The 1153433-nt window shown below is 44.0% G+C and overlaps 1 protein-coding gene across 1 annotated transcript; it reads left to right on the top strand.

Moving 5' to 3' along the window:
- Positions 1–400705: 400705 nt before the first annotated feature.
- TENM4 (teneurin transmembrane protein 4) lies at positions 400706–1120080 on the top strand. Its single transcript, XM_033120388.1, has 32 exons — positions 400706–400807; positions 549867–549922; positions 628407–628508; positions 743737–744024; positions 747611–747880; positions 837611–837820; positions 893018–893270; positions 901758–901856; positions 903088–903323; positions 927492–927662; positions 934583–934797; positions 936339–936549; positions 973756–973857; positions 975833–976027; positions 981872–982072; positions 1000246–1000431; positions 1015459–1015605; positions 1027559–1027775; positions 1047191–1047310; positions 1051950–1052211; positions 1054813–1055080; positions 1057428–1057571; positions 1060198–1060447; positions 1070994–1071226; positions 1074952–1075106; positions 1080651–1081528; positions 1093525–1093697; positions 1098434–1098669; positions 1102261–1102557; positions 1103983–1105597; positions 1110327–1110469; positions 1114603–1120080. The coding sequence occupies exons 3-32, from the start codon at positions 628499–628501 to the stop codon at positions 1115359–1115361; spliced, it is 8544 nt and encodes a 2847-aa protein (XP_032976279.1). The 5' UTR covers positions 400706–400807; positions 549867–549922; positions 628407–628498; the 3' UTR covers positions 1115362–1120080.
- The last annotated feature ends 33353 nt before the right edge of the window (positions 1120081–1153433 follow it).

The raw sequence follows: 1153433 nt of genomic DNA, 5'->3' as shown, positions 1-1153433 counted from the left end.
ATGGTTAAATCAATCACTGGTTAAAATATCTCATGTTTAAAGCTTCCCAGTTTCGAGGAGACTACACAAGAGCATCTATGCTGAGAGGCATGGTTTATTAGGGGCCATCAGAGTGACAATCTCCCATATTGAATAACTTCCCTAAACTCAAAACCAGTAAGCATGCCTTACTTCTGCAATTAGAACCCACATTGTTCCATTTTCTTCTAAAAGTGGCACGATGGGGAAAATGCATGATCTCCCCGTCACCATAGGTTCAATAAAAGCAACAATGACCCAGAAGCTGCTAGAGAACTGTTCCTTTTATTCTAAAAGTCCAAGAATGCAACCATAGTTATCTTTACAGAGAGCAACTCTCTGACCTTCACGGTTGGGTGAGGGAATGAAAAGCCCCTAGATACCTAAAGAAATTACCAGTGACATAAAATCCACTTTTGAAGCCAACTGGCAAAAAATCATTAAAAACAGTTACCATCTTCTGGCCAAAGTCTGAGAGGTATTCAGTTCAGGACTAATGAACATGGCACTATTGATCTTCTAAGACCATGCAGGACTGATCAGTATCAAAGCTATAAATTATATTTATGAAGACATTCAAATAGCACACAGTGATTACTTTTCCTCTTGAAAGCCAGGAGTAACTGCAGAGACATCAGTTTTGCACAAGGTGATAGAACTACTCCTTCCACAGCTATGTGACCAAGACAGGAAGAGGGATATTCATCAACAAAAGGCACAATCTCATTTAGTTGACTTGATAGTTTCTGTCTCCCTTCTTGAATGTTTCATCTCTTTAGAGAAGACAATATGTAAAAATAATTCTTCATTTAGCTTTCACCTTTTTTGTGTTGTTTTAATTGTGTGTGTGTGTGTGTGTGTGTGTGTGTGTGTGTGTGTGTGTTGTCAGTTTAGCAAACCAGAAAGGATCCCTACAAAGATGTATTTGAGAACAGGAAATGCAGCTATTAACTAAAGGAGTAACAAATATTCAAAAAAGTAAATACTAGTACAATGTCTATGATAGAATAGACAGTCCCTAGAGAGCAGGCCAAATTCCCATTTTTCTGGTAAGGAAACTGAGTTCCACTTGTGAAATACCTTGCTCAAGGTCATACAGAGAACCTTTGGTCTTTGATAAGCCAAATCCCCCCAAGTAGCACACTGACAACTCGCCCTGTAAGTTGTCATTCTAAGAGGTTGAAATCTAAGAGTGTGTGTGAGAAAAAGCAAGGACCTGCATATCAGAACCTGACACTGAATCACTTGGTGAGCTTGGATAAAGCACTTAACTTTTCTGGGCCTTAGATTCCCCGTTTCTAAAATATTATTTAACTGAATGAGTGCTACGGTCCTGTTCATCCTACAGTTCTGATTGCATTTCCTGACTAGTTCTGAGGAGCCATGGGTCTGTGGAAGCTGGATAGGAACATTACACTTTAAAAGGAATGGAAAAAAAAAATCAGCTCCAAATTTACCTTTAGAGGAGACTCTTATCCCCCAAAGGAGTGGCTTTGCTGCAGCTGCAGAGGTCAGCAGCTGTGGGAGGCTAATTTAGGTTGTCCCTGGCTCATTGGCAATCATGAGGCTTGATATGCATTTGAAACAAACTAAACACTCCTAATCACCTCGAGAAAGGGATAACTCATTATAACTGCACGCTAAGGAACTTCAGTGACATTTATTCCGCGTCTGTGTACAAATAGATTACATTATTTAACTAAATCAGTTTGGGCAGCTGGAAGATACCCATGTAGTCACTTATCCCTGTGGAAGATTGAACAGTGATTAAAAGAGAATACCTCTTTAATTCCAGATGTCATATACATTCCACAAGGAGGAGTTTTTGTAAAACCCCTTGATTATAGCCTTACTCGAACCAAGCATCTCTGTTAATGACACAGCAAAATTTGGAGGTAAGGAGAGGAGCTACAAAAGCCTGAGGAGCCCATTTCTGTGGCCATCTGGGACAAATCTGTTCTGGGTTCTTTTTTCCACCTTCATTAGGAAATATGCCCTCCCTGAGGTGCCTGGGATTATCATCGTTGAGAACCAGAACCTTCTGTTTGATGGTTTCGTTCCTTAAGTTCACCATCTTGAATTGCAGGTAGCACATGGTTTCAAAGTGTGAGCTTTCAAATGGAAACAGGACCACATGGAATAAGCTAACGTTTGGGACATATCTTGGTTCTGCAAGCCTTGGATAGTTGAGTGTTTATTTGTCTTTTTCTTTCTTCCCTAAGGAGGGAGTTAAATGGGTTACATTTAAAACATCTTTGTCCCCTGGTCTAGAGAGAGCTCATTTCTGACACAAACAACGGATGCATTAGACTTGATGGGCTCAGTGAGAGCAGCTTGAAAACTGACATGGAGAAACTCAAACTTGTTCAATCACTATGATGAGTCAGACATATTCCATAATCTCAGTTTATTCCCATAACTGGCTGCAGGGCTGGCTCTATAATCATCACGACCTGTGCGGCCACACAGGGCCCACACTTAGAAGGATGGTATTTATCACCATCAAGAAATTCTTAATACTTTTCTAATAAAGGGCTTTCCATTCTTACTTTTTACTGGGCCCTGCAAATCATATAGCTGGTCCTACCTTGCTGAATAGGTATTATTATTTGCATATGCATATGTTTAACAGACTGGAAAAAAAAATAGAAGTCTACTGAGTCTCAAACTTCGGTCTTCCAGACGCCAAATTGTATGCTTTTTTCCTTTTTATTTTTCTGAAAAATAGAACTTTACAAAATGCATGGCGTTATCTCAAAAGACTCACTAATCATTGACCTTAAAACATCCTACCCTACCCAAGGGAGAGGGGATAAGGTGGGAAATGAGAAAATAATGATAATAAAAATAATAACAACGATAATTAAATGTCTGTAGGCTTCTTGCGTATTTTTTTCTTCACGTGTATACATGTAGATGTGTGTAGTTGTATAAATACACAAGAGAAAATAGCTAGTTATATCTGAACCTTGGTAAACCATAAATCAAAATAATTTTTTATTATTTCAAATTACAAAGCCATTTCTGTCATACATTTAAGTGACTTAATGTGACTTGTGTTGAATCACTTAGTTCTCCAAGGGAAAAATTCCAGATACTAAATAAGTCATGCTTAAACATTAAGTGTTAGACTTGAGGCCATTTTTAAATAATTGTTTCTTTTTCTCTCAGAGAAATATGTCAGCCACTTAGAAATTTCTACACTTTGGGCTGTGCTCAAGCTTTTAGGGTTGAAATTCAAAATTTTAAAACTACATAACTAATTAGTATACATCCATGTAGCAAACATATACCGAGCACCTACTATAAGCACTTCATTCACCCAGAGAATACAGGTGTTAATACATTAATTCATCAAATATGTTTGAAGTGCCAGCATGGGCTAGGCACCATGTTAGCTATTAGTGATAGTGAAAAGGTAGATACTTCCTCCTACATTCTAAAATTTTACAGTCTAGTAGGAAAGACCGTGTGTGTGTATATATGTATATGTATATGTATATACATATATATACATATATAAAATAATATAAGTAAAAAAATGTATGATGCATGATATGAAAGATCAATGTGGAGATTCGTGGACTTATATTTTTTGGTGGGCTTTCCCTTGAGAGAGGTCATAACCAAGTGGGGAGACAGACTCACAAATGGTATTAAAATAGCAAAGCATTAAGTTGGGGAACAAACAGAAGGTAGGAATCCAGAGAAAGGGGCATTTGGTCCAGAGTAATGGGTGGGAATCGAGGGGATGGCTGGAGACCCTTAAAAGAGGCATCCTTGGAGTCCAGCATATGGAAACTCCAGCTCTGCCGTGGTACCATGTTTCCTGGAAAATAAGACCTAGCCGGACAAGCAGCTCTAATGCGTCTTTTGGAACAAAAATTAATATAAGACTCAGTATTATATTTATATTATATTGTATTGTATTATATTATATTACATTATGTTATATGACCCGGTCTTATATTATAGTAAAATAAGACTGGGTCTTATTAATTTTTGCTCCAAAAGATGCATTAGAGCTGATTGTCCAGCCAGGTCTTATTTTCAGGGAAACATGGTATTGAACCTCAGCTTCCTTGTCAGTAAAATGGGCATCACAGAAGAAGGAAGGATGGTCTGTCTCCTTGACCTGTGGGTTTCCTATCAGCTCTGACAACTCTATGATTTAGTGATTTAAAGAGGTGATCTAGAATAAGATTGAAAGAGGATGAAAGGAATGCCTTGCTAAGGGAAGAAAGTCAGAAAAAGCTTGGTGTTAGAGGAATGTTTGCCACATTTTAACAGCAGCAGTCACGGTACCAGTAATAAGAGCAGCATTTTGCACAGGTAATGGCAGACACTGCATTCAGTGTTTTACATGCATTATTTCTAATTCTCACTGCAACACCATCATGTCTTAATTTAGCAATCTCATCGCACCTAATATACAGCTCTCCAGTGTCTTTTATTCTGTGGCCTTTTCCTGGCTGCTTCCCCAGGTCGGATCTTCATCCACATTTGCCAAGGCAGATGTTTCAGCCTTGTAACTTCTGATAGCTCTGCCTCCAGCCCCCTTTCCATATTGTGGCCGAAATTGCTTTTGTAAGAAGAGGACCTGATCATTTCCCTGCCTTAGAGCTAAAGGGGGCTCTTACTGTATCCAGGGTGTGGGTCAAACACTTTACCTGGCACTCAACAGTATCCATAGCCTGCTCCCAACCCACCTCATGGTCTTACCCAGCATACCTTACTGTACGATGGAAGGGGAGTAAAATAAAATTGTTCATGGGTTCAAATCCTGGGTTGTAAGCAGCTGAGCAACCTTGGGCAAGTTAATTAACTGATCTGAATTTCAGTTTCTTCATCTTTAAGGAGGGAAAAAAAATGAAAGAATAGGAGAGGCAAATGCTCAGCTCTAAGAATTTGGGCATGTAGCAGGGGAATGGCAAAGAGGAAACATAGCCACGAAAGTAGAATACTGTGCCATGACAAAGCACCTGGAGGCTGGATTTCGGAGGGTTTGTCTGGAAGCCAGAATTAGCCTGTGCCTTGGGTAAAAATATTCTGAGCAACAAAAAGAAAAGGCTAACCCTGTCTCAGGCACAGCGGGCTCCTGGCTGGTCTCACCAAAACAATACATTGAATTAGAGAATTTTTCTCATTCTGTACTGTAAATTCCTTAAGAGAAGAAAACAAGTTTTGTTCACCGCACGGAGCATCTCTTTCCTCCCCTGTAAAATAGGCATAATAATAATAGTTACTTTGCGGAGTTACTGTGACAGTTAAATGACATAATCCATAGAGGTGCTGAGAAAGTGCCTGCCCAGCCCTTGCGAACAGCTCCAAAAATGTGCCCTGACGTTGATGTTTACAGTGTGAATCGCCTGAAGCCATTACCCACTCCCGTGGTTGCTTAAGCATGGGCGAAACATGGTCAAAATGGTACAGGGGCACAGACTCATTAGCTATGGGGATGGTAAATGGCTTCACAAAATTGGACTCAGATTTCCCTCTGTTTTTATTTACGAACTACAAGAAAAAATTGGTAATGCTTGCACTGGTGAGAAACCAACAGAACTGTGACTAACTGTTTCATAATGGACAAGGCTTGTCTCTTGTGCTGAGCCGGTTCTATGCCGTTTCTCACAGTTAAGTGTCATTTCCTCCAGGCTATTGAAGCTTTACATTGGGATATGGGGGTGAGGTACCTGGTGGGGCCTGGGAGACACAGGGTACCCCATCCCCTTCCCTTCTCTTCCTACTTAACACTGTGCTTACATGCTCAGCAACTTCCTTTTCACTTGAGGGAGGTGAAGGTAATTATAGTGCAAACAGTTTGACTTAGCAACCATGTTGAACTGGTTCCCTGTCCAGGTTTGCTTCCTACTGACTGTATAACCCAGGACAATTTAATTTTTCTGAACCGCAGTTTCTCACATGGAAGATAAGAATACCTAAACATGCAGGGACTGTGTAGATTGGAGATGGCAATGCCTACAATACGCCTTTCATGAAACCTGGTAGACGCTTGGTGATGAATCAGTGGCAGCCAATGCACTTCACCTTCTATCATTAAAACTTTGTCTCAGCACCCTAACATTGCCTCCAAATTTACAACCCATCCTTGGTGGTGTTAGTGAATCTATTTGGGGACAAGTTGAGTGGGCTTTGTGTTCTAGATCCTGGTGGGATCTTCTTTACCTCGCCAGCACACACAGTTCTTTTAGCAGGGTACAGTAGTGGTTTAACAGGTTTAGTCTTGCATCCATAGCCTCATTACGATTCCACACCACTCTAATTTGGTTCAGCTTATGCAACATCTGTTCGCTTAGCAGATCAGGCCCTTTTACAGATATTAGTCTAAATGAGTTCTATTGTACTCATTGTTTTCCACGCCCCACCAAGCAACTGCCTAAATAAGCCTTTGCTCAATATGGAACAAGCTTTTGAATCAAAGGGGGAAAAAGGATATATATTTTGTAATCTCCCCCAAGACATTTTTCTTTATGTTGAAAAATGGAACCATTCAAATAGAAAAGCAGCATCACTAGTGCTATTTTGCACTCTCAGCATCATAAGACCAGAGGGCTATCCATGGGTTCTGTAATGCTATTACCTGGTAATGCCCTGGGCAGAGGTGGCATCCACTGAGTTCTGCTCAGTAAGCATATGTTGAGTACATCTTTAGTTCCAGGTTTCTGGCAGAATAGATGATTGACACAAACCATACCTTTGAGGGGCTTTTGTTCTCTTAGGGATAAAGATATAAGCAAGTATCAAAACGCCACTTTGAATTGGACTGTGTAAATCTAGATTGTAGCCCTTCCAGGCCAAGAATGGCTAGACTCCATTAACTAGGCAGGCGTTTCAGACTTCCAGGCGTCCCCTCTGTGTTCTGAGAGAAGAAGACATGGATCCCAACCCCTACACCATCATTTACTAGCTAAACAGGTATTAGGTGCCTTAAGGTTAACAGTTACCAACATTAGGGCTGTTTTCGAGATTAAACATGATGATATACCCTAATATATCTGTAAACCATAAAATGGTGCATACACAGTATGGGCGTAGTAGTACTGATTCAGGATTATCCACATTTCTTAGTCTGAGAACCATGCAAGTCTTTGATAGACTGGGAAGGAAACTGAAATCTAGAATGCTCAAAAAGCTGAAAGAGCTATCTGCTGACAAGCAAGCTCTGCTGAGCCCAGGTCTGCAGAAAAGCTTCTCAATCACTAGGACCTATCACAATACTTTTTGCCCTGCCTATCCCCAATTACCCACCTTACATAGAACACACCTCTTTAAATTTCACTTAAATACATGTATACCATTGGTAGCCTCGTGAAAACTTTCTGCCAGGTGTTTCCTTCCTTTTTCTCTCCAATATTTTAACATATTTTTTAGCATTTATATGCCAAGCACTGTTTTAAGCACTTAACATTTGTCAATACATTTAATTCTCCCAATAACTACATCTTCATTTTACTGATGGGAAAAGCCACAAAGAAGGTTCAATAATTTATCCCAGGTTATACAACGAGTACATGGCACAGCTGTGAATCAACTCCAGGCAGTCTAGCTCCAAGAGTAACAGCCTTCAGCACTGTATTGACATTTGAGTGCCCATTTGAAAGATACTCTCCTTTGTATGTCTGAACCTGACTTCACATTAAAAGTTTTCATGGCTTAACAACACTACTTTTATGATATTCAAAGCCTTAAAAATACCTGGACTCAGCTTCCAAGTGTGTGTGGCACTGTCACCATTCCTTAACTTTCCTGAGCCTCAACGTTTTCCTCTCTTTCCTTACTTGTCTTTTTGTTGCCTCTCTTTGTTTCATCTCTCATAACAGAGAAGGGTCTGGGGTTATCGACCGTCTCTCTATCAACTCTCAAACTATTGAATATTGTCATCAACCTCCATCGAAGTGGTATTGCTGTAGAAATGGAGACTATCTTCTTGTTGCCAAAACTGAGAAATGTTTTGCAGTCCTCATCTTATGTGACAGCCTTAAGGTACTTGACATCCTTGACAAGGTCTTCCTTCTTAGCATCCTCTCCTAATTTAAATTCCATGGCACTGCTCTCCCAGCATTCCTTCCAACATGCTGGATGATTTTTCTCCAACTCTGCAGGCACCTGCTTCTCTCCAACTTTTCCAACATTGGCGCTATTCAGGGCTCCGTTCTCTACCCTCTTCTCTTCTCACTATGCCTTCCTAGGCAAATTCGCATATACCATGGCTTCAACTACTGCTTAAGCCTGATGACTCCTAATTCTCTCTACGCACTTGATGTTTCAAGCTGGATGCTCTATGTGAACCTGAAATTCAACTTCTTCCTCAAACTGAATTCATGAGTTCCCTCTCCCATCAAATCTGCTCTTTCTCTTGCATTGCTTAATTAATCTACACCACAAGCCGGAAACCTGGAAGCAATCCTAGATTTCTATATTTCCCAAGCTTTCCTTATCTAAATACAGATAAATGCTATCCATTCTCTCCTCTTCATATCCATTTTCTAGGCCTCCATTGTCTCTCATGTGGATCGTTTGTGGAGGTTTAATGATATTCCATTGCCTATTCGTTTCTAAGCATCTTTTCCCACCACCAACGCCCTTGGCAGTCTGACCATTGCGCTCTCTCTTTTTCTTCTTCTGTTCCCCATCCTCTACCTTATCCTCCATATTCTTTTAAAACTAAACCACTGGTAGTTCCCCCAATTACCCATGTTCTTTTATGCCTCTGTACCTTTGCGTGTGTCATCACCTTTGCTTATATTCTCGAACTCATAGCATGTGACACATATAGTACCCATCTTGTCCACACAGAAAATTCTTTTTTCACGTGTCTTTATAAAATATCCCCTCTCTCGTGAAGCCTTCCTTGATTTTTTTCCAGGAAGACTTAGTTAGGTTTTCTGCCTAGAATGAAATAATTGTTCGTATTTTCAGTTTTCCCGGAAACTGAGTTCCTTCAGGATAGGGCTCTCTCTTTGCAGCTCTATAAACAAATGTCTTGCAGAGCACCTGGACCATCGCAGACATTTAATAGGTATTTAGTGAATAAGAATGAGTAATTTAATGGAAAAACCTATATTTAGATTGCATGCATACGTGTACTCTGTAGGTAGATAGCATGCAGCCCTATGATCAGAGCTTATTTAATAGACTTGGGTTTATAACCCTAGCATTTAAAAAGTTATGCATTTCATTTAGGCTATTTCAGCAATTACTGCAAGTGTATCATTATATATTAGCCCCATGGCCGAAAAAACTAGGTATAGTTTTCTGAAATAAACTTGAGCATGATTGTCTCTTAAATTGGGTGTGATTGCATTACAATTTATTAAATCACCTAAATAGAAATGTTTTTTTTTCAGTATTCAACAACATTAGATGCCAAAAGTAAAGTAAAATGTGCAAGTAAAAAATACAAGTAAAAAAAAATACAAGTTAAAAAAAAATGTGCAAACCCTCAGATACCTTTCTTCTAACTGCTAAATTTTATACTGGTTTTCGTTCTTTCTATTCCCATTTGTAAATACTAACTCTACGTAAAGCTAGTTATTTTTGTGTGTGGATAGCTTTGTGATTTTAATTCAGTGTGATCTCAGAATTCCTTTGGGCTCTTTCATCTGACTGAAAGTTTCTTTCTATTTTGATCAGATGCATCTTATGTATTACAAATTGATAGAAAAGATGTCCTTTACCAGATTGCCCATAATTCCATGGTGAAATAGTTGGCCAATATGAGCCTTACCAACAATTACGAATTCTCATGTATTACTGTTAGCGATAGATGTTATAGACAGATGTTAGAGATAGAGCTAGTCGTTAGTAATTTAATTATTTATATAATTACGTAAATCATTGCGTATCACATGTGTAATACAAAATATTAAGTAAATTGCATATATAACTTCAGAAGCATGTATGAAAACATTTCTCTCTTGGTTCTCTTAGCATGGTTTAAACATCCCATTTGCTTATAAACCCAATTTTAAATCACTCTGTTGTCTGAAAGAGTTATATATTATGGTGAAATTAACTTTAAATACTTTTCCTGAAATATCACATATGTGCAGAAAAGTACACAAATCACAAGTCTTCAGCTCACTAAATTTACAAAAAGAACTCCATCCAGGTCAAGATAAGGGACATACATACAACCCAAATCTCCCTGTTGCCCGTACTCGTCATTGGCCTCTGCCAAAGGTCACTAGTTTTCTGACTTCTACCACCATGATGGCATTGCTTTTAAATATCAAAACCAGAACTTGACAAGGTTTCCACACAGAGATAGAAAGGAGCGGGCTGTAGGATTAGGTGACCTTTAAGTCTTTTTCAATCTTGAGATACTATGGTAAATGGTTTTCCGACAGCTCACCTCCACAGCATTTTGGTGTTGCTCTTTGAGTTTTCCTTCCCAAATCTCATTTTGTTTCCTTTTAATCTCTACCCTGCCTGTCCTTTCTCCATTCCAAACGCATTATACAAATTAACTAAATCTTAGCAATTACTGTGGAAGAAACTCAAAGCCCGCGGCATATTGACAATACACTTTTAAAGTTTTAGTCATTAGAACAATGCGGCAATATCACAGAAAATTTGGATAATATAACCAACATATTTACCCATAAACCAACAGCCCTAACAAAGGAGCATATCATTTTGCAAAGTATTTTCACACACATAATATGTAATTATTCATATGAGACATCACTCCTTTATTTCACATTATAAGCATTTTTCCATGTAATACTCTAATCAATGTAGTGATTAGTGGCTGCATAATATTACAGTAAGTAGATATATCACAAGTTGTTTAAACAGCAATTAAGGTGGCTTCCAATGTTTTGTTAATATAAATAAAGCTGGACTGAACATCTTTTTGCATATGTCAGATATGTGACGGTGAGAGTCACATTGATGTTCAGGGGAGACCCCAAACACTTCCAGCTTTGCATTTTGCTGGGTAATTAAAGTAGAGGAGCAATGGATCCCCACAAGCAGAGATTTCGATTTCATGAACTTTTCTGGTGTGAAAATCAGAAAGCAAATAAGCCATTTCTGCCTGGACTAGATCAATTAGTTAGGCACTCAGACATTTAACTTAAAAAATGGCTCAGGGCTAAACTGTAGTATAAGTGGGCTATAGCTGCCACTATACGCTGAACTGGTAATTTCTCTGTCCCCCCTGGTTTATAAAATAGCCACCCAACTGATTTACAACGAGTATTGCTGCAACTTCAGATTTTGGCAAAAATGTATTATATAGAACATAAGGGCTGAAAGGAAACCATTTACCTTGTCACAAATGAATCCGGGTAGGAGGGAGGGAGAGAGAACATAAAAAAGGCAGTGAGGGGAATGGAAAGAAAAAAGGGAAACAAGAGATTTCTTTTGGAATTATAGAACTTAAACACTAAAACTGATTGCCCCAGAGATCATTTTCGCCTATTACCTAAGCTCTGAAAATTTAAAAATTTTTCAGAAACTAAGCTAGAGAAAAAACTAACTTTTATTAGCTGATTAATATGATAAAATTAGAAATTAATCTTATTCTTGCTTGGCATTCAACTTTTATCTAATTAATTTAATAGCTTTTAGAGGAAAGAACTGGTATGATTAAAATTTAGAGAAAATGCAATATTTACTAAAAATTTGAGAAACTATCTCTATGTGGAGACTATTTTATTGGTAAAATATACACCATCTTTTATCCCTTATAGTCCATTCCCAGAGGCACATATGGCTACTCCCGGGTGGGACTAATGGAGATGTTCATAGAACGTCCATATGACGATGAAACAGTTGAATGAAATCTTGACATATGAGGAAATAAAATATCACTAATTAATCATAGTCACTGAGCACCTCTAATAATCCAAATATTCAGGTTAGGGTTTGGGGTGGGAGAATATAAACCATGAATTCTCAAGGTCATAGAAACATATCCATAATTGCCACATATTAAAGTATGGGCTATACTAAGAGAAAGAAAAGAGAAGAAAGGGAAAAAGAAGGAAAAAAGGACTGTGTGCTTGGAGCATCCAGACAAGATGGGGAGTCAGGGAAGGTTTCCTGGAGGTAGTCGCACTTAAACTCAGTCTTAATGGTAAGTAGGCAATCGTCCTGTAAATTAGGAAATGCTTAATAGGCTGGAAAGCAGTCCAGACTCAAGAAAAAATAAGAGAGTGTATTTGGAGAGCCTGGAATATCAATGGGAGGCAGTGAGTGTTAGAAGAGACAGGAACCAGTAGGTACTAGACTAGAAAGTGCCTTGAATCTTAGTCTATTTGCACTATGGATGGGGAGTTGTTGAAGAATCTTCAAAAGGAGATCAGCAGCGTCAGAGCAGAAGCTTAGGCTGATCATTTGAGTTTAGTGGGAGAATACATCTGAAGGCATAGGACTAGAGGCAGGCGGAGCAATGAGGGGGCTATGACAACGGCTCTGAGAAAGGGTCCTCACACTGTATCTGTAAAGGGCCAGGTAGTAAATATTTTAGACTTGGCAGGCCACATGTTCTCTATCCAACTATCGTCTGCTATTGTAGTACAAAGTCAGCCACAAACAACACATAACTGAATGAACATGGCTATGTTCCAATAACATTTTACTTATAGGCAATAAAATCTGAATTTCATATAATTTTGACATGTCAATGAAATATTACTTTTCTTTTGATTTTATTTTTTCCCAACCATTTAAAAATGTGAAATATGTTCCACTGGTTCAGAGGAAACAATGGCAACCTCAACCTACATACTGAGGTGTAAGAAGGGAGCTAAGTAGATGGATTTGTAAAGCATCTATTATAGGATTCAGTGATTGGCTTGTTTTTGCTGATTAAGGAGGAGTGGCACCAAGGATAATTCTCCGTATTGTAGCTGGAGACACTGGGTGAAAGATGGGGCCTCCAAACAGACAGAGGATACAGAAGGAGAAAGGGATTTAGACACTGGAGAATGCAGAGGCTGACAAATGCCTTCCCTTCTCCATGATTTAGTGTTGCCGGGTTCTGGTATCCTCCTGAGCAAAGTATTTTGAACTTCGTGCACTTTGAGTAATTTTTCGTTTTTGTTGTTCTTGGCAAATACAACTTTGGGGTAAAATTTTTTTTTTAACTATAGCAAAATGTCTGAGAGAAATTAATGTTCATTGCAAATATCAATCTTTTAAAATATGTCACCTCCTTTGACATTTTCAGAGAACTGTCTCAAATAATCCCCAAATGCAAATGTGACCCATATGCCAGTGCCATATATCTGGCTACGTACACACTACATTAAAAAGTTCTCCCAAGCCAGCCATATTCTCTTTTTTTTTTTTTTTTTATCATTCCTGCATGGAATAATTCTCATGAAATAATTAGAAGGTACACAAACTAATGATAAATGTTAGCTTTTCGAAATGGGTTGTGATGAAATTATCATAATCTGATTATGCAGCTTCAAAGAACCTTTCCCAAGCTTGGTTTTCCCTTGTCCAATCCAATCTACAACTGTCTGTGGCCAAAACAGCCTCTGCATGAAGATTTATGATGAGGGTTTAGAACTGCGTGCACAGTCACTTCTGCCTGAATCATAAATATTCATAAAGGAGAACAGGTACTCGATATGGCTTCCCGCCTCCTGGGCAACTCCAACATTCTGGTTAAGGCCCCATTCTATCAAATAAAGTAGAAAACACGGGATGTTCAAATTGGGAAATGAATGGCAGTTGTTTTTTTTTCCCCAAACATAGCAGGGTGGAGTCATAGGCTAAGTTAAGGTCATGGGTTTAAGTTTAATAGATCTAGATTCTAGGTCCAGTCGTTCCCTTTGTCTGACCTTATACCTTGGTCAAGTTGCTAAACTCTGAGCAGATAGAAAGCACACTAACATGGAAAGCACATCACATAGAAAATACAACATAATAATATGTATTGTTAACATTGTTTTTATTATTGTTTTCCTAAACTATCAGGATGTAATTTCAGAAACTCATTATAGACAATGTTTAATAGTAAATCTTCAAAAGTCACTAGTGGGTGAAATGAATCAAGTATTTTTGTGTATCTGCTGTGCTTACACTTGGCTTGTTTGCATGTTTTATTTTTTAATAACCCTGCAATGAATTAATAATCATCTGCCTTTCTAGATGAAGACAAAGCTTAAAGGGATTAGTACAGTAACGTCACTCTATTGGTCTGGGTCAGGTAGGCTCTGCTGTGATAGTAAGAGAAACACGCTCTCCCATGAGAGTAAAATGAAGTTTTCTGTTTTTATTATTACTAACATATCATTGAGATACATCATGTTAGCTTCAGGTGTACAACATAATCATTTGCTGTTTGTATTTATTGCAAAATGATTGTAAGTCTTGTTAACATCTATCACCACACATAGTTACAGAATGTTTTTTCTTATGTTGAGAACTTGTAAGATCTGTTCTACTAGCAACTTTCAAGCGTGTGGTATGATATTATTAACTATAGTCACCAGCCTGTTCTTTACATTTTCCATGACTTATTTGTTTCATAACAGTACATTTGTGACTTTTGACTTCTTCCACCCATTTTTCCCATCCACCATCCCCTGCCTCCTGGCAACCACCAATCTCTTCTCTGTATATAACAACTTGGTTTGATTTATTTTAGATTCCACATATAAGTGATATCATATATTTGTTCTTCTCTGTCTGACTTATTTCACTTAATATAATACCCTCTAGGTCCACCCATGTTGTCGCAATGTCAGAATTGCCTTCTTTTTATGGCTGAATAATGTTCCATTGTATGTATCTATACCACATTTTCTTCATTCATCCATCTACTATGGGCACTTAGGTTGTTTCCATGTCTTGGCTGTTGTAAATAATGTTGCTGTGAACATAGGGGTTCATGTATCTTTTCGAGTTAATGTTTTGTTTATTTCAGATAAATGCCCAGAAGTGGAATTGCTGGGTCATAAGGTAGTTCTATTTTTAATTTTTTTGAGAAATCCCCATACAGTTGTGGTGGCACCAGTTTACATTCTCACTAACAGTGCATGAGGACTCTCTTTTCTCCATATCCTCATCAACACTCATTTCTTGTCTTTTTGATGACAACCATTCTAACATGTTATGAGGTGATATCTCATTACGGTTTTGATTTGCATCTCCCTGAAGATAAATGATGTTAAGTATTTGTTCATGTACCTGTTGGCCATCTGTATGCCTTCTCTGGAAAATTGTCTTTTCAGATCATCTGCCCATTTTTTAATCAGATTGCTTATTTTTCATTCATTCATTCATTCATTCATTCATTTATGTATTTATTTATTTATTTTGCAGTTGAGTTTGATGAGTTGTTTATATATTGTGAGTATTATCAGATATGTGATTTGCAAATTTTTCCGCCATTCAGTAGGTTACATTTTTACTTTGATTTCTTTGCTGTGTAGAAGCTTTTTAATTTGATGTAGTCCCATTTGTTTATTATTTTTGTTGCTAAAGGCTTTCTTATGAACATCTAATTACCAAGAAATATGATAACATGTTGCACTGGAGTAGTATTTCTAACTTTTGGAAGTGATGATGTGTTCAGTGATAGCATTTTAAGTGCAGAGCAAGCCTATCTGCTAAGTTGAGCCAAGACAATTATCCCCATTTGCTAGATCAGTAAACTGAGGCAAAGATTCCCTTCTCTAGTATCACACACCAAGTTAGTGTCAAAGTCAGGACCAAACACCAGGATTCTTGATTCTTCAGGATATGAATCCTATACATCAACATTTGCCTGAATTGTATTAGTTGCACCCCAAAAAAATTTGTTTGGATCAAATATATTTACAGAGTAGAAAATTAAAAAAAATTATTAAATAAATGGGTATTTTTGTTGCAGGACCTGCCAAAGGTAAAGGTATCAATGCATGATGAGCCTTTAGGTGATGAAATATAATAACATATTTCTTTTCCAAATAATTATGACTATAAAAACTTCTCCTAGAATATCTCGTAGGACACAGCACACCCTTAGGGATATGTTGCCTATCCTGCCAGTACTTTGCAAAGTATCAACTGCTCAATTCCCTTGATCCCCCTTCCTTCCAAACCAAATCTTGACAAAGAGTGGTTGCCTTCCGCAAGTGTGAAGCTTCAAGTGTGGGATACCCCTTCAGTATTCTTTGATGAAGCAAAAGAATCAGCCAAGTCAGATATTCCTTCTCATTTATTCTCCCTTCTCTCTCATACACACACACACACACACACACACACACACGCACGCATGCACACGCACACAACAAACAAAGCATCTTCATTTTCTAATCAGAATTCTACCCGAGGAGAATCATCATTCCACTCTCACCACGTTTGTGAAATGCAGGCCTTTTTGTACAAAGATAAAGGAGGTTTCTATTCTCATCACAGATTGCCTACCTTTTGAAATACATTTTGTGGTCCATTCAGTCCATTTCCAGAGTATGAAAAGAAACAGCACATGATACTTAAGAGCAGTTACCGTGCACGCAGCACTGTAATCATAATGGCCAGGATTATGGGCCCAATTTTCCCCATATGTTTATTTGCAGATGCATTCTCTTTGATCCACATACGACACGGCAGTGCCTGTGTTTGGGGCTGCCATAATTTTCTGCCTCATGTTTTACATTTTCATCGGCTTCCTTTTTCTTTGCTGGCACCAAGGAGGGCCTGATTCAATGGGGACAAGTTGGGGTGCATTGTTCCCATGCCATTCCATCTGCCCTGTCTGCTCACTTGCCTGGCACTGACAGGTTTCCTCAGTCCAACGGCAACATTATTGACCACAGAATAATACTCACTCCCCTCCAAAACACTGCCGCTCACATTGCATACGTTTCTAACCTTTTTCAAAACATCTGCATCTGTTATGCAATTATTTTAAGGCAACAGAGTCTATCCTTAATGAGCTGATAACGTAGCTGAGATTAAGAGATACGAAATAATTTGCCTAAGTTCACACAGCTGGTAAGAGCACATGGGAATTTGAACCCAGACTTCTCTGACTTCAAAGCCACCCCCCAAGTGAGACAGTGGAGTTCTATGGCTAAGATTGCGGGTGTTGGAGTCAGTGTTCAGTTCCCACCCTTGCCATTGATTGTGTCACTTTGAGAAGTTGCCATATCTCCATGCATCTTAATTTTCACTCCTATAAAAATGAAGATGTTATGTATCTTCTAGTACGGCTCTTGGGATTAAGTGAGACATCACAGATATTAAAGACAAGAAATACTAGCTCCCCTCCTTTTTTTTGTCATAGTATAAGCTTGATGAAAGGGTATTGGGCTCATGGCAATTTTTTTCATTCTTCATCTTGTATTTCCATAATTTACAAAATTTTAATATTGGTCACTGAGTCAATCCCCAGAAAAGAGTGTGTGTGTGTGTGTGTGTGTGTGTGTGTGTGTGTGTGTATCCCACTCACCACTCATTCATTTATCCATACAAAATACAAGTGTAGCAATCAAAGAGGTCCCAACTAATAAGAGGAAAGGTAGGAAAGTGATATTTAATTTGGGGATACTGAGCCTCTTTCCTCCCTCGTTTCCATTTCAAGTGAAAATCTGAAACCATCACCTTGTTTACAAATAGACACTTGGCACAGAGGCGGTGCTAAGCTGTCACTGCACTGAGGGGTAGGACACTAGATGTACTGGTGCCCCTCCCACAAAGCCCACTGCCTACCCTGCAGGGCAAATGCTAGCCCCAAGTTCCCTTCATTTGAGTTGCAGAAGAATCTTACTTCTTGTTGGGAAGGAAAGACTGTATCCCGTAGGTGTGGAGCTTGCATTCTTATAAAGCCAGCTTATGGGGTGGATGACACCGAATTTCAGGAGAACTGGGCAGAGCACCTTCCTGGCACTATACTCCCACATAGGATTGTCAGAAGAGCTGAGTTCTGTGGCTCCCCGTACGTGCTGTGTGACCCTGAGGTACACACCTCAACTCTCTGAGCTTTAGTTTGCACATTTGTAAGATGAGGGTATTAGTAGCTTCTTCAGAGGCCTTGCCGAGAAGATTAAATGACTTACGGGAAGGATGAGCATCGTTCCAGAAGAAGAAATTAGAATGCCATCATTGTTTCACTTTGATTCATTCAGCATAGCTTTTCAGTATTGGCCTCACACTCTTTGAATGAACTTGGTCTTCACTTTGTGTTCTCAGCTGGAGTCGTTGGATATCACATTCACCATTTTCCTCTAGAAACAAAGAATTGCTATATGCCACATTCTCGTAAGGTCACCTGAGAGGTCTTATAACTCCTGTGTCTTAGCTCTCACTCTGTGTACACCCTATGACATGTACTGTGCCATAAGAACTTGCATTCACCTCTAAGAACAGCTATACCGGGTGGCTGTCAGCCTGGGCAGTTTTGGTTAGGTGAGGAAACTGAGGCACCGAGAATTTAGAGAACGCACTCAAGGTCAGATGCAGTTGAAGCCAGGATGAAGTCTCAGGTTTCAGTCCCCAAAGCCCTGTTTTCTTCTGCTGTGCCATTCCGCCCCTTTAGGGAAAAAAAAAATCTAGATGGAACTGCCACATGCCACCTGTCGTTTCTCTAAATTTAAATAGGAAAATTGATTCTGAGTTGGAGAAGAGTAACAAGCTCTACTCATCTGTGGTTCTCTGCGATCCATGTTCCATGTGTCTTGAAGGGAGCCAAACATGGAACAGGAAAATAGCCTTCGGCGATTCAGAGCTTAAGGTCATTCCATGTGAATACAGGGATAGATCTCCTGGTATTCTCTCACAAATGGTGGTTTGTTATACATATATTATATGCAAAAATAATTACTAGTTGCTTATGGGGTCTCAATGTAAGCTATATTCTGCAAGCCCAAGTCCCCATCCCAGGGCTCTCAATGCCACCTCATGTCCCTTGGACATGTCGCTTTGCGTCTCAGAACTCAGTGTACTCACATGTAAAATGAAATGGGCCACTGAGGCACTTTCAGGCTCTGTGTGATGTGGGTCAGCATTTATTTGTAATGTAGTATCTTGTCTATTTCCTGCAAAGGGTTATTTAGCGACAAAGAAAAACACCATCCCACAAATAGAGAAATCTCTTTGTTAAAGGAAGAATCAGCAACCATGCAGAAAAAGGGGAGATAATTGTAGTAAAAACATGGGTGAAATAATTGCTATAATTGAGCAATAAATAACATTATAATTTATCTAGGCCCTTAATTAATTAGTCTGCAAATTGGAATTTTTTGTCTGTTTGCTCCAGTTCCCATCTTGAATATCCATAATAAGGAGGAACTAAGGAAACCAGTCTTGGACTAGAACAGCAGGGAAGTGGGAAGGGAGGTACTTGGTATTATCACTAAATTTCCAAATCTATTCCAAATGTTAATTGAGTTCACACATCTGAAAAATCCAAAGTGAAAATCTAAGTGATCCCTATAGTTCTCCAACCACTGCCTTATTTGCAAAGGAACACCTCACAGAGGCCTGGAGCTGAGCTTCCTTCATCCAGGGGGCACCCCGTCTTACGCACCTCTCCTTTCTGCCTTGGCTCAGAGTTATGGGTGTTTCTCTGCTATCTTCCCCACTGGACTGTGAGCTGGGGGACAGTGGTGCCTGGTTCGTTTTTGCAGATTTAAAAAAAAAATGCCTCCACGAATGAATGATAATAGCTAAAATTATATGATACAGCCAACCCGAATTGCATATTGCGTTCATTCAGTCATACACGTATCTTCAGTTATTCCACAGACATTTTTAGATCATCATCACTACATGCCCAGCATGTGCTAGGCCTGTGCTAGGCCCAGGGAGCTCACTATCTAGCAAGAAGGACAAGTATCCATCACTTAGAGTGGCCTTAGAGGTATTCTTGTAGAGCAGAGTTTATCAACCTCAGCACCGTTGACATTTTGGGGTTGGTGATTCTTTGTTGGGGGGGCTGCCCTGTGTATGGTGGTAGGTTTAGCAGCATCCCTGGCCTGTATTCACTAAAAGCCACTAGCACCTCCCTCCCTCGGTGTAACTATCAAAAATGTCTCCAAATGGGGCCTCACGTCCTCGAGTGGCAAAACATCCCCTGGCTGAGAACTGTTGCGGTAGAGGAATCCAGAAGGGCTGCAGGCTCAGGGAATACGGAGTAGCATGATGTCACCAGCTGGAAGTCAGAGCACAGTGTAGGACTATGGTCAAGACCACAGACTTAAAGCCAAATGGTGGGCATCTGCACTCTTGTCTTCCACTTTCTAGCTGTGTGACTTGAGACCAGTGGCTCAACCTCTCTGTGCCTCAGTTTCTTTGTATGTGTGGAATGGGACTAGTAATAGCACCTACCTCCTGGAATTGGGAGGGTTACAGTGGTACATTGCAGTGAGTTATCTGTTTGCCTATCTCCCCGCTACTCAGTAAACTTCTTGAGGGTTGGAGCATGTGCTTCCGACTCTTTTTCTAGACCCAGCACGGCTTTACCTCCAAGCTTGCGTCAGTACTACTACGAGAATGTAAAGCACTGACTGGACTTTTCTGTGTCCAAGCCCCGGTTCTCTCACCCAATTACTGAACCAAGTCACATACCTCTCAGCAACTCAAATTCTGCACCTCTCAGTAAAGATGTAACAGGTATAAGGCGTTACCTACCAAGAACCGCTCAGGATCATTGACGGGAATGAATTAATGAACTGATATGATCTTTGTCACCAACTGTGGTTCATAATACATTACCAAACAAATACCTGAATCTGAGAACAGATGTTGAAGGGCAGGGCAGAGGGGCCTCCATGCTCCATGTTGTCCACCAGAGAGAAAGCACAGGGTTGTCTCTCTGGCCAGGAAGAGAGCTCATGCCCAGAGACAGCATGGGTTTCATAACCGCCCTGTGGTCAAATGGAACATTGGCAATTCAAGCCTCCCTGCACCAAGTAAGTAGCACATTCACGCTGGGCCGAGGAGCACGTTCTGATAACAGTCAGCAGTGTCTGTCCATCAGGCCCTGACCCAGCTATGAGTGCCTCTAGTCGGCCTAGGATGGGAGTTGGGGTCCACTTCCCATCAGGAAGTCGGGCTACTCCAGTTCCAAGCCTCAGTGCTTCCCCTGGACTTGGAATATCTTCCGCCCAAATCCTCATTGTCTTCACCTTCTCAGAGCAGTTCATCTCCCTAGAAGTTCCTTACAACTCTTGGTGATGGCCTGTCACCCAACTATAAGGCACCCTTCTGAGATCTGGCCCCACTGTCCACCTCTCCAGCCACTCTCTCCCACTCCACCTTCTACCGTACTCCCCAGGCACAAGGAATCCTGGGGTCTTTGCGTTTTTGTGTCTTGATAGTTCTGTACAAGATATTTGATCACCCTGGAATGCCCCACGGCTACCCAGAAAATTTCCAGTCATCCTTTAATGCAGCTCGACTGTCACCTCCTGTGCATTCACCTCCTGTGGAGCGTTCAAGTGGCCGGTCCTAGGGGCTGTGTCTGCATGCTCTGCTCACCTCTATTCTGGAGTTTCATCGCTGTGTTATCAGATACTTAGACATCTGCTGGGTCTCCTGGGCCATGAACTACCTGAGAGCCTGGTCTGGACTTTCATTTCATTTCGAAAACCAAATCTGCAGACTTCTCCCTTCTTCCAACCCTAGCACTTTCAGTGCTTTCCCTGCTTTGCTACTCATCAACCCCCTATTCCAGCTTCCACAAATATCATTGATTCACTCCAGCTATCCTGTACATTTAGCAATTTTATTTCAGATTTGCAGAGGCTTGGGGAGAGACCTCAGCTCAGCCTATCACGCACTGCTCTTACCTCCTCCCTGGCTTTCCCATTTCCTTTTGCTTCGCCTTCTCCACTTTCCTCAGCAGATCAATCTTGTTCTTGTTTCATGCAGAGCAGCTTTATCAACTTCTCTAAAACCTTGGGAACAGAAGATTTCCAATCTCCCTAGGACCCTCTTGCCATAGCAGACTAATCAAAGCAAAACCCAACATAGTGGATCTCTCTCTAAGAAAATCATGTATCTGCTGCAAAGAGAATAAGATTTTTCTCAGTCTCATTATACCTGTATTCTCAGTGACTGAAATGGGACCTGACTCAAAATAGATATTTATTGAATGCCTGAATGGATCGATCTCTGAGATGACATGTGTGAAAGTGATTAGAAACCGAAAAGACCCTGCAGTATTAATTATATCAATTTTGTTATTTCATGACAACAATTAGTAACTCGTTAGATACAAGCAGCCCTGCTTTGGGCATCCCTGTAGAAGAAGCTTGGAGCCCAGTCAGGACATGTCCGGTTCCTCTTGTGGTTCCCCACCCTGCTAATGGAGATCATTTGTCAGGCGCTATGGCAGGGAGGTCTAAGACGGGAGGAAAAATTGACCCATTCCGGCCACCATAGAGTGCTAGCTAGTCTGGTGGAAATGGAGCCACTCTTCAAGGAACAAGAGGGCATAAATGTTTCTTTTTTAGTGCCTTGTGAGGACCTAAGGTCAGAAGTATATGCCAACTTGCAGTCAGAGGCTACGTAGTGCCACACGAGGAGTCAGGGGATGGGGAGGCAGACAGACCTGATTTCAAATGTGACTTTGGCAAGTCAACTAACCCCTCTGTGCCTCAGTTTTATCATTAGGAAAAAAGATGATGAGATGTCATCCCATTTGTCCAGGAAACGGAATCCTGGAAAACCCAATTCTCTACCTCTCTCAAAGTCTTCAGTAGAGATCTAAGTAGAGAGGACAAAATAAGGCCAAGAAATCATTATTAGTTTAAACATTTGTCTCATGTGCTGTGTGACCTGCTCTAGATCTGGAGGGCTGGGCTGGATTATGCATACGATACCAGGATGGCTTTGAGCTCTCAGCTTCAAGGGTTAGGCTAAAATCTAAGGAGTTCTGTGCATGGGAGAACAGAGAAGAAACTCTAAAGGCATGAGTTTTAGGAAGAGCATGAATCTGTAAATATTCAATGTAAAGAGAGAGAGACCTCCCTCAGAGAGTTATGAGATAGTCATTTTGCCTGGCACACAGAGGCATCCATTGTCACCTGTATGATGACTTGGCCCATTTATGTCTCTCAACTAATTGATTCTGCCACCATGAATAAGGAAACTGATCTCTGTCTTATTCTCTCCTTCCTTTTCTTCCTCTCTCGCAGAGTCCAAATTCGACTAGAAAGGCAACATGAATGAGTCATCCAGTCTTTGTCCAGTGCAGTGAGCCACTGATTTTCATTGCAGGCTTCCAGACTGTGGCTTCCACTGGATCAGCCATGTGTCAGTGGCCAATTGGCTGTGCCCAGGGAGAGAGAGGAAGGAATCATGGTAGAGTACAGCTTCCTGCAACGATACTTGTAGATATAGCATTATTCACAGATTAGCTTAAGTGTATATACCTAACACGGGGGAAAAATACGATGCTTTTAGCCCGTTTATTGACCAATATGGCAAATTGAGGCAAATTGGAAGATGGTACCCTTCTAAGTATTTGTCCAAAAAAAAAAAAATGTTGAAAAAATATGCAAATCTCTATAGCTAGAAGGGGTGCTTGCTGTCTTCTGAAGTTATAAAATGCAATGTCCCTGATGTTATAGAAAATAACATCTTATGGTACATACAGCGATGATGCAATGCCAGTCAGCCTCACCCTGTTCCAGTTTATCCCAACTCATCGGAGAAGTTCCAAGTTATGCTGACATGGAGACTAGCATAGTGCTTATCAGTATATGAAAGCCATGCAGACCTCATTTGAGTCCTGACTCTGCTACTGACTGCACTTAACATTGACCTTGGTAAAATACTTAAATTTCCTGAGTGTCCGTTTTCTTATAGATAGTATAGTAATTATGATAGTCCCTATTTCATTGGTGTTATTGGAGGGTGACATGAAATAATGCCTGCAAGGGACTTATCATGGTGATCTACATACAGCAAGTGTTCCACAAATGGAACTATTTGCAGTATTCGTGGTGCCAGTGGGAACAGCAGCAGTATTAGCCTAGAGCCCTAGACCCGTGCGTTTACCACTGAGGTTCTGAGTAGTAACTGTCTTCCCTTGAAGGCTGTAGCTCGCAATGCTGTGAGGACAATTAAACGTTGGCATCCCTGACTGCTGAGTGCCCCGGGAGGCCAGGCTGTCCAGCCAATCCCCGTCTGAACCAGTCATGCAATGTTTCCGTCCTCACCTCCACATCATTAACTTAGGTTTTTCCCGATTGTTTCCTTGTGTTCCTCCACCTTCCTCTTCCTCTTGGTCTTGTACAGACTCTTCCACGGAGAATCTGACTTGGCTGTAGTATAGGCTGCCCTTAATGGAACATTTCCCATGAGCCAGGTATGGTACCTGAATGATCTCATTTAATACTCAAAACAACCTCTTATTGGTTTACCCATTTTACAGAAGAGTATTCAGAGCTGTAGAGGTGGTGAAAAAATAACTGCCTCTGCCATTCATCTGGCAAATAATTGGGCATATATATGCAGTAGATTCTCAAACCACACTGACCTTTGGCCCTTCTGTACCCCCATCCTATGATAAACAACTTTGAAAATGATGATGACGACGATGACAGTTCTTTCTTATCTCCCTAATTATGTCAGTTTTGCATCTTACCACACACAGAGAAGGAATTTTCAAAAACAAAGACCTCTGGTCCACAAAAAGAGGCAATTTGGGGGACAGGAGGCTGACATCTATACCTGTGTCATCCTCAGAGTGAAAAGCACCTTTGGAAAGCATCCAAGTGACACCAGAGCCTTCAGCTCTGTCAGAATCTGGCCAGTGGCTCTGCTCTGCAGCTCCTCGTGACTCATTGCTGTATGACTTTGGTCCTTTTCATCTCATCCTCTTGAACCTTGCCTTACAGGAATGAAAAATCTTTGCTTTCTTTCTTATTTTTGCTCTCAGGTATAGCATGCTCACTGACTACCTCTCTCCTCAGTAAACTCTTGATTGTCCTGAAAGAATTGCAGCTGTAGTCTTCATGTGATGGCAAGCAGTTGCTATTCCAGAGCCCCAGTGGTAGGTATTTGGGTCTAGGCTTATTTTACTGCTGTTCCAGTTGGTACCACCGCTACTGCAAACAGCACCATTCTCATTTTTCAATAAGAATTTGCTGTATTTCCATTCACTTAGAGCAAAATTTTTATAGGCTTCCAAAAGTCACGCTAAAGACTTGCTTTTAAATTCTAGCCAAAGGACATCATTTAAAAATACCTTATCTGTTTTACTCATTGACTCAATCAAAGGGATTCAGCTTAAATTTTATTGTAGTCCACAAATAATCATAGATTGTCACAATTGCTAAGACTTGTGCTAAGCTCTGGAAATAAATTACATAAATAAAAGACAGAAATACGACATGATCCTGACCTCAAGTTCTACAGGTTCTATAATATAAGACTGGGTATAATATAATATAACATAATATAACAGAGCAGAACAGAAGATCCGGTCTTATATAATATAATAATAAAATAAGATCAGGTCTTATATTAATTTTAGCTCCAAAAGACTCATTAGACCTGATGTTCCAGCTAGGTCTTATTTTTGGGGAAACATGATGGCAAGCCCCAGAAATGCAGAGATGAAAAGGAACAATCTAGAAATGCTATTTAGCTTTCAAAATAAGAAAGTTTACTGCAGAGAAGCAAATCAACTTGACTCAGACCACATATATAATGGATGGTAGAGCCAAGACTAGAACCTAAGCTTAGTATTTATCTAGATTTTTCTGTGCAGTCTCTTTCTAGAAATTTGTTTTAACATTCTAATCAGCGCATCTCTGTATAATTTCAACTTCAGTCCATATGTTGCCACAGTGAACACGAACGTGTTGCCCTTCGTAAGCCACCTCCTCTAGGAACCATCCCTCTCCTTCCAGGCTGGTGGGTGACTTGCATCAGTGCCCCCAGGCCTCTAGGCTTCCCCTAGCAGTGAACGAACGTATCACGTGGTTTCCAAACCGTCTGTCTCCCCACTGGACTATGAGGTTCCTAAAGATAGAAGCCAAGTCTTGTTCACTTCTAGCTCTCTAGTGCTCAGCATTGAACTTGGCACAAAATAAGTACTGAGCCATTTTTGCTGAATGAATAAATAAGTACATGAATGAAAAATGTCATAGTAATCCTGCATCTCACTTTTGTTAGTTCTATATCTATCTGTCTATCTGTCTGTCTATCTATCTATCTATCTGTCTATCTATCTATCTATCTATCTATCTATCTATCTATCTATCTATCTATATATCTATCAGTCATCTATCTAATCTGAATAGATAGACGTCACCCTTCTAATGCCTTTACTGACACGGTATGGATATCAGTGCTCATCATTTACAATGTCTTCAAATGCAATAAGTACAGTAAGTCCTCACTTATTATCGTCAATATGTTCTGTCGCTGTGAGTGAAAGGACTTATAACAAAGCCAATTTTACCACAGGATCATTGATATAAATGAGAGTTAAGTTCCTAGGGCATCTCATCGATGTTACAGCAAACTGACGTTGAATGAAATCACGTTATTCGAGAACCTGCTCTATTTGTTCCAGTAGAGTCGGGGTTGGCATTATTTCATCTATAGGATGGAAAAAAATAACGTTACAGTCACACGAGAAGGTTTATTTTTAACTTGTTTATTTATTATGCCTTGCATCTACTATAAATGAAATCAAGTGAAGCCTCAAGACATAGGACTCTGTGTTTTGTTTTGTTTTCAAAATGAGGAAGAAATAAACAAAGAGGGGGCGGGGGGAGGGCCGAGGGGAGGAAAGGCCAGATCTCAGATTATGATGTTCTGTTTCCAGTAACCTTACCAGTTATAATAATGATAATAATACAAGAAAAGTATAAGTTTAGAGATCAGAAGATCCGGGTTCTGTGTTTCACTCTGCTACCTACTTGCTTGGTAAGTAGCAGAGGCTGTGACCCTCCTCTCTTTGGCCTTTAATTTCTCAATCTGTCAAATGGACAGAAGGCAGCATGGACCAAATTGGATACTTTCCAAATCCCTCATGAGCCCTAGATCTCTACACAGCATTGCTGGCTTCAATGCTTTCTTGAAGCTGGAATCACTGGGAAGAGGCAGCCCCAGAGACAGCCCCAGGGGACAGTAGTAATGATCCCCTTGTTTCTGCTGTGGTCTTCACCAGTAGCTTTAGCAGGAAAATCCTTCTAGTTCATTTGATATGGTAAAATGAGCAATTTGCTTTCTTAAAAATAAAGAGAGCTACCATTTATTTCACCCTTCCTTTATTGTCAGGCACTACGCTAAGCAGGGTCATGCATTGTTTAATTTAGGCTTCAGAATCACCCCATAAGTAAATCCTATCGTATTGCCCCACAGGGAGATTTGTTCGTATGGGGAAATTAAGACCTGGAGCACTTACATAACATACCCAAGGACACAAAAATAAAGTGTCAGAGCCAAGACTGGAACTCAGTGCTCACTGATGCCAAGGCCCTTCCTCTCAATGCCGAATTAAATTCTAGGTGTGTGCATCCCAAGCTGTCTTTCCGGGGCTATGTCTTGGGGCTTTGGACCACGTTTTCTGCATGGAAGTAGGAGCGTGCTAATTGTTGGTATCCCACAGTTGGGAACCAGGACATGAAAGACGTGCATGCCAGGCTGAGAAGTGGGGATATATCTTGATGGAAATAGGGAGCTTCTGGAGGTTATTAAGATATCGCTATGTCAAGATTTTCTTCTACCTTCACCATGAGACTGGTCTTCCCAAGAAAGCCACGGGGCTCATTGCTCTTTGACTTTCTACAGCGCCATTTTGACAAACGTTGAATGACGGACTCCCTTTCTCCAGACAGTGCTTGTATTTCACCACCTCTAACCTATGGTTTCTAGCATTCCCTTATGCTCCCCTCATCCCCATTCATCCACATCCTACACAAAGGGGCCTTCAAGGTTCTCCTCTCGCTCCCCCCACGAGCCTACCACGGCACCAGTGAGAACTCTCTTTTCTCCTGGGCTCCCACAAAGAAAGGGAGAGCAAATAGGTGTGAGGGTAGGTAGGAAGAAAACTAACTTTGATTAGTACCTGTTGTATGCCAGGCATTATGTTGGGTGCTTGCAGATGCCGTCTGAAATTGTTTCAAGACCCTTCAGACAAAAAGTGTCCCCACGTGTGAGATGAGGCTTTTAGAGATGATGAAACTTGTCCATGGTTATAGAGTCAAACTTACTGGTGGGTTCAAAATCCAAACATAGGTCTATTTGACTCCAGAATTTAATGTGTTTTACACTATATCACGTTATGCCGACAAAATACAATTAATTGCCACAATAACCTTGCAAGGGGAGTACTTTATTATCGCTATTATTCAGACACGAAAACTTGGGTCTGAGAGTTAAGAATCTTCCCCAAACCTACTCACAGTCTCACCAGTAGGACTAAGCAGTTCAGAAATTAGAACCAACGTGCACCTCTTCTATTATATATCAGGATGCAGTTGTGCTTTACACCGTATGAAGTCCCAGGTGTTGCCTAGTTCTCTGACCAGGCTGTGCACTTCTTGAGGGCACGTATGTGCCTTGCTTATCTTGCATCCAGCAGATACAATCTTACTGCCCAAGATTTAATATACAGTCTTCACTGAGTAAACATTAATAGGTTTGGGGAACAAGGAAAGTGCTACTTCAGCCACCACCCTATGTGTGCATGGCCTTTTCGCTTCTATGGCGTTTTCTCAATCTTACGTCAGGAGGTAATACCTTCCTGGATCCTTACTGGATTAATTGTGCAGACAAAGTGAGTAAATGCTGATATACTCAACAAACAACAAATATAAGAATGTAGAGCTTCCCAATGGTTTAGAGAAGCTCAGAGGGCACTTAGTCCCAATTTGGAATAGGGGAAAATCAGAAAGGGGGTGACTCCCTAAGGTGTCTCTCTCTCTCTCTCTCTCTCTCTCTCTCTCTCTCTCTCTCTCTCTCTCTCTCTCTCTGTCTCTCTCCTGGAAAAGTTGAGTTGCCAATCCAGGACTCCTGACACTAAACTCCTTACTTGTTACCCCCCACTTGCTTGTACTGCTTGTTCGCAACCTTGGGCTGAGATATTCTAATGTTTATGGGGAAAAAAAGAACCTCAAGCTGTGTGACTAAACCTAAGAATGCAAACAAGGCAGTACTTCAGAAAGAGACCTACAGACCAGGGTATAGCACAGAACAGAAGTAAAACCCCCAGGATGATGGAATAAACAAAGAAATGGGAAAGGCCTAAACCCAGTCTTCACTGGGAAAGTTAGAAATTATTCATTTAGGTAGGGAGCTTTCTTTTGGGATATTGGAGATTGTGGAGAATTGCCTCCTTTACCACTTGACAACTGAATGAAGAGTGCAATTAGCTTGCTTTGACTTGCTGAATCCCTGTTCAAGCCTCAGGAAGGGATAAAATGGGGAATAATGGGGACAGGTATGGTTAACGCACGTGATGGGATGAAGTAAGTACCTGTGGTTAAAAGAGCTGTATCACAACTTGATCCTGCCACTAAATGGCTTTGTTCCTTTGAGCAAGTAACAGTCCCTCCTTGAAGTGGTGGACAAGACAAGTGTTACCTTGGGAAGAGATGCCAACGGGGAGAGTGCAGATTAACTTAGATGTTAAAAAACCTTGACCCATTTAAAATTCTCTTTTATACCCTCTGATTATATCAGGGATAAAGGCTTGCTTTGGTGCTAGCATGTCTCAGTACCCTTTTATTCTGCAGGTGCTCCCCCACCCGCCTCATTTTCTTCTATATATTTGTTTAAATAAAGAGACATCAGATGTCAGGCTCAGAAACTTCAAGCAATAATATCTGAGTAATGTAATTCTGTTATTGTGTTTAATGATACCACATTTCCATTTATTTCCGTGATATAACTTTTAAGTAAAAAAGTAAGACTTTTAAACACAATATTAGCTAAATATCATAGCTGGCATGTGAATGAATGAAGTTTGGGAAACACGGTACCAGGTGTTAAAAGTTTTGCTACTCTAAGTAATATCTGCAGACCTGCTGCACCAGGAAGCTTGGTGGAAATGCAGAAAATCAGGCTGCTTACCAGACCCACAGAATCAGAATCTGCATTTGAACACAGTTCCCAGATGATTCATGTGCACGTTGAAGTCCAAGCAGCCTTACTCGAAAAGTCCTAATAGTTCTTTCCAATTCTTCCTAAAATGATCCTATCACCACAAAAGGTTCCGAGGGCATCTTCTCTCCCCTGTTATTTATATTCTCCTTTTGTTTTGTTCAGTACTCAAATAAAAATAAATAGGGAGGGAAAAAAAGAGGGAGGGAGAGAGGAAATTAAAATAATTCTATTGTCACCGTAGGATATGAGATTCTGAGTCTGGTACACCTGGAAATAGCCCCTTACTCTGCCCTTTACATTGAACCCCTTACTCAATGTACTTCATTAAGTTTCTTGATTTTAGTTTCTTCATCTATAAAATGGGGATTGTGATCCTTTATTCTCCCTGCAGTTGTAACACACACACACATACATTTAGTTACCATAGTGCTTGGAACATAGTAGCAGGTCTCCAAATAGTAGTTACAGAGTCATTTTCCTTTGCTTCTCATATATACTGGAAACTCTAGGTTTGTTATTAGGATGTAAAGGAGCACATCCTTCCAATGCCAAGCAGGTATGTACCTTGAATCCCCAGTTTGGGCTGTGAGTGCCAGGTAATTTGGTTGATGACAAATGACAGTGCTTTTGTGAGTGCATGTCCCAATTACCAGATCAGCTATCAAGGGGTCTTGGCAGATGAGGTGTTTCTGCCTTCATGTTTTTCAGGGTGCCAGTTCAGTAAGGAACTGTTTCTGCAAGATCCAGGCCTTGGATGAGCAGAGCAAGGGCAGGAAAGAGTGCTGGAATGCGGACTGCTTTCAGATAGATTGGCTGGCCCATCTTGCATTTTTTCTGTCTTATCCCAGACCCTGTGGAACTGCCTTTTTCTCTACTGCCCTCGGCATGAGGAGAGAGTAATAAAGAGAAAGGAGTTGGTAGTCACAGATGCCTGAGTTCCCATCCTGGCTCCACTCGCTGTGCAACCTTGGGCAAATTACTTAAGCTTTCTGCATCTCAATTTCCTCAACTTGAGAAGCAGATAACTGTTGTGACTTCACAGGGATGTGGTAAGCATTGAGTGAGACTCCGGTATGGCTGTGTCCCCACGCCTAGCATGATGCCTGAGGCATTGGTGTCACAGTGCCAGGCACTGGGTACTCGGCAGTTGTTTGCTCCTCTTGTCACTCTTCAAATTCTACTTAGCAAGATAGACCTGACTTTAAACCTTATTTCTTCTCTGTCCCAGTGTGCAACCTGATCAAGTCATGTCACTTCCCTGAGACTCAAGGGCAGCCATACCTTTCTTGCTAGTTCTTTGTTAGGATTAAGGGAATGCAAGCCAAGCACCTGGCTCATGGAGGTACAGTGTAGCTCTCCAGGCAGGCGATGTCAGCACTTACTATTCAAGGAAGTTGAGCTCAGGCCTTACTGCCGCCGTGTGGCTTTTTATAATCCCTCCCCGTTTGCTGGACACTTCTTATGTCTTAAATCTTTACAACCTGTGGTTCTCAGGCCTAGAATCTCTTCTTTCTCTACACTCCCTCCTTCGACGGGCTCGTGGAATCCCAGGGTTTTAAATCACCTACAGCTGATGACTCAAACGTAAATCTCCAGCCTGGACCTCTGCCTTGAACTGTAGAGCCGTCAATCCGACTGTGTGTGCAATATTCCTACTTGAATTGAATATCATGAATCATCTCCGATTTACCAGACCCCACATTGTGCTCTTGAGGTCCACCTGCATTGCCAACAGATGTGCCATGCTCCCAGTCTTCCCTCTTTTTATTGTCTCAGGACAGAAATCCCTGCAGTCACATTTGTCTCACCTTGTTCACACCTTGCGTTTAATCATCAGCAAGTTCTTTTGGCTCGATTTGCAAAGTAATCCAGAATCCAGCCACCTTTCACAATCCTATTTCAAACCACAGTCATTGGTGTCTGACCTTGGTCTTCTATAATCACTCTACGAACATCAGGATGATCCTTTAAAAACACAGTTCTTATATGGCTATTCTGCTCTGTGAAATCATCAACATTGATCCAACTCCGCATAAAGTCAGGATTTTGGCATAACTCACAAGGTCTTACGTGAAACCCGTCCCCCGGCCCCCAGCTCTACATTATCTTTCTGAGATTATCCCCTCCAACTCTCCAGCATGGCTTCTATGCTGTAAGTTAAATATGGAAGCTCCCTCTCACTCAGGGCTTTTGATGCACTCCTGGCTATGCCTAGAATGTTCTCTCTCCAATTATCTGCATAATTTACTCCCACATTCCAATTTCTGCTCAGGTATCACCAATTAAGAGACTTGCCATGACCACCATAAACAGCACCACCGCTTCACTGTACTGGTGTAATCCTCTTTCCCATAGCATCTACCTCAGACAGTCTTTTCTCTCCATTATAAGCTCCTTGACCAATAGAGAATTGGTACCTAGCATTGAATACCTAGTATTCAGTCAATACTTATTGAATGGATGAATGAACCTATCTAATTCTGTTTTTCTCATTGAATGACTACTTATGGCACATATTACTCATAATTCTATTTTGGCCGTCTGCTATTACACAAAGGATAATATGCTTATATTAGCATTTGTATAGGATTCATAGTTAACATCGTTCTTTTTGTAACATTTGTTGTAATTATTACAACAATCGCCTCCTTTGATCCTCACAACAACCCAATGAGAGAAAGGAGTGTTTTACCCATATTTATAGATGATGAAATTGTAGCTTATGGAGGTTAAGTAATTTGGAGAAAAATCACACATATAATAGTAGAAAACTCGAGACTTGAACTCAGGTCTACTACTCTTGCCCCAAGATTTTTTTCCATGGCATGTAGATACCTTACATTTACTGATTTGTATTGCTAATGAAATGATTCACTTTAAGAAGTACTTCCTACAACTCCCCGGGGAAATAAAGGTTCAATTCTAATTTTTTTTTTTTTGTATCTTCACAGAATAAAAAATACATAATAGAGTTCATTATATATGACTGCTAGTGTGACTATACCTACCCACACTCAAGTGTCATAGAACTGTGTTCTACCTATAATGTTTTAAAGACTCTGTGTGGGAGGTTTTCATCTGCAGGCTCAATTTCAGGGTGGACTTAGTCCTCCATGATACAGTACCATGAGAATTGGAGGAAGATAAGATAAGAAGTGGGTAGACACCGAAAGATTAAATAGGCAACTAGCAATACAAAAGATGTCCAAAGGGATGTATTAAATCTGGACTTGATTGAGAAACATCCAGATCTGGAATAGGGTTAGGAATTTGGAGTAGGACGTGGCAGTGGGAAACCTGAACAAGCCCTGTGTCTGTAGAAAGGTGAACGGCACTCCCTTGACTAAATACTCAGTATTGCTTGGAACAGACACTTTCCCGGAGACCTGTGCCAGAAGAAAATGCTACTTGAGTCAAGCAGGGCATGTCTGCATCCAGAGTGGGGCTCTCCTCCTAACAAGGGAGCTAAGCTAAGGTAAACATTAGGAGCTGAGAGAGAAGCCCTCCCACAGGACTGCTGCAACATCGTGAGCTCAGCCTTTCCCTCTTAAGCAGGTCTGGGGCACCCAGAGAAATCCCAGATCACATCATTTTACCTACATCTCCCTCCTTCTCCCCCACAGTGGCCCTGGTCCAGATGGCCTCAGGAATGACTGGGTGGGTGTGAGCCTACACTATTTATTGGAGGAGAACCCTATAGAAAAGTCACCGGCCTGGTAGATAAAAGCCTAATTCACCCACTTAGCATGTGTCTACTTTTGGGTCTTCTTTCCTTCCTGTTCAGCTGCCACCCATCCTTCTCAACCAGCATCCTCCATGATATGGCCCCATCAGCTTCCTGGGAGTCAGGATGGTACTTGCATGGGCTCATGAGCTTGGACAGGACCACGAGCATCCACATCCAGCCATCAGGCCCCAGCAAACAACTTCCTCCCGGCCTGTTTGTCTTCTGGTTCAGCTCAGCGGAACCAGGGTCTGTAAATTGTTGCTGTGATTCAGGACCATTTTCTAGGAAAAGGATGTGTTGCATATCAGTAGTGGAGCAGAGTATCAGGGTGTTCTCTTCTGCACAGAGTCCATTTGCCTACTGTAGTGAAACAGACATGCTTAGTGGGCAGCGACCCTCAAGATGGACGGAATGGCCATCAACCTCCATAGTGGACAGGAACCTCAGAGACTGGAGACAAAGGAACTGTTTCTGAGCAGGGCCAGCACTTCTTTTACAGGCTCTGAAAGCCTCTGCTGACGGAGTAGAAGCTGAATTTTGCTAAAGGCAAATCGGGAGCTTACAGTTGGCTTGCCATTCTATTGCAAGTGTGTTTAAGAACCTGGTATATGTGTTGCACATTCTGGGGCTTTATGAACCTACACAAACAGCAGAGGCAGCAAAACCCAGATGGCTCTTGGGTCAGAACTGGTTTTAAATCCTAGCTCTGCCCCATGCGGTGGGACTTTAGGCAAATTGTTGAACCTGTTTTCTCATAGGTAAAAGGACCCAACGAGGTAGACTTTATTATATGGATAAAGCAAGATGAATTAGTGTCTGATACATAGCAGACCCTCCACAACTAGGAGGTAGTTTAAAATTAGAAATATCTGTGTGGAAATGGCAACAAGGCTTAGACTGGCAACGTAGCATGGGGATTTTAAAGGAAGAATTTGGAGTCAGATAAAACCGAGTTTGCATCTCGTTTTTTCCACTATTGTTCAGGTAACCTTGAACATGTTATTTACTTTTTTATAACTGGGGAATAATAGTATTGCCCATCTCATAAAAAATTTTGGCAGAACTAAAAGATGCGATGCCTTTAAAGTACAAAGCGTAGGACCTATTGCACAGTAAGATCTTCATAAATGTGAGATATACCTGGACTGGATAAGCAAAATCTTAAACGCACTTTAGTGAGACATATTTTAACCAGGATATGCATGTAATTTATCGTTGTGTATTTATTACTGAGGAAAAATATCATTAAAATAATCCTCCGTTGAATTGTTAATCCAATTGAGTGGAACCAAGGTTTATTGGCTCTTTATTAGAAGTGTGGGTGCTGCATGCTGTGATGGATACAAAAATGAATAAGGAACAGCAATAAAATTGATGTACCAAGCACTGTGCTAAGGACTCTCAGATGGATTATCTCATTTAATCTTTTCATATAGTTTATATTAGGAAGAACAATTCATGGTCATTGTAAAAAGGTTGGGGGGAAAAAAAAGTTGTAAAAAACAAAAACGAAAATCATCCATAATCACTGGTAACTATTTGCTGTATGTCCCTCCTGTCCTTTCTCTGTGTAAACTACATGGCCTGTTTAAGTCTCAATTACCTCATCTGTAAAATAAGAATAATACTTCCATCACCCAAGGGTGGTTAGACAACAAATGAGATCCTCTAAGGAAGGATCTAATAGCCAGGTATTTGGGAGAGGCTCAATAAATGGCCGTGTCCTTCATATTCAATCACATAGGAATAGTTTCAGAGAGCTTTTAAAATACACATATGCCCGACAATATGAGAATATGAGGTAGTCTTTCAGAGGGGTTGCAAAAGCCAGGGACAGAATTGGAGCATCTTCCTAGAGAGCCAATTTACTCAAAGATTTTAGTGGGTGGTGGTGAAAGGTATAATTTGTATATTAAAAGCTGTGTGATTAGTGGGATGCAAAATTCTTGACAATTTTTAAGATAAAATAAGAGACTGCAAAGAAACATTGCACTTGTGGTGGGCCAGCTCTGATTAAAACCCCCACCCTGGGGTATGCTCTCTTTTTCATCATCATCATGGACCTTTCCACTGAAAAGTTCAAGAAGTCAGAGTCACAGAAGGGTTCTAAGCGAAGAACTGATATGGTCAGTGTTAGGTGTTAGATCACTTTGGGGGTCAGGTGGAAGATGAGTCGGAGGGATTACCACAAAGGAAAAGACTGCTGTGAAACTAGTACGATGGTCTAGGTGGTGAGCGGCGAGAGCAAGAAGTAGGAAAGGGCAGTGGATTCAATGAGAAGGAGACAGATTTGGAAGATTTCAAAGACAGAATAAGAGAGCCTTCTTATTGTCCAAGTATGAAGGAAGAGTTGGACAGGAGGGGTCTTAAGATGACCCCCAGGTTCTCCTTAGGTGGACAGCAGGCACAGAGGGACTATCGACTTATGTAAATGGTGCAGATACACAGACTCATTGGTCATAGGTAGTAAAGATCCATTTGTTTTGCAGTAAAACATCTCGCTTGGCTGCCACCCTAGTTAAAAGGAAAGTTGATTACATGTATTCCAAATAAATGAAACTCCAAAGTTTTTGTCTCTTGAAATGACTTCCTGTTTTCCTGAAAATCATTTTAAGAATTGGACTGTCTTAGACAGGCCAGAAGTTAATAATTGCCTGCTTTAATGACTAGCTCTTAGCTAATGGGGAAAGTGTGTGGCTTTGGGAAATCCTGAAGCAAAGACGGCACGTTCTCAGGGCCGCTGTGAAAGTGGTTGCTGCTGTTGCTGCAAAAATAAAAGTGGAACCACATTTTGGGACCAGAGCCCATGGATGTGAGGGCACGTTCTCTCTTTGACAATATCAGGGCAAAAATTAAACATTCATAACATGGTAATTAAGAGCTGAATAATTTACTCTAAACCAATAAAGTAGATGTTGGTAGTGTGATAGCTCCAGAAGGAAATACAGTAGAGGAAAAATAACAGTGTTTGTTCATTAGCTATAAGCCTTGACTGTGCAGTGAACACTGAACATGTCTCCTTTGTTATGACTAGAGATTAGAAAAAGAGTATACTCCCCAACCCACGTGCATTCAGCAGAAGAGCCAGCTTACAGCATCCCAATGCCCCATGATGAGTTGTGTGGCGAGGAGGAAGTCACTCGACTAACTGGTACCTCAGTTTTCAAATCTGACATGGGGCATGAATAATCCCCGTCCTGTTGATAACATAATTTCACATCTAAACAGCAGCACGCTTGTTATTATCGCACCAGGCACACAGTAAGTAGCCTTGCAGAAAGCCTAGTATTGGATTCTTCCAAGGTGTTCACTACTATGACTGTTCTGCAGTAGCACTAGTCGGACTTCCTGTAACACAGGTCACTGGGATAAGGGAAAGAAACTATCTGATTAAGCAGACGCATTCAGAAGTCTATCAAAAATCGTAAATCATTTAGCAATCTCTGACAATCATAGATACCCTGAGAGTTTCACCACAAAGGCGTATTTGAAGCCCATAATAACCCCAAATAGGGAGTAGATCAGAGGAAAGAATCTTCCTTTTATTCTGTGAGAACTTCTGAGTTTCCTTCAGTGGGTATGGGCCATGTTCTCAAATATCCTTTCAATTCAATATCTTGCTTCAGACTCCCAAGCCGCTACCTTTTTCTGAGGCCATTTTCTCTCTATCTCCTGAAGGTACCCTGTTTCACCATTCACCAGGTGGCCACGTTTTGCAGCCAAGGTTAAATGTAGGAATCAAGGTCACTGAGAACAGACAATAGGCACACCAGGCTCAAGTAACATAGGGTTTATTGAGAGCAAGAGGAGAGAAAGAATGCACAAAATTCAGCCTCTTGCTATGTGTCGGTCCCCTGTGGTCAGCAGATCCACTTCTCAGCCAACACAGGAGATGTAACTGCACACACTCTGCACTTCATACTCTAGTAGAAAGACCCCAACTCCACCCCCATGAGGTCTGAAATACAGAGAGCAGGGGGCATGCCTGAGAGCCAATGACGCATGCTCTTAAGCCGAACAAAGGAGTCCACATTGAGTTTGAAACAGGGAAAGGTATTCCTACACGAAGTGTGAAGCGCAGCACAAGCCACGTGGCCTCTTTATCTCTTGGTTAGGAGTGTTCCAGGCCCAAGGCTCATTTTTATGTGTCTGAGTAGGAGTTGAAAGGTTGCATGCATGAGACTGCCTTTCCCAAAATACCCCAAAATTCTCCTAGATCTCTCCCACCTTCTCATGAGTAACACGTCAACAAAACTTAGATACAGGAGGAGAGCCCCATCTCTATGGGTTTTGCTCTTTATTTTTCTGTGTTGAAAAGGGTGGGTATTGAAGTCTGGAGTCCTAGAAGGATAAGTCCTAAGCCAGGACTACACTGGGCCTCTGAAATATATAGCATTTTCCCTGTGGGTTTCTGTGAGGATTAAATAAGATAAAGCATATATTGTGTTGGGATCCAGTGCTTGGAACAGAGTCAGAGTCGACACATAACATTTATGGAGGCTGTCAGTATTAAGTATCAAACTTTGTAGGTGTAGATAGATGAGTGAGACGTGATCCTGCTTCAGGGAACTTTGTCTAGTGGGAGTGACTGAAGTACAGGGAGGACTAAAATGAACTGCTTTAGAGACACAGAAGCAGGGAAAAGCCTGTCACTGAACATGGGTAAGTTTCCATTGTTGGAGAATGAGTGTTGAGCCTTTCTAACGAGAGAGAACCACATGAACAGGGATATTGAGCATATGGATGCTGTGTCGAAAAAAAGTCACAAAGGCTTATGACTGGATTATGAAGGAACAAATGGTGAAGGAAAGGGGGGTAGGCAAGCCCACTCATGGAATGTTTGAACTACCAAGACTAAAAATGTTTGAACCATGTAATGGAAAGCCATCGAATTTTGTGGAGGAGGATAAGGGTATGACCCAAAGAGAAGAACGTACGTAGAAGTCTGCTTCTAGATTCTTTGGGGTCATCTTCCAGCTCCCCTGTTTGCCTCCTCTGATAATCTGCCAGTCTCCCAGCTGATGTTCTCCCAACCCAAATGGCACAGAGTATGTGTACGATAAATACTTATTGAATAAATAGTTGGACAAGAATAGTGATGTGAATTAAATGATTGGTTTGGGACTGAGAGGGGCAAGTTCCAGTTCTGGTTCTGTGGTATCTGACTGCTTCAAGGTCATCTAATCTCCCTGGGTTAGCTTTCAAAAATGGAGGAAATAAAAACAACTTGCCTCCTAGAGTTTTAGAATGACAAAACTAATTAAAATTGTTTGCAAAATCTAAGGGAAAACATTAAAAGCCAGTTCTCAGAATCCAAGATCAAACCTTGAAGGATATGGATATATATACATATATATGCGTGTATATATATATATATATATGTATATATATATGTACATATATATAATTGATCTTAGTAATGAAGCAGGCATGATAAATAGATGAGAATCTAGGCCATTTCAATTATATATATGTATAATATATATATGTATATATATACAATTATATATATGTATAATACAGTTATATATACATATATATAATTGAAATGGCCTAGACCTCTCACCTACTTATCATGCCTGCTTCGTTACTAAGAAAGGGGAGGGAAAGATACCCTTTTAATGTATTTCCTTTTACAAAGACCATGCTTTGAAAGATTTTATGTATCAAATAACCTGTATTCATTTAGCAACAACTAATTTGTCAGATTATTTTTATTAATCGAAAATATATATCAGTCAGTCAGGACTTATGATGTTCCAGCACCAAGTTACAACACACAAACTTGATATATTCCAGCCAAAGGCAGAGCAATTTATTATTTTAATTAACCTTTATATGGGTAAATGTATTATTTGTTAGCCTTTTTGGACAGTAGAAAATAACTTTCAGTTCCCATTATTATCTCTAAAAATTCTTATGTACATTTACCTTGGAATTCTAGGTTGAATATCAATGGTAAAGGGCTGTCATTCTACTTGTAAACAACAAAAGAAGAGGAGGCAGTCAACACAACACTGCCAAGTTTAGCTGACTGTGTTAGTAAAATGATACTGTTTATTCATTCATTTATTTACTATTTCAATAAACATGTTGAGCACCAACTATGGGCTAAGTATACAGGACAAATGGCATGGTCCCAGCCTCAAAGGAGTTAATGGTTTGCTCATTATTAAACAAATACTTATGATGCATCCGTTGGATGCCAAGTGCTGTGCTAAGCACTAGAGATCAGAGAGAGAAGATGTTCCTTCAATAAGTTCATGGTTTATGCAGTAAGTGCCAAACCTCATTCATACAGCGTACTGGAAAAACATGAAAAACTCTAGCAGCATCACAAGCTTCTCACGACAATACTTCTTTCCATGGGAGCAGAGGGACAGGAAGGACCCCATCAAGGAATCTCAAGAGCAGGTTGGGAGAAGAATGGCTCAGTTAATTTGTGAAAGTACCCCTGCTTCCTACCACACACGCATATGCCTTAAAAACCCACCTGAGGTGATTCTGATATGGCAAAGAATCACCAGTTCAGTGGGGAAGACAGTTATAGGAGGACTTTTGAAATTAATGGGAAGACTATCACAACAGGATCACTTTAATCCAGAAGTAGGTTATGTGCCTCTGGATTATGAGAGTGAGAATAGAAAGGAATGGACAAATATAAGATATTTCTGAGATAGAATAGACAGGATGTGGGACATGAATGTGGAAGAAAAAAAGAAGTTTAAAGCCTTGATTGCTGGGAGTTTGATCAGGATTAGGAGTTTTCTTGATCAGAATCAATTTGGGAGTTTGGGGGAAGAAGTCGCTATGTAAGAGGAAGAGGAGGTGATGTATCCGTTTTTAGATGTGTTCTGTGATATAATAGACGTGTCATTTTTCTGAGCATAGCCTTTCAAGACAGAATCAAATCATGATTCTGACTCTGTTTTCTGAGAGTGCTTAAGCAAGCTTCTCCACCTCAGGCCACCATTTTCTTATTCATAAAATGAGGTCAATAGGATTTGCCCCACAAGGATCCTGTAGGTACTATCTGCAAAGGTGTAACACGTTCACACAGGAGCTGCTCAGAAAACATTTCTTTCTTCCTCTTGTCATCACCATTGTGGTGCACATGCTTAGTGAACTCCTGGTAATGCCCACCTAGACCTTCAGAAAAGACCATAACATTTTCCACATCTTTCTCCATAGTCTCTGTCCAGCTCCCCTCATAGGATTATCTGATGATTAATTGCCCAGCTGGGACTGGGTTATTAAATATTCCCAAATGTCATTTCTATCATTCCCTTCAGTGTATTTATGTCACTGCTAAAGACAAATGTGCTTTCTGCCATTCTGGCCACTGGGAATGTATCTGAGTTTTGGATGGAGCCGTGCACAAAGTTACCTGTTATGTCCACCTCCAAATGGGTCCTTATTTACATAGCTGTTGAATGAAAGAATTTCAAACACTAAATGGAATCCAGGTGAGTGGCAAAGAAACTGGAGAGAAAGGTGTTAGGAGAACGGTTTTATAGATGCCTGTGTCTGAGGACTTGACAAGGAATAACTATAAAGAGCTCTTGACTTTGATATTCAGATTATTGAAATGAGATGAAGAGAGGCAGATCTCCATTGCATTTTCCCAGTCTTTTTATTCTTTCTCTTGCTCCATCTCAGCTCAGATATTTCCAACAGTAATTTTATGACCCTCCTTCCAACTTCTTTTAGCTGCATCATATGTGTTTTGACTAGATGGTTTGGGGTGCTGTTTGTTATTTATAGGCAAAATGCAGGAATTTAAAATTGGGATTGGGACTTGGCTCTTCAATTTATTCTCTGCTTGCCCTGCACAATGTTCGTAACGAAAGTGGTGTGTGATTAGCCTTCGCTTACTCATTTGCAAAATAGGAATAATCATCAAGTCTGCTCACTCATGTTGGCATAGTTATTATCGTAAAGATGTCATATTGCCAAGACATGAAAACAACCAAAGTGTCCTTTGATAGATGATTGGATAAAGAAGATGTGGTATATATACACAATGGAGAATTACTCTGCCACAAGAAAAGGTGAAATAATGCTATTTGCGACAACATGGATGGATCTCAAGATCCTTATGCTAAGTTATATAAGTTGAAAAGTTGAGAACCATATGACTTCACTCATATGTGGTATATAAAACTGAAGGCAACAAAGGAACAAGGCAAGCAAAAAAAGAAACAAAAACTCATAGACTCAGACAACAGTTTAGTGGTTACCAGAGGATAACGGGGCAGAGGGAATGGTAGAAGAGGGTCAAGGGGGTTAAATATATGGTGATGGAAGGAGAACTGACTCTAGGTGGTGAAAACAAAATGCAGTGTATAAATGATGTATTATAGAATTGTACACTTGAAATCTATGTAGTTTTGTTGACAATTGTCACCCCAATAAATTTGAATTTAAAAAAAGATGCCATATTTATATGATGCTTTATAACTATGTCTTGGTTTTCATTGATATGGTTTTAAGTGGTATTTACTACCTAATTTTCTTCATCAGATCTGATAGTTCTAATTATTTTATTAATCTTTTCAAGAACTGTCTTATTTTCTCCTTCTGTGATAGTAGGTCTTATCTTTTTTTTTTTAATTAAAATTTATTGGTCTTACCTTTCTTATCTGTACCTTCGTACTTTCTGATTTAGTCTGTACCTTTTCTACCTTCTAAAGTAGATCGTTAGCTTGATCATTTTAAGCCTTCTTTTCTAATGAAAATATCGAAAGCTAAAACTTTACCAGCAGTACCACTTTAGCTGCACCCTGCACAGTTTTATATGTAGGATTTTAATAATTAGTCAGTTCTTAATGCTATATATATGTTAATATTCATTGTATCTTTTTTGTCCCATGAGTTATTCGGACGTATTCTATTTTTAATTTCAAATGTGTGGGGATATTATGTTTATGTATTTCATTATTGACTTGTAACCTAATTGCATTGAATCACATAACTTGGTCAGTATGACATCGGTTGTTTTTAACCCAGTAAGATTTATCTACAGATCAATGCATGGTCGGGTTTGTAACTATTCCATAGTTTTTTGAGAGGAATGTGTATTTGCTAATTGACTTGATAGAAGAATTTATAGTATATGTCTTTTAAATCAAGATTTTTGTTGTTTAGGTCTTCTAAATTTTACTATTTTTGGTAAGGTTTCTGTTTGACCTGTCAATTATTAAAAGAAGAATCTTGATTTCTCTCATGATGATGGTGGAATTGTCAATTTCTCAGTGTATTTCTACCAAATCTTATATACTTCAAAATATTGAGATATATGTATAACATCATATATTTAATTATATATATAGAAGTTTAGGAGTGCTATGAATTCCTGGTGAAGAATTTTGGTCATTGCATAACCTTTTATGTTCTCAATAACATTGCCCCCCTTAAGTTATATACCTATCCTGTATTTTTTCTTGGTTTGTATTCATCAGTTATATTTTTATCCTGTTAGCCTTTCTACATCCTAATATTTTATATTTATCTCCTATAAAAACATATAACTAGAAGTCTGGTAACTCTTTTACCTTGTTTAAGTTCAGTGGGGGCTGAACTCATTTTACCAGGTTTTTTGCTTTCTGTTTGTCCTGATTTTCAAATCTCCCTTTTCTTTCTTTTAAATTTTATTTTTTTTCAATTACAATTGACATTCAATATATTAATTTCAGGTGTACAGCATAGGGGTTAGACATTTATATAACTTACGGAGTGATCCCCTGATAAGTCTAGTACCCACCTGACACCATACATAGTTATTAAAATATTATTGACTATATATCCTATGCTGTACTTTAAATCCCCATGACTATTTTGTAACTGTCAATTTCTACTTTTTAATTCCTTCACCTTTTTTACCCAGACCCCCAACTCCCCTCCCATCTGACAAATATCTGTTTGTTCTCTGTATCTGTGAATCTGTATCTGTCTTGTTTATTTTGTTTATTAGATTCCACATATAAATGAAATCTCATGGTATTTGTCTTTCTCTGTCCAACTTATTTCACTTAGCATGATACCTTCTAGGTCCATCCATGTTGCAACAAATGGCAACATTTCATTCTTTTTTATGGCCGAGTAATATTCCATTGCATATATGTACCACTGCTTCTTTCTCTAGTTGTCTATTGATGGACATTTAGGTTGCTTCCATATCTTGGCTATTGTAAATAATGCTGCAGTGACCATAGGGATACATACATGTATCTTTTCAAATTAATTTCTTGGATTTCTTGGGGTAAATACCCAGAAGTGGAATTGCTGGGTCATAAAGTCATTCTAGTTTTATTTTTTTTTAGGGAACTCCATACTGTTTTCCACAGTGGCTGCACCAATTTGCAGTTTCAACGACAGTGCACAAGGGTTCCGTTTTCTCCACATCGTTGCTAATACTTGTTGTTTGTTGATTTATTAATGATATTATTCTGACAGGTGTGAGGTGATATATATCATTGTGATTTTAATTTGCATTTTTCTGATAATTAATGAAGTAGAACATCTTTGCATATGCCTGCCTGTTGGCTATCTATATGGCCTCTTTGTAGAAATGTCTGTTCAGGTCCTCTGCCCATTTTTTTAAATTGGATTGTTTGGGGATTTTTGGTGTTGAATTGCATAAGTTCTTTATAAATTTTGGATATTAACCACTTATTGCAAGTATTGTTGGCAAATATCTTCTCCCATTCAGTAGGTTCCTTTTTGTTTTGTTGATGGTTTCCTTTGCTGTGCAAAAACTTTTTCAGTTTGATATAGTCCCATTTGTTTATTTTCTCTTTTGTTTCCCTTGCCAAGGGGATATATCCACACACAAAAATTACTAAGAATAATGTCAAAGAGTTTGCTGCCTATGTTTTTTTCTTGGAGTTTTATGGTTTGGGATTTTATATTTAAGTCTTTAATCCATTTTGGTTTTTTTCTTGCGTATGATATAAATCTTTCTTACTTTCTTTGTTTGTTTTATGATTCAGCTTGTGATTGATTGATTGATTTACTTACACATTCCACTTCCACCCCCCCGACCCCCAATGCTTTGGAACATATATATTCTTAAGTAGTTTCCTTTTATCATACAATTTTAATGAAGTATAATGTTAATATTTTAATACCAAGCAAGTTGGGAACTGGAGAATATTTTAACTTTGATCACCCTCCAACTCATTGCCCACTGTTATTATTATCTACTATTCTAGTTTGGTTCTTTATAACCCCTTAAATAACACTGTACTATTTTCATACAGATAATATTTGTGTTGATTTATCTACATATTTACCAGTTTATGTTTCCGTTTCTTCTTACATGTAACATCTTTCCTTGAAGATCAATTTCTTTCCTAATGAGTTTTAACTTTAGAAGTTCCTTTAGTTAAGGACTGTTGCTCAGCTGTTAGCAAACTCAGCTTTTGTTTTTCTAAAACTATCTTTATTTTCATTCTAAGATCATTTTCCTGGGCACATATGTCTAGGTTGAGATTTATTTCCTCTTAGCATTTTAAAGTTGCCATTTCACCTTGTTCTGGCTTCCATCAGTTCTCCTGTTAGTCCATTTGTCATTCTTCCACAGGTGATCTGTCTTTTTTTCCTTTGTTGGCTTTAAGATCTTCTCTTATTTTGTGCATCCTGTATCTGTGAATTTGTATCTTTCATTAGTTCTGGGAAATTCAGTCATTTCCTTTTCAAATGCTTCTGAGACATGTTAGTATGAAATCAGGCAGTTAGAGTATCCTTGGTAGACTGAGCAAAAACAGAACAAAAACAGAGCACAGGGCAACCGTACTAGGACAAAAATGTCACCAATCATACATACGTCCATACTTTCAGGGCAAAAGGGTTTGTTTCAATGGTCTCCCACCAAGCTGAGCAGTAGAGCGAGTCTGGGAAACATTGTGTCCATAGGCACCCACATCTCAACTTCCCCTTCCCAGATGGAAATAAAGGTATATAAACACAAGCTTTTTGCCTTAGCTAGTGGGCATCCCAGCTTCAGGTACCCCCTCCCACTCAGGACCTGTGACTCTTTGCTTACTATAATAAACTATCTTCCTGCGCAACTCTCTGCCTCTCCCTGGTCCTGATTCCATTCTTCAGCTCCACGAGACTACAAACCCCGGCATTCACTAAGCAACATCCTACATCACTTCTACTCCATTTTCTTTGTTCCTTTCTGTGCTCCAATTGTGCATATTAGGTGTACTCAAGTAAAGAGATATGAAAGACATACTCTCTTTATATTTTCTCCTGTCCCTGCTGTACTCTGTGTAACTTCTCCAGCAGAGAGAACTAGCAGTGAAGTGTTTTCTAGGTGTCTGGCGATCCTTGATTGACAGCCCCTCTTTCATTGACCTTAATCTTGTAAATACTGGAGGCCTCTATTAGGATCCTTTATTACAGTGAAGGTCTATACTTGTTCTACTTGGGACTAATCTGATTGCCCTTCAGGGTCCCTGGCAGTTATCAAACCTGCCACTGTCCTGAAAAATTATTTTCTTCAGAAGAGATGAAATTACTATAATATCCTCTATTGTGATTCGGTTTAGCGAAGGGTTGGTGGTGTCTTGAATTTGTCTCTTTAATTGGTAAAAACCCAGCAATACCATTAAATGGAGTATTGTATCTAATACCTAGTAGTTTTGATGTAGGACCTTTAAGAGTGTCTGGTATTCCATACTGTGAGGAGCATAAGTCTGAACTTAGTTCTCATCACATATCCCAAGAAAAGCAGCATTTGGATTCTCAAGGAAAATATTAACATTTTCAGACCATGGTTTTGTATTTATTCATAGTTATTGGACCCTGCCCTTCCATAATTTCAGTTTAGATACCCCAGGAAAGTTAATGGGAACAATTCAAAATGACATCCAGAACTCAGTTAGAAAGAAAGTTAAAGATCCTCAAAGTGAATCACACATACTCTTTGAATCCCCTCTACAGCATATTCAAATGTCCATGTATCCTGCCCTGACATTCATCAGTGATGCAGAGCTCACTATTCGTGAAGAAGCCCATTCATTCAGTCATTCATTCATTCGTACATCTATCTATCTATCTATCTATCTATCTATCTATCTATCTATCTATCTATCTATCTATCTATCTATCTAACCATCTAACCTAATCTATCCATCAAAAGTGAAAGAGATTTATTGCAAAGAGTTTGCTTACCCAGTTGTGGGGGCTGGCTAGGCAAATCCAAAATCCATAAAGTTGGTCATCAAGAAAGGCAGACTGGAAACTCTGAGGTAGGAGTTGAAGCTTTAGTCCACAGGCAGAATTTCATCTTCTTCAGGAAAGCCTCAGGTCTGCTGTTAAGGCCTTTCAACTGATTGAATCGGTCCCGTCCCGATTATCTAGGACAATTGATCTTAAAATCAACTGATTGTAGATGCTAATAACATCTACAAAACACCTCTACAATAATACCTCGATTGGTTTTCAATTGAATAACCGGGCGGGGACTTGGGCCTAGCCAAATTGTCACATATAATTGGCCATTACAGGTGCTTTTGATGTACTAAGAACTATGTTAGGCATTTTGCAGCTTCTGTCTTTACACCTTTTAATTTTCCTTGAATTAAATATTACGCTTCTTCCTTTAAAGAGGAAAAAATTGTAAATCAGGAAAGTTAAGCAATTTAATATTGTTGTTGTTGTTAATACATGTGGGGAAATTAAGACATGAAAATATAAAATAACCTGTCTTCAGTGCATATGCAAAGCCCCTGGAAAATTGTCTGCTACATTATAAAGCTCAGTAAATATTAGTGCCTTTACCAAGTTGTTCTTGAGACATCTTTGTTTTAAGACAGCTGCTAGTAGTTGTGCTTTCCACTGGGAGTGAATTGATGCTCAGTACATTCACGCAGAGTGTGTTTGCACACGAATGAATGACAGTGTATGGGGGGGGGTGTGTGTTATTGACGAGGGGGCTTGCAGGTTGGTGCTATTGTGATGGTGTAACTAGAATGAAAGGCCAGATTCTTGCCCTCGCTGGGATGTTACTTCTGTTTTTGGAGATGCTTCGAGGCTCTTCAATTAGTACAATGTGCTATTCTATTGACTGAATTTATTGTTTTGATGAGAGGAAATTCCTTAGTGTTCCCTTTTCTCCCAATAGCAAGTCATCCTCTGTGTGCAGAAATTAAGGCAGTTGGAATACCAAATGCAAAATGAGAAAGTCTAATGTATTGTACACATGGTCTCAATCTGTCACGAGACATATAAGACATATATCAACAGACAGTGGGACGATGCCAGTCTAAGGTTGTGTTGGTATTGGGTTGAAGGATGATAGGGGCAAGGAAGGAGGGCCGAGTAGACTTCTTTGTTTTGCCCGGACTCACTGAGGAAATAGAGCCAGATGTAGTGGCATTCTATGGCCCAACCAACTTGTGTTGGCACAGCCTCCTTGCTTTAATTCAGGACAATTCAGGACTAATCATAGTTTTCACAATAAAAACGAGTATCACAAAATACTTTTGGGCATATTTACATAAATAGGCTTTCTGAAATCAGGGTTCCAGATAGGCCCTGAAGCTTATTCATCTCTATAATGAAATTTTCTTTGTATATAAAGACTGGCATCGATTGTCTTTGAAGGCAAAACTGAAATTGAAACACATGATTTCATAAATGTAGGAGCAGTAATATGAATAACACCTTTTGTATCACAGTCTACAGTTGATAAAGCATCTGCCCGATATGGCAGAACGGGAAGAACACTATACATAGTGTAGTGTGGGTTATCTCGCGGTCTCCAATTTTCTCTGCCTTCCCTATGGGAGAACTGCTTTTCTCCATCCCATCCTTCCCAGGCCCCACAGTCATGCCGACTTGGCCATGTGACTTGCTCTGGTCTGAGAACTGTATGTGGAAGTAGAGCAGTGCATGGCTCCATTAGTCTTCTTTCTCTGCTACAAGACAAGCACGGGCTGTCTCTCTCATCTGGGGCACAGAATGGCATGGATGTGAAGCTGAGCCGTAGCCAACCTGCAGGGGGCATTCAGGTGTGTGAGGAAGACTTTGCCGTGTAAGGCACTGACATGTTGGAGCCATTTTCTACCACAGTAGAAAATGGCTTATCTATTTTCCCTTATCTATTTTTAAATTCAGGTTCTATAAAAATAGACATTTGTTCCGAAGCTAAAATTTTATGAAGGACAGTGTTTCTAATTTCCTTTCAGAGAGTAGCATTTTTTAAACATATAAAATAATTAGATTCAATTTGCAAACTAATGACACATCAGGTTTAAAATAAGCTACAGTTCAAAGTTTAAATTGAATGATCAAAACCCTCATAATCTTTCCTGCTGAAGAAGCAACCTTTCTGGAAGAAGGATAAACCCAAGGCTACTTCATTTTACACAAGTTCTCGAGTATGAACTATTCAACCTGGAAATAAGGAAGTGGCAAATTCATGGCCGTAATTACATGGTGTGACTCATCTGCTGAGAAGCAGATTATAGAAAACCCAGAGGACCTCTAAACAGCCCGTACAAGCTGGGTCTACAGAAGAAAGAGCCAGAGTCTTCCTGCTCTGGGGAAATGCAGAGGAGAGATTAGGATGCTCTGGTTTCCTTGGATACCCCACCCTGTACTGTTCCTGAGATAAACTCTCCTTTGCCACCACCCTCAGCCTACAAAGTGGTCTCAGCCCCAGGTCATATGGCTTGGTACTGTCCCAGGCTTGAGCCTTTTATTCCAAACCCACTCAGAATGGAAAGAGAAGGACACAGGAAGGGACAACCATTTACTAAGAATGTCCATGTGCCTTTCCTTCCCTGAGTGTTAAATACTCAAGATTTGTGCTTCTTGGACTTCATTTCCCAGAAGATTTTGAGTCGTGGAGAGCCCAGGAAACTTTCAAACATCTCACAGCTACTAGTCCATCTTTAACAGCCTTTTCTATCTGGGATTAATTAATTAAAAACACCCTCCCCCCCAAAAAAAATACCAAGAATTAAGGAAAAACTTAAGAATACTAATAGCTACCACTGATTAAGCCTTGATATGATCCTGATGTTGTGAATATAGGTAATCTTTAATCCTTACAAGAACCCATTGTACAGATGACAGATGAAAGGCTTTAAGAGATTAAAGGAAGTTGTCCAGGTTCACATAGTGACTGCAGACCAGAGCCCCCATCCATACCTGTCTCTCTTTTGGCTTCAAAATCAAGGCTCATTCTTGTATGTCCTACTGAGCTGTATGGTCATCTCGTGTGATTAACTGCTTCAGGAAGCCCTAGGAAAGCAGTGAAAGATGAACTTCATTTGGTTTTCCTGAGGTCTGCTAGAGGCAGCAGGTTACACAAGGACATAAAAACTGTCTCTTGTGAATTGTTATACATTTCGTTTTAAATAAAGAATTGGCTTACTTTTGTAAATAGCATAAAGAGTATTTTATTTTTATTATTATTCATTAGAATGTCACCAAAAGGGAGGCTAGAATGCTGGACCTTTTCTCCAGGGAAATGGCTGAGCCAATTCACCCAAGGTCCTGCTGTAATGCCAAATTTTTCTCATTCGGCTCAAACATGACCTACCCCCATAATCTCTCTTGTTGCTCCCCCGGGAACATCTGTGCCTGCCTCCGTGAAACACTGATTTTAAAAAGTCACTCAAATGTGGCCCACTGTCAACAGGGCTTATTTTTCAGTAAACACATTAGACACCCGTCTCCTTAACATTTCAAAAATACCCTTTCCATAACCTCCTCCTGCAGGTACCTGATCCTGCCTCTTGGGAGAATTATAAGAAAGGGCAGGCACTCTCCTGTCCTGACTATGAGGAATCAAGGAAAACCCTTTCCCGATCAGTTCAACCCTAGACATTCATGAGACCTACCGTGTTTCCCCGAAAATAAGACCTGGCCAGACCATCAGCTCTAAGGCATCTTTTGGAGCAAAAATTAATACAAGACCAGGTCTTATTTTAGTATGACATAAGACCAGGTCTTATATAATATACTATAATATAAGACCGGGTCTTATATTAATTTTTGCTCCAAAAGACGCATTAGAGCTGATGGTCCAGCAAGGTCTTATTTTGGGGAAAACACGGTACAAGGCGCTGAGGTCACGTGAAGCTCCAGGATGATGAAGCTGAGTTCTTGCTGTAGTCCTGCCTGCACCAGTATCTGCTACTGAACATACCTGGTCTTCAGATAGACACATCCTGTCTTCTGTTCAGGAGAACTGGGGAGGATAAGGGCTGACTTAACTTCCATGAGCACCTTGCTGCTTAAAGTATATCTGTGGACTGGCAGCATCATTACCTTTGAGCTCAACAGAGATCCAGAATCTCAGGCTTATGTCAGATGAACTGAATCAGAATCTGCCTTTTAACAAGACACCCAGATAATCTACATGTGCATTCAATTTAAGAAGCACTGAATTAAATAGCAGTTGTCAGTTTGGGCTGCATGTTAACATTATGGTATTGCCAGGAAGTTTTAAGAATGACAGATACCTGGTTTCCACCCCCAGAAATTCCAATTGAATTGGTCTAGGGTATAGCCTGGGCACTGGGATTTGTGAAACCTTTCTGGGTGTCCCTAATGTGTACTGATAGTTGAAAACCACTTCAAGTTTCTGAACAGTCCAAGCATCCATATTGATTATTTCAGAAGAAAGGACAAGGTGATTTGCAAAGAGATTAATGGGGGAAGTTGTGAGCTATTATCTGGGACTCATTTGGTACCTGGTCCTTCTTCCCATCGGCAAGGGGCTCATGCCACAAACAAAATTTGAAAGAAAAGCAAAACACAAAATTTCCTAAGAAGATTAGTTATAGAATAGGATACTGATTATCCTACTTTTAAGTCAAATACAATCAAGAATGAAGTGATCAAAGAAATGAGGACTGGGAAGAATATCGGGGATTGAAACCTACTAATGAGCTTCCGTTCAGTCTTATCTTACTCCCACGACCAGTAGCCAGCCACATGTTCCTTTAATTCAAATATCTTCTCCACTCTGGCGTTATATAAACCTGTCTAATCTGAATCATAAAATGTTCCTCATAGAGACATCTCTACCATCAACAGTTGTCTCAACATTTCTTTTTTAAATACTAAGTCCTGAAGTGTTTTCAGTGAGAAAAAGTATGTGATAAATATTAGTTTTCTGTAATCCAGCCCAAAGTTGAAGACGTATGCAACCAAAATGGAGATACTAAGAAAGCGAAAGCTAAATGGAAGAAAGGTGACCTGCCAAAGTTTGAGGCCCCAAGGGGTTTCACGATGGGGAGAACAAAGTAGTGGAGTGCTTCTGTGACTGCTTCGTTTTTTTCTGGACCAGGACTGGCTGATGGCACAGTTCCTTTAATAAATATCTCCTTGAAGACATTTTTCCTGGAGTGCAATTTATGCATCAAACTAATTCCAGAATGGGCCTGTTAAAAAAGGTATTTAAAAAGAGTGCAATAAGAGAGGAATGCCATTTCATCTTCATGTGACTCTGTGTGGCATTACATTTAAGGGTCCTTCACAATCAATGGGACACTTCTGAGCGACATCTCCGGCTGAGAACGTTTTGAAATCAGAAAAAACTGTAGCCAGAGCCAGAGAAGTATAAACTCCAGAGGTAGCATGGGGCTATAAAGATTATTTCCTTCCCTTTCCCAACCCTGGTGAGAAGACAATGGGGATACATTTTTCAGAGGACTAAACTCTAATGGTTTGTTCTTTCTCCCACTTTGGTTTCAATCTTCCATACTGCCAGGTTATGATTTAATATAATTCCTCCAAGAGTTCTTGACAGTTACTGCAATGTTTTTATAAATTTCAACTTATTTCCAAATAAAAAATTTTAAATGAATTAATAAAACATAAACTGTTACCTCTTCACTTCCAACGCTGTGCGGTGTATTGACAAATCAAGAATAGCTGTATGCATTTCTACCCTGTATCAAGAATGAGCCCATGCTGCCTTTAAATTCCTTACATTATTGCTGAATTTATCGGAACTTCTAATAGATGGTGAGCCCTTCCAGGGCAAGGACCGTGTCTGATCCATCTTGTTAATCACATATACGTAGAAGAGAGTCTGACACAGAATGAGTGCTGTTCACATAATTGCCCCCACCCCCAAAGAGACATGAATAGTGTGCCAAGGCAAAGCTGTCAGAATAGTGGCATTCCTGAAATTCTTTATATGAAGAACATGGGACTAAACGAGTTTAAAGAAAGAAAGCTGCGTATTTTAAAGTATTCTATTTATTTAATTCTTAGTATAGATTTTCTATTCCTTTGAGTCCATTTTAGCTAAGTTCCAACTTTCTAGGAAATTCTTTGTCTAATTTTTCATATTTATTGATAAAATATTTTTAAAGTGTTATTTCAGGATTTAAAATTTCTGATACATACATAGTTTATTGCACTTTTATTCCTAATCCATATCTCTGTATCTTGTTTTCTTTTTAAAAAAGAATAAATTTATTGGGGTGACAACAGTTAGTAAAATTACATAGGTTTTGAGTGTACAATTCTGTATTACGTCATCTATATCTCACACTGTGTGTTCACCACCCAGTCAGTTCTTCCATCACCATATATTTCACCTCCTGTACCCTCTTCTACCATCCCTCTTCCCATCTTACCCTCTGATAACTACTTTCCTGTTTCCTTGATCAATCTGACAAAATATTATTTTGTTGCTCTTTTCAAATAGCAAACTTTGAGCCTTTAAATCCTCTCTACTTTTTCTTTATTTCCTATTTCATACATTTTGTTGATATATCTTATTATTCTTTATTTCTATTGTATGTGTGTGTTCTTTTTGCTTTCTTCCTAATCGCTGAGGTTGAATGCTCAGCTAATTTTCAGCCTCCTTCATTTTTAATATAAGCATGTAAAGGCCATAAATTCCCTTTGAGGACTGCATTAGCTGTAAACCATCACTTTTTAAAATGTATTGTTTTCATTATCATCCATTTGTAAATATTTCCTAATTTCCACTCTGTTTTCTTTGACTCATAAGTTAATTAGAAATATGGTTTTTAATTGCCAGCCAAAGAGGGAATTTTCAATTTACCCCCTTGTTTTGCCCTGTGGTAAGAGAATGTCCTCAATGATATTGATTCATTGGTATGTACTGAGATTTACTGTGTTTGCTAATACATGATCCACTTTTTGAGGTATTGCATGTTTGCTCAAAATACGTTCTTTAGTTTGCTCATTATATCAAACTTGTTAATGTTCATCACTACTATAGTTTTAATAACTTTAAAAAATATTTTATCTATTAACTTCCAAGATAATTGTGTTAAAATCTATCAACTATAACTGTGGACTTGCCAATTCTTGCCAATTTCTTTGTGTAGTTCTTTCAATTTTTGCTTTACATACTTTTAAGGCTAGTTTTGTAAAGCATACAAATTTAAAATTGATAGGGCTACTCAAGAAATTATTGTTTAATACATTATATGATGATCCTCTTTATTTCCAATAATGCCTTTTGCCCTGAGATCTATTTCATTAAATGTTTTATATAGATAGATAGATAGATAGATAGATAGATAGATAGATAGATAGATATAGATATAGATATTTAAAATTTATATATTTAAATTTTAAATGAACTACTAAAACATAAAATATTACCTCTTAACTTCCCACACTGTGTGGTGTGTTGAAAAATCAAGAATAGCATATCGATGGCCACGGGGTTTGAAAATTAATCTGGGGAACGTAATTTGGTGGTTACCAGAGCGTAAGGGGGTTGGGGGGTGGGGGATGAGGGTGAGGGGGATCAAATGTATGGTGATGGAAGGGGAGCTGACACTGGGTGGTGAACACACAGTGTGATTTATGGATGATGTGATACAGAATTGCACAACTGAAATCTATGTAATTCTACTAACAATTGTCACCCCAATAAATTAAAAATAAATTAAAAAAAAAAAAAAGAAAAAAAAAAAGCGTGATAATCTGGCTCTATTCATGCTATCATAAACAATTAGCTAAGCAGACACAAATAGTTCACATATTTGAATGTCTGTGTTAAATGATATAGAGTATATAAAAATAAATATTATAAACCCTCAAAAAAAAAAAGAATAGCATATCAAGACTAATGTGTGTGTGTGTGTGTGTGTGTGTGTGTGTGTGTGATTTGACTAGCCTATCTTTTTTTCAAAAATATATATTTTTTCATCCATTTATCTTAGATTTTGTGTGTCCTTGTGTTTTAGATGTGTCTCTAAAGGGCAAGTGTAGACTATTTACATTTATTATAAATGATTTATTTGGAATTATTTCTATCACATGCTTTCTCTTCTGTTTTTTTTTTTCTTTTTTAGCGTATGTTCTGTTAAATTGATCTAATTTCCTTTATTCTACCCTTTTTGATTCTTCAATTTTCTAGGACTTTCTCCTCCTCTTCCTCCTTCTCCTCCTCCTCCTTCGTCGTCTTCTTTCTATTCTATTCTATTTTCTACTATTTTGCTGGCGACCATTAGATCTTTAAAGTTATCAATATCTTCACCTTCTTTTCTAGCAACACAGAAACTTAGAACACTCTACCCAAGTCAGTCCCTTCTGTGTCACCTGTTATTGTTATCTAGTGTTTCAGTTCCATCTTGTTTTCACTCTCCCTAAATTAAATATTGTCACATTTTTTTAAGATTTACTCATGTGTTAATCAGATTCTTTATTTCCTAGTCCTTCACTGATCCCATGCCTTCATTGTGGGTTCAGTTTTCCAACTCCTGAAATAGATGCTGTTGTATTTTCAGCTCAATCTCTTAAACAGTAAATTCCTTTAGTTTTTATGTATCTGAAAAACATCTTTATTTGCCTTTACTCTGGAATGGTAATTTAGGTGAATATAGAATTCTAGGACAATAGTTTTATTTTCGCAACCCTTTGAAGGTACTATTTCATTGTTTCCTGACTTCTTTGCTGCTAATGAGAAATCTGATGTCAGAATAGTGGTAATTTATTTCTGTGTAATCTGTCTTTTTAATGATCTTCTCGCTGTTTTGGTATTCTGTAATTTTACTGTGATGGTTCTAGGTCTATGTTGACTTTATTCTGCATGGAATTCACTGTAATTTTAAATATGAGGGATTATGTTTTTCATCCATTTTTTAAAGTTTTTGGTAATGAGTTTTTAAAATATTGCATTACCTACTGTCTCACATTCCTTCGGTTTTTTCTTTCCCAGCTACTATTAGACCTATTTTTGTATCTCCTTATTCTGTTTCCCATGTCTCTTAACTTCTTTTGTATTTTCTATATTTTTTTTCTCTCAATGCTGTATCCTGGATAGTTTCCTTAAAATATTTCAGTTCACTAACTCCCTCTTTATCTAATCTTTTGTTCAACCCATTACTTCACTAGGTTTTCATTTAGAAAAAAATTATCTAGAAGTTCTAGTTTTTGTTTTTTTTTAATCAAACCTGACTCTTTATTCTGGACTTATATAGTTTCAACTTATACTTTTATATTTGTAATTATTTAAACATACTTAATTTACCATCCTTATCAGATTCCACTGTTATCAGTGTTCTCAGTTATTGAGAGAGTCTCCTTCGAGATGGGCTTTTGCGTTTGTTTCTACCAGGCATTTAAGGATTATCGCTAAACTAGAACCAATCTCATGTAAATTTCTCAGTATGGAGTTTCTTGATACAAATTTGAACCTCAAATCCACATGAAGCATGGATCCAAGATTAAAATAGCGTTTTCTTTTTCTCAAAGTTTAAACACAAGCAGCAGTATGAACTTGCACACAAAATCTTTGCCATCTCCCCCTTCGAGATGAAGATTGTTCTTTTCTTGTCCCATCCTTTGATGATCCTGGATTTATAAAAGAGTCTTGGTGAAAGCTGATTGTCTTGTGCAGGACAAGGTATCATCTCACGTCTCCAATTTGTAATAAAATGTTATAGAAACTGATCTCCACTCTCACCTATGTCCTGAGGCCAGACAGCTACATCAACGGTTCTCTCAGACTATGTGTTCAGTTCCCCTCATTTCTTCAAACTGAAGGACTAGCTTTCTTTATTTCAAACTCAGCGTAAGCATTTACAGTTGTATAAGTGCCATAACAGGGAGTACTAATAACAGAAGGGTCTTCAAATCATATATTCTGCTGTACATATTGCCAAAACCAGAAAGACCTTTGAATGACTTTTCCACTGTCTTCCACCATTTGCTACATTTTCTATGAGGTCCATGTGGGAAAGCATAGGAAGAGAGGAAAGGTGTCAGGGGGTGGGAGGAATACCAAACAGGGAGTTTTCAGTCATGCATAACAGTCCTGGCTTTATCTCTACTTTGCCGTGTGGCCTTGGGCAAATTGTGTCCTCTTTGAGTTCTGTATTCTCCATCCATAAAATAATGGGTTTAGATAATAAAAGATAGTAACCCTGTTGAGTCCCTTTTTGAGGACTCAGCGTATGTGTGGCACCGTGCTATATGCATTATATCATCTACCTTATGTTATATACTCACACAAAAATCCTTTAAGAAAAGTATGTTGTCTCTGTCTTTCAGGTAATAAGTTTCCAATAAGAAAGGTGTACATAAGTTGGCTACCTGTGTTACTTTCCCTCGTATTTTCTACAAGATGATCATAGTGATTTCTCATCTCTAACCTATCTGAGTCTCGAATCAGTCTTCAATTCCATCGTATGTGTAACTTTCATTTTTCACCCAGTCTTGTTCAGGGTCTTATTGTTCTCATCTCCACAAATCTAATTCACTTCTTGTCCATCTCACCCCAGGTCATTGCCGTGTATAATTATTAGTTGAATTAGTATTGGATGAGTGTTTCAACACAGGCTTCTTGAAATATGGATTCTAGAGGGCTGGGAATGATTCTGCATATATTCACACACACAGATCATAACGAGATCAGGTGTACAGTGGTCACTGCCAAGAGCTCCTTTACAAGAAAGGAGTCAGGGTTGTGTTTTCACGGAAACTTTCAGCGAGTGAGCTCAAAGGTGCATCTAATGCATTTAAAATGCAAATGGCCCCCCCCTCTCTATTTAGATGGGTTGTAATATAGCTCCTTCAGCAGTAAAATCACACTGGGAAGAAAAAAGAAAAGTAAAGCATATCAGAGCCCTAGAGTTCTTTATAGTGCAGGTTCATCAGATTTTTCTTGTTTATTCAGTGCTGCAATTTATATACTTATTAAATAAATAGTTATTGAGCATTCATGTGCTTGTTAATTATTTACAGAGCACCAGGAACTTTGCTAAGAACTGAGGAAAAAGTGATGAATGAAAACAGATAGAGCATCTGTTCTCATGGAATTTACAAGCCAGTGGGAAGATGAAGAGTGAACAAATAATCCCACAAATAAATACAAATTGTACTAGACAAATTGTCTGTACAAATTGTACTAGCTGGTGTAGAGGGAAGGATTGGGCAGTGGCAGAGGACAGCACTTAGAGTGGGGGAAAAGAGGGCCAGGGTAGGCTCTTTTGTGGACGTGACTTGTAAGCTGAGCTCTACAAGATGTGACGGGTGGAAAGAAGAGCATTGGACAGCATATGGGAAGTCCTGAGAAGACAGAGAGATTGACACTTTCAAGGAACTGGAGATCAGTCAGGAGTGACCCAACATGAGGCTGAGTTCCTAGGGAGCGACAAAGTCACACTCTAGTTCTTTGACCACGTTAAGGCCTTGGGTTTTCACTCTTAAGAACCCAATTAAAGTTTTATGGTGGAGAGTGGTTTGACCCATTTTATGTTTTTAAAAGCCTCTCTGCTGCATTGAAAATAAAGTGGACAGTATCAAAATAGAAGGGGGGAGAACAATTTTGGGGTGACTGCAGTACGATGAATGGTGAGGACTTACGCTAGAGCAGGGGGTGGTAGGGATGAAGGGACTTGACTATAGATATATTATAGAGTTAGACTGGAGAACATAGACGCTGGGTTGCAAGTCAGAAGTAAGGGAGAGAATGTTTTCAAGGATAGATCCTAATTTTCTCTCTTAGACAACTGAGTGAACGGAAACATCATAATTGATGCAAACACATCAACTATCTGTCAGACCTTAAGCTCAAAACTAGTACTGACAGTTCACACTGGCAGTTATAACACAGAGTCTGGGTATTTTGGTTTTGTGTATGCATACAAATTTTCATCGCTAATATCATTGTGTTTACTCCCTGCCAAGCACTATTCTAAGCAATTTTGTGTCTCAACTCATTTATCTTCATCACAACGATTTGAGGCAGGTAATATTATTATCCCATTTTTTTAAATGAAGAAACTGAGGCACAGAGATTCTAAGTACCTTGCCTACAATCTCTTCAGCTAATAAATGCAGACTTTAGATTTGAACCCATGTAATCCTGGGGCAGAATTGACATTCCTAACCACTTCTAACCTACTCGCTCCTTTTTTTGACCCCAAGAATCTCTTGGTCTAGTCTGGAAGAACACACACAAGGAAAACAATAATAAGAGAATAGTATGAGAATGGCTATAATAATAACCACTAACATTATGTGGCAGAATATGGGGATGCACAGGGTACTGAGGGGGCAGGGAACAGAGATTTGTAAGCTTTCAATTAGAATGAGAATTAAAGGATATTTTTTAATGTAGTAGGAAATAACACAGAAATGTGTTATTTTGCTGAATGGTAAAAATTTCTTTGAGCCAATATTGTGCTCACCTTTGTATCTCGAGAACCTCACCTTGACACATGGTGGGTGCACAATAAATGTTTCATGAAGGAGACTGAAATGAAAGTCTCTGCAAACAAGGACGCTACCTCCTGACAAACCACTCTACTCTCTTCTTTACCAGGAACTTTCATTTCTCCAACCTCCTTGAACAAACAAAACAAAGGCAATGGCTTTATACAGGAAAGAATAACGTTGCCAGGTCAGCTTTAAAGTCAGTCTTTAAGAATGTTTGATCTAAAAGCAAGGACAGTCCACATTTTTGGTGAATTTGCCTGCAGAACTCTTTAATGAGTTTACCTATAAACTAGCATTGATTATTATTTCCATTATTAGCCAGATTTTAGAATGCTATTGTAAAAAAATAAAGTGCACACACATATACAAATATGCACAAACAAAGCCTGTCCCTCCCATATTCATTGTGTTTGTATTAGGCTTTCCAGGAATTTCCAATCAAAAGACTTTTGCATTCTCTCTCCTGTGGGCGGTCAATTACAATTCTGCAAAAATCGAATCAGAAACTTTAGGAGGATTACAAGATGTTTGTGTTTTTCCATCTGACTTTGCCCACTGCATCTCCAGACACTCTAGGGGTACCTTATGTGAAATTAACATGTTTTGTCACTTTGTGGCAGACCTTGGCTGGCCTTCTTTACTCTCTAGGGTTCCCTCTACTTAATCAAAGCAATCCTCTCTTCTTAGTTCCAACTTCCCATTTCTTAAGAGAGGCCTATTGATTTTGCCCCTGAAATGACCACAATCTTATTTTCAAGTGTTGAGGATATCTCTGCAAGTATTGAGCAAGGAGATTTGGGACAAAGCAGAGTGAAATTAGTATTGAGTTATTTTGCTCCATCAAAGAACAAAAACATATTTGAAATACCTCTATGCCTGGTAAAATGCCAGGTGATGATAATAAAAGATTAATAAGGCACCTTTTCATTATTCAAGGAGCTCTCCATCTAATAATGAAGGCAGGCATAGAAACAAATAATTTTAATCACACAATGGAAGTGCAATGATAGGGGTAATTGTTGGATATTGTGGCCATATGCCAGAGTGACGGGGATGGTAATGGCTTTCTGAAAGAAGTGATGCCTGGACTGAATCTAGAAGGAAGAAAAAGCAGGAGTTAGCCAGGTGAGGAACACCTTTCCAGGTGTGGTGTGTTGAAGGGAAAATCGTGTAATGAGGTGAGGGAACATCTAGATATGACAGACAGGAAGCAGGATGTATGTGGGAAACAGCTCAAGCTGGATTGTAAGGTACATGGGGAGAGACAAGATGAGGCTATAGGTGGGGCTGGTGATGAAGGACTATGTAAAAACTCTACTAAGGAATTTGGACTCTATCTTAGGGCTACTGGGGAGTCATTGAAGGAATTTAAGTAGGGGAGTATTAGGGTCATATTATTGGGTTTAAATAGATCACTCAGATAATGATGACTTCTTCACACAAGGCCACAAGAGGGTTTTGAGTTCTCACAAGGGTCAGAGCATTGGGTATAGAAAGCCTTCTGGACTGCTCTGCTCTGACATTCCATCAGAGCATTTGGGAAATACAGGAGACTAAATAAGACTTCGGTACAGGTGACAAAGGAAAATAGGGAAAAGGACTGCAAGTCTTTAAAATTATTTTTAGAGCATTTCTAAGCTATTTCTCATAATTGTCTCATTCCTATCAATATTTTATAGAGAAATATAGAGATCTCTTGGGGAAAACCCAGGTCTAGAGATACGTTTTGTTTTTCTCTGAGTTATGTTATATTTTTATAAGTCTACCTATTGGGCCAAAAATATCAATATCATACCAAAGCAATTATAAGGTATTTTCCCTATACAATTTTTTCAACAGTGTCTTTAGTGACCTTCACAGACATCTAATGGAAGCCATCAAAATTTATTTGAAAATAAATCATGGAATTTGTCACCCTCCATGATCTCAAATGACATTCCTATAACAAAGATTTAGCTTTATTATTAATATTTTTCTCATTTAAATTCTTCTTGTTTCCCACATTTGTTATTTGTTTACTATTCCCTTATTGGCCCATTGTGATAAATGACTATGTTTGCTTAGCAAGAGAATAAATGTTCATTTGAATATGTCTTATTCCCTGCTAGATGCTAGAAGGTGGCTTTTCCTTTTGCAAGCTGCTTGGTTACTGTTGTCCAAATAAGTACATGTTAGGAAATAAAGGGGGGTGTCCTAAAGATGAAAATCTTGTCTTAGTCTTTCACTCTCAACTCCATCCTCAGACAGATGTTTAGAACTATAATTGAAATAAACGTAGGGCAGGGGTATGTGTTGAGACATTTACTGTTATTTTAAATAATGACTGCATTTTTATCAATATAGAAAGAGCTTCCTAAGATGAGCTCAAGCTGACATTTGATATGGATGTATCCTGGCTCTTGGGAAAATTTGAACATTTTTGCACTGGGCATTTGACTATCTTTTTAATACCATTTAAGGTATGAATGTCTGTGACTGTGAATTGCCCATTTATTCATTCTGCATCCGGGTATATAACATCCCCCCAGCAAATGACAAGAAAGTAACCAAAGGGCAAAAAGCTGTGGTCATTTGTCAATTTTTTCATCTCCACTTGGGTTTCTGTCATCTCAAATATAAGTTAATTGTACCATCTTCCCCAACACTCTGTTCCAACCTATGTTTTCCTCATCTTCCCCATCCCAGTAAATGGTACCACCACTCACCCAGTTGCTCAGGATAGAAATCCTCCCTCAGTCAACCTTGATTCCTCTCTCACCTTTCAACCAACCATCAGCAAGCATCATCAATTTTGCCTTTGAAAAAAATTTGACACAATCTCATTTCTTCATCCCCACGGTCATTGCTTTGCTTATCACTTTTAGTGTTTGCCTGCTGCCCTTGCATTAAAATCCAAACTCCTCCCCAAAGGGCTATGTAATTCTCGTCTGCCACTCACCTTGGTCATCTAACTCTGAACATGTGAGCATTGTTCCAGTATCAGGTCCTTCACTCATTCTTTTCCCTCCTCTTGAAATGGGTGTCCCATCGTGTTGGCTCTTTCTCATGCTTCAAACCTTAGCTGATAATCTGCAGTGAGGCCTCCCTTGTCCATGCTCCCTCTACACATCCTATCCCATTATTGGTTCTTTGTCTCACTTACATTAGTTTGTAATTGCTCTTTTTAACTTGTGGCTTTTGTGTTTCCCCTGATAAATTATTAGCACCATAGCGTAGGGATGACATATGTCTTGCTCAGCAGAGCATGTCCTGCACTGCATGTTTGTCTAGCAAATAGCAAAACTCATGAAAAATCTACTTGAATACATGGAACATGCTAAGAACTGAAGGTAAAAAAAAAGGACTAGGACACAGTTTCTGCCCGCATGGAGCTCACATTCTAATATAGGAGACAGAAGAAAGAAAAAAGCAACAAGAGGTCATCACAATATCTAGGGAAAAGAGCTGTAGAGGAGATACCTGCAAAGCACAGTGATGGTGGTAAAGACTGTATGAATAGTGTAAAGATATCGGCCCTGAAGACAGACAGACTTGGTTGAATCTTCAATTGCCATCAGTTTTTTGTTTTGTTTTTCACCATCAAGTAGCTCTGATGATTTGGGCAGGCTACTTAGCCTCTATGAATCTTATTCATCTATGAAAAAGAAGAAAGGATGTTTACTGTCTCAAAGAGATAGTGTGAGAATTCCGTGAAATAAGCCACGTGAAATACTAGCGCCTTGAATCAGAGCTAGTAGGTAACCACTTTACGTAAGCTTCACTACCGTCGTGAAGAATGTTCGTTTCATTAGTCAGTGTATACCCAGAGCTCAGTGTGCCCTCGATATGCTGTTGAATTCAAGGCTTTTACTCTCAAATTCGTGCTCATTTCAAGACGGTGCATTACACCTCCCTCGGAGTTGTTTCCGTGCCTTGTGATTCGGAGCATGTTGTTATTTTAAATAAGTATCACTGCTCTACTGTGGCCAAATGTGGGGTCAGATGGAAAAAACGCAACTGAAGCGATAGCTTCATTCCCGAGCAAGAAGTTGAAGACACAGTTTCCTATGTGAGACTCAAGAATCCCAGAATAGACATACAAAAGAGGTGCTAAAGAGCTACAGGCCCCCCAGACTTCTTTCACGGTAGATACATAAATGAATAAAGACATGCATTAATTAAAATTCTGCAAAAGGACTATTGGGGAACATGATGCTTGGGGAATATTTTTAAGAACAAGACTTCTCCACGTGGGCCACAGGCCTTTCAGGAAGTGGGAGGCGAGGTAACATAGCTTTCATGGTCCCTGAGCACTTTTGCTGTCATGGATCTTATTTGCCTTTGTTAAAAAAAATATAGATAGATAGATAGATAGATAGATAGATAGATAGATAGATAGATAGATAGATAGATAGATATAGATACATATAGATAGATATCTATATAAATATAGATATATATAGATATAGATATGTCTATAGATATATAGATAAATATATCTATATCTATATAGATACATATATATATCGCGTTTCCCCAAAAGTAAGACCTAACCGGAAAATAAGCCCTAGCATGATTTTTCAGGATGACATCCCCTGAACATAAGCCCTAATGTATCTTTTATAGCAAAACTTAATATAAGACCCGGTCTCATTTTCGTTCGGGGAAACACAGTACACACACACACACACACACACACACACACACACACACAGTCACTACATTGGTATGAAGGTAAATATAATTCAGGATGGATTATGTTCATTTTTTTCTTCTACTTTTAAATTTTTTTCTCCCATGAAAACATTTTTGTTAATGCCTAAAAGTATCATGGTCCCTAGACCATGATACCTAATTTGCTTAATGGATAAGTCAGGTGAGGAGAGCAAAGGACAAAGACCCAGGGGAGACATGACTTAGAATGTTTGGAGAACTAGAGTAGTGTGATGTGATGAAGCCTAGGTAGCTGTTGAAAGAACCTATGGAAGAAATACAGATGTTGCAGCCAAACTCGGGATTTGTGTGTAAAACTATGTAATATTATGACACATGTTTAATGAAATTATACTTATCCTCATTACCTGTTATGCACTCCAGTATTTCCTCTTGTGTTGTTTTTTCACACTGCTTGTGACCCATTAAATTTATTATTGTATAAAAGTTGTGACTTGCCATTTGAAAAACCCTGGTGTCAGAAAAAGAAACAAGAGGAGAGGTGGAGAAGGAGCCGTGGCAGGGGCGCGGAGTGCCAGCCCTGCACGCCAGGTCTTTCCTGGGGGGCACTTTCCTGATGGACAAGCTCTGGCAGCATTTCCCGCAGAGGCATGAAGTGATGGGATTTGTGTATTTGAAAGCTGACTCTGAAGGACAGGTTGAAAGAGGGTAAGGCGGACAGCAGAGAGCCTACCAGTAAGGACACCGCTAGCATCATATGATGCGAGATGGGGAGTTTCAAACTATGGGGGTGGCAGCGGGGAAAGAGGCAAGACATAGAAAACATTCAGGAGGTCAAGCGAAGTGCCCTTGACTCAATGACCTTTGTTTTAGTTTTACTTCAAATATAAGAAAACAAAAAAAACAAACAGTACAGTTTTCTGCTCTTCCCATTCTCCCATGCAGTGTAATTAATTTCACATATACAGAGGGTGCCAAAACAAATGTATACACATTTTAAGAAAGAAAAACAGTATTAAAACTATAATATACAATATTATATGTACCAATAACAAAAGATGAATACAAGTCATGTTTGACTTCTGCAATTACAAGAGGTGCTCAAAGTGATTGCAGTCAATGTCCAGACACTTCGGATTATGGCGAAATACGGCTTGACCAACATTGAGCAAAGTATCCACTTGTATACATATTTTGGCACCCTCGGTGTGTGTGTGTGTGTGTGTGTGTGTGTGTGTGTGTGTGTGTGTGTGTGTATAATATATAAAAGTTATGCCTTCTTCACTAAGTTGCATATATATGTGTATATATATACACACACACATATATAAGTTGTACACACACACACACACACACACACAACTTAGTGAAGAAGGCATAACTTTAAAGCGTTAGGGAACTGACTCTGGAGTCAGCCAGCTTTCTCTTCCAGGCTCCACCATGTACCACCTGGGAGGTCTGAAACAACAGCCTTACTCTCTCTGAGCCTCATTTGCCCCCAGCTGTAACACTGGAGTGATCATAGTACGTTCCTCGTAGGGTTGTTGTAAGAACTAAATGGGGGTACGTACATGTACAGTGCTTAGCATACTGGCAGCATACAGCAACCACAGAATAAGTAGACACCGTTACAACATATTTTGAAAGTTATGTCCTCATTCTATGACTCGGGAAAGTAGGCAAATGCAAAGTTTCAATTTTAAAAATATACTGTGTGGCTTTGAATTTGAAGCCCTCTCTCTGTCAGAAAGCCAAATTGTATTGTTCCTTCCAGCTGTGTGTGGGTGAGTGCGTGCACATATGGGTGTGTTTATATGACCCATCTTATTACATGGGTTCATATGGCTTATACATTCCATCTCACCATTGTCTCTTCACCTGACCCTGTGTGTAGTGTCCTGTACTATTCCAGGTCACGCTTTTTAAAGCTTGCAGGATGTATTCCATCATGGATAAGTAGCAAGTGCCAGCAACCATCAGACTCTTGAGTTGCTTCTAATTAAATCCTATGGAGTTAATATTTTCAGGTTATTTAAAAATCCTCCATCAAGTTCTAAATTTCCCTTGGTCCCTTTCTTCTTTCAAGTTTACTATTTTTGCAGAGAAGTGGAGGGAAGCATAACACACATCCAAAGCCTTTGAAATGTCTACCATCCTCTGAGAGCTCTGAGGGGTACGGTAATGAATTGCTTTGAGGTTAAGTTGTCTGACTGTCTTGTTATGAGAGATCAAACCTGAAGGTGTGTGTTTGCTTCCAATTAACGCCAACTGTTGGGATTTAAAAATCATGTATTTCATTCATTAACCTTCAGGATGGCATTCAGAGGGGAGAATATTTGAATTTTCAACCTACAAATTATGAATTTATCAAAAGCAATAACATTATTGTAATACTCACGTTAAAGACCATTAGTATCCTTAGTCTCTGCACTAGATCATGAGGAGACCGTGTCTGCCCTGAGGACATCTTCTCTAATAAGAAGAATCTTTTATACTCTGCAGTGAAGAGAGAGATTTCTACATGACAACTCTCTTGTCATCTGCACTATAACCTTGGAAGGAAATAGGCCAGAAGTTATTATTCTCATTTGATGGAAAAAACTGAGTCTCAAAGAGATCAAGGGACTTGCCCAAAGTGACACTCTCCTTACAAAACGGTAAAGACAGAAGGTGAGATCAGAATTTTTACCTCCGAGTTCTCTGTTCTTTCCATCTCTCCAGATTGCATTCCCCAGTTCTGAGATACACAAAATAAAGAGGGCTATTGTAGGCCAAAGTGTAAAGTAGGCAATTTTATTGCATGGCCCACTCACTGCCTGGTAGGCAGTGCTCTCGCTCTCCAGGAAACATCCACCAATGTCCCTAGGTCACGCATGTCTGCCCCTTCTTTGTCCTCCAGTTGTCCCATCACACAGACTGATGGCAAGAAGAAGGTACAGTGGCTTGGGGGACGGTAGGCAACACTGTAGCATATTTCAGGAGATGTGAGATTTCAACATCAGACACACAAAGTTCAAATCCCAAATCTGCAACTGTCCACATTTATGGCCTTGGTCTACTTAAATGCTTTGTTCCTCGGTGATGTCAACTGTGAAACAGTGACCACAATATTTATTTATGACGATATATCTTCTAGAATGATTTTAAAAGGAAGTGATAGAATATGTGACTAAAGGTCTTTTTAACAATAAGAACTTCTAATTATCTCAAGTAAATCCAAAAGTAGGCTTTTCCAAGTTGATTAATCAAACCACTCAAGGATATCAGGCTTCTGGATAAGCTTCTCTATTTTGTTTTGTTTTGTTTTACCTTCTCAATAGGGTTGAAATGGCTACCATAGCTCCAGACATCACGTCCTCACATAACAACGCCCTAATCAGGAAAGAAGGGGTTGGGTATTCCTCTTGTGCATTCTCTCTCTTTTTACAAAGGCAGCATGATAGGGTCTTTACCAGGAGCCTCTAACAAATTTCTCTCTTATTTCATTGGCCAGAGTAGATCACATGCCCATCTCTACACCAGTCCTTGGCAAAGGAGAATGGGGTTGTCACAATCACTTTAGACTACCCAAGAATTATCCTCTAGGGCTAGGATAGGAGTCCTTTATCCTTAAACACACTCAACTTACATCTGGAAAAAAAAAAAAAAAAAGAAAGAAAAAAGGGTTCAGTGAGCAAGGCAGGAGGGTAAGACAATGACTAATGAGGAGGTAACCAATTGGTCTGCCACAGGAGGGTTTTGTGTCTTGTGTTTATGACCCTAGTATAGCACCTGGTACACAGAATGTCTCAGTGCATGCCTCCCGCCATTACCAACTTTACAAGCTAGACCCACATCCACTCATTTTATAACTTGGACATGCCGTTTAACCATAAAGCTGATTCCTCCGTCTTCAAATTAAGGATAAGACTTGCTAGTCTGCAGGGTTGTTGAGAAGGTCAAAAATGAAATAATATCTGGGCAAGAGTTTTATAAGTTATTGATTGCTATGCAAATGTGAAGTATCATATTTAACATTTAGAGTCAAAGCTGCAAAGTTGAGTGAAGCAGGGTCAGACTGCAACATTATAACAGGTATTTGTGAAATGCTGATAACTGAGTGTAGGATTTTTCTGTTTGGAAATGTGATGCTAAGATATACAACAGTCATCTCATTGTCTGAACATTTAAAAATAAAGTCAAGCTTTTGTTCTGGGCCACCTTGTACCTAAATAGAGTGCAATGCAAAAGGAAGGAGGGAGGGAGGGAGGGAGGGAGAGAGGTAAGAAAGAAAGAAAGAGAGAGAGAGAGAGAGAGAGAGAGAGAGAGAAGAAAAAAATTTATACATTAAAACTGACATACAAAAAAAGACTGACTGCTTTGCCACTTTCTGTTTCCAAATTCCCGCTCACAGCTCAGCACCTGAGCTTGCTATTGATGTCAGTTGGTTCCCATTTCCTAAGTTCTTGTACTCCAAGTCCACATAAAAATGTTTCTGACATCCAGTTGCAAGAATATCTACTTTCTCCCAGAAGCCTTAAATGCATGCCTTTCCTCCAATATTCTCAACAATTCTGTAAGATGCTTATTCGTATTCCCATTTACTGGATAGAAAACCAAGGCTCACTGAGATTAGAGAACCTGCTAAAGTCCCATAGCTGAGAAATGAGGAAGCCTAGATTTCTACTCAATGCTCTCAAGCTCTAAAACTTACGACATTTCTACTCTCCCTCCACTTTGCCACCTTTTCCGAAATACCCTTTCCAATTGAACATCATGAAGATGTCTGACCTCCTGGTTTCTTTGCCTTATATATTTATAAGGCCCAATTCTACAAGTACTCAGTTTGCTACAGAATTCCATTTGAGAGACAAGTCTAGTAGAGTCACCCTCTGAAGTTCAGCATGCACTTCAAATCAACCCACGTGAAACCACACCCACAAAACGTGGGATGCATAATTATTTATTGGCACATGATCCCTGGGGCAGAAACAGATATCTACCCTACAATGAGATCTTAGCCTGTCGATTGCTATTATCAAGAATATTCCTTATCTCTGGATCTCTGCTATGAGTGTTCTCTCCTGTTGCTCTAAAGATGGCACTCCAAGGTATGTCACACAGGTGTCTGGGTCTGCCCAGAGGTCACATGAAGGTCCCCTCTCCAGTTCTGTGCTATACTTTGATACCAAGTCCATAAAACTCTCTGAGTCTCCTGAAGGCCTTCTGCTTCCTCACCAATTGAATCAGTTTTATTCATTGCATAAGCCAGAGAACTATTAGGAATTCATTCAGTACACTTCCAATTTTCTGTGGCTTAAGGCTTAGAGGTTCATTTTTCTAACCTAAAACGGTGGAGGTAGATGGTGTTGACTTCATTGGTTCATTGGTTCAATAATGTCACATTAGCCTCTCCTTCACTCTCCCAAGATGGCTGCTGCAAACATTCAGCATCCCCACCATATTGAGTTCAGGAGGGGCAGAAGGAATAGAGGAGGAAGTATCAGCCATATCTCTTTTATTTTTATTAAGAAAATGAAAAGCTTTCCTAAAATAACCCAGCAAACTTCCACCTACATGTTGGTCAACAAAACTTAGTCCCTTGGCTACCTGGGGTTACAAGGCAGACAGGGAAGTTGAGTAGTTGGCTCACTGGCCTCTACAATGGAGGCAGGAAAAGGATAAGGTGGACGGGACTGGATGCTAAGGTCACTGTACCATTTTCTTACTCAAGGATTGGTACTGCCCAGAACAAAGGGATCACAGCTTGAGTTTTGAGTTTCAAACACAGATGGTTTCAAGTTCATAACAAAACAGTAATCTGATGTTCGGGTTTGTTGGGAGAAAACAAAAAAGGAAGGTGTTCTCTAAATTATCAAAGTTTTCCATTACATAGCAATACCAAAGCTTGATCAAGTAAGGTAAATGGTTTGCAATAATCGGGAAAATAAATATATGTTCAAATAGTAATAAGGAAATTGGAGAGTTAATTCAGGGTTGAGGGAAGAAAAGTGATGGAAACCTTGAAATAAATCCAAATCAACTGAGGGAGGATTCTACAACATCTAAGCTGATACCTGTGGTAGACTCTGTCCAGACTGCTGTATTCTAGCCCTCCAGCGCCTTGTAGAGAAATATTTGTGTGAGCCTTAGATTGGTCACAAAGACACATGCATTGGCACTGATGGTGTAGGAAGAAATTATAGCCAGAAACAGATGTGAAATAGGCTTAGCTTTGTTAAATGTGGTTTTCCCAATCTCATAAGGTGACGGAGTTTCAGGGTGGCATAGTGAAGGGTTTAAGGTCTTGGTAAGCTTACACCTGGTGCTTCAGAACTAGGTTAATTAGTGTCCCACCAAAAATTCATGCCCTAATGGAACCTGAGAATGTGACCTTATTTGGAAATATGATCCTTGATGATGTAATTCATTAAGATGAGGTCATACTGGTAGACCTGGAATGCAGTACGACTGATACCCTTAGCAAAAAGAGACACGGAGAGTGACACAAACAGAAGATGTTGTGAAGAAACATAGGGAGAACACTGTGCGATGACAGAGGCAAAGATTAGGGGTTTGCAGCTGTAAATCAAGGAATGCCAAGGACTGTTGGCAACCACCAAAAGCTAGGAAGAGTAATTAAGGAAAAGATTCTTTCTTGGCCTCTTCATTGAGGAAAGCCCGCCAACACCTTGATCTCAGACTTCTAAACCCAAGAACTGTGAGACATGACATTTCTGTTGTTCTAAGTTACCTCATTTGAGGTACTTTGTTAGGGCCATCCTAGGAAATAGTACCTATTCCTACAACCTTAGACTATCTTACATTGGACAGGCTGACACCACTGCCACTGCCTTGAGCAGATCTCTTTCTGCCAACCCTTGAGTGTGTGTACCGAGCAGAGGGCTCAGTTTCTTTGAGCCTTCAGCCCAGTCCCCTACTGGGCCTCTTCAATGCTTCCCTGGCCCACAGAACCCATCCCCGTGGAGAGGAAGTATAGCAGAAGGAGCATAGACAACGGCCAGCTTACGTTTTCTACATTTCATGTGAGGATTACCCACCAGCAAACTACCTCCCAAGAATCCCCCAAGACTAGGAATGTGGCCCTGCTTAACAATTTAGATTACCCCATCATCCCTTACTCTCCCTCTCTATTGCAGTGGACAACCAATGGATCATCAAGTTTTACTGTTTCTACCTCCAATTTCTCTCTTCAAACTCCTGCCGTCTTCTGCCCCCTTCTATTGCCCCATTTAAAATCCTCACATTTTTCTTACTCCTAATAAGTCTCACTTCCTCAAGTCTCACTTTTCCTAAATGTGTCCTCTGCACTATAGCTACAATAATCTTTCTACAACAAAGTTTTTAGTATTCAGTGTTCTGCAAAACCCTTTGGTGGCTTCTCATGGACTCCAACTTACTGCGTGTGAGTCCAGCCACTTCAGGAAGCAGATACCAAGACAGAATTCAAAGTGTACAAGATCTGTGAGGGAAAAGCCTGTGAGGGATAAAGGCAAGAGAAAGTAGGTAGTCAAGGAGAGCTTCAGACAGTGGTACAGATTTGACACCTGTGAAGGGGGAAAAGGAAGGGAGGAGAATTGAGTAGGAAATGCTGAAGACTACAGCTCTGAGAAAGTCAAGGTCAGGCTCACTGGGGAGCCCCAGTGCAAAGACTGCCTTTAGAAGAGTCCTGGGATGTTAGCTGGGCGCATCCCTGGGAGAGAGAGGTCTCAGTGTGAACCCAAAACTGTGGCAATTGGAGGCTGTCGACTAGTTAATTCTCTTTGCAGCAGGTTCTCTCTTAAAGGATACCTGAGTGGCTCACTGGTGCACCTGCCACAAAGTCAAACAAGAGTCTCCCTCGTCTTGTCCTTGCAGATATTCCAAAACTCGCCTCTTAGAGCTCCATGATAATAATCCAGAGCCCAGCTATGAAGCAGCAGCCGTGAGTCATATTCTCTTGCTTTGAAACCTCTGTGCATACACGACTATTGTCTGCCTGGAATGCCCTCCCCTTCCCACCTAGTTACCTGGCTAACTCTTCCTCTTTATGTCTAATCCTGTTCTTACATCTGTTTGCCACCACTAGACTATGAGTTCCTTGAGGGCAGGGGCTTCTTAGTTTATATATTCATTCCTACTGAAAAGCACAAGTTCTTAAACTTGCTGAGTTCAATAAATGATGGATGGATAGATGGATAAAAATATATCTTCCAGAATAGGATAAAGTCCCACTGTCAGAGGAGACGTTTGGAAGTAGAATAGTTTAGCCTTTGGCAGGAAAGTCACTAATCTATCTCAGACAGGTAAGAATTTCTGAAACATTTTAACACTGACACAGAGAGATTTCTCTAGTACTGCCAGTGCGTGTTTCTTAATGTCTAACCTCAATCTCCCCTAATGCTATTGTTAAGCCTAAGAACCAAATTAAGACTAATGCCAGCAATTCTCAGACAACAACTAACCGCACTCATTCGAAAGTAAGAAGTATATCCATTATCCTTGAAATACATGTGGAGAGTTGACCAGCATAATTGTACCTGTCTATACAAGTGACAAAAGTAAAACTAATGTATGCACCATAGCACGACGATTAGCTTAGTGTGAGTAATCTGGGTTACTGTTATATATCTGCTGTCAAGGCCAGTCATCCTTCATTTCCACAAATGTCTTCTGCCTCCTTTGAAGTCATCAGTGCCATCAGTAACTAATAATGTGCTAGACGTCCCACAAGTAGGCATTTTTTATTTTTTAACATGAGCCTTGTGCTTACACTGGCACCAGCAGCAAAGATAAAAGCTAACAAAGGATGACCTTCCTCAAGAAACATATAAACAATCAAATAGCGAATTGTGTTCATTGTTCTCTGTAGACATTAGAACCTATTTATGTGGACTGTTTCTTCTTTAGCTGGAATCTAATCATAGAAAATGGGCCTGATGTGTGGGCTCCAAAGGAAAGATGAATGGAGAGGGTCAGGTGCCATGACTGCAACTGGTTATGGACACATGGGAAATACTATTTGGGGACTTCCCAAAATCATGGGGAAAACTGGGGAGGAGGCCATAAAACTAATGATGTTTTATACAACCTCAATTTGAGACCAAACGACAACATGACGACAACAGAAAAACACAAACAAACAAAAAAATACCCGCAACAAGAAAATCAGCATAAAAAAGGATTAGAAATGTCCTTATTTTAGTCCTAGATTGATGAGATCTGAGTTATGCTTACAAAACATCTGGCTTTTCTAGATGCTACAGAACATGAGAGCACACTTTCTCTCAGCTCCTCCTTTTGCAGATCTTCACTCAGTGATGGCACTGCCAGTGGCCAGATGAACAGGACAACCTAGAGCCACAAAATAGAGCAAGATTACATCATCAGGAGAGCTGATGATGTGGGAATTACTTATGAAGTGTTGGGATAAATAGAAATTGGTATTATGGCAGTAGAGGGAAATCAGAAGCACTAGATTTAGGTGAGAGTCCATCTTTTCAAAGGTTTGCTTTGTGATCAGATGAAGAGTGCACCATTTCCTCTTTACAAAGAGTTCTTCAGATACTTTTCTAGATGTTGAAGGCATTTCTATTTTCACCAGTTTCCATGATAATGGGTATGTTCTATCTATCTCTTCGTGCCCTCCATTCTCCTTACTTCTCTTCTGTTTTTCTTTTTCCTTCCTTCTTGTCTCATTCTTTTTTCCTTAACTTTCTCCATTCCCCTTAAAAGTGCCACGGCCATGTTATTTTGAAAGTATTAGGAAGACAGGTATTTTAGTAGACAGTACTTGTCAGAATGCATTTTAGAGATGTATAAATATAGCTATACACTCCAAGGCCCCTTAGCATCCAGAAGAGCCACCAACCAGTTCAAACGTTGCTGAGCAGGGGTTGTGTACCTGGCCTTGAGCCATGTGCTGAGACATGGAGATGATGAAGAGCTAGTCCCTGCACAGATATATGAAAGTCTAACAATTAAGTTCGCAAACTCATCCTAGAAAAAGTGCTACATACCTCATTGCTGACTATCACTACAGTCACCTTCAAAGTACTCCCATTTGGAAGCTATGCACCTCACACCAGCACCTAGTCCACCCTTCAAAGCAATTTTGGAACTTTTTCTGGAATGGCCATCACAGCTGTCATCGTATTACCCTTGATTACCCAAATGTCTTCTTTTTAATATTTCCTTTATCTTCGGGTAAAGAAAGAAGTCATTGGGGACCAGATCCGGTGAGTAGGGATTGTGTTCCAATACAGTGATTTGTTTACTGGCTAAAAAGTCCCTCACAGACAGTGCCTTGTGAGCTGGTGCATTGTCGTGATGCAAGAGCCATGAATTCTTGGTGAAAGATTCAGGTCGTCTAACTTTTTCACGCAGCCTTTTCAGCACTTCCAAATAGTAAACTTGGTTAACTGTTTGTCCAGTTGGTACAAATTCATAATGAATAATCTCCGTGATATCAAAAAAGGTTAGCAACATTGTTGTAACAAGTGGGTGAACTTAATTGTCAGACCTTGTATGTAAGTGCAGTAGACCAAGGACTATGATAGAAGGATACACTGCCATATAATGTATAAAATGGAAAGACATAAGTGAATAGTTCAAAGAATTCCTTCTTGTAAGTGACATTTGAGGTGAACCTTGATTTAAGTAGTAGTGGTTCCCAATCAAAGAGAAAAGAGCGTCTTTGGCCAAGTAAGAGCATGAGCAAAGTCATAGAGAAGAGTAATGACTAGTTCAATGTAAGTAGCTTGGTAAATAAGAAATTGGTAAACTGAGGCTGGAAAGGGAGGCAGGGTCCACATCACAAAGATTGTTGTGATTCTACTTAATGGCTTGAATCATTCAGTAGGCCATGAGGAATCGTGGAAGCCTTTTTAAATAAGAGTAGTAACATGGTCAAGTTATCAGTGTAGAAAGATCACGTTGGCAACAGTAGGACAGATGGAGGACGGGGGAAGATCATACAGCCTCGTGGCAGTGATACTACTGAAGGAACTATTGCAGTAGCCCAAGGAGAGATGACGACGTCTGAAGTAAGAAGAGATGGAGGATGGAGTAACTTGAGAACTGTCCAGGACTTGATTACCAGTCGCTGTGTTGCTGAGAGAGGAGAGAGTTCTGGTATGGCGGACTGTTTACGGTGGTGGGAAATAGGGGAGCAGGAGAAAGTCTAAAGGGAGTGGAAAAAGAGGAAGAAGTTGAATTTAGTTTTGGCCATGCCTAGTATAAAGTGCCAGGAGGAGGGCCAAACAGAGAAGTCCAAAAGGCAGTTGTTACTGATAAGCAGCTGAAAAAGGAAGACTAATCGGGAAAGAAGAGATTGGGCGTTACTGGCATGGCGTGGCCTTGAAGCCCTGAAGATAGACGATCACTGTTTGTGGAAATCATTGCCTTCTCTCATCTCAGATTAAGCACAACCACTTCCCTCTTTTTCCATTTATGATAATCAGTAACATGTGTAGATTCCTTAACAGCCCACAAAGCACTTTCACAACCCTTATTTTATTTGGGTCCCGTCCCTTACACCACTCTCTCTCGTACATGTTATCCCATTTTGTACACCAGGGAAATGAAGTCGAGAGGTCAAGGGGTTTTCTCTGTGTCACACAGCTCATAAATGGAGGAGCTAGGGCAAGTCTGGTTCTCTGGCTCCAAATTCTTGACAAGTTCAGGTTTAATTTTGTGTTGGTTTCCCTCCTAACATTATAAGTTAGAAGAAGTATGTTGTGCACCATTGAGTTATTCCTGGCAGTGTTTAGCATATAACAAAACACTCAATAAATAGTCATATCATAAATTAATACATTGCTTGTCATCTTTTTTTTTTTTTTTTTTTGGCCGTGTTCCTGTAGTTCATTTCCCCCAGGTTTATTCTGAATCACTTGCATAGCTCGTAGGGGTCGTAGTTTGAGCCAAACAAACTAGTGACTCCTTCCTCCATCTGTAGATAACATTGTCCATTTTCTTATTACAGAACTTGACGTACAGATGTGTGATCACGTGTGTGTCTGCGTCCTGCATTAGATGGTTAGCTTCTGGAGGGCAAAGGCATTATGAATTAATAATTACATGAACCTCTCTTTTGTATAGTTAGGTGATTGCCGAGGGCCGTGCCCCTCCCTGAGCCATCCCTGGCTACAGCCAGTCTGGCACTCTTCTGAAACTTGGACAAGTGTCCATCACAGTAATTAGATTACCAGAGTGCAATTGTCTGTTTGCACTTCCCCTACAAGATTGTGAGCTCCTCAAGACAGAGATCATGGCATTTTATATCTATGTTTCCAATGCTGAGACGCAGACAACCAATTACACAGCAGCGAGTTAATTACTGCCATGGAAACCGATGCATGCAATAAAATCAATACTTATTTATTGAATAAATGAGCAAGCAAATACAAGATGAATTTAGTTCTAAAATGTCAGAACAGAGACCTTAGAAACTATTTAGTCCTCTTCATTTACAGATGAGCAAAATAAGACCTAGAAAAGATAAGAGAGAATATCGCAAGGTTCCACAAATCTAGTCAGTGGCTCCAAGGCCCTTTTCCCTTCAATATGCAGAAATTGAACCGAGGAAACTGAAAGGAAAGAAATGCATGTTAAAATAGTCTATGTCTGTAGCACCTAGCAGAGCATCCAGAGAAGGGGCGGGGGAGTAAACATAAAGTGTGGCCATCATTGTCAATTAAACCAAGGTGAATGAATCAAATAATTCATCATTTCAACTTGCGCAGTCTTTAGCTGAAAGAGAGGCTTGAGGCTTTAAAAGCTTCTCAAAGCTGTACATCACTTTAGCAAGACAACAACAACAAACCCCAAACAGCTTCCCAGTTTACACTGCAACACAGAATTAGAGGCAATGTTTAAATATTACAAGTACCAACAATGCCAGCAGCAATTACAGGGTGGTTTTCCTGGCTCTTCCTCAAGGCTGGTGGGTGGTGAAGAATCCAGAGCCAGAAAAGCTGGTAGCAGTCGCCCCAGGGCACTCAGTGCTCAGTACTTGCCAAGCACCATCACTAACTACTTCAACCTTGCAGGGACCCCCTGGAATATGATTATCCCTAGTTTTTATATGAGAAAACTGAGACCCAGGTTACCCTTGGTCACACATTTGGTAAATGTGGAGCACCACGATTTACTCCTAAAGATTTTTTATTCTAAACCCAGATGTAAACCACCCTTTTAGTGAAGCTGAGGACTGATCTAACCATTCCTGCCTGCCAGGAACCCAATCCAATGGCCTCTTCAGTGGGCTGATCACGCCTGCCTTGAATCATCCCAGCCCCTTTCTTTTTACAAAGAGAACACTGATAAATATTTTCAGTTTGCTCAGTGTGGGGACAGACCGGTCTGTATAAAGTCATGGGCAAAGACTTCAGGTTTGGGGATTTGACCATAGGTGGTGTGACATCTGAATAAATCAGAGGTCACTTACTGATGGCCAGATTTAACCCAAAAGTAAGTTACATTTGACTTCAAGAGGTTTTTAAATTTATCCAGTCAACATTAAACAACAGGCAATCTCACACAAGACTTTTCATTTTTAGTGTCTCTTGATTTGTCAACACTAAGCACTCCTTTGGCTAGAGCTGGGAATCAGCTGCCCGTATCTAACTGGGTGTGTACACTCCCTTTCACTACCACGGCCACCATTCCCTCTTATCTCCCTGATTTAACCCTGCTGGGGTCATTAACCATCCTGGCCTGTCCTTAGGCATTTGAACTTGACACCCATAGAACACACAGATCAATGATACACAGCAATACTAAAAAAAAAAGGTCTTCAGTTATTCCTGCTTCTTAACAAAATGTCTAGTTATGCTATTTTTACTATTACACTTCAAAAAATGCTATGTATGAATATAAAATGCATGCAAAATAAAATGTCAGGTTTAGCTCTAAGGGTTTAAAGCAAAATGACACTTTTTTTTTTCTTCTTTAGTTTCAGGTGCACAAAACAATGTAAAAGTTAGCCATTTATCATGTACACCCCTCACAAAGTGATAACTCCCCTCCCCCAATCTACTAGCCCTCTGACATCGCACACAGCCGTTACATTTCCACTGTCTCTATTCCTAATGCTGTACTCCACTTTTAGTGAGTGTATATTTATATATATGTGTGTGTATGTGTGTATATGTGTGTGTGTGTATGTGTATATATATATATATATATACACTATATACACATACACACTATATATATATATATATATATATATATATATATATATTATAGTTGACATTCATTATTATTCAGCTTCAGGTGTACAGTGCAGTGATCAGGCATCTACATCATTCCTGAGGTGGTCTCCCTAATAAGACAAGTGTCCATCGGATACTCTACAAAATCTTTACAACATTATTGATTATATTCCACAAACCGACTTTCGTCTCCCCATGACAATCTTGTGGTTACTGATTGTGCTTTCTAATCCCCTCACCTTCTCCCTCACCCCCAACCCCGCTCCCATCTAGCAACCCTCAGTTTATTCTTGTACATGGTGTAAGGAGGTGGTCCAGCTTCATTTTTTTGCATGTCTGTCCAGGTTTCCCAGCACCATTTATTGAATAGACTGTCTTTACCCCACCGTAAATTCTTGCTTCCTTTGTTATAGATTAAATGACCATATAGGCATGGATTTATTTCTGGGCTCTCTGCTCTGTTCCATTGATTTACGTGTCTGTTTTTATGCCAGTACCATGCTGTTTTGATTACTGTAGCCTTGTAGTATAATTTGATGTCAGGTATCATGATACCTCTCACTTTGTTCTTATTTCTCAAGATTACTGAGGCTATCTGGGGTCTTTTATGGTTCCATATAAATTTTAGGATTATATGTTCTATTTCTGTAAAAAATGTCCTTAGTAGTTTAATAGGAATTGTGTTGAATCTGTATATTGCCTTAGGCAGTATGAACATTTTAATGATATTAATTCTTCCCATCCATGAGCATGGTATGTGTCCATCTATTTGTACCTTCTTTGATTTCTCTCTTCAATGTCTATAATTTTATGAGAACAGGTATTTTACTTCTTTGGTTAAATTTATTCCTAGGTATTTTACAGTCTTTGAAGCAATTGTAAATAGGACTGTTTTGTTTTTTTTAAATTTCTCCTTCTGATATTTTATTATTGGTATACACAAATGCAACTGATTTCTGAATATTAATTTTGTATCCTGCTAATTTACTAAATTCATTTCTCAGTTCTAATAGTTATTTGGTGAAGTCTTTAGGGTTCTCTATATACAGTATCACGTCATCTGCAGATAATGACAATTTACTTCCTCCTTACCAATTTGGATGCCTTTTATTTCTTTTTCTTGTCTGATTGCTGTGGCTAGAACTTCCAGAACTATGATGAATAGAAGTGGAAAAAGTGGGCAACCTTGCCTTGTTCCTGATCTTAAGGGGAATGGTTTTAGCTTTTCCCCATTGAGTGTGATGTTAGCTGTGGGTTTATCATATGTGGTCTTTATTATGTTGACATATGGTCCCTCTATTCCCAGTTTATTAAGAGTTTTTATCATAAATCGCTGCTGGATTTTGCCAAATGCTTTTTCTGCATCTATTGATATGATTTTTATTTTTCATTTTGTTAATGTGGTGTATCACATTAAGTGATTTGCGGATGTTGAACCAACCTTGCATACCAGGGATGAATCCACTTGATCATGGTGTATGATCTTTTTAATGTATTGCTGAATTCTGTTTGCTAATATTTTGTTGAGGATTTTTGCATCTATTTGCATTAGGGATATCGGCCTGTAGTTTTCTTTTTTTGTAATGTCTTTGTCTGATTTTGGGATCAGGGTGACAATGGCCTCATAGAAAGTATTTGGGAGCCTTCCCTCCTTCTGGAGTTTTTGGAGTAGTTTGAGGAGAATAGGTGATCATTCTTTTTTGAATGTTTTATAAAATTTACCTGTAAAGCCATCTGGTCCAGGGCTTTTGTTAGTTGGGAGCTTGTTGATTACTAATTCAATTTCCCTGGTAGTAATCAGTCTATGCAGGTTTTCTATTTCTTCTTGAATTACCCTTGGAAGGTTGTATGCTTCTAGAAAATTGTCCATTTCTTCCAGATTGTCTAATTTGTTGGCAAATAGTTGCTCATGGTAATTTCTTACATTGTTTTGTATTTCTGTGGTGTCTATTGTCATTTCTCCTCTTTCATTTCTGATTTTATTAATTTGGGTCCTCTCTCTTTTTATGATGAGTCTGGCTAAAAGTTTGTCAATTTTGTTTATCTTCTTGAAAAACCAGCTCTTTGATTCACTGATCCTTTGTAATTTTTTTTTTTTTTTTTTTTGTCTCTATTTCATTTACTTCGACTCTGATCTTTATTATCTCCTTCCTTGTACTTCCTTTGGGATTATTTTGCTGATCTTTTTCTAGATCCCTCAAGTATAAAGATAAACTGTTGACTTGTGATTTTTCTTGTTTCTTTAGATAGGCCTGCATTGCTATAAATTTCCCTCTTAGGACTACTTTTGCTGCATCTCATAGATTTGGGGTCATTGTGTTTTCATTTTTGTTTGTCTCAAGATATCTTTTGATTTTTTCTTTGATCTCATTGTTGACCCACTATTTTTTTTGTTTGTTTTTTGTTGTATTAGGGAATATTTGGGGACAGTGTATTTCTCCAGGGCCCATCAGCTTTAAGTAGTTATCCTTTAATCTAGTTGTGGAGGCCGCAGCTCAGCTCCAAGTCCAGTCACCGTTTTCAATATTTAGTTGCAGGGGGCACAGTCCACCATCCCATGCGGGAATTGAACTGGCAACCTTGTTGTGGAGAGCCCATGCTCTAACCAACTGAACCATCCAGTAGCCCCTCCAGAAGCTCAGTGGCAGCTCGTTATCTTCAGTCTAGTTGTGGAGGGTGCAGCTCACTGACCCATGTGGGAATGGAACAGATAACCTTGTTGTTCACAGCCCATGCTCTGACCAACTGAGCCATCCAGCCTTCCCTGACCCATTCCTTATTTAGTAACATGTTATTCAGCCTCCAGGTATTTGTATGTCTCCCAGTTTTTTCCTCTAGTTGATTTCTAATTTCATAGCACTGTGGTCAGAGAAGACAATTGTTGTCATTTAAATTTTCTTAAATTTATCAGGACTTGTTTTGTGGCCTAATGTGGTCTGTCTTGGAAATTTTTCTGTGTGCATTTGAGAAGAGTGTGTATTCTGAAGCTTTGGGGTGAAAAGCTCTGAAAATATCAATTAAATCCAAGTGGTCCAATGTGTCATTTAAGGCTGTTGTTTCCATATTGATTTTCTGTCTGGAAGACCTGTCCCTTGTCAGAGGTATGTTGAAGTCCCCTACTATGATAGTGTTACTGTTGATCTGTGTGTTTATAAAACAGTCAATATCTGTTTTATATATTCAGGTGCTCCTGTGTTGGGTGCATAGATGTTTACTAGGGTTATGTACTCTTATTGGATCGATCCCTTTATTATTATATAGTGCCCATCTTTATCTTTTAATATATTCTTCATTTCAGTCTATTTTGTCAGATATAAGTATTGCTACTCCAGTTTTTTTCTCATTTCCATTTTCATGAAGTATCTTACTTCAACCCTTCACTTTCAGCCTGTGTGTGTCTTTTGATCTGAGGTGAGTCTCTTGTATTCATCATATGCAAGGGTCTTGTATTCTTATCCACTCAGCCACCCTATGCCTTTTGATTGAAGCATTTAATCCATTTACATTTAAAGTGATTATTGATAGGTACATAGTTTTTGCCATTTTGTTATTTGTAGTTAGATTGTTTTCATCTTTCTTCTGCTTACAGAAGCCCTTTTAATATTTCCTGCAATTCTGGCTTCATGGTAATGAATTTCTTTAGCTTATTCTTTTCTGGGAAACTCTTTATATCTCCTTCAATTTTAAATGATAGCCTTGCTGGATAGAGCAATCTAGGTTGTAGGCCTTTGTTTCCCATCACTTTGAGTACCTCCTGCCACTCTGGCCTGCAAAGTTTCTGTAGAAAAGTCATTTGATAGTCTTATAGGAGTTCCCTTGTATGTAACCCGCTGTCTTTCTCTTGCTGCTTTTAGAATTCTCTCTTTGTCTTTAACCTTTGCCATTTTAACTATAATGTGTCTTGGTGTGGACCTGTTTGGGTTTATCCTGGTTGGAACTCTCTGCACTTCCTGGGCTTGTATGTCAGTTTCCTTCACCAGGTTAGGGAAGTTTTCGGTCATTATTGCTTCAAATATGTTCTCAATCCCTTGCTTCCTCTCTTCACCTTCTGATATTCCTATGATGTACATGTCGTTGTGCTTGATGTTATCCCACAGGTCTCTTAAACTATTTTCATTGTTTTTTATTCTTTTTTCTTTTTGTTGTTCCGCTTGGGTGATCTCTGCTAACTTGTCTTCTAAGTCGCTGAGTCGATCCTCTGCCTCATTTAACCTACTGGAAATTCCTTCAAGTGAGTTCTTTATTTCAGTTATTGTATTCTTTAGTTCTAAGTTGTTCATTATGATTTCTCTATACTTCTTTATATCGTCACTAAGCTCCATAAACATTCTTATCATCAGTGTTCTGAACTCTGTCTCTGATAGGTTGGTTACCTCTATTTCATTTGGTTCCAATTCTGGAGGTTTCTTCTGTTCTTTTATTTGGGACATGTTTCTTTGTTTCCCCATTCTGGCTGACTCTCTCTGTTTGCTCCGATGTATTAGGTAGATCCCCTAGGGTTCTTGGTCTTTGCTGGGTGATCTTATGTAGTATGTGTCTTTATATTTGACTTCTACCACTTCCCTATTCTCCTGTGCATGTGCTCCAAAGGTGACCCTTGTGTTGTGTATGTTGTCCTGTTAAAGTTGAACTTTAATTGCTTTGGCTTGTCAGTACGTGGGATTGACTCCTAGGCTGACTAGTTGTGAGACTTGGTTCTGCCTACAGTGGATGATCTGCTGCATGAGGGTTGACCACTTGAATGAAGCTTAGCCCCTATGGGCTCTTGTGCCTTCAGAGAATTCCCTCTGGGTGTGTCACTTGTAGGTCAAACCTGATAATATTCTGGTTTGGTCTGGAGTTGGCCTCAGGGTATGTTGACTCTTGTGTCTCTTAAGCTGGGCCCTGGTAGGGCAATTTCAGAACAAAGCAAATTACCAAGCACAACAACAACAACAACAAAGAAAAAACCAAATACACTCACATGTAAAAACAACTGATAAACCACACTCAACACAGGCAAAAATAGAAAAACAAAACGAAAAAAGCAGTGCAAGTCTTGGCTTAAGCCCGCCAAGCTATCTGCAGGTTGTGCTCTGCTGTGCAAAGAGTCCTCTGTGTCTTGTGCAGACAGAACCAGCCACCTGGCACCCAGAGTAACCCTGGCACTGCACTTCTAGATGAGCTGGACTGTGGGGTGTGGATGGTAATTTTTACAAAGTCAGTGCAGTTCCTGCTCTTGCCTGCACATACACACGCTGGGAATACAACAGCCAGCCCTGTGCCCAGGTCTCCTTAGTCTTAGGGCACTTCTTCCATCAGGGAGGGCAGGGGGGTGGGTAGGGTGGAGGGCTTGAGGTTTCTGAACTTCTGAAAGCCCAAAGCTGCCTCTGCCACCTGCTGCTGACCCCTGGGTATGTCTCTGTAGTTGTAATTGCCCTGCCCTAGGCAGGCCAGAAAAGGTGGGGGCTGGGGGTGGAGGGGGTCCTCTCTTTCCCAGACCATCAGTGTCACACTCTTCCCAGCCTCTTCCCTGGGTCACAGCTGCAAACTGGGTCTTCCCAGATCCTGAGCGCTATGGCTCCTCGGTAATCTGACACTAGTCCTCAGTTCAGTGGCCAGCTTGAGTCCCTGGAAGGACGAGGGTAGGATTGGGAGAGTGGGGGAAGGGGCCCAGGTATGGCATTTATTTCTTTGTTTGACCTAGGGCCCAGCTGGAGGTCTCAGCTGAGGTTACTGCCTCAAATGGTGGATATGCTGCTCTCTCCGCAGAAGAGATTAGCTGTGGGACACAGGGAAAGAGCCCACCTCCTGGCTCTTGTGATCTATGTTCTGTCCTGGGGCCCCCTGAGTCTCCCCAGCTACAGATGTGGGCTGCGTCTCCACTCCGCTCCCTTCCTTCTTCCCCTTCTCACTCACTTTCTCAACTTCAAGTAATCCTCGTATGAGTCTCTTAGCTGTTCTGTGTGATGAGCAGAGAGTCCTTTGATGGGTTATAGATGTTCAATTTGTGCTAAGTTCCGGAGAAGAACTCAAGAAAACTATCTCGGTACCACCATTCCTATCAAAAAGTGACACATTTTTAACCCAGCACTTTAAAAATGTCATCATCTGTTTCCAGGTTCACATATAGTTAAGGCAATATGTCCCATGAAAGCCACTTTTGTGTTTTTTTTTGTTTTTTACATCAGTCCTCCCTTCTCCTCTGACCTCATTTGCTGATAGCATAATTTGTCTTACAACCCTACGTAAATGTACGACATAAGTAATTCCCCTCCAGGGCTGTTTTCCCATGTACCCTGTGCAAGTAAATGGCTTATTTTCTTTTTCCAATATAGAGCAGAGGTCACCATGACTTCTTGTACAATTTCAATGCAGAACAGTGGTTTCCTCTTTGACTTCCTTAAATGAGAACACAAGTGCTTTTTATGTCACCTTTGCCTACTCTTCTCATTCAGTATACTGGGGCCAGCCATTAATCTGAAACCACAAGGGGAATCCATTGGGGTGATGCTTCCCTGTTCTCAGGTGACCTGCACCCCTGGAGTAAGGTGGGAGCCTCATGCAGAGGCAAAGAGGAGACAAGGAAGACTTTTAAGTTCAATGAAAGAAGGAGACATAAAGAAGGGATCCATTGGGCCGGGTCACCTCCCAGCAAACTTATGAATGAACGTGTGTGTGTGTGTGTGTGTGTGTGTGTGTGTGTGTACGTATATGTACATGTGCGCGCACTTTATTTATTCCCCAGTATTTTTACTGAATTTCTACTGCATGTCAAAATGAGGTCGTTCTGGTACTATGCCAAACCTTTTATGTGCATTAACATATTTAAGTTTGACAGAAATCTCATGTTGTATGTACTCGAATTATTCCAATTTGACAAAGAGGAAATTGAAATTTAGTGAAGTTAGATGTTGAGCCCAAAGTCACACAGCTGTTAAGTGGTAAAAAAGGAATTTGAAAGATCGCAGGCTGACAGAGAAGTCCCCAGTCTTAAACACTCTACTTTCCAGCTTGCATTTATGCCCAGAGTCATTTATAAAAAATAAATGACATGAGTCTAAGGTTGTGGGTGTACTACTAAATTGCTAAGGCACTGACAGTGTGAAAATTCTTCATCTCTCCCCTTTTCTCAGGAGACCTCAGGGTCTGTACTCACCAATTTGCACCGGTCCCTTTCTCCCCAACCAACGCTCGCCTCTGTATCCTACTCTGAGTGCACAGAAAGCTTCATATGAATCCAAGCCATGAATGCGGTTGATAATGTCACTTTTATCAGTCCATTGGAATTGAACAGAGGATCAGCTTAATTCACATCAGCCAGCACTTCCTGATTCACCATCATTTGCATTTGTGATTTTTGCTGCCCCTTTGCTAAATGGGCATTATTATGATCAGTATTTTACCAGAAAAGATTTGACAGAAAAGTGAAGTCACTTGCAAGGCCTTGACGCTTGAGGAAGCCACCGACATTTAGGATCAAAGAAAAAGAATCAAGTTTCATTCAGACACGGTCTGCATGAGAAAGGCTGTCTTGTCACCGTCTCGTCATTAACCATGTTGATGACATTACTTCAAAAGTATTACGGCCTTTCAGTAATGTGCTCTATAGCTTCTCGGTCACTAGGCAGGGTACGTCAAGGACATTCAAGTAAGTCCCAAACCTCCTCTTGACTCAACGTGCTGGGGCTTTTCCCTGCCTGCTTGACTCATTTCCTCCTCCTCCTTTCTTTCTTCCTCCCTCCATCCCTCCCTGATGAAATTCACATTCCAGCTTTTGCTGAAATGAACAAGTGTAATATTGCAGGAAAGGGCATGCATTTTGGGATTCAGATGAGTCCAGATTTGACTCCCGGTTTGGCTGAGCAAGAGCGATGGACACTTGTCTCTGATCCTCTAAAACAGTGGGGCTCAAACTTTAGTCCCTGATCAAGCAGCGTTAGCAACCTGTTCCATTAGCATCACTGAGAACTTTTCAGAAATGGAAATACATAGGCTCCACCCCAGACCTACTGCACTTGTTAAAAATGAAAATACGGGGCCCCACCGCATGCCCCAGAATCTTTGGGGAATAGAGCCCAGTAATCCCAAGTTTAGCAAGCCCTCCAGGTGTATGTGATAAATACTAAAGTGTGAGAATTACAACCCTAAACAACTTTATATTCATCAAAGAACAATTTCTTTGAGGATTAAATAAAATAATGCAAATGAAGTTCATGCAAACTGTCTGGTCCCATAAGAGATGTTATAAATATGGTAGTTTTTAGCAGTTCTTGGACTAGACTGGTAATAATGGAGATATTAAGATATTAAATGCACAGCCCATAGGGCTGTTGGAACTCTTTATATATCACACATGTAAGCGTTGGCTCATTTTCTTAAGCCCCTAAACCCACCTCACACATCTACTGCCCCAACACATGCCCAGAGACCAATGAAAAATTAGAATTTCCTCCCTAAGGTCCATTTCTTGCTGGTTCCTCAGCCCCACAAGGCTGCCAGCTCTTACTGGCTAAGACAGTCATCTCTGTGTGTGCCTGGTTATTTTGGTTTTGCAGAATAATCATTAAACAAGGAAAATACGACTAGAACCAGGTTCAAAGAGCCTAGCCAGAGATACCACATCAGAGAAGAAAATACAGAATTTAGCTGAGGCAGGCAACATATTTCCGTGGCATGCACCATTAGAGAGCTTCCGAGAGGAGCGCAGGAAAAAACAAGGAAACCAAGGACCCTATGGGATTTGAGGAACATCTATCATTGGACAGCATTGCCAATAAAACATGTACAATCTAAATTTTAAAATACAAATATTAAAAATACTCAAGTCCCTGTATGATTTGGTGATTGTCAAAAGATTTTAATAATCTGCATCTCACTGGACTCTCACAAGGGTCCAGAAAAGAAAATAATAATAATAAAAATAAATATATATGCATATATACATGTGTGTGTATATATTTATGGAAAAAAATTAGACAGGGGTCATGTAATTCAACCAGGACCACAGATCAGGTGTTAAGGCCAAGGATGAAACTCAGACACATCTATTAATATATATTCTGTTTGGAATACCCTCCCCAGTCATCTCCTGACCTGCCCTATTTCTAGTCTGACTAGATGCATTAGGATCAAACATAAAATTCCAATCTTTCCTCAGTTCCCCACCTAGTCTTTTTAGCACCGGAGTCTTTGTTTCCTCTGAATGTACAGAAGTCTCGTGTCCTCTATTTGTATATTTATTATTCCATTCCTGTAGCAAATATTTGTGGAATGCCCAATACGAACCAAGTTCTCTCTAGGCACTGGTGCTGTGATGCTGTGTGGAGTCGATATTCTGGTGTAAGATATAGACATTAAATATGTAACATACAAGTAATTACATGGCGTTATGCATGATTACAGTACAGAGTACATGCTATGAAAGAGAAAAACAACATGCTAGGAAGAGGAGTGACAGAGATGCACTTCTAACTTGGAACCAGGGGACTCTTCCTGGAGAAAGAGCATTCTTGATGATATCTGAAGGACATGCAAGAGCCACCCACATAGCAACTGGTGGCAAAATCATAATAGCCACCAGAAGGCCCTGAGGTGCATGGAAGAAAACCAAAGAAGGTTGGTGGGGCTGGGGAATAATGATTAAGAATGACAGGTAAGCCTGGGGGTTATAGGCAGCATCATGGGCTGTAAGGGAGTATCACTAAAGATTCTTAAGCAGAAGGGAGACATAATCTGATCTGGATTTAACAAAATCACATGGGCTAGGGTGTGGAGGATGGATTAGATGGAGCGAGAATGGTATTGGGGATACCAGCTGAGAAGTTATTGAAGAGAGTACAGGTTTCGGGTTGGGGGTCATAAGAGGAGAACAGATGACTTCGAGGAATATTTTGGAAGTCAAATAGGCAGCACTCAGTGATGGATTTGATACAAATGGGGAGGAGAGGGAGAGATTAAGAATAACCACAGCATTTGTGCCCTGAGCCAGTGGATGGATAGATGAAGGTGCCTTACACCCAAATGGAGGAAACTTGGGGAGGAGTGAGTCTGTGAGCGGAGGGAGGCACTTAACTAGTCTTCCCTTATGGCGTCAATCAGAAAATATTTTCCATTTCACTTCTAGAAACATACATTTTATGTACTTACAATGTCTTAGAAACTGAGTCTGGATGGGTTTGATTTGTCACTTATCCATCCACCAAAATGCCAAATAAAGTCCCTAACTATACTGTGTTTCCCCAAAAATAAGACATAGCCGGACAGTCAGCTCTAGCGCGTCTTTTGGAGCAAAAATTAATATAAAAACCACTCTTATTTTACTGTAATATAAAACTGGGTCTTTAATATAATATAATATAATATAATATAATATAATATAATATAATATAATATAATATAATACCAGGTCTTATATTAATTTTTGCTCTAAAAGACGCATTGGAGCTGATTGTCCGGCTAGGTCTTATTTTCAGAGGAACACGGTAGTAGGAGTTCAAGGAATATGTATCAATTGGTGGGTTGGTTGAACAAATGAATCTAAATATTCAGCCTAATGCCTGGAAAATGGCAAATGTTTAGGGAATGTTGACTATTGTTATTCCACAGTAACAGTGCCTTTTGAAAACTGACCCTGTGTCTCCCAAAAGCTTCCAGAAAGATTAAACACAAAACAGTTTAGTATATGACCAAATCCCTAGGTCCTGATACATTTCTAGTTTAACAAAACACTGAAGCTCCTAATTAAAAAATAATAAGCCTGTCTATTCTGGCAACACAAGTGTGACGGGGCAGTTCCATGCGCTACAGCTGTTACCCTGCTCTGGAAGCTTTGCCCTCAGAGCTTTCAATTAAACGCAGTCCTGAACTCACTGCTCACAGCATATGCAGATCCTGAAAGCCTTTTCTTCTTTCTTTGTAAAAAGTTAAATGAAAGACAGAGTGGAGAGGGATGTATGTGAGACACACACACACACACACACACACACACACACACACACACACACACCATATTGAGTAGCTACCTCCTCATCCACGTTGGCCCTTCATTTGCTGTGTGACCTTGAACAACTTACCTGATATTTTTGCACTTCTTTGTGTGTAATTTAAAAAACAACACCAGTACAAAAGCTGGTTTCAACCTGCATGACTGAGATTGGGTTTAGAATAGTCAACACTGTTCCCAAACACATCCAAGATATCATGCTGAATATAATTTTCATATCTGTGCTAATAATTGAACATATTCAGTGCCATGGTAAGCTAGTAAACTTAATTTTATCACATTACCAAACACTTGCAAATGTATTAATAGGGACTTTTCTACTCTTAAAAATACAAGAAGCAAACTATAATGTCGTGTTATGGTTATGTAGGAAAGTATTTTTTTATTCAAATTTGTTGAGGTGACAGTGGTCAACAAAACTGCATAGGTTTCAGCTGTACAATTCTGTAATACATCATCTATAAATTGCATTATGTGTTGACCACCCAGAGTCAGTTCTCCTTCCATCACCATATATTTAACCCCCTTTAACCTGTTCGACCATTCCTCCTTCCCCCTTACTCTCTGATAACCACTAAACTATTGTCTGTGTCCATGAGTGTTTGTTTCTTTATTTACTCATCTTATGCCTTTGTTGCTCTTAGTTTTATATTCCATGTATGAGTGACGTCATATGGGTCTTGACTTTTTCTGTCTGACTTATTTCACTCAACATAATAATCTCAAGATCTACCCATGTTGTTGCAAATGTCAGTATTTCATCTTTTCTTATGGCAGAGTAGTAATCCATTGTGTATATACACCACATCTTCTTTATTTAGTAATTTATCAAAGGACACTTTGGTTCTTTCCATGTCTTGGCCACCGTAAGTAATGCTGCAATGAACATCAGAGTACATATATCTTTCTGGATAAATGTCAGGAAAGTATTTTAAGAGTACATGTCCATAACTAGGGCAGTCCTGTAAATGAGGCTAAATGGGTCAGTGCAACAACACTTGAGAGGTCCTTGGACCTATCTACTCTGGAGAGCACTCTTTCCCACAACTTGTCACACCATCTTAAAGTTTACCCTTGGCAATTTGAGGCTATGTTGTGGAAAGACTGTGTACCATCTACTTCGTCCATTAGCAAATATTACACAGAAATGTGGTTCCTTGTTTCCATGACTGTCTCGGTAGTGTAACCTCCATGAGGTCATGGACAGTATCTGAGTTTCTCTCCATTTTATCTCCAGCAATAAGTGAAACATCTGCCACATTGTGGGCCATTGATAAAACATTGTTAAATGAATTAGTGCACTCATGAACTAGCATGGCAGGTCGAGTTGGACAGATGTGAGTTCAAATCCTAACTCTACGACTTACTAGTCATGTGACTGTGACTAAATTACATATTCTACCTGGAAAGTACCATTTGCACCTGGGTTCAATATCTCTCTCTAAGGTCCTGAGGTTCAAGTAAGAAAACATATATAGACTACTCAGTTTAGTGATAAGCATACCGTGGGCAAGTAGTAAATTTCAACTCACTTCTACCCATACTGCTGATTTTGGTTGTCAGATCTAATTCAACATACATGCCAATCCCAGATAGACTCATGGAGAGACGTAAAAACAAAACAAATAAACAAGACAAAAATACTATAGTCCTTCTGAAGCTTGAGGAGATAAGACATAAGCATGAGACTTCTAAGTTAGTACTGCCCATCGACCCCGACCCTTACTGCACTACCCGTAAGGTTGAATATCCTTAAAACTAATCAAATTCTAAACTTACTATACGTTCATGCAATGTGCAGACCCAATTATCTGCACTAACCAGAGTGAGAGACTGAAAGGCCACATGTAGAGTAGAACCTCGGTTTTTTTAATGTCTCTGTTGACAAACATTTCAGTTTACGAATGCCGTAAACTCAGAAGTAAATGCTTCAGTTTTTGAACACATCTCAGAAGTCGAACATGTCACATGACTTCTACTGAGTGCAAGATTCTGAGGCCTAGCTGTCGGCTGTTTTCAAACATTTCAGAACTCGAAAGGTCTTCCAGAACGGATTACTTTTGAAAACCGAGATACCACTGTACCAGTGTTTGAGAGAAAAAAAGACAAGCATAGTAGGAGAATGAGAATGAGAGATACTTGTTGCATTCCCGGGGTCCTTTTATCAGTCGTTATATGGAAGACTCGGCCTTTAGCTGTACCTAGAAGGTACTAGAACAGGAGAGAAGTACATAGAGAGAAAGGAATTCAGATATAGGTACGCTCAACCATTCCCACTAACACTTTGATAGATCGACCCACAGCAACCGTGACCAAGTCCAGTGTTCTGGGTGCCAGTGGAACTGGGCAAACCTAGTTGAAGATTCTCCCTCCACAGTGTAGTGAAAAGGGTTTGGGTGGGAAAGGAGAGATAGACCCAAGAAGATTTAGGGTGCACCCCAAAGACCAGTATTTATTATCACTGGGAAACAAAGAGAAATAAAGTTCTCTGCCCTCAGGAAGGTTTGCCTGATAGAAGAGAGGCCCACAACAGTTCTAGAACAGAGACATGAATAAAATATTGGGGGAACATCCAACAGTGCATTCTTCTGAGATGGCCCAGAGTAACTTTAATTTGTGAGTTGGATCTTGAAGAGTCTGTTAGAATTTTCCAAGGTACAGATACCTGGCAAGTGGCACATGGTAGGTACAGAAGTATGAAAGGGATAATGGAGAATTTCTAGCAGAGGACACATGGTTACTGAAGGTAGAACAGGATCTAGATCACAAAGAATTTGGGGTGCATTGAAGCCCATAGGCACTGGGCAGCCTTTGAAGGGGTATGGCTTGTTCACAGTTTAGAGAAATCATTCCAGTGTGTGTTTTTAGAAGAAACCCTTGGATGACTTTTGTAAATAGTAGCGTCAAGTGCTTGGTTTTATCTTGGAGACTGAAGTTATCTTTAGTAAGCAGGCCCCTTCCTACCTTGGCCCTAGTTCTGGGGTTGCTTGCAGGATGCGCAGGGATTCTAACAGAGATGTCCCACCAGATGGCCAAATTCAAGGAGCCTAGTTCCTCACGGATACCTCTTCAAGGCCGTCTTCCTTAGAAACACTGAGGTTACTCCTTTCCTGAATCTCTCCCCATGCGCCGGGCTGACAGGACCTTGTGTGACTGACCCTGCTGAGAAGACATGCCCTGTTCATATATGCCCCAGTGCTGGGATTTGTTAGCCTCTGAAGGACAGTGCTGCAGGTGGGAGCTGAAGAGGCTCTAAGAGCTTCTGTGAATGAACCTTCAGAATCTGATGCATTGTCTTAACCTGGTTCTCAGAGCAAAGTCACAAAGTACAGAATGTTCTCCAGCCCTCTCAAGGGGAAGCTGTGGGAAGGTGAAAGAGCGATATAAAAAATTACAAGGAAGGATCCACTTGCTTATGCTTTCAGAGCAAATTCTGTCCTTGAAATGTGTGTTTATCTTCTCTTTCTGTTTTGCTTCTGGTCTACTTCAGAAGGGAGCGATTTAAACAAATGCTATTTAACTGAATAACAAAAAATGGGAGTACGAACGAATAACAAAAAATGGGAGTACAAAGACAAAGAACAGTAGGATAAGTAAGAACAACTAGGGAGAAAGGGAGGGAAGAAGAAAGAGGAGTCTAAAGAAAGCAGGGAGTAACATGTATACGGCACTTGGTGCTTTATAAAGTGTTTTTATAGGCATTAATTCTCTTGATCTTCACCTGCTTGCAAGATGGAAAATTTTACAGTCAGGAAACCAAGGTCCAAAGAAGTTAAGTACTTAGCCAAGATTTCATAGGTATTAAGTGACATATTCAGGATTTAAATCCAAGTCATTCTTCGTTCACCTAATATGTGTCTGCCACTATGTTCTCTACTGAGTATAAAAAGATAAAAGTGACAGTCCCTGCTCAGTAAGAACTCCCAGGCAGCTGGGGAAGCAGAGAAGAAAGCAGGTCATAACTAGTGCAATAAGCACTAATATCACCGTGCCTGTAAATAGTTGGTACTCAACAAATACATGCAAATTGCAAATAAGTGAAGAATAAATGAAAACATTAGGTCCTATGGGAGGCCAAATGAAGGTGTGATTTGCTACAGTCTTCTGTTATTTTTCCTTCTAAAATTCTAACTCTGAACACTACCCACCGCCCCCTCACCCCCACCGCCACACACATACGTCTTTCCCTTTTCCCAAGGTCTCGTCTGATTCTGACTTGCGCTCAATACATGGCATGTGAATCATTAAGAGGGACCACCTGCCGTTGGTCTCCTTCCAGCCCCGTGGGTCCAAAGGGGCTCAAACGTGCCAGTGATACCAGTACAACCCAACTTCCCTAATACGCACCTCAGCCGGTCAACATCAGGATGACTATCCTGAATTGTTCCCTGACTGCTTGGTCATTCAGTCTCACAGCTCTGCCTGGAGACACTCACCAAGTCCCTCAGGGATGACCAAGGGGGTTCTCTGCTGCCTTATGATAGCACAGAAATTAAGGACGCAGCCTGGAATCTCCACTCCATCTCCTTTATCTCTTAAACCTTGGGCAAGTTACTTAAGCTTTTTGTGTCTCGGTTTTATCATCTGTAAAATGCAGATATAATAGTACCTACAGGTTTACTGCCAAGCTGCTGAGAGGAATAGATGAGGCAAAAAGAGCTAAAGCTCTTAGCTCCACTGCCTGGAACATAGGAAGATTTCAGTAAATATAGTGATCATGGTTATTTTTATCTAGCGTCATACTTGCAGCCATTACCACTAAACTGAAAGACTAACCTAATTCAGGGTACATTTCTGGCTTTCCTGGAGACAGTCTTGGGATCACAGATACCTCCCCTTTTTAGTTTGAGAGAAGTAATTCTAGTCACTCTCATACCTGACAATTAGACCTTATTTTTTTTAATTTTTATTATCCCTGCAGACCAGTCTTGAAACTCCAGAGTTCCTAATGCAATACTTAAGGTAATGCCTCCAAAATTTCCAGACAAATAAAATAGAAATGGCCTAACACCTGTCCAAAGCGAAAGCGGTGACCTTTCTTGCTTTTACATTTTAAAGTCTCCTTTTTTCTTTAAAAGTTTGTAAATGGGAAAATTCTTTCTTTTTAACAATAGACAAAGTCCTCTAATCCTGGATTGTCTGAAAATATGCATTTCACCAAACTTCCATGTATAGTAGATGTACCAAAGATGAGTGAGAAAAGATTAAAAATATTTGAGATACTACCTTTATCATTTATTAGAGTTTTACATGTAGTTTGTCTATTTCTGGACTTCTTGTTCTAGCTGGTTGTTATCTCCATCTATTCATGTGCTGATAGCACGTTTTAATTATAGAGGCTTTACAATATGTTTTATCATCTGTTAGGGTAGTCACTGAATGGACTGGGATAAATGGTATTGAGACCACCAGAGAGCCATTTGAATAAAGGTGAAAATAAATTCAGTTCTCACACAAGAAATTCCAAGTGGGCTACATATACCCTATTTCCCTGAAAATAAGACCTAACTGGAAAAGATGCCTTAGCATGATTTTTCAGGATGACATCCCCTGAACATAACTCCCAATGCGTCTTTTGGAGCAAAAATTAATATAAGACCTGATCTTATTTTCGGGGAAACACGGTATGTAAATGTGAAACAGTGAAATAATACAGGTACTAGAAGAAAACGTGAGTACAGATTATTTACAGATTAGTACAGATTATTTAATTCTGTAACTTATAAACCTGGTTTTGTAAAATAGTTTTATAAAAATGACTCAGGATATGGATGTAATAGATTGGGAATTTAACAAAAAGGCAAAAAATAAATCATGCACAATTAAAAAAAAAAATCTGTTTAAAAAATAGGAAGTCCCAGCTCTCACATTCCATGGGAAGAAACATAGATACTTCTTCTGAGGTATAATTTCAATTGAACCATTTGCTAGTTTGTATTGTGTTCACAATAAGATGTCTCAGTGTTTTTGTAGAAAAAGACAAAATAAATGAGACACAGTAGAAAAGTGGTTTGAATCACTGATTTTGTTGTCAGCTAGATCTGGGTTTAAATCTCTGTTCCAAAAATAACGAGGAATTATCTCGGACAAATAACCTTTGAATCCTCAGGTTTTGGGGTTGATTTGCTTTTTTTAATCTTTAATATGGAATAAGATTGTTTTGAGGATTGCATGAGTTACTATGTATAAAGGATTTAGGACAACACAGTAGGAGCTAGGATATAATTGTCATAATTATGAACTCATACATATAAACTTTAAACAACACATTGCATTAAAAAGTCATAACAGAGTTATATGCCAAGTGCTGTCTCCCAAGAAGAGGTTCAGACATAAATGCTTCATGTTCTTCTTTTGAACAATCGTCAGGACTAAGCTGAGCAGCTCCTCCACTGTGCAAGTGAGACAGAAGAATGTGATTCTCAGAGGTCCCAAAGACAGAAATGATGGCAGATGTTAGTCAAATTGCCACTTTAACTGGGGGACATCTCAATAGACAAGAAATGCAGCTGGTAAAACATTGCTATTATACTAATTGGCTCTCCATCTATCAGCCATGGCTACATATTTTTCTAGGCCCTTGGGCTAGATACGGGTCTCACAAGAAATCTGCTTTCCATTTTCTCACACAACAACCTGTCCCTCTCAGGGGTAAGCCACTGGGCATCTCAGAAGATGGCCTTTATCACTTCTGGAAATGCTCTGGGTTATTTATACAGATTGAGAGTACATTCTTAGAAATGTAGGCTCTCAGAATATAAAATAAAATCTAATTGTGCACAAAGATACTTTTAAAAAGTGTTATTGAAGAATAATTAAATTATAATAAACTACCCTTATGTAAAGTATACCATTTGATAAGTTTTGACATACATACACACTCATGAAACCATCCCTACAATCAAGATAATGTACATATCTGTCACTCCAAAAGTTTCCTGGCACCCCTTTCTAGTTCCTTCCTTCTGACCCTTTTCTCCTTTCCCCATCCCAGGAAACAATTGATCTGCCTTCTGTCACTATAGATTAGTAAAAGAAGTCATTCAGTTAGTATTCTTTTGCCTTTTTTCTTTCACTAAGCATAATTATGTAGAAATTCATTTACATTGGTCCATGTAGCAATATTAATTTTCTTTTAATGGATATACCACAATTTGTTTATCCATTCGTTTGATGAATATTTAGGTTGTTTTTAGTGTTGGACTGTTATAAATACATCTGTTATGTACTTTCATATACAGCTCTTTGTAGGGATTTACGTTCTTATTTCTCTTGGCTAAATACCCTGGAGTAGAATGACTGGCTCATGTGGTAGTTGTATATTTCCTTTATTTATTTTTTTAGGGGGAGGGGGTGTAATGTCAAACTCTTTTAAAGCATTTTTTAAATTTTATATTATCACCAGTTCCAGTTGATTCACATCATCACCAATATTTGGTAGGTCAGTCTTTTACATTTTAAACATTCCAGTATATATATTGATATTTCCTTGTGATTTTGATTTGCATTTCCCTAATAAATAATGATGTTGATCTTTTATTCCTGCATTAATTTGCCAACCATATATCCTATTTGGTGAAAAGTATGTTCAAATATTTTTTTTCTCTTTTTTTAAATGTGGCTTGTTCGTTTACTTATTACTCAGTTTTGAGATTTTTCTTTTAGCATATTCTGGATACAATCTTTTACCAAAAATATTTGATTGTAAATATTTTCTCCTAGCTTTGTCTTCTCTTTTCATTCTCTTAAGAGTGTCTATTGAAGAGCAGAAGTTTTGATATTAATGAAGTTCAATATATTATTTTTTAATGAATTGTGCTCTGGATGATTTAAGAAGTCTTCATTTAAACAAAGGTCATAAAGATTATTTTCCCTTCTTTGAAATATAATCTAAATATAATAAACTACGCATATTTATTCCTAATAAAATATTAGGATTTTTATGTTTTTCCTCTTACATTTCTATGATTCATTTTGAGTAAATTTTCATGTGATGTGAGGAATGGAACAAAGTTTTTTTGTTTTCTTGTGCGTTTTTTTGTTGTTGCTGTTGGTGTTTTTTTGTTTGTTTTTTGTTTGTTTGTTTGTTTTTTTTTTTTGCATAAGGCTATACAATAGTTCCAACATCTTTTGTTGAAAAGGCTATCCTTTCTCCATTCAGTTGCCTTTGTACCTATGTCAAAATCAATTTGTATGGAATTGCAGAAGACTCCAAGTAGTCAAAGCAATCCTGAAAAAAATAAAAAATAAAAAACAAGGCCAGAGGTATTACACTCCCTGACTTCAAATTATACTGCAAAACGACAATAATCAAAATAGTATGGTATTGGCAGAAAAGTAGACACATAGATCAATGGAACAGACTTGAGAACACATAAATGAATCCACATATATATGGGCAAATAATTTTCAACAAAGGTGCCAAAAGCATACAATGGAGAAAAGAACCCCTCTTCAATAAATGGTACTGGAAAAATCAGAAAGCCACAAGTAAAAGAAAGAAACTAGATTGATATCTGTCACCATACACTAAAATTAATTCAAAATGGATCAAAGACCTATATGTAAGACCTGAAACAATACATTGCCTAGAAGAAAGCATAGGTAGTAAACTTAGGGACCTTAGTTTAAGAGATGATTTTATGAATTTGACCTCAAAGGCAAGGGAAGTAAAAGCAAAAATAAATGAATGGGATTATATCAAACCAAAATGCTTCTGCACAGCAAAAGAAACCATCAGCCAAACAAAGGGGCAACCAACCAAAATGGAGAAGACATTTGCAAATAACACCTCAGATAAGGGCCTAATATCCAAAATATATGAAGAACTCATACAACTCAGCAACAAAAGAATACAAACAATCCTATTTAAAAAAGGGCAGAGGACTTGAACAGACACTTTCCTCAAGAAGACATACAAATGGCCACCGCATATATGAAAAGATGCTCAACTTCACTAACTATTAAGGAAATGCAAATCAAAACCACAATGAGATACCACCTCACACCTGTTAGAATGGCTATTATCAACAAGACAAATAATAACAAGTGATGGAAAGGTTGTGAAGAAAAAGAAACCCTCATACACTGCTGATGGGAATGTAAATTGGTACAGCCACTATGGGAAACACTATAGAGGTTCCTCAAAAAATTGGAATAGAATTACCATACAACCAAGCAATCCCCAAAAATCTGAAAACGTTTATCTCTAAAGATATGTGTACCCCTATGTGCATTGCGGTATTATTCACAGTGGCTAAAGACAAAGAAACAACCAAAGTGTCCTTTGATAGATGGTTGGATAAAGAAGATGTGAGATATATATGTATATATATTATATAAAATGGAATATTAGTCTGCTAGAAAGAAAAGATGAAATACTGCCATTTGCAACAACATGGATGCATCTTGAGATTATCACTCTAAGTGAAATAAAACAGACAGAAAAAGTTGAGAACCATTTGATTTCACTCATATGTGGGATATGAAACTGAAAGCAACAAACAAGCAAAAACTCGTAGATGCAGACAACAGTTTAGTAGTTCCCAGAGGGTAAGGGGGGTCAAATATATGGTGACAGATGGAGATTTGACTTAGGTGGTGAGCACACAATGCGATATATAGATGATGTATTACAGAATTGTACACTTGAAGTGTGTGTGATTTTTTGAACCAATATCACCCTAATAAATTTAGTTACAAAAATAATTGAACATATGTGTGTGAGTCAATTTCTGGACTCTATTCTGTTCCATCGATCTATTAATATATCTTGATACCAATACCATGTTGTATACGTTGTACTGATTTCTATTGCTTAATCATAAGTCTTGAAATTGAGTATTGTAACTCCTCCAGCTGTGTTCTTTTTCAAAATTGTTTTGGCTGTTATCAGTATTGTGTATTTCCATATGGATTTTATAATTACCTTGTCAATTTCTACAAAATTTCTGCTGGGATTTTGATCCGGATTATGTTTCATCTGTAGATCAATTTGGCAAGAATTGACATCTTAATAAGTGAGTCATTCAGTCCACAAATGTGGTGTTCTTCTTTATTAGATCTTCATCAATTTCTTCAGTATTTTATAATTTTCAGTATATAGGTCTTGCAAATTTTTCTCAACTTACCTTTGTGTTTTTTTAAAGCAACTTTTAAAATTTTTATTATTTTTATTTTAGTGCATTTTAGTGTATTTGATATACACTTTATTAGCTATGTCCATTTCAGGTGTACAATATAGTGATTCAACATTTTAAATGAAATATTTTTAATTTATGTTTCTTATTAATTGTTAATATACAGAAATATAATTGATTTTTATATTGAGCTTGTGTTCTTCAACTTTCACTAAATTTACTTAATAGTTCTAATACCTTTTCTTTTAGATTGTAACAGATATTTTACATAGATAATCATATCTTCTGCAAATAAGACAGTGTAACTTTGTACTTTGTACTTTCCAGTTTGGATGACTTTTGTTTATTTTTCTTGCCTTATTGCACAGGCTAGAACCTCTACTATAATGTTGAATGGAAGGGATGAGAGTTGACATCTGTGCCTTGTCCCTGCCTTTGAGGAAGCATTTAGTCTTCACCATTAAGTATGAGGTTAACTTAGCTTTTATTTAGATGCCCTTTGTCAGTTTGAGGAAGTTTTCTGATTCCTCATCTCCTATATGTTCCACTTTACCATTATCTAAGTGATGATAGCTGTAAAAGCATATTCTCTTCCTTTTAATGGCACCAAATTCTTAAAGTACACAGGACATTACTTTGAATGTATAGAAATTTGCTGTGGCTCCATCTTTCCAAGGGAAATGAGTGGGAAAGAGAGGAATATTGAAACTACATTCTAGAATTAGAAAACTCCAGGTCCAAAGAAAAACCTTTTGGTCTTTTTTGTCTCCTTATATTCTAATTACATCCTCAATATTTCCTCCAGCTTCCTCTTCACTAGACACACCCCCTCCAAAACACATATCCAATCAGTCACCACTGACTTCTAATATTTTACCCATCTCCTACCTGGATTGTGCAACAGGCCCCTTACTATTCTCTCTACATTTTTGCCTGTTTCACTCCAGTCTGCCATCCTCCAAAGTCAATAAGCTTTCAGAAAATAAAATCTGACCTTGTAACTCCCCTGCTTAAAACTCTTTTGGTGGCTTCTCCTTAGAATAAAGCCTAGAATCTTCACTGTAGTTTTTATTGCACTACTCAGTCTGGTTTCAGCCACAGTGGAGAGCTAGTACCTTTCCTAGTACTGTCTGCCTTGAAGAGTATACGTCTCTCTGTAGGAAACCCATCCTAGTAACAGTGTTGTAGTGATTAGAGCTGCGGGCCCTGTAGTCAAACTGCTTAGGTTCAAAGCATTGCTCCACCAAGGATTCAATATTGAGTTCTTCCTTTCCTTCGTTTTCAGTAGCGCATTGATTGCAAAAGGATAAAAATAGTCCATAACTCATATGGCTGTGAGAATTAAATGAGATTTGTCACATAAAGCCTTTGAAACAGGGGCTGGTACATGGTCAGAAATTAACTTATTTTAGTTTTTATTATTTGTATTCCTTTGGTGTTCACCTCCAATGGGCTCTGGGAAGCAGGTGTGAAGATTAGATGAAGCAATGCAGACCAAATTCCTAAAAGAGGTTCTGGAACAGGGCTGGTCCTCTGTACAGAGTGTTTCCTCCCTTCCTTCTCCCCAGTCTACATTTAACTCAACCTCAAGTCCTATTTTCTCCCCAAAAGTAAATAGTTCTCTTCTGCAGGCAGGCCCACTTCTTTCAGGAGTGCGGATCAGGGACGAACAGTTTCACAAGGTTGTAATTTCATGGACTTTGTCATTGTGAATTTTATTAAGTTGGCACTTTTATTTATAAAATAGGAGCTTTGTTTTGTTTTTGCTGTTTTTTTCATCCTCCCTCTCTTTCCTGTGCCATTGCAACTTTTAAAAGTTTAATTAGAGTAATAAAAAAAAATACCCATTTTGCTTTTCCCCCTTTTTAAGAACAAGTAAAAGTGGAAAGCCAGCTGTGGGTAAATGCTATTTGAAAGCTGCTACCCATCTGAAGTTTCATTTTTCACTGCTTCGAGGCACATTCGAAAATCAGTGCTGACACATGCAAATGAGTTTGTGATGGAGGAAAAAATATATAGATACAATGCAAGATGCTCTGATGACTATTGTGGATAATAAAGATGACTAGTGTGGGAGTTTATGCTTGATGTCGGGGCAGGGTGAATAAAACAATCAGATTCTCTTATCAATTTTTCCACTGCAAAGGACTATGCACATTTCTTTGATGACGATCCCTAACTGTGCTTGGAGCCTTCCTTGCTCCCTTCCTCCAGCTCCCTGGCCAGTGCAGGACTTCGCATCTCTCACAGGGTGGGCATCTTCTTCACACATCATCTTTAACAGGATGTGAATATGAAGTTGAATTTTTGCCAATTTGAATAATGTCCTGAAGCAGATCTGCAGATTTCTTTTGCCTTCCTTAAAGTTAAAATTTTAAAAAATAATTAATTAAAACTTCTCAAACTTTTTCTTCAAATCTCTCTAGTTAAAAAGTACAGATAGCAATTGGAATCACCACACATATGGCTTGTTAGAAGAAACCCAAAAGAAATAGAGTCCAGCCAAGGAAGGGTGACAATGACAGAGGGGAAACTGTAAACCCTGCCACAGAAGTGAAAGGAAGGAACTGGGAGTATGTCATGTAGAGAAGAGAAGAATAAAATGGGATACTTCGAGCCAACATGGGTTCATTGAAGAAATGTTTTAGTGAAGCCCTCAGGCCTTTCCATCTGGCCGCTCCTGTCCCATCCAGGCCAGCTCTCCAGCCTCCCTGTTCTTGTTTTCATCAGGGCTGTTATCAGCCAACCCCTCCTTCCATAGCTGCCTCCCTGTCTCCCTCTACCCATCTACCCTCCAAAGCCCAAACCCCCTTATACAGCAGGGCAGTTAAGAGCAAGTATTTCCACGTCACGTGGTTGTTCAAGATTCCACACCGTACTGCAGAGTGACTGAGATGATCTCTGCATTCACTAGTCCGTTCAGTCATTCAACAACTATTTGTGTTCTTGCTCTGTGCCAGTCACTTACTCTCTCTTAAGCTCACTTTTGTCTAGGGATAATGCTAGTCCCAGTCTTACCTTGTCATTAATAAGGACGAGAAATAATACATGGGAAGGGTTGAGCGTAATGACTGGCACCTGGGCGGTGCTCCCAAACTGGTAGCTATTCTTTGTGTTGTTATTATCATCATTATTTTTTTTCTGTTGCCAAAGAAGAGCATATAGGTCTCATGTGTTTTGTAGGTTTTAGAGATGCTCCCACCTAAGAACAGATGAAATATAATAAAGTAAATTACTCAGCCAGATGAGCAATAATGTGAAGAGAGGTGAAAAGGATTTGGTGGAAATGCAAGGAAATTGAGGGGACAGGGAGGCAGGGGCAGTCGCTTCAGGCAGCTGGGAACAGCTAAAGGCGGAGCTTTGCATCTGGTGGTGCTCAGTGTTTTTGTTTCCTTCTGTTCAGTTTCTGTTTGGGGGAAATTTTTGCCATTTGTGTAAGAGTTATAGGACAAATAGAACTGTGGCTTTTGTCTTGGAGTTTTTGTCTTTCCTCCCTTTGTATCCCTTCAGTGGTCTGGTGGTTGGTCCAGCAGGTGGCCCCATCCCTGTTGAGCATTGTGATGTGACATCAGGTGTCAGGGCATTTGAAGGACATCTCTGAGGGGAAGCCCCTCCCCCAACGTCACACCAATCTCTTTCTATTGCCACATGTGTCTTTCCCATGACACCCTGGCCCTCATATCACAGGGCTGTCCTATTTTATAGTAATGTGTACACTTTCCATGGCTCCTCCCCACCCTGAGGCCAAAAGCTTGAGGCAAAGTCTCCAACCTATTCATCTCTTCATCATAGGTGACCAACCAGTGGTTGCTGTATTGAACTGGAGAGAACCAAATAGGCTATGCTAGAATAGAAGAATACAGAAAAAAATAAAACAGAACAGGATAGGATTAGGTCGTGCAGGGTGGGGTAGGATAAGACCGAATAAAACTCAGAGCTGGGGCCGGCCCGGTGGCTCAGGCAGTTGGAGCTCTGTGCTCCTAACTCCGAAGGCTGCCGGTTCGATTCCTACATGGGCCAGTAGGCTCTCAACCACAAGGTTGCCAGTTCGATTTCTCGAGTCCCGCAAGGGATGGTGGGCTGCACCCCCTGCAACTAGCAATGGCAACTGAACCTGGAGCTGAGCTGCACCCTCCACAACTAAGTCTGAAAGAACAACAACTTGAAGCTGAACGGCACCCCCCACAACTAAGATTGAAAGGACAACAACTTGACTTGGAAAAAAGTTCTGGAAGTACACACTGTTCCCCAATAAAGTCCTGTTCCCCTTCCCCTATAAAATCTATAAAAAACATAAAACAAAAAAACTCAGAGCTGATAGATATCTGCAAAGTAGAGCATATTGATTTGAAAAATAAAGTTTGTATTAAAAAGTTTTGCAAAACTCTGTTAAGTGGAGTACTTATTAGATCAGGAGTGTTGACAAATTCTAATTTAAAAATATCTATATTGAAAAAAGTTTTATTCTGCTGTGCTTTTGAGATTTGAGTCCATAGACTTGAGGTGGTGGTGGGTTTTTGAAATCATTTTCGTGTGCCTCCATAAACACCTAGGCAGTATCTAAACAGCCAAAGAGAATGTGGAGTTGGTAATGGAGGAGCTACTACAAATATTACCCTTTAGCCGAGCTTTTATTTGATTAGACCATAATAACCTCAACTAAAAATGTTTTCATATGTCTGCATTACTTAACAACCCAGGAATAATTCTAATTATTATCGAGTTTATCATTGTGACTGTGGTATTCTTTGAATTCCTAAAGACTAAGATGCAAATGACGCGGGCTTTCTGAATAATTGTTGGGATAGAAGATTCATAATTAATTTGGCCCCTCCCTGCCAAACACACACACGTGCGCGTGCGATAAAACAAAATAATTTCTTAAAATTGCCAAATGATTTACATGAACATGGAATGAATAGTATTATATTTAGCAAAATCAGTATTGGCAACCATGCTAGGCATGCTGGGTGAGCACAGAACGAGGCCTCACACAGACAGCAGATGAGTACTCAGTGCCCACTAAAGGATGTGTGATACAAGAAATTGTCTATATTCAAGGAGGATTAATTGGAAGAAAGGGACAGAGGCGGGAAGAGGAGCCATGAGCCATAGATCAAGTCACTGTCTAAGCAGCAGGTAGTGGTTATGGCCAGGTAGGTAACAATAGATCTTAAGCAGATATCTAGATGTTAACTAAGATGACGATTTCTAATCAAATGTGATCCAGCAGGTTCCAGCCCTGGGGATGGGTGTTGCAAGGACCTAAGAAATAAATCAGGTCTCAGGGTACAGGCAGGTCTAGGAGGAATAGGAAGTGCTGGAGAGGACAGGGAAAGTCCTGTACTGGCTTAGCCATAGTCCAAGTTTTACTCAGGCCCAGGCTGTGGTGGCGCGGAGGTTCCTGCTCATGAACTGCACACAGGGCTGACCTTCCATGTAGGTGAGTCAGAAATGGGGGGTGGTAAGAGGGGGCCTGGAGAAGGCAACTCCCGGTATGACCTTGAGACCCTCATATCTCGTCATTCAGCAATTCCTAGATCGAGTTGATTGGAACCACCACACCCAGCTCCTGGTCTGGGCACCTGGAGTCTTGTCTTTAACATGTTCCTCTCAGGTCATGCTACTGATCGGCCTGGTTTGTGACCCCTGCCCTAGGGGAGAACCCAACTTTGGTACCTAGCATCTACGCTGTGGAGGAGTCAACAAGCTGGTTTCCACTTCTGCCAGAGAATGCTCCAGTTATGTTTCGTTTTAGGAAACACAACAGGAGGGAAACAGTCTGAGCCACATAAAGTTTTGATAAGCACCATTCTGAACTGCATCAAAGGTGCATAGAATTCCTAGAGGTGGGGCTCAGAAATGTGCATGCTTACAACTCCCCAGGGATTCTCACGCACAGCCCTGGTTCAGAGTGCCAGCTTCTTGGACATGAGGCAGGAACTTCCATAAAGTGCCTACCTGGCAAATGTAAATGCAAATTTTCGTTGTATTGATTGTGTGTATTATAGTTTATCTTGTCTTAGAATGATTCATTATTTATACTTGACAACCTATATAGTAAAGTTCAGAGAGAGCTGGGGAGGAAAAGCCACTGACACACACGTGATAGCTATGATATGCCCAGAACTGCACTGGGTGATTTCCATGTATTCGCACCGTTAAACCTTCAGCAATATGTCTAAGACAGTGCCTGGCATATGTTCTAGAAGGCCTCTATGATGTTTGGATGAGAGGCTTCCCCAGAGAATAAAAACCATACACTTAAACCTTAGCACTTCCTCACTTACCGTCATTTTTAATTCAATAACTAATAACTAATAATCACCTACTATTATTTCCAAGGGCCATGCTAGATGCTGGCAATAGGACAGTGAATACTGTAACCACGAGCTAACAGTCCACTGCGGAGGCAGACGTAAACCAATAGTTGCACAATTAATCACTTAAAATTCTGACAGTGCTGCAAAGAGAAAGGACATAGCACTGAGAACACAGACCGGGTGTACTGACCTAGTCCAGAGGAGGTCAGGGAAGCTTTCCATCATGAGATGATACCCAACAAATGATATTGTTTTTTACAGTCGGAAAAGGAAAAGCCATGCTCTGGTAGCATTTAAGAGAAGATACTGAGAAGAAGGTTCAGTTAAATTTAACTTCAACATTTTCCACCCCAAAAAGGTTCTGTTAACCTACCTCCTATATCACAAATGATATTTTTAGGGTTTGCCTGTTCCATTTGCCCCCAGCCCCTGGGGTGCCCCCACCACTGTAATTAAGATGCCTTCTGTCTTGCTTGCCTGCCTCCCTAGTTTCTCTGTGGTCTCACGCCAACCCACTGTCACATTCCCAACAGCCTTTGCTGCTTGAGCCCATTCTCTATTTCCATCATGCCCTTGCCTCCGTGAGTTCATTCTTTTTTTTTTTTCTTTTTAATTTTTCTTTTTAATTTATTGGGGTGACAATTGTTAGTAAAATTACATAGATTTCAGGTGTGCAATTCTGTATCACATCATCCATAAATCACACTGTGTGTTCACCACCCAGAGTCAGCTCCCCTTCCATCACCATACATTTGATCCCCCTCACCCTCATCCCCCACCCCCCAACCCCCTTACCCTCTGGTAACCACCAAATTACGTTCCCCAGATTAATTCATTCTTGCTCCATGTCTCAATTTCTCAGATTCCTCCTCCTACCCAGAAAGTGTTTAATTCCATTCCATTTAATGTAGCTGATATTTGTGAAGGCTTACTGTGTGCCAGGTTAGATATACCAAGATATAAAAAAGACAGAGTTGTTGACCTCAAAGATTTCCTAGTCTAAGAGAGGAAAGATATATAAACCAAACCAAAACAAAACAAACAAAAAACACAGTGTGGTAGGTATGATGTGAGCAATGATGAAGATGATGATGATAAATAATTATGATGATGGCCAAAATGTCCTAGACAATTATTCATTCAATAACAGATATTTATTGAGCACCTATTATAGGGGTGAATGATATTGGTAGGTAAAACAAACATGCTTTATGGAATTTATAAGGGGAGTGAAAGGTAATCAACCAAACAAATCCATGCTTTTAATTTATGGTAAAAACAGTGAAGGAAACCAACAGGAAGCCGTGGTTAAGAGCAGTGGGGAGCAGATACCTATTCAGGTAGGGCAGTTTGTATCACGAGTCGAACATCCTAGGTAAAAACTGTGTATCTTCAACTTCTTACCATGTTTCCCCAAAAATAAGACCTAACTGGAAAAGAAGCCCTAGCATGACTTTTCAGGATGACATTCTGAACATAAGCCCTCATGCATCTTTTGGAGCAAAAATTAATATTAAGACCCAGTCTTATTTTTGGGGAAATACAGTAGCTGTGTGATCTTAAGAAAGTTACTTAGACTCAGATTTCTCAAAATGACTATAATAATACTTAGATTTAGTGTGAGAATCAAATGAGATACTGATTATAAAAGGATTTGGCAATTCCTGCCCTGAATCAGAAGCACTCAATAGAGCTTGCCATTGTTCTTTATATTATTACATCTTATCTAAATCTTCATCTTTCCGAGCTTCCGGCGCCTGTTCCATCAAATGGAGTAACAACCTCTAGCTCCGAAGGCTGTGACTATTCTGTGTGTGATAGCAGCTGCCACATCTGTACAGTATGTAGGTGTTCATATGACTATGAGTCGAATTCTTGACATTGTTTAAACTCAAAGTTTTGTTACCCATGGCAAGAAACTGGGATTGAAATATGTTTAAGATATATGTTGCTTTTTTAGGAATGAATTGACATAAGGCTATGTTATCCAACACAGTGGCTGCTAACCAAATGTATTAGCTAGCACAGACAGTGCAGATCTGGCACATTTCCATCTTCACGGAAAGTTCCATTGGACAGCAAGAATATAGGAATTCCGGACACCAATGAAATATGTTGACAGAAGGAATTCTATACACCAGATAGTAGGGGTCAGGTAGGCCTTTGGGGGTCATTTAAATGATTCCTTTGGAATATGTAATATTAACAACCCCTCACATTTGAGCAGTGTCTGCACCTTTCAAACCACTCTCACATCCATTACTTTTGTCCTTACTACTACCCTGAAGTAGGCAGAAAGGATATTATAATTTCCTCCTTACATAGGAGAGAAATAATTAACAGGAGTAGTACAAGCGATTGCTATTATTAATTGAATGCTCAGCTATGGTTCTATGTTGAGTACGGTGCTAAGTGCTTTAATGTTTTTAATGAAATAATGCTGCTCGGAGAGGTGAAGTGACTTCCCTGTAGACATTCAGTAGATGGGGGACGTGTCTTCCAGTTCGAGCCCAGTGCTTTCCATGATCCCTGTCCGGCCTTCCTTGTACAAACTGAATTCCAGCTCCCCATTATTACCGAGATAAAGTTCTTCCAGTGACTAAGTTGCCAGAGCAGGACGTGCCGTGTGGTCTCCGCATTCTGGGGCACGTTGAGTTGATCGTCTTCTCCATGGAACTTCCAAACGGCTGACCCTCTCTCTTGCTGAAACAATGCAGCTCATGAAAATGAACAGTCATTCCCATGCAGCCTCCGTGTTCTAGTCAACAGCTGCAGAAACAGCTGCTCCTTTCTCAGGGCCACCCTCTCCCCCTGTCCCCCACCTAATTGCTGCCGGCTTGTAGAGTGGCCATGCATATTGTAGGCCTCGGCTCCTTCAGCAGCCTCTCTCCAGCTGTGATAATTTCTGGGACCTTCTTGATCAAGAATTCAGATTTGTTCTGTTTGGATGATGAATTCTAAAATCTAATTGTTGGGTATTTCAAAACCCCATCCAACATTCACTTTGAATCACTATGTTTTCTATAACTTGAAGTCATCCTAAGCAGGCGTTAGCCTTAAAAATCGTCACTTACCAGTTATCTGAAATATGTTTATTATGTGCCAGGCACTGTACTGGGTACTGAGCCTGACCCTGAATTTTCAGGCCTAGCGGGGAGGCCTGGCTCCCCATGGAGACATTCCTTGTCCTATAGCTAAATAGTACCTGTTATACAAGTCAAGTTAACTGTTAAATAAAATTGTTTGATCTTCTACCCTTGACAATTCTAACTTCATAAAAACCCAGATGGTCAGGTTCTACTTTAAAAATGTGGGGCCCTTCCAAGTTCCATGGTAGAACAGGGCAGGGTCGAACCAAATGGCAGCCCGTTCTGTCTCTTCCCATCGATGTTGCAAGGGGGCTCAGTTCACATGCACGCAGACACCTCCGCTCGTATGTCTAAGCTCGTCCACACCCCCACAGGAAGAGACTCCCGTGGCGACTCCTCAGGCCCAGGTTGATACACCAGCCAGTGCATAGCTTCCACTGTTGGAAGGATTAAGTAGGAAAGAGGGCTACGCAGGGTTGGGGTCATGTGAGCAGGGAAATCTGGATGTATGTAATGCCTAGCAAAATATCAGGTAGATAGCGGGACACCAATAAATAGTATCTATTATGATTACTATCATGGAATAGACTACATGAAATTTATTTAAAGCTACATAAACCACAGTATATACAGCAAAGCATGAAAAATACATCATGTGTCTCTGGCATTACTTCAGCGCCTTCTCACTGAGGACCTAGGAAAACCCTTACCCAGAATAGCCAAAGCACTCATCTCTTTTCCTTTTTCATTAGCCCTGGATTATCCCGATCCTTTATGACGCCTTGATTATCTTTTCGGGTCCCTGCCTCTGAACATCACCTTCCTCTCTCTGTGGCCTGGTCACATCTGGCATTAAGGTTTTACACCAGTGATAGCTACTCCTCTGTCCTGTTTTCGGTTGCTCGAGGTTTCATTTTAAACATAGAGCCTTTTTCAGTTGCACTTAGAGACCTAGTTTATACTGTTTCTCATAGCGTGAATCCTGTGCTGCAGTAAGAGAAGTGAGACTCTGCTCAGTCCCCATTGCCACCCTCAGCTTTTCCTGTTTCCTTATGCTGCACCATGAGAATGGATTATATCTACATACTCGTATGTGGGGGTGTGTGTGTAAAGGGCATTTTCCTCCAAGCTTTGAACCAGGAATAAGTAAATACATAAAAATATATACTGTGTTTCCCCGAAAATAAAACCTAGACAGACAATCAGCTCTAATGTCTCTTTTGGAGTGAAAATTAATATAAGATCCGGTCTTATTTTATAGTAATATAAGACCAGGTATAATACAATGTAATGTAATATAATACAATACAATACTGGGTCTTATATTAATATTTGCTCCAAAAGACGCATTAGAGCTGATGGTCTGGCTAGGTCTTATTTTCGAGGAAGCGGTATGTATATACGAGCTCAGAAAATTAAGTTTGTGAACTTTGTTTCAATGATGTTGCTAACATTTTTTGATATCAGAGGGATTATTCATTATGAATTTGTACCAACTGGACAAACAGTTAACCAAGTTTACTATTTGGAAGTGCTGAAAAGGCTGTGTGAAAAAGTTAGACGACCTAAATTTTTCACCAACAATTCAGGGCTCTTGCATTAAAACAATGTACCAGCTCACACAGCACTGTCTGTGAGGGAATTTTTAGACAGTAAACAAATTATTGGAACATCATCCCTGCTTACCTGATCTGGCCCCCAATGATTTCTGTCTTTACCTGAAGATAAAGGAAATATAGAAAGGAGGACAATTGGATGGATGACATTCAGGACATCAAGGGTAATACAACTTCAGCTCTGATGGCCATTCCAGAAAACGAGTGGACTAGGGTGGACTAGGCGCTAGCATTGATGCATAGCTTCTCAAGGGAAGAAGTTTGAAGGTGACTGTAATGATATTCACCAATGAGGTATATAGAACATTTTCTAGCATGAGTTCATGAACTTAATTGTCCAACCTTGTATGTGGATACATGTATATTATGTATATTTCACATACATATATACTTATTTTTCTAATTTAATCTCTACACAGTATTTTTTCTTTCTGTTGTAAATATTCCCAACTTAAGGAACTTGGGTTATAAAGAACAGAAACATGTTCAAAAGTCCTTTATTTGTTTTGAATGGATAGAGAGGAATTTAATGGAACCTAAATATAGAAAATCCCTCTCCTCTCCTGCCGTTTTCCTCTCCCCAGATAAGACTCTTGCCCCCTTGTTCTCTAGAATAAGAGCTTTCACAAGACTTTGAATTGCTGAGGTCCCACCTTGGGCCCCATCTTTACTCAGCAGGACTTTACCAGTGCCCAACACTTTCCTACTCTTAGGTTCTTAAAAGAGAGAATCTGAATGACCCAGTTCATCAATTCAGGTGTCCAGCTGTGGTTCTGTCAGCTCGGACATACCAACTCTTCAACTATAATGGTGTGGTTTTAGATAAGGGACTTGACCTTCTGGAACAAGGTCACCTTGCTTATCTGTGAAGACGAAAATAAATGTTCTTACCTCATAGTGAGCAATGGGTTTGATAACATTGTCCTTTTCCTTCACTATGTTATTTAGTTATCCATCATCCGTTTCATCCAGAGATGTGGCTATCCATCGTCCATTTTTCTTAGATTATTTTCAAATTACCTATCTTTCCTCAAAGTTTATACTTTTTGGAAAAAATAAAATATTATGAAACCCCAATATTCTACGAAAAGTATAACTATGGATGATTTTATAATTGTAATATAGGTGGGGAAAATGAGGTGAGGGCAATTGTGATTACAAAATAAATTGAAAAATCACTAATACTTCAGTTTAGTTGTAGGCTTTTTTATTTTCTTATGGGAAAAGTTATTTTAATAATTCCAAAGTCTTGTTTTGTGTATGGTATAACTCACATACACTAGAAAATCGTAAGATTTTTTTGTTAGCATCTCATGGTGTATCCCCAATTTTGAACTGTGGTGGAGAAAGTAGACTGTTTCCCTAAAACTTAATATGCCCTGGGTCGCAGTCCATAAATGCTACACTTATCATTTCCTTTAATTCTTCTAGCAGCCCGGGAAGGAAGGTGGGGAGAGTTATGATCCCTGTGAAAGGTGATGAAATCAATGCTTCTAAAAGTTAAGAGGTGTGTCCAAAGTCACGTGACTAGTAAATGGCCAGGCGGGAATTGGGATCTAGATCTGTCTACCTGGAAAAATGTGGCTATAATATCTTACTGTGTCACCCCGTCGAGGTTCTTTGTGAAACTCTCAATCCATTATTTTGCATCAATAAGTTAGTGAGGGATAGCAATGATAGAGTCTATGAATAAAAATACTTACATTTTTCTTTCATAAATATTAGATTTTATCTTATCATACCCTGCTTTAAAGTTAATTTATTCTAAATTAACAAAGAGCAGTGACTCCCCTGGAATATGGAAGCTTGCTGAAAAATTATGATCTAAGGAAGACTGAAACTGTCTCTGCATCTATGCCTAGAAATGAGATATTCAACCATGGTTCTTCCTTGACTCTTCTTTGTAAACACCTAATTCTGTTATTCAACATTAAATTAAACAAGCTTTATTCAATTGCCTTCTCTGTGCCAAGTACTGTGCCTGGCATGGGGGGAGGGGGTGACCTGGACTCCATGATCTTGCACCCAAGTGTTTGCTCAAATAATGAAAACTAACTCTTGATCATTTTCTTTCTCTTGCTGATGAAACTCTGCAATATATAGAATTTATTAACAGTCTTTATAAGTCTTAGGAGGACAAGAAAGTAGAGTCCAATGCAGAATAAATAGCCCAGCTCTGCAATATTAAGAAATGATCTCCAGATTTATTTGTACTGTGGACAAAGGGTGGTAAAGGGGCAGTAAATAGTACCTATTTAGCACTCTTTGTGTTTAAGGGCTTCTCACACATTACAGGCCCAGGCAGTATCTGAGAGTGTTAATCACTATTTTGAAGTCTAGGGGTGGGAATTCTGGAATGAGAAAGGGAGGAGAGGGGAAGTTAGTGGATATAGGCAATATGGTTACATGATTTACTCCAGACTGAAGTCCTGGAGACAAGTTCCCAGGCTGCGCCTAAAATGGTCATTCTTTTCCTCTCAAATCACGTTTTGATTGTTTGTTTGTTTGCTTGTTTGTTTAAAAAATTCACAGGCAATGCTGGTATCTTCACTACAGTCATCTTAGTACATTTGTGTTTGAGAGACATGAGGCAGAGCTGTTGTGGTTTTCTTTTCATGCTGTGGCTTTAAAGAGGAGGAGATGAAGAATTAAAATGCACAGTTGCTTTCAGAGCACCTACTGGGCATCATTCTTCAAACACAGGCACTGGCTGATAGCTCTAGCGCAGGGACTGGCTGGGGCGACTGCCATGTACTTGCTGTGTGACCTTGGATAGGTCTTTCACCCTCTCTGAGCATCTGCTTTTTTATCTCTAAAGTGATAGATCTGACTTGCAGTGGGGGGAAGATGTGAACAGAAACAATACTCAGAAAGCTTAACAATTCGTGGGGGGACTGAGTCATCAGAAAGGGTTGAGACCTTAGCCCTAGAGCAGGGTCCAAACTCCTCCACCAATGCCATGTGTTCATCCTTAGGGTGCTGAAACAAAAAAAGAAGAAGCCGGTGGCCAGGAGACAGGGCTAGCAGGCAGAGGAGCAATAGCTATTCACCAATATCAATAGAATTATTTGAATATTTTAACATCCGGTACTGCTATGCCTGAACATACCAACTAAGTAGCCTGGGTTTGAAGATTAAAAGCTCACCTATGTAGAGTGTTTAGCATTTGACCCTCCCAGAGAACTGGGCCCAGCAGGTATAGTTCACTTCTTCCCTGTCCCTCCCTCTAAGTGGGTCTTCCAGCCCACCATGCCTTTCTGTGCTGTACAGCAGGATCATTACTAAAACCGGGCTACATAGCCTGTCGCTCTTCACAGCGAATTTGTGTAGGCATGAAAAGTTTCAGGTCGATTCTCAAAGCATCTCTGAGTCAGAACTCGACCTCATACCTTTGCAAATAGAGTACCACAGAGGATTTGAATTGGCAGTGTGATGGAGGTTGTCTGAGACCAGAATTCCAGAGTGAGGTTACTCTGACGTGGTAGGGAGCAAAGACCCCAGGAATCGAAAACCTCAGTTTGAAATGATGAGACTTAGGGCAAGTCACTTCCCCTCTCTGAGCCTCAGCCTCTCATCTAAATAAAGGGGTTCAATGTCTGAGCTTAGTTGTTGTCAACCTCAGTTGCACATAGAATCACCTAGAAGCTTTAAAATAGACTACTGTCTGTGTGCCACTCACAGGGACTCTGATTTAAGTGGTTTGGGGGGAAGCCTGGACGTTGGGATTTTTCAAAGCCCCGTGGGTGATTATGATGTGTAGCAAAAATGCGAACACATGGACACGGTGACCTCTAAGCTTCAATCCTGTTCAGTATGTTCAATTAGTCCTTGATTCTATATGGCCTTAAAGCCCATCAGAAAACTGCATTCGTGTAGCTTTCTCTTCATGATCTGTGGCAATAGAAGGCCTGAGAGCTGGTGAGTAAGAGAGCTCTGGTGGTTATTCCATATTTATATCTTCCGCTGTGTTATCACCAGAACTTATTTGTGTGTATGTTTGCGATGCTCTGTTATTTTGTTTTATGTTGTTGGCATTTTGTTAAAGCAGAGGATTTCTCAAACTGAAACCAAAATGGTGATTTAAAGTGACTCCAACACCTCTGAGGAATGACTGAGAAAGAGCAATACTAAGTTACTGTGTGTAGTTGTCCTGACAAAATTGTCTTCTCCTAGCTAAACTCCTCTCATTAACTCCTACTATTGCTGATTCCAACACTTCGCAAAGCTTTTTTTTTTTTTTTTAACAGAGTTAAATAGGCATCCATGTGCTGATGGATAGTTATAGAGGGAAGTGTTAAGGTATTAAGATGATAAGGCAAGCTGCTCTCTAATGTATTCAGTTCAACACATGCTATGTTCTCCAGTGATTTTTGTGAACTCGTAGCCTGCAGGATGGTAAAAGACAAGGGTCACATTCAGATACAACGGCCTCATGTGCTGTCTGTACGCGGAGGCCTTACACGTAGCAAACGCTGATTCTTGCCTGCCCTTTGGTGTAGCAATTGACATGTATCAGAAAATATGAAATGGCAGCCTGAGAAACAGGTAGAATCTCAGAAGAGCAGACATTTAAAGGTCTAGTTATTTCATTTAGGTTTCTCCTTTCAAAGGTGAGGAAACTGAGCTCAGGGAACTAAGGTGACTTTCTCAATGTTACATATAGCAAGTTACCTGGCAGAGCTTGAACTTGATCCAAGCTCAGTGGGCACCCAGCCCAGGGCTCTCTCCTTTGTATCACAACAAACCAAACAGGAATAAGGATTGTAATCATCTGTAAGAAAACCTGCTATAGTGGCTTCAATAAGTACAAGATTTGGTGTTTGAGCATAAGCAGATCAAGGGTGGGTGTCTGAGGCTCATGTGCGTGCTCAGTAATTCTATCAGGGATTCAGACTCTTCTCACTTTCTGCTTCGCCAGCCTCAGCATGGACACTGGAGCCCAACTACCAGGCTTCAAATCCTGCTTTTATCACTTGTTAACTACAGAAACTTGGAGAATTTACTTCACCTTTCTATGCCTCAGTGTTCACATCTTTAAGTAATAACTTTTATGACATTTAAATGAGTTTGTAGAAAGTGATTAGAAATATTGAGCTTCAAGTAAGGGCTAATTTATATCAGTTATAAATTAGCCCTTACTGTTTACTGTTATGGTTGTGGATTCTGCTGTTGAAAAGTAGGTATAGTACCATCAGGCACCATACTTGCTTTCCAGGTAGAAAAAAGGAAGAGCCCTTTTGTTGCCAAACTCTTGTCTTTTTATTCAGAAAATGGACATCTTCTAATAAAACTCCCCCTTGTACCTTATTGGCCATCACTGAGCCATATGCCCACCCCTACCTGAAGAATCGTGTAGGCGATCACGTAATTTAGACTACACACATTGCCATCCTAGACAAAACAATGGATTTGTTACTAAGAAGGGTGTCAATGGATATTAAGTGGGAGTTCTCCAGTGATCTCAGAATCACTGCTAAAGCCACTGACCACAGACTTCCGAACTATAGAGATAAGATACCTGCCCTACCTAACTCAAGAGTGGCTATGAAAATTAAATAACCGATGCATCATAACACACTTTGTCAGCTCCAGAGTGATCTGTAAATATTTAATTAGGTAGCCACTTCAAGTGGTAAGTGTATAGTCCTTGACCCCAAATCACTGTGAATGATACAAATATAAAATGATGGTGGTCCAGAACAATGGATGGGAATGGATATAACTCATTGCATGGTGCAGAAAACAGTGGTTGTCCCAGGACACCAAATTCCACCTGAACTCTCTCCTCCTACCAGGCATCTCCCTGTGGCCTACTGAAACGAAACTCTTGTGTTCAGAAGGTCAGGGTGGACCAGACAATACTAACAGCAGCAGTACTGTGGAAGACTATCTTTAGTTCCCCTCATAAGAACCATTACGTAAGGGCTCACTCTACATATCTTAAAGACATAGGAAATGGCATTATCCTCATTGAAAAGAGTAAGCAAAATCAAAATGATTAGTGAGTGATGCTCTCTGAAGGTGTAAATATGTCAACAAGTCTATGAATAATTCCATATGTGCATGTTTACACAACTTGCGAGTATGCACTATTTGTGTTTATGTCTCCGCATATCTATTGTGTCTACTGTGCTAATATGTGTGTGTATGTGCGTAAGGACGTGTAATCTTATGGTCAAATTATTTTGAGACATTATTAACATCTATTCTTAATATTTAGTATCAGAACTCTTTTGATCAGCAAAAACTATGTTACTTCCCTGGCATGTGATGACTTCCCTGTCACTAGAAGAATTCAAGCAGTATCTGAACATTCACTTGATGGAGGTATGGTAGAAGGAATTCAAGCTGGAAAAGGGTGAGAGTTAGGGGAAGAACTGGATTAAGTGATTTTTCTTTTTAAGGAAGATTTTTAATTCTGTGAATTTTGAATGTATCAGTGTATGAAATACCATCCCTCTTTATCATATAGATAGAGATCTAATCTTCACTCTTCTCATCTCAATTAGATATAGATATATTATACAGGTAACCCGCGTACAACACAGTATCCTAGAACACGGTTTCACTCTAACACAGTTTGAGAATTAGAGAAATCCCCGAACAATAGGGAGCGTAATAAGAGCTTTTAAGAGCAAAAAGTATCTCATTTGAAATTAGGGAAATCCCCGAATAACATGGAATGTAATAAAAGCTTAGTAGTAATGACAAAGAAAACATTATTTAACACATATTTAACTTTTGGTGAAATTTGCTTTCATGAAGATATTTCTCTTAATTATAAAAATATAATAGTGTGGTGTTTTTTTTTAATTTTTGGAACCTAACGCCCTTTTTTGTACTAGTACTTTGTTTCGTATAACATGGATTCACATAACAAGGCATTTTTAGGAACCTAACAACTGTGTTATATGGGGGTTGCCTGTATTATATTATGTTATATGATATGATATTATGTATTTAATGAAAAGCTTTGCTTTTTTATATCCTGTTTTGCATTCTTTTTTCTGAGCTAATTGGTAAAGCTCAATATCACTTTATCTGAACAAAAAGAAACAATAGGGATCGATTTAATCTAATGCAATTATTTTACCTGAGGCCAAGTTCAAGGAAAAGAGACATACTTAAGTTCACTCAGCTAGACGATTTCAGTTTTCTATTTCTCTTTCAAAAATACATTCCAAAATGGAATTTCTTGATGAGGACTTGATTTACTATCTAAAGGATTGCCTCTGAAAGGCTTTAGATAGATAAATAAGTCAAATGAGTAAATTCACCAAAGAGATAATAGTATCAGGAAGAATTTTTTTTCAGGTGATAGATCTTTCAGCAGAAAGAATGAGTTGTCTTGGAAAATTGGACATTCCCCTTCACTAGATGTGTTCAATCTTAAAGTAGACTTACTAGAGAGTCATTGCAAAGAAGACTCTGGAATTGCTGAGAATATTAGTTAAGGAATGCTAACTACTACAACAGAAAAACTCTGATCTCAGTACCTTAACACAACAGCAATTTATTTCTCATTCATGTACAGTTCATTCAGAGACAGGGGTTGAAATGGTCTGTTCTGTGCAGCCATTTAGGAACCAAAGATGATGAAAGGTCAGCCATCTTCAACATGTGGTTTCCAAGGTCACCTGTGCGTCAACATCCCAGACAGAAGAAGAGAGGAGGATTACGAGTACATAAATTGTCTTGTACAGGCCACACGTAGAGGAACACATCACTCCCTCATATATTCCATTAGCTAGAATTCAACCATGTGGCCATATTCAACTTTAAGAGAGGCTGGAAAATATAATCTAGCTTTTTTGTGCCCAGGAGGAAATGAAAGTGTTTTGATGAACTTCTTGCCAATTTCTGCTATAGTGGATGTGATCTAGATGACCTTTAAGATCTCTTCACTTCTTTTCTGTATTTTTCATCACTCGTATTTCCATTTTATATGTTTCAAATTTTCCAGTTCACTAATTCTCTTTAATTGTTCTAACCTGTAATTAAACACTTCCGTGTTGTTCTTAATTTTAATTTTTGTATTTAAAAGTTACAGAATTTCCATTTGGTTATTTATAGTTTTCAATTTTCTGTTGAAATTTTTAGTATTATTTTTTTATTTTCTTGAATGCATAGCTATTTTAAATGTTTCCAACTTATACCTTTACTGTCTGAATGTCCCATAAGCCTGTTGTGTGTGAGATATATATATATTCTTTTGGGCACATTTATTAGTGTTAATAGCTATCCTGATCAATCCAATTTGAAGTTAATATGTCTTGAAGCTTGACTTCATTCTTTTGGAGGGAAAATGCACCCCGGGTTCACTGTTACTCCTAGGTGCAGACTTTTAACTTCTCAGTTGGAAATAAAGGTGTTTATTAAAATGTCACCCCATTGCTTGGGGAGCCCAAACTCCATATTTTGCTCTCTCAGTTCTAGGAATCTGTTGAAACTCTACGTACAATTTCTCAGCTTCTTAGATGCCAGCAGACAATTCTAATAGAAGAGCTACCTTAAATTCTAGTGCTAGGCTCATTTCTCCAGATTTTCTTGTTTTCCTGAATCTTAGATCTACATTTCTTTAATGACTTTGTAGGCTCCACCTCCTTCAAAATATATTGTTCATTTGTTCGGTTTGGTTCAGCTTTTCTAGTTATTCCTAACAGGTTACCAGTTACTTAGTACATCCTATACAGTTAGCTAGCTAGCTATAACCTGTGCTGCAACTCACTTTTCCCCATTAACAATATACCTTGACAATTTTCCATGTCAATATGTATGCATCTGCCTTATTATTTTTTAATGATGTCAGCCCATTACATTGTAAGTACATGCTGCTTTATTTAGCCAGTTCCCTATTAATGAGCATTTAGGTGTTCACAATTATTCATAGCAAATATTATTAGGCATGCATGTGAATATATCTATAAAATAAACTCAAGAAATGTTTTTGCTACATATTACTAAATTGTCTTCTAAAAATTTGAACCAATTTACATTTCTACCAATAGTGTGAAAGAATACATGTTTTCCCAAAGTCTTCCCAACACTAGATTTTATCAAACTTAAAAATGTTTAAATCAACTTTTAATTGTACTTCTAGATTCTATTCTCTTTCCCTTCCAGTCCAATCTCCTCCATATTACGGATATGCACATTTATAAGTTCTAAAATCTGACCATGTCACTTCCTTCGTTAAAAACATGTTGCCTCCCCATAGTTAAAGGATTATTGCATTTGCACAGACTAACACTTCCTCTACTCTCTGCTACCTCCCACCCCATCTCCTGCACCACTTTACCTGTACCCAACAAGCCATATTCACGTTTTCCTAAATACACCATTCTTTCCTACATCCTGGAAGCTTTGCATATTCTCTTTTGTCTCTCTGGAATGCCCATTCACCTTTACCTACATAGAAAAAAATAAACTCCAACATCCAGCTCACAGGCTACACATTCTTTTGAGAAACTGTCTCCTCCAAGCTTTACATCTTCGTCCTTACCAGTCCCCCCGCCACCAACACATAGAAGTAGTCAATTAGTCCCTGCTTTATATCACGGTCGTTCCTTATAAATACCTTTCTTGCAGCCCTTAGAACACTGCATTATATGTTTGTAAATCTGTCTCCCCCACCATTACATTATAAGTTTGTTCAGGGAAGGAGCTATGTCTTATTCATACTCTCCACTCCTATGCCCAGCAGATTACCTGATGCAGAGATAGTGCTCAGAAATAATTTCTCAAAGAATAAATTCAGTACGTGTTACCTCTGCAAAACACTCCCATTATAAGTGTTTTCAAAGCAACCTCCAAGTCCCCAGAACTGGGAATTATTTGAGCAAAGTTCAGTTGGTCCTAGATTTAGCATTCAAATCTCAGTCTGAGCATAATAAAACTCAAGGGGAAAACAATACAGATTTGAGTTATTAGATAGAATTCAGACTTTGGGCAACGGTTTTCTCCTCAGTACCTAAAGCCATCTGTGTTCTTGACTATGTGACTTCAGTGAAAATTGGAAGTTACTTAGAATTCAGACCCTTAAGCTTGTCACAAAAAGTGTACGTTTTGATAGCACTGGTTCTACAACTGCCATCAAAATAGGCAAATGTTTTGAGCCTTGTTTGACCTCTGGTATGGGACTTTCCTTATGTTTACTCTTTGTATCATCCCTCTCCAAAACTACACTTATCTTTTAGACAGATTTTTGGCAGGCTTGTTTCTTACCCTGTTGATAGAAAATATAGGAGAAGAAAAGCATAAGTGATTTATTTGTTTTAGGAAAATGAATCTGTGTGCTTACCGAGGAATATTTTATCACCCCAAGGAGATAATATTTTCTGCCTATTTCATTGCTGTGTAGCACAGGACCCAGAAGACGGTAATGACTCCAGCTATGATTGTAATCTGTGACTCATCTTCTCCCTTAAGGGGCTCTGATTTGCTATACCCCAGGGGCTCGTCCATTTGGTACCTAGTGTGATTGGATTCTGTTCCCGACTAGATATTCCCATCTAAACAGCCAGGACACTATCCATCTCCTCAGATGTCTAGAAACATGATAATGCCTGTGGTAAATATGGTTTCAGTGTTATTCATTTGGATTCAATGCAGCCATCAGAATTAAAGGGGCCTGAAATGGCAGGAATTTTAAAGGCCTTCACAATTCTTGAATTTTCTCGACAACATCCCCACCAAGTGGTCATAGCAGCTTTATCGGAGCATCTTCCATGATGGCAGCCCACCACTTTTCCCCACGTAATTTAGAAAAGTTCATCCCTTTTGAGTTGAGAAGAAACTTGTTTCTTGGTTGTTTCCACATATGGGCCCTAGGAGGAAATCTAATTTTCCTTGGGGTTTCTGTCCTGGTTTTGTTCCTTCTTCTCTATGAATGTCCTCCACATACTGGAAGAGTCCTCTCTTAGATATGATGAGTCATTCATTCCCCTGCCAAAAACGTCCAGACTCTTTCAAATTCCCCTCAGAGTGTGGTTTTGAGTCTTCACCGTACTGGTCGTTCCCTATCCTGAAGGTATCCAAGTTTTCTGCATGATCTCAGCTTTTTTCCAAGGGCCCATTCGAAGGATTCCTTGGTGGATGTACAAGAACCAGAAAACGGGAGACGAGAGGAACAGACTATTTCATTCCTGCTTCCTAAAACAGCCTTTAATAACAGAGCCTCTCTCTCTTCACATTCTGAGGTTTTCCAGACCCTTTATTTACTTCTTCAGTGAAATGACCTTTTCCTTCCACCTACAGAGACTGATTAAATCTTTATTCTCCTTCGGGGCTTTTTGTCTGGGTTTCTATGCGCTCTTGCATATTACAAGAGAATTGGGTGAATATGAAATAAAAACTTCAAGCATGGGTACAGGAAGATTGACGTTTTGGTGTCAATTGGATCCAGATTCAAATACTAATTCTGCTTCTTGCCTGTTGTGTGTTCTTAGAAAAATTACTTTGTCTCTTTGAGCCAAAGGTTAATTCTTTATCTGAGGTAAGGATAATTGGACATGATGACGTACTGTGTTATGAATTAGTGATAATATACATATAGAAGTTAACACAATTCGTGGAAAATAAGATGCTTAATGAATAGTAGATTTGATTAGTTAAAGAATGTTCTCCCCCTTGTAACTCGGTTCCAGTTCTGGATCTCTTACAAGATGTAGCATCTTGGAAAAGTCATTTGATTCTCTTATTTCTAAAATTTCATAACAATTAGAACTATCTTTCAAGGTTGTTTTGTTTAATGAATTGAGATAGCATACTAAAGCAGTTCTCACAATTCTTTAAATATGGTAAATATTCTAGAAGTGAAAATTCAAGAGGAAGTACTTTCTTTACTTCAGCTTCATGTTCCCATCATGATGTTTGGCACACAGGTACTATTACTTTCTCTAACACCCTTTCCATGACCCAATTCCAAATGTTAGTGGTGTTCCTTCTTTCCCTATCAGCCCACATATATGACCAGGTTACACAGTGCTACTCCAGGTTGACGGTGTCCTATGGAGGTCGGAATGGGCAGAATTATGAAAAGTACTCTGTCCAATACCCTCAAGGAGTATCCAGTCCAATGGGGAAGACAAGAGGTCAGTAATTAATTGCATTACAATATTAGAATGGAGATAGGTGTTGGGGATAAGACACAGTCCACTCGTGGAGGAGGGAAGCATGGGGAAGGAGGGAGTGATCAAAGACAGCATACCATAAGGTCTTAAAAAATGAATGGGTGTTAGCTAAGTAGGTCAGGGGAGGAAAGGCATTGTTAAAAAAAAAAAGGGAGAGAACTTTGCAAAGGCATGGAGTTTCAGGAAACAACGTTTTCATTCTGAGAAGAGCAAATATTTTCTTAAGACTAAAAGATAGAGCATCAGGCAACAGAAGCTTATGGGACCAGACAAGAAGGGACTCACATTCTCCGTTAGGAATTTGGCTCTGATCCTGTAAGCAGCAGGTTGCTATTGAAGGCCTTCAGTCAAGAGTGAACTCATCTGATTAGAATTTTCAGAGTGTTTTGCCTGTCCGTGACTTTGTGGAGGATAGATTGAAGCAGGGACAAAATTAATCAGCAGAGGACCTCAATTAAAACTATGTTACTTTACCTCCTTCCCGGTCTTAATCCTTAATATATCTGAGTCATTCATGCAGAAATTCAGAGTGTCAGCCATTTGGCAGTAAAACTCCAGAAGGAATTGAAATGCCGAGAGAGATAATTGTTGCATTTTATTTTCTTTTTCTTACTGCTACTTTGGCAGGCCCCAAAGATAAATAGAATCCAGACCCCAGAAATCAGTAAGTAGCACTCTTGCCCATTTCCTCCTCCCGCTTGCCTAACACTCTTGGTCCTTTCACAATAAAGACGGCTGCCTATTCCTGGTAATTAGCTTTGGCTTCATCATTAGAACACCCCACCAAATTGTGTGCTGTCTTCTTCAACCCGTCTTCTGTGTGTGTTTGATTGTGGAAGTCATTCCTGCCCTGTTTCCCTGGAACAGAGTGTAGGAGTGAGAGCGGTTTCTATGTCGTAAGCTTCCAAAGCCAAGAATCATTTATTCCAGGACATTTCTGGAGAAGGTGGTGTGTGCACAAGGGGTGTGCAAACCACGCTTGAGTTGCAAGCTTTGTAAGCATGAACAAAGCATTGCAATTTGACATGTGTGGCAAGCCTTGCAAAGGCCCAGTGTTTGTGTATTTGGAGTGTATCATGTGGGTGGCGCATCGTATCAGGACCTTTCTCATGCCAGAAACATAGTGTGTAGTTTAGCAAACTTTGTCACTAATGGTCTTCCCTAGAACAGAAAGTTTTGGGTGTACTCAGGTTATAAGGAAGATAAATTCATTCAGCAGACCTATTGGTACCTCCCATGTACTGTAAATATGAAGGTGAATAAGACCGATATAATATCCTATAACTACACTGGAACATTAATAATGGCTACCCTATATTGAGTGCTTACTACATCTAGTCACTATAGGAGACGCTTTTCATTTGTTAGCTCTTCAATCTTCATAAAAACTCTATAAAAGAGATACAATTATTATCTTAATTTCAAAGAAGGAAGCAGAGGTATAAAGAAGTTAAATGACTTGGCCAAGTTCCTCTAGTTACTAAGGGTCACAGCTGGAAATCTACACAGATCCATATGACCAAATGTCTTTGTTATTTTGACTGGATTTCCTGAGTTAAGATGCAGACAGTGAAGTATATAAACAGAGAAAGTAACAATTCTGAGGGTGAGTGATGATCCCAAAATGCCAAGAGAACACAGAGTAAGAGGCTTGGGGTATCAGAGGCTTTGATGAGGGCAAGATATTTTGAACAGAATTCTACGTGATAAATTATGAGTCTCTAGAAAGGGAAAAGGGATGAGCATTTTGAGAAAGGGTATGGAAAGGACCGAAGTTAAGAAAGAACAATGCCTCTGTATTGGGGATGTTCTATTGGATGGCATCATGTGAAACTGTGAGAAGTACAGGCTGGCAAGAATGTATGCTGTTTGGAAGAGTACAGATAACGCTGGAAAGGTAATTTGGGGCCAGATTTTGAAGGATTCTATGTAGTATGATAATGAATTTAGATTTTATCCTGCAGCCAAAATTTCTTCCATCAATTAGCTGGAGAACTATCTGATAGGTTTTTTAAAAATACAAATATCAGGCCACAGCTCAGAACATTCTAATTTATTTGATCAGTGATTAGCAAACTGCAGTGTTTATCACCAGGAGCACTAATGAAAAAAATACAGAGACTCTAGGACAAGAAATAAGAATCTCTATATTTATTAGTTTTCTGGGTGATTTTTATATGCTACCAGATCAGGATACAGGAAACCAACAGAAATCTTGCTATCACTGTTTTAATAGTTGATGCTAAAAAATTTAATGGTTAGTCTTTAAAATACTAGCATAACAGTAAGGTTAAAAATAAATATTAAGGTTTGGTGTCAGAGAAACACTCCCAGAAAAATCAGTGTACTATAGCAGACTCCATCTTTTTATCTGTAAAATGGGAATAATAACAGGACCCATCCCATGCAGTTGTTATAAGATTAAAAATAGGGCCATACCCCAGACAGCTACAGGTATACTTTCTTACACTATAGAATTGTTTGCATTTTTGAATTTTATACGGATGAAATTATATAGTATATGCTCCTTTTTTTTTAATCTGGCTTCTTTCTCTCATCCTGATTGTTTTAATATTTATTCCTGTTCTTACATGTATTCACTGTTCTTTGTTTTTTATTTGTGAGTGGTATTTCATTATATAGATATGTGCCAGGGTTTGTTTGTCCATTCATGTGTTGATGGACATTTGGTTGCTTCCAGTTTGGGGCTATTTCAAATAAAGCTGCTATGAACATTCATGGAAAAAGAAAATGACTGTGTGTGTGTGTGTGTGTACGCACATGTGTGCGTGTGTCTGTATGGATAGATATAAAACAGAGTAATTGCTCAAAGAATCCTTCTCTTTGTTCTAGCACTGTACACCTAGTTCAAGTACTAGCTCTTCTATTTCAGAATTCTTCCAGTCTTATCTTGGGAATGGCCCTAAGCATTATTTCATTTCATCTACCTGAACATTTTTAGGGTGAAGAAAGAATGAAGTAGCCACCACCCTTATCTCTAAATTTAGGAAGCCCAACTTTGATTCTCTGTAGTTCATCTGTTCAGCTTTCCTCTGTCTTAACTTCAAGATCATCCTAACCGAGGGTATTATTTTTCAAAGTCAAATCCACATGCCTTTGCCTATTTGAAGTCTTCTGTGTGTTGACTTAGCCTGGCGCATCTTCCACTACCCTCCCCAAAGCATGCAACCATCTGGCCCCTCCAAAATGCTTGCTAATTTCCTGAACCAGCCTGGCTCTCTTCACTGAAACTTGCATAGAATCCATTTGCTATCTGATCTTCCAGGTAAACACTCTTTTTGACCTCTCAATGTTACCTTCTATAGATCCTTCCCAACTCCTTAGTATTTAGGTACTTGCTCTTTTCTATTCTTCTGCTGTAATATTGACTATTCAACACTGAGATTGAGTGAGTGTGTGTGTGTGTGTGTGTCTGTCTGTCTGTCTGTCTCCAGTCCTGTCTTTCTCTTTGTATTCCCAGAGCCTTGTACAAGATCTAGTATATAGTAAGTACCCAAATGCAAACACACCATTAAATTACCAGCTAGTTTCTAGAAACTCAAATCCATAACAAAGGTGTTTGCAATCATGCTTAAATTTCTGAGAGTTGGACATTTGATAAACTAATCAATGCCAATAAGCTGATCTCAGCATCCTGATCCAAAATTGGTCCTTATAACTTTCTCTTCTCTAGATGATGCTTCAGTTTCACTGGGAGGTCTTTGAGATTTCAAAGGGGACTTCCAGTTTGGGGAAAGACCACTTAACATTTTTGGTGAGTCATTGCATTTCTTGGGATTCAGTAGTTCATGTCAACTTTGAAAAAGCATGCACATTGTCATGAAAAAATATTTTCATATCTTGGTATCACATTAGAAGATCATTGATGTCTGCCTAAACAAATAATCTCATCAAAGAAAATCTTAGGCAGTCAGTCAACAAATATTTGACTATATGAACCAGGTACTTTTCTAAACTACAAAGCAAAGAGCAACAGGCAGTCTACATTTTCAAGAAACTTCTACTTTGGTGGGAAGAGGCAATAAATATATCGAAACATGCCATAGTATTAGATTCCGAGAAGTGCTATGATAAAAACAATATTGGGAGGAACTGTTTAGGTAGGGAAGGAGAGGGAACTCTTATCTGAGCAGATGATATTCAGTACCTTTATAATGAGGAGTCAGCTATGCAAATATCTTGGAGGAAAACATGCCAAGTGGAAGATATAATATCACAGGGTCTGGAATAGGAAAGATCTTGGAATGCTCTTGGAACAGAAAAGCCACTGTGGCAGGAACATAGTAAATAAGAAGAGTGAAAGGAGATAGGGTGAAAGATACAGGCAAGTCCATGCACTCAGGACTGTGCAGACCACCATAGTTTGGATTTCTTGCTGGTTGCCAAGGATAAGACATTAGAGAAGTTTAAGAAAGTGGTATGGCTCACTTTATGATACTAAATGTTCCCTCCTTCTGGCCCTCTGACTGCTGTAATGAAAGATAAACCATGGGAGGGGCTGCCAGGGTCCAACTCAGACATGGTCGTAGCTCTTAGACTAGAATTGTGGCAATGAATAAAGATCACATTTCAGTTTTTGGGTTTTTTTTTTATTTGATTCAACAGGACTTACTGATGGTTCATAATTAGGTCTGAGAAAAAGAGCAATCAAGAGTGACTTCTAATTATTTTTGTCTGAGTAATTGAAGGGATGGTGGATCAATTTACTCAGATGGGGAAGGCTTGAGAGGGTCTGTTTGGTGTGTTTGGGGCCATGAAGAATCTTCTTCAGTCATGTTGTCTGAGATGCCTATTTGACATCCAAGTAAAGATATTGAGTAAGCAGGTGGTAATCAGTGCATGATTGGGATTTAAACCATGTGTAAAGATGAGATATGAGCAAAAGATAAGATAGAGTAAACAACATTGTGTAGTGCTGAGCCAAGACATGCCAACATTTGGAATTCTGGAAGAGAAGGGGGTTCTAGCAAAGAAAAATAAGAAGCAGTGTCAATGGAGGAGTTTAAAGGACACAAGAGTGTGGTGGTATGGGAGCCAACAGAAGAAATTGTTTCAAAAATGGAAAAGCAGACAATCACGGGGGTAAAGTGCTACTGCACAGCAGAGTAAGATAGAGAATTGACTACCAGCTTGTTTAAGATCTAGATCTCTACTGAATCTAAGCGCCATGAATAAGCACTATATGATTCTAAATTGTGATAAGAGCTACAAAGCAAAATAACAGGAAACCATCAGAAGGATTAATGAGGCAAGCTGATATTGGAAGAGGATCAAAATGATTACCGGAAATAATGTACAAGGATGGGTATGAAGCATGAATAGAATGATCCAGGTGAGAGAGGAAGAATATATTCCAGGTAAAGGAACAACATGAGTAAAAACTACACATGGGAAAGAAATTGTTATATTACCAATAACTAAAAGCCCAGTACAGCCAGGCTATTTGTAGCCATGAGCAAAGTGGAAAGAGATGAGTTTGATAAGATGGACAGGACCAGATTTTGTTTGCTACACTAAGAAGTTTGTCTTTCAATCTAAGTGCACTTGACTTTTAAGCCCAGAAGATACATGAACCAATGTGTATTATTTTTAATATTATTTAGAGGATTATTATTGTTACTTTGTAGAAAGCAGATTTTGTGGAGGCAAGAATGGAAGTTGAGAAACCAGTTAGGAGACTGTAGCAGCAGTCTGGTTAAGAAATGATAGTGTCTTTGTGTGGTGAACACACAGTACAACGTATAGACGACGTATTACAGAATTGTACACTTGAAGCCTATATAATTTTACTAACCAATGTCATCCCAATAAATTTAATTAAAAAGTAAAAAATAAAAAATAATTTTAAAAAAAGGAAAAACGATAGTGTCTAGACTGCAGTGCAAGTAGAGAAGATGTAGAAAACAGAAAAGAACCAAGTACATTTGGAAGTTGGAATGCAGGTAATAATACTAAGCTCACACTATCCTGATGAATAACAAAGGTGATATGTGAAAGGCAATCATAAGAGCTGGTACCTAAGGATCGTTCAATAAGTTACGAATGTTTCTCTCTCAATTCCTCTATCCACAACTATGTTCCAAGCCTTGTACTGAGTCCCTGGAGTTGGAGGGGAACATTCATGGAGAATCAGGGAGTATTCAAATGGCCAAAAATCAAGATGGCTAAGAGACTAGGCTTTGAAGCCACACAAATCTGAAAGTTGAGTCCTGAATTTGAAACTCACTAGCTATGTACTTGGAAGAGATCCTTGCACATAGCGATGTTCAATAATGTTTTGATTGGCAGTGTGATTACATGACCTTGCATAAGTTCTATAATCTCCCTACAATTTAGCATCCTCCTTATTAAAATAGAAATAATAATAATACCGCCTCACAGAACTGTAGTAAAGAATAAGTGAGATGATATATGTAACACCTATCAGATGATGAAATGAGGTAATGTATGAAAAGTTGTCACATAGTAAGTGCTCAATAAATTAGCAGCGGCTGTTATTACTATTGCTGTTACAAATGTTCCTGGTACCAATACTGGTATTGGTTTGTAGGTAGTGGAGAGAGATGTCACTATAAAAGTATGCAGAATCAGATTATGAATGGTTTTATAAGCTATGATATAAATGAAAGTCATTGTTTTGAGACTTTCTTTTATAATATTGGTGTTTTACTGCTATACATTTTCCTATAAGTATTGCTTTAGCGGCACCCATGAATTTTTAATGTTGTGTTCAGTTTTCATTTAGTTAAAAAAAAATGTCCAGTTTGATTTATTCTTTGACCCATGGGATAGTTAGATATATATTATTTAGTTTCCAAATATTTGGGGGTTTTCCAGAACTCTTTCTTATTGATTTCTAATTTAATTACACTGTAGTCATAGAATAAATGTGGTATGAGTTGAATCCTCTTAAATTTATTCAGACTTGTAATATTGTTTAGAATATGGTCAATGCTAGAAAATGTTTCACGTATATTTGAAAAAATGTATATTCTGCTATTCTTACGTAGCGTGTTAGGTAGACTGTAGATAGGTCGAGTTGGTTAACAGTTGGTTGATCTACTAGACCCCTACTGATTTCCTTTCTACTTTTTATATAAATTATGGAGCAGCATGTTGAAATTGTTGACTATAATTGTAGGTTTGTTTATTTCTACTTGCTGTTCTGTCAGTTTTTTTCTTCAAGTATTGTAAAGCTCTATTTCTTAGGTGAATAAATATTTAGGAGTTTCATTTCCTTTTGATAAGATGACCCTTTTATCATTACCCAAAAAATCTCATTTTCTCTCTGGTAATCTACTTTTTGATATTAATATATACTATGATTTAAATACAGCATCATATTGATTATTTTTAGCATGGCACTTCTTTCTATTCTTTAAGTTGTAACCTATTTGTGTTTCTAAGTATAAACTGGGTTTCTTGAAAGCAGTGTATAGTTGAATCTTTCTTTATTTATATAGCTATATAAACTGTCACTTAATTGCCACTTAATCATTTAATGTGATTATTGATATGGTGAGGTTTAAATCTAGTAACTTGCTATTTGTTTTCTTTCCATTTTTATCTAATCTATTCTTATTATCTGGTTGTGTGCTGGATGGTTTGTGTTCTATAAATATTCTTAAACATTATTCTGGGACGCAGTTAAATTACTTGGGAACAATCTAATTCTTTCTAAGTTTGCCTAACAAGAAGGACTAGAGGAGGTTTTTGTCTAGTGCTAAATTTATCTCACCACCAAGGCAAAATTTGTCTGAATACTCTACCTGTTTCTCTACCACTTATGAGAAATGTTTATTTTACTCTAGCTGGTGGGAACAAAAACTATTTCCAGCCCAGTGTGAGCTCCAGTGATTATTTTCTATATTGTGTCTGGGGAGTTCTTCCCTTCTCCTTGGAAAGTTTCCTCACATGTGTGTTGTGATCGGTGCTCAGATAAAGACTGGAGGACGCTCTGTACATCTCTGGAGGTCTCTGAGCAGCTCTCTTTTATCTGATACTCTGCCCGGGAACTATCTTACCTACTCAAGGTGTCCTGGACACTCTGCCTTAGTCTCCCTCCTTGTGCTGTGGCCTGGGAACTCCCTCCAGAGAGTAAATTGGGGCAATTGTAGGACCCCTCTCATATGTTTCCCCTCTAGGAGGGATCACACTTTTGCACTGCTTAATGACCAGTGTTTGAAAACTGTTGTTTCAACTATATATTTTCTCTAGTTTTGTTTTTAGTTATTTTAGACAGGCGGTTCTATGTGGTCCCAGTGATTCCACCTGGGCCAGAATCCACAGATTTGAATTTGATAGTCTTGAATGCTAAATGAGGCGTTTATACTTTATCTTGTAATGGCAGCAGTGGGGAGCAGTTCCAGTCTGTTCAGCTGGGGAATATAAGATGTGTGTTTCAGCTGATAATTATAAGGAAGATAGTTTGAAAGGGAGAGAGGCTGGGGCACAATGGTTATAGATGGGAGATTCTAAGTCATTATTTGTTGGATAGTAGATGAGGGAATAAAACAAAATTGAACAAAGGAACAGTCACGAGATGATCCTGAAAAATTGAGTGGGAAAATAAGGAACCGGAAGCTTTCTGGGCAGATCCAGGGAGTAAGAACCCGCCCGTGTTAAGCTTTCACTTTTAGTGGGGAGGAAAGAAGTGCCTTCATTGACAGTCTTGTCTTTGTGTGAAAGAATATGAGAGGAAATAAATAAATAAAAGCAAATTAATAGACCGAAATAGGCCCGAGGATAAGATTTTTAAATTCACAGCAGGTAATTGCTCCTTTTTAATGGAGATTTTTAATTATTATTTTAAAACAAATAGCAATTGTACAAGGGTCATCATCTTCTCTCCCCTCCCGTCCTGAAAACTAAAGGGAAGAAAGCCAGAATTCTGATGTTTTCCAACTTCTGTCCATTTCTGATCACATACCTCCCTATACTTACCCTTCTGCACACAAGATGTGTAGGAATCTTCCCCGTTAATGTTTTCTTATTCAGGTCTGAACACAGCTCCCACAGACCTTAAAATTGAACTGGACAGAGACTAAAAGAAACTACATTTGTGAAAAGGCCTGCCAGGACCCCCAGGGAATAAGAAGCTGATCTATTATTTATGCTTTCTACTTACATTATTTGGATTTTCGAGATAAACCCAAACACAATGGCCTCTGGGCACTCAAACACAGGAAAAGGCAATGATTTATTGACAAATAATGTTAACAACACAAAGATAGACTGGAACAAATATGGTGATGGGGAGTAATAGCCCGACTGCAGATCACTGGGGACCCTGTATTGGGAAAACAGAAACAGAGTCAAGTTGTTTGCATTACATACACACAGACCTAGCACCAACTTAAAACACAGAGCCAAGAATGTGATATAAGTTGAGGAGAAACGACAAGAAGCCTTTGACTATTGTGATTAGAATACATGTGCCAGCAGTCATTCACAGATGTCTTCCAGACCCCTTCTCTCTTTAGGGCCTTCTAAGGTGGGTGGGACATTTTTCCTAGTGGCACAGAAAAGGAAATGAATAAAAAAGAAATGAAAAGAAAAATGGCGGGATGTTACGAAACTCGTTTTACATATCATCTGTCTTAGGACTCACGTACCCAATTTCCTCCCTTTGTGGTGAAGGCCTCATGCGTGCTATCAAATATCCCTGTGGTTTTAATCCTAGGACCACAGAGATTCTTTCTGTGGGGTTTTATGCTCCCCTCCAAACCCTTGTGCTCTATTCTGGAGATTCCACTTTATACCCAGTTACCTCCTACTTGGATTGACCTTTCAGTAGAGCTCACTGTGTGAGGTGATGGATGTGTTAATTGTCTTGATCTTGGTAATAATTCTACAATGCATAGGTATATCAAATCATCATGTCATACACTTTAAATATATACGATTATATTTGTCAATTATTTCTTATCACTTAAGGTTAAAAAAATAAAAGACTCCGTTATGCTTTTTAAATGGATTAACAATCCCAAAGACACTTTGTTTCTGTGGGTTACAGCCAGCAATATTTACTGTATGAGAAATCAAAAGTGAGAAACTTTAAAAATATTTATTAGTCACGTCAAATAATAATAAATCTGGTCTATGTGAACACAACATACTTTATCAAAAGTAACTATATTTTCCCAAAACAAAAGAAAAGTAAATTGTTTTACATGTTTTCAAATCTCTTTAATGTGATTTCATAAAAGACGCCTGGATTACCATATCTGGTACCGCATTCAGTCTGTTGCAAACATTTCACATCACATAGCCTTTTGAAAACTCCTCTCCATATCCCCGAGACAATAAATGTGAAATAGGCAGGTAACATCCTGGTATTATTAAGAATATAATAGGTTTCACCTCATGGACTTCTTGAAAGGGTCTTGGCAACCCTGGACCATACTTTGAGAACCACTGGACTGAAACAAAGAATGGGAGCGGGGATCCTTAAAAGGAAAGAATACCGGAGAAAGAGGCAGGACTGGTAGTTAGGGGACAGTTGGTACGGAGCATTGACCGCCCCGCTGAGGTGTTGCGACTTTATTTTAAAGGCCAGTGTTTCCTAAACTGATGTTCAATGAGCCGTTGTGCTGAGTGATCTTAGTAGGAAAGTGCTGGAAAAGAGGTTTCATGACCAAAAAGTTTGGGAAATGGTGTGTGTTGTGCCCTTTCATACGATTCACAATTCACTTAGCATATTCAAGGCTCATAGCAGTCCTGCAATAAAAAATAGAAATTAAAAAATTAAACGTGGGGCAGCGGATGGCTCAGTTGGTTAGAGCGCAAGCTCTTAACAACCGGGCTGCTGGTTCAATTCCCACATGGGCCCGTGCGCTGCACCCCCTGCAACTGATCGAAGACAACGAGCTGCCGAGGGACGGCCTGATGACTCAGTTGGTTAGAGCACGAGCTCTCAACAACAAGATTGCTGGTTTGATTCCCACATGGGATGGTGAGCTGTGCCCCGTGCAACTAAGATTGATAACGACAACTGGACTTGGAGCTGAGCTGTGCTCGCCACAACTAGATTAAAAGAACAATGGCTTGGAGCTGATGGGCCCTGGAGAAACACACTGTTCCCCAGTATTCCCCCATTAAAAAAATAAATAAATAAATGTGTAACCTAGTGTTTTCCAGGTTACTCGAGCAAGGGAAACCTCACTCATTGCACATATTGTGCCTTCCTCCAGGAGAATATTTTGCTAGATGCTGTACTCTGAGGCCCCTCAGTCAGTTCTGGGGAACCATCAAAGGGCTTTAAGCAAAGGAGTCTCAGGTCAGGGTGCCCTCAACAGAAATACATGTCAGGCTTTGGTGTGGAGATAAAGTTTACGGATAGAAAGTCGAGAGGCAGGAGAACCAACTAGTATACTGTTACCTGGGAAAAACAATGATGATTGAACAAAGGTTATGAGAAGAATAAAGAGGAGAGAAGTTGGATTTAAAAGACAATAAAGTAATCTAAATCAGCTGTCTCCAAAACAGGGGTGATTTGACCCTTTGCAGTACCAGAAGAAGAGACGAGAACTTCTGTCTGTTCCTTTTCACTAATTCTTTCTTCATTGCTAATTTTGCATTAGTTTATAATGTCCCTGATTCATTGGAAGAGCACCAATGTTAAAACCAATAGCAAGTCAGATGACACGAGCACTGGGCCGCGGGAATACACATGGATCTAGCGGCTAGAACAGGGTTATTCTGATGGTCCAGGTATTAATGCTTTAACGGCTGCATCAAGGAGAGGTCTGCAGGCCCCGGGGGAGGAGGCGGAGTAGCCACATTGCCTGGGAACAGGACACAGAGCATCTTGAAGCATGAAACTGAGCAACTGACACAGCCCTACCAGTGGACACAACTGCCTGTCCTCCAGATAGGTATAGCTTTATAACTATGCGTATAAATATAAAATCAATTCCCTGGAATGCATGACTCTTTAAGAAATGAAGATCCCATGCCTCACGGTGGTAAAGTGTGCTGTTGAGGCCTATGTACAATATTCCTATTGTAGTGTAGTCAGCGAAGCAGGCAGAGGCCTGTCACATCTCTCCTGCAGGCCATAGTCTTTCTATTGGTACAATTGACACCCTTTCCGTTGATTCGGAGAAGCTTACAGGCAATGCTCAGCGACCTGAAATTTTCAACCCAGCTTCAGGATTCGTTTTGCCTTTACACCAGGAAGGTGTAGGTGAAAGTAATAAAGGGGGTTCTGAGCATACATGTATGTTTTCATCCCGGCCAGGGATGTGGCTGCCCTCTGGCCTAGAGGAAGCACCTACTGACATGTGGAAACCACAGCTTCCAAGGGGCAAGGGACTCCACTGAGTCTGACACAGCAAATGATAACTGCTGCTTTGGACTATTGTCTAAGCGTTTTTGTGTCTCCAGTTTGGTAGCAAAAGCATGGGCCGGGTCAGGCTCTCGGAGAGCAGTTATGCAATATATATATATATTGAGTGATGCACTGAATGAATGGAATAAGACGGGTGCACAGGGCACATTTAGGACTCCTCCATTACCGGGGCCAAGACGGTGTAGCTGCCCCGCCTGTCCCCATCCCACAGCTTGGTTACATACAGCTCCAGAACAGAGCGAGGGTCTACTTCTTTCTAAGGAGGCCAGCAATTTAACCACGCCGCAAGCATCGAGAATGCTCCAAAGTCAGAATTGAGGGATGGATCATCATTTTAACACCTTTTGGGAGTGAGATCATGCCAGGGGCATGTGGCTTATTTAAAATGAAAGAGGAGGAGAAAGAGAAGGAAGAGAAGCAAACTGAGGCAAACAAAATCTATTTGAGCTTTATAGGTTAAAACAGGTGTTAATGTCTGACAAGGTGTCTAAAAGCATGTTTCAAACTCAGTAGAACTCTGTTCTTTTCAAGCTGGAAATCATAGTCATCTGGGCCAACTTGCCCGTTCCACAGATGAGGAAACTGAGAGCCAAAGAGGTGCTTGACTGAGGTCTAGGAGAAAGTTATAGTATAGCCAATGCTGAGACCTGGATTCCCTGAATACTTACCTATTCGGTGCTCTTAAGTCCCCAGAAAGTACGCAAAGGAGGAGCCTGATGACATTGATTTGACCTTTGGTTTATTGAGAGTTGGAATTTTAAAGTGCTTTACTCAAGAAAAGGTATGGTACTTGAAGTCAGGAAACGTCTGGCCAAAACTCTGAAGTAGTAAGCAGGAAGGCTTCAGGAGGGCCTCTGGGTCTCTTGCTTGCCAGTTTTTACATTTGTAAAATGGAGAGAACCCCTACTTCGTGTGCCTCACACAACATTGAAGGATTCAGTGGAGGTTATAGAGAAGGAGCCTTTCTATTCTGTCTCTTCCCACACTCTTTCTCAGAAGTGCTCACACAGTGCCATGGACAGACTACCACTCCTAATAATGCTGGTATTACTCGTGAAGAGCCTCAGGAAGCGTTTGAGGAAGAAAGAAACTGGTTTTCAGAAAGTTAAGTCATTTGCCAAGACCATGTCTTCTGCAAAAGAAAGACCACAAGGCAGGAGAAAGGAATAGAGGAAAGAAAACAGATTGAATCTCCGTGTGGACATCATAGAGTAGGATGGGAGGAAATGAAAAATGAGGATACAGAAGAGTGTCTTAAGGAAGGTGGGAGAAGCAGAATGAGAAAGGATCTCCTCCATTTCCTCCACCCCACCTTCCCACAGCCTCGGGAGTTGGGGATTCTCAAAGAGACCAGGACAATCTCCTGGTCGAGGACCATGGGCTCAGGAGCCACCAGGAATCGCTTTTCATCCCCTGTCTCCTTCTCCCTGTCTTTCTCCTCCTCCTCTCCTCCTTTTCTTTCTCTCTCTCCCCACCCCCTCTTCTCCCCACACACACATATCATGTTTTTGCTCACCCCCAGTCCTTTGCAACTACTGTTCCTCTTGCCTGGAGCACTGTCTCCCTAGAGCTTCCTTCAGGCCACTGCTCAAACGTTATGCCTGTTCTGAAACCTTTCCAGAACTTGAATAGGCTGAGTTAGATGGGTTTTTTTTCCCCATGGTGCTCTTATAGCCAGGAATTCCTACTCTGTCGTAATCCGTTTGTTCATCTGTCTCTCCTCTTAGACTCAGAATTCCTTGTGGACAGACTGTGTCCTGTGTGCCCTTGTATCTTCAGTATCTAATTCGGTGCCTGGTGTAGCTGATGTTCGTAAAAAATGTGTTGAAATAATAAATAAGCGCAGAGTTCATGTTTCTAGTAAGTACAGCAAGTCCTCTATCATCAAGACTCAAGTCTTGAGTATCTCTGGATAAGTAGCACTACTAGATTAGGAAATGCCATTTAAATAGTCTGGACTTAAGCAATAATAAAGCCAGCATTATCTTTCCTGTATGCAAACAAACGTCTAAGTACTTTGTGTTTATTCATTTATTTAATGCTCACAACTCCATACCCATTTGATAGGTGAGGAAACCACGGCACGGAGAGGCTGAGTCACTTGTCCATGGCCACCCTAGTAAATGGTGGAGCTAGGATTTAAACTGCAGCAGTTTGACTCCAGATCATTACAGCCTTAGCAAAGCAATTTCCCATCCACCATCGGTCCCAGTTTTTTTATCATGAAACAATACCTACACCTTTATTATAGATGAAGAAATCAAGGGCCAAAGAAATCAAGTTGTTAGTTGTAGTCTCTAAAGAAGGGATATAACCAAGCTACATCCCTTTCTAGCTACCTGCGATAGCAGGTATTCCTGTATGTGAGGTTAGACAATTAAGTTCGCGAACTCATCCTAGAAAAAGTGCTACATACCTCATTGCTGAATATCACTATGGTCACCTTCGAAGTACTCCCCTTGGGAAGCTATGCACTGACGCCAGCACCTAGTCTATCCTTCAAAGCAATTTTGGAACTCTATTTCTGGAATGGCCATCAGAGCTGACGTCGTCATAGTACCCTTGATGTCCTGAATGTCATCCAAATGTCTTCCTTTCAGTATTTCCTTTATTTTCGGGTAAAAAAAGAAGTCACTGGGGGCTAGATCAGGTGAATAGGGAGAGTGTTCCAATACAGTTATTTGCTTACTGGCCAGAAACTCCCTCACAGACAGTGTCTTGGGAGCTGGTGCATTGTCGTGATACAAGAGCCATGAATTGTTGGCGAACAGTTCAGGTCGTTTAATTTTTTCATGCAACCTTTTCAGCACTTCCAAATAGTAAACTTGGTTAACTGTTTGTCCAGTTGGTACAAATTCATAATGAATAATCCCTCTGATGTCTAAAAAGATTAGGGACATTATTGCAACAAGTTCGCAAACTTCATTGTTAGACCTCGCATGTCTAAAGAGAGCACACCCATACACCCCTGAGATTTTAGCCCTAGGCCCTACCTCACATGCCATCCTGACCGTGGTAAGAACTCGGAGAGGGCATAATAAGGACATCTAATGCTTCTTCAATATACAACCTAGAGGCAGGATTAGGTGCTCCATTTTCCCTCTTTGGACCCGCCATACTTGCCCTATTGCCTTCCAAATCTGGAAGGAGTTATCATTCAGTACTCCCTGAACATGTACCTTGCCAGCATAGAAGAAAAAGAACAAACCATAGTGACATAAGATTGTTTTGTTGTTGTTTCTGCGGTCAAAACTCTCGATCCATCATTGTAGTAGTTTGATTGTCTCCTAAAAGTCACCATTTAGTCTCTAATCCATATTTCTCTTTCTTGAGGATTATTTCTGTTTTGAGGAGGGAGCTTTGAGTGACCAAAGCATTGCACTGTGACAAACACCATTGCTCTTTCCAGAGCCATGCATGTTAGCAGACCTTTTGTTCCATATGAGTAAGTACAGCACAGTCTTGTTTGTCTTAATTTTTTGTCTCTGGCTTTCACTGGAATCCATATAAATAGAGGCCAGGTCAAACTCTTTCCAGATGCAATAATCAGAAAAACACTTTTATCTCGGTGTCTTTAAATATTAACACAAGGATAGTTTTAACATAAGAAAAGTTTGGAGATGCTAACAAAGGGGGAAGAATGCAAACATGTTCCTGATTCCTATGTGTGACTTGGATACGAACATTGGCTTCAGGTTGAAACTTGGCAGCACAGAAGTATTTTAACAAAAGTAATTCAAAGCAATAATAAAGGCAGTTTGCCATTTTTATGCAAGTAAGAGAAGTTCAAAAAAAAGGCAAGTAAGAAAAAAAAATCAACACATTATTAGTTTGGGGGTTTTTATTGTACTCTCATAACTAAAAGAATTAAAGTTCCATTTTTCAAGGGCAAAATCTGTAAGACAGTTCTGAGCACCGATGGCCACAAAAGATAAGACGAATAAGTTTGATTCCCGTGTCCGGTGCATGGAGTTAGTAGTTAATAATTAAAACAAAACATGTTTGCATATGTTTGAAAAGCCTGTGTGAAGCATTGATATTGTACTAAGTGCTAGTGGACAAAATTAAAAATAGAAGACTTTACTTTCACTTTCAAAGGAGGCTAAAAGCCGTGCACGTAAATAATACAAAGCAGAGAAGAGGTAAAAATGGGCGGTGCTAAGTATGGGGTGGGGAGGTAGATCACCTAGTGACTTTGGAGTTAAAGAAACTTGGGATCAATTCCCAGCTCCAATCCTGTGTGATGTGGACCAATTATGACTCTGAGCCTTGAGTTATACATCTAAAAAATGGGCACATGTGGCGCGTCCAGCGCAACACGGGCAGTGAGAGAAAGAGAAGGGGCGGCGAAGGGTTAAGAAAGAAATAGAAATCAAGAAAGTTTTGAAACAGGGGCCAAGGGTCTCACAGCCTCAAAGGACTGAGAGCCCCGAATCGGGCCACCTTGTGGCTTTCATTGAGGCACATACAAGGAAGTAGCAGTGCTTTTTCTAGGGTCTGTGAGTCTCATACACCATACCAGAAAACTGGTTCAAACCACTCACCCTTCCCTGCCGAAAGTCCCATGATGTATGAATAATTATTGTTTGTACCTCCCCAGGGGACAAAACCTTTATGTTGAAAATTTACTGAGTTGGAGAACTGATGTTATCACATCAAGAATCACTTCCCAAGCAGGTTTTGGGAAGGAATACAGCCACAGAGGCAGACACTCTCCTCAGATGGGGGATGGTGAGCGGCTGTGCCCACCTCTATCAACCCCGTGAGTTCTTCTGGATGGATGGATGGATGGTTGGATGGTTGGATGGTTGGATGGATGGACAGACGGGTAGCCACTAGACAGAAAGACACTGTAAACTAGCCAAAATATAAAAGATAGCAACTGAACATCCAACTAGAGGCCTTTTCTTTCTTTTCATTTGAGCTTCCAAAGAACCCTGAAAGAGGTATAAGACATATATGATAAGTCCCATCTGAACTGCGAATAAACCTGTAGCCTGATCTCAGAGAATGTCCCCCAAGCTCATTCAGTTAATTTAACTCTTCATCAAATTTAACTGCGTATCCACTCTTTGCCAGGTACTGTTCTAAGTGTTGGGGATACAGTAACATACAAGAACACCCAAGAAAAACTTGCCCAGATGAAGCTTGCATTTATTGTTGGGAGTAAGGGGGGAAGTAGACGATGAACGCAACAAATAATTAATGTATATATTCATACTTTGAGGAGCTGAGGCAAGGAGAGGAATCCTAATCCTCATCCTGTAAGATCATATAAACTGGAATCAAAGACGGTGCATATCTGTAACCCATAGACTCCAAGTAGCGTGATCAAATACCCACTGCCTCAGCAACCACTTTCTGAACTCAATTTTGTTTCTCTTAATATTGCACATTTAACTGTGGCATGCATGTGGCCACCGTGGTGCCAAAGTGCAGAGGTCCTCCACTCTGTTATAGCTAAACAGCTGAGAGCCCCAAGAAGAGCTGACCTCAGGGCTTTCAGACCAGTGGGAAAATTGGGGTCACTTTTTGGTCTGTTGTGTTACATTACGTGTGCTGTGGTTTTCCAGCTTTGTGGAAGTGAAGCAGATGGAGTCCCTGACCTTGGGTATTGACAAGCTAAAAAATAAAAAATATCCTCCAGACTCCATGCAGTATCTGGCTAATCTCACACCGTAGCTAAAAGCCAGACCCTCACCAACATTCACAAGTGATGACAGTATGTTAGCATCCATGTAACGATGATGACTCTTTTGTTAAGCGCTCAGACTACAACCCAGACCTGTAATGAGGGATCCACACCACAGAGAAAATGCGACCTGAGCCGCCTATTAAAACAGAGAGAGACCTCAAATTCCTACCTCCTAATTATCTCTCATCTGTATACTTCTCTCTATTCCCACGGCTATTACTCTAGGTCAGATCACCACCGTCTGTCTCTTGAACTGCTTCAGCAGCCCTCAAACTGGTCTCCCAGCTTCCTCCAGTGGTCCCCACTGCTCTGTGGGAAAAAAAAAATACACCCACATTAGCATGATTTACAAAATCCTTCTAGACCTGGCCCCTTCAGACACCAGCCGCACCACTGGCCTTTCCTCTCTTTGCCCTCTCTGCCATCGTGAATCCCTTGTTGCCCCTCCGATATGCCGTATTTCCTCTGGTCATCAGGTATTTGTGTATGTTGTTCCCTCTGTTTGGGATTTCCTTCCTCCTACTCTTCAGCTGGCCAACTCATACTCACAGACTCTCTCATCTGAAACGTTCCCTCCTAACATTAATGCCGTCTTCCTGAAAGTTTAGACTAGGTCGGCGGTTCCTCCCGTGGAGTCTCATGTAACGGGACCTTCCTAATCAGTGAATTTTAGTTGATTAAATAACTTCATGTATGTAAATGAATGAAACTGTCTCCCAGAGACTTAGTAGCAAAGCTGCATCCTAGATCCGGTATCCCCAAACTCTCCTATCCACCCCAAAACTACCTCAGCCCAAGAAATACGTGCTCTCTCGTATTTGGGGGGAGGTGCATGGGTGGGTGGATGGTGACTTTGCCCTGGGCTGCCTGCTGCCCGTGCGCTTTTCGCTCCTAGGACTGTATCCCCACCCTGGGGTCGTATCTGTACACTTCAGTCACTAGAGCTGGAGCTCTGCCGGTGATAGCTCGTTCTTTCTGCTTCAACTCACAACTAGGACTTCTATGTGAATTTAGCTTTCTGGGGAAAGTGTTCTGCCTGTTGGATGATGGGTTATAAAAAGCAGGAGGCTCTCTGGGCCGTTGTCCCGTCGGCACATCAGAGTAGAAATCTAAGTTATCTTCTGCCACTAGGAATAGACCTACAGAGTCTTAGAGTACTGATGATAGAAAGACCATAAAGATTATTAGATCCATGTCCCTTATTTTATAGATTTTTTTCCTTCCTCCTCCTTTCCTCCCTCCCTCCTTTCCTCCCTCCCTCCTTCCCTCCCTCCCTCCCTCCTTCCTTCCTTCCCTCCCTCACTCTTTCCCTCTCACCCTCTCTCCCTCTCTTCCTTCCTTCCTTCCTTTCCTCCTCTTATTTTCTCTTTCCTTCTTATGGTACCTATTGTATATCAGGCAGTATGCTCAGAATTTGTCATTTAATCAGGCAATAACAGATCAGTGTGCTCACCTTACAAAGCTTATTTTCATCTAGGGCTTCAGACGAGTAACCAATCACAACACTGTGTGCTAGGTAAGGACTGTTTATTCATTTGTTTGGCCGTTTCAGGACATGAGGCATAGGACTAAGAATTAATTAGCCTCAGTTTTTGTGCAGTAGTTGTGTTCTATTGAATGTTGTGTTCTCATTTGGAATGTCCATTAAAATTAGGAAAACCAAAGTTTACGTTCAGTAACACTATGAGAGAAGTGAATATACCTCATTACCCATGGTTTGGCACTAGATCCAGCAAACAATAGATGCTAAATAAATATTTGTTAGATAATCTCACCATATTTTAAACACTTTCTCACCTTGTCCAAATGTACTAGCTTTTCCTTCTAAATGCCTTTTGGCTTGACCAAAACATAAGTGTATCATCAGAAGCCAAAAAGAAAGAGAATCAACAGATATTAAGTGACAGATTTCTTGCCAGGTCTTGTGCTACTTCTTTCTCATTTATTAGCTCATTTATTCTTCCTGAAATCTTCTAAGTCACATGTACACCACCCAATTTTTCAGATGGAAGGACTTAAGGCCTATAGAGGGTTGGTGACTTTCCTGATGTGACACAGCTGGGAGTCTGTAGAATATACTTCGCTGTCCACCATGTGATTTGAACAACTAGCATTCTAGAGTTGGTTTACACAGCTTTATGGGAATAAGAATCCCATCTTTTTAGGTGACCATTTTAATCCATGAGGAATGATTTTTATGTTTAAATCTGATCTTCCTGTTAATAAAAAAAACAAAATCAGTCTCATTACTTCACATGCAAGACTATATATTGAATGATTATACCTAAAATCCACCTCTATTTTTTCCTGTAATTTACATCTCCAAGGATCTTTCTCTTTCTCTCTGATGAAGAAGGCTTTTTGTGCCAACTCTCAAATTCTGGCAGCTCTGAGGTTTGATTCGTTCTAATTTTCATGTTTTCTTTAAACTTACATCAAGTTTGGGCAGATAACTCCCCCCACCCCCACCACCTTCATCTTATAAGGACTGCGCAGCAGTGTTTCCCACGGTAACTCCCCTCACTCTCATTGTGAGATGGTTTGTGATACCAGGGTTCGTGGAGGTGGCTCCCTTTCTCCCCTTTCCCACTGTCCCACCCCCAGTAAGGTAACTGATTTTAAGTTACAGAAACCAGCCTGAAGTAATTTGAGCAAAAACGTGGGATTTATTTTAAGAGTGAAAAACTGTCTCATGGAAAACAAGTCAGGAATGCAGGTGAAGCTCAGACTTCTACCCGGAGTCTCTCCATCTCTCATTTCTGCCCCTCTCGACAGGGCCACTCGATTCTTCTGCCTCTGAGGACTGGCTTTCTTGGGTGTCTTTTCCACGTGGAAAAAGTCATGGTCATTTCCAGTTCCTAAATGTACCTATTACCATCCAGCCACCTAGAAGAACTAATTCTCATGGTCCGATTTCCAAATTTCTGGGGGGGAAACTGTGAGTAGCAGGCTGGCAGCAGTTGGTCTGAGCAAATGTGACCAGGAAGGTAGTAGTCTTATACCCAGTGGCTGCCAGGGGTCTACTATATGGAACAGGCTGGGGAGGCTTAGAGAGAGAGAATGATAAACCAGACTGTAAAATAAGTCTGTTCCTTTCTCCTCATTACATTATCCATATTTTCAGCACTCTGCTGACAATGAGGAAAGTGAAGCCAGAATCAGAGACTTGAAGATCATAGTGATAGTTTGCAGCAACTATCAAGGGGATTTGGCAGAAGGAGAACCATGAGGGCAGTTGCCATATCCATCTGTTCTTAATGGCCAACATGGTGCCTGAAACTCAGTGGAAATGAGAGATCTAATTAAATGATGCATAAACCTCAAGAGAAAAGTATTGTTTGTTACACTCCCTCACTAGTCCGAGAAGGAAGGCAGGAAGTGAAGAAAAAGAGATGAGTGAAATTATTTTCTAAGTTAACATATCAGAGATAGCACAGGAGGACATTTTCTTTCTGATTGGCACGTAACACATGTCTTGTTCCAAATGAGCGTTGGATAAACATTTTCAGTGTCTAGTGTTTTGAAAGTGGCACTAGTGCTTAGAGATGTATTTTTAAGGCCTTTGAGGAGGCAAATCCTGTACATAACCCAAGAACTATGCATATTTAAAGAAATATATGTTTGCAGTGGAAGAAGTTTCTTCCACTTATATAGGTTCTTCAATCTCATATAGGCAGGATTGAAAAAAGTGAGCAATTCTGTTTTTAAATAATTAAAGACTATTCTCTACATAGAAATCTCTATTCTAAAAATTCACAGATTATTTCCTATAGCAAGCTAATCAATGAAATGGAAATATCTTCAAAATTTACCTACTCTGGTGGATATTTTGTACAGGTTCTTGATTTGTTTTACTTTTATTGTTTAATCATTGTGTCTATTTGTAAGGTATACACTTTACTCACCTGGACTTTATGTGCCTCTTTAAATAAACATAGATAATAGTTCTGGGCGGGGTTAGGAGTAGGAGAGGGAATTAATAAAAGCATTCTTTAATTTTAAGTCCCACGCATAAGTTTTCTATTTGCTCTCAGTCCAGTGACTTTTCTTAAAATGTGAGATCGGATTCAGTGATCTCTAAAATTTACTTACACTGTATTATCTTATAATTTTCAACCAAAAAGTATTTATTGACAAGGAATAGTTTTCTGGGAAGAAACTTTTAAAAATAGCCTTAAGTATGAGAAAGACTTGTAGCAAAGCAATCTTATTGTGGCATTGTTTATAATTGGAAAAATATAAAAACAACCTAAATATCCAATATAAAAAAAAATGATCACATAAACTCATAGTCTTTCCCAGAGAGAATATGGTAAAAATGATCTGAAATTATGATTTTTGAGACTCATGTAAAAACCTGGAACTTATACATAACCATGTGCTGGAGAACTGTGAGCAAGGGTGTGACAACCAAGCCTAATGTAACAGACACTGGACTCGTGCTTCCGTACAAACACAGTAGCTGAAAGTAGGACAGTGGTGGTGCCACTCTGCCTTTGGGGCAAACCGCACCTGAAAAGGCACCAAGAATGGTCAGGGAACCAGTGACAGTGTCCCATGGGGAAAACATGGAGAGACTCAAGATGTTCAACCGGAGGTGGAGGAAACTCAGGGATTTAAACTTCTGTAGGGTTGCCATGAAAAAAAAAGGAGGAGACTGGTGTGGAGTCACATGGGAAAAAAATTAGAACCAATGAATGGAAGCTGCTACAAGACCAATCTCACCATAAGAGATCAAAGACTTTTGTAAAAGTCCAAGAGTGGGCTGTATTGCCTGTGGGGAGAGTAAGTACCCCGTTATTGGAGCAATGCAGTATGAGCCTGTAGAGAAGGGGATGGAGGAGAATCTGAGGGACTAGAAAGGAGAGGACAAACGCCTTTCAAGCCCTTCTAGCCAAAGCTTGGTGGTCTCAAGAACTCTGCGAAAAGCAGATCAAAGGCAGGGAGTCCAACAAAAAGACTCTCGTATGACTGTTTTTATAGGGTAACTATCAGTGGTCTGTTTAACCTCGTTGACTTCCTATTTGACCCACTAAAGCCACCAACACAACTCCGAAGCTACCTGTTTCTCCTCATATTCCTATTTGGGCTGCCACTGTTTCTGTTCGCCACTGTGTTGAGTTTACAGTCTCCCCTTTCAGAGAATTTCAGGGAAAGGTTCTATCACCTCCATAGTGAACTCAAGTGAGTAGACAGATCTAGGACAAATGGATAACAGTGTTTATATTTTAATTTTTTCCATTTATGGAAGCAATGTTCTTTCACTTAAGAAAAAAATAGTTTTAAAATCTAGTACAGTAAAGTAGACAAAAGTCTATGATTCAAATATACAAGTGACTAAAAAAGTTAACATTTTGGATTCTTCTTGCCTTGTTCTCTGCCTTTATAGCTTATAGATTTATTTTAACATAATGGAGATCTTTCTGTGTTTGATCATCCAATAAATAATTAAATGAGCTTCTTCAAGAGTTAAAAAAACTAAATAATTAGCTATCAGGAATATTGTAGAGGGAGATGCCGTTTTTAGGAAAGAAGATGATCTGGATCAGGAGTTGACAAACTTTTAATGTAAAAGTTCGGATAGTAAATATTTTAGGCTTTGCAGCTCATATAGTCTAATTCCAACTACTCAACTCTGCTATTGCAGCACAAAAGCAGCCAGTGACAATACGTAATCAAATGGACATGGCTGTGTTCCAATAAAACTTCATTCATCACGACAGAAACTGGTCTGGATTTAGCCTAGGGGCTGTAGTTTGCCAACCTCTTAAACTAAACCGAATAGTTTTGAAGTTCTTATTAAAAAACAAACAAACAAACAAACAAAGTTGAAAGCTTCATTCAAAACTAAGAAGTGTTCTGACAAACTCCTGTGGTCACCCGAGTTAAGAGTCAAGTTCAAGTAAGTCCAGTAAGACAGATCTTGTCGGGCAAATTCCAATTTGGGATAATTAGGCAACTGGAACTCAAACTAGAAGACTGAATAACAAATAGTCTTCAGAATAGAATAGGTTTGAGAATCAAGACAAGTCATTTGTACCATAGGAAGACAGAATCTATGCAAGAAGAGCAGAAAGAGAATATTTATAATGAATTTAGCTCAGGGTCTGGTATACTGTGTTTCCCCAAAACTAAGACCTAGCCAGATGCGTCTTTTGAAGCAAAAATTGATATAAAACCCAGTCTTATACTATAGTATATCATATAAGACCCGGTCTTATGTTATAGTAAAATAAGACTGGGTCTTATATTAATTGTTGCTCCAAAAGACACATTAGAGCTGATGGTCCGGCTAGGTTTTATTTTCGGGGAAACATGGTCTAAGTGCTTGATGAATACCAACTAAATTATTCCCTTGTTCTGTCTTATGCTATAATGCACTAAGTCTATATAGTCATGATCAGACACTTTTTGAGCACTTATTATATGGCAGGAACTCTACTAGGTACTGAAAATACATGAATAAATAAGATGTATAACAATACAAAACGATAAAGATCTGCTTCTGGCAAATGGTCACAACCCAAGCTGCTAAACGCTAAAGTAGAATTAGCAGTAAGTTACTGTAGGAATATGGTGAGCATGCATCTGAATGAGATTGGGTGTCAGGAGAGGCTTTCTGAGGAGATGGTAATTGAATGAGTTCCTGAGCATAAGTGGGGTCAGGCTGGCAAGAGGTTTTGTGGGAACTTGGAAAGCGTTTTCATACTCAGTGGCCTATGGATGAGGGTGATTGTGTGACTTTCTAGAGATGTAAATGAGTTAGTAAGGAAGGAATGGAGACAGCAAAGTTAGGACGGCGAGGAAGCTGGGATCAGGTCCTGAAGAGCCCTATAAACCCTGGGAAAGAGTTTTTCCTTCCTCAAAGGGAGAAGCTATTTAAGCAGATATTTGATGAGATCTGCAGTTTTGAAAGCCCAGCAAAAATACACTTAATGCACATTAGAGGTTTTAATCAAAACCTTGCAAGTTACTTCTTGCTGAGGGATGGAACTGACCTCCGTATGGGCCAGAAGGAATAGTTGTCCAAGAGATACGTGGGGTAATAGCTGAAGGAGAAACAAGGCAGTTCTAATATGCATGCCCCTTCCCTTCCCATCCCAAGGTTGCCTTGCAATATGGTTCTATCAGAATGCAGTCAACTACCGTGTTTCTCTGAAAATAAGACCGGGTCTTATACCATATTTCCCTGAAAATAAGACTGGATCTTATATTAATTTTTGCTCCAAAAGATGCATTAGGGCGTATTTTCAGAGGATGTCTTATTTTTTCATGAACAACAATCTATATTTATTCAAATACAGTCATGTCGTCTTCTTCTAGAACATCATCATAACGTACTAAATGCGTCCATCTGGCTGCCGATCTTAAGTGGGGCTTATTTTCGGGGTAGGTATTATTTTCGGGGAAACACAGTACATTCCTTGCTCACAAATGTCTCCACTTCCACAAAAGTGATAAATAACACTCTTCCTTTCTCTCTTTACAGATCAGCCATTGATAGAGCTTGGATTTGTCACAGGTCCCTCTACCCAAATAACTTGGTTATGTTGGTGAGTACTCTGGTTCTTTATTTCCCATTTGTCACCTTTGGTCGTGAGCCAAGTTATGGTAGCTTGACTAGTGCTGTTTATTCTTGGGTTATTTTATATCTATGATTTTCAAACCTCCTCCGAGTTGTCTGAGTCCTACACTGCTTGTAGCTAGGATACTCCATTAGATATATAGGTATACTGTGTACTGTTAGAGGCATTCACCCTTTAGGCCCCCTTTGCATTGCTGAAGAGTTGTGTATAAACCAAATGTTTGTGCGGCATATATAAAGTTTAAATCCTCTAGAGTATTATTATGTTCAGAGGAATGCTTTGTAACACAAATTATAGTTACAAAGTGACAAATATATCTGAAAAATTAACAATCACTCCTTTTTCATTGTCTTCAAAAAAGCAATCATTTATTCACACTGGAAGTGTACCTTATGTTCAATAATGAAACTTTGCTACCCTAATGGCTTTGATTTGATATATTGGTGACAAAATACAGAGTTTGCCCCATGTTGAAAAAATATCAAAGGGTAGACATTAAAATGAGATATTTCAAAACTTCCTGGAAAGATTTCTGACCTTCAAGTAAGTTGCATTCCTGCAGAAAAATGGAATATATTTCCAGGTATTATCTACTTTGGTCTCTTCATCAGGGTGTGTTTTGTTATTTTTGAATGATCAATTGAGATAGTGTTCTGGTTATTTATTCTGGGTTTGTTGTTGTTGCTGTTGTTTTGAGGGATGTTGATTTGGAGTTTTGTTTACTGGTAGGCACAGTACCTAGATGTGTGTGATAAGCTTATCTTTTGTTTCTATAAAGAAAAGAGTTCATTCTAGAGACTAAGTTGTTTTAGTAAAAAATATTTCTTGATGCATAAATGCAGATTGGGGATAATAAATGTACTCAGTAGACACGGTTAACACTTTTTTTTTATACCCACACATTTTACTTGTACTACTATGAATAATTTGTGGAAAACAGAAACAGGTTTGAAATATAATTCATTTTGCAGCAATTGGTTTCTTTTTGTAGTTTTTTTTTCCCTCCTGTATTAACATCTCTGTCAATGTTTCACTACCTTTTTATGCACTCCTGGAACAACAACTTTTGGATTTTCTGGGCCAGCCATAACTTTCCATCCTTATTCTCTCTGATCTATTTGGAGTCTTAGATTTTATGCTCTGTTTTTTGGTTCAAAAAATAAAGTAATATATGTCTTCTACCAACCTGTTTACATATTCTTCCCTCCCTTCCTACAAACCATCATCATGTCACAAATGGTAACATTTTTACTTTTGGTTCTCAGCCAATTTCATTTCTATTTTTCCCATCCAAGTAGAAAGTAATCACTTTTGGATTGTCAGCACATTGTTGAAAACATTGGTACACTCAAGCTTTTTCATTTTTTAACATCATAAAAAAACAAAATCAGAATTTCAATTACATTGGAAAAACATACTGCGCACATCTTAAAAATCCCAAAATGCCACCTGAAATAAGTTGCAGGGAATATTTCTATTGCGTCCCTCAGCACACTGTGGGAAATTATTTATATCCAGTTCAGTTGCTAAGAATATAAGAAAGAGCATTAAATGTTTCAGACAATTACTTATGTAACAGGGAAATAGTATGTTTACATCATTTAAAGTCAGTTTTTACTTTTATGGCAAGTTGGATAGAAGACTTGTCTATTATCTCAACAAAAATATTTCTGTAAATGTTCCATAAAACAATAGAAAGATCATTGTGTTAGTACCACAAGAATGATTACCCTTTCAGATGATGTGTTTTGACCTTTTTCCTCAGGTTTTTTAATGGTCTGGTGGATTCTAACTTTCCCATGTGAGACTCTTAAATCTAAAAGAGATAATCTAAGATTCACCGTCAATGAATGCTTGGTTTCACTTTGAGGCTAAAGTTTATTAACTCAAGATTAAAGACAAATCTTTTCTCATCGGGCATTTGCCTTTCATTTTAAATATTTCAGTAGCCACTTAATAATTCCCATTGGGTGAATGTTTTAAATTTCTGTATTGATGCGACATGAATGCTGTCAAAATTATTATGTATGTATTATTCTGCAGTGGTATTATATTCACATACTCATTATATTTTAATTAGTTCAGACAACTCAGAATACTAGTACCTATTTTTAAAATGTATATCTCTATCGGAAATATAAATCTTTCACCTCAGAGCTAAATCTGGTTCTTGGTCAGAATTCTCTCAGTTCTGGAAATAAAGGGGTTCTAATTATCACTCGTATATTGTTAGTGATTCCCACCAGGGTAGGCAACTTGGATTGACCATCTGATGATGGGGTCTCCAAAGTCCAGCATTAAGGCGGTTGTGGAGCTGACCAGCATCATATGTCCTTACTTTTAAGACAGTCAGTTATGAAATGAACCATGAATTCAATTATTGGGTTTGGGGCAGCTGTTGGATAGAGGGAATGGAAATAAGTGTGCAAATTAACTTTAAGAAAACCTAATGAACATTGTTACTTTATCTACCCATATACACACCACTTATTTTCAGTGTCACCATCAAAATTTGAGTTTCAACCTCTTTAATATTTAGGATCCTTTGGAATCTTTTGGTCCTCAGCTATGCATTACATCGTGGGGCAAGCCTGGTTTTCATCTCCTATTCTCTTTACCACATTTGCAAATGGCAGTGTGATATCAAGGCAAGTGGAAGGAGACCACCATTGATTTACGTTAGCTGTCTGGTTAAATTCATAGTTATTTTTTTTTTTCTTTTTGCTTAACTGAGCTAATTATCTTTAGAGACTTCTCTTAAAAGTCAGCCTTAGCTTCTGACAGAGCGCAGGCACCTAAGTCTGTCTTCTTGAAGCAGGACCTGCCAGCATCAACCTCTATTAAGATTTGAAAATTCTATGAATCACGTGAAGATATTGGATGATTTTCACTGCCTTTAATTGCACTGCCTGGAATGTGCAGATCATTCTATGCATGTTGTAACTTTTTGCTATAGTGTGACATCACAGTAACCCCCCTTTTCTGCGGACATTTTGAGCAATTAGTGCATATCGAAATTCAAAGTAAAATTGCAAGCGCGGTCCTACCCATGCGCATATCTCATGGGAGATGTCGTCTGAACAGACCTGCCTTCTACACACTGCCAAGTCCACACAGGCATTGGCGATAACAGTTCTGTCACAAATTATTCTTCTTCCTAGGAGCTAGAAAGTTCTTTTTGTCATCCCTTGTAATACACATTCGCATTTCAGAATCATTAAAATATGAAAAAAAAAAAGTATTCCTTTTGGAATTAAGGAAATAGAGCAATTAACATTTCAAAGGACAAGTATCTCCTGTATAAATACAAAAAAAAAAAAAAAGATCTAAGCTAGGAGCATTAATACAGTACCTAGAGAGACTATTACCTGCACCGTCTTCCCCTTTTGTTCGTTCTTATCCTCCCTCTTCTTTCTCTGTTTTCTTTCTCCCACTCACTCGTCTGGACAGTTTTATGTGTATGCCTCTTTCCCTCTGTTTCTCTTCCTCTTCAGAAGAAAACAGACTAGTTACTTGCTGTGTGATCATTTTTATTACAAACGGTAATAGGATAGTTTGGGGTTGGAGTATCTATTTACTGTGTCTATAACTGGAGTGACCATACATCCAGCCTGAACAATTCATCTGTTGTCCCCATGTAGTTATTAATTGGCTCTAGTTAACTCTCAGGAGTGTTCATGTCTGATCAATTCTGTAAGTGGACAAGGAGCCCCAATCCCATCATAAAATGCTTCCAGCTGAGCGAGTGCCTGTAAGGTTCTCATGCCCATCAAACAGGTGGCCGAGGACTGTGGAAGTGTCATCGTCCTCATGACAGTCCGAGATTAAGGAAACTGGGTATAAGTTGTCCAAGGGAACTAAAGAAACGGTTTTGGGCGCTTCAACTGGGAAAGTGATAAGGACTCAAGCAGGCCTGGATGGCAAGTAATAAAGTGGTAGTGGTGGTAAAAGGGCAGACCTGGAACTGAGAAGGCAGGAAGCCAGGCAGGAAGCCAAGGGTTTGCACCAGCCCAGTGGGTCCCAAGCGTAACTCTTACAGAATCAAAAATCTGTGTTCTATGAATATCACAGTCGCTCTTGTACCCTTATTTTTTTCCCCTTTGGGGTTTCCCTCGGTGTTTGGCCATGTTATATTGAGAGATGTCAGGTGCTCCAGTACACAATTCCGCCAAGCCATTGCTCTACCCTGAGACTAGATTTTAAAAGTAGATCAGGGGCCAGCCCGGTGGCTCAGGTGGTTGGAGCTCGATGCTCCTAACTCCGAAGGCTGCCGGTTCGATTCCCACATGGGCCAGTGGGCTCTCAACCACAAGGTTGCCGGTTTAACTCCTCGAGTCCTGCAAGGGATGGTGGGCTCTGCCCCCTGCAACTAAGATTGAACACAGCACCTTGAGCTGAGTTGCCTCCCGGATGGCTCAGTTGGTTGGAGCGCATCCTCTCAACCACAAGGTTGCTGGTTTGACTCCCACAAGGGATGGTGGGCTGCACCCCCTGCAACTAGCAATGGCAACTGGACCTGGAGCTGAGCTGCGCCCTCCACAACTAAGACTGAAAGGACAACAACTTGAAGCTGAACGGCACCCTCCACAACTAAGATTGAAAGGACAACAACTTGACTTGGAAAAAAGTCCTGGAAGTACACACACTTCCCCAATAAAGTCCTGTTCCCCTTCCCCATAAAATCTTTAAAAAAAAAAAACAAAACCCTCTAGGAGCACTGACACTGAAAACATTCTTAAAACAAAACAAAACAAAACAAAAAAAACATAGATCATATTTTTAGGAGCCAGAATACCCCAGAAGCATCGGGGATCCCAACCCACAGGGAAAATAAAATTCGCCAGAACAGAATCCTGGCCACCAGAATACTTTAAAATTGAGCCAGTTCTGTGCATTGCTTAATGAGCAGAACATTCCCTACTGTCCGTTTGCTTTTCTCTCTACCTACATTCCCTTCCATGTTCTTCTCTATTTTGTCTTCCAGTCCCATCCATCGTCATGCCAGCCCTCTCTTTCCACCAATTGTAATACATCTTAGATAGAATTTGATGGCCCCCTTCTTAATTTTAAAGACAGTTTAAAATGAATATTTTAAACTGTCTCAATGGAATCAAAGGAAAACGATATGATTTTGAGCTAAAATATTTGTTTTTATTTTAAATTCATATCACTAGCTATCTAGGTAAAATTTTCTTTCTAGTGCACAGCCTTTTACTGATCTGTTTTTTTGTGTGGGTTTTTTTTGGTGTTTTTTTTTTTTTTTTTCTCTCTCTTTGATAATGTGGCTACAATCTCTAAGCACGAAGCTTGAAAACCAAGCTCGGTATGGAAGAGGCCAGGGAAGCATTCTGGCTGCTAGACGTGTGCTGCATACTGTGGTGAGGACTGGCCTCAGATAGGCGGCAGGGTGTGCTAGAGGCCATTGAAACATCCTTCAACAAATATTTACAGCTATCTACTGGATACCAGATGCTGCTGGGCCCTGGGGGTTCAACGATGAAAAAGATGATTAGACAGAACGCAAGGATGGAGACTGAAGATCAGTAAAGAGCACAGGTGTAGAAGACAGACAGATCTGGCTTCAAAGTGTGACTTTGCCATTTAGTTGGTTGGTCTCGCCACATGACTTCATAGCTCTGATCCCCAGCTTCCCTAGTAGGGATGCACATGACTAGTCAAAGTGAAATGATTCATTTGAATTAATTTTGTGTCTGGTCAGAGGTAGGGATGGAGGGCCATGGTGGGGTATTTTTGTCATTGTTTTGTAAATTTACAGTTACTAAGCACATTTGTTAAAAGTGTTCCTGGTGCCTATGTGACCAGGTCCCAGTAAATATCTTAGGTGCTGAATCTCAGGTGGGCTTCCCTGGGCAAAAACATCACACACATGTTACTGCAGTTTTGTTGCTGGGAGAGCAGTGTGCTCTGTGCGTCCCCGCATGGGATGGGGAAAACATGAGGAAACCAGCACGTGAATTTCTCCAGATTCTGCCTGTGTCTTTCCCTTATGATCCAGCTGCATAATGTTTTAATCTTTACTGTGTCACTGTAAGAAATCCTAGCCATAGGTACAATAGCAACAACAACAAAAAACTTTTCGGGACAGATCTGGCTTCAAAGTCTGAACAAACAAAACAGTAATAACGTGTTGGTGAGGATATGGAGAAATTAGAACACTTGTGCTCTGTTGGCGGGAATGCAGAATAGTGCAACCACTGCAGGAAATGGTACGGTTGTTCTTCACACATTTAAAAATGGAATTACCACACAATTCAGCAAATGCTCTTCTGGGTATATACTCAAAAGAATTGAAAGCAGAGTCTCAAAGGCATATTTGTACACCCGTGTTTATAGCGGAGTTATTCACAATAGCTAAAATGTGGAAGCAGCCCAAGTATCCACTAATGGATATGAATGGATAAGCAAATGTGATGTATATATACAATGGAATATTATTAGCCTTAAAAGAAGGGAAATTCTGACACATGCTACAGCATGGATGAAACTTGAAGCCATTATGCTAAGTGAAATAAGCCAGTCACAAAAAAAAAAAAAAAACACAAAAAACAAAAAACGAAAAACAAATACTCTATGATTTCACCTCTATATGAGGTACTTAGAGTAGTCACAGTCATAGAAACTGGAAGTACAGTGGTGGTTGCCAGGAACTGAAGGAAAGAGAGAAGGAGAAGTTATTATTTAATAGATACTGAGTTTCAGTTTTGCAAAATTAAAAGAGTTCTGGAGATGGATGGTGGTGATGGTTGCACAAAAATATGAAGGTACCAACTGCCACTAAACTGTCACTTAAAAATGATTAAGATAGTAAATGTCAAGTTTATTAAGGTAGTAAATGTTAATACAAAATTTTCTTTCTATTGGATTGATTTGATGCCTTTGTTAAAAAGTAAAATGACAATAAATGGGAGTCCATTTCCATCTCTCTCTTCTGTACAACTGATCTATTTCTTGATTTTTATGTCAAGACCACATTATCTTGACTACTGAAGCTTTATAGTAAGTCTTGAAATCAGATAATGTTAGCCCTCCAAGTTGTTTCTTTCAAGATTGCTTTGGATATCCTTACCTTTCCATATAAATTTTATAATCAGCTTGTGAATTTCTACCAAAAAAAGAAAAGAAAAGAAAACCTCCTGGGATTTTTATAAGGATTGTGTTGAATCTTTAGATCAATTCAGGATCAGTTGATATCTTAAACTGAATATGGTATATTCCTCCATTTGTTTAGATCTACTTTAAGTTCTTTCAGCATTGTTTTGTGGTTTTTAATGTAGAGGTTTTCCACATGTTTTTTAAATTCATTCATTGAAATACTTTGCATATTAACTGCTAGAATATAATACTACAAGTGATTTATGCATATTAATAGTGACCCTACTGACTTACTAAATACATTTATTAGATCTAATATAACTATTGTAGTTTCCATTGGATTTTCTATGTAAATGTTATATTATCTGCAAATGGAAACAGTTTTACTTTATTCCCGTATTATGGATTTATTTATTTTTTACTTGCTCCTTACCAGTATTTCTCTATTAGGTATGATGTTTGCTATAGAATTTCTATAGGAATTCTTCATTAGGTTATAGATATTCTCAACTATTCCTAGTTTTCTGAGAGTTTTTTTTTTTTAATCATGAATGGTTTTTGAAATTGGTAAACTTATTTTTCTGTATCTATTGAAGTGATTGTATGTTTTTTCTCCTATATTGTGTTAATATGGCAAATGACATTGATTTTAAATGTTAAAACAACCTTGCATGGTGGGGGGATAAAAACTACTTGGTCATGATGTTTTATCCTTTTGTAATAGTGCTGATTCAATTTGTTAATCATTTGTTAAGTATTTTTGTATCTATGTTCAATAGGGGTTTAGTCTAATTTTTTTTTTAATGTTTTGTCAAGTTTTAGTATTATGGTTATGCTGGTTTCAGAAAACAAATTGGGAAGTTTTTCTTTCTCTATTTTCTGAAATATTTTTGATTGGTTTAATTTATTTCTTTAATGTCTGATAGGATATTATTTCTTCCTTTGATATCTGATAATATTCTCCAGTAAAACTTCTTAGGCCTAAAATTTTCTTTGTGGGAGGATTTGATAATGAATTTAATTTATTGTTAAATACAGGGTTATTCAAATGTTCAGTTTTTTCTTAAGCTATTTTTGCTAAGTCACATTTTTCATGGAATTTGCTGAAGTCTTAAATTTATAGTATATATTTATCCATAATATTCTTTCACTATCCTTTAAATGTCTGTAGAATCTGTAGTAATCATCCCTCATTTAGGCCTGATATTAGTAATTTGTGTTCTCTCTCTCTTCTTTAATTAGTCTAGTTTTACTAAGTTTTTTAGGCTTTACATAAAAATTATCTTTGGGCTTTGTTAATTTTCTTTATTGTTTACCAATTTTCTATTTCCTTGATTTCTACACATTTTTATTTTTCCCTTTTTTTTCTACTTGCTTTACATTTACTTTACTATTCTTTTTGTGTCTTCTTAAGGTAAAATCAGAGGTCATTGATTATTTTTTTAAGCTTTCTTCGTTTTTAATACAAAAATTTAAATCAGATTTCCTCTAAACACTGCTTTAGTCCCATCCTAAAATTTTGGTATGTTGTATTTTTGTTATCATTCAGGTAAAAATATTTTCTAATGTCCCTCATGTTTTATTCTTTGAACCATGTATTATTTAAAAGTGTATTGATTAATTATCAAATACTTGATCTATTCCTAGATATTATATTGTTATCGTCTTCAATTTAATTCCATTGTGGTCAGAGAACATACTTTATGTGATTTCAATCCTTTTCAATTAACTTTTTCTTTTTTTTTTTTAATTTGTGGTCTAACACATGATCTATCTTGATGAACATATGCACTTGAGTAGAATGAGTGGTTTTTAGTTGTAGAGTATACTGTTCTATAAATACTAATTATGTCAAGATGATTGATAATGTTGTTCAGAACATTTATGTTTTTACTTTTTTTTCTAGTTGCTGAGGGAAGGGTGTTAAAGTTTCCAACAATGACTGGAATTACCTATTTCTCTCTTTAAATCTGTCACTTTTAAATGTTTTCTTCATCAGGGCCCTTTTATCATTATAGAAACACTTTCTTTATCCCTGATAAAGTTCTTCGTTTTGCAGGCTGTCACTCTGGGTCCAGAAATCACATGGAATTTGAACAGGGCAAGTTTAATATGAAGACATGTTTATTAGTAATAGGACATTAATTGCTAAGGAGCAAAGAGACTTCTAACGAACCCAAAAATAGCAGATATAGGGAGCAGCCACTACCTCTGGGGCCATGGGATAACGCCTAAGGAAGAAACACAGTTTGAAGAGCGTCCTAAGCATGAGATTATTAGCCCTTGTTGGAAAGTGTGTGCCTTTGGCACACTGGATGGTGGAGAAGTTCTCTGAGGTGCTACAGACCAGAAGTAGCATGCAGGAAAGAACACACTAGGGTGCTGATGAAATTCACTTGGAAATTACTGACTGACATACCACTGATACTCATTGGAAAGCCTCTGTCTTAGCCACCTACTAAACTCTGGGAAGATGCCCGAGTTTAGATGCGTGTGAAACTCACTGAGAAGGTGCCCATGGGGCACCTAGGAGAGTCACGGAAAAATTACCTGGGTTGCTGGTGTGAACTCGCTAAGAAGCCACTCACAAGAATGCCGTTGACACTCAATGAGTAGAAGGCACCACCGGAGGTCCTGCACACACACTGCAGACCACCACATGCCCCGGATAGAAAGCACAAAGGTACACCCATCAGGAAGAGAAGCCCTTTCTTCTTGCAATGACCCTGCAGTGCCCTCTACTGACAAAACTGAACAAGGTAGCAAAGGTGAAGTGTTTATAGGGTCCACCTCCAGTACCACAAAACAGGCCAAGCAGGATAGATTTGGAGCTAAGAAAAATAAACGGATTAACTGGCAAAAGGTGTAATTTGTTTGATATGGAAACAATCCAGCCTTTTTTTGTTTACTGTTTTCATGGTTAATCTTTTTCCATCCACTTATTTTCAACCCATCTGTGTCTTTGTATTTAAAATGTATTTCTTTTAGACAGTATATATAGTTGTTTCTTGTCTCTTTTTAATCTATTCTGTAAATTTCTGATTTTTAATAGGAGTGTTTGCTGTATTCACATTTATTGTAATTATTGGTATGGTTGGTTTTAGGTCTACTAGTTTACTCTTTGTTTTCTGTTTGTCCCCTCTGTTTTTGTTTGTTTCTTTTTTCTTTACTACCTGTTTTGGAATCTTTTCAACATTTTTTTAGAATTCAGTTCTATTTTATCTCTTGGATTTTTAATATATCTCCTTCAGTTTTCTAAGTGACTGCTCTAGTGAGTTCAATATACACACTTAACTTTTCTCTCTACTTAATCTTCAACACTTGTCATAGAAATGTACAAACCTTGCAATCCCATAAGTCCATTTATCACTCTTCACCTTCCTTTGTGTTATAGCTGCCATATTATTATAACTATATATGTTATAATCCCCATAAGACAGTGTTACAATTTTTGTTTTAAAGAGTCCACATATTGTAAATATTTTAAGAGAAAAATCTATTATATCTACCCACATATTTATAATTTCCAATATCTTTTATTCCCTCCCGAAGATTTAAGTTTCCATCTGATATAAGTTCCCTTTAACTTGAAGCCCCTCCTTTATTATTTCATGCAGTGCAGATTTTCTGACAATAAATTCTCTTAGTTTTGTTTTATCTACAAATGTCTTTATTTCAGTTTTACTCTTAAGAGAAAATATCAATGGGTATTCTTATCCTGGGTTAATTGTTCTTCTTTTAGCACTTTAAAGATATTTGCACCACTTCCTGGACTCCATAGTTACTAGTAGTCAGCAAGATTCTGAATTGTTATAGCCCTTTATATAATGTGTCATTTTCCTCTGGGTGCTTTAAATGTTTCTCTTCATCTCTGGTTTTCAGTGATTTGACTATGATTTCCCTAGATGTGATTTTCTTTATATCTCTCCTGCTTGGAGTTCTTTGTCTTCTTGAATCTGTGAATTTATGCCTTTTACAAAGTTTGAGAAATTTCAATTGTATTAGTTAGTGTTCTCCAGAGAAACAGAACCAGTAGGACATATATAGATATGTATATAAAAGAAGCCAATTTCTACTTATTATAAAAATTGGCTCATGAGACTATGGAGTATGAGAAGTTCAACAATATGCCATTTGTAAGCTGGAGACCCATGAAAGCTGCTGGTATAAATCAGATGAGTCTGAAGACCTTGAAATTGGGGGTCTTATGATGTAAGTCCCAGTCCCAGTCCGAAGGCCTGAGAACTACGTAGGAATGTGGATGCCTGAGGTCAGGAGGAGATGGATTTCTCAGTTGAAGCAGAGAGCAAATTCACCTTTCCTGCACTTCTTGTTTTATTCAAGCCCTCAACAGATGGGATGATGCCCACCCACATTGATAAGGGTGATCTTCTTTCCTTAGTCAACCAGTGCAAAGGCTAATCTCTTCTGGGAATACTCCCACAGACACACCTGGACATAATGTTTTAGTAGTTGTCTGGGCATCCTTTAGCCGAGTCAAATTGACACGTGAAATTAACGATCACCATCAACCATTATATCTTTAATTAATTTTAATTAATTATATATTTAACTAATTAAAGAATTTAATTAATTCTTTCCTCTCCTTCTGGATATTCAGAAGGAAACTTTTTATTATTCTCCTCTCAGTTTGGATAATATCTAGACTCTTTCCTCTGTCATCTCCATTCTGCTATTAAGCCCATTTAGTTAATTTTTATTTCACATGTGGTATTTTTCAGTTTGATAATTTCCATTTGGTTTTTTCAGTAGTTTCTTTGTTGGGATTTTGTCTTTTTATTCACCACAAGCATATTTTCCTTTACTTTATTGAGCATAGTTACTATAATAGCTGCTTTAAAATCCTCGTCAGCTAATTCTAGCACTTGGGTAATCTTAGGGCAAGTCTCAGTCTTTTCTCTTGCAACTGGCTTACAAGTTCATGGTTTTGGGTACCTCAAATAAGTTTGGATTTTATCACGGTCATTGTGAATATTATGTTGTGGAGCCTCAAGATTAAGTTGTAGTTCTGAAGAGTGTTGATGTGTTTGTTTCAGCAGTCAGTGACCTTGGTGTCTCAGTCAGGGTTCTCCAGAGAAAGAAAACCAATACATATCATTATGATAAAAGAAATTTATTTTAAAGAATTGGGTGACACAATTAGGGGGCTGTCAAGACTGAAATATGTAGGACAGGCTGGAGGCTGGCAACTCAGTCAAACTGTATTTGCAGTGTTGAAGCAGAATTCCTTCTTCTCCAGGAAACCTGTTTTTGTTCCGATGGCCTGCAGTCGATTGGATGAGGCCCATCCATATTATCAAGAGCAATCTTGACTTAAAGTCAACCTACTGTAGATGTTAATCTTTTCTACAAAATACCTCCACAGCAACACCTAGACCGGTATTTGATTAAGTAACTGCATACTAGTAGAAACTGTCCAAATTGACACATGAGACTAACCATCACACTGTAAGCTTTCACACAAGTAGTCGACATGTGTTCTTTAAGCCTTAAGTGTGAGCAACTTTCTGTTTGCCCCACACATGCAGGAGTAAGCCCTGGACTTGGACAGAATTTATAAACAGAATTTGACTCTGTCTCTTTTTCTGAAATTCCTTTCTCACTTTTCAATGGCTGTGGTTACCCTGAACTCTGTTATTTTGTTCTCTAGGCTGGAAAAACTGTGGCGTTTGTATCATACATTTACCCACTGTATGTAATATCAATTTGGCCTCTCCTCAGGTTAAAAGCTATAAGAATGAAAAAAGAAAAAAGAAAGAAAAACACGCTACCCGCTTCTCCCAAATTTTTTATTTCCTTTCAGAATTTGCCTGCTATTTTGTTACTTTCTAGTGCTTGCAGGTTATTGTTTTGTTTTGTTCATTTTTGTTTTGTATTTAGTCCACAATTTCCAGTTGTGATCAGTGGAAGGGTGGATCTGGTAGTTTACTTGGCTATACTGAAAGCAGAAACCTCACATATATCATGAATATTAAATGAGACAATGAAAGAAAAAGTTTGGCACATTTCTGGCACATGGTGAATAGTAATCAATAAATGATGAGTAGCTAACAGAGGGGTTGTTCTAGCTCATAGCCAAACTCTAGATGGTTCTAAGAGTTCAGGGGGCAACATGTCTCCAGATTTTTAAGGAAATAATCTTTTAGGTGCAAGTCAGGGTCATAGCCAAGGTTGTTTTCCAAGGCTGTTTCCAGCCCCTTCTGAGAACTAGTGCTAATTGGGAAACTGAGGCAGCCATCCAATTATGAAGATGAGACAATTCCAGAAATTTTCCAGAAAGCAATAAGAGAAGACTAGGGCTTGGCAAACACCTAAGGCTAAATTATAGGCCCACTACTATAATGTAAGCTTCAGTAGGGACAAGAGTGTCTGTCTGTTTTATTAATGGCTACATTCCCAATGTCCAGTTCAGTGCTTGGCACATAGTAGGCACTCTGTAAACACTGGTTGAATGAATGGATAAACATTCAGACAGCAAGACTTGTTCGAACTCCTGCTTGATGAGTTTGAAATACTTTTCTGAATGAAGATGTTCTCAGAGAAGAAGAGAGCTGAGTCTGTGGGGTAGGACATCTTACCAGTGGCAGCAAGGAGAGTCTGAAAGGGCAGAGAAAATCCTTCTGCTCCGAGCTTCCCCCAGTCAGCTCAGCCACAGGAGTGATCTTCTGTCTCAGAGCCTGTCCTGGGGCTGGAAAGCATTCAGACTGAATGAATGGCCTATGTGCAACCTCTATTTGAGGTTTCATCGACATCTTGAAGCAGTTTTTGATCGTTTGGGGTTTGGCACCACCAAAATACGCTTTGCCAAACCCTCGCTTTCTTTCATGTTTCAGCCCGAACACCCTTAAAACAACGTTTTAACACCCTTAAAACAGCATTGAGCCTGTTGACTCTACTTCTCCGTTTTCACTTATATCATCAAAACATTCACTTTAAACATATCACCAGCAATCAAAGGAATTGTCAGTTGTTAAGGTTAGAGCACTGAATCAGCTCGACCCGGGTTATTTTCCCAACCACTGCCCTGATCCCTGTCACTGTCATATCCACTCAGACTGTCCCAGCTACAGAATCTTTGGACCGAGCCAGCCACATTAACTCTTATTTAAAGGAGCTAATTTTTTAAAAATATATATATGCTCATTGGATGATATTGGGGAAGTTAAAATCAATATAGACCAATCTGAGGACCATATTACCACCCAGAGATAAGCACAGTGAACATGAATTCTTTCTTTCCATGGTTTCTCTCTGTTATATGTTCTATACAATTGAAATCATGGTATATAGCACAGTTTTGTGTCGACTGTTTCACTTAATATGAAGAGAAATTTCATGTTATTAAATATTCATTTATACAATTATAATGCCTACACTTATCCATTCCAAGAAGTTTTTATTGAATATCTGCCAGATGACCAGTAGGGAAGGCCAAGCTCCTGGCCTCATGGAGCTTACTGACAGTGTTCTAGAGGAGACGCACGATAAGTAACTCACTTCATGAGTTATAAGTGCTGTGAGGGAAACTAAGGCAGGGAAGATGCAAGTGTGCTGTCTGAGAGAGAGCCTGTCTGAGGAGATGACAATTAAGCAAAGATCTGACTAAAATGAGGCCCTATAATACTCCATGAAATGGATGAACAATGATTCACATAACCACACATCTGATGTTAAACATTTAGCTTGTTGAACATATTTCAGGATTAAAATATCACTGCTGAAAACACTTTGAGGTCAGCAAGTATTTTGAGCTGAGTACTACTCATGGAAACTAAAGCTGCCAGAATAAACTGAGCTAAAGAGAGGAGAAAGGGAAGAAGGAAAAGGGGAAATCAGAGGGAACAGGAGAAACACAGAGAGGAGAGAGGGGAGATGCTTTGCGTGCATGCGTGTGTCTGTGATATTATGGTACCTGTGTCCCGATAAGGGAATGGAGAGATGGTGCTTTCCTCAGAGAGCAGAAGTAGCAGCAGAAATTTCTGTTTGATTGGCTATGAAAGAGCTAAAGGAATACATCTCACTTACAACAGCGTAACATTTATCTGTAGTAAGTGTTCTCTTCTCTCCAGTATTGCCCTCCTGGTCTGCCCAACAGTGCCCTCTTGGCTGCAGGTAGCTAGCCAAAAGTGATTACTTCCTTCTGAAACTCATGTAGAATTTGACTTGTGCCAAGCACAGTGCTTGGTAATTAGAAGGGGTTGTTCAAAACGATTTCCTGCATGAATAAACGCCTTAAGAGTGACACTGAACATAGCCTATCCCATGTTCTTGTTATATGTTTTGTTGTCAGGGTCCCAGGAAAGAGTCCACCTTCCATATCTACATTATTTGGTGCAGTGCAGAGTATTCTGTGTAAAGGGAGAAAGGAAGAAAGAAGGCAGGGGTAAGATGCAGGAAAAGGCAGCAACAGCAATTTTAAAAAGGGCATGGCGACAAGGGGCCAAGAATTCCGCAGGAACCAAAACAAGGGGAAAGAAGAGACGAGACAAAAGGTAAATAAATAGAAGGAGAGGAGGAGAATTGAGCAAGAAGGAAGAAACAAAGGCAGCCACACTCACCATGGGCAGAACTTTATCTTGAACCATCCTCTGGATTAGCCAGGAAGCAGCTTCTCCTCCCTGCCAGGCCAGCTGTGAGACCTGGCCAGTATGAATTGGATTCAGAAAAAAAGCCAAGTCCTACCTGGTTCCAGTACAGAAGACATAGGAATTATAAAAGCTGCAACAAAACAGCAACAACAACCACAACGTCCACCATTTATTGAATACTTACTATGAGTACCTTAGAGGTTTCACAGTTTTCATCCTGTTTAATTCTCACCACAGATGCGGCATTATTACTTCTCATTTCAAAATGAGGGCAAAAACGCACAAAGAGTAAGTAACAAGCCCCAGAATCCTAGAGCAACGAAGCTGCAAAGCCATTAATTCAAACGCAGGTCAGTGTCAACGTGGATCCCCTGCTATGAACTAGTCCATGGAATTGCCTCTTTGTAGAACAGCTAACGACCGTCCTGTACTTCAGAAGTTGTTTCATGCTTTAAAACCCCTCATTGCAATCAGAAGCGCTCTCAGATGGCCACAGTCTCCCTGGGGGCCCCATGGCAGCAGACATCCAAAGGTGGATCTGATCAGCTTCCTGTGCTGCTAGGCTCGGTATGGTCAAGGCAGCAGGTCGTGTGAAATCTCAAGGCTCACTGCTGCTCAGGGACTGCACAGGGCTGTGTAACCCCCGCCTTCACATTTGCTGGCAGCCCAGCCTTTCCTCTGTTCTGTGCCCACGGTCACGATGCAGCAGTGTGCTGTCACGTACAGCTGGCACCCCACATTCAGTCAGTGCGTGCTCAGGTATGTCTTAACACTTCTGGGTGGAGGGATGAGCTCCTCCTGCCATGGCGTTCTAAGCATGTGGTCTAAAATAGGCCATGCAGACTACACGCAAAATGTTTCAGTGTTCATTTGTGAGCCGCTTCTGCAATTTTGTGTCAGTGTCTCCTCTAGCCTTGTTACTAAATCCCAGCAAGGCAATTCCATGGATTAGTCTTTAGCATGGGCTTCACATTGAAATAGACTTGGGTTTGAATTTGTACGATGCAGCTTCTTTGCTCTGTGGTTCTGAGCTAGTTACCTAACCTCTCTGGCCTTGTTTTCTTTTGAGGTATAATTGACCTACATTATATTAGTTTCAGGTGTACAACATAATCATTCAATGTATGTATATGTCGTTAAATGATCACAGGAAGTTTAGTCAGCATCTATTAACACGCACAGTTACAAATTTTTTCTTGTGAACTTTTTAAGATCTACTCTCTTAGCAACTTTCAAATGTACAATACAGTATCATTAAGTATAGTCACCATACTCTACATTACATCCTCAGGACTTATTTATTTTGTAATGGGAAGTTTGTAAATTTTGACCCTCTTCACCTATCCACCACCCCACCCCTGGGTCTGACAACCACCAATCTGTTCTCTGTGACTATAAACTCGGTGGAGTTTTTTTTGTTTGTTTGTTTGTTTGTTTAATTTCACATGTAAGTGAGATCATATAGCATTTGTCTTTCTCTGCCTGACTTACCACACTTAGCATAATACCATCAAGTTGTCCATCCATGTTGTCACAAATGATAGGATTTCCTTCTTTTTCATGGCTGAATAATATCCCATTGTGTGTGTGTGTGTGTCTGTGTGTGTGTGGTGTGTATACAGAAAATGTTTTATATATATATACACACACGTACATATGGCAAAAAAATATATACACATTTTAAGAAAGGAAAAAAACTGTATTAAAATTGTAACATTCAATATATACCGATAACAAAAGATGAATACAAGTCATATTTATACATTCTTTTGGCACCCCCAGTATGTATATATACCGTGTTTCCTCAAAAATAAGACCGGGTCTTATATTAATTTTTGCTCCAAAAGATGCATTAGGGCTTATGTTCAGGGGATGACATCCTGAAAAAGCATGCAAGGGCTTATTTTCCGGTTAGGTCTTATCTTGGGGGAAACACAGGATATATGTATTACACACACACACACACACACACTGTATTTTCTTCATTCATTCATCCATCAATGGACACTTAGGTTGTTTCCATGTCTTGGCTATTGTAAATAATTCTGCAATGAACATGGGAGTGCACATATCTTTTTGAGTTAGTGTTTTCATTTGCTTTGAACAGATACCCAAAAGTTGAATGCTAGATCATATGGTAGTTCTATTTTTAATTTTTTAAGGAACCTCAGTACTGTTTTCCATAGTGGCTGCACCAATCCACATTCCTACCAAGAGTGCACAAGGGTTTCCTTTTCTCTTTGTCCTTGCTAACACTTATTTCTTACCTTTTTGATAGACATTCTAAGTAACAGGTGTAAGGTGATATCTCTTTGTGGTTTTGATTTGCATTTCCTTAATGATTAGTGATAATGAGCACTTTTTCCTGTACCTGTTGACCATCTGTATATCTTCTTTGGGAAAATGTCTATTCAGTTCCTCTGCCCATTTTTAAATCAGATTCTTCTTTTTTTTCTTTTCTTTTTTGCTATTGAGTTGTATGCATTCTTTCTGTATTTTGGACATTAACCCCTCTGTGCCTTAGTTTCTTCATTGTGCAATGGTGATAATTAAATAATATGAAAATCGTAAAACCCCTAATATGCCCATAATAGGTATTCAGTAAATGGTGGAAATTGCGGTGCTAGTTGTTGTCGCTGTTTTGCTGTTACTTTTATAATTCCTAGGCCTTTTGTACCGAAACCAGTCAGGCCTTGGCTTTTTCCTTCTACCTGTTATAAACTATTAGTTCCTGAACCCAGTCATAAGCTTCCATCGTCATCTTCTTTACTCTTCAAAATAACTCTGGAAGGAGTTGCAAAGGAGATATTCATGATTTTGGGGGAGAAAGAGAGTCTTTCTGGAAGAGGTGGTGTTTGGGCCGGGCAGTGAAAGAAGGCTTTGATTCCATGGCAGCGCAAAGTGAGAGGAAGAGCTAAGCTAAAGAGTGGGGGCTGTGGGTCTCCCTTCAAAGCCTCCATGCAGTACTTCCCAGGAATCAGGTTTGGATATTCATCTCTGTCCTGAGAGATCCAGCAAGGTTGTTGAGGATCTCTACTGCCCTTCTAAATACGGTGTGCGTTCATACATTATACAGTTCATGTTAAAGGACGACAACCAGCTGGAGATGGCAGCAGAGTTCGCAGACTGTAAAGATCTGTCAGATGTAAGGTGACTTGGGGTTTGTGGGCTGCAGAGCGCAGTCGTAATGTTTTGGGTGGAAGTGCCATTAATCAAAAGCTATAATAGTATGTCTTTACAGTACTTAACAAGCATTCTCCTAATGGGGCTTCACTTTGTATTCAGCGACTCTTCTATGGTTCAGACCATCTGTCTCTTAGTCATGCTAAACCATGCACATCACACGCCCACGCATACCCACATGTCCACATGATCAGGTCTCAACACCCAGCGACTTCTTCATACTTGACATTCTCTGAGAGCCCCACCTGAACTCTTGCACCTCCCTTCCAAATGAATGGAAGTGTTGAGTGAAAATCCATCTATTTCTAAGTTAAATCAATCAGACCCTAAGCAAATCAACCAAACTGTGCTCTGGCTAGTACTTGGATTTCTGCTTGTGAAAGCATAATTCAATTGCACATATATGTTAAGGGCAGTGTATGGCAACTCACGATTAAAGGCATGCTAGGGGAGTACCTCTCCTCAAATATTTGTTATAAATTAAATGAACCATGTTGTTGTTGTTGTTGTTGTTGTTGTTGTTATTTGAAGGTTTTTACTTTTTCTTTTATACTAGAAAACATGGAAATATTTTTGCCACATATCATAGCATAGCACCAGCAGGTATTCATACATCCTTTGGGTTTGTAAATCTGATTGTTAATAGTTTTACACCCAAAGGAAAATGGTAGAGGCAAATAAAATAAGCATTAGATTGAGAACATGAGATTATCCATGAGCAGAAATCTTATAATTTCCTGGAGAGTGGTTGGCAGTAATACTGATTAATATAATTATTTTATTTTTAATTTAATTTTACACGTGACATAAAATTTTAAAATCTCATAAGGGTAGAATAAAAATGAAAATTAACTTTCTTTTCACCCACTTTCCAAGCCTCACTGCCTAGAGAAAGCCACTTTTAATTGCTTCATTTTTAGTTCTTTTATAATTACCACCTTAATGCTAAGTAACGTTTTTATGCTTTTGCTTCATGATTCATCCACTAAAGACTGCATCTTGAGCTCCATTCTGTAAAAGAAGAATTTGATACCCTTGTATTACTTTTCTTGTCCTCCCATCCTCCTGTGGGTTTTATTGTTGTTACTATATTTTCCTGCTCTGTTTTTCTACTGGTTACCTTTATAATTACAAATACTAAACTTAACCCTGGTTTCTTTAACTCTCACTATAGATAGTATTAACTGGTTTACCACTGTGCGAGACGAGGAAACCAGCTCCTCTCAACTTTCCTCGACTTTTCCTTCTGAGTTTAGTCAGCTTTGCCATATTGTTATTTTGTCAAGGTTTTGGTGTTGCCGGATAGAATTCAGGGTACCAGTTAAATTTGAAATTCAGATAAACAGTGAAAAAGTTTTAGTATAACTAGGTCCCACATGGGACATACTTATCCTAAGGAAATATTTGTTGCTTATCTGATAATCTCATTTAACTGAACACCCTAAACTTTTATTTGCTAAATCTGGAAACTCTTCAAGATTTATACCATTTCCATTATCTTCTGAAATGGAACACAGAGATTTCATATTTTATCTTTAGATTGGTTTTCAAATAAAAGCCATTTTATTTCACAATGTTGCTTTCCACTATATGATAACAGTCTCAGCTCATGGCATAGAATCCCAGGAATGTTAAGGCAGAATGTAGCTTACATATGATTTAGTTGCTTGATTTCCTTTTACTAAAGAAAAATCTCATATCCAAAGAGGATGACAAACTTACACAAGCTCAAAACAAAAGTTGGAGGTGGAGATTTTATTCTCCTTTTAGTCTTTCCTACCAATTCCTTCCTCACCCAAAAGTTTTGATTTTTCTGCCCACCTCAGTATTTTAAAGACACTGAATCTGAGTCCAGAAAGGAAGGTGATCTTAACAACTGGCAGGCATTTGTCATCCTACAGTGATGCCTGTGCTGTACTCAGTAGGAAGCACTAATGCAGAAGGCTTGGAGTTGGACAGACTGGAGGTCGAGCCCAATTCCACAATGACTGCTCTGTGACTTGGGGCAAATCCCTAACCTCTCTGAACCTCAGGCTTGATAAAGCCTGCTTTGCAGTTGTTATTAAGATGTTCTGAGACAATATATGTGGTACCCCGAGCATTGTGCACGATGAACCACAGCAGCTGATATGTACATGGGAGCTGGGATGTTTAGCGAGAGGCTAAGTCAAATCACTAACCCCATGTTTCACACGTACAGAGGAATTAGAGACAGTTGCACTGTGGCAAGTTATCAGATGACTTTTTCAGGGCGCCGTTTACTAGACCCTCACCCTTACTCCACACTTCATTGTTTCTGATGTCTTTATGCATTTATTCCAAAAAAATAAAATAAAAAAGACGTGCACTTCAAATTCCCCTAGGCCCTGGAGTGCTGTATTTAACACCTTAGTTTTGGCTTTTAAATTTTTGTTTAAGAAACTCATTCATCCTTGGCCTTTCCCTGTTTTGTTGGTTTTTGGGGTTTTTTTTTTGTTGTTGTGTTTTCCCCTCTCTAAATAAGTGTTGAGTCATCTGAATGGAAGAATGACTACCCAGCCTGTGGCAGTGGACACTATGCTATTCAGCTGGATGAATGGATGAAACCCGAAGGAGGGCCTTACAATCTCTCTGGGGCAGTTGCAGCAGCCACCCGACCTGTCTCTTTGTCTCCTGTCTCTGAGCTTCTGGTCCATCTTCCCACAACCCCATACCGTCCCACAGAGGCTTGTGTGCTGGGCAGATCCTACCAGCCTGCCCCTCTGCATACATCGGCCACAAGCCCAGCAAGTCCCACTGGAGAGAGCCCAGATTCCATGACCTGGCATTCCAGTGGCCCCAGAGTGCCCTTACTGTTCACCTGTCCGCAGTCTCCCCTGTGCGTGGCTTTACCCACATCATCCACTGTCTCAGATGCGTCACCTTCACCTTTGCTGGGCCCAGAATACCCTCACTTCCCTTGCCACAGGGTGAGCCTCTTTGAATACAAATATCCCATCTTCTGGGATGCTGCCCCCTCCCTCATCCCCACCCCAGGCAAGGTTAGCGAATCCGTTTTCTACAGCTTCCCGCTAGTACATTCCGATGCTCAGCGGGGCCTTTGAGATATTAGTCATCAAATTATGCCAGGACCATTATAAATCACTGAGGGCCAAAACCTTGGCCTCCGGGCCTTCCTCCAGGATGAAGTGTCATCAGCTTATTTCAGTTGTGGGTGCTCACTCCTCTTCCATCCCTTGCACACAGATTACAGTATATTCCAACAAAATCCGATCCTCAGCCTCTGCGGCTACCCTGCCTGTCACCAGCCAACGTGAACCGGGCACCCCGCTCTGCAAATCCACTGCCAGTTCTGGTTTCCGCCTGCCAAAGCTTTAGCTACCAGACATAACGCGTACCTTTTTTATTTCACTTATCATTTGAAAAACTTACCTTCTTTACATCCTTGCATTGCCTACTAGATTGGGATGTCCTCCACATTAAGGACTAAATATAAATATGTATTTTTAATCCAGCTAATGCGTAGCACAGTACTAGGTTCACAGTAGATACTCAGATGTACAGAAGAGTGATGAATGAATTAATGTGAATGAATGAATGAATCAATTAATTATTAATTAATACATACATATAGCTATGGGAAGTCTGACCAAATAACCAATATATTACCATGATATGCCACTTGAATCAGTTAGCAGCTAAATGTCCGCAAGCCAGAGAAACAAGAACACTATTTCATGTCATAAGTAGAGCATGTCAGAACGATAAAGTAATCTGTCTTTTCTTCTAAAAACATTTTCTTAATAAAGAATTTTCCAAGCTGTCTGTCAGGAAGGTGACCCTCACGATAAGTAATGAGAGAGCAGTGCCACAGTTGTCAAGGCATCAGCCCCAGAGTCCCGGGCGTAAGCAGGACTGACGGCTCCTGCACAGTTCCCGCGACCAGCACAGGGTAATGCCTGACAGGTGGTGTCACTCAGCGAACAAAGCAGCCGTGGGGCCTGGCTACCGCAGGCTACGCTGGGGAGCCCGATGTATCACAGGAGGCCTGACTTGGCCTCGAGGGGTCTTTCGGCGTCAGAATGGAGGGTTGAGGACTGTTTGTTGCTCAGTCATCAGGAGGAAACAAGGGCACTGATTGAGCTCTGATTTTTGAGTGTCTATTGTGTGTGTCACGGCATGTCATTCGTTTTTTTTTTTTTCCCTAAACATTGTTTTTGTTGTTGTTGTTCTTTTTTAATATTGTTTTTAAAATTGGGCAATGTTGGGGAACAGTGTGTTTCTCCAGGGCCCATCAGCTCCAAGTCGTTGTCCTTCAATCTAGTTGTGGAGGGTGCAGCTCAGCTCCAAGTCCAGTCACCGTTTTCAGTCTTTAGTTGCAGGGGGCGCAGCCCACCATCCCATGTGGGAATTGAACCAGCAACCTTGTTAAGAGCTCGGGCTCTAACCAACTGAGCCATCTGGCCGCCCCCGTCATGTCATTCTTACCTCCCTAGATCACCATCGTTTGTTCCATTTCACAGAGAACAGATTACACAAAGTATTCGAAGCCGAGCTTCCTTGTTACCTGAACATGCTATATGCATGTGGATGCACAAGAACTGAAAGCAGCCTAGACTGGCTGTTCCCCAGCTGACTGACCCCAGGTCTCTGGGCCTCAGTGTGTCCACCTGTAAAATGAAGATTGCATGAACAGTACTTGTGAACAGCTGCTTTTGAAAATCAGATGAAATAACTCTATGAACGCTTTTTGTAAATTACTGCATGCTATTACCATCGGTCTTAAATTTCAGCATCCACATTTTGGAACCTGTGCAGTTAGAAGAGATCAGACAAGTACAGGAAAATGCCTGATGCATAATGATTATCGTCTCGCTAGCCAGAGTTTCTCAGCCTCGGCCCTACTGACATTTTGTGACAGATAATTCCTTATTACAGGGGGGGTGTTCAGTGGATTGTAGGATATTTAGCAGCATTCCTGACACCTACCCACTAGATGCCAATAGCATCCACTGCCCCCAATCCTACAGTTGTGGTAGTGTCTCAGACATTGCCATATGTCCCCAGGGAGGCAAAACCATGCCCGGTGAAGGACCACTGGTCTAAGTATTCATTATGTGTTAGACTGTGTTAGTAATTTCATATATCCGTTTAAACTTCACAACCCTTCTAAGAGTCAGTGTTAAGTAGCACCGCCCCCATTTTATAAGTGAAATGAAATTTCAGAGGATGTAATGAAAGAACCCAAGTTCATTCAGAAGACGGGAGCCCAGATCTGGGCCAAGTCTCTCAGATTCTAAAGCCCAGGACCTTCATTCTGCCCTACTGAAAAGGACAAAAGCCCAGCTTGGGTGGCTCGGGGTTCACTGATAGATGAGAGTTGCCAAGTGTTAAAACTGGCCAGATGTGATGGAAGGCCTCCAGGGCAAATAAATTTCTCTACTAACAGTAGGATTTATTCTTATTCTGACTCCCTAGTCCTCCCATTGTTAGACTTTAGCTCATTATAATGATGGTGTTTATAGCATTGACCTTTAAAGATATCATGGTCTTTTGGACCCCAGACACTATGGAAAGAGTTTCAGAACCAGCAAACTGGACTTACGTCCTCTTTTGTTGACAAAGCCCATGTTTTTGCCTACCACCGATGACTCTTGACTGTGTAATATTTGGCTTTTTAGCAACCAGGACTTTTCTACTTTATGCATTGTTGTCATTCACTTGATGAAATGATCACTGTGAACATGGGATTTCTGTCCCCCAGACAACAGTGGTTGTCTTCCTTATCTGTGATGACAATACCAGTCATGATAATTATAACAGCTAAGTGGCAGCTACAGCAAGTAGCAGTAGGTCTTATTACCTTAATAAAGCTGAGTCAAGAAAACAAATTTTAAACCTATTCAAAAAGTAAACTCTGGCCTCCATTGGACACATTTTAGACTGAAACCTGCCAACTTGTGTTCAGTTGTGTAAGAAAAGAGCTAAATTAAACAGCTTGTACAAAATGAAAGGACTGCGTGTCACTGTTATGTGTAAAAAGTAAGAAAAATTATGCTTAATGGCATTTAGCTTTTATAAGAATGTCCTTATTCTACACGTTTTTTTGGTTGACATTCTCCTTCTTCAGCTTTCACACCCATTTTCAAGGACACACAACTAAGTGTAGGGTATACCATCCTCTCAAGAGGCCTTCCACCACATCTGGGTTAAAAGTTTGAAATTTCAAATCTCGTACTTCCTTGGATTCCTAAGTGTGTGTGTCTCTCTGTCTCTCTCCTCCCCCTTCCTTCTTCCCTTCCCTCCCCCTCTCTTTCCCCTCATCTAATCTAAAAAAGTGATCAGCCAGAAGAGGATGTGGGGAAAGACTTTTACGTTGGCATGAAAAATGAAAGTCTTACGAAAGGGGATCTGTCTAGTCTAGCAGCAGACTCAGACTCTACCGGCAGGCGATGTGCAGATATCACATTTGGCAACAGGAAGAAAACTCAGTGATGGTGTGATTGAGAGTGGACAGAAATATTCTGTGTCCTGTGGAGAGGAAGGGAGAGAACAGGCAGTGAGCCAAAGGGATCGCACTGTGGACTCCGCGTGAGGGAAACACACATTTCATAAACCCAGCCATGGACAGCATAGCTCCCTGATTTGGGAGGCCCTGTTGTTTTAGAAGAAAAGAAGAGTCAGGCAGGGTGGACGCCTGGTGCCAGGGCCTGTCTCAGTCGGGCCTCTCTGTTAGTCAGCCATGGCCTACTTCTCTTTGCTGGTCAGACTGCATTTTAACTGGCTGCCCCTTCAGTCATCGTACACCACCTCTTTTTGGAAGCTTACAAAAAGGTTAAATGAATTCACCAAGGAAGTGAATGGTTTTACTAGAAAGCAAAGCCTCTAACCTGTTGAGATGCCATCAGGTAGGCCCTTCCTTCTCTTTCCCAGGTCCCCTTATCATGGCCCCTGCTTGTCCTCTTACGTTGGAGATACTCAGCAGCCTCTGTCTGTAAACAGAGGGAGGTGGGAACAGATATTGATTCAAGGGACTAGTCCCACAATAAAGAAAAGAATCCTCTTGCTGCCAGCCAAACAGGGCACGGTTTAAATGAATCTGCCAACAGAATAAGTCAATCTTGTACCCCGTCAATGATCTGAGTCTTTGTCATGCCAAAGAGGAAGTGGCTTTCCGTCCCTGGGTCACCCTGTTGAGTGAGCCGGAGTAAGTGGTGGCCAGAGGTTGCTCAGAAGTGGGTGGAGTGCCCACTGCTCTGCCAGCTGATGCTAATGAACTCACTGCCAGCAGAATGCAGCAGGAATACACAGTGGAAAATGTTCCCTTCCCTTCCATGACATTGACTTAGCATCACCCGGTGCCAGACCCTATGCTGGGAACTGAATACCTACTAGCAATGGCACCGTCTTTGTGCCCCAGAGGAGCCCACATTCCATCCTAAGAACCAGGGATGGAATGCAAGGGAGAGGGGAACAAACCAGAGTGTATGCGTTCATTCGTTCAACAGATACGAAATGAGTGCCTCCTTGAACCAGGCACTAATGTGGACCCCAGGAGTGAACAGTACAGTAACAGCTGGAATGCGTTCTCGGTCTGGCACTAATTTGAGGTATAAATTGTCCTTATAACGTGCCTATCAGTTCATCATTATCAGCTCCATTTTACTTCTGGGGGGGGCTATGGCAGGGCAGGTGGCGAGGAAAAGAATTAAGTGGGGAAGAGAATTAAGTAACTTACCCAAACTAATAAGTGGTAGAGTTGGAATTTGAATTTGGACAACCTAGCTCAAGGATAGTCCAAAGAAGGGACTGGTGGAGGGACGGGATATTAGATAGGGGCCATTTTCTAGAGATATTTGAGCTGAGAACCTGAATAACCACAGCCAGGCAACTGCTGAATGAACCAGATTCTGTGCTGTGCACTTTAAATGTTCCCTTGCTTTCTCCCACAACAACCCTAACAGGGAGGTCATACATCGCACCCTTGTTTCCAAAGAGGAAGTGGAAGCTCACAGTTAGGCAGATCACACCAGGGAGCATGACTTTTGTGCGGCCCAGTTGCGATTTGTGCCCCGATATTTCCAACTATGAAGTCTATGCTGTACCCACCAGCCACACCACATCACAAAATGAAAAATGTGGCCGTAATTATATCTAGAAGATGTGGAGGCTCACAGGTGTGGGTATGTCTTACCTGAGACAGGCTTACTGGAGAAAAAAAAATATTAGCCTAACAGAGACCTTCAGGATGTGTTGGTCTGTTGTTTTTTAAGGAGGTGAGGCCGGGTTGCAGGAATTCTAGGAAGCAGAACGAGCACGAGCAAAGGCCCAGAGGTGCTAAACATCAGGGTGGATCCAGGAAACCGTATCAAGTGTGGTTGGAACTGTGTGCAAGGGGTACAATGTTAAGAAATGAGAAGGCTAGGTTGGGGCAAATTTTGAAGAGCTTCGATCGCTCTATTAAATTGAGTGGCATTCAGAATAAACTACACTGAACTTTATAATAAAATCTCACTATGTCATGAACTCATGGAATGCATTTCCACCAGCCTTTATTAAGCACCTCCTACATGTAAGGTTCTAAAGTAGGAGCTCTGGTTAAAATAAATGCCTTTTGCTTTCCATTATTGTAGCGAAATCTCTGTAACATGTATTAATCTACTCTCTGGACCCCCAAAGTATCCTGCACAAAGACTGACTCAGTCATTGTTTTCTCGTTGAGGATCCTGCCTTAGGATCACCAGTTTGAGCATCAGTTTTCATTTCAGAGTCTGTGGATCTAGGAAGAGAGAAGATTGGAGTGAAAATCTGTATGTATTTACCTCAGAGCAGACTTTGGAAGTTGCTTTTCTAAAAAAAATCGGATTCGGCACATTGTATTCTGTTTTGCCTTTTTTCTCAGAAAAAAGAAAAATAAACAGAATGTAGCAAGTGTAGAGAACATATCCTGTAAATAGCAGACTGCCTTGTTAGGTAGCCTCGGACTAACCACAATTTTATTGTGTATGTCCACAGGCAGTGGCCAAGTGCCCCAAGAGACTCGTCCCTGCTCTCAGCTTCAGTTTCCTTATCTATAAAAGGGGGTCATAACAAAGGCTACATCATACAAATGCATACGGTATCGTATATGAAGTACTTGACATATAAAGTACATGAGCAAGCATCCAATATATGTTGGGTTGAGTTATACTTATCCCTGATAATTATACCAAGTATTACTTTTAAAGTGTGAAGAACAGAAATTGGAAGGAAAATCTTCTATTTGGGAACAAAGATCCCCCTTATCAGAGGCAAAGGACCTGAACCACATTCCAAACGCCTATCTAAGAACACAGACAAGAATCACATTTAATTCTCAAACCACACTGAGAGATATGGATTATTAGCCCCTCTCAAAGGTGAAAACTCTGAGACTTGGGAAGTGAACAAGAAACTAAAGATAGGCTTTGTTTGATATTTGGTCAGCACACAAGATATACACCTGTGCATCTCACAAAATATTTTTGAATGCTTACTGTCTCATGGGCTATGCTAGGTTGTGCTGGGGGTACAATTAACCAGACTGGCATACAGTGTACTCTAGTGGAACTCAAAGCCTAGTAGGGGAGACATATCGTGATATGCTTTACAAAGAGGTAATGATAGGCAGGGCTCATTTCGAATGGGAAGAAAAGTTGGGTGGACAGGGAGTCCAGGCAAGTGAAATAGAATGCTCGGAGGCTATGGAGTCGGAAAGAAATTAGTATTTTCTTGGAAATGATAAAGCGTCCAGTGGGTGAAGCTGAATGCATGAAAGGTGGAGTGACACAACATGAGGATGAAAAGGAAGGGAGTGGCTAGATTCTAGTACTAGCCTTAAGAAATTTGTATTCGGAAGTAATAAAATCTCTTGGTGGAACATCTTTACTACCTTTTAGGACACTGCTGGACATGAGGCTCTAGAGTGGGGACTAAGTGGGTAAAAAATGTCATATCAGTCAGAATGACATCCATCTGTCATTCACAGAAAATTAGATTTGCAGTCTTTAAGAACAGGAATTTTTTTTTTTTTAAATCACATAATCAGGAATTTGGAGATAGATGCATGTAAGAATTGCCCAGGCCAGAATTTTCATGAATCTCTTAGCCTTTCCCTCATGCCCACCATATGGCTGTTGTAGCTCCCAGCATTACGTCTGCATTCAAGTCAGGATTAAGCAAAGATGGCACAGGGTTGTGACAGCTGTGCCCATAATCTTTTTATCAAGAAAGCAAACAATTTCTCACATACACCCACAGAAGACTTACGCTTATATGACATGGCCCAAAAATGAGTCACATGGCCACCCCTGACTACAGAGGAGTCTCTGAAAGTTATTGGCTTTGAAATGTCAATATTGTGAGGCAGCAAGAGAAAGGGGGTTAGAAATAACTTCTGATTGGCCCATTCAGATGTCAGCCATAAATACTATAACACTAAAAGAATTCCCCTTTCCTTCTAATCAGTAATGTGAGCTACATGTCAACAAGAAAAGATCAGTCAGAACAACAGACAAATGGACAAAAGACTTGAACAGGTATGTCACAGGGAAGGAAACACAGGGAATGTCCAATAAACATTTAAAAATATTTAAGGATATGCAAATTGAAACCGTAATGAGAAATATATGGGCAATACCAAATAGAAATTATTTAAAATACCTGAGGATGTAAAAGAATGAAGACTTCTATTGTGTTTCCTCAAAAATAAGACCTAACCCGAAAATAAGCCCTAGCATGATTTTTCAGGATGACATCCCCTGAGCATAAGCCCTAATGTGTCTTTTGGAGCAAAAGTTAATATAAGACCCGGTCTTATTTTGGGGGAAATGTGGTATATACTGGTAACAGAGTATAACTACTTTGGAAAACTATTAAGTAATTTAGTAACATATAGTAATATATATTCCTGCCAACTCATGGTATGTACCCTAGAAAAATTCCTACACACATGTACCAGGAAACAAATATAAAAATTTGCATGATGGTATTTTTTTTAAATAGAAAAAAATAAAAATAAAAAACTTGAAACCCAGTTGTTCATCAACAGAAAAATAAAGTGCAATATATTCACAGCAATGGAAGTTTTGAAATACAGCCTATGCTTAATAACTTGCATTATAAATATATAATGGGTTCAGAATAATCTCAAGAAAAACATACACTAGTAAAAAAACCACTAGTACAAGATTCAAAATCAGCACAATTAAAAATATTGCTTAGATTGTTTAGAAACCATTTTTTTTTTTTAAAGAAGGGGATTATAAACAACAAATACGACATGGGGAATTTGGGAGGAGCCTACAGATTCAACCATACTGATGATATTTGAATCTATAAATTGGATGGTGGCTTCATGGATGTTCATTTTATTATCATACTTTATAACTTACATATACCTTACTTATGGTCCTTTATATGTGCCTAATATTATATAATAAAAGATTTTAGTAAAAGTCAAATTATCATATAACAAATAATATGAAATAATTGTAATTTCTAAATATAGAGATAGAGACATATGCAAGAATTTTAAATACTACATGTAAACTAATGGTACTTTATATATTCTTCTTTCAAGCTTTTCTATATTTTCCAAATTCTTCAATATGTTATTTTAGAAAGTAGAAAGTAGAAAAATGTATGAAAAAACTGTTACTGAAAAATTTTAAAGCACTGCTTTTTAGCTCATTGGTTCTAAGAGTTGGCAATTTCCATTCAATTGTCACTGAGTCCCTTTGACTGGCTTTGGTAAATAGAATTAAAGAATTTCTAAAGTTAAAGAATTTCTTTTAATCAATTAAGGGGCTCCCAAAACATGCTGTTAAGTATTTTAAATTTTCCACCAAATTGTCCTCATCCATTACAGGAAGGAAATTTCTAAAATATTCTTGAGTGATCATAATACATTAGGATGGATGAAAGGGAGAAAAAATAATGCTTTGTCTACTTCAAAAAAATTTTATTACCTCTATACCCTTTAAACACTTTCATACTCTTCTCATAATATGGGGCTTTGTTTTTATGTCGTGGATATTGTCTGTAAAGAAGAAAATCAATTTGAAAACTAGAAAATATGTTCCTTGGCTTTTGTTGAGTATTTTCTACATCAGTGTTTGTAACTATGATTAGCAAATCCCTTCTTATCTTCGGGTGAAAGAAACTGCCCTGCTTCTTCTCTCTGCATTAGATCTACAGGCTTCAATCAAAACTGAGGCCCAAGGCTCCGTGATTTCCAATTTTCCCAAGAACAAGAGCTTAGGGAGTTGGAATCTTTATAATAATAACTATTTCAGTTCAGGACATGGATATCTATTTAGTCTGGTCTTTTAAAAATATTCTTCATCGAATTGTTTATCAGTGGGCATTTTGGTTGTTTCCATACCTTGACTATTGTGAATAGTGCTGCAATAAACGTAGCAATGCATTAAAAAAAAAAAAAAAAAAAAAAAAAAGAGAGCTTATTTCTACTGTCAGAGTATTTTTGTGGACCTCACCACACCAGATAATTTTATTATTTCTTGATTGAAAAAAAAGGCAAAATAGATTCAATAATTTTAAGAATGATTTAAGAGTCTTGCATTTTATCACATCTCCATATATATGAAAACATAATTCAGATATGAGAGAGAGATACTAATTTTTTAGGTAGCCAACCATGTTTGATACCCTTTTGGGTTGATTACAAGATACCTTGCAATGACACCCTGAGACGGAGAACCACAGACACACGTTGGTATCCAGTCTTCTAGTCCAAACCATTCATTCTGAAGGCCTGAGGCTTAAAACAAGGAAGTGACTTGTGAAAGGCAGCTCCACTGGTCATTCTAGGGCTGGGATTGAAATCCAGCCTTTTGAATTTCAAATCCAGTTTATCTTTAAGATACCACAACACGTGCACTTCTGGGGCTTCCCTTTATGGTTCTTCCCTTTATGGTACGTTGACTTCCCGGGTGATTTATAAAAATAACACTGCGTGATTCTACTCATATAAGGTACCTAAATAGTCAAAGTCGTTGAAGTGGAGAACACAGTATTACTTAGGGATGATGGAAAAGGGGAGTTGTTCAATGAATATAAAGATTCAGCTATGCTACATGAGCAAATTCTATAAATCTGTTGTACAACGTAGGGCTGATAGATAGTTAATATGGTATTTGCACCTCAAAATTTGTTAAGTTACAGAGGGTAAATTTCATGTCAAGTGTTCTTACCACAGACAAATAAATAAAAAGGAAACATAAGCATAAGGAAACTTTAGGAGATTTTTGATATGTCCTTGACTGTGCAAAGGGTATTGAGGTTGGTTGTTTATGGCCAGGGTCATCAAATTGTACATTCAATATGTACAGTTTTTTTGTAGGGTCAGTTATAACTCAGTACAGCTGTTTAAAAAAACAAATGCTTTTGAAGGTAAGCATGAACTGTCTCCAACTGACTATGGAAAACACATGGTAGTTATGAAAAAGAGTGTCATCTCTACTTCGTTCTTCAGCAAACATTTATGATACCCCTTGGTGACTAAGACAGTCTTGAGGAGCTGGCAGTCTAGAAGGGAAGAGGAGAAGAGAAGTATGCAAATACTGACAATATAAATTGATTTGGGGCAATTGAGATCTGACTTAAATTCAGTTGGAGCCCAGAAGAAGGAATGAATGAAGAATTCTTCTGTAAAACAAGAAAGGCTAGCTGATGAAAAGATAGCTGGAAATGGCCAAGCTCCCCTGAGGATTCTTTTCTTCAGAAGTAATCATTCCTTCATTTCTTCGTCGTGGATGTGGTTTCCAGATTCTCACTGTCCTCTGAATGTGGTCCAGTTTGTCTATACCTAGAGCAGGAAACATCTTGTATGTTCTGGCCTGGGTCCGGGAAAGAGAAGCAGGAATCTCTCTGATTCTAGACACTCTCTCTTACCAGTGAAGTAGTGATAAATACAATTTTAAAAGATGAATCAAAGGTCACGGGAAAAAGGTCGGTGCTGGCAGAAGTAATGTTTTCTTTGCGGCTGACATTCCTGATCCACTTCTGGCCCCAGCCCTTCCTCCCAGGTGAAATTCCAGCCATCTCCTACTCAGTGATGAGTCAGGATCCCTGCAGGAAACAGGAGGCATTATTCTCAAATGGAGTGATTGAGGAGAAGTGAATAAAGGGAGTAATTATGACAGTATGGACAGAATGAGGGCATCCGTCAAGGAATGGAAAAGCATCCTGGAGTAAGTCTGAAGGAGCAGTTTGAGCAGTGGTTCTCAAAGCTAGAAACCTGTTGGGGACCCTGAGACTCTCACAGGTCCACAGGGTCAAAACTATTTCTACAATAATGCCAAGACAATTTTTTGCCTTCTTCTCTCTTATTCTCTCCAGAGTGCACAATGGAATTTTCTAGCGGCTATTTGACTTGTAATGGAGTCATTGCTCTGATGGCTAATGGAATCTATGTTTGTGTATTCTTGTATTTGAGTATTTATCAGTTTTAATTTCTAATGTGGTAAATATTGAGAGAGGAGCAAAAGCTTTTTGGGGTGCTCAATAATTTTTATAAGTCTAAACGGGTCCTATGAACAAAACATTTGGGAACTGTTGGGTGACTGCAATTCAGAGGGAATTAATGTAGAAGATAGCCATCTGGCAGGACCTGGGCAGCCACCACAGCCACCTGTCAGGGAGGAAGTCTGGGGAAAAAATTACCCCAAAGAGCACCGTCTCTCTCCTGCCAATCTGAGAGCAGGGCCTCCCATTAACTAAATACAGCTCCAAGCCAGAGGTCAAGGGTAGCTGTTTCTGGAGCGCAGATCAGGATGGGAAAGAGTGGTTCTGGAGGAACCAACGGAAAACACCCACATACTTGGAGATTGGAAGGAAATTTTAAAAACGAAGAAGAAGGAAGAAGGGGAAAGGAGCAGAAGAGGAAAAAGAAGAGGAAGAGGAGGAACAGAGGGATAGTGGGGATCCTTCACAATGAGATCCAGAGAGAAAACCTCCAAGCCGTTCCCAGGCTCTTTGCTCCATTCACTTAGCTGGCTAATGAGGGAGGATCTGGGTTCAAATTCTAGCTCTATAATTTTCTAATTATGGTTCCTTGAGCAAGTTCATAAATCTCGGCTCAGTTTCCTTATCTGCAACGTGAGATAATAATACCTCTCTCAGAGTGCAGATGACAGAATTGACCTAGTTAATATGTATGCAGTATCTAGTGTAGACCCTTCACTAGTCTATGTCCCTTTATCCTTCCTGTCCAAACTCCTGGAAAGAGGTCCCAGTAACTATAATATTAAGATACCTTGGACCTCGTGTTGGACTTGATTTTAAACCACAAAGGCTGGGACTCTAATCATCCTCATTTCTTTCTGAGGGTTTACTGCCAGGTTAACTATTCATAGTGGTTAGACATTTGGATTGGAAAACAAAACAAAACAAAACAAAAACTCGTAATAAAATGTATAAATGCTAATTATGTCTTAAGGGAATTATTATAGTCCTTTGAAACAACCAACTCTTAGAATTCTAAGATTCCATTAAGACAAAAAAAGGGGGGGAGGGGAAGAAGAAGAATTAGAATTAGAATTATTTCTGCAGGGTTTGCTGATTTGCATGCCTTCCACTACGTTTCTATCATGGTTCTCTTGAGTTGCTGACATTCTGCGCGGCGGCAAGTGGGACGAGACATTTGTTTAAGCCGGAGAAGACTAGCGCTGTATTTGCTGCACTAGTTTTTCTGCCCCTTTCTGAACGTTTCTATTTGTCGAGTTCCTCCACAAAGCTCCAGTTGCTAAGGCCCTTTGATTCTTCCCTGGGATGTTCACTGTTAACACGTTTGAAACCTGCTGGGAGCATAAGCCCTGCTTAATGAAAATAAAGGTGTGATTAAGGAGATAATCTGGTAAACTGTCAGTCACATTTTGCAAAGTTATTATTATCCGGTTGCAGTATTAGAGGTTTCAGTTTTTTTGTTGTTGTTGTTGTTGTTGTTGTTGTTGTTGTTGTTTTGCTTTGATCAAGAACAGTCATTGCCTGGGGCCCCAAGTGAAAGAATTTAATTTTCTCATTTTAATTAGTGGTGTGCATGTCTGCAGTTGCAACCTCTTCACTTCTGATTCTTCCCCATGCTCAGTCACCTCTCTCTGTCTCTCCATACACACATCCTATGTGGATATAATATACATTTAAAATGAGAAACTCTTTAGTAAGGAAAGAAAGCCCCCCCAAACAAACTCTAGGTCAAACTGCAAATTTGTGTTGCTAACATGCAGTTATTCAATTAAGATCAGATAGAAAGTGGGCAGCCAGTTTACCATTCAAATTGATGGATGGGATAAGGAACTGCCGGACCATTGTCGAAATGCAAATGATTTTAAACTCCAAATACTCCGAGAAAATGAGATTGATTGTGAAGCTGGTTTTTCCTCCCATTACTCAAATGGGTAAATAGATGATAGATAAGGAGGGATGGGGGTGGAGGGTGTCTGGATGGAGATTGCTGCAAAAGCTGGTGTTTTCTTGTCACAGAAGGCATTTAGCAAATAAGTCTCTCTTACTCTGATAAAGCAGGTTGAGCAAAGACTTGTAGTTTCCTGCCAAATTTTGGTTTTTTGATATTGATGATGAAGCTGACAAGTGAGGGGGAAAAGAGATATACATCCCCTCCATACATGACGAACTTCGCAGATCTGTTAACTCAGGGATCCCTTCTCTCCCTGCACCCCACCACCCCATAAGCCTACACACACACACACACACACACACACACACGCACACGTTCATCTCTAATGCAACCCAAAAGTTAATGGTCAGAATTTGCACCTTTGACAATTGCTCTCCAATGAACTTCCTGTAGGATTCTGGGCAAACACAAATTGCGTTCTCCCAAGACTCTTCTCCGATGAACCAAATATCCCGTGGTGTAGTAAAAAGGGAAGGGGTCAGGGAAGGCAGGAAGAAGAGCTAGATGTTAGAAGATCATGAATTGTGTGTTGGATATGTTGGATTTGACATGCTTTGGGGATAGCCACGTATACATGTCAAACATATATGAAACATCAAGGGCCCGAGACGAGGAGCAGACTCTGATCTCCAGGCACTTGCTTCAATTGTAATTAATTATCTGCTCAGTGTCTGTCTTTCCTGATAACCGTGAGCCTGTCTATTCACTGCCATATCCTCAGTTCCTTCTCAATAAATAGCTGGGGAAGGGAGGGAGGGAGGGAGGAAGGGAGGAAGAAAGGATGGAGGGAAAGAGGGCCAGAGGGAGAGAAGGAAGGGAGATTGATGATTAGCCAGGCATTAGTTATCATCAGCTTCTACTTGGTCCAGCAGCAGGTGGGCTATGGATATAAACTATAAATCAGTTTCTCAGATTATTTTACAAATCCTTACCACCAAGAAAGCAAAAGGAAAAAAACTAACATTTATTAAGAGTACACTGTTTGTCAGGAAGACAAAATCCTAGGATTTCTACCTTTATCCCCTGCTATTTCCACCAGAGTACTGTTCAGCAGTTGCTGAAGACGCCTCATTTTGTTGGACTATTTTAGCTGCTCCCTTCACTCCATAGCAGATATCGGTGAATAAATGGACTGTTCTAACTTGTTTTCTTCTGTTACTTTACACTTCCCACCGCGCATCTCCTGATCTGAAGCCTGGATATTTTCTGTTTGTTTTTCAATAGATTATAGCACATACCTTCCTTCCTCTTCCCTTTGAACAAGTCCTCTCCAGTTGTCTTCTCCTAACTACACGGAGAAGCCTGTTGCATTGTTCTGATGGGTCTCTACATGTTCACTGGTCTGTCAGACTTGGACATATGAATAACTGTCGACTAATAGGACCCTGGCTGAGCTTTATCTGCCTGCAAGTCTAACATGTTCAGAAAACGTTAAGTGGCTCAGTGTAGCTTAATTTTGGAATTGTGCTTAAAATACTAGCAGGGAAGAGCATGCGTTGGTGTTTACTAGGTGGGAACCCCTGTGCCAGAGACTTGTATACATCATACCTGCTGTGATCAAACAATCCAGTTTGCTCAAGGTGATACCACTTGATACCTATTGTTCCAGTACAATTTTTAGCAGGACTCCACCCCACGCCCCTGCCCCGTCCCACTCACACACACTGACCCTGTTTGAACAACAAATTATATATCTATCCTACTGATATGTCATTTAATAGCCCCTCAGTGTTCTCCTCTGGGTGGATATCACCAACAATCCCATTTTCAGAGGAGGCAACTTAGGCTCAGTGAGGCCAAATCATTTACCTGAAGTCTGACAACTCAGGTGTTAGAATCCAGCTTCCAATTTAGGAACGACTGATTCTAAAGCTGGCTTTCCAACATCCCATGAGGTATTCAGTATGGATTCAGAAGAATAAGATGATCAAAGTTCTCAGTTTCCAAGTGAAACACTTCTGTGTGATCACGGCCCAGTCGTTCCCATTCTGCAAATAAAATGAGCCTACACAGATGTATTTTTCTCTGTTATTAATGTACACCTGGCAGGATTTTAGTCAGGATCAGTGCTTAATGAGATTGGCAAAGGTAGAAAATTTGGCTTGCCTGCCTGCCTTAATTCTTCTCTTTATTCTCTATCCACTCCTGTAATCCGGCACGCTTAATCTCCTCCCTAACAAAACCGAGGGAAATGCGAAACTGTCAGCAGAGACATCTGAATTCAAATCCCAGAGCCAATATTTGTAGTTCTATAAAAGCAAGCAAGTCAGATAACCTCTCGGTGACTCAGTTTCCTCCTGTGTAAAATGAAGAATACTGTCTCCTTCAGAGGGTTGTGGTAAAGATTACATGTGAAGACATATGAAGCACTCGTGGGGCCAGCACATCGTAGGAACTGAACAAATACTAGTCCCCTCCCTGACCACTCAGCAAAGAGCTGATATTAAACCTCGGTTTAAGGGAACAGGATTCTCTTCAGAGGGTGTTAACTTGGACTCATTTAGATGCAGCGGTGAATAGAAAGACGTGTCAACTATGCCCGACAAGTAGGAGCCGTGGGTGCTTGAGAAAGGGGCCCTTTAAATGGTTCACTCATAACATTATTTGGTGGTGGTGTTAGTGCTATTTTTTGCATGTTGGTTTTGCCTCAAAGATTACAAACTCTGGGAATGCATGATCTTGTTATATCATACACCTCACTAGGGTGCCATTTGTAATGGGTCTTAATGAATCAATAGAGATTTATCCATTCAAGAACAAAAAAAAGGCCTATGTCACGTGAAGAGCAGGTGCAAAGTTGGGGCATGTGGAAGGAGCCCCGGAGCAGCACAGGGACGCTGTCCTGGGATAAGGTGATCCACACCTACGGACTATGCGCCATGTGCTCAGCTCTGTGGTAAGCACTTTGCTTGGATGGACTCAGGTATGCTTCATTCACAGTGAGTCGATATGAGGGAAGCTGTTATTCCAGTTTAGACATGGTAGGCTCAGTCTCAGAGGGAGTATGCGCTTAGCACACAATAGAACAAAAATCTGAACCCAGGTATTCTGATTGCAGAGCCTGGACTCGGCTAAGGGTTGAAAACAAAGCTGCTGCTCTGTGTTGGACTCTGATGGAGGGGGGTCCCAGTGGGCCAGAGAGGAGGATTAACTTTCATTCTGGAGGCCCAGGTGGTGGAAGTCTCCCCAGGTGCTGAACCAGAGCAGGGAAAGTGAAGACAGTTGTTGAATTTAAAAGTGAATGAATTTCCTAATTGACCTAAGTAATTCCTCTTTCTGGCTTTGTGGTATTTGCCAGTGCTTCTCCAATTACTTCAAGAGCTGTTGTGAAATTCTCAGTGTAATCTCCAAAGATAATCAATTTAAAAACACATATTTGTGAATGTGAATTATTCATGAGCATTAATATAACTTAAGTATATATGAATTTAAATTAGTTTCATTTGGGGATTTTTAAACATTTCAGAGGTACACATACACAAGTGATTCGTTCCATATTTGTTGAAGACCTACTATATGGTAGGGAACATGTTAGATACATACCTGAAGACTAACAGATGGCCTGGTAAATAATAATAATAATAATAGTAATAATTATATTCCCTGGGTGTTTGCTGCATGCAAGATACTATTCTATACACTTTACATATATTAACCCACTTACGCCCCAGCATACCTCTGTTACTGTAATGCAAAAACCGCAATTACTTATGCACCAACGTAATACTACATTATCTCAATTTGAAAGAGGAAGAAACTGAGTAAATTGTCCCACGGAGCCCAAACGGTTTATCATCAGAGCAGATGCTATGAATCCTGATGGTTCACGTAGATTCTTAGTACCTATTTGTTGAATGAATAGACCAAACATCGGAAGTACAAAATAACAATAATACCTAATATTGTAAGATTTTGTCATGCACATTCTCATTTAAAAATAATGTATGTAAAGGAGCTTAGTTTTTACTACAGGAGGTAAGATATGAACATCAATAGCAAAGTACATATTCATTTGAAAACATAATTTAAAACATAAAAAAATCTTCATTCTACATGGAGGAATGGCGGTGGTCCGTGGATGGAGTGGCACGGGGCTGAGCTTTGGGGGGGTGGATGTATGCACACAGTGATGGAGGGTAGAGCAGAGAGGATGGGTCCTATGAGGGAGCTCCCTGTGAGAAAAAGCACAGAAGGAGGGAAATGCAGAGCCTGTGTGGAGAACATTGAATAGTTTTCTTTAGCTGTAATGTTGCTGCTGAAAACCACCTCGTGACTTTTTTCTGCTGTCTTTCCATTACCTCTTTTATCAATTAGGCCTACATTCAGTGACAAGTGCACAGGAAACCCAAATACAGTGGCTTAAACATAGAGTTTATTTTCCTCACGTGCCAAGAACTCTGGGTAAATGGATGGCTGTCGGCCTTGGTGCAGACTAGGAGCTCCCCAGCGTTGGGCTGGTCGGCATCTGTGTGAGTCTCTTGGCCTTTACGGTTGTGAGTTAGCTGTCCCAGCCTCAGGCATCTGCCTGAATTTAAGGCAGGACTCAAAGGCAGAAGGGGGTTGGGCCACACCGACTGGGTCTCTTCCTTTTATCATGGAAGTAAAAGCATTCCCAGAATCCCCCAGCAGTCACTGCTCGTGTCGTATTGGCCAGAACTCTGTCACATGGCCACTCCTAGCTGCAAAGGAGGCTGGGCACTAGAGTATTCTGTTTTTGTAGATTCTATAATATGAGAGGAAAACAGAGAAGGGGGAGGGAATGGAAGTCAGTTCAACTACCCAGCAGTGTCCATGCGATCTAATAATGCTGATAATAACCACTCCCCTTTACCTGAGTGCTTCCTACGAGCCCATCACAAGCGAAACACTTGACATACATTTCTCTCACTTAATGTTCATTACAACATGTCTGTGAGAGACCCGTCATTACCCTCATTTTACTGAGATTCACCTATGTTCGGTCACTTGCCCAAGGTCTAACAGCTGCCAAGAGGCAGAACTGCTACGCTTCTACTGCTGGTCTTAGCTGGGATGCCCTTCTGTCCCCCTGAATAATGATCACTAACTGATCACCTATCATGGGACGAGCTTTGTGCATTTGTTTTATCGTTGATTCTCACAAAGTTCTCTGAGTGGTTTGTAATACGTATTACCATTTGACAGGTGAAGAAATTGAATTTCAGTGAGTTTACATGACTTGCCCAAGGTCGCATGCCTGTAGGAGCTGAGATGAGATTCAAAACCCAGACTGCCTCATTTGAAACTCCATACCTTCGCTTCTGTGCTGTGCCACATTTTATCAAGATGCTGTTAGAAAAACATGACTCTAGTGTATTATATCCAAAATACCTCCCATCTTTCCCTCTTCTCCACTCCACAGTCATTTTGCTGGCTCAGGTCCTCATCACCTTGTAAATAGATTATTCTAAGAGCCTCCTAAGCTGCTGTTACCCTTTTACTTTCGCCTACCAGATTCACCTTCTCAAATCATAAGTGGTCCACCCCTTATGGACCCCTCATGTGGCCCACCCCTCTGCTCCATGGCTCCGCACTGCCCAACAAAGGGAGTTCAGTTATCTTAACCAACTCTGCCTCCCTCGGACTTTCCCACCTGGCCTCTCATTATTAGTTATCCTTTGCTTTGGACTCTTCCCCTACTGTCCGCTGCAGGAAGGCTGGTCTTGCCACAGTACAAATTCAGCCAGTCCAATAGGATCTTGAAGGAGGAAAGGGAGCCTCGCTGTAGGTGTGGAGAAAGGACGTTCCAAGTCAAAACACAGCAGAAGGAAAGGCATGAGGGTGGAAGGACGAGGGTATTAGTCAGTCTTCCCATTAGTCAGATATGGCTGCCGGAAGGAATGGTGTTATGGAAATCGCTGGAGAGTTCTGCCAATTCATGGGTTCAAATACCAAACTGGGAGAGGGAAAAAAAAATCATGGTCAGCCTTATATTAGTATGTGCCAATCTCTGATTCTTTGGGTTGGTCATTATCTAATGAATTTGACTAATTCTCCCAGAAGAATCACTCCTCTAATTAGCATCTTATAAATAAAGTTTGCCAGCTAGAGATAGGAGAGTCGGCCCATTTTCCTAGTCCTTCCCAATTAGAGAAGGAATCCAGTGTGGGCATGATGGAAAGTCTTTAGCATCAGAACAGCCATGAGTTTGAACCCTGGCTGTGTGCGGCTTTGGGCACAAAACTCGCTTCATCTCTCTAAGCCTCGAGGTCCTCATCTGTCAGTAGCAGAGAATGGAGCCTATCTCGCAATGTTGTCACAAGGTCTTGAGAAGTACCGGGGAGGAAGAGTGGAAGGATCCGTGTGTAAGCAGACCCAACCCCAATCACTCTGAAGCCACATGGTTTTGTTGGGGAAATTGCTAGGGACCAGCTTCTGCCAACCTGAAAATCATCAGGGCAGGAATTACAATCAGTCTGGAAAGACAGTTAAAAGATGCAATTTGTTTCATCTGGCTTCCTTTTATGTCTAAACAGGGAGGGCCCGTGCTAAACCCCACTCATGACAAGGAAGCCAAACTACTTGTGTGTGACAGAAGGTGGAACTACTCGGTAAGGGTGATTTAATGGGACGAGGAATATGCAACACCGCCTTATCAGTGACGTGCCAGCCTGACACGGCTGAGCACACATGGGCCAGCTGCTGGCCTTCGCCCTGCTGGTAACTAGTTCTGTGACCTTGTGTGGGTCATGGCAAGCTCGCTCCCTCTCGTGACGTCTATACAATGGACACGAAAAAGAGACGATGGCTCTGAGAATAAAAATGTGAAAATCATTTAAGAATTATATTTCATTTAAATTATTTTGCCATCAAATCATTTTAAAAAGTGAAGCAGATTATGGATGCTATTAACATTGGCCCTTCACACAATAGCCAAAGTCATCAAAAGTCCCTTCATAAATATTTCTGTCCTCAGGAACTCACATTCTAGTGGGAGAGGCTGACACGTGCGTAAATCACTCTAATACAAGGTAAATAGTGGTAAGCACTGCAGGGAAGGGACAAGGCAAAAGCCCTGGAGACATGGGAGTGGGGAGATTAATTTCCAACAGGGGGATCTGGAAAGGTTCCGTGAAGAAGATAGGATTTGGGTTGAGCCTTGAAAGCTAGGGAGAGCTCTGATTTATACTGTCTGGTCTTGTGGCTCGTGGAGCACGTGGAGCTTTCTTCTCTCAGTGAACTCTGAGTTCCTGAAGGGGAAGGACGTTGACTTTCATCTCTCATTGCCAGCTCCCCAGCATAGAGCCTGGTGCTCCATAACTGTTGTTTGAGTCCAATTAATAATGACGACAGAAGAAGGAGGAGGCGTCACACTAATCATATCAGTCGCATTTATTCTTTTATGGAGTGCATGTTATGTTTCAAGTGATTGAACACATCATCACACCTGACCATCCCAGCAATCCCTGAGCAAGGAATTATCATCACAAGGTCTACTCCCCACCTCCTGCTTGACAGATGAGGGAACTGAGGCCTAGAGGGAGCGCGGCCTACACCGGGCCCCACACTTGTAATCAGTAGGATTGGATTCACTCTCGGATCACTTGAATTTCAAACTCATGACCACGACATCATATAACCAGAATGAGAGGACAGCTTTCCTGGAAAAAGTCTGAGAACAATGGATTTTATAACATTTCTGGTGGAAAAAAAGCTTAGACGCAAAGAGATATATATCAGTCAGGGCTCTCCAGAGAAACAGAACTAAAGACCACATTTCTATGTGGAATCTTTGACAGAATTCCTTCTTCTCTAGGAAGTCTTAGTCTTTGCTCTTAGGGCCTTCAACTGATCGGACGAGGCCCACCCACATTAGGAAGGTAATCTGCTTTACTGAAAGCCAACTGATTGTATTAGGTTGGTGCAAAAGTAATTGCGGTTTTTGCAATTATGTTTAAACTTTTAAACTGCAATTACTTTTGCACCAACCTAATAAATGTTAATCACGTCCCCAAATACCTTCTCAGCAACATCTAGACTAGTATTTGGCCAACACCTGGGTATCATCGCCTGGCCAAGCTGACACATAAAATTAACCATCACAAGATGGTGATAAACAAGGACCCCGGAAAGTTTTTAAATTTAAGCCACTGTACCCCTGTGCTCACCCTATTGTTTCGTTGTTTTTCGTTAGCACTTTTTAAATGCATGAGAACAAGAAAAGCAGAATTTGAAATTCTGTGTATTTGTGAAGGGAAAATATACTTTTCTCATAAAATGAAGACTATTTTTTAAAAATTCATACGCAGATAAAAAGGGAATAGAAAATGCCAAGGTTTGATTTAAGCATCAAAATATTTTATGCATGTTTAATTTTAGATTTTGTTACACAGGAAAGCGTATTTGACTCTCCTGGTATGTGTGCGCTGACCTGTTTTAAATAGATTTCTACAAGGTCAGTACGGGGAGAAGATTTGGGGTGTCATTTTGTGCAACCTCATGTGTTACAGATGGGAACGCTGGGACTCAGAGAGGGCAGTCCAATGGCGCAGCTTGTCACCTCAAGCAAGTGGTAGAACCAGGACTCCTGCCCAGTCTCTGCCAGGGCTTCATTCATCAGGCTCATTATCCAATTTTATTATCAGCAGAGAAAAGAAAAATAAACACATACAAAGCCCATATTCTACGCCTTAGGGTTGCATGAGCCATGCTCAGGCCAGCTGTGAGCCAGATGTCTGCCCTCCCCAACGGGGATGCAGGGGATTCCCTGGTTCTCGACGAACAGATGAGGGAGAAGCTGAGGGCTGCAGGATGGGGAGAGTCCAAGCCCCCTCGGGGACAGGACGAGCTGCTGAGATAGACAGTGCCACCTGAAGCGAGGGAGACTATGTGCCCTGGGAAACATCAGGTCGGCCATGAGGTGTTGGACAGAGTGAAACTGTGAGTCTGGACTTCTGAGATCTAGTCCCTGATCGCCTTCTCTATTAGCTGTGAGTTTGCTTTTCTGGGCCTCGTTCTTCTCTGTAAAATGAGAGAAATCGTGGCCTATCTATATGAAGGCAGATAAATCAGAAGACCCAAGTTTGAATCCTGCCTTTGCCACTTACAGATGAGGTGTCTTTGGGCAACTCGCTTAGCCTCTCAAACCTCAGCTCATAAAGACAGGTGATAATTCCTGGTTAGGATTTAAGTAATTCATGTGAAGTTCCAACCACGTCTGTCCCACGGAATGGGTGCTCCATTCCTCCTCTAACTCTCCCTTTCCTTCTCAGAAGCTAAACTCATGAGACTTCTGCTTTCCCGAGATCTCCAGTTATGCCCTGAGACCCACACCATAATCCTGGCTTCACAATCTCTCTGCACTAGTTAGTCATTCAACAGCGATTCCTTCAAGGACTCTGCTGGATTTGCCCCTACCTTCACAGAGCTTGCACCCTGAACCTCCAAGCTACATCTTCAGCCATTACCCACAGATTGACTGTCCCCTGGGGATGACACATTTTAGTTTCACCTTGCCTGTGTTGCTTGCAGGCTCCAGCCCCCATGCTGGAAAAACTTGCCAACACTCTCTGGTGGGAAAACCACCAGCCTTGCAAAGAGGGGTGGAGTAGGAGCCTGAGGGTGGGTCCTGACAGCTGGTGCTACTCAAGTATTGATGACATCCCTCCACCCACGCTTTGGAAACTAGGTGTGGCTGCCTTTGTGTCTCTCTCCCAAATAGTAACAGAGGCCCACTCCTTTTCATCTGTTGAGGACCTTATGAGGTGAGATTTCTTAAGATCATTGTTTCTGTCAGGCAAAATGTCAGTAGTCCCCGGGAGGCCTCTGTGACGTCTGGAATCCAGTACTCAGCTGGTCTCTGTGGGGCCTGAACCCCACCTGTGCACTGTGTTTGCCCATGGAAACCAGGGCAGGAGACAAAGAGCTTTCTCTGGAGCAGGCCTCACGTGCGTGGGGGCCTGCGAAGGCGCTGATTGTAATCTGGTGTCTGTAGCCTGGCAGACCCAACGTTTTTCAGTGAGTCACTCTCCCATCTGAGCTCATCCCAGATACTTGTTTGTGGGGTTGCTCGAGGAAGGCAGGGCAATGAAATCAACACATAATGTGTGACTTGGGAGGGAGCTGAGACATTGTCTAAACCAACCTCCTATGGTGGGAACTTCTGGAAATTTCTACTGCTCAGGCTGGCAACCAGGTCCTTTCCTTGCCCTCTCACAAGCGCTGGGGCCTCATTTGCTTCCTTCCACCTTTAGCACTGCCCCTGTCCACTGCTTCCCTGAGGGCCCTCCTCACCCAAGCATGGCTGAAGAAGAGGAGGCAGCGTTCACTGAGAGAATGGGCCCTGCACCTCCACACTAACCACTCCCCAGATAAACAACACACAAGCCCTCTACAGGTTCATTGCCTGAGACTCAAACTCCGGTAACCAAGCAGCCAGGGGGCTAAAGCACCCAACATCCTCTGGTGAGATTATGTTCATGGCCCCTGGTCTGTGGTTCCCAAAGCCCTCCCTGCGAGATAGAAGGTAAGGGACACCCCATCTCATTTTCATTTCAGAAGGTTGAGGTCACCGAATCTTCTGTCCCGTGGACCTAAGGTAACCTATCTTTCCAGGACTGACCTGACTAGAGGATGTAATCCAAGCCAGATCACGGGTCCCTCTGCCCTCCAGACAGATCTTATCCCCCGACAGTATTGTTCCCTCTGGGCATATGCTCACATTCCTTTATTTTATATATGAGAAAATGAGGCCAAACAGGTTTAAGAGATTTCCGAAGACCACACACGCTATGGGGGCACAATCCAGATGAGACCAGTGGCTTTCCCCCTGCCACTGCTCTCTCCACATAAGCAGCTTCTGAGCCTGAGGAACATCCATCCAGGTCCCGTATTGGTTATTTTCGCTCAGCTCCCTAAGAAGACATCAACAGTCCTTTTGGTTTGGGGAATAGATCCCACATATGCTTTCCAGGGTGGGACAAAACACTGTCAGACCATTTAAGCATGAACTCCCTTTGATCTTCTTTGAGGGCTGTTACTAATCCTCCATATACTTATTCTTCTGGAATCTGCAGATGGAACCTGTCTTGCCTAAACAACCTGCTGGTACACAAATAGGGTCAGTTCTCAGAGGCATCTGGGTAATCTGCCTCTCCCTGGTGGGGTCTAGGGTAACAGGGATGGTGCCATTCATTAGAAAAAGTCGTAGGGGAAGAGGACAGAATGCTTTTCGGAATTACGCATAAATGTAAAGCTTGGCCGAGCATCTTGGTATTGTGTGACCCTGAGAAAGTTACCTAATCTCTCTGAGCCTCAGTGTGTTCCTCTGCAAAATGGGAATAACGATACTTACCTCTCAGGATTATTGCAAAGATTCATGAGGTAATGTAGGTGGAGCCCCCAGCTCCTTCTATGTACTAAACACGCATTTCTTTCCTTTGTTTTCCCCACCTAACCCAGGGTATTTTTTTTTTTAAATAATAATAACTTTACTATTTACAAAGCTCATTTTGCTGGGTGCGTGATGTGTGTGTGTGTGTGTGTGTGTGTGTGTGTGTGTGTGTGCACGCGCAGTCTAGATGTGGCTAGAGAAAAGGGTACAAATGGCCTCAGCAAAAAAAAAAAAAAGCCATGTAGCTTGGCGACCAGATACCCACCATATAAATCAGAAACCCTTACTTCCATCTGCCTCCTCCTAGCTGTGTTCTCTAGTATAAGTCACTTTACATGTCTGTCTTTCACTGTCACTCGTAAAACACAAATAATGCTATCTTCCTCACTTCTTCCTCTAACAGAATATAAAATACTGGATACCATGTACCTCGATGGTTATTATCTAGAGCGGTGCTTCTTAAAGGGTGTAGGGATAATGTAAAAAGTAGCATTCCTGAAACAAATAAGTTTAGGAAATACTGGGTTATAAAGGTTTCTCATTGCAGGACTTCTCCGTGCCTTTATTCTCCCGATATGCCTTAGGGATCTCCGAGACTGGGATATAGTGTTTCCCAAGGATAGGTGACCACTAAACTTACATTTTGAAGACTATCTCATGGGCCCAGTGTTCTACAGGACACACTGTGCAAAACACTCAGCAGACATGCTTCAAATTGCTTCCCCACAGCCCAGAGAATGAGAGATTTACTTGTCCCACCATCTTACCTGGATGCAAGATGCAAGAAAGAGAGGCAATTTAGTAGCATAAAGGTTGGCTTTTAAGAGCGATTCCTCTGGCAGCGAGAGGCAAAGAGAGAGCAGGTACCCAGCGTTAAGAACCTGGGGCAGGACTGTAATGGCATTTAATGAAGGTGCTGTTGGGAGGTCCAATGTACCCTAAATAATTTGGGGAGGTCTCAGCTTAGAGGTGGCACCCCCAGGGCAGCTAAGGAGCAATGGATGTGAAATGGCTGGATTTTTTTTACTGCTTAACAGCAAGGGGAAAAAATGTGAAAGTCAACTTGGGATTGAAGCTCAACATCTTATACAGAAAGAACCATCGTACACTCAGGAGCACATATGGCTGGGGAGTGTGTGCCCTGTCACAGCTCTAAACAGTGTAAGCTGTTTGCTCACCTGAAATACCTTCCTCACTCATTCAGGTATTGGGGACCACCCCGCCTTAATATCCTGCTATTTATTATTTTAAATTAACCAGTGTTATAAAACGAAGTGGCGTCCAAATGTCTGTTGTCTCTTCCTTCTCCTCTTCGCCCTAGACACCTGTTACACCACCACCACCAAATAAGTATACTGCACGTAAGTATCAGAAGCAATGCGGAGCTTCCCAGGGAGTCCACAGAGGAACTGTGGAGGGAATTTACATGGCATAGCCACAAAAGACTTTTTTATTTGACATTTCTTACCTGCCCTAGGCCCTCTCTCTGCCAAGTTCCTCTGGGGGTTCCCCCTGTCTATTTTACCCTTTTATGCGGTTTATAGCCTAGCTGTCACCTGTCTTTCATTCCCATAGCTTAGAGATTAAAGATAGGGCTAGAGATAATGCAGAAGAGTGGAAGACGCGTAATTATTGAAGTCAATACAGAACTCTGTTCAAATCTGTGCTCTGCAGCTTCCTGGTTGAAGGATGTTGGTCAAGTCACTTCACTTTTCTAAGATTCCATCTCATTTTGGAGACTCTGGAGAGGATACTGTGTTGCATGGTAGTTTTGTGGATGGGAGAAGAGGAATATGAAACACATAGCATGGTGCTGGCCACAGAACAGGCCCTCTGTGAATCTCAGGAACGACGATTCAGAGTGGAATTGTGAAGTGTCTGAACCCAGATGGTGGCTGTTAGGATGGGAAAGGAGAGACAAGTGCGTGAGACATTATGTCCCAACATAGACTGGGGCTGTGACGGAGTAAAGGAAAGTGGTGACAGGTCTCCGTTAAAGAGATTCAGTGCTTGGCCTTGCATGGCGCCCAGAGTGCCGCCAGGACGTGGCGTGACAGCTGAATATCAGGGACCATTATGAAAAGAAGCGAGGTGTCTCCCAAGGCCCTTCCTGGGGACAAAGGGCTGAATGAATTAATTTAAATAATAGTTGTAGATATGCTTGATGTTCAAGCAGATAAATGACAGGACCACCTAATTGGTGAATGTGGATGGAAGAGTTAATAAATGGTTTTTTGAATGTAATTTCTAAAACATCTCTTAACAAGTCATGGTTTGTTTTAAATTTTGTTTGCTGACATGTGTGTTTCATGTTGCTTTACAGAGTGACTGCTGAGGCAAAAAGTTGAAGTACCTAGCTCTAATTTTCAACCTACCTGGTCACAAGTGACAAAGCAAAGCATAGTGTAATAGTTGCTTCCTCCAGAAGGAAGAACAAGTCAGAAGAGTCTGAAGGTCTCCAATGCTTCCCAGTGCTTTTACTGGAAAAACCTAGCCTTCAGCGTTAGGAAAAGAAAGATCAAAATTCTAACTTCGACCCTTAAAAGTATGAAGTCGGCCATATTATTTAAGCTTTCTGAGCCTCAATTTTCTTATCTGTGTAATGGGTGTGAACATGCCTTCCTCTGTTGGTTGTTCTGAGGTGCAATTAAGACAACGTAAGGGAAAGTGGGTGCCTGGCACATGGGTGATGCTCAGTACATGTCGCTTCCTCTTCCTGAAAGATTGAATTGAAAATATTTACATTATTGTGTGTCTTTCTGTTGCGTAGAACAGAAAAGACAAAAGAAGACTGTTCAGAAGTGTATGTGTGGCTGCAGTGATCTATGGGTGGTTATTGGGAGTAGAGGTAGGAAGCAAAGAAAATTCAGGAATGCACACCAGGAACTCCAGTATCACTTCAAGGCTTTGGTGGCCTGAGTTGCAGGACCATAATATGACAGTGGAAAGAGAAATACTGCTTAAAAAAGAAGAAGAAAGGAAAAACTCCAATGAAAGAAGGGTTTGAGGGTCTCTGCGTACTAAGATGCGGAACATCTTCATAGTGCTGGGGAAGTGTAACATGAAGCACTTGGGTCATGGATAAAAGGAACGAAAGACACACAAGTGATGTGGGAATGAGCTGCCAACCACGCAGCAGTTTCATCTGGCGGAAACCCTAACAGAAGCCAGAACTCGTGCAGGGTCGAGCCATACATAGTAGAGCCCCCACAAGTCTCTCGGATGCTGGGAGGACAACCGACACATTTGTGTTTCCTTGACCACTTTATACTCAGAAGGAAGGAGCCACAAGAAGATTTGCTCTTCGGGGCTGAGTGGAACTGAATCACTGACGGTGATGCACAGGCGACATGAGTTTGGTAGAAACAAACTGTGCCACATTGGAGTCAAATGAGGTCAAGACTTCCTGCTTGAGCCCTCATACATTCTTGACTTTAGGAAAGCAGATTTCCAGAACCTCGGCATGACCACTGCCCTCCAAGAAAACAGACTCAAGTTTGCAAAAGGGGGATTCCAACTGCACCATCTTGAGCGGCCCAGTAAAGGCAGAAAAGGCGGTGTGAGTCTGCACGGGTGCACAGGAAGCCAAGCTGCTCTGCTAGTGACCTTGTAAATGTCGGTGTCCTGGAAGCAGCAGGGACTGGAGCTGGGTGTGCCTGGGTTTGAATGTTAGGTCCCTGTCTATATAGCCTCTGGCAAGTTATCTAAGCTTTCTGAGTTTCTTTCTATGTGCATCAAAAAGAAACAATGCTACTTATATCACAGTGTCAATATAGCGTTAAATGATGTAATACTCGTGTATGCAAAACATACTACCTCTCTCTGAACCATAGAAACCGCCCAAGGTAAAATATGAGACTCCTTTCCTTTTCCTTTGTAGGATTATTTGGCACGTAGATTACAGGAAGACCTGGGATTGTGGGGGAGGGGTAGGGAACTGGAGAAGTGAGTCTGTAAACTTTCTCCAGCCCTGAGAGCAAGACGAGAGAGGGGCAACATCGTATCCCAAAGTAGTGTCTTGAATGGTGGAATTGACAGTCTGTTTGGGGAGATTTTGGATATACTAGATAGAGGAGAAAGAGTCAGGCAGAATTTTCCCAAACACACTGTGCCGGCAGGCACCAGTCTTGCCAGAAAGACCCTTACTTGCTCATTAGGAAAAGTTTACAGGTTGCCCAGATCACCACTCTGACCGGCCCACCAGCCCATCTTTCTAAAACTTTAGCTTGGATCTCTCTTTCACTACATTGCTTTGGCAGAGAAATGACTCACTTGCATTTTATGTTTTTTGGCGGTTCCTTTAAGGAATTGGAAAAGCTTTGACACCTGAAGGCCACAGATACAACCTGGGAACATGGAACCCGTATGAAATTCTGGCCTGAAAAGGCTGACCACTGGAGGAGGAGCCAGGGGCTCGGGACCTAGTCCTAACTCTGCCAGAGTCTTACTCTGTGACTTTGAGCAAATGGTTGTAAATCTCCGGTCCTTAGTGTCCTCATCTGAAAAGTGGGGGAATGTGAGGGAGAAGTGTGCAGAGAGCACCGATCTTAATTCAGACTGTTGTAAAAGCCTATTCAAATGTGAGATTTTATGAATTTCCAGTGTGGTGAAGTTGAAACACTAGCTAAAATGTATTGAGTAACTACCATGTGTCAGAAATTATTAAAAGTCTTATATTTTAGTTATTTCATCCTCACCCTCCTATGAAGTAGGTGTTATTATTATTGCCATGTCACAGGTGAGAAAACTAAACACAGAGAGGTTATATAACTCACCCAATGTCACGGAGCTGGTAGGTGCCAGAGCCAGAATTTGAATCCTATCCGTTGACTACGGAGCCTGTAAGCTTTGCCACTGATCTCTGCTTGAGTTAGACAGACCTGGTTGTTAACTGAGGTCCCCTCACTTATGATCTGCTATGTACAAGCCAAATCCTTTAACTGACCTCAGTGGCCTCATTTACAAAGTAGTGGTGTTACATCCTGCCTCGGGGAGTTGCTGCAAGTCACAAGTCAGGTCAGTATGTGTAGCAGGGTGAATAAGAAATAAACTGGTGTTACCATGCCATGTCCCCCCCCCAGGAAGGAGAGGTCAGCTGTGATTCTGTAAGTCTTGGCTTTCCTAAGAATAGACCACAAACTGACGGAAATAAAGTAGTAGAAAAAGAAAATAGTGGTGGAGTATGATAAATACTAGGAGGAGGTACCCAGGATGATAATGCCGCATGAGTAGGATGGTCAGTAAAGCAACACTGAGGAGGCAAATCAATCAGATAAAAGGCAGTGGGGATCTGGTGGCAGGAGTTGGAGGACCTCTGGTAATGACTGAGGCAAGCTGGGAGCTCCAGGAATAATTTATTTGAAAGAAATAATTGAAGGTCGATGGCATTTCTTTTGCCTGAGACAAAGAATCCCATGCACCTTTTCTGTGGATAGTTAACACCATGAGTAGAACTTGATAGGTTCTAAACAAATCTGGTTTCTTTCCCTCTCTTTTGTTATCATCTCCTATTATGCGGCAGTAGCCATGGGAAGGATGTATGATGAAAGCGTTCTTCTTTCATTTGGATAAAAGTATGCCACTGTGATTGGATTGAAATCTCTCTTACCACAAAAAAAAAAAAAAAAAAAAAAAGAAAAAAAAAAGAAAAGATTTTAATTTTAACATGAAAATTTGATGAGCTGAATATGCAGCATTGCCTGGGTCAATATCTACATTTCAAATGCATTTACTGTCATTACTGAAAGAATCTCCACTTGGTGAGCCATTAAGACAAAGCACTGAGTAAATTAGCTAAATCGTGCCTAGGGTAACCGCTCTGCAGGGCTTGTTGGGAAAAGACTCTTCCTGCAAGTGATGATTGGTGAAGGAATGCTTCTGGAAAACGACCCTTCTAGGAAGGATTAGTTGCTAATCAGGAGAACACGAAATGGAGACAAGGAAGGTGGGGGCGGCATATGGAATATATTGGAACGAGAGTACATAGATCCGAGCGAGTCTCCTTTCTGTGTCACCAACCAGCCATGTGACCACATATTTCACAAATATTTATAGAGCACCTGCTGTGTGTAAGGCAGTGCTCTAGGCACTGAGGACTTAGCAATCCATCCGTGAAATACACAGACAAACCCCTGCCCAACTGGGGCTTACAATCGGGTGACAGGAGATTGTTAGGGACTAAATGTGCCCTCCCCAAATTCCTATGTGGAAGCCCTCACCCTCATGGTTAGGGCCTTTAAGAGGTAATTGGTTAGATGAGGTCATGAGGTGGGTTCCTTATGATGGGATTAGTGCCCTTATGAGAAAAGACACTAGAGAGCTTTCCATCCCTCCCCGTCATGTGAGGACACCGCAAGAAGGTAGTGGTCACCTTGCTGCAAGCCAGGAAGCCAGCTCGCGACAGGAAGCCAGAATGAGACTACGCTGGCACTCCAATCTCAGACTTCCGGGCCCCAGAACTATGAGAAAATTAAATTCTGTTGTTGAAGCCACCTAGTCTATGGCATTTTGTGATAGCAGCCCAAGCTGATGAAAAGAACGATAAATAATAAATAAATTCTGAAAATGTCTATAGTATGCCAGCTGGTGGAAAGTGCTATGGAGTAAAGGGGCCGGGCATAGGAAATGCTGACAGTGGACGGTGGAAGGGGAAGAGCTGTGATTTTAAATAGAGTGGCCAGGAGAAACTCCCTGGGCAAAGCCCATGGGTGGTTACAGCATAGAAGTTAAAAGCACAGCTGATTAATTGTTTTCAACCATCCCTCAGATGGTTCTAAATCTCAGCTCCACCCCTTACCAGCTGGATAATATTAGGCCAGTGCTTCGTACAAGTTAATCCAATTTTAGTGTATGTCATACTTACCTGAAGCGCTTTGTAAGCCCCTATTTCTGTGTCCACCACCACGATTCTGATTCAATAGGACTGGGGTCCTCTGGCTATTCCGCAGTTCTCTTCAGTTTCCCGCTGATGCTGAGGCTGCACGACTGGAGAGCCACACGTGGAGAGCCACAGCACTAGATAACAGATGGCCCTCCTAACCTTAGCTTTCTCAGCCGGAAACTGGAAGGGACAGTGTTTGCATCACAGTATGGCTGTCAGTACCCCACACACAGTGAGATCTCAGGACGTGATAGCTGCTGCTGCTGGTATCGTCATTCTTGTCAGTAACATTTCCGCTGTCTGGGCTCCAGTTTCCTCAGTGGTAACATTAGGCCTGTCATGCAGGGTGTCATGAGGGGTCTCTGGTCCCGCTCCCCACATAAGAACGCAGGACATGGTGAGGCCAAAAAGGAACACCCATGGAGCCATAGATAGGGGAGTCATACCACTGTATGGAGGCTGGATTCACATGACGTGCGACCTGCTGTCCGCTTTTCTGCCAACCGACCGACTCCCCATATGCTAGCTGCAATCCGCCTCTCTGCAATCCGCAATCCACACTCTGCCCCTTGCAGGCTCAGCCACCATCTTCTTGGCAGCCCCCATTTATCTGCTAGTGTAGCCACGGCAGTTATATTAGTGGCCAATGGGTCACTGGTTACAGCTGACGGCCAACTAGCCACAGCTGATGACCATCCAATCACAGTTGATGGCCATTTACTACCCGAGCCAGCACCTTTCCACGTGAGGCCGAGAGCCTGGAAACTGCACTCCTGGCTCTGTCCCCACAGGCCCATCGTGGGAAGAGGTAGCTTCGTGCTAAGGCTCAGTGGCGGGGCCCCCAGTCTGTCTCGGGTGTTGGGGATCACAGAAGGATTAGCAGAAATGGCACTTGAACTAAGTCTCAGTGTCGACCTGGGCTTTAGCTGAGAGGAAGGGTGGAGAGGAGGAACTTTCAGAAGCCTTCTGAGCAGGGGACGTGCGTGTGCAGAAGCATGGCGATGAGAGAAAACAGTCAGTGTTCAGGGAACCGCAAATGTATCATGTAGGTAGGGGTTCACCGAGAGATGAAGAGCTCATATGAGGCTTGGCAAAGCAGCTTGGTTTTATCCTGAAGCCATCAGTGGCCAGGGAGTGTTTGTGCAGGAAGGAGGGTGACTGGGCCAGATTCAGTTTGAGAGTGATTCCCTGGAATGGTGTGGAGGGAGGACTGGAAAGGATCAGCTGTGTCTGGAGGCCAGGAGACCAATGAGGGAGCCAGGGCCACAGCTAGTGGGGGAGTAGGTTGTACACCAGGCTACAGAACCTGGCTGGGAGAAAATGGATGAAGGCTTTGTTTTCTAGCCGAAAAGAGAGCCAGCATGCCTTGAACATTTACATAAAGAAGGTTCTCGGTGTCCACAAGCTCAGATTGAGTCACTGCACACCTCCCCAGCCTCCTGCTCGGTCCTCAGTCCACACCCTGCTCTCCCCTGCTCTGTGCCAGTTCTGTCCCACTCTCCTGGAAGCTTCACCTGTCTCCAGAATGCAGTGAGACACACCCCATCATCTATTAAAACACAATACTGATGACCTGGGCCAAAATGAACACTGCCATTCCTTCCACCACAGAAGCAACACTGCACAAAGGAAGCAGGGGTTGGCTGTTAATACTGTCTCCCACTCCTACACGCTGCCCTGCGTCTCCGGAGTCAATTCCAAGCAGTTTATTAACCACATGATAAACTGGCCTCGCAGGAAAAGCGTTCTTCTTAAAGCCGAGGAACTCAGGAGTTCTAAACATTCCCTAGTTCTTCCCAAACACAGTGCATTGGACAGCAGTAGACCCCAATTAGTAGACTCACAAAAGAATTATCTCTGCAAAGATTTTTAGAAGCCAGTTCTGAGGTTTCAGATTGCATCATCTGTGTGCTCCTCTGTTTGCTCACTTTCGACTATACTCAGAGGCTGGTACAGATACCAGATCACTGAATGGCATCAATACATTGATCGAGCAATCATGATTAAAGTGGGACAGTGAGATTTATGTTCTAAGCACAGGAACTCAGTAAATATGTTGAATAAATTAATAAACAGTAAACAAACCAAATGAAATTCTAATATCTTTGTGCATCACTGCTGTTTGACAGAACACATTTACTGTTTTCTCTCACCCAACCCATAAGAATTATTATTATTATTATTATTATTATTATTATTATTATTATTATTTTAATGTAATGTGTCCTGACCTCTTAAACCCCAAGATGGCTTGGAGGCTCCATCCTCCCCCTTCCCACTGTTCTGGTACATTCCTCCTATGGTTCAATCACCTTATTCTATAGCAAACAGTTGCTCATGCGTGTGTTTCCCACTAGACTCTGAATTCCTTGAAAACAAGGATGGTCTCATTCCTTTGAGTATCTCCAGCTTCTTGCACAGGGCCTGTCCCACAGCAGGCACTCAGAAGTTATCGTTGAATTGCTGTTGGGTTTTGAAATTTTACTCTCCTAAGTTCTTGAGGAGGAAGGGAGGCGTGTGTCATTTCTATCATGGAAATGAAAATGTTAAGACACAAGCATCACCAGTGACATTTCCACACAATGTTTAGTGGTAGAGCCAGAAATGGAATCTCAGTCCTCAGGCTGCTCTCCCGAGGTCTCCCACTCCGCCCCGCTCCAAGCTGTGATCTCATCTCTGAACACAGCTCTTCTGTTCAGGACGGCTTGCTACTAGACCTTCTGACATGGACATGCACAGGTTCCAGAGCTTGTTTGTAGATGGCAAATGAGAGCTAAGTGGCTCTGCATAATTAGATAACAGAATTTTTGTTTGTTTGTTTTACTTTTCTATCTGTGGTTGGTGACGGCAGGAATTGGGCTGGAGTTGGGCGTAGGGGGTCTCTGGAGCCAAAGGAAAAAATTAGAGATGGTACAAAATGAGGCTGGCTGCAAGGTACAGGAACTCTAATCAAAAGCAAGCTAAATTTCTAGGCCCCATACATAACTAGACAGAGGTGCACATGGGATGGGTGTGTACCAGCTAAATGGAGCCTGCAGACATGTTTTGTGTAGGCACAGGGTTGGGAGGTGTTACATAAAATCCAGATTTCACGCTTCTCTTTAAAAACCACAAGTTGTGACAACCCAGGTCTGCTCCATCTGAGGCTGGGTAGTTGCTGCCACCTTTTCTAGATGGCACTCTCTAGTTTGCCGCAGTCTCCAACACTCCCTGTTGTCCCCAGGCTACTCTAGCCCACTTGAGTGATCTGCAGTGCCAACCGGCACCTGTAGGACTTTGAGTTTGCAACGTCTGCACCCGAGGAAAATGACAACTCCTGAAAGAAAAAGATAGAGACTTTAGTCCCTGCTCTCCTGTGAGGCACCTACCGTGTGGCAAACATTGTAACACCTGTGAGGTCAAAAAGGGGCAGAGAATTATCCCCATTTTAAGGGTGATGAAACTGAGGCTCAAACAGGGTAAAACTCATGACCATGGTAACAGAGCAAGTACATGGTAGATTCAAATCCTGGTTCCTCGGATTCCAGACCCTGTACCCTGTCTGAACTACTCCTTTAAGCATTTGTTAATCCCTCTCTCACCCCACCCCAACTCCTTTGATTCTGAACTTGAATGCTGACCCAGAAGGTCTAATTTATTTGCATATTAATTGAATGTGGTCTGAGAGAAGGGCCATTGGTTCCAGGGTGCAATCTACAGTCGCATTTTTAAAAATCCTAGATAAACCAATGTGTTGTGTGTTGGTTCTTCATAGCTAAGGGAAAGAGAAGGAAAAATAATTAAGTGACCTGGGTGTTTGGACTTCGATGTTCAGACTATAAATTGTTAAAGGCAGGAAACTGATAATCGAGGGGCAGGAGCTGTGCTTTAATGCTTCAAAAACCCCTGTTTGTTGCAGACATGACAAGGGAAGTTATAGCTAAACAGGAGGATGTGTATAATTAAATGTCAAAACATATTTTGAAAAACGGTTTTTAACTCCTCAAATCTCCCAGCAGGATGAAAAAGAGAAACTCTGTAATAGAGCTGGTTCTTCCTCATCGGAGGCCACTACGTCCTTGCTAGGTAGCAGAGACCTAAGGAGGAGTGGAGAAGGTAGCCTGAATGTTTGGCAGCTTGTGCTTCTCCTTCTAATCAGATAATAACAGCTAAATGCAAGGAGGCCTTACACACATGTGTCAGGCACTTAAATGCATTATCTCATTCGATCTCCGCAGTCATTGCTTAAAATGTGATTTACTCCCATCTCACAGATGAGAAAACTGAGGTTCAGAGAGATTTAGTTGCCCATCATGTCTGTCCATTCCCTTCCCTCAACTCTCTGCCTTAGCCAATAGCCAACTACTTCTTGCACAGATCCTGTAAATCACCAGTGTGTGAGAATTAGAAAGAGACAAAACTGTGAAGACTTCCATACAGCTCGCCCTCCAGCAGTGGAAACTTGGCCAATGTAATCCAGCCTCCCTGAGATTCATTTTCCTCATCTGTAGAACAACAGAAAGACTGGACTTAGAGGATTCTTAGTTAATTAAATGAAATAGTCTACACGAGAGCTAGACATACATGCAGTAGGTACTCCACAAGCAGTACTGAATTTTCATCATTAATTTACACTGGTTGCTTCCCTGGGTTTTCCTGAGAGTGAAAGAAACTTTCATTTCTTCTAGTGGAATCAGTGGCTTCCTCCACATTAAGAGGGTTTCAGTCTTGGCCAGCAGCAGGCCATGGCCACGGCCAGGCCTGACTGACGGGAGGCCTAAGTCCCGGTGTGGGAGACAGCTGGATCCAAGTGTGGGTCCTGCTGTTGCCACTTTGCAGCTGTGGGACTCGAGCCAGGTTCTTTTATCTTCAAGACCTCAGTGTCAAACATCACTAAGTGGAGCTAGTAACACTCCATAGCAAGGTGGCGAAGATCAAATGAGATAAGACTGTTAGAAAGAAATTGAGGGACCGTGTGAGACCTAATGAAAGACAGGGTTTTACCCACTTTGAGGGAATGAATAGCAGTAACTCTTACACTTTTGAGAGCCACAAATGCTTTGTAAACCCAGTGACAGTCGTGGACTCCCTGACCACCCACGTGGGCTCATGGGTCCCTCCAAAACCCGTCCGTGACCTCCAAGGGAAGCCTTGGATCGGCTCTGCTTCATCCCTTGCTATCTCCAGGCCTCCAAACCCCTTCCTACCTGTTGAAGGTGGGGACTGGATAGATCCCACCATGGCTGCTGATGTTTATTAGGGGAACCTGCTGCAGAGCAACCACAGGTACATGCCAAGCTAACGGCCAGGGACAGTGAGCCCTAAAGACCTCACCCCCCCCACAAACCACTCTCCCCTCCATCCTTTCCTTCAGGGGGATTGTGCCCCAAGAAGAGAGGAACAAGGGAGGGCTGGTGGCCAACAAGGGACTCATCCAGTAGGCCTTCAGAAACATGTTCTGGAACTAATGTACAGCAGTGGGAAGGCGGTAGAGTTCCAGTGAACTTAGGAAAAACTTAAACCATAAATGCCTCCAAATTGGGACATGTGCCTTCCTCTTGCCTGTATCACCCACGTCTGACACAAAGGTACACAGGATCAGTGGACAGATAGATGAGCTAACAAGGTTGCAAAGTCTGAGGATGAAGACCGGACAGAGAAGGGTTGAATAAGACATCCTTTAAGTGAAATCGAGGTCCCAAAAGTTGTTCTAAGAACCAGCCGTGTCAAAATTACCTGAATCATTTGTTTTGTTTTTTGGTTGTTTGTTTTTTGTTTTTTGTTTTTTTTAAAAAACAACACATGTTGTAGACCCCACTCACATATACTAAATCAAAATCTGCAGGGTGCTGTCTGGGAGTGTTTGTGTTAGTGTGTGCATGTGTGTTTTGTGGTGTATCTTTCCTAAGTAATTCTTTTAGCCTCACTTAGGCACCACATCTCTACTTCCTTTTTGAGTAGAGTGTGATCATAAAGGGTTTATCCTGGTAGCATGATGAATCTGGGTTCAAGTTCTGCCTTGGCTGCTTAATAGTTGTGTGAGATTGGGGAGCTTACTTGAAGAACCTTAGCCACAGCGATCTCATCGATACAATGAAGGTAAAGACACAGTTAACCCCAGGACCATGTAAGGGTTAAATGGGGTCCTGCCCAGGAAGTGCCTAGCCTAGTTCTCGGGACCAACAAAGCTTTCTCTAAGCGTCAGGTATTGCTCGTGGTGGCAGGGCTGGTAGCAGAGAATCGTTAAGGCGTTTACAGGAACCACAGGACATGGACCAGGCAGGTGCTCCTCATTCCTAATTTAAAGATGAGAACACTGACACTCCGTTCCGTGGTGGAACCAGGGTGTGAACCCCCACGGGCTAGCTGGCTCACTCCTGGGTGACGTCATAATATGTGGACTCCCAGTAGGACCAGCTTGTTGGTATCCAGTGTGGGACGAAAACGCACAACACACCCCAGGACACAGCTCAGATTGCTCTGGGCTGTGAGTTGAATTAGACATGAGGGGAGGAGGGACTGCTTTTCACGAAGGAGCCCCTTTCCCCCCGTGGGCCTTGGAATGGTCTCACTCGGCCACTCATGTTAAGTGGTGTGCTGACACCACTTGGCGTAGGCAGATAGCTTTATTAGATGAAGGGTCAAATGCAATAAAATGCTTGGAGGCTTTTAAAAAAACACTGGAAACATTTACCGTGACATTATTGACAATCTGGTTAATAAGCTGCCTGGACTAGAGTAATACTGCTGGGATCAGCAGCTTTCGCTCCGGCGTTCACTTCCCCATCTCATTCGCTTGTGCTCCCAAAGTGTTCAGGTTGCGTCTTCTACGGGATGGGTATTACTCGGCCTTGCATCCTGAGTAATCGCCTCTTCCAGGCTGAAGGTTTCTTCAAGGGCAAGAATGAGTTCTTTTTCATCTTAGCACATGGATGCTCAATTAAGAGCACTAAATAATGAATTACCATTGATGACTATACTTTAAAAACTTTTTAAAACATATCTTCACTCATATTTTCATTTCCTCCATTCTTCTCTTCCTATTTTCTCCCTTCTGTCCACTCTCACCATGAATGATCCATTTTCACTCTCTGGTTCGCCCTAACAAAAGAACCTCGTGGAAGAATATACAAAGTGAGTAAATCCCAATAATTAAGTGACTCTGTCTGATTCTTGCTGGGTTATTGGGTGATTCTCCCCTACCTCTACTCCCTGAAAGTCAGAGAGTGTATGTATTAGCAAAAGTAATCACCTGTTAGACAGAAGTCTTGGGCTTGTCGCTCTGGCTAAGAAACAGTAATCATTTTTGTACATAGTTTTAAATTCAAATGTAGTGCTAAACTGAACCTAATTTAGTTCCCTATGCTGGTGAGCACGGCTGTGTTTCTCTGGGACTCAATGTTCTCATATGTATAACAGCAGTAAAAATCATGCCTACATCCCAAGGCTGACGCAAGGAGTGAATAAGAGAAAATTATCACTGAAGAGAGCCGTGTGTCTTTCTAAGGGGAACAGTCCTAGCTTTCCCAGGCTTCTCAAGTTCATCAGGCTGCTTCCTGGGTGCGTTGTTGAAAATGCAACATGTAATTCACAGGACATGCACACTGTCGTAGGAGCAAAGCACTCCCCTAGGTACTATAGGTGAGAGATGACAAACACCGCCCTGCTCTCCAGCTGCACACTGTCTGTTACAGGAGGAAAGCACAAATGTTTTAAAAAATAAAAGGAAAGTGTGGAATGATCACTGCTTTGGAAATAAAAATGAGGGGTCATCGTAGAAAGATCCACAATACAACTCTCGATTGTATTGTTCACGAACACTCTCTCTCTGTCTGGGAGAGGATGATACTTCCCCACCCTATGGATGGCAGACTTGGTCGCGTGACATGTTTGGCTCGGGAAATGTTTCTTGGCAGTGGATGTGCTACTCCTGAGTAGAAGCTTTAAGATCCAGTATGCTCTTTTGTCTAGTCCCCATGTTCTGTTTTCCTTTCTGCCCTGATAATTGGCAATGGAGCTGAGCTGCAGCTGACCTGCAATGGTGATATGGAATGAGAAAGGAAAAAAAACCCTTTGGTATAGTAAGTCACTGCAGGGCCTTTGTCACTGCAGGATATCCTAGCCTGCTCTGACAGACAAAATAAAAGAGCAAAGAATTCCAAAGTAGAAGAAGCTGCTGAAGCAAAGGCTTAGAGGCAGAAGAGATATAGGTAGCCCATGGAAGGAAGTTTTGCAGACTCAGTATATACTGAGAACATAGTGGTAACTGAATTGTGTATGGCCAAGAACACATACTCCAGGAGTTTTGACTTCATTCCATACTCAGTGAGGAGCCATACAATCCTTTGAATAGGAGGGTGGTGGAATCAGGAATTCTTCCCCTAAGCCATTGAAAAGCATAACCAATGACCTTGTAATTGATCCATCAATCAGAAGGGCTGGAAAGGCTGCAAACTCTAGAGTGTGTAAACATTACTGGCTTTGAAATTGTTGGCAGGGTAGCTCATATGGACCCACAGAAGCAGAGCCCAGTTTAAAACCTCAGCCCAAAGATATTTATGTGCATGCCCGCAGTAGTCTAATTACTCTGTATCAAGTACCATGTATCAAAATACCCTTCAAGATTATAACAGGTTTAATTAAATGCACAGTGAAATCCACTTAAGACGAGCTAATTGGGTAGAACCTGATTTTCCTTCCCGCTGCGTCTGACAGACAGGAGGACATCCCAGGGAAAGGGCAGCACGTAAAGTGATATTGAAGGAGGCAGGTGTAAGAAGCTGGTGCTTTAGGAGCTGTGACAGGACTGGGGTTTCCCAAAGGCAGGAATGTGGAGCTGGGAACGGCTGGGAACAAGCCCAAAACAGCAGTCCTCTCCTACCCTGGAAGGGACGTTATTCTGAATGCACTCCCGCCCCTGCTCTCCCCCGATTCAGTAAATGGCAACTCCAACTGTTACCCTTTCCAAAGACACTGGAATCATCTTTGACTCCTTTACTGCCTTCACACCCCACATATTTGCTCTATCAGCCTACCCCATCAGCCCGGTATTCAAAATGCAGACTATTTCTCACCATTCTTCCACTCCTGCCCTGGTTCAAGCCACCATCGTATTTCACCCAAATGACAGACGTAGCATCCCAGCCCATCTCCTGTGCCTCCATTTCCCACAGTCTATTCTCAACTTAGAAGCCAGAGGAATCCTTTTAAAGCATAAGTCAGATCATGTCACTTCTCTGCCCAAGACCCTCCAAGGGCTCCCATCTCATTCAAAATACAATCCAATGAAGAGCCTTACAGTGACTCGCAAGGCTTTATTTTATTTCCTCCATACACAAAGCAAATTCTAAAATGGGGGCGGGGTGGGGTTGAAGGTTCTGATGGATAAACTGAGTCACCTCCCTAGGTGAAATGAGTCCTAGAATTCTGGACAAATAGACTGCTGCCTGACACAGACATGGAAATGAGAATTTTGCTCTCAGTGAATTTCTCATCTTATTAGCAAGAGATACACATAAGCTCAGATGTTATAAAATTATGTGACCACTGGTGAGGGTAGAGATAAGCATCACATTTCAAAGGGCCAAGAAGCACCTAATCTAGCCTGTGGATAGATTAGTTTTGATAGCAAACAGTTTTATTTCAAGTTGACCTTTTCACCAATAGTACTCATTATAAACTAGATTTAATTTAGAAAAACAAAGAGAAAGAAAACTAGTAGGTTTCGTGGGGTTTTTTTTGTTTTGGGGTTTTTTTGGGTTTTTTTGTCGGTTTTTTTGTTGTTGTTTTGTTTTTTCAGTTAATTCATGGATAAGATATAATACCTGTCAAGACATTTCAGGATCACACTAATGTCTTCCTCATTGCATTTCTAATCTAACAATTCCAACCCATCTACATATTACTGAGCCAAGAATACACAATGAGAAATGAAGTCTTTCAATAAATGGTGTTGGGAAAGCTAGATACGCACATGCAAAAGAAGGAAATTGGATCTTTATCTTAACACCATACACACACACACACACACACACACACACACACACACACAAAAACCTCAAAATGGATTAAAAACTTAAACATAAGACCTGAAATCATAAAACTCCTAGAAGAAAACATAGGGAAAAAGTTCCTTGATATTGGCCTTTGTAGTGAATTTTCAGATATGACACCAAAAGCTCAGGCAACAAAAACAAAAATAAACAAGTGGGACTACATCAAACTAAAAAGTGTCTGTACAGTGAAGGAAACAATCAACAGAATGAAAAAGGCCTACAGACTGGGAGAAAATATTTGCAAACCATATATCTGATAATGGGTCAATATCCAAGAAATCCATACAACTCAATAGCAGAAAAACAAAGATGAGCAAAAAATTTTCCAAAGAAGACATTCAAATGGCCAACAGGGACATGAAAAGATGCTCAATATCTTTAATCATCAGGGAGTGTGACAATGAGACATCACTTCATACCTGTTAGGATGATATTATCAAGTAGATAAGTATTAGCCTGGATGTGGAGAAAAGGGAACCCTCATGCACTGTTGGTGGGAATGTAAATTGGTACAACCACTATGGAAAACAGAATGGAGATTGCTCAAAAAAAACCTAAAAATAGAATTAGCATATGGTCCAGCAATCCCTCTTCTGAATATAAACCCAAAAGAAATGAAATCAATACCTCAAAGATATCTATGCTCCCGTGTTCATTGTAGCATTATTCACAGTAACCAAGATATGAAAATAACCTAAATGTCCATCAACAGATGACTAGATAAAGAGATTGTGGTACCTATGTAATGGAATATTATTCAGCCTTAAAAAAGGAAATCCTGCCATTTGTAACACCATGGATGAACCTGGAACACATGACGCTAAGTGAAATAAGCCAGACACAGAAAGAAAAAAGCTGCATGACTTCACTTAGGTGTGGAATCTAAAAAAAGTCAAATACATAGAAGCAGAGAGTTGAACAATGGTAACCAAAGACGGGGAGGTGGGGAAAATGGTCAGAGGGTACAAAGTTGTAGTTCCATAGCATGAATAACATAAATAAGTCTAGAAATCTAGTTTATTTATAGCATAGTGACTATAGTTAATAACACTGTATTAAACACTGGCAGTTTGCTAAAAGAGAAGATTTCAGGTGTCCTCACCAGAGGGGGGGGAAGAAAAAAAAAGACAACTGTGTGATAAGATAATGATAATTAGCTTGACTATAGTAATCATACAAGTATATCAAATCATGTTGTACACCTTAAATAGATACAAATTTTATTTTAAAAAATAAAAATAATAGAAAAGTAAAACAAAGCAAAACAAAAGGGCCAACTCTTCTGACCCAAACAAGTTCAAATGCCCAGCTTTCCTCGTTTCCTGATACATCTGTTATAACAGGGCCTTGGTAAGATATTCAGCCAGAGAGTTGGGTTGGTTGAGCCAACCTGGTCCACAGTTCAGATGTTCCCTGTCCTGCAGGAAAGGGAAATGTGCCAGCTGAAGCGAAAATTCCATAAAGCCAATTAACACTGGCAAGGAGACACAGATCCCACTGAATCCAATATAAATGGTTGGCCTTGGTGCTCGCCACACAAGCAGATACCTAATAGGTCAGAGCTGGACAAAGAGGAGCTCCCTCTTATACTTGGGAGAACTCCAGTTCTTCCCCAAAGGAAATGGAGGAGACACAGCTGCATTAGCATCATTTTATCCAGCATACATGTAAAAATGAAAGCAGTCCGTCGTCCAGCTGCCTCTATGCTGCCCATGACTGACAGGCACCTGTGGATGCTGGAATGAAGATAAAACAAAAGTTCAGCATGACCCTCTGCTTCCTCCCTTGAAGCTATTTAAATGACAAGCCCTCATCACAGCTCTTGGAAAATCAGACGCATGATGAAAGTGGAGGTTTTGTCATCATGGTGTTTTGTTTTGTTCTGAGCTTCTGCACAGTTTGTCATTAATTATAAACTGCAAAGTTGGGTGGAGATACAAAAATGCTTATACACATACAGCAATAGGTCTTGAGCACCTACTATATGTCAGATGCCTTGCTGGGAACTTTTAAATGTGAAACCAGGGAGTCATATAACTTTTCATCAAACCAAGACATTTTGGAGTTAAAGGGGCACAATGACTAATTATGTCTGAATAATGGGCAATAGACCAGCACTGTCCTGGGCAAACCAGAGATACAGTCCCCTAGTTGTAGCTCACATATTGTCTTCAGTAACCCTGAACAGTAAGCAGTACTAACTGCTATTTTAGCAATGAAAATCCTGAGCTAAGAGAGATTGAGATGTCCAGTATCATACATTTGAATTTAAGTCTTTCTCTCTGAAAGCTATGCTGGCTCCATCTTACATGGCACAAGTAACCATAATACAAAGCAAAAGTGGCAGAAGTTCAATGTAAGATGATAGAAAGAAGAGGAAATAAATTGAACAGGAAGAATCAAGGAAAATATGCTGTAGGAAGTGCCATCTCTAGCTACTCCCAAGAGGTGGGTAGGATTTAGACTCATGGAGGTAGGGGCTGCATTTTCTGGGAGGGAGAATTAAGAGAAAGAGAGAGATCGGCCGGTGTTGGGCATGTGTAAGGACCTACTAGGAGAAGCAATTCCTGGCCTTCCAGGATGGCCTAAGGAGAGGAGCAGAATCTTGGTAACTTAAGTAAACTTTGATAGTTTCCTCCATTCTCAAAGACATAAAAGCAGGATAGGCTATTTACATATTTACTATTTGCAAAGCCCCAGTGTGAAATGAAAATGCAGGGTCTTTTGTTCAAAACAGTGTTAAGAATTTCAAGATCACGACAGCAGAGCATTAAACCAAGCTTGGAGCCCTTGTAAACGTGGGGCCCTGTGCAACTGACTAGATTGCATGCTCCTGAAGCTGGCCGTACATAGAAGGCTTGTTCTGCTTAAATTAAGATCTTGCTGAATATGGGCTGAATAGAAACAGCCCAAAACAGCCCCTTCGGTCCAGGCAGCAGAGTGAGTAGAAGTAGAATCCTTGCCTCCTGCCTCTAGGGACTGCTCTGATTGCCAGTTTGGTCATGTCTCTTCCCAGGCTCTATCTTCCTTTCCATCCCTGACAAGTCAGGAAGATGGTCATGGCACTGTTTTTCCTGGTCTGCTTTCACTCGGTTCCTGGTCTGCTTTTCACTCCCATTGTAGGACAACGTATCTTTGGGATGTGGTTTACCTCTTGGAATCCATGGCTTTAAAAGGGCCTTTTCATGGGTACCTCTCTGTTCTCTTTTTCCCTTCCTTTCCTTACAAATAGTCAGAAATCTGCAGAGGGCATCAAAAAAGAGATGGTGACAGTATCTGTCCTAAAGGAGACAGGTGGGCTCAAATGTCTGGGGTGGACTCAGGATTCTCTCTGGGCCCGAGCATACAAGTCAGTAGATGTTCAGTGGGATAGCACCACTGCTCCGTGCCATACCTCCCAGGAAGAGACTTTCGGATTCACTGCAGAGCCCATCGGCAGTGCCCATTGGCAGTGCCCGGCACTCAAGGTCTTCTGTGAGCCAGCCCCTACCCACTCGTCTTTGCTTCTTCCTGCCTCTGTCTACGATGAACCTCTGGTTCCAGCCAAGTATTTGTTCCCAATTGTTTCCTGTGCTTTGAACCTCATAACTTTGCTCCTGCTCTTCTGGAAGTGCTCTGCCTACATTGATTGACAAATTCTATTCCTCTCTGAAGGCCTGATTCGGACATTTCCAAGTGAGTCTGACCTGAGCTGTCAGTCAAAGCGATCGCCTACGCTGGTGGCCTGATTAAAACATTCCCACCTGTTTCCGAAGCTCTCTTCTGAACGCTCTAAGCTTTTCGTAGAGCCCCCTTCCTTTTTAATGTCATGGGTCCATGCCTCTACCAGTTGGAACTCTCATGTTAGAAATGTCTGATAACTCTGACTCATATCATTGTCAGCACAAAGGAAACTGCACTGGCCATGAGCTTGGGTTAGAGCAGTCTCTTGGCCCTCCTTGCTCTCGGCTGGCTCCGTTCTCAACCCGCTTCCCTCCTAGTAGCCAGCTGGTTGCAGAAGCTCCAAGCATCGTATCTTTACATATAACAACAGTGGAAGCCAGGGTCCTCTCTAGCTCCCTCACCCCTAACACCTAGGGCTCATATTTATTCCCTGGTAAGAATTGGCCTAAGTGCCCACCCCTGAATCAATCTCTGGAATGAGCTCTGTGTCCCTATAGCCAGAGGTGGAGGCCCATCCGAACAAACAACATGACCCAGAAGTACAGAAAGGTGGAATCTTCTTGTTCAGCAGCGGATAGATGCTGGCCAACAAGAAGCAATCAACTTACTTGCTAAGCTCCTTGGGATGAGAGCATGATTCTCATCTTTTACTCATTCGTTTCATTCAACAAATATCTAAGGAGACCCTACCATTTCCAGGCACTTTGATAAGCACTAGGAAGTTTTAAAATGTTAAACATTGTCTCCACATTCAAAGAACTGAGAGTTCATATATTCAATCTGCAGCTATTTATTGAACACCTACTATGCAGCCAGTTAGGCACGGGAAATATTGCGGTCAACGTTACACACATCATCCCTGCCCTCATACACTTTATAATCTGGACACAAAACCAAAATTTACCAATAAGCAAACAGAGAGTTATGTAGTTATGATTCAGGACAGGAAGGTCCTTGTTTAGCAAGGTCCGGGGCAGTTTGGGAACACAGAGAAAGTCACCGACCCAGTTTTTTCTGTAGGGGTAGGAGGATGGAAGAGTAGAGCCAGAAAGACTTCCTGGAAGTAGTACCCACCTGTATTGAATCATGGGGTATTTGAGGTAATTTCCAGAGTATCTTAATCTGTGCCTGACATGGGATAGGTTTTCAATAAATAATTGATGAATGAATGCATTAATAGAAAAAAAACGTTCAAGCCTTTCCTTCAGGGAGGACAACTGCGTTAATTAAGCCCTGATTCCAGTGACCCATCCCAATGGAAGGGAGAGTTATTTCTTGGAAAAAAACCTGCAAATCATTCATTTCTGGTTTGAAAAATGCATCATGATTCTTGTGCATCCAAATGTTTTGCCTAAGCTAATATTGAATGAATTTTGTGTTGCATGTCCTCACTAGAATTGGTCAGAGGCAGCCAGAAGTAACTTAAATGAAAGGAAAAAATTAATCTTGGACTGAAACTGACATGAGTAATAGATGAAGTGAATAGATCAATTGGGATTTGCTGCAAGTTAACTCTATTCAGGGAAAATCCCCACAAAGCATAATGAATTGCCTGTTATTGCCTCAACTATAAAATCAGAATAATAATATCTACTCTATAGGGTTGTAGTAATTTGAGATTAATGAATGCAAATTATTTAGCTTTGACCTTACCTTTAATATTTGCTCAAAATATATCAGCCGTTGCTGCTATTATTGACAATGTTATTGTTACAGTTCCCAAAATGTGTTACATTTTGTGACTCTTTTATCCATGATGTTCTGTCATCCAGAGCTCCTTTTCGCACCAGTCAATGCCTATTCAGCCATCCTTCCAGGGGCATTGTAGCCACAAAGCCTTTTCTAACCATCTCCTCCCCCAGGCTGTGGAGATGCCATTTCTGAACCACCCTTGGATACAAGCCCTGATCACACTGGCTGTTACTGCATGTGTATGTATCTGTCTCTTCCATTGTCCTAGGACTTCCTCCAGGACAGGTATTGGATATTGTTTTCAATCTTTGTCTCCAGTTGTGAGTACACAGCCTATGCTGTAACACATGTGTGCCGACTGAATGAAAGAATGAATGCATAAGCTATAGAAAGTTATTTATTCAAAAAGTATCAGGACCAAAAGAAGTCTTTGAGATTATTTTTTCCAGTTTGTATTTTGGGGGGGTATTTTTTTTAACTGTTTTTTTCTTTTTTTCTTTTTTCCTATTAGTTTCCGGTGTACAAAACAATGTAATAGTTAGACATTTACACCCCTCACAAAGTGATAAACCCCTCCCCCAATCTACTACCCTTCTGACATCGTATACAGCTATTACAATTCCATTGACTCTATTCCCTATGCTGTACTCCTCATCCTGTGATTATATGTGTGTGTGTGTGTGTGTGTGTGTGTGTGTGTGTGTGTGTGTGTATTAAATTATAGTTGACATTCATTATTATTCAGCTTCAGCTTCAGGTGTACAGTGCAATGATCAGGCATCTGCACCATCCATGAAGTAGTCTCCCTAATAAGACAAGTGTCCATCTGATACTCTACAAAATCTTTACAACATTATTGATTATATTCCCCAAACTGTCTTTCATATCCCCGTAGCAATCTTGTGGTTACCAATTTGTGCTTTATCCAATTTGTTATAATTATATGGAAGAAGAGGTCATGATTTCCCCAGGGTGACACTAAAAGACAGAGGACAGAACTGGACTTAAAGCGTGGGTACCCCTGAGTCCCACACACCCAATTCAGGACTCTCTCTACTGCATCACCCTTGGTCCTGAGCCTCAGAAAGAATTGCCAAGGGTTTGAATTCATTAGGCCAAGACTAGTGTAGCATTTCTCCAAGTATGGTCTGCTGAACCTTGGTTCTAGGAGAAAAGGATTATGCAGGTAAGTAAGTTTTGGAAAAGTTCTATATCTCAAACTCCTGAACATTTTCAGTGCGCTTTAACTCAATAAAGTCTTTTAGTAAATAACCCTGACCCAATTTGACCATAGAATCCCCCCTTATTATTTTTTCTCTGTTTTTATTGTTTGTTTTATTTTGACTTCTGCTTGATACATATTAGCACCCCATGGAACAATATTTTGAGAAATGCTGATCACACACAGGAGACCCTAGATGAATTGTCATTTTCCATTGTCATGGAACATTATATCTAAAGGCAAACTTAGGGAACATCTACTCCTACTTCCCCATTTAACAGATGGGGAAACTGAGATCCAGGCAGGCAAAATGGCATTACCTTCACTGGACAGCACAAATAATGGCATATGCCCTTTTTAATTGGCTTGGTCTCTTAACATCATGTGGCTCCAGACTCTCCCTTGACTGCTAATGGCTTAAACAGTGACAATTTAGGGAGTTGTGAGCTCAGTTTCAGGGCTGGGCTGGGTGGAAACCCTGATGCCTGCTGCCTGATGGAGAAGTGGCTGTAATAGGTATGTGAGAGTCAAGTTCATTCTCTCTCCTCCTGTCATGGTGACCTACTGTTCTGGGCCCTGTTGCTGATATTCATTATTATATTATTCCCTAAGTTGACAGAGTGCCTTCGCCACCAGTGACTTCTCACTGCTGTTTTTGTAGTATCAAATTTAACCTCATAACAGTTCCTCAGACCATTCTTGACAGATGGGGAGAAAAACGTTAAATAAAGGTCAGAAGCCTTGCCTAACTAAGGTGTCATGTTTAGCCAGAAAAAGAAGTGGAACAAAATATCTGAGCCAAGTTTAAAATTCTTTTTGGTCCCTTCTGTTTTTTACTCATCTCATTCGTCTTTATTTTTGTTCCCTAACCAGAATTAGGTGTGTGCTTTCCAGACTCTAAAGGTCCCCTTCACTGCTGTTTCCTTTCCTTTTCTCAGCTTGTCAAAGTCCTATCCATATTTCAAGACCTAATTCAAAAAGATTCTCCCCTGTTAAACTGGAACGCAGCCGTGAACTTGGCAGCTCACTTGCCTCTGGGTGGCACTGATCATACCTTGACTAGAGTCTTAAAACATCTTCTCACATCTAAGTCTTACCCTCACAACTAGTTTCTTGAGTGCAGGACCTTGTTTTATTCTCTTCTGTATCCCTTCTAATGCAATGCCTTGGAATTCAGTAGCACTCAAACACAGCCTTTGAACCAGAAGGATGGACGAGAAGTCCAAGTATGGCATTGGGTAGTCATTACCTCTCTGAATCTCAGTTTCTTCAAAGGTAAAATGGGGACAACCATGCATAGCCTACAGAGTTGTTACAATGACAAAAATGAGATGACAAGGGTAAGTGCTTTGCAAGGTACATTGGAACCCACTCAGCAGTCTGTGACTAATAGCCAATTAGTATTCAAATCATACCCAACCAGCACTCTCATAGACATACAGGTGCGCCGCACATCACACAGTCTACCTTGCCACCACCCAGAGACACCATTCTCCAAATTCTTTGGAGACCCAGGTACTCTCCTTGGCTCTAATACTATGTCATAAGCCCATCATGCATTTCCCTACCTTATTCTTTAACTTAAATATCATTTCCTTCAAGGAGTCCTTGATCACAGGTGTCCGAAGTGACCTGTCATCTCAAATGTATCTTGTCCTCTATTTTTGCATTTTCAGTTATGCTTAACTAATCAGTAGTTTATAGGCCTGTAATCGTCCTTGGATTATGTCTTTTCATCTCAGTATTTGCGTCATGGTGACTAAGCTACTATCAACACTCAGCATAGGACCTATGAATGAATGAATGAATGAATGCACGCATTTGATTTTTTTTTTTTAAAGAAAATATCCACAACTTCACAAAATGAATCCCATTTAAAATGCTTTTCTCAAAATAATGGATTACTTTCATCTACTTCATGGTCACAAGAAAGTTTATAAACGCCTGTAGACTCTTCTAAAAATGAAAATGCTCTCTAAAGGCTTGTAGGTCTCCTCTTGGTAGAGAATTTGGCATTCCTTCCATGCGTCTCTATCCATATTTGGATGCAGATGAGCCAAAACATCCTTCTATTTGGAGATCAGGTATCCCAAAACCCCACTTACCTGAGATGTACTTCCAAAGCCACAGATAGGACGAAAGAGCCTTGGGATTTTTCAACCAGCTGCCTCACAGTTCCAGCTTCAGATGTAAGTGAAAGGGAACCAACATTTATGGAGCCTCTGTGAGTACCATGCTCTGTGCTTTGAGGGAGGAAAGTGTTTGCTGAACACCTGTCAGACCCTGGTCCAAGCATTTCCATAGACATGATCTGATTTAATCTACACCATGATACTGTGGATGTAGTCCTTATCCTGTCTGGAAAATACGAAATAGAAGGTTGAAAGAGTTCACAGGGCAGTTAAGTGGCTGACCCAGCATTTGAATCCAGGGCGAGCTGTCTCCAAAGTTCTCGTCCTTTCCCTCCAAACCGCTTTCTCTCTGATATCAGGAAATTCCCTTTTTGTGCACTACCACGTACTCTGACAGCACCAGACAGCTGAGGCTGTGTTACCCGTACACTCACACCCAGCTCCAGCCACGCTTACCTGTGATACATCAAAAGCAGGTGCCCAACCCTGGATCACAGGCACCCATTTCTCGCTTATCATTGAAAACTACCTTTCCTGTTTTTCCCCACCACAGTATAACAGCGCTATATTTATTTCATTGTTATTATCATTTTCATCATCCTAACGATTATTCAGTATATACCAAGGGGCTCTGATGAGACATGCAGGAGATGAAAAATCCTTGGGTGGGTTTGCATGCTTCAAATTGTTAGTGTATTATTCATTAGTGTATTAATATTGCATGGGCTGTATTTTTATATGCAATTTAAAGAATAGGTAGCTTAAAACGGGAACAAGACAGTATTATCGGATCAATCAGGAGCTTGCGCTTTCACTCAGAGCTTTTAAATGATCATTCCAATCTGTTGGGTGAGAGAATGTGTTGTCAGAAATGTGATGCATCGGCACTGGCTGTTTTCAGGAAAGTAAAATGCATCTGAGTCTTGAGAAGTCAGGACTGTTAAAGTAAATGATCTTTTGCATTATGCAAACACGGGGAAATTGGGTCAAACCCGTGGCCCATTCTAGCGGGAGACTGTCTCAGGCATGGGTGACGGAAGGAAGGAGGGTGAGCTAAGTTTGCCCAGAAGGCGTGTGCCGTGGGACTCTCCTTGGAAGGGAGCTCAAAGCACACATGTGCGTTTTCGTGTAAATCCCTCTCCTTCCCCAGCTTCACAACGTCCTGGAAGCAAGAATGCACGTGATTGTGACAATGTGGGAGATTAGGAAGGTGAGGCTCAGTCAACCCCTCGGCTGTCCGTATTCAGGCAGTCCACAGGAAAAGGGCCCCTCTGTCCTGAGCACCCATAGGCTCCTTTCCAGGCACTTTTTCACTTAACCCCCCCCCCCAGTACTCTTCACAGTAGGGAGAAGAGCAGGGTCATACCGGTTATCATAAATGAGGAAACTGAGGCCAGTGCCATCTGAGATACGGCTTTTGTTCTCATTCTCTGTTCTTCCCATTAAAATCTACTGTTATGTAGAGAAGACTCTGTTATGAGACACCCCCTCACCCCCCAGGGTAGCTCACTTCAAAGACCTGCCTTCCCCGTTGCCCCTGTACTTGAGTCGCTTCTTCTGATTGCAATGGAGGAAGAAGGTCAGGGTTGAAAGTCAGAAGTTCTTGTTGGAGTCCCAGAGGAGGGACCTTGGACACATCACCTTGCCTCCTCAGTGGATGATGACTCATGTATAAAACGAAAGACTTGACTTTCAAGAGTCACACACTGAGATGTCTTGAGAAGCAGACTGGCAATAAGAATCAGTAAATCAGGATGTGCGTTAAGATAAAAAGGGATTTTAAAACATTTAAGAATGATGACAGTCAAACCACACCTTTCTATGGGCCAAACGTGGCCAGCAGGACTTCAGAGCATCAGGTCTAGACTAGAAGACACCTGTGTGGTTCCTTTTAGGATGATCTATGTCATGTGTAACCTTAATCACCAACCGAGTTTATTACAGTAAGTATAGCACCTATAAGCATTCGAGGGCTCCAGAGAAGACCTGCAGAAAACTCACACAAGCACTCTCCTCTGGGCATTCCTCAACCTACAAATCAAGCTAAACACTTGCTTCAAAAAGGTCACTTACAGACGTGGGATTTCAAAAGCCGAGAGAACCTTAAAGGTCATTGAACGTAAATGCCCCATTTTATAGAAGAGAGAACTGAGAACTGAGAGGAGGATGGGGCTGGCAGTGCTCACACAGCTAATGAATCCTACTTATTTGTCTGGTGCCCCCAGGACTCCGCTCAAGTCCTCTAATGGACCTGGGACACGCAGAGGTAGGCAGCAACAGCCAGCCCTGCACTGGCCTTCTCCCCCAGCACTGGGTCCGTGAGGCCCATGAATGCGGGAACCAGCCCAGATGCAGGGGCGGTAGGAAATAGCTGCCCTTTGAGCCCCCCTAAGTGTTCCCGGAGAGCTAAAAGAGAGAGAGACTGCAACGGCCCCCTTGTCTAATTACTGCCGGCCATAAAATAAGTTATCATTTATCACGTTTCTGATGGCAGGAAGAATGGTCTCTTAGGTACTGTACTTCCCGAGACCAGACCACATGGCTTTGTTATATGCTGTGGGCTGATGGTATCTGCAAGGATTGTCCATTTTGACGTTGTTCTCACAAGCATACATTAGTTCATTTGTTCATTCATTAACTTATGAATTGCTATTTAAGTACCTTCTTTAGGCCAGGCCTCATGGTGGTTGTAGATGAGAGATGAAAACAACATGGGCTGTCATTACCAGCCAAGGCTAAGCAAACTTCATATTTATTGAGCATCTACTTTGTGCCCTGCTCAGTGTCAACTATGCTTGTTTAATCCTATCCGACACTTACATATAGGAATCTGATGCTGGTAAAACATTTTGCTCAGTATCATCCAGCAAGTAGTGATTACATCACAAATCCACCTAGCCCCCAGCCTGCTGCTTCTTCCATATAATACCATAGATATATATATAATAAAAAATCATTAAAAGATAGACGCTCAAATAGAAGTTTAGTTATTATACAAAAGGTAGTGGCGGTGAGATGATCCAAAGTGAGCAACCAGCCTTACCCTCTCCTTCTTTCTTCTCACTACCCATCTTCCACCTTCCTTCCCCACTTCCAATTCCAGAAAGCTGAGAACAGCTAGAGCACACCATGTCCACTGCGCAGGGTCTCTCTGCCACTTGGAAAATAATTATTGATTTCTCAGAGTGTTCCTAATATGTCGCAAAGACTGTAATCCCATGACCTCACCTCTTAAGAAAAAGATGGTGAGAAAAATAAATGGTAACAGCTTCTATATATTAAGCACCTTCTTTGTTCCAGGCATGGTATTTGCCAAATTATCTCTGAACCTTACAACATCATTACATCCACAGCCGCCATCATAGGTTAGATGAGAAAAAACAGCCTCCCTTAGGATCTCCAATTGCAGTGCTGTAAGTATCCAAGCCTGGATTCCAGCCCTGGTCTGTCTGAGTCTAAAGGGCACCGCCTCCCCTGCACACTGCACTGCCTGTTAAGCATCAACAGCAGTTACAACGTATTCAGTGCCAAAGACGGGCCAAACACTATGTGTACTTTTTTCTAATACGGACCACAAGCCTGAGCTGGAGGCGTTAAGTATCTGCACGTAGTAAGTATAACTAAGGCTTCCACAGGTAAGATTACAGAGCTAGTAACTTCGATTCCAAACTGGGATCTATCTGCCTCCGAAGATACAACCATCTGAAACAAAGCCCTTCATTTTGGCCTTTTCCTGCCCTCCTGTTTAGAGAGCAAGGGCTCTGTCTCCAAGCCAGACTCAAGCACCCTCTCACTGTGCACGGCAACATACGCCCCGCCCTTCGGCAGACCTTACTGAGTGGATTATCGGCTCACAACGGTACCCTTCCCGTGAAGGTGATCAGGTCTACCCAAGCCTAAACTTTTCTTTTGCCTTGATAGTCTCTCGCCTCCCTTTCAGCCCAGAGCTTGCTGAGGCAGCGGACTACACTCTTTCCCTTTCATACCCTCTCACTCCTACATTCCCTGAAATCCAACTTCTGCTGCTACAGACCTTCCGAGGCTGCCCCCTTACAGGCACCAGCCACCTCCTGCCCATCAAGGACAATAGCCTGTCGCCTCACCCTCATGTCCCCGCTGTGGGATCGCCTCTACCTGAGCCACTCCCATCTCGAAAATCGCCCCTTCCTTGTTTTGCTGTGACCCTGCACTATCCTTGTTTTCCTCAACCTAACCGAAGATTCCTAGAGCTAAGAGGGGAATTCAAATATCTTGAACGAAAACCCCTCCCAGAGCAGGAATCCCAGCACTTAATCAACTAACCTCTTCCAGCTTTCTTCCTGCAACGGCTGGCCCATTCCCTTAGGCTGGTTGATAACTAATATAATTTAATCATCAGTTTTCAATGGTTCTCTTTTTGTAAGCCCATTATTTTGATTTTATTTTAATTACTAAAGTAATGGATGTGCATTCTGACTAAAAGCGAATAAGTAAAAATCTAATATTTATCCCCCACTCCACTCCCTTTTCAACACCTTTCTCCATGCTCATAAAAATACACATACGTGCACAAGTAGCTTTGATGTTATTTGTTTTTACACTCCAAATTATGTACATTTTGCTTGCTTTTCTCATTTAGCAGTACCAGTAGGAGTGTTCCAGGTCAAAATTTATAAAAAGATATAAAACTAACTTACACAGCCTCCTAACTGCACGAGATTCCATAGTACCGATGTACTACTATTTATTCCCTATTCCCACATTAATGGGCATTGAAATTGTTTCTTGTGTTGATGGTTTGTGTTGTTAGCTACAAACAAAGAATTGTTATAAATAAATCCTTACGTAGCGATACGTTTGTAAGTATAGAATGGATTTCCAAATTTGGGGTCAAATGGTATGTGTAATATTAATTTTAAGAGATATTCTCAGGTGAGTTTCCCAAAGCATCACTAACTCATACTCCCACCAGCAGTGTTTGAGACCACCTGTTCCCGAGCATCCTCCTTTTAAGTCGGTACTTTGGCTGTCTACAGTGTCAATCAAGAGAGTAAAAAATGGTATCTCACTGTTGCTTCACTTTCCATTTTCTTCCCTTGCTCCTAGTCAGGTTGAGCATCGTCCGTATGCTTGTTGGCCAGTTAGATGTTCTCTTCCATGAATTGCCCGTGTATAATCTTGGCTTATTGATTACATTAAGTTGCTTGACTTTCTCCTGTCAATTTGTGAAAGCACTTTTTATACAGACATATTAACCTCGGTCCCTATAACCTTCTTTTCTATGTACTGGAAATATTTTTCCAGATTGTCATGTGTTTCATTTGGTTTGGGGTTTTGGCCTTTGTTTAGGGTATCTTCACGTGCACCGATTTTAAATGCTTATCTGTTTATCGTTTCCTTTTAGGCTTCTAAATTTCCTGTCTTATTTAGGAAAGTTTCCTTGTATTTCCTTAATACATATATTCTGCTAACTCTCTTCCCTTTTTCCATTTAAACCTTTCATGCACCTGGAGGTTCTTGTCGTGTGTGGTGGTAAGCAGTGTATTCATGATAATGTCACTTGCTTGGGTTGAGCCTGAGGCTGCCTTCCTGTCTCTCATCCCTGGGTCTTGACTCTGCCCTTTATGCTGCCCAGCTCAAGCTCAAGGGCTGTGAAGCCCTGAAGCTGTGTCTGGCTTTCTTCACCTTCTCCTGCACAGGCGGAACCATCAGCCTTCCACGGGGTTCCAACCAGTCCCACGTGGGAAGACTTGTGACATTTTAGTTTCATTGTGGCGCTGCACCCTCCCTTCCCCAACCCCTCCCCATATCCTCCTCTACATTGCGAATCCTTAATGGTGTGATTTGCCCCTGAAGCTTAGCAAACCCAAATAGCAAACACTTGTCTGGTTGAATTTCTATCACTGCACCTCACATGTCAGCACCCTTCACCCCTGAGGCAACACTCTCCTCTGTGCTGTCTGGGGCTAGAGCGCATCTGAAATGTTTTGTCCCATTTATCTGGATGGGCTCATGGGAAAGTGCCACTCAATTAAGCCCTTTTGGGTTTCCTTGGAGCATTTGCCAAACTCATAATTGCATATTAATTTGCAAGTCAAGCGGGTTTCCGTGAGTGCTGTGGGAGGGTGGGGTGGGGCCACCTGTGCCTGAGGGAGGAGTGGATACTGCAGAGTCACAAATTTCTCCAAGAAGGGAGATGGGAGCCTCGCAGAAAGCCTTCAGTCCGTCCCCAGAGGTCTGATGGGTATCACAGTACCTCGGTTGAGGCTGCCTCATTTTCATGCACGTGCATGTCTGCAGGCTCTAGGAAACAGGATTCTTTTTTCTTGATGCTCAAGGGAAAAACAAAGACGATACACACAGAGACATAGAGAACAGAAGGCAGTGCTCAGTCTGCTTCATCCTGTTTCCTCCCCTCTACTTTAATTCAGTTAATATTTAGTCGGGTAATTATTATGACTTTTGAATTCTGAGTCCTAATAGTTAATTAACATGGTACCATCTGTAAAATGGGAATGGGAATTCATGAACTCAGGGATGTAAATGAAATGAATCACGTAAAATGCTTTGCATAGTATCTGCTAGTGAGCGAGTGCTCAATAAATGATAGCTACTGTCGTTTTCCTCCTCCTCATCATCATCATTTGGTTCCAGACACTGTGTGAGGCATTGAGGGTAAAGTGGTGAATGACAGAGTTCCTGCCCTCAAAAAACCAAATGCCCAAAAAAGAGACAAGAAAGAAATTCTTTCTAAGTAGGAATAGAAGTTTTATGGAGGCAATGAGTATGAAATGTGAATTATTAGCAAGACTGAGAGAAATGGGGAAGAGGCAGAAATGTAACCCGATTGAAATGCGATTGGAAACAGAGGGAGAAATTTTGGAAGCCAGAGCAGGGAGACCCGAAAATGAAGGAAAGTTCTCGGCTCCGTGCATTTCTTCAACACCAACTGGCCATTGAGGATGGTTCCTTGCTAGAGGCTGGGACCCCAGAGCATGAACCAGTCATTTCCCTGCCTCTGGAGGCTGAGGCTCTACTGCCCCAGAACTTCAGTGAAGACAGAGCGCCACGCTGTGCAGCAATTCGGTCTTCTCAATCCACAGCACAGAATGTACCTGAGTTTGGGACCACAGTCACAGCAGCCTGCTTTCAACATTAGAAGGGCCCCCAGATGTCAAATCTAACCTGTGGCTGTTGGGAGGGTTTCCTCTCCTCTAAGTTCTCCCTATCTCTAGAACCCCTAGTTCCCCTCTGGCAAGCCAAGTGCTTAGGGTACCTGATGCTATAAGCACCTTCAAGTTCTGCTCTCTGGGAATTCTCTCTGGATGCATTTCCCAAGAGGAGTGGAGAATAACCACTTGTAAGATGAATCAGTTTTTTCCTTTAACTTATTCAACAAACATTTATTGGATGCCAAGCACTCTTCTTGAAGTGGAGTTGCTGCAGTGAACAAATCAGACAAGTGCCTGCTTTTGTGAAGCTCACATGTCAGCCAGAGAACAGACAGTACGCAGTGTTGTCAGGTCGTGACCACTGAGTGCCAGGGAAAAAATAAAGTAGGCTAAGGGGGATTGGTGAGGAGATACATTAGATGGTGTGGCAGAGAAGTCCAGACTGAAAGATAACATTTAAGCAAAGGAAGGTAAAAGGAAAGGAGAGAGGGAAGGAGTCCAGAGGTCGACAGTTTCTCGAATTAGGATAAGCCTATGCCACAGTCTGTTCATTGTGGCTGAGAGAATATGTGTGAACGACGCTTGCCCACGTTGTTGCCCGTCAGCAGCTTGGTAGCAGCCTCCAAAACGTCTGTGTCTTTGACACAATCCAAAAGGAATCATTTATTCTGATTAGCCAGGCTCCAGGTCAGAAGTTCTACGGCTCCTGTAGCAATCTCACCACGGCGCTCCCTCCTCTAAACATGATGCTTACAGTTTACAAACTCTGGCATTGTAACCTCTTATTTGACCCTCATGAGGGCCCTGCAAAGCAGGTCAGGTTCATTTGATTGCAAAGAGAGAGAGAGAGAGAGAGAGAGAGAGAGAGAGAGAGAGAGAGAGAGAGAGAGAGAGAGAGAGAGAGAAAAGCCTCACTGGTTATCTGGTCCAGTCCCCTGCTATTACAGATTATGAAGAAGAAATCCTTAGAGGGAAAGAGGCCCTCAGAGGCCGAAGGACCCACATGTGAATGGTAGGCAGTAGGACCCAGACCTCATAAATCCCAGGGCAATGCTGTTTTCCTCACCGCCACTCAACTTCTTGGTCAAGATCCAAAGACGTTGGGAAATGTTTGCTTTTCTCTTTCATAGGCCAGAAAACAGTACCCAAAGAGCTACATAAACCTGTCCAAAGTTATACACCTGGGTCCATGTCTTGTCGTTCTTTGCTGTTTTTCCATCTCACCACTCTCTCCATCTATCTCATAGTCATAGTATGATAGAGTACAGCTGTAACATCAGACCAACCTGGGTTTGAATCCTGGCTCTGCCCATTAATTGGCTAGTATATGTCATTAGGACTTGATTTCATAATCTGAAAAATGGGATCACAATAGAACCTCTTTGCACTGATCAAAATAGGTCAGGCTTTGCTTCAGTAATAAACATCCTCCAAAACTCAGTGGCTGTGTATTACTTGCTTATGATAAGTCTGATGTGGGTAGCCTTTCTCTAGCTTGTAGCCACCCACCTGGAACACATGACCTCTGGGGTTGCTGTGGCAGAGAAGGAAATAATCGGAGGGTTAAATGGGGCCTTTTATAGCCAAGCTTGGAAGAGGTATAATGTTGACCCACATGCTATTGGCTAGGACTTAGTCGTATGGACCCCAACATAACTGCAAATTGGGATGGAAAATGTCTTCCTGATGTCTGGGAAGAGGCAGTGGTATGAGGAACACATAGCAGTGGCTTCACCCTACTACTTCGCACAGTCAATGTGAGGATTAAATAAGTTCAAATTGTCAAGGTGTCATGCGCAAGATATGAGTAAATTGCAGCTGCTCAACAAAGGGCAGCAATGTATTGGCATCATGTCATCACCATCTAATGGAGTTCTGGGACTAGGTTAACAATGAGGCCTCAAACCTACCACTCCTCTCTGGGCCTCCATTTCATCATAAGAAAAGTGAGGAGGATTGGAGTAAATAATCTCTCAGGTTCCTTTCAGCTCACTGAAAATCATATCACTTGAGCAGTTCTTCCTAATACGCAGCAGTTCTAACGGGCAGACAAAACATCTCCCCTTTCTAGTGATTACTCTAAGTCTCCTTTACAAAGCATTCGAGGAGTCCTGCTTCCTGGGGGCTGAGTTCCCTGGAAATGCCTGAAAAAAGTCCTAATCAGACATTGATAATCCTTCACCCAGTCCTACCACCTCATAGCTTTTCAGGATCGGGCACCCTCAGGCAGCCTGCCATGCAGGCCTTCTTAGGAAGATGGACTCCAAGAGTCTCCACTAAGGAGGAAGCTCACGGTCAGTCACAGGGCAAAGAAGTTTCTGGTTTTGTTATTCTTGGAGAGGGAAGAATTGGTCGCGATGACTCCTGTCTCTAATACCCCCGGGCTCTGCTAAGAAACCATTAAGTAAAATAAGGAAACCCCATTTTATTTTTATTTAGTATTTATTTATTTATGTCTACATAGATTCTGCCTCTTATCCCTAAAATTACTTTTTAATCTTAGTTTCACTCCCCAGACTCCAATCAAGCTTTTCTCGCTCACTCCCCACGACGCGTAGCATCTCCTCAGGCGGATAACACTCGTGACCTCCCCATGGGCACCAGCCTTCCCTGCCCAGAGACTGGCATTAGCAATAAAGATGAGATGGAGCTCAGAGTTCAAGCAAGAAAGTTTCAAAGAGCACGGCGAGGGGCTCAGCATGTTTTCTCTCTGGCCAGTGTGCCGTGATAAGCTGTGGACAGCCAGCTGATGGCTGCATCTTCTGTTGGCAAAGGCTTCCCAGGCAATCTCAGAATCTGTAGGCAAGCTCACCAATGCCAGCATTGCCCTTTGAGTGCCAGGTGAGCAAAAGGAAAGGCCAACATCTCCTTTCAGGCAGACTGGCCCCTGGCTGCCCTCAGGCCACTCAGTGAGAACCATCCTGACACTCAAACATGGCAAGGTTAATAAGGAGAGTGACTTCTGCTGACATTGGCATAGTGAGTTACTTCAGTGGGACACTTCTATTTCATTTCATTTAACCTCACAATGCCCTGGGAAGTTCCTTTCAGATTTATTTTGCAGATGAGAAAACTGAGGCTTAGAAAGGATTCCTAGTTACCCCAGGTCACTCAGTTAGAAAGCTGCAGCTTCTCTAGGATGAGATCTTTATGTTACCAAGTAGATAAATCCTAAGTGCTTACACATCCATATAACCAATCCATAAATATCAATTGTGTGCATATTATGTGCCCAATAATATAGAGATATAGAGGCAAATGGATACCTGGACCCTACCCCCAAGATACATAGAGTCTGTGTTGTAGATTAGGGGGAACCTTCAGCAGACAATGGCCTGATCCACATGTAGGAATTTCTGGAAGCAGATAGCAGGGCACAATGGAAAGAATATAGATTTGGCCTTAGGGACACCTGAGTTCTGTTCTCACTATTCACTATGTGACTTGGGACAAGTCACTTCCTTTTCTGATTTTCATTTCCATCTGATTCTGGAGCCAAACTGTCTGTGTGCAAATCTATGCACAGTTTCCTGTGCACAGGAAACTGCCTCAGTCTCCTCACCTCTAAATGGGTATACTGTTCGTACCTAACTTATAGGATTATTGTGAGGATTAAATGAGTTGCTAACTCAATTGTTATTATTGATTAAATCATTGTTATTAATTGAGTTATTATAGGTAAAGGGTTTAAGACAGCGCCCGGCCCACAGTAATCATTCAGTTACTATCAGCTCTTATTGTCAATAATATTATCGTTATTATAAAAATGGAGAGATTGAACTGGACAACCTCAGAGCTCCCTACACAAATGCATTTAGCCGGTTACAGTTGAACTGGAAGTGCCTTGGAGAGGCAGTGCCTGAGGCGGTGCCTAGTTTAAGGATAGCCTGAAGAGTGCTACGCCCAAAACAGGGCCCCTGTCACTTGTCTCCATTCACAAGTCTCACTCCTTCCACCTTCTGATGTTCTTGAGATAGATGCTGTGCCTTTCATCTCTTATCCCCAAACCAAGTATAGAGTCAGGCACATAGGACACTTTCAATAATCCTTTATTGAGTGAATTAATGAATGAACAAACCAACAGGACTGAAGAAGACTCCATGCCCTGATGAGCTAAACACGTAAGGAGGAATTTCAATGACATCTATTTTCTCTGTCCTGGTAACATGCTAATGAGCTGGAGAGCTCTGACTAAATTGCGATTTCCCAAAATGAGTTAATTAATAAACTGATTTTGGGATGATTAACAGGGGGGCACAGTTAACATGATTTTAATGGGAAAGCGTCAGTGAAGCACAAACTCATTAGCGCAAAACTATTTCCTGCCCCAGCGGGCTTGTCACATACTACTTTTTATGGAGGAAGCAGCAAAAGCCACAGTGACAAGGGCTGGGCTCGTGAGCAGCCAGGAGTCCCTAAGGATAACACACACTCCTGCAAGGCAGAGCCCCTTATAAGAGGATTCTTTGCTGACTTCTCATTGGTTTCAATGAATTGTCGATTGCTAATAAGCATGTTTACTACCTTAAGTGCCAGGGTACTGTTGTTGAAGAATAGGAACTCAGAGTGTGTATACACGAGTGCTGTTTGTTTCCCAAATCCTGAAACGTAATAACTGTAGTGATAAGTACTCTTACAGTAGTCTTTTACCAAGCACTTTCCCTTCCTTATGTGTAAAATGGAATTATAATGTCATTTCAATGTGAAAGGGTTATCATGAAAATCAGCACTGATCATTAGAAGCTGCCATTCTTGGAGTGCCTGCTCTGTGCCAGCTGCATTAGGCACCTACTCTGAGGATAACCTAATCAGCCCATTTCCGGATGAGGAAACTGAGCCTTAGAAGAGTAAAAAGAATTCACCGATGTAAAAAATAGTTCATACAGCCCAATTTACATATATTATGTTCCTACCATCTTCTGAGCAGCCTTCAGAGCTGAATCAGAAAGGTGTTAATGACCCCATTTTCCTGGTGGGACCTAGAGGTTCAAGAAAGTGTTGCCAGGCCCACCAGAGTCAACAAATAATACAAGTGAACATTTTGGATCAGCTTGAGAAAACGAATCCTGTGTTCGATTATAACATTCTGCTTCTTGGTATACACAGTGTACAAATAAAATGTGTAAAGCAAAAGGGTGTTGCACATCCCTGACTGGAGGGAATGAGATCACAGTAACAAGAGAATAATAGAAGATTCTATGCTAGATATTGGCTATAATCCAAATTCTGTTCTACATTGAACAGAAAACCCAGTTTTATCATTTTGAAATATGCTTTGCACTGTGGCAATACCTAGGCAGTAGATTTCTGAGCTGATTTGGATTTGCTATTGATATGCAATGAAGGGATAACTGACTTGGACACCTGAAATCTGTTTGGTATAACAGAGCAAAAGACAGGTATCTGTAGGGTAGCGGAGAAGTGGAATCCTAAGATTTCTTAGCAGACTGCTGGTTTACCCTTAAAGAAGGTCTACGGTAAAAAACTGAGAGTTGCTAGATGGGCGGGGGGGTGGGGGTAAGGGGGAAGGTGAGGGGATTAGAAAACAGTCGGTAACCACAAGATGGCCACGGGGTTTTGAAAATTAATCTGGGGAACGTAATCAATAATGTTGTAAAGATTTTGTAGGGTATCCGATGGACACGTGTCCCATTTGGGAGACCACCTCAGGGATGATGTAGATGCCTGATCACTGCACTGTACACCTGAAGCTGAGCAATAATGAATGCCAACTATAATATTTCATATATATATATGTGTATATATATATGTATATATATATGTATATATAGGTATGTATACATTTACAAGAGGCAGAGTACAGCATTGGGAGTGGAGATAGTGGAAATGGGATGGCTCGGTGAGATGTCAGAGAGATAGTGGATGGGGGAGGGGGGTCCACAGTGTGAGGGATATAAATGATAAACGTCTAAGTAAAAAAAAAAACCAAAAAACAAACAAACAAACAAACAAAAAACTCATAGACACAGACAATAGTTTAGTGGTTACCAGAGGGTAAGGGGGGTGGGGGTGGGAGATGAGGGTAAGGGGGATCAAATATATGGTGATGGAAGGAGAACTGACTCTGGGTGGTGAACACACAATGTAATTTATAGATGATGTAATACAGAATTGTACACCTGAAATCTATGTAATTTTACTAACAATTGTCAGCCCAATAAATTAAAAAAAAAAACTTAGAACGGAACTTCGAGACACTCTAGAACAAATTTTCTAGCTATCATCTGTTTTAAAGATGAGAAAATTGACATCTAGAAAGGTAGGTTACTATAATTCTGGGTGCACCAGGAGTTAATGGCTGAGTAGGCATCAGAATTCAGTTACCCTGGCATGCAATCCACTTTCAGCATTAAAATACCCTTTCAACAAATAAGTAAGGAAACAAAAAAAAGGGAAACTTGTTTAGCACTCACTGTGTGCCAAGCAAGTACCCCTGGGTGTTTTTAATGTTATATCATTAAATTCTTTCAATTCTGAGAGAGAGATGGTATCTTTCCTATTTTGGAAATAAGGAAATTCAAGCTTAAAGAAGTTGCTTGCCTAAAGAAGTCATTGGCAGGGCAGGAACTCAAATCTTGACCTGCCTGTTCTAAAATCCACATCCTTTCCACACTACCACAGATCATCGAATGTATCACTGAGTACTAAATGCTAATCTGCATTGGTCCAGTCAGAGACTGACTTTCTGGGTCCAGAGAAGAGTTGAGGTCAGGTTCTTTCCCCCTAAATGAAGGGCTTTCTATAGAGAACACAGGGTTAAAACCCCTGTTATATTTCCCAGGTCCCAAGAGGAAGAAAAGGAGGATCCCTGGCCAGAAAAGGGTCTTGCTTTTCACCCCCTCGAGACACATACTTCTCTTACAATAGAGAAGGGGCGGTGCCAGTACCCTGGCAGCATGTTGGTCCCCAGGAAACCTCCAACAGGAAGAAAACGGCAACTTCTGAGGCTTGACTGTGATGCAATGGCCAGAGCTTGTGTCTGGTGCACAGAAGGTCATAACATCGTGTCTGTTCATGGGCAATCTGGGTGTGGGGTTTTTTTGTTCGTTTGTTTGTTTTTTATAGTTTCTTAAGTGCATTTGGCCTCATCCAGCTGAAGTTCTTTTTTTTCTTTTTTTTTTAAATTAGTTTCAGGTGCACAAAACAATGTAATAGTTAGACATTTATCATCTATATCCCTCACACAGTGACAACCACCCTACCCCCCATCCACTATCCCTGTGACATCGCACACAACCGTTACATGACCACTGTCTCTCTTTGTAAAAGTTTCCAGGCATCAGGACTGAATGGCCCAGATACAAATAAACCCACCAAGCCTATTACAACATAGAGTTCCAGTCAGCCTCTCACACTCATTTCAACATGTCGTTTGCCTACAAGCAAATGACTGCGATGCAATCAGTGCTATCAGCATCAGACCTTAGGTCTGTAGGTGCCAATTAAATTACAGAACAACTGGTGACCCCAGAAAGCAAGCATCATGACACAGTGTTCTCTGTTTGGGGGCAGAGGGGTGAGGCAGCAAAAGGGGTTTATCTGGGGAGCTGAATCAAGACTCAGCCTAGGCCGAAGGCTGGGAGGGCACAGGGATAAGTGAGCTGAGGTCCCGGTGCTCAGGGCGTAGAGGAGACATGACACAGACAATGAACAGAGACAGCAGCGTAACTTACAAAAGAGGCGTACAGTGTGTTACAGATGTGGGAGAGCACGACCGGCCATACATTATTGTTAAGTTCACTTGTGGTGCTTCGTGCTGGGAGGTAGGTGTAAGTTACCCTTTGTTGTTGAGTGCTTGTCATGGACCAAGCTCCACAGTGACAGCTTTACATGCTTCTCTTATTGCATCCTCACCACAGCCCAATGAAGTCACTACTAATACTAGCCCCAGCTTAGAGAGGAGAAAACTGAGATTCAGAATGGGTACGTGACCTGCCAATCTTAAGAGCTCAATATGAACTCAGACATAGACTCCTGAGCCCCTACATTTAGCCATTATATTAAACACTTGTGACCAGGAGGTCACCTCTTGGGTCTCTTGTTCCTTAACATCAATACGAAACCGGCTTAAAATCCCATTCTAAGTCCTGTGGCATGTCCAACCTTCTCACCAAGAACATTGCAGATTCCATGGTCTCTAGTCCTGCTTTTACTCCCTACAGAAATTCTACCAGGAGCCACCTTGCACCTGAACTATCACCTCCTGTGGAAATGCTTGTCTCAGGATCTTCTGCAAGTAGCAACCCAATTTCTAGAACCATCCAGGCCCATTATGGCAAGTGGCAAGGTAGGGTGAAATGCATCTGCCGTAAAAAACGCTCCCTTTTGGCTCCTCATAATTCCCTGATTCAATGAAGGGATTACATAACCATTCACAGCGACAGTTTTGAACTCCATCTAGGAAAAGGACATTTAAATGTGTGAACAGCATCAAAAACCAAAAACTAGATTCTTCCTTCGGTGGTTGGAAGACTAGACCAGACCAGACTTGAATTTTTTTTACCAAATCTCTATAATAACCCAAACTATCTTCCTCTAGAGACCTGGAGGCTTACATGAAGGCAACTGCTACACCCTTAAAGTTTCTTTGAGGTTTCCTTTATTAATCTTATACTGCCATGCAAAAAGCATATCCTACATAAAGCATATCTTTGTTGTAATATAAAAATAACACCTTAATTATTTATCACTTAACTCATTTAACGTTTCTCCCAGTCAGGGATTTGGGAGTGGGGGAGGTATATTCCAGAAAGTATACTTAGAGCTTTGTGAATGCTGTTTTATATGATTCTCACAACAACCCTAGAAAAAAGTTATCCTTATTCCTATATTTTAGTTGAGGAGACTAAGGTGTGCAGTGGTTAAAATGTTCACCTGTTGTCACAACTAGAAAGGAGAGAAGAAGGATTCTATTAATAAATCCAAGTTGTCTGACCCCAAAGTTGAAGTTCCTGAACAGAGAAGCCCCTCTGTTAACTGTATAGGGTTTGCTGAGCATCCACGTATCCACATGCCTTTAATTAAAAGAAATGTCTACATCCAGTTTAATAAGATGACACTGAGGATTGCATTTAACTTAGGAAAAAGATAGTGTGACAGCTCAGCCTGCCATCAGAACCCAGGGGCCCACAGCATCTAAAAGATGATTACATCAGATAGAAGGAGGCCTCCCAAATTAGTCCCCAGAGACACTCTCTCAGGAGCCCCCATGCACCTGGACTAACACCGCCTGTGGAAACGACTGTCTCCAGCTCTGAAAACTGCCAGCCCAATTTCCTAAGGCATCGCGGGGCGATTAGCCTAAGCTGTGGTGGAGTGAAATGCACCTGATAAAATAAAAAGGCTTTGCACTAAAATATCCTAAATCTGATAATATGGATCTCAGCAAGTTGTCTGAAATCCAAGTATGAAAATAGCTCAAGCAATTTAGCTACAACTTGCAAAATGAAACAAGAAAGATAGATCTCTTTCCTCACTTGCTCCACCCCACTTCTTTCTGGAGATCTGAGGATCGCTTTCAAACAAATGGGAAATTTTCAACACTGGAAGAGAATACAGTTGCAGAGAAGCAGACACTGTGCTCACCTTCGGGGTTGATGCTGACAACAGTACTTTGGGGAATTGCAGGAAATTCTCATCCCTTAGCTCACAGCTCCCTGTCCCCCACCTTATACCATGGGAATGAGAGCGAGACCTAGGCTCAAACTTCAGCCCTGCCACATTCATGCTGTGTGGTCTGAACAAATTACTAAATCCCTAATCTTCCCCTCCCCTTATCATAGGAGGGACAATGCTTCCCTAGCAAGACAAGTGAGATAGTGAAATTAGACATCAGAGATAAAATTCCTGCACATAGTAGGTGCTCAACAAATTCAAGTTCTCTTTTTTCTCTAGCTACACATCCTGTTTTTACACCTCCATAACTTTGCGCAGGCTGTTTCTTTTGCCTAAAATGCCCTTCCTCATTTTCTGTCTAGAAAAATCTCCCTGATCTTCGATGGCCCACCTCAGAAGTCATCTATTCAAGGAAGCTTCCTAGGATCTACCTCCCACTCTCAGTCACAGAAGTTGTAGCTTTTCTTTTCATGCTCAGCCACCATTAGTCCATACTTGGAGCAGGTGATGATTTAGGAAAGCGTCAGGACCAGTGGGTTCACGTGCTCATCCTGAGACATACGACCTGGTGTAACAGAGCAACCGCACGGCACAGTGACTGACAAGGAAGCTGCGCCATTAAACTATAGCTCTGTCAGTGCCACAAATAGTGATTCGGTTCCTACTATGGACAGCTCCTGTGGCACATGCAAAGATGAATCAGTGGAGAATTCAGCTCCAAACTAATTAATTGCCTAACAGATGAAAATATATGGACAGGACTGTAAAATTCAGATAGAAAGCCAACCAAGTCCTACGACTGACTCAGATAAAGTGCGATGGAAATTGAGAAGCGAAGTGAAATATACATGCATACAGCATCCTGTCTGTGCCAGGCACTGGGCAAAGTACGGGTACAAAGTCATCTCCCAACCATCCCCAGAGGAAAATGTTATCCCTATTTCAATGGTGATAAACCTGAGACTGAAAATGGGTTCAACAGCATGTTCAAGGTTATACGGCTTGTAGGGAGGGAAACTAAGATGTGCGCCCATGCTGACTCCATACCGTCCCTGTTCTCTGCCCAAATTCCAGTTTGCATGTAGTCACGATGACCTGAGAGTGATCGTTCCAATCCAAATGACACCATTTCCTTTATATTTGAAAGCACAGCAATACTTTAATCCCCAGCATTTCGACAGAGCACGCGACGGCCTGTTATTAATAATGCTGATACCCTGCGTTAGGTCCTCCAGGTCAATACTGGCTCATTTTGTCATAATAAATGCATGTGCAAGTCAATGTGACCAAAACTCCCACTGCCTGGCTCTCAGTGCCAATATTAAGGCAGACTGATCACTTTCTCTAAGCGGAACTCAAGCCCCCTCCCCCCCCATGTATGTAATTGTTACGTAGTTAATTGCCTTCTACTTCCAAAGAGCCAGGCATTTGGAGACCCCCCCTTGCCACAATTCTTCAGCATTTTATCTTTCTTGACAGCCAGCCAATCCACACAGGGCCCCTTTTATAATTTGTATTGATTTGCATTTATCCACAGCAGAGTCCATTTCCAGACCATCACTGGAGTTCTTAGTTAGTTTTAATGACCAGAAAACCTGTCATTTGGCGTTGACACAACCATGTGAAACTCAAGGGTGTTCATCCCGCTGACCTTCAGGCCCCCAAGATCAGCCCAATGTCAGTGACTTTAAATAATTCGACCACAAAGGCAATTGTCTCTTACTCTGCAACTCTGAGTCACTTGATCCATTGCACCATATCCAGGGTGACCTTACAGAGATAAAAAGCAGGGGTCACCAACTGGCAGGCTGAGACCTCATCTGACTCAAAGAGGGCATGTGTTTGGACCACACGGTATTTTTAATTAGAACTCGTCAGCAACATTAAAAATGTTGTGAGATGTTAACTTCCCATGGAGCCTGAATGTCTGGCAGAGCTGGACCCACCTGCCCACCTGATGGTTGTCAGTTGAGCTGTTTCGTGGCGTCTTACCTACACAGTTTTCCCACTTCAGATTGTATTTTACCCACATGCTTTAGTGCTTATGTAATGCCTGATCCCTTTTGACATTTGACTGCGTGACCTCTAATTTAAATATAAGAGATTGATGTTCAAGTCGTGTTTCCTCTGGCAACCAGCTGTATGGATTTCGGCAAGACATTTGTGCTCTGAGCTTTGATTTTCTCATTCCTAAAGATGAAGAAGTGATTCTGTTCATTCTTTTATAATCTTGGCTAGACACTCTGCTAGGTGCACTAAGAATCCAAAAACTAATTAGAGATAGTACTTACCCCAGTCTTATTATTTAGGTTAATAGGTTAAAATGTTATTTTATAGGCTTATTATTTCAGACAACATGTACAAATGTGTTTCGAAACCATATGTCTCTGCAACAATGCAGAAATGTGCAAGAGGTTTGGGGGACCGTGGGTGCATCATCCATTCCAAAGATAAGAGAGACTTTTCAGAAAGATTGCCCAAGGAGCGATGCCTGGGCAAGGACTGCAAAGGAGAGACAATGTGTGTGAGGCACGTTCAGGGACCAAGCCAAGGTCATTCTTGACTTAAGTCAAGAGAACAGGAGGCAGGGAGATTTAAGAAGCTTTGAGCACCGCGGTCTGAAGACCTTCGACTGGTATGTGGGCACTGAGGAGTTACTGAAGGTTTTGGAAGGCATATAGGAGGAATATGACCAACGGAGCTTATCAGAAAGGTCATTTTGGAAGAAACTGGGCACGTGGGCTCTTCCTGCCTGCGTGAAACTCTTGGACTTGGTCCAAGAAGGTCGTAGGAGTGAAGAGCTACAAGTCACTCTCAGACTGGAAACTACCAGATACCTGATATCCCCAGCCTCTGACAGACCTGATGGAAACCCCAGGCTGGAGGCCAGCTGGGAGGGCATGTGGGAGTGCACCATGGGAAAAGATCGTTAAGGGTAGAGATGCATTTGGATTATAAGAAACTGCACAGATCCAGGTTGCTTCAAGGAAAACTTGTCTCACATGTGCCAGATTATCAAAACCACCAGCAGACCCTGAAATGGCAGCTGTCATTCACCTCAGGGAAGACCACACGTGGAATTTATAGCATCAATCTTGGTTTTTGTTTTATTTTTCAGAGGTATTGTACTACAGTGGTGAACAAGAAGAAAACAATAGGGCTTATATTACAAACATGAGGGGGCAGGCACGTAACAAGTAAACAATTCAGTAAGAAAAACAAGTCATGCCAATAAAGCAAGACAAGAAGAAAACAAAATAGAATGATACAATAGAGACTGGCCGAGGATAACATTCAATAGGGTACTGAAGGAGAGCCTTTTTGAGGTAGGGTCACATGAGTGAAAACCTAAAAGATGGGGGAAAACCGGCTTTGAAAAGCTGGGAGGGAGAATATTGCAGATCTCACAGTCTACCAGGACCTAGAGTAAGAGCACGGAGAGGACACTGAGTCCGGAACAATGGAGCTACTGTTTGTATTGCCATGACTTCTAGCAAGGTAGGATGCACAGCAGTGCCATTTGGAAGGATCTCCTAGCGATGTGCCCAAGAACTGGAGAGAGAGACCTTCTCTACTGATTCCCCAAGCTGTTGATGGAAACTTCTATGCTCTGCTTGAATTATGAAGCGATGCCAAGACAAAATATATTCAAGCAACACTTTTGGTGTAACTCCTTCTTCCCATCTTCCCGTCTCTCCACTCCACATCGTGTTCATGTTGTGGACATCCAGGTGTGAAGTAGATGGATATCCCGGCAAGCTCAGGTCACATCTTAGGATAAGGATAGGCCTCCCCCACTTAACTGATTGAGGATAAAACAGAGAAGAAAGATCCAGGATGGGAATTCAGTTCACGGCTATCAGATAAACAACTCATCTTCATCGTCTTCATCATCTCCCTTGCATGTGGCAGACATTCTTAATAGGCCATGGCTCTCTTTCTTGTTGAGACCAGTTGTGACTACAGAACTCTTCCCAACTCATGGTTCCAAGCAACCATGATACATTGACCAACTTTGGAACAGAAGATGAAAGCTGTATGTCAACCCACAACTTCAGCCATTCACTGAAGCAAAACAAGACATTTTGAGGCAGCTAGGTAGAAATGGAAAAGTTGTCTAACCGAGTAATGTATGCAGAGATATCCTTGTTCTTCATCCGATCATGCGCGCGCGCACACACACACACACACACACAGCTCTCATCATTGATTATTAGCTTAAATAAAAAATGTCCCCATGTCAAAGTAGCTATGTTACCATTTTAACTACCAGAGTAGTTACCATTCGGACACCTCTGGGGAGGGTTAGTCACTGAGCCCATTGAGTACCTGTGTCATTGAGTCTTCTCAACTGTTGGTGAGGAGAACACATGTTGGTCAGTCAAAGCTCTGTATACAGGGTCTAATTATTAGGTCAAGCTCTGGAGCCCGATGCCCAGGTTTATACTGGCTCTGCCATTTAATAGTCGTGTGACTGTGTTATTCAACCTCACTGGACCTTAGTTTTCTCATCTATGAAATGGGTATAAGACGTATGCCTACCTCATAGGTCTGTTGAATAGATTAAATAACTTAATACATGTAAAGTGTTTAAAATCATGCCCAATACATAGAACTTAATAAATGTGAGACTATGTAAACAGAATCCAGAGGCAGTTGAGACTCAGAAAACGAGACAGGAAGTTTGTCTTCAAGCAGTGAGAGGCCCTGGCACCTGAAAGGACAACGAGGAAGAGAAAGGCAGGGCTCAGACCCAGAAGTGACTGGGTTACCCTGGGCTATAAAACAGACATGGGCTCCAGCGCCAGGCAGGGTCATGATCTGAGCTCAGCATCTTCTCAGCAAGTCTCTTGCCCTATAGGAGGCTTATTTTCCTCATTTGTGACATAGGCACAGATATTAACACCTCACTCACAGCCTCGATGTGAGGATCAAATAGGAGCATTGTGCCCTACTCAGAGGGCACACTCAGAAAATGTGAGTCGTTGACCAACAATGGAGGTTCTCAGAGCTAAGGATGAAGAGTACGATAGAGTGGGAGGGAGGGAGAAGGAAAGGAGGGAAATGTTTTGGTGCCTTGATGGGGACTGCAGGTGAGGCTGAGAGTCAGGAAGGTGGAGACTAGGAGTCGGTGCTGGCAGAATCCCCATCATCAGAGCGTGGCAAAGTCAGAGCCAGGCCTGGAGCCAGGGCCATGTGGTGCAATTTGCATGGCATCAAGTCGGATCCTTAACCTCTCGTGGCCAAGGGCAGAAAGCATCTTAGGAGTACAGGTTACAGGTCATGGTGAGGGGAATAAAGGGGTGGGGGGGGGCTGGGACCAGTAGAGCCTTACTGCGCAGAACTGCTCAGCCACAAGAAAGCCAACGATCCTAGATTCTTCAAAGCTGTGAATTTTAACCTGTTTTTTGAGGGACTGAGGAGAAGGTCAGGAGAGGAGAGCCCTGCCTGTTAACCAGAGTCACTTCAGTTGTACTTGCTTTATAAGTTGTGATGCCATGGAGTTTTGTTTAAAGGTAAAGTCATGCTGCTTTCTAAAATAGTTTCAAAACCGCAAATTTGAAGAATAGAAATCTTGACTTTTAGAATCATAGTAGCTTAGAATGAAAAATCCAACCTAGAAACCATTTACTCTATCTTCCCAAAGCAGGAAAACATTTCCTGCTGCCTGTGAGGGCAACATCCAACTCTTTCTTGGATATGTTTGTTGACAAGACGTCACTACCTTATCATGGTCAGTGTGGAGCTCCTCTAATTTTTAGAAAATTCACCCTGTCATCTTGAGATGACATCAGACTTTCTCTGACTTCTATCTATTGCTCTCATTCTGCCCTCAGCAAATTTGTTCCCATTGGCCCCCACAGCAGGTTATACATTGTATTTTCTAAAGAAAACATCCGCTCACATCACTCTCCTTCTAAACCACTTCCATTGCTCTCGTATGAGTTTACTGAGTGTAGGGACCATACTGTACCCACCTCTGTATTTCCATTGCCTGGCAGAAGGAGAGAGCTCAAAATGTTTTTCATGAATATGTAGATAAAAGGATGGATGGATGGATGCATGGATGGATGCATGGATGGATGGATGGAAGGAAGAAAGAATAAATGGATGGATGCTCTGGCTCTTACAGAACATCAGTTCAACAATATCATGTTATTGAAGAACCATCAAAAGACCAGAGAAATTATGTGAATTACCCAAGAATGCTTAGTGGCAGAGCCAGAATCAGCATCTAGGTTTCCTGATTCAGAACCTAGAAAGGACCGTGGGAAATGTGAATTGCTAAGGCACCTGGAAAGTATGGTTAGCAAGAATCAGGGCCCTGTAATCCAGGGCAGAGCAGGGGAAGGGTGGGGAGTGGTTCTGAAGGCACACAGGCAAATAACTGGTTCCACACACCCTTACTGAGTACACTGTGAGTAAGGCCCTATGCCAGGCCTGAGGAGGAATCCAAGATGACCAAATCTCCTGAAGGAATGTGTTCATGATGAGGTATAATCCAGGGCAGGTTGTGCCTCGTGCTATTATAGAAGTGTCAGCAAAGTGCTGTGAGAAAGCAGGGGAGGGAGTGATTCATTCCACCTGGGAATATCTGAGAAGGTTTCATGGAAAAGGAGACATGTAACTTAAGCCATAAGTGGGGGAATAAAAGGTGAACAAAGGCATAAAGTCTTGAAATGAAGAAGAGGGTCTTGGTGTGGCTGGAGTCGTAGGGAGCAAGTGGTGAAGTGGTCAAGGAAGTTACAAAGATAGGCTGGAGCCTCACACAGGAACCTCAAAGCCTAGCTCAGGACTTTGCCCCTTTTCTATGCCAGCGGAAGTTACCGAAGGCAGGGCTTTGATCAGAGGAGTGATACGCTGAGACCTGTGCTTCAGGAATATTGTGGGGAGCCTGTCCTACAATACACTAGCCATGCCAGTGCTGCACCGACTCTTCCTCCAGCTTCATGAGGAAGACCAAGCCTGTGACCGTCTGCAAGGTGGCTTCACCCTCCCCACCGTCGACATTTCCTGTAGCAATTGAACTGAAAAGATGGACACGCATGGATTGAGACAATACAGGTAGCAGAGAACTTGATCCATCCTCCTCCTTTCTGAGGCTGGGAATGGAGGGTCTAACAGCTGTGGGAAGCTCACCGTGGGCCCCACATGTACTGCAGGACTAAATATCCAAGAACCTTGTCATTTCGTGCAGTAATGATATGTATCTATCTCTCCCACTAGTCATGAGCGTCTCTAAGCAGAGGCATAATCAAATGTGGCGGGACCAACAAGTCCAGTGCCTCCACTTCCCAACTATGTGACCCGTAGGCAAACCTCTTGGATAATCTAAATTTCAATGCCCTTATCTTTACAATGGGAATTAAAATGCTTATGTCTAGAAGATCATTATAAAGATTAAATGTAAAACTCCTAGCCCGGTGCCCAGCCAAAAGTAAGCAATCAATAGATGGGAAATCCTTTCCTTTCTCCTCCTCCTCCAAGACAGGAAGCAAGACTTACCAGACAGTTGTTCCAGTGCTAGCACAGAGTAAGGGCTTAACAACAGAGTGGTGAGTGAGTGTGTGGGTAAAGCTCCGCATCTTATTTGTGACCTTTGCACCAACTATGCAAAGCCCCTTGATTCACCTTCGGCTTCCCCCGCCTCTCAAAGTGCATCTTTCCCTTTTGGAACATGAGACGCAATTTGACTAACTGCTCTGTGACTCACCATGCAGAATGAATAGAATATTGTTCTGTTGTAGGCTGTTTTGAATGGAGCAGCTGCAAGGTATGGTGGAAGTACAGAGTTAAAAAATAGACCACAGAAGTGTCTTTACATGAAGCTCTATGTTTTCTCACATTTAATTGATACAGAAATCAAGAACTCTGGAACCATTTGTCATCGCTGCATAAAATGGTCTGGGAACTTTCACCGGAGCTGACACAGCCTAGGGAAAATGAGTCAGAGAAGGTCTGAATTAAGAGCTAGAAGGCAAGGTGGAGGTTGTCATCATGACAGTGACTTGGATAGTACATAAAGGGTCACAAAGCACTTATTTACATACATGCGTTGTATATATTGTATATCATCATGTTCCAAAAATAAATATTTAAGGGGGCATATACATACATACTGACATTTATTGCAGAATTACATTATACAAGGTACTGTGATGAGTCATTTATGTGTAGCATCTCATTTACTCCTTGAAATAGCCAAATGAGGTACATATTACTTGATATTACCTATTATTGATACTAATATGTCAATAATGACTATTATCAATTATTAATATATAATAAGTAATTGCTATTACCTATTATACAAGCAATTCTATCGTGGACTTGCGATGCTCAATTGAAGGCTTGGTGTCATGCTAGCCCCCTGGCAACGAGCGTGGGCTCTGGAGTCAGAAGAGCTGGGCTTGCTTTCCTGCTCTGCTAGTCCTTGCTCTTTGACATTGAGCCTCTCAGAGCCTCCATTCTCTCATATGCAAAATGGAGAAAATGATATCACTCTCCTCATCAACTTGGAAAGACCCATTGAGATAACCCAAATAAAAGTTTAGAATAATACCTGGCACGTGCGACATACACAGTGAATATTAGTAGTAAGTAACTTACAGCTAGTTACCACACAGCTAGTAACCAGTGAGAATCAAACCCCAGTCTTCCTGAGCTTGAAGCCATACCATCCCTGCTAGGTTTAAGAACCCACACACGGCCACAGCGTGAGTATGTGGCAGGTCCCACAGAAGAACCTAGGTCTTTTGATCCAAGTAGAATTGTTTGCTTTTCGTGACACTACCCTGCCTCCCCAATCCTCCACATTATATGTTCAGAAAAACCAAGGTTCAGAAAGGTTAAACAACGTGGCTCGTGATACCTAATTATTAAGTGAAAGAACCGGGACTGGAAGCCAGATTCCACGCTTCCTTATTCTTTCCCAAGTATTCTTTCCTATCCAGTGTACTCTATTGCCTTTCAGAAAGACTGAGTGGATAAAAGACAACAGGGAGGAAGGCACAGACAGACAAAGCTATAGACACTGAAATAGAGAGAGACAGAAAGAAAAAATATAAAGTCAGACTCCTATAAGCTAAGAACATTTTTAAATCTTTCTTCCAAGAGGTCCTTTAAATGATGAAAAGTTGGTAATTTTTAGGAAGAGGAGGGTGAACAAGAATAGAATTCTTTGGCAAGTCTGAATACATAAGGAGCAGCGCTGAAATCATGGAATCATGACTCTGACAAGCTTAACATTGTTTGGTCAAATACTTGTTCTCTCCACCCTGCCTCCTGCGTCTGATCTGTAGAGGAAGCTAATGAATATTGTAATGAGGATTACCCAGGTGCCCTTGTGCAGTTGAAGATGTGAGAATCACCTAATTAAACACTCAGAAAGTGAAGACAAGCATTTTGCAAGTGCTGGTCCCCATCTCTTCTTCTAGTTAATCTCACTTGTACCTGTTGAACATCAAAGGTGTCCTAGATAGGACAGCCAGGAGATTTCTAAGCTTTTGCCTGCATTGACACAGAGCCCAGCAGAGGGGATAGGCGAAGCAATGATCTGGGTAATCCGAGCCACCAAACCACGACATGGGAAAGTGTAACTTGGGGCCTTGCATGGTATCTCACCTAAGTTTTCCTGTGATCTGACACCCAGGGCAGTGATTGGTCTTCAGTTGGTACTTACAAGATGCTGAGCAAAACTGCCCACTCTTTTTCGTGTACAGATGCACTTTGCCTGTGTGTAGGCTGGTTGCTCAGCCTCACATACCCTTTCTGCTCAGCCCCATCTCCAGCCCTGAGTCCTACTCTCGGGGCTCAGCTAAGACACCTTTTCTCCACAAAGATTGTCCACTCCACTAGCTACAATCAATCCCTTCCTCCTCTGAACATGCATAGGGTCTTCAAGTTTCTTGTGGCTTATGTAACTTGATCTTTCATGGGACTTTATAAAGAAGACAAAACTATTTATTGACACTCTACATCAAGGAAAGAAAATATGTACTTTATTATTCATGCAGTTCAGTGTGTGTGGGACTGTCGTGCCCAGGGGCTCCTTCTAGCTAACTCAGTTCTGCCTGCTGCTCCCAGTTCAGGGAACAAAGGCAGCTGTTCTTTACAAGGGCTGGCCACTGGCTGGATCGGGGCAAGTACCAGTCCCCAAATGACTTCTTTATTGGCTATCTAGAGACTCATGCATTAATAAATATTACTTGAGCAGTTATTATACGCCACTCATTGTTCTAGACACTGGAAAGATGGCTGAAAACCATAAAAGGTGTCTACCCTCTTTGCAGTTTGAGATAGATAAAAATAAACAAAAAATCAATAGTAAGTCAGGCTAGTTATAAGTGTTTTGGAGGAAGAGAAAGCAGGGTAAGGGGATTTGAAGGAACGTGACAGGGGAGAGGAGTGTCATTATATACAAATGGTCATGTGAGTTCAGACAATTAAGTTCGCAAAGTCGTCCTAGAAAAAGTGCTACACAACTCATTGCTAAATGTCACTATGGTCACTTTGGAAGTACTCACCTTGGGAAGTTATGCACCAACACTGCACGTAATCCACCCTTCAAAGCAATTTTGGAACTCTTTTTCTGGAATGGCCATCAAAGCTGTCGTCATATTACCCTTGATGTCCTGAATGTCATCAAAATGTGTTCCTTTCAATATTTTCTTTATCTTCGGATAAAGAAAGAAGTCATTGGGGTCAGATCAGGTGAGCGGGGCGGGGGGGGTGTTCCAATACAGTGATTTGTTTACTGGCTAAAACCCCCCTCACAGACAGTGCTGTGTGAGCTGGTGCATTGTCGTGATGCAAGAGCCGTGAATTGTTGGTGAAAAGTTCAGGTTGTCTAACTTTTCCACTCAGCCTTTTCGTCACTTCCAAATAGTAAACTTGGTGAGCTGTTTGTCCAGTTGGTACAAATTCATAATGAATAATCCCTCTGATATCAAAAAACGGTTAGCAACATCATTGCAATAAGTTTGTGACCTTAGTTGTCAGACCTCGTAGATGTTCTCTCTTATAAAACAACAATTACGCAGAAATCTAAAGGAGGTGTAGGAGTGAATGTGATGATTTATTCTATATATCAACTTTACTGGGTCATGGGGTGCCCAGATATTTGGTAAATATTATTCTGGATGTTTCTGTGAGGGTGTTTTTGGACAAGTGTAACATTTTAATTGGTAGAGTGAGAAAACCAGGTTGCCCTCCATAAAGTGCAGGAGCCTCATCTAATCAGTCGAAGGCCTGAATAGCACTAGAGGCTGATCCTTGCCTGAGTACAGAGAATTCCTCCTTTCTACGGCCACACCACCCTGGACGTACCTGATGGCATCTGACCTCCGAAGCTAAGCAGGGTCGAGCCTAGTTGGTGCCTGGATAGGAGAACTCCTCTTACCTGACTGCCTTTATGCTGGGACAGGTTTTTCCTGCCTTCAGACTTGAGCTGAAACATCAGCTCTTCCTGGATCTCGAGCTTGCAGGCCTTCAGCCTAGAGCTGCACCATTGGTTCTCCCAGGGGTCCAGCTCACCAACAGCAGACTCTGGGATATGTCAGCCTCCATGATCACATGAGACAATTCCTTATAACAAATCTTTTCCTATATATATATATATATATATATCCATCCTGTAGGTTCTGTTTCTCTGGAGAACCCCAGTACAGTGAGCCTTGTAGGTAATTGGAGTGGGAGAGGTGTAGGTAGTGGGAAGAGTGAGCACAGAAGCCCTGAGGTTGGAGTCTGGCTGGCTGGCCAGGGAGCAATGAGAGCAGATGGCACGGGGGGGTGGGGGGGGGCAGCAAGCAGTCCCGGGGCCCAGTGGTGTGGGACCTTGAAGGCCGTGGAATGGCTTTGGGTTTCATGCTGCATGCGATGGAGGGTTTTGAGCAGAAGAGTAACATGATCTGACATACTTTTAAAGGATCACTCTGGTTGAGGTGAAAGCAAGGAGGTCGCTGAAGAGATCACCCCAAAGATCCAGGATAGAAATAATGGTATTTAAACCAGAGTGGTGTTTGGTGGAGGTGGTGAGGACGTGCTGATTTCTAGACCTCGTTTGAAGCCAAGAGTATCTGCGGGTGGTATGGACATGGAGTGACATCAGAGATGACACCAAGTGGCTCATCGGGACGGATGGAGTTGCTATTTACTAAGGTGGGGCAGGCTGCAAAAAATGCGGGCTTGGGATAGGGCTCAGGAGTTTGGTGTGGTGTAAAGTTGAGAAGCATCAGCGTATATGGCGTTTAAATCATGTCGGTGGATGAGCTCACCAAAGCAGAGGGTGAGAGAGAGAACAGAAGAGTGACCAGGCCTGAACGCGGAGGCCCTCCAACACAGATCAGTGCATTTCGAGGTGAGGGTTTCAACTCATTCGTGGCTTATGAAATCAGTTTGGGGAATAATAAGCAGCGGCAATGGGCTAGAAAGGAATGGAAAATATCAGAGTACTTTGAGTACAGTATTGTTTCATGAAAACTTTCTCGGTCATATACGTTTCTAAAATACACATATGTGTTTATATATGTACATATGTATTCGTATCTTTGTGTGTGTTGTTCATATGAATTTATATCTTTATCTCATGCTGTGTATATCTACGTACCTGCTAATAATGTAAAATATGCTTTTTGCAAAGAATCATAATGAAATGATTATTTTTTTTTTCCCAACATGAAAGTCACTGTTTTCAAATCCCAGTGAGGTGCCCTAGCAGCTGAGCTCTGCCCAACTGGGAAAATGGCTGTGACTAAACCACTCGCACTGGCCCCTCTGGGTGGACTGGGGAAGAGGGGAGGGCTGGCCAGCCAGTACGAGGGCAGACTGGGGCAGATGGGCAGAGAGCACGGAAGTCTCCATGAAAAAGAAACAAAGGCAGAGCCAGGATGCCATCTCCCTGAAGCCACCTCTTCCGGCCAGTTTGTGGCTCCATTTTGGGTCCACACACGGCTTTTTTCACAAAAACTTATTTTTGGTATCTTCCGTATAGCAAGCAAGCTGATTCCAGTAAAGCTGTGACTCCAGCAACTAACTTCTCTTCTTGACCTGTCCATTTCCATGTAAATCATGCTAATACTATCTTCTTGAGGATGTTATGAGGACTGAAAAGTAAAAAGCAGTAAATGCTTTGTCGAAGAGCGGGCAGCTGGTGCTCTTCTGTGCCCTGCAGCGTTCCCCCAAAGCTGCTCTGTGCCTGGGCGTCAAGCCCATTGGAGTCATAGTCCAGGTGCTGGGGGAGACCACGGCCTCTCCCTGAGCAGGAGCCCTAAAGTGGCCCATGCAGGCACACACAGTTAGGCCTCTGGAAACAAGCTGGGACTTTAAAGGAAAGGCAGAAAGGGCTGATAAAAGGAACTAGACTGAGTCTACAACTGCCTTCCCAGCCGTGGCTCCTCTTTCTAATTGCCTGGGCTCCCTCCTCTGCAGCTTGCAGGGAAGATGTGCAAGTGTCGCCCTAACAAGGGCCAGAACAGAGCAGAAGAGAAGGGAAACACAGACAGGTCGTTAAGTGGCTCTGAACTAGAGGAAGTCTTGGAGGAAAAGGACGGGGTCATCTTCCCTCCTCACTTTCTCCTACAAAATGGTGGTGAATTTTTAAGGTGAGGAAGGACCGACTGCAGCACCGATTAGAGGGAAGTGGTCTAGTGACAAGCGTCTGTGACTTCCTCTAGTCTAGACCTGAAGTTGAATGTGCCTAAGGAGCATTTGAAACTCACACGTAGGTCTGCCACATTATCAGGTAGGCAGGATTTGGACCCACACCTGATTTCCCATCTTTGATTCTTCCACTCTGTGACACTGTTTCGAATGGTTCTAATGCCATAATTTTACAGAGGAGCTTTCATGAACGTGTACAGTTTCCCAGAGTGTGTCCCAAGGGCTTTTGTCCTGGTTGTATGGTGGTTCACACACACAGGGTGCTCAGAACCTCCTGGAGGCCACCTGACCCCACTGAGCAAGCTCACCATGGTGACCGTACTGGATTCCTATTGAAAGTCCCTGTTGAAGTCAGGGACGGTGTGCCAGTCACCACCTGCTGCCCGAGGCGCATACAGCCAGCTCTCTTGGCATGAGGCCAGGGGCCTGGCACTCTTACTCTTGTTCTTCTCAGCACGGAGGCCTGACTCCTGGAGGAAGGCAAGTCACCGTGCTTGGTTCCCAGTGGAATACGTGCCATACCACAGGGTGGAAACTTGCAAAACCAGAACTCTTTTAGTTTCATTTAGTTCTATATTCTTTAGTGACCAAGCTCTAAAGCTCAGCCAAATAGGGTTCCGAAGGCAAGCCCTGATAGGATCCTCCTCATGTTGCAAGATCAAGACCGACTGGCTGTCAGTGGTCCCTAGCTTCACACACTCTTCGGTTGGGGCCTATCCTTTGGACTGTGGGTACATACTGTATATTTTAACTTGCATCACTGGTACGATCACGATGAAAGGAATGGCTGCTTAGGTAAATCAAACATACCCAAAATATCAAAGGATTAGTCCAAACCTTGCCTTAATCATCCCAGTCACACTAATTTTTGTGCTCTCTAAACCACTTAGAAGTGGTTCACTTCTAAGTAGTTACTGCTTCATGGTGATGTATCTATGTATTTAATGTACGTGTTAGCCATCCCATCCCTCTGGGCTCCCATAGCACTTCACGTGCACCTCTGTGATTCCATTTATGACACTTTGTTTTACATTTTATATGTGTATCTGCCATGTCACAAAATAACCGCACGCTCCTAGAAGATAGGGTCTGGATTCTCTCCTTAGCACCTAGCACATAGTAGGTGCAATCAATATTTTTTTGGCCAAATGAATTTGTCAGTTCAGTTCAGCAAGCATTTATTGAGCATATACTATATACTAATCCCCATGCTGGATGCTGAGGGCACAGTTATTTCCCTACCTTTCGGTATCTCACATTCCAATAAGGGAGATAAATATTTAACAAAGGAATATATCGTTGAGAATAAAAATAGAAGTGTGTTAAGATACAGATTTAGCCCAATTAAAGGAGTGATTAATTTTTTATGAGATAATGGAGAAGCTGCTGGGAGGAAGAGATCTCTGAGCTGGGCTTAGAGGATAAATAGTATTTCAACAGGTACACACTGGATGGTGAAAGGCAAAAGCATGACCAGATAAATTAATGATATTAACAATCAATGAATGCAGAACCCTAGCTGCAATGTACATATCTTAAGGTCATAAACGTTTCTATAGTACTGTGTGCATGGCACCGAGCATCCAGTGCCTTCTCAGAGACTTTCGGCTGATAATGGTAAAAGTGGCTTACGCCTCCTGTTTGGCTCATGTTGCAGTAGCAACGCAAACATGCCTTGGGAGCTGTCAATAGTAAAATGAGGTAGTTTGGGAAGATTGTGGGTATGAGGACAATTGATATTCATCTTTTTTTCCTACTTAATTTTTCTGTCTAAGGATGGTTGAATCTAATTTAACGTGTTAAGCAATTTGTTCAAATGAACCAGCCTGCCTTCGGGTGCTGAGGGGAACTCCAGAGGGTACGTTACACAGAAATGTAAGTGTAGAGCAATCCAGTTGATCAAAAATGAATTAGCCAGAGAGTGCCACGAGTTATGTGATCAGAAAAGATGCTTCACCGCAAGATGAGATAATTAAGGTTTAGTCTGGAAAAGGCAGCCAAGGACAACGTAAGCTAATGTCTCAGTCCCATCATTCAAACGCAGTGGCATTTATGGGGCCCACCTACTGTGTGCAAAGCCCTCCCTGCGAAGGACTATTGAGATGAATAAGGTGAGGCCTGATCCTTCTAAGTGCTCATGATTAAAAGAAACAAGTATGATTGTAAAGAAAAGAAGCAGTTTGCGTTTTTTTGAGCACCCATTCTATGATAGCTGTTGTGGAATGTCCAAATCCATCATCGTAATTCATCTTCCATTCCACACTGTGACATATGGTTAGCACCATTTTACAGATGGGGAAATCAATAGATGGATATGAAGAAATGCCAGGTGAGCATAGAGGCAGGAATCACCAACTCGACAAGAGACAATCTTGAAGGGTTCACAGAGGAAGGTCATATCTCATTCAGTCAGTCATTCATTGAAATGACATTTAATGAGCTATTACCAAGCATTGTGGTAGACGCTAGGAGTATAATCATGAACAAAGAAAGATGGAGCCCCTGCTATCATGGCACCTATAGTTGCAGCAGGAAGTGGATATGGTTAAACAAATGCATAGCTGCAATTTGCAATAAGTGTTCTGAAGGAAAGGAACAAGATTTTCTGTGAGCATATTACAAAAGACCCAGTTACCTAAGGAGGTTTTGGGGAAGGGAGGAGTCAACAAAGACTTCCTGAAGAAGTGATGCTTGAGCTGAGGGATGGGGAAGATGGGTTTGTCGGGGCTGTGAATAGCAGCGTTAAGAGTTGTGACATGGCCCAAAAAAGTCCTGTTGAAGGACAGAGCACAGCACAGTCGAGGAACTGAAAGTGGGCTGGAGCCCACAGAGCCAGGGTGAGAGTGGGATGAAGGTGGAGAGCGGGTGCTTCGGGGCACATAAGCCATCTTATTTTAAGAGAAGTGGCTTCTAATCAGATGGATGATGTGAACCCATGGGTGTTTTGAAAAGATAACCCTGGGTACCGTGTGTAGAACGGACTGGAAGGGAATGGATGCAGAATGGCCAGGGTAGGAGACTACTCATGGAAAGTATCCAGACAACCTGGGATGGCAGCTTGGCTTACGATAGGGGAGATGGATGGAAGTGGAGCGACTCTAGGAGCTGCTTAAGAGTGAAACTGACAGTGTTTCAAGGTGGACTGGAGGGTAATGTGGCTGAGCAGGAAGGAGTGTCAGAGCAAATCAGGATGAGGACACGAGTGAGGACACGGTGCCCACTTCTCTGAGATGGGGAATTGGGAAAGAATGCCGCATCCTAGAAAATGAGGGGAAGGTTCAAGCAGTGACAATGTATTTCAGAATTACAAGTGGAGAAGACTTCACTGGTGCCACTCCCCAAGGGTCAGCATTGCCCAGGGGGAAAGGCGGATGGGCCCCCACTTCAAGCACGTCCTAACTGTAGAAAAAAACAACTCCCACCTTAATCACACATTTTTCATTGTGGCTTTTGTTGCTAACTGGCTTCCTGGAGAGTTGCTGCTTATTTAAATGAAGCTTTGGAAGTCAATGTTCTCTATCTTCCCCGAAGCACCTGCCATCCCTTCTTCTCAATAATAACTGGCCACATCCCAAAATGCACTTGTTAAAGGAAAACGGGGGAGTGTTGTTTTCCAGAAAACGGTAAGGTTTAAAGTTTCTCCAGAACGATCCCACTCCCCGCCTGGCTGAGGCAAAGTTCCCAGTGACGGTGTTGGATGTCCACGTGAGTCTTCATAGAGAGTGAGGGGATACAAAGACATTGCCTTCTATTACCCGTTCCTACATGGAAAGTTCTAGATTGATCATTGCCTTCAGCTCTGGGCGACAGATCCTATACACATCTGGGAGTCAGGCAACCTGGGTGCCCAGCCACGAGCTCATTTTGAATCCTCAAAATTGATCTCTTGGCCTCATGGCCCCCCTCTGGCAATGAATGAGGAAATCCTCATTTCTTCCAGAATGAGGATTCCCCATCAGCTTTGTGTGACAGGAGGCACACATCAGCACATGTGTCAGAAATATCAGCTGTCCTGGGGTTTCCCAAGTATACCTTTCTTATTCCTCTGCCTGCTTCACGAAGACAATAAAGTACCTTCTTTGCAGAGGATGAAAAAGGTGACAGGTGTAGGGACAGGAGAGTCTGAAGCAAAGCAAAGGCTCTGGAAAGATAGAACAAGTCTTCAAAGCTGACCTCAGCAAAGACTCCAATGCATTATTGTCACTACCGTCAGTGGGATCACAAAATCAGCCAAGCTCCATGATGAGGCATTGATGGCGGCAGGAGGGACACAGGACAAGCAGCAATGGTACGAATAATTGGGCTCTCTCTCAAAATTCTGTGACGTTCAGAGAAATATTTTGATGCAGTTGGGAACAGATCTCTCATAATTCTAGTACCCAAAGGCAACCACTCTGCTTCCAGCCTCTCTGTAAGTACATTACTTATATCACTGAGATCACACTGTATACACACCTTGCATCCTATTGTTGTCACATAGCATTGTAGCTAGTGGTGTGGTGGAGCTGGCTCACATTTGTTCACAAGAGCCCATGCACTTCTCTTTCCAACTCTGAATTCACTGACATTACATTGGGAGCTGGAAATAAGCCATGGTGGGAATATGTACACCACAGAAAGTGGCAGACACTACAAAGCAGGGCTGTTTTGTTTTACGTTTTCAGAGAGCCTGTTGTTAAACCTTTGCTAGCGCACCACTGATTATATCATGAACACTTCTTGGGTCTTGCTGTTTTCTTTGAAGTTAAAATTTTAATAGCTACGTAATAGTCCATGAAAAGTTCTAATTCTGACATTATATCCATTTTTTTCATTATTATAAATAATACTGTAGTGAACATCTTTAGTACATAAATAGTTCACATTTCTTACTCTTTCTTTAGTATAGATCCCTCCATGGGGAATTATTGGGTCAACGGATATGAACATATTTCAAGCCCTTGCAATCCACTGGCAAATTGCTTTTCTTGAAAAGTTACATCGATTATATTCGCACAAAAATAAGTGTTGAAATACCTACTTGACTCACCAGCATTGGTGAGTTACTAACACACCAAAACAAACAAACAAACAAAAAACACAATTCAATGGAACAGAATACTCAGCCAGACAAATGTTAAGATACAAGGATTATATAAACACGAGAAGTTTCCATAAGTACCACCAACAAAATTGAGACAACAAACAAATTAATTTAAAATGCGACACATTTGTTATATGGTAGGTTATTATCTTTAATATAGCATTTGTTCAAACCAATAAAACACATTATAATAAGTAAAATAGGTAAGAACTTGAACATACTAATATTGGAATTCATCTTCACATTCAAATTTGCGGACATTCAAGTATCCAATTCAGAGACCAGGAGCAGAGTAAGTCTAGAGATGTCATGGCTTCCCTGGCCAAGTCTCTAACATATCTGGTTGTTTGAGCAGTGCCCATGAATGGGACTGGAATTTACTACCATTTGTCATAGTTTGAATAAAACCAAATTCTCTCTCCTACTGAAAAAGCCATGCTTAAAACAACACAAGGATCATGATATAAATAGGTCATGTAGTTTGCCACTCAAAAAGGGAGACATTAGGAGGATGCAACAGTCTAAGGACAATTCGCACAGAACAGATGGCTCTTCTCTGGTGAAACGGAAACTTTGTTGATGCTGCCCACCTCCGAGGTTCCTGGAGAGGAGTTTATTATTCCTTGAAGATTTTAGCTATTTCTGCACATTTCTGGCTCTGAGACTGCAGAAAACTGAAGGAAAAGGGAGAGAAAATCACCCAAGGCATCCATTGTTCCTAGATGTCAAATTGCTGTCAAGAGTCTGGGCTGTTACAAGTCTGAGAAAATTAGTCTTCCTGCCAGTAGGAATCAGAGCCAGAGAGAAACACACTGACATTTTGGTACTTTCCATTATGTAAATTGCACAATACATCTATCTAAGGTTGTGATCATTCACCAAGTGCGTGCGGATTACCGTTCAGCATCAGTCTAGGTGTATGGGGAACTATGGCGACGGGCCATGATCCTTATCCTCAAAAATCTCTGTATCTTTTGGACACAACTGTCTGGGGTTAGAACCAGAAGTGGCACAAGGGGCTAACTTCTACAGAGCAGGCACGGTACCGTTGGCGGTCAGAGACAGGAAGGGGAAGAGCTACAAGCGTGTGTTGTGACAATTGCAGAAAGCTTCATGCAAAAAGTGGCGATGAACTGGGCTTTGAACTAAGAAGACCCTAGCAGTCTGCTGTCTGTCAGTATTGTACCAGTGCCATTACTTTCCCAGACCAATATCGGCATGCATCTATTTACCCAAATACATTGCACACCACCCGGAACATGATTACGTTGCTTGGCAGGGATAAAATGTTCCCAGTCAATGCATGGGCTGACCCAACATCATGGTCCCTCCACTGGAATATTGAAAATGTAAAAAAAAAAAAAAAAAAAAAAAAAGGTATTGTTTTGGCTTTAGCCTATCACGTATTAATAAACAATCAGCTTCAAGCATTAATAAGCAATCAGCTTTTATTTCCCCCTATTTATTTATGTTTTTATGGTAATATAGGCATAACATAAATTTTACCACTTCAACCATTTTCAAGTGGATAGTCCAGAGGCATTAGGTTTGTTCACACTGTTGTGTAACCATCACCACCATCCATCTCCAGAACTTCTTTTTATCATCCCAAACAGAAACTCCGTACCCATTAGACAGTAACTTCCCCTTCCCCCAGACCCCAGTAACCACCATTCTACTTTCTGTCTCTATCAACGCGACTATTCTTGGTACCTCATATACACGGAATCATTCCATTTTTAAAAAATGTTATGGTGACCATCAGTAAGGTCCCAGCAAGAAACAGATGGCATACTCAAATTGGATAATTGAAGTGAACTTCAAAAAAGGAGTATTTGCAAAGATTTGGACAGGATTTAAGGAGACGAGAAGGGAGGATATAAACCACATGATTAGGAACAGCAGGGAGTTGTTACCACCCTTAGGCCTAGAAGGAGAGTTTCCAGGACCAGGAAAGATGGCTGTGTAGAGAGTACCCCTAACAGGAGCTGTGGCCTTTACTCGACGGCTGCCCCCAACTCACAGTGACCTAACAGGGTGGGAGCCAAAGGACCATATACCCTGACCTCCACTCCCCTCCTGTCCTTCCAACTCCTGTTAGTGCTTCCCATTAGCTAAACCCAGTGAGATACCAGAGGTCAAGAGCATTGATGCATTCCCTAGAGGGTGGCCTCTGTGGGTACAGCAGGGCGGAGAAGAGTGGAAGGTGGTTCTGGGCGTCATACGAAATAGATCCAGCACAGCGACCTCCTCTGACAGACACTGGTCATGTGATTAAGATGACTGAGCCAGAGGTTGAAAATGCAGTAAATTAAGAGGAAGATGATGTGGGAAGAAGAAAGTAAAAGCAGTATTTTAGAACTTATCAGAGAATGGAAAGAAGCATATCATTATCTGTCAAAACAATCCCCTAGAGAGGTTAAATAAACAGGTCTAGTATTTGGGCAAGGAGTATGAATCCCACGTAGTAATTATTGCACTATCAGACTGTCAGATGTGAAAGATTCCTAATCTTCTCCGCTTTGATCATTTCCTATTTGAGGATTCTGAGATGCAAAAGGGGGTTGTCTCTCTATCCTGCGTTTTCCCCAAAACTCCACCTATTTGAAGCTTTAAATCAGTGGTTCTCCTGAACCTCCTGTTAGCCCTCAGTTCACATACATGTGACTTTGAACTCATCCATCACTTTGATCAGCATTACCTACAAAACCTAGAGGGTCACTTACCTTTCCTGACCTTTGGTCTCAGCGGTACAGCAGCGTAGTTTTCAACTATGAAGCTCCATATAAACATAAAGCGATGTTTATTTTTGTCATTCCGTATGTTTTTATTATTGTCATTCCGTATTAAGAAGAAAGCAGGGAACTAGAAGGCAGCAGTAGAAACTGAACAATATAAGTCCAATTCGCTTTGGAAGGTTACAGGGGAAGGGAGAAAAGATCATTTTGCAAAGTCTAAAAGAAACCATTAGCGTTTCCTTGCACCAGGCACAGGACTAAGTGTTGTAGGGTACAGGAAAGTAGGAGAGGGAGCCCCTCCGCAGAGCAGGAACTTCCACTTGGAGAAATAGTCACACGGATGAGCAAGAAAGTCCCTTTGCAACAGGCAGGCAATGTGAGGGTTCTGTGAATGTCAGAGCCTGAGAGGTCATAGATGAGAGAGTGCCTCCACACTCTGGGTGCTGGGTGGTCATGGAAGGCATCCTGGAAGAGGAGGGAGCTGCACCAGGCCCCCAAGGGGAGTAGAGGATTTGGAGAAGACAACGAGGGCATTCCAGGTTGTCAGCAAGCACTGGACACAAGCATTCACTTATACCTGCGGTCACAGTCAGCATCTGCTGTGTCATGGTTTGTGCACTGGGTTCTCAGTGCTTCTGTTCGGCAGCCATTACTTGGAAGTCCCTGCCCCCCACAAAGCATCAGGCTGAGATGGGAAAGCCACGGTATCACTCTAGCTACCTGCCCTTTACACAGAGGCTGGAACCAGCACTCGGAGAGGGGGGGTGCAGGAGGGGGGTGGATCTTGTCCCAGCCCTGTCCCTACTTTTTTGGGCAATTCCAGAAAGCTTCACAACAGCATGAGGGGATGTCCCTTCTCTGGGCCTCAGTTTCCTTACTGGTAAAATAAACCATTTGGACTAGCTGACCGCTCAGGTTCCTTCCGTCTCCATAATTTTGTGGTTTTTGCTTCTGAAGACGAGTTTGCTGACGCCTATTACATCATTCACCTTCCCATCATAACACCCTGTTCTTAGATTTTCTTCTTTGAATGAATATTCAAGCTTTATGTTCCGACAGGTCCCACCTTCTTACAGCTCTCCAAACATGCTGGGCTCCCTCTCAGGCTTTTACACAATCCATTTCAAATGCCTAGAATTTGTACCCACCCTCCCTCGACCCAGCTGAATGGTCTTCCCTGACCTCCCAGGCAAACTTCGGTGTCCCTCCCTCTGTATCCATTTCCCCTTCTACGTTTATGCATTTTGCTATGTCATTGTCCCTTTACACATGCCTGTCCCCCACCGGACTGAAGATCAAGGGTCTTTCCCAATCATCCCTGTACCCCCAGCAGTTATCCTGGGCTTCATTTCGGCCCTTTTATTGAGCAAATGCATAAATAGGGCTTTCGTGGTTCAGGGAACAATCCATCCAGGGCTCTGTGGCTCTCTAATCACGAAACCTCCTTTCTCCACTCGTCTGTCCCATTCTTCCCTTCCCACTGGCCACGCCCACTATCTCCACACCATGGCTTCTGCTTAGTGTTCTGTTCCCAGCTAACCGCAGTTTGCATATAGCCCGTCAGTGCCCACCAATTTCTCTCTCCATCTGACCTTTCAGCTTCAGTTCTTACCTCCAATAGCCTCATTCCTGGGGGATTTCTTAGTTCTCATTCCCAAGACACTAAGTGCCATTGGCCCCGCTGATCTTTGCACCAGACCACTAGGTCGCTGGCAAGCCTGTAGACTGGCTCTCTTAATGAATTCAATCAGCACTGTCCAGAGGGCAGAATGGTATTTATAATTTGGGGCTACAGAGGGCCAACACCTTCAGCTCAGGCTCCAAGTAGGGAAGCTTGACCTCTAGAAAAGATCCATGTTGGTCCATCAGGGCCGACATCTACCTCCAACGTTAGCTCAACTTCCTAAGAGTAGTGGATTACTATCCAACCTGCACATCCTAACTCTGAGGATAACAATACGGTTAAGTGATTCCTGAAGGAGAGAGGTTCCCAGATGTGGCTGCCAGAGACGTCATTTGCTATTAGGAGGCATTGGGCATGGAAACCAGTTTCTATAAAAGACTTCACTGGCCAGAAACCATCACCCAGCACCATGAGTATGACCCACATGCCAGCTGTGGGGGCTGCTGCAGCCCTGGGACATGCCGGCAATTGCACCAGTGTGTATTACAGGGAATCAAATGTTCTAATGTCTGATTTCCTAAAATTGCTCCCAGAAATAAATACCAGGCATCTCCTGCAAGCCCTAGTGTCACGCTGGCAGAATGTAGCTGGAATGCAGACGTGGCAGTAGCACAGACTGGACAGTGCCCACAAGCCGCTTCTGCTCCCAGACCTCCGGAACAAATTCACATATTGATTTAGAGAGGGCCCTTTGTAATAAATTGTTCCTTTCTTCACTTGCAGCAGGGGGCCAGCTGCTGCCAGCTTTCTCAGCATGGAGGGCACAACTGTGGATTTAGAGCAGATGGGCGGCCTCTCATCATCTTGAGGATGGCTGCCAATTTGGGTTTGTGCTGCCATTTGATCTATTTTTCTCTCCTGATGCTCGTATTATGCAATGTGTGGAGCAGCGTGGTGTCTTGGAGAGAGCACTGGACCAGGAAGGCCAGGCTGGGACCCTGAGTGTATTTCTGGTTGTTCCTCACACAGATTTGAACTCGACTGGCAGCATGTCTTCTGCTGACCTCAGTGGGCCCCAGCCCTTTCCCTAGAAGAGCTCACAGTCCAGTTGGGGACAGACCAGTAAGCAGTCACCATGCAATGTTGCAAATGTGATGATCCGTGCATAGAGCCAGGGGGACCTACCCCAGAGCAGGGAAGAGCTAGCTAGCTCTGGAAGGCTACCAGGAGGAGGGTAAGCCTTAACAGAGGATTGAAAGGTAAATAAAAGGAGGACCTCTCCGTGGGAGAAAACCAAATGATCAAAGGCCCAGCCTCACACAAAAAAGCAGTTATTTGACATTTATTCAATCAGTCAATGCAAGGGTAGAGCCACTGTTGTTCTGCTTTACAAGAGAGAAAACAATCACCAGGAGCAAATCCTGGAGCAGTAGGCAGGGGCCAGGTCATGCAGGACTGTGACTGTCATCTTTAATTAAGGGTGTGTATAGGTTGGGGATCATCATTTGGATCCTTAGGCAAGTAAGTTGTCTGAGATTCAATCTCTTCTACTGTATAATTTGGGATAATAAAAGGTCCTACGTTCACTTTACAGGACTGTTGATGGGATCATTCACTCCTCGTCAATAAACATTTATTGAATGCTTCATATGTGCCAGACTTGTAGGCAGGCCGGGGATGCAGAGATGAATAAGACATTATTACTACTCTTAAGTGCCCACGGTCTAGGGTGAAGGTACCCATGAAAGAGCTAATTAATCAATTAATGAAGTTAGGGCAGAGAGGGCCAGACGAGGAAGATGAAGGGAAAGGGAACTCATATTTATGTATTGCATGGACAGGCATTGTGCTAGATGCTATGGTAAAAGGGAAGGCACAGCTCTCCAGATACCCCATCTTGGTGGAATCACAAATTTCACGAGAGATGGAAGCGTTGGCCCAAGACTCTGGGTCACGCTTGCTTGCTCAGCCAGCAAAGACTAGAAAAACCAGCCCTTAAAAATATCCAACCTGACTCTTTTTATTCCAATCATTTGCACTCTTTCCACTCTTTAAAAGAGAATATTCATTTGCTTTCTTAGCTTCATGACGAGAGCTTGATTTACAGGACTCATGAAGAACTACTTGAATATGCTTTTGAGTCTGGGTGTTTTGGGGTGGAGGCCATCTCCTGCTGAGATACCTGTTGGCAAAATAATTCATGTACAGAACACAAATGAAAATTGTTTTAATTAGGATTTTGTTTCAAGGAATAGTCATCACATTTGAGGTTATGTTTTGCATTATATCTTTGTCTCATTGCAGACCTATTGTGAAGCAGATTTGGATTATTGGAACTCTAACAAGAGCCACCATTTTAAGCAAAATCCATTAATTAGTATCCTCATTAATGATAATGACAAATGAAGTAGCCATTTTCATTTATCCACTTGATGATTCATCCAATCACTCAACAAGTGTGGTTGTTTTTTTTTTAACTGAGCACATAGCATACATAACAGAGACACAAGTCTCAGTTCTAGGCATATAGTAATAAGCAAGACAGACATGGTCCCTGCTGTAGAAAGATCTTAGAGTCTGCAGAAAGACAGACAGTAAACAAATTTAAAAAACAACATAATTATGATTGAAATTGCTATGTTGTAGATCATATGCAAATGGTATATTATTGTGATATAGAAGTGCAGTATACTTCAAGAACATAATGTAGGGAGGCCTAACCTAATCAGAATGATTAGGGAAATTTTCCTTGAGAGACTGCCTTTAGGCTAAGCTCTGAAGGACAAAAAGGTGTAAGTGAGGTGAGAATGGTTAAGTGAACTCCAAGGAGAGAGCACTGTATTAGAAAACCCCAAGGCACAAAGAGGCTTTCATTTGTTTGTTTGTCTGGTTCATTTGTTGCTTTCAGTTTTATATCCCACGTATGAGTGAAGTCATATGGTTCTTGATTTGTTCTGTCTGACTTATTTCGCTTAGCATGATAACCTCAAGATCCATCCATGTTGCCACATATGGCAGTGTTTCATCTTTTCTTATGGCCTAGTAATATTCCATTGTATATACTTGTATGCACCACATTGAGAGGTCAAATATATGGTGATGAAAGGAGAATTGATTCTGGGTGGTGAACACAAAATGCATTATATAGATGATGCATTATAGAATTTATACTTGAAACCGATATAATTTTACTAACCAATGTCACCCCAATAAATTTAATTTAAAGAAAAAGAAAAGACAAATAGAAAGAGGTTTTCATTGACTTGAAAGACAGACAATATGGCTGTTTGGGTAATAAAAAATAAAAAAGGGAGGGGAACAGGGGTATTGTATTTAGTGCCGAGTGAGCAAGATGGGCCAGGGAAATGAAACAAGGAAGAGTAGTATTGAGGAGACTAGGTATCACAGAAAGACCCACAGAGTCCATTGCCGCTGTAGCCTACTAGCCAGCAACCAGATCTAATGTCTTATACTCAAATTCTACCCACCCTTCAAGGCACAGTTTTAATATCACATCCATCTACTTTGGGAAATGATGTATTACGTAATCTCCTCCTCAGAGACTCACAGTGCAGATTACGATACCAACAACTCTGAGAAATCCTATAACTGAGACATATGTTTATTCCAGCATTTCCTAAACATATTAAACTACAGAAACATGAGATACTGGTGTTCCAAGGAACACCTTTGGGGAATTGCCCATTTAGTGGCCTGAGTTGTCCAGATTTAGATTGAATTCTGACTGTGATGTTTACTAGCTGTTGCTGTTTAATAGCTATGGTGTTTAGTGACTGGGACAAATTATTCCATTGCTCTGAGTCACAGAGTCCTCCCCTATAAAATAGTAATGCCAATAGCTATCTTAAAGATTTTCTATGAAGATAAAATAAATAGCACATACAAAGTCTCTGTTTCAATGACTGAAACATAGTAGCTGTACAATAAACTTTAATTGACTTCCAGTCTTCCAAGTCGAATAAAAAAGATTAGGTCAAACTTTGGGGATCTTTGCACCATCAATCAATGTGAGACAGGAAAATTCCCCAGAACTAAAGAACAGGTGTCTCCAATTCAAAGGATCCGCCAAGGTCTGAGTGCAATGCATGCCAAAAGACCTACACTGAATCATATCATCAAGAAATTTCTGAACTTGAAGAATAGAGAATATCCCAAGGCTTCCAGAGAGCATAAAATGTCACATACAAAGAACTTGAAATTAAATTGGTGTCAGACTTCTCAATACTAAGACCAGAAGTTGGATGATAATAGAAAATGCTTTAAATATTCTGAAAGAAAATCATTTTCAAACTAGAAATTTATACCCAGCCAACTGTCACATAAATTTAAGTGAGTAATAAGACAATCCAAGACTCAAGAAACATTTTATGACTCATATACCCTTTCTTAGGAAAGTAAATTGAAAAGTAAATCACAACATAGGAAGCTATGGCTGCAGGAAATGAGAAATCAAAACAGAGAGCCACAAAAGGACTTCCCAGGGTGATAATCAAAAGAAGACCCCCTGCACCAGCTGTGCAGCCATCCTGGAATGCAACTAGTTCAGAGTGGAACAGGAGGACAGATGGCTCCAAAAGGATCATCTCTAGGGAGAAAAAAGCTAAACAAACAAAAAACTGGAATGGATGTGTTTGCGTTCATAGAAAAAAATATGGATAGGTGAGTGACAGAGAGGTGAGAACATGTGCAGAAAACTAGAGAATAGATTGGAGGAAAGTATATAAATAAAAAGCAAAGCAATCATTACCTTTTAAAAAACAAAGTATGATACACGAAGGAGATACAACTTGACTGTACAATACCCACAAAGTCATAACGAATCCTCATGATTTAGGGATCAAAGTGTGATGTAACTGTGCTGGCGGTAAGGAAGGGAAGTGAAGGGAGGGAGAGAACAGGTCCTCATTTCCTGCTTGAGGAAGTCGATGTCTACAACTGACAAATTAAGGAAACGCAACATACACATATTATTTACCAATGTGGAGATCAGTATCAGAGGCAACAGTTGGAAGAGACTGAGTAAGACCAGGAATTGCTGTTTCCTAAGACATGTATTGTACACTATTTGGATTTTTGAAAATATTTATGTATTACTTTGATAAAAATGAAACTTACCCTGAAAAGAATACCAAACTATCGCTGTAAAATAATTAAAGTTTTAGTTATGTATACACATGGGCAAGGCCTGGAAGGGAACTTAGTAAATGAAAATACTTTGATTTCTTAGCATAATAATATCCAAATAAATCGAGAGCCTAGGCATAGAAGTCAGACTTGCCTGTTGGAAGCTAGTGACTCAGAATCTCTTTGAAGCTTGCTTCCCGCTTCTGTAAAATGAGGGTAAGCTAGAACCCATTTCATAGGAATGTTATTTGGATTACATTAGAGAATTCATATTAAGTCCTTGGCACAGGTTTTGGACTGTGATCGCTAATAGGTGATAGCTTTTATTAATGAAGGAAGAAAGGAAAGAAGGGAGAGAGGGAGATTTTGTTCCACCTTAATCGTGGGAGGGAGTGCCAACTACAGTCTCCAGAGCGGCATGCCTGGGCAGGCTGTCCTCTTAGTGACCATCTACTTAAAAAGACTTCGTCAAGGTTGACAGGCTCAATTTAATATACATTAAAAAGAACTTAGCTTGTTTCCTCTGTTCTGAAAAGGCTGTCAGTGCCTGAGAGAGGGCCAGCTTCACTGCAAGGTTAAAAGACTTGCTCAAGGAAAACATGCCATGGTCCAGCACCTCCCTAATCATTCCATTTTGTTTTTACAGCATCCATGTTCTCACTTGGAAAATGTTCTTTGCCACACATACACATCATTGCAAGCCCGGGTCCTGCCAGGTGAAAGATACTCCCTGGGTATAATTAGGCTCTTCCAGGCAGTGTTCAGGCTTCCCTCTCACAGGTACATGCTGTCAGACTGCCTTCTGTGAACTCAAAGTGGCTAACACAGACCAGGCATTCAACCCCCAGAAGCAGTTCCTCTCTGTGAATTCTGTTGTATTTGCTTGTAGAAAGCAGACCACAAGACAGACTGAGAGAGTCTGTACGGTAGCAAAATATGGAGAGTGGAACTTAGCTACTAAGTTTTGAAGTCAAGATTTGGGACGGGGTCTGGCTGACTGCAAGTCCCATGCTCGTCTCCAACTACCACTCCACCTAGTCTTCAAACAGGGCACCACGTAGCCTGGGCAAGTGGGAAGAATTTCTAGGTTTGATCCCAGCTTTTCCATTTCCAAGTTCTGCAACCTTGACCAAATCTCCTCGATCCCTCAGCTTTCAGTTTTATCATCTATAAAAAATGAATAATTGTGTAATTGGCCCTTGTCTTAATGACTTCATGGTCCAACTCACCAAAGTGGGACTGGAATGTACAGAAGCTAAGAGTAAGGAATGGTGGTACTGGCCAAAGAGCAGATAACAGCAGCACTCTTCCCGGGCCTTGACATAGCTCAGGCCTGACCCACCTCATGCCACGGAGAGCCGGGCACATCAGAACTAGTCCCTGGCAGCAAGCCTGGGCTCACCGGGAACCTCCCTCCTGCTGACTGGCTTTGATGTGACCTCACTGCTTACATCTTCCCGGCCCTTCCCTTCCCTGGCTCCATGGACTGGTTCATTATGGCTGTTCCTCGCTTTGTTTACCAAGCCAATGCAACTCCCTCTTTCAACATCCGATGCCCAATTCCACACAGCCCCTGGATTTGGACAGAACCCACCACTCCAGGTTGAAGACGTTTCTCTGGCCTCTTCGCTGAGTGACAGCCCAGACCAGAGGATTTGAGAGCATGGTCCTAAGCTGCCGGGGTTGAGCCACGGCCAAGGGCTCCTTCAGTCTTGGGCTGCTCATTGCTGCCCTTCAGTTTCATGGCTCATGCCAACGTTGGAGCCTTGGTGGCTCCTGCCAACTTTGCAGCTCACAGTATGTCAAAGGAAAGTTTTCTTTCCCAGGGCTCCTTTATTGTTTTCAGAGTGACAACCGTATGACCAGTCCTTGATCAAAAATTGATGAGAATGGGGAGGGAGAAAGAACAGTGGAGGATAGTTTGGGGGAAGGATGGAGATGAGACAGAAGGAAAAATGAAAGAGTAGGAGTATGGAAAGGGAAAACAGAAGCAGAAGAAGGGAATAAGGAGGAAAGAGGAGCAGATTAGTGTTTTGGCCTTGCCTGGCAGTCTCTGTGCCACAGATTCTGGAGTTCCATGTGACACTGGCACATAATGCACCAATCCCTGGCTTTGACTTAGATCTGAGATCGAATCTTGTGCAGTCATCCATTCAAGCACGTCTTCATACCCTCTGAAGGGTCACTGTCCTCTGTACAGCCAGAATATCACCACCCGCCATGTGGGATTGTTTCCAAGATTTAAGGTGCACAATACCCAGCACAGAGGAAGTGCTGAGTGAGCGGTTGTCACCGTGAGGACGATCAGCTCCTGGAGACAGGGCCACTGTATTGATCACAGTGCCCGGTAGCTGTGACAGATCCCACGCTGCTGCTACTCTACTGCTGCTGAGAAGCAGCATGGTTTCAACGGGTCCGGCACACCGGTTCCCTTTGGTGAGCAGGCTCTGCCCTGCAATCAACTTTCCTCCTTTGCTGGACCTCTTTTTCATTAGTTTCATGCAGTTTCTCAAGGAGGAGACATAGTTGTTTTTAATCGCACAGGCTTCTGAATTAGCACTTGAAAGCAGTTGTAAATGCGTAAGCCAAACCATAGGAGAAAGTGTCACCATCTCGGAGGACGGGATCTTACACCATCTGCATCTCATCAACATGCACTCACAAATGTGTGGTTGGGAGCAGCGTGGGTGCCCCCGAGGCCACGTACCCACCCACAGGTAGATGTCACATCAATAACTTCAAGTCCACTTTGCTCACCCCATCCTCCAAGGGACCCTTCAAATTCCTAGCTTCTGTGTGCAATTAAATACATTAGATTGGCTGCTGTAATTGAGTTCAGTTCAATTTCTCACTTCAGACTTGGAAAATTATGTGTAAGGAAAGATTCACATGCCTTTCTAATCAGCCAGAGTTGACAGGAGAAAGAAAAAAAAAAAGAAAGAAAACTTCTGATCACTCAACCGTTAAACAAACGCTGGCGACAGTGCCAGTCTAATTACTAGGTTACTATAGGCTTCTGGTATTTTTAAAAATAACACCCAAAGTTGTTAGGCCTCCACACTCCAGAAATCAATGGCTTTCACCCTCTTTGCTTCTGCACGGGCTGTGTGGGGCCCAGTCTCAGAAAAGATGGGTACTGAGTGGGCAGCGTGCTCTGACCCATCATGGCAATAGCTCCGACGCTGGTTTGTGAGCTCCAACACAAGGTACATACATTTTATCAGCATCATTTCCTTTACTCTTTAGCTTTCCTTCTGGTGGCAGACATTTCAGACACAGGGGAAGTGTTCTTTGCAATGTTATTCACAATAGCCAAAAAGTGGAAACACCCCCAGTGTCCATCAATAGATGAATGGATAAACAAATTGTGATAGACCCTTACAATGGAATATTATGCAGCCATAAATAGAAATGAAGTCCTGATATATGCTACAGCATGGATGCACTTTGAAAACAGTTTGCTGAATGAAATAAGCCAAACAGAAAAGGAAAGGAATGGTATCGATTCCACTTATATAAAATACCCAGGAAAGGTAAATTCGTAGAGCTAGAAGGTAAATTGGAGGTTACTCGGGGCTGAGGAGAGGCGTAACAGCGATTTATTCATTCATGGTTACAGAGTTTCGTTCAGAGTGATGAAAAATATTTTGGAACTCGATAGCAGTGATGGTTGCACGTTATTGTGGATGGAATTAATGCCACTGAATTATACACTTAAAATGGCTAAAATGGCACATTTTATACATATTTTACCACATTTTTTAAAGCAGTTAAAAAAAAAAGGGTGAGGAGGAAGAAAGTGAAGCCCATTTAAACCACTGAGTCAATTAGAATTCTACTGGATGCAAATGACAGAAACGCAAGCCAACCGATTTGTGTAAAAGGGGAATTTGATGGAGCGCGTGAAGTGGGCAGTCCGGGGTAGGGCTGGATTCAGGGCTGTGCTGGGTCATTTTCCTTTGCCCCTCCAGGTTCACTTGCTGCCCTCCTTCTCCCTGCCTTCTGTCCTGGCAGCCTGCACTGTCTGGGGCACATCAACAGGGCTCCCGCAACTTCGGGCTTCCAGGGGGTTTGGCCATTGGGAAACCCCAACAGAAGTTTGGAATGAGGGAGCAAACGGAGGTCCGGATGTTTATTCCCATCTTCCTGCAGGCTCACCCCAGGCTGGCTATGTCCCTCAATCCAAGGTCACTGTTTTTCTCTACCTGGCCCTGTCCTATAGGTTCTGCTAACTACTCCCTCTCACATCGCTTTGGATCTAGAGGTGCTAACAGCTCCACTTCTACTGGCCCTGGGTCCACATGGTATTTTTGCACTGCGTAGTTTGGCACGCTACACTCTGCCCACCGTGAATGGTCGGTCACTTTATTAAACCTTCCTCATATTATCTAGTTCCAGGAACCATCTGTTTCCTGTTGGATCCTGATTCTAATAAGATCTCTAATGTATCTTTCCAGTGGGGACCTTGACTGTTTATCTCTGCGATCTATCTTTTCTTGGACTGGCTTCAGCCTGAAGTGTTCAGGCTAGCAGGAACAGCTGCAGCCCCTGCGTTGTCTTAGTTTCAGGGCCCAGAAGAAAAACTGAGATTCTCATTCCCACATGTATTCCCCAAATTCCCATTTCCTCTCAGTGGCTCTGAATGTGTCATGTGCCCCAAAGAGCCCAGCACAGGGGCCGGAGGAGACCTCTGTGCTGACTGGCTGGAGTCACATACTCCACCCTGGATGAACAGTGTGGGAGAGAGCAGTTCCCCAGGGGAAAGTCAGGAGACCATTACTGTGACATGGTGATTTCTAATTATATATATATGGTCTTCATCCCCTTTTCGGGCACAGAGTTCCCAAGACCTTTGTACTTCCCTAAGTGATGGGAACCATAAAGCCTCTTTGGTGACTTTTGCGTGGGTACCGGTTGCCAGAAGAACCATCCAGGTGATGAGAGGATTGGAACTTTCAGTCCCACCCCTTGACCTCAGAGAAGGGGAGAGGAGCTGCAGGTGGAATCAATCCCAGATGGCCAATGATTTAATCTATCATGATTATGTGGTGAAGCTTCCGTAAAAACTCAGAAGGACTAGGTTCTGAGAGCTTCAGGGTTGGAGATTTGGAGAGAGTGGTCTGCCCGGAGAGGACATGGAAGCCCCGTATCTTTTCCCCGTACCGTCTTTTTCTGGCCTTTCCATATGCGACTCTTCTGGTTTGGGTATTGATAGAACCAAGAGCCTGCTGCCTTTAGGCCAACCTCACACAGCCAGGGGCCCAACAGAAGTTCCGATTACTCACAATTTCAAGGGAGAAAGTAGCTCTTTACTTCTCTTGAACTGTGCCCCCCCTTTTTAATTATAAAAAATTACATAATCATTATTTAAAAATTGGAAAATTCAAGCAAATTTTATCCCATCCAAGAGTCAACCACTGATCACATGTTGTTATATGCCTCTGAGGATGTTTCTTAAGCATATTTTATCATTACGACTTATTATTGATAATTTTTTTTCTAAAATTTGTTCTGCTTGATTTTGCTTAACATTACATCATGAGCATTTAGCCGTGCCATGAAAATGCCTTCATAAACATCATTTTAAATTGCTCCAGAATGTTCTATCTTATACAGATGAGTCATGATTTACATAACTAATCCCAGATCAGGCATTTAGATTATTTCCAATATTCACTATTATAATATGCAGCCCTGTGATAAACGTGCATGTGTATAAGCCTCTATTTGCATTTCTGATCAGGTCCTTAGGTCAGATTTGAGGAAGAGGAATCACTGGGTGAAATGACATGAACAGTTTTCAGGCTCTTGCTATTCAAGACCAGGTTATTTTCCAAGTCATGTTGCCCCAACACGGGCTCTACCAACACAACATGAGAGAACCATCTCTCTGCATTGGTCGTGTTGTCCTGATTTTCTCTCTCCCTTGCTTCACTCCACCCATTCACCCTGGGATCCCCTCCTCTTCATCTAAACCAACCATCAAGGTCAGAGAGACCTGGAGAAGACATGAGGAGGGCTGCATATATTGCATTTAGATTCTGCTCCTCCTACCCAGCAGGGGAAGCAAGGCCACCTCAGGCGCTGGAATTTTAATTAACCTCCTAGCAGCAGGAATCTGATCCCTGAAGTTAGCCATTGCTCAATGCCAGGCCCCTGGAGGGAAAAAAGAGAGACACTGTACAGGTGATTTACAGAAGCTGGCTGTGACCGTGCATGTAATAGACGGTCTGGGGCGATGAGGGGTGGTCTTAACCTTCTGGACAGGGAGGTCACATGACTTCCATGAGCTCAGGAGCAGGGGAGGCCATAGCCCATCATACAGGCAGAAACATACCCAACTGGCTTTCCAAGGGCCTACATCAGGAGCAAATATCCTCCATGACATGTGGCAATGACAGGTCCAGGCACGACCCCAGAGAGACAAGGACCAGGAGTGGGCTCAGACAAATGTCTTGAGCAAATGGACTTGAGTCTGGGAATCACAACCAAGAGAAACAGAGGTTAGAAGGAAGGCAGGAGGCTGCTGGAAACATACTATGAGAAAGGTCACTGAGTTTGCAAAAGAAACAAGGGCTCTGGGAAGGAATGCTATTACCACGTGTTCAATGGTAGAAGCAAGATGGGAAGCTCGCATCAAGTGCTCTTTCTGCTATAACATTCTGCCGATATTTTGTTCAGAGAATTGGTTGATTAGGTTCTTGTGGAAATGTAGCCATAACAAATGCCAAGTTGTCTGGACAGAACATTTCCCAAGAGAAGCCACATTCCCTAATGGGCTAGATCCTCGCCTCCCCACCCCTCCAAGCTACTTTGGAAGGGGTGCAAGGATTTTTGCACATTTTTTTTTTCTTTTTCTGAAATGCCATGTTCTCTGCACCCCTCAGTCCAGTGACTCTTTCCTCCAGAGGCCCCTCCCAATTCACACACACAGGCTTCTGAAACAACAGCATACCCAGCCTACGCGAGGCCACCTGGGAGGACTGGCAGACCCATAGAGGACTGGCACACCTCTCAGAGCCCAGGCTCTGCAACGTGGTAGCTACTCACTGTTTCCAGACTGTTTTCTCATCTTTAATTCGGAGAGGACCCCACTTTTTCAGTATGTTTCTCAGGAGCCATTGTTGCGATCAGTTGAGATAATGTATGTGAAAGCTCTATAAACTCTAAAACACTCCCCAACCATAAGACAGACATGTTTTGTTGTGGTGGTGGTTGTTTGTTTGTTTGTTTTTGAGGTTTTTTCGAGTAAGAAGGTACTGGGGTGGGGAAAGGAACAGTGAGTAGCTTTCAAGGTAAGCAGCAGCTGTCAGCCGCCCCCTCTCTTGCCTGCTCTGGAGATCTGCAGATCTTCCTGAGCCATCTTGTGGCAGCTGATACCTTGGAGCCGTGGTTGTAACGTTTTGTAAGCCATAGAATCTCTACAGACAAAGAAATATTTCATCCCCCACCCCCACCCCCTCCCCCGGCCAGTATGAAATTGATTAATACTAACATTATGTATTATGTAGTCTAATGTTTTGGTTAGACTGGGGCTAGAAGCGAGGCAGTGGGGAGGTGGGGCAAAGCCATGTCTTTTGTTTTTAACTCCTTAGGTGCCAACTTACAAAATTCTGAAATATTTGTCCATTTATTCAGAAGACATGGACTAACACTCCTAAATATTTAGGTTCTGGCTGGCCTAAGTCTGCCTCCCACCCCTGAGGGGTCATCAGGAAAGAAAGGGCCTCTGCGGACTGGGTACTTCCACTTAAGATTAAAGTGAGACTCTCCTTTGCTAGCTTGGGAGGTCTTCTTTTAGCCTTTTCACCAATGAACGTTTTATCACTCATTCATTCAGTCAGTCATCTAATCATTCTAGAGCAATAGATTACAACTCTTTGCGGTAGCCAGTTTCTGTCAACAGTACAAGGCAGGTAATAGGTATAATACAAGGAACTTATTGTTTGAAGCTGGATTAATCTGGTTTCAGACTTGTCTCCAGTCTTTATTGTCTGGCTAATCCTGAGATAATCTCTTAAGGGTTCCAGGCCTCACTTTTCTCAGTCGTAAAATGGGGCTAAGAGTGCCTGCTGCCTCCCAGAGCTGACCTTTCTGAAATACAGTATAGTCTCCATACCACCTAGTCTCATCTCAGGGAATATACTCAAAAAGCATCCCAAATAATTAAATAATTACCGTATTTTGCCGTGTGTAATGTGTTCCCATGAATAATGTGCACCCACGTTTTTGGCTCAAATTTTCACGGAAAAAAAATCTTTCATTTTAACACATTAATTTAAAATTTTGTTTGTTTACATTTATTTTCTACTTTTTTTGTATAATAAAGGAATTTTAGCATTTATTTTTTAACATATTATGGTACAAGAAATTTTATGTAATAAGTAATTACAAAACACAAGAACAGATACAAGGTACAAGAAATTGTATGTACCAGTGACAAATTTACGGTATTTACCCGTCATAGAAGGCCAAAAACTCTCCGTCATTGCAAGTCTGTTGTAAGTTCAACAAAACTGATTATTTATTCCGGGTTATTATTTTGCAAACAGATATCGTTATTGATTTCTAGAGTTATACTATTAACTCATAAATGTAAATAAAAGAATTAAAAACATTTATATAGATACGGAATTAGTACTACCCGTGCATCATACATGGCAAAATATGGTATGTTTGTTTCATGAATGTTTGTCTCACCAATTAAGCTGTGAACTGTAGGAGGGCAGAGACTAGACTTGGTTTGTTCATCATTGTAACCCTAGAACCTAGCATAGCCCCAGCATACGGTACACCCCATATACGAGGTCTGACAATTAAGTTCGTGAACTCATCCTAGAAAAAGTGCTACATACCTCATTGCTAAATATCACAACAGTCACCTTTGAAATATTCCCCTTGGGGAGCTGTGCACCTATGCTAGAGGCTACAGTATTTCCCTGAAAATAAGATCAGGTCTTACATTAATTTTTTTCTCCAAAAAAAGCATTAGGGCTTATTTTCAGGGGATGTTTTGTTTTTCTCATGTACAACAATCAACATTTATTCATGTATATAACAATCTACCTTTATCCATTTATTCATGTACAAAAATCTACATTTATTCAAATGCAGTCATGTCATCTTCTTCCAGAACATCCTCATAACTCTCCAAACCCCGAATTCCAGCTTGAATTTCTTGCAACTCCATTTCCTGTAGAACCATTGGCCCCAATCTCTCATGTCCAGCAATAGAGCTCTCCTTAAATGAGCACTTCTTGTCCATGTAGCCTGCTCACAGTGCATTGGCAACACAGCCATCAGTGATTTTATCCCAGGAATTCTTCACCCAAGCCACGACCTCTTGCAGGCTGGGCTTCACAAAGTTTACATGCTGATTTCTCTCCATTCTGTTTTCAGTGTAGTCATTGAGTTCCATGCCCAAATGGTCCTTGAATGGCTTGTTTATTGCAGTATCAAGAGTCTGGAGATAGGCAGTCGTTCCTGCAGAAGTCATTATTTAATCTATTCTTCTCTCTGCAAGGAAGATCTTCATGTCTTTAACGTAGTGAGTGCTGGCTGAATCCCAGACTAGCAGACCTCTTTGGCCACCTCGCAAAACAAGTGTCAGCATTAAATCGACCCACTTCCTTATAACTGCTTGTGTGCACCAGGCTTTTTCAGTTTCAAGAGTATAAATGCCTGAAACACATTCAACCTTATCTTTCTTGCCCTTAGGGATGATTACCATGTTTCCCTGAAAATAAGACCTAGCTGGAGCATCAGCTCTTCTGCATCTTTTGGAGCAAAAATTAATGTAAGACCTGGTTGACTATAATATAATATAATATAATATAATACAATACAATACAATATAATGTAATGTAATATAATGTAATATAATATAATATCGGTCTTATATTAATTTTTGCTCCAAAAGATGTATTACAGATGATGGTCCAGCTAGGACTTATTTTCAGGGAAACACGGTAGAGGTGAGGCTTTATTTCCATCCAGACGAATTGCCAAAATACAGGTAACACATGCACTTTCATAACCAGTGGAGGGAATGTAGATTGACGAGGCACCCCTCTGATCAATTGTCATTTGAGACCCTTGGCCCATAAACAGTACAGTTTCATTCATAGCAATCATGTTGGAGAGTTGGTATTTAGAAAAGTCGATGCCATCAACAAAGGACTTGAATGCAAGTGCACGTTTAATAACTTCAGTATCTTCCAGCTTGAACAGTATTGTCGATCTAGAGACAGTTCCTATCACTGAAGGAAGCCATCCAGCCAGTGTTGTGATGCTTTGAATTCTTCTGGGGATATTTCTAACTGTGGTGCCATTGCAAGGGCAGATGCTTGAATATCAGCCCTGCGCACAACCAAAGCCTTTGCTCTACTGTCTGCAATCCTTTCACAGATGATGTCTTCCAGCTCAGGAAATAATGATTGCCAACCCGATCCACACTTGTGCTTCTTAGCATTTCCCTCGTCCACCTTCTGACTAAGTTTATCATACTCTGCTCACCATTTTCGGACCATTCGGAGATCTCACTTCTTCCCTTTGCAGAAAAACGTAAGATTCTTGTCTTGGAGTCCTCTACAATTCCTTTCTTGTGCTAAACGGAATAGCTCTTTTTTTTTCATTCATCTTGTCTGGGGGGTCAAAATATTATTCTCTTTAAATCTACCAATAAATAAAGTGTTAATTGAAGACTTACAAGACAGGAATGGCAACAGAAATGATGAAAGTTAAGAGTGACGGTCCACACAAAAGCAACGCTAAATTGCAGGCACCAAAATTCAGAAAACGTTTCTTATTTCACACGAGTGCATTAAGTACGTCCATTACAACACACGACATATTGAATTATGAAGATTCATATTAGACACAACCATGTCTGTTCGTTAGCAAGTGCAAATGTTATTCACACGTTACGTCTGTATTCCGATTGGTCATTCGGTAGCAAGTCTTGAGTTCATCTGTTTATATACTCATTTACCTTTCATCCAAATGCGCCCACTTGGGTATTTACAAATACTTAATTATAATATATATTATCATTTATTTGAAGTACTAATGTCAATAATATTATTTATTTATATTTAATTATATATTAATATTATTATTTTATAATTCAATACGTTCGTCATGTGTTGCAACAGATGTACTAAATGCGTCTGTCTGGCTGACGATCTTAACTGGGGCTTATTTTGGGGGTTGGGCTTATGTTATGAGCATTCTGAAAAATCATGCTAGGGCTTATTTTCCAGTTAGGTCTTCTGTTCGGGTGGAAATACGGTAGTCCACCCTTCAAAGCAATTTTGGAACTCTTTTTCTGGAATGGCCATCAGAGCTGTTGTCATATTACTCTTGACGTCCTGAATGTCATCAAAACATCTTCCTTTCAACATTTTCTTCATCTTCAGGTAAAGAAAGAAGTCACTGGGGGCCAGATCAGGTGAGTAGGCAGAGTGTTCCAACACAGTTATTTGTTTACTGGCTAAAAATTCCCTCACAGACAGTGCCGTGTGAGCTGGTACATTATCATGATGCAAGAGCCATGAATTGTTGGTGAAAAGTTCAGGTCATCTAACATTTTCACTCAGCCTTTTCAGCACTTCCAAATAGGGAAGTTGGTTAACTGTCCAGTTGGTACAAATTCATAATGAATAATCTCTCCTATATCAAAAGAAGGTTAGCGACATCGGTGCAGCAAGTTTGCGAACTTAATTGTCAGACCTCTTGTATTGAAGGAAGGAATGAAGGGCTTGGAATGACCTGGGCGCCATGCTCAGCACCTTGCCTGCATCATGTGAGTAAATCCTAGCATACTCTCTGTCATCATCACTGTTCTTTACAGAGGAGGAAACCAAAACTCAGGGAGGCTAAGTAATGCCCTACCATGTTTCCCAAAAAATACGAAAAATAGCATGACTTTTCAGGAGGACATCCCCTGAACATAAGCCCTAATGCATCTTTTGGAGCAAAAATTAATATAACACCCGGTATTATTTTCGAGGAAACACGGTAGTTCACATAGGTACTAACAGGGTAACCTGTGCTTAAGAACCCAGGTCTGTCTGCTCCTTAGGCTCTGCTGCAGCCCCCACACATGACTGCCTCTGCCTGGAGGATTGGAGTGGCCTATGTAGGTCCACCAGTGCTTACACAGTGGACTCTAGTCCACTAATACTTGGAGGAGGACAGGGAGGGCCCATCAGGTGTCCAGGTGGAAGGCCAAGTTGAGAAAAAAGCAGGAGGTATTCAGAGACTCTCATGTGCTCCAGAGCTGAGGACTATGGAAACTGAAAGAGGTTGGAATGAGTTTATGGGGAGCGTTGGCCACAAACTGAGGACGTGGGATGTGTCTGAGGACGTTAAAGAGCCCATGAAGGGTTTTCATCAGGACAGTGACACCACCAGACTTGGAAAGAGCAGTCTGGCAGCAGGTTGGAGGATGGACGGGAATGGGGAGAATGCATGTAGGGATCACGTAGGTTCAGGAAAGGCTTTCAAGTCATGGTTCCCCTCTGCCACCTACTAGTGTGGGTGTGGGTAAGTGATTTCCCCCTCTGCATTTCCGCCTTCTCATTGACATTGTGGGGATAATGTAGCGCCTGCCTCGTGGGGCTGCTGTGCGAGGAGAATGTCCTGAGGGATAGACAGGATCGGACACTCGTGGGGCTTCTTTTCTGTAAATGGAGGTGGAAAGAGAAGATTGAGAGAGGGAGCATAGAAGTGTTATTACAGCTTTTTGGCTAATGCTTTGAGATAAGGGATAAGAGAAAGAGAAATAAGCAAAGAGTTCTGGATGTCTACAGAAATGGGGGGGTGTCATTAGGGACGGTGTAGAATTAGACACACATACCCCCCCATACCCTGCCAGAACCCTGAGCCAAATTCAGAATGCATCTGCCTTCCCTGCTACCCTGTGGCCATATTCTAGGTATTTTGAAACACTGCTTAACTCTGTGTCACTTCAGACCAGGAATTATGCTTTGGATTTCTAAAAGAACATTGAAAGAAATGAAGAAAACCCTCATGTTATTTCTCTACTCCTATTTGCAGTGATTATTAATCATAACCAGCATTTGTCTAGCTCATTCCAGTTTACAGAACATTTTCATCTGTACTGTATCAGGAATAAAAGAAAATTCATCAAACATAACTGGCTTATTGAACAGTCTGAACTCAACAGGGCACAAATACAAATAGGTTTTATTTTCTCTGTTATCACCACCTTCAACCATGTTGTCACATCTCACTTTCCCACCCTTGAATGACACCTTTGGCAGGTTCCATATTTCTCTGGTTCTTTTTGAGTCTAAAACATGCCCCACCCAGCTTGAAACTTCAATCTCATGTCCTAGTTCATGCTTCCGGCATCCTCTCTCCATAAGGGTGAGCCAGTCTTCAGCCTCAGCGATTTATCAAGGAGGTAGTGAGGAGGGAAGCATGTCCCTATCTTCAAGTAGGGACTGGAAGATGGGATGAAACAAAGTTCTCTTACTTAACCTGGATTCTGTTGTGATCATGTCTGTTTTGAGGTTCTCGGGCTAAGCACAGTGTCTGACAGATAACCGGTATCCAAACACTGGCTCTCTTGCAAGCGCACGTGAGAGTTCTTAGGGGAGCAGGGGCGGGCAGTAAGGTCAGGAGATCTTCCCAGTGTTCAGGTCTTCTGATGAGGGAGGGAACTCACACCTTGGCCAACGTCTTCCAAACCTGCCCCCTCCCCCAGTGGCCATCCAATGTGGTCCATCCACAACCTCTTACAGCCAAAGTCTGTATGGGTGGTTTTCACCCTGCTCATGGGCCTGGCTAATGACGGGCTGTTGAAGGATTTGCTGCTGTTTCCCTAGTCTTCTGCTTAAATAGCTTTCAGGGTGAGTGGGCGAGGAGGTGGGGGCCAGCGTGTGTGGCCACGGAGTCTGTTTCTTAGAATGTGATGCTTTTCTTCTCTTTGCTGCTCACGTTAGACTCTGGTAGCAGATTCCCCACTCTCCACCCAGTTACCTAAGCTGTGGGTGTTTATGACCTTTGCCCTGCCTCCCTTCCCCTCTCCTAAGGAGGAGTTGTTCTAGTGTGCAGTATCGGCCCAGGACCCTGTTTTGGGTAAAGCCAGGGAATGCAGGGATGGGAGGAAACAGAGACCAGAGACCTGACACGGGTGGTTTTTATGAGAGAGCCTGGGCACAATTGGTGTCCAGAAGGAGAAAATCTCTGGGGGAACTGTAGTGTGTGAAAGATGTTGAGAAAAAGAGTGAAGGAGAAAACGGTATTTTAATAAATTTTATTCTATACTATGAGTACACTCGATATTTAATGTATTTGAGAGAGTATGTGGTAAAAATGAAAATGCTTGCCAGTTATTTTTAATGCCATTTGGATATATGACACTGAAATGGGGTTGGTTTTTAGCCAAGTGATATTACCTTTCAAAAATCATAACTCTGGAAAGTTGGTGCTATCATTCCCATTTCTAAGATGTGGAAACTGAGGTATAAAGAAGTTAAGAGGATATCCCAGAATCATAAGTAATAAGCAGATCTCAGACTCAAACTCCAATGTTAGTCTAACTTTAACTATCAAAATCATTCTGTTATATAATACTGTTCTAAGTTAATATGGAAGCGAATACTGTGTCTCATGAAAATTCTATCGAAATCAGAACTGTACAAGGGAAAATACCTCCACAAATGGTCAGAATTGATATAGGCTGATACTGGGGTCCCCTAAAGGCCATTTCTATAATCTGAAGTTGGCGATCAAAATGTCTAACCCTGAAATCATGTGAAAGTCACCTTAAGGACACAAGCAGTATCCCTCTTACAGATGTCCCCCAATCCCACCCCACAGCCACTCATCATCAGGGCTCCCAGAACCCAGTCATAGCTACCAGGGCCTGGCCTCTGCCTTTGGCAGGACCACCCTTGACAAATAAGGAGCCATCTCTACAGAAAAGTAGATTGCGAAGTCCACCTCCAAATACAGGCTCCTGGAGAGCGGGAGCAGGTCCCGGTTTTGAATTTCACTCTGGTCCACAAAGGGGAGCAGAGGGAGAGGATGTGACCATTACACAAGCTCGGCATGAAAGTAAAGCACACCAGATGGCCGAGCTGTGAGGAGACTTCAGAGGCTGGGAGCCTGACCCAGAACCCATGATCCATTGGTGGAATCTATGTTGAAGTTCCTCAGGCTACAGGGCCCACGTCTGTGCCTTTGGAGAGGTTGTGCCTCCAAAAGGTCTCTGTAGTTCAGCCTAAACAAGGTCTCACTCCAGGCTGGAAAACGTTCTAATACAATGTTTAAGTCCTGTCTCCGTGTTGAGGAAACATCCAGTTTCACTGAATATTGAACTCGGGTTTTAGCCAGTGTTTCTTTTTTCTTGATTTCATTTCTAATTCAAACAACAAAACCCCCTGGCTATATAATACATATGCACATAATTAAAAGATATATAAATATGTTCATATGTATGGCCCATTAAGTGATTGCTGCCTCCTAGAGTTGTTATTTTTTATTCCTTTTATTGAATGTATTATATGCCAAGCACTTTATTATACCTCATTTGATCCTTTCAATACTCTTAGGTGTCAGGAATTCGATCCCCAACTTACCGGTGGAGGAACTAGGAACCATAGCGTATTTGTGATCGTTCTCAGGCCTCATTTTATTATACCATGAGATCAACGTTATAATGGAGATAGGGATACAGCAGCCTCCTGTGTGACAGCACTTCACAATTTACATAGCATGGGATAAACAGAGACCACGAAGAGGGGAAAGGCCAGAACAGTTTTGGTCTGTGAAATGAGATGGGGAGGCAAGGCATTGCTGTGGTTTGTTTGAGCACAGTCAAGGCAAACAACGGAAGGAAAGGAAGCGAGATCTCTGAGAAGGGTATCGTCTCCACCCAGTGTCACGCTCCTCCCCTTTCTCAGGAATGGGGGAAAATAACAAGAAAACAATAGGTCTTTAACTAGGCAGGGCACTTTGCACTTTTCTCATGTGTTTCCACATCTGTGATACCTTTGGTCTTCAGGTAAACTCAAGAAGAAAGCGAGACAGGATTATCACCTCCATTGTACTAGTGTGTCTTGAAGCCTCCACATGACTTGCCTAAATTTGCACACAGAATGGCAGAGCTGTAACTGGCTATGGTGGGTGTTCTATGTGTCATTATTGTTTCTATTAGGATAAGCAAATCTGATCACATCAGTCTCTGGCTAAAAAGCTTCCTTATCTCAGAAAAACCTCTAAATCTTCCATGACCCCTGCCAAACTGTCACATTCTGCCACTCACCCCAACCTCTGCTTAATCCAAGTTCCAGAATTCGCTAACAGTGCCTGGCTCCCCATATACATCATGTGGTTTCACCCCACTGTGTCTTCATAGCTGTTATTCTTCTGCCTGAGTTGACCCACGACACCACCGATGGCCGCAGGCTCCCTAAGACACCCCTGTGCTTTCAAGACCTAGTTCATCCATCTCTTCTTTTGAACAGTCTTTCCCCTTCCCTTTGGTTGGCCTCCCTAGTAGAAAGTTTTTTGTTTCTTTTTCCATATTTGAGCTAAAATTTATCTCTCCATAGCTTTCACTTTTTGGTCTCTTAGAGAACATATACAGTAAGTCTCTATCCTCTTTTCTCAACGTTGTTCAGTACTTGAAGATCCCAACATTGTCTCCCCCAAATTTCTCCTCTTCAAATTAGACATTTTATCTCCTTTCGACTGGGCACAGGACATGGATTCAAGTCCTTCACGATCCTGGTCAGCCTTTGAATCATATGTTGAACTATTATTGAATTTGTGCAGAAGGAAACAGAATAGTCCAGGTGTCACCTGACCAGTGAAAATGTTGGAACCAATAGGGACCAATATGTATTGAGCGGCACCTAGAATTCTGCCAGCTGCTTTATCAACATTATCTCATTTTAATCTTCATTGAATAATGTAATAGTGTTAATTATCTCCCATTTACCAGTAAGGACATTGAAGCTCAGAAAGATTAAATGATTTGTCCAAGGATGCACAGCTGATAGATAGAAAGGCAAGAATCCAAACCTCGATCTGAACCACACCAAACCCATGCTCTTTCTACTACATTATCAGGATCACTCCCCTTTCTTTACATATTTCACTTTAATTAATTCAGCTGTACAGGAGAGTCAAATATTAAAGCCACAGCCTATTTTTTCTTGCTCTGCCAAGTATCCCATGATTATCTTGAACTTCCTGAAATCCAGATAATTTTCTAATTTGTGAAGGTCAAAACTGTGATCTCAGTTCCCCTCTTCAAGAAAATCAAAATAATTGGTTTTCTTTATCTTGTCTATACTTCTGCACCTCTCTTATTGTGCCAGTTGCTGAACAAACATGCCAGCTAAAATAGTGACATCTTTAGCAGTCTCCATCTGCTTTATTGGTTTCTTTAAATAAAATATTACTCTGATGAATAATACCATCTAATTGTAAATGTGCACATTGCAGCTCAAATACCGCTACTTCTAGTGACTTCCCGGAGTGCCTGATGGGGACTGCAGAACGCAATGGCTCTCAGAAGTACCCCTGAAAAGTCATTTGGACAGGGACCACAGCCCACCTCTCAGCCACACAAAGCAATATCAATGTCCACCTCTCTCTGTTATAGCTGGTACCATCCAAGATTCAACTGATAAGGCATGGATGTGACTATATCCAGGCACTTTCTACTACACAACTTCCCAATTAGAAATGAATGGTTGGGTTGAATGAGTAATTAATTAGTGTAAATATGAATGGATGAAAGAGTAGATGGAGTCGATGAATAGATGGACATTCAGTGGTTGGATAGATACTTGAATGGATGAGTGGGAAGATAGGATGGGTAATAGTAGAAAGAAGAAAAAGGGAGGGAGAACAGAAGGGAAAGAGGAAGGAAGGGAGATTCAGAACAAAAGCATGGTATCCATGAGTATTTAAAACATGAAATTTGGAAGGGCCACTTGATAATAGTAATGATAATAGAAAACTTTAATTGAGTACTTACTATGCCCCAGGCAATGTGCTAAGCAGTTTACAAAATTATCTCATTTACTTTTTCCAAGTAGCATTATTACCCATGTATAAATATAGATGCAAAAAGTGATAGAATAGCTCACCATGAATTTCCCTCTCCATATCTACCCTGATCCTATCCTGTCATTTGGAAGAATACAGACTAGGGGTGCCCCCTCTTCCCAATAATTCAAATTAAAATCAACAAACATTTGTTGAGGTCTCATACTATTCGAGGAATCGTATTTGATGCTAGCGATTTAGGGGTGAATAAAACCGAGTCCACCAAGGAACTCATAGAGAGGCAGGAGAAACAGATAAGTAAATAAATTGATAGATTATAGTGTGATCCGTTCAAGAGCAATACGCAATGTTTAGAGTTTCACGAGAAAATATGAGGGGTGACACCATGAGGGGGCAGTTATATACACACACTTCTGGCACTCCCTTTTCGAGGAGGAACTTTCCTTCCTTCTTAGTGTTCTTCTTCAGACCCCTTAACAACCTGGCACTATCCCCTGGGTGGTGCCACTTTATCTACATCTTTCTCAGAATGTGATTCCTGGGAGAATCTGATTGAGGAGGAGAAAGGATGGTATGGGAAATATTTCCTGCCCCATCCCGTATCCCCTTTGCTAGAATAAAATTGTTAACCAAAGAAAACCATGGGTCTAGAAATCTTGAACCCCTTCCTGAGTGCATGCTGGTTTAGGCTACACGTGCTACTGTCCTCAACAGCCAGCTGTCTCCACTTTGCATTGCTAGGAAACAGTGAGAGTAAATAATATCATATAGCCTGTCTTTACTCATTCATTTTGTCTATTTCTTTTTCAGATAATGTTTCCTTTTTTTGATTTCTAACCCAAATAGGACTTAATGATATGTGTTACATTCAAATACATACCAAGTACCTCTACCCGGTAACGATGAATTTCTAACAATGGTGCATTGTTAGAAAATGGAAAGGTTGACCATTCATTCCCAATTAGTTGATGGTAGCTGAAGCCTACATCTACACTTCTTCACATTAGCAAATAGATGAAATTAAAGGCACATTGTCTCAAAGCATGTATCATCAGATGTCATGTTTTTCCCAGACTTCATTTACTGGGTCATGGACTCATGAAAAGGTATAGTGAGTCATCTCTAGAAATGTGAAGTTTAAACAGTATAATGATAACGTTCCTCACTAGTCTGGGTTCCTCTGGGATCCTTCAAGGCCCGGTCCAGTCCTTCCTCCTCTCTGAAGGCGTCCTAGACCATCCTAGACAGTGGTTCTCACACTGTGGTCCCGGGACGAACGGCATCAGCATTCCTGGGGACTTGTTAGAAATTCAAATTTTGGAGCCTTACCAGATCATACATTTTGGGGTGGGGCCCAGTAATCTGTGTTTTCACCAACCATCCAGGTGCTACTGATGCTACTGAGAACCAGTGCCCTAGAATGATGGCCTCAGGGTAGTAATCAGTTCAGTTCAGACAACAAACATTTATAGAGAATCTACTATAAGGCAAGTCATGAACCAGGCATTGGAGACATCGAGATGAATAAGACACAGAACACATATTTTAAAAACTAGCAGTGCAGTAAAACCACAAATGTGTCTAACTAAACAGAGGCAGGCTAGTGCTGTGCTGCTGCTGGACCAGGCCTGGGCATAGAATAGCTAGAGCTTTAACTATATATGTTTAATTACATATTTGTATGTAATTATATATCCATATTATACACACACACACACACATACATGTACCGGGGGTACCAAAAAATATATACAAATGGACACTGTTGCTTAAGCAGTAGTTCACCGTCATCAGAAGTGTCTGATTGTAAGTGTCTGATTGACGCTGATGATAACCACTTTGAGCACCTCTTGTAATTGCCGAAGTCAACCGTGACTTATACTCATCTTTTGTTACAGGTATATATTGAGTATTACAATTTTCATAGTTTTTATATAGAGGGTGCCAAAAAATGTATACACATTTTAAGAAAGGAAAAAACTATTAAAATTGTAATACTCAATATATACTGATAACAAAAGATGAATACAAGTCACGTTGACTTCTGCAATTACAAGAGGTGCTCAAAGTGGTTACCATCTGCATCCAGACACTTCTGGTCACAGGGACCTACTGCTTGAGTAACGTTGACCAAACAGTCCACTTGTATATATATTTTTTGGCCCCCTTTGGGGGTATGTGTGTGTGTGTGTGTGTGTGTGTATATATATATATATATATCTCCAGAGAAAGTCTAGCATGGATCCAGGAATCTCATTATGCTTGAAAACACAATGTTGTGATTAAAAGCACAGGTCTGGAGTCAGACTTTGGTGTCAACCTTGCCTTCGCCATTTGTTAGAGGTGTGACATTGGGCCAGTTTACCATTCTGCTCAGCCAAAAGGGTGTGATACAGTGATTACAAGCATGTCATCTGAAGCCCAATTGCCTGGGCTTGAATCCCACCTCCACCACATACTAGTTGTGTGACCTTGAGCAAGTCAGTTAAATTCTGTATGCGTCAGTCTTCCTATCTGGAAATTATTGTAAGGGGTAAGTCAGTTGTGTGTATAAAGGACGTGGAACATGACTCAAACTATGCAAGATTTATGGTGATGATGATGATGATGAGCTCAAATGGAAAATAAAATAAAAACAGCCCCAATTTTACAAGGCTGCTGGGGCAATATTAAGTGAGAAAATGCAAAAATAAGGGCTATTTTATGGGGAACATACTTAGTGAAGCTCTAGCTTAAAGTTTACTTTGCTTTGTTTTTCCTCCTCTGGGCATACATTCACCTCCATAAATTTACTATGAGGAGAATGGCAGGCCAAGGAGAATTCAGGTACCCCTGGATCTCCTAGCCAAATAACCTAACAATAACATCTTACTGTCAGCCTTTAATATTATTCAACATCCCCATGACTTTTGACTTCTGACTATGCTATGTAAACTGTTTCCCCCGAGCCTTAGCAATTCGATTGCAAGCACTAAACTTTTGAATATGTCTCTTTGTGCTCTTACCGTAGATCTCAAACTTTATTGTGCATCTGAATCACCTGGAAATATTGTTAAAATGTTGGTCCTGGCCAGGGCCCGAGAGTCTGTATTTATAACAAGCTCCCAGGTATTGCTGGTCCACAGTCCACACATTGAGTAGCAGAGCTGTAGACAGTTCCTACCAGGCCTTTCTAGACCACATCCCTTCATGCTCTCAGAAATTCCACAAGCGGAATTCCAAATGTTGTTAGACTCTTCTTTGGAGGTTACTTCAGCTGCAGTTCTGATCTCCTGAGACCATGAATAGAGCCCTGGAAGAAGCGTTGGACTGGGAGGCAGGAGAACTAGTTTCAAGTTCTGCCTCCCTTCTGCAAAAGCCATGTGATCTTGAGAAAATTACAACTTGTCCACATGTTCCTTAAGTTTCCCAGTTATACCCCCATTCATGTTTCTCACAGGGTGTAGTGAAAGTCAAATGAGATATTGTGTTGAAAACATTCAGTAAACTGAAAAGCACAAAAGAAAGAGATTGTTGCCAACCTTAAAGTTAGCTAAGGACATGCATGTTCTACTTATTTATCAGCCCCCTGAACTAGAAACTTGGGGTGCAAACTCCCTTCCCTCCTTTCTCACACTCCATTTACTCTCAAATTCAGGCATCTCAGCATTGGTCAAGGTTCAATGGTAGAAAGGAGAATGTACTCTAGTTAGTTTTAGCGTAGGGATGTTTTATACAGGGCTCAGCAAACTAAAACCCGTGGGCCAAATCTGGCCCACTGGCTGCTTTGGTGAATAAAGTTTTATTGAAATACAGTCACACTCACTTATGTATTATCTGAGGCTGCTTTCATCCTTCAGTGACAGTTGAAAAGTTACAGCAGAGACCAAATGACTCACAAAACCTAAAATACTTTCTACCTGGTCCCTAACAGAAAACATTCGCTGGCCTCTGAATTATAGGACTACTGAGAGCTGAAGAAACTGAGGCTATGCTGAGCTTCCAGGGATAACTTCAAAGTTACACAACAGAATTGAGCTTCCAAGAGAGCAGCTGCCCCTGCTATCCTCGGGAAGCAGTAGAAATGGGAAGTTGGCCTAACCCAATGAGAAACTACCACCGCACATGCTGGTTCTAGAGCAGTACCCCCTTTGCTGTGATAAAAATGCTATCCCACTGGGACCGCTGCTAGATCCACACACATCAAATTCCTCCATGACTGTCCTTGACAGCAGAAATAGTAGAAGCCCAGTGGCACAATGTTCTACCTTGCACGGGTGTGTCTACAAGGAGGAACGTAGACCTCAGCCGTGGAGCAGTGTGGGAAATAGTTATTAGTTTTCCAGTCTCTGTATTATAAGAAGACAGGATGAAACAGATGTTGAGCAAACCAGTATCCACCACAGTTCTCAATCAGGAGCAAATCCCATTCCGAAAGATTAAACAGTTTTCTAGCTTTTCAAATGAGGTCCTAGCATAGTGATTACAAAATTGTTTGGATCCCTGTCCGTAACAGCACCTTCAGGGGCCCTAAAAATGAAGGCTTTATAAGCTGAAGGAATTACGTAGAGAACTGAACCCACACTATGGAAGTACTCCAGCTCACTAACAGATCACTTAAGCACAAATATAAATAACTCAGGGTGCAATTATAAATAACTCAGGGACCGGCCCCCTCCCCCCCCACAGTGAGGTGCCTGTGAACCCCTCACAGGAAAACTGCTCATATCCTATGACTTCATCTCTAATCTGTGGAGTCACTTGGGGAAGCCATTCCTCTTCCATTAGCCTTGTCTCCCTGAACTGGATGTTTTCTGAGGTCTCTTTTTACTCTAAAAGTCAGTGATTCTCAAAACACGTTGGTTCCCAAGAGATGACAATGGGATTAGAAAACATGTGGAATTAAAACAAGTATTGTAGAAATCCAGGATTTCGGTAGCCCAAGGCAGGCCAAAGAGGAGACCTGGAGTTTTCGCATCATGTGAGAGCCAGGCTTTGTGTACCAGGTTAGTAAATGGACCTGTCTCCTGGAGATTATCTGCTTAATTCCTGTGTCCAGAATAGCCATTTCTGAGGAAGCGCTGACCTGTCACCCTCGCCTGGGGGCTTCGCCACTCCTCCCCAATGCCTCAGTCCCCTTCTGTCTTCCCTCAATTTCATCTTGACAACCGACAAGATGACAGTCACAAGATGGCTGCAGCCCAGGAAGATAAAAACAATGTGAAATGCAGAGATTGGGAGCTTATCAGGCAGACAGGACATGGGATATAAAAAGTAATCAACCTAAAGCTCTTATCAAAATCTCTCCCAGGGAAAGGTTTTAAAATCCTGTCATTGCTCAAGGAAAAAATTATCGGATTATTATAATGCAATTTCATTCGCCGTGCACTCTGTACACAGAGAATGCACACGGCCGTGCCAGAGGCTACAGGTAGTTTATGTCTTCAGAATGATATCTGGGAATTTTAGGCAGCTCACTCTTTAATAATAAGACATAAATGATACACATACACACGGGAGAACCAAGCCCACTATCATTACAAGAATTGTAATGCTCCCTATAATGCTCCGAAACATTAGGCTTGATATGTCATATATGTTGTTTCATTTATTCCCTCAACAATTCTATCATGCTTGATATCACCATCTCCACTTTGCACATGAAGAAACGGAGACTCAGAGCAATTCCCCAAAGTCACACAAGTGAGAGTATTAGGGCCAAGATTCTCATCCAGGTCAGTGCCCCTCCAATGCCCATGCGACACTTGGGTAAATCAAAACTTTTCAGTGGTTCCCGTCTAACTTTGGAATAAAATCCAAACTCTGCCACCCCAATCATTGCAAGGGAATGTAGTATTAGAAAACTTTTTACTAACTCTCAATTCTGTGGAAGGAAGAAGAAGAGGCCCGCGGTGAACCCTGAGAACACGGAAGAGGGAGGGAGCCAGGGTGTTAGAAAGAGAATCTCAGCTGCAAATCCTGCCCCACCCCTCCCCTCCCCCACCGCCCACCACCTCACCCTGCACCATTTACTCCTCCTACCTTCCCCAACTTCAAAATGTTGTTAAACGGTGGCATAATTTAGAATACAGTACCTGATTTATACATTCAGCGGTTTGCCCCTGTAGGGCAGTCTGTCTCCTTTAATTGTTCAAAGCACACATGATATAGTCAGTATGTTCAAAATAGTGTCATGTTTGAGGAAAGCTAGTTTGGAAATTTTCTTAACTATCTGTTAGTGCATCTATCTGAGCACTTTACTAGAAAGAGCAGAGCATAGGGGAGAATCCTGGAGCCAGAGGGCATTCAGACCAGGCCTCTCCATAAAACTGAAGAAACCGAGGGCTGGTGAACAGGTAAGACCAGACCCGTTCCAGCAGCAAGTCAACGGCAGGGGTGCCTGACGCCCATTCCAAGGACTCCTTTTGCTCGACCCCCAAGCTTAAATTGTTTGTTGTCTAGAGAAAGCTTTAGTCAGGTACCTTGAGACGCAGCAAAGGGAAAGGAAAATGGTATTTGGGCATTTTCAATGGTATAGGAAAATGCTTATAATATTAAAGAACAAAAAATAAATTTCAAAATTGTACTAAAAAAACAGAGCTCAGTTATATTTTCTAAAAAAAAAAAAAAAAAAAAAAAAAAAGCAAAATAACTTAAAAGGAAAGGTGCCAATATGTTTATAGTGACTGTTTTGGAAAGATAAGATCATAGGTGAATTTTCCTATTTGGTCATACTTCTCTATACCTTCCATACTTTCCAGATATTCTGCAATTAGTATGTATTAATTTTGTCACCAGAAAAAAATTAATATTCTTCCAAAATATAGTGATGAACGCTATCGGGAAGGGTAATCTCTCGTGAGAGCTGAGCCCCCATCAGGCAACCCGACGAATGGTCCAGAGAAACGATCGCTGCCTTCAGTTCAGGAGGCGGAAAGCCTGAATTCGGTCCTGGCCTGCCACTGTGTGAAGTTTGAGTGTGCCATCACCTTCTCTGGCACACTTTCTCACAGTCTGCAAAGTGAGGACGCGGAGGCCTACACTCCAAGGCCTTTCCTCACTCTGGCATCCTGTGGACAAGAGGCCTGTACAGCAAGTGCCCTACACAGAGGGAGCCGTGGTCATTCTGCAGGCATGGGGCCTTGGTGTGCACTGGGGCTTCTCAAATGTGTCCTTCAGTGTTCTGGAGGCAGGCCAGCCAGCTTGAAAGCATAGCCATGGAATGCAGCAGTTGGAGGGGTGGTCATCCTGGGGTGAAGGCCATTGTTTTAGCTCAGTGGGCTATAGAGTGAGAAAGCTCAAGTAGGTCCTGGAATCCCACTGTGAGAGAACAACAGTCCCAGGATCCTTGCCTGGCTGAGCCCCAAGCACAGTGGAGACCATGCCACACTCTTCTTACACATGCAGAGACTCCAGCTCTGCAGGCTCAAGACCTTATTGTGAGTCCTGGAAGACATGATTCCATTTCAGAAAATACCAGGAATTAACTAAATAAAATGGCTCTCAAACCATACATAGCTCAGCCATTAACCTCTTCCAAGGAAGCCTTCCCAGTCCTTACCCAGCCACCTCCAGGTTATACCACACGCCCCTCCTCTGCACCCCTCAACAGCCTGAGTTTCCCCACTCCTGTGAACTAACTATGCTGTGCAGAATATGTAATTGTGTCTCCCTCGTCAGACTGTGCACTCTTTCAGGCAGGGTCAGGCTTCATTTACCCCGCACGGTGCCTAGACAGTAGAGATCAGGGGTCAGCAAAGTATGGCTCACAGCCACATCTAGCCACTGCCTGGTTTTGTAAATACAATTTGATTGTGCCCATTGGTTTCCTTCGTGTCTATGGCTGCTTTTGCTTTACAACAGCAGAGTCGAGCATTTGCCACAGTGACCATTTCACGCATAAAATCCAAAATATTTACTGTCTAATCCTTTAAGAAAAGTTTGCCAACCCCTGATGTATTAGTTTGCTAGGGCTGCCACAATCAGGCACCCCAGACTGTGTGGTTTAAACAACAGACATTTCCTAATCCAAAGTTCTGGAGGCTGGAAGTCTGAGATGGAGGTGTTGGCAGGGTTGGTTTCTTCAGAGGCCTCTCTCCTTGCTTGTGAATGGTCATCTTCTCCCTGAGTCTTCCCATGACCGTCCCTCTGGTGGTGTCCATTACCTAACCTCTTCTTAAAAGGACATCAGCCATATCATATGGGGGCCCACACTCATGACTTCAGTAAACTTAATGACCTCTTTAAAGATGCTATGTCTAAATATAGTCACATGCTGAGGAACTGACGGTTAGAACTTTACCGTATGAAGCTGGGAGAGACACAATTCAGCACATAACACCCTGGTGTAGACCCTCAATAAATGTTACATGAGCTGAGCTTTTTTGCCCACAGTGCTGGGCACGTAGTTGGTGCTCAATAAATATGTTTCCCTCCTCTTCGCCTCAACACTAGCCCAAACAACTTCCTTAAAGTTATAAAGCCTCGGGAGGGCAATTTCTACAGAAATGGAAATTAAAGACCTGTTTATTTTAGTATCTTTCCAACATTCATTCACTGGTTTTCAGAAAGCTCTTTCCTACCCTCAGTTGTGTTCTTTCATAGGTTGGGGAGTTTCTGTGTTGTACATTTGCCCATCAAAAAAGCTCTCCTTGTGTATTGGGTACTGACAACAGGAATGTGGAAGCTGAAACGCAACGGCATGAAGCCATAGCAGAAATGTTACTCCATGGGAGCCATGCCCAGACACCAACATAAAAGGTGTGATGCGATTTTTACATGTCTTAATTGTGAAATGCCAACGCCCACCAAGGAAAGTCAGCTGTCACTCCCCTCCCTGGCATATTCAGAACTGAGTCGTAAAGCACGCATTTCCAAAGCTTGGCCCAGAAGTTAGGCAAATGGGCGGGGGCAAGATGCTGCAGAAAACCCCCAGGGGAAGGGTGCTCGTGCAGATGTGGCGACACCAAGCAATGGCGGCTTCTTAACAGGGGTTATTTGACCCTATGGCTTCTCTGACTTGCCCTGAGTAGAACTAACCCTTCTTGACTCTGTGCTTCCACAGTCTGTGTATCTCTGAGGCCTAGAACATTATGGCCAATATTCCTGGCGTGAAGGATTCCAGGGCGTCATGGGCATCCCTTAGTTATATCTGGCAGGAGTTTGCACATCCTAGATGTCAGTCATTTCTGCTAGAATGTGACTTCAACAAGGAAGGACGCTGGGTTTTTTCTGTCTCCAGGACCTGGCACTGGCTTGATAAATAGTGGATTTTCCTTCCATTTCTAACCTGAAATTCTCTAATAGAATCAAAGAGGAGGTGTTAGAGAGAGACAAGGGGAATTAACAGGCATGTAGCATGTTTTCCTTAGAAGGTGTAGCTGGGCTTGAAAATACTGGCAGCATATATATGCTGTTTGTTGAATATCTACTTACTACCCAGCACAGTGCTTGGCACTTTTGTAAATGTGCTACTGTTTAATTTTCCCAGTAACCCCATGAGTTTGGTACCATGATCTCCTTGGCGGGGAGGGGAGACCCACATAGCTCAGTACCTAGGAGCCCGTGTCTTGGGATCAAACAGATTGTGTTCCGCTTCTTAAATGGCTGAGTGGCTTTAGGTAACTCAGTTGGTCACCCTCTACTTCAATTTTCAATCAGTCAAATGAGAATAAAAAGAGAACCCATTTACAGGGTTATTGTGGGGGAATGAAAGAGAGAGTACATAATATAAAACAAGTGAGATAATACATATAAAAGGCTTTGTACTTAGTAAGAGCTCAATAAAATGGCTATGGATACTATGGATTTCTTTACAATTACCAGTAAAGGAAGCTTTCTACAACACCAAAGTATTTCTTCAAAAGTTACCCTGTCTGAGAGAATTAAGATCTAAACAAAAGATTTAGTTTAGTTTTCTGCTACAGACCAGTTTGTACTCGAGAGGCAAGGAGGCCCTCGTGGTTTATAATTAGGGTGATAATAAGACCCAGTTTGCCTAGGAGAGTTCCAGTTTACTTCAGTTGCCCCAGTATAATTATTAATAGCACTCACTTTCAAAATCATCCCAATTAGGATGATAAATTATATATCTCCCTAAATATAATGGAATAAGCAAAGGTTTTAAAGTCACAGAGATCTGGGTTCATATCCTAACTCTACCACTTAAACAGCTGCACTCTGTGGTAATTTATTGGACCTCTCGGAGTTTCACGTTCTCCTTCTGTAAAATGAGGTCAATACTGCCTATTTTCTAGGGTATCGCGAAGACTCAGAAAATAAGCTAAGTAAGGAAAGCCCCTGAATGTGCTAGATGTTTCGTGCAGGTGAATTCTCTTTCCCTTACTCTCCTCTTTCCCCATTCACCCAACACTGTATAAGTTAGAAGAACATGGAATCTTATTTTGTAGTTCTCTATGCACCTCTTTTGGTTATATACCCATTTAACCATTCAACCCAACACATATGGATGGAAAAGAACATTTCATACCCTACGGGTGATGCAGCCATTTTCACAAATAGCTCTAATACAAAGTAGCTTATAGTAAGCCCTAGAGAGGAAATGCAAGCTGCCATAAGGTTTTGAGCAGGGAGTGGTCACCTCTGGTTGGATGTTCAGGCTTCCTCCAGAAAGTAGTATGCAGGGGAGATTCTCAAATGGTGGGTGTGACTACAATAGACATAGTTAAGTAAGGACATTCCAGGCAAAGAAAACAGCCTGAAGACATGAAAGTATAAAGAGGCAGTCAAGGAATGGTACTAGTCCAATTTAAGTGAAAGTTTGGATGAATTGGGAACATATTGCAGAAGGCCTTGAAAGCTAAAATAAGCAATGGGGAGCCACTGAAGTTTCTGTGAGGGCGAGGGCTGGTCTTACCACTGCTGAGCTTTAGGAATAGTTCTCTGGCTGCTGTTGAGTAAAATCGATTGCCGGTAATGCACAGACGCAGGAGGTGGGTTGCTCAGGTAAGAGCATTGTATAGTCGACTTTGTAATCAAGAGTTCAGGTCAGGTGGCCCCTATTGCCTCCTGACCTTGTAGATCCAAAGAAATCAAGTCTCTATAATCAGAATTGTATACACCAATTTCTCCCTTTCCTAACCATCCATCTTAAGAGGAAATTAAGTTGCTTTTGTTTGATTTCTATCCAGAAAGCCATGTTGATTGCTACCCAACTGGTCACAGGAAAAGCTTTAAAGAGCTCACTTGTCTCTTAACTTTATGATCAGGTATTTTCTATAATACATGGCACAACCTCCTGTTTTATTTTAAGGAAATTCCTCTCCATGTTTACATTTCTTCTGTCTTTATCTTTCTCGTCCCTATAGAGCCTTCATCTCTAGGGGACTGACCCAAAAATGCTGACCTGCAATACTCTCAAGCTTGTTCCCTGTGAGTTGTTCCATTTTATAGGGAGTCTTAGCCTAACTTCCTCCCGAAGCAGAGCCTAAGGCCATGTTTGGTGTGTAGGTCACATTTGGGAATGGGATCCTAAGGGGCAGAGCTGTAAGAGAATGGCGAAATAGAGAAAGCCAAAATAAGTATGTGATTTTGAGTTAGTCACCACTAAAGCAAGTGGTTCTCAATCCTACCAGGACTTTCCCAAAGCCCCTGTGAAATGTATCTCAGAATGAACTACCTGAGGGAGGAGAGGGAGAAGCATTTATCCTTTTGGGTCCTTTCCCCCATTAGTCAAGGATGGTCTCATAGATGTTAATTCCTCTTAACTACCTAATGGCATATATATATATGAGTAGAGCAGGTTCCATAGTGTGTCTGAGAAGCCCCAAGGAAGGAATAAAAGACACGTGGCATGAGACCCAAGGCAAGGTTCTATACAATCATAGCTGCACAAAACTGCCAAAGCTTAATGAAATTGATCATCAGGGTAGTGACCGGAGTAAGAGGTTGGGCCTAGAGAACGCTGAGGTGAGGCATAAGAGACATCCAGTATGTATGTTTCGTCAAAGGATAAGACACTCTACCCTGGGCTTACTGAGTGTGTTTACAGAAGTCGTCCTCTTTGATGGACAGAAATCCCAAAAAGTGAAACTCTAGTTATATATCTGGAAAAAATTAAGGATTGTGAGTTTCCAATTGATGATATCATAAGCGAAGTACCATATGTTGCCTCGAGTTTTGACTTTCTTTATACAATACCACCAGTCTCTTTCCTACCTTAGTAAGCGTAGGAACCATGCCTGGATCATTCCTGGGTTTATTCAGGATCCTGCTAATATGCTAGAGACCAAGAATTACAGCTTTTTCCTCTCCACATCAATTACTCATTAATATCAACTGACCCCATCTTTCCAATGTCTTTCAGGTACCTTATTTTTTATTATGTCTGTGATCACTGAAGTACAGACCCTTCTTTACTCCTCAGTGGAATTATCAAGAGACTCCTTAATTCCATTTTCTGTTCCTTTCTAACTCAGGTTTCTTCATCTGCCAAATGGGAATAGCAATAACTACTACTTTATGGGAATTACATGAGGCTAAAATGAGATCTATGAAATCATGCATATGAAACACCTAGCTTGGGGCCTTGCACGTTGAAGTATTTAAAATTGGGTTTGGCTGCAAGTAAAAAAAACTGAAAATTATGGTGGCTTAAATGATACAGTAGATATTTCTTATTCTCTTTCTTTTACACACAAGTATAATCTAACTTCCAGCCATGACGTAATTACTAGTACTAGACTAGTCTTTTTCCATAAGCAAGTAGGAAACTGAGCAAACTATATGAAACAAAATTTTGCAGACATGAGCCAAAAGGCAATGCGTGACTATGATCCTTGAAATAAGGGAAACAAAGAAGGTATAACTAAAGATTGCCCCACATTTCTACCTGGAGGCTTCCTGCATGAAATGGGGAAGGTGGGGAACAAGGAAAGTACAACAGTCTTACCTAACTAAAACATTTAGGGAGACTGAGGCAGCTAACATTCAGAGTACTGTAGCAGAGAAGCAAGAACTATCGATAAAAATAATTCAGAAAAATCACTATGGATTTTTACTTAACCCTAAGCTGTACATATGTAGGATGAGACTCCATGAGGCCAATGAAGAATACCTAACAGAAAGAGAATAAATATGGGGAAGCTGTAAGTTGAATGATGCCCAGAGTTTGAAACTTATTGAATACTCAGTAAATATTCTGTAGGGATACCAGAGAGATCACATCTTAGGTACAGAGCTAAACTCTCCTTGGAATAAAAGCTCTTGACCTACCCTAACAAAAAAAATCTTTATAAAGCCTTAAAGAGATCAACCTGTTCTAAATAAGTAAATTGACTGCTTGCTAAAATCAAACTCAATACTCTTTAAAAAAAGACAAGAAAATCTAGACATTCAAAAACATAAGATGCATAATATCTAGAATCCAATAAAAAATTACTGGATATGTGAGCAAGCAGAAAAATGTAATGCATAACCAGGGTAAAAATCAATGAATAGAAATAAATACAGTTTACAAATATTTCAAAATTAGCAGAGAAAGTCTTTTTAAAAGCTATTACAGATGTTTGATGATTTCAGGGAAAATATGAACATAATGAAAACTATTAAAAAGGACAAATAAAAGTTCCAGGACTGAAAACTACAATATTTGAAATGAAAATTTACTAGATAGGCTTACCAGCCATATAGATACAGCAGGAAATAAAACAGTGACTTTAAACAAGAGTAGAACCTATCCAAACTGAATCACAGAGAGAAAAAAAAAAGTGATACAGAGTCTTAGGGATCCACAGGACAATATAAAGCTATCAAACATGCATATACTTGAAGTCCAACAAACCAGAACTGGGTTGGGAGACAAAAAACAAACTTTAAGGTCATAATGACTAATTTTGCAGATTTCACATGCCTCAAGAAGTATAAACACAAAGAAAATCACATCAATGTACATCATAATCAAATTGCTAAAAATCTGCAATGAAAAAGGAAATCTTAAGAGCAATGAAAGAAAATGACACATTACGTAGAGAGGAACAAAGATGAGAGTGAAAGCAGACGTCTCGTTGGAGGCGGTCCAAGCCAGAAGAGTGGAAAAGCATCTTCAAGTGCTGAAATTAAAGAAGTCTGGAGGCAGCTCAGTCCAGATACGATGCTCCGTAGCATCAGGCAGCTGAGCTCTCTCTCTCTCATCGATTCACTCTTCCTAGTGCAACACTTTCACCAGTGGTGCAACATGGCTGCTCAGCCTTCAGCCATCGCGTCTACATTCCAACCAGGAGAAAAGAAAAGGGGGAAGAGTGATGTAGTCTCTTTCTTTAAGGATATTTCCCCTAAGTAGCAGATAAACATTGAGTGGAATTTAACTACATGATAACACCCCAAAGCAAATGAAACAGGGAATATATTCTTAATTCCAGAGGCCATGAATCCAGATAAAAATCTGAGGTTACATTAGTAAAGAAGATGGTGAAAATGGATATTAGGGAAAACAACAATCTTTATCATGGTAGTCAAAAATGTTAGTTTCTTTCTTTTCTTGATGGTACTCTTAACAAAGCTGTGTCACCCTGAGTAATCAACAAATCCTCATAGATAAAATGAAGGACTTGGAATTCTGACCATCTTTATTTCTATCTTGTTGCTGTCGTAAGCTGATACATGGTAGGTGTTCTTTTATTAGAACAGGAGCCAGCAAATTATAGTTTACAGGCCAAATCCAGTTCACCACCTGTTTTTAGAAATAAAGTTTTACTGGAATACAGTGACCCCCATTCAGTTTTGTATTGTCTATGGCTGCTTTAAGTTACAACGGCAGAGCTGAGTAGTTCTGAGAGATTGTATGTCCCCAAAGCCTGAAATATTTACTATATGGCCTTTTTATAAATAAAGTTTGCCAATTCCTTCTTTAAACAAATAAATGAATCCATGTGACCAAGCAGTTTAAGAAAACTCTGCTTTCAGCAAAGTATACCTTTCTTTTCTGCTATTTACTCCTTTAGCTTATTTTCTGTAATTTGAAAATGAATACAGTATGGTCTTAATTTCTGAGGATTTTAAGGGAAACAAATGTAGATACTCTGCCAAAGAAATAAGTGATGGAGTGTTTTCTTAATTCGTGAAAGAACTTTCATCTGCCCTTGAAATATCAGGCTTTAAACACAATAATCTCTCTCTCCAGAAACTACTAAAAAAAAAAAATTGTTTTGGAACATATCCCCAAAATTGTGAGCACATAGGGGATAAGATCCTGGCAAAAATGCTCAAAACAGTTATTCATTTATAGATTATGTTTTCACATCAAGGAAAAGGATCATAACCCAGGGGAACTCAGAAAGAAGAGTAAGCCAGGCAGGGTCTGTCTGGAACTCAGGCTAAAGAAAATCACGAGCTAAAGGAATGGCCCCTGGACCAGGTAACCAGAAGTTCAAATTATAAAGACTGAAAAAATAATAATAATAATAATGTGGCAAAGCTGGGCCTGATTCATGGCATTTGAGACTCAGCAGCCAAAATGACTATCAGCAGTGATGTCCAAGGTTCAAAAAGTGACAGTTGACCATTATATTTAGAGAAGACTTGTAGCAGTGGTTTCTCAGGTCATGATGGACAGGGTCCATCTCCTTGGGCAAGATTCTGGAAAATACTAGTCAAGATGTCCTACTAACAAAGGGCTAGTGCATTAATCATGAACCATGAAAGAGATCCTGTCCTTGAGCTAAGACCAAAAATGCGTGTGTTTGAGGTGGGCTGCTTCTTAGTGACTACATAGAAACCTGGATTTCCTAGTAATAAGCCCCCAGTAGTGGAAAGAACTCATTCTCTGGGGTTATAGAGACCTGGCTTCAAACACCTGCTCACCACTTCCAAGATGTGAGATCTAGGGCAATGGATTTGTCATATCTGAGCCTCAGTTCAGCGAGGCCGCTTGTGACCTAAAATGAGAACCTTTCCTCTAACACTTACCTCTGCCCTTTTCTTTACCTTGCTTCATTTTCCTCCATGACTCTCATCATTGCCAAACATATTATTATACATTTATTTGTTTATTATCTACCTCAGCCTATTAGACTGTAAACTCTGAGGCCAGAGACTTTATTATCTTATGTCTCTGTACCTACGTTGAAATGTACTTGAAATATAATAGACACGCAATAAGTATTTATTAAATTAAATATTTGTTGAATGAATATACCCCACTTGCCTCTAGATAAAAAAAACAAAAAACAGTTTTTTGTTTTTTGTTTTTTGTTTTTTTTTTTAAGGCAACCAGTCTACAGATAGCAGGAAAAAAAATATCTTTAATAGAAAGAATTTAAGTGAGGATAAGGAGGAAAGGGAGATAATTATCCCAGAAAACTTAAGGTATGTGCAGAATTGCAGTCGGAAACATATGATAGTTCTGAGCATTGTGACAGCTACCACAAAAAGAGAAAAGGAAAAGCAATGATAATCAAAGATGACAGCTTTTAAAGCAAAAAATACATTCAGTCATTGATTTTTCTAACATTTTAATAGTGAAAACTATTTTCCCCCAGTGAAATCTTACCAAGAGCCCCAATTAGAAAAACAAAAGTCTGTTTAGCGTCAATTTAGTTTTTTAAGTTGAAAATGTAACATTGACTTAGGAAGTCAATGAGAACAATGAATTTGTGAAGTTACAACCTTCTGTCAAGCTCAATATTCATTTTTCTTCTCTACATCATAATAGTTTTTGCCAGCCTCAAAAATACCCTTAACTTACCTATATAAGTAGCTGTAAATGGTACATTTTTAATAGCTTGTCTTGCAATCTCAGGAATCTTCTCAAATCACCTGGTCCAAAACTTCAAAGAGGAGCAGAAAGAAATTTTCAAAGTTGAATTACTAATGACTTCCAATAATACCTTGTGTATATATATATATATATATATATAGGCATAAAAGATAGAAAAGGAATACCCCAAAGTTATAATAAACAACAAAACGATTCCTAATTTAATATTACCACAAAACAAAATATGTGAGATGTGGTTGCTATTTTTTATCCAGCTGTCCACTTTGTTATGACAGGAGCGTGCTAAGGATACAGGCACCTCAGCCTTGCTGGGAATCAATAGACCACATCATTCCCTTCAGCATACCCTGGGCCGTAGGGTTGAACAGATTCACATACACTAGCAACATGCACAAACCTGACTTTTAATATTGAAAAAATGTAGCGCTACAAATCTCCTGATCAATGATACATATGCAAGAACTTCAAAGTATGCACTAGACTAAGGAAGTCAACCTTTTGTCCGTCACATGCTCTATGCTCCTGCGTGCATGTGAGTGTGTGTCCATTGTGTATATGTGTGTTTCCTCACACATACTTTCTAATATTCATTTTTAAGGTTTACATCTTACCCGGGAATTTATTTTCATGTAAGGAATGAGTTGGGGGTCCAGCTTTTTTTGTTGTTTTTATTCTAATGGTTAGTCATTTGTCCCAAAACATTTATTGAAGTTTGTTTTTGTTTCTTGGGGGTTTTTTGGAAATGTCACCTTTAATTATTTACTAAAGTCTCGTATGTGGAGTTCTATTTCAAGGTCTTTTTCTATTTCATTAGAAAAAAAATTAAACTTTTGAAATTCAAATTCAAATCAAGCGTCTGTAGGACCCTATCGCACCTCTGTGGAATCCTGAAGTTTTTACATTAGTTTTACATTCGAGCGCTAACCGAGCATCAGGCTGACCTGTAACAGACACCTCTGTACACAGCAGTCAAGTACACCACAGAATCTGAGCTCCTGGTCCAACTCCTCACCCAGTGCAGGAATCCCAGCCACAGCATTTTCAAAACCAGAAGCTCAACCCGTAACACCGTCTCCTATTTCATTGTTGGATAGTGTTGATGGTTAGAGAATTCTTTCTTGAATTTCTGTCAATGGATCTAATTCTGTTACCTACTACCACACAGAACAGGCCTAACTTAATTCTCTCTCCGTATGATCAGCTACTGGAAGACAGAAAGCATGTCTCCTTTGGCCTTCTCTGACTCATCCTCTTAATTTCTACTTCCTCCAAGGATGCTGGGAAATCCCAAAAGGCAGAGCAGAACTTTTAAAATTAAATGTTAGTAGTAGAAAGATTCCTAAATCTAGAATAAGACTAGCTGAGTTTGAGACCCAACTGTGCAACCTTGAATTGATCAAACTCCCTGAGCCTCAGTTTCCTTGCCTATAAAATGGGCATGACGATAATTATTATGATTACTATAAACATGAAAGAGATTTGATACTGACCACTATAGCATCAACAATATCACAAGACTTTGCCCTAGAGTAATTGTAAAGGGTGAGAATACATCTCTTTCTCTCACATGCCCCACCCTTACCACCTCCACATCCTTAGACAGATTCTTACTGCTCTGACTTCATATCCAAGTAATACGATTTTACTTCATTATTTGAGAGGGGAAAAAAGTGCACAGCCAGAATTCACCAGGGTATCACCGTATAGGTGTTTCCCCATCTACGTAGGACAATATTTGCAATGTAATAGGAATGCATTTTCCTTCTCACTGTGGTCAGGCTAAGTCAGTTTCTCATCCCTCGTTCTAGAATTGATGCCAAACGTTGATCATAGTGATCAGGACTGAAAAGGAGGCAGCCTTCAGCCTTGCCGAGTTTGGTGGTTTAACCCTGGGGGAGGCAAAAGCTGGGAGAACAAGTCGATGAAATGTGCATGTCCTTCAGCTCTCTTCTTCAAAGGACAGCAGAAGTTTACTCACAGTGTCTGATGAAATAGACACAGGGTGCTTTGTTGGATATCCTATTAGGTTGGGACAAAAGTTGTTGCGGTTTTTGCAATACTTTTTAACCTTTTAAACCGCAATTACTTTTGCACCAAATTAACACCTTGCTCGTAAACAATACGATTCATAAATGTAGTTAGTGCCATTCAAGTTTTAGAGGAGAAAGCTGCACCATGAAGTTTCCTCGTGGTTCCTGAAAGTAATTCACGCGCACATCATATTTTGAGACACTTGGTCAGGCTTGAATGGTGCAGTAGGTGTTTCCCAGTACTCAGCGGCTTATGAATATTTAAGGGTAATAAATGTCAAATTAAGTGTTTAACGATCTTGTTTACATGTAAAAGTCCTTGAGAAGGATCTGTTAAAGATGAAGCTGGTACCAATTTCAAAATGTCTTTATTCTTTTATCTTTGTGGACAGGGAGATGTCCTTTAATACAGTGGAGATTTTGTGGCTGCTGAGTCCTACATTTTAACACTGGTATAAGTAGATGTCTGACTGTGTTTGTTGGAGTTTTAGGGTTTTTCAAAAAGACATTCTCTCCACTATTAACACAAGACAACTTCAGAAGGAAACTTCCCTCTACTTCGCTACTTAGCGGTTTTGTGGAATTAATCTAGCTACAGACAAGGAACCCAATCAAAGTTGCTGATTTGTGGCAAAGAAACCTCAGTCTTTTGCATTGGACAGAGCTTGTTTTAAACCTTGTCTCTGTGGCTTATTTAGCTGGATAATCTTGAGCAAGTCCTTCACCCTCTCTGAGCCTCAGTCTTCCTTGTCTGTAATCTTCCTCATTGGGTAGCTGTGAAGCTCAAATGGCATAAATTCAATGAGATAAAAGGTATAAAAGTAACTGACTCCCATATACTCAATATATGCTTGTTATAAAATTATAATTGCTAAATATATTCACTATGCAACCTACTTTGTATATGAGGACTAAAACTCCAGCAAATGAGGGAGCGTCCAGACATTCGATAAAATATGTAGTATCTACAGCATGAGAATGCAGGTGAAAGTCGTCGAGTTTCATCAGTTTAGTTGGTTAGTTGCCGTACAGCAGAGCTCCTATTTACCCTGAGTCAGGAACTCACTGTAGTACAGCAAAGAGCACTTGACTTGGAACAACTTGATTTCAAGTTCTCTGCCATTTTCTGGGTGAGATTAACCATGACATTGCTCCTCTCTGAGCTTCAGTTTCCCTCCCTCTGGCACTGGGAGTGACAATAACATTCAGTATTGACACATGAATCCAATGAGAGGCCTGAATAAGCCATGAAGTGTTACTGTCTTAGTTGTCTACTACTGCACAGAAGAATGACCCCAAAAGGTGTTGGCTTGAAGCAGCAGAGTTTCTTATTTCACAGTTTTTTGTGGCTTAGCTGGGTCCTCTGGCTTAAGTTCTCTCACAGGCTGCAATAAGGGGTAGGGATTACACAGGGGATGAAGACCCAGCGAGAAGAAACGCTGAGAACCATTTTAGATGCTGCCTCCCACAGTCACCCAGATTTGAGGGGTCAGAGTTCGTGTCACATCATGCACGTGCCTGTTTTCCTCCATGAAAACTTTGACCTTTTCTTTCTCTTGCCTCAACTCCTGTTGGCCTGATAGACTGAACCATCCAATGTAACTCTTTTTTTTTTCAACTTCACCTTGGCCCACCTTACAGTAAGAATACACATAATGCAGTGGAAGTGTAGTACATGATAAAATATAAAAGATGAATTTATAAAAGACATAAAGGCTGAAGGTCAAAAATTGGGGCCAGAAGAAGAACACATATGTAATTGCTAAATAAATCTAAAAATATCCCTCAGATCTGGCTCTGAGCTTCTTGGCGGCGGGAACTAAAAGGGAGACCCAGTTAGTTATGTCGTCTTAATCATCGGAGGAAGAAATAGAGTCATTTCTCAAGAGATAGAAAGGATTTAAGTATTTCCTAGCTGTTAATGCTTAGAAAAAAAAAAAAAAATCCCTGCACCAAGTGATGTAGTGAATAGTGACTTTAAAACCTCCCCACAGAAATGCAGGAAACAGTTTCATAAGGCAATGTTTGTATCATTTCTCAATAAAAGCCGACAGCATAGCTGCCAAATGCCAAGAAAATGTGATACAAATGCAAACCCACCTAATTGTCCAGCTTGATCTAGGAACAGGATCTAGAATGCTTTTGATGTCAAATAGGTTTCATCTTGAATGCCAAGCCCAGAGAATAGGTACTGACACCCCATGGGCTGTAGTGAGGAGGATCTAAGCTCAATAGGAAAGAGTGCGGCAATCAATTGGTAATGTCTGACACAGGCACAGGAGGAACGAGGAGAGAAGGCACAGACTCTATACATGCGCCCTGGTCTGGGGCAGAAGTCCTCTCATTTCTTTTGACCAGAGCCTACTGATGTGAGTTAAAAGATACTACAGCCCAATTATGTCCCCTTTATCTTCTTCTCAGATGAAAAAGGACTCAGAGACAACAAAGAATTAAGAAGGCAGAAATAACAACCAAAATAGAACAAAACATTACTTAGATAATAACAAAAGAGTGAAACATCACATTTCACAGAGACTCCAGATACTGTGTGTCATCAAATCTAAAATGCCAACGAAGACTCACCACTATTGTATGCACATTAATACAGGGAAAAAAAACTCCACCAATTAAAGTGTGGCCCAATGCTTCTTTATTATCTATATCTTAGAAATAAGGCATATTGTGATTGGTAAGAGAATATCAGCAATTGAAAATTCTACCCAACTCCAGATGACACAGATAGGCTCTGGGGACACAGGAACAGTGTGTTTCTGAAACATCCCTGGATAACCCTCTGTGTTTGTGCACTCAGTGTGTCAGTGCTGGAGGGGGAGGAAGCAAGGTCCCACCCTCAATATCTCATTTTCTAGTCTCATTTATTGTTCCACTTAATCATCCAATTAATACCTACTGTGTGCATAGTCTAGTTTTAGGTATAATCTTAACGGGGTGTCACAGACATATGGGAGCTGGAGACTAAATCCAAAATTTTGTCTTCGTGAAGCCCTACACTTCAAACTTCTAAGAAAAACTTCTAAGTTTGGTTAGCTTTTTATTGTTTTGTTTTGTTTTTTCCCCCTCACCATATTATGTAAAATTTTCTAAGTGGGTTTTGCAAAAACAAAGAATGTATGCATAATTGACTCAAAATTTTTTTTTGTTTTTAATTTAGAAGTAGAGGTAAAGATTCGATATAGATGCCTAGTACAAAGTAGGTACTAAGTATAAGGGCTGCTTTTTCAGTCTCTGAATTCTCTGTGAGTTGTGATTAATCAAAGGGATGTCCCCTCCACTGAGCAGTGTTAATTAGTTGGACATTTAACATGAAGACCTGCCAGCATGGGAGCTGCCTGCCCTGCCCCCACTGTGCCTGACTCAGGCTCCCCTGGGGTTGCAGGGAATGAGTTCTCTTCATGGTGAAGAATCCCCACCGATCTAAATAAGGTGCCCTGATCAAGCAGTGCTTCCAACAAAGGAGCCAGGATGCTGGGGTTGCAACAGCAGAGATCAAAGGAGCCAGCAGTTATAATCGCAGGTGTGTTCCCTAAATCACCCCTGCCCCTTGACACTCTCCCAGGTATGTACATTCTTTCTCCCAGTATTTAAAAGTCTAAAGCATGGAATTATATTCTCTGATGGTGACCTCTCCAGAAATTGACCACGTAGAAAAGCAATCTACCTCCAGCAGAAGAGTCAGACAAGTGACCTGGAGGAGGAGGAAAAAAAAAAAATCACTGCCATATACAACATAAATTAATAGTAGCCTCTTGTGCTTTCTAAGGGAGGGGGGAGGCTACTTTAATTTATATCAGGATAATCTTATTCCTAAAATACTCCCTGAACCTCACTGAGATAAACGGGGGCAACATGAACCCAAATTCCAAGGCCTCTGCCAACTTTTTATTACTGCTAAATGATAGGCCTCAAGTAAATAGCTCATTGTTTAGCAAAGCTTGTTATTGAGTCTTTGCATATGGCAAGGTGGGACTTTCTGGGGAGGAGAAAGGGGGAATCGGTAGAGAGGAAAGCTGGAAAAGCAAAAAAGCCTGAGGAAGAGCAACTTGGCCCTATCAATTCTTTATCACCTCTACCCTGCAAGGTAGCTGTATTTGAGAATGCCTGTGAGCAGTGATTTAAGGAAAGAAGTTCTGTTCCCCATCTGCAGTAACAGAACCAAGACAGACCAAAGAAATGGTGAGATGATCCCTTATCTGAATTTATGAAGCAAAACAGAACCTTGGAAGCAGAAGGGACTAAGGAAACAACATTCTCTATCTCTCCTCTCTCTCTCTCTCTCTCTCTCTCTTTCTCTCTCTCTCTCTTTTTCCTTTTCTACACACACACACACACACACTCACACTCAAAATCATCAGAGATGGAGAGAATTTGAGGCTACCACTGCCCAAGGATGGATTTCAAGCCAAATTAATTTGTTAAAGGATAGAGAACCTCAAATGGCATCTAGGTTATCTATAAAACCAACTAGAATACTGTCCTGGGTGAAAGGTATGCTAAAGAAGAAGGCAGCCAACATACTTTGAAGCTGCTGGAAGAAAATGTTTTGAACTTGATAGAAGAAATGACAGAAGAAACTATTCATTGATCCTGAACAACGGGATGTAGAGACAGACGGGTAGTTAGTTGGGCCTTTTACCAAGAACCCCATTGGCCAGTTTTTGGAATTCTCTCTGGTAAGAAAAAATGAGGATTCACCAAACGCAGTGTTGTGGTAGTTAAGAATGCCGGCTCCAGAACCTAAGTCCCAGATTCAAATCCTGTGCCCTAGGTGAAGTTACTTGGATTTTCTAAGCCTTGGTCTCCTCCTCTGTAAGATATGGGTGATTGTGGGTCTCAGCATTGAATGAGATGACATAATGTGCTTCACAAAGTTTATGACACAGAGTAAGTCATCCCTAAGGGGTGGTTCTTATGACGTACCAGCTGGCCTCCCCAGGGTTAGGCTGAAGAACCATTAACCACACTGAAATAAGGTACTCCTCCCTACATCTCACCTGGAAGGCAGGCACATCGAGTCGCCCTTACGAGAAGTGGCTTCTTTACAAGTGAGAGCCTGCAGGTCCAGCATCTGTCCTGGGGCATTTCTGTTTGGCCCTGATATTACAAGCCACTGTTCCTTTTCACTGTCCAAGGTCTCTTGAGATACATGACCTAGCTCTCCCAAGCAATAGTTGCATGGGCTTTTCCTGAAGGATGATTGTCTATCTCTTTGAAGAGGAATCTTTGAAGGCAGCCAAGTAAGTGCACGTCAAGCATTTGGTCTTATTTTTAAGCCAGACCAACCCAAATGAACTGTTCCCAACACATGCAGTTATTCAAAGGTTATACAGTAACACTTCCACAGAGAGAAATTCAATTCTATTTTTATACATTACTACTGGTATTGTCATCATCATCATCATCATCATCTAAAGGACAGTTCGTTCCCTAGGGCTGCCATAACAAAGTACTACAACTGGGTGTTGGAAAAACCACCAAAATTGACTCTCTCACAGTTCTGGAAGCTAGAAGTCTGAAACTGAGGTATTGGCAAGGTTGGTTCTTTGTTGGAGGCCCCAGGAAGAGGATATAGTCTGTGATGCTCTTCTAGCCTCTGGTGGTTGTCAGAAATCTCTAGTGTGGCTCAGCTTGTTGGTGCATTCCTCCAGCCTCTGCCTCCGTCTTCACATGATGTTCTCCTTTCTGTCTAATGTCTGAATGTCCCTCTTCTTATAAGACACTAAGACACTCACATTGGAGTAGGGCTTACCGTAATTCAGTATGACTTCATCTTAATGACACCTGCAGAGATGCTGTTTCTAAATGAGGTCACATTCACAGGTTCTAGGTAGACATGATGTGATGGGGTGGGGGTTGGAGTATATAACCCAGACCACAAGGCAATGACTATTTTGCAAGTTCCAAATTCACACCAAATATTGGAGATGGTAGTGATGGAAAGCCACAAGTCTTTTGATTCATGACAATTTTGTGATTCATGACAATTACTTCTATCTGACCCTCTGTCAGTTTTACAGATGAAGAAGACTGAGGTCTCAAAGTCACACTGTGAATGACTAACATAACTGGGTCTAGGACCGAGGTCCTTAATCTCTAGTCCAATGCATTTTCCTGTACCTCTGCTTCATCTCATAATATTAGAATATACATTATTGTTTATGTTTCAGTATGTGAATTCTGTCTTCTCAGTCAGGTTAGACGATCTTACTCACTTATAAACAGGAACAAAACAATTTGTACCACATAGGCTTGTCATGAAGATTAAATGAGAAATTACGCATAATGCACAGTTGGAAACATAGTAAGTGTTCAGTTAATGTTAGCCAGTGTGATAACTGGGCCTTTTACATCTCCAGTTTCCTCCCAAATTCGTAGCACAGGGCAAGATGCATAACCAATGACCATTAAAACTGTGTAGTATGGTAACCTGAATTACCTTCTGGTTCTGCCTAACGTGGCGTTACCAGTGATGCCATCTAATGCTATCATATGGGAGTTGGCTCCATTCAATTCAGTGGCCATTTATTGAGCTGTTCGGTTCCCATGCATCAGACACTCGCCTAGGCGTTAAAGTCTAATATAAAGTGCAGCAAAGTGGGAAAAAAATACAGTCCTTACCATCAGAGAACTCAGAATCTTCTGGTATAGAAATAGTGAGCTGGCATTCAAATCACAGTATGATGGGTGCTATGGAAAAAGGCATAGTAGAGTGCTTTGACAGAACAGACAGTATTACAGATTCCACCTGAGATACCCAGAAGAGTTTACACAGAGATACTCTTAGAATAGGGCCTCTAAGTAAAGTAAAAATGTTCTGGGTGGAAATAACATCCCAGGCAGAAAAAAATTACAAGGCAAAGGCATTCTGATATGGAAGTCCATGGTGAAGTTGAGTTGTGGTAGGTACTCTAATAGAAGTAGACAAATTGTATGTGTTGGGAAAAGATGAGGAGAGCAGGGACAGATACCATGTTTCCCCGAAAATAAGACGTGGCCACACCATCAGCTCTAATGCGTCTTTTGGAGCAAAAATTAATATAAGATCCAGTATTATATTATATTATATTATATTATACTATACTATACTGTACTTACTATGTTATATTATGCTATATTATATTGTTATATTATATTATATTATATTATATTACATTACATTATATAAGACAGGGTCTTATATTAATTTTTGCTCCAAAAGACGCATTAGAACTCATGGTCCAGTTAGGTCATATTTTCGGCGAAACACGGTACAAAGACTAAGCTGAGATCATTTGTGAAGGCTCCTGCAGGTTGAAACAGGACAGAGATGAAGTGTAGACCTTAAATATCTGACCCCACCTTGATTTCACTCCCAGTCCCACCACTTACCTGTACGGTTCTTCCAGCAAGTTACTTAACATCTTTAAGTCTCAATGTCCGCACCTATAAAGTGGGGACAATAATGTCTTCCACACAGGGTTTCTGTGAAGATTAAACAAGATAAAAATAAAGCTTTACACCCAATTAGTACCTACTAATATTTTTAAAATTTGAACTTTCATTTTTTGAGTAAACATTGATTCTTTCCACGAACATTGATCAGTTGCCCATGGTGCTATTTTTTTCACCAGGCAGTAGGAAGTCAATGGAGGTTTCAAGCAAGAAATTAAACATATTGGGACTGGTGATAAAAAGAACACTGCTAAAGACAGCCAGAGGCTAAAAGAAGAGGCAGATGATGTCAGGCTAAACCAGGACACTGGCAAGGAGGATGGGAAAACTGGGATGGATAGCATAGATAGCAACATAATAGAACTGGCAGGGCTCGGTGAGTGAATGGATCAGAGGTACAGACCGCGGATGGCCTCCAATTTCTAAATAGGGGGACAAAAATGTCATTAACACGGCCACAGAACTCAAGAGGAAAAGAAAGTTCTGGAAAGGAAGATGATGAGTTCAGCTTTGAGCATCTTGATATTAAAATATCTGTGGATGAACATGGCCAGCAGGACATTGGCTAGAGCTAGAGGCATTGGTGTTATCAGCACATGGGCAGTAGCTCCTGCCTTAGCAAAGGGGTACACCCCCATCGTGCGTATGTAGAGAGAGAAGAGAGGCAAGCAGAAGATCCATCCTGGGGAACCCCAACACATAGGAGGTAAGACAAAAGCGAGCAAGCAGAGGGAAGTACAATAGCAAAGTCACCTCTGACTCTACCACTCCAGGTCTGCTTGCCTCTTACTATGTTAGACCTGACAGGATGCTTCGCATCCCATACATCAGCCTCATAAACACATAAGCAAACATGGCTTCCCCAAGGTAACACAGCATGACAAAACTTGTGGCAGGACTAGAACAGAAGTCACTTGACTCATATATCCAGTGGTGTATATAACACCTTCATTCAAATATCCAAAAAACATCTTCAAATTGATATCTAAAAAGTGCACTTGTGATTCCTGCTCCCTGACCACAAACCTACTCTTCCTACAGTCTCCCATATGTTGCCAGATGGAAACCCTCTCAGTCCAGTGGCTCAGGCCAAACACATTGGAGCTTGATCCCTCTCTTGCTCTCATTCCCCACATCCTCCATCAGCAAGTGCTGTTGGTCCTCCTGTCAGCATGTACCATGATCTGTTCACTTCTCACCTCCACCACCACTGCCAGCCTATGTGCAGCCCCCGTCAGCTCCCTCTGGACCCAGTCCAAGAACCATCCCTTCCCCTGCTAGCCAGCTGCGTTCTCTTCCTCTCACCTCACCATCTGCTGCCTGTCTAGCACCCAGCATAGGCCTTCTAAAACCTAACCAAATGAGGACACCCCCTGCTGTCTAGCCTCAAAAGGCTCAGCGCTGCTGTTCCCTCTTCACTGAAGATCTTCAGACATTCAAATGACCTACTCCCTTCTATCATCTGGGTCTCTACTCTTGGCACTTCCTCAAAGAGACCTTCCCTGACCACTCTATCTAAGAGAGTCCCCTGACACTCTCCCTCTCCTTAACCCACATGTTTGTTTGTTTGTTTGTTTTTTCCAGAGCATTTATCTCTACCAGATACTGTGTATTTGTTAGTTCATCACCCCATTCGAATTTAAGCTTGCCCAGAGCAGGGACTTTTTCTGCCTCATTCACTGCTCTATCTCCATCACCTGAATAATACTTGTCGCACAATAAATGTTCAATAAACATCTGTTAGAGAGATAGAGGAGCCGCGGAGGGAGGGATGGAAGGAGGAAGAGAGGTAAATAATATGTCCTAGATGAGGTGAGGGTTAAAGCCGTAGAAAGAAGGCAGAGCAAGTTCTAGTCCTACTGTGCATTCCCCCACAGAACCTAGCAGAGCTAGGCAAGGCACACAGTAGGTGATTTATAACTACCTTTTGATTGATTGATCATGTTATTGCTAGTTTTCACTCTGCCGATCACCTTTCATTCGCAGAGCTAGATTAAATTCATAATATTTCAGAGAGTTACTACTGGGTACCCTTTCTTAAGCAATATTATGTTGACTACTAACCACTATCCCTTAATTACCTGTCTACAAACATGTAGAATTTCAAAAGCACTTTCACATCGTGATATGCTGATATTCAGAACGAGCCTAGGAGGGAAAAAAAAAAGGTAAACCTTGTTCTTCCTATGTCTCAGTTGAGGTCACTGAGGTTCAGAGAGGTTAAGTGCTTGACAAGAAGCCTCACAACAAATCATTGACAAAACCTGACATGGAGACCAGGTGTCCTTTCCCTAGCATCATACTTCTGGTACTCCAGAAACAACTGGGTTATGACATCAGAAAGCAACTAGTGTTTTATCTACTGTCTCCCAGTGCCTTGCTGGGCTGGTTTATTGGGGAAGGAGCCTTTAAACCAACTCGATCTGCCATCGCAGGGGGTTGGAAAATATCTCTCTCTAACAACGGTCTGAGCAGAAGTTAGGCACCATGTGTCACTTTACAAAGACTGATTTATTTTTAACCATACAGAAGTCATGGCTGAGGACAATTCACTTTCTATTAGCAAAATGGAACCAGAAATTTTTCAAAACTGCTATTAATCGTAGGATCGAGAGGTCCCCTTTGTTCCCCTATCAAAAATGAGAGAAGACTGCTACTCCGAATTAACGATGTGTACTTCCAACTGCACCCTGGGCAAAACGACAATAAGCAGAAATTAATTACAATGATGACATGCTTGGTAATTAATGGAACTGTTGTGATGTCTAGGGGAGACACCCCTCCCCCTCTTCTGAATCGTCAAAGATTACTTAGCAATAGCGGTCATGCTAAAACCTTGAACAATGCATTGTAGGATTTTAATTGTCAGAAGATTATCACAGTCATACTCAGACTTACAGAGTGGTGTTTTGTTTTATTTTTGGCTAAAACAGGATAATATAGAATTGTCTGATGATTTTGTTTTGTTTTAAATAGCCACATGAATATACCATTGCTTTTGGAAATGCATTATTCTTATATGGAATAGATCTTGCCCCATGCACTCAGTCTCATTTATATGTATATATATATATATATATATATATATATCAGATAAATTCAATTCATGCTGTCTTAGTGTCTGAAGTTTTAAGCTGAGAAAGTCCTTGGAGACCATCTAGTTGAAACTCCTTAGTTACCAGATGTAAAAGCAGAGATTCAGAGGGGTTAAGGATTGACTTGGTTTCCTCTTTTGACAAAGGTAGACTCCCCTCTCATCTACCTTTTCAACTTCTCAGCAATGTGGCAGGGCTCTCACAGCACAAAAGGAAAGAATGGACGCAGAACGAAGCCACAATCATAAGCTTAAATCAATATTCATACGCAAAATTACCTTCTCTTCATCACCCTGGCATTTCAAGGCACATAGGCTGAGAAGAAAGCAAGAGGACAGAAAACATATGGCCATTTCTCCCAAAGGGAATGACGAAATACTGACAAAATCAATTTAAAAAAAAATAATAATCTTGAAGCAAGAATCAATTAAAAGCAAGACTGATAACAAAGATTACATAGTATTTCCTAGGCACCAGGCTCTATTCCAAGAATTCAGGAACTTTACATGTTCATGAGCTAACAGCTCCTAAGACAATTATTATTGTTATCTCCATCTTGCAGATGAGAAAAATGAGGCTCAGAGAGATAAAATTCCTTCCTCAGGGACACTAAGGGAGTCACAAGGATGGGATTTGAACACACAGCTTTGTACTAGAGGTGATATTCTCAACCATGATCCTACCAGATCTCTTGTTGGTCAGTCATAGTTTAATCCATCCCATCCCTGGGAATAGCCACTGTCTCTAAGGGAAGGAACACATTCAGAGTTGGGGAAGTGCTAAATGCGCCTCAACAGCTTATCTACAGAGTTAGCTACAGGCTTTTTCTGAGTAGAACAATTGCAATAGGCAGCTTCTCCAGGTGCCCTTGAGAGTCTCAGTGATGAATGTAGGGTAGGGTACAGATATCTAGAGAAAAGGAGACAATGGTCCTACGTGTACTGAGGTTCTGGTATGATCCAGGTGCCTTAAATATCCTTATGACCTTCATCCAACAGGTGAGATCCACTGAGGCCCAGAGCAATGACCTACCTCACCCAAGGTCACACAGCTGTCAAGTGGTCGGCCATCATTTGTTCCTGCATCGACCAGGCTCCACAGTCCTTGCTCTGAGCTGCTGTGTTATATTGCCTCTTAGGTCTTGTTTTTACGTTGAGTTTATTGTTGATTGTGTGTTGAGTGCATAGGGTGCATATGGCACAAGGGTAGCTGCAGAACCACACTGAAAGAAGCCATAGTGGACCAGGCGCTGAGCAGCTGGGGTCTCAGAAAGAAACCTGACTGGCTTAGGCTGCCCCTGAGGCCAACCATCCCCCAGGGTAACTTCTGCTGCATCAAGTTCCTCTGGGTAGCCCTGTGCAAAGTCGTAATTGTCAAGTTAAGCCTTATGTGAAGCTTATGCTCCACACAGAGTGAACCATTCTTCTTAGGCAAGTCTTCCCCACTGCCCCGCCCCACCACAGAGAAAATTACAATCATTAATCTCAATGAAGGGAAATATCAGACTTTGATTTCCTTACCATTGGTCCCCATTATTCATACTTTAAATATTTGGTCGTGCTAAGATGACAAGTATAGAAATAAGTTCCCAGGAAAGGGAAGAGCCAAGACTGATAGGTACTGTTTCCTTCTGGCTAGAAGGCCATGCTTGAAATATGTACCTGCCTGTTGCTTTGCCAGTTCAAGATATAACACAGACTTGACTCTATCACATTCCAAAAAGAAATCTTGTTCTTTGACGTAGACCTGAGTGTCAGGATGCTTTTGCCCATCCGCCCTTCCACCCACACCAGGTTTTCTTACTTTTTCCTCCTGATAATCTACCCTGGGTTCTGTAAGGACCAGCTCCGAATTTGCTTCCTGATATTCCAACCAGAGGAACACACTCAATGTACACCCTGGGGAATTCTACATAATTCTCCTGGAATTCTGAATTGCCATTCGAGTCCCCAGATGTCCAGGCATTCCTTGAGGGTAAGAAAAGGCTCTTCGTCATCTGTGCCAGAGGGCTTTGTCATAGCTGTTCAATCCTGGATGGCATAGTCTGTCCTCTCACAGCCAAAGGCATTTAAGGTCCAACTATCAAAATAAAAAAACTATAGGTCAACAAAATGAAATCAAAGAGATTCCCCTCGGTTGATGGTAGGTTGGAGGTCTCCCTCTGCCTGGGTAGCCGCAACATCTTACATTCTTGGTTGAGGGACTTTTGAAAAACATGATGCAAGAGAATCATTTATAGTTATTACACCAGACTCTGCACAGTCCAAATGGAATGAAAGTCGTTCAAGTTGACTTGGAGCAGGCCGAGCAATAACAATAAGTTCCTAAGTGATCCGGAGCGTTTCAGAAGAACCAGGGTAACTGTGTTTCTCAAATCAGGGGGCACTTACTCAGGGGATATTAGATCAACCTTTCTCTCTGCCTCAGTCTCCTCCTTCATAAAATGGGAATGGCAATCTCTCTCTCTCTCTCTCTCTCTCTCTCTCTCTCTCTCTCTCTCTCTCTCTCTCTCACACACACACCAAAGAGCTGATGTCCAGCTTTAACACATAATAACGATAATATATAGGAAAAGCTCTTTCATGAATGGCAAAAATGAAACTCCAAGAGGCTCAAACTAGTATTTACTAAGCACCCCCTCTGACTCAGGCATTGTCTAACTGTTTCTACTTGTAATGCTCCATTCATTTCAATCTTCCATATGATGGCTATGAGGTCAGTTTTGTTTTCTTCCCATTCTCCAGAAGTGGAAACTGAGGCTCACTTTTAAATCTGAGAAGCCAGGTTTTTAATCTGAATCTCCAGTCTCCAGAGAACTCGTTCCCAGACACTGAAACTTCCACTGGGAGCGTTTCCATTTCAGAGGAGTGTCTCCTGGAAGTCTAGAGTGGCATGTGTACACCTGACCAAGCCCGTACCGTCCAAGAGACTGCAGTGGTAGAGGGCGAAGGTTAAGTATACAGCTTCTGGACGCACTTCTATTTCTTAGCAACTTGGGAGCTTCTGAACAAGTGATTTAGCCAGTCCAAAGTCTCCTCATCTATAGATGATGGTAATAAGAGGATCTACCTACAAGAATTTGGGGGAGAATTAAATGAGTCAGTTTATTCAGTTCAGCACTTGGCACATGTGAATGGTAATCTCAGCTCTCATTAACAGTGTTAGCTATCATTTGCTCAAAATGTGAGACAGTCCATGAGAAAGGAATTGAGAGCAACACTGTGAGATGGGACACCAAAGAAGGAAGGGGTCGGTAACCTCCAGCCTGGACATCTAGATGATTGAAGGGGAAAGGATAAACATTGAAGCAACCCCCAACATGAGCTAAATTTAGTCAGATTCCACTTCCTTTGCTTTGGTTTGCTTTATGCTGTCTGATTTGTCAGGGGGCTTTGCTTGTTATCTGAAATATTTTATTTAATCAGAGTTTCTGGAGGGGGTGGTGGGTCATGATTGAAGAGTTAGATGAAGTTGCCAAAGAAGAGTGATCATAGAGAAAAATTAACAGCAGGAAATACTTTCAAGTGTGTATCAGACGTGTATAGCCCATAGGTCATTTGACTTTCAAAGCAATGCATAGAGCTAAGTAAAACAAGTAACTTCATGCCTGGTTCACAGATGGGGAGACCAGTATTCCAAGGAATGTGGAAAGCCAAAAAGGAAATTGGCGATAATTGAGCAACTACTCGGTAGCATAATTTGAAAGATAGAGTGTAAGTGGCTATCTGAGCTAGGCACCAGAGAGATAGAGCAAACTAAGATACATTTCCCGCCCTCGAGAAGCCTGTCCATGGTTTGATATGGAAGCACAGACTGAAGACCTACCATTTCAACAGAAAGTAGTAAGTACTTTGATAAAGAGACACATAACGCAAATCAGAGCCATCGAGGAAGCTTCACAGAGGAGAGGACAACTATATTGTTGTAAAGCTTGAGTAAGAGTTAGCCAGGTGAAGAGGGAAGAGGAGGGAAGAAGCTTTTCAGGCACAGGGCAGAGCATAAAGAAAGGGGAGGAGGGCAGTTTCCACATGGCATAAAAGATGAAAACCAGTCCCTGGAGCACAGTGTAAGAGGCAGGGCACGGAAAGGTGGGCTGTGTTGTGAACAGATGGGGAGAATCAGATTCAGGTCACTTAAGACCCCGTGAGCCATCCTGGGCAGAGAAGACATTGATGGCGCTACTGGAGCACCACTGGAGGATTTAAGCAGAGCAATGGCACATTCCATTGGTGGTTTTCAAAGATCATTCTGACAGTCATGTGGAGGATGGAAAAGGAACAAGGAAAGGCACTTATGGCTAGAGGCAGAGAGGCCAGTGCAGCGGCTCCAGGGAAGAGTGGATAAAAGGCTGAACTAGGGATGGAGAGAAAGGGAGGAATTCCAGGAGGTAGGGTCAGCAGGACTTGTTGGCAACATGGGAGAGAGTCGAGGCCCCTGATTCATCTGAAACTTCCCACTGTGACTTTCTGACAATGTCACCTTTGAAAGGAGTCATTAGATGGAAGATTGAAAAGATAATCGGTGCAAATTTTACACACCAAATTTCCAAGGAGACAGAGGTGCGAGATGCTAAATGCTGTGTTCCCCCCACCCACCCACCCCGCCACATTTTGGTGTTGAAAAGACTGTCGTTGGATTATTCAAGCTCCCTTGTACAAATATACACTCAGCGATGTGCTGCCTCCATAAATTCCTAGTCAATTTCTTCAGACTTGGGACGCAATATTTAAAATATGGGGGTGGAAGGGGGGACAGGTGAGGGCAGAACAACATTTTATGCCAATCATTTTATAAACAACCTGACTGCTGATGGGAAAATAGACCTTGAAAAAGTGCAATTCATCAATACAGCAGAGGTCAGACTCCAGTAAATAAAAGAAAATTGCTGTAATTGCTGATAAAATGCAGCTTTTGTCATTTCATTTATGCATTTCAATTGCAATTAGATTAACAAGGATTTCAAGGGGGAGAAATTTCCATTGCAAACTACTTTTCAGATTGAACAAGCAAGGAGTTTCAGAAATAGCTCAGAATCTACAATTATGGGCCCAGAGGGATAGCCAGTGCCAGGTCTTTCCCTCCATAATCCTCTAGGCCCATCTTTAGTGAAGTGGCCCTGATTCCAGTGGCATTTGGGGGAGGACGTCATGGAGCGGGGAACAGTCCAATTAGGGTAGAAGCAATAAGGGGCGCACTGTCTGGAGAGAATTTAAGAACAGTGATAAAACTAAAAGTCAGACTATTTTGTGGTACCCTTGTGCTCTGGCAGTTCTAAACTATGTCAATGATAAAATACTCCTCCCAGGGCCTCTGCTCCCACCATATTCTTTGGCAAACTGTTGCCTAAGTCAGTGAATTTTTAGGCCAACAGTGGGGTTCCAACATTGGATGATGGACACTGTTCACTCCTTTATTCACTCGTGAATTCAGCAAGCATTTATGCTTCCACCTCAACCCTCATCATTGTCCTATGAAGTAGATATTATGCTCTAATTTTGCAATGAGAAACCTGAGGCTCAGAGAAGTGAAGAAACTTGCCCATAGAAATCCAAACCATACGTAAAAAAATCAGAATTTGAATCTAAGGCTGTCTTAACTCCAAAGCCTGCAGTTTTCCCACCTTAGCAGGTCTTTTCCTGGAGGCAGATCCCTGCCTCTCAGTCAGCGGGCTCCTCTTGGCACCCCTCAGGCTTCTTTCAAGAGAACTTAGAACTTAGCCTGGCGGGCGGTGGAAGGGTTGGTGGGGGTAGGTGGAAGTCAGGGGAGGAGTGTTTAAGATCCCAAATACACGTGAAATTTCCTTTTAACCTGACAAGTCCTCATATTAATATTTCTAACTCAACACTTAATATGGGGACAAGATACTTCTATGTGAATGGGAAGAGAGATGGGCAAAGAAAGAAGGGATAGGAAAGTTATTTTCTATATGTATTGGGATATGTGGACCTGACTTTTGTTGGGAAAAGAAAAAGCTAGAATGCAGACAAAGATAAGGGTCAGACGGAAAAGAACTGCTCGTAGGAATCTGATAAATCAGCTCCACGACATTTCCCGAGTGTTGACTTGGTGCTTAGGATGCCTAAGGGGTGGAAACACAGCCATGACTAAGTGAGGACCCAGCTTGCTGAGCTCAGGTTTCTCTGAAGGGCTTCTCCTGTGTCTGCTACCATAGGGTACGATAGTCACATGGGTAAACACCTGTCCTCCCCCAAATAACCAAATTTTTATAAAAACACCAAAAGATGACGAAGTTGTTTTTAAAAATTAACTATGAAAATCAGACCTCGTAATCACTACAGTAATGTCTAATTGTTAACCAAGCATCAGTAAGAATGGGTCTTTGTGGTCTAGGGCACTCATGAGCTAGGTTATGTGCGTGGTGGGCTCGGCGGCTTCTCATGGCCTGTAACTCTCCTGCTCAAGGAAGACTCCAGAGGCCAGTGAGTGAGAATGGACGAGAAAGCAAGAAGCTCTGCACAAAGTGCTGTCGGAGCCAAGAGGCTGATGGGATCGCTTCCAGTTTAAGGGCTAGGACAGGCTTCCCAGTGCTGGTAGCCTTTGATATGACGTCTTCTTAGAATTCTGACAAATGGAGCTGGGAAAAGAGCAAGGTTTCCAGTGAAAGGAGCAGTCTGACTAAAAGCACGGTAGTGAGGAAAACACAGACAGGAGACCCCAAAACTAGACCTGCAAAACCAGACAAATGTGTAATAGAATTAGGAGTGTGGTGAAGAAAAGCCTGGGACCTCAAATGCCAATACCGTGCCTGGATTATAATCGGCTCCACAACACAGCTTTTTCCTCCTTAAGCCAGAGCAGACTGAAATTCCCCATCTGTGGAGCCATGGCCATTGTGAGGAGCTTTCTCATGGAAAGGCATTTACTATTAAGTCCATATGGAAGGAAATGGGGGTTCAAAACAGTTAAGACACTGAGAAAGACAAATACCATTCAGTCTCACTAATGTGTGGAATCTGAAGAACAAAATAAATGAACAGACAAAAGAAACGATCAGCTACATGCAATTCAGGTTACTTCAGTCTATAGTATTTAACTGGTGTTGGAATAACCCTTCCATTTTAGGGTTATTCATTTTGATGTATATTTCTTTGGTTGAAGAATGTCATTAAATAAATACATAGATCTGAAAGAAAAACCAAAACAGTTAAGCTACAATGACTAGGAAGCGGTGCAGTTTCAGGTTCGTCAGCTGAGCACCCTGGTGAATCAGATTTAGAAGCCTATGGCTTTTGCAGTGCACTAGGTTGCCTCAGACTCCCTGCAGGTCATCAGCTCCTGACAATCTTCACCAGCAGCGGTGAGAATCTGGCACCTGAGGCTCTAATCCTCCCTGACCAAAATCTGAGTCACTTATGCAACTGAGCTGAAGATGTCCAAGGGGGACTTCCTCAAGCCATCTTCTCCCCGCTATCAAGGACAGCCAGCCACATTTCGGGCCCAAGAGACTTCAATGTAAATGATAATAGTAAAACCTAGCTTATAAGGGTGTCCTTCGGGTTAAATAATGTAATGTATGAATGCAACCACCGCTGTTTCTTATACATAGTAGATGCTCAATAAATAGTTGTAATTATTCACTCATTTAGTAAAGAAAATCATAAAAGATATGACCCAAGAAGTAACATCAGCAAAAATACTAGAGGTGGGAAGTCCCCAAAGCCTATCTAGCTACAAAAGCAGTGAATACATTAGCAAAAAGTATAAGAATGAACTTTATCAGAACTCAAGAAGGTAATCAAGAGTTTATAGAAACCCGTCAAACACTTAAACAAGAAATGACAGCTAAACCTCAGCATTTAAGGCAATCTCTGTTGAATCATTAGATGCAATATATACATGTATCATACCATCACGTTGTACACTTTATACTGATGTTGCAGGAAAGAGGGTCCTTGGCTTCACACAGGAAAGAATTCAAGTGTGAGCCAGGAAATAAAGCGAAAGTAGTTTATTGAATCAAGGTCCATTCCGCAGGCAGAGCAGAGGTTGCCTCTGAGCGAGAGACAACACCGACCCTGCTTTTGGCTGTGGTTTTTATTAGTTAAGCTTCTCAATATGAGAATAAGGGGGAAGAATATTCTTATTAGTTCTCAGAAGGGGTGGGTTTTTCCAGGAATTTTGGATACACCTCTTTTTTGTCATTATATAGTCTTCTCTGGATGTGTCATGGCACAGGTGGGTGTGTCATTTAGCATGGAGATGTCTTACAATGATCATATAATGTGGCTAGAAGTTACTTAGAGGTGACTCTCATCTGCCATCTTGGTCTGGGCCAGTCCTGGCTGGTATTCTTGTCCCATCCTGATTTACTAGTCCTTTGTCTCTGGCTGGCGGCTAATGGTGTTTTTGAAGGCCCGGCCCCTGCCCTGTCTCACTTATACAATGTTATGTGTCAGTTATATCTCAGAAAATCTGGGGAGGGGGAAAAAATGCTCAACATCATTAGTCACTAGGAAAATGGAAATCAAAATCACAATGAGATACCACAGCACACCCTCTAGGACGGTTGTAATTTTTTTTTTTAAATGGAAAATAACAACTGTTGGGGAGAACATAATGAAATTGGTTTATAATACATTGTTGGTGGGAATGTAAAATGGTACAACCACTGTAGAAAACAGGTTGGTGATTCCTTAAAAAGTTTAACATATGAACCAGCAATTCCCTTCTTAGGTATATACCAAGAAAATTGAAAACAGGTTTCAAGCAAAAATAGGCACACACTGGGGTGGCCAGTTAGCTCATTTGGTTAGAGTGCGATGCTCTTAACAACAAGGTTGCCGGCTCGATCCCCACAAAATCTGAGTCACCTGTGCAACTGGGGCGTATGGGACAATGGGAAATGACGGCTTAGTGAACATGGGCCACTGTGAGCTGCGCACTCCACAACGAGATGGAAACAACTACTTACCTTGGAGCTGATGGGTCCTGGAAAAACACACTTAAAATAAACAGTTTAAAAACAAAACAAAAACATGCACACAAATGTTCCTAACAGCATTATTCATAATAGCCAAACAGGGGAAACAACCCAAATGTCCATCAAGTGACAAATGGATAAATAAAATATGATATATCCAGACAATGGAATAGTATTCAGCTATAAAAAGAAATGGAAGTAGTGATACATGCTACAATATAGATAAACCTTGCAAACATTATGCTAGGTGAAAGAAGCTAACCACAAACGACATCATATTGTAGGACTCCATTATGTGAAATGTTCAGAATAGGCAAATGCATAGACAGAGGAAGTTGATTAGTGGTTGTCAGGGGCTGGGGCGTATGGGAGGAAATGACTGCTTAATGAACGTGGGGTTCTTTGTATTGTTATGTAAATGTTCTGGAATTAAATAATGGTGATGGTTTGACAACATTGTGAAAGTACAAAAAAAACCCCACTGAATTATATACTTTAAAGTGGTTTAAATGGTGAGAAAAAATGCATCGTGTGGGGGGATGTCACCCTCAAAGAAGAGCTAGAGTAGTTGGGAGAAGGTGATGTGTACATAAAAAAGGATAAAACATGCCAAAATATAATCAATTAAAACCAATCAGAGAAATGAGAGGAAAATGAAATAGACTAAAATATTAAAAAATTTATGAACATTTCAAAACATGAAGAAGAAAATTACAAAGCAAAACATAAACTAAGAATATTTGCAACAGACAGGACAGATGGTTGTGTGTGTGCCTGTGTGTGTGTGTGATAAGTAAGCAACAGCCATAGAAAAGGTATAAAAACAGGAGCAGAACAAGAAACACAAGCAGCTCATAGATCTGCAAAAAATGTTCAACCTCTCAAGTAATTAAAGAAAGGCAAATTAAAATGAGATGTCATCAAATTGCTATTTTAATAATAATACTCAATGACACAATAGTGTAAGAAGGCTGGCATCATAATGCATTGCTGGTATGACTATAAACCGTTATAATCCAGAAACGAATACAACCATGGGTACTAAAGAGCCTTAGAAATATTCAGACACCGTCTAAGATTCCATGGCTTTTTAAAAATGAGATATGTAGCCATGGACTGAAATACATGAATTTTGCACTGCCAACATTAGGATTTTAAAATAAAGTATTTACGTTCATGGAAAAACATTTCAAATAATAGCAGGTCCAAAAAACGAAGCAAAACTGTCTGTCAAAATCTTACCACCTGTAATAATAAGCAACATTAAAATAAGGTGACCACATTCCAGATACATTTCTGAACCTTATATATAGAAAGATGGATAGGTGACGTTGGTAAGTGTTTGGATAAAAATGAAAATAATTTCATAAAATGGCCTCATATAATGCTAGTATTTGGAAAATAAACCATTCTACCTATTTTACATAATTTACAAAAAATAGTAATTGAAGTAAAACGGGGGGATTATTAAACTATAGGCAAATGTTGTTTTTAACCACAAGAAAGGTCATTTATGAGGCCAGACCTTTAAAACTATTGTGTTGGTTTCCTGGGACTGATGTAACAAAAGACAACCAACTAGGTAGTACAACAGAAATGTATCATCTCACCGTTCTGGAGGTCAGCAATCTAAAATCTAGGTGTGGGCAGGACCGTGCTCCCTCTGAAAGTGCTAGCGAAGGATCTGTTCCAAGCCCCTGTCCTCACTTCTGGTAGCCTCACGTGTTCTGGGACTTGGAGGGGACCACTCTCTCTGTGCGTGCATGTCCTCCTGTCCAAACTTCCCCCTTTAAATAAGGACATCAATCATAGTGAATTCGGGCCCACCCTAACGACCTCGTTTTTACTTGATTACCGCTGTAAAGACCCCGTCTCAAAACAGAGTCACATTCTGAGGTGCTGGGCAGCAGGAAAAGAGGAAGACCAAATGTGTGACGAGTGACCCCATAACAGAAGCCATAGGCGTGCGTCTGCAGTGGCTGAGCAGGGCTGGGAGGACAGGGCGCTGTGGACGTCTCACTCAGAGTCACCATCAGCAGCATGTAACAAACAACAAGGGGTTAGGACTCCAATGAATCTAAATAGGGGGACACAATTCAACCCATAACATACACAAATGAAATCAATTTCCTTTAAGAAAAAATATTCTGAAAAAAGAATCTTAAGAAGTTTGAGTCATTATGTTTTTTAACCATAATCTCATTTTAGGCGGTAGTGATTGACCTTTTGCTGTAAAAGATAAGAAAATTAGAACTTTTATAAACCTCCTTCCTCCCCTGTCTTATTTCCCAATTTTTGGATGTATTAGTACTTTTAATTTGTCGACACTTATAATATTTAAATTCTGTTACATAACTACAATTCCTATAATTGTTTCGTCTTTGTTTTACTTTTGCTTTATTTAAATTGACTTACTACTGACCTATAGTCCTTTTACCAAAGCATATTTATTCTAGAGTTCTGTGTATTGGTTCATCTTATAGCGGCTGACTACCATCAACCAGCTTTTTTTTTTAAACAGAAGGCTCATATTTATAATCTCTGAGTTCCTAAAAGTTCGAAAATGCAGTCCTCCTCCGTTGTACTTATGAATAACAGACAATTTGGCTGACTATAGCCATCATGGGTCACACTTTGCCCCCTGGATCTTGTAGATGTTGCTTCACCATCTTTTGCCTTTGAGTGTGACACTAGCTTTCCTGCTGTTTATTCTCCATTTATGCCATCGACGGCTGCATTTCAACTGAGTCATTTCTCTGGAAAGGCTCGTGGATGTTGAGTCCCTATATTTCAGTTTCAAGTGTCTACCTTTTGCCTATATACTCCCACAATGATTTGGTCAGATATGATCATGTTTAGTCCCTTTGCCATTCCCCCAGAACTCTTCAGACATTGCTCTGCTACCTTCTGGCTTTGAACATCCCTTGTGGAGAAGTTTGAGGTCAGCTTGTCTTCCCTCCTTGAAGGTGATTTGTTTCTCTCTGTTTAGATGCCAGAAGAATTATTTCTTCATTATTCAAGTTTGGTAGTAACAAAGTTTATCATTCTGATTTTTTTCCTGTAAGATGGTATGCCCTTTCAATCCTTAGGTAACAGAATGAAATGTATGTTATGTTCCACTTGCTGGGTTCTCTTCAACAGGGACACCAATTATCCTTATTTTTAAATCGACTTTGTTCTAACTGTCTCAATCTCTATTCTTTTCTTGGCTTTCACCATTATTACAGCAAACCTTTTCTTTATGTCAGAAATACAATTTTTAGCTGTCTGGTTAAATTTGTTTTGTTTATAATTTATGATTTCTATAATATTGTAGTTTGAGTTCTCCAAGTTCTCGGTATTGTGAACTCTCTTTTAATGTCATTGTGTTGCGTTGTCATCTAATTTCTCATTGTTGAGCCCTTGTTTTATTGGATTCAGATTCTTATGTTCTTTTATAGTGCAAAATACACATTGGAAGTTTTCCTTTTTCCTTGGGATACGTTTTTCTCTCAGATTGGGATTTTCATTTGTCTTTTGCAAGCAATAGTCTCTCTCTCTCTCTCTCTCTCTCTCTCTCTCTCTCTCTCTCTCTCTCCATATATATCTTCCTTCCTTCCTTCCTTCCTTCCTTCCTTCCTTCCTTCCTTCCTTCCTTCCTTCCTTCCTTCCTTCCTTCCTTCCTTCCTTCCTTCCTTCCCTCCTTCCCTCCTTCCCTCCTTCCTTTCATTCAGGTTGGACTGGGGTGGGGCCTGTAATGTGGGCTTAGTTTCTACATGGTTTCTTCTCATCTTTCTCATGCTTAACTTGGGCAGTTCTGACTAGTCTTTCTATTTCTTTGTAATTCTATGCGGTGTGGTTAAATTTTTCTCAGCTCCCTTCCCATTATAGCTGATATCTGTTCCACCTTTTCTGGCTGTGGTATTGGACTCCTAGGCACTTTTTGGTGGTCTCAGGCAATGCTTCCTAACCTGTTTCATTACAGAAACGAATATCCTAAAGAAACGGTAAGCTGGGCAGACTGCCTGCATTGACTTTATCCTCAGATCCTGGTGATAGTGAATAGGAGATATGAAGGTTTTCTCTGGACGGCCTGCCCACATCCTTTATCTGTTTCTCTCCAGATGGGAAGTCATTAGTGAGAAGCCCAGAACTTTTCTCAGTCACCTCCTTGCCCCAACCTGGCTCCTGACTTGGTGAGGTTGGGCCAGAAACCATACCAGTGGGGTTGTAACATTCCCTTGAAGTGGAATCAGGGATGGAAACCTACCTTGGGCAGTTGTTGAAAGAATAATGGCTATAAAATAAGTCTCAGGACACAGGCTCACCCAGGTCAGTCCCTTTCTTCAAGGATAGAAGGATGCCTCCATGCTGTGGGACCCGAGGAGGGCGTCAGTAACTGTGCAGATGCATCAGGGACAGTGGCGAGGGCCACTGGACTTGTCGAGGGCACTATCCAGCCAGAGACGAGGCGAGCAGGGGCCAGAAGCTGAAGTATAGCCTGTGGGTTTCTCATGGTGAGAGAGTTCCAGAGAGGGCGAGGACGTCATTGTCACTGGTATGGTGAGGAGAGGCCTGCCGACTCCCACATGCGGAGTATATCGTCAGCTCCATCTTCACACCTCTCCCCCACACCACCCCTGCCCGGGAAACTACCCTCAGAGGCAGAATTGCCATTGGTACCTGCCCACACCCACATCCAGAAGCATCTCCAGCAGCAGCTGGGAGAGAAAACCTGTGAATAGCAAACATATGCTGGCAGCCCTACCCCACCCCCAAATCACGACGCCCCTCTGTGTGGGATTTCTCAGTGTGTTTGCCTCATCTTTCTTTTTTTTCCCTCTTATTCTTTACAACTGTGGAATGAAGTGTGGGATCATAGCTACCAAACAGGCTCCTTATTAGCATCAGAACTATAGTCAAAACACATTATGCTTGGCTAATGCATTTATTTTTTATGTAATGGAAATGCCATCAACGCATAGTTAATCGGAATTGAATTAAATCATAATTGGAGCGCTTGTGCCCAAGGAAGAGAAATTATTCTTTATTGTTGCAGATGGAAAATGTAACAATTGTAATTTACTTTTTTAAGTAAATGACCATTGTTGCCCAGAGGGGTGTGTCTGACCCTGGTTCTTCAGGATAGTCATTGCCAAGATACCTATGTTCCTGGGTCTGCAGATGAGGCAGTGACAGAGAAAATACATGGATCCAGGGTGAGACCCAGCCCACAGGGACAACCTCTCCAAGGCTTTTTCCTTCTCTGTCTTTCCAGCATGTAGATACATGCCACAAAATGTGGCTCTGACAAGCAAATGAGATGTTACACAAAGCTGCTGGTGTCTGCTTAGTCCTTAGTAAAGGGAGCTCAAACCCAGGTGTGGTTCCTACGTCATGACCTGTACACTAGACCAATAACATCTCACCTGGCTAAACAGCAGGAGTACATGGAAAGCCTTTTGAAAAATACACATAGGTACCTGGTTCCCACCCAGGACCTTGCTCTCTAGAGGTGGGTCCTAGAACTCTGCAGGATTTTTTTTCAAGCTCCCAGGTTCTGATGACAGCCAGGTTTGAGAACCACTACCCTAGACCTTAAAGCTTCTCATGGTAACTAGAGCAGCCAGACTGATGTGTGTCTCCAATGGACCAGGTTAACACAGACCGAGCCTCTAGCTTTGTGAGAGAACTTTCATATAATGGAAAAACGCCAAGTGATGTCAAGCACTCGTGCACACATCCATGAAGCCAGAAAAGCTCCCATCACCAAACCACGTGGCTCTTATTCACTGCCCTACCTCAGTGTTTGTGGGAAGCTGTTGGCATCCACCTCTGGGAACTCCTCCCCCGTCCCGAGTTATGTTTGGGGATATTTTTCTTCTCCTCCTCCACAGTACATGCAGAACAAGTGAGAATCTTTGTCATCACCCTATAATGAGGGTGGGAATCATCTCACCAGGAGATGGATCCGATGAACCCAATGGTTTCCACCTTTGGCAATGATACAGGACCCAGAATGGCTCCCACGCAGATGCTCACTCAGCCCTACCCTCCCAGAAATCCAGTCCCAAGGTCACATGCAGAAGTGGAAGGGATAAGAGCTCAGGTTTCCTGGAGCCTTTGAGAGATTTTAAGCTCTCCATAGTTTCTCTAAGAGCAAGGCCATCCAGAAGTGGCAAAAGATATTACTCTCTCTGCTTTTAAAGATGAGAAAAATAAGACAGAGAAACCAGGGAACTTGCCTGATCTCATGGTGTGTAGCGTCAGAGCAGGAATTGAGCTGACATTTACTCACTCTTTCTGTTCTACCACTCATATTCCCCCAAAGTTTGTACATCTCAGTTAGAAGAGCAGGAAGCGGAGAGGGGAGGTAAAGGAAACACCTCAGAAAGGGATACATTTTACCCACCCCCTGAATCACAAACACCTACATTGTGACTTCGCAAAGGCTGGACTAGTTGAATGAGAACTCTGTCCTGGGGGAAAGTGATAGAGATTCAGGAAAGAACATGGATTTAGAGTCAGGCAGCCCTGGGTTCATTCACATCCTAGTTCCCACATTTCCTAGTTATGTGTCCTTGGGTAACTTAGCTGTGCTAGGCTGTTTCGCTATCTCTAAAAATGGGAATAATACTTGCCTCTTGGGTTACATAAGGGTTCGACAAAATGTACATGAGCACTTAGCATAGTGCCTACCAAGTAACTGGTGTTCCACAAGTGGTAGCTGACACTAGCAGTAGTCACAGTAGTAGTAAGAAAACACCGAAGGTCATGCCCAATACATAGTAAATTGCTCAATAAATATTATTTCTCATGTGCCTCCTCCTAGGCTCAAATTCTCCAGACTTTCAAAAAGCAAAGCATTGGAGGCCTGGATTCTGGTACTAGCTATGCCTCTCACAGATTCTGTGACCTTTGGGATAGTCACATTACCTCTCTGGACTCCAGTGACCTCCTTTCTAAACTTAAGGAGTTAAGCTAAAAGGATGATGCTGAACTCTCCATCAGCACACATTAGGGTGTCAGCCTGCATGCACTGAATGGGGGAGGGTCTGTGTCTCGTTTCATTGTCTGGAGAACTCGCACAGGCAAGCGTCAGTTCCTGCAAGCACATGGGATCAACAGGACTTGGCAGGACTACCCCTGTTGCAATTGTGTCAGCGCCCAATTTTCTACCCTTGGTCTCTAACCACCGAGGAAGAGGTGATCTAACAGTAAACCTGGTCAAAATGAATTCTGATGTGGTTACATACATGTAAACAAACAAACAGACAAACACTTGAGATGTTATGGTGGGGAGTCAGGCAGGAGACATTACATCGAAAAAAGAAAAACAAAGACAAAAGAGGGTGAGAGCTTTTAAATATGTGTATTAAATGCATTTAAAGCTAGCAAATGGATTTGTTAAGTCCAAAGTGATTTTTAATGTTTGATGATAGAGGCTTAATTCCCTGGGCTCTGTTTCCAGTAGCCTTGTTTTAAGCACAACTTTCCAATATTACTTTTTTTTTTTTTTAATCCAACACACAGGGAAAAAAAGGCCTATTCTTCTCAACCCACTGAAAAATAGTAATGCCAGCTCCTCAGCCAGCCTCAGCCCTGCCAACACACCTGACCACCCTCTTTTCTGCATGAACCCGTCTGTTTCCACACTCAGCCCTCCTGTCTGCCGGAGGCCCCTACCCTGCAAAACCCCTTGTGGGGAGCTCCATTTGCAGTGCCTCAGCCTGATTGCTCCATACCACCTCTGTTGTTTCCAAAAGCTGAGGCTGACACAAAAGTGGAGCTTTGAAGGTCTTTTCGCTTGATTGACGCTACGAGGTCCTCTTACTTTGTGGTTTTGCCAGGATTATTTATCAGGGTGATAAATAAAGGATGAGAAGGCAGGAAAGAAGGTGGGAAGGTTACTGAGGGACTTTTGGGTGAGAAATGTCAGCTATGCAATGACCAGTGAGACAAGGGTGGAGGAAGGGAGAAGTGGCACAAAGAAAAAAAAAAAAACACCTGGCCCACTTATAAGTTTAACAAGGCTACCCACCCCCATGGGCATTATGTCATTTCTTGAATTGATTTATATGGTGCCTCACTCTAGAAAGGATTTGAGGAAAGTTACCAAAAATGGACATTCATCATAAACTTAAGAAAAATCAGAAAGGGGCGGAGAAGAGAGAAAAAAAAATGTTTAAATAAAATAAGAGAAAACAAAGGAGTGCAAATCCTGGCACCAGGGCTTCCGGACTGCCAAGGCAAAAGGAGGAATTTGATAGTTGGCACAGGGCTCCTGTCACAGCAGGAGAGCAGATGACCATTCCTTGGGATAGACGTGCTTTTCCTTCATAAAAGCCGGAGAGAAATTCCTGATGTGCTGCACTTCCTACAAATCGGAGAGCGATGTGCAAGGGCAAAAAGATGACGCACGAGGCTCCTCTCAGGGAGTCTGGGAGAAGCCAACGCCTTTGTTTTGAGGGGCGACCTGCAGTTAGGGTACCAGGGCAGCCAGGACAACGGGGTACGTCTGCGAGCACTTTGGTCATAGCCAAGTGTCAAGCTGTCCTTGCTCTAGGACAGGTAAAAATGTTCTACCTTCTGATTTTTGTCGGTTGGAGAGAACCTTGAGATTGGGTAACATGGAAAGAAAACGTTTCTCGAGGTTGCTTGTGCACATGCCACATCAAACACGAACGTTTTTATTTCTGTACATTTACAGCAAAATTGTGTCCTGTTTATTCTGCAGCTTGGTTCACCTCCTGGGACCCCATCAACAGTCACTAGCAGTTTGAAAAGCACTGAATGAAGGTGTCAGTGGTCATCTCTAAGCTTCCTTCCCTATCCCACATTCTGGGACTGAACCTTTAGAAAATGACTCTGGAGCACAGTTAGGTACGAGCTTCACAGGCAGGTAGAATTCTCACCACAGCCCAACCAAGTCGGCCCTCTGTCTATCCCCATTCTATAGATGGGACAGCGAAGGTTTGGAGGGAGCAAATCACTTGGGAAGCAAGATGGTGCCAGCAGTGAGGTTGGTACACAAACCTCTGTGTACCAACAGTGGGTCATGCAGCTCCGATCCCAGGGCCACGATTTCTGTGAGCTTTTTAGCAGCCAGGGTAGCAGAGGAAAAGGCGTTCAATACACAAAATATCCCTAAGGTTGAAGACAAGTAATTTTCTCCAAAATCATACAACTGTTTGTCATACTGAAACCACAGATGTCTCGCAAGGGCACTACAATTGTATACATGGAAGTGATCGGAAAGCTATAAACATTACCAATGTCACATTATTTTCATTATTTATTAAGCAAATCATGCCCATGAATACAATAGACAAAACCCCCAAAATCTCAGTGACTTGACATGGTAAAATTTATTTTCCACGTCACAGGTCATTCTGAGTCGACAAGGGAGCTCAGCAATCACTCAGGGACCCAGGCTCCTTCCATCTTATAGCTCCCCCGTGCTTTAAGTCTTCTGGCAGTGAGAGAGCAAGATCACAAGTGGGAGGTATCTAGGAGCCTCGCCTGCGGTGGTTTGCACCCAATCCACCTACATTCCATTGGCATGGCTGAGTCACATGGACACCCAACTGCAAGGAAGGCTAGAAAATTGGTACAGCTGTGACATGCGTGAGCACTAGCAGTTCTGTGCCACAGGTCTGTCCTGGGCCCTAACTCTCTTTTCCCTCCCACAGTCCTATGGGTCTCTGTCGCCCCGATAGTCTTCCACCAGTTTTATACGCAGCGTACTGTGCAAGGTTTTTGAGAGGATCAGTTGTGACGGTGGTGTGAAAGCATTTATGCCAAAGCCCTGCACCATGGAGGGTCCCCATGTCCTTCAGCTCTACGTGGCTGTCGAATGGTTCTCGAGATTAATGACACTTTCCATTTCTCATGAATCTCAGTGAAGTGTGCTTAGATCACTTTGCTGTCATTAATAATACAGACACACCCCCAGGAGGCAGGCACATGCTAATGAAGAAGAAATGGAGGTGCAGACAGAGGTTAAGTGTCTTCCCAAGACAGCCCTGTAAAAGCCTATAAGCCAAGGAGTGACTTTTCTAACTTTAGAGCTATTAATTTTCATTCTTGCTGGAGGAGAAAGCTGACTAGAACACCGACGGAGGAAATAAGGCAGGGGGCTGCTCTAACAGGACCCTAACAGGAGTGGCAGCGGTCCCTCCTACGTGCGTGCACAACCCTGCATGAGCTAAAACCCAGCTCTCATATATTTGCTGGCTCTTTGACCTCAGGCAACTCACTTAACCTCTGTGAGCTTCCTAGCATGCTCAGCTTTCTGACCTCCAATTGGGGGGAAATAGTACATATTCCATAGCGATTTCTGTGAGGATTAAATAGGATGCTGTATCCTAAGCATCTTTATATCTGGAATATACCAAGTGCCCCAAAGATGTTGGGTGGCAGTGATAATGATAATATTGATTACTAGCACCTCCGAGCACCGTGTCCAATTCCGATGCTTCTGTCTCAATACGTCTTTGAGGAAAAAGGAAACCTCTACTGCTCTGTAACATTCACAATGCCTAACAGAGTCTGGACCAATAACAGAGATCCTATTAATACTTGGTGATCTACTGCAGTTGTACAGAAAATTTGGTGACAGCCTGAAGTCCGCATGGCAAGTCATCATGAACTGGATTCTGAATCTGGTTTTCATTTATTTCTCTCTGCTCTTTCTTCAGACACAAATCTCCTGTCCGCCATACCAGGCTCAGGACGGACGAACTGTGTGCCTGGCTGTGGGGCCTTACAAAAATGCCCTCTCTCTCTGTGCCTCAGTTTTCTCCTCTACAAGGGTGGAGTGAGAATTGTTCTTGCCTCATAGAATTGTTGTGAGGATTAAACCCAAGAAGGCGTGTTACACGCCTGGCGTCATCCAGGCACATCTAGAATGTTAGCTGTTTATAGCAAGACCGATTGCACCTCTCCCCGCTGGTGACACAAAGGTTTTTGAGGAACCAGCACCTGGGTGAAGATAAGGTGTAGACTCAGGGCATCCATTACTCTAACTGGGTTGCAAAGGCAGGGGGCAGGGTCCCCATTCAAGGCTATTCTGCATCTTCCCACAGCATGCAGCACAGGGGCGTGGCCACGGTTCATGGAGAAAGAAATCAGATGAATGACATGACCTAGGTGTGGTGACCAGGTGATGTTAATAAAAAGGCATCACGCGTTTAATGAAATTGTGCTAAGATACCCTTATGTCTGGAATGTGCCAAGTGCCCCAATGATGTTGGACGATGGTGATGTGGTGATTAGCAGCTCTGAACACCTTGTGCATTTCAAATGCTTCTGTCTCGATATGTCTGTAAGAGAAAGATAGCCTGCACCATGCTAAGCTCTCTACAAGCATAATCTCATTTATTTTCACTTTCCTCCTCTCCATTTTGTGGATGAGGAACCTAGAGTGCAGAGAGCTTGAACCACCTGCCAAAGGTCAGACGACCAGAAGTGGTGGGGCCAGGAGCCAAACCCAGGTCTGTGTGCCTGCAAAGCTCTGACTCCTGGCTGCCCAACTGCACTGCTCCGCCAAGACAAATTGGCTCCACTCTCTAGCAGCTGCCTAAGGGACATGGGCCTTTGAGTCTGCGATTGTTCAAAATAACTAAAGACCGATGAATCGAATCCCTGCTCTAAACCTTGCTTTGACTATAGCCTCAGGCCAATAGTTTAATCACTGTGTGTTCCAGTTTCTTCATCTATAAGCAAAAACTTATACTTACCTACACACAATGGGACTGAGAAGATTTATCGGATGTTCCAGAAGTGCTTTTAAGATGAAAAATAGGGATTATTTGCATTATTATTTTAATAGCCTTGGACTTTTCTGTCCCCAGTTTACACGGAAGTGCAGAGCTTGGGAGAGGGAGATTGGTGAGATTCATTTTCTCCAGCTGTGTCACCTGAGCCCGGCAGGGAAAAACAGACCCCTCTTAACCTGAGGGTTAGGGTGCGTCAGCTCATGCCCAGCCTGGGTGTGCCATGGCTCTGAGGGCCACCCACAGCCATCTGAAAAGCAGACATCCAAAGAACCAGAGGACAGCAGACTGCTGCCTGTCTCAGGACCAGAGTGCGAGCACACCAAGGACAGGGACCCTTTCTGTCTTTATCAGCATATCCTCAGCTCGTAGAATAGGACCTCAGACATACTGGTGCTCAATAAGTTATGTTGAATGAATGAATCAATGAATGAGTGAATGAGTGAATGAACAAATGAACAACAAAAGGAACCACGAAACATCAGCATAGGAAGAACACACAAGGAGATTCTCTTTGCCAGAAAGGAGAGGCAGAAGAGTCTTCCAATGGCCACCCATATTATGAGCACCTACTGTGTGCCAGGTGCTAAGAGGAGAAACAAAATTTGACAGTCCCTATTTTCAAGGAGTTTGGTTTAAATGAGGTAGCAGCAAGTTCACTGTCAGGTATAGCACCGTGAGTACAGACAACTACAGAGTGTCCCATGAGCAACTAATTTCACCTGGGAGTTCAGGGAAGACGGGAGAAGTAACATGTTAGCTGGACCTCATGGAAGAACAGGGTCTCCAAGGGATGAGGTAAGGAAGCCTCCGCCATAGAATGGAAGTTCCCCAAAGGCCAGGTTTTGAGTGTGTTTTGCTCGGTAATGTATCTACAGCCCCACCATAGTGCCAGGTACATAGCAAGACTCTGAGTGAGTGAGTGAGTGTGTGTGTGTGTGTGTGTGTGTGTGTGTGTTGCACATGCATTACAAATTGGCTGGCTAGCAGAAGCAAAATTGTGAACGTGCAGGATGGTAAAGAATTACTTTATTCTACAGTGAGGCAGACGTGTGTTATTTACTGCGGAGGGAGAAGGTAGCAGCAAGAGATAGGGCTGGTAAAACGGGGCAAATTCAGAAGGGCCTTGAACGCCACACTCAGACTAAGGAATTTGGAATGATTCCCGTACCTTGTCCTTGCATATTTCAATTTCATCTTTCAAGCAACATGTTTTTCTCCTAAGGCTTTTTTCTGCCAGGCCTGAGGGTTTGCTCATAAAATGGAAAATCTGTTTAAATAATTAAACCGGTGGCCAAGAGCAGTGGTCAGGGCAGAGGACTGGGGCCTGTGACATCATAAATCACTGCTGTTCCTGGTAGTTGGGCCAGCGCAGGAACGTCTGGGAAAGCGTGTGAACAGCCAGCGGGGCCCTACGGTGGGAAGCGCCAAGTGCACTGGATTTGGGATGAATTATGGACAGGTGGCAGGACACATACTACCGTCCGTCTGACAGGCAAACCACCTTGCTGACAGACAGAGCAAGGTTTTGACGCCGTCTCTGCTCCACTCCTCTCCTAGGCATCAAATTGGCTTCCTCTAACCCCAGAAGAAGGACTGGGAGTGGGGGCAGTGACTGACATACGAGGTCTGACAATTAAGTTCGCGAGCTTGTTGCAGCGATGTTGCTAACCGTTTTTGATGTCAGAGGGATTATTCATTACGAATTTGTACCAACTGGACAAAGAGTTAACCAAGTTTACTATTTGGAAGTGCTGAAAAGGCTGCATGAGAAAGTTAGACGGAAAACAACAATTCATGGTTCTTGCATCACGACAATGCACCAGCTCACATGGCACTGTCTGTGAGGGAGTTTTTAGCCAGGAAACAAATAACTGTATTGGAACATCCTTCCTACTCACCTGCTCTGGCCCCCAATGACTTCTTTCTTTACCAGAAGATAAAGGAAATATTGAAAGGAAGACATTTTGATGACATTCAGGACATCAAGGGTAATACGGCGACAGCTCTGATGGCCATTCCAGAAGAAGAGTTCCAAAATTGCTTTGAAAGGTGGACTAGGCACTATCATCAGTGCATAGCTTCCCAAGTATTTTGAAGGTGACCATAGTGATATTCAGCAGTAAGGTATGCAGCACTTTTTCTAGGATGAGTTCGCGAACTTAATTGTCCGACCTTGTATGAGGGACCCTACTGATTCTGGCTGGGCCCAGGCAGCTGCCATGCTGACCTCGAGGAGTGTGAAGCAACCCCAAAGGTCTGTGCAGGAAGGAACACAGGGCCACAGAGCCACTGTAAGGCCACCAGAGGCAGGACCCTGCGCTCCCTGCTTTTCCCAGATATTCTCATCCACTTACTAATGTGAAATTGAGCACCTACTGTATTCCAGTCTCTTCACATACATTATTTCAAACAGTATTTAACAGAGACCCTGGTTCTCGGCAAACCAGATCCAAAAACTAATTCTACCACTCATTAACTGGGTGAATTCAGGAAAGTTATTTAACCTCTCTGCACTTCAGTTTCCTCATCTTTAAAATGGGGTAAATAATAGGGTTGTTGGGAGGATTGAAAAAGGGTTACATACGTGTCAATCACTTGGAGCACTGCCTGACTCATAGTAAGTGATGTTGCACATACATGTTAGCTCCAGTGACATCCAACTAGCAAATACTCATTGAACCTCTGCCTATATGCCCAGCTCTAGGATACATGCTTTGTGTATGACCTACTTCATGCTCTCGTTTAATGAGTATAATGAGCACCTACTACATGTCAGATACCGTATGAGGTATTTCCTTTATGTTATCTCACGGATTCATTTTAGAAGGGTTTATTAAGTTTTTGTGCTAGGCCAAGCCAGAGCCAGAGATTCACATAGCATATAATTTCCTAAATGCTTCCTATATTAGTTTCCTAGGGCTACCCTAACAAAATATCACAGTCTGGGTGGCATAAACAACAGAAATGTGTTGTCTCACAATTCTGGAGGCTAGGAGTCCAAAATGAAGTTGTCTGCTGGGCTGGCTCCGTCTGAGGGCTGTGAGGGAGAACCGGTCCCACGCCTCTCCCCTCGCTTCTGGTGGTTTGCTGGTGATCCTTGAGTAGGCGTACCTTGAGCTGTCATTCATCACCCTGACCTCTGCCTTCATCTTCATGTGGTGCTCCTCTCCCTGTGCTCCTCTCTACGTGCCAATGTTCCCTTTCTATAAGGACACCAGTCGTTTTGGATGAGAGCCCACCCTAATGAGCTCCTTTTAACTTGATTACCTCTCTAAAGACCCTGTCTCCAGGTAAGGTCACATTCTGAGGTGCTAGGAGTTAGGACTCCAACATTTTTCTGGGGTGCGGGATTCATAATTTAACACGGAACCCTCGCCAACGATAATCTCCTCTGCTAAGACTTCACATACACCGTCTCAAGCATTCAATAAATGTTTGCTGTAGAGTGAATGACACCACTACTATCTCACCTGGAAAAAACAGCCTTCCTTGAATGTTCCAGACTCCATCATAGGCAGTGGACAGACAGCCACACGACCTCCATATTATGACGCACGTTTTGCAGCCCCAGCACCTCTGTCTGGGGACTTCAGGTCTACCGCAAAGCCTGAATCCTCCCAGTGTGCCTGCTACCTCAGAAATCCAGGAACCTTTGCTTCTGCTGGGGCCCAAGTCACGGGAAAACCACTTTCCCCTGCCCTAGGTGTCCAAGAGATGCAGTTAATATGCTGCTAGTACTCCAGGGCAGCTGAACAGACAAAAAAAGAAAAACAAACCACCATCCAAGAATGGGCAACGAGTCCATCAGTTATTTGGCAGAGCTAAGAATAGCCTTATACTGACTGAGGGGGCATTTGGTGCCACAGCCCGTCTTCAGTACACAAAAGGAATGGGGAATTGCTGGCTCTGGCAGAGTCTTAGTTAGGAGAAAGGCAGGGGAAGAAAGAATAGAAGCGTTCACCCGTAATGAGAAATGACCTTCATAACTCCCTGGGTCTCCCTAGAGTTTCCTTTGTAGAATATTAAATTTTTCTATATCTAATTTGAATTCCATCTGTCTTAGCACTAGTGTGGAAATATTAATAAAGATAGTTGTGTTTAGGCCTTTTATTTATTTTAATATATATAAAGTGATTTTCTGCTTTTTATCCCTTATTTTTTTTCTCTTGTGTTATAGGGTTCTTAGTGTTTATTTTAACATAATTAATAACCCCATGGGATAAGACTCACTCCCTTGGCCCTTTGCTACCTATAGATGCCCTGGCCAGGGCTTGGCATGTCTCTCTCTGCCCACCAGGATGTGTGGCCACCGCCAGGACTGGCCAGTAGACTGTCCACGTCATCCCTCCTTTTGCCTTTCCCCGGTCCATGGCTCTGGTTCCCCAGGCGTGGCCCACAGTTCATGTCACCCTTCCATCTTGTTTCCACCGTTTAGTACACTGTTCCTGGCTCGCAGCCACTGTAATGGCTGGGAATTTTCATTTGGTTTCACATGGCCTTTGGCTGTTTTGTCCCTGTCGACTTAGCTTTGGTCTCAGCCTTACCTCTATGCAGCTGAGAAGTCAACGTAGGCTTTTACACGTTCTGGGATGGATCTGGGTCCTCCTCTCACTAGCTCTGTGCCCTTGGGGCAAGTGGATTAGTCTCTCTGTGGCACCGTTTCCTCAACCATGAAATGAGACTGCTGGGCCCAAGCCATAGCGTCACTGTTATAATTAATGGGAGGATATACACGTAATCAAAAGTTCAGAAATGGCCGATTTAGTTACTACCACGAGATGATAGAGTCTCTGTCAAAACTAGCCTTTATCTAGTTTGGACTCCACACTTTTTTTAAAAAAAGTCATACCCTTACCTGATATGACACAACAATCAAAAAAGGGATGAGTGGCAAGTATTATAAGCCCCCTTTCACAGAAAAGGAGGCTGCAGCACCTGAAACGGCATGAAGTCAGAACCGGAAGGAACCTGAGAAATCCTCCGGTCCCTCATACAGGTGAAAACATAGAGGCCGAGATGGGAGGGAATTGTCCAACGTCAAAGGCAAAGCAGGCCCCTAACTCCCTGGCCTGGGTGTTCATCACTCCCTGACACTACTAGGTGCTGGTTAGATGCTTGGCGATCACACATACGATCAAATATCTTCTTCTGACAATGCTAATGAAAAGTTTGGAGAGAACACTGTTAGGTAAGCCTTAAACTCTCCTGCAGCAATCCAAATGAACACACCTTCTTTGAGCACCTCCTGCTTCTCTCTCCTCACTCACCTCACAGCAGCCACAGAAGCCTTTCTCCCACACGCCACCTGCCAAACGCCTTTGCCTCTCCTTGCTCTATCTGCCTGGGGTACTTCTCCAGGGTATCGCCTGGCTGGCTCCCTCATTTCCTGCAGGTCTTTGCCCAAAGGTCACAGTCTCAGGTTGGCCTTTTCTAACACCCTATTTAAAATTACAGCTGTGTCCCATCCCCAGCCATCACTATCTCTATTCACCTTCAGAAATGCTCAGTAAGTTTATTTGTCGCATTATGTCTTTTCTCCCACTATAATGTAAGTTTCCTGAGGGCCTAAACTTGGGTCTGTTTTGTTCACTGCTGTGGGGCCTAAACCAATGCCCTGCATTTAGTAGTTGCTCCGTAAACATTCATTGAGTGAATGGGTGAAGGAATGAATGAATGAGAGAAAGAGAGATAATGAATGAAGGAATCTGTGCTGTAAAACCTCTGCACCATTTTTTTCATAGAATACAATGGAAGGGTAGAGCTGGAAAGGAAAAGTCTGGAAAAACCAGAGATGTGATCTTATGTTAGTTCTTTCTTGGCTCCCAGAGGACTGAGTAGAGAGATGACACTCTAGGTAGAGGGAACAGCCCAAAGTCTTGGTGGCAAGAAACAGGATGGCATAATTTGGTGGCAGTGAATCTTTTCAGGTAAGCAGAGAAGCATTTTGCAGTGTGTATTTTACAGAGCACCAACCCTGCAAAATGCCCCCGCGATAAAAAAGATTTCCTGTTTCATTTAGAGCACACAAGCTAGAGAGTCATAATTCATGGAAAGACCTGGGTTCAAGTCCCACCCCAGACCCATTTTGGTTCATTGTGCACTCTCTTCGTTTCTGTTTCCTTAATAATAAAGATGAAGACATTGTCACGGGGTTAATGTGACGATTAAATGAAATAATGCAAGTAAGATGCTTGTCACAATGCCAGGTCCTCACGGAGCCCTCCAAGTTCAGGTCTAGCATAGTAGCTATTATGAGTGCTGATTTCAGCGGACCTCAGGGCTGGGATCAGAGCACGACTGCTGACTAGCTGGGTGAATAGAGGCAAGCCACTTAATTTCTCTGTGCCTCAGTTTCCTCATTTATAAAATGAGGCTAATGATAGCACTTGCCTCCCAGAGTTGTAGGGATTAAATGGATTAATATAACTAAAGAACGTGGAATAATGCCTGACGTGTAGCCAGTGTTATGCTGGTGTCAACTATTGTTAAAACTAAGGGTTCATACTGTTTTCAAGGCTACTTTGCCAGTGACCAACTGGAGGGCTTCTGTGTCGTAAATTAGCATAATAGAGTCTCAGAGAAGTCCCCCCAAAAATAAACCTACTGAATCTCATTCACTGTTTTCCCCATAGTAATTTTCCCATGGAATATGCCTCTACCCCCAACCTGCCTATTAATAATCCAAAAGCCTTTTTTTCTGGGGACACACCTTTGAGAACTGTGGGGCTGCATTACTAGGGCATTTGGGGGAGAGGAAGGGACTGCAGATGTGGCTGATGTGAGAGCTAGAACCTCAAGATGGTGATCTTTGGGCCCTGGGAAGCTCGGGAAGGGATGGAAGAAGGGATGTGATTCCAGAGATTCACATTTGAGGAGGCTCCCTCTCAGATAGTCCCTGTGTATTGGGGGAGGGGCCTCGGCCTGTGTCAGGGAGATGAGTCAGAAGGCTGTGGCAATGGCCCAGCTGAAAGATGCAGGTTTGAATTGGGGGTGGAGGCAGTGGGCTGGATGGGAAAGGGGACATGTAAGAGATATTTAGAGCACAGAATGGTCAGGGACAGAGCCAGCCTGGTGGGGCTGAGGGAGACATACCCCGGACATCAGATTATGGGGGCACCACCTAGACTCAGGTAGACCTACAATGAAAGGAGAGCCCCTGGGTTGCACAGCCGCTCACCGTGCACTGAGCATGGGCAGGATGGGAGAGTTATCTATCCCATGTAGGCGTTGGGGGAAGGTCACTCAGGACGACTCTGGCGCTCCTTCTCTCCATGTTTGTTTCAGCACACCCTGGAAGCCAGGAGGGAGAAAAGGGAGCTAGATCTTTGCTAAGCTGAGCTCTGCGTCATGGCTCTTTTCCTCTCCCTCCTCACCAACCTTTCTAACACGTCACACACACACACACCCCACCTTCTTAACACTTGTCCCCTCTGCTCAAGTTCTCAAGGGACACAGCACACAGGAAGCTCCAGCCTACATGGAAGAAAGATCTTGGACATGAGAGAGCAAAGCCTTGAGCTCTAGGCCCATCTCCTACTCTTCCTAGCTGTGTGCCCTTAGGAATTCACTTTATCTCTCTGGGCCTCAGTTTCCTCATACATTGCTGAGCTGTTGTGAGGATATCTAGGATGTACGTCAAGTACTGGCAGATGGCCCAGCAACAGAAGTAATATCCTCAACAGCTAACATTTACTGAGTACTTGCCACAACTCTAAGCACCTTCCATACTTTCTCTCCTTTAGTTCTCCCTAGAAAGCATGGTAGCGCTCTTCTTACCCCACTGTACAGATGAGAAACTGGGACTCAAGAGGGTAGGGAACTTGTCCAAGATCACATACCAGTGAGATGCTAAGGGGCAACCCCTGGGATTCTGGCTGCACCCCTCCCCACTCTGTTGACTAAATGATCTGAGGAAGCACCAACAAAGATAGCTACAGTGATGACTTAAGGAATTCATTTCGTACTTCTGAGGCCCAGTTTCTTGGCCTGCAAAATGGGCAGTGTAGGAGCGCTGAGTCCCCTGGTGGTAAGTATTGCCACCTCCAGTGAAACACAAGCACCAGTGACTGTTGTCCCTCCCGGCCCACTTTGTCTTCGAGCAGAGGGATGGCTGGCTGTCACCAGGAGCAATGCCTGGATCAGATCCCTCATCATGAAGGGAGAGGAACCACAGAGGGCTGGGGTTGAAAGTTGCAGGCAGGCTGCCTTCCCGCTTGGCATTTTCTCCTGGCACCTCCGTGGCCAGGCACTAAAAATAGCCGTCAGTGGTTCTTCAGCCAGCCCAGTTCCCCACGAGGATTCTTGCCCTTTGTGGGCACTGATCATCTGCTTCCTTCTGAGGGCTGTTGGCAATTACAGCACTAGATTATCTCGGCAGAGGCTGCTCCAGAACCTAGGCTGGGCCTGTGAAGGGAAGGAGATCACTGATCCAGCCTCCCAGCCGAGTGGTCTCTAAGCCAGCTGCACAGGCAGGGGTGGCCAGGATCCTGGGGTGGGGGAAGGGTTGCTAGAGAAGGAGGCTAGAAATGGGGGCATGGAGAGGAGAAATGAGGTCACGAGAAGGAAGACAGCAGGAGGCAGGAGAAAGAAATCAGAAAGGGCCTAGGTGCTTTCTTCCAAACAGGGACAGTCTTGCAGGAGAACAAAGGGGGCAAGGGCGAGGCAGAGGAATTAACACAGTCATAACAGCTCCCCATAACAGTCATTGGCAGCTTGTATCCTACAGATGTGCCAGCTGCACACTGCACAGAGACCCCCGGGCTAGGGTGGTGAGTGGTGCTGAATCCTGTGTGGGCTCTGTTGCCCAAAGGAAGGGGCACCTGTCTTTAAAGTCTAATCTGCAAAAGGCACCGTGTGGATTAGCCTTGGCCCTGATCACTGGGCACCTGTGTATGCCCAGTGGGGCGTTAAGCAGATTCTGTTCTCTCATTTCATCCTCACAGTCCTGCTTGCTAGGTCTTATTTCCCCATTTCACTGCGAGCCAGAGAAGGACAGTCACATGCCAAAGTCCACAGAGCCAGCAAGTAATGGAAGTGGCTCTTGAACCCTGATCCCAATAAACAGAAAGCTTATGCTGTTTACACTATGCCACTGGCGTTAGTTATAACAGTAGCCATTGATCCGTGGATTGTTAGGCCAGGCATTGTGTTGAACATTTTCCATACATTCAGTCCTCAAAATAACCCACAAGTTCATCTTCAGGCTGTCGATGAAGAAAGCTAAGATGCAGGCAGGTTCAGTAAATTCTTCAAGGTCACCCATCAAATGGCCAAACTGGAATTCCAACCTGGGTTTCCCTATATATATGAGAGCCGTTGGTTCTGACAACTGAAACCCAGAAGCTGTCTGCGAGTCCCGAGTCCCATGACAGTTACGTAACAATGGGCCTGTATGTCCTACTCCACACCGGAACCCTCCCAGACATGGGCACATTCGCTGGGACTTGGGTCTTCACTGCACAGCCAGTTCTATTTCCTGCATCCCCGACAATGGCACTCTCTTCCTGTGGCTGACCAAGGAAGGCCAGAAGCGGTTGGCCATTACTTACTGGGGATGCACTGGGGGCCTTTCCTACCCAGGCATGCTCCCTTTCAGCCTAGTCTGGACACAACCCTTCAGCTTTTATCTTTGCCGGGGTGTACCGCAGGCTTATGGAGTTCTGGAAGGGCTTGTGTCACAGCAAATACTGTAAAGGGGAATATTTGCCTCCCTAGCCTTTGAAAGCCTGTAGCCAGCCACCCTCAGGAGCTCCTCACTGTCCACTGTTCCTGGTGGGCACCGGTGCAGCTTCCACACACCCTTCACTCTCTTCTTCCTCCTCCCCTCCTCTGCGCCACCCCACAATTCCCTAGTAAAATCTGATGCAAGAGAGTATAACTTGATGTCCTTTCAGGTTCTTCCTCATCTTCCTCTGCATCCCCACAGGAAATGCCCCCCCCCAATGTATTTTCTTAAGCAAATTCAATTCTCCCCCTATAACGAACTCTAGTACTCACTGGTAAAATATATTTTTCATCCCACTTCACCTCTTTGATATACTGCCACAAGTGGAATAGGCTGCTTTGCGAGGCAATGTGTCCCCCACCACTGGAGATAATCAAGCAGACGAGGGGAGAGAAGTGTCAAAAATATAATTTAAGAGCACAGGCTCTGAAGTCAGACGCCTGGGTATAAATGCTGACTATAAATAAGTGGTGACTTATTGCAGAGCCTCAGTATTCTCATCTGGAGAATGGGAAGAAGAATAATGCCCACCGCACTTATTGGTAATACCTACCAATAACCACCAGGTATTGAAAGGATTGAATAAAATGATGTCTTTGAAGTGCTGCTCATAGTTCCTGGAACATAGTACACTTACAATAAATATTAACTGTTTTCTTAGCTCAAGTTGCTACAATGATGTACCATAGATTGGGTGACTTACAAACTACAGAAATTTATTTCTCACGGTTCTGGAGGACAGAAAGTCCAAGACCAAAGGGCTGACAGATCCGGTTTCTGGTGAAAGACTACTTCCTGGTTCGTCTTCTCACTGTGTCCGCACAAGATTTAAAAGAGAAGGGAGCTCTCTGGGGCCCCCTTTGTAAGGGCATTGATTCCATTCGTAAGGGCTTCACCCTCATGACCTATCACCTCCCAAAGGCCCCACCTCCAAATGCCATCACAGGAGAGGTTAGGATTTCAACAATACGAATTTGGGGGAGATGTAAACATTTAGTGCATTGCAACACTCATTATTTTCGGTTTACATATTATTTTCCCCAACCCTAAGACTCTAATTTTGATCTGTGTTATACCACCAGAGTGTATCTCAGGACTTGACACATAGTAGGCATTTGATAAATGTGTTTAGAATAAATGACTAGACGTAAGAATCAAAATGGATAAGTAAATAATAAGAGGATTGACCTGTGCATCAGAAAAACATCGTGGAACAGTCTTAGTTCTCAATGGTTTGATTTCAATTTCTTGCTAATCACCGTGTATGTTTTGTTTACCTGGAGTTGCAGAGAGAAGAAAGTACAATCCGTTCTGCTGTAATGCCACAAATGTGTTCTAAACACCAGTATATGAAATCATGCAATAAAAACCACAGGGCTCATGAAGGGAACGGCATTAAGGAGGCACCATTCAAACACTTCGTCAATGGCACAGTTTTCTTTTTAAAAAGATGGAAACCTAATAAAAAACGGTAGCAGAGTTTTAAGTATATCTAAATGGTTACATAAATACTACACTCAATATGGCACTTTACTTTGAGAAAGACCTGCGGTTTGCTTGTGACCTGGGCATCAGAACCATGAGTTACTGTGAAGGGAGATTGTCTGAAGTTGGACAGAGTTGGAACCCAGATGTGGGTGGGAGTGGCTCATACTGCAGGCAGGGAACTAAGGTAGCTGGGGTGTGTGTGTGTGTGTGTGTGTGTGTGTGTGTGTGTGTACACACGTGCATTTTCTACATTCTTAAGTGACTCCATTCCGTTGGAGTTGTGACGTTAACTTAGTTTTTTTTTGTGGGGGAAAGCTGTGTTATGCTCACAATAAATTGAATTAGAGCAAATTCCTATTTTCAACACAAGCATTTTGGCGGAATGAACTGTCGGTTGTGTTGATGTTTGTAGTTTACTTCTTATTAGTCCTCTTCATGTTTCTGCTTCCTACCAAACATGAGCTAAAAAATGTGTGCCCTTTCCTCCAATCGCCCATGCTTTCAACAAGTACCTGTTGAGCACCTACTGTGAGCAAGCCCTGGAAACACAGGGATAAAAGCACAGATGGTCCCTAACTTCACAGAGCTTACAGTCTAAAGAAAGAAGCAAAAAGTAATCAAAGTATTTACAGCACCTCAAATGATAAGTTCCACCCCTTGGCAGGGACATTTTTAAGCTCAGTGATACCGAGTTCCCCTCCCTGTCGCACATCAGCCCTCACTGTAATAAATCACACCCAAGGTTACAGTGATCCATGGTTTACATTGGGGGTACCTGCCCCCTACTGAATTGGAGTGCCACATGGGCAGAACTAAAACTCCATGCTTCCTAATGAAAATCGGACATGTTCTAAGAACCTGGAAGAATACAAGAGGGCTAATTTAGAGGATGGGTTGGCTCTGACTGGGTATAAGTTTTCCCCGTGTCCTGAGGTCGGGTCTTCTTTCTGCTGGGAACTTTAGACAATACAGTGACAATTTTCCTCTTCCCTTTTTACAATCTTTCACATGCTTCCCATTTCTTTTAGTCAAAAGTCCAAACTCTTTGCCGTAGCCTACAAGGCCTAGTATGAGCCGACTCCAGCCTAACTCTCCAACCTCATTTCCCTAAAACCTAGACACACTGGCTCTGGCTCTGTTCCACATCGCATTGCCTCCTCTGGGCCTTTGCACCTGCTGATCCCTCTGCCTGGAATCCTCTTCCTTAGGCTGGTTCACTGTCATCCTCTCCTCAGAGAGTCCTTCCCCAGTTGTGATCTCATCAAAATGTTTATTTTATTCATAGCTTTGATTATAATCTGTAATTACCGTACATATGAATTCGTTTCCTATGGCCGCTATAACACATTACCACAATTTTCATGGCTTCGAGCAATCGAGAATTATCCCCTTACAGTTCTGGAAATTAGAAATCTAAAATGGGGTAGCAGGACTGCACTCCTTCGGGAGGCTCTGAGGGAGAATCCTTTTCCTTGTCTTCTCCAGCTTCTAGTGGCTTCCCTCATTCCTTGGCTCCTGGCCTCCTCCATCTTCAGTTACGTCAGTCCAGCCTCAGGTTCCATCATCACAGCTTCTTCTCTGACTGTAAATCCTACAGCCGCCCTTTCCTAATTGCTTTTATATTATTATATTGGGCCCACCCTAATGATCCAGGTTAATACCACATCTCAAAATCCATAACTTCATCACATCTGCAAAATCTCTTTTGTCACATAAATTAACCTTCACAGGTTTGGGGGGTTAGGGTATGGACATGTTACGTGTGGGTGGGCATTAGTCAGTCTACTATATTTTATTTATTGGATTACTTGTTTACCATCTCCCTACTTCACTCTAAGTTCCATGAGGAAAGGACCTTCTTTGTCTGTCACTACCATTTCTCCAGAACCCAGCATAATGCCTGGCACATAATAAGTGCTCAATAAATATTTGTAGAGTAAAGGAATTGATGGGAGGCAGTTTGAATAAAACTATAACCAATCTTTTCTTAAAGTTACTTATAGAATATATTCTAGTTATAGGGCAGGAGTACTAAATTTGCTGTAAACAAAATTGCAACTAGCTAGCTGTGTGACTTTGAGAAAGTTTCATCACCTCTCTGAGGCTCTATGACTGTATCTGTAAAATGGAATATAATTTTTTAAAAGATACTTCAGAGATATTGTAGGTATTAAATAATATTGTGACTAGGAAAAGTACTTGCAAACTACAAAGCATTAGCAGTTATGATAATTACTGTTACATAGATTATAGATGAGCAAAGCTAGGTCTAATGGGGGAAATTACACACATAAATAACTAATGCAAGACAGATGTATGCTTTACTAGGGGTACCCATGTGCTGAGGGAGATTGTAGAGTCTAGCATGAAAGGTTAATTCCAATTGGGAGGCTAGAGAAGATGTAGTTTTGAATACTACAAAGGAACCCAAATGGTGGCAGGGAATGGCAGAGAATAGAAAGGCATTAGATTGTTGCCAGGAACCAAATTTAAATAAATCCTGGAGAGCAGTAGAGGCAGAAAAGGGAGATGCTAGAGGACCCATTTGCAATGACCATCTGGCTTGTTAAAATTGATTAAAGGTAAAAGGAGAAACAGAGATTTATGTTTGTGGCATTAAATTACTCCTTAGACGAGCAGGTCTGTGAATTGCAGACTTTCCTTACTGTAATCTCTGAACTATCCAAAGCTATGATTTCAATTTGTAAAGAAAATTCATTTAAAGCTCCAGTAAAAGCAGGCTTCATCGAGAAATGTTTGACATTGCTCAATTACTTTATTAAATCCTTTTTTTAATATTACGAAGGACAGTGTGATGTTCTACAAAAATAAACAGGCTTTGTTTCATGGCCTAACTAGAGAATAGGGCCAAGGGTGTGCATTGTATTCATCATAAACCTTTTTAAAATGTTAAATGTTTTGTAATAAATTTTGAAGGAGAAAAAAAATAATTAGGCTTTGGAGTGAGAGGGACCTGAACACAAGTTTCAGTTCCGTTGCCTTCTGGCTGTGTGATCTTGAGCAAGTTATTTGCATCTCTGAACCTCAGTTTTGCCTTCTGCAAAATGGCAATAATTGTGACTACCTCAAAGGTGGTTGTGATAATGAAAGGTAGTTATCAGCAATATTCCCTCTTCATATTACAGAACCTGCTGCAGAGCAAGAAGTGAATAAATGTTGGTTCCTTAATGTACAAGAAAGAAAATCACTCAGAGAAGTAAATCCTGGTGGAATTTCAGGTGCCCTTGCATCATAATGGTATAAAGAAATCACTCCCTTCTCTGAGCCTATGTCCTCTTCTAGAAAACACAAGTTTTTGTCTAAGACCCAGGAATAGCCCAAAATGCCCTCTTGCCTGCAAGTCTCATCCAACAGGCATAGCCACCCGGGTACTTTGTTGCAAAGGATTCTGAAGCCATATCCAGGTTCCCTGGGGAAGATTGATTAGCAATGCCTGCCATGGACAGGGTTGTAGGTGCAGTGGCATACACAGTTTGTATTTGCTTTCTGAGGTTTCTGGACTCTGAGAAACACTGGCACATTTGCTTCATGACAGCCTCCTCTTCTAACAGTTAAAACACACACATTCACGGATACACACACACACACACACACACACATCATCCTCGTCATCTTCACCACCACCACCATTGCTACCACCAATTCTTCAGGTAAAGCTAATACCAAGCTCTTCTGTATTTTCAGAGCTACGAGTAAGTACACCCACTATTTCACTGTTGCCTTGGTTTGAGGTAGGTATTTGTTTATGTGCCTGTCCGTCCCATCAGGCCCTAATTCCTTGAGGGCAGAGGCCGAGTCTTATTTTTTATAAAACCAAAGAGGAAGCAGGGTATTGTAATAGAATAGGCACCTGCTTTGTTTCACCTTCTGGCTCCCCCACTCCAAGAGCCCTCAGACCTCAGACACGTCATTTTACTTCCTGGACCTCAGTTTTCTCATCTGTAAAGTCCAATGAGAGCTCCTTGTATAGCAGGTATAGGAGCCAAAGTGGGGTTGGGATTGAGAAACCAAGTGGAAGACTACCCCAGAATTCAGAGAGGGGAGAAAAAGACCTACAGGCAGCAAGGACAATGTACCAAGTCAGGAACACAACATCAGGTCAAATCAGGACAAGCTGGCACCACCCAGAGTTGAGAGGCAAGAAGTAAATGGAGTCAAACTCTTGGCTGAATGCATCTCCCGCCTTTATCCCGTGCCTCCTTGTAAACCTCTCTTCAATATTCAAGAGTTATGGGTCTCATCCAGGTTTGAGGATTGATACGAATGCTGATTCAGGTTGGAACAAGGTTATGTCTTGTTTTAATAACAAAGCAGCTGCCACGCGATGCACAGGTGTGGAGATGACTGCTGCTCCCAGCAGCCACCCTTGCTCTTCCCAGAGATACGTGGGGTCAGTGGTCTCAGCAGATACAAGGATGGAGAAATCTTCAGGTTAGAGGAGCCACAGTTTCCTAAATGGGAGATTTATTGCTTCCTGGGTTATAGGACTTCCTGGAGGGTCAGTGAGGCGGACGAGGCCAGGGCATGCCACCAGGGGGAGCCCCAGAGACTGAGGCTGAGGGTGGAGGAAGAAGCCAGGTTAGGGGATCAGAAGGGGCAAGGAATACTTGAGAAGGAGGCGTGCTGTGTCCTCAGAGGAGCTGCTCTGTCTCCAGTGAACAAATGCAGGCATGGGGCAGAATGAGGGGAACAAGGATAGGACAAAGAGGGCAAGTCCCCTGGAGGGCCAACTCTGGCTTTCCCAGCCTCGTTTGTAGGGGAGGACCAGGCGGGCTTTAAGCAGCAGTGTGGAGCAGAAGCAGGGGGCTTGGTAAAGGCTTCTTGAAACGGTAATGTTTATTTCCCACGAGTACACCTTAAATTCATTCACGAGGGAGAAGCAAGATTCCATTCCACTTACAGTTTATTCTTCTTAATGCTGACGAGTTGTAAGATGAGCATTAGTGGGACATAAAAATTACGATCATGATAACAACAATAATAAAAAGCATTTAAAATTGTACAGCACTTTATACTTTACAAAATGCTTTCTCGTTCATTAGCTCATGTGAGCCTCGTAATGGCTCCCTGAGGAAGAAGGCAAGATGATTGTCATCATTCCATTTCATGGGTAAGGAACTGTCTCAGATAGGTAAAGTGACTGGCCCAAGATCACATACCTAGTCAGTGCAGGCCAGACATCTTTTGCCCAAGTCGAGGGCTCTTTCTGCAGTTTTCAGAGAGGTCAGATCATCCAGGGATCTCTTCCTTGTTCACTGCCCTGCCACTGTTCCACAAAGGACAGCCGGGGAGGTATCAGATATCCCGTGAGCCCTAGTGGATGGGCTAGCAATCCACAGTGCAGCTTCCCCTGGCCCTCTGCTGGCAAGGGAAGATTTGGCCCGTTAGATATGAAACACATTGCCGAGCACATTCTCCACCAAGATGCTCAGAATATAAGCAAAGCTAAGTGCAGAAGTTCCAGAATTCCAGCCTCCTTCTGTCACCACTGGGGGACCACACTGATGTCAGCTTCAAAGACAGCTGCATGCTTTGCCATTCAGGAACAAAGGTGCTGAAAAGTGACAAATATCAAAGCTGGGAGGAGCCATGCAGAGAGGGAAAAAACAGGGAGGCACAAATGGAGAGACAGAAGGGATGGGTGAGAACAAAGAAGGTGGGATTTGGAGGAGATGGGAAAGAAAGAGAACAAACAACTGGGAGAGGACATGAGAGGAGGAAAGGAGAAAAAAAGTGTCATTTCAAGAGCAAAAGGAGTAAAAGAGACAGAGAGAGAGAGAGAGAGAGAGAGAGAGAGAGAGAGAGAGAGAGAGAAACTGATTTTGAAAGTAGCAAGATGGAAAGTGTTTATTTTTAAGAAGGCGGCTTAAATATCTGATTCTCCAGTCTCCAGAATGTAAATGTTCCTTTTCCTCAGGAGTTAATCAAGCTTTAACCAACTCTAAGAGCTGAGAGGGGCTTGGCTTAAGTGCAACAAAGAATGTGTCCAGCGGAGCTGACCTCTGTGCAGCCCCTATGTAACAGCAGCGAGGACAGGAGATTAACGAGGCTGCCCTCACTCAGGCAAGGCGGCCAGTCCTACACAAAAGCAGCTTACGCACTTGCTCCCCCAGCAGGGCAGACAGCTGTACCCAAACAAGGAAGAAGGGCCAGCAACAGTCCTGCAGTTTGGGACTCAGGAGGCCAGCAAAACCATATCCGGCACCAGCTCCATCTCTCCTGCCCCAACCATGGGGAGGGTGTGGTAGGGCTTACAGGCTGGATTCTCATTGGCTGAGAGGCAGAAGCCCAAGGGGAGGAGTCCCTCCTGGCAGCTGGTGGACATCATAGCTGGGTGGACATACCCACAGAGATGGTCATAATCATAATAATTGCTCCAATGACAAATACTGTTACTTCCTCGTATCCAGTCTTTATTATGTACTAGCACTTTATTGGAATCCTGTTCCCACAGCTATTGCCATGTAACAAATTACTCCAAAATTCACAGCTTAAAACAACTCAGTTTCTGTAAGTCAAGCTGGAACAGCTCGTCTCCACTCCACCATCACGATGTCTGGGGCCTCAGCTGGTAAGGCTGAAAGGCTGGAAGCATCTGGAAGCATCTTCACTCCACATCTATGCAGCGGATGCTGGCTGTTGGCTGGGGCCTCAGCTGGGACCATTGGCAGAACAGTTCCATGTAGTCCATTCACGTGGCCTGTCCTTCCTCAACCCACAGTGGACTTCTCATGTGACAACCTAGATTCAAGGAGAGGGAAGCTAGACTCTGGCTCTTAATGGGGTGGGTGGGAGGGTGGTGGTTCCACTACCCTTGCGTGGTAAGATTCTAGAAGATCATGTTGGATGAGAGATGATTGTAGCCATCTTTGGTAAATATAATCTGCCACAGCTTTTGAAAGACACTTTTTTTTCTTAAATCACTGCAGTAATGCTATAAGGCAGCATTTTCCCGCATTTTAGGATAAGAAATCTGATCTTAGACATATTAAGTAATTTTCCCAAGATGCGTTAGCTAGCAATTAGCAGAGCAGGGATTTGACCCAAAGCAGATTCCAAAGCTCTTGCTCTTTATCACTACATTTTACTGCTTTCCTAAAATAAGAATAAAAATGACAACTGACACACAGCCCCTGCAGCCCTTCCTACATGCTAGATACTGTCTTCAGCCTTAAGCTTTTTTTGTTCTTTACCTCATTGAAAAAAAGAATTGCTACTATTTATTGAAATTACTATGTGTAAAGCATTGTGTTAAGTACTGCAGATGTGCTATCTCCCATCCTCAGAATGACAGCCGTAAGAGGCAAGCATTATGCCTATTTAATAAATGAAGAAACTGAAGAGAGAAGTGATATAACATGCTCAAGGTCACAAAGCTAGGAAGTGCCATAGCTGGGAATCTACCCTACATTATCTGAAATCAGAGCAGGTTGGCAGGCAGTGCACGGGGGTGGGCACCACTGGTTCTCCACCAGGCTGTGAGAGGAGAGAGATAGAGGGCCCCGTTCCAAGTGGTGCGAACTTCACTATAGGGAGATGGCTAAGAAGCTAGGGAAGTCTGTGCAAATTGGACGTAGTCACCTTGCTTCTGACTTCTAAGTAATTTCAGGGCTTTAGGAAACCAGAAGATAACCTTACCCTCTCCAAACTATCCAATCCATAGGGATAAGGAAATAAAAGTATCCCCTGCCTTGAGAGACTCCCAAGTAAGAGAGGAATACAAGGAATATAAAATGAACACAAAATAAATGTATGGAAGAGACTATTGGAAGTATTGGGCTAAAACATGACAAAAGATATCATTTATTGAAGCAATGAGAAGGGAGCAATCTCTCTACCAAGAGAAATCAAGGAAGGCTTTCTGGAAGAAATGACATTTGAGTAGGCTCTTGAAAGATAAATAGGATTTCATAGCAAAGAAATGAGAGAAGAGAACATTATTTCCCCCCTACCTCTCACCTCTATCGCTTTGCAGAGTCTTAGCATCAAAGATCTATCTCTTTAGAGAGGTTTAAAACATACTAATATGTGAATGATTATTTGCCTCATGAGGTATTTTTACCAGGGAACTTAGAGGAGACTCAGAGGAGTCTTCTTGGCATAGAAACATATACCCTTCTGAGGAAAATGTTGACAGAGACCTTGGAACCTCTAATCAAGTTCCCAAAATGCTGAAATTTAGACCCCATCTCATTCTTATGCAACAAAGTAAGATTATATACGGTAAGTCCCTAACTCATCAAGGATGGACATTTCCAGAGACACATAAGCCACGCTGGTAGACCAGTCAGTGGTCTAAAAGGGAAGCTATTCATCTCCATCCTGGGGCAGTGACTCTCAAATATCATCCAGTCCAATCTGGCAGTTCTAGCCAGATTTTGTCAAGACAGCTTGCTGTATAACCTGAAACAAGTCATTCAATTTTGATAGACCTCAGTTAGCACAGCTGTAAAATAGGAACATTTTGAGTTAAATAGTAAGGACACCTCCAGGATTGCAGTGTTTTACCAGCCAGGCATGACCTGAGAACTCCATCAAAGACATCATATGTGATTTACGGATACTTTTGAAAACCTCATTAAAGACCAATATGTAAGTAACCACGTGCCAACATCTGGCTTTATCCACCTTTTAAAAGACAGTTCTACTGTAAATGAGTTTATAAGGGATTTTGAAAGTATCATGAAAATGTAAATACTACAAATTTATATACAGTTTTTAAAATTTGAGCAGAAAAAAAGGAATTTTCTCTGTAAATACCCAAGAAAGTTGAGGCAAAATAAAACATAAGTAGCAAAAAAGATCTTTGTACTGATATCTTAAAAGCATATCAAAAATCCATCTTACCTTTGAATCATTAAGGGGGAAAATGACATAAAAGATAAATTAAGAAACGATATAATCAGCAGATGCGACAATCACCATTGGTAGCCCAGCAGTGATGTTTGTGAGACATGAGACAGAGGATGGAAAGTCTGAGTGGGATACAGCGGTATCGTCAGGGACATTCTGTTGATAGTCCTCAGAGAGCTGTGTAAGAAGTTCTTGAAACTGGGGGATGCCAGAGTCAGGCCGGGGTTGCTGTTGTTCTGTCCCTGGTACGGGTAAGCTACTGGTGAGGTTGATTGTCCTGGGGGTGGGATGGCAGGGGAGGGAGAGGGAAGGCCACTGTATTACCCTCCTCGTTGTCTCTGAATGATGATTTTGTGCTCCCTGAAAGTGGCGTACCATAAGAAACGGCGCACTGGGATCAAAGTCAGGAGGCCAGTTTAGAATTTCCACCTCTGGCATTTACTTACCACGTGACCTGGGCAAGTCACAAAACCTCTCTGACCTCCAGCCTAAGACGATACGTAAAATGAGGGTGTTGTGAGGGTTAAAGGAGGACATGATGTGAACGCTCTTCAGTGTACGGTCCTCGCGGTGCAAATTCAGACCCCTCGGATTCTTTCTGTGCAGTAAGGAACGGTTTCAGTCAATCCATAAATAAAACATGTACAATTAATTGAATTAGTCCAGAAGGGGGCAGGAGGTTAAACTGCTCAGCAAGCAGGATTAGGGAAAGTGCCTGAAAGCTGGGCATGGGCCAAGACATGGTCCTTCTCTGGGAGGTTGTGAAATCTATTTGGCCTACAGATTTTGGAGAAAGGGTTATTGCTCTCCCAGCTTGGCAGGCTGCAGCGGGGAGGGGGCGGGTCCCTGGTGGCTGCTGGGATCATGTAAACCACTAGGTTTCCCTTCCTCCCCCATTCCTTTGTGTGCAAAGGAGGAGCTGCTCCCGTGCACTGGCTGCCCCCCCCACCAGATCTCCAATCCCCCACACACACACACACATCACATCCCAGCACTAGGGCTCTCAACCAATCACAAGTAACGGTTAAAATTCCACCTTCAGGACCAATGTCCGCTAACCGACAATTAGAATGGATGCATGGCTTTCTGGGCAATCAGCCCCTCTCTCTCGCTTCCCTTGCAATATGAGAACTTGAGTGGGAGAGAAAGGGACAGAATAAGAGCCCTCAGGAAATGGTGTCATTGTGCATGTAGAAATTAGGTAGGTCACAAACAATTTCACAAAATTTGTGGTAACATCATAAAATAAAGTTACATCACATTAAAATAGCCAAATTCTTGGGTTTTGTTGGAAAAATGAGAAGATTTAACAACTCTGTGCGTTCCTCCCACCTGCCCTCCCCAACTGGGTAAGCTGAAACTGACAAGCAGGCACCCTGTTTAAATGGCGTAAGAGATCTACAATTTACCACAGTCCTACCTGCCTGCCTGGGCGTCATCTGCATGACCTGCCCCTTCTCTGTGTGCAGGTAGTTGGAGCCTGAGATTATAAGCTCTAAAATCAGTAGATCTGGGTTTTAATCTTCTCTACCATGTGTTGACCTGGAGGCTTTCAGCAAATTTATTTTGTTTATCTTTCCCCTGAAAGAGGCCTGTTGAGCAAATGTCTTAACCTCTCTTAGCTAAAGTTTCCTTATCTTAAAAGTAGATATAAATTCGTTCCTACCCTATGGGTCATCGTGAGAATTAAAGGAAACGGTGCATGTAGTGTGTGCACGGCACAAAGCAGTCACTCGATAAACATTAACTATCATTGTTATTATTGCCACCGTCCTACTGTTATTACTCCTACCCTCACTAGGGATTTTCCATGCATGGCATTGAAAGGATCGAGCACATTTGGACTCGTGGTTGCCCACAGTTAATCTGTACACAAGGCATGGTGCCCCCATCCCGCCAAGTAAAAAGGCACAGACCCAAACCATACTTGGCAGGAAGATTAGAGAGAGGCATTTGCACTGGGTAGAAAGACAAGTGAACCATAGTTCCCTTTCACCATAAAGATCAGGGCATTCAGTGGCATAGCTGGCTTTTTTTATACCTCATTTCATTAAATCCTCACATCAGCCTTATGAAATAGATACTATTGTTATTATCCCCATTGCACAAATGAGAAAACTGAGACTCAGAGAGGTCAAGTAACTTGCCAAAGGTCCCAGAGCGGTGGAATCAGAACTGGAAGCCAGGACTTCTTTCTGTCACTTCTCAGGAGAGATGTTTCTTGTTGATTGAGGAAACTTCTAAAAGTAGAGTTTCTCAAAGTGGCATTAAATCATGGCTATTTAATGCAACAGTTAATGTAGATTGTTAAACAAGCAAAAGTTATGCTTCCCAAATGGACATAGTCCTGTCCTTGAGCCCCAGGGCCTGGACGTCAGGGCCGGGCTGAACTGAATTGGGTTGGATTAGCTCCTGGAGCCCACAGCGTTGGTCTGCATGTCCCCTGTGGCTGTCTCAGTACCTAACACAGCACTTTGTGCTCTCATTCCCGCATCTGTAGAAGGGAGATGATAATTGAGCCTACCCTCTGGGATTAAATGAGTTTCTCCATGCAAAGCACTTAGAACAGTGTCTGGCACGTGGTAAGTTTTATATATATATATATATATATATTGGCTGTTACTATTATTATGTGAGTATTATCGCTGATGTGGAGTTCACACTCTTTTCACTGTCCTATCCTGCCCCCTATATTAGAGTGTTGATTGTTTAATATAAAACCTAATGCAAACGTAGAAGAAGGATGGGGAAGAAGGGAGTGGGAAGAACGAAATCTGACTGCAAAGTGGAGGATGGAATCCTAGTGTAAGTGCCCATGTCGACAGCTATTGCTATAGGACAATCGAAGCAGGCGGGATGAGATGGGATGAGGTAGGGAAGCTTATGGTATTAAAATCCACACACTCCACGGAGCCAGAGCTCCTCAGCCTCCTCTGAGGAAGGGCATGGCTTCATGCTGGCACATGGGAGTGGAAACAGCCCGTCCTGAGAATCAGCAGGCCTGGTTTCTAAACCCTGCCAGTCACTCCCTGTGTAAAAGCATTTGTCTCTCGGCACCTCTCTTTCCTCGCTCACCTGAAAGAAAGGATTAGTTTTGCTATCCAGGGAGTTCCCTTCCAATCCTGTGACAGGAGGAACAGGGCTTAAGGGAAAGGCGACAGGCTCTGCTGCCAGACAGACCTGGATTCAAACACTAGTTCTGCCCCTCACTGGCCATGTGGCCTTCACGTGGCCGTAACATCCTGGGCCCTATTTATTTCAATGACAAGGCTCAACACTCTCAGAAGGTCCTCTGGCCTCTTGTTCGTTGTGATTCCCTAACTTCTCCACCCAGAGGTGTAGCCACCTGCCTCACAGAGAGCTCTCATCCCTGGGGAAGGCAGTGAGCCTACTTTTCTTTTCCTTCAAGGATTTAGGCCCTTTCGTCTTCAGCTTATTTGAAACGGCAATCAGGACAGCTCTCAGACGGCTTCCAGACACCGCCGTGTTGAAAATTCATGAGTGATGAGTGCTTTCCAGGCATTCCCAGAGTCACCAGTATCTAGCCAGGAAAACGTCCTTTCCCTACACGCCTAAGCCTCCTCACCCCTCCAGTTCCCTCTGATGCCTGCATGTGTGATATTCCTTCAGATGAAGTGAAAGCAAAGGAGGTTGAGACCAAAAACCAAACACAAAGAGTGGAGGGGTTCTCAAGCTACAGACACAGCAAGGAAGAAAACCCCAAAGACCCAAACTACTTCTGGGGATCCCGAGGGCATACCTGGAGGGGGCACAGTGGAACCTCCCCCCCCACCCCGCCCCACCGAGAACTTGAAGATGAAGGAAGGCTCCTTCCTGAGACTCAGAATCAGGTCCTAATGTTGTGTTGTCTGAGCAGGATGCCTGTGGGTATTCCAAAGACAACTTTTTGCAACCTGCTGTGTGAGCCTAAAGCTACCCTCACACAAAAGCTAAGGTCACTGGGGTACAAAATGGCCTCCAGTCACTTCTGTGACACACAGAAAAATGCTCAGTTCAGGAATTATTATAAGGAGCCTATGTAACGGTCATAATTCCAAGTTCATTTAAAGTGACACTTCTTCCATCCCCTGGCTCGGGCCAGCTTCAGGGTGACCCCTGGAGAGAGGAGGTGCTGTCGGGGTTGGAGCAGAGAAGGGAAGAGAGTGAATGGGTCCACAGTCCTTGCTGGACTGGTTCCCTTGCAGGCTCTGAAGGTGCGGCCACACTCCTCTCACAGGGCACCTTCTTGACTGCTTCTGAGACCTCAGTGCTGGAGAGGGTCATCTGCATTGATCTTAACACAGGCGAAGACTTCTCTGTCTGATCATTTATGACCCCTGTCTCAGTCCCTAAGTGTCACCTCTAGCTTCCTTCTCTCTGCCCTTGGCCCCTCAAGGTGACCCGTGTTGTCAGCATGTGGCCCCAACTTGGGCCTGCTCTGTCTCAGGTAGCCCATACCTAGTGCTGAGAAATTCTGGGAATCCAGCCATATCTGTTGCAGCACCTCTCTTTGCTCACCTATCTGTGCAGTAGTCAGCCATGATCTCTTGCCTTTTCGATTTATGGGGTGTGAGTTGGACATCAGGGCAAAGTGTCCCCCAAGCTCCCACAGAGACATATGGAGTTCTTTGAATGGTCCCGTGGATGCCCTCTCCCTAGGCACATGGAGAGAAGGACAAAGCTGGAGCTCAGAGCTCACTGAAGGCTCCCTCCAGAAATTCTCTCCATATTTCCCTAGGCCACTATGATTCTTTAAAGGCGGGGGTCTGTGAACACACATCTGACCAATCTCACCTTTGTGGTTCTCGCTTTGGAACTGGCAGTATTGGTCACCCTTTCTCACAGAGCTTTAGCAGTAACAAAGAAAGGAAGAGAACCTTTTTAACCTCTGACACAACAACCCCAAACTATGCAGGGTCGAGTCAAAATGGCTCTCGGGTCAGCAAGATTTGCACACAGTCACACAAGAAGTGTATCGTTTTCTGAAGAAGAATGTGTCTATAAAACATAATGTTAATATTAGCAACGTTGGGTGGTACGTCAGTGGGCACTTGTCATGTTATTCTCTGTAGTTTTCAATTTTCTTGAAAGCATGAAAAGAAAGTTCATATCAAACAAAAGAAAAAACATAGAAAAAGGGGCATTAGAGAGACTATTACTGGACGTGTCTATTCTGTTCATTCATTCATGTATTTATGCAACAAACATTTATTGAGCACTTTCTGTAAGCACTGTGTTGGGTGCTGGGACCCCACCCTCAAGGAGCACGTGGGTTCTTTACATGTCACCTACCTTTAATGCGATGGCATTTCAGGGTTTGTGCATTTAACTTTTAAGCAGTGGGGTAGGCAAAAACGGGTCCCCAAAGATGTCCACGTCTTAGTACCCAGACCTGTGAATGTGTTACGTTACATAGCAAAAGAGAGACTGCAGACGTGATTAAGTTAAAGACCTTGAGGTGGGAACTTTATCCTGGATGGTCCAGGTGGGCCTGATGAAAGCCCACCTGGACCAGAGGTGAAAGAAGGAGTCAGGAGAGTCAGGGAAGGAGCTGGGAGGTGGGAGCCCAGGTCTGAGTGATGTGATTCACTGGCCTCGAAGATGGTAGGAGCCGTGAGCCAAGGAATGCAGGCAGCCTCTGGAAGCTGAAAAATACAAGGGAGTGAATTCTCCCCTGGAGCTTTCAGATGTAACACAGCCCTGTCAGCATCTTGTTTTTAGACAAATGAGACCCATTCTGGACTTCTGATCTCCAGAACTGTAAGATAAAGTTTTACTTTAAGCCATTAAGTTCGTGGTAATTTGTTACAGCAGCAATAGGAAACTCATATGAGGAATTTCAACAAAATCAATAGGAAAAGGAGGAAAAAAGATATTAAAAATAATATAAAGATTTTTAAATGGAGTAGCAATTCTTTCCACTCTTCTGCCAACAAAGCGTGTCCGGAGCAGACCTGAGTGGGTACATGACACTTTTTCTATATTTGGTCTCAGTTGTAGTGTGAGCGTCTTGCCACACCTATGACTTCAGGGGACTTTCAGAGACAAAGATAACTATGCAGCTTCCCACATGTTTCTTGATTATAGAATGTAAGCCCTACACAAGCAACATTATTTTATTGGAACTGAGAGGCAGTGGAGTCTAGTGGTTAAGGGCTTGGACCGTGGAATTAGAGAGACCTGAGTTGAGCCCCTCCTCTAACCTTGACTAACCGTGTAACCTCAGACAAGCTACTGAACCTCTCCAAGCCTCAGTTTCCTCACCTGTAAAATGGAGACATGATGGTACCTTCCCCCTCCTTTGTGGTAAGGGTTAAACCAGATCATCGGTATAGAGTGTCTGGCATATAGTAAGCTCCTAATAAATGAGTGCAGTTAATACAATTGGAATTATTATTGGGATTATCTGTGTTGTTGGGACAGAATTGCCCTCCAAAGGCTCATTTGCCTCCCAGTTAATTTGCCTGCCTCCAGTACCCCTTGTGCAAGCTCGTTATTAACAAGCTTCCCTCTCTTGTTTGTTTAGTAGGCAAAGTCTCATAAAAAACAGGGTCCTATGGGGAAAATAATGAAAAAAGGGTCCTTGGTAGCAAAAAGAATGGGTCTGAAGGCCCTCGTTATTTTACATATATAACTAATCTGACATACAAAAAGGGAAACTCATGCTCAAAGACAACACCACAGGAGGGCAGACACAGGGCTGGGACATTCTGGCTTCCCAGCCCCCTTCCAGCTTCCTTTCCAGTGTGACACATACATACAGACCATGTCTTATTAAAAGGCTGCTTCAAAACTACAAAATCAGACTATTAAGATCACTGGTGACCCTGTCTCAGACTAGGGTAAGCAGGACTATTTCTTGCTCTGTCTCCTAGTGATTGGTGTATCCCCACTCTCTCAAGTCTGATTTCTAAATTCAAATATAAAATGTCAAATATCAGAAAGAGTGTCTTTTCTGTTTCCAATCTTCCAACATCCTTCACAACCATCACTTTTTTCCCCTGCAGAAATTATAAGATCAAACAAATAGAATAAAATACACACACACATACACACACACAAAACACACACACACACACACACACACACACACACACACACACACACTAGCTTGTCTACAGTAGGCAAAGGATTAAATTAAAGGGCATTCCCTTTTAGCCAGTGATGAGGAGAACTCCCTTCTAGAAAATTCTCCCTTCTCTTTTCCCTCCCCAAGTTGTTAATGAAACAATGTTGGTTCTAGGCTTCTCAATAAGGGCAAACAAATCTTTGGCCTTTTCTATTGAAATTTGGAAATAATTCTGAATCATTTTGAGCCAAATCTGGTGAACATGCTGAGTGGCCAAGTTAGAGACAGTGAATGCTTCCTGAGGTTGTGATGGAAAAAGAGGAGCAGATCCAAAGGTTCCTGTGAGAGGCTTACAAATGGGCCCCCTGGATGCTGTTTCCAAAGAAGAAACCCCTGCGTGAGAGGAACAAACTTTCCTCTACCCTCAAGGTTCTTCTGGATGGTCTAATAATCAGATAGATGCGAGGCCGATTAGCAAGAGGAAACAACCAAATTTAATACATACACATGCATGGAAATCCCGCATACATGAGACAGAGACCCCCACATGCACGAGAGGCTCAGAGATAGAAAAGGAAAATGGGTACGTAAGACCTTCTGAGATAGGGGTGAGGTAATGCACCTTAGGGGCTTCAAAGGGTCACTGCAGGAGGAGAGGAAGAGCAGATACTCAGTAAATAAAAGTTTGCTCTGCCCTATTGGTGGGTCAGAAAGGTGATGGTTGATAATCTCTTATTATGGACCAGGCACCTAATTCAGGTTCTGCTGGGTAGTTAAAGGCAGCGGCAGAAATTTCTCTTGAAGCTAAAATTGCCTTTAGCTCAAAACAATCTGCATACCACAGAAGCACATATCATTCTGAACCCCTACACCCCCAAAGATTTGAGCGATGGTAAAAACTGTGCAATGTATCTTTAACTTGGAGGAGAATTACAAGAATAATGTCCACATGTGCTGAACAATTAATACACGCTAGGGGTCTGCTGATCATTTTTTATAAATTTATAATCCTGATAGCTACCCTTCTAAATAGACACTATTACTGTTTCATAGATGAGGAAACTGAAATTGAGAGAGGCTAAATTATGTGGTCAAGGTCATACAGCTAGGAAAAAGGGAAGTAAGGACTTGAAACTGGAGCTCCTGGGGTCCAAAGTTCATGCTCTTAAAACTCCATGTTGTTCGGTTTGTGAAACTTCTACAAACCATAACCAGCAGAATACAGTGATTTAAAAAGAAAAGCAAGAGAACATCTTTGAAACTTTACAGACATCAACTGGTGTCTCCAGTTGTCTGCTGCATTCATTGTTTTCAACAAATAAACGTGAGTTCTTACTTTGCTCGGAACAGAGTAATTAGCATGAGGTGAGCAAAACAAATCCAGTCTCTGCCCTGTTGGACGGGGAGTCTAACCAGGAACATGGACGTGAAACATTGAAGCATTTTAAGAGGAAGAGGGGGGCGGCCAGATGACTCTGTTGGTTAGAGCGTGAGCTCTGAACAACAGGGTCGCTGGTTCCATTCCTACATGGGTTAGTGAGCTGCGCCCTCCACAGATAGATTGAAGACAAGCTGCTGCTGAGCTTCTGGAGGGGCAGCCGGATGGCTCAGTTGGTTAGAGCGCGAGCTCTGAACAACAGGGTCATCAGTTCAATTCCCGCAAGGGATGGTGGGCTGCGCCCCCTGCAACTAAGATTGAGGATGGTGACTGGACTTGGAGCTGAGCTGCACCCTCCACAACTAGATTGAGGGACAATGACTTGGAGCTGATGGGCCCTGGAGAAACACTGTTTCCCAATACTCCCTAATAAAAATTAAAAAAAAAAAAAAAAGGAAGAGCAATATGACTCCCAATTTTCATATAGGAACGACCTCTTTAGCAACAATGAGAATTAGATATGATTTCTATCAAACACCAGGTTCAAATGAGTTACAACAACTTTTATCTAAGAAACTCAGCTGTTCTCTTCTTCCTCTAAGCTTTTCAGCATTTTGTTCTCCCCCCACCCCCTGTTTTAATAGAAGTAATCCTTTATTTCCGTGTTTCAGAAATAAAGCTGGCTGTGCTGGTTGCTTTTAGGTGATTAGTCAAAGAGACTTTGTTGTACTTTGATTTCCAAATCTGTTGTTACTATTCAGCTGTGAGCACCTTGAGGTCAGAGTTTGTCCAATTTTGTTTCATCAACGTCAAGCAGATTCTACAATAACTTTGGTTAAATGAGTGATTCCTCATTGCCCATAATGTTGAATTATGTCCATTATAGTCGTTGCTATTTAATATGAAAAATATCTAGTCCAGAGATGGCTTTACATGGTGGAAAAATAAATGATTCTTGATTTGCATTTCTAACCAACAGGCACAATTACTTTTAGCCTCTAGGCCTTCGTGAAATGTTTTCATTGCTTGCTATACCAGGTTTGACAATTACATTCATGAACTCATCCTATAAAAAGTCCTACATAACCGCATTGCTGAATATCACTATGGCCACCTTTGAAGTGCTCCCCTTGGGAAGCTACTATGCACCGATGCCAGTGCCTAGTCCACCCTTCAAAGCAAGTTTGGAGCTCTTTTTCTGGAATTGCCACTAGAGCGGTCATTGTATTTACCCTTGATGTCCTGAATGTCATCAAAATGTCTTCCTTTCAATATTTCCTTCTTCAAGTAAAGAAAGGAGTCATTAGGGGCCAGATCAGGAGAGTAGGGAGGGTGTTCCAATGCAGTTATTTGTTTACTCGCTAAAAACTCCCTCACAGACAGTGCTGTGTGAGCTGGTGCATTGTCGTGATGCAAGAGCCATGCATTGTTGGCGAAAAGTTCAGATCATCTAACTTTTTCACACAGCCTTCTCAGCACTTCTAGATAATAAACTGGATTAACTGTTTGTCCAGTTGGTACAAATTCATAATAAATAATCCCTCTGATATTAAAAAAAAAAAGTTTGCAACATCCTTGCAATAAGTTTGGGAACTTAATTGTCAGACCTCACAGAGTCACTAATGTCAGTCAGAGGAAAAGGCCCATTAGTGGCCAGCTGTGCAGGGGACGGGTCTGTATTGATTCTGCTCTTAGTCACTCCAAGTTGGAACACTTAATTAATGACAGCTGATTTTTCTTTAAAGTTGAGTAAAAATTATGCAAATTTAGAGTAGAAAATGGTGTTTGTGTTTATTGCCTGGTTGCAAGGCTAATTCTCAGGATTTCTTTCCTTTTAAAAGGCCCCTTTAATATATTAAGAGTCATATTGAAAAAATATCAGTTAATCAAAAATTACAGTACGAACTGAAATGTCGACATAGACACGGCTTCTCATTTGCTTATTGCTGATCTTAATTAAATGCAATATGTTTTCATATTTTGAAATTACATATGTATTTTAATCTATTCCTTTCCCAGATTATAATTCCAGTTTTTATTCTGGGAACTTCTTATCTTGTCTCCATGACTTTGGGAGGCAGCCCAGTCCCATATCTTTGTGATTAGCAATTTCCTGACCACGAGGGCAATCCCCTGTGCAGGAATGAATGGTAACCCATTCATTCGTTCATTCATTCATTCATTCAGGAACAAACCTGAGCCCTTCCTCTTATCCTGCTAGATAAGTCTATGGGACACTAAGCTGAGTAAGGTACAGTACTTGGTAGGGAACCCATGTCTGCCAAAGAGAACAGACCAACCCAACTCATGTTTTAGTATCAGTGCATAGAATATTTTTTATATGAGAAAATTCACATTGGAAAAACTCGAGTCATGCCTGGTAGATTCAAAATGCCAGTGACATTCAGTTGACATCATACTTGCCCCTTTCTAATGGCATTGCCAGAAAATGCCAGAGAAGTTTTCATCCCAGGCTGGAATGCTGGGAGGATAGAACACATAATGGATATGAAATGCTTTAAAACCTGTCCAGTGCCGAGGAAGAAGGATTTCAGCAGCACTACTTGTGAGGTATTTTAGAGTTCACTCAGGGTTATAAGCTCCTTTACCTCGTTGAATAGGCTGTGCTGGAAAATATCATCTCCATTGTACAGGTACAAAAAAGAGGAGTGAGCAAGGGACTTGCCTATGATGCATGGTTTTTGGGTGACTGTAATTCATAATGATAATTCTGGTTGTTACCATCTCCCAGGTTTAGTCAGACGGAATATTTTAAATCTTGCAGCTCAACTTCAGGTGTGCTATGAATGTTCCCTGAAACTGATTTCCACTGGTAGTTCTGAAAACCACTGTGCAACACCCACTCTCCCTCCAAATGATAGGTGTCTTCCTGGGGACACCATGGAATATAGGGGAAGAGAAGAGGAAAGGTGTGTGACCTCCTTCCAATCAACCAGTGATTGTCCACTGTTTACACTCTGCAGTCATCTGTAGTGAAGTGTACATGTTTTTTTACTAATGATCGTTCATGATACCATCTGATTGATGTTTGCTAATGATTTTCTCTTTAAAGTTAGAGTAGATTCAAGTTTACTCCTATAACAATTGCCACTCACTCTCTAGTGTTCAAATGTGCTTTTTTTGGAGGAGTGCAAAAGGTAAAGGTATAGCCAGGTTGTGTCTTTGTTTGCCCACTTAGCCTCAGGTCCTGGTTTTGCAGCTACCAATCCTGAAAGGCAGGATGTTCTATATAAAGAAAGTCATGACACATCCTGGGCTAGGCTATTAACTACTCACCCACCTGCCGGCACCTTGGGTCATGGGGTAAAGAAAGAGACTTGGACGATGCAGAATAAAGGCTGGTGAGACCTATATGTAGAGAAGAATCCTGAAGAGTGGCGAGAGCCCAGTCCAGCAAGCATTGGCCAAAGTGTATCCGATAGATGGTTGTTCCCTGGTAAGTAGGTGAATGAACCTGTGGAAACTCCAGTCCCCAAGCAGCAACATCACAGTCCCCAGTGAGGCTCTCAGGCATTGCTGGGAGCCCAGAAAGCATCCTCCCACTGACTCAGAGTCTGGCTTTCTCCAGTTCATTGTCGCCTGCTTTCCAGCTGCTTAAATGCTATTGTTATCTTTCCCATTCTCCCTGTTTTCATCAGAGTGTGCCTTTCTAAAAACTCCTCCTGTAGCTTTAGTGTACTGTCCAAGGGAATAAAACCAGACACATGTGCTTTGCCAGGAACTCCCCTTCACACATGAAATCAGAGCCCTTGGGAAGCCTCTGGGGAAGCCAGTACTCACAGTTCACAGTGCAACACTGGGTCTCCACACACCTCAGAATGTGTCTTCTGACTGACAATCTGGGTCTCCCCATCTAAGCCTCTCCTGATTTATGTCACACTGTCCCAGATGGATTCAGGGGGTGTGCCTCAGGATGGTTGCAGGGGTTGTGGAAATACTGAAGTGCTTTCCTATTTATTGAGAACAGCCAAGGTTCCTAATCCCCACGAGTCCCTTCCCCCAACTGCCCCAGGCCCCCACAGATGCTCCCTGGCTGTCCTGGTTTGCTAGGTCTGCCATAATAAATACCACAGAATGAGTGGCTTAAACAACAGGAGATTGTTTTCTCATAGTTCTGCAGGTTAAAAGTGTAAGACCAAAGCCTCAAAAGGGCTGGGTACCTCCTTGGCTTGCAGGTGGCCACCCTCTTGCTGTCCCTTCACAAGGTCTTCTCTCCAGGTGCATCCCTGGTGTCTCCTTGTATTTTCTAATGTCTTTATAAAGACACCAGTTAGACTGGATCAGGATGCATTTTAGTTAAATGACCTCTTTGAAGGACCTGTCTCCAAATACAGTCACGTTCTGAAGTACTGGGGCTTAGGACTCCAACATACGAATTGTAGGGAGGGGAACGACGCAGTCAGACCCCTACTGGCCCACCCCTGATTCTGGGCCTGTTCCCAGGGTTCTGATGGCTCTGTTCCCCTGCCATACCTGTGGTCACATATCTGGAATAGCAGCCCTGAACCTGCCACATTCTTCATGTCTCCCTGCAAGCCTGGGCTATGAAATCAGAGCTGCCAAGACAGCCACAGAGCGGGGTCCCCCATCTTGGAACATAATGGGATACCATGAAGCCCTTTGTGTTTAGTGTCATATTTTTATGCCCCCCACTAAAAAATATTTTAACACAAAAATAAAAAATAATATGTACTGTATACATGCATTGTCTATGACTCTAAAATAAACATGGTCATTTATTCCCTTGAAGATTTGGCCTACCTCTGTTCACTTTCAAGGTTCAGTGAGAAAAGATAGTAAGAAATCTTCAGACAGTGGCCATTTAAACCCCAATTAGATGAGCCTTAAAAAATGGCCACAGAGGGTGGAAACCATCATGGGACAGCACAGTAGATAAAAGCAGAGATTTGGAATTAGATAGACCTACCTTTAGGTTCTGCTTCTATCATTTATTAATTGTGTAACCTTGAGCAAACTGCTGACCCTCTTAGTTTCCTCATTTATAATAATATGTGGCTCATGAGGCCACTCTGATGAACAAGGGAGGTAAGTTCTATGCAGCGTCTACATTAGGTCTGGACAGGAGAGTGGGATGCCCTCCCCCCACCCCGGGCCACAGACCAACATTGTGGGGCTAGCACCCCAAGAATCACACTCCCCCGCAGCTCTGTTATTAATACATTCCTCCAGCCCCTTTCACCCACTGAAGAGGATTTGTGCAAATCCTATGTTAATAGATTCCTTTGGCCAATTCACTGGGCAGGTTTTACATATGAAAGAATATTTGACAGTTTTACTCAGCCTTTCTCAGGGGCCCTAGGGTAGGTCTAGAAAACCTCTCAGGATTAACTTCTGGCTCTCTCAAACTCCTCAGACCAGCTCTTCAGCCTCTCCCACTCTCCCCTCTCCTCTTCCCCCAGAGAAGGTCAAAATAAACTTGGCTGACACAAGTTTGGAAAAGAAATATAGAGGAGAAGGTGAAAGAAAATGAATATTTACTGAACACTTTTTTTAAAAAAAATCTGTGAGGCACTTGACATCAATAACCTACCTCATTTAGTATTTTATAGGTAAGAAACTGAGATTCAGAAAAGTGAATTAACTAGGGCAAAGCTACACTAAGAGGCAGAGCACAATTCAAGGCCAAGTCCAGGAGACTGAATCTAAGTCCAGCGCTCTTCCCAATGTCCCCAGCTGCCCCCACCCGCAGGGCCCCTCTGGTCTCCCTACCGTTTCCCTTCTTGATCTTCCTCAGTCCCTCTCTTTTAGCACCCATCACTTTCTCCTTTGTGTTATGGTTCCTGGTAGCCATGTCTCCTCTCCTTGATTCTCTGAAGCCAAGAGGTGTGCCTGAATCTTTCTTTTTTTTCTCTCATGAGCCCCACAATGCCAAGCATGTAGTATGCACCTAGGATGTATGCTCAGTGGATGAAGAGTTGAATAAATGAGTGCATAAATAAATGAACATATAAATTAATGGACAACATATCTATGAATAAATGCATTTGGAAAAGATGCAATGAATGGATGGGTAGATGTAGGGACAAATACATGTAAGAAAAAGTGAATGCTGCACATAAGTAAAAATGAATGTATGCGCATTTATGAAGTGCATGGATTGCATGAATGGATTAACAGGTGAATGAATGAACATGTCAGTGAATGTGCGATTTGAGTCAATGAACTCATACATGAATGAAGGACTATTAAATACACAAATGAACATATGAGATTGAATAAATTAATACGTAAATGAATTAATGCAAGGAGGAATGAATGAATGAGTGAATGAATGAATGAATGAATATGTGAATGAACTCATGAATGCATGCATGCAGGAATGAATAAATGAGTGAATGAGCCAACACATGGGTAAATGAATGCCTTCCCTATTTCCTCCCAGGACTACCGCACCCCTTTGAATGTGCCCCCTGATCAGAAAACCTAAGATTCAGAGGGCCAGTTGAGATTCCAAGAGGCAGAATTTAAGTTGCGGCTACTGGTCTAAGGGTGGAATTAAGGGCTACAGCCCAACAGTGCGTCGAGAATACCTTTGCTGGGAGTCCCCTGTAGCACCTGCCAAACCGCCTAAGAATGGACACCAAGGTGGTCATCAGAAGCCCACTGGCTCCAGCAAGTGGGAACCCTGTTTTCCTGCTGCAGGGACTGTCAAGTCATGGCCAGTCCCCTTCAGCCTCGTGTTCCTTTTGCCCTACTCCCCATACTCCAATCTAACACCCATTCTATGCCCAGCCCTGCACAAGCAGGCAACCAAAGACAAGGAAATGAATTCTTAGCATCCAAGAACAGCCTCCTTTAATGAACAGGTTGCTGCAATATCTTTGCAACAAGCAGCAACTTACATGTTTGATTACAACAGGTTGAGCCATTCCACACACTCCCCAGTGCCAGGGCTCAGGGAAAGAGGGAGGAAAAAAAAATTTTTTTAAACACCTAAACACTGAGCAAGAATACACACTTCCTGACACAAGCCCAGAGGTCCTGGCTCCATCCAGGCTGAAAGAGCCTTAGTTTAGCATGTTTTGACTGTACATCTCTGAGAGATGCTTTTCTTTGCTTTTTTTTTTTTTTTTTTCCCACTTCAGAATCTGAGCCACAGAAGGTTTTGAGTGATTGACACCTTCTCCCCTCTCTGCCCTGGGAGCTGATTTGTTCAGGATTGTGGCAAACCGGTATTTCAGGTCCCCTTGGCAACCCCCAGTGCCATATCTCCAGAGAATTGCGCTTGAAAAGGATTCTGAGGAGACAGGACTTCTGGGTGAGAATCAACACCTACCTTCCTCTTTGTTTCTTTGCTGCCGCATTCAGGCTGGGTCTCTGGTTCGAAGAGAGGAGAGGCTGGTTGTGAGGAAAGGCTGTCCTGGAAGTTAAGGAATGGCACGTCAAGTGGATCCCCCTGTGTTCCAAAGCCAGAAGGAGGGGAAGCACCATTCAAGATTCCTTCCCATTTTCAATTTTCACTCTTGTCAGGGCTCGTCTTATGATGCAACCTTGGAGTAATACCTGGCACTGAGGTCAGGGTGCCCGTTTGGCCCCAGATATTTGCCAGTCACTGAATTACTCATCCCAGCACTGGTATAGGCAGGGGGAGGATATGTCCTAGCTCACTGTCAGCTGAGAGGCTGTGGAGGGGACCTGTGCAGGGTACAGTCTCAAGACGGGAGGAGGCAGCATTTTAGTGTTTAGTGCTTTCATCTCTACCTCTGGTTTCTTTTGTCCACAAGAGATTGTTTGAAAATTAGGTATTTTTCCATAAAAGTCTTTGAACAGAGTCAGGGAGGTCTACATAGCTATTTCCTACTCCCACTCCTGACTCACCTTTGTGGCTTGTTTGGGGAGCGGGGGTGGAAGATGGTGGACACAGCAGGAGAAAGACCTTGGCCTTGGTGATTACCTTCAGACACTTCAGGCACTGACGAAGACAGTGATGTGCAAATTACTGATTTTTATTGGACACTTTGGGGAATATAGTTGTTTGTCAGGAAATGAAAGAGAATGTTTGTGCTTATAAAATTATATGGAAAATCAATGCAGTGTTAAGTATATTTTTCAGTTATTTGAGTCAAGGACTGTTCTCCAGCCAATTCTAGCAACCTCTAAGGGAGACAGAGATGTCCCTAAGTACAGCCAAGGGGACTGAGCAGAAAGGTCAAACTGCATTTATTGCTGTACTTTTTCACTTGGAGAAATGCCCAAGTGGGCACGAAGTGACGCGGGCAATGCAAAATTCCAAATGTGGTTGTGAGGCTTCAATTATTAACAGCTCAGGGCTGCTCTAGGCAGAGTGCTCTGAAGTCTAGACCTATTTCTAGTTTTCCTTTTAGTGTGCTCCCACCTAGAGATTCTGAGCACTGAGTCCAGGTCACAGATGGGGTGACCCCTGGGAGAATGAGGTCATAAAAGCATGCTGCAGAGAGGAGCTAAGAGCTGTCCGAAAGGTGAGAGAGAATGGGGGCTTCACCTTGTCGCCTTGACTCTCTGACTCCTTTGCTGTGTGACCCAGGGCCAGTCATGGACCTCTCTGGGCTTCCTGTTCTTTTGTCTATAGAATCTCCTTAAGATGTCTTCCTGCTCTAAAGTCTGTGATTCTATGACAAGAAGGTCTTATTGATTCATAGATATGATAGTTCAGTGAAGGAAATTGGGGCCTGTACTAATGGGAATGCAAATTTCGGTTATGTCCCTTATTAGCAGTGTGTGTTTCTTAGACAGGTCCCTTACCCTTCCCGTGCTTCAGGTCCCTCATTGGAAAAAAATGGCTTTGTGAGTTTGGTTGGGTTTTGGCTTTGTTTTTCTTCTTTTTGTTTTTTCCTCCCCTCAGTAGACTTATGGTGAGGATTAAATGCAGTAATTAGTGCCAACCATTGAACACACTGCCTGTCACAGTGCACACATGTTAGCTATCGACATTACAAAAGTGGACCAAAAAAAACAACACCTTTTAACAAAGTGTCCTACTGCTCAAAACACTGATGGGAATAGTTGTAAAAACTAATAAATCTCAACTAATTATTATCAAAGACTAAAATGATCCTTTTTGATCATTTTAACCTCATGATAGATGTAACTGAAGGACTGCATTAAGATATCCACTGCCCCAAACAAAACAAAACAAAACAAAAAACAAAAAGCATCATATTCAAATCCCATCTTTTTCGCTATGCATCTGTTTCACTGTCTGTGACACGGGGATGATGACCAAGGGCTGTTCGAGAATTAATTGTCATATCTTTCACACACTGCTGAGGCCCTTGATAAATGGCACCAGTTATTATGTCAGCACTGATTATTTGAAATCCATAATTTCATAAAAGGATCAAAGAACAGAGGTCAGAACCTAATTCTGTTTTTAACGTAACTTCTCTGATACTTGGGCCCTGTTTTCTCCACAAGAAAGCATCTCGAGGCTTGTCTCCTATCATTTACTCATTCACTCACTGTTTTCTAACATGAGAGGTGGAGATAACCAAATATATTATCTGGATTTTACTGAAGTAGTAGAAATTTCTCAAGGCTTTAACTGTGTTGCAAACACCATCCTCAACTGCTTATTTCAGTAACAGAATCTCCTTGCCAGACAGCAGTGAAATTTGGGGGTGAAACTGGGCTAGCTGTGACTATGACATATGACAAGTATAGACCCAAGAAAGTCTTACAAAGTATTTGGTGGTCTGAACAAGAACCATAAATCCCTTAAAAAGAAAGACCATGATTGGCCTCATTCTTATTTTTATTGACATAGAAATGGATATAATAACAGGCCTTCAGAACCTCAAACTACTAGTTAGATTCCATCCCTCATTTCAGGCCTGAGGATATGAGTTCATGAACATACTGAAACTGAAGCCTCAGTTTCCAAAAGGGGAATAAAAAAAGTTCCGTCTTTTAAAATATACTCATCAATAACTAGGAGTCTGTTTTTGTTTTGTTTTCTTTGTTTTATTTTTTTAGATTCCACGTATAAGTGAAATCATACATTATTTGTCCTCACTCTGATTTATTTCTCACTTAGCATAATGCCCTCTAGGTCCATCCATGTTGTCGCAAATGGCGAGGTTTTATTGTTTTATTTTTTCAAGATTTTTATTAAAATATCGTTAGTATATAATATTATACTAGTGTCTGGCGTACACCATAGTTATTCAACCTTTATGTACCTAAAGAAGTGATCACCATGATAAGTCCAGCAACCGTCTGACACCGGGCCACTGTATCACAGTATTATTGACCATATTCCCCATGCTGTACATTACATCCCCATGACTTATTTGTTTTATTCCTGGAAATTTGGACCTCTTATTTCCCTTCACCTTTCCCCCCCTTTTTTAATTTTTCAATTACAGTTGGAATTCAATATTATTTTATATTAATTTCAGGTGTTAAGCATAGTAGTTAGACATTTATATAATTTAAGAAATGGTCCTCATGATGAGTCTAGTACCCACCGGGCACTATACATAGCGATTACTGTATTAGTGACTGTATTCCCTGTGCTTTACTGTACATCCCCATGAGGGTTTTGTAACTACCAGTTTCTACTTCTTAATACTTTCACCTTTTCCACCCTGCCCCCCAACCCCCTCCCATCTATCACCCCAACAAATCTAGTGCCCATCTGACACCACACATAGGTATTACAATATTATTGACTGTATTCCTTATGCTGTACCCTACGTCCGCATGACTCCTGTGTAACAACCATTTGTACTGCTTCATCTCTTTTCAACCCCCCTTTTTTACCCCCCTCTCACCCCCCCGCATTTGTCAATCATCAAAATGTTCTCTGTGTCTATGAATTCATTTCTGCTTTGATGGTTTGTTTGTTTTGTTCTTTAGATTCCACATATAAGTAAAAATCACATTGCATCTGTCTTTTTCTGTCTTATACTCCACTCGGCAGAGTATCCTCCAGGTCCATCCATGCCGCTGCAGATGTCAAGAACCCATTCCCTTCCAGAACCGAGCAATATTCCATTGTATATATACATATATATGGCACCTCCTCTTTATACATTCTTCCATCGACAGACACCCAGGCTGCCTCCACATCTTGGTCATTGTAAACAATTCTGCAATGAACATATGGATACACACATCCCTTCAAAGTAGCTTTTGGGTTTCTTCAGATAAATACCCTAAAGTGGGATTACTGGGAAGTGAAATTGATGTATGACTTGTATAGACCCAACCTCCAAGTATGTTGGTTGTGGGGTCTCTTACGAAGGGCCCCAGTGCAGATCCCCATCATCCACTGCCTATGACCAGTCGGGGATTACCTGGTAAGAGCTACAAAGCCATCTGGGGTTGTTTGTTGCCTGTGCTAACCCTGGAGGTGCATGGGAGAGGCCACACTCTAAACTGAGGACAGCGGCCATCAGTACCAAGTCTAGGGTAGCTCCACAAAAATCCAGCACACTCTGAGACCTGCTGCCACCTGCCAGCTCCCTTACAGTTCAGGCTGTGATCAAGCCTCATGCGGTACACAAGTTTGGTGAGTCAGGGTCTCAGGGAGTCACTAGAATGGGAAGAGTTGTGGTCAGCAGGTTAATATAGGCTCTGGTCAGTGCCAGCGCTGAGCCTGGAGCTACTCAGCAAATCTCAGAGCACGACGAGGCCAGTACCCACCTGGCCTCTGACAGTGCATACTCTGATAGTTTTTCAAGAAAGAGTGCAATGACAGCAGGGCTAGTGGCTTCTGGAGAAAGTGCCTCTGGCACTGGGGGACTTGGGTGAGGTGAGGTTCCAGTGAGTCAGCGGGGCATAGCTGTGGAGCTCACTGGACCGATCAGATTTGGATTTGGCCGTAAGTGTAGGGTGAGGGTTCAACACAGGAAGGATGGCGCCCACCCTCTGGCTGCATGGGAAAAGGTCCCCACCTAGGGTAAATGGGGACGGTCCTTTAGCCGTCATTTCGAAGCCACACACCTCAATCTGCCCCACTCCTCTTATGCCTCTGATGCCCCCCAAGTTACTGTCCCTCCACTGGAGCTCAAGGTGAGTGCCTGCAAGCGGGTCTGTGCACGGGCCCTTTAAAAGGATGTCTGTATTTCCTGCTGCCTTCCATCCCACCAGGATGGTTGCAATCCCCTCTGTTTTTCACAGCCAGATGTTGTGGCAGCTCCTCTTATGGCACCAGTACTCTAGGCTGGGATGCTGGTGTCGTGTCCGGTGGAGTCTCTCGCTTCTCCAGGGGAAGGCTCCGTGGCCAAGACATCCCTCCCAGTTCTCAACCACCATATGGAGGTTTGGGGCCAGCCCAATTCACATCTCTGCCCCTCCTACCAGCCTCGATGTAGCTTCTTCTTTATGTCCTTTATGCCCTTTATGTCTTCTTTATGTCCTTAGTTATAAAACTTGTGTTCAGCCAGACTCAGATAGTTATCTAGGTTGATTGTTCTATAGTTTACTTATAAAATTAATATGTTCACAGAAGGAAGCAGGCACAAGTGTTTATCTACTCTGCCATCTTGGATCTCCTCTCTTATTGTGGTCTGAGCCACAACCAAGATTTTATTCTTTTTTATGGCTGAGTTATATTCTACTGTGTATATGTATGACATCATCTTTATTCATCTATCAATGGATATTTAGATTGCTTCAATATCTTGGCTATTGTAAATCGTGCTGCAATGAACATAGGGGTGCATATATACTTCCAAATTAGTGTTTTTGTTTTCTTCAGATACCCAGAAGTGGAATTGCTGGGCCATGTGGCAGTTCTATTACTAATTTTTTGAGGTACCTCCACACTGTTTTCCACAATGGCCCTACCAATGTGCAATTCCACCAATAGTGTAAGAGGTTTCTCTTTTCTCCACATCCAAAAGTCAACATTTGTTGTTTGTTGTCTTTTTGATAATAGCCATTCTGAAGGTGTGAGGTGATATCTCATTGTGGTTTTAATTTGCATTCCTCTACTAATTAGTGATGGTGAGCATCTTTTCATGTATCTGTTGGCCATCTGTATTTCTTCTTGGAAAAAATGTTTATTCAGGTCCTCTGCCCATTTTTTAATTGGATTGCTTGTTTTTCTGATGTTGAGTTGTCTGAGTTCTTTATATATTTTGAATATTAATCCCGTATCAGATATGGCATTTGCAAATGTCTTCTACCATTCAGTGGTTGCCTTTTCATTTTGTTGATGGTTTCCTTTGCTTTGCAAAAGCTTTTTAATTTGATGTAGTCCCATTTGTTTATTTTTGCTTTTGTTGCCCTTGCCTAGGGAGAAATGTCTAAAAAAACATTTCTAAGATGGATGTCAAAGACTTTACTGCCTATGTTGTCTTCTAGGAGTTTACATGGTTTCTGGTCTTACATTTAAGCCTTTAATCCACTTTGAGTTTATTTTTGTATATGATGTAAGAAAGTGTGGACCACTTTCAGTTTTTTGCATGGAGCTGTCCAGTTTTCCCGGTACCATAGTTACAAAGAACAAAGTGATGGTTGCCAGTGGGGAAAAAAGAAGGGTGAAAAAGGTGAAGGGGAATAAGAGAGGAAATACAAATTTCCAAGTATAAAATAAATAAGTCACGGGGATGTAATGTACAGCACAGCAAATATAGTCAATAATATCATGATGACATTATACGGTGACAGATGGGTACCAGATTTATCCGGGTGATCACTTTGTTAGGCATATAAATGTAGAATAACTATGTTGAAACTAATATAGTATTGTATGTTAACTATATTTTAATAAAAAATAAATTAATGTAACATTTAAAATATATATAGAGAGATACTGATCAAAGTTGGGGAATGAAAATACCACTACTGAGTATTTTCAAATGTACTTGCAATAGTGTTTGCTTGTCAGTTTTGTCCTGTGGTTTTCTCTGTGAACATCTACTAAGGGTCTCTTCTTCCTTCCTGGGCACAGTATCACTGTGATACAGTATCACTTCCCCTCTCTCTCTCTCTCAAGAACATGCTCCATGAATTACAATTCCCTTAAATTATGATGATCTTTCAAATACAAAAAAGAAAAGGGGCAGCCAATTTAAAAGTCATGTTTTTAAGAAGCAAAATATATTATAATCTCAGTTATGAGGAAGAAAAAGAAGAGTAAAATAATAAAAAGAAAATGCTATTCTTAAGGGTAGAAATACAACAAAATTTGAATTGTGGTCATCTTCACATGGTAGAACTATAATTTTATTCTTTCTAGTTTTCTGCATTTTTTTAAAAATTCCCATGATGTAGGTTTATTAGTTTTTAAGTAAAATTTTTAAATATTTTTAAAAGAATTTTATATTAAGTAATGGTGCTTTCTCAGTACAGAATGTTTCTATTCATCAAGTAAAATAGTAACTAACAACGTTTCTTTCACCTTTATGGCAGCAAATGTCTCATGGGTGTTATACTCTAATTGTAACCAGGTATAAAAATGCATTTTGCCCATTGCCATGTTCTGACTAGATTGTCTTGACTGGGTCAAGTTCTAGGGTCAAGTTCTAGGAGGTTCGTAGCCCTGCCTCTACTCTCCTGAGTCTGACTCAGCAGTTATTCTGTATGATGTAGTCATGTGAAACTCTAGGGTTCTGGGGTCTATGTTTAGACTCTATTGATGGGGCCTCCAACACAGGTCGCCCACAGGTTTTTCTCGTCTGATTTGTTAACATGTTTTGGAGTTTGTTGTTTTTTTTTGTGTTTTTTTTTTCTGATCATAAATGAATTACATGTTCCTCATGGAAAATGTTACAGTTAAACATAAAGAAGAAAATAAAATACCCACAATACCGTATTTCCTCCACCCAGAAGAAATACTGTTGCACACTTGTGAATTTCCTTCATTTTTGTGTGTATATATTTATAGGATACATTTTAAGCAGTTGAGATTATATTGTGTATAGGTACATATGGAGATTATATATATATATATATATATATATATAGTCACGAGCATTTTCTAATGTTATTACAACTGTTTGTTTATAATAGTTTTTGTGCCTGCATAGTAATATATGAACCATAGTTTATTTAACTACTCCTCTTTCTTGGGAAGTTAAGTCTCCTTCCTCCCCCAATTTTTGTTACTGTAGGTAATGCTCTGATAAACATAATTCATATATCCATCTTTTATTATATCCTTACTATGGTTTGCTAGAATTTGGATTAATGGCTCAATGACCATCGACATTTGAGAAACTTTTTATAGTCAAAGAAATGGAAAGTGGAATAATGAAAAGCAAAAGCGAGTATGCATGTATCAAAGGGAAAAAAGTAAGAACATTTCTCACATGCTTACAAACACTGCGAATTATTTTTCTTTTTCACCTTTTGACATATTGATATACAAAAGCTAGTTCTTTAATATTGTTTTAATTTACATTTCTTTGATTATTAGTGAGATGAAACTTTTTCATGTTTATTAGCCATTTGCCTTTATTCTGCTAGGAATATCCATTCATGCCCCTTGTCCAATTTTCTACTGATTTTTTTTCTCATCTTCATAAAAGATCCATCTCTATTAAAGATATTAAGCCCTTATCACTTGTATTAAAAATATCTCCTCAGTGTTATTTGCCTTTTCTTTTTTAATGATTTTTTGACAGGCAGAAATGTAAGTCTTATGTAGTCAATTTGCTGCTATCTTTCATTGTGATTTCTTCTCTTTATTATCCTTAGAAGTACTTTCTCATTCGGAGATCAGATACTTTCAGTATTTTTTAGTTTGTTTGTTTTTAAGATAGAGTGTGAGCTGTGGCAAAGGATGAGTCCTGTGAATTTTAGCAGGTAGCTAGGGCTTCAAGAGGCTCTTTCTACCTCTTGCATCATTAGAACAAATTGAGCATTTGCTTTTGAAACATGCCCAGTGGTTCTGGAGATGCAGGCACAGGGCAGAATAGCAAGAGGCGATCTGCACAAAATTCAGGAACAGGAATTTTGAGTAAGTAGTCGTGGGTGTTTCCACTGTCATATACTAAGTGTGATTTTAAATGTTAGTAACTGGGAAGTCGTTTGGAAGCAGAACATTCTAAATACTGGTCCTAAAAAGTGAGTCTAAGAGAATAGGTTTGTACATGTGGAGAAGTACACGCTCTTCCATCAAGCTGCTGGAGGAACATGGCTGTGGTCTCAGGTGGCGGATATGAAACTAAATGATTCTGAATTAGATCTTTGCTCTGGGTCACATCTGACCAACTCAATTTTCCCCTGTCATTTTGACACAATGGTTTTTAGTTTGGAGCTCAGGACCCAGTGAATTTTGCAGAGAGGAAGAAATCAGGTACCCTGAAGAGCAGCTCAGGGGTGGTAGAAAGAACGTGGGCTTTGGAGTGCAGCAGACCACCACCATCTGACCCTTTGCTCTACCAGTTCCTAGCAGTGTGGCTTTGACTTTGATTTCCTTGCCTATAAAGTAAGGGTAAGAGTCAGCTTGCATGGTTATTGCGAACAGTACAATACTTCATTCATGGCGGATACCCGTTGCCTGGGAGCTCTGGGGATGAATTGATGTGCAGTATGTCTGTTGGATCCCACATGCTAACATGGAGGATTGTGTGTGTGCCAATCCACCCAACTGGTGTCTCACGTACCGCCAATCTACAGGGACCTAATTTTCCCAAGCCAAAATCAGAAGAAAGGATTTGTTTTCTTCAAATTGATGAACTTATACACATGAAAAATCTAACCAAGGTATAAAGGTAGAATCACGTCCCATTGTATACTGTGTTTCCCCGAAAATAAGACCTAGCCGGACCATCAGCTCTAATGCGTCTTTTGGAGCAAAAATTAATATAAGACCCGGTCTTATTTTACTGTAATATAAGACCAGATCTTATATAACATAACATATCATCATGTTATATAGCATATCATATTCATCAGATCATATCATATCATACCAGGTCTTATATTAATTTTTGCTCCAAAAGACGCATTAGAGCTGATTGTCCAGCTAGGTCTTATTTTCAGGGAAACAGGGTATTTAATGATTTGCCTTTATTGAAAAAGGCAAAATTACAGGAAATCAGAAATGTTCTGGAAAAATTAGACATGCCCTTATTCCGTGTCACACTGGAAACTCTTTAAATCTTCCTAGAAAGTGGCCCTGTTTTTAATTGATCTGTGTTAATTATTATTTGAGTATCGCTTCAACATGTTATAATACTGATTCAATATGTTACCATAAAGTTACTTTATTACAGGAGGCATTAATTTTTAATACTTCTGTAAATTAATGTTTACCTTGTTGCTTTATGTATTAGGTAGAATTAAATAGGAATATCATAATAGCAAAGTGAAACTGTAGCTCTTTATTGAGTAGTTAGTCACTGGCGGTGCACTAGACCCCAAGGCTGAAAAGGGGGTGTGGGGATGCTAGCAGGGAGGGGCTATGGTCATGCTGGATCCATCAACTCGCCATTAAAGAGTTAAGTCATCTAGGGGAGAAAGATACATAAGAGCATTGCAATGGTGATGTCAGATTTAAGTAAAAATTTAATCTCCCGCCTCCTTCTGAGCGCTTTAAGAACTAGTGTTATAGTCCTTAAATATTTATGAATTTGATTTATATGACATACTTGAAAAACAGTAAATAAAATTTTAAAATCAAAATCAAGGAACTTTTGTGTCACTACCCAGAGGTATAGAGCCTTAAAAGTGCAGACCCTGAAGGGGAGACCAGGGGGAATCCTTATGGAAGGCACCCAGGTCCATCCCCTTGTTCTATAAATGCCGGAGCTGAGGTTTCCAAAGAGGAGGCCTCTTTGACCTCCTCAGGCTCCACAGTCAATTCAGAGCAAACCTCTCTGTCCCTTAGCTTCCTGTCCAGCACTCCTTCCAACAAACCCTGGTGAAGGCTCCCTGGACACCCACACTCCTCCAGTGGGAGGTGAAGACTCTGCTTTAGAATCACACAGAACTGACTTCAAATCACTGCTTCTTCACAAGACCTAAGAAAGGTTATCTAGTTTCTCTATTCCTTAGTTTTTTTCATCTGTGGTCAAGGATGATAACCCTGGATGGCACACATCCCAGGAATGCTGTGAGGAACAAATGAGGGCACGTCCGTGGGGCTCTTTGAAATCCAGGAGGAGAGCCACAAATGTAGTTATTTTTAAAGCACTGTGAAAATGACAAAGCAGGGGAAATAGAGTCAAAGTCTCTGGTTTAAAAATAATCCACAAGTCCTTTTAAGTTGTGCAGGCAATGCCTATGGTTTCTTTATATATGTTTCTAAATGCCATGTTTCCCCGAAAATAAGACCGGCTCTTATATTAATTTTTGCTCCAAAAGATGCATTAGGGCTTATGTTCAGGGGATGTCATCCTGAAAAATCATGCTAGGGCTTATTTTCTGGTTAGGTCTTATTTTCAGGGAAACACGGTAGCAAATTAGGTAAAGAAGTACCTGTGCAGTTGAGCGGTGTTTACCAGCAGCATCAGACCAGTGCCATAAACATTTTCATCCAAGCAAAGGGAAAAACATTGTTTGAGGGAGAGAAATGGATAATTCTTAGAGCATTAAAAATATGTGTATCGTAAAACAAGGGTAATAACATATTGTCACGGCCTTTGCAGCTTTAAAAGATCTTTGTTAGTTTGGGAATAGAATAATGCATTATGTATGGGTTACTTATAAAATTATCATGTTGGACAATTTAAGTTTGAAGGTACCATCCATTCAGACAGTACTTATACACTTAGTAATATAATTTACTTAAAAAAAAAAACAACAACTGTCGTGTGGTCACAAGTGGAGTTGCTGAACTTCAAGAAAGCTCTCAGCTCCCTGCTGCTGCCAGGTTGAAGGGGAGCAGCCAGCAGAAACCTGAGCCACCAGAAAGCATCAGCATTCGTATAAGAAAAAAACCTGGAATTTCTGGATTTTGTATCCTCACAACTGTTCAGCAGATTCAGAAAGCACTTATTTTCACAAAGGTGAAGTGGGGGTAAAGTGGAGGGGAAAATTCTTTTCTGGAGACAACTTTTGCCATGTGGAACATGGTCCAATCAGCCTCACTCAAAAAATCAGTATTTCTTCTGACACATAGTTGCAAATCATGCTCCCACCATCCCACCCCACCCTCATAAGAAAATCTAGCTGTGGAGAAGTGCTTCCATATGCTAGAAGCTGGTTTATCCATTTTTGCTGAGGGGGAATGAAAAAAGAAAAAAAAATGTAGTGGAGTAGCCCGCTTGCAGATACGAGGAAACAGTTTGCTGTAGCACATATAGATTGAGTAATAGCAGCCTTCAGAGTTAACCATCAATAACTTTCTAAGCTCACAGACCTTAGAAGGGCACACTGATCATTAAGGTTTTGCCACAAAATGGCCTATTAGCAGGAATTTAATTATAATTTACATAGATTAGGGACATAATCTAAAACAGTGAAAATATGGCTCAAGAATTCTGAATTCAGAAATAGTTACACTGCAAGTCGACATATGGCAGACAGAGCTTGGCATCAGAAGTCTTGGAATCTAGTCTCGGCTCTGCCACTAATTACCTGGGTGACCTCGGACAGGCCACCATACCTCTGGGTCAATTTCATCAATGAAATATGGAAATAATAATAATAGTAATTAATAATAGTAATAATAATACCCACATCACAGAATTGTTGTACACTAATTGAAATTGAGTAAGCAAAAGTGCTTTGTCCCTGCCCAACATGAAACATATCTGTGTTGCTGTTGGTATAGAACTGGAAAGGTCCCAGGTTGGGTGCAAGGATCCCGACCATGTGAGTGTAACTCCGAACTCCACCTCTTTGCATTACACTCAGATTTCCTGGCCTGGCTCTCGGCTTCAGTTTCTTTATCTGTAATATGGAGTTATCAATAATACCTATTTCACCTCAGTCAGGCAACGTACGCAGGAGAGTCTGGTAAACTGTAAACCACTCCAAAGGGACTATGTCTACATTTGCTCTCCATGGTATCCTCAGTGCTTCGCATAGTGGCTGGAACGTTGTAAACACACAATAAATTTTTGTAGAATAAAAAAAATAATAATTTCTTGTTTCATATTGTCTCAGAGCTCAGGACAGGGTAACATGCTGTTTTCCAGCCATCAACCTCCTTCCAATTCCAGGATTAGGCAAGTCACAACTTGTTTCATTTTACCTCTGAAGGAACACGTGGCCGATTCTGCCATTTCTGCTCCATTCTCAGAGTCGGAAATGTAATCAGAGAGGGGAGGGAATACTGTTCTGTACCAGCCTCATCATTTGCCTAGAGACACACAGCTAGTAAGCAGTAGAACCAGAAGTGGAACACGGGTCGGGTTAACTCAAAGCTCCTCTTTTCTTCCTCCTTGGATGTATTAACAACCTGAAGATCACTGTTATCCAGAGAGAAAGCCCACTTGCAGGGTAAGCGCTGGAAACTTCTGCCTTCGTGTATGAGGGAGTGCCCACTGCAGGCAGAAATAAACACTGCTATTGGTTTTCAACAATCCGCTGCTTACACAACATACACAGGAATCATAATAATGTATTCCTATGCATGGTTGTAGGTAAAAACCTGTCAGTGGCCCAATCTTGGAAAATTATTTTAAAGGAAAGTCAAATACCCTAACTTAAATATCTGAATCATTCTTCTACAATAATTTCCTAATCAAAAACATTTATGGGTGGAAAAAAAAATGATCAGGAAAGAGTCACAGATTCATAGAGATGTTAGAACAACAGAATTGATGAAAAGATTTCCCTTTCAACTCTCCCAACCCCGTGCCTTCCCCCTGTGCTTTTAATATGTATAAGAGTTGCAGTAACCTGCCAGACAGATGCTGTTCTCAATCTGGTATTTGCAAAGATATCTTAAAAGGAAATTATGAAATCACCAAGCCTCCCAGAGCCCTACCCCAAAGTCCTTGGCAAATGGGATCCCATCTTTTCCCTCTTACCCCAAACTTGAGAAATCTTTGCGGATCTGACTGGCAAAGTCAAAAGCTGTCTTTTCTTTAGACAGTGCTGCCAGCTTTCCTAAGAAAGCCTGATTGAGAAAATCTACGTTGGCCATTGGCAGGTTTTCTTCTACGGGAATAAAAAAGAAAGTCATTTCTTGTCCCACATGGGTGTGCACTTAAAAATGTGCTGCCTGCAATGGTAACATTATTTCATTTCATTTCATTAATGGCTATCATGGCTAAAGTATGGCATTATGCTTAGAATTCTGTGCACAGAATAATTGCTCCAGATATGGACAGAATGTTACTGATACACATAGCAAGGGGAATTTTGGCAATACTGTGCTATTAATGCCTTTTAAGAATACATGGGCATGATTTAAAGCAGTGAGAAATGAGAATTTTAAAATGCTAATATAGGTATGAAATCAAGCTAAGCATGAACTCTTGTCCATAGTGAATATAGTATTAGCTTAATCCTTGTCCTACTGTTCAACCTTGACTAGGTCTGTTCATTTGTCTCAAAATATAGTTACAAGCGTATGCTGGGCTTTCACCATACATACAATAGTCAACAAGACAGGTACCTGCCCTTTTGAAGTGTTGAGAATTGTAGTAAAGACTAATATGGAATAAGCAACTGTTGGTAATGTTAAGTGTTGCTTTTTTAGAAGAGTCAAGTATAACAGTCAGGTTTGAAGATTCTCTTTTTTTTTTTAAAGTCTGTTCCAAATATCATCCTCTAAATACTTGTTTCTTTTCTGCCTAGAATGTCCTGCCCGACTTCCCCATGAAGCGAGGATTTCAGACAAATGTCATGTTGTCTCATATATTCTCTGAACCCAAAAGAGAAATTGGGCTTTTCTGTACCGTGTTCCCCGAACATGGTCCAAGCCCTTTTATTAAGAGGCTTTTTCAGGGGCTTTTCAAGAGCTCTCGCCCTGAAGTCAGGCTCTTTGGGTTTGAATCTGGCAGAACTGTCTACCACTTAGTAACTATGTGGCCTTAAAGAATTAAGAATTATGTTGCCCCTGGCCTCAGTTCCTCCATCTGTCAAATGGAAATTTATAATGGCATGTAACACTTGGATCATTGAGAGGATTACATGAATTTTTCATATACAAAGCACTGAAAACAGTGCTTGGCAGGTAGTAAGTGCTTGTTAAGTGTTGGCTGTTGCTGCAATAGCATGAATTAATACGTTATATTGGGATTATGTTTTTAACAAATCTGTCTTCCTCACTGGACCACAAATGCTGCGATTTCAGAGCCCTTGATTTATTTATTCCTCCATTTCTAGCACTTAGCACATGGTTTGGCACATAGTAGGGACATAAGCAGTGTTTGCTGAGTGAAGAGAAGAATGGTAAGTCCCTACAAATGTGATACACAGGGCCCAGATCAAGGAACTTTAGGCCAAAGTCATTCTAGGAACGTGGCTCATGCCAAGTTTTATTTTATTCCATTACAATTTTATTCCATTTCTTGATGAAGAGCCAGTAAGGGAGGGAAAAAAAGAAAGTGTATCTTTTGGACAATCGCTTGCTGTGCTCCTTGGCTCCTTTATTTAAATGCATGCTCTCCTTGGCTTCCTTGAACACTATAGAAAATAACTGACATTTCTTTAGATTCAGCCATCACATTCTTTGATTGCGAGGACAATATCATGTCTCGCTTTTTTAATTATGCCAAGCCACATGCATGAGAGTCATCCAACTCAGTGCAATCTTATTTTGTCAAGTGCCTTTCATCGCAAGCTGCAACCCTGACATTCAAGTTATAATAAATACTAGAGAACAAGGTGTTTGAGGGTAGGTCAGAGGGGAGTCAAAGGACTGAAACAAAGGAGGAAGGCTATGGGAACAGGGAACCTATAATCAGATTTTAAAGGACCTCCAACTCTTCATCCAGCTGCGATTGTTTGGTAACGTTTCAGACAGAATAACTGGAATGGGGATGTGGTTTAGCAAATGGCTTAAACAATGGCTTTGATTTCATGGTGATGACACAGTTGCACTGTATTTGTCGTGCTGCTTTGGAGCTCTTTCTATACCATGCAGGGCTTTCTATTTAGAAAGACATGTCTCAACAGACAAAATGCTGTCTCCCTCTGTGTTGTCAGAAGAGAATCAAAGCAACTGTGGGGATTTCTGATGGGCACTGTGGAGTCCACTCATGTCCCAGAGTCAGAGACTGAGAGGCCTGAAATTGCAAGACTGATACGTACATTTATTGGTCTTCACTGTCTGGCAGGCATTAATGCGAAGGCTTCACACACTCTGTTTCAGGGGTTGGCAAACTGAGGCCCACAGGCTCGACCCACCCGGGGCCTGCTTTTGTACAGCCCAAAAGCTAAAAAGTTTCACACTTTTAAAAGATTGTTAAAAAAAAAAAGAAAGAAAGAAAGAAAAAGAAGAACAATGAGTATACAAGAAGAATATGCAACAGAGATCTTTTATAGCCTGAAAAGCTTAAAATATTCCTCTCTAATCTTTTATAGAAAAGTCTGCTGATCCCTGCTCTGTCTCATTAATACAGTTAATGCAGTAATGTGAGTGTTTACTGTCTCCAGTCCCCAGTCTACAATTTGGATACTGTGTCTTAGAAAGGGTAACTACTAACCTTCTATTGCCCAGCTAGTCAGTGTAACTAATACCCAGAAATCACAACCTCAGCTACTTACAGGACTTGGGCAGATAATTTAGATGAGTAATATGGACCTGGTAGGAGCTGAGGCGATGCAGAGGGCACGTGCCCCTTTAAAAGGACAGCCACAGTGCCGTTCCATGGCTCTACAAGAATGGATGAACCACGTTGCCTATTTTTTTTTCTTTTGTCTTTTCCAAAAAAGCCAGGAAACCAGATTTTTACAGAAGTTACAGTTTCCTAACTTCTAAAGGCTGGCAACTCATTCAAAGTTTTTCAAATGCTGCACAAATCAATCAAAACCTGCTTGTGACCAGCATGCAGCCCCAGAGCTTAGAGACTGAAACCTCTGCATATTATTATGAGTTCATTTAGTCCAACCCCTTCACATGACAGTGGGAAAACTCAGAGAGGAAGAGTGAACAGACTAACATCACAGAGCTAGTAAGGGGCAAAAGCCAAGTCATGTGAGTCTATTACTTGAACTCTCCCTACTGAGCACTCCCCTGATTTCTCATTGGTAGACGCCATGGTTGGTAAGTGGGAATAATTTCTCATAGACTTATCTAGACCACTAAGTTCTATATGTAGATGACAGAAGGTGGAAAAGAATTGAAAGACACAGCTTAAAGGTCATCTGGAATCTCTCCCTGCTTATTTTATAGTTTTGGAAACAGAGAGTTGCTGAAAAGCCCAAGGTCACACAGCTAAGTAGGGACAGAGTGGCTCTCCAACCTCAGATCCTAGACTTATTCCAGGGCTTATCCTTGGTCCCATGATGTACTTGAATCTTTAAAACGCCTCTCCAAAATCTCCCTTACTATGCCTTGTGTCCTACACAGAGCGTGGTTCTAGAGATTAGAGAATCTCTGGCTGAGATTCATACATAACTAGGTATGTCTGGCAAGTTGATGATGGACCATCATCCTTTCACCCAAGTTGGAAGCTGGCCTAAGTTGACTTGCTTCCAGGGTGGTGAATTCTAGGAGAGCTGGGAGCAGGAGGTTAATGAGGGAGAAAGGGATATGGGAGGACAGAAGTTGTACTTCCCTAGGTCAGTAAGCCAGTAGGCGGCAGCTGACAGAGCGGTTTCCGCAAAAATCCTGCTGTTTGGGGTCCAGGTGACTTTGAGTGGGAGAGGGGCTTCTCCCTATTTCTGCAAGGAACGTGGTACAACTCTGCTGAGAGATAGCAGGAAGGAACTCAGTGTGTTTCCACCATCGGAGGGTCCTGTGTTTCAGAACACCTAGGGTTAGAACTCCAGGTGTGGCATACTCCAGAAAACGATAGAAGCAGTGGTAACTAAAGGGCTTCCTTGTGAAGGTGACTTCACAGGTGGTGGAAAGAAGTGAGCATCTTGCAGCCAAAGCAGTAGAGAGGACACTGAGTACCTATGAGACACACAGGGACTCCCAGGGAGGGTGTGTGGTGGAAGAAGTAGGTATCTGGTGGTCCTGGTTGTTCACATGGGAGAGGAAGACTGAAACGGGTACCATGACTGTTCATATGGCCTCTTTTGTACTCTGGGAAATTAGGGTCTATATGAGACTGCAGGCTGGGACCTCACTACTCAAAGTGCAGGACCTGGACCAGCAGCGTCAGGGTCACCTGGGAGTTTGGTTGAAAAGCAGCATTCTCAGCCCTATGCCGAACCTGTCCACTGACAAGATCCCCAGGTGATTTGGGAGCACATTAGTGTTGGTGATGCTTTGGCCTTGGTATTGTGAGGTTCTAATCTGTAATCTGCCCCGTATTTGTTGTACGACAGTGACTAAGTGATTTAACATCTCCACACCTCTATTTGCTCATTTCTAAAATGAAGATCATAAAGGTACCTATTTATAGGGCTGCTGTGAGGTTTAACAGAGATGACACATAAAGAATAGTGATGGATGCATATATGTTCTTAGTAAATATTAGTTGTCAGCATTACTATTATTACTTTTTTATAATCCAGAATTTGTCACCAAAGCATGTAGAAGAGGCTTCTCTAGTTTCCTGTGCATTACTTTCTCCCTCAGTAACCGATGAGCTTTCCTCCCTCCCATCCCCAACACAGCCTGCAGTAATTTTAGTATTAAAAAATATAGCTGGTCTTTACTGATAACTTTCAAAGGATTAGGAACTAAACAGATAGCATTCCAGTTATCCTCATTACAACCAACAATGCAGGTGCTATTATCTGCTCTTGAAAGGTGAGGAAACTCAGGCTCCCAATTTCACCTACAGCCCTGGGTGCAGTAAACAAGTACAGCATTAGGAATAGAGACAGTGGAAATGTAATGGCTGTGTGCGATGTCAGAGGGATAGTAGATTGGGGGCGGGGGGTGATCACTTTGTGAGGGATGTAAATGATAAATGTCTAGCTATTACATTGTTTTGTACATCTGAAACTAATGAAGAAAAAAAGTTTAAAAAAAAAAACAAGGAAAAAAAAACCTGACAATATAAGAAAATGAAAAAGCAAAAAAATAAATAAGTAAAACACAGTAGGGCCACAGTGCTTCTCTGAGAAGGAGCTCAGGACCGTGAAGGTGGTTGGAAACCTCTTAAAGTGCTGGCCTTGAAGAAACCTTTGGACTTCCATTGCACATAACACTTTTACGCCCACCCCAACTACCTATTACGATGATAGAGAAATGAATAAAAGGAACAAAACTGCAAAGGAAAGAAGAATTGGAGAGGACACAATAGGATTTTGGATCTATAAGGCAGATGGACAAGAAATAATTGACTTCGACAGACCTGAGAAAGGAAAACCTAAGCTATAGGTAGTGAAAACCCAGAAGCGATCTCATTTTCACTGCAGAGCTCCAGGAACGCTCAGAAATTAGAAGCTCAGGCACTTCTGAAAATGAAGGGTCTGGATAGGGTTGAAAGTAGGAAGACTGATTGAACGTCTTAAGATTCCCTCTTCTGTCCTGCTCTGCTGGGTGCCTGTCCCCTCCTCCTCCAACAAGGAGAGGACTAGAGATCCATGGCATAGAGTGAATGAGCCAGAGAAGCTCTGAATACGTGGAAAACAGCACAGCTAAGGGTACAGAGACTGTGCTGGAAACAGAAACAAGAGGAGTAAGTGAAATATATATAGAAATGCTGAGACCACCTTCCAATCCCTCCCCGTCATTAGGCTTCTAGAAAATCTTGGCAGCCAATCTTGTACTCCCCAGGAAGAGACTGGAGGATTCCTTTCTGGTGAAACAGAATGGCCCCTGAGAAAAGACTTACAGGTACTGTTAGGGAATCACCTAACAGTAAAATGACCCAGCCAGATCATCCTAACAGGGAAACCCACCAGGCAACAAGGCTTGCTCGTGCGCCCTAAAATTTCTAATCAGGTTTTAGCTGAATGGGCCTGGGTAGCCATAGATCACCAATATCTGAGCAAGCCCTTACAAAACAACAAAGTTTTTAAACCTCAAATCGCATAGAGACAGGGGACAGTAGAAAACTTTGTAAAATGTATTAATAATATCCTTAAAGAGATAAAGAAAGATATGTAGATGAAACAAGAACCAGAGGCTATTTACAGAGAAACATTTAAACAGCTAAAGCAAGACCTTTAGAATTCAAAATATGAAAGCAGAAATAAAAATGTCAACAGGTGGGTGGGTAGACAAAGCTAAGAAAATCTCCCTAAAAGTAGAACACAACAGATAAAAATATGAAAAATAAGAAGAGAAGATTTAAATATAGAAATAGTTTAAGAGGTCCAATATTTGAATAAAAGGAGTTTTGGAAATAGAGAATAAGGAAATCACCAATTAAATTTTCAAACAAAGCTCTCAGTTTCCCTAGTAAAAGAACCCAGAAACAGCTCAGCCTACTGGGAGAAAGAAGATCCAGGACAATCATCATATAAATTCTGAATACTGGGGAAAAGAGAGGATCCTAAAAATTTTCAGAGAGGGAGGAGAAAAAGGTCACATAAACAGGATAAAGAAGCAAAATGCTATCAGACTTTTTAAAAGCAACACCAGCAGCAAGAGGACATTGGAACCATCAATGTCCTTTAAATTATAGGGAATTTATTTCCAACCTAGAATTTGGTATCCAGACATATCAGTTCTCAAATTTTACCTCCCATTCATCTGTTCTCAGTGTGAAGAGAAAACAAAGGGGGAGGAAGTCATGAGATCCTGGAAACTAAAGATACAAATACAGGAGTGAGATCCAATAAACTTGCCAAAAATATGGTGGAGGGAGATCCCAGAACAAGAGCTGTGCAGCAGGCTTAGAAAGCCTGGAAGATTTAGACAAAGGGAAATTAAATTCATATGAGAAAGGAAAGGAAAGGAGAAAAAAAAAGAAAGCAAATATAAGGGCAGAAAAGAAATTGACAGATTATTTGATGGATTGGAATATGCTGGGAGCAGTTTTATAATTTGGCACAGTTTAGAGATGAAATAATGATAGATACCTAAAACACTTAAGCAAATAAGGGGGTAAAAATATCCAATTATTGGGCCAGCCCGGTGGCTCAGGTGGTTGGAGCTCCATGCTCCTAACTCCAAAGGCTGTCGGTTCGATTCTCACATGGACCAGTGGGCTCTCAACCACAAGGTTGCCGGTTCAACTGCCACAAGGGATGGTGGGCTGCGTCCCCTACAACTAACAACGGGCAACTGGACCTGGAGCTGAGCTGCGCCCTCCACAACTAAGATGGAAAGGACAACAACTTGTTTGGAAAAAAGTCCTGGAGGTACACACTGTTCCCCGATAAAGTCCTGTTCCCCTTCCTCTTAAAAAGAAAAAAAAGATCCAAGTATGAACTCAAGAGGGAACGAAAAGTAATGCAATACAGTACATCATAGTACACTATAATTTTTACACAATCATAATAATGGAAACACTAATGTTTAACTAAAAATTATGATGCAAGTACATTGAAAGGATGGGGGAAAGAGAAGTGTTGGTGTAAAGAGGAAAAAAGGCAGTTAAATTATTATCTCCAATGACAGAAAGTACATTGACAATATCTAACAATTAAAAATCTAGAAATTGCAGTAGAAACAGATTATGTAATAATATAGAAATGAAAATCAGAAGAAATAGCTGAAGTCGTTAAAAGCGGTTGCCTCTGGGGACAAGGAACATTAGGTGGAGGGGGTTGGTGAATTGTAAGGCAGAGGACTGGTGTTTTGCATTAAATCCTTGTAGAGTATTTGACTTTTAAACGTATGGCAATGAATGAATCACTTTGATACAAATAAAAATTAAATTGAAAAATATGTATTAGCATTTTTATGGGCCTCCAAGTCTCAGGCTAAAGAAAGAGGGTTCTAAGAAAAACATTCTAAGCAGCAGGCAGGACACTGCAGGGTCTTCTTGTCTTACCAGAAAATGATTTCATAGGAACAATCATCGAAAGACAGGTCTTATGCCAGGGAGAGAACACTGACCAAGAAGTCAGGAGCCCTGAGAGCTAGCCTTGATTCCATCATATGTGATCCTTTTAAACCTCAATTTTCTTATCCTATAAGACAATATTCCTATCCCGTCTACTACCACACAGTGCTGCTGTGACAATGATGAGAGGTAATGGATGTAAAATGCTTTGTACATTGTAAAGCACTCCATAGATGTAATAGAATATCATTATTCTATGCACATATAAAGATTGGCAGACAGTTTACTATATTATAATTTATACCATCTGGTTTATTTTTGCTTTTTAGCAAATTTTTTCTTATAGGAAAAATGAAATAGGTTTATAATGGAAATTTTGTAAACACTAAAAAGAAAAAGGAAACTAAAATAAAACTAAAAATTACCATTAATTTCATCATCAAGAAATAATCACTGATTACTTGCATATCTTTGATATGTATTTGACATATATATGATTTACGTATGCGTATGATTATTTCCCACTGAAGTAGATATTTATGGCTATTTTCCCAAATCAGTAAATATTTTTCTACAGCATGATTTATTGTTTGTGATGGAAGAAAGGAAATACAGATAGAAGACTAAAGAAGTTAATTAAAAAGTGAATTAAAAGTATTAGTATATACTCACAGTGAATTTTCCTTTTGAAAAAAATTACATATCTCCTAAACCTGTCCATCAAAATAAGGCTAATGCAGTAGCAATGAGCAACTACTAATAGCAAGACTGTGGTTTCTAAAAACCATTCCCCATTAAAAAGAACTAGGGATCTTCCGAAAAAAATGGATGATTCCAGATCTGGTTCTGGATAGGTACCAGATGTCGCTGAAACATCTTGTTATTCCAGGAAAAAAAAAGGAAGAAAAATAAAGAGTCTATCAAAGATTCAGTAGGCAACAGGCAATATGAAGATGTTCCCACCGGCCAAAGATGGGGCAATTTGAACATCAATGTGAATAAAAATTGAAATGAATGAAAATTCATAAAATATATTTAAATGCATGAGCTCATAACGACTGCCCCCACCCCCCACCCCCCCAAAAAAAAATTCTCATTGCTTACCTCTGGAGGATGCTAGGGAATCAACTTATTCTTTAGAAACCTGATAAATAAAATGACAGACTCCAACATTTATCCTGCTTTTTCAGTACGCAAATAGTTCATGAGAGGAAGTTTCTCTTTATAGAATTATTCCAGTTAAAAGAGAAGAGGGAATGACAGAATCAGAATATGAGCAGTGTACAACCTCTAGTGAAATGATGAATCTAGTCCATTAGCATCAAAGACTTCTCACACCACAAAGACAGGTGGAAGTACAAATACCATCTAGAGAGCAGTCTGACCCCAAAATGAATTAACTTGGAATTGGGTTGAACTTCTAGAACTACCAGTTTACAGGAAATATAAGATGTAGAAGACCATGTTAAACCATAAGAGTGCACAATCAGTAATCTCAGGTTATGGGAGACTCTAGAGGACAAAAGGCCCAGTCTCTTTAACAAGTATGTACAAGATGGGGTGGTCACAAGGGGGTAGAAGGAGGAAAATCTATAGGTGAAAAGAGACTTAAGAGATAATACCAACCAATTACAATGCATGGAGTTTATCTGGATCCTGATGCAAACAAGCTGGGAAAAAAGGGGAGGGGAGAGGGATTTAGAACCAATCAGGGCAGTTTGAAGAGAAACTGGCGAGTTTTACGACATTAATATATTATTGTTATTTTAAAATGTAGTCATATATTATGGGTTTTCAAAAATAGTTCGTATATGTTAGGGATATCTACTGAAATATTTATGGACCTGATGATATGCTGCCTGGTATTTCCTTCATAACACTGGGAGAGAGAGTAAGTAGGTAGGGATACAGATAAAACAACATTGGCCGTGAATTAATAATCATTGAAACTAAGTGATGGGTAGAGTTGATTCACCAAATTTCATATTTGTTTGGAATTTTCCATAAGAAGTTAAAGAAAGGTCACAAAACTATTGTGAATCCTTTCCAAATTCATTAAATAGCCTTCAACACCATGATCTGTAATAGCTGTGTAATAGTTCCTCATTCTGTGATATGCCATAATACATTTGATCATTTGCTCATTGGTTGACACTTAGATTATTCCAATTTGTCACTATTACTACTGACATTAAGACTCTGTCATAATTCTTTCTGTCCATGATTATTTTCTTTTAATTAACTCCATTAAATGTGGACATAGATTCGTGGGTTGAAAGCTCCACACAATGGAAAATATTGCTTTTGGTAAATATCACTAAATTCTCTTTCAGAAAGGTTGCGCCAATTGGCAATATAGGGAGAGTAACTGTTTTCTAGTTATGTCATTTTTCTCTGATACATTTCTCATTTGATAAGTAAAAAAACAAAACTCAATATTACTGTATCTTTCATTTCTTGGAGTTATGAGTGAATTACATATCTACCATATATTTAGCTTTGTACTTTTTAGTAAATTAGCTTTTTATGTCTTTTGTCTACTTTTCTATTGAGATGACTTTTTCTTGCATATTTATAAATCTTCATTAAATATTAAGGATAATAGCACTTTTCATGTATGTTTTAAATATTTCCCAACATTTTTGTTGTTCTTTTGATTTTTTTTCTTGGTTTTTATAAATATACAAACGTTTCAAAATTTTGATATCAAATTTTTGACATTTTCCTTTATGATTTTTTTTTCCTTTTTACATCACACTTAAATCAGTCTTCTTTCTTTACCTCCTGAATCGTGTACATTGTCGTCTATGTTTTACTCTAGAATTTTCATTTTTTTATGTTTAGTGTGAACGAACAGTTTAAAGGGATTCCATAAGGGACAGGAATTAACTACCACCCCCCATCAAATGGCTTTCCAGTTACACTGTTAATTGAAATGTTCATTCTTTCCCAACTGATGTGAAACTTCAACATCCTCTGGGTTGCTTCTTTTTAAAAGTCAACAGACTTGATGGTGATAATTTAATACCCTTATTTAACAATTTTGAGCAGCCACTATATGCCTGGTCTTATGTTAGTTGATAGAGATTTATTTAAATGAATATAGTATAATCACTGTGATGCCTGTGGCTGAATTCAAATGGTACATCCATATAATGAAATAGTATTCAACCATAAAAAAGAATGAGGAGGCACTTAATCCCGAGATATATTGTGTAATGGAAAAAGTATTATGCAGAAGAGAACAGTATGTGCTATTTGGGAATGAATATTAATGTGACTTCTTCTGACCCACAGGCTGATAAGGTCTAGAAATATTGTATTACAATCTGATTTGGGAGTCATAACAGAATTTTTTTAATAGGGTTGTTAGAAGGATGAAATGTATGAATACGTGTAAAACATTAGGTCAGTGTCTGGCATGACAATCATTGGAATCACCCTATAGAGACTTTGGTAATTTAGTGGAGGTCTTTGTGGCCCCCTTTTTTTTCGTTTGTTACATTCTTGATGATTTCTGGACCTATGACCCTCTGGATCAAAATGCAGTTGTATTAAAGGCTACAGCCTTCCAGGACTAGGAATGAATTTGATGTAGCTTTGTAGAAGACCGGCCTCTGCCACCTGATCTACCTATCATGAAAAAGGCAAATCCTCACTAGTCGCAAAGAAGCCTGTTAAGCAAGTTATAAGAAGACATAAGACAAAAACTGGCAAAAAGGAGGCTTCTGCTAAGATGCATGGTTTTGGGGAAACTATGTATCACATGTCATTAAGCATGCAGGAGGAAAGCTTTAGGAGAGCTCCTTTTGAGGAGATAGACCATTGCCACCATCCCTTGGAAAGAAAATGTTGTGTAAGCAATGTCAGCGATAGAGCACCTCTCTGCTGTGAAAGGGGTGGCTGACCTAATCAGAGAGGATGCTTTCACCTTGGAATTTTGCCAGCTCGTCACCTTTGACCCCAACAGATGCTGCTGTTTTCTGATCAGTGTTTTCCCTGCTAGCTGGGAACCAATGTTAGTAGAGGAGCAATCAGAACCATTATATACTCACTCGAATCTTAGCCCCACTACCCAAACCACCATGCCCTCACAGGTGGAGAGCATAGAGTGGCAGGGGATGGGGTAACTGTGTGTCAAACACCCATCTTTCACAAGTGCATGCACACATACTTAAGAGGGTTGGGAGCCCACATTCACCCATTCATTTCACAAATATTCATTGTACGTTGACTTTGTGCCAGGCACTGTGCTACATACTGCGGATCCCAGCAGTGACCAAGATACTCACGGGACCTATGCACAGGTTGGGCAAATGTTTTTGTTTTTTTTAAATAAAAAGTGAAACAAATGCATACACAAATAATTTCAGCTTGTGAAACAGGTGATGAAGGGCATAAACAGGCTGTAATCGTGGAGAATAATGGCATGGCCTACTCTATCTAGACAAGATTAACCATACCTTCAAAGTGAACTGAAGTTCACGGAGAGCGCACTTCACTGCCAGTATCGTTAATTCCGTCCATCCACCCATCTAATACGGTGTGGTGGCTAAGAGCCTGAACTCAGAACAATACAAGTTGGAATCTGGCTTTGCCATTTATTAGTCACGTGACCTTGGACAAATTGCTTACCTTTTGTAAGTCTCGGTTTTCTCACCAATGGAATAGGGGTAATAATCATATTTATCACATGGTGTTGATCTGCAATTTAAATGAGGCAGTGCCCTTTGTTTAGTCCTGGGCACAGTGCTCAGTACATGCTACGTAGCTATTTTGTTAGTGGCCTTGGTTTCTTCACTCAATGAGGGAATATTTACTAAGAACCTCTGAGGGCCAAATACTTGGCTGGTCATTGGAGTGGGGGCGGAGAGAGACAAGATCCCGTCTTTTCTCTAAAAGAGAAAACTTACAGTGAATCCAAGCAGAGGCTTTCCTCTTCTTCTCTAGCAGACACATTCTAAAGTCATTCTTTACCCCAGTACCAGCTTTGAATTCCCACAAGACAGAAGGACAGCTCATAGGTTGAGCTGACTAACCTGCCGGAGAATAATAACTAGCCTCACCTCTTAGCTTGAAAAAAATGGGGAAAAGCATTGTCTTGGGAATTTTGGAGAACCGGGTTCCAATTGTGATTCTGTTGAGCCAGAATCACAGAAGCCTCAGTTTACTCACCCTCCCTCCCAAGTTATCTTAAAGATTTGATGAGATAACATCCATGAAGCTTCTAGAGCGCCAGTAGAAGGCTTTCCAAAATGTCTCCTGTCGTTCCTTTAGTTCCTGCCACTGCTCTGCCCCTCTGGGTCCTTGTTCCTTACATGTAAACTGGAAAAAACAGGAACCCAGCGAGGGTAGGTACAAGGCGGAGGTCAATCAGCAGATATGGGGGGATTTGAAAAGGTGAAAGGGCTATGCCTCTGTAAGGCGTTATTATTAGGTTGGCCTATCCACATACGTAGTAAACATTTCTGGGAGATGAAAACTCACTGATGCTGAGGAAACCTTACCAGAGAGCCATTTACAGCAACCTCTCTAAGGAATGAGAACATCCACTGGCCTGCAATCACCCCCCACCCCCCAATTGTGAGCATCTGATGGCGCTTATCAGTGGGTGTTCACTTCCTATGTAACCAGCTTGCATGTTTATGTCGTATCAGACCACAGCCACAAAGCATTGTCCCTTTCCGCTGCATGTCTCCTTGCCTGAAATACCAGTCTCTGAAACAATTTTACAGTAACTGCCGGACTCAACTGTTTTTGCAAATAAACACATTTCCTAATTAAAACTTGCCCTTTAAAGACTCATTTTCATGGCCCCACTGTAGGTTTTCTTTTTCTTGTAACATATCACAGAATCAATAAGGGCAGTGCAAACATTAATATATACAGTTTCAACAGCTCTAACAACCTATCTGCCTACATAAGAACACCTTCTCCTCCTCTCCAGCCCAGCTAATAATTTCTCCTGATTTGTTAAATGCCTTCTTATTTCACTCTCAAAGATAAAGCTTAAAAGGTGGTTAGTCTTAAGGGGGAGTGGGAAGGATGGATTGAAAATGGATGAAGTGGAAGAGGAGTGTGTGGGGGGAGCGTCATTTCAATTTTGGGTCTCTTTTAATGACAGCTTTTTATTTTTGTTATGAAAGTAATGAATGTTCATTGTGGGAAAGTTAGAAAGTATGAAAAAAGCACGAAGAAGAAAATACAGCTTACTCATAACCCTACCATTCAGAGGCAACCATCGTTAATATTTGGCTTTTCTTTTTTTCAGTTTATTCTCAATGAGAATTTTTATGTAGTTAACAATTTTGAAGTCTGCTTTAAAACAATTTTGTTAACGTAATAACATTGGCATTTTTCCATGGACTGCCAGATCTTCTTTTTCAAACATCTTTTAAGATCCCATGCCTCCTCTACTTTAAAGCCTTTAATAAGTCTCTGCTCCCCACCTGTACTCAGTACCTGAGCTTCCCGGATGTTTGAGATCCTGAGCTTCTTTCAGGCCCTGTCAAGATCCAACCCTACCTACTGCTCTAGACTCCACCCAGGCACTTCCTTCACGTGCCAACTCTGCAGCCATAATGCTTTGTCCATGTCCTTATACTGTTAAATCTAGTTAAAAAGCAATTCCCCTCCCTTCATGGACTAGCTAACTCCCTTGCCTTAAAAACTCCGCTTGAATACCACCTCCTACAGGAAGTCATCCCCTTAAGGTTTTGACTGGGCATCCTTCTGTGTTCACACTCTGCCTGTTCCTCAGGCAGAAACTCACCACACTGTGCCTCTCCCGGAAGGTGGGGGTTGGGCTTTGTTCATCTTTTTTTCAACCTCTATATACCTCAGATGTGTAGTTACTGAAAACAAGACTAGTCTCCTACATAACCATGGTGATGATCAAAATAAGGTAATGATATATGCTATTATCTAACCTACAGACCTTATTTTAATTTTACCAATTATCCCCTTAATGTCTCAATCCCGGACCACATGTTGCATTTATTGCCATGACAACTATTTGTAAACCATTCCTTTAATCTGGAACTGTTCTGGAGTCTGTTTTTCATGACTTCAGGATTTTTGCAGAGTCCATAACAGTTATTTCATTGAATGGTCCTCAGTTTAGGTTTGTCTGATGTTTCTTCATGGTTAGATACAGTCTATTCATTTTGTCAGGAATACCACAGAAATAATATTATGTCTTTCTCAGTGCATCATATCAGGAGGTACATGTCTATTTGTCAGATTCCCAGTAATGCTGATTTATAATTACCTGATGGAAGTGGAGTTGGCCAGATTCTTCAACGGTAAAGTCACTATTTTTCCTTTGAAATTACAAAGAATCTTTGAGACTATGCAAAATACCTTGTTTCTCGTTATACTTTCACCCACTACATTTATTTTAGCATTTGGGCTTCGTCTTCTCATTGGTCAAATGAGGTTCATGGATTCCAGAATTTTTACTCTCAAGGATCCCTTTCTTATCCCCTCTGACGTGAACCTCATATTTTGAAAAAATTTGCCCACCAAACAGATAGCATTTCTCAAGGTATATATGTACTCATTTTCCTATTACACATTCATCAGACATGTCTACTGCATTCTATACTCACAAAGGCAGAGCCTGTTGGCCACACCACTGATCCAATGCTCAGATCCAATGACAGTGCTAACCACAGAGTAGGTGGTCAACAAATACTTGGTGAAGGACTGAATCTGACTGCCAATCACAGCTTATGCCCAGCATTTGATGTCTGTAGTGAGGACACAAAATTGATAAATGCTATCCAAAGGCAGAAACATGACATTTTAGTTAGTCTTAGAGGCTTTGTCACTGGGCAGTGTTCAGTTATGATGATTTTAAAAATAGACCGGACAGAGTGCATGTAAACTCGCCACCCACCCTTACCCCATCCCTGCCTTTCTGCATGCCTTAGTTAGATGTTAAAGGGGCATTTAACACCTCATGTTTATAATCTCTCTGTTGCCTCTGTAATCAGAGGATGGCAACTGGCTAGACAGTCTCCTGACCACACAATAGGGTTTTTAAAAACATCCTGGACATTGTTTCATATGCATATGAAATTTGTATTGTCACATTTTCTCTGTCATTAAGCGCTTTAGATCATGGAGATATAATGTAGCAAAAGATCATGGAGTTTTTTTTTTAAGGGTTGGCAGGGAAAGAAACTAACATTAGTTGAGCATCTCCTATAGGCCCAGTTCTTTCTTTGTTTTCTCTTTTCATTTTACATATTAGAAAACAGGCTGGGTGAGGGGTAATGGTTTGCACTGTCACACAGCTAGCATGCAGAAGATCAGGGGGTGGGAATTTCTCCAGTCTTTTTCCAAAGCGCTTGCCAGAGTAGCCACTGCACCAAGCTGCCTCTCCCATCATATAAAACTGTCCTCTTGGAAGTGTGCTGGCGATCGTAATCCACACATGGAAGGACACACATCTCTTAGACCCTGTTCACTGCAGTTATTTTTTTAAATGATTGTTATCACGACTCACTAGCTGTTACCATGGTTTAGGAGAAGTTGTCAAAGGAAAAAGAGCTTTTCTTTGGATATCTTGTATGCCTGAAGAAGGAACTCAGGTTCTCAGCTCTTAATTAACTCTGGCTCTGCTGCAGCAGCAACGCAAGAGAGATCGTCCCTGGCAAAGTGTTGGGTGTGTGTGTGTGTGTGTGTGTGTGAAATAACATCAGGGGTAGCAGGGAGGGAGGCCACGCACCCCAGAGAGACCCGGGAGCAAGTGAAAGCGGGAGGGAGAGGAGACGAGACAATACTACAGAGAGACGGGAGAGAAAGCCAAAGAGGGAGGAAAGAGAACAAAAGGCAAGAGGAAAGGAAGCAGAGAAAAGTCGGGATAAGGAAAGAGAAAGTTTGAGAAAGGGGGCGAGAAAGCAAGCAAGGACGGTAAGAGGAGACCGAGAAAAATACTGAACTGAGAGAACTTGGAGAATTCGAGAAAGAAAAGAAAAAGAGAAGATAGAGAAAGAAGCGGAGAAGAAGGAGGGAAAGGGGGAGGCGCGAGAAAGACATTGACGAGAGCGGACACTCGGGTGAGCCCAGAGGCTGGAGAGTGGCCGCAGGAGGAGGCGCATCACCTGCGTGGCGCCCCCCGGCGCCGTGGTGCGGCCCTGCTCCCGGAGCCTGTGCGCCGCCGCTCACCCAGCCGCGCAGGATTGGCTCCCGCCTCCCATTCATGTAACCTGCGTGTGCGTGAGCGTGTGTGTGTGAGTGTGTGTGTGTGTCTCTCTCGCTCGCCCTCTCTGTCTGTGTGTAAGAGAGCGAGGGTGGGGGACGGAGGCAGGCAGGCGAACAGGCAGGGAGGAGAAGAAGAGGAGGGAAGCTATTAAACACACACACTCACACACACACGCGGGCGCACACACCCGCCCCACCCCCCCAGAAGCCTCGGGATTGCAGCTGTTTCATGTGGGGCAGCAGTGCTGGCAGGGACGCCGGCCGGGAACGGCCGGGAGCGGGAGCCCGGCGTGCGCGCGCTGCTGGAGGCTCGCTGGTGCTCCGCTCCCCGCGGGAGCTATTGTTGGTCTCACTGGAGCTGAGCGCAGAGCCGGGACCTGCTCCTTCCTGGGCACCCAGTTCGGGCTCGCGGAGCGGAGGAACCGCGACTCCGTGTGCGAGAGGAGCTACCAGCGCGGCGCCTTGCTTCCCTGCCGCCCTCTTCCCCGCTTCCCTGGCGGTGGCAGTCTGCAGCCACGGTAAGGCAGCGTGATCCGCTCTACGAAAAGCGCCTTGGGGACCACGGCGGCGCCTCGCCGGCTCTCTCGCTTCTCTGCGCTCACTAGCTGTGGCAGGGTCGGGGCAGTTTCCGCGGATGCCCGAGGTTCCGGGGGACGCTCGCCTGCTCCCCCGGCCCGCACTAGGGGTGGAAGGAAAGGAGGCTGGGGCGTGGGTTGCCGGCGACGCGAGCCAGTCTGGAACCCCGAGTCTCCGACGCTGCAGCCCCCGGAGCCTACCGCGGATTGGAGCCTGGGAGCGAGTGTGAGGGGAGATCAGGGAGCTCGGCGCGGGCGGGGGACTCGGGACCGAGGGTGCGAGGGAAGTGGCGCGCCCCGGGTTCGTCGGCCTCGCCGGGATCCCCTTCCAACCCTAGTGCCCTGCAGCCGCTCTGCAGACCTGACGACCCAAACACGCTGGCGGGCGCTGGAAGATCCCGCGAGGCGGCGCCGGGCTTCAGACGGTGCAGCCTGCCCTGCGGGGTGAGCGCCGGCTGCAGTGGCCCCGCGTGCGCCGAGGTTCGAGCGGAAAACCGGTAGACAAGATCCCAGCCCCGCACCCTCCGCAGCGGGTGCGGCGCTCGCCTCTCCTCGCCCGCTGCCTTGCAGCGGTGTTTACGTTCCCTTCTGAGCGAGTTGAGGCTGTGGCCGCCGGGTGGACGCTCAGAGCTCTCCGGGTGTGCATGTGTGTGACTACTCGTACCCCCGGCTTCGGGAAATGTGCTCCGCGTTGAAATGTGATCACCGAGCTTCTTAGTCGTTTTCCTCCAGATTTAAAAATACAGTCTTTATATTGGAGGAGCAGACGGGAAGATGGTATCGCGGGGTGAGTGAGTGTGTGTGTGTGTGTGTGTGTGTGTGTGTGTGAACGCAACCAGGGAATACACAGCTAACTACTGGGGCGAGGGGAGGTTCAACTGGTGAGTCCTCGTTGGCGGGCAGTAGGGTGGGCTTTGCTGGCCGCTTCTCAGCCCTGCCCCCACCTAGGCTATGTTGGAAAGTACTGGAAATTCAACTGCGTGGTCACTAACTTTGGAAATTGTCTCCCCTTTCAGAGCGAGAAATTAAGGCGATTTGTGCACCCTGGTCCATGTGGACGAGGGTATTATCATGTTACTCAGTTGGGTACGGTACCTCTTCAAGAACCGTGCCAATCCCCGCCTGGTCCCTAACCCCCTCCTACCTCCCAGCCCAGGCGAGAAGGTTCGTAGAGATGCAATTATCCATAAGCCACCGATGCAGCGAAAGCGGCGTAGAGAGGCAGCTTGGGTTTTGCCGGATTCTGCGTGCACTCTTGGTGTTTGACTAGCCCACGAAATCGCCCTGCTGCTTTGTGGAAGGCCGCGGTGGGGCACGCTCGGGATCCGAGCGCGGGGGCGCAGGGGCTGCCCATGTGCTGAGCTGTGCGGCCGCGCACGCAGGGAGATCAGCCGACCGGCTTCTCCGGCAGTTATATAAACGGCCTGAATGATTACCCAGAAGCGTGATATGAGCAGCCGGTTCGCGAAAGACAAGCCTGAAAGTTTGCCTGCTTAGGGAATGTAAGTACCGGGGCGCTCCCACCCCGGGACCGGAGAGCAGGGAGCCGCCTCACATCAAGGCGGCGCCCACTTCTGCCATGGGCGTTGGGTGCTGATGCTACTGTCCCCACAGAACCGGTGATGGATGCAGGGACTGGGTAGAGGATCCGGGGTTGAGCATAGAGAAAAAGCCGGTCAGAACTCAGGGTCCATTGAATCCTCAGAGCCCGAAGGGATGTTGGCTGGACTTCCAGGGAATGCTGTTTTAGGAAACTGACTTTGTATCCTGGGAAACCTCAAAGTCCCCCTTCTTTGCCCCCCCCCCCCGCCATCTTTCACACCCAGTGCCCTTCACGTGTTTGAAACATGCCTGCGATGCCTGGTCCCCTTTGGAGATGCCAGGGATCAACCATCCTGGTCCACTCTGACGGGAGGTTGGGAAGGAGCATACTGGCCTCTGCCAGGGTCGGCCACCATTATGCACCTATTTCTGGTTTCCTGGGCTAGCCCGGCGCTAATGGGGATGGGTGCGGAGTATGGCTTCCTTCTCCCTAGCTTTTCTCCTACGCGGAAGGCAGTTTGCTTCTGTTGCGTTTATTCTCTCCCCATCTCGCTGCTTCCCTTGACCGCCGCAGCCTGTAGCCACGCTGATGGTTTTCGATAGAGGAACCAACAGTAGTAGAGTGTTTTTAAATCTTGTTTTTCGCCTGTAGAGGGATAAGCCACCCAAACCTAACAGACATGCTGAACGCTGAAGTCTGGGGCACAGTGGCCCCTCAAGTCCCTTCCCCCGCAGTCGGGAGGTGGTGGTGTGCTTGGGTGGGGATTGTTTTGTTTTTGCCACATTCCAGGGTCCTGAAAACCCACATTCTCTACCCCCTGAAATCTGGGTTCCGTGTGAGTGTTCCGCGCTGTAAAAGAAATCGTCTCTCTCGCAGACCTGTGGGGCCCTTTGGATTTCCTGCCGCTGCCATGATCCTTAACAATACGATTGCAAAGCTCGTGCTCTGCTGGGAAAAATCCCCAGGTGGCGGCCGGCCGCGCCTTGACCTTGCCGAAGGCGCCTTTAACCTGGCTGCCTGAAGGGCTCCGGCTCCGCCGCGGAGGTCCGGGAAGGAGGAGGGCGCTCAGGAGGGGCTGGGTTCGCTCCCCGGCCAGGGCGAGAATCGGGTCGCGGCCGGCGGCTGTGGGGAGGGGACGGGGCGCAGCAGCAACCTGTTTCCTGGCGCGCAGGGGCGGCTCATTCCCGCTCCCCCTCTTCGCATGGGCCGGGCGCAGCCCTCCTCCTCGCCGGCCTCTGGCCGTCTCCAGGGTTCCGGTGTCAGCTGCACCCGCCGAGCCCCCCTCTCGCTTTCTGCCGGCGTCCGGAGGGTGCCGTCGGATTCGGGCTCCTGGGCGGACAGCGCTGCAATCAGCGCGAGCCAGGCGGCTAGGTGGGCGGGGCCTGCGCGGGAAACGCGAGCCCAGGCCGCCTCGTTCCAGGCTACGTTCTAGCCCCCAGCGCCGCGCCGCGCCGCGCGGGGTCCCGGTTGCGCCTCCCACCCCTCTCCCGCGCTGGTCCTCGTTCTGTGGATCCCAGGCGCGCCCCGGGCGCCCTGCGGCTCAGCTTTGCCCAGGAGCTCTCCTCGCCAAAGTTAAGAGGGATGTTTTTACAGGTGGTGGCGTTGAAAGCGTGTGTGTGTGTGTGTGTGTGTGTGTGTGTGTGTGTGTGTCCGTCCGTCCCCGTGTGTCCTGGGGAGGGAGGTGTGCGGCAAGGCCAGACACAGTGCCAAAACGGATTCCCCTCTTTGTAGGCGTTATAAGGGAATGATGAGAAAGAATCTGTTTTCTCTGGGGAGGGTGATGACGGGAAGTCCTTCCACCTAGTGGTGCTGGACCAGTCGGAGCTGATTTCCTGGGGTGAACGAGTGTCTTCTCTTGTCGGGGCCTTGCCTGCAGTAGGTCCTTATGAATGTTTGGGGAATTGAACGCTCCCAGGGTTCTTCAGGCAAGACGAAGGACATAGATGTTCTATGGTTTTAGGAAGCTAATTCTTGGAAGGTTTTATTCCCGGCATGTGTCTTCAAGTCAGTGGGGCAGAGTCTGGTTAACCTGTGAATTCACCATCCTCTGGGGTAGGGAAGTTGTCAGGAATGGAGAGGTTCGGTTTTGGAGAGAGAGATTTTGGATTTATCTGCCAGGATCCTGTTCTTATCAAGGCCTCTCTTTGGGGATGGGGTAGAATGAGGGCAGTAAGCCGATAGAACAACCTATGGACTGTTGCCCACTGCGGGCTTCAGGGGGCAGAACCAGTACTCAGCCTGAAGAACGATCAGAGGACAGTTCCACAGCGAATGGAATGATCTGGAATATGAGGTAGTGAGCTCCCCACCCCCAGTAGAAGATGGGGTATTGAAGTAGTGGGTGACTTGGATCTCCAAGGCCCTCTTTTTTGAGGTATAATCTCACCCCTGCTGTTTTGTGGGAGTAAGTTTATGGGATGTGACTTTAACCCCTTAATTTACTGGGTGGGAATTATGGTTGCCTTGCCTTGGGCAAGTTACCTTTGGAATTTCATTTCTCTCGTGTACGTATGGAAGATATTGTCTAGTTTACAACACTGTAAGGATTAACGTCCGTAAACCTTTGACACACTGTAGGCCATTCACAAAGGATCATTCCCTCCCACCTCCTTCAACCCTTTCCAACATTGTGCATTTGTTGGGTAGGGGTTGGACCAGGAAATCAGCAGCCCCCAAAGAACCAGCAACACTGCATCCACAGTCTATTTAAAACCAGCTCAAATGCTTGAAACAAAAATATCTTCTCTTTTCTTAGAAAAGTCATTTCCAGTTTTGTTAGAATTTCTCCCTCATTGAGTCCTTTTTTTTTTTCTAACAGGATTACATGCTTGTGCAGATTGGTGTGTTACATAACCTGGTATTCTAGATCAAAAGTTACAAATATGGGAAAGAAGGTGATTAGGCATTTAAGATCAAGACTGTTGGGCAACACAAGCAAGGGACTCAGGATGCCCACTCACAGTGGTTAACTGTCTTAGAAGTTGAAGGAAAAAGATGGAATAAGCACATGGTACAAATCCTCACCTGGGTCCCCTCTCTGGTTCTAATGAACAGCTGTTGTGCCTGGACCCCAAACCTTCTGGTCTTCTTGTCCCAGTACAGTCTCCCTCATCCATGAATCTCAAAAGTGAAACAAAAGAACAATGGGATTGAAATCACCTCCTTGCAGATTTAATTCCAAAAGCCTAGCAGGGTAAATCAACGTCAATTCCAGATCTAAGTGGCTGATTTTGACCTGCCTTCTTATATGGTCTATCAGCCTGGCTTATTGTAACTGCAAGCTGAATCACTCCATCTTTGCTTTGCACCTACAGACTACTATGGGGGCCACTGTGAAAGTAAAACATGCCTCAGTTCCAAGGAAACCAAGATACATGGGTCTCTGAACTTACAGTTTTCCTTAAGGAAAGCTTGTAATGAAACAGTATAAATGTAGATGCTTAGTCCTCTGTGGGTTTTATATTTATTACTTTGTCACAGTTTTATTTTTCCAACTTTTGTTTTTATTATATCTAATTACCAAATTATATAATTAGATATAATGCCAATTATATCTAATTACAGAGTAATATATGTTCACTGTAGCAAAGTAAGATAATATAAACAAAAGCAAAAAGAAAATAAGTTTCACCACATTTTGGGTTTTACCTTGTGACTTTTAAGAATGTAGAAAAATAAGACCATAGTTGTAATATTTTGAATGTTTATTGTCATCTAATGATAGATCTTTCCATGTCACAACTTTTCCTCCTATGGCAACATTTTTAATGGCTATGTAAAACCCCAATGTTTTAATGTGGCATGATTTATTTAAATGGTACCCAAATTTTGACTTTTTATTTTTAGTGTGGTATTATGATAACAGAGTTGCAGTAACTATTCTTGTACACACTGCATTTTTCATATATCCTTAAGATAAATTCCTAGAAAGCAGGTTTTGTAGGGTCAAAGGAAGATGCCACGCTAAGACCTTTTGAGCAGCAGTAGGGTACCCCGTGATTTCTACTTCATCTTTTGAACCAGAATATGGCTGTTTGTGTTGCAATCCCTTACAGGCGTGGAGCCCAAGTAGTAGAGGGAGGTAGGGGTAACAATCAGACCTCAAGCAGGGGATTTGCATAACTTTGAGCTGTTCTGCTAAACTGATAGGCAAATCCTTTTTCCAAGAACATTTTTCTTCCCTGGCTGACTTGAATCATCACTCTGTAGAGCTTGAGCCTGCAATAGAGTTTAAATATGTAAATATGTCCCTCTGTATTGTAGGTGGGGCTGGCTCCATGTGAATGACAAACAGTTCCTCAGAGAAGTGAGTGGATCTTCTGCATTTGCTGAGCCAGTGGATTCCTCCCTCCTACCCCGTTTCTTATCCTATGGTTCAGAGTCCTTACACTAGACACCTACCATGTTTCCCCGAAAATAGGACCTAGCCAGACAATAAGCTCTGTGTCTTTTGGAGCAAAATTTAATATAAGACCCGGTCTTATTTTACTATAAGACTGGGCTTATATAATGTAAGACCGGGTATAATATAATATAACATAATACAATATAATACAATATAATATAACATAATATAATACCGGGTATAATATAATATAATACTGGGTCTTACGTTAATTTTTGCTCCAAAAGATGCATTAGAGCTGATTGTTCATCTAGATCTTATTTTCGGGGAAACACGGTAGAAAAATCTTACAAAGGAAACAGTTGAGACTAGCCCACAGCAAGCTTATCCCCACCTGCTGCATGGCATTTTACTGGGAAATCAGCCCACTGTCTCTCTTCATGGTCCCTGGGCACTATAAAAAAAAGAAGAAAAGAAGAAATTAACAGCCTACATGCTGTTTCCAAAGTGGAAGGAGTGGGGTTTTCGTCCCATCCTTGCTTGGGCCAATTCAATCAGAATGTGTATTTGTCAGTCTCATTCTTGCTCTTTCACGTGTCAGATTTCTGTGACCCAGAAAACATTTGTTCTCTGTGGTTAGATGACTTGTTATCTGACACAGAATTCAGTGGAGCCAGTGGAGGAAGTCCAGTCTTCCCATTTCCAAGGTGGCCCCACGCTCAGCAGGAGGCATCAGGGGTTCCTTTAGAAAGGATAGAGAGGTCACCCGGGGGGTTGTGGGACAGTGTGGTCACCGTAGAGAAAACCCACTGCGCTGGTGGCTGACTTTGAACTCCTGACAAGTGTTTAGATGCTGCCTTTGATACTGACACCACTCTGGTTTCACTAGGGAAGGTGAGGGAATGTTTTTGTCCTTTGTCATGTTCTGAACATCAGATCAAGGCTTTTCTTTCATTTGGAAAACCAAAAGGAAACAGGACATAAATGTAGCAGGATCTCAGGAGCAGTGGAGCAATGCCTCCTGCTCGGTGTCCCCTAGAGTCCTGCATTTGCTTTGCAGATTGGTAGCTCTACAGCCTGGGCCGACAGATGCAATCGTTTAATCATTGTAGTCCTCTAGAACATTAGGTTTTAAGAATGTATGTCTCTTAAAGAGCTGATTTTCTTGCCGTGGAATGACTGTTGATTTCTAAAAGTCTGTTCTTTGAATCCATGGAAAGTCAAGCAAAAGGATTGCCGCGAATACATTATGGCTTTGGGTGAAACACGTGTCCTTTCCTGGAATGTTTCCCTCTCTATAACATTAGGTTGCCAGAGGAGTGTGGATTTGATGTTTTGTAAGGTAATGCTTCTCAAACTTGAGTACACACACGGATCACCCAAGAATCTTGTCAAAATGCAGCTTTTGATTCAGTAGATCGGGAGTGGGGCCCAAGAATCTGCATTTCTGACAGGCTCCCAGGTGGTGCGGTGCTGATTGGTACCTGGCACGCAGGTGGAGTAGCAAGGTTTCAAGCTCCTTCCTACTCTGACATTATTTCAGAAAGTGATAATAATGGCCACCCGCTGTCAAGAGCTGTCTAAGAGTAGGAGATTGGTACTGTAAAGGAAGGTATCCATTCTTTCCTTTTGGATTTTGAGAATTGGCATCTTTATTTCAGAAGAGAGTGGAGAGGGACATAGTCAACCCTGTCATCTGGTGGGTGTCGGGCGAGAAAGTAGAAGAATGGGGCAAGAGAAACACAAACAGGTACTAAGTGCCTTCTGTGTGTCCGGTAGCTGCTGTTATCCCATGTTCCAGATGAGGAAAATTGAGGCTCAGTGAGGCAAGCCATTTGCCCAGGGTTACACACATAGGACTAGCATTTGACCATAGGCCTCTCTGGCTCCTAAACCCTTGTTTTTCCTAGAATGGCCATTTTGTAACTTTCTAGAATGCCACATAATAAAAACTGAGTGCTTAGAAAAGTGTTTCCCTTTAAAGGTCCTTTTACTGGGCCTACTTTGAGAGTGAATCAAGACATTTAAAAATTTGCATCATTATCATGCAAGCAATTAAAGTGCTTAAGAGCTTAAAAGCAATTTGTTCAAGTTGGTTAAATATCCGCCCTCCCCAATCTTGTTGGTATTATTAATTTACTCATCAAGCTGTGACATCAAAACCATTGCGAAGGTAAATGCCAATATCTTCTGATCGGTGGAACCTTTCAAATGAAAGGAGTTTGTGTTGATGGAGTCCACAGTGGAAGGATCCAGTTCAGCGTTGAGTCAGAGAAACCAACCTTTTGCTAAATAAACCCAGTCCGGCTTTGGCCTCAGGATGAGAATTGGCCATTTAAACGTCTTATTAAAGTGCAATTATCCTGGGAACTGGTTAGCAGTGCAGCTCTTTGCAAACATTAATTAGCTGATCTTCACATCACCCCCACATGGCAGATAAGTAACATTAACCCTGCCTTCAAGAGAACAAGTAGACACGTGAAGATGAGGGTGGAAGAGGCAAAATCTTGCCTTTCAGGAAGTATGGGAGAGGTAGGCGAAATGAGGAGATTATATGTTTGTTACTTAATGAATATTTATGCAGTGATGTGCTAGATATTCTAGAGCTATGCTCTGGAATGGGGAAGTCACTAGTCACAATTTAAAAGACATTTAATTAAAATTAAAATTAAGACTTCATTTTCTCAGTTGCACTAGCAGATTTCAAGTGCTTGATAAAGGGTAGTGCCTGCCATGTCAGAGAGTACAGGTATAGAACATTTCCATCATTGCAGAAAATTCTGTTGGAAAATATTGGTCTAGAAGCTTGGGATGATTAAAGACAAACGCAAAGATCCCTGCCCTTGTGGAAATCTCCTGTAAAATGTCCTAAGACAATAGCTGACATGTGATAGCCATTACATAACCCAAGCTGTGGCTAAGTACTCTGGTTAGGGACCTACCAAACCACTGGAGCCAAATAACTTGAGTTTAAATCCTGGTTCAGCCACATGCGGGTTGTTTGATTGGAGGTAGGTTATTCAAACACTCTGTGCCTCTTCGCAGATTCATGCCACTAGTTTTCAGTGTTCTTATTAGCCAAGATCATATCTAAGACAATGTTGGATTCTGGAGATGGTGCTGGGAGAGAGGTATTCTTCCTTTGCTGCTGGTAGAAATGCAAATTAATACACCCTTTTAGTAAAGCAATACGGTAGTCCTGTCAGTAGTCCTAGAAACACTCCCGGTAGTCCAGTATTCCCATGCTAGGAATCTAGCCAAAGAAAAGAATCAGAGATAGGAAGACAATTTTGTAAGAATAAAAATGTTCATTGTAGTATTATTTATAATAGTGGGGGATAAAAAAGATAGACAATTGGATTGGACAAAAAAAGTATGGTAGAGCCAAATAGTGGGACATTAGAAAAGATTAAATGTTTTTGAAAACGTGTTTTTGTGACATGGAAAAGGCCACAATAAAACTTAATGTTTTTAAAAAATACTAAACACTATGTAGACTATGAAATCCCAGAAATGTTCACTTCTGGGCAGAGCACTGTTAACCATTCACGCCCAACCATCCACCCAGCCAGTGAGGCTTCAGGAATTCCCAGGTAGGAAAAGGAATGCCTGATCTCTGTCCACTTCCTTTCAAAGCAGGCATTGCTGAAGCAGGACTGAAGGTTGGACATTGGGAAGAGTAGATCCTGGCCTTCAAGGTGGATACACCCTGTGCTCTGTCTGCTATGTTGTGTGCTCAGAGACTCCCAGCTGCTCCTCATCTGCCCTTTCCAGCAATTGTGGGATTTCTTTCTGGCTTATCCAATCCAGTGTTTGTCTGCCTTCAAGGCCAGCCAAGACGTACTTCCTAATGTCCAACCTGAATTCCCCTTTATGGCTGTTTAAGTCCATTTCTGCATGCACTCTGAGGTGATTCAGACTGAACGGCATGAAATAGGAGTGAAAACATCAGCTTTGGAGCCTGCAAGAATTGGTTTCAGACCCTGATGCTCACCTCCCTGCCATGTAACCCTGGGCAACCCTTCTGTGTCTCAGTGTCCTCATTTCGAGACTCCGGAAGCAACTGATCCCATCTCACACAGGAGGATTAAGTGTGCACGTCAGGAGAACATCTGGCACATGCAGGTAAATGAAAACGCAAATGATTTCTGAGGCCATGTAAGAGTGGAAAACGCCAGCAGATTTTGGGTTGAGTGCTCTGCTTTGTCACCTGCGTGAATTCAAGCAAGTTACTTACATGTTCTGAGCTTCAGAACATATAAGTAAAAAAAATATACATATATATATATATTTTTATGTATGAAATAGAAAATAGAAGTATCCACCTCAAAGGCTTGTGTGGGATTCGTGAGGTCACTTGCACAGCATCTAACATGCAATGTCTTCTATGTGGATGGTGGCTCCTGGCGATGCTATTTGTCCTCTTATATCTTCACCCACTGTGCTCCAGGAGGGAACTGAACTATCGGCACAGTTCAGTGATGGACCTAAGCGTGGAGGGGAATCTGGGAGGGTCTAAAGGAGCGTCTTCCAGGACTGAGAGGCCCTCTGGCACCCCTGCCTTCTGAAAATGGTGGTGCCTGTGCAAGTGGAAAAACCGAAGGGCTCTAGATCTCGGCCAGCAGGTCCTGGTTCTGATTCTGTTCCTTTGCCACTCTGCACCAGCTTGGTCATGATGCTCTCAGCCTGCTTCTCTGAGCTGCTGCCAGGTGCTAGATTTTGAGTTCCAGCACGCTGTCCGCACAGTGGATCCTAACCCTGGCTATGTATTAGAATCACCTGGGAACGCTCAGTAAAGACCAGAACAGAACCAGGCATCAGAACTCCATAGAGCTCCCCGGGGACGGTAAGGTGCAGCCAGGACTGAGAAATGATGCATAGAAGTAGAGCCTCGTTAAAAGTGCGTTCCCTCCGTTCTTCAAAAAAGCACAGAGGGATCCCGTATCTAGTACTTTATTCATGAGGTGGGTCACCTAATTTATTTGAGTCATGGGACTACTAATATAGTAGTCAAGGCTTCTTTCCTACCCCTCCCTGCCTTCTGGCAAATGGGGATATCTGGGTCTGGAAAGTGGCCTTCTCACTCAACCTGTCTCCACATTCCAACCCAGTTGCATTTTGAGTGCTGGAAAGGCCTGTCTCTTGCCTGGAGATGTTGTGACATTCCTTTGACCTGGTTTTGCTCTTTTTATGTTCACTTCTGGGCAGAGCACTGTTAACCATTCACGCCCAACCGTCCACCCAGCCAGTGAGGCTTCAGGAATTCCCAGGTAGGAAAAGGAATGCCTGACCTCTGTCCACTTCCTACAAAAGGCTTATCAGATGGTGGTAGCTTTCTCGAGCTAATGCCGGAGACTTGATGTTGAAGGACCCTGGAGGCTTTGCACTTCTGGATGGTTCGGGTGATTTTAGATAGTTCATATCTGCTTGAGAAAACCTATCTACTCAGTTGGCTGCTTTTTTTTTTTTTTGAGTTCACCTCAAGTTCATCTCAAAGTGGGAAGCAGTGTTATGTTCTGGAGAGGACTTTTTAAGCTTAAGGTGCCTAGGCGCTGCCTAGGACTTGTTAAAATGCAAGTTCTGATTCAGTGGGTAGGCGGGTGGGCCTGAGAGTCTGTATTTCTAACAAGCTCCTAGGAAAGGCTGATGTTACTGATTCAAGGCCCAAGGGTTTTAAAACCCTGATCTTCCTGCTTCCTCCTCTTCCTCATCTCCCCAAGTTCAGGGGTACCAGATGTGGAGTGTCATAGAGCAAATGGAGTGGGTCTGTTTTGTGCACCTTTGCCAGTATTGTGGTGGCCTCAGTGGTGGCAGCTGCAGTGTGGCAGTAGACATAGTACATAGTAGTGGCCGTTATCATAGTGCCACAGAAAATTTCCTGTTCCAGGTATTACGTTGTACTCTCCAGGCTTCTTTCACGTCCTCGAACTCATTAAGTCTCATGGAACGTTGTGGAATAGGTAGCAATTTTTATCACTAGGATGAGTATTTGAAAAATGTATAACATTTATCATGTTTGTATTTAATATGTTTTTTGTCATTACACCAATAGTACATGTAATCGGTAGAAAGTTTAGAAAACCTAAGATAACCCAGAGAACAAATGAAGATAACTCATAATCAGTCCTGCCACATAGAGGTAGTTCCCTTAACATTTTCTCTCCAGTGTTGGTTCTACGTACAGTCTTACTCCCTCCTCCACCATTTGGGAGCAGATCGTACACATTGTTCTGTAACGTTAATCTGGCCTGATTATCTCCCCATGCCATTACATTTTTCTTCCATCACGACTTTTCATAGCTATGTAGTATTCCATCATAAGGATATATCATTATTTGTTTAATCAATTCCTATTGTTTTCAATTTTTCACCACTGTAAATAATGTGGAAATCAACATTTATGTATTTCTCTATTTCCTTCAGCCCATTTTTTTTTTTAACTTGAAAAATTAAAATCTACTAGGTCAAGATTATGCAGCTTTTCAGGGCTTTTGATTATGTGTTGCTCAATGGCCCTGCAGAAAGATTGAGCCACGTTTCCTCAAATCTGGTGGGAGTTAGATCAGGGAAGTTACCGTCATTCCCATTTTATGTGGGGAGTTGTCATTTACCAGGAATGCCAGGGTATCACTAGGGAAGCCCAGAGCAGACATCCCCACTGGTGCCCCAGGTTCTGACGAGTGTGTGTTGAACTGTGTCACACTGGGTGAGGTGGTCATTAGGCTATTAGGATTGACCTAGATCATGTTTTGCTTCCTGGATCTGTGGAGATGTCTGTACTTTTGATGAAAGAGGGGAAGGGAGAAGAAAAGTACTCAGTGTCTCCCACACTTTAGGCTCATGGTCCAAATACATCTGGATCCTGAGTATTTCTCGCCATCGGCACTTGGACAACCTTCCTCAAAGCCCCCGTCCTTTCTCACCTGGATGATTTCAGTGGCTTTTCTCACGGGGCTCCCTGCTCTGTCTCTGTCCCCTTGCAGTTTATTCTGAACACAGCAGCCAGATCCTGTTAAGACATAAATCAGAACATGTCAGTCCTTGGTTCAAAACTCTGTACGGTTCCCCATTTGCCTCAGATAGAGCTGGTAGTCCTTACGGGACCTACAAAGCCCTCCTGCACCAGCACGTCTCCCCTCCATTGCGGACCTCACTTCCTGCCCTTTGTCCCTCACCTCCCATGCTTGTTGGAACATGTCAGGCCTACTCCTGCCTCAGGGCATTCCTCTGCCTGGAATGTTCTTCCCCTGGACATCTACACGGCTGGCTGCCCACCTCCAAGTCTTTGCCCTGTGTCACCTTCTCAACAAAGCGCACCCTGGCAATCCTATTACATGGGTAACGCCTCTTCCCCGCCTCCAGTGTTCCAGACCTCTCTTACTCTACTATATATTCTTTCCACGGTGTTAAATACTAGGTTTTATGATTTTAACAAGATCACACTGTCTGCTGTGTTAAGGGCAGGTCAAAGGCAGAGCTTACTATATAAATTCTTTATTATGATTATTGACTGTGGCAAAAAAAAAAAAAAAAAAAAGACCACCCAAGTGAGAGCAAGCAGAAGCTATTTATTAGGCGCTTGCCATAGCGGGAGTCAGCCACCACCACTTGCCTTTGGTGAGACTCCAAGGCAGGCAGGGAGTGGGGAAGCTTCGCAGTGAAGAAAGGGAAGGCTTTTGGGCTGCCTTGTCTTGGAAGCTGTTAACCCAAGGAAGCTGGAGGCAGGATGACTAGCAGCAGCTTCTTACGTGCTTGGTTTGGGAAGCATATCTGACTGTCTCTCTTGGTTCTGAGGCGGAAGTGGGGGCAAAAATGAGGACAGCTGGCAGGTTATTGACCATTGGGGCTGGTTGCTGCAGAGCTTGGGAGTCAGAGTTCTGTTTTCATGTATGGTCTGGCTATTGTCATTTGTCTGTTGACTCTCACATGACTTGTACATCTTCACCACATGGTTTTCTTTGTCCTTTGTTGACTGAGGTGACCCCAGTTCCTAGAGGAGTGTCTGCCAATAAAGTGCTCTCAGTCTTTGTGGAATCATCCGCTGCATTTAGCCTACAGCAACTCACTGAGTCCTCACAACAAGCTGAGGTCTTGTTTTCCCCATTTCCTAGAGGAGGAAATGGGGCTCAGAGAAGTTAGACATCTTGTCCAAGGTCACTCCCAGTGAGTCAGGAAGCCAGGGATCCTGCACAGATCCATCTGACCATAAGCAAATGCCCCTCCCCAAGAGCTATTTATAATTAGTTCACGGGAAATAGAGGGGTGGGAATTTGCCCAGTTTACTTTGTGGCAGGAGCCAGATAGGCACCATCTTCAGATGTCTCTGAATTTTCAGCCAAAACTTTTAATAGAAGATGTTTAGCCTTTCCCGATACTGACCTACACTGATGAATGATGCCTCGTAGCAAGAATTAATTTGGGTTTCTAGAAGGAGAATTTCCCTTTGTAACCTACCCCTTAAGATGGGAAGTAGAGTGGGGAATTCATTTTACATCAAGTTTGGGTGATGGTCTCAGGCATCAAAGCAGGTTTCTAATGCCCCCACATTTAGTGGTGTGTGTGTGTGTGTGTGTGTGTGTGTGTGTGTGTGTGTGTGTACCTATACTTTACAGCACATTCTTGGAACTTGTCAAGTTAAAGTGTTGCCACGGTAACTCTCATGGCTGTCATTTCTTGATTTGTCGTCAACCATCTCAGTTTCCCATCCCTTAATCATGGACTTAAATTCACTTGTTCGGAAGTGGACCCCAGAGATAGGCAGGCAGAGGGCAAAGAGAGGATGTGATGTGGGGAAGGCCAACAGATGTTAGAGAGCTCATGCCAGAGGCGGGAGTCAGGTTCAGATGAACAGACCCTGCCAGCTAAGATAGTTAGGTCGTTTGATCCCTACTATGTGCTGACTAATGTGTGCTGAGCATTGCAACTCATACTGAGTAGACTTATGATGCTCCATCTCCAGCTGTGTGAACAGTAGAGTCAGGATTTGAATCTGGATCTTTCTGGCTCCAAGTCTGTGTTCTTCTACTTTACCATTCCAGGAATCAGGAGAATATGACCAGCCCTTTGAGTTTGGTCTCTTAGGAGCTGCCCAGCAGTCTTTCCCCAAGGGCTCCAGAGGCCAAGGTAGGCAGGCTGTGGCTGGGTGGAGAGCTGCCTGCAGTTTCACATCAGGGAGAATATCCTACCAAGCAGTGGACTGCCTGTGAGGGGAGTGAGCTCCCCATCATGGGAAGAGTGCAAGCGGGAGCTGTCGGGATATTGAGGAGAAGATTCCGGCAGGAGGTAGGAAGGCGGACTCACTGTCCTCTTTAAAGATTCAATTAAAGAGTGGCCAGTCTCTTTGGTGGGCCTGCTCATCTTGCTCTTCAGCACCATTGTTGAGTATACCGATTAATCAGTCAGCAAGAGTTTGCTGAGTGAGCTCCGCCTGGAGTAGGTGTCATTCAGGTCAGAAGGGCAGGAGAAGCCACTCCAACCTCACGGCACTTAAGATAGAGTTAAGAGTGTTACCAGATATGATGAATTTCAGAGTCAGACTGACCTCAGTTTACATCCTGGCTGCGCCATCTCTAGCCCAGGCATTCCGGTTTGGGCACCAGTGCCTAGATAATCCCTCGCTGTCCCTGGCTGAGATCCACTGTGCTAGCTTGCATGATCTTTGGCAGATGAAACAACCTCTGTGGTAGTTCCTTCCTCTAATACAGAGTAATAACACCTGCTTTCAGGATGAAATGGAATGACATTAACCCAGCCTCTAGCACAGAGCCTGGCATGAAGTAGACACAGCAGAAAAAGAACCCCACACCCAGGTTGACTGAGGGTGGTAAGGACAGCTTCAAAAAGAAAGAAGTGTTTGGAGTCAGACTGGAAGGATGAGCCCATGTTTTCGGAATGGCTGAGAAATACTGTGACCGTTATTATTCCTCCTCCTCCTTCTACCCTTCTAGGTTTCCTGTCCTTTGCTGATCATTCTCTCTTGTCTCCTATACAGTCAGCCAAAGAGACTCTGACACCCTCAGCTCCTAGAAGCAGTAGGCTTGGCTGTGGCGCCCCACTTAACAGTCTCTGTGCCTACTGCTCTGGGCAAGTGCTTAGACTTGTCCCCAACCTGGAGTAGGCCAACAGCAGGCCCTGTTTCCCTGACTTGTTAAGTATGAATTGGACACGTGTCTCCATGCAGCTCCTTTGCAAGAAAATGCCCTGAGTAAGCGTTCAGATCTGGCTTGGACGTGACAGCAGCTACAAATGAAGCTGAATATTTTATGAAGACCTTTTCATAACGCATGCACCGCTCTTAGGGAGGGTCCAGGGAGAGAGAGTACAGGCTGGAGAATCCATCAGATTAGCTTGGTCTGAGCCTGGACTCTTTGCTGGAACGTTGGGGTGAAGTCCCATAACTTCCCTCTGCCTCAGTTTCCTCATGTAGAGGCTTGCAACTAATTTGGTGTTTTGTTGTGAGGGTTATAGGAGGTAATATCAGCAAAGTACCTGGTAGGGTGCATGGGACATAGTAGGGGCTTAGTAAATGTTAATTCTCCAGTTGGAGCCTTCCTGTTCTCTTCCCTGAATGGGTGCTTTTAGGGGCGACATAGTCTCCTTGGGTGACACAGGCCAATGGGGCTCAGGCCACCCCACCAGCCTCCTCCTTCGAACCTAAGCTTAGGGATCAGGCCCAGCATCCTCGGAGAGCTCTCTCGTCGGTCCCCTACCGAAGGCAGGATGTAGAGAAGAATTCTCTCTGCTCCAGACCTGCTGAGCATACTGTCAATTACTATCCCAAGTATACCGTGTTTCCCCGAAAATAAGACCTAACTGGAAAATAAGCCCTAGCATGAGTTTTCAGGATGACATCCCCTGAACATAAGCCCAAATGTGTCTTTTGGAGCAAAAATTAATATAAGACCCTGTCTTATTTTCGGGGAAACAAGATAGAGGTGGTAAGCAAATGCCTGCCTTGCCTTTGTACAAAAATGACTACTGAGAAGAGCCCAGATAGAAGCCTGATGAAGCTCCCCTGCCCCGGGCCAGCCCCAGCTTCAGGCCAGACCCTTGCTCCTGTTCCTACCAGGGAGCCAAGGCTGTCGTGAAAATAAGAGGAGTGTGGGAACTATTGTGTAACTATTTTTATACCCACATTAAACTTGATGTTAGTGCTTCTGAATTATTTAACATTTGTCTTTCTCAGCTGACCTCTCCAGCAAGTTTTTCTCTCTGGGCAGAGAAAGTTGTTCTATGGGAAACAATGGAGGCAGACAAACATTGGCTGCGGGGCTTCTGCCTTCCCTTCGGGGAATGACATTATTAGGTGTCCTATTATGAACCTGGGGCCTCATATGAAACTTAGGTGACAGGTATTCTTGCCTCCAATTTACAGGTGGAACATGGAGGCTCTGAGAGGTTAGGTAATTTGCTGAAAACTACATAGCAGGAAGTGAGGGAGTCAGGATTCAAATTCAGGTCTTTCTGCTGGTGCTACTCCTACTGAGATGGGCTCTTTCCTTTCCTGTGTGTGTGTAGGCCAGTGCCACCTGTTAGCTCATGGGGCACCATGTCAGATCACCCCCAAACAGTGTGGAGGTGAGGGCAGGTGGGAAGAGGGACCTCAGAGGCTGAGAAATGAGAAGCAGGGATGAGGGAGTCTCTTGGTTCAACACAGTATATTGGGATAATGGGAAAAACTGTCCCTGCTTTTAGCATGGGGTCCCTTCCGTGGACTTTGAAGGCCCCGCTTCTGTCAGCACCACCTGTCGGGCAAGAGACCCTCCCTCACAGTCCAGCCATCCTCTTTAAGGTGGTATCTGCACCTTGGGCCTCTTTGAAGGGCTGATGATTGACGGCTCTAAACCACCCCGGACAATGGGAGGGAATGAACTAGACTCTTATTATCTGCCTCTCATAATTAAAGTCCATCATGGACTTTTAATGTATTTTGAAATAGACATCCAGACTTGAAAGGAATCCTACTGTAGATGGAGATCAAGTCTCCATGCAGAGGTACTTTCTCACTGATAATCTGTTTTTATTTCAGAGCCAGGGAAGATTACACATTTTCTTTATTCTGACTCTTTAGCTCCTATTTAATTATGGGTGACCTCAAGATGACTCTCTTTCAAGCATTTTAAACTCCTCATTCTACCTTGGTGGAAACCCTGGTAGAATTATCCTATGAACTCTCTGTGGGAGACAGACCTCTGAAAATTAGCCAGGGACACTTATTTCAAAAGTGCCCATCGTCGCGGTTTCAATAAAATGCACTGGGATAAAATAGTTGTTAGTAATGTTAATAACAGCTGTATTTTGATAGGAACTCACTTTATGACTGTTTCAAGTGGTATCACTTTCCGTTAAATAAAGTAATATTTGACATGGGCACATTCCTTGATATTAAATTCCAGATAGCTAAATGAAATACTAGTTCTCCTTCATATATATATATATATATATATATGTATATATGTGTATGTATGAGAGCAGCCCTACCATTTTTTTTCTGAATGCCTCTATTTATGAAAACATGCAGACGAGGTAATGGAATGGCATTCCAGATGGCTTCTTATGTGAAATAATTTGATTTAAAGTTTTACGAGCATTTTAAAAAATGACCAGTGTGTTTTCAAATGTCTCTGCTTGTGATGTTGAGAAGGAGAAGGAGGGAGAGTCACAGTTTAAAAATACCTACCATGTGCCGGGTGCTTTTGTGCAAGCCTCGTCTCACCTAACGCATCCACAAGCACTGTAGGAGTAGACATTATCCGTCCACTTTTCACTTCCTGCAAAGCTGAGTCTCTGGAAGGTTACATTCCTCTAGGAAAGTAACATTCCTAGGCTACACTGCTTGTGGAATTAGGTTCGAACCTGGGATTATCTGACTGTGGAATGCGTGCTGTTACTTCTGCTCGTACTGGCTCCTGGAACTGGGTTTCAAGCCTTTTTTCCATATTGCGCGTATAGGGGTAGGTATGCGGGTGTATGGAGAGGTGTAATAGCTTTTTGTTTTTGTTTTTTTCCCATGAGGGAGAAGAACACACACACACACACACAAAAACAAACAAACAAACAAACAAACAAAAAACTGGTGTGTATACAAATAAGTTCGAGAAATGCCAAATTGGCCAGGTTAAACGTGTTTTTGTACTGCAGGAATTCTCCGAGACTCCACTATGCCGGTGTGAATCTCCCAGAGAGATAAATAGCACATAAGAGTTCCCAAACTTCTCACATGAGAGTTTTTCTTTGTTTGTTTGTTTTAGTGTTTGCAGAGCATCTCCTAAGAGTAAGGTTCCTTCAAAAACTCTTTGGGAACTTGACTCCATGGATTAATGAATGAACAGGGTTATTAAGATCACTGTTCCCATCTTGGAAAGGTGGTCAGAGCAGAAGGCCGCCCTGCCCAGACTCTGTTTGCTGACCTTCTCAGGAGGCTGCAAGCCTACCTTCTCTTTCTGAGGCATTAGTCACTCAGATAAATGGGGTGGTTTTCTGTTCCAACCCTTCCCAAACTATTTTATTGGAAACATCAAAGAATTTATATACAAAGCATAAGGATTTAACATTTTTTTTTTTGTATGTTAAGTCATTAGGAGGGAGAAAACCTTTCCCTTGTATTGTGAGAAGGATTTGCAATTGTTGAAAGAGCTACAAGACAAAGATAAGCTTTTATAATAATATATAGAACAAAGAGAACACAGTGGGTTGGAATCAAAATTATTTAAACCTGTCTTATTCCATGAAGGAAACTGAAAAAAAAAATGGTTTCTCGTTCATATTTTCTCTTTCATAGATGTACACACACACACACACACACACACACAAGACAGTATCACACAGGAAGTCGGAAGTCTCACACCTTGGACCTGGAAGGGAACTGAGGAATAATTTGGCTCACTTATGTAGCTGGAGAAACTAAGACCTCCAAAAAGAAAGGGTCTTGCCTGAACCTACAAAGCCAGTTAGTTCATGGGACATCACGCCAAGGGTTGGAAACGGGTCGTGATTAACATGTTTTGAACTCTTACGACATATGTGGCAGAGCCAGTCTCTTTACCTCCCCACTACCAACCCAGGAGGTGGGTGTTATTTTCACCTCAAACTGAGGAAATGAGGCCGGGAACTATACAGCGACATGGCCTATGGCTGGTAACCGGCCATTTAGTGGGATCTGAACTCACTGTAAAGTCCGTAGTCACATGTCAAGTTCAGAATGCGTTTCTTGACTGCCAATCTGATTTCATCATGTCACCCGCTACCCCACCTCCCACCCCTGACGTACAGGAAAGAGCTAGGGGTTGACCTGGTTGCCTTCCAATGAGGCAGGAGGGATCACATCCATTCCTGTGCTGTGCTTGCTGTGGGTGCCATTCTGAACAGGGAAGGGTGCAGAGGACACACTTGTGGGCGTGAGCTGCTTGGCTTCCTTGTTCCCAGCTGCTGAAGCGGCTTGTAAGCAGTGGGCTGAGTCATCCAGCAGACAAAGGCCACTGACTCAGCACATAGAGGGAGGTGTGCTGTGTTCTCAGTTCAGCATTGCCATGGCTTGCTGAGGGTGGTTTTGCATTCTTTAAAAAGCAAGGTATGTGTTTAATCTTTTCCACTGCTTTAGGTGTGAGTTTGTCCTGAAGACAGGGGAATGGCTCATCTGCCACCCATGGGCTTCTTGCCATCCTATGCTTCAAATGTTTGTAAGTTAAGCCTGTTATAAATATGGCCTGGAGTGTAAACAATCCAATGAGTTTGGCTTCTTTCAGAAGTCGTGCCTGGGGAGGCCACACATTTACTTAGTTCATGCCGCCATTCCTAGACACACGGTTGGACTCCCCTTTGGGAATTTGGGTATTTGGTCAGTCATTCATGCACAAAGTCTTTCAATTAATATTTAAGAGTGTCCAATTTGCCAGTCACTCTGTAAGTCCGGGGAAAAGATAACCCCTGCCTTCAAGGAGGTCACAGTATGTTGGAAGACACAGCCGTGGGAAGGAGTGATTGAAGCAGGATGTAAGTACACCACGGGGCTTCCAAGAGGGTCAGCCACCTCTGCAAGGGGGCAATCAGGGGAGGTATCACAGAGGATATGAAGCTTGAACTGCATTGAAGGGTGATCAGAGTTAGGCAGGGGGACCAGTGAGGGCATCCAGGTGAAGGGAGCAGCATATACAGATACTTAGGCAAATGGCAAATCAAGTTATTTTCGTTGGACGCAAGCAGAGGATGTTGTGCTGGGTGATGCCGTGGTACAGTGAAGAACAGGTTGGAGAGGTTCCGAAGAGCCAGCCTTGACCTTCAGGGCTAGCTTATAAGCACATGGTTGGCTGTGACTCACCAGTTAGAAGTGGCTTCTTCCAAACCGTAGTGTTGGAATTCCTGATGTGCTCCACGGTTTCCATATTGCAATCCCAGTGTCTTTTGCTTATTTAAAGAAATCAATTGCACCTGGAAGCAGCAAGTTTACCAACATAGAGAAGACTTCCTAAAAGATATTCTAGACCTGTACTTTTCAGTAGAAGTCTCTGGAATGATGGAGATGTTCTGTATCTTTGATCTCCCATGTGGTCATCATCCGTCCCATGCCACTGTTGGGTCCTTGAAATGTGGCTACAATAGAAGTGCAAATTTTATTTAGATTTTATTATGTTTATATTACTTACGTACAATTATCATATTCATGTTCTCCTTTTATTGGGCGGTGCTGGTTGAGTGAGAGGAAACAGAAGCCCACTACTCATGCAAACACGTGTGAGATATAAAGTGGGAAAAGGGTCTCCCTGAAAGCGGGTACCATAGCCGGGGAGAGTACCGTTAAAGGGGTGACCAGATCTGCCTAGGGACCAAGAGAGTGAGAGAGGAGAGACCTTTTCTTAATGGGCCCTGAAATTTGAGGAGATCTCTACATGGGGAAATGTGGAATGACTTCCTGGGCAGAGGAGAGAACATGAGAAAAGGGAAGAAAGCTCTGAAAAAGGGCATCCATGAGGGAACTAGGGTAGGATGATATGACCTCCAGGAGAAGGAAGACCACTAGGGATCTTGACTTTATTCTGATAGTGCAGGGAAAGTATATAAAAATGATGTCACATCATGAAGGTCAGCTAGAGGTCAAGAGCATCATCCAGGATGGCGGGAGATTTGAATACTGTTCTTCAAAGGGCTGCATAAGTCTGTAGACATGGAACTTAAACTCCACCATTCAAAGTGAAGGTTTTAAAGTGAAAATGCAGTGTTGAAATTTCTTCTGCTTAGGTGGGGCTCTCCTTGTTCTATTGCCATGTTTACTACCACTCTGGTATTTGACGTTTTCTGCAAATCTCGAAGTACAGACAACAGCATCCGGGCACTGGAAGGCATATTAGGGAGCAGCCCCCCATGAGCCACTGACAGCCAAGAGAGGGAGACTGAAGTGCAGACAGGCTGGCTGGCCTGCTCATAGCATGTAGCTTTCCCTTGCGCCATACAACCTTGCCTTTGGTGCTACCATTTAATCTCTGGGCCAAAGAAAACTCCACATATATTTCCAATACTGGCGTACGAGTCAACAGCTTGAAATACACCTGACTTTAAAGAGCAAAAATAAAGTTCTTTTAAGTGATTTCTTCAGCCCAACATAAATGTGCCAAACATTGACATTCTTCCGCCAGTCTTTAGATTTGAGGCTCTCAGTTAACTACTTTCCAGATATCTGCTTTGCCTTTAATGGTATACAGTATCGATCTATTGATCAGGGCCTCAGCCACAGTGTATCTTGACTAAACTGTCCTATGTTCCTAGCAAATAGGGAATGACGGTGTGAGTGGTGAGAGAGCATCAGAGTTACATTTGTCTGCAGTGTCTATCTTTTTTTTTTTTTTTTTTGCTTTTGTCTGGTTATGCTCCAAAGTCCTGACTGTGCGTGAGCCATAGGATGTGAGCCTTGCCCGAGAGCAGTGTTTGTGGCAGGCACACCCTGGAGGGTATAGGGCAGAGGCCTGGAATGGAACCCGGCCCTGCCACTGACTAACTAAGACATGGGACAAATGACCCAGACTTCATTGCGTCTCAGTTTCCCCATTTGTAAAACTAGATCTCAATACCACCCTGACTAGGTTGTTACTGATGGTGAAATGACGTGTATGGAAAACTCTCAGCATCACATTTCTTTATAATAGGATACCCGTTTAATAAATGGTAACTAGCACTGTTATTTTTGTCAAATTTTCAAGTCATAACTAATGATTTTTTTTAAAAAATAAGCACATGAAAGGATGCCTACCACCCTAGCGACATTAGTCACTAGGGAAATAAAAATTAAAACCACAATGAGGTATGACTTCAAACCTGCTCAAGTGCGTAAAAGGAAAATACCTGATCACACCGAGTGTTAGCAAGGAGGTGGAGCAAAAGAAATGGAACATGATGGAGAACAGTGGAAGTTTCCTAAAAAGTGAAATATACATCTAGCTTATGACCCAGCCATTTCCCTTCTAGGTACTTACCCAAGAGAAATGAAAGCACAGTTACATACAGAGACCTGTACAGAAATGTTCACAGCAGCTTCGTCCAAACTGTAAAAACTCAAATGTTTATTAACTGGTGAATGGGTAAACAGATTGGGGTATATTCATACAGGGGATTACTACTCAGCAATGAAAAAGGGATGAATTCTTGATAAACCCAACAACATAGATCTATATCAAAATAATGATACTGAGTAGAAAAAGCCACACAAAACAGAATATGTGCTGTCTGACTCCACTTACATAAAATTCTACAAAATGCAAAGTAGTGCATTGTGATAGAAAGCAAATCATTGGTTGCCTGGAGAGCGGAGATGGGAGGAGGGATGGGGAAAGTTTTGGGGGTGAGGATATATTCATTATCTTGATTGTAGTGATGTTTTCATAGCGGTATACTGATAACAAAACTCATCGAGTTAAAAAATGTGAACATGTACAGTATCGTACATCAATTCTAGATCAATAAAGTTATGTTTTGTTTTGTTTTGTTTTAGTTAATGTCCCCTACAAGGAAAGACAGCAAACTCATAAACCAGTGTTTGTTTACAAGATGATGGGTTAGCTTCAGATGCTACCCCAAGGAATGGAGTGGACTCCCAGTTCTACCACTTGTTACATCACCTTGCGAAAGTTACTAAACCTCGCTGAGCCGCAGTTTTCTATATGAAAGTGGAGCTGATGAACCTACATCACACCACTGCCGTAGTATACAAAGCTCTTAGCTAGACTCTGGCATATTGCTTTCTATAGTTATAGTATTATTGCATTGCTGTCATGTATATGGAGTACTTAGAGACCCAAAGCAGCTGCAAACAGGTGAAAATTCTTATGAACCAGCTTGAGTGAAAACTGAAACGCTTTGTACTTGCTTGGGGCATGGACATGAGTGCTTCCAATATGCTCTGAAACAGTTTGTTCCCTTGGTTGATTAAGCATGCTTTAATTTCACAGATACCAGTTCCATTCAGCAAACGTACTTCAAGGGATTGGGAGAACCTCCCAAAGGAAGTGACAAATCATAGCATCTTGAAATCGGACGAGACAGGGACAGCCTCTCATCTAACATTGTCCTTTGACAGGGACAACAATTGAGGCTGGAGAGTGAAGGTGCCTTGTCCAAGGTTACGAAGTTACGGGGTCAGGGGTGAACCAGGTCTCTGGGCCACCCAACTAGCATGCTTACCTGTGCACTACGTGACCCTCCCACCCTGTAAGCCAGACTGCATTTCACAGATTGAACAGTGGCAAGGTCAGCTGAGGCCAAGTCTAAAGCATCAGAATTAATGGATTTTGAATGAATGAGGTTTTCTGTCCAAGTCTTAGATTCAAGGGGTTCAGGAGGCAGTGGTCCAAGGTTTTAGCATTCTTTGTGCATGACCCAAGCCGGACTCTTTGGTTAGGTTCCATCTCTACTCTGCCCCTATGTCTCTGCTGTGTGTTTCAGATCCATTTATATAAGATTGCTTTGGGAATGCCTGTTTAAAAAAAAATATTGAAAAGCCAGTTGCATTTTGATTGCTTTGGCCATAACATGTCTGGCTAAAAAAGTTACATTTGTTTCCAGGAGCAAGCAGTTCCGGAAAAGTATATTCTAGGAGGCCCAATTCCAGAAGATTGACACAGGAACCTTTAGAGCAGGGGTGTCCAAACTTTTTTCAACGTTTTTCACCAAGGGCCATATGCAGTAAAATACACAAACAGCCGGGCCACTCACTCGAGGTGAAGTATGCATTGCCTCACCTGGTTTATTTAAGTAAACTAAATATATTTTTGGAATTTGCTGCGGGCCAATTAAAAATGGATCGCGGGCCGCAGTTTGGACACCCCTGCTTTAGAGAGACGGTGAATACCCTTCCACGCATTCCGTTCTCGGAGTTTCTTACTTGTGAACGTACGTAGTAATAAGGAATGGTCAGATGGTGAACACCCTTTCCTTCTCCGGTCCTTGACTAACCCTGTGGGATTGGTTGGCAGGATTGTTATACTCCTGGGTGACCGAGGAAAGTGCGACTCAGAGAATTTCAGTGGCTTGTCAGGACCACCAGCTCCTGTGCAGCAGGTCTTGAATCCAAGTCTTCCCGTGCAGAATCGCAGCTCTGTTACTGTTCTAGGCCAGCTTTTCTGGGATTGCTTTTATGGCATTCAACTCAAAGGAAGTGCCTTCCAGTACACGTGTGTGTGTGTGTGTGTGTGTGTGTGTGTGTGTGTGTGCTTGTGTCTGTGTGTGTATGAGAGAGAGAGAAAGTATGAGCTTGTGTGTGTGGAGGGTGCAGGGCAGAGCCAAGGGTTTTTTTTCCCACCAGGAGCAAAGTCAAGTTGAATTTTGAAATATGGAGATAAATTATATGTATCTTGTGTTTCCGTGTCTTATTTTTTCAGTTCTCACTGTAAGGTGCATAACTAAGGTCTATATAGAACCACAAGAAATTGATTTTTCTTTTTTTTAAAATGTGTACCATATATGCTTTATCTCTGTATGTATGTGTGTGTCAATATATATATTGTCTCCAACTTGCAGACATGATTTTTTTTTATACATGTTAGCACGCGGCTAAAAATAAGGACATTCTTCTACATCGCCATAACATGATATTTATACCTAAGAAAAGTAATAATTTACAATTGTTATCTAATGTCTAGTCCATACTTAGATTGCCCCAATTGTCCAAAAAACATCTTCATGGCTTTTTTCCCTTCTCAACTAGGCTCCAAACAGAACGTACGCATTACATTTTGTTGGTATGTTGAACCAACATTCTTAATAAGCAGTCTTTAGAGTGAAAAAGGTCTAGCTAGCTGAAGCAGCTGTTTGGGTTTGGCCTTGAAGATCTCATGGGAACATTTGTGGCTTCCTACTGAAGTCTGCAGACCAATCAGCGGAAGGAGCTGGAATCACTGTGTCAGGATAGAGAATCTCAGTGAAGCGGGGAAAGGCAGAGTGATCTAGCTTTTTGCCAGAAAGGCTGTGGATTCCAAGACGGCTGAAAGCGGAGTGACTTGAATCCATAGAAGTTATAGGAAACAGCAAGTTGCCAGAGGAGTTGTAACCATCCTGGAGTATGAGCCCAGGGGTAGCTGGCCTTGCAAATAGGGGACAATTGCCAGCAGGTTTGGGAACCCTGCCTCACGCAACTTTGGAACACTAGGAGCCTGGACTGTGTGCTTTTACTCCGATTTCTTTTTCTGCTTCTCATTTCTTTCTTTTTTTTTTTTTGGTTGTATTTCTTTGGGAATGAATGTGTCCTGTAGACATCTAGAGCTGTTTTTCATTTTTTTTTTTTATTTGCTGTAGACAGATCAGGTGGCTCTTAATTATTACAACATCACTAAGACATAGCATACTGGCACTTCACTGAGGTGCCCACCACCGATGCCTCCCACACTCCACCTTTGCTACGTAGTGACCCCTTACCCGTGTCCCCATCTCTTCTGGACTGAGTGTTGTCTAGAGTTGTATCGTCAGTGCTGATATAGTGCCTGGTATGGTACAGAGAAGATGCTCATGGAATTGAAGAGATGATCCAGAGCTAAAAGTGCTATGACCAGGCAGAACATTGTGGGAGCATCTAGGAGAATAAATGAACGAAGAAGTGCATGCATGAAAGCGTAGTAATTAAGTATGTTTTCCAAGAGGTTGTCACGAAGTCATTGGGAGATGGGATGAGTATTTATTTATTTGATAAGTACTTATAAAGTGCTTATGCAATAGCACTATTTTAAGTGCTTTATTAATAACTCATTTTCTTATAATCCTATCAGGTAAAGACTCTTATTTTTCCTACATTGAGGAAACTGAAGCATAGAAAGGTTCCGTGACTTGTCCAAGGTCACGTGGATAGTATGCGTCAGAGCCAGGACTTGACCCCAGATAATCTGGCTTGAGTCCACTCTCAGCTACCTTGCCACGTGTTGAGCGGGGTCGGGGGTTCCAGGATCAGGGGAATCACTCTGGTCACCCAAAGCTGCTTACCAAGGATGGCATTACGTCTGATCTGGGTGACCACTCAGCTTGGCCATCTCGAAGGACATCTTTGCCCATCCAGGAGCCTGATACCTTATACCTGTTGGGCACCCTTGTGGGCGGGATTTCAGTGAGTATGAAGCTTCTTGAAAAAGTGCTCTTGCACTTTATTGACCAGCTAAATTGCTAATAGAGTTGGGAGAGCTGTGTCCTCTCTTGGTGTTCAGGAGGGCTCCAGAGTTCTCATGGTGGTTCTGCCAGGCTACCTGTTCCTCCTCATAAGCTGGCCTGGTCACAGGGCCTTCTCCCTGGCAGGAAGGCTGAGACAGTGGAACTCCGTTATGTCATGATGGAGCCAAACAGGAGTGCTGCTTCTCTGGGCTCTCCTGCGAATCTGCCATCATTGGCTCCTACTGTCCTGGAATTCCCTCTAGAAGTTGAGCATTGGTTTGAATTACTGCAAATACTTGTCTTTGTGTGTTGATGGACCACCAAAGGAGTAGCCTTCCAGAGTTAGAAGGGAGCTAAAACACCTCCTAATCAGCACCTGTTGAGTCTTTGATCACTTCAATTGAACAGATCTTTCTTGAGCTTCTAACAGTGGCTGGAGATGAGATGAAGAAAACCTCAGGGAGCTTGTGATGTAGTGGATGCTCTTATTTTCTGCCTTTTGTGAAAATAAAACCTAAAAGGGCGGCTATAGGAAGGGCACTGGGAAAGCAACAATAAAGAACAAAGGGGGAAGAGAGAGGAAGGCTATGAGAAGCAGACCCAGAAAGGATGGGTCTTCTAAGGACGACTCAGGCTCTCGATCACACACACCTAGATCTGATCTGTGATTCCACCACTTATTCTCTCTAATGGAGAGCACATTGCTTAACCTCTCTGAGTCTCAGTTTCCTCAATTGTAAAATGGGCTAAGAATACCTATTTCAAAGGGTTTGCCTTGGACAGTGCTTAGGGCATTGCATCAGTTTTCATTAAACAAAACCAAGAGGAGGGCCATTTAGTCCAGGGATACAGGGGTCTGTATTGCTGCAAAGCTCAGCAGGCCCTTAGGGCATTACTCGGTCACAGCCATGTGGGCTCTGGAGTTCACTGGGAACCTAATGAAAGGAGTGTGGCCTGGAGAGGATGGAGGGCCTAGGAGTCAGGCAGGCTCTGTGTCCTGGTGTTGAGGCTTCCAGCAATCAGCTACTCTCTCTAAGCCTTACTTTCCCTAAAATAGCCAAGTGGCCTATATGGAAGGGTCAGGACCTGCCTACGAGCACTTTCTATGTGGAGGCAGGAAGTAGAAGACAGTACAGAATATGCAGTGACTCCCATCTACTAGTGTGTGTGTGTGTGTGTGTGTGTGTGTGTGTGTGTGTGTGTGTAAAGGGACAGGGTGATTAGCAAGGGGGTAAGGGACAGAGGCACGCCAGACATGGAGTCAGGTATTCAAAGAATCCCTCTCTCTATAGAGTGTAGGGCTTACTGTGGAGGTTGAGAAAGAAGAGGAAGAAACAGGAAATGAAAGGAACTCACACTTACTAAATGGATGGCATGAACTGGGCACTTTACATCTCTAACCCAGTAGGCAGGCATGACTGTTCCTAGTTTCCAGGTGGTTTCAAGAAGGATCAGAGAAGGCAAAGTGTTTGCCCAAAGCCACACAGCTCTCTGAATTCCAAAACCCTTTCCATTAAACCCCTCTGCAGGTTCATACATGTGTGTTAGGACAGGACTATATTTTGGGAAAGAAAGGGAGTTGCTATCAAAAAGTGGGAGTATAATCCATCTGCCAGTTTGTCTCCTCATTGGTTGTGGATTGCTTCCAGGTGTTTCCATCCCGCCCCATGCATAAGTTCCCACTGCCAGAGAGTCCCCAGCAGAGAAATGCAAGTGCCTGACTTGGGGTGTGAAGCCTCTGCAGTGTGGAGACTGTCCGTGGAAGCTGCAGGCAAGTTGAGGGGATCCATAGTGTCTGCTGCAGATGGCGTGGTCAGAGACACAGTATTTGAGCTGGGACCTGAATGAGAGGGATGGCTATGAAGGAACCAAGGTAGGCTGAAGCCAGAATGGTTCCTGGGGAGGCATTCTATCCTCCTTTGTGAAACTTGAAGCTCCAAGAGTAAGAGCTCCTCAGCCCAGGCCCCGCAGGTGCAAATTGCTAGCCAAGCTGGGTCTCTGCCATCCTCCATCCCTCTTTGATCCCTCTTCACTGGGTCACACTAATATGCTTCACTCTTCTTTAGCCAAGAAACTTACAAATACCCTTAGAAATCCGTCTCTCATCAGATGATTCTAGTCCTGCTCAATCACACCTTTAAATGTTTCAAATACTCCGAACAGCTAGAAAATGTGCCCCCTCCCCTCTGCAGACAGCTATATTTAGCCCCAAGGTCCATTACCAGCCCTTAATATAGTCTGCTTTTTCTGGAAGAGAAGCTCATACCAAGACGGCTCATAACAAGCCGTTTTTGCGGCTTATTTTAAAAGCAACACCAACAAACAACACACACAACGCATACACAACATATCCCCTACAGACAACAGTTTATCAGTCGGGAAGAAACAAAGTACTGCTTAATACTTCTCGCTTACTCCCTTCGACAGCAGAGTGCTTTACAAAGCCCATGCCGTTCTATTATTTTATAATTATTAATTCTGCCGTGAGCTCTCAAAAACGCCCGGAGGCCTCCAACACCTCTGGTTCTTCTGCGTGATGCGATGCTACCACTCCGTACACAGAGCGCTGCCAAGAGCGCTTTTCTGAACTCACCAGCATTTGGCTTTGATGCGGTTCCCACCACATCTATCTCCCTTTTTTATTGGCCACCAGTTTCTAGCATCTTTATGCATAGAAGACACACGCATGATTATTTGGGATGAAATACCACTATCCCCCCACCATGCAGTTTTGTTCCTTTCTCTTTCCAATAGGACTTTCAGTGGAAAAGTGAGTGTGCATTCTTTCGTGAGAATCATTTATTAATGACATTAATGGATTAGTGAATACCTCCTATATGCCAGGTACTTGGCAGATTGGACCCTTGATTTCATTTAATGTCATCCTTACAATCACGTTATCCAATAGTGACGTTCTCCTTTATGGATGTTCTCCTTTATGGCTCAGCCTCTGTGACTTGCCCAAGGTCACAGGTGATTCTGGTACATTCCAAAGTTTTGAGAAAGGCCGTCATCACCCATTTGTTAACTAGTAAATGGTTCAACCAGAAGTTAAACTTGGAGGAGCTTTCGAATTTCCCCTCCTCCTTGTGGATATAATTCAAGTGAAGAAAATTCCAACAAATATTTATTTTCCCTTTAGTAAGTATGCTTTTCAAATTTGGAACGTTCTAAACTTTCAGTCCACTATCTGGCCTTGTATCTACGTCTCACTACTTATTAGCTGTGTGGTTTTGGGAAAGTGACTTAACCTCTGTAAGTCTCAGTTTCCAATCTGTATATTACAGATAATAAGAGTTTACAGGATTCTTACAAGGATTACATGAGTCAGTGTCTGCAAAACTGTTGAACATAGTGCCAAGTGTATCATAAGGACTTAATAAATATTAGCTAATTGTTAATTATTATATGACTTTTTAAATGTTAGCTATTAGTAGTAATATCTAAAATGTGTAAGGCTTTTAAAATTGTATCCTTTATTAAGGAGTTCAGCATGAGTTTCACAAAACAGTTTTCTATAACTGATTTGAGAGAGATTTTTAAACCCTGCCACTCTTACATTTGACTCTTAGTCGTTGTCAGAGTAACTGTCTAGAAGAGATGGTTAGTGCTCCCGTAAAAAGTGATTTATGGAAGTCTGACACATAGAAGGTGCTCATACCTGTTTGTGGGGTAATGAATTGAATGAAGGATCACTCCACAGACGCCACGCCTAGTCCCAGGCCCAAACACACTGTCAGGTTGGGGGTGGGGACTGAACGCCATTCCTTGTTCTCTGTTACAGGGCCAGCACTCAGCATAGGGTCTGGCACAGAAGTCGATAGACAATAATTACGTGCTGGTTGAATTTTTTTTAAAGAAATGCTGTATCTTTAATCTCTTCTATCATAATATGCTTTGAGATCTTTTAAGCAAAGATCACAGTGAAAGTATGGTTTTCTCCCTGTCTACTCCACTGCCTAACATTTTTTTAAAATTGAAGTTTTCAAAGAGTGATGCAATAAGACTTAGGAGCCAGGAGACCTGGATTCTTGATTCTGCTTGATTCTGCCAGGCTTGGATGTGACAAAGGCCTGTCTGTCACTTAGCTCTCAGCCTCTTTTATTTGTGTATGAAAATAGAGAAGGTTGGACTAGATCAGTGTTTTTCACCAGGGGACTGGGTACCAAAAGGTTGTAGGTGTGTTACCTAAGCAGAGTGTTAAGTAACATTGAATCACATGGGGGAAAAGTGCTGTTTTCAATTCTGTTTCAATCTTTGTGATTTCGTGGAGGAGAGAACCTGATTGTGGCGCTGGCAGGTATTTAATACCTCTGTGACACTTGCTAATCTCCTGTTTTAACAAAGGCCTGAGTCTGGATGAGGTGGCAACAGCTTTTACTGTGTTTTGTTTTCATGGTATTTATTTTTGAAGTTTTTCCTTCTATCCATGAGGTGTTTTGTTTGTTTGTTTGTTTGTTTTTTTAACTTACCATCTGTAGATATAGTTTCCCTTTTTGAATAAATTGATTCAAGAAACAAAAGTAAATGGATTTAAAAATATTAGGTTAATAATAGTTCAGGTAGCTGGGAGATGGAGCAGGGATCTGAAGATGGAGCAGGAAGTTTGGAAGCTGGATGCATTTGAGGCTCTCCCAGCCAGGAGATAGTGTAGTGACAGGGAACTTTCTCTTTGGTTAAGACTGCATGTCTGTGCGTTCAGGCCAGGAAGGGGATGGGAGCATGAGTCTGGGCCCAGTGGTTTCGGGCCCAGTAGTTAAGGTCAGCGCCCCCAGAGTGAGCCCCCACCAAATCCAGCCCTGGAAATTCCAGTGCTAGCTCTAAGGGGGAGCCAGGGGTGTGAATTTGCAGCAACATCCACAGGGACGGTCTTGCCCAGCCAGGATTCCCTATGACGACATGAAATCCAGTGCACACCTAGAATCCAGTAATCCTTAGGAAAGAACCAGCAATGCAGAGAAAGCCAATGGACAGAAATGTTCACCACAGCATTATTTATATGCACACATGCCTGGAAATCACTCACCCGCTCAACATTAAGATAAAAGTTAGTTATGACATCCCGCCGACAGAATATGTGTAGCTATTCAAAATGATATGTACGGGGACTTGCAGAGATGTGGTAAAACATCGATGGTACAAAGTAAGGGCGGGAAACGGGATACACAACTGCTTCTCTAGCTTTATTACAACTATATGCAAGATACGGAAACCATAATAAGTAAATATGTTAGATGGTTGTTCATAGTGGTTCTTTCCGGCTAATGTGAGTAGGTGTCTTCAAAAATGCTTTCCTATATTGTAAGATTTTTTCCCCAGTTGGAAATATTGAACATACTCTTTGTCCTCCATTCAAATCCCAGACATCCGTCAGATGGACCTGATTAAAATCCTGGCTCCGTCATTGCTAATGTGTGACCTTGGACACACGTAGTTAACCTTGTGAGCCTCAGGTTCCTCGCCTACAAAATGGAGAGAGTTTCTTTCTCGTGGGTTGTGGTGAGCATTAAATGAGCTGATGCATAAAAGACCTTTATTGAGGTGCCGGGCTTACAGCAGTCTCTCACTAAAACAGTACTTGTTTTTAATAATAGCCATATCGTAACAATGCTGTTGCCATGGTTGTTCTTATCATTGTTATGTCTGCCCGTGAATTTGGGAGCTGCAACATGTTAGCAAACCAAAGAATCAAGCTGTGAAAATGTCATGCTGAAGACTGTCCCCTCTGCCCATTGTATAAACACACACGCACATGCACTCACTTAGTAAGTGAACAAAGGCACGTGCACTCACACCGAGCTCTGGTGCTGGGCAGTCACAATGTGCAAAGTCTCCATATCCATGGCAGACAAGCTCCAGCTAACAGACACATCCCGAGGCGTCGTCTATCTGGCAGACTCTCTGCTCAGCCCATGCTACTTCCTCTCCCCCCACACCTTTTTTTATGTTGAGGTAAAATTCACAGACCTTCACGATCACCATTAACCATTCGAAAGTGTACAAATTCAGTGGCATTTAGTACATTCACAATGTCGTGCAACCATCACCTGTATCTAGTGCAGAGGCATTTTCATCTCCCCGAAAGGAAACCCTGGTCCCATGAAGCCATCGCTCCCCATGCGCCCATTCCCCTCGTCCCCAGCCCCTGGCAGCCCTAGGTTCCTTTCTGTCGCTGCAGCTTTTCATTTCACTCGAACCACATGTCAAACTTGAACTTTGTGTTCTCGTGGTTGGTGCCCATTGGTCTTTCCCCTTCGCCTGTTGGTTAAAGACCCCCTGAGAAATGAACGAGTATACTCAGCCCTCACTTCCTTGAAACCAAAATGTCCCGGTGAGTTTAAAATACAGACTTTTGTTCCCCCTCACAAAGGATTTTTGGCTTTTGGGGGCTTACCCAAACTGTCGGGTAATTTAGTCCACACTGAAGGCCCTTTGCAGGGGCTCTGCCATCAGGTGGTCATTCCCTCTGAGGTCAAGTCCCGTCAGCCTTGCTGGTGTTGAGCTGGGAGCTGGAGGTAGAGCACGCCTGGCTGTCCAGCTGGTAAAACCCTTCTTTGGGACTGCCCTGCTGTCCAGAAACTGAAGCTGGGTTCAAATTCTGGCTCAGCAACTCTCCAGGCCTGTGGCCTTGTCAGGATATGCACTCACTGAGCCTCATTTCTCTGTCTCTAAAGGAGTGCCCCTTGTGAGTATTTTGTAGAGGAACCCATGAGATAAGGGCTGTGACAGGCTCCTGGGGATCTGTTCCCACATACTTTTGCTTCCTTGGAAGCAGAGGAGTGTATCAGAAAGATTACCCAAGAATCGAGAATCAAAGGACCTGGGCTTACTTACATTTTAATCCTGCTATTTACCAATCACTGTGGGAAACAGTGGAAACCAAGGCCAAGGGGCACAGACTCCCTTCAAACGAGACGCTTCCACGTCGAGCCCTGGGAGTTGGGCAAGTCACGTCACCTCACCTCACCTACAAGATGAGACTAGCAGGGTCTCCTTTGCGGGACTGTTGTGGGTATCGAATGAGATCGTGCATATGATGCTGCACGCAGTTTCTGGTACATGTGGTCCTGAACGTGTGTGTTCATTACCTTTCCGCGTAGCTCATGGACTCCAATGTCTTCATGGGCCAGGCTGTGAAGTTCATGGTCAGGAGTAGCTAATGGACAGGGGAAGACAGGTGGGGGTGAGGGGAGTGGGGAAGTGGGGGGAACACTGCATCTCGAGCACTGGTAATTACAAGACAGTGGAACCGCATTGCGATTCAGTTTCGTTTTTTATTTGTAACCCAGCTGGTAACAGTGATGGGAGGGGGCTCAGATTTAATTAGTGAGTTGTTCCCCCTTTGGACCCCTGTTTTTAGGGTAAGCCTCAGTTTCTTCATCTGCAAAATGGAGCTATCAGTGCCTTCTCTGACCATCTCACAGAGTCGCTGTGAAGAACAAATAAGATATAAAAAATGTACATGGAAGCATTTTGTAAACTGTGAAATGCTGTGTAAATGTAACTGGTTATTTTTTCATTTAAAAGATATTGTTTTCTTGGTATCTCATCAAAACAGTGCTGGTCTTCCCATTTTCGTCAAGGGGCTGACAGCCTTTTGTGTCATGAACGTACATGGTGGAATCATGGCTTAGTGGGTCTTTTGCTTTCTCCAAGAGGTCTCTGAACTGGAAAGGATGGAGAATTCCTTCACTATAGGGCCATATCTTTTGAGTCTATAGACAGCATGTCATATGGAGCTCAAAATTGCCTTCCTGAATGCAGATAGATTGTATCTATTAGTTTCTTCTTGTCATCATGACCTGTCAGAAGGGAAAATTAAATGTGCCTACAAATAGTTCAATATTTATGCTGTGTGCAAGCTTTAATATTCATCTGGAGCAGAGTGGAAAGAGACCAAAAAAAATCCACATTTTTAGTTTGGGCTAAAAAATTGCTCATTTCAGCAAGAATTCTTTGAGCACCTATTATAATCTAGTGAGTGCACAATGTGCTAGGGTTTACAGAAAAAAGACACAAATTCTAATATTACAAATTCACATTTGCATATTCCTTCAGAAGCCATGGACAATCCGAGGTCATCCTGTGGGGATGATGCAATCTGTCCAGAGGATGAGGAGAGCGAAGTTGGTGAAGGGAATGGCAGACTAGAGCAGAGGTGTTTGTAGCGAAGTGGGGGAAAGAGAAGAGTGGGAGAGGGGTCCACCAGATGTCAGAAACCCACTCCTGCCTTTTGGAGTGTGGATGGGTGCTTGTATTTAGGACCAAGAGACAGTAATCAGCAGCTCAGAGTCATAAAAACCAAAAGGCATTTAAGAGTTTCATGGGGAGACATACAGAAGAAAATGATTCTTAGCAAGTGTATTTTTCTTCCAGCAATGCAAATAAGGATTTACAAGTATATTGTCAAAGCTGGGAAGGGGAGCACACTACTAAAGGTTTGGATGGTAAATGAAAATAAATTGTAAAGTATATGTTGTTAATCTAAGAGTACATTGATAATGTGTGTCATTGTTATTTGATGTTTTGAATATGCTGTCATTGTTGTTTTTCTTTATGTCAATGTAAAAAGACGATGATTTCATAAGTTCACTCGTGACTTCATTCCCCTAACCCTATTTTTTCCCCAGTAAGGTCCTAAATTCCTCAAGCCTGACTTCTCCTGCCCCAGGGGTTTTCAGAAACCCAAGCCCCGTGGTTGGCGAGGGACTGCCGTGTGTGAAATGGTAACTGCCCTCAAGGAGCTTACAATCTAGCTGGGGGTAAATGACTTGCACAGGAACGCAACTAGACTGTGAGCTTCTAGAGGGCAGGGACCTTACCCTAGTCACCTCTCTTCTCACCCTGCACACCCTCCCTGAGTGATCTCATCCATCCCATGGCGTCAACCACCACCTGTGTGCTGAGGAGCCTCTAGGCCTGGACTCTCCTGAGGGCCACACCCTGCTCTCCAACAATCCACAGTGGTGGGAAGTGGGATGCTCTCCAGGGCCTGCTGACTCGACCTGCTCACCCAACCCAGCTTGTCATCTCCCCTGGGCTCCGGGGCTCTGTTCCCCAAATCAGAGATCCAGGGGTCACTGTGATGGACTGAGCTTGATGGGAACATGCTTACGTTTCAATGTGAATGGAAGTAAAAAGGGAAGCCTATCAAATGGTGCAGACCTAAGGAGCTCATGTATGTTAAGTACATAAATTGAAAGGTAAAGAAATGCTTCAGAATGTGTCAGTGGTTGCTGCTGGTGGCGAGATAATGGTTAATGGTTTCCTGTTCTGGCACTGTTGTTGTGCTTTCTACATCTCCTGCAATAAATATGTATCACTTTTATAACCAGCAAAAATGTCTAATAAAAATGGTTCCAAGGTCTCGATTTGAGTGTCACCTTCTCTAGGGATTATTCCTATTCCTTTTGTCCCACCTGGAGTGTGAGACTGTCATTCAGAGCCTCAGCACCTGGACTCACCCTGCTGGGGGACTTGTCGCATTGTGTTCTCTTTAGAAGCCTGCTGTCCCCTAGAATGTGAGCTCCTCGAGGGCAGAAACCAGGCCTTATTTGTCTTGTATTCCCAGCCTAGCACAAGGCTGACACAGGTAACCACTCAATACATCTTTATGTTTTAAAAGGAGGTACGAGAGGGAGGAAAGGGGGACGGAGAATGAAAAGGGGAAGGACATTGTGATTCTCAGTTTTTTTTCTTTTTTCATCTACATGGATCCCTTTTATTTTTTTTCCTTCTCCAAAACACTTTATTATGTTTTTTTAATGTACTGAACCAAATGCATTTTTAAATCAGCGATTTACTTTTTTTCTCATTTTTAATGCGAAATGAAATGCCCATCAGAGCTCCTCTAGGGTGGAATCTGGCACTGGTTAGCTGCTGTCCCGAGTCTGACTTGGGCAGAGCGCCCCCTGCCTGATACCCAGGGCACAACACTCAGGACTGTCTTGAGTGATAGGAGAATCCCTTTAAGTGGAACAATGGCAAACTCTAGTATCTATATGAGGGGGAGGGCAAGGAAACAGATGTATTAGGAGAAATAACATTAGCCATCTTCTATTGTGTGTTTACTCTGTGCCAAGCACTGTGCTAAGCATCAACATGTATTGTCCCCTTCAACTTTCACAACAGCCCTGCTAGGTATGTACTATTATTATCCCCATTTTGTAGATGAGGAAACTGAGGCTTAATGATGAATTACATGGGAAAACTGGAATTTGAACTGTGGTCTGCTGACTGAAGAGCTTGAGTCCAACACCGCTTTTCTCTTCTGAAGTTATAGGGAGAGTGCTGCGGGGTGGGGTGGTGAGAGGTGTGCTTGGCGAGGGAGAAGAGCAGTGTCTGCACTCGCAGATCCTTGTTTGGTGAGGTTCCAGAGTAGCAGTGCTTCGCCTGGAATACGCAAGCCCTTCACAAGGTCTAAGACACCCCTGAAGTTGTAGGCAATTGGCTCCATGTGTGTGCAGTTTTCTGGGAACTTCTTCAAAGGAGTCTGTGTGGTTAAAAAAAAAAAATCAGTTAAGAAAGCAAACCATTGACTGGAGAAGAGTTTTAGTGACTAGAGTCTGGCCCCACACTGGCAAGGATTTAACTATTAAGTACCACCCAGTGGAAAGGGATGTGGTCTTATTGCTAAAGCATCTCTGAGAAGTTGGGGGGAGAGAGAGAGAGAGAGAGAGAGAGAGAGAGAGACTCCATCCCTGGATATTTAGAACAAACTGATTACCAAATCAATCAACAAATATTTATTCAAGTAGTGACTTGATAGTTCTCTAGGTTGTCAGGGTTGTTTAAAGAAGGATTCTGCCTTGGGTGGGAGTTTGGGCTAATGAGATAATAATAATTACCATTTATTGAGTGCTGGCTGTGTGTCAGGCAGCTCTGCTGGGCACTTTATATACACTAGTCCACTTAATCCTTACAGCAACCCCAGCAAGGAAAATTTTATAACCCACTCTCTACAGAGGAGGAAGCTCAGAGACTTTCAATGTCTTGCCTAAGGTCATAGTAACTTAATCTAGGTAAGTAGAGGAGCCAAATTTGACTCTGTTTCCAAAAATCTATATTTTCTCTTCTGTTTTCTTCTATTTCTTAATGTGAAATGTGTGTGTTTCCACCAGAAGTAAGATCCATCAAATTATCAGACTAATAAACAAAAGTTATTCAAGTAAAGACTTGGTGCCTGCTAGTCGGGCTGGCTGTTTTATAAGGGAGTCGTGCACTGGGTAGCATGTTGAACCAAACAGATCGCCTCCGAGATCTCGTCAAGCTTTAAGCTCTCCTCTCAGATTTCAAAGAATCAAAGTCTTTAATTGTTCTGACAAAGCAGAAAATATCGCTTTCCCACCCACCAGTCCCTCCTCTTTGGCCATGGTGGCAGAGATCACAATTTTTCTCTGTTTTCTCTGTTTTCTTTCTCTGTTGTCATTTCCAGTGAGAAGAAAGTAACCATGTAAATACGGAAAAAAACTACTCATTTCAGCCAGTTCTCCTTCCCAAGGGAAGAATACGGGACCAATAGATTTCTGCTCATTAGAACAGTTGGAACTCAGGTGCCCAGTGGATTGGTTTGACTTCAGGAAATTCCTAGCAAATCGGAATAAGGAATGACACAAGAAATGCTGGGAATCCTTTGGGTCGTGAGATTTGGGGCTGTTTTCATGCATCTGGCTGTGAGAAGTCACGCAGGGCCATTGCAGTGATGCCCCACTGATGAATAGATCGTGCTCCATTCTGAAGAAGGATGGGGACCAGTCCTGCTGGGCCCACGTGGCACCAGTGAGGCTCATGCCTCCTCACTGAATTTCTGTATTTTGCTTTATATGCATACGGCTCAGACCTCTGCGACTTTGTCATGCTGTTCCCTCTGCTCGGAATGACTTCTTTGTGTCCCCTTGGCAAATCCTACTCGTTCCTCAAGACTCAATTCCAGCATCCCCTTATTGACAGCTCCTTTTCTGTCTATCCTAGGTTGCTGTACCAGTTTCCACTGTGGGCCCCCATCTCAATTCTAGAACCTAACACACTGTAGCCCTTACGTTTTTCAGCATCTGTCTTCTGTCTTCCATCATACAGCTGGGTACTCAAATATGTCTATTAAAGACAGCTGAATAAATTCCGCAGTCAGCCCTGAGCGTGTTCTGCTTAAGGTCGGGACATTGGGTCCATATTATTGAGTGCCATTACCGGGTACAGCGGTTTATGGTGTCCAGAGTATGTTTACATTCTTCTCCCCACTCACTCCCCTTAACAGAGAGAGGTAGGTGGGGTAAACATTGCAGAATTCCAAAAGCACCTGATCTAATTCTCAACTCAGGTTTGGTGCTGAAAGACATGGGAAGGAGGAAAACACAGTACTTACTGCCACCTTGGGCCGCATTTCAGATTTTGTATCTTTGGTCTGCATGGGACTCCTTATAATTTTTCTTGCACAAGATGAGGTAAATGTGAGTAAACGCATATGAGTACATTTATTAATCTAAAAAATAGTCTCTCTGAGCTGTAATTTTTCTTCTGTAGAAGTGATAACAATAATATCCTCTGTGCAAGGTTGTCATGAAGATTTAATGAAAAACCACATATAAATAAGTCTTGCGTGGTGGCGTAGGGTTGGCATTTTTAAATGCTAGATTATTTTCTTTCTAACTCTCCACCAGGCAGCCTCCCTTTGACGATATCTGTAGATTGATTTGTTGATAGTTTGCAAGATAGTTTGCAAAACAGCTGGGCTGCTTTGGAAGCCAGAAGACGGGAGAAAAAAAAAAAGTCATATCTGCCTCCTCCGTCCCCAGTATTGGACCCCCCTGTAGGCTCTAGCCCTCCCTAAAACTTCTGAGACAAGACGACCACCCACTCACCTCTGCCTTCCTGGTGCCCTAAGCAGCTCAGCTGTCTGCACTCCCCACTCACTCTTATGCTGTATCTACTTAACTGGGGTGTCCTTCTTTGTTGGTCGTGAATGACAGCTGCCTCTGGTCTGGAAAGGAATGACCCAGATGCCAAATATTTGAGAATAGTGATTAACTCCGGAAGCAGTGTCTATAGAAGAAGCAGGGTTGGAACATCTGTACTAAGCCCTGTAGCACATGGCAGAGAGGGCAGAGGGGGCAGGCTTCAGGGTCACTCAGACGTGGATGAGAATCCTGATTCTGCCCCTGACTGGCTTTCAGCTCGTCCAGGTTATTCAGCTCCGTGGCTTGCTTGCTTCTTGTGCAAAACCGTGATGTTAGTAATAAGAGTATCTGTACCCTAGGTCTATTTTGAGGATGAAATGAAGTCATGTGTAAAAATCAATGAGCACACTGCCTGGTACATGGTGGGCAACCATGAGTCTCATGTCCCCAGCCCTGAGGCGTGGCTAGCTGGATGGCCTGTGACTTTTTAGTTTTTGCTTTTCTCTGAAGCTCAGCCCTTGGAGAATTCTTCCCTAACTCCTTAAGCCCAAGTCGGTGGCTTTCTCCTCTGTGCCCCATAGGTCTGCCATCTGAATATAAAGTCTCTGCTGAACCTTGTGTGTCCTTGACGTGGCCTCGAAGCCCCTTGGTGCAGCACTCAGGAAAAACTCATGGAAAGAAGGAATAAGCGGCAGATTCTCCCCTTTGTCAATGATGATGTCTCCCTCAGTCATTGTCCCTGGAAGACAGAGAGAGCGGTTTTCCTTTGAGTGTGTCTTTCTGGGCTGTGGTGACTGACTCAAAGTCACTCAACCTGCTCTCCTTTCTCTGCCTCTGAGAGATAAGATGGTCATGGACTGTGAACCAGAGAGGGGAGAGGGGTTGGGGGACCCAGTAGTCACCATGCCTGAAGGTTAGAGGGAACTCTGCATTTTAATGGGCTGGGAACACACAAAAGGAGAGGCGGCAGATGCTGCAGCTTGTCCTCATGGGCTATTGTGTCCCCAGCCTTTCCCTGCCTGCCTCCCAATTAGGGCTGCAACTTGGCAGTCATTTCCTCCCCCTAGGCCCAGAGGCCCCTGCAAGAGCACGAACAGCTGGGCTGCTTTGGAAGCCAGAAAGGCAGAAGTGACAAGGCCATTCAGGTCTGGGGATCACAGGCTGCTATTGAGGAGGGTCCCCTTGTCTCAGCTTCTGGGCAGGGCTGGCTCCTGAGTGGCCCAATACTTGGGAGGATTTGTGTGGCTTTTTTCTCCCTTTTTCTGGGGTGAGCAATGATGGAGCAATGGGCAATGCAATCTATAGCTACTCCTTGAACGAAAGCATGATACAGAGAACGAGGAGAAGCGAGGAGCTCGGATGGGATTAAGACACAGATAAAGGAAAAGATGCCTCATTGAACCGTACAACTGTGGAGATTATGGAGAAATTGAAACTCATACGGTTATAGCAGTCAGAATTCTGAGGAGTGGTTACACTGGTCAAGAGAAGCTTACAGAAGGACCAGGATTTCATCTAAGTTCCAAAAATGTATTGACCATGGAGAAGTACAGATGGAAGGAGAGGACATAGACAGGGGAAGGTCTGAGCGAAGACACACTCAGGAAAATAAATGCCTGAGGATCTGCTGTTTATCACAGATACCAGCTGAGCCCTTCACACTTATTACACATTTAATCCTCACATAAATGATAAGGCAGGACTGATATAATGCCTCCATTTTACAGATAAGCAAACTGAGGCCAAGGAGCTCTAATTAGCCCTTTAGCGGCTTGCGAGTTGGGAGGAAGGAACATGTCTTATTAGTCTTTGTATCCCGAATACAGAGCCCCAGAACAGGCCTCTGATAAATATTCAGTGATATTAAAAGACACACAGCACTCTCGGGCACACAGCAGAGCCAGCATTCTAACTCAGTTTCCCCAAAGCCTGTGTTGCCTGTTTGATGCAGTGGGTATAAAGAGATGTTGGGTGGTAAGTGTCTAGAGAGGGACGGGGTGAATTCTGAATAAAACCTAAGAGGATGGTTACCTGATTCCGAAAGTTCCTGAGTGGAGGACTGCTCTGATACCTGTGGCCTCTCAGAACTTCTGGTGTGAGCTTGTCAACACGGAGCTGCTGACAGACATAGCGGGTCATGTTTTATCCTTTTGTTACATTTCCTCGGAGTACTATGCACGTCACTTTTCTAGTACCCGTTTGCCACTTGCAATTTCTTGTTCAAAGCATCCTCCCTCTACACTGTAAACTCGGTGCAGTCAGGACTGGGGTCTGTGTGGTTCACCTCGGTGCCTTCAGTGCCTGGCCCTGGGATATAGTAGATGCTTAGTTATTATGTGATGGATTATTTTAGAAAATGGTAGTCAGCACCAGTTAGGCTTATTTCCAGAGATATCTTCCTGACAACAAGTCAGAACAGATTGAGCACAGGATTGGAAGGCAGATGGCTGACGTGAAAGAGATGACAACAGATGCAAGCTTCGGGGAGGAATTAATCGCTTCTTTATGTTGCAAGACTTTGTTTTTCTGTGAGGGCACTTTCTGCGTGGTGGCATGGTTGGTGTCTTAGTTTCCTGGAGGTGCCAAACAAAGTACCACAAACTGAATGGCTTAAAACAACGGAAATTTATTCTCGCATAAATCTGGGGGCTAGAAGTTCCGAACCAAGGTTTTGGCACAGTCGACGCCTTCTCTTCTAGTTTCTAGTGGTTGCTGACAATCCTTGGTGTTCCTTGGGTGGCAGCTGTTAACTCCAGTCTCTGCCTCTGTCCTCACACGGCCGTCTTCCCTTTGTGTGTCCCTGTGTCTTCATGTGGCATTCTTCTCTCTCGATGTTTTTCTGTGTCTCTTCTCCTCCTCTTACAAGGATACCAGTCATATTGGATTGAGGGCTCACTCTAGCCCAGTTAGACATCATCTTAATTTATACTTTAATTACATCTGCAAAGACCTCCCTTCCCAATAAGGTCACAGACCCAGGTTCCAGGGATTAGGACTTCAACATATCTTTTTGGGGGACACAATTCAGCCCCCAATATGTGGTTGTCATATATTAGTGGTAAACAGCATAATACATATATGTATGTTTTATAGTTCATGAAACAGTGATTATCTCATTAAATTCTCACAAAGATCATAAGGGTAGGTGACATAAGCAGCCCGATTAGAGATGCGAAAACTGAGGTTCAAAGAGCGATTTGCTCCAACTCATACTGCTGGGAAGTAAGAGAAGGAGAAGGACCTGCAGCGGGGACATAGGACTCTTATCTGGTCCTTTCCCACAGTGCATCAGACCTTTGGGAGCTGTTGGCCTGCGGGAGCGGGTATGTCACCCTTCCTCACATGCCCGGAGGGCTCACGAGATGCTCCGAGGGAACCAGGCATCCTGTAAATGCTTGTTGGCTCCAATTGCATTGGGGAGCTCACTCTTGCTCTGGAGAGTAACTACAAGGGTAGCATACATCACTGTTACTGACCACGTCAGAAAGCATCAGGCAGTTTTGGGGAGAACTAGAGAGGGTTTAGTGAGTCTATGGAATTTTCTGTGAGTGAGGGACTAGTTTCCCTTCAGGTTGGGGGCGGGGGAGAAGCCAAGTTTGCAATTCTCATTTTCTTCCTTTCAAAGAACAAGCCTGAGACCTCTGCCAAAGGTAAGGCCTCAGAAGCTCCCTTCCTTTTTGTCTGGGCCCCCTTCCTCCTTCAGGGTCACCCCCTCCCTGCAGGCCCACACTTACCCTGTGTCCTTCATCACCTGGTGACGGCCAGAGCCTGATACCTGCTTCTCACTCCCCCTGGGCAGCTCCCCACTGCCCCAGGGTAACGTCCAGACTCCCTTGGCTCCACCACCTTCTAGAACATTCCTTTCTCCCTTCCGTCCAGCAGTTAGACTCAGCTCCCCTCTTGTTCCCATATACATCTTAGAAGTTCCACCTCTGCTCCTTTGAGCCAGCTCGCCCCAGCCCCCATTTCCTCAGCTGCCCTTCTTTCATTCACATCCCATTTGCCATTTTTAAAAAGGAGAAGCTGCCTAGAAGACGGGTGCTGTCCTGTCACACACAGATTCCACAAATGGGAAACAGATGCTGTGCTTTCACCCCTTCTTGGGGTATCATGACACTCTGGTAGCGACTGAGGACTGATGAAAAGCTTTCCTGACATCCCATTAAGTTTTTAAAAGCATCCTGTGAAGAAGATGGTACTAGCTTGGCGTGCAGAGGAGGAAACGGAGGCCCAGAGATGCTTAGGAGCTTCCCAGGGACCCGTGTTTCCTCTGCCACCTGCCAGTCATGCCACTTGGGGCAAGTTTCCTCATCTCTGAGCTTGATTTCCCTTTCCCTAAAAGGAAGGGTGACTTTTCTAGTCCACAGGGCTGTTTGGAAGACTAAACAAAGTCCTCTCAGTAGGCACTCAGTTGATGATAGCTGGATTTCCGAGTGGAAGGAAATGGTTACAAGGAAAAGATGCCAGGATGCTTGTGGGTGTGGAAGCGGAAGGACAGGGGTGTGGTGGAGGGTTGGGTGCGGGGAGTAGCGATGAAGGCAGGGTCACATACTCAGCAACACGGGGTGAAGAACCCTGGCATGCGCATGGACTCCTCCCTCATGTGTCAGCTGTCTTCTTCACTCCCCAGCTACTATATGTGTACCACTGTCACTTCTCCATGTTAAAATGCTGGGGACGCCATATTTCATTTTGGGTGAGGGGAAAGAAAAGGGAGAAAGGGCAGGCCGGGTGGTTGCAGCAACCCAAGCCCCAAAGCTGGTGTGATTAGGAAGGCGCGTAACGATCTATGCCTCGTGCTTCAGGAGTCTGGAAGGTGACAGGAGGAGGGCTCGGTGGTTTATCCGGAGTTGCTCAGCAAGGACATAGCAGAGATCAGGAGCCACGTTTCCCGGTTGCTAGCCTCGGACCCTTTACCTTTTTAGCCACAGCGACGGGGGAAGGAAGGAACGGTGCCCACGCAGACTGCTTTGAGAAAGAGGGACCCTGTAGGCCAATTGGTGTTTTCTGCTTCCCTTACTCCCAAAACTTTTTGATCCAGGAGCACATATAGAAATGTCTGAAGGATGTGTTTCTTTCCTGAGACTGTCCATTAACAAAGGGAACTTTCCCGAGCAAGCAACCCAGCCTTCCGCCGGCTAATTTAGCCTGTCACTCCAGTGCCTCATGGCTATTAGCAATTTACAGAGTGGGTATCTCCCAACTAGTCTGTGAAGTACTTGTTCCATTTGCCTCCCTCTTTCTGCTTCCAAGTTCACAATATGCCTTTCTCCTGTCCTGCTTCAACACATGCCTTCTGTGTCTGCCCTGAATTTCCCAGTGAGCAAACATCATAAGGGAAGTGTTACCTTGGGCTGTGGGAACAGAGGATTTAGGCTTCAGCTCTGAGCGACCCTGCTCCATCTCCACATCTGTCTTGCAGGGTTCCTGGGGCTCAGCCCCTGGAGACGTTGGTTGTCCTTAACCTTAGACCTGGATTTTTCTGTCTGAGAGCAGTCTGATGGAGTCTGTGCCGGTTACAAGTGAATGTCTTTGGAAATATCAACTGCATAAAAAGAGGAAAGCCGATTTTATTTCTTGGATCTCTCTTGAAAACACCCCCTATTGATAACTTTTCCAAAAAGAAAGAAAAATACATTTGGTTATGGGCAAACACCCATTTTCTGTATCTTTTGGTGGAAAGGAATGATAAGAGTGATCGCAGCTGTTTCATGGAAATAGTAAATGCTTGTCCACAATCCGTCGTCCCAAGCCCTTGGGGTCAGATGTGTCTGGGAACTGGGTGTGTTTTTAGATTTTAGAAAGGAACGAGGGTTCATATACTGTATATTCTGTAATCCCCCCGTTGGATCTGGGACAGGGCTCCATAATCAAACCCATTCATTTTTCTGCAGCAAACTGCTCACACTGAGCAGGAAAAAAAATAAATGCAATAAATAGCTTCGCATCACTTCAGATCAGGTTTTGCCACCAAATGAGTTATTGAAGAAAAAGAAAAATCTTTTGGTTTTCGAATTTTTCGAGGGCCAGGATTGATAAGACCCTGTGGCTTTATGTGATAAATATTTACTACTTCACTATATAAATCCATCGAGAGATGAGGATAGCCTGTGTGAGGCTGTATAAATCAATGTTCAGTAGTTCACAAAGAAGCGAGGACCTTAGGGATGCTGGGGTAGCACTCAGCTTGGCATCCCATGGCCTGGCGCAGACGAGGCACCGAGGTAGGACCTGCAAAACGGTGTGTGAATACACCACCCATGGGCTTGCTGTTGGTACAAGGCCTGTTGGATCTCAGTCACTGGACTTGTGTTAAAATTACCTTGGCCAATAAAACGAACTATAAGGCAATTAACAATAGCTCCCACTTATAGGACACTTCCTGTTGCCAGGCACTGTTCCAAATGCCCTCCATATTTTCCCTCACTGATTTCTCATGAATCTACATTGTCTAGACTACACTATGAGGTAACATCTATTTTTATAAGGGATTCACCCAAGATCACACAGCTAGTAAGTGGCAGAGCTGGGATTGGGAGTCCAGCATTTCGGCTCTTGAGCTCACACTGTTAACTATGCAGCCTCTCTGCATACGTCCACTCCAGCCGGACTCAAGCAAATAGGAATTCAGACTGCCAAGGGGGAGCCACCCTAAGGAAACACTATGCGTTACTGAGTAGAACTTCAGCACTTTGTATCATCCAATGTAAGCCTCTCAACAATAGTATAACGATGAGTCTCAACCAGCACTTCCAAAGTGTGGGAACTAAGACTCAAAGCCGTGAGGACATGGCAGGGTGAGGATTTGAGCCCAGGGCCACTCGGCCCCGGATCCAAGGATCTCAGGGAGTGAGATCATAGGCGCTGGCCTCCAGGAGCTTACAAGGAGGTGAAGGGACATACATGACACAGAGACAAGGAGGACATTTTGAGAACAGTTAGGGGCAGCAATGTGGCCTTGATTACATCAGCATGTGGAGAGGGGTAGAAAGGCACCACGTCAGCCAAGGTGCAGCTGCTCTCTGGGCCCCCGCTTCCTGTCTGTAAAGTAGGGACGGACAGTAACATCCACCCTGCCTGCCATGCTGGGTGGTACTTGGGGTTCAGGGAGCCAAAGGATATTGCAGCATGCTTTCGTTCTTTGTGCCTTTCCGTCTGTGTACAGATGTACCAAGAAGGGAACTATCTCCAAGGGCGACGGACAGCAAATGGGACCTTTGGGAAGAAGGGGAGAAGGCGAAGGCTTTAGTTGTCTCCCCTAAATGTGCTGGGACAAGCCTCAGGGTTCCCCTCCCCCATCAGGATGGGGAAATGGTGGTGCTGGCAGCTCTGTATGGTTTTTGGGTGGTCTCAAGGACATTTCCTGGACCTCCCTCTTCTCCTTTCCCACACGTAATCACCACCAAGAACTGTGCATGTCACCTCCTTCTCTAAGCTCCAAGTTCAGGCTTGCCCACTCCAAGTCCATTCCACTTCTCTGGGACTCCTTTTCCTTGTCCCAAACTCAACTGTGGCCACTTCTCTGGCCTCCCTCTCTCCAATGTCTTCTCACGTCTGTCCCCATGCAGCTGTCAGAGCCCTCTTTTTAACACAAACACACCATGTTATTCTGCTCAAAATCACCCCATCAATGATAGCAGGGGTGAGCAAACATTTTGTGGGAAAAGTCAGTAGTAAATATTTTAGGTTTTGCAGCCAAGAGGCAAAATCGAGGATATTATCTGAGTACTCATACAAGAGAGAAAACAAATTTTCACCAAGTTTTTATTAATGAAATTATAATTTAATAGTACGCAATTTTTAAAAAATTTTTTATTTATTTATGTGTGTGTGTGTATGTGTGTGCGTAATATAGGTCTATTGATGAGAAGAATGGAATTTCATTTTTTTGGAGGGATTACATTTTGCTTAATTGGAGTTTAAATTGGGGTTTGCTTAATTGGAGTTAGTATTTCCCACCGTGAACTCAGTTGCAAATGTTTAACTGTACAAACTAATCTCGGTTCTCAAGCCCTAAAGAGATAGGTTTAGCCCCAGGCCTGTGGTTTGCAGACCCCGGAACTGCAGCAATGCTTTGCAACACTGGCTGTTATTGCCCCTGAGGCGTTTCTAAGACACACTCAGGATGGAGCTCAAGCCTACGCCCATTAAGCAAGCATCTCTCGGCAGGAGGCCTGGTGTGACATCACTGTGGTTTGAAAGATGCTCAGTAATTGTAATGTTCAGCCACAACTGAGAACCACTGGCCTACAGGACAGAGTTTGTGAAAGGTCCACTTTGATCTGTGCTGCCCACCTCTCCAGCCTCTTTCCTGGTACTCTCCGTTCCAGAAACACTAATGGCAAGTCTTTAATTCTGGGTTTTACTCACACTGCCTCCTATTTGGGAATGTTCACATCTAACTCTTCATCCTTTAAGCTTTAACGCAGGTGTCCCCTTCTCTAGGAAGGTGTCCTCTCCTCTCTGTTCCCTGAGTCTCCTGTATTTCTCTGCATTTTATCTTGCACCCCAGCCCCCTGCAGTGTAATTGTACATGTACCTGTTGAAATATTCCACAGACTATAAGCTCCCAGAGGACAGAGTCCAAACCTATTCTCTAGATGCCCTGTGTCTAGCCAACAGGAGGCTGGCGCACCATCCATCCATGCTCAATAAATGTTTGCTGGACAAATTAAAGAATGAAGGACAAAACTCGGTGGCCTGGGTAGGGTCCTGCCCCCATGGACACGAGAGGACTTGCCCTTCCTCCCTCCCCCAGAATGAGCTGGCTCTGGAGGCGGTGGGGATGAAGCTACAGTCGTGGTTGGTTTCCAATTCCTTATAATCACAAGTTTATTTTCTGGGATTCTCATGTTTTCTGTAACTTGCACTTTCTCACATTGTGACTTGGCACTTGTTTTAAGGAAACAAAGTGGTTTTTCCTTGACTTTTTCTTTCTGCCTGTGAAGAATTTTGCTGCTGGAAAACTCAGCCCATTTGTGGTTAAAAGAAAAGAAATTGTGGCTGCCATATTGGCAGGCAGTGTACTACTGTGTTCTTTCTGCCATCCTAGTGCCGTCCCCACTGTCACTGTTTTTGGATTAACCCGGATCTGGGGTGCATCCCTGGGTTCAAATCACAGCCCTCTTGCTGTGAGGCATGGCTAGTTCTAACCTGGGTGGAGGTGACGTCGTATCCATCCGTAGCCTCTCCAAACATCTCAAGACTGTCTGTGAAAAGATGCGTGCTATGTTTAACACTCAAAACATCTTTTGTTTTGGTTTTTGTTTGTTTGTTTTTTAATGTGCAAAAGGGAAAGAGATGGTTCCTTTAGGTCCCAGGTTATAAGAAGCTGTTACAGAGTTGCAATAGGGCAGAGAGAGGAAACTTATTTACGAAGTGCGTGCTCAGTGTGCTAGGTACTATACATGCATAGATACTTTTTGCTTTTTCTTTTATCCTAGCAACAACCCTGCAAGGTAGGTGGTATTATAATTATACTTTTTTACAGAAGAGGAAACTTAATACTAGGTAGATTAAGTGCCTTTCTCAAGGTCACATACAGTTAAAAGGTAGAACCATCAAATGTATGTGCATGTGTGTGTAAACTTTTTATCAATGTATAATATAAAGAGAAGCCTGCAACTCATAAATACATAGCTCATAACTCAGTGAATTTTTCACAGTGCACATACCCATGTAACCAGACCCTTCATCAGTTCCTGCAAGGGGAACTGCTGTCCTGACTTCCAATGCTGTAGATTAATTTTGCCTGTTTTCTAATTTAATATAAATGGAGGCATAGAGCCCATACTCTTTTGCGTGCTTCTTTTTCTCAGCACTATGTTAGTAAGATTTACCCATGTTATTCTATGTGGTTATAGTTCATTCATTCCCATTGCTCTGTAAGTATAGCCAAGTGTGGGTATACATAACTTATTTATCCATTCTACTGTTGTTAGACATTTGGTCACTTTCCAGTTTGGAACTATTATAAATGGCACTTCAAAGGATATTATTCTTTATATGTCTTTTGGCACTAATTTTTGTCCTACGATTGGAGTTTCTGGGTTTTAAGATGTATGTATGTTCTGATTTAATAGGTTTTCCAAAGTGATTTCACCAACTTATATTCCCATCAGGAGCATATGAGAGTCCTGATTACTCTAAATACTCCCTAACAACTATCTTTTGCATTGTAGCCATTCTGGTGGTTGTATAGTTTATCTCTTTGTGGTTTAATGTGACTTTCCCTAGTATCTAATGAAGTAGAGCACTGTTAAATATGTTTATTGCAACATTTATATATTCTTTTTTGTGTGTGAAGTGCCTATTCAATAATTTTTAAATATGAGATTGCTTTTCTCTTTTTTCTTTGTAGGAATCCTTTATATATTCTGGCACAAGCACTTTGTTAGCTCTTGTGGGTATTTTCTCCCATTCTGTGGCTTAGAGTTTTACTCTCTTAATGGTACCATGTGATAAAGAGAAGTTTCAAATTCTGATGAAGTTCAGTTTGTCAAGTTTTTTTCCTTTATGGTTAGCACATTTTATGTTTTGTTAAGAAAACTTGGCGTAATCCAAGGTTGTGATGATGCTCTCTCGTGTTTTCTCATAAAAGTTTTCATGTTTTGCCTTTTCCCATTTTAGATCTACAGTCCATCTGGAATCGATTTCTCTGTATAGTGTAAAACAGAGGTCAGGGTTCATTTTGTAAAATATGGATAACCAGTTGACTTAGCAACATCTATTGAAAAGACCACCTTACTTTAGTGTCAGCTGTCAGGTGACTGTGCATTGGTGGGTCTGTTTTGGGACCACTGAAGTCAAATTTTTAGGCCAGAGCGATATGATTGCAAAGTGGTCTTCTTTTCATTATTCTATAGTGGAAAGAATTTGAGTAAGTGATTTTTGAAACAAGCTAAGGATGAAAGGACATAATATGCTATCTTCGAGTGTTCCGTGCTATCTAACAGAGACATATTAGGTAACTGAATGTCCCAAATGGCAAATGGGGGTTGGCTGGGTGGGGGTGTGGGACAACGGGAGGGAGAAGGAGGGATAAGCCGAACCTGTGTTTACACATTAAGAAGGAGATGTTAGGAATAGTGCTGGCAACAGGCAGAAACCCAGGAACTAGGACCTTTGGAAAGTTCTAGGGGGGTAATCCCAAAGGTAGGGGGATTACATTTTTCTATAGTTACAGAGTAAAGCAAATTCTTAGACAAGGGATTTTTTTGTTGAATAAGTAGAGGTTGTAATAGTCAGATTTTAATGAGAGTACGTACTTTGTACTTAGGGATTATTAGCTCTTCAAAATCTTGTTCTAACTGGGTTATTAATTACATTTTTTGATTATAGAAGTTCATCCATACATGCTCTTTTTAATAGGGATTCTACTTTTATAGATGAGGCACAAGTAAAATAGTGTTTAATAACCTGGCTTCTTTTAGTTTTCTGTGATTAAAACCCCCTTACTTTCTGAATCTAAAATACATGTTCTAAATGGATATTATTGACCATCTGGTGGAAGTTACTCAAAATGTGGACAGTGAGTATTCATCAGTGGTTTTCAGCCTTGGCTGTACATTTGGATCACAAAGGGAGGTTTGAAAAGATACTGATGCCTGTGTAGCAGCCCCAGAAGTTGTGATTTGACTGGTTTTGGGAGCAGCCTGAGCATTAGGATTTCTAAAATCTCCTCAGTTGATTAATGTCCAGGCGAGGTGAAAGCCCCTGGCCTAACTTGAGTTCGTTCACTCCCAGGGGACTGGCCTTCCATTCACTCCGGTCCCACTTTGGGCTGCAACCCCACCTGTGTTTCCATGCAGCTTTCTGTTACTATCCCCCTCAACACCTGGTGACAATGGGCCTTGGGATGTGCGGTGATTTTTCATGATAGAGTTCTTCCTGACCACCCAGTCAGCTGCCTCATTGGGCAGGTGGGAAATCCGAGGATGGGAAAGAGGGCGTGGTTTGTGCACGTGCATACAGCAGGTGAGTCAGTGATAGGCCGAGGCTCAAACCCAGGCCTCTTAAGTCACAGATCAGGAGCTCCATGATCTGGCTGTGTCAGCAGAGGGCCGAGGATGAAGAGCAGGACAGGGAAGTGCGAGCCCCTGACTGCACAGAAGGACGCTGAGCGTGGAAGCTCTGCTGCCCGAAGAGCAAGTGCAAGGCTGCATGCGGACCAGATGCTCCATGACTGATGCTGAAAGAATCCATGAGGCATGCCTACAAAGCTTCACGTTATTACTGTTACGTTATTCCTCTTTTCACCAAACGCTGACTAGATCCTGGTGAGGAAAGCGAAGAAACCGTGTGCCCTGGGACCCTCTGCTATGTGCATGTCTTATTTGTCACTCTACTGCCTGGGTCTAGAGCACTGCGGATTAGTATTGCTGTGGCACTGGACAAGAATTCCTAGTCACCCGCTGAAATCTGTGTGTGTGTGTGTGTGTGTGTGTGTGTGTGTGTGTGTGTGTGTGGTGGGGGAGCGCGAGTGCGCACGCGCATGAATCCAGTAGGGAGGGAAGGACCAGGGCCGGGTTATGTTCTACTCCTGAAGGTTTCCTTAGTCGCTCAGTAGGAATGTGAGGTTCAATAGTCTGTGCTCCAGGGCAGGCCTGGCCCCAGCCTCAGGTAGCTGTTCATTTCTGTACCACAGCTTCTTGTAGAGGACCTGACACACAGAAGGTTCTCAGGGCCGGTTTGCTGAATGATGAATTGAAACATAAATCTCTATTATTCTTTCTAATATTTTGTTTACCAAGCATGTGAGTGATGTGGTGTTCTGTTTTACACTAGGGTAAAAGATAGAATCATGTATATGGTACACGCACGCACCCCCACGGAGGAGGGACGGCGGGAGGAGAGGAGAAAGAAACAGGACCGGGTGCCCCTGCCTGGCTGTGGGACACCCTTCCTTGCCTGGCACCCCTGTATCTCCAGGGCCCGCACATGCCACAGAATGCCAAAACACGCCAGTGAGGTGGTGATTGAGCAAGTTTATTTCTTACCTAGTTTGTGGCATGGGCCCAAAATATTGCAGTTCTCTTCTTGATTTGCTTATTGTCAGATTCCCATCAGAAAATAGAATGCATCCCAGATGGTTCAAATAAAGAGACTAATGCAGGATCTATTTAGCATAAGTGGGACAGGCAGGGTGGAGGGAATAAGCCAGAGATGTTGAGGCCACATAGGTGGGTGGAGCCCAAACCACTCAAGGTCAGAAGGGGCAAGGAGAGACAGTGGTTTTTCTGGAGGCTGAGGAGAGCAGGGACCCTGTTGAGAAGGCTGTGGGCAGGAGGAGCTGTGGTGGTAAATGGTGCAGTGCCAACCCAGGGAGGGAGCAGGAAAGAAACCCTGGGCCTCTTCTCCTGCCCTCCCATCCCTTGCTAGTGCCTTCCGTTGGCCAAACCCAACAAGGCGCTGATGCCGGTCTGCAAGGGGCCCCACTGGTCCATGCCCTGGGTCACCCTCCCTGGTTCAGATCAGGGCAGAGAGTGGAGACTGGCTAGAGGGTAGGCGTAGCAGCTGAGAAGCAGCAGCACACTCATGAAGGGAAGAGTCTATAGGAGCCCAGGGGGGACTTAGGAGATGAGGAAGTAGATCCACAGGCGGAGTGTTCCTGCTCTCAACCCCTGGGGAGTGTGAACTGCAGGGAAGTAATTAGACCATATCCAGGAATCTCATCTTGGACCCATAATTACATGTACAGGAATTTTTTTTTAAAGAGTTGATGGCAATGGTTTTAATGTCTCATAAATATTCCTCTAAGGATTCTCCCCACAAGAAAGGGGTGGTTTTGTTTCTCAGGCCTGGAGCCAGCCCCAAGCCTTTGGAGATGAGGCTCCCAGGCTCTTCTGGGGAGGAAATCTCACGGTGGCAGCCTCCCCACACCCCCCACCCTCAGCTCTGCACAGGGCTCAGGCACTGGGTGCCAGGGGCTCTGGCCCTAGGAGCCCCTTGGATTTTGTCTGGAGGGGAGCTTCTTTTAGGAAGTCTTCTTGGGGCGCTGGCTGTGCAGTTCCAGATGCTGATCTCAGAGTGTGGGTGCTGGGAAAAGCTTCTTTGGGAATTCCGTGTTTGCTCTTTTTGACTGAATTCTGGACTGAGAATGAAATGTACATAAGTAGGAGGCTCTTTCCGGCCCCAAAGCAAAGTCTGCACAAGGCAGAGGAAAGAAATGCAAAGCAGAAGAAACATGAGCGTATGTCTGAAGCACTCAGGTTAAGGAAAGACGTTCACAGAGACTGTCTCCTCTAATCCTTGGAGAACCCCCTGGCACGGGCACTGTTCGCTCTGCTGAATTGGCTCAGGAGTAGCCTGCTGAAGGGTGCCCAGCCAGGCCCATGACTGACACTTGAATCTCAGCCCTCGCCTAATGAACTGTGTGATCTTGGGCAGCTCCCTATACCTCTCTGATTCTCTGTTTTCTCCTTGGTAAAATGGCATCATGATTGTGTCTGAGTTGAGATAACTTATGCAAAAATCTTCTAACCATTATCTGATAGGTGCCAAATGCTCCCTAAATGTGAGCCGGTTTTGAAATTTAGAATAAACCGAAGCCTCATCCTTCCTGTTCTTACACATCTTTGTTCATGACTCCATTCCAATGCTTACCAACCCCTTGTCTACCTTCCCCACTAGACTAGCATGTCATTTGTACCCTGATGCCTGGCCCCGTGTTTCATCCAGAGAGGGGATCAATTAAGATGTGTTGAATGACTGATTGAGTGACGAGCCAGTGGTGGGGACTCTTGAAATACAGGGCTAGGTCTTGCATATTTGAGCCACTGCAAAAGCCATGTCTGCAGTAGACAGGGCGCCCTGGAGCGTTCCAGAAACCTGGTGCATTTAGAAAGCTGTGCACTCTGACTCTTTCCTCCAGGAGTTTTTTTCAGGCCATTTAAGCCTTAGGACATTATTGCATTGTTGGCTGCAATTACCGCCTGCCCAACAGGGGCTTGTTTTGAAGTCCAGGTTGGATCTAGCTGTCCCCTGACTGACCACTTGAGAAGCCTGATAATGGCAGGCAATTGGGCCACCTGACGAAGGCTGTTGCCAAGGAAAGGCAGAGCTGGGGAAGCAGGGAAGTCAGCAGGGCCCTCTGACTCGCACAGGTCACATGCTAAAGAGTCCGGGCTGCAAGAAGCCAGCCAGAGATCTCAGAGCATGTCGAGAGGTCTCCTGTGTACTGATCTGCTGCAGCTGGGCCGTAGCATATGTTCTTTCTTTTAATTCTCACAGAGCTCTGTATTCTGTGTTATTCTCAGCCTCAACAGATAGTTGGGAAACCAGGATTCAGGATGGTTCTTTAGCCGGCTCATGGACACACAGCAGGCATTCGGCCCAAGCCTTACCACACAGCCTCTAATATTTATCACGCCCCAAAAGGCTTCCAGTCACACATGGGAAACTTCAGCACTCAATTCTGAGTAATGGGTCTTTGGCTTTTCCCTAAGGATGAAAGGGATTAGGCGAACATTTCCCCCAGTCTCTTCCTGGAACACTCGTGCCCTGAGATGCTTGGCTATAAAAGTGTTCCATGATCCAAAACATTTGGGCAATTATTCTCCTTCTTCTTGGAGTGTCGCAATGCACATTGCCAGGTTCAAGATTCTGAGACGTCCTGCAGTGAAGAAGCTGTATGAGAATTAAACCAGTTTTTCCCAAGCCGATGTGACCAAGAACCTTTGTTTTGTTAGCATTTATTAGCTTCGTACAGAGCCAAGTAAACACTGAAATCGATTAATCAGTCTTGTTTCCAAGACCTGACTCAGCAATGGGACCGCAAGGACGATGCCCTCCCCTGATGCTGCCCCCGTCCCTGAAATAGCTTTGGATTCCCACCTCCAGGATTCAGAAACACAGCACAGCCCTGTATTGTCACTCATTCCCTTTTTTTCTTCACAGTCTTGATGAGGAAAATGTCCAGGCATGCCACTCCCAAGAACTCCTAATAACTTACGAGAAAACTTAAAACTCATGTGGATATTTTAATTTGCTTTTCGTGTTAAATGTTTACTGCCTTTCTGGATATCTGCCATCCTACCTCTTATAAAAGAATGTGGGGAGGTTCACACCTGTATACATTGGGGGACAGAGGGTCATGTAGACAGAGAAAAATTGTCCTGGTTCTCTTTGTCCCATCAGCCCTGCCCCCCACACCTCCCTCCATCCCTTTGCAGAAAACAAACAAGGGGTGAGGAGCAAATGAAGGTAGCTGGACCTCAACATGTTCTAAGTAGAGCTCTTGAACCCAGTGGTCCTCTGCTCGCTGTCCTCCTACCTTGTCCCCCGTAAGCCAGTCTCTTCCTTAACATATGCCCGTCTGTAAACAGCACCACCGTCAGCCTCATTGCTCAAGCCTGAACCCTGGAAGCTACTCTATTTTCTTTCCCTCGTCATCCTCAGCCCATCTGCTGTTGAGGCCTGTTGGAGTAAGAGCAGTTTGATATGTGGACTCTGGAACTGGATAGCCTCGGTTCAGATCCTACTTCTACCACTTCCAAACTGTGTGGTCTTGGGGAAGTTACCTAAGCTCTCTGGTCCTCAGTTTTCTTACCTGGAGATAATATAGTAGTGACTTCAGAGGGCTGCCAGGAGGACCACGTGAAATAGTGAAGGCTTAGTGCTCTGTACAGTGCTGGATAGCGCTCAAATAAATGTCAGATATTATCCATACTCCTCTTGAACCCGTTCATCTCTCTCCATCTTGATGGTGCCACTCTGGTCCAGTCCACTGTCATGTCTCCCTGAACCACTGCAGTAGTGTCCAAACAGGGTCCTATTTCCACTCTCTTCTAGTACAGTCTCCACACAGCAGCCAGAGTGATCTTTTAACAGATACGACAACCTCATTCCACTGTACAAACACCTTTAAAATAGGTTTCTCATCACAATTAAAATGAGATTTAAACAGCTCAGACGTGATCTGGCCTGTGAAGTAGCTCTCGGACCTTCCTTGCACCATTCTTTCCCTCCTGTGCCCTTCTAGGCTCTGACATCTCCGTTCTTGAACTCCGACTACGTCTTTGCCATACAACAGAATTTGCAGCTGCTGCTAGCTGTCTGTGCTGCAATGCACCTGTTCAGCCCTTCTCTTAGAAAGGCCTTCCCCTTGACTTTCTCATCAAAATGTGCTTTTCTTCACAGCTGTAATTATCTTATTTTCTCATTTATTGTCGGGCACCCCTACTAGCCCTGTAACCTTCATGAGGACAGGTACTTGTTTTACTGTATGTTCCCAGAATGAATGCACATGGCAGATAAAGAAGGAATAACTTATAGCCTGGCTGAGTGATACTTTCCCCATCTCCCTTTTATTATCCCCATTTTATAGATGGGAAGGTGGAGATCCTTTCACAAGGTCTCCCAGTTCCTCAGTGGTAAGACTAGGATTCAAACCCAGGCAGTCTGGAGCCTGCCACCACCATTTAACCAAGCTCTTCTGCTTCCATTGGGAGCGGGAACCAAATTCGAACTTAAGGTGAGATGAGACAGTGTTTTGCAACAAGGTGGGCCCCAAAGTGAGAGTCTGGACTGGAAATCCAGAAGAAAGACCTGGATTCTTCCTCTCACGCTGGCCACTTAGCTGGGCAGCTGTGGAACATGCCTTCTCTGTCAGACTTACTTGTTCTCATTCATCTACTTTTGTTCCTCCCCATTTGCAATGTGGGAGGGCTTGATCCCATATCCAGACTGTGAGGTCTCGTCCAGGGGCCAGGAGTAGGGAACAGACAGGGTCCTCAAGGCCCAGGGCTCTGCCTCCAGCCTGCAGTTGGCCCCAAAGGCGCAAGACAGACTGGGGGCTTTGACAGGTTTTCGTCACAGTCTCGGACATGGGTGAGACTTCCCACAAGAGAGCAAAGTATTAGTACTTGGGGAGAAACAGTCATCCTTTAACCTGCAAATCTGTAGGCAATACCAGCAGCTGTCTATTTTTATTTACTTTTTGTTTTTCATTTTAGATCAGTGGGTCTAGAAAAGTCATTTCTCAAGAAAAGCACGGACAGTAGAGATGACAAAAGGAAAAGATGTTCAGCTGTGTTTAGTGTTTGCGTCTGACCTCTGTGTTGTGGGAAAGACACGCTTACTGGGAAAATATCCTAAGCAGGTTACAAAAGGGTGGGGAAACTTAACCTTAGCAGAATAAAGAATTCTACAGTAGCCCCTCTCCACTTCTCTGTGGGGTATACGTTCCAAAACCCCCAGTGGATGCCCAAAACTACAGATAGTACTGAACCACACATGCGCGCGTGCGCGCGCGCACACACACACACACACACACACACACACACACACTATGTTTTTGCTATACAAATATACTCTTTTACTTAAAGGAAGCTCTTTACAGCTTCTCTGTGGCATATCCAAATTGCCAGCATCACTACCCTTGTACTCTGGGGCCATTATTCAGTAAAAGAAGAGTCATTTGAACACAAGTACTATGATACCATGATAGTGGATCTGCTGACCGAGATGGCTACTAAGTGACCAATAGGCGGGTGGTGTGGACAGAGTGGAGATGCTGGACAAAGGAATGATTCACGTCCCAGGTGGGATGGAGCGGATGGTGTGAGATTTCCTCACGCTACTCAAAACGTCATGCAATTAAATTCTTCTGAATTGTTTATTTCTCTAATTTTCTATTTAATATTTTCGGACCATGGTTGACCTTAGGGAACAGAAAGAGCAGAAAGTGAATCTGTGACTACAGAGAAAACTACCGTATATTTTGTGGCTGGTCTGTGCTTTCTTTTTTGACTTGTGTTTCTTTCTAGGACAGTGTGCCTTTTCAGTAAATCCTATTCTGTTACCCTACTTTCTAGGAAGCTCAAAGCACCTCCATTTTCGGGGCACTTTTAACCTTCCAGCTCCCCTCTTAGAAATGCTGCCCAGCACCTCCTTCTCAAGTGAAGGCTTAGCTCAGGGTCTGACATACAGTCAGTGCTCGGCGAGAGCTGACTCCTACGTTCAGAACAGAAGGAATACACGTGGGGTGACTTCTGTGTGCCTGGCATTGTGCTGGGGCTTGTCCATACATGTCCTGCTCAGTCCCCCAGCAACTCTGCCTCCTGGTGACGGCTACGCTCCCATCTCACTGGCTAGGGTTGGCTAAAGGCTTGCCCAGGGTTGGCTGTGAGTGAAGATGAACCCGGGTGGGAATCTCAGGTCCAGAAGAGACTTGCTGAGTGCGTTTCCGAACTGAGATGGCACATCAGGTGTCCTGACCCCCAGAACCATCCACTACTCAGCTATAGTAGTTCCCTGTGGCAGCTCTAACAAATGACAACAAACTCGGTGGCTTAAAACAACCGCAGTGTATTGTCTCGCAGTTCTGGAGGCCAGAAGTCTGAAATCAGTACCAGTGGGCTGAGACCAAGATGTCAAACGCACTCGCTCCCTCGGAGGCTCTATGGGAGACTCCTTCCTTGTTTCTTCCACCTTCTGGTGGCTGCAGGCATTCTGGGCGTATGGCCACATTGCTCCAATGTGTGCCTGGATCTTCCTATCGCCTTCTCCTCATGTGTGTGTCAGAGCTCCTTCTGCCACTCTCTGATAAGGACATTTGAGATGGCTGTTAGTGACCGCCCAGGTAATCCAGGGTAATCTCCCCATTTGAAGATTCGTCTGGCATCTGCAAAAATCTTTCTTGCCAAATACGGTAATGTTGATGGGTTCCAGGAATTAGGACTTGATGTCTTTGGAGGCCGTTAGTCAGCCTACCACACCAGCTCTAGACCCCTGCAGAGAATACTCATGGATCCTCTTCTGAGAGCTGATGTGGATGGCAGGAGGCAGGGCTGAATGAGAGTCACTCAGAAGGGTCACACTGCCCCAGCAAGGGCAGAACAAGAAGTTAGCAGGGGATCATTGTCCTTGCAGAGGGAGGGGTACTTTGGCCAGCTTCTGATAAGCATAAATTTGAGATGTTGGGACCACAGTTCTTTCACTAATGCACTAAAACGTTTTTGAGCAGACACGGTATACCCTGCCCTCTGGAGTTAAGTGTGCCTGGTATCTTTCCCTGTCCTAGTCCTAGCCTTCCTTATGGGTGAAACCCACTAAAGGGAAAAGGACAGGTTCTGTGAGTCTTTGTGAGTTCTGGGAGGCGACAGGGCTTGTCTCCTGTTGGATGCTTGGCCTGCTGCCTTGTACAGGTGGCCTGTAGTGGCAGGATGGGCAGACTGGCCAGCCATGAAATCTGAACACAAACTGGCTGCTAATTAGAGGCTTGTCAGGTCGAAGGAATTGAGTCCCATGGTGCTCTCAGCGTTAACATGCATTTTCTTTTAAAATGTAAAAGCACATCCCGTGTTTCTCACAGTGTGAATGGCTTTTCAGTGTGCTTAGGATAGAGTGACCAGCCGTGCAGCTTTCCTCCCCTCCCACCGTGCTCCCAGGACACAGAATGTCCTTCCGCCAGCCCACCAGCTCTTTCCTGCCTGAGTCTTGCCAGCGAGTTTCCCTCTGCTGGGATTCACTTACTCCCACCCAGACTCTGCCATCCCCTACCAGCCTTCCTGTCTCAGCCTAAAGGGCACTTCTCTCGTTACAGTTACAAAGCTTTGATTAAATATGTGTGTGTTAATTGCAGAAGTGTTTTCTCCCTGAGGACAGGGGTCTAAGACTGTTTAGTTCAACCAGTCCATACCACATAGCAAGCATACCCTAAATATATGAGTATGTTGAGTAAATAAAAAATTTAATAAAAATTTTTTATTAAATAAAAACAATTTTAAAAAAATCAAAGAAAACATCAGAAATATTTGATGAAGAGAATGATTTAACATTCATGATACATCCATGCTAGGTAAAAATCTTTACCATTAAATATGTTTTAGAGGAATTTTTTTTTATTAGAAAAGTTTATAATCTTTATAAAATCTACATATAGTCTAATCAGTTTTATAAAATTTATGTATATTTTCTAGAAAATATATCAAAATATTGGCCATGGACTGTGAAGCTATATAATAATTGTTGTCTTGTTTTACATTTTTTTCCAAGTTTTATTTTTTTTTAATGAAAACATGTCATTTTATTTTCAAAAAAGGAAGTTAAAATATCGGTGAGGGTCCTGGGAGCCGGATGGTATGTTGGCCCTTTCTTGTATGCAGCGCTAATCTGTTACTGACATAGTACGGGCTTACAGGCTCACTGGGAATGAATTGGAATGAATTGGAAGTCCCCACTAGAATGATTTAACCACTTAACTTATTCATTAACTGCCGTGGCATCTTATATATGCTGGACAAAAGATTTAGAATAATCCTTATTATGGGCTGGCCAAAGGGAATGTTTGAAATCTCTCTCATTCCTTTCCAGCCTTTCTCATGGAATTCCCACAGGGACTAATGCCCAGAAAAAAGGGGCAAAGTGGCGTTAGAGTCTTTGAAAGTAGAGTGAGTTCAGGGCAACCCCAGAGTCGCAACCAGACTAGAATTCCCATGAAGCATGTACGTGTTTACTAATTATCCCAGACGTTTAGCTGCATTTACCTTCTTTGTCATGCACTCGTAGAGTTTGTTAAAACTTTATTGTAGCATTATGTTTTTTGGTACTATAGGTATTTTTTTTTAATTAACCTGGCATCATTTTTTCCTATTAAACTACCAAAAGTAAATTTTAGCAATAATTTCTATTAGTGAATCTGTGACAAAACTAGCATCTTCATGTAGAATAAGTTATTCCAACCCTTTTGGAAGACTTTTTGGTAAAGTTTATACCCTTGCCTCAATGATGCCATTTTTGAACTGTTACCATAAGGACATGATCCAAGATAAGAAAAAAATTTTCATACATAAAGGTAGGATTACACTGTCAACTGTACTAGAGAAAATTTGGAAACAAGGTGAAATAAATCTCTGACAGTAAGCAAATGGGTTTTCTACAACAGTTGGCCAGCCAAACCCAGATTGAAAAAATATATATTTTAAATGTTACGTTGTGCCTATATGGTCAATTAATCTATGACAAGGAAGCAAGACTATACAGTGTGGTAAAGTCAATCTCTTCAATAAATGGGGTTGGAAAAACTGGACAGATACGTGCAAAAAAATGAAACTAGACCAATTTCTTACACCATTTACCAGAATAAACTCAAAATGGATTAAAGACTTAAATATGAGACTCGAAACCATAAAATTCCTAGAAGAAAACATAGGCAGTAAACTCTCTGACATTGCTCTTAGTGACATTTTGTCATTGTTGTTGATCTCCTTGGGCAAGGGAAACAAAAGAAAAAATAAGTTACATTACATCAAACTGAAATATTTTTGCATGGCAAAGGAAGCCATCAACAAAACATAAAGACAAAGGGTGGCTGGTTAGCTCAGTTGGTTAGAGCGTGGTGCTAATAACACCAAGTTTGCCGGTTGCATCCCTGCATGAGCCACTGTGAGCTGTGACCTCCTTAAAAAAAAAAAAAATCAATTGAATTAAAAAACAAACAAACAAACAAAAAAACGCATAAAGACAACCTACCGAATAGGAGAAGATATTTGTCAATGATGTATTCGATCAGGGGTTAATATACAAAATATATAAAGAACTCATACAACTTTACACCAAAAAATCCAATTAAAAAATGGACAGAGAACTGAAGAGACATTTCTCCAGAGACAGATGGCAAATAGGCATGTGAAAAGATGCTCAATGTCACTAATATCAGACAAATGCAAATTGAAAACCACAATGAGATATCACCTCACACCTGTCAGAATGGCTATCATCAGTAAATCAATAAACAGCAGTGCTGGCGAGGATGTGGAGAAAAGGGAACCCTCCTGCACTGTTTGTAGGATTGCATATCTGTGCAGCTGCTATGGAAAACAGTATGGAGATTCTTCAAAAACTTAAAAATAGAAGTACCTTATGACCCAGCAGTTCCACTTCTGGGTATTTATCTGAAGAAATCCAAAACACTAACTTGAAAAGATATATGCATCCTTATGTCCATTGCAGCATTATTTAAAAGAGCCAACATGTGGAAGCAACCTAAGTGTCCATTGATAGATGATTGTATAAAGAAGAGGTTGGTGGTACACATATACAATGGAATGTTATTTGGCCATGTTGTTACCATTTGCAATAACATGGATAAACCTAGAAGGTGTTATGCTAAGTGAAATAAGTCAGACAGAGAAAGACAAATATCAGATGATTTCACCTATATGTAGAATCTAAAAAAAAAAAAAACAAAACAAATGAGCAAACAAAACAGAAACAGACTGAAATACAGAGAACAAACTGATGGCTCCCAAATGGGAGGGGAGTTTGGGAGGTTGGATGAAAAAAAGTGAAGGGATTAAGAAATACAAATTGGCAGTTACAAAAAAGTCACAGGGATGTAAAGTACAACATAGGGAATACAGTCAATAATATTGTAATAATAGTATAGGCCGCCAGGTGGGTACTAGACTTATGGGGGTGATCACTTTGTAAGTTATATAAATGTCTAACCACACTGTGCTGTACACTGAAAATTAATATAATAGCGAATGTCAACTGTAATCGAAAAGTAAAAAAAAATGTGGCTAATGTTACATAGTTAGGCCTATGACGATTGCATCCATGCTGAACAAACATAGACATACCTAGACTTTTTTTTCTTGTCATTATTCCCTAAGCAATACAGTATAACAACTATCTATAGCATTTACATTGTATTAAGTATTATACGTAATCTAGAGATGATTTAAAGTATACAGGAGGATATATAGGTTATATGCAAATGTTACTCCATTTTATATAAGGGACTTGAGCATTTGTGGGTTTTGGTATCTGCGGGGGAGGGGTGTCCTGGCACCATTCTCCAGTGAATACAGAGGGACGACTATAATTGTGTTCACTCAATGGACTAAATGCAGCCATTTGAAATGATGGTTTTCAATAATAGAGGACATATATAAAATGTTTACCACCTTAGATTCAGTTTCTACATTGGTGTGCGGGTGTATATACAGAAGGTGCCAAAAGAAATGTTTACGTATTTTCAGAAAGGAAAAAACTGCATTAAAATTGTCATACAATGAATGATGCCAGCATTCATCTGATTAACGCCATCTTTTGAGCGAACGTCATACTACACATTGCTACCGTAATTCAATTCAACTTAGAAAAGTAATGCACAGATAACATCTCTTAAAATGTGTATGTTATTTTGGCACCCCTGGGATATATATACATATATATATGTATAAAGATTTATGTGACAAGTGACTTTGTCACATAAGGACACAGATGTCCTCCCCACACCCACCCTCATCCCTGCAAAAGTGCACATGGGACCTTCCTGACGGTATCCTTCTTAATTATGTATGAATAACCACATGTGATTTGAAGGGGTCAACGTGTCAGAGTGGAAAAGTTAATCTTTGAAGATTTCCGTTCTCAAGGAGTACCCATCATTTCCCTGAATTTTATCTTGGTAAATCATCAAATGACCCTTGGCTCTGGCTTGAATTCATGGAAATCACTATCTCCATCTCACCCATTGCGTTGGGTGGCCAAACATTGATTGTTCCTGGTCCACCATCCCTGGAGTGCCTGTGTGTCCCCTCTCTCCCACCTGACCCCATGGTCCAGCCCTGGACAGCCCTCCACCCTGAATGTCCTGGCATACTTGCCTTCCTCTGGCTTGGAATTCATGGAATGGAAAGTAATTGCTAGGAATCAGGCCCTTGAGCTTTGAAATTAATATTTTTGCCTTTAACTTACTGGTTTCCTGGAGATAACGTTTATCGCCATGGTGTGTTGGGCCTGTATGTAAGGATCATCCAACTGAAGCATCAGCCACCTCACCAAATTTTACATTTTAGATTTACAAAATTGTTTTTATTTAGTAAAATGATAATTTACATTGCTGGAGAACGTGCAGAAATTTGGTGATTTCAGATGCTCTCCCTACCTCCTTCTTCTTTCTCTCTGTGTTGACCTGCTGATTTTCTCCTCACCTTCTCTCTGGAATGCTCCCCAGTCCATCCACCCACCCACCCATCTATCGATTTGCAAATCCATCCATCCATCCATCCCTCCTGTAGCTGTTTATTGAGCATCTACCATATATCAGGTATTTTCTAACCATGACACATATTAGTAGACAAAAAAGACAAAAATATCTTCCCATATATATATATATATACATATATTTAATGTCTTTTTTACATGTACGTTTTTCATTTTTAAAAAAAACACACACAAAACAGCCCTAATGAAAAAAGGCAAAAACTTCCTGTACTAAGCAGTCAGCCATCTGTCCTCCGTGCTTTGGAAATGCCTCCATGAATGTACTTTATTGGCTTCCTGACTGATTCCCCACTAGGCTGTGGAAGCAGGATCCCTGCCTGAGTCAGCTTGTACCCACACTACCAAGGCTCACCATTCACCTCCCTCATGTATAATGCTGTAAGTTAATGTGTCAAAAGGAAGAAGTAATGTGGAACCTTATATTTATTAAGAATCCACTGCATGCCAATTCCCGTATCTTCATGAGCTTGTATATCCTGTCAAACAAGCCTGTGTTCCCATTTTATGGCAGAGGAAACTGAGGCTTAGAGAAGTCAAATGACTTGTCCAAGTTGTCAAATCAAGATTCACAGCCAGTTCTACCTGATTTTGTTACAGTCCTCTCTGCTTCTGTTGTTGGCTCTGAGAAAAAAACTCAGTTTCTGATTTCACACGAGTAATTAGCAGCAGAGCGAAGGACCCCATATCCCTACTCAACACCTTTTCCCATTCCCTGTAGGAACCCTGGGAAGGGAGAAGGCTGGTTCTACCAAAAGAGCAGGGGTTTTGTGGTCCCGACACAGCAAAGCTACCCGCAACATATAATTTTAACCTCCTCTTCTTGCAGATTCTCTTATTACATTTTACTGCAAAAGAAAATAGTCCTGCTATCCAAGTCCCATCATGTGAGTCTTGACTTTATTACAAACTCTGGGATGTCTATCTAGTAAGTATTGGGTTGACCTTTCGAGATTGAGATTGGAAAATATAAAAATAAAATCACCGTTCAAAACATATTTCATAAGCTGGGATAATGACACAAAAGTTAGTCTGTCTATGTCAAACTTTTTGTGACCCTTGTAAAATCCAGGAAGTTCACGTGTGCGTGACTGGGGAGAGGCAGAGCAGGAGCCCAGCTGATCCGCCTCTCTAAGGATTCATTGCCATTTCCAAGTCCACGTTCTAGCACTGACATCTTGGAACTCTTCCTTTGTTAGTGGAAGCTGCCATTCATAGCCACCTTTCATCCTTGCACACTTGCGAAATGCTGCTTGGGACTATTTGCCCCAATTATCTATCAGGACACAAGTATAGTTCTGAGCTCGGGAGGTAAAATGAAGTCTCTTTTCTCCAGAATTACAGGGGACTGGGGACATGGGTGATCACATGTGCTATAAGCATTCCCCAGAGGTTTCTACCTTTACTAGTAATAACCATCATCATATGAACAGCTCATATTTCCTTTGTGCCTTTTCTCAAAGAATGCAACAAATTTGGGAACCACAGTTGCCTTGCTTGTCTGAAAGCACACTTCAGGGAAGACACTGCTAGGAGAGGAGGAGCAGAGATCTGGACAGACACTTCATGTAGATTTTCTCCTTCTAGAACAGGAAGTAAAGGTGGGAGCACTGTGAGTGACTCTTAGCAGAACTTGGAGCCAACTGTGAGTGCTGTGTTTACGGGCATGTTATGGTGTTGTCTTGGTACTGAGTCCCATAACAAGCTAGTAAAGGTGGTATTTTTTACACATCAGAGCCCTGGAACTGAGACCCGGGGGCTTCCAACCATGCAACCAAGAACAAGTTTGACTCTTCTCCAGCCCCTGTTTCTTAGAAGTATTCGATGAACTTGTGATGTGAAAGCACCTTGAAACTATAAGATGATCCTGTATCATGATTATTATTAACATACTTGTTCTTGGGGCCAAGGGTCCAGCAAACCATCCTAATTTTATTGAACAAGTCAGGCAATGTGACCTGGTAGAACAGGCCCTAGAGCAGGAGTCCTAGGACTGGGGTTTAAGGCCTGTCTCTGGTGGTTACCATAATTACTGGGTGGTCTTGGGTGGGCCATTTCCCTTTTCTGAGCTCTCTTCTAGCACATGTGAAGTGGAGACCACTTCTGAGTCTTGAGGTTTGTATTTGAATTAGATTCAAAGATGGGAATGAAAGTGCTTTGCAAATTGTAGAGCTTTATCTGCACACTCTTGAGATGAGGGAGAATATTAAGAAAGGCATTTTGACTGTTCCTGCAAGACTTACTATTAAATTAAATCAATTAATGGTTGGAAAATCTAGTCACACACACCCCTTCATCTCTACTTGCCCTGCTCTTCTTGTCTTTAATTCGTCAGGGTTCAGTCCTAACTTTTAAAACAGTGCCCATCCCCAACCCTGCTTTTATTCTCTCTCTCTGTTATTTTTGTCCCTAGCAGTCATCACTCCCTGACATTATACAGGGAACCCTCATCTAACACGGTTGCTAGGTTCCTATAAATGCCATGTTATGCGAATCTGTGTTATATGTAACAAAGAACTAGTACAAAAAAGGGGGTTAAGTTCCAAAAATTTAAAAACTATACTATTATATTTTTATAATTAAGAGAAGTATCTTTATTAAAGCAATTTTCACCAAAAGTATAACATATTAATATGTATTACATAATGTTTTCTTTGTCATCATTACTAAGCTTTTATTACGTTCCACGTTGTTTGGGGCTTTCTCTAATTCTCAAACTGTGTTAGAGTGAACAATTCTCAAACTGTGTTAGAGCTAAACCGTGCGATAGAAGTGCCGTGTTATACGGGGGTTACCTGTATTTTAATCTGTTCATTGTTTGTCTGTGATCTAACCTCCCCCCATTAGACTGTAAGGTCCATGAGAGTAAGGGTGATATCTCATTTGTTCTTTGCTACATCCCCAGGCCTGGAATCGCATCTACTAGTAGTATACAGTAAGTACTTATTTGTGGAATGAAAGGATGTTGGCATTGTTATTCTGCCCTCCATAAGAAGCCTCTCTTTGAAAGGAAAATAATTCACTAGTAAACAAGGCAGAGCCTGGTATAGAAAGGCTTAATCTGGAAATTTTACTGCCCTCATGAGCCACAGACACGTATGATGCTGGCTGGAGTACATGGTCCTGGGAAAGCTTTTCTCACTCTCAGCCTCATTCCTGAATGAACTTGACCAAAGTAGGAAATTGACTGTCAAGCCTGTATAAATTTGTGAGTTCACTGCTCTAAGCCCCTGTTTCCTTAGGTATAGAGTGGAGATGAGACTACCAGCTTCATCATGTCTTCGTATCAGTGAGACCAGTAATAATGGTGGTTAGTGTGGGTTCTAGAGTTTCTTGAGAGGAGGGTTTGCTAGGGATGGGGGATGGGGAGGAAATCATGGGGACACTGGACACCTTAGAGGTGAGAAAGGAGAAACTACGATTTCCTGAGAACCTGCTATGGACCGGGCTTGGCCCGTGGGTCAGGTGCGCCATATGCATCCAATTAAACTCTTACAGTCACTCAAAGAGGGGCGGGGTCAGGACCCTGTCTCACAAGGAGACAGCTGAGGTTTAGAGGAGATTCAGTAGCTTGGTAGAGTCCCACAGCTGCCGTTTGATAGAGGAGGACTTGACACCAGGTCAGTCTGATTTCCAGGCCCTTGACATCCCACTGGGTCCCAGGAGCTTCCTTGGAAGGTGCCATGGAACATGCTGCCATCTCGGTATAAGTCTCTGCCCCAGTGGGTGAAAGGAGAGAGCGACAGCCACCAACAATGAGGCAGGTCCCCGCTGTGGCTGCTTTGAGACTTCAGATGCTGAGGTCATTCCCCTCTCCCCTATGTTTGAAGTCAAGCCTTTCCGTTATGAGTGTTCTTTTAAAACAGGTGTGATTTTGGGTTCAGATATTTTTAATTTACATTGATGACACTGTGCGATAGACCGCATTCTCTTTCCTACTTTTTTTCTTTTAGCGCTTCATTTTTAAAGATCCATCTGTGTTGCTGTGTGTACAGGTTAGCCCTCTGTTTCTAACTTCTGCAAAATAGTCTCTGTGTGCCTTCACTACGTTTTATGTATGCATTCCCCCAGAGAGGGACAGGGGGCTGGTTTCCAGCTCCTGCCACTGTAAACAACACCACAGTGAACATCCACGTGCGTACCATGAACAGGCCCAGGTGAGAATTAGTCAGTTGCTGCCCTTACCTTGACTCAGTACTTCCAGATTGTTCTTCTCAAGGCCGCCCCAATCTGCACTCACCCTGACAGCAAGCTTCCTGGTTCCCATGTCTCCTCATAGCCTCTGACACTTAGGGTGGAACTTTTTATTTTTTTGCCAGTCTGATAGGTGCAGTCATCGGTCATTGTTTTGTTGTTGTGATTGTTGTTGTTGTTGTTTGTTGATTTGCTTGTTTTTATTTCTTTGACTCTAACTAAGTTTGAGTATCTGCATAGCATGCTGACTTTTGGGGTTTTTCTTCATGGAATTATATCTTCATAGCCTTTGTTCATTTGTCATTTGGGGTTCCTGACATTTTCTTGTTCGCTGAAAGGAGTTCCTAGTATATTCTAAATATTAATCCATTGTCACTTTTAGACAAGTATCTTCTCCCAAGTTATATTCATCTATTAATTTTGTTAAGCAAAACACTTTAATTCCAGGATTATCCAATTCATCACTTAGAATCTGTGCATTTGCAGGTTTCGGGAAGTCCTGTCCTATCAGCAGGTCACAAACATGGTCTTCTCTATTTTCTTCCACTGACTCGTGGAGGCAGAGGGAGCATCAGCCTTGTGTCCCTGCTAGCAGAAGGCTCAAGTTTGTCAATCCCAGGCTGACAGGGAGAGTAAAGAGGTTTTTTGTTTTCTTCCCTTCAAAGGACCCCATAAGCCAATAGGAAGGCAATTAGGCAGAGAGGCTTTAATTAAATTTTCCATTTTTTAGTTTTTCTGAACTTCGGGGGTGCTCATACCTTACTTACATCATGGAGACAACAGTTAATGGGCAGAGGTGTCCCTTGGGAGCTTTGCTGCTCTAACATCTTGAGATTAGGAGGACTGTGGCCTCCGTTTCCACTCCAGTCTGATAAGCCCTGCTGTTGGGCACAGAGGTGCCTGTGAAATTCAACGTCAATAGGAAAGAGGGAGCGACACAGGCCTGTATCATCTTGATAACGGCTTGGTGGGCCCAGGCCTCTATCTTAGTGGGCCCATCTCTGGATAGAAGGACCCCAGTGGGATGAGAGCAAGAGCCTGGCTCAGCGAATTATGGGCCTCTGTCGTTTGCTGGGCTTCTCTCCCAGGGTCCATTCCTCATGCACATCGGTTCTACATGATGACAAATCCTAAGAAATCAAAGCAGGACAGGGGTAGCTTGAATGTTACCCAGCCTGGTGTCCTTCCCTTCCTGATGGGGAAACAGACCCAGAGTGAGGAAGTAATGTATGGAATATCACACCCCTTGTGAGTGGGAGACTCAGAGCTTGAATCCAGACTTCCTAACCCCAAGCCAGAGCTCTGACTGCTCCACTTAGAAAGATCCCAGGCTTTGGAGACAGACAATCCTGGATTTGAACCTAACGAACACTTGTTAAGTTAATAATTATATAAATAAATGTTGTATTTGCCATTGTGGTAGGTGCTTTAGATGACATATATTCAGAGCTATGAGATCTTGGTGTAATTTGACATAGTCTCAGATCAGAAAAGGTTCTAGAAGGAAATGGTCTGAAGTCTGCAGATGAGTTCAGCTTAAGTTGGTGGGGATGGGGGCTTGTTGGATGGGTGGATGGATGGATGGACGATGGATGGATGGATGGATGGATGGATGATGGATGGATGGATGGATGGATGGATGATGGATGGATGGATGATGGATGGATGGATGGATGGATGATGGATGGATGGATGGATGGATGGATGATGGATGGATGGATGATGGATGGATGGATGGATGGATGGATGGATGGATGGATGATGGATGGATGGATGGATGGATGGATGACAAAGAGCCTGAGTTTAAGAGGTTGGTTGTTTTCTTACCGTGTTCTGTCTCATTCTTGCCCAGGGAGTACTGCCCGTAAACTACTAAATCTGGCAAAGCATGAGGAAAGGAAGATCTCTTTCCCTGAATATCAATCCTTTCAGTGTTTCACTTAAAGCTGAGCACCTGTTCTATTGAAGTACTCACCTCTGTCCCTATCCATTTCTTTGAATCCTACCACTGGTCCTTGGGAAGGGAAGATACAAAAGAAAAAAAGGAAAAAGCAGTGTTAATCATGCTGTAATGTAATGCTCCTCTCTGAAACTCGGAACATGGGAAATTATACACGCTGATTTCATCCACTACTTACTTAATTCCCGGGGTGACAGGCAGCAGTTGAAGAGGCTTCAGTGGGTTAAACGCCGTCGACCTTTGCGCAGGTCCTTAAGCCCCTCTGGGATACCTCTGAGGCCAGTTGGTAATTTAGTGGTGTCCTTTTGCGTGACTCCTAGCCCTGCCAGCTACTGGGACAATTCCCAGACAAAAACAAAGATTTCATTCCCAGCTAGGATGTGGCCTGTTCTTTTGTTGTCTAGGGACCTGAGACTGTTAGGAGAAAAGAGGGGTGGGGAAGAGATTCTGTAAAGAAATAAAAGTAGGCACGAATGGCCTCGTATGCATTACAAATGCTGTAGCTCCTCAACAAAGCTTGTTACTGGAATTGGGGAGAATAAAAGGACAAAAACTAACATTTACTTGGCATTTCCTGTGGACTAGTTACCTGTTGCTGCTGAATTTATTGACTCCCCACATCTCTGTGAGACAGATGTCGTCATTCCCATTTTACAGGTGGGGAAATTAGGCTAATTAACTTGCCTAATGCAGTGACCATGATAGACAGCAGTTAATATTTATGTGCCAGACACTGTTCTCAACCCTGCGGTGTATTAACTGATTTAATCCTCGCAGTAACCCTGTAGGGTACGTACTGTCATGATGTGCATTTTTCAGCTTGAGAAAGTAAGGCATAGAAAGGTTAAATATCTTGCCCTTAGCTAGTAAATAGCAGAACTGGGATTAAAACAGAGGTAGAGGGGCTCCAAAGCCCGTGCTTTTAAGGACACTAGGATGGAGGTTGGAAAGCTGGTCTGACGTACTCTAAAAATCCTTGCCCTTTCAAGCACACCCTGCTGCCCTGCTTCTTGATAAGGATATTACTGTTACAAACAGTATTGTAGGCAACCATTTACTGAGGCCTGGCCGAGAGCTAGCACTGTGCTTGTTGCTTCACATTGCTGTGTAGTTAATTCTCACGATCCTCTGGTGATGTAGGTGGAGACTGAAGCTCAGAGAGGTCAAGTGATCTGCCCAAGGTCACCCTGTTAGTTGTGGCTCTGGGCCACTTTCTAGATGGTTTCAGTTGGTGGCTCATTTCATTACATTATAAAACTGTTCCTGGAGGCTTGATGTGTTGGATGAACGAACAGTGGTTCAACAAACAGTGAGTGGCTTCTTCTGGTTGGTTGTTCTGGGTGAGGCTTGTGCTGCAGGGATAGACATGAGACCTGCCTAGGAGTCCTGCTCTAGAGGAGCCCCTAATCTTGGGGGGAGGGAGAGGGCACACTTAGGCCTTGGTGCCAACTCCTCCCTCCCCCCACAGGACACAGCACACTGGAAATGGTAGGACTTGGCCTCTCTCAGCACTATACTGGCTGTCTTTTGACTGAAGAAACGGCAGCTTCCACCTGCTTTGGTCAGATCTAGTTACAGCCGGAGACTATCTCTATTATTATTGCTATTAATCTGACACAGACAAGGTTTGAAACTCTTGATCCTGAGAAATGAAAGACCCCCCAAAAGAAAAAGAAAGATCAATAACCATCCAAATTGTCGCTTTCTGCAGGCTTCAAGGAAGAAATTGTTGGGTTCTTTTTTTTTCTTTCTTTCTTTTTTTTTTTTTTGGTTAAAGCAGGCCATTTGAATGTCACATTTGTTCTGTCTCCTTGTTCTTTTCTTCCAATAATTTGGGTCAAAATGATGATGAAATTGCTCCATTTTCGGGTGATTTCAGCAGGCCGTTGACACATTGGATTAGTATAAATAGGTTATTTCCAAAGCCCCAATTCATAGAGCCAAGAAAATTATACGCAAATAAATAATTATATACATATTTTCACAAGTAGTTATTGACATAATGATGGCAATTCTTCCATTGTACCTAATCAATAACAGATGTGCATCAGGGAAGGTGTGATATGTATTAACTGCTGGCAGGAGAAATAGATGTTTAAAGGAACCATTTTCTTAGACACTCCGGGAGAGAGAGGGAGGGAGGCAGGAAGGGAGAGAAAATGAAAATAATCTTGCACCATACTGTGCAAATGTCCTCTTTCTGGCTGACTCATGGGAAGTAGCTGCTTGTAAAGAAACCCTCCAATGAGAGTATCAGGGCTTCTAGCAGACATGCATATATTAAGGTCAGAAGGAAAGAGAAAAAAAAATACATTTATTGAGCAGGGATTCCTTTGCAAATATTTGCACATAGATTTGCTCATTTTATCTTCCCAATTTTGCCAAGCTAGTGAGGCCTCGATTCTCTCATTTTCCAGATAAGGAAATGAAGACTCAAAGGCCAGGAAAGGCTTGTCTAAGGTGATCCAATTAATTTGCCCCAGAATCAGGATGTGAACCCAGGTTTAAAAAATTCCAAACTGTCGCTTCTATCTTTTGTAGCACTATTTTTCCCTGAGCTGAGTAAATGCACCTGCCTTATTATTACTTTTTTTGATCCCAGGGATAAGAAAATATTGATAAGTCTTGGATGAGAGCTGTGAGTGGGTGACTAGTCATTGATTGATGTGTGGTCTCGTGCCTGCTGGCAGAGCCGTGGAATAATGGTAGAACTTTTCTGTAGTGACTTGTATCATTCATTCATTCATCAGCCATTTACCATAATGTGATTTCTCCTGTGTTTAGATATATTCCAGCTGCTGGCTAAGCTTACTGGGCCTAGATACACCAGGGGGAACAGAACACATCTCCTGTCCTCAAGGAACTTACCGTGAATTGGGGAGGTGGAAGGGGGGCAGGGAAGTTGAACGCCAGATACAAGATGGTGGAAGAGCAGGGATGGATTAATGTCATGTCCAGAGGTGAAAATTGCCTACAGCTTACATTGCTCTGGGAGTAGAGAGACGATCACTCCATGAGAGGCTTCAGGGAACAGTGGGTTTACATTTCCCATATATCAGTCCAAGGCACCCCCTCAAACCGGGTCTGTGCCTCGTCTCCAGGGTCTGGTAGGTTCCTTCACTTTTCCAGCCTCCACAAACTGTACAGTTGGAACTGCGTGAGCAACAAATCTCCTAGGATGTACCTCCCTCATGCAGGGTAGCAAATGCCATGGTCAAGTTGCTCTGCGTGCCTGGGGGAGCCCTGACCAGCCTGGGCCTTCATCAAGAAGCTGACCTGGAGAGGGCAGTTCCTGAGAAGGTTTCTGTTGACGAGGGGAAAGCTCTGTACCTCCACAAATGCTGCCCTGAGTCATCAGTGGAGATCCTTCCAGTGTCGGATAGCAGACTGGGGCACTTGTGGGGAGGTCCCGTGGAGAGAGCAAAGTCTGTAAAATGGGCACATGAGTGCCTGTTGTGCAGGTTGTTTTGAGAATTAAACGTGTCAGTAATGTAGAGGGTCTAGACCTGTGCCATCTAACAGGATAGCCACGAGCTCTTTGTGGCTCTGGAGCACTTGAAGTGTGGCCACTCCAAATTGAGATGTTCTGTAAGTGTAAAATACACATCAGGTTTCAAAAACTTAGTACCAATTTCAAAAAAAACAAAACATATCATGATTCCCAGTAATAATTTTATATTGATTACATATCAAAATAATACAATTTTAAATATACTGGGTTAAATAAAATCTCTTATTAAATGAATTCCACCTGTTTCTCTTTACTTTTTTTTGAAAAGATTGGAACTCACTGTCTTCCTCCTGAACAGTGCTGGTCTAGACCAGGATCTGCCAGTTATGGCTCAAGGAACAAATCTGGCCCACTGACTGCTTTTATACGGTCTGTGTACTAGCTAAGGACGGTTTTTACATTTTAAATGGTTGGGGGGAAAAACATCAAAAGAAAAGGAATACTTGTGACATGTGACAACCGTATGACATTCAAATGTTGGTGTCCATAAATAAAGCTCGGTTGGAGTACAGCTACGACCATTTGTTTACATATTGTCTACGGGTGTTTGCAAGCTTCAGTGGCAAAGCTGAGGAGTTGTGACAGAGCCTGTATTTTGCAGCTATGGAGAATTCACTAGTGTGCCTGGGAGTCCTGGCTTTGCTCAACTCTTCCTTCCCTTTGCTCACACTGTTCCCTCCAGCTGCAGTCTCCCCATGTCCCAATTCTCCTCGTCCTTCAAGGCAGAGCTCTATACCACCTTCCTCAGGAAATGGTACCTTCCTCCTCTGTATGCCCAACACTAATAGGTGCTTGGGGAAAAGTTACTCAACCTTTTTAAACCTCACCTTTCTCATCTGTAAAACAGGAATAATGATACCTACTGCAATGACTAATAATAGGGATTAAATAATGTATAGTGTCTAGTACAGGGAGCCGTCAGCAGGTAGTAGAGCTGCTGTTGCTGCTATTCTTGTTACTGCTCTTCTTATTATCATTGCCTGAATGTACCTTGTGGAATGTAATGAATTCTGAACGTTACGCATCCTACTATGAACGAGAATAAGTTTAACAAGTCTTCGTTCTCTTTGAGGACAGGCAGAACATCCTTTCCCTTGGGTGTCCTCAGCCTGGGCCTGGAGGGGCTTAGGAAATGTTTGTGACACGTGTCAGTTAATCTCTCCCCTTCATCAAACACAAATGACCAACACACTCCCCTCCTTTCCTTCATCCCCGCTGCCATCACCCTGGTCCCAGCCACCCTCCTCTCCTGCCTAGATTCCTGTTCCTACCTGCTCTTCTCCTCACCGCCCTGTCCTCTCCAACCAGTGGTGCACTGGAAAATGTTTAGCAACTAGCTCTCTGAGGTGGGGGTGATTGGGAAGATCCCTGATTTGTGGTGTTGGCCAATTTCTGTGGTGTAAACCACACCCACTGTGGTTGATTTTATGCCACCAGCGTGATATTACTGAACATGGGGTTGGAAGAGATGTGGATAATGGCTCTGGCGAGCTGTGTCAGCTGACGCCTGCACCACACCGTCTCCAGCTCACTGTCCTCTCACCACCATGGTGATTTGTCACGATTGACATCCTTGCTTAGAGCCCATCAGTGGTTCCTTTTATTTCAAACTTAAGTGCAAAGTCCGTAACACATTGTCAGACCTTGTGTGATGCAGCCCCCGCTGTCTCACCAGCCTTATCCCACACAGAACATCCTCGTTTTTCTCAAACAAACCATACTGCTCCAACTTCACTTCCTCCACAGACCTTCCCAAGTCCTCCGTCGATCTGGTGGAGCTGCCCTTATTCTTGTGCTTTCTTAGCTCCTCCTACGTCTGTCTACACTTGTCACTATCGCGGTGGATCTTTAACCCTGTCATTAGTTGTTACTGCTTGTCTCACTGGAGTATAAGCTAAGAGCAGTCGCCAGGGCTGTCGTGTTCATCATTGTGCCCTCAGCACCTGGTACAGAGCTTGGCAAAAATGTTTCGGGAACAGATGCTAGAATTTGGAGAAGCTTGGTCAGAAAGCAGCAAGGTCAGCTTCACATGGTATTTGACTTCTGTCTCTGAAAGACTTTTTTTTTTTTTTAACTACTCAGAATATATTTTGTTAGGAGAACCCTTGGAGTTGAATTTTGAACTGATCATAGGAAAGAAGTAAAAACGTCACAATTCCCAACCACTCTTTCTGAACAAAATCTCTCAGAGAACATGTCTTGAAGCACATTTGATACATTATTACCCATCCAATAAATAAGCAATTATAACATTTTAACTGCTTTAGGGACATATGATTGACATACAAAAAGCTGCAGATATGTAATCCGTATGACTTGATCTGTTCGGAGATAAGTATGCACCCGTGAAAGCATCATCACTAATCAATGCCATAAACTTATCCATCACCTCCAGAAGTTTCCTCCCATCTGACAGGATTTAAACACCCAAGATCTTGTTTGCTTTATAGTCTCATGATTTCAAAACCCTCCCAATAAAAGGAACCTGGAATCATTCATAATATAATTGCTGCTGGGAGCTCTGAGCCTGGCTAACTCGTTAGGGACGGTAATAGGCCCAAGAGTGAGGCAGGGCCACTGGGCTGGCTTTTTACTTCATCCAAGGCCATGCAAACACCTTATCCCAATTCTTTGAGAAGAAAGTTGGCACAACAGAAAGGCACTTACCTAAAGTCTAATGGGTAGTTTGGGGGGCAGATGTGGTGCTTAACATCCCAGCCCAAAGCCTCTTGATGCTGCAATTTTCAGTGCCAGGAGTTGAAAAACAATTTGTTATTCATACTTTGCTAAAGCTTTGTAGTTACATCTGTTTCTCCAAAAGCCCGAATGGCTATGCCATATTTATCCCGCAATCAAAGCCATGGTGGATTATCAGCTAAATACCTCATTAGGAAGATTCGGAAACATGTCTCCCAGAGGTTTTTGTTTTTTCTTAAAAACAACTAAATTTTAAAGAAAAAAGCAACATAGCTATTGTATTGTAAATATGTCTAACTGAGTAATTTTGAGCATCCCTGTAAAATCCACCTGAGAAAGAGATGTGCATGGTGGTAAATTACAGAGACTGATTTTTTTAAGGCAAATACAGGACAGGTAGTGTAGTAGATAGGACCGTCGGCATGCGACATGGGTGAGGGTGTAAGTGCCCTCACTCTAGCATTTGTAGCCATGTCACCTTAGGCCTTCACGTGATCTGAGCCTTTGTTCCCTTATCTGTAAAACTGGGATTGTAAGACTTACCTGGCAGGCGTTGTGGCCGGGTTAAATGAGATAGTACACTGCCTGCTAAGTACCAGATGTTTAATAAGTTCTCATTATTTTTGTTGTCACTGTTATTAATATTTTTATATAGTAATTCATTGTCCACCCGTAAACTTGCCTCATTCATGTTTTTGCTATACCTTTTCTACACCTGTGAAGACTTTCGTTGGATACATATGAACCTTGACATCACTCTTGATGGAGAGAACTAGAAAAAAAGAGTCAGACTTGGGCAGGGAAAATAGGGGTAGGGTTGATGAGGGCGAGAGTGGAGAGAGATGGAAAGGGAACTCTCCCCCATGCCTCCAAGGCCTTGCCATCCAGGGAGGACCCACAGCACAGATAGAGGTCATCAGCGTAAGGCAGTGACCAGGTTCTGATGTGCTCGGGCAAGTGCCTGTGGTTCATGGGCCCGAGCCCATGTCTGTCCCACTCATGGCTTTCTCCCCAGTACCCAGCAAGTGTACAGTCTGGTACCTGCAGATATGGAACGTGAGTGTTTAATGACTAGAGTTCTCATGGACCGAGTTACGATTACACAGTCTTCTGTTGCATGGGTGGTGTTTGAAAAACACCTTCTCAGCAACGTCACTTAGGTAAAAATAAGGGTCCCCAAAGTATTTTTCTTTTTTTTTCCTTTTTAAATTTAATTTAATTTAATTTTTATTTTATTTTATTTAAATTAAAGTTTATTGGGGCAACAATTGTTAGTAAAGTTACGTAGATTTCAGTTGTATACTTCTGTAACACATTATCTGTATCTCACATTGTGTGTTTTTGATCTCAATCAGCAAAGAAACCTTTCCTCTCAGGGAACAGAGTAGAATTTGGAAAGTGGGAGCCAATGGCTGCAGGGAATCCATCAAAAACGTTGAGATGAAGGACCAAACCCAGCAACAAGTCCTTTGACTTCTGTATTATTTGCAACTAAGCAAACAAAGTCATGGACATCTCATTAAAATACTGAGGGAGGAGGACCCTGAAGTGTTTTCTAGCTCGCAAAGAGTAGTATATGAATATGAAATATATAGGGCAAGTTATATAAAAATAATAGGTATAAAACAGCCATTTTCATAAATATGTGTCATCTACTCTTTCCAGTTTAATTCACTGAAACAATATGAAGAGATTTCATAAGTTTATTCATTACCTTGGTAATGAAATAATTATTTCCAAAGTAATGATTATGATAATTACATTTTACTGAGAGTGGGCTCTGTGCCAGACACTGTCCTAGACATTTTATACCCGTTGTCTCTTCTAATCCTCATACCAGCCCAGGGAGATAAGTATTTGATCCCTATTTTTCAGATAAAAGAAATGTGAATTTCAGGGACAATTTCAGAATAACTGAGTTTCAGAAACAAATTGTACCAAGGCCACATAGCTGAGAAGTGTCAAAGCCATAAGTCAAACTCTGGTCAAAGTTCAAAATTCTTATTCCTTAGATCATAAGTTGCCATCTGATAAAGTCTTAGATTTCCCAAATCCACATATTTCTATCTTCAGGTTGGGGACCGACAGCTTCACCTCGGGATGTGTCCCAAACTCAACTGTTTCTAGGGATCAGGCAGGGGCAGTGAGTGATCTGGGTGGGGACAGTGGCAGTGGAGAAACCATGGTGGCTCTTCTAAAGAGGGCTGCCGCCATTCAACTCCAGCTCACTGTGGCCAAAAGGGAGTGCCAGTATTCTGTCACCACACCTGTCAATGTTCAAAAGACACCGCAAATCCAGATGTTTATGTGGAGTGTTATGATTTTGATTTACTGTCAATAAATTTGACCTAAAGGGGGGAAAAAAACTGTGCAAAGCCAACAAAACATGTTAGGGCTGCCCTCTGCGAGGCGGTGTGTTTGTACTAGCAGTGCTGATAAAAACTTCCCTGGGAATGTTGTTTGGAACAAGACAATGGGACACATAAGCAACTCAGTCTAAGAGTCCATCTAGCCACTCCAGTCTCAATGGTTAAAGCTCGCCGACAGCTCAGAATGTGCTGGCACTTGACCTACATTATTTCATGTAGTATCCCAGCACCTCTGTGGGATTTTATCATCCTTCTCTTACTGATGAAAGAACAGATTTGGAGAGGTGAAGAGACTTACCCAGAGTTACGAATTAGCAGAGCAGGACTTGAACCCAGGTCTGCCTGGCTTCTAAGTCTGTGCTCTCCACCTCTGCACTCTACTGTCTCCCACAGAGCCTGTAAATACTGAAGAGTTGCCCCAGCCATTTCTTTGTTTGGTGCCCATTGTTCCCCAGGATTAGATGTCACAGAGTGTGGGAACTTGTTCTCGAAATGAACACCTTGCTTGGAAAAGCGTCAGTCTTCCAGGTAAAGTGCTTTGTGCATTATAAAACCTTCAATGCTGCTCCATTATATTTTGGGTCCATGAGGGATAGATTGCAGTTCATGCGTTCCCCCTGATTAGAGCATCCTACTTACATGGATACAGTACCTATTAGATGGTGCGCTTTGCAGAAATAGCTCCCTGGTGGACAGGTATTATTCTCCCCTCTGCTGACATGCGGCAGCTGTCTGCACTCCTCGTGTTCAGGCCTCTGCACCCGAAACTGGGATGCCAGGGGAAATGGTGCAAAACTCAGTAGTTACCTGTCTTGCCTTCAAGTTCAATGATGCGTGAGACTAGATCCTCCTGATTGTGCCCTCTTTGCTACTTATTAGACAAACCGTTTAATCAGTCTGGGCCTCAATTGCTTCATCTGTTAAATGGGAATGATCCTTTGCCCTAATTGAATGTAGGGATCTGGTCCGGAAGAACCCTTGAGATACATCTGTTTTTCCTCCAACTTCTGTCATTTTTTTGAGTCTCTGAATATGTGCTGAGTGTTGAAGACTTCAGGACCCAGTTTTCAGATTTGTCTTGTAAGGAAGCGTATGTCCAGTGTGTATGGTACAGGGCTTATTTTACTTTGAGGCAAGCTAGATGTCTTGACACCATTTCTTGAATAGTATATTCTTCCCCGCTATTGATTTGAATTGCCACTTCCAGCATGTACCAAATCCCACATATGCAAGGCCTCTGATCCTCTTCTGTTGGTACATTTGTTTACCTCCCCCATCTAGAACACACTGTTATAACATAGCTTGATATCTGGAAGAGCAATTGCCCCCGTTTCATTCTTATTTTTCATAGTAGTGTATTTGTTCCAGTCAGGGTCTCAGCAGGGAATAGATGGCGTGTTCAGTGGGCTAAGTGGAGAGGGTTTAATGAATGGACTCCTTCCAGAGGTGTGGGCAAGGACAGGGCTCTGTCAGGCAATGGTGACGGTCCCAGCAAGTGGCAACAAGGGGAGCTGTTACCAACCTAGGCCTAAGGGGTGAAGGGAGGACACAAGTACTGGAACCCAGAGAAAGTGGTTCAATGGATGACCATATATTAAAGGGTTTGAAGCTGATGATGGCATGGTTTGGTTCATACTAAAAAGATACTATGATATTATGGTAGGGATGGAATGAGTCCAGCAGAACTGGGTTTGAGGCTAAACTCAGAAATGTGATACAAGTTACATTTCATTGCAATACACACAAAGGACTTATTTTCAGCTAAAGATACCAGACGAGTCTGGGGAATGATCATGGAGTTCAGCTTCTCAAACTTCCCCCAATTCCTCACAGTGCTGGTGCCGATAATACCCTGTTTCCCTGAAAATAAGACCTAGCCGGACCGTCAGCTCTAATGCGTCTTTTGGAGAAAAAATTAATGTCAGATCCGGTCTTATATAAGAGCCTCTGGTCATGGTAATGACGGTGTTCACATTTCAAAGTGGAAACATTTCCATTCCATTTAGTTTATTTGTAGCTCTCAGTTAACCTAAAAGCATTGGGCCGTCATATGGCTAAAAACCTAACTGTCCTTCCAGCCACTCAAGAATCCACAGCGGAGGCATTGAACTTGATCACTATAGTTGGGATTTGCTTCTATAATTGAATGCCCAACTTTAAGCCTTATTTTATTGCTTTGATTCTGACGGCAGGTGCCTGGGATGGCACAGTCCTGCATGCTTGTTGGTTATTCCGTTGACTACAAACTTGGCCAAAACCAAAAATCTTACTCCAGCTGAGACAGCGGAGGTTCTTTATGTGGGCAGAAGCCACATGCTGATCCGACGTGGAAAGAAATGCAACTATGCTTTCACATTCGTGTACATTGCTCATTTTTTTGACCTATGGCATGTGATTAAAATTTTATTTAGGGGAAACATTTTAAATGTATGAACTGCACCAGGATTTTTCAAAATCAGTGTAACAAAGCATTCACTGTATATAGCCCCAGTGTGAGGAACTGAAACTCAGGAATAGGAAGATGTCTTTTCTTGCCTCCTGGAGTTAACAGAGAAGTCAGACGTGTAAAGGAACTATAATGTAGCAGAATAAATACTATCATCAAACTGCACAAAGCATAGTAGGGACCACCGAGGAAGAGACTGTGGTTCTGTATGAAGAACTTGCATAAAGGAGGGATTTTGTGTGTGTGTGTTTGAAGAAACTTTGATGATGATCATTTTTATCTAAAGGAGGAAGTAAAGGGAGGTTAAAACATTTTTTAAGTCCAATCTGTGTTGTTCTCCCCCTTCTGTCTAGGTAACTGCTCTGCTCTCCTTTAACCCTCCCCTCCCTCCAGGACCTCAGCACTTCCCAGTAGACTTGTCCCATTTATTTTTATATGATTTTTGTTTGGTTTTTATATTGGAAAAATTCAAGCTTATGCAAAACTAGAAGCTAGTAAAATAACCCCCATGTACTCACCACCCAGTTTTAACAACTATCAATAGCTAGACACTGGATTACTTTGAGTCAAAATCCCAGACCTCATGTTATTTCTTCTGTAAACACTTTAGTGCAGATCTTTAGAAAATTAATATTTCCCCACCTTAAAAACCCCAAAATCATGCTCATGTGCCACTTACTGCAAGTAAGTCCTTAATACTATCCGCTATCCATTCATAACGGCTATTTCTCTGATTTTCTTACAGAGTTTCATAACCAGCTATTTTTAATAACATACTTATTTCTATGTCAAAAAGAGAAAAACATGCCTTTTTATTATTAAAAAAATAGGGCAGCTTGTGAAAATACATCAAAGTACAACGAAGGAGAAAGGGTTTTTCTTTACTTTGTTTTTTAGTTTTGTTTTATTTTGTGTCTGTTTTTACTACATTGTCATCAGTATCTAGCAAAGGGCCTGCTCGTATTTGTTGAGTGGAGGGAGGGAAGGAGAGAGAGAGGAACTTAGGAAGTAGGATGGAAGGAAGGAAGGAAGAAAGAAGGGAGTGAGGGAGGGAAGGCATGAACACCTGGGCTCACCACCCACATCAACGTTTTGAATGCCGGTTTTCACAAATGCTTGAGTTGGTACTCCTTATATCCTGCTTTCCCTGGCAATGTAAGCATTTTTCACTGGGTCCATGGGTGATTGACAGAAACCTGACCTAACTTCCTGCCTCTGCTTCCTGTCCTGACCTAGCCTCTTCCCCATCTGGCCAGAGCTCCCTGGGGAGAGACCTTCACCTCACAGGCTACCCCATAATCATAGCTTTCCAGGCCTCTGAGCAACATGATGTAAGACTGGCATTTACACAGCTGGCACTGTGCTAAAGGTCATTTTTAAAATATTTATCGTTTAATTTCCTGAAAGTGTCAACCCACGTTGGAGGGGGCCAGTTTGCTAAGTGGATGAAGAGCTAACACTTCTAAGGTATTTTGAGGATTCTTCATCTAGCAGGACTGCTGTGATTACAGCCCTGATTTTACTGGAGCCCAGAAGCCTTTAGAATGGGAATACGGTGAAAGAGTGATATTTTTGGGGGGAGCCCCAGATCATGATAAATCGGGCTCCGGTCATGGTAATTACTGGGCTAACATTTCAAAGTGGAAACATTTCCATTCCATTTAGTCTATTTGTAGCTCTCGGTTCCCCTAATGTATAGGGTGATACTGGAACTATCTTGATGTTCCAGGAATTGAGTATTCTGTGGTATATCTTACAGTGCTTATTTACCTGTAAACACATGCCACACTTGGACACCTGAAACGTTGGTCATTGTTGGTAGAAGTGGGCAAAATAATTTAGGGGTTATCGACCCAAAGCATAAATTTGACCAGAACAAAAGTCCTCAGTTACACTTATTTTCCCCCTTTTTCTTTTGGAAGGATGGAAGAACTTGGTGTAAGGTGATTTGTTTCTGGAATGATTTAGTGCCTGCTGTACCATAGACAGCACTCTGTGATCATGTGATATCCATAGTCACTTGGCTGTTTAAAATGTCCCCCTAAAACATGTTTCAGGCACCGCCAAGGCAGTTATGCATGTTAAGCATGCTATGCACAGTGCCGTCAAGAGCAAGGCTGATTGACTCAATGTTTGACAAAGATACGTAAGTAAAACCCTGGGTCCTCATAGCTGGGTTGAACAGGGATGCTTGGTGGGAGGGACAACATCTCCAGGTGATATTTAGAATGGACTCCAGTTATACCCTGGGAACTGGCTTGGAATTGCTCCCCCCACCCCCAGCCCCACCCCAGTCCCCACCAGGGTTTTGTTGCTCTTCTGTGCATCCACAGAGCCATCCCTAAGGTCAGGCTGACGTCAGAGCTGGTGAGGAAAGTGTCCTCACAACAGAGGGAGAAATAATCCTGAACCAAATCTGCAGCATGTGCATCTTTGGGGACATTTAAAAGAGTGTGTAGCATTTGAGAGCATGCCATTTCTTTGGAAACTTCTAGGTAAGAGAATGTGGTCCCCAGCCAAGGCATGTGTTAGTTACTGCCTTCTTTAGTGGAACATTTTAAAGGAACCTGCCCAGTCATTTGATGAAGCACCTCCCAGCATATGGAACCAACACCTCTGTCTTCTGGCTTGTGGGTTTGGGGGTGGGGGGACAGGGAAGAGGGAGGGGAGGGTCTCTATCTGGGGCTCGGGGCAGCTTTTATTTTTTTCCTGGTCTATAAAATGAGGATAACACCTGCCCCAGCAGCATTCTGATTTCATAGAGGAAGAGTCTCTTCCTGAGATACAGTAGGCATGAAAAACAGAAACAAACAAACAAAAAAAGATCGCTCTCATTATAATATCTGTTATGGATCTATAGTATGGAAATGGTTGCTAAGAGCAAGCACCAGATCATGAAACAAAGGACACACACAAAATGGAAAAAGAGCAAAGGGCATTGTTCTATTAGATATAAAAATGAATAGCAATGATTCTGGCGATTATTTCCTCACTGAATACAGTAACGCTTCCATCATTCAGGGCTGACAATAGTGATGATGGTAATGACCTTGATTCATTTTTGAACATCACTTTACTGTTTACAAAGCCCTTTCATATCTATTACCTTACTTGATCCTCCTAATGACCCCACTAAACAGATATTATAGGGATTAGTATTTACATTTGACAGGGGAGAAAAATAAAGCTCTGTGGGCTTCTGTGGCTTAACTTGGGTCAAATAAAGAGTAGAGTCAGACTGGGAGCCTGAGCAGCCCCAAAAGGAGTCTTTTTCTAACATGTGCATCAGTGTAGCCCTGTGTGATGGTGGTGGTGGCGGCGGTGGCAGTGGTGGTGGTGGTGGTGGTGGTGGCGGCGGCGGCGGCGGCGGCGGCAGCGGTGGTGGTAACTACCGTGTGTTGCTACTGACTCTGCACCTGGCACTCAGACAATATTTTACACGCATTCGCTTGTGTGGTCCAGACAGCGACCCAAGAGGTACAAACATTTATCATCCCTCTTTAGTAGATGAAGAACTTGAGGGTGGAGAAGGTTTCACTTGCCTAAGATTACCCAACTCAGCAGCGGGACTTGAACTCCAGAGGGCTCTTATAACCATCACATGATACTCTTGCAGAAAAAGTTTAAATGCAAAAAGGAAAATTCTCTTTCCTCTCCTTGGAGCTATGTCTAGATGCCAGGCAGGTACCAGCTGACTGACACCCACACTTTGCACTTCTCTTGCCCAGGTGACACGGACCATCCGTGAGACCCAGCAACCAGGTGGCTCACAGCACGTATGCCTGGGTACACTCTGTGTGTTTACAAAACTGTAGACCTAAGGAATATGAAAGAGGTTCTGCTAGACTTGGGCCCTTCATACCCTCTGGAATAGAAAATGCTGTTTTAATTTTTTTCCCTGCAAGTTTTTGACTCTGGCTACTGAAAGGATCATTGTAATTTTCATTTCTCAATTTGACAAACACTCAATTGTATAAATTTGTTTTGCTGAGGCTCTGTGATTCATCACTCCTGTCTCAGATAACTCAGGTTTGAGCAGAAGCTCTGATTATAGCCAGCTAGCCTTGTGACTTTGGCAAAGGCATTTTTTGTAAGTTTGTATTTTCTTTCTCTGTAAAATGGATGGACATGACATAAGATCCCATCCTCATGAGATTTTTTTTTTAAGCTTTTGTGAAATGTTTTATTACTTTTTTGGTGGGCTTTCTTCTTCATTTAAAATTTTATTTATGTTATTATACATTTGTCTCATAAATAATTTTAACAGCTTTATTGGGATATCATTAACATAAAAATTATATATATTTAAGGTATACAGCTTGATGTTTTAATATAACCTTGTGAAATTATCACCATATAACTACCATGTCCATTACCTCTATGTAGTCACCATTTTGGAGAGGTGGGGGGCATGAGAAAATTTATTTTAAGATCTATCTTCTTGGCAAATTACAAGTATAATATAGTATTGTTAGCTATCGTCACCGCATGTGATTTTTGTGAAGATTAAATGCAATCATATATGTGGAAATAATTCACCAATACTCCACACATATAGTATATTATTTTCTTCATGTCAGCTTATCTTTAGAACAGACTTAAACCTTTTGGACTTCAGATTCCTTTTGTTTTGTTTTGTTGTTTTTGGCACATTTCACAGTGAAAACTGTCATGTATCCTTGAAACTGATTTTTCAGCAGCATGCAATCAGGAAAGAGACAGATTGATGGTCATGGTTTTGTCTTCTAAAGTTACTGTAAATTAGGGCCCTTTAATACATACCGTGTTTCTCCGAAAGTAAGACCTAGCCGGACCATCAGCTCTAGTGCGTCTTTTGGAGCAAAAAGTAATATAAGACAGGTATTATATATTATATTATATTATATTATATTATATTATATTATATTATATTATATTATATTACATTACATTACATTACATTACATTATATTATATTACATTATATTATATTAGATCTGGTCTTGTAGTAAAATATAAGACCTGGTCTTATATTAATTTTTGCTCCAAAAGGCGCATTGCAGCTCATGGTCCATCTAGGTCTTATTTTCAGAGAAACACGGTAGAAACACTTAAGCATTTAGAGGCAGGTTACTGTGTCACCACTAATTATTTTCCTAAGTACAGTAGTGCCCCCATATCTGTAGTTTCACTTTCTGGGTTTCAGTTACCCAGGGTGGAGGCAGAGTCCCAGAGAGCAGCTTCCAGGCTCTCAGCCTCACGTGGAAAGGTGCTGGCTCGGGTAGTAGATGGCCATCAGCTGTGACCAGTAGCCAATTAGCCACTGATCTAACTGCCGTGACTGCGTTGGTTGGTTGGTTGGTTGGTTGGTTGGTTGGTTGGCAGAGAAGTGGATGGTGGATTGCGGATCGTGTGGCTCCTGCCTCCTGTGTCTCCAACCCAGCCGCCACGAGAATATAGTGGTATGACTCCCCTGTCTATGGCTCCGTGGGTGTTCCTTTTTGGCCTCACCATGTCCTGCGTTCTTATGTGGGGAGAGGGACCACAGACCCCGCATGACTCCCCACATGACACCCACAGTCAGCCATCGTCTAAAAATATTAAATGAAAAATTCCAGAAATAAGCAATTCATAAGCAGATGAAATCTCGCGTCGTCCGCTGCCCCCACCCCCGGAGTGTCCTCGCCGCGGACACTCCCCGAGCGCTCCTCGGTCGCCACTGTTGTCGCCGCCATCTTGGTTAGCAGATGGACTGTCGAGGTGTTGAAGTGCTGTGTGCAAGGAACCCGTATTTTACTCAAGAATGGCCCCAAAGCCTAAGAAGAGTGGTGTTGGCAATTCGTATATGCCAAAGAGAAGCCAGAAAGTGCTTTCTTTACATGAAAAGGTGAAAGTTCTCAACTTAGTAAGGCATCGTATCATCTCACATCAACAGAAGAAGGGTGAGTACAGTACTGGAAGGTATTTTGAGAGAGGAAGAAAGAGAGAGACCACATTTACAGCTTTTATTGCAGTATATTGTTACAATTGTTATGTTTTATTAGTTATTATTGTTGATCTCTTTATTGTGCCTAATTTATAAATTAACCTTATTCATAGTGATGCAGTAGAACAGGACCCCGAATAATGTTTCCTTCAACATTATTTTGTTCAGAATCATTTCATTATAATGCTGATGAGAGGCTGTAGGAACTTAACTCTTTTTTTTTATTTAAAAAAATGTATTTATTTATTGTCTAGTCATTTATTTTTCAATTAAGGTTGACGTAAAATATTATATTAGTTTCAGGTGTACCACATAGTGGTTAGACATTTATGTAACTTACGAAGTGATCACGCCAGTAAGCCTCATACCCATTTGATACCATAGTTATTACAATATTTTTGGCTGTATTCCCTATGCTGTACTTTACATCCCTGTGACTATTTTTATAACGGGCAATTTGTACTTCTTAATCCCTTCACTTTTTTCACCCATGCCCTTAACTCCCCTCCCATCTGGCAAACAATAGTTTATTCTCTGTATCTCTGAGTTTGTTGCTTATATTAATTAGCCTATGGTAAAATTAGTTTCCTTAGACCTCTTTTCGCTTAAAGTGGCAGAACCTATCCACGATGTCCAGTGAGGACTTAAGGTATATAGAGGGTTTGGTACTATCTATGGTTTCAGGCATCCACTGGGGGTCTTGGAATGTATCCTCCATAGATAAGGTGAGGCTACTGTAACCTACCACCAGCTCCTTCACTCCCACAAAACAATGAACTTAAGCTTTGAAGCTGATGGAGCTGGGCTTTCATTCCTTGGCTTTGTATAACTTTGTGTGACCTCACTGAGCCTCTAGCATACTCCCTTGTTAAATGGCACCAAGTTCTCATGGGGATCAGAGTTGTTGAAGTAACATGGACTTGCTAGAGAGTACTGCTCACTAAATGTTCATTTCCCTCCCTTCCTCCCAGATTCTCTGGCACTCATTTATCAGGACACTGGGTACAGTTTGTCAACCAGCTCTGCTTTCCCTGGACATCTCTATCTCCTGGAAACAGCAGCGGCTACAATAATGTGGATAACACAAGGATGCTATTTGATGAGAGCTTTAGTTGTACCAGTTAGGGTGTAAAATATAATACTTTTATGTAACTTTTTTTTTTCTTAACTCTTAGTCTGAGAAACAGTTATGATAAACCCATTTTGAGAGAGGAAAAACCAGGGTCACACAGAAAGCGAACAGTTTTTGGATTTAGCCTCTGCAAACAAAAAGTGTTGAGTCCATGTTGCGTCTTGGAGTGGGCAAGACCTCTTGTGTGAAGGCTCAAGATGATAAACATTTTAGCTTTTCCAGGTCACACAGTTCCTGTCACAACTGTTTAACTCTACCTTGTACAGAGAAGCAGCTCTAAATGAGGTGTAAACACATGAATGTGGCTGTGTGCCAATAAAACTTTATTCACACATACCAGCTAGCTGGACCTGCCAGAGATTGCAAATCCTGGCTGTATACCACTTCACTGCACTATCCTCTTCTTGTTTTTCTCTTTTTTTCTTGTTCTTTTAGTTTAATTGCACATCTCTGGCTAGTTGACTGTGAGTATTTCCTTTGTAACTTTTCTTGGCAGTCTGTACATAAGCTATAAGCTATTTTTACAGTGTTTCTGATTTACCTGATTGATTGTAAGTGTTTTTCATGTACTAGGCAGCACATCAGGCACATTTATAAACCATGATGCATTAGAGGTCACCACAGTTTCAGGATGGCACGTTCGTGGAGTGACAGATGAGGCTTAGGAAGTCTAAGTGATTCACAGAGGCTGGTGTGTCAGGTTCAAGGCGAAGACTATTTTTTCCCCAATCACCCCGTTAAAAATTAGTCCAGAAGGAGATTGCTTAGGTGAGAAAACCTTCCCAGGCTTGACCATCAGAATGAAGACTCCCCCTCTCTACAAATCATCAGCCAGAAGCCCTCCCTATACAATCTGTTTTATCAGATAGATCTGAAGAAAAGGAAAACCGCCAAAGAAAACAAATGTAAGGTAAACTAAGTGGAAACAGAAGGTCACAGAATGTCAGAGGAGACCTGGTCCAGGGCAGGAGATGTGTGGTGTAGTTTCCTCCCGCCTGCAGCAGGCGCTGCTCTTTCCTGCCTTCTTACCAGCTCATCCTTTCATTGCTTTCCATTTCCATGATGTAGAAGTATATAGGATCCAAATTGCTCCATGGTTTTTACCCTTCACTACTCCCCTAACTCAGAGACAGGTTTACTGCCAAATTTAGGATCTGATCTTGTTCTAACATCGCCAGACTGGCCAGAGAGATACCCATACTCCTGGGCCATCCCTGCCTCTTCTTCTGGTCCACCTCTCTTTCCCTCGCATTGCCTTTTTCTTTCTTTCTCCTTTAGAGAGAACTTGGGCCTGGTATATGGCAAATGCTCAAAAACCGTAATTTGTTGTGTCAATTTCTGTGTCTATGTCTCCTGCTGTCTGCCTAACACTCTCTCTCTCTCTCTCTCTCTCTCTCTCTCTCTCTCTCTCTCTCTCTCGTGCGCACACGCACATGCCATCCCTTCATCTTTCTCTCTCTCTCCTTTCCTTCCCCTTGGAATAAACTGACATGGAAGGCTGCTGTGGGACGATCCAGAGGCCATCAGGGAGAGCAAGGGGCAGATCTTCCCGTGCCTGCCTCTCTGACTCTCCCAGCCTTCTCTGCTCTGAACACCCCACTCCTAATCTTCCGTGGGGGCTCTGCGCACCCTTCTGTCAGCAACTTGCACAAATCAATTAGCTGCAGGCAGTCACGCTCTGTGGCTCTCTCTGTTCCCACAGATGTCACCCCGGCAGTGGTATGAGGAGGCCATTTGGACAGAAAAGGCCAATTAGGTGGGGGCTGGGCATGATGAGGGCAGAGTAGACAGGAGAGAGGAGGTTGCTTTTGGTTCTGTGGGAGCCCGCCCGCTCTGTGGCCCTTAGACAGTTGTGGTCTTACCCCTCGTGCACATGGCTGGTGATGGTGTTTGGGTTGGGCATTGAGCTAAAACCAAATGTGTGCTGGCAGTTGGGGTCATCCTGGCCATATGCCACTCTTTTCTACCCTTCAGTGTTTTCTGTTCCTCCAAGTGCCATTCGCTGTCATCTCCTCCTTCATCCCAGCAGCAGCAGTACTGGGAAAGAGTGAGAAATTGACATATTTGGGAGCTATTCAGGAGCAAGACTCTCCAGAATTCAATGCCAGCTGAATTATTTTTTATTAGGCATCTGCTATGTGGCGCATGTTTTTCCTGGAACCTTTATATGTGTTATTTCATTTAATGAAATAGTTATTATCATCTTGATTTTACAGATTAGAAAACTAAATGAAGGTTTAGTTTGGATTTGAGAACAAAAGAGGACTGGAAGTGACGCCCAGGTTTCACTTTGTTCCCATCGTGTCAGCGAAGGGTTGTCACTTCCTTGGCTCCATTCAAGACTTGTGGAACTATTACACTGAGCCAGGGGGTGAGCATGTCATGAACAGAACAAAAGGATGTCAGAGGAGAAGCGGGCGTGGGGTGAGGAAGATGATTTGTCTAGATGTGTCTTTAGTCCACAGGTGTTTGTTGAGCATTTTCTATGTGCCTGGCATTTCCCAGGTTGTTGGGATCTAAACAAATCAAACAAAAACCCCTACCCTCACGGAGCTTGCATTCTAGTAAGGGAAGAGATACAGTAAGCCAAATAAATGAATAAATTATATCATCTAAGAGAAGGCGATAAATTACAGGGAGTAAAAGCAGGGAATAAGGAGTGTTGGGCTGTGGACGGGGTGGAGGCTGCAAAATAAAATAGTGTGAAGTTTGAACAAAGACTTAAAGGAGGTCAGTGAGCACGTCTGGTGAATCTCTGCAGAATGAACATTCCAGGCAGAGAGAATACCAGGTGTCAGGCCCTGAGGTGGGCCCATGCCTGGTGTATGGGAAGAAGCGCAAGGTGAGCATGGCTGATGAGAGGAAGTGAGGAGGTGAGTAGTAAGAAAGAAATAAGGTCCCGGGTGTAAATAGGGCAGATCACGTAGAGTCTTGTAGGCCAATGTAAAGATTTAGCTTTTTTTACTCCGAATAAGTTGGGGACCATTCAGGGTTCTGAGCAAAGGAATGCCATGATTGATACATGTTGTTAGAGGATTCCTCTGGCTTGTGGGTTGAGAATGTCCCAAAAGAGTGTGTATGGCCAGAGGCAAGGGCAGAAACAGAAACTGTATTCCAGCCACGAGATGATGGAGTGGCGTAGAGTGCTAGGAGTAGAGACGCCGGCGTGGTGACGACAAGCACAGGGCATCCCTAACCGTTGTCGACCTGGAGTCAGCATCTAGTTCATGTTTGTTGAGTAAAGAGAGGAGTGTCAGGAGATCGGGGGGCTTTTTCTTAGTGTGTGCTGGAGAGGCAGCCCCATTCTGGAGGGCCGGTGGTAGACATGTGCTTTGTAACACGAGGCACAGTGATATGTGAACTTGTCTTATGTTCCTCACTGGCCTGGAACCTCTCTGAGGGCAAGGAGCACATCTCCTTCGTGCTTTTAGCCCGGTACCCAGCCCAGGGCCCAGCACACAGTGACAGTGTGATTGGATGGTACACAAGAGCTTAGTCTCCATGCAGACTGAGTTTACCTTGTCCCGCGACCTGGCTTCCTGGCTCCAGACGTGAGACTTGCCATTGTCACAGGTTGGAACAGACAGAACATGAGTTCTGCTCCTGGGCCACCATCCACCTGCTGTGTGAGTCTGGGCCATGTTTCCATATCTTTAAAATGAGGGTTCACTCAATCCTTCGGCAATATTAATAATCCCTGCCCAGAGTACCTCTCAGAGAAAGCTTTCCTGGCCACTTAATTCCCCCAACTCTCTCTCCCCTTCTCTAGCTTTATTTTTTTCATAACACTTGCCAGTATCTGAAAACGTATTATGTATTTACTTATATATTGCCTTTTCTCCAGCTAGAACATAAACTCCACGAAGGCAGAGGTTTTGGTGTGTCTTTTTCACTATTTGCATCTGGAATAAGGCCTGGTACGTGGAAAGTACTAAATGTGTATTTTTGAATGAATGAAGGAACAAATGATTGTGGATACTGAGTTCAACAGTCTATGGAAACGCGCTTTGCAATCCATTAGGGGCAAAGCCAGTGAAGGTGTTCAGCTATTATTGTCCATGTGCTTCACACTCTAGCACAGCTCTGTCTCCTTCCGTAGCATTTTTCAAGGCAAATATAGGTGAGAATTTTTTCCCCCCTCTATTTGGATTTTCTTCAAAGAAAAGAATGCCAACAACCTAATTTAAAAGAATTTCCAGGTGCAGAATTCAGTGGTGGATCCTCATCTCCTAGCAACCTCACACAGAAGCCACTCACTGCGTGAGAGAGGTGACAATTTCAAGTGGGTGTGCTAAGTGTCACGGATGAACAGAATGCTGAGATCGGTGATGAGGAGGGAGGAGGACACTTGCCCTGGGTGATGGAGGGGAATAAGCTGGGTGCAGGAGTAAGAGACCCCAGGGGAGCTTCTCCCTCAGGAAGTGAGCCGGCCGTGCCATTCTCCTCTGAGCCTCCTCTCCTCCACACAACAAGGAGCTGACAAGATCCTTCCCAGCTGCATCGCCTTGTGGTGTACGTTTCCAATTGGGCGCATTGAGGAAAGTTATTGAGCAAGTCCCTGGGCTACGCATTTTATATGACGATTTCATCTAGCCTCACTTCAACCATGTAAGATAAGGTTGTGATTGTTCCCATTTTCCAGGTATGGAAACTGAGGCATATAGAAGTAACTAAGGTCATTGTATTTGTCAGCTTGGGCTGCCAGAAACATAATATCATAGACTAGGGGGCTTAAACAACAGAAATTTGTGTCTCACAGTTCTGGAGGCTGGGAATTCCTAGATCAAAGTGTCGGCCAATTCGGCTTCTTGTGAGGGCTCTCTTCCTGGCTTGCCGTTTCATTACTGTGATTCCCATGGCGTTTCCTCTGTTCATGTGGATAGAGAGCGAGGTCTCCCTCTGTTCCTCTTCTTATCAGACCTCTGATCCCACTTGACGGCCTCACCCTCATCACCTCATCTAAGCCTAATTACCTCCCAATGCTCCCATCTTCAAATACCACCACATTGGAGGTTAGAACCTCAATATATAAATTCTGGGCAGGGGAACATAAACACAGAGTCCCTAACAGTTACATAGCTTGCAAGTAATAGGACCAGAATTTAACTGCAATCATTAGCTGGCCCTGCATTCTGAGTACAGTGGCACCTTGGGTTTTCTAACGTAATCCGTTCCAGAAGACCGTTCGAGTTCTGAAACATTCGAAAACAGCCGACAGCGAGGCCTCAGGATCTTGCACTCAGCGGAAGCCGCATGACATGTTCAGCTTCCGAGGCGTGTTCAAAAACCGAAGCATTTACTTCTGGGTTTACGGTGTTCCTGAACCGAAATGTTCATCAACGGAGACGTTCGAAAACCGAGGTACCACTGTACGAGGCATCTTGCGTGATCCCTCTGCTTTGATACCAGACACCAATGGAGGGAATTCTCCGGGGTCGGAAGGGTCCTTCAGGAGACAACTCGTGCTTGCTGTTGGAGCTCCGTGAGATCCGAGACCATAGTGATATTGCTCCTCACTGAAGCCCTAACATGTAGCCCCGTACCAGAACATGAGAGCTATTCAATAAATAGGTATTACATAAATGAATGGCTCTGTTAAAGACTGATGGCTATGGTTGGGTACAAAATGCTTTTAAGAATGTGTTTTTCTTGGTACCCTGGAAAGACAGAGCCCCATTGAATTCTCATCATGGGAAGTGAGGACAATAGCAATAATTAAACATCTATGCCACATTCTTCCGGCTGCTTCTCACATCTTGTACCTCATTGAACCGTACACCAACCCTGAGATATGTTCCTCTTTTTATAGGCAGGAAAGTAGAGGCTGAGGGAAGCCCAGGGCCCCCGCAGCTGAGGAGCAGCAAAGCAACTTGCCGGAGTCCCCAGATGTCTAGAGAGTGTGGTTGTCTGCAGGCCCCGCCTACAGATAGGTGGTGCCCAAGTGCCTTGAGAGCGACGTCTTCCTGGGGGGGGACACGCTGAGGCCAGCTCACAACCCCCTTGTGCCTCCATTACTGGGGATTGGATCCCTAGCCCTACCGTCAGTCAGGCACTTCAGTCTCTCATTTTCTTTGAGTGCATCACAGAGAAGAGATTAGCTAACGTCAGCCATATATCCTTGCCTTCCGATCCAGGCATATTAGGGGTTCCTTAAATGGTTCAGAAAATGGAGAGGAAGCCATGAAGGTTTAGTACAAGGTGGCTCTAGCATCTCTCTGTAGGATCAGCAGAGAAGCACCTTTGTGGTGGGCTGGGGATGAGACGGGGTGGCAAAGAGAGCTGGAAGACCTGCCTGGAAGCTTCATGTACATATCAGGACTGGTGGAGTTTTTGCACCCATCTCATGACAATACCACCTCTAATTTTGGAAGAGAAAGAGCAATTTCTTTCTTCTTTAAAAAAAATTTTTTATTAGTTTCAGGTGTACAAAACAATAATAATGACACAGTTAGACCCCTCACAAAGAGCGATAACCCCCTCCCCGCAAGTGGAGGATTACTTAGCCATAAAAAAGAATGAAATCTTACCATTTGCAACAACGTGGATGGACCTAGAGAATATTATGCTAAGTGAAACAAGTCAGACTGAGCAAGACAAATACCATATGATCTCAGTCATATGTGGATTCTAAAGAACAGGATAAAGGAGCAAACAAAACAAATAAACTCAGATATAGAGAAGAAACTAATGGTTGCTAGATGGAAGGTGGGTGGGTATGGGGGAGAAAGTATGGGATTAGAAAGTACACATTGGTCGTCACAAACTAGTCACAGGGATATGAAATACAGTACGGAGAAAGAATAATTTCTAAGAGAGATTATTCTGCAGTGATTAACAACAGATTGGTTTGAAGGGGGAAGAGAATGAAACCCAGGATGGCGTTTGCAGGGGACCTGTGCATCACGGAGGCTTCTGCAAAGGCAGGCGATTTGGTGGAAAAGGGAGAAAAAGAAAAGAATGAGAGAAAACAGATGAGAACAATCTTGAGATCAGGGCTTGGGGCCGAGGAGGAAGCGGGGATAACAGGGACCTTTTACGTTTGTTCAGCTGGCTGTGTATGGCCCTGTGGTTGCAAATCACTTTCACATGCTTTATTTTTATGAGCTCTTCACTCCAGCCCTGAGGCAGTCAGAGGAAATGGTATTATGTCCATTTTATAGATGAGGAAAGTGATATTGTCAGTGGTTAACTGGCTTTCCCATGAAAGTTACTAGGAGACAGGAAGAGAAGCTGAATTTCTTTTTATCCCAACTCCAGTTCTCCTTTGCTTCCCCGTCATGACTGGAGGTGACTGACTCTGAGAATTTGGCTTTGGGAACGGGATGGTAGCTCCTTTTGTGGAGGTGACAAAGTGACAAGAAGGGCAGCAGCAGCTCCAGCCCCTACCGCCCACTTCATCCACACGCATTACTCGTATTACTAAGGCTGCTGCCGCCACAGCTATCACTGAGTGCCAGACCTCACGCTCAGCACTTGTCATCGTTTTCATTAACTCTCAGACAACCGTGGAGGGAGGTAGTATTATCCTCCTTTTAGAGGTGAAGTAACCTACGGAGGTGGAAAGAAGAGATTTACCCAAACTTTGAGGGCAATGCTTGACTTGCATCAAAGCAGTGTATCTCCAACTGTTGTTACCTACCTGACTCAACAAATGGCGTTTGTTTTCATCATGCTTAATGATCACCACAATTGGGAGGAGGGTAAAATGCGCTCTGGGGGATTACAGGTGCTTGCATACCGTCATGCATTAGCCAGAGTGGACTTTGCGCTTTTATTTGGGATTGTCTCCTCTTGGCTTCCCGTACATCTTTCTGATTGTAACTAGGTAGTCGGGACACTTTGGAGGGGGATCTCTTTTTCTGTCAACTCCATGAATTGTTACAGTGAAGCCTTCCCTTCCCCTGGATCCTGCCACCGCTGCCCCGGGGAGGGACCTAAGAGTTTGTAGTTCAGTAAGTTTCCAGATGCTGCTGATGTTGCCAGTTTGTGAATAACACTTTTAGTAGTAAAGGTTTCATCTGTAAGTTTCTTCCTACTCAATAAGTCCATTTGGAAGTCCTAAGTAGGCCTCTTTAAAATTAAGTCATACTCGTGTGTGGTGCAGTCCAAAGATCTGGTTGCATCATTGGAATTATTGATAAGGTATAATAACAGATATAATTTTAAGCACCTACTGTGTGCAAGGAACTTCCTAACAATGTGTGATTAGTTTTATATTACTTTTGTTCTTTTATAGATGAGGAAACTAACATTCAGAGAGATAAGCAATACCTAAATTCATATTGTAATAAGTGGTGAAGTTAGAATTTGAAGCCTAGTCTTCTCCACTCTGAAGTATGTGTTTTTGTCCATAGATCCAAATTATGAATATGAAACTACCCAATAATTGAGAGATGAAGACGTTTATTACACTGGGCTCTTATTTCTCTTGTTATTATAGAGATACATGGGAGAACGGTTTCTTGTAAACGGTCAGGACCTTGGTTGATGTTAATTCTTCTCATTAATAATCAAATAACAATAACGTGAATTTTAATGACCCTAATAACAAAAAAAATTGGGAGAGGGTAAGCATGTAAATCAGTTTTTAAGCAAAGCATAACATTTGTAACAATACCATGTAAACACAGGAGTAGGAAAACCCAGGAACAAGGAATATCCTTTGAGAAAAAAGCCCCTGGTATTAGAGAAGAATGAGAAACTGAGAAAAAAACACCCGTGTTCCTTGGCTTTGCTCCCTCCCCTTTGGGTTCAGAAAATAGAATTGAGACAACACCGAAGGGGGTGGGTAAAGAGTTTGAACAATGAGTATACGTTACCGGCGTCAGCTGGGTGTCTTGTTAGCATTAACCTGATGCATTGCAAGTGAGCTGCAGTTAGAACAGTAATTACAGTAAATAGAATCCATTTGGAATCCTCAAGCAAATATGAGCAGGGAAGAAAGATGAGCTGAAAAAAATCCATTACCCTTTGGAAGTTATGGAAGCTTCGGATGGCAGTGATTTCTACTGTGAATTGCATCCGACTCAGAGGCGGCCACTTGAATGAATCTATCTCGGCTCTCAAGTGTGTTTAGATGGTAAATAAAATGAATTACCCAACCATTCCAGCCAAGTGCAGTTTCCTGAAATATTTGTCTTGGTAATTTAGGTAGAAAATTTAGGTAGAATTGGGAAGGTGGCCTGTCTACTCTGCTTCCTGCCTTGGGCGGATGGTTTTCCTTAGAAAAATGAACTATTGCCGTTCTGGAAGGGTCAAAAGGAAGGGCCAGGTGGGATGGGAGATGGTGGAGAAGGATGCTGACACTCTCTAGTGGTCTGCACTGTTGACCGCTTAGTCATGTTGGTCATGAATGTTGGTCAACGAGTAGTTTCATTTTCAAAGACTTCAGTGCCACCGTGGCCAGGCACTTGTAGACCCCTTCTGTGGGTGTCCAACTACAGCCCTCCCACGCGGTCTGTTCCTGTTAGCAACCCAGTTCCAGCCCGCTCTGTTGGGGCAGCAGCATGGGTATGGGACCTTCTCACAACTCCCTGTCCTTTTCATTCCCTGACTCTACCTTCAGCCTCTACCCCTCTGTGGGGACAGAGTCCCAGAGAGCAGTTTCCAGGCTCTCAGCCTCACGTGGAAAGGTGCTGGCTCAGGTAGTAGATGGCTGTCAGCTGTGACTAGGTGGCCATCAGTTATTATCGGTTAGCCATTAGCCACTAATATAACTGCTGTGGCTACGCTAGGGGGTTGGTTGGTTGGCAGAAAAGCAGACGGGGGATTGTGGATCGTGTGGTTCCTGTGACCCCAACCCAGCCACCATCGAGAATATAGTGTTATGACTCCCCCATCTATGGCTCCGTGGGTGTTCCTTTTTGGCCTCACCATACTCTGTGTCCACCCGCCGGGAGCGGGACCAGAGACCCTGCAGGACACCCTCTGCCTGGGTGCCTAGTGCATGCCCAGGTCAGACTCTCTTCTCTGGCTTCCTGACCTCACCTCCCCCAGCCCTCGGAAAAGAGATATTTTTTCCTGGGATTCAGGCTCACGGAAGCCTCATACTCTAAGCAGCCATCATTGCCACCCAGGTGATTAATGACTGAAAAACGCAGGAATACTAAGTTTGTAACTTGGGAGACTTAAGTAGTATAAATGAGGTTTAATATATTCATTCATTCAACAAACATTTACTCTGTGTCCGGCACTTAGGTCTGAGAACACTGGTAACACGTTTCCTCATTGTGGGATCTGGGACGCCCTACTGATGGGAGACAGGCTTAAACTAGGAAGAAGACATTGACTCTCAGAAAGGAGAAACAGGAAGAGCAGCATCTCTGTGAATGCAGCCGGTAGAGTCTGGGATGCCCCAGACCTCACATGGGTGCTGTGTGCCGTCTGAGGGGGGCATCAGCCTGGGAAGCCGCCCTGCCTCAGCCTTCACCCCAAGCACCCCAGGCAGCTAGCCTTAGACATCTTCTTGTTGATTGGGTGCCAGGACAAGAGCTAATTAGCATTTGTAATGAGCTCATTAGTTTTTCAGAGAGCACTGAGAAGGAAAAATCAAAGTAGAGAGGGGGAAAAAAGAATACTCTGGTCTTGATCCATTTTTTTTTCTTCCAATCTTGGCCGCACTCTCTCTTCAAACCACCTACACATTAGCATGGATTTCGTTTTCAAAAGGCGAATCAGGGCAATTTTTATCAAACATCAGTTGAACTCTAAACACCCTATTTGTTGTTTTTATACATAGATTAACCTTGCTGCTTTTTTAAAGCTCACAATAACCCTCTGAAGGAGGAAATTATTGCTATCCCCATTTTATAGGTGGGAAACTGAGACTCCGAGCGTTAAAGCTCAGGCTCTGGAGTAAGCAGACCCAGGATGAAACCCAGCGCTAACATTTCCCATTTGTAAAACCTTAGGCTAAGTCACTTCACCTCCCCAAGCCTTTTTGTTCTCCTTTGCAGAATAGGATGGTTTCAAACATCTGCTTCATAATGTCTAATAAGGATTAATTAACTGGAGAGCATCCAAAACACCTAGTGCGATGCCGGGCACAAAGCAAGTGCTAGGTAAGTAAGTGCAGTTCTCTTTCTCCAGGGGCCAGAGCCCCCCACTCCTAGGTCTGTCCCCAGGCCAGTGCTGCCAGCGGTTGAACATAGAGGGGATGTGGGAGAGGAGGTGGGAGTGCTGAGGCCTCAGGAGCGCACCCCTCCCCAGCCCCCAGCCCTCGGGGCAGGGCCACCAAGCCATTGAGACTCGGTGTAGCTGGCACAGGTATGAGGCAATTGGAACCTTATCCTCAAACAACTGTACAGACAGCCTCCAAAGGCCCAGTTCAGGCCGAGGACAGGAAGTGAAATATCATGTTCAGGCAAAACTGCTGGGCTGGAGGGCCTGGGCGGGGGAAGGGAAGCATTTGAACAGCACTGGGGATGGCTGAAGGTAATTAGCCACATTGGAATCCAGATGAGTGCAGGGTGGCCTCTTGGCCCTGGCTCCGGGGCCTCCAGCGGAGCTCCTCAGCCTTGCCCTTCCTTTGGAATCACCTGGGTGTTTTGACAAATACTGATACCTGGGTCCCACCCTGCAGACTTTGAGCAAATTGGACTGGAGGGCAGCCTGGGCACTGAGAATTTGAAAACTGCCCAAATGGTTATTCAGTGCAGCCAGAGCTAGGAGCCACTCAGACTTCTAGCTGAGACTTGTGCGAGAGACTGCTAGAGGCCCTGGAAGCTCCTCGTCTCCAAGTGGCCCTGCTGTTCTCCCAGGCACCCACTCTGCTGCCTCCCTCCCCACCTCTGCAGCCCCTCTTGACTCTTCAAATCCAGTTCCCAGGCCGTGCAGGGCTCTCTATAGCTTGTGCCACAAAGCCCATGCTCCCATGTTCTCAGAGCCGCCCCTCCCTGGGCCTTCTCTCCTCTGTCCTTTGTTCAGCCCCTGGCACACTTTCAGAGCCTTCCTCTCTCCACGGTCCATCCCACTCACACCTGTCTTGGACAGTCACAGGCTGGTTTCTCCGAGGATCTGTCCCATCCTCCCAGTGCAAGGTGACCTTCATCACATCTGCCTTCTGGAGGCACGTAGCTCGGACACGCCCCCGTACTTGGGTCAGACAGACCTGTGTGTTATAAAGGAGTGCTGTATCAGCCTGTGGGCTTTCAGGTTCTTCGTCTGTGACTGGGGAGTAAGAACACCTGCCCAGTGTGCCGCACACTCGTGGCTGTCGCCAGGCTTGGAGGACAAGGGCAGTGTTCACGTACACACAGTGTTTCTGTATGCACATCCTCACTTATGCTCGCCGGTGCCTCTCCCGGCAGTGGTATTATTGTGTCCATTTTATAGATGAAGAAATTGAGGTTTCGGGGAATACACTTGGGGGAACTCCTCTAGAGGCTCCATGACCCTAAGTGCTGGACTCCCTTCACTTTCCCATGCCACCCAAAAGGAAAGTTCATAGAAAGGGTACAAGCAGGTGCTTTATGTTACTATTACATGTAATCTAGCTTGATTAGAAGTTTTACTTTCCAAGGGCAGACAGCCCATCTTCTACATCCTGCACACAACAGGATCCACTAAACAAAAGTAGCTTTTGGATAGGATTAGGGAGCCCTGATTCAGCTGTTCACTCGTCCGCAGTTGTTGGAACCTCTCTTTAACCAGCCATGGACCAGGCACTCGGGACCCAGGAGACAATCTCTGTAACCCTACTTTCTGGTGGAAGAGACCAACACTTAAGCATACGATTACCATACAGTGTGTCCTGGGTTCAACTTCCAGCTGTCACGAACTACCTGCGTGATTTTCTTTCAGCAAGTTTCTTAATCTCTCTGGCCTTTAGTTTCCTCTTCTCTAAAATGGGGATGACAGTATCTTCCAGAAGGGGTGTGGTAGATTAAGCGACTTAATACACGTGTGGCACTTAGAATGGGCCTGGCACGTGGAAAGCACTCACTAAATGCGATCTGTGAAGAGGTACCATGTGAACACGGGCCTCTGGGGGCAACCTGGGGAGAGAAAGTGAACCCTGCCTAGGGGTGTTAGTTTCCTATTGCTGGCTTAAAACAGCACAGATCTGTTCTCTTCCACCGATCTGTTCTGGAGTTCAGGAATCCAAAATGAGTCTCACTGGGCTACTCAAGGTGTTGGCAGGGCTGGTTCCCTTCGGAGGCTCTGGAAAGAGAATCCATTTGCTCAGTTTGTCATCCTCTAGAGGCAGCCTGCATTCCTTGGTCTCTGGCCTCTTGCTTGTATGAGTGCAATCTCTTAGCAGGCGTTCACATCTCCTACTACCACCGTTGGTCTCTCTGCCTCCCTCTTCTAAGAACCCTGTGCTTACCTTCGGCCCGCTTGGATAACCCAGGGTCAGCTCCTCATCTCAAGCTCCGTAACTAGTTCACATCTGCAAAGCCCCTTTTGCCATCTTCATAATCTGGGGATTAGGACATGGGCATTTTGGGGGGCCATTAGGCCACCATATCAGGGGACAGAGACGGACCCCTGCTCAGGAGAGGGAGGTTGGGAGGACTTCCTGAGGAGGCACATTTCAGCTGGCTCTTAAAGAATGGGTAGGCGTTTGCCAGACTGACCTTCAGGAAAAGACATTCCAGCTAAAGGAAACTGCTCCAGTAAACGCAGCGAGGCGTGGAAGGAAAGCCTGTCATGTTTAGAGAGAAGTGAGAAGCTCATGGCAACAGAGACACGGGTGTGCGGAAAGGGAAAATAGGTGGGCAGGTCTTTTATGCTGTGCCCGAGAAGGAAGCATGTATAGTATGGCAGCAGCTGCTGGCGTTCTCTCTGTAATGTGATGTCCTGTCCAGGGAATCCTGACATTCCACTCTGGCCCAGTCTAGCCAGCTTCAAGGGTATCATGTTTCCAGCCGGGTGGCATTTGTGTCTGGCCATCAGAAACGAGTGGTCCCTGGGGCGTTTGTCTCCTTTTCATTGCCTTCCCCTCCAGCCCCCAAACCCTCACAGAACAGCCCTCCAAAGGCTCCCTGACTCCACTTCCCTGGCTCCTGAGCCACAAAGCAGAGGATCAACTCCAGTGATGGAGGACGAGACCCAGCGCCCCTTTATTGGAAGCCGTTTTCCTTCTCAATATCTTCTAGAGAGGTGGACCGGCAAAGCGACATTCCCACAGAAATAATTTTTCAATTTCTTATAATAGGACATAAAAGTCGGCCCAGGGAAATTGATTCCATTTGGAGCTCCCTTTGTAAGACACTTCATCTTCCATTGCGGCCTCTGTATTTCAGCAATTTCTAAAGCCTGAGGAAATCTCCTTTAATGTTTTTTTCGCCACCCTGGCAGAAGGCTTTTGTAGCTCAGCTGAATGGCTCTGCTGACTTGTCACTTCCTCAGGCCCAGGGCTGGGAATGGGGGGGCCTCAAATCCCACACCCACCACAGGGAACAGCTTATACCAGCTTCCCCTCGTGTCACTCTAGCCTTGAATACGGAGGGCAATTTATTCTTATTCTTTGCTCTTTCTTCCCTATCCCTCTTCCTCCCTCTCTCCCTCCTTCCATTTAGCTTCTTTTTTTTTTTATTGGCTTTCTTTCATTTTTGTCCTTCTCTTGCTCTTTCATTTCTCTTCTCCCCCACCTCTGTCTCCATACTCTGTCCCTGGGGTTATGTCATCATTCAGCAACCGTGTGACCCAGCAGGTTATTCAGTCTCCCTGGATTTTCATCTGTAAAATGGGAACAATATCGTGCATTTCATGGAATTGTGAGAAGGATTCCATAGTTAGGTGTTCAGTAAACCCCAAGGAGAGAAGGGTAAGCAGAGCAGAACAGAGCAAGTGCTAGCCTTGCAGGTCTGCACAGGAGCCCCTGAACGTGGTGCCAGGTGAGGAGGGTGCAGAGCTGCTTCCAAACCTTGTGAGAGGGTACTTTCCAAGGGAATAGCTCTTTTCAGTTGACTGAGACTTCGGACCTATTGCCATGTTTGTCCTCCATGGCAACGATCTAATGGAGATACAGTAGGTGTCCTGGCCTGGTCTGTAGGTGAGGAAACTGAAGGTCAGAGAATGTGAGTTGTTTGTCCTGTGTTATCCACTGGTGGGTGGGCACTCTCTTCACGTGCCCATTGAACCTGTGTGCTTTTCTCCACTGGACCATGGGACGGGATGGCAAGGATGCCCCATGTCTTACAAAGATGAAGTGTCTTATGAAGGGAGCTCCAGTAGAATCTCCTGCCTGGTCCCCTGCCTCTCTCTTGACCTTGGAGTTGGAGTCTGAGGAAAACCAGGCTATTCTGGATCTTCCCAGCACTCTGAGCCCCAACTCTGCTACTATGTTGTGTGTAAGATTTGAGACGATTATAAACCAGGCTCCATCATCTCCTACTTCAAGGCTCAGCCTGGGGCCTGTGGCCCCAAAGTGAACTGAGTCCATCAGCAGAGTAAACTTGACTTTCATGTCAGCCTAGAATCAACAGCTCATTTGCCTATTCTGAGCAGGCAGATGTTACTCTCAGCTGGATGGCATTCTTCTTCTCCTAGATTTGAGGAAACTGAGGCTCAGCTGAAGGTCTTCACTCAAGGTTCAGCCAGGACGAGAACGCAGGTCTGACCAAAGACCTCAGACCTTTTCATTTCAGGAACATCAAGTAACTGGCTCCAGGTCACACAGCAGATTGGGAATTCATGTCTCCCTAGACCCGTTCCACACTGCACTTAGCATAGTTTAGACTGCTTGTATGAGACCCTGAGGCCAGGAGCCAGGGCCCTGGGGAAAGGAGTTACAGTTAGTGTACAGTCATCTCACCTGCCAGTGTGGTCCTATGGTACAAGGGACAACCTCAGTCCTTTGCTCCCTGACATGGTGATTTGGGCAGGGGCAGAGGTCACTCGTTGGAGATACTGTGGAAGGAATTCCTGCCCATGCTTCTGGGTGGCAGTCGGGGCCAGCCCGTTCCAAGGGTGCAGTGATGCTCTGCTGTCTCTCACTCCCAGCACTGACTGGGAGTTGAACCCAAGCTGATGGCAGCTGCTTTTCACAAACAATTCCTAAGGGAGAAGGAAGTGGAAATTTTCCCTCAGAAGAATCTGGACTCCCAAATGAAGCAACACTTATTATTGTCTGTGGGTGAGAATACACAAACTTCCCTGGTTCTCATTGTGGCCGGAAAGTCCTGGGACTGATTAATTGATTCGGCCGTTCATTTGAAAAGTTTAAGCATCTATTCTGCAGCAAGCCCTCTTCTAGGCTGTGGGGAGACAGCAATAAATAAGATAACACTGTCCCCACCCTCTCAGAACTAATATTCTAGTGGAAGAGACAGATGAAAAACAGTTTGTCACTATGTCTGTCTAGTATCATCTTTTCTGTCCTCTGAGACTCAGGGGATAGTTACACAGCTTCTTACCGCCTGCCACGCAGTGAGGTCTGTTGGAGAGAGACTAGAGCTTGTGTTCTGAGAATCTGGCTGTACTGAGTTGGGGCAGAACCTGATCTCGCTGTGAGAAGCCAGCAAGTGTCAGCACCACTCTGTGTCTCAGCTTCTTGGTCTGCAGAGTGAGGGTAATGGTATCTAGTACTGTCCTGCTCAGGGTCATTGTAAGGAAGAGAAACCCACTCAAGCTAACTCAGGCAAACGATGGCTCATTATACGGTAGCGAGGATCTTTGGGGGAGTCCAATGGCAAGAGCCCCAGTGCAGCAGGGCCTCACAGAAACCAAAAATGGGAAGCTACCAAGTGCTAAGGAGTCCATGAGGTCTCTCTTAGTCGCCCTGTTTTTCCCAGCATTTCTACTCTATTTTCCTCTCCGTTCACTCATTTCCTTGGCTTTTTCATTGATTGTAGTCCCACAGAGCTTTTTGACCTGCAAAGGCTCATGCTGGCCATCCTGCCTTCTCAATAACCTAACAATTCTTAGTAGGTCGCTTTGGTTTTTCTCCCCTCTGCTAGCTACCCAGTGTCTGTTTCCCAAATCCCGTTTCCAATCTTCAAAGGAGGAATCAAAGGGATACAAACTTCAGGTTACTGGACAGCCAACCGTTGAACCCTCTACGGGACAGGGTGCCGAGCCCTGGTCCAATCAGCTGTGATCATGATGGGACACGATCACATGATATAAGACATGACTGCTGCAGGTCACGCGGTGCAAAACATGGCTGGCTGTGGATGGTGGTAGTGGTGTGCTGTCAACGTAAAACATCTGGTACACACCTGCTTCTCTCAGGCTCCCCTGACCAATTAAACGAGATTTTTGAAGAAAACACCTAGCACGTGGATTCCCTGTACACTGCAAAGATTTATTGAATGAGTACTACTTGCAGAGACCCTTAGTAAATTGTAAGGTGCTGTGTAGATGTGAGGTGTGAGACTCCCCGTAGACTACTGACATAACTTAAACTTTGCAAAGGCTGTCTTGGTTGGCTTTAGGCCAGTTGCTTTAATCGGGGACCGATTAGCTTGGTAACCTCCTTGTTCCTTTAGCTATTGCATTTCCCCGGGGCCTGGGGAGACTGTGCCTTGAATGTGGATTACTGCAAGTGGCTCCATGCTGTGTCCCTGAGTGGGGCTAGGGCTCAGCCTTGGAAATTACAGTTTGTCTCATCCTGCTGAGCAGGATTGAGTAAGTGCCACCATGAGCACTGGCCAACCCCAGAAGCCAGGGGCCTCCCGGGCAGCTGGCCAGCAGGCGTGACAGGCAGCTGGCAGGCTGCGGCCGCCTCCGAATGGTTCTAGAGAGAGGGCAGAAGGGTGGAGAGAAACTCAAATATGTTGCATCGCTATGGGGCCTGGATCTTTACGTATCTTAACTTATTGCATCTTCATAGCAATATTATCAAGAGGGCATTATAATCCCCATTTTACAGATGGAAGTAATGAGGCTTAGAGAGAGTAAGTCATTTGTTCCAAGTGGTAGAAACCAAGTGGGAACCCAATCCTGGCTCTCTGGGCTCCTCGGTGCATTGCAGTAATAGCTTAGAACCATTCAACCAGCCAATTCTTTCTGAACACATACTGTGTGCTGAGTATTGCATAGTGTGTTATGCTTTTCAAAGCTCTTTTCCTATTTATCATCCAATATACTCATCCCACAGAAATGAGTATACAGGATGGCTCTTGTTATTCCTATTTAACATATCAGAAGCTGGAGACCCACAGGAGTATAGACATTTGCTCAAAACAACATAGCTAGTCAGTGGCAGAGCAGGGTCTGGAACCAGATCCCATGACTACATTGTGGGGCTCTGAGGACCAAACCATGCTTCCCTCCCAGCCCTCAAGGCACTCTTCCACATAGGGGGAAATCTCCAAAGATCAGAAACTGTATTTGTTTGTTTTCTATGTGGTTCAGATTTAGCTAATACCATGACACATATATTCATCAGACTTGGGTTCAAGTCCTCGCCTGCCAGTCACTTTTAGTATTTGTAAACCGGTGATAAGCTCATGATGGAACCTAGCACATGGGTCCAATCCGGGAGGGCTTCTTAGAGGAAGTGGCTCCTAAGACATCCCCCTTGAAATGGAGCCAGCAGTCTGCTGCCTGTAAGAGCTAATTCCATAATAGGTCTAGTGATTCCTACTTACTCTTTGGAAGCCCTGGGAAGCCTCTCCCAATCTTCTAAGTAGAATGAATCGCTCCAATGCATGGGTTTCTCTAACTGAGAGTCAGGGGAGGGAGGAGTCGGCACCTAGAGCTCCCTCCTTCTCTTGACATGGAGTTTTCCCAGACTGTGTCCCCTCCAGGCTCCTCTAGGCCAAGATGCACAAAGGCCTGAAGTGAAAGAGTAAGGAGGAGTTAGTACGTTCCTTTGTGTCCTCAGTGCTTACAGAGTCACTGCCATGCTTCAGAAGTGTTTCTCAGTCTTTTGAGAAGCATTCCCGGGTCTTTAATTCTTCAGACTTTGCCTTTCCACCTAAGCTGAATAAGAAATTGATGCAAATGTGCTGATGGCTGGTTTGGGCAGGGTGAAAAGATGCAGCCATTTCTTCGTTGTGTCTTCTCTGTAATGCTAATCAACCTGGTTTATAGCAAACTGTTTCCTAGCAACGCCAGGGATGTAGCAGGATGGCATCTATTTTGTATCTTCCTGAAGTGACCTGTTGACTTTGACACTGGCGACCATTACCTTGAGATCATGTTGCCTTGCCAAGGGGGAGGGGGCTTCCCCCAGCCGTGGTGGCGGGATTCCTGGCAGGGTTCTGTGGCCGGACCGGGCGGAACCACATCCCCGTCATGAATATGGACTTGTTCAATTTCATGTTCACTCATGGACTCATATCCTGTCACACAATGACTGTGGAGCACTGTTCAGGAACTATGCCAGACACTGGTACTTCTAGAGAAGATTCAGGCCTGGTTCCTGTCCTTGGGGAGAGATAGGCTTGTGACAAGTTCTGGGATAAGTGCTATCATCAAGGCAAGAACAAAATCACGCCTGGAGTTGACAGGAATATTTTCCAGGGAAGTTGTAAGTTGAACCAGGCTTTGAAGTATGAATAAGAGCTTTGTAGGAGGTAAAAGAAGAATAAGGTATTTGTTGGAGGGTACAGCAGAACGCCGTACCCTACAGGCATAAAAGACACAGCAGAAAGTTGGTGACATCACTGACTAATCAAAAAATCTTTCCCTTGGGACTTTGCTGGGTGTTATTCAGATAAGGGATTCTATCACCAAATACGAAATTCAAGCTTAACGTTAAACAGATCTTTTTATAACAGGACTTTTCAGCCATATGCAACATGCTAATGCTTACGGTGATTTTTTATTTTTCAAGATCATAAACTCGTTTGTAGCATTTCCTAGACCTACTGGTTTCTCAGGACACTTAGACCATTTTATAAAAGTAGAGTTTTTGGAAGCTAACTTGGAAAAGGCTAAGCTACAGAGCAGAGTTGTTTCTTGGGGTTGGTTAGAGACATGCAGAGCCAACTCCTCGGGGACCTTTGATCAGCAGAGAGTGAGGATGGAATTTTACTTTGAAGGTGATGGGCAGCCAGGGAAAGATTGTCAGCAGGACCCTGTGTCAGAAAGTACGCAGGGCACAGAGGGAAAGTGGGCCAGGAAGGGGAGCCTGAAGGCTGGGATTCCAGGGTAGAGGCTATTGTGATATTTCCTCTCCAGTGTCTCTCACTGTGGTTGTGCAGGCATCCCGTGGCACCTCGCATAGGTCAGGGGACCCCACCCCTGCCGGGTAATTATGTTCAGAGACATTGTTGGCAACCTCCACCAGGACCACACCGGGTCAGCAGAGTCCCCCCGACGGTATGCGACGCTGGAAGGTATACCCCTGCTCAGTAGGAGTTCATTACTCGGAAGGCGGCTGGGATCTGCTCATCGGTTCTGGGGCTTATTTTTGCTAGAGCTGTTTACTTTCTGCCACAAGCCCAGTTAGGTAGTCAATGGTGTTTGCCGTGCTCAGCATTGATGTGCTTGGAAACTATAGCTAACTTAGATGGATCATTTTGTGTGTGTGTGTGTGTGTGTGTATGTGCGCGCGTGCACACACACTAAGAAAGGCGGAAAGAATCACTAAGGTATTGGATCAAAGACGGTCCAAAGCAATAGTCCTGTTCACAGGACAGGAAATTGAACAGGTATGACTATGAAACCCATTGCAAAAAACGTAAGTGCTGGAACCAAGCAGCCATCGGCTCATATCCCAGCTCCATGGCCTCCTGCCTGGGTCGTCATAAGCAAGTCACTTAACCTCTCTGAGCCTCACTTTTCTTGCTGGAAAATGGAAATGGTAATATGAATTTCAAAATGTTTATAAGATATTTAGCACATAAATTTGGCTCAGTAGATGTTAGGTGGAGTTTCAATTTTCTTGGGTCTTTAAACTCAATATCCCAAGACCAGACATGGGTTAGTAGCTGCAGCTGTGAAAACAATTTTCACGGTTTGGGTTGAAACTTTGCTTGTGGGAAGGCCGCCAGAAAAGCTGATATGGGCATAAGCTCCATCAATAAAAGGAGAGAGCCCAAGTCCGGGAGGAGACACTCCCGGCCACATGTCTGTCTGGGCTCTGTTCTAAGATCTCCTTCCATTTTGGGCAATAACTGTAAGAGGGATGTTGACACGTGTTCATACCAACAAGTCAGGGAAGGAGCACGTCCTGGAAACTGACCACATGAAGGTCAGATGAAAGATTTCAGTGGTCTTCGCCTGAAAAAGAGGATGATGGGACGTAATATGAAGAGTGGAAAGTTGTATCCTTCTGTATCCAGAGCAGTGCCTGATACATAATAAGTTCTCCAAACATATTTATTGGATGAATGGATGGATGACGGATGGCTGGATAGATGGAAAGGTGACCGTGGAGTCAGACAGACCTCATTTTTAAATCCCCTCCATGGCATATACCCATTGTGACCTGGGGGATGGTATTCAGCCTCTTTGCACCTTGGTTATACATGGCAATAGGGAAACCTACTCTGCCGTGCTCGTCTGAGGATTCTATGGAAACAGGTGAGTCACGTCCTGACACTGAGCTTACTGCCCTCGAAGTACTCACTGACAATTTCTCTGTATACCCCCGCCATGCTCACTGTAGGTGGTTGGCAAAGCCTCTGATGTGGACGGGGAATTGGGCACACCTCCAGAGTCCCAGAGTGGGATGGGCAGGTCAAAGTTCAGGTGACTTTCTCAAGGTTCGAGCTGCTTAAAAATGATTCAGGCTGCTGTGATAGGAGGGGCTCCCTGCCCTGGAGGAAGCGCGCAAGCTGAGGTTGTAGGCTGCTTACCTGGGACGACACAGAGGAACAGACGGTGTCTTCAAGGTCCCTAATAGTCAGTCATTTCTAAGCCCTTCGTCTCACTTCATCTGTCTGTGAAATGGGGAGACAACATTGGATATCCAAGCAAAAGGAGGCAATAGGAATGCAGACAGCTTATAAACTGTGATGTGGCAACAGAGGCTGCAAACTGCTACCCCAGTGGCCCCCAGATGGATTTTGGTGGGCCTGTCTAATGCTGGCTCAATGGTTTTTTGGGGTTTTTTTTAGTTTTTTTTTTTTTTTTTTTTTTTTTAGAGCTTTCACATTAAAGTCCAGGTTGTTCAACTTATTTTGAAAAAAGCTGGAAGATATGATGACGGGGCCCTTATTTTCACCTGGCCACCTGCAACTGAGATATGGCATGCCTCTACAGTTGGCCACACTCCCTACCACTTCCAGCTGTCTCTTTGAGACTGAGGCCAGAGCTGCTTTCTGGCCTCAGAAGACATTTGGTTGGTGCCCTCAGTCCTGTATGTTAAATTCAGGGCTTCTAACCTTGCAATCCAACCTATAACCCGAGGGTAAACCGCTCATGCACTGGAGGAGCTGGAAAGGTAGCCTGGAGCCGTGGCTGAGCGGTTGGTTTCTGGTATTGGGCTGCTTGGGTCACATCCCAGCTCTGCTACATATTTGCTGTTCTGATCCTGGTGAGTTACTTAACCTCTCTGATCTGAGCTATAAAATAGGGGTAATACACCTACTTTACACATTGTATGAGGATCAAATTTGGGCCTGGCACTGAGTAAGCCCTTTGCAAATAGTTTCTATTACTGTTAAAGCCAAACGTCCTGTTACAATGCAAATCATCCTCTCCTTAGGCTGATGGGATTTTGCTGTGGTGCACGGGAGCACCCAAACCTAACAAGTTTCTAAACAGACAACAATTTCAGAGCAAGTAATCTCTCTGTGTGAATAGCAGAGGCTGCTGGCACTGGCACCGTGGTGTGGTAAAGCGGGGATTCTGCCTGGAGCCACCCCTGCAGTTGGTGGAACAGTGCAGGGCTGGCTGCAAGACTCCAATGTCCAGTGGCAGGAAGCGCTGTGATTTACCAGGGCCATTAGCGTCCTTTGGCATCCACAATTTATACCCTTCCCGGGTGAGAAGGAAGCTAACGTGTCACTTACGTTTGTGTGACACTTAGAAGTGAGTTGATGGGATTTTTCCCTCCTGTCCAGGCTACTTACACTGTGTGCAGTAGACAGTGGGAACATTGGAATGCCTCTCGATGTGGTTTGCACCCCAGCTGTCTTCCTGAGCCACCCTGTGAGCCGCCTCTGTCCTCACCCCAGCCGTCTGTGGTGAGGACGCTGGTGTGCCCCCAATGTACAGATGAGAAAGTGGAGATGCAGGAGCTTGCTCACAGTCGGTGAGGACTAAGAGCAGTCTTGCTAGTCGGGACGCTGAGCACAAGGCCTGGGCTCATAAATCTCTATCAGCCTGGGAAAAAAATGTTGGCCATGCACAGAGGCAAAAAGTAATGCCCTTATCAGTCAGGGACAGGTCAGTCCGTCTCCATCGGGGGACACACTAGCCATTGTGCTGAGCACAATTAGCGCTTTTTCCAGCCAAGCAGCCATGTCTCCATCCCTACTCTTGCTCTCACTCTGAAGCATTCATCCCAAATGGTGCAAGCAAATGCTCTTTCACTTCGGTGGGCCTCTCTTTCCCTCTTTCCTGATCAGCAGAGGGAAAGATCTGGTTCTCAACTCTTGCCTGAGTTTTACTTTATTCATGTTTCACCTGAAGAACTTGGCAAAGCAGGGGTGGATGACGTGTCCTCAGCACCCTGTGTGGCCTCGGCTGCTCCTCAGCACCCTGTGTGGCCTCGGCTGCTCCTGGTGAGAAAGTGGAAGCTGACCAGCCCTTGGCTGGGGTGGCCCCAGCAGCTGAGAATGTCAATCGGACCGCCTCAGGCTGTGGGAATACCAGCCGGCGCCACCACATATTAGCTGAGTGGGTTTGGGCACATGGCTTAATGGCTCTGAGCTTCATTTCTTCATTTGTCAAATGGGGAAGTAAAATGTCACCGCGTTGGTGTGAGGATCATGATGTCATGTCTGTGGGACCCTTAGCTCTCAACTGTGGTAGCCGTGATATTACTTCCATTTGATTCTCACAGTTCTCCTTGGAGAGTGTTAGTATTACCATCCCATTTTGCAGATGAGGAAGTTGAGTCTTTTCCTTGCACTTGTTCTTTATTAAGTTTTGTCTGTGCCCCAGGCTGGGTGCTAGGTGCTGAGGAAACAGGAAGGACTAGGGCGGAGGTCAGCTCTCAGGGAGCCCAAAGCCTGGTGGGTGTCCTCTTTTCCCATAGCTTCCTGCCCTTCGGGAATTCAGGAGGTCAGGGAATGGAGAAAGGCCAGTGGTTCAGGAAGCACCTTCTCCATCCTTTCAGTCACTCGAGTCCAAATTCTAGAAGTCACCCTTCCTTGCTCCATTTCCCTCAGCCCACACTGGTCCATTAGCAAAGTCCTGTCAAGTCTGCCCCTGAATCTGTGGGTGTGCCACAGTCGGCTCCCTCCGGCTTAGGAGAATTAACTGTGCACGGTTCTTCCCAGTTCTGCCTTCCCTGTGTCACGTTGAAATCAGCCAGGGTGGGAGTTTTTGCACCCCACAGAAACTGGCAAATAGGGCTTTCTCCCCCTGCAAGCCTCTCATTAAACATTTATCAACACACCGTTACCCAAATCCCTCCACTTTCCTTTATTTCCAGTTCTACCATTTTAGCCCAAGCCATGTCCATCTCTTACTCAGCAGGTTCTACTCAGCCTCCCCGCTCACCTTTCTGCTGTCCATTCCCTACAAGGCAGCTGGAGAGAGCTGTAAAACATGTAAATCAGCTCCTGTCACTCCCTTCTGTGAAACCTTCCCCTGGCTTCCCAGAACACTCCGAATAACACCCAAACTGCTTGCTGAGGCCCGCACAGCCTACTCTACCTTCCCTGCCAGCGCCTGATCTCATCTCCCTGTCTGCCCTCTGCCCTGCTAACCCCAGCTTTGACACACCGGCCTTCTTACGGTAAGTGGGAAAACTTACCGTAGTATCTCCCTGCCTCGAGGCTTTGCTCTTCTCCTTCTGTTGGGAGTGCTCTGCCTCCAGGTCTTTGTGTGGCTGGCGTCTTCTAGTCATCCAGGTCTTCATTCAAGCACCACCTCCTCCGAGAAGGCCTCCTTGACCACCCCTCCCCTACAAACCTGGACAAATCTTCCAGGCTTCCTATCCCTGCCCCTGCCCAAAGTCACTTTCAATGGTGGCTTCCTCAGTCTTCCGTGTACTGCTTAATTTACCATCTCTTCACCAAAACAAAACTTTATGTTGCCTGTTGCTGAGGTTGGGATATCAGACAGAGGTGCTTAGCAAATATTTGACGAATGAATGAAAGTCTCCGTCTTCCAAGAGAAGGCACGCCACAGAGGTCTCTCCCATCACAGCAGAGCTGGGGGCACCGCAGCAGAAGTCCTGGCTGTATGTTGGGATGGTCTGAAAGAGAAGTGTTTTGGTTTCCAGAAAACAAGGAGAAGAGACGACTTGCTAGGGAAGTTTTTCAAATAATCTCCCCATACTTACGTACCCCTGGGTCCCTCAGAGTGACAGAGGGGGCTTGATCAGGTCGTGGGGCTGTCATTAAGTGCACTGAAGCAGTCGCTTCCTAAATTGTGCCCTGGAAGCATTTCCTTTCACAGTTCATGGGCAGAGCCTGGAAAGCTTTAGCTCTTAGGCACTTTCCTATTTCGGTGGCATTTAAAAGACAGTCGCCTCTAAGATACACAGAGGGCTCTGAGGTATTTGGACATAGCCAGCTAGGCTTAGATTCCTTCCTCAGTCTGGCATTTACCACCCCTCCTTCTTCCAGTGCTTTCTTAAGTAGGTCTGGTTTTGTACAAAGGTCATAGAGGGGGGAAAAATTTTTTTCATTTCAAATTCTGACTTTGCCTTTACTAGATGTATGTGCAACTCGGCAAGATGCACAAATTCACTGAAACTCAGTTTTCTCAGCTGTAAAATAGGAATGAGGATGGGACTAAACTCACTGGTTTGCTTAACTCACTGTGAACTTTAAACTGAGACTGGCTTAACCTCAATGAGCTAACCTATATAAAGTATTTTCTATAGAATGGTTATTGTAGTGCTTGTGATATATGGATTGAGGAATTGTAAAATGCTCCTTTCCAAAGTACTTTAACTGTTGGCCCTAAACTTTCATTTACTGCATAGGAGTGAAATAAAAGGTAATTGTCTTGTGGACCTGCCTCATTGATGCAAATTAAACTTCACTGTCATCCAGTGGTGAAACCCTTGGCCTCCATCTCAATCATAGTGTTTTATTTCTGTAGAAATACTGTATCCATTAAAATTATCTATTTCTGTGGCACTTAAAATTGTCAACATAGTCTTTCTGCTTCACCTTCCGGCTGACTTATATAACTTTGCTTTGCTAAGGCTGAGGGGAAAAACGTCTGAGTGCTTGCGAAGATGAATGTTCTGTTTTAATTAGTGTGCTGAGTATGGGTCAGTTCAGGTCAACCCATATCTTTTATTGAGCATCTGCTGCGGCGAGAGCACTAAAAGGAAGAAAGGAAACTAAGGTGGGCCCCTGCCCTTAAGGAGCTTATGATCCACTGGGTTTTTTTCTTTACGAATTTATTAGGTTTTTTGTTTTTTTCTTAATTTCTCCCATGGTGAATAGATATTTCCCCAAACCTACTATATACCTAGCACTGGGTTGTAGGGACAGAGATGAATAAGACCTGGCCCCTTCCCATAAGGAGGTGACTGCCTAGCCGAGAAGACAGCCAGGAACATGGAAAATGCTCCAGGGATTTGGAGAAAGAAGGTGGGAAGTGGAGGGAACTGAGTGTGGAATGGCAAGCCTCAGGGCTTCCCGTCAGAACGCCGGGATTCTCATATGAGGGAGGGTGCTTATAAACCCCATGCCTCGCGCGTGGTTGCTACTGGAGAGTCGGACCTGACTCGGGCAGCGAGCAGGACAGGAAGAAAAGATGAGAAACATACAAGAAAGTGACAGTTTGTCATATAATAAAATAAGTGACAAATGAGCCAAGATCTATGGGACTTCCAGCCAGTGGGGGGTTACGGTGGACTGGGGACTCCAGAGTGGCTTAGCAGAAAAGGAAGCTTTTGAGGAGGGCCGTCAGGGACTGGCTACACACAAATGGGCGAGGGTGCGAGTAGGGTGAGCATTCAGGCTGCCACGGCTGTAACAAGGCACAATATGGTGAAGGTCACTGCGTTCACCTTGGGTGGTCTGGTTGGACTGGGTTATTACGTCTGACCGGAGTCGAAGCCAAGTGGAAGGGAGGTTGGGGGGGGGGGTCTGTCTCATAAATGCTTTTCATATCTGTCTTGGAGCTTGCACTGCATTCTTCAGGCCATGGGGAGCCCAAGATGTGTTTTGAGCCAGGTTCTACTTCAGAGAGGTGGGCCTTTTAAAAACTTGTTGGTGACACTATATTCGGAAGTCTCTTCCCCTCACAGTATGTTCCTGGGATAAGGTACACATTTCCTTTCTGAGGGTGGGGGTTAATAATAGGCGCACGACCCGAAGCTGGAACGGGAGAAGCACGCAGAGATGCAAGCAGGCACACGTTGAATGAGTGCCCAAAGTGATTTTGTTTCCTAATTTTCACATCCCACCCCCCACCTCCGCCACCCCTGGTGCCCACCCTGGTACAAAAACTCCCTGATGGAGCTGGTGTCTCATGTTCCCTTGAGAACGGCGGGAGCTGCGGGTGTGTTGGTATAACTTCTGCTACCAGGGTTATGCAGCCTACTGGGTGTGTTCTCATAGAGACAGGAGAGTGATTCCATGAATCTTCCGTAGCTTCAACCCAGTGAATTATAAGATAATGACAATGACCTCTGTTCACTGAGTGCCTTCCCAATACTAGGCAGCACGGTCTCAATTAATACTCGCAACTTGTAGAAAAGCAGGCATTTGATGGAGGGAAGTGCTGTTTAGCAATAGTGTTACTTGTCGATGCTCTCACAGACGGTAACTGGTGGAGCCAGAATGACACCAGCCAGGCATTCTATGTAGAGCGTGACATGGGCATACAAAGGACAAAGCAGAGGGAAACCTTCAGGATCTTTCCATTCAGCTGTGAGTTCCAGTGCCATCTTGGCCCCGTTGCTTCTCTGAGTTTCCTTGTCTGTGAAATGGATGTGGTCATTCCTTCTTTATCGTATCCTTGCAGGATTAAATCCGCCTTTGTCTGGACCACATCAGGCATCCGCAGATGTTAGCTGCTCTTGGGGAGCCATTCTGTGTTGGGAGGCTGGGCCCCTCACGTCCCCCCTGGCATAGCGCAGCACTTACTTTTCAGGAGCAGGGCAGAGCCAGCTTAAAGCTGTCACCACCCACCTTTCCTTGCAACACAATCTCTTTTCTTTCCCCACATGCCAGCTTTGGAACATCTCAACAACTTATTCAGACATTAATAGATGGGGGAGGAATACCACAGCAAATCAGTGTCCTCCTCTTCAGAAAACTTGTCACTGGTCATGTGGCAGGACCTACCCTGAGAGCAGCTGAAGGCACAGAGAGGCAGGGACTGTCTCCCGAGAGTGGCCCCTCTGACTCCCTTTCACCTGACCCCTGAGATCCAACAGCTGATTCATCACACTCATTGTGGTTCTGGAAGCTCCCTTTCTCATAATCTCTGATTCCCTTCTGCAAAATCCTGATGAAGGTGGCCCGGGGGAAAGTGGCAGTGTCACCTACTTAGACTAATCAAGAGTCCTTAGTCCCTGTACAGGGTCCTCCATGGGAATGGAGCCAATAGGACGTATATCTCGATATATCTCTATCTGTATACACATCTATATAAACATCTATAAATACATGTATATACATCTACATATATATGTGTGAATGTATGTGTGTATATGTGTGTGTGTATGTATATAGGTGTGTGTGTGTGTGTGTATATATATATATATATATAGAGAGAGAGAGAGACAGAGACAGAGACAGAGAGAGAGAGAGAGAGAGAGAGAGAATGAGAGAGAGAGATTTCTTTATTTCTTTTAAAGAATTGGTCCACACATTTGTGGGGGCTGGCAAGTCTGAGATCTATAGGCCAGGCCAACAGGCTAGAAATTAAGGTAAGAGCTGAAGTTGTAGTCTTGAGTCCTGAATCCACAGGGCAGGCTGCTAACTCAGGCAGGATTTCCATGTTGTATCTCGAGACAGAATTGCTTCCTCCGTGGGAAACCTGTCCTTGCTCTTAAAGGCCTTCAGCTGATTGGACGAGGCCCACCCACACTATGAAGAGGAATCTGCTTTATTTAAAGTCAACTGATTGTAAATAATCATATCTACTGTGTTTCCCCAAAAATAAGACCGGGTCTTTTATTCATTTTTGCTCCATTATGGCTTATTTTCAGTGTATGTCTTATTTTTTCACATACAACAATCTACATTTATTCAAATACAGTCATGGCATCTTCTTCTGGAACATCGTCATAACGGACTAAATGCGTCCGTCTGGCTGACGATTTTAACTGGGGCTTATTTTTGGGGTAGGTCTTATTTTTGGGGAAACACAGTGTAAAAATACCTTCACAGCAACCCCTAGACTAGTGTTTGACCAAACAACTGGGCGCCGTAGCTTAGTCAAGGTGACACATAAAATGAACTATTACAGTCACTGAGAAGACAAGGCACCTTGACTAGGAAGCTCAAGGGCCTGATGAGGGGCCCACCGTGCTACTAAATCCCCAGACCCAGGGAATTATCACCAGCTATGCAGCCAGAGAGAGGTCAGTGTTTCTGAGCAAGAATCCAGTGCTGGAGTGGAAAGAGCTGTAGATGGATTGTTAGGAGTTCAATTATTCATCCAGCTACTCGTCCACTTTTACTAGATCCTGATTATATGTTGAGCCTTGGGTTAGCCCCTCTGGGACCAGAGCTAAGAAGGCAAAGGGCCCGGCCTTAAGGAGATGGGCCCTATATACACCTTGTTCCACTACAGGAAGTTCTCAGTTCCAGATTATTCCAACTCGTTGTGTAGACTGTGCTTTGTGGAAATTCCATCAGCCTGGGTTGAGGGTCATTAGGAGAAAGAATCCACTGTGAAGTGCCCGCGATGATCACCTGTTGACTCTGAATCCTTTGTGAGCCCTTTGAAAGTCCAGCACAAGCCATGGGACCTTCGCCCCAAAACAGTGCTCGTCTCAAACGTTGTGATTGTTTCAGGAAGTGCAGATACGAGACTAAAGCCCTTCTGGTTTACAAGGACCTTTATATGAGGATTCTCAGAGAAATTTCATCTTTTCTCAATGTTAAGAATAAATGCTTTTACCTCATAAACACAGAAATGTGTGGACAATAATGTCTCATTTTCCCTATAGATTGCCCTGTTACGAGAATTAACCTTATTCTCGACTCAGTTTTGGTTACCTGCCTTTGTTTTTCTTTCTTTTCTTTCTTTTTTTCCTCATCTACTACCAGTTTATGCCAAATTATTATCTGTTGTGGTTGTGTTGGATTTATTATATTTTGCATCCCTTTTAACTATTGAAGATGCCCCCTGACTCAGCCTCTAGGGGTGGCAGCAGGTCCAGCCTCATCATTGGTGGGACCCAGTTCAAATGGAAAATGCAGAGCCCCTTTTTCAAAAGGATTGAGAATGTAATGGCAGTGACAGCAGAACATTAAACCAGGCTTTTCTAAGCATGGGCACCGTGCTATTGCACAACTGGCGAGCCATGAATCCAGCCCTGGGTAGGAGCAGAAGGCCGCCCCAAGTCAAGTGACACTTGAAAAAGCCAGAGGGAAGGGTAGGACTTTGCCAACAGAGCATAGGAAGGGGGACTATCACTACAGAGGAACAGCTGGTGCTAAGACACAGAGATGTGGAGGGTAACTCGTGAGAGGGGATGTAGCAGGAAGGCTGAATGGAAAGTAAAGCTGACCGGATTTTAGAAATCATCACGAGCCATTGCTGTTACCTGTAATTTATGTCAATCCCAACCCCAGAGGGTCCACATGAAACAGACTTTTTATTGATTTCCAGGCAAAGGCCCAGGACATCTTTATCTGCCCTTTCCCTTCCTTCCTAAGCAGCCTGATATTCCCACAATGCACTGGGACAAGCCAAATGATCGCTGTTAAAGTGAAATCCATACACAGGCCTCTTAATACCTCAAACTCTTGGCTGTCCCAAACTAGCTACTAAGGTGGAGAAAATTCTGAGACACATTTTGCACTCCATGACCCACTCTTTGTGTGACTTGGAGACCTCCACAGACCCTGTGAATTTCTGTTGGCTCCCAAATTATCCATTTTTGTGCTGTTCCCTGCTTGTACAGAAAGTTGTTAAAGGAGGCCCTAGGACAAGTTGCTTGAGCTTAGACAGATCACTTTCTCCATCCTGGAGGTGCCTGCCTCTTCCTTCCCAGCAAGAACACGGAGGTTAATCCCCTTCCTGTTCCCTGCGGTTTCTTGCTGCTCTTTTACATCACCTTCTCTGGTAAATCATTTGGGACGCCGTGCTGTCAACAGCGCTGCCGTAAACCCTTTCTGCAGATCCACAAACGAGATCACTTTCTGAGGAGAAGCATTAAGCAGCGATTTGGGAAGCATTTGAGGCATTTATTTGCCTGTAAATGTAACAGGCACGGAAGTGCGGGTGGCATATCTATTGAGTCTGAAAGTAGCACTTTTCTTCTCCACCTTTCAATTGAAAGAACATCTCACATAGGTCATTCCTGCACTGGGGATCCTGGTGCATCCAGGCTGGAGGGATCGAAAATCAAGTATTTCAACAGTTAAAAGGGATGCAAAATATAATAAATAAATCCAACACAACCACAACAAATAGCAATTTGGCATAAACTGGTAGTAGATGAGAAAAAAAAAGAAAAGAAAGAAAAAGAAAGGCAGGTAACCAAAACTGTCTTCGTGGGTAAACTGAGGCCCAGAGGCTTGTCTAAGGATGTGTATCTAGCAAGTAGTAAGCGGATCTCCACACTGGTCCTCCGTCTACCCCTGAGTTGTAATCATCACTAGGATAAATTCTTTCAACCTGTTAGCATTGTGTCTCTGAGCAAATATCTTAACTTATCTGAGCCTCACTTTCCTTGCCGGTGAAGCAAATATCTTAACTTATCTGAGCCTCACTTTCCTTGCCGGTGAAGCAAATATCTTAACTTATCTGAGCCTCACTTTCCTTGCCGGTGAATCGGGGATGCCACCACCTATTTTTCCAGATTGATAAGACTATGCTAAAGGAAGCATTTATGCAGGAGCCCCTCGCTGAGTTCTAAGCCGTATGACCTCTGAACCTCAATTTTCTCCTCTCTGTAATGAAGGCTGTTGTGAGGATTTAAAAACACAAAGTTCCACAGTGAATAGAGCATTGTAAGCACTATGTAAATGTTAGCTATTTTCATTATTATCATTATCCTCATTATCCGTATGCAGTAAGGAAGCCCTTAGTAATTATTCCTCCCCTTTTGTGTAGGCACAGTTGCACTGTGCTTAGAATAAGGGCTCTGAATATAAACAAACTTGAGTTTAAAGCCTGGTTCTGCCACTTACCGGCAGGGTGATGCTGGACATGCCTCTGTGTACTTTTCTGAGCCTTAGTTTCCTCGTCTAAGACGTGGGATAGCAACAGTGACCTTGAAGAGCTGCTTGCAAGGACTGGAAATAACTCACCTGTCACATCGGTTGTACTAACAAAATTATAGTGGTTATTCTTTCTTTCTCAGCTGCAATTTTGACTGATTTCAAAGTAATATTCCTCCAGGCCAAGAGCCAGGCAGCCTTCCCCACATTCTGGTCTGTTGCTACAGGAGCTCTGTTGCCTGCGATTTAGATAGTTTGCATCATGCAGCTGTACCTCCGTATTCTATGCAATGGAGACATGATGAAAAAAGCAGCTAAGACCACAGCCCAGGAATCTTGGCTAAGCAGGTGACCAAAACCTCGGCAGGTAAACAAGGAGAGCAAACTCTTGCATTCAGTTGCAACCCTGGGGTGTTCCCAGATGTAGGAGACTGCAGCAAGGAGAGGAGAGGAGCCAGTGGGCTGTACCTCTCTCCGAGGTTTCTGAGCCCTACCGGCCCCACCAAAGGTAGGCTACGTTCTTCTTGCGCTGCGGAGACCCTCCATCTCAGTGGAAGGTAGGTGGACAACCTGTAGAGGGAGTGAGTTAAACTTCAGGCCCATTTATCACTAGGGGAGCCCACTGTACCTGGTAAGAATATCTTAGCAACCACCTGCCTGCCCGGTTGGGGTGCTTACCTACCGTGGGCTTAGGGACGAGAGACAGAGCTTCGGGATAGGACAGGTTGGAGCATGGTTTGCTTAGAGTAGGATTCTCCACTGTTTGACTGAACTAGAGTGTGGTGGTCAGTCCTGGGCAACATATCTGTATTCGCCAGCATCTTTATGATGCAGAAATGCGGTGTCCTGCTCATATTAGGTGTCTAGTTTGATTGTAGTTGTCTCCCTTCCCTAGCCCTCTGTTAAAGGGAAAAGCGTTCGTTATTTGTTAGCACAGAAAACACAAGACTTCAGATCAGGCTGTGTGTTGCTAGCAGCAGTCTACTCAGTATATCTAAAATTGTCCATTTGGTGGAACGAGATCGAGTTGTAGATATTTGACTTTTTTTTCTTTTTTTTTTTTTTTGCTTACAAAGATGGTGATTTTATGTGGATCTACTTAATTTCAGATTTAAGTTGTTGGCTTATTGCTACAAAAGAAAGGAAGATGCTGTTCATTTAAACAGTTTTTTTGTGTATTCTTCGCTCAGTGTATGTCTCTGGATTCGGAAGAGTGAGCCAACTCTTCTGAGTTCTGCAACGGAGAACAACCTATCTCTTCTTTTCTCATACTTCACAAATCATTTAGCCTTGAGTGGGTTCATGAACCAGTAGCACAGTGCATTTCTCACAATATCAGCGTAATGTTCTTGTTTAAGAAAAAGAGATTTGGAGTCAAACATTTCAACACTGCCACTGACAATTCTGTGACTCTAGGTAAGTTGCTTAATATGTCTAAGCCTCAGTTGCCTCATCTCTAAAATGGGGATGATATTAGTCCCAATCTACCTTACGGGGTTTTAGTCAAAATAAATGAGACAATGCTCGCAAAGCTCTCGGCACTGTCACTGGTACATGGTAGGTACAGAAATTCCACCAGCATTGTGGCTGCTGCCCAAGTTGGACAGGCTTGAAGACTCAGGTACTCGTTTCCATGACAAATTGTTACCCAGCCTCTGCGTGCCCCCTTCCCCCACACTTCTGGAGCCCCTTGTACTGGCTCACACGAACGGATTGTTAATTTTTCAGGGATTTTTGTGAGCCAGTTAATAAGCATGCTATTATTAAAAATTAAATTATATAAATTTACACTTAAATAAATTATTAAAGACAAAGGGAATAAATACCTGACACTCACTACCCCCTGCTTATTTTACTGTATTATACTTTGTTCCTGAGGTTACATACATCTATTTTATCTCTGTGGTGGAAATATTCTCTGGTGGGTGTACTGTTCATCTCCTCCCATCTCCATTTTCATTGGCTCCACTTTGAGAGCTTGAAATCAGCCATGGTAGGAGAATTCACAACACAGATCAGCAAATGCTACACATCAGGCCTTTTTTTTTGGTTTGGTTTTGTTTTCCTGGAGACCCAGTTGTGAAATATTTACCAGCAAACCTTTGGGTTAAACTCACTAATAAGGTTGGCTGTTTCATTGTTGGACAAATGCTAATGCTCAGAAAAGTTATTTATTATATTGAAATGTGTTCCTTCTAGCTTGAATTCTACTTAGAATTTTTAGTGTTTTTTTTTTTTTTTTTTTTATAAACTGGTAAAAAAAAAATACCATAAATACCCTCATCCAAGACAATGTCTTGGTGCCTTTTTGTAACTCTGTCCCCCCACGCACCCACCAAAAGTGTGTGGAACATGGTAGGCTCTGGAGAAATTATTGTTGTGTTAAATTGACAGTCTTTGTATTCAGATCAGGATTTTTTTAAAATAATGTTTCTCAGATGGGACTTTTTCTCTCTAAGCATTAATCAGTTTCAGAAACGCTTAAATTGTGATATTGAGGAAATCCAGTCTTGAAGCTGAAATGTACTTAAATGTCCCCACTTTGAGTGTATGATGGTTGACTCTTTAAAAATCATTGATTGATAGAGGGGAAGCCGGTCTTATTTTTGGCCACTGTGGAAAGCCAGTCCCCTTCCAGAGATCTCTGTCTGTGAGTGACCAGCCACCCACGTAGGATAATCCCTTCAGTGCCAGACAAAACCTGGGGGAAATGTCAGCCTGCTCAGATGCAAGACCCAGAGAGATGAAAGCAGCAAGTTGGGAAAATAACTAGAAGCCTGTGGGAAAGGAGGTTATTGTGAAACATTGGGGATTTTGAAACTGAGGCAAAAAAGCAGCTGAACAAGTTGACACTGGTTCAACTTGGTTGGAGTTTTGGAGTCAGACTTGCTGGAGTTCAGATTCTAGTTGTGTAGCTTTGATGAGCTATGTGACTTTGGGCAGGTCACTAACTGTCTCTGAGCTTCCATTTTACCATCTCTGAAAACAGGGATTGTAATGCTTATCCTATTTTTCTCAAGTGGATAAATGAGATAAAGGTATGAAGGCCCAGGAACATAGTAGGTACCAGTAAGCATTAGCTATGCCGCTTTCCATATCAAGGGTCATGCCAACTAACTTAGTGTTTGAGGGACTTACAATGCCTCTAAAAATCAGGTACCCTGTCTGCATCAAAAGCAATTTGTCTTTATAGGTTATAGATGTATTACTTTGTTATTTGCTTATTTAAAAAATAAATTGAAACTGTTCAAGTTGACCTTATCATAGCTCATTACGGAAGAGATGGTCATCTTTTTTTTTCAATATTTTTATTAATGTAACTAGCATATAATATTACATCAGTTTCAGGAGTACACCACAGTCAACGTTTATATTCCTAAAGAAGTGATCACCATGATAAGTCCAGCAACCATCTGACACCACCCCACATTACCACAATATTGTTGACTATGTTCCCTATGCTGTATATTACATCCCCATGACTTATTTGCTTTATACCTGGAAATTTGAACCTCTTATTCCCCTTTACCTTTCCCCTACTTATTCAATATTATTTTATATTAATTTCAGGTATATAGCATAGTGGTTAGAAATTTGTATAATTTAAGAAGTAATCAACTCAACTCGTCTAGGACCCACCTGGCACTGTACATAGTTATTACTATGTTATTCATTATATTCCCTATGCTGTACTTTACATCCCCAGGACTATTTTGTAATTACTAATTTGTACTTCTTAATGCCTTCACATTTTTCACCCTGCCCCCCAAACCCTCATCTACTGCCCTGATAAATCTAGTACCCATTTGACAGCATACATTGTTATTACAATATTATTGACTGTGTTCCTTATGCTGTACCCTATATCCCCATGACTACTGTGTAACAACAAATTGGTACTTCTTAATCCCTTCACCTTTTCCAACCATACCCATCTGGCAACCATCAAAATGTTTTCTGTATCTATGAGTTTGTTTCTGTTTTGTTTGTTTGTTTATTTTGTTCTTTAGATTTCACATGTAAGCGAAATCCCCTTGCATCTGTCTTTCTCTGTCTGACACTCCACTCAGCACAATACCTCTCAGGCCCATCCACGCCACTGCAGATGGCAAGAAACCATTACCTCCAATGGCCAAGCAATATTCCCTTGTATATATGTACCACCTCCTCTTTATACATTCATTCATTGACAAACACCCAGGCTGCCTCCACATCTTGGCCATTGTAAACACTGCTGCAATGAGCATATGGATGCACAGGTCCCCTCAAAGTAGCATTTTGGGTTTCTTCGGATAAATACCCAGAAGTGGCATTACTGGATCCTTCTTTGTCTCTTCTTATAGCCTTTGTTTTAAAGTCTATTTTGTTTGGTATCAGTATTGCTACCCCAGCTTTTATTTTTGTCATTTCCATTTTCATGAAATATCTTTTTCCCGTCCCTTTACTTTCAATCTGTGTATCTTTGGATCTGAAGTTAGTCTCTTGTTGGCAGCATATGTAAGAGTCTCATTTACTTATCCATTCAGCCACCCTCTGTCTTTTGATTAGAGCATTTAATCCATTTACATTTAAAGTAATTGTAGATAGACATGTAGTTATTACCATTTTATTCATATTTTTTATTTTTTTTTTTTTGTCTTAAAGAAGTCCCTCTAAGATTTCTTGTAATATTGGTTTGTTGTTGATGAACTCCTTTAGCTTTTTCTTATCAGGAAAGATCTTTATCTGTCCTTTGATTCTAAATGATAGCTTTACTAGGTAGAATAATCTTGGTTGTAGATCCTTGCTTTTGATCACTTTGCAGTATTTCCTGCCAATTCCTCTGGCCTGTAAAGTTTCTGTTGAGGAATCAGCTGACAGTCTTATGGGACCTTATATGTTACTAACTGCTTTTCTCTTGCTGCTTTTAAGATTCTTTCTTTGTCTTTAACCTTTGGCATTTTAATTATGATGTGTCTTGGTGTGGGCCTCTTTGGGTTCATCTTCTTTGGGACTCTCTGTACTTCCTGGGCTTGCATGTTTATTTCCTTCCCCAGGTTAGGGAAATTTTCCGTCATTATTTTTTTTTAAAGTTTTTCAATTCCTTGCTCTCTCTCTTCTTCTTCTTGTAACCTTACGATGTGATTGGTACACTTGATGTTTTCCTATTGGCTCCTTAAACTATCCTAATTTTTCTTGGATTTTTGTTGTTGTTGTTCTGTTTCAGTGTTTTCTGCTACCTCATCTTCTAAATTACTGATTGAATCCTCTGCTTTATCTAATCTACTGTTGATTCTCTCTAATGTATTCTTCATTTCAGTTATTGTATTCTTCATTTCCGACTGATTCTTTTTTATGTTTTCTATCTCCATTTTCACATTTACTATCTCTTTGTTGACGTTGTCCCTGAGTTCATCGAGCAATTTTATAACCAGTGTTTTAAACTCTGCATCTGGTAGATTGCTTGTTTCCTTGTCTCCTTGTTTTTTTCTTTTCAGTTTTTCTGGAGCTTTGTTCTGTTCCTTCATTTGGGACATGTTTCTGTGTCTCTCTGTTTTGGCTGCCTCCTTGTGTTTGTTTCTGTGTATTAGGTAGGGCTGCTATGTCTCCCGGTTTTAGTAGAGTGGCCTTATGTAGTAGGTGTGCTGTGGAGCTCAGTGGCACAATTTTCCTGGTCACCTGAGCTGGATATTCCAGGTGTGTCATTTGTGTGCCCTTCTATAGTTGAGCTTTGGTTGCTGTTTGCATGTCAGTGGGAGGGATTGAACCTTGGGCTGATTGGTTGTGTGGATTGGCCATGACTACAGTGGAAGAGATGTTGTGCAGGGTCTGACCCTACAGAGCAAGATTCACTTTAGTAGAGCACTGGTGCCTGCCTAGTGTGCCCTTTGGGTGTGCTGTCCCAGGAGGTGGCTGGGTTATCTTTGGTCTAAAGCTGGCCACTGGGCCTGCCACCTTTGGGGCCTCCTTGGAGGGTCCCAACCACAGGCCCATTTCAGCTGCAGCTTGTGCCCTGCCTGGCCTACCTGGACTGAACCACAAAGCAATCTGCAGATGGCTACCACCTGTATTGAGCTTGCATGTGCCTTGAGAAGCAAAGCCATGAACTGAGTCTGGCTGTAGCTAGTCCTGGGCTTAGGGCTGCTCAGCCACAGATACAAGACATGCTGAAGCTAAATGCTGCTTTTTGGGTTGTATGAACCTTTGAGAGATTTTAGGAAAGTCCCCAGTATGAGCCAAGGCTGGCGATTTATATGGAAAAGCCACTGGAAGCAGCTTGGATGGGCTGAAAGTTGGATGGGGTGGGGTTTTAGAGTCACCAGGGTGGGGTGAACAGCATTAGCCAGAATGATGGAGACTCAGATGTGGCAGCGCCCTGGGTCTGCATGCCAGGAAGGGGAAGAGCTCAACAAAGAAACAATATCTTCTGCCAGCTCTTTGTCTGGGAAAAAGCTGTCCCTCCAGCCATTGCCCTGAACCCAGAAATAGTTTCTCCCCAAATGTCCCTGGTGTGTTTTGAGCTGCTGCCCCAGCCTAGAGCTCAGAGTGAATGAGTCTGTCAGTGAGTAAGTCCATGTACTGAAGAACACCTGGAACTGCAGCCACCCTAGTATCATGCAGCCACAATCTCCACTGTCTTTTACAGCCAGAAGTTATGGACGCTTCTCTCCCCATCCCTGAAATCCTGGTCTGGGGAGCCTGGTGTGGGCCTGCGACCTCTAGCCCCTCTGGGGAAAACCTCCACAGCTGAGATATCCCTTCTGATTTTTAATGGTCACACATGGGTGTGGGACCAGCCCGTTTTGTGTTTTCACCCCTCCTACCAGTCTCGAGGTAACTTCTCCTGTACGTTCTTAGTTATAGTACTTCAGTTCAACTAGACATCAGGTGTTTCTCAGTGATGGATGTTTTGTAGTTATAATTTGTTTTTTGTTTTGTTTTTAAAGATTTTATTGGGGAAAGGGAACAGGACTTTATTGGGGAACAGTGTGTTCTTCCAGGACTTTTTTCCAAGTTAAGTTGTTGTCCTTTCAATCTTAGTTGTGGAGAGTGCTGTTCAGCTTCAACTTGTTGTCCTTTCAGTCTTAGTTGTGGAGGGCGCAGCTCAGCTCCAGGTCCAGTTGCCGTTGCTAGTTGCAGGGGATGCAGCCCACCATCCCTTGTGGGAGTCTAACCGGCAACCTTGTGGTTGAGAGGGTGAGCTCCAACCAGCTGAGCCATCCGGGAGCTCAGCTCAAGGTGCTGTGTTCAATCTTAGTTGCAGGGGGCGGAGTCCACCATCCCTTGTGGGACTCAAGGAATTGAAGTGGCAACCTTGTGGTTGAGAGCCCACTGGCCCATGTGGGAATCGAACCGGCAGCCTTCAGAGTTAGGAGCATGGAGCTCCAACCACCTGAGCCACCGGGCCGGCCTAATTTGTTGTTTTTAATTAAAGTTTATTGGGGTGAAAATTGTTAGTAAAGTTATACATAATTTTGATGTGGTCATGAGAGGAGGTAAGCACAGTGTTTACCTACTCTGCCATCTTGACTAGATCACTCCCAAAGTGAAAAGATCGAGCTCAGTGTTTTATAAATACCACTAAGCAGGAGAAAATTATTTTAAAAGTAATTTTTGTCATCTTCCATTAGACACCAATTTCCTAGGCAAAAATCAAATGTAGGACATTATTGAATAAATGAAATAACAGGCATGTCACAAGATGTTAATAACTCCCATTGCCAAGTTCTGAATGGAGAAAGAATCATTGTGTACTTTTATTCTTGACATTTTGTTCTATATCACCACTTGAAGCAAGCAACATATTTGTGCATTTTAAAGAGACCTCTATTCCTTTCTTTTCAAAGTTCTCTAGAGTTGGGCCTCAACGTTATTTGGTTGATGGTGAGCAGTGGGAAACCTAAGGAACCTGGTTTTGGTGAGGAGCCACTGACTCTAAGTTTTGGGCTTTCCCCTCTCTGTGCCCTCCACCAGCTTCCCTGGAGGTGGTGGTAGAAAATGATCAGAAAGGCGACAAAAAAATCAACTACAAAAAAATCAACTTCAACTGCATGCACTGAGAAATACAAACTCACTGCAGTGTTTGTTCTAAGGGCAGTGTAAAATTTTACAAAATTTTATTGAAATGAAAAGGAAAGCCAAGAGCACTTTAAAGTAAGTCTACAGACAGTGACATTCAAATCCGATCCCCTCTTCTATCTCTATCTATATATCCATCCATCCATCCATTTGTTTATTTATTTACTTAATTTTACCTTCCCCAATAACCTCTCAGCGTATACTTCTTTAATAATCCCAGTCTCAGTCCCTCATGCTCTTTCTCTATCGATTAATAACCCTTTTTTCTCCCGTAGTCTGTTTCCTCGTCTGGGTCGGAATCTTGGGAGACATTGGATAAGAACCACCCATGTTCCAGTATTAGGAAAAATAAGCAGTGGCTTTCAGACTTTGGTTAAAATGTAACTCATACGAATACATACTTCTTAGATCCTGCTCAGTATACCCATATATGTAATAACAAAACTTGCCCTTGGGTGTGATGAACTCTGTCATTTTTTTACTCTTTTCTGTGCCATTCCATTCTTGTCTTTAAAAATGCGGTTTCCAATGAGCTAACTTAATTTCTTGACTCACGAATGGGATATACCTACAGGTTGAAAACACTGACTTGGAACAGTGTGCCTTGTAGTTTCATGGGCTCACAGATCACCTGTGGCCTGGACAAGTGTCAGATTCTGGTTCTGTAAGTCTGGGATGGGAACCACAATTCTGCATTTCTAACTAGCTCCCAGGTGACACTGATGCTGCTTGTCTATGGAGGACAGTGGAGCAGCCTGGTTCTCCAGCACAGGAACTGTTCAGCACCATGGACAGGAGGCCATCCCCACCCGAATAACAAACCTTTGAGTCACCCTAAGTGTTTGTCCTCTCTGCAGAGCATGTGGCGTCATGGAAGGAGAACTTTCCAGAAGCTGCCTGACCATGTGGAATGGTTGAGTTTGCTTTCTGTCTCTGAGTGGTGGAGCTTTGGGAGCAGTGCCCCAGCAATGGATTGGGGCATGGAGTACAGGGCTGGGGTCCCCAGGGAGCTCTTCTCATGGGAAATAGTCCAGTTCTTCTCACTTCCTTCCTGATTGTCCTGGTTTGCTCCAGGTCCTGCCTGGTGACTCACTGTGGTTCTGCCTTTATTTGGGATCTTGCAGAAAAGGCTTAGAATGTCTTTCCCGCAGATCCTCTTTCTGGTGAATGCCTACTTCCTGCTATTACTCAGCTTAAATGATGAGGCAGCATCTTTGCCTTTGAGTGTGTGTTCCTCTCACCCTTTGTGCATAACTCTGTTGGAGCCCTAAGCTCATATTATTAAAAACATCTCTGTGTTCCTGTTCTCCTCAAAATAGGTCAGTCTTTCTTGGCCCTGGTCGCATTAGAATCACCTGGGTAGCTTCTGCAAAATACTGATACCCAGGCCTCATCCCAATTAAATCAAAATTTCTGGGTGTGGAGCCTGGGCAGCAGTATTTTTTAAAGTTCCCTAAGTGACTGCAATATGTAGTCAGGGCTGAAATTACTGAATTAGTCTGAGTTCCATGAGGATGAAGCTCATGTCTTACTTAACTTTTCTTCTTCTCCCCCTCCCTCCTCCTCCTTCTTGTTTTTCTTATCTCTTCCTTCCTGTAGCACAATGTCCTAGACTCCTATTAAGTGTTTAATGTAAGTAGCTAAAGTTTCTTTAGCACCTACGATGTGCCAGGAGCTAAAGTCTAGCATTTTTCCCTGCATTACCTCACTAATACTTCTTACAATGGACCTCTGAGGTAGGTCTTATTTATTCCATTTTGCAGAGGAAGCAACTGAGGTTTAGCAAAGTTAAAGCACGTAACCAAGGTCACACAGCAAGAGGCAGAGCCAGTGCCTGAGCTTGATCCAGGGCTGTGCTGGGCAGCGTGGAATGGCAACGCCAGGCTGCTCAAACTCAAGCTCCAGCACCTTTTGTCAAGGGGGATCCAAGGCCACAGAGAACCTTGATTCATTTCTCTCCACCATCAGTTTTTCTGGTGTTTTAGGGAAAATATAGATAACTTATTAGTGTTATTATATATATATATATATATATATTTTAATAATAGGACACCATTTTACGTGCCTTCTGTTTGTCAGGCACTGTGCTTAATATCCATCACCTTCATTATCCACCTGAGCTTCACGGTAGCACTGAGAGGTAGGCATGATTATTTCTACTTTGCAGATGGAAACATTGAGGCTTAGAGAGGTTAAGTGGCTCTTGCAAGGTCACCCAATCTGAAAGCGGAGAGTTAGGTTTGAACTCAGCTTTTCCTGACTGCAAAGCCAGTCCCCGTTAACGGCTCTGCTCATTTTGTATTTGCAAAACACTCTCAGCATGAGTATCTCATTAGATTCTCAGAGCTCAACAGGGAGGTGGGTGACATGATTGGAAGAAAGACTCGGGCTGCAGAGTGGAGGATGGAGGATTGCAGGGATTGGCCACCGGGGAGAAGACAACATAAGCAGGGTCTCCATAGACCAGAAGGGCTGCACATGGAAAGTGAAAATGGCTCAGCCCTTACTCGCCTCCCCAGAGCTCTCAGCATTCTTGCTCTCCCTCCTGAGAGAGTGGGGGAGGCAGGTCCAAGGCACGGCCATCACTCTGCCTGCTTGGGGAGGGAAACAGAGGAGCCTCTGTTGTTGCCACTGGAGCTCCGCAATGATAGATGGAGGGCCATTTGTCGAGCCTGAAGCCATCATTCATGGAAGACAGTGGCCCACTGGGACCCAACACATTTGGAGAAGAGTGTGAAGCAGACAGAAGCAGGATTATGTGAAACAAAGCCAAAGGAAATTTGTTAGGAGTCTGATTTCCAGAGCCTTGAAATGGGCAGGAATGGAGCTCTTTCTGTGCAAGAGTTATTAGCAAGTGTATGTGGAGCTGAGGCCAGTTGCTGGCTTCCTGGTGTCTATTAACAGCAAACATTGGAAATGATTATGTAGAATTTCACAGAGGATTCTCCTTTTGGAAAGCATTACATGGAGTATATTTTGGGAGGGAAGGAGGTTCTGGTGCATGTAATTTCATGTGCTTTGTGGTGAAGAACTGGTGTGGGGAAACCTGGACCCATACCTTCAAACGAACAACTGGGGTTTTCTTTGTCCGGAGTTCTGGTCCATTTGCACAAGGTCTGGGAATAAATAAGCCAAAGCATTAATTTCACTTGGTTTTGGAATCATATTCTAAAATACTAGGAAACCCGCCTCTCCCTCCCCATTTTGTAATCTGTTGAAAAGTTAACATTGCAGGTATGAATGGGGGCTTATAGTTACAAAAACAACTGAGGTCAGGAAATAATGATGTCAGGTCTACCTCCTCGCCTTCTAGTTTCGGGTCAGGGAGCATTATTAGCCACACAGGCAGATTATTTCTGACAGTGCCAAAGGGTGGGCTCTTCTGGAAGACAAACCGAGTGTGTGTCAGCCTCAGTGAATGTAGAAATAGGAGGGCAGCCAGTCCTGAGGGTAACACCGTCACAGCCTCGAAGATGAGCCTTGCTGCTTAGGGAGAGTTTGCTTGCCCTGGCAGAGAATGCTCTGTGGGGTGTGGGCTGGTGCATCTCACTGGGAGAAGGAGAACAGCCCACTTCAGAACGTGCCTGTGGCAGGCTTGGCAGGGGCGGTATCCACTCTGCCAGGTGTTCTTCCCATCTTGTGTCTCACCACGCCTGGTGGCAGCCTTCCAGAAAAGGGGTGTGGGGAGTACTTGCTAACTGAGCCTTTGCTAACCGCTTGGTTCTTTGCTAGGCACTGGTGATCTGAAGAGGAACGAATTCACAGGTGATATTACTCAGTGGTTGAAATCATGTTAGTTGGAGCCCGCATGGCCTGGGTTCAAGCAGGAGCTCTGCCACTTGCTTGTTTGGGCATTTTACCTGACCTCTCTGTGACTCAGTCTTCTTCTGAAAAATGGGAGTACTTACAGGACAACGTCACAGGGAGGCTGGTGCATTAAGTAAGCTGTGGGGACAGAGTCCCAGACAGCAGTTTCCAGGCTCTCGGCCTTAACGTGGAAAGGTGCTGGCTCGGTTATTAGATGGCCATCAGCTGTAATCAGATGGTCATCTGCTGTGGCTGGGTGGCCATCAGCTGTTACCGGTTAGCCATTAGCCACTGATATAACTGCCGTGGCTAAGATGGAGCATTGGTTGATTGACAGAGAAGCGGATGGTGGATTGCCGGTCGTGTTGATCCTATTTCCTGTGTCTTGCCTGGCTGCCAGTGAGACTGGGGTGCAGGAAGACCTCATGTTGGAGTACTGGCAGATGTTTGCTCCTGTATCTCCAACCCAGCCGCCAGTGAGAATATAGAGGTATGAATCCCCTATCCATGGCTCCGTGGATGCGCCTTTTTGGCCTCGCCATATCCTGCGTTCTTGTGTGGGGAGTGGGAGCTGAGACCCTGCATGACATAAGCTAACATACAGAGGGTGCCAAACAAAAAAGTATTCCACATTTTAAAAAAAGGATAAAACTATTAGAATGGTAATACTCAATATATACTGATAACAAAGATGAATGCAAGTCACGTTTGACTTCTGCAGTTACAAGAAGTGTTCAACGTGGTTACCATCAGCGTCTGGACACTCCTGATTACAGTGAATGACTGCTTGAGCAATGTTGACCAATGTGTCCACTTATATACATTTTTTGGCACCCCTGGTATATAAAGTATTAACTAAGCTAATATGTGTAAAGCCTTAAGTAAGCTAATATATGCACAGCATTTACAATAACGCATAGCACATAGTGTTGTATCATGTTTTCTGCTGCTCCTGCTGTTGTCCTTATTTGACATATGTTTACTGAAATACACTCTATGTCAAGCCCTGTGCTGTGCGCCAGGGAGACAGCAGTGAGCAGGACATGGCCCCTCCGCTCACGGACTCGGTGTTGGGGAGCCAGCCACATACATGACAGGAAGTGGCGCGTCTTCTGAGTAAGATTCAGATGGCGTGCTTCGGGGAGTTATCGGTGGGAGAAATCAAAACCGGCCTGATGGACCAAGGAGAGCTTCCGAGAAGAGGGGACCCTCACCATGGACTTTGCAGAATGGGAAGGAATGTCTCACGTGGAGACAGCAGGATGCGGGTCTGCCCTGACCCTGCCTGGGAGGAGCTCTCCTTCCTGGGAAAGTGTGTGGAGACCTTGAAAGTTTCTGAGACTCACTCAGGGCCTTACAGCCAGAGAAAGATTCCCAGGGAAGAGAGGAGAACACAGATGGGCCACGTCAGTGAGCATCCTGGGATGCTGAGGTGGGAGAAGCGCAGGGGCTTGAACTGCCGAGAAACGCTTCTCATGTGAGTTGGGGGAGCAGACACTGGAAGAGTTTGGATTGTTCCAGAAGAGGAACAGCATGAGCAAAAGTTCAGAGGCAGGAATGGGCAGAACATGTCTAGAGGAAGATGAGCAGACCGGAGTGGAGGCCACTGAGTGCTTGCTGGGAGGGGAGGTTTGGCAGTTTGATTACGGAGAGCCCAGAGGGTAAGCGCAAGTGTTAAGCTTTAGTCTTCAAGCCAGAGAGTGATGGGTGAATTTGATTTCACTCAGAAGATTCCCTGTTTCCCCAAAAATAAGACCTCATTGGACAATCAGCTCTAATGCGTCTATTGGAGCAAAAATTAATATAAGACCCAGCCTTATGTGATATCATATATATTGTATTATATTATACTATACTATACTATACCGGGTCTTATAGTGAAATAAGACCAGGTCTTATATTAATTTTTGCTCCAAAAGATGCATTAGAGCTGGTTTTCTGGCTATGTCTTATTTTTGGGGAAACATGGTTTTTATGGGCTCACTGAAAAACAAAAAACAAACCAAAAAACCACTTAGATATTGCAGGTTTGCAAACTATTAGCCCAATCGACAAAGTAGGATTAACAAGGTCCAATGGAGGCCAGGTCCAATGGAGGCCAAGTCTGAGGAAAGAAGTAGCACCTCCTCTGTGCGGGTTCCCTTCCATGCCTCGGCCGCCTCCAGCGCTCAGCCTCCAACATCTCTGAAGGGACAGGGAACAGGGAGACCAGCATGTAACGGGCTGGACACTGTGCTGGCTGCTTGTCTGTGTACTTAATTGTCATCACAGAAGCCCTGTGAGGCTTAGGCATAGAAACAGAGTCAGAGAGGTTATGTGAGCTTAGGATTTCAGTCTCTCTGACTCGAAGCCACTGCCTCCTCCATGTACAAGGGAATTCAATGTACTCCCGGTTGGTGGATGGAGAATCTTGTCCCATTAGAAGCTGGAAATACCCAGTGTTCATACACACTGAGCAATCAGAATGGTTTCCATTGTTTCAGCCGTGCCATTCACAAACCCTCCTTTGTGTCTCATCTTACTGCTACTTGAGTCATTGCCAGTAGGCTGATGAAGGAATATATGAACCTGAGGACGTCTGCCTCCACGTAGGCACTCTCTAAAGCAGTTTTCAGTGGGTCGTGTGTAAATGTAAATAATATTTTAAAACTAAAATCTAAAGAAAGGAGAACAGGCCATCTTCCTCCTACCCATTCCGTGGCTGTGGAGACCGGGGCGGTGGTGGGGGGAGGGGGCTTTGGGCTTCTATCTTACGCTTTTTCTTCCTTTTCCCAGAGACACCCCACAATGACCTCCTTCCTCCCAGGACCCCAGACCTGTGGCAGTGGCAGGTCTGGAATATCAGGGGTATGGGTGCGAGTGGGGAAATCATTTCTTCAAAGCTCTACCCCTGCTGCTCCAGGCTTGGGATAAGCAATGGTTGGAACAGGCAGGATGAAGGAGGTCCACTGTTACAGTAGGATGTTGGTCGAAAGGAGAGAACTCTGGAGATACGTGGATTGGCTTCAGTCCTGCCTTCCTGCCATGGATGGACCTTGCTTTGCTCCTTCCACACCTGTCAACTATGAAGTAGGTATATCACCTACCTTAAAGCTCCTGGAAATTAAGTGAGGCACGTGTGAAAGTTCCAATGTGGAGCCTGGTGCATATGGATCCTCAGAACCTCCTTTGCTCCCTCTTTTGTTCACAAAAGGGATGATCAAAGTCAATGTTCTGTCCTTACTGCGTTTGGTTGGCCTTTGATGCTATAGACTAAAGTCTCTATTTTACCCTAAACGTGGGACCATTGGTATGTTCACTTGATATCAAGCTAGTATTTGATGAGCTCTTCCATCAGAGTCTTGTTTTGCCACCTCCTTACACTGCTCAGAACGGACTCACAGGTTGCATGATTCAGTGCTTCATTCAGCAGAGGGTTTGGAGTATCTCCCATGTGCCAGGCCCTGTGCTGGGCTTTGTGTAGACAGAGCTGGGTAAGGCAGAGCCCTGCCCACAGGAGCTGCCCACTGGCTGGAAGGGCAGACACATATACCAACAGTGACAGTCCTATGTGGCATGTGCTCTTGTTGACGGAGGCAGAGGAAGGAGACATGGCAGGTTCCCAAAGGCAGACTTGCATTGATCTTGAAGGTCAAGTTGAAGATGGCCAGATGAAAGGGGGAATAGCATGGACAGCAGCATTGGGCTACAGAGAATACGACACATTCAGGAAACTGTGAGTGGCTCTGTTGGAGTTTTCAGATGAGGAAACCGATGCTAAGAGAAATCAGACATAGTCACATAATGAATGCCACCCATGGCAAGTCTTCTCCCTTTTCTGGGCCTGTTTCCCCATCCTCCAAACAAAGGTCCCTTTCAGCCGAAATTATCCAGCATTCTCTATGCCTGTGGCTCACAGCCTGCAAATCAGCGTGAAGCATACTTGGATCTCTGTCTATTTATCTTATCTTCCTATTTATATTTGGAAGCCTGTTTCTTCATCTGTTAGAATTGCTTGCATTACCCACCCTGGAAGCATCTCTGTTTACCTTGATGTGCTGTGAGCACGATTCAGGTTTATTAATAAAACAAGGCGGCTTGTAGCAGCGAGAGGTGGGGAGCACAATTTATGACCAACTGTTTCTGTTGTGGGGACCTTGGTTGCCATGAGAATGCCTACCCTACATGGGCACCATTTGACCTCCAGGGCCAGCCCTGGAGGGATGGGATGAAGACCTTCTTGGTCCCTGTGGGAAACGCTGACCTGTTTCATCCTCTTCCCTACCTGGACACCCCAGGAGGTGCAAGCTAACAGCCTATAGACGTGTTGTGGGGCTCACATCCTCTTTTAAATATCAGGATATTTAATATAAAAACCAGGACACTTTGCAAAAAATATGGATTTCTACCATCTCTTGGAAAGTCAGATTTGGTTCTCTGTCTTACAGGTTGCTTTATTCAGTGCTTCGTTCAGCAGAGGTTTTGGAGTATCTCCCATGTGCCAGGCCCTGTGCTGGGCTTTGTGTAGACAGAGCTGGGTAAGGCAGAGCCCTGCCCACAGGAGCTGCCCGCTGGCTGGAAGGGTAGACACATACACCAACAGTGACAGTCCTCTGTGGCATGTGCTCTTGTTGACGGAGGCAGAGGAAGGAGACATGGCAGGTTCCCAAACACAGACTTGAGCTGATCTCGGAGGTCAAGTTGGAGATGGCCAGATGGTTCCATACCTTCCTATGTGGTATCCTCCACTGGGACCAAATGATGGCTGCCTCTTTCAGAAGGGCTTGACTTCTTGGGTTGGCCACAGTCCCCACCTCTCCTTATTATCTTAACCTCTCTAGTCATTTGAGTTTGCCACCCTGGACCTCCTCCTTCGCTGAAACCCTAAGTTCATATCCTTAGATTTCCCATGGGGCAGTATATAATAATTACTCAAAAGTTACTGATCTATATAAGCACAGGGCACTATGCAGGTAACAAGGTCCTTTCCTGTCCATTTTCTCCATCCTATCCTCACAGCAGCTTGCAGAGGTGGGCATGATTGTTCCCATTTTACAGATGGGGAAACCAAGGCTCAGGGAAGTGAAATGATCCTGAGTCCTATGTATCATTTGGGTTTGGAGAATCATGCACTTGGGAGGCGGTTCTGCAAAGTGGGCAGAGCATGGCTGAGGGGCCACAGGAGGCCTGTATTAGAATCTGGTTTCAACACTCACTTGCTGGGTAGCTCTGTGCAAGTCTCTGCCCTGCAGGGGCTCGAGTTTCCTCCTCTGTAAGTGAGGTCACTGCCCTAAATCAGAGGTTCTTAATGTGAGCATGGGGCTGGGAAAAAATGTTGGCCTTTTCTTCCATTGCGAATATAGGCAATAAACCACAATAGCATTAGAAGTCTCTGGGACTTTTTTTACCAGGAGGAATCAGATACTTCTGTATCCGTTTTTGGTTGTTGGAGCTACCTCAGAAATCGCATTTACACTCATTACTACTTCAAGGTTATGAGAGTTATTAGACCTACTTCTCCATCTTGTTATAAATCTTGACTTATAAAAGAAGTAAAAATATTACCGTATCACAATTTTATCATTTTAACGTTTTGATAACCATTTCAGTACAATTGGTTTCCAGTGCAATCTGATGGATTTTATTTTGTGCATTTGGAAACATTTTTCTGAGAAAGGATCTATAAGTTTTAAGGACCTGCCAAAAGGGGTCTCTGAGACAAAAAGGCTACAATCCTTGTCCCAGATGATCTCTAGGTTCCTTGAATACCTGAGACTTAGGATCTGTGAGTGGCAGGCCCAGGGCCACTCATTGAGCAGCCCAGCCTACGCTGGGTCTGCGTTTGGAGCAGCTTCAGAGGCCGCTTCCTGGGCCCTATGCGGTGTGGTGGGTGTTCACTTACATCAGACCAACCTGTCCCAGTTTGTGGGTGGCTGAAGATGTCAGAGAAGGCTGGGACAGGGCCAGAGCAGCAGGAATGCAGTCCCTCATTGGACATCCTCAACAGGCCTCGGCAGTCCATGAAGCCTCCTGCACTGGAGAGCACCGGGTGCTCGGCTCTCGGTCTCCACACCCGCCAAATCTCTCTTCCCACCGGTTCTTCCCTGTAGACCCTTGTGTGGGAATCCCAGACCTGGGCAGTTCTTGTTTTTCAGGAAAGGAAGCCAAGCTGCAGAGGGCAAATGCACGGCTGAGGGTCACACAGCCTGTCAGGGTCAGAGAAGGGACCCGTGCCCATCCAGGCTGATGCCTGTTTCCTGGAACATGTGACCTACTGATCTGCTTCCCCGGGGGCTGCCTTTTCCTTCTTGTGAAGGGGAATCTTCAACTAGTCTTTTCTTATACATTCCTACTCAGCATTTTCCTTCAGAGAGCTTCTATTCTTTCTCTTCTCTCCTTCGTTTTTCTCTACTCTTTCTTTTTTTAAAGCAGTTCAAGTTCTCTCCTAAGAATTCAGTCTGGTCCTTTAGGGAGCTGTACTTCTGAGTTTTCAGACACCTCAGAGCAAGGGATGTAAATTCCTGGGCTGTTTCCTGAAGTCTCTGTAGTAGCCATTGGAAGTTACATTTCAGCTGTGACCCTGCAGACAATGAAAAACTCCAAGCTTACAGCCTCACCGTCTTGATTATTCTTTCATCACATATTGATTGCGCCTCTGTGTCAGGAATCAGGCTGAGCAGTGGGGATGGATAAACCAGTGTACAAAATGACACAGTCCCTGCCCACACGGGGCTTCTATTCAAGGCAGACATTGAATAGCTAGTTCAGGGGTGCGGGAGGTAACAAAAGAAGGGCAGTGGACAGTAAGTGGAGCTGGCCATCTAAATTAGTCAGCAAAAGCCTTTCAAACTATATGCCTTTTACGCTGAAACCCAGAAGGTAAATAGAAATGAGCTGGGGAAGTTCTAGAAATCAGCACAGCATGTGCCAAGGCCCTAAGGCAGGAAGAAGTGTGTGTTGATAGAGGAAATAGAAGAGAATATGGAGAGAAGCAGAGAGTGAGGTTAGAGGGGTAGAGAGGCCCAGAGATGAACACCTTATAAAGTAGAGCAAGGATTTGAAGGTATCGTGAGGACAGTGGGAAGCCACAGAACTTTTAAAAGAAAAAAACGTGCTCAGATAGCACCTTTTAAGACCATGCTGGGTGCAGGAGGAGACTCAGGGAGAGTAAGAGGGGAAGCGGGGAAATTTGCTGAGAGTCTTGCAATAGCAGCCGTGAGAGAAGGTGGTCTTTTGGACTCAGGTGCTATCTGCTTGAGAAGGACTTGGGGATGGATTAGAGGGCTCTTTATGAGGTGGATAAAGTGACGAATGAGCAGGGAAAAGTCAAACCCGTAAAGGCTCTGCCTTCTTGACGTCTCGCGAGAGCCTGGAGGTAGCGGAGACCATGGCCTCACCCTGGTGGGAGAGGCAGCCCCTCCCCGGCTGCCGTACCCCCCTTCACGCTTGGTTGCATCAGCCCTGTGTCTTCATTGCTTGGTGCCCGAACTTGTTAGGAAATCTGAGCAGATACAGACAGAAAGGTGGGGAAGTAGCGCTGTCCCGTTCATTTCATTCATTACATCACTCAGGTCTTCTTTGTTGAGACCTGATGTACTAAACCTAATTTTTGTGCTCCCTGTCCTCCCAGAGTTCATGATTCAAGTAGTTACCCAAATATGGAACTGTGAACTATGAGAAGTACAGGATTATGAGCAGAAGTGACACGCAAAATATTTAACCACCTGGAGTGCACGTGTACTAGCCAGAGCAGGCCTCTGCAGTAATGCTTCAAGGGGCGTCTGGGGGACTTTCACATGCCACACCTTATACTCTGGATTGTGGAGAGGGCCTCAGGGTCCTGGGGAGCAGCTGAGGTCATAGTGGGAGACATCCAGGGGCTCAGGCAGTGACTACATAGCAACTGGTATGGACGTGTTTCCATATTTTAACCATAGTCTGGTATGCACCTGCTGATCTAGACTGGGAGTCTGGGAAAGCTTCCTGGAGGAAGTGACATTTGAGCTGAGATATGAAGGGAAGGCCTGCAAAGCTAGGGTCAGAGGTAGAAGAAACAGCCTGTGTAAATACTCTGAAACAGAATAGACCATGGGATGCTTGAGGGAATGAAAGGTGCAGGGCATATGGTGAGAGGAGGCAGAGCTTTGGGTCCTGGAGCCAGAGGAGGGACCACATTCCCCACAGTGCAGGATGCAGGGAGACCAGCTGGGAGGCCGCGGCGGAAGATCAGGCGAGAGAACACTGTGGCTTGGAGCAGGGTAGTGTGGGCAGAGATGGTGAGAAGTGGACATGATTGGGAGAGTTAGAACCAGCAGAATTTTGATGATGGGTCAGTATGGTGGTGCAGTGTCAAGGCATGGCCTAGGTTTCTAGTTTGTGTTGCTGGAGCAGAGTGGCATCATGCACTGAGATATGGGCACCAGTGGAAGAGGACCCTTTGGAGGTAAAGATTGAGCTGTTGACATGTTGAGTTTGAGGTTGACAGGTGGGTCCAAATTTCAAGACACATCCTTCTGGTTCCTGCTCTGCGCAATTAGGGCAAGTCACTTTGCCTCTCTGGGCCTCCTTGTCCTCAACTATAAAATTGGGGACGTAAAACCTGCTGTATAGGGTTGTTGCAAAGGTTCTGATGAACAAGGAGTGGAAGCACCTCATACATTGTAAGCAGGCAGTGGCCGTCGGCCGTCACTGGCAGTGGTTGATTTTAATTACACACATATGCTCAGGACTCTTACATGATCCTGTGATAATGGGGCACATCTGGTACATCTTCTCCTTTATGAAATAAAATTCCAAGTCCATGGCAATGGTGGTGATGATGACGATGGTGATGAAGATGACGGTGGTGGCGATAATTCTGTTTCCGTGGCTGTTTGAAGCATATTAAGCATCTGCCTCCATCATTTAGGGAGACGGTGTTATATGGGGGAAGAGTATTGCGCTCCGATTTAGCTATTGGTGCTCTATTCCTGCCTCCGAAGCCTTGGGCATGGCATGTAATCTCTCTGAGCCTTAGTTTCTTCAGTTTTAAAATGGGGATGGTGATAATATGTACCTCCCAGGATAGTTATAAAATTCAAACTAAATGGCTTTATGTGGAGTTAATATAATGCCCATTGCCAGATGCACAGTGGTGCTTAATAAGTTACTGCTCTGCTCTTATGTAACCAACAGTTCCTGTGCCTTAGGGAAGAAACTAGCAAGTGACATCAGGCCCCTCGCAGGTGGGCTTCAGCCCCGCTTCTCCCTTTGCCTGGCATCACCTCCCTTTCATCCTCTGTGGTCCAGCCACGGAGGGCAACACTACTTTCTCCACACATGCCCTCCCTGAGCCTGGAATTCCCTTTTCCTTTGCTGAACAAATGCCTTTTTAGCCTCCAGGACCCAGGCAAGTGCCACTTCTTGCATGAAGCTTTCCTGATACAGCCAAGGAGAATCCACAGCTTTGTCTCTTTTGTCCCCGCAGCCATGTCACTTGGCCCTCCCTTGAGCATATCCAGCACTTGCCTTTGGGTTGCAACACAGACCTGTGTGTCCTTGACTATAAACCTCTTGGGCCCATGGCCTTGTCTGCTACAACCTCATGCTACCCTCTACACTGAGCCTGGGTCCACACATAAAAATCATGTCACTTAATGGAACTGAATTTGACTGATGGGGGCTGGCACAGCCTCTCAGCCACGCTGTCAGTGGCTCTAGGCAAGGGGTATGAGATGGCAGGGGAATTGAAAGACCTACAGAGGATGCTTGGGCACAGCTGAGTCAGAAAGGACCAGGGTTTGCGGTGGTTTTGCAGTTGATGTCTGAAGGGACCCTCGTCAGGGCAGCTCCAGAGCAGCTGTGCCCAACACCTCTGGTACCCAGGCCACTGCAGTCAGGCTGCAAGGAGGAGCTGGGCAGGGGCCACGAGCAGCCTCATGGACAGACTAAGGGATCCTCCCATTGGCCCTGGATCAGCCTTGGCTCCATGGCTCTCCCTGCGCTAGCCTCACCGCTCCCATCTGTCCTCACTGCAGCCAGAATGATTGATCTCAAGGACAAACGTGGCCCCATCATTGCCCAGCTTACAACCCTTTGATGGATTAGCTCATTGCTAGAACCTGGAGCATGAGGCCTCCCAGGCTCCCACTCTGCAGTCTTCGTAATACCCATGCTCTCAGAGGTTCCACTTCTCTTTCTGCTGCTTGGACTTCTCAGAATGGGTCCACATTTCCTATCTCCTGCCGTGGACCTTTCTGTTTTGCAAACACTGCACTCATGAGCCCTGCCTGAAGCCGGTCTTACCCAGTCCTATCCTGGTAGGATTGACCCGCTCCTGGCTGTGTCCCGCTGTAGGTCACAGTCTCCCCATCCTACCTTGGTACCTTTTAGTGCCGGGAGCATGTCTTATTCACCAGCATTAGTGGTGGAAATTACAAAAGCAGTGCATGCTGCTCAGGCCTGACTGGCAAGCCCCAGCGAGGTATTTGAGAAATGCTATTCCACAGAGTTCTCACAACAGCCCTGGAAGGTGGGGGCAGTGATCTCCATTCTGCAGATGAGGAAACTGAGGCTTGAGAGGTTACGTCACCTTAGTCAGAGCTGAGATTTGCACATGGGTCCGACTCATGCTGTTTCCATCTTCCTGACCACCAAGTCCAGGCGGGGTCTGACCCCAGAGTAGGCAGCCAGCAATTGCTTGTTGAGGAAAGGGTGAGTAGGAAAGTTGATGTTTCAAGGAGAGCTGATTTGCTTGGTTTTTAAAAATTAAAAAGGCTCTCTGACATGGTTCCATAGGCCTGATTGGAAAGAAGTAACAATACCATGCAACATGTTGGATCATTGTGGACTTTCCATGTTTTTAGGTAAATAATAAAACCCATCATTATCTCTGCTGTACAACACAGGAACTACCTTGCTCTGAAAGCAAGGCAGAGTGTCCCTGGCTTGGGGGGCAACTTGAGTTAGGGAACCCAGGGGAATATGGCCAGTCTTTTGAAGGTCAGCTAATGCATCAGTATTTCACTCTCGCGCCTGCCAAGCCATAGTGCGTTCTTGGGTTGTTTGAGCTGAGACCGTGTGGCCAGAGTACAATTTCCTCATCCAAAATTGCTTCATGCCACCCTGATCTTACACACAAAAAAGAAATCTGACTAAGGGGAGTGAGAAAGGAAAAAAAATCTTTGAAACACCCGGGAGAAAGCTAAAGTGAGCAGGTTTTAAGGGCCTGATCAGCAGCAGAAGTCCAGGAAAAAAATCCACTCACCAACATGATCAAGCTGGAAATTACAGACCACGGTCCTCTGGGAGAGCTCCTCCTTGCTCAGACATCTGGCAGCAATACGACCCGCGTAGTTTCAATCAACAGTTTCCTGACGTCAGTGTCCACATCTGAAAAGGAGATCCTTAGAACTCAGGAAGCAGCTCTGAGCCCAGGGTCCCTGGGACCTCGTGGGCAGGGGCTGCAGGGACTTCCTGAAAGGAGGCATGACCCGGAATTGGGAAGAAGTAGGGCTCAGCTGAGGACCTGAAAGGAAGCCAGTGTGGCTAAGTACACAGACTGAAGGGGAGATGGATGTTTTGAGAGACCCAAGCAGTGCAAAAATTGGGTCCTAGACACAGCCGTGTAAGGCACAGTGGCACCTTACAGACTTTGGATTTGATCTTCCTTGGAAAGGAGGAAGCTGTTAAAGCATGTTAGGCAGGGGAGATGATCCAATTTACATTTTTTTAAAAAAATCCCTCTAGCTTCTGGATGGTGAGAGAATTGGAGTAGACGGTGTAGGGCGACCAGTTAGAATGCAGCAGTCTCAGTGCGAGAAGATGTTGGTTGTGGCGCTAGAGAGGGGGCAAAGGAACCAAATTAAGATCTGCAAGTACTTAGGAAGTAGGATGGATAGGACTTGTGACGGCTTGGCTGTGGGTAGTGACATCCGAGGAGGTGTCAAGGCAGGTGTTTGGGTGGTTTTGCAGTTGATGACTGAAAGGAGCCTTGTCAGGGCAGCTCCACACCAGGCTTCTGGTGGGGCAGCTAGGAGATAGTGGGGCCATCTACTGTGATTGAACACACTGGAAGAAAGCTAACAAAAAGAATCAAGGCAAAAGACAAATGGTAAGTAAACTCTATGTACCCAACAAGAAAGAGACTAATACCCGACCAAGAAATGGGGAAAGGGACAGCGAACTTGCTGTGCCCAAAAGAAGTACAAATGGCCAAAAAGCATAGAAAAAGATGTTCAACTGATATTCAAAAGATGCAGATTAAAATAACTAGGCTCTATTTACCTATCACAATGGCAAAGATTAAAAAAAAATTGCACACTAATGCTTAATATTGATGAAAGCATGAGAAATCGGCATGCCTGCATACTGTTGGTAGAAATGGAGAGTGATACAGTCTTTTGTGGGCGGGAAGCTACAAATTTGGTAAAATATTAAGCGATATATCTAAGTACATAACTAAACAACCACATAAAGATATGCATACAAAAATATTAAAGTATGCCAGTGAAAAGTTGGAAAAAACCTGTATGTTCATCAGTAGGGGATTAATTGTGCATCTATGTGACTATTTAAAAATAGATGAAAATTAATGTGTATATTTTGGTCCCATTTTGTAAACTATATGGATGTGTGTGTTTGTGAATATCTGTGTATATGGGTACTTAGATAAGAAGGTTTAGAAGGAAATATATCTAAATTCATATAGCTAATGGTAGGTGAGTTTTCATTGTATTTGGGTAAATAAAAACGTAATATTTTAAAAGAAGAGAAGACCATAACTGCAATATAATAGAGGCTTTAATTAAAGTGTTGCCATAAGGGAAGCCCAGAGACTGACTGACAAATGCTGACTTGGTTGGTGGAGATGCCTTCTTGGAAGAGGTGTCATTGGATGGCGTATGAATAATCAGGGTTATATTTGTTTGTTTGTCTGTTTCTGTAGGGCTTTGTAGCTCATATTCAGTGAGACATGGAGAACTCTCCAGATAGAAAGTCTGAGCCAATTCTGTAGGCCTTTCAGTGTGTTTGCTTTCTGGTCATAAAAAATTCATGCCAATTAATTTTAAACCAGATGACACAGGAAAGGGAAGTGTAGAGCTCTAGAAAGACACTCAACAGCTTCGATCAGTGTCCAAGTACAGTCACTTTGCCACTCTCTCCTACTTCCCCTGACTCGGTTGGGATTTTATACTCATCTGCAGTGGCAATAGTATTTCTGGATGCTATGTTATCAGCCCTTTCTATTTCCTTGGTTACTATTTTGGATCTTTGAATAAAGAATCACTTTCACTTCACATTTTCTAAACTTGGTTTTAGCAGCTTCTTACCAAAGCGCCCTTTTGGGAACTTAAACTGGCGTTGATACAATCTAGTCACTTTATGGAAAAGCTAGTGACCTAACAACTGAATGACCCTTCCTTGACTGGGAAACGGAACTTAACTGGTGGCATGATGATGTGGAATTGCACATCTGGGGTCAGATGAGGGCCAGAGGAGGAACTGGGCCCACTCACAGAGCACAGGGTCAGAAGTGGGCAAATGTACCCAAGTCCCAGGGCCTTCAGTTATTAGCGGTGTGACCTCGGGCACCTTTCTTGACATACCATAGGTTTTAGGTGATTTGGCCTTTCAGCTTTGCAATATGACCAACTTAGGTTCTGAGATGTGGCTTTAGACCAGTCTTCCCAAGAGAATACAGCTGAGAGCAGGGTACTGCAGGGATGAGCATTTTAAATTTCAAAGCTATTAATTTTAATGAGCATTAAAAATATCCAGAGGGTGCCAAAAAATGTATACACATTTTGAGAAAGGAAAACTGTATTAAAATTGTAATACTCAATATATACTGATAACAAAAGATGAATACAAGTCACGTTTGACTTCTGCAATTACAAGACGTGCTCAAAGTAGTTACCATCAGCGTCCAGACACTTCTGATTACGGCGAACTACTGCTTGAGCAACGTTGACCAAAGTGTCCACTTGTATACAGTTTTTTGGCACCCCCAGCATATGTATAAACAGCACCTCAGACCTGTGACTTCATAGATAGTTTACATGGTATCATCATAATTAAAAATTCCTTTAAATTGTTAGCCACCATTTTGCAATTATAGACTCCATCTTAGTCGAAAGGTTGCCTGTCATTGAGCTAGAGAGTGAGAAAGGGCAGAAATAAAGAGCTACAGAAACTTTTTAAAAAATCCATCAAGAGTAAAGTTAAGCAGAAAATGTGAATCGATTTAGAAAAATTAATGATAGCAGAGGTAAGACATGGATATGACAAAAACTATGAAAGTGGTACCAAAATGACCACAGCAGGCTTTGGATGGATCACTGAAACTCACTGAGTTGCATTTCCCTCGCCTGTAAAATCTCCCAGGATGGTTATGAGGATCATGAGATAATATCTGTAGTTATTATGGGTTCAATAGCTGTCACGTAGTAGGTACTCAAATATATGAGTTTCCTTCAGTGATCTCTCAGATTGGCCAGCCTGGTTTCCTTATTTTCCAGATGAGGTAACTGAACCCCGATTCTGAAGTCATGTGTTCCTCACTCTGCTGGGCTCCGGGGTGCACACGTGTCTGCCAGAGACCTGACCATGAGCCTAAAAAGTCTTAGGGAAACAGACAAATGCATGGGAATGAAAATCAAGTACAAATGCGGGCAGCAGTCACGGCATCACACTGGGGTCAGGGAGGGGAAAGCGGGATCTGCCTGGTACTTTTCAGTATTGTGCATCTTCATAGCCCCTGCTCTGCAAAACGGTCAACTCTATTTATAGGGGAAAAAATTGGAAACATACCCCAAAATCTTGGAAGTGAGATGTTGAGGTGGTGGCATTTTTCTTTGCTTTATTTCTCCTGATATTTAATGGTCTTTTGCATTCTGACATCTATAACAAATAAGTGCCAAAATGATTGGGAGGCTGAGTTTTTTGTACCATGAGATGGGCACCATCAGTGCCCCCTGCTTGTCACATAACTATTAATGATCACACTTCGTTTTTGAAATAATTGCCTGCTAGCCCCTGATCATTAGCAATTTCCCCAGTTACATGGGATCATAAGCAAGTGGTAACCAATATTAGGTATAAAACCTATGTTGCATTTTAGTCCAGTGGTCCCAAGAGATTGATTGAGATTGTCTTCTTGTTTTGCAGATGGAAAAACTGAGAATCAGAGAGGGCTAGTGATCTCTCGGACACTTGGTCAGTAGGTAAGTGATAACGCTGAAAGTGAGCCTGAAATAAGATACACGTCTGATTTGCAAATCTCTGCAGACCCATTGTCCCAATCTCATGACTTTTTTGATTTGTGCAATTCAAGCCAGGTAATAAGATGCGTTGGTTTGAGGCATTTGGGCACTTTGGTTTCAGTTTGTTCCCACTGAGGAACTGGAATGTTTAACATGTGAGTTGGTGAAGCCCTCTTAGGCGTTGCCTGGCCCGTATTGGATCTTTCCCGGGGAACGGTAGAGCTCATTCAAGCCTGGCCCATGCTGTGGCTAATGTGACATCACTGACCCTTCAATGGACCCAACTGTTCAATATGTCTAGAGCAGAGAACCCTGGACTAGGGTACGGGGTCAGGGAATCTGGGTTCTTGTCCACCATAAGCTGCTCTGTGACCCTGAACAAGCCACTTAATTCATGGAGCCATTCATTCTTTCAAACTCTTTTTCCCCCAACATATTTGGGCTCAGCCTCTGTGCCTGGCACAGGGGATAACAAGATAAATACAATATAAGCTTTCCCCTTGAGCCACTCACAACCCCATTTCCTCATTATTGTCTCATCATGAGAATTTCTAGCAGCTGCGTTGGAGTTTGCAGTCTGTAGGGCATTTTGTGATCTTCCCCCAAATTCCGTAAGATAAAAAGAAGTTATTGCCATTTCGCAGAGGAGCCAAGGCCACTTAGTGAGTCAGGGTTAGAGCTGACCCGAAACCCAGATTTACTGACTGCAAAGCATTTGTTTCTAATAGCAGCAAAGTGTTCCCACTGCTTAGCGTTTGAGCGGGTGTTTTTGGTCTCTGCCCTTTAGCAGCGAGTAAATGTTGGGGAGATCAGTACCAGGATGGCCCCCATGCTGCTGGAGGAATAGTTTTCTGCAAGGGGTTCTTTCTGGTGTCTGATGGATTATTCCAGAAAGCAGTGCCTTCTCTGCCTAAGAGTGAAGGCAGCCTTGGGCTCTGGGTAAGTTGATAACCCGAGGAAAACATGCCCTGGGGCTCAGGACCAGGGCCCCCTCCTCTAGGGGCTGGGATGCAGCAGATCAGAGAGATTCTGCCCTGGGCCTGCATGCACAGCCCCCTTCTTCTGCCATGACCCTACTGAGCTGTGGCTTTCCACCAAAGCTTAAGGATCCCGGTAGCTTCCGCTGGTGCAGAGTTGCCTGGCCTCAGGCAAGATGTGGAGAATGATATGGATTAGAGGCTGTGCTGTTTGTTTGTGGGGATGACAACTGCTTGAGCAGGAAGCTCTTGGGCTCCCTCAAAGTCTGGAACTTCAAAGTCTGAACAACTGCAGGGACCGGGCCTGGTTTTTCTGTTTTGCAGCCTGTGTTTGTAGTGCATTGTGGCCATTCGTGATGACGATGTACCTCCGTGTATAGGATGTGTGGGATTTGTGGGAAATACGTGTGCGTGAGTTTGTGAGTGTAAGTGTGTGTGTGTGTGTGTGTGTGTGTAAGTGTAATCTCTAGGCAGCAATTCTTATGAAAAAGAAAGAAAACACTTAGGGGTGTAATTTTTCAACAGGGCCCAGAAATGGGCTTTTAATAAGCATCATTAAACTCTTTGATTACAAGGGGAGGCCAGCCATTCTTTCATCCCGGCTTGGATCACACAGCAATCCCTTGTCCTGTTCTTTGGGGTCAGATAAAAACTCCTACTATTCGTCTTGGTCTCTCCAAAGCCCGTTCTCCCCCTTCCAGCTCACCCCAGCCCCTGCCCCTACGGGGTGCTTGTCTGATCTCTCCATTTGGACCTGCACACAGACAGGACTGGTGTCAGGACTGACAGATGATAGCTGCGGGTGCACCTGGAATCCGAGCGTCCTGTGTCTTGCGTTGTCCCAGCAGGAAACTTTAGGGGCTTTGTTTAGAGGTGCTCTGAGCTGAGAGATCCGGGGCTCCTTCCTTTCCCTGAGGGTCACTTACAGCCCCCGACACCCAGCAGGACTGTGAGTGTGCAAACCCTTTCCTTTATGGATTAGGTTTCCCCTTGTCTGACATGGGAGGAGGAGAAGCTCTGTTGAAAGGTAGGTTTCGCTCTAGACTGAAAGCATTCTGCCAGGTCTCCTAAGGAAGCTGGTTCCCAGAGCGATTATCTTTCCTGAGCTGAGAGCAAGGCACTCTGTGACAGGAAGCTAGGCCGGCTTAGCAACAGGCTTATCAGGCCGTGCTACGAGAATGTTCATTCCTGTAAACAGGTCTGGGTTTGTACAGTTTTGCTCTTCTCTGTGCACTGGCTCAGTTCTGGGGCTGGTGTGTTCTGATTGGCATGGCTCCTCAGAAGTAATGCATTCTGTGAGGTGTGGAGTTCTGCCTATGTGGTCCCTGTTCACCCCAGCCTAGGGGTACCTGGCGTAGAGCTGAGTGTGAAGGAGGGGGCAGCCAGTTTTTTGTGGTCTGCAGAGGAACCTCCAGCTCCAGGCAGCCTATAGTCCCAGGTGTGGTGCTCATGGCTTGTATAATATAGCAGGCCTGCATTGAAATCCTAGCTTGGCCTCTAACTTCACTGCCCCACTCAATTTCCCTGCGCCTTGGTCCTGGAGGGCCTGCCTTATTTGGAACATTCTGCCTAGTTCTTGTCGGCAACTCCAGTGGATTGGCCAGCCTCTCATCCCTGGAGCTGCAGTCATTGGCTCAGACCTGCCTGCAAACCAGATAAGCCACTAAACATCAGAGTCCTGCCACACATCTCAGGTGGACATGCTGCCTTGACCTTGAGATCTTCTCAGACAGACCATCCAGGGCAGTGGACAGTAGCCATCAGGACCAGTTCTCTAAACACCCTCGGTCACAGCTTTGAAAGACATTTATTAAGGAACTACTATTGCAAGACACTGTGTTAGCATCTTAGGTATATTATTTTTCTAATATTTATATCCATTTTCCGGATGAGATAATTAAGTTTCAAAGAAGTGATCATGCCTCAGAGTACATCAATATTTAGTGGAAATGCTTGGATTTGAACCCAAGTATTTGAACTAAAAAGCTTATCCTCTTCACCTCTACAAAGCACATGGCACACAATGGCTAGCAGAAAAAAAAATACGTTGTCACTTGCTGGCAATAGTTCTCTTAAAAGTAATCACAAATAAAGCACCATGTGGCATCCTACTAGTTGGTTCTTCTGTGGTCCTCTACCACTGGATGGTGCGGTTCTCGAGGGCAGAAACTGGAAGCTTCAGCAGGGTACAGGGTTTATAGCAACTGATCAATAAGTGTGTGAATGATTAGCAATATTAATCATGGCTAACTTTACCCATCACTGCCTGTGTGCTAGGCAAGGCACTAGGTGCTTTACGTGTATTATTCTGTTTACTTCTTTAAATAACCCTGTAAGATAGGTACGATTATAACCATTTTACACTAAAGAAAATGGAGGCTCGAAGAGTTTTGAGTAACTTTCCCGTGTTACCCAGCCGGTAAGTGACAGAGCTGGGGATGAGACTCTGGCTAACGGGTAGGAGAGCGTGGTACCCAGCTGCAGTGCCCAGAGTCACGGGCCTCCCCCAGTGTCCCAGCGCACCTCACAGCCACAGCTGGTGCCCATGGCTCCCTCAGTGAATTCCTGTCACTCAAATCCAGTGCCTGCAGATCCAGGGCTGTGTGAGGTTTCCCATCCAGAAGGAATGAAGCTGGAGAAGGCTGGGAGGCCATAGTCATGGAGGAGAGACAGAAAAAGGTGTCCTTCTTGGAGAGGAGACCTGATTTAGAAGCCACAAGAAAGGACAAAGTCAACATCAAGAGGCACAATCTTTTGAGCTCCATGGATAGCAGTGGGAAAGTGTTTCAGTGGCGTTTTCTGGGGGAATTTCTTGGGCTTGGCAAGTATGCCACCACAGCCTCGTTGGTGGGTGGGGCCAGGAAAGGGGCACGGCCTTGGTGCGGTGTTCTCAAGAGGGGGCCTTGCCTTCTAGTGCCTTCCCACAAGCCCGCATGGACCAATGACTCGTTTCGTCACGTGGAGCTTTATCTTATGCAAGATGAAGAAATGGTACTCCAGCTTCATTGCCACAAAATAATTGACCCCTTGTGATTTTGTCCAGCAGATAGGAGGTGCATGTGCTTTTAGTGAAAGTTAAGCAACCGAGAGGGAGATTTGAACTGGAAACCAAGGGTACTTGCTCGGAGAGGCTGTGGGGGCTGCCTGAGCAGGACTAGGATTCCTGAGCAGGACTCCTGATCTCGGATGAGGTTGGGCACACTTGGCGTGAATCCGGGCTATGTCCTGAGTCCCAGGGACTCCAGTGAGGAGTGCTGGTGCCCTCACCTAAATGCCAGAACAGAAACAACTGCTTCAGAAGACCACAGCTGAACGCTCCTTGGCTAAGAGCAAAGTAAGCAGAATGACAGCGTGATGACATATCCATTAGAAAGTTATGGACGTGTCTTTGGGTGGAGTCAGAGCTTCGCTCTTCTAGAGGCTAGCCCTGTGCTCCCCAGAGGGAGTGGCCTTCCTGGACCTTGAATCTGGACTTTGAAAGCACTTACACTTTCCCCCACAGCAGTGGTTTTTAAACTATGTTCTGCGTATCTCTGGAGGTTTAGTGGAATCCTCTCTGGGACTTCCTTTGGAGAGAGACAATTCTCTGTTGACTCCTGGGCCCCCACCTTGCTGATCCTCTTCTCCTTGTTTGCACATCGGTCTTCCTTATTGCCAAGACTGCTGTTTGGCTGGGATGTACTCCCAGAGTCTTGCTGTTCGATTAAAGCCAACATCTGTTCTCATTGGCCCTTGTATCCGCTCTGATTGGTTCCTGCCTGTGCCATATCAAGGGTTAACTATTTTGAATCTCACTCTTGCTTGCAAGCCTTCATTTGTGCAGAGCCAGAAGGCACTGTCCTGTGCCACCTGCATCCAAACACAGGCACATCCCCCAGCAGCCAGCCTGTAAACCACTGCTGCACAGGACTGACATGCTGCTGTTTTTGAAAAGTGCTTGCTGTTCTTCTCCATCCATCCGACGGCTGCAGTCACCCGACTGTCACCAGCCCATGTGGCCAAATGGGGCTCAGTGATTTGTCCATCCTTCCCACTGTCACCAAAGCTGAAGCCCTGGTTTTGCGGCGGTGGCAGACCTGAGAGCAGCGCTGGTGTTTTCTGTCTCATCCCCTGCCATTTCTCTTGAGCTGGCAGGTAGCATGTTTTATTGCCTGCTGGTGGACATGACTCCAAGATTCACTCAGCTGTGCCTTCCTGAACAAACTGCTCTCTCCAATGAGCAGGGTGTGCCAGACTTTCTAGCAGAAATCCTTATGAGTGTTTGTTTTTTTCTTCTCCCTTTCTTGAAAAAGAAAAAAAAAACCAAGCAAGAGCAATGGCAGAAGTAATGTTATATAAAGGCAAGTGCATGCTCAGCAGACCAGGATTTATAACCAGTTTCTTCTTTCCATTCCCTGTTTGACCTTGGGGAAATGGCTTGGTCTTCTGGACTCAGGTTCCTTGTGTAAGATGGAAATGATGGCAAAAATGACCACTGGTGTCTACCACGTGTCAGCCAAAATTGTAAGCATGTACATGACAAACTCCTGAGATTGGTACCATTATTCTGTCCTCATAGATGAGGCAATTGAGGTCCAGAGTGACTTTTCCCAGGTCACACAGCTAAACGGCAGCGCCTGGACTCACACTCAAGTGGTCTAGCTGCAGAGCCCACACTCCAAAGCTCGGTACTTCTCTCGCTCGGTCTCAAGGCTGTGGCGGGACTGATTTCCAAGTAACATGTCTAGAGCTGAGCGTGCTCTTCCTACAAGCTGGTTCTCTTCTCTTATTCTATATCTAACAGAAATAGGAAAAAACACCCTTCCATTCACTGAGTACTTCTGGGCACTGGGTTCTACACTGTGTGATTTGCTTTCATCATCGCATTTAAATGTTTCGGCTTCCCCTTCTTAATGCCATTCCGATTGTGCAGATGAGGAAACAGTGGAATGACCAGTCCTTGTGAGGTAGTGAGCTCCCTGTTAAGAGAATGGACCAAACAGGAACAAGATGGACACTTCTCAGAGCTGTAGTGGGGATTCTGCTGCTGGACTGTTAGGTCATCACCGAGATTCCACGATGCTATTCAGTACTTGGTCTGGGATATGACCAGGATTTTGCCAAAGTAGAACCGGGGGATGGAAGAGGGTCTCCTGAGCTAATTTCAGTGTTTCAGTGTTCTCTAAAAATCATAAATAGACCCTGTGCAAGAAGCGGAGAACAGCTAGGCAGTTTCTGCCTATGGTTGGAATCTATATGATTGGGAGTCAACAAACCCAGATTCTAGTCCAGGTTCGACAATCAGCTGGGAAATCATTTAGCCTCTCTGTACCTTTTGTTCAAATGAAAAATAACTTTCCAGAGTTGCTGTGTCTGTAAAATACATCTAAGTTGAAAGCATCGTGCCAATGAAAATCGTTAAAATATATTGTTCCTCCTCCTGGTGACACCTTCAATCTATAACTTGAGTCAGGGACAAAAGCTTTCTCTTCCACGGTTGTAAGATGGGAGGAGCATTGCCTGAAAATGGGAATAGAGCCAACCCGTCATTTTTGGATTAGAGAGCCTCCAAAACTAAGGCAGATTTACCTCTACACGGGCAAGAGAAGACTGGAGAACCTATCTTCGAGTTTCCTTGCAAACAAGGGAAAAAGGGAAAGCTGATGGATCACGTGTTGTTCTTGTTGGCTAACATCAAGTCATGGTTGAGGAGTAAGAAAACAGATGACAAGCTATCTGCTAGGCATAGGGAGGTACAGCTTGTGCAGAAGTGGCCAATCCCTGATGTGTGAAGTTGGGCTCCTGGGACCAGGCTCCCGGACAGGGATCGCATGCAGCAAGTCTGCTGGGCTTGCCCTTAGGAACCACACCTGTAAAAGAGTAAGGGAAGTAAGGTTAGCTCAAGGGAGGAGTTGAACTATAATGCAGTCATAACAGAGGCATCAACTGACCCCACAGGAAGCTCTGGAGCTGGGGTGACCTTTTGAATAACCCTCCTTGAGGCCAGGGGAGCTGGCCTGACCGCCCTCTGCAGCAACAGCTGTGGACTGCCGCCGGGTGAGGCAGCTCTCTTGGGCCAAGGGCCATTCCTAGAGAAGGACTCAACAGAGGACGGTCAGCAGCCAACATCAGCAGTCCCCACAGCTGGAGGAATGAGTGCCTGCCTCCCAGAGGGCTTACCTGAGCAGCACATCCCAGCACCCACTACACAGAGAAAGCAGACGGCCATTCTTTCTTTCTGTCCCACTTCAGACATCACTAATTGAAATAGCTCTCTTTAGCACTGTGTTCAGATGAGGTCTCAGAATTGTTTCAAATGCTGTGCTCCAGGAAAACATTACCAGTCAGTTGGGATTGGTGCGTGAGAGGGAAGCCGTTTGCTTCCTCTGGCCTCTGCATCCGAAGGAGACGTTATTGATGGTGTAAGAATGAGTCTCCAGTGGTATGATGACTCTTTCCAGATCGAACAGTTGGTAGACCTTAGACAATTTCCCTGACATGTCTACTGGAAAATGTGATTTTCTTACTTTTTTCCTTATTATCCCCTCGGACCATATTCCATCTAGGCTCTGAATTGTTTTTCTTTTACCCTACTAAATGCAATTTTCCCCACGATTCATTTCCCTTCTCTCTCTCTCTCTCTCCCTCTCCCTCTCCACACTCTCATCATCTCATTAGTTCTTACCATTTCAATCAGCAGCCCACCTCAGACATCCCGCCTTCACCCAGTTTCACATCACCCAACACCGGCTGAACCTGTCCATCCGATTAGCCTCTCTGGCCTTCATAACAACAACAAGTGACATCTATGTTTAGCCAGTGAAGAAATGGGAGCTTAGAGAGGTTATGATGCTTTCTGAAGATGAGACATCTGGCAAGATACAGGGCTGGGCTTTATCTCAGATCCATTAGTTCCCAAAGTCTGTGTTCTTTGTTCTCTTCCTTTGAGATATTTGTTGGGGTGATATCTGGATGACTCCGTGTTCTCCTTATTGTGTCTTGCCTGGCTGAGCACTCTACAGACTTCAGTTGTTAATCCTGTAGGTCACTGTGCATCACTGCAGAGCGCTGGGAGCTGCCTGACCCCACTGGGCAGATTGGCTACCCTCCTACGTTCCCGGAGCCGGGTCCATACACAGTGCTGAGTGCAGCCCAGCCCTTGAGCCTGTCAGCCACCCACTCATTTAATTCCAAAGATGCTCCAATGGTAAGGAGTCTTTGGGATCACAAACTCACTGTCAGTTGATGGGATAGGGCAGACACTGGAGCCAACTAATGGACTTGTTACGGCTCTTGCTGAATGAGACTTCGGCCGTCCAGCAGGCAAGTCGCTGAAAGTCTGGCAGCATCATTGAGGACTCACCTGGGCCTCTGTTCTGTGCTCTGACCTGTCATCCTTTTTTCCCCCCAGGAAGATGCATTTGGTAAAGGGAGGTCTTCTGCTTTTAGCCGAGAGCCAGTTCCATCAAAACTAAGGGTCAATTAGGCTGTGGTTAAAGACACCTGTTAAGGCTCCTGGTCTGTGCCAGATAGGAAGCTAAGCCCTTTTGGATGGAACAATAAAACCAGTATCCCCCTCACCCTTGTGAGTGGGCTGGTGATGTTTCAGCCTTGTGTATCTGGAAGACGTACGCCGCACATCTTCAGGGTGCAGTGAGGCTTCTGAGCTCTTACAGTCCACGGGCTGATTCTGTCCTCTGCCCCTGAGTCCATGACTTTTTTGCAGAGGAATTTACAATCCTCCTGGTAAGTGGAAAGAGAGGCTAATCTGAGTATGACTGCTCCCTCTAACACGGATTTTCTGTGTGACCTAGTCAGGGAACTTGACCTCTCTGGTCCTCAGCACTATCTCAATGTCAATGTAGAAAGTGGCCACTGTGATGTCTCAAGTGCCTACTGTTGGGGAAGCACCCTGTATAATGCTCTGTATGTCACGGACACGTTTCCGTTCCCCATCTCCAACTCAATACATAGTGAGATCAGTGGAGAAATGTTTACTAGACATTGATGACCTACTGATCCTCGATATTTCCTCAAGGAATGCATTCAATCTTTTGTGGGATAACCCAGAGCTGATTAGCTTCTAGGGTCTCCATCTGTCATGCTTTCTCATTGGACCCCAGGAGGGGACAGGTTACATACTCTCACCAGCCCTGATTTGGAGAAAACCCCTGCTCATTTTCTCAGTCTTCACCACCCTCCCCCAGATTCCCTTCTCAATTACATGTAGCCAAGATGGTTCCGAAGAAGAGGCAATTGTGGCAAAGGGAAAGGGGTCCTGCCTCATGAGCTGACTTTATGAAAACAGTACACTCTCTTGACCCTGCAAGACTCAGAGATCTCATTTCTACAGTAGGGTAATAATACTTCCCTTGCTGCCACTTTCTGAGGATTGCATGGGATTACATACGTGAGAGCATGCTATAAAACAAACGTGATTTGTGGTGATGGATTTTTTTCTTCTGTGAGTTTCCATTTCTTGGTCTGGCCCCTTCACCAATCACTCCCAATACAAATTCCCAAATGTATTTGGTCCATGTGGATAACAGCTTGTCCAACAAGCTGTTTGTGGGTGTCTTCACTATGACCCTTCCCAATGAACTTGTTTTAGTAATTTATGTGTCTCTCTTCTTCACGAAACTCCAAGATATTTAAGAACAAGGTCCATCCCATCTTAATTCCTCTACGTCCCCAGTGTGCACCTGGTGCTCTGTTATTGTTTGAATAAATACAGGAAGACAAAAAGAAACGAGCCCTGTGAGTATGTGCTGCTTATCTGCTCTGGGCACGTAAGGCCTCAGGTGATCCCCACTGGAGCCCTGTGAGGTTGATGTTATTCCCACTCCCAGAAAAGGAAATGGAGGCCCAGAGGGGTGAACCCTCCTCCTCCAGGGCACACCCACCGTCAGTAACTACGAGCAGAGTAAGGGGTGACCACCTCAGAGCCCTGGACTCCAACCTGGTGCTCCTCTTCTGTATGATCCTTCTCTTCGTTTCACATGTTATGCACAACCATTAAAACAACAACAACAGGAAAAAAATTAAATCACCTTCCATCTCTCCACTTCTAGCAAGTCGGCACTTTCCATTTTTCCATATTCCCTATAGACTTTCTTACATAATTTTTATAAGCATGATTGAGAGAGAGTTCACATGCCATAAAATTCACTCTTTTTAAAATTGTGCATTTCAGTGTTTTTACGTATATTTAGAGTTGTGCAACCATCACCACTGTCAAATTTTGTTTTTTTCCGCTGTCTAATTTTAGAACATTTCATTACCCCAGAAATGAACCCTATCCTCATTAGCAGTCTCTCCCCATTCGCTACTCCCTGCCTGCCTCTGGCAGCAACGAATCTTCTTTCTATCTCTATGGATTTTTCTATTCTGGACATTTTAGATCGTTAGAATCATATACTATGTTGTCTTTGTGTCCAATTTTTTGCACTTAGTATAAGTTGTCAAGATCCATCCATGTTGTAAGCATATATGAGTACTTCTTTGCTTTTTATGACTGAACTCACACACACAAAACACACACACGCTGCATTTTCTGTGTCCATTTATTATGTGATGAATATTTGGGTTATTTCTACTTTTTAGCTATTATGAATAATGCTGCCATGAACATTCATGTACAAGTTTTCGTGTGGATCTATATTTTTAGTTCTTTAAGGTATATACCTAGGAGTGATATTGCTCGGTTATATAACTATGATTAACATTTTCAGGAACTGCCAGTCTGGTGGCAAAAGTAGCTGCACCGTTTTACAGTCCCACCAGCAATGTATGAAGTTTCCAATTTTTTCACATCCTTTCCAAAACACTTTTTTATCTTCTCTCTCTTTTGTTTTAATCATCCTGGTGGGTTTGAAGTGGTACTTTATTGTGGCTTTGATTTGGATTTCCCTAATAGCTAATGATGTTCAGCATCTTTACAGGTGCTTATTGGCCATTTTTAATTTTTCTTTGGAAAAATGTCTGTTCAAGTCATTTGCCGGTTTCTTAATTGGATTATTTTCTTTCGTTGTTGAGTTATAAGAGTTTCTCTATATATACTGGATCCAAGTCACTTTTTGATATATGATTTACAAATCTTTTCTCCCCTTCTGTGAGTTGTCTTTTCACTTTCTTGATAATGTTCTTTGAAGCACAAAAGCTTTTGATTTTGACAAAGTCCAATTTATCAATTTTTTTTCTTTTGTCACCTGTGCTTTGGGTATCACATTTAAGAAACTATTGCTTAATCCAAAGTCATAAAGACTTACTCCTGTGTTTTCTTCTAAGAGTTTTATACTTTCAATTCTTTGGTGCAAATTTATGATTCACTTTGAGTTAATCTTTGCACCTTCTGTGAGGTATGGGACCAATTTTGTTCTTTTGCATGTGTATATACAGTTGTCCTAGCACCATTTGTTGGAAAACCCATTCTTGCCCCATTGAATTGTGTTGGTACTCTTTTCAAAAATAAATTGATCAGAAATGTAAGGTTTATTTATGGACTCATTTCTATTTCAATGATCTATATGACTATCCTGATGCTAGTATCACACTGTTTTGATTACTGTAGCTTTATACTAAGTTTGAAATTGAGAAGTGTGGGTCCTGTAACTTTGTTCTTTTTCAAGATTGTTTTGAGTAGTCTGTGTCTCTTGTATTTGTATATGAATTTTAGGATCCACTTGTCAATTTCTAAAAAAAATTCAGCTGGGGTTTTGATAGGGAATGCATTGAATCTGTAAGTCAATTTGGAGCATTGCCATCTAAACAACATAAAGTCTTCCAATCCATAAACATGGGATTACTTTCCCTTTCTATGGTGTTTCATAATATTCAATATTATACATATACCATATAAAGAAGTCTTCTACTTATCAAGAAGTTTTGTCCTTATTTTTAAAATTTATTCCCAAACATATTATTCTTTTTGAGGCTTTTATAAATAGAATTGTGTTTTTTATTTCATTTTGGATTGCTCATTGATAGTATATAGAAAACAAATGATTTTGTACATGGATCTTTTATCCTGCAACCTCACTTAACTTGTTTATTAGTTTTAGTAGTTTTTTTGTGGGTTTATTAGCGTTTTCTATATAGAAGATTTTCTTATGCATGAGTAGAAATGGTTTTATTTCTTCCTATTCCTAATCTGGATGCTATTTATTTATTTTTCCTTTTTCTTATCTAATTTCCCTGGTTAGAACTTCTACTACAATATGTAGTAGAAATACTGAGAGCAGACACCTTGCCTTGTTTTTAATCTTAGAGGGAAAGCTTTCAGTCTTTTACTATTAACTACAATGTTAGCTGTGGGTTTTTCAAAGATGGCCTTTATCAAGTTGAGGATTCCGTGTATTCATAGTTTGTTGTGTTTTTATCCTGAAAGGGTATTGGGTTTTTCCAAAAGCTTTTCTGTGTCTATTGACAGAATCATGAGGTTTTTCTCCTTTATTTTCTTAATGTGGTATACTACATTGATTGGTTTTTGTATGTTAAACTAACCTTGCATTCCTGGGGGAAAATACCGACTTGATCATGGCGTATAATCCTTTTTTCATTTGTTGGATTAAGTGCAATAGGACTTTATTGAGGACTTTTCCTGTTTATATTCATAGGGGACATCTAATTCTTCCTTCCTTCCTTCCTTCCTTCCTTCCTTCCTTCCTTCCTTCCTTCCTTCCTTCCTTCCTTCCTTCCTTTATTTCTCTTGTAGTATACTTAACTGGTTTTGGCGTCAGGGTAATGCTAGCCTCATAAAATGAGTTGGGAATGATTCTCTCCTCTTTTATGTTTTGCAAGAGTTTGTGAAGGATTTGTTGTTAACCTTGCCTCTTTCTTGGGAGAACTTAAAAAAGTTGTGATGAGGACAGAGCTTATGACAGCTCACAGTTACACCTCCTCATGTGCTTGTATTGGATGAATTTATGAACCCAGAAACTTGACTTTGGGGTGAAGCATGAACATTTGCCTATGAATTGGACAGTGAATCTCCTGCCATTATGTCAGGCAACACACTAATAGTGGGGAGCTGGGGTGGACAGACAGACATGGTTCCTGCCCTTTCTTAGTTTTAAACATCTCAGCACAAATGTCTGGACGAATACTCCACTGAAGCAAAACTTTCTTCTCCAAAACAGATACAGATTGACACCAGCTGACAAAGACCAGTTCTCACACCATATCACCCCCAGGAATCCATCCCTGTCCTTCTAGAAAATCACCTGATTTACAAGTATTAATAGCTTGGCATTTAGGTTAACAGAGGAATTGAGTGTTGGTTTTTGTTCCTTCTTAACATGTAAAATGAGGAAAGACTATTCCTGACTGAAATTGCTTAGAACAAGAAACGAGTCTGAGACGGCAACGTGAACTGTAGCAATTTCACTATATTACAGTACAGATAAAAATGATGTTCAGTCACTGAGCTTTCTATAAGGAGAAAGGCTTTGCATGGTGATTATTCACTCATTCGTTCAGTCACTTCATTAATTCATAGAGCAGTTACATATTAATCTCCTGCTGGACCCTTCAGTGTCAGGTCACACAGATAGGACTCCGTATCGGCCCCGTCCCAGAGGAGCACCCAGTCTGGTGGGGAATATTAGATTCTAAACAGTTACTAACAAGCAGAATCATGGCCCTCATATGGGCATTAAAGGTCACAGAAATGTGGAGGGAGAAATTTCAGGGTCAAACAGCATCAGAGGAAATATGGTCCATATGGAAGCTTGAAAGATGCATAGGAGTTTGCCTATGAGACCTGTGGGACAGGGCCATTCAGGGCCAATCAGAACCAGGAGGTCAGTGATATCAGAGTCCAGTGGCACATTTAGAGTCATTCACTAGGGCTCAAAGGAACAGCACAGTAGCCCAAGGACACCAGAGTGGCAGACTGAAACAAGATTCGGTAACAAAGGTCAGGTCTAGACCTTGCATAATTATCCCTGAGTGGCATATAGGTCTCCTAAGGCCTTGTCGTGGAGCATCCCTCTCTCCTTAGACCTTGTTATCCATTCCATGGACTTAGAAGGGCCCTCCCAGCTCACTAGAAGGTCAGACTCAATAATAGTGAGTTCCGGTCCTGACTCTCATTTCAAAGCTCGAGTGGATAACACTGAATCTCAGTTTCTCATTGTAAAGAGAAAGGTAAAACAGAGACATCAATGTCTATTTCCTGGGATTGTGGCAACGCAATGAAATGAAATTTTTGAAGGTTCTCCAAAAGTCTTCAGAAAGGTCCACTGAAAGCTTGACCAAAGATGTGCCCCGTCCATTATGGAAATAAGATCATCAATGTTGGGAGCTACAGAGACCTGAGTTCAAATCTCAGTCCACCCCATGGCTGCTTTACCATGCTCAAATCATTTCACTCTCTGAGCCTCAGCTTCTTCATCTGGGAAATAGAAATGATCGTACTCCCTCCCTGTTGGGGTTGCTGTGAGGGGCAGTGTAACGATCCCTGTGACATCCCCAGGCATATGAAAGGTGCTGAAAGATTGGCTTTTCACTCTGAATGTGAACAAAGAAGCCCTGCTTTTCCACTAACACAGGGGCTCCTGGAAGGCTGAGCATACAACTTCCTTATCTCTCTATGTGCAGAGCCTAATTCCATGCTTGGGATGGAAAGATACTCAGATGTTTCTGCAGTTGAATTTACTTCCACCTCTTTTACTCATTCCAGCTTTCTGTACAGCTGAAAAAAGAATGGACTCTGACCTCTTACAACTATAAATAAGTCAGTAAAGAAAAAAAGATGATTTTAAATCATCTCATTTTATATGTTTATTTTGCTGAGTGTGCCAAGTAGGTATTAATCAATTTGGGGCTTCCCTGGGGAAGCAGGCAGGGCCCACAGCTCCTCCTTTCATTGACCCAGCATGGCTGCCCCAGTTTCTTCAGCTGAAAGGCAAAGAAGTATCTCTTGTGCATCAGGGAGTTAGAAAGTTTAACGTGGGAGAAATGTGTCCTTAATGATGTCTTATATCTGGTGGCCTCCCTAGAAGAGAGGTTAAGTGGGACAGGAGGCCACATGCCAGGAGGCAAGGGCATGGAGAGATGGGAATTATACCTTCAGATGTGTCCTGGGGGCAGGCTTGTGTGATTGCAGCAGCCCTAGAAGCGGATTTAGTATAGTCTGTACCCCAGACTCACTTCTGTCTCCAGTCAGGTTCCCATATTTGGCCTCTACTACTTCTTCTATTCTTACCCACATGGGGAGGGGGCAAACTAAGGGTCTCAATAATGCTTAGAACCAGGCCCTGGAGCAATGATACTCTACCATTGTCACTTACTGGATGCCAGGCTCTGGGAGTGAGACAGGGCTCCCCGCTAGAGCTGCTCACCTTTTACAGACAGCCAGGAAAGAGTGAAGGAAGGTCTTTAGGGACCCTTTGGAGGCTGCAGTGACTGACTGAAAGGAGTGGGAAGGGGAGAGGAAGGATGGTGAAAGCTGCAGGAGAGGAGGGGATATTTGATGTGCTTCTTGAAGTATGAGAGAGAGTTCACCAGACAAAGAAGGAAGCAAAGGGCAAAAGTTTGCTCAAAGGATCTGAGACCTGGAAGGGCCTGAAGTCCTGGAGAAATTGGGAGAGGTTGAATGGGACAGGAACAGTGAGTGAGGGGCAGACGTGCGGGAGGTAGGAGGGACGTAAGGTGGGAAGACAGGTTCTAGTCTGCTTAGGAAGGGCCAGGCTGTAAGGGACGTGGCTTTGCTACTTAGTGGTGGGGAGGCAAGATTGAGACCAAGTAAGGTCGGCCAGAAATAGCCCTGAATTAATTCGCCAAGTATATCATCTACGGGGCACCACTGAGTGCTCCCACCTGGCTGGGCTCTGGGGAACCAGTAATACGGAAGCAGATTAGACCCCGAGGAAGCTTCTATTCCATCCCTCTGCCTGCCTCTCTCTCCCTAGCACTATCTCGTCTGCTGTCCTGAGATTTTATGCTTCCTAAGGTCTGTGTTATTCATCTTCTGCCTGGAGCACTCACTCCTAGATCTTCTGGGTAGAAGGTGAGTAGGAAACAGCTGTGAAAATGAACCTACTGGCCCTGCGGGGGGTTCTCTGAGATCGTCAGAATGGAAATCCTCCTGAAGAGGTTCCTCGCAAGGGAGTCCCTAACGTGGGGGACTTTCAGCTTGGAGGGGCCACCCTCCCTGGCCCTAATGCCAAAGTCTGAGGGCACTTAGAGGACTGAGTGACAGACGTGTGCCTGTGTGTCTGGGGACTCTGCGGGTGTAGACGCCTGTGAACGTGTCCGCTCTGCGGGCATGGGCATCTGGACTCTGTGTGTGTATGTTGGGTGCATCCATGTCCCTGGGCCTCATGGACTTGTCAGCTCTGCATGCTTGGCGTGCCTGTGCGATCTCCCTTCAAGCTCTGTTTGTTTCTATATGGATGCAGAACCCCTGTCTCACCTTGGTAACAATCCTGTTGTTTGTGATTTGCTGATGGTGACAGTGTCACCGCACTTGCCTGCCACTTGTACACATGCACACACATACCCGCCACCACTCAGGAGCTGTGGGCTCTGAGAATTCCTGAGAGACTGCCACAGGCCACTTGAGTGGCTCGCTAATGGGCTCGCTTCCTTCCTCAAAGAAATAGGGTCCAGGAAACGTTTCTGGAAATGAAATGTCAGTATCGGTTTAACTTCAATAAAATACAACAATGATGAAGTGGCAAGGATTTGGGGACTTCCTCTGACTCTGTTTGTTGGGATCTCGAGAACTTTCAAGCAGGCCCTGGTCTTGTGTCCTGAGCCTTTAGTCAAAATGCTAACGATAAAGCCCTGAAGGGTGCATCCTGCAGGTGATGGAGAATAATGCCGTGGACAGCCATGAGTCCCTTTGTCCGGCCATTCTCATTTTCTAGCTGGAGACAAGCGCTTATGATTTTGTTTCTGGACTCGATCACCTTTCTTGGTGATCCTTTCTTGGTGGATTCTTTTAGGCATCACCAGATCCTAAATCCTCCTGCCTTAAATCCTTGTTGGAACAAAATGGGAAAATGACATCAATACCTACTGTTCCCTATATATTACTGCTTACACACGCCGTCTCTCAAATCTGCTTTCTCCTTTTCTCTTCTCTGAGTGCATTTGAAAAACCAAAAGGACCTTATTTGCACTATGCTGTTTCAGGCAGAATTAGCTTTTCTTGTTCTCTTTTACTTTGTAGAGAGGAGTTGGAAGACAGTGAGCCCAAGCCTTAGCTGAAGGTGGCTTTGGGGGCCTCCTGGTCACACGTTCAGTTTGCCCTGCCCTCACCTTACATTGCATTTCTGGGTTGAGATGGTGAGAACTGGAACCTGCCCAATACATGCAACACAAACTCCAAGAGTCAAGGCTAAAAGTGCCTTTGGAGTGCCTTAATCTGCACCCCTATTTTCCAGATGGGAAAACCGAGGCTCAGAGAGGCTTAACCAGTTACTCCAAGTTGGCTTGACAGTGGCAGGCTCGGAGTTGAAGTCCTCTGACTCCAATTCAACACTTAGCTTCTCTGACCCTGACTAGGGACCATACGGAAGGAGCATACCCACACCATTTTCAGAACGGTTTCTGCCAGGGTTGAAGCAAACAGACCTGACAGCGTGATCGAAAGCCAGGGCTTTGGAGTCACCAAGACCTGGGTTCAAACGTCATCTTTACATTGACTAGCTTTTTGTCAGAGGGCGAGTTCCCTGCATTTCTTTGTGCCTTGGTGCCCTCATCTGTAAAACAGAGATAACTATCCTACCCCTCTCATAGGGCTGTGGTAAAGATTTGATGAAATCACGTGTTTGAAATCCTTAGTAGTGTCCCTGGCTCAGAGTAAATTATCAACAAATGTTAGTGCCCCCTCCATCTGGAAGCTGACAAATTCAATTAACCAGAACTGCGCCCCCCACCCCTGTTTCCCAAGCCTCCCCATTCACAGAATCATAAATCTTGTGTTGGAAAGGAGCTCCATTAATCATCTGGCACAGCCCCCGCTTAGCACAGCTCACACTGTATTTGGCTCAGTGTGGTCCCCAGTCTTCTGCTGGCTCAGCCTGCCTTACTATAAGCAGAAGAATTCCCACCAGCACACCCCCCTTCAAAAAAATGGGGGGAATAATGCTGTCAGTGGATTCTGCAAAAGGGCTAATATTAGCTGGGCAGGAGGATGGAGGGTGTGCCTATATTTAGAATCCGTGTCTTCAGCCTTTTCCTAAAGCAGCAGAAGTTGAGGGGATGGAGGAAAGCCGTGGTTGCAGCCAGCTGACCCTGTGGCAGGCAAAGCAGCTGGGCCGGTTCTCCTTTCCTCGCATTGGTTGGCTTCCTCTCTCCTCAGGAAGTGGGGGAGCAGGAATGAAGGCCCCTGAGGAGGGAGGGAGACCCCGCAGAGCTGCCAAGAGTATGAGAGTGACAAGCCTCCAAGGGGTTCCATCACACCAGCGTGAATAGAACAGGGCAGTGGGGCGGCCCAGAGGGTAGGGTCTGTAACCTACTCTCAGATGGTGTCCACACAGGGATGTTCCCGGCCTGATCCTCCTAGAGATAACTGAGATGGGGGCCCAGGTGTCACAGGGCTTCGGGCCTACGCCAGGAGAGAGGTGGATAAACTGGCTCTGATCCATCTCTGACAGGGGCCCCTCGCACGTCCTCCCTCTCACAGTGTCTGCTCTCCCTTTCTCTGCCTGATAAAGTCATCTTGGGGCCTTGCTCAGTCTTTCCCCTGGGAACAGTTCCTGCTCCCCGAAAGTCCAGTTAGCCCTTAGAACACTTCTAGAAAAAGACGCCCGTCCTCCAGGCAGACGCAGCCCTGCACACAACTGGGTGAGTAGACTGGGAGCCAGGTTTCAGGTTTCCCTCACTCCATGGCTGGTGCCCTTGTGCAGGGCACAGCCTGAACAGCCACACACCACAGCCCTGCTGCCCCTCCTACCCGCGGGTACTGTGTCCCCACGTCTTCTCTTCCCCCAGTGTCCTGTGACCACATGAAGGCCACAGCAGACACCTCGAGCCTTGGAAGCAGCATGAAACGGCCTGTGGCCTGAGGCCCAGACTAAATTCTCCTCCTAGAGTGAGGAGATTCCCGGCAAGAAGCGTTTCCGTACTGGGCCTCAGTTTTCCCATTCTTAAAACGAGGCAGGTGAACTAGACAAGCTCTAGGGCCTCTTTCAGCTTTACAGCCTATTTATGTGCTCATTTTCAGGTGGCGTAGTAAAGACATAGTCAGAAAAGCATGTGTGCGCTACCATCCCCCCAAATAAAATCCACATGATCCAAAGAGAAATAGAAATTAGTTTTTTATTTATTCATGGTCGACCTTTCCTCTCATCTGCTCCCCTCTGCTGGAGTCTGAGGCTGGACCAGAAGAGGCCTGTCTGTGCAGGATGCTAAGAATTACCAGTCACCTAGAGAGAACCAGCGTCAACTCTCATTTGCCCTTAGGCTAGGTCTGTAGCTGGGCCTTGAATGGGCCTGGGTCAGGAAATTTCACCCAAAGAACCTCTGGAAACTTTACAAGTATGCAGCCCATTCAGCGCAGATTTTCTAGCATCCTAGCACCATCTTGAAATGGTTACTGGGCTGCATTTTCTATCTTCCTTTTTCCATCTTGGAGAGACAGGCAAGAATCAGGGAAGGCCTGGGGCATGGAGGTAGGCCCGGCAGGAGAATTAGAAAACCCAGCTTGTGGGTACCTGCCTGGTGGAGCTGTGTTTCTCTCAATTGGTTTGCTTGTTTGCAAGCCATGGGGCGGCAGCGTCCTCCCCACCTGCAGAGTACAGAGCATGTTGCGGGCACTGGGCACAGATGCATGCCTGCCCCACTTTCCCTGCAGGCACTTGGTGCTCATAAATAACTTGAGAGCAGCCAACATTTCCAGGTGAAATGTTTGCATGTGGTTTGTGTCTGAGAAGCAGAGGCTTAGAAAAAAAAAAATGTTGAAGGATTAAACACACACACACACACGCACACGCACACACGCACGCACACAAATTCATCATCTTGAGACTTCTTTGGGTATTATTTATTCCTGCAAATACATTGGAACTTGGCAATTTTTAGAATTACAGAACGCCAGGGCTGGAAGAAATGTATGAGATTATTTAGTCTGGCTGATTTCAAACTTTTATTGGCCACAAAAGCCTGTCTTTAAAGGAAATTTTGTAGGGACTCAAAATGTGTCAAGCAGAGGAAAGCAGGACTGTTCTGGATAACATGGGGAAGAATGGGAAGGAAGATCTTAGGATTCTCTCAAACAAAGTGGGAGCCACTGAGCTCGCCCAGCTCCCTCAAGGAAACTGAGGCCCAGAGAGAAGCATCCTGGCCAAGCTCACATGGCAAGGGCATGGTTGGACCGAGAATGGAACCCAAGCCAAACCATGGCAGAGGTCATTTCATACCTGAATTAATTTGAAAATACGGCTTTCCTCAGTGATCCAAAGGCAGACATCTTTCTAATTTATCGCAGAATCATCGCATGCCACAGCTGGAAGTGCCACCCCAGTGCTTTTCCATCTCTCTTCTGCCCCGTGCTGGAGTTTCAGCAGAAGATGGGAGGAGAGGGGGCTGGGCTGATGGGTGGCCTGGCAATGCCTGCCCTCCACTTCATCAGACTGGCACATCTCGTACCTATTTTCCAAAGGTTTCAGCTGGAAAAATATAAAGGGATGGAGCGAGCTACTTTAAATGAGAAAAGTCCTGAGAAACTCCCATTAAGTACAGACTTCCCGAGATGAGGAAGTCAGGGACCTGGTTTAGTTGACTCCATGGAAAGGGCCTGAACTTCCTAAGGAAACAGAATTAAAGGAGCAAATCTCTGTATCGTAAATCTGCAGGACCAGTATTTTTCATCCCGGCCTCAGCAAACCTGACAGAGCAAAAGGCCTGATACCTCCCACGGATCTGGGAGCAAATGTGGTCCCCCGGGGGCTAACAGGGGACCTCCTGCCTTTTTGCCTTTTGTCCTTAGTCCCTGTCACTCAGCTAGGTGTTTACATTTGACCTGTAAGTTTCAGGCACTAAGGACCTCCTGGGGCTTCCCCACTGTCAGAGAGCCTACACCACCCCCACGCCGCAGCCCACGGCCACTTCAGTCCCTCAGACTCTGCAGCATTTCTCCACTATCAGGTGCTCTTAAGGGATGCTGAAGCTTGCCGAGGCTGTGGAGAGAGGAGGCGCGTGCTTTCTTCTTGGAGCAAGCGGAGCGGTGCACACCCCTGGCTCTGCCAGCCTGCTGCCCCTGGAGAGTGAGGCTCTGCTCCTCCTTCAGATCTCTGCAGGGGTCTCCTTAAAGTGTTGTTTGCAAGGTTTGTTCCTGGCATTAAATCTAATAAGCTCACGCCTGATGGTTTGATCCTGAGCTGCTTTGAGGAGTTTAGGCCTTTATGGAGCATTAACACGATGCTGCTGACAAGGCTTTGGGAGCCTCCAGCAGCCTCGGGGCTCAAGCCTTTGGAAAGGGCTTGGCTTGCTGGAGACAGCAGGGGCTTTGCATGACACAGGCTCGCGGTCCAGTCCTGGCTTTGCCCTGTGCTAGCTGGGCAACTTAACCTCTCCAAGCTGCCGTTTCCTCCTCTTAAAAATGAGTATAATGAATAAGATCCTTTTGAAGAGTCATTAAAACAATGTTAGGAAGGTGGCTGGCCCATGGTGGGGACTCAAGGAACAGTCTCTCCTCACCTTCCAGGGAAGCCCAAGTCTCCTGTCTCCATGTATTCAACACAGACCAGAGCTCAGCATCTTCTGCCTAAGAGTCCAGATGGGTTACTTTCCAGGGGGCAGGGGAGAGCATTTACCATCTGTCAACTTAAATACACACATAATTCAACATTTTAACATCTCTGAAATTGGGCTGCATCTTACATGTCATAGGGATGTCACAGTTTAACTGGCATTGTTGGTGGGGGTTTTTTTCCCGTTTTTTCAGTGACTTACAAAATAATGGTGTGTCTTATGAGTGTGGCAGTTGTAATTGATGGTACCTTCAGTTTGATGAAATTCAGTGCTAAGCACTCAGCATGTGTCATGTGCTGGTCTAGACCACTTCACATCCGTCGTTTAGTCTGTGTGACCACTATGCAAGGTAGGGATTTACTAATTTTATAGATGTGGAAACTAAGGTTTTGAGAGGTCAAGGCACCTGATCAGGATGTGGGTTTATTAAATGGTAGAATCAGGGTTTGAACTGAGGTCTGCCTGAGTCCAAGGCCTAAACTCTGTTGGGTAGGCGTGTAGAGAGGAGGAGCGGGTTTCCTTTTGCTTCTCAGGACCGTCCTTGAGCAGATCCATGTCCAGAGTGTGAAGGCTGCTTAGTCTTAGCAAACAAAATCACATGCATTTGCCGGGCACCTGTTGTCTACCTGGCACATCCCAGGCATTGGAGGTCCAGTGATAAACAAGATCTATATGGAGCTCCAAGGGCAAGGAACCCAAGCCGTTACAACCATTTCATATGGTTTTAATAGGACCCTGTGGAGTGATGTGGGAACATAGAGGAGGGGCCCGTACCCTTGGCGAAAGGGGCCCAGGGGAATTTGCAGGAGAATGTGACCTGATTTGAAAGTTAGCCAAGCAGAAAGGTTGGGGCTGGGGAGGGTATGCTTCGGGCAGAGGGAAGAACATGTGAGAAGAGGCTGAAGAGTGTGTGTGTATGTGGGCGGGGGGACTGAAAAGATCTCAATCTGCACGATCCACCAGGATAGCCACCAGCTACCACCAGGGCTGTTGAGCACCTGAAATGTGGCTAATCCAAGCTGATATGTACTGTGAGTGTAATGTAGACACCGGATCGCAAGGACTTAGTATGAAAAAATGAAGAAGGTAGAAGATCCCATTAATAACTTTCCTATATGGATTAATGTGTTAAAGTGATAATGTTTTAGATAAATAAAATATACTAACAAATGAAACAAGTACAATATATTGTTAAAATTAATATCATTTATTTCTTATTACTTTTTTAAAGTGTGGTTACTAGACAAATTTTAAATCACCTGTGGGCCCGCATTTGTGGCTCACATCATTTCGTGGCATAACGCACCAGAAAATGGGAAGCCAGTGAAGGGTTGTGACCCGGGCAAGGTAAAGCTAGGAGACCAATAAGGAAGTTGCAGGATTCCAGAATATTTGCTATATCAATTCATTTAATTCTCAAAACAACACTAGAGAGAGAGAGAGTTTTAAATTCAGGTGTCCAGGTAAAGAGACGGAAGCTGAGAGAGGAGAATGACTTAACCAGGATTACCCCCATCCATAAGCAGTTCAGAGCCCACAGCCCAATATTGCGGGGGGGGGGGCATGGTGAGAATCCACGTCTGCTGAGTCTAGCCTGGCACCCTTCTTCCCACCCTCTACGTGCCAGCCTGAAGATGACCATGCATCTTAAAACACAGACACCTGGATAATCTGAATCTAAACTTTTCATGCCATCCCTAGGATTGGGTTTCTTTTACAGATGCTTTCCCAGGTCCCTTATTCCAAACAATTAGCCGAGATGTGATACCTCCCCCTGTAAAGGAGGTATGATGCTTGGCTGTTTCTCCAGGTTCATTATCGGTTATGACTGTTTTCAGAAAATGTACTTTTGGGAAGAATATGGAGCACTCTTGAACATTCATCAGCACTCTAGAAAAATTATTCCTTGCCCACGTCCCACCCCCTTAGCATGAACGTATAACACACAGCCCTTTCTCCATTAGCACCACTTGCTGTTCACCGAAACCCACAGGACCGAAAGGTAGCTCCACAGGAACAGCAATGGTTCCGAACTCCCCAAAGGACAGTGCCCTAGGGAGCAGAATTGTTTTTTTCCCCTAAAATCAAAGATATCCTCCCAAATGACTACAAAATAAAACAGTGCAGAAGGTCTTATGGTGAAAAGCAAAACCCTTCCCCAACCTCAGCCCTCCTCCCCTGAGGCAGCCACATGTAACTCCTTTTGTTTTTACTTCTGGTGGTTGCTTCCCTATCATTAAATAGTATTTGCTTAAACTGCTCCAAAGTGATGGATCAGCTTTACACAGTATCTGGTGCCTTCCTACTGGGCTAAGTGAAGGCTTAGCTCACTGACACCCCGCCTCTCCCACCTCCTCCAGGGGGCACCTACAATTAGGAGGCAATATATATCATGTTTTCAGTTCTTCCTCTGGTTACCTTTAGAGCTGTAAATAATACACTTAAATGAGAAGGGCGTTGAAGGGTCAGTTCTTCTTCTCCTGGATGCATCTTTCCAAAGCTTTTCTTCCAGCCATAAGATGGCTTCTGCAAGAAAGGCTCCTTTATAGAAAGAATTGTTATATAGCACCTGAAAGGTGCTTGTTCTTAATGCTTTGAGGTGGATAGCTGTCATTAATTCTTCATCATACATTATGTATGTAGGTAGTGATGTGGGAACCAAAATTTGCATTTCTACCTTTCAGGAAGAGCCTTGCTCCTAATGCTGTCAGGATAGTGGAGACCACGGACAGGGCATCCAGCCATGTTTGGGGTTGTGGTTATAAAAGCTTACTCATCTCCCTCATTTGGGAAAAAAAAAAAAAAAAATCTTTCACTACAACATGCGAGGTCTTCTGGCATGATTCATAGAACATCAGAGCTTTAGCTGGAACCTGAGAGTCCTTTTCTTTTGAAGAACTAAGGTTTAGGGAAAGGAACTAGATATAATCAAGTTAATAAAGCTACTTAGAAAAAGAGCAGGGCCCAGAAACCCAGGGCTTCCAGACGTGATACAGGAGATACCACATTTCTGTTACATTACGCTGCTCCCAAACCTGGGACTCCAGAGTGATCTACATGTCACAGAAGGGGCTAAGGGTGAAGCTTAGAGTTTGTTGTAGTTATCTTTCTACCTCGGCCTGGCGTGAACAAGTGGTATAAAAATTAAGTTGAAATAGCAACGAAATGTTAGCAAGAACAGCCTTATCTTCTACTTTGTGTATGTAGGGGGTTTGTCGCCATACATTGAGCTTAATGCTAAGCGTAAGTGTTAATAAAATACTTGTCGTAATTTTTAGAAAATTAGGGCACTCTGCTGAACACTGAGGGGATAGGAACATTTAAAATATTCATGTACTAGATACAGTTTTGGGAATGCCAAGGGCAGTGCCGGGCTCCGAGAATACAGCAGTCACCCTATGCCTGCCTTCAAGGAGTACACCATCTGTTCAGGGCTGGGCAGACATGGGCACACGGAGACAAATACTCTACCAGGCCCTCTAAACTAAGGAGGTGAACTTGAGAGTCACACACATTCTCACTGTGGTGCCCACGAGCTGGGGGACCTTGAGCAAGTCATGACACTTCTGTGTGATTTGTTTTCTCTTCTGGGTCATGGTAACACCTGCTTCATGCAGTAAGTAGTGTGAGGACGAAGGGAGATGAAAAGATATAATTGGGTAAAACCCTCAGCCCGATGTCTTGTAAACAGTAGGCTGTGCTTAGGTTAAGTCCTCCTTTTTCTCCCCCAACCCCTCGATCTGAGACCTGCTGTGGGCGATTAGAGGCAAAGGTGATCATTTGTCCATGCTGGAAGGGGGAAGCCTCCAGGGGTCTGCAACTGGGCTGTACCTTGCAGGGTGAGCAAAAGGAGGGATCCAGGGGGTGGGAAGGTGCTGGGCTCAGGTTTGGAAAGGCGATGCCTGTGGCCTGCTGAGAGGAAAACATAGCTTTTCTTAGGACCCAAATCAGAGGCGACTGTAAAAAACTCTTCAATTGATTACTTTTGTTTTTGTAAGGAGTCCTAAGAGAAAGAGATTGGGACACTATTTGGGTCCAAAAAGCCACGTGCTCCCAGGAGGTCTTTCCTGAACCTGTGGTATAAGGCGATGGTTGTGTTAGCAAAGTCTTTGCTTTCAGGCTGACCTGGCCATGGCTTTGTTCTCACGGCTGGGTGATCGTGGACAGATGACAACATCACTCTGAGTCTCAAATCCCTCCATTTATAATATGGGAGAATATCAGCAATAGAATACACCCACAGTGTTGTTATGAATATTACATCTAAAGCCTTCAGAACAGGCCTAGCATACAATAAGCTAGTTTCTTTTCAAAAATCTTTTCCTTCCCTTCCTCCCCAGTGCGTATCAATCACTTCTGCTGAAATGAAGGCTTCCACCTGTCTCCTGAATGGCCTGTGACTTTGGGAAGGCAGGACTGTGCCCTAATTATCTCTGTCCCTATGGGCCTGGGATGGGGAGCAGGGTCACATCATTTGGTTCTCAGGGAATGACTATTGAATGGAACAGTATTTGCATTGGCTGGACCTTGTTGTAATGCTATAGAGCGAAATCAGGATGGAGTACGTCAGTTCAGGAGGCCAGAGGATATAGGTGGTGGCAAAAAGCACCTGGGCTGTGGAATCTTGAGTCTGAGAAGCACTTCTTTGCCATTTTTTCATTCACCTTGATTTTTGTCATCTGGAAAATGGTGACAGAAATCATCCTCTCCTGGGGTTGCGATGAGAACCAAATGAGATCAGCTGTGTTTTCGTGCTACCTGACTATGAGCTCTTTGTGTGTGTGTGACAAGGTCTCTGGTACACAGTTGGTGCTAAGTGCACAGTAAGCATACATTTGCTTCCCCTTCTCCCTTTCCTGGGCTTGGGGAATTTAGTTGTTTAAAGAACTCAAAGGACTCATTACAAGGTGATCTCCCCCAGGAGGCAGTGCCAGGTCACGCACCACCACCCTCTCTGCGTCCAGCCCAGGTGGGAAGGAGTGTGGGCAGCTTGCGTGCTGAGGAGCCCATGTTGGTGCCACACCAGCAAGTTCAGGGCTTCTGGGTGAGCAGTGGAAGTCTGAGAGTTGGGTTCCGCCAGCTCCACCACGGGCTCCACCACGAAACAGCAGGGCCTGCAGCAGGTTGGACCTGGGTTTTCTCTTTGTAAGATGAAAACGTGCACTCGGCAAACATAGGCTGTCTACACACAAAGTTCCTGGGAGGGCAAATGTGAACACATTTCAGTCCTTCTCCTCCGTAGAGAAGCCATGGTCTCTTATGGATAATGGACCAGTAAATTGAATGTTCTGGAATGGTGTCAAATGTGCAAATAAATACATAGGCACTGGAACCCAGAGAGGCAAGTGGCTTTAGTGTCTCTGAAGTCCTTTAGGAAGGTAAGAGTAGACACGTGTGCTCCAATGTTCATTGCAGCTTTGTTTACGGTGGCCAAGACATGGAAACAACCAAAATGTCCTTCAATAGATGAATGGATAAAGAAGTTGTGGTATATATACAAAATGGAATACTATTCGGCGGGAAGAAAAGATGATATAGGAACATTTGTGACAACATGGATGGATCTTGAGAATATAATGCTAAGCGAAATAAGTCAGACAGAAAAAACAGGAGAACCATATGATTTCACTGATATGTGGTATATAAACCAAAAACAACAAAAGAACAAGACAAACAAATGAGAAACAAAAACTCATAGACACAGACAATAGTTTAGTGGTTACCAGAGGGTAAGGGGGGTGGGGGCTGGGAGATGAGGGTAAAGGGGATCAAATATATGGTGATGGAAGGAGAACTGACTCTGGGTGGTGAACACACAATGGGATTTATAGATGATGTAATACAGAATTGTGCACCTGAAATCTATGTAATTTCACTAACAATTTTCACGCCAATAAATTAAAAAAAAAAAAAAAAAGAGAGAAAGGCTCTGTAAGTATAAACCTGTCTTCCAAGGCGTCTCCTCTTGGGAAGGAGCTTTATCAGATGGGTCAGGATGACTGGCTGTTTTCAGTTTGAACAGTCCTCCCCCCAGCTTTCGCTCCAGATCTTGGGATCCTCATTGGCCCAAAAGGTGTATAATTACCCGCAGGCAAAGCTTTTATCTTCAGACTGACCTAACTCCATCATGAAGGAGTCTCAGGGCCTCAGTTTCCCCGTCATACAAGCTCAGTGACCTAGAACAGTATTTTCAAACCTTTTGTGACAGTGGAAATTTTCTTTAAAAAATTCTCATGAAGTCCTCATACATAAAACTGGAAGAAGCAGAGCTGCTTCTGGTAGAAAGGAAGAGAGCTGTTCTCCCTCCTGATTGGCTGCTTCTGTAAACCCGCTCTCTGCTGCGCACTGAATCTGGTCTCCTGCCTGCCTGGGGCTGTCTAGTAGGATCACTGCCCTGCAATTTATATGAATTATACCAGGGAAGCACAGAGAGCCATGCTGAGCCAGTCCTGGTGGGCTTCCTGGAGGAGGTCATACCTAAAGTGATATTTGAAGGATGAGTAGGCATTGTCAGGGAAGGAGGTAAGAGGGAAGGTGCTCTAGATAGAGAGAATATGAAGGGCAGGCACAGCTGACATCTAAGTGAAGAGGGTGTTGGGGTGGGGATGGGAACTATGATCAGTGGGAAGTAGTGAGTAAAGATAAACTGGGGACATAGAAGGGCCTAGAACTTGAGGAGTTTGCCCTTGATCTTATGCAGATGGTACCAAATCACTTAAGGGTTTGAGTAGGGAAGTATGGTAATTGGATTTTCAAAATATACAGTGGGTACCAAAAAATGTATATACATTTTAAGAAAGGAAAAAACTGTATTAAAATTATGCTGATGGTAACCACTTTGAGCACCTCTTGTAATTGCAAAAGTCAAACATGGCTTGTATTCATCTTTTCTTATCGGTATATATTGGGTATTACCATTTTAATACAGTTTTTTCCTTTCTTGAAATGTGTATGCATTTTTTTTGGCACCCTCTTTATATAGCAGATTTATTTGGACATAATTCACATACCATACAATTTGGTGATTAGATTGTGGGACTGGACACTAAATCACTTGGGCTCTAAAGTGGCAAAGGGAATAACATCATCGGGGGTGCTTTTGGATGGCACATTCTGTGTTGTTCACACCCCCAGGCACTAAGCACCAGTTACACTCCCGGGCTCGTTGCTAACAACCCAAATCTGCCTTACATGCTTCCAAAAGCCGCTTGGGGGAAAGGAACATTTTGGGTCATGAACACCTGCGGGAAGTAATGTTAGAGGATCTTGCTGGTGGCCTGGCCAGAGGAGACGCTGGCCTGAAGGATGGCAGGGCTGGGTGCTGAGGAAAGGGGGTGACGGGGACAAACCCAACAACCACTGGCAAGTCATGGCTGGCAGGGCTGTGTGCAGGCCTTTGCTTCTCTCTGAGGCACAAGAAGGTCTGGAATGGAACCTGCTGGAAGGGGACGGGGGAAGGAAGTAGGGAGAAAGGACACCCACAGAGCCACAGGGACAAGAGAAAGCCCAGAAGCAGTTAATCCTGCTGGTTGAATTGTTTTTATAAACGACACTCTAAAATCAAATAGATGCAATAAAAACACAGTGGCCTTTTCATTAAACACGCCACAGAGGCCCCTTGTTCAGCAGCCGTTGTCAATCAGATCTGGGCCACTGTCTCTTTCTCAACCCCCCGTAATTGGCATCTGTCTGGGAAAAAACAAATAAATACTAGGCTGGCATTTTAACTAGGGCAGCAAGGAGTGGGGGCACTGCTTTTCAGAGTCTGCTGGGCTATCAGGACAGGTGAGGGTCCTGAGGAGTCCAGTCCTTTGCGGGGGGGGGGCTCAGCCCCAAGTTCCCACAGGGTACAACACCCTACTCTTCCCCTGGAAGGAGCTGCTCTCATCTTTACTCAAAATCACTGCTCCAGAGAGCACTTATTTTTGCTTTCCATCTGCAGAAGCCCCTGGGAGAGAGTCAGGAGGAAGGCTTTATTTTTGGTATTCTGCCCTCAGGGATTCAAGGGGAAAAGATGTGGACACATTCTCTGGCTGACTTTGGACACAGCCACTTCATAACAACAATACAGCATTCTTGTTGAATACTACAGATAGAATTAAACTGACGTGGTTTATTAGTAATAGTGTTTGCTATTGCATCATGGGGAAATCAGACTGTTGTGATTAACTAGTAATGATAACGGAGTCACAGCCTTGTTACTGAGAATTTTAAAATAGCATTATTGTTGGCAGTGGCTTCGGACAACATGTTCATGTATAGGCGATGCTCGTTATTCCTGGCAGTTATGTTGTATAAGGTAGCCACGTAGTCTTAGTGAATACTGAGCCATTGCTCCTAGAAAAATACGGATTAGGTTCCTGCGAGCCTCTGGTCACAACATTTCATCAGGCGATAAACACGTTTTTTTGTGGTTTTTTTCCCCCCATGTATATTTCTGCTTAAAAGCACCTTTTAAAATATATATCGTTGATTCATTAACATTGAATTCACAGCTAACAGTGGCGTAAGTTCTGCCTGAATGAAGCATGTATTTTCCCAGAAGGCATCTCATAACCTTTCTTAGGCACGCTAGATAGCACTTTAGCACTGTGCTTGGGGCTGTTTCCAACGGCAAACTCACCAACAAAAATGTGACACTAAATAGGTCGTGACAGCTATACACGATGTCAGAGGGGTAGTAGATTGGGGCAGCGGGGGGTTATCACTTTGGGAGGGGTATAAATTTCTAACTATGACATTGTTTTGTACGCCTGAAACTAACAATAAAAATAAATAAGTAAGTTGTGCAAAGGATGGCTGTAAACGAATGAGTGTGACTGCGTTTTAATAAAACTTTATTTACAAAAGCAGGCAGGTGGCCCATGGGCTGTAGTTAATCTGACCCCTGGTGTCAGGTAATGAACCACATTCCAGCTGTCTGCCTTTGAACAAGTCACTTCCCCTCTTTGAACCTTAGTTTAAAGAACCGGGATTCTGTATGAATATGGTAGTTTTCCCTAAGAAGACGAAGACCTACTGTTTGCAAATAATCTCTTCAGCTATCATTCACTGAGAACTTATTATGTGCTAGATACTGGGCTGGGTACTATACATGGAGCTAAGTGGGATCATCGCTTTTTACAGATGAGGACAAAAAGGACCAACGACGTTAATTACTTTGTCCTTGGTCACAAAGCACAGAAGTGACGGATTTGAGACTTGAAGTCAGGTGTGTCTGACGCACAAACTTATTCCCGACACCATAGTCCGTCATTCGAGATAGCTTCCCCAGTATCCACCTTCATCCTTTCAACTCTCAAAATGAAGACTATGGGATGAGCAGTGAGGCATTTCTGACGTTCTTCTCATGTTAGGATATTCATCTTGGGGTCTGGACAGGGGAGGTGGCTGCTGCAGAACATTGGGGTGGGGTGGGGTGGGGGTGGAGGCCATGTCAAGAGCAGCAGATACACAGGCATCAGTGAGAAGGCTTTCCAGCAGCCCAGGTGTGTGATGGTGGTGGGCTGGACACTGGTGCTGCCCGTGTGGATGCAGAGAAAGGTGTAGGAGGTAGAACTGACAAGATTCAATGACTGAGCACATGAGGATGGTGAGAAAAGGACAAGAATGGCTCCCAGTTTCCGGCCGGGGTGGCCAGGCAGGGTGGTAGGGTCATTCTCTGAGATTGGAGAGAAGACTGGACCTGGTCCTCACGCACTGAGCTTGGCACTCCTGAGAGCTGGCCAAAGGAAATGCCCACTTGTAAGTGATGGTAGCCTTTGTCCCACCCTAGTTTGCATCTCACGGTATATGTCTCTCCCACAAAACTCAGGGCTACTGAAAGGCAGAAAGCCTTCTTTTAATGAATTCAATGGCTCCATTTTTTTTTTTTTAATGGTTACTCTTTCTAGCTGATTATGAAAGGCTTAGCAATCTCCTTGGTCACTTCTGCTATGCCTGTAAGTAAAGCAAAAGCCATGCATGCTTTGGTCAATTCAGAGCCTCCTCTGTCTCTATCAGAACCAATAAATACCTGCTGTCACACTGTTATTGCACCTCCTAAACTCTTTAGTACACAACATAAGCAGAGGGTTGTAAAGATCTGTTAAGGAACTCTCTAGTGAGACCAGCGGCAACTATAAGGTCCTTTGCCTTTCAGAAGGACGGGCTCTGGAGCACAGAAGCTTATCTCCCTCCTTCCCCTTCCCCCGTTATTCCTCTTTTCCAGCAGCAACACCTGTAAATATTTATTGAACATCTGGGCATCAGGATGATGCAAGGTACTTTTCAGCGCTAGCGTAGAAGCCTGTGAGAGCAGCCATTTTTGTCTGCTTTGCTCATTGTTGTATTCCCTGTGCATAGACTGTGCTTAGTAGGCTTGATACATAGTAGGTGCTCAGTAAGTATTCGTTAAAGGGATGAAGGAATGAAGGAATGAATAAAGACACATCTCTTTAATGAAGAAGATCCATCCATTCACCTAACATTTACTGAGCATGTGCCAGATCCTGAATGAGGCCCTGGGACAGACGAGTAGAGCAGCCCCGTGCTCAAGAAGCCTCATGAAGGAGACCAGCTGGTTAGGACCCCAAACATCCCCTGGACACGTGTTACAATAGCAGTAGGAGCTGAGTGCTGGGTGAAGCAAATGGACCGCTCCTCACTCCAGCGGGGAGATCACAGAAGAGGCAGCATTTGACCTGGGACTCGAAGGATAAGTAAGAGTTGCTTGAGTGGGAAAGGAGAAGGGCATTCAGACAGAGACAGTCTTTGGGGAAAGGACCTGAGAAAATAGCTGTGGTCCTTCACAAGGAAACACCCTGGGCAGAGGGTGAGAGATAGGAATAAACAGTGTATCCTTCAACCCCTAAAAAAGACTAGTTTTTGTGGTTTGTTTGTTTGTTTGTTTGTTTGTTTGTTTTTATCTCAACCCTTACTCCCTGTCCATCTTTCATATTATCATTCTACTAGAAGATGAGGAGGAAAGGAGAGGGGGATAGAGCTTCCTGGTGGGAGAAAAATGTTGGAAAAAAATCATATGCAAGGAAGACAGATACATACATGAAAAAAAAAAAGCATAATGGCTCAGGGTAGAACTCTCCAGTAGAAATATAGTATTTATAATTTTTTAGTAGTCGTATTAAAAATGAAATGTAACAGGTGAAATTAATTTTAATATTTTATTTAACACTATGTGCAAAATACTATGTAATTTCAACATGTAATGAACATAAAAATGTAAGAATGAAAAACTTACAAATCCTTGTTTTCTTTGAACTCTATTGGGTATTTGACTCTTATAGCACATATCAATTGGGACTGGCCATATTTCAAGGGCTCAGTAGCCACATGTGGTCAGTGGCTGCGATATTGGACAGTGCCAGCTAGACTCCTAACCTCTTGAGTACACAATGCGAAACTGAAGAGTCAAGGAATGCCTGGAGTCCACGCATTCCCCATTCATACTCATTTGTTCGCCCATCCGTTCATCCACTTAGTGTTTATTGAATGCCCACTCTGTGCCTGGGGCTTCTGATGCGAAGTCAAACAAAAAACAGCCTGTGTCACCAACAAGTGTGCAGTTGTAGGCATTACAGGCCAGGGAGCGGGCCATGTACAGGGAACTGGGCTCTGTCTGTTTATCAGGGGTCTCCAACGGGGGCCTGCAGACTAGGTGTGGCTCGCAGATACTTCGGATTTGGCCATTTGAATTTTTCTGTACAGTGTCTTAAAAATGATACGAAATGGCAAGTCTTAGGCTTAGTCTCAAGGCAATTTAGCATCTTTTGCCCCACACCAGGCCCACTTCCCTACTTAGGTTACCTGTGTGCCCACTGCAGACAGTTGTGTTTGAGAACCCTGGATCAGAAATTTCTAAGAAATGCCATGTGTTAATAAGACCAGAGGTAGAATGGACCTAGAGAGCAATCAGGTCATGGTGGATCATCCCCACCTGACTTCTAGAATCACCTGGAACCCTTTTTAAACATACCACGTCCTGGGCCCCACCCTCGGAGATTCTGATTCAGTTGGTCTGACCTGGGGATGGAGATGAAGCATTTTGTAAAAGCTCTACTGCTGATCGAACTCAGTGTCTAACAACCTGCTGCTAGGAAGTTGCTGCTCAGAGAGGCTGTTTGTTTCCGCCAGGGTCACAAAGTATGCCAGCCTCCTAACTCCCAACCCACTGTTGTTTTCTCCAAATAGCCTGAGAACAGAGCCTCAGAACCTTCCTAAATATTCAGGAGGCCTCAGGCACATCAGAAGCTTGGAGCAAGGGGCAAGAATCTGTCTCTCAAAGAACAAAGCCCCTTGTCAGTTTACCACTCTGGGAAGATTGCCAGGCTCAAGTATTAATAGTAATCTCTTTGTCTTTTAAATGCCTTATAATTGCCTACATAAAGCTTACTTTCTCTTCTTTAATGGTAATGAGGCTTATTTGACTGATTGGTTGATTAATAATACTCTAATTCCTTTATTGACAAAACAGGGAGGCCTAAAGATGGATGCCGAGTACCAGTGGCGTGGGATGGGCAGTAGCCTTCCAGCCATGTGTTAGCTGCTACCGTGGTGTCTCAGGGAGAAGAGTAGCATGGCTTCTCTGCAGTCGGATACCGATAAGTAAAGGTGATAGTGAACTGGAGGAATTTCCTGCTTGGGATATTCCTGAATACCCTTTTCTTCACATTCCACACTGTCCATCCTATGAGGACCTGTGGGAGATGTTTCTCCCTGGTTTCAGTACCAGTAATGCTTGCTCTCATCCTAGGTTGGTATTATGTATACACCTGTAGACACTGGGAACCGTGAAAGTGATCATGTTTGCTTCTTCTCATGGGCTGCTAGAGAACTCAGAGCCGAACGTGCATGCGTCCTACCAACAGCAAGCGTAAAGTTCTCCACAAACGATCGGTGTAATAACAACAGCTCACATTTGTTGAGCATTTACTGGCGACGGAGACTCCTCGTCCCTTACTTTCTGCAAACTGCACGTTCCTGAAAAGCTAGACTGCAGATCTCCCTTTTCTAAAACAAGTACTGTTTTCAAGGCCCTTGGGCCAGAAGGAACCTTATTGAAATAGGAGATCCCTGTGCTGTGAATAACGACCTCCTTACTCCACCAAGTTTGCAGTGTCGTATGCTGGTTGCCAGACTCTCTCTAGACCTTCAGAGGAGGCCAGCTGGACCCGGCTGCTGCCTCCGAGTTGGCTGTGAACTTCAGCTTTCTTTTCCTGAGCCCAGAAAACCCCCTGCTCTAGCTATGAATCACGAGCCCGGAGCCGATCCCTGGGGGCCCACAGTTGTGCGTGGCTTTGCACTGGCCCAGAGACAAAGATAACCGGCAGGACTTTTATTGGTCACCTGCCTCCTTGTGGTGGGCTCCTGATAGATAGCAGATGGAGAGATGTGGGAGTTAATGAGGTCGACGTTCTGGCCAAATGCTTTCCATCTTCCTCCACCACTGAGCCCATCGGAAAAGAATGTTGCGCTGGGCGGGTAGGTCGGGGTGGGGGAGCTAGAAAATCGGAGCTTTCCCCAAAGGTGTGGGGGAAGGTGGGGAATAGTATGCACTGATTCAATTCAACTCAACTTGGTGAGTATTTATGAAGCACGCTCTATGTGAGTCACCTTTGCATATCACCCCATGTTTTCTTCAAAAGGACCCTGCCACATACTTATCATTATCTTTCTTTTATAGTTAAGCTACGTCAAAGACTCAGAGATGTTACATAACTTGGCCAAGATCACACAGCCAGCCTAGGACTTACCTGGTGTTTGAATCTAAGTCTCTTTCTCTCTTTAAACCTAATACACCCAGCTGTTTCTCCAAGCTGTTCCACCACTCGCTGTGTTACATTCCTTTTTAAATTGTTTTCAGAGTTACATCTTGAGGTCTCATTTCCGAAGCATCTCTTTTTGCTGTAGTGAGGAAATGGGGGTGGGAAAGAGTCTGATCTTCAAAGTGTTGGGGGAAATGGATGGAATGAGCAGTTTACACTTACAAAATTTGTTTTCAGTTCTAGCCACGGGTAGTAGTAATTTAATCGTCAGGGCTGGCGTCCACTTCCTTGGGGGCTCCCTGCCCTGAGCCAGATGTTTTTTGTTGAATCTGGTAATTTTCAAAGAAAGGTCCAGATTGGAGTGTCAGATCAACGGCTGGTCTCCATGAATATAGCTCATGGAAGAACAGAAGAAACCGCCAATAAACTGTGTTACACAGCACTTTTCAACACCACAGCTTCTCCGTGCTTTCTCAGCAACGCTGTGAGGCAGGCGTCATTACTGGCCCCATTTTATGGGTGAAAAAACTGAGCCCCCAACACTCTCTAGTCCAGTGCAGAGCTGGGGCCCATTGTGTTTTCGAAGATGCAAGCCCAGTTCCTGTACATATCAGGGGTCACAAACCATTGTAACTTCAGTTTCCAAGCTCTGAGGCTTTTTTATTCCATCACACCATCTCTGCCTTAAGAAAAAGTAATCTCTCCTGAAGGCTATTTTTCTCACAATACGAGAAAACCCTTGCTGAGCTGCGATTTGATGTTCCTCCGTAGGCCCCTTTGGAGTCTCCATGGACCATGCATATGACTTGCTTTCATCCATCCAGAGGTTATAAGAAATCAAATGTTGGCAGCATAACATCTTTCTCGGGAGGAGCTCAGAGGCCTGTCCCAGTATTTGTCTCTGGGGCTTGGGGGAGAAATTTGAGAGGCTGTGGAGAAAGAAGGGGCTAGCTTTATTTTGTCAAGATCTGTGCTTTTTAAACAATTAAATTCCCAGACCCATAGTATCCTTTCTCCTAAAGAAAAAAAAAATCCAAACAAATGTGTAAGCCACCATGTCCCTCAATGCCCACAGCTCTTAATCTGTGTGCTTCCAATCTGGCCCACAGACCGAATGGAGAACGGGAAGAGCTGTTTGCAGGGGTCACTGGTGTGGGGATGGGCTGGGGGCTCGGACCCAAGCCAATCGAAGAGGGAAAGGCTGGTTGGAATCTGGAGGGACCATCCGAAGGTTAAGAGTATGTGAGTTGCAACAGATAATGGGACCCATCAGAGTAAAAAGCAGGAATTGAGGAGCCAGGCGGAGGAAAGGAACACAGGAAGACACCAATGCTTGTTTAGTGCCGATTATGTGCCAGGTAATTTCCACACATGTTCTTTTTTTATTTCCCCAATGAGTCTGTGAAGCTGCAAGTTGGGGAAGTGGAGGCTCAGAGTCCCAACAACTTGTCCCAGGTCCATAGCTCATCAGAGACAGAACTACGAGCAGAGGCCAGGTTTCCAGTACCATAGCTGAAAAAAGGGGTCAGGAAGGATCCAGGCTGGCTGACACAACTGTGAGCCGTCCTTGTGTGCCCGGCCTGGTACATGATGTGGGGCCAGAAGCATGTGATCTTGAAGTAAGGCAGTATCTACTCAGATGTGCTCTATGTAGTGTAGGCCCAGACCTGTGCTGTGCACTGCAGTAGCTGCCAGCCACAGGCTATTCTTCAAAGTGGTTAAAATACACTAAAATAAAATTTCATCGAAGATGGAAAGCCACAGTTCAAGTGTTTAATTCTACATGCGACTAATGTCATATGGGGCAGCCTGGGTTTCTAGCTCATTCTGTCACTGCAGAAAGTTCTATCGGACAGTGTTAGTCTAGAGAGTTTCAGATCCAGCCAGACAAGACGGGGAATGGTTTTACTCACCTCTGTGTCTGAACCCCAACTAAGGCCTGGACCAGAGGGGATGTGAACCATCCTGGCCCCTCTTCCAGGTGCTACTGGTCACTCTGAAGCTCAAGCTCCTGTGACTGTTGTCATGTGACTGTTGTCACTTTCAGTCTCCCCTGTCCGGGCTTGTCAGTATCAACTGTGTGTCCTATAGCTTCCCTCTGACGTGGATCCCAGATTTCCTGAGTCAGCTCCAAAGTTGTATTTTGTCCTACTGTGCCCTTTAGAACTATTTAATTGTTCTAAATTAAACTATTTAATTTAGAACTATTTAACTATTTAATCCTAATTGTTTTATCATGAGAATATCCAGAATGGAGCCTAGCACAAAATCCGTAAACATTGGTGACATCATAGCTCTTTGAAGAAGACAGACAAGTAAACAGTCATTACAGCCTTCTGATAAGGATATCTCTTACGGGCATGTATCTATCTATTCATTAGTGATTTGGTACCTACTATGAGCAGCGCAATGTGGATACCAAAAGAGTGATACTTAGCAGGCAGTAGCCATTTCTTGGGTAGGCAGGGTGCACGTAGAGGTAGAGTGTAGCATGAACAAGGTTTGTGGGGAGCATAGCCCCAACTCTTTGTGGTCATGGGACCTCCTTGGATACTGAGAATCATGATGGTCACAGGTAGGACCGGCGTGCATCCAGGATTCAAGGCCCGAGTGCAGCCTGAGACAGTGAAATGAGTGGTGCGCCCGGCCTTCAGTTGAGAATCTTACGGCGTTAGGGCAAAAGGTAGCTTGAAGAACACCTCTCCAACCCTTTCATTTCACACACAACAAACCTGAGCTCCAAAGAGAAGCAAGGCACGCTGGGACGTAGGGACCATCCAGAATCCAGGCCACCAGCTCCTGGGCTAGGGTCCTTCCTCCCCTGTGTTTCACACTTAGTCTACATTCCTTCCTGTTCTGTGCCTTGGCCTCTCAGCATGATGGTAACTCTAGCCCTGGCGGCCTTATAGAATTTAGGTCTCAGGGAAGGAGGACACAGCAGAGTCAGTGGTAGTGAGACGGGATCTAAGGGAACCTATTAGCCACATAGTATAGAGGCTGTGAGTATTATTAGCTCAAGCCAGAAAATCAGGCCTGAGATCCCAACTCTGCCACTTACTCACTGTATGACCTTGGGCGAATTAACATCATTTTTCTGACCTTCAAGTCTAAATGGGATAATGGCACCTACCTCCTAAGGTTGTGGTGGGGAGTAAGTAAGTTATTATATCTGAAGCTTTTAGAAGAGTATGTGTCATAAGCACTGTAACTATGTCAGGGTTGGATTATTAGGATTTGCCCCCGTTTCCAGAGTTGGACGTGTGATCTGCTACGTGTGCTTATGGGGAAGCTGGGGCAGGAGATTTGCAATCAAGAGCAACTTAGAAAACTATGAATCCGTCATCTACATAAACTGGTTCTGACAGACTCCTGTGCTTCTGGTTAAATCTCCCATAGAGCGCTTAACCTACTCCATCTGCTTTTTCAATAATTTGAAAATTTGGCTTATCTTTCCTATTAGAAAATAAACTTGAGAGCAGGAACTGCATTTTATTTAGTAACAGACTCAGACCTTGAGTTAGAAAATATGAATTCAAATAATTTCCTCTTAGTGATACATTTTTTCTTTTCTTATCCTTTTTCTTTTCTTTTTTCTTTTCTTTTCTTTTCTCTTCCCCTTCCCTTTTTCTTCCCTTTCCTTCCCTTCCCTCCCTTCCCCTCTCCCCTCTTCTCCTCTCTCTCGTAACAGCTTTATGGAAATATAATTCACAAAGCATACCATGTACATCAGTGACTTTTAGTAGATTCACAGTGTCATGAAACTGTCACCACAATCAATTTTAGGACAGTTTCATCACCCCAAGAAGAACCCCAGAACCATTCCCCCTAGCATTTCATGGGATCATGGTGAGTATTATATGAAAGGACACATGGGAACAGGCCTTAGCACAAGGCCAGAAACACAGTTGGTGCCTTAGTAATGTCTGTTCCACAGGCCTTGACACAAGGCTTGGTATAGGTTTGTGGGGTGGAATCCTGCAGCTTCCCCCACCCCAGAAACGTGAAGGCAGCTCTGTTAGGTGACCTCCCAAAAACCCGAGGAAGCTCAGCTTCCTTGCAGAGGTCCATTGCTGGGTATGACGTCATGCTCAGACTCAGGGCAGGAAAGTGTTGGGCACAGGGTTCAGCAGAGGAGAGGTATTGCCCAGGGCATGGCCCATACACAGGTCCAGTCTGCGTGGCTCGTGCCAGAAATTACCCACTAGACCGCCGCCCTCTCCACACGTCAGGTTAAGGCAATAGGAACACAGGAACACTGGACAAATTGTCATTCACTGATGGCCACCTTAGAGCCCAGGTGATTGCAGATTGACTTGGCTGATCTCGAAAAGTGGCTTCAGTTTCTCCCTTTTCTTTTCCTCTGCTTCAAAGAAATGGAAAGGCCAAGCTCAAAAAAAACACCGTTTTTATAGCCCAGTTGTTCGTTTGATCAGGGAGCTTTTGGAGAAAGGGATGAAATGTCTCAGAGGAGGGGACATTTGGGGATTATCTGGGTTTGGGTCCCGAGAAGAGACTCAGGACCCTCTGTGTCAGGAATGGGGTGCCTAGGTAAGGAGTGAGGGACCCTCTGGTGATAATGAGGGACAGCCTTGGAGAGCCTTGAGCCTTGAGCTTTCAGGAGAGGGAGAGGGGAACTCAAGTAAAGCGAATGGTGATCGACTGATTCCACAATCGTGCGTTTGCTGCATGAGGCCTTCAGATGCGTACTGGGTCATACGGAGGACACGTCACGTGTTCCACCGTGAGGGGATTCTCTGGTCAGAAAATAGGCAGATCTGGATCCCATGAATATCCTGATTTTATAACCTTAAATAAATCATATACTTTCTGTAGGCTCAATTTACTCTCCTGTAAAATGGGGCTAATCATCTGTTTTGTAAGGTTATTATAACAACTAAGTAAGATAATTGCTGGGTATTATAAATAAATGCTAAGCACATTGCCAGGTACTAAGAATATGTTCATTAAAGGGCTGCTCTTATTATACTGCCCATGATATTGAGATGTAAGTGAGGCACCAGGAGTAAAATTTAAGGAGGCACTCACTACCCTGTTTCCCCGAAAATAAGACCTAGCCAGACAATCAGCTCTAATGCGTCTTTTGGAGCAAAAATTAACATAAGATCTGGTATTATATCATATCATATCATATCATATCATATCATATAAGACCCAGTTTTATATTATAGTAAAATAAGGCCGGGTCTTATATTAATTTTTGCTCCAAAAGGCGCATTAGAGCTGATTGTCCGGCTAGGTCTTATATTCAAGGAAACACGGTATCAGGGTTTGCAAGTGTAGAATCAGCACTTGAGAGCGAGTGCCTCCTTAAATTTTTATTATAGGTGCCTCACTCTCCCTCTTCCAACCCTGATATTATGTAATGATTGAAAGTTACTATCAGTTCAGCGATGCCCTTAATGCAATGTTTTATTTGTCACAATATCTACTGTTGCTTCAGAAACAGTTGCATAATTACGTGTGAAGCACAGCATTTGTTCAGTCCACAGAATATTCCCAACCCTCCCCCTAAAGCCACTGCCGTCCCGTCACCCACAGTCTTCAGTTAATAGCACTCAGCCTGTCTCACTAATCGAACTCTTAACCATGTCCTGCCTCACAGAGGTATTTAACTGGTGGACCTAAAAAGTGACCGTAAGAGGTGGCACAGAGCCAGGGATCTTGCCTGGGTAACTGCAGTGGATCACAGCAGAGGACCTTTCTTGTTTGTTTTCTCTTTTAATTTTTTCCTGGTACCTAGCGCAGTGGTGCATGTATAGTAGGTGTTTGATGGGTACTTGGTGATTGTATTAATGGGTAGAGATGACGGGTGGATGGATGTGTCAATAGGTGGATTTCACGAGAATGTAAGTTCCAGAAAGACAGGGATTTTCTTCTGTTCGCTGGTGTATGTCCAATGCCTGTTACTTAGTGCATAGTAGACAATCACTAAATATTTGTTGTTGAGTTGGACAGATAGATGGGTGAAAGGGCATGTCAATGGGCAGATGCATAGATAGATGAATGAATACTAGTTTACTTCTGACCAGTACTCTGCAGTCTCTTTTACCTTATTCAATCTTCAGCCAACCTGTGCACTGTTGTCTAGGCAGGTGTATAACTGACCAACCGTGCTTCGGGCCAAGCAGTATCCTCGGCATTGCATGCCTACGTGTGTCCTAGAAACACCCTCCAGCTCCTTGTAACCCTGGGCACGCACCCACGCGGGGGAGTCAGTCTTACTCACGTTCCCGTACCGAGCGCATGGCCACTGCACTATAGATAGTCTGTACTTGTAGCCCGAGTAAGTATGATCATTGCCATTTGGGGAGGGACCAGAGAAGTCATTAAACTGTCCCTGGCCATACAGCTAGTGGGTGCTGGAGCCAGGACTAGCACTCAGCTTCGGACTGCGCATCGTGGGCATGTTTCCAGTCAGATGAGCGTGAAGAGGATTCGGCTGCCCAGAGAAGGAGGCAGCTCACGTGCATAAGTGACAGACCCATCATTTTAGGAGCTGGAGAGCCCATGGGGGCCACTTACTTAGAAATGACAAGCGGCTTTCCCGGAGTCTGTCTGTTTGAAATAACTGCATCTGCCTAAGCCCCTGGCTCGGTTAGCAGACAAGGATTATGTGATGTGTTCCGAAGCCCGACCATCTATTGGTATTTAATGGAGTCACTGCCAGTAAAGATTCCCTGGTGTGGGAGGCTGATAGGATTTAGAGATACAGGCGGAAACTTCTCACATTTGGAGACTGGTGTGTGACAAGTCAAGGCTACTTTTACTTACTGTAAACTTGACCCTTGTGAAATAAAGCCCTGTCCTGGTCCTTCCTGGCACAGAACGAGAGGTTGTGTGGAGTTGTGGATGGGGGTTAACCTTTGGCATCGCAAAGACTTGGATTCAGGTATAGGCCGTACAGCCCACTGGCCTGGGCAGGTAGAAAAAGGGAAGGGAGGAAATGCTTTCTGAGCACCCAGGTTATACCACGTCAGTTGTATTGGTTTCGAGGTGCATTGAGTCATTTCATCCTTCCTGTCACCCTGCAGGGTGTGTAGTTTCTGCAGTTGATGCAGGAGGCAACCAAGGCTCAGCTCAGAAAGGTTATGCATCATGACCAACGTCTCACCCTTGGTACCTGGTAACGAGGCCTGTTTGACTCCGAGACCCTTTCTACCTCGGCACGTAACAAGCCACTAAACCTCTCTTCTCTTCCTCCTCCTCGTTAATGTAAGTGGAAAACAACCAAACGTTCTGTCCACTCAGTCTGCACCACAAATCGAGGGACCCCCTCACCTCCCAGGTGTTTGCCGGAAGAAGTCTGGAACACTTCCACCTGAGCAGCCTCTCATTACGTGGGCTGTTTGTACCCACAATGCCGGTGGAGTCTCAGATGGCAAGCCTTTTGAACATTTGCCAATCTCTCAACCCTTCTAATTAAAACCACATAATTTGTGATGTTCTTAATTACGGCATTTGTGGAGTGGGGAGACTTTCTGGTCTCAAGGTTTGTTTGAAGTGTTCCCTCCTGAACAGTACACGCAGTGGCTTTGATAATGGTCGGGCAGAGATTCGGTGTGACCTGCTCTGGTAGCCTGGGTTTTCTCTTTTATTCCAGAAGCCTCTGCTCGGGGAGGCACAGCCTGCCTGGCAGCCCATTTGCCAAAGCCACGTGTCAGGTCTTCTTGCAGTACTTTTGCTGCATTAGCGGGGTGCCCCTTGCCCACCACCCCTCTTAGGTGCAGGTAAACAGAAGCAAGTGGAACAGTGTTTGCTTGCCATGGTTGCTGTCAGGCTTCAGGGAGCAGCCCTGCCTGGTGTTCTGCCAGCTGAATCTTGACCCCTCCCCCTGTCCTCTCCTTCCACTTGAGGACCTTTGCCCCTGCAGGTGAGCTCAGGCCCTAGGTCCAATCCTGACCTGAACCCGGAGGAGATTAAGGAACAGCCTCCTGAGTGACAGGTGTATAGGGAGTCACTGAACTCTTCTCTTTACCTCTGAATAGGATTGAAGCATTTTAAATAAGTCCTTTAAGAAGGCACAAGAATGCTTTGGGAGACAGCATCTAGTCCTTGAGACGTGTAGGCTGGCCGAGACCCGGGTCCCTAGTCTCATGACTTAGGCCTGGTTCCTTAGTGTACCGAACAAGGCCCACCGTGACGGGTCCCTGTGTGCCTTTCCAGCCCACCTCCTACCACCTGGCTGCATCCTGTGCTTGCAAATGCTGAACTTCGGGCATTTCATGCACATCTCCCTTTGCTCAGACTGCCTCCTCTGCCTGGACTATCTCTGCCCCCCTCACTGCCCTGCCTGCCAAACCCCCACCACATTAACTCTTATTCATCCTTTAAAATGCAACTCAGGGGTTGCTCTCTCTAGGAAGACTGCCACTGATCCCAGTAGGTGTGGCGATCTCCGCTGTGCTCACACTACACCCTGAAAAGGTCCCTTTCGCAGGGTATGACAATTGCCTGTTGGTGTGTCTGGGTATCCGGCCATGTCTTGCTTATCTTGGCAACCTTCCAGGGCCTGGAACAGAACAGTCCCTTAGTAATTGTGGCGTGACCACATGGATGGATGAATGAAGACAGAGAGGGTTGATTAGTTACCTAACTGACCTTCCTTCTCCGTCCCGAGCCCCATCCCCAGAAATCCCAATAGCCCAATGGAAGTCATGAAATCTGCAAGTGGCCAAAGTCCAGGAACAAGACCTTCAGGAGTTGGGATCCAAGAGGCAAAGCGATGGGTAAAAGGCAGGACTCCGATCAGATCCAGACGCACCTGTCATGGATGGTCTGAAAGACCCAGTCTTCTAATCCTTTCACTGCTGAGGTGAAACTTTCTAATTGTTCTTTTGCAGTCGGCACCATTTTGCAAATTCTCACTGATTACTTTAGTTGCTCAGTGATATAATTAAGTTGTCAGATCTCTAAGCTTTAGGGTTGGCTAGTCCTGGCTTGGGATTCTGGTTCTGCCAATGGTTAGAATTGTGACCACAGGCAAATCATTTATCCTCTTTGAGGCTCTCTACTCCTCTGGGAAATAAGGGCACTAAATGGGACAATAAGTGGTGACTGCAGGGAACTCGTGGCACACACAGACGGGGTAACTGAGGAAAGTTTAATGAAGGCCAGCGTTTTAGGAAACCAGTAATGGATGGTGCAGCAGCCCAGGTTTAGCAACAGCAGGGAACAATTGCCCTCCCTGGGCTACAAGGGAAGCAGTGGGAGTTGTGACTGAGAGAGACCTGTATCTGCACGAGAGGTCCCTGGACAGGAACCATGTCTTTAAGAAGAAGAAAGAAGCCACCACCAACTCACAGCCTAACGGGGAGTGGGGGCAAAAAACAGCCCCGCCTCTCTTTCTCCCACCCTGTAAGGCTGGTGACTCCCATTGGCGAAATCCAACTCGAAGCCAGAGAGAAAGCAATATCATTGATAATAGCCCCCAAAGGTCAGCCTCCTGGGGCACAGAACAGGGTAGGAAAGAGTCGAGAAAGCAGCTGGAGGGGTAAACGGAGACTATTTTGTCCAGCCCTGTCCTGACACACAGGAAGCTGTCAGTGAAGGCCACTTCCTTTCCTTTTCTTATTAACACCTCAACCTCTAGAAAGAGGACAGGAGAGAGATTAAACAAATCTGAGGATTCCTTACAGCTCCTCACAAGTGTGTGTTAGGGGCACAGTTGAAATGGAGGGGAAGAATAAAGGATTTTTAATTTTGATTATCTGTGGATGTCTTTTATGCACGTTATCTCCTTCCACCAGTGGCTGGGATGATTGAAAACTCATAGCCTTCCCTAACTGCAGCTGTTCAAGGTGTTGAATGCACATCAAAGCTGTTTTTGTAAGGAGCTGTGTGCTGTAGTTTTTAATTAATTTTAATTTTATTTTTACATGTGATCTAACAGTCAAATGAATCTTGGTTGCTCAGATACCCCCTAACTGGCGAAATAGGTCAGCCTTTCCAGGAGGACTTCTTTGAACTTCTTTGCATACATAAATAACGGCTGCCAGCAGACCCTGCCCTAAAGGATACCCGGCTGTAATCTTGTAAGGATGCTTACAAGGTGTCCGGGGAATGAGAGGCCAGACTGCGCAGAGGGTGTCTGCATCCCATTTGTTCCACAAATAGGTCCTACTGTGTTCTGGGCCCTGTACTGGACACGAGTGGTAAATGAAACAGAGGAGTTGCCTGTGCTTCTCAGCTTAGCGTCTAGTGGGAAGGTGAACTAGGACGTTTGAGATGGGAAGATTGTAGGCACCTTTATTTTTCTTCTTCAGCCTGCCCAACTGCAGGAGGATTTGCATCATGCCTGCCCCTCATCCGTGGCTTCCAAAGCCTTCCTGTCATCCATGGTGCTGCTGCCCAAGCTCCTGACCCCAGGGCGCCCCTCCCATGGGCTCCTCCCACAGCTCTCCTTGACATCCCTGCCTCTCTCTCCCTGTGGCCTAGAAAGAACCCTGTGCCCTCCCAGTAGTGTGGCTTCTGTCCTCTTCATGGCTTTCAAGGCTGCATGTGAAAGCAGCTGACATCCACTGTCTCCTTTCCTCCTCCCAAGTCCCAGCTTCTTCTTTTCTGATTGTCCCCAGAGGAGAACAACTCCTGCTTCCCAAAGAATCTCACACAGAGGGTTCCGTCTCCCCTGCCCTGTCCCTTGCTGGACACCGGGCTTCTTCTGCTTGTGTGGCGGATGCTCCCAGCCTCAGCTGCTTCCCTCTCAGGTAGCTTGCCTGGCACTCGGATTAACACATAATAGGATAATAAATTGTAACGTTCATTAGATTTTTATTGTGTGCAAGGGTAAGGAAAACAAAAGTAGCCTTTGATCTCACTACCCAGATAACTCCTGTGAACTTAAAAGAAATACATGGTCAGAAGTACACTGTACAGGAAGATAAAACGAAACACATAACTTATCTTAGGTTCCTGCTTGTCTTTCTCTAAAGGTGGCCACTGTAATAGAGTTGCCTGTTATTCTTCTAGGAAAAAAAAATATAGACCTATGTTATTTACATTAAACAGGTGATATTATCCACTGTCTTCAGCTTGTGTTTCTCCCCTGGCGATATATCTAGGAGATGTTTCACTCTCAACCCCTGCAGAACTCATATACTCGTGTTAACGGCTGTATATTCTTCCATTGTTTGAATGTACCATAGACTGTTAACCTCTCCCCTGTCCATAGACACTTAAGCATTTCTAGGATTTTGCTATTCGATAGCTCTTTAGTGAATTTCTCATATGCCTATCTTAGCATATTTTGGGCATGGGTATAACTCAGAGTATATTCCAAAAAAATAGAACTGATGCCAGAATACATGTATAGTTAAATTTTGGTGGATAGTGCCAAATTGTCTTGCAAAATCCTGCAACAGTGTGTGCTCCCATCAACAGTATATAAAGCTACTTCTTTCCTACTGGCTGACACTGGAAATTATCAAGCTTTTCCATTTTTGTCAGCCTGATGGAGAAAACAAAAAAGGTATTTCATTGTGTTTTCATCTACGTTTCTTTAATTATCCGTGCGGACAAACATCTTTTCAGATGTTTATTAGCTGTTTGTATTTGTGTTTCTCTGAATAGACTGTTCGTATCCTTTGTTTATTTTTTTTCTACTGGACCAGAAGTAAATTGAAAAGGTTTTGTGAAATCAAAGGCAAGGTTCTTTTAATTTTATCATCGATATCATTTTTGTTTATTTTGAGACGGTAAATCGCAGGGAGAAATGAGGCTCTGAACATCTTTATATCCTCTGCTGTTTGGACAGAGAAGCCTCTGTCACCCCTCAGAAGGGCCTGCCAGTCCCACCCCAAGCAGAACAAGGCAATTAATTCTTTAGCGTCCCAGTGGTTTGGAGGGGGAGCTCCACTGGTCAAACATGCTCCAGCAGCTGCCTCGCGCCATGCTAAGAAACAGCTCAGCTGTGGGACACCGTGTCAGCCATCGAGACAGCCATCGAGGCCTCATTGACTGCCTGCTGGAGGTCACATCCTTGACAGCGTCTGCTGGACCATGAAGATCATCAGCATGCCAGGAACCTGGCAGACTGTGATTATTTTCTACTCCAGAGTGATTTTCTTCCCCCCTGGCATGAAGGGGCTTCATTTTATGGGCCAGCACTTTGTGCAGCGGACACCTCAGAAAAGGAAAAGGAGCCTCTTTGGGTACATGGATGAGTTTGTCCTGGCCTTAAGGGGGTCAGGCCCTGAGGGTGAGTTTGGTTAAGTGCTGCTGATGGGTTTTGGCCCCAGTAGATGGGTTGTTGTTCATCTGTCCATGCATCCGTTCACCCAACAAACATTTGTTGAACACCATTTTGGGTAGAAGTTAAACACTGGGGCTTTACAGACAAAGTGAGCCTCAGTTCTTGAGCCTACTCTGTGTGACGCCGGGCAAGTTGCATTACTTCTTGAGTTTTGGAGACTTTGGGTTTCCTTCACTGTAAAACGAGGCCACAAAGCCTACGTGAGAGTTATGAAGTCTGGTAAGATAATACGTGTAGTAGGCAACTCAAAAATTCAGTGGCTTAAAACAGTCGTTTATTCCGGTCGTGTATCTGGGCCTCAGCTATGTGTCCGTTGATCTAAACTGGACGCAGATGGGTTTGCAGGTTGGATCCATGACTCTCTCCTTCCCCTTGGAGCCGTAGGTAAATGGCATAGTCTGAATTCTGCCTTTAGTGGGAAGTACTGCAAAGTTCAGGGCAAAGGACTTGAGGTGGGGGGTGAAGAATTAGGGACCATAATGCAGTCTTCCATTCTATGAGTTTATGGTATATAGTGGTTGCCCTAGTTCTCTGGCGGGCACCCTGGGATGCTAGCAAGTGTAGAACTGCCAGACAGAGCTCTACTATTTCCTTCCTGAGTGATTGCAAAGTCTTGGGCATCTTTTAATCCATGGTCTCTTCTTATTTCTTAATTCTTTAGCTTCCCACAGATTGATCACCTTGAGAAAACGAAAGGAAACCAATACTCAGAGCTTTTACTTTTGTTTTGTCTTCACAATTCCATAGTTTCATGTCATTCATCAGTTTTGGAATATTCTCAGTGGTTATTTTTTCAAGTATTTTCTCTCCTCCATTCTCCCTTTTTGAAATTTCTATTAGATGGATGTTGGATCGTCTAACTCCATCCTCCTTTACTATAACAGAACTGTCATATTTTCCATCTATCTCCCTGTGCTCTATTATGAGAAATTTCCTCAAACCTATCTTTGAGTTCACTATACCTCTCTTCAGCTATACTTAATCTGCTGTTTCATTCAGCCTCTGAATTTTGATTTTAATGACTGTGATTTTTTTTCGTCTCTCAGGTTTTATTTTGTTCTCTTTCAAACCCATCATTTTTTTCATAGTGCCTTGTTCCTTTAATATAATTTTTATCTCTTCATTTATCTTTTTAGTCATTTAAATACACTTATAATCTATCTGGTTATTTCAGTACTTCAAGGGTGTTGAACCTCATTGTTGTGCCTGCTAGTAAAGTATTTTCTTGGGTGATTTGAAATTCTTTTTTGCAAACTCATCTTTAGGTAATGTTGTTTTCGTTGTTGTTAGTGTTTTACTTTTTGCCGGTGGGATTTCCCTGTATTCAAGGTTATGGAACTGCCCTTACAGAATCTATAGTTATTTTGTGCCTGATTTGACCATGCGCTGTAGGAGATTCACTGGCCCCAGGCCAGTTTTTACATTAATTTCTTGGTTTAGGATTTCTGAAACACATAGTTGGTACGAATTTGGACTTTGTACTTGCATGTGCAAAACGCTTGCGTTTTTTCAATATCATGGGGTAAATGTTTTTTCTATCTAAAGTCCTGAGCAAAAATAAGCTTTTTGGCCTCCTCTATAGTTCGATGGGCAGAGATGTCATCTGGAAAAGGAAGGGACCCTTTCAAGATCCCGACTTATGCAGGGGTTTCAGGGACTTCCCTCTAACTCCCTGACTTACGTGGCCTGAGTCTACATGCACTTTCCTCCTTGTGGATGTTGAAGCCCCAGCCCTTAGTTGGTAAGGTCTATGTTTGTGTTTTACACACTTCTGAGCCACTACGCCTTCAGCTCTTTTGCTCAATGCTCTAATTTAATGTTTCTTATTTAATATTTTTCCCATTTTACTTTGTCCCGCCTATCTATATGGTGTTTATAGGAAGAAAGATCCCTTAAATTCAGTCTACCATATTGCCAGAACCAGAAGTCCAATACTTACAGCTTCTCAAAAAACCTCACCAATAGGTCCTTTTATTTTAAACTTCTTCCCAGGATATAACCCAAAGAAATGCATGTTCATTAAATAATTGAATAACCAGACACCTATTGGATTTAAAAAGCGATCAAGAATTAAAGCTTTTGCCTAGCAAGTTGCTGTCTAGAGTCGCCTTCTATTGATTCCTATAATAATTAGAATTTCAATTATTCATTTCAATTAGAAGCATGGCATAATGATCACAAATGTCATTAAGAAATTGAATTGTATCTAATCTTGGATTGATAGAGGGCACCATTTCCTGGGACCACTCCTTTCTGTAATGTCCGGAAACCAGACAGCCTCAATTAGAAGAACATAAGTTATGGCAGAACTTTTGAAAGCTGCAAAAATGGTATGTAGGACAGCGGAGTTGGTCCTCAGTGGCTTGGAAATGCATGGCTCTCTTCCCCATTTGGGGCAAATGTCTCCAATCTAATTACTCCCAGGTACAGGATTGGAAGTCGCGAGATGTATGTTCAAATTCTAGCTCTGCCACTTCCTGCCTTATATCCTTGGCAGCTAACCTCAGTCCCAACAAATACAATGGCCCTGTAGCCAGAGAAAATCCTTCAAGGGGCAGGACCAACCCCATTTGTGTGGCTGCCCGGTGCCTGGCACCCTGCTAATCCCTGTCTTTGGACTATCTCAGCCTTATGACTGACTTCTGAGGCGTTTTCTTAGATGGAAATTAGTGCAGAGCACAAATAGGCAGTGTGCTGGGAATCATGAATGCATGGTAAGTATCTATGTAATGAATGAATAATACCACAACTATTGCTAATAATAACTGGATATTCAGCTTCTGCTACGTGTCGGTTATTAAACTAGTCACCTTACGTACATTTTCTAAATCTGATTTAATCTTCAAAAGTACCTCCTGAGATTACTTCTGTTTTAAATATGGGAAACCATCTTGGAGAAGTTAGGTAAACCACCCAGTACCCCACAGCTAGGGAGAGACAGATCAGGAATTCAAACCCAAATCTCTGATTTTAGATGACTAGCTTGTTAACAGTGTGTATAGACAAAGTAAAGAAGTTAAGGGAGTATTTTTCCAATAAATAAAATGTGTGAATGTTATATGGGTGGCTCACATGCTTTTTTCTTTTTTTTCTTTTTTTTTTTTTTTTTGCATAATTCTTGTTTTTGAGAAGAGTTTCAAATAGCTGAGGTTGCTGGGTAGATGAATTTGAAATAGGACCCAGTACTGTGCCTGGCATATAGTAGGGGCTTAATAAATATTTAATGACCCAATCAATCCATTAAGGATTTACTGACTGAGGATTATACTGTTAATTCTTTCTGCAAGTACACTGGAAGCATAGTACACTAGAAGCATTGACTAGGTTTGGAATTAGAGGGACCCATGTCCAAATGGTGCCTAGGATGCTTATTAGCTCTGTGCCTGTCGGCAGGTAAATTAATTTCTCAGTGCCTCAGTTTCTTCATCTGTAAAATGGGGATAATCTTAATATCTGCACAATTGCTGTGAGGATTAAATAAACTAACACACGTAGTTCACTTACTCCATGCAGATCGTAAATACTAGATAAAAACTATTGTTTTCATTGTAAGCACTCAAATGGGAATTATTATTAACAATCGTTATTGCATGCTATGAGGGTTGTTGTTAATGATGGTGAATAAAATTGAAGAGCACAGCATTGCTGAAGAACAGGTGGGGACATATGGATCCCACAGGTAGCATCATCAGAAAGTTGGAATTCAAAGGACATTCTTCCTCTTTCCGAGCCTCCTAGAAACCTGGTAACAATCTCCTGCCAACAGAGAGCTATGGCCAAGGGAAGTAACACTTCAAAAGGAATGGGGAGTGGGAGGTGAACCTTGTCTTCCCACAAAAGGAACAAAAACAGCCCATTATTCAAACTCTCTGTTGAAAGGGGAAAAAAAAAATCTCTACAGAAAAAGTTGACCATATTCTGTGGAAGATGCTGTGGTTTCCATGGCAATTAATGGTGTTAAGTGCACTTCATAACTCAGAGGTCTCTAGTGAAGATGGAGCAGGAAAAGGGAGAAAGGTATGTGTGGATTTTTAAAAATAGTACTTGAAGATTTCTTTTTCTCTGAAAATCTCTTTTACTGCCTCTATCAGGCAAGAGTTTTGTTTTTGAATCCTTGGAAAGATGTGCAAAATGACTTTAGGGATAGAATTATAGATACAGTTGAGACACCCAAAATAGGCTCTCCCCAAAGAGTGGCAGACACTTCTGAAGGAATGTCGATACATTTACTCCAGGCAGCCATCAAAATGCCCGTCTCTAGCCCAGGAGGGAATTCTCTGACATAGTGGTCCCTCACCACAAAGGGAGGGGTTCCCCGTTTTAATTCCCAGAACTGTGCAAACTCTCAGGAAGGAGAAGTTTATAGGACCTCTGCTCTAACCCCTGCATCATTTAGTCCATCCAGTGAAAACTCAGTCAACGAGTGTTTATTAAATGCCTACTGTGTGCCGAGTACCTTGTTGGGAGCTTTGCACAGGTATCTCACCTAAGTCTGACTTAAAGAGATAGTATCTCACTTTGGAGGGGTCTGGGTCTCAAAGAAGCTCAGTGAAGTTCCATAAGGTCACCACAAAGCTCCAGAAAGAAGAGCCGTGTCATCTTGAGTCCTTCTGTCTTCAACAAGATAGAAAGTTGGGCCCTGTGCCTTTATAATGAGCCAGAGTATGAGCCACCAGGGTGAACAGGTCTTCTGTGCCCTCTCGTGAAAGCCCAGCCAAAGGCGCAGACCACTCTGCAGCTCACTGACCTTTCCCTCAGTTTCCTTACCTATAAAATGGGAGAGGAAGGGACAGGTACCCTTAAAGCCCATCGATGTTTAAATGCTCTGGGCGTCCAGAAAAGGTCCTCATTTTAGTTCAGTCTTTTCATGTAAAAATGAGTTTCTGAAGACGGCGAGCCTGGTGTTGAAGGAGGCTGTGTGGGATAATGGCCATGGCATCAGACATCGGCCTGCGACAACCTGGGTTAAATCCCGGTTGTACCACTTCCTGGTTGGGAGACATTGAAACTTTCGCATCTTCCCCTAGCTGCAAAGTAAATTATTGATGGTTACATTGAGAGCTGTTGTAAGGGCTAGGGTAAAGAATGTGAACCCATAGCCTGGGATCTGGACCCATTGTGTACTCGGTCAGCAGTCCCTGTGGTGAGGACCCTTTCTGCTGGCGAATGGGAGGAATGAGCCTTGGAGTTGCTGCTCAAGGCCTGGTCTTGGCACATTATTCTGCTGAATTCCGCAAATTCCACTCTGTTCTGTCCTTCAATGACTCACCTGTAGACTGGGGGTGATAGTCTGGAGGCCTACGCTAAGATAGACCTTATTTAGTTCTGTTTGGAATTCTTGGGTGTTTTACTGTGAAAGGCAGTGCGCGTACTGAAAAGTGCACCGTATCCCGCCCTGCAAATAATCACTACGTAAACACCAGTCGCCCCACCACCTGGAGCAAAACTAGGAACTAACAATACTCCCAAAGCCTTCTCAGCCCCCTCCCCACTCACACCCCTTTCTTTCTCCCCTTCCCACCCACCAGGCAGGTAACCACCGAGCTTCCTTTTCTTTATTGTTTTGACATCAAAGTGCGTTGACCCAAGCAATATCACTTAGTTTTGTTTGTTTTCTGTATTTCGTATAAATGGAATCATGTGGGAATTATTCTTTTATGTTTGTCCCTCTTAACACCGTTTTTTCAGATTCATTCAAATTGCGTGTAGTACCAGTTTGTTCATTTTTCTTGGTGTGTGATATTCCATTGTACAAGTATCCGGAAGTGATCCATTCTGTTGTTGAGGGCAATAGGGGTGGTTTCCCATGTTTAACTGTGAGAAACAATGCTGGGAAGGATGTTTTTGTACACATCTTTTGGGTGTGCCTGTCTGTTGGGCATGGAATTGCTAAGTCATAGCCTCGTATCTTCAAATTCACTAGGTAATACCACAGTGTTTTCCACTTGGCTTTTCATTCATTTAAGCAATCGGGAGTCAGCTCTGCCAGTCCCGTGTAGAGAGGGCCCAGTTTCCTCATCTGTAAAATCTGAGAAGTAAGATACATCTCCCACGGTGGTTATAAAGATGGAATGAACTAACATTTGTGTAGTTGGTGATGTTTTAATTATAGCTAACATTTATTGAGCCCTCTATAATTGTAGTCCATTAATCTGGCCACCTCATTAACCCTTTCCATGCATTTATCTGTGGATTTTGGCCCAAAACTATATCAGAACTTAACTTCTTACACTGCTCTCTCTCTCTCTCTCTCTCTCTTGAATTTTGAGTCTCCTGTTCTACTGACTTGATTCTTTCCTTTTTCCTTTCCCTTCCCTTTCTTTCCCTTCCCTTTCTTTCACTTCTTCTTTCTTTCAGGACTATGCTATGGGCTTTTCATGTGTCAGTGAATAACCTTCTCACCCATGCCATGTTGTCAGTTCTATAATTATCTCTGGTTCCACATGAAGAAACTGGGGCACAGAGAAGTGAAGTGACTTGCCCAAGTTCCCCCCGGTCAGTAAGTCGTGGAGCCGGGCTTCATATGCTCGCCTTTGCCTCCAGGAAAGGCACCCAGCCAGGACCCAGCATGATGGAATGTGTATGGACCTAGTTAATGCCTTATTGATATTTGTCCACTGACTGCTTCTTAGTTTGGGTTTTGTTAGTTCAACCTGGGCTCTTACAACATACGATGTTTCCTTGTTCAGTGTGTGAAGATAGACATGGAGACTGAGAAACTGCATAAAGTCCTCAGTCAGCCAAGCAAATGTGCAGTGGTTGCAGGGCTCCTGCTGTACTGCAGGGACTACAGTGCACAGCAGGGAGTCTCTGCAGATGAGTACCTATGTTCTTCCAGCCCAAAAGATTCAGTGCCCCGGGGGAGTGGTCATGGCCACAGACAGCTGACATATAAGAAGATGGTTTTCTGTGCTCAGAGGCAAAGAAAAAGGGCCATGGAGTTGACAGTACTTCTGCCTGGAGAGATCAAGGAAGGCTTTCTGGAGGAGGTGACCTCTGAGGGCTTGCTTCCCCAAGCTTCCTTCTGGTTTTAGCCAGCAGGCCACCATTAAAGAAGGCTTTTTTTTCCCAGGCAGCCTCTGTGGGCTCTGCCTTCCTTCAGCTCAGAGGTCTCTGATTATTTAAGAAAGGCCCTAGGCAAAGATTTCACTCCTTGCTGAGTCTCCTTCCCTGTCTTTTCTTTCCCTCATCCCCAGCGCTAGGCTGCTACTGGTACAGGCTTGTGAGAGAGAAGACTGTTTATTTTATAACATGAGCTTAACATGATTCACTTCAGATTCCCCAAGGACTTTTGTAAAGTTTGGACTGAGTCATAATATATATTTTTTATTAAACTCCAAGACCCAACAAGCAGGAAACTCTGCTCGACAACATAACATAATTGATGTTCTGCAAACCAGGCTTTTTTATGGATGAGTCCACAAGCTGTTCCAGAAACCCTCTGGCCTTTCTTATCACCACCTTGCTCTGGAGGAAAATTACAAAGGCTTTGGAGACTTGTCATACCGCTCCCAACACACACACACACACACACACACACACACACACACACACACACCATGTCCTCCCCCTCCTAATGCCACAGCCAAAAGCTGAGGGCCTCAGGACAAAACAGCACCTCTTTGCAACCCCACCCCCAACCCCTCCCAAGAGCAAGGGCCTACTGTGTTCTCCAGAACACCGCCTGAGAACTGCTCCCACCCCCCCTTCCAAAGGACCTATCGTGTAGGGCAAGGTTCTCAGAGAGGGATATCCAGACCAGCAGCTGCAGCAGCACCTTGAACTTTTATAAAACGTACACTCTCAGGCCCGTCCCACACCTCCTGAGGCACACACTCTGGAGGTGGGGCTCAGCAATGTGTGTTTGAAGGGGCTCTCCAGGGGCTCATGCTTGCGGCAGTCTGAGAACCGTAGTGATGCGGCCTTGTTACTGCACGTGTGGTACCCAGAACGGCAGCGCCCCCATACTTTGGGAGCTGGTTGGAAATGCAGATTCTCCATCCCCTCCATGGACCTGGGGCGTCAGAATCTGCATTTTAACAAGAGCTTTATTTGAATCTCATGCACATTAAAAGTTTGCGGAACACTGCTGTGGGACACCATTGGATCCTGCCCGAGCTGGTCCTGAGTTGAATTCTCACTCTGCCTCCTACCAGCTGTGTGACCGTGGCTGAACACATGACCTTTCCAAGCCTTCACGCTCCTGGTTGGCCCACGTCTATGAGTATGCCTCCCGTCGCCCTGGCTCCCCAGGAGACACTCAGAACCTTTTCTTCCTGCCTCTCCCTGTGAGCACATAACCTCCCGCTCCGCTGACATTCTGCCTCCCTGGTGCCAGCAGCTCTGTTCTTGCAGCCCTCTCCCTCCTCTTGTGTTTCTGTTTTTGTTATGATTAAATATCCCCTACAGTGCTTGGTTAGACCTCTCAGATTCTGCTTGTGGAAAGGCTTACACAGTCTCCCCTTTGAAGTGCTTTGATTTTTCTTTAAATTCAGCGCTGCCCTCTGCTCAGGGCATGTCCAGTGACCTCTATCGCACAAATCAGGGAGAGAGTTTCTGCAGGGCTATCCAAAACAGACCCCAAAATCCACAGTGTGAGGATGCATTTGAGCACAGCAAAATTAGACTTGTGCCACAAAGCTTTCTCATGCATGTGGTGGTACTTTAAAAAAGGAGAAACCAAGATACCTTGAGTCTGGTAAATTGCCAAGAAGTGCTAAAAATTACCCCAGAATCACAGATACCTCCCCCAGCCCTTGCCTCCTACTGTTTCACAGATCCTTGAAGAAACAAGGAGCACACAGAACCTCCTCACTGCCCCAGATGAAAGGAGATGAAGCCAGACACAAGGGAAGGGGACAAGGGGGGGAATGAAAGGCCAGTGACCCTTCCTGGAGCCACCACCGGGGAGTCAGAGCAATCAAAGCCCTCCCCAGACCCCAGGCCTCAGACAAGTGGCAATTTCCCTTCCTTCCCAGGGTGTGGGTGGAGGGATTAAAACATGCACCAGACAGGGCTGCCTGTATGCACCGAGGGGCCCTCACTCACGCTGGCCAGAGGAGCGGATATGGGGACTGCTAGTCAGAAAAGCAGTCTGGCACTAAGATGGAAGAACCTCAAAAATCCTATCGCCTTTGACCCGGTAATGCTACTTCTGGGAATCTATCCTAACAAAATAATTTGAAACACAGACAAAAATTCATACACATGGGTGTTCCCTGCAGCTTTATTTATAACAGTGAAAAATTGGAAACCACTAAATGCTCCACTGTAGGGAATTGGTAGGAAAATTATGGTTCATTGATACTAGAATGGAATATTTTGTAGCCGTTAAAAATGATGTTTACTGAGCTTTTAATGACATGCAGAAATGCTTATGGCATACCATTAAATGCAAAAGGCAGGATATAAAATCATACACACAGTGTGATGTCAGCCATGTAAAACAATTAGAGAAAACTTACAGAAAGGAAAAACGCACACAAAAATAACTATTAACAGTGGTTGTCTCTGGGTGGTAGGACTCTGGATGGGTTTTCTCCTTTTCTTTCCACCTTTCTGGTTGTTTTGTTTTTTGTTTTCTACATTTGGAAATGATTGCACATCAGCTTTGGGAAATGTATTTATTTAAGTCTCACGGCAGCAGATGAAGGGAAAAATCACCATTAGTTTGAGGTCTGGTGAGGGTTATGACAGCTTTTTTTGCCTCCTGCACACAGATTGTTTTGGGACTCAGATAAAAAATTAAACAAACATTATTGACCAAATTAAAATCAAATCCAAATAAATAAATAAAGCATCTGAAGGTCTGTTGAGGAAAGCTTCTGCTCCCCCGAAGAAATGATGGCGTATTTCCAGCTTATCATTTTTCGGGAATCTTATAAAACCAACCACTGTGAAATTGACTTCTAACTGATCTTAATTGAGATGGGGCCCAAAAGCAAGGATCAGAAATGAAATTCGGAAGGGCCACCTCAATGGCTAGGCCATTGACGGGGCCGTGAAAATCCTAGGTCACAGATGAGCCAGCGGGGGGATTGTTTCAAGTTCCAGGTTCTACTTACCGCCTTTCAGGGATGACTCCAGAGGTCCGCCACCCATTAGCTGTTGTTTTCACTAGCTCAGCGCTGAGTGGGGATCGATGTTAGACTCCCTGGACCTGCAAGCATTCTTGGAAGACTTGTGGTTGGACATTTCGTCCTTAACCCAGCCAACGTGCCCCTGCCCGGCCGTACACAGTCACTCACACGCATGTATACGTGTATCCGTGGGTCTGCCTCTCTACCTAACTATATATAGCACTTAGGGATGGTCTGCAGTGAGCAACCTCCGTGCTAGGCTTCGAACAACGACCTTGTGAATGCTTATCGAGCTTCATTTTAGAGTGTAAAAAACTCAGTCTTCCTTCTGCCTGCTTGTGAAGATCGTATGATTTCAGGGCCTAATCTCACTGGGATTTCCTCCAACTGTGAGTGACCAGTTCTCTTCATGCTAAAAGTAAACCCTCAGGCCACGACCTACAGGCTGCCAGATGCTCAGCGCTCTCCATAGTCTCCCTGGCCAACCTTTCCCTGTTTGCCACCGTGGTGCCTGGCCCTGTCATCCCCCTTTGGGCCCCCCCAGGACCCCTCTTCCAACAGTCTGCTGTCAGATTCATTCACTGCTTTCTTACACAGAAAAATAGAACTCTTTTTTGTCTAAACCCAGGAGGTCACCCCTTTCAGATCCAAACAGGCTCATTATGGTGTTTTTCCTTGCCCAAAGAGTTCTCTCTCAAAGACACATTCTGACTTATTTTCAAGCCAGACAGCTTCGACTGTGGCCAGCATTGAAAAACAGTGCTGGGTGTGTGTGTGCAGTTCTTATTGTACTATACGCTGCAAAATAGATACAGCACTGGAAAACATCCAATGTTAAAATGAGGAGAACTAATATATAAGAAAAAAATAAAGCAACTGGTATGATTTAAAATGGTAACAATACGTCGCACTATTGTACTCCAACAAGTTTGAAAATCTCCGTAAGATAGGCTGTTTTCTGGGAAAATGTCAATTACTGAAACTGACTCAAGAAAAAAATAGAAAAACTTTAAAAAGGTCATATGCAAAGGGTACATTGAGGAAGATTTTAATGGAGTGACTTATTTTGTAAAGGCCCTAGGTTCTGATGGATTTACTGCTGAAACTTTCCAAGTTATCAAGGCACACATGATTCCCATGTTTGCCTAGTGGATTAGCTTTGGGATCAGATGGCCTGTATTTCAATGCTGGTTTACCATTTACTAGTTGCATGACTGTGGGTAAGTTACCTCATCTCTCTGAGTCTCAGGTTCCATAGGAATTTAGCACAGGAAGTGGTCGAAGGCCTAGGCAGGCTTTCTGGGGGACCTGTCTGCTGATGGGTTTGATTGGCCAGCAGCGGTTACCAGTAGCCTTCCACATTTCTTTTTTTTCTTTAAAGATTTTTATTAAAAATATAGTTAGCATATAATATGATACTAGTTTCAGGTGTACACAATAGTTATTCAACATTTATATACCTAAAGAAGTGATCACCATGGTAAGTCCAGCAACCATCTGACACTGTACTGTGGTATCCCAATATTATTGACTATATTCCCTATGCTGTACATTACATCCCATGACTTACTTGTTTTATACCTGGAAATTGGGACCTCTTACTCCCCTTCACGTTTTCTCCCCTTTTTAATTTTTCAATTACAGTGGACATTCAATATCATTTTGTGTTAATTTCAGGTGTACAGCGTAGCGTTCCACATTCTTGCTTAGCCCACTTACAAGTAAGGGGTGGACTTGTAAGTTTCCTGGCCAAAGTTATGGTAAATGCCATGTCATAGACGTGCTGAATATCCACCCATCCTATCATTACTTCTTGGATATCTAACTCAGTACTTCCAACCCTGCTAATGATGATTCAGATTAAGCATTTCCTGTGCCCCGTGGTCACAATGTTAACATGCAAGAGCCCCCTTCATCCTAAGAACAACCCTTTGAGGCAGATGCTATTATCACCCCCATGTTAAAGATGAGGAAACCAAGACAAAGATAGTCACAGAAAGTGCCTTACCAGGACTGAACTCAGGTAGTCTGGCTCCAGAGAACTTAACCGCCATCGTTTTCTCCTTCCCCTAGTGCCTCACGTTGTAGAGCCTTTGACAGTTGATGGCATGAGGTCCTACACCTCTGCCCATTTGATCACTGGTGTTCTTACCTTTATAAAGGAAGAAACAGGCCTGGAGAGCTCTGAAGCGACTTACCCAAAGTCATTCTGCTAAAAAGTACTAGATCCAGGATCTAAATCAAAGGCTTCCCTGTGGCTTTTGGCGTTCCTGTCACTGTGGGGGATAAAATACGTGGTAAGACATCCCTGTCCCTATGTATCTCGCAGCCTACTTCTGGAGCACAGCGTGTGAGCACAGCTAATGTGGTAGCGATCGCACCATTACTCGGGGTGCCAGGTCTCCTCTCTGCACCCATCTGGTCCACCACCTTTCCGAAGCCCTCCCCGCCACTGCATCCCGTGGGAATTTCTCACCTCTCTGATGTCCTGCAGCCCGGACTCTCCTTAGCATCCTCTCGGTATTTCCGTTTGCATATCATGTCCTAACCTTTGCTTTGCAGTCACTCAGGTCTAGTATTGCCACTTTCCGGAAAAGAGATCAAGTGTCATTGTGAGATGGGGCTAGCATCAGTCATTGTGGTGCCAGAATATGTGCGATGGTACCTACTCTCTGGGCTTGGCCCTTCCTATCTTTATTCCTGAGCACCTGGGCCTCACTTGCCTCATTCCTGGGACAGGGAGAATGATGCCTAGCCCACGTGGCTAGGGTGAGGATGGAATATGCAAAGCCCTCAGCAGAGTGCCCTGTGTGTCGTAAGTGCTGAGTGAATGTGACTGATTAGTGTAATTCTTGGGATTGTTATTATTAAATGACTGTTATGTCCTTGGCCCTTTTTGAGCACAGAGATGTGTGTCTTATTTTGCTCTGTGATACCCAGTCTTTGCAGTGCATCATCAGACCAGAGTTAGTGGAGGCCATGTGCACTGGACAGAGCATGGGCTCTGGACGCAATGCATCCAGGTCTGCCACGTCCTAAGTTGATCCCATACTCTCTGACTGAACTCCCTGGGCCTCAGTTTTCTCATCTGTAAAATGAGGATGATAACATCTGCCTCACGGGGTACTTGGCCGTGTTAATGAAACAACATATTTGGAAAAGTCTGTCTCATAATATGCAGCAGCAAATATAACTTCCTTTCCCTTCATTGATTGTATTTTTTGTGGAACAGAGCCATATTTTTTGATAAAAAGCAGACATTTTGCAGAGTTTCTGTTGTGGTTTTCTTAGTAGGACATTTCAAGGCTGGCCTGATGGGAAAGTATTAACTGAGCACCTACTCTGAGCACAGGGCTTTGTGGGGATACAGAGGAAAGAATGTGCCCCCCTCCCAGAAGGTCCTGTGATGTTTTTCTGTGCCTTAATGGGATCAAATTCTGGTGCAACCAGTGCTGTCTCTGCAGAGTACTGCCCTGAGAGCATCTCACTTGGGATTCCGTTCCTTGGAGTCTCTACCTCAAGGACAACTTTCAAGGAAATGTTTATTTTCAAGTAGATAGAGGAATACAAACCAGACAGCACTCCCAAGCTGTTAGCTGCATATTAATCTGCAGGGACTAATATCATAACATAATTAGTATAGCAGTGCTCCCAGCTTAATTGAAAATGCTGCATATGAGGGGCAGTTAATGAGAAATACAAGGTTTGATGATTCAGAACTGCTGAGATTTAGCGGTTTAGTGGGCGTAGCAAGGAAGTGTTGGATTTATTTCCCTTTGCTATTCTCTTTGTACATCTGGACAGGAAGGGGTCTGAAAGGAGTTACTAAGTATGTATGGTTAGAGAACTTTGATTATCTTGAGGTCCCTCAGCTGTTTGGAACATGGCAGAGAGTCAGCCGGGCAGAAACATAAAGAAGCCTCTGCAGCGACAAAAACATTTCAACTAGTGAGTGCATTATGGTCTTTTCGCTTTTCTAGAAGAAATCCTCTCAACCCCCATCACCACCTATTTGTTTATTCCCACTTTCCACAAGGCTAATATGATAGATGATCTGATTTCCCAAGCATTGGCAGAAGAGCAGCAATGCATCCCAGCAGTGGTGGGTGGAGCCTCTGGAGGTGCCTGTCTGTCCACGCCCCTTATCTTAGTCATGCAATCAGTGGAGGTCTTAAAGACACAGAGTATAATTTGGGCCAAAGGGAGATGAAGACATGAGAATCCCCGCTCTTAAGGAGTTTACAGTTTTTGAGTGGACAGATGTTGTCTCAGTCAAGCTTCTTAGTTTCAGATGACAGAATCTACACTGACTAGCTTACACAGAAGAGGAGGTAGTATGAGATATTAGGTGGCTTGCAAACTTTCCAGGAATTCCAGGGACCCAAGCTTGGATGACCCAGAATCAGAGAAGTGTCTAACACTGCATCGTCTTGTTGCAATGAAATCCCCTTTACCCCCACCCCTTTGGACTCAAAACTTGAGAATAGACAGTAGAACTTGCACTGCAACGGTCCAGATAAACACTTTGGCCACTGCCGGTGGGAAGCCCTGATTCACCTGAGCACAGCCACCATGTCCTGAGACCACATTGCCCTCTATTATCTCGTGGGTGCATTTGTTCAGTGAAACCTGGGTCTAGCTGCAAGGGAGTCAGTGTGTTGTTTCTATCTGTCCGGCCTCTATGAACAGAAAGGCACTCTGGACAGGGATGGACGTGGGTGTGGAGAGAACCAGTTGGTGGTGTGTGCCAGAGATGAGGCCAGAGACTTACAGTGCAGTGAGCCAAGTCCTGTTACAGAGTTGTGTCCCGAGGACTCACTCACTGTCCGACAGGTGAATGACAAGTGTGACAAGGTGAACACAAAGTGAGTGCTGACAGTCAGGGCGGACACTGCAGCATGAGAAAGAGTAAGCACAGAAATGTTAAAGGCACAAAATGCCATTTTATTTAGGAGCAAAGGTCCCTGCAGAGGTAGTGGTCACGAAGGGCGTCAACGTGATAGAGCGGAGTAAAAGAATAGCTGTGCATAATCTGAGCCCTTAGGGAGAGATTAGATTATATTCAGCAGTCTTAGATTAGAGGGCAGGAATGCCTCTAAAAGGCTCCTGAAAGATTTCCACAAATACAGATGCGCGTCTCCCCCTTATTATTTGTGCTACAGGACTGAGATGTAGAGATTTGCAACCCCATGTATTTTGTTATTATTTATCACATAACCTTTGTTCCTTAATGGTACCAGGTAAGGCAGATATTGTGGGAGCATCAGAGCCCTGACTTAACATCCCCAGACTGAGTGCTGCCTGAGGCAGGACCACGAACGCCACGTGTCCATACAGGAGGCAAGTCACCCCAAACAGGAGTACAGACAGTTTCAGAAGACTAGCTCCTGGTTCACAGGGAGGCAGCAGCTTCCTCCTGTGCCTGGTGTCTGAACGTAGAGGGGGAAGAGTTTCAACCTCAGGCATGAGAGGTCAGAGGACTTGGTCTAAACAAGCTAGCAAGTTCAGCTAAAAAAAAATAAAATAAAAATATGAGATGAACGTCCTCATTCTCATCCAGAAGCTGCAGATAAATCTCTCAAAGCTAAAAGAGAGAGTAGGGATTGGGCCCTGAGGGAACAGTGTTAGTAAGAGGGAAAAAGAGTACAGACATACCTCATTTTGTTGTGCTTCACAAATGTGGTTTTTTCCCAAAATGAAGGCAAGGCCCTCCATCAGCAGAGAGACTATGACTCACTTTATTGCGACCCAAATCTGCAGTATCTCTGAGGTACACCTGCAGTTTCCACAGCACCACAGGCCAGGGATCAATTTTTGAACATGATAAGCTTGATATATATATATGTGTGCATATATGTACTTATATTCATATATTTACGTATTTGTATCTATATAGAGGCTGGCACCAAGGCCTGTTTCTCCCATCCCGATTCCAATTTCTGTTCCCTTCTCTCTGCTTTTCTAAATGTTCCTGCCCTGAGTTCCACTTGGTGCTTCATTGAGAAGATCATTAGCAAGAATGCTAACTCTTATCATTGTGTTATTATTAAGATCTCCACTTCCCTATCTTGAGTGCCCACCATGTGTCAGGCCCCACGACTGTGGGGGAGAGTAGGGGCCCCATCTCAGATCTCACCCCCACACCTCTCACTTCCTACGGGGTGGGGGCGGGGGGGGCCCCCGCTGTCTTATGGAATTTAATTGTAGTGGTTGTCAAACTTCTGCTGGGTTTTTCCGTCTTCTCCTCTTAGTATCATCAGAAGGCCCTGTGGCTTCCCTGAACCCAGTGCCGGATGGACATCCGCATGCTTCAGCAGGTGTTTCCTTCTTGCCTTGCCCATCCTCTGGGCCAGGTGCCCTGCATCCAAGAAAAAAGCCCACAAGGAGCTCCATCGGCAAGAATACAGGAAAGGCTTCACGTGTGCATTGTATCTTTTCCTAAGGAAAGCACCAGCCTTTAATAATCCCACATAGCAATTATGTGCACAATTACATTTCCAGCAGGTGTCACTTAAGAGGGTGAAACCCATTAGGTATTCAAATGACACAGCAGAGCGGAGGCTGTGGGAATGCCCAGGAAAGCTGCCCTCTGCAGAGGTGAAGGAAAGGAACACGGGACACTTCCTGAGCACTTGCCACTGGCGTTCCCATAAGTGATCTCATCCCAGCCTGAGGACAGCCCTGGGTTCATAGGTTAACAGGCCCATTTTGAACCAATGAAGAAACTGAACTGGGAGCCCGGCAGTGAATTGGCCGAGGCCACTCAGCCAGGAAGGATAAACTGACACAGGTGTGCACGCCTCTACAGGAAATGGCGTGTTCGTAGCATTTCAGTGTTTCGTTTAACTCCACAGAGGGCCAAACCCTCTCTTAGATTTTCTCTGGCTTTCACCGTGTCCAGCATCAAACAAGTACCCTATAAGTACTTGACAGGCGTCTTTATGGCGATTTTCTCCTGGTTGGTCAGAGGATGAATGAGGTGTCCAGAGGGAAAGAAGATCAAAGGACAGAAAGTGCCAAGTATGTGAAAGCTTCTCTAAATTGATCTTTGCAATCGAAAGTGGGAATTATCGCCCTCATTGTTTACATGAGGAAATGAGGCTCAGAGGAGTAACGGGACTTACCCACGTCTGCTTGGCTAATACGTAGCGGGCGGGGATTCAAACCCCGATCCGCCTGCCTCCAGAATCTGCACTCCTTGCATTGCACTGGGCAGCCTCCCTTAGGATCCATCTCAATGCCGAGGTAACTGCGTGTTCCCCCTAGGGCAAAGCCGTGAGGGCAGTGAGCTCAGGGCTGGCAGACTCTTCAATGTGGCCATGTGGAAAGAGCCCCCTCCGTCCTGCTCATTGGAAGGACCCAGACGCTGCGCTGAATCAGAAGGCCCTTCTGTTTGCTCTAATCACATACATCTTATCTCTGGGCCGTCTTAACCCAGGCCTGCCCACTGGAAGTTCATACAGGGCTACCTGGAGGCAGGTAAATCATAGATGCAGGCATACCTCAGAGATATTGCAGGCTTGGTTCCAGACAACCGTGATAAAGCGAGTATCACAGTAAAGCAAATTGTAATCTTTTTGCTGGTGGAGGGTCTTGCCTTCGATTTGTAAAGAAAATGCAATACCTATGAAGCCCAAAAAAGTGAAGTGCGATAAAACAAGGTCTGCCTGTACTGGAGTTCTGCTAGCCCACAGGCCTGCTTCCGCACCGGTAAAACTGGACTCACCATGTAGTTTCCCCACTCATCCCCCGCCCCACCCCCAATATAAATATACACCTGAGTCCCTATCTTGCCTAAGTGCGTCGTATTCTGCTCCATCTGGAATCTGGAATCTAGCTTCCTATGCTATCTATCTCCGCCTCTCCTCTCCATGAGCTTTACCAGGTTCTAACAAGTCCATCTACCAAATAGCTCGAATACTCTGCGTCCTTCCCATCTCCCTGCCTCTGCCGTAATCTAAACTATTGCACCAGCCTCTCCACCGATCTTCAGATCTCTTTCTATCCCCGTCTTCCATACAATTACAGGTGAGCTTTGTAAAGCATTTATTTTACCCATCCAACCAGCCATCCAACCTTCCATCTGTCCCATAAATATTTGTGGGATAGATGAGTATTTTCTATGCCTCAGTCTTCATGCTAGACTCAGGATGCAGAATTAAATAAGAAACAGTCCAGTCTCTAGTGGTGGAGAGAGACAAATAAGTAAACTGCTGTGCAGGTAAAGGTAAACCAAAGGAATAGTGTCTCAGAGGAAGCTTTTGGAAGAGCTGATGTGGGCTGAGAATTTTTAAGGTGAGGGTTAGGGAAGGGGATAATCCAGACAGAGCGACTGTGCACGTACAAAGGTTTGATACTGCTTTGCACATTTGGGGAACTACAAATACCCGGCAAGGTTAGAGAGAAGGGTGGTTTCTGGGAAGGCAGGAACCAAGTCATGAAGTGCCGTGTTCTCTGTGTCTGGAATTTCACCGTGCTGGCAATGCAACGCCATGGATGGTGTTAAATGAAGGAGAAACATGGGCCAAGAGCTCTTCACACTCCACCCTCCACACCTCACTGGGCCTTCTCGTGAGCTTTTGTCCGGGTTCCGACCTCCAAGCAGACCGCTGAGTAGGCTCCTTTTCTGGTCGGTTGACACTGCTGTCCCATAAGAGTTCTGAATCATACTCAGAGAAACTCCTTTTTATTTCTGTTCTGTTCTGGACACAATGTGTCTTCAATGTTAGCACAATTCACTGGGCCTGTGGTTGTGGAGTGTGTGGACAGTGAATTGCTTTGGGATGTCCTCAGCAACCCCTGCTTCACTACTCATTTGCCCATCACTCCACAGTGCTTGGTAGGAGCAGATAACAAACAGGCCAGCTGCCACCTCCTGCTTTTCTTATCATCTATCAAAGAAATGGAAAGTGCACTCTCTGTAATTGCTGAATGCAGATGGGGTCAGCAGGCACATCTTCGATTTAGGAGCACGTAGGAGGAAGGGCTCAGGTGGGGACCACCCTGCGCAGCGTTTCTGAATCTGCCCTGCTTGCAGTCTTGGCCCCACCTGGCCCTCTCTTCTTACCTTCCACCAGCATCTGTATCACCTGAAGTGGTCCCCTGCCCAGCCTCTTTTCGGAGGCAGAAAAGAGGCTGCCTCTTTCTGCCTCTGCAGAAAGCATGATCTAGCACCCTGAAGAACTGGGTTGGAGCCCTTGGCTCTGTGACCTGGGGCAAGGAACTTCACCTCTCGGAGTTTGGGTTTCCACACTTAACGCTCAGGTCTAATGCTCTCTGCCTTGCGGAAATTCAGAGCTGGGGCGGGTGGGGGAGAATCAGAAGTGTTAGATTAAGTGAAGAAACTTTGTAATTGTCACGGCAAAGCTCAGAGATATTAAATAACTTCCCCAAGGTCACACAGCTAGAAAGTAGATTCCCTGAAGCAAGATCCTGTCCATTTTTGTTTATCCCGTATGCCTGACATTGTAGCTGGTATGTAGTAGGCGCTAAATAACTACGTTTAAATGACTGGCTCCAAAGCATGGTGAAAAAAAAGGTTGCTACTTTAGATATAGTTGTATTTTATTTTTTGTTCTAATTTGTATTTCTTTGATTACTAGAGAAACTGAACGTTTTTCCCCTGTGTGTAGTCCCCACATACTTCTTTTTTAACATGACCCTGTCTGTTCCCAATATATTTATCAGTGTCCTAAATTTTCTCCCACATCAATTGGCATCAGATCTTTATCGAATAGATATTAACCCTTTTCTAGCTTCCATGCTACACATATGTTTCCAACTTGATGTCCTTTTTACTTTCTTCCTTGTTGTGCAGAATTGTAAAGTAAAATTCATTTCCATTCATGTTAAGTTGCGTACTAACCCTGCTAAGACCCCAGCCAAGCTTTCGGAGCCGGTTTCCCCAGGCAGCACATACCTCTCCCCAATCCCAGTGAGTCCCTCCCGGTGGGTTGAAACAAGCATCAAAGTCAGACTGGAAGGTAAAAGCAGTTGCAAAAGGGCAGCCCTAAGCCCAGGGGTCCTTGTGAGTCAGCCAGAGGGCAAATCTTTTGTACCATAAACATCTGATCGTTTTATGTGTGTGTTTTACCGCAAACACTTGATTTTGACGTTAGTCCAGAGGGCCAGAGAGTTGTTTTGGAAGTTTTACCTGGTAGTGCCCATCCCCCTGCCTGTCCGTGTGATGATGAGCAAATGGCTCCTGCAGCAGTGTCCTCGGGCTCAGGAAACATGAGGGCTGGGATGGTGGCGATGACAGCAAAAGTGCTTTAAGCTGGGCTTTACATATTACAAAGTGCTTTTCCATCCATTGTTCAGTTGGTCCTCACAACAAGCCTCTAAGAGTAGTGTAGATAATAATACTATTTCCATTATCTGCCGCGAACAAAGGCTCGCAAGAGGGTGTCCGTGTCTCCTGGCGAGCCACTGGCAGGGGTTGGAGCCCTCTCCTTGGATGTCAGAGCTGCTGTGGTTTCTGCCTTGTCAAGTTAGTTCCTGCGGATTTTCCTGAACTTACCATAACGGAGCAGGAGCAGTGTTCAAAGTCAGAAATCCAGCTATAGAAAGAGAGGGGTGTCCCCCTGCTTGGAAACTCTTAGACCTAAACTTCTGGAGGAGATCTTGAGAATACAGTTGTCTGTCCCTTCCAGACACATGGTGCTGGTGCTCTAAACAGTGGGGGGGTTGACGTCCTGAAAGAAGGGACGATGGCTAAGGATTCCCTTGGTGTTCCCATCTCTGGAAAGACTCTTGTTCAACTCAGTTTCTCCTCCCACGAACGTTTTCAGCTTCACCAAGGTCGAAATAAGCACATGTGTCATATGGGTGGGCGTGTGAGGGCAGAAGACGTGGGTGGGGAGCTGAGGTTGAGCCCATGTCTATGCTGAATTCCCAGTCCTGGTTTCCTCTCTGGGACCAAGGAGATTTCTAAGGAGGTGATGCGTGTGGCCATTCATTAACAGCCCTGCTGTTCCACACCTGGTGGTCCTTTTAGTTCCTGTTGGAGCCATTTATCTGGGACACTTGAGTCAGTCAATAAGAGGTCACCTGTGACAAGGGCCTGAGCAGAAGCAGAAAGCCAATGCATCATGGATCCCAGAGTCCCCTGTTCTGACTGGGGGAGGCCGACCTCTGCTAGGAAACTCGCCCACCACACAAGGGCTGGCTCCCATGGAGAGCTTGCAAGGCATTCTCCCTCAATTTCTGGTGGGCCCTTTTCTCTTTTGTTTCTGTCTATGTTCCAGCTGGTGTCTATCTGTTTATGGATACTTTTTTCACATCCAAATTCTTGCGTAGTAACCGAGGATGCTCTGTCTGTCAGCAGTTCTCCTCTTTTATCCCTGCCCCCATCCTCTCGCAATACAGGATGGCTTCCTCCATCCCTCTGAATTTCGAAGGATTGATGCTAACCCTTCCCAGCGGTAGGTACCCACACAGACATGACCCACCCAGGCCACCTCACATTAAGACTTAAATGTCTCACTGAAGCCACTGAGAGATGTGTCCCTCGGCCCGTTTCAGTCTCATTAAACTCCTGGCTTCCCTACAGAGACCAGGACATCCTAACCTGCCAAAGGATTTTGAAGTTTGACAGCCGAGCTCCTTGACATCCGCGGCATTAATGATTAGACTTTCCCACATTAGTTTACCAATCGACACAAGTAGTCACATTCAAGCTGGCTCGATTCGTGGAAACAAAAGCAGAGACCTGATGATGCGTCCCTTCCCTTCTCCTTCCAGGGCTGCCTCCTCAACCTTACTTACCCCGTAGGTGCCCTGCCTGTTACTTATTCCCTCCTGGGCTTGACTACAAGTGGTCAGTTCTGCAATGGCTGCCTCTTCCAGCCCAAGCTCTATGGGTCTTTGTGCATCCATTGCACCAGCGGCTGCAGAGGGTGCTTCCACCTGCAGATTCTTTCTCAGCACCCCTCTCAGTGTCTAGGCAGGAAAACAGAAACCACTCTTGGTCTTTCAACAGAGGGGATTTAATGTAGAGAATTGGTCACACAGTTGAGGAAACGGCTAAGAAGCTACACAGCTTATGTTGAGGCAGCCCAGAGATCAGCAGCAACAGGGAAACACAGCCAGCCCTAGGCTGGCAAAATAATGAGAGAAGGTTTCTAGACCCCAGAAGGTGGGACCATCCAGCAGGAGCCAGAACCATCACGTAGCGTGCCTGTCAGGACCTGAAGCAACAGAGCTTACGTAGCTGCTACCAAGGATGCTAAGACCACCAAGAGAGGGGGAGATACCCTAGCTTCTCTCTTCTTCTCACCTCCTCTCTTCTGCCATGTTCTTCCATTTGCCAAACCTACCCGCCCAGAAGCTGGTCAGTGAGGGAGCCTGAGCGTTGCAGTTCCCTGTGAGACAGAGAAGAGCAGCACGTGTGGCAAACAGGCATCTGTTCGGCCCGCTCATCCCCACCATCTTCTTTGTTCAAGGCTGATTTGGCCCCCACCCATTCCAAGAAACTCCTACTCTTTTCTAAGGTCTCTGATCATGACAGCTGGCAGCTTGATATAGGTATCATGGTTTTATATGATCTCCTGAATAGAACAAATGAAGGGAAATCAGGTTCCTCCTGTGCTCTGTAGAGGGGCAGTGGACTGTAAGATCTGTAGTCATCAAGTCTGGCACATGTGAGTAATTGCTGAGGAGAGCGGCATCCCTGTTCCTTGGTAGGAACTTCAAGGTGGAAGATCTTCTTGCAATGGTGGCAGCCCCAGGAGCTCAACTACCCCTGGGACAATGATCTCTTATTCAACAAGATCAAACCCATCAGCCACATCCTGCTATCCATCCATTCTGCCCAGGACGGCCTGTGTTCAGTGGTTATTCCAGAGGGCTGGCGAGTTGTTTCAGGGGACCTCCAGCTCTTGTCTGAGCTGGTTAATCCTTTCCAGCCTGCCTTCCCTCATACTGTCTCTCTCCTCCTCTACTAGCTTGTTTTGGCAGGGGAGCTCAGACAGAGGGGAATGTGGGCAGGAAGAGTCCAAGGGCAAAGCAGAAGAAACAAAGGCCCCTAAGTTTGTACAGCCAAGAAAATAACATGAAACGCGATGAGGGATTTGGGCTGGACTTGTTTTGTTTTGGAGCGTTTCAAGGGGCCCGGCATGCAGTTGTGTTTGGATTGGGAAAAAAGGCATAACTGAGCAGGAGAAAATCCTTTTCAGATTTTATTCAGGCTGTTGCTAGATTAAAAGAAAACACCAGGAGGATTAAACTGTGTGAATGTATGAAGCTTACTGCACTCAGACAAGAGGGGACCCTGTCTCTTCCTGGGATGTGTTTGGACAGCATGTGGAAGCAGTGAGCTTGATTGTTTATCAGTCACCAATATGGTAAATTCAGCATCAGTTGGAGCCACCGACATTGCTTTCCATTTCTTAACTTCAATGATAATGATAATTATTAAATATTAATAGTGTTAGGACTGTTGGTTCGAAGTGACAGAAACCTCAGAATTAACTCGAAGCAGAAGGACTTTCACTACTGCTTCATAGGATCCAAGGAGTTGAACCTTCCAGCCAGAGAAAACGCAGAGATGCCGTGGAATTGGAATCAGGGTTTTAGTTCTGTTCTATTAAATTCGTTTTGTCTCTTTTTGCTTCTGTGGTCTGCTTCTCTCAGACTCGTGAGCTCCTATCTCTCACCAAAGACCAACTTTCCACCACTGTACTACTTTGCAAGGGCCGCTGTTACCAAATTGCCACAAACTGAGAGGCTTAAACAACAGCAAGTTATTGTCTCACAGTTCTGGAAGCCAGAAGTTCAGGATCAAGGCGTGGGCAGGGCCACGCTCCCTCAAGAGGGAAGCAGCGGGTTCCAGGCCTCTCTCCTGGCTTCTTGTAGGTCCTTGGCTTGTGGCAGCAGAGCTCCAGTCACCACACGACATTCTCCCCATGTGCGTGTCTGTCTCTGTGTCCAAATTTTCCTTTTTATACGGACACCAGTCATATTGGAGTAGGACTTATCCCAGTGATCTTGTTTTAACTTGATTACCTCTATAAAGATCCTACCTCCCAATAAGGTCCCATTCTGAGGGATTAGATCTCCAACCTGTCATTTTTGGAGGACAGAGTTCAGTGCAACCACATGGTCACTAATAGCTCTCAAGTTTTCACATCATGCAAACTTCACTATTAGAGAATACATTCTATTTCACTTCCTGTGTTCAGTAATCCCTGGGGAGAACTCTAACTGGTCCATCTTTGATCAGGTTCTTCTCTCTGCAAGGGCAGCCAGGGGGCCCAGAACTATGACTGCCCTGGCTTCGTTAGGGTACCCAGCCCAGAATCAATCAGTGGTGGCCAGGGAGGCAGCGCTCTTTAGGGATACAATTCTCATAGGGCCCACACATCTTTCAGATCAGCTAATTAATGTTGATTACAAATCACCCCCACATTGTAGTGGCTTGTAACAACAAAGAGTTTGTTTTCTCTCATATTCCATGACCGCCATGTGTATTGGGAGTGGTGGGAGAGGGGAGGGTTTCCCTGATAGTTCCCCCTGCTGACAAGTCGTCCCACTGTGCCAATTATTGTACCAGAGTGAAAGAGAACTCGAGAGGGTCCTACATCTGCAATTAAACCTTCTACCTGGGAGTGGTACACTTCTGCTCACAACCCACATGCCGCAATTAGTGACATGGCCCTGTCAGGGTGTGCCACCCCACCTGTGCCCGGAAGGCAGAGAGCCAGAAATAGTTGCCAAATAGCACTGATAACGCTCACAGCCCTCATGATGGGAGCAGTGGAAAAAGCAGTTCCCAGAATCAGGGAGGTGCTTCCCCAGAATAAGATGGGGTGCTGCATGGCTAACTTGTGGGCAAGCACTCCAGGGGCCTCCCAGGCCAAGGGAAAGAGCAGCAGGAAGACAGTGAGGTGTTAAAAACACCCAGGTCTGGCTGGAGCAGAGAGGGTCTGAGGGAAGAGCGGCCGGACACTGGGATGGAGAAGTCGCCAGGCTGGATGGCAAAGAGAACTGTCTGCTATATGGAGGGGTTTGGATTTTGCCCTGAAGACAGTGGAGACCAACAGCAGTATCAAGCCAGGAAAGGCAGGGTCAGACTTGCATTTTAGGAACAGCACTGAGGGTGTGGTGCTTTGAAGGAAGGATTTGAAGCAGAAAGATCGGGTTAGCCCCGGGACTTAGTGGTCGAATCAGCTGGACTTGGTGACTCTGGCATGCGAGCACCTTAGCTGTGATCAGACAGCAGAGACGGCTCCGTGGAAGTTCCGGCATGTGCCCTGGCTCCTGGAGGAAGAGGAGGAGCTGGTGAGCGTGGAAGGACGGGGAGGCTTTGCAGGCTGACGACGAAGCTGAGCAAAGACCCGGAGATCGGGGAGCATGCAGGCGGTTGAGAGCAAGGGTTTGTGTTTGTCCTCTGCATTCCAATCCCAGAACGTTTGATGGTGTGTTTGAAGAGCTTAAAGGTGAACATTAGTTAAATAAAAGCAAGTTTCAGAAAATTGAATAAACTCCCCACTGAAACCACAGACCTCATCGGGTTGCTTTCTGGCACACGTGGCTCTTGGCGAACTGCTTCCTCCCCTCTCCGGGCTTCCACATGAGCCATGTCTCACAGGCAGGGTTCTCGCACACCCCTGTAAGCACACGATCTTTCTCTGGTGAGAGCCTGCTACCTTCCATCTCCCTCCCCGGCAGTTGTCCAGTGGTGCCCCACCTGCTCCACTCAGCCTCCTCTCCGACAACCGTCCCTGCAATGGCATGGGTCCTTAATTCTTTCAAAGACAACTCTCCACGTGATGCAGGTATGGACAGCTCACGTGTGAAGGATTCGCGAGCCCTTGCGTGCCATGCTAACTTTGAGAACCACTTGTGAGTGCGTCGAGGAAGAACCACAAGAGAGAAGCCTGCGGTGCCGCCAGAAAACGGCAGATGAGCTCTCCCCCCGCTTTCCTGGGCAGCAGACTGGTCCTCACCGTGACAAGCGTGGGGCTGGTGGGCTGGACCCACAGAGCTCCTGTAAGAAGAAAACTTGGTTAGGCCTTCGTGAATGAGGACGCCCAGTTCAAAGTCCATAGGAAGATTGCATAAAACCATCTGCTGCCTTTATTTCCCCATGTGTGCATTAAAAATGCACAGCTGCTCAACAGGAAATGTTCCATTACGCTGCGCGGCTCCTCAGCTGGTCCTGGATGTTGGAGACAGGAGGTGAGGTGGGAGGAAAAGTGGGGTAAGCACACCCATGGATTTCCCCCTGGATCTGAGTGTCTCTAGCAGGACATTCCAGATTGTTCCACCCTGTTTATGTGCTTTCTCTATGAGGTGTCGTTCTATGTGTACAGTTGATTCTGTCGATGAGTTTGTATGTGTGGGGATTTTTTTTTTCTTTTTAATCTGAAAATTTGTCTTTGAGTTTACAAGCAGCAGCTGCAGCTGCCATAATTAAAATGAAATAACCTGCTTCCATCAGTCCTTAGGGAGAAAAGCTTTAAAAAAAATTTTTAAATCCATAATCTAAGTGGACTCAGGAATGTGGTGACTCTTCACTCCCTCTTTTACTTGCAACAAGTTTTATGGCTTTGCTTTTCTCTGGAGTCAGGAGGATAGAAGGGAATGAAGCTTTGCTGAGCACTTAGCCCACCTTAGGTACTGTGCACAAGCTCTGATTTGAGTCCAGATTTGACGCTTCACCTCTCTCTATTCTGCCATGCGCCCTTCTAGTATCCTGGTAGACCCCGGATCTCTCCCCACTCTGGTCCGATCCTGGGAGGTTTGGCATTATTAAGATGTTATTAAATATGTTGGCACATATAACGGCTTGGATTAGAAACCAAAGCTTTTAACAAAGTAGCAAGGTGAAGTACCCCGTCCTAATGACGCCTTGAGAAGGAGATGGTTTTCAGAGGATTGGACAGGCTCTTGAAGGTGTTGCTTAAAAGTCACTCTTTAAAACAGGCTCAGAAAATAAAATCCCAGAGGAACTGCAGACTCTCTGGTTATGTTTGGATCTCAGAATAAGGTAACGGAAGTAGAAAGGGACAGCTATGTGCTGGGAATTAAAGATACAGTGGTCAACCTCTCAAGGACCTCCCAGTCTGGTGGAAGCGAAGACGTGGCGACAAATAATTATACGACTCTGGTAGTAAGTGCTAAGTCAAGGGTATGAACAACTTGGTATAATTTCAGCACTTTATTTCCTCTGAAAATCCTTTTTTTCAACTGGTACCTTTTTGAGGAGCAGAGCAACCTCATCGTGAGAGCAATGACCAGAATGTTGAACATAAAAAAAATGAGAAGAAATCATAGTGCATTTTTTGTATGTATCAAGCATCTGGCACTTAGTCTCTCTAATCTTTTGCTATCATTCCCACCTGATTATGAAGAAATTGAAGGAGCTCATTGGTTTGCCCAAGGCCTCGTAGCCGGTCACTGAGCAAAGTGTGGTTCAGACCCACTTTATCTGTTTCCAAAGTCCCTGCTCTTGTCAGGACACTGCTAAGAAAACCTGCACCCTGATGTTAGGTGCACAGCCCACTCTCACCATGTCTTGTGTTTAGAATGAAAACATTTTTTCTCCCCTTGGGGGAAAAAAAAAAAAAAAGTGTTACAGCGGGCGTCTTGCTGGAAGTCATTCGTGGCCATCACCTCCATCTGCAGGTATCCAGTTCGAGTGCATTGAATCGTCCAGGCAATCCTTCCAATAATATGAATTCAGCCCGGAGCTTAGAAATACTCACATATCCATGAGGAAACAGATTCCCTGCCTCCAAACGATGTCCTCCTGGGCTCCTGGATCCACTTCTCCTGCTACCACGCCTTAGCTGAGAAGGGAGAGACGGCAGCAAGTACTCCTAGCAAGGGAGGAGCATGGTCTCCTGCTACCTTTGAAATTCTCTGCAAGAGACCAAAGTCAGTGTTGTTTGGGACCCAGCTCAAAGCATTATCTTATCTCCTTGATTTGTGGTCACTTTGGGGAAAGGCACTCTGTACCTAATTCCACTGGGGGTGCTCGAAATGCAGCCCAGGAAGTGGTCATACCTCCACTCTCCCTAGGGCAGGCGGAGAGGTGCACTGGGGGTAGAAGGTTTATTGGCAGTATCAGGTATGCAGGTGTCATGCTCAGTGTCACAGCACCCTTTATAGCTCACCTGGAAAGAACAGGGTTCAGATCTTCTCTCCACCACTTCCTAGCTGGGGGACTAGGGGAAAGCAGCTTAAATTTCCTGAAGCCCCCTTTCCTCATCTGCAAGTCTGGAAAGATAATATTTGCCTCCTGCAGTTGTCTAGAAGGTTTAATGAGATCAAATAGGTACCAGCACCAAACACTGTGCCCAATGCTTGACACACAAGTAGGAGCTTCCTGCCCCAGGCACCTCCCTTTCCAATTTATACTGTGCAAGACTTGCCGGATTCAACTTCCTACAGCAGATCTCCAACTGGGTCACATCTCTGCTCAAAAGCCCTCGATGGCTTTCTAGTATTGACTGAATAATGGCCATCTTTTCTAGAGTGTCATTCAGGGCCCTGTCTGTCGGAACCCATATCACCTGTCAAGTATGATGTCCTCTACTTCCCTCTACCCAGCCCCCACTCTGGAAAGCTGAGCTCCGCACTCATTCTTTGTCACTCTTTCCCCTCCGTGCTTCTGTTGCCTCATAGGAAGCACTGTGCCCTGTCCCCATGCCACCCACCTAACATACTATCTCTGGTGCAAGATTGAGCTTAAGTGATATGTTGTCCAGTGCATGTTCCCTGATTTGTCAGCCAGCGCGACCTCTTCATTCCTCTGTCTTCTCACTGGGTTTTATCTGTATCTCTCTTACAAAACTGTCAAGCAGTATAATTACTTGTGGCCAGGTCTTACTTTCATTGCCAGCCTGCAAGCTTCCTGAGGGCTGGATTTGTTGCAGAGTCCTCAGTGAATCCTGTATAGCACCTAACACGCAGTATATGAATGAATGAGTGAGGAAGTGAATGAGTAAATACCACACTCCTTTCCTTACTGGATTTCCCCTCCATAAAAATGCTACTAGTACAGAAATACTTCTAAAACCTTTGGTCAACCCATGAGTGTTTTGGTTTATTAACAGTCATTGTGACGCTTATTGGAGGTCCTTTGAAAAAGAGGGAACTCAGGGATGTGACTTGAAAAGGAAACGAACAGCAGGAAAGGCGTTGAGGTTTTCCCTGAAGCCACGGCAAAGGTGAGGGTAGAGGAGGAGTAAAGCGGCAGTTCTGCAGCTTCTTCAAGGGGGAGGGATCGGAAGGTACTGAGGAGAGCCTAAAGCGCACGTGATGGAGGCAGAGCGCAATTTTATAATTTGGGCAAAGGAGAGCGTTTGAGAAAGACCCTGAGTGTGTCATCCGAGTCCCTGGATGTGACTAAGACCCCAGCCGGACCCTTGGGGGCAAAGCCAACAGCTGCGTCCTAAAGTCCACCGGGCACGGGGCACCTGGGGAGAGGACCGGACAGAAGAAAGGGCCTCTTACCCTGCCCACTGTTACAGCAAAGCTCGTTCCTGCTGCTTTCTGGTCCTGTGGAGGGTACATTTGTAATGAACAAGGCAGAGTAGAAATTGGGAGCATAGTAGTCACGATTGCTTCCTCAAGATGCGCAAAATAACACTCCTGCCCTCCGTAGTGTCCTGCCTGTTTTGTATGTTAGCGAACATGGTATGATTGATAAGGACGTTTCCAGGCTGACCTCCGAACTCTGTCTTAATTCTGCTTTGGCCATCGGGTCTTCTACCCAGCCTGCCCCCCGGCACCCCTCCCAAGGAAAAGAAGGGTTACTCTGCACTTGAGCAGAGCCTGGTGACCTTTCCTGCCTCATATTTTACACTTTGATGAGAATAACGAGAATTTTTACAATAAAGAAATATATGCAATGCAAACGAAGCTAGAAAAATTTCACACTTTGGAGCAATTCATTTTTAATGCTGTGATTCCTCACCTTACAGTAGACCATAATGCCTTTTAGTGAGGATCCTCCATATATTTGACAAATGTGGATTCAGGGAATTTCTCAAATAATGGCTTTGTACCTCAGATTCCCAAACGTATTCTCCACGCTCTGTTCTTTAGCCTAGTGGGTCTTCGCTATAAAGCCATGTGCGGTGTTGTCAGCGGGTGAGTGTGGTAGTTGGTGCAGTGGAAAGTACCCAGATCGTGCGTCTCTGAGGGCCTGTGTTCAGAGTCTGTGTTTAGATCCCACGTCCTCCTCTTGCAAGGAATGAGGCAAATGACTTAAAAGGCAAATGACTTTGAGCCTCCCCTCACCCTTCTGTGAGTGGGACAGCATTTCTTTTATTCAATTCACAAAGCTTATCGCACGCAGATAGCTCCTTGGGCCTTGCAGATCGGAAATGAATCAAACTCAACATCGTAGAATTCTAGCGGGACAAAGGACTTCACATGTCATCTAGGTCAGAGTTTACCTCTTTCAGATGAGGAAAGAGGCTCAAGATGATATGGGGAAACAGAAGAAGACTCCCCAGAGCTTCCCAAGAAGGCTGCATAGAGGAAGTTTGCGTGGGGTTCGCAGGGTATTTGGGACCCACTTGCTTCTCTGTGTGGCTGAGGAGCTAGGAACCCATCTCCCCACTGGTGTGTGTTTGCAATGCCTGCTGGGGAGAGATTTGTGAGAAAGGGTGTGGGGCATCTGGCCACCTCACTCAGTTGGGTCTGTGTTCTCTGCTTCAACAGAAAGGATCCTGCCCTGTCCTCCAGGATCGGATGGCCCTGGAAAGAGGGCTCCAGGGCCCACGAACCCTGCTGACTCTTCAGAACATGCTGACATGGAGCCAGGTCAGTCCCCTCCTCTGCTCTGATTTTTCTGTGTCACCAACTTGATGAGAAATACCATCTTAGAATCCAAACCCATGATTGCTTTTTGGTTGAAGACATTTGCCACTAAGCAGCTTGAGAAGTGGAGGAGGTCAGGCGAGAGTGGGGGTGGTCTTTTCGGGGAGCAAATGCAGTAGGAGAACTGGTGCGCGCTGGAAGCCAAGATAGCAGCCAATAGGGTGGGAGGAGAAGGCAGGCGAGAGCCAGACATCCAGCCGGGAAGTGATGGAGGAGCTGGCATCCAGGGGCAGGTCCAGGACCATGGAAGCAGCAGTGACAATATTGTTCATTCTAGGCTGCAGGAGACCAGAGGCAGGGTCCAGAGTTTGGTGGTTACATTTCAAGCTGAGCTAGAGTGGGATCAGAGGCATAGTAGAGAATGGGGCAGGAGGAGGTAAGTGGGTGGCTGCCCAGCGATCCAGCTGGCCAGAATGGCTCCCGGGAGGCTTTTCTTCATACTGCTGTGCAGAAGAGCAATGACAACAACAGTAAGAAACACCCGGATTGGGTGAAAAAACTACAAGGATATTTCAAGCTAGAGGAGAAAAAATGGCACAGAGAAAGGTGGAATCATAAATAGAGGCTGGGTCAGGGTGAAGGAGTCTGAAGAGGCAAAGGAGCCAGCACCCGGGGAACAAGCCTTTATTGAAAACCTCCTAGCAACCACGCAGTTTTTCTTATCCTCCAAGCAATTTTGCCAAGTAGAAGTCTGAGCTTGCTAGGCTCAGTTATGTGGCAGTAATAAATTCACTCCAGAATCTCAGTGGCTTAACAGAGCGAAGGTTCATTTCTTGTTCATGCTACATGTCTAACTGAAGTGGGTGAGGGGCTCTGCTCCACCTGGTGACTCGGGCTAGGCTGATGAAAGCTTGGCTGTATTTTAGGTGTGCCACCTGGAACAGGTGGCCACCTTGGTCTCTGCAGCAGGGGAAGCGGTAGCTGGCTTTTACATGCTTCAGCCCAGAAGTGACACACAACCCATCAACCAGAACTAGTCACATGCATTGGCTGATTTCTAGGCCTCTGGGAAAGGTGGGAAAGACGTGACTGTTTGATGAGCAATAACTGCATCTGCCACAGTAGATAGTATTATTTCCATTTTACAGATGAGAAAACCGAGGCTCAGAGAAATGAACTATCTTCTCTGAGGTCTCCCAGCTAAAAAGTGTCAGAGCCTAGACCTTACATAGCCTCTGATTCAATCATTTACTCGTATGTAGCTTTTCTATGAAGACGTATTGAATATTAAGGATGGGCTCAAGACAATGCCAGGCTCTGGGGACGTAACAGGGAACAAAAGCAAAGGTAGCCTCTGCTCTCAGCCTGAAGAATTTGTAACTACAAACAGGGACACATGCTCAGCAGTCAAGACATACGGTTCTCTGAAGAGACCTATTAAGGTTTTTAGCTTTTCATACAGAGGGACAGGTAAGATGGGGTCACATGTATTGAGGCATTGTGCCAAGTACTTGATTTGTTTATGACTTCCACAAGCCCATGAGGTAGTTCTTACAATTCCATTTTTAATATAAGAAAATTGAGGTTCAATCAGCGAGGGAAGATAACTAAGCTGAAGGTGACTCTTCAACCCCATCCAGGCTCACTTGTGATGACATGAAAGTTAAAATAAAAAAAATTGAATCTCATCCCCCACTCCGTCTAAATCTAAGTGTGACCCCCTCTTCTTGCTCTAAATCCATCCATCCAGGGCCATTCTCCTCCCGGTCCCCCAAACATCCCGTGGGTGTCACAACACATGAACACAGATTTCGCTGCCAGTGGGAGCTTCTTGGAGCCCAGACATGGGGTCCCTCATTATAGCTGGGCTAGAGCAAGGTGTGTTGAACTCAAGGAGGGAGGGAAACCATTGCAGAAATACAGGTAACAGGATCTGAGTCTGACAGGATGGGGTTGAATCTGAGCCTTGACACAGGCAGAGTCTTCTGTCTACAATGTGCTCCCTTTTCTCCCCAGCCCTGTGTCCGCCATCCCTCCTCTTACACTCTGGGCTATATTTATACTGACCCCATCACTTCTGTCCCCTCCTCGGCACATCTCACACCTGGATTATTGCAGTGGCCTTCTCAGGAGGCCCTGCTGCCCCCTTTCCCTCCCGGGGTCAGGTATGGAGATACCTGTTAAAACACTGGTCCGATTAGATCCGTCCTCTGCTCCAAACCGTCCGTGGCTCCCCATCTCACGCAGAGGAAAAGCCAAAGGACCCACCATGACCCACCAGGGACATCGGGTTCTTGGTTGTTCCTTGACCCATGAACACACGCCTGTCTCAGGGCATAAGGCATACCAGCCTTTGTGCCAGTCTCGGGGAAAGCTCTTCAGGCAGAGGGAAGAGCAGTGAACAGACCATCCAAGTGAGCAGAGCACACATGGGGCTGAAAGGTCCTGAACACAAGCGTGTTTTCTGCTCAAGGAACGGCAGGAGGCCAGTGGTCTGAGCCAAGTGGACGCAGCGGAGGTGAGAGCAGGGGACCTGCTCTGACCACCCTGTAAAAGCAGCAATCTTCCCCGTCCAGTTCTTCCTGTGCCCTCTTCCATTTGATCTTTTCTACTTAACATGTGTCTCCACCCGATGCATTATATATTACTCTGTCAGTTTGTCTTTTTTCTGTTTTCTCCCATTGGCAGGTAAGCTCCATGAGGTGAGGGACTTACTTAATGTTGTCCCCCGCAGTGTTCTTATGCTGGGAACACTGGCACTCATTAAATATACATTGAATGAGTGAATGGGTAAACAAGTAATTGCACAAAAGACTGCTTATCGTTACTTGCTTGCACTGTTCATACCATTCTGCCTTTACGTACGCCGTCACCTCCTCTGGGAATGTCTCCAGTGCCTCTCTCTCTGCACTCACTCCTTCATTCTTTGTCACTCACTCTGCCTGCCCAGAAGGGTGAAGTCCGTGCGGCACCTGGCACAGGCATTCTCCCTCCATCCCCGTGAGGCTAGGGCTTTCAAGGGCAAGCACAGCCCCTCATCTCTGAGCCCCCAGTGCCTGGTGCACAGCGGGGGTCCAGCTACTGTGTTGGCCTGAGCAGAGTGCACCAGAGCACCGTGTGGAGTTAGAGCCCAGGGACCTCAGTTCTCCTCCTCCATGTGTCCCCCTTACCCTCATTCGGGAAGCAGGAACCGTTGTCGCCAGCTGGGTCTCCTGTTTAACGGCTGCCTGACATCAGGAAGACCATCGGGAAGACGAGGCAAATGGGACACTAATGAAATGCAGAGAGAAAACTAAATCAGGAGGTGTTGCAAACACCATGGAGGAGGGGGATGTGATTTAAAAGGATCTTTCCAGAGTGGGAGGTGGAGCGGGGGAGTGTAGAGAGTGCTGGAGATGGCATCACACAGGTCCCCCCCCGTGGCACCTACATGTGGGGTGGCCTGTATGATCACGTTAGGGGCTTCACTTTTCTAACTTTAAAACAGGAGCCTTTTCATTGACTGACTCATCATTCGTTGATGCCTTCCCACCAACTTGCCGAAAAAGATTTGAGTGGGTTAACGATTTTCATTTGATTAATTAATGAAGACCAAGAACATTTAATGCAAAGCTAAGGTACAATATAAGAGAGGGAAAAGGGACGGGGAGAAGAAAGCGATTATCAGGGCCCCTGAGAAAAGGGGTTCCTGAGAAACGGTACTAGGCTCTTGGGACAAGCAGCTGAGGCCATGAATGCTACAGACTTCTAGAGATGGGACAGCTTTGGACCGATGGTAATGATGATGACCCGTGTTTCAGAGCACGTTCAAGTTCATTGTTCATTCCTTCAGGTATAGGCATCGACTATGTGCTGTGTGCCAGGGACACCCCCCCCCCCGCTTCCAAGGGGTACTTTTTTCTCTCTATTTCATGGAATGTTCACAGCACCCTGCAAGGTGGTGTTTTAAAACTCATTTTAGAGATGCAGTGACTGAGGTTCAGAGACTCTGAGCCGTCTCTTCAGCAAATGGCGCTGGTACAACTGCATATACACGTGCCAAAGCATGGAGTTGGATCCCTTCCTCACACCATATGCAAAAATTAACTCAAAATAGATCATTGGCCTAAATTTAAGAGGTAAAACTCAAAACCCTTAGAAGAGAGCATAGGCATAAATGTTCATGATCTTAGATTAGGCAATGGGTTAGCACATACAAAAGGGGAGAGGGATAAAAATACATAAATCGGATGTCATCAAAATTAAAACTTTTTGTGCTTCAAAGAACATCATAAAGAAAGTGAAAAGACAACCACAGGAGGGGAGAAAATATTTGCAGTCGTAGATCTGATAAGGGACTTATATCTAGAATACATAAAGAACACTTACAACTTATCAATAGAGGGACAAAAGGCCTAATTTAAAAATAGGCAAAGCATTTGAATAGACATTTCTCTAAGGAAAATACAGAAATGGCCAATAAGCACAGAAAAAGATATCTAACATTTTTAGCCAGCAGGGAAATGCAAACCAGAGACATTGAGTCATTTGAGGGCCCTGCCTTTCTGACACCAAAGCCTCCTGACTACACACCGCCCTGAGCCTGGGAAAGAGGTCACATCTAGGATAGAAAGGGGGCCTGGACTACTACTGAGGGTTCTCACAGGAAGAGGAAGGAGAGGGAGGGACAGGGAGAGGTGGACAAGACAGAAATATCCAGCAGGAAAAAGACTGCCCAGGGGTCTTCTCCAAGCAATGGGCAGAAATTGCCATATGAGAGGGCTTCCCAGGGCCAGTTGCACACTCTGCCCTCTTCTGTCCTTTTTACAGTATGTCCTGAAGCAGTGGTTGTAACTCTCTGGTTTCAGAAGCCTGTTTTACACTTTAAAATTTAAAAACCTCAAAGAGTTTTTGTTTATGGGGTTATATCTATGGAAGTTTGGCATACTAATAATTAGCACTGAAAAAAATGCTACAATTGTTACTTATAGCTTATTTAAACCAACAACAATAAACCATTACATTACCACAAATAACACATTTTTTTTCTTTTTTTCTTTTTTTTTTTTTTAAGGGGAACAGGACTTTATTGGGGAACAGTGTGTACTTCCAGGACTTTTTTTTTTTTTCCAAGTCAAGTTGTTGTCCTTTCAATCTTAGTTGTGGAGGGTGCCGTTCAGCTTCAAGTTGTTGTCCTTTCAATCTTAGTTGTGAAGGGTGCCGTTCAGCTTCAAGTTGTTGTCGTTTCAGTCTTAGTTGTGGAGGGCGTAGTTCAGCTCCAGGTCCAGGTGCCGTTGTTAGTTGCAGGGGGCGCAGCCCACCATTCCTTGCGGGAGTCGAACCGGCAACCTTGTGGTTGAGAGGACGCGCTCCAACCAACTGAGCCATCCGGGAGCACAGTGGCAACTCAGCTCAAGGTGCCATGTTCAGTCTTTTAGTTGCAGGGGGCACTGCCCACCATCCCTTGCGGGAGTCGAACCAGCAACCTTGTGGTTGAGAGCCCACGCTCCAAACAACTGAGCCATCCAGAAGGCAGCTCAGCTCAAGGTGCCCTGTTCAATCTTAGTTGCAGGGGGCGCTGCCCACCATATCTCGCGGGACTCCAGGAATTGAACTTGTGGTTGAGAGCCCACTGGCCCATGTGGGCATCGAACCAGCAGCCTTCGGAGTTACGAATACCGAGCTCCAACCGCCTGAGCCACCGGGCCAGCCCAAATAACATATTTTTACGAAAAATGAGTTTTCTCAAACAAACAAATGTATGGGGTGACATTGTTTTCTATTTCGGCAAATCTCTCTAATATCTGGCTTAATAGAAGATACATCTGCTTCTGCATTCAATCTGGAAAACTCCACTGTAAACTCATAATTCAATGAGAATGAAAAGGGCAGATAGTGGCATAGCATTATTATAAATAGTTTTGATCTCACAGATGTCCAGAAAGGGTCTTGGGGACCTGCAGAGATCCCTGGACCGCACTTTGAAAACTGTGGGTGCAAAAAATAAGACCCTTGCTACAGAGGTCAGCAGGGAGTGGAAAGAAGTGAACTGTGACCCTCATAAAGAGAGGAAAGGAAATGAGGACAGTCTTAGTGGAGAGGGGATGGGAATTCTCCTGGACTAAAGCCAGGCTGCCCTGAGGATGTTGCACATGATATTCTCTTGGCCCAGAATGCTTTCTCCCATCTTGGTCTACTTATCAAAATCCTTAAATGCTTTAAGGTTCATTTAGGGGTACCTGCCTCTGGGAAGCCTTTCTTACCCTCCTTAACCTCCTCAAGGCTGGGGTAAGCCCCGCTCCACACCAGGACCCTCATCCGGGCCACAGTGGGTGAGCACCACTGCAGAAGCGAGTTTGGGAGGTGGAGACCTGCTGGTGGAAGGCCAGGAGAAGGAGCTGGAACTTTCTGTTATTTTTCTCTAAGAAGTGAGAAGAAAGACATTGGAGTCTTTTGCATACGCATCTACTGAATGGAATACAAATTCATATGTACAGAGGACTAAGGTCACCTACATGCAGAAACAAATTATCCGCTACTAAATCTGATTCACTAGCAAATAAAGCATGATCAGTTATCTAGAAAAGAAGGGGAAATGAGGAAAAGAAGGGGGAAAGAAACTAACAGCTAATTGGGCACTCACAGGCCTTCGCCATCCTATCTAATCATCACAACAGTTAGGTGGTCTTTTCCCTCCAGTTTACAGATGAAATACACTGAGGCATCCCCCCACCAAGGATTCCTTGCTAAGAAGTGTCAGGGCTGGGGTTCAAAAGCAAGTCCGTCTACTTCTAAAGCCCATGATTGCTGTTCCCATGACTCCACATGAACTTGGTACCATTTGTTTGATCCAGAGTGTTTACTGCTACGTACTGCTCTTTTTAAAATGTGTTTTTATTTGATCGTTCCAAATACACTTTTTAGCTTGTGGAAAGTTGAACAGGAATACCAATTATGCTTCTTTGTTCTACCCTCTTGGAGTCTACTATGGCAGCTTCCCTGCACACAACAGACGATCAATAATCCCCACTTTTGTATCGCTTATTGTTCATAGAGGACATGGCCACAATTGAGATATTAACCCCGAGTTACTATTAACTAGAGTTATTATTGACGCAGAGATTATTGAGTGCTCAGCCCCTGACAGAACTGTCATCGTGTTCGTGGTAGGAACCTGGCGGGACACAGGGCTTGGGACAGATATATTGTTTTTCTCACGGTCAGGTTGGGGAAACAATCTTAAATAGTTCTTAGGTAAATACTGAATAAGGGCAAAGAAGGTTTATGAGGCTAAGACAGTGTTGTCGCATATGGCGTTGGTTATGTCAGGATACGGTAAGCAATGATCAATGAACACTTACTGAACCCTTACTGTGGGTTAGTATCTGTGCTAAGCACATTGTGTGTTTTACCCTCATTATGAAAACCTACATGTTTTTGGCTCTACATGGTAGAAATACCCTCATTTGCAGTCATCAAATGGAGATGCAGAGAAGTGTCTTGCCTGGGGACGTAGACGTCCTGGTGGATGGTGGAGCTGGCGGTTAGAACCAGGGCGGTCGGAGTACCATCCTCGCTTCCACCCAGGGAGAAAATGCTGAGTTTGTCCAGGTGGGACGCCAGGCTCTGGCTGGGGAGGTGTCGCCGCGCTGGCAGTGGTACTGCGACCACTACATCCTTGTGGTTTCAGGCTCGTTTCTTCCCAGACCATGTGTCTGTCCTCTGAAGTTCCTCTTCCCTCCCCGAGTCGGCACCTTCGGGCTTCGCTCAGAGCACCTGGAATGCTCACCCCCCTACCAGGGCCCCGTCGTCTTCCAGGACCCAGCATTTATTTGCTTAATGATCCTGGGCTGAGTGAGCACCTGGATGGTCTTAGGGAGGAAGAAGAAAGAGCAAATGACCTAAGGTGAAATCCAAAAGGTGCCAAAGATGAAGCGTGAAACCCAGGAGTTCCCTGTTTGCTCAACAAAGGAATCCCTGTAAGGGAACCACCCCTGTCCCCAACCCCTGTGCTTTGGGAAGCGGGTGTGGCACTCTGCCCTTCCCTGAGGCCTGCGCAATTGGGGTTGGCAGAGTGATGTGGCCCCTACTGTGGACATCACTGCCCTTCGGAATGTGGTCCTTAGTTACCTGTCCCCATCCTCAGGATGGGTCTGCTGTGCAGTCCTGGCTGCACAAAATGAGCACAGAGCCATCTCTAAGCCGAATGCCTGGCTCATTGCTAAATGGGAAGGTCAGTGTCACCCTTGGTGGAGTCAATGACCACACCCTCGTAATGGTACGGCTGTCTTCCTGTTGCTAATTGCATCTTCAGCAGCACATCTCGGTGGTCAGTTTCGCCGAAGCAGCCAAGGTCATGGTGTGAAGGCCATTTTCTGAAGCTGTGAACCTCTATCACTATTACCTTGACTTACCTGCTATGAAATGGATGCATTTAGACATCTTCCACCCACACTGCTTTTGTGATAGTTCCCTTGGTGGGAGAAACAAACAACAACAGAAAACAGTGAGTCGACATCGATAAGTATAGAATCCTGTGCCTCTTCGGAGTCTAACCATGGCGGCAAAGCCAAGTGTGCAGAAAACACTCCAGAGGTGAGAAGAGACATTTGTTGAGTACCTATTATATGTCAGCCACGGCGCTAGGCATTTCACAGTCCATTTAACCCTCACAACTAGCAGTGAGGTAAGCATTGTTATTTCTGATTCACACATGGGGCCGTGGAGCTTCAGAGAGGGTCACACAGCTGGGAAGTGGGGGAGCCTGGAATCGAATCAAGGTCATCTGCTGCAAAGCCCAACTTCTTCCCAATGGGTTGAAAATAATAACAGCAGCAGCAAGAACTACCATTTGTGGCATGCTCACTACGTGCCTGACTTGTGTTAGCTTGTGTAATCCTGTCAGCAACCCGGCGATTTAGCTACTACTATTATCACCCCCGTTTTCCTCCTGAGGAAACCAAGGCACAGAGAAGTGCTCTGAGAGTGCAAAGTTTTCTCAGCACGGGTGGCTCAGAAAGTTAGCCCCAGCACTCTGTCCCTGTGTGCTGCTCGGCCGTAAGTAACTCGTTGAAGATAAGCACAGGCCTCGCTCATAGGATGTACTTAATAGTACCTGGTTATTGATAGTTCGCTTCATGGCGTTCTTGTCACCCCACGGGAACGGGCATTCTGGTTGGTGTTAACCGCCTGTGCTAGCCATGGAGCTGCCCTTGCTGTGAGAGACTTCTGATAAGCCCGAGGAGCCTAGAACTGGAATCCCCGTGGCCAGAAGTCAAGCACGTTAGATGACGGTTCGGTGCAGTAGGAGGACCAGTGGAGTCAGACCAATGGAGTCCAAGCCTGGCTTGCCAGCTCCGGACTCTGGGCAAAGGGACTTCATCTCTCTGGGCTTCCGTCTCCTACCATGTAAAATGGAGATAATAAGAGCCCGCACCTCAATGGGCTAGTACAGGTATTAAAAAAAAAATCATATGAAATGTTTACAATCAGAGGTGGCCCAAAGAAACAGGTGCCCAACAGATGTGATCTGTGTATTATCGAATATTATTAGTTAATAGAGTTATTGGACTTAAGAGGTGATCCCGTTCCACCCTTTCAGTTACAGATGAGGAAACAGAGGCCCAGCGTCAGGCAGTGATTGGCCCGGGTCACACAGCATTTTGTTCTCTGATTGCAATTCCAGGGCTCATTCTGATTCAGCCGGCCTCATGTAGAACAGCCTCAGAAGCCACCCACCAGTCTCATTTCTAGAAGTTTAGTTGGCTCTCTTCCAATCTGCTTTATCTTTTTTTTTTTGATAGTCTGTTGTTCTTTGTTTATGCTTTCACTACATACAAAGGGTGCCAAAAAAATGTATACACATTTTAAGAAAGGAAAACTGTATTAAAATGGTAATACTCAATATATACCAATAATAAAAGAGGAATGCAAGTCACGTTTGACTTCTGCAATTACAAGAGGTGCTCAAAGTGGTTACCATCAGCATCCAGACACTTCTGATGACGGCGAACTACTGCGTGAGCAACGTTGACCAAAGTGCCTACTTGTATACAGTTTTTGACACTCCCAGTGTATGTATGCATGTGTGCGTGTGTGTGTATATGAAATATATATATTATATATATATATAAAATATACACATTTAGCTCATTTCACTTTCTGGATCTGATCATTTCATACCTGTAGTATTTGTAGGCATGATTCATTTGTTCATTATATCTGCTGTCTTTTACTCATGGTGGCTTATTTCCTCAGGAGTTCCCATCATTTTTTAAATTGTGAGTTCATGATTGTTCAAACTTTGTAGGACTTCTTTGAGACCTGAATTGAAAATGCATTGCTACAGAAGGAATTTGCATTTGCTCCTGCCAGGTGGCTGGAGAACCACCAAATTGGGGTCACTTTACATTAAATTCTCAGCTTGGACTTGGTTTTGTTTTGTTTTCCTGGCCATAAGGTAATAGCTATTCAAGTTCCAGACCCATGCGAGGGCCGTTTTTTGATTGAGAATTCCCCTCTGCCCAGCCCTAGGGTCAAGTTTCCTTACTGTCTCCTACTATGGGGTCGATTTTTTTTTTTTTCTGATTCACCCTTTCACTGAGGTGTAAATACTAGCCTTGCATGAGGATCTCAGTTTGAAATCCACCTTTTGAAAGACTCTGACCTTGCTTCTTTCTTTGGCCCTTCACTACTAAAAGCCCCAGACCACCCAGGACTGACAGATACCCCTGGGGCTGTCACTCACTCAGTGCTTGGGAACCTCTGTGGATGAATGTCATCTGTGGTTATTATGACCATGAGGATTTCCTTCTCTTTCTTGACAGCTCAGCTCTATATTAAAAATAAGCTCACTTCTTTCATGTGGTACTTGCCTATGTCCTACATTAGAAGGGTTCCTTAGGGTTAGTAGGTAGCCAGAATCCTGGAAGCAGAAGTCTAAAGCAGTCATCACTGTCCTTCTTTGGTGTAAACCTGAGGCTCTTTTAATAGAGTTTTCCTGGTTTTTACCTTTTGGCAGTTTATCTTATTTTCCTTTAAGGTCCATCCAGGATGCCAGGAGAGCTGAGGGCGAGTTTCCACACCATAGGCCAAGTCTCTGTCTCTCAGCATCACCACCGTCACTATCCTGAGTTCTTAGCTTGTGCTTCACTCAGCCTCATAGGGACCTTCACCAAGCGCGTTACCTATAGATGTTGCCAAATGAAAACTCGGGTTTTGCAAAACATGCCGGAAGCTACCACATTCTGAAGGCATGACTGCGTGCTATTGCTCCGATCCAGGCATCCCAGAAATGGCCCTTCAGTTCATTTGCCCATTGATTCATTCATTCCACAAACACTTACTGAGCACCTACTACGTGCTGACCCCATGTGTGGCTTGGGGGATGCAGAGATGGATAAGCCACCATCCTCCCCCTTGTGTAAAAGGACATTTACATGGACAGTGGCCACAGAGTCTGACCATGGCTTTTACAGAACAAAACCTGAAATAGAAGGGGCTAACCCACCTTCCGGTGGGGGTGTTGAGGCAGGCTTCCCATAGGAAGTAGCAAGTGAATCTAAAGTATGAGGAACACGTAGCAAATCTAGTAACAAAACGATCATGACTCCCCAGGCCCTCAAAACATAAACACTCCACTTGAGAAGAAATGGTCCAGCTAATTTTCTTTTCCTAGTCTTGTCTGTGGGTCAGCATTGTGCTCATCTAGTCCGGTGACAACACTTTGAGAAACACCGGTATAATGCATGCATTTTCAACAGGGGCTCTATCGTCTCAAGGGGGAAAATTTGGTTCTTGCGGGTTTACGGGTTAAAAAAATAATCTTAGTTATTACAATGGTTTCTTGTCCTCTAAAGGGCCAGAGTACATAAAAGAATATACAGTATAGTTGCAGTATTAAAATGTCATAGGAAGGGGGAGATTTGGAAGAAAACATTCTATAAAGGCTCTCTGGCGGTGGGGGAGCGGGTGTGGGGTTATAATGAAAAGGCTGAGAATCACTGATAAAACAAATGAGCAGGAACGTCAGAGCCAGATAGACAGACCTACATTCAAGCTGCCTCCTTCATTTAACAATCGGTATAATCTTGGACAAATTAATCCATCTCTCTGTATCTCAGTTTCCTTGTCTATAAAATGGGATAAGCACAGCTCTCCTCACAAGGTGTTTCTGAGGATTCAATGAAATAATGCGTGTAAATCTTCTGGCACTTAGTAGGTACTCAGGACATGTTGTTAGGTGTGAGTCCCTGCCCCCACCCAGCCCCCCACACACATGTTCAGGAGTGGGCCCAGAGCGGATGATACCGCAGAAGGGATGGTTTCCAGCAGTTCTTGCCATGAACACGATGTGTAGGAGAATTCTTCTCACTGGGACCCTGTGAGGAACGTGCAATGTCCCAGGAGCTCTTGGAACTGTTTTAGAGAAGGATCGGTGATCGATGCATTTGAGTTATCAAAGACCACATTGTCTGGTTCTTCCCTCAGAGACACAATTAATATGCAAACCTTTTGGTGTAATTCATGTCAGGGATGCTGAGACTCCCAGGTGCAGTTCAATCGTATCAGTGGTTGTCTTTTACAGGGAGAGAGTTTGGGGTTTTCTTACGGGTTGAAGTTAATTTGGGGGCCTCAACTAGAACTCCTGGCCTCTGAGGCTTCTGCACCACCATTTAAGAAAAAAACTGCTGTCCCTGGACCATGCAGGTGTGGAGCCAGTAGAAGGGCATGACCTGTGAAACGAGGGGGTGGAAGGTAGCAAGGAGAGTCGGGAAAGGAGGCGTGCGTGGCTCTGCTTTGTTACTCCACACTCCATGCTTCCCTTTGTCCACGTCCTCACTTGTGCCCTGGGGAAGGCCTGCAGAGGTTAGAATTACCTGAATGACCTGGCCCATGACAGACCCTCATTATGTATATTTGGAATGATTCATTAACTTTCTCCTCCCCCATAATCAGAACGAACATTATTAAATGTGTGTTTTACTGCATTATCCTAACCCTCACAGCAACTCAGCTATTACTTTTTTCTTCCTCCTCATCATCCCCATTTTATGGATGAGAAAACTGAGTCTGAGAGAGGGTAGGCTGTTGCCCCAGGTGACTGCCAGGGCAAGCAAGAGCTCACCCTACTTGACCTCCAACCCTGGGCTCATCCCCCTTCTGCCATGACTGGATCTTCCCGAGGGCAAGGCCACAGGCTGGTTCAATTCTGAATCCCAGTGCCTGGTACAAGGAAGGGAGGGAAGAGCCCTCCTTTCCAGCAGTGGGCATGGCTGTCTCCCGCATTCTGCCATCCTCCCAGCACCGCTGCTGCCCTGACTCATATCTGGGCCTGTCCAAGTCAGGTGTGACTGGTGAGGCATCACTGCCTTATCACTGACACACAGAGGGCAGCCCCCAAGCCTGCAAACCAGGGAGCACTGCTGTGCTCTGCAGAGCCAGGCAGAGGGGCCTTCTTGCTGACACCTGCTCTGTTTCCCCACAAGGCCTGTCTTGTGCAGCGAGGAACAGTGTCTGAGTGGGTTCATTATCACTGCTCAGAGCATGTCAGGACACAGGCCTAGCGCATCTAAATGTGGGCTGGAGAAATGCTCTGCCGCTCCCTCACCTCCGCCAGCCCCGGACTCCCCCTGCTACTGAGGAGAAACAGGAAAGACAGGGAGTCGGGGCGGGGGGGAGGGGGGCACTGGAGAGAAACTGGGTTGTAAAATAATAAGATAATCTCGCTTTGTAAAGCACGTTGCGACTGACCAGTGTTTTTCTGCATTTCTCCCATTGTTCTTCACAACAGCCTGTTGCAGGGATGGGGGTGGTTGTTGCCATCTCAGCTGGCAAGATGAGAGTGTGCTTAGCCCTGGCTTCTCCAGGAGAGGTGTCAAGGCTGGAGGGACCTTTGCTATCTTCTCATTCACCCTCCGCCTAACCTAGGCCCAAGGAGGGATAGCGCTTTCTGCAGCTCACACAGGTAGCAAGGGGCAGAGCCAGGGCTTAAACCCAGAACCCCTGACTGCAAAGACCGCATTCTTCCCCTCCATTGTGTGGGGACGTCTGAGAGAAGGGAGAGGGGCCCTGGCCAGCCACTGGGCCCAAGCACTGGGTAGAACCTGGGAGCCTCCAGGAGCACAGCACCCAGATTTGGAAAAGTACTGGCGATCAGGCTTCCTTGCATTTGAGTTTTGTCTTGGAGGCCATGGGTTGAGTTCTGCTCCAGCCATGCCCAGTAGAGGGTCATAGTGGGGAGATGGAGCAGAAATGGGTTATGCGGAGTTTAGTGGGTCTGGAACACTCTGGAGCGAGCATGCTTCCCGTGCTGGTTTAGAAACCTCACCAGATGCCTGCAATTATGAAAAGGAGTGTTGAGCCTAATTCTCCAAAACAAACTTACGATTAGCTCGCCAAAAATGTTCGCATGCTAAGTAAGGAAGAGTCTCAGAAGAAAAGCAGTAAAACCAAGGAGGCAGACTTTCAGAGATGTCGAGGAGGGAGGGAACTCGTTTCAGCTTCCTAAAGAGCATCTCTGAAACAGAGGTCTGCTTGCGACCCTCTCTACTTAGTGATTTCTCGTGGCTTCTCCTTGCGCTCCAAAGGAAGGCTGAACTTCTCATGGTATCATAGAAGGCCCCGTGTTATCCTTTTCTCAGAAGATTTTGTCATTAACAGGAAGGAGCTCAGGCTCTGGGTTCAAATCCTGCCTCTCATTTCCAAGGAGTGACACTGCAGCAATTTCCTAACCACCCTGTGCCTCTGTAACTCCGTGTGTAAAATTGACGTGACAATGTGTTGCTAGGATCGAGCGAGACAGCACAGAGAAAGCTCTTGGCACGCTGCCTAGTCCATAGTTAGTGCTCCCAATCAGTTGGGTGGTGGTATTCTTGTTAGCAGTGGCAATGGTAGTAGCTGTAATCACAGTACGTCCCGCCTCCTGGGCCTTTACAAATGCTCTTCCCTCAGGGTGGGAGCCTTTTGGCTACTTTGAACCTGTCAAAATCCTCCTCACTCTGCCAGGCCCACCTGGAAGGTAAGCTCTGCTGTGACCCAGGCCTTCGCTATGCTCCTGCCCCTCACCCATGGTGGGGAGTCCCAGAACCCCCACCGGCTTCTCAGCGCACAGCGTTTCTGCATGTCCTCCCTGGGACGTCTTGGGGGCAGAGTGAGTGACAGGCAGCCCCCAGTGGATGTTTGTGGCAGGAATCTGTCACTGCCCACATTCTGCCCAGGACTAAGAAATTCGTAATTGCTGTTTGCAGGGATTTAGGCAAAGAAAGTTAAGCTACGAGGGCAGGGGTGTAGGAGGCACACAGGAAGCCAGGGCAGCACCTGTCTGCCCTGCACCTGGCAGCAACAGATAGTATCAGGGATTCATTTTGCGCCCACTGGCAACAGAATTCTCACACATCTTTAACCTCATGTAAGAAGAAAGTTCCGTCTTTTCTCTTGCCTTTCAGCTGGCACTCTGTTCCCGCACAGTTCTGGAGGCCACTTGGCTGCAATTGTGGATTTTCTCAAGGGCCTTCAGGAGATGCCAGATTTCATTCTGTCAGCCTTGAGCACTAGTGCATTTTCTTCCGCCTTCTTTGTGATTTTCCCATTTGGGGGCAGCCCACCCACACACCCAGGCTGGGGAAAGGGCTTTTGCCACCAAAGGGATGATAAACACTTGTCCTAGAGGCTGAAGGACTTGGACAGCCTTCTTTGCACCTGCATGAGGTTTAGGGCCTCCAAGCAGGTAGGTGCCCAGGTCCCATTTCTAGTTACCAGACTTGCCAGGGGCCCAGAGCCTTGGCTTCAGTTGTTACCCTGAGCTCTGCACACAGGGCTGCTCTCCCTTCAAGCACAGTGGCTGCACAAGGCGGGGTCAGTAGTAGTGGTACCTCTTTCCTCATTCCTTTCTTTATTTCAGTCAGGAAATATTCTTTGCACCAAAAGGAAGGATAAATCACGCATTGAAAATCTAGATACCCACCACCCAATTGAATAATTAAAACACTGTAGGTATTGCAATAGCCCCAAAACTGGAATTGGTCCAGATGTCCTCCAAAAAACGAAGGTGAAACAAACTGTGATACGTTTGTAGTATATCATGGAATACTACCCAGCCATAAAAATGGATGAACTGTTGATACCTACAACGACTTGGGTGAATATGCATCTGTACAGAAAACGCCAGTCCCAAAAGATCACATAGGGTAAGATTCCATTAATATAACAATTTGAAATGACAGAATTTTAAAGGTGATCAGCTTAGTATTTGAGGGAGCTTAGGGACAGGGCCAGGGTTTGGAGGGGGTGGGGTTATAAAAGGGCAACACAAGGGATCCTTGAAGAGAAGGAACTGTTTATACAGACGATCAAATTCCATGGAACTTGAATTTACACGTGAATGCAAGTAAAACTAGGGACACCTAAATGAGATGGTGGATTGAATCAGTATCATTACCTGGTTGTGATGGTGGATTATGCCTTTGCATGATGTTTCCTTTGTGGGACACTGGGCAAAGTGTTTAAGGGATCTCTCTGTGTTATTTCTTACAAATGTATGTGACTCTACAATTGTCCCAATAAAAATTTGAATTAAAAAAATAAAAGATAATGCAAGTAACTTCTAAAAGGAAATACTATGGAAAACAGTTGGAGACCCCAAGGCCCCCTTAATTTTATTCTTCTCCTTCCGAAGAAGCCACCAGTATCTGGAATTTGGTATTGATCATTCCCACACCCGTTTTTATACTTTTACTACAGGTGCATCAGTAATGGATAGTATTTGGTATGATTTAAAATTTTGCATTCACTGTATTTTGTTGGAATTTATGCATTGTGTATAATCCATTGCATGACTATAGCAGAGATTATGTAGTCTTTCCCTTGTCTATGGACTTGGTTATTTCCTGGCTTCTGGTGAGATCTGTGTTGCCATGGATATTCCTGCTCATGTCTCCTTGTGCCATGTGCAAGAGTTTCTCCAGTGGCGGGTAACAGGGTATGTATATCTTCAGTTCTACTAAACACTGCCAAACCTCTGTCCAAATGATACCTGCATGTTTCTTCTCCCTCAGGTAGAGTGTCAGAATATCTGGGGCTGTGCATCTTGCCAGTGTGGTCGTGTCAAACTTTTCCATTTCTGCCAACCCAGTGGTATGAACTCGTATGCACTTGTTGACATTCCCTTTGCTTCTTTGCCCAGGACGGATGCTTGTGCCTATAACCTATCTCTTCCACCCAGACAAGAGCTTCTAGTCACAGGCTCCCAGAGACGTGCGCCCAGTGCATCACAGGGGTTCAAGATTTATTAAAGGAATGCAAATAATAATAATAATAATTCTAGATACTTCCACTTGGGAGGATATGGTTGTTTTCTTTTTCTTTCTTTTTGAATATTCAGTCATGAGCTTTATAAAACCCACATCTTTGTGTAGATATAATTCACATATACAATTCACACATTGCAAGTATATAATTCACTCATTTTTCGTATGTTCACAGTTATATACCATCATCACAACCAATTTTAGAACATTTCCTCATTTTCCCCAAAATACCCTGACCCAATACAGTCACTCCAGATTTCACCCTAACACCCCAGTCCTAGGCAACCACTGAAGTGCTTTCTGTCGCTGTGCATTTTCCTATTCAGGATATTTCATGTAAATGGAATCATACACTGTGTGGTCTTTTGTAGTGGGCTTCTATTTTGCATGTTTTCAAGGTTCATCCATGTCGTATCATGAATCAGCACTTCACTTCTTTTTATTTCCAAAGAATATTCCATCGTATGGATAGACCACATTGTATCTATCCATTCATTAGTTGATGGACATTTGAGTTGTTTTCACTTTTTTACTTTTTAATGAATAGAGCTGCTGGGAACATTCATGTACAAAATTCGGTGTAGACGTTTGTTTTCATTTCTCTTGGGCGTATACCTCGGTGAGGAATGGCTGGATCATATGGTAACTCTGTTGAACCATTTGAGGAATTGCCAGACTGTTTTCCAAAGTGGCTGTGGCATTTTATGTTCCCACCAGCAGCGTATGAGAGTTCCAATTTCTACACATTCTTGCCGATACTTCTTATTATCTGTCTTTTACAATATAGTTCAATCATGGGCTTTTGAATCTCACAACCTATCGCTAGAATCCCAGTTTTGCTATTTACTATAATAGCTGTGAGATCATCATTGACTTTTCCTTCCATCTTCTTCCTCTGTACAATGGAACTAATAAACCCTACTTTTCCAGACAGTTGTAAAAATGGATTGACTTAAACATCAGGCTCATACAGCCTTTAGCACAGAGATGCAGTTGGTTCTCCTTGGAGCAAAGTCACAGTGATCGTTGAGCATTACGGCGTTCCTCTAGTCCATGGCCTTTCTGCCTGGGTTGCTCTTAAAGTCACGCAGAACCTCCTTGAGCACCGTCTCTCAGTTGGCTGGGAGCTAAGCTATGAGTGAAAGGCCAGGGGTCTTGCCTTCCCTGGTGCCCAGAATCCACGCAGGCGCCAGAACCGTTCCACTGTAACGGCGATTCCCAGAACTTCCAGGGGCCACCACGGTGGGCTGTGCCACCCTTGCACGGTCTTACAAGGCACCTCCCACCCTATGGAGGTCAGAGGGCCAGAGCATTTAAATAGCTTTTCCCCTCCTTTTCTTTGGCAGGAGCCCCAATGTTCATGCCATCATTTGTGCAACAATGACCAACATTATCTGGACACCCAGGCGTTGTATAGGGGGAAAGAACTGATTGCTTGCTGATTGCTGGTGTTCATTTTGGAGGTGACTCCGTGGAGGGAAGGACACAGCTGTGTGTCAGAGCAGCAGAGAACAGCAGAGCTCAGTAATGCTCGGGCATGGGGCGGGCGGGCAGGGCAACGCGGTGTCCCTCACAGGCAGGAGGCTTGGCCGTGAGAGGGGCGGTGGTTCTCAGGACGAGGTTTCTGTCCCTGGCAGCGGGGCAGTCAGTATGTGCCGGAGGCACAGCCTCGTCATCCCACGCCAGCCCACTTTGTCAGTCCTCCCCCTCAGTCGGTGAACCAGAAACCAGGTCACCATCTTGCTTCTGCCACTTTCTTTGTCCTGTATGTCTGATCTCTCAAATGCATCCCCCTCTCTCCCTTTGCTCACTGCTGGATCCCTGCAGCGGCTTCCTCACCGTCTTCCGGGCTCTCTGCCTCTAGCCTTGCCCATCCTGATGATTCATTCTGCAGCCCACAATGATCCTCCCACAAAACAAATAAGACCAGTTCACTTCCTGCCTCAAACCCGACAGTGGCTTCCCTTTGTCCTGAGGATAAAGTCCTCTGCTCCATTCTTCTATAGTTTACTGTGATCTCTGCATTGACTGTATCAGTGGTTCATGTATCTGTCTTCCCCCTTCTCCCCAAGGTCTTCTAAGGTCAGGAACTCTGTTTTATTCATGTCAGTATCCTGACATCAGAGCTTCTGATTCATAGAAGGTGCCCAATAAATGTTTGCCTCCCCTTACATTTGAATAGTCTTTACAATTTCTAGGGCTCTTTTGCCTTAAAATACTCTCTTTTACGTTCACCACTGTGAGGTACAAACAGTAGTTATTCCCAGTTTACAGATGGGAAACCCAAGACTCAGAGATGATAAGTGATGCTCCAAGGCTCCTACACAGCAGGAAAAATGGCAGAACTGTACTGAGACACAGGTCTTCCAAAGGAGCCATCACTATAATTCCCCTGAGGAAGGCCAGGCAGGCTACTGTTGCCTGTGGTTCTCAGAGGGGAAAATGTGGGCCCACCCACAAGATCATAGAAGAACAAATGGCCAAGCCCACACTTAGCAACCGTCTTCCAGCCAAGATTATATTCTCTGTATTGTCCAATTCTCAGCTTCTGGAGTTACGCGTGTCCTTGAGCCCTCCTGTTGGGCTCTGCTGCGGCAGTTAGAACAAAATCTCTCCTTCCTACGCACCCTTCGCAGCATGGCCTTTCCCCATTTTTGCAGGGCATAATGGCGCCTGTCCTTTGCGCGTACTCCCTGCCAGGACTGAGGAAACCAGGTCTGACAAGCGTGTCTCTCTCCCCGTGACGCTGGATGTTGAGGCAGCCAGAGTATATGAGTCACTGGTAAGGCCTCGGGGAGAAGTATTTCCAAGGCAGGATAATCTCTCCGTGTGGACAGAAACTACTATTGGCAGGCACAAGTTCAGAGGCAGTGCTTGTGCCAGGAGCAACAGCTTTGTCCTCTCCTGCCCCTGCCTTGACTTTGCACATTCTGTCAGAAACGATCAGCCTGGAATTAAAAAGCATCCATGTGCCAGCTGAGACAGAGAGAGGTGGGACGGAAACAGAGTTTGTCCCCCCAGTGGTTTTACTATATGCCCACATCCCTCAAGGGTACCGAACGTGGCCACACAGTGATGAGGAGTAAGCCTGGAAGGTCTGGCCTGCGTCACTCTGATGTGGGACCTTGGATGACTCTTGCCCTTTCTGGGCTAGATTTGCTTTGGTGCTAAATCCCCAAGGCTGCTTCCAGCACTGATGTGGCATCTCTGCCATATTGTAGGAGGCCGCTAGCTGCCCTGGGCATCTGGCCAGCTTACTCCCAACTTCACTATGGGCAGTAAGCTGCTACCACAGAACATCAGGCAGCCCTAGCAGTTTCATCTGAAATTATGTGGACATGGCCTCTGAGAGGAAAGGGGAGGGGAGAGGCAGAGGTCTGTGTCCTCCTGAATCTCAGTGTCTCTGGCTCTGAAGGGCTGTTGAAGGTCATACCATCCCTTCCAATCTGTCCGTTCCCATCTCTTCTAGCCCGTTGGTTCTCAGACTTCACTGTGCACCAGAATCACCCGGAAAGCTTGTAAAATACAGGGTGCAGTTTCCGATTCAGTAGGTCTGGGGTAAAGCACCAGAATTTGCATTTCCAGCAAGCTCCCAGCCAATGCTGCTGCTCCAGCATCACAGTGAGAACCTTTGCTCTGCAGCCTGATACCCAGCAGCACCGTACCTCTGCTCTCCTGTGTTCTGGCATGGGAACCCCACTTCCTGAGGTAGTCCTTCCGCCCTGGGGCAGATCCTCCTCAGATGGAGTTTGAAGCCTTCTCCCCTGTGGCTTCCAACCACTCTCCATAAATCTTCCCCTAGAATCTGTGGCAGGTCCGAATACTTGAAGGTGAGAATAATAACAGCGACCTCTTCTTACCAGGGCCTGGGCGAAACACTTTATAAATGATATCTCATGGCTCCCCTCCACCATATGGGAATGAAAATGTTCTTTCTACCTCACTAGGTCACTTTTGTAAAACTAAAAAGAATGAAAAAAATATGAAATTATTTTTTCATTGTATACACTGTTAAGAGTTTTGTTTTTGTTTTAAAGCCTTGTCTTAATTTGCTTGGGCTGCTATAACAAAATACCACAGTCTGGATGGCTTAAACAACAGAGTTTATTTTTTCACCGTTCTAAATGCTAAAAATCCAAGATTAGGGTGTCCGCGGATTGGGTTTCTTCTGAGGCCTCTTTCTAGCTGGCTTACAGATGGCTGCCTTCGCAGTGTGTTCTCATGTGGTCATCCCTATGTTTGTGTTGTCCTAACCTCTTCTTCTTATAAGGACACCAGGCATATTACATTCGGGCCCACCCACAAGACCTCATTTTACCTTAATTCCTTCTTTAAAGGCCTTATCTCCAGATACAGTCACATTCTGAGGTACTGGGGATAGAGCTTCAACATCTGAATTTGGGGGTCGGGGGATGTAATACAGTTCAGCCCATAATAAGTTTCTAATTGAAGGTGGATTAATGACTAGCTGTGTGACCACAGAGAAGTCACCTAACGTTTCTGAGCCTTGTTTTCTTCATTGGAGCCCAGCTTGTAATTCTTCTAGGTACAGTGAAAGGATCCACATGGGGGTGGGGGGTGCGGGAGATGTTTTGATTACCTAGAGAACTAGATTTGGAGAATAAAGATGATCAGGATGAAATCTGGCTGAGAATCAGAGTGGGGTAGGCCTTGTCCAGGCACCATTTAGGCTGGGGGCATGGAACCCTGCCTCACCAGAGAAAGATTCAGCAAAGGGAGCCTGGCACTGTGGCATCGTTCCAGAGCTTAGTGAAGCGTTGTGGATGTGGCAAGAGACAGGTCTCCTTGTGTGATCACACGTGTGAGGCTTTGCCTGCTTACACCCTGCACTCTCCATTCACCAGCTAATCTGCAAGGTCTCCAAACAGAATGCTGCCATCAGAGAGCCCTCTCTGTGAATTCCAGAACTTTCCAGGGAGGGTGGTGGGAGAACATGGGTGTTAGAAACAAGCTAAATATCTACCAACAAGAGGACCATAAACTAAATATAGTTCAATAGTGTTTGTTGTTGTTAATTATTATAGGCACTTAATGAGCAGGTATTAGGAAAAGTACCACACTTTATCTTCATAACAGTCCTGAGATAGGTACTATAATTGACCCTATTTCATAAATGTGAAAACTGAGGTTCACAGAGTTTAAGTGGCTGCCCGTGGCCACAAAAACCTAAGTGACAGAGCCAGGACTTGAACCCAGATCTTTCTAAAGCACAGCTTAGGTGTTTCACCTCTGTACTATACTCACGTTAAAACATCCTGCCGTAGGAGAATAGTGACTGACACAGGAAAATACCTTTGATGTGGTGTTCAGTTTTTAAAAGAAGATAGAAAGACAGGGGAGGAGAGAGGAAGAATAGACTATTCTTGTTTCTGGATGGCGAGACTGCCTTTTGATGTTTTCTAGAACACCTAGAGTATATATGTTATTATTTTGAAAATCAATGGAAAATGGATTCTTTAAAGTGGAAACAGAGCAAAGGATTTGGAAGGAGACAAACCTGGGTGAGATTCCCCAGGTGTGGTTCTCTGGACCCATCGGAAGGGTTCTGGGACTGGTGGGGAGAGACAAGCAGTGAGAAAGCGATCTGATTGGGGCTCTATTTTTGAAGGAGGTCTGCGCTGCGTCCCCAGAGACAGAGCACAGTGTGTTTCCCTGAATAACCACTGCTATTTTTAGAAGGCGCCAAGGAACTGCACCCAGGGAGCTGGGGGGAGAGGAGCAACTGGGTGCTCTGGGGACACTGTGGGTCCTGGGCTGGGTCTCAGTCTTGTTCTTCAAAGGTGCCTCCCTGGGACGTTGCGCACCAGCCGCATTGTGCCATTGGCCGGTGCAATGAGGCTGTTAGTGTCCCTGATACTGTGAGGGCAGAGAGGGCGGAGGTGCCATCCCACCCCGTGGTGAGCATCTTACACTGTGGGACCATGTGCTCTTTCCACGTGTTGTCAGCCCCTAAGGCACAGGAGGTGTCTGGACTTCTCTTCGCTGTAGGAAATCAGGCAGGAGAGCATCACTCTAAGGGCTCAAAGCTTCCAGGACATGTCTGTAAAAAATTTAGAGATGGGCAGAAATTACTAGAGATTAGAGACAGGTAGAATCATGGATCCTTAAAATGCTCATGGATCCTTAAGCTGCCCTGCCTGAGTGGCGTCTCCAGTCCTACTCTTGCACACCTGCAACCAAGAAGCACCTTCCCGTGAGAGTCTCTTCAATTTCTGGAAAGCAGGTTGTTGACAAATTGGCTCCCAGAAGTGCCGTATCCTCTGCCCGGCATCAATAATGATTCAAGATCAGTAATGGTGATGGTGAAGTTGGATTGCCTGCTTTCCAAGTTATCAGTGTTGTTTTGAGTATTCCACCTATGCTTTCTGATTTAATCTACCCAATAGCATTCTGCGTTAGACACATTATTATGTCTATTTTGCAGATGAGTAGGCTAAACCATTGCCTACTACATAATAGTAATAGAGCAAATGTTTATATGGTGCTCGGTGTCCCAGGCACTCTTCTAAGCGGATTGCATGAATGAACTAATTGAACGTATTCTTCTGCAAAACTCTGGGAGGTGGGTAGCGTTTTCATCATCTCCAGTGTGGAGAGAAGGATACTGAAGCGCAGAGATATTAAGCACGCAGCCTAAAGTTATGGAGTTTGTAAGTGGCTGGATTTGAACCCTGGTACTCCGGTTCCAGTGGCCTTGCTCCTCACTGCCAGCGTCACATTATTCTGTCTCTCCATGAATATTTGTGTCGTGAATATCTGACTCCCGTCTGCCTCGCTACTCTCACCCTGACCCATTCTTCCCCCTCTGTCTTTGTTCCGTACACACTGGCCGTCTTTCAGTTCTTCTGACTGCCGAGCCCTACCTGGTGTCAGGGACTCCTCCAGACTCTGTGCCCTCTTCTCCTGGCTACCTTCTCCTCGTTGTCATCCTTCAGGTTTCAGTTTCATTGTCACATCCTCGGAGAGATGCTCCAGTTTCCCCAGACCAGGTCAGTCCTCTGTTCTTCTTCCTCAAGTACCTGTGCTTCTGCCCCAAGGTCCGACCCCTCCCCCACTCCACTCAGAAGGGCAGCAACCTGAGGGCAGGACAGTGCTGCTCAGTGCCTGCCACCGAGTACGTGCTCAATAAATGCTTGTCCGTTCAGTGCACGGAAGCAGGGCTACAAAACAGGGCCGGCACCGTCTCCTCCGGGAGGCACAGTGTGACTGAAACAGGTTGGGTCTGTTCCCATCCCCTCCCCCTACTTTACTGAGAGCACATTGGTGTCACTCTGAACAGTCTGGAGATTGTCTCCTCATGTGACATCATGTGTCTGAGAGGGAAGGAAACCAAGTAAGTCTCTGCAAAGGGAAGAAGTCAGCAGAGGTTCTCCGCCCTGGCTGCTCTCTGGAATCATCGTGTTTGTTTCACAAACATCTCAGCCTGGCCCGACCTGGGCCAGCGGAGCCAGAACTACCGATGGTGGGCCCTGGGCATCAGCACCTTCCACATGTTCTGTTTCCTGAGCCTGATCCTTGTAGATTGTGTTTTAGAAGCCTCGCCATCCGGAGAGAAGAGTTTTAGACTACTCTGTCCTGTCCTCTGTGCTCAAGGAGTAGTTCTTTATACATCGCAGGCCAGTTGAAGGGCCTGGCCTTTGCCTTGCAGAAGCCTAAGATTAGGGTCACAGTTGAATAACAGTCCGCGCCAGGGTTTAATAGTAACAGCTATTTGTTCGTTTCTTTCTTTCTTTTTTTTTTTTTTTGAGTAAGCAATGCGGGGGGCCTTTTACAGTCATCCTTTTACCTAATCCTCCCGAATGCCTGTAAACTGGGGAGGTTGTGGGGTGGTGCCGTTTTCCACAGGCCTACACTCAGGTTCCATGCCTGGCCAAGGTTACACGGCAGGGTCGTGGCAGAGCCCAGGTTTGCACGTGGGCCCCTGTGAGCCCCGAGCCTGTGCTGCTGGTAACCTGCACAGTCCACAGCCTGTCAGTTTCCTGTCCTGCCTCACAGAGCACAAAGCAAGTGGAAGGGCTCTGGCCTAAAGTCTAACAAGACTGGGAAAAAAAAAAAAAAACTCCTGATTGGAAGCCTGCTACATGCTGTGCTAGGATTTAGAAGAAAAGAAAGGAGGAGTTCCCCCCACAGGAGTCCCCCCAGCAAAACAATGCATTTTAAGTGGTTCCCAAATTGCTAGGCTATTTCACTGCTTCCAGGAGAAATAGCTTGGGGGAAGCTATTGGCCCTTTATGCCCTGAACATCAAAACAAAATGCCAAATGGGAAAATGAAATCACAGGAGGCTGTAGGAAGCGGCAGGTACTATGTGGGAACAGTTTGCTACGAAGGCGGAAGGCGAGTGTTGACTCTGGATTCTGGGGGATCCTGGGAGGCTATGGAGTCTGGTGGTTTTGAACCTGGGTTCTAGGGTCCGATGAACCTGGTTTAAACCCCACAGGACTACTGCCATCGTGGCGATGTGCCTGTGAGGATGACGTGTGAGGAAAAGGCACCTCTTAGGCACACGGATCTGTGAGGCATTTTGAAAAATACTAATGCCTGGGGTCTGCCCAGGCAGGGGGGCTCTTACAGCTCCCCAGGTGAGTCTAATGAACCCCCAGGGCTAAGACCCTCTGCCTAACTCCCTTCTCCTCCATGCATCACTCTCTCCCCTTTCAGAGACCCTGTGTCCTCTCCTCTCACCTGGGTGTGATGTTTTGTGAGGATACAATCCCCAAAGCATTTGGTGTGGGGCTAACCTGCTCTCAGTAAACTGGTGAGTTGTGGGGAACAGACCCAGCCTATTGTCAGTCACACCTTTGCTCTAAGAGGAATCTGTGCCAGCCCCGTTGTCTAGTTGGCACAGGAAAAAAGCACTGGGAAAGGGCCTGCCGTTGGCATGGAGCATTGAGGACTCAGAGCCTTTTGGCCGAAAAGCTGTCACCCTTGCACATGGCATCTATGGACTATGCACATATAACCTGACCCTGGTGGGGAGGCAGTGAATTCATTCCCGGGACTGAGGCTACTGACACAAGGCTGTTTCCATGTTTGCTTGGAAGGTTCTAGAAATGTGGGGTAAGGTAGACTATGGGTTAGGCCGGTCACAGCAGAGAGACAAATCCCCAGGTCCTGAGAAGAAAAAAAGGAGCCGCCTTCCAGCCTCTAGAGAGTTCTGTTTGCTGAGCAGCATAATACAGTGGTACCTCGGTTTTTTAACGTAATCCGTTCTGGAAGACCATGCGAGTTCTGAAACGTTTGAAAACCGAAGCACGGTTTCTCCATAGAAAGTAATGCAAAATGGATTCATCCATTCCAGACCTTTAAAATCAATCCCTAAAACTGCAAATGTAGCATGAATTTTACTATCTAATGATACCACAGATCCATAAAATTTAAGGCATGTGTAAACTGAAGTGTTCGTCAACTGAGACATTTGAAAACCGAGATACCACTGTAGGGCGAAAAGCCTGAGAACAGACCTATTAAGAAGAGAACGCATCTCTCTGGAAACAGCCCTCAGGAAAGAAACATGGAGCAGAATTCCTGACCTGGACACAGACCTTTGCGGCACGTGTTCATGATGGTAGTGGGTAGGCTGTCGTTAACTGAGCACCAGCCAGGGACTGACTCCTCTGACACTGTCACCACTATTCCCCACAACGACCCTGGGAGGCGGGGGTGAGGATCCTGATTTCACAGAAACTGAGGCTCCAGGGGCCCCAGAACTATTAAATGGCGAGGCTCAGGCTTTTGGGCATTTTAAGCAGAAGCTTTCAGACCCATTTTCTTATTTGATCTTTTCAAGAGGCCTATGAGCTGCGCGGAGGAGTGATTGTTATCCCTATTTTAAATATGAGGAAAACTGCGGCTCAGAGACACGCAGGGATTTCACTAAGCGTCACACAGCTAAGGAGCAACGTGCCCTGGACTGCAGGCCAGGTCTCACAGGCTCGGCTGTGTGCCTCCCTCCCCTCAGCCCAGCGAGAGGCAAGCTTCCTGCTGTCCACCAATCATGTCCCTCTCTGGACGCCTCACTTGCCGGCTGTCCCCACCTCCAAATCCTCCCACCCTTCATACCCCTCCTGAATCCCACGCAAGTTGCCATTTTCTAGCTCTGTGACCTTGACGGGTTGATTACCCCCTGACCTCTGTGAGCTTTCACTTTCTGCAAGGTAGGGAGAAGTGATCCAATCTCTTGGGCTACTGTGGGAACGAGTGAGCTCACTGCCCCTGGCACTGTGCCTGGCACAGGCCCCTGCTAGGTGCTGATGGGTACTCGCTGGATCAGAGAGCATGTGAAGAGTCTCACACAGAGGTCACCCAGCCCAGTCTTTCACTCACAGAAGAAGAAATTGAGGATGAAAGGAGACAGGGACTTGACCAGCCTCACACCGCCAGACGGGGGAGGGCTGGCCGGTTCTGATTGTGTCCTGATTCTCAGCCCCGTGCTCCAGGCACCACACCAGACAGCACCCTAGCACCTCAGGGAAAAAAGAACACAAGGGTCAAAATCCAGAAAACATACCTTCATTTTAAACCCCTAAAATCTAAGCTGTCCTGAGGGGCGCTGGCATGTCATAGGGAAGGTGCGTCAGTGTGTCCTGTCAGAGCCCAGGGCCCCAGCCTGCCCTGACACTTAACAGGGCGTTAGCCCTCTGAGGGCCAGGTTTTGAGTCTATAAAATGAGGATGGAGAGGGTCTGCTCAGGAAATGGTACCCATTATTCTGGGGCCTTTTTCTCTCTCCTCAAAACCCAAAAGGAAATGGTGGCCTTGTGGAGGTGAGTGGTGGGGAGGCAGGTAGGAAGTCTCGCTGTCGCTGGCATCCACCCCTCTCACTGCTCAGACAAGGTCCTGAGAGCCGGGAGGTGCAAGAAGAATGAGGAGATCTGAGGTAGCTTGTGTGGTTCCTGGTACCTTCTGCAATACCCCTACCCGCCAACCTTCGTTAAAAAGTCACAAGCAAGGAACTTGGGGCTGACGGCTGAGAAAGGTTATCGCCACTCTAGCCCTATAAGAGAAAACACCCATCTCCTCTGGATTATTCTCCAAAACCTTTTCTTTTATGCCTGAGACACTCTGATGCAGACTCGGTACTGAAATCTTTTTTTAAACTGTAATTATAATTAAACCTGCTTTGCAACGTGAAAAAAAAAATGCTCCTAGAATTGCACCACCTGTTCAAATTATTTACATTTTTATGTGTGATTCCTTCCACATTTATTCTACCACAGACTGAATTTCTGTTTGGAGGGGAAGTCTGTATTAGGGTCTTCAGGGTGCTTGGTGGGAAGGATTGAAGGGTAGCCGTATATAAAGTCTGACCCTCATTCATTCATTCATTCAAAAAATAAATACTGAGCGTCTACCCTTTACCAGGCTCTGTATAAGGTCCTTGAGTGTCTTAAAAGTAAGACTCGGCTCTGCCTTCCAAAGAGTGCGAGGAGAGGAAAGAGAAGGAGGGTTGTCATTTATGAAGCACCTACTATGTGTAGGGCCTTGTGTTAAGCACTTTGCACACTTTATTCCACGTAAGCCTCTTGCCAGCTGTGAGGCCAGCCATTCTTATGCCCATTTACACAAGGGGAAGCTGAGACCAGGGAGGTAAAGTCAGTGCCATGGGCTTTTTAACTGGTAGCTGGCAAGACACAAAAATGGGCGCTTGTGCCTGACAGGAAAACAGAATCATCCTTTTAAATGCCCTCGTGGTGGTTACAAAGAAAGATAAACCTGAAAACAATGAACTGTCCTGTACTGGGAATAAATCTACAGGATTTTTTCTCTCAAGCTACAGTAGAGGGTGCAGAGAAGAGTGAGATGGTTGTCGCCTGGACAGAAGGCTCTAGCAGGCTGCCCAGAGAGGACACCATTTCAGCTGCCTGGAAATCATCTCTGAGCACTGCTAGGCGTGGGGAAGCCGTACCTCCTTACAGGAAGTGACCGACTGCCCCCTGAAGCATTTATTTCCCCTGATCGCCAGTGGCCTGGAGGTGCCACAGTGCTCTGTGATCTGACACCAGGGAACAGGCCCATCAACTGAGTCTGCCTAAGCAAGTCTGGATTTGGCAAAGCCAGTAAGTAGGACTGAGCGATTTCTGATGTTATACTCTCAGGCCTCTCTCTTCTATTATTCATGCCAACTGTGAAACCCAGCCAATATTAGCTTTGGTTGCATTTCAAAGCAAAGTAAAATCCATTTACAAATATTTACTGAGGCCCTACAACTTCTTATACAGGCACTACTCTTACCCAGGGCATAAAAAGATGGGTGAGACCAAACTTCAGACTTCACGGGGCTCTAATTCTGGGAGGTAGACGAGAGCTAATTAATGTTGCAGGAGTTGTCACACGGCACCACAGGAGTATTTGAAGAAGAAATGTTTGACCGACTCACTGGCCACTGTTTAATGAGCACCTACTCTATTCCGGCATTGTGCTAAGGCCTGAGAGTCAGAAAGGAACAGAATATGGTCCCCATTCTTAGGAAACATACATCCTGTTCCCTAAAAATAAGAAATGTAGGCATATGATTATGAGAAAATATTTGTGAAATGGTGGAAAAGGGGAGAACTGTGGGAACTCAGAGGAAGACTATTTGCTGATGGAAGAAGGGAAGGGACCTAGTATTTTTCTGGCACCTACTAAATGCTAGAGGTTTACATGTATTACATCACTTCTCGGTTGTTCTTAATGGATTCTTTTTACAGTTTGGAAATTGAGACTAATAGAGTTAAAGTAACTTGCCCAAGATAAAGTCTGAATATGTAAAAGTTTGCATTCTATTCCATAACATGTTCATATTTACATTCATATAAAACAATGTTTTAAATGACTGGTTTATAAGTACAATTTATACTTCATTGAGATTCACTGTCTGTATCCACTGCTCACTCTTGCATCCCTTTGTATGGACACAGTTTGAGAAAGAAGCAAGAGGGTTCAAGGGAACAAACCGGGAGGAAATATTCAACAGCCCTGATATGTATTTTTACATTCCCTAAAATTCAAGAAGAAAGAAATCCCACCTAAGGAGTGATGCCAAATAACCTGTGGATTTCATACTAATAATGTCCATGAGCACGAAGAACTCCTTAGGATATTCCCTCCTTCACAACTGTAGTGAGATGTTTAAGTGTTTATTTTGCGTGCTTGCAGGTAATACTTGTGCTACAAAGCCCCCACAGCTGGGCCTCCGAGTGTCGACTGCCTTTCTGAGGTTAGGACTTGGATGTTCTAGCTGCCATATCCTTCCGCTTTAGCCTGGCCTGGACCAGCCGTCGGCAGATCCCAGCCCCTTGCCTTCTTCCTCCTCCCTCCTCTGATGCTCGTCTTCCTCCTCGCCTCTGTTTTCCTCTTTTTCATCCTCACTCCCATTCCGCTCTCCTTCCCTCTCTTTATGTTGCCCCTTCCTTCTTTCCCTCCATTCTCCTCTCCTCCATTCTCATTCTCCTCTCCTCTCCTCTGCCTCCATCCTCCTCTCCTCTCCTCTCCTTCCCTCATTCTCCTCCATTCTTCCTCTCTTTCCTCCTCTGTCCTCTCCCATGCTTTCCTCCTCCCACCACCTCACTTCTCCCTTCTTTCTGCTCTATCATCTCATCTCTACCAGGACTTCATTGAAATCTTCCACCCTGGGGGCTTATGAGCTGGCACCCATGATTCCCTACAGAGTTGTGCATGAGTTTCAAAGGGTTTGGTGGCCTTGGAAAAAGCATTCAGCATTCTGGGATTGCGGGCAGAGACTCCTTTCTGGGGGAAACTGCACAGCTTTGACTAGATTCTCCGATTCCTGGACTTGGGCTCACAACTTCGCTTTTCAAGTCTTTGTCTCCAGTTCATTGTTTCCCTAACTTCCCACAGCAAGTGAGATTCAATAGTTTACTTATAACTGATTCAAAAAAATGCAACTATTGAAAAAAGCAAGTGCACAGCAACCCTCTGTAAAGAGAGCTCAGTGTTAGGGAAGTCTGAGGGTCCCCAGCAGTTGTGTGGATTAAATGAGATCTCATGGGTAAATGTTTGGAATGTAGGCAATGGTGAATAACAGTGAGTTTCCATCCCTCCCAACCTATATTGAAACACTGGGTTTTTTTTGCAGATGAGTAAAATTGTGTATAGTTTGCTAGGCCTGCCATAACAAAGTAGCACAGACCGGGTGGCTTGAAAAAACAGAACATAATTTTCTTCCACTTCTAGAGGCCAGAAGGCTGAGATCAAGAAGTTAGCAGGGTTGGTTTCTGATGAGGCCCTCTCTCCTTGACTTGTGGATGGCCGTCTTCTTTCAGTGTCTTCCTTTTGGGTGTGTCTGTGTCCCAGTTTCCTCTTCTTAAAGGGATCCCAGTTATAGTGTCCTAGGGCCCACTCATATTACCTCATTTTACCTTATGACCGTTTTAAAGACCGTATCTCCGAATAAAGTCACATTCTGAGGTACCAGGAGGTAGAAATTCAGCATATGAATTTTGGGGCGGCACAATTCAGCCCATAACAAACTGGGTGGAATCCGTCCCCTCGTCTACTCTCACCAGGACCCTGCCTAAGGAGGCAGGGGCAGGCACGGGGGAGGTACTCAAAGCCAATCAATTGCAAACTATTGCATTTAGAACTTGGTCCTAAGTCAAACCACTATTGACAGAAGGTTATTTAGGAAGCACTTTCTGGCTGAGCAGTTCCAACATTAATTATTAAGAACCCATTCCCAGTCCAGGCAGGAAGGGTGGACATGTGAGCAAGTAGCAGGCCCACCTAGTTGCCTCCTCTTCCTGACAGATAGAAGACGCTGTGTTTTATTTATGTGTGCAGCTATTCTTAGTCCAGTAATTTTCCCTTTATCCCCAGTGGAAGGGATTACTGTAGCTATTCTATCTTGAACCCTTCTCACAGTCAAATGAATAGATGGGGTGCAGGCCATTGCCCTGGAGTTCAAGAGCCAAGGTGTATTAACCCAAACACATTATCGGCTCATTTAGAGCTGGGTGTGTAAAAGTTTAACCTCCAGAATAAGAGGTAGGGAGAAGAATGCGAAGGGGTGGGGCAGTGACGCTAAGAAACACCTTTAAAGATTTCATATAAATATGCCTCTCTTCTGTGAGAGTTTGGTTAACAAAATCCTTCCTGTAACATCACCTGTAATGTAAACACATGGTCAAAGAGAATGTTTTACCAAAGCCAATGGACAGAGAATCAGGCTCGGAGGGGCTGTTTCAGATGCAATAAATTAAAGCTGTGTGCTTAATAACATACATTGGATACGGGTGAATCAATAATCTCAGTGCATTCAAGTATAGAGTCAAAGTAGGTTATTCCAGGAACAATAACCCCTGCGAGTGCTATTTATTTGCATAGTTCTATGACCTTAGGCAATTTTTTTTTTTTTAGAAAATTTGAGTTAGTAAGGGTCTCACCGTCATTGTCCCACACCTCAATCCACTACTTAATTTTCTCAGATTGCCTGCCTCATGAATAGTCAGCTCAATTATAATCTCATCACCCTCTGCTTTTCTCTGTTATGTACACAGGGTTCCTGCCATGAGGTACCTCAATACCATGTTTCCCTGAACATAAGACCAGGTCTTATATTAACTTTTGCTCGAAAAGATGCATTAGGGTGTATTTTCAGGGGATGTCTTATTTTTTCATGTACAACAGTCTACATTTATTCAAATACACTCATGTCACCATCTTCTGGAACATCGGTATAACGTACTAAATGTGTCCGTCTGGCTGACGATCTTAACTGGGGCTTATTTCAGGGGTAGGTCTTATTTTCTGGGAAACACAGTATGAAGAGGAAAGTGCACCACTGACAAGCTGTTTTGCTTTAGCATGTCATTACCTTTCTGAGCTTTGTTGTAAAATGAGGATGATATACCTGCTTTAAAGAATTGCTGTAAGGATGAGAGACAAAGCATGTGAAGCCTCCTGTATAGTGGCTGGTATACCAGTTGCTTGAAAAATAGATGGAATTGTTATTACAAGGTTCTATAGATGGCTTCGAGGGGTGGAAGGGGTGCTCAGGGCAAGTAATACCCAGGATTCCCGTCTCCTTTCTGTTACTCCACTCTGAGCCACAACTGCCAGCCTGGAAACCGAGGCAATCGCTAGTTTAGACAACAACCAGCATGAGGCTTGACAAGATAATAGCACTCATCCAAGACGTGGCAGTATTAGTAAAGGCGATGCAGTATAGAAGAAAGAATGTAACTTTTGCAGTTAGAGAGATCTAGATTCAAATCCTAGCTTTGCCACTTTACCTGGTCACATTACTTCATTTCTCTGAGGCCTAGTTTCTTCATCTTTAAAAGTGAGATAAGAAAAACATATTTGCTTGCAAAGGTTGCTGGGACAATGAAATTAAATCTTCTACACATAAAATACCACCTTCAGTCCCCACAAAAGGCACTCAAGCCTAGTAACATCATTATCATCATTGTTATGGATATTATCTTGTTGGCAGCTCTTTCTGGAGACAGAAAATATCAGGAGAAATTTTGAAAAAGGAAAGATTCTCTGCAGTGCCAATGTTCTGTTTTTTGGGGTTTTGGGGGGGAGTTTTTTTCTAAGCCAGCGTACTTTCTCTAAGGACTGCTAAGGTTTATTATTCCATCAGAATAAAGAACTTGGTGGTGGGCATGGACAATTGCACCCCAAACCTCGGGCAATTATATATCATCCTTTATTTTCACATGGTCCAAACATGTGAAAATCAAAATGTGTATGCCAGTACTCATGGTGAATAGCCTTTCCGTGGAAAATTCCATATTGATTATCTCCTGGCACCAAGAGTCAAATGGCACCAAGACACTTGCTGGTGATGCAGTATGAAAACCGGCTGGCCGTTTAACTGGACTCAGTCAACCTGCTGGGCACTGCGTCAGATATGCTGCCAGAAACTTCTGTCAATTTTCAAGTAATGGGCCAAGAAGTAAAGGACTCTCTCTATATTTTTTTCGTGTATTTTAAAAGTATTTTTTATTTCACTAAAATTTATCAATTGGTTTGGCCAGAATATAAGACATAAGCTATATCTGTCATTTGTACCTTAGAAGGGAACATTAAAAGTCTTATTTATTTTTAAATTTTTTAAAATTGTGGTAAAATATATGTAAGATAAAATTCACGGCTTTAACCATTTTTCAATACAGTTCAGTCATGTTAAATACATTTACATTATTGTGCATCCGTCAGTACCATCCATCTACAGAACTATTTTCATCTTCTGAACTGAAACTCCATACTCATTAAACATTAGCTCTGCTTTTCACCACACCCCCAGGCCTCTGGCGACCACCATTCTACTTTCTGTCTGTATTAATTTGACTCATCTAGGTACTTCACGTAAGTGGAATCATACGGTATTTGTCTTTTTGTGACTGACTTTTATCATTTAGCATTATGTCTTCAGGGTTCATCCATTTTGTAGCATGTGTCAGAATTCCCTTCTTTTTTAAGGCTGAATAATATTCCATTGTATGTATATACCACGTTTTGGTTCTCCATTCATCTGTTGTTAGACACTTGGGTTGCTTCCACTTTTCGGCTGTGGTGAATAATGCAGCTGTGAACATGGGCGTACAAGTATTTGTTCAAATACCTGCTTTCAATTCTTTGGGGTATAAACCCAGAAGTAGAATTGCTGGTTCATATAGTAATTCTAGTTTTTAATTTTTTGAGGAATTGCCACACTGTTTTCCACAGCAGCTTCCATCATGTCACATTCCCACCAGCAATGCACAGGAGGTTCCAATTTCGTCACATTCTTGCCAAATCTGGTTTTTTCTGGTGTTGATAGTAGCCATCCTAAGGAATGTGAGATGTAAAGTCTTTCCCCTCTCCTCCTTCCTTTCCTTCTTTCCTCCCTTTCTCTCTCTCTCTCTCTCTCTCTCTCTCTCTCTCTCTCTCTCTCTCTTTCTCTTTCTCTCTCGCTCTCTGTCTCTCTCTCCTTTCTCCTTTTTGTTTTTTAATGAATAAACTTTATTTTTTAGAGCAGTTTTAGGTTCACAGCAAAACCGAGTGGAAAGTATAGAGAGTTCACATATCCTCCCTGCCCCCACCACCAAAATCCTGCACCATAGATGCACATTTGTTGCGATCCATGAAACTACACAACTTCCTTTTCCCTAAAGTCCATAGTTTACATTAGGGTTCACTCTTAGTGTTGTACATTCTGTGTGTTTAGACAAATGTATAATGACATGTATCCACTATCATGGCATCCTACAGAGTAGTTTCAGTGTCCTAAAAATCCTCTGTACACTGCCTAGTCATCTCTCCCTTCCCCCCACCCCTGGCAACCACTGATCTTTTTTACTGTCTCCATCCTTTTGCCTTTTCCAGAATGTCATACAGTTGGAATCATATAGTATGTACTTTTTCAGACTGGCTTCTTTCACTTCAATATGCATTTAAGTGTCCTTCATGTCTTTTCATAGCTTCATAGCGCATTTATTTTTAGTGCTGAATAATATTTCACTGTCTGGAGATACCGCAGTTTATTTATCCATTCATCTGTTGAAGGACATCTTGGTTACTTCCAGGTTCAATTATGAATAAAGCTACAATAAACCTCCCCATGCAGTTTTTTGTGTGGACATAAGTTTTCAGTTCATTTGGGTAAATAGCAAGGAGCATGAGTACTGGATCATGTGGGAAGAGTGTGTTTAGTTTTGTAAGAAGCCACCCAACTGTCTCCCAGAGTTGCTGTACTTTTCATTCCCATCAGCAGTGTATAAGAAGAGTTTGTGCTGCTCCAAATCCTTGGCAGCATTTGGTGTTACCAGTGTTCTCAATATTAGCCTTTCTAATAGGTCTATAATGGGATCTCATTTTAATTTGCAATTTCCTCATGACATACGATGTTGAACATCTTTTCATATATTAACTTGCCACCTGCTTATCTTCTTTGGTGAACTGTCTGTTCAAGTCTTTAGCCCATTTTTTAATTGGGTCGCTCATTTTCTTATTGCTGAATTTTAAGAATCCTTTGTATGTTTTGAATAACAGTCCTTTATCAGATGGTCTTTTGCAAATGTTTTCTCCCATTGTGTGTCTTGTCTTTCTCATTCTCTTGAAATTGCATTTCACAGAGCAGAAGTTTTTAATTTTAACGAAGTCCAGCTTATCCATTGTTTCTTTCATGGGTCTTGAGTTTGGTATTGTATCTAAAAAGTTCTCACCATTCCCAAGATACATAGATTTACCTCCTATGTTATCTTCTATGAGTTTTTTTTACTTTTGCATTTTACATTTAGGTATGTTATCCATTTTGAGTTAATTTTTGGGAAGGGTGTAAAGTCTGAGTCTGGATTCACTTTTTTTTTTTTTCTTTGCATGTGGATATCCAGTTGTTTCAGCACCATTTGTGAAAAGACTGTCTTTGCTCCATTATAGTGCCTTTTTTTCCTTTATCAGAGATCAAGAATATATTTCGGGGCTCTCCATTCTGCTTTGTTGCTCTATTTGTCTATTCTTCCATCAGTACCACACTGTGTTGATAACTGTAGCTTTATAGTAATTCTTGAAGTCAGGTAGTGTCAGTCCTCTGACTTTGCTCCTCTTCCTCAGTGTTGAGTTGGCTATTCTGCATCTTTTACTCTTCATATCAGCTTTAGAATTAGTTTGTCTTTGTCCACAAAAAACTTGCTACTATTTTGACTGGGGTTGTTTTAAATCTATAGATCAAGATGGGAAGAACTGACATCTTGGCAATACTAAGTCTTCCTATCCATGAATATAGAATATCTCTCCACTTACTTAGTTCTTTGATATCTTTCATCAGAGGTTTGTAGTTTTTTTTATATAAATTTTATGCATGTGTTGTTAGATTTATTCCTAAGTATATCATTTTTGAAGGTGCAGATATAAATGGTAATGTATTTTTAATTTCAAATTCCCTTTGTACATTGCTAGTAAATAGAAAAGTGATTGACTTTTGTATACTAACCATGTATCCTGAAACTTTGTTATAATCACTTATTGGTTCCAGTTTTGTGTGTGTGTATGTGTGTCAGTCCTTTTGGATTTTCTACATTGACAGTCAAATAATCTGTAAAAAAAGATTCTTTCTTCTTAATCTGTATACCTTTTATTTCCTTTTCTTGTCTTATTGAATTAGGTAGGATTTCCAATATGATATTAAAAAAGCAGTGGCGAATGTGGACATGCTCCTGATCTTAACAGGAAAGTGTTGAGTTTTTCACTTTTACATATGATGTTACCTGCGTGGTTTTTGTAGATCTTCTTTGTTAAGTTGAGGAATTTCCGCTCTTCCTAGTTTGCTGAGAGTTTTATCATGAGTAGGTGTTGGATTTTGTCCAATGTTTTTCTGCATCTATTCATGTGATCATGTGATTTTTCTTCTTTAGCCTGTTGATATGATTGATTTATTTAATTGATTTTTGAGTGTTTAATCAGCCTTGCATACCTGGAGTAAATCCCACTTGATTGTGGTGTATAATTCTTTTTGTATATTGTTAGGTTTGATATTTTGTTGAGGATTTTTACATCTGTGTTCATGAGAGATAATGAAGTGTAATTATTTTTTTTTCTAATGTCTTTGCATGGTTTTGGTATTTTTGCCTCAAAGCAAAATTAGTTGGGAAGTGTTCCTCATACATCTATCTTCTGGCAGAGATTGCAGAGAATTGGTTTAATTTTTTCCTTAAATGTTTGGTCAGTTTTACTCGTTGACCTATCTGGGCCTGTTGCTTTTTGTTTTGGAAAGTTATTAATTATTGATTCAATTTCTTTAATAGTATAAGACTATTCAGATTGTCTATTAGTCTCATTTATTTTTAACTGCATTGTTACAAAATGTTAGGACAACACAAATTACTGAAAACAAACATGAAATGAATCATAGTCGTGCCTAACTATCACAACTACTATTTATTAAGTGCCCCTACAGGCCTGCAAACTTGTGAAGCATGCAATATTATTCTCACTTGACAAATAAGAAATCTGATGCTTAGAGAGATTTAAGGACCTAACCAAGGCAACACCGCTAGTTCATATCAGAGCAAAATCCAGTTCTGCCTGGTTGCTCAGCTAGTATTTCAAACACTGCCCCATTATGCTTCTTTGATCTTTATGAGAGTTTGTATGTGCCATGAGGTTCCTATGAGGACACCCAAGTCTGAGTCCAGGCTTTTTCTGTCTCATGGCCACATTCCTATTATGGTAACCACAGAAGCTCCACAGTCAGACATGTATAAATGTAGGGTGCAGTCTGAATACGGCGGAAGTTCTGGTGATATCCCTGCCTTGTTTTTGCCAAAATGCATTTTAGAACTGTGTTAATGAAGTTTCAAAAGCAGCATCAGTGTTTCCTCTTTCCATGTTTTCTTGGTTAATGATAAGCCTGTACCTAAACATATTTGCACAATATGGCACCATTGATACTGCACAGAAATTCACAAGCTCAGACCTTAGCGTTTGAAGTCCGAGAGATGCTGATTCAGCTACCAAAGCTACCATGTGTTCACTGTGTGACCACAGGGGAGACATTTAATCTCTGTAAGCCTCAATTTCTTCTTCTGTAAAAGGGGACGGGATTATAATACCGAACTCATTGGAGGGTCATGTGAATTAAATAGGCTAATGCTTATAAAGCCCTAGCACCACTCTTAAAACAGGCTAGAGATTCAGTAGACGTTAACTCATGTTATTTCAAACCATTCTGAGTACCTACTGTATGTCAGTCCCTGTATGGCATCACCTGCTTGGTCTTCAACCTTTTTTCATCATCTGTCCCTAACAGTAAACGGTTTTTGACTACACATCATCAGCCTTTTCATCTTTGTTTATAAATTATATTCGTGATTTGCTCCCAACCCAGTAGGAAAATGTAATGTTTCCTTTCATAAGATTAAGAGGCAGACAGTCAGACAGACAAAGGGAGAAAAAGATGTTCAGCTGTTTTGTCCCCAAATTTCAATGCTTTGTCCTGAGCACCCTGTTTTAGAGGCTTCTGGTTTTGCTTGTCCAGTACAGGGGTTGGCAAATCTTTCTGTAAAGGTCTAGATAGTAAAGATTTTTCACTTTACCCAATCTCTGTTGCAATTACTCAACTCTGCTATGTAGCACAAAGGCAGCCACAGACAATATGCAAACAGATGGGCATGTGCCAATAAAACTTTATTTATAAAAGCAGTTGTCTGCTACAGATGCAGACCTCTGATCTAAGACAATATGACCTGCTATTTACATAGAAGTTTTCCTTAAAGGGCTGAGGCCAGCAACACTTGCAAATGTTGTGAGGTACTTGGCAAAGAAGAAAAGAGAAGCGATACATACGGTAGCTCTTTCTAAAATGTACAAAGTATATGATATCATCATCATTGTCATCATTGTTGTTATTAATGTTAGAACATTTTTCCAGATATAGGTGAGCGGAGGCATCGACTTCCTTATACTAGCCTTGCCCTGCAAGAATCATATGGCATTGTATAAACAAAGACAGCCTAGCTGACCCTTTGGGAACAAGATATATTATTTCATTTGATTTCCTCTCCTACCTTCTTCTAACCCTCTCACTTCATCCAGATGCATACACATCATTTCTATGAAAATATCGGGGTCCATAAAAGATTAGTGGCTACATGGGGGAAATGGCTCATCAGCAGGTCTTTCTTTTGACTGCTGTCTGCCAGACACTGTGCTAGACATTGAGGGTGCCAAGGGGGATACAGAAATAAATTAGAGGTGGTCTCTGTCCTTGAGGAACTCCAGTCAGACTTTCTCCCCCACCACCTTTCCTGCACTGCGTTTGTCAAGATCCCCAACCACCTCCATGTTGCCAAATCCAGTGGTCGTTGCTCAGTCCTCATATGACTCAACCATTTTACATGCTTGATAATATGCTCCTTCTTGAGTTCTTCCTACACATGTGCTCCGGGACTCCATGCTCTCCTGGTTCTGCTTTACCTTACAACCCACTGCTTTTGTCTCTTTTACTGCTTCCTCCCTGCCTCTAACCTCCAAATGCTGGGGTGCTGCAGGGTCCAGTCTGTGGACCTCTCCTTTGTGCTCTACACTCCCCTGGAGATCTCATCCAGTCCTATGGTTTAAATTCACCCATATAGAGGTGACTGTCAGATTTATATCTCCAGCTCGGACCTCTGTGCTGAACTCCAAACTCATCTATCTCCCCAAATAGGCAATAGCACTTCTCAAACCTAACATGCCCAAACCATTCCGTGATTTTCTCCCTCTCTCTCACCAATCTCATCTTCCAATCTGACAGCTCCACTCCTTGTTTTGCTCAGTTCTACCTTCAAAAGTCTGTGAAGAAGCAGACACTTTCTCATCACCTTCACACATTCACCCTGGTCCTTTCTTACCTAGATAATTACAGTAACCTCCGACCTGGTTTTCCTGCTTCCTCTTTGCTCCCCTCCAACCTGTACATGTCACTCCTCTGTTCGAAAGCTTCCAAAGATTCCCCATCTCAGAGGAAAAGACAAAGTCTTTATAATGTCCAACAGTGTCCCATGGGGCTCTACACATTTGATACGCTTGTCCCAGTTCCGCCACACCAGCCTCCTGGCTGCCCTGAAAATATGCCAGGCACTCTTCTACCACAGCCGCATGGCCCTGGCTGACATTTTAATCTTCCCAGCTATCTGTACAGTTTGCTGCCTTGCTTCCTTCAGGTCTCTGCCCGATGTCACCTGATCAGCAAGCCCTTCTGTGACCTAACTATATGAAACGGACCACTCCCATCACTCGCTTTCCTCCTCATTCCCCTCTGGTTTCCTCCATAACATTTATCATCACCTAACGTATCGTGTTTGTTTGGTGTCTGACTTCCACGTTAGACTCTAACCCTCTGAAACAGAGGTTTTGTCTGTTCAATTCCCTGTGCCTACAGCAATACCTATAGGTGCTCAGTGAACCTTGGAATGGAGGAGGGGAGGGGAGGAGAAGAAAGAGAAGAGAAGTGGTCTGGTGGAGGAGCTCAGCACTAAAGTAATGATGTGTAGGATGATGGCTGCACTAGATCTAAAAACCATGGAAGCCCAAATGGGCTGTAACCCCTCACCCTTGCTTTAATTAGAGCAATTCTTCTTTTATCTGTTTATATACTGAGTGTGTGTGTGTGTGAACATATATATATACATACATATATATGTATTATATATATATATACACATACATATATATATATGAACAATTAATTAAGAACAATTCTAGACTGTGGGCAGCCATCTGAGGGCTTGGAGCAGGTGGGTGGCTTGATTATGTCTGCGTATTATGACAATGAGTTTGGCAGGGGCATGGCGGTTAGTGGAAAAGGAGTGAGAACCAGGGGAGAGAATCCATTGGCAAAGGCCATAGCAGGGTCAAGGCTAAAGGCGGTGAAAGTGGCACCGTGTCCAGCAGGGAACCAAAGGACTCTCACCCACTTCTTCATTCTTCTCCATTCCGGTAGACTTCTGCTAGCAGCATTCTTCGGCCCATGCCTTCCCTGCCTGGGTGAATAAAATGAATGTGACTAGATTAATATGTACTAAATACTATATTATTATTCCTAAATATATGCTGCATAGCATGTATTGCTATATACTAAGCCGTACAGCTTTATGCATGTATAGGAACTTGCTTCCACATACACGTAAATATTCATTCAGCTTCCTGTTGGCTAATTAGTTTCTCTGAGTCTTTGGAGAAAGAAGCAGAGTAAAAATGAAGGAGTAAATACTTAGGTGTCGAATAATTAAAAGTTCTGTTGAGAAAGAATGCCTTTTAAATATCTTTAATTGGGTTTTTAATATAACTGACTTGGAAAATTTCTCTCAGAAGATGGTGGTGATTGACAGGCTGTATGGTTATTAATAACATGTAGTCATTGTGCTAGGAATATATTAAGTGTGCAGGAGGGAGAACGTCTGAAAATGGCTGCCAAGGACTCGGGCAACAGTCTCGGTTTGGACCACATCTTCTTTTATTTTTTTGGTGGAGCGTCAATGGCCATTGAGCAGAGCTAGAGTTGGTGATCTAGAGAATACGATCCACTGAGGCCATGGGGGTCTGCATCTCACTGTTGAAATGTCAGCCACTCAAATGAGACCAGAAGTCGTCAGTTAAATGATTGTTCCTAGAGGCAGTGCATTCAGCAAACAGTTTGTGATAGACTCCTAACCAAAATGGTAGGACCATCTCCTGAATACAACATCTCTAAAACTGGGCTGGGTGACTTTTTAAAAAGTCATTGATATATTTTCTCATTTAAAAAGTATGCTTATTCATTCTGGAAATTTTAGAAACTACAAATAAGCAAATGAAGAAAATAAAAAGTATCACCCTGCCATATTGAAATAAATGCTGTTGCTCTCTCTGATCTGTAAACACACACACACACACACACACACACACACACTTCATCTATTTTCAATTTCTAAAAATAGGATAATACTCCATACGGAATTTTGTAGTCGGCTTTTTTCATCTCACAATACCTAATATACAACTTTCTGTGTCAGTAAATATTCATCTACAGAAAGAATCATTTTGTAAGGCTGTGTGGTATTTCATCATATGAAATACCAGAGTTTATTTACATGTCTCCTGCTGTTAAGTTATTTTCTACTTTTTTTTTTCATTCTTCTACTTAACATTGCAATAAGTACCCAACCCTGGTATTCAGCCAGTTGGTACTGGTACAGCCTGCCCTGTTTCAACTAGTGGGTGCCAATACCAGTCATGAAATATTGTGAATAATACACTTGGAAACATCTCATATAAATCTATGGATTCCTTGGAATACTTTTTACAACAATTAGAATTTCTGGGTTATTGAAATTCAACATTTTTACAGATATTTGCTATATTTTGATAAGCAGAAAATATGCACTACATATCAGTCCAGACAAGTCTTTCTGAGCTCAAACCTTCTGGGGCATTTGTTCAGGTTTCAATGAGGAAAGGAAAGAAAGACATAGAGCTCAATTTGGAGTCAAATAAAAATAGACATGGTTATTGACATCAAGCGAGTGTATTAATCAGGGTCCTGGCAAGAAACAGTGGCATTTCAGATGGGGAAATTAAAGAAACTGTTGTGAAGGGACTGTTTGTAACGTCTGGCAGGACTAGGGGCAACCACGAAGGTTGGGGAAGCACTGTGGGGCTTGTAACAAATCGCCCATATGCCTGTTGGGGTGCTGGGGGTGGGGGGAGCAGGTACTGGAATCTGGAGAGAGCTTTAGATGTGTTGTAGCTCTAGCGAAGGGCTGCCCCAAAGACTCGTGCCCTCCCACACAGGAACACAGCCACGAGCTACTCACAGCCAAGCAAGAGGTTGCCAGGAGAATAAACACCCCAATCTCATTCTCTTCCCAACTTCAACCTCTGGCCTGAGCTCCCATTGCTGAACACAGTAGGCCAATAAAGACAGTCCATTGATCCAGGCTAAACAACAGCCTCCCCGATATTGCCACAGGGATATGAAAGACAGTTTGGGAAATCTAATCAATAATGTTGTCAAGATTTTGTAGGATATCTGATGGACACTTGTCATATTAGGGAGACCACTTCAGGAATGGTTGTAGGTGCCTGACCACTGCACTGTACACCTGAAGCTGACGCTGAATAATAATGCATGTCAACTATAATTTATTACATATATAGTCACAGGATGTGGAGTACAGCATAGGGAATAGAGTCAGTGGAACTGTAACAGCTATACGTGATGTCAGAGGGGTAGTAGATTGGGGGGGTTAACACTTTGTGAGGGGTGTAAATGTCTAGTACATTGTTTTGTACACCTGAAACTAATTTAAAAAAAAAAAGGCACCCAGCAGGCTGGAGAAGGGTGGGGAGGCTCTGGACTGGCATAACCCACATATGCAGCGGGCTCGACCCTAGACATAAGTACGGATGTCAATCTTTTCTTTTCAAATCAGAGTCTGAAGACAGAGGGAAAGAGGCGTTCAAGTTACAAAAGAAATTAAAGGTGGTAAGGAAACAGAATTAAAATTCCAACCTGGTCTTTTGCCTGCTCTAGGAGTATCCAAGACATAGGGCGGTATGAGTCAGTAATAAACCTCTCCCGAGAGCATCATGAACCAGGTTTCACCTTGCCACCCCTTGCAAGAACTCCCGGCACAGTTCTGAAGATTTTCAGTTGCACCTCGGCAAAGAACAGACAAAGGGAGGATGAGGTGGGATGGGGGAGGAGCCATCAGAATCTTACATCACCTACATTCTTAGGAAAACCCATTTTGCGTTTATTTTAAGAAGTGCAATTTATGAGTTCTCTAGGGGGTTAAAAAGCGTAAAAGATGCTTTTTTTTATTTTTATTATTTTAATGAAATGTCAATAGAAAAATCTCTTAGCTCCTTGAATAAATGATGCTTTTGTTTTGGGTTTCTGTTTTTCAGAGAGGCCATCTGTTTTCATAAACATAAATGAGACTCTCTCACCACCTCTGTCTCTTTGCACAAATGACAATATTCCCTTCGTGATTCATTCCTGAAGACATTCTTCTGGGCTAAATGCTGATGCTAAATTTGTACTTCAGTTTTCCCTGGGAGTCCCACATGGTCCTTGCTCAGCCAGCGACTGCACTATTACAGCTTTCATTTCTCAAGTCCCAGCGGCTCCATCCCAGGCTGTATGCATCCGGTTATCCTATTTTTTATGAGATATTGGAGGTCTTTGAGGGGACCCAATAAGTAGCACCCCTATTTCCACTGAGTTCTGAACAAATTGAGAAATAAAGGGTGGCAAAGCGAAGCCAAAATATCACGTTTATTACTGATCATAAAGGAGTTGGCTTGGCTTGAGAGTCAAATCGACTTGATCATTGGATCCAGCGTTAGGCCGACTGACCCACTTGGTCGTGGGCAGGGCTGGATAGGAGAAGACGAGCCAGACCTTGGAGGAGGCAGCAAAATATGTTGCTAGCTGCCAAGAGGAAGAAGAATGGGGCTCAACTGAGCATGCCTAGTTTCTTCTTCCTCAGTTTACGTCCCGTGTAACTCACTCCACTACCTGTGAGTAAAGGGGCAGAGAGAGGCAAGGAGGGGCACTCGTGGGGCTCCCTTCCCATGGAAATAAATACCAGGAATTAGGAGGACACCCAACATGGGTCACACAGAAGCTAGGAGATATGTTTGCATAGGCCTTATACATAAAATATACTCAGCAAGTACTTGTTAACTTTGTATGATCATTCTTTTGACACATATTTATTGAATAAAGACATGGAGCCAAGATAAGGAGTTTAGCGTTTTTATTCTCAGTATAGGAGAGAGCTGCTAGAAGATTCTGAGCAAGGGAGAAACGTGATCTCATTTACATTTTTGAAAAATGACTCTGGTTGCTTTTGGATAATGGATTATAAGAAGAACTAGGGTGGAAGTGGGGAGATGGATTAGAAGGCCCTTGCTGCTGTCCAGGTGAGATGAGGGGGAAATCAGAGGAGATGGGTTCACATGGGCACGGGGGGCTCTAACACGCAGCTCGAGCTGGCAGGATTTGTTGATGGAGTGGATTGGGGGAGGAGTGTCAGTGAGGGAAGGAGAAGAATTGAGAGTGATCTGTGTTTTTCTGTGAGCAACTGAATGGATAGTGATAAAGTAGACAGGGAGGGGCGGGTGTTGGGTAAATGAATGAAACACGACGTCCCTGGGTTACCCAGCCTGTTTTGGAGGCTTGTCGCGGGCTGGTCGTACATCCCTGTTTGCCCAGGACAGTACAGCTTTACACCTGCTGACCCAGCATAATTATTAAAATGCTTCCTTTCACCCTCAAAGTGACCTCCTTTAGATGATAAAGTACCTGGCCACCCCTAGCTTACAGAGAATTTTTAGCTGGAAGGGAATCCTTGGTAAAGTCCTTTGACCTATGGAAACTCTATATAAATGTAAAACATCAAGCAGCATTAGCTATGTTAATGAAGATTTGACCAAAGGCTGAATCTTCTTTGCTCATTAACTTACGTGATTGTTTTAGGTTACGTTCCTCTGCTGGGTTGACATCCATGTCATGTGGCTCCAAGCCTAGAATGGGACTCTGTTCCCATTTCCTCTTCCTCCTCCTTCCAGCCTTCCCCCGGTTCTTAGTGATTTCTAAAACACCACACTTCATTGCCCTTTGGGGACTCTCTATTTCAAGGAACCTGATGGTTAATGTTTTTGCAGATCAGTGGTTTTGTTAGGTGCTGAACAGTGTGGCTCAATACTCTTCAGCTTGGTCTCGGCTGGGTTTGCCTTAAGAAAGATTCAATCTTGAAAAACAGTCCTCACTACCCTGGCTCCCAGAGTGCTTTGTAAAATGAAAATGTCCACTCTCTGGTGCCTTCCCTCCCTGAGAATATCTAAATATACAGTTGTGGCCACAGAGACTTTTTCATTGCACCCAAATGCCACAGCAGTGGGTGTGTGCTGGGTGAGGCATGTCGAGATTTGGAGATGCCCGTTCTGGTCCCAGCTCCACCCTTTTGTGGGACACCGACAAAAATACTTTCCCTCCCAGGTCTTCATCTCCTCACCTGTACAATAGGGGAAGGGGTCTTTCTAACCTCTGTAACTGCTTCCAACTCACTGCTGATTATTATTATATAATAAGAAAAAAATGCTGCATGAGTGATGGTGCTTGTGGAGCCAGGGAGAATTATATCATAGTCCTTACTTCTCAAGTGAAATTTAAACTGACTTGAGCCTTCATACACAGATTGATGCAACTCAGATTGTTCTCTTATGGGTCCCCTCCTGTCCCCCTTTCCCCAACTTACCATAGAACTTGGGACAATTGCACAATCCATCTCCTCAAAAACAGGTCTCTCAGACTCTTCCTCCTGTATAGTTTGCTAGGGCTGCTATAACAAAGTACCACAAACTTGTGGCTTAACTAACAGCAGTTATGCTCTGGAGTCTAGCAGTCCAACACCAAAGGTGCTGCTTGTTAGCAGGGTTGGTTTCTTCTGAGAGCTGTGAAGGAGGATCTTTTCCATTCCTCTCCCCTACTTTCTAGTGGTTGGGTGGCAGTCTTGGGCGTTCCTTGGCATGTAGAAGCATCACCCTGGTCTCTGCCTTCACCTTTCCGTAGTATTCTTCCTGTGTGCTTGTCTGTCTCCAAATTTCCCCTTTTACTAAGCACTCCCATCATGTTGGATTAGGGGCCGACCCTCCTCCAGTATGACCTTTTCTTCACTAATTACATTTGCAATGACCTCATTTCCAAACAAGGTCACATTCCAAAGTACTGGGGATTACAACTTCCAGATATGAATTTTGGGGGACACAACTCAACCCATAATATCCCCCAAATATGGAAAACTGTTTTCTTCAACCCACAGCTATAGTTTGCTCATGGACAACCACTGGCCCGTGGCCATCTGTCCCATGCTGATCTCTCAGTGCAGCAAAGTCTTACTTGCCCAGCTTCCTACCCACGCCTACGTGACCCTTGGAAGGAGAGGGGTCTTGTTAGTGCTATTTTTTTCTCTTGTTGTTCTCTACTAGACTCCTGAGACCACTAGGCTCCTTAGGACCATTCTGCTCCCAAAATACCAGGTGCCACCATCTGAGAGTGTTCAGGACAGCTGGACAGGAACAACGCATGGGAACGCAAAAGAGCCAGGCAACTCTCTTTAGGGGCAAAGATGCTCAGAGCTCAGAAACAAAAAGTTCTGTCCCATTTTTCCTTAGAATGGGGGGGGATTACATTTCTTCCAAATTAGTGTCAGGGTCCCCTTCCTTACTTAAGATGGATTTCTTGGTCTATCAGAAAAGAAAGGAACACAAGTTCCCCATTAGACATCCTGCCACGATGTATGCAATCAGTAAATGTGACTGAGCAGTTACAGTGCACTGTTAGTAGGAACTAGATTCAAAGTTGGATACCCCATGGTTCTGCCCTCAAACGATTTATGTTCCAGGTTTTAAAGAATCGGTTGACCCCCCAGTCTGCCAGAGAAGGTCAGTGACTAGCCCACGGTCATGCAGCTGGTGAGTGTCAGAATTAGAACTAACACTGAGGGCTGTTAGCTCCTTGTTTGTGCTCAAAGTCTGTGACTTTCAACCTGTGTGTCGGGAAGTCCTGCACACATGCCTTTTGCTCCCTGCTTGCTGCTTTTGCCCTGGTCTCTGACCATGGTAAGACTGGTTGTGGCTTGTGGTTAAGTGTTGGTCTCATCATCCTTGGGGTGGGAGGGAGCGTATCACAGGGTCTGACACTGGATCTTGTAAAGAAAACCATCGCAGAGATCCGGAGCATGACCAGAAATTTGTTAAATTAACAGTCTCTGGGGGAGCTTCAGTTACTGCAGCACAAATGTGCTGATTAAAGAAGCCACGTGGTGGAAGGGTTGGCAGGCCTGAGTCTGCATTCTATTGCCGGTACACACTGGCTCTGTGATCCTGAGCCTGTTACTTAACCTCTCTGAACTTGAGTGCCTTCCATCTCATGACCCACTCAACGCCATGCTCAAGGAGAGGAATCTAGTTGGTTCCCAACTGCTTCTGAGGCCAAGAACCTAGGCTTCATTCCCAAGTGTGCCTCTGCATCTGTTACCTATTGCTGTGTCACAACCTACCCAAAACTCCGTGCTTTAAAACAAGAGCTATTTATTATTGCTCCCTAGTCCTGTGGGTCAGTTGGACAGGTTCTGCTGATCTACATGAAACTTAGATGGGCTCATTCTTACATTCAAGGTCAGCTTAGGGTGACCAGCTGTCCCCATTTGCTTGGGACTGAAAGGGTTCCTAGGGTGTGGGGTGTTCGGTTTCAAAACTAGGAAAGTCCCAGGCTACGGGGGATGAGCTGGTCACTCTAGGTCAGCCGGATGGGCCGAAGGCTGATTGTCACATGGCGCAACGGAGGTACAGGGGAGGGGTGACTGGGCTACGTGTGCCTTTGTCATCCGATAGGCTAACCTGGGCTTGATCACCTAGCAGCTGAGCAAAGCTCTAAGAGAACAGGAAGATGTGAACAAAGCCTCTTGAGTTCTAAGCTTGAAACTTGCACGTCATCATTTCACCTCATTCTACTGGTTAAAGCAAGTCACAAGGTCAGCCCACATTTAACAGATGGGAGACGGTCTTCCTCTCTTGATGATTGGAGCTGTGGTCAATTGCAAAGGAATGTGGGTATAAGGAGAAGAATTGTTTCAATTCTATACTCAACCTACTGTAAGCACTAAGAGCTCTGCTTTCTGCAACAGTCAGATACCATGGCTACCAGCCACCGGAATACAAGGAGCCGCGGGTGTGGTAATGAACAGAGCAGGCATGGGTCCCCCCAAACACCATCCTCTTTGTGCCTTGTTTTCTCCCCACTCCCCTCCACCCATGTGGTTTGCACTAAATGGAAAACCCTTCTTTCCCCTTTGCCTGGCCAGGTCTTTTCTTTTGAAATGCAGGTTGGTGATCTCTTCCTCCGGGAAGCCCACCCTAACCTCCCAGGCAGCGTTAGCATTTCCTCATCCCCCAGGACCACCACCCCATGCTCCTGCAACCCACCGTGCTTCCCTGTATCATAGCACCGACCCCTGGCACCGGCGTTATGGAGGCTGGGAGCTCCTTGACGTCAGAGGTGGTCAGGCCCATCTATGCCTCCCAGCACCCAGCCGAGGGCATGGCACATAGTAGTTGCTCAGGAAATGTTTGCTGAAGAGGTAGCGGAGGTCATTGCTAATTAAAGGTCCAGCTGGACTGGGAGCCAAGGTCTTTGCAAACCCCAAAGTCATTGTTCTGTCCCTTCCCCTCAAGCGCCTGTCAGTAGCAGACGTCAGCATCACGTGGTTCCTGTCTGCCAGGCACAAGGCAATTATCTAACCGTGGCCCCAGCTCTGCAAACCAGTTCATGCTTTTCTGGGCCTTGGAGCAGGCTGGGGTGAGCATCTGCACACAGAAAGACAGCAGTGGTGTGAGTGTCAGCGTGGCCATCCGACCTGCATCAAGCCCAGCCTGCACGGTGGTGAGACTCTTTATTCAGAATCCTGCCCAGCATTGGTGCACGCCTTGTGGACACAGGAGCCTGGTTCAGGAAAGTCAGATGGTCTCGGGTTTTCCTCCACTTGCCGCTCCCCTTGGACCCCACCAAGGCTCCGTGTCCTGACTGCTTCTCCTCCTGTCGGCTCCCTTCTTCCGCCCATGGCCACCACCCTCACGCGGCCTCATCCCCTTCACCTGGAGGGTTTGAATAGCCTCCGGATGAGACTCCGTGCCTCCGTATGCACACAGCCACTTTGCAGTCAGAGTGCTCTTTCTACAACGCAGGAGGATGTGCTAACTCAGAGCAAGACTCGGGAGCCAGACCGCCCAGTTACCGCCACTCGTGGCCCACTGCCTGGACACCAGGAGGGGCTTTCCAGAGCCTGCTGGCCAGAGCCTGGAAACCCCAGATCCAGAGCAGATGGGTGACGGAGCAGCCACGCAGATGGCAGCGAGGGACTCAAGGAGTAACTTCCTCTTGGACCCCTTGGGCTCACCATTTCATCTCTCTGAGACTCCTTTTCCTCGTCTGCAAAACAAAGCTAATGAATAGGTTAGGTGAAAGAAGTGTTGGGGTTCCAGGGAACCAGTATAATACTCATATTCCTGGTCTAAATTCAAATTAATTGAGACATAGAGGAGTCAGGCAGATAATAATAATAGCAAATACTTATACAATAAGTCCTCACTTAACTCCATCGATAGAGTCTGCAATTTTAAGTATAACTATGTATAATGACACCAATTTTACCACAGACTAATTGATATAAACAAAAGTTCCTGGGGCATCTCATTAATGTTATAACAAAATCACGTTGAAAGAAATGTTGTGTGAGGACCTACTAACACTTACGTAGCACTGACTAATTGTCAACCTCTGTTCTGCGCCCTTCACAATATAACTCAATTTATCCTCACACTGGTTTTATCAGGTAGATACTATTATTATCCCCATTTTACAGATGAAGTCACCAAGGCACTGAAAGTTCAGTTTGCCCCAAACCACACAACTAGTCCATGGCAGACCAGGATTTAATGCTGGTGGCCTGGCTTCTAAAGCCATGATTGTGACCACTACACCGCACCGATTACACTGGAAAGCACACAGTGCTATTTCAGATGTGCAGCCACGGGCTTGCTAACACTTCCCCCTAGAATTAGCCTTATCCATTCCATGGAAGAGGAGAGAGGTTTGCTTCCTTAGACCATCTGGGGCATGGGAGTTGGGGAAATGGTTCAGGATGAGGCAAGGCCAGTTCCATCTTCCAAACTCACCAGTCCAGTAGCTGTCATGTCTTACAGAGCCTGTGTCAGTTTCCTAGGTCTGCTACAACAACCTGCCATGAAGTTGGTGACGTGAAACAGCAGAAATGTATTCTCGCACGGTTCTAGAAGTTGAAAGTACGAAATCTCGGTGTCAGCAGGGTTGGTTCCTCCTAGAGACACTGAGGCCGAATCCCTTCCACGCCTCTCTTGGCTGCCTTGGGGTTCCGTGGCTTGTACATGCATCCTGCCAGTCTCTGCCTGCGTCTTCACGTGGTGTTTGTTCTCCTCTGTGTCTCAGTTTGCATTTTTCTGTCTTGTGTGAGGATATTCTCATTGGATTTAGGGTCTGCCCTACTCCCTCATGATCTCATCTAGATCTTTACCTTAATGACATCTGCAAAGACTCCAGTTACAAATAAGGTCACGTTCTGAGGGTCCCAGCTCACATGAATTTTGAGAGGATGGTATTCAGCCATGACAGAGAAGATGAAGTGAGGGAACAAGAGAAGCCAAGAGCGTTCCTCTCAAGGAAGTTTCTTCAGAAGGAAACATGATGCAGAAGATTCTTCTGGTATTAGAAGACATGGGCTTGGCTGCTCTAACAGATGAAAACAACAGTGATCTGCTGTGCAAAGCATAGCAGATGCTCCTTTCTCTTGCACATAAAATCTCAGCTGGGGAGATAGAGAAGTTTTGCTTCACAAGGTTCTGCAGGGACGGAGGCTTCTGTATCGTTGCTCTGCTGTACCCTCTGCCCTAATGACAGAGATGGTTCACTAGAGAGGACAGGTGGCGGAAGAGGAAGGGGAAGGGCACACAGCTTCCTTCTAAGGGCACAGCCAAGAAGTTACATATAACACCTTTGTTCACACCCAGTTAGACCTTACTAGCTACACACTTTGTTGCAAGGGAAGCTGAGAACTGTAGTCTTTCCCTAAGAGGTCATGTGACGAGCTAAAACTCAGAGGATTCTATTTCTAAACAAACAAAAAAAAACACCGAGCAATAACCACTGTAAAGTATGGGACGTACCGGTAGGTACATAGTAGCTGGTCAATACATTAGGATTTTGACCTTCTGCCATGCCACTGCTAACAGCTCCTTCTCCCTGGCTTCATTCCGATAAACCTCTGCCTGTTCCATTGACTCTGTCACCTGTCATTGCAGTAACCCAAGCCCAGGTAGAGCATGACTCCATAATCCGGAGATGGGCCACTCCTTTTTATACTCCTTAACCTGACTCGAACAGTCTACTGCTCTCCAGGCCTGCCTCCCTCTCCGGCGCATCCCTGGACCCCAGGTTACAAAGGCTGCCGAGGGAGCCTCTCCAAGTCCCCTGCAGCTCCGACTGCCAGGAATCTGCCTTTTCCTGGAATCTGAACCCCCAGGCACTACACGCCCTGCTCAGGCTAAGCGGTTGCCTAGTTGCATGCTGGAGGAGTTTGTGGAAAGAATTTTCTGGCATTAGAGGGTGAAAGTCAAAACAGTAATTACAAGAACATCTGTTCCTGAGTGGAAAGCCTATATGCGGCACACCAGGACTCATGCCTGCACAGTTCAGCAAGCTGGAAGTTAACATGGAAGAGAATGTTCTGGGAGTGGGGACTAGTGGGCCCAGCCATGATGCAGGCTCTGCTTCCTGCTAGGAGGCTGTGCCGGGGAATCGGGAAGGTCCCAGTGCACCTGTGCGTGGAGGCAGGAGGGAGTGGATGGACAGTGAGTGAATGAAGGACAGAATGAGGGAAACGGAACGGAGGGCTGAGTGAATGATGAATAAAGGAAATAAATACAGAAATAAATGAATAAGTGAATGAGGGACTAAATAAATGCAGAAGGTAATGAGTGAATGAATGAATAAGTGTTTGATTTTGCGTACATAAGGAAGTGAAAATTTGAGGAAATACACATGAATGAATGAGTGAAGAATTGTAAATGAGGAAAGATGAATAAATAACAGATTAAGCGATAGAAGCAATGCCCAAGCAAGCCAGCAGTTGAGTTCCTCTTTTTTTCTGGACAGATAGGATTGCCAGCAAGACAGAAATTGTGGGGGCGGGACTGGAGCCTGGTGTAGCCGGAGGCCCAAGGTCAGGGTCAGCCATGCTAACTCTGATCATCCATGTTCTGGGAGTACAGGGCTGACTGACTCTAAAGTCCGTTCCCCAAGCTGCCAGTTGAGTGGAACCAGAGCTCAAGGCCAGGCCACATCCTTCTGGAGCCTGTGCATTAAACAGCGCCTGGCTGTTCTTCTGGGCAGGTGAGTGCCTTCAGCTGGCCGTTATTTCTGTGTCACAGCTGTTTACACTTTTCACATAACTGAAGCTCACCTCTTGCGGGGACGAACTTAAAACCATTTTTAAAAATGTAAACATTTTGGAAGTCACATTAGTCATCTGGCAGGCAGCATGTCGGTAGGCTGGGCTGGCTGAGAGATGTGGGGAGGTGGCAGGTGGAAAGGAGTAATGGGAGTCAGGGAACCCAGTTAGGAGGCAAGTTCAGGAATCCAGATGTGCCTCAGATGCACACCTGCGTGCTTATAGCCCAGCTATCAAAAAGAAAATTAAGGTCAAGCTAGTCTTAGAAGAAGAAGGAAGAAGAGGAGGAGTGAGGGAGGGAAGGAGGCAAGCTAGGGAACTCTACTTAGGAACAAACATCAGCTGTTCTTTAAAAATAAACTGTTATTAAAGGGAAAATACGGGGTTTCTGGAGCCCTCAGGAGTCGATCTGGATAGGTTGCTGTTGCTCTGTGATTCATATGAGGAAATAGCATCCGTAAGCACGAATATTACCCTGTCTGTTGTTCTGTGGACTGTGACAACTGCATTTTACATCTTAATGGCTAACCGTTTATTTTATGCAAAAAAGGGCATGTTTTTAGCTCATGAAGCAGGTACTCACGGCCAGAAGCTTTGCCCTACAACAGGTTCCAAGGCAGAAGCTCCACGAGGGCTTCAAGTGGACTCCCCAAGGAGGCCCCACTGCACTCTGCCGCCACTTACCCAGCTCCTCCTGCTCACTGCCAGGTCTGCGTCTCCCTCTGGTTTGCCTGTCTGGGCCTCCCTTCGTCCAGGCTGTTATGGCCTTTCAGGAGAAACAAGTTGCTCTCTTGGATAACAGTTCAGCCACAGTAGCAAATAATGTGTGGAAGGGCCCCATGTGCAGGGAAAAAATAGTGCGAACTAGGAGACCAGAGGAAAAGGGCCAAGCCAGACCCACTTCAGAAAAGAGAAGGGATGTGAACTGGGTCAGGGAAGAGGATGAGGCGTGATCTTAACAAGAACAGTAGCTACACTTACATGGTACCAACCACCTGCCTGGCCTCGTTCTAAGAACTTTATATTATTTAATGCTCATAACACTTCCAAGAGGTCAGCTCCATTGTTATTTCTCTTTGAATAAATGAAGACACAGAGAGGTGAAGTCGTTTGCCCAGAGTAATACAGCTCTGGGGGGGGGGGGGACAGGCTCAGACTGGGTCCTCTGGCCCCAGAGTCCACTGTTGTTACCCTCTGCTTTACATCCTCCCCAGCAAACCTGTACTCGTACCTTCATCCCACAAATATTTATTGAGTCCTCACTCTGTGCCATGTGCTGCTCTAGATGTGTGAACGATGCAGACACAGACGGAGTGACCATTGTGTGCCAAGCCTCCTGAAGACGCCCCCTGAGGACAGTCTAGTGAACAAGACAGAAGTGGGTCCTGCCCCAGTCTAGTTGGGCAGGTAGACAGTGATCAGATAGTCATTCGAAGAAGGATGTCATTACAAGTGCGCTGGAGAATGTGTAGTAGAAGAAGCTGCCCTAACCTGAGGGGCAGAGGAAGGTCTTCCCAGGAAGAGACTCTGTATCTAAGCTGAGACCCGAAGTGGGAGGAGGCGACTCAAGGAAGAGGAAACAGCATGTGCAAGCTGAGTATAACGGCATGAATGATAAGCGGTTTGCACGCAGCTCGGGAACAAGGGGACAGATAGGAAGATGTGGTCTGTGAGGTGGGCCAGGAACAAAGTAGAAATTGGATGTTCAGTGAAGAGCTAAAGGAAGTTCTTGGGGGGCTTGAACGAGAGTGACTTATCCGTCAGCGTTTGGCACAGTTCCCAAAGTTTTTCACACCCACCCTTTTCTTGACGGAAAGAATCTGGTAAGGCAGGCATGTTTGGAGTTCTTGTCCCAGCCTCACTGATCGGAACACTGAACTTCCTCCAAAATGATCACTAAGAATTGAAAGAGTTAGCACGAGGGTCCAGGTCGTTTTGCTCAGGGGCTGGTGGGAGAGGCAGAGAGGAGAGACAAGGCTTCACAGGCCTGTACACATGGGGAGCAATGGCACGATATGGCACTCTGACAGGGTAACCTCCCAGGGTTTGCAGAGAGCTCCAATCTGAAAGGGTCCGGGGCTGTGATTGGCAGATGGAGGATGCTCAGTAAGTGCCCAGTGCCCTGCCTTCAGTAGGAGGAAGCATTGCTTTGGTTTTGCCCACTGCCTGGCCACCATCTTCTACCTGTGTCGGTGTGAACAAAGCTGGTTCCTTCCCCAAGTTAAGATCCCTGCGTCTTAGCTCTGTAATGCTCTGCAGAGAGGTCTTGCAAACAGCGAATGGACTTGCCTCAGCCTGGACTCTGTAGAGGGAAACTTGAGGAGACTACTTTCTAGGCTTTCTCCTGCCCTACTTCTGGCTCCTTACTCCAATATTATACAGGGCTTTGGTCAGAAAGAGTCCTCATCATAAAGAGCTGCTTTGGAAATTTGTTCGCGCAAAAAGAATCACTAGCATTCAGTTACAAAACCTTTTTCACACATTTTTCTCATGGAACCTTGTGAGGTAGTTACTTAATTCAACGCTTTATAAAACGGAAGTGAAGTGGTGGTTATTCATGGCACACATAAAACAAAACCCAAACAGAAGTCCTCTCGGAATCCAGTCCAGTCTTCTTTCAGCTGCCTGACAGTGTCTCTGTTGGTCTCTTCCTTTGATACTGCCTGCTCAGAGGCATCACGACCCACTTTTCTCTGCCTTTGGGGTTTTCTGCTCATTGGAAGGATGATTTCAGATGTTTTCCTTGTCACTGGAAAGATGCGCATGGACCCTTTTGGGAGGCTATAGTCCAGAAGTCATACTTTGCCGGGAGCCCAGACCTCAGAGTTGTAGTTCCTTCTCTGTGGCACGTCCACCAGCCATTAGCAGATGGATGCCATCCAGCATTGAAATTGTGGCACTGGAAGGGGCCAGAGGAATATAGCTGGCTCCCAGCCTCTTATTTTCCCATTCCACTAGAAGGTCGTATTCATTTGCACTTTTAAACCAAAAAATAAATTATTATAATCCGTTTGCTAATTATACCATGCTGAAGTTCTAGACGCTGTAAATTGCAGCCGTGATATATCTAGATGAAGTTTCTGGGAGTTTATTTTTAGCCATTCAGGGAGCACTCAGTTTCCTAGAGGCTTCATTTGCAAGTCTAGCAGGGGCCAGGGGGAAAGCATCTGCACCGTCCTTGCCCTGTGCCTGGGATGGAGTCATTTAACCTCTCCGGCCCTCCTCTATAAAAGCAGGTGGTTGCACTGGCGATCCTGAAGCCCTGTCTGTCTTCCAAGTTCTAACTCATTTCCTGACTATGCACATAAACCGAAATGTGTCCAGACGTGGTCTTTCCCTGCCTAGTTCACCTGGAGAATGTCAAAAACCACCAGCCCAACATGCGTATGAACCAGGAACACAGGCCTTCAGAAACCTCAGCCTCAGTGGATTCATGGCTTCCCCTTTTCTGATTCTTATTTTTTGGGAGGAGCACGGGTAGAGAGAAGTAGAAGGATTTATATTTATTTGCCACCTGCTCTATGCGTAACACACTGCTAGGTTCTTGTATTTGAGTGATTTGGGGACGGCCTCCCCCATTCAAGGCCAGTGCCATCCAGCTTCAGTAGGTCAGCCATTCACGGGCATCCGTGTGCCAGGCACTGGGCTTGCTTCTGAAAACATCATGAAGGTGAAGTGGATGCAACTCCTAGCCCCAGGGAGGCCAGAAGGGGAGGTAACGCATGAAATGAATGTGTTGAAATGTTTCTTGAAATGCATTATCCATGGACGAGAGAAATGCTGAGTGTCATCTGAGATATTATGGACACCTTATGGTGGGGATCCAGGTTCATTTATGCCTGTCGGGGGAGGAAAATCAGGGAAGGCTTTGAGGATGAAGAGGTATTTGAGCCAGCTTGATGTATAAATAGGATTTAGAAATGTGAGGATTGGGTAAGGGAAATTAGATAGACCTGGTTCGGTAACCTTGGAAACCTCCCTGGCCAGATCACAGGGATGGCTGTGATCACAAACGGCTGGCAGAGCACATTCCTTCCCCATACACCATGACCTCCGGCAAGTTTTCTTCAATTTTGACAAAGGTATGATGTATTTTTTCACAGGGAGAGCATAAAAAAAAATCTTTGGAACAATTCCTCTACGTGGATGGTTCTAATAGCTAGACTTCTGGACAAACAGTCTTCTACTGTACCTGTGGGTTTCTTGGGTGGATAGACGGGTGCATGGTTAGATAGATGAATGGATCGTTTAGTATCCGTGTAGAGCTGCAAGGAGATGGGAGCAATAAAACTGGCGGCACTTGTGGGTAGCTTCGTGGGAAGAGGGACTTTGGAGCTGGGCCTTGAACAATGAATAGAATTTTCTCCGCTCACAGCACAGATACAGACCTTTCATTCAGACAGAAACAAAATGGAAGCACGAAACCCATGACATTGTGGGAGAATGGCAAGTCACAGAGGTCAGGATATAGGAGGGTAAGACGAGTAAATGAAGTGGATGAGAGCACAGGCTTTGAATTAGACAGATTGTGGTTTGAATCCCAGCTCTGCCACATAGCTGAGTGAGCTTGGGCAACTTCCATTTCTCTTCGTAGCTTCTCCTTTCTCATCTGAGAAGTGGGACTGTGAATAATACTCAAACTTCAAAGTGGTCGCTGTGAAGAGTAAAGTGAAATAATGTTTAGTGCAATGATTGGTATACACTTAATACATGCTTAATAAATGGCAGTTTATGATTCTTACTTTATTGAAACAATTCTAATTAATTATAAAAATGCCAATTTAAGTCACAGAATTTAAGGGAGGAGAGAAGAGGGAACTCTTTACTCTTTCACATTTAAGGATGAGGCAGAGAAAAAGGAACCAGCAAAGGAGACAGAGGAAGTCCTTGGAGGCACAGAGGAGAATGAGGAGAGATTGGTGTTGGAGCCGCGGAGGCAGGAGAGTTTCTACGGGAGAGTTTCTAGTGGTCCTCCTGGCAGGTGACCCAGCGAGGCCACAGCAGATTCAGACGTCTCTGGGATTTGCATTGACCACATTATTATGATCTTAAAAAGAACATTCTGGGGGCCACATTTAGTGATTTGTGGGGGGTTTGGGAGTGGAGAAAGTGGTGGTGTAGACAACTCTCAGAAATTCTGAGGAGAAGAAGAACTTGGGGTACAATGAGGACAAGGGCACGGGAAGAGCTTTGTTAGAGGAAGACTGTTTTAACTCAATTAGCACAGTGTTTCTCTATCTTTCTAAACCCTGCCTCCATCTGATAGATATAAACATCACTCCTCCTTCAAGATTCTGATATTCTGGCACCCACCACCCAACACTTATCCTCAGCCCAATTTTGGGAATCATGCCTGCCAGGAAGATCTTGTCTGGATTTACTCCTTGTAGTTGTATTTTTAAAGAGTAGGAATTTAATAATCTGTTGGAATAAAGCAGAAATGATGTAGGGTGTTTGAGGGTGATAATGACGATGGATTTGAAAGACAGTAAGTAGACTGAACTGAGTAGATGTGAGGAGTGAGAGGGCAGAGAAGTCAAGCGAGACCCTGGGATTCGGGCTTGGAGGACTCAGTGAATAACCAACCCAACTGGTGCACGTCCCTTCTCCACGTGGGTCCTTACCTCCTCCTGCCTGGCGGACACCTCATGGGTTTGTGGAGAGTGAACCAGATGACACATAGGGTCATCATTTGGAAACTTTCAAATGCTTTATAAATCTAAGGTATTATTATGATTAATATTGTTATAAGCAAGAAATAATGCATTTGGCTCTCTTTCTCATGCACCTCTCTCTCTGGTTTTGTCTGCACGGCCTCTGTGTCAGTAAGTGTCATTCCAAATGGCAGGAGGGAACTGGCATATTTTGCTCATGTACCCTTTTACAGGTAAGGAAGTGGAGATTCAGGGAGGTTTAAAAAACACTAGTCCTAAGTTACACTCAACAACTGGAGAATACCCGTTCTTTCCAAGCACAATGAAACATTCACAACAATTGATGACATCCTAGACTATAAAATAGGTCTCAATAAATTTCAAGGGATTCGTATCCTACAGATCATATTCTCACACCCCAATACAAGTAAGGTAGAAATCAATATAAGAAAGATGAGTTGTTTTTTTTAAAATATAGATATTGAGAGATATTTACAAGAATACTTCTAACTAACTCATGGATCAAAAAAGAAATGATAATAGAAGTTATAAAACACATAACTGAATGATAAAAATAGTAAATATTAAAGTTGTGGAATATAGCCAACAGCACTGAAGGGAAATTTATGACCGTAAATGCTTGCATGAGAAAAGAAGAAGGGCTGAACATTAATGAATAGGCTAAGTATCCAATTGAAGAACAGTTATAAACATAAATAGCTAAGCGAGCGCAGGGTTGTGCAGTTATAAGTGGCAGAGCCAGGAATGGAACACAAATATGGCGGCCTCCAAAGCCCTCCTTACACTACACCATGAACCTTTCTCTGTGCTGTTTTCCATAATATGCCCAGTGACTGGAAATTCTGTTTCTCTGTAAGAGTCAAAGAGAAGAGCCTATAGGGTAACTCCCTGCATCAAAGGTTAAAGAGAAATCTTATTTATTCATCCATCCTTTTTTACTTATTCACTCATTAAATATTTATTAAGCGTTTGCTGTGTGCCAGACACTGTGATCTCTACCTTAGTTGCCTATTCTCTGAGAGATCAAAATCCAGTCTGGCCTGGGGCCAAAGCTGCTGCTGCTGCTGCCGCCTCCGCCTCTGCCCACCCCACCCCCAGCCCTCAAGCTGCCTAAATCTCCTCTGCTGCTTGTCAGAACAGCAGCCTCGTCAAAAATGACTGATTTCTCTCTTGTCTCTTTCAACAGGTAGACTGAAATTACCATGTGTCCAAATTAAAATTGCATACTTCAAGGATTATTTGAAGGACTATTCTTAGACCCTTTTAAGAAGATTTAAAGAAAAGTGAGTTGATTTTTTTTTTTTTTTACACTTCAGAGAGTATTCATGATTTAAGTTAATGTTATGGGTGCCTTTTTTCTGCCTCTTAAGTATGCATTAATAGGTAGACTTTGTCTCCACTTATTTTATAATACCTTTTTTTTTCTCCCTAAGAACAATGAGCAGAAAGTACAAGATTACTGTTTGCCTTCCCTATAAGATTTTAGTACATTTCAGAGCTTGTGGAATCTTAGAAGCTTAGAATTGTTCAGGGTCTTTCTGGGTCTTAGAGGCATGGACCATTGGATGGATGGGTGGATGAATGGATGGATGGATGGATGGATGGATGGATGGATGGATGGATGGATGGAATGATAGATAAATAGAAAGAGAGAGAGAGAGAGAGAGAGAGAGAGAGAGAGAGAGAGAGAGAGAGAAATATTTGGCCTATGCTTGGAAACACCCAGGAACTGATGAGAAACTTGGTATCTCCCCACGTTTCGGATTTTTATAGAGTGCCTCCATAATCTGGATTTGAATTCTACCCCTCCTCACATCTTGCCAAGTCTCTTTCTTCTTTACTAGACAGCCCTGAAAATGGTTGAAGTCAAAGATCCTGTTCCTCCTTGAGTTCTTTTCTTATTCTTTGTTCCTCCAGTAACTTTCAATAATCTTGTTTCAAGAACATTTCCTGCCCTGGTCACCTTCTTTCCACTATTGTAAATGTCTCCTTAAAAAGAGGCGTAGCCTGGACACAAACAAAGCTCTACCAGGGTCCTTTGTCCTAGGAGATCCAAGAGAATAGGAAGAGAAACCCAAGGACCAGAACTGGGTTCCAGTCCCAGTTCTGCTCCTGCTGTGCCCTCAGAAAAGTCCCTTCATTTCTCTGAGCTCAGAGGAAACGAGAAGGTAGGACAGGTTGGTCCCTAAGATGCCACCCACCTCCATATGGACAGTTGGCTGACTCAGAGTAAAGAAGTCCCTGCTTCTCACTGTCCCAGGCGCTGGAGGCTGCCAGGACTTGGGGATCAGTGGGACCTGGATCCAATCCCAGTCCTATCACTTGCTGAGTACGTGGCCGTAGGGCTGTCACTTATTTTCCCTGAGCATCTATTTCCTCATTTATGAAATAATGATATTAGTACATGTGGCAAAGGGTTTGTGTGAGATGTGCTGGGATGGTGTCCATGAAGCACTTGGTGCCTGGCATTTAGGAAGTATTCAGTAAAGGCTAGTCCCTAGTGGTGATGGAGCCCCTTACTTTAGCGGGAAGAGAAGGCAAGAGATGATAAAGACTCCAATAAGAAAAGATGTGGGCACGCTTATCACAGAGAGGGGAAAAGTGTCCACCTCCCATAAGCACTCATGCAAACACAAACCCAACTCTAGAAAGTTCATGAAATTAAAACTACTCCAAATCAGACAAGGAAGGATTGGTTGCTATGGAATATACAGGTAAAAGGAAAACGTTTAGGGTGGGTCTGAGGACCTGCCCAAAATTCTGCCAAACTCTGACTGCCGCCACAGCCCCCGTCCTGGGTAATAAGGATTGGTATCCCCAGAAGGGGTATCCTTAGACCCCCCCACTAGACCTGAGGAAACTTGAGAATCATCAAATATTTAAATATGTTCAAAAGACTAGCTGGGAGGAACTAATGAGAGACTGGGTGTAAGAGGCATTTATAAGGTGTCCTACAAAATAAATGTATGTTCGTATCATTCATGTATTAGGGGTTATTTCAGTACTTTGGGAATCAGGAGAGAGGGTAAAACTCAGATGAGCTGAATGTGTAATAAACCAGTGGACTCCAGCCCACTTTCTGACTAAAGCAGCGTGTGCATGCATGTACGTACACGGCGGTGTGTGTGCACACACATGCCTGTGTGTGTCTACATACGAGTATGTGTGTGATTTCCGTGTGCTTGTGTTGGGGTAGGAGGAGAACAAGAATGAGACTCTTGGGGCCCTTTGGGTGTTGTCACCGCTTTTCACACAGTGACTGGCTGCCAGGATGGTGTAGAATGTAGGAATGAAAACACAGGCTGTAGGGTCAGTCAGCCTCCTTCTGTCACTGACCTTGGCCACATTTTTGATAAGAGTTCCGCAGTCTCTGTCGTCATGAAGTTAACATCTATGGACAGGGCTACTCAGAGGAGGAAAGAGGGTGCTGTGTGGAATGTTCCTTCACAGTAAGAGAGCACCCAGGATGTGTGAGTGTCCTTCTCCCATGGCTCATGGAGTTTGTCGGAGTTTAGGGAAAGTCACCTTGACCTGTTGGCTAAAAGGAGCCACCTGAGGTGTGTTAGATTCCACAGGCCCGTTCCCCTGAGGGCCCAGGCCCTCACTCGGTGGATGGATGGACAGCCTGCCCGGTGAACACACCTTCCATCCTGCTGAAAAGGCTCGTTCCGGAGGACTTCTCACACCTTCCCCATCCTTCCAAGTCCCTTCCTTTCATCAGTGGCTGGAAAATCTCATATTCAGGAGAACTGAGAACTTGTCATTTAAAGTGTGGAACAAGGATTTTTTTTTTTTCATTTGGAAATTAAATATAGCGACTGTAGTGGCCTTTGTTCTCCAGACAGCGGTTGACTGTACGTGCATACAGGGGTGCTGCTCCAGGCTAATACTGCTGAGGGGCGCTTGGCCAGAGGGGCCCCTGTCTGGGGTATCCGGATCCCAGGAAGACTGCATACTCATGCATTGCAGTATTTTACAAACTGTGGGTTGTGACCCATTAGTGGGTCATGAAATTAATTTGGTGATTCAAGATCATCATGTATTAAAATAAACACAGTGACTCAGTAAACCATAGAGTGGGTGAAGAGATTTACTTTTTTTTTTTCAACAAAGGCCTCATATCCAATATATAGTAGTAAAAAAAAAAAAAAAAAAAAGAGGAAACGCCTAAAAATAAGTAATGAAAAGACAAATAGCCTAAGAGAAAAATGGGCCAAAGGCTCCGATCCTTCACAAATGAGGATATTCAAATAGCCAATCAACATGTGAAAACATTAGTTATCAGAGAATTGCCAATTAAACCCACAATGAAACACCCCTACACACTCATGAGAATGGCTCCAATGAACAAGATGGACAGCACCCAGCGTGGACAGAGATGAGAAGCCACTGGAACTCTCAGACGCGACGGGGTAAGGTGTACTTTGGTGCCATGACTTTGGAAAACTGGCAGCATCAGCTAAAGCTCAACATATGCACACCAGCAATTCCTTTCCGAGATACATACCCCTGAGACAGGCGCACGCATGTCCACCAAAACACACGGCCATCGGCAGTGGAATGGATGCACTGTATTGTATCCACACAACGGGATATCGCACACGCAATATCAATAACCCTCCCAAACATAATGCTGGAAGGAAAAGGCCAGGCTCCAAGAAACACGATGCCGACATTGCTGCAAAAGGACAGAAACAGACGAAACGAATGTGTGCTGTCAGAAGTCAGGACAGCAGTTACCCTTGGGGAGGAGACGGTATGTGGGGGAGCACAGGAGGGGCTTTTCAAGGGCTGGGTACAGGGGTGCGTTCGATTTGTACGAATTTATCAAACTCTTCATTTGTGACATGTACACTCTACTGTACTTATGTCACCCTCCAGTGACAGTTTGCAAAATGAACAGGAACAGAAAATACAGCAGGCAGTAAGGGGAAGCATCGTGAAGTGAGACTTAAGTTACCTGTGTGGACTACATGGGAGGCAGAGTCCAAAAAAATTGAGAGCCACTGATTTAATCTAACCCTCTCATTTGAAGATGAGGAATCTGAGACCCAGACAAGGGGGAAATTCAGAGCAGAGCCAGGAAGAAAGCAGAGCTGGGAAGAAGACACGAGGCCCCCTTCTGCTGATTCCGTGTCTCCCGTTTCCACCACCGATGGGTGGAATGGCGCATTCGGTTGAGTAGGCTCCGTCTGGCACCTTCATCTCTGGGAGGCAGCCCTGTGCTTGGAGTCCAAGGGGAGCGATTGTTTTTCCATCCACCGCCGGGTACAGTCAGAGGCCCAGACACCTCTGCAGGGGCCCGGCTCCAGCTCCCCAAATCCCCTCCCTCCTCCTTCCTGCCTCTTCTGCCTGATCTGCTTCCATCCGAGCTCCGGAAGCACCATTGCACTCAATCGTGTTTTCATCTTTGTGAAACGACTGTCATGCCAAAGCTGTTTTATGGTTGTAGAAGTGGGAAAACTGTGAAGAAAATACACGGGGAGAATAAGATCCGACGAAGCATGTTTCAGTTCTGGCCTCGTGCTTTCATTTAGTCACAAAATTGTGACTCCATGCAGCAGACCTCTCCTGTGGGAGCCAGGAGGCAACCAGCCTCTGAGGGTACAAGGCAGGCAGGATGCAGCCCTGTTCCTGCCAGCAGAGCTTCACAGTGGAGGAAACTGTTGTGTGGATTTTAAAACGCTCCCTAGGAACCTCGCACAGGCCAGGAACTATCCTAAATCGACTGGTGACATACATAACATCAGTGGCTTTCCAACTCTTTTGACCGTGGCCACAGCACGAAATACATGGGGCATCTCGACTCAGGACACACCCTTGCCCACAGGGAGACAGGTGTGGTTTAGGATATAATGGCCCAGGCCACGCTGCAGAGGCATCTAGCGCCACCTTGGGGGTGGGGAGCCAGGAGGGCCTCAGAGAAGGTTTTATAGGAGCCAAGAGGTTTGAGCTAAGGATGAAAGAAAAGGGAAAGTGTACAGGCAGGTTGCTGAGCACTCAGCAGATAGGACCCTCATTTGAAGGAAGCCACGTTGCCCTCTGGAAACGGTGTGTGGTTCCGTAGAGTTAAAGTTGAGGAAACGTGTGGGGAGTGTAGGAGAGGCTCCACAAGAGGTGGAAAGTGCCAGGCGGTGAAGGGCCTCCGCGTCCTGGCAGGGAGTGCCCAGGGTGAAGAGAAAATATCCCGATCCTCATACAGGCAAGAAAAGCCTGTAGCCTTGAAGACCGAGTAAGAGGTAGAAGCAGATACAGCTATGAATGATGGTACGGTCCCAGAATTTTGTTTCCCAGCGCTCACTTGTGCCATCTTCAAAGAAAACTTGCAGAGACCTACTGTATTCTAGGCCTGGCCGAAAGCAGGATGCTGGCGTGATGAGGAAGACAGAGTTCCCATCCTTAAAGTCCTGCCAGTGGACAGACAGGTCGTATCACAACCGAGCACACAGTTGACATAGTAGTTGTTATTCTAGGGTAAAATGTCCGCAAACCTCGTTTCAAGACAGATACATCAGCCTACAAAACGTTTCTGTTGTGGTGTTTTGTTTTGTGTTGTTCTTTAAGGAGCAGCGTTGCCTTTTCAGTGGTCTGAGAAGTACTGTACACTGAATCGTTCCTGGTAGCTCTCTATCACTGCCACTGACACCGTAAAGGCTCTGAGAAGTCCTGCAGCGAGGATGTGAACCTGATGTTTCCCAAACTTACTTGCATGTCCATTCAATCCCTCAGTGTTTCATAACTTATTTTGGAAAATTCCGTCCTAGAGAATGGCCCGCAGACTGGTTGGGAGCTCTGACGGAGGACAGATGGGCTCCCTCCCGGAGGAGGGAGACTTTTTCGCACATTCTATAAGTCCCAGTGTGAGCCTAGCGGAGGGTCCGACCTCCTGCGAGTGCTCAGTAAATAGTTAATAATGAAAGCAGTGCTCCTGCATTTGACGGTGAGAAGAGTCCAGAGCTCTTAACAGAGGCTGGAAGCAGAGGGTACACATCGCAATGGCACTGTGCAAGTGTGCCTCTGGCAGGTAAAGGTGGGGTCTTTTCTCCTACTTGCCCCGTCTCTTGGCTGCTTTGGAGAAGGCAGAGCGGTGTAGGTCGCACATTCCGGAACCAGCCCGCCTGGGCTTGAATCCCAGCTGCGTCACATCCTAGCGAGTTCCTTGCACAAGTTGCCTTAACATTTCTGTGTCTCAGCACTTTCATCTGTAAAACAGCCCTAAAAATAGTGTTCAGCTTAGCACCAGGTTAAGTGTTACCACAGGCACGGTCCTTAGGGGTCTGCAGGTGGTAAGTACCACCGAAGCCCTAGCATTTGCTGGTATCTTTGAGGGGTTACCTCCCAGGGCCTTGGTCCAAGGTCCTTCTCCCAGTGTGGCCCAGTAGACTGCACTCCTCGTATTCCTGCGTGAGGGCAACCTGCACATTTGCTCCTGCCGCCAGCATCGGTCGGGAAGGGCCAGGATGATGCTTCTTCATTTTCACTAGTCAGGGCTATTTGAGGTAAGGCTCAGGTTCCATTCCCAGTTATTGAAGCTCAACCACTCCAGCTGGGTAAATATTTCTGAGGCAGTCCAGCACATCTATTATTAATGCACTGCAAGCAGTTGCTGTACTTTCCAGAACCGCTATTGCCTGCAGATGTTTTTGTAGGCCATATAGAGTTCTCCTGACCTTAATGCTTTTCACGGGGTGTGGTGGCGGTCAGCCCCTCCTGCCTTTGTTTCCCTGGGGAAGAAGGACAGTTGTGTGAGCAGAGAGCCTGGGGTGCACACTGGATTTTGTGTGATCCTGATAATGGAGTTGGCAGAATCCTCATCTTTACACCTGCTACTTTCAGCTTCACACTTGGCTCAGAGGCCAGAAACCTACATGTCATCCTTGAGAGCACCCTCTCTGTCATGGCTCCATGTTCAGTCACCAAGTCCTAGCAATGCCATCTCCAAATCCTAATGAATCCAATCCCTTCTCCGCACTGCCACCAGTCAGCTAGTCCAAGCAGCCATCTGCTCTCATCTTCCAGGTCCCAGCTTCCCCGATGACTAAACTAAATCAGAACCCCTGCATTGTGTTCCATAGAGCTCCCCCTTTTTGAAATCATCGTTTAATCTTTAAATGACCCGTTCCTGGTCTGACTTCTCTGCTGGACTGTACACCCATGAGGTAGGAACCACGCTCACCTTGGTAAGGGTGCACAACAAATAAAAAGCTCCTCCTAGTGAGATGGATAAGAGCATCCTTTTCTTTCCTGCCTTTCTCCCTCCCTCCCTCCCTTCTCTCCTTTCTTTCTTTTTCTTAATCATAGTTGAAAGGGGACTAGTGAGGACCTAGTCACATTGTGTTCCCTAGAGGAACCTCAAGGCCACTTTGGGAGGAAAGGAAGCAAAATAGGCCCCCAGCCCCTGCCCAACACAAAGGCTCCCCTTATCTCCCTTAGACATTGGAATTTTACTTTAAATTTTCTTTAGGGCAAATAAAAAGTGGTTCTTTTACAATAAGAAGTTTGGGAAAGACTGATCTGTTCTTATATTCTCATTTTTCAGAGCAAAACTGTGCCAAGTGTTTTGCATATGTTCATAAACAAGGAAGGTATTATCCTCATTTTATAGGTTCAGACACTGGTGCCCAGAACAGTTAGGAAACTTGTCCATGGTCACACAGCCAGTGTGTCCAGAATTCCTCTCCAAGATGGTCAGACTCTGAATTCTTTCCACTGCCACCTGCTGTCTCCCTAAGGTCTGTCCTTCAACAAACAGTGGCTTCCCGAGCCAACCTCTGACTCTGGCCCAGCATCCAGTGGCCAGAGACAGATCATTGGGATTTACTTAGGCACCATTTGTTCCGAGAGCAGGGCCTTCATTCAATAGGGCTTCCTGGCTGTGGGATGATAATTAGAGAGAAACAAAGTTCCTGTAAGCCAGGGAGGAGCTGGACTGCTCTAAATGGTCCTTTATGCCTAAAATAATGCTACCGAGGCTGGGAACTCTGAGTCCCCACTACCTTCAGCACAACATGGGTTTTCCTTCCCTGGTGTCAGGAATTTATCCCAAGGAAATCCTAGACAAAGTAACAACCCAGGGAAAGAAAACTTCTCTAGATTGTACATGACGACAGCATTTGTTCTACTTTGAGCTTTCGAGTGTGTCTTGCCTTTCTGTTGTCTCCAAGCCCAGGTTATTTTGACCTTGACTCTGGGGTATTGTCTGGTTTGTTTAAACAACAGTGAAACTAGAATGGAAGACAGGAAAGCTGAGTTCTTACCCTGCCTCCCTCAGGAACTCACCGTGTGACTTCGGGCATGTTGCATGGCCTCTCTATGTCTCAGTCTCCTCATCTTTGAAATGAAAAAGTCTGGACAAGATGAGCCTGCCCCCCGCCCCCCGTGACCAGGATAATTAAATCACTAAGGAACTGTGCTTTCTGAGTAAATCATAGCTTCCCCCCACCGCTATGTGACCTTGGGCAAATGATGGAAACTCTGCATGGTCGGTTTGGTCCTCTGCAAAATGGGAGAATGGTCACATTTATCTCCTAAATGTGTCGTGGGGGTTAACAAATAAAGCACTTAGAGCAATGCCCAATGGATAGTAAGTCAGTGAGTTAGTTAGTGTCGTTAGGGTTGTTATTATCTCTATTCATGAAACCATATGTGACGATCCTGCACTTCTGTTTGTCTAGAGCATGTTCAACTCTCCCAGTGATGAGTATTTATACTTTCAACTTTCACGGGCTGAGAAAAGATATAATGACAGAAAGCTGTCGTGGATTCAGTAATGTTTAAACTCAGAGTGGATTCATCATAACAGCCCCTGCATTGACTCAGTTATAGACAGTGCTTGGTGAGCCAACGTACAGGTTCCCAGATGCTGCCAGTAACAATATGTCCCCATTTAGAAGCCTCTGATCTAGATTATTGCTGTTTCCAGCATGCTCGTGGCCCATGGTAGGCACCAAGTTAATGTTGGAATAAACAAGTGACTGGATGGATGCATGGATGAATGGATGGATGAGTGTGTTTTACATTTGCCTCTTGATTTAGTTCGAACAAAATAATAAGTGTATATATATGTTAATGTACGTGTGTCTGTGAACATTTGCTGAGAGAGCCCCAGCTCTTTCTGTCCCAGGGAAGAAGATGGCCATAGTACATAGTTTGCATATTCCCCGTCTTTTAGTTTATAAGGTCATTTTCTCTGGAGTCCTTTCAGCTGTCTGGAGTTGACAGAAGATAAGCACTCCCTCTGCCCCTCTCCCATACCTTCCTCCTCCAACAATGAGGGCTTTGTGCTGGGAAGATTGCCTATGGATGCTTCTTTCCCAAGGCCCCGCAGCCTTGTCTGGCTTCTATCAGGAGTACTGATGGGGGAGGGGACACAGACGGTTGAATCCAGGGAGCAGTGCCTGTGGCTTCGTGCCCACTCAACAAGTCAGGCTAGGAGAGATAATTCAATATCTGTTCTGGAATATAGGCAGTGTGGTTACCTGACCTGGTTACCCAGCTATCTGCAGCCGGTGCCCTGGAAGTCGGGGAGCTCTCATATCCCTTCTGCTCAGGGCCCAGGAGAGAATGCAAAGCTGGAGAGGGTGGCTAGGAGATGGCAGAGGGATGGGTAGCCAGTCTCAGGCTGTGAAGAATTTCACCCCATAGGGGCAAGGGCTGCTGTGACTATTGCTGTGACTAGGGCTTCAGTTCACTAATGAGATTAAAATGCCAGTGGCCTGCCTCTACACATTTACTTAAGAACACATGGCTTGAGCTGCTTAATGAGTGTTAGGAACCTAAGAAAGGTTTGGGCGGATGCCTGGCTAACGCCTTGTTGATTAGAATACTAAGTGTGTCGCCCTTTGAAAGCCAGCAATTGTTGGAGAGCAAACCCTGGGTTAAGATTTCCTGGTAACCCTTAGGTTCCCACTGTTCTCACATGTTTACAAATCAGTACGCTGGAATGGGTAAGCGATGGTTCTAAGGATGATTTTGATAAAGTCAAGGACAACGATGGTGATTATTGCAATCATTAACAGCGGTTATCCAACCTGGCTGCCCACCAGCTACACCCCTGCGTGTCTTTGTCGTTCTGTTGGTTTAAAAATACAGACTCCTGGGCCCTATCCCTCATAACTTTGTTTCTCTAGACTTGGGAGCCCAGGAATCTATGAGTACGCTGATTATTCTGATGTCCTCGCTGAGCTCAGGCTTTGGGAACCACTCCTCTGTAGAAGGAGAGCACAGCGGACTCTGGTTGGCATCTGACTGTCACTTCCTAAACTGTGTGACCTCATGCCGATCGCTTAGCCTTTCAAACTCAGATACATCCTCTTTAAAAAGAAATTAGGTCAGAGTCAGCTACTAAAGAAAACAGCATGATGATTCCTGAAAAACCTAAACAGAGAATGACCATGTAATCTAACAATTTCAATTCCAGGAGTATTGAAAGCAGGGACTTCAAAAGCTATTTGTACATCCACGTCATGGAGCATCACTCACAGTAGCAAGAGGTAGAAGAGACCCACGTGTCCTTTGGCTGATGAATGGAAAAGCAACATGTCGTATATACACACAACAGAATATTAGTCAGCCTTAGAAAAGGAAGGGAAAATCTGACCCATGCTATAACATGGATGGACCTTGAGGACATTATACTAAATGAAATAAGCCAGTCATGAAAGGACAAATGCTGTATGAGTCTACGTATATGAGGTACCAAGCGTAATTCAAGTCATAGACACACAAAGTAGAATGGTGGCTGCCAGGAGCTGGAAGGAGGCGGAAATGGAGAGTTGTTTAATGGACATAGAGTTTCAGTTTTGCATGACAGAAAGAGTTGTGGAGAGGGGTGGTCATGATGGTTGCACTATAATGTGAATACTTAATGCCGCTGAACTATACACTCAAAAAAATGCTTAAGAATGGCAAATTTTACGGTGTGTAGTTTACCACAATTTTTTAAATAAAAGCATTAGGTAATATCTTCCCTCCAGAGTCATTCTGAGAATGGTATAATATAGCATCTGTAAAAGGCCTACCACAATGCCTGGCATGTATATGCACCAAAAATGTTTCTGTTCCCTTTGTCATTTACCAACTCCTTTCATAACGTTTTTCTTCTGGGGCTTTTTATCTATGTTCCTCGCAAAGATGTATCTGAAGGGAAAGGGGAAAGGGAACTGATGTTTGTTGATAGCTAATTATGAGTGATCCCATTTAACCCTCACTTACCCTTGGGAGGTAGGTAGTTCCGCTTTACAGATGAAGAAACTGAGACTTAGAAAGTTCACATGACTTACCTCAGACGACGAAACTAAGGCAAGGTGAGGCTTCCCTTACTTTGAGTGACTTTGACCTACAGATGGCAGGGGAAGGTGGCCACTGCTCTCCAGGGAGAAAGTACAAAAAGCTACACTTACTGATTGACTTTAACATCATTTGAGGCAGTGGAAAATTTGGTTGAGCGTCTTCTTTGGAATCCTTAGAAGAAGCAGAGTTGTGGCTAAGCCAAGGTTGTGTTTGCTCCCCAGCTGGTGCTCACAGCCAAGCTCCTGACAGCTCTTCCTGTCCAAGTCACTATGAGGTGAGGCCCAGTCATGCTCACAGCACCTAAATGACAGGCCCTCCTAGAGACGGGGCTTCTTTGACATCACATGGACTCTAAATCAGCCTTGAAACTACTCACCTGGCCAGTTAGCCCAAGCAGGAAAGATTTATGCCTCTAACGTACAAAGGAATGCTGACTCCTTTCACAGCACATCTAGTGTGTGACTGGTTCTAAGATGATGAGAGAGCTGATGAAGGAGAAAACCATGTGGGTATAGTGTGGTCAAGATGCCAGAGGTATGGTTACTGCCCAAGTCAACATTAAGGTCAGGGTTTTCTGACAAACGTGTGAGTTGAATTTGATAGCAAATCAAACCACTGCATGATCAATATCATCATCATAACAAAATAAATAGCTCAATTTGATGGCCGATGATGATGATGGTAGTGGGAGTGGTGGTGATGACCGTGATATAGAGGTAACTTGAGTAGCTGAACTAGATAATAAATTGGATCACCTAAAAGATAAAAATTACACTTATCATATATGGATTCATGCTAAGTATTTTACACCAGTTCCCACCCCCCACCTTTCCCCAAAGTCCTGAGGTATGTATTATCATCTCTGCTTTACAGATAAGGAAAACTGAGGCCAGGTGACCCACATGTCCAAGGCCACATAGCTATGTTGATCTGGGATTGGAACCTGAGGTGTGCCTTGCCCCGGGCAATGTATTTTTGACTCTAGTGGAAGTACGATGTAGTAGGTAAATCAAGGTTGATTGTTTATTTTCAGAAACCAAATCATTTACTTGCTTCACAAAAGGAGTCCTTTAAAAAGCAACTCACACATAGTGCATTTAAACCCTGATTATAAAGATTCATTTGGGGGAGACCGTTTTTTAAGATTACCCTTCCCATCTGTGTGGCTATGATGTGATTTCAGGGCACGGTCACAGGTATTGTGTTAAGTATCAACTTGACTTAGACAAATATTTATCACTCTTTTCTCTATGGCAATATAATCTATTCTATATCTGTAGGTGGTTAAACAAACAAGCTTTGATGATAAATTTGAATCCCAGCTCTACTACTTACTGGCTATGTGAGTTAGGACATGCTACTTAGCCTCTCTGAGTCTGTTTTTTCACCTGTGAAGTAGGCCTAGTCATTGGGGATTTACATGTAATGAATGTTGAGCTCTTGTCCTCTGCACCCATCTGTGCCTCGGTTTCCTTACCTTGGTCACACGCTTCTGGTGTCCTGGGCAAGCACCTTGGAATGCTCCAATAGGAACAGCACCTCAGGCCACTGAAAAGTTGGCTAGCCTCACCCTCTTTCAGATGCTAGGAAGCCTCAGGAACAAAGGAAGTTGGATATTCAGATCAGGATTTCAAGAAACAGGTCAGAGCCAGAGAATAAGATGCAGGCTGAAGGCCCAAAGTAGAAGCAGTCACCCAGGAGAGGGTTTAGCAAGAGAAGAAAAGATGAGATCAAGTTTATTACAATGATTCAGGGGAAATAAAGACCTAAGATCGTCCATTGTAGTGGGAACGGAAGAAAAATTACTCAGGTATAGTCAGTAGGATGCGGTGTCTGATGATTTGAGGTTTGGGGAAAAGAGATAAAGACATGATTCAAAGTTTACTAAGTCCCAGCCTCTCCCAACTCCTTCCTCTGTGCACTCGAGGCTGGGCAAGTTGTTCCTCATTTATGTTCCCACTGAGTCTCCTCTTGGCAAACCCCGCAGTGTATCGTGATTGTCTGTGTATGTGTTTACATCTTCCACATTTCCGTCATCCAAGTGCTTATTCACTTCAGGTCCTAGGTCAAATAGTGTGGCCCCCTCCTTCAGCCTTTTCTGCCTCCCGTGTTCTGACTTATTGCTCTTCATAGCAATACCCAACCTAGGGAACTGTTGGTTTATTGGCTGTCTCCCCTGACTAACACTAAAGCTCAGTAGAGTGGGGTTTTGACATGCATTCTTCACCGCTGTGTTCCCAGAGCCTAAAAAAAATTGCTCAAGCTGCTCAGTCAACATTTGCTAAGTATCCCCTGGCTCTCCACATCCCCAGACCAAACATCCCTAATTCTCATGGCATGGTTTTCTAACCGTCCTGGCCACCGCCTTGGAACTCTTCACCTGACATAGCAGTACACATTATTGCCGCCGGAATTGTTCCATTCTGAATAATTGGACTGTTGTTTCTCTTGAAGACACTCTGATGGACAGGACTATTTACATAATTTGTGGGATCCAGTGCAAAATTAAAATCTGGGGCCCCTTATTGAAAAATTATTAAAAATGTGAAAATGGCCATAGCCAAGCATTCAACCAAGCATGGGCCCTCTGAGTGCAGGGCTTTGTGTCACTGCACAGGTCATGCATCCCTAAAGCTGGCCCTTCAATAAAGACCAGATCACAGAAGATTATAAATACCAGGCTTCAGGTTTCTGTTTTGTCATGGAGAAAATAAGGCACTACAGACGGATTTTGAACAGAGGTGACATTGAAAGTTTATTTCATTTTTTTCCTGGCTGTGGGTTACGCTGATTGTGAAAATTTGCACACGTAAGAAAGGCATAAGGTCCTGTTAATCTCTTCTTCTTCCCCCTCGCCTCCTGTCCTACAGGTACCAAACCTAAAAGTAACCAGTGCACATGTGATTACTTTCCTTCTCTCTTTCTGAGTTTAGTTTTTCCTCTGTAACATAGTTAAGATTATACTTCGGCTACAACTTGTGTCCTACTTTATTCACCTGACTCAGAAAGAGGGCGGGGGGAGGGCTTCTTAAATGCATGCTGAGGGAGATTGGCCTGCAGACCAGTTTAGAGGGGTGTGGGGGTGTAGATTTGGCAGCAAGGATTGAGTTGGAGGCAGAGTTAGGGTCCTGGAAGAGAGAACCAATAAGGGCCTGGACTGAGGGGAAAGAGTGGAGGGAAAGTTAGGAAGCTCAAGCCACTCTGGTGGGAGGTGACCACAACCACATCCCTCCTGAATTCCCTCGACTGGTCCTTTGACTTGGGGAAAGAACCAAGGTCTGGCCATGTCTTTCCAGGATTCTGCAGGTGACAGCAAGCTTTGGGATCATTTGTCAAATACAACTCGTCGGCTCCTCCTTTCTAAGACTAGACCAGTCCTTCCGCCCTCCTCTAGGGCTCAAACTCTGAAAGCTGGCCCCCGGGACAGCCTTTGACAATAGCAAAGGGAAATCCAGGGAGAGAGCAGGCTGTGCAGGGTGAGGGTTCCCGAGGTCGGTGGCAGACGCCTCAGGGTTTAGGTTTCCCCGTGTTGTTGGTGAGCTCCGGTGCCTAGGCTGGCAAAGGGGAGACTTAATTAACATTGTCATTGGATCCGTAATTACGCGTTTCATGAATTTTCATGTTTCCGCTTTCAAGCTTAATGTTGCTTTCTTGGTGAGGGTTTTTTTTTTTTGTACTTGAGCATAAGAGCCTTGTGATTACAGCGTGTTGTGGATTGCAGAGGGTGATTAAAATGGATTTTACGAAATCTGAAGCTTCCCCTTCTCCCCTCTCCCCCTTCCCCCCACCCCCAGTCTAATAGGCAGGGGAGTAACTCCGACAGGGTCCTATGAAGAAGTTCAGAGACTCAGGATACGAAGGACATGAGTTTTCTTCTCCATGCGGTTCCTCTCTGAGCCTGGGATCAGCTCCGAGACAGCCCTCCCCCGTCTCTTCCTCCTCCGTCCCACCTCTCCTCCTCCTTCCTTTTCTGAGTGAAGTCCAGCTATGTCCCTGACCCGCAGCCAATTCTCACCCCTAGGGCCAGCTGCTTTGTCACCAGCAGAGACAGTAAAACAAAGAGCTTTTTTTTTTTTATTATTTTGTACAGCCATTAAGTGTGTTTCATTTACCTTCACAGTCAGCCTGTGCTCCCATCTGAGAGGGTTATTCAGTTTGAATAGAGGCCTGAAAATTGCTAAATCCAGTGATGGTGTAAAAATTTCCCGGAGTCTCTTCCTCCTAAGACAAGTCAGTGCATGATGGAAACGAGATCTCATCTTTAACTTGCTCTGTATCAGAGAGGCCTGGTTGGTGCTCAGAGGCCATTTAAATAGTAAGGGACCTGGGAGTGGGGAGGTGGGTGGGGGGAAGGGTGGCTGGAAGATTTCCTGAAGTATGTGAGGCTCTACCTGGAAGGAAGAGGAGGACCCTGCTGGGATCCCTAGAAAAGGAAAGCAGAGGGGCGGTGAATCCAGCCAGGCAACACTGGCACATCTTCCCTAGAAATGACCCTCCTTGACCAATGAGGAAACCAAGTGAACTTTCTTAAGTGTGCATGTGTGTCATCGCATGCTGGAAGGGACTTGGGAAGTCCTCTGAGCCGGTTCTTCCATTGCAGAGAACTTCCTTAGCACAGCCAGCCTGACCCAGCGGAGCCCAGGCCGCCCCTTTGTGTGAATTAGGAAATGGGGCACCTTTGCACCCTGGGTGAACACAGGTGAGCCCAGCCCTGAAACACCCCATCTGCTGTGTGTGTGTCCTTGAGTGGGGAACAACCTGCCCGACCACACACAGCGTCCCTAGAAGAGAGACCACGACGGGTCTTTTTTTCTGAGTTCACAGCTCTCCCTGTGCCGTCTACCATCCCACGCATCCCCCCCTCCCCACATGCTGACCTCTGCCTGAGGATCTAAGGATTTCCGTGTATCTCCGCTCAGTCACCCACATTCTAGAACTTGACTGGTCGTGTTATTTGCACATAAGGATATACAAATTAGCAGACACGGGTATACTCACGTGCGCACATGGGTCTCGTTAAGTATTGAAAGGTGGCACTGCTAATGGCAGCTCACACTCATGGTTGGGCAGAATCTGCCAGGGTGCCTAGTGTGCCGCCAGTGAGTTACAGCGGAGCAGAGCCATCAGTCCCCTTCACTCCAGGGCGGCTAGGGAGGGGGCTACCATGCCAGACCAATATTCCCATCTTCCCTGTGTGCTGTGAGTTGACACGGGCTGGGCAGCTGTGTCTCAGGTAGGCCGCAATCTCCTGAAGGTGGCGCAGGAGAGAGGGTCTCCTGTAAAACGGGGTGGGCCTCAGGCCGTGACAGTGATCATGAAGGGTCTCAGCTGCAGAAAGGAGGGATGTCATTAGTTCTATTGAAGGGATCAGGAAAGACTTCACAGAGGCACTGATGTTTAGGCCTCAGAGAATGGCTAGGAAGTCACCAGCAGGCATGGTCTTTTGGGCCAGACGATGGATGGAGGTGGGCAGGAAGTAAGGGAAGAAAAAACAACAATAACAGCAGCTCTATTAGGTGCCCACCGAGTGCCAGGTATGGATTATTTTATTTAATCCTTGCTGCAACCCTGTGGGTATCCCCATTTTACAGCTGAGGGAACTGAGGCACAGAGAAGTTCAGTAGTTACCCATAGTGACACAGCTAGGAAGTAGCAGAACTAGGATTCAAAACCGAGCTTTGTTCCATAGGGCACCCTCTTATAAATATTAAACTTCAGGTATCCCAGTACCTGTTATTTGGAAGGCACTGGGCAGTGTTTTCCAAATGTGTATTTTATTAAACCCTCTCAGCGACCCTTTGAAACCCTTCATGACTGTTTTACATGTGGAGAATTGGAGGCTTAGAGAGGTTGCCCAGCTTGCCCTGCTAATTTGGCTGGGTGGGGCTTTGTCCCTCGTCCTGCCTGCCTGGCTCCAAAGCTCTCTCCACTGCAGAGAGAGACCAGAGCTGGCCTCTCAGTTTCTGTCAGTCTTCTGCACCCCTTGCTTCCTAGCTAGAAGACCTCCTAGGTTCATCCGCCAGGCACCTGACAACTAGAACCACTGCCTCAAAATCCCATAGAATGAGGCTGCTTCATATTCAGGCTGGAGGAATTTCACTTCATGTGGCTGCCTCTGCCCTCGTGGCCATTAGGCCGTCACACCAAGCCTGCCAAGACTGCTTCATAAATGCGTGTGCTTGGCTAAATTTATTGGCAAGCTCTATTAATCACATTTTAGAAATGAAAAGTGAAATAGATAATAAGTGGCAATATTCTGCTTCCATAAAAACCACCTGCAGCTCAGAAAGATAGCTGGTACCTTGCTTTCTTGAACTGTCACACGTCCCTGCTCACTGCCATACATGTTAACATCCCTCCCTAGATGGATAACCAGCTCTGACAGGAATCCACAGATGCTTGCAGAGTGAGTCACTGCTATGCTGGCATCATCAAATTGAGGCGATGGAATTATCCTGGGCCTGCTGGGTGGCAGAGAGGAAATTACCAGCTATGGGTGTTTGCAAGTTTGTGCTTGTGGATGGGAGGGGAAGCGGCAGGGAGGGGGCAGAGAGAAGGAGAGGACAGAGAACAGATCGTCATCTGAGCGCATTCACCAAACGTGAGTCCGTTTTCTGGGTCAGGTGCCTCATGGTTACCAGGTCCAGTGGCCAGTGCCATCACCAGCCTGGGAGCACCTAAGGAAAGAGGAAAGATCTTTTTTTAGTGTTTTGATTAATATTTATGTCTTTTTTCCAGTTACAAAAGTAATACTACCTAAATGATTTTGTGTACTTCTGAGGGCATAATATTTGAGGACACATGATGCCCTTTGGCCCCTTACTGGTGATGTTAATTTTGACCACTTGGTTAAGACGGTGTATAAGTCAGCATTCTCCAGAGAAGCAGAGCAAATAGAATATGAAAATAGATAGATGATGATGTAGATATAGCTATAGCTATAGATCTAGATACTTTATGGACTTGGCTCACACAGTTGTGGATCTGGCCTTCAAGTCTGAAATTTGTAGGGCGGACCGGCGGTCTGGACACTCAAGCAGGAGTCGATGCTTCAGTCTTGAGGTAGAATTCCTTTCTCTGGGAAATCTGTTTTTGCTCTTCAGGTCTTTCACCTGATTGGATGAGGCCCACCATATCACTGAGGATAATCTCTGCTACTTAAAGTCAACTGACGTAGATATTAACCACGTCTACCAGACGCTTTCACAGCAGCAGCATCTAAATGTCTGATTAAATAACTGGGTAGGGTAGCCTAGCCAAGTTCACACACAAAACTAACCATCACGATGGTTTCCAGTTCTTCTCATTGTCATGTTGTCCTTTGTGATAAATCAGTATTTTACGGGGAGATAGCTCAAAGCTATGTGAATATCCTGTTTCTCATTAAATCTTCCCCCCACCCCCTTGATTCAGCATCTATTTCTGATTCTTGCTAGAATCAGTTTTTACTATGACAGTTTCATAAAGAGCTTTCCCTGGGAGAGGGGATTTGGGAACCTGGTTTCAAGCCCCAGCTCTACTATTCAGTGGGTCATGTGTCCTTGGCAAGTTACCTGACTTTCCCAAACCAGGGTCCTCCATGCTCACACAGGGGTGATAGCACTTGCCCCAAAGGCTTGTAGAGCCTAGTAAATGCAATAACAGGCACCAACAAGACACTCCATAAATGGCCATGGCTTTGAGAACGTTAAATAGACACATGCACACCTCAGTGGAGTAATGGCTGGTCTTAGTCCTGGGCGAAGTGGGTTAGCAAAGGGACCTGAGACCACAGAGGAAGTCCCGTTAGCAAATCATCATCTTCTTTATCACTCTCATCAGCTCTAATGCATCTTTTGGAGCAAAAATTAATATAAGACCTGGTATTATATTATATTAATATTATATAATATTATGTATGACCCAGTATTATATTATATTAATATTATATTATATTATGTATGATCCGGTATTATATATTATATTATATTATATTATATTATATTATATTATACCCGGTCTTATAGTAAAATACAATGTGCCAGTAAAATAAAATATAGTAAAATAAGACTGGGTCTTATATAAATTTTTGCTCCAAAAGACGCATTAGAGCTGATTGTCCAGTTAGCTCTTATTTTTTGGAAACATGGTAGGATGCAGTATCAAACCCCACCATTAAGACTGACCCAGGGAACGACCAGCTGTGACAGGAGACCTCATCAGAGTCCTGAAGGACAAGGCTGGAAGTCAGACAAGACAGAAGAAGTATTCCAGGTGGAAGAAGTGGCATGGGCAATGGAGATGGGTGGGGGAGGGAGAAAGCGAATGGCTGCTTTGGACACCTGGGTAGGTACTCACGTTTTCCAAAAGGATCACAGAGGGAACTATTTGCATTGTTTTTATTTGTCCTGTTATTACTGTTATGATTATCATTCTCAGTACTATTCTCCTGTAATGTGCAGGTACACGCTTGTGTACTCATACATGGTACAAAGCAATTCATTATTCTGAGTGAGAAGCAGCATGGCGTAGTGATTATAATATGGATTCTGGAACCAGACTGCTTGGGTTCAAATCCCAGCTCTGCCAATTGACTCGTTGTAGGACACTGAGCAAGTTAATTAAGCTCAGGGACTCAGTTTTTTTATCTGTAAAATGGGAAGATACTGCCTGGTAGGATTGTAGTGATGATTAAATGAGTTTGTGTTCTTAAGACCTTAGTTATTACCTGGAAGGCACAGAGGAAGTGGTGTGTATGTTTGATGAGTAAGAAAGTATGCTTTAGACATTTACAATTTGGTCAAAAAGTGTTTTCCTTTACGCCTTCCAACAACATATTGCTAATGCTCTCATCTATCTCCATTCTACTTACATTAAACTTCATTTGGTTGCAGCTTTGAAGGGAGGTAGTCACTAACCTGCTGTTGTCATAGAAAAAGCAGAATATGAGGGCTCAGGCAATGTGCGTTCTTGTCCCATGTCTGCCATTACCCTGCACTGTGACCTTGGACAAGTCACCATCTCTGTCTGAGCCTTGATTTTTCCCACCTGTAAAGTGGGACCGTTGAGTCAGATGATACCAGAGTACTTCCATCCCTAAGCCCTGAGGGTTGGTGACCAGCACAGTGGCTTTCATTGCAGGGACAGGCAAGGGCCTGGTGTCCATCAAGCACTTACTGTGTGACAGACACTGCTGGGCCCTCTCCGCACATAGTAATGCAGCTAGTCCTCACAGCAACCCCTGAGGAAGATATTATATCCTCACACTACAGTTGGAGATGTCAAGGCTCTGAGAGGTTAGGTGGCTAGCTGGTCACTCAGGTGGTAAAGGTCACAGCTGGGACTCCAGCCTGGGATTGCCCACCCTCAAGCACCTTCTTTCCATTAGGCTGGGCTTCCTCCCCAGCAAGTATTCAGCAAAGATTTAATGAAGGAGGGAATGAATGAGTGAGTGAGCAAAAGCATCCTTGCTCAGTTATGCTTGGGGCAATTTCTCCTCCTCCTCCAGGTAGCTACACTTTGGAGCTAGGCAGACTTGGGTTTGAATGCCACATTTACCACTTACCAGCTGTGTGACTTGGGGCGAATTAGTTAACCTCTCTGAACATCAGTTTCCTGGTCAATAAAAGAGGGATAATTCCTACCTCATACACTATGTTGAAATTTCAAGAAAGAAGACATGTGAAACATTAGCATAGTGACTAGAATCTAGGTAACTAAAAAAAATAAAATGACTTCTTGTTTGTGGTTTATAAATCCTTGGTTTTCGGATTTGGGAATTTCATGGAAAAGTAAAATTTCAAAATAAAAGTTGCCAACTTTATTATTTGCTGAATAAGCCTATTAAAGAATCGGATTTTGATGGTGTGAACCCTAGAAGATGGGAAAGTTCATGTTTTCACACATTATTTCTTCCTAGATTTCCAAACGGGAGAATTTTACCCAATGTTAGACTGGATTTGTTTGGGGACACAGGTGACGTGAATTACCAAAAAGCCATGACAGAAATGAGAGTTCCAAACGAAGCCAAATTATGTTCACTGGTTTTACACTAGCTATTAAATCGTTGAGAGGGGGGAATATAGTGATTTCACCCTTTGAACTGAAATTGGAGTGAATTGGTGGCTCATATTAAGTTGTGGGTTCAGTGAATTACAGAGTTTAGTGATAAATTGCATCTTATTGGCATGTGCACGCGTGTATCTATATATTTCAAGATACAACCTTTCAAGGTAGTTCAACCTTTGAAGATAGTTCATTTTTAAAAAAACAATGTCTTTCATAAGACTGTATAAGTAAGCCTGTAATGGCTTAGCCACGAGCTCCGGGCAGCTCTTCAGTTAAGACTTAAAATCTGCACAGGGGAGCTCGGCCCTGAAGGCTGGGCCCCTGGGGGTTTTGTACGTCTCTCCAGCGAGGCAGCAGTTGCCCAAAGGACAGAGATGGGCCTGTTTTATATGTCCTCCTTAACCCCTTCTGAACCTTGCAACGTTCTTGTGCACAGAGGATTCCTCACCTGAAGCATGGCCCCATTCTCACTATTTATCTAAAGTCCAATGGTAAGTCCTTTGATCTAGTAATACTGTAATGGACATAAGTAGACAATCATGCAAAGGAATTTGCACAGAGATGCTCCTTGGCAGCCGTGCTTGTCATCACAGGAGGACGGCCTAAATGCCGCCTCAGGGGCTGCTGGTTTAATCAGTTAGGGTTCCTCCATACAAGCAAATAGTGTGCCCCCTTTAAAAACAGGACTGGCCAGCTATGTATATGGCTGTGTACGATATTGGTGATGTAATCACTTGAGGGGGAAAAAGAGCAGATCACAAAGCAATATAAATAGGGGGCATCTTTTTTAAAAAAAAAAGTGACTGTGTGAGCACACACATGCAGAAAATGTCTGGAAGGATAGCTGTGCAGTAAGGCGTTACTTGTGATTCTCTGAGCAGTGGGGACACAGGGAATCCCCATTATTTTCTTTATGCTTTTCTGAATTTTCAGTTACTCACAAAACTGTCTTGAGTACCTCCTAGATAAAGTCCTTGCTTTTGAGACGCTTACAGTCTTGTTGGGAAGAAACAGAGAATAAACAAATACACAAGTAATTCCAAATGCCGGTAAGTGCTGGGAAGAAAATGAGATAATAGTTAATTGGAGAGAAACTAACTGGGGGAGGGGGAGGGAAGGCAGATCCATCGAGCGGCCATTTAAATGAGATCTGAAAAATAAGAGAGAAGCACCCAGATGAAATCTGGGCTAGGAGGGCCCTAGGAAGAAGGAACAGCTAACGCAAAGGCCGTGAAATAAATAAAAGAAGTTTGTACAATTCCCATGTGTTATTTCTGTAATCAGAAAAAAAGTATATTCAAATGTCCATTTGATCCATTCAAACAACCAGAGGGTACATGTGAACCCTCCTGATCTGGGGGCCCAATCAGAGAGCAGCTGGACTAAGACAGGCACATAAGAGTGAGGAGCTAAAGTGGCTTCATGAGCCACCATTGAAGGATTCTCTTGGAGGGGCATCTCCCAAGAGGCCAGCTCATTGTTTGCCTCACTTTATTTTAAGCAATTTTTTTCCCTTTACATTTTGACATTTCTGAAAGCAGAAAGTGTCTTACAATCAATGTGTCACTTCCACATTGTGCTTTGTTTTCTTTTCTCAAAAAGGCTATCACTGAATCAGGGATGAATCTTACAGTCATTGGCATCTTCGGGCTGGTGGAATACAATGTGTGTGCAAGTGGTGCTAAGAAGGACCAGCCTTGGCAAGTGGAAAGGCCTTGGTGGAAGTCAGTGCTTCCTGCTGAAGGGGGAGCCTTGTGGGGCCACAAGGATGGGCTGTGTCTTACAGACGTCTGTGCATTCCATTCCCAATCACCAGCCATAGCCAAGCCCTGTTTAGGGCACTGGGGTACAGAAATGCTTCTACCATGGCCCTAATCAGCTCTCAGGGAGCAAGTAGAAAGGGAGAGGGGCCTGTAATTAGTCAAGTGTAACCCTGCTGATAAATGCCAGGGTGAGGAGAAGCCCTGAAACTGGGGGAGCCAGAGGTGGAACCCTTATCCCTGCTTGAATAGGAGGAAGTCTAAGAGATCCCTGAAGAGATTACCAGGCAGACAAGGCAAAAAGGGCATTTGAAGAAGAAGGATAGATGCACAAGCCAGTGTGCCCAGATTATCGGTGTGGAATGGTGACTGCAGGGCAGGGTGTGCAAAGAGAGCACCCTTATCTGGAGATTGTGCTGGGCCTTGAATGTACCGTGTTGCCCCAAAAACAAGACCTAGCCGGACAATGAACTCTAATGTGTCTTTTGGAGCAAAAATTAATATAAGACCAAGTCTTATTTTACTATAATTTAAGATCCGGTCTTTTATGTAAGACCGGGTCTTATATTAATTTTTGCTCCAAAAGATGCATTAGAGCTGATGGTCCGGCTCGGTCTTGTTTTGGGGGAAACACGGCATATCAGAAGGATTGCAAACCTGGGAAGACGTTAAATCAGGAAGTGACATGGCTACTTCCCCTGTTGTCCAATATGGAAGCCACTAGTCACAGGCAGCTATTTAACTAAAATCAAATAACTTTTTAGAAGCCATGTGAATACTTGAAAACAAGTTAAGTGAAAAACTCAGTTCCTTCTGGTCATATTTCCAGTGTTCAACAGCGGCATGTAGCCAGCTGGACATATGGACAGTGCAAATACAGAACACGTGTGTCATGCCAGAAATTTCTTTTGGACAGTGCTGCTTTAGAAGGATCACTTGAGGATGAGTAGAAGGACAGACAGAAAATAGCAACGGCCATAGTGCTTACTGTGTATCAGGTACCATCTAAGTGCTTCTCATGTATTGTTCCTTGAAACTTCAGGACACCCACAGATTCCTATACAAGGGGGACAAAGCCATGGACCATTGGTCAGCATTTTCCAAGAAGCTTCTGGTTTCTCCTGGACCCAGGGTTCTATTGCTTGGTAGTTTTTAAGGGAGTCTTGGAAGTGTTAGAGCCTCAACCTTGCTCATAAGGTCACTACCTCACTAATCTGTAGTTGGCCAAGACAGCACTAATGGGAATCCTCTAATTCAATGACGAACACGATGCAACCTTGCTGGAAGTCCTTCCAAGGATCTAACCCAGCTTGCCGACTGGCGACTGCAATTGTTGCCTATTTCTTCTGTTTACCTTTTCCCCTCAGAAAATGGAGACTCTATCCTACTCACATAAGGCTTAGTCTTCACCTGGTACTATTCCCAGCAGTTTACATGCTAACTCATTTAATTCTCATAAGAACTCTATGAATAACTATTATGTCCCTCCATTTTACCCATAAAAGAACTAAGTCTTGGGGAGGTAAATCAACTTATACCAAGGTCATAATTTGTTCAAGCTAGTAAGTGGTGGTGCTAGGGTTCGAACACACACACTGTCTGGCCCTGGGGTCCGGTTCATAGACATGGCGGTATATAGCCTCTCATCATAAATCTTGTGGAACTAGAAGACAGCTGCTAAGTGTACTTCCACCTGTTTTGGCTGCAGTGGTGTGAGAACTTGAGTCTGTTCCAGAAAACCTTGGCTGAAAGTTATGCCCAGTCATAACACAAATGCCTCACATTTGGGGGACACTTTATATCTTTTGAAGAGTGCTTTTCTGCCAGGAGTAGTTATGGTTAATAGTTGTCGTACAGTTACACCGTGTTTTCTGGTTTACAAAGCACCTTCATTTGCATGTTCTCATTCAGTCCTCGCACCAGCCCTGAGAAGAAGGTGAGGCAAAGAGAGTAGTTTATCCACATAACACAAGGAGCCCAGAAAAATGAAGGCACCTGTTCAGAATTACTCAGACCCTCTGGGATGCAGCTGTTTCTCGAGTTCCACTTCCATTGATCAAGAGCCTCTCAGTCTTGTCAGTGGATTTCAAAGTCAAGCTAAGGTAGGGGTTGTAAAGCCATGATGACCCTGTATGCAAGCCCTGGAGCGTGCCAAGGTCAATACAGTCCAACAGATAGAAGTCATTTCAGAATAACTGGATACTTCCACTTACATTTCTCAGATGTTACACGAGACACCAAATCCACAGCAAAACTTAAAATCTGCCTCTTCTGTGTTCCCTCCACGGCTCTTACACAATCAGCTTCTGTGTTTCTTAAAATATTTATGATGAAATTTTTTCATAATAATACTCTTTCATAAGGAAGAGTATTTATGACAAATGTGTGTGGTGTAAAGAATGGTATCCCTACCAGCTCGCTTGAGAAACAGCATATGATGAGCATATGATACTGCCTTAGCAGTCCTGTGGTGCCCTCATTTCCACCCCTCCTCCAGGTCACTGCTCTCCTGCAGTTATTCTCTCGCTTTTCTTTATAGTCTGACTTATTCAGACCGGGCTGCTATCACAGAATACCATAGACTGGGTAGCTTATAAACAAGAGAAATGTATTTCTCATGGAGGCTGGAAGTGCATGATAAGGCACTGAGAGGTCCCGGGTCTGATGAGGGTCTCCTTCCTGGTTCAGGCATGGCCTTCTTTTCACCATGCTCTCCCATGGCAGAAGGGTGAGGCTGCTCCATGGGGATCTGTTTTATAAGGACACAATTCCCGTTCTTCAGGGCTTCACTCTTATGACCTAATCACTTCCCAAAGACCCCACCTCCTAATACCACCACACTGGGGACTGAGGGATGTTAACATTCAGTCCACGACGTAGCCCTGGACCACTTTGCAATCCTGTCCCAGCAAAATATCCTCCCCAGCTGCAGCCCACATGCTCCTTGCTCTGCACACTGCACCCGTCTTGTGTGGCTTCTTCTGAGGGGTGGGAAAGGGCCTGGAGGAGAGGGACGGAGGACACAGATGGAATCCTTTTCCAGTCAAGGGCAGTGGAAGGTTAGGAAACTCATGCACACACATTGGGAGAAAAGGAGGAGGGTGTCCTTTTAAATGTATTTCTGGAGCAGTTTGGTCACAGTGTCACCTGCACCAACTCCCTTTACCGTGTGGACTTCTAAACTGGAGAGGAGCTTGCATAGATTGGGGTTTCCTAACATTGTCATTTATTCTGCAGATGTTTATTGAGCACTTACTCTGTTCCAAGCCGTGTCATAGGTACAGGGGTTGTGGTGGGAAATTTTCTATCCTCAAGGGGTTTACTGTTGAAGAGAGGTCTTCCACTAGCTCTGATCCCCACTTTGTCACTATTACTAACCTACTCACCTTTAAAGGTTGTGGTGGGGACAAAATTAGAAGATAATATGGAAGTGCTTGGAAAAGCTGAGGCAGATCCTGGCTGACATTGCTTGTAGGACACTCTACCATCCCTGAAAGGAGGTTGTTGAGGTACCTGAAGGGTCTGGAGCTTTGGGTACTCACACCTGTAGTTACCTGGGCCTGCCACTAGATGTCAGTGATGTGCAGGAGGGGGCAGGGAGCTAGCAAAGGGGTGAGCTTTTTGACAAAGTTGTGAAAAGTGCAAAATAACTGCTTACTGTGTGCTAGATGTCATTCTACATGTATTTGTTCTGATACAGAAAACCTCTGATTTAACTATTGCTCACAAAAACTCTCATGCCCAGTTTACAGATGAGGAAACCTGCTCAGCAAAGGGAAGGATCTAAGGGACAGTCTCCCCTGCTCCATCTGAGAGTACCAGAAAGGTGACTAAAGAGATTCAAACAGCCCTGGTATGAAGAGTGTTCAACCAGTTGGCCCTGTGTTGCTATTAAACTGCTGTGAACAGCATCTCCCCATTGTGAGCAGCAAATGGCTGCACACAAACGCATGCAAACCAGAGAGCTCTGCATTCATTAAAACCCCTGTGGAGGCCCATGAGGTTGCAGTACAGGTGTGCATTAGGCGGAAACAGTGGTTCAGGTTGACAAGAGCCAAATGGCAGTGTGAGGGCTGTGCTCGGTCAGGTATGTTGGAAGCAACAATGACCGTTGCCAACTTGGGCTTGACATGAAGATTATAAAAAGGTGTCTGTGGACCTTTCCCGCTCCTTGTGGATGCACCGATGTCAGCTATGAAGGGCTCTAGTCCATGTCCTTCCTAAATAATCCCAGAAAAGCTCTGCTGAAAAGTTAAAGGAGAAAGTGGGGGAGGGTTCAAAGTCAAATTTAAATTGGTAAAAATCTGTATGTCATAGTTCTTTTTTTTTTTTTTAGCAATTATGGTTTTTGCAATTATTTTTAACCTTTTATTTATTTTTTTTTCTATTTTTTTTTGGGGGGGGGGAAGGGGAACAGGACTTTATTGGGGAACAGTGTGTACTTCCAGGACTTTTTTCCAAGTCAAGTTGTTGTCCTTTCAGTCTTAGTTGTGGAGGGCGCAGCTCCGCTCCAGGTCCAGTTGCCGTTGCTAGTTGCAGGGGGCACAGCCCACCATCCCTTGCGGGAGTCGAACCAGCAACTTTGTGGTTGAGAGGATGCACTCCAACCAACTGAGCCATCCGGGAGGCAGCTCAGCTCAAGGTGCCGTGTTCAGTCTTAGTTGCAGGGGGCAGAGCCCACCATCCCTTTGAGGGACTCGAGGAATTGAACCCGCAACCTTGTGGTTGAGAGCCCACTGGCCCATGTGGGAATCGAACCGGCAGCCTTCGGAGTTAGGAGCATGGAGCTCTAACCGCCTGAGCCACTGGGCCAGCCCTGTATGTCATAGTTCTGATGAATAGGTCCAATGATGACATGCTTCACATCCATGTTCTCATGGGAGGGGGTATGACTGGTTCTGGTCACACAGGCAAAGAGGACACCAAGTCTCTAACCTACGTATATTCATGCCAAGGGCATGACAGGGCAAAAGCCATGACCCGTGGGATGGGAGGCTTTACAAAAGATTGCAAGGAGACCTCACAAACGAGAGAAGGGCTGGTGCAAAGGCACTGGGGTTAGATCTCCATGAAAGAAAATCCTAGCATCACTCCCTCAAATGCAGCCCCTCCCAGGAGGGAAACTCAGGTGGTGCTAGAAGCAAACCAGAGATCACCCCATGAGAATAAAATGGCTGAGGGATGGAGCTGCTCAGACTGGAGGAGGGAAGACTCAGAAGTCCTAATGGCAAGATCAGAACGTGATGTCTCAGGCACCTGTGGCCACAGGGTGAGTTACCAGGAGGCAGGTTTTAGCTCAGCAAGATACATGCTTACATTGTACCAGTGAAGCAGTTTATAAAGCCATTTTTATGTGTATCGTCTCATTCAATCCAGACAGTCACCCTTTGAGGGAGTTTTTATCCCCATATTACAGATGGGGAAAGTGTTCAAAGAAGTTCACTCATTTCCCCAAGTTCTGGAGGGAGTAGAATCCATGTCTTTGTAGGTACAACAGCATGTTCTTTTCTCACTGAAGTTGTCCGGAAAGGAGGAGAGGATGATGTCGATCGCTGTGAAGTCGGACTCGGCAGCCATGTTCTGCAGATGGAGGGTCTGAGCCTCAGGGAGGGCCTTTCTCTTGCCCAGCCTGGCACAGCTGGAACTGACAGATGGGCCTGACTGCAGTCTGTGGTCTGCAAGCCTTGTCCGCTTTATGCTCTTCCTGGTGGGAGTAAGCTCCTCATCCCCAGGGTGGTGGGAAAAAGTTCTGCATGAATCTCCGCCAGCTTCCCTGTAGGGTGAGTCCTCCCAGGGGAGTGCTTGGGCGTCGATGGTAGTTCAGGCCCCTGCTTCCTACTTAGAGCTTCCCTGGCTGTGCTGAGCGGAGGACAGCACACAGTCAGGTGCTTTGCTTGAAGCAAATTCCTGGAGAGTGATGAGCAGAGTTGGGGGAGAAAGTGGCCAGGAGAGTCTTGGGGGCAGAGCCAGGAGTTTGGCCTTGAGGAGAAGGAAGCCTGGAGAGATAAGCAGAGCAGGGAGTGACGGGCTCAAACAGTGTTTGGAAAGATGATTCTCACTGAGCAGGGAGAAGGGGCAAGGGAGGCATGGGAGACCCACGTGGAGGCTTCTGAAGGTGCAGACACAGGGGTCTGGGCAGCCCTGACCAGGACGGCAGATAATCCTGAGGACAGAACGATTCCATGAGTTGACAATATTCCCTTCCCCTTGACAATGGTGCTTAGTTCTTTGCAGCCTTATTAGTTACAGGATGAACCCTTCCCTTCCTTCCTATCCTTGGGGTCAACACTTATGCAACCAGTTTAGTTTATCTAGGACCACTGTCTTCTGTGTTTCATTAAATTGTCTATATTTTCATCTTTTATTTGCTGCTGGTGATTTGTTAACTCCGAATTCCAGTCCACGTGGTGTTCATTTATCAAGGCCTTTTTTACCTGTTTCAGATTCTGGTTTTAAAGACAAAAGAAACGTGAATATCAGCGCAATGAGGAGTTTTGGGGTGAGAAATATAATCTACCGTATCCCCAAGGTTGCTAAAGGGTGTTGAGACAGATCTGCACCTTCCCTATCCTATAACATTTTGGAAATGCCACCCTGAGTGTTGATTTTTCTATTCTCAGCTTACAGGGCAAAACAGTGTTCACTTTTTCTGTTTATTTTTGGAGAAAGTTCAGGGGGAAGAAGAAATTTCTTTGGCATATTTTGAAGCAGATAAAAATACAACCTGGCTTTTGTGTGGTGAAAATGTGGGAAATTTCAGTTGCTAAATATCGGTGCTGGAGGAAGCAAACTCAACTTTGAGGCTGGTTCCCAGGCTCTGGGCCCAGAGGAGGGGGCGCCTGGCAGGGGCTGAGCTGCCCTGGAAAGTCAGTGAGTGAGTCATATTAGAAGGTGCTGGAGCGCTGCAGGTTCCTTCCTGAGCCTCCAGGGTTATGGACTCCAGCAGCGAAAAAGAACCTCTGTCAACCTTCCATGCCCCCAAAACAAGGAAACATACCCGAGTAGAGAAAACCACTCCAGTTGCTTCCCTCCTTCAGCACAGTTGGAGAAGGCTGCATGGAGAAGGAAGTGGGTCCCCAGGTGCCAGGGTCTTCAGTTCTGCGCTGCTGACTTGGCAGCCTGCCCTTTGTAAGTCAGCCCACTTCTTGGTTTCTTTATCTGTATAATGGGGACAGTTGAGCGCCTCTCTCCAGGGTTGTTGTGAGAACTACATGAGATGATGAATATAAAAGCTACTTCTTACTTAGCACGTACTAAACAAATATTAGTTATTGCTATTATTATATTTGTCACTGAAACATTATTTAATCATACCCAGGAACAAATTAAAACTGTGTGTATGTATATGTGCTCACATGCGCCCACGCAAAAATTGGTCTTCCAAGAAAAGGGATTTAAATATGTGAGAAAGGAGCAAATTATTCCCTTAGGGACTGGGCTATCCTGGGAAAATTTCTATAAGTTGCTGAGACTATGTCTTCTCATTGCTGGAATTATCCAAGGAGCAGGGAGGTGTCAGCCAGTGGTCCAGCTGTTGTCTTTACTAGGCTGCAGGTCCATATGTTTGGCTGGGTTTGTCCTTCTGGCATCCCAGCCTTGGAATGGCCGCCTTGGGTACCTTCCAGACAGCTGCTTTTCTGTCCTAAAGAAACAGCATGGGGGAGGTCTGAGGCACATCAGGGGAAGGGGAGAATTGGCACTTTCCTGGTTTGGGTGGGCCTTATAGGAAAGGAGACCAAAACTGCAGTGGGTGGAGGGGAACCCCTAGGGGTCTGAGTTCTGAGTTATTGGATGGACTGTGTGTGTTGATGAACTCCATCTGGAAGTCCACCCCCTGTGACAGCAGCCCCAACACTTTGGCAAGTCATCATCCCATTCCATCTCCTTCTTGAGTCTGTGGCCGTCTGCTCATTGACTGTGGACTCAGTGTCAGCCCATTGTTGCACACCAAGGAAAAAGGGCAGTGGTGACAATGAATATCTGTGGCCCACTTACCATGAGCCAGCGTGGTGGTAGCTGCTTGTCGGGGATGAAACTCGTCACAGTGGGTCCCAGAGGTAGGTAGGCAGTACCATTTTGCAGAATAGGAAACAGACCCAGAAAGGTTAATTTACTTGTGGAAAGTCACACAGCTGATAACAAGCAGCCCTGGGATCCAGACCCCATCTCTGACTCTCTAAAATCCAACCATGTAACCTCGACTGTGTGCATCGTTGCCCTGAAGTGAGTCACCATCGGTCAGAGAAAAAAGATGGCGATCGAACCACACATCGTGGACTCTCCCTGGGTTAACCCAGGCGGGCCTGTTCTTAGAGGCTAGATGCTGCAACGGGGGCGTGGTGTGGGACGCAGAGGGATAGAAGCAATTGTGATTACTGGGTATCCTGGAACCTCCGAGGACGGTATCTGTAAACAGCAGCTAGAACTATGATTCCTGACAACTGGGAAACTTAAGGCTTTGGTGAGCAGTGGGAAGTTTGCTCCCAGTAGGAAGACCAGGCTAATGACTGTAGGAGCCTCAAGCTAGAAGAGACCTCCAGAGGTCACCAGGCCCATGGCTGTCCTGGCAGGCTACAGGCCCGGATGTTGGCAGCTCATCTCGGGTTATAAACTTCCCAAGGACGAGTAATACAGTCTCCTCCCATCACTCTCTCAGGCTTATGGAAGAGCTCGGAAGGGTGTAAAGGAACGTCTACTTTTTATTAAAGATATAAGTTGCAAGTTTTCTCTCTGTTGGTCAAGAAAGACTTGCTGAGTGTTGGGTTCTGCACAAGGAGCTGAGTGCAAGAAGCGGTTTTGGTGTCAGCCCGGGTTTGAATCCTGTCCTACTTTTCAACACCTGGGCACATCACTTGCCCTCTTTGAGCTTCCACTTCCTCCTACGAAAAGCAGAGGGTTCTAGCTCCCTGAAGGGTTATAGAACTGCTTCTGCAGGTAGACACTTCTGACTGCAGACTGGACCCCGTTTCCAAGAGTGGCCTGGCCCTGCTTCTTCACACCCTCACTCCATTCCCTATCAGGCAGGGCCAGATATGCCCAGGCTGATCCAAAAGTGTAGAGATAGGCACAAGTCCTGCCAAGCACCGCTGACTCCAAGCCATCTTGCGGAGGAGAAGGAACAGATCTGGCCCCAAGCTGGGTCTGGCCTCAGATCCTTTGACCCACCCTTAGGCCCACAGCTTGTGCAGGCACTGATCTGGGACAGCCTGGAGCCACTGGCAGCCTCATAAATCAGGCCTTTGAAGCTTCTGCAAGCTCCCTGGGAGAGCCTGACCATCCTGATCTTGCAGCAGGAGTTCCTCCCCCCTGGTCTGGAGTCTCCAGGGCTGACTGGGGCCTGATTTACAGAGTTTCCTGACAGCAACAGCCCAGCCTGGGAGGGGAGGCCCAGGAAAGAATGAGTATGCCCTATGACCTAGCCTCCCAGGCTGGGGACAGTCAGAGCTACCCTGGAGAGAGTGCCACTTCTCTGCGGGCCTGTGCAGGCAACGTTCCCCACCCCTATTGGAATTTGGCCCTCCTTGCTGACAAGATTAATCTCTTCCCTTCAGAGTCCCTTCAGAAAAGAGTCGGACCTGGCACTCAGGAGGAGAGAGGCATGGTAGATGGGTCTGGGTTTGGAGTCAGAATCTCGGCTCACATCCCAAATCCACAAGTCCTAGGTATGTGGCTTTGGACGGGTCTTTTCACATTCGTGAGCTTCAGTTTCTTCATCTGTCCCATGAAATTAATAAATGTCACTGATACAGAGCTGGTGTGAGGGATACATGAGCTAGCAAATGGAAGGCATACTGCACAGTGATGGCACGTCGTAGGCACTTAGAAAATGTTCTGTCCCCTCTTTTCTCCTCCCTCAATCTAAACACCCAGACCTTCTGACTCCCGACCCCATGCTCAGGTCACTGTGTAGGCCTATGCTCTCCAGGCAAGGATCTGTGAGTTATTCTCTGATTGTTCCAAACTCCTGACCCAGGGCTGGCCCATAGAATTTTCTGCCATGATGAAAATATTCTACATCTGCACTGCCTGGTACAGGAGCCACTGTCCACAGGCGGCTTTTGTACCTTTTCAGTGTGGTTAGTGTGACTGAGGAACTGAAGTTCATTTATTTTAATTGGAAATTTAAATTTAACTGACGACAGGTGGCTGGCGGCTACCATATTGGACAGTATAGGCCTGACTCAAGTTATGTGACCTTGGGTACGTCACGTCTCCTCTCTGCACTTCCAGTTTCTTCATCTATAAAATGGAGGCTGTTGGTAGAACTATTATAAATGAGGCAGGAAGTGTACCTCATTCAGCAGACACACGCATGTGCGTTGTGATTATTTGGTGTTCGTTGAATTGAGGGCTCTGGAGGCTCTGAGAGGAGAAGGCATAACCCCTGTTTTGGGGACAGTTGTGCAGATGACATGTGCTTCTCTGAAAGAGACAAGGGGGTACAGTCCCAACCCCTCACCTTGCTTTTCCTGACCTCTGAGCTATTCCCACTATTGCTTGGGTCTCCCTCTTCTTTGCTCCAAGGACTTTCCACATAGGACCATAACTGGTTCCAGGACGAGCATCTCCCCCTACTTTTCCATCTCAGCAGCTTGACCCTCAGCGTTTTCTATTAGACAGGATCTGGTTAGAGGCTTATAGCCACCATGCAAGAGATAGAGGATGAGGCCTTCAGTGGAGTGGGTGCCCCAGGAGTGGGGGAAGTGGGAACGGAGAGTGGATCCACTCCACCTCCTTCCAAGGTAATTTTTGTCTTCATATCTATCACCTCATGGCCCCAACAGGGCCACCAGAATACTGCCACATTTAAGACTAGAATAGAGAAGAGAGTGGCATCACCTACTCTCCTCCCCAAAGCTCCCTCTGCCAGTGGACTTCCTTTTTCATCTTATCGGCTAGAACTGGGTCACATGGTTACCATTAGCTGCAAGGAAGGCTGGGAAATGGAGCATCTGGCAAAGAGAAAACAGGCTCATCTGATCACCATAGCCAAATCATGATTTGTTGCCTGGGGCTGAGCATGTTGATTTTCCAAACAAAATTGGGCTTTGGTTAGGCTGGAAAAAGGGCCAGAATATGTCTCTGGGACGGACCACTAAGAGTGCCTACCTTGGTAACCATTGTATAATGAGTCAAGTGCTTTACAATTTACCAAGCGCTTTTGATTTGTGATTCCATTTGAGCCTCTCAAGGTTGTGAGGCAGTGCAAGGATTATAATCCCCATATTACAGATGAGGAAAATGAGGCTCTAAGTGGTAAAGTGCTTACTTGGTCAGTAAGCAGTAGATGCCAGTTCTCTGGACTCTCAAGCTGCCTCCAGTGTGTGAAGAATATGACCTCAGCTGATGGTGGGGACCAGAAGTCATTTATCTTTGTATCCCAAATATCTAGCTCAATGGCCGGGCACAAAGTAGGTGTTCAGTAAATGTTTCACAGACAGATTAATATGCATTGCTTTAATTAATTAATTAATCCTCATGCTTGTCATTGAGGACTTTAATTAATTTATTAAGTTGATCCCTGGTGCACAGGATGGGAGCAATAGGAGTTGGCCTCCTGCTACTTACTCTTCCTTCAAAATGAGGAAGCATCGTCCTTGCCAGGCCTGGCCGGCTGTCAGCATGTCATTTCCTAACACCTATGCCCGGCCATGTGAGAAGACAGAGGTCAAGCAGAGGGAGCCCCTCTGGCCAGGAAATGGTGAGGGGAGCGGGGTTCACACATGGCTCAGCCCTCTCAGGAGAACTCTGTCCGAAGTCAGGAGCCCTCCCTCGGGGGTCAGTGAAAAGGTCTGTTGGGAAAGAGAGATGGGGCGGGAGAGCCAGTGACCATTTTCCCAGAGCAAAGCTTCCTGGTTCCATCAACCTGGAAAACGGTTCAGCTCAGTAAACGTCCCATTTGTTCTGTCCAGCCCGTGTCCAGAGCATGTACTTGCACTCATTACTTTGAAAACCAGTCCATCCCACCAGGCAGGATGCTCCTCAAGGCAGACTCTGAATCCTGTCTGCATCCCTGGTGACTGGCAGCACAGGGAGCGGGGTGGATGGATGGATGTAAAGAAGGAAAAGATGTGTCCCTTGCCTCCAGGGCTCATCATCTTTTGAAGGAGACAGACACCCACCTACGTGACAGACACAAATTCCAGAGCACTGAGCTCTCTAGCAGACTGATAAGCAGACAGTGGGCTGGCTGGAGAAGTAATGGAGTCAGGTGGCAGGTAGGAGGGGAGAAGCGACCTGAGGAAACTCCTGCATGATTGTCTGACTCCCAAGAAGAGAAGGAATTGTAGCTGGCAGCCAGGGAGGAAAGATATTCTAGGTCAAGGGCCCCATATATGCAAAGGCTTCCCTGGGAGCGGGAGAGGACAGGCGGGCGGGACAGACTGGCACTGAGTATAATGTGACTGAGAAACGAGGGTGGAGATGAGACAGGACGGGTAACGACCGATAATCAGGATGTGAAGGGGTCGTGTTGATATTCTCCAGCCCTGTGCTTCTCAGGTCCCGATGTCATAGGAATCACATGGGATCTCATTGCAGACTCTGAATAAGTCGGTCTGAGCTGCAGCCTGAGATTCAGATTCCAATGAGCTCCAGACAAGGTTGCTGCCACTAGTCAGTGGCTCAAAGCCCCGCTTGGAGTGGCACGGCTTCAGGCACTAAGGAGCCATTGAAATGTTGTGAACGGGGACGTGATTATAGTCTGATTGGCTTTTTAGAAAAATCTCCCTGAAACCTGTGAAGAAGCTTCAGCAGGGTAGAAGAATGCAGACAGCGTGAGAGATTTATTTTTTTCTTTATCTCCAACACCTAGGCTGGTGTCCGGCTCATAACAGATAATCAATAGATATGTGTGTAGGAATAAACTAGCCATTTATGATAGACTTTTTAAATAAGAAAATGGGAAGAATGGATGAGTCAATTTATCCCAGCCTACACCAATATTACATAAAACACCCCTTCAGGCCAACACATTGAGAATAGGTCTTAAGGCAATGGTTTTCTAAATTGTTTTGGGCCAAGGATCTGAACGCTTAAATGAAATCCTAAGGAGGAGGAGGAGTTGATTCCGATAAAAAACAATTAAGAGCCTGGTTGATGCAGAGATGGGGGTGCCTAGTACGTGACACCCTCCTCTTTCCTGTCTGCCCTCTCCCATGACTGGCAGATTCCCACTGCCTCTTCCAGACTCTCAACGGCATCCGGTGCCCCAAGAATCCAGCCTGCCTCTTCCCCTAGCACCAGGCTGGGTGAAGCAATCCTTCTGTAGGATCTTAGATGAGGGTTATCTGTTTCTGGCTGTTTCCCCCATGAGACAGTGCAGTCCTTCAGGACCGTGAAGGAAGCCCGTCTCAGAATCCTCATGCCCAGCCCAGGGACCTGGCCAAACGAGGGATTTAAGGAAGGATAAAAGGCCGACGTGTACAGGTGAGCCAGCACCTCCCAAGGGAAGAGTCTGAGTTCCCAGAACCCCAGGCACTTGATCTCACCCCTCCCAAGCAGCAAAGAAAGCTGGGCAGCAGAAATGGGCATGGGATGGAGTTGAGCTTTTATAGTTAAACAGTTCTGGGTTCCAATCCCAGCTGAGGCGCTTATTGACTATGTAAACTTGGGTAAGTCCTGAGCTTGTCGGGGCCTCAGCTTCTCAATAAAGTAATAAGTTCTGCCTTCAGAGGGATGCGCTGCAGAACGAGTGAGTTACTGGATGCAAGTGTTGCTTTCCAACCCGTGCAGTCCATTGCCCACGCGGCGTCGCCAGCTCGCAGCCCGCCTTTCTCGTGCACGGGTGTCTGTACATTGCATTTAAGCAGGAAACATCAGTCACGCTGACAAATCTCTGTGCCCCCGGGCGGTGTTCCTAACCAGTTAGAGGTTTGGCATTTATTCTCAACTGCTTGTTGTTATATTTTTCAAATAGTCAAGTATTTAAATATTATCAACCTGAGTGCTCCTGCAGATTTGCAGTCCTGGCCCTGCACGAGCAGGTATTCAGACAGCAGCGGTGGCCTAGTGGAAGGGACATTAGGCATCAGAACATTGGGATCAAGTCCCAGCTCTGCTCGTCGCCGGCTGGATGACCTTGGACACATCACGTCACTTCTTGGAGCCTTAATTTCCTCAACAAGAATCAGAAATATTTGCATAATGCTTTACGGTTTCAGAGCCGCATCCACCTGCTCCTGTGACACGCCAACCTCTGAATGTAACTCAACAGACTTACACCTCCGGGCGTTAGCTCGGGAAATGGAGCCTCCACATGGTCTCAGTTCCCTTAAAAAGCTGTGTGACAAGGCAAATCCCTGCCCCCTCTGAGCCTCAGTTTATATAAAATAGCACCAAGTTAGCCAAAAACGTATCATTATGCACATACCCGGTGCCTCGTAAAATGCCAGCCACCGTTTGTATCCGTCATTTGTATATTATTGTTATTTGCCTAGCATTACAAAGCCAGGTCTCGAGGTCAGCTCTCCTGAGCCCGAGCCGCAGACTCCTGCCTGCCTGCCACACTTCCCTGTAGTATTGAGGATAGAAAGCCTACTTCTCAGGGCAGGAGAGGGTTAGCGTGATGGGCAGTGCCGTGTACACTGTAAAGTGCCAGGTCCAGGAAAGGCCGTTGGCGTTATGTTTCCTCAGTGCCACCCAGGGCCTCTCCCTCTGGGAAGGGAAATTCAGTTGCTTGCCATAGACGGTGAATTTTAAACCTAGACTTTTTCTAGACCGTGCTAAAAAATTACCCTGTAGGCCTTTTTCCATTTGCTTCTTAGCTCGAGGCTCTGATGAAACACCCTTCTCTTGCACTCATAGGACGGGAAGAGAAGAAAAAGGGAGCCAGCTCCTTCCACCCCGTTCCCGCCACCATCAGGCTGAAGGCAGATAACTCAGGAGGGTCAGGCAGATGGGGGCGGGGCTTTCTGTGGGGTCTGGCCCTCCTGGGGGCTAATCTCTGCTTGTGACCAGGCTGCCTGGGAGAAGGCACAGAGCCTAAGCCAATTAAAACCTTCTCTCTGAAGAGGCTTCAGGTTTCCCAGAAAGCAGCAGCCTGCACAGTGAGGGACCATTGCATAGGTCAGATTCAGGGACTGCTCTCCTCTCCTCCTGCACTGGCCAGAACTGGAGAAAGAAGGGCAGGGGCTCTGATCTGAGAAGCCTCCATCACCTGTTCCCTCCGCAGGCCCCCCGACGACCATGTGGGCCCCTGGAGAGGTAGGATGGCAGGGATCTTACAGATGAGGAAAGTGAGGCCCAGAATGCCTTCCCCTGGCTCATACATAGTAAACGCAGGGCTGAGATTCACAGTGGAACAAACCTGTTCCAAGCTAGTGTCTTTTCTGTTTTTCTGGAGAAAGAACCAAACCTTTGCCACCTTGTGTCTAGCACAGATCTGGGCACATAGCAGACCCCTAGTAAATATTTGCTCAGTGACTAAATGAATGAATAAATAATATCAAACAGGAATATTCATGTCTTAATGCACTGGTATGAGTGGGGTGTAGACACGCAGAACTGCATCTGGGCCAGAATAAACTACCTTATAATAATAATAATAATGATAATGATAATAATAAAAATAATAATAATGGCAGCCACGTGCTAAGCCTGTTTTAAGTACTTTGCACATATTAACTCATTTAGTCTTCCCAACCACCCTATCTGTTGGGTACAGTTATTATCTCCATTTGAGATAGGACGCGTGGAGAGGTTAAATAACATGCTGAGGGCCACAGCTACGCAGTGGCAGAGCTGGGATTTGAACCCCAGATGTTTGGCTGCAGAGTTCGCTGGATGCACCTACTTTCTCTTTCCCAAGTGACGTCCTCATCTGTAAGCTGGAGGTGGTGACGACCTACCTGCACACCGCCTGTCTCTCAGCGTTAGGCTGATTTTGGAAACGTGAAGGGGCTTTATGTTAGAAATGCTGTACTAGACAAACCTGGGTTGTGGCTAGCTCGCAGAGGCCAGGCTGGGCCCTGGATATCGTAACCCCTCTGGGGTTCAGCCCTGGAAAGGAGCAAGCAGCCCCACTCCACTTCCTCTCCTGGCCAGAGTAGCCTCAAAGCCTGGTACAGTTAACAACTGAGGTTAACAGCCCCAAAAAAAGCAGAGTTAATGGAGTGACAGGCAGAGTTTCTTCATGAAAACAGATTTAGGACTACTATCAAGAGAACAAAGTGAGAGCCTGGCCTGGGAAGTCAGACTACAGTGACCCGGGTGTAATATTAGCCAGCAGAAGGCCAAGGGCCAGAGCTTCCCCATGGAGAAGACAGACTCGGGGCCCCTCTGGAAGACCAAGAGGCAGCTGTGCTCCCCGAGCCTCCATATGAGCGCAGCCTGGTGCTTGGGCAGGCTGGCTGTTACAGGGAAACAGGGCGTCCTTTCTGATCCTCGTGGCTGCTGGGAGGGCAAACAGCCTTCTCAGCTGGAGTCTGGGGTTCCAGCGGCCAGAGTGGTTAAGGGCATTCTGAGAATGTCACCTCTGTGTAGCAAGCAGCAGGGAAGGACGGAGCGAAGGGAAGAGGGCAGCTGGAACGGGTGAGTGCAGAGCTTAATGCTAACATCTGCTGGTCCCTCGCTACAGAGCACGAGACCTGCCTGGCCCAGGGCCGAGGGCAGAGCTGCTCAGCGTTCCTGTGTTTGCTTGGTGGTGGTGTGTTTGATTGGGGGCGTGCCATGAGGACTTGGGGCTGGATGGTACAAGTCCACATGGAATCTGTGGTAACAGACATCTCCGATCCCAAACCCTGGGGTTCACACTGCAGCACATTTCTGCTCCCAGCCGGGAGCTTGGTTTGATTGGAATCCTCTTAGCACGGAGACTGGCATTCCTAAACATGTGGCATTCATCCAACAACATTCCTTCTTAACTGTGGGGCAGTTATTCATTTCCTTGTCTGTCTCCCCTCGGGATGCACAGAGAATTTCAGGCAGACCTTTGCACTTAAGAATCAAAAGACCTGGGCTGCATCTAAGCCCTGCCTCTTGTTAGCTGTGTGACTGTGAAACAAGGCCCTTTACCTCTCTAAACACCAGTGTCTATCTAATATAGGAGCATGACACAGCTACTCAGAGATGTTTGTTCATTTATTCAGTTAGTCATTATTTATTAAGTGCCTACTGTTTGCAAGGCTCGAGGCTGGAGATTCGATGCTGAAACAAAATGAAAATGACCCCCACCTCCCCAGAGCTTAGCCCATATAATTAACCAACTACTTAAATATAAATATAAATATAAGTTTGATGAGTTCCCCAAAAGAGAGGTAAGGATAGTGGATTAAATTGCACAATAATTTGGAAGAAATTTATAAGCTCTGTAGTACGATTTAAACATTAGGCAATACCCTTATTATCCTTGTAACAGTTCCTCTTATTTTTTTAAGGTACTTTAGTGATCTGAGCCTCAGTTTCCTCATCTATGACATGGAAATTATAATAATGCCTGTATCAGTTAACCCATTCTATGTAACTTATCAATGTAAAAATATAGTGGCTTAAAATGACCATTTATTGGTTCCTGTTTCCGAGGCTCATTGATTTGGGCTGGGTGGAGCTAGGTGGTACAGCTAGTGGACTCACGTTGCTGCAATCTGTCGGGAGCTGGTTGACTCAGCTGTGTCTGCAGCAAAAATCTGGCCAGGCCTGGTCCTCTTGACGTGATGGATGTTTTCCAAAAACAGCAAGAGAAGGCAAGCTCACATATTCAACGTTTTCTCATGCCTCTGATTCGTGTTGCTAACGCTCCCTTTGCCGCTTGGCCAGTGCAAGGCATATGTCAGTGTGGGAGATTACACAACAGTGCAGGTACAGGGAGGTGTCATTAATATAGGAAGCTACTACCATCCCTAACTTCCAGAGCTGGCTAAAGGATTTTTGTACCAGAAATGTGATGTTCCGCTGGTGGTTCTATTAGTAGTAGCTCCTGCACATAGTAGGTGCTTAAACATTGCGAGGTGAAGATGAGTATCCGCAGCTTGCTACCTGTTCGGGGAAACAGAGACATTACCTAGGAAGTAGGTGGCAAGCAGTTGGCCAAAACAGCATGTGAAGTGTGGCATCATAGCCGGAAATCATCAGATGCCACAGCAATGTCTGATAATGAGACTGTCATCAGACTCTTCGGTTTTTTAAAGAGTGACATTGGTGTTTTAAAGAGTGACATTGACCCAAAAGAACTTTTTCAGAGAAGGATGACTGGATGGAGGCTTGGTGGGTGGGAACTGAATTAGGGGGACTGAATTAGGGAGAAATATTTATCCTGGATAATAATACAACATTTACCCCTATTGTTTATTAAGTCCTTATTTATGTGTCGAGCATAGAGTTAAACATTTCCATCGATTGCCTCATTTAAACCTCAAGACAATCCTGAAAAATGGGGGTGGATAGTATCCCCATTTTACAGGTGAGGAAACTGAGATTATTTGTCCAAAGCTGCCCAGGAAGTACATAGTAGGTTCAAGATCCAAACCCAACTCTGCCTATTTTTTAATTGAGACTTTTATTGAGATTATTGTACTTTACATGCATTTGTAAAAAATGGGTACCTTTTACCCATTTTTCCCCATTAGTAACATTTTGCAAAACTGCAGTCAAAGAACAGATTACAGTTTACAGCCAGGATAGGAACACTGATAAACTCCGATCATTTTTATTCAGATATCCCCAGTTTCACTTGTACTTATTGGAGTGTGTGTGTGTGTGTGTGTGTGTGTGTGTGTGTGTGTGTGTGTTATACACTATCACCTGTAGCTTAGTGTTTCTAGTCAGGATAGTAACCCTTTCCTTCATCACAAGTGCCCCCACACTGCCCTTTGATAGTCACACCCACCCCCGCCCACCTCTGCCCCTCGCAACTACTAACCTGTTCTCCATTTAAAATTTTGTCATTTCAAACATGTTATGTAAATGGAATCATATACTGTGTAATCTTTTGCGATTGGCTTTTTTTCACTCAGCATAATTCCTTAGAGATTCATTAGTATTCGTTCATTTCGTTTTATCACTGAGTAGTATTCCTTGGTAGTCCATCATTTATTTAACCATTCACCTGTTGAAGGATATCTGGACTGTTCCCAGTTTTTAACTATTATAAATAAGGCTTCTATGAACATTGTAGAGGCTTGTGTGTGAACATAAATTTTCATTTCTGAGGGATAAATGCCAAGAGGGCAGTTGCTAGGTTGTACAGTAATTGCATGTTTAATTTTATAAGAGACTGTGAAACTGTTTTCCAGAGGGGCTGTATACTATTTTATATTCCTACTAGAAATGTATGAGTGATCCAGTTTCTCTGCCTCCTTGCAAACATTTAGTTACCACTTTTTGTTTTCATTTTAGCCATTGCGATAGGTGTGTGGTGATAGTCTGGTTTTCATTTGTATTCCCTTCATTGTGGTTTTCATTTGCATTTCCCTGATGATCCATGCTGCTTTTCCTGTGCTTATTTGCCATCTGTATATCCTCTATAGTGAAATATCTGTTTATATCTTTTGGCCATTTTCTAATTGGAATTTTTGGGCTTTTTTTACTGTTACATTTTAAAAGTTCTTTATATATTCTAGATGCTAGACCTTCTGGAGGAAAAGGCTCATATTGTTGGATGTAGGTTGGCCAATATTTTCTCCCACTCTGTAGCTTGTCTTTGCATCTGCTGCACATATTCTTTCACAGAGCACAAGTTTGAATTTTGGTGAGGTCCAATTCATTGATTTTTCCTAGTTCGTCTTGTGTTTGAGGTACAGCTTGCGGGGTTTTGTGTTCTTTTGTGTTTTTTTGTTTTTGTTAACACTGCTCCACTGTTTCTTGTTGCCAAGGGAAGAGAGCTCTTAGTCTGCAGAGGAGGAATTCGATGTGTTTGTGAGGTTCTAAGGCAGATTAGGGCCAGTAGGAAGGCAAATTCAAGTCCGGTCAGAAGGAACTGTCTAAGGCTAACCTTCGAGGATGACATGTGGTAGAAGTAAGAGGGTTGTCATCGGAGACCAAACAGAGGCTGGCTGGTATCGGTGCAGAACTCAGAAGGAATCCAAGTGTCATTGGGGGCTTCGGCGACTGTATCCTTTACGTTCCCTTTTAACTCTAAGAATCTACAACAATGGTATTTGAATGACCTGTCTGAATTGGCGTGTCTACAAAGAATCCATCTAGGCTGAGAAATTTAGAAAGACTTTTTGGGTGTCTCTCCAGACTGTTTCCAGTTTGGGGCAGGTTGAACTAGACTCCACAGGAAGTGGCCACCGAAGCTACTAGGCCTGCAGTTATCCTTCTAAAGGTATGATGCACAGAGGCCAAAGGCCTCAGCAGACCCAGTCTTGGGGGCTGGCGCCAGCTCCGCTCTCTCTGTTCCCCATCTTGGGGGCTAGCCGCGTGGCTGCCTGCCCCACCTCCACCCCAGCAGCCTCTTCTTCACTCAGACTGCCAAGGAGAATCGCTTTCTTTACGGCACTTATGAGACTTAATTACTGATGGCAAAATCCTTTGAGGCCTTGGATGAAAGAGACAGGAGCAGTGCAAGGCTTGATTAGGCGTGTAGAACCCTGGGCACAATTAGCCCCATGAGAGACTGGCCCTGCCTTTATCTGTCTCCGGTTCTGTGTGACTTACAGCAGCTAATTATTAAAATAAAAATCGCCTGACCACCCAGCTACTGGAAAGAGGGCCCTAATATCTATTAAGTCTGCCTTTAATTATTGGCAATGGCGGCCGCTTCAGGCAGTTAGGGTTTTCCCATCATTATGAGCCTTTTCCTCCACCTCTTTGAGGCTTGAGTACACAGAGATGTAAGTGAAAGTCTGCCAAAGCCCTGGCTCCCTCCCTGGCTTTCCTCCTGGACATCCCTTTCTGGGACGCCATCACTAACAAGCTTTGTCTGCTGTAAGGACCCCTCTTGGCATCTCCCCAAGGGGCTTTGCAGTCATTGCACCTTACAGAATTCCTGGTCCTTGAGGTACTTTGAATCCCAATGTGTGTGTGTGTGTGTGTGTGTGTGTGTGTGTGTGTGTGTGTTTGGGAACATAAAGGCAGTCCTCAGGCATGGAGTACCTATGACACCCTCACGCCACCTTATGTTGCAGAGGAGAAAACAGGCCACAAAAGGAAACACCATGAAGCCCTGGGCTCTTGGTTCTGTACCTGTCGGATGTGGCCGTCAGCAAGTCACAGCCTCCCAAGCCTCAGCACCCCCTCTCTGGAAACACAGAGCCTCGAGCAGCTCAGCAAGGGCACAGACAATTGCTGCCTTCACAATCTGGGGGGCTCATGTGAGACCGAGGACTGAGTGCCAAAACAGAGTCTCACCATTTCTAGAAGCCTGCAACTAATGTCTGCTCCTGTGGCACGAGTTTTCCCTCTGGATCTCCCTTCGCACTCTTTACCCCTCGTAGAGTGGAGGCCTAATGCAGGAGCCCCAGGTAATTACAAGTTAAGCCTTGGACGCAGCAGGGCATGTGCCATTAATCAGGGGACTAGCTCTCCCCTTCTTCTGATGATCTCATACTGTGGTCCCTGAATAAGCCCATAGAAAATCAGAAATCTGTGTGGGGCCCTGGCTCACTTTTGGCAGAGAATTGACACTCCCATAGTCTGAGGTTCAGGCTTGACCCTTGAATGGGTTTCTGGGGAGAAGGAAACAAGTCCCCTTCGGTCGGGGCTGAACTACAGAAGAGACCATGTTGCAAGTTGTTCATGAAGAAACTCAGTCCCAGTGGATAGCCAGCTCCACCAGAGGCCCTGGTGGGTGTGCTTCCAAGAAAGCCACATGGGGTTGAGCTGCCCCGTGGGAATAGTGTGTCGACGGCTGGAGAGAGAGGTGCATGGAGGATATTTTGACTAAACCTAGAGGTTCCAAGTGATTCTCGCATGAGATCAGCCAACCCCACGCGAGAGGCATGCAGACAGGTGTGAGCGCTCTCGTCTCCCTGTCCCCTGGTTAACTCCTGCTCAGGCTTTCAACCGCAGCTCAGGCGTCATTCCTTTAGGCAGCCTCTGCTGCCCACCCCACCCGAGCTGGTGTCCCCTCTCTGCCCCCACACTGTCTGTGTCAGTTGCTTTTTTGTGTTCACTATGCTGGAATCACCTGTAGATGTGTCTGTCCCTCTGACTGCGTCTGGTCCAACTCTTGTCCCCAACTCTCACTCTGGATCTTACAAAGCCTTGCTAAATGGAAAGAGGTAGTGAGGATGGATAAAACCATGGAAAGGTCATTGAGACCTTAAAATTATAGGGCTTAAAAATTATAGCAGTGATCTTCAGTCTGAGGAGGAGAGTCAAGGACACACAGACTGACCCATCATTAGTCTAGAAAGGCTATTGCCCGGGCACAGGCAGTGGACTCCCTTTCTGAGATCCCAAGGCATACAGCTGAGGCCTATGGAAGGGAGCTAAAGCAGGCAGGCTTCGGCTCTACAGCAGGAAGCACCGTCAGAGCTATCCCTGGAGGTAGTAAAGTCCCCAGCTTTGGAGGTGGTGTGACCAATTGGGGATAGGACCAAGGGGGTTCAAACATCCGATTGGGCCCGACCCAGCTGACCTTTGATGAGACTTTGAATCCTGAGATAATAAGTAACATTTTCTGAGGCTAAGATGCCTCCATTTGTAAAGGGGAATCAGGGGCTGGTACATAGCTTTGGGAGGGGAAGAATGTAGATGGAGGAATCTGGGAAACACAGCCCTCGTACCACCTCCTTTTGCTTGAGGGGCTTCTATGACCCCGGCCCTGTGCATGTTCACCCGTTTGAGGGGTCAGGGCTGCTCTGATGGAAGCTGTCCCAGCTCGAGGTCGGAGGAGTGGGACCCATACAGCAGCCGCCTGCCCTTCAGTACCTGGCCTGTGACAAACCCTCCAACAGAAGGGAACGGTGGCTCCTGGGGGCAGCAAGCAGTACCATCTGTCACCTGTCTGCCAGCCGCTGATTAGGGAAGTCCCCACAGCCAGGCTGGGCACTTGGCCACACTCTACCATGTGCCCAAGAAAGCCCTACGCCTGGCCCACGGTGCTGTCTTTCTATGCAGGGCACACTCTGAGAAGCAGCTGTAAAAGCATTCCTCCCAGAAGCCCAGGTCAGGTGCTAACTGGGTGCTTCAGAGGAATTAATACTGCTAAAAAAACAAAGTAAAAGAACACATAGAATGTTTAAGCAAATTAGAGTAAGGGGATGGGAAGCAATGGGTGGGAAGCAATGTAGGTTCTGATTAAAAGCTTGAGCTGTGGGGTCATACAGACCCAGGCTCTGCCACTTCCTTACTGTGGCCCTCTGGGCAGGTATTTAACCTCTCTAAATCCTGGCCTTTCTCAAACGAGGATGCTTAGGGATGTGGTGTGAATTAAATGAGGTAATGCATGTAAAGACCTTGTCATTAGCCACCATTATTTTTTATCACTGTCTCACTGTTTTAAAAGGCAAGGAATTCCCTAAAGTGATGGGGCCAGAGAAATGTGCTCTGGGTGCTACCACAGGGAAGACAGACTTAAGAACTAGATCTCCCAGATTACCCCTCGGCATGTTGTGTGAATTTGAGTGTCACTTTGCTACTCTGAGCCTCAGTTTTCAAGTCTGTATACTGGGTATAACGATGCCTATCTGTCTGGTTTGCACACAGCCCAACACAATACCTGGAACAGAAGGGGTACTCTCTCTACCCGTGGTATTCGCCTTCATATCACACTGGAGTCTAAAACAAAGGACTTGCAAGACCAAACTTTGAAGCACTAAGGAAAGTAAAAATGTATGATGACTTGAGAGAGAGAGAGAGAGAGAGAGAGAGAGAGAGAGAGAGAGAGAGAGAGAGTGAGAGCGAGAGCTGCCCAGGGCTTATATTTTATAGAACACATTTTAGCTCTGAAATATTTATGGGTCCTTTTTGACACACAAAGAACTAAAAATATCACCGTGTGGTTATGTTAAGGAAAACTTATAAAACTTTAGACCAGTAGGAATTCAGTCAATTTCCTGGTTCGTCCCTGGCTGTTTCTGAGGTTGTGAGGAAACCCAGCCAGGGTGGTACCAGCGTGTTTCCCCAAGAGGTGCCTCAGCAGCCTAGACCTCTGATGAAGTCTTCCTGCAAATGCCCCAGGCCCCGCTCCTCATTAATATTACTGGAACCCTCATGAAGGGCCCCAGTTTACTTTGTGAGTTCCTCCCCGCACATCAAAAGCTTTGCTTCTCCATCTTCCCTTCTCTCATTGAGTCCCAAGAATGACCCTTGCCATTCTTTCAGGCCAGCTCCTGGTTCCCATGCATGAGCCCTGAAAACCAGCTGCAAGACCCACTCCCCCCGGGATCTCCAAATCTAGGCTTTCTACCACATGCATGTTTGCATGTTAGTGTCTACCCTCATTATAATCGTTCATGGAAATTCCTTTTTTTTTTTCCCCTGCTCGGCTGCTCACTCCGCATCTCTCAAGCTTTATGTTTCCCTCCCTGATTTCTGGACTCCATGAATAACTGCGCTTCTGACTGTTCCTGGGTTCTCTCACACCTCTGATTTTCATCCATGCTGTGACCTAGACAACTGTTTCAAACTGTAGGTTGGCAACCTAGCCATAATTCTATTTTCGTAGACGAGAAAAAAATAGAAAATATCAGATTTCACTCTTGAGGAAAGGTTAGGCAGTTTGTGAAATTTTTGTTTTAGTTAGAAATTTATAGATTTATGTGTGTACGGGATTATGCAACAAATGTGTTTTTTACTGTAGGTCAGAGAAATTGGAAAGATACAGATCTAGACTTCTTTCCTCTCCTTACCTCAAAACGGTCCGGCCTGGATTGCTTTGACTTGACATCCTTTGGTTGTGGTTTAGATGTCACTTTCTCTGGGCAGTGGTCCCTGATTATCTCTCCACCTTTGACCCCCTGAGCCTGGGTTAGGGGCCCGTGGTGCCCTTCTCCTGCCTCCTCTCTCCCTGTTTGACTCACCCACTATCTTTCTGATGCTCCAAGGAGTAGCAAGCTCATTTGTCCACTGAGGCCTCACAGGAGACTTGGAACAGCAGGACGCAGTGTTGTGGGAAGGAGGGGAGGCTGGAGAAGGGGAAGAAGGAAGGGAACGGGGAGCCTCAGTGTGTTACCTCCATGTAGCTCCCACAGCCCTTAAGACAGAAAAGGTCCTTCGCAATTATTTACCAAATGAATTAACCTACGATTGTAGCTGTACAATCACTTCCTTCAGGTTGAAACATGTTCTTCTGATTCAAATCCAGACTCTGATATGTGATCTAGAGCAAGTCACTTCATCTGTTTGAGTTTGTGATCTCCTTTGTAAAATAAGAGAAACTCTAAAATAAGAGGAAAATATTTAACAGCAGAGTTGTTGTAGGGATTAGAAATAATCTATAGAAAGTTCACGGCACATGAGTAGGAATTCGATTAACAGTTGTTGTTTTATTGTTACTGCCTCTTGTCCTATCTGAAATGATACCCTAGTCACCATCGCCACCATCTGTCTTCCAGGCCGCCCCTCATTCACATACCTGTTCAAACCTTCCAGATCCATCTGAGACCAGCTCCATGTAAAAGAAATGTTAAAAACCCCAAAATGTGGGTTTTAGAGCCATTAGGTTCAGGGCCCAGTGCTGTCACTTACTAGCTGTGTAACCTTAAACAACTGGGTCATTTGGCCTGCTTTATAAAGCAAGAAATACTAGGGTTCCGGTGGGGGCAAAGCGCTGAGCACAGTGCGTGATGCATACCTGTTTCTTCCCTTCTGTTATCCAGGGCCCACACTCCTTCCCCAAAAACAGACCAAAAAGTACCCCCATGTCAGCATAAGGAGAAACTATAAAACTGCAGTTTCATGCTTTGTCCAAGCACTCATCGTTGCTCCCTGTGGCTGACACCCCAGAGAGACGGTGAGCTGTCCCTGAGGGACGCATGTCCTGCTCGTCCCCAGGGCCCAGGCCCCCGTGCCCAGCACAAAACTGGCCTGTGACAGGTTGTGGAAATGAACTCCTCTCCAAAGGCACCTTCGTGGCGCTCAGGTTTCACCTGGAGAAGAGTTTCAGTAAGTCACGCCTGGAGAGCAGGCCATGGTGTCATACATCTCGCATGCGTCGTCTGTGCCAGATGCCTTTTCTCTTGGTTGTAAACCTCAGCGGGAGCCACAGTCGGACCCTCCATACTTAACCCAAGGCCTGAAGTGACCTCTTCTTCAGGTGTGTGTTTGCTGCTTGGCTTCCCAGAATATACTCAGCGGCTTGATTGAGTCTATATTTAAAGCAGTTACATGATTTGCTGGTTAGAAATAACAAAAGAAAGATAATGATGATGATGATACCATTGATATAATAATTGTCCAATCCCTTATGCCTCTAGGTATAAAGTACATTGCAGTTTACAAAGCGTCTAATAAACCCAGCTTCCTGGAGCAAGGGACTTGCCCAGGGACGTACAGCCAGGAGGGGGCGGGGGCTGGGCCAACTCCTACCCTGATCTCATTCGATCGCATGGCAGGGAGTGGTGGGAAGGAAGATTTGGAGATGGGTAGATCCAGCTCTTGTCTCACTTCCCGACTGTGTGGTTTTAAGCCAGTGATTCAACTTCTCTAAGCGCTAGGTTCTTCATCAGTAAAATGGGACCGATCCACAGACCGGGAAAGGTGAGGACTAAATGAGATCATCTAATTAAAGCCCTTCCCCCAGTGCGTGGCCTGCGGTAAACGCTGACTGAGTAATAGCTGGTGGTATTATTAGTTTGATGATGATGATAATGGTTACTGAAAGTGAACCAGGGAGTAAGAGGTGAAGCTGCATCATACGTCGGGATCTCCACAGGAAACAGAATTCACCCCAGATGGTTTCGATGCACTGACTTTAATGAAGAGACACGGGTGTGGGCAGGTGAAGGGAGCCAGGCAGGATGGTGAGACACCCAGAGTCTATCAGCAGCAGGAAACTAGGACACCCCTGGACTTGGACAGGTGAGGGCAGGAAGGATGTTCACAGCGCCCAGTAAGAGCTGGAGGCCTAGAAGAGGGAACATCTGGTAGGAGATGGAGTGGATGAAGGACCACAGCACAGGGAGACAGCAGGGAAGCTGCACTCTGACTTCTCTCCTACATCCTCCTGCCCCCCACCCATCTCCTTCAGGTGCCTCCTGTAGGGGACCTCAGCAAACAACATCTGCAGAGGCTCAGTGATACTAAAGACAGAGGGTATCTGAGCAATGGCAGGCAGCTCTGTGGGACAGAAATAGAGGGTGTGTGTCTGGGAGAAGTGAGTTGGGGTGGCAGGTTGTTCTGCAGGCACAGGAAGTAAAGGGAGAATTAGGAAGGGTAGGATTAAAGGATTTAGAAACCACTGGTTAGCAGGGTAAGAGGGGACTGCCATGTTTAAACATAAATGTGTGCCGGTGCTTCAGCCCCCCACCCATGGATGGGAGACCCAGGGTCTGAGCTAGACACCCTTCCCCAGCCAGGGTTTCAGCATCACTGTACTGCAGGCCCTTGCTCCAAGGGGAGCTTTTCTCCACTGTCACTTCTTTCATCCCAACCCCTTTTTTCTCTATTAAATGCCAAGTTGAGTGTGAACCATGACCTCCCATCTGTTCAAATAAAGTAAATATTTACTGAATTACTATATTAAGCCTAAGATGGAAAAAAAGAATGAAATAAGAGCAAGGCAAATGTTCTCCCTGCCTCTGCTTTGTGACAAGGAAGCCAAGTTTGGGGACTGTGCTCCTAGTAATTTGTAGTTTTTAAGCCTTTGCCTTGAAGCCAGTGTTTTTGGTCAATAGGCACACACTGAGAAGACAGTCCTCTACCAATTTAATAGACTCCAATGTGCCTCAGCCTTATTTAGCTGTTTCTGGGGGGATGTTCCTTCTCCCATTGTAGCTGACATCCAGCTAGAGCCTCATAAAGTGTGCCTTTTAAAAATAAAATGTGGGTTTGTTTTTTGTTTTTTCTGACGGTAATAGTGGCTAACATATATTCAGCATCCATCGTGTATCAGGGACCATATGTACCATGGACATGTATTAACTCTTTTAGTCCTCAGAACAACCCCAAGAGATTGGTACTATTTTACTATTTTACAGGTGAGGAAACTGAAGCACAGAGTGATTAAATTACGTGTCCTAGGTCACACGGCTGCTAAGTCGGGAACATATACCCTTCAAACCAGGACTGCCTTTAAAATTTAAAAAGAATGCATCTAAGCAACACCGTTAATTCAGTCACCGTTAAGTTCAATCTTAGATGTACCTAATACATATTTACCTAAATTGACCTACCAATATTTTATGTTGCTTAAGATTGGTAAGAAGAAATAAAGTTTATTCATCCATTCACCTAGCAGACATTCCATGAGTTCCGTGGATGCCATGCCTGCCCTCGAGTAACTGCAGTCAAGGGGTGAGGCAGACAGGAAAATAGACCATCTAGTTAGGTGGATGTTCTGTAATGGAACAGTATGCCTGAAGGTGGAGCGGCCACAGAATTCGTGTCCAGGAAAGGGGCTCAGTGAGGTGGAAGTGAGACAGGCCAGATGGAGAACAGTGTTCTGACCAAGAAACTGGAATTCATCCTGAAGTCTCTGCAGGGCTGCTAGGGGGGCATAAGCAGGGCAGTAGCATGCTCTGGGCTTAGGAAATTCATCTGGCTATAAATGCAATACCACCTAGCGGTTATATCCATGTGCCAAGTTCAACCACCTGGGTCAGCACTGTGGCTCCGCCACTCGCAAGCTGTGTCACCTTGGGCCGCATGCGTCACTTCGCAATTTCTCATCTGTAATTTGCAGACAATCATAGTGCCTATATTGTTGGTGACGTGAGGATGAAAATGTTACCACATGTATTAGTAAGAGTACTCAATAAGTATTAGCTACTACTACTACTACTACTAATATATTGGCTATTATTAACACGATTATTAATATTATCAGTGACTCATATTAAGAATGGCTAATATTACTTGAGTGCTTCTTCTTCTTATTATTATTACCATCATTATTGTCACTCAGGAGGATGAATTGGAGGTGAAGGGCCAGGGATCACAGACGCTAGGCAGCAGTCACCATGAGCACTCATCCAAATTAGACCAAAACAATGCTTTGGGTCAAAAGCCCGTATTGGGTCATGATAGCAATTTTGGAAGTTATCATCAGCCTTTTGGAAAAAAGTGAAAGAGAATAAAATAGGAAATATCAGAGTGCCATGCTTATTGTACAGTAACTTTGGTGGTGTGAATTCTTGTTTCCATTTTATATATATAAACACACACGATCATGTACATAAATCTGTATATCAGGTCACAATATGGGATGTTTTCCAAACTATGGGTTGCAGTCAAAAAGAGTGTACAGACCCTGGAGCAGAAGGTTCCATCACCGTCTGCCCTGTGGCCCTCCCCTCAGGCACCCAGAGGGCTGTCATCTTGTAAATCAGTGTCAAGAGTCCAGAGCTCAGAGCCCTGGCTTTGGGCCTCAGTCAGATAATTTGATTTCTGTGTATCCTAGTTCATACCCATGTCCCAGCTCTAGTTTTTACGGGTATTTTGAGAGTTGGGTCCCAAAAGTGTGACCTACCCATCTTGATTGGCCCTAGTTACAACCCTAAGGCAGTCTGTGCAGTAATGCTGGCTTTGCCACTAACTCACCATGTGGCCTTGGGCAGGAGGCTGTATGGCTCTGGGTCACTGTTGCTCCATGTATAAAATGGGGGTGAAAATCATTGTCTTATATGCTTCCTGGCTGTTATGAGGCACCAACTAAATCACAGACCTTCACACTCTGAAAACCATGGAGAACACGTAGAGGAAAGTCTACAGTAGACACTTAGAACCCATGATAAATCCCAAGACTAAGTGGTAACCTCAGACATCCCCTGGCTGAGCAAAGCAATGCAGCCTTCCAGGTTAGGACGTATGGACCGGTATGAGTGGGTCTGGATAGCTCCTTAACGAGACAGAAAGAGTTTGCATTTGGAGCCAAGATAAAACCTGCCCTGGACGGCCGTTGGGGTCTCAGGAGGGAAGAGAGCATCTTTAGGCCAAAGGGATGCTCAGATATCCATGATCAAAGGCAGACCTTGGAAAATGCAAGCCCTCAGACCCAAATGACCCATCCGTGTGTTTTGTGTGGCTTGCAAAGTATTTTGAAATTTTTAAAAATAATAATGGAGAGCATTTCAAAGTCATACATTTTACATCTAAGTTCAAATGTTCAGCGAGTCTTCATTTACAAGGTGCCCTGCACCCCTGCATCGCAGTACGGGTCGGCACTCAGTGGCCATTGCCCTCATGTAGAGGCCTCACCCCCTGCAATGCGACGCATGGCGGCACGGTGGATCACCGCGCTCTCTCTGTGGTTTCGCTAAGAGGACAGTTACGTAGCGGAATGTTTCGTATACCCACGTTGCTCTGAAAAGTGGAACAATGAAAGAGAACTGAAAAGGGTGTACGTGTCAAGAAACATAAGCGTTCTCATACCTTGTGCAGGACATCCTACGTCTGTGCTGACCTCCTGGTGCTTATAGGGGGCTATGTTTGCTACCCCAGAGCCAAAGGAAGGCAGTTGGAAGGAGAAAGAGTGTGCTGTAACAGCTTTGAAAAATCCTGGGTGTCAGTCTAAGGAAAAAGGGTCAAGATGGGCAAAAGAGGAGAAGGGGAGGTTAGGACCTTCCCGTCAATCAGACACCCTGGCAACACCCAGACATATGGGACAGGCGCTATGGCTCCCCCAGGTTCTGATGGTGCCACTGATGAGATGGTGATTCTGGAGGTGAGGGAGACGTCTGGATGGCATGGTAGTCAGGGCCCGCCTAGCTAGAAAGACCCTTCTGTGTGTGAGAGTGGGAGGGAGGAGACTCAAAGGGGCATAATAAAATAGGAAAAACTCGGGCGTTAGAGTCAAACAGGACTGGGCTCCGATTCTGGCTTTGTTATTACCACCTAAGTGACCTCAAAGGAGGTTCTGAACCTCAGTTATCTCAACTGTCAAATGGTGATTGGTTGGCCAGTTAATTAAATTAATGTGTATTCGGTGTGCCAGGTTCCACTCTAGGTGTTATAGATCAGGAATGAGCAAAACAGGTAAAGCCCCTGCGCTCATGGAGCTTGTATATTAGTGGGAGAAAACAAATAAGCAAGTTGTTATTTAATTCTCTGGTGGTGATAAGTATGGATTGGTTGTTTATACCTTGGCTCATTTCCCAAAAAAAAGTTGGAGACCGTTATAACATCTCTGTACTTGTGATGATTTAATGAGATAATATATGCAGAGTGCTTACTTACCCCAGTGTCTGCATTTAGTCATTCATTTCACAAATTGTTTAAAGAGCCCATGTTCTGTGTCAGGCCCTGTTCCAGCTGGGAACGTGATTGGAACAAACACCTTATTCCTGTCTAGGACGATTAGGAAAACCAGTGCCCTCTGGCCCTTGTTAGCTTCCTTGACAACCCTCACTAGAGGCAAAGCTGAGTCCTTTTCCTGGTGGAAAGGCGGAAGAGCAGAAAGACGCAGGTTTCATCATCAGAGCCTCTGGGGGCAAGTCCCCCGTGCATCTTAACAGTTTTACCTTGTGGGCCTTGGCGCGGTGCCCTCCTCTCTCCGAGCCTGAGGCCCTTCTCCACAGCATTGCAGGTTGAATCCAGGTCTAGGAGGGGAGAGTATTGTCTTTGCCTCCTGGTGCCCGAGCTCACGGCCTTCCTTTGGTTTCCGGGGCTCCAGACCACTCGGCCCTGAGTGCGGCGAGGACCCTGTTCGTGGATGTGGAGGAGAGTGGGCCGGAGGCCATGGACGTGAAGGAGAGGAAGCCATACCGCTCGCTGACCCGGCGCCGCGATGCCGAGCGCCGCTACACCAGCTCGTCCGCGGACAGTGAGGAGGGCAAGGCCCCGCAGAAGTCCTATAGCTCCAGCGAGACCCTGAAGGCCTACGACCAGGACGCGCGCCTGGCTTATAGCAGCCGCGTGAAGGATATGGTGCCACAGGAGGCCGAGGAGTTCTGCCGCCCAGGTGAGGGCGGGTCGGGGGCGAGGGGCGCAGGACGGGGAGCGAGGGCGCCAGGTCAACACCAGGTCTCTGCCATTTGGCCACTGGGATCTGGTCAAAGCCTGCCCTGTAGTTTATTCTTAGCTAATTACTAATAATTTTCGTAGTCACCCACTAGGTTGGCCTAACGAGGTGGTTAGGAGCTGGGCTCGGTGTCAGACGGCCTGGGGGCTAGTGCAGGGCCTCAGGCTCTGCTCTAAGGCTCACCCCTCACCTGTTAGGGGGGCATGAGTGGTCTCCCTACTGCGCTGAATTGTTGTGAGAACTAATGAGTTGGCATGTTTACGTAGTAAATTTGACAACACCCAGAAGGACCAAATAAGTCTTAGTTATTAGTTTTGTTATTTCTTAATATATTTATTTATTCAACAAACGTATCTTAACACCTTTGTGTGTCAAACTCTGTCCTGACCTTGAGAGGAAGATGCTTCTGAGAGAGACCTAAGAACTTAGTAATTTGGGGACTGTCCTGGCACCTGACTCCCACTCCTTCATTTCCTACACACAGTAGTCACCAAAGCCTATCCATCCTACTCCAGAATACATTTCAGATTCATCTCTCTGCTCCATCCCCTCTGCCGCTGTCCGAGTTCAGGCCACCGTCTTCTCGCTGGTAGAGTTGACAATGCTTCTTCACCCAGTGCTGCCCCCTATGGACCATTCTCTGCACTGCGGCGGAGTGAAGTTGGAAATGACTCCCTATTGCTCTTAACCTGAGCTCCTTAACCTGGCTTCACGGGGCTTTCCCCATGTTGATTTGTCTTTCCCAACTATTTTAGGCCCTGCCTCGCCAAACCCCACCACGTATGCTCCAGCCCCGCTGGACTGCTCATTATTCCCACTCCTGCCATGATGTATAGTCGCTGCCCTCGTGCCTCTGTGATTCTTGTTTGTCTTCCTGCAGAGCCTTCAGCAGTCTCTGATGCCTGGTCGGCCCCTACCAACCCCTGACAGTTCGAGCAGCCCTCCCTGATTTTGCCCTGCCCACTCCCCTTCCACAGACAGGGTTAGCCCGGCACTGCGCTGTGTAATTGATAATACTTTTTTTTTTACACTGTTATTTAATCCTAACCAACATCCCCAAACTGAGTCATTTGCCCGAGATCACAGAGGTCAGAGGAGCTGGTCACACACATAAACAGCCAGGTAGCCTGACAGCCATGTAACCTCCCCCACAGGCCTAGGACACGTGAAGGCTGACTCGTTCGTAAGGCTGCCTCTCGGGCTTGAAAGATGAGGGGTCTTCCAGTCTTTCCCAGATTGTGGGGAAGAGCTCAGACTCCGGCATCAGACAGAGCTGGATTTGAATTCTCATTCTGCCATTGTTACTACCCTCAGCTTCTCACCCTGGGCAATGGGATAACTTGTCGCCCCTAATAGGAGGGTGGTCAGAATTAATGAGGACGCTAAATAAAGCACTGACACTGTACCTGGCACAGAGCAGATGCTTCATAAATGCTGCCTACTTACTGTCATCTCTGGGTCTCAGTGAGGGAAAGGGACAAAATGGTATCAAAGCTTTCCTCCAGCTTTGTCCTGCCCGTGCTTGATAGATCTTAGTGAGCCCTGCCAGGCCCCGCTTGGCCTGGATGCCACTCTAGCACGTGAGACTGCAAAAGGAGCCCTTTCTGGTCTTTGTAAATAATAAACAAGAAGCATTCTCATCTCGTAGGCAGGCGTGAGCGTTGCAGTTTACAAAGTACTCTCACTCCCATTACCTCCCTGGATCCTCAAATATCCAGTGAGGGTAGTAGGTCATAGATTATCACCCAATTTAAAGACAAGAACACAGGCCCTGGTGAGGTCACCAACCCGACTGCACAGCTAGATGTTGAATGGGGTAGGATGTCAGTCTGTATCCGGGGCTCCTCAGGAAAGAGGCCAAAAAGGCTTAAAGCAAACAGAAGGCCTTCTCACATTTGGTGAAATAAATCTTCTAAACTCACACACCAGAGGGGTCAGGCTTGCTCAATGGAATCCCTGAGCCCTTAGAGTCAGCCCTCACCTTGCATTTCTCCAGTCCTGGGATGTCTCAGCTCACTCATATTGACACTGAGTCTGGCTACTTAAAAGGGTATCCAGTGCAAGCCATATGGAAATCAATGAAGCCAGGGCTGTTTATTGCAAATAAATTTGATTTACACTTAATGTAGCAGTCATTCTTCATAATGTGTGACTGGTGTCCCTTGAGAAGGCTGGCCCAGCAGAGCAGGGGTGAGGAAAGGAGATCAGAGGGAGGCACATGAGGCACACAGGGCATGTGGTGTGCAGAGAGGGTGGGAAGCAGACTGAGGAGATTTGGGCTCCAATTTGGAGTTCTCTTCCACTTTGAAGGAAGCAGAAGAGGAGGGCAGACTGGACGATGGCACATAAGAGTGGTATTCAGAATATTTAACATGTGGTGTGGCCCACACCCTGACCTGTCAGAACGTCGGCCTGGCCACTGAATAGAGCCCAGACACCCCTGTGGGCGTTAATCATTTAGAAACTGCATCATAGGGAGATGTGGGGGTGGGGAGCAGAGGGAAGGGGCTGGAATAGGCAGAGCAGCGGCTTGGGTATCAGTTATTTACCAAGCAGTATGGAACTAGTTCATGTCTTTAACGTCCTTGCTGGCAAGCCCCCTATAGATCCCACCCCCAGGCTGGAAGAGGAGACCTAAGGCCCTCCATTCAATTTTTTATTTATTTATTTTATTTATTAGTTTCAGGTGCACAAAACGACATGATGATTAGACATTTACACCCCTCACAAAGTGATAACCCCCACAAGTCTACTACCCGCCTCTGACATTGTGCATGGCTACTACAATACCATTGACTATATTCCCTATGCTGTACTTTACATCCTGTGACCACTTATATATTTAATTACAGTTGACGTTCAATATTATTTTCTATTAGTTTCAGGTGTACAGCACAGTGGTGAGGCATTTATATAATCTAGGAAGTGATCCCCCGTACGTCCGGTACCCATCTGACACCCTACATGGTCTTTACAACATTATTGACTATATTCCCCATACTGTATTTCACATCCCTGTGACTACCAATTTGTACTTCCTAATCCCTTCATCCAGCCCCCAACCTTCCTGCATTCAATTTAGCAGACATTTATTGGGCCCTGTGGAGTACCACATTTTGTTCTAGGCTAGGGGACTTAGAAATGAGCAAGACATGGTCCTTGCCCCCGTTGAGGTCACCTCCAGTGGAGGAGTCAGGCCCTTAATTGTGTGTGGGATGACTGGGGACAGGGACTCTCGGAGGGAGTTCGGGGGAAGAGGAAGTGACTTCTTTCTACAGGAGGTAGGATTCGGGGAGACTGCACAGAGGTGCCACCTGAGTTGACCCTGCCTTAAAAGCTGTAGAGGATTTGGGCTGGTGGCAATGGGGCAGAAAGAGCCATGCAGGCAGGCAGAGGAAAGGCAGGGGCATGGAACACCCCAGTGAGCTCAAAGGACAGCAGTGAGTGCGAAGCAAGGGGCCCCGTCCCCCCAGGTGGGGACACCCATCCACAGTAGTCTACCAAGCTCATCTGTGTTTCCTTCCAGGAGCCAACTTCACGCTCCGCGAACTGGGGCTTGGGGAGGTGACCCCGCCACATGGGACCCTGTACCGCACAGATATCAGCCTCCCCCACTGCGGCTACTCCATGGGGACCAGCTCTGATGCCGACATGGAGGCTGACACCGTGCTGTCCCCCGAGCACCCGGTGCGGCTGTGGGGCCGGAGCACACGGTCCGGCCGCAGCTCCTGCCTGTCCAGTCGGGCCAACTCCAACCTCACGCTCACTGACACCGAACACGAGAACACCGAGACCGGTGAGTGGCCTGCTTGGCACCTGGGTTGCAAGACCTGGGTTTTAATTACAGTGTTGATTTTCTGCTCCATCGCTTGGAGCTCTGGTGAAATTGGTGAAAAATCGCTTTGCTCTCCTTAGTCCAAAGTGAGAGTCCCTTGTACAGAAATACCCACCAATTAGTGACAGGACAGAGTGAGTCTCTGCTCTTTCTTGCCAGATTAGGGAGGTGGCTCAGGGGTAGGGTTATTGTTCACAAGTGCTTGTGTGTGAGGGAGCAGAAGGGCCAGGGGCGGCTGGTTACCCATCCCCCACAGCTTGTCCCCTGTCACATCAGCCGTGCTGATCCTTTCTGAGTCCTGCTCATGCAGTCGCCAGCCTCAAGGTGCTCAGCAGTCCTGGGCAATCGCCGTGGATGCGGCCCTACCCCAATGTCTTAGGAGGTAGGCTGCTAAGGAGGAGGGCTCCTAAACAAAAACCGTCATGTCGGGGCAATTTGAAACTTGAGGTTTGCTCCAGCTGTCCCCTATCTCATCTGCAGATTTGGGGAAGTGCTGGCTACTCTAGACTTCTTATTCTACTCTCATCTGTGCACGGCCCGGAAGGGGCTGTGAGAGAAAAAGATATTTCGTTTGCACGCCTCCTTTCTATGGTGGAAAAAAGGGAGCCTGGTTTCAGGATCTCCTTCTTACTGTCGGGCCCGCAGGCTCCAAGTTAGGTGCAGCCCTGCAGTGAGCTGCTGGGGAATCTCCTTTTCTGTGGTGGTTTGTGACCGGCAGGTCCCTGCGCAGCTTTGCGGACCCAGGTTTGCACTGAGGAATATCCTACTGGAGTTTGGCAGCGAAGATTTAGGGAGGGTGACAGAGACCAGGGACAGCTCCTCTGCCTGGGGGAGGCTTTTGTTTCTCAGAAGCCCAGTGAGGGGGCCTGCTGATGCTTGCATGCCAGAGGTGGGAAGGGGGAAAGGGGGATGTGGGGAGGACAGTCTGAAAGAGAACTGAAGAGCCAAGCCAGGTAACAGTGCCCCCTACTGGTTTCCAACTCTAGCTTCTGAGGTGAAGGCTTAGTTGGATTAGTCTCTGAAAAGGATGCTCTAGCTGAATTACGCAGAACACAATCCCAGATTTGGGATTGGGCAGAAGACCAGGTAAAGTCAGGATCAGGTGGGAAATTTATCTCTTTAAAGAGTCAGGTGTGGCAGAGTTCCAAATGTCTGTTTTGCCATCCCTCCCAGAGAACTCAGAGGTTTTCCTAGGGAGCCTGTGCACCAATCTGAGGCGTTGGTAGAACAGCCGGTCCTGGGTACTGGTTTGGCAGTGTTACCCTCCCATGACCGCCAGCCAGACCTCTGAGAGGACCAGTGACCTCAGCACTAGAAGGCGCTCCCACTCTCTGCAGTGGGGAGCCATCCACACTTCCTCATCCACCTTCCCTCCGAGGCCCCCGCCGAACCATCTGTCCCTCTTCTCCCTGCCGTCACCATGCACTGAACCAGAGCAATATGACATGTGAGGCCTGAGGAGAAAATGGTATCTGATTAGGAGGCAGGAGGCGTCCCTTCCATTGCTGACCTGGGCTGTGGCATCGGATAAGTTGGATCCTTTCTCTGGACCGACTTCTGTTTCCTCATCCATAAGTGGTTTAAATGAAATCAGCATTGACTATATTCTGAGAATGTTAATTGTTCTTAGATGGGGAAGGGAAGTGCTCTGTAGTCAAACAATGTAGGAAACACTGGGTTAAAGGGATTTAAACCAGTTTCTTTACTGCAGGACTTTTCAGAGTCTTTAAACTATGTTAATGTGCATACTACTGGATAAATTGCCAAGAAGGGATAGATGCAACATTCTCCAAATTGCTCTGAGCATAGAAACCTCTATTCTCAGAGCATCTGCTAGGTTCAGTGTTCTAATGAACACTTTTGGGGAATAACGGAGCCGAAAGACCTGCAGGCCCTTGCAGATCTAGGATTCTGATTCTAAGTGCTTACGTGAAGATGAAGGTTCACATGAGGGAACTGATAATAATAACATTAAATGTTCATAACTGCTGCTGATTCTCAGACCCCAAGCACAGTGCTAAGTGCTTTACTTATTTATATGATCTCACTGACTCCCCCTACAACCCTTTGAGGTAGGTTTTATTATCCTCCCTGCACAAAAGAAGGAAACTGCAGCCCTGAGAGGTTAAGCACCCTGAGTAGGTCACACAACTAGCAAGATGGGATTTGAACTCGGGCCTATGTGACTCTAAAATCTTTACTCGCGTAGCCCTAGGTAGAATGAATTTCCTCTGCAGCAAAATACTTGGGTTGTTTGTTCTTTTGCACGCTTCTTGCCCGCCATCGTGACAAATGATCACTTTTCCATAAAGTCATGACAGAGTGCGGTGCACACCGCCCACATTATTGTGCATTCCCTGAGAGCTGAATTAGAGCTGAATTAAGTCTCCGTTGGGTGATAATGGCATAGTCAATGAGCCTGAAGAGCTTCAGCCGCTGGTAACAGGGACAGGGAGACGGCTGTGTGCTTCCCGGGCCGTGCTACCCTCTTCTTCTGATCGTCCATTTCCGCACTCTAAGCCTCACTGTATTCAGGGAAGATGGGGCAGGCAGAGGTGGACAGGTTAATCTAACAAAGGCACTGCCCTCTGCATCCCTTCCACGCCTGGACTCCCAAAACCCAGACACCCCACCGGTGCCCACACGCTTGTTCACTTTCTCCCCGTTGGGAAGGTACATTAACAGCTTTGTTACAGACCCTGGTCTAAATAATGACAGTGACTCATACTGACAGTAAATGAGCCATGGAAATGGCTCCCTTTTATCCATTGATGAGGTTGACAGCGCTCCTGTTCACACCTTTGTCTCCTCAATTTACAGCTGAAGGCTGCGGCTCAGAGAGGTGAAGGGCTCATCTAGTTGGGCTGGAGCCAGACTCTGCACGACTCTTGTTCTTTCCTGGCTCTCCCCCTCTTCTCCCTGTCCCTCCACTCTTCAGCCTTCCTCCTCTGCCCTCCTCTCTTTCTCTCACAGTCATCCCCCTAACCCCCTTTTTTTCTGTAACGAGAACCCAGATCTCACTATCAGAACACGGCTCAATTCCACAGGACGTGTAAACCGACATATCACAGTGTGGCCGGTTTTCAGGAGTAGAGTAAAGCCATACTGAGGGCCTACTGTGTGTCAAGCCGCTGCACATGTGTGACTGCTTTGAATCCTCATTCCCATTTCCCAGATGGGAGAACTGAGGCTCCATGAAAGTCATTGGAAAGTCATTGCCAGAGATTGGACAGCCAGTGAGGCAGCAAGTTGGCAGAGCTTGGTTTTGAGCTTAGATCTCTCTCATCCTGTCGTCTGAGCCCTTTGCCTACCTCTCTTTGAGTCAGCGAGGGTGTTGGACTCTCAATTGAGACTACCAAAAATGTGGCACTGAGTTCTCAGAGCTCCTTACCCATTGTGAAATGCAAAGCAAAATCCATCCCCAGCAACTTCCAGCCACAAGAACCCGACTCTGACTCCACCCTGCCTGGCCTTGCATTAGTCAATAGTAATTGTCAACAGTATTGATAGCGGTGGAGGCTTTTGCTGAGGTCACACTGATGCTGCATGCAGCTGCCATCAATAATAACTTTTATGGGGTCCATTAAAGCCAATTTCTGCCCCCGAAGGTTAATGTCAGCAGCTTTTATGTCACTGCTTAATATCCAAAATAAATACAGAATTGACTGGATAAACACAAATCTTCTTCCTCAGGGCCACCAGGAAGGGCCGCCCCCAGGCCTCTCCTGCTGAGTGGGGCCGGCAGGCTAGGGGCAGTGAGGAGATGCTGGCATCGCGCTAGGCACATCGTTGGCATTCAATAAATGTTTTCTAGAAAGCAAAGGTTGCAGTGTGAGCTCCGTTTCCACCCACTGGGTCAGGGTGACACCATGTCTCCGTCGTTCTGTGACAACGCCAAGCTCCTTCAGTGTGCCCGGCATTATTCTAGAATCAAGGATCTAAATGAAAAGCGGGGAAGTAGAGATAGGACAGCCTCGTGGCCCTATCTGTAATGGAGGGGTAGCAGGCAGTGGTGCAGAGTGGAAAGAACAGTGGTTCCAGAGTTAGCGAGGGCACCCGGCCTTCAATTCTGGCCATGCCACATCGCAGCTCCGAAACCTTGGGTGAGCTTCCTCACCTCCCTGAGCCACAGTTTCCTCATTTCTAAAACATGCCTGTAGGTACCATGGGCTGGGAGAGGGAGGAATGGGGAGTTAGTGTTTAATGATTGCAGAGTTTTAGTTTGGGATGATGAAAAGGTTCTGGAGATGGTATCGTGGTGATGGCTGTACAACAACGTGAATATGCTTACTGCCACTGAACAGCACACTGAAAAGTGGTTCAAAGGGTTATGCATGTTTTGCCACAATAACAACAACAACAAAAAATATCACGTCATCTTTCTTCCTTGAAGTGCTGCTGTGAGGCCGTACTATATTTGTGAAGTGTCCGGTCTGCGTTGGTCCTTAATTCATGCTGGCTATTAATATTAATTTTTTAAAGACCTGTGGGATGACAGTGAAAGGAGCTATTTGTTTTGCCTGAAGGTGCAAAGGCTCATCCCTTCATTCCACGCACGGTATGCACCTGGGCTTGAAGACCAAGTAAGATTTCACGGAGCATAACGGATCTGACAGACACAGTCCCGACAGTGCCAACGCTTAAGAGATGTGAAGAGGCGTGGTGGGTTTGGGGACTAGTGAGAATTTACTCCTTGCTTTAATCTCAGAGGCACATTGAGAAATTCACCTAGAAAAGAAACAATAAAACTGAATCACAGTTACCCCCAAATTATCCAGCAGCCTAAATGTCAAAAGGGAAATTATTGGTTAACCTAATTAGGCAGCCAAATTGCTTATTCAGAATCAGAAGATGAGGTGAGCATCTCCAAAGCACAGTGAGAAAGAAGCTCGTTACCAAGTTAACTCAATTTATCCTCTATCCTCTCTGGCCCCATGCTCACGAGACTCGGTTTTAAAAATCTATGAGAATATCATTAATTCCCTCCATGGCCAGAGTATTGCAGCTACCCAGCCATTGTACACAGGACTCCATCTTCTAGGGTAGGAAGCCGGGATCCCTCCGCTGAGGTCGGGATTGGACGCCGACATTTAACTCCCAGGAATGCCGAGGTGTCCGTTATTTTCAGGGAATTAGAGCCTCCTACTGGACAGTATTATCCACGTCATGAGGGCGGTAAGGCCCTGAGTTCCAAAAAGAATTGGGAAGGACCTGGTAGAGTCAGAGCACCTGAGAATGTGGGAGCGAGAGGGGACCTTAGAGACAATTAGCCCATTGACTCTTAACCTTTCCCCAGGTTCTAGCCCAGGAAACTGAGCTTCAGAGAGATTAGGTGACTTGCTGCAGGTTACACAGCTAGTAGACGGCAGAGCCAGGGTTTGTGTCCAGACCTGCCTCACTCCAGTGCCCTATTCTCTTTATTGACCTGTAGTTTGCTCTGCTAGACAGAAACTTGTTTTTATTAACTCAATGCATGCAATACATACAATCTGCGAGATGACTCTAGATGTTTCCATAACATAAACTTTTTTGTCAATGTTAGAAACTTCCAGGAAAGAAACAAATCCATAACCTGCGAGAGCTGATAAGTTCTCGCAGGCCACTCCTCAACTGTGATGTGCTAGGGAAAAAAGACATGTAAGGATTATAGAGGTTTACAAGAAAAATTCCAGCCAGAAGTTAGCGGAGAAGGTTTCATGGCAGAAGTGCTGGTCCCTGGGCTTTGAAGGCTGGGAAGGACTTGAACAAGTAAAGAGGGGAACGAAAGCGAATTCTGTGTGACACAGGCATGGAAGTGGACAAACATAAGTTGTGTCCCATGAGGCTGGACATAGGTGTGTGATTGGAACTATGGGGGCAGAGTGGGCTGCAAGGGAAGGTTCGAGAATTAGGTGGGTCATCTGTCATCTGACAACTAAGTTTAACCAACAACTAATTTTTCTAAGTGAATTTTTTGCACACTACCTTGTGCCAGGTAGTGTTTTGCGTATTGGAGTTTCAGTACGATCAACACAGACAAAACTGCCTACTCATCAGTGGGGAGACTGACGATAAATACGTTTAACAACTAAAATATACAGGATGTTTCAAAATGATAAGAGTTATGGAAAAAGGGGATAGGGAGTGCTGGGGTAGGAGAGGGTTATAGTTCTAAATACGGTGTCCAGAGAAGGAGTCACTGGTAAGATGGTGAGCGAGGCGAGGGAACACGTGGCGAGGATATCTGAAGGAAAAACAATCCTGGTAAAAGGAAGGATAGGTTCAAGAGCCTCGAGGACGGAGGAGTCTAGCAGGTTTGAAAAGAGGGAAGGGGGCCAGGGTGGCTGGAGTAGGGAAGGAGGTCAAAGCGATAAGTAGGGTAGGGGTCATGCAGGCCGTTCAGTGGGGAGCTGAGAAGTGGGAGGGTCTGACTAATACTCGGACAGGATCATTCTGGAAGCTGTATTGAGAGCTAGTAGGCTATGTCAAAGTAGGAGGTTCCTGCAGTCATCCAGGAGACAGGCGGGCGTCTCAGGCCAGGAGGAGGCATGCAGGCAGTGAGGACGGGACCTGTGCTGGTGAAGCAAAGGAGCTGCCTCTTCTCTGCTCCACTGGAGGGTCTCATTGGCAGTGAGGAGGACGTCAGTACTCTTAGGTTCTGTGACCAAAATGGGCTCACAAGTGCTCTTAGGGGAGGGGGCAAGCTGATCCTTATCCTGGCCTCACAGCTGCGTTGGCCTAGGTGCAGAGTTCTTTAGCACTGGCCTGTCCTACACCACATCCCATGCTCTCTCTCGTAATTCATGGCCTTGATCAAGAAGCACCCCCTGCCCGTTCTTCATAGCATGCTCCATCCTGTTGCTGATCACCTCGGCATCTGACCTTGCTGCCTGACTCCCACTCCCAGCCTTTCATTACCTCCCACATGACACTCTTGGCACCACCTCTTTGTGTTGTATCGTGGCTTTCCTTTGGCCATAATTCCAATGCTTTCTTCTGCTCAGCTGCCTCAAATTGCCTTGATGAAGTTTGACCTGGGGCCTCCTCTCCGCAGCACCAACTCTGCTGGAATTGCCCGTGATCGGGGAATGGATATCTGACAGCCACTAACATTCCTGTTCTTGTGAGTCCCTTTTAAGAGGACTTTACGAAGCCCTGGCCTGGTTTAAATGCATCCCACATCCACTGCCCACCGCCAAGCTCTGTTGCTCTCCCTGGAAGGCAGTGTGTACTAATAAAAGAGCACCCTGCTTCGGAACTGGCAGGAGGAAAAGAGAGGCAAGAAGATTCAGAGCTCCACTAAATTAGGATAGATTGCGTTCTTGAAACGAGGTGAGGACCTGCCGTGTGTGCACAGACGTGCAGCAAGCCAGAGTTTTGCTTTTAATTTGAGGCAACATGACTTTTAAGTTCTATTGAAGCAAAGATGTACACAATGTCAAACTTTCCACCAGAAGATGTTTGCAAGGCATTTTTTTTTTTCACATCAGTAAGCTCAGCTTTGTCCAGTGAGAGTGGCTCCTGGGCCTGTTTCAACTTCATCTAACCCAGGATGACTTAGAGGGAAGAGGAGGATAACTGATGGTGGGAAACGAGCTTCCTTCCCACAAAAGTTTATTTCCAGTGTTGGGTGTGTGGACTCCAGGGCTGAATCTGGTTTCAATTTTAGGCTCTGTTACCATGTCCAGTGTGACCTGGAGCAAGTCACTTCTCCTCTCTGGGTATGAGGTTTCCCCATCAGCCAGATGAGATCATCGGAATCTCAGGCAGCAAGATAACTCGGAAGGAGAATGGGCTTTGGAGTCAAACTCAGAATTCCAGCTCAGCCACTCAGGAATTGGGCGGCTTTGTGCAAATTATTGAATCTCACTGAGCTTCTTCGGTTTCTTCGTCTGCAACATGGGAACAAATGCACACCTGTCTCCTAAAGATGCAAGAAGCATGAAGGGCAGTTGTGCTCGTGAAAGATCCAGGACTACATTTTCCAAACTGTGGATTGTAATTGATCCTGGAATCAGGCCCAGCTCCATCATTTGAAATAATAATAATAATAATAATAAATAGAATAGCAAAGAGCACATACATGTAGTAAAGTACCATGGGAACTTCGGGCAGCAAGATCAGTACTGTTTTGTGAGTTTTTGTTTTAGTTACACTTTCTACACAGCACCCATGCTAGGTCATCACATATAATTTATTTCCTACTATGCAGTTGAGTAAAAAAGAGGTTTAAAAGTCAGTACCTGGCACATAGCAGGACCTTGTGAATGTTAATTCCTTTCGTTCAAGGACCCCTCAGTTTGAAGATTCCATGAATCATAGATGTCATTGTCTCACACAGAAACTATTAGCGTAGTACCGTATTTTGCCATGTATCATGCGCTCTTGTGTATAATGTGCACCCATGTTATTGGCCCAAACTTTCAGTGGAAAAAAAAAATCTTCGGTTTTAATTTTTTAATTCAGATTTTTATTTGTTTACATTTAGGTACTTGTTTTTTGTATTATAAAGGAATTTTAGCATTTATTTTTTAACATATTATGGTACAAGAAATTTTATGTAACAAATAATTGCAAAACACAAGAACAGATACAAGGTACAAGACATTTTATGTACCGGTAACAAATTTATGATATTTACGCATCATAGAAGGCCAAGAACTTTTCATTGTTGCAAGTTCGTGATAAGTTCAACAAAACCGATTATCGTATTCCAGCGTATTATTTTGCATACGGATATCATTATTGATTTCTACAGTTACACTTTTTAACTCATAAGCATAAATAAAAGCATTAAAAACATTTATATAGCTATGGAACTAGTACTACCCATGTATAATGCGCATCCCTATTTTTCCCTCACAAATTTGGGCAAAAAGTATGCCTTATACACAGCAAAATATGGTATTTCTAGGGCCCCCTTCCTGAGGATGAGTGTGTATCTTGGCAGGGCTTCATGGTTCACTTGAAAGAAGCGGGGCTCTGGAATCAGATGGATTTGCCCCACGTCATATGTCTCATGTAGTGACAGAGCTGGAATCCTGGTTCGTAGAACCTGACCAATCTCCCGCTCCTCTTCTCCAGTTCCTCCTATGTCCATGGTCGTTTGTGTGACTGATAAGCCCTTAGGGTAACTATGAGCTGTGAGGACAACAGGACAAGCACCCTGAACAGAAGGAGCTGATTTAGGAGGATACAGGGGACTGGCAGAGTCATAATCTGGGTTCATGTAACCAACTGAGCCTCTCCATTCACCACGAAGGCAACTGGAGAAGAACCCAGGGCAAATATACCTGAGCACCACGTGCAAGTAGCATGTCCCTCAACCCATGGATCCTTACCACAATTTTAATTTCATACTCATCCGCCCAGGCCAACTGACTGCAATATAGAAATGACTCTTTCCTTTGATTTGGGGCTGGAGGAAGGCATGTACAGCAAGGTGTGAGCAAGGGCTCCTGGGAGTTCATATGGGTTTGATACATGAAGCATCGTGCGGGGAGGGTAACAGTGATTGCCATAGGATCCCTAGAACCAGGCTCAGTGCAAACCCTACAAAATATCTCATTAGGGACGAGGGCTCAGAAAAGACCCGGTCATCCCCCAAACTCTTCCCAAAGTAACAGGCCCAACTTCCTCTGACGGTGGGAAGCAGCGAGGGCAGAGAAAAGGAACAGTAAACGTGCAGTCGGAAGCCTCAGATCTGACTCCCACCTGTGTGGACTGTTTAGGAACTAGCAAGAGGTTTGTTAGGACTGAGCCTGTGGGGATTCAGAGATGAGACCAGCAAGGAAAACTGGGCTCTGTCATGGCAGAGGATGGTTTTCAACTGCTGATTCAAGAGTTCGGACTGTCTCCAGAAGGCCGTAGGGAACCACAGAAAAGGTTTAAGCAGGGAGAGGTCAAATATGGCAAACACCTTCCCTGATTCAGGTGAGGATATCAATCTATAAGACAGTTTGTTTTTCCCATTTTATGGAAGATGAAATTCTCCTCCCCTCCAAGGATGGAATCACGTCCCTCCCTAAATTCAGATGTTGAAACTCTAACCCCCTAATGTGATGGACCATATTTGGAAATGGGTCCTTTGGAAGGTAATTAGGTTTAGACGGAATTAGTGCCTTCGTAGGAAGAGGAAGAGAGAGAGAGTTTGTTCTCTCTCCACACACACACATTGAGGAAAATCCATGTGAACACACAGCAAAAAGACGTCCATTTTCAGGCCAGGAAAAGAGCCTTCACCAGAACCTGACCATGCTGGCATATTCCAGAACTGTGTGAGAAAATAAATTTCTGTTGTTTAAGCCACGCAATCTGTGGTATTTTGTTATGGCAGCCCAAGCTGACTAAGACAGGCCCCCAAAACGTAAGTCACTTACCAGCCACAAAGCTGACACCTAATACAGGACTTTCATAATCCAAAATTCTTACCCCTGACCACATTGCCTCATGAAGACAGGAACGTAAAACTGTTTGAGACCGCCGGTATTTTTGTGGGCTAAAAAGGTGCCAATATGCCGTACCATCTCCTCCAAAAAATAACTTGGTACCTCACACTTGTAAGCACAGACTCCTGAGCCAGACTGCCTGGGTTTGAACCCCAGCTCTTCCACTTACTAGTTGTGTTACCTTGTGTTACACAAGGCAATTCTTAATTTGTCCATGCCTCAGTTTCCTTACCTGTAAGATGGGGCTAATTGCACTGTCTACCTCCTAGTGGGGTTATAAGAATTAAATGAGCTCAGAGAGTTACAGCATTTAACCGAGTGCCTGGCACCTAGGACGTGCTAGATAAGCATAAGCTGTTGTTGTTATTAATTGTACAGCGCTTTGTGATTTACAAAGTGTTTTCACATTTTGTTTAACATGTGCAACAACCTTTGAGGTAGGTATCAGTCTCGTCATTATTTGGAAGTGCTCTGAGATCACACAGCTGGGAAGTGACAGAGATAGGATTCAACCCCAGGTCCCTGTGACCCCACACCACACACAGCTGTCCATACTCCATCTGACAGCTGGTCAGCCTGGCTCTTTCTGCCAAAGATGACTCCCCAAGCTCCCAGGGCCAAGTGTGAAAAGACTCCAGCAGGCCTGATTTTCCTCAGGCCAGTTTTTCCCAGTCTGCTCTGTGAGAAGGATCGCTGCCCAGGCGTTGTGTTCAGGAGGAAACATCTCTTCACATAAAGAGCCAAACCCTTTATGTTCCAAACACTGAAAGGGACTTTTCTTTCCACTATTGCTCAGCAGCCTGGTTCCTAAATGAGTTGACTGTGCTCAGCTTTGTAGGACCTTAGCTACAAAACAAATTGCTTTCCTGAACGTGCCTCCATCGGATGGAGCAAACCAGGTTCAAAGTGTGGCATAAACACAGGGAAATTGTTTGCCCTTCCAGCTGCTTATAAGGATGGACGAGGGAGGAGAGCAGAGCCATCATGGGTGTGAAGTGGGCTGTGAAAAGGAAGAGGCAGGCTGTTCAGATAGGAACCAAGTGGGCTAAGTCAGAGGTTGGACAGCAGCCTGTTCAAAGTGAGGCCCCTCGGGCATCTCTCCCGCCCTGCACCTCACTCAGGAGCGAAAAGGAGAAGCTGCTAAGCCCAAAAGGATTTTCCCTTCTTTCTACCTGGCATCCACAACTTCCGATAATTTATTACCTCAGCACTACAGTTAGTAGTGCTAAAAGATGCATTTTATTTGGAGAAAATGTGGAGCCATTTTTTTCCCCACCTAGATTTATAAAGCTCTTCAAGTGTCTACTCTGGCACTAGGCCACTATTAGTCACATTTTGTTAGTGTAGAATAGCTCACAACGTCCTTCAGTACCCAAAGTTTCATAAATTTTCACAGCATCTCCCCAGCCCAGGGCACCTGAGCCCACACCCTGACTTTGACCCCTGATAGTGGATCTTCGAACTTGGAGCGTGAGTTGGGGGGTGTTTAAGCCTCGGTGACCCACTAGAAGGACTCACAGGGCTTAGCATATAGTGGGAGTCACAGCTAAGACTAATTGCAGCAAAAGGATACAAAGCCACCCAGCAAAGGGGAAAGGGCAGAGGGAGATGTCCAGAGGAAACCAGGCACGAGCTTCCACATGTTCTCTGCCAGCGATCACACAGGCTGCACCAAATTCCGCCAGCGTTGTTGGGATGACACATGCAACATGCGTTCTACCAAGGAAGCTCGAGAGACCCAGAGCCTGAAGAAGAATTGGCCTTGTGTTAGGTCATCTGGGGATGGGTTTGCGGAAGTGGATCTGTGATCTAGATTGGACTCTGTCAGGAAGCAGGGGTTACTCTGTGCCTGGGTGTCTTAATCTTACATAGAAGGCAGGAAGAATGAAGTGAAGTGAAAGTTATCGTTGAAAACAAAGGGGTGGCTGGTTAGCTCAGTTGGTGAGAGCCTGGTGCTAATAACACTAAGGTTGCCGATTCGATCCCTGCAAGCAGTGCCCTCCTTAAAAAAAGAAGAAAAAAAAAAGCTTCTGAAAACGAAGGCTAGGGGGATATTTGGTCATTTGGGGGTTGGGTCCTGTTGCTGTTTTTTCTGAGTTCACACATGATTGCAGAGGGGTCCTGCCATTGTCTTGATCCGTTACAGTCACAGAGTTGCCAGCCTGTCTGAGGTTGGTGTATGAAATTGCTTACAGGAGAAAGCCACCACCAAGCTGTGAGTGCCAGGCCGTTCCTGGCTGTCAGGAAATGCTGTTCTTGTTTTCATCCGAAACCAAAAGCCAATGGAATGGACCCACTGTACCATGGACATCAAGGGCCTCAAAGACCTGTGCCTGTGATAAATACAGTGTCCTGAGAAAATAACAATGAACGTTACTTGTTTAATAATAAGCACCATGACGTTAATTAAGTACTATTCAATAATCACTTGTTTCATATATACTCCATAAATAATAAAAGTTATTTATTGAATATTTATCATCAGTCAGGTACCATAGGAACCTCTTTAAATACGTCATCTCATTTCATCCTCTTAATATCGCTGCAAGATTAGTATTTGCGGGCTTTTTTGCAGATAAGGAAATAGAGACTCAGACAGGTGAAGTGACTTCCCGAAGGCCCCCTGTCTAATATGTGGTAGAAGCCAAATGCAAACATGGTCTGCCTGACTCCAAAACCTGTGCTTTTCCCACAGCCCCAGACCTTAGTCATGTAGTTACATACAGTCAGTGAAAGAGACAGCCTGCCAAGCTGTGGCTGAGACTGCGATTAGTCCAAGGGACATGACAACTCAAAGACAAATCCAAAGTGTGTTTATAGACAGGAAGTTGGGGGGACCACAAAAATGTCACGGGGCCATGGAAGCCCAGGCCCTTATGGAATGTGGTGGTTCCTGTGAGCTGCTGTAGGAGCTCCAGCAATGGGAGCCCATCCTGTCATCCCCAGAGCGTGGGGGTGGGCTGGATCTATCTATTATTCCTACACAGCTGGCTAATTAATATGAAAAAGAGCTGCCCATTATTGATTAACTTTGTGTTCCACCACGACAATGTCTTAATGAAACTCAGTGCCTCTAACTCAAGAGCTGGGGGGGACCTTTTCAGTAGCAGTCATGGTTCTCCTTGCCACCGCCTTCTGAGATTCAGCGTGTTTAAAGGGTTGGGTTGGCGGGGCGGGGTTGAGGTTGAAGACCTGCTTAAGTTGGTCCCTTGGCTGGAGGTATTATTTTCCTTTCCATGGCCCATTTTGTATTTATCTAGAAATGTTTTTACAGATCTATGTAGCTCTAGGCAAGACTATGGTTTATTTATCTAGCTCAGTAGAATCAGGACCTGGCACATGAAATTCTGTAAAAATGTACAGCTCAGAATGGGTGTTCACTGCATCCTGATGAATGAACACGCCCACATTTCAGAGTACTAGACTGAGGCCCAGAAAGAGCACGCAGGAGAATGGAATACTTACTGGATGCTGTATTGATTTCCTGCAGCTGCTGTAACAAAGTACCAAAAATTGGGTGCCTTAAAGCAACATATTGTTTCACAGTGATAGAAGCTAGAAGTCCAAAATCAAGGTATCGATGGGGCCATGTTTCCCTCTGGAACATGTAGGGAAATCCTCCCTTGCCTCCTCCTGGGTTCTGAGGGCTTGCTGGCAGTCATTGGCATTCCCTGGCTTCCAGCTGCATCACTCCAATCTCTGCCTTCACTGTCACATGGCATTGTCCCTGTATGTCTCTGTTGTCACATGGTTGTTTTCTTATAAGGAGACCAGTCATATTGAATTATGCGACCATCCTACTCCAGTTTGACCTCATCTTAAACGATTACATCTATCATGACCCTGTTTCCAATAAAGGTCATATTCTGAGGTGCTGGTGATGAAGACTTTGTCTTAGTCCCTTTGGGCTGCTATAACAAAAATACTACAGACTGGGTGGCTTAAACAACAAACAGTTATGTCTTGCAAATCTGGAGGCTGGAAGTCCAAGATCAAGGTGCCGGCCGATTGATTCGGTGTCTGGTGATTCCCCCATCCTGCTTCTTCTCACTTTGTCCTCACAGGGTAGAAGAGGTGAGGGAGCTCTCCACGGTCCATTTCATAAGGACACTAATCTCATTCGTGAAAGCTCCTTCCTCATGACCTAATCACCTCCCCAAAGCCACACGTCCTAATACCGTCACACTGGGGGTTAGAATGTCAACATACGAATTTGGGGGAGGACAGAAACATCCAGTCTATAGCAAACTTCAGTGCATCTTTTTTGGGGTGGTAAAAAGTGCAATCCATAACAGATGCCTGTTTGGTTCCAGGAACCATCTCAAGCACTTTGGCCCTAGCCCTCAACAGCCTGGTTCTTAAGTGAGTTTGTAGCTTCTTCGTGCCCTAGGAACTATTAATAAGAGAAACCATTTTAGTCTGAATGATATGCCAGCTGTGACTCCCCACGCTGGACTCAGGGCCCCTGACACCGGACTGCAGCTTCCCCTGCCTGTCCCTGGCACACACCACCTCACAGCCAAGCCAGCCAGGTCAGCCACCAGATCCTGTGCCTCTTCGAAGTGAGTGAGCCCCTTCACAGGAGATGCGGATGCCACAGAGAATATTCCTCCCCGAGACCATATGGGGGACCCTGGGGCCTTGCCCGTAACAGCAAGGGCTGTAAGTACGTCTGGGAGGATACGTGGGTGTGGCGGTGTGTACGTACATGGCTATGTGTGCTAATTTGCGTGTGTGGGGGTTTCGAAGCGCATGTGTATGTGTGATTCGAGTGTAAAATATACTCGACAGTATATGAGTTGGACAAAAAACAATGTCAGTGTCATGTTAGAGGAGAAATAAATGTGTGACAGGGTGTGGGGGACACACGAAGAAGAGTGTATGGATTTGACTGTACATGAGATTGTGTTTGTGTGTGTCTGGGCAGGAATGAGGGAGTGGGTGGGGATTTCTGCCAAGTACCTGTTGTATTTTAGACTCAGGCATCAGGCAACGGTAAAGTCTTTCCTTCCATGAAGATGTGGAAGAAAGGCTTTGGGGGCTTTTTTCTTTTTTTTTTACTACAAAGAAAAGAGAGAGGGGGAGAGAGAGAGAGAGGCATCATCCAGTTAGTAGTTGTTAATTAGGAACAGGTCCCAGGGAAGCTGCTTCTGCGGCAGCACCAATAAATCACTCATTAACTGTCCATGGTTGCCTGCTTCCGAGTCGGGCTTCTCTGCAGCTGGAGCTCCGTCAGCAGCCAGGCCAGGGCCTACTCACTGTAGATCTATCAGTAGTTCTCTCACATTCACCCTCTTTCTAAGACCATCCCCAGCATGCAGTAGGCAGAGGAGCTGGCTGAACCCCCACTCACTGATTCATGGACCCAAGTCCAAGTTTCCACAGCCCCGTCCCACCCCTTCTGATCTCGCTGGCCTCATCTCCCACCATGCTGCATTGATTCAGGTTTCAGACTCAAGTGTTCCCTGAGCGTAGCCTCTTTCACAGCCTTGCACATGATGGAGTGGTTACTAGGCATCTATCTGTGTCTCAGACAGGGGTGAGCGCATAGTAGGTACTCAGGAGATCTATTCTTGCTCGACCAGTCCCTGCCAATGTTCTCACCAAGGCACTATCCACCAGCAATGTTTACAAGGATTGAATTTAGCTAAAACCACCATAGACTTTCCTGTAGGAGGTAGGAAAGGGAGTAACTATTCAATGAATATGGGGTTTCTTTTTTTTGGGGGGGGGTGATAAAATGTTCTGGAATAGATAGTAGTGATGGCTATGTAACATTAGAAATATACAAAATGCCACTGAATATACTTTAAAAGGGTTAAACTGGTAAATTTTGTGTTATGTATATTTTTCTGTAGTGAAAATACTTAGAAAAAAATAAAAACCCACCTACAGCACCTTTTCCTCCGTTCCTTCAGCACCCATTTACCCAGTCCATTTGTGGGATCAGGCCACAGGGGTACAGAAGTGTTTGGCATTAGGGGATGCAGATGGTCATAGCTTCCTGGTTTTTTAGGGGTTTTTTTGTTGTTTTGGATTTTGTTTTTTTGTCACTCGAATTAGTGCTTTAATTGTTAAAATGTAATTAATGAGCTCCATAAAGCCCATGCATCCCAATTCATTGAAATACACCTGGAAATGTATCTTGTTATGATTCCTCGGATAGATCTGTGCAATAGATTTATACAACGTTTAGTCTGTATATGTGTGGCTTCTGAAATGCAAAAAGGAAATAATCCCAAACTGATCGTGTTTATTAGACGAATGCTTCTCACCTGAGGTGATTCTCCTCCCCCATCTGGTGACATTTGGCAACGTCTGGAAACTTTTTTTTTTTTTTTTTTTTTTAGTTTCAAGTGTACAAACAATGTAATAGACATTTACACCCCTCACAAAGTGATAACCTCCTTCCCCCGATCTACTACCCCTCTGACATCGTATATAGCCGTTACAGTTCCATTGACTATATTCCCTATACTTTACTTCACATCCCGTGACTCTGTGTGTGTGTGTGTGTGTGTGTGTGTGTGTGTAGTTGACATTCAATATTATTCAGCTTCAGCTTCAGGTGTACAGTGCAGTGATCAGGCATCTACACAGTCCATGAAGTGGTCTCCCTAATGAGAGAAGGGCCCATCTGACATCCTATAAAATCTGTACAATATTATTGATTACATTCCCCCAGCTGTCTTTCCTATCCCCGTGGCGATATTGTGACTACCACTTTATGCTTTTCTAATCCCTTTACCTTCTCCCGCATGCCCTCCCCCCTCGCTTCCTGTTTTACACAGCGATCTGTATAATCCTCAAAACACTGGCGGGTTGCTCTCTTTGCCCCTACTTTATACACACGTAGCAAACTAAGAATCACAAAGGGACTTGCCCAAAGTTACAGAGCTCCTAAATGGTGGAATAGGTATGAATCTGAGTCTGTCTCCTGCAAGCTCATCTTGTTTCCAGTACCATGCACCTCCTCCGAGTGTCAGAGCCGGCGCTCACCGGCTAATTTAAGAGTAATACAGCTAGAGACTGAAGAACCGTGTGGGTGCCACACGAGACATCGGCAGGGACAATTCCTGCACCGCCTGCGTTGGTTGAGGGCCCCACCCTTTCTTCTCTGAGGCTCCAGACATCCAGGTCCCCCACCCCACTCCATCCTCAGAACTGACAGCATGGTGATCTTTCTAATCTGATTAGCTAGATGCTCCCTGCTGGATGTTTCTATTAGTGCCCTGACCTCCTTGCTAAGCAATAATTTCAGGAGCCTGTGACTTTGGAATGACATTCTTTATGTTTGTGTTTATTTTTATGTGTATATGAAATCAATCCAAATCTCACAGCCTTTGCTTTTGTGCTTAGGTGAAATGTGTTGAAAGACTTCAGGATAAATACTGAATATTTTCCCCACATGTAAAAAGATACTTGGTCTACTGAGGCGATGCTTTAACCTTAACCTATTGGGGAGAAGTTTTGGTTCAGTGGATTCAGGAATCCCTATCTCCGGGGCCAAGTGCAGACGTAACCCTGGAAGCGTGACATTCAAAGATACTGGGATTATGGATTGGTGGAAAACTGGCACAAATATGTCCTTGTTGCCCTTCTCCAGACACGGAGGCATAAGCCAGGATCTGTATGTCATTTTCATTGGCATCAGTACAGAGATACGTCAGAAAAGGAATCAAAAGGTTAAATCGTGGCTCTGGAGACAAATGGAGATAAGATGAGCCCTCCACTGGTGTGGGGGGAAGAGGGGTAAGCGGGTGCTTTTTATAGGCTATTTTCTTTTGGCTCCAGAGCTCATGTTATTTTTCCTGGGCTTCTTGGTTTATTCTCTCATTCGTTCATCAAATGTTTATGGAGAATCTGATATTTCCAGGACCTGTTTTAGTGATTATAGACAGAAATAAGATTTCAGTAGTAGTAGTAGTAGTAGTAGTAGAGGTTAACTTATGTTGCAGTAACAAACAACCCTAATATCTCAGTGGCTAACAGAGTTTCTCATGTTATGTACTCAACATGCTTCCGTTGTATGTGGTCAGTGGGGAGGAGTTATCCACACAGTCCCGTGAGGTCCCAGGCTGATAGAGGCTCCACCAGACAGCTGCACTCTCTGGAGCGAATGGCCTTTTGGGCTGATTCTCACTGCCCATAGGCCTGACTTAGTCACATAGCCTCACCTAACCGCAGGGGAGCCAGGAAGTGTGCTTCTCCCACGTGCCTAGAAATAGCAGAGAAACAGATTGGTAAGTACCAGAAGCCTCGATAAAACTTTGCATAAAAAGGGCTGGGGATGAACACTATTGAATACCTGCCCTTGAGATGTTTCCATCCAGTAGAAGAGACAAGTACACAGACCTAAGAGCTGAAGGAAGTCCAGAGTGTGTTGGAGAGGGGGAATGGAGTTGTGACGTGAGGTCTGAGACGAGGAAGCCATTCACTAGACGTTTTCAGCGTGGAGGTGGGGGTGTTGGCCGTCCAGCCAGGAAATGCCATGGCATGCTCCTACATGCATGTACTGTGTGACTGCTGAAGCATAAGAGGGCACTGCTTTGTGTGGCAAGAGCTAAGTCTAAATGAGCAGGACCTTGCGCAGCCTCTGTGGGTGTCTGAACCTTAGTCTGCAGGGGAGGAAAAGCCATTGAAGGGCATTAAGTAGAAAAGGACGTGATCCGTCCTCTGTGTGTTTTGGTGAGATCACCCTGGGTTCCACCTAAAGGAGGAGAGTGAGAGACAGACGGTGGCACCCCAAATCAGAGTAGTAGTCATGGGAACAGATCTGAGAGATACTTACATAGAACAGCTGATAACATTTGGTGACTAAATAAATGTCAGCCATAAGAGAGGAACTGGATATAGGTTGGTGACCCTGTTTTTAAAAATATTTTATTACAATGTAGCTAACATACAATATTATTTTCAGATGTACACCACAGTTATTCAACATTTATATACCTAAAGAAGTGATCACCAGGATAAGTCCAGCAACCATCTGACACCGTACCATGCTATCACAATATTATTGACTATATTCCCTATGCTGTACATTACATCCCCATGACTTGTTTTTAAATTTTATATCAGTTTCAGGTGTATAGCACAGCGATTAGGCATTTGTATAATCTATGAAGTGATTCCCCAATAAGTCCAGTACCCATTGGACACCCTACATAGTCTTTACAAATTGTTGATTATATTCCCCATACTGTGTTTCACATCTCCTGACTGTTTTGTGACTACCCAATTTGTACTTCCAACTCCTTTACCTTTCTCCCCCAACACTTACCTCCTCCCGTCTAGTAGCCATCTTTTTTTTCTCTGTATCTATTTCTGTTTTGTTTGTTCACTTATCCTGTTCTTTATATTCCAGATGTAAGAGCAATCATATGGTATTTGTCTTTCTCAGTCTGACTTATTTCACATAGCCTAATATTCTCTAGGTCCATCCATGTTGTCGCAGATGGTACGATTTCATTCTTTGTTATGGCAGAGTAATACTCCATTGTATAAATGTACCACTATTTCTTTATCCATTCATCTTTTGACGGGCATTTTGGTTGTTTCCATATCTTGGCTATTGTGAATAGTGCTGCAATAAACATATGGGGGTGCACATATTGTTTTTCAAATTACTGTTTTAGCTTTCTTTGTATAAATACCCAGAAGTGGAATTGCTGACTCATGAGGCAGTTCTATTTTTATTTTTTTGAGGAACCTCCATACTGCTTTCCATAGTGGCTGCACTAATTTGCAATCCCACCAACAGTGCACAGGGATTCCCTTTCTCCACATCCTCACCAGCACTTGTTTGTTGATTTATTGATAATAGGCATTCTGACAGGAGTGAGGTGGTATCTCATTGTGGTTTTAATTTGCATTTCTCTGATGATTAGTGACAGTGAACATCTTTTCATATGAATGACCCCATTTTTGTTTGGGGTAACTGGGATACAGTGAGGAAATGCTGGAGCAAGTTTGTGAAAAAAGATAATAAGCCAAGTGTTAGACATTGTTGAGTCTGAAGTTCCTGTGGAAGCTCCCAATCAAGATTTCCGTGATACACTTGGCATTAGGGCTTAAAGCTTAGGAGAGCGTCTAGTCTTAGAACTTAGTGCTTAGGTACTCTTTGTACCCCTCCAGAACATCTAAGAAAATAAGGTGTGGGGGGTAACCTATGCTGAGAATAGCTCTTTCCTCTAGGGATCTGAAATTACACATCTACTGGTACCAGAATTGCTTTTTAGATTGTGTTTTCAATCTGGGTGCTTTCAAAATGGACTCATTTCCTGCTGACCAGTTTCCCCAAGACCCAGCTTTCATAGGCTGAGGGAAACCACCGGTCTCTGGCCTCCCGCAGCCCCCATTGTGGTTCCTACCACGTTGCTGTCATTGTTCAGACCCGGAGTCCCAGAAGGCCAGGCACCTAGGCACTCAGTAAATGTTTCTTGAACAATGAATGAATTAACTACAATCTATTTAAAATCGTGGGTCCCTTATGAGAACATAAATAGTACTTCCATTTTCCCAAAAGCCTTTAATAAATTATAACTAACCAAATTCAAAATAACATGTGTTTTAACTTCCACCAACCAAATCTCTGGAGGATTTGACACCGTTTCATCTTCAAAGTGCTCTCAAAACAAGAACTGGGCTTCCCCCAAAGGCCCCTCTTTGGAAGTTGTAGACTGTAAACAGATACAGAAAGTATTAACATTCAGAAGTGAAGGTGCCTCAGGCAGTTTAAAGAGAACCGTCTCCAGTAAAGAAAAGAAAAATTGTTTCTTCTTTGATTCTTTTTAATGCCTCCAGTGCGCCAAGGGTTTGTGTTAAGGGCTTTCAGTATGTGTTACCTTTTTTTCTTCCCAACGTGGTCCTGTGAGGTAGGTAACTCTCATTTGACTTTAGAGATGAGAAGAAACTGAGGCCGAGAGATAAAGCGATTTTCCCAAGGACACATAAGCTGGTAAGAGAGAGAACCAAGAGCCAATCTAAGTTCTAACTCCAACCACTGGCCTTCCCTTTGCATCATGTTTCTCAACTTTGGTTGTGCTTATTTCCTGCCTCAGTCACACACAAGGTGTAAATTCTGGCGCTCCATCCCCGACGTACTGGATAAAACGGAGAAGATGCTTGGATCTGCATTTTATATAAGCTTCCCAATGCTTCTTAGGCACACTAGATTTGATGATCTACACTTTATATCCATAGCAGGTTTCTAAAACTCAGAGATTTTGTCTAAAGTGATGCGAGAAAACACAAAGGGGAATAAGTAGGCCCTGAACACTGTGGTTTCTTCTACTGCGCTCGCGGCCGATTTGGCCTTCTGTACACCAAGTGCAGCAGCACTACCACCCCCCTCCCCTACCCCAGCCCCCCTCCCCTACACCCCCCTCCCCCCCCCTCCAGGCTGCTGCCAAGATGGAAAGCTTGCCCTGTTCCCCTGCTTTTCATGGCAAGCCTGGGTTGATGTTTTCTCTCCACTCCATATGGATTTTGCAATTAACTCACTAGAAAAGTAAATCACAGGGTGCCTGGAATAATAAGTACAGTGAACGCCAGACCTCAGCCAAGAAGATTTGGGACTGGATCCAGAGCGTGACTAAGGTTGCTGGGCTGGTGCAGGAAGGAGGCAGGAGGCCAGAGGCGGGCATCTCCTGGAAACTGGACAAAGGCAATAGATGAAGAAGGAGGAGAGGGGACTACTGGTTGAGATTGAGCCCCTTTTCTATATGTTCAGCCTAAAAGCTCAGTGCTTTACATTCTTTATGTCACCAATTCCACACAACTCTTTTTGGGCAATATTATTGTTCCCATTTACAGGAAAAGATATTGAGGCTCAGAAAGACCAAAGCTGCTTCCCAACTTCCAGCTTCTCCAGGAAACCTTAATTCCTCCTCATTTATTGTAATCTTTCCTTTTTTTCTGAGCAACGAAAGGAGGAAGAGCTTCTTTCAAGCAGGCAACCCAAGGACAGTAGGGGACAGTGAGAGCTGATCCAGGACACCTGGCTCTTCCTCTGTGAAATGGGATAACTGTACCTGGGTGTCAGGGCTATTGTGAGTACTGAGTCTGATCTCTTCTGGAGGAGCACTTTAGACTACCTGGCACATAGTGGGCACATGGACGTTATTTCCCTCTTATGTCCACATTACTCACCCAAACCATTTCCTGTCACAGAATAACTGACACTTCTTTCAAACGTAAAACACCTCTGGGTTTGCTCAAGGAACAGGGATGCATTCAAGCGAGCTCAAGGAATGGGGTTTATAGAAGGATTACATATGGAAGATAGAATAGCTGGCATGGAAATCAAGAACAATCCAGTTTGGACTGGACTGAAGATATCTGGAGGTTCTGGATTCAAGGTTGGAGGTAATAAGTCTTTATCTGTTCATCTTGCCCTCTAAGGATGCTCTGCATGTTTTGGCTTCGTGTTGCTTTTTGGTGGGGGCATTTCCTGCTTCCGGTTTCCATTCTGAGAGAAAGATTCTGATTGGCTGAGCCCGTCTTTACCTGTCAAGCTGTAAGTCAAAGTAAGTGGGTGGTCAGGCATGGCAGAGGCGTGTGATATACATGTTGGCTGCCGAGGCCCACCCCTCAGCAGAAGCCCTGAGCATGCGTCTGAAGGGACCATGGGCAGGCAGGCACAAGATGATCTCTTTGCCCCAATGGCCTTGTCTAGATTTTTCACTCCAGAAGAAGAAAGATTTTGTCTTCTCCATCTTCTGCCCTCTCACACTGGGCTTGCATTCAGTTCTAGGAAAGGCTTATGGGGGTTAGGAAGGAGAAGAAGGAGAGCAAAGATGAATGGACGTTCTGTTTGCTATATGTGGTTGTAGACTCTTTACAGAAATGCTTGACTGAAGGTATGGATGCCTGCAGGCCCCCACTGAGGGAATCCTGCCCACCCGCTGGTAAATGGAGGGTTTTGTTTGTTTTGTTTTTTTCTGTTAAGGAACTCTGCCAGGGACCTGACACACTCATTCCCTGTGACATCCCACATCCAAAATTGTTCAGTTTACAAGTCAAAAGATGTTTTCTCGTCTTGCCTCCAGAGCCTAAAAATCAAGCTGTCTTCTTTTTGCTTCTCACAGCTTCCTGAGCAATAAAAATCTGAAATTTGACAGTTCTGTTGACGGATGTATGGGAAACATAGGACTGGGGTTTGTCCTCTGTTGAGCGGCATTCACTCTGCCATCGTCACAGCTCCACAACCCTCCGGGAGCCTGTAAAACAAGTGGGACATGACTCAGCAAAAGCACCAAGAACAGACACGGGGAAAACACGTGGCTCCTGATGGGGTTTGATGGTTGTTCTTTCTTTGCCTAGCTAGAAAAGAGAGCAAAGAAGACCTAATTTAAAAAACAGTTACAACTTTTAAAGCTAGACTCAAGAAAGGATAGGGGCACCCATTTCCTCCAGGACTGCACTCTTAGAGAGACATTTCTGCACTGATGGAAATGGTCTGTGTCTGCACTGTCCTGTAAAGTAGCCATTATCACATGCACTTGAAATGTAGCTAATGTAGCTAGTGCATATGAGGAAATGAATTTTTAATTTTATTTAATTGATTTAATTTAAAATCTAAATTTAGACAATCATATGTGGTTAGTGGCTACCATATTGGACAGCACAGCTCTAGAATCAAGAGTCTGTTCAGCTCTGTGACAGCAAGGAAACGTGTCCTTGTTACCCATATCTGCAATGCCTAGCTCAGGGGTTACCAATGACTGAATAATATTTAAATGAATGAATGCAGTAGACACTGGTAGTATGAAATGGAGACAATGTAATATAGAAGGTAAGAGCACAGGATTTAGAATTGGTCAGGCCTCCATTCAAATTCTGGCTCTGGGCATTTACTTATCTGTGTGACCTGCTGGGGGAATGGTACTGGCAGTCCTGAAGCCTTTCTCATCTGTGAAATGGTTACAATGCCTTTCTCTCCCATAACATTACATTATGAAGAATAAATAAGTTCACATATACAGCGTGATGAGTGCGGTGCTGGCATTAAATAAGCCCCTGGCATAAAGTGAGTAGGAGCTTCACAGAAAACACAGAAAAAGTGAAAAGTAACCCTGCTGACAACCAGACTGGGACATTCCAACAGAGAGAAACAATGCTCTGACAAGACATAAGCAAACCTCCTGTGTGGCCACGTTCAGGGCAAACGCATGGCTCCTATGTAACCACAAACACGCAGGCCGCTCACAGCCGCTGCCTTTCTAGAGGGAGTGCTGCTTGTATACTTATTTGCCAACTCTAGCCCTGCGTTACCTATTCCTTCCACTCTCTAAATAAAAATGCTCCTTTATTTCATTGTCCCTATGTCTTCAGAGTACACAAACTCAGAACTAACCCCTGCTTCTCTGAGTCCTCTTTGAAATTCCGCAGCACGATCCCAAACCCTACAAGAGGCCCTTCCCCAGCCTGAGGTACCCCAGGGTACATTCTCCCTTGGTCAGCAGCTAAATACTCCATTTTAATAACTACTGATGTCATCCCGATGGGCTTCATCACTTTCACAGCTCCCTTTCTGTGGCGATGCTGCGGAAAGCAGCACAGTCCCAGACAAGCTTTTTTCCCTCTCCTGATTCTTCCTCTTTGTGTGAGGCTGGGCCTTCCTGCAACCTAAGCGCTAGGTCCAAAACTCCTGCTGTGGGGACAGAGCCCGAGAGAGCCGTTTCCAGGCTCTCGGCCTCACGTGGAAAGGTGCTCACTAGGGTAGTAATGGCCATCAACTGTGATTGGATGGCCATCAGCTGAGGCTAGTTGGCCATCAGCTGTAAACAGTGAGCCACTGGCCACTAATATAACTGCCATGGCTATGCTAGCAGTGAATGGGGGCTAGCAAGAAGATGGTGGCTGAGGTAGCAAGCGTGGAGTGCGGTTAGCACGGCGGATTGCAGCTAGCAAGTGGGATTGGTTGGTTGGCAGAAAAGCAGACGGCAGGTTGCAGATAGTGTGGCTCCTGCTTCCTGTGTCTCCAACCCAGCCGCCAGCAAGAATATAGTAGTATGACCCCTATCTATTGGCTCCGTGTGTGTTCCTTTTTGGCCTCACTATATCCTGTGTTCTTATGTGGGGAGCGGGACTAGACACCCTGCCTGACGCCCCCGCGTGATACCTGTACAAGCCAGGATCTGAACGTATGACACCTATAGTTAGTGGCCAGAGCTTCTTGGCCATTTCTGCTTCCTCTGAATACGGGTCTGTGTTATTGCAGCTAGAAAAGCCGCAGAGAGAAAAGAGATAAACGAGCAAAAAGAGTTTTCTTTTTCTCAGCTAAGAGAGACTCAGCTGCCTATGTGTTTAGCTCAATCTCCTCTTCTTGATTTATAAAAACCTTTGACCTCAGACTCTAATCGATGTTTAAATAAGAAAGGCCAGTGAGGAAAAGCAGGCGAGGAGTGTCTAGGGAAGGCATCGGAGAGAAGTAACATTTGCACTGGGAGTATTGTAGATGAAGAAGGTGAGAAAGAACAGTTCAGGCAGTCAGAGATGGCGTCAGAGTTCCAGAGCCCCCAAGGAGCAGTTTGCAGGGATGGGGTGGTGCTAGATGAGTTGGAATTTGAGATAGAATGAATTTGAAGCACCTGGGAGAGATAATTACTAAACACCTGGAGCTGAATAAGGGGTCCTAGAGATACTGATTTAGAAGTGATCATTCATTCTCTCATCCACTTATCCATTTATTCACTCATCCGAGAGAAAAGTATGCAGTACCTACCAAGGCAGGACCTATGTTAGATGCTGGGAGTCCAGTGATGAGCAAAACAGAGTTCCCGGGTCCTGGTGATCCCTGATTTCCTTTGCCCAGCTTGGGCCTTGCAGGACTTCTGGTTGGGGTGATCGGCCATACATCCCTGTTATGATTTCCTTGGAGATGCCCTTCCAAGGAAGGCCTCTGGACTTGCAGCTGATGTCAGACACTGGTTGTCAAGCACAAGCCCTTCTGCTTTGTTCTACCATAGGAGTCGTTTTCTAGTACTGTTGTTCTGATTTGATTAGGGAAAAACTAAATCTTTCCAATGATTCTCCTGCAGGTCAAATTCATGAAAAGTGTATTAGAAGTACATACATATATCTAGTTCCATTGCCCATTGCATTCTTTATTTTGAATATCCTGATGGATTTGAGTGAAAACTGCAAATAAGTGTCCACTGGTTTCTTGGCAGTTTTCAGTTATTGGGGGTGGGGGGTGATATGTATGTATGTATTTGTACATATTATCTACAAGTCATGGAGAAAAGTCACATCAGCAAAGAAAATGTGAGACATGGTGGTCAATTAAGGAAGGGGTTCTCGTCGTGGATTTGGACTAAACTATTCTCTAATAGGCAACAGCTTAGAAAATGAAGCAAAATGATTTATGGTGTGCTTAACTATAGAAACTGTAAGAAATGTGTCTCCAGGTCCTTAGGGTACTATCACTAGCAGAGCAGAAACCCCAACTCTTGGATTTTAAGAGTACAGTGGCCAGAGGGGTTTTCTTAGTACACCTCCCAGACTGATGAGAAGTCTGACCAACTGACTGCCTCTTAAGGTGCTGCCCTTCTTCCATAACCCAGTGCTGGAGTCACTATGAGGGCCAGGGGGCGATCGTTTAAGAACCACACAGGCAGGAGCTGGCCGTGTTCCTGAGGGCTCCTGATATGCGAAACAGCTGATGGCAGGAGAGCCTCCTAAAGGGTCACACCTGGGCTGAAGTAATGGGGGAGGAGCGAGCAGGGTTGGAGGCTGCTTTCACTACCTCCCCCATCTCCGTTCCTCGGGCTCCAGTCTCATATGTACTGAGCTGCTGAAAAGCACTTGACCACGTCAGCTAAATTTGGGTTTCTAAATCTTGCTGTGCCTCCTTGAGGTTTTCTCTCCCACAGCGGTTAGGATCCTCTTCCGTTCCCCTTGGGTGCCATTAGTCAAGCATTCATGCCATGCCTTTCGGGGGTTTGGCACGATGGTTATTATGTCTTCTGCTCCTCCAGACATTTCTCCCCTGCAGAAAAGGCCTGAACATTTAGTTGCTTTTTATTTTAGGACCTAGATCCTCAGGAACTCGATACCACCAGTTCCCCTCAGTCTTGAGGGAGACTCATGCATTGGCTTAATTCGGAATAATCCAAGAAAGCTGGTGATGCAGGGCCGTGGGATGCATGGGAGAAATGGCCGTGTGAATTTATACAAGCCAAGGAGAAGAATGTGTCTCCTGGGCAGATGCGTGCCTTGGAGCCCTGCTCCTCAAAGAGGCCCTGCCGCATGAGCTGCTGAGAAAGGTAGGATCTCAGCCGCACTCCAGACCGACGAATCGGAATCAGCTTTTCTAACAGGGTGCCCAGGTGGTTCATACATGCACTGAAGTTGAGAAGCACTGCCCTAGACTTTTACGAAAGTCGATTTCAGAAACTTCGGAGCAAATACTAGATTTAGTGTTAAGACCAGACACTTTGAAAAAAATGACTCAGGAGGGTTGAGAAATGAAACAGTAGGGATAAAACCCCCTTTTATGTCTCTCAACATCAATATAATGTGGACATAAATAGGAAAATATCTGTAACGACAACATTGAAGAGTAGTTTCCTCAGGACACGAGTGGCATGGGGTGGGAAGGAGTGAAGGAAGGCTCGCACGGGGTGTTCAGCCGGCTTCTGCGTTGCTTGAATGCAAAAACATGAATACCTGTTAGTATTATTTTGGAGATAAAAAGTATGCAAATTAACTAATACAACTAAAGGAAGAAGGATGTGTGATTTTGATAAATGTAAGTTTGACAACACAGCAAAGAATAACCCAGGAAGCTGCGCGGGCATTTCTCAGATGAGCTTCAATTGAAAAGGAACACATTACCGGCATCAATCCAAGTGGTGGAATTGTGGGTGACTTTTTTTTGGTTTTGTTTTTTTTTTTTTTTCCTTGTCTGAATTTTAAAAATCTTCTGCATTGAATGTGTGTCACAATGTAATAAGAAAAATCGAACAAAAATGTTTTAAGGAAGAATTACAAAAGCAAGATAAAGAGACACAAAGCAAACATGAGCACAGTAGAGTGACGCAGAGCTGTGGGGTGCAAATGGCTATAAGTGAGGGTGAGCTGAGAATCTTTTTTTCATGTAAAAGAGAAAAGCAACAAAAGAATTTTTAGATGTCCTGGGTGTCGATTCTTGAGCCTCTGCTGTGTGCCAGCTGTATGCCAGCGTGGAGTCTGGCACCATTGCTGTCGTACAGATGAGGAGACAGAGGCTGGGAGAGGTCACGTACCTTGCGTAAGTCAAGACGGGAGCGAACTGGCATTCACACCGCGTCTTCTCACTCTGTGCTCCGGACCCCTTGGTTCGGGACAGTAAGGGCCATGTTGAGTGTGAAGATTAACCCATCAGGTATAGGCCGCCGAAAAGGCCTCACATCTTCATCTGTTCTAGAGCAGTGATTTTCCAAATTTTAGGGGAGTTGCTCTGCAGGGAAGGAGAGGACTGACTTAGTCCATTGGGCTGCTGTAACAAAATACCACAGATTGGGTGGCATAGAAACAACAGAAATGTGTTGTTTACAATTCTGGAGGCTGGAAGTCTGAATACAGGGCATCAGCATGGTCGCGTTCAGGTAAGAACCCTCTTTGGGGTGCATAGCCAGCACTTTCTCCTTGTGTCCTCATGTGGCAAAGGGGCCAGGGAGCTCTGTGGCGTCCCTTTAATGAGAACACTCATCCCATTCATGGGGGCTCCACCCTCATAACTTAAGCACCTGCCAAAGTCCCCACTTCCTGATACCATTGCTGGGCATTAGGGTTTCACCATAGGAATTTGAGGTGCATAAATATTCAGACCATAGCAGGGGCCTTAGCTCCTGCCCTCTGTAGCTCCTGAGACCTCCTCCAGCAGCCTTTGCGATTCCGATGAACACAGTGTCAAAGCCAGGTTCTGAACAGAGTTTCGGAAAGGTCTATGAATAACTAGTCCCCCAGATGCCCTGAGGAGTAAGGTTTCCGGATACATTTGAGGCCCTCGGCTTCTGGGTGTGCTCTCGGAGCTGCGCCTTGCCTGCAGCACAGAGCCTGCCGAGGCACGGCCCACACTCGTGTGTTAACCTTGTCATCCAGGCCTGCGTCACCACAGACAACGTTTTTATGGAATGCCCTTCAGCATCTCACAGAAATTGTGCTCTGGAAAACCCATTATGAGACACACTTATTTTTTTTTTTAATTTTTAAAAATTAAACTTCCACAATATTTTCTACTTGGTGGTTTGGGATGTCTTCAGAACATGTTGTTCTTTGAAGAAATGTCTAGAGAGCTAAGGATGTCTCTAATTATACCCACAACAAGAGCAGCACCTCCTGTCTGTGCCTCTGAGGGCTGGAGGTTGACAAGGATTCCGCCTGCGTGAGGCACAAGAATAGCATCTGGAGTGACGCTTAGCTCTGCTGCAAAGAACAAGGTCCTCTCAGCCCTGATGGGAAGTGGCAAAGGAGAGAGGCTGAACTCAAAAACTGACATTCGTAAGTAGTGCTACCATTGTACTCTATGTAGGGTGGTTTGTTGTTGTTGTTGTTACTTTTTGATAATTACAGCTTCTTTGAGATCAAGTGCTCCCAAGTGAGCATAAAATGCCGAAACAACTATAATAACTAATGCCTCTATGTTGCTTGGCAGTTTAAAAAAACCGGTTCTCCAGTGGAAATGTAATGGCTCTGTGCGATGTCAGAGGGATAGTGGATGGGGAGTGAGGTTCACACAGTGTGAGGGATATAAATGATAAACGTCTAAGTATTACTTTGTCTTGTGCACCTGTAACTAATAAAAAAAATAAAAAATAAAAAAACGGGTTTTTAAGTCCGCATCCTCAAAACAGACCTGACAGAGCTGGGTGTTATTACCCCATGTTACAGATAAGGAGACTGAAAAGTGACAGCATGTGACCCTGTCCTGCTCTTTGCACTCTCCATTCTGTGTCGTTACCATTATACTAATTTGCCTCCTACTGTTCATAGTTATAGCAAAACCGTAGATTTCCTGGGGTAACCTGATTTCAGGGAATTTAAAAACCAAAGCCGGTTCATTAAGTGCTTAGCAGAAGGTCGTTTATTTGTACCTTTATAGGACTTCTCAAATAAATAACTGCATAAATCTTAAGTCCACAAATCAAATCAGTTTATTTATTTACTTGTTCATTTATTTAGACTTAGGAATAAGCTACTAGTGCTCTGATAGCAAAAACAGCTGCTTTTATTAAATGTCTGTGTTAGATATGAAAACATCTTGAGCCGCAGCTCTGATGTGACACATTCCTGCCAATCCAAGTAGGCACCATCAGGGTTTTATTGAAGCACAGGAAATACATTGTTTATGTAGCAAGAGACAGCCTGCTGGACCAGGAAAGCTTGTGCTTTGGTGCCATATCATTCTGGCTCTCAGAGTATTCATTTCCTTATCAGTGAACTGGGGAACAATAATACCTTGCGTACAGGCTTGTCAGGAGGACTGCAAACATGTGGCCACACGTGCCTTGTGTGTCGTAGATCAGGAAATTGTAGCGTCCTTCCTTCTTTGATAGACTCTGAACATCAAAACAATATTTATTCCTTCATCCCCAATACATAAACCCACCCCATTCCGACTCTGGTATGCACCTTTCCCCCTGGGGTACCACTTCGTCCTATTTTTATTTTCAGAAAAATCAACAATCTTTATTGAGCACCTGCTGTATGCCTACGCCAGTGCCAGGTACTTGGCACAGATCTCACAACGTAGTTGAAGAGACAGACAAGTTCATTACCATATCAGGGTTCTAGGATATAAGGGTCAACGAGCCACCGAGTGCTACAGATTGAGTTCTTCCTTGAGGAGAGGAGTTAGAAATGCTTCAAAGGGTGGGTGATCCAGGAACTTCAGAGATGAGTAGGTGGACGGATAGGAGGGGGCAGAGGGAATTGTACTGCCCTGTGACTTGTTGAATTACCCCACCTCTCTGGCTGAACCTGTGCTCTTTCATTTTCACTCCCAATGAGCTAATCACAGGCATGTTCTTCCTGAACAAATGAATAGCAGCTTCTTGTCATCAACATAAGTCTCGAGGGCCTGGCGTGTGGGGAAGAAATATGAATGCCTGTTTCTGGTGTTAATCTTTTTATTTCCTAAAATCACCTTTCCTTGAGACAATAGGGTAGAAATAGCCTACTTATTTATACAGTCCTCTTGCTTTTTGGGTCTTTGGGTTTCCCCGTGAATGCTTAAGGACATCTTCAAGCAATTAGCTTTCTACGGCTCCCACCAGAGCCTTCTCTTAGGTTCTTGCTCCCTTGGCCTCAGGTGAGCTGCACCTGATTACTTGAACATTTGAAAGGCTCTCGAACCGTCACTTACATGTAGAACACACTTCTCAGTATTGTAGGAGGCAGTGTTTGGAAACCGACGTCACCAGAGGTTCTTTCTCATGGACAGTGCACGGAGCTGGCAGCCTAGAGATCTGGGTTCCCACCTGGTTCTGCCCCTCACTTGCCATGTGACCCTGGACAAGTCATTTTTCATTTCCTTCTTGGGACTTCGGTGTCTTCCTTGGTAAACGCAGGCAGTGAGAGCCGTCACTCCTGTGACCCCTTCCTGTTCTAAGGTCCGAACTTATAAACTCCAGACGGAGAAAGGGACGTTACCAGCATAGAGCTCCCCTGTGGGTGCAGTGGTGGTGACTTTGTGACCTTCCCCCCTCTAGCTGGCCGGTACACTGAATTGTGTTCACATTGGTCGTCTCTGAGGCCCAAAGCACTGTCATCTGTTTTCAGGAAAAACAATTCAAGATGACAGGTATCTGGTTTTGCATGTCAGGGCTCAATGAATCTTTATTGATGGTAGTGATCTTAATTATGGCGACTAAACTGCCTCAAAGTGAGACCGTGGCTTCAGGATCAGAGGTGGGGGTAGTGGTTGTTCCCACGGAGCTACAGAGCAGGGTTTCTCAACCATCACATTGAGGCCAGAGAATTCTTCATTGTGGGGTCTGTTCCAGGCATTGTCAGATGTTTACCAGACTCCCTGGTTTTACCAACTAGATGCCAGTAGCAACCTTCCTCAATCACGACATCCAAAACGGTCTCCAGACATTGCCAAATGTCCCCTGGGGGTCAAAATTGCCCTGTTGAGAACCACTACAACTAGAGTAAAAGTAGAAACAGCCTTCACTTACATTTGCCCAGAAGTGCCAAGTCTGAAGACAGGGCACGTCCAGCCCAGCGTGATCCTTTATGCCTCTGTACCCACCTCCCCAATCGCACTGTCCTTTCGTGGGTACAGTGCTAAATCCCTCACCTTGCCCTTTGCATCCCCAAATCCTGTTCTCATCATTTATTCAGCAAAGTTCTGCTAAGTTCCCATCGCATGCCTGGATTCATGCTAGATTCTCGGAAAACAGTGATGAGCTCCCGACTCAACCCCTGATTGCCCACTCCTCCTCTATTCTGGGAATTGAATGCCTGCTGCTGGCTTCCTGGTGCCTGTTAGAAGCTTCCTTTCCCTTCTGATTCTCCACTCTGGCTTTGAAGCCCCAGGCCTTAGCCTAGGCCCCCCTGGTTGGGCACAGCCTTTGGCCCTTAGCCCTCGATACTTTATTCCCTTGGTAGGACTACGACCCTGTTTCCTCAAAGATAAGACCTAGCCGGACAATCAGCTCTAATGCGTTTTTGGAGCAAAAATTAATGTAAGACCCAGTATTGTATTATGTTATATTATATAAGACCTGGTCTTATATTATAGTAAAATAATGCCAGGTCTTATATTGATTTTAGCTCCAAAAGACACATTAGAGCTGATTGTCCAGCTAGGTCTTATTTTCGGGGAAACACGGTGAGGCACTGGTCCTGGAAACTGGGTCCCCTCTCTTCCCCTCCCCTCCAAAATATTGTCCATCTGTATGTGTGCATGTAATCAGTCAGTCAAGGACATACCGAGCAGCTCTTATGATCCAGGACTCATGTTCCCTGTACTCTTCCATCTCTTTATTTTTTACATTTCCTTCACTAAGTACTTAGGAACATGTCCTATGTGTCAGGCACTGCTGGGTGTTGAGGATACAGGAGTAGCAAAAGCAGACGTGGTTTCTCCAGTGTGGAGGGAGGGGCTGGCTTTCATCACAGAAGCAATCGTCCACATCGCTGTCCTTTATCTACCTCTCTGTCTTCTCACTTCTCTCTGCCTCCCTCCCCTTTTTCCTCTCTGGCTCTCTCTGTCCTTCATTCCCATCTGTATCCAGCAGTATCCTGGGCTGAGGCCAGCCATCAGGCTTCTCAGGGGGGCTCAATCTCGTTTGGATACCTGCCTCCCTGGCTTTCTCCTGGTGGGAGAATTACTGTTGTTGAATGGGGTGTGCCGAGGCTGTTTGACAGGAGTCAGCCAGACGGGACTCTAAGTAAGAAGAATCACTCCTTCCTGGGGATGGTAGAGAGATATGAGGCCCGTAAATCATTCTCTGAGAGCAGCACATGGCTCCGCTCTGCTCAATATGCCAGTGAAGGAAGATCCTAGACATGGAGAGGAGGGATTGCAGGCCAGCACCCCGAGAAAGACAAGCTGCTGATACCCGGTGTGGGATCCTCTTCCTCCCTGCCTGAAGGACAGGAGATGCCACGTTTTGCTTGATGACATGTCCAGCTGAAATGGTTCTTTAACTTTTTAAGAGAGGCACAACCTTCCCACCCATAGGCCAAGGTGGCTCCAAACCCAACACCTCAGCCAAGGTCAGAGAGGGGTTTCGGGGACTTCCAGATTTAGAGCGGCCTGGGAACGAAACCTGGGCTCCACATATTTGCCAGGCAAGCCTGCACAGGTCCCTGCACTCAGTGAGGCTTATATATAAAATCGTAATAATGTTAGATGCCACGTTGCCCAGTATGAGGAGCAGTTATTAAATAATGCTTGTAAATGGCTTAGCACAGTAGCTGGCGCATGAAGTGCTCAGTGAATGCCAGTTCTGGCCCCATGGTACCACTCTCTGGGCTTCCCAGCTTCTTCCTCTGATTACATGCCTGCCTGACTGCTAAATGCAGAGGAGGCAGAAGTCTTATTCTGAACCCTGGGTGCATTCTGATTGCTGCCCTTTAAAGGAGGTGGGGCTCTGCCTAAATTATTCTCTCCCTAAATTCTTCCCAGGCCCTAAACCTCCCTTTCTCTCACTAGAGTAATACAGCTGTTTAGCAGCTGTTAACTTTACTCTTTTCAGGAGATCATCAAGTTCATTGTCGGTCATATGGTTTCTCCCCATAAAGGACGTGGGGTTTTCTCAAAATGAAAGCTGTTACCAGACAGAATAGTGTTATTAATAGGGCGTCCTGGAAAGGAGCCCACCTGGACAGAGAAAGCTGCTCGCCACAAATTCCAAATCAGTCTTGTCCCATGTTACGCTCTCCCCCTCTTTCCTTTGCCCTCCAACTTGGGAAGCACTTTCTGAATTAAGATTCCGACCACGAAGGCCCCTCTGGGAATGGGACTGAGAAATGTGGAGGCCTGGTTTTGAGGCGTTCTAAATCACTCAATTCTCCAGGGCCTTCCGCTCCCGCAGGGGCTCTTGGATTTCCAAGACAGCCAAACATCTAAGGAAATAGATTGCTGTATTTGGACAAGACCAATTTAATGATCCAGAAAGTAGAGAACATGGACAGAGGAGAAAGCGAACTAAGCCATACGCTGCCCTCAGAGAGAAAGAAATTGATTGAGGGCCGGGGGAGTTAGCAGTCCCAGGCAAAACAAGTTTGCTAACTCCATAAGAGCTTTGGTTATCGGCTCCCGGAAAATAAATTTGAAAGCCAGGGAATCCAGCAGGCAGAGGCGGCCAGGGGAACGATTGCAGCTCTGGAAGATACCTTGTGTGTTACCGCTCTGCCAGATTCTGAGCTCCTTCAGATAAAGGCTGGGTTTTCAGATCCTGATGGGGACATCAGGTAGTAAAGACACAAGGAAAGGCAGCCAGGTTTCTCAAACTGGGTTGTGTATCCTTGAGCCTGTGCAGAGGTCATCAGGGGAGATAATGATGGCCTGTATTTCAGAAGATATGAAGGAAAGATTTCTTTTAATTAAAATAGACATGAAAATATCACTGAAAGAGGAGGCAAAATTAGAGCGAATTCTTCAGATGAAATATGAGAATTGAATGAAATGTCAAACAGGCAGCTGATCACTTCAGGCCAATTTCTCAAGACTCTTTAGGGCCTGGTTCTCAAACTTTAGGGTGTGCACCTATCACCTGGGGTACTTGTTAATCTTGCAGAACCCTGGCCCCCTACCAGCAATGATTATTGCCACTAGTTCTAAAGTGGGACTCAGAAAGCTGTACATTAATTAGTGCCCAGGTGGAAGCAATGCAACTACACCAACACACATCCTGCCTTGGGGAGGGGGTTACTCACCCTTCTGCTATTCCGGCTTATAGTGGGTGCTGTGCTGCCTCACCCAGGTGCCCCCCAACAAGGCATGCATTTTCCAGCTACCAGGCAATGTCAGCAGCTCACCGTTCACAGCTACGTCTTTCTCAGGGAGTCGTCTTCCTCTAAGGAAGCTGCCTTACCCAGCCCAGGTTATCCCTGGCGGCAGCCTGTATCCAGTGACTCCTCCATGGGGATGGGGATTGGAGTGAGAATTACAGAAAAACCCAAACTCCTTGGTCCAATCTGCAACAACTCCGAAAGGCCAGCTCAGCTGCAGAGCTCTTAACGAGATTGGCCGAGGCTGGCATTGTACTGCATTGCAGTTCCAGGTCTCTCTCTGCTGCCCGGTCCTGCTTCCCTTACGCCCTGCCTGAGAGGAGGTGCTCTTAAGAGCAAGAAACCTCCCGCTGGCACATCTCCATCAAAGAGTGTTCCCCAGGGAACCTGACCTAAGACGGGCACACTTCGGACGAGTTTGAGAAACATGAGATAGTGGAAAGTGCATAGCCTTGAGAATGAGATAGCCTAATATAATAATAATAATAATATTGCAAGAGCAACAACTAATATTTATTGGGTTCTTACAATGTTCTGAGTGCCTTATATTTATTTTCTTCCTAAATCTTGGCAACCCCGCTACTGTCCCCATTTCATAAGTAAGGAAACTGTGGCACAGAAAAGTTAGGCAACTTGCTCAGGGTCACATAGCTATGAAATGGCAGAGCTGGGTTGAAATCCACATGGTCTGGCTCTAACAGAGTCTTAACATCTGTGCTTTACCCCTTCCAGGAGTCCAGTGAAGGTTTCCCATGTACTAGCCATATGATCTGCATGCACATGTACCTAACTGAGCTTCAGTTTCTGAATCTGTGAAATGGGGTCTGTGGTACCCACATTGCAGGACCGTAATGGGGCTGAACTGAGACTCGTCCTGTGTAAAGTACCTAACATGTGCCTGAGGCCCAGCAAGCAGCAGGTAAACGGCTAGGTCTAGTGTAGCCTTGACAGGCACTCAGTAAATGCTTTTGCAGTAGATACATGAAGGAAGTTGGCCCTCCTGCAGGAAACCCTAAAATGGTCGAGGTTCCAAAAATGTCAGGAATGGTCGAAGAAATGGGAGGTATGTGTTTAAGAGGAGATGAGTATGTGGGATAAGACTGAGGAAAGGGAGAAGTAAGGTGCACCAATGCACAAATCTGTGACTGTTGAGAAGGTGGGAACATCAACTCAGGAAGCTGAAGATGCAGCTGAGAATTCTGGTTTTTCTAGGAACAGTGACATGGACGATTCAAGGTGTTTTGGGGGGATCCAGGCACTGTGGCTGCCCAACGCATGAAAGACTCAACCAAACACTACAAGACTTTGACTCCAAGAGTGTCTTGTTCTGTCTCTGTCACACAATGGCTATGTGATCCAGGGAAAGTCAACATTCCTTGATCTCAGCCTCATTTGGAAATGGAGGTGGATATCTGAACCCATGGTCTCCAAGACACTACTAGCTCCGAAACTTGATGACTGCATGAATCTCCAGGCCTTACCTTAATATGGGGAGAATTGCTAGTCCTTTTTGGTTTGCAGAAGGAAACCACAAACTTACTGTTAGAAGCATTTTCCTGCCCTAACCTCGACCCCTGAATCGCCCAAGGTTCCCTTTCAGAATTTTATGTCTGGATAATTCCAAGTGCAAGCCTCCCGTTTAGCCCACACTGACCCCTTCTCTGCCTCTTCACTCACCACTTACCCCTCTTGTGTTACACCTGGAGTGTTTGTCTTTGAGCATCTTTGACTATAAGGGCTGAATTCCTGTCTCAACTCTTCCAGTTTCTATGTCAAATTTTAAAAGGGGTGCGGGGTAGAGAGGAGACCTCAGATTGAAATATCCAACCATAACACCCACAGTTATGATTTACAGATCTCACTGCCACCCGCAGCCTTTGTCTTCTCTTACTTCTCTCTCCCTCCTTCCCCTCCTCCCGGCATACCTCCCACCCCCCTCCCCCCCACACACACACACAGACACATACTCCTACACAGAAAGGTACGAGAATCTATAGAGTGGCCAGCTCTGCCCAAGGTTCTTTGGATGGAAGTCTCCCAAGAAATTCCATCTGCGTTGCTCTTTTATCCAAGTCCAAGAAACTCTGTTCCTTCTCCTGCACAAACGTCGTGATTAATCCGTTTTGTCAAGGAAGTCCACAGCCACTCTTTAGGTTGTGGGGATCACCCTGCCCAGCTTTTCGTCAGCCTGACGACAAGTCATTGAATTCCCTTCTCTGAAAAGCTAGAATAGTAATTTTCACCATTTTGGGTTCTTGTGAGGATTTATAATTTATAGAAATTATAAATAATTTATAGAAAGTACCTAACAAACAGTGCCTGGCCCAAAGGAGACATTCGAAAAAGCACTCAAGTACTACTTCTACTACCATTGTTGAGGTTCCAGGAGGGATGAACTACGTTCAATCTTGGAGAGTTGGGAGGTGCCCTACCTGCTCCAATTCTCTCTCTGCCGGACTCCTTTGGCACAGAACAGTCCTATGCACTGTGTCTGCGGTGCTCTTTATAAACCTTCCTTTCACTCCCTTCATCGGGTGAGGATCATTTCCGTGTTTCCCCGAAAATAAGACCTCGCTGACCATCAGCTCTAATGCATCTTTTGGAGCAAAATTAATATAAGAACCCCGGTCTTATTTTACTATATGTAAGACTGGGTCTTATAATATACATAACCATAACATAGCATAACATAACATAATATAACACAATACCGGGTCTTATATTAATTTTTTGCTCCAAAAGACACATTAAGAGCTGATGGTCTGGCCAGGTCCTGTTTTCGGGAACACACAGTAGTTCCTTGTTGCCCGATTACTGTCAGAAAGGGCTCCGCCTTGCACCCTACCTGCAAACATTTGCTCTTGTTCCCCCGTGAGACAACAGTGCCTGGTCGGTGGGGCAGCCTCTTTAGCTTGGCTTTACTATAGTTACTATTATATTTTGTCTACCTCTGGCATCACACCCAGGGTCATGCGGGCTGGTAGAGTACCCGTAATGAATGCTAAACAAGAATGAAAATTAAGAGAGTAGAGTCAGGTGCTCTCATCACCATCATAAAAAAAGAGAAGAGAAAGAAAAGAAAAAAAAGAAAAGAAGAAAAGAAAAGAAAAGAAAAGAAAAGAAAGAAAAGAAAAGAAAAGAAAAGAAAAAAAACTATGTCAGGAAATATGTTAACTAGCGTGACTGTAGCAGTCACTTCACTATATACGTTTATCAAATTCATCAGGTTATGCACCTTAAATGTATATACATTTCACTTAAAAAATAAAATAAATACACCTGTAATTCCTCTCAGCTCTAGGGCTCTTGCCTCCTCCCGTTGCCACCTGGCCAGGCACTGCCCTGACTCCTGCTCACACACACATTTGTCGCGAACACCGTTCCCCTCTGTCATCGTCACATAGCAAATGGAAGACTTGCAGAATCTGGGAATCTTTAAGAAAGAGATCTGAATGGGTCCGTTGTATTTATGCCTTAGGAAAGACAAGTAGACACACACACACGCACACACACACACACACTCCCACACACGGACACGCATAAGCAGCTTCCACGTGACCCAGAGATAGCCATGAAGCTCACATGCAGACTCACGTTCTGTTTAATTGAGAGACAGGGTTTGTTTCTGCTCTTCCGGTAAAATTCCCTATTAGCCTTTATTCAGCTGAGAGCGCTGTTGGCCCTCCAGTGTCTCATTAGGGCTTCAAACTCCAAGCTTCAGGAATGTTGATCCAGGAATGTTGATTTGGGAATGTTTGTGCCCGAAGTAGAAAATCCTCAGGCTTTGGAGTCATCGTTTGGCTTCAAACAAAGTTACTGTCCATGTAGCTATAAACACGTTACCTTCTGGGCCTCGGTTTTCTCATCTGAAGAACAGGGATAATAGCACCTATCAGAGAAGGTTGTTACCAAGGATTAAGTGAGCTATTAGCAGCAAAGCGTTGACACAAGCTCAGTAAATGGCAGCTACTTATACTGTCTCTGTAATATGGACAAATCTCTTAAACTGAGATAATAGTCCTTGCCTTACGGAAGTATTAGGAAACTTCATAGAGCCAGGGAGACGCTGATTATTGTTATTATTATCCACTAAAAAGCACAGACCTTTCTTAGGGACTGTAAGACCATACCTACTATTTGAAAGCATCTGGATATCCCCCACGGTACTGACGATATCACTCATTCATCCATCCATCCATCCGTGCCATGTGTTCCTGGGCATCGGTGGAGGGGGATACACATGAATGTGACCCAGATCCTGCCCCAGCGAGCTCTCAGTGAGGCCCTTAAATAACCAAGCCCTATGGCAAGAGGTGACAATTCTTTAAATTGGAGAAAGTACAAGGAATCTACCCCTCACTTTTCCTTACTCTGGCGTCTTCCTGGGGTTCCCAAAAGATCCATGACAGTCCTCGAAGTGCTGCTTCTGGCAGGCGTTTCCAAGGGGTGCCAGAGAGGCAGTTCCTAACATCCTCGTCCCTCTCCTTAGGGAGGAATCATCCCCTCTGTTGAGGGCTGGTGACAAGAGCCTTGGCCTTGGAATCAAGAGGCCTGGTGTCAGCCCTGGCTCCACTGCTTTCTGGTTGTGCAGCCAAACTGTTTGGTTTCTCTGAGCCCCGTGCCTTCTGTAGAAAATGGGAGTAGTAGTCAAAGTAGTATTAAAGGTGACCTCTGTGGTAATACCTAAAGGCACCGTGACAGGTGCTAAAACATTAGTTTTCCTGATAATTCAACAACAATATTTATCAATCCCTCTTCATGCCCAGGGCTGTGCTAGGGTCTGTGGGGGATACAAAAGAAGCAGATGATACAATCCTTGCCCTCAAGCTGCTCACCTTTGTATTGGAGAGAAAAACAGATTATCTAGGCAGGAAATAAAAGAAGAAAATATTAATAGATCTCTTTTTAGGGCATAAACTAGCTTTCTAGATATTGAGTCTGACTTTTCCATCAAGTTACCTATTTACTGCAGAGACCTGTTGTCTTGCATGTGATTGACTTTGTAGTATCCTAGGTCGTTCTGTTTAAGCTACATACACCATGCACCCTGTGCCCATGCACCTCTCTCTCTCTCTCCCTCTATCCCTCCCTCTCTCTCTCTCTCTCTCCTCTCTCTCTTCTCTCTCTCTCTCTCTCTCTCTCTCTCTCTCTCTCTCTCTCTCTCTCTCTCTCTCTCTCTCTCTCTCTCTCTCTCTCTCTCTCTCTCTCCTCTCTCTCTCCCTCTCCTCTCTCCTCCCTCTCTCCCCTCCCTCCTCCCTCTGACCCCCCCCAGGATTCTTGTGATCAAATGAGCTAATGAATAAGTGAGCAATCTGTACCCCAGAGTCTTAGAAATCTAGAGAGGCTGGAAGGGACCCAAGAAACCCCACAGACCAACACTTCTCTTCACAGGTGAGAATCCTACGGCACAGGGAACAGAGGTGTTGCAGGCAGGATCCATGCCCAAGTCAGTGGTAAAATTTGGCCGAGAACCCAGATGACCTTGCTGCCAGAACTGACCTTGGCCTACTCCAAGTCTTTCATTATTTTTGTCCTTCCCACTACAGGAGGTGGGGAGGGTATCTCTATGTAGGGCAACTCTTAGGTAAACTTACAAATCTCATAGGTAGATACAGTCAAATCTTAATGCCCCCACTTACTAGCTGAATAACCTAGAGAAGTCACTTAACTTCTCTGAACTGTGACATTGTTATAATAATGCTTAATGCGCCTTTCATCGTGCCATTGTACAGATTAAGTATCTGGCAGTGGCACTCAGTAAATGCCTAGGACGGGCTCCCTCATTGCCCATCAAGCCAGCCCAGGGAATAGTGGTGCAATCGGTGCCACCCATGTTTTTGCCCCCAATGTCAGCCCAGCACCACGAGCCTTTAAGCGCTCTTCCTGGTAACCACCCATCCTGGTCCACTGGACCCTCTGCCTAGAGCACAGTCTTCAGTGAAACACAAGACAACCCCTCTCCTTATCAACCAATTACTGAGCCGCTTTTTACTGCTATATTAATTAACAGTGAAGCAGATCATTAACATGAGCTTATAGGAGCTCAAAAATCATTAATAGTTTTTTTCACACTAGTTTTGGGAGCATTCATTGTGATAAATCTTGATTTGAATGTAATTCACCCTCATTTTCATTTATGCCTAATGCAAGGAGAGAGGCATTTTCTTGACAAATTGGGAATTAGAAGAGTCTAGCAGCTATCTTAGGTATAACTGCGACTAAATAAATATTTTGAATAGATGAATGAATTTTTTTAAATAGTTAAACAAATGGAGGAGTAAATGAAGGCAGCACATAGGTTAGTGGTTGCAGGCACAGGATTCAGAGTTATGTTCAAGCACAAATCTCTGTCAGACCCTTTCCATGTCCAGCCTGCTGATCCCGGCAGGTTCCTCTGAGCTTCAATCCAATGGGGCTGCTAATCCTCGTCTGACAGGATTATTGTGATACTCGGTGGTAATGTACGTAACGTGCCCAACACAGGCACTGACCCATGCAGCCGCTCGGGAAAGGTCGTGGCTGCTGTCATTATCGCCATCATGATCGCCACCGTGATCTTCATGATAATCACCGTCTCAGGATATCCGTCATCCTTATCATCACCATCTTCGTCCATCGCCATCACCATCCTCTTCATTGTCTTTCTCGTTTTCTTACAAGCTTTATAGACTTTCATCAAAGTGAAACTTTGCCCTTATTGGGAATATCAGTTTCAGAAAAACAAAATGCTGTCATCTTTTTTGTGTGTATCTTTTCGAAACCTTTTCTTTGGAAATAATTGCATTTCTAGACAGGACCCTGTAGTCTGCAGTCTGCAGAGTAATTGCTGCAGCCAGTACTGCGTTGAAAGGTTTCCAGGGCCGTGTGAATGGAGGAAGGCATGAGCGTCAGGACAGCTCTTTCCCTGGTCCTGGGACTGATTATCCTGTTCGCCTTTAATCACAAATCAGCACCGAGATCCTTTGCTGGGGCTGTTGACTGCATAGCTGAGCCCAGGGGCACCTCCTTGGAAGGTCTATGGATGAACAGCTGTGGAGAAGGGCACCGAGGGGTCATGGAAGGAATGAAAAACAGACTCACATCCCCACGTTGGGTTTGCATTTGCTATGAGGCCTCTCTGAGCCTCAGTTTCTTCATCTGTAGGACGGTGTTTGGAGAACATCTTCCAGGGTTGCTGTGAAGATGAAATGATATAAATTAATGTGTGTGAAGAGTTCCACGCGGTGCCTGACACAAAATAGGTGGTTGGTAAATGATTTGCTGGACCCAAAAAGGTGATTGGACTCCCCTAGCATTTCATGTTAGGAACCTAGCCCAGCAGCACCCCAGCGCTGTGGGCTACCCCATTATCTCACCATCTGTGCCCTGTGGTCTCGCTCCAGATCTGCATTTGTCGAAGAATGGTCAAACCAATCCAGCTCGGTACGCCCCGCCCTCCTCCCGTCACACACATCCTTCTTGTACTTGCTCAAGCCAAAGACAGAAGGATTTTTCTTCTGAAGATGGTTTGTATTTTAAAAGCCAAATGGATACATGGAGTCATGGCATTCTAGAATGATCAGATGCCCTCTAATCCTAACCTCCAGATACATGCTGAACGTCCAAATCCCACGTTTCCCCTGATGCTCCGGGGGTCCCGTGTCATCCTATGAGCATAATTCCTCACCGGCAGCTGCGTCCGTGGGTACCCCATTTTATCCTCTGTCCCCTGCAGTGCAGCTGGCCCAACTTCGAAGTGCACCTCTTTTATTTTTCCCTGGGGTTTTTCTGGCCTCTGAAGCCGTGGGGCAGGTCAGAAGTGACATGGAATTAACACCCCCCTGGGAGCATAAAACCGGTGATTGATGGGTGTTGGTGTATAAATACCCCAGTTCCCCCACTTCTCAAGCGGGATCATGCACCCGTCATCACTGGCCTTCCCTCTGCTGTCTCACCTCTGCAATCCTTTACCAGCATTTCTTTACTCTCAGGTACTACTTACACCTGGAATCTTTTTTCATGGTTTGCTCCTGGGGAAACCTAAACATGAGGACACTAGTCCTAGACGCAAGAGGAAGCACTGGAGGAGACATGGGCATTCACTGTAGAAAAGGTTCTGGATGATCTATGAGTGAATCACAAAGTGGCGCCTGCCTTCAAATGTTTACATTCTCGGGAAGAGACTTGGGAACAGGCAAGTGCAGTGACACCAGGGATATGTAGAAGAAAGGATTATGTCTGGTTGCCGTGAGGTGTCAGTAATGTATATAAAATTGCAAGGGATTCATTAAAATTCAACAAACCTTTGAGTGCCTGTTTGGTGCTAAGCTCTGGGCTGGCCCAGCAGGGACGCAAAGATGAATGAGACACATCCTCCATCCTTGAGGGGAGCAGGAAAGGTCATTTCAACACTGAGATCTATAATTGGTGGAGGTGTTCAGCTGCCGGGGGTATCGTGGGAGCTCAGAAGAACAAGGCCTACGCTGAGCAATAGTGGTTTCTCTTGCCCAATGGAGTGATCTGTATGGACTTAGGTCTAGCGCAGGGCTTGGCATAAAGTAGCTGCTCAGTTGATGCTGGTTGAATTGAACCGATAAGTTCAGTATGGTGGGAAGAGGCCTCTCACGCCGTGATTCCTTTGCCCAACTGAGAAACACCTTTCTGCTTACACTATCTATCTTGAGGCCCAAGTGGTTTGAACGTTGTCAGTCATAGTAGACAGCTGGGTCAAAAATACCAGTTTTTTGTCTTCTTTATGCCAGGAAAAATTCACATTTATATTCTAATGTTTAAAAGCATTCAGAGGTGGGGTGGGGAGGAGGAATCAGAGCTGCAAGCTATTGTTCACGCTTGACTGATATTTAACCAGTTGGTTGGGTTGTAATTGAGAATACAGCTCCAATGACACATAAATTCCAGCGATCACGCGGAAGCCATTGAGTCTTCCTCATTATTTATTTTAGAGTAGAAACCTCATTATTTATCTTAGAGTAGAAATAACCTTTTTCATTATTGAAATATAATTGCCAAATGCGATAGTCAATATTAAAACAGAATTAGCAACATGAGCTCAACATTTGGAAAGACATTTCTAATAGCGCTTTTCATGCCTGCAAAATCAGCGCTTGATGTCCATCTGACTGTTGCGTTAATTGATGTATGAGGCTCTGTGCGGGACCAATCCCAGCTGTCCTAGTGTCTAGCAAGGGGCTCTCTGAATCTTCTGGATCAGTAAGGTAATCTGATGGCTGTGCCTGGAAGACAGGAAGTTTTGTTTCACCCTCAGTGTGGGCCATTGTTGATCTGTTCTGTCTAACAAAGACACGATGAGTTCATGAGTTCAGAGAAAAGGATAGGGGATAAGGGGTGTGAACAGATGACTGAATCATGCAGTCCCCACAAAGCTAAAAGGTTGGCAGGGTGGTAGGATATTGAGATAAGTAATGGCAATAGAATGCCAGGTGCTCAGTTGCCTAGAGGCCTTCGCACATGTCTTTACCTTTCATCTTTGTTCCCCGGCAGGCTCACCTTTCAAGATGCAGCTCAAGTCTCACTTCTCGGAATTTTCTTTAGAGCCTTGAGGCTGGTTTGAGCCACCTTCCAGCACTCCCTTCTAACCCCACATTTTAATGATGTGCTTTCTACCTTTTCACTTCCCTCAATCCCCCTCTCCCAAGATGGGAAACTTGAGCACAGTGACTGTCTCTTATTGGTCTTTGAATTCTCGCTCCTAGCACAGAACCTATATCTAGTACAGAACACAGTACATAGCAGGTGATTAATAAACAGTTACTGAAATCATAAAGAAATGAGAATGGAGGAAGTGCATTATGAACAAAGTAACGCGAGAACTTCTTCTTTGACAACTTTCTGAAAGAGGTGCCATTCGAATAGAATCTTGACAAACAGAGAAGGTGATTCTACCTTTTCCAACAGAGGCAGCTATTATGACTAGTTGAGCAGAAAGGGTACTCTGGGTAGTGGTAGAGGTACAAAAGTCTGGCTTTGGAGGGGATGGGCTGTTTTACTCTCTGACCTGCACTGATAGCCTTTTTGTTCCACCCATTCCCTGAGAAGTAAGAGAAGGTGCAGGATGACGCTCAGGGCAGTGTGGCCAGACTCCTACACTGACTTTCATCTGGGCTTCCTGCCTGGCTGTCTTTCTCTCCCAGGCTCAGGTCCAGCCGCTGGGTCTTAGCCAAAGGTCTAGATATTGGAGGCGTTTTCTTTCCTCACTACAAATAGGCAATGGCATTGCAGATGGAGGCAGTGGCTTTCACAGAGACAAGGAAATATGCAGGGAAAGGAGGTGGTCCAGAAAATGCCGCTGGATATTTTGGTAGAGTATTTGCTTTGTTTGCCCATGAGTTACTTTCAAACTCCTCCCGCTGGACAGGGAGTCCCTCAGAAGAAATCTTTAAGTGATGTGGGAGGATAGTGGGAATAAGAGTTCCAGGCCGTAAGACCCTGGGCAAGCCTCTCTCCTCACTGGGCCTCAGCTTCCCTCTGTGAAATGGGGAGGCTGTATTACTATCTCTGCTCTAAAATCCTGCCAGCCCTTTTATTCTAAGACTGCTGACTTGAAAGTCTGGCTAAAGAAAGTCAAAAAAACATGTGGACTAGCTTGGTTGGAGTGAATCACCTCCATTCCTCACTCTGCCTTGCTCCAATCATATTCCACATATTAAACCTATTCTGAAACTAGGGGGACGGTCTCCAGGAAGCAAGGAAACATATTCCGAGTAATCCCTCTCTGGCCACTCTTTCCTCTCAAGACAGAGATAAGCACATTGTTTTAATCAGGCCTGTGTTCCATTTCCTTATCTTAAAACTGTCTCCTTCCACATTATAAATAATCAGCTCATTGGTGAGCTAGTCCAGGTGTGTGTGTGTACGTACACACATGTACTTGGTGTGCCTGGGGGAAGCAAATGCTTCCTGAAGCAGCTCAAGGGAATGAGATGTCCCCTGGCCTTAGCTTAGGGTAGCCATACAATTTGTTGTCCAAACTGGGAGACTTCTCAAAGTGAAAGGAATCATGGTTAATAATTCCATTGGAACAACAGGCACAAACCAGAAATATTCCAGGCCAACTGGAACATATGGTCCTCTTAGCTATAGAGCTCTGATGTAAGAAGCAACTAGCACTAGAAGGTTCCATTCAGCCCGGCAACAAGACGTTACTTCAAGTTCACGCTGTCCATCCTCCCCCATGCTTGACTGGCTCACAGAATTCAGCCACGCGGTTCTCTAGCCCCAGCTCACAGTACCCTGAGATGGAGGATCACTGTTCTCCACCCAGCAGGACCTGCTATATAATTTGTAGACACCAGCACAAAAAGAAAATGCAGGGCTCTATATACAAAGATGATTAAGAATGTCAAAATAGCAACAGCAGAGCACTAAATCAAAAGTAGGACTTTCTGAGCTGAGAGCCCGACAGGACTACAGAGGTCCCAAGCCCACGGCGCTTGCCCAGGCAGCCATTGCCACCTTTGAGGACCTCTGACTACAGATAAACTTCCCTTCCTGCGTGCTTGCTTGCTTCAGTTATATTTCTAATTTAACTTCTTGAATATGAAGTATGTTCACATGGTTCAAAAGTCAAAAAAGATAAAATGGTATATTATAGAAAGTTTTACTTCCACCCAATTTTTTCCTTCCTTTCCACCAAATTCTCAATACCTCTATCACCTTCCCATAGGAAACCACTTTTTAAATTCTGTGTATTCTTCCAGGATTTCTTTATGCAAATATAAGTATATATTCTTACCTTTCTCCCTGTCTTAAAATCCAACATTGCATATTAAATAAATCTGTTTGTATTAGAACGTACTTCCTGGTATCCAGTACTGGTTTGTTTCATTGATCCCCCCACCTTTGGAACCACACAAAACAAGGTCAATTCTTTGTCCTTGGTAAAGCCCTTCAGAGATATGAAAATGGACACTCATTCCCCACCCACTCCACCTCCTCCAGCCTCAACTTCTTTTTTGGGGGGATATTGGGGAACAGTGTGTTTCTCCAGGGCCCATCAGCTCCAAGTCATTGACCTTCAATCTAGTTGTGGAGGGCGCATCTCAGCTCCAAGCCCAGTTGCCATTTTCAATCTTAGTTGCAGGGGGCACAGCCCACCATCCCATGTGGGAATTGAACCAGCAACCTTGTTGTTAAGAGCTCGTGCTCTAACCAACTGAGCCATCTGGCCACCCCCAGCCTTAACTTCTTTTATCCAAACTATTCCTTCAGCCTTTCCTCACAGTGTATGGGGTCTGGACTAGTCTTGTTTGTCCTTGACTCTCTGAGTGTGGGAGGCCTCGAGTGGGGCAACTGCTCCACCAGGGGTGAACGTCGGTGCTCAGAACAGAAAGAAATCGATCTCCTCCATCATTCTTGTCATCTGACCTCTGTAGATCCAGCCTAATGGTAACGATTGCTCCCATGGGAATTTGTTCTGTGCTAGAAATCACGTAGGTACCTGTAAATATCACTTTTACCCTTGTGACAATTCTGTGAGGTAGGTCTTATAATTACTCCTTTACAGATGAAGCATATGAAGCTCAGGAAGGTAACCCAACAAGCAAACATGAAAGGAAAGATCCAAACTCAGACTGTCCAACTCCAAACCATGCTCTTGACCACCTCCCCCCTCAATCACCTTGAGGGCTTTTGGTCACTCCAATATGGGGCTGACAGCTGAATGCTTCCCCCAAAGACTTCCACATATTCATGATATTAACTATGAAATTTCATTCAACTAGTTTTTCCTGGACGTGGTGAACACTGTCTATTTTTTATCTGTCTTGTTTAATAGTCCCTACCTTGACTCAAAGTAATCTCATCCATTTCATTCTTTAAATACCAGCCAAATTTTATCTTCAGCCTGGATCTCTCCCCTAGACTCCAAATTTCTATATCCAACTATCTGTTGACATCTCTAGTTGAGTGTGTAGTGAGCCTCTCAAAGTTAACTAAAACAGAACACGTAAAAAGTCTTCCCCATATGAGTAAATGAAACTATCTACCCACTTCCTTAAGTTAGACACCCATGCCATTTTTGATTTCTGCCTTTCTTTCAACTTACATGTCTAAATCACTAACAGTTCCTACTGGTTCCACGTCCAAAAATGCATCCGAAACCTATCTTTCTCTCCATCTCTACTCAAAACCTTAACTCACGTCTCCATGGTCTTTCACCTCAACTACTGGGATATCCTGTTTACCTTTCTTTGTGTTTTCCCTCTTGTCTCCTACGCAGTTGATCTCTGAAAGATATACCCTGGAGCACTGTTACGTCCCTGCTTAAAACCCTTCTCTGGCTTCCCTTCATTCCTTAACTAAAATTCAGAGCATTTCCCACAGCCTATTAGACTCTCTCAGTCTGTGATTCAGTCTGGCTCAGTTCCTGCCATTCTCCATGTCACACCTTAGCCACATTTCCAGTTCTGTGGACACCTCACGCTCATCCTTTCGTTTAGCTTTTACACATGCTGTTCCATTTCTTAGAATGTTCTTCCATGTACTTTTGGCATTCTTTGCCCCGGTCATTCTTTAGGTCTCAACCTATTTGCCACCTTATCAGAGAGGTCTTTTCTGGCAACCTGATGTGAATTAATGCCTCGGTAACCTCTCTCACGGGGTCCTGCTTATTTATGTCCATCATGGCACTATGACCACTTATGTTTGATTGTTGTGTTTCTGTGTGTTGTATGTATATGTCCTCACCAGACTATAAACTCCACAAGGGCAGGAACTGTGTCTCTTTTGTTCACCGTGGCATCTCCAGCAGTGAGCACAGTGAGACTCTCAAATACTGTGGAAATCATTCCCCTCTTTTCTTTGGTTCTTTCCCATAACAGACCTTACTAGAAAGCTGCACTCTGATTTTTATTGCCTGTTGTTTTAATTGAATGGGTTTTTGCACTGTGGGAGGGTTAAACAATAAAGATGTCTCTTAGAATATACACACACTCAATGGCCTTTTTCTTATGGAATCAGCAGTGTAGCTTTTCCCCATACATCGGTGATCCACATATGAAATGGAAAGAGGTGGCCACTAGCAGTCTTTGCTCCTATAGAGGCAGTGGAGTATAATTTGATTACAATGATTCTTGGCACCAAAAGTGCAACAAAACTAATTGCAATGGTGGTGGCCACAGTTAGACCACAGGCTTGCGGGCCAGACACCCTGGGTTAAAATCCCAGCTCTGCCTCAATACTTCATCGCTACAATGAGATGATAAAAACAGCACCTACCTCCTATGGTAGTTGTGAGGATTCCACGTGTCAATATGTGTAAAGTATTTAGACACTGACTGGCAGGCAGTAAGTTCTTAGTAATCATTACCGTCATTACCATGTGCTGAGCTTGGTACATATAGTTTCTCCCACAGCCTAATGAGGTATTTTTATTTCAGTTCAACAAACATCTCTGTGTCCCTCTGCCAGGGCCTGGAGATACGAGGCAGATTCAATCCTAAAGGGGCTCCCCACTTTGGGAGTGCCACCCCACTATTGTAGAGTGAAGCAATGAAATGACTACAGCATCGGAGAATGACTAAGTTAGAGTACGTGCAGGAACGTCAGTATGTCCACATGTCAGAGTATGTGCAAGTTTGTCAGTAGTGCAGAGTATGGCTGAGAATGTCAGAGTATGTGTGAGTATGTTAGGAGGTCTGTATGTCAGACTACATGCGAGTATGTCACAGCAGGTGTGAGTATGTCAATATGTCCATATGTCAGAGTGTGTGTGAGTATGTCAGTATGTCTGTATGTCGCAGCATGTGTGAGTATGTCAGTATGTTTATAAATCAGAGTATGCCTACGTGCATCAGCGTATGGTTCAAGCCCAGTGAGGGGCTGTTAACCGCGTGGAGAGTTGTCTGCAGATCCACTGCCCTTACCTTCCGACGTAAAACTTGTGGGACTTGGCCAAGATGCAGTAAGGCTCCGTTGCCCACCTTTGCCCACCTTCTTGATTCCCAGAGACCACTCTCTCTGTGGTTATAACTCAATTTACAAACAATAAGCAAAAGGCAGCTCTCCCCACTGAAAACAGTCTTGCTCAATCATCACCGGGACCCTGGAACGGTTGCCTCTCACTCCCTAAGAAGAACCCTGGTGGCCACTGTGCAATTAGACTGTTTGGGACCTAATGAAGTGAAAAGGCATTTCCCTGCCCTGGCCCCGGGAGTGCAACAGTTACTGGCTGCTGAAGGCAGACATTAGAAGAACCATTTTAATTGATTAAAATGCACATTATGCTGTATTGGTTTAGTTCGAGGGCATTTTGGAACAAATAGTGCTGTCATTGTGGGACTTAATTAGATAATAAATTAATAGATAAATGGATTCCAAAGTCCCGGTGGCCTCTCCCGCCCCCCCCCCTTGCCAGCGCCAGCACAGAGATGGAGGCTTCCGCTTACTTTGCTGTGAGCTGTGGGGAAGGGAACACAGAGTGGCTGGGCGATGGCTCAGAAGGTTCTCTTAGCTCGGTGTCCTATAGTTAACATTTAAATTAGATGCTGAAGCAAAGGGCAGCTTTTCATGATAGTGGAAATGGCACACAGCACGAGTCCTAGACTCACTGCTTTGCTCTCAATTTTTTCAGTGGATGTTTGTGGACTATGTACTGTGTGCCAGGGACTGTGCCAGGCATTGGGGATATGAACAGCAAAACCCCTGCCCTCGTGGACAGGAAAAATAAGATTGTCACAGAGTATGTTCGATAGGAAAAAAGACTGTAGAGAAAAATAAAGTAGGAAGTGGGGAAACCAGGCATATAAGGTAGGAAAGTCAGCAGGAAGGCAGTTCACAGTTTTAAATAGAGTGGGAGGTCCCTCTCAAGGAAAAATGGGTTTCATCTCAAGGAAGGAAACCAAGGGATAAACTTTGATCAGAGTTTGGTTTTGTGAATCAGAATGACAGTTGGAGTCATTGGATTTTTGAAAAGGCAATAAAAGGAGATGGCCAGGGTACCTTTCCTGAGGAAATTGTCTGTTCTACCTCATGCTTAACAACTGTGCTGATGATTTCAGTTGTGATAGTCATGGATTTCTGGCCATAAGTTTCTCCCAAATGTCAGGGAAGTTTCGTGATGAAGTTTTGGCATTGGTCACTAGGGTGACTCCCTGAGGCTGGACAAGGTGAGAGGAATGCAGACCTCAGGTGGGGTTCTGGACAGCAGCTGGCCTCTGGAGAAGGAGAAGGGATGCAGGCAGAGGATCTGGCCACAGATTCCACCATCGGGAATCTAGGCATAGAGTCCAAGGACTGCAGGGTGGCCAGTCTTGGAAGAAAGTCTCAAAGAAACAAGGCAGGACTGGCTTAGGAGGGCCTTGGATGAGTGAGAAGAACAGGCACCCAGAAACAGGACTGTATTAATAAGGTTCTCCAGAAAAACAGAACCAATAGGAAGATATATGTGAAATGATTTATTATAAGGAACTGGCTCATGCAATCATGGAAACTAAGCCCCACAGTCTGCTTTCTGCAAATGAGACTCAAGAAAGCCAGTGGTGTAGTCCAGTCTGAGTCCTCAGGCCTGAGAACCAGGAGAGCCAGTGATAGAATTCCCAGTTCCAGGGCAGGAGAAGACCACTGTCCAGCTCAAGCAGTCAGGAAGAGGGAGTAAATTCTCTCTTCCTCCACCTTTTTGTTCTGTTCACGCCCACCTATACTGGGGAGTGCAACCTGCTTTACTCAGTCTATGAATTCAAATGTAATCTCATCCAGAAATACCCTCACACTCACACCCAAAAGTAATATTTAAATATCTGTGTATCCCATGTCAACCAATCAAGTTGACACCTAAAATTAACCATCCCCATACCAAAGCCAAAACAGATTTGGGAACTGGGAGTGAGCAACTCCCATGTGAGAGCCTCATGAGTACAAAGAAGACACCTGGAAGGACACAGTCGGAACTGTGATTCTGATTCAGGGAATAACTCAGGAGACAGGGGTTCACCCAGTGTGAGCTACTAAAATCAGAACAACGCTCAGCCCGAAGGAAGCAGGCAGGGGGCAGAGGCAGCTCCATCTAAGTTCCGTGTATCCCCCAAAATAAGACCTAGCCTAGCTGATTAGACAATCAGCTCTAATGCATCTTTTGGAGCAAAAATTGATATAAGACCTGGTATTGTATTATATATTATATTATATTATATTATATTATATTATATTATATTATATTATTTATAAAGACCCGGTCTTATAGTAAAATACGGTAGCAGGGAGGTCATAGTCCAGCGGTGGGCCCATCTATGGTGAAATCTCCTAACCAGAGGCCAGAAGATGAGGTCTCAGCTGACATTTGTTCCAGATTCAGGAAAGGTTTTAAAAAGAGAAGATTCTAATTGAGCTTAAGAAGGACAGGGCACATGCTTAATAAGGACGAGCTTAATAAAGAAGGGAACACACCTACTGTGTGTCAAACATTCTACCATGTGCTTTATTTGTCACAGACAACTCTGTAGCCATTGTGAGATCAGAAAACTAAGGCTCAGAGAGGTGAAGTAGATTGTTCAAGGTCCCACAGCTATTCAGGGGCAAAGCCTGACTCAAGCTCATTTTCTTTCTTCCAAACCACTGTGGTCAAGGTGCCCAAGTGGAGCTTTCTGCTGAGATCTTTGCTTGGCTTTCCCATGCGTTGCTCTTACCTGGCAGATGGAGGGAATCTTGCCGAGGACAATGAGAGACAAATGAAGACTTCTCTCCTGATCTCCCCAAGCCACCTCTGAGTGCCAGTGGCCCAAAGTGCTTCTTCTACGTTCCTCTGATGACTTACACATCCCTTGCTCACTGACTAGGAGTTTCTTTGGGCAGATGCCATATTTTTAACTCCATGTCCTAGTGATTGTCACATAAAAGGTATCATGTAAAGGTAGGCAGGTGGGTTAAGAGGGCAGGAAAGAATGATATACAAAGAAATTGAGGTTGGGGTGCTCAAGAAAAAGTCCACACTGGGAAGCAGGAGACTTGGATTCCAGACCAACCCTGCTACTACCTTGCCCCAAGAGCTGGGTCAAGTCTCTGGGCCTCAGTTTTCTCATCTGTAAAATAGGGGTATTCAACTAAATTATTGTTAAGGTCCTCTCAGCAACACTGTGTAATCCTGTAGCCTAAGAGTCAGGATTCCTGGATTCGAGGACTAACCATAATGCTCTACAGAATTTAAGAAAATAAATCTCGGGTGCTGGAGCCATACCCCTAATAAGGGCATTTATTAACCCCTGTCTTGGACTCCAGTCATGGGTATACTTGTTTTATTTCCAAGTAGGCTGCAAACTCATTAAGGGGCTGTGTTTTACTCATCTGCACCGCCCCAAGATCTGGACACACAGTGTCAAGATTGTGGGAAGAATCCAATATCTGATTGGGAGCCTGCAACTGAATTTGGGCCCAGCCTAGGCCCCCCACATACCTAACCAGAGCTTACATACCAAACCCCGCTGCCTGGGATACCCTTACGGTGATCATTATACAGCTAAACATGAATAACTAGAAACTCATGTATGTTAGCTTTGGGATTTGCTTGGAAAATTTGCCAGGAATAACAAATTGGTAAAAAATAATAACTTTGTCACAAATACAGCAACTAATCCTTTTTGTAGTAAACAGGAAAACACTAAGCCTCTAATAGAACAAAAGAAATGCCAACAGATAATACACAGATGAGCAAAATGTTCAACCTTACCATTATTCCAAGAATGCAAATGAAGGCACAATGAGATAGCATTTTGTACTTTGCAAATTAGTAGTCATGTGAAAAACTAAAGATCTCAGTGTTGGCAAGAGTGTGGTAATATGGACATTCTCATGTAACGTCTATGGAAGTGTAAACTGGTAACACCTTGGTAGAAAGCAAGTTGGCCATCTGTATCAGGACATCCCTTGATCTAGTAATTCTACTTATAGTAACATATTCCAAGGAATTCATTGGAAATATGAGCAAAGCTTTATGTTCCCAGATGTTCATGGTGTCACTATTTATAATAAAAAAGAAAATCAGAAACCACTTCCATATCCAACAATATGGAAATAGTACTACCACTTTATGGTATGTCAACCTAATGGAATTTTGTTAAGTTACTTAAAATGAAGTCTACAAAGCAATTTTCATGACTTCAAAATGTTTCTCACAAAATGTTTAAACAAAAGTTACAAAACTCTATCATAGCTATGTCCAAAATATGTCCAAAATACATGTGTATATGGAACAAAATGTTAACAACAGTATTGAGTGGATGATGTCATTACATCTCATTTTCATTATTTCAAACTTTTTATTATTTTGTTTTTTAAATGTATGTTTTTAAAGAGCGGAAGGGAAGGAAAGGTTGCTGGCAGCCAGAACGGGCAGGACCCATTTGTCTTGGCAATCACCAGGGACTGCCTGCTAAGGAAGCCCGTTAAACCCAGGGTGGCAGAGCCCCTGTGCTCAAATCGCTCCATCTCTGGAGCATATTTTTTCTTTACTGAGGAAATTGCTTTCCATAAAACCAGCTCTCTGACACCTCTGAGTACCAGGGAACCATGCAAGCCCGCTTTCCTGGGGACATTCTCTAATGGGGAACTCCATCACGTTCCAGCTTGGCGCTTCCAACAAATCCCAGCCAGCCATAAAAATTGTTAGCACCCTGTATGCAAGACTGATTGTGGCGGCCTCATAAAAACCCCATTCACCGAACAAGAACTGCAGGTCTAAAACTCTCCAGTCCCCTGCTGTTTTAAATCCAGTGGCATGGTGCATTGCTAAGTGATGCCTGGTAGAATTCTACACACCAAGTCAGGACTGGATCTGGAGCGGAACTAGCAAAAAACAGGAAAAAATGGGCCTGTGCAGAGTGTGCAGTGTACAGCATGACAAAAAGCCACCTTCTCGCTGCCCTTTTGGGCAGGCTAAGAGGACTTGGCTGAGCAAAGGAGAAGATTGAGGGGTGACGGCCACTGTTTAAAAGGGAAAGAGTGAACTCTGGAGGCATCCTGCCATCCACACTTCAGCTCACTTGGGATGGGGACACCCCTTTCTGCCCCTAGATGGGAGTGGGGATGCCCAGGCTACTCAACACCCCTCTGCCCTCTGGGAGGATCTCCCTTACTCTCTGCCAGGTGGGTAGGTTTCAGCATCCCTCCGGGGTGGCCAGATGATCTACGTTTGGGTCATAAGCCCATTGCATACACACAGCTAGCATTTCTTCAGTTATTGGGCCCTGATGTCCAATATAGCTGCTTTCCACATTCACTGGGGTCCAAGACGCCTGGGTTCCAGACCCTGCTTTGACCCCAATTTACTTTGTCAAACTGGGCAAGTCCGTTACATCATCTGTCTCTCAGCTCTGGTTTCCTCATTGGTAGAATGAGGATAATACATTCCTGTCTTTCCCCTGCCACTTCCCACACACATCCTTTCTACCCATTATGTGTTAAAATGTTATCATAAAATATTTCAATGCTCCAATCAAGTAAAATCTTTCCAATATCACTTAAGAGTTCATCGTTAAGTTTCTAAAAATATTTCAGTATTCCATATGCTCCTTTGTATTGAGTTCTCTGTAACTCTTTGCTCTGTAACAAAAGATAGCAACGTTTCTAATTCTAAAGAAACATTGTGCCATATATCTAAACTTGGGGAATTCATACCCCAGTCCTTGAACATCCTGTGTGGCTTTGGGTAACTTACTTAACCTCTCTGAGCCTCAGTTCTCTCATCCACAAAATGAGACTCATGCCTGCCTCATAGAGTTTTGTCAAAGGCGCAAGGAAATCATATTTTAGAACACCTTGCATTATACCTGACCCAGGTTAGGAATTCAGTAAATGGCACTGCCCTGCACCTCCCTGAGTGTGAATTAGTCTTCTGAGTATGGCTCAGAACACCACTTTTAGATCTGTGTGTATTGTAGCTGTCTTACACATGTTTAGGGTGACGTACACCAATATCCATATTTGCAGGTTCTGACACTGAGCCTAAGCCTACTCAGGTCTATCAGTAGGTGTGGTGCCACCCATTTTCTTGGGGTTGCAACTTCCTATTGAATGGAGAGAGAAAAGAATTGATTAGGGAGGAAAAAAAGAATCAATGAGAATAGCATTCTGACGTCCTATAAAAAGGATCCTTTTCTAGGAGAGGGACAGCTAGCCCATGGTTACTGCAGGCCATGCTTTGCTAAACCAGGAAAGGGGTGGAGAGGCCTCCTATTGTTTCGTTTTTGTTGTTGATTTCTACTGTCAGTAAAGAGACGCCTTGAACGATTTCAAACCTTTTATTTATTGATATTTGGCTCATGGCCTTGTATATGGTCTGTTTCTGAGAATGTTTTATGTTTGCTTGAAAAGAATGTGTGTTCTGCAATCCTCAGGTAAAGTATTCTATAGATGTCTATTAGATCTAGTGGGTTCATTGTGTTGTTCAGCTCTTCTATATCATTGCTGATTTTCTGTCTAGTTTTCTATCGCTTATTGCGAGAGGGGTGTTGAAATCTCCAATCATTATTGTTGGATTATCTGTTTTTTCTTTCAGTTCTGTCAGTTTTTGATTCATGAATTTTTGAGAATTTGTTGTTAGGCATTATACTCGTTTATAATCATCTTATTTTCCTGATATGTTGACTCTTTTGCCATTATGAACTATCCCTCTTTGTTTCTAGAAGTACTTCTTGTCCTCTATCTATGTTATCTGGTATTACAGTAACCACGCCAGCTCTTTTATGATTTCTGTTTCTATGGTATATCTTCCTTATTCTTTTGCTTTCAACCTTTGTGCCTTTCAATCTATATGCCTCCTGTAGACAGCAATAATTGCATTTTGTTTGATTGGGTCATTTAGACCATTCATGTTTAATATCATTATTGATATTATTATATTTTCCACTTTGCTGTTTGTTTTCTATATGTCCCTTTTTTTTCTCTATTCCTACCTACTATATTTTATTGGTGTTAAAGATTTTTAGTGTAGCGTTTTAATTCCTTTGTTGATTTTTAACCATATTTTAAGGGATTTTTAGTGGTTGCTCTAGGGATTAAGATATGAATTTTAAATTATCGTAATCCACTTTAGATTAATTGTAACTTAATTCCAGTAAAACCTAGAAACTTTGCTCCAGGATGGCTCTATTTTTTTCCTCCTTCTTTATGCTGTTTGTGAGTGTGTACGTGTAAATTCAGTGTTATAATTATTGCTGTATACACGCTTGTTTTTAAAAGATGTTAAGGGGAGAAAGGAAAAATATGGATTTATTGATTTTTTTAATAGTAACCCAAATATCTTCCATTTCCAATGCTCTCCATTTCTTCTTGTGCATTTATTTCAGTATATTCTGGTCTCACTTCCTTTCAGTTTGAAAGACTTTATAAGGCAGGTCTCCCAATAACAAATTCTCTTCATCTTTGTTTATCTGGGAACATCTTTATTTTGACTTTATGTTTTAAGGATGTTTTGCTTGATGTGAAATTCTTGGTTAACATTTTGCTTTCAGCTCCTCTGGCCTCTGTTATTTAAGATGGAGAAGTCAGTAATTAATTATGTTGATGTTCTCCTGTAAATAATGAGTCATTTTTCTCTTTTTGTCTACAAGATTTTCTCTTTGTCTTTGGCTTTAACAGTTTGACTGTGATGTATCTAGGTATGGATCAACTTGCATTTATCTTGTCAGAGGTTCACTGAGTTTCTCAGATGTATAGATTAGTGTTTTTCACCCAATTTCAGGAAGTTTTAGCACGTGCACAGAGAGAGAAAGATATGTTTCTGTCCTCCACTTCTTAGAGGGCACTAATCTCATCATGACCGAATCTAAATCTAATCACCACCCAAAGGCCCCACGTCCAAGTACCATCCCAGTGGAGATTCGGTCTCCAGTGTAGGAATTGGGGGTGGGCGTGGGGGGCACCAACATTCAACCCAAACAGAAGCTAGCCCAGAACTTTCTTTTGCTGCCTTGAGGCCTGGTGAGTCTCACTGAATCCTCCTGTACTCATCAAAAGTCAGACTTCTAAGGAAAAGAAATAAAAGATAAACCCCAGCTGTGGGTGCTAAAGCTCAGGGCCTTTCCTCTTCTCAGCATTAAGATGGGAACAAGTAGTGAACTTCCTTTCTCCTTCAGCCACCCACCTAAAGGACACTCTGCTTTCTCGGTGCTTTCTCGGCCCCTGAATTACAATTATGGCATACATTTTGATCAGTATTAAAGTTATAACAGTCATTTTATGTTTCCAGCTTCCTCTGTTAAACTGTCCAGCAGAGAAGGATAACATTTGCATTAAATCCAGGGATTCATTACCCCCCAGCCCCCGCCCCAAATTAGAGTATCATGTGCTAAAGCAAGGACTTGCATATGGGAGCTTTGGAGCCTGACAGGATTTTCCTGAGTCTCCCGAGATTAGTCTGAGCTCCGCATTTGGGGGGGGACTGCTGCTGACTCTGAAACCCCCAGAGCAGTAACAGGGGACACAGTTCATGGAGAGCAAGTGCTAGATGGCTCCATTGTTAACGTGCTATGTGACCCTGGATCTTAGAGCCGATTCCCTAATGATACAGGCTGTTTCATATTGAGTACTTACCATGCGCCCAACATTATGTAAGGAGCTTTACATACAAAACCTGGATGCTCCCAGCCCTCATCAACATATGGTCTCATTGACGGTATTAATTCAGATTTCCTGGATTTCTCCCTCAACAATTTGTACGAGACCTCCACCTCACTCAAAGTCTCACTTGGGAGCTCTCTGGAAGACTCCAGGGGCCTCATGTTCCTTAAGAAGTCTCTCTGGTTTCTTACATCACACTCCTTATTAGTATTCTCCGTGCCTAGAAACCACTGGGAAGGTGGCCCCATGCCTCTGCCCTTACAGCTGGAGTCCATAAGATCACCATCCTTCTGCCCAAGGGGCTAGCCCTAAGTCTCAAAGCTGCAAACCCTCAAACTGCCACACTGTCTACACACAGCACCATAAACATTCTGTTCCTTAGAGAAAGAGGGAGAAGGACTCTTGGCCCCACTCTGCTAAACCTTGGTCCCTAGATCCCAAAGCGGTATGCCTGGGTCTAGAATCTAGAGTCAGCTCCTTCAGCTTCCCAGTAAGGCTCAGACCTGACCCTGGGCTCAGGCAGAAGAGCTAACCTCACTATCTCTCCCAGGTGTCCTTTGCTGTATAACACACTACCCCAATTCAATGACTTAAAATAACAACCATGTATTATTTTCACAATTCTGTGGTTTGACCAGGCAGTTCTGTGTGTCCTGAGCAGGGTCTCTCGTGAAGCAGCAGTCACGTGGTGGCTGGGGCTAGAGCATCCAAGACAGCTTCACTCATATGTCTGGTGCCTTGTCGCCATGAGCTGGAAGTCTGGCACCTCTGGCTTTCCACTTGGAAAGGTGGCCTTTCCACTTGGCTAGCTTGGACTTCTTTTCATGATCGCTAGATGGTTAATTCGATTGGTGAGAGTAGTTACAGGGCCAGCCAAGATTCAAGGGGAAAGAAAATAAACCCTGCCTCCTGATGGGGTTGGTGATAAAGAATTTGCAGCTATCTTTCGTGCACTATGATCCTGCCAGTTCTTGAGGCTATTCCCAAGGAAACGTTACTCCTTGTGGCTCTTTTCTCTCCATGTAAAAATTAACTGATCAAATGAATGTCTGAAGAGTTGGTGACCCTACCTAAGCAAGCTCAGTTTAAGCTCAGTGGGAACCACTTCACTTACCTCATAGATGTTTTACTTCAATCCAGCGAAGTAGGTTTTGTTATTCTCCCATTTGTAGATTAAGGAACTGACACGCAGAGAGCTTAAGTGACTTGTGCAAGGTCACAGCTAGTAATGATCAAGCCAGGATCCAAACTCAGGGCAGCCTAACTCCAAAGCCCAAAAGCTCTTTTTGCTACCCCCTTTCTGCTTTTCCTCTCTCTGGGTCTCAGTTGCCTCCAATGTAATTTTAAAATGAAGTGAAGAAAAGAATGGTTTTTCAAGAACCATTATAACTCTAAAATGTTACAATTCTTCCCCACCTACCACTTTTCTGAAGAAACACCGCTTCTACCTGCTGCTTTTCTGTATCTCTTTTAATAAGATTTTTTAACACCATAGAATTTGTTTATAAGCATCTAGTACTATTTTTTGAAAATCCAATGGCTCTTATGAAAAGGTCTTTTAAATGCCTGGTAGAAGAGAGTTAACTTCTAACAACCCCCCCTGTCCTTTACCGCCCTGCCCCCCCTCCCCCGCCCCTTGAATATTCAGTGCTTTTCCTGCCAGCTGGGCAATGTCAAGAATAGGAGTTTTCAGGCATCACTGCCTTGCATGAAACCTTTCTGGCTCCCCACTGCCATCAGGATAAAACCTAAACTCTTAACATGGCACAGAAGGCCCCTCAAGGTCTGATCGGCTTCTCCAGTCTCTTCTCATATTGCCACACTGATACACGTACGGTTTCCTGTCGGTACCTTGGGTCTCTGTGCTTTTGTCGCCGTTGTCTGGAAGACCTTGCTCTACCCTCTACCCCCTCTATTCCTAGTTAACTCTTACTCATTCTTTAAGACACAGTGCACATATCATAAGGGAAGCGAGGCCTCAAAGTCTGCCTGTCTTCTCGCATAGTGCCTGAGACATAACTGTCATATCACTCACTATTTTATTTTTAAAGTAACTCTTTATTTATCTCTCTCCCCCCAAATACTGTGAACTCCCTGAAGACAGCAATTGCTTCATTCTTATTTGTAACACCAACTTCCTATAGCAGCATAGTGTCTGGCACAGAGCAGACATCCAGAGAATGGTTGAAATGAACACAGATCAGAATAAGATGTAAACTCCATTAGGGCAAGTCTCCATTTGTCTTACTCATCACAAAATCCCCAGTGCATAACACACAGCAGGAGCACAATAAATATTTGCTTCTCATGCTGTTTCTTCTGCCTGAAATGAGCCTCCTCATTCATTGCCTTATGTCCAAATCCTACCTACTCTTTAAAAAACTATTCCAACTTTCCACATTTCCATTTCTGCCCATGATGGAGTAACTGGAACTAGACTAACCATCCTACCATAAAAAAAATTATAAAAATAACAAAATATGTGAAATTACTGTTTTCAGATATTGAACAAAAGGCAGCACAAAACTGTGGTCTCCAAAAGACACAAAACAAAACAACACGAGCCTGTGGTTCCCCTCACTCTCAACTGAGAGGAATTTTATAAAACTACAGCAAAGGAGAGGTCAGAGCACAGCCTTCTTACAGAGTTTAGGGCAAACTGACAAATCTGGAATTGTGTGGGACAGGGTAGTAATGAGCAAATGTACAGGAATCTACATGGAGATTCTCTTGAGTCTCTGGACAAATACTAAGCTTCATATGTACAGGGACATACCCCATGAGTCTGAACAAACAACATCTAGTTGGAGAAAAACAGTTACCAGGGAAAAAAACACCTACCAAAACTCTGATAAGGCTGAGAGGATGTTTGACTTTCAGCTATGCAGAGTAGAGAGACCTTGTTGAATACCCCAGGCTTTCAATAGAGACCCCCAAAATACCATGCTTTAAGAATAGGATTGATCTAATAATAGAGTAAGAGTCGTTTTAAGCCTATGCTAATGAAGCCAAAATAAGCCTTGAAAATATCAAGCTAATCAACAAGTAAATTAACTAACTGCCTACCTAACAGAAGCTCAACACCTTTTAAAGTAAAACAACAAAATCCAGACTCCTAACATGCTGGCATTTGTAATGTGCAGTGTACAATCAAATTCACCATACATGCAAAGAAGGAGGCTGTGGGACCCGTCACTAAGAGAAAAATAAGTCAATGGAAACAGAAATCAGAGATGATGAAATTAGCAGACAAGAACTTTAAAATGGCTCCTATAAATATGTTCAAGGAGATAAAGAAAAATATGAACATAAGGAATGTGCATATAAAGAAATGGAACCAGATGGAAATTCTTAAAATAAAAAAGATAGTATCTGCAAGGAAAATTTCACTGATGGATTTACCAGCAGATTAGACACTGCAAAGGAAAAGGTACATGAACTTGACTATATGGCAATAAAAATTATCCAAACTGAAGCAGAGGAAGGCGAGGAAAAGAGGTAGGGAAAGAAATGAACAGAACCTCATTGTCCTGTGGGACAATATCAAATGGTTTCACATGTGACTAAAGTCCATTTGCCACATAATTAGAAGTTTTTAGGATCAATGAAGGAGAGGTAAGAGAGACGAGGACAGTAAAAATATCTGATGAAATAATGACTGATTTTTTTCCAAATTTGATATAAACTATAAACCCACATATCCAAGAAGTTCAACAAACCAAAGAAGAATGAACACAAAGAAAACTGTAATAAAATTTCTGGAAATGAATTATAAAGACAAAATCTTAAAAGCAACAAGAGAAAGACACAAGATCCCCCATTTTCCATGAGTTGATTTCTCCATCTATAATGTTCCCTCTTCCTCCAGGTTTTCCCTAACACCTTATCTTCAGCTCTCCTTTTACTCTGCCTTGACCATAACTTCTGTCTAAGCCTCATCTCCCCTACAAGATTTTGAGCTTTTTGATGGCTAAGAATCCATCTTTCTCTGAGGCTATCACGGCATATTCCAACACCCTTGCCAATAGTAGTTTCTCAATGAATATTTGTATGAAGTACATGAATAAATAAAAATAAGAATCACACATGTTGGTTATCAAATCCTGCACTTCTAACCAAATAATTTCTACGAAGCAGTAGGGTCCCAGTTATCCCATGAGAGAATTATACCTCCCCTTTAAGAATAATATTGAAAAATTACAATTCATTAAGTAGTCACTGAATGTGAGGCACTATGGTAAGTCCTTTATACACACCTAATTAAAGTCTTATAATGAGAAAACCACAAGGCAAACAGTTAAGTAAATCACCTCAGGTCAGTCACATAGTGACTGATGTTGCTAGGATTTTCTCTCAAGACTGGTTTCAAAATCTGTGTTTTTCACTACTTTGCTCTACTGCCTACTCACAACACATTTCTTAGTCATATGTTTTCATACTTCCATGCTTTTTGTCATGTTATTCCTTCTGTCTGTAATGCTCTTTCTCTGGCATCCACCTGGTAAAGTTCAGTTGCTTTCTCAAGGTCACATCAGACACTGACTTTAGCAGGAAAAATGAGTTCACACACCACCATGAATCCACAGGAAGAGCCTTGACTGAGTGTCCATGCTGTTTTAAGCCAAAGGAATCCTGAGATGAGTGAGATGTGTTTTTTGCCCCTAAAGAAATGTACAGTGCAATCAGAGAAATAATCCTGTGGCAAGTGAGATCAGTACTGGAGAGACAGAAACTCTAAGGACTTGACGGGCCCTAAACCAGCCTGAAGTGGTCAAAGAAGGCTTCCTGGAAGAGGTGAGACCTGAGACGAGTCTCAAGGATATGAGGACGACTTGCCAAAGTATAAAATACCGTGGTAAGAAGAAATGTATTGTGCCTACATTTGAGGACACAAATGGCAGAGAAGCCAAAAACACTGGTGTGGTGGGGAAGAAATTCTCTTAGAAGCTGCTCGTTCTCATAGTCCTCTCTCCAGTGGATTTTTTTGCAGGTCTGAATTCCTGTTCTTTTCCTAAGAGAAGTCTGCGGTAAATCTGACTCCAGCTCACCACACGGCACTGGGAATTAAATTCCTTTGAATAGATCTACTTTAAGAGTGAGAAGTTAATGGCTTACAATTTTTTCAAATTTAGGGAAAATCCATAGTTGTCCCAGCTTTATAGTTTGGTATTATTGGATAATCAAACACAGCTATTTTCTCAAAATAGAACGGGATTTCCTCTGCCCCCCTCCCCGCCCCCTCCCTGCATTCCCAGCTGCCTCCACAGGCAGTGGCAGAGGGAGGGGGAGCCAGTGTTTTGCCTGGGTCCAGGCCCACATTGCTCTTTTATTCTAGACTGTATAATTGGCCCTTGCAGACAGAGGTTAATTTCCCACCGTGAATTCCCTACCAAAGTAGCATGAGTCCTGGGGGAAACCAGAGGAGAAATTGCTTCCAGGTGCCACCTGGTCTCCTCACATGACTGTGAGGGAGGGCACGTCAGGAAGTGCAAGGAGCAAGGGCTTTGGAGGCATACAGAGCAGACTTTGAGCTGAGCCATTTACTAGCCAAGTGCCCTGGGGCTGGTGGTCTATTAGCAAAGCTTTAGTTTACTCATCTGTAAAATAGGAATACACCACCCTCTTAAGCATGGTAAGAGATGGAAGGGGCTGGTCGGTCTTTATAGGAACAAGCGCTCAGCACATGCCCTTGCCTCTTGGTTGCTGCGTACAATCCTGGCACCGTCTGCATCTTTCTTCCTTTGAGAACTCTCTCTTTCTAAGATAGTCAGCTAACCTACCTTCCAGGTGTTTCCTCTCTGTCAACAAGAGGTAATAATGTAATGAATACTTTTCTATTTTACCTTAAAGGAGATGTGAAATTTAAACCAGAGGATAGATAGAGACATTTAAAAACTCTGCATTTAAATATTCTACCACTATTTCTTAGCCCAGATCGTTTCTTTGGCATTTTGGGTAGGACACTGGTAGCATCTCTGGCTCCAGGGTATTGGGTACCAGTAGCAGCCTCCTTTGTTGTCATAACACCAAAAACCACCTCCATACAACTCCAGCCACACACACACACACACACACACACACACACACACACACAAACACACACACACACACCCTACCCCACCTGAGAAACCACTGCTATATGACAACCTGATCTCACCTGTTCAGAGCGTGTCATCTCTCTGTCCTGTGTCCTGATCCATTATGCAGATGTGGACCATTATTTTTAATGGGTATTTATTTTTAATACCTTATTTCTAATTACACAAATAATACACGGTGCTTGGAAAAGTCAAACAATAGAGAAGTGTGACAAGTAAAAAACTGGAAGCCCTCGGCATTAACATTTTAAACATTTATACTATTTTTTTATTATAAAAGTAATAAAACCACATGGTTAAAAATTCAAACAGTGCTAAAGGGTATACAATGAAAAGTAAAAGATTTTACCATTAACCCCATCCTGTCATTAACAGTTTTATATGCATCTTTCTAGAAATTTCTATAGAGAATCATGTGTATATACCCTGGTCAAACACAAATGGAATTATTTATTCTATTTGGTGTTCTGCAAGATGTTGGTTTGTTTTTACACTGAATAATGTATCTCTAGATCACTCCCCCCAGAAACATATTTAGATCTTCCTTGTTGTTGTTTTTTAATAACTTCAAAATATTCCGTGGAATATAGGGCCCTGGTTGTTTAAACAATGCTGCAGTGGTGATTGTTGTCCGTACAGTATGTAGCTCCCTTTCTCCATCGGGGATATGGTCCAAGACCCCTAGTAGGTGCCTGAAACCGCAGATAGTACTGAAGCCCGTACCTACTGTGTTTTTCCAAATACATCCATGCCTATGATAAAGTTTAATTTGCAAACTAGGCTCACTAAGAGATTAATAACAATAGCTAATAATGAAATAAAATAATTATAACAATACACTGTAATAAAAGTTATGTGAAGGTGGTGTCTCCCTTTCTCTCTCCTCTCTCCTCTCTTCTCTCTCTCTCTCTCTCTCTCTCTCTCTCTCTCTCTCTCTCTCTCTCTCTCTCATATTGTACTGAACTCACCCTTCTTGTGATGATGTGAGATGGCGCAATGCCCACATTATGAGATGAAGTGAGCATTGTGACACAGGCACGGAGATGTGGCATTAGGCTACTATAAGTGTTACTTGAACACCAGCACTGCGACAGTAGATCTGATAACCTAGACGGCTACTAAGTGACTAACAGGCAGTAGCATGTACAACGTGGAGATGCTGGACAAAGGAATGATTCTCATCCCAGGTGGGATGGAGCGGATGGCACAAGATTCCATCACGCTACTCAGAATGGCACCCATATAAAAGTTATGAATTATTTATTTCTGGAGTTTTCCATTTAATATTTTCAGACGGCAGTTAGCCAAGGGTAACTGGAACTGCAGAAAGCAAAACCATGGATAAGGGCGGGGGGGGGGGGTGACTGTACCAGCTGCCCCTCTATTGTTGTCAGTGATAATATGAGAGTGGAGATTCAGCAGAGTTGGGAGGATGCACCCAAGGGCCCCAAGCTGAGCAGCAGAGACTGAAAGTCACGTGACTGGAAGTCAGAATACCTGGGTTCCAGACTCAGCTCAGCCACTCTGTCACTCGGTCAGCTTGAGCAGGCGTCCTGGGACCATAGTTTCCTCAGCTCTGAAATTAGGGGGTGGGACAAAATGACTTCTACACCTTTTAACATTATCTGTGAGTCTAAAACTGTGAAAATACGTTCTGAAATGATATCGTGACCCAGTAAAGGTAGTGGAGATGCAAAACCATCATTTTGATACTTTGCACTGGGCCACAGCTACATTCGTTAAGCACTGCAGCTTAGAAGAGAAGGAGCGTTGGGGAGAATTCTACATGGGACAAAAGGACAGAGGGAAAAACCCCTGTGAGCTTGGTGCAGAGGAACTGGAGCTGTTTAACCTGCAGATGAGAAGACTGGGCTGTAATTTAACTACTCACTGTGAATATATAGAAGGGCTTTTCTAAAGAGAACTAAACACTTGTTCTTCATGTTCTCAGAAGATGAAGCAAAAGAGAAGGAACTGAAATGAAAGTGGTAGAAATTTGTGTGGGTTGGAAAGGGACTTATTTGATGATTAGGATTAAACAAAAAAAAGCACAAAGCAGGAGTTTCTACCAAAGGATATTGTGTGCGTCTCTAACTCTGGATATATTCGAACATAGTTAAAACATATGCCTGGAGACAGAAGGACGGGGCCAAAAATATTTCTAGGTTCTTTCCCGTGTCATGTGATTCTTCCACAGTCTTTAATGCTAAGTTCTGATCAAAATGTAGCCTCTGGTTAATGTTAACAGAATCAGGCAAATCTTGACATTAATGATTAACATTCTAATGAAGAGAGTTGGTATTAAACACAGCTGAATTATTGATATACTCTGGGGTTCAGTAGGGCTAATTTATTAATAAGTTGCAGATTTTTATTTCTTCTTTGTAAGATTTGACATTATTCAGGTCCAGAGGATTAAGGTTAAGAGGATACAGCTAAAGTATGCAATGACTGAGGTCTGCTCTTTAACTGTGTGCACACAGCACAAAAATAAAAAGTTAGAGGGAATCATGAAGACCAGGGAACAACTAAACACCAGGCTATATGCTGAGAAACAGCCACCTGAATCTTAGTCTTTGCCCAGGGCGGAGATTATCGGCTTTGCGTTTCCTTTAAAATTTAAACTCATCTTTGAAGGCCACTCACCATTTAATCCAAATGGCCCTTCTCTTACTTATTAGTTTTCAATTGCTATGTAGTAACAAATTACCCCACAATTTAGCCACTTAAAACAACAACATTATTTCACACCGTTTCTGTGAGTTAGGAATCCGCACGTGGCTCCCCAGGGTGGTCTGACTTGGTATCTCAGCCAGGGTGACAGTCATCTGAAGACTTGACTGGAGGGTCTGCTTCCAAGATGGTCACCTGATGCTGGCTGTTGGCAGGAGAGCTGTGTCTCATCACAGGCCATCACTATTGTGGCTTGAGTGTTCTCACAACATGGCACCTGGTCTTCCCTAGCGCAAGTGATCTGAGCAAACACATGGAGAAAAACCACAGTGCCTTTTAGGACCTAGCCTTGGAAGTCACATCCCATATTTCCACATATTTTATTGGTATCCCAGGTCAGCTTTACTGTGTGGGAGAGAATCCCCCCCCACACACACAAGGATATGCAAATCCTTGGAGGCTGGCTGCCCCACCTTACATTGGGGGCCCTTGTGTTGTCAGGGAGTGATAATACAGCCCTGAGCCCTGGCCCTATGTGGGTGAGTGTCCTGAGGCAAAGACCATAACCTGGCCTACCATCACTTTCTTCATCTATCAAGTTGATAATGTACCTCCTGCTAAGAGGTATTGTGAGGATTAGATGAGATAAAGTATTTGAAGAGTTGCACACAGTCCCTACAGTAAAGAAATTGGCCTGTGATAGGAACAACTTTTTTTTATTATTTAGAGTACTTTCACATTTATCATTATATTTCCATAGATGCATTTTTTTACCAAACCAATTTTTGAGAATTTGTTTGAGGAATAACATGTATATACTAAAGTGTTTAAGTACACTTAAGTGACATAATACAATGTCGCCATCTCTGTAGCCATAACCCAGATCAAGATATAAAATATTTTCAGCAAACCCTCATACACCCACCGATGCTGAGAAAAACCACTATTGCAACTTCTATAAATATTGCTTAGTTTTGCTTGCTTTTGAATTTTATAGAAACAATCATACAACATATACTATTTTAAATATTCTTGTTATTTTTCAATTACAGTTGACATACAATATTATATTAGTTTCAGGTGTACAACATAACGAATAGACATTTGTATAATTTATGAAGTGATCACCCTGATAAGTCTGGTACCTATCTGACAGCATACATAGTTATTATAATATTACTGATTATGTTCTCTATGCTGTACTTTATATCCCCACGGTTATTTTGTAATTGCCAATTTGTACTTCTTAATCCCTTTCACCTTTTTCACCCAGCCCCCCCAATCTCCTTCCCATCTGTTAGTCATCAGTTTGTTCTCTGTATTTATGAGTCTGTTTCTGTTTTGTTTATTCATTTATTTTGTTTGTTAGATTCCACATATAAGTGAAATCATATGGTATTTGTCTTTCTCTGTTTGAATTACTTCACTTAGTGATAATACCTTCTGGGTTCATCCATGTTGTCACAAATAGTAAGATTTCATTCTTTTTAATGACTGAGTAACATTCAACTATATATATGAACCAACTCTGTCCTTTTGTCTGTCAGTGAACACTTAGGTTGCTTTCATATCTTGGCTATTGTAAAAAATACTGCAGTGAAAATAGGGGTGCATATGTCTTTTTGAATTTGTGTTTTGGGTTTCTTCAGATAAATACCCAAAAGTGGAATTCCTGGGTCATATAGTAGTTCTATTTTTAATTTTCAGAGGAAACTTCATACTGTTTTCCATATTGGCTGTACCAATTTGCAATCCCACCAACAGTGCACAAGGATTCCCTTTTCTCCACATCCTCACCAAAATTTGTTTTTTGATTTATTGATGATAGCCTTTCTACAGTTATGAGGTAATATCTCATTGTGGTTTTTATTTGCATTTCCATGATGATTACTGATGGTGAGCATCTTTTCAAGTGTCTATTGGTCATCTGTATGTCCTTTTTGAAGAAATGTCTGTTTATGTCTTCTGCCAATTTTTTAATCAGATTGCTATTTGTTTGTTTGTTTGTTTTGATGTTGAGATGTTCAAGTTCTTTATTTTGGATATTAATTCCTTATCTGATATATCATTTGCAAATATCCTCTCCCATTCAGTAGGTTTCCTTTTTGTTTTGTTGATGGTTTCCTTTGCAGTGCAGAAGTTTTTTAGTTTGATGTTGTCCCATTTGTTTATTTTTGCTTTTGTTGTGTTTGCCTAGGAGACATATTCCACCACCTTCCCCCAAAAAAATTGCTACAACCATTGTAAAACCAGTGGTCTATATTTTCTTCTAAGAGCTTTAGGGTTTCAGGTCTTACATTTATGTCTGTAATCCATTTTGAGTTTATTTCTGTATATGGTGTAAGAAAGTACTCTAATTTCATTTTTTGCTTAAATCTGTCCAGTTTTCCCAGCACCATTTATTAAAGAGACTGTCTTTACACCATTGTATACTCTTGCCTCTTTTTTTATAGAGTAATTGACCATACAAATGTGGGTTTATTCCTGGACTCGCTATTCTGTTTTATTGATATATGTGTTTTTATGCCAGTACCATTCTGTTTTGATTATTATAGTCTTGTAGTATAGTTTGATATCAGATAGCCTGACACCTCCAACTTTGTTCTTTCTCAAAATTGCTTTGGCTATTCGGGGTCTTTTGCAGTTCCATATAAATTTTAGGATTATTTGTTTTAATTATGTGAAAAATGCCGTTGGCATTTTGGTAGGGATTGCATTGAATCTGTAGATTGTTTTGGGCAGTATAGACATTTTAATATTAATTCTTCCTGTCCATGAGGATGGTATATCCTTCCACTTATTTGTGTCTTCTTCAATTTCTTTCTTCAATAGTTTTCTGAGTACAGGTATTTCATCTTCTTGGTTAAATTTATTAATAGGTATTTTATTCTTGTTGATGTAATTGTAAATGGGATTATTTCCTTAATTTCTCTTTCTGATAGTTCATTATTGGTGTATAAAAATGCAACTGATTTCTGAATATTAATTTTTGTACCGTTACTTTACTGAATTCATTGGTTCTAATAACTTTTTGATGGAATCTTTAGGGTTGTCTCCTTATAGTATCATGCCATCTGCAAATAATGACAGTTTTACTTCTACCTTTCCAATTCAGATTCCTTTTATTTCTTTTTCTTGTCTGATTGCTGTGGCTAGGGCTTCCAATACTATGTTGAATAAAAGTGGGGAGAGTGAACATTCTTGTCTTGTTCCTGATCTTAAAGAAAATGCTTTAAGCTTTCACCATTAAATATGAATGTTAGCTGTGGTTTTGTCACCTATGGCCTTTCTTTTTTTGAGGTATATTCCCTCTATCCCTATTTTGCAGAGTGTTTTTTTACCACAAAAAGATTGGATTTTGTCAGATGTTTTTTTCTATATCTATATGATCATACGATTTTCATCCTTTAGTTTACTTATACAGCGTATCACATTAATTGACTTGCAGATGTTGAACCAATCTTGCATCCCAGGAATAAATCCCATGATCATGATGTATGATCTTTTCAATGTATCCCTGAATTAGGTTTGCTAATAGTTTGTTGAGGATTTTTTCATCTGTGCTCATTAGGGATATCGGCCTTCTTCTTTTTTTATTCTTTTCTTTTTTTTTCTTTTTTTTTCTTTTTCTTTTTTGTAGCGTCTTTCTCTGCTTTTGGTATCAGGGTAATGCTTGCCTCATAAAATGAGTTTGGGAGTATTCTTTCCTCTGCAATTTTTTAGAATAATTTGACAAAGATAAGTATTAATTCTTCTTTGAATGTTTGGTAAAATTTACTTATGAAGCTATCTGGTCCAGTACTTTTGTTTGTTGGGGAATTTTGATTACTGATTTGATTTTGTTAGTAGTTATCCATCTGTTCAGATTTTCTGTTTCTTCTTGATTAAGTCTTGGAAGATTGTATCTTTCTCAGATCCAGGTTGTCCAATTTGTTGGCATATAATTATTCATAGTATTTTCTTATAATTCTTTGTATTTCTGTGGTGTCTGTTATCACTTCTCTTTCTGATTTTATTTGTTTGAGCTCTATCTCTCTCTTTTTCTTAAGCCTGGCTAAAGGTTTATCAATTTTGTTTATCTTCTCAAAGAACCAGCCTCGGTTTCATTGATCTTTTCTATTGTTTTTTTATCCCCATTTCCTTTATTTCCACTCTGATCTTAATTATTTCCTTCCTTCTACTGTCTTTGAGCTTTGCTTAATTTAGTTCCTTTAGGTATAAGGTTATGTTTGGTTTGTGTGTGTGTGTGTGTGTGTGTTGGTGCTTATTTTTTTTCTTTTTTTTTAATTTTATTTTTATTTTATTTTTTTTTAATTTATTGGGGTGACAATTGTTAGTAAAATTACATAGATTTCAGATGAAGGTTATGTTTTTTATTTGAGATTTTTCTTGTTCCCCCCTCTCCAGGCAGGCCTGTATGGCCTGCAGTTCCCCCTTAGAACTGCTTTGGTTGTATCACATAGATTTGAGGGTTGCTGTGTTTTTATTTTCTTTTGTCTGAGGATATCTTTTGATTTTCTTCTTGATCTCATTGTTAACCCATTAATTGTTTAGTGGGATGTTATTTAGCCTCCAAGTATTTGTGTATTTTTCACTTTTCTTTTTATACAGTGTAATTGATTTCTCATTTATACCATTGTGATCAGAGAAGATGCTTGATATGATTTTAATCTTCTGAAATTTATTGAGACTTGTTTTGTGACCTAACATGTGGTCTATCCTGGAAAATGTTCCATGTATACTTGAAAAGAGTGTATATTCTATTGCTTTTGGATGAAATGTCCTAAAAATACTTATTCGGTCTGACGTAATGTGTCATTTAAGGCTGCCATTTCCTTGTTGATTTTCTGTCTGGATGACCTGCCCATTGTTTTCGATGGGGTGTTAAAGTCCCTTGCTGTTTTACTGTTGATGTCTCTCTTTATGTCCATCAATATTTGCTTTACATATTTAGGTGCTCCTATGTTGAGTGTGTAGTTGTTTATAAGAGTTATATGCTCTTGTTGGATTTATAGCATTGGATTTAAAGTATATTTTGTCTGATATAAGTTTTGCTACCCCAGCTGGTTTTTTAAATTTTGATTTGCATGAAATATCTTTTTCTATCCCTTTACTGTGTGTCTTTTGGTGTCAAAAGTGAAATTTCTTGTATGCAGCATATGTATGGTCCTGGGTTTTTTTGTTTTGTTTCTTTTTTTTAATCTATTAAGCCACCTCATGACTTTTGATTTAAATGGAGCATTTAGTCCATTTACATTTAAAATAATTGATAGGTTTTATTAATTGTTTTCTGATTGTTTCTGTAAGTCTTCTCTGTTTCTTTCTTATTCGCTCAGATGAGCAAGGATTAAAAAGATTCCAACCTTTAAAAAGATTTTATGTTTGACCACTATGCTCGGCTGCCCTTATGACTATTACTATTACTGATGTTAAAACAGCACAAAACGATCTGTCATTGCCTCGTTATAGAAACTTGGGCTCATTCTGTCACCTCTACAGGCCTCAGTTCCCTCCTGTATAATCCTACATGTACGCTTGGAGGAGCTTTGCTCCTTTTAAGCTTCACAGAGAAGTGATTAGGGGTTCAAGCTGTGGCTGGAGTCAGTTACCTGGGGCCACCTTCTGGGCCACCATTCCCAGTCAGCCGTGTGACTCTGGCCAAGTTGAGTGACCACTGTAAGTCTGTGTGTCCTCATCTCCAATACGGGTAATAACAATCAACACCTCACACGATTGTTGTGAGGATTAAAACGGGCACATGTCTGTACTGAGCTTGGTGTAATATCTTGCAAAGAGCAAGTTTCCCATCAATGGTAGCTTTCATCATCATTGTTATTATTAACAAGTCATCTATTCTCTCTCCTGCCTCAAAGTCCTCCGAGAGCAAAAGACTCAGTTACTCAGACAGAAAGCCTGAGGGCAGGTTCTGTCAGAAAATTACAGATGTCCAGAATGTACTCACTTAACCTTCTTTGAACTTTTCTTCTTTCATCTGCTAAATGGGGGTAATAAAGGAACTCAAGAGAGTTGATAAGATTGAGTGGAATAGCATACATCAGTCTTGCTACTTTTCATTATTGGAGCTCTAAGAGAGTTTAGAATGCATCCTGTGTAACCATGCTAATTTTCAGCTAAAGAGGCCCAGAGAAGTTCAGTGACTTAATTCTGGTGGCACAGCCTAGTTGCTACCCGATGCTGGGGCTTAGAGCCTAGCACGGAGGGGCAGGCCCTGGATTCTACCAGAGGCCTTTCCAGTATCTGAACCCTGCGTCTCTCTCACTCATTACACTCTCTTTACCACTTACCCTACCTCTACTGCAGGCATACCCAGCTGTTCATACTCATAATTCCCTATCTTGGGCCTCTGTACATGCAGTTCTTGTTGCCTGGGCCACTGAAACCAGCCCACCCGTATGCACACACTTGCACACATCATACACTTGCACGCACCATATACTTGCACACACCCAGAATGCCTCCATCATCTGGCCAACTCCTGGTTTACTTTCAAGCTTCTCCCTAAACATTTCTTTCTGTGGGAAGGTGCCACTGTGCCCGAAGGCTTCAGTAACTCAGGGCCTGCCCTTTGTGTTTCCCACTCTCATAGTACTGTCGGGTTTGTTCAGCCAGTAAACTGGAAACTTCTCAAAAACAGGCAGGACCCCATCTGATTCCCTTCCATAACTCCATTGGAGTGCTGGTTAGAGTCTTCTGTGGGATAGCTGAGAACTGAGTGGGCAGGATCTGGTTGACAGGACACTCAGAAGGGTGGTTGGCCTTCTTCCCCAAGAGGGCAGCACTCCTCTCCTCTGACTAGCCCAAGGACCTGTGACACAGAACCGCCCACCCCTCTTAGCGTCACAGACCACTGGACTTGGTGAACTCAGCAGTTAGAACGCATCCCTACTGTTTTCCTACCCTGCGGGCACCTCTCTCTTCCCTCATTTCTTTAACCACGTGAAATCAGAGCGCACGCAGTCCATGTGTGCCAGCTCTAAAGTCACGGGATGCTGCTTCTCAGGCTGTGCCCAAGTAATGCCCGAGAAGCTTGATACTCTAGCTTTACCTAGTGCCCTCCCTCCAGAAAGCAAGCAATGCCATTCTGCGCCAGGGATCAGACTCTGCTAGCCAAGACATAGCCTAGATCTGACTTCCGGGCATTGGGATGATGAATGGCTTTAGCCTCCAAAATACACACTCTTCCCTCTCCAAATGAGCCTTTTTGTTTAAAAGCAACAAAAACAGCCAACACCATTATTTCTTTTCCAATCCAGTGCCCTCAGTCAGAGTGACCAGCCTTGGCAGTAGGACCCTCTCATTAGGTACTCGTGTTGATTTCCTGCTCCATTTCAGGTGACCGGTTCCGCACCGCCATGCCATTGAGCTGGATGTGGCTGCAGAAGAAGCATGGGTACATTGTCTACCCACTTGGCTTTCATCCTGCTCCACCTCTTGAGAACTGAGTGACCTCAGTCTTTCTGGAGCTCTTTCCTTTATCCGTCAAATGGGAACTATAGTATCTACCTTGCAGAGGGTTCCCAAGGACTAAACGCGATGATGTATATAAAAGTTCCTTTGTATGTCAATGACCAACAGATGAGGAAACCCCACACTGGCAAGACAGGGCTATGTGGAAGACAGAACATAGACGTGGAGTCAGACTGGGAGGTACGATTTCCTACCAATCAATCTAGAGTAAGTCACTTGGCCTCTCTGTGCCTCAAAGTATTCATCTGTAACAGGGGAGGTTTATAATGTAAGTTCTTACAAGGACAGTATTATAGGTTGAATTGTGCGCCCCCCCACCCCCGCCAAAAAAAAAGATGTTCAAGTCCTAACCCCCAGGACCTCAGAATATGACCTTATTTGGAAATAGGGTTGTTGCACATGGAATTACTCAAGATGAGGTCATACTGAGGAGAGCGGTGTCCTAAGAAGGCAGCCCTGTGAAGACAGACGCAGAGGGAGAATGCCATATGGCCATGAAGGCAGACACTGGAGTTCAGCAGCTGCAAGCCAAGGAACACCAAAGATTGCCAGCAAACCACGAGGGGCTAGGAAGAGGCAAGGAATTATTCCCCTATGGGCTTCAGAGGGAGCGGGACCCTGCCAGCATCTTGGTTTTGGACTTCTAACCCCCAGAACTCTGAGACAATAGCTTTCTGTTGTTTTCAGATACTCCGTTTGTGGTCACTGGTTACAGCAACCCTAGGAAACTAAACTAACACAGACAGGAACTTACCATGATTCTGCCTGCCATTGTGTCCCCAACACCTAGCCAAGAGGATGACATGTGGTAGCCCCTCAGTGATTTGTTGAGTGAGTGAATGATACTTGCTGTGAAGGTCATATTGGAAAACATGTGTAAAGTAATTAACACAATGCCTGGCACAGAGAAAGTATTTGGTAAATGTTTATTCCTTTCCCTTCTCTTATCATCTCATAGGCTCCTTTCTGTACAGAATGTCGTTTGGGATGAAAACAAGCCTGTTTTTCTTTTAATTTTTGCCTCAAACCTCCTAATTGGCCCCTGACTTTGGGAACCTCCCTCTGGGGAAACTCACCATCTGAGGGAGACCCTGTCATGTGGGGGAAGATTTGAGCATGTGGGAGAGTGTACATTTTTCCACTTGTACACTCTCCCTTGTGCCTCACTGATTTTTCAAGATTTCCTGGAGTGAGAGTAGAGGAATTTCTGGAAAGCTTGGCCCATACTACCTTTGAGCTTTCCAAAAAAAAAAAAAAAAAAAAAAAAAAAAGTTTCAGAAATCTTTGTAGAAATCTAATGGGAGCAGAGGCTTTGGCACAGTGAGAAAGTTCAGGGAAAGCTGTCTAGAATCAGGGCGTTTACGGGGAAAACAATGTAAAGGAAAATGCCTCTCACTATATGCTTACATTCAGTTTATTTTAAAAACTTTTTTGTTGAAATATAACAGATATCCCAAAAACTACACACACGATAAGTATACAGCTCTGGCTTTATTTTATATGTTCTTTTATCCTAGTTTATTTTTTCCCAGTTTATTGATTACACTAATCTTTGATTCCCCTTTAAGACTGTGAAAGACAGAGTGAGTTTCTAGAAAGAACTCTAGTTGTGGGCTGAGGTGGCCTGGGTTGGAATTCCAGCTTCCCACTCACTAGCTGTGTGGCTTTGAGCAAGTTGTTTAACTTTTTGAACATTATTGTCCCCATCCTGAGGTTGACAATAGATCAAGGAAGTAAACCCTCGAATTTACAAATGTACATTCTTGTGTTTATCCCTATAATTCATTCGGATTATGTAAGTGGGACGAGGGTGGGCTTAGGGGCCAACAGAAGAAAGTCCAGAGCCCAGCCTTGCAGCCACCAGCGAGGTGACCTTGGGCAGGCTCTCTGTGAGCCTCAAGTTCTGTGTCTGTCAGTTGGACAGATCCCAATGCCTTTGCATGAGTATGAGGCTTCATTGAGATAATGCATATAAAGGACCTTCCACCATGCAAACACGTAGTAGGTACCCAGTTAATATCAGTTCCCTCCCCGCCCTCCAGCAACTTGGCCCCATTTCCTGCATAGTTCCCTGTCTCTTGCCTCTTTCCTCTGTACTGTACTCCATTCTTCGCCCAGTATCTGGGTAGAGACGGGACTTGACAGTCAGGTTGTGCTCTTCCTTTGTCTTGGGGCCTGGGTTTTACAGCTGTGTAAATTGAGTGGAAGGAGGGATACACACACACACACACACACACACACACACACACACAAGAAGTAATAAATGACTTTGGAAACAGCTCTTTGGAAGGACTTTCTTAATCAAACCTCAGTGCAAAAGTACAAAGCTCGAGCCCTTCTGTTGAACAGAGTGTCCTGTGACCACGGATTATTGAAGACTGCCATAAATTTCAGTGACTCCTTGGTCACTTGACCAGCAGATTTTTGACAGGCAGAGATAATCCAGCTTGCCTAGTGCCTTCCTTTTCTCCTATACCCCACAGAAAGTGGCCTCTACGTCACCTGATTAGAGCTGCCAGTGACCCAAGTGGACCATCTTAAACCCCTTTGGAAACAGCTCTTGGCAAAGGTTAAAAGAACCTGTGAGAAACCTGGGGTTGCAGCTGACACTTGCAGCTCAGTGGGTCTCTCATATCCCCTGCCCTCATCCCCTAACACCTCCCTCACCAGTCGTCCTCCCTCCAACATTCCTGCCTCTCTCACGTTGTATAATGTGTTTCTGTCTCCTTCACCCACAAGGCTGGACTCCCCTCCCGGGGATGAATTGGTCTTTTTCTGTGTCTCTAGTGCCCAGGCAGGGCCTCACATGGAGAAGCTGTCTTGCCTATCGGTGATGCTTAGAACAGTGCCTGCGACAAGATAGGCACAAAATAAATAATTGACTAAAGAATCCTGCCTACCACTCAATAATAAAAAGACAAATAACTCAGTTTTAAAACGGGGATCTGAAATAGACACTTCTTAAGGAAGATATGCAAGTAGCCAAGAAGCACATGAGACGATGTTCAACATCATTAACCATCAGGAAGTGCAAATCAAAACTGCAGTGAGATACCACTTTATACCCATCAGAATGGCTATCAAAAGTCAGATAAAAAGTATTGGCAAAGATGTGGAGAAATTGGAACTCTCAAATACTGCCGGTGGGAATGAAAAATGGTGCAGCCACTGGAAAACAATCTGACAGTTCCCCAAAAGGCTGAACCGAGGTATCGTATGATCCAGCCATTCCCCTTCGAGGTCTATGCCCAAGAGAAATGAAAACATACAGCTATACAAAAACTTGCAAACAAATATTTGTAGCAGCTTATTCGGAATAGCCAGAAAGTAAAAACAACCCAAGTTTCCACCAACGGATGAATGGATAAACAAAATGCGGTCTGTCCATACGATGCAATGTTATTCGGCAATAAGCTGAAATGAAGTCCTGATCCATGTTACAACATGGATGAACCTTGAAAACGTTATATTAAATGAAAGAAACCAGTCACAAAAGAGCCCATATCATATGATTCCATTTATATGAAATGTTCAGAATAGACACATCCATAGAGACAGAAAGTAAATTAGTGATTGTCCAGGGCTACAGGGGATTAGAGGAAAATGGGGAGTGGGTTTTTGTTTGGGGAGAGCAGGAGGATGAAAATATTTTCAAATTGATTGTGGTGATGGTTGTACTCCTCTGAGAATATACTAAACACCATAGAATGGTACGCTTTAAATGGGGACCTGTATGGGATGAGGATTTTATCTTAATAAAGCTGTTACTACAAAAAAGAAAAATCAGTGAATGTCCTCATTCACTATCCCTGGATTAAACAGCGGACTGACTGGTAGGCCATCCCTGTGTGGAGACCAGAGAGACCCCAGGCACTCCCTTCTCTGGGTTGAGCTGGAAGCAACACCAGGAACCCTGCTTCCCAGGGGAAGGCAGGTGAAAGCAGAGCTCCTCTCCTGGTGAATGCTTAACAAAAACAAAAATGGCCCTAAGAAACCTGTGAGGAGGAGAGCTGGAGATCAAACGAGCTGAGCCTGAGAAATTTATGGTGTTCTATTTTCCAAAGACCATTTTCCCAACATAAGTCACAGAGACAGATGGCCCCAGACTTGCTTCTGAAAATAACCACTGGTGAGGAGAGGAGAGGTGGCTTAGTGGGAGTTGCCCAGCCAGAAGAGTGACACTCACAAGATTTAATAGGCTGGAAAAGAGGAGAGTTTGGACCCGGGAAGCTTCAGCTCTGCTGAGTTCATCCCATTAGGGACCCAAAACAGATGCTGTTGTCTTTGCTGCCAGTGCGTGTGTGTGCGCGCGTGTTTTGTTTTTAGAATAACTTACTGTTTTTAACTCATTATCACATTTGTTCCTTGAAAAAAAATAGAAAATATAGAAAAATATAAAGAAAAAATAAAATGCATTCATAATTCTACTGCCCTAAGGTAACATGTATTAACATTTGTATACAGATTTTGCACATGTACTCACACGCACACACACACACACATACACGCAAGCATCAGAATTAGTTTTTGTACAGTTTTGCCTCATGGTTTTTGATATCCTACTTCCCATGTCCCTAAACGTTTTTTACAAACGTGGCTAATGAGGTCTACATATTAACATTCTACTGATGTGCCTTAATTTACATAATTAGGCACTTTTAACATAAAGGATGTGTTTCTTTTCTAATATTTTTAAACTTTTTTTTTTTTTTTTTACTTTTACCATTACAAATGATGTTGTAATGGATATCCTTCTAAGTTAATCTTTTGAGAAGTCATGATTATGTTCTTGGTTAAATTTCTAGAAGTAGAATTGCTTAGTTAAAAGGTTTCGCATTGTAAAAATCAGTTTATACCAAATATACTACCAATATCGGTACATAAAATCTTGTTTGTATTTTTTTTAAATCAATTTTAGTATCTACTAGACACCAGATATTTTCACATTTATTATTTTATTTTCCCCTGAACTTTTAAAAAATAATGTTTAAAAGTATAAAAAGAACTGTGTGCTCATTGTAGAAAAACTTGAAGTTATAAAAGCATATTTAAAAATTTGCCCGTATCAGTGATAACCATTGTTAAAGACTTTTCAGCTAATCATTTTTTACATACATTTATACAAACTCATCCATTCATAAATGCTTTACATGCTGAAGGAGCGTGACTTTCCATTTTAACTGAAATCATTTTTATCCCATATTTTTCCGATAGTCTCCTTTAATCCTCAGAACAGCCCCTTGAGGTGTGGACTGCTCTTACTCCTATCTCGTAGAAGGTTGGGCCACAAAAGAACCTTAGGGTGTTCTAGTCCAATTCCCCAATGGGGAAATCGAGGCCCAGAGAGGTCACAGGACTTGCCTGTGACCCCAAGGCGCTTTGCTGACTTGCACCCAAATCTCTGACCCCTAGTCTATTGTAGCCAACTACAGCCTCTGATGTGGACCTGAATCTATACGTCCCTAACATGGGGTGGCTGTATAATTAATTGTCCAAATCAGGACCTTTTTAGAGTAAAGGTAGGGCACGATTACTAATTCATGCAGGATAACAGATGTAAATTGGAGCTGTCACTGACAAACCACAATGTGAGGTCCCTCTCGCTCTCTAGCTTCAGATTTGTCACTTTGAAATGCTTTGCAGCAGTGGATTTTAATCCATTTCAAATCACTATGGGAACCAGTTCTGCAAACCTTTTCTGAGCTGCACCTCTGAGCAGTCTGTGGTCCCTGCCAAGCAGGCCAGGCTGTGTAAGCGGTAGATGTTCACACCTCTCACTGGAGTCAAAAGTACCGCCGCAGTGGAGGTCCTGGTCTTCCAGCAGCCCCAAACCTTCGTCTTCTTCTAGAAGAAGGCCTCATTTTCCTCAATGCCTCATCCTCTGCTCAGAACTAAGATTTTACTTACCATGTTTCCCCCAAAATAAGTCCTAGCTGGACTTAGCTCTAATTCATCTTTTGAAGCAAAAATCAATATAAGACCCAGTATTATAATCATATCATATCATATCATTATCATATCATATTATATTCCCAGTCTTATAGTAAAATAAGACCGGGTCTTATATTAATTTTTGCTCCAAAAGACACATTAGAGCTGATTGTCCGGCTAGGTCTTATTTTTGGGGAGACACGGTATTCAAAGAAGCAACAGGCTGTCGTTAAGGGGAAATAAATGTGAGGTTGGCGCATGAGAAGAAAAGGAATGTATTTGGTTTTAAGTGGAGGGTGTAGAGTATTTCTAGAAAGAAAACAGGAGATGAAACACAGCCAGCCTTCACAGAAAGGAGGAATCCATCAGCTCAGAGTTCCATTAAGAAGAGGGACCTTTGTGGGTGTAAGGGTTTTATGTCATTTTTTTTCTAGGTGTCATTTATTGAGTCACTGCTGGGAACTGGGCACTATGCTAAGCGGTTTGCATACAGGTTTCCAAAGTGCAGGTCTGCCACCTAAAGGGTTATTAGGAGGCTCCTCCAAAACCCAGGGAACTGCCTGTGGAGAAGGCGTCCTCCCTGCAGCACAGTTAGTGCTAGTCCAGTGTTACAGATGGGATTCATCCTTCCCCACTGTGGAAGCAGGCTGGGATTGTCCCTGCTACAGCTTACATGGGGTCTAATATAGATCAATACGATTCCGTTTGGGCGTTCAGATGAATTTCTCAGGACAGCTGAGAAAAGTGTTGAAAAACTGCATTTTGAATGGTCTTACTGTCTTTGACAGAGTAATAAACTTGTTCACCAGGTAGCCCTTCACACTTCAGTCTCATGACATATTCCAAAGACATACCCAGAACCCAGTATGCTAGAAGGGTCTTCCTGGAGAACTAGCTTGCCCTAGTTATAGGTTACATTTCAGATGCCCAGGAAAGCTACCACCGATTCACACAAAGGTGTGAGTAACTGAAATTGTTCTTTCTGCAGATCGTAGGATTCCCTTGTCATATGTTGTTTTCATATATCGCGGCTGCCTCCCTAACACTTTTCTGCTTTTTATGACATCAACAAGTAATACATACCGTATTTCCCCCAAAATAAGAGACCTAGCCGGACAATCAGATTTAATGCATGTTTTGGAGCAAAAATTAACATAAGACCTGGTATTATATTATATTATATTATATTATATTATATTATAAAGATGTGGTCTCATATTATAGTAAAATAAGACCGGGTCTTATATTAATTTTTGCTCCAAAAGATGTATTAGAGCTGACTGTCCGGCTAGGTCTTATTTTCAGGGAAACATGGTATTGATAAAGGTGTCACTGGCAGGCCTGCATATCTGGCATTGTTTAGTCCCCAAACCATCCTGCTCTTCCTATGAAAGACCTATAGCTGGAAGGCTGGCAGAGGGAATCAGTGTTAGCTTAGGCCTTACCATGAGAATGCTGGGGTTCTCACTGACATATCATTAATCCTCTCAGCAACTCTTTACAGCGGGTATTAGCACTCCATTTTTCTAAGGAGTAAACTGAGAGGTAAAATGACTTGCCCATGGACCTATAGTATGAAACTGGGCTTTGATCGCTGATTTAGGTGGTAGGAAGCCTATGGCCTTTACACTTCAGAAGTGTTTCAGTTGGTGGGCAGGCATCTTCCTTTCCCTACTCCAAACCAGGGATGATCAATTTAATTCACATCGCTTGGTGGAAACAGCATTGCAGTTGTGTGTTCTTACCGAGGTCCTGTGACAAATTACCTGACTTCTCTAGGCCTCCATTTCTTGACCTTGAAAATGGGGATGAATTTTCCTACCCATAGGTTTGTTGTGAGGAAAAGATCTTGTAAAGCACCTGGCCCAGTTTCTGGCCTCCAAGAGGAGCTCTGCAAATGTTTCTTCCCGACCCTACCTCACCCCCACTACAACCATATGGGTGACTGCACTCTCTCCCTTTCTGGCTTTCTTTCTACACCCTTCTCTACTATAAGCTAGAGCTAGGCTCACAGAGACCTCCACTCAAGAAACTTGGATGGCTCCCCTCACCCTTAACTGGCCCCCTTGGTTGTTAGAGTGAGATGTAAGGAGATTCATTCCAATCATCCCATCTCATTTTGCCATTAACTCATTGGAAAATTCTATAATAATAGTCTCCCTTCAGCTGACCAGGATACTCTGACAGTTAAGTTCGCGAACTTGTTGCAACAATGTTGCTAATCATTTTTTATATCAGAGGGATTATTCATTATGAATTTATACCAACTAGACAAAGAGTTAGCCAAGTTTACTATTTGGAAGTGCTGAAAAGGCTGCGTGAAAAAGTTAGACAACCTGAACTTTTTGCCAACAATTCATGGCTCTTGCATCACGACACTGCACCCACTCCCAAGGCACTGTCTACAACGGAGTTTTTAGCCAGTAAACGTATCGCTGTATCAGAACACCCTCCCTACTCACCTGATCTGGCCCCCACTGATCTTTACCCAAAGATCAAGGAAATATTGAAAGGAAGACATTTTGATGACATTCAGGACATCAAGGGTAATACTATGACAGCTCTGATGGCCATTCCAGAAAAAGAGTTCCAAAATTGCTTTAAAGGGTGGACTAGGCGCTGGCATCGGTGCATAGCTTCCCAAGGGGAGTACTTCGAAGGTGACTGTAGGTGACATTCAGCAAGGAGGTACATAGCACTTTTTCTAGGATGAGTTCGCGAACCTAATTGTCAGACCTCGTACACGGAAAGGCAACCCTAAACTCCAGTCCATGACATCGAGTATCCTTATTTACCCAAATAAACATGCTTCTGGTCCCCACTCAAAAGGCAAGCCTAGATCATATGGACTTTGAACGTTCTGGCTGAACTGAGCCAATTAGAAAGGAAATCTGAGTGGCTGAGCAAATGCCTTAAGTTTAAAGAGCAGATCTTTCTAAAGAAGAAGTGGTACATGTATACAGCGGGGTATTACTCTGCCATAAAAAAGAATGAAATCTTACCATGTGCAACATCATGGATGGACCTGGAAGGTATTACCCTAAGTGAAATAAGTCAGACAGAGAAAGACAAATACCATATGATCTCACTTATATGTGGAATCTAAAGGACAAAATAAACGAACAACAAAGCAGAAACAGACTCAAAGAATACAGAGAACAAACTGATGGTTACCAGATGGGTGGTGGGGTGGGGGCCTGGTGAAAAAGGTGAAGGGATTAAGAAGTACAAATTGGTAGTTACAAAATAGCCACAGGGATATAAAGTACAGAATGGGAAATACAGTCAATAATATTGTAAAAACTATGTATAGTGTCAGGTGGGTACTAGACTTATGGGGGGAAATCACTTCATAAATTATATTATGTCTAACCACTATGTTGTACACCTGAAACTAATATAAAATAATATTGAATGTCAGCCATAACTGAAAAAAAAAATAGTCAGGGATGTAAAGTACAGCATAGGGAATATAGTCAATAATATTGTAATAACCATATGCAGTGTCAGATGGGTAATAGACTTATTGGGGTGATCGCTTTGTGAGGTATATAAATGTGGAATCACTACGTTATTTTGTACACCTGAAATTAGTATTGTATGTCAACAGTAATTGAAAAATAAATTTAAAAAAACTTTAAAAAGTTATATTTATAGGGCTGTTAGTTTTGTTATGCAACATCACCAATGTTGTGCTGGTAATTATTCAACAACAACATTTATGTTCTCTGACATCGGTTTAAAGCTGTTTGACAATTTCTGTGGTATAGATACTCAAACTATGGCTAATTTCAAGCAATAAATGTGACATGGCTAAAAAAAAAAAAAGAACAGGTCTTTCTAAAACACAGCCCTGGGTCTTGTCATTTTCTTGCTTTGAAAACTTCCATGACTCCCCGGATAAGGTTAGATTTCCTTTTCCTGGGGTTCAAGTTCTAAACCTATGATTCAGAGACTCATTTCTCACTACTCTCTTTACATAGGCCTTTTGTTCCATAATCAAGGTACTCTCCTTCCTTCCTACGCTCTTTCTCCATTTAACCAATATTTACTCGTGCTTTCTGTGGACCAGACACTGTACTAGGCATTTGGGAATATGGACAAGCCAGGAAGGCTAGGGGGCAGACACAGACAAGTAAACACTACAGTGTGGGAAGCGTTGCAACAGGGAAAGTACAGGGAGCTGTGGGAGCATCAAGAAAGGCATCAGGGAAGACTTGGGGGTCAGGGAGAGGGGGAATGACCATGAGGTTAAGCCCTAGGATGCGTGGGAGGTAGTGAGAGACACAGGATGGTAGTGATGAAGGAAAAGGAAGAGGAAAGGAAATGCTCAGGGAGAAGGAACAGCACGTGCAAAAACCCTGACACAACACTGTAGTTGTGCTCCAGGGGTTGCCTGCCTTTCATATAGACTCAATGTCCATGGTGCCTTGAACTTGGGCAAAAGAGACAGCAGTGAATTCGTGGAAATGAGAGCAGGTGAGCATGCGTCAGCAGACTTGGTGAGAAGTTCATGGTAACTGATAGATGATACTTGAGAGGTAAGAGGGATGGGGTCTGGAGACCAGGTAGAGGACGAGAGCCCTGTTTTTCCTTCTGCCATGGATGCTCTTGCCCACATCTCTTCATCTTTTCCCACTAGAATCCTGTATGGCTCCAGAAAGCCTTTCCTGTTTCTCAAGTTGAAATGACCCCTCTGCCCTCCATTCTCCCGTGGCACTGGGCTGTCCTGTCCTCTGTTCTGACAGATCCCACCTCTGCCTTGCTCAGAGTTCCGTGTGATACTCTCCCTCCCCTCCCACCAGCTCTTTTGAGGCTAAGTCTCACAGTTTGTATCACCCTCACCTTCTAGCCAAATCAGGGGGTGTTTTAGGAAATGTTTGGGGAATGAAACAGTATTAGCCATACTTTTGCAATCACGCACTGCTCTTATGAAAAAGAAAAGATAAAGTCAGTGCCCCTCACTTTATATACACAGATTTATGCATCACGGCATCACACATTTATTAGGTGTTTACTGGCTGCCACACTGTTCTCAACAGTTACGTGTTTTAACTCCTTTAATCTTCAGCACAACCCTATGAAGTAGCTGTTCCTTTTTTCATTTTTTTTATTCTCCATTATATAGATGAGTAAATTGAGGCACAAAGGGTGAAGTAGTTTGCCCAACGTCACTTCCACTGAGATAGCAAGTAGTGCAACTAGAAGTCAAATGTAGGGTCTGACTGCAGAGCCCGTACTCATAATACAACCCTGCCCTGCTTCTGCAGGTGCCGAATGGGTACAGCAATGCGTTTTTTTGCATGTCTTTCGAGCATTAATGTATTATATATGTCATAAAACATACATATAAATATTAGAAAAGGGTGAGATAAAAATAAATATTTCTAATATTTTCTTGCATCCCAGGGGTCATGGTTCTGTGCACCCTACCTTGGGACCACTTGAATTAAAAGCTGCTGATAAATAAGAGGGAGGGAATTGACACGTTTCTAATAACAGCTGTGCTTCCCAGAAACCTCATGCGTTATTGTGCACGTGCAAAGGTCCCGGAAGCTTGTTAGGTGCTTTGTATGTTAGGTTAGGACTATTCAGAGCAACCCTGGAGGTGATTTGGCAACACTGGTCTGGATGATTTTGAGGTAATTGGATGGAAGGGAGAAGAAACAGGCATGAGACGTGGGAGGGCCTGGTGCTGTTCTCAGGCCCGGGTCTCTGAAGTTTGCAATGGAACAACTTACTTTGTTCTGGAACTGCTTATTTCATAACGTTTGACAGATTTACTCAGGAGGAAGCTGTAACAAATACCCTGGAACAACATATCATGTTTCTTAACGTTTGTCTGAAACGCTGACGACTCAGTGTAGTATGCTGCTGATTATCTGAAGCTCTGATTTGGAGATTATAAGATGTCTTTGGGCAATAAAAAAATGTGGAAATCAAGGTATATTTACGTAATAAATGCAGCCTGGACGAAAAAAAACTCATTCCCAAAGCAGGGCCGTAGGGGAAGGGGAATCATGAGCGGGGCTCTCCGCGGGGTGGTTTCATTAATGTAATAAGCATTTGGTCGGCACTGACCCTGGGCGCTTGCTCGCTCACGCATCCTGTGAGTTCACATTGAGTATCTTTAGTCCTCACAACATCTGTATATAAGGGGAAGGGTGCCCAACGTACAGCTGGGGAGCTGGAAGTCGTTTTCCCAAGATCATACAACTAATAGGAGACTAGGTCACGAAGAAAACCCCAAGTCTGTTGAACTCCGAGGCCCATTCCAAGAACGTACTGTACCCTAAGAATGTGCCGTACACTTTGATGTGCAAGACAGCTACAGATAAGTACAAACACAGCAGGGCAAGTGTGATGTCAGAACTGAAGACGAGGGGAGTTCCGAGGAAGAATGATCAGCCACATAGTGGTGTGTGTGGTACATGGTGTCCGGGAAGGCTCTCTCAAGGTGAATTGGGAACACTGGTTTGGATGATTTTGAGGTGAATCGCAGCCCAGATTTCTGGGTAGAGAAACCAAAACACAAAGGGGGGAGTCACCCAGAGGTTGTACCACTGATCCCTGCTGCCTCGATTGCTCTTACTGAATTTCGAATGTGAACTAGCCAAATGGCATGCACAGTAACTCTATAAAATGTCACGCCTAAGGTTAGGCTCAGGGGTTGACATAAGAGTCATAAACCTGCAAAATCCGGCAGGATTTGGTGACTCAGTGAGCTTCTCTTGGTGGACAGAACAGAAGCAGCTTTTTTTTTTTTCTTTCAGTTTCAACAATCAGCAGGTCTCCGTGCCACCTCCCCCTTAGAGCCCTCCCAAACCTTAGGGTGGCATGTGTGGGCCACAGTGTTTCCTAAGGTTCAGTCTCTGAAAACCTAGATGGATCTGATTATGGTTTCCACCTTCTGTCAGTCAGGGTGGGGAAAAAAGGAGCCCTTGCTGTTGCGCGATGCAGTGTCTTGTACTGTAAACTTTTATACGTCTGTGCTTATGTTCCCGCTCTCGTAGGTGATGTACTGCACGTTGTCTAAAGGCTCGTCACTGGCAGGCCTGGCGATTGTCAGATGGCAGAGGTCTTCTCCTAGGCCATCACATTCTCCTTCGGAAGAGCTGGGAGTATGCTCACGGAACTATAGAAAGCTAGGATGTGAGAGTCATACAACCCTGACATGTTAGAAACTCGGAGTGGAACACACTGACACTCACAAAGTGTTGTGTCCTGAAGTTATAGAATTATTTCATCTCAGCCGATTAGGACTTAAGGGCCCAAGTATGTTAGGCACCTGGAATTCATCCAGTTGGCAAATATTTATTGAGTGCCTACTCTGTGCCAGTCACTAGGCTAGATTCTGGGGATGCAGAAGTGAAAAAGACTGCTGAAGTTATTGCTCTCAAGGAGTTTTCAGAGAGTGCCAGGATTTGAGTCTTAAAATATTAGATTCTTCGAAAAGTAAAACATTGTAGTATTGAACTCCTAGGATGCCAGCGGTGGAAGGGGGCTCGATATCATTTCCTCCAGCTCTCTCCACTTTTTACGAGGCCCAGAACCTGTTCTGCGCATGTCCAATTAAAGCCTCACTAATAAGAATATCATTTCAGTTCCATGACATTACAGAATGGCCAGCTGGCAGGGGCTCAGCGATCACCCAATGTGGCTGTTCATTTTACCGGTGAGGCCACGGAGGCTCAGAGTCGGGCAGTTTGATAGATACCAAGGCCCTCCAGGACTAGATCCTAGGTTTTCAGGTCTCTCTTAGAGAACAGGCAAAGCAGGAAGGGCTTCCCGTTTGTTTCCAAGGGGTGCCCTTTCCAAACCCTGCAGACTTCTCTGCACCCAGGCCCCTGCTCTTCAGAAGGAGTTTACACTAACTTCTTTCCCGGCGGCATCCGCTCCGCTCTTGGGCCCCGTGTGCAGTAGATCACCCAGTGTGGGGAGACCCCTCCCCCGTTGATGCGTGTTTTATTTTGCTCCCTCCCCGTCCCCGTGTGCCTCAAAACCAATTTTCATTATTTTTTTCTGTCTGTGTTTGTCTTTGTGGTTCGCAGGTGCTCCCTTGCATTGTTCATCCGCTTCATCAACCCCTATTGAGCAGTCCCCCTCCCCGCCCCCCTCTCCTCGGGCCAATGAGAGCCAGAGGCGGTTGCTAGGCAACGGTGTGGCCCAGCCAACCCCGGACTCAGACTCTGAGGAAGAGTTTGTCCCTAATTCATTCTTAGTTAAAAGTGGCTCTGCCAGCCTGGGGGTCGCAGCGAACGGTAAGTCCCTCTTTCTTCCTAACTTCTGTGGGTTTTTTGGTTGTTTTTTTCCCCTTTCGTTGGCGATGCTGATTAATCTGCCTGCTTGGGCCAACTGCAGGGGCGTAAGGGCCTGGTGCATGGGGGGCTCGGGTTGTCGCGGGGTCTGGCGCAGCTCCGCGGCTGGGGCAGCCCCGCTGCTGCCTGGCTGTGCAGCTGGGGTGTGCAGGGGTTGGGAGACTCCTGTCCTCATTCCCATGTCAGACGTCGGGTAGACAGAGCGCAGGAACAGATGCACAGACACAACGACACAGAAACATCAGGTAGAGACGCAGGCAGGAAAAAAATACAGAGACAAAGATGCACACAGAAAAAGAAAAGAAAGGTTAAAACTAAAACAGCACCCATTGGCTACCTACTATGTGCCAGGGACTGTGCCAGCCACTGCCACTTGTTGCTTCATTGGATCCTCTTCACACCCTTGCCTAAGAAATTGGTATTAGAATGTTCCAGTTAATTATGAGAAAGCTAAGAGAAAGGATACTACCTGGAGCCTAACTCTGGCTTTGAAAGTTCTGGACTTTCATACTGCCCCTGGGAGTCAGAGGGCCCTGACATCCCAAGCTGCTATAGGGCTGCATGCTAGCTGAGAGAGAACCACTGGGCTTAAGCATCCATCTGGGCATCCATCTGGGCACTGCCCTAACTGTCTGAAGGAGAAGCAGTAAGGAGGGTAAGGCTGACCAAGAGCCCGCAGACCCTGATCAGGTGCTGTGTGGACTGGGCCAAGGTGCTTGCCCTCTCTGTGTCCAGCAGAGGCCAGTCCACTTCTTTACAAGGATGCCCTGGAAGGCATTCAAGCCTCCAAGAAGGGGATACACTGCCTGTGCTCTCTTTGAAAATCAGAGTGGTCTTTGGCCTTGATGGTTCTCTTCTGACAGGACTTTATACCCTGCATTCTCTTTGACCAAAAGCCAAACCGTCCTCCAGGGCCTTTCTGTCTGTGCTCCCTGAGGCTGTTGTCCTTTTGGGGGTTGGGTGTCCCTGTTCCTCTATACCTTTTAGCTGCTCATGTTTCAAATTATGCAGAGAAACAGGAACCCTGGACTGGGAGGAAGGAAACTTGTGTTCCAGTCCCAGCTCTGTGGCTCACTGACTATTTCCTTGGCAAATCACGATCCCTCTCTCAGCCTCAGTTTCCCCATCTTGCCAATGACGGAGCAGTTTCTAAGAAACTCTGATTCTATGAGTGTCATGTGATGCTGATTGAGGTGTTCCTGCCAGTAGTCTTCTTAAACTTACTTCTTTATCATATATATGATAATATTCTTTTCTAGTTGCTGAGTAAATAAGCCTTGCAGGTAAAAGAGAAGGCAGGAGATTCAAGTCCTTAATCTCTCCCTTTTGCTAATTAACTGAACAAGAGCAATCACTTTGTTGCAAGTTCTACAGCAAATTGATTGCATTCTTGCATTACTGGTGTGCAAGGAAGATGGGGGACCTTTGGCCTGCAGCTGTCCGCTCCGTTGTGGCCCTTGTGTTCCCACTCCCCAGGGAACCTGGAGACACTTTGGATTTGTTCCCTGGAGACTTGCTCTGAGTGTGTCACTCCAAAAGTTGGTAATAAACATGCCCTGTGTCTGAAGGGAGATTCTGGGTCCTTAGTGGTCTGATGCTTTGGGGTTGGGGGGTCATGAGAGCGCCAGTGAGTCTCACTCCACATCTGGACCCTGCCTGCCATCTTCTCCTTGAAACCAAACTGAGGGGTCTTCTGTAAGCCTAAGGACCTGCTGGGACAGGCGTGGACCCAGCGCTAGCAAGTGAAGATAAGTGGGATCCACGGCATAGTGGGTCCCATAAATGCTTGTAGGGCTTTGTTTAATTTTTTTCATGAAAAAAATAGGTGAAATTATTTTAATGGGATCGTCTTTATTGTTTTTATCTATTGTAAAAGTAACAATGCTTATTGACATTCACACTATACAGAAAGGGGAAAAAAATGAAGTTCTCTTGTAATTCTTTCTCTGAGAGATAACCACTTTTAACAGTTTGGTGCATGGACTTACAGATGCTTTTTAGGTAGTGTTAATTGAATGAATGAATGAGCAGGCAATACAAACTACTGGAAGACTACCATGTAGCCAAGAGGGCAAGGGCCATAGATTCAAACCTTCTGAAACTGGGTCCCAGATATGCGACCCGGGCAAAGTACCTAACCTTTCAGATCACCAGTTGCTCCATGTATGAAATGGGGACAACCTCCCAAGTTTGCTGTGGAATTTACAAACGCTGCAGGTGGTAAACTTTCTTCTCTCTCTCTCTCTCTCTCTCTCTCTCTCTCTCTCTCTCTCTCTCTCTCTCTCTCTCTCCCCCCCCCCCCCATATTCATACCCCAATCCTCATCCACCAATTTAAAGCTTTAGAGACCACCCTAAATAGATCAATTGCTCTATTTCCTTGAGAGGACTGCTCCCCCTGAGACGTAATTCAGAATTTACTTTAAATGACAAAGGCAGCCCCTCAGGCCCAAAAGGTGAAAATGATGGGTTTCCTTTGGTGGGAGCTGACTCAGCGCCCTGCACACAAGGCTGACCGTATGGGAACTAGTTTTCCCAGAGCTCTGGCTGTGCTCTCCAGTGGCTCCCAAGGGGCCCTCTGCCTACAGCTGTGTCAACTCCTGGTCTGGGACACCTCAGAACCTCCCTGCTAAAACCCCCAAGCAAAGTGCAAGGAGAACACGTGGGGCATTACAGAACAGCTCATTGTCCCTGTGGAAAAGAAAACAGGGAAAGTAGCTCTTTCTGTCATCAAAATCCTAATCCACACCCAAGGATAATCTTCTAGAAATCACTGATACACACAAAGAAGGATTTCACTGAAATAGCAACTCGTCACAGTTGAAAAGTGGAGGAAGTGGTAAGGATTAAGCAGGTATTTGCCCCTACCGCGTAGGAACTCTTCAGAGTAAATAGTACACGTCCCATGCTTTGTTCTAATCTAAATTCTAAAGTAAAGGGGGCTGCAAAAACATGGAGGTTAATATTGAAGAGGGTCAGGGAATAAAAAGCTCCGAGAAGGTGTTCAGGTTCTAGGAGCCTGGGTGAGGTCGGCTGGGTGGGACACTGAGTGCATAGGCAGCACCTTCTGTGTGTGTCTGTTCTTTGCAGGCGCTATCTTACGGAGCTTCCGTTTATCTCCACGTCTGTTCAGGAAACCGAGGGCCAGTGACTTGCCCAGAGCGTCACTGCTCCTAAGGGACATGTCAAAGATTCAAGCCCAAGCCTGCTTGACTCCAAGGCCCCTATTTTTTCTTTTTTCTTTTTTTGATTTGTTTTGTTTCTAATACTAGAATCTGTTATTTCTATGTCTCCTTCTTCGTAGCAGGCTGGAGAGGATTAGGGAAATTCTACCTCCCTCCCCCCCCCAAAAAAAAAAACCTACAAAAACTGATTTTAAAAGAATTCCAAGTTGTTGGATTCCTATCACTCACCTCACAAACCTTTAGGAAGAGTTTATGTGACAGGTGTTTAGCTCATTGAATCACTGAATCTTATTACACTTCACATTTACCTTGTGACATAGCCATTTTTAGTCTCACTGAGGCAGTAAAGAGCCAGAGAGGTCAACTTCCCCTAAATCACATGGCTTCTATGTGATAGATCCAGATTGGAACCCCAGATCTGTCGGATACCATAGAGAGGAATCTTTCTGCTTTGCTTTTGTGAATACTGTAGGAGTTTCAAAGATGAATCAGACTAGATGACTTAGACGCTACATTTTGGTGCTGCTTCATGAAAGCCAAGCCCCCGATGCTGGGCCTTCTGCAACTTTTTTCCCCTCTAAGCCCTGGGCTCTTCCTGCCTCACATTACAGATTTCTCAAGCAGGTCACACTGGTCAACATCACCGTTGTTTGGCAGTTTCATTGACTTTCTGGGGTCTTAAGCTGCTGGGCTTATTTTGTTTTGACTTTCAATCCAGAGGAGGACTGTTTATTTTTCTTTCTACATGAGAAACACTGCTATGCATGTGAGCTGCTTCCAAAAGTGTTCTCTTAAAACAAAACAAAAAAAAATTCAACCTAATTTAGAACCTATCCAGGTTCCCCTGGGGGGAGTCTGCTAGGGTCCTTTTAAGCCAGTTTGTGAAATCAGAAGGCAAAATTGTACCTCTTTCCTACTGTTGAGACCCAGTGAGGTTTTCTGTCTCCTTTCACTGTGGATTTTATGGAACCTGTTTCCGTTGTAGCAAGCTAGCTGCAGGTATGTGGGTCTGTATGTTTCCCGAGTTCCCAGGATAAACGACATGGGGGCACGTGAAGTTTTCAGGCAATTTTGTTCTCTTCTCGACTCTCTTGAATCAGAAGACTTCTGTTGGTCAATAAATTCTTATACCAGCTGTTTAGGGGACTACCTACCGTGTTCCCTCGAAAATAAGACCGGGTCTTATATTAATTTTTGCTCCAAAAGATGCATTAGGGCTTATGTTCAGGGGATGTCATCCTGAAAAGTCATGCTAGGGCTTATTTTCCGGTTAGGTCTTATTTTCTGGAAAACATGGTAACTCCTTGTAGGAAAAAAAATTTTTTTTTTAATTTCTTCCTTTATTCATTCATTCATGATGACCTTTGAAATGTTTGTGGGTGGATATTTTCCAGACAAATGAGGGGTAAAGGGCATTCTAAGCAAAGAGACTCTATAAAATAGGTATCTAATTTATGGGGTCAAAATCCCTTAAATGAGACTCTTGAAGAGAGATGCATTTCAGAATTCAAAAATGTTCAGATTTAAGAAAGAAAATACAGTACATATATTGTATTCTTCCTAATATTCCTAGAATGCTGGGATGGTCCATGGTAAGCAACCATGTTAAATATTTCTGCAATGAAACATATTGAATAGTTGAAAGACTCCGAGCTTCATGTCACTTCAGGTCAGGTTTTGCCACCAAAAGTGTTTCAATAAAACTTTCAGTCTTAGAGTTTTGATTTTCTCAGAAAGATGGTTAATACGTGGTGATCCTGGATTGCGCTTTTTATAAATGGGGGATATCGGGACTCAGAAAGATTTAGGCATTTGCCTATGGTTAGAGAGATAACTAGATAACTTGATAACTAGAAGGCACGATAGAGGTTCAAGTCGCTCGCTGAGATGTTGTGTAGACGTGCTTGTTGTTTATCCATGAAGACCCTTTGGAAAGGCCAAGTGCCCTCTGCTGTAGACGCGGGGGCTCAGGAGGCCAGTGCCAGCAGGCTGGCTGCCTCCCAGGCCTAGGAATTCAGGAGAGTAAGGGCCAAGTGCTTCATTCTCCAAAGGCTAGAACTCAGCAACGCTGAGTTCTGAAGGAACTTTTCCTGACAGACCCTAGGGTGTATGGACCCCTTTCTTTGAAACCCTACTGTTTTCTATACAGACTCCCCCCTCCCATTCTGGAGACCTGATTATTCCCACGTCTGGTTTCCTCATTCAGCTGCAGGTTCCTTGAGCTGCTCTGTAGTGCTGAGCAGCTGTAGGTGCTAAAATGAAAACTGAAAAAAAAGTTGACTTTCTTGCTTCTTCCTTTCCAACAGCTACATACACACACACACACTCACACACACACACACACACAAACACACACACACACGCAGCAACCCCCCCCCTGCCCCCCAGGAACAATTCAGTGATCCACATACACGATAGAACTACAGAAACTCACAGAGATGAAGTGGTGTGCCGAAGTTCAGAGTCAAGATTCAAAGAGTGGCCCCAGACTCCAGTGCCCTTCCCACCTTACCAAGTACCTCCCTCAACCAGACAAGCCCTCACCTGTGGCCTCCCACCAGGGGCAGAAGATTATGCCCCCCCTAATTGGGGGCAGTGGGGACAACCACACAGGGGTCATGTCTCTTTTTGTAGTTTACAAAGCCCTTTTTCATACATTACCTCAGGCAGATTCTGGTGACTCTAATTTAATTGCCACATTGGCTTCCTAGGTGGTAAGGCTTATTTCTGACCTTGAAAAATAAACAGGTCACATTTTGAATTAATGTAATCAAATGGCCTGGGAGAACCAGGGTCCTCTAATTAGTCACTCACGTGACAGGATTGTAGACTCTTTGCAGCTCCTTTTCCACTAATTTCCCCAAATACCATTGCATTAAAAGGTACAAAAATAACATTTTTGGTGTATGGCTTGATTGGATCTGGGAATTCCTAGACCACCCCCCAAGGAAGACGCATTAGTTCCGTATCTGGGCTTTTTCCACCAGGAAACTAAGCCTGGTCTGTGTCCCTGCTTAGTGGCCTGCTCGGCGGGGCCCTCGTGGACACCAGACCACATCTTACAGCATCTCCTGACACATCGGGGCTCAGACTGGTGAGGAGGCGCCTGGGAGGAGGCCAAGGAGAGTTTGGGAGGTTGATATAACTGACATTTGTGTAGCCTCCGCGTTCCCAGAGCGCGTTCACATCTGTCATCTCGTTGGATCCACAGCATTGGGCCGTGAGGTTGGCCGAATGTGGAGTATGGCGAGCACAGCTGTGTGCTGGAGGAAACAAGCTGAGCGAGAGGGAAGCAGCTTGGCGTGGAGCTACTCCTTTGGCTGCACAGCTTAGAGCCCGCTCAGCCCAAGCTGCGAGGCTCACTGCCATCCTTGTACACTCGGTTTCCGGTTATAAACCTCACCTGGAGAAGCCTGAGTCATCATGGAAACCTGCTTGTGCAGAGGCACACGTGCCTGGGAGCAGCAGACCTGGCTTCTCGGCCCAGCTCTGCCTCTAACCTGCTGTGTGACCTTTGAAGAGCCTTGTGCTTTGGTTCCGCAGCTTTCTTGTCTGGACAGGGAGAGAACTGGATTAGATCAACACTTCCCAAGGCTTATTCCTTTGTGTGTCACTGTCAGTCTGTGCTGTAGCAGAGTGCCCCCTTGCACTGCTTTCCTCCCCTCCCCTTTTCAGCCTCCTTTCCTGAACTTTCTTTTTTACCTAAATGAATTTTTTTTTCGAAGGAAATGGTACACTACTGCTGCAATTCACTTGCCATAAATAGCAGATAGCTGTAAAAATAAATACAGTGAAAGCAGGTTATCTCTCACATTCTGGTGAGATAATGCCTGCTCAAGGACACTAAGCAGAGATTGGCTTCTCTTTGTTAAATAGGGACACTGGCAAGTGTTAGGTGTGAAAAACACACTAGTACCAAACTGAGACCGTCTCCTCCGGATCACCGAAAGGGTTGCAAGAAAATGGAAGCTTTCCTGCATGTGATTTGCTGTCTGTTCACAACGTATGCCACTCAAAATCGTGCCCATAGGCTACACAGCTCTGTGGCTTTTGCTGGTACGCTGTCCAGGCTTTTAACGTTAGACCCCACAGCTTGATCACCTTAAGAATAAACATCTTTTGCTGCCTCCACCACCTACCCTTCTTTCCTTCCTGAAGTGGAGTCTTTTCTGAGCCTCTGTTCCCACCCTCCCCCTCCTGGCCTCCTGCCCTCTGCCCCTGTCATCAGGTCTGTACTGGGTGCTTTGAGCTCAGCTGGATCCCCCATTACTGGTTAATAGCTCCCAGTTTGGACCAGGAAACCATGTGATATTTCTTCTTCCCTCCCCTTCCTCTCTTATCTCCCCTCGTCCCTCTCCCTCTGAACTGCCATTATTTATATAGGTGTTGGAGATTAAACAACGAAAAAATATTTCCTCTGCTTGAAAAGTCCTGAAAAGACTGAAGTCAGAAGAAAAACAGAAAAAGTGCAATCTGGAACCATGGGAGGGGAAGATAGGTTATGGAGGCCTGCAGATACTTGCTGCCCTGTGTGGCAGTGAGCAAGTTGCTTAACCTCTCTGGGCCACAGTGTTCTCCTCTGTGAAATGGATATTGGTTTGACTAATGCTTCACAAAATTGTGTAAATGAGAAAATATTGTCAAGGCTTCTAGCGTAATGATTGCAACATAATAAGTGCGCAGTGAATGTTAGTTTCCTTATTCCCCTTCTGGAACCCAAAAGTTTTTGGACAATTATCTCTGGAAGGAAGGCAGATTCCTACACTCCCACCCCTCTAGGCTCGGAGAAAGTACAACCATTAACAGCTCTGTCCAGCAGTCCTGAGCTTTAAACCTCCTATCCCTCCTGAGTGATTTCCAGAGATTTAGGGTGGGGAGGTGAGCCCAAGGCAGCAGCTAAACAAACACAGCAGGGGGTCTTGGAAACAGGGCCTCAGCCTTTCTTGCTAGAGCTCCCCGCGTTGCTTCTGTTCCCCATGGTTCCCAGAGATGAAACACTGTGATGCCTTTTCCTTCTGGTCAGCTTGCCTTCCTCCCCACCACATTTGAGAGGAGAGGAAAACGACTGGTAATTCATTTATGCTTTACTCCCTCCTGAATGGATCGTATTTCTATAAATAACTCTAGGAAGCTGCTGCACAGGCTAACAACAGGAACACATATTTGTACTTCCAGAAACCTCTCTTTAGCTGCCATTGAGGCTCCGAGGGAATATAGATCTGATATGAACCCCCTCCCCACGAGCTGGACAACTTCACCTCATCTCACCTGTCTCACCCAGTTGCCCATTTATAAAATGGGGATAACAATAGCAGTCTGGGGGTTGTTTCAAAGGCAAGATGGGATACCATCTAACGTACGGAGAGTATAGCCCATGCTCAATGTTTACTGGTCTCTCCTTTTAATCTTTGGCAAAAAATGGGGTATATTTTCAGTTGGCCAGGAGGTTATCTCATCAAAATTTCAGTTGTGAGCCCTTGTCTGCTGTCATCTTGCGAATGAGCAAACATGGAAGTTGAGCTGATACTTAACCTGTTTGCTAGTTTTGCAAAATTCTGCTCCCCTTCACCTAAACATTTCCTACTATCTCTTCTCTCCCGTGCGCCACTGTAGTTGTATCCTCACTGGCCTCCCTGCGTCCCAGCTCTCCCTTTCATCCATCTTCACAATGTCCCAGGGTGATCCTTCCAAACCTCAGGTCCCTGTCGTAGGAGCCCCACGGGTGACTCTGTTTCCTGTGGCCGGCCAAAGCCCTTCTTCACAGAGGCCCCCCACTTCCTCGAGCTTCTTGCTTCTGTGCTCCTGCTCGGGAGCTATAGCCACGGCAAACTAACAGAGTTCTTGGGACAGACGACATTCCCGGTGCCCAATACGGGGGCTTGTGCTGAATATCTGGAGACCTTGGGAGCAAAGGTTTCTGAATACAATAAAATCTTATTCAGAGTGAGAAGGGGGAAGGTCTTTCTCATTTAGATTGATATGGGGGAAAATGAAGCTTGTTTATTTACCCTTCAGAACCAATTCAATTTAACACATTATTAGGGAGACAGGACACACACCTAAACAGCCCTGCCTTACAGCAGGAATTCAGGAACAAGGTAGGCGGGTGCACCAGGATGTATGGGGCTCTGAGGTTGAATGTAAAATGGGAGGTTGTGGTCAAGTTCTGGAGAAGGAGGATAACCCCCAAGGAGCACAGGCCAGTTTACACAGTCAGGCTCTGCCAGAAGTGAGCTGCAATGTTATGGATCTGTAGGGTTGCGATGGACTGAATTGGGTCTTCCCAAAAGTCATATATTAAAGCCCGAACCCCCCATGTGACTGTATTGGAAAGACATCCTTTAAAGGGGTGGTTAAGGTTATATGAGGTCATAAGGGTAGAGCCCTGATCTGAAGGAACTGGTGTCCTTATAAAAGAGGAAGAGACACTAGAGATCATTTGCTCTCTGCCATGTCACAAAACAAGAAGATGGTCTGGAAGTCAGGCCAAGAAGAGAGCTTTCACTAGAAACCAAACCCTGCTGGAACCTGGAATTTGACTTCCCAGACTCCAGGACGATGAGAAATGAATGTCTGTTGCTTAAGCCACCTGGTCTATGGTACTTTGTTATGGCAGCAAGACCAGCTGAAGACAAGGGCTCTGGTATAAGGAGAAGCCTAGACGTTCATACTTTGCATGTCAGTTATTTGTGTGCAAGCAGATGCTCCCAGCCTAAGTGTGGGGACTTGAAGCATTTATTTCCTCATTCATTCATTCGTTCATTCATTCATTTATTCAGATTTTTTAAAGTGTGTGTTCTATGTAGAGTCGTGTGCTGTAGAGTTCTGACAAAAGGTTATCCATGCCCTCCGTGGGCCTAGGGAAGGGAACACCGGGGGCTGCGACAGGGGTTAGCGGTGGAAGGCAAGGCTGTCTTCCTCTCTAAAAAGGACAAGCTAGTGGGGCACGGGCCCATCTCCCCCCTACCGCCCTCCTATCTCAGGGAGCAGCCCGTTTAGAAGACTGGGTTTTCCTGGGGTTTGAGGTGGGGATGGAGTGAGAAGCGTGGCCTGAGGGCAGGTTTGTGCTCTGTGTTCCACTCATTTCAGAGCTCACTGAGAGGGGGTGAAGGTGGAAGGGGCAGCTTCAGGACCCCAGGAGGGCCTGACACACCTTTGGATTGTGGAACAGAAGACCAAATCCTATTACTAAGCACCTGCACGGTGCCCGGTGAATCCGCACGGCTAGTGGGCTCTAGAGCAGAAGAGTTTAGAGTGGGGTGTTTAAATTCACCGCCAGCTAAGATCTTTAGCAAACGATTTAACCTCTGAGTTTCCATTTTCCTCATGTGTGAAATAGGGCTAATAATAATACTGACCCCATAGGTACTGTTAAAATTCAATGTGCTGTAATGTATGTGACGTCCTTAACAAAGGACCTGGTTATTATAGAAACTTTAATGGATGCTGCTGTTATTGCCATGATTGTTGTTCTGCTTATTTTACCAAACTGAGCCTCAGAAAAGTGCGATAACTTGGCCAAGGTCACACAGATATAGTGGCATTTTGCATTCCAGGTGTGTCTGGCCCTTCAACCCAACATCTCACCCCGCTAGGTCTCTTTCTCTCCTCTAACAGCCACCGCCCCTTTTCTTGACAGCCCTCAGGAAGCCAAAGATCTTGGGGGGCCTCCCCAGCAGATCAGAGATTTCTTTCACGCCCGGCCCACCCTCCTGCATGGAGGAGGGGCTGCACACACACTTTGGCAGCCATCCCCGACCCCTGGCCAGGATCCCCCTGAATAGAAACCGCTGATTTGTGCTCTGGTTCATAGCTCTTTTAAGATGTCCCTGTCGGGTCCCTGTGTGGGTGACAAGATGATGCATGAGGTCTGGCTAAGCAGCTTATTTGTCTGAGCTGGTGATGCCCTTTGTCCTGAGGGGGTTAATGGTAAGGGGCAGTGGCCCTTTAAGCCCGGACAATGGATAGGCTTCTCAGGTCACCGAATCACTCAGCAAATGGCCGGAGCCCCTCGGAACCCTGCTCTTCATCTAGTGATGCGTTTGTTGCTCCCCGCCTAGCAAGAAGAAACACTTGGAAGAATGGGGGAGAAAGACTCAAAAAGGATTAGAATGACAAAGGACTTCAGAGGAGGAAACCAAGACAGAGAGGGACAAGGGCTAATTCCTGACCTCCCAACTCACCCCGTGCCCGACTCTGCACTGTGCTTTCCTAGCTTTGCTTCCTTCCCTCCCCAAACGCATGGGGTCCACAGTGACCAGACTGATTTTCCCAACCACACCTTTCGCTGCGGAAACCTAACACTGCAGATTACAGTTCAGACTTCTGAGGCTGGTGTTCAGGACCCACCCGCATGTACCGCTTTCTCTCCTTAAGCCTCTCTGACCTTCCCTGAGCCCCTACTCTAGGAGGCACATCCTGTGGCCTTCACCACCAGCTTCAACCAAAGCCGCTGCCTTTTGTCAGTTTCCTACATTTGCTTCCAAGTGAGATCCTACTTAAAGAACACTAGAATATTAAACATTGTTTTTGAAGTATGAGAACCATTGATTTAAATCAACCCTTTCATTGTTGAGTGGCAGAGCTGGATTGAAGCCAGGCCTTCTGATTCCCAATTCCAACTTTGTCTCAATGTATTATGTATTCATTCATTCATTCATTCATTCATCCATCCTACAAAGATTTCTTGATCACCTACTGTGTGCCAAACACTGAAGTAGGCCCTGGAGTACTGACATGAATAAGACAAAGACAATGCCCTCAGGGAGGGGGTCTGAGCGTTAACATCTAGTCCTGCGGAGGGTTCAAGAATGCAAATGTGAAAAGTGCCCACTGACTTTGGCCACTAGATGGCCATTGGTGAATTTGGCAAGGCTATTGTCAGGGTGTGGAGGCCAAAACCAGAGGAGGATACCGTGTTTCCCCGAAAATAAGACCTAGACAGACAATGAGCTCTACTGCGTCTTTTGGAGCAAAAATTAATATAAGACCCGGTCTTATTTTACTATAATATAAGACTGGGTATAATATAATATAATACTGGGTCTTATATTAATTTTTGCTCCAAAAGACGCATTAGAGCTGATTGTCCAGCTAGGTCTCATTTTCGGGGAAACACAGTAGATGGAAGAGGAGAGGATAAAAACAGTAGTTAACTGAATCTAAGAGGTTAGATTTTGTGCCACAGATTACTTATTAACTGCAGTGGGAAAAAGTCCCTTTACAAGTGGGGAGATCAGGACTCAATTGTCCCCTTAGTGGTCACTAATACGAAGGGATGAGAAGTTCATTCCATCACACATGAGATGTGCTTGCTGAAAATGTTTAACCTGAGTCTAATCATGAGAAAACAATCAGACACATCCAGAATATAGGGCAGTCTATGGGGCAGCTGGCCTGGACCTTTCAAAAAGGTCAATATGAGAAACAGGAACTGGGAGAGTTGTGGTGGATGGAAGGTTCCTCTAGATTAAAAGTGACTAAAAAAATATAAAAGCCAAATGCAACACTTGCCTCTTGATTGGATTCTAATTTTTTTTTTTTAAGACTATAAAGAAGACACATTTTGGGAAGAATTGGAGAGATTTTTAAATGCAGTGTATATGTCTGCTAGGTGATATTATGGAATAATTGTTCATTTTCTTAGGTGTAAGCATGATCTTGTGGTTATATGGGAGTAGGCCCTAACCTTAGGAGATGCATGCTGACGTAAAGTGTCTTGGTGTCTGCAACTTCCAAATGGTCAGAAAACAATTTTTCAGAGAGAGAGAGAGAGAGAGAGAGAGAGAGATAAAGCAATGTGACAACATATTAGCAATGGACTGATTTAGGTGACGAGTATATGGCTGTTTTTGTGCTATTCTTGTGACTTTTCCGTAAGGTTGGAAGTTTTCAAAACATAAGGTGGGGGAGATTTTACTTGGGTTGGAGAGAGATTGGACAATAATAGCAACTTAGTTTTTGGAAAGGTTTCTTGGCGTGGGTGAGATGTGGTCACTTTTCTGTAGCAAGATCTCCTCCCCGCTTTGAGAGCTCGGACTGCAGAATCTCTCTGAACCTTTACAGAGTATTGATAGCTCGGCAGCTGTGATAAAGTAGGCCCTTCCTGGGTGTGGAGGGGTCTTCAGCGAGGCGCTGGAGCCAGTAATGGGAACCACATTGGCGGGAGTGTGCGGAGCCCCACCCCAGAAACAGCCCTCTGTGTGGAGACAGGACAACTGGAACAAATTATGTACATTCATACTTGTTAAACTGCCTTGGCACCAGAAGTGATCCTCGTAACCTGAGCTTTACAGCGGCGCAGCCGTAGTTAACGTTGGGCCAGCCTTGCCCCTGCATCCTCTCTGTCAGAGGTTTATAGCTAAAGCATAAAACAATTCAACATGAGCTGAAACATGAAAAACTCCTCCAGATTGTAAAGGCAAACTTTTCTGTTTAAAGTCTTCTAGGGAGGCAGCGTTTGGGAATAAAACCTTTTCAGTCTCCTTCTGCTTTTCCAGCCCTTGGCCAGGCTCCCAAATGCTCTGCCCCACCCCTCACCCCCCACCCCACGCCCAGAACCACAATCCAATCAAACTCCGAAGCTGCTGCATTCTGTGGTTGGAAGGGTTCTGTTGTGGCTGGGAGTGCTGGATGCTGAATCTAAACCCTGAAGCTGTGTGGCTTTGGGCAAGTTGAAGTTGGTTTCCTTCTCTGGGCTTCAGCCTCTTGGTTATTTATAGACCATATTTATAACTGGGTTGCCGTGCCCAAATGGGTATGTGGTCAATGAGTACATCGAGCCTGTATACACAGGGGGCACTCTGTAAATATTGTCTTATTGATTACATCAGAGTGTGTCAAATACAGAGACCTCTGTAGAGAGCAGTTGTCTTATTTTGAGCATGAAGAAAAGTTTTTCAAAAATGACTGTTGTTTTTATCTCAAAGGTAGCGAACGTACAGTTCTTAATGGAAGAAAAATTATACGGAAGGTCACAGGGAAATAATTTGCTTTTATTCCCTTGTTAAGAGTTTTTGGGATAAGTGGGGGCATAGGATTTGAAATCAGATAGGTCTAAGTTCAAATCCCAGCTGTGCCACTTACTGATAGAGTAGCCACTCGGGCAGGTTAGTAATCCATTCTGAGCCTCAGTAGCTCATCTGTATAATAGGGTATAATAATACCAATCTAGCAGGGTGAGTAAGGGATCAACACACTTTATGAAACGCTTTTAGCCCAGCACCTAGCAAATTAAGGATTCAATGAACAGAGCTGCCATTAGTCCTGAGAACAGGAAGACTCCTGATGTCTAGGCCTGTCTGTCAGGTGTTGCTCTTGGACACCAGGAATGACAGACCAAGGACAGCCAGCTGACATCAAAAGCCCTGCCCCACCTTCCTATGGATGATGAAAATGTACTGTGAGTTCTGCCCCTTTGAAGCTGTCTCTTAGCCCTTCAAACTACTGGGGGTTCTTAGGCTGGAAGACACTGAGGATGAGAAGAAACTTGAATTTGTTCATTTTAAGCAAGGTAGTTCCTTCAGGTAAAGCAAGCTGGTTTGTTCAGAGCCTAGGTACCCAGACATGTGTTAGGCAAAGGAGACAACCTCCGCCGGCCTGTTTCTTTTAGCAAAAACAAAACAAAGCAAAAAAAAAACCCAGCTAGAGATGGGCAGAAAAGTGCGGGCCAGAATGGGGTTCCTCGTTTTTTTTCCTGCCTGAGTTAGGATTAAAAATCCCAAATTGCTTCATTGAAGGTTCAGCATTTTAACTGGAGTCACCACCGTGTCACTGGTTCATCCTAAGCAGGTTTTCACTTCGAATTTCCAGCACTGCCCCCCATGTGACGCTGAACCATGTGACGCTGGAGAATTACTCTGCCTCCTTGGCCCTCACTTTTCTTATCTCTGAAAGGAAGAATAAGACCACCTGCTCTGCTGGCCTCTCAGCCTGTCGTATCACGTGGCTTGTATGAGCTCAGACACGTGAAAGGATGAGTGCTGCACAAAGGGAGGGATAGGAAAGCAGTCCCAGAAGCATGCTCTCCAGCAGGGCAGGCTCGTTACACAAGACTAGGTACCCTGGGCGCTTTCCCAGAAAGGCTATATGCAAACAGAGGATGCGATGACTAAAATACTCGGTAAATAGAATATTTAGTAAATGGAAGCGTTGTAAGTACAGGATAGGTGATAGAGAATACCAATATTTTCTTACTCTTAATTTATTCTAGTTTTGGCATCTAAATCTTTGTGTACTTTTGGGCATTAAGGAGTACACCTGGATTGTCAAGACTTTCGAATTGGTCATCTAATACAATATCCCTAAAGATCTAGGTATATTTCTTAACTAGAAAAAATGATTTTCAAATATGACTCAAAAATTGCCACCCCCTTGGACTGGCGAGAATTTATGACAAGCAATGAAACGATGTATATTTGCTGAATGGATTTCTCCTTCTTGAAACAGAGTAAGTAATATATAAGCAGGGACAGATGAGGGTAGACAGGAGCTGGATTTGCTTCCTGCTCATTTGCAGGTTGGGTTGAACATTTCTAATGTGCATTTTAGCGGGTAAGACTCTGCTGCTCACACCCAGCCCCTCACCTTCACATCAGGGTTCCTTTCCTTTTCTGTCACTTCTTTCAAGGGTCCAGGTCCTTCAACACATGCCTCTTGCAGGACTGAAAAATTACCTGAAAGTTGGGGTGTGTGAAATCACCCCCTTGCTTCCGGGCCTCCTGGCCCACCTGGTGGGCTGCCTTCTGTGGGCTGGCAATGGCTGAGTGTTTGTTGTCTGAAAGGGATACACTCATTAAAGATCTTTAGCCTAGCTCCCCTTCTTTGGGGCCAGCAGCAGATGCAAATTTGGGGGGTAGGAAGAAAGAGTGTCCTGAAGACCCTCACAAGATCTTGTGCCAACTCTTCAGAAGAGAGTTTCATTGGACTTAAAAGTCTGTTCAGAACTCACACGGCACTTTGAGGACCGGGAGCACTTTCAGCCTTATAGGGATTCTCTTGGGAAGACACAGTTTTAAGGAAAAGCTCAGGCTTTGGACTCAGCCAGAACTGCCTCAGATCACTGCTTCTCCAAATCCGCAGGCTCCCAGCCTTGGAGCATCTATCTCCCTCTCTCAGCCTTAGTTTTCTCTTTTGCAAAATAAGGATAATCATTCTTACCTTAGGGGGCTGGGTGCTGTTTATAGGACTGAATTAGGTAGTATCTGTGGAAAGATGAGCAGGGAGCCTGGCATGTAATAGATACAAGAAGGAGTCAGTCCTTTTGCCCATGGGCTCCTAGAGGATCAACTCCCCTGTGACTGTCACGGGGCTAGCACTCCTTAGTGAATAAGGATCTGAGAAGTGGGAGGTGGGTCAGCCTTTGCCCTGGAGGGGTGCCAGCCGCTTATCCCTGGCTCTCCACAGCGGCACTCCTGGGCTGGCCTTCGTGTGGCTAACACCATGCTTCTCCATGTATAAAAGACCTTATCACCCCGAGGCGTACCTCTGCGTAGGGATGGCAATAACCAACCCCTTGACAGGGTTGTCATGGGGACCCAGTGAGATCATGTGTACAAAAGTGTCAGTCAAGCACAGTGCCTGGCACATAGTAGATGCTCAGAAAATGTTGAATCTTACAAAAGAGAAATCTATCTAAAGACCAGCCAAGAATGCAGTCTGTGTTCTGTCAGAGTCAGCTCCCGGCCCGCTTTGGGGACGGCTTTGTAAGGTGAGAATGAGTCAGGGCAGCCTCGGGCTGTTAGAGAGAGCCTGCTCTGGATTGTACAACACATTGGGGTGGGCGCCAAGAGCCAAGTGGTCCATGTTCCCATGTCTGCCCTGCCCCGGCACCTGCTTCTAGTGGGATCCCAGCTGGCGCCTTGCCAGGGATTGCCTTCCTGCCTCCCAGACCTGAGGCCAGGCAGCTTCCAAGTCACATCCGAAATGGTATTGCCAAGACCTGAACAGAACTGCTTAGCCTTTCCCTGGTGGACACTCCAACCCCCACCCGCCCCTGGCAGCCTGGCCACATGCTGTATGCAGATCCCTAGGCCTTCACATGTAGGCCCACCTGCCAGCAGTCAGTGTGTCCCTTTCTGTGTTCCTCAAACACACCTGGACCCTTCCACAGCTCTGCACTTTTCTACAGGGACATGTGGTCCTCAGTGCTTCTGTGTCTCTCATTGAATTAGTACAGCAATTCTGGGACACTAGCATTATTCTCCGTTCACATGTGAGGCAACTGAGGCTCAGAGAGATCAAGCAATTTGCTGAAGGTCAGGCTGCTCGCAGGTGGCAAGCCCGTATCCATCTGGCGCTAGAACTCGTGTTCTCTGCACCCACCGCACCGAGGCTCCCAGAAAGGGCTTCATGGCTCCACTGACTGGCGGGGACATGTCCATCCAGGCACCAAAGTGCAGGATGTTTGTTCACCTTTCACTGGACAAAGTGAGACAATTTGTTGGAGTCTTTTGGTTGTTCTTAGGCAAAGGGGCTCAAGCGAAGACAGCTTCTTGGCTTTAACAGAGAATGGCTTGAGGGTGCTGTTTCTGGTAGGCCTAGGACCAGAGAGAGAAGAGAAAGCAGCTGTAGAGATTGGGGTAAGTGCTTAGCTTGTCAAAAAGATAATCCCCCCACACCTGTGCCTGGAAACACAATCCAGGGCTCTGAGATGCACTTTCATCTGTCACCAGGGCGTCCCCAGGGTGACCTGCCCAACCGTATCCAAGCCAGGAGGGCTCAGGTTACAGGGCCCATTCTCAGGGCTCTCGAGTCCCAACAATGCCTGTTTGTCCTTTGGATCTGCCATCTCCCAGGAGGAATGTTAATGGGGCAAGAATGAAGGGGGTGGGAAGGAGAAGAGCCTGACTGCAGTCTGCGCCCATCTCAGGTCCCCCTCTGGAGTGAACTCATCCATGCCTGGCTGCTCATCCTTCCAACAGACACTTAAGCCATCTCCAGGAATGATGGATGTGTCCTCTGCTTTTTCTAGGTCACACCACCCCTTCTAAAGGGGACGGGGGTCTGTCTCCCTCTGTTGAATCTGGGATTTAGTCTATCCCTTGGCAGAGCTCACAGGTCAACTCAAGAAATATTTTCAAAAGCAGAAAAACTGAAAACATCTTGGATGTCCAATAATAGAAAGTTGGTAAAAACAACATCTCTGTCCATAGGATGACATTTTAGATACCCGTTAAAATCGTGTTTTCAAATAACATTTAAAGATATGAAAAAACTCTTACAGTATAATGTCAAGTGGAAAAAAGTTGGATAGAGAACGGTGTAGACAGTATGAACCTAATTTGATAAATATGTGTTTACACATGTATAAGACTAGAAAGAAATAGACCAGGGAGTGCTACCAGTAGTTTTATTACTGGGTGTTGTGGGTGTGATACATTTTTTGTTTCTTTGTACTCTTCTCCTTTATACATTTTTCTAGTGAAAACGTTACTTTAGCATCAAAGGAAAATTAATTTCTTTCACTCATAGTATATACCTGACACTGTGCTAGGTGCTGGGTATGAGAGATTTAGAAGCACCTAGCCCCTGCTGTCTGTGAACGCATAGCCTAGCTGGGCATAAAAACACACAAGCAGATTTTTATTAAAAAATGTTTTTAACAAGAGTAGCAGCAACAACAACAATTACACTGACACGTTTGTGAAGTGCCATGCAATGTTCTAAATGCTTTATGTATATTTACACTTAAACCTTACAACTCTACGAGGCAGGTAGTTATAAAACCATTATATTAATAGTTAAACCATTTTACTAATAGTTAATAGAGGCTGCTGTAGGAAGAGAGGAGAGGTTAATTCTGTCTTGGGGGGCGGTCAGGGAGGCTGCAGTCGAGAACTGGCACTTGCTCTTCCAGGATAAATATGAGTTCTCCAAGCAGACAAAACAGGGAAAGAGTTTTCAGGCGCAGAAAACTCCATGAACAAAAATACCAACAGACGCAAAAGCAAGACGTTATTATGAAACGGCTGATCCCACCCTCTTTCTTCCCCCAATGAGAAGCTAGGAAGGCCTTCGGGGCCATTCTGTGAAGGCCATAGAAGATCAGGCTGAAAAGTTGGGGCCTAGTTCCATTAGGCAGCGGGTGAGCCATTGGGGAACACTGACATGGTCATCTCTGCACTGAAGGAAGATCTTTCTGGCTTCTTAAACCCCGCGGAAAGCTCAACTATCTGTAGACAGAGAAGTGTTCCTCTGGAGACTGAGTGTTGCAGGAAAATTCATCTCCATTCCAGCTGAAGTAGCAGAGAAGGAGAAAGGAACGGTGGGAGGCCATGGAAATGTGTGATTTCCTCTACCTGCTGATAGAAAGTCACTACAGTCATGTGGAATCCAGCCTCAGGATGAGAGACGTATGTGCACAGAAATGTGTGTACCACTTAGACGAGGGAAAAGGTGTTACTGCCGGAAGAGAAACTTGGGAATTCCAAATGGATTTTTCGTTTTCAATGCAATTTCTGTGCTTAATTAGCCGAAAGCACTTCTGGTTTTGCCATAAAAACAAGGGAAAGTCTTGTGCAGCAATGCTATAAGCACTTACATTCTAAGCTTGGTTGGAGCTGCAGGTATTACAGACATCCCCGGACCCCTCAGCATAGAGCTGACAAAGTGCTGGAAAGCCAGGGTGCCTACCTGGGTGTCTTTGCCAGGCCTTTAGCTATCACAGTGGTTTACCAGATGATAGTTTGCTGTGCTTGTCCACAAAGGTTCTGCATGCACCAAGAGACGATCAGAATGACGTAGGGAGTTCTTCATCAGAATTGTCTCTTATTCTAGCATTGTCCTTCCTATTGAAAAATCCCTTTTCAGTGAAGCAATGATGAGTAGATTTTACTATTTTTGTTTTGATTTTTTTTTTTTAGCAAAAAAAAAATGAAACGCAAAATCTGGGAACCACTGAGCCTGCGCCTTATTGGTCTGTACTTAGTGCCAGGCTCTGGGAGAGATGCAAAGATGAATCAGACACGGACAGGGCCCTTAATGACAGGTGATCATGAGTGGTAATCCACGGTAGGAAATAATGTGTATCATTTAGAAATGGCGTGGTGTTATCATTGGAGGATGCTGGGTGGAAGGTACATAGGAACTTTGTACTGTTTTTGCAACTTCTAAATGAAGCTAAAATTATTTCAAAATAAAACATTTAAAAAGGACTGGTACCTAGGGTGAATGGTCGGGGGGCCAGAGGGTAGCTGATAGAAAAGAGTAACCTGGGATTATCATTTACAGCTGCACGAGGGAGAATCTTGAATGTCAAGCTAAAGAGTTCACACGTGGCTCTGTAGATCGTGATGAGCCATGGAAAGTTTTTGATTAAGGTGAGGCATGGTCAGATTTCCTACTAGAAAGATCACTTGATAATCAGGGGATGACTGATTGTAGAGAAGTCAGCCTGGAGGCAGTTGAAATAACCCAGGTGGGAGAGGGTGATCTTTAAAAGTATCCCAAGGAGAACCAGCTCTGCAAGATGTTAATAGGTGCTCCTTGAAAGAGGGGTTCCATGGACAAATAAATTCGGGAAATATCAAGGTTAAAGCGATGCCTCAGTGCAGGAGTTCTCAGAAGCATTAACTTGGTAATGTGCACTGTGATTCTCTAAAAGGAGGAGATAATATGCCCTGTTTCCCAAAGCTTTTTGACCATGGAACCTCTCTTGGGAAATTCTCACAGGACTTGTATTCAGAAAAAGACACTTCAGGGAATACTGGCTGGCAATGAAAATGGAGAGGAGCAGGTATTTATAGCACAACCCTTCCTTCTATATTCTGCAAACTGAAAACCATGGCCTAAACATACTCAGATCCTTTTGCACTAGGGCAGCAGGTGCCCCCTGCCCCCCAGAACTCCCCTACTTCCCCATGTGCCTGGGATCACCACCCTTCCCAATGCACAGAAGACTCTTCTGTGGGTTCATTAACAACAAGAGAACAATGACATCACAGATGCCTAGGCACATTTCCAACCCAATTTTTTAAATTGCAATGAGAAATAATTCGATATTTCTATAAGACGGGAGACATTTTTGAACGATTCTTTAAATGTCATTTTCTAATTGAGTAAGCCCCTTAATTGACCTCCTTTTTCATATTGGAATGAACAAGTATGGTAGTTTGTCATCCCTCCCAGCTTTATAAATGAACTCCACCTTGATTTTGACCTATGGCTGTAATTAGTTAAGGTGGCCTCTCTTCCTTCTCCACTCACCTTCTCACTCAACCCCATGGTTGGCAACAGCAGAGAGCGACCACTGAAATGCTCGTTATTCAGCATTTTCACTGTACTTCGTTAAACCATCTGATCTCACATCTACCAGTTGTTTGACCTTCAGCAAGTTAGTTAACCTCTCAGAGCATCCCTTTCTCATCTTCAATACGAGAGGAGCCATTCCTACCTCTCATAGCTAGTGCAGCAAAGTGCTGGGCTAAACACAAAATACACTAAATACATCGTGTATTTAGGTACTTGGTAAATAGTCTTTCTGGTGGTAGCTTTCCAGGGATTATGAATTCCTCAAAAATGTGTGTTGCGTGGACAGCTACATGCCCATAGCTGCCACTAGCCTAATAAAGATATTCATTAAGGAGCTAGTTATACCCTTTAAGATCTTTATTTATTCTCTCCTTTGCCTTCCTTTCAATAAAAAACACTTAACTTGGTGATAATAATAAGCTGCAAACAACCCTGTGAGGTAGGTATGATTGCTCCCATTTTATAAATGTATAATAAAGCTCAGAGTGAAACTGTGCTGACGTTCAGTTTTCTCGGATTCCTGAGTCCATGTTCTTTAATATGGTACCAGGGATGATAAGATCCATCCCTTCTTTCATTCTTGCAGTCAACTCAACAGTTATTGACATGTGCTGGGCGCCAGACATAAGACACGTTCCAGCCCGCCAAGACCTCACCTTCTAGTTGAAGGAGATGAAACATGTGCATGAAACTTACAAGGCAGCCCGGTCACACCTCATTTATCCCTCACTGGGGAATGAGCTGTTGTATTAAGTGAATTTTACAGACGGAATCACAGAGCTTTAGCTCAGAGGGGCCTTCGAGATCTCATTGTACAACTCCATCATTTACAAGGGGAGGAAATGGTCGGGGATACTGGGTGACCTGCTCGAGGTGGCTCTGTGGGACTATTGTGGAGCCGTGACTGGCATCCAGCTGCTTTGACTTCCCGCCTAGGACTTTAAAACGTGTTAACCATGTGCTTAAACTAGAGTCTGCATTTCTTTGGAACTTGTGTCAAATGGATGGTTCCCATCTTAGCCCTTTCTGCCTGTTTTGGAATCATCTTCATAATCAGCTTTTTGACACTGTGCTAACGCAGCAATTCCTTTGAACCTTCACACATCTGCAGGGAGGAATAGTTTGTTCCTTATGCCGTGGCCCCGATAGCCCCCTTTCCCCAACCTCATTTGGTCATTTCCAACCCTTAAGAAGCATTACTCTGGTTTTCTTTTTATACATCGATGCCTATAAAATTGAACAGAACGTGAGAACTTGATAGGTAAACAGATTTTTATCTGGCCAATTACTTTTAGTCCAATTATTTTATTTCTTTGAGCCTATTTTCTTACCTGTAAACTGGGCAAAGAATAATCATAACCTATCTCGTTGGATGGCCATCCAGGGAAGAATAGGTGCCTGGAACTTAATAGCTGCTTAGTTCCCTTCTTGCCCTTTCTTTTCTCCAAGTGTTCAAGAAACTCTTAAAACTTGCATGCTTCCTCACTCACAAAGTAACAGCAATCATGAAATAAAACCAAAATGAGTGTCAGCCATGAAACACAACCCCCTCCTGCATAGTAAATCAAAAGCTCCTCTACTCCGAAAAAACACATATAATATGTCTAGTTTCTTCCTCTCAGGACAATAAAGAAGGCTTTAGCACAAAGCATAATTCATATCATCTCCAGATCTTGGGCCATAGCACCTCATGAAAACTATTAACACATCTCTCACCGCCTACTTTATGAACTCATATAAAAGCAGATCAGGTGCGCTGAGGCCTGGAGAAGGGCCGAAAGTTCCCCCAAACACAGTCCGGGAGAGATCTCAAGGGACCCTTCTGCTCATCACAAGGCAAACCAAGGAGGGACAATCGTTGAGGTCTTTTTTGTGGATGTTGTTTGTGCCATTCCCTGTTTTCGGACTTTGTTTCCCCTTTTCAAAATGAGTGTGTCCGATCCTAAGACTGTAAGATTCCATGGGTTTGTTGGAGAGGAAACAGTGGATATGTGCATGATCAGAGCCGGGATCAAAGCCCTGTGTCGTGTCTGGGACTGCAGCCCTGATTTGGCTTTTTGCAGACCCTCCCTTTGCAGCATCTCCCCGGCCCCCTTTCTTGGACTTTCTTGGCACCAGATGGACTTGACCTGAGGATCCACCCTTTTCTCATAGTGAGGCTGCCCTCCCTGGCAAACATACTGCCCTGAATACTTGCCTCAGTGATGGGCATTTTTTTTAAATTCCCAAGTGTTACTCACACAGACAGAAAGTCTAATTTCCAGTGCATCCTTGCAGGAGGAGAACAGGAATCCAAATTTGTCCCCTTTTCCTTTCCCCAGGAAGGTATTTTGAATTTGTGCCTGCAATTGCTAAACAGAAGTAACCCAATGTAAGACCCTGAGCTCTTTCCGAAGCAAAGAAAGAAAGGGGGCGGGGCTCAAATTTATTTGAGCATCTGCCAAGAGCACTGCCTCTCTTCTGGAGGCTAGTATTCTTACCTTCATTCTACAGAAACTGAGGTCTGGGTAGGCTGAGACCCGCGGCTTACACGGGGCACGTGGATCCAAGCCCAGGTCTGCCTGCCCTCCACGCTACCGTGTATCGCCGCCCCACAGAGAACTTCTTTGGCCTCTTAATGCTTCTGAGATTTAAACTTAACAAATCAGCAGCAGTGTTCTCTAGGTTTAGATGTTGCAAAATCTCATTGGCATTTAATGTGGTTGGGTATTTGAGTGTATTTTTATGTCTTGCCTGGGGCCTGAATAAAAGTTACAAGCAGCACTGAAGACCAAACCAAAAAGAAAATGTGGGAAGCCAACCTTGTAACCTTAGCTAATCTTTAATTATGCTTTAATTGAGGACCTATGTAGGAGATACAGTAAGACTAATAATAGTATGTTGAGTTTATGCAACATTTTAATTTCCCAAACTCCTTCACGTATAATAATAATTGCTGCCATTTACTGAGCCGCAGCTGGATGCCAGGTACTCTGTGAAGTTCTTTATATATACTCTTTTATTTCTCCCCTCTTCCTTTAAGGGGAGTATTTTCCCCTTCTTACAACCGAAGAAACCTAATCTCCTTGGTCCGGAGGAATAACGCTGGGTAGCCTTTTGCCTCAGACACAGTCAGGAGGCCAGGCAGTAGACCGTTCCACAGTGGACACTAGCTTCTAATTTATAGGTGCTGCTACCTGTGAAAAGGGCTAATGTTTAAGTATTTCCAGTGTGCCAGGCAGCCTACTAAGTGCTTTACCAGAATTATTTCACTAAATCCTCCTGTAACCCTATGAAGGTAGGTATTACTATTATCATTGCCATTTGTAAATTAAGAAACTAAAGCACAGCAGTTCTGATAAGCTGCCTGAGGTCACATAGTTAGGAAGGAGTGAAGTCCGATCCAGCCTCGGCTGGAATCCTGGTCTGATTTCAGAACCCACACCCTTTACCATTTCACGTAGCGGCTTTACCGTATAGCAGCATAGTGACCCTGGGTCAGTCACTTACTCAGATACTCTATATGGGAACAATAACACCTACTTCACTGGATATATGTCAAATTTAAATAAGATGCCAGTTTGCCAAAAACCAGTGGGTGCTGCTGATAAATGTCTTTTTCATGCATTTGTTCCTTCCTTTTTGATTGAATCAGTGGCCAATAAATATTTACTGCTTTATTTTTTAGATGCTTTGATGCAAATATAATACCCGCGACCTGTTATTTTACTGTAAGTCTTTGGTATTTAGCAACTGAGAAAACCAGTGCTTTAGGCTGTGTATTTTAGAGTCAGAAAACACCCTGGCCCCAGCTGACTCCCTTCTCACCAGGCCTCCTTTCAGAGCTGTGAATATTCTTTCCTTTTAATATGTATTGGGGGTGCTGTTAGGACTTAGAAGTATTAATAGCATGCCTTGAAAACATACTGAATTCAGGAAAGAGAGAGAAAGAAAAGATGGAAGAAAAAACCTTGCAAGCCACATTGGGAAATCATGGGCAGGCTACTTCTCCACAACCTGTTCTGTAATTTTCTTCATGACTGGTAGGTAGAGAGAATCCATGTACAGCTGGCACCTTTTGGGCTGCTCAAAAAGTCCCCTAAACTCCCTAAAAGGGAGGGTTAGCAGGCTGGGGAGCGGTGCTGGAGGCCATCAAAATGATGAAGTGAAATTTCAAATTACATTAGATGTTTGCTTAAGGAACAACAGATGAGGCCCTGTGGATTCTCAAATCCTCTTGGCAACACTGCAAAATGAAAGCATAACCATTTGAAACCCTTCCCCTGGATCCTATGAAGTCTGGGCCGAAAATATGACCTTTTAACGATAGCTTCCTGCCTCTGAAGGGTCAGAGTGTGTCAAATTTTTCTTTGCTAAAGGCCTGGTTTTAATCATTGCCACAGTCAGAAGAAAGGGCTCTTATCTGCACTGTTCACTTTTCAAAATATCTGAGATGTTCTTCCACTTTACAATCAAGATTTTTTGGATAAGGTTCCTGTCCTTTTCCTGGTAATCCTTTGAGTAAGAACTTTGTCACATTCAACAAGCATTCCTTGAGAACCTACTGTGGCCCAGGCCACTTCACATAGATGGGTGAATTTAATCTTCCCTAGGAACCTGGCACTTGAGGCTTGCCGTTTTTCTTATTTTATAGATGAGGAAACTGAGGTTCAGAGAGGTTAAGTCATTGTCGAGGTCACACACAGCTAATGGATGAGTACCACCATTATGAGTAACACCCTATGGAGAAGGAAGAAAAGGTGTTTCAGGCAGAGGGGCCCATGTCTGTGTGTCCAAAGACTAACTCCAAGCCCCATATTCTTAGTATATTATAGCTAACTCTCTAATTAGAATTAAATGAGACTGTATTCACTGGGCAAAAGGGGACCACAGAAAGTTTCAGAGTAAGACAATGGCAAAATCAGAACTTTGAGAAGATACTGATCTGTTAGCTTCTCCTTCTTCCTTTCGAAGTCAATCACATTTAATAACCTCAATATTACCCCGTCATATTATAACCAGGTAAGGTACCCAGAGAAAGGGTACACATTGTTCCAGTATGGAAAATGAGGCCTAGAAAAGTCGTATAAACATTAAATGCTGACTGATGGTCCTGGAACTATTTTACCCTGGGGAACACCACCTCAACAAGCAGTCCTCCTCTAGTCACCAGAGGTCCCTGCCCCTCTGTAACGTTGTCATGGTAAAATGAAAATTAGTCCTAGACAGACAGAGGCACAGAGCTGCCCGGACTAAGCTGTTCAGTCTCTCTCCCCTACTCCATCCCCACCCCACAGTTGCAATAGATTCTGTTCAGTCCAGAATCTAAATTTAATTAGTTTTCAAAGAAACCTTTGCTGGTAAAATGAGCTCCCGGCAGGGCAACCTTTGTTTTCAATGTTTGGTAGCTAAAAAAGGCACATTTCGCACCAAAATGACAGAGTCTGGGGGTGGTGAACTTTTGACACAAGGAGAATATTCCTTGGAGGGAAAATCTACTGCCACCTGAAGCTTGGCTTGGCTGTATTTATGCAAATCAGCCCGAGCCCCAGCAGGATATTACTGACTGTTATTACTGGGTCCCCCCTCTACGTCCTCCCCCAAGAGGCCCTGATCCTCAACTTTAGTCCTACATTTCCATAATAAAGGCCACCATCTCCCATCTCGTCACTTACTCCTCGAGAACCTTTTAAAGATCTAGGCAGCCTCATTGTGGGAGGATTTCCCCCAATCCTCTTCCCTGGCCCGCTCTGCCTTGGTCTCTTCTGAACCTGCCGATTTTTTCCGAGGGAGAGATTAAATCAGTTGCGAGAAGCTGTTTAATTAAACTTTCCCCCTCCCACCTCTAAAGTTGCTGGAGACTTCTTTTGACTTCTCCTTGGCGATGCTTAATCACTGTAATTTCGCAGATTCTGTAATTACCTGCCGCACATGGAAGCAGTTTGATTGCTGTTTCTTTGTCCTGCCTATTTCAACTTCAACTGACAGCTGAGTTTGCCCTCAGAAAATGTCTGGAATATCCTGGCAGGGAGGCGGAGTGATCTGGATTTACAGGCAACCTTTGAGAGAGCCAGATTTATGGGCAAATGGGTCAACGGTGTGGGTAATGAGCATTCTAAGGGTGAGGGTCATCTCTGCTTGGTGGCCTTCCAGGCTGCAGGTATAGGCCGGCAGCTGCAGGTGCACCCACCCCGAGGGGCCTGGAGCTCTAGGCCTCAGCCATCAGCCTCACAGTTCACACTGCTCGGTCTCCAGCCAGGTAAATTTTTCATTCTTCTACTTGTGAACACATAAATGTAGGAAGTGCCTCATATCACCATCCTGGGATCTTTACGTCCATACGAGTAGTCATTATCTCCATTTTGCAGATGAGGAAAGTGAGACCCAGACTTTCCAACTTGTCAGTGGTGGAACCAGGATTCGAATGCAGTTGGCCTCACACAAAGGGCCAAGCCACTGTGTCAGTGCTCACGCTTGGGTGCCTGTCATTGTGTTACCTACCTCGCTTATATTTTCTTATTTTACCCTTAGGACAATAATGGATTATGTAATTATAGACCAGGAATAATTATTTCTATTAAGTATGGAGAAAATAGGATTCAAAAAGTTATGCGACATGTGTAAAGTCACACAGCCAGCCAACAATAGAGAGGGAATTTGAACGTATGGGGATCTGATTCCGAAGCCCACCCTGTAACCCCCACACTTGATTCCCTGCCTTGTTACGTAGTGCATTCTCATTTATTCTGAGATGTATTTCAAGGCTGTGGAATCTGTTCTGTCAGGCCCTTTGCAGATTTTTGAACTATGTACACACTATTTTAATTGTTTCAGTTTTCTCGTGCATTTACATATCCTACTCATTGAGAGAGCTGTTACATTAAGAATTAGTGGTAGAGTGGTGTTTTTTCCTCCCAGGCTAGGAAAGAAATCCTTTTGCTTCTTTGAGCGTAATGTTGTCCTCTGGAAACTTTCCAACTTGATGGTTGGGATACCTTTTGCTGCAGACCTCATTTCTTCCCGGGCCTCCCAACCTCCTTCCAGGAAACTGTTGCAAGACGCTTAGTGTCAGCGTCAGCGGTAGGGAAGGCTGGCCCTAGGCAAAGAGCCAGGATGCCCAGGGGCTGCTCTGTTGGGAGCGAGGCTGAGGAGTGAGATGGTCCTGGCCCCAGACCCTCTGCTTGCTGAGGCAGTATAGGGTGAGTGGTGATAACTGTGACAGCTTCAGAGGAGGCAGTGTTCCCACCACAGGACCCTGTTTATAGATGGCAGCAACCAATAGGTGGGGAGACGTATGTTTGGTGCTCTCTTGAGAGAGGCTTCAGGGATCCCAGCAAGATAGACAGAGGGACACAACAAACCCTCCAGGTGTCAGGAAGTTGGAAATGAAAGCTCTGGCTGTCACTGAGAGTTGCTTTGAATTATGGGTAGTGAAAAGAGAGAGAAAGAGATGAACTTTTTTCTTCCTTCTGGGATGGAAGGGTGAGCGTGGGACTCGATTGAGTGCCAATTGTCTGACAGGTTCAGTGCTTTGACGTGGTTCCTGACTTGAAGGACGTGGATAGCAGAAGCTGGCACAAGAAAAAACAACAAAAAAAACTTTACATCTTCTCAGCCTTAAAAAGGCAGAGCCCTTTGCCTCAACAGCAGTATGTGTCTGTCATGTGTGTCTGGTTTAGTGAGAACTTGGGAGATACTGATACCTCCTCTGTTTGGGGTAAAAACTTCTATAAGGAAAACCTCTGGGAGCCCTATTAGCCACTGTTAAAATTCCATTCCTTCCACCAAGATACCGCTCTCATGATTTCTGATCGGTATAAACTTTTTCTCTATTTACATCCTTCACCCTCCAATGTTCTAATGTTTCTTGACACCTGCTTAATTATCTTTAATAGAAGACTGAGCAGAGGAAATGCTATAGAGCCAGCTACTTTCCTTACAAATTTTGTTTGCTTTTTTCTAATGTAAAAGTAATACATCATTGGTTCTTTGAGAATAAACTGGAATAAATTCCTATGCAATCCCTGTAGACAAAGTGAATATATCAGTAAAAAATGGCACACAGCAGCTAGCAAACTACTTTGACTTTAAATCAATTCCTTTGCTAGTAGCCACAATGCACACAAGCAAATAATTCATCAGCAACAAGCTCCAAGCATACAGCAAAATAATCCATGTGAAAGAATTCCAACATCACGCTCCCAGCTCACACATGGACTAAAAGCAAATGCTTCACTGAATATTAGTGCACTGTAAACAGAAGAAAAATGGAATGGTTTATGGGAAAAACATTTTGGTGAATATCAGTGCTTTATAACAAGCAGCAAAAATGTATAGCATCATAAAGGTTTTAATCTTTATCCCCCGAACCTAGAAAATCCTCATCTGCAAAGCCAGGTAAAGCAGCATTTCCAAAGCCTTCAAAAGCCCATGTCATTGATGGATTCCAGATGATTCTCCTAATCACTGGTGTTCACATTAGAAAGCGTTATCTTGATCTGTTAACTACCACCCTGCAGCTCTGTTTACTGGGTTCTTTCTCAAAGTGTGATATTAACATCAAACCTTGCTTAAAGCTATGGTTCTTTTTAAAAAACAAACGAGCAAACGCCAACACCAAAAAAAAAAAAATCATTTGTAATTATTCTTAAATGAAAATAGTATGTACATTAAAATTCAAAAGTTAAATTTTACTAAAATGTAACAAAAAAAATAACCGTCCCTTGCAGCAACCCTCCGCCCTCCCAGGTCCCACTCTCCAGCAGACAACTCTGACCTTGTCTAGCTATTTCCCCTGCTTTTTACCTCCATGTTTCTAAATAAGTGCACGTACTGGTATTTTTCTTCATTTACCAATTTTAGACATTATCTTTTGACTTCCGGAAATGGAAGACTTCCCACTCCACCTGCCCTGTTTCTTTCCCCCTCCCACAGCCCTAACATAATTGTTATGACCATTTTGGTTAAATACGTAGGCATTGGTTATGTCATTATGATTACATGAAATAGGGGCTTCTTGGTTTGGTTTTTTGCTTCTGAGCCGAGTAACACACTATAACCATCCCTCCTTTCTTAAACATGCCTTCGTTTTTCTTGGAGTTGCTGATTGCCTTTCTTTTATGTCCTTCTTTGAAAAATTGCAAATGGCTCAGTGTGGCTAGAACAGGATCCTTAATATGAGGGATATGGTGACAGAGGAGTCTGAAACCGAGACTAGATCTTAAAGAAACTTGACGGCCAGGCTAAGGAACTTGGCGTTTTTCTGGAGGGTATGAAGGAGCCATGGAAGGCCCTTAGGCAGGGAAATGTCCTTCTGGAGCATTCCTCGGATAGCTGTGTGAGAGAACCACATGAAACCAGTTTTCAGACTGACACAGGAGTGGGTTTGAAAGCAACGGCATTCTTATCATCTTTCCAGTAAAACTGGTGCCATCTTGAGGCAACTCCTACACTTGGACAGGTGGTTGTCAAGTTACTAACAGACTCCAGATCTGCATTTTCCTTCCCCACAATATCAACATATTTTAAGGAAGGATAAAAATCATCTTTCTGGTTGCCCCCAGTTGGAATTTCCCAAGATTCACTTGGAACTATTCAGTCACAAAGTGGTCCAAGTTCTGGGTAATAAGGAAACTATTCTTCCTCACTTCCCCGACACACTGATTTTACAAGTAAAAAGAGTTAAAATGCTGATGGATAGAATTTGTGTATCACGCATCACCAATGAATTAGAATTTATTCTACACCCAAAATGTAGCTTTTAAGCTGAAATCGTACATATCTCAGATGGTGCTTTTTGCTTTGTTTTGTTTAAGGGGGGGGGGGAGAAAGAAAAGCTGGAAATTTTCAAAAGAACAAAGAATACAGAGGAAAATTTGGAAGGGTTCTCACGTAAGAATAGAAACTAGGCAATGAATATGAAACTACTTTTAAATTTGCAAAATCACAGCTTTGCCACCTTAGCCGTGTAGGTGAGCCTTGTGATTAGCTTTCCTAAAGAAGAAACCCCTCTGTGATGGGTGATGGGGAATGTCCAGATTTCTGAGAGAGTCCCTCACCAACTGCCTCTATAACGTGCCAGGTGATTGAATTTACTTGTCAAGTTATCTCTGTTTTATTAGTGAAGTTATACATTGCTATTTATGCAAAAAGATTGCTGCTGCTTTGACTTACTGTTGGGAAATTCAACTCGTCACCCGGAATGCGGTGGTAGGTAGCTATCTGTGAGGTCCAAACATCATCATCATTATCCCTGTTATCGATTGAGCCCCTGCTATGTACTAAGCACCATCCGAGCATCTTCACTAGCTTTACCTCTTTGATCTTTACTACAGTCTTACAAATGTGATGCTTGCCCTCCTTTTCCAGTAGAGGAGAAGAGAAAGTAGGACTTGCTATGGGGACGTGACAGAATCGGGATTTAAAACAAAGTTGGTCAGTCCAATGTCAGTTCAGAGGCTTTAGGCTGTAATTAACACGAAACACCAAGTGTTAGGACATAGACCGTGTCACATAAAAGGAAGCTCAGCGGTAGGGTGGGTTTCAGGGTCGGCTGCTCCCCTGACCAACAGTGTCATCCAGGACCCAGGTTCTCTCCATGTTTCTGCTCTGTCATCCTCAGAGCACAAGGTTCCCCCTTGCAGTTGTGGCATGGCTGCTAACAGCAACGCAGCGTGCGTGCTGCTGCGTGTTCCTTTAATGGGCAAGAGAGACTGGCTTCTCATTGCTCAGTATTAAAATAAGAATTTTTCGAGAAACTTCCCGCAGACCTCCCCCTCCAGGTTTACTGGCCAAAACTTTGTCACGTGCTCATTCCTGAGTTGTTCATTGGCTCAAGGGATCAACCCTAGGCCACGCAGGCACTTTAAGTGGAGATCGCCAGACCACACTGTTACTACTCCGTAGGGAAAGTGTAGAAAGGAAGTCACGTGGCAAAGCTCTTCCTGTACCTAGGACAGGCTACATGATTTGTAGGAGCCAGTGCGGAAATTTGTAAAGAATTTCAAGATGAGGGCAGCACATGCACCAAGTGTAGGCCCCTCGGAGCGTGGGGTCCCGTGTAACTGCAGTGATCACACGCCCGTGAAGCCAGCCTTGACCACTTCGTGCTGCCCGCTGCCCGTAGTTTTTAAATGTTCACTGCTCTGTCTTCCACGTGAGAGCGAAGACCAACCATTCCTTTCTTAAACATTTTTAAAGCATTTTATTCCCTCAAGCATTCCTTTCTTAAACAATCTTGTTGTTTTGGTTTTTTTTTTTTCCTTGAGCATCTATTATATGCCAGGCTGTGAAAGAACTTCTCGGGGGAGCTGATAGCTCTGGTCTTTGGGAATAGCAATAAGGGATGGTAATGAGAGCGCCTCCAGCCGGGGCCACCCCAGACATCGTGCTGTGCATTCTACATGCCCCATCCTCCTCACTTCTTCCTGACACCCAGGCGGAGATTTTTCTCCCTCCCCACTGAACCTCCCTAGTGCTGCTGTTTGTATTTTAACTTATTTCCTGATATCTCAAGTCCTCGTCCTTTGGGGTTATGATACCTGCTGACCTATAGTCGTACATTTGACGCGTTGGACCAGGGTTTCCACACTGTTGCATGCATTTACTTCTAGTCTCTGTGTCACCATGCAAAGGATTTTCTTTTCCATGTTAAAACTTGACTTTGGATAGGCTATTTAGAAATGGTCCCTATTCTTGAGTCAGTCCAATAAGTGTTCTTTTATCATGTAGGAATGTAGTCCTCATTTTGTCAGTAACACTGGAGTCAGTTTTGGTTCCAAGGAGAGCACTGCGTGGACGCCGGGGAGAAACACATTCAAAGAAATGTGTAGACACATCGGCATGATTGGAAACACTGGGCAAAAACCCAGGAAGTTATGTAACAAAAAATGTCATCGTAACGATATCATGAGGGCAGGAATTAATCAATTGCCTTTTGAATGGTACAGACCACATGGCCTTCATTTTCTGCCTCCATGCCTGCCATCGCTCAAGCTGTCCCTGTATATTTTATTTATTTTCTCTATCATTTCATCCTACTCATCCTCCAAGGCCTCCAGAGATCACCTCAGAGACCAGGTATAGAAACATTCTGCAGAGTGCCTGCTACCTGTTCGCATCTGCTAGGCATTTATTGCCTTCTCCTAGGCTCTCTCTCTAGTTTGCAAAGAAAACAGCCCTTCCAGCCCCATTACACTCCATATACACCCTGGATACCAAGAGTTCCCATTCTGCATCCGGTTAGGATTCATTGTTGCCACGCCCATCTCCTCCAGGAGACTCAGTGCCTTAATGACAGGGATGATATTCACGCCTCTTCCACCCTCACTCTGTGACTGTCACATGGCCTTGTAAACGGGAGGTACCAGTCAGTCAGTTGACTTGACTCTGTACTCTGAGGTCAGAGAATGACTCTGTACTCTGAGGTCAGAGAAGGAAAGGGTGTGTGGGCTGGAGGGCCCCAGGGAGTGAGTGCTCATGATCCTCAGGAAAAGTCTGAGATCATGAGTGAAGTAGGCAGTGTGTGTGTGTGTGATCTCAGTCTAGTGATGGGCCCAGAACAAAAATTGCCTTGAGCTGTCAACCAGACACCAGACTCCCCAGGACTGACACCTCCCTCTTTGCCTTAGCCCCACGCCTGTCATGTCCAGGCCTTCCCCATCAGTCCACTGAGAGAACAGGGTTCCCCCGGGAGCCTGCCTGCAGTGCCTGACTGTGGGGGTTACAGCCCTGCTATGCTGCACAGAGGAGCTCAGACAAGGCAATGGAAGGTCAGAGAGGGAGTGTCTCTAATTATAGCTCAGACCTCCAGGGTGTGTGAAGGGGGCAGTCCGACTTTATCTTCCCAGAGCCTTTTGACATTTAGAAATACTCCTAAATGCTACATTTGAGTTCTAGAGTGGAGGACACAGAGAAGTATATCGGAAGTTCCTTTGGTCACAGTCCACTTCCCTGGACTGGGTCGCTGTGACATGGCAATCCCTGAGCAGACCTCTGCTCTAGGGAGCTGAGATACCTGTTGGGTCCCAGTGTCGAGGGATATCCAGATACCATCGACCCCTGCGTCTCCCCAAATCACTCTCTAGGCCTAAGTAAGGCCAGGCTACAGATGGGACCCAACACACTATACATGCCAGTATTCAGAGGACTGGCTGTTCCCAGCTTTGCTGAATCCTTTAACATACAGAGTCAATGGAGCGTGGGGGGAGAGCATGGGAAGAGGTAGGAAGGCTGGGGTTGTAGAGTCTAGAACCTAGTCCTAGGTGTGAATCCACCACTTAACTGGGTGACCTCAAGTGGATCCCTTCAGTGCTCTGAGCCTCAGTTTCCTCATCTGTGAAGAGGATAGCCATAAACCTTCACAGCGTTGTGCCACAGACCAAACAGCATATATGTAAAGAGCCTAGCACAGTGCCTGGCACACAGGAGGCTCAGCGTGTACTGATGAAGGAAGACAGGCAGTCACAACGATGCCTCTCCGGTTGACGCGACCCAGGAAGGGTCATGAGTAACAGCCACAGCCTCAAGCATGTTTTTTCTCCATTTGGAATTACTCTGCCTGATTTGCATGAGCAGTTAAAAGAATGGAGACATTAAAAGGTTTTCTTTGTAATATCTTGTTTGATGACTTCCTTTCTGGGGTGATGCCTAACATGTATCAGATGGCTGCTCTCGCCTAATTTCAGTCATTAGATTAGGGAGGGATGAGGTAGTTAGTCCTTGGGGAGAAGAAAGAAATCAATGTGAGTAAGTGTGATTAGTAACAGTGTTCATGAGTAATGCCGCGGGAGGATGAGAGCTTGAACAAGGCACCAAACTGTGTGGTCATGTGACCCAGGGAACAGTCCTTCCCTGCCTGCAGGCTCAGCACCGCAGCTGCTCACGTTTCCACATGGGTCATGGTTTGCCACCTGGAAGTGGACATTTTTTTTTTTATTATTATTTAATATCCACAGATCCTTACAGGACATTTTCTTAGGAGGTAGAAATGGTCCTTCTTTATAGTGGTGGTGTATTCTTTGTAATTAGAGTGAATGTTCACGAGCCTTTGTTTAAACACGGGTGATGTAAGAGCATATGCACCTACCATGTGGCAAGCATTGGACTGGGTGCGAGGGACATGGAGGTGCAGAGGTTACCTTCAGGGCCTCATAATCAGTGGGGGGACATGGGCATGCACACACAGTAGTATATCAGGTGTGACAGTGCAGCTATCCCCTGAGTTCAGGTTCCTGGAACCCACGGAGGGCGTGGCCAGGCTATGTGAAGCTTACAGAAGAGCTTTGCTGTGCTGTTGCAATGTCTGAGTTGAGTTTCCACCTCGTGGACTGAAGAGGGGGGCTGCGAAAAGAACTCTAGGCTGAGTAAGCAGTGGGAGTGTGTCAGACAGGACTGCCAGCTGTAAGAGATGGAAACCCAACTCGGACTCGTGTTTTTAAGAAAAGAAAATGCAGTAGGTGGTACACTTGAAACATCAAGGTCATTTTACCATCAATGCAATTAGATCCAGGCATTCAAATAATCTCCTCATGAACCTTTTCCCTGTCTCCTGACTTTGTCTTTGTGTTAGCCTCATTCTCATACAGGAATTTCCACAGGATGACAAAGGGACTCCACCTTGTATGCTTATATGCTTCCAGCTTTGTGAACCCAGGAAAAAGAGCGCCTCTTTCCCCATAGCGCCAGCAGAATCCTGGGATTGGCTCTGATTGGCTGGACCAGGGTCACATGTCCCTGCCTGAATCAGATACTCTGGCCATAGGAACAGGGTGCTCTCATTGTCCACCCTGTAGCCAGTTCCATGCACATTCATAGGCTGAGAGTAGGGGTCCCCAAAACATAGAAGGAATTTCTCTTATCAGAAGAAATGCCAGGCAAACACAGGCCACATTGGTACACCGAGGCAAAGGCACAGTGGAAGGAAACGGCCTTGAGCAAGAGGAATCCTGCATGCCTTCTAGAAATGGAGGCTAAGTGGACAGCAGTTGCCTCATTTTATCTCCCATCACTAAGGTCTTTGTGGGATTCGCCAGCAGAGTCATTCTCTGGCAGCATCACTCAATCCCAACTCTGGTTTGTGGGCCATTAAAGAGCATGTAAGTATAGGGGTGCTATGAGTAATTGCCATTATTGTAAAAAGCCCAGCCCCAAAAATGTGCTGTCGTCCGGCAATAGGGCTGCACTGGCCAGCCTTTGGGGCTTCCACTTACTAAACATGGGAATTACCATACCACGTGCTGGGCACTGCACAACCTGCCCAGGCAGTAGAGTGGAAGGGTTAAGAAAACAGACTCTGGAGCCAGACTGCCTAAGTTCGGATCCTGTCTCCCTCATGCAAGTCTGTCCTGAGGCAAGTTATATAGTAGCTTGTTCATGCCTCAGTTTCCCTATCTGTAAAACAGGAATAATAATAGTAACTACCTCATAAAGTTATAATGAAGATGGGTTGATATGTATAAAACAGGTAGACTAGTGCCTGGCACATAGTAGGCACTGTACATGTATTAGCTACTATTGTTTTACTTATCGTTAATGTTATTATCGTTCAACGTTACAATAGCCCTTCATGTATGTCTAGTTGTCTTCTGTTCACAGATGGGAAAGGTGAGCCTTAGAAAGTTAAGTGACCTATCCAAGATCAAGCAGCTCGTAAGTGGTAGAGCTGGAATTTACATCCAAGTCGTTCTGACTCCATATTTTGCCACCATTAGTGTTCTTCTGCTTCATATAAAACATTCATTCATTCATTCATTCATTCATTCATTCTCTCATTCAGTCACACATTCAGTAAACACAGGGCCTACTTCATGTCAACCGTGGCCTAGGGCCTAGGGATCCGTTCACTGAGTTCTCTTGGTCCTATGAGAAATTCTAATCATCCATTTTACATGTGTTCGATTAAACACTGGGAAAACAATTAATGATTAATTAATGACGATAGCTTGTGTGAGAAACAATATTTTGAAAACGTAGGGTAATTAGAGGAGAGTTATTAATGGGATTCTAGGAGCGAAGAATTTGAAAACAACTGACAGAAATACTTGTCCAGCAAAGGAATCAGGTCTCACACGCTCCACCTACACAGGAAGGGACTGAGCTCCACAGAGGTGGGATGACTGGATCAAGTGCCAGCGAAATCACGGCAGGGCTGGAACCTTAGGAGAAGGGGCAGGGCACAATTAGGCCCAGTCAGACTCACCTGGTGCCTGGATGGGCACCTTCCCTCCCCTCAAGTCATTCCGGAGAGTTCGAGTTCTCACTTTGATTTCATCTAAATAGTCTATAAGTCTGGAAAGCCACAGTAAGTAACACAGGGCCAGGCCATTGCACATATTCAACAGATGTTGGCTGGAAATGGTGATAAAGTTCCTCTAAATATCCTACAGTATTAACCTGGAAATCCCAAATCATGAGAGGTAGAAAGGAGAAAGGGGCAATCACTATCCTTGAGAATCTGCTCTCTGCTCTGTGTGAAGTTTGATGGGTGCTGTGAAAGGAAGGAGCCCCCGGAGATTCTGGGTCGGCATCCTGGCTCTGTCTCTGTGACCTTGGACTCCTAATTGCTCCCCCTTTCGCTAGTTGTGTTATTCTGGACAAGTTGCCTAACTTCTCAGAGCTTCCATTATCTCACAGCTGAAAAGTAGGTAACAACACATGCTTTACAAGGTTGCTTTTAAGATAAAATTAGATTATGCATGGAAAGAACTTAGCATAGTCCCTGACACATGCTAATCACTCCGTCAACAATGGACTGAGGACTGGAAGTATAGTCCACAAGCATCTGTATTAGACTTACAATAATGTAGTACCTGTGCTAGGCATCAGGAACACAAAACTCACCGTCGAATAGGAAACTCACTGTTCTTTCATTCAATCTCACTCTGTGAGTAGGTGACCTGATCTCCATGTTATAGATACTCTCAGAGAGGTTAAGTAACCTGTCTAGGTCACACAGCTGGTGAGTGGCAGAGCCAGGATTCAAACCCATGTCAGCCAGACCCTGACTATGTGTGTCCTCTCCAGGACACTAAAGAAACTTGGCCTTTCTACTCTATTTCTTCCAGAAAACAAAGGAAGCAGCCAGGCAAAAGTGTACTTCTTCCATTTCTTTATTTAAAAAAAAAAACACACACAGAAAATGTCATATGACTTTCAGATGTGGGTAGAATTCTTAGGGGATGTGCCTCCAAATGCAGATGTGCCTCAGAGTCGTGAGCATGCCCGGCCTGGAGATCGGTGCCCCTTCAGCAACATCAGTGAAGCTTCTGCATTGCATCCTGTATCGTCAAGAGACATTTTCCTTAGGAGGCCCTGGGCTGTGTAAATTAGGCAGAGCAGTGATCGCGGTGGTTATGAATATAACTGTTTGATTAAGGTTCTATGCCTGCTGCATTATTTGTTTCACAAACCTGAGCTGGGCTGATTGGATTTCTCTCTCTTTCTTTTTTAACATAAGTAGATTGTGAAATTGGAAAAATAAAATATTCCACAGCTGAGAAAAGAGAATTAACTTGGGGAACGAGCCCAGGTGGCGTCCACAGACTGTACACTTTCTGCATTGAACTAGAGTTAGTGCCTTCTGCCCTTGCTGCAGGGACTAGCTCTGTGAGCTGCACATGATGCCGTGGCGAGAAAAGGGGCAGGAGCTGGGAGTCGGTCATCCTGGGAGGACATTGACCAGGAGCATAGCATTGAAGAAGACATTGTTAAGTATAAATAATAATAATAGCGTTTATGGAGCACCTACTGTGTGCTAGGCACATGGTAGGGTGAAGGGTGGAGAGTATGGCAATGGCATTAAGGGCGTGAGAGTTGAAGTTAGACAGACTTGAGTTCCAGTCTTGGCACCGAATGAAGCATGAGCAAATTCTCTCTCAGCCCCCATTTCCTCATCCGTAAAATAGAGATAATACTAGCTAGCATTTAGTGAGCACTTGCTATGTGCTGTGCATGCTTTTAGCAATTTACATGAATCCTGCCAACCTCCCCAAGACTATTATCTCCAAATTTGAAGTCAGGAAAGTGGGACACAAAAGGACGAAGTAATTGTGCCAGGCCACCCAGCTAGGACGTGATGGAGCCTGGATTCAAACCCAGGCTCTGGCTCTGCAGCCGATACTCCTGATATGCTGCATTGTGTTCCTGTTACACCTGCCTCAGAGGACTCTGGGGCGGATGAAATGGGAAAAAGGTGCATTAAGATGCTTAGCAGAGTACGTAGCAGCCCAGGAAGGCTTCAGTACACTGAGGCCTTTATTAGCATTATTATTATGTTTCTGTGGCCTAGGGATTGAGCTGGACGCTTTGCAGAGGACTTCAGGAGGACAAATGCCTTTTATCTCTTTCTAGTATGACTTGATTTATGGACATTGATGAATGGAATACCTGCCTAAGATCTCCTGAGCTTGTAGCAAGAGAAAAACCCACATGTGGTCATGTCATAAATGATGAAAAGCATCTCTCTGATCTGTATAATGAGTTGGATGCTTTCTGCCTTTTCCCCTAAGTGGGGCCTTTTATGGCCTGAGGAAGAAGGTAAAGATCACTTGAGTGGCAGCTTCCATGCTGCCATGTGACTTGCTGGGGTTGGATGGGTGCTCTTCGGTCGGGTGGAGGTGTTTGCATGCAGTGCGCCTTCTGGAGAGAGCACTGGGTTTGGAGTCTCTGCTCCCAGGCTCTTCCGCCGGGGCAAGCCACTTAGCCTTACAGAGCCTCAGCTGCCTCATGGGTAAAAGGAGGATGTGTTGTTATGGTATGTTATCTTAGGGTTGTTGTTATGGTATGTTATCAGACATTAAACCTTTTTGTGGTCTCTAAAACTACTGATATGATTGTTGTTCTGTCATAAAACAGAGATGTTTTTGCATATAAATTGCTGGATATACCCACTTAGCTTAAGTACGTCAGAATTTATTTATCTTATTTTATCTATCTATCTATCTATCTTTCCATCCGTATTCTTCTTTTGCCTCTAGGAGGCATGAGGAATAGAAAGAGCCAAGAGATCTGTGTTGAGTCTTGGCTTTTATCATTTCCTAGTGTCGTGGCCATGAGCAGGTTTCTCGTTTTGTATTTTTGTTTTCAAATCATGATTTTTAAATTGGATAAATGTTTCCATTTAATAATGTTGCCCCAAATGCTAGGGCCTGAGATGTCCCATTGTTGAAAAAAGGTTGAAAGTTTTCATAAACAAAGACATGAGTAGGTTCCTGAGGCTCAGCTTTCTTTTCTGTCACATGGGGAAATTAAGACCTACTTTGCTGTGTCAATTTGAAGATACAATGAGGAAACCTTCTTAAGTGCTCTGCTCCTAGTCATGTGTCAGTAAATATTCATTCTCTTGTCCCTGACAACCTCCTTGTTTTCAGACCTAAGAACCCTGCATGGACAGGGGTTCAATTTAGTTTTATTAAATAAGCATTTACGGAGAGCTTAATGGCCTTTACAGGGAAGACCAAGCGCTGGGTGAGAAGACAGATATGATCTCTGCCTTTGGAGACCCTACAGTCTCAGGGGAATGCAATTAGAGGTCATTCTAAGGAGCTACAGAGAGTGAATTAATAGAACTGAGTCCCAGCTATGTGCCCGTCATTGCGCTAAGGACTCTGCATGCACTGTCTCACTGAGTTCCAGAAACAACACCAGGAAGTAGATGGTGTGCCGTTACCCACCCCCATTTTCCAGGTGAAGAGTGGCTTTCAAAGTTTAAAGATTCATCCAAATCCACATTAGTAAGTGGCAGCGCCTGGTTTCAAACTCAATCCCATCTGACTCAGCACTCATCTTCCTGGCCACTGGACTGTTTGAATAAAGTCCATCATTACTGTTTCATGATGGCATGAAAATGGAGTCCAGAAAAGATTGGTAGTGTGGCCAGTGTGTAAGTGTGGGAGGTGGGCCACGGCACCTAACGGCCACGCAGTAATGCTCTGTGGGTTCTAGCTACCTGTCGCTTTTATCCAGGGATGTCAGTGCCTCTTTCAAGAGAAAGCAGTTTCTTCAAAATTACTGATAAATATGTAATGGAGGGAGGCACGTGAACGTGATGGATGAGAATCCACCTCTCCATTTGCTGGTGTTTAGCCTCCTGCTGCATCCATGCGATGGTGGGGGGATGGGTAGAGTTAGGAAAAAAGATCTGATAAACTGCTCTGACCTTCAGTGCTGGTGTCTGTTTCGACAAAGTAGACTGTTCCCTGTGGGAGCCTTGAGATTCATGGTCTTGATTTCCTTTTCATGGCATCTTCCACTGTTGATAAAAAATATAGAATTTACACACATCTCAGGGATCAGCTGTTCTAACCTGTGCAGTTTGGAGACCGTCAGTCAAGTTTAAAGAGAAAGATCAGGGGGCCCGGAGTGTCAAAATTACACCATGGCCATCAAGAATCGGTGGCGGCCCTGGGGAGAAAGAGCCTGCCATGTATCCCAGAGAAAGGAGTCATCCGCTTCTAGCCTCACTGCCTGTGATATATTAAGATAAGGTGTCTGCCCTTGGAGCGTACAGTCTGGTAGAAGAGACAGCCATGCAAGCAAATGACAATAACTCAGAGTGAGCCATGGGAGCTAGAAAAGCCCAGAAGAGGGTCCTCTAATAGAAACTTTGGGTGGTGATTTGTCCAGGAGAAAGCTTCCTAGAGAAGGTAACTTCTCATCTGAGTTAACCAGGTGAAGGCGTAAAGAAAGCCATCCATACAGAAGAAAACCAGTGTATGGAAAGCCATGGATGTGAAACAAGCAATGAGCATTTTCATTGGTGGTTTATAATTAGCCTGTTAACCTTGGCACCTTTTGAAAGAGAGGAGTGGAAAGCTGCCCTCGAGTGCTGGGCTCAGGCCAGACATTGAGGGGTCTTGTCCTGTGGGCAGTGGGGAGCCACTGAAGGCTTCATGGCAGGGGAGTGACATGATCACTTTCTCTTAGGTAGTTCACTCCAGCTGATGGATGACAGATGAACTGGACGGGCTGGTGACTCTGTGACTGTGACCCCTAGGTGTCCGTGGATGAGGGCCTGAGCTGAGGAGGTGACAGTGGGAGTTGTGGGGATCCCACAGAGATGTGGAAGGTGAACACTAGAGTACTTAGTAGAATCATCAAGTTGTTGAACCTGAAAAATAGGGAGGTGGCCACGGTGACTCCCAGAGGTCTGGTAGGATTGATTGGCTGCCTGGTTCTGGCAGCAGCTGGCGATGTGATCAGGGACACAGGTAAGGGAGCAGAATTGGGGGCGGGGGAGCAGGGTGGGATTAAGGTTAGCTCTGTATGTATTTCGTTAGAGTGACAGAGGCTTGAAGTTCAGGGAAGAGGTTGAGGCTAGCTGTTCAAGCCACTGCTTCACTGGCAGGGCGCTCACTGCTTGGGGCAGCAGTCTTTTGTAGTGGTTGGCAGGAAGAAGAGCTGCTAAAATTGAACTACTGGTTACTCCAAGTGACTTCCTGGCCTTGGTCCTGATTCTTCCTCCTAAAGCTCCATGGAACAGATCTGCCCCTTCTTCCACCCTTTAGCTTTTGGAAAGCAGCAGTAGTGTCTTGCCTATCGTCTTTTTCCCAAGAAATTCCCTGAGAGGAACAAGGGAAGGCACGAGGAATCAGACTGGCAAAGGCCGGAAGGAATCTCAAGAGATCATCTATAAAATGAAGGAGCCCCATTTTTCAGACAGACACATTGAGGCACAGAGAGGTTAATGGCAAAGCTGAGAACAGTTCTTCAATCTAGGATTCTCCTCTAGCACACCACATAAATGGGTGTTTAATTTCCTAGTTATGGATTGTGTGGCATAAGCGACAAGCTAATCAGAAGGCATTTGGTGTGTTTCAGCTGTTCTCCTAGACACACCCTCTTTTTTAAATCCTTCCCTAAGGCTTCTCCTTTCCAGGCTACCAGCATCAGTCTCCTGCCTACCCCTATAGGAACAGAGTTTCTGAACCCTTCACCCTCCAAAGAAGCCAGGGACAGCATTAACTAGCTTCAGAGACCTCAGGAGAGGATCCACTTCCCAGTACTGGAATGACCCACAGTCCAGGTGTCCGTCCTCTGGACCTACTCCAGCTAATCAGTACAGCATGACCATCACCTCCCTTATTCTTCGTGCGCTACCTCTATGAATGCAGCCTACTCCATTTTCATGAGCTTCTTATCTGCTCCAGCACTCCTGTTCAACTGAATTCCCTCTCTCTCTCTCTCTCTCTCTCTCTCTCTCTCTCTCTCTCTCTCTCTGTCTCTGCTCCCCCTCCCTCTCCCTTCCCTTTCTTTCTTCCTTTCCTCCTCCCTCCCCCTCTCCTGGTCTCTTTGCCTGTCCCTCTTCCCTTCCCCTCTTACCTGTCAACTATGTTTCCTTGCTGATCTGGAACTGACCTAACAGTTTATGGGGCAGACCATTTTTGAAAAAGGTAAGGAGATGACGAAGGAAGGAAAACTTACTTGATAACCAGAAAGCTTGTGCAGGACAAGTTCCAGGACAAGTTCTGTCCTGAGGTGCATACAGCTTTAAGTCAGGGAAAAGCCATGTACTCGGAAAAGATCGTCCCTGGGGCAGCAACCAGCCTTTTCCAAGCAGTCTGTTCAGATTTTGTAGGTAGGGACTGTGTCTAACCCATCTCTGTGTCTCCAGTATCAAGCAAAAGGCCTATAGAGAGTGATCTTTGTGAAGAGAAGGAAAGCAGGGAAGTGGGAAGGGGGAAAGGAAGGAAAGAACCACCACGGTTCTCTTTCTTCCATTCCATCATCCTGCCTTCTTTGCTGCGCAGCCACACGACACAACCCAATGCAATACTTGCTGTGCACATCTTTTGCAAGCAGGTGTTTGTTAACAAATACCCAAGGTTCATCTATGAAGAATGATAGGGTCTTGATTTTAAAATTGGAGGGGACTCCCACCACCTCTTCCTCCTGTCTGTCAGTTGGGGAATCTGGGGCTCATACAGGTTAAGTGCCTTGCCTAAGGTCACACAGCAATTAATGGCTAACAGGGACAAGCACAGAAATGAGGTCTGAGTGAAGTGTATTGGGAGATCACTCTTCTAGGTCCACATGGTGGCCTGGCCACCTTGTTCATGCACCACGCTTAGAACAGATGCGTTTTGATGCTCTTGGCTTAGTTTATCAATTACCACCACCCTGGGAACAGAGGGCAATGTTGATTACTCCTCTCTGGCAGAGACTGACTCTCCTCTTCCCTTCAGTGCAGTCAAAGGCAGCAGGGTGCCCCGCACCCCACTCCCACCTTAGGAGAGCATGCATTGCTGGATGAAGAGTCCCATGTGCGTTTCAGTGAAGGCTAGGGATTCTGGTTCACTCTTGTGACTACTCGAGCCCTTGATCTTACAGGGCTGGAAGTTGGGTTTGATCCCCCTGAACACCTTAAAGCTGCTCCAGGCTCCCAAGCCTGCCCCCCAGGCTCTTGAAGATAGGCTTCAGCTTTGTCAACCTCTGTTCCATGTGTGCCGGTCTCCATACCATCCTGCTACCTTAAGGAGCCTGTATCTCTCAGCCTGTGGGCCTTTGCTCATGCCAGCCCCTGCCTAGAATGCCCTCTCCCTCCCCTGTGTACACCTCCATCCTGTCTCTTCTTCAGTACCCAGTTCACGTTCTTGCTCTTCCTGGAAGCTTCCCCAGACCACCTTATCTGTTAACTTGTGTAGCCTTAAGGGGCTTGGCTACTGTCTGAAGCAGGGCTGCAGAAGATGGGGCAAGGGGTCCTTCTCTTTGGGGCAAGGGAGGCTGATGGGGCAGCCTCCCTCTCCTCCTACCTTTCAATGCCCCTGCTGTGCCAACAATTAGCCAAACCTGTCTGGAGGGGCAAGGGAGCGTCCTGTGACAGACAAGGGCAGGGAGGAATCTGAAACGGGGGGCGGGGTGGAGGAGGCAAACAGAATGAAATCTGCTACCTGGACTGTGTACCCCTGAGGGTCACTGGGTCCCATGCACTGCATGCGCCTTTCTGGGTCCCCTCCTGCCAAATGCCAGTTGTGCTTCCCGGTTGTTGTAACACCCAGAAAACACCCCCTTCTACATTTCCAGGCACGCTATTTGAAAATCAATGCACCATACAATCAGGCTTTTGCAATAGTTTAAGACACTGTCCCCTCATGACTATTTCTCAAATGCAAAGCACTTTAAAGGTCTGAGTGTTCACCCAGAGTTCCGCCCTGACTAAATGAATGAGGAGGCAGAAGCCGCCGTATTGTGACTTCAGGGTGCCCATTTTTACTCCCCGTCAAGACTAGAAGGGTAGCCTCGAGAAGCTCCACAGTCTGCTGTCCCTTCCCCTCCGGGAGTCCATCCGGAATTTCAGGCCAACTGCCATTTAGAGTCCCTGCACACTGGCCATGACATAGAATGAAGAGCACAGCGGTAAAAGTGAACAGGAAGCATTTGTTCAGGGAAGGAATCAATGGGCAGACAAAGCACCACACAAAAATTCAGCTCCTAGCCTCATGTTCAGACCAATGGTTCCATTTTGGACTTCCCTGTTTTTATTCATCGTGGACTGAAGCAATAATAATAATGGTGATAGTTATCTCTAACTCTTGGACAGGACCCTACAGTTTGCAGGGTGCTTTCATATACATCTGACAAGTGGAGAACTAAAACTCAAGAGAGGTTAAATCAATTGTCCGAGTTATACAGCTTGAAGGAGGCAGAACTGAGACTGGAAGTCAGGCCATCAGATTCCGGCTGCCGACTGGTGACAAAGAGCTTTCTGGCCTCTCTAAATTGGTCGTGCAGGCCAAGGTTCATTAGCTAAGCTCTGAGCACTGCTACATCACCATCCCAAGTCAGTGGTAGTCGATGGCATTTTAATGGAAGCCAAATAACTCTTTCTCTTGGCATTCTCAGGCAGCTGGAGTTTTGTGTTTTATGATAATTAAATACCATCATCTTTCATATCTGACAATCTTTAGGGCCCGATTAATGACTGTAGTGCACGCCGAGGTCGTCGTTAACTCCGGAGCGAGGAGACCTTCAGGCGCCTGTCGGCTGTTTTGCAGGGTTGGATGAGGGTACCCAGCCTCGCACCCTTTCTTGGAGCCGGCACGGGCTTAAGATCGCTGGGCTATTGACACATTCATATTCTTTGCCTGAGCCCAAGTTCTGGAAGTCCATGCTTTTTTCTCATGAATATGCCCTTAAGAAAATAACAACATACTTCTCTGGAATCTTTTTAGCAGTCTGGCATCTGTGGTCAGTCTGGCCCTGCTTGTAGCCTGTAAACCTCCCCCCTCCCCCCCGCCCCTCCCCATCTTCCCCATGTTTCATCCTCCACGTGGCCACCGGAATCTTCCTCAAACACGAGTGTGGTCACGGCACACCCTTGCTCAAAGCCCATCAAGGGCACCCTCTCACCCTCCCTATAAAAAGCCGATTTCTTTCACTTGGCGCCTCTAGGCACAATCACCCAGTCTTGTCCCCAGTGTGTCTGCCTGCCTCCTGTCCCTGCCCCCGCGCAGCCATTGCACTACTTATAGAAGTGCCCCAGAGGGGTTGCTCTGTCTCTCAGGCTCTGAACACTCACACATGCATCTTCCTCTGCCTAGAGTGCCCTGTTGGCACAGGTCACATGTCACTTCTCATGCCACCTTCCTGGACCCTGACAATCAGCCTGGCAGCCGCCTCTGTCCTCCATGGAGCTCCAGTGGCGCTGTCATGTAAGGCAAACAAGGATAATTGTAGCTGCTACTATAGAGTGCTCACTGTGTGAGAGGCATTAATGGAAGCACTTTGCCTGTGTCGGCGCACGTCATATATGTAAGCAGAGCGGTTAACAGCATGGGCGCAAGAGCCAGACTGCCTGAGTTCAAATTCTGGCTCTATCACTTAATGGTTTTGTAATACTTAGCCTTTCTGTGCCTTAGTTTCCTCATCTACAAAATGGACAATAACAGTAGCACCTTCTTTTTTTTTTCTTTTTTTCTTTTTGTTAAAGATTTTATGGGGGAAAGGGTACAGGCCTTTATTAGGGAACAGTGTGTACTTCCTGGACTTTTTCCAAGTCAAGTTGTTGTCCTTTCAGTCTTAGTTGTGGAGGGCGCAGCTTAGCTCCAGGTCCAGTTGCCATTACTAGTTGCAGGTGTCGCAGCCCACCATCCCTTGCAGGAGTCGAGGAATCGAACTGGCAACCTTGTGGTTGAGAGCCCACTGGCCCATGTGGGAATCGAACCAAAAGCCTTCGGAGTTAGGAGCACGGAGCTCTAACCGCCTGAGCCACCGGGCCGGCCCCCAGCACCTTCTTTATAGAGGTGTTACAAAGATTAAATAAGTAAAGCACTTATAGCCAGTCACATAGCAAGTACTCAATTCATGTGAGCTATTATAATTTCATCATGATTACCATTTTGCCTGGGTGTCTGTTGGTATAGCTGTTATTTTTACCAAACTGTGAGCACCTCCCAAAGTCAGGGATCATATTTGTTTCATCCTTGGATCTTTGTGTATTCTATCTCTGATAGCCCTTCTTCCTCCGCCTCTTCTTACATTACTATTATATACTTGTTCTATAGGTGAGGAATTAGACTCAGAGAAACTGAGTGACTTTCGCCAACTCATGTCTCTTGTCAGACACTGAGCCGAGGTCTGAACACTGTTCTTGTACCTCCCTTTTGCATCTGTCCCCAAACACCAGCAAGTCATCAAGGCTGAGGCTCATCCCCACCTTCAAACTCGAGTCCCTACACACAACAGAGGGCTGTTCAATATTGCTGAGTGACGGAGCCGCCTCATGTGCCCTCTCCTTGGAGTGCTGCTGGAACCCAGGACTGAGCGGCACCCAGTTTGCTCTGAGACGCTTCACTGATGCAGAAAGGGCCTCTCATCTCTAAGCGCATGGAGACCCCACATGTTCAGTTTTGTTCTGAATGTCAGGCTGCAGCCATCCTCATCACTTCTGTTCTGTGCGTTGAGCTCTAGGTACCCTCCTGAGACCAGGGCTCCCGGAGTGGGATTCAGCTGTACTAAAAGAGTACCCCATTTCTGTTAGACATTTTCCTGCTCTTTCTCTCTCAAGGTTTTTTGCTTTGGAGCCCTTTATAGAGTGATCATCGTAGTGAGGATTTAGCACTTTATAATTTATTCATTCAACATGGCTTTATCACATAATCATGGAAATATAGTTATAATTTTACAAAATTTCTGTATCCCAGGCAATGTGCTAAGCACGCTACATGCGAAGGTCTGACAGTTAAGTTCGTGAACTTGTAATGATGTTGCTAACCTTTTTTTTTGATATCAGAGGGATTATTCTTTATGAATTTGTACCAACTGGACAGTTAACCAAGTTTACTATTTGGAAGTGCTGGAAAGGCTGCATGAAAAAGTTAGACAACCTAAACTTTTCGCCAACAATTCATGGCTCTTGCATCACGACAATGCACCAGCTCACACAGCACTGTCTATGAGGGAGTTTTTAGCCAGTAAACAAATAACGGTTTTGGAACACCCTCCCTACTCACCTGATCTGGCCCCCAATGACTTCTTTCTTTACCCAAAGATTAAGGAAATATTGAAAGGAAGACATTATGATGACATTCAGGACATCAAGGGTAATACAGTGACAGGTCTGATGGCCATTCCAGAAAAAGAGTTCCAAAATTGCTTTGGACTAGCACTGGCGTCAGTGCATAGCTTCCCAAGGGGAGTACTTCGAAGGTGACCGTAGTGATATTCAGCAATGAGGTATGTAGCACTTGTTCTAGGATGAGTTCACGGACTTAATTGTCAGATCTCGTACATCATCTCATTTACTTCTCGTAACAGCCTGATAAGGTGGGCATCATCTCCATTTAGTGACAAGAAAACTGAAGCTCCAGAGAAGTTAAGTAACTTGATCAAGGTCACACAGGTTATAAGTGGCAAAGCCAAAACTTGGACCCAGGGCTGTCTGACACCAAAGCCTAGTCTCTTTCTATTACCGACTGCTCTGCTCAGCAGTCTAAAGGACCCCACTTTTGATCTGAGTTCAGGGAGATACAGCCCAGAAGCTTTGGTATTCAGGGTTTCTATGCATATAAAATGGAAAATGTCTGAGGTGTTAGAGGGAACCAGCAACTGCAAATACATCTGCCAACTAGTAAGAACAACAACAACAAAAAAATGTCCTGGAAAATCAGCCTTGCAAAACTCAGATAAGCCAGTGGCCTTTACTAACAGAGGTGTGTAATGTAACAGTAAGATGATTCAGATTTGGGCTGGATACAGAGGTGCACTTAGTGGCTAAATCTGCGAGAAGAGGGTGTCAATTGAAATTTACAGCACAGTTTTGCAAATATAGCAATGCTGACTCCCAGGTAGCGGGAGAAAAGCCATTGCTGGTATAGGCAAGAAGTCCACCTACCTCGTTTGCTGTTATCTCCCCCCACATTCCATAAATATTTACTGGGGATGTGGGGATGAGTGGCAGATGGGCCTTCCCCTCAGGGCACAGGAGGAGACCACTCTGTACTTGGCACTTGAGCAAAGGATGTCGCTTTTCATCCTTCAGAAAGTGGTGACCTAGGAATGTGTACACCCTTCCGCAGGTGCACAGACCAAGCACCAGGGAGGTGTAGCGAGTTATTGGAGGCCGCCCAGCCAGTGAGTAGAAACCAGAAGAGAGTTCCTCTCTTAGGCCATCTCTGTCCCTCACTCACTGTTGTGTTCCCAGCAAGCAAAAGGTTTAGAGTACATGGCACAGAACAGGCACCCAGCACAGCGGAATGAGTTAGCTGCTTCTGAGATTCCCTTCAAAGAAGGGAGTATAAGTTAGGAAGGAAGAACGAGAGAAAACAAGGGCACTTCTGTGTCCGCTCACCCTCTGTCCTCCCGCTTGGCCACAGGAGCAGAAAGGAGACGCCACTCAGACCAGAGGGAACCTTTGTTCCTTGGAAAGATCATGTCTCTTTTGGGGGGTTGAGTGAGCTGCCATTGCTGAGTTGAGTCCCATAACACAGAGCCTTTCTCTTGGGAACCTGGAAAACATCAAGGTCCCCTTTCCAAGCGTTGTCAGAACCTAAGGGATGAGGAAAGGGAAACAAAGAACCCAGCTGAAACATCTGGAACTCTGGCTCCAGGCAAGTGAATAAAGGCCTGTGTAGGTCCATAGCCTGGACAGCCCAGGGTAGTCATTTTCTGCACACAAACATTCTCTACACTAGCCTTACCTCCCGGACAGACTGCCGCAGCCACATACATGAACCACTCACTCAGTAAACCTGTATTGAGTATCTGCTCAGTTCTAGGATCTTTGATCACCAGAACAGAAGGAATGAGAATTTTTACACCTGGCAGAGGAGACAAGATGGGGAGCTAAGTATGCAAGCTCTATGAGAAAAGGAAAGGTGTGCAGTCCGGGTCACCTGCTGTCTACGTTATCAGTATTCAATGGAGGAGGAAAGAACATTAAGGAGGGTAGATCAAGGAAGGCTTTCTGGTGGGGGTGGCAGTTGACTGAGCTTCAAAAACTAAAGAGGATTTGGACCAGGATGTGTCTTATCCCCATAGGAGTATTTCCTTTTAGAAGTTAGATTTTTAGATCTGTGGCCAGTGGCTGTATACTCAAAAATCTTACCATTTCGGGATTCTTGGCAGTGCTTCTAAATAGTTATCAAGCCAGGGCCTAGTGTCCCCACGTAGTCACAAAGCAGACGTCCGTCCAGAAGCAGACCTCAGACGCTTGCTGTCTGCACTGAAGAACGCTTTCCTGCCATTGGCCGTGGTCTAAGATAGTCAAGCAGGTGTCTGTGTTTTATGCTGAGGCACCATGGTTTGGTAGACGGAGTTCAGGCTTTGGATTAATGAGGAACACTCACTAGTTTCGTAAACCTCAGCTTCCTCATCTATGAAATGGGAATGATAATTCTGCCCTCTAGGAGTTGTTGTGAGCATTCGAAAGTTAAGGTTGTGAAATTACGTGCCGTAAGTGTTCAAATACATGGCAGCGACTCTTAATATCAGTTAGGTAAAATGTCCTGAGGAGGACGTCACCTAGAGAAGGGTCAGGAGCAAGGACTAGTTCACTCTTGTCTGCTGGCCTCCTGATAACCACTGGATGCTAGTGGTCCAGTTCCTCTCACTGCTCTGGTGCCCTGGACTGCAGCCAGCAGCCTGAAGGACCAAGGGTAGGGGGGACATTCAGTCATCCCAGGAGGCCACTTCTGCTGCTGGCTTCTGTCCCAGGCTCCAAATGTCTCCATTAAAGTGCTGCCTGAGGACAACGGAACAAAATAAATGACCCTGCATATTCTCACCTTCTGCCTGGTCCGAAACTATCTGTTTTCTAAGCGGGACCCTCGGCCTGTTCTACTGGCTCCCAGATTCTGTCCCATCAAGGGGCATCCTTCTGGGTGTCTGTTGGGCCAGGACCAGAGCATGGCATATCTTCCGAAGGTACCATCCACATTCTGTGGCCTTCCTGGGGACCATCCTCACTGGAGATGAGGTTTCAGCCATTGATCTGCCTCCGCAGATCTCTTATCCTCTGGAGGAAAGTGTGGCTGAAGTGGAGGGTCCAAGGAGAGAGGTGATGAGAAATGAGGCTAGAAAGACAGGTGTAAATCAAATTCTGAAGGGCTCGGTAGAAGGGTAGGCCTTATCCTGAAGGGAGCAGTTTGTAAGAAGTAAGTGATCGTTCAGATGGGTTTCTGTTTCTTTCTCTATTTCGACCCCTCTTCTCCCCCAACTCCCTTCAGATTTGCTTTGTAACTCTTTGGCATAAAAGATTGAGTTACCTGAAAAGCAGAGAGTGATGCATCTTCCGCTAAAAATAACTATAACAGTGATAGTGCCTCACACTTCACTGAGCTCAGTGGTTTCCAGGAAGCGGTCTCCTGGGCCGAGGAAGAGCACAGCTGCCTGGGTTTGAATCCTGTACTCGCTGAGTCTCAGTCTCCTCCATGAAATACAGGATTCTCATGGGGAACTGATGAAGCGGAACACTTTGTAAACTGTGAACTTCGGAAATATTTCCTTCCCACAGATTGCCTCATTTGATATCACTGGAGCTCTGTGATTCCTTCCCTTAATGAACTCTCCCCATTTTACAGATGAGAAAACTGAGGCTCAAAGAGGTTAAGTGACACAAGTTGTCTTAGTCTTAGGCGCAGTGGCCCTGATGATCTCTGAATCTCCTTCAGGCTAGTCTTCCCTTTTCTTGAAGAAGAGCACAAGTTTGCAGCCTACTAGCTTTATCGTCCTGTCCCGTAGACTCTAAGAAATCCAACAGCTGTCGATTCCATCTCCATCCCCTTCAGTTCACACTGGCAGTGGTCCTTCTGGGATGGCTCTTTAGGTCCATGGTTTACACCCAAATTAATCTCCTTCTCAAATGGTCAGTCAGTCACATCCTTGGCGTCCTCTTCCATACATGCATTCTTATTTTTTGCAATATGGGCAGCCTGAGAATTTTTCAAACCTTTAAGTTATGGTTTCTTTTTGCTTATCAGTTCCTTCTTCAATCATTTCTCTCTTCTCGTATTTTACCTTAAGCAGTCAGGAGGACCAAGCCACTCCCTCAACACCTGGCTTAGAAACCTCCTCAGCGAAATATCCAATTTCATTGCTCACAATTTCTACCTTCTATGGAACACTAGAACATAATCACAGTTCAGCCAAGTTCTTTGCCACTTTGTAACAAGAATCACCTTTTCTCCATTGTCTAATAACATGATCTTCATTTCTGTCTGAGACCTCAACAAAATTGCCTTTAATGTCCATATTTCTACCAACATTTTGTACATAACTGTTTACGTATTCTCCAAGAAGATGGAAGCTTTCTCTACAGCTCTCTTCTTTCTGAGCTCTCACCAGAATCACCTTTAACAGTCCTTTTATGGCAATATAGGCGTTTTCTAGAATGCACCTCAAAACTCTTCCAGGCTTTACCCATTACCCAGTTCCAAAACTGCTTCCACCTTTTTAGGTGTCACCCCACTTCTTGGTACCAGTTTCTGTCTTAGCATATGCTGCTATGACACAGTTCCTTAGACTGGGTGGCTTAAACAATACACATTAATTTCTCACAGTTCTGGAGGCTGGATCAAGGTGCCAGCCAGTACATTTGGTGTCTGGTGGGGCCCCGTTCCTAGTTTGCAGACAGATGCCTTCTTGCTGTGTCCTAACACGGTGGGGAGAGAGCAAGCTCTCTGGTCTCTTCTTATAAGGACACTAATCTCGTCATGAGGAGTCCATCCTCATGTCCTTATCTAAATCTAATTACTTCCCATTGCCAAGTACCATCACATGGGGGGTGAGAGCTTCAACATATGAATATTGAGGGGACACAGCATGTCGTCCATAACAACGGTCATATGGTTAATAAGTGGCAGAGTCCAGAATAAAATCAGTTTCCTGACTTCTTCATCCCCATAATATCCTCAGCTTCCAAAGACTAGGCTTTCCGTGAGCACAGCTTAGGCAGATGGTAGTTAAGAATCACCTCCAGGACGTGCCCCATCTGTGGCATCACTAGAAATTTTCTTTCTGTGTAAATAACGTCCACTTAGCCAGGTACCCTCGGGTACTTTACTTACCTGCCCTGAGTCTTAAGTTATTCATCTATAAATTTGGTGATAATATCTATTGCTTGAGTAGTTGAAGGGAGTAAATACAATATTTATCTTAATTCCCTCATCTGTGAAATGGGGATAAAAACATCACCTGCTCTGTAGTGGCCTGTGAGGATTAGCTGAATTTAAACATGTAGAGGGCACCTAATAGTGCCTGGTACACAGTAAGGGCGCCATAAATGTTACGGCGTTTCCCTGAAAATAAGACTTGGCCAGACCATCAGCTCTAGTGCGTCTTTTGGAGCAAAGATTAATATAAGACCCGGTCTTATCTAGTATAAGACCGGGTCTTAATCTAACATAAGACTGGGTCTTAATCTAACATAATATAATATAGGATGGGGTCTTATATTAATTTTTGCTCCAAAAGATGCATTAGAGCTGATGGTCCGGCTAGGTCTTATTTTTGGGGAAACAGGACACTGGTGGTTTTTAATAATCCTAGGTGATTTTTCATTACACTTTCTCCCTTTACTCAAAATTCACCTTCTCCCTGAGTCCATCACTGGCCACCTAGCCTAAAATTTCACCTTTCTTTCTAAAATTTTATCACTGTCCCCACATATACAGGCCTTAGGCCCCTTACTGGCTTTATGTGTTCTCAGATCTATCACCGTCTCAGTAAACTATATATTTTACTTGTTTGTTTCATTTGTTGTGTACTGTTACATATAATCTGTGGTTCTCAAATTTTAGCATCTATCAGAATCACCTAGAGAGTTTGTGAAATGAGATTGCTAACCTGCCCCAATTGGTCATGATTCAGTAAGTCTGGGGTAGGGCCCCAAGAATTTTCATTTCTAGAAAATTCCCAGGTCATGTTGAAGCTGCTGCTCCCAGACCCCACTTTGAAAACCACCACCCCAAAATTATCAAAGAAGCAGCATGAACTTGGTGACACTGAGGCTAGTCTTTTTTAAAAAATCTTGTTTATTGTCTCTCTTAACCAGAATTTAAGCTCAATGGGAACAGGGGTTGTGCCAGTTTTGTTCCTTGATGTATCCATCCCCAGCACCTAGAATAGTAGGTGCCCAATAAATACCTGTCAAGTAAATATTTACTGAATGCATTACTAATATGTCTGATTTGCCAGAGCCCGTTGATGGTCTATCATCTCCCACGTGGTCCTCATTCGGACCTCAGGCCGTGGCAGTGCCAGGTGCTGTCCGCTGACCGCGCGTGTTTGTGCCCTAGATCACCCGGGCGGCCTGCAGAACCACTCGCGGCTCCGGACGCCGCCTCCGCCTCTCTCGCATGCGCACACCCCCAACCAGCACCACGCAGCCTCCATCAACTCCCTGAACCGGGGCAACTTCACTCCGAGGAGCAACCCCAGCCCGGCCCCCACTGACCACTCGCTCTCCGGAGAGCCCCCTGCCGGTGGCGCGCAGGAGCCAGCCCACGCCCAGGACAGCTGGCTCAATAGCAACATTCCCCTGGAGACCAGGTGCGGGGCCTGGGGGCGGGGCGGGCTGGGGTTGGGGCCAGCGGGAGCAGGCCGGGGGGCCGGGTGGCTGGAGGGGCGGCGGGGCTGACACCCCTTCTATGTGCCCCTCACGCACCCTGGCCCGGGAAGCTGGGGTCAGGTGCACAGCTTAGGGATGCGGCTCTCTGGCTGCCAGAGAGAAGGACCGTGGGGTGGAAGTAGGACAGAAAGAGCAGGGGCTTTGGATCACGCAGCCCCCAGGCCCAGGGCTAGCCTGCCGCTGATGAAAGCTATGACCTTGGTCAAGTTGCTAAACCCCTCTGGGCCTTCCCTTCCTTGTCACCACAGTGGGGATGTGGCTCTCTGAAGAGGGCTGTTGGAAAAGTATAGGAGAGCCGATGTGTGTGAAGGTGGCTGGCACAGATATGTGGCAGAGAGCAGGCTTCCGGTCAGTGACTGGAGCCTCCAACTTTCCCTACTGTGATTCGGCCACCCTACGCCTTGCATGGGGCCTGCCTGGCCTGTGGTGGGTATGTAGTAAAAGCTCTCTCCCCGCCTCTGCTCCCCTCCTCTCCCTCGCCTCTCCTGCTGGCCTATCCCTTTTATACCCAAAGCCCTAATAATGCCTAACATTCATATATCAGCTTTTGGTTACAGGGACGTTCATACTTGTGATACGATATATCTTTCGCAACTTTATGAAGGGGGTAGTATTCTTGTGATCCCATCTGGGAGTTTCAGAAGCTGAGAATCAGAAGGTCAGTGACTAGCTTAGGTCGCAGAGGCAATTGATGTACAGCTAAGATTTGAACCCAGGCTGCCTGACTCCGTATTCAGTGCTGTTTCCCTGAACCACAGCCACCTTCTCCAGGTCTCTCCTGGCCTGGACCCGTCCACCTCTCCCTTCTTCCAACCTTGTGGAATGCTTCCCTCAGTTCAGGGACTTCAGTCAGTTTCAGTTCTGTAGCTGTCCTCCTTCCCTCTGATTAGCCACGATTTTTCCAGAATGAAAATTTTTTTTTTATGATTACAAAAACTCACTACAGAAAATGCAGAGAGATATAAAGGCGACAATTAGATTTACCCATACTCCTACCCCTTTGAGATAAGCACTGTCGACTTTGGGGGACCTTTCCCTGCTTTCTCTAAACTGAAAGCCTTTCCCTGCTTTCTCTAAATTGAAGATGAAATGTCCCAGCCTGGTACAGTTGGAACCTGGTCTCAAAGTACTGGGAAACAGAGATTTCATTTTCTCCAACTCCTGCTCCTTATCTGTGGCGAGGACAAAAATCATACTACGTTCCAAGAAGTGAAATTAATCTATACGTGGAAAATGTACCCATCTGCCTCTGCTGGCATGTGACTGTGATATTTGCACATTGAGCCTGTGGGGTGAGAGAAAACAATCTTTTGCATCACTTTACTCCCATAGAATCGTTTTCCCAAAAGCAGATTTCTCAGAGATATCTGTCCCACCCCAGACTCTTAATATTATTTTTGTTACTATCCTTTAAAATTGTATGTGACTTTTCCTTTGCTCCCATCAGTGACTGAGTCAGATGATTATAAGTCGTCTCACCCAAACTAGCGTAATCAGATCTCCATTATTTCCAACATGTTTGTCACATGACTGCAATGGTTGAAGGAAGCCAGCAAATCATCGATGGTTCTGAGTCTGCATGGGACATGGTAGCCACTCCCTTTGCTTGGATGTTCATTTGTCTCACTTAGTATCAAAGTAGGTGGTTGTCCAGGTCAAAGCAATCATAGGCCAGCCAGCTTCAAGAGGAGGGACAACAGACCACACTTCTCAAAGAGAGGCCCAAGAGTTTTTAGCCACTTTTAATCCAATCCGCCAGACTGCCTCATGAGGCTGGTGTGGCAATTACATAAGATAATGTCTGGAAATGTCTTAGCACATAGTGAGTGTTCAACTATTTATCATGTAGTGCTTCATTGTTCACTAAATATTCACTGAATGCCTTCTGTGTGCCTAGCAGGTAAGACATGTTAGAGAACAGACTTGCAGTAGCATAAGTTCTATGATAGAGATATGCACGATTAATGTGTGTTTTAATTGCCTCAGATCCCCAGCACACAACACAGGGCTTGTATCCTAGTGGGTGCTTGATAAATACTAATACACAGGTGAAATGAATGAATGATGAAACACAAGAATGAATAAATATACTCACCTGAGGCTTGAGTGGGGTGGAAAGGGAAGACGTCCCAGTGGACCAGGTGTAGTGTGACTGAGAGTTGAAGAGCAAGCAGTAGCTTCAGGAAGAGCTGGGGAGGTCAGAAGGGCCTGAGAGGCATAGCATAAACCGAGGCCGAGATGCCCAAGTGATCAGGGCCTACTTGAGGTAGTTGTCCTAATGGCTTTGCCGAGCACCGCCAGATCAAGGAGCCTCCTGGTGCCAGAGAAACAGTCACAGACCCTTCTCTCATCGTCAAACTGAGTCTATGTTGAAAGATTAAAATACCGTGTTTCCCTCAAAATAAGACCTAACTGGAAAATAAACCCTAGCATGATTTTTCAGAATGACGTCCCTTGATCATAAGCCCTAATGTGTCTTTTGGAGCAAAAATTAATATAAAACCCGGTCTTATTTTTGGGGAAACAGGGTAAATAGCTTATTAGCAAATATCCTAACAGCTGGTAAAATGACCAGAAGGGATTTAGATTTCATGCTGGCAGATAAAAAAACGGCTAGCAGAAAGACGAGGTTAACCCACTCCTTTCTCTGTCCCCTCTGTGACTATGGCAGCCCCCAAGGGTAACTGAGTCCCCAAGGGAGGAGACTGGACCTACCTGTGTTTCCTAGAGCTGGGGTCAGATGTGTCTTTAAGGCCTGCAGGTACATCTGTGGTCCGTTCTGGTGGAAGCGATGTGTCCAGGGTCCCTTAAACCCTGACCCACTTCCTCCACACTCTGCAGCGTTAGACACCTAATTGATTTCCCAGGGACTGTCTGATTAATAACCCGTCAGGCTCCTATCTACTAAAGGGGAAGCCAGAGCAGAAAGCTGCCAGGCTTCGGCTCTAGCTCATCTTGTCGGACGCCTGGTTTGGGGGCCTGAGGCCTATTTTAGGGTCACGCTCAATTTGGGGAAGCGCCCTGCTCGCCCTCCAGGATGAGAGACCATCCGGGTGGTCTCCAGTCCAGCCCTAGTATGGTTCCCAGAATGGCACACAAACGTCCGGTGGACCAGGCCAAACCCTGAGCATCGTAAGGAGCTGGGATGGAAGGCATCCTGTCATTTGGTTATTCAGTCACAGACATACATAAGACACATAAGCCGTGTAAGAAGCTCAGAGTCTGGTGAGGGAGGCAGACCCGGCAATGAAGGAAAGAAGACAGGGTACCCAGGATGATGCTCTGACTGGGGGAGTACTTGGAGCAGGAAGGAAGGTGATGCTTGGGAGCATGGAGTAACAATGACAACAAACACTCCGAGCCCTTCGGGCGCTCTGCTGAGCTTCCCTGGTTGGACTTAGTGTCCAGGATAGTCAGTGGGGGCTGATCACATAGGCACCTCTGCCTGGCAAGTAGCCAAAGTCCAGAGTCCCAGAAGGAAAGCAGGTGTTCAGAATAAACTACAATCAATTTGTAGAACTAGTTCAGGCGCAGTGAATCAGCCACTCTTATCAGGGAGTGGCGGGCACCCTCCTGAGCCCTAAGTGTCCAGGCACCAGCCAAGGGCCAACCTTATGAGCAGTCCTTTCAAAGAACAGCAGTCAGGACTGCTATCGTAACTCTTTTCTGCAGGGGTAGGCAGTCTTCGTATCATCCCCACTTCAGAGATGGAGACTGAAGCACGGAAAGGTTGAGTAACTTGCCTAAGGAGCCACCGCCAGTGAGTGGCAGGCCCAGGCTCCGTACCCAGGCTGGCTGGCTCCAGGACCCCTGCACCTAATCACTGTCCCATGCCACCCTCCTGATTATGAAAGGTAGCTTCTTAGGCATGCATGCGTAGGCGTTTCCTGAGAGAAGGGACAGTTGTACAAAGGCACACAACCAAGAGAGAGCTGAGTGCTTTGGAGAGATGACTAAGAGTTGGGTAAAGTGGGGGCACAGGGGGCCCCATGGAGATGAGAGTAAATGGGGATCAGTGATGGAGGACGTCCGTTACGTGACAAAGAGGTTGCGCTTTTCCCGTGGGCATGGAGCCTACGGGTGGTAGAAGTGGAACTGAGCATTGACAACAACTTTTAAATAGGACAGGGACCTGGGATCGGCCTGGTGGAAGGATCACTGTGGCCTGGAAGACTTGGTTCACTGTTCTGTTTCTTTGTTCAAGCCCCAGCTTCATCACTAACTCTGTGTGTGGCCTTGGCCAAGTCTTCGACACGCTCCACTCCTTGGGGGTCTCAGCTTCCAAATGTGGGGTTTGATCCCTACCTGTCCTGCTCTACTGGGCGACTGTCCCGAGGCTTTGTGGGTAGAAACACAGTCCAGAACAGCGGGCTCACTGTGAGAAGATGGGCTGGTGAGCAGGGCAGTAGCGGAGCACTGGCCACTGTGACTTCCCAGCCACTTCCTTCCCAGAAGCTGTCTGTTCTGCACATGGCAGGCAAGCTCAGCTTACCCTGGTGAAGAGAGATGGAGCTGGACACCCACTTCAGGCCGTGCAGGGACTGTCCTCAGGCTTAGAGGGGAGCCAGTCCCCCCTCGACACTCTAAGGAAAGCTTCAAGAGCAGCACAGCACTTGGCCGTAGGTCCCTCTCCAAAAGTCAGTCAGTCTTTTCTGGGAGGCATCTCGGGGCTGTGAGGTCGGAGAGATCCCTGCCTTCTCATTGCCGTGTGATCTTGGGACAGTCCCTTAACCTAGCGTGGCCTCAGTTTCCATATCTGTAACATAAGGTAACAACACCCACCAGTGTGAGGGCCAAAGGAACCCTGTGTGTACACCTGACTTCCAACAGCGGTGAGCTGGGGACCCTGCAGGACTATTACTCAAGGAGGGCCCAGCCACTTAGCGCCCCCATCAGGAAATCCTTGTACCTTTCGTTTTCCAGAAGAACTGGAAACCCAGAGTGTTGGGGCCAGGAGGTGGGCAGGAAATGTAGCGGGGAGCCTTGCACTAGGTAGGAGTCAGGACACCTAGGTTTTACTTTCAGCTCTACCACTGATTTGCTGTGTGTATGGGAGCAGGACACAGGTCTCTCTGGGCCTTGATTTCATCATCAATTAAATACGACCTAATACTTTGACCCCAAACTAAGTGTTAATAGTACTGAATAAAGTTATTTCAAGGCAGTAGCATTCTGAATTTTCAGCAAGTGCTCATGCCCCACACTCCCAAAATTCCTGAGTGATCTAAATGATTACTATCCAAGTTAACATGAGTGTAGAGGCCCTTTCAGGAAATGTTATACTCTGTCACTCTAGAAACCCCCTGTTCTGTCGCTTTGCCTCTTCCTTTGTCCTAGTAGATCTGTACTTTTTAACTAATTGTTCTCTCGCTTTTTAAAATAACTTTCGTTTTAAATTGTGAAAGTAAAAATAACAATCATTCACTCCAGACACTGGAAAATTCTCACTGTTAACATTTTGATCTTTATCCTTTAGGTGGTTTTTTTCTCTGAACATATTTACTTGTTTCTGATGGGTTTTGAGGTATAGATTTGACTTCGCTGAGAGTACAGTCCTAGGCCAGAATCTAGATATTCTGGGGTCATGCCATGCAGCCCGCCTCAGGCCCCAGGAGCTCATCCCTGGGCCCTCTGGACAGGGGCAGTTAGGGCCTCCTCAGGCTTGGCCATATGGACTTAGAAAGACTGGACGTTCCCTCCTGAAGTGCAGGGAATGGAGGAATAATAACACAATTGCTACACCCATGCTACCAATTAAGCTCCAGCTGCATGCCTGTAATACGCCAGGCACACTTCTCTTTGTACACCCCATCATTTGCTGTTTTCAGCAAATATTTATTGAGTGCCTACTACCAGGTACCAGGTACTCTATTCTAGACTCTGGGCACGTGAGCAGAGAACAAGACAGATAAGGTTCCTATCCTCATGGAACTCGCATTGCATTAGGAAAAGAACGCAGTCAGCAGATAAATATACATATGGTGTGTGTCTGGTCATGTCAGGAAAACTAAAGCAGTTGCAAGGGGCCCGGGGTAATGAGGCAGAGTAGTCGGGTAGGAGTTGTTACAGTTAGGGTGAGAGGGAAGGGGTGATCTATGCAGATATTTGGGGGAAGGTGATTTAGGCAAAGGACAGCAAAGGCTTAGCTTGTTGGAGAAACAGCAAGGAGGCCGGTATACGTACGTGTGGCACAGAAAACACGGTTGGAGAGGTAACAGGGCGTCAGATCTTGCAAGATTTTGGGGGCCCTGGTAAGGATGATGGTTTTATTCTAGTGGAGCCATTGGAGGGCTGAGAGCGGAGAAGTAGCATGATCTAAATTACACTTGGCCTTCTATAAGGAGAGTGATTATCCCAGTTTATGATTGCTTGGAGAGATCTGAGACTGAGACTCACCGCCCGAGGGCCAGTGAATGGTGGAGCTGGGATCTGTCTGACCCCAAGGCCTCTGTGCCTCTCGCTGTGCCAAGAAGCCACCTCACTAGAGGCACAAATGAGGCCACTCTGAGGGACTTCCACACTCCTCAGCTCCTCTCAGGCACTCGGAGAGGCCCTGGGGGCCCAGAACACCACCAGAGCAGCCTGCTACCCAGGTGGCTGGGCCCAGACGTCCTTCAGGACTCCCCGGAAGGGCAGGTCCCTACTGACACGGCGTACTCAGTGGTCCTGGCTGCAAAACAGTGGTGCCTTGTGTTCTCACTGTTACTTGGAATGCTAATGCAATAGTGCTTTGAGATAGTCCAGCCCCTACTCATTTTGGTCTGTGAGGCCAGCCAGGGGACAGATTCACATTCTGGGCAGTGACAAAGGATTATGAGAGGCCCGAGCTCTGGGGTCAGACAAACTGAGGTTCCATTCTGGCTCTGCTGCTTGTTTACTCTGTGATGGGACCTTAAAATTTCTCTGAACCTTGCTTTGCTAGCCTACAAAACAAAGATGACGGTACTTGCTTTCTAGGGTTCTTGTAAGAAATAAGATTTAAGCTAGATAATAGTTGCAGAGCAATAGAATAGGGAATAGTATATGGTAGAAAGTAGCTATTATAATTAGGAGTAGTAATTCCATAATAGTTGGTTAGCCCCTGAAAATTCTTCCAGCATTACTCAGTTGGTCCCATAGCAGCTTTGTAAGCTTACTATTGTTAACCCCACCTTACAGATGAAGGAAGTATACAATTAGAAGAGGTTAAACTTATTACAGAAAGTCACACAGCAAAAAAGTTGCAGAGAAGGGTCTCGAATTTGGTTTTCCTGGTTCTCGAGACCTAACCAAAGTCAGAAGGAAGGACCCTGGCAGGGCTGGGCCCAAAAGTTAGCGTTCTGTATTCAGTGCCTCCCTCGCATGCACACAACAGGCTGACGCCACCACCAGCTTGTTCCAAATGATTCACTCCAGGGTTTTCAAGAGAGGTGCCAGCAGTCCTGAAAATATCAGAAAACAGGATCCAGGGCACTCAAGAGTGAATGATGCCACTTAGCAGGCATGGTTGAGACCAAAAAGGGCTAGTGTGTCTATTTTCCTTCTGGGTTAGAAATAGATAAAGTCACAAAATGCTGCACAGCCCTCAGTGCACTTGGGGGAACAAAAGAGCCCCCCTCCTGTCTCCAGTGGGGCACCATCCTCGCCAGTTATAACAGTCATTACCCAGGTCCCTGCACTGCTGAAGGACTGTGACACTCCAAATAGCATCAGCATCAACTTGGGGGCTTGCAAGAAATCCCGATTCTCAGGCCCGCCCCTCACCTAGTGACTCTGAATCTGTGGGGGAGGGCCTCTGCAGAGCACAACTCTCCTGATGGTTCTGGTGCTTCCTCAACTGTGAGAACCACTGCTGTAGAAGAAAATGGCCCAGAATGCTTGTCTGTCTTCTTGCGTTGGACTGGCAAAATCAAAAGCTATTGTTTAAGCAGAGGTAGGCAATGTCAAATAGAGGAGAAAGCGCAGGCTGTGGCACCAGATACACCCGGGCTCAAATTTCTGCTTTGCACCTTGCTAGCTGGTAAGCTTAGCAAGTCCTGTTCCCTCTCCACTTCTCAGTTTCCTCATCTGTAGAATGGGGATAATACTGCCTTCCTTGCGTAGCCTGTTTTGGAGATTTGAGATAAGTAGATGTAACATGCCTAGCTCAGTGCCTGAGACAGACTCAGTCTGCATCCCTGAGGGCTGTGATTTGATGCACACACACACTGCCAGACATTCAGGTTTGTATAGAGAATGCTCCCTCTGGATGCGCTGTGCCAAGCAGACCTCCTGCACATGTGGCTTGCACACAGACCCATCGCCTGGAAATTGTGTCCCCGCTGGTCTCATGCACAGCTGCGCCAGACAGCCACTTTGTGTGTTTCTCTACTACCCGCCTGCATTGATGCATGACTCATTGCTTCATTCATGTCTCCATGTGTGCGTAGAAGCCTAGGCAAGCAGCCATTCCTAGGGGCATTGCAGGACAACCTCATTGAGATGGACATTCTCAGCGCCTCCCGCCATGATGGGGCTTACAGTGACGGGTAGGTGACATCCCCATGCTCCTCCCCTCAGTGTGTGCTGTCCCGCGGCTCCTGCACTTGCATGCAGCCCCCGAGACCTTTACCTGGGATCTCCCGGAGGAGGTGCTGGCGCCATGTTGCATGTCCATCCCTAGTCCACGTTCAAATTGCAAGAGTTTATCCTTGGAAGACCCTGTTCCCCAGCATATTAACAGCAATCTTGTTAATATGCGGCTCCGGCATCTCATTGGCTGCCTCTGCCATTCTGAAAGCCATCTCATGTAATAATTTTTTGTGCAGCACAGGCCCTGTGTTGTATGTATTCTGGCCCCGAATATGTATTCTGTGGCCTGAGGCGTCTTGCACCCCAGCAGGGTGCAAGGTTGCCCCTACGATTTACCTTTTACCCTAAGACTTGGGGGATGCAGTGCACCCCATTCTCCAGGCTTTGTACGACTCCTCGCATGGCCATGGTTAGAGCCAAGCTATGCAGGATTTCCTGCACCGAGTTTGCCACAGCCGTGTGCTTTGACCACGCCACGCTGCCCTGGAGGTGACAGCTAGGTTGCAGTTGCCTGTCGGTCCTCCTGCAGAGCTTATACCAGGGCTGGGAAGGCAGCAGTCTGGCTTCTGAGCAGAGGGCTTTGGAGGCATTTGCCGCCATTGGCTGTGTGGCAGCCACTAGGGGACTGTTGACCATGGCAGAACTTAGTGGCGGTTCCTTGGTTCTCACACTCCAAAGCCTCCTTTAAACAGAACGGCGTTCCATTCCTCCACCAAGGTGCACTGGCAAAGTAGGTCTTGGAGGGAGAAGAACATTTTTAGGTTCCATTATCTCCAGGGTACAGAACAGGATTTTAGACACTTTCCAAGTTACTGCAATCGTTTTAGAGGACGGCTAGTTTATTCCCTAAGAAACAGTGTCCCAGCCCCATCCTTTCCCAGGAAAAGGATCTCAACACCCAGACTTCTGTCGAGAAGGTAACCCCTTCCACTTTGGCTTGGGTGGTTTTCCCCTTGGGTGCGACTGTCCCTTCTGTGTTCCATGGAAACTTGTCCTCGTGTGCCCTGTTTTGTGGTGCAGTTTGTGAATCTCTTTTTTCCTGTCCCTCTGTCTTCTCTGTGGTGATTCTTTCTCTCTCTCCAGGCTCCTCTGCATGCTTCTTCTATTGCTCCCTCTGTCCTCCAGGTTGATCTGGGGTCCTAGTGAGCCAGCAGAACCTGACACCCTCTGGTGTCTCTCCATCCACAGGCACTTCCTCTTCAAGCCCGGAGGCACCTCCCCGCTGTTCTGCACCACGTCACCAGGGTACCCTCTGACGTCCAGCACAGTGTACTCACCCCCGCCCCGGCCCCTGCCCCGCAGCACCTTCGCCCGGCCAGCCTTCAACCTCAAGAAGCCTTCCAAGTACTGTAACTGGAAGTGCGCCGCCCTGAGCGCCATCGTCATCTCAGCCACGCTGGTCATCCTGCTGGCGTACTTCGTGGGTAAGCACCTCCCAGCTTCCCTTAACTCCCCGTTGGCCCAGAGGGCAGTGACCAAGACACCAGTGGGCTATGAAGGCACCTTGCCAGCATGGCAGTCAGAGCATGCAGGGTGAGCCAAGCAGTCCTAGGGCTCTAGAGTAGCCTGCACCCTGAAACTGTTAAGCTCCACTCCTTGGGCCCTCTTCTCCTCCCCTCTGCACATATGCCAGGAAGTGAGCTTACCATCTGCTCTTTCACGTCTTGGAAGCCTCGCATTAGGTATAAGCATTTACTCAGCCTGGCGTTTGAGGTGGTGATCTGCGACATGAGTGTCCTACATTGGAGTCACTACAAGGGAAATAACAAGTTGGAGAGGCTGGCCAGCCAGCGGGCCTCCCCTATTGGTGCCATGTAGCTACAGTGAGAAGCAGGAAGGAGATGGGATGCTTAAGACCGGGCTGTGCTTACCTCAAGCCAGGAAAGCATGTCCGAAGGTGAAGGTCTGACACGGTTGCCTGAGGGTACCTTGAGAGTCGAGGTCCAGGGTTAAGTCATGCTCAGGAACGCAGGGAAGAGAAATCCCGGGGTACAAGATTGACAGTCAGCAATTCGAGCTAGCTGAGGGATGCACAGAGCCCCTGAGCGGCACTGACCGGCCTTCCTACCTCCCCCCAGGGCATCTCCGCGGTATAAGACACTCCTCCTGGCCCATGGCCACCACGGGATGCCGTCCACTGTGTGCTCTTTCTCTCTCTCTTTTTTTTTGAAGGAGGGTGCAGCTCACAGTGGCCTATGTGGGGATCGAACTGGCAACCTGGGTGTTATCAGCACCACACTCTAACCCACTGAGCTAACTGGCCACCCCATGAGTGCTCTTTCGGTGTATTTCCCACACAGTCTGGTTTCCTGCTTCGGACCCCCCTTTTTGGTCTGCTCCCAGGGAAGATATTAATCTGTAGAGATCCATGGGCATTGTGTAGAATCTGTTGCCTCTAAGTAAATCAGCCTGTTAGTAAAAGCATCCAACAGGGTTGGCTTACCCTCTGTCCTCTCCAACCTTCAAATTCTATAGTTCTGTAATTTCAGGTAGGTCAGGCCAGTTTGAGAAGGCCTTGAACCCATGCTAAGGAATTCTGAGATAATTCTGTAAGCAAAGGGGATTTGTTCAGTAGAAGCCTAGTAAGTAGAAATGAACTAACTGACCAGAGGTAGACAGAGTGCCACCCATTGTGAAAAAGGACTCTGTAACAAGTGAAGTCATTGTGGATGAACAAAGGGCTGTCTGGAGAGGTAGGAAGTGCTGTCACTAGGAATGATTAATAGAGCATGGCCCCCTCCTTGTTCAGGATATAGAGAAGGGATTTGAACGTGGATGGGGGTTTGGGTGATGTAAGCTGTAAAGTCACTTTTCTCTCAAGTTTCTTGAATTTCTTCTTGAATCCAAACAAGGAATCAGGAAGATGATAGTCCTGCAGACAAAGCAGTCTCCTTAAATATCTCAAGCTATAATAAGTCTCCTTTGGTATGCCAGGTTTCTTTTCCCCTTATGAAGAGTGAGTTAGAGACTTTCACAACTTCAAGGAAAGTTGGCATAGATGTTTCATCTCTTCTTCTATATGATGGATTAGTTGTTACTGCCTAGAAAGTTGAGCTGAGAAGGATCCTGAGGCTATATTCAGACTCAATGGAAAAGAGTCTGTGTGATTGATTAGTAATGTCTGTCGTGGGCACAGGAATGGAGAATATTGATGATGTACCAGGTATTTGCCACCCCTCCTACAGGTCATTGAGTAACAGGGACAGCCACACTGGGAGAGGTGAGCACCACTCCAAGCTCTGTGAGGGGTGCATGACTGGTGGACTTCGATTGGGTTACAGGTGAGGGTTAGGGGTTTCCAAGCACTATCACCCAGCATGAATGTTTCTTCCTGGCATCACTAACACTGTGTCTCCACCAACCACCAGCTCTTGCTTTTGACTGACATTTTCTGTTTCCTCAATGAGTAGACTTCTGAAAGAATTGTATCACTGTTTGTCAAGAGCCACATAGTTTGCTGCAGGTAGACATTGTTTTGCGTTGAAGTCTTAAGGTTTTTGCCATGTAGCCTAGTTCAGGGAGAAAGAATAAACCTTCACATGATTAAATAAACTCTCTTCTATTTATATCCTATGGGTTTCTTCCTCTCCCATTTAATAAAAATACGTGGTCAGTTGTCAGCTATCTAAAGATAGGGGTGACTGTGGGAGGTCGTGAGCTCCCTCTTATAGGAAGGATGCAAATAGAGCTTGATGACCGCGTACTAAGAATAAAACTCAAGCACTGCCTGGCAGTTTGTACTGGATGACAGTTACTTTTCCTTCCAACATTGATAGTCTTTGAATGTGTGATTTTGTCAGTTTTACTTTTCGTTCAGCAAACCGTGCAGGGCACCTGCTTTGAGCAAGGCATAGTCTAAATTAGGGTTTCCGGGAGGGAATTCCCGCCCATTCTCGGGAATTTTTTCACTTTTCCATTCCTGAATCTCGAGAAAAGTTGGTTGGGAAATCGGGAAAATAGGCTCCTTGAACCCAGGTGGTTGGTAGCATCGGCCGTCACTTTGTGGAAACGATTCATCACGGAGAACAGAAAACAGTCTGTATCTCGGGATTCAGACTGTATCTCGGGAACGGGAAAGCGAAAAAAATTCTCGAGAACGGGCAGAAATTCCCGCCCGGAAACCCTAGTCTAAATGCTAGAGCTAAAGATATGGTCGTTGCCCTTGAGGTGTCGTAGCTTAGAAAAGGAGACAGCTATGTTGGCAGTGATGGAAGCAGCCCGGGGCTGAGGGAATACCCAGCCCCCCGCAGGAGGACTAGGGGAGGCTTCCTGGGAAAGGTGATGTTTCAGCTCAATCTTCACGTGGGCGTTAAGCAGAAGTAGACATGCAGAGAGGGTATTTTAACCCGAGGGAAGTTTCAGACTCGAAAGAGGACAGTGGTGTGGTGGCAAAGACATTTTCTGTGTGTGAAGCATCTGAGGGGTGTTGGAGCTAATGCAGGAGAGTTTGGTCAGATTATGAAGATCGTCTTGGAGGCCGAGTTAAGGACCTTCTCGGATGGGCAGTGGGGAGCCATTGGAGGGTTGAAAGCAGTGGCAGGACCCAGATTTTATCTTAGGAAGATAAGGGTAGAGGAAGGAAGGACAGGCCCTCTTGCAATAACCGAGTCAGGAGAAGCTGAGGGCTTCAAGTAAGACACTGACAATGCAGGTGGAGAAGAGGGATAGCTTTGAGGCCACTTTAGGAGAACTTGTGTCTCAGGTTACAAGTGGTCGGGCCATTGGTAATGTATCCTTGCCAAGGATAAATACATCTTTCTGATAAAACTCTATGCGTGTGGACACTTTAAGACTGGACTCTGGATTCCGTATCCAAAGACCAAGTTAGAGAAGCAAGTCTGGGGTGTTCCCTTTGTTACCTGGAGACTCAGAGCTCACACCTGACCTCTCACAGCCTGGATTCCACTCCCAGTTCTGCTACCTGGCCACTATTTGCCCTCGGGCAACTCACTTCTCTTTCTGAGCCCTGATTTCCTCATCTAGAAAATAGGCACAACCCATCACCTCAGAAAGATAGAGCTTCGTGAGGCTGGAGTCAGCTAGTGCAGGTGAATGCATTGCTGCAGGTGTGAGGTCCCTCCCCTCCGTAGCTTTCCTCCAGGGCTGGGGGTGGCCACCGTGGTGTTTGGTCTCCTCGAGCTGCTGGGGTAAGCGATGAGTGTCTTGTTGCTCGGCCATAATCGGAGGCTGTGGTGACTAACTTGTAATGAACTATCAATTATTAAAAATCAAATTAATTGTCTCAGCCAAGCATAAATATCCTTAACAAAGACTCTTTTTCCAGCAGGCCAACCAATCTAATCAACAGGCAAAAGCACAGATATTTAATTAGATTTTTGATGAAAAATTGTCTTTAATTTCAAGTATAATCAATTATTAATTACTGTAATGAGTGAGTCTGACTGGGTTTACTAATTAACTCATTTAAAAATTATGAATAACCTTTTCATTTGTAATTATTTTCTACATCCTATCAAGTTCTAGATAAGAATTGTATCACCTCACCAGCAGAAGGGGTGGAGAAAACAGTGTGGGAAAGAATTGTTCTTTCTCTGGTGTCTGCTCAGAGCTACCATATCTGGACAGAAACCTGACAGATCCGCTTGACATTCAACTTTCCTGGGAAACGGGCAAACAGTGACCTTTTATTTGCAGAGACATTTGCAGTTATTTTCATAGGAAGATGGAGAAATTGGAGTCAGCACTTAGCACCCACAAAGGCTGCAGGGCTGACTTCTCCTGCCCTCCTCCCTTGTTACTTAGCTGTACTGGCCTGGGATGAGAATCTGGGAAGCCTGAGGGACATCTTCAGAGAGAAGATGTGTATTTTTGTCTCCAAAGGATGCCTGTCACAGAGGCAACTGCAGAGGATGTGCGTCTTGCTTTAGTTAGCCATTCCCCTGATGAAGGTTTTCGTGTACTTTTTAGTCTCCATTTCAATACTCTGCCTTTTCTTTTCCGAAGAAAAGAATTCTGCGGAACAAAATGGGAAGAGAATGATATGTGGGGAGGGTTAGTTGTAAGTCAAACCATGACGCTGTACAGCCGTGGTAATAATGCTTTATTGGGTAGAATTGTTTTAAAACATTTTCAACACAAAAGGCAGTGTGGTACAGAGTAGTAAAAATAATAGGGGTCACGTCATATCATTAATAAGAAGAGCGGTTAGCTTTGGTTATGTGCTGCCCACATGCTCCTCTCTGTTCTAAGCTCTTCGCTTGTGTTTTCTCATTGAAATTTCCCAACAACCCAGTGAGTTATTATTCCCAGTTTACAGGTGAGGACATTGAAACCCAGTGAGCGTAAGTAACTCATCCACTGTCACATGGTAAATGGCAGGCCCGCGATCCAACCAACACTAGGCACGCAGGCTCTTGAGCCGATGCTGTTACATTTTTTTCTCTTTTGAGCTCACTGTCTTAGGCTTTATGCTATAACTTTCCAATCTTCATGTAGTATTAGGGTGGTGCAAAAGTAATTGCAGTTTTTGCAATTATTTTTAACCCTTTAAGCCACAATCACTTTTGCACCAACCTAATATTGTTACTATGTGTCTAGCATTGGTTGGTCCAAACCCACTCTATGTATCGTCTCTCTGAACACTCACAAGAATTCTGTGAGACAGATAATATTTTCTGTGTTTTCTAGAAGAGGAAACTAAAGCTCAGAAAAGTTGACAATTTGCCAGAGGCACAGTACCAATAAGTGACATAGGATTTCAAAGGCCATACTTTCAGCCACTGTGCTAGAGGTTCTGGGCTTGAACAGATGATGTAGAATCAAAAGACCCCACTTCCCACCCTGGCTCTATCACTGGCTGACTGTGTAAATTTGAGCCAGTGACTTAACTTCTCTGCACCTCGGTTTCCACTTCGCTTATGGTTCTTACAATAGGTGTGGCTGGCACAATTAGCCCCACTTTACAGGAGAGGAAACTGGGCGTCGCCTCGTAGTTAAGAGCCTGAGTTCTGAAATTAGGCTCTGCAACTTAGAAGTTTAGGACCTTAGGCAAGTTTACTTAACCTCTCAGCCTCAGTTTACACATCTGTAAAATGAGGATAATGATAGTGGCTACTTCAAGGGTTGTTGAGAAATTCCAGTGAGATAATTTGCGTGAAGTACCTAGCCCACTCTCTGGCACAGAATTAGCATTCAATACAAGTTAGGTACTGTAATTATTACTATATTAGTACTAGTAGCAGCACATGTGAAAGAGTAGTAGGATGTCTTGAGTGAGAACTTGGACCAGCCTTGTCTCCCTGAAGCACCTGCGGGCTTCCCAGTCTGTGTTAGTCACAAGGGCAGCTGACAGAACAACCAGGGGGACCTGTCAGAAAACATTTGTGGGGATCTCTTGCTGTTCCTTGGAACCAGCCGCAGGAAGAATCATTACCAAAAGAGCACCTCACGTCAGTTCTTTAGGACAAAAGTTGATTTTTGCTTCACTGACAGTTGCTTCTATCCAGAGAAACCTGACAGCTCCCCTTGTGTTCTGAATCGCTATGTGAAAAGCAGACACTGAGTGCTGCAGATGAGCTATGGATTAATATCTTGAGGACTCTTCAAGCACCTCTCTTGCCAGAAAGGCTTTGGAACAGGAGACAAAAGGCTTGTTAATAATACAAAACCCAGGAATAGCTTTGCATTTCAATGGAGAGCTGAGATTACCTTAGAATGCTGTTTCTTCCATCACAGGTCCAGCGCCATCCTGCAGGGCAGGGGTGTCATTTACAGTGATTTCTTTAAGGCAATACAGTATTCCGATCAGAAGAGAACACAGGGTTTGGAGTCTGACGGATTTGATGGAAATCTCACCTCTGCCATTCTCCAGCTGTGTAACCCTTTTGAGCCTTGGTTTCCTCATCTGCAACATGGGAAGAATAGCATTTCTTTCATGAGGTTGTCGTTCCTCCTGAAAAGACTAAATGAGATGATGTTGAAAAAGCACAGGTCACATGACAGATGTCTTTTGCTGGTGGACTCGGGAGACTGTTACCTTCTGTGGAGCTTAGTTATCTCCACCCAGGATATGGTGGGAGTAGACGATCCTGTTAGATCCTAAGTTTATGACCTTAGGTGAGTTTACTTAACCTCTCTTGGCCTCAGTTTACACATCTGTAAAATGAGGATAATGACAGTGGCTACTTCAAGGGTTGTTGAGAAATCCCAATAAGATAATTTGCAGTTCTCTGCCTACAGGAAATTGAACCAGGACATTATGGTGGAGTCACAACCATGGGCTGTAGCAGCCTCGGGGTAACTACGTACCGTGGAATATTCCAACATGCTCAATAGCAGTGAGGGATTTTTTTTTTTTTTTTTTTTTAATAATTGGATGGCATCTTTCACCTTCACCAGCAGCTGATTGTGGGTTGGGGAAAAAAAAATCAGAACCCTTGCTTGAAGTGATAGTTGAATTTAGAAATGAAAATGTTGCACAGCTTAATTGCTGCTTTTCAAAAGATAGTTATTAGAAGAGCATTGCTTATTGGAATATTATTGCACTTCCTGATCTGGAAGAACCCTGGTCATCCAGTTTGATTGAGGTGGCGTTAAATGTGACTTGCATAGACTTGCACAGGCTCTCTCAAGATCTCTCGACATTTCACCATGCCACTGGCCTAAGCATGGCAGCAAGCCGGTTAGGAGGGATATTAGGCTTCCCTTCTCTTTGGGGTGGTGTTGCTTAGACTCCTGTCTCCTGATGTCTTATTCTCTGCTGCATATTCATTTCCTTGCACGAAGCAGGGCACACGCTAGCTGTGCTCAGTGAGACTTGTTTGGATAAAAGACCTTGCAAGGTGGTTAAACCAGCCAAGGCCTTTCTAGACCGGAAGAACAGTATAGGCAGAAAGGCGCATGTTACGTCCTGGGGCCCACGTACATGTGAAGTGGACATGAGATAACTAGAGAGAGGATTAGAAATAGAGACCAGGGTGATTTTAGCCTGCTTCTTCCCCTCCATTATCCCCATCTGGTTCAGCTCACAGAATGTCAGGGGCTCAGATGCCATTAGCTTCATAAGCCCAGGCCCGTTGCACTTTGGGCCTGGGTGTTATTAGTGAGCAATAAGCTCATTTTCTCTCCTTTCTCTTCGACTTCGTATCATGCCTTTTGGATAGAAGCCATAGATTTAGCTTTATAGCCCAAAGAATGAGAAACGGAGATGATTGAACTTGATCTTTTAGGAGGACAAAAAAGTGATAAAGATACAGGAACCTGTATTAAAGCCTTTCTCTCTAAGATTGATTCCTTCATGCTGCTCTGTGGGAATTGCTAATAACGAGATATGTATAGATTGTTCTCTTTATAACAGACCCCAGACAAATATTGCACAATCCCCAAAAGGAAGCCTTGAGGAGACAAGCATGGCTCTCCAGAGTTGTCTATAATACTGCTGTGTGGCGGAGCGGGCAGACTTGCTGTGTGGGGCTGCCCAGGGCAGAGCCACGCCCCCAGGGCAAGAAGGACAGGAAGGCCAATTTGGGCTCCGTGGGAGAGGACAGCTCTAACAAGGGAGCTGCCTGTATGCAGTGGGCTTCTGGTGCCTGGGATGAGCAGAGCGAGGGTTACGTGCCCAGACTCTATAGACGAGTGCATCTTGTCTGTATTGTCCTTCTGCCATTACTAGCTATGCCGCCTGGGCAAGGATTTATTCTCCTTCAGATGCCTTTCCTCATCTGTAAAATGGTAATAAACAAAAGACTGGCCGAAATGATTAAGTCATTCAACATGTTTTAGCTCCGCAGGAAAGGAAATTTTCCAGCTTGCAGACCTCACTCTCTCCCCTCCCTCGGCTCTCCTCCCATTGGTGGAACCCAGCCAGAAGCCAGAGCCTAAGGGAACCCGTTGATCTCCTTGTATACCCAATGAGCGAACCCCCCAGGGCACAGAGCAAGGTGGAGAAGGATGGAGTGTATCTGGAGGGCAAATGGATAACAGCAGTGTATCCACTCTTCGTAATTCCTCTCCCTAGCAGGTTAGGCTCTGACTATATTCCTAGAGACCCAAGGCTAGGATTGAGACCCAAACCACACTCCAGCATGTCTCCCTTACCTGTACACCCACTCGGCCACCGGGCCCTGACCGCTTGTGTTTAAAATCAGATGTAGTGAGATATAATTTACATGTAGAAAATTAACCATTTTTCAGTGTACCATTCTGTAAATTCTGACAGACAGAGTTGCACGACCACCACCACAATCAAAACACAGAACATGTCCATCACCCCAAAAAGCTGCCTTATGCCCCTTTGTGGTCAGTCCTCTCATCATTCTCAGCCTCTGGCACCCCCTCATCTTCCCCGTCTCAGTAGTTTTAGGTACTATTTTCGAGATGTGTAGTAAAGAAGAAATGTATTTACTAGATTCAAAATAAGGTGTTATCTTCAGTAAGCTTTAAACTCAAAGATATCAAAGAGTGGAGGAAATTTTAAGATACAATTTAGATTTCTAGGTACGAGGGCAACAACTGAAACCTTTTAGGATTTTCTGTGTGTTACACTTGACCTCGAAGGATAGCAGCCAAAAGCCTCCATGTGGTCAGCATGAATTCACAAGTTTACGTCTTCTGCCATTCTCATGGACCTTTTTTTTTTCATGTAAACAGTGTCAAGAATTGACACAATTCTCATTCTTATCAAGCTAATAGCTCTATCCTATTTGTACCATTACTGTCTCATTGTATTCTTGCCGTTTCCAAAGTTTTGTATTATAAATAGCACTTCTATGAATATCTTTGTTCTTCCTGCCCTGTTTTCTTCTTTTAGGTATTGTGGGGAATGTGTTTCCCAGAGCAGGATACCCGGGTGGATAGGTTAAAGCTCTTGTTTCTCCCTCGTGGGGGCTCCTCAGAAGGCTAGGACTGAATTCCAGAGCCAGGTGTCCACTTTCTCCGAAGTCCTGCCAGCGTGAGGCTTTATATTTCATCTTGGGTTGGATGGTTTAATGGGTGGGGACCAGAGGGTGTTACAAGTGGCCCTGAGACCCAGGGAAACTAAAGGATCTTCATTCTTGGAGGGATCCTCACCCTCCTTCTCCCAGTCAGTTCCTTTTCAAGAGCTTAGTTCACATATCGCTTTCTCAGTGAAACTCCTCTGACCTCCTCACACTAAGCCAGGAACCCAGTTATGTGCTCTTACAGTGCTCGTACTGTGGTTCCCCGAAAGTAAGACCAAACCGGAAAATAAGCCCTAACATAATTTTTCAGGATGACGTTCTCTGAACATAAGCCCTAATGCGTCCTTTGGAGCAAACCTTAATATAAGACCCGGTCTTAATTTCGGAGAGACACGGTAGTACTCACCATAATTGCAGCTGAATGATTTTGTCATGGATTAGGTTCATATCTGTCCCCAGCGTTTGATTGTGAGCTCCATGAGGGCAGAAACAGTTTTCATCTTGCTCAGTGTTGTAACCATAGCTTCTTGTACTAGGGTCTGTCACGATGAAGCATGTGTTCAGCAAAAGTGTGTTGCAGTAGAGAAAGGAAGATGTCAGGACTAGAACCTGACAGGTGTTATAAGGCATGGAGTGGAGGGGAAGAAAAGGTAAGCACAGAGGCTCAGGTTCTTACAGGGAACAGAGATAGAAAGTAGAGAGGCAGTTAGATAATGCGAGAGTGAAAAAAGATTACTGGAGACTAAGATGGGGGAAACCAGAGGTGGCTGACAAAATATAGTCGGAGTGGGGCGTTAGGCCTCCATCTGTTCTTTACGACTGTGCGACTTTAAGTACGAACCTTGCTCTCTGTCAGCCCCAGTTTTCTCCTCTGTGAATGTAGGTAATCGGCTGTTGTGGGGATGAAGTAATGATCAAGCACCTAGCTCTTGCTAGTAGGAGCCACTAGGAAATGAAATATGTCTTCCCTTCCCCCAGCAAACAAGGTGTTTGAATTTGAGAGACAAGCAGTCCTGAGTTTGGAAAGGTCTTTGGAAAAAAAGGACCTGAGTTTACCAGTATATTCATTTTGTATAACAACAGCAGGGGCTGCAGAGGAAACATGCTCTCCTGGGCCTTGGAGGCCCTTGCCTTGTGAGCCGTTCCGAGGCCCCTGAAGACGCAGCACAGCTATGGTTGGTCAGGAAGTAGCCCCAACCGTGCGTCCCGGGTACTCCACAGCTATGGTTGGTCAGGAAGTAGCCCCAACCGTGCGTCCCGGGTACTCCTTCTATAACTTCACCCCAAGAATCTGTAAAAGGAATTGATTTTACAGATTTTTAGCATCCTTGGAAAGGATTTATCCTCAAGTCCTTGTTTTTATTCTAGACTAATTACTGTGAAATAACAATTTAATTGCACTTAGGTGCAGAGAAAAAGCAAGAACGTTCTTTCTGATGGGTGTTCTTCAGCTGTTGTAAATACCTAGCTTGTGGAGAGCTTGTCCCTCTGGTCAGGGCTACGCTTAGGGCTGTGTTCCTGGGACAGAGGTGAGGAAGCAGAGGAAGGCTGCTCTTCACTGCAGGGGAAAAGAGAGGGACAGGAGGGAGAAAGGAGTCCTGAGAGGAGGAAACAGGGCTGTAAAAAACAGTATTTTTTTTTTCTTCACCTAACAGTAAAACACCAAAACCACAACTAAACAGCTTCATCCATTAAAGACAGAAATACAGTCTGGTAGCACAAGCACAGACTTCGGACAGACTGCCTTCCGGCTCACCCAAGTTGTTTTCAGCTCTCTGAGTCTTGACGCCTCCTTAGTCAAATGTCAGTTCATACCTAAGAGGTGTTTGGAGCATTAAGTGAGAGAACATCTGCCAAGGGTCCGGTCCGTGGGTAGCCCGCAGTGGGTGTTCACTAGATGCCGTTCTCACCCTTCAGGCAGCTGGATCACCCGGAGATTTTAAACTCTCTCAGATCCAGTGGCCGAGGCCTATCCCCAGATGTAGGGATTTCAGGTAATCTGGGGTTGCGTAGAGGGAGCTTCTCCAAGCTCAGGTTTGAAATGGTAGGGAGCATTCACTGAGCCGTCTGCCCCATTGCGTCCCCAGCTGTGAGAGACAGACAAAGCTGGATAAGCTGGCATCACTGCTTTGAGACATCCAGGTTTCGTGGCGAGCCACATGTGTAAGGAGCTGATGGCAGAACTAGACAGTTGATAAAAGCGTGTCACTGGAGCTTGAACCTTATCCCTGTGGGAGCCCGAAGGAGAGAGCAATTCATTCTAACCAGGAAGATCAGATAAGATTTCCCCAAGGCATTGAGCCTTGTAAATCAAGTAAGATATTGAAAGAGAAGCGAAGAATGACTTTCTGGAAGATGGGACGGCCTAAAACAAAGGCAGAAGACAGTAGATAGAAATGTTGGCGATTTTTGGCACCTGTGTCAGAAGACAGTGGATTAAAATGTCCATGTGTGCAGTTGATCTATCTTCAGGCCTGTCTCTATTTTACTGAAGTCTCTTGATATAAAACTGCAGAAACCACAATGACTGCAGAAGGACACTGGCTGCCTTCCCCCTTAGAAGACAGGCTCCACGGGGCCAGTGCGTAATACGTACCTTGCCTTGGGTGACGCCTTTCAAACCGTTCATTGACCCTCTCCAGCAGTCTGTCCACTACATGGAATCCTTAAGCCGCAGACATGGAAACTGAGGCCCGCTCCAGGGAAATAACTTTTTCAGCTGGAATGACTGGCGAGTCATAGAGCTGGACCTAGAAACCTGATCTCCTGATTCCAAATTTCTTATACAGACCATGCCATCTCTCAGAGGCGTCCCCTGACGTCTTCTACTGCTGTGCTCCACACCTGAGGCTCAGAGCAAACAGGGGCGCTTTGCCATCCTGTCTGGGTCTTTACTCTGCCCCTGCTCCCACTTCTCCCTCGGCCTAACCTGATGTAACAGAGGTGACAGCTCACAGGTATTGAGAGCTTACCACGTGCCAGGCATGTTCTGAATGTTACGGGAATTTTCTCATTTAATCTTCTCAACAGTCTTACTTATCCAACAAATGTTTGTCAAGTACCAACCATGTGCTAGGTGCCATCCCATTTTTATTTCCACCATAGGGATGAGAACCCGAGGCCCAGGGAACTTAAGTCATATGTCCAAAGCCACATCACTAGTGAGTAAAAGAACTAGGATTGCCCTCAGCGCTTGCCCTCTTCCCAGTGTGCTCTACGATGCCCGTGGTGGGGCCGGGGCTGGGTGGTTCACCTGATCTGAGCTGCTGAGAGGATGCAGGGAGCTCCTGACTAAAAAAAGAAACGAGTGTCTTTTTTGATGAAAGAAAGATTAACATCCAGCTTCCCTACCTATGCACTGGTGCCGGGATTGCTGGTTACCTGTGGCATTCAGTGGGACCATGGTCTGCACCCGAAGTGCTTCAGGATGGGAGAGAAAAGGAGGCCCAAATGACACCAGGTTCCTTGACACACATTGCTTACTGAGCACCAACACCTCGTGTTATCTGATTCTGCTGTTCTCCCAGCTTCATCCGGCATGAGTAGATTGTCACTGGTGTAACATTTAATTTTGGAGAAAGCCCTTCTTGCCGGTGTATGGCAAGCAACGAGATTTATCCTGCCTTTGAGCCTGGAGTTAGATTTTGTTCACAGCCTCCAGGGGGGCAAGAGAAAAAATGCAATGTTATCCATTGTGCTGTGGCATCCATTTCATCACATTGTCCTGAATTTTACCACTCAGGCTCTCTGTAGAATTCTACAGCAAGACATACTCCTTGGTCTCCTGTGTGTGTCTCAGTCTGTGTGTGTCTCTGCATATGTGAGCACACGCGTGATTCTACCCGACGACGCATGCAAAAAGGGTATTTGAGAAGAGAGGGAGTGGAGGGCTAAATGAGAAGCAAAGATTAAATGAGAATTTTAGGAGAAATAGCGTTTTCTTTTTTCTTTAACTGAAAACTAGAAACTCTTCTTTTGCAACTTGTTTATGTTTCCTAACTTTTTTGTAGTGCATTAAGTCCATTAAATAGTACTATTCATGCACCTAATTATATAGGTCTGGGGCTGCATTGGAAGTTTCATGTATAAATGTTTCCATTAGTCTTTAAGTATATATTAAACTTTAAGTGTTTTTTCATTCATTAACTTTTAAGCAATGTAATAATAATGCTTTATATTTTCAATAGACTTGATAATCTATGAAGAACTTTCATTGAATTGAATCTTTACAAGAACCCAGGAGGTGGTTTTGTGTTATATTTCCATTTCTACAGATAAACAAACTGAGGGTCAGAGTGGTTAAGTGACTTATCTTCTGACGCACAACGGTAAGGGCCAGAGCTGGGAAGCTGACCTCTCTGCAGATCTGTCCCACTGGGTACAGAGATGGACACAGAGCCATCAAGGGACAGGAAGCACACGTCAGGGCAGTGTGCCTGAGAGAGGTGCTGATATAATCGTAAGGACCTGGGGCTGGGGAGGGGAGAACAGAGGTCATTTTTTGGCTGGGAATAATGGTAAAAATCCTCACAGAAGTGACATTTGAAGTAGGCCTTGAAGGATAGGATAATGATGGGGGAAAGGCAGTGGCCATTCCACACAGACGCTTTGCGTTAGCTGAAGCCTGGAGGCTGGATGGACAGGTGTACTCAAGGAGCAGGAGAAAGCCACACAGACTGAGACTCCTGAGTAGAGAGAAGCGACGAGGGCAGTCAGATACTACATCCCACAAGCATCTGACATGCTCTTTGAAAATTGTTTCTCTTACGAAGAGATGTAACGTCACATTTTTAGCCTCAGGAAAATATGGCCAACAAAATTTGAGCAGTGAGGGAGGTCCATATAATAATGAGATTTTCATTTTTTTCCCCATGTTTGTCATTTCCGCAGTTTTACATCTAAGCAGAACGTCAGTGTGTGTAGTGGTTAGCGACAGGTGCAGGGCAATCTGGATTTGACTCAAATCTGAGGTTACTCTCCACCTCTTATTAAATGTGTCATCTTGGGCAAGTCGTTGAACCTCTTTGAGCCTCAGTTTCCTCATCTTGCAAATGAGTGTAATAATAGTGCCTACCTCATAGGGCGTTGCTAGGGTTAAATGATTGTGTCTTTCTATGAAGCACATAGCCCTGTGGCACAGTGTAGCTTTCAGTTAATGACAATGGCTGTTATTAACATGATCAAACCACGAGCCCGTGGATATCAGAGGAGAACTCACATTTATTGAGAGCCTTGCTCTGTGCACAGACAAGGCCAGGGAACAAGAAAATGTGGTGTGATCCCAAAGGGCCAGAAAACGCCCAGGGAGCAGGAGACTGCAAAGCTGTGACATCACACACACCGTTCTGTGAGATTTTAAAGTGCTCTTTCAAAATGCTCTTCATTATGAAGAAATATCCCAAGTTACCAATCTGGGTGGGCACGTCCCATGTTAAGCTGTCTACCCTCATTCCTCTCACCAAAGTGAATGTTCCAGAGGGAAGAGGCCTATCCTCATAATATATACACAGATTAAAACTCCATTTAGAGGTACAGTGGAGGCCACCTCCTAATTGACTTGGAGCATTGAAAAAAATTGGTTACAGAGTTGGTATGCCAAAGGAAGTCAGGAAGTGGGAGGGACGCTCTACAGAGCCCTGTCACAGTATGTTTTCTAGTAGCTATGGCAATGGTACCTAGCAATAGGCTTTTCTCCTCCTATAGCTCCCAAGCGTTAACCAGAGCCATGCTGTCCTTCTGCCCCATTTGAAGGTTGGTATAGGTGAAGGAGGGGACGATGATGTGTCACACGTGAGAGAAGCTGGTCATTTGCTAAGTCCAGACATCTTTATCCAGAAATGCTTCAGATAGCCTTGCGAATAGTGTTGACCCTTGGATTGCAAGTGCCACAAAGAAAGGAAACTGGAAACTGTGCAGAGCTTTCCACCAGCATCTACCCTCCTTCTGGGAAACGACAGGCCCTTTACCAAGCCTGGGGTTGTTCTGCCAATGCAGTGCTGGCCGCTCACCCCAGCACAGCATTTCGAACAGGCTGGCGATCCCCGGGGTGTCTTTGATCCCGTGGGTCATTGGTGAAGCCTTGCATTGGAAGGGCAGACAGGGGGCCTTTTACGAGGTATAAGCGTTTCCTCTGTGTGGAGTCACTCCCTTGGATGTGTGCTCTGTTGGCAGTGATTTGATCAGAAACTGCACGTTTATTCTGAGCAGGACTAAATGGAAGCTTGTCTTATGCTCCCTTGGCAACACTCTGAAAAAAGCTTGGGATTTGAAGTGACTGGGACCTGGTTTTGGCTCTTGGTGCTGCCATGATGAATAGGGCAATTAGGGACAATCCTGGAGCCTTGGTTTTCTAGAGATGCAAAATTAGATGAATAGTATCTACCGTGTTGCTATGTTTTGAGTTGCCTAACCTGTAAAACAGCGTTCCTAATAATACCTTCCTTACAACGTTGTAAGGTTAAACGACACAATGAATGTGGACCCTCCAGCTGATGTCATACATAGGGTACAATGTGAGTAAATGGGAGCTATTGTTGGTTTAATAATAATAATCCTCATTATGTCTGTCTCCTTCCTTTCCTTCCTTCTTCTTCACTCCTGTGGACCAGGTGCTGGGGGCTAGAAGTGAAAGGAATAATCCCTGCCCTAAAGGACAGGCCTCACAGTGGCCTGACATGGCAGCTCTGTGGGGTCAGTACCTTTACTCTAGGCTCAAGGAGAGAACTCCTTTCATCTGGGAATGCAGAGCCTGATGGGAGAACAAGCGTGAGGATGACTTGACTGCTTATACAGGATTTCCTGCTGTGACTGAATGCTAGAGTCATTTAGTGGAGAGAGTTCTGAACTAGGAGTCTGGAGACAGCTCCGTGCATGCCCAGGCTCTGCCACAGATGCCCTAGTCAAGCCTGACTCTCCTCCTCTGTGCAGTGTGTGTGTGTGTGTGTGTGTATGTGACGGTGGGGGGAAGCAGAGCCCCTAGCAACATCCCCCCAACACCAGAGCAAAACTTCAGGTTTGTCAGCTCTCTCAAGAAAGCTCCTTCCTTCACTTTCTCAGTGAAAACCTTAATATGCAATAAAATGATGATATATACCAAAAAAGAAGGCCCCCTAGCTGGTCATATATTTGAGTAAATGCCAAGCACCGTAATAAGCTCATAAAATACATCCTTTTCTGTAATCTTTGCAACAAGTCTTGGAGCTGGGTATTACTGTCCCCATTTTATAGATGAGAAAACTGAGGCTCAAACGAGTTCAATAACACGAACCAGATCACATGCCTGTAAACATGAAAGCCAGAAAGGGAGCACAGGGCTGTCTGGCTGCAAGGGCTGTGCTGGTCACCACTGCACTTCTTTGCCTCCCGTTTTCTTGTCTCTGAAACCAGCACAGCATTGGAGTGAGGTAGAAAGAGGGCTGATAATCGAGCTGAGGTCCCTCCAAGGGTTGGTGGAGATGGCTAAGCCCTGAATTAGTTACGTACAGAAGAAGTCTTAGTAGAGCCTGTCAGGTAAAAGGAATGACAGCTTTCTTATTCTTTTACTGCAACGATATCAGTTTATTCTGTACAAATCAGATTCCGGCCCTAGTTCCCATACTCCTTGCCGTGTCACCAGTTTTCAGTGCCGTCCGTTAAGTTGTCATTTCTCCTCCACATGGACGGTGGGCGTGCCTATTGCCCATTTCCGAGGCTCACTGTGCCTGAGCCTCTCACGCATCCCCAGCCCCACCTTGATGTAGAGAAATACTGAACAGCTGCCAGCGAATCCCTTGTCGAAAGGCCTCTCTTCACCATAGCATCGCACGGTACAGGAAAATGATTAACTGTGTCAGAGTCCATTCTCTAGAAAACACTTAATATGGGGGTGAGAGACAGTAACCCTGATTGTTGCAGTCACGTTTATTCAGACACAGGAACAAAAGCAATATATTTACCTGATTTAAAATTAGCCCCACGTAGTCACCAGTGGGATCTTGTCAGGCCGCTTTATAGTGACTCTGCTTTTAAAAACTGTTTTATCCATCGGACAAATATCTCTAGTTCCTGAATCTGTCAGCTAATGGGAGCAGGATAGGAGAGCGCCCTCGGCTTCAGGAAATTTACAGTTGGCGGGAAGGGGAGGTAGAGGGAAAGTGAGCTGGCTTTAACAAGTTTCTCAGTAGATACAGGAATTAGGAAAGTCCGTATGGCAAAATGACAGGCAGGATGACAGCTGCCATTTACTGAGCTTCTATGTGCCCAGCGCGGTTCTAAGCAAATTACATACATTATTTCATTTAACCCATTGAGGTACATATTACTATTTTCTCTTCACAGAGGAGGAAACTGAGACTCAGAGAGGCTTTGCCCAAAGTCATGATACTAGTAAATGACCTAGCACTGAGTGCTCTGGAGAGAGCCAAGCTGGAGGACCTACACAGCCAATGGACACGTTTATTTGTGTTTACGTGGTTTCAGTTTGGGGGAGCAGCCATGCCTAAGGGGAAGGGTGGGGGCTTTGTCCTTGAGAAGAAAGCCCTTTCACTAACTGTCCCAAAAGGGCAAACCTGGCTATGCTGTCAGCTTTGCCTTCATTTTTTTCTTTTTTTTTTTTTTTAAATTTTAACTTATTTTCAGGCATTGTAACTCCCAGTAGGGTGATGAACCAGGAGGAGAGCCTGGACTTTGGTACCAGTCAGATCCGGGTTCAAATGTGACTTTATCATTTCCCATCTGGAAAGTGTCTTGGAGCACGTCATGCAGCCTCTCTGAGACTTCAGTGTTTTTCATCTGTAAAATGAGAATAATTTCTCAAGGTTTAAGTAAGGAGTGAATGAAATAATGTATGTTAATTCCCCTTGCCTAAGTGTCTGACACATGGCAAGTGCTCAAAGGTAAGATCCCCTCCCTCTGTAATCCTTCTTTTCTGCCTATTGCTCCTGAGACTGTTGTAAAACTTTCTTTTTAATGTAAAAAAGCATTAAAGTGAGTTTGGAAACTAGTAAAGAAAATGTATCCGTAGCTCTACCACCATAATTCAAAACCTGATGTCATTTTTACATGTCATTCCAGATTTGTTTTTCATATGCATATCTGGTTTTATACAGATGCAGTCAGCAAAATCATGCAATTTTGTATCCTGCCCTTTTCCCCCCTTAACATTAAATTGAAAGCATTTGCCCTCGTTCCTGGTTGTCATGGTTATTTTTAATAATGATTACCTTGTATTCCATCCAATACCTGTATCATATTTTAGCTAAGTCATTCCCTATTTTTAGACATTTAGGTGGCTTCCTTTTTTTTTTCTTTTTTTGTTCACTGTTACACTGCAGTGTACATCTCTGTGTGTACAACTTCTTGGTTAGAAACTTTTGAATGTTGTGGCTTTATAGCAAGACCAGGATTAGAAGCCAGAGAATGAAACTCTGTCGTGTTGTTGTTTTGTCTTTTTGTTTTCCCCATTAGAAGGCCGTAAGTCAAAGAATCCAGTGACTTATATTTTATAGGAAATCTACTATTTAAAAAAAAAACAAAACTGAGCACTAATATAAAACAGAAAAGTGAGTAGCCATGTAGCTGGTTTCATTCCCACTGCCTTTTGAAACCAAAAATGCCACTGGAATCAACCCTTTGTTGTGGTTATAACCATCTCTAGTCACAACCTGGAGCTGCTAAGTTACAGATGCAAGTGGGGTCATGCATTTGTTTTTCAGTAGGGAAGCATGCCTTGTGGCAGGAGAAATCTATACTTACACTGGTGACGCCTGCATAATAGCTTAGTTAATTGCCTCCTGCTGGTCAGGTGCTGGGGGAAGGCTTCAATGTCTGAACATCTATTGAGCATTTTCCTTAAAAATGTCAAGATGGAGCTTTCACTTTCTCAGCCATCTCTCATGTCTTGCTGGGCAGGAAAAGGTGACTCGAAAATGTCAGCTCTGGGATCAGATCAACCCAGAGCTGAGGGAATAGGGAACTTCCCTACTCCAGCTCTCGGCTTTCAGAAATCATTAACATTTCAGTGTGGGTGATCTTATGAACCCACTACCTTTCCACAGCCTTTCTCTGAACTCTTTAGCATCTTTTCACCTTTTCACTGAATTACAACCTACTTTAAATGGAAAACCAGAATCAAGTTTCTTATTTATTATCACTTTTAGTGTACTTGAGGAGAGTTTTGTACAGTTATAAATACAAATCGCAAGGTGTAATTTAGCTAATACTGTGAAAATGGACCTTGGTGTTGGGTGGTTACCGTTAATTCCTCCAGAAACAGGGAATATCGTGATGATTATTTAATATTGTTTCAGTGGCCTGGTCCATCCCTTAAAGCAGACTGGAGAGGACCATTTATATTTCTTAGCTTTTTTTTTTTTTTTTTGATCCACGGCTGTTACTTCCAAATCATTTGGAATACAGGCTCCTGACTGAAATTTGCCTCAAACTTATACCAGCTCTGTGGTGTTAGGTAACGTACTTTACCTCTCTGAGTATGTCAGAGTATATCACTGTAGCTCACTTTCTATTCCAATTCTACTGTATACATTCCCCAGTAATGTTTCTTTTTAACCTGTTTTATGTGAGGATTACATTGAATAATGAAAATAAAGCATTTGGCATGTAATGTACACTCAAATGATACCGAGTTTTGTGTTGCTATTATTATTTTGATTATTGTCAAGGATGAACAGTGGTGAGCTTATGTATTCCTGGGACAGTCTCTGCCTGAGAGTGTATTGTGTCCTTTGGGAAGAGGAGAGCAGAGCTTACTATTTCTCCTACCCTCACTTCCTCTCCCCTATAACCTAGAACCATAAAATTAACTGCCTACCAAGCAATTCAGCAAAAGAATAGTGGGGCCCCTAGCATGACTTACATATAAGACCCTGGATCAGCGATTAAGGGTCCCTCTTATTTGGGCTTAGGATGACATTGGAGCTTCACAGCCCTGATTTTATATCCTCCTACTCTACTCTGACTCTTACCTTCCAGCTAGCTGGTCCTCAGCCCTGTCTTGGGGACTCTATGCTCGATTCCCTATTCACCAGCCTCCCAAATTATTTCTCGATGACTGAGTCTTCTGAGAGGGTCCAAGTTTGAGCTGTATCCAGAACTTTGCTTTCCCAGATGGTTTTCAGGAAACACCTCTTCCACAGGTCCCAGAGATTAGACAGCCTCGCAGCTGTGTGGGCCTGTCTGTGATGGCCGGGTCAAAGCCATGAGGAACGCGTGCCGACACGCACCTCCAGGGTTTTGGTGGGCAGCATCCCCCACAGCTCTGGGCTGCCCTGCCCTACTCACCTTCTCCGGTGCACCGATCCTCTGATCATTCTCACCTATAACACTTCTCCTCTGGCTTTTCTCCCCCCTCAGCGTATTTTTTTTTTTAAGCCAGGGCTTGCTTTGGATCTTGTTAAACCTAAGAGAAAGCTTCGACAATAAAAATGTTTCTCTTCACGAAATGGTGCGAGTTCTGTTCATTCTGGGATTAGTTCATTCTCATCACCTTTTACCAAGACAGCACTTTTGCACATTGAGATAAGATCATCGATTCGAATGGGGAAAGAGGTGCCGCTCATTTAACTGCGTACCTCTAAGTTGTCCATACTTCAGACAATTTCTCCATTGCCTTTGGATTTGCCGAGATATAGATTAAAACCAGTAAGCAGATAGGCAGAAATGTAAGCTAATTCAGCCTTGGAAATAGCAGAGTATTCACTTCTTCCAGACAAGTTAACTTGTGTTATTATTGACAACTGCACAGAGAGAGGCAAAAGCAGTATAAAGCACCTCATGTAGTGCCTGATACCTAAAAAGTGCTCAGGAAACGTCAGCTACTATTTTATCATTATTATCAATGGTACAAATATAATGGTTATAGAATATAGTAATCACACGTATGTATGGCTTACAAAGCACTTTGCCATATATTATCTCATAGGATACAACCATCCTTTGAAATATTTGAAACCCCATTTCTCAGATGAGAATACTGTAGTTAGGAATTGGCCAGTGGGATTCAAAACCGGTTTTCTCACCTTTGGTCCAGCACACTTTTTCGCCTGCACCACAATCACCAAAGAGAAAGCACAGGGTCAGATTTGTTTCTGTTACCAGAGTACGCCTCCTGGTTAAATCAAACTCGTGTGTATTCCCTGGATGGCTTGGGTTCAGACTAGCAGTCAGGAGGGTGTGCAGTGTTCCTGTCTCCTCTACAAAGGTTTTTGTGCCTAGAATGCAGTCAGTCACCCAGCTCCTCAAGACCGCCGTGAGTGAACCCGTCCACACACTGGGACCAAGTAACACATCTGTCTACCTCACAGGACCTTGTGCCATTGCCTAAAAAGGCATGTGAAAGCCGTAGGCTAAGGCTTCTTGGTGTCTTTATAATGCTCGCCTGTCCTGTGAGGTAGAGCTAAGGAGGGACAGCGTGGCGAAGTGGAGAGAGCCTGGGCCTTCCAAACAGGAAGACTGGTAGCGTATGGTTTCAGGATTTGAACCGTTTGGGAGTCTAGTCTAGATTCTGCTGCTTGTTAGCCAGTTAACCCTCCGTGTGTTAATTGATGTCATTGTGTCTCAGTGTCTTCATCTGTAAAATGGGGTTTATTACTGCCTTTTAGGATAGTTGTGAAAAGTCAAGTAAGTACAGCCTTTACTGCTCTTAGCACAATGCCTGGCACGTGGTAAGCATTCAATAAATCATAGTTTTGTAATTATCATAATTTTAATTAACCTTCTGAGCTTGAATGTGCACGTCTATAATTGAGTCTGTAGCGTGGCCGTAAGAATTAGATGGAATGTACACAAATCACCCAGTGCACTGCCAGGCGCACAGTCGGTCCTCAGTAAACATAATCACTATAGGCCTTCAGAGCTCTGGGGATCCTTCCCTGTGTTCCTGGGTCGGTCACCTGTGCCCCTCTCCACCCCAACACCGGGCCTTCTAGTCCTTCTGAATAGACTTCATTGCTTGTCTGTCTCCCCCACTTGACCGGGAGCGCATTGACACGGGCTGTCTGACTCACTTCTGGCTCTTCAGAAGTGGCCATAGATCTGGCATAGAGTGCGCTTTTAGAAAATGTTCATCAGTTAAACAAAGGCGAGATGCTGTCTACAGGAAGCTGTGGGAGGCCAGGCCCTGGAGTGCTTCACTTTGCACGTGGGGGGTTGGGGTAGGCATCCCAGAAGGACCATCGACAAGGCCCAAGTCTTGAATCCTAAGATGGGATTTAAGCAGATATTTATACCAGATCACAAACCTTTGTGGGAACAGGCTTCCTGGCTTTATCCAGCACTGTGTATTTCAAGGGACAGTGTCTATTTTTTGGCATCTTATGGTCCCTTCTAGATTGTTGCACAAGACTATTGAGCAGTCACTGCCTTGAAAAAGTATTTTTAAAACAGAAATACATGCACACAACACACCAAAATGTACAACAGATATGCAATGAAAAGCAAACCTCTCTTATATCACCGACATCTCTTTCCTTTATAAGACACACCCACTGTTACCAATATCTTTCAGAAATATTTTATACATATGCAGGATTTCTTTTTTTTTTAACCAAGGGTAGTATTAAATACACTGTTCTCCATGTTATAATTTTACTTCCAGGAAAATACATACAAAGAGCTTCCTCATTCTTTGGTTGCATAGTATACTGTATGACTATAACTTATCTAGCTTCATATTGATGGACTGGTTTCCAGTACTTTGCTATTACAAATAATGCTGTAAGTAACCTGAATAATAACATGTATGTACATAATTTGGTATGTGTGTGAGTATCTGGAGGAGAAATTTCTAGAATTGGAACCTCTAAGTACCATGTTTCCCCGAAAATAAGACCTAGCCAGACAATCAGCTCTAATACGTCTTTTGGAGCAAAAATTAATATAAGACCTGGTCTTATTTTACTATAATATAAGACTGGCTATAATATAATATAATATAATATAATGTAATATAATTATATTAATTTTTGCTCCAAAAGACACATTAGAGCTGATTGTCTGGCTAGGTCTTATTTTCAGGGAAGCACGGTACCAGCGTAAAGGGTATGTGTATTTTAAACTGGACAGCTTTTGTCAAATTGCCCTCCATAGGGTTTGTACCAGTTTGTGCTCACACAAGCCAAGTATGAGAGTGCCTATTTCCTAGTCTCTGCCAATACTGTATATTTTCAACCTTTTTTATCTTTGCCAAACCATATGTGAAACATAATATTTCAAAGTCTAATTCCCATTTCTCCCATTATGAGTGATGTCAAGAGTCTTTTCATATAATTGCAAGTCAATTGTAGTTCGTATTCTGTAAATTGTCTGTTCAGATTCTATGCCTATTTTCCCACTGAGTTGTTGGACTTTGCTGATTATTTGTAGGAGTTCTATTTTTATTAAGGAAATTAACCCTTGGTGTTACAAACTGCAGTTTCCCCCTGGAGTGAAGCAAAAGTTCTAGACCTCCTGAAACTCCCCCTTCCCAGGTCCACCACACTGTGAGCCCTCGAGGGCAGGGGCCATGCCTTGACCATCTGTGTGCCCCCAGTTCCCTTTGTAGGGTTTGGCAGTGCAAGAGGTCTCTATTCAGGGGCCATTCATTGAACTGAACTAACCTGAATTCCTGTGTTCCCCACCCTGCCTACCCTCCCCTATGGCTTGGGAGTTCCATTTCCTCCTCCAGCAGAAAAAGATGACTTTTCTCATTGCTCACCACAGCCATGCACCTGTTTGGCCTAAACTGGCACCTGCAGCCGATGGAGGGGCAGATGTATGAGATCACGGAGGACACAGCCAGCAGTTGGCCTGTGCCAACGGACGTCTCCCTGTATCCCTCAGGGGGCACTGGGTTAGAGATCCCTGACAGGAAAGGCAAAGGAGCCACAGAAGGTAGGGTTGCTGTGTTGTCCGTGTCGTGAGTCCTCTGTGTCTGCCTTTGAACCGAGGAGAACTCCATTATGCGCGTCATGTGCCTGACTCACAGCTCCATGCCCTGGCGCTTCCTCCATCCCTCTGCACTCCACGCCGGCTGCCAATCCACCTGTGTCTTCATTGCAATTCCTTGTCACTGTGAGCTCATTGCAGGGCTTGGGCAGGGCGCACGGTGCTCAGTGGTCTCCCATCTCATGCCTCCAGGGAAGCATTATAGGCTTTCACGCTGCTGGGATGGCATCTTTGATTGTGTGGGATCAAGAAGAGCTCTTCTGGGGCAACCTCCTGGGGTGAATGGGCATCTGTGGGAGTGGGGTGTGGGGGGGTGGGTAGCTAGAGTGTTGTGATTCACATATCCTTGGACCCTCGTGGTATATTGGAAACAGGGTTCACGTGTTCTAGCATTTACCAGCCATGGGACCTCGAGCAAGTCACTTAATTGTCCTGAGTCCCAGTTTCCTCATCTGCAATAGCAGTAATCATTAGTGTTTATACAGTGTGTTTGTTTCAAAGATTTTTGACAAGAGCATTTCACATTTAATCCTCACAGAGATTCTGTGAGGTAAGTATATTTACACCCATTTTAGATGCAAAGACTCAGGATCACATTAATTAAGTGACTTGGCCAGAGTCACCCACCAGTAAATAATGGAGTTTGGGATTTGAGCCGTGGTCTGTGTGATTACAAGGCTCTTGCTGTCTCCACAAGTTGTCTTACCTGACTAATGCTGTGGTTACAAGATCCTGAAGGACAGGTGGATGAGAAACCCCGTTGTACAATGAGACACAGATTTATTTCTCTATCAGTGATGGACATGGTGGTGACATTTGGCGTTTGGCCTTCTTAAATGGGACATCCATAGACCCATGTTCTGACTTTCTTAGAGGTCTTTCTAATATGCCATCAATACAAATTCTTTCACTGTCAGCCACAAACTCACAAAAATTGGTATCAGGAAAGATGTCTGAGCTTACAGGCCAGGCTGGTGGGCATTCTGGGCAGTGTGGCCATCCCTCAGTCAGCAGAGTGGTCACAGATGCCTCCCACCCTCGCTGCTTACACTTCTTTCCTCTCCTCTCAGTTAACTTTGAGAGGTCATGGCTTCTGAGCTTCCCTGTCCTTTCAAGAATTTATTTTCCAGGCATCAGTTTGGTTAATAGGGTTACATATGCTTATTGGAGTATCTCTTCAAGACCGCAGAAATGATGATCTGAAGGCCAAAATCAACTCTTTACCTGTGGTCATCTTTAAGGGAAGTGAACTGGGGGCATTTACTTCTACAGAGCCAAATCAGAACCCCTGCCTACTATTTGAGGGGCAGAGCCCATCTTCTCCTTTACAAAGATTTTAAGTCTTAAAACATTGAATAATTTACACTTTTGTTGCCCCTTATTAGGATATGAGGGATCATGCCTCGTTCCGTGGGAAGAGCTCTGGTTAGGAGTCAAGAGCTCCAAATTCAAGTCCAGCTGCTGCCACACTGACCTGTGATGTCACCTTAAGCAAATCCCTTGAATAGTCCTACTGGGCTTCGTTTTCCTCCTCTTTCAAAGGAGGTTATTGAGCTAGATTATCTCCAAGGTCCCTTCTAATTTGCAAGTACTATATAAGAAATTAGTAATAGAATTATGTGACTAACCACATGGCTCTTCTGAAGTTTTTTCAAATTGGCCCTGTCCATGGTCTTGCCTGTTGGATTGTGATACCCAAGCCTGTTTATACTGTCGGATGCCCTAGCTGAATACCGTAAAATGAAGACTGTCTTTAGATCAGCATGTACAAACACAGATTTAAGATATGCTTAATCCTCAAACCATTGCTACAGCATCTCATTTAGCAAAATGTATTTTCTCCCTTCCATGATCTCTATCAAACATTCTTTAAACAGGAGTTGGATCTATCTGAAATCTCTCACTCTAATGAAATTAGTTTGTGGGTTGTTTAGACAAAGAGCAGGAGGTACAGATAAGAGACAAAATAAAATTGCACCAGCTTATTGGTTTACTTTAATTGGAGTATTTTTGCTTTAAGGGATTATCTGTCATTACTAATGCAAATGGAAATCCTGTATGAAAACCCCTACAATGCAATGCAGTGCTGGAAAGTGGGCAGCATCAAAAGAAATTACTGCGACAAAAAAATACATCCGTCTGGAAAAACAAAGGACAAAGCTTTCTATAGTTTATGTGAGACCACATAGTTTTTAATTTATTTTGCCCTGGTCAAACCAGTGCCTACTCAGTTTATGTTTTTAATTGTGATGTTAACAATCTAGTTCCTTAGACACATCTCAAAGGGGAGGGAAAGTCTCTAACCCTGATGTGAGTGCATATTTCCTGTCCTTTCTGAGGGTATCAAAGAGGAGAGCTGATTCCAGAATTAAGATTGGAGAACCTGTTCCACAATGATGGCGGAAGCAATGGGTATGATAGAAAAAGGATAAAGACAGCCCAGGGTTTGAATCCTGGCCCTGCCATTTGTCAGCCTGTTGACTCATGCCACTTACTCCATCTCCTTTGGCCATAGTTTCCTCATCTGTAGAACAAGGATAATAACACCTATCTTTTCACAGACTAGTGGTGAAGAGGCACTCAACAAATGTTAGTTCCTTTCTTCTTGTTCACTCAAATCACAAGCCATTCTATATCAGTTATTAGAATCTTGGAAACCCAGACTAGTTAACGTTTCCCTCTCAAAGGTCTTACAAAGGTTCAGGGCATTTTTAAATATTTTTAAAGGATATATATTGTTTAATAATACATTGAAACACACGATGAATTAGTATTTTGAATGTTCACCACATCTTTGAGAACAACATCAAACTGCTATTTACACTATATTTTCAAAGTGGCTGTAACCATTTCAGGGTTATCATAGGACAGAAACCAAATACAGCAGCTTTTCGAAGTAAAGCCACAAGAACTTATGTTATGCATTAATGGAGACGGGGGAGGGGGGTTCGGGGGGGCGGGGGGCGGGAAGCATTGAATAAACAAGCATTTCTGATGGTTGAATTGGTGGGCTATGGATAGCATATTCTTTCTGCAATGAAATCAAAATTGCCCATCAGTTTGAACCATGCAAATTGCTGCATGCAGGCTCAGCTGGACTCTCCAAAATGAAACAGCTTATTTTGATAACCAAATAAATTTCAAACAGTTGCTAAGGAAACTAAAGGATTTTTTTTTTTTTTGTAAAAGTTATTGCATTGAAAAGAACGAAAAAGGTGGAAGGAGGGGGAGAACGTTAGCTGAATAGGAATTTAGAACCTATATTGATAGATCTCAGTTCAGGAAAGAAAAGACTATGATTGGGCAGTGCATGGAGTTTCATTTCCTCCAAATCTCTCGAATTTCCAATCAGTTCAGAAATTTGTTGAGAAATTTCTTTTATAGACATGATTATTTGCACAGCATTGATACAGGAAGCCTGAATTTGTTATATTTACAAAGAAAGGACCATTACCAGTAGAATCTGCCTTGTGAAACCTAGTAATTCTGTAGGTTGTCCCTAATTCTGAGTAACACTCTTTGTACTGTTTGTTGAACCTCTGGAGGCACCCACTGATTGAATAGTGTCCTTCTTACGAATGTGTTAAGACGCTGACTGTCACCCATTAACATTGAGGCCTGTTTCTGGGTTCCCACTTCATAAAAGTGGCCAACTTCTTATACCCCAGGATGCCAGGAAGTTCTTCAGTGGGTCTTGGATCTGCCTGGTCTAGCCTTGATAGCCTGCTGGGACTCTGAATTAAATTGGATTCTTGCTCCTAAAAAAGGACAGCACATTCTGCCACCATTGAGAATGGCTTTGAAGAGTTTTAATTACTCATTTGTTAGTTTAATGCTCTTAAGAAGCCATCTTCTAATAAAAGGGAACCCCAAATGGCGTCATCTCTAAATGGTTTCTTAAGCGTCCTGAACCTCAGTGTATATGTTTTAATGCTGTGAGAATTAACTGACCCAATGCAGGTGAAGGTGCCCACCATGTAGTTGGAGTTTAATAAATGGTAGCTAAAACTGCTACCTTTACCTTCATTACTATTACTACTACTACTACTATTATTATTATTTTCCAGAATGTACATAGGGATAAAAAGAATCTGATACACAGGACTTTTCTCCTCCATTTGCCTCTACCCTCACTCGTGACTCTCCCATTGGTCAGTTTGGCGATGCAGCGGGGTATTTTCTGCCCTAGAACTCACAACGTGGTGCTAACAATCGGGAGGAAAGAATCTTAGGCTATAGGATCTGGAAAGAGGATGGCAGTGGGGTTTTTGAAAGGCAGGAAAGGTCGTGAGTGGTTTTAGTCTGAGTGGCCCTCAGCCCGGCCGGTCTCACGCCTCTTTGCCACCAGGTCAAGGTACTGGGTGGGCTGTCGCTCTTTCTCCTCAGCCCCCATCTCATCCCCGTGGTTAGACCCGTGTGAGGACCCCTGGGGACTGGAGGAGAGGAATAATAGAGGTGACATTCCCAGGTGGGGATCTTCTTTCCCCTCTCAAACATCGCCTGTACAGTGGACAGGATGGCATCTGGTACAAAGCTCGGTTTGGAGTCAAAGCTCCAGCATGGCCCTCACGCCTCAGGCCAGGAAGTCAAAGTCCTGGTGAGGGGTGTGCCCCAGACCAGAATTTACTATTTTTATTTCATGGTATACACCCCAAAGACAATTTTTTTCTCCCATTTTTGGTCTGCTCAGGTGAAATATTAGAGCGCTAGAAAAGAATACCCCCCTTCTGCCCCTCCTCCGGGTTAGAAGCCAATGTATGCATGCCTCAGGGGGGCTGCAGACCTCCGGAGAGAGTCTCTGGGCCTGGCCCCCACCTGTGAGGCTACAGAACGAAGCCAATACAATAGGTGTCTCCTGAAAACATGCTCACTGAAGGGGAAAATGAACTGTGCATGGTTTTCCAACAGCGTGCCAAAGTGCGGGTGAAGTTTTTGTTATTTATTCTCAGACATAGGGCTTATTTGAAGGCAGACCGTTCTCAAATCTCTCCAGCTCTGACTCCCACCTAGCTCTGACTCCCACAAAGGAAATGAGTCCCCGGAATTAGCAGTCCTAGGCTTATTTCTAGGCAGTTTCTAGGAGCAAAAAGCTCAGAACTCATCCCGCTTTTGTTTCCTACTCCTTCAGAGCTCTGCTTCCTGAGCAGAATTGGAAGCTGAAGCATATACTATTTTCTATCTGGACTCTAAAAGGATTGTGGTATTGGGGACGCAAAAATCAGATAAGGAGGAACGTGAAAGTAATTCTCTTCTATCTTAACGCTTTGTAAATTTGGCTTCTGTCTTTGAACTGTGAACCACAGTGTAGTAGTTTGTGTCTGCATTTTTGAGGTAAAAGTCTGGGGCACATTCTGTGCATAAAAGAATTAGATGCAAGCTCTTTCCCATGCTAATGACAGAATACTCACAGTACTTTTATTGAGAGCATGCATTTTAACTTTTTTTTTGTTGGCATATTTTTAATTAAAATAACATTTAATGGTTTGAAGCTAAAAACCTGATGTTTCTGCCTCAGAGTTTATAAGAGAATGATAACATATGGAGAAGTTTAACATTTAAATTGAATTTTATTATTTAAAACAGTAAAATATTTTATGACTACAACAATGCCCTGCCAAGCTCCATTTCGTCATTAAATGTGCTTTGTAAGGAATCTTACAAAGCTAGGAAAAAAAGACATTTTAATTTCTTATTCCCCAAGTGCTTTTTATAAAAAGTTCCCATAAACGTGTTTTCTTTACAAATGGATTCTTGTTCTCGAAAGTGTCTCTCCTCACATCTCTAGCAACACAACAGACTTGGAACTGGGATACCCGGGGGGTGCTTTCTAATGACAAGTAAGATGTAGTCTGTTGACGTGATGATGGCTTGTCATCGTCCTACAGTGGTCTAACAGCAGGGAGTCTCCCGCTCTCTCCCGACTCCTCAGAAGGCCGATGTCTGGCAGGAAGTTAGGGTTTATATTTTTCACATGTGAGTGTGTTTAATTACTAAATAGAGGAAGTTTGATAAGCAGTCTTCCTTCCTGGTACTGGGGGAGATGCCCCCAGATAGCGGTCACTCTCCTGATTGGTGACAGAAATGGTCAAGAGACCTTACCCCTGACCACCCCATCGGCAGCGTACAGGGTTGGGGGCCAGGATCATAGGCTTTATGCCTGAACTTGAGAAAGTCCCTCAACTTGACCCACTTTGAGCACACGAATATCCAAAGCCCTCCATCCTAGACAAAGAAGCATTTTTCCTTCCTTCATAAGTACCATCTTCCTCATCCTCCCCAATCGTACCCCTCTTCCCAACATAAACCCTCATCCACATATGTCAGCCTCAGAATTTGACTTCCAATTATACTTACGTAAACTAGTAAACTTGTAAAATACCTTACTCCACGCAGGTCATGCTTCCCACTGCTGGCGGGGGGGAACCATTCTGAGTAGAAATTTAATAACAATACCTTGTTTCCTCGATCCTTCCTCTTTTAGCATGCACGCTTTTTCACGCGCGCACATACACACACATACAGGAGTTATTCTTTTGTGACCACAAATGATTATTTTTAGGATCAAAATATGTCTTAACAAGCTGTGGAATTATGCAGTAAACAGATGGCCCTTGGGGAGGACCCATACTGCTTTGGAAGAATGCATATTTTTAGCACAACAATTTGAGGATCACTGGGGAAAAAATATAAGTTCTGGACGTTCTTACTCTTCAGCAGGGAGTCGTGGGGGTTGGAGGCTGGCAGCAGACCGGTGTAGGGAGCGGTGCAAGGGAGAGGAGAGCCCTGCTGATGTGGATGCTCTGAGTCCTTGTTTCGCTGGTGGCTAACCATCATATTTATGTCTTCCCTCCCCTGTGTCTTGGTAGGAAAGCCAAGTAGTTTCTTTCCAGAAGACAGTTTTATAGACTCTGGAGAAATCGACGTGGGGAGACGGGCTTCCCAGAAGATTCCTCCTGGTACTTTCTGGAGATCTCAGGTGTTCATAGACCATCCCGTGCATCTGAAGTTCAATGTGTCTCTGGGAAAGGCGGCTCTGGTTGGCATTTATGGCAGAAAAGGCCTTCCTCCTTCACATACACAGGTAACCGGAACCCTACAGGCCCTGCTGATCTCCAGGGGCACCTACCCAAAGTCAAGATGCCTAATGCTTACACTTGGATCCTTGTCCTTATAGCCCATTCATCCATTTGCCTTCCCTCCAGACCCTACCTTTCCGATGAGTGGGGTTATATTCCTGGGACTTTTTAAGAGGAGGGAATTCTAGGAAATCTCTCAATAGCCTTTCTGCTATCACCCAGTCTCCTAAGTTAAATCATCCAGGAAATGTGATCTAGAGAAAAGAAGCATGTACTTTGGAGTCAGACAGACCTGAGTTTGAGTCTTCTCATTATCCACTCTGAAACCTCAGACCATTTCTTACCCTCTCAGAGCAAGTTTCCTAATCTATCAAATGGTGATAACAATGCCCAGTTTTCAGGGCTGTTGAGAAGAATTAAGAATAACATTTATAAACCAGGTAGTGCAGGACCTGACTTAGAATAAATGCTATTTCCCTAGTCTCTTACATTCTTCCTCTCCTTCAGAGTTTCACATTTACTCAGACACATGTGCACCAGAAGCACTTGAAAAACTCCTCCAGGATGACTGACATATCACCAGTCATGATAGGTAAAGAACAAACGTTTGTAAGGTCCTCCCAGCTCTGGGATTGGAGTAACATAAATCATAGGCACCCAGCGGACATTCCCAGGCCAAGTGCAGTCTTCCTAGCCCCAGTAGTTATTTAAGAAGTTTAGGTAAAAGCTAAATAGACACATTTGCTCAGGATGGAGTCACAACAAAACAGAGAGAGCCTGGACCCCTGATTTCTTTATAGAACTGCAGTGCTGGTCCTAGACTTCATGCTTCCAGACACTTTTACGTTGGGATAGAATAAATACGAGTATATCTATCTTGGTTTTCTAAAAGATGATAGATAGATAGATACATAGATACATAGATAGATAGATGATAGATAGACAGATGGGTGCATGCTCGATTTGCTGGCTAGTACACCAGCAGAACTTAACCACCTACCTGTTGTTAATTCTGGAGTCTCACATTGGCAAGCTCATCAACTGGCAATTGTGTTTGACACAGCATCTATCGAAAGAGTTTTGAGCTAATCCAGTTTAGTTCCCCTAAAACTGCTCCCTGAAACTGGAGTGCTTAGAAAGGATCATTGACAAAAGGAAGATAGATAAAAATCAGCTTTTCATTTGCACTTGACTGACGTGGAAGGCCTATCCAGGGCTCCAGTCCTAATCCTCGACCCCTGGGATTCCCGCCATTACTCACCCAGAGTTAGAGTTCAGGCCGTCGTTCAGTGGCTGGGTTTCTGATCATGTCCCCACCACTGGAGACCAAAAAAGATCCACTAATTATGCTGCATTCATAGAGACTGTTCCAAAAAATAGGATCTGGGGAGGACTTGGAGTTGGTCAATCCTCCTTCCTGTGGCTTTGGCCTCTTCTGCCCGTCTCAGGTTGTTTCCTTGGGTCCTCTCCAGGAAAAGCCTGAAGAAAGAAGCCAGCGTTGTGGTGAAGCAGGTCCACTGCTGATTACACTCTCTTTGTCCTTCAGTTTGATTTTGTGGAGCTGCTGGATGGAAGGAGGCTCCTGACCCAGGAGGCACGGAGCCTGGAGGGTCCCCAGCGCCAGTCTCGGGGAGTCGTCCCCCCCTCTAGCCACGAGACCGGCTTCATCCAGTATTTGGATTCAGGCATCTGGCACCTGGCTTTTTACAATGACGGGAAGGAGTCTGAAGTGGTTTCTTTTCTCACCACTGCCATCGGTAAGAAACCTGTACCCCTCTGGGGTCTGTGGGATATTGTCTCTTTGCATGAGAAGATGCTTGGGGGTGCTGGAGGCTGACGCTGACGGGGGAATGTGTCTAGCCCAGCACTGTAGAGGCCACTTGCAGGCTGCAAACCTCACCAGGTTTGCTGGACAAGGAATGGGAGTGAGATGCAGGGAAAGGCGGGAAGGGAGTGACGTGAGGGACAGGAGCTGAGCCCAAGGCGGGTGCCCACCGCCTTCCTGGTGTTGCCTGAGGCATTGTGTGTGGACCAGCAGCTACGTTTAAAGACCAAGGGGTGAAACTGACAAAGAGACAGGAACCCTGGATGACCAGCCCCACATGGAAGCAACGCCTCTTTCCTTGTCACTTCTCTGACACCTTTATGTAGTTTATAGTCTCCCTTGCTTCAACTCCCTGATTTGTTATTTGCATTTTTGTGGAGGTTTTTTGTTGTTGTTATTGTTTGTTTGTTTTCGTTTTGCTTTTGGAGCCAACAAGCCCTGGCAGATGAGAAAACAAGATAAAGGCTTGGACAGAGAGTGCGAATGGCAGTGCCAAGGGCTGGATGAACAATGTCATCCGTCAGAATGAGGTTTTGTTGAGCACAGAGCTGTCCTGATGTTTTACATGAGTGCCTAACCCCTTCCCTGTCCCTCACAGTGGGAGGGGGCTACAGCTTTCAGTTCAGGCTGAGCCCCTTGGCCACCTCACTAGCGTATGGGGGTCCCCGGAGCCTGGCATCCTGTTCCAAGGAATGTCTCTTCTTTGCCCACACATGTCTCAGACATTGTCTCCTCCTGAGATCGCCACCATGTGCTGTAGGACGTAGTGGTCAGTAGTTCAGAAAACAGTTTTTTCAGAGTTTACATGGGAAGCACCAAGACATAGGCTGGAGATAAAATCTCCTAAGGAAAATAAAACACTACAGAACGACAAAATGTCATTCATCGGAATGCTTGGGAATGGGGTTTCTGCTTCATGAAAAGTTACAGAGTTCACCTCAAAACTCTGCCTTCATCCTTGGCTGGAAGTCTGTCCCTCTGGCGTGAAAAACGGAGTTGAATAAAAACCTCTGAATCTGGTCCTTGACCCCTAACACTCTTGCAAGTCCCTGGTTCTTTTTTTTTTTTTTTTTTTTTTCCTAAACAGCAGTAGTTATTTTCTGGCCATTTTCCCCTTATTTGCAGTCTTGCCCTTATTGTTGAGGCAGAACATACGTTTCCATTAAATACGGGGCATGATTTATAAGCTTCTGCTATAACTACAGTCTCAATATTCTACCCTCTTGGCAAAGTGGTGGAGGTGGGGCCGTCAGGCTGCATCAGCTCTGAGTAGGAAGTGCTCCTTTGCGCTGTCCTAGTGGAAGGGTGTGTCCCAGCTGCTGGTCTCCGAGTGCCCGACGGGCAGGGACTTTGACTTTGTCTCCTCTGCCTCCCCAACATCCAGCCAGCCCCCCGTGTGCAGCGTCACTCGGTTAATAAGGGAAGGAGCATGAGCACGGCCTTTCCTCGCTCAGCCCCCATTGGAAGGGCTGTCAGCAGCTGCAGTCCTGGCGGTTGCAGGCTGTGGTTTTCTCCCTGAACGCCGACTTTCGAGGGAGAGCGGAAAGTATGCTCAGTTGGGAATCTCTACCACTAACCTATGATTTGACCCTGCGCAAATTACTTAAATTTTCCAGCTCTTGGTTTCTCGAGATTCTGGACTTTGAGGCTGCAGCTCGGTAGTTACTGTGACCTCAAGGCTAACGGTGCAGCCCCCTTCCCTGTCACTGGAGAGCCAGGGCTGGTCCTCACCGCCAATTAGGCTGTCACTTTGTGGAGTTTGCCAGACTCCAGACCCTGTTTCTTTTCTCTTTCTGGACGTGGCAGCTCCAATTGAGGGACATGATTATCACGTCATTAGTGGTGCCTGAATTACAGCTTCATGGTCTCGGCCTGATTTCTCTTCGGCACGGTTCCCCAAGTAGCATAGGACATCATGCTTGCTCAGAACTAATCAGGATTCTTTATTTGTAATAACCGAGCATAAATACGAAAGGATATTACTACAAACCCCCAAAGAAAATGACTTTTAATTAGATGTACAACTTAGAGAAATAAAATGTAGGTACAGTCAGGAACCTTTGCCAGCTCTTGGCTTGTCAGAGCCTGCTAACCTGCCTTTGTCATAATTAAGGAGATAGTCTTGCTTTTCCCTCTGGTTCTCCTGTTCTCACCTAAATGATGAAATCTGTCTTCACCTCCCTTCACCCTATAATGTCTTTTAAAGCAGGTAGGCTACCCTGTGCTTCTCAGAGTTAGGGAGAACTTGGTGTCTTATTAAAATGCAGATTCTGCTTCAGCAGGCCTGGCTGCTGTCCTTAGATTCAGCATTTCTAACCAGCACCTGGTGACTGCTCAGGTGTGGGCCACATTTTTTGAGTAGCAACAGGTTATCGTATCTTATAAGTAGTGTCAAATGTTGTCCAAAGGAATCACCTAGGAAGCTAGTTTAAAATCTCCATTCCTGGGCCTTTTCCCCAGGAATGATGACACAGTAAGGCCGGATGTAGAGCCCAGGGAATCCTGGTGGTCTGTCCACTCAGTTTTGAAAACTGATAGGAACAAAAGCCTTGTGAGCACTTCATTCCATTCCATCCTTCCCTTTCTGTTCCATGTTAGCTCTGTGACCTCAGCCAGTCACGTTACCTCTCTGGGCCTCATTTTCCCTGTCTGTAAAATGAAATAGTAATAGTATTTTGCAATCCCCGTTGTGAAGACTAGAGAGAGCAAAGTGCTGGGTACAAGCTTTGGGCGCCGTGCACTCCAGAAATGGAAGTTGTTAATGCTCTCTCCCATCTCTTTCTCCTTCCACCTTTCTCTTGCTGCCTTTCTGACTTGTCTGTCTTCCTTCAAGCTACAATGATTGTTTAATGAATACCTTTTTTTCTTTAATACAAAAACAGACCAGTTCCGATGTTGCTATTAATCTGACTCTCCCCAAGAGTCCCTGGCATTGAGTCTCAGCTGTCTGTGGTTGTTACCTGTGAGCTCTGAGTTGTAATTTGTCTTGGCAGGTTAATTAAAAGTTTAGGTCTTGTTTTAGTGAAGTCATTATGGTCCCAATATACAATTGTAACTCTCAGGTTTGCTCAACACGCAGATTGGAATATGACCCTCCCTTCGTTACATGTTGAAATGCAGGCTACAATTTAAGAAGATCTGAGATGTCAGAATCCAGAGTATTTACGTCTGTTTGTAATTAAGTAACAGGAGAAATAATTGTGTTTAATTTAACAAATGGCTAGATGGTGTACATTTTTGTTTTTCCCTCCATTTAATGCAATCCAGCTGATGATTTCAAATTAAATGAGTTTATCTTTTGCCTTGGAAAAAATCTAAAAGCACTTTACAAACTGTATATACAAATATATGCACATAGAGACCTGATATTGACAGAGCTTCCTCTGAATTAGATGCCTTTACACACACACACACACACACACACACACACACACGTGCACACGCATGTACACACATACACCACTAAAACCAAGCAAGTTTTAGAATAAAATCTGGCAGCTCTTTCCAGAAAGAACTGTCTTTTCCCCACATATGGAGATCCAGAATTTGAAGGTAATGTTGTTTCTGGTCCTGGCTCCATTGTATACCAGTAGCCAAAATGTAATTTACCATTGCAATTTACAAAGGGCTTGTAAGTACATTCTTTAAGCCTTGCAGTAACTCCATGAGGCGATTATTCTTATTTTTATTATCACTCCCTATTGCAGATGAAGAAATTGAGGTTCAGAAATAGGAAAAAAAAAAGCTAGAACTTGGGTTTGTATCTGTCTAACTCCAAAGCTTATGACCTTCCTTCTTTATCCATCTGCCTTCTTCCCAGGAATAAACCCCTTTTTTCCATATTATACTTCTGTTTTCCACCTATTCATTCATTCAACAAACATTTAGAGAGTGCCCACTGGAAAACCATGCTTAGCTCTTTTCTGGATGTAATTTAATCTTCACAAAAACCTTAGACAATATGTGCTTTGATCTCAACTTTTTTATTAGTTTCAGGTGTACAAAGCAACATAATAGTTAGACATTTAAACCCCTCATAAAGTGATAACCCAGCCCCCAAGCTACTACCCCTCTGACATCTTATATAGCTGTAACTATACGATTGCCTATCTTCCCTGTGTTGTACTCTACATCCCATGACTATATATACCTATATATTTATAGTTGACATTCAATATTATTCTACTTCAGCTTCAGGTGTACAGTGCAGTGGTCAGGCATCTACACAGTCTATGACGTGATCCTCCTGATAACCCCAGTGCCCATCTGGCACCTTACATGACCTTTACAACATTGTTGATCATATTCCCCATACTGTATTAACTATCAATTTATATTTCTTAATGCCTTCACCTTTTTCACCCTGACCCCAACCCCATTCATCATCCTGATAGATCTAGTACCTATCTGGCACCATACCTAGTTATTACAATATTATTGACTATATTCTTTATGCTATACCCTACATCCCCATGACTACTGTGTAACAACCAATTTGTACTTCTTAATCCCGTCCCCTTTCACTCATCCTTAATTCCTCTCCCATCTTAAAGAAGTCCCTGTAAGAGTCCTTGTGATACTGGTTTGGTGGTGATGAACTCCTTCAGCTTTTTCTTGCCTGGGAAGCTCCTTTTCTGTCCTTCAATTCTAAATGACAGCCTTGCTGGGTAGAGCAATCTTGGTTGTATGTCGTTGCTTTTCATCACTTGAAATATTTCCTGCCACTCCCTTCTTGCCTGCAAAGTTTCTGTTGAGAAATCAGCTGGCAGTCTTATGGGGGCTCCCTTGAAGGTAACTAACTGCTTTTCTCTTGCTGCTTTTAAGATTCTCTCTTTGCATTTAACCTTTGGAATTTTAATTATGATGTGTCTTGATGTGGGCCTCTTTGGGTTTATCTTGTTTGGAACTTTCTGTGCTTCTTGAGCTTACATGTCCATTTTTTTCACCAGGTTAGGGAAGTTTTCTGTCATTATTTCTTCAAATAGGCTTTCAATTCCTTGCTCTCTCTTTTCTCCTTTTGGTACCCCTATAATGTGAATGTTGGTACGCTTGATATTGTCCTGGAGGCCCCTTAAACTCTCGTCAATTTTTTGGATTTTCTTTTCTTTTTGCCGTTTTGGTTGGATGTTTTCTGCTACCTTATCTTCTACATTGCTGGTTAAATCTTCTGTTTCATCTAATCTACTGTTGATTCCCTGTAATATATTCTTTGTTTCCATTATTATGTCCTTTATTTCTGACTGGTGTTTTTTCATGGTTTCCATCTCCATTTCTATAAGATCAGTGAGCGTTCTTATAACCAGTGTTTGGAACCCTGTGTCTGATAGATTGCTTATCTCCGTTTTGCTTAGTTATTTTTCTTGAGCTTTGTTCTGTGGGGTTCACTGGTGCAGTCTTTCTAGTTACCTGAGCCACACGCTCCAGGTGAGTCCTTTGTGTGGGTTATGTGTGCCCTCCTCTTGTAGTTGAGACTTGGGTGATAATTGCACATCAATATGAGGGACTGACCCTTGGGCTCACTGGTTGTAAGGATTGGCCTTGACTACAGTGGAAGAGTTGTTGTGCAGGGGCTGATCCTATGGAGCAGGATCTGCCTCAGTAGGACTCTGATGCCTGCCCAATCCACCCCTTAGGTGTGTCCTACTTGGGGACAGCTACGTGATGCTCCAGCTCATTTTGAAGCTGGCCACTGGGGGTGCCAGCCCCAGGACCACCTTGGAGGGGATCCGCTGTAGGGCTACTTCAGCCACAGCCTGTGCCCCACTCGGGGCCACCTAACGGGAACCAGAAATAAATCTGCAGATGTCTGCTGCTCGTGCTGTGCTTGGAAGCGCCTTTGAGAGGTCAAGCTGCAAACCAAGGCAGGCTGCCACTAGTGCCACCTTAGGGCTACTCAGCCAGAGGTACAAGACATGCTCAAGCCAGATGCTACTTGTCTGGGTTCTGCAAACCTTTGAGAGACTCTAGGAAAGTGCAGCTTGAGCCAAGGCAAGCGGTCTGCATGAGAAAGACACTGAAAGCAGCCTGGGTGTGCCTGAAAGTTGGTCAGGGCCAGGTCTCAAGTCGCCAGGGCAGAACGAACGAACAGTGGAGACTCAGAAATGGTGGCCACCTGTGTTCATACACCAGGAAGAGGGAGGGCTCAACAAAGAAACGAGGAGGAGCTGGCAGGAGCCTCTGCCAGTTCCTCCGTCCAGGAGCAAGCCACCTCTCCAGCCCCCGTCCCAAGCCAGACAACTCAATTCCCCACCATTAGTCCCTGCCACCTTTCCAGCTGCTGCCCCAGCGCTGGAGCTCAGAGCGAGTGATTCCACTGGTGGGTAAGTCCACATGCAGTCCCTTTAGGAGGAGGGCCTGTGAGTGCAGCCACACTGTCTCACTCAGTCACAATCTCCGCTGTTTTTCCCAACCAAAAATTATGGGGACTTCTCTCCCCAGCACTGGAATGCTGGGCTGAGGTAGGGCTGGGATCTCTTGTTCCTTTAGGGAATGGGGGGACCTCCACTGCCAAAATAGCCCTCCCGATCTTTAATGCTCACACACGGGTGTGGGACCAGCCCATGCCTCGTCTCTGCCATTGCTTCCAGTCTGGAGGTGGCTTCTTCCGTATGTCCTTAGTTGAAAGGCTTCATTTCAGCTTGATTTTAGGTGCTTCCCAATAATGGTTGTTTTGTAGATTAGTTGTTATTTTGATGTGGTTGTGAGAGTAGGTAAACACAGCGTTTACCTACCGCGCCACCTTAGTTGTCTCTGATCTCAACTTTATAGATAGATGAAGAAATTGAGGCTCAGAGAGTTTAATTGACTTTCCCAAAAGCACAGATAGTAAGGGCAGAGCTAGGATGAAAACTTGGTCTCCAAATCTCAGGCCCTTCCCACTGTGCCACAGTATCTCACGATTTTGCTATTATACTGTTAAATATTTTATTTCCATTTGTATTATATGGGATATAATTTCCCTCTTCTTAACTTGCCTCCAACGTAAGTAAGCATCTTACATCAATCCAGGAAGTTTTCTTGAGAAGTCATTGAGAAGACCATCAAAAAAATATTTCACAGCATCCAAAACTTTAGAAACAAAAATATCTTCATATGCATTGCTTGCAACCCCAAGACCTAACAACGCAGTATTGCACTGTTGGGGGTCTCCAGATAACATCTTATCTTTTCATTTTGGTTGATGCTGAAGCATAAAAGGACAGATCAACATGACATTGTGGTACTATAAGCCAAGTTGGGAAATAAAAGAGGTGCCTCACAATGGATTTAGAAACCCGGAGGAAATAAATGAGAATCACTGTTAGAAAACATAAACCCTGGTAATTTTTAGGAGAAATGTGCCCTGGTCTTCCTGCTCTGAGGACATTAAAGAGAAGGGTCGTTTTGTTCATGCCCAGGCAGCCGCTGTAAACCGACCTCTTCTGTGTCCAGGGCTAGAGGCAGATTTAGTCCCTCCCTCCCTCCTGCCTTCCTTTCTTTATCCAACAAATGTTGCCTTCCTGCTCTTTCCCAAGTTGAGATACAGAGAAGGCATGACACTTACACAGTAAGTGCCTCTAATCCAAGGAAAGGAGAAAGAAAGGTCACTCCTGGCACTGGTCCGAGTGCTATGAAGGTGCCAGGAAGGCAACAGTATATCCAGCTGGATGGGTCCAGGAGGGATTTCTAGATGAAATGACATTTGATGGGACCTTAAAGGAAGGATGGAATCTTCACATTTAAAGAAGGAAAACGGGGTAGGTGGGTTGTTGAGGGGCTCACTCCAGGTACCAGGAACAGCGTGAGCAAAAGGCAGCAGGCAGAGGATTGCTGGCTGTAAGGAGCCAGCAGTTCTGTTTGAGTAGAGCACATGATGCTCAGAAAGGGAGACGCGAGCCCCCAAGGGAGTCTTGAATGCTGCCCTAAGGAAGAAAGGCATTCTGCAGGCTTTTGAGCAGGGACTAAAATGATTAGAACCAGAGGGTTTATCTTATGAGGCCCAGAACAGGAGTCCATTAGTTTATGTAACCAGAGGAGGTTACTGGGATTGAGCTTTGTGATTTCCTGCGAGAAAAAAAAAAAAGGAAAGGGAAAATGAGGACAGGCAAAAGGACTGGTTCAGTGGCACTTGTGGTATTTTTATCTGCTGTCCCTACAACCCATTCCTCTTTATCCTAGGTATGAATAGATAATTCCACATAAGCTTTTATCTTCCAAGGATCATCTAAATTGTCTCCTTTATGATTTTCCAAAGACCACTGGACAGTGCTGTTTCTGTATGTCCCTTGCTTTGATTGGTTAAGACTGCGGTTCGTTAGCCTCTAGTGCTTTTGCAAGGATCTGGAGAGAAAAATCCCTGATATTATATACTGTAATTTGTGTCAAAACCTGCACTACTTCAAAGAAGAAACTAGGAAAAGTGATCGAGGAATGATTTTCAGTGTTTAATAAGCTCTGCCTTCACCATTCCCCATATCCCCTTCTTCTGAATTACAAGATATCATACAGCAATGAAAAATCAAGGTCTCTCAGTAATCAATTAACCTTCGTGTAAAAGACATTGGCAGCACTTTGTGAAATTTCTATGGGAAACACTTCTTTGGAAAAGTGCCCTGTGAATGCACCTTTCCCTGGTAGCAGTGATTTATTCGGAGCAGTCTGGTATAAAAGGGGAATGAAATTGTAGGCTGTGCTCAAGTCAGCACATTGGAGACAGACTATGGCCAAAAATCTGTTCAGTGGAGGAGAGCTAGGAGTATCAGAGAGCTGTATCTGTAGACTGGAGACTAGTCCCGCCAGCAGCTGTCCCTGTCACAGAAGACAATAAGGCAGGCAGGGTTCCCACCTCCCCCAGTTCCCTACCGCCATCCACTGCCCTGGGATCTGTCTTGGACTACTGAACCTTCTGAGTTCTCTGGGACCTAGGACCTCAAGGGCAAGAAAGAAGAAACGGTACCTCAAGGACACAGTAGTTACAAGCATTAAAGCTTGTCTCTAGCTTTAAGCTAGAGACAAGCTTTAATGCTTGGTACCTACTATTCTTGGGAATAGTTAGAAATGTGTTTAGTGTGCAAAGAACAAGATCGTCAGCTTTTAAGTGACGTTTTCATGTTCTCATGCACACTCTCAGTCTAGGGTGTGTCCCTCCAGGGCCGGTACAACAGCCCAGCAGCGGTATCAGGGACCAGGCTCTTTCCACCCTCATGTTCTGCCATCCTCAGCTCTTGCTGTTGTTTTCATGCTTGGCCCCTCTTGGTCTTAAGATGGCTGCTGTACCTTCAGAACTCCTGTCTGCATCTCAGGCAGGAAAACAGAGAAAGGGGAAGGAAGCAGAGAAGCCAAATTTTTCCTAAAACACTCAGCTTACATTTCTTTGGTAGATCTGTGTTCCTTGGACACTCAGAGTTATAAAGAAGTCCGAGAAAGTGAATATTTTCAGCTTGCTACATTGGCACTCTAAACAAAATTAGGGTTCCCTCACGAAGAGGGGAAATGAACATGGGGTCATCAGTATCTGTCACCGGCTTCACCGAGTCTGGTTGGCTCAACAGATATCCATGGAGAATCTGTTAATGTGTGTTCTCCCCTGGCCTGGGCACTTAGGTGCAGCCATGAGGCAGAAGCGGTGCTTGCCCTTGAGGTTCCCATGGGCTAGAAGCAAGGCTGAGAAAAAGGAGAAGCCGCCGGTATAACTGAGGAAGAAGGAAAAGGTTGGTTCAGCCGGTTTACAGCCCTCAAGAAACAAGGCCTGTTTTATTAAGCCTCAAAGCCGTATGCGTGATGCTTTAAGGGGGTGCACAGGACGTTGCAGGCAGGTGGAGACTCTGCCCATTTTCTCATTCAACCAGTGTTTACTAATTGCCTTTGTCCTAGGCAGGCATTAGTGTCTTTGGTACGTAAAAAAGCCATGCTTCCTGCCGTTGAGAAATTTATAGCCGCGCTTGAGTCATCTTGAGATAGATTCTTAAGTTTGCAATCATCAACTATACAGAGGGTGCCAAAACAATGTGTACACATTTTAAGAAAGGAAAAAGCTGTATGAAACTCGTAATACTCAATATATACCGATAACAAAAGATGAATACAAGTCATGTGTATACATTTTTTTGGCACCTTCTGTATTTGTAATCTATAATGGTAAATGATACATATTCACTGTGGTAAAGAAAAGAAAAGAAGAGGGTAGCCTAGAGAAATATACAGGAGACCTAATTTAGATTTCTTGGGTAGGGGTAGGAATAGGAGTTGCTTAGATGAAGGTTTGGAGAATGAACATACCAAGCAGCGGGAAGAGCATAAGCAAAGGCCCTGAGACAGGCACGAGCTGGGAATGTTTGAAGAACGTTATTGTAGGATGTGGGAATCAAAGGGCCAAACGGTATCAGGTAAGACGGAAGAGGTATCAGGAGCCAGACTGTACAGGGATTTCACGCAGCATGTGAAGAGTTTTTTTTCTTTTGTTTTTTAATTTATCCTAAGGGTAACAGGAAGCCACTGTGGGACTTTGAGCTAGAGAGACCTAATTTGATTTACATATTTGAAAGTTTCTCCAGCTGCAGGAGCTGGGACACCAGTTAAGAGGCCATGACAGTAGTCTATGCAGGGGCTCAGGCTGGCCTGGGCCAGGCTGGAGACCTTGGAAATGGAGATACATAAACAGATTTGAGCTATATACTGACCCTTGGAGATTATTGGCAAATCCCAGGTGTTAAGGTGATGTTTCTTAAGGACAAAGATTAAAACAGGAAGAGAAAGGGTTGGGGAGGGGTCCGTGTTAGGGTGAGTGAAGACGTGCAACTGGCAAAGGAGACTGTGCAGGTCAGAGACCTGGGTGCAGGGGACTGGAAGGATGTGCTGGTGGGACGGTCAGGAGAGAGAGCCCAGGTGTTTTGGGACTCCTCCATTTCAGCATCTCAGCCATCTTCCTCTACCCATAGCTAAAGCTTCCATTTTACTTTCAGTTTATGTTTTTTGCCACTTTTGGGATATATAATGCCAGGATCCTTCATCAAACCTTTTATTTGCTTAAATTTCACTTTTAAAGATAAGAAAACTGAGGCTTGGAGAGTCACGTGACTTGGCCAGGGTCACACAACCACCAAGTGGCAAAGCAAGGATCATAATTGCAGCCGTCTGTTGATTGAGCACAGATTCTATGCCAGGCACTGTACTCGGTGCATTGTCACTTAGTACCCAAACAAACTGGGAGTTAGATTATGTGTGTTTCCACATAATAAATAAAGAAACTGACGCTCGGAGATCTCATGCTGTTTGCTAAGATCTCATCAGCAGGAAGCAGCAGAGCTAGGTTAACAACCCAAAGCCCGTGCTTTCTCTTACACCTTAGTGACCAGGTTCCCAGTGTGCGATGCCATCCATGTGTGTCCTGACACACTCTCATAGAGAATCGTCAGTATGGAGAATAGGGCATCCCCACGTCCCAGGCTCCCAACGTGCCAGCAATGTGCCTGCCTGCAGCAGCTGCAGGGGACCTGTCTGCCTTGTTCAAAGACAACCTAACCTATCCTGACTCCGGCTGAAGGAACCCCTACTCCCACCCACCCCCTTCCAGAAACAGTTTCCAATAGAAGTTATTCTATCAGTGATGGTTTAATTTTTACAACTGATTGAATTTTATTTTCCGATAGCTCTTTTCTCCCTCAGTTGATGAAGGCAGTTGCTCACCCCCATCTTGCCAGCTAGCTTTGTTCTTGCAGATCAGCAGCTCTAGGAGGGTTCTCACGTAGTGGTATCTTTTTTCTTTCCCTTTACAGTACCACTGATATGTGGGTCATGATTACATATACGGCCTCCTGTTCTGTAATACCCTCTTAGGAATAACCCTAACCCACGTCTGCTGGACTTGGCATGGGTGGTAGGTAGTGGAGGTTGTCGCTGTGGATAGAGAGGCGGTGTGGTCCAGAAACAGGGCAAAGGCTTGGAGTCAGACAGACCTCGGTTTGCATTCTGGCTGCACTATTTGGATTAGTCTGAACCTCACCCTACTCACCGTAATTGGGAATAAAACCTGTATTAGAGTCTGTCAATGACATGAAAGCACGTGCTTTGCAGTAAGTTCTCAGCATGTTTTTAATTATTCAATGTTTGCTAAATATAGACCATTCTAACTGCCAGAGATTCATCAGTGAATAAAACAAAAGCCTTGCCCTCAAAGAGCCTACAGTCAACTGGGAGAACTGACCCATCCATAAATAATTCCAATATAATGTGGTCTGCGCCAACAGAGAGGTCTGTGCAAGCTCCTGGAGCAGCAGAGAGGAGGGCAGCTTCCTCCTTCCAGGGGGAAATTGTGAGGCATGAGGACTTAGTGCTTTGTGAGCTGAAAAGCAGGGTACACATATATTATCCACTTGGGGCCAGATGGAAGTGAGAACTAGAAAGGAAATATAGAAAAGAGTTATTCAAAAAAAGAAAAAAAGAGAGAGAGAGAAATTGTGATAAGATAGTAACCATCCCTACATAACCATAAACTGGCCACTGTTGACTGGGTAGGAAGGGATCATTATTTGCATTTTAGAGATGAGGAAACAGAGCCTAAGAATAGTGGCTCACATGAGGACCGGAAGCCCGGTCTTCTGAATCCAATCCCAGAAACTTCTCCTGGAGCCTAGTTGCTGGCACAGGACTCTGAACATGGCAGACCCTCATCAGAGGGTCCGTGAGCACCAAGTGAAAAAGTTCAAAGATCACAGATACTCTCTGCAGCCTAGAACCTTCTTCTGTGGACATGTACATTGTGGGACGCTCTGAAGGAAGGATGGCACAACTGCCAATTCTGGACACTGCCAGTCACCTGGCTGGGGAATGCTCCTTCTGTCCTGGGAGATCTGTACACTCCACGGCTGCTGGATTCAGGGGGCAGACTAACTCTGAAACTGGTTCAAGTCCTGCAGTCTTTCTGTTGCAGCTCAAAAATGGAAGTGTAGGTTCTAGAACATTCCAAGGCACTGTTATTTGTCTTTAAAATTTTGATCTTCTGATTCCACAGGGAACTTCTCAAATGTCCCATTCTCAAATGTCAATCTTTACAAACTCCCTGCCTTTCTGAAACTACTTGGGAAAATTAATAATATTAATAGCTACTATTTATTCAATCCTACTATATCTAAGTGTTATCCTAGATGTTTTACACGAACTATTTCAGACCCTTAAAACAGACATACAAAGTAGTATTTTTCCCCCCAGAGGAAAGTGGAGATCACAGTGTTTAAATGACTAGAAAGAAGTTTCACACCCAGCCAATAAAGGAGCTACCGTGTTTCCCTGAAAATAAGATCAGGTCTTATATTAATTTTTGCTCCAAAAGACGCATTAGGGCTTATGCTCAGGGGATATCATCCTGAAAAATCATGCCAGGGCTTATTTTCTGGTTAGGTCTTATTTTTGGGGAAACATGGTAGAATTTGAATCCAGGTCTATCTGGCTCCAAGACCCCCACTTTTCTCCTCGTATTCTTTCCTGCTTATGCCTTGGTGTGAGAGTACCTATTGTGTCTACTGGGAAGAGATAGAGGGCATGATGGGTACCCAGAGGAGAGCCCAAAAAATGAGGTGAGGGCCAACCTGGGAAGGTCTTTGTAGACCAGTTTAGAAATCCAGTTTTTAAGGCAGTGGGGTGCACAAGATCATTTTTAAGCAAACATGTAGTGTGATTCAGGTCTTAGATAGATCTCTTTTGCAGTGGTCTATCCAAATGGGTTGGTTTCTCAGACTGAAACAGGGAGACCAATTGGAAAACCGTTCAATAACCAGTAGGGTTAGATGAGAGAAGAGGGCCTGAATTGGAACAAATGCCACTGCTCTTGTATAAAAGAGGGGATGCACCCAAGGATATTATAGACTGATTTTCTTGACCACTTGTATGGTGGCTCTAAGGGAGAGGCAGGAAGTCTCAACTTTGGAGAATGGATGCATAGTGATATCAGTAATTAAATAGGTAGAAAATAAGGAGAAGTGGGTTTGTTGGGGGAAGGAAGTAGGGAGATGGTGAGTTCACATTAGATGTGAGCTATGAATAGAATTTCCAAGTAGATGTTAGTTGTTGGCGGTCCCCAACAGGCCGATGGAAAAATAGGTGTTGACTTAAGGAAAAGCTCTGACCTAGAGACAGAAACCCAATGGGCGTCATCAGTGTGGATGAGAGAAGGGGCAGGTGGGAGGGTCATGAGGAGCAGGGACTCAAGGATGGAACCCCAACATTCAGAGAGTGGACAGGGAGAAGGATACGTACAGATTAGCTTTTGAGGAACATTCGGTTGCTGATTACAAAGAAGCTTTCAGAATTGGTCTTTAGGAGGTCATTTGCAAACCTCAGTGGGAGCAGTTTCCACCCCCTGTTGCAGGTGTAAGCGGGGTCACCACAAGTTCAAGAGTGAGTGAGAAGTGTGGAGTAAGAACCAATCCCTTCTAGACAGAGCAGAGAAGGAGACAGATCGTAGTAACCTGAGGAGGAGGCAGGTTCAAGGAAAGGTTTATGTAAGGTGGGGAGAGCCTTGAGCATGTTGTCAGCTGTGGGAAAAACGCCAGGGGAGAAGATTGGAGGCTCAGGAGAGAGGAGAGATGATTAATGAAAGGAGGTGGGAGACATGGAATGGAGGGCAGATGCAGAAGGGCTAGACTAGGGAAGGAGGAGAGACACCTCCTCCTGTGGGACAGGAGAGGGCGGTGGGGATGAGAACAGATGAAGCTAAGTTTGAAGGCGAAGGAGAGTGGAATACAGAGTAGGGTCTGCACTGATCTCAGGATCAGCAGTGCTTTCTGGAAATGGATTGCCTTACTGGGTAAGCCCTTTATGGCCTGAATTGTGTGTGTTCCTTTCCATGTAAAGGCAGTCTCAAGGCAGCACTGACTCAAATCAATTATATTATGTAATATAGCAGTAGAGAGAGGAGTAACATGGCTTAGAAGTTAGAGAGGGGACCTGATGCCAGATGGCCTGGTTTCAATCCAGTCTCTGCCACTTATTAGCAGTGACCTTGGGCAGGATGATAACCCATCATTGCCTTAGTTTCCTTACCTCAAAAATGTTGATGATATTAGTATCCACTTCATGGAGGTAAACATGAAGACAAAATGAATTAATATGTGTTAAATACTGAGAACAATGCCAGGCACATGACAGGTGGTATACAAGTAAGTGTTTGTTATGGTTATTGGCAATAATAGTTGCTAATAATTTTCAGTGCTTCCAGGGTCCCAGGAGTGTACTAAGTGTTATACATGCATTATCTAACTTAAATTTTGTAACAGTCCCAGGGACACTAGAGCAATTATTTTCTTTATATAAATGAAGAAACAAGGTTCAGAGAAATTAACAACCTTGCCCACAGTCACACAAGGAGTAAGGGCAGAGCCGGGATTTGAGTGTAGGACAATCTGACTCCAGAATCCATGCTATTTCTACACTGGCTTTTGTACATTTTGTCTGGGCTCCTCCCATGTCAGGACCAACTTCCCTGGCACCTCTCGTTTCCCCTGCCTCCTGGCAATGGGTGAACATTTCAGCTCTGCTCTGAGGACACTGCAGGGTGTGTGCTTTGTCAGTCCTTGGCACTTCTCTGGGGCAAAGGGTTTGTATCAAAGGATCTCTACTTGTGGAAAGAGCTCCTTTATCTTTTCAATCAAGCAAAAGTTTAGTGATTGCAAATCTAACAGAGGTTTGGGCGGGTTTCTTGCTGCTTAAACAGAGCAGAGGACCTTCTGTTGAAATGACAGGACTCTGAGTGTTATATGAAGGGTTATAAAAAATTGTTAGCCAGAAACCTCTGAACATCTGGTTTTAGTTTGAGTAGCTGCTTGTTCATGCCTTTATCTGAACAGTGCTCATGTTCAGGGCTATTAGAAGCACAGTTTGTTTCATTCCTGGTTCATATTACATGTCAGCCTGATTTTTTATTTTCATTTGTGTCATAGGCCAAAGATTCCATGCAAGAGTGCAAGGGGACAGACTGTATATTTTAGAAAAGTGAGAAAAAGTGCTATATACTAAAGCAGGAAGGCTGGGGTAGTATTTTTCACAAATGGAGTTTGAGTTTTCTCAAGACTATAAATGCAAACTATTCCTCGGAAAGCTTTGATTTGGGAAATTGTACCACCATTATCTCTTTCTTTTAAATGATGGAGGAAAGTGAAATCTGTTGAGCTTAGGTTCTAAGTACTACACTAAGCACAATTTATTTACAGTAACTTATTTTAATTCTCATAACCAACTTGTGCCCATCTCCGTTTTTCCAGGTGAGGCAGGGATTGTATTCCAGGTCACACAGAATCCGAGCTGGGATTCAAACCTAGGTATATCTGATTCATACTTATTTTGCAAGTTTCCAACACTTTTTAAATGCTCTGCTGAGATTTGTCTTATATATTCAGTAAGGGATAAAAACACCTTTGATGACAATACTAGATCATAACAATATTGAAAACAAAAGACAAAAAAGATCCTTAACATAATAAAGAACATTGATTTCTAGTCAACATCCAGTGCTTCCTGGTTAACTAGTACACAAATTCTCTTAAAAATCACCAAGAAATTAGGGTATGTCTACTCATTAACAGTGTTTTAGAAGTTTTGGCCAATATAAGACATGAAACAGAAACAAGAGGCTGAGACAAAGCTAGCCTTATTTGTGAAGGACATGTTTGTATTCCTAGAAAACAAACAGTAATTGAAAAAATATTTTCCTTAATAAGAATTCAGAACTTGTAACTAGGGTACAAGATAGCTTTACAAAAATCTATAGATTTCCAATATGCTTAGAATAACCAGTTATGAAATATAATGAAAAATGTCCCAGTCAAATAAATCAATAAAAATTAAAATATCATCTTAATGAGAACTATATGTGACCTGTGTGACAAAAATTGTGAAATTTTATTAAGAGCTATAAAACAGGACATGAATAATTAGGAAATATAACATGTTCCTAGATGAGAAGGTGAAATACTCTAAATATGTCAATTTATAGGTTAATGTAATGCCAAACAGAATCCTAAAGGGAATTTAGGAGATTTGGTTGAATGGTTTAAGACCTCAGCTGGAATAATAAAATGATGAAAGTATGGAAGAAATTCCAAAAAGAATAATGAAAGGATACTCATCTTTCAAAACATTAACATACCATAAATCTGTAATAAAAGAGACTAGGACTCAAGCAGACTAATGAAATAAAATTGCCTAGAAATAGCATCAGTTATGTGTAAAATTTTAATATTTGAAAAGGGAAGAATTGCAAATACTTGGAGAAGGAAAGGCATCGTTACTAAATGTTGTTGGAATAACTTGGAAAGGCATCAGCTTAACCCAGACAGGCTTTAAAGTAGCATTCAGAGGGACAGATGTTGGTAGACACAGAGAAGCTTTTTTAGCCTGCAGCGTTGGCCCCATATTTTAAAAAATTGGACAATTTCCCATAAAACTATAGGTTTATGGTTTACCTTTAAAACTTAGAAGACCAAAATTCCTGCAGGACCAAGCCTCTGCCCCCCTGAATACTTTGTAATTCACCACAGTCTCCACCTCATGCCTTTTTCTTATACCTGACCTTCCTCACTCTTTCACTCACCTGCCTGGCCCCTGGAGGAATTTGAATTTTTACCCTCTGATTCAGACTTCACCTCACACCATATGCCAAAATAAATTCCAGATGGATTAAAAAGGTAAATACTTAAAAGTCAAACTAAAAGAAGGTAAAACCCAGTATTTGCATATCTCCGACTTAGAGAAGGACTTTTAAGCTTAAGAGTCTAAAGTTCATGTGTAGAATAGCTTGCAAAAATATATAGTATGCTGTAAACATACCTGAAATATGTTTAACCTCATTAGTAATCTAAGAGGTGCAAATTAAAATAATTGTGGAGTTTTTTTTTGTTTTGTTTTGTTGTTTTTTTTTTTTACGTAATAAATTAGAAACCGTCTCCAAGGTTATATCCAACCCTGAAGGGACCACAATGCAGCTATACCCACATGTATTACTGGTTGCATTGTAAATCAGTACAACCCTTTGGGAAAGCAAATTGGCATTTTGTATTAAATCATAAAAATGTTCCCATTTTCAGCGTCTGCGAGTCTTTCTTAAAGGACTAAACCAATAACTTGAAAAAGCTTCTTGCTTATCTCAGCACTGCTTACAGTTGTGAAAATTTGGAAACAATACAATTTTCAATAATGAAAAACATATTGAGCACACTATGGAATATTCACTTAATGAATATTATGTAGCCATTAAAAATTATCATTATGAAGAGTATGAAACATGGGAAAATGCTTATAATTTTCAGCCCCAGCGGTAGGACACAGAAGTTATGTTTACAATATGAACACAGCTCTTAATAACAATGTGATTTGCCTAATTCAGTAGTTCAGAGGCAGAATTTGAACTTGAATTCAAGTCTTTCAACTCTGAGACCACTGCCATTTCCACCTGCCTATTTCCTGCTGCTGAAACCAAAATGACATTTAGAGGGTATTGGTCAGGGTGTTTGTCGGGCTGGCCCCTGGAGTCTGGGGCTCTTCCAAACGGAAGCTAACGTAGGCCTTCAAAGCACTAACTGATGGCAGCTCTGCAAGAGGATTCTCTTGTCAACCTTATAACCTCTAAGAGCTGGGGGTTTTCTAAAAGTTTCCTGCTCTCCCCAGTTGGCTCAAGTGATAGAATGGGCAAATCTAGAGGACCAGGAAAGGACCTGAGTTGAACCAAAGTCTGCTGCCAGTGTAATTTCGTAAGTGCTGCAGGTGCTACGGACACGTGTGTTTCTTCAGCTCTCTGTCACACACCTGTATGTACTATATAAATATTTCCATTGTTGTGTTTGTTTGTTTTTACGTTTTAACGAATGCATTAAGTTAAAACCATTAAACATGAAGGTGCACCATGCTTTGTAAATCAACTTTTGCTTGAGGTGAAAGACAAGTCTATCCTAAATGCCTAGTGTCAGAGGAAACCAGAGAAGGCTTAGTAGAATTCACTTTAAGAAAGAAAGCATATTTTAAAAAATCCTGAGATTTGAAACCTGAGCCTGAAGTTCTGTTTCCTGCATCGCCCACACCGAAAACAGACAAGAATTTTCTGTGTAGCAGAGTTTGCTGTGACATTAATAATCCCTTATGGGGGGAAGAACTTTTAGCTTACTCAGCACAATGGCATACAGTTTTTTAAAATTTTATTTTGTTCTTTACAACCCAGAGAGGTAGGATGGTACTCAGATTATTGTCCCTAGTTGGAAGAAGCAGTAGCTCAGGTTCAGAAGTTAAGGCTCTTTTCTCCAAGGCTCTTTTACTGGTCTAAGACCACACTGCAAGTTCGTCCTATATGGACAAGTCTGGATTTGAATCCAGTTCTGTTTGATTGATTGATCCATTCATTCATTTATTCTCGCAAGCTCGCGTTCATCTACTATGTGTTCCTTCCCCACCTTCTGTATGCCGTGCCCTCTGCTAGGGCAGTGGTGACCGCGGTGAACAAGGCAGGCAGGGACCTGCCCTAGTGGATCTCTTAGCCTCCCAGGAGGACATCGATCAGTAATGTGACGATGATGAGTAATGAAGGAGAGGGATGGGGTCTTGGGGAACTGAACAAGTATTCCCCAACTAGCCTAATTTGGGTGGAGTCATGGAGGCTTATTTTGAGTATATGACACCTAAGCTGAGACCTCCAAAAACTAAATAGGGAGAATAAAGTGACGGGCAAGAAGTGAGAAAGGAGGAGGATTTAAGACAGATACCAACATGTAATGGGCAGAGGAAGGGCCAGAGGAGGAGGATAGGGAGGAGCGACTAGAGGGGCAAAAATTATCAGAAAGTTTGCTGTTTTTAAAGCTGAGAGAAGAGACAGCTTCAGGAATGAGGGACTAGAAACTCATCTCAGATTCTGTTGAGAGGAACTTGTGGTTGAATGTTATATTTATCTCCCTCCAGGAGTCCCACCATAATGAGAGCAATGATTTAAAACAAACAAACAAGGAACAAACCCACAGGGTAAAAAAGAATAAGAGACAATAGCCATCAAGAGATGTCAGGGAAACAGAAAGTGGGCTGAATTAGCAGCATGGAGAAAGCTGAATACTGAGCCCCTGCTGATTAAAATGTCAGTGAGGCGCAGAGCCCCAGAAACCCTCCGGAACAAGGCTCCGGGTACAGCAGAGGGTGAGGGTGAGGCATGGAGCTGACGCGCGGACGGATTCGATCTAAGTGATACACTGTTTTCCTGAAAATAAGACCTAGCCGGACAGTCAGCTAATGTGTCTTTTGGAGCAAAAATTAATATAAAACCCAGTAGTATAATATTATATTATATTATATTATATTATATTATATTACCCGGTTTATATTACAGTAAAATAAGACCAGGTCTTATATTAATTTTTGCTCCAAAAGACACATTAGAACTGATTGTCCGGCCAGGTCTTATTTTCGGGGAAACAAGGTATGTAAGCAGCAGCGATTAGACCCTTAGGGTGCCCCCTTCATCTCACAGTCAAATTATCAATCAAGTGTCACGGGTGGCATAAAGATATTTACAGCAATGCACATTCCTAAAATCATACCTCCCACTCACCTTTTCTGAGGAAGCTTCTGGAAAATGCACTCCACCAAAATCATAAAGTAAACCAAGAACTGGGGGTCCAGGAAGCAAGGGGTTGAGTAAATGAGAGAGGTGAAGAGAAGAGTGATGGATGTGTAGCAGGCCTACAAAACAGACGGGACCACACTCAGGCAGAGCGTGCAGAGCCAGGTCCCCACTAAGGGCACCATAGATGTTAATGTCATTGTCATTCCCAACTCCACTTCCATCCTTATCGTTGTCACAGAAGTGACATAGTTGTTCAAATTTGGGTTTTAACTTTGTATACCGAACTCTACGAATTCTGATAAAAAGCAAATCAATTTCAAAACATGTATTGTTTGTGCATTTATTTTTGTTGTTGTTGTTTTAGCAAAGCATTATGTTTGTTGTTGTTGTTTGAGCTGCTCCCTGGGGGAGACAAGTGCATGCAAGTCTGGGGTCCCTGTCCTCTCATAGCTTCTCACAGCCAGAGAAGACTTAGGGCACTGATGGCACTGAAGACAACAAATGGGGGGACCATGTGGTGCTGAGTGAGTTGTCAAGGGAATTACGAGAAGGCCACCAGTGAGCGACACTATAGGCTAGGGTGAACCAAGGAGGCATAGGAGGATTTAGATAGGAAGAAACAAATGGGAGAGCCACAGGACAAAGCTCCAGGATGAGAAGCTACTTAAAGTATAGGGGAACGCTGAGGTGACTGGGAACGAGAAGAGGGGGTTCCCATCCCAGCCCTGCTATGAGACCCAGCTATGAGACCTTGAGAAAGGTAATTATCCTCCCTGAGCTACAGAAACATTTAATGAGATCACGCATCGGTATCTGCCTGACGACACGCAGTGGCCTCTTCTTTTCTTTAATTCGCACTTTGAGTCTGAAGCAGACACCTGTGGACTGGCTGAGGGCCTGAATGAAGATGTTTTCTTGGTGGGAGTCAGAGCTATAGACTCAGACCTGTAGCTCCAGCCAACTTGGTTGTTGTCGGTCTTGGAAGGTTGTTCAGAGAGGAGAGAGATTTACTATCGTGGACTCTTTGATTTGCTTGAAGTAAAGCTCCTTCGACTGTGGGAAGTCTTTTGTCTCCCATTACTGGCATCCATTAGCCGACTGCCCTTCCCGGCTGGAAGTCGGCTGCCCCTCCCTGCATTCCAGCCCTGCCCCTGTACCTGATTCTGAGAACGCCTGCCTTGGAACGTATTCCCGCTTTTCTTAGTAACTACTCCAAGGGCCCTTGTCTGCCTGGAGACTGTCTTCCCAGCCTCCGTGCTGAGCCGCAGAGCTGTCACGCAGGTCCCTGAGGTGTTGCTCCCTCCTTTGGCTATAACATTTACGCGTGGCAGGCACGTACCACATGGTGAGCCATCTTCTCATCTCTCCTATCAGAGTGTGAGGTCGGAGGGCAGAGGCTATGCCTCCGTTATGTCTCAAATGACTGTTTACCGAGCATTTGCTCTTCGCCTGGCCATGAACTGGGAGCTGGGACTCCAAGGGGGCTTAGCCCCCACCTTGGCCCTCCAAAGCATTAATTGTGCTAGAGGAGGCAGGCACGGGGATAACTAACTGCAATGCAGTTTCACCTGAGCTGTCAGGAAAGCTCGAACAGTATGAGGATGTGGAGCTGGGGAGAGAAGTGAGTAATTAAGTCAGTTAGTCTCTGGTACCTGGTACGCGGTAGATTTTCGGTAACTACTAGTGGTTTGGGAGACCTAACAGGGTTTGGCTCTGCAACCTTGGACAAGCCATTTCACTTCTGTGAGCCTCCATGGCGTCATCTGGAAAATGGGGATAATGACTCTTAATGGGATTAGTCTACTTATCACAGTGCCTAGCACATAGCAGGACCCGATAAACAATGGTGGTGATGGCTGTTGTGTATTTATCGTGACCTATTGTCTGCATTTATTACTTCACTGTTAAAAACTTGTGCCTGCACTAGAAATCTAAGAAGTTTAGAGGGCAAGAGGGAGAGGTCAAATATTCTAGCACATCTTTGACTTTCAGAGGATGTCTTTGAAAGTGTTCTCTGCCCAGTGTCTTCTGATTTACTGTCCTGGCAGTAGAGTGTGAAGGTTGGGATTTCCCCCACGGGCTGGGAGGGACGAGGGGTTACACTCAGCCGTCACGAGCGAAAGCTGCTCTCCCTAAACCTTCCAAACTGTCAGATGACCAGGGCAGCCGCCCCCTTGGACTTGGCTGCTTTGAAGAGGATGTGCACCTGTGGCCTCTGGAACGCTGGCCACCTGCCAGGAATGGCAGCAGGTGACAGAGGGCTCTGCCACCCCTCAGGCTCAGGTGGGCAAAGATGCCATCTCTACAGGGGCCGGACTCAGGATCAGGGGGCCTGTTACTCCAGCCCCAGGAGGAGGCAGAAGGCTCAGCTGGGACGTCTGTTCCCTGATAAGGTGATGATCTGTTTTGCCTGCTTTCTATGACCTTCTTGGCAAGCCTCAAGACCTAGGAAGCACAGGCTCAGCCCCTGTCACCCTCCGTTTAACTATGAGCAAGTAACAGCTCCAGCCGCTCCTCAAGCGGGCGTGTGTGCACGTGCTGGGCCTGTGGCTGCTGGGCCCGGCCCTTAGCTGCAGTGATGGGTCAGGCCCAGTCAGCAGGACCAGCTTCCCACGTTGTGGGTGCAGCCAAGGTGCTCAGGGTAAGTGATAACAGAGGGAAGAAGCGACGGGTTAGCCGTGTGAAGGGGTTCGAGGGAAACGTCCCTAGGGGTTCTAGGAGAGGCTAGACCCTTGCAACTTGTCTTTCACAGGAAGAGGGAGTGCCATCTATGGAATGTTCACCGTTAGTGGTATAAGCTGAAAGGAAGAAAGAATTCAGCATCCCCAGTACATTCGTGTGGCTACATCCTAGGATACTGTACTGTGTCACGCAGATCGAAGAAACATAATCTTACGTGGACTTAACTTGTGTCTTAATAATATAAGCCAGTACTGTGTGGAGACACTGTTGGAGCGTTAGTTGCTGCTTTCCCAAGCCTAGCACCGGTTCCCTCGTGCTTTTGTCGTGAAGTACACATACCCACATGCACAGTGTGCTGGGAGCCCCTGAAGAAGGAGAAGTGAGCTGAGGTTAGCCAGGGGACAGCCAGGTAAGATTAACCCACCTGGAAGGGTCCACAGCCCACTATCGCTAGCCACTCGGCTGCTGGTACTATAGCACCTACTGTGTGTTGCACGCTGCATAATCACACATTTTACACACAAGGAAAGTGGTGCACAGAGCAGTGAAGTGATTTGCTCAAGGTCACAGAGGAGGTGGCAGAGTGGGGTGAGAATGTCCAGGGTCTCACTCTAAAGCCTGTGCCGTTTCTGTTATGCTACAAAGCCTCTGACCTGGCCTGTCCAAAATGGGTTTGCTTTGTTTGGTTTGTTTTGACTTGGTTTCATTTTACCTACCACTAATGAGACATATACTGCAAGCCACACTATGTGCTTTATATGCATTATCTCATTTAACCCCCTATGAAAGAGATGAGTAAGGAAACCAGGGTTCAGAAACCCCAAATGATTTGCCCAGGGTTGTACAGCTAATGAGAGTCAGAACTTAGAAGTCAAACCCAGGTCTGTCTGATTGCATAGTCCATGCTCAGTCATGGGTCAGAGAGTTCCAGCCAAGTGAAGTTGAATTATGCCAGAGGCAGGATCCAGCCCTGAGGAGCTGAGCTCGGGGAGGCAGGGCCCAGGTGACCATGCCTGGGGTGGTGCTCACGTTCCAGCCCAGTGGACAAATAGAAGGAACCAGGGACCAAGGAAGAAGCCTGGCCGGCCAGCCAGACACGGGGGCCGTGGTCTAGTACTCCAGGAATCCCTACGGGCCACCATCATTCAGGCACGCAGACAGCCAGAGTAGGAGCTACAGGGCTTCCAAACCTCTCACCGTAGAGAGTGGGAAGCCCTGGCTCATGGACAGCCCCCCTTTCATTGGTCAGGGAACTGGGGAGACTTCCGTTTAGTCAGGGCCAGCCAGGAGCTGGCATTTGTATTATAAGCTAGTGTAAGGGTGTCTTAAAGTCCCTCTGCTGCCAGAGTCAGAGGTGGCCAGAAGTTTCCATAAAGTTTTCACAGCAGCAACTGTTGTTCAGTTCCTTGCAAGACAGGTAGCTTTGCTTTTGTCATTGGGTAGTTTCTGCCTAGGGGCTGAGGGAGTGATCTGTCTAGGTGGCTAGAGCAGCTATAAAATATTTAACTTGAACATATAATTACATCACCATGATCTCTAATAGGATTTGGTGTCCAGCAGAAGTCCAGCTTGGCCTCTGGCCCAGAAAGATAGACCCACATTATTATGTTGAGTGTTACATGCTAGATAAATAAGAAAGAAATACTGTTCAAATCACTGTGAAACAGACCAACACACATTACAATTATTGTAAAGAAAAATCCACCAGTGTCAGAGAATTTATCCATCTTTTAATCATTTTATTGTGTTATGTCCTGATAGGAGTAATTCAAGTATATAATTCACAGAAGCCATCTTGACAGCTCTTGTGAGAGAATAGGTTTGGGGCCCTGCAAAATGTTATTATTGCATGTTCCCCAAACACCTGATTAGTACTGTTTGGGAAGAAGAGAGCCCAATATAGTGTCTAGCTGAATGAATGGAACAGGCCCAGAGGAAGAGAAATGAAAGTGAAGCTGCAGGTCTGGAGAAAAAAAATTATAGAAATGAAATTTGAAAAAAGTAATGGAAAAAAAAAAAAAAAGAAATCAGCAAGAAAGCAAACAGCCCAGACCCCCCAGAAGGAGCCCAGCCTCAGGATTTCAGGCTGAACACACCAGAGGACATGAAATCAAGTACAAGTTGCCCTTTGTCATTTGATATTTAACAAGTGTTGAGTGAGTAGCTACTCGAGACAAGGCTGTGCACCAGTCACTGGGGAAACACGGACAAGATGAGGAACTAGAAATGGATCCCTTACTCTCAAGGAATTTGCAGTCTACCAGGGAAAAGCGGCATATTCATAAATAACTAGACTTCATGGTAGAAAGCAGTAGGTGATAAGTGAAGGATAGAAGTAAATTGCCACTGGGATTCAGATGAAAGAAAAGAGAAACCTCTCTTCCTAGAAGGAATCTGGGGAAGCTTCGTGAAAGAGGTAATATTGAACTTGGGCCGTGAAGGATGTTTAGGACCTGGACAAGTGTACGGGGGTCGGGGAAGGGCTTTGTAGGTGCAGCCACCAGCGGCGGCACCATCAGGGAGGCTGGAAGGGGTGTGTGGGTTCAGGAAGAGGTGGGAAGAAATTTGGCAGCAGCACAAAGTGGACATAAGAAGGACTATTGTGGCAAAGAAATTAGTTTGGAAAGGGAAGTCGGGGCCTTAAACTCCTTGTTCAGAAATGTGGGCTTTCTCCTTGCCAGTGTTTCTGAAAATAATAGTTTTGAGCTTGTTTTAGATCATATATAGACAGATTCTATTTCAAAAATTATGAATGTATTTTAGTAAGTGGGAAAAATATAATTAAGTATATCAAACCATATTTCTGTTTCAAAGAAATGTAAGAAAATAAATGAGACAAAATAAAATACTAAGTGACTAATAGGATAGAGGGCACGTGACTATGGCAACAGCATAAAGGCAAAACCCACATAAGTGACGTTCAGAAACACTGCTCCATATATCCATCCATATGCCTCAGGGACCAGGCAGGTGACAGCAACGCAGGAAGCTGCAGATAAGGAATGTGGACAACCACAGTGCCTAGGCCTGTTCTAAATGAGAAGAGGCTGTTGCCATGCTGGACTTTCCAATTTTTTGGGAAAGCCAGTAAGACTTCTCTATGAACTCTCCAAAAAAAAAAAAAAAAAAAAAAAAAAAACCCTAGCAACTAATTCAAATTTTTTAAAACACAGTGCAAACAAAAGTGTCCACAGGCCTCCAGTTTGTGATATCTACTCTAGATGCTATGGAGCAGTGCCTTGAAGAGACTCAATTCCAGGATGACAGCTCTGGCCGGTAGGGATAGTCCAGACTGAGAGGAACGAGGCTGGAGGCAGAAGTCCACCTAGAAGGCTGACGCAGTGGTTCATGACAGAACAAACACAAACCAGACATTTCCATTTTCTAAGTGAAGTCCAGGCCAGCATGGGAGTTTTAACCCGCAAGTATCTAGGTCATCTTTACATAGTTCTATGCGTTTTTAACCTGACTATGCTGATATAAAGGGGGAAGGAGGGACTTGGTTTTCTACGTGGTTTGTAAGCAGTATCGCAGTATCGAGCTTGGTGACAAGCCCTGATAAATGATTGGAGAATAATTAGCAGTTCCCCCACCCCACCTCCTCAGAACCTGTTTCTGCTCCTCCATTGTCTGTCATCACAGAATAATTCAGCACCAAGTGATGCTCGTTAGATGGAACTCTCTACCCAGCAGCTGAGTTGAGCTTTGAAAAAACTGATTACTTAAGTAATTTGTTCTGAAGACAGACTTGACATGAAGTTGGCAGGATGATCAGCAGGTCACCGCGGGGAGCACAGAGATGATTATTCTGGAGCTGGCTTAGGGGACCCCCCATCTTGCTCAGAATTGCTTTGCATTTCAAAAGGCTGCCTATTCTTTAAGAGCTATTCAAATACCACCTTCTGGAGGACCAAGCCCTCCTCCTTGGAAGTGGTCCACAAGTTTTTTGCATTCTTGCATAGTTTAGATCTTTCTGTCCCCTCTGGCTTGTTTTGATAGACCTGTGTGTAAAGTCTCAGCCTTTCTTCCAGACCAGTGGTTCTCAAAGTGGTACCCAAAGCACAGGCATTAGCATCACCTAGGAACCCTACCCCAGATCTATTAAATCAGAAACTCTGGGGCTCGGGCCTAGCAGTCCATGTTTTAACAAGCCCTGCAGGGTACTGACACAGGCTAAAATTCGATAATCACTGAAACTGTACTAGGGATAGGAGTAAAGTAACATTCGCTGAGCACTTTCTGTGTACCGTGTGTGTGTGTGTGTGTGTGTGTGTGTGTGTGTGTGTGTACATGTACATATACATATATAGTGGTTTTATTTAATCTTTACAACAAAGGTATAAGACAAGTGTTTTTCTCTTTTCAGATAAGTAAACAGAGACCTCAGATACAGTGACTTACTCTAAGTCCCACCTTTAGAAATAAGAGAGTTGAAATTTAGACCCAGACCTGCCTAACCCCAGAGCCTAACGTCTTTCTACTGCTTCAGAACAAGGGCCACACTTTGGGTCCGCCTGATGGCCTCAGCACAGCGGAGTCAACAGAGACTCGTTTGAATGAATGAATGATAAGGAAATGAATCAATATTATTGTCTAAGTATGATAGGGTTGTGAGTGGCAAGAACTGCATTTTGATATTTGAATCCTAGTTGGTATGTTTTGAAACCAGAATTTCAGTTAACAAACGGAAATAGGCACTGTTATATCCTTTGTGTGGTCCTCTATACCTGACAGAGACTGATGGCAAAAGGAGTGGGGTCAGCATGTGTTCTTACTTTGCTGGCAGTAGTGGTGTAGTGGAGGAATTCCTAGATGAGGTGGGAGTAGAAATCGAGATTTTAACACTAGCCCTATCACTTATTAGCTGTATGAACCCGAGTAAGCACTCTGTGCCTTCGTGTCATCTACAAAATAGGGAATAATAAACAGCACCTTCCCTTCCTACATGCAGAGCTGTTGTAAGGGTCAAATAAAATTACGTATAGAAATGCTTTAAAAACACTAAGTCCTGCCCATGTCAGTTATCATCAAAGCCTGCAAAGTAACAGCCTGATAAGTTAAGGTCCAAGGTGAGTGAATGAGTCAGAGTCTTCTCAGTCACAAAGAGCAAAAGCACACTCACGCGACCCCAAGGAAGGGCAGGGGTGGGGATGAAGTCGTTTCCAAAAGATTTCCATGGCTTGGGACCAAAATCGGCGCTGAAGAACCTCCAGGCGGTTCCCGGGGCTCCATTCATTCTCTGCTTCTTGTGGGCTATGTGGCCTCTTGTTGTGGGGTCCCTGACACTGAGCCTCAGCTCCATTCAGCGCTCCTGGCTGACAGGCGTACATCCTCTGTTCACTCGGGACTGCTTCCGTTGAACTAAGGCTCCTACCCGGACAGAATAACCTTACCAGCCCCTCTCTTTCCATCATATCTTTTGGCTTCTGCCCTCATGCCCTCATCACTGACGGCCACATTCCCTGGGGTACCTTTTTGTTCAAATACTGGAGAGCGGGACTCTGACTGGCCCACATCTTTTGAACACCGGGCCTTGTCATAGAGTGCAGGTCACTCAGCCGATGAAGTCTCCTTCGGCTGGTTGCTCATCCCTGTCCAGCCAGCTGTGGTCAGTGAGGAAGTGGCGTCATCTGGTCCACCTGTGCCTGCTGCTCAGGCAGGAAATGTGGGCAGAGCAGTGCTCGCTCCTCAGAAAGAACAGTGGGTGAAGGATTGATAAATCTATAAGGGAAGGGAAAGCGTCTCCAAACGTGTGAGCAGCACCTCTTCTTTGAGGGCCCTTATGCTCTTGAACAGCATAGAAACTGTCCTTCTCCTCACCAGTTGATGTGTGTGTCTCCATGGCGCCTCTGGCATATGCTCACAGGGCCTGGAGGAGATGGTGCATGTGCAGCATTCTCTGGGAAAGGCAGCCCAATCAGAGCCACCTGTGAGCACTGTGACATCTGTGAAACCTGCTGCCAACAGCCCTGGGAAAAGATGTGGGAGCTCTTAGCTAGACGCAGCCAGAGAGCCAGCCGCCTGCTCTCTAGTCCCGTCCCTGCACACTTGGCCTTGGGGACTCGCTGGAGACCCGTCTTACAGGATAGATGATAACGTGATGCCAGCTAGTTCTGTGAGGACACAGTGGGGAGGTTTGAAAAATTGGAGTCTGCCCTTAAACGACAAACTTCCTTTTTCTCCCTCAGGCCCTAAACATGATGATCTAAGCTTTTTTGTTTGTGTAGTTTTCTAAGGACTGACAATTTGGTTTGATTCATTAGATCACCGGATGTTAGATATGAAAGAACACTTAATCCATCCACTTCACTGGATCACTTCCTGAGCCAGAGTAGATGCTCAGTAAATACTTGCTGAAGAAATGTAATGAATTTTGTAGATGAAAAGAAAGCCTCTAGAAAAAGTCCCTACGCCCAGGTCATCTAGCAAGCTGGTGGCAGGAGTAGGCCTAGAGCCCAAGTTTCATGATACAGTCCAGGCACGTTCCCTTACACCATGACTCAGAGAATCGTTCAGATTTCAGGTTTGGAAGATGCCATGAAACTTACCTTTAATACCCTTGCAATATCCCTGCCAGTCATTAATTTGCCCTCTCCTTGAATATATCCAGTGACCTTATAGGTTACCTAGTCTATTCATTCAGTCATTCATCCAACAAACATTCATTTAACACTTGCTTTGAGTCAAGGATGAGCCTATGTACTGAAGATTCAGAGATGAATAACACATTTCCAGCCTTCAAGTATTTACAATATTTGGGCACATACATGCACATCAACAGTATAACCCAACATAGTAAGTGGTATTCTGCTCTGACTCTTACAAAATTCTTCTTTTGAACCAAGTCCATTTCCCAAGGACTCTAGTCCTTACTCATTGGACCTACGTCGACCTATGAGGGCCACAAAACAGAAGTCCAATGCTTATTTCACATATCAGCCCTTCAGATATTTTAAAACAGAGGTCATAGCCCCTTAGTAAGCTAAATTCCCAATTTCTTCGAGAATTCTTTATTCGAAGTATAATTTCAAGTGCTCTTATCCTTCTTGTTGCTCTTTGATGGACATGCTCCAATCTATCTGATCAGTCTCATAAATATGGCTCCCAGATGTAAACTACAAGTATAGTCTAAGAGTACAATACAAAATTCAACCTCCCATCACTGCCTTCATTCTAGGCATTGTACATCTAAAATAACAAGACAGAGAAGCAATAGCCTTGTTGCCACCAGCTATTCTCTTGAGTCTGACTATTGTGCCATGCCTACTGCCCTGACCTCTGTCTTCCATTTCATTTCCCCCTTTTATTCCTACTGCGTTTCTCTCAGTGACAACTATTACTATTACTGACGACTTGCTTTATGTGTAGCACTCATCAGACTCTTTGGAGAACCACACCTGATACTAGTCTTCAGTCTCATTGGTGAAATTTGGTTTGCCCCCAAAATAAATTATTAACAAAGAACCAACACGGAATCTAATCAAGGGAACCATCTTTTTCCTAGCCCCTCCTCCTTAGAGCTGCTCTTAATAGTGGTGGTAGACTTCTGGATATGATCAAAAACAGATCTCCCAATTCAAATGCCAGTGCAGAACTGGCTTCAAGCCCAGGCTGTCAGGGGCTTTGTCAAATTTTTGTCATTGCGTTGACCTAGACTGTTGCAGACTGAAGACCTTTGAATTCCATCATCTGCAGAGAAAGCTGAGGCACCTACAGGGACTGACACCTCACGGGTCATGGAACAGCTTTCCAGCACCTGGCACCTGCCCAGTGCCAATCTAGAGTGCACAGGGAAAAAAAAGTTCTTTCAGATGTTGGCATGAGTCTGCCTGTGTTTGGGCTTCTGGGAGATAACTGCTTTGACAGTGCTTTTCCCCAGGAGGGAATTTATCCAAACACCCTGCCTTCTTCACATTCAGCTTCACAGATTCTTATTTGCTTTCCCGTTTTAACTATGGGAGAGTGTCTGTGTGCTTTATATGCATATGTATGTGTGTGTTTACCCCCAATAACCCACATTGTCTGGTTTGGATTCATTAGACTAAGTTAATATGTTGTTTTGGTTCACAAATTGAAGACATGTATGACCCTTTCCTAAAGCCAAAATACCACCTCTGCCAAGTCCTGGGCAAACCTCTTTATATGCACAGTGCTACACTATTTGCTCTTCAAAATAATCCTCTGAGGTGGATGCTATTATTAACCCCGTTTCACCGATAAGGAAACTGATGTTTCGAGATGACTTGTCCAAGGGGCACCTAGCTAATAAGAGGAAGCGGGGCTCCAGAGCCCAGAATTTGGTCCTGGCTACATACCACAAACTTTGGCTTCAGATAGAACTTGGTTCACCTCTGAGATTTGCCCTTATAGCTATAACCTTAAGAAAGTGACTTCAGTTCTCAATCTCCATCTGAGACTAAAATGGTAGTAAAGGTACCTATTTCTCGTAATTATTATAAGGAATGAATTAGAATATTTGACATACCTTTCACAGTTTCATTGAGGGAATGAGAGGGTCTCTGCTAGAGTCTTCTCTCCACCTTGAGTTGCTGTAGAATTAAATTCCAGCTATGCTATCTACTTTGTTTACCTCTCTTCTTTTGGTTGCCAATAATAAACCCAATCCCCTTTCAGGATCAAAGAGGATGTAATAGATGTAACCTAAAGTATAAGTGTCCCTAGCTGCAGTCAAGGTGACGCATCTAGTTGGCTGCCCTGGAGTCTTAAGTTCCTTCCTTCTTGCTTAAAGCATTAGCATCCATCCTACAGAGAAGCCACGTGAGGCATCGGAGAGTGGATCTCTGCTGGGCAATAGCTAGACCTTGGTTCCTCAACCAAGCACTCCAAACAAGTTGCCAACATCCACTTTTCCAACTAAAAAGAGACAAGAGGAGCAGAGGAAGATGTAGGTAGTAAACGCAAGCTTCTGTTCGCTGGGACACATCACAGGGAAGCAAGACATAGAGGAGGAGCTGGGAGAGAGGCGTAAGTGCTGGGTGAGCAGAAAAGAGACACCGAGGATGGTTAGTGAGTTCCGACCTTCCTCAGAGCTAGTTCCCTCTGTCTTTGGTGCTGGAATCCACCATCAGGCTCCCATGACCTCAGAGGTGTGCCTGCTCAGACCAGGGCATGAGGCAGGTGTGCCCGTGACATGGGGAGAAGATGAGAAGGAGGAGAAGAGCTCCCTTCCCTCTTCTAGGTTAACTGCCTCTGTGAAACATGAGTCCAGTAGGCAATTAGGATGCCCAGTGGTCCTCCAGGCAGGATTTTCCTCTGTGGTCTCTTCTTGATTCCTACAAAATGGGCTTGGGGATTTCAAAACAGAAAAGCAGAAGGTGACAAAAAGGCAGGCTTTTCCGGGCATCATCCCAGGACTCAGGAGGGCATATTTATCAACTGTGATCCTTTCACCTTGACGCAGAGATGCCAATGATTTGTTTCTGGAAAAAGGTAGTACGTAGACCAAATGAGGCACTGCAGTGGGCTGCCAGCCCTCTGTGGTCTCTTGCCTCCATTGTCTCCTCCAGGGAGGAACATTGTTGTCTTTTCTCCCGCCTTCAGGTGCCCCTTTGTATTTCGAGCAATATTTTGTTGAACATCCAGAGACGACGCCCACTCACATCACATGTCAAGAGAATGAGCTAAGGAAACATTGAAACTCTGCATTCTAATATTGATGGAAGGAAAAATAAGTTCCTGAAAATCAGATTTCCTAGCAGGACCCACTGCTGTGATAGAAAAACAAAAGCTAGGGGAAAAGGCCCCTCTTTTCCAATATAACATACACCCAGTTATGAAAATCAGTTATTCATAGGCAAGCTGAATTTTTAATTTAGGTTTGAGCAGATCTAAAGGTACACCTTCTGCAAAATGAAGGCAGCTGTAGTTTGAACGTGGGCAAAGCAGGAAGGAACTATAGAGGGAAGAAATTCACCAAACACTAATTGGAAACATAACAACATATTTATTCAATAAAGTTCACACTTCTCCCAAGCCAATGAGTGTCACTGCTGCACTAGCATTTAGCATAGAGATATCTGGTCACTGGGGACTCATTATTTGTGGGATCCCAGGTGGACCCCAAGTAGTTAAAATCTTTCCAAGTGGAAGAAAAATGATATACATAAACATTTCATCACAAGGAAATTTTCTCCAAATGTCTCCCTTCTACTTCCTTGTTGCTATAGGAAAATTACTCCATGTCTCCTAAAATTTCTGTCTTCTCTGAAACCAACAGCCTCGGGCAAGTTGTAGCAAACAGCCTCCTATGCTGTCAGATTTAGCAACCAACACTATGCTCGTCACAGAAAATACCCTTTCTTCACTTTTTCATGATGAAGGGTTTTTGGCAGATGATTAACAAGTTTGTATCTTGCAGACTTCATAAATCAAAATCTAGGCAATGCATAACACTTATCTACAATTGATCCTGTTAAAAATGCAACTGATAATTATAGTGATTTTTTTTTTTTAGGATATAATTTTACACCACTGGTTTTGAGAAGGACTGAACCATAGAATTTTGTATCTGGGAGAGCTCTCTCTAAGATCATCTAGTTGAATTCTTTCAGTGATAGCAACAAATGTTTATTAAGACCTTTCTGTGAACTGGATACCAGGGCAAATACAGAAATGAATACACTCAGTTTTTGCCCTCAGGGAGTTCACAGTCAACTATGGAGACTATTTCAAGCTTTAACAGGGATGAAGGAAAGAGTCCTGAGGTAACTTAGCCTGTTTAAGGAATCAGGAAGGCTTGTCAGAAGCAGTGATGCTTGAGGTGGATTTGAAATAGGGGATAGGAGTTGCTAAGAGGAAGTTATGGGAGGAGCAAGTTATGGGAGGAGGATGACCAAACAGGTGCAGAAAGATGAAGTGACCTGGCGAAGGCCCCAGAGCCATGCGGTAGCAGAACAACACCTGGAGGCAAGGCCTCCGCCTCTGCGTCCTGTACTTCTCCTGCAATACTGCAGATGGAACGTACCCCCCCAGTCGTACCATTAGCCAGTAGCTGCAAATGAAAATAATCTTGCCTTAAACTTTACTCAACATTCTTATTTTTAAAAGAATATTCAAAATGAAATGTCCTAAGTCATTCTCTGTTAAAAAAAAAAAAAAGTATTTAGGAAGCCACGTCTCACTTAAAGGTATCAGGAACATGGATTCTAGGCAAAAAGCCGGTGGAGAGCAGCCATGCTCAGGGGCCTGCCGAGGCCCAGACCACGTTGCCCTGAAATGAGAACACATGCTGGATTAGCCCCTCTTGTTCTTGACGCTGTGTGAGTGAAAAACGCGGCTCGTGTTAGCGGAACAACAAGTGCACGGAATTTCCCACCCACTCACAAAAGGAACCCTTTTCCCAAACTTTTCAAGTAGTTTCCGAGTTGGTAATGGCAGACAATTGGGAGAAGACCTTTCTGGGCAGTGACCATGCTGTGAGTCTTCACCTTCTCCCCACCTCTTCCCTCGTGGATCCATACCCAAGCCGTTCTTCAAGCCCACTTCCTCCGAGAAGCCTTCCTTCTGCTAGTTTTGCCCCATATCAGCTGTCATTGCTTTGGCTTTGCTACATTTGAGGCTTGACGCCCCTGTCTGGATGCCTTTTGTGCACAGCTGCTCTCTTAGTTAATTATAGACTCATAGAATTTTAGAACAGGAAGCAGTCCTAGGAGTCATCTCCTCCATCACCTTCATTTTACGTATGAGGAAGGTGAGACCCAGAGATGGGTCGGAAGTTGCTTTACATCATCCAGCATGGTCCTGGAAGAATGGACACCAAACCAGTTCTCTTTACCTCTAGGCAGAGTTTTTTCCATGCCCTAGCTGCTGCCCGGGTAACGGTGTTATCTCGTTCTCCATGTTAGGTGGCAAATTTCCTATGGGCAAGACTCATGTCTTACATGGTACCATCTCATTTAGCAGAGGTCTTAGTCTTGGGTTTGATATTTGTAGTAGTGAGTTAAAACAACAGGTTGGGTCCTTACCTCTGCTGCACCTTACTAACCTTTTCTTCTACTTTGACTCTGCTACTCACTCAGACCTTGGGCGAGTCACTGCCCTTCCTCTGGGTCTCAGTTTCTTTTTCTATTAAATGAGAGAATTGAGCTAGAGGTCTCTTGGATCCCTTTAGACACTGAAAGTTCTAGAATTCTCTATCTTTCCACTGGGTCCTTGCTGTCTTTAGGACCAGCCTCACTGTCCCACAGATTTGTCACCTCGCTCATTCTCCTGGCTTCTGCTGTGGAATAAATTCCCTTAAGGCCTAGATAGCATAATATCATTGAAGAAGATCAGGCTTGGAGTCCAAAGGCCTGGGTTGCAATCCTGCCTCCATGACGTAGTATCTGTGTGGCCTTCAGTAAATCACGTCATCTCCTCAGCCACTTTTCTTTCTTTCTTTCTTTCTTTCTTTCTTTCTTTCTTTCTTTCTTTCTTTCTTTCTTTCTTTCTTTCTTTCTTTCTTTCTTTCTTTCTTCCTTCCTTCCTTCCTTCCTTCCTTCCTTCCTTCCTTCCTTCCTTCCTTCTTTCTTTCTTTCTTTCCTTCTTTCCTTCCTTCATTCCTTCCTTCCTTCCTTCTTTCCTTCCTTCCTTTCTTTCTTTTTATAAAATAGGAATAACAATATATTCTTGTAGATTTGGCAACAGTGAAATGAGATAAACTTTGTGGAAATACATGCCACAAAGAAGGCATTCATTACCGTGTTTCCCCGAAAATTAGACATAGCTGGACCGTCAGCTCTCATAGGTCTTTTGGAGCAAAAATTAATATAAGACCCAGTCTTATTGTAACATAATATAAGTCTGAGTCTAATATAATGTGATATCAGACCCGGTCTTATGTTAATTTTTGCTCCAAAATACGCATTAGAGCTGGTGGTCCAGCTACATCTTATTTTTGGGGAAATACCGTATATAGTGGCTTCTTTCCTTTTTTACACATCCGGCATTATTGAGAAGTGGGCTGCTCCAAATAAACATATTTTCTAGCTAATGGGTTTACTAACTAGAGCTATAAAGCATTGACTAACTTACTAAAAGCTTTCTGAAATGAATTCTGTATTTCATTGACACATCACACTGACAGTCCCAAAGTATTAGAGAGAGTCAGAGAAAGCTACGTTCTTGCAAAGGTGGGCCTGATCAGCAAGTGCTGGGGCTGCAGGTAGGCAGAGGGAATGTGCCAGAAAACTCCTATGCCTTTTCAAAGAGCTTGGATTTTTTTTCATGTTGGCAAATGGAGAGCCATTGAAGGGTTTTAAGTAGGGGAATGACAAGATCAGTTTGTTTCAGAGACCTCAAGGTGGGGAGGGAGCAGGAGAGGAAGTTGAGAGTCTGGCCATAAGGCTGTTTTGTTCGCCTGGTGAGAGATGGTGGAGACCTGGACAGAGATGAAAAATCAAAGTGGGAAAAAACAGATTTACAAATACTCAACAGCTTAAAAAAACTAATTCATGATATAACACATTGTAAGAAAAATGTGAAACACAGGAAAAAATGGTAAAACACAGGAAAGTATAAAGAAGACCACAAGAATCACCCAACATCCCAGCATCCGATGATAAGCAGTGCAAACAGGTGGTTTTTCCCTGGGAACTGTTTTTTCCTAATGTGTTTAGCTGAGAAATTTCTAATGTATTTGTAGATACAAATTTGATTTATAAAAAAATTGGTTCAGGCAGACATTTTCCAAAACACGTCTCTTAATGTCAGTTGAGATATACCTTAGTAAGAGTAAAAATAACATGTAATTTTTAACTAAATTGGTTCCTTTCAGTGACTGGTCCAAAAGACCTCAAATGTGTAGGTCCCGGTTTGAGGTTTGATTCCTGGGCCCTTCATTTGTGTAAAGAAGTTTCAGTTTTCAGCTCCCCTTCTCTTTTCTTCCCCTAGAATCGGTGGATAACTGTCCCAGCAACTGCTATGGCAACGGCGACTGCATCTCTGGGACCTGCCACTGCTTCCTGGGCTTCCTGGGCCCTGACTGCGGCAGAGGTAAGCGCTCTGAGTGTGGGCCTGTGATTTCCACTCCCCCCTGGGGCAGCTCAGGTTCCACTTCTCAGAACAAGTGCAGAACTCGAGTCCACCTCCTGACTCTCGAGAAGGGCCATTCTTCAGAAGCCCTGAGAGCCAGGTCTGCAGGCAGTGCCATGGCGTCACCAGCCATTGTGACCCACGTGTGCACAACTGGGGAGGTGAGGAAGGAAGGGCCTTTACAGGGGCAGCCACATGAACTTCATGTCCCGTCCTGGGGGCAGAGGGAGTAGCATGGGGGTCCTTTTAAAAGCTGATTTCCCCTTGGAGGCGTGGTCAGCTTTTGCCAAGCATCTTCAGCTAGCATGGTTTCTACCTGGCCCTGTAGAGTGGGGTGGGGTGGGTGACCTGGTTTGCTACCCCATTGTTATTTTCTAACAGCAGAGGCAGAAGAGGGACTTGAGAGGCAAGCCTGTTCTTCTCCACATAGGACCCTAGTGTTGCATCAGACTTGGGCACATACAGTGCTAATGCCAACCACTGTTGCGTTAGTGTAAAGGCTGCCCATGACCTACCCTATGCATTTGACCTTCATTTCTGTCCTGGAAGAATTAGCAAGGAAAATGGCCGAAGGAGATACGTAATCCTGAGCATTTGGCATTCCCTATGGGGAAACGAAAATGGCCCCTTCCTTTGGTTTGCCCACCTCTTCGCCCATTCAGTAGGCATTTGCTTAGTGCCCTTTAGCTCGGTCCTGTGCCAGACACGGAGGTTACAACACTCAGCCAGATCCAAACCAAGGAGCTGTCACTCTGGGAGACAGACAAAACAGACGGTGGCAAAGCAGTTACTAGTAAGTGAAACATACTATAGCGTGGTCAAATGCAAGAAGCCCCTATCAGAGTGAAAGGGAGCAGTTTTCTTAGCTTGGATGGGGTGAGGACCAGCACAGGTTCCCCAGACGAGGTGACATTGGAACTGAGACCTGATGCTTGAGTAGTTGTTCATCCATGGAAGGTAGAGATGGCTTTCCAGGCTGAGGAAACAGCGCCCTGCAAATTCAGTGCTGTGCGACTGCTGTGGGGATTCTGCATATTCTTCCTAATGTGAAATAGACTCAGTGTGAGGCAGCAGAGCCGCCAGCCCTGCGGAAGCACAGTGATTACCTACTGAGTGCTTTCCAAAGACAAGATGCCAGGTGGGGGCCAGGGGAAGGTGACAGAGAGAGAAGAGATGAGTCATTCTCCCTAACAAGAATTACCGTCTCATCCCGTACGCACTTAAAGTTAAGAGTCGTGTGTAAAACAGCCTTATTGAATCTCTGTGAGGCTGGGAGGTACTTACAGCGCAGTGCAATATAATTTTTTACATAGTGTCCTTCGTTCACATGATCACAAAACACTTTCCGCTAAGAGGTAGAGTGGAAATATGATACTTTAAAGAGCTTAGTTGGGCTCAGCTCTTCTCTTATGGGGGCAGTGGTATACGGGGTTTGAGTGGAGTCCTGAAAGGCTGAAAAACTGAGATTTGCTGGGTTAAAGACAACAGGAAGTGGTGCTGCCTATGGGCGGGGGGGGAAAGTGTGTGTGGGGGGGACAAAATGGAGTGCCATTAGAAGGAGGGCACCGAAGGAGGAATTTGGGGCAGGCAGGAGGCCCAGCTGCTGTCTTTTGCAGTGAACCCAAGCAAGAGAGTGAAGCTTCCTGTCTGAGGGTCCTGGTGACCACCGCGCTGCCTGCCCCATGTGAGGGGGATGGGAAAGCAGAGAGCACCAGCTCCCCGGTCCCCGTGCAGCACACCTTTGCCTACACTTCTAGATGCGTATAAACTGGAATGAAATACAACAAGAGAAGCAGATAGGGGCGCACATAGGAGGACTTAGGGCAAAGCACCCGAGGCTCTTGCTCAAGCCAGAAGGCCATGGGGAGAAAGGGACGAAGGCCGGTGGAGCCTGCTACGCACCGATTCATGCCAGACATCCGTGCTGTCTCCCCAGCCTCCTGCCCCGTGCTCTGTAGTGGGAATGGCCAGTACATGAAGGGCAGGTGCCTGTGCCACAGCGGCTGGAAGGGTGCGGAGTGCGACGTGCCCACCAACCAGTGTATCGATGTGGCCTGCAGCAACCATGGCACCTGCATCATGGGCACCTGCATCTGCAACCCGGGCTACAAGGGCGAGAACTGCGAGGAAGGTAAGATGCGTGCGCAGGCAGCCCCATTGCCTTGCTTGGAGTTAGAGGCTAGCAACGCGGGGCCAAGAGAGCATCCAGAGAGCAGAGGGAGCCTGCTGAGCCGCCCTGTGAGCCCGCGGCCCCCGAGCCAGGCGCCCATCACCAACAGCGATGAACCTCAAGCGAGGCTCCTACTCAGTGAAGAGAAGTGTTGTGTATTGAGCATTCACCGTATACAAGGCTCTGTGCTAGAAGCCTTGTATCATTTAACTTCAAACCCGAGTAGGGAGGGATAATCATCGTCATTTTATAGTTGAAGAAACTGAGACTCAAAGAGTCAAATGACGTGTCCAAGGTCATATAACTAACAGCTGGCAGAAGTGGGTTTGAGCCTAGTCTCTCTGACTCCATAGCCCAATGGAGGTACTCCCCTCGATGCCCATCAGCGCCCCATTTCTGAAGTATGAGACTACACTCTGCCTTCTATTACCACACTTGTGAGTGTACGTGTGTGTGTGCATGTTTGTGTCTCTCTCCTTCATAAATAAATTATGCCTGTGTAGGTCAAGGCTAGAAAGTGAACTGCTGATATATAACAGTGACATTAGTGCTTTCCCAGGTGAGATAAAGTAAATCATTCTGTTTCACAAATGAAGAAACTGAGGCCCAGGGAAGGGCAGTGAAATCCCCATAATTATCGAGCTAACCGATGGTAGGGTTAAGATTCAAGCCAGTTCTTCTCTCTTCTGATCCAGTACTCTTTCCTCCTGGCTGCATGGGATTTCCAGAGGAGAGGAAGAGTCGTATCCACAAGCAATATAGAGTAGCTTTTAAGAGTGCACACTCTGGAATCAGATGTAGATGTTTGAGTCCTGGCTCTGCCACTAGCTAACCTCAATTTTCTCATCTGTAAAGTGGTAATATTTTCCTCAGCGGGCCGATGTGAGCGATGAATTAAATGACTCATGTAAAGCACTTTGCTCCGTGTCTGACACATGGTAAATGCTTCATAAATGTTAGCTCTTATATTAGTAGTGTTATTCTGGGGACAACTGAAGCACATTTCGTTTGACTCCACTCACTTTATCCCACGTGTTTTGAAATGGGTGGACTTTGCCTTTGAAATTGATGGATGGTGCTAATGGTTATTACCGCCCACTGTTCACTATCCAGGACCCTAGCACCTTCTCCAGTGGATGGAAGAGACTCCAAAGGAGAGCGAGTCTTCTAAACCCATTTGGGATTTAACAGATAGTCCCCTCTCTCAAGCCATCACTTTCTGTAAAAAAAAAAAAAAAAAGAGAGAGAGAGAGAGAGAGAGAGAGAATATAATGGGCCCATTTTTAAAAGAGTAGGGAACAGGAAGGGATTAGTGTCTGAAAAGCATTGCTTCTCTGAGACAGGCTGTCTGTAAGCCCCAAGTGTGACGAGAGGTCCTGACTCAGACCTGTTAACGTTGATGTGAATTACTTTGGGCTGTCTGAGCGAGGAGGCGCCCAGCCTCCCCGCCACCCCCAGCAAAGAAACTTGGCTTTCTCAACCTGACCTTCATCTGCTTTCTCTTTTCATTGTAGTCACTTGGGATGAAGACCCTGAGAAGGAAAGAAAAACAAAGAGGAGATTGCTCTTGAAACTGTGGGGCTATCTCACCCCCAACCCCACCGTGTTGTGTGGGCCAAGGAGGGGGAGTTGTCCAAATCCACCCACCCTGGACAGTGCCCCAGAGTGTAAGGTTACTTACAGAGAGAGAAAAAAGTTGTTTAGCTCTGATTTACATTATCTATTTGAAAAGAAATGTTTTCACTCCTGCTTTCTTTTCTGAGGAGGGCCATCTGGTACTGATTCCTTTTATTATTTCTATTTCTCTGGTGAAGCATCATTGCACAGTCCTGTGTTTATAATGAGGGCTCCTTGGGGCCTTCGCCCTGCCCCCCTCCTGTCTCCCTACCTCCCTCAGCTCTGTTCTAACGGGTTTCACTGTGTTTATAAAATATCAGCTAACAAGCTTACATCTTTTTTAACTCTCTCCCTCTCCCTTCTTCTGAAGTTTATTGCCCTATATTTTTATAAAGCCTGAGCGCTTGGAGGGAGCTGGGGGAGGGGCAGAGGAGAACAACTTAGGCCTTTTGCATTGAAAAGTGAGACATTGTGTTTTGGTCCTAAAGAGTGTCTCATCGCTTGTGTGGTCACTGAAGCGTGGAACATTTTGGGGGAAGAGTTGTGTTTACAGCCTGGCTGTGCAGGATTCATCGTTTCATTAATGGGCCAAGCTTGTGCCAGAAATTTTGGCTTGAATGGCAAGCTCTTCAGAGGAAAAAAATATAAAACTGTTTGGCACCTCTTCTGAGAAAAAGCTAAGTTAGACTGTCTACGCGAAGTTCAGCTCACCTCCCTGCCAAGAGCTCCAGGACTCCTTTAGCACAGAGCTTCCTGACCGTGGCCTGCCTATTCTTCCCATGTTACACACAGTTCCTTGAGAAATAAAATCATATAGGGAACTACCCCAGTATGATGGAAAGAGACCACTTCAATCCCATCCTAGAGTTGCTGTTACCCCAGAAGCCCCAGAAAGGGAGGGCAGATCCACAGTCTATGTAGGGTGTCACCAGAGTTTCACCAGAGTGTCACCGGGACATATATAATGGCCCTAAGTTAGGATCAGCAGGGACAATGTTCTCCAGGCAGGAATCTCCATCAGTCCAGCTTAGGTTTCCTGGAGCCGATTTCCCTCAAGAATGCAGTCCTTAGCTCAGTTGGTTAGAGCGCGGTGCTCTTAACCACAAGGTTGCCAGTTCAGTCCCCACATGGGCCACATGAGCTGCGCCCTCCACAACTAGATCGAAACAACTACTTGACTTGGAGCTGATGGGCCCTGGAAAAACACAAGTGAAAAATAAAAATTGAAAAAAAAAAAGAAAAGAGTGCAGTCCTCTTTAAAACGCCCCTCAAGTTCCCCACTCATTTTGCCAAGGTGACCTTCTGAAGTGATGATGAATTGATGATGAATTGCCTGGAGATAGCCTCTCCTCAGCTCCTTCTGATCTTTCCCCTGCCTGAACCATCTGCTGAGAGAGGGGATTCACTTTGCTGGCTCCTGGGTCCCTATCTGACTTACTGTGTCTGAGGAAGAACAGGACTGTGACGCCAGGGGCCCCTTGCTGAACTTGGCACCCTCTCGGCTTGCTGGCTAACAGTGCAGATTTATAGATTCAACCTCGAGGGCGCCTCAGAGACAGCTTCAACCCAAAGCTGGGGTCAGGCATTCACAGAGCTGGAAATACCTCTACAGGTTTTGGGATAGGAATTGCTGACTCATTTCCTGTCAAATTGGAAAACTCTCTGAATCTAGGGAATTCTCATAGTAGCCTAATGGGCTGGAATAATCCTTCTGAGATCTGAGGCAAGTCATGAAAGTTTATCACTATTATTATTTTTATTGTTTTTAATTACCAGGCACTCCAACAAGTCATGTTTGAACCACTATTAAATGGTGTCCAGAGACTAGAAGAGAGGAGATTCTTTGCCTTCGTTTGGCTTTATTAATTCTCCACTTTGCCCTCTTTCTTTCCTTGTTTTGTTTTGTTTTCCTCTTTTTAACCATTTCATGTGCTTATGTCTGTTTATATGTGTGCCATATTTTTGAACCAGTAAGATTATAGAGAAAATAGCCAGAGATCTATACCAGGGAAGACTGATTCAAATTTGAATTACTACTGTGTGATCTTGGACAAGTCATTTAACCTCTCTGTGCTTCAGTTTCCTCATCTGTAAAATAAGAATAATAATGGTACCTACCTCAAAGGGTTGTTGTTAGGGTTAAATGACATAATGTCTATAAAAGGTTTAATAGAAAAATATGGTAGAGGAGAGGGACTAAATTAATGTTAATTGTTATTGTTGCTGTTGTGTTATCATTATTATGTTTTTAGCAAGTGGTTGCTTCTTCATCATTTAGGTCATTAAGTTGAAGTCCTTTAAAAACCTAAATAGTAAAAGAGCTTTCTTAATAAGCTGGCCCTCAAAATAAACAGCCTGTTCCGAGAATATTGCCATTTGTAAAGTCTCTGCCCATTTATGTCAGTGTCTAATACATCCAGGCCGGTTTCCCAGTCTTTTGTGCAAAAGTCAAATACACTTGGTTATAAAATTTAATTGATAAAGTGAAAGCAGGTCTGAATTGTAAATGAGCTCTGGCCACAGTTTGCCCAAGTCATGCTACTGAATGTCCTGACGGGATAGAAAAATAACTGCTTTGCAACAATTTATAGCTTCTACAGTCCTTCTAAATCCCCAATGTCATTTGGTCCTTATAGCAACCTGAGAGATAGGTAATTTGAACATACCTGCGTTATAAATGGAAGCTCAGAGCAGGTACGTAACTTGACTGTGGTCGTAGAACCAGTACATTTTGTCCTGTGACCCTTGAACCTAGGAGCTCAGAGGTCAAATGCTAAGTTCTTTCCTCTGCAGCACAGGGCTTGCTCGTGAGCTCCTGCAGCTCCATCAGCACTATTTCCCCAACACCTACTTTTTGGATCCCTCACCAGGCTATCCCTCTCCCCTTAGAACTGCAAGATGAATAGAATCACCTACCTCTCTAAAATGCAAGACTGACCTCACGACTTTCTGGTTGAGTAGAGAACATGGACCAACCCCCTCTGCCGATTCTGTCTTCTCTCTGCTGCCTTTTGCACTTCCCATGGGAACTGGAGCCCCCCAATAAGTTGGCCCTCAATGCTCTTCTTCCACTTTTTCTGTGGAAGTGCTTTATAGAAGACTAGAGGTCTCTGTTAATTTTGTGCAGACCCATAACTAAAGCTTTGATTTAGGGAAATCAGCCCAACTAACAGAACTGCCGTTGGACTCAGAATCAGACAGAACTGTCTTCAGATTCCTCCCTGGCAAGATGTAGCTGTATGCTCTGGCATGAATCATTTAGCTCTCTGAGCCTCAGTTTCCTCATCTGACCTCACTGGGTTATTGAGAAAACAATCTGATGAGGTATGGAAAGCACTTGCTATAGCAGAGAGCAGGTAACCTACAATATTACTATCCTTTCTCTCTTTCTGGGTGATCTCTTGAGACCACTTTGACCTTGGACCCGAAAAGCGCTGCAGGGGCTGCTTGGATATGAGCTATAACTATATAGTTCACCCACCATGTAAGGAGAAGCTGTGTAAAGCTATCACATGTCATTTTAAATAGTCATTGAAATGTTTGCCTGGAAACATTTCTAGGCAAATGTTTTCTGGAAAGTGAGGTTTGAAAGTTTAGATCAATCACGAGAATTTAGGGAAGATGATAAAATCTAATGGAACTTAAATGCAAAATAAATTCTTGTTTAAATTAAGAAATCTGTTTTAGTCCCCACATTCACATAAATAAAAGTGCATTATGAAGTGATAAACAATAATAGTTTGTTCCACAGTGATATTTTGAGAACCTCCTATGTGCTGGGTATTGTTCCAAGAGGTGGAGATACCGAAGTGAACAAAACAAAGTCTTGTCCTCTATTATTGCAGTGGTTACAGACATAGTAGGCCCTGGGTGCCGTACGAACACTTGATATATATTTTTTACTCTGTCTATCCCTCAAACCCAGAGGTAGGAGTTTGTATCCACAGTCAAAGGAGCCAAGACTGAGAGAGGTAAATAGTCACTGGGTAGAGTTGGGAAGCCAGGTCTACCATTTGCTAGAATTATTGCTCATCATTATACAAGTGGCCTCTGCACAGGCAATCTGTGTCCTTCCAGCAGCATGTGTGAAGCTCCTCCGCTCCACTCCAAGGTGTCGTAGTTTGCTTAGAGAAGCCTCATCTTTGCTAGTCAGATACTTACCTGTGTGCTCTTTCTTCCGTGTCACAGTGGACTGCATGGACCCCACGTGTTCCGGCCGGGGTGTCTGCGTGAGAGGCGAGTGCCACTGCTCCGTGGGATGGGGAGGCACGACCTGTGACACACCCAGGGCCACGTGCTCGGATCAGTGTTCGGGCCACGGAACCTTCCTCCCAGACACCGGGCTTTGCAGCTGTGACCCAAGCTGGACTGGACACGACTGTTCTATCGGTAAATGCGGGGAGAAGAGGGACACAGCATGGATGGAGGGAGGAGGTTTCTGCTGTAACATGTTCAGCATTCAGTCCTGATCAGTGCCCTGATCCTGTTCTTTCTCAGTCGTGTATCAGTGGGCTCCCCATGTCGCTGAGTGCTTTTCTCCTTTTCCTGAACTCGAGCCTTCAATACTTCTGCTCTTAGATGGCCACAGGGTTCAAAAGTCATATCCTCATGCCATGGCTTTCATGAGTGGTGGCCTTGAGAGTCAAAAGACTGCCCCTTTACCATGTGAATTATACTAATAGATGTATTTCCCTGAAATCTCTTCTCTCATATTACGATGGCCATCCCTAGAGGCAAGGTCACGGCCAACAGTGTACCTAGGTGAGATCTGCAGGTATGGAGCTTCGCTTTCACCCATTAATAAGATGAGGTCCAAACTCAGTATAGTATTTAGGGTTCTCTGTCATCTGACCCCCACCTACCTTTCTGGCCAGATCCTCTACGAGACTATAAGTTCCATGAGGATAGCAAGCATGTCTTATTTACCTCCCCGTTCCAGGACTCAGCATAGATCTGGCCCACAGCAACTGCTCAGTAAATACTGATGAATGAATGAATGAATGAACATCTGATTGAATGTGTTCTTGGTTGCAGTATTTGGTTCACTATAGGGTTTATACATACAAAGTTCAAAGGATAATTACATTGGCATCCTTCTGTGTATAAGCATTTTATAATTTATAGACCCTCTCAAGGTGAGAATTAAATGAGAATATAGGTGAATCACCTAGCACCGTACTGGTTTACAGTAGGTATGTTCACTTCTAATATCTCATTTAAACAGCATTCACTATTTAAATCCACACACACACACACACACACACACAAAAAAAAACTATGAGGAAGGCATCATCATCCCTTTTTGATCAATTTACATAACATTTGACCCAATGAATACTTATTGAGCACCTACTGTGTGCTAGGTACTCGTATAATCAGAAGGGATACAGTGGTAAGAAAGTTTCTGCCTTTGTGAGCTTACATTCTAGGAAGAGGGAAAGGGGACACGGCAAACAAACAAATGAAGATAAATCAACTGATAAAGAAGCGCAGGCCCAGAAAATTTTAAGTAATCCTGTCCAACGTCACACAGCTAAAAAGTGATAGCATCTCCAGCTATGTTTTTTAACCCTAAATCACTTTCCCCATTGTACCACATTGTTTTAAACAAAGTGAAGCTCAAATTAACTCATCGTGTTGTGTGGTAACAGTTCTGGTTGTGATCAGGAAGGATGGTAAAGACCTTTGGCAAAAATGAGATCCACGCAGCATTTGTGCCTTTGGAATACTTTGAATTGCCTCTCCCCGTTCAGTGGAGGGAGGATTGATGTTCAATCCGCAGCCTAAATTGGACTTCTTTCCTTGTTTGCAACGCTCGTGTAAAGACATGATTGCAAACACAGGCGCACGGCGTCTTAGGAATAATTCTTTTTATATATCTCTGTTTATAGCAATATAATAAATGGTCCTCTTAAAGCCACACTGGATTGTATTGTTCATTATGGGGCCACACAGCTAATTTATGTTAGGTATATAACTGTCCGTGCATTGTTAATCCCTGGTGAGGCTCCACGGCCTCCGACGGAGGCAGGAATAACTTCGGGTGAGATCACTAAGTATTTTTGAGGTATGGAAAGCATACCTCTGTAAAAGGAGACAACAGAACCCTTGGAAAGGACTTTGAATAGAATTGTGAGAGCTCACTTCCCCAAGTCTGCACGTCACTCCCCATAACTGGTAGCGCACATGAATGTGGCCTCATGTGTGAAGGCAAAGGAGCTCCTGTAATGAGACGAGTCCCTGAGTCTGACAGACCTGGGTTCACACGTTGGCCCTGCGACTTACTAGTTATCACTTTGGGCGAGTCACTGCACCTCTCTAAGCTTAAAATGGAGATAATGATAGTACCTACCTTCTGGAGTTATTATTTGGAGAATTAATTAAGATAATGCAAAAAAGCACTTAACATGCTACTTAGCCCATGGTACGGGCTCAGTAAATGTTACCTATTGTTTTGATTAGGATTAAAATACCCATTGGTAAGAGCCCTTCATATAAACGAAGACATTTGATAGAGGCAAGATGAGATATGCCCTTTCAGAAATGTCAATTATAGTTTTTTTAAATCTCTCACCTATAACGGATTAAAACAAGGCCAGGAATTTAAAAGATGGCTTCAAAATTGCTCTCTCCCCATTGCAATAGGAATAACAATTTGTGCTTGTCGGGGGCCTCACAGTATATAAAGATATTTCTCACACACATACACACACACACACACACACACACACACACACACACAGCATCAACAGCCCCATGAGGCAGCGTGACAGGTATGACATTATCCCCCTTCACAACAAGGCTCAGGGAGTTGCAGCAACTTGCCAAAGTAACACCGGTGCTGGTGCACGCCGCGACATGACGTGGTGCGCGAGGAGTCCAAGCCCATCCTGGGGCCACCCCCGAGCCTCCTTCCTAGCACACTGTGCTGCCTCCCCACAGGCCGCTGTTTCTCCTCAGCTGTCCCCTCCCCTCCGGAAGCCAGTCTGAAGGCTAGTGAGAGCACTCCATAGTGGCTCTCTCTTTGCATCCCCTGCTGTGTAGGCAGTAGCCGCCTGGGCTCAGTCCTGGTTCTGCCACAAGCCACCTGTGTGACCTTGGCAAGGTTCTTGACTTCAGTCTCCATCTCTGAAAAATGGAGGTAATAATAGTATCTACCTCAGAGGGTCATGTGGTCGTTAAATTATATAACGTTTGTCCGCACGTGGAACAGTACCTGCATAGAATGAGCACGTCATGTCTTTCTTCTCCCTCTCTTCTGAGGACACTTGCTCTGAGTAGAAGTGGAACTCACTGTTGAATTTTTGCCATGAAGCGAAGCAAGGGATGCCTCATAGACTGGTGGCCACTATAGCTGAGGGACTCGTCGTGTTTAGGGAGCTAACTGGGAGGAGTAGAAAAGGCAGAGGGCTTTGTTTCAGAAGGCCTGCTCCCCACTACTTGAATAGCTTCAGCAAGTTGCTTAACCTCCCTGACCCTCACTTTCCTTGTAGGTAAAACTGTCTATGAGACTTTTGGGAGTCAGTGAGAAAACGTAAGTAAAATGGTGAGCGCAGTGTCTGGCCCAACTCAGACACTGGGCAAGTGGTAGCATTAGTCATGTTATTTGTGTTATCTGCTCCTGGCGTGGCAGGGCTGGCACAGACACCTCCCAGAGCCTTCCCTTCAGGAGCTGCAGGCCAGCAGACACAGTCAGAGTCATTCTTGCACCATCAGCACTGATTGGGGCTTGCAAGGTTGGCAGAAATGGGTCCCCATGGTCTGGCCCTCCTAGGAAGGAAGACTAGCTCTTCCCTGAGATGAGTGTCTTGCTGTTTGGCATGGAAAACAGGATTGAATGAAGGCAGTTTAAATCAACGTGCCCTGCACTCAACAACCAGCCTGTCATGAAATGTGAGCCGACAAGTTCCCAGCACTTGGGTTAGGTTTGTGGAAACAGTAAAGTCAGATTGGATACAAGTGTTTACTCAGGCCCCTGGCTTCCCAGCAACTTGGCTTCCAATCTCCTCTCAGAAATCCCTCCTTAAATCCAGCCTCGTTAATGTGGTTTTCCTTCCCGACAAACCACACAAGACAACTGTTTGAACAGATTCCTATGTCCCGGAAGAGCGTAGGTTATGCGCTCTTCCCCTACCCCCAATATACCTCAGTCCTCAGCTCTGGGCCCGTGGGACTTCACTTCCTCAGCCTTTTGAGGGTGCTGGTGCTCATGGTAGTGACGGTGGCGGCGATGGTGGTGGTGGAGGCGACGCTACTGCTGCTGGAGGCGACGCTACTGCTGCTGTTTCACAGATGGGAAGAGTTGGAGACGGGAAATGACTCAAAAGTAACTCAGCTGATCACCGGCGGAATGCCAGTGAAGGCCAGGCCCACGTTTTCCAAGTCCTCAGCTCTTGCCTAAAGCCCCCCCTTCCATCCAAAGAGGTTTCCCTATCAGTAATCTTGTCTTTTTTCCTGACAATCCGCAGGACGGAGCATTAACTAGAGAGCCCATCTGTTTCTTGGTGCTTACCATGTACCAGGTACTGACCTAAGTGCTTTACAGCCATTATCTTTAGTCAAGGTTCACACAAACCCTGTGAAAGCAGTAGTACTAGTTCCATTTTCCAGATGAAATTGAAGCTCAGGAAAGTGAAATTGCTCCCCAGCGTCCCGCCCTTGGTAGAGGGCAGATCTGGCTCCGAGGCCCCTCCTCAGCGCTGCGGTAAACGGAGCAGTGTATTAGAACCGTCCTGTCTCTTGCCAAACCCTGAACTCCATGAGGTCAGGGTCTGTTGATATCCCTGGGACAGGGCCTGACACACATTAGGTTCTCAGTGATTGCTGAATGAATGAGTCACCCAGTGAAGGTCAAAGGGGACGGAGGGGGCTACAGGTAGAGGTTTTATCCAGGAAGATCCCAGCACACTACCAGACAGTCTAATCTCTTCTCTCAGGACTCCACTCCCGCCATCTTACCCCCGCTCCCTGCCCACTACACTCTGCAGGGCTAAAACCAAATCCCTGGGCTCCTTTGTCACTCTCCTAAACTAAGTCATGTTAGCTCATGTGCAGTGCCAGCCAGCCAGCACCCCTCCTGGATAAGAACTGGCATCATTTCACCTCCTTCAAGCCTTCTTCCCCAGGGAGCAGCCCTGCTGGGCTGGATGCCTCATCGGCTTTTGCATAAACTGGGCATGCTCAGAAGCACTGCTGAGCACAGCGCCCCCCCCCCGCCCCCTCCCCAAGTGCTTTCATGGCTTTTCATCCTCTTGGCCTGGAGCTATCTCAGAAAAGAGAGGGAATTTAACATCTTTGAGATGGTCCTTCAAATTGGAAAAGCCCTACCTTTTTTTCAGAACCTAAAATGACTTCTGAAGATTTCAGGCTCTGTGGCATTTTCCAGGGTACCATTTCAACGGTGACCCCTTAGACCCAGCCTTTGCCCTCCATTGGCTCTCCCTCTGGTCTTCCTTCTCCTCCACCAAGCCCCGTGGCCTCTGTCCTCAGCCTCATAAGTTCATTCCTCATTTCCACTGCTGGGTGAGCTCTCTGCAATCTTTTCTTCCATAAATGACTTGTATTTAAGAGGGCCTCCTCACTACATTTTATTCCTTTTTGGTCGCTGGGTCATAGAAGCAGTACGTGACAGAGATTCTGCCTATAAAATGCTCATGCTAGTGGTTTATGATTTTATCATTTCACTGCAGTTGAGTTTCACGGAATAACAGGTGGAGATGTTTTAGAGATTCCGTGGCATGGGATTGGAGGTAACGTGTGCAGTCAGTGTGAATGCGTGGGACTTGGAGTGGTACCAAGGCAGACTTCTTCTCTCCACGACCCAACTTATCCAGAGAATAGGACCAGTGATACCTGCCTTGCGCTGTTGTTGTTCTCATTAGCTTTAATATGTAGGTATAAAATCCCTAGCGTGATGGCTAGCATTCAGTAAGCACTTAATAGATAAAGTATTAGTGTATATTTTTTAGAATGCATGATTAAATCTAAGTTAGCCAAAGAGTCCTTAGACTCTAACAAATTGTAAGTTCGAGGGCAGTTTCCATAGTGAAGGTTTGGAGCCAGACCTGGATTTGAGTCTGTGTGACCTTGAAGGACTTGCTTTCTCTCTCAGAGGCTCGGTTTCTTTGTGGTTTCTGAGACGCTCTACCACCCCGTCCCCCCAAGTCACCAAGTCACCCCAACACCAGTCACCAAGTCCAGATGAAGAGTCCTTAATGTGCTGGCACACTTATCCCCGAACAACAGCGTGAGGGCCGCGGAGATTCGTTATCATCAGCCTCCTCTCAGTGTAGTGAGCTTCCTGAGCCCCACTGCGGAGCAGAGTGCAGCCTCCACAGAGAGCACGCAGCCCAGCTGGGGACCTGCACCCGCCCCTGACAGGCACACCATCTGCGTCATTTACTCATAAACCTTTCTGTCCTCCCTTTCTGCCGGGCACTCTTCTAGGCACAGAGGATCAGAGAGCCACAGTCCGTGCGGGAAGCGACACCTAGTTAGGTGGCATGATAAGAGCTCCGACTGATGTGTACACAGTGGGGTGTGCGAGCACAGGGGCAGGAGCAATGAGCTCAGCCAAGAGAGGGGTGGCAGAGGAACCTGGGAAAGTCTTGTGAGCCAGACCTTCAGAGGGGACAGACAGGGGCTCCCTGGTGGCAAAGCAGGGGAGAAGTCCAGGCAGAGGGAATGGCGTGGGCAGGAGTACAAAGCTGTGCCCAGAGCGCCATCTGTTTGTAAAGTCCTGCCTCAGCCTGACTGCCGAGTAGGAGCTACAGGGGTATGGAGGGGAAGTAGGGCCAGAAAGGTGGGCAGGGTTCAAATCATAGAGTCTGCTGAATGCCTCGCCGGAAATCTTGGATTAAAAACATTTTCAATGCACATTGTTGATTTCCCTTTCAGACTCCACATCAGGGCCCTTTCTTTAGCTCTTTCAGCTCAACCTGACCTAGGCTCTACCTTCACTTAGGGTGACCTTCTCAGATCCTCTGAGCATCCAATTTCTTCTCTATTACTCTCCTCCCCTACCAAAAAGAAAAGCATAATTAATAACAATAATGACTAGATGGATAGGGCGCAGAAAAGCTCTGTTATCAAAGTAAGTCACAATTGACAGCAAAATAAGCCCAATGCCTTTCAAAAAAAAAATACACTGAAAGTAGCAACAGGGTTAAAAAAAAAATTAAAGCTCTGAACATAGCAGTTGCATTAGTGCTAAATTTTGAAAATGATAATTCAATTTTATTTACGAGGCAAAGTATAATTATATTTAAATTTGAGAGAACAGAATTTAATTCTTATTAATGACAGAAAGACTGAGTGAGATGCTTTAATGCCAGAGAAATTGTCTTATGTTCATGGATGGGAGAGAAAATTAGATTCAGCATTGAGCATTCTCCCGTCACAAGTCTCATTTGTGTAGCCGGAATTGTTCCCTCTCTGAGAGGCATTAGCTTCTCAGCCCAGAAAGCACAGCACTGACATCCAATTAAACATCAAAAGGAAATGATCAGACTGGGCTATTTCTGTATAGGTATGTTATGGGAGGGGAAACTCGAGGTTAGAATTTCACCCGAGGAATAATATCCATTGAGACTTGACATTTCCTGTACCCCTTGCCAACAGCAAGTGCTAGCCTAAAAATCAAAGTTCAGAATAATAAATATGTGAGAGATTGACACTGAGGCAAAGAAATAAGAGGAGGTGTTGGAAGGAGGCAGAAAAGAGCCCACTAGTTGTCTGGGAAGTAGCGTGGAGGTTTAAACACAAGGAGATGGTCAGTTCCTAACATTTCATCAAAGACTGGGAAATTGGGCGCAGACAGGCATACTGCTAAATACTGCCAGAGGTAAAGGCTGATAAACTGGGAGCGGGCAGCTTTGTAATTTAGTAGAATTTCCCCCGACAGCCCTGTAAAATTTTCTATCAGAAGTGGAGCTCTTCAGTATGCAAATGTAAGCCCTCCTGAAACTGGGCATCAGAATCAGGTTTCTGTTTGGATGCCCAAGCCGACATCTTCCACAACATCTCTGGTTGTCTTCCTGACTCAAACTGCTGGTGTGGGAACATGTGATTTTAAAATAATCACTATTCTTTGAATGGAAATTTTACAGTGCTCCTTCATGTATGTGCTTCATGATTTATTCAAACAACAAATACATAAACCTCTGACATCGCAGATGGGGTGATGCCCAGGAAACGAGGGTTCAGAAAGCCTGGGTGAGTTGCCCAAAGACAGTCTGGAAAAACAAGGATTCAAATCCAGCCTTCTCTGGCTTCAGAGCCCATGTTTATCCCCTGCATGACTCTGTCATTAGCTATGAGCGAGGTTTATGTTGATACTGTCTGTGAATCAGGTCTCCGGTTTCTAAAGTACCGCTTCATTTGGTACCACTTCCAGAAGCAATGTAAATTGGATCATGACCAGTGGTGTACCTGGCAATACTCCCAGGGTTCAAGGAAAAGCGTAATTGGTTTCTGGGGTGATCAGGGTGGCTTCTTAGAGGAAGGGGGATTTCAGATGGGCGAAAGGGGTTGGATTTGAGTTGACAGAGATAGAAGGAGGAGGCAAGCACCTTGCAGCAGCCCATTGTGGAAGCCAAGGTTTGCAACAAAGATGGGACAGGTCATCCCATTTTCTAGGGCAGACCCGTTGTTTGGAGTGGCTTAGCTTAGGACATGTGTAGCAGTAGTTAGTGAGAGGAGGGAGAAGCGAGGGAAGCTGGCGGGCATCAGATCATGAATGGCCTTGAAGGAGTTTAATTTAGGTTTTCTCCGTCAGTGGGAGCCACTGAAAGTTTTAAGCAGAGAGGTGATATAGTCAGGTTCGGTTTCAGAGAGCTCACTCTAATACTGGCTACAGTTTGAGGTGTCTGGGGAACATCTGGGTGGAAACGTACAGGGGAGAGTTAGGTAGGTGAGCAGGTGACTGGGTGGAGAGGTGGGCCTTTCACAAGGAATAGCAGGGCTAGAGGTCTTGCAGAAGAGCATTTAACACCAACTGTCTTTTCAGTACACCCGACTGGGCCCTTTCTGTGGGGTCTGGGTAGTGTTCCACCCCTAGCTAAAATACACGTCCCACTCACTTCTTTGGCTTCTCTGTTCACCAGCCCTTTCCTAGCTTGTTATACTTCAGCAAGGTCAGACTCCATTTGGAGACCTCCTCCAAGCTCGGTTTGCACACCTCTGATCAGCAAGCCCGGTGCCCTCCAATTAGGATGAATAGCAGTGACCTACTACATCTTGTGATAGGTGCTTCAAAAGCTTGAAATTCTGGTCCTGGAGGAATAGGCTGCTGTGAACCAACATGCTGGAATCCACTTTTCTGCTTGGTTGGAAAGCTTTCCGAGCTCCTTGAGTGAGGTGAAAGGCCGTGTGGTTTCTAAGGCTCATTAGCTGGCTGCCACCTCGGTCTGTGGGACAGAGCCGTGGCTGCAGCAGCTCTGACTCTCAGGTGATAGGGATGGAAGTTAAAAAGCACAGGAGAGTGGCTTGGGTTTGGCCTCAATGTCAAAAGGAGACTAATTACTGTGAGGAAGTCGGAGGCTCCTTTCCTGTACCTTCCTCCCCTTCTGGCTTCTTCCTGAAACCTGCACTGAGACTAAAAAGCCATCTGCCCAATTTGTTGAGAGAGGGAGGGAGAAAGAGTGGGTGCTATATCCGAACCAATTTGTTCAAAGTATAGTGATATCTGGCCTATGGGAAGGAAAGTTAACTTATAATTAGTTTACTGTGTGCCAGGCATGGTGGCTGGCTTTGGGCTCATTCACACTTAGGTAGACTTGAGTTGCTTGAGGATAGGAATAATTTGATGTAATTTCTGTATCTTCAGTCTAGGGGTATCTGACACATAGTGGGTGCTTTAATCTATTTTAAGATTCTGGTAGATAGGTATCTTTACTGCCCTTTTATAAATGACTAAGATAAAGGTCGGAGGTGTGCAATATTTGTTTCCCATAGGCGGGAAGTAGCAGAGCAGCTTGTATCCATCCAGCTTGCCTAAATCCAAGTGTCTGTTCTGTGCAAAATCATAGAACCTTGACCAGTTACATGGAGCACACTGTCTCCTACTGCTGGAATCTGACAGTAGGTGGAAGCAGTCAGAAATCCATTTCCCGTGTAAGACTCACTGTGGAATTCAGAGATTACTCTGAAGATGGCAGGCTTCTGGAGGCAACACAGGTAGACAGACTAATAACCCTGATAAAGAAAGGTCCACATAAAGTGCTCTGGAAGCACAGGAAGTGAAACCCCTTCCAGCTGGGGCAGGGCACTAGAAGGAGGCTTCGCGGAGGAGGTGGCATTGGAATCAGAACTCAAAAGGCATTTAGAGTCGAGCATGTGAAGATCGGGGTAAAGGAGAGCTTAGACCGTGGAAACAGCATGTGCACAGGCGCAGAGGAGGAACCAAAGTGTGGTGAGGCCCCATGTTTAGCCATTTGTCTACCGTGTTTCCCCGAAAATAAGACCGGGTCTTATATTACTTTTTGCTCCAAAAGATGCATTAGGTTTATGTTCAGGGGATGTCCTCCTGAAAAATCATATTAGGGCTTATTTTCCGGTTAGGTCTTATTTTCAGGGAAACACGGTAGTTGGCCCCTTACATGGATATTTCCTAAGGCAGCCATCAAGTTCTTGCTCCAGTACTGACGTGTGTGTCACCGTGTGACGAAGGGCAAGGTGCTTCGTTCTCAGGGCCCGCGTTTTCTTGTCTACATAACGGCTAGAGCATTTCTGAGGTGCCTTCTCATGCGCTGGCCACAAAACTGCTCCTCTAAGTTTTCCTCCTTTTTTTCTCTCTCACCCCTAAACCCGCCTAAAAGAGATCCCCTGGCCGGAATCAGACCGCTTCCTGTCTACCATCAGCTCTCTTCTGGTTTGCCCTCCTTCTTCATGTTTCCCCTCTCCCCGGGGTCCTTTACCTCCAGCTCTCTTCCTTCATCACTCACAGTTCCCTTGTGTCTGTGCCTGTCTTTCACACCCCCCTTCCAAAACCCAGGATCACTGCAGCCACTCACCATCTCTGATCTCATAGCTGAACTTCTGAGCACCTTAAGCCAAATCTTATCATGTTCATGAGCTGTTGCATCTCCTGGGCCTTGCCAGCTGCAGTTCTCGTACTTTGTGAGCTAGTGCTCTCATGCCCAAGGAGCTCTTTCAGAGTTCCACATCAATTCATCAGCAGAGAGTCCTACCTCACTGAGAACACTGAGGCATTGTTATGTGCTTTCCCATTACCTGGCCTGTCCCTCTGCCTGCCTGCCTCGCCCCAAGGATGAGGTGCCCACGAAACCTGTTCCTCAGATTATGCTTCAGGTCCAGTCTGCTCCAGCTGTTGAGAGACGTCTCGGTTATTTACATCATCCCCTTGCTCTCCCCAGTACCTTCAAACCCTCCCCTCCCCTGGATCTTTCCAGCACATAAACATGACATAGTTGCCACATAGTGAGTGTATACTCAATAAAAGAGTGCACAATACGAGGCACTTTACATGGTGTTCACTTAAACCTTATAAGAACCTGAGATATTTTGCAGAAGAGAAAGCTGAGGTACAGAAAGATGAAATAACTTGCCCAAGTCACACAGCTAATTGGATGGATGGATGGATGGATGGATGGATGGATGGATGATGGGCAGTTAGACGACCTGGATACCTGGTGAGAGGATTAGATGACTGGGTGGATAGGCTGATGGATGGGTCAATGAATGGATGGAGGATGAAGAGAAAAACAGACAAATAAAGGGAAAAGTACATAATATGATAGGCATTGGGTCAGGGTGAGAAAGGAGACTAGGACTCTGATTTCAGAGATCCTACAGTTTAGCTAGGGTGATGATCTAGTACATAACTAACAGTCAGGGAAATATGTCAGATGACATCTGAGATTTTGCCTAAACCTGGTCCCACAATGCACAGAACAAAAAGCTGTGTTAATCATAGTCACCTTTCATTCTAGCTAACTACATACCTTTGAGCAAGTCACTTAATCTCTCCAAGCTATTTCCTCATCTACAATGCAGAAATGAAAATACCGTTACAGGACTGTTGTGAGCATTTAATGAGATAATACTTGTGTGCCACCAACAATGGTTCTACATTTTCTCCTTATGTTTGCCTCAAATGCTGTGTATTGTGGTTTGGACTTCAAGTACACCAGGATTTCAGAGACATTCCCTATGCTGTGCACTAACTCAAATGAGCTAGTGATGAAACATAAAATCCTAGCGAGAATCATTTAAAATTATTTAACCCGCTATTAAAATTTCTTAAAATCAGTCTAAGATCCTCAGGTCCAAAGCAAAATAGAACAATTTTTCCTATCATCCATTTTAGTGCTAAAAACAGACTTATTAAAGGACTTCTCAGGAGATCCCGTGGGCCAAGGCTCGGTTTACACATCCATGGAATTTTAAAAATGGCTTCACCTGCCTCTGTTTCTTGCTCAGCAGGAAAGCAGACAGATCCTTGGGTGGGGTCTCCTCTATCCTCCACTCATATCAATTTTGAGCATCTTTCCAAGTTGAAGAAATTTTAAGGGAAAATTATATATGTCTCTCCCTGTAGGGAAAAGACACAGCTTCCCCTACCAACTGTTTTAATGAACAGGATTGTAAAGGAAGTCAAGACAAATTAAAATGTAGTGGTGTTAGGTCCCAGGCTTCATCCAGGCTTGTGTGGGGATTAACATTTCAGGAGAGAAGTCTGGGGCAGCTTTTTCCCATGCACACTTTGGGGCACAATTGACCAATAGCCAAACCTTCTTTTTTCCCTACCCTCTTCACCCCTTCCTTATGTGTCCACGTGCTCCCATGTCACAGAAAGAGAATGGGTAAGAAACAGGTATTTGGCGTGACAGAAGATGTGTGTGACAGTGTGAGGACTGAGGCACTCTATAGCATTCTCAGTTGCAGATTGGAGAAGAGGAGTGTCTAAGAAGGTTAGGCACAAAGGAGATTGAGCCCCTGTGTGAATATATTTAGCCAAATAAATGTTGCACAATATGGACTGAGACAGAGTTCAGCCAACTGACATAACACCTCTTCCACGAAGCTTGTTTTTTTGTGTGTATTTTTTTCCAATTCATCTGTTCTTTCAACAAATATTTGTGGAAAACTCATGCTGTGCCAGCCCTGCTGCCTGCTGCCAGGGAACCAAGATGAATAAAAGCTAGAGCCTGCCATCAGGTGGGCTTCTAGTCTAGAGAGAAGACAGACATGTGCACGGGTGAGGCAGGGCAGAAGTGGGAGGGGAAGAGAAGCTGCCGTGGGTATAACTTCCCTAGAAAAGCTAAGGTGTTCCTGGGCCTAACCTGCTTCATTTCCAAGGACCTGGAAAGTTCAGCCAAGAACTTTACAGCCTTGGAATGAGAATTTTAGGACACTTGGCGATTATCACCTGTTTTCAAGAGGACACCTCAGCTACAAATATAAATGGCTCCTAACTGGGTTTTGAAGGTCTTGGCTGATGGTGTTGTGCTAGGTGACCAGAGAAAGAGCTTTATACCCAAATTTTGAGGCTGCTACTAGAAAACCAAATTCTTTGCTCTTTAGGAAGGTGCTTGTCTGCTAGAGGACTAGGAGTGGTGCCGATATAGGACATCTTAGGTCCTCATCAATTCGTCGTGTACATAACATAGTTTACGTGGAGCTTTTCACATATCCCCTGTCTCTCAGTTATCACCGCTTACCCTGTAGGGGACCATTCTTACTCTCCCTAATTTGGGGAGGAGGGTGAAGCATGTTTCAGAGAGATTAAATAATTCTCCCAAGGATTCCATAGGGACCCAAGGAAGTTGGGGAATCAGAATCTGAACCCTATGGATGGTGTACACCGTAGTACTTTAAAAAGTTCCTCCCAGGCTCCAACCCTCCAGCATTAGGTCAGAAAGCTCTAATGTTAATCATGTGAAAGTCAGCTAGCATTTATCAAATGCTGTCTTGTATTGGGTGTTGCGTAAGTAAGATCTTCTGACGTCAGCCTGGTACACTTGCCACCCCACCTCATTTCCTTTCTTATAAGACAGTGTGTGTCACAATTTATCACATCCTGACCGTGGGCCAGGCACGATGCTAGAAGCTTTGCTTCTGTTCATGTTAACTCATTTAATCAGTTGAGGTTCTGTTCTGCCTGCCTTGCTAGAGCGTAAACTCCTTGAGGTCAGGAAAGAACTGTGTCTGTCATCGTCCCCGTTGGACCCCCAGTGCCTGCTGTAGTGAGCACTCAGGAAATTAAACACCTGAGAACAATTCCTACAACAACGCTCTACAGCGATCGGTGTCATCCCCAGCTTACAACTGAGGAAACTGGAGACCTAGAGAGAAAGTCTGACCCAAATTTTACAAAGTGCCACTTTACATTACATAAAAGACATATGAGCTGTCAAAGCACATTGTTTAGCATCATCCTATTTGGTTCTCACCAACCATTCTGGGAAGTTATATCTGCTTTAATGTCAAAGCAGAATGTAGGAAGAAAAATCAAGCTGTTCCTTTTATTTCAAGGACAAAAAAACATTGAGGCATATAAAGAAATCACAATAGGGGCTACAACTTGAGGCCAAATGATGAAGTAGCTTCTGCTCCCATCACGAGTCAGTGGGTCTCTTCCACTCAGGCCGAGACCATCTGCAGAGGAGAACCTGAACACTGACGGGTTGCATGACCATCAGATAGCACCCCACAAACATCAAGGTCACCCTGTTCAGGCCCCTTCCATTGCAATGTGTAAGAGCTCACAAGCCAGCTTGGAAAGGGCTGATGGAGGGGTGCCCGGCCACCAGGCGACTGTAGCTTCAGGCCAGGAGAGCATGTCTAGTGTAAACTGGTGAGGAAATGGAATTTTTGGGTGGACAGCTCCGCAGTCTCCAGATGAGAAAAGTGAGACTGAGTGTCTGGGAAACTCTGCGTAGAGGATCTCATTTCATTTCACTTCTATCCAGGATCTGACTTGGATGTAACAAAAGATAACCGACAGGGCCAGAAAAGCGGGGAGATCTGCTTGAAGAACCGGGAGGTCCCCTCAAAGAAGAGGTTTCCCTTTTGCCTGTCAGTTCTTTTATCTGTAAAATGCTTGTCCTACAGCATTGCACTGAGGGGTGTCAAAATGAGGAAGAAGCACCACATGACCTTGTAGAATTCCCTTATGCTGTCTGGGTCTCGGTAGCTTTACCTCTACGAAAGATACTAGTCAGGTGTTCTCACAGCCTTGTTGTGATTGTTAAATGAGAAATGGTACAAGGAGAGTGCTTTGTAAACTGTAAAACCTGATATGTGTTAGTTCATTATTAACCAAAAATGACTTTCCCACACTTTACCTCATTTGATCTAACACCAGCCCTGTGAGACTGGTGAAGTGGGAATTATTACACCCATTTTATAGAAATGGAAAGTAAGGCTCAACGAATTTCATAACTTGCAATGTACAGATTACCCAGCCAATAAGTGGCAAAGCCAAGGGTAGACCCCAAATCTGTCTGACCCTAAGAGTCGTGGTTTTTTATTCATTGCGCTTAAACGAAAAGATGCAGATGTAACAGCTGTCGATTGCTTGGATAATCTTTGGAATGCCCATATCAGTCGGTGCTTTATCTGGACTATGATCTCTTAAAGGGCAGAGGTCATATCTTATTGACCTCTACATTCCCAGCACCAGGCACAGTCTCTGTCTGGCACATAGTGGGCATGCATGGACTATCATTGGAAGAATGAATCAGTATGAATTTAACAAGACCTACTACGTGTGAGGCACCAAATATCCCTGAAGTGGACGCTGCCATCATCCCCATTTTACAGAGGAAGAAAACAAAGCTCAGAGCAATTGAATAGATCGCCTAAGGTCACATCACTGGCAGACAAGATGTTTGGAGCCCCCATCTGACTCCAAGTCTTACCCTCTTTCATCCCCACTCCTTCCAGATTAATTAATAGAGGAAAGAACAACCTGTTAGCCAAGACCTGATGTCAGTTAAGTGCTGGGGAAAACCTGCCTCTTCTGCTCTCACCCCCCTTGAGCTCTACATGCCCTGCTGCCTGAATTACCCAGGCTTTGGGCCCAGCCACCCATCCCTCTCCTGGCTCATACCTTGGTGAATAGAAGTGCTGTCTGCTGTTTACCTTCACACCATAAGCTGCCACCTGGAAATAGCACAGGCAAACAAATGCAAAGCTAATCTTCCCTCAGGGGAAAGCTCTAGCCCTGAGAGCAGGCTCAGCCTCCAGAGTCCCCAGGACGCTGTGCAGAAAGGGTGGAAGTCAGAAACAGGATTTGAGGAGGCCTGAGGCCTGTCACTGTTGTTTGTTTGAAAAGAAAGGAAGGAAGCCTGAAGAACGTCCTGAGAAAGCCCCATTCCTGGAGGGCTGCGTTCCCCAGCCTCACCCTCACTTGGGAAGTTTCCTTAAGGGCAACTCACCAGAGATAAACAGACAAATAGGCCTGGACTGATTTTCAGCCAGGCTGAGCAGGGTGTACAGGAATTGTTTTACATTCTCAGGTACCTGTAGCTCCATTCACACGCAGATTCATGCATTATCCAGCAAACCTTAATTAAGGGTCCGCTCTGTGCCAAGATACGTGCTGGGTATCAGGCATAGAACTGATCAGAAGAATTTGATCCAGCCTCAGGTGTCCCTACTCTGACAGTGATACAGAACAGAAACAGAAAATCACTCTACCATGTAACGTGGAAAGGCAGGAGCAGAAGAACACCGACAGGGTGAGTCACAGGAGACGTCTCAGAGGAGGAGGGACACTGGAGCTGAGCCTGCAGGTCTTTGATGTTCTGTAACATGGAGGGTGCTGATATCATACCTTCCCTCCATCTTAGGGTCAGAAAGGACCTTTGATGCCATCAGATTCCCCCAGCAGCAGAGAGGAAATTGACACCCAGAGAGAGGAAGTGACATTCCCAAGGTCACTAGCAGGCTGAGCAGGCACAGACCTTGCACACCTGGTCCTTGGACTCCTAGTCTAAAACTCACTGTCCTGGGAAACCTTTCTTCAGTGAGTGATCTTTGCCACGCCGTTTCTATCGTCCACTTCACCGAGTGTTCACCGTAGCCCTGATGGTCCACACAGTGCTGTGAGGCGGCGTGATTATTGCCCACACTCAACACATCAAAGAAGTCAAGGAACCTGCCCAAGGTCACCCAGCTAAGAAGCTCCTGAGCCTGGCATAGAACCCAGGTCCCCCAGCCCCAGGTCAGGGCTCTTGAACCCATTTTATTTACAGCAGCCTCCCTTTCCTCTGGGGAGCTGAGAAATCTGATGTGCTACTGCCTGTAGCACCTCCCTTTTCAGGTGGTGTACTTGGCAAGGTGTCTGGAATGGGAACACACCCTAAATAGTAACTCGCTGCGGTTTTTTTTTTTTAGTTCTTAAACATTTTAGCCATTGCATTGTAGACTGATACGGAAGGCCCGAGCCTCTGAGATTTAATTTTGTTAGATCTTTCCTTTTTCAAAAGTAGTTAGACTATGAGTAGCTGCTAAACCAGGATCACCGCTTAGAAGGGAGTAATGGGCAAATGCAATTTGATACGGGTGCCAATCAGTTTACTTTGAAAGAAATTAAAGGCATTGAGATTTCCCTTTAAAAACGGGTGGGCCATGAGGCACAGAATGGAGCAGGGTCACCCTCACAGCCTTGGCAGAGAGCCCTGGGGGCCATGGTTGCTCACCCCGTTTCCTAAAAACCAGTTGTGTTTGGGAGCCTTCATAACTTCTGCCTGTGTGACTGAGGCTGTGCTGGCCCCAGGCCCGAGGGACTTGTGAATTAGGCCGTGTGTGTGTGTGTGTGTGTGTGTGTGTGTGTGTGTGTGAAGGGCCAGGCAACTCCACTCTGGCTGTGGAGTGTCCCACTCCACGCACCCCCACACCCCCACCCCCGTCACTCCCCCACCCCGTCCTTGCCAGTCTGTTTGTTTTGGATCAGAAAGGCCATTTAGCTGGTGCTTAGAGTTGCAGTGAGGAAGCACTGAGACGGAGGACAGAGCATAAACCCAGCAAGGCACAAAACAACCACCAGAGTACACCCAGGAGGTGCCAGGTCCAGCCTCCCTCTCACCCCACCTCAATTAGAGTCAAGGATGGAACAAAATGTAGGCCCCACAACACTTCAAGTGCCCCAGCCAGACCCACCAGCACTTCCTTTGGCAATCGGGGACTCATCCTTACTTTGTTTTCACACATAACTGGTTTTTAATTAAATTTGACTTTTCCTCACATCTGTTCGGCAGGCCGGTCCCCTTTGGAAGTGGCAAGCACAGAAGTGGGGACAGGCTGGCAATAGGGAAAAGCAAACAGAGCAGAGCCCTTCAATCCATCCTATTCTGGTGAAGAATGCGCTCCGGACAGGCTCTTGCCCAGAGAATTGTTCTCATCCGAGGGTCATTGTCCACAGAGATTAGCCTCCCGAGCCTCTGGAATCCCAGTTGCTCACAGAAGCCCAGGAAGGCAGCCAAGTGTGACCCTCATTCCCAATGGCAACTCGCTCAATACTTGTTTTTTCTCTCTCCTCCTGCCCCTGCCCCTGCCCGTCCTGGCCTGGGTTCCCTCTCCCCTCTTCCCTGCAGAGATCTGTGCTGCTGACTGTGGTGGCCATGGCGTCTGCGTGGGCGGCACCTGTCGCTGTGAGGATGGCTGGATGGGGGCAGCCTGCGACCAGCGGGCCTGCCACCCACGCTGTGCCGAGCATGGGACCTGCCGCGACGGCAAGTGCGAATGCAGCCCCGGCTGGAACGGCGAGCACTGCACCATCGGTATGGTGGGCCCCGGCCCTAGGGTACCTGCTCCGGGCTGCATGGGACCCTTGTCTGTCAGGCGCTTCGGGGCCAAGGCTGTGCTCCCATCGCATGTGGGAACTGAGCAACGAGTCCTTTCATCTGGTGACATGATGATTGTCATTTCCTAGACATCCATTGATCTTAAACTCGTAACTGGGAACTTTTCATCTCCTCCCTCCCTAAGCTGCATTTCCCAGATTCCAGTTACCTGGTTAGCATGCCTTGCTATTTAGCCCTTCCCAGGCCAAATGCAGTGTCGGTCTATGTTAAGGAGCTGGGGTTCCAGAGTGAGGCAGAGGAATCTCACTTAATAGCTGTGGGCAAGTCCCAATGCTCCTCTGAGCCTCAGTTTCCTCACCTCTAAAATGGGGATAGTCATGCATGTAAAGAGTTTAGCACAGGCTGGCACGTAGTCGCGTACTCAATAAATGTGCCATTATTATCAAATTCACAATCTCATTAGGAGGGCCCGGGCTTAGCTCTGAGCTCCCCATACACACGGGCCTCCTAGGTCGGAGCTCCCAAACAGGCCCGAATCCTTGGGAAAGCTTCTCACAGGCCCCAGGCCACATCTGCATCCCATTAGTCCGGGACCCTTCCCTCCCCTGTCCTCAGCTTCCGTCCTGTCTGCGTTTGTCTCCTTTCTCCTATCTCGCGGCCCCCTTGGCACCATGGGCCCCTGCCGAATGAAGCAGCACTGTTGGCAGCTTTCAAAACAAGCTGATCACTCCATTCCCTTCTTTCTGCCTTTCCTGCTGGTTTTGTTGATTTTAAACACAGCCAGACATTTTGCTTGGTTTATTATCTGGAATGAACACTCACCAAAAGCTCTTTATTGAATCAACTGGTTTGTATATGTGTGTTTTAACTTCTTCCCCTTCCATTTTTTTAAAGGAAGGGTCTGTGATCAGATGGTGAGCACATGGCTTTGGAAGGCAGGATTCTGGGTGCCTCTCCAGCTCTGAAAGCCACCTCTTGAGTCTTACAGAAACTGGGAGACCAGCCCCAAAACTTTTGGGGGACAAAGGAATTTTGAGCAACTGGAACTGTCTCTTATCTCATGTTTTTGTTTTTTTCGTAAGGCTCCCTTCCTTTTGTTTTATAGCCTGAAATTAGTTTATATTCCTCATCCCTGCCCTCACGACATCACTCTGTTTTATAAACGGCTGTAGAATACCTTAGACTTATTACAATTAATCACAGTGGCTTCTAAGTTTTGAGTATTGACAACGTGCCAAGCACTGTGCTAAGGGCTTTAACTGCATTATTTCATACTCTTCACAACCCCTGTGGAGGCACACATGTTGTTCCCTCCTGTTCAGGGACCTGAGGTTGAAGATCACTTGGCATTTAAGAAGCAGCACAGCAATTGGAGACTCGGTCTTCCGAGCCTTGGTGCAGGGGGCTGCTCACCAGCTGCTTGCCCTGCAGTCCTGGCAGGACAAAGCCCAAGTTTTCTATGGCAGCATCCAGCTCATATCCTTCCCAGTGCCTTTTTCTTTTGGTTGCTCTCAGGGTTCCACACCTAATTTGCCAGGCTACACTCTTAACAGAGCCACTCAGAGCCGATGGTAGCCCTCTCTGCTTTTCCTTAGCAGAAATGTGGTCTCTTACTGTGTGCTTCTGGGTGGCTTCTTTACGTCAGTGTCATCTTACCTTATGATTGTCCTGGATGCCCCTTAAAGAGAAGTGGCCCAAGTCACCTGAGGGGCCCTCTTCTTTAAACTCTGCTTTCACTTTTCTGCATGACTGAGTACAGACTGACCTTTTAGCCTCCCAGCCCAGAAGGGGGTCCATCCCTATTAAAAACAAAATCAGAGCCCAGAGAGAGCGCATTCTGTTTTTCTGCCTTGCTTACAGATACTTCTAACTCGCTTACAGAGTCCTCAAGTCACCTTACCAAGTTCCAAAAAGTTTATGGCTGTCAGACTTTTATAAGATAAAAGCCTCTCATCTGAGGCTTGTGATGGAGGATTTCGGGACATTCTCCCCCCTGCAGTCACCGATGACTCATGCCCGGGCTCGTGGGCAGGCTGTGCAGCATCTAGTGTCTTGTGGATGTTCACGCACCTGGCCTGAAGATCCCCTCCCACCTCCTCTCACACCCCGCTGTCACCCTTTAAGAGCAAATTCCTCCTTGGGACTGCAGATGCTTCTTCCCCTCCAGATAAGAAATCCATCAAGGTAAATGTGCAGAATTCCAGAGGGAGGTTGACAGTCATAAATACCAGAAAAATGTCACAGGACATTGAAGAAGTAATGGACTGGTCATAGTGGCTCAGATGAAAGGACGCTGGCTGGGATTTCTATTACCTTTCATTGTGTGGTGAGCATTTCCTTTGTCCCTGTCTAATCTCCCCGCATGGCAACTTGCTCTCTGTACCCACGCATCTCTGCCTGTAGCCAGCTGCATCCCCACTGAGGAAACAGTCCCCCAGTGCTGAAGGGACACTTCGTAACCTTGTTGGACAGTAGGGAAGGGGGGTAGGCAGCACAAATGAGAGAAACCACGGCGGTGCCTTCTTTTTTCTGTTTGGAATGGAAATAAGAAGGAAACAGCCCTTTTTAAACTTGGATGGTAACACGAAGCACTTTCTTATGTTTCCAGGGAACTGCACTCCCTGTGAGGGTCATTTAGGAAAAGAAAGAACTGCTGATGTGAAAAGTTAGAAATTCAAAGTGTTACCTTTTCTCTTGTTACCAGGTTTCATTATTATACAGTAGGTCATTATAGTGCTGCCAGCTCGTATGCTGCAGTACAGTTATGTCCCACGCCAGAGAAAGAGCAGTGGCTCCACAACACTGATTCAGAGACCTCCGTGCAGTGAAAGGGAAAGAAAAGAGAGCCTGTTTATTCACACACTGCTGCCCTCCATAAACAGGAAAGAATGACTTGATTGCTTAAGAGCCGGCATAAAAGCATAAGACAAGTCTGGGCTCCTTATGGTCAAATCCCCAGCATAAGAACGCTTTTACCCCAGTTTCATTTCCCAGAGCAGATTATTAAAGTAGGAATTAAATATCTCCTTTGGAGGCTTTGGTTCATCTTTTCTTTTATGGAAGCTAAGAGTTTTCTCAAAAGACGTTGGTTTTCAGAATGAAAGGGAATTTGACAGTGGCATCCTCTTTGATGACAGTATTTTTGTCAAAAAGCAAGAATATTTCACATTGAATCCTGATTCCTTATGTTAGGAATTATCTGTCTCATGCATCTTCAAGAATGGTCACTGGGTGCTCCAGTTTCTCCCTCTGAGTCACACAATGGGGTGGCTGGTGGAGGCTTCTAGGGGTCACGGAATCCTGGCCCCCTCCTCCACTGTCCACAGAACTGCACACCCGTCAGCCTGAATCTCAGTCACCTGCTCCTAAAAATATCCCACAAATAAAGGGATTTTTCATTTTCGCCCTCACTCGTCACTAATCTTCCCACTTGCATATATAGAATGCAGTTTTCCTAGTCCAGAAGTTAAGGTAAGACGGATTGATTTTGATCTATTTCTCAAGTATATGGTCAACACAGAGTCATCAAAAGCTTATTTTTGGATGTCTTTTCCTGGAATTTTATGGGTCTCTTAAGTACGGGGCTTGACCTCCAGTTTCTTTAGAGAAAGCTACACATCATAGTTAAATTTAAGAAGTTGCTTAATTTTTTTCCTGTCTCTGAAAATACTGCTAACGTTTTGGATCACTGCGGCGATAGTTATTTTCTTCACTTTGTGCTTCTTGTCCGTAAAAGTCTCGGAACACATGTGGGAAATGCCAGCTTCTGATTACATTTGTAAAATTCCAACCTTGACCCCAAAGCTGTGATTGTTCCAGATGCCAGATATACAGAATTATTTACTAGGCTTCAGGAGAGCTGTCCAATCATATAAATCTTGATTCTTAAACAAATCCTCCTCTGGGAGTAAAGATCAAAATAATACTCTGATGATGTAATTACTAGAGTGAGCAAAGCCAGACCTCACGATGAGGAGAAATTACAAAGAAAGACCACAAGATCTTCTGGAGTTCTCTGTCCACGTTTGAAATGTAGAGCTCAGGTTTCTCTTTTGTAATCAGACGGCCCTCCACCAAAAGCTCCCAAGGCACTCCCAAGGTATCAGCACCTGTGTGATGTTCCTACGCTCATCCCTCCTCAAAAGCATTCTCTCACAACGGGACCTGTGACCTGACAGGGCAAATGCTGACAAGGAGAAAGAAAATGGACAGGGATCTACCCCCGAGTTATCAAAGCAAGAGCTCGAGTAGATGATGGTTCTGGGAGACTTTAGCCCACACGTAGAAGGGGTGGGAAAGTTAGTGGGCCGTGTGAGTCCCTCTCAGGATGAGTGCCATTGGCCACTTATTCATCGATCCTTCATCCAAAGCGAGAAGAGCATTAATATATCCAAGATCTTCACAAGAACATCTCTTTGGTGGTTTGTCATCCGTCAGAAAGAAATTTAGATGGTGATAACCACCGCCAAGCATCACGTGCTCTAATGATCCTTGTTTAATCTGGCCTAACGTGTACCAACGATACAACTGTTAGAGTCAACTGAGCCTCCTGGAAAATAAGAATGAAAAGTCGCTGGCTATGTTCTCCATAACCTTTGATTGGGGATTGGGTGGGGGTGGGGGGTGGATCCCAGAAGCTTCTTGGGTTATCCTAAGAGAAACTTTTGGAAACTTCCGTTGGTACAGGCAAGTCAAGGGAAGACGTTTTCATGTGGGAGGTCATAGAAATGCTAAAGAGAGCTAGGACCTCACAAACCCACCTCTGCCCTCTGCCAGAAGCTCAGAGTCTGTATCACACATAGCTGTGTGGCTCCACTGTCTCCAGTTTCTTGTACAGTGACGGGAATATAGAAGGAACAGAAGAAACATCTGTGCAATGTTGAAAGAAGAAGCATGGCCCAAGAGGAAAAAATGACTCGACTACCGTCGTCTTCATCCTGAAGTTCTAAGGAGAAAGATGAAGGAATCTTTTTGAAGTTCCAAATCCACCATTCCTAATGCAAATTTATGGACTTGATGTCATCTTTTCCTAAAGTTAGTACTTCAAAATCATGATGAATTTTTAAGTGCCCATACTCAAGGGCGTATGTGCCAAGATTTTCAAACAATGAAAGCAACAACCGTATGGACTTCTGCGTATGTCTCTTATAAATAAATTGGCATTGGACTTCAAAGACCCAGTTATCACTTCCATTTTCAATAGCAAGAGACAAGGAATCTCTCTCTATTTCATTCCCAGGAAACTGTTGGACTTGGACTATTACCAGCTTTTGGGTTCACTGTGTGGCTTGAGGTCACTGTGTAGGAAAGGAATCCCTTGATTGGTGGAGTCAGAACTTGAAGTTTCGAATGTCCACTTTTGTCTGCTGAAACCCACCCTGAAACTCACTCACATCTACTGGCTGCTTGCTATTGCCGCCTGCAGTCTGGAGACAGCAGTAAGCATTTTTAAAGGTATTAAAAATGTATTTACACTTCATAGAGATCTTTATTACTAAAAACTTCTTTCAAATGAAATGGCATTAGAAGAGAGAGAGTGCTCTCTGAAGTCAGCCCTTTGGGCTGGGGGCAATAAGCTTATAGACTGGATGTAGTCTGTACTCATCACCAGAGCCATGATAATCACCATCAGAATAAAAGGGAATATGACCGTGGCATCCTCTTTAATGACCGTATTTCGTTGTGTTCATTCATTCAACCACCCCATACGGAGCACCACAATCCAAGCGTGTCTTGTTGGAGACCTCCCTCAAAGCGGATGCTGCGTGGCAGTATGGCCATTTGGATCCCAATGATGGTGTCTCATCCAGCCTAGTCATCCTTCCCAACCCTGTGAAAGAAATCTAGGCCCATGTCATCTCTTCTGTAGCTAGGTTCAGAGTTTTTACAAGAATGTATGATTCTCACCCTCCACAAAACTCAGCAGATCTGAAAGCGCAGAACAGCCACTGAGCCAGGCAGTCCAGGAAACCCTGCGTGTTATTGCTCTCTGATGGCATATCCTGGGAGATGGTGTCTAAGACACTTTAGGTCCCTTTGCAAAATTAGATGAGCGAGCTTGACTAAGACGAAAGTGACAGATGAACCAAGAATCAAGAAAGGCTTTGCCTTAGCCAGAGATGTATCCTAGGCTGTTTTACATGTGGGCTGGCCCTATTTCTCATTGTTTGGCATTCCACAGCTTTGTTTATTCTTTCCCGCTCCATAAGCCACTCTCCTTCACTTTCCCTACTTACATCCTATTATCTCATGGACTCCACAGCATCTATAAGAATGAAGGGGAAGCATGCAGGCCCAGTTAAAATCTCCTCTTCCCAATTTTCCACTTGGCTGTGCAGCCTCCAGGAGCATATTTCATCTGGAAACAGAAACCACGTGGCTACCCAGACTAAGAACACAGCCTCTCTCATCCACCAGTCTTTTGAGGCAAATATAGATCGATGACTAGCAACAGTGTCTGTCCTATCGAGAGGACTGAAAAAAATGAAATTTATATTTTTGTATGAAGAAAGTAAGAATGTTCTTACTGTTTATAGACCCCTAGGGCTTCCAGAGTAAGGCCCTCCCATTGCAGACCTGTCCTACTTGCGGACTTTTGAATCACGGGTGAAATCGAGCTGAGGATGGGAGCCAGCCTGGCAGAGATTATCAGGCCCTTCAGGAGACGGCCTTTATGTCAGCATATGTGGGGGAGTCGTAAAGAGAGGGTGAAGGGAAAGCTCCTCAAATGGTTATGGCTACAGCCTAAGTGGGGAAGGTGAAATGGAGTTAGGATTTATGCTGGGAATGAAGGGTCGGCCGTGCTTTAAACACACAGCCACATATATCCATGGTGGGGTTTCTTTCAGAGCAATGTTTGACCCCTGTCCTCACAAATAAGCAAAGCCTTAGATTGCCAAATAATCCAGTGCTTGGATGCAGCCCCTCCATTGGAAAACAAAGCGCACATCATTCTGTCTTTGGAGTTAATCAGCATTGAGAGGTGGTCAGGTTTTCTTTTCTCTTCCTCATTTTTCACAATGACATCCATTGACCTGTACCTCACATCGTTTGTAAGATGCCTCTTACTTAACGCCAGGCATTCTGCACACAAGTCTGTGGGGGCACATGTGTCCATAGAAAATTCAAGAATGGCAAACAGATCATCCAGCGGTATATTTGACCAAAGACTCAACCCACTTCCCTAGTGCATGTCAAAGATGATTCTAATTTTGCATAGTGCTAAATTCCAGCTTCCTAGAAACCCTTCTGCTCAGACAGAGTGCACTTGTTCTTATACCACTGCTTCCCCTAAAGGGAGGTGGGATGCTGCTCCGGGTAGACCGAGGGCCAGTTCTAGTTTTCCATAAAGCTGAACAGACCTGACAGAACAGGAGTGTGATCACTTTTGCAGCCTCCCACCCTCTTCCTCCCATTCTCCTTATCCATATGTCTTCTTGTTTATCTGATCATATTTCCAAACACCTGGGTCACAGAATGTGTTGACGTTCCTTTGGGCCCTTCCTGGAGAATGTGCCTGCTCTCCCTCCTTCTCGCTCATGTTATCCTGTCTTTGGTTTTATTTTCCCCACCATGGCAGGTCTGTCCCAAACGTGGGGTGCATCCCCTTTGTCTCCTTAACACCTGGCATGGTTATGTGGCAGGCAGTATTGTACTTACTTGATCCTACCTTAAATGTCCTGTCTTTTATTTCCCAAGCTCACTATCTGGATAGGGTAGTTAAAGGTATGGTCTTCCTTCCTCTATTTTCCTTATTGTCTTTGTGTGTGTGTTTGTGTATAAGCATAAAAGAAGAAATGTATCTCTAAAAATGTATATACACCCCAGAAGCATGGTTTATAGATGCTGCCACATCCCCAGCTCTTTCACAGCATCCACTGCCTGGAGGATGGGTTTTTGGTCGCAAGGTGGTTGATATACCTGGAATGTCATTCTTCCCCCTAAAATGCTCAATCTGTTTGTGACATTACCATTGTGCTATTGTCCTTCCCTCCCCATAGACACATTATGCTGCTCACCTTTTCTACCCCATCTCATGTCACCCCGCCCATCCCTTAGAGCCTTTGGTCCATTAGAATTAAGATGCTGGGAACCAGGGTGGGTGGCTTGAGAGAAGAGACCCCAGAGCAAGCCAAGAAATCTTAAGAGCTGCGTTCTATTCTGTTGTGTTCATTCATCCAACAACCACATGTAGAGCACCCTAGTACTGTGTACTAGGTACTGTGCCAGGCTCTGGAGAAAGGGGAGAAACAGACTCCTGACCGCAGGGACTAGGTGCTCTTTTCAGAGAAGGCCTGACTTTGGTAAGTCTTATCTTTGAAGAGTATTTCCTACAGGCAAAGTAATTCCTTCTAGTTTAACCATTTACATTAATTATGTAGCGTGTGATTTTCCAAAAAGGCCTCATTGCTCTAAGAACAAGTCTCAATGATCAGATATGTGTGCTCCTAAAAGAGTCCAAGCTCCCCAAGGAGAAATACCATGCCCCATTCTTCTTTTTATCCTTATGCCCTAACACAGCACCTGGCACAAAATATGTGCTCAGTGGTTAAGGACTCATACTCTGGAGTCAGACCGCCGGAGTTGAATGCCAAGTCCGACACTTAATGAACTGGGTGACCTTGAGCAAGGTACTTAAGCTCCCTTCACTTCACAGTCTTTATAAAAGAGGATTATAACAGGACCTACTTCATAGGGTTGGCGTAAGGATTAAGTGAAATAATGAATGTAAAGTGCTTAGCACATGGGCATGAATGATGCTCGACAAATGTTAGCTGTACTGTTTTATTTTCATATGCTTATTCTCACCCTTAACTTGAAAAAGACCTTTGTTAGCCGGACTCATTATTGACATTGTAAACAAAAAGGCTAAATTGGCTTTTAATAAGACATAGCAACTGCTGTTTAAAAACTTTTGGAAAGAGTTTTAGGGAAAGGGAAACATAAATCACTGAATGCTTTTCAACTGGGACATCTTTTTCTAGGCCCATCCAATGGTTGCTTGGTGTTGAGAAGCAAGGTTATGGCATTTCACATGCTGGTCTTCAACTGAAAATAAAATCATTCTAGCAAGAGAGAGTCGTACCTCTCAGCTTCTTTAAAATAGGAATTTCACACATAATCATTAGAGAAATCATCAGGATAGATTAAATTTAATAGTGTTACCATCTATTTGGTAGAATTTTTCCTGCTATGGGAAGTATTTTTACATCCATGAGTCATAAGTGGGTCCTGTGATTTTTTTTTAAGGAAACAGATATAATTATACTCATTTGATTGGGAAAGGAAATTGAAGTTGAGGAAGTGAGTGGCCCATCCTGGGTCACTGTTCTAGTAAGTGGCAGAGCCAGGATTTTGGATTTCCTGACCAAATCCATATTTCCAAAATTTTTTCTCCTATCACCACAAATAACCAAGAATGTCCCCATGATTTCCAACATTCTTCCTCCATACCATGACTTCTACACTTGTGCCCTCACCAGGAAGTGACAATATTCTCTCGCAAACTGTCTGTTATGAGCGTTTGTTCAGAAAATATCACCAGACCTGTAGTTAGATTAGGTCAATGAATCGTAGGCTGCTTTAAAAGACAAACATTTCTTACCAAAATCTAGGTCTGGACCAAGCCCCCATCTGGCTGCCTTTCTGGTGTAATGGGTACTAATCCTAAAAAAAGAATTCGGAAACCCATACAAGGCCAGCTCAGGACTTGTCAGAGTAGAATACTTTGCAGTTCATGACAAACCGCCTTCTGTTCTGTGCTTTCCAGTGGCATTGGTAGAAACTAAAGAAACAGCATTCACTCAGCAAATACATTGAACTCCTCCTCAGGGCCAAGAAATGAGGATATGAAATGGTCCCAACTGTAAGGCTGCCTACAGTCCAGCAAAGAAGATCCTTAGAAAACAAGTCCAACAACGTGTGATGAGGATTATGACAGGTGAAGTCCAGGGGCCACTTAGCAAGGAGATCCGCCAAATTGAGGCAGGGCGATGTAGACCAAGACCGTGAACTTAGGCAAATGAGAAAGCCACTGAAGGCTTCTAAAAGCAGGATAATGACTTGATGACATTTGTGATTTGGAAGGATCGATCTGTCCATATTGTGGAAAAGAGTCGAGGGGGAACATCTGGGGACAGAAGACCAATTAGACTGTTGCTATCATCTAGGTAGACGATGACAGTGACCTTGTCTGGGAAAGTGTCTGTAGGGATGAAAAAGTACAAGAGGAAAAGAAGCAGAACCATAAAAAAAAGGGACATTTTGATATATGATAGGTGTATTACATAGCCCCTTAACTAAAAAAATATTTAAATAACTTCAAGGGTTCTGAAAGCCTTACCTGATGCCAGCATCAAGGGGGCTTCATCATAGGCTTAAGCAGAAGGCGGAAGATAAAGCGGTCCCTTGTCACTTAAAGGGCATCATTTCTTTTGAAAAGCTTAGCCCTTCTCCAAACCTTAAAATTACATTATTTTGGCTCTAGCAAATACCTGGTGTGAGTCCTTCCAGAGGGGATTGTTAATGTCACTTGGGCTTTCTGAATTATTGATGAGTTTCAGGGTTTGTGGAATTAATGAGCTGCAGTGGTGGGTAAGGATAGGCATATTGCTTTAAGAAAGTCAGCAAGTCACCCCAGAGGAGGCTTCTTCATACTGGCTAATGGGGGTCTGATTATCCCAGAAGCAAATTGCTGGATGAGAGCGAACCTCTTTCAACCCACAGGTACTCAAGGTCCCTCTGAAACCCTGAAACTGATAGGATAGTGCAGGACCTCAGGGCATAACTTGGTCCATTTAAAGAAACTGACTGGATAAAGTGTTCCTGTGATTTCACATGCAGAGCTTTCCCTCCTGGAGAGCACCTGCTCCTTCAGGCAGTTTCCAAGCAGCTCAGAATGCGTGTGCTAGGCACTGTGTGCTCAGAAGAGCTCACTGGAGCACGGCTTCCCAAAGTGGCTTTTGTGGAATAGAATATTCCACATTATTATAAATGGTTGTAAGGGGAAAAAAGAGTCCTGAGGTCAAATTGGAAAATGTTCTGATAATCTAATAAGCAGGTTTCTTGAAGACTTCTCAGAGCCTTTAATGTATTAATACTTAAGGTGGCTTTCTAGGATAAGAATATAGGATGCAATGTTTTACACACTTAGTTGATCACAGAAGCTTGTTTTTGAGGACCTCATAGAACTAGTATTCCACAAAATTCACTCTGAGAAGTATTGTTTGAGATTATAAGACCCACTTTAAGTCCTTCCTGGACAAAGTTGGGTATAGATAAGTAGAATATAAAATTCTTAAGGTGAGGGGATAGGTCTCATAGAGTTAACACCAGGCCTGGCATCCAATAGGTGCTGAGTCAAGTTTGTTGAAATTAAGAACAAAATCATCAAATTTGAAGTTGCTTTGACCTTCTTATTGGGTTAGTTGCACTGGAAGGGCCTAACAGATCATCTCATCCAAACTCTCATTTTATAGATACGAAAATTGGGGCCAAAAGAGGAAAAGTAACTTTTCCAAGATCCCACAAGTTAGTCAGGAGGTACCAGAACCTATTTCATTCATTGATTCAGTTCAACAAATACGTATTGAGTGTCTGCTATGTGCAAGGCATGGATGGGGCCCAAATTCGCTTTTATGGAGTTTACATTCCGATGAAGGGAGTAAGACATTAAACTAATTGCAAAATTAAGAATTTCGGTATACTTGGGACAGTTGCTCTCCAGGAGAAGGACAGGGTGCTAGAAGAGCATGAAATGGGGAGCGCTGAACTGTCTCGCTGCCTCCCACACGGCTGCATCGTGACCCCCATGACCTTGTCACTGGGCTTGTCTCAGTTCTCTTTGGCAAGGTTTGCATTTATGAGGACCACAGCTTTTGACCGAAGATGAAAGATTATATTCTGGTTTGTGAATTTCTTAGTGAAGTTCTACAACATTAAAACAAATCCAAAGTACTAGTTTTCATTTATTGAATACCGGCTTTTGTTACCCACTGTGCTAACTAATTGGCATACATTATCCCATTAATCTTCTCAAGAACTCGTTGAGTTAGGTGTTACCTCCGTTTTACAGATGAGAAAGCTGAGGCCCATAGAGTTAAATAATTTGCCAGTCATCACACACATAGTAAGTAAAACGGTGCTGTGATTTGAACTGAGGTCTGTCCAGCTCCAAAGTCCACACGCTATTGCAACACATGGGTTTTCTTTTTTAAATTTAGGAGTAAATGGTGTGAAATTGGAACTGCCCTAGAAAATCAGGATCTGAAATATATATAACAAAATTTATTTCGTTTAGAAATAATATGTAAAGTGTCCAGCACAGTGGCAGAAACCTTCCGTATGTGGCAACTGTCATTGTCATCGCTGTCTTGAAGCATCTAAACCAGGAGTGGGCAAACTACAGCCCATAGACCATACCTAGCCCATTACCTGTTTTTGTAAATAAAGTTTTATCAGAGCACAGTCATGCTCATTCGTGTATAAATTGTGTGTGGCTGCTTTCAAGCTACAATGGTGGAGTTGGGTGATTGTAACAGAGACCTAATGACTCACAAGCCTAAAATTTTTATTGTCTGGACCTTTATAGAAAAAGTTTGCTGACTCCGATCTAGATAACTGCCTCAGTTTTCCTTTTTGCCTTTCTATGAGCCCTCCCTGAGGTTATGGGTGCAACTTATTGTATGCCCTCTACTCAAAATAGAAGGTAAAGGTGAATAGAAGATTCAGATATTGTGTTCAAGCTATAGGTCAGGCTTTGTGCATCATGCATACATTATCTTACTTAATCCTCCCAACAACCCCATTGTATAAGTCGACTAAAGCTCAAAGAAATGAAAGTACCCTGACTAGCAGAGCCAGCCTTTGTTAGGGGCTCCCAAGATGGTGCCCAAGAGATAGTCTTTGCATCTACCAAGGAGAAGGAGCGACATCTTGGAGCAAGAGAAAGCAATCTACTACCATTCTTAACATTGGGGCCCTATTTCCTCTAAGATTGATATTTTAAATACAATTGAGGCTTAATTGAAAGGAAGTCCCAGCAGGATGGACAAAAACGTGAATAGGACCAATTGGGGCAAGAGGGAGTCTGTGATTGTAGAGACTGCCGATGTTGGCTACGGAATCCGAATGCCTGGATAGTCACCTGCACACCACGCATTGCTCCTGCGCTTAGAATAACTGTTTTTCGATCACTTTTAGGTAGCAATGCTGGTGGCATCTCACTTTTCCCAACAGGCTTCTGCTGTGCAAAGACCACGTAGTCTATAGACTTGCTTCTGAACTTCTGGAGGAATCCCTCCTAGGCTTGGAGTACACACTCAATAAATGTTTCCTCCTTTGACTGGAAAGGACAGTGGCCCGATGGATTGGTTGGTTGCCACGTTGAACATCTCAAATATAAATGAACACGTTCTTTTCTTTTACGTTGTAATAATAGTCAACGATCAAAAGTCCTTGAAACACTAAAGTTTTAGATTCTAATTGTTCAGCCATTCAGTGAGTGCCTACCTTGGTCTAGGTATTCTGCTGGATAGTGACATTCACGTTCATCCCATTAAAGAATGATGGGTCAATTTTCTGTTCTTTCATGGCAGGAAATTCAGTTTGTAGCCATATTTGTAGCAGCTTGCTACTCGTAATACTAAGTTTTGTAGATGACAGAGTGCTTTCACATCCATACCTTTCCCCCAAGACTGAGCAGAGACATGGAAGACGTGCCAGTGAAAGGTGGTTTTTCAGATAGCTCCTCTGAGGAAGGTGTTGGCGGGCTTGTTAAAATGGGGACTTGAACGAAAACATGTGGCGAAATAGAAACTGAAGTGAACCAAGTAACTTAACAGACTCTCAGGCATAGATTTCTGAGCCACACATCCAGAGAGAAGGGTTTGAAAAGGTGGTAATCAAAACCCTGTAAATCTACTTGAATAGTAATAAAAAACTCTCCACCTGATGATATAGTCAAAGCAGAACCAAGGCAGCGTCTAAATATTGCCTGACCCTTCTTGATTAAATCACCCGCAGCCCTCTCAGACAGATGGCCACTCCTGTGTTAGGTTCCCACCGTATTTTGTACATCTCCCTTTGGGCACTTAGCAGTGAAATATTTTGCTTATACAAATCTGTCTCCTTTCATACGCTACATGCTTCTCAAGAATAAGAACTCGTTCTTATTCATCTCTATACCTCCAGTGCTAGCCCAGAGAAGGTGCTTAATAAATGACAGACTGATGTACAGAGGAGCAAAATTAGGAAAGGGCATCCATCCTGTCCCTGCGATTGCAATTGTAGACAGCCCTGATTAGTCTCTCTCATCTTAGTCATCAGCCTCTTCTGGGTGCAGAGCCCTTCTTAGTGGCTGCAGTTACGATGGGAAGGAAAAGACCCCAGGACTCTTCCTCAAAAGCAAAGGCAGTTTAGGAGAAAATAGGACAGAATAAATGAAAAGCCTCAGGTCCAATGGAGTTGACCTAGTGACAGAGCTGAAAAAGGTACATCCCTTTCGAATGAGATCCAGAGGTGCCGAGGGGACATGAGGAGTAAACACAAAGATGATTCCTTTGTTCCAAACAGCCCCCTGAGACGGGAAAAAACACAAAAGAGTGAACGAGGAACAGTGATCAAGCAAAAAGCTCCATTGATCAGATTCTGACAGGCTTAACATCCACTAACTCTGCTCTAGAATCCTGATCCCTTTTGCAAGAGGGGGTTTTAGATGCGAAGGTGCAGGTTTCAGACCTATCCCTGCCACTTCCTGACTGTACCACCTCCTGACGGTGCCAATTCCTGGCAGCACAGCCTTCGCAAATCCTTCCACCCCTGAGTCTCAGTTGCCTGTCGGTGAAGTGGCAGTTCCTAATGAGACCAGCCTCCCTGGGTGCTAAGGGCACCGATGTGCTGATGGATGTGAAAGCGTTTTGTAAGTTGGCAGGTGGAGTGTGAGTGTGTATGACTGCAGTTCTCCGTGGATGATCAGACCTTGATTCCGAGTGCTTTGCCTTGCAGAGGGCTGCCCTGGGTTGTGCAATGGCAACGGCAGATGCACCTTGGACCTGAATGGGTGGCACTGCGTCTGTCAGCTGGGCTGGAGAGGAGCTGGCTGTGACACATCGATGGAAACTGCCTGTGGTGACAGCAAAGACAATGATGGAGGTAGGACTGTGGCATCCACGGGCCCCATGCAGTTCTTGGGGTGGGGTGGGGTGGGGTGGGGCTCAGGGTAGAGGGTGGATGGACATTTTTGAGTTAACAGCCACCAACACATCAGCTAGCCAGTCAAGGAGGCCTACAGGGCAGGCATAAAACTGCACATGTGGCCTAAGGAATGAGTGCATACCACTAGTTCCATCAGAATGAAGTACAATGAACTAATGTACATAAAATTAATTGCCATCGGCAGCAAGTGCAGAGGAGAAGGCATATGAAAGAAAGAATTTTTCTAACAGTTCGATAGTGGAGTGAGTTGCCTCAAAAAATTAGGCGATCCCCTTCACTGAATGTGGACAAGAAGAAGCCATTCAATTCTGTAACAGAAAGTGGCAGAAAGGGTACTTCTCCAAGGAAGGATGGTTGAGTTACCTTTGGTCAAAGTCCCTTCCCCTCTGATTCTGGTGGTAACCCCTCACCTTTGCCCCCACACCCTCTGTCCCTGTGGGTTTGTAATAGAATTTGCCTTTGCTGTTGGAGTTTTTCTAAGTGCTGGATGTTCAAAACCCTGAGGGAGGCCTAGTTTTCCAGAACACTTATTAGCTGAGAGTGAAGAGATCAGGGTTCTAATCCCAGTCTTTGACTCCCTGTGTATCCTTAAGCAAGCTGCTTGATGTCTCTGTGTCTCATGCTCCCTATTTATAGAATGAAGCGGTTGGACCATGAGAACCATTCCAAGCTTATATTAGTCCTAGAATTAGCCTTCATCTTTCTGTTCTATAAACTTGGATAAGTACAACCATAATGTGCTCTACTTTCCCACTTGAAAGATGGGTCTATACTTCCTGGCTCTACCAATTTTATTGGGGGTTATTAAAAGAATAAACAAACAGAGATATGGAAAAAAAAAAAAAGGAAATAGTTAACCCTTCCTTCCTTTCTAATGGTGGTCTACCAGTTTTCCTCGTCCAGGTGTGTTTATGCAGCTCCCTCATATTTATACCGAGGGACTTTCTAGTATACAGCAGAGTAGGAAATCAACAGGCTGGAAAGTTTGCATGCCACCCTTTGGGAATTTCTACTTAGAGTGATTCTATAATTGCAAAGCACCATAAGGATTAAAAGGCATAGTGTGCTTTTGTGATTACTCTGGTTCATTTGCCTTGAGATGAACTAGCTTTGAATTGGCTCTAGCAACCTGGAAAGGGCTGTGCCAGACTGCTGATCGTTTTCTAAGCCAGATTTCATTCCTTTGGTCTGCTGCCTGCATCCAGGAGGTGGTCAGGCCTATCTACCCAGGCCTGGGCCCAGTGGAGTAATTGTCAACAAGGAGCTCATAGGGCTGGGCCTTGGTAGCCAGGCAGAGACAGCAAGCGGGTCCATGTTCTCCTTCCGAGATCTTGCAGGGTTAGAATGTCCCATAATAGATCTGAAACTTGTGAAGTTCATTAATGCTTATGTTCCATAAATATCCAGCCTTCCTATTATGGAGCTAGGCCCTAGGCAGAGATGAATAAGTCCTGTCCCTGAGCTCTGGGAACTCAAATGATGGAGAGAGACCCAAAGTTAAGTGCTCATGGATGGTGATAAGTGCTATTGAAGAGTTAGATACTGGTAGTTGTGAGAGAAGGTAAACATTCATCAGGAAGGTGACACTTGAGTAGGTAGGTGTTTCCTGAAAGGAGAGGGCTTTCCATTCAGAGAAGTCATCATAGGCAAATGCTGGCAAAGCAGGGAAGGGCACCACGTATCCCTTGGTGATAAAGGTGGTCTTCAGGTAAGATAAAGTACAATCATATTCAGTCTTCATAGGAAAGAGATGTCAGCCTAAATTATCTGCGTAATTTCCTCGGCATTCCCCTTCACCTTGCCTATGTAGACACGATTCCAAAGACCAATAGTAAATCCATGTCACAGAAGACAGGGGAAGAGGAACAACACCAGGAGGTCATTTCCTTTTCAAGAGTCCAGGGTCTCGGCCAGAGCCTTCAAACAGCTATTGAGCATCTGGGCAGCAACAGGACTGAATATCCTTGAGAAATGTGGGGAGAGGGTGCATCACCCCCACAGCACATAAAAAATAGGCTCATAAACAAGTTCGGTTATTCTCTCACATGGAACACAATGCCGGTGTATCCTCTCTTTACCAGCCTTCAGAGCCAGCCCTCCCAGCACTAGAACTCACCCAGTTGTGTACATGGGGGGAGCCCATAGCCACACAGCTTTTGTGGGAGAAAGTGTTTCTTGTCATGGGAAACGGGGCTTATCTAGACCCCAGGGAAATGGAGCCCCCTCCAGCTGCTCTGAGAGATGAACAAACAGGAACTGGAAAAGAACAATCAGAAAATCCCCAATTTTCTGATTAAGGAGACTTACACCTCTTGCATTCATGGAGCATGTTAGGGCCTGAAAGGAGCTTTTACATTTAGCAAAGCCACACAATGGTGCTGTAACCTGAGTTCATTCACTCACTCGACGGACCTTAACTGAGTGAGTATCTACTCTGTATCAGGCCCTGTCCTGGGTCCAGGGGCTTCTGAGACAAATAAGACACAGTCCCTGCCCTTGTGAAGTGCACAGTCTGGAGGGAGAGAAGAAAGCATGCCGTTGCAATGCAGCGGGATAAGAGCTGTGATGAAGGAGCAGCCACTCATTCAACTGCTGTTGGCAAATGCCTGGGTATTCCCCTGGGAATTGTGACAAAGTCCCTGTCCTGTGAGGCTTCCAGTTTAGCCAGGAAGACATCCCGTGGTCATCACGATTGGGAAGACAACTAGCTGGGAAGACTAGATTATTGAGGAAGTTTGGCCTTGGGTTCTCAACTGTGACATGAGGAAAAGTCTCAGCTCAGTGGGTTCTCCACCCACTGGGGGAGTCAAGGGGAAGATTCAGGGGGCCCCTGCTTTGCAGGGGGGCACAGATGAAACAACCATAGGATATAGACTGTCCCTACGTGCCAGAGGAGACAGGGCTGTTCTCACTGTCTCTGTCACTCTGGGTCTTGGCCAAATGGGGATGGTTTTGATGGAGGGAGAAACAGGGCAGGCTGTATAAGGCAACACAAGAGTGAGCCGTATTTAGCTCTGGGTGGTTTTCAGTTCAGTCAAGCACACATTTGTTGGCCTCCTGCTGTCTACTAGGCACCATGCTCCTTTCTGAGGGGATATAAAGACCGATGAACATGGCCTCGTCTTTCCCCCTCAGGAAACTCGCAGTCATTTGGAAGACGTGTTATCCAAACAACCAGATCTAATCGAGGCAGAATAAAATAAGTGCCTTTATTTCAGCCATGATGCGGGACGCAGCATAATCCCAAATAAATAAGTTAGGGTGGAGGGAAGAAGTGTTCGAGTCTCGCGGAGTGATTGTTCTTGACTGACACGACTCAGGGGCTTGGAGAAGGAATTAGCAGAGTTCAATGTTGAGTAACAGGAGGAGACCGAGAACATCAACTTCAGCCCCCTCCTTCTGCTCCCCTGCATGTTACAGACAGGGAAATGGGAGCCCAGAGAGGGCATGTGACATCGTCCACGTCAAAATCACAGAAAGTCGCTAATACGGCCTGGACTTAAGTCCGAAGACTCCGGAGCCATTCCACTAGCCTTGTGGACCTAGAGCACTTCCACCTTCTCCTAGTGCCTTCTCTTCCTCCTCTTCCTCCTCTTCCTCCTCCTCCTCCTCCTCCTCCTCCTCCTAAAAATGTAGTGTGAGTACTCGGACTTACTTGAATTTAAATAGGCTACAACAGTATCACAAAGCCAACTAGCATATGAAAATGACAATTTGTGTGTCATTTCGTAGTTTGCAGAGCAATCGTGCGTCCCTCCAACGTCACTGGGAGGTGTGTGGTATCATCATCATGCCCTTACTACTTCCTTGTGATGTGGAAACGGGGGTTGAGTGAGCAGAAGGATTTTGCCCTGGGCGCACAGCCTGCAGGTGGCAGAAATTGCCACAGTCTGTGAGGTCTGGCCACATTAGAGTTTTTCAGCGTGCCCAGACTTCAATTTTTAAAAATTGGAATTACACTCTCTATAAAATTTTATACAGTCCTTTTTTCATTTATGGCGCCATCATAAACCCAACTGTGGCTCTTCAAGTTATCTGAGAACTAGCAGTTTCTCTTCTTTCCCAATTTGCTAGGGTTAAAGCAATCCTTTCCAAATTAAACCTAAATTTTAAGCTTCGTTAAGAGTGCCATTGCAGTGTTTTTAAACTGTGAGATCCCCCAAAAAACAAGTTATACAACATGACTGAGTTGCGTTTAGCTTTATTGGTTTGTTTTTGTTTTCATTTATGGTTGTCTAGATTTAAAAATAGGAAACAGATCCTGAATGTGACTGAGTGACTCTCTGCCTCCTGATCCTCTGTCGGGGCTGCCTAGTTAATCTCACATGCCCCCAGATTTCACCCAGAGCACTGGTCAGTGAGCAGGACCAGCAGGGCAGGCAGGCACAGAGACCCAGCATAAATTCCTCTGTGTGCGCCACTTGATGAAGAGGGCATGCCCTGTTCATAGTGTACTCTTTATCAAGTCCCTTATGAAATGCTGTCACATGCATCTTCTCATTTGTTACACATTCACCTTCTCATGGGGATGTTCCTTTCACGCCCATTTCAGAGATGGTGAAACTGTGCCCAAACATGCTGTGTCTATAAATTGAGGATAATAATGCCTAACTTGCAGGGTTGCTGTGAGGATTACAGGTGATATATTCAACATGCCTGAGAGGCAACATAGCACAGTGATTAAAAGTACAGGATCTGTCCCCATATTGGATTCAAATCCTGGCTCCTCCATTTGCTGGCTGCATGACCTTGAGTTAGTTACTCAACTTTTATCACCTGCAAATGTCGGTTGTCTTTCTTCTGCTCCTTTCCACCTGTAATCACAGAAGCATAAGTTTATTATAACATAAACATATATTCATATATAAATAATCATTTTTTAAAAATTGGAATTACGTTTTCTATAAAATTTTATATAGTACTTTTCTCACAATATTCTTCTCCATATAGTAATGTATTTTGACCTTTTCCATTTCTAGATTAAAATTTATATTCCAGACTGTTATACGTTCATGGCTAGAAGGGAAGAAAACCAAATGTACATAAAGGAAAATAATAGCCATTGTTTAGCGAGCATTGCAAAGTACCAGGCACTGTGCTAGACTTATAGTGATTCCCCAGCCCTCACTACACACTTGCAAAGCAGACATTTTCATGTAGAGAAACTGAGGCTCAGTGCGCTGAAGTTGTTTGCCCCAAGTCACACAGTGAGTGGATCAATGGGAGAGCTAGGATGAGAATGGAACCGGGGTTTACAAAGAAGCCAGGATAAAAAAAATCCACTGGAATTTAACCAGACCCCTTTTGATAAAGAATCTTTAAAAACCTTCCAGATGTGGTCATTTCTTTCGGCACTGTTAGTCCCATGAAAAACCATCATGGATTGCAATACAGATCAGTGCCCGATGTAACCAGGAAGGAGAAAGTTCAAAAAGACTGAGAATGAAGCTCTCTGTCCTCCATGTCTGCCGGAATGGAGAGTTCCCATAAAGCCACGGAAGTTGTTCACCCTTCAGACTGTCTCTAAACTACGTTTCTTGTGATAAGAGACAAGAGAGAAATTGACCTTTAAAAATCCTGTGTTCTAAGGGACAGATAAAGATCTTGCAAGCCTTTTCAAAGAAGGCACAGAATTTATTATGAGCAAATGACAAAACCTTCCCCCAGATGTATATGGAAGGAGAGGCACACCCCACACTGCACTCCCCAGGCCTTCTGGATGCTGCTCACAGCCGGCGGTGAAACCGCTCTGTGGCCAGACTGCAGACAGTAGCGAGAGGAGGTTGGCTGCTGGGCTGTGGAGCTGGGGGAGGAGTTACACCTGCAGAGACAGATGGACTTGTTATACCCTGTCCGCAGGCCAGTGCAACATGCAAACAAGTACAATGCAGAGTGGGAAACTAGCCCACAAGGGTCCCCACCCTGCCCCCGGCTCTGTTCTCCTTTTGGCTTATTCTTGTCCACCCTTCCAATCTCAGTTTAAGCATTCTCTCTTCCAGGAGCGATTCCAGCCCCCAGTCTGTGTTGGGTTCCCACCTTGGGCTTCACCACAAGCCCCTCTGCTTCCTTCTTTCCCGGCACTCTATGGTCTTTGTCTGATGCACCCAACTGAATCCTTCGGAGGCATGACTCTTGTATTCTTGTCTGCCAGTGCTCAACACAAAGCCTGCCAGCCATATAACAGCTGCTAAAAACAACAACAACAACAACAAAAGCCAGAACAGGCCTGTCTCCTGTGCCTCCTTTCTAAGGAGAGGAACAAGCTCTTCCTGGGGGGAGGCAGGCAGTGGCTTCATCACATCCCATGGCCCAGAACGGGCTCTGCCACACTGATGGATTTGGGATCCACACATAATTATTCATTCATTTTTTTCTCATTCATTCAGCAAATTCGGTGTTTTGTGTGCAAGGCATTGTGCTATGCATTCGGGATACAGAAATAAACAGGTCACTTCCTGCCCTCTGTGGAGGCGGACGGGGCTGGGAGAATTGCCATGTCCAAAGCATTGATGGAGTAAGAGATGTAGACTGTGAAGCGTGCCTCACAGCTGGATTTGGAGGAAGATAAGGGGCCACATTCCCAAATCTGCCACTTCACTAGCAGTATGACGATAGGTAAATCACTTCATCTGAGCCCGTGTTCTGCTTGTAAATATGAGAAGCCTCACTGACCGTCTTCAATAGAATTCTCATGCACACCTTTCACCATCTGTGAAAGTTACAGCAGGCAGCCACCTAGGAGACGGGCCTGTGGCACGTGAAGGTCAGAAGGTGGCGGTCAGGCAGGTTAGCCACAGAGGTTGCCCCGTTGACCTTCCACTTTGCTGATGAGGATGCTGATGTCCGAGAGGGAAGTGTGTCACCGAGATTCCACCACTCAGTGGCAGCTTTTAAAATCACAAAATGGACAGAAAGCTACTTCTAATCAGGACTGTGAGAGGCGGCAGAAGACTTCACCCATTCCTGTCTCCCTGCACCTGTCTGCAGAGGGGACCCTGGGAATAGCCACAGGCACGGGAAGGACACCAAACGTTCTTACATTGAATTACTCACTTACTCTTCACAACCCAGGAACCATTCAGAAATCCTGAGAGGTTGGCAGAGCTTATTATCCCGGTTTTACATGAATAAATGGCATCTCAGACATATGAAAGGACATGCCCAAGGTCTCACAGCTAGAGAGTGGCAGACCCAGGGAAGGAACTGGGTCTTCAGGCTTCTAGCCTGAATTGTTTTCTCCCAAATCAGTTGACACCCTCCAGCAGGGGAGGCACTGAGGAGAGATGAAAAAGGAAATGGCATGGCCTTCATCCTCAAGTCGGCACCATGTAGATGGAAATGTTAGCAAACAACAGTGTTCCATGCACCGTACCCCATTTGAGGACTGGAGGCGGGGAATGGCGGGTCATCAAGTTCAAGAGTCACGAGTGCATGAACCACTTTGGAATGTTCATTTAGTGCCCCAGACACCTGGCCCTTTTTCTTCTTTTGCTTTCCTCACTCCTCCCTCCCTTCCTCCCTTCCACCTTCTTTTCCTTCCTTCTTGTCTTCCTTCTTTCCTTCCTTTCCTTCCATCTTTCCTTTTAATTTCTATTCTGCCTTTTTTCTGGCCATTTCCTTCTCCCTTCCCTTTGCCCTTCACCCCCACCGGAGACCACGCTCGATGCAGCTTTGCACTTCAGCCCTCCCAGACTCTAGCAGCCTGAATGGCCCCTGACATTTTCTTCTGCCCCTCTTATAAGGACAGGGAGGAGGCCTTCAGAACTGTGGGGGAAAAAGAAATTTGTGGGTGAAAAAATGTTCTTTTCCAAATGTTGGAGTTTCAAGTCTAGGAGAATTTTATTGGAAACTTGAAGGAAATGGAGGAAAATCATGTCTCTTTTCCTGGTGGGTTTTTGGGGTTCTTTTTTTGTTTTGCTTTGTGTTTTTCTGCTGTGATAATGAGGATCTCTCAATGGGGATAGCAAACATATGAAACATGGAGTTTAATAAGTCAACCAACTTTTGTCTAATGTACAATTAAGTGAAATATGACGTGCTTAGGAAACGTAAATGTTTCCAAAATGATCCAAACCAGAGAATCCCAAAAACTACATATCAATGAGTTTCTAATCCACCTCACAATTTACTTTTCAGTCCCCAAAGGATACTTTTTCCTCTTAATGTGACTCTTCTAAAATTGTCATCTATGCCTAAGAAATTTAAACAGTGGAAGATTCTCTCTTGCTGTAGAGCTGCCATATGCCATGTTGCAGGCTGCCATATGTTGCATTTAAAAATATAAAGGGGGTCTGCGTGAAAGCTGGTCTTGTGAACTGAGCCTTTGATAAGAATTTTGTGGGTCCCAATTATTTTTAAAATATGTATGTATCTCATTTAAATATAATTGTCTCTGTTAGCAGAGGTTTAGCCCAAATTTACTACTTTAGGGAGCGTCAACATAGGCAGGTGTAGGCAGACATAATTCTTGACCTGGCATGAATCATTCTAACCTGTGAAACATACAGTGAACAATTCCCCAGTCCCAGGATCTCTCATAAAAGCACTGTTTGTGTGATATCTCCATTTCAGAGAACCCCAATCTTCAAGTCTCCTGAGGTCTCTACTATCCTACATAGTGTTGCCAGGGCCGTGTTTATCTAATTCAGTTCCCCAAGGCCAGACTGCATCCTGAAAAGTCTGTCCTGAAATGTAATCAAGGGAGGGGGCCACCTTAGAGTCTGTTATCAGGACACTTGTTCAAGCTCATTTCCAGCAGAATGGCCAACTAGGTCATCACAAAGGCCCTCTGGCCACAAGAAACAATAATTTGGTTTTAAAATTCACTGCTGAATTTGTTTTTAAAAGGGGAAGGAAAAGGAGGTGTAGGGGGGTCCCCATATTCCAGAAGCAAGGACAAAGGTGAAAGCTAGAACAGTGGGTACTGGGCTCCTGAAACGAGTCAGATAGCACTGATCTCAGGAGCCCATTGTCTGGAGAGGGAGACTGAGAGAACATCAAAATTACAGTCGAGGGGAGATGACTGCTGAAATGGAGGAGCGCACCAGAGTAATATTTCAGCGAGACTTACCAACTCATGTTTTCCACTTAAGAAATAGTTCCTAAAAATCTCTCTTCAGGACTCAAAGCACCTTTCGTATTTCACAAAAAACCGAGTTCAAATTCCTAGTCCACTTCTTCCCTGACGATGCGACCTTGACCAAGTTACTGTACCTTTATGATCAGCCTCTGGTCCCTTCTCTCCAGAATGACGGGGGTGGTGATGGCAGTGGCGACCTCATTGAGTGGGGAAGACTCAGTGACACTTTCCTTGAGAACATTCCGAGTACAGCCTTTACCACAAGGCCTCGTGCTCAATACGCGGCAGCTGTGATAATCACCACTGTCATCGTCATCGTCATCGAATGTAAATATTAGTAACAATAACAGTGATTCCTGGCTCACCTTCCCCAGGACTAGAGAACAGCAACCAGTTCGTCTAAGGTGCCACAGAGCAAAGTGTTTATAAAAAGGTAAAAGCCTGGCTTCCAGGAACTGCTTTGGTGGTAAACAAAAGCAGGCAATAGCTAATAAAATTTCAAATTAGCCATGACTTTTCACGGCCCTTCAATTGTGCTAGCTGATTTAATGGTCAACGGCCCTGCTCGCTGGGATTGAATAATGGAGCATTTCTGCCGAGTTATGGATGCGGCTGCTGAATCTGTCATGCTAACATCAGTAGCAGAATGCAAATAACCCTCAGCTCGGCCTGTAATTGTGTGTTTAAGCAATGTCTGACAGGGCAGCACAAGAAATTGCAATGGAGCCCGCCGACTGCCGGAAAAGACAGGTGCTCTGCTGGGCAATTAGTTGGTGACTCTGGGAGCTAGGACAGGAGCTACAAGTTAGGATTCAGGACAGTGCTGGGGTGACAGGAGGCCCGTCCACCACCTCTCAGGATGAATCTGGCAGGTGAGCAGACGCAGGACAAATGGCCCTTCACTTTAGTGAGCCTGTTCTAGGTTCAGGGTCGGGAAGAAAAACTAACCACCCTTACTTCAGTACTTACTATGTGTCAGGTACTCTGACAAATCTGGGGACATATTTATTTATGTAACACATACTTATGTGACGCTTTCTTTTATAATCCCCTCATAAGAGATTTGAGAAACTGAAGCCAGAGTTTAACTTGCCCACGGTCACACAGTAATGAGTTTCAGAGCCAGGGTTTGACCCCAGACAGTATGGCTCTGGAGTCCATACTCTTTTACCATTGTGCTGCCCTCAGGAAGCTATGAGGCCTTGGATACCATGCAGAAGTGAGCAAGACAAGGGATTTTTGTCCCTAATTTATTAAGGAAAATGTGCCCGGACTCCCCTAACCCACTGGGTTTCAGGGAGGTCAAGTAACTCGCCTGAGACCACAACACCCCTGAGGCAAGTAAGGAGTCGTAGGGGTGCTATCTGTGTGGGTGGGGCTTCAGTCCAGCCAATGCATCTGCAGGACTCTGGTGGGCAGCATCTATAGTGCAACCCCTGGAGATAGAAGTGAGGGAGCCATGTCCGTGATGAGACTGGGGCTCAAAGAGAGTAAACACAGGAACTCAATCTGGAGCTGGATCTTGCGTCTCTGAGGCTCAATGATCCTCCCATGATGCCATACTGTTTCTTAAATTGAATGAAGGTGATGGTTTTCTGCTTTTCTGGCCTGTCATTTGATTTTCCTCCCCTGATTCATTTGTTCATTCATTCATTCCATTTTCATTCATTCATTTATTTAACAGTGATGTTTTAAACACCTACAGTAAGTGCTGCGGATACAACAGAAATAGGCCCAGAACAGGACCTATGCCCCCAGGGTGGTAGGGCAGTTTGCCCAAAGTCACACAGCTAAGCAGCCGGAGAGGCAGAATTTAAACCCCCAGAGGAGCACAGGTCTTTAGACTGTTCTCTGTCTGCAAAGCGCAGAGACTGTAACCCTGGGCTTTCCCTGTCCCCAGCTTTGGGTAGCACCTCTAATCCCTAGGTTTGTTATCTATTTTCAGTTACTCTGTTGGGTGCCTATAAAAGCACTTTGGAATAATAAGGGCCAAACTCTGTGGTCCTGTGGAATTTCTTTCTTTGCACTTTGGAAAGTGGCAACTCAGTCAGAGACTTAGAACCATCCAGTAAACTCAGAATGCCTCTCACAGCAGGCAGAGCCGGGTCTCCACATATTTACATGCAGCTGGGAGAGAAACTGAGAACTTCAGTGCCTTCAAGATACTGCCTCATCCTCACCCCCAAAGCCAGTCAATTGCCAGGCTTGATCGGTTTTACCTCTTAAATGTGGCTCAAAACCATCCACTTCTCTCAATCTGCACTGGTAACACTGTAGTCTCAACAAGTATTATATTTCCCCTGTGCCACCTCAGCGACCACCCCCGCCCGTGAAGCCCCCAGCTTCCACGCCCTGCTTAAGACCTTTCAGTAGCTCGCATGGACCCTGAGGGAGGGTGAAATGCAAACTCCCTAACCTGCTCCCCACCTAGAAGTCCGGCACACGTGCACCTGCCAACCTTGGCAGTCTCTTCCTGTGCTGTTCCCCTCATCTCCTGAGCCCAGCTTTTGAATTTAGCAACTCAATGTATTCTCTCACTTCTGGGCCTTCTTATATAGAATCCCTTCTACTGCTATGAAAAAAACATAACCTACTGTACACGGACTTGTCTGTCTCTCCTACTAGACTGGGGGGGGGACCAGATCTGAAGCACCTGGAGCTCCTTGGTGCCCAGCAAAGGCCTTGGCTTATATCAGGCACTTAATAAAGTTTTTCAATGAGTGGAAATTAGAGAAGTGAGTGAAGGCATTGTGGACACCTGTGGCCGAGTGAACATGGCGATATAAACCTGATGCTCTGTCACCCCTGTAGACGGCTTGGTGGACTGCATGGACCCTGACTGCTGCCTCCAGCCCCTCTGTCATGTCAACCCGCTGTGCCTGGGCTCCCCGGACCCATTGGACATCATCCAGGAGACACAGGCCCCTGTGTCCCAGCAGAACCTGCACTCCTTCTACGACCGCATCAAGTTCCTTGTGGGCAGGGACAGCACGCACATCATCCCTGGGGAGAACCCCTTTGATGGAGGGTGAGTCCAGTGGGCCCCATCTCTAGCCGTGGCTCTCTGAGGGAGGACCGAATGACTTCCGGGGCCGTGTTTGGGTGCGTGGGGGTGGGAGGAGGCCAGGAGTGGGCCTTGAAGGCTCTTGATGGAATGTCAGGGAGGCAGAGGAGCAGCCGCAGATACCCACATTTAGGAAATATGCTATCCTAGGCATTTGGAATTTTTATGAGCAAAGTTTTGTTGTTCCCGCTGGGTGATAGATGGAGAGAGTGAGAAATCAAAGGTCCAAGGGGAGTCTTGGATCAATACCCACTTTGCAGTCGGCTGTTACTGATTCTGCAGGCTCCAGATGAGCTGAAACGCTTTAACACTGTTCATCCCCTCAGAGCTGATGGCCAGAAGGCTTGCTAGGCTGGGAGTGGGGTACTTCGGCTGGTGTCCCAGGCCTTATGCCCATGCATTCTTTCACAAGTTTTCAACTGTGTCATCCATTGGACAGTTTTTTTCCTGAGGTCTACTCTGTGTCAGGTCCTGTGCTAGAATCACAGAAATGAGTAGAACACAGCCCCTGCTCATTGGTCACTCATCGTCTGTTACTAGGAGGACAAAAAGAGACAGTTCCAGTGTGATAAGCCAGAAATATGCCCCCAGGAGATTCAGGGAACACAGAGGAAGAGCTCTGGGGTAGAGGGAAGGCCACGACTTAAGAACTGAGTCTTCAAGATGAGAAATAGTTAGCTAAGCAACGGAGGGAGAGGGTGTTCCAAGGAGAGCAACCAGCTTGTGCAAAGTCCCAGAGGCACGAAAGGGCACGGGAGCCAGGAAAAGATTGCTCTCTATTCTCTGCTTCCCAGATGAGGGTCTGTGAACTAGGGAAAGGTATCCAACAAGGAGGGATTTATAATAATCTCTCTGGAATGTTTTCCAATGTAGTGATGCTCCATGTATGCAGAGCTTTCTCTAAAAGTCAGCACAGTTCAACTGAGTAGTCACACGTTGTGTACCTGCCATGATCCTGATTTCGGTGCTGGGAGTTCCTGCCCTAAGTGGACAAACGAGGTACTGCTGAGGGGTGGGAAGGATGAAGGACCTTCTCAGGTTCTGTGTAAAGGGGGAAGTCAGCAGGGCTTAGTCATGGGTTGGGTCTGAGGGATGCTAGAGACAGGGATCTCCTACTCAGATGCCTGGGTAGATGGTGGTGCCCTCACCAGGTTGGGAACCTGAGAGTAGAGTAGAGCTGGGAGCAAGGATGATTTCCACCTGAGCACTGTAAGGAAAAGGAAGGGCCAGGCCTCAGTAGGACATCCCGGAGGAAATACCTATTTATAGTTGATATGTAATTCTGGAGCTCACATGGAGGTTTAGAGCTGGAGGTGTTGATTTATGAGCCATCAACAAACACGCAGGCGTTGACACTATGAGAACATAAAAGTTTGCTCAAGGAGAATGAGGAAGGGGAGACAGGAACCTGAAAAGGAATGAGGGTAGCCACCCCAGTATGTGGTATTATCATCCCCAGGGTGTAATGGGCCTCTAAGGAGAAGGCCTCGCTGCTGGGGTATGACAGAGCCAGAGTCACACCAGGGACCATCGGACGCAGGGCCCATGGTTTCCCTCCGCCCAGCCCTTCCTCACGGGAGCAATGACAAGATGGGGAAAGGGAAGTTGGGGGAAGTGCTCTGAGCCCAGCAAGAGGGTCACGCATGATATGAGTCTGTAAAAGCAAACAAAACTTGAATCGTTTTACAAATGAAGGTACTTGATAGTCCAAAGCCTTCAAATTACCCTGAGAATATTGAGAACCTCAGAGGTTACGTGACCTTCCCGCATTCACAGGCTAGTCAAGTGGCAGAGCCAGGAGCAGAAATAAAGTGAGGAAAACTCTTATTTGTTTTTCTTGGCCAGAAATGCTGCTTTTGTCTCTGGGGAGGAAGCTTCCTGCTCCCTTATTCAACTGTATGATTTTGTATGTGTGCTTGTCGGCCTTCCCTTGGCATAAGGTCTTTTAATCAACTGGAGGTATAAATATTATTCCAACCAAGGGGAATATTACTTGCTCAGCTTTTCTTTACTAGACCCATTATGGGATCTGATTAGGGCTATGGCTGGTTGGCTGCTAGCGTCTGTTCTGCTTAAGAAGTGCGCTTACAATGCCATCCTGATCAGTACCAGCAGGGACCATGTCCCCTGCATGTCCTCTGGTCACTTACCAAGCCTGCTGCTTATGTGCCATGAATCACTGAGGGACTTGCACAGGAATTTCAGTATTGTGACCCGAGTGGGTCTGACTTGCTTTAAGGAGGCTGTCAAGTGGGAAACTTGAGAAACTTGTACTGGGAGAAATGGACCTCTCGGCTAAAGGGAAAAGCATAGGCCTGGGAGTCAGGCCCGTTGTATTTCAAATCCTGGCTCCGCCACTACTGGATGCGTGGCTCTGGTCAAGTGGCTGAATGTGGCGAATATGTGAATGTCTGTGAACTCTCTAAACTGAGTCCTCCAGGAAAGGAGTGCATCTTACTCACTGTAGCACTTATTTGCACAAGACAAATCTGCATATATACTCATATTGCCTTGAACAATGAAGAAATGGAAGGAAAGAGAGAGGGAGAGATGGTGGGAGGGAAGCTAGATGGATATCTTATTTTACTTAATTGTATACTGTGGAATCATATTCCAGAGAGGTTAAATCATCTGCTAAAACTCACATTACAGATTAGTAGCAGAAGCAGAAGTAGATGTCAGCTCCCAGATTATTGTTTATATATCTATCCCTTTCTGTTAAATTACAGATGCTTTCAAAGAAAAGACCACACAAGTCTCCAAACCCATAATATTGGACTATATGGTATTTGCTCTACAAATGCATTGATAATGGAAGTTTCCCAATGTTACTGTAAAAGTTCCTTTTACCTACCTACCATTTGCCTGAATCTTTACGTCTCTGCTCCTTGCTCATCTAGATTCAGATGAGATAGCTGTGCGTCACTGCTGAGTGTCCCCAAACAGATTTTATGTAAAACGAGCCCTAGTGACTGGAAACCCGGAAAGAAGAGGCAGCAGATGCTTTTTTCTTTAGACTACCTCCTTGATAGTCCATGACCTTGATCTGGGCCAGTAACACAGTGTTTATTTGCACAGTTGGGATAAAGTGAACTCAGTTGCCAAGTTTGGGTTGTTGCTTTCTTTCCTCTCACGTGAAGGAAGGTTGAGTAATAGGATGTGCCAGGAGTTTGAATCTGCTTGACCTCCCACTTGCTCGGTGTGACCTCAGGGAAATGATTTAACCTTTGTGCACCTGCCTCCAATTGTACACTGACAATAACAGCAACTATTCATGAAAGCCACGGAAAGTATTAACTGGAATAAAGCCCCTAGCGCAGGGCTTGGCACACAGGTGGTCAGTGAATGGTGGCTTTAATGGCAGCGACCTAGCCTAATGAACATATACAAGCTTTGGAATTAGAACTGGGTTTAAAGTCTGTTGCATCCGCTTTCTAGCTGGGTGACCTTGAGAAAATTCCTTAATTTCTCTGAGTTCCAAGTTCCTCAGCTTTACGAGCAGGATCATAATGTCTATTTTTCAGGGTTGCCGTGAGAATTAAATGAAAAAAACAAAATGTACATAAAGTCTCAACCCAGTACTGGCCACACATACAAAAAAATTTGCTAATGATATGATGATGGTGGTGATGTTGAAAAGAGCTTCCAAATCCACTTTCTTAATTGGAAGTGAAACTTGACAGTAACGTGCCCTCCAGGAAAGTCCAGAAGCCACCCAGGGAGGAAGCGGGTTTAGATTGTCAGCCCTTATTTGGGGAAGGGAAAAGGCAGCATTCTACCAGCCGGCTGTCAGCCGGGATCCCTGTTAGGGAGGAATCCAGTGGCACTTTTCCAGAGAGGGAGATTTCTGATGGGCAGGCAGACTTGACTTGGTGCTTTTGTATAACAACAAAGCCTGTGCCTGACAGAAAACCCCATATCCGCCTGCACCCTGTATGTTGCGCCACATTTCTTAGAGTCTGAATGGGAGTCCATTTAACAGGCTCCCAGAAGCAGGCTGTCAACCAGAAACCCCACAGCATTTCTGAGCCCAGCAAGGAAAGGCAGCTCCTTCACTTCGCAGATTCACGGCCGTGTGTCTAACTCAGGGAAGGGGGTTCCTTCTGCTTCTCTGCAGCATCCCAGCTGGTGCCAGAGGTACTGGCGCAGAGGTAGCCCTCAGGGAAGGATGGGCAGCAGCGCCCCAGGATGTGAGGGCCCAACCCAGCAGAGTGGGCTCTGGGCTCGGCTGGATCCCTTAGAGAAGAGCATAGAGCTTGACACAGAACTGAGGCAAAAGTACTGCCAGATGGACTTAGAGGGAGGAAGGTCGCCCTCAGGAAGCCTGTCTGGTTCACCTGTGTCCCCAGATCCCAGGACTACGCCTGGCCCAGAGCAGGGGTTTAATACAGATTTAATGAATATAGTAGCTCTATCTGACCGTCTGCCATGGTTGCTCTCAACTCCACATACAGTGATGGAGGTGGTCTAAAGTCAGTCTAAAGTAGTAGGGGACATAGCAGGCTCGGAAACCACCATCACCAGATCAGGGGGCTCGAATTCCATCTTTCTTTCCTGTCCTGGATGCCTGGACCCCACCTGCCTAGTGAAACACCTGTCCCTCACCTGGAGTCCTGGGGAGAATACAAAGCAGGGTGCCCTCTATTGAGACTTGAGTGGGAGAGGAGGAGGAGAAGTCTTCAGCTCTGTAGGTGGAAGGAGGATCCCCAAATGGCCTGTCCATACAAGGAGACAAGATCATGGGACTTAGTCTGTGGAGCTTAGGATCAGGCAGCTGGGAAAGGGAGGGCAGCATGGGACGTTCCCTCCTGAAAGGACACTCGAGGCAGCGCTTTTCTTGTTACATATACAACTTGGTTTGTATATATTCTCTTGGGAAGGACTGACTGGGTTGGAAGGGCTGGACATAAGGAAGACACGTCACTTCGGTGAATGGTTGTGGCTTGCTGGTGTGGGACCGGTTAGCAGATTATAGGAAGAGGTTCTGACAAAAGAACCCCCCACCCCCACGTTATCTGAATATCGGTTCAGAATATGTTTGAGGACACTGCATTGGTGAGAGAAATAACGTGATGTTGTCAAGTCTTGCTGGGCTCCCTGAAGCCTAATAGATTATGAGCTCATTAATAAGATGAGAACAGATTATTACAGAAGTCAGCAGACGGGACACCCTGAGCCCAAAGAGAAAAGACTCAAGGAGTCAGGGGGACTTTAGAAAAAGGAGGGATGGGTGACCAGAGCATCCATCGCAAAGGAGGCGGAGGGTCATGTCCTACAGAGAGGGTCACATCCTGTGGAGAGGAGAGATTGGCTACGTTCAGAGAGGGACAGAGGTGCCCACAAAACACGAGGGCTATTTGGTAAATTTTGATCAGCACCTCCCCTGCATTAGGCCTGCAAAAAGATATGCCTCTGTACCCCATTATACTACGGGCTCTGTGGTGTCCCATGCCCTGCCAATCATCAGACCCCTAATGCCTAGCATAGGGGTTGGCACAGACTAAACCACAACGAATGGTAGAATGAGTCAGTGAGCCAGCCAGTCAGCCACAGCTGAATGTCTGAAAAGACACGGAGACAAAGTGTTCTGAGAGTTCAAGGCAGGGCCTCGTGCCTGAGTCCACACCACAGGGCCTGCGTCTGGTGCCTCTGCAGCACCTGGCACAGCACCTTGGGGGATGGGCAATCACTTTATGAGGGGTTTAAATGTCTAACTGTTACATTGCCTTGTATACTCGGAGTAGGCAACAGTAAGTTTGTTTTTGAAAAATGAATGAGCAAACCAACAAATGAACGAATGAATGAAGACTTCTGGTAGGAGATGGCCTTTGGCCTGAGACAGACATTTCAGTGAGGAGGATTGGCCGCTGAGCCATTATTTATCCCACTTCAGGTCACAACAGCCCATTAGTCCATCAAGAAATCAATGTAGTGGGTAGAAGCTATTTTTTTAATAGAAGTAAATTTAAATGGAATTGGGTACAATGGAATGGAAAATATCAGTGAAACACCATTAAAAGGATATGTATTTTAGGAAACATGGTGTGTGTGTGTGTGTGCACTGCTGAGTAGGCTATGTTGCTTACGAGGGGTTTCAGTTGAGCCGTATTTAACAATGTTCCTCTGCAAGGAGGGACGAGCATGGTTTTCCAGGGTAATCAGAGAATGGAGACAATTGCAGTGTGGCTGGAACATAATGATGGTGATATTATTTTACAAATCAAAAGTCAGGAAGGGTGATAGATGGGAATGGGCTTTGGGGGCTGGGTGAAAAAGGTGAAGTATAGTCACGGGATGTGGAGAGCAGCAAAGGGAAGACAGTCGCTGGCATTATAACAGCTATGTGAGATGTCAGAGGGGTAGTAGCTTGGGGGAGGGTTATCACTTTATGAGGGGTCTAAAGGTCTAACTATTACATTGCTTTGTACCCTTGAAACTAATTAGAAAAGTTGGAAAAAAAGTCAACAGACATGCTCTAACATTTGAAATAAAGATGGCGTATGATCCTGGTGTGCAGGGTGGGGGGCAGAGGAGAGAAGGAAGAACATACAGGACCACAAGGCCAGAAGGGTGGTTTGGGGCGGGCACTGAGAAAGATCGGCCCCTCGCCTGTTCACTAGCCAGAGGAGAGTGTTTCATCTCCATCAGGACTTAAAACTGGCTGTAAACAGAAGGGAAATAACCTTGATGTCATGTAAGTCTTCAGAATTTCTTGCAGATCCTTTATAAAGGCACAAAGTTTCCGGGAGTTTTAAAAGCCAGAGTTTACAAGAGGAAATAATCATGGAAAAGAGGGAGGAAAGATCATGTATGCGATGTAATTTTTTTCATCAGCCCACTGCAGATCTCCAGCCGTACACGAGTGTCGGTCGCAGAGCAGTTCCAGAAAAGCATTTGCTTGCCATGCCACCCGCCCACACTGCCCGAGGCCTAACGTAGCCCTCACAGAGTCCTCAGAGAGGCTGAGCAGTAGAGATCATCTAATGGAGTTCAAATAAACACCAGCTTCCTGACAGCTGGCCTCTGAGCGAATTTATTATTGAATTATACTCCTGCGTTTTCAGAACAAGCTGAGCCGACAGGCTACCCCATCAGTGTAAAAAGGGGTGGGGGTTGGGGGGGGACAGAAAGAAAGACAAGGATAAATTACCCTGATGGAAGATGGAAGAAGGTAAAGATCCTGCTTCCTCCAAAATGTCAACCATCATATATTATTCATGTTGCTTTTTAAAAAATCCCTCCCCACATCGAAATGAATGTTTATGATGATAAAGCAACTAGGTGAGTTTAATTCAGGATGCAGGCAGCAACTTCTCACATCATCCTGATGAGCAGCTAACAACTCCTCTTGTGCCACTTGATCATCCCGTTATTGATCTCAAAACCGAATTACAATCTCTGTTTGCTTTGTAGCTTGAGCTTGTTCCTAGCTGTCCATCACAGGAAGCTTTAGCAGAGGCTGCTGCTGTGCTGAAGCTGGAAGCACTCGGGGTTGAGAGGGGGAAGACAGCCTGCGTTCAAGTCCTGGGGCAAGTGAAAGCACGTGACCTTGGGCGAGCCAGGCTCAACTTCCTCACCTGCAATGTGGGCTTACTAATTCCCATGCTGCAGCTTGTTTGGAAGATTAAATGAGGTAAAATACCCAGAAGCCCAATGGCTGGCACACAGCACGCATTCAGTAATAGCACCTAGCATTTGCCAAGGGTGTTCTATGTATCAGGCATTGTTTGAAATGCTTTGTAAGTTTCATAAGTAGTAACACCTTTACATCTCCCCCAAACCAGATGACCTAGGGACTTCCTCATCTTTGTCTTACAGATATGAAACTAAGGCACAGAGAAGTTGAGTCACCTGGCCAAAGGACATAGGGCTTGTAAGTGACAGAGCCAGCATTCGAAGCCAAGCCAACTGGCCCTAGATCCCACGTGCTGAGTCTCTGTTCTTCTCTGCTAGGTCTTTTCTATTCCATCTCAGCATCTTTAGTCTGGAAATCTACACAGCATGGTGCTACTACAACTCTAAACAGCCCTAGTGGGCCCTGACTTTCCCTCTCAGACTGCACAACAAAGAGAAAAGCTAATGTGCAGTAGGTCTTGGTGCTCGAGCACTGGCCTCAGAGGCAGGTCTTGAGCCTAGGGCTGAATCCTAGCTCTGCCCTTTGCTCGCTGTGTGACCTCGGACAAGTCTCTTAATCACATCTGTCATATAATAACCCATACCTCATGGGGGATGTCTGAGAATTAAATGAGATCTAAAACACTTATGTGTCAGGGGGGTAAGCATTTAATAAGTGCTAGTAGCTGTTATCACTAATAGCAAGAGGCAGTGTTAGCATTAGCAATGGCACTTCTATTAGTATGACAGTTAAGTTCGCAAACTCATCCTAGAAAAAGCGCTACGTACCTCATTGCTGAATATCACTATGGTCACCTGTGAAGTACTCCCCTTGGGAAGCTGTGCACCAACCCCAGCGCCTAATCCACCCTTCAAGGAAAGTTTGAAACTCTTTTTCTGGAATGGCCATCAGAGCTGTCATCATATTACCCTTGATGTCCTGAATGTCATCAAAATGTCTTCCTTTCAATATTTCCTTTATCTTCTGGTAAAGAAAGAAGTCATTGGGGGCCAGATCAGGTGAGTAGGGAGACTATTCCAATACAGTTATTTGTTTACTCGCAAAAAACTCCCTCACAGACAGTGCCTTGTGAGCTGGTGCATTGTCGTGATGCAAGAGCCATGAATTGTTGGCAAAAAGTCAGGTCGTCTAACGTTTTCATGCAGCCTTTTCAGCACTTCCAAATAGTAAACTTGGTTAATTGTTTGTCCAGTTGGTTCAAATTCATAATGAATAATGCCTCTGATATCAAAAAAGGTTAGCAACATCGTTGCAACAAGTTCATGCACTTAATTATAGGTTTTAGTGTCACCATGAGACCTGGAAGGAAACTGAGGATCTTAGCCTGAAGTATTAGCGTGGTTCGATCATTGACACAAGTCTCCTAGCAGCATGGCCAGCAGAGGCGAGTGGACCTCTGAGGTCATCTGCCCTTTGTGGTAGAAGAGGAAACTTTAACTCAGAGAAAGCACTTGGCCCAGCAAGGTAGTAGCAGAGCCTGAGTTGTGGAGAGCTGGAGTCCTAAGTGAGGGCTCTCCATCAGTACTTCCAGTGTTCGTAAGTCAGGGACTTCCTGCCTTTCCATCTAACACTGGTAAAGTTCAAGCAATAAGAAGTTAAAATACTGGAGAGCCGTACATCACGTTACTAATATTGTCCTCACTGGCGAGCGCTGGCTGAGGACTTGCCAAACCCCGGTGCTGTGAGTCTACCCGGCCCTCTAAGTCCATTCCTGGAGGCATCAAGGTCGGCTGTAAGCGAACTCCACAGCGAGGGGCTGTGGTACAGACAGATGCTACCTCTGGGCGGTGCGCTGCAGAGGGGAGAGCTCGGCCGGCCTGCCTCTGCCTCCTCCTCCTCTTCCCACAGTCGAGCCTTGTGACTCTACCTTCTGGGTCTAGCCTGCAGGCCTCCAGTATATGTGCTGCAGGCCTCTAGCGTATGTGCTGCCGAAGCGAACACACCTACAGGCCTCGAGAACCTTAGAGCAACGCTCGCTGCTCAGCCTCAAGTCCTTCAACTTTTCCTCTGTCTGACCCTTTTCTTGCCAGCTCTGTCAAATGGATTTCTGTCTTGTTCTAGAATCCCAACCTCACTCTCTGTGCCTAAGTTCCTGATATAAGTAGCCGTGTGCCCCTGCCACCCAAGGACTCAAGCCTTGCCTTCTCTTGCCAGGCTCCTACCCCTGCCACATCTGGGTCTGGAGCTCCATCCCCGCTCTTCTTAGGAACCTGGGCATGATTACCTGGTGACACACGGAATGTCCACGTCCGGTTGCCCTGGGAGCTCCCTCACCGTGCCTGCTCCCATCTGATCCGCCTCCCTGTCCCTTGAATGACTGTTTCCCTTAAATGCCAGCTGTCTGTTGCTTCACACCTCAGATTTGCCTGCTGAGCAGGACTTTCGGCAGTCCTCTTTCTGTGTCTCCGCCCAGGAGCAACCCCTACCCTGGGAAGTGGGTCTAATTATATCTATCCTAGTCTCTCCTTTCCAGGTAAAGCAGAACCTGTCCTATGCTCTGACAGGAAGAGAGGACACCCAGTCGTGGAATAAACTTGCCCACTGAGAAACTGTGTCTGGAGTCACACTCAGCAGAGCTGCCTTGAGTTTTGCTATAACACAAACCATCTCCTGAGAAGTCTTCTTAGAAGCAGGCCTCTAGCTACATAGCATAAAACAGCCTATCTAGACATGCATTAAGTTGCTGCAAAAGTAATTGCGGTTTCAAAGGTTAAAAATAGTTGCAAAAACAGCAATTACTTTTGCACTAACGTAATACTATACCTTCCATGTCCCAGGCACGCTGACAGTCTTTCTGAGCCATGTCCCCCAGACCTGGCCAACCCTGTTACCTGGGGTCCAAAATGATCTCTGCCCACCACCCTCTCTCAGTTCTGCTTCTGCTTTGCCATAACCAGTGGGCTCACGTCCCTAGAAATAAAGGGTTATGAACAGCCAAGGGCTCAGTTCTTGTGTGCACCTTTGTCAGAGAGCAGAAAATATTCCAGAGGATTCCTGTGGGAGAGGACGCAGGCCAGAGCGTAGCACTGAGCAGCCAGGTTGCACACAGGCTTGGGTCATCAGAACCTGGGAGCAGATGTTGCCTGAGTGTCTGAAGGAACTCAATAGCCATATAAAGCTGGGGCACAGAATGGTGACCTGGTCTCTGCAGGAGGCACAGCTAAGGGCCCAGGAGACACTAGTATGTACTGGGCCGTCCTGTCGTTGGATGCCCTCAGGTGGTATCAGGGCACCATAGCAGACCTGTTGGTGCCCCAGCCTTGACGGGTGATGGAGCAGAGGCTCCACCGATCTCTAGAGATCACGTAACTCACCTGAAATGAGAAGCTTGCACTCAGTCATCTCAAGGACCCTTCTAGCTTAAAAATTAAACTTCTCCTATTGATCTGAAGAAGTCTGTGGGTTTCTTCCTCCCTTTCCCCACACATACACAAAACTGTCCAGGAGGAAAATCGTATTTGTCATGAGCTGGAGTACTTCCCTGTGATGTTTATTCCACATACCCAGCAAGTGATCCGGAAGCCTCTGGTGGAGTCTAAAGTGAGCCTAATTGTAAATGGGAGCACGACAGTCAGGGTTCTTGGGCAGAGCCTAACTGGGGCAATGTTTGTGTGGTCTACTGCAATGAATTGGCAGGCAGCTCCCCTTTTTATCCCATGCTAGCTTTGGGTCCAGATACAAGGATTTTTTTAAAAGTCAAATTATATTCACTCCAGAATGTGAGTTCCTCAGACATAGGGAATGTGTCTCATTTACTGTTAGTTACTTCACTGCTTAGAACACTATGGGAAATAAAACAGAAACTGCAGGCGCTGCCCTCCTATAGTTCCCATACGTAAATAAGAAAATGGATAAATGAATATGTCCTACCCCCGACATTGTGTGTGGCACATAGTAGGTGTTCAATTAAGAGTTCCAGTAACTGAACCCTGTTGTCATTTACCAGGACTTTGTCTGTGTTTCTTTTCCTTCAACCCATCTATATCTATTTCTGTCATCATCTTCATTCATGTACGTGATATGTATTTCTTTGCTCCACATTTCTTCAGTGCATACTATAAACCTACTCCTGTGCTAAGCACTGGAGTTATAGAGGTGAAAAGGACATGGTCATTACCCTTAAAGAACTCACAATCTAGAAAAGAAAATGGGGTGTTTGAAGTCATGCTCACACTTTAGTGGGATGAGTACACTGTGCTTTGTTTGCCAAAGAAGGAAGTGACTTCTTTGTACGGGGGAAACCAAGAGAAGCTTCACTGACGGTCGGCCTTAAAAGATGATTAGTAGAAGTGGAGAGGAAAAACATTCAAAGTAGATGAGAGCATAGACAAAGGCAGGGAGCCATGGAAATGCATGCCAAGGCAAGGCTATGAGAAGTAATTTAACATGGCAGCAGCACAGAATGTGAGAATGGAAAACAGGACGTCATCCTGAAGAGGCAGGCAGGGGCCAGAGCCTGAAGGGACGCATATGCCAAGGTGAAAAGTTTCGACTTTATCTGGAAGCAATGGGTACTACAGAAAATGGCCTGTATGGCACAGTTACCGACAATGTGGTAAAAAGAACCATGATAAAGTTTAGAGAGTTGGGAATCTTGTATTTGCAGGAGAACATCTATCTCCCTGCCCTCCAATAAGTCAGGAGCATTATAAGTTAAGTGATTACATCAAGATCTGTTTGTTTGGGCCTGTGGTGATTGAAAGACATGCATAGTAAACATAGGAAGAGCTTTGAAATAAGTTACAATGAATGAAGCACAGCTAGAAGTTGGCTTTTGAATCTAATAATATATAGCATATTAGAGTTTATTTCATAAAAAGAAATCACAGACACACACCATTGTAATTCTAGTGCAGTGCAGTGGTCCTGAGATGAGTGCCCAGTGTGGTCCAGGAAGTACAAGAAGAAAATATTATAATATCTATAGATATTTACTCTTTATCTTAGAAAAATAAGGGGGGAAAATGTATGTTTTACCTTTATGGAATTCTGAGTTTTCACTAATTTTCTCCATTGGTCCAATGTTTGTGGACTACGCGTCTGGACCAGTCCATGAGGTATTCTGAGGGAGATAATGTCTGCTCGTTAAAAGTCCAATAAACCAGTGGACCTTTCCTGGTTTATTCTAGTGTATTACAACATGACTGCAGTGTGTGTGTGTGTGTGTGTGTGTGTGTGTGTATACGCGTGCGTGCATACGCATGTGTATAAAATCTAGTTTTAACCAAAAACTTACGTATAAAATAGTCCAGTATCATAAAAAGATTCTTGCCAAGAAACTACAGATCAAAGATCATACAGTGCAAATCCAAGGAAATAAGAAAACGGCAGAGCTGAGACTTCTAGTACAAAGTCTTCCTCAACTCCACTATGAAGTTAAAAACAATCATGATCATTGTCATCAGAGCTAAGAAAAAGGTAACCAAGAGAATCAAGTTTCAAGAATCTAACAAAAAACTCACCAAAAGATTCAAAATTATCAAGAAGACTATTAGAAATACGCATTTTTATCCATTAAACAAATCTTGTTCCAAATCTAATATTATGCTTTGCTCGTGATGGTAGCACATGTGTCGAGTTTATTAGTAAATATAAATACATCCAAGGAGCCTGCTCAAAAATGTTTACAGAAAAGGTGTGTAATCAAAAAGTTTTAAGAGCCCTGCTCTGCTGACGTTAACTCTGATTTTTGAGGCAGCTAAAACATAGATTTCCAGTTATTTGGGTGTGTATCTGTGTCAGAGGGTAAGTGGTTTGAGAGGTGAAGTGACTTTCCTCAGTTCTTGTGGATGATGAATGATGGGTCTTTAATTTGAATCCTGACTCCCTAGCAACTCTCGTGAGAATGGGCAGGTCCATTCCCTACCTAGACTTTATTTTCTCAGCTCTACAATGAGAAGTTTGATAGAGATAATCAGGAAGTTCTCTTTTAACATGTCATGATGAGTGGGTTTCCAAGAACATGTATTTAGGTGGAAGGGGTCAGGCTAGAAAAGCTGATTAAGGAAACTGAGGCAGAGTACTAAGATGGAAAGCTAGAAAGGGAGAGTGGCAGAGCAGCGCATGTGGCTGGGCTGGAAAGAAGGTCTTGGAGGTGCAGAGCGTCCTGTTTCAAATGTTCACTGGGAACCCCCTTGATGGGGGTAGTTTGACAGGCCATTAGCTCATGATGATGGCCTGTGTGTACAACTTATTAGTAAATATAAATACATCTAAGGAACCAGCTCAAAGATGTTTACAGAAAGGGTGGGCTTCTCATTTGGGCCCAAATAAGGTTCTTACAAGATGTTGGATAAAGTGTAGTAGATGCTGAGAAGATCCCCAGTCAATCAGCATGAGTTAGCAGAAAACAGTTTCAGGTTTGGTACAAGTCAGGCATATAAATACGTTTAAAACATGTAATGCAACAGAATGATTTGCATAAATAATAGTGGCATAGAGTAGCAAATACTTTAAAGCAGAGAAAGACTAAAGTTACTTTTCACAGCCTAGATTCCAATCTCCTGAATACCAGTTTCATTCTGTTTTCATTTAATAACAAAGTTAAGGCTGCAGTTTTTCTCCCTTCACTTTCCTTTATCGGCTTGTACAATATACATTAAGTAACAAACCTTACTTTCTGGCATTCATTTTTTAAAGTTTTCAAAAATGTGGTACAGATGAAGAGGCTACAAAATCAAAGTAGGCAGGCTGCAAGGTGAGGTGGGGCGGGTCCTCCAAGGGAAGGAACTGAGCTGTGCCGTGCAGCTTGGGCTAACCAACTGGAAAGGCCCAGCCCCTCCAGCCCTCAGTTCCCTAGCCATAACTTTTGTCAAGGTCAAATAGCTCAGAGTTCTCTGGCATCACCTTCATTTACAGAAACACATCCGTTCTTTATTCAGTCACTAAATAATTGATCAAGAGCTTACTCTGTGCCTTGCACCCAAATTCCAGGGCAAACCCTTGTTTTGGTGGAGGCTTTCTTTTGCCCACTCAGAAATAAGCGACACCCATGCTCAATGTTAGGAATACAGCAAGGAGGAAGAGGTGTTCCCTGACTGCAAGGAACTCAGGCTGCCGAGGGGAAGAGATGGCCCGATATGTGACAGCACTCAGAAGGGTAGGAGTGCTGGGGTACCATTTGGTAAATGCTCCAGGTGGGTGCTGAGGGTAAGGAGGCAATTGTCAGGTGAACAGGACAAGTAGAAGGTTCCAGAAAGAGGGAACAATTCGGGATAAGTATAAGCATCGTCTTTGTCCTGTTCACCATTAAGATTCTGAAGCGCGTAGTAGGGCTACTTGAGCTGGATTGGGTAGCACCAGATTAAAACCATTATACATTCTTTAACATGGTTGGATTCCATTTTACATCCAGTTGGGAAAAACTTCAGCCTGCATGGGCAGATGAGAGAATGGAGGTCCAGAGGTCAGATGACTCTCCAAGGTCATACAGTTGTTTAGCAGAGTCAAAAGTAGGAACTGACGCCCTGCCCAGGGCACTTTTCGCCACACCCCTACCACATCTCCCTGACTCACAGTTGAGATTTGTGTCTTATTTGTTTGATTCTGTTTCACAGTGGTTTTGCCTTGCTCCCAAACCCGGCCACTGTCCTCAGGAAGCAATCAGGCAGATCTCTCCACTCATTGGTGTCAGCAAGGGCTCCTCAGTCAGGCCCTGAGAATATGATTGGACTGACGCCAGCATGTTTGACGCCCCTCTTGGCCTGGCACGAGCACTCCTTCCTGGCAGAGTTCACCCAGCCTAATTGCTTGTTTTGTATCCCAGCTGCCTGACATATGCCAAACCCATGTGTTGACTCACTGGTGTCAGAGACAACTACACTCGGGCATTTCAAATTGGCTTTGGTGAGCTCCAGCAAGCAATCGGGGGCTGTAATTCATGCATTTCTATAACCTCAGCGCCTAACACAGTGCCCAGCTTGAAGCACAGCAGTGCTTAATTAAATTACTTAATTTTAAATTCAATTAAAGTGAATTTTCATGATTGAAGGTACATAAGACGGTAGTAAGAGTAAGGACCTGGAAGGAAGGTGTCCTAACTTTGAGTGTCACCTCAACCAAGTGAGTTCTTTGCTCTATGACCTTGAGCAAGTCTTTTCTCTCTGAGTTTCAGTGACTTGATCATTTTTCACCTGACAAAGTCTCAGGAAGCACTACCACGTGCTTCTCATAGCCCCTGGAGATGTGGTCCCAACCCTCCTCTGGCTCACAGGGAAGTATGTAAGATTGCTATGTAACTGTGAATGATGTAATTACATGACAGTCACAGTCATGAAGAGATACATGGAAAATTTGGAGGAGCCTAGAGGAGGGGTGATTAATTGTGCCAGGAAAACGTGGTAACAGCTTCACTGAGGTGATAACGGCTTACATGGGACTCTGAGGATGAGTAGAAAATAACACCCCAAAACTCCATTATATGAAGACAGTGACCCAGGGAAAACAAAACGTATCAAATATAGGACAGGTGATAAGGTGACTCCTCTGTTCATGATTCCTCATCAAGGTGAGCTTCCACTGTGGAATTTCACAGTCAACGCAGCAACTGTTTCTTAGCCACAGTGACCCTTAGTGTGGGGTCAGAGCTACAGGGCTCTACAGAAGCTGGCTCATACCAGCTCACCAGAACTGATTATTGGGGATTCCGCAAGCTAGTTTTCAAACACACTATTATTCATTGAATTACATAAAATTAGAGTTAGTTATCTTAAAAACAAAGGCAATCATCACAACTCATCCCTTCCTAGTTATTTTACTGTATTGTACTATCATCTTTGCTCTGGAGTTTACGTAGGACTGTTGTATCTCTGTGGTGGAAATGCAATAGAACAGTGTCCTACTGGGATCTCTTTCCAGCTCTGGGTTCAGTGACATCTTATTGGTAGCATGAAATTGGCCATGGTGGAAGTATTTACTCCACAGAAATAGGCAAATACTACAAATGAAAGCTATTTTGGTTTTGGTTTTGTTTTTTTGAAAGCCAATTCTTAAATGTTTAGCAGTGCACCACTAGCGGTATCCATGAAATCAGTGGATGAAGAAAGAAAGCGTTTGGAAGCCCAATGCTCAGGCCTTTTCCAACCTCCCTGGACAAAAACACGTGGCAGGAGACATATTTCAGCGGCCTCCACAGAGCAGACTTCCCCATCTCCTTTGTCCCAGGGAAGACTTTATGTTAAACTGGGTTTTCTGGACAACTGAAAATCATGGTCAAACAGAAGGAGGATGGAAGTGTTTTTCTCCAGGACTTAATTCCGGAGCCAAATGCCTGTTTTGGCAACAGGTCTCTGTGGCCTACAGGGGCACAGAGTCAACTTAATCTTCTCCAGAATCCAAAGCAATCCACAGGAGCCTGGGCTACAATTACATGTGCTCAGGCTTGCTGAAATGGAGGCCACATGATAGCCGAGTGGTGCTGATTTTAATGTTTCCCAATTATCAGGGAATCCCCAAAGAGGGATAAATCAGAGGAGGCTGGCCCACATATGTGTGAGGGGCAGCAGTCAGCGCAGCCCCCAAAAGGAAACCATTCCTGGAAGGCTGGTTATTGTCCAGGCAGAATCTGAAGACACGTATGTCAGAAGAAGGCTGGAGAGTGGCCAGCACCAGGAGATGAGATCTGTTAGTAATCCTCTGGAAGGACAAAGTTCCAGCAATAAGAAATTCAATTTTCCTCCATGAAAGAAAGCATCTCTCAGTACCCGCTGAATACAATTGATGGAATAAATCTTTCCCATTAGTGGAGAGATAATTTCACATAAACATATTGGGAGACCTTCAGAGCAGGACTGAGAGTCTTTGCTGAGTCTCAGTCACTTAACTGTTTGCCATGTAATTGCATTTAGACCAAGGGCCTCGGAAGGAAACCACTGACTAAATTAGCATTAACCAGATTGTGTGTAGTGAGGTGAGGTGGGGTGGGGTGCGGTGTGGTGTGGTGGGGTGGGGTGGGTAGGGGTGGTAGCCTGACGCATTGTGTGTAGTTGTTCTTGCTTTTAGAAAGGACAAGCTGACAACTAGAGAGACCAGCTGCTTACAAGCCTGGTGTTAATTGCTTTTCTCATCAAACAAAGAAAAGTTTATCACTGTAAGAAGGTAGAGTTGTGATCGCCTAATAAAGCTGAGGCTGAGTTTGAGATCTTATTTTGTGAATGTCCACACCCTCATCAGTAGCTGTTCCCTAGGCCAGAAAAAAAGGCTTCTGAACCAAGGTGAATGGAGAAAGTTGTCTGGACAGCACCGCCTGATTTGTCTTGTCAAGCAGGGCTGTCTCCCCAGTGCCCTGGTCCTTTAGGGCACTGACCGCAGTGAGCACCTTCATGTCCACCCATTGGCAGTGGTAGATTGGTCTAGAATTGGGCCCAGAGTTGTGAGGCTTGGATTCAAGGCCTGCCTCTGCCACCACCTCCATGTGTGGCTTGGGGCAAATGACATAATCTCTGTGGACCTCAGTTTTCTCTTCTTTCACTAACTCAGTGATTTTTTTCCAACTGGCTTTTTTTCTGGTTCTCCAGGGGCTAAGACTCCATAGAGTTGCCTTCAGAATCACCCCAAGAGGAGAGGGGGCCCCTACCTCTGCTTCATCTAGAGCCGATCTTGTTTGTTTTCCACTTTGGGGTCCTTATAAAATGTCATCTGCTAAAAATGGTCTGTTTCTGAAATACTGGAAAAGCCATCATTCTCAGTGACCTCTAATCATCCCACTTACTTACTCAAGCCACCATTTTTTTAAAGCAATGACCTAGTAGTACTTGTTAGGCATTTCCAGGCACTACAGAGAGAAAGAAAGAAATAGACCTTGACCCTGCCCTCAAAGAGCTCATGATCTAGTGGAGAGGAGACTCTCTAGTGCAGTGTTGTAGGGTATCAAGGTGTCTGTGTCAGGTTTTGGAAGAGTTCTTATTGGGGGTATCAAGAAAGGCTTCAAGGAAGAGGTGTCATTGGAAGCTGTGTCTTAAAGGATGAGAATGTTGAGAAGGATACAGGAGTGACATTTGAGGCAGATGGAAGAGCATTGCACAGACACAGAGGCTTTAAACAACATTTGCCTGGCAAGTTTGGGAAAAGCAGATGGTTAGTTGTCTGGAACATAGAGGAAGGTGGGAGAGGGGAGACTGGGAGAGGTGACAGGTTTCGGAACCCACTCCAAGGGGATGATGCTATAGCATCTGCCTTCTCTTTCCAGTGCCAGATGAGAAGTACCCTCTATCCTGTTCACTTTCTTGTATGTCCACTTCCAATGATACTGTTAGTCACAGTTACAACCACTGCCCTTTATGGAGCTTACTCTGTACTAGGATGAAAAATCAGAGGCTCATAGAACCGTCACATACTTGTGCAAGTTTAGAGAGCTAGAACGTGGCAAAGCTGGGGATTTGAACCCACGTCATGTGACTCCAAATTCACACACTCACACACACATCACTACACTGTCTAGCCCTCTCAGGTCACCTTTATCTCCTTACGGCATAGTATAGCATCCTTAGGAAATGACCTCTGAGTGAGATATCTGAAAACATCTCTCAATAATAATTCATTAGAGGACACTTTGGTGCCTTAAATTGTGGTAATATGAAAAAAAGAAGGTTATTGTTCATCTTGAGTGAATACCATGAGACCCTAGGCACCAAGACTGTCTGAATGACCTGCCTTCTGTCTTCTGACCTTCTCGGGGTCAGGGGGATCCCTGCCAGCCAGGTTTCTGAGCATGAAAAGTAGATAATATTCTCTTCTCTGCCCATAGGCACGCATGTGTCATTCGTGGTCAAGTGATGACATCAGATGGGACCCCGCTGGTTGGTGTGAACATCAGTTTCGTCAGTAACCCTCTCTTTGGATACACGATCAGCAGAAAAGATGGCAGGTAGGAGACCTTTTGTGGACCAGGGTTGGTGAAGGCCCTGCATTTATGGACTTACCACATACCTGCTGCTGGAAGGACAGCGTGAAAAGAGGATGGGACCTGGATTCAGACGACCTGAATTCAGAGACCCAGCTCTGCAACTCACTAGCTGTGTGACCTTGTATCTCGCTCTGGCCTAAGTCCCTTTGACTATAAATTAAGAAGTTTATTCTCATATGGTTCTTAGAGGAGGCAGCAGGGTACCTTATACAAATCCTGCCTCATGACTTATGATATAAAACACTGTCATACTTTGTACAAACCAGGCAGCTCCAGAAATCTTAGCAATCCTGCTATATGTTTTCCATTGGCAACCACGTAGGCTTGTAGAAGCCCTGGGTGATGACATAACTCTGACCTTTGGATCCCTGTAAGAACCATGAGTAGAATGAAGTATTTTAAATCACTCTAACTCTCCCAGTTTCTAGCTGTGTGTTCTTGGACAAATCTCTTCACCTCTCCGGGCCTCAATTTCTTCATCTGTTAAATGGTCCTAACACTGTCGATCTCACAAATTGGTTGTAAGGATTAGATTCTGTGATGGATGGGGAAGCACCTTGAGCATAGTAGGTGTTTGATAAATATTAGTTCCCTGCCCTGCTCTGGTTCAGTGCTGTATTTCCAGGGTCTGGCACATGGTAAGTATGCAATAAATATTAGCTCTTTATTAAAATTACAAACTATTAAATAACGAGATGGTAATTATTACAGTACAAGCAATGAGAATATTTTGGAGAAAAGGGGAGGGGAAGGAGAAAAGTGGAATATTTAGGCTGTCAGTGGTGACAAGTCCTCTATTTTTAATAAAATCAGGTGGTGGCAGTCCATCTGGCTAAGTGCGAGCCCATAAGGTTGGTTTTCACTCTGTGTTGGAAATGGTGCTCTAGCCTGATTGGTTTTAGCACCTCTTTAATCCAATATCAGATGTGAACATGTCCTGGCTGAGGTGATAATGAAGTAGAGGCTCATCTGTTTGTAGACATGTGTGCCTCTTAGACGGGGCTGGCAAGCTTGGCCTGGGGAACCTTTTCCCCCTCCTCTCTCTCCCTGTGGATGGGAAGGGGCCCAGCTGGAAGAGCATGGCATCCAGTCCCCAGGGGTAACCTGTCCAGGCCAGGCCCCCGCTCCCTGCCCTGCACACATTCCATCCTAGGAAGCACCTCCGTGCAGACTTCCAGTGCAGCACAGAGGACGCCTTCCTCGTGCTCTGTCTGTGCTACTTCCCAGCTTGAGGCTGCCTGCTTTATGAAAATGGCAGATGTGAGCATCCTGGGCAATAGGGATTCTGACTACGTTATCACCCGCTATAAAAGTCATCAAAAAGTGGCCGTGGGGCCTGCTCTTTGTTTGCCATGAAAACTTGTCTATCATTCATGTAAGTTGGGAAATCGTCAGCCTTTTGCCCTGGTTTGCTTGGTTAGGTGGGTCCTTAAAACACACCAGAGTTGCATGTTTGGTGGCCCTTGGAAAAAGCCCATTCTAGCACTTCTGGGTTTTGATTCCTCCTGTTTGTGCTACTCCCGAAATTCCTACTGCCCTTGGAGAGCATGGGCGTCCTAGGAGGTAAGTATCAGCCACATTCGCCATATCAGGTTGCTGAATAACGTCACAGTAGCCAGTGTCGCTGCAACTTGGAAACTGAGCTTCAGAATAACTCTTACCAATGCATTATGGGGCTTAAATTTTCTTCCCAATGTAAACACTGTACAATGTGTGGGAAAGTCCTTAATTGTTCTCTAAGTGTCTGAAGATCCCTGTTTGTTATACATGAACGGGTAGCATCTACCCATTTCCCTCCCTCCCTTCCATGACTCACCTTCTTCCTTTCCTCTCCAGACCCTAGGAGAAACTGTAAGGCTGGAGATATACTCACAGATTCAGTATACATATGCAAGTCCAGGGACCATGCCCAACTCATCTGTGTGTCCCTCAGTTGACAGGCAGGCACCAGGATACTGACCCTCGTCCAGTGGGCACGCACACACACGTGCACACACACACACACACACACACACACACACACACACACACACACACACCACTGAAATACCAGACCTCAAGTCTTAACAAGAACTGATAAACAGAAAGAAGTGGCAGAGACGTTAGCCAAAGAGGTCATTGAGAAGATGGAAAATAGAAGTCATGAAGAAAAATTCCAAAAGAATAGCAGACAAGAGAAGCAGTTCAGGCTCACTGAATTGAAAAATGGGATTATCCAGAGCATGATGCCTAGGGAATGGGGCCCTGTGCTTTTCCCAACCATTATCCCATCTAATTAATGACTCTGCCAAATGACTGTGATCATCAGCTTCATTCTACATGAGGAGATTGAGGCTTAGACAGGTGCCATAACTCACCTACGCGGTACGTCGCAGTGCTTGGACCGGCCCTAAGCCGCTTGGGCTTCATCTGAGAGCCAGTCCTTTTCTTTGGGGTGAGATTCATATCCGTGCCCACAATAAGGTTTCCGTCCAGATGAGCAAGTCTGGCTCTTGGCAAGAGCCAGTTTCACCCAGCGCTCGGCAAGGCCAGCTGCCCCCAGCTTGCTCACAGCCGTGAGAATATGTCTTTTTATGTTTGTCTTCACTCCCTTCCCACACTCATCTCCTCATGAAGGCAGCTGATAAGTCGGGCCAAAATTCTGTTTCATGGTTTAAAATGTGCTGTCAAAGTACAGATGCTATTCAGTTCTGTGACAGAAAAGTTATTCTCTGAGTGTCCCCCTCCCCCACCACAGATATTCTCTTGGAGAGCCAAAACCTGAACTCTTAGTTCAAAATAAGCATCTCTCCTGGTTTCCTCTCTCATTATTTATCAGAGGATGGTGGTGCCCAACTTCCTCTACCCAAGGATGGGCCTAAAAAGAGCTGAGTGAGAAGCAGGGAAAGTGGGTGAAAAGCTTCTGCAAAGGGCAGAGGTGTCAGGTTTTGGAGGCGGGGAGTTTAAATCTGGGAGAGCTATTTACCAAGAGCAGGATATGGCACTAGGACAGTTCAGTGAAAAATCTTTGTAGCTTCTAGAGAAGGGAAGAGCAAGCTGGGACAATGAGCCCAATCCCACAGGGGTATTTATCAGGGATAAAGGAGAGGTAGGTCCTGCACTGGGGTCTCTAAAACCAACTGCACAGGTAAGCATTGGGTTGACTTATAATAACAGCAAAAGTAAGTAGGAACGTAGGATATTTAGTGGACAGTCAGTTCAGAAAACTTTGACGTCACTCATGCATTGATTCTATAAACTATAACCATCCAGCACTGGGCTAGGTTCTGGGAGGACTGAGAGGAATCCGTGTCCCCAGATTCCAGCACAATGTGATGTCAGCTCTAAGGAGGATTGCACATGGTGCAGTGGGAACCCAGGGAAGGAGCTAGAATTGTGACTGGTATGGAGTTAGCAGGAGCTGTCCACCCACAAAAAGGCAAGAGGAGAACAGGCCTTGAAAATGCATCCTAAAAGTAATAGCTAAAAGGACTTTGTCCAAAGAGACATCACAACTAGGAGGTGACAAATGGACTGAATCACTGTCCCCAAGTGCTGAGGACTGTCAAAGGCAGAAGGAAAAGACTAGTTTGAAATCACCCTCAGCAGGCAGAAGAAGTCCCAGAAGCTAGGAAGTTATAAGGAGAGGAACTCAGGCTCGATTCCCAAAGAAAAATGAAAATGTCCTAACAGTCAGGACTAACCAAAGATGGAACAGTCCTCCTGTGGATGGAACAAGCCCCTCACCACTGGAAGTGTGCAAGTAGGAACCAAATGGCCCCTTGATGGGGATTCTGTAGAAATGTCATCAGATTGACGGAGGGCAATGAACAAAGGCTGGCTAACCAGCTGTCAGGGACACTGTCACAGAGATCCCATCTCAGCTGGGCGGTTGGGAGTCAGTCTTTTGGTTCCCCTTTCACTTCTGATATACTGTGATTCTAATGGTGCCCATCTCTAAATTGCTTAGCTATTTTGTAATTCCAAAGGCCTATGTTGAGAAATCTTTCATAATCAGAGCTAAAATTTCTGTAGAGTCATAGAATCTTAGTGACTTAAGAATAGTCCATTTGAACCTTTACGTTTTATAGATGGGAAAATTGAGGATCAGAGAGGCTAAGTGTGTTACCCAAAGTCACACAGTAGTTCATGGCAGAGGCAGAACTAAGCTTAGGGTTCCTAATGCCAAGGCAGGGCTTGTTCCACATTTTTCTGCTGACTTTTCACTGCCTTCAGCTCCAAGAGGCCCCAAGTACCAGAAGCACCACAGCAGTGGCTCATCAGCTGTCCTGTGTCCTGGCAGATGGCTCTCCATCACAGTGGTTATTAATTTGGTTTTGGCAAATGCTCTATGATGACTCATTTTCAAATGAAAATAATGCTTTCTGGAATCCCTATTTCTGTTGGTGAATCCCTGTTTCTATTTCTTTGCCTGCAGTGAAGTCTTTTAGAGTTTCCTCAACCAGTGCTCAGACCCTTTGGTGTAATTTTTTTTTCTCCTTTCTCTGCCTCTCGCTCTCTGGCTTCTGCTTTTCCTCCACCTCCTCCTCCTCATCTCCTGTTTCCTGCTTTTCCTGCTCCCCCTCTCTGTTCTCCCTCTGAACTCTCCTCTCCCAAACAGCTTTGACTTGGTCACGAATGGCGGCATCTCCATCATCCTGCGGTTCGAGCGGGCCCCTTTCATCACACAGGAGCACACCCTCTGGCTGCCTTGGGATCGCTTCTTTGTCATGGAAACCATCATCATGCGCCACGAGGAGAATGAGATTCCCAGCTGTGACCTGAGCAACTTCGCCCGCCCCAACCCTGTCCTATCTCCGTCCCCACTGGCATCCTTCGCCAGCTCCTGTGCAGAAAAAGGTCCCATCGTTCCGGAAATTCAGGTACCCAGCTTTCGTAACTGAGTTTCTCCATGCCCTTATTTCCTTTGGGTGATAGAAGATAGAAGAGGATCTCAGAGGCCAGGGAAAGAGAGACCCCATCAGCCCACCCTGCAGAACCCAACTGCCTGGCACCCCCTAGCAAACAGTGAATTCCTGCTCTTCTTCCACTCTGCCTTTACCCTGAAAGTTCACTTCCACTTTCCTTTACCCTGAGCTCCAGTGTCCCCCGCTCTCTCATTATTTCTGTTCAAAATATTTATGATGATAGGTTCTACCCAGAGGAGTGAGACCGAGGGTCCCAAACAGTGAGCATCATAATAAAGACTAAATGAGAAAATGTATGTTTGGGTTTTAGCACAATGTCTGGCACCAAAGAAGTGCTCAATAAATTTTAGCCATAATTATTATGATTAATATTATTATTATCATGTATTAAACATATATTAATATGATAATTATTATTTTGCATGCACTGCTTTCATGCCAATTAAGGATCGCTTTGGCCCAAATCTATAAACACAAGTGCTTTACTTAATTATCATTAAAAGAAAGTAATTTGGAAAGATGCATTTTCACCTAATAGAAATCAAGATAGATTCTTTGCCTAAAAACGCTGTGCAGAGTTGAATTTCCTCCACTATCCCGGCCCGGTTTCTTCTGGCAGAAACGAAAGCCCGGGGAAGAGGAAGGATGGCGGTCCTGGGGAGAAGCCCCATGGTCCTGGCTGCCTAATGAGAGCTCTGGCTATATGCATGTCAGTGGATTGCCAGTGCTGGTGTAGCAGGGCGTTTTTACATTTGTGTGTGTATATTTCATGCCTGGCTGAGCAAATACAGCTCTCTGCGTGTGCCCTGTTGAGTGGCTTCGGATGTCAGCCCACAAGAAGGAAATAAAACCATTTTGAAATTCTCATTGCACCCCCAGGTTGAAACCTCACTCCTTTTCAGAGATTCAGTGCTTGTCTCCTGTCTCAACTACTAGGCTGACCTTTCTTATGAAATGGTTGTCAGTAGAGACAGAGCTTGCTGGAAAGAAGTAATTTGTTACTCAACCCTGGTTCAGCTTCAGCTTGACATTTTCCCAGGAGCAGGGACTTTGGAACAAATGAGGTTAAAGGTCCCCACCCTCTTTACAAGGCTCCCTGGGCTGGGTGTCTCCAAGCCCAGCTGGGTCACAAACCTCACTTATGATCAGATTGATGAAATACATGAAAACAAGCTCTTGGGTGTTTCTAGTCCTATCACTGACTAGTGTTTGCAAGTACTGGGAGATGTAAATTTTAAAGGTAAATATTTATGAGAGCATCAGGATGGCCCTTGAACTCTGCCTGTAATGCACTGGGATATACAGCCTGCTTTGCCTAGAATGTATAAGCTGAAATTTAGGAAGATTGCTTTGGTTTAGGCCCAATCGCTGAAATTTTGTGTGTTCAGGAGAATGGGGTGGGTGTAGGAGTTCACACCCATCTATGAAACGGAAAGAGAGGAAAAGGCTTTCTTTGTGAAAGCCCAGCTCTTCTGTGAACAGAGAGTAGAATAATCATTGTCCCTTTAATGGATATGCTAGCCACAATAGATTTAATGTCCTCTTCTTGAAACAGGGCCCAGGGCATCAAGCCGATGAAAGTTCTCTACTTTTGCCATATTCTAGAAAGTCTTGGCATTAATTTCAACTTTCCATCTTGGAACTGAGCCCATTGCACCCAGTAGAACCACTCTATTCCTCTAAAACAGCATTGGAGCATGGAAACTCCATGCAACTAATTCAATCTCTTTCTGCGGACAAGCAGGGGGCATTAGCTGCAGGGCCTTGGCAGGCTGTGCTCTCAACCCTGCATAATTGTCTGGTCAACATCTCATAGTCTCTGTTTACTTTCTTGAAGAGGAAAGCCATCTGAAACAGATCAGACTTCAGGAAAGTTTTGAGAAACAGTCCTTCTTTCTGACGCAGCGGTCCACATTAGTCTGAGGGCAAGTTCTTTCTTCATAGCTCGTTCCCCCTGCTTCTAGCACCACCACCACCAGCAGCAGCAACACCATCCCGTTTAGTAACATTTACTGAGTCTCCGTGATATGCTGGGCACTTTATGTATGTGACCTTACTCAATCCTCGTATTAATCCAGTGAAGAAACTGAGATTGAGAGGTTCCATGAGTTTCCTAAGATGACATAGCTAGTGAATGAGAGGCTATGTTATGGTAAGTATTTTGCATGCATTGGCTTACGTGTCCCTGTCAGTGAGCAATGAGCTGAGCTTCGTCATCCCTGTTGAATGAAGGATGAACCTGAGCTCAGTGAGGCAGGGCTGTACCATGAAAGAGCTGACCCAGGAAACCAGGCCTTCTGATTCTTCCTTCCCTCCTTCCCCTACTTCCTCTTCTCCTTTCTCTTCCTTCTCCTTCCTCCTCCTGCTCCTCTTCATATTCCATTTCTCCTTCTCCTTTCTTCTCTTTTCTAGTTCCTGCTCCTCCTCTCCCCTTTCCCCCTCCTCTCTCTCTGCTTCCTCCTCTGCCTCTTGAACACCCAGAGTATGTGGGGCTATGGCCATCCTCCCTCCAGTGGTGATTCCCTGACCATCATTTGCTGTGATCTATCTCTCTAGGCTTTGCAAGAGGAAATCGCTATCTCTGGCTGCAAGATGAGGCTGAGCTACCTGAGCAGCCGTACACCTGGCTACAAATCTGTCCTAAGGATCAGCCTCACCCATCCTACCATCCCCTTCAACCTCATGAAGGTCCACCTAATGGTGGCTGTTGAGGGCCGCCTCTTCAGGAAGTGGTTTGCTGCAGCCCCGGACTTGTCCTACTACTTCACCTGGGACAAGACAGATGTCTACAACCAGAAGGTGTTTGGGCTCTCAGAAGCCTTCGGTGAGTCTCCCAGCCACAGGACTCAGAGAGACAATAGCACTTGAGGATACAGGGCTCTTTTTCCACCTTGCTTGTTTCTTTCTCCCTTCATCTTCTCAGAAGCACCTAAGGCTTAGCTGGCCTTTGAGACCTTCCAGTGACCAACCGTGATCTAAAAGGACCTGAATGTGGAAAACTTGACCATTAAAAACAGGAGTTACAAAACCAAAACGGCCTTTGAAAAAACACTATAGTGGTATGTGGTGGGCTAAAAAGAGGCTTTGTACCACCAAGATAAAGCCATGTAGATATTGCCCGAGCCCCCACAGCCATCGGGTCTGAATTTACCCATGAAAAATATGGGTATCTGGGTTTCTCCAGTTTTGTTGAGGTACATGAGCTAAGATTCTTCCTTCATCCAGAAGGGTGTTTTGGCCTCTTTACCTCATTTCCAATCAGAGAGATTGTCTCTTTGTAGTTGCTGTTGCTATGTTTTATTAAGATGACGCAGCAAGTAACTATAGCCTCCCCTGGAGTCCTAGCCTCACTCAGACCTTGGGTTTCTGGGGCTGTCTGTGCTCATTTCAGCTTCTGGAGCAGGATCCCAGGATTGGTTCAGAGCTGGACTGTTAGCAGTTCTAACCCTTGAAGGGCTAATCTTCCAAGCACTTAGGGTATCAGCCCAGAAAATCCCCTCTCATTTTGAACCCTGCTCCAGTTTCATTCCCTTCCTGATTCTGCAAAGGCAGAATGAGCAAGCAGAGAAGAAGCGGTGCTGTAAAATGCAAGAGAGGCTAGAAGGGAGGAAGGAAAGAAATAAGAGAATATCTATTGAGCACCTACTCTGGACAATGTGTCCCCCGGGACATTGGTGTCTCAGTTAATCCTCACAACCACCCTATGAGTCAGAAATTGTCCCCAAATTCCTCATGAGGAAGCGGCAGCCTAGGGTGGTGAAGTGACCTCCCAAGGATACACAAGGAAGGAACAGAGCTGGATGTATCCCAGATCTTTCCTGTAGTTTGGCATCCCACCCTACCCCACAAGGACACGTTGGGAACAAAGATGCCACCTCTAACTATTTGCAGTCCCTTCTATATACCACACTGCCTCTATGGTCTCTTCAAAAACAATGATGCCTTACAACCTCTTCAGATGAAATGAGCACACTTAGTGTCCCCCAGCCAGTTAAAAAGGGAAGTGTCTGCACAGTGAGACTTCCAGGGCTGAGGTTCACTTTCCTGAAATGACAGGTGACTAGTAGGAGGGCTTATGACTGCTTAAGGAATTCAGAGTCACAGGGAAGAGGTCACAGGGACATCTTCCAGACATCTTCCCTTCCTGCATAGATGACCAGCAATCTTTTATGGCACCTAAAAGAAATGTTAAGGGGCTGCCCACTTGTTCATTCCTATCTTGAGCATATATGCACTGAAAAATAGTGTCTGCACAGAAAGATATGTGGAAGAAATGGCATTCTCATCCCTGCCAGTTCTTTTCCATAGGGTAGTCACAGGGCTTTGTATAAACCCAGCCTCGGGGAGCCTGCCATGGTTAGGCTGCATCCCTCTGAGCTCAGGAGTCCTGAATTTATGACACAAAGTGAAACCAAGGGATTTTCAAGTAACTTCCTCAAAGCAAAGCTCCTCAAAGCAACTTCCAGCTTTCCAAGTACCCCAATTAAGTTCCTTTTCCCTGTATTCATTAGAAATGATTTTGGAATTTTTTCTCTTTATTAAAACAATACCATACTCATTAATAAAAATTGCATAAATGGACAAAAAATAGAAACAAAGTCATACATGTTCTTATAAAGAAATACAACCACTTGTTAACATTTAAAATTTTTTGCATGCATAGTTTCTAACACATGTATAATACTGTATATAACTAGTCTTTTCAACTTGAAATTATTCCTATGTCACCCATGGTCTTTACAACCATAATTTCCAGTGGCTGCATGATATTCGTCAAGGGGATACACTTTGGTTTGGTCAGCCTCTAGCCCCTTTTGAATTTTTAGATTACTTCCAGTTTTCCACTATTAAAAATAATGCTGCAGTGACTTTTGTGCCTAAAATATTTTCCATACTAAAGATTATTTCCCTGGAATCGATTCACCTGGGTCCCTTAAAAAAGTATTTAATACATTTGTTTAGCTTTTCCTAATAATGTACTGTCGCTCTTCAAAAAAAAGGATATGAAGGCCTGGCATCCCCGTGTTAGTATTACACGGAGATCTTGTTCTACTTGGAAATCCGACCTTTTTATCTTTTTACAGAAGATAAGCAGGGGCCTAGAATGCAGATCTAAAGCCGAAGAAGAGTCTTTTCTGACCTGTCTGTTGTGTGCCTTTTGTTGCCGCCAGTTTCTGTGGGTTATGAGTATGAGTCCTGCCCAGATCTGATCCTGTGGGAAAAAAGAACAGCAGTGCTGCAGGGCTATGAAATCGACGCTTCCAAGCTGGGAGGGTGGAGCCTGGACAAACATCATGCCCTCAACATCCAAAGTGGTGAGTAGATTAATGGAATTCCCAGAGCCAGGTCACAGGTATGTCCCTTGTGTCATATCCTTTGTGCCCTGCCAGGCACAAAACACGCATTTCAGATTCCACAGGTTCATATGTGATTAATCGGTCAGGATTCGTCAACAGGTGTTCCTTGGATACCTGCCCTGTGCGTGTCACTGCTAGGCCCTGAGTGTGCAGAATGGAAAGGCCTCAAGAATTGACTCTGGTCAGAGACCAACACTTCCCAGGGCATATCCATGCTGTGCCATCACAGAGGGAAGCCTGAGACACCAGGGCATAGAACAGGACTACCTCTCTCAGCTTCTTGGTTCAGCCAGGTGTCTCTGGAGAAAACTTCTGACCTGTATCTCAAAGGGTCCTATCTCCAGGAGGGAGAACATTCCAGACAGAGGCCATGGTATGTGCCAAAGCACTGAAGACTGAAAGAACAGTAATTGGAGAGAAGGTTCACTGTGGTTTGAGCAAAGGATGAAATGAAGGGAATAGCAAAAGCCAGAGCTGGGGGCTTGAGCAGCTGGAGCACAGGGTAAGAAGATTAGGACTTTGAACTTCCTCCAGAGGCAAATGTGAAGCCTCTGAAAGGTTTGAAGCATGCAGGTGACACAATCGGATCTGTATTTTAGATTTCTCACCATATTCTGGAATGAGCCCACTAAATGTGACAATGACATCGGATATCTCCTTCCCAATCTATAGATGCAGGAAGTGCCTGTCAAACCCACCTCATGTTTTGGGGGTAAATTGACACACTAATTGTACAATTTATGATAGAATAAAGATTTGTAGCTAGCTAAGGCCCAGTCTTTAAAATAAGAATAAAAAGAGGCACTTTCCAGATAACAAGCTATCCTGGAAAAACTGGAACCGTGTGGTGCTGGCACAGGAACAGGTAAATAGATTCCATGGGACAGAACAAGGGGTCCAGACACTGACGTGTGAGTGGTAAGTAGGACTAGGTTTGCCCATGAGCATCAGAAAAGCCAAAATAAACAGAATTTCAAACTAGTTAAAGGTTTGTTTCTCACTCACCGGGAAGTCTGAAGCAGTGTGACCCAGGGCTGGCTTAGGACTCCGCAGTGTCACAGGTCTAGGCGCATCCCCTCTCATGGCTGTACTCGAGCCTCCATCCCCAAGGTCGTGGTCCAAGGTGACTGCTTTAATTCCAACCTCCACATCCACTTTCTAGCCACGAAAAAGGCGTTAAAGGACTAAGAGCAAGCCCCTTCCGTTATAAGGACACCTCCCAGCAGCTGCTCGTGTCACTTCCACTTCCACACCGTTGGCCAGAACTTAGTCACCTGCCGGATGTAGCTGCACACGGGGCTGGAAATTGTAGTCAGTTCCCAATAGTCACGTGCCCAGCTAAACATCGGGGTTGTGTAACTACAGAATAAGGACATGGCATCGGCTGGAAATCCGTGGATAACTACACATTTCTGTACATTGGAACTTGGTATCCAACAGCAGTAGCGTCCCATATCAGTGGAAGATGGGTAGGTGGTTTAGAAACTGGCACTTAGAAAACGGGCTTACTATGCATGGGGAGAAAAAACAAATTAAGTTCATACTGTAGATCAAATAAAGTTTGATTCAACATTTAAATTTGAAAGATAATATATTAAAATTAATAGAAGAAAATACAGGAGACTATGACATCAGAGAAGGATTCCCTAAAACCTAAAAAAGCACAAACACTAGAGTAGAAAAAAGATTGCTTAGACTACATAAAAACGAAAGGTATCTGTTCAATAAAGGACAAAGCCAACAGATGACAGCCTGGGAAAAGATTCCCATGACCATAAAAACCAAAACGCACTCAGGCATCAGTTGGAAGGGGTGAAGAGTCCACTGTGGGGGTTGTGGCAATAATACAGGAGATAAAGGATGATCTGGGCCTAAAAAGAAACAGCACAGTATGGGATGAAGCTTACTAGTCATTGCGGTCAGTCCCTTCTTCACTGCTTTAACCGCCCTTGGGCCTCCGTGTCCTCGGAGTTAAAGCAGTGAAGAGACCTATGCAAGATCTGGCACCAGCCCATTAGTAGCAAAACCAAGGAAAAACTGAGGTCTCCTGACGCCTGGTGAGAAGACTGTGAGTTTCCCTCGTTTGTTTCCATAAACTTGATTGGGACCTACTCTGTGTCAGGTTCTGTCTTAGGCACTGCGATACAGAAAGAGAAAAGACACAGTCGCCGCCCTTGAAATGGTATCAATCTAAAGAAAAAAAAACAGGCAAATGCAATAAAGAATTCACGTGTAACAGAGACCAGGACTAGGTACCTGAGATGTGTACAATCTGTTTAAGAGGCAATAGAGCTGACTGATGAAGAAGAGCCAGACTCAGGCGGGCGAGTGCTGTCATTCACGAGGCCTCACGTAAGCCCCCTAGCTCGTTCCCCCTGTTATCTTGTGAGGATTCAATCAGGGCAGCAGTATGGCCTGTTCAGGACCCTCTGGGCTTCATTCTGGGGGTGAGACAGACTTCGGAGCTGAGTCTGGAAATGGTAGGCAGAGGTCTTGCATCCCGTGGAAAACCAAGGACTGTGTGGTCAGCCGCAGAAGAGCCTCTTCCTGTTCCATAGGTGATTCTGTTCTGTCCTTGTGCCAGGCATCCTGCACAAAGGGAATGGAGAGAACCAGTTCGTGTCTCAGCAGCCCCCGGTCATCGGGAGCGTCATGGGCAATGGGCGCCGGAGAAGCATCTCCTGCCCCAGCTGCAACGGCCTTGCTGACGGCAACAAGCTCCTGGCCCCCGTGGCCCTGACGTGTGGCTCCGACGGGAGCCTCTATGTGGGAGATTTCAACTACATCCGAAGGATCTTCCCCTCTGGGAATGTCACCAACATCCTGGAGTTGAGGTATGTAAGCTGATGCCTTCCTCACGGTTCCTAATAACGTCCCTTTGCCGTTAGATTACCTGGCATTACCCACTGGGCCCAGAGAAGGGGGCAGGACAGAGCCTCACCTGTCAGACTCTGGGACTTTTTTCACTTCCCAGCTTGGAGGCTAAACTGTGGGCTGAGGACTCTGGGGAAACAGGTGCTGCTTTTCCCAGGGCACCGTAATGAAAGCAAACCACTGTCTTGGGAGATAACGGTGACATCCAGATGATGTAGAAGGCTGCTAGCAGCCAAGAATTAGACCCCTTGCAAGCCCCTGAATCTCCTTTCTGCTTCCTAGCACCAAACTGATTGGAATTAGTCACATGAGTCTTTTTATAAGGATAAGGGACAGCACAATGGCCCAACCCCCGAGCCAGTGTTACCAAGTTTGGCCCTGTGAGTTACCGCTCATCAGAGTGAGGAACAGTTCTCCTCAGCTGCCCGATACTGAGATAAGGCCCACAGGCTAAAATCAGGCCGCGCCTCTCTGCTCCCAAGGTGCTCCAGAGCCAGCCGAGGCAGCCTCTTCTTTCCCCAATCCTGACCGTGAGTGATGGAGCACAGCCACACTTACAGCCTGGGGAAGGGCCTGATGTGTTGGATTTCTTCTGTGCCTCCCTAAACCAGATTGTTTTAGAACCACAGCACTGTCATAGGGTGAGTTCTTGGGTTACAGAGAAGCTGTGGATAGAGACAGTGCAGCCCCGCTCTCCCTTTCAGGAGAAATTACACCACGTTCTTCACGACTGCTTTCCCCTGGGCTGGGGTCCATGTGAGAAGGACAGGCCCTTGAGCTGGAAAGCCCTTCTTCAGAGTGGCCAGGGGAAATGGAAACTCTTTTGTGAGGCCCCTACTGTTTACCCAGTATAAGAGTTCAACGAGATAATTATTACAATTGCCCTTGACAAACAAGAGAAAGGAGAGTTGGGTCATTTAAAGAACCTGCCCAAAGTCGAGCTTCTAGGATGGTGGACCTAAAACCAGAAAGCCATTGTGCAGCTCTGCCTCCCCAAAGAATTGTCACCTGGCCCAATGAGGGTGACTTTGGCTTAATACTTTAACTTATTCCCTGGAGGGAAGCGCCTGCTGAGAATCTCCCTCTGCGGTGCACATGTGCAGGGACGGGAAGGCTTGCTGGCCGCCCAATGGCCATCACAGCCCTCAAGAAGAGAGTGTTAGTATTTGCCCTCACCCACAGGGACAAGCGAAGGAGGTCTTTGGCCATGAAAACAATTAGCAGTTCACATTCTGTGGACTCACAGGAAATCAGATAGGCTAAACGAGCACCAGGTACTGATGGGTTATTCTGGCCTTTCTTCTCTCTTTTATGAGTTTGACGGACATAGACATCCGTCAAGGAAGACGGAACCCTTGAGTGTATCTGTTTCCATCAACTGCTCGTATTGTCTTTCCATCTCCTACACTGCGATGGAAAAGCCATGGATCGGGGCGTCAGCCCACCGTAGCAGAGAAGCAGTACAACTTTGGGCATGACAGTTACCCTCTCTGGGCCTCCATTTTCACATCTTTCAAATAAGAGATCTCATTTTCCATGTCTCCCTCCCACCGTTTTGGGGAGATCATAGAAGACAGTGGGTAGGGAATGGAGAAGTTAATGAAATTTGGGAAGAAAAACATATTTACCAGTATATTATCATCTTGCTATATTTTCTTCCAGTCTTTTTCCCAGGGCTGTTTCTCTGTTACCTTGCCCCTCTAATCATAGTATATCTCCAATTCTGTATTCTATTAGAAAAGGATCATGGTGGGCTATGCAAGTTTTGACAACTCCATGTAGGCCAACGTGCACACAGAAACATAGCAGAGAGCATGTGTTCTCTGGGACTGAGTCTCTGTCTGGGAGGTCGGGGGTGGGAGGGTGTGCGGAGGAGGGAGTCGACTGTTCTAACCTCTGTCTTTAGCCCTGGTGAAAGCAGCAGCATGTGTCAGCCTCATCCCCTCCCCGAAGTCAGCCGTAGTGGTGCAGGTGAAACCATGCCTCTTCTGTGATACGTAGCTGCTTGGAAGTGAGCTCACTGACAAGCAATATCCAATATAAAATATATCAGTGTCATAGCTGCTAAGTCTTTATTTATTAGAGCCCTGTACAATACCATTGCTGTCAAGTTTTCAGGCTGCTAATAATGCTTCTAACCCTGCTGCTAACACCTCATTCTTTCTTCTATTCCCTGCTCTCCTGTCTTCTGTCAGAAATAAAGATTTCAGACATAGGTAAGCCAACCAGTGGAGAATTTCCTGTCTCTCCTCTGCCTTGTTGCATGTTGTATGGTAAGACGCATGTGTCAATTTAAGATGGCTCAATGGCAAATGAATCCTGTGCGGTTGGAACTGATTGGGAGTAATCGGTTGCAATGAGAGGACGTCATTAATAATGGTGGGTGCGGGTGACGAGAACCTGAACTCCTTTAATTTCTAGCAAAGCACAGCGGTTACTTTGGGAGTCTGTGGCTATGACAGACTGAAGTAGTGGGGGGAAAATTAACGTTGGCATAGTAATTTGAACACCGCGATCTGCTTGTCCTTAGGATAAATGAGGACATCATCCTAACGGTGTTGAGTGCCTTTGATGGTCACAATGGGAAGTTCTGAGAGTATCCTGATCAGGTCAAGACCCTAGAAGAAGACAGGTTTTCGATTTGCACTTCTTTGGGCATTCCCGGTGCCTCAGCTTTGGTGGCTGGGATGCCAGGTGACCCCTCCAGATCGTTTGCCAGCAAAGAAAATGTGGGGGAGGATTTCCAGACCCTGCAGACCACCCAAAGAGAGCAATCCCCAAATAGGAACTCTGTCACATAATAGGTTTGTCATGTAGGCTGGCCATGACACTGCCGCAGACAGAAGTGGGCCTCGTCAGTCACACGAGGAGAGCTGTCTGCCTGTCATCGTCACCTGTCCTGGTGGCACTCATCTGACTCCTGGGTAATAGTCACCTCCGAGGCCCCCAGCCTCGCACACATTTGGGTGACTTGAACGTCACCATGGGCAGCTGGAGCTGTGGCTCGTACTGTCACAGAAGTGCTCTCTGTTACCCACATATGACTCAGATCAAAGTGGCAGATGGGGTGGAGGGTAGTTGGGATAAAATAATGTCTTAGGATGGTAGAAAGAGGCAGAAAGACCCCAAATCCAATAATGATAATATCCATATCTATATAATTAGATACAGTATTCATGTAAAATCATATGCTCTTGTATATATTATTTTAAGAGCATAATAATAGTTAACATGTCTGGAGCATTTAGTGCATAGCTGAGAGGGATTAAGTGATTTACATGGATGATGACAACTCATCCCCAAACTACCCTGTGAAGTAGGTACTCGTGATACATCTCATTTACAGATGAGAAAACTGAAGCTCCCAACTGTGTGACCTCAAAAAAATGGCTTCATCTCTCCGAGCTTTAGTTTCTAACTTGAGGTTAATAAAATCTGCCTTGGAGGTTGTTAGAAGATTTACAGAGGATGTTTGCAAAGTTCTGTGCCAGGCACAGAAAAGAGCTCCAGAAATGGTGGTGGTAGTAGTAATAATACTACTACTACTAATAATAAATTATCATAATAATGATGAAGACATCATATAATATGATGATGATGTCTCTATCTTTCCCAAAAAAGAATCCAATCCTCTTACAACCAAAGACACATGCATTAAAGTAAACTAAATAGAATTTGGGAACAAAAATGGTGGAAATACATATATGTGATCATACATCAACTCAGACTCTGAACTTCCTGGCAGTCAGACTAAACAGGGAAGCATAGTTATTTTCATGGTTTGCATTATCAGAAATGGGAAAATATGCCTACTTCTCATAGGAGGAATATTTTTTTCCTAACACTAAAATCTAAGAGAGATTTTCAGGAGCTTTGTATGGGTGATACGGAACTATGCATTGATATGTGCCCTCAAGTTCAGTTTTACAGAAAACACAGAAGTACATTTCCTAAGAAGATCGTGGGTGAAAACCTAGCATTTAACACTAAAACCTGCCATCAGTGGGAGTAACCGTCTGAGACACCGCCAGGGGGACCTAGCTGGGAAGGGTCCGGAGGCCAGGGTGCTTGTCCAGCGTTGCTGTGCGTGCATCATGTGACCCTAGTCTGGTCAACTAGCTTTTCTGGTTTTTAATATCATCATTTGTAAATTAAGTTGTGGTTTTGGTGCCTTTTCTTTCTGATGTTTAGTGATCTTTTGATGTATCCATGGTATGATTTCAAAGCCAGCCCTCTCTCAAGTCATTGTTTTCTCAGGTGCTAAAAACTATTAATATTTCTAAAGGGAACTGAGGCAGGAAGGAAAAAAGGAATTTTTTTCTGCATTTAGGTTTTCTAAATTCAATCCGGAGTGAGAAGGCCTGGGTTCCAGCTCTGGTTTTAACAGGCACCTGGATATTGGCAAATCCCTTCCTCTGTCTGTAAATGTCATAAATGGATAAAGAAATTCTGAAAATTTGTCCTCTTCATTAGCACTTACTGTCTCAGCTGTTCCCAGGAATAGCCTTTGGCTCAGGCTGGTGCCCTTAGCCTGCGTGTGTGCTCCCCAGGGCAATCTCCTCTCTGCCTTTGGCCTTTTCACCTCAGTGCCAGGCCACCATGCGGGGCATGCTCAGTCCAGGGACCCCTAATCCTTTCAGCGTCTTCCTCTGCAGACCCCTCAGGGAGCAAAGATCCTCATCTCTTCCCAGATCTCTTCCCTAGGGTCGTGGAGGAATGTTTGAAGCCTATTGTTCAGAAGTACATTCAACTCAAGTCTCCATCAATCCCAGCTACACATACCATGTTTCCCCGAAAATAAGACCTAGGTGGACCATCGGCTCTAATGCGTCTTTTGGAGCAAAATATAGTAAATTATTTGGGGCAAAATTATAGTAAAATAAGACCGGGTCTTATATTAACTTTTGCTCCAAAAGATGCGTTAGAGCTGATGGTCCGTCTAGGTCTTATTTTCAGGGAAATACGGTATTATGTTAACTCTAACAGAGCCCTGAACTGCCTCCAGGAAATAGGTTGGATGGGACAATATTAACTCTGCCTACTTGGCTTTTCCACTATGTAGTAACATAAATATTCTGGAGGTTTCTCAAGGTGACCAGCTACCATTAATTGGGCATTTTTATTTTTTAATGAAACAGGTACTATGCTCAGAGATTAACATTCTTTGTACAATTTTGTCCTCAAAATACCCACTTGAAGTCAATGTGATTATCCCCATTTCTCAGATGAAAAACTGAGGCTCTGAGCAATGAAGTGATTTGCCCAAAGTCGCCTTCCAAGTGGGTGGTAGAACTGGTATTTGAAACCCTGTCTGTGTGGCTCTAGTACTCAAGTTCTCCCCACTGGTTCCAAGAACCTGTGAATCAGGTTCTGCCAGGGCTGCCTCTAGATGTGCTCAGAGGATGCTCTTTTGCACAAGGCAGACCTTACTCTGAGACAAAGGGAGAATTCTCATCAGAAGCAGAGAATAGATCGCCTTTCATCACAAAGACTCCTGGGCTCGCAGCTCCTACTAGGAAATTCCCTACACCATCCAGAAAGGGGGCAGAGTGAGGCTTGACGTAGCTCATTAGCTTCAGGAACGATATACCCTTATAATCCCTAAAATTTTACGTAGCCAAGATTATGTTTAAGGAAGGGGAAGACAATGAATGTGGGTCCTGTGACAGAATCTGGGAACAGAGCTGCGATCCTAGTCTGTGGCCAGCCCTGCTCAGGATCAGAACAGGATCAGACTCATCCCTGCCACAGAACTGGGCCTGGGGTCCCAACCTAGGCCATCTTCCATCTCATGCATTTAGGGTTGACAGAGTATTGGAAGGCCTTACTACTCAAAGTACAGGGAAGCAACCCTGGCATCCTCTGAGAACTTGTTAGAAATGCAGACTCAGGCAGCAGCACCCCAGAACTGCTGAACTGAAATCTGCATTTTAACAAAATTTCCAGGTGATTTACAAGCACATTAAAGTTCGAAAAGCACTGACCGAAGGATATGGTTTCCAAATCTGGCTGAGCCTCAGAGTCACCTGGAGAGATCTTAAAGGTACAGATGCCCAGACCCTTAAGATATTATGGGTAAGGGTGTTGTTGTTTTTTAAACTTTCCAGGTGAATCTGATGTGGAGCCATGTTTGAGAAATATCACGCTAAGACTCTTAGCAGTGGGTATTTCCTGTGTACACTCCCAGGGAGGCAGATGGCCATTCACTCACGGATTCCTAAATTCAGTAGACCTTTCTGGAGCACTTCCTCTGCACCAGCCCAGGTCTAAGCGACAGGGACACGAAGCCCGTCCCTGCCCTTGAGGAGTTCAAGATGTCATGGAAGAGACAGACCACTAAACAGAAAAGTGCCTTAAGGTGCTAGAGGTACTAAAAGTACAGTCTGCTTAAGATCCAGTGAGAACACAGCAAGGAAGTGGCCAATTTTACCAGTGGGGTCAGGGGGGCCCAGGCATCCAGGAATGGCATTATAGATGAGGTAATGCTTGAGCTGAATTTCAGGAGGTGAGCAGGTACTTTCCGGTGAATAAGGGGAGTGGAGCTTTCTAGACCCTGAGAAGCAGTGTGGAGAAGTAGGAAAAAAACAGACTTTGGAGTCCAGCAGATCGGAGCTGGAAATCCATCTATCACTTAGCAGTTTCTGGCCCTGGTCAAGTCACTTAAGGACCTTGCCTTATATGGTGGTTTTGAGGAACGTGAGGTCATGCATGTAAAACACTAGCACAGCATCCGGAATGGAATAGGCACCCAGAGGTGGCAGCAGATGCTTTTTTAACAGTGACAGTCGTGTCTGCAGCTGTTCTCCAAGGACTGGTGGCACTGCTCCCAGCAGAGGGCCAGGTGCTGTTCCCAGTGCAGGTGGCACGAGAAAGAATGAGTTGAAGATAGTCCAAGAGCTCTGCCAACTGGAAAGGGCTGTTGCGATGTATAATTTCATTTGATCCTAATGACAAGCCTGTGAGCAAAACCGAGCAGGGACTTAATCATTTGACAGCTAAGGGACCAACAGCTTGAACGATTTTGGTGACTTGCCCAAATTAGAACCCACAACTTCTAAGCTGCCAGACTTCAAATTTATCCTTGGGCGCAAAAGATGGGGCCACAGCATTTACAGATTCAGGAACCATCCTGACAATACCACCCTTTTCTGGAATTCACTGATCTGGCACTCCATGTGAGTGGCACTTCTCTGGGGCAGTGCAGGAAGACGTGAGCCAGAAACTCAGGGGGCTAATCTAAGTGGACAGGGCCCCTCATCATATTTCCTCAGGGGCCCATTTTTCTGCCAAGGTGGATAACACCAGTTTATCTTGAGTGATATACAAATAAATGAAATAATCAGCCCCACCTCATAGCAGTCATCAGGAAAGCAGAAAGATCAAGGCTGCTCTGGCGTTGCAGAGCAGGATCTAAGGTCACTGCATTTTGTCTAGCCAGAATCAGTGTCACCTGGAAAGATTAAATCTGTGCCACATTATAGGGTAAGTCACAGGGGACGTATCAAGATAAACAGGACATCTCCCCTGTTACCACCCCCCCAAAAAAAGAGAAGTAAAAGAAAAACTCAGTAATTTGATTGAAAATGCCACTTAAATGAACAAAAACAAAATGGGGATGCCATCTACTGAAAGCAAGCAGCTGCTTTGAGCCAGAAGGCACCAAACTGAACACTGGAAATTACAAAATTGAATAAAATCCTGTCTCTTCCCTTCAAGTATTGACTGTCGGATTTGGGAGGCAGGCACCTGAATAAAAAGCTACAGCATTATGTTAAGTGTCCCGTAATCCAGATATGAACGGATATGAATCTCAGTGCACAGAGAAGGAAGATTGGGGAAGGTTTGGCCAGAAAAGGTACCATTTGAACTGACCCCTGAAGAGTGAGTTCAGCAGGCTGCAAAGGGAAGGGGAACGGACATCCCACAGAGCGGGAGCAGCGGGTACAAAGATGCACGGAGGCCTGCCGAGGAACAGATAGTATTGCTGGGGTGCAGGGCTGCTGTGCGCAAGTGGCTGGAAGGAGGCTGGGAAGATGGAGCAACAGCAGAGCCCAAAGGGCCCTGTGTGCTGCCAGGCTGGGGAGCCTGAACTTAGCCTGTAAGAAATGGGCAGTGCTGGTCTTCGGGGTAGGTCAGGGAAGAATGGCTTAGGGAGCATCCAAGCTGCAGGCAGCGAGACCTTCCCTCTGTTTGAGGCAGGGCAGTTGAAGAAAATCATGTCATTTTTTTTTTCCCCCTAATTTGTTGGGGTGACGATTGTTAGTAAAATTACATAGATTTCAGTGTACAATTCTGTATTACATCATCTATAAATCCCATTGTGTGTTCACCACCCAGAGTCAGTTCTCCTTCCATCACCATATATTTGATCCCCCTGACCCTCATCTCCCACCCCCCACCCCCCTTACCCTCTGGTAACCACTAAACTATTGTCCGTGTCTTTGAGTTTTTGTTTCTCATTTGTTTGTCTTGTTGTTTTTGGTTTATATACAAAAACATTTGTGACAGCATGGATGGATCTTGAGAGTATGATGCTAAGCGAAATAAGTCAGACAGAAAAAGCAGAGAACCATATGATTTCACTGATATGTGGTAAATCATGTCATCTTCATCAAATTTGGGGAGAGGAAACGAAGGAAAGCCTTAGGTCTGGAGACCCCGTTAGTAGCGGCCAGTTCCCAAGACACTGTTCCAAGCAATGGATGGTTGTGATGACGGACAGTCAGGGCTAGATAAATACCTTCAGAGATCTTGACGCTGAAAAGATTAAAGTGCCCCAGTCTTCATATGCAATTCAAACAAAAACACCAATTTGTAAAAATGTGTTTTGTAAAAGGACGTAAAACTTACATGCCTGATAAAATGCAAAATAGCTTCTTTCTAAACTTTTCTGATCCTATGACTTGCATCCTGAAGGGATATACAGTACCCCTACTTGGCTGGTGCTCTAGGCGTAGCTCATTCTGCCCTCTGAATCCCCTGGCACAGTGTGTCCCACCGTGCGGTGAAAATAGCCAGGCCATCCAGCCTGAACAGAGAGATTCCTGTTTCTCAGAAGACGTTCAGTACTGAGATGCAGTCGGAGGGCCTGTGGATAATCAGGCCATGCACAGCAGCAGAAAACAGCTCCCCAGGAGTTGTGAGTCCTACTCCAATGGCCTAGAGGTGGAAGAAATGGTAAATCAGTACCATGTGATAGCAAAAGTCCTACCGTGTAGTCCCCTCCAAGTGCGAAAACATACATGATGACTCGTAAGTAAAATAGTTAAGATTACTGTGTATCCCCAAAAAGAAGACCTAGCTGGACAATCAGCTCTAATGCGTCTTTTGCAGCAAAGATTAATATAAGACCCCAGTCTTATTTTACTATAAGACCAGGTATGATATAATATAATACAATACAATATAATGCAATACAATATAATATATCCTGTCTTATTTTACTATAATATAAAACTGGGTATAATATAATATAATATAATAATACTGGGTCTTATATTAATTTTTGCTCCAAAGACGCATTAGAGCTGATTGTCTGGCCAGGTCTTATTTTCGGGGAAACACGGTATTAAGTACCTAAGAGGTGCTATACATGATGTTAAATATTTGTCATCTGTTATTTTACGTAATATCCCAATACACTGACCAGGTAGCTGTTAACATCCCCCTTCTGCAGCTGAAGAGAACTTGAAGCGCAGGAGGCCAGGTAATCCGCTCAAGTTTCAAAACCTGGAAATGACAGAGCTAGACTTAGAACCCAGACTGATCTGATTCCAAAGCCTGTGCAGTTTTCCTACCCTGTACATAGAGGCAGTGCCCTGTCTCTGTAATGCCTCTGTGCAGTCATGGTCTGACTTCACTTTCCTCTGTTAGCATAGCCTTGTCTTTATGACTGTTTTCCAGAAACAGAACCATCATCAGCACTGCTCCGATGTTTGGTTTATTTTTTCTTGGACGTTGATGCAAAACACAAATTAACCTGCAGTGCATTTATATCTGACGGCAAGCGGGAGATGACTGGCTCCTGATAAGTATAACATGAGTGTCAAGTGAAGACCGTGTTGGTGCTCCCTGGGAGTCAGACGTGGCCAGGGTCTTATCAGTCAGTCCCAAGAAGGCCTGTGGCTGCTGTCAAAACTCTGGGGGAGAAGAGCTTGTGTGTCAGACAGACTCTTAGAGCGTTTTTTAAAGTCAAGCCCTTTCATGTTTCTGGCTTGGATTTACAGGCCACCTATGGTAAGCCCCACGCGTAATCCTTTTACGAAAACGTGTTGAGCACCTGATATGGGCGTGGCCCTGGGCTGGGCATCACCATCACTGGCATTCATAGTTGGGTGGGAGGCAGAGTTAGACCAACCACTGGGATCAGAAAAATTGGTGAATTATCATCCAAAATGAAGACATCATTCCCATATGACGTTTTTGCTTGGATTTAAGTTGTACCTCTCTGGCTACCTGATAAGAAAGAAGAAAGTGCTCACCAACTGGTATGTCCTTGTTTTCCAGTCACAGTCCAGCACATAAATACTACCTGGCTACAGATCCTATGAGTGGGGCCGTCTTCCTCTCGGACACCAACAGCCGGCGGGTCTTTAAGATCAAGTCCACCGTGGTGGTGAAGGACCTTGTCAAGAACTCTGAGGTGGTCGCGGGGACAGGTGACCAGTGCCTCCCCTTCGACGACACTCGCTGCGGGGACGGTGGGAAGGCCACAGAAGCCACACTTACCAATCCCAGGGGTAAGGCCTTTCGTTTGAAACACTTTCAGTAACATTTATTGGGGTGTTTTTCATTTCCAAAAGAAATACATGTTATCATTGCAAAAATTTTTGGAAATTACCAAGAACTCTACAAAGGGGAATTAAAATTGTCATAATCCCACCTGCTGGAAATATTCCCAGTGAACATTTCCTGTCTTTCCTACTCGTCTTTTTTTCTAAGTGTTTGTGTGCATGTAATGCTCACCAAAAACAAACAAAATGAGATCACATTAAACAAACTGTGTTAGTAACCTACTTTTTTCCTAACCGATAAATCATGAACAGGTCTCCATGTCATTAGTTTTCTCTGTACTCGTTTTTAATGGCTGTATAGTATTCTATCAAGTGGACATCCCATCATTTTATTTATCAATCCTCTACTGTTGGGAATTTATGCTGTATCACGTTACTATTTTATAAAATCATTGCAGTCTGTCCTGTCTGCACATGTTCTATGCTCTAGGGTGGGTTAGCTGTTTCAATTTTGAGTCCCGTAAAAAATTGGGCCTCTTCCTACCCATAATCACAATTTTTCACTCACTTATTCATCAAGTACTTACCGAGTATGCAGTGTACTCTGGTTGCATAGATAAGTGCACTGTAGCAGAAAAATAAGATTGGAACGTGAATCACTCTGATTTGAGAGAGAAGGAGAAGTACTTCCTGAGATGCAAGGAGAAAGAACTGTGCATGCAAGTCCAAAACTGAGAGAAGCCCCTGTGCCTAGGAGAGTAGGAGGGCTTTTTGGCGGAGCAGCCATCATGAATGAATATCCATCATTCACCCTAAAGCCCGTCACCTATAGTGTCTAAGCCTCAGTGTCCTCATTAATGAAATAGAAGTAATAATACCTTCTGTGTCCACCTCCTAGCTTCATTCTGAGGATCAAAATTAATATACTTCATGTGGTACCCTATAAAAATGACATGGGTGATGATATTATTAAATAGTGCCAGATTTCAGGGCCTGGTTTCAAATCAAAGCATTTAGACACTAGTCAAATCAGGCAGACCTGTATTCAAATTCAGACGTTGCCACTTAATAGCTGTGTGACTTGGGGTGAGTTGCTTAACCTCTCTGAGTCTTATTTCCCTCATCTATGAAATAGAGATATAGTGTACAATTGTGGTACACATTAAATGTTATCAAGAATGTAAATGCTTAGTACCATGGTGCCAGGCACGTGATAAACATCCCATAGAGTGATTTCTATTATAGCTGTTACATTATATTGTATTATAGCATATGTCTCTACCACATATCTGGAGTGATCAGATAGTAACTCTGTGAGGTAAAATCGTGGCATCTATGGTTAATCTCCCTCCTAGTTATGATTTCCTAATACTGAGAGTGTAGCCTGCAGTAGAGAGAACACTGAGCTTGCATTTAGGGACCCTGCATTGTGGTTTTGCTCTGCCACTCTCTGGCTTTGTGACCTCCTCCTCTGGGCCTCAGTTTTCCCACGGGTAAATGAGCAGATTAGGCTACATGCTCCCTGAGACGCCTTTCAGTTGCAACATTCTCCTCTCCTAGAATTGACACTGTTTTTTCCAATAATTTTTACTCTCTCCACGTCTTTCTCAGTTGCTCTACACACGTGTGTTCTCCACCTTCTCATCATGCACACGTGCGCACATGCACACACACACACACACCCCCTCTCACGCATATGTAATGCAGTGAAACCTGCCCAAAAGCCTGTAATTACCGCAGTTAGAAGTGACAGGGGTGCCACAGTATGCAGACCCTTTGCAGCAGGGAGGAGAAAAGATGTTCAGCTATTTAGCATAACAAACGGAGAGGAAAAACTCAAGTAATTCATCAGGGGATAGATCATTCCTATTAGCCTGTGCAGCCAACTTTGTAAACAAGAAACCAGATTGTTCATGGAGCACTCATCAGTCCTCGCAGATGGGAGAGAAAGACAGCATAGCCAGGCAGACAGGAAAACTCCTGTCTTGGTCCTTAAGGAATGTAACTAGTTTACTTACGTTCTAGGCAGGGACCGAAGAAAGGCTTCCCTGCCTGGAGGTTGCCTGGTCCTCTGCGTGAAATCGCTCTCCAGCCCTGAACAGCCTGTAGAGGGGGCAGGAGGAACTACTGGTGCAGTGGGTTTTCATCCCTCACAGGCCCTTCGGTGTCTTAAAGCACCCTGCTGGCCAATCCTAGATACATGGGTCCCCAGAGCCAGGGCCTTGACACCCACAAAGTACATGTAAGTCACTAAATTATTGAGGGCTAACTGCTACACGTCACATGTTATTATCTCCATTTTACTGATGAGGAAACGGAGACTTGGAAGTGAAGTGACTTGCCTAAGGTTATATACCTGGAAAGCTTATGTCTCTACCTCTGAACAGCTTTTTCTGACCCCTTCTTTCAGTTCCTTCCCCAGAGGAAACTGAACGGAATAAAACCAGCCAGAATTTTCTTTATTTCATCATGAACCCTCTGGCTTCTGCCAGTCCCTGGGGCACTCCCCATGACACCCACTCACCGCGGTGTTTCCCCATCTAGGCAGTGGGCTCCTTGGAGGCACGTGTCGTCTATGGCTCAGCGCCAGCACCCCTGAGCAGTCCTTGATTTGGTAGGGGTATGTCTAACTCTTGGGATTCTGGACCCAGGGCGGAAGTCAGTATCACCCGGGAGCATTTTTAATACGTGCCTTGGTCCCAGTCCCAGCCAACACTCTGAATTAGTGTTTCCAGGAGAGAGGCCAAGCAGGTATCTGTCAAAAACAAAACTCTTCAGGTAATTCTGATACACATCACTGGTTAAGAAGTCCTGATTTACTAGAGTGGTTCTCAAACTTTGCTTGGTATTATCATCACCCAAGGCACTTGTCAGAAATACAGATAGATAGATAGATGCTCAGTCTCCACTTGAGATGTTTTTGAAATAGCTACCTGGAGGGTGCATTTGTAGCAAGCTCCCAGGTGATTCTCACACATATCCAAGACTGAGAAATACAGATCAGAACAATCCCTTCATGCAACAGCTGAGAAAACACATGCAGAGATATCCAGGGACTGGCCCAAGGCCACACAGCTGGTCAGGGAGAAAGTCAAGGGGTGGGACAGTCTCGCGAATGGAAGGGGTGATGTGAATACTAATTCTGACGCCTCTCTTCCATGTGCCTTTTTTTAGAAAAGAAATTCACTAGTATTCCCTACACAGATCCAAAGGATTGTTTTTTTCAGGCTCTATACTTCTATAATGAGCAATGAAACCAAAATAGTAATACAATAGAAAACATGAAGAATGATTATCTTCGAAGAAAAATTGTTACCAAAAAGGGGATTTGATTAGTATAATTACAGGTCTTCAGAAGTAGGTAAATTTAAATAATTCACAGTTTTGATATTGAAAAAGATATTCCTTACCGCTTCCTCTCGTGCCTAGCGAACCCCCAGAAGTTTAGAGTCCAGTTTTAGTAGATGGCAAAGGTGATAGGTAAGAATCTCCAGCGGCAGCAAGGTGGGAGAACGAGACCCCTGGAGAATCTGAAGACCTGGAGTCGAGTCCTCCCCGCTTTGCGTAAGTCACTCCGCACCGCTAGGCGTCTATCTCCTTGTCATTAGAAGGGGAGTAAATGTAGTGCCGAGGATCTAATCAAATCACAGAGGGGACGTGCTCTGTCAGCCCGCAAGGCTCCACGAGTATGTGGGTTGTCATCACTTTTAACACTGAACTCTCTGCCGTAGGCATCACAGTGGACAAGTCCGGGCTGATTTATTTCGTGGATGGCACCATGATCAGACGCATTGATCAGAATGGGGTCATCTCTACCCTGCTGGGTTCCAATGATCTTACCTCGGCCCGGCCCCTCAGCTGTGATTCTGTCATGGATATTTCTCAGGTAAGGAGAAAGCTTTGTCTGCCAGAGCCCTGGGTCTGGACACTCGTCCTCTCACCTGGCACCCAGCCAGCCCGCTGGCCTTTCCTCTTTACACTGCACAAGCCTTCTCAGAGCACGCTCTTGGTGCTGGGCCTGTGAAGAATGCTCAGGACACAGAGATGAGTAGGGCATAGCTCTGTGCTCTCAGAGTTCACCAGCAGGGGTGACAAGTGGGTGACAGAGGGAGGCTCGGGGGACAGAGAAGAAATCTGCCTCAGGAAGCCTCAAAGGCAGCAGAAATTCACACAGTGTGAATTTAAATCCATAGCCATCTGACTTCTCTCTTTGGGAACACAGGTACTTGTACATCATTCTGCTTCTAGACTGTAAGCTACATGAGGATAGCAATTCTGTCTCTCTTTTCCTCTACTGTAACCAAAGTACCTAGAACAGAGTAGGAGCACAACCATGATTTGGTGATTAATTAATTGATTGACTGATTAATTAAATCATGGCTTTGCTACTTACCAGCTGAGTAAGTTTAGACAAGTTTCTGAGGTCCTTTGAGCCTCATTTTTCACATCTATGAAATGGAAATAATGTTACATCAGCAGGATTGCTTTAAGAATACATGAAACAATGCATGCAAGTCTCCTAGCACTGCTTGGCTCTTCAGAGATGGTCAATAAACACAAGTTTTCGTGCCCACTTTCGCAAAGGAAGTGACGTTTGTGCCAGGTTCGGAAGGTTGAACAGGGGTTTGCTGGGCAACATTTCACACAAAGGGAACAGCATGTGCAAAGGTACAAGGATGTTCATTGGTCTGGTACCTTCAAGGAACATTGGAAAATTGAATGCCTGAGCATAGATTTCTTGGAAGGAAGTAGTAGCAGGAGTTGAAAGCATGATTTGGGGCCAGTTGGTGAAGGACCTTACCATACCATGCCAGAGACCTTGGACCTTCGCAGGTGGACATCAGCATCCTAATGTAGCCCAGAGAAAGACACAAGTGACTGGCTACTCAGCAGGTCCTTAGCTTGTCCCGCAATGAGTTGGCAAGGGATATGTCCTTTAGTGATAGATCCTTTGGCAGGGCCCAGCCAGCACTAAATCACTGAACATCCATCTTGCCATCATTAGAAAAACCAAGGACATGAAGGAGGCTTGAGTTATGTTCCATTGCAAATTGGTGTCAGCAATAGCCACTCTTAACTTTTTAAACCCCCTCACTTCTAGGGGAGCCCACACATAGGCGCTTTCCCACTGACCGTGGACCTGCTTACTGGTGCTCGGCAGGATGGGGTCTCACTGGTCACGCCTACCTTTGTTACCGAATGTGTCACACAGCCCCTGCCCCAGAGCCCGTGGCTGCTGCTGGCGGTCCCAGCACCCATGTCACATCCCTGTCGGATGCTGTGTGATTTCCCTCTGCACCAGCTAATGTGATTGTCACGCTCCAGAATGGAATCTGTTCTCTGCCACTTGTGTTTCCAGTTTGGCAGGCTTCCCTTTGCTGGCTCGAGAGTTTCCCTCTCCAGTCTGTGAGCAAGCTTGAATTACCCGTCAGGAAGCTGCCACGGCCTAAGGATGTGCGTACAAGTATTTTCAATTCTCAAAATGGGTCCTCCACCAGCCAGCGCCGGGTGCTGAAAATTTTTAATCCACACATTGGAAAATTGTTTAACTTTAGATAGAGGTACTGGGACGCAGCCAGATCAAAGGCTTGGAAGACAACTGCCTGTAATGGAGGGGTGCAACCCACGCTTAGATTCAGAAATCCTGGACAGAAATCTCTATGCCTCTGGTCCTCACTACCTTTATCTGAATCTAAGCATGGAATTCTTTTTATCAAACTCTCCAGACACAGGCATATATTTTTATACACACATATGGGCAGAGAGTACTGGCTTTCGTTCTCAGAGCTTCCTCTGTTACAAACACCCAGCTACTGTACAATACCATAGGGAGCAGGGAGGGAAGCCAGAGAGCTAAGAACACAGCTCAGAGGCAAGGGTGCAAAGGGGAGAAGCGCGGAACTCAGACCAGCTCCTCTGGGAGGAAGTGACGACCAGGACCTAGGAGAAACTAGAAGGCACAGAGTGGAGAAGGAACAGATGTTGCTACCTTTTCAAAATAGGGCATTAATTCTCAGCTCAACAGACTGTGACCACCACAGACACAGGTAGCAACAGGTAACTGTACTTAGGGTCCAAAGTGATCTACTGAGCAATTATTATATGCTGAGCACTGTTAGAAATGGGGATACAGAAATGAGTACTACTTTACTTTTCTTAGTTAGCTGCCACAATAACCCCAACACATAGATCTTAGCTACCCCATTTTATAGGTAAAGACACTGAGGCTTGGTGAAAGAAAATGAAGTTATAAATACAGAGCCCTGTGCTGGCCTCCATCAGGGATGTGGAAATGATTTTTTTTTCTTTATAATCAAATCATGTAACATAAATTGCCTAGCACAGTGCCTGGCAGCTATCAATAGACTGTAAATATTCATTCCCTTTATAATTTACAAAGAACTTCCTTGTACATTGTCTTATTTGATCCTTTATGTAGTATTTATTACCTGTGGGGAAAGTAGTTCGAAGTGTTTAACTCGCTTGAGTAAGATCACACCTGTAGTCCTTGGGGAACTGAGACAGGAAGTGAGGTGTCCTGGCCCCAAATCCCTTGCTCTTTCTATGCCATTCACAGTCATGTATTTGTTCGTTCATTTGACAATCCATTTTTTGAAGCAAATAACTCTGCAACAAGGCAGTCAGCTCAAAGTGCTTTTGTAGAGGCACAGAATACCCAGGAGACGGGCGAGGGAGGCCCATTCCACCTCAGGACCACAGAATGTGGGAGCTGGAGGAACCACAGAGATGATAAAGTCTCCCCCCCCCCATTTTGGTGATGGGAAATTAAGCCTCGGCACGATCATCACTAATGGGGAGGTGAAATCAGAGAAGCCTGGGTACTCGGTGTGGTCTAGAACATCCCGCAGGCCCTGGGACAGAGCGAGGACTGACTCCTAAAACACTGCTCCTTCTCTCCCAGGTGCCTTCGTGCATGTGGGCATAAAGGAGAGAGCAGGAAAGTGCTTGCTCTTCCCTTCCTTCCCCTCTTTTCACCTCCCGACCCTCCCTTGGCCCCCTTTCTCCCTCCCCACCCACCCATCATGGAGCCATCTTTTCATCATCATGACAGGCAGAAAGAGTTGGGCAAGCAGGTCCCCAAGGTGCCACAGGACCAGAGGGCATGAAATATTGAGCAGCCAGTGTTGACAAGGAATGGGTTTTAGGAAATTGAAAATTCCCCCGTCACTTTAGAGTAAACGGTTCCTGATGTAGCTGAAGGCTGCTGCTGTGCCACCGTGCCCACCGTGGCCCGGAGAGCCTCGAGAAGTGTGAAGGCAGCAGCCTGGCCAGTGGCTCTGCCGTGCCTCAGGCTCCCTTGTTCTGTGAAGACATAGGAACCCAGGCTGGGGGTGAGGAGACGAGAAGACGGTAGGAAGCAGGGTTGGAGGGTAGTGCTGAGAAGAAATGAGAAAGGGCCGGTCCCATCCTAACAATGGCCCTTAGCAAAAGGGGCAGATAAGGGGGGCCATGTCTCACGTGAACATAATTTACTGGAGTTTCTTTTTACATTAGTAAACTGCCACACGTACATCATAAAAAATATAAAAAGTTAAAAATTTCAACGAAGAAAGTTAAAATGACCTCTAATCCCAACATGGTTAACATCTTGGCGCATATCCCTCAAGCTTTTAATCTCCCCTCTGTCTATAATCTATCTAACTTATTGTTGTATTTTTCCCCCAGTTGGGATCACACTGTACTTACAGTTCTGTAACCTGTTCTTTCCACTTAATACATGGCAAACAGTTTCCCATGTCATTAAATATCCATCTATAGCATCACTTTTAATGGCTACACAGAGTATTCTAAGATATAGGTGAACTAAATGTGCTATAATTTATTTAGCTAATTCTCCGTCAGTGGGCATTTAAGTCAGTTCCAGTTTTTCACCGTTATTAAAAAATGGCTGTGATAAGCACCCTTGTACACAATAGTTACAAGATTAAATTCCTGGAAGAGAAATTTCTTATCTAAAGGAATATACTTGTTTAAATAAGCCCTGAATTGGACTGGATGTCAACGGCTTGTAGAGGGCTAAGGAACCTAAGATAATGAGTCCCTAAGGGGCGGGGTAAACAAATCAACTGGAGGCAGCACCTGTCAGCACTTCCAGGCCCTGTGCAGTGTGACAGGACCTTTTGGGGACACAGTTGGCAAAGGGCTTCCCTTAGTTCCAGCTCCTCCCAATGCAATATATCCTACAATCCAGCCTCCACGTCCATTCAACAAAGCAGTCCTCACCTCCGACCTGCCAGCCTCCATCCCTGTGTGCCCACCTGAAGGCTGACCATGGTCCCTGCCAGCTTCCCAGCCTGGCTCGGAGGAGGCTCAGACATGGGGCCCAGGACCGCTGAACCCCTCTTCCCTATTGCTGGCTCCATTAATCCTTTCTGGAGCACCGGTTCTCTGAGGGACAAGAAACCATTACCTGGAGCGGGGCTTCCCAAACTTCAGGAGTCACCCAGGGATTTTGTTTAAATGCAGTTTCTAATTCAGTAGGTTTGGGTGAGACCTGCCATTCGACATTTCTGATCAGCTCATAGGCGATGCCAGAGTGGCTGGTGCAGTGATGACACTGGCAGGAGAAAGGACCCAGTTGTGACTCCCAGCCCCCCATGAGAATCTCCCAGGAAGCTTTTGTGAAAGCATGCCCGTGCCTGAGCCCCACAACCAGAGAGCTGATTCTATGGACCAGGGAGGTGCTTTGAGCGCCGATACTTTCTAAACTCGCTGCAGGTAATTAGAATGTGTGACCAGATTTAAGAATCACGGATCTGGAACTACGTCAGACAGCGGTCTTGTTTATTTTGTCTTTACATCCCCAGCACTAGCCATGTGTTAATCCGCGAGCTCAAAGAATTGAGAAGTCATCTTTCATACAAAAATCATATCAACAATTCATGAAGAGTCTCTGTTAAGCCTCTGGGCAGCTCCTACTGCAGGCTCCAGACTGCATCTGCCTTCCCCTTCCACCTCCATAACAACATTAGTTTGTCATTATCTGAGCACTTACTGTGGGTCAGGTACTTCGTCCTGTTGTCATTCCTACTTTACAGATGTGAAGATTGAGGCTCCAAGAGGCAGAGTAACTTGCCCAAGGTCATAAGTGGTGGGGCTAGGATCTGAACCCAAGCCTGTCTGACTCCAAAGTCTGTCTCTTGGCTACTTACTTGGCCTTTATTGGTTTCTGTCCATTCTTTGTGTTCTGTCAGTCTAATGGAGGCCATCAGATGTCTCAGGCGCGGCTCTTGCATGGTTTCCCTCTGACCAGGGGCCAGATGTCTGTTGTTGATGACAGGCTGCTGTGAGGATCAGGCAGGGGTGCGTGTGCAGGCCCTTGGGACACTGGTAGAGGCTCTGTGGGGTGCGGGATGCTTCACGGTGGTCACCTTGCCAGGCATCTGAGTGTCAGTGTCTCCATTGTCAGGTTCGCCTGGAGTGGCCCACGGACTTAGCCATCAATCCGATGGACAACTCCCTCTACGTCCTCGACAACAACGTGGTCCTGCAAATCTCTGAAAACCACCAGGTGCGCATCGTGGCCGGGAGGCCCATGCACTGCCAGGTCCCCGGTATCGACCACTTCCTGCTGAGCAAGGTGGCCATCCACGCAACCCTGGAGTCAGCCACCGCCTTGGCTGTCTCCCACAATGGCGTCCTGTACATCGCTGAGACCGACGAGAAGAAGATCAACCGCATCAGGCAGGTCACCACGAGCGGAGAGATCTCACTCGTCGCGGGGGCCCCCAGTGGCTGTGACTGTAAAAATGATGCCAACTGTGATTGTTTCTCTGGAGATGATGGTTATGCCAAGGATGCCAAGCTGAATACCCCATCTTCTTTGGCTGTCTGTGCCGACGGGGAACTCTACGTGGCTGACCTTGGGAATATCCGAATTCGGTTCATCAGAAAGAACAAGCCTTTCCTCAACACCCAGAACCTGTACGAGCTGTCCTCACCCATCGACCAGGAGCTCTACCTGTTTGATACCAGTGGCAAGCATCTGTACACCCAGAGCCTGCCGACAGGAGATTATCTGTACAACTTCACCTACACTGGGGATGGCGACGTCACACTCATCACAGACAACAACGGCAACATGGTAAATGTCCGCCGAGACTCAACGGGAATGCCCCTCTGGCTGGTGGTCCCAGACGGCCAGGTGTACTGGGTGACCATGGGCACCAACAGTGCGCTCAAGAGTGTGACCACACAAGGACATGAGTTGGCCATGATGACATACCATGGCAACTCTGGCCTTCTGGCAACTAAAAGCAATGAAAATGGATGGACAACATTTTATGAGTAAGTATCAAGACAAGGCCACTTACTCGTTTTGTTTCATGAGATGCATTGTAGGTGTAGAGGTGAATGGAAGGAGTGTTAATTTTTGGTATTTCATTTTAGTTCAGGATTTGAGATGCAAACCATAACCTGGAATATGTTCTGCCTGTTCATGTTCCAGATGATTGCTCCTAGGAAGGAACATGGGATAGTGGAGAAGGCATGAGCTTTGGAGTCAGGGGAATTGGGCTTGAATCCCACCTCTCCTACGGACTTAACCTCTTTAGGCCTCAGTTTCCACATCTGTCAAATGGAAACAGTGAATGTCTTCCCAATATACCACAGGGAGGTGATAGGGATAAAAAGTCCTTGATAGAGTGCTAGCATCGTCATATGACCACTGTCCAGAAATATGGCAGAAGGGACAAGGCACATTTCCATGTCGACGAATTGTTCACGTGATTGAAGCTCCCATCTTCAAGTTCCAAAAAACTTTTTTTTTTTTTTTTTTTACTTTAACCATTTGGATGGAACTTATGAAGTGCTTTATATTCCTCCCTTCTCAAACACATTATACAGACACAATGAAACCTTTCTTTTTATGAGTCCAAGAACACCCACAGTTGCGTATTATGCTGTAATATGAAACTAACTTCCAGAAAGTGAGGCAGTGAGGGTATAGAACCCTTCACCCCTGCTAAAAGGATTCTAAACTTTCGTGTATGAGCTCCTATGCCGAATCGATACAGTTTTACTGTTTCCTCCCTTCGTGAGGCACTATTGTGTCGCTATTTGTTTTAATCCTGGTGCCCACTTCAGGTAGCTACTACCCTTCTCTTCATTCAAGATAGGGCTTCTCAAGTGGTGTGGTCAGAGAACCAGAGTTCAGTTTATTCTAATCCTGTTCAAAATCAAATATATATCTGTGTTCCTCTATGACCCATTTTAATGAGTGGACTTTGTAACATCTCCTTTTTATACTTAGATTTCTTTTAAGCTTCTTTTTGAGATCTTAGCCATGTTCCAGACAACTGAGACTGCTGAACAGGGGAACATTAAATAAGTATGCAGGAGATGGGGAAGGAACTAGCCTTGTTGCACATCAGATACGGGCTAGGAACCATATTATTGCATTTTATCCTCAGCAGCTCTGGAAAATCGGTGGTATTATCCATTTTATAGAAATAGAAACTGAGGCTCAGAGAGACTCATTTGTCCACTGTTATATAGTGAGAACATGGCAGAGCCCAAGTCTGTCTGATGCCAGAGCTCATACTCTCTCAGCTCTGCCCTGCTGCCCACTGCTGAGTTTGTAAATCCCAAATGAACTTGAATCTTTGAACCATAAATTGTTCTCAAGCTTGATCAAGCATCAGTTTCTCACAGTCCTAGAATCCAAAGGAAAAGGATCTGTAATAGATTTTTAAATACAATTTGCACCAAAAAATGTCACAGCAATTTGTGCAAAGTTCACTGGCTAAATTCCTTTCTCCAAACAAGGGCCTTGTTAATTATAAAGAAAAGACAAAGATCCAGGAAAACAGCAATTATCTTGATTAACTCATTGAAATGGAAATACACTAAATAATTCAATTTTCCCCCATTGCCCAATGGAAATCTCTTATACATTATTTAGCCAATACAGGGGTTTCTTTGTCAGAGCAAGTTGGTGCATTCACTTAATTCCCATGGTCACTCTCTAATCCCAAACTGAATGCTTACACATCACTGCAAGGGTTGCTCTCAACCAACCCTGAAATCTAATACCGTTTCCTACACCTCTCCCAGAAAGGATCCCATTTTCCCCTCCCTGTCTTCCCTGATGAAATACACAGCCAGGGTTGATATTTTGTTGAGAAGGAAAAGTTAGTACAATCGCTTTTTATAAAATGGTGTTTGGAATTCCAAAGTATCCACTAAATAGCAGTACCCAGGAGTTGAAGATAAAAGCCCTAAAATAAAAAGAGAAACTGACTTTTTTTGAGATCATACCATATGCCACGCTCTTTCCCATTTAATCTTGACGGCAACCTCAGACAGCAGAAATTATCATCTACATTTTTTTTACAGATGAACAAACTGAGGCACAGAGAAGATTAGGTGACTAGTCTTTCTAAAATCACCGTGAGTACATGGCAAAGCCAGAACACAAATCTCTGTTCTTTCAACCACACTGGCTATGTTCACCTAAGTTCTTTGTGACATAGCTAAAGGAGCAGACAAAAGCTGTAATTGAAGTAGGTAGGGAATTACAGATCAGACCAGAAGAGCAGGATCAAATGTCAAGTCTGAGGGATCAAAACTAGGAAAGGGATCTGGTCCCTAAGAATATCTGGGAAAAGGTATGCAAAGTGGGTCAAGGAAAAATGGTTCAGTTTGGATTGTGAACCAAGTGAGGGTACCAGATAGCTGTTTTCACTGAGTGTTAGCCAAGGGACTCGGGCATGCTGGCTGGCTTCCAGACACAAGTCTCAACCAGACAGAAATAATGCCTGCCTTCCTCCATTTCAAGGTCATTGTGAGAGGATCAAAAAACTAAATAAATACTGAAAGTAAAAATACTTTGCAAACTCTAAAGCTCCTAAGTAAGGATGTGATATTATCATTTTTCATGTTTCTTAACATAGATATGGACAGATTTTGCAAATGCATCATTGCTTTAGTGAATTTTCTACTTTTAGCTCCATGAGGCAACATAGTGGTTTCCAGCCCAAATGCTCTAATATTAAAAAAAAAAAAAAAAAAATCCAGCCCAGGCTTGCCTGTGACATGGACTGTTACTGAAACAAATTTTAAGTTGGCTCTATCGATCCTCTCAACAGACTAAATAATACATGTAACATAAACATCACACACTTCAGAGCAACTTGACTTAAAGAGTTCACAACTCTGGAGAATCGAGGTTACTTTCCTTCCCTCAGGCCACAAGTCTGCTCATGGAAAACTTCAAAGGAATCTATAATGCAGTCTTCATCTCTAATGTGTGGCATCATTAATTTCAGACTTGGGCTCCTGGACAGATGGCACTTGGTGGCTCAAAAAATGGCCTGATGAGCATGAGGCAGGTTCCAAAACTAGGTTGCTGGGTTGGGCATGAGCACCCAGTTTTCCCAAGTTTCATAGGGGGAAGTGGCTTTGGCATCCCATGACAGACAGCCCCTGTCATGGTTATTTTCACACTAACTACTGTGAGACACCAACTAATTTATCTCTGTATCAGGCTTAGGACTTGCCACCTAGTAGGTGTTTCACTAAATATTTTATGAATGAAATGTAAATTCAGGAAGGAAAGGAGATAAAGAAGGGAAGAAAAAATATGCCGTAGTGAGAAGAATACTGGATTCAAATCCCAGCTCCAGCACTATCAGTGCTCCCAGCAGGATATAGAATTCAACTCAAATGGTTCAGATGAAGAGACTTGGCTTCTGGGTTTTGCTGAGGATGTAAGAACTGTAAAGAGCATTGTTCCCAATCTTACAAAGAAAATAAGACAGACAAGTGACAAAATTATGAGTTTTCCTTCAACTCCTTCTCTGAGGTCCCAGGGCAACCAACTGACCAAATCCAAGGAAAGACAGACTACTGAAGAGAAAGACAAGATGTGAGCACTAGCTTACCTGTGGTAAATGCAACCAGTCACCAGTAAGAAGAGTTCAGCTGAGGTGGTTGGAGAATTTATAAATGCTAAGCGTGTAGTGGAAAGAGAGTATGAAGCCCTTGAAGGCTGCAGAAATTGGGAGAATCCTGATCCTCTTTAGAGCTTTTCTCCACAAACCCCACCCGGTACTCTCAGAAAAGAATTGAGAAAGATTTAAGAAAGTGTCCCTTGTGAAAGACCTGGAGCGGGGTTGGGGGGTGGGAGAGAGTTCAGCAGCTGCTGAGGGAAGGGCACAAATATCTGCCTACTCCACCCAGACTCTTTTTACCTTATCTCCCAATATGGAACAGAAGCTTTAATCTGTGGAGAGAAGGGCAACTAACACAATCCTACTTTGGTACTGGTGGAAACCCACTGCAGCTGAATGAGGGAAGAAAACATGTTTTAAATTTTTGCTGGAAGGGGAGCAGGAATATGTAACAGGCCCAGAATTACAGCCTGAAAGGGGGCAGGGGCACTAAAGAGACCACACACCTGAGACTCAGGGACACATGGGTATGTATATAAGACTGAGGCTTAATCAGAACAATAGAGAACTCTCTCAGGCTCTCCCCCTCCCCACACTACTAGCTAAAAAGCTAAACATAACCATGAAAAGCAGAATAGTGCTGGCAAAGAGATAAGAAAGGAACAAGAGCATGGAAAAGAGATCCTTTCTGAGGCACAGTACAAAGAGAAGACCTAAAACTAAAGATGGAATCAACACTGAGAAAAAAAAAAAAAGACATTTTTGCACGCTAACATAAGGTATTGCTAGAAAAATTTAAAGCCTGTAATGCAGTAAGATTAGCCATAGAAACAAACTTCAAAGCCAGTCCAAATTCTAACTAAATTAACTCAAACACCCTCACTAAAGTCCTAGCAGAAGGAAACTCATACCCACCTCCAGTAATAAAACCTGTTACCTCAGTTTCTACTGTGCTACGCAAGATGTCACACTTTAAACTAAACATACAAAAAGGCAAGAAAAAGCAACACACTCCCAAGAGACAAAAGAATCATCAGAAGTACAGTCAGATATGACACAGATGTCGAAACTACCTTTCAGGGAATTTAAAATAACTATAATTATGTTAAAGGCTCTAATGGAAAAGGTGAACAATATGTAAGATCGGATAGATAATTTCAGTAGAGAAATGGAAACTATAAGAGGGAATCAAATGGAAATGCTAGAAATGAAAAACTCAGTTACAGAGATGAAGAATGCCTCTGATGGGCTTATCAGTAGATTTGGCACAGCTGAGGAAAGAAGATGGGTCAATAGAAATTGCCCAGACTGAAATACAAAGAGAAAAATGAGTGAAAGAAAATACAGAACAAGGCATCCAAGAGCTGGGGGGCATTGTCAGCTGGTCTACTATACATGTAACTGGAATTCCATGAGAAGAGAGAAAGAATAAGACAGAAGAAATATTTGAGGATTTAAAGGTCTATAATTATCCATAAGTAAGTGATGGACACCAAACCACAGACCCTAAGACTCAGAAAATACCAAGCAGAATAAACACACACACACACACACACACACACACACACACACACACACACACACACACACCTCGACATATATTCAAACTGCTGAACACAAAAGAAAAAGAGAAAATCTTGAAAACAGTCAGGGAAAAAAAGGCATTTCATAAAGAGGAACCTAAAGATAAGAATTGCAGCAGACTTCTCATCAGAAACCATGCAAGAAAGGAAAAAACAAAAACCTGTCAACCCAGAATTCTATGCCCAGCAAAAATATCTTTCAAATAACGAAAGGTTATAGAGGTATAGGCAGGCATAAGGGAACCCAGAAAGGATGGTGAGGCACCCAGGCACTAAAAATAGTGAACCGTGATCGACCATCAGGCTGAAGGGCAAGGCAGGGAAGGAATAGGATATTGTTGCTGAGTTCCTGTGTAAACTGGAACCATGAAGGAGAAACCATCTGGTAGAAGCTGGAATTACAGATAGATGCATCCACCGTTAGAAATATGGCGCTGAAGGAGATGGGAGAAAGGAACACTTCTCCTCTTGACCTCCAATCTCTTGCCAGTACCTATTACCATTGACTGAATCCAACCAGAAGCAAGCCAGCAAGGGGGCCCCATGATGTCGTCTGTGGCAGTCAGCTCCTTTGGGCACAGAGTGGATCTGAGGGGAGAATAGAGATTAACCAGCACTGACACTGACCGGCTTTGTGACATTGTACACATAAGTGTCAGAGCCAGGATTCAATCACAGATCTACCTGAATCCTTTCCACTGGAGGCACCTTCTCCCAGATGCACTGCCTCAAGTACAAGACCAGTGAGAGATAAGACCTACAGTGTACAGTGGACCAGATCTTAGAAAGGCTAGAATTCATTGTTGGAACGTAATTCTATGGGAAATGGGCTAACAAGTATTAGTTTTTATTGCAGAAGCCAAAAAAGTCCCCTAGCTCTGGTCCAGTTTTGGAGGAGCTAATGATGTAGTCATGCCATCTATTATAGTGACCTCAGACCAAGGGAAGTACCCACGTGCATGAGCTTTGAACTCTAATTATTCACAGAGGATACAGTGTCCAATTCTTCTTGTTGATGACAGGGGTGTTAGTGAAACAATCATAGATGAAAGTCATAAAAATCAAATATTTTATTTTCCAGCTGAAAAGTCCCAATCAGCAAAAGTTAGTATCAGAGAGGCAATTTGGCGTTTTCCTTGCTGGCTGCACATAGTTAAATGACTTGAGATGCGAAGTATTGAGTGTGAAGAAGAAAGCCTTGCAATGTGTGTGAAGATACTCTTTAGTGGTCCTCTTCTGAGAGCCAAGTTCACAGCAACTATATGAATCTTTTATGTGTTTTCTTTCCCCGTGCTCCCAAGATGTTTTGGGAAAATGGAGCAAAGAAAAGTCCGTGGAAGGAAATAATGAAAAGCCAATCATCGGTCATCTCCATCGTACTCCGCCGCCCCCGAATGGGGGCTGCCATCACTGCGGTGTCAGTGGCTTTAGTATCAGACCAAAGCATCTTGAAGGGAAAACTGTCAGTCTTCTTGACCCTCTCGAGATTTCCAAATGCAGTTTTTTCTTTAACACATGTGACGAACACAAAAGTTTTGATTCGAAATAGCACCATTTTTATGGGAAGCTTGATGAAACAAAACACCCTTTCAGGTCAGACAGACTTGACTTTGACTCTATATTCCTCTGCTGGCTGTGTGATCTTAGGCAAGTTCCTTGTGCTTTCTGAGTCTCAGCTTCACTAACAGTGAAATGATGACAAAAATGCCTACCTCAAAAGATAGTTATGAGCACAGTGCTGGGTACCTAAAAGGTACTCTATGAATATTAGTGAACTTTCCCTTCCTCGCGTGGAAGGAGGCAGATAAAAAGGGTAGAGCTCTTAGTTATTTTCTGTCCATGTCTTGAAAAAACAACAATATGTACTATTCATTCATTTATTCCTTCATCAAAGAAATATATATCGAGTACCTTTTATACGTGGATGCTGGGTATTCTAGGCACTGAGAATTCAGACAAGGTCCTTGTCCTTTTGGAGCTTGTTTTCTAGTGGGAAGAGACAGACAACAAACAAGTAAACACATAAACATACAATAAGTGTAGTGAAGAAACTGAAATAAGATAATGGGATAGAGATGGGAGCACTTACCTATTTCAGGAAGGGTGATCAGGAAAGACCTTGCTGAAGTGACAGCGTGTGAGCTAAGACATGAACAATAAAAAGAACTAGCCATAACAAGATTGGAGGCAAGAGCGTTCCCAGCAAGGCAAAGAGTCAGTGAGAGCACCCCAAGCCTGGTCTGAGTTGGGCATGTTTGGAGAATAGAAGCTGATGCAGTGGAACGCAGGCCGTATGGAGGAATAGGATTCAAAGTGAAACTCGAAAGAGAGGAAGGAAGGAGCAGGTCACTCAACTAACGGTCACAATTATTGATAGTCTACCAGGCATCTTCTAAGTTCTGGGATACGTCAATGACCCAACAAAGGCCCTTCCCTCAGGGGGTTGACATTCTATTGAGCAAAGTCTCATTGGATCCTGCGGGCCTTGGTAAGAATGTGCATTTCATTTTAAACATGTTACCTTGTGTGAGCCTCACAACCTCTGTCTAAGATAGGTATTCTTACCCTCATTTTATAGAGGAGAAAACAGCGGCTCACAGAGGTTATGTTAGGTAACCTGCCTGGAATAATATCATTTGTGGTGGAGGGTTGATGGTTAGCAGGAGATCAGAACTGAGTGCCTGTCCTTTAGAGTCCCATACTGCCAAGTATAGAGCCTGGATTCCAGGCCTAGACCGTCCAGCTCTAAGGACCCTGCCACACCAACACGTTCCTTCCATTCCTCTTCGTTAGAGAGAGAGAATATTTGCCAGTACTTTAAGTAAAGCCACCACAGAGGTTAACTAAACCATTATCCAGGAATCACCCAATCGTGGGACCCGGGCTTGAAGCAACCCCTTGGGATCCAGAAAGTGTAGAGACCTGTCCCCCTGACCCCTTGTTGGGTCGCTCTGGCCTCCTTTCTCTTGGCAGCTCTACAGCAGGAAGAGAAAGGGCTCCACAGAGGGGGGCACAGGGCAAAGGTTTTCAAGGTCCAGAGGATGGGCAGCTGCACTTCTTCCCCACAGAGGCGGAAGCAACAGTGTTCTGACAGGATAATCACAGGTATTGATCAGGCAGCAGAGATCCAGTGGCATTTCTCTAGCTCTGGAAGGCACCGACATGAATGAATAAGAGACAAGAAAATTCTATAAATTGGCTGTTCTATTTGATGTTCACTTAATTGAGATATTCAGTGCTTCTAATGGAAAATGTGAGGAGTGGAAATTACTGTTTTTCAGCCATCTCATATAAAATAAAAACCAGATCTTGAAGGCACAGGGCCTTTTCATTGTATCTTGTTCAGGCTCAATTTCATTATGTGTTACAGGCTACCTTCAGTAATAATTACAATTGTCTGCCTTTATGCAAAGCTTCTTTCTGTCTTGGGGACTAAAACGCTAGGGAGATGCCTACGGAGATTGCTAAAGTATCATTTAGTGAAAGCAGTTGATTCTGTATTTGTGCATTCAGCAGATGTTTATCATGTACCTACTGTGTGTCAAACCTCTTTCAAGTCCTGCAGGAGGTAGCGTGTGAATGAATCACGCTCTGTCTTCTCCAACAGAGCACGTCCAATCATGCACTCATTTATTTGTTCAGCCAACGTCCCCCGCCTGTCTTCTCTGTGCCAGACCCAATACTGGGGAAGCAGAGATGAACCGAGAAACAGCCCTCCAGGGTCCCATTGCTGGCAGGTGGTGGAATCCAGATTCCCAGCCTGGCCATCTGACTCCTCAGGCCTGTCCTGACTCAAGCACTCCCAGGGCTAAGCGGGAGATAACTTGTCCGTCAGCTATTTCAGTGAAGGGGACGCATTCTCTGATGGAGTCGTGCCAGAGTCTAATTGGGAGAAGAGAGACAGGAGAGACAAGGGAGGGCTTTATGGGGTGGCATTTAAACGAGGCCTTGTTAGAAGTAGTATTGAAGTGACATCTGACTGCTAATCAATCATCTCTTTGTCAGTTCTTGTTTGTAAGACTCCAAAACTTGTTTTTTAGTTCTCCTGCATAGTATAATAAAAATCTTTTTTATCTCGTTAGGTCAGGAAATTAGATAGCCTGAGTAAGTAGTCTCATTAATAAAGACTATAGGTGTTTATCAATAAAGATAACAGGTGTCCGAAGACCCAGACTCGATCGGCATACCTATCCCATGAACTGTTGGACCGAAACAGGTCTTCCTGTTGATTTAAAACATGGCTCAGGATCTGATGGGGCTCAGCTTCCTCACAGACCACGGACACAGTTAAGATGACCAGGGCAGAGCCAGTTTTGGGGATCTTGATATTTGGCTTAGACGTTTGGGGTACCCTAGGAATAGTTTACTGAAAAGGCCTAGAGGTTGATATTGGCAGATGTCCTAGAATGACACTCCTCTGTAAATGCCAGTAATGTAAAAGGTCCTCTTCCCCAAGATGGCCATATTCCCAAGCTCCCTGTATCTGGCATGACTTGGGTTGTCACAGCGCTTTTCTGTTCATGACAATAACCCGTCTTGATTATAGAAAATCTTGGGACTATAAAACATATATAAATAAGCAATTAAAATCACCTGTAATTCTGCCTCCCAGAGATAACCACTGTAAACATTTTTGTGCAATTCCTTTCTGTGCAAATTTTCAGCAGCCATAAAGGGTTAACCAGAACACCAGCCTCACCTAGAGTTAAAGGGAGCAGAGCTCTGGGAGTCTCCAGGTGAGAGAGGCCTCGGGCAAACATTGCAGATCTTTACCCCAAGACTCACTGCCCTTCCTAGCAGCAGGCTCTCAGCATCACTGCCTCGCTGGCTCTGAGGGACGTTCTGCACCCTTGACCTTGCAGTCCAGGTCACACCATCACCCTTCCCTAAGCCAGACTGACCTTTTCTGACAAGAACCTGACTCTGGACTCCGGAAGAAAAATGAGAAATCATGACAAGCAACAGGTTTCTAAAGCCCCTTAACTGCCTGTGGGAGAGCCCAAAGGACTGACAAGCCTTGCTCCTCCAAGCCCAGGCCTGAGTACAGGGTAGAGACCACTGCATTGCTCGCCATCTTGGAAAGAGCTTCTGTTCCCCTTCCTCAGGCTTCAGCAACAGAGGTTCAACTTTCCCAAAACCCCTCGGCCCTTCCCCCAGAGTTAGTCTTGGGTCATTCAAAAGACCTTTACCAACACCTCCTCTGTAGCAGACTGTGCAGGGACCATTAGGATTCAGTGTAAAGAATGCCATGATCAGCACCAAACACAGTGACGGAAAGAATTAGCAGATGGCAGAATCCGTGCAACACCCAAATCTAACCTTCGGCAGAAAATTGCTCAGCGCCTAGTCTCACTATGCCTCACCTGAAACCATACAAGCTGTGGGTCTCAGGGGTTCCAGCAGGAAACCAGCCCCAGCTAAAGGAAGCACAGAAGAACCCAGATAGAGCTGAACTTCTGAGCCTTTCATTTCACCATCATTAAAACCCTCAGGCACCCAGAGACCAGCTTTACCCCAATAGTAAAAGCAAAGCAAGAAAAAGAAGTCCAGCAGGGAGACCCAGAGTACATGGGGGACACGACTATGGCTGAACCCGTACTGCAAGCTTGAGCATGAGTAGAAGTCAGAAATATGGACATCTAGATAAAGAACCTTTACCCCATTCAAGCGCAAAAAGGCTATTTAAACCTACCTTTTTACACTGTAGCTTCCCATAATTAAAAATAGTAACTAAAATGTGAATAGCTTACTGCCTGCTGTCTCCCAACCACTCTGCAGTAGGTAGGCAAGCACACACAATGGATACTTGCAAATGGACAGTACAGAAATGCTCGTTGAACACAGAGAAGCAAGTGGTAGCTTGGAAGCAGATCTGAGTTTGAATTTTGACTCTACCACATTTATTAGCTGTGTGACCTTGAGCAGGTGACTTCATATTTCTGAGCCTCAATTTCTGAGACTCCTCCAAAAAAGGAGATAATATATACCTTTTAGATTAGTTGTGAGGATTAAATGAAAGAATGTATGAAATAAGGACTAGCACCATACCTGGTACATTGTAAGTATTCAATAATGGTAGGTATTTCTTCTATTACTATCAGGAGAATGAGAAAGAGAATTAAGATTCAATTATGATGCTTCAGAAAGACCACACCAGAGCAAAGCTGTGAGGTCTGACAGCTGCAGATACATAGCTGCTTGGTGCCAGATGTGAAATCTAGATGGGAAGAGGTTGCAAGAGCCCATCTTTTTATGTGGCAGCAGAGTCCTGAATTGAATTGAGAGTCCCCTTTTCCCAGGCTCTGTAGCTTCCTGGGAAGCCCCATCTCTAGAGTTGTTCAGGAAAAATCTGTATACCAGTTCTTGGGGGTTTTGAGAAGGTATTCAAGCGTCAGGTTTGATCAGATCACCTCTGGGAGTCCCCCAGCTCTGACATTTGGTCAGCGGTCTCATACGGCTGCCATCGTCTCACCCTTCATGGGTGAGTATTAGTGTGTATCTACAGGACACTTCCGCATCTTCTCACAATGATCCTGGGAGGTCGGCAGGGCAGGGCGTATCATCTCCACTTTATGGAATTAGGAAAGGAAGACTCAGAGAGGTAAGTCATTTGCCTGCAGTTGGATATCAGCAGGTAGAGTCGTATCCTGAAAACTATGTGCAAGGAGATATAGGAGACTTGAAAATGTATTATCTAACCAGAAAGAAAACCAGAACATGCAAAACTATGGCATATAGTAGAACGTGCCAAGTTCCAGCTCTAGCACCATTATATTTCTGTTACTCAGAGCCACCCGTTGGTTTTCAGGTACGACAGCTTTGGCCGCCTGACAAATGTGACCTTCCCTACTGGCCAGGTGAGCAGTTTTCGAAGTGATACAGACAGCTCAGTGCATGTCCAGGTAGAGACCTCCAGCAAGGATGATGTCACCATAACCACCAACCTGTCTGCCTCAGGTGCCTTCTATACACTGCTGCAAGGTAAGCCAGGTGGGAGCTTGGGGACATTGAGGCAGAGGGGTGGGGAGACCCATTTGGAAGAAAACGACACAAGAAACAATCTGCTACTGGAGCTGCCCCAAAACAGGAAAGCAGTACAACTGGTTTCCCTCTGTATTGCCATCTAATTTTCAAAATATACCAGCCCGACTCCTATAAATTCTCTCCCAGAAGCTTCAGAGTAATATTTCATTGTCTCATCCCATTATCGTCAGAACAAAGGGCAGAGAATCCATTAGCTCCTAATCCAGGTGACCTCGCTATTCTGCCATTCTAATGGTTCTCAGATTAAAGGCGCATTCTCACACGGTTGCAGGCAAGGACAAAAGACGGAATAATTACACCTGGTACGAAAGGGATTTGGGCATGCAGATGTCCTTCCTGAAGCTCAGGTGAGAATGGTTTGTGCCCCTGCTAGGATTCCATAGAGAGGAGACCCTTCCTCTGCAACCATGACACAATCCTTGATATGAATTGATCTTTCTGCTTTAGCTAACGCAGTGATGAACCATTGCTGTACATTGTCTGCCTCGATCGTTCTCATGGGATGTGGTACCCCAGAGTGGAGCTTGCAACTTTGTTGGACTTAGTAAGCATGAAACAAAAAAGAAACCATCACCAGGAAAAAACTTTGCTTGATCTGCCCCCACCCGCCGCCCAGCCCTCCACGGTGTTTTGTACTCCCAGAAGCTTTGACACAAAGGAGTAAAAAGATCGTTGGGCTGGTAGTCAGAAACCTAAATTCTAGTCCTGATGCTGCCACCACCTCACCATGGCCCTCGATTTTCTTCTCTGGGAAAAGAAAGCAAGCTGAAGCCATGTCTAAGGTGTGGGGCAGTGCAAACAGCAGAAGTTCTGGGTGAGACAGACTGGGGCCCCTATGCCTGCTGTGCCAGTTCCTACCTGTGTGAATTGGGTGGAGTCGCTCTTCTCTGGGTCTCAGTTTCTGGGTCTGGGAAATGGGGCTGCATTACAGTACCTGCCACTTAGGGTAGCTCAGATCATCTCTTTAGACAAGGTACATAGAGTGACCAGCCTAGGCCAAGCACACAGTATTACTCAGTAAGTTCTTGTTGGATCAATTAATTCATTAACAAGCAGTTTGATTTGCCATAAGAAAATATATTTTCACAGCCGCTTTTACTCCCAAATGTAGTCCTATGCCTTTACAAAAGCTCCAAGAACAATAGCGGTTCTCAGTCAAAGAGAAACCGAGCCCTGGAGCTCCTTCCCCAGCAAGCACCTATCGCAGTGAGTTGGGACACAGCCCAGGTATTTATGCTCTGACTGGGTTATTACCCAGAGAAGGTACCCACTCGGAGCCAGCCAAGCTTTTGCCTGACCAAGGAGAGCAGTCTGCTGATCACTTGGACATCTTGTCCTTCAAACCTGTTTTCTTCCCTGTGGTTACGAATTGTCTCAGATCCTCCATACCACTAAGCTGGCTTTGAGTAATTTTTCTCAAAAGTGAATGCAGGTTTTCTTATATTTGGGCAATTCAGAAGTACCATGTAAAAACATTTCAAAATGTACCATCAATTTAGTACCAACTTTTTGGGGAGTAAAGGGTGGGGCAATTCATACGAGGACTTAAGACACATTGCCATATCAGCAACATTAAAATGTGGAAAGGAAAAGTGCGACTTGGTATCCAGGAAACATGGTACCTGTGTTTTCTCTTTGGTACCTCTGCCAAGCCCCCTTTCCTTCCTTTACACAAGGCCCAGATGCTCAGTTTTACAGCCGCCTCAGTAGTCTTTGTAAAAAGCTCTTTCAGTTTCGTCTTGTGTCTGAACTAGGGGAAGAAACAAGAAGTAGTTACTAATGAGCAGCAGCCTTGGGAAGTCACAGCTCACATTAAACGGGGATCGTTTGAGATGGGCCTTTGCAGATGCAGTCCCATCCAACGTCACCATTAATGGACAGATGTGGATTCAGCAAGAAGCAGCTTTAACAGATAAATTGACACAGGCTTTTTCACTGTTCAAAGGAAGTAAAAGACAGATTGTCAGTGAATAATGCATAGCAAGTTTGAGGCAGATTTTAGAATCCTATGTGTGAGAGAGGAAAAGGGAGAAAAGTAGAGGGGGGAGGGGAGGGGAGGGGGGGCGAACTGGATGCCATTCAGGCGGGGAAGATGCAGTGGGCGTTTCCCTACAAAAACTACATCCTGATAGCTAGACATAGCCTTGTGTATATCTAGTTCAGTCCGGCAAATGTTTACTAAGCCCATGCAATACAAATAACACTAGCTAACATTTGGAGCACTTATTGGTATGGAGTATATTTTTAGTGTGTTTTACATTCACAGTCCTCTTTGATCCTTACAACAACCCAATGAGGTAGGTATTATTAATATCACCCATTCTCTAGATGAAAGCACTGAGGCACCTAGAGGTTAGGTAGCTTGTCCAAAGTCACACACCTAGTAGGGTCATTGGACCCAGAACCCATTCTCTTAACCGCTAATCTAAAGGCAATGGGGAGCTATTGAAGGACCATGATCACAGTAGAAAAGTTCACTCTGACACGTATGTGACATGGGGTGCAAGAGATAGAATGACAAGAGACGTGGCAGTGACTAGCACAGTACCAGGTACATAAAACTAGTAATAGCTAACATTTCTATAACACTTATTATATGCCAAATACTATTCTCAGCTCTCCATATGTATTATCTCACTTAATCCTGTAAGGTAAGGGTACAGTTATTATCCCCAGTATACAGATAAAGAAACAGAGGCATAAGAGGTTACGGAATTCGCCTGAGGTCCTACAGCAAGAGAGTGGCAGTGCTGGGACTTGAACACAGGTAGCCTGGCTCCAACGTCCATGGTCTCAATCTCGACGTAAGAGTGCCTCTCACGGGAGGCACTCACGTATTTGAGAATTTGGTCATTAATGGAGTGGGGAACACTACACCCCTCAGCTGCAAGACTACTAATAAGCCCCATAGAGAGGTTAAGGGGTGTGTAAGGGGTGGCACTCATTATGACCAGAGGGACGGGGAAAGCTTCTCAGAAGAGATGACATTTAAGCAGAGCCGTTAAGGAAGGACTTGGCCTAGCGTTTATTGAAAAGAAGGGCAGTGCAGACAGAGGCAACAGCCCAGGAAGGATAAAAGGCAGGAAACCGCAGCGAAAAGTCAGAGAGATTGTTTCCATTTTTAGAAAAGAACTCACTGTGCATTTCACAGCTGAAATTTACTTTATTCTCCAGAAGCTGCTTTTAGCTAAAGATCCAAATTAAAATATTTTAAATTTCAAAATCAGATCTATTTTTAAAATATTGTCATATATGTGTGTATAGATAGATAGATAGATAGATAGATAGATAGATAGATAGATAGATAGACTCCTCAACTTATGATGGGGTTATGTCCTAATAAACCCATCGTAAGTTATATCTTAAGTCAAAAATGCATTTAATGCACCTAACTTACTGAACATCATAGCTTAGCTTAGCCTACCTTAAACGTGCTCAGAACACATTAGCCTACAGTTAGACAAAGTCATCTAACACAAAGCCTATTTTATAATAAAGTATCGAATGCCTTATGTAATTTATTACTGCTTTTACACCATTGTAAAGTCGAAAAATCATTAAGTAGAACCATCATGAGTTGGGAACCATCTGTATGTACACATATATGACAATGATAATATTTATATATATATATATATATAAGCAAATAAATATTTATATATAATATATATAAGTTTATATATATTTAAATGTATGTAAATATATATATTTTTAAATGTATATATAAATACATATATATATATATATATATATATTTGGCATTCTCTCAGTGATTTAAGTATTGGAGTTATTTTTCACCTTGTTGTAAAGAACATTGTTACCCTAGTATATATCAAGAGCCTTAAAAATGTTCAACCCTTTGCTCTATCAATCCTACTTTTAGGAGTCTATTTTGATTAAATAACCTAAAAGGAAGACATTGATTTATCTAAAAAATATATTTTTAATTGAGATATTGTTCACATACCATAAAATTCACCCCTTGAAAGTGTACAAGTCAGTGGTTTTCAGTATATATACAAAGTTATGCAACAATTACTGCTATGTAATTCTAGAAAAATTTTATCCCCCCCAAAAAGAAACCCTCTGCTCGTCAGTAGTCACTCCCCACTCTCCCTTACCCTCATTGATCCTCCTTCTGTCTTAATGAATTGGCCTCTTCTGGACATTTCATATAAATGAACTCATACAATACAAGGCCTTTTATGTCTGATTTCTTTCACTTAGCATAATGTTTAAAATATATTTATTTGCTGTGTTACTTGTAATTATGAAAACTGGCAACAATCTATTTGAGGGTTGGTTAAATAAATTATAGTATTTCTATACAATGGAGCACTACACAGTCATTAATAAAAACTTTCATGGAAAACACTCAACGATGTAATACCATCATCAGTGAAAAACTCTGTAAGCAATATTTTATACTATGAATATATTAGGAAATATCCTAACATCTAAGAAAATACCAGCATGTTTACAGTGGTTTTCTTTGGGTATTGAGATGATGGATAATCCTCCATTTTCCTAGGTTTCTTCAATAATAATGTTTTGTCTCTATAATAAGAAATACAAACACATTTAAAAACCAAACCGCTGCCTCTGCTATGTACACACACCACCCTCCATGCTCATCCTGTCTGAACAAAGTCTGTCTCTCTCCCCTGCCTCAGACCAGGTCCGAAACAGCTACTACATAGGGGCCGATGGCTCCCTGCGGCTGCTCCTGGCCAACGGCATGGAGGTGGCACTGCAGACGGAGCCCCACCTGCTGGCTGGCACTGTAAACCCCACTGTGGGCAAGAGGAATGTCACGCTGCCCATAGACAACGGCCTCAACCTGGTGGAGTGGCGACAGCGCAAGGAGCAGGCTCGGGGCCAGGTCACCGTGTTCGGGCGCCGGCTGCGGGTGAGCAAGGCCTCCAAGCAGGTCTGCGCCTGTGGAGGCTGGGTCCTGGGGGGAAAGAATGAGGAAGAATCTGGAGAACTGGGTTCTGTTCTTGAAACTGCCCCTGGGGGAGAAAGTTTTCCTGGGCCTCAGTTTCTTTATTTGCAAAAGGGGGAAAGTAAAGTAGGCAACTCATGTACATCTTTTCAGTTGTCACTTGTGGGAAGATTACTGGCTTTAGTGTTAGTCTGGCCTAAGTTGGATTTCCAGCTTCTGCTATTCCCTGAGCAAATTTGGACAAATCCATTATCTCTTAAAGCCTTGATTTCATTATCTATAGAATGGGGAAGATGAAACCAATTTTACAAGTTCCTACAAAGATTAGGAAAAAAGTGCCTCAAGCAGAGTCTGGCACATAATAAGTGGTCAGTAATATCTACTCTTGTTGGTTCTGTTACTGCTATTCTTACTACCGTTATTGTTATTACTATTGCTAATATGTCTAAAAATTCAGTTTAGCTGTTTGGAACCAAAGCCAAACATTCTCCACTATTTCCAGGCAATTATCCTTCCTAAATGGGCAAAACGACCCCACCATAGCTGTCGCTGCCAGTGGGTTGGCATCTGTGGTCTGGCATTTTAAAGTGTTTTCCAATATGTGGATGCCCTGAACCAGCCCTTTGTCTGCCTCACTCCTGTGTTCCTGTAGAGTGTGGCTTCTGCCCCAAGGCTCTTCCCAGCTTCTCCCTAGCTTCTCTTCCCTCCAGCTTTAGAAAGGAAGGCGATGGGGAGATTGAAAGGGAAGAAAATAGCCCTGGCTTTCAGCACAGCACCTTGCAGACCACGGCTATTCTGTAGAGACTTGCTGAGCTGAAGGGAACCACCAAACTGAACCAGATGTCCCTGACTCCTAAAAACCACAGAAGCATTCTCATGCGACACGGCTGCCCTTCAGCAAAGAAAGTTCATTTAAGCCCCTCGTTCACACATGGGGCCCCTGACTTCCAGAGAGGGAAGGGAGTTTCTTCCAGACTCACATTGCTAAGTTAAAGGCTAGAAAATAAGTACCCTGTGTCATAGTTCAATTCAACAGAAACATTAAGTGACTTATTCAGTGTCACACGACTAGAGCCAGAAAACCAGTCTTCCTGTCTGCCCGCAACAGCCCAGAACTCTGGTAACTATCTATGCTGAGAAACGACCTTTCCCTAGTTCCCTGAGGAAGGCCTGGCTGTCTTTGTTCTCTGTGGCCTCACTGAGCCCTTGCCTGAATTCTCCCCAACCCCTCATGCACATCTGAGGCAGTGCACTAAACGGAAACTTTGACCTGGGCTGTGTGTGTAGCCTTGAGCTGCTCCTCTGAGCCACATGCTAGTCCTCTGCAGAAGCCAGATAATATATTCGACATACATAGCTCAGTGCTGGTAGACCCCAGGTGCTCAATAAGTGGCAGCAGTTAGTGCTATTAGGATTTCCTCTCTGCCAGATGAGCTGGACCAAAAAGTTTCCCAGGCTTGCATTGGTCCCTCTCCCAGCCTGAGATTAATGGCGCTCCAGTGAGGTGTCCGCAGCTCCGTGTCTGCCCCATATAAATGGCCACCCACAGTGCGGCATGTGGAATTAGAATGTTAGCCGGGTGCACCTCCCCATAATGGAGCTCATTTTTTATATAACTGTGAACTGTTTTAATAAAGAAAGATGGAAAATAATCTCATTGCCGCCACCACCAAGCACAGGAAGCATTAGGTGGTTCCCCAGTGAGCTGCTTAATTCAATTTTATGAATTTTGCCACAGAGGTATAGCTTCCCTTCACTAGAGGTCCTCCAGAGGATAAGGGGGCAGCTGGCTAGGTAGCACCACCTTGGGGGAAGTCACCGGGGACCTTCCAAATGAGGCTGTAAAAAGGGCTCCATCATTGTTGGTGGTGCAGACCCTGAATCTTCCTTTGCACTCTCGGCAAAGAACCCAGCTTCAGCCTCCAATGCCTCTGATTTTTCATGGGAATTGTCTGCCACACTGTTTTTGCTTCTGCAATTGTGTTTGATTACTCCTGGGAAGGCAACCTTATTATAACCAGGCCATTCACAGCTAAAGTCATCTCAGCAACATCATTATAAATCCTTATTTTCCAGGCTTTAGAATTTGTTTGGGGAGAAGGGAGAGACACACATGTCTTTACTTCCTGTGAGAATGACTGTGATCATTAGCTGTCATTTAATGCAAATAATTGCAATCATGAATTCAGTACCTTCTATGTGCCCAGCACTCCACTAGGTAATTTATTTCTGTTTCTTCAATCCTCCCAACAGCCCTGCTGTTTTACAGAGAAAGAAATGGAGACTCAGAGAGGGAATGGCACTTGCCCAAGGTCATACAGAAACCTTGGTCACAGAGTTGAGGCTTGAATCCTGGCCTTAATTCCTCGACCTGAACCTTTTTTTTTTTTTTTTTTTTTTTTTTTTAACCACACAAGGCCCCAGAAGGCCTTTCATTACCTCAGTCCATGTGTGCTATTTTGCATCATGTGACCTACCTTGGCTGCTCTCCTCTTGGGTCTTCCTGAGACTTTTCAAATTTAACCAGTGACTAAGGGAAGAATGAGAAAATGTGCCCAAATGCCAGACGCCAATTAAAGGAAATCAGCATTTTACTTTCAGAGTACCTAGCAGCGTTTCAGGGGTAACTGGTACCTAAGGGGTGGATCCAAATACATAAACAGGCCTCTGAAGTATATTTCTTTATTAAAATATGAAAAACCTTGACTTATGGCTACCCTTGCGGGAGCCCTGTATTTCTGACTCTGATAGGAAATTGAATTGTGTGCTGACCTAGTAGCCCAGGTAGAGCTCATACAAGGGGCTTATGATGCTGGAGGCAGGAGCAAAATGTTCCAAAGCTAGGACTGTGTCCCCAGGCGGCCCACAGCCAGAGAAGCTGTCCCAGATTCAAACACTCAATGCCTCCCATTGTTTCCAGGAAGAAGAAGAAGGAGGCTTGGAAGCTGACTAAAGTGACAGAGAAGCCCTAATTGTGGTGACAGAGGGCAGGAGAGATCCTACCAGGGAAGGGAAGTCCTAAGCCCCAAGAAGGGTCAGACTCTCTCTTAGAAGACCGCTGAGCATTTGTTGGCACATTGCAGTGGTGACAGTCAAATCCAGACGCAGTCGTTCACCAGCCACAAGATCTGGAGCATGTCCCTTCTCATCCTGAGCTTTGGTCTCCTCAGTGTCAGACACTAGTGCAGGGACTGGCACATAATAAATGGGTCAGGCACTGATTTGCTGGACCCACGGGGCCTGTTCCTTTTTAGGAGGGAGTCGAGAAGGATCTGCCATGTCCTCCTTAGAGGAATCACGTTAGGAAATGATGTGGATTATCTTCAGTAACAGCTTCTATCATCTTTATCCTCACAACATCCCTATGTAATTGGCATTATTATTCTCATTTTACAGATGAGGAAACTTCACAGAGCTGACAAGTGACAGAGCCAGAACCCAAACCCTTGTCTATTGACACCCATGACCTGTGCTGCCCCCTCTATTCAGGAGCTTCTCAGACCACAGTTCTCAATATCCAGATTAACTTTCTCCTTCCTCCTCCTCCTGCTCCAGGTTCACAACCGGAACCTCCTGTCTCTGGACTTTGACCGCGTGACACGCACGGAGAAGATCTATGATGACCACCGCAAGTTCACCCTCCGGATCCTGTACGACCAGGCAGGGCGGCCCAGCCTCTGGTCACCCAGCAGTAGGCTGAATGGCGTCAACGTGACCTACTCCCCAGGGGGGCACATAGCCGGCATCCAGAGGGGCATCATGTCTGAGAGAATGGAATATGACCAGGCAGGTCGCATCACATCCAGGATCTTTGCTGACGGGAAGACATGGAGCTACACGTACTTAGAGAAGGCATGTGTCTATCTCCCTCCGTCAGTGGCCTTGCCATGTAGAAAGCCGATCATTGTGGCTCAACCATGGCCAGGCCCAGTCTGCTGACCTTGATAGTTCTGACCTCCATAGTCTCCAAAAGGAAATGTTCAGGGAAATCTTCAATAGAGGGCCAGGGCTCCCAAGAGGTATCTGGATGGATCATGTTGATGCCGTGGCAGATGGGGGTCCTGGGACAGGAGAATATGAAAGTTGCAGCTGATAGACCGGAGCTGGGAGCAGGCCCAAACACCACCCTGACTTATGGAGCAAGACTGGACTCGGGTAGGGGTCTGCTCCCAGATCTAGGGCACATGGGGTGATCTGGTCACAGAGAACAAGGCAGAGCCTAGGGATCAGTAATTAGGCCGAAAGTACTTAAGTCTGAGCTTTGAAGGCCGGGTGTGGCCTTAGTAAATCCCTTCTGTTTCAGGTCAGGATTCATTTCATCCCAGGGGCAAGGAATAAGAAAGGGCCTGATATCAAAAGTTGGATCCAAATAGGAGAAAATGGTAGCTTTGATGCCTAGATCCTTCTGACTTATTCCTGAAACAGAGTCTATACTTCATGCCAAATTCTGGCCCATTCTGGCCCCCAGATTCTTACTTTGTTTCTTGCGCCTGGTCACTTATCCCGGGCCCAGGTTCTGCTTGCTCTGTGGTCAGTCTCCCCTCCTGGGCTGGGGGAGCATCTCCAAGAGCAATTAGTAGTGCTAAGGGAGACCATGCAGGTCATCCAGCCTACTACAAAACCAAGCCCAGAGAGGGAAAGAACTTTACCAGGGCCACACAATGAGTCCGTTGTTAGAAGCCAGGTTTTCCCATTCCCATATGACCCGTTACTGCATAAACAATTGTGCAAAGCCTTAAATGACTTTCTCAGACATGGTCTTTATCCTGAAGGCCACAAGGAGTCAACAGAAGTTGTTTAGCAGTCAATAGACATTGTCAGATGGTGTTTTAGGAAAATCATTCTCACTTGAATAGGGAAATTGATTTAAGAAGGATTCTGGAGCAAGGAAGCCAGGAGAAAGGAGGCTACAAATATTTTAGGCCAGTGCTCCCAACCTTTCTTATACGCCATTACACACTGAAATCATCATTTTTGTGCCCCACAAAGGGGCAAACAGACAAAGCTGCTCACCGTAAGAAGGACAATTGCCTGCGTGCTCTGAGGCCCTGCCCCAGGCCCTGCCAGGCCGAGGGCTGAAGGAAATCCTTATTTGAGCACATCTGTACCCACTGCAGTATCTTATGACACATTGGTTGGAAAGCTCAGGTTTGGGCACAACTTAGGAGAACCACCAGTTTCCTTGGTCGTTCATTCCTTCCCTTAAGTCTTGGGCACACAGACCTACCCTTTCTCCCCACCACCCTGCTCTCATCTCTGGTTTTCCTTTCCCTCCAGTCCATGGTGCTGCTCCTTCATAGTCAGAGGCAGTATATCTTTGAGTTCGACAAGAACGACCGCCTCTCTTCTGTCACAATGCCCAACGTGGCCCGGCAGACGCTAGAGACCATTCGCTCAGTGGGCTACTACAGGAACATCTACCAGCCCCCCGAGGGCAATGCCTCCGTCATCCAGGACTTCACTGAGGACGGCCACCTCCTCCACACCTTCTACCTGGGCACCGGCCGTAGGGTGATGTACAAGTACGGCAAGCTGTCGAAGCTAGCCGAGATGCTGTACGACACCACCAAGGTGAGCTTCACCTACGACGAGACAGCTGGCATGCTGAAGACCATCAACCTACAGAATGAGGGCTTCACCTGTACCATCCGCTACCGTCAAATCGGGCCCCTGATCGACCGCCAGATCTTCCGTTTCACGGAGGAAGGCATGGTCAATGCTCGTTTTGACTACAACTATGACAACAGTTTCCGGGTGACCAGCATGCAGGCCGTGATCAATGAGACCCCGCTGCCCATCGATCTCTATCGCTATGATGACGTGTCAGGCAAGACCGAGCAGTTTGGGAAGTTTGGTGTCATCTACTATGACATTAACCAAATCATCACCACTGCGGTCATGACTCACACCAAGCACTTTGACGCGTACGGGCGGATGAAGGAAGTGCAGTACGAGATTTTCCGCTCGCTCATGTACTGGATGACCGTCCAGTACGATAACATGGGGCGAGTCGTGAAGAAGGAGCTGAAAGTGGGACCCTATGCCAACACCACCCGCTACTCCTATGAATACGACGCTGACGGCCAGCTGCAGACCGTCTCCATCAATGACAAGCCACTCTGGCGGTACAGCTATGACCTCAATGGGAACCTGCACTTACTGAGCCCTGGGAATAGTGCACGACTCACGCCACTAAGGTACGACCTCCGTGATCGCATCACTAGGCTGGGTGACGTACAATACAAGATGGACGAGGATGGCTTCCTGAGGCAGCGCGGAGGTGATGTCTTTGAGTACAACTCAGCTGGCCTGCTCATCAAGGCCTACAACCGGGCTGGTGGCTGGAGCGTCAGGTACCGCTACGATGGCCTGGGACGGCGGGTGTCTAGCAAGACCAGCCACAGCCACCACCTGCAGTTCTTCTATGCAGACCTGACCAACCCTACCAAGGTCACCCACCTCTACAATCACTCCAGCTCTGAGATCACATCCCTCTACTACGACCTGCAAGGACACCTCTTTGCCATGGAGCTGAGCAGCGGCGATGAGTTTTACATAGCTTGCGACAACATCGGGACTCCTCTTGCTGTCTTCAGTGGAACAGGCTTGATGATCAAGCAGATCCTATACACGGCCTACGGGGAGATCTACATGGACACCAACCCCAACTTCCAAATCATCATTGGCTACCATGGTGGCCTCTATGATCCTCTCACCAAGCTCGTCCACATGGGCCGACGGGATTACGATGTGCTGGCTGGTCGCTGGACTAGCCCCGACCATGAGTTGTGGAAGCGCCTTAGTGGCAACAACATCATGCCTTTTAATCTCTACATGTTTAAAAACAACAACCCCTTCAGCAGCTCGCAGGACATCAAGTGCTTCATGACAGGTGAGGGCTGGGGCTTGCGCATTTCGACTTATGACGGGTTCTGAGCACTCCTCTAGTAAAACGAACGGTTTCATGTATCTACCCACTATTTCTAAAACTTGTTTGACCCTTTTTGTAATCATAAAACACTAATATCTCAATGGATGCGTTCCTTAGACTACGCTTCGGGAGTTTCTGACCCAGAGATCAGGCTGACTTATGAGTCCCTGAGAAGTTGGGTGAAGGTCTGGCTAAAAAAGTCAGTTATCTTATTTGGGTTGATGTAGTAGAAAATTCAGACTTTGGAGACAGGCAGAACTGGGCAAAGTGTCCACCACTTCTGAACTACGACAATCACAAAAATTATGTAACTTCCCTGAATTCCTGATTTGTGAATTGAAGTTAGAATACCTGACTCTGATAAGTTAAATATGCACATTGTAAATCCAAGAGCAACCACTTAAAAAATAAACAGAGGCATAGCTAATCAGTCAATGGTGGAGATAAAATGAAACTAACAAAAGATCCAGCCCAAAAAGAGTAGGAAAAGAGAGACAAAAGAGCAAAGAACAGGCAGACAAACAGGACCGGGGGGAGAAAAACCTTACCTGGCAGGATGGTTGCAAAGGTAAAATGAGATACATTTTAGAACCTGCCTACCACAATGCATGGTTCACGTTGGTTCCCTTTCCTCTACCCTCTGATTTAAAAAGTGGGCTTTGCTTTCCACCACTGTAAATCCAGCTTGAGTATAAAGGGTCTCTCATAGGTCACACAGGCCAGAAACGTCTCCAGCAGCCACAGTCCTCCCAGCGAGCAGCCACTCCCCGGCTAGTCACAGAAGACCTCAAGAGTCAGAGTGGCTATGGGGACTCAGGTCTGGATGAAGCCAGCACTTTTTATAGAAGAGAGTTTGTGGTGGGCAAAAATTGGGCATCCTCCAAGTTGTAAACCTGGTAGTCGCCCCCTCTTTTGTCCTACGACACAATCCTCTTACCCCATATTTTCATTCATTCAGCAAATGCCTCTTCTGTGCAGCTACTGTTTGAGGCACTGAGGATAGAAAGATGACCCCTGCCCTCCAGGAATTCACACTGCAGTAGGGGAGACAGACCGTTGCTATCCAGTGTGAGGGGCCCATGGTGAAGGGTTGCACTGATGGCCCTGGAAACACAGGAGGCACAACTGGCTCTGCCCAGGGAACAGCCAATACTTGAGACCCACTTCCCATCAAGTAATGGGGAGAAGGGCAACCCAGGGAGAGGGAACTGTACATATAAGAGTGTAGACAGGGCAAGATGCACAGCTCACATGAGTATCCCTTAGGGACATGACTTCCTGGTCCCCAAACTTGGTGGCCCAGTCTGGACCCTATTTCTACTGACAGCAATTGGAGGATTCCTCTTTCAGGGAAGAATTCCAGATGGCCATGTTGAAAGAATCAGGTGGTCATGTTGAGAGTCCCAAGAGTGGGGAAGACGAGAGAATGCAGTGGTGGGCAGGTGTGATGAAAACGTCCTTGGGGGCTGTGGATGAAGAGGAATATCCCCACAAAGTTTCACAGCATTCACCATGCTTAACTTGCTGCCAGCTCTAGAAAAGCTTAACATATTGAAAGGACATTTCCATTATATCTGTCTGCATTAATCACACCCCTGCCTCACCCTCCAATAAGTTACCTGTGAGATGTTTTCGTAAGTTATTGTAACTGAAAAAAAAAGTGATGCAAACAATTTTACTACTAAAAACCAAAATACTAATTCTCACTAACCCTTGCCTTTTAGCGTCCACATGGACTACATGCACCCTCATTCACATCCAGCAACAATAATCAAAAGAGCATCTTTTTTCAAAAATTTCTTCAAGGCTTCTGAGATATACTCCAATTTAGGTCACATGGCTTAGGTCACATGGCAACCCCTGAGCCAATCACTATGGCTCGGGAGATAGAATGCACTGATTGGCTCAGCATAGGTCACATGCTCCATTGCTGAACTCTTAGGTGGAGTCAGCTTTCCTAAAACTACATGAAGACCCCAAAAAGAAAGAGTGAGAAGGCAGAATGGTATGCCAGGAAGGCAACCAAAAAATGTCCACCAAAAATCATCATATACATACACTTATTATGCTTAACCCTGACTTGAAGCTTGCGACGTAGGGATTACTGACTCCATTTACAGCGGAGGAAAATGAGGGTCAGGGAGGTAAAGTCACTGGACAGCTAAGAAGTGGCAAGGCTGAAGTTAGAACTCTGCACTGATTCCAGAATCCTCATTCTTGGATTTGAATTCACTTTGTAAAATGCTAGGCTGTGCACATGGGAAAGGGATTATTATTATTCATCACTGTCCCAGGCCACCACACCGCAGTCTGGGACAAATGGGTAAAGAGGCGCCTTTTAACATGAGGGAAATGTCTGCGTCTGATGTCATAAGAAGGAAGAGTAAACTTCCCAACTCTTCAGAAAAGCATTGTAGTCAAAAAAAAAAAAAAAAAAAAAAAAGGAAACTGAATAAAACACTCTTCAGCATTTTTCCTAAAGGCATCATGAGAAAGTTTCCCACCTTCCATCATTTATAATTAAGGCCCAGCCCTCTTTTCAGCCCCCTGGATTCCTGGGAATTCGCAGTATTTCTGATAGAAGCTTTCCTTTGCGACTGCAAATTCTGATGCAAGTTCTCAGCCTCAGGCAAAATGGCTATGTAGGGTTCCCCTCCTCCTCCTTTCTGTATGTTTTAATTTCCCAAAGAACCATCTGCCAAGAGTCATAGAATCAGAAATTCTTAGAAACTCAGTAGGAAAGGACTTTGGAAAAAAGCTGGTCCGAGTGCTTCGTGTTACAAATGAGGAAATGGAGGTCGAGGGACATGGAGGCATGGGTTTGAGGAAACACAAAACCTCCTCTGAGCCAGGAACCGAACTGCACACTGTAAAATACATTCAATCCAATCATTTATGTAGCAAACTGAGGACAGTTCCTGCTATATGATAGCTGCCCCAAAATGCTAACATTCTTCTCCTTGACTTAGTGGAAATCGTTTCTACCATCAATTGGCAGATAAGAAAACTCAGCCTCAGGGAGGTTAAGTAAACTGCCCAAGTTCACACAGTTTGCAAGTTGGCGAGCCAGCGTCTGGACCTGGGCTTTGTCTTATTTCACCATGTTCTTTCCCTTATATGATCTTTCTAAAAGTAGAAGCTGGGTTTCCAAGCTTTCCTTTCTCCCACCCCTTCATCTCAGCTCCTCCAGTTTTCACATCCAAGGAGGGGCTCTGGGACAGCCACAAAACCAAAACAAAGAAAGAAAGGCAAACATGAGGTTCTTTAATCCCACTGCATGGGATGCAGTGGGGAGAGGGACATGGTTTTTGGCCCCCAAAGGACAGAATTGCGGGCTCTGAGGCTCAGCTCCAAATGTGCCTTCCCCAGACGTTGGATTCCAAGTCTGTGGTCAGCACCACTTTGGCATCTTCAGCTGCTCTTCTCAAGGAAGGCTGGGCCATGCTGGGACACTCTCTCCTGGAGGCCCCAAGTCACCTCCTACCTGCCGTCCAGGCTCTTCCTCCTCCAGCCACAATTTTTCTTTCTGGTTCCCTCTCTGCCTTGCTAAACTGCTGGTTGCTCTCTGAACACGCCCTGCACTCATCTCCCCTCTCCAGGCCTTGCCTTGTACACCAATCTTTGCTTAAAGGGCTGCCCTTCATCTCCATTGAAGCCTGGCGGAATTTACCCAGCTTTCAACGTTTGGTTTAACTGCCACCTTCTCCATGAAGACTTGGTCAGTCTGTCCAACTGAAAGACTTCTGCCCTCCGCTCGTCTTTTTTTTCTTGTATCAACATTATCCATGCCTGTGTCTCATCTCTCCCTGAGGGTCCTGAGTGTGCAAGGGTCTGTGTGACACAGTTCTAGGCACATAAAAGGCACTCAGCAACAGTGAGCCAAGTAGCTGATCACACACCCTCCACCCTCTTTCTTTTCCTTATCTTATGGCTTCCTGATTCCATTCTTTAATGAGCCAAATGCTCATGGCAAAATCCTACCTGTCCCTATACCTAACATTTTATAACTAGTAATGCCCAAGGAATGTTTTAAATCAGTAAATCCCATGTCTCTGGGGCTAGATTCTCAAGTGCAATCTAAAGACTGGGAGGATAAGTGACATCCTTAGGCTGTCAGAGTAAGTACAAGGCAGCACTGGATGGGGGTGGGGAGGGAGGACTCTTTGATCTTTGGTACAGGCCATCTCCATGTCCTATGGCACTTTAGCCCTGAGGCTCTAATCTCTGCGAAGAGGATTAGGAGAGGAGGGAGGATTTGTTTCTTAAGTGAATTTTCTCTTTGAAAGTCGTTCATTAAAATCTCTCCTTTGGGAGTGGTGGTCCTATGCCGGTGTTTCCTGTAGATGTTGCGGGCTGGGTATGGAGGCATCGTCACCTGTCATACAGCTGCCCGTGGGTATGAAGCTGAAGGGGGAGATGGAGTAAAAGAGGAGTCTGGAAATCTAGGCTCTACGTAAGCTATATCTCACTTAGGTTTAGGCCAAGGATGGGATGCTAGGTCCCAAGAATATGTTCAGCTTTAATACCATGAAACCGTTTTCCAAAGTGCGTATCCCAGCTGACTCCCTCACCAGCAGCACTCCATATCCTCACTCCCACCTGCAGCCCAATTCTAGGCTGCTTTATTAGGATATGTCATATCTGAGATCCACTTACCCCATGGGGATATCTGTGCTTCTCTCCCACCCAGATGTCAACAGCTGGCTGCTCACCTTTGGATTCCAGCTTCACAATGTGATTCCTGGCTATCCCAAGCCAGACATGGATGCCATGGAACCATCCTACGAGCTTGTCCACACACAGATGAAAACTCAGGAGTGGGACAACAGCAAGGTAATTCATGCACGTGGCCGCCCACCTCTCTGGCCAATCAGACATTACATGAGTGGGTCCCACCAGCTTTTCAGGAAAGCTTGAGCCAATGATGGAAACAGATGCGGTTTGTCCACAGTGCCTGCCAGAAACTGTTCAGCAGATAGTTACCTAACACTGGCGAGCCACTGTGGCACACACGGTGTGATGGCACACAGACCCTCACAAGTTCTATTAAGGAGTTTTGTATGTTACAATGAGTTTGGAGTTAACACAAAAAAAAAACTATGAGCTCTTGTCACTACCCAGAACAAAAGTGCAAGGAGGGAAGGTGTGTTCTAAATACAAATTTTCTGAGCACCTGAATGCACCTGGCCTTGCGTGAGGTATTTTAAACAAGTTAACTCACAATTATCTCCTGGTATTATTGTTCTCAATTTGTTACCGGAGAGCAGGCCCTTCTTGGCACAGCATCTCGAGCAAAGAATTGAATGAGATACTGAGGTAAAATAGTGAAAAAGCAGTTTATTAGAAAAAAAAGTACACTTCAAAGAGATAGGAGCCGGCCCGAGCAGAAAGCAGTGGCTCAAGGGCCATTATTAGAAGAGAAAGTATACTCCAAAGAGTTTGGAGCTGGCAAAGCAAAAGAATGGGCTCAAAAGGCTCAAAGGCCCCGACGGGCGAGGACTTGGAGTTTTTTTCCTATTTTTTCTCTAGAATGGGCTGTTCCTTTCCGGGCACGGGACCACTTGATTGACACCTGTGATTGACAAGGGGCTATTACCTCATCTTTCTAGACTGTGCATGTTCCTTCCCAGAATCCAGTCTGTTATAATGATATTAAGGAACTTCTAGGCATATGTATGATATTCTAATGATAGTATAATGAGGCCCAGGTGAAATGAAGGTCATTGTGGCCTTTACTGCACAGGCATGAGTGACCGGTTTAATCTAGTTGGGTATTTTGTACCCATTTGTTTCCTCATAGGGGTAGATAATTACAGTGAAAAGGGGAAGTTTTGGGCTGTCGCATTCTGTGGGTTGCATTGGATGTGCAGGAATGCAGAGACCCGATGCCTGTCTCTAACTGCCTGCCTTGTTTTCCCCTTGAGAGATGTGATTCCCATAAAATCTCTATGGGAAGTTGAGGGACAGGAGGTATTTTCTTCTGTATCTGCTTCCTGCTGGACAGGGGCGTAGAGCTGTCCCTACCTATTGGGGATTCACGGCACTCTCGCCCTATCTGATCTTACATGAGAGGAAGGAGTCCCGAGATCTGCCTGGAAGATCATGTTGGCTTCTTTGGTTAGGACTGGTAATCTTGCTGGGGTATCATCTGTATCCCCAAGGCCCCTGAATGAGGAAAAATAGATTTTAATTAATAAATCCATTAGCTCTATGGAGCCTGTGGCCTTTCAACCAGTCACTCAGTTGTCCAGGAGCTGGGCCCAGAACAGGTTGGAAAGAACATTAGACTTCAATAATTACAATCAAGTATAAATCATAAGTTTTAGGATAATTATCTAAAGCAGAGGGTAGGAGCTAAAAAACTGGGAAAAAGGAAACTTGAAAGAGAAGGAAACTTAAAATCTCTATAGGAAAGACAACTTAAAATTTTCCAGTGGGGAGTCTACTCACTTGGCCCATATCAATTTTACAGACTCCATGCCTGAGGCTTTCCAGTGCCACACAGCATGGAAGGGGCAGAGCTGGGATTCAAACCCAGATATGTCTGTGGATGCTCAAAAAAATGTTATTTTCTCTTGTCTTCCTTTTATGACCCCAATTTCAAAGACTCCTAGAATCATAGCTGTAAAGGTCCTTAGGAACAGTTATATCCCACCCCCTACATCAGCCATCCATTTTCTCATTTCTCCCGCCACCCCCATTCATAATGTCTGTACTACTAGGAGCTGGCTCTTCCAGGCCCCATGCTGCACCTAGTGAAAGCAGGAATGAGTCAGGCAGAGACCAGACCTTCAAGGGGATCCCGGTCCACGGGGACCCCAGCCTGAGGGGAAAAAGCGGGGTTGCCAGATCACACACTGCTGGTGGGCAGAAACTTACACATCCATATTTCTTACTCCAGCCTGATTGCATTAGGTTTCAGCTTAGCTGCCTCCGTCCCCTAGACTCAGGAGAATGTGATTCTGTACCTCTCTGCTCTGGCGGCATCCTATAGTTTCCTCTTTCACAGCACTCACCACATTAAAAATTTTAATTCCTGTTTTCTTTCCTGTATCTTCACTAGACGGTGAACCCCAAAAGGGCAAGTACTGGGTCTTATTGGGTAACCAGCATACCGCCTAGCCCACAGAAGCTGCATGGAAAACTCTCACTGAATGAACAAATGGTTAAAAGAAATAGACAATCTCTTGAGTTAGGCATTTTCCCGCATTTTACAAATGAGGAGACCAGGGTTCAGAGTGAAAGTCGCCCAGGGCCACTCAGCTGAAAAGTGGCAGGACGTGATGAGAACCCACATCCATCTGGCCACAAAGCCCATCCTCTTTCTGCTGCTCTCTGTTGCCCTAGCCCTGCCCCTCAGCCCCTCCCCAGGCCCCACTGTCCCCTGGGCTGCCCCCGTGCCCACAGCACGGCCTGTTCCCAGGGCTGATTCCAGCAGCTCAGCTCTTCTCCCACCACCAGGTTCCCTTCTCCACTGCACAGAGCCCCAGTCTCTGACAGCCTGTTTGCCAACCTCTCCTGTCAATGAATTATTGATTTCTGCCCTTGGCAGACATCAGAGATCTTTGTTGTTGAGCACTCCAACTTTCGTGAAACTCTAGGAAATAATTGTTCACAGACAGGGTTCTATTAATTATAAAGAGGACTTAATTTCAATGAGAAGCGGATGGGCCTGTTTCTAAAGCCATTTCCCTGAGCTGCTGATAAAGCCCAGGAGTCGGCTGCTCCGCCGAGCTCCCCAAGCCATGGGAGGGACAAGTAGGTGGTATGTCAAGGAGACAGGGCCCAACCTGTCCCCCAAACAGCCAAGAGCAGGGGCTCCTGAGGAGCCCCCAGGAAGCACTGTGGGCAGGAGGCCCTCCTTCAATATCATTTATACACACGGCAGAGAGCAGTAAAGCAGGGTAAGAGGGTTTATATAAATCACTACCTGCTTGTTATCTTACCTTCTTGCCAAGAATACGTCTCTTGCCATTCCGTCATCTAGCATCACCCCCTTATCCGTGAACAACCCCACCTTCTCCACCTCGCTCCTCCACCTTCAGGCTGAGATATTCTGAGCCTTGTTTGCTCTTCCCTATTCCGGCAGCCCTTAAAACTGAGCCTCTGTCATCAGACCTGAGTTCAAATGTTGGCTTGAACACTTACCAGTTGTATGAGTGTGGGCCAGTTACAACCTCTTTGAGCCTCAGTCTCCTTAGATGTAAAATCAGAATAGTAATAGTACCTGTGATATAATGTTAATATGGACAGCAAATGAGATAACGAATGTGAATTATGCAGCTCAAAGATGAAGACATGTTAACGATAGCTATTACTTCTCTTAGACTACCAGTTATCACATTCGATGGCAGTTTTCTTGTTGTCACATGTCTTTGCCCACCAAATGGTGAGTTCTTCAAGGGAAGGATGACGTCTGATTCATTGTTGTATTTCCAGTGCTCAGGAAAAGGCCTGACTCAAAGTAGATGCTCTCTGAACAGTTTCTGAATGGAAGGATGGGTGATTGGATGGATGGAGGATGGCTGGATGCTATAGTGGTCAGCAGTATAGCTGCGTGCTGCCTGCCATTAATAAATACCGTGTTTTCCCGAAAATAAGACCTAGACGGACAGTCAGCTCTAATGCGTCTTTTGGAGCAAAAATTAATATAAGACCCAGTATTATATAAGGTCCAGTATTATATTATATGATATTACATTATATTATATTACATTATATTATACCCAGTCTTATAGTAAAATAAGACCAGGTCTGATATTAATTTTTGCTCCAAAAGACGCCTTAGAGCTGATTGTCCGGCTAGGTCTTATTTTTGGGGAAACACTGTATGTATAGATTTGACTTAGTTATCTAAGTTGATTCTCCAGGATCTTGGTTACTGTTTTTCCTTTGTCTCATTCTCTCTCTCTCTCTCTCTCTCTCTCTCTCTCTCTCTCTCTCTCTCTCCCCCTTCCTCTCATCAGTCCATCCTTGGGGTACAGTGTGAAGTGCAAAAACAGCTCAAGGCCTTCGTCACCCTAGAACGTTTTGACCAGCTCTATGGCTCAACAATCACCAGCTGCCAGCAAGCCCCAAAGACAAAGAAGTTTGCATCCAGTGGCTCAATCTTTGGCAAGGGGGTCAAGTTTGCCTTGAAGGACGGCCGAGTGACCACAGACATCATCAGTGTGGCCAACGAGGACGGGCGGAGGATTGCTGCCATCTTGAACAATGCCCACTACCTGGAGAACCTGCATTTCACCATTGACGGGGTGGACACCCACTACTTTGTGAAACCAGGGCCTTCTGAAGGCGACCTGGCCATCCTGGGCCTCAGTGGGGGGCGACGAACCCTGGAGAATGGGGTCAACGTCACGGTGTCCCAGATCAACACGATGCTCAATGGTAGGACTAGACGCTACACAGACATCCAGCTCCAGTACGGGGCGCTGTGCTTGAACACGCGCTACGGGACGACGCTGGATGAGGAGAAGGCGCGGGTGCTAGAGCTGGCCCGGCAGAGAGCCGTGCGCCAGGCGTGGGCCCGTGAGCAGCAGCGACTTCGGGAAGGGGAGGAAGGCCTGCGGGCCTGGACAGAGGGGGAGAAGCAGCAGGTGCTGAACGCAGGGCGGGTTCAAGGCTATGATGGCTTCTTCGTGATCTCTGTGGAGCAGTACCCGGAACTGTCAGACAGCGCCACCAATATCCACTTCATGAGACAGAGCGAGATGGGTCGAAGGTGACAGAAAGGACGACGGCCTGGACTTCTTGCCAAAGACAGCTACTCTTTTGTGACTGTGTTGTACTTTTTAAAAAAAAAAAAAAAAATCCTTTTTTTAACATGTGCAGAAAAGAAACAAACAACAACAGCAAGATACTGGTTGCATTATAACTCGTGCAACATCCTTTTTTTTAAGAAAAAGAAAACACAAAATTGGCCTTCACACATTTTTTGCAAAGAAAAGAAGGTATTTTTTTTTTTTCCTGTAGTGTGATCACAATGAAAACTTTATTGTCTCTTGTTCCATTTTTCCCTGAGGATTTTTCCTTGTTGTTTGGGGTGTATTTCTCCTCTCTGAGACATATCTCCTGGGGTGTGTCCTTGTCTGCCCCTCGATACCCAGTGTGATGTGAGACACGAGTGTCTGTGCTAACTTGTCTCATGTGCAACCTTTTCCTCCCTGGGGGTCGGGCAGGAGTGAGGGGTACAGAGAGTAACAGGCCAGTATCAAACTTCTAGGGGGGTCTGGAAGGTGGGTCTGCAGGACCTGAGGATCCTTGGCCAAGCTCCCGCAGATGAGTGATGGCTTTTTACTCACTGTGTTTCGTGCCTCTGGAAGACCACAGATGGCATCATCTTTCTCTGAGGAATTTCATGATGTCATTCAGCACCTTTTTCAAGCTGCCCCAAATTCCTGTCCAAACTTTATATTTTGATGCTAGATGAGACCCCCTACCCTTTTTGCAAACCCTGTGTAATTGTCAGTGCCACCCCCATGCTGGGATGGAGAAAGTGTCTCCCGGGTTCTTTCCCCAGTCAGGTGACATAACATCCTGGGGCTTAGAGCCTCATCCCCACCAAGAGGCAGAGGCACCAGGATGTCTGTGGTTGGTGGGTCCTCCCACGATGTTCCTCATTCATCTCCTCCTGTCTCCCAAAGTCGGATGAGAACCAGCACTGCACAGCAAGCCCTCATGTGGGCACCATGTCCCGGGAGGGGAGGGCCACTATGGCAAAGGAATGGTAGTGGTGGCAAGGATACCAGCCTGCCTTCCTAGGTGAAGCCTTTTCCCCATGACTTTGGGTGTCTTCCCTCCACTGCTCAGCTGCCACCACTGAGAAATAGGAGTGTGGAGAGGGGTGCTTGGTGGCCTTTAATTTTGGAAAGATGTTTAAGAAAAAGTCAGCCAAAGAGAAGAAGGCGTGAGCCAAGCATCTTGCTAACCAGCTCCTGAAGGGGTCCTCTGCCTTCCACATAGGGGCTAATTGCAGAGCTGGGACGCAGCAGGAGAGGCTTTCAGGAAATTCCTTCTGTGAAGTTCTTCCAAAACAGCTTCCCCTCTAGAGGATCCCAACCAGGGTTTTAAAGAAAGATTAAGAAAAAAGAAGGAAAGAGCTAATTTGGTGTGGCCTGGTGGTGTCCTGCAACCCCACCCGGATTGGGGAGGTTCCTGAGGCTGGTACCCATGGATCCTAGAGGCCAGACTACATTGTCCCTCTAAAGACCTATGCCTGAGGTCATTGGGAAAAGGCTTAAGCCCTCTCAGGAGCAGGTATGACCCACACCTGGAGGGCATGCCCCGGGAGAGGCGGCAGCCAACCAGGCCAGGGAAAGCATGGAGGGTGGGGAGAGTGGCAGCAAGAGCTAGGAGTTCCTTGTTCCTGGTCCATCTGCCTAATTACCATCGTCATTACCACTCAGGAGGCTCTGGGAGACCAGGAGGGGAAGCCAAATGCTTCCTTTTGAGCTGGGCTTCATAGAAAATGGGACTTTTATGGGTTACATTTACATTAAGTGTGGAAAATGAATTCTGAGTCTGAGCTATTCCCCGTGGCAACCTTGTTGGACTGATACGCTCATGGCACCTTTATAGCCTTACTCACAGAGTCTTCAGAATATTACACAAGTTAATGAAACCAAGAAGGTCTCTCACTGCATGAGAATCGGAGCGGTGTGTCGTCTGGGTTCTGCCTGGCAGAGGGAGGCATCCACAGCTTCTTGGGAAAGGAGGTTTCGCCTTATGTCATCCCACTGGGATTAGAGGATGTGATTTGCTAAGTGCTCTTCCTGTTTCCAAAAAACGTTACACTGCTGTGACAGTGTATGCGCCTTGGCCTGTTTGTCCACTGGTTGCCCAGTGCCTCTGGGTCCAGACCTCCGCTGAGTCGGAGGCAGTGCTCCTTGGATCCACCCTACATGGCAGGAGCTGGTGGTGGGCTCCCATCCAGCAGGATCATTCTTGGAGGTGATAGAAAACAGTTTGGCCTGAAGAACACAGTTTTTTATCCAAAATCGACTTTATGCCTCTCAAAACGTACTCTGGATAAAAGGGGTCCCTGGGCAAAGCTCTCCTGCCCATTGGTCTAGTTGATCACTTCCATCCTGGCTGCCTGATGCCAGTCACGACCTGCTGGGGACATGTACTTGGAGGTCAGAGGTAACATGACAGCCCAGGGGGTCATCTCCCTGCACCTGCCCAACCTCCTCACCCTCCACCCCCACCCCCACCACAGTAGTAGTGTGGGCTTTTAAAGATCAAAAACGCAGAATTATTGAGCACTTCTTTTCTTTAAATGAACAATGTTGTGTTTTTTCTGGGCTGCCTACCAAGGAGGCCCAGCTTCTGTGCAGGGAGAAGTTGAAACATCCCCAAGGTTTAGAGAAAGGATCTCAGGTGTGGCTAGGCAACAGGATGCACCTCAGTTTTATATCGGTGCTGTTGCTATTGGAGCTGCTGCTTCCGGCCTTGGTTTGGTTGGCTGGTTTGGAGTTGGTTTCCATTCAGGCTGGCAGGTGACTCAGTGCCTCTCTTCTGAGTCTGTCTTTCTGCTGAGACCAGCAGTTCCAATCTTGCAGCAAGAGTGAACCTGAAGGCAGAAGCCAGAGTTCCCTGGTGCCTATTTAATGGCCTCCAGGCATCAAATCCCCTCCTTGATGACACCCATCCTTTTGGCACTAACACACCAAAATGTGTCCATTCCTTGGAGCAACCAGCCCTCCATCACTGGCCCAGCTTCATGATTCGGCGAGATGTTGGCATCTGACCCTAGAAAAAGGTTTGTTTTGGAAGAGGTCCTGCCTTCTCCCCTACCATCCACAGCTGCCATCGGCCCTTCATCCTCAGCCCCTCTGCCATCATCTTAAATAGGATTTCAGTGCTTCCCCAACTTTTTTTTTTATAAGATGAGATTTCCTTTTTACCCACCCTCCAGACAGACAGCCTTGGAGGGCAGAGCTATAACAAAGGGGAAGAAACTCCATAGTCAATTACACCGTTGTCAGCCTCTGATGGCTTGTCTCTCAGAATCATTGGCTAAGAATTAAGCCAAGGAACAGACCAGTACCTGATTTCTACCTAGGGATGGAGGATTTCAAACAATTCCTAAGGATTGTTACAAAGAGGTTGAGAGTGGCCAGGGGGTGTGCTTTTAAATAATCAGGATGGGGCAGGGAGCAGGAGGTGATGGTAAGGGGAGGGAGGTGAGTAAACCTGGGCCGTGTTTTTATAACACATAACAAGGAATCAGTTTTGTTTAAGGAAAAAAAAAGGACCTTTTCAGCTGTGACTGTTAAGTACCACCTTTATAGATGGCAGGTGTTTCCATTATGCAAAGACAAGGCTTTCCATGTGAAATCTTAGAATGCAGTTTCACATCTGCAGCCTTGTTACGTGTGGTCGTCACATGGTGAGGGCAGTGACGCTGAGCTTGGTGCCCAGAAGGAAGGAGCTTGCCAGGCTTCGGCAGGGTCCCCAGCTTTGGGGTTTGATCTCCCGGTGCTCAGAGTCAAATCTATTCTCCATTCCTCACAGCAACCATTACGCCCAGGCTGTGGCTTCGGATCCTGAACTGGGGCCCGCCACCTGGGGGACGGGGCGGGGAGGTCCCAGAAAGAACCCAATCTCTTTTTTTTTTTTCCCTTGGGATCCCCGTTAGGACTAAAAGCCCTCCTTTCAAGGTTCATAATTCCCAGCAAGGTTTATACACTTGTCTATTTTTTTTAAGGGGAGGGGACTAAAAGAAAGAACTCTGTAGTTGATTTAACCTTCCAAAAACAGCAAACTTGTTTTAAAGACTCATTGCTCAGGTGATAGAAACTTTATCCTCTCCAACCTTTACATTCTCAAAAACCAGCCTTGTGTACTTGGCCACCCCAGACAGCGGTGAGCTCTTAGTTTTCATCATGAATGTGGAAGATCAGAGTTGGGGGAGGCCCACATGGGGCCAATGTCGGGTTTCTTACCCCCTCTGGAATGCCAAAGGCATGATACTGGGCATCCCTTGGTCCCCAAGAAAATGTGATTGATTCTGCGGGCAAACTGCCAACAGAGAACCAATCCTCAGGTGGCTCAGCTATCCTGGCAGAAGTTGGGTCACAATTGTCTGGTGGTGCCCGGCAGCCCAGGATTCACCCAACACCAGAATCCCACTTTTCTAAACCTGCCTGTTGTTTTTGAAGACTTCTGAACCTGCAGCTTCGGCAAAAGGACTTTCCCAAGCTGCCTCTGGACAACCAACACTGGAGACTCTGGCCTTACCATGTGGAAATAGTTTTCCTGAAGTCTGAAACTAATTTTGAGAAGTTTTTTTCTCAACACTTTTGTGTTTCTAACACTGTATTCTTGACTGTAAATACCAACAAGGCTGTAAATAAATGCAGATGTAGATACCTTCTAGAAAAAACAAAAAAGGCATAAAAACAAAACCAGAAGTGATCCCGTGTAGCCTTCGTTGACAAATAAAAGACTATTTTGTGTTTAAAGGTGTTTGATGGCTTTTGTTTAGAAAGCAGTGTCTGCCACAGCCAGCCCTCTGAGTTTGCACTTCTAGATGCTTCTGTAGGGACACAGCCAGGAGAGCAGTTTCCAGGCTCTCAACCTCACATGGAAAGGTGCTGGCTCAGGTAGCAGATGGCTGTCAGCTGTAACCAGTTAGCCATTAGCCACTAATATAACTGCCGTGGCTATGCTAGCAAGCACGGATTGCGGCTAGCAAGTGCGGTTAGCAAGCAGATTACATTGCAGATCGTGTTGATCCTACTTCCTGTGTCTTGTCCAGCCACCAGCGAGACGGGTGCAGGAAGACCTCTTTTTGGGGTACTGGCAGATGTTTGCTTTTGTGTCTCGACCAGCGTCATCAAGAATATAGTGGTATGAACCCCCTACCTGTGGCTCCATGGGTGTTCCTTTTTGGCCTCACCATATCCTGCATTCTTGTACGGGGAGCAGGAGTTGAGACCCTGCATGACACTTCTGTCTTCAGGATGACCTGCAGGACTCCTGTCCTCGTCCAAAGTCCCTCTTAATCCCTCCAGGTGACAAGTGACATGGAGAGGCATTTCCAGAGGACACAAAGACCCTGGGGTGTAAACAAATGTCAACGGACTGCTGACATCAGCTGTGTCCCCCTGCTCCCCCAGACCACATCCCACCTGCTGTCCTTACTGGCCTTGGGGACAGACTCCAAGGGGTGGGACAACCCCACTGCTCACTGAGGAGAGATCCTGTGCTCTGCCACTGGGCACGGAGTTGTCCACTGTGCCACAGCGATCCACATGGGGTGTCACCTGTTGCACTTTTAAAAATAAATGAATGCGTATTCATCATATAAGGTATTATAACCACATAACACAACTTGGAAAAAAAGAAAATTCCTTTAGCATTGTTTTTATTCTTTTCCTCTGTGTGTTCTGAAAGAATCTTTTCCTAAAACAAACATCTAAGGTAGTTGTAATTGCAGCATACAGGTAATTTTTCATCCTGCTTTTCTCAGTTAACCTCACATTGAACCTCTCCATTCTAGAAGTCTCAGATGACAGCTGGTCACTTAGGAAAGGACATTTGCTATGCCCAGCTTCCTGGTGTGAATGGCAAACCTTATGAAAATTCAAATAATTGAGGGCAGGAGTCAGAGCAGGAGGCTCATTGCTCTCCCGTTAGCCTCAGGACAGGCCCGGCACCAGGCCCTCTGGGAAGGAGCTTCCAGCTTCTGGCTCTTCCTTCCACCCAGGCAACCCTGGCCTCTTCAGGCACCGCTGCCCAGACCATCACTCTTCTGAGGTGCCAGGAGGCACCTGCAATGGTGCAAAAACACCTGCTTTTGGAGTCATGCCAAATTGGGTGCAGAACTTGGCTCTAGCACTTACTGTGTGGTCTTAGGCAAGTCATTGAAACCTTCTAGGGCTTGGTCTGACGTCTCTAACGAGGGTATGATGGTACATAGGCCTCCCGGTTACTGCTCAGATCACCTTAAAGGAGAGGGTAAGTCATGTTTCATATTGTTCAGAGCACAACAGGCCTTCACCCATGTACATTTTCCACCCCACTCCCACCGCACCCCCCTTCCTTCCAAAATCTGGCACTCTTTCCCCTACACCAGTGGTTGTCAAACTGGGGCCTGCATCAGATTCACCTGGAGGGCTTATCAAAACAGATTGCTGGGCCCCACCCCCAGTCTCGGAATCGGTGCTGGGATAGGGCACAATAGTTTGCACTTCTAACATGTATCCAGGTGATACGGCCGCCCCTTCACGCCCTGAGAACCGCTGCTAACTACACCGTCCTTTATACTAGGAACAGAATAAGCTCCTTAGCGCACCACTTGAGATGCCCTTAGGCAACGAAACCTACCACGTCCAGCCAGTAGAGCAGGCGCATCAGGTCCGCTGCCCCTCCCCGCCCCCTCCCTCCGCACTGCAGTCAGCTGCGAGAACACCCCACCCCCAATCGGACTCGCGGAGCTTCACACCTGTGCGCCATTGCACACACCGCCCAGCTGAAGCCCCACTGAAGCCCTCTCATTTGGCACTCGCTGAGCACCTGCCACGTGTCAGGCCCTCTTCAAGACTGAATAAGTTTGGGTGTGAGGTCTCGAGCCTGAAAAAGGCTGTATCTATCTAATCCCCTGTGCAGCCCCAGGGCCCAAAGCAGGTGCTCCGCTGTGGGTCGCATAACTTCAGCTTTCCCTTTGCCTTAGGGGTCCACCCTCTCTGGTATATTCGAGGAAAAAGGGGTTTGTCTCCTCTCCCCTTCTGAATGTGGCCACAAGACCTCTGAACTGGGTGTTGTGCCTGCCTCCCCTGTGTTCCTGGCAAATCTGTTGCAGCTGCCACTGACCTTGAGAAAGGAAAAAGTGGTGGAGAACAGAGGAGTCTCCTCCTCAGTATGCCGCAACCCTCGCTGCCCTCTGTAACCCACCCTCAAGGCTGCCTGACTAATTCGACCTTTCCCAATCCGTTGGAGACCATGGAGAAAGCTACCACGTATGAGGATGACAACTTTTAACAGTGAGTATTAACATGCCGTTTCCATGTCCAGGGAAGGCGTGTCTAGGAGTTAAACCTTATAGGGCTTTCCACTCCGCTCATCCCACTGTTCCCGGTCCTCACCCTGGAGTCTCTCAGGTTGTCTCTCTTCCCACACTGCAAATCGCTCTCCATGCCTCGGGCAACTCCATCAGGCAATGCAGCGTTTATGTCTCAAGTCTGAAGTCTTCAGTTTGGAGTAGCCCTAGGGTGGGGTCCAGACACCACCCTCAGGCCAGTCCCCTCTCAAGGACTCAGGGGCAGTAGGAGTTGCAAATACATTCTTTTTTATTCGTTTTTATTAAATTTATTGAGAAGACATCGGTTTCAAGTGTATCTATAATATGGGTTTCAAGTGTACATATCTATAACTCAACATCTATATATCGCATTGTGTGTTCACTGCCCAGAGTCGGTTCCCCTTGCATCACCATATATTTGGCCCCCTTTTTCTTTTCCTACCACCCCCCTCCCCCCTTACCCTCTGGTAATCACTAAACTGTTGTCTGTGTCAATGAGTTTTTGTTTCTTTGTCTTGCTCGTTTGTTGCTCTCAGTTTTATACCCCACATATGAGTGAAAATCATATGGTTCTCAACTTTTTCTGTCTGACTTATTTCTCTTAGCATGATAATCTCAGATCCATCCATTTGTCACAAATGGCAGTGTTTCATCTTTTCTTATGGCAGAGTAATATTCCATTGTATACGTTCTTTATTCTTCAAGAATCCCAAGTGTGTTTGTGGAGATACACACCTTTCAAGGAAAAATATAAATTCTTAGGAGCAGTAGAGTCTTTGGCCCATCGGGCAAAGAGAAACATTTTCTTTCCTCCCCTGTAATCTGCAAGCGTACTCCTGCCCACTGCGAAGTCAGTAGCTGACATTGTATGCAGTGCACTTGCTGTGCTTCTTCACTTTTGTCATCTTCTCCCCAACCCTCAAAATGTGCCCACTCCACTCTCCCAGGACTAAGTTCTTAGAGTAAAAAATCCCTTCTTCAGTCTGTGAGATAGGAACAGAGGAAATAGAGTCATTGCTTCAGATACAGATATTTATTATATGACTGATTGGGTGAGTGGATGGATGGATGGATGGATGGATGGATGGATGGATGGATAGCAAATGAATGACTGAATGAATGCCATAGACAGGCCCCAGAGGAGACCTAGCGGAGAAATTGTAACTGATCAATAAACATTTAATGAGCACTTCACATATGTGACCTACATAGCCTTAGAGGACCTAAATATTAGATCCCTTTGCTTACACATCCCCAAATCAGGGTGATGAGTCAGAAAACAGACTCTGTGATACCAAGGAGCATGTGCTCTGTGTCACTACTCCAGAAGCCTCGGTGTCCAAGCTTGCTAGAACTCAGAAGTCTGGTGAAGGAGCAGAAACTTTCCAGGTTTTGCCCTGAGAGAGCTGGTCGGAAGCCCAGTCTCAGAAATCAAAAAGCACCATAAGTTTGAGCTCAATCTGGATGATAAGGAGTTGTCAGTTTTACAGCAGAAGCACAGAGAGGCAGCCAGAAGCTCCAGGCACTACAGTAGGTAGGGCTGTGGGGAGCAGAACCCCATCCAGTGTCTAAAGGTCAAGTCCAGACCCTGAGGCAAGGTATCTGGGTTCAGGTAAGTGGGCTGTGCAGATGCCCTGACATCCGTCCTTTATTGACATAGGTTTGACTGTAGGAAGAACCAAGCTCTGGAGGACTGCAGTTTCTCCTCTGCCCACAGCCATGATCTGGGACAGCAGCCCAGCCCCAACTCCCACCTCCAGCCGTGCCTAGCGCTCCGAGTGTGCTCCTTGCCGCGTCCGCTACAAACTAAATTTCAGCTACAAACTCAGAGACTCCGGCTAGCTTGAGGGAAACGAGGGGTGTTTGTTTCCCAACAAAAACCACTTTCCACGGTGCCAACGAAGGGGAGCTCAGGGTTGGCTAGGTGAGGAGAGGAAGGAATCTGAGAAAATTTCTGGAAGAGGTGGGCTTGGTGAGAAAAGATTAGATGAGAGTGAAAGATGTTCCCAGTGGAAGGAAGGTGTGCTGTTCACGTGGGCCTGGGGGAGCCTGGGCCTCCAAGCTCTACTCCTGTGAACCTAGTCTAGGCAGGCATAAAGCCAAAAATTCCCAGAGATCTGATTCAGCATGTCTCAATTTTTTTAACACAGCAAAACACAACAATGGTTGATGTTTACATTCAGGAGCCACTCCCATGAGTATATCTAGGTTTGGTATAATAAAGGGGTAGGTTATGTGCAAACCCCAGCTAACAGGAATGCTGCTTCTTTTTCCCTACTCAAAAATCACATCAGCATGCAAGTGAGGGAGAGTGAGCTATTTCAGGGATAATTTTGAATATACTCTAATGTATAACAAAAGGAATTATTTTGCAAAGCTGTACTTTATTATTCATAATGATATACTATGACACATTGCATCACTGTTTATAGTAATGTGAAGACCAGGAACAATCGCTACCTCCTTTCTTCTTCTCTCCTTGAATGCAGGAGTTCCCCATGAGCAGATCCTGAGCAAGGATTTGTCTGAAAGTAAGTTGTTAGGAAGTAGACCGAGGAAAAGCAGGCAGACATATGAAAGTGAGAGACAAGAAAGAAAAGAGGGTCATCCAGATCTCAGGCCAGTGAGGGAGTTGTGGAACCAATCAAAGTCACACCTGAGAGTTGTCCCCAGCGTGGCAGGGGATTGGGTATTTATACCTTTGCACCGGTTAAGGGCCGTTTCCGGGGATGTCGTTTCCCAGTCACCTCTGGCTCTCTGTGTACTAGGCAAAGGGAGCTCCAGCAGCCTAAGGACAGCCCACCTGCAAAGAGTCACAGGTGTTCACTGTTGGGAATGAAAGCACACAGCTTTCATTCATTTCCATCCAATGAGGGTGGTAGAGTCTCACAGCACCTGTTGTGGTCTCATTTCCTGCCTCATGGTGGGCACCAAGTACACGCTGGCTGACTGCTGGCCAGTGACAGATGCCTCCGAGAGAACGGGACACAATGATCGCATGTATTAAGTGAAAAGAGGGCAGGACCCCAGCTGTTATACTTACCACTGTATCCCTGCCACCTGGCACAGAAAGCCTTCATATGCTTTGGTAGCTAAAAAATGAAGGAATGTCCCCCATGGTGATTCTATGATTGAAGATCTTCTCCAGGACCTCCCTCGTTTTCTCTTTCATTGCTTGTCTAATTCGGTGGATGCTGCCAGAGACCATGGAGCACTCGGGCAGAGGTCCCTGGGGCTTCACCACATGGTGACCCTCCTCAGTGAGCAACACTGTCCAACCATTGGCCCAACGTCTGCCTGAGCAGCTGTTTCTGTGGATAAGCAGTGTTGCTCAGTGGGGAGAGCTCAGTGAAGTGCAGTAGGCAAGGGCTCTAGACCCAGTCTTTTCTACATTAAATTTTATTTGAACCTACAGCAATATTCATGGTAGGTGTTATTATCTTCCATTTTACAGACAAGGCTTAGAGGTGTCAGTGTTTGTTTGTACTATTAAGTAGTGGAGTCAGAATTCAAATCCAGGTTTGCCTAACTCCAAATTCTAGGTTATTTCTCTTATGTCTCTAAAACTGGGGAGTAAGAAAATTTCTGATGTGAAAGGCTTTCTGCACTGAAAAGTCTGATGATGGCCAGTCACCTTTCAAGCACCCAGTGGGTCACCTGATGACTATTCAACAAACACAATGTCAATCTGAGACTTTGTGCTCAACTGTAAACTCAGGGCCGCCTTTGTGGGCGTGCAGCCTGTGCAGTCACACAGGGCCCTGGAGTCAGAAGGGCCCCACTCTTGGTTTAATGCTCTGCTGTCTCCATCTTGAAATTCTTAGTAGTTTTTCAACAAGAGGTCCTGTATTTTCATTTTGCCCTGGACTATGCAAGTTATATAGCCAGTGCTCCCCACACTGCTTACCCAGTGTGGACAAACTTTCAGCATTCTAGGGCATTCTCAGTGTTCTAAGGCCAAGGGTGAGGCCTGCAACCCCAAAGGGGTGCTGTCATACATATCTTTGGGGACCAGTGGTACTGAATAGAATCAACCGACATCTTACCACCCCTACCAACACCAAGCCAGGAAACCACCACACAGTGGTAAACATCAAAGTCCACTAAAGTGGCAAAAACCTGGGAAAGAAGGAGACGTAGGGATATTGAGGCACAAAGAAGCTAGTAGTCATTTCCATCTGGATGAGGAAAGGTTTCCAGAGGGAGGCGACACCTTGACTTAAGAGAAGGGAATGAAGAAGGGCATGACAGGTGGAGAGTGTGGTGAGGTAAAGGCACTGAGGCGTCCTGCAGGTATCTCGGCAGGTCTCCTGGGCAAGGCAGTCGGGGGGGCCTCAGGAATCAGAACGAGACCAGTGGGCAGGGGCCAGACAACCAGGTAGGTAGGCTTGACTTTTCCTCCTTCCCCCCAAGTGTTCATGCTCCTGTACCGTGTACATTCTCCTAGGTCAGTCTTCATTTCCACCCCAAGTGTTACCAGATGGCTGGAATTTATTGAGGTGACGGGTTTGATTTTCTCCAGATCAATGTTTGTCTACTCTTCTACTCTATTGTACAGAGCAGGTGATGAGCTTACAAGCTAATTTCTTCGCATTGATAGCGCCACCTAGTGGTCATCCGACACATTTTCCCATCTCTCCAGACTGACACAGAAAAACATAATGAGATCACATATAAGACATAACAATCCCTGGTACACACACCACCTCCACCACCACCACAACACCCACACCCACACCCCTGAAAGGGGACAGAGAAGGGAAATCAGTTTCAGAGGTCCCTTTTTCCCCTGCCTCAGTGCCTTCTGAGCCTTGGGCCATTGTGAGGAGGATCCCTCAGTCTTGAATGTGCTGTCCCGAACACCACCATGTGGATTACTGCAGAGGCCACTGCTGAGCCTGGGGTTAGGAGAAGGTGGACAAAACAGTACTCATGAGTCATGGGCTTGGAGACTTACCTTAGGCCTCTTCGAAGGATCAATAATGATAACCTCAATAACAAGAAGGAGGGGAAAGAGGAGAGGAGTTGGAGGGGAAGCTGCTATTTCTCGAGCTATCCTCTGTGCCAGACAGCCATACTAGGCCCTTTAGATATCTTTCCTGAATGTATTTTTGCAAGTGCATTAAATCTGTCTCAAGCAAGGCAAGGTTCCGATGACAATTAAAGAGCCACTGGATGCCTACTATGCGTCGGGCACTTTTATAAGAACTTTAAATGCAGTTGCTCACTTAGTCCTCACCATAGTAGAACAAGAGAGGTGCTATCATTATCCCCATTTTGCAGGTGAAGAAACTGAGGCACTTGTCCAAGGGCATGTAGCTAGTAAGTGGAGAAATTGGGATTTGAACCTAAGCAGCCCAGTCCCAGGGTATGCTCTATTAATCACTATGGAGGCTACCTTTTTGAGAGACAAAAAGAAAATGCATATACCCTAGAGTATGCTGGGGAAGAAGGATAAGTGATTAAATATGCAGAATGCATTTACTTATTTACTCATTCGACAAACTTTTCCTGAAGGACATCTTACACCCAGGTGTAGATGGGTACAAAGGTGTAAATTACCCCAGGAAGGGAAGATGAACCAAGGTAGACGAGCGCACAGGTAATTCAGGATGAAGCAGGAGGCCCTGGGACAAGAAGCAGAATCTAGGCACAGCTAGCCAGGCGGAGCTTGAACCCTGGTCTAACTGGGTCTGAGGGGTACCTAGCAAATAATGAATCCTCAGCAAACTGCCACTCAAACCCTGATTATATCTAAGACGCAACACTGATTCTCTCCTTCAGTTTTTTGCCTCCTGCCTAGGGACAGAAGGGCAACAACACAGGCAGAACCCAGCTTCTTACAGCAAAACAAGATTAGCTCCCTCATGGCTCCAGATTCCAGATACGCGGGCCTAAGCTGCCATCTACTGGCCAACTGTACACACTGCTTGGGATAGGGCCAGGGTCCTGACTTCTTACCCTGGTGCAGGGGAAAAGGGACCTAACATAGATGAATCGTCTGGTCCTTGAGCAGCCCTGAGAGACTGTCATCTCCTGTGTTTTACAAATGAAGAGGAGGCTGAGACTCTGAGAAGTGACAAGAGGTAGTAATAGCTTTCATCTCCCATTTGCCGGGCGCTGTGCGTTCATTATCTCTCTGAATCTTCTCCCCATGAGATTTATCCCCCTTTTACTTACATCTCTGAAGTCCCGTAATCTATAATAGTTTCACCTTCTTCTTAGTGCCATTTATTTGATGATGATGCTAGGTCATTTGTACTATACAGACGGTCTCACAACCTGGATTGAGGTGAAGGCTCTTCAGACTGTCGTTTCACTCTTAGGCCCCCATATCTCCTGTAAGCCAGCAGGTAGTTCTAAAGGCTTAGTGCAATTCAGCTTCAGTTGTTTCAAGCAAGACTAATTCATTGCTTTCTGTTGCATCTTCTCAGGAGGCACATGATGTGTAGTCGTCCTATTTCTAGTGGTGTTGAAATGTAGTGATGTTAAAGCAGTGCAAAAATGCTGACTTTCTAAGTCTATTATTCCTTTATTATGTAGGACTCTTCTTTAAAAAAGAACTTTCAGGTTCTGGCTCCAGATAAGATGGAGCAGCTATTGAATCTGCACAGAGCAGATACAGGAGGAGTCTGACAAGTAAACAGCAACAGGCAGATGGGGGGAAAGACCAGAATTTTGAGTGCCATTGAATTGGCAATAAGTTTACCTTTTGTATTCTCCTCTAGAGCCTCCCGGCCTTGATTCAAGCCAGCCCCAAACCTGGAAGTGGGTATCAGCACAGACAGACTCTAGGAGAAACCCTCTGTTTCATGCTTGAGGGATGAGACAGGGGTGTCCAGAGAGTGTCAGCCGAAGCTTCTGACACCCAAAACTCTAAGGGAGGGGGTATAGGCTCTCTGATCAGAGGAGTGATGATCTCAAGAGTGGGGGTGAATGTATCCCCTGCTACTTTTATCCCTCTTTGTTCTCCCACCAGATGTCAGAAGGTGGGGGAGGATAAATAAAGCCCCAGATTTCTAGCTGGAAAACCAAAAAGGGAGCCTCACAGAAACAGAAAACACCAGGGAGACTATGGAGCAGGAGGAGCTCAGGAGAGTGGACCTGTAAGTGGTCTGTTTGTGAACCCCTGCACCCACTCCCAGTGGCACACGCAGAGATCTGCCCCTAAGCAGCCTACTAGAAACTGTGAGAACTGAACTGAGCAGTAGACCATGGCCCAGGCCCCAGACTGGCTATTGGGTGGCACACAGATTTGAGCAGCCTGACAAACTCTTTGTAAAGTAAACACTGAAACCACAGTCCATAGAAAGTTGGCCAGAACTTGTGGCCTGAACCCAACTTAGTCAGATGCTTGCTTTTGAATTTTTTAACTTCTCCGTGGAATTTAAATAAGGTCTGGAGACTTATAACATAATATTCAAAATATCCAGGATACTTGGCACATGAAGAATCAGGAAAATCTCAACTTGGCCAATGCTGAGATGACACAATTGCTGAAATTATCTAACAAAGGCTTTAAAGCAGCCAGTATAAAAGTACTCCAAAAGTAAGAGTGAACACTTGTGAAGCAAATGGAAAAATAGAAAGTCTCAGAAAATGAAAGATATGAAGAAGAACCAAATGGAAATTTTACAGCTAAAAAGTACAATAACCAAAAGCTTAAAAACTCACTGGAGAAGCTCAATATGCCAGAATGGAGATGACAGAAAAAGAATCAATGACCTTTAAAATAGATTGTTTAAAAGTATCCAATTGGAACAACATGGGGGAAAAAAGATTGGAAAAAGAAAAAAAAAAGAATCGAGATTCAGGAATCTGTGAGACCACATGAAAAGGTCTAACATTTGTGTCACTAGAGTCATAGAAAGAGGAGACAGTGCAGTGCAGAAAATATGCTTCAGGAAATAAAAGCTGAAAACTTCCCAAATCTGGAGAAAAACATAAACTTACAAATTTAAAAGGCTCTGTAAATCCTAACCAATATAAATAGCTGCCTACCAAGCCTGTTATCATTGGGGAGACTGCTTGTGATTCTGTGGGAGCCATAACTGGTAAGTCATTCCCAGCACTGAGGTAATTTCTACACAGGTAAAGGTAGGAACACAAGCCAAATGGGAGCAAAGAACTGAGAACTCTTATCAATCCAGGTTCCCAACATTATTGTTGGTAAGTAACTGAATTATGCAGTTGTCAGTCTAAGTCGATAGGTTTTGTAACATAATTCTCTACTAATTAAGCAATTATTTGGACATTTCTTAAACTATCAGGAGATATTTTTGTGGTTCATAACTTCAATCCACTCTATCAGTGAAGAATTTTAGTAAATGGAAGTTCATTATAATGTGAAATGAATAAACAAACAAGAGAGGACCTGGGAAGCACCAGTGATATTTGTATATTATAAACCAAGAATTATGATGAATCCAATTTGATATACTTGAGGTGTTTGGAAAAACTAAAATAATTATAGTAATTTTTACAAGGGTAAAAGGAGAAAGGGAGAAGAAAGAGAAGGAGAAGGAAGAGCAGGTGGGGGAAGAAGAGGAGGGAGAAGAAGAATGTTTCTTTTCCAACTATTTCACTCTGAAATGCAATTTATATAGGAAAGACAGGACACGTTCTTGATTTTTTTCCTGCCCTTTGTTTATCAATTGCTAATCAATTAATTGGTGCCCTAGTTGATATATATATATATATATGTATGTAAATATATATGTATATATTTTATATATATAATATATTATATATAAATATATAATATATAAAATATATATAATATATTTTTATAAAATATAAAATGCTATATATTCTATATTTTATATATATTATATATTTTTATATATAATTATATATAATATATAATTATATTTATATATATTATATATATTATATATCTTATAATATATAATATATATATATTTTTATATATATATTCTTAGAAATAAGTTTTTTTTCCCAACTATCATGAACTAATGAATTTTTATGATGTGTTTTTCAGTTGGTTGGTTGCAGTTTGATGTGCAAATTGTCCTACCTTAGGCCAACTGGCTCCTAGTCCTTTTGACATGACCCCAGTGTCTTATACGGCTTCCTTACTTTCTAACAGAGTAAGATATCCCTAACTCATATTGTACATTTCAGACCCTAAAATTGGAATCAATCATTTCTCAAAGGATTCCTTGTTCCTTTTACTGAGAGATTGTATTTAGATACCACAGTCTGGAAGATATGGGTGCTCATTGCTACAGGGTTTTAATGGCTTCTAGGCCTTTTCAGTGAACAGAGCAAGAAAAATTCTATTTTTTAAATGTGGAGGAAAATCATAAATTCTTACTGCATTTCTAATTGTAATTTAAAATTACATGGTTTTTACTTATTTGATTTTGTACTTGGTTTTCTTTCCTCTTAATTTGAAAATCTTGATTTCAAAACACATTAACATAATTACTTTTTCAACTTATCCCACAATAAACCTGTAATAGTTTCAAACTGACAATAACAAGACTAATTAATATAGTTTAAGATGTCTTTGCAGTATTTTGTTGTTGTATAGTGTTTTACATCATTTGAAGAAATATTTTCTCAGTGTGGTATATCACCACACTGATATAGTTGGGGTCATTTGTTTTCATTTGTTTTTTAAGAACTGATATTATTCTTCATTCAACTTATTTTTTTTAACTATATAAATCATTTACATAGCTACAAAGTCAAAACTATATAATGATCTAAATTTATAGAAATCTCACCTCAGTGTCTGTTTTTCCAACCTTTTCTTTCCCTCCCCTCATACATAATAACTTATTAGGTTTAATATTTCATTGTTTATTTTCTTATTTGTATTTATTTACTTTGTATTTATTGTATTCAACAAGAATTAGCACACTCTGGTCCTGTTCTGTACCTTGCTTTTTTTTTTCATTTAACATATCCTAGAAATCTATATTAGTATATAGTGATCTTTCCATCACTTTTTGGAGCTTCATAGTCCTCCATTGCATGTCTATACCATTATCTCTTCAACTAGTCCCCTATTGATGGATATTTTGGGCTATCTCCAATCATTTGTTATTATTAATTATACCACAGTGTTGTGCTTAGGTCATATTTACTTTTGTTGGTATATCTTTAGAATCATATTCCTAGAAGTAGGATTGCTGTTTCAAAAGGTAAATTAATATATGATTTTGTTAATATGTCATCAAATTCACTTCCAAAGTTGTATTTCTAGCAAAAAGGTATTTGATTGCAAGAATGTCTATTTCCCTCACAGTCTCATCAACAGAATATGTTGTCAAAATTTTGGATATTTCCCAATCTGATAAATGAAAATTGATAAATCAGCATACTTTTAATTTGTATATCTTATTATGATTGAGGTTACGTATTTTTTCTCATGTGTAAAAGCTTTTTTTGTTTGTTTCTGTCTCTGTGAAATGTATGTTCCTATCTTTTGCCCATTTTTCTAAGCAATTTTTGGTCTTTTTTCCTCAATTTTTAAGTTGTTAGTACTTTATTGGGATTTGAGTAGCAAATATTTTCCTAGTTGTCACTTGTCTTTCAGCTTTGCTTGTGATGAGTTTTGCTAAACACAAAAAAAATGCATCAATATTTTTTTGAATTGCTTTTAGATTTTGAGTCATAGGAGAGTTTTTTTTTCACCCATGTTATTAGGGTAGTAGGAACATTTAGACTGTAATTGACAAATTGCTAGAGGCTCAGTGTGGACTAGTTTGAGAGTTAAAAACTCTGAGAGCCCAATCTTAGGAAAATCCCCACACTTTTATGAGTTCTACCTCCAGGAACCCCATCAGGTTCTCAGCGTAACAAAGAAAAATCCCTTCATGCTTCCATCAGGAAGAGGAGAAAAGTAACCATTATGAAATACATCCAAAGCATTCTGTTCTCCTCAAAGGAAATTATTGTACCAGAGCCTAATGTAACTGGAGGAAGGGAAATAACAGGCATGTGCTGCTTAACAACAGGGATCTATTCTGAGAAATACATTGTGAGGCAATTCCATCATGGTGTGACTATCACAGAGTACACTTACACAAACCTAACTGGTATAGCCTATTACACACGTAGGCTATGTGATGTAGCCTATTGCTTGTAGGCTACAAACCTGTACAGCATGTTACTGCACTGAATACCACAGGGAATTGTAACACAATGGTAAGTATTTACATATCTACACCTATCTAAACATAGAAAAGATACAATAAAGATATAGTATAAAAATTCAAGGTGGTACACCTGTTTAGGGCATTTACCATGAATGGAGCTTACAGGACTGGAAGTTGTTCTGGGTGAGTCAGCGAGTGAGTGGTAAGTAAATGTGAAGGCCTAGGGCACTTGTATACACAACTGTAGATTTTATAAACAGTGTACACTTAGGTTACACTAACTTTATAAAACAACATGTGAATTAAATGAAGCACAAGAAAAAATGATGCCATCGAGAGACATGGTAAATGTGAGATGTAGGAGGCTGCTGTCGGGATAACACAGCATACTGCTTTACAGCAAATATTTTTAAATGTAAGTACAGAGTACACACTAAAACACAATAAAGTATGGTAAGTACATACCAGTAAGATGGTCATTTATAATCATTATCAAGTATTATGTACTGTGCATAATTATATGTGCTGAACTTTTATACGACTAGCCCGCAGTAGGTTTGTTTACAACAACATCACCACAAACATGTGGAATGTGTTGTGCTACGACTTTACGACAGCTACAATGTCACTAGGCAAAAAAAAATTTCAGCTCCATTATAATCTTATAGGACCGTCATCTTAAATGCTGTCTGTCATTGACCGAAATGTCATTATGTAGCACATAACTGTACCCAACTCCGGCCCCTTCTAGACCTTTTTGTCTCACCTAAGGGGGGGGGGGGACTGAGAATTGCTTGTGAAGTTAAAGCCTAGAGGCACAGACTTACTGAAAGACTGAGGCCTAATTATACAATTATGGGGTACTTTGCCCCACCTTCAAACATTACCACCACATCAATCACGGTTCTGTATAATAGCAGGGGATCACTACTGAAAGAACTGCAAAGCTCAGACCCTATTCAAGAAAGAGTCTCTAGAGAATTCCAAAGATAACAGGGAGGACAAAAAAAGGACAGTAGAGGAAATTTTAGCCTCTAACACCTATAGCCACTGCAAGCTGTAAACATAGTTTAATTCTTAGATAAACACAAAACCTCACAATAAAGTCTTATTTAACTCAGTTCCTTTTACCTAATACATCATGTTCAGCTTTCCACACACACAAAAAAGACAAGGCATAAACATAGTCTGAAGAGACAAAACAAGCTTCAGAACTAGACTCAGATATGACAGAAATTTTGAAACTATAAGACTAGGAATTTAAAATAGCTACGGCTGACAAGAGCTCTAATGAAAATGTGAACAACATGTAAAACAGATGGGTAATGTAAGCAGAGAAATGAGAACAGAACTCTAAGAAAGAATCAAAAGGAAATTCTAGAAATCAAAGACAATAGAACAGAAATGAAGATGACTTTGAAGCGCTCCTCAGCAAACTGAACACAGCTGAGGAAAGAAAACAAGTTTGAAAATGTGTCAATAGAAACTTCCCAAACTGAAACGCAAAGAGGAAAAAGAATGTGGGAAAATATGGAATGGAATATCCAAGAAATGTGGGGCAATTACAACAGACTTAACATATGCATGATGGAATACCAGGAGAAGAAGACAGAAAGCAACACAAGAAATATTGGAACTAATGGCTAAGAATTTTCCAAAAGTAATGACAGACACCGTACCACAAATCAGGGAAGCTCAGAGAACATCACGCATGATAAATTCCAAAAAATTTGACACAAAGATATATTATGTTGAAACTACAGAAAAATCAAAGACAAAGAAAAAATCTTGAAATAAGCCAGGGGAGGGGCTTACCTATAGAGGAGTAAGGATAAGAATTATATCAGAAACCATGAAAGCAAGAAGAGAGTGAAGTATTTAAAATATTGAATGAAATAAAAAAAACCACCAATTGAGAATTATATATCCAGTAAGCACTTATTCTTCAAAAGGAAAGAAAGACTTCCTCAGACAAATAAAAATGGAGGGAATTTGTCACCAGTAGCTCTGTCTTGCAAGAAATGTTAAAAGTTCTTTAGAGAGAGGGACATGATATAGGTTAAAATATGGGGATATGATATACAGCGTAGAGAATATAGTCAATAATATTGTGGTAGTATGGTATAGTGTCAGATGGTTGCTGGACTTATGGTGATCACTTCCTTAGATATATAAAAGTTGAATAACTATTGTGTACAACTGAAACTAATATTATATGATATATTAATAAAGATCTTTAAAAAAAACTCAAGTCTACATGAAGAGAGGGAGAAGAGCATTACAGAAGGAATAAGTGAAGGTAAAATAACATTTTTTATTTTTCTTACACTTAACTGATCTAACAGATAATCTGTTCAAAATAATAATAGCAATAGTATATTCAGTGATTATAGCTTATGGATACGTGGAATAATAGGAACATTACAAGAATGGAAGACAAAGAAGAAAAAAACAAGGGAAACAAATAGAAAATAGTTACAAATATCGTAGATATTAAACCAACTATATCAATAATTACTTTAATTTGGAATGTTCCAAATGCATCAAATAAAAGACAGACTGTCAGAATGTATTTAAAAAAAAAAGGCCCAAGTATATGTTGTCTAAAAGAAACTCACTTTAAATATAAAGACACAAGAGTAAAAATAAAAGGATGGATAAAGACATATCATGCTGATACTCATCGAAAGAAAGCTGAAGAAGCTGTGTTACTTTCAGACAAAACAGACTTCAAAGCAAGAAAAATTATCAGGGATAAAGGGGGCATTACATAATGATAAAGAGATCAATTCTCAGGAAATCTTAGCTTTTCAAATCAATAACTGGTTGTGAGCGGGACAATGGGAGGTGGTGATGGAAAAGGATGCAGAAGAGAAACTGACTATGAAAGGTCATGAAGAAACTTTCGGGGATGATGGACGTGTTCGCTACCTTGATTATGGTAAATGTATCAGGGGTATATAGATATGTCAAAACTTGTTAAATTGTGCACTTTAAATATATGCAGTATGTCAATTACAACTCAAAACTATTTAAAAAATTTTAAAAATGCTTGCCATCATTATCCTTCTCTAACTGAAAACCATTATTCCTTTTTCATAGTTAAAGAATTTGAAGCACAGAGAGGTTAAGTAACTTGCCCAAGATCACATAGCTAGTAAGTAGTAGAGTCAGGATTTGAATTTAATTTGACTGCAGAGTCCATGCTCAACCACTTTGCCTGAGTGAAATAACCATGGCCCACGTCTCCATTGCCAGTTTTGAAGCTGGCCAGGAACAGATGCTAATGTTTGCTATTGTTGAAGTAATACCTGAGAACAGGCACACATTCAAACAATTCGTATAGAGAAGTTCTAGAAAAGACCTGTGTTCTAGAAGTTCTAGAAAAGATCTCTGAAGGGGAAGCCAGGTGCTGGGTAGTGTGAGTGGGTGTGACCTAGGAAGCTTGGAGGCTATAGGTGAAGAGTGCAATTTCAGATCTCAAAGACTCGAATGTGATACACACACACAGTCGCCATCACATGCCCACTACACCTGCAGAGGTGTAAGCTGGTTCCTGTGACCCTGAGATAACACAGGTCTTTTTTAGAACTTCTCTATCTGAATTGTTTGAATGTGTGCCTATTCTCAGGTGTCTATCTTCCTAAACCTCAGTTATCCCAAATATAAATTAGGAACAGTATACGATGTCTGACAACGATTAAGTTTGCAAACTTGTTGCAACAATGTTGCTAACTTTTTTGATATCAGAGTGATTATTCATTATGCGTTTGTACCAACTGGACAAACAGTTAACCAAGTTTACTATTTGGAAGTGCTGAAAAGGCTGCATGAAAAAAGTAGACGACCTGAACTTTTAGCCAATTCATGGCTCTTGCATCACGACAATGCACCAGCTCACACGGCACTGTCTGTGAGGGAGTTTTTAGCCAATAAACAAATCACTGTATTGGAACACCCTCTCTACTCACCTGATCTGACCCCCAGTGACTTCTTTCTTTACCCGAAGATAAAGGAAATATTGAAAGGAAGACATTTTGATGACATTCAGGACATCAAGGGTAATACAACAGTTCTGATGGCCATTCCAGACAAAGAGTTCCAAAATTGCTTTGAGGGGTGGACTAGGCACTGGCATCAGTGCATAGCTTCCCAAGGGGAGTACTTCGAAGGTGACCGTAGTGATATTCAGCAATGAGATATGTAGCACTTTTCCTAGGATGAGTTTGTGAACTTAATTGTCGACCTTGTACTTCATGAAATTGTTGTAAGATTTTTTTCTTTTTTTGAACATTATATTTAAGATTTTTTGAATCCCCATTCCCCTACTTCCTCCCTTTTGGCAACTTTTTCAGCTTGTTCTGTATATGTATGTGTCTGTTTCTGTTTTGTTTTATTTATTCATTAACCTGTAGGTCTATCCAGGTAGCAAATGGCAAGACTTCATTCTTTTTTATTGCTAAATAATATTTCATTGCACATATATATGCAATGAAATATTATATATATACATATATATGTGTATATATATGTATATATGTGTGTGTATATATATATATATATATATATATATATATATACACATATATATATATATAAAATCTTCTTTATCCATTCATCCACTGATGGATATCATTGAGGCTGCCTCCACATCTTGGCTATTACTAGTAACGCTGCAATGAACATGGGGATGCATATATATTTTTTCAAATTAGTGTTTTGGATGTCTTCAGATAGATACCCAGAAGTGAAATTGCTGGATTATATGGCAGCTCTATTTTTAACTTTTTGAGGACCCTCCATACTGTTTTCCATAGTGGCTACATAGTACCCCCCAACAGTGTACGAGTGTTCCTTTTTTTCCACATCCTCGCCAGCACTTGTTGTTTGTTGAGTTATTGATGATAGCCATCTGACGGGTGTGAGGTGATATCTTATAGTCATTTTAATTTGCATTTCAATGGTGATTATTGATGTTGGCCATCTGTATGTCCTCTTGGGAGAAATGTCTATTCGGGTCCTCTTTAATAGAATTATTTGGTTTTTTGGTGTTAAGTTGTATGAGTTCTTTATATAGTTTGGATATTAACCCTTTATTGGGTATATCATTTGCGAATATCTTCTCCAATTCAGTAGGTTGTCTTTTTGTTTTGTTGATGGTTTCCTTTGTAGTGCAAAAACTTTTTAGTTTGATATAGTCCCATTTGTTTAGTTTTTTCTTTTGCTTCCCTTGCTTGAGATATATTCAGAAAGATATTAAGATTTTACTGCCTATGTTTTCTTCTATCAGTTTTATTATTTCAGGTCTTTATTACATTTTAAGTTTATTTTTCATATGGTGTAAGAAAGTGGCCCAATTTTGTGTGTGTGTGTGTGTGTGTGTGCAGACATCTGTCCAGTTTTGCCAACATCATTTATTGAACAGACTGTCTTTACTCCAGTGTATATCCTTGCCTCCGTTGTCATAGATTAATTGACCATGTAAGTGAAGATTTATTTCTTGGCTCCCTATTCCATTGACCTATGTATCTATTTTGATTATTGTAGCTTTGTAGTATAGTTTGATATCAGGGAACATGATACCTCCCACTCTTTGTTCTTTCTCAAGATTTCTTTGGCTATTTGTGGTCTTTTATGGTTGCAATATAAATTTTAGGATTAGTTCTAATTCTGAGAAGAATGTCATTGGTATTATAATAGGGATTACATTGAATTTGTGGGCTACTTTAGGTAGTCAGTAAATTTAAACAATATTAATTCTTCCAATCCATGAGCAAGTTATATCCTTGCATTTATTTGTATCTTGTTCAATTTCTTTTTTCAACGTCTTATAGTTTTCACAGTACAGATCTTTCACTTCTTTGGTTAAATTTATGCCTGGGTATTTTATACTTTCTGATGCAATTGTAAATGGGATTATTTTCTTAATTCCTTCTTCTGATTGTTCGTTATTGGTGTATGGAAAGGCAACAGATTTTTGTGTATTGATTCTGTATCCTGTAACTTTACTGACATCATTTATTAGTTCTAGTAGTTTTTTGTTTGAGTCTTGAGGATTTTAGTATATATAGTACCATGTCATTTGAAAATAATGAGAATTTTATGTCTTCCTTTCTAATGTGGATACCTTTTATTTCTTTGTCTTGTCTGACTGCTGTGGTTAGGACTTCCATTGCTATGTTGGATAGAAGTGGTGATAGTGGTGATATGCTTGTCTTGTTCCTAAGTGAGTTTTGAATGAGATAAAATATGTGGACTATTTTGCACAGGAACTGGCACATACCACATGTACAATATATAGTGGATGGTGCTGTAATTGCATCAACGTCATTATTCTCTGTAAGGTATTTCACACAGTTGTCAGACACCAGACTAGATCATCACACAGTGAATTCATTGCTAACTTTAGGAGAGCTTTAAAAAGGAGGATATGCCCCATCATTTGGAGTGGTCCTGCCAAAATCAGGAGGATGTAGGAGATAATCTCAGTCCTTCATTCTGATGCTGATATTCTGTGGTCTCAGATTTTGAAACTTCCATGGATGAACTGAGAGAATAGATACTGACAAAATGGATAGCCAGCAGTCATAATTGTGGGCTCCCTTGTAAATAAACTCCTTGAAGGTAGAGGCAAAAAAATGTCTTTGTTTGTGTCTTTGGTACCTAAGACAAGGTCTAGTGTACAACATCTGTTCAGTAAACATTTAGTAAATCAGTCGATCCCTATACCAGGGCTTTAGGTTGCTGGTGGCAGGTCACCAGTTGTGCCTCTTTAGGATAGCTTAGGCTGAGAGAAGTGAGAATGCATCCCATGAGCTGCCAATAACATAAATCTTTCTGTGTAAAGTAGAGTTATTATCCACTTTCAGCTTTCCAATTGAACATTACCTGAGCACTGACTTATGCAAGTTACTTATGCACAATTTAACATGAGAGTTAAGTATTAAAAGAAAACCTATTTACCAAATACAAATTAAATACTCTTATCAATAACAGGTATTATCAGTGCATGCTTGTCTTGTTCTTCCTCTCCTTCACAAACTACCCAGGTCCCTCTGGGGGCTCCCCAGCAAATGCTCAGCCTCCTGACCAAGCACAAGGGTTCATTGATTTGCTAACACTTTCCTGTTACTCTGAGAATATTTATAATTGTTCCAAGCCTCAGTTCCCTGGAGGCCATCTGAGCTCCTGACCTTTGCATATTTTCTCTTTCTTATTTTGTCTTTCTCACCAGGTTCTGAACTGAAGCCACAAAGTTGGAGATGTTATTTGCTCTGATTTTTGAGTTCTGGTTTTCCTCCTGCCTGATGCTTGCTTTTCATTTGACTTTTTACAGAAAGAGAAGAGAAAGGGCTCTAGATTTCCTTGAAGGGATCAGACCCTTTAACCTTCGAAACTCCTTTTATAATGTCAATATTTTAAAACTATCCAACTAAATAGGGCAGATGTTAAGCAAGCTTACAGATTAGGATCTTTGCAATATGTTACAGTTAAATGTCAGAACTGGATAATGTCAACATTAATCAAAATAACCAGCTAAGAAGTGAAATGATGTAGGAACTACTTGGGTCCCCATTCAGGAAGCAATATTGCACTGGCAGATGTCAAAGTTATCAATGTTAGCCAACTAAACATGGAACTTCCTGAGCATATGTTGGAGGTGAGCTGATCAATGTTGAAATTAATCATGCTTTGGACAGTAGACAGACAATCTATAAACACTCAGTTGGCATCAAGAAAGAAAACCAATTTTATTTTCCTCTATTGCTACTGAAACCTTGACCATATTTCTTGTCATATTTGAAATAAGTTCATTGACTATGTCCATCTACAACTTGTACACACTTCCTTGGTGGCATTTACTGCCATCTGTTGTGATTAGTTATCTATGTTTCTCCCACACTAGCCTATAAGATTCTTGAATTCAGGGACTGTGGTCTACTAATGTCTGCCCAGCCTGCAGTGGAATAAGCAAGAGCTTGAGAGTAAAAAAAATATTTGGATTTAAATCCTGGCTCTAGAACTCTATCATCATGGGCAAGTTTCTTAACTTCTCTGAGCCTCATAATACTCCTCTGTAAAACAGGGATTTTAATACCTACCTAGAAGAGTTGATTAGAATGAAGTGATATAACTTATTATATCATAAAGTTTCTTTGGTTAGAAACAACAGAAAGACTGTATCATTAAGATTCTTTGGTTACGAGCAACAGAGATAAACTCTGGCTAACGAGAAAGGAGAACATGACAACTAAATTCAATGTGTAATCTATTGTGGGATGTAGGGTCAGACGGGGAAATTGATATAAATGACGTAATTGGGAAAACATGTAATCTGAAGCATAAACTGTATATTATAAAATAGTATTAATCTTAAATTTTCTGAATTTGATTATCATGTTGTGGTTATATAAGAGAATATCCTTATTATTAGAAGATATGCAATGTAAGATTTGGGAGTAAAGGAGCATGATGTCTAAAATTCTGAAATGGCTCAGCAAAAAATTATACACATATAATATATACATATGTATAATGTATATAATATGTATAACACACACACATAGAGAGAAAGCAATAAATTAAATATGGCAGAATATTAACACTTAGTGTCCAACTGTCAATATTTCAAATAAAGGATATGGGAGTTTTTGAAATAGTCTTGTTATTCTATATTACTTTGAAATAATTTCAAAATAAAAACAAATTTTAATGGAAAAAGAGGGAATTTATTGAAATAATCATGGAACATTCAAAATCAACAAGAAGGCTGGAGAACCAGGCTTGGAAACTAGATGGGAGCCAGGACAAGAACTATTCAACTATCAGAATATAGCATTGGGGAAAAATGACTTTCTTCCTTCTTTTCATCACTTCTCACAGGACTCAAAATCCCAGGAGAGAGAGAACTGTTCTTGAATCAGGACAGGGGTGGGGATAGGATCCAGCAGAAGGAATTTCCAGAAGGGTTCGCTGTTGTATCCCTCAAAACCTAGGACAGACAGTGCCTGGCGCAGCACATGGTAGGAGCTTAAAAAATAATTTTGAAAGCATGTTTATACTCTAGCACAATAAAGGCGCACAAGAAACCTACCCAGAAATATTAGTCCCCTTCCTTCCCTTGTGTACCTCCAGTTCAGAGCACTTTACCAAACACATTAGGAGGCGTTCTCCAATGGTTGCTAATTGCATCAGAGCACTGGCACGGCCTGCAGTAGAGACTGCAGCTTCGCTGTGTCAGTGTTCTAGTTCAGGGATCACATCTTCTTCCTCACTGATGAGTGTATCCACAGGCTGCTCCCCAGACAGGGAATAGCTTCAAGGGTCTATGCCAAAATGTAGGGAACAGTGCCCAGGAAGCATAGTAGCCTGATTTTAGAGTTACCATCACTTAATCACTGTGAGATTTGGGGAGTAAATCTCAGTCTCTCTAAGTCTTGGTAACCTCATGTGTAGTATAGGATGTTAAATAGTACTTATAACCACTAACTCCCAGGAAAACTCCTTGTTGTTGCTTAGCAATCATATTTCCCTAGTACTTTCACTCTTCCACTCTCCTAAAGAATTACTTCACTCTCAATCGTCTACATCTTTCCCCATTCTCACACTTGGCTGATGAGCCCTCCCTTTAATGATTCTTCCCAGAAGTTGCACAAACCACTTCTGTTGTATTTTATTTTCTAGCATTTAGTTACCTAGTTACATGACCATGCCTACCTACAAGAGAAGGTAGGAAATGTTTTTATCATGGGGGCCATGTACTACATACAATTCTAGGCTTCTATTATTAAAGCAAGGAAAATGGACATTGAGAAATAGTAGCAGTTTTTCCTATGATGGATTTATCATGTTTCCTGAGGCTAGGGGCCTCACTTCAAAATTATAATGAGCCTCAAGTGAACCCTGACTCTGGCAATCAAACTATCTTTCTCTCCAGTCCATCTGCTCTCCCACTCTCCTAGATGATCATTATATAGTCTTTTCTCTCTTTTCAACACTTCAACACCTACTTCTCTCTCTCTCTCTCTTTCTCTCTCTCTCTCCCCCAAATTAAAGAGGACTTCCACCAGCTCCCATTACCATACATATCCACCAGCCTGCATGCACCCATCCATGTACTCTACCTTCTCCTGCTATTATAAACTGCACAGAATGTTTCTAGCTAAGCTGGCCCTACTTGTACACTAGACCCCCATCCCCCACCTAGTGAATTTTCTCTTTCCTACATTGGTTTTTTTCCCTCGTCTAGATCTTTCCCTTCTGGTTTCCAATCCAGCGTGTGAGGAGCTTGGAACTCATCACTCCTGTCCTCACAACAAGAAAAAAAGTTGAATAAACTGAAAATCAACAAGTCTTCTTAGATCGATCAGAGAATTGAAGTCACAAGGCAAACCGCTGCACTCCAAATTGGAGAGATAAGACAAATTTCTTTAAAAATACAACTTACAAAAACTGACACAAAAAAGAAATAGAAAATCTGTGCAACATCGTATTTATTAAACACACTAAATTTGTACTCTAAAACCTTCTCATGAAAAGAGCTCCAGGCCCACATGACTAGCAAATTCTATCAAACATTTACGGAAGAAATTATACCAATCTTGCACAAACTACTCTTTCAAAATGTAGTACCCTGTGCCTGTTGATCAATCTCTCTCTCTCTCTCTCTCTCTCTCTCTCTCTCTATATATATATATATATATATATATATGTATTATATATATATATTATATATATATAATACATATATATATTATATATAAATTTATATATATAAATAATAATATATAATATATATAATACATAAATATATATTATATATTATATATATATGATATTACATATATATAAATTTTTTTCAACAGGATCCAAACAAGGATCCACGCATTGCATTTGTGTGATGTGTCTCTTTAATTTTTCCTTTAATCTATAATGCCCCCTCTCTTTTTTTAATACTTCTAATTGTTGAAGAAACTGATTAATTTGTCCTATAGAATTTCCTAAATTCTGAAATAGGCTTATTTCTTCCTCACGGTATTGTTTAGTTTGTTCTTCTAACCCCCATATTTCCTGTTAATTGATATTTGTTCTAGTGCTAGGGTTGGCAAACCGTGGCCAGCATGCTAAACTTCTCCACTTCAATAATTAAAGGTATCTCAGACTTAACATCTTACCAACCCCCACCCACAACAAAAACCTACTTCTCCTACAGTCATCATCTTGATAAATGACAACGTCATCGTTCCTTGGCTCAATTCAAGGCTTGACACCTTTCTCACACCCCACATCCAAATACCTCAGGAAATCCCATTGGCTGTACTTCTGGATACAACCAGAATCAGAGCACTTCTTAAGACTTCCTCTGCTACAACCCTGTGCAAACTATTATACTCTCATTTCTCTTCTGGATTATAGAGGTAACCTCCTAACTGCCCTCTCTGCCTCTGTTCCTGCCCCCTTTCCTTCGATCTAGTCTCAATACAGTAGCCACTGTGTTTTTATTAAAATATAAGTCAAATCGTGTCACCCTCTCTGCTGAAAACTTTCAAGTGGCTCACCATCTTACTCAAAGTAAAAGCCAAAGTCCATCCTCCAACTTACAAGTCCCTCTGTCTTGTGGCTCCTGATTACCCCGCAGACATATCTCTCTTTCTACCGACTTCACTCTAGCCAGCTACACACCTCTTTCTTGTTCTTTGAGGCATGGTCTTTGGTGGGGGCTTCAGCATTTGCTTTTTCCTCTGCCTAGAACCCTCTTCCTTCAAATATCTTCATAGCTTACTCCTCACCTTATTCAGGTGTTATCTTCTCAACAAGATCTTCCGTGGGCATTCTATTTAAAATGTTATTCTCCCCAGCACCCCCTATCATCTTTCCCTGGTTTAGTTCTTCTCGATAGCATTGAAAATACTCTTAACACACTATATGATTTACTTATGTGTTTACTGTGTGTCTCTAAGAGGTAAGCTCTATGAGGCAGAAATTTTTGTCTCGTTTGTTCACTGTTTTATCCCCAGCACCTAGAAGAGTGCCTGGCACATAATATTTTGTAAATAAACAGATGAATAGAATTGTTGAGAGGATTAAATGAAATAATACATCTAAAGCCCTTAGCATAGTGAATGGTAACTGTTGGTATTAACATTGTTATTATGAACCATTTTGTTTCCTCTGTATGAATGTAGTGACTTTCCAGAGAAGGGGAAAGTGTCAGTGTAGGACAATTCTCTGGTAGGGGCCATAGGACTTTTTTCTCCCTGGGTTAATACATTCGTAATGCAGCATCTATACCTCCTGGCACATGTTAATCTGAGGATACTAACAGGTTATGTCAGACAGCATTGGTTTATTTATAGAAGGCTGTCCAGAAAATAATCTTTTTAAAATCTTTAACTGTCATTGCAGTCTCCTTTCCCTAAATTCTCAATAAATATTAAAAAATTGAGAACAAGACTTTTCTCAGACTCAGATTACACTGCTGTCATCGTCCAGCCTCTGCGTGGGATGAAAGTTCATTTATTGCAATTCTTTTTCTACTACAAAGAGAAGAGTACATAATAAACAGTCCTTTCAGGTTCTGCTGGTTTCCTGAAGAGGAAAAGACAATTTTAACTTGGATTTCTCTTTTCCTTTGTTTTGTTTTTTTAAAATGTTTTTTTATTACCAATGTGTTAACTTTTGGCTACATCATGGGTTAAATTGTGGGTTTTTTTATTGACATGTAATTGTCATATAACATCATATCCATAATGATTTGATATATGTATATGTTATGAAATTATTACCATAGTAAGTTTATTTAACATACATCACCACACATAGTTACAATTTTCTTGTGATGAGAACTTCGAAGACCTAGTCTCTTAGTGACTTTCAAATACGTGATACAGTATTGTTAACCATAGTCCCCACACCATATGTTACACCCGCAGGACATATTTATTTTATAATGGAAGGGATTAACATTTAAATTGGTGGGCTGAGAAAAGCAGATGGCCCTGTCCAATGTGGGTGGGCATCATCCTATCCACGGAGGGCCTGAATAGAACAAAAAAAGCAGAGGAAGGTCGAATTCTCTATTGGCCCCACTGCATGAGCTGAGACATCAGTCTTCTCCTGCCCTCTGTGCTCCTGGGTTTCAGGTCTGCACACTGGGACTGGAATCAACAACATAGGCTCTCGGGCTCTTAGGGTTTCAAACTATACCACTGGCCTTCCTGGGTCTCCAACTTCCAGAGGACAGATCAGGGGACTTCTCAGTCTCCATAATCACATGAACTAATACCTTTAAATACATACTTCCATACTGCATGAGAAATAATGCACCAGCTTTCTCAGGGATCTCCAGAAAAACAGGACAAATAGGATAAACACATCCTATACACGACCCAGGGGTGCTAACTACTAATACAGTGGTGCTGACAAACGACCTCAGTTCTTTGCCGTGTGAGCATCTTCACAGGGCTAGCTGAGGATCTTTATGACATGGTATCTTGCAGCCCCTGGAGTCACTGATCCAAGGAAAGAAGGTGGAAGAAGCGATGTCTTTCATGACTTATCCTCAGAGGTCACACACCCACACATTTGCTATATTCTTTTCGTGTATAGATTAATCATGTGTGACTAATGTGGAGAGCACTATGCAAAGCTGTGAATACCGGAAGTAAAGATCACTAGGGCCATCGTGGAGGCTGCCTGTCATAGCCAGTCACTAGGAAATGTAAACCAAACTATATGATTGTGCTGGGCTCCATCCAGTAGGAAAATATTTTTAAAATAGGGACTCAATCAACAACTTTTTAGTGTGTTTATGACATATACAGCCACACACACGTATGTAGAAACATACACACCTACATAGACATACATATCACAGTCCTTTATGATACCTACCATATTCTAGTAATGAATGTTAAATTGCTTAATCTGATATATCGAAAATTAAAATTTTACATTTTTATATTCAGTCAATGTGCGTTATTCTGAAAGTCAAGCCTGAAAAGAGGATAAATCAGTTTTCAGGGAAAGTTACACTATCCATCAAGCTTCCTTACTGCTGTTCACAGGACTGGTGCAATTCAAGGAAGCTCTGCTAGAAATCTAGCAAAAGCCATATCCAGGTGCCTGGATTTTTAGGTATTACTGTTCCTGTGGTACAGTCTACTTGCCATCCTTGTGCTAATACACCTTTCACGAGCCTCTTCTATAGGAAGTTCAAAGGTTTACAGAGTCATCATTATTTTTTTTTCCAGTTTGTAAAAAGGACTGCATAAGCTCATCTCCTTTTTAGTGTTTTTAAGGGCTTAAGTAATTGCCTATTAGTTTTAGACCAATGGTGAGAGCTGATAGTCCTGTGGATTCCAGGAAAAACTCTTCTCGATTCTTTGTCATAAGGACAAAATTTTTCTTCAGTTAGAAGCTGTATAGTTTTAATCATAAGTTTTTCTTTTCCCAAAATATCTCTCATTAATTATGATATTATGTACCTATATCTGACCATATACTTAGTTATCCTCAGGAGCAGCAGGGAACTTCCTTCAATGAAAAGCATTTTGCCAAAAGTCTCCAAAGATATCCTTAAAATAGTAGTGGCTTACCAAGGGCGGGGCAGTGGGAGTGGTCTGCCCAAGGTACAGGCAACAGGGGGTGCACAACTGTAGAAATTCTTAAAACAATGATAGAACTAATCAAAAGCCAATCTGCTTTTTATTTGCACGATAAAGTATTCCACCCTGAAAAGTACATCTGAACATTTCTGGAATTTTACTATTTTGGAAGTGTTATTTCTTTATGTGTAACATTTTTGGAAACTTTTGGGGAAAAGTTGTCCATTCTTTTCAGACTCATTTCATCAATGGAAAATGCTGCAAAACATAGGTATAGGCTGTAAAAAGACTTTCCCATACAAGACGGAGTGCTCATTATGAAGCTGTGTATGCATGAAAGAAATTTTGAAAAGCTAAACTCAATCTTTGAAGTTCTATGTGATCCAAAGAAAAATATGAATACACGAGGATTGGCTTAGATTTTATTGCCTACTATATGTGATTTTTCTGAGTTATCTTGTTTTCTGGTGTGAAATTTTAGAGGTTAATTATACACAAAAATATTTGTAATCAGACAGGATCCGCCTCAAACAATGTACAGTGAAATTACAAGCTCTAAGATTATTCCCTGAAGATCACATAGAAATTGTGCAGAAGGCCATTACCCATGCAAATGAAACTAAGAAACATTAAAATAGAAAAAGAAATCCATTTTTAAAGAACAATGACAGGAGAAATGACAAAAAAAATGCTGGTCTTACATCGCCAAAAAAAAAAAATCAAAAGGGTAATTTTGAGTGTCTTAAGAACTGAACACTATTTCTAAAGCAAAGGATCAAATAATGTCAAGATTTGCTATCATTCAGCTATTTTCTCGCCATACCCCTTTGTAAAGGCAACCTACAGAATGGGTGAAGATGTTTGCAATGCATATAACTCATTTCTAGAAAAGCTCATATCTGAAAGATATACATAAGAACTTGTATAGATTAATAAGAAAATCAATTAGAAGGAAACACTACTCAGTAGAAAAGTGAGCTAAAGACTTAGTCAATTCACCAAAACCAAAAATAAACATTGAAAGATGCTCAGGAATAATAATCAGGGAAATGCAACTTAAAACTGCAATGAGATACTGCTACCCTTCCACCAATACAGCTAAATTTAAATCTGATGAGACCAGGTGTGGGCAAGAATGTGAAGCAGCAGGAACTTTCATACATGGATGATTACACTTTGGAAAAAGTTTGGTCCTATTTACTAAAGCTGCAGTTTTTATATCTTACGACACGGCAATTTTACTCCTAGCTGTTATTCCCAGCTTAAATACATACAGATATACAATGAGCTATGTACAAAAATATTCATAGCAGTGTTACTCATAGTAACCCCAAACTGGAAACAATCCAAAACTCAATCAACAGAGTGGATAAATAAATTGGGTTGTAGTCATAAAATGGGATATCATACAGCAATGAAAATGAACCAACTATGGCTACAGGCAATGACAGTTTATTCTCACAAAAATAATGAGCAAAAGAAATCATACACAAAAATAACATACTATATGATTCTATTTGCATAAAGTTCAGAGACAGGTAGAACTAAATTATAATGTCTGGACTACGTAGTGAGGTGGTATAAAACAATAAAGAAAAACAAGGAAAAGATTACCAAGAAGGTGAGGAGAGTGGGAAGGTTATGATTGCAAAGAAGAAGGGGCTGGCAACGTGCTTTTTCTTGACCTGGATGGTGGTAACCGTTATTCATTTTATAAATATTCATTAACTGTACATTTATATTTTATGCATTTTTCTGTTATTTTCATCATAACAGAAGAATTATTTAAACCTCCTTTTATCCTTAGCAGTGAAAACCCAAGCAATTACTTGTGCCAATTTACCCCAAATAAGGCATAAAAATTGGTGTGATTTACACATTAACTTATTTGTAGAGGATATTACAATTTACTTTCAACCCCATTTTAGGAAATGCAAACGTTTACCAATAAGCCAGCCAATTAACAAGTATCAAACTCCAGAAGTAATTGTACAAAATCAAAATGTGTAGCGATCCCTCTAGTAGCAGACTGTGTCCAATCTCTGCTAAATTTAAATTTTAAAGGGTGATAAAAAAAATTAAAAACAAAACAAAACAAAAAAGTTTAGGCACTACTGGGAGTAAGTGTTTTCTTTAATCTACAATGTGGTCAGAGAACATTACAGAAATCTATTTTCTAAACTTTCTAGAAGGTCTTTGCCAAACACATAGAAAGTATCATGGTTAGTAAAACCACCGTTGGCAAGATCAATATCTCAAAATGGGGGTGAGGAAAGTGAATAGGCACAAAATAACATCTTCCTGAAGATTCCACAGCTAATTTTTTTTGGGTCTTATTTCGCAGAATTCATCCTGCAGATATACAAGTTCTGTATGCATAGTGTATGAACCCCAGCATACTGAGTGCAGACTGCATGGTGCTCCAGCAATAGGGGCTCCTTCCACACTCCTGAGGTCATGCTCTACCCACTACCCACGGATGCCTCCCTCCCTCTAAACCAGGAAGGCAGCTTGGACTGTAGATTTTTTTTTGTTATAGTTTCCTTGAAGATACGTTGGAAGTTTAATAATATAATAATAGTAACGTATTATATTTAAAAAAAAGATGTGCAAGTCTCAAAGTAAGGGCCTCCTGAATGCAAAAGGAAGAAACCAGGGAAAGGATGAGATCCAGCTATGGAGCAAAGCCAGTCAGAACATTCAGGCAAGAAACCTGGGAATTTGCATTTAACAAGCTCTGCACACGGAAGAAATTGTACAAAAACAGATAAAATTAATTTTGAGCCTGCTACTTTGGTATCTAGAGAGAGTTTGCTGATGAAATTGAAGGGACTTCCTTATTCTAAAACAAAACTCATCAATGATGGAGAGTATTCAGTCAGATATAATACGCATTTCTCTATCACAAAATTCACAAAACGCTTCAGTTAATACTGTTGACAGCACTGTGATGGAAGTCTAGCGTTTAAGTGACTTCCCGAAGATTCCACAGCTAATGAGTTGTACAGATGAGATTTGAACCAGGACTTCTGATTGCAAACTAGAGCTCTTTTCCACGATGTAATTGAAAATGATGGGGGTTATGGGTGAAATGGACTTTTGGGGGGAAAAAAAAGAATCAAAAACATAGAATCTCTAAAAACACTGAGATATTCTTGCTCACCCAGCATTGGTAAAAATTAGAAAGTCTGACTCTATTAGTTGTCACTAAATGTATGGAGCTCTGAGAACTCTTATAAGCCTTATAGTACCAAAAGTCAACAATAAGGACATTTCACTTCTGTTTCTCACTCCAAGATATTTCAGGGAACTTCCTGGATCATGGAAAGCCTGCTAGGCATGCTAAAGAAGGGAAGTCCTCTTTAAGTTGTAGGGGGAGCAACCAGAGGGATGTTTAATCACTGTGGTAACGAGTGGGTAAGAAAATGGATTCTGGTGTCAGACTGCCGTGTAATGGTAGAAGCTTGAAACCTCTGAGCTTCAGTTTCTTCTCCTTTGGAAACTGGGGATGATGACTCTAACCCTACCTCAGAAAGCTATTGTGAGGATGAAGTGAATGAATATGTGAAGAATTCCCGGCATATCGGCATTCTATAGCACTAGCCATCATTATTATTGACATGGTAATACCTTCATTTTGGAAAGACCACTCTGGCTGCTGTCTGAAAGGTTGTAGATCTAAAAGGGGAAGTGTGATTCCAATATTGGAAACAAAATAAGATAATATGATTAGCTATAGACAAAAATGCCATAGGTAGGAAGTGAGCCAACAGGTCACTACTTTTTGTGCCTTGGACAAAGTAGGCATATTCAAAGAGATTTAAAATGGGAAACATGTCATTGCTGTGTACCCCAGTTTGTCTTGTTCCCCAGATTTTGTAACCAATATACTGAAGGCTTATTTATTTATTTATTTATTTATTTATTTATTTTTATTTGTTTTTAAGACCCATAGCTACATAATTCTGAAGGCATTTGGCTGGAAGTTTCCCTATTTCTGAAGGTTTAAGAAGTGCCCAAGAACTATGGTATTTTCACAGGAAATATTTTCTACTCTGTCTTGAGAACAATGTTACAATTCTTCCATGCTGTTTGCTGTCCTGGAAACCTTTCCTGCTCAGCTGATGGCAGGAAATACCCTTTCTTACATCGCAACCTGGAAAATTCTGATCTTCCTCAAAAACTCAATTATTTCCTTCTTTAGACTACCACTCCACATGCGTCCATTTAGGTATAGTTATGGGTTTATGTTGCAATGACCTGTTTTCTTGCCAGACTCCATCTCTAGACCATGAGTTCCTTGATTGCAGGGACCAAGATTTTATTTCCCACCTTGAGACATGGTATATATAGCATAATAGTTTAGTGCATGAAGCCAGGATTTGGGGGTTAAATCTCACTTATAGGATGTATATCCTTGAGCAAGTCATTTAACTTTTCTGTACCTAAGTTCCCTCACCTGTAAAATGGTCATAATAATAGTGGCAAATTTAAGTAACTAGCCCTTACTTCTTCTTTTAATCAGAAGCCTTTTGATGATTGTTACTGAGTTACAGGGGATAAATTATGTTTCTGTATACATTTAAGAGGTAGCCTCATATAGTATATAAAAGGATCAATGTTTCCAGGTGAAACAAATGCAGATAGCTGCGTTGGAAAAAAGGAGACTTGAAGATTCTGGCAGGCAATGACGGACATACCTCCTGTCCTCTCTCCAACATTTTGACACTATCGTGCCTTCTCTGATTCCCACGTTCAAGGTCTCTTTAAGTTACTCTTACTTGTGAGAGAGCTACCTTCTCCAGTCATCTCTGGCATCCCACGCTTAGGCTTTACCAGCGACCTGATCACCCGTTTATGCCACTGTCTGTTTAAATGTCTGATACCACACAAACTTGACTTGAGCAGGGCTACACCTTGTTCTGTACTCAGAGCTCAGGAACGACTGATATCCTCAGGCAAATCCTCCCAACAACTAAGACTCCTTTTGGACGCCTTCCCTCTTCATCAGTCACTCCTGTCCTCTCAGCGTTCCT

Source organism: Rhinolophus ferrumequinum, chromosome 11 (genome assembly GCF_004115265.2).
Source record: "Rhinolophus ferrumequinum isolate MPI-CBG mRhiFer1 chromosome 11, mRhiFer1_v1.p, whole genome shotgun sequence".
In the NCBI taxonomy this organism is placed as follows: domain Eukaryota; kingdom Metazoa; phylum Chordata; class Mammalia; order Chiroptera; family Rhinolophidae; genus Rhinolophus; species Rhinolophus ferrumequinum.
Note: the sequence above shows the minus strand (reverse complement) of the source record. Positions and strands in the feature narration are given on the sequence as shown.

Bases quoted from the DNA above. Each gene is read 5' to 3' on its own strand.
- TENM4 (XM_033120388.1), top strand. The intron at 934,798-936,338 runs GTAACCGGAACC...TTTGTCCTTCAG, and splicing joins TTCCTCCTTCACATACACAG to TTTGATTTTGTGGAGCTGCT. The intron at 1,047,311-1,051,949 runs GTAGGAGACCTT...TCTCCCAAACAG, and splicing joins ATCAGCAGAAAAGATGGCAG to CTTTGACTTGGTCACGAATG.